Source organism: Peromyscus californicus, unplaced genomic scaffold, assembly GCF_007827085.1.
Source record: "Peromyscus californicus insignis strain IS unplaced genomic scaffold, ASM782708v3 Scaffold_11__1_contigs__length_118956290, whole genome shotgun sequence".
Taxonomy (NCBI): Eukaryota; Metazoa; Chordata; class Mammalia; order Rodentia; family Cricetidae; genus Peromyscus; species Peromyscus californicus.
The window spans coordinates 490,053-1,625,876 of NW_026294402.1; the positions used below are offsets into that span (position 1 = coordinate 490,053).

At 38.1% G+C, this 1,135,824-nt stretch overlaps 4 protein-coding genes, 1 long non-coding RNA gene and 1 other non-coding gene across 13 annotated transcripts; 4 read left to right on the top strand and 2 right to left on the bottom strand.

Moving 5' to 3' along the window:
- The first annotated feature begins 100,172 nt into the window (after positions 1-100,172).
- Positions 100,173-579,246, top strand: Gucy1a2 (guanylate cyclase 1 soluble subunit alpha 2). 4 transcript variants are annotated; one of them, XR_008221288.1, is made up of 12 exons: positions 100,173-101,160; positions 127,558-127,619; positions 138,627-138,748; positions 166,726-167,444; positions 285,194-285,679; positions 306,581-306,724; positions 385,803-385,957; positions 414,499-414,601; positions 536,044-536,122; positions 550,305-550,510; positions 576,246-576,459; positions 578,335-579,246. XR_008221288.1 is itself a non-coding variant. In XM_052751411.1 (9 exons), the coding sequence occupies exons 1-9, from the start codon at positions 100,855-100,857 to the stop codon at positions 427,388-427,390; spliced, it is 2,124 nt and encodes a 707-aa protein (XP_052607371.1). In that variant the 5' UTR covers positions 100,174-100,854; the 3' UTR covers positions 427,391-432,370. The 4 variants fall into 4 exon arrangements, 2 of the variants coding, with proteins under 2 accessions (XP_052607371.1, XP_052607351.1); XR_008221289.1 differs by lacking the exon at positions 550,305-550,510; XM_052751411.1 differs by lacking the exons at positions 536,044-536,122; positions 550,305-550,510; positions 576,246-576,459; positions 578,335-579,246 and adding an exon at positions 427,364-432,370 and having other exon boundaries at positions 100,174-101,160.
- A 205,833-nt stretch (positions 579,247-785,079) lies between these two features.
- Positions 785,080-790,560, top strand: LOC128102781 (uncharacterized). Its single transcript, XR_008215542.1, has 2 exons — positions 785,080-785,591; positions 788,129-790,560. It is a non-coding gene; the product is annotated as an uncharacterized LOC128102781 (long non-coding RNA).
- Positions 790,561-1,012,958: 222,398 nt separating this feature from the next.
- On the bottom strand, positions 1,012,959-1,025,081 carry Aasdhppt (aminoadipate-semialdehyde dehydrogenase-phosphopantetheinyl transferase). The gene is made up of 6 exons (XM_052751457.1): positions 1,024,839-1,025,081; positions 1,024,267-1,024,492; positions 1,019,466-1,019,587; positions 1,018,733-1,018,894; positions 1,017,426-1,017,497; positions 1,012,959-1,014,671 (listed from the first exon to the last, which is right to left on the bottom strand). The coding sequence occupies exons 1-6, from the start codon at positions 1,025,019-1,025,021 to the stop codon at positions 1,014,507-1,014,509; spliced, it is 930 nt and encodes a 309-aa protein (XP_052607417.1). The 5' UTR covers positions 1,025,022-1,025,081; the 3' UTR covers positions 1,012,959-1,014,506.
- A 119-nt stretch (positions 1,025,082-1,025,200) lies between these two features.
- Positions 1,025,201-1,056,694, top strand: Kbtbd3 (kelch repeat and BTB domain containing 3). Of its 4 annotated transcripts, none has more exons than XM_052751446.1 (3): positions 1,025,201-1,025,453; positions 1,043,317-1,043,554; positions 1,048,842-1,056,694. In XM_052751446.1, exons 2-3 carry the CDS (start codon positions 1,043,334-1,043,336, stop codon positions 1,050,442-1,050,444), a joined length of 1,824 nt encoding a protein of 607 aa, XP_052607406.1. In that variant the 5' UTR covers positions 1,025,201-1,025,453; positions 1,043,317-1,043,333; the 3' UTR covers positions 1,050,445-1,056,694. The 4 variants fall into 4 exon arrangements, with proteins under 4 accessions (XP_052607406.1, XP_052607383.1, XP_052607400.1 ...); XM_052751423.1 differs by having other exon boundaries at positions 1,043,322-1,043,554; XM_052751440.1 differs by lacking the exon at positions 1,025,201-1,025,453 and adding an exon at positions 1,025,508-1,025,621.
- A 33,989-nt stretch (positions 1,056,695-1,090,683) lies between these two features.
- Msantd4 (Myb/SANT DNA binding domain containing 4 with coiled-coils) lies at positions 1,090,684-1,103,145 on the top strand. 2 transcript variants are annotated; one of them, XM_052751472.1, is made up of 3 exons: positions 1,090,684-1,090,814; positions 1,099,860-1,100,478; positions 1,101,144-1,103,145. In XM_052751472.1, exons 2-3 carry the CDS (start codon positions 1,100,017-1,100,019, stop codon positions 1,101,717-1,101,719), a joined length of 1,038 nt encoding a protein of 345 aa, XP_052607432.1. In that variant the 5' UTR covers positions 1,090,684-1,090,814; positions 1,099,860-1,100,016; the 3' UTR covers positions 1,101,720-1,103,145. The 2 variants fall into 2 exon arrangements, with proteins under 2 accessions (XP_052607432.1, XP_052607441.1); XM_052751481.1 differs by lacking the exon at positions 1,090,684-1,090,814 and adding an exon at positions 1,097,852-1,098,764.
- A 21,611-nt stretch (positions 1,103,146-1,124,756) lies between these two features.
- Positions 1,124,757-1,124,829, bottom strand: Trnak-cuu (transfer RNA lysine (anticodon CUU)). Its single transcript has one exon. It is a non-coding gene; the product is annotated as a tRNA-Lys (tRNA).
- Between the last annotated feature and the right edge of the window lie 10,995 nt (positions 1,124,830-1,135,824).

The following is a 1,135,824-nucleotide window of genomic DNA, read 5'->3' on the forward strand; positions in this document are numbered from 1 at the left end:
ATGCAGGCATTGTGTTTGTTATTTCTTTCTCTGTTAGTTCATATGAGCATGAGCATGGCTCAGTTGATTTAGAGGGCTTTGTTTTTTTGTTGTCCTCCATTCCATATGGTATCAACACTCCTTGGTCTCCTCTTCCACAGATTTCCCTGAGCTCCAAGGGAAGGGATTTGATGGAAATAGCCTATTTAGGGCTGAGTGTTCCAAGGTTTTTCATTGTCTATGAAATGTCTGGCTGTGTTTCTCTATATTTGTTCCCATATCCTATAGGAGGAAGCTTCTCTTACGATAGTGGAACAAGGCACTGATGTATGATTATAGCAGAATTGCATTAGGAGTCATTTTATTGCTACCATTTTTCTTTCTTTCTATTTATTTATTTATTTATTTATTTATTTATTTATTTATTTATTTTAGATGAGGAATATTTGGTTTTGCTGCAGGTCTTTGAGCTACCTATTCTCATGTTCTTGGTCACTCAAGCAGTGTCAGGTATGGGTTCCATCTCCTAGAGTGTGCCTTAAGTAAAATCAGTTATTGGTTGCTTATTCCCACAAGATTTGTGTCACCATTGTCCTAGCATGTGGTGACACAAATTGTAGAACAAAGGGTTTGTGGCTGGCTTGGTGTTTACAGTTCTCTTTTGTGAGCATACAGACTATGTTTGTGTACCAAAGAAACTGGGCCATAGGGATGAATGCTCTATGTAGTTAGTGGCTCAACATCTTCATCTTCAATGAGTTGTGTAGATGTTATTGTCAGCAATAGGTTCTTTCTGCCAATTTGTAAAGACCAACCTATAGTTCTACCTACAGTCTGTGTTGTTTGGTGATTCTGATTGGGCCTCTTTGGTTAACAACTTAGTTAGGTGTGACTAAATCCTGTTATTGAAAGCTTTGTCAGGTGACAAGAGATGGCTAGTCAGTGCTCTGTCTCCCCCATTATTTGGCAATGACATTTAGATTGCCTTCACATATGTATATATTTTAGGAGGTTTCAATTTATTAGGTAAAACTCTCCCTCTCAAATGCCCCTTAATTTTAGAAGTATCTCCCTACATTCCCTCAAGTGTCTCCTCTTCCCTCCCCTCCACACTTGATCCTCAAACTTCAGACTTCCCCCACATACAAGCATTAATATCTATTCTATTTCCCTTTCCTAAATAATTATCTGTTTCCTCTAGCCCCTTACTCTAAGTCTACCCTCTGTGGTTCTATAAATTGTAGTTTGGTAATCATTGACTTCAATGGTAATATCCACAAGTAGGTTAATAAATATTATATTTATCTTTCTGGGTCTGGGAAATTTCACTCAGGATTATTTTTCTACTTCTATTAATTTACTTGAAAATTAATAATGTCATTTTTTTGTTTTATTTTATTTTTTTAATTTTATAATTTAATTTAATTTTACATATCAGCCACGGATTCCCTTGTTCTCCCTCCTCCCACCCTCCCACCCTCCCTTTCCCCCAGCCCAGCCCCCATTTCCATCTCCTCCAGGGCAAAGACTCCCCTGGGGATTCAGTTCAACCTGGTAGATTCAGTCCAGGCAGTTCCAGTTCCCTCCTCCCAGGCTGAGCCAAGTGTCCCTGTATAAGCCCCAGGTTCCAAACAGCCAGCTCATGCACTGAGGACAGGACCTGGTCCCACTGCCTGGGTGCCTCCCAAACAGATCAAGCTAATCAACTATCTCACTTATCCAGAGGGCCTGATCCAGTTGGGGGCTCCTCAGCTATTGGTTCATAGTTCATGTGTTTCCATTTGTTTAGCTATTTGTCCCTGTGCTTTTTCCAATCTTGGTCTCAACAATTCTCGCTCTTACAAACCCTCCTCTTTCTCGCCAATTGGACTCCTGGAGCTCTACCTGGGGACTGGCCGTGGATCATTGCATCCTCTTCCCTCAGTCATTGGATGAGATTTCTAGCATGACAGTTAGGGTGTTGGGCCATCTTATCACCAGAGTAGGTCAGTTCAGGCTTTCTCTCGACCATTGTCAGTAGTCTATTGTGGAGGTATCTTTGTGGATTTCTGTGGACCTCTCTAGCACTTAGCTTCTTCCTATTCTCATGTGGTCTTCATTTATCATGGTCTCTTATTCCTTGTTCTCCCTCTCTGTTCTTGATCCAGCTGGGATCTCCCACTCCCCTAAGCACTCTTGGGCATATACCCAAGGAATGCTCAATCATACCACAAGGGCACTTGCTCAGTTATGTTCATATCAGCATTGTTTGTAATAGCCAGAACATGGAAACAGCCTAGATGCCCTTCAACTGAAGAATGGATAAAGAAAATGTGGTACATGTACACAATGGAATACTACTCAGCAGAGAAAAACAATGACATCATGAGGTTTGCAGACAAATGGATGGATCTAGAAAAAAATCATCCTGAGTGAAGTAACCCAGACTCAGAAAGACAAACATGGTATGTACTCACTCACAGGAGGATACTAGATGTAAAACAAAGATGACTAGACTGCTACTCACAACTCCAGGGAGGCTACCTAGAAAACAGGACCCCAAGAAAGACACAGGGATTGCCCAATGACAGAGAAATGGATGAGATCTACATAAACAACCTGGATGTGAGTGGGGGTAATGAAGGGCAAGGGTTGAGGGAAAGAGAGCATAATGTCATTTTTTAAATGATTGAATAATATACTTTTGTAAATGTACTGAATTTTTTCTATTCATTCTTCTGGTGAGGGACATCTAAGTTGTTTTTAATTTGTGGCTATTATGAAGACAGCAATGAACATGGTTAAGCAAGTGTCTCTGTGGTAGAATGAAACATTCCTCACGTGTATTTCTGAGAGTGATATGTAGCAGGCTTTCTTGAACCACTAGCCCTCAATCCATGACACAGAGATTTATTAATTATGGATGCTTGACCTTAGCTTAGAATAGTTTCTAGCTAGCTTTTAAAATTTAAATTAACCCCATTTCTATTAATCTATGTGCTGCCTCAGTTCATGTTTACCTCATCTATCTACTATCCATCCTGCTTTCCTGTTTCTTGCTCCCCTGGCTGGCTAGTCCCTGGCTGGCTGTGTAGCTCCCCTTTCTTTCTGGCCACAAGCCCTGCCTATGCTTCCTCTCCCTAGCTATTGCCAATTTAACTTTTTATTAGACTAATCAGGGGCCTTAGGCAGGCAGAGTAAAGAAGCAACACATCTTCAAATACAGCATAAACAAAAGCAACACACCTTTATATAGTTAAACAATTATTCTGCAGCACAAACAAGTATAACATATCTTTACATAATTAAACAAATATTCTCTTCCACAACAGTAGTATATTTGGATTATGAAGTGGATCTATTCCCATCTTCCTGAGGAACTATTACACTGATTTCCATAGTGGCTATATGTCTGTACTCTCATCAACAATGTGTTCCTCTTACCCCACTTCCTGCCAGAATGAGTTGTCACTTATTTTATCACCATTCTGACAGTTACAAGATGAAATCTCAAAGTAGTTTTGATTTGCATTCCCTAGTGACTAATGATTGATTTGATCTCTGTCAGTTGTCTTATTACTCTACCTAAGACTTCAACAGGTGTGGAGAGACTCAATAGCCCTGACCTGTTTCTGAGTTTAGTGGAATTTCTGTTAATTTCTCTCCATTTAAGTTGATATTTGCCCTATACTTTCTGTAATATGCCTTAATTATGTTGAATTATGTCCCTTTTATCCCTGATCTCTCCTGGATTTCTATTATGAAGGGTGTTGAATTTTGTTAAAGGCTTTTTCTTCATCTAATGAGATAATTGTTGTGATATTATATTTGTGCATACCATTAAAGCTTATCTGGGGATTAGAGGAAAAAGCCAGCCACTATATTAAACACAGAGATCAGGCAGTGGTAGCACATGCCTTTAATCCTAGCGTTCAGGAGGCAGAGATCCATCTGGATCTCTGTGAGTGCAAGGCCCCACTGAGAACAGAGCCAGGCATGGAGGCACATGACTTTAATCCCAGTGCTAGTTAACTGGAGGTCTGGACAGAAAGACAGGAAGTGATAGGGTTTGGTGGAAAGAAGAAGTAAGATTGCAGGGCACAAAAGGTATATGGCATGAGTATACAGGAAGTAGCTCTCTCTGGAGGGTGAGGAGTTGGTAAGGTGAACCTATGTCAGCATTGCATTATATGGTTACAGAGAAACAGCCTAGGCTTTTCAAACAGCCAATCTTAATCTATCTGGTAACCTTGCAGGAACTTCCAAATGCTCAAGGCTGTGTACAAGCTGATTGGACTCTTGTGCAAATGGTAGATTTGAGGACATTCAAGGAAGCTACAGTCTCATATGGTATGCATTCTCTGTTTGTAATGTAGATGTTAAACTTGTCAGCTTGCAGTAGAATTATCCCTCAAGACTGGAAAGATTTGGTTATAACTGTTTTAGAGTCTGGAAACCAGTTACAATGGAAGACCTTGTGGAAAGAGGAAGCTAAGACTATAGAACAACAATGTAGGGCTAGAGGTATGGAAATTTCCCAAGATCAACTTCTTGGAGATGGTGATTATGCCTATATACAAAGACAATATTTATATGATGATCACACCCTAGTTCTATGCATCATGGCAGCCTTGAATACTTGGGACAGAGTTGAAGAAGTACGAAAGAAAATTAAGTCATTTACAAAAGTTATATAGAGCCCAAAAGAAACCTTCATGGATTTCTTATAAAGGCTGTCTTCAGCAGTAAATAAAATATATCAAATTCAGAAGCCGGACAGACAGTAATTGAATCTTTGGCTTTTGAAAATGCTAATGCAATACGCAAAAGGGTAATTAAGCCATTAGAGACAAGATCAGCACCCTTGGAGGAATGGATCAGAGATACAATTAATATTGAATCACATGACCATGATGATACTTGGATAGGAGAGGTGATTTCTAGAGATTTGAAGAAAAAATAGTAATGTCAAATGTTTCAAATGTGGTAAACAAGGTCACCATATAGTCTTATATGGTATGCATTTTCTGTAAATCAGATGTTAAACTTGTGGTCAACTTGTAATAGAATTATCCTTCAAGATTGGAAAATTTTGGTTACAGCTGTTTTAGAAGCTGGAACCCAGTTACAATGAAAGACCTGGTGGAAAGATCGTGACACCATGATGATACTTGGATAGGAGAGATGATTTCCAGAGATTTGAAGAAAAATAGTAATGTTAGATGTTTCAAAATTAAGGTAGGGGAATGGTTTTTGTTTTTGTCTTTCAGGAGAATGAAGGCATCCAGCTAAGGAATCTGAAGAACACTGGACAAATGAGACATCTGAAGAAAAAAGACAAACCATCCACAAAAAGTGTTACATGAAAAAGATTTTCTGCAGTGAACCATGACCATGCCTAACAGTGACTTTGAAGTCTCCAAAAAGATTATGGCACCCCACAATGATGATTCCATTAGGATGATGATAATACCACTAAGCTGACAAATGCCACCCATAGATTGACTTTGGACTACAAACTGCTCAGAACAATATTGAGATGGCTAGCTGAGATGATACAGCCTCACAGACTACTCTAGCCAGGACTTGAGACAAGCCTTATACTTTTGCATTATGCTGAGACTAGACAACAAATAATACAGCTACCTCTTGCAGGACTTGACAATTAATCCTAAATTTTTCTTCTCAGGATCCCCTAAAGATGCCTTCACCCCCAGACAGCAGGAAGTAATTTTAAGAACACAATGACGACACTCCCAAGAGGTTGAATGGGTGGTTTTTGGTTGTTCATTGGGTTATGGATAATTGTCATTGTTTAGGATGGTTGGCTACAAGTTATTATTGTTATTGATCAGGAAAAAGGCTAAACAAAGGAGATTAGATTTAGGGTTCTTATTTGAAAAAACAGAAAAAAATTAGAGGATATAGCTATATAAGATATAAAGTAGATTATTGAATCAACTCTGAAAAAATATACATATGATGGATAAAGAGTAGATTATTGAATCTACTCAGAAAAGAAAAAAGAGAGAATATAAATATGATAATATAAAAAGTTAGATTATTGAATCTACTTTTAGGAAGCAACTACTAGTTATAAATATTTTATATTTTACATTGGATCAGATTTTTATATATTGTATACAAATTATATATATTGATACAAAATTAACTTTGTTAGAAAATGTTGCACATACATTTCTAATCTTGTTCAAGGTATTGTACCTATACAGTTCATTTAACAATGTAATGCAAATTGCTAGTTCTTGAAAGGTATTATTAAGAACTAATCAGGATATATAAAAAAAAAGTTAGCAGTTAGTTATTACAATTGAACTTGCAGTCACATTAGGTACATTTTTCAAGATCAAACAGAGATATATTTTAGATAGACAGGTCATCTTGAAACACTTCAGTGATCTAAAGAATATGGCATTTAAGATATTTTAATTACATAGATTTTAAAAATAACAATGAGACATGTCTGCTCCTGATAGCACCAATGTACTTCAGAGAAGATGTTGGGTATCAAAGAAACTCCATATGGAGTTTATTTCCTTTGTGGCAAATTAGCCACTGAGCAAGAAATTTCCCTTGCCTCGACTACTGACAGTATCCTATCCAAAATAGACAAGCAGGGCCCAAAAGAAAGGACTGCCAAACCTTGCCAAGACAAGGTAGGAAGGCCTTTTAGAAAATGCTGCTTCACACATGAGTTTGTCAGATATGTTAGACTTGTAGGCCAAAGATGGATGCCCCAACATTGCAGAGAAATCTTTGGTGACTGTCCAGGCAGCCAATTGTTTCTGTCATTTCTCACATATTTTGAAGTTACTTGTTTGCACTTCCTGCTTACTTAGGTAATATTATTTCCTTCTGGGGTCTCTGAGGGAATTGAAGATTAGATAGTTATAGTTATAGTTTTCCTTATTAACAAATCCAGAAAAGAACCTCACAAACGATGTGTAAAGTGTATAAGTTTGAAAGACTTCAAAAGATAGTTTTTAGTTGATAATACCAATTAGGATAGAAAGTGAATTAGGTACAACATTTTAGCCTCACAAAAATAGGATAAATAATGGAGTATTTTCTCTTAATCTGCCAAATGTTAATGGGCTGAAAATTATTAATGTAATTCTTGACTGCATATATTATATATACTTATTGTACTTATAGTATATAGTTTTTCTTATATTAGTTATAACTTTCTTTATTATTTTAGACAAAAAAAGGAAAATGTGGTGATATATTTTATAACCTAATAAATTTGTCTGAGAATCAGAGCACAGAGCCAGCCACTAGTTTAGACATAGAGCTAGGCAGTAGTGGCATATACCTTCAATCCCAGCACTTGAGATCTTATGCCTTTGCTTGGTATGCACACACATTTAATGCCAGGAAGTAATATGGCAGGGTAGAGGAAGGTATATAAGACATGGGCAAAGAAGAATTCATTCTCTTTAGGAGGATTTTGTAGAGGTAAGAACTAGTGGCTGGCTGTTCTGCTTCTCTGATCTTTCAGCTTTCACTCTGATATCTGGGTCTGGGTTATTTTTTTAATCATAAGACCATCTAAGATTCAAACAACACTTCTCTCCTAACATGACCTCATATATAGATGTATCACTAATCTTTATTTAGATTTTAATCTCATCCATTAAAAGTAAGTATCTCTACTTATTTGTTTTCTCTCTCCCTCTCCCTCTCCTCCCCTTCCCTATCTATCTCTTCTCAGATAGTATGAAACTATGGTTTCCAGATCCCAAAATTTCATGAAATTGCATCAAGTGCTCACAGGGGATGGAGCTGATGCTAATTAATATGATACTTCTAATCTTTTAACTCAACATCTTATTTATTTTTCTCAGAAAATGAAATGCCAAAATATGGGAACCATTTCTCCTGAGTTTAGAGTCATGGCACCTACAGTATGGGAGTCAAAAAAGAACAAAATCCACTATGAAGAAAAATAGAGAAATACAAAACTCCCAGGTGAGTCCAATCTTCAGATACCAACTTTGAAGATATAATGGAGTCTTGTTTAGTAATAATGGATAATTATGTGGAATTTACATTGGCCTCCTCTCCTTGGAGGAGCTACTTTCTCACTTTGGCAAAAATAATGGCTCTCTCCTTTGAGTTACACTGGAAAGTGATTCATACATAAGACATTTTCTTTTTCTTGCTGTTTTTTTTTAATTTCTCTCCTAAATGGCTTTCTTTATTTATACTACTTAAAGCTTTCCTGCACTTTTGCTTTATTGCTTCACTGCTTCTAGGAAGATAGTTCTTGATGATTCCTGTAAATACATCAATGATTACAATGGATGATTATCTATAATAATATAATATGATATGATATGATATGATATGATATGATATGATATAATATAATATAATATAATATAATATAATATAATTCCTATACAAGCCATGGTGGGGCCTAAAGCTTCTGCTGATTTAACCTCTGTTGTGGGCCAACTGGTTTTCATATACCATTGCTGCTTGATCTTTTATGAAAGTAGGTGGGGAGATGTGCTCCCTACAGGACTAGTCAGAGACTAGGGAGCTTATGATCTGTATTTTACACTGCCTCAGTAGCAAGAGACCACAGTGAAAAGACAGTACAAGCAGTAGCAAGAGACCACAGTAAGAAGATGGTACAAGCTAAAGGGGCTTCAATCTTTTTTGGGTGCCTGGGGCTTAGTTCAGATGGATTTTCTATGTAGATTTATTTGATTGCATTGTAACTGTGAGATTTCCCCCTCTACTTGAAACAAAGATTGTACTCAACACAAACCACTCCATCCAACTCTAAGGAGAAATATCTTTTTATTTGCCCCTCACAAAATGAGAAACTCAAAGTGGGAGCACATGTACAACAACATGTACTTTAGTATTTTACCAACAGAGAACCCCCAAAATAGACTATTCTGGGACAGCATCAGAGAAAAATTTAGAGCTTATAAGACAGATACCATCTAGGGCCATGCTACCCTGAATGTTCCTGATCTTGTAAGCTAAATAGGGTTAGGTGTGGTTAGTAGGCTGGAAGAAATGTACTATCTATGTTGGTTCCTATATTATGTCCATAAAGACCTGAATGAAATATGACATTTTAAAACCATGGTACATCATGATTTCTTAATTTCACTGGAGAAAATAGATCTTTTTAGATAACCATGTCACTATGGTTTGTGTTAAAGGCAATAGCAGAGGCATGCACACAGGTTAGAGGAATATGAGGAGGAGCTTGTAGGATATTGTACTTACAGCAAGGATTTGGCGATGAGGTAGAGACAGATTTGCATGACAAAGCATGAAAAGAGATAGGCAAATATCAGGGCAGGAGGAAGACATTCTACACACACATACGCACACACACATACACACATATAAACACACAAATACTAACAGAAAAACAAACAAACAAAAAACAAAGCAGCATGAACAAAGATAGGGAAGTGCAGAATTTATGCTGTGTGTACAGGGTGAAATTATAATGCAATACAGGTACTGCAAGAAGAATACACAGTTGGTACAATAGGACTTGAATACCTTATGTAACTTATTAGTGACTTTGGCTTTAATCCTGAAGGTAATGTGGACCAATAAGGGTTTTATGATGGAAAGCTTCATAGCCTGTTTGAACATGAAGGTTATTTGGTGGATGTAGTTGTGAGAGAAAGGACTATGGTAAAGGGTAAGTCAGAAATTTGTTACAGTTTAAATCATAGCTAATAAAACAAAACTTCATTGAAGACTTACATAGTTGGCTTATATTGTCAAGAATTTGGAGAAATATTTAGGAGATGAAATTAGTAGAACCCGGAGATTATTTCATTTATATATTTGAAGTCACAAAGACAAGACGTTGTGTGATCAATGTCAATTGCTTCTTAGGGTTCTATGTCTTCACCACCTGTTATTTGATGGTCTGGGTTGCAGATACTACTCTTTTCTCCCAATATTATAACAAATTGGCTGAATGTATTTTATGACAAAAAATATGAAACAAATACTTTTCATATGAATTTTCCTTTATTTTTGAAGAGTTAAGAGACCATAAAAAGGAAGAAAATAATCCTTAGCCTTTTATGCAAAGAGTGGCATTTGAGAACATTTCTTTACAGTCAAATTACAAAAAATTTAATTTGTACAATGCAAAAGTATTAGGAGACTAATGGTCCAAGCCAGTTTTAACATTGTATATGAAGAACTAAATGTTCTAAATCCAGAGCAAAATATCTGTTACTGAAGGAGTAATTTGATTACCTAAACATTAAAGATTTGTGAGAATTCAATGAAAATGAATTATGGGACACAATTAAAGTGGTACTAAGAGCACTTAGTGCCTGCATAAAGAAATTTAAGAATTCTCATACCAGAGAGTTAATACACCTGAGAGATCAAGAACAGAAAGAAGCAGACACACCTAAGAGGAAAAGATGACAGGAAATAATCAAAATTGGAGCTGAAATCAGTAAAATAGAAACAAAGAGAGCAATAAAAGAATCAATGAAACAAAGTTGATTCTTTGAGATAATCAACAAGATAGATACACCTTTTTCCAAACTAAACAAAAGGCAGAGAGAGACTATCCAAATTAACAAAATCAAAAATGAAAAGGGGACAAAACAACAAATATGAGGAAATCCAAAGAATCATTAGGTCATACTTCAAAAACTTGTACTTTTCAAAACTAGAAAATCTAAAAGAAATGGAAATTTTTTTTCATAGATACCACTTACAAAAGTTAAGTTAAGATCAGATAAAGAATTTAAATAGACCTATACCCTCCAAGGGAATAGAAACAGTCATTAAAAGTGTCCTAACAAAAAAAAGAGAGAGAGAGAGCCAGGGCTAGATGGTTTCATTATAGAATTCTACCAGACCTTCACAGAAGAGCTAATACTAATACACTCAAATTATTCCACAAAATAGAAATAGAAGGAACTTTGACAAATTCATTTTATGAGGCCACAATCACCCTGATACCCAAACCATGCAATGATTCAACAAAGAAAGAGAACTATAGACAAACTTCCCTTAGGAACATAGATGCAAAAATACTCAACAAAATACTTGCAAACAGAATTATTTAAGAGCATATAAAAAATCTACCATGATCAAGTGTAGGGATGTAAGGATAGTTCAACATATAAAAATCTGACAATGTAAACAAACTAAAAGGAAAAAAAACATGATCATCTCTTTAGATGCCCAAAAAGCTTTTGAGAAAATCCAACACCCTTCATGATAAAAGACTTGAAGAGATTAGGAGTACAAAGGGCATATCTAAACAGAATGAAAGCAACATGCAGCATGGCAATAACCAACATAAAATTAAATAGAGAGAAACTCATAGCAATTTCACTAAAATCAGGAAGAAAGCAAAGCTGTCCATTCTCTCCATATCTATTAGTATAGTAATTGAAGTATTAGATATAAAAATAAGACAACTGAAGGAGATCAAAGGGATACAAATTAGAAAGGAAGAAGTTAAACTTTTGCTATGATGATATGATAGTATACATGACCCCAAAATTCTGCCAGAGAACACTTATAGCTAATAAACACCTTTAGTGATGTGGCTGGACACAAGATTAAATAAAATTAGTAGCCCTGTTATATACAAATAATAAAGGAAACAATACCTTTCACAATACCTAAAAGAAATATAACATTTTTGGTATAACTCTATCCAAGCAAGTGAAAGACCTGTGTGACAAAGACTTTAAGTCTTTGAAGAATGAAATTGAAGAAAATATAAAGATTTTTCATGCTCATGGACTAGTAGGATGAACAGTAAAAATGGTCATCTTACCGAAATCAATCTACATATTCAATGCAATCCCTATTAAAATTCCAATAAAATTGTTTACAAATTTGAAAAAAAATCTCAACTTCATATGGAAAAACAAAAAACCCAGGATAGCTAAAAACAATCCTGTACAAGAACTTCTGGAGGTAAGACCATTCCAGATTTCAAGTTCTACTACAGGGCTATAGGAATAAAAACTACATGGTATTGGCATAAAAAAAAAGGTGCATCAATGGAATCAAACTGAATACCCCAAAAATAAATCCACACATATGGACACCCAAATTTTGACAAAGAAGCCAAAATTATACAATGGAATAAAGAAAGCATTTCAACAAATAATGCTGGTATAACTGGATGCTGGCATGTAGAAGAATGCAAATAGATTCATATCTATCACCCTGCACAAAATTCAAGTCCAAGTGGGTCAAACACCTCAACACAAATCCAAATACATTGAACCTGATAGAAGAGAAGGTGGGGAATATCCTTGACTATGTTAGAATAGGAGGCAACTTAGAATAAATATTTAGACAAAAGAGAATACTAATGGCACAGACACTAAGATCAACAATTAATAAATGGGACCTCATGAAACTGAAAAGCTTCTGTAAGGCAAAGGAAACTATCAATGGGACAAAACAGCAGACTACAAAATAGGAAAAGATCTTCACCATCCCCTCGTCTGAGGGAAGACTAATTTCCAAGTTATATAGAGAACTCAAGAAACTAGATATCAAAAACCAAATAATCCAATTAAAAAATGGGGGCACAGATCTAAACAGAATTTTCAACAGAGGAATATCAAATGGATGAGAAACACTTGGGAAAATGTTGAACATCCTTAGCTACCAAGGAAATACAAATCAAAACAGCTCTGAGATTCTACCTTATACCTGTCAGAATGGCTACAATCAAAAATACAAGTGATGGCTCCTGCTGGAGTGGATGTAGAGCAAAGGGAACACTCTTCCATTTCTGGTGGACAGAACAATCTTTCTCTGTCTCTCCAGCCAGTTCTCAAATAACGGCACAGAGACTTTTCACTGATTATTAGAGCTCAGACTTAGCTTAGGCATGTTTCTAACTAGCTCTTATAACTTAAATTAACCCTTTTTTTTATTAATCTACATGCTGCCATGTGGCTCAGGGCTTTTACCTCTCCTGCAAGTCCTGCTTCCTCTGCATCTAGCTCATAACTCCTTCTTTCTTCTTCCCAGAGCTCTCTCTGTTCAGAAATCCCTCCTATACCTACTGCCTACCTATTGGCTGGTTAGCTTTTCATTAAGCCAATCACAGTAACGTATCTTTACAGAATGTAATCAAATATCTCACATTATTTTCCCCTACTGTCTAAATAAAATGGAAAGGGTTTTAACTCTAACACAGTAAAACTATATACATTAAGAACAATTATCAAGTAACAGTTACATTTACAATTTCCAGTCCATTTTTATTTGGTAAATTTGGAGAAACTACTGTATTATCTATCCTATTTTACTGAATACAGTTTTATACCTAAACCATTTTTGTCGTAACTTCTATTACTATCCTAAAATATCCTTTTAAATCTTAAAACATCCTAGATAAACAACTTAAGCTTTTAAGTTTTTCAACCTATAAACTTGACATTTTAATGTACTTTTTAAAAATCTGGTAACAAAGAAAACTGTATAACTAGCTAGTCTTCAGTCCCCATCAGAGATGCAAGAGGGATAAAATATTACTTGAGTAAACAGGAAGTGCTGAGCAAGCAACATCTAAAACTATAGAAACAACAGAGACATCTGACAGCCTAGACAATCATGCATGGTTTCTCTGTAATGCTGGGATATCCATTTTCAGCCTACAGGCCTAGAATATCTGACAGACTTTTCAGTGAAGCAAAAATTTGGAAGGACTGTCCTATCTTGCCTTGGCAAATTGGCAATCAAATTCTTTTGTGTCCTTCTTGACCAGTTTGGACAGCATAATGTCAGCAACCAAGGCAAGGACAGTTTCTTTTTCATGTCTATCTTTGCCACACTGAAAGCAAGCTCCATATGGAGGCTGTTGGATGCCCATCATCCTTTTTTGAAGTAAATTGGTGCTGCCAGTAGCAGACATGTTGAATTGCCAAGAAAAGTCTTATGTTATCAAAATTAAATGCCATATTCTATAGATCTTTGAAGTGTTAGAAGATGATATATCTATCTAAAATATATTTCTGTATGACTTTGAAAACATACATAACATGACTACAAGATTGATTATTATAGGTGACTAACTACTAACCTGTATTTCTTTATTATTCTAAATAGCTTTCAAGAACTAAAAATTTACATTACATTTTTAAATAAGCTGTATAGGTACAATACCTTAAATATGACAAAATAACTTTAACTTTGCACCCAATTCTGTCTTAGTTGCTGACCAGCAGGCAAATCTCCCGCCAGAAGGCCCCCCCATCACAAGCCCCCCTAGACCCTGCAATCTACATGCCCTGCCCCCATGCCCATCTGCCTGAGACCCCAGTAACTTCCTGAGGCACTGAAATCAAACCACCAGCTCTCATTGGACCAAGAGCTCTCATTGGACCAAGAGTTGCCAGCCAACAAGGAAAACTCCTGTGGGAAGCCCCGCTCCATCAAAACCCCCCATCAGACCTGTCAGGCTACACACCCTGCCCTAATACCCAACAGCCTGAGACCCAAGCAACTTCCTGAGTCAAGGAAACCAAACAGCCAGCTCTCATTTGAGAAAGAGCTCTCATTGGACCAAGAGTAACCTCCTAAGACAGGGAATCTGCCAGCCCTCATTAGACCAAGAGTGGCTTTCTGAGACGTAAAATCTGCCACCTCTCATTGGACCAAGAGAGGCTTCCTGAAACACAGAATCTGTCAGCTCTGACTGGACCAAGAGCCCTGATAAGACCAAGAGTGGCACTGTGAGTCACAGAATCAACTAGCTTGGATTGACCCATGAGCAGCTCCCGGAGACACAGAATCTGCCTGCTCTGATTAGACCAAGAGCTAAGATTGGACTCAGAGGGGCCCCCTGAGACACAGACACAACAAGCACAGAGTGGACCAATAGCAACTCGCTCAGACACAGGGACCTCTTATTCCTATTAGAGGAGGAGATGGGCAGATGTCAAGGCAAAAATACATACAACAACATAAAAAGCAATACAGCATCACCAGAACCTCCTCCAACAGCAAGACCTGAATATCACAATATAAAAGAAGCAGAAGAATGTAACCTTAAAAATAGCATCATGAAAATGCTAGAGGCCTTTCAATAAAACATGAAAAATGAAATTGAGGAAAATAAAGGAAAAGACAAATAAAAAATTGGAAGAAATCAATAAATCCATTAAAGAAAGCCAAGAAACCATGAAAAAGCAATTAAACATGTGAGGGAAACAGTTCAAGACCTGAAAAGGGAAATAGAAACAATGAAGAAGACACAAACAGAGGGAATGCTGGAAATAGAAAATCTGAGTAAACAAACAGGAAACACAGATGCAAGCATAACCAACAGAATATAAGAGATGAAAGAGAGAATCTCTGGTGTAGAGGATACAATAGAGGAAATAGATTTGTCAGTCAAAGAAAATACCAAAGCCAAAAACGTCATAACATAAAACATCCAGGAAAACTGGGACACCATGAAAAATCCAAATCTAAGAATAATAGGGATAGAAGAAGGAGAAGAATACCAACTCAAAGACACAAAATATATTCAACAAGATCATAGAAGAAAACTTTCCCAATTAAAGAAGGAAATACCTAGGAAGATGCAAGAAGTCTATAGAACACCAAACAGATTAGACCCCCCAAAATAGTCCTCTCATCACATAATAATTAAACAACTAAACCTACAGAATAAAGAAAGAATTTCTTTATTCTGCAGCAAAGGAAAAAGGTCAAGTGAGTTATAAATGCAAACCCATGAGAATAAAACCTGAATTCTCAATGGAGACTTTGAAAGCCAGAAGGATGTGGACAGATGTAATGCAGACACCAAGGGACCATGGATGCCAGCCTAGAATAATATAACCAGAAAAACTTTCAATTACCATAGATGGAGTGAATAAGACATTCCAAGACAAAACCAGATTTAAACACTACCTATCCACAAATCCAGCCCTATAGAAGGAAAATTCCAACCTAAGGAAGTGAGATACACCCATGAAAACACAGGCAAATGTAGCAGTAAATTCCAAAAAGAAAAATACACAACACTACCTCCAAAGATAATAGGAATTAAAAATTGTTGGTCATTAATATTAATATCAATAGACTTCATTCACCTATAAAAATAAAAACAGGAAGTGCATGCAAGCAGTTTCCAAAAGAAATATGAGTTGACAGAAACAGCCAGCTTTCTGGTCAGTCACCTGAGGTTTCTCTGCAGTGTTGGGGCATCATCTTCAGCCTAGAGGCTTAGCATATCTGACAGAGTCATTTGTGAAGTAGGATGTACACAAGGTCAACAGTTCGACCTCATGTTTGGTGAGAGCAGTCCATGTACCAGAAACAACTGAATTCCACTAGTGTCATGTCATGGTTCAGGATTTTAAATTCTGGAAATTGTTGATGTTTTTTGAATTCAGCTGTCCATTCTTCTTGGCTTTGTGTGTGTGTGTGTGTGTGTGTGTGTGTGTGTGTGTGTGTGTGTGTGTGTGTCTTCATCTCAGCATCCCATTCTTCTCCACATCCCTCTATTAAATGCCAGTCTACCATTGAGAGGTATGAGCTTAGTTACTCTTCAAGAATAACTGTTTCAGCTGCTGTTCCACTGCACATCAGAAGCCATTGGTTCACTGCATGTTCAGTTGCCTTTGGAGAAAAGGGCACTGTACCTTTTCTGAATTGTAAAGGTCACTTCAGCAATAGTGCCATATTGTCCTGGCCTCAGAAGATGCCTTTTGTTAAAGCCACAATCATACTTGTTTTGGCAAGAATCAGTAGTCCTTTGTTTTGTGTCCTGTCTGTCCATTTTGTCCTGTTTGTCAGCAGTTGATTCAAGGATACTTTGTTGTCCAGTGGCTAACTTTTGCCACAATGAAAGTTAACTCCATATGCAGTTTCTCCAATGCCCATATTTTCTCTGAAGTAGATTGGTACTGCCAGGAGCTGACATGTCTCATAGTCAAAACAAAAAGAAAAAATTTCTAAATTATTAAAACATTTTAAATGCCGTATTCTGTAGATCTCTGAAGGGTTTGAAGATGACCTGTCTATCTAAAATACATCTGCTTGATCTTGAAAACACACCTAATATAACTACAAGTTCGATTGTAATGTCTAACTACTAACTTTCATTTCTTTATATCCTAATAGTTGGTAATAATAACATTCAAGGATCAGCAAATTGCATTACATTGTTAAATGAACACTACAAGTACAATATCTTGAACAAGACTAGAAATATATGTATGACATTTTCTAGTAATATCAATCTCAATATATATAATTTGTATACAATATAAAACAATCCAATCCAATGTAAAGTATTTAAAACTAGTAATTGTCCTTTTCTTTTTCTTTTCTTTTCTTTAAACAATAACCTTAAATCTAATCTCCTTTGCTTAGCCCTTTTCAAAAACTTGTAACCAACACTCCTAAACAATGAAAATTATCTCAGTCCCAAAACCCATTAAAAGACCAAAAAACCACCCACCCCACACCACCTCTTTGGGAATGTGGGCATCGTATTCTTAAAATTCTAAAAATTAGGGGGTTGCCTCTTCTTGTATGGACAATATCCAGGAGATGCCTCCATCTCTGCTCTAGACAGTCTTCTTGATTATCTTTTCAATATCTCTGTTCCTGATGCGCCAGGTATTGCTGCCTGGAGGTCCAGCCTCCAGCAGCACAAAGCATGAAAGGAATCCACAGCATCAGCGAGTATTAGACTTTTTATCTGAGGGGGTAAAACTTAACTTTCTGGGGTAAGCTAAAAGGGATCTTAATCTCTCTCTCTCTCTCTCTCTCTCTCTCTCTCTCTCTGTCTCTTTTTTTGAATATGTTGTATTATATCTATAATGAATCTTTCTTATTTAGACTCATTATGGCCCATACCTTTTATAAAGTTCTGTTTTATATCTATAGTCTTTTTTCTTAAACTCTTTATGGCCCATGACTTACTTATAATTATTATCTTTTCACCCCATTCTAGTTCCTCATTTACTTCTTATCAAGGGGGCTCTTAAAACCCTTTGGGTGAAGTCCAATTCTTACCACAAGTAAATTACCTCTGCAAGTCTCTGTTTGGGTGCCAGTTGCTGGGAGCCATTCCCTGGCGGTGGATGGGTCCTGCAGAGGATGTAAGGAGTCTGTGGGAGAATGAAGTGAGACAGACCATGGTGGTCGGGAGAATCTTGCAGCCTGACTGACTAGCAGCCAGAGTGTTTCTTTATTTATACAGAATTTAGTTAGCAGGGATACATTCATGATGTTCCAAAACATAGATCATATCATTTTTGGTTTTGGACATGTGTTTCACTTCCTTTTGCTCATCTTTTAGTCATCATTAATAAACTATGACAGAACAGAGTTATCATTTCCAATCATTTCCCCTCAAGTTTTGACATCATTAATAAACAGAGTTGTCATTCTTACTCATTAACCCTATAATCCAATTTTTGAGAATCTACAGGCATATGACAGCCTGTGCTCATGCTGGTTGTTTTGGTTGCTTCAAGGACATTATACCAAAACAAAATCTTCTACCACCCTGGGCATTTTGCCATGTCCCAAGCAGTGTATTATTAACTCTTAGTGGTCAGAGTGCCCAGGAAAAATCTTCAGGCCCAAACTGCTGCAGTTATTATTCAAATTCTGGCATAATACAATCAATGTTCACATTTATATCTTTATAGAATTGGTCTATATATCTAACCCTGGCATTCTGTTGTTCCTTGGTCATATGATATTATAGTGGCTCTACATGAGCTAACTTCTAACAGAGGGAGGTCCTGACACCTCATACTTTTATCATCTTTCCACTCCATACTTTACTTATCAATATGTCTCTATGTAGGGCAGAGTTGTATGCCTCGTAATTGTCTGAGTGTACAGTGAGAAGAGGCTTGCAATCTGAACTGTGGACAATTCCTCTAGCCCACTGAATCTTGTTGATATTTTTGAATTTACTTTGTTTTGAATATCTTGTTCCAGTGTAAGTACAGGGACAGATATCTCAAGAATGTCTCATAGCCTCAAATGTCTCATAGCCTCATAAAGAGACCTGTGGCTACTTTATGTGTCACAACCTCCAAGGCATAAGGAAGACCTTCAAGTAGATAAGGATATCTCCCTCAAATTGGGGGTTGGGGAGATAGTATGTTCAGGACTTTCCTGGGTAAGCTTAGAAGCAGCATTCCTTGGAGAAGGCATAAATGATTCATAGGGAATTTTCCATCAATCCAACATCCCCAAATTGTACAAATATTAAAAGTGCCCCAAGTATGTAACAGGTGGAGATGAAAACCAAAGGTGGCATGGCAGCCATCATGTAGCTCAGCTTTGCTGGATCTTTGTCAAGCAGCTGTGCTGGCTTTATGACTTCTGCCATTTCATTCAGATATGGCTGTGCCAGATCCCCTAAAGATACTTTCACCTACAAACAGCAGAAAACAATTTTAAGAACCCAATGTCCACATTCCCAAGAGGTGAGGTGGGTGGGTGGTTTTTGGTCTTTCAATGGGTTTTTGGTTTGGGATTGTTGTCATTTATTAGGAGGGTTGGCTATAAGTTGTTGTTGATGGTTAGGAGAAGGGCTAAACAAAGGAGATTAGATTTAAGGTTCTTGTTTGGAAAAAAAGAGGATATAGATAAGAGGTAGATTAGTGAATCTACTCTGGGGAAAAAAGAGATATAAAATGATAGAATAAAGGGTAGATTATTGAATCTACTCTGAAAAGGAAAAAAGATAAAAAGGTAGATTATTGAATCTACTTTTAAAAGACAACTACTAGTTTTAAATACTTTACATTTGAATGGATTTTTATATATTGTATACTATATATATATATATTGAGATTAATATCATTAGAAAAAGCTGTATGAATATTTCTAATCTTGTTGAAGATATTGTACTTACACAGTTCATTTAACAATGTAATGCAATTTGCTAATCCTTGAAAGTTATTATTATCAACAATTAGGATATAAAGAAATGAAAGTTAGTAGTTAGACATTACAATTGAACTTGTAGTCATATTAGGTATGTTTTCAAGTTTAAGCAGAGATATATTTTAGATAGGCAGGTCATCTTCAAACCCATTAGAGATCTATAGAATATGGCATTTAAAATGTTTTAATAACTTAGAATTTTTTCTTTTTTTATGACTATGAGATACATTGGCTTCTGGCAGCACCAATCTACTTCAGAGAAGATATGGACATTGAAGAAAACTGCACATGGAGTTAACTTTCATTGTGGCAAAAGTTAACCACTGGGCAACAAAGTGCCCTTGCATGGACTGCTGACAGTATGCTGTCCAAAATGGACAAACAGGACACAAAACAATGGACTATCAATCCTTGCCAAAACAAGTGTGGTTGTAGCATTAGCAACAGGTATCCACTGAGGCCAGGACAATATGGAACCATCACTGAAGTGGCTTTGCAATCCAGAAAAGTTTCAATGCCCCTTTCTTCAAAGGAGGCTGAACAGGCAATGGACCGATGGCTTCTGGTGTGCAGTGGAACAGTAGCTGAAATAGTTATTCTTGCAGCATGTTGATACATGCCTTTAATCCCAGTGCCAACCATAGAGACCTGGAGGTCTGTACAGACAGGCAGTAACAAGGAAGTGAGGAGAATAGCAAGACAATAAAGGTATGGGTAGACAGGAAGTAGCTCACATTTGGATAGCTGCAGAGCTGGAGAGGTAAGGTTGTTGGCTCTCACTATTTCCCTGATCTCTAAGGCCTTCAATCCTATATTTGGCTCTGTGTTTCTTATTTAATAAGACTGTTTAGAAATTTGGCTACAGTTGAGACTTAAACCCAGTTCCTTTAACGCTACCCTAGTTGTTTTTATTTTATTTAAAATGGTTTCATCTCTTATAATGGTTTTAGGAGGGTTATAATATTTCTTTAAGCACTGAATTAGAGACTATAAGTACCTCACCTCATGTCATAAATGATAATGGTGGCACTAAGGTAGAAACAAGCCCTCTAACCTAAATTTAGGGTATTTTAAATGCAAAAGACTGCAACTTGCCTATGTTGATTATCAGTCTCCTTTTCCCACCAATCTAATAGCTCCAGTCACACTTCCTTGATTACATACTGCATTTTAAAGATTTGGCACATGCATTCCTCTGCTAATTACTTGTATTATTCAAGCTAGAACTGTTGAATTTTTCTATCTTATGTCTCTAAACCATGGAATATTGTGCCCAAAGCTTATAAATATTTTTAAACTTCTCAAACATTTTGTTTCATATCAAGACTGTTTTAGCCTTTGAAGGAAGCCAATAGAGAAAAGCTATGCTTATTTATGAGCCTTTTATTGACACACCTCTAGAACATTACCAAACAAATACAGATTAGAAAATTCTCACTAGAACCAAGGTGTGTTAATTACCTAGCTGGGAGACAATGAGGTAATGGCTCTTGAATTAATTAGTAGTCTTGTGTTGTGTGGGTTGCAGCTTGGAATTAAATTTTCTGATCTTGTTTCATTTATCACATTTTTGTGGTAGTTTGAATATAACTGGCCTCCATAAGCTCATAGGGAATGGCACTATTAGGACATGTGGTCTTATTGAAGTAGGTGTGACCTTGTTGGAGAAAATGTGTCACTGTGGGGATGGGCTTTGGGCTTTGAATATATATATATATATATATATATATATATATATATATATATATATATATAATTTATTTTTTATTTATATATTCAATTGAATATATATATTCAAACTGTGCCCAGTATTCTAGTCAACTTTCTGTTGACTGTGGGATCAAGATGTAGGAGTCTTAGCTCCCTCTCCAGCACAAGTCTTCCTGCATGGTGCCTTGCTTCCTGCCATGACAATAATGGACTAAATCTCTGAACTGTAAGCAAGCTACCCCAACTAAATATTTTCCTTTATAAGTGTGGCCATGGTCATTGTGTCTCTTCACAGCAATAGATACACTAACTAAGACACCTTCCCATGATAAAGGTTGATGTACTCTGCTTTGTAAAGAAGCAGGAGTTATATGTGATATTGAAAGGAGTAAAATGTGACTGTTAGGTAGGAAATTTTATTTTCTAGAACCTATTCAAAGATATTTTTTAAAGGGACCCACCTGAATTTAGAGATTAAAGTAAAAGATCTTAATATTTCATAAGAATCAGCTAATTTGAGGTCTTAGAACTGACCAGGTCTTCTATTGAAGTGTTGCTCTCATGACCTCACTATGTTTTGATGTTAAAGCTATGAAAATACAAATCGAAGCAATCTATCATCTAAAAGTTTTACTTGATATTGCTGGAGAAGGGTGCATGTTTCCACATGCCTGGGAAGCTTTTGAGACAACTTGAAAACTACAGGAATTCCCTCCCATCCCATTTATAAGGTTGATCATTAGAGAAATGTTCCATATTTGAATAATAAATTGGAAAGGAAAACACTCTGGAGATAACCTTTTTAAATGAACCAAGCCAGGCTTATAAGGACAAATGTCACATGTTCTTTCTCATAGGTGGATTCTAGACTTAAAAATACGGACTTAAAATCAGAAAGGAATTATTTGGTAAGAAGGGAATAAGGGGGAGACAGGAAAGGGTAATGAGATGTATCATATCAGAGTACATAATATACATGCTCAAGATGACTACAATGAGAACATTATTATGTACAAAGAATGCATAAAATAATAAAACACATATAAATAGAAAACCTTCATACCCCCATTGCAAGTTGAAACTGTTTTTCAAAGTGTTTGGATAATTTTTCAATTTTTTTAATGTATTTTTTTAATTTATTTTAATTTTACATATCAGCCACAGATTCCCCTGTCCTCCCCCTGCACTACCACCCCCCCTGCCTTCCGCCCAGCCCACCCCCCATTCCCATCTCCTCCAGGGCAAAGACTCCCCTGGGGATTCAGTTCAACCTGGTAGATTCAGTCCAGGCAGGTCCAGTCCCCTCCTCCCAGGCTGAGCTAAGTGTCCCAGAATAAGCCCCAGGTTCCAAACAGCCAGCTAATGCACTAAGGACAGGTCCAGGTCCCACTGCCTGGGTTCCTCCCAAACAGTTCAAGCTAATCAACTGTCTCACTTATCCAGAGGGCCTGATCCAGTTGGGGGCTCCTCAGCTATTGGTTCATAGTTCATGTATTTCCATTTGTTTGGCTATCTGTCTCTGTGCTTTTTCCAATCTTGGTCTCAACAATTCTCGCTCATACAAACCCTCCTCTTTCTTGCCAATTGAATTCCTGGAGCTCCACCTGGGGCCTGGCTGTGGATCATTGCATCCTTTTCCCTCAGTCATTGGATGAGATTTCTAGCATGACAGTTAGGGTGTTGGGCCGTCTTATCACCAGAGTTGGTCAGTTCGGGCTTTCTCTCGATCATTGTCAGTAGTCTATTGTGGAGGTATCTTTGTGGATTTCTGTGGACCTCTCTAGCACTTTGCTTCTTCCTATTCTCATGTGGTCTTCATTTATCATGGTCTTTTATTCCTTGTTCTCCTTCTCTGTTCTTGATCCAGCTGGGATCTCCCACTCCCCTAAGCTCTCTTTCCCCCGACGCTTGCCCTTCATTACTCCCACTCACATCCAGGTTGTTTATGTAGATCTCATCCATTTCTCTGTCATTGGGTGACCCCTGTGTCTTTCTTAGGGTCCTGTTTTCTAGGTAGCCTCCCTGGAGCTGTGAGTAGCAATCTAGTCATCTTTGTTTTACATCTAGTATCCTCCTATGAGTGAGTACATACCATGTTTGTATTCCTGAGTCTGGGTTACCTCACTCAGGATGATTTTTTTCTAGATCCATCCATTTGTCTGCAAACCTCATGATGTCATTGTTTTTCTCTGCTGAGTAGTACACAATTGTGTATATGTACAACATTTTCTTTATCCATTCTTCAGTTGAAGGACATCTAGGTTTTTTCCAGGTTCTGGCTATTTCAAACAATGCTGACATGAACATAGCTGAGCAAGTGCCCTTGTGGTATGATTGAGCATTCCTTGGATATATGCCCAAGAGTCGTATAGCTGGGTCTTGGGGGAGATTAATTCCCAATTTTCTAAGAAAGCACCATATTGATTTCCAAAGTGTACAAGCTTGCATTACCACCAGCAGTGGAGGAGAGTTCCCCTTGCTCCACATCCTCTCCAGCATAAGCTGTCTTCAGTGTTCTTGATCTTAGCCATTCTGACAGATGTAAGGTGGTATCTCAGAGTTGTTTTATTTGCATTTCCCTGATGATTAGGGGTGTTGAGCAATTCCTTAAATGTCTTTCAGCTATTTGAGCTTCCTCTGGAGAATTCTCTGTTTAGTTCTATAGCCCATTTCTTAATTGGACTGTTGGACATTTTGATGTCTAATTTCTTGAGTTCTTTATATATTCTGGATATCAGTCCTCTGTCAGATGTGGGGTTGGTGAAGAACTTTTCCCATTCTGTAGGCTGTTGCTTTGTCTTGTTGATCATGTCCTTTGCTCTACAAATGCTTCTCAGTTTCAAGAGGTCCCATTGATTGATTGTTTCTCTCAGTGTCTGTGCTACTGATGTTCTATTTAGGAAGTGATCTCCTATGCCAATGCATTCAAGACTACTTTCTACTTTCTCTTCTACCAGGCTCAGAGTAACTGAATTTATGTTGAGGTCTTTGATGCACTTGGACTTAAGTTTTGTGTATGGTGACAGATATGGATCCATTTGCAGCCTTCTACATGTTGACATCCAGTTATGCCAGCTCCATTTGTTGAAGATGCTTTCTTTTTTCCATTATACACTTTTGGCTTCTTTGTCAAAAGTCATATGTTTATAGGTGTGCAGATTAATGTCAGGGTCTTCAATTCTATTCCATTGGTCCACATGTTGGCTTTTATGCCAGTACCAAGCTGTTTTTATTACTGTAGCTCTATAGTAGAGTTTGAGGTCAGGGATCGTGATGCCTCTAGAGGTTGTTTTATTGTACAGGATTCTTTTGGCTATACTGGGTTTTTTGTTTTCCCATATGAAGTTGAGTATTATTCTTTCCAGGTCTGTGAATAATTGTTTTGGTATTTTGATGGTGATTGCATTGAATCTGTAGATTGCTTTTAGTAAGATAGCCATTTTTACTATGTTAATCTGCCTATCCATGAGCATGGGAAAACTTTCCATTTTCTGACATCTTCTTCAATTTCTTTTTTCAGGGACTTAAATTTCTTGTTATATAGGTCCTTCACTTGCTTAGTTAGAGTTACCCCATGGTATTTTATGTCATTTGTGGCTATTGTAAAGGGTGATGTATCTCTGATTTCCTTCTCAGACTGTCAATTGTATGTAGAAGGACTACTGATTTTTTTGAGTTGATCTTGTATCCTGTTATATTGCTGAAGGTATTTATAAGCTGTATCATTTCCTTGGTTGAATTTTTGGGGTCACTCATGTATACTATCATGTCATCTGCAAATAGGGAAAGCTTAACTTCTTCCTTTCCAATTTGTATACCCTTAAACTCTTTATGTTGTCTTATTGCTCTGGCTAGAACTTCAAATAGTATATTGAATAAGTATGGGGAGAGTGGACAGCCTTGCCTTTCTCCTGATTTTAGTGGAATCGTTTTGAGTTTCTCTCCATTTAATTTGATGTTGGCTGTTGGCTTGCTGTAAATTGCCTTTATTATGTTTAGGTATGTTCCCTGTATTCCTGATCTCTCCAAGACCTTTATCATGAAGGTTGGATTTTGTCAAATGCCTTTTCTGCATCTAGTAAGATGATCATGTGTTTTTTTACTTGAGTTTGTTTATATGGTGTATTACATTGACAGACTTTCATATGTTGAACCACCCTTGCATCCCTGGGATGAAGCCTACTTGATCATGTTGGATAATTGTTTTGATGTGTTCTTGGAGTCTGTTTGCCAAAATTTTATTGAGTATTTTTGCATCAATGTTCATGAGGAAGATCAGTCTGTAGTTCTCTTTCTTTGTTGCATCTTTGTTTGGTTTAAGAATCAGGGTAATTGTAGCCTTATAGAAGGAGTTTGGTAATGTTCCTTCTGCTTCTATTGTGTGGAACAATTTAAAGAGTATTGGTATTAACGCTTCTTTGAAGATCTGGTAGAATTCTGCACTGTACCCATCTGGTCCTTGCTGTGGGATGGTCTGTATGTCAAATGTGTTGCTGATTGGTCAATGAATAAATCACTGATTGGTCAGTGGCCAGCCAGGAAGTATAGGCAGGACTAATAGAGAGGAGAATTGAGAGAACAGAAAGCTGGGTGGGAGAGACACTGCCAGTCGCCACCATGACAAGCCGCATGTGAAGATGCCGGTAAGCCACGAGCCATGTGGCAAGGTATAGATTAATGGAAATGGATTAATTTAAGCTGTAAGAACAGTTAGCAAGAAGCCTGCCATGGCCATACAGTTTGTAACCAATATAAGTCTCTGTGTTTACTTGGTTGGGTCTGACGGCTGTGGGACTGGCAGGTGAGAGAGATTTGTCCTGACTGTGGGCCAGGCAGGAAAACTACATCTACAGGTCCTGGGCTTTTTTTTTTTGGTTGGGAGACTTTTAATGACTGTTTCTATTTCCTAAGGGCTTAATGGACTATTTAAATAGTTTGTCTGATCTTGATTTAACTTAGGTATGTGGTACTTATCCAGAAAATTGTCCATTTCTTTTAGATTTTCCAGTTTTGTGGAGTAGAAGTTTTTAAAGTATGACCTGATGATTCCCTGGATTTCCTCATTGTCTGTTTTTATATCCCCCTTTTCATCTCTGGTTTTGTTAATTTGGATTCTCGCTCTCTGTCATTTGGTTAGCTTGGATAAGGGATTGTCTATCTTGTTGATTTTCTCAAAGAACCAATTCTTTTTTTTCATTGATTCTTTGTATTGTTCTCTTTGATTCTATTTTATTGATTTCAGCTCTCAATTTGATAATTTCCTGGCATCTATTCTTCCTGGGAGACTTTGCTTCTTCTTGTTCTAGAGCTTTCCAGTGTGCTGTTAAGTCACTAGTGTGAGATTTCTCCAACTTCTTTATGTGGGCATTTAGTGCTATGAATTTCCCTCTTAGCACTGCTTTCATAGTGCCCCACAAGTTTGGGTATGTGGTATATTCATTTTCATTGATCTCTAGGAAGTCTTTAATTTCTTTCTTTATTTCTTCCTTCACCATTGGTGATTCAGTTGAGCATTATTCAATTTCCATGAGATTGTAGGTTTTCTGTAATTTTTGTCATTGAAATCCAACTTTAAACCATGGTGGTCTGATAGAATGCAGGAGGTTATTCCAATTGTTTTGTATCTGTTGAGATTTGCTTTGTGGCCAAGTATGTGGTTGATTTTAGAGAAGATTCCATGGGGTGCTTAGAAGATGGTATATTTTTTTTTAGGATGGAATGGTCTGTAGATATTAAGTCCAATTGAGTCATAACATCAGTTAAGTCCTTTATTTCTCTGTTAAGTTTTGATTTGGGAGATCTGTCCAGTGGTAAGATTGGGCTGTTGAAGTCTCCCACTATTAATGTGTGGAGTTTTATGTGTGATTTATGTGGGTGCCCTTGTGTTTGGGGCATAAATGTTTAGAATTGAAACTTCATCTTGGTGGATCTTTCCTGTGATGAGTATGTAATGCCCTTCTTGATCTCTTTTGATTTATTTTTGTTTGAAGTCTATTTTGCTAGATATTAGGATGGCTACATTTGCTTGCTTCTTAAGACCATTTGATTGGAAAGTCTTTTCCCAGCCTTTTATTCTTAGGTAGTGTCTATCTTTGAATTTGAGGTGTGTTTCTTGTATGCAGCAGAAAGATGGGTCCTGCTTTCATATCCATTCAGTTAGCCTGTGTCTTTTTATAGGTGAATTAAGTCCATTGATATTAAGGGATATTAATGACCAGTGATTGTTCATTCCTGTTATTTTTTTAGTGGTAGTATGTGTGTACTTCTCTTCTTTGGGGTTTACTGCTGTGGTGTTATCTATTGCCTGTGTTTTCAAGGGTGTATCTGACTTCCTGAGGTTGGAATTTTCCTTCTAGTTCTTTTTGTAGGGCTAGATTTGTGGATAAGTATTGTTTAAATCTGGCTTTGTCTTGGAATGTCTTGCTCACTCCATCTATGATGATTGACAGTTTTGCTGGTATATTATTCTAGGCTGGCATCCATGGTCTCTTAGTGTCTGCATTACTTCTGTCCAGGTCCTCTTGCTTTCAAAGTCTCTATTGAGAAATTGGGTGTTATTCTGATGGGTTTGCCCTTATAAGTCACTTGGCCTTTTTCCTTTGCTGCTCTTAATATTCTTTCTTTATTCAGTAGGTTTAGTTGTTTAATTATTATGTGGCAAAGGGACTTTTTTGGGGGGACTAGTCTGTTTGGCGTTCTACAGGTTTCTTGTATCTTCATAGGCATTTTCTTCTTTAAGTTGGGAAAGTTTTCTTCTATGATCTTGTTGAATATATTTTCTGTGCCTTTGAGTTGGTATTCTCCTTCCTCTATCCCTATTACTCATAGGTTTGGTCTTTTCAAGTGTCCCAAATTTCTTGGACATTTTGGGTCATGACTTTGTTGCCTTTAGTGTTTTATTTTACTGATGAATCTATTTCTTCTACTGTATCTTCAATGCCAGAGATCCTCTCTTCCATCTCTTGCCTTCTATTGGTTATACTTGTATCTGAAGTTCCTGTTTGTTTACTCAGATTTTCCATTTCCAGCATTCCTTCAGTTTGTGTCTTCTTCATTTTTTCTATTTCCCTTTTCAGGTCTTGGACTGTTTCTCTCATGTGTTCCATTGCTTTTTCGTGATTTTCTTTCAGGCATTTATTATTTTCTTCTACTTTATTTGTCCTTTCCTCTAGTTTTTTTTATAGCGTTCTTCCCATTTTTTGTTTGTCTGTTCCTCCATTTTGTTTTTGATATCTTCTTTATAAGCCTCTAGCATCTTCATGATGTTATTCATAAGGTTGCTTTCTTCTGCTTTTTCTTTTTTGTGATGTTCAGGTCTAGCTGTTGGAGAAGGGCTAGGTTCTGGTGATGCTGTATTGCTCTTTATTTTGTTGTATGTACTTCTGCCTTGACGTCTGCCCATCTCCTCATGGGTTCGTTCTTGGTCTTATCAGTGCTCTTGGTCAAGACAGAGCTGACAGATTCAGGAAGCCTCTCTCTGGTCCAGATGGAAGCTCTGGGCTGGATGGGAGCTTGGGTCTGGTCTCTGAGTCTCAGGCAGTGACTGGAGTCTCTGGTGGATGGGTGGGGGGCAGGGCATGGAGATTGCAGGGTCTGCTGAGGGGGTCTTGGAGAAGGGGAGCCTTCAGGGTGGGAGGCATCCTGTTGATGGCCAGAACCTGGGGCCACATTGAGCAGGTCTTCCCCGGAATGGCTGGTGCCCAGGGATGGGACCTAGGGGCAGGCCTCTCTGAGTATGACCCCAGGCACTCACTTCTTGTCCAGATGGGAGCTCAGGGCAGGATGGGAGCTGGGGGCTGGTCCAATTTTTCATTCTTTTCTAAAGTACATTTTTATTTTTATTAAGTGTGTGTGTGTGTGTGTGTGTGTGTGTGTGTGTGTGTGTGTGTGTGTGTGATAACTGACTCTGGGTTTTTATTATAAGACCAATTAGAATTCATGCTACATTTCGCAACCAACTTGTGTGACATGAATTCACAAAAAAGCCACTTGCCTGTGGTTTTGCAGCCACTGGCACAGGCCAGAGCTGCACATGGCTGATGTCACTACCCTGCTGGCTAGGTTCTCCTTTCTTTTCTCCAAGTCCTCTGAGTGAGTTTTGAATTTTTTTGTTGTAACCTCTCTGCAATGAACTCCACAAATGTTTGGGCTCTAATGTTGCCAGAGTTAGCCCCTTACCACTGATCAGCTCTGCTTCTAGGTAGCTCCTGCCACATGTTCTTCTTCTCCATGATCTCTTATGTGCATTTTTCAGACAGTAAGTTCCTTTCCAGGTAGGCTGTGGGCTTTCCTTGGACTCCCTTCTTGATCTGGTGCCAAACTAGGTAGCTACCTTGAATACTCACTAGGGCTTCTATTGTTCTACACAGCAACAGTTGGCCTCACATTCTCACCATCATCATCATCAGACTTGGTGAGATGTTTGGCATTTCTAAAAGGGAGGAATTAAGTAAAAGAGAGAGTTTTTTCCCCCTACATTAATAAATGGGAAATACTGTTACAATGGAGGGAGTTTCTTATGATAATATGCTGGACAGTTTGAAAACAGAATGATTAAATGAGAGTATAATTAATTTGGATGGGATTTATACAATGTTAATTATAAACTATCAGTTTCATCATTTTTGTTTTATCACTAAATATTGGTTAATGTGATTGCTAAGATACAAGTTTTAGAAAATCTTATTAAAACAGATCATAGACATATTCAAACCCAGACAGAGGAATTTAAAAGAGAATCGATTTCAGTGTTGCATTATAAGGTTAGAGAGGAACCGCCTAAGGTTTTCAAACAGCCAACTTTAATTTATCCAGTAACCTTACAGGAATTGCCAAATGAGAGATATCACCAAGGCTGTGTAAGAGCTGATTGGACTCCTGTGAGAGTGTTAGATTTAAGGAGAATCAAGAAAGTGATAATCTCATATGGCATGCATTTATCTTTTGTGGAGCTGATGTTAGACTCATGGTTAACTTATAATAGAATTATTTCTTAAGACTGAAGAGACTTGATTAAATCAGTCCTGGAGCCTGATCCTCAATTACAGTCAAAGACCTGGTGGAAAGATGAGGATAAGATCTCTGAAAAGCAAAGTAGGGCTAGAGGTATGGAAATCTCCCAAGACCAACTTCTTGGTGAAGGAAATTATGCTAATGTACAAAGGCAATCTCTATCTGGTGACCACACCCTGACTTTAGGCCATACAGCAGCCTTGAATGTTTGGGACAGAATTGAAAAAGTCAGAAAGAAAACTGAGTAATTTACTAAAGCTATACAGGGTCCAAAAGAAACCTTGAATGATTTCTTACAAAGATTGACTTCAATGTAAATAGAATGATATGAATCTCATAAGCTAGACAAATAATAATTTAAACTCTAGATTTTGAAAATGCTAGTGCACAATGTGCAAGAGTAATTAGGCTGTTAGAGGCAAGATCAGCACCCTTAGCAGAATATATCCAAGATACAGTCAATATTGAATCATACAATCTTGATGATGCTTGGATAGGAGATGTGATTGCCAGGGATTTGAAGAAAAAATTGAAGGGATATGGGTTTCATTTATGGTAAAAAGTCACCTAAAAAGGGATTGTAGGCAGGGCATTATAAGAAACAATGTTTTTTTCTAAGAATTATCCAAATAGAATGCAGAAGGTGTGGTAAAGGCCAACATTGGACCAATGAATATCAATCAGCAAGGGACAGAAAAGGTATCCTTTTGCCATTGGGAAATGACCTAAGGGTTTCTCACAAATCTCCATGCTAAATGTGGTTCAGTCATTCCCTGTCAATGTAGGGGAAACTCATTCCCAGCAATTGTAAAAACCATACTGCTCTGGATAATAGAACAGCTTTAGAAAACAGAACAAAATTTTCAGGAGAAATCATAACTCAAAACTGATAAAGATTAGATTTGAATAAGAGAAACCTCTTGATTAGGAGAGGTGATAGGTCATCAACCAGCATGACCATTCAATTTAAAATAACTATATGACTGACAAATGCTTTTCATTTGATCAGATATAACTTGCTATAAGGGAACCTCCCCAAAATTAGGCTTGTGGAAGGGCTTTGTTTTTATCTTTTTAGAAGAATGAAGGCATTCAAACAAGGAATTGAAGACCACTGGACAAATGAAACATGTGAAGAAAAAGGACAAGGACAAATCATCCAGAAAAAAATATTCCAAGAAAAAGAGTAAATATCACATCTCAAACAGGATAAAATTACATAAATCTTCCCAAATGTTTGTTTCTACTCTTCTCTACAGAACTATAATGAAATTGGTCTCTACAGAAATGTAATGCAAAACTGTAGTCCCAATTCAATGGAAAATTAAATCCGGCTCCTTCTCTAAACCCAAGCATGCTGGTTAAAGTAAAATCCAAAATCTCTGTCTCATGTCAGAAGAGCAACCTGATATGGGACAGAAGACAAACCAAATTTATTAACTAGTCTATTGACACTAATCTGTGGTTGATATATTGTGCACCCCAATAAACTTATCTGGGGATCAGAGAACAGAACAGCCACTATATTAAACATAGGTTTAGGCAGTGGTAAAACACGCCTTTAATCCTAGCATTCAGGAGGCAGAGATCTTTCTGGATCTCTACTAATTCAAAGCCACACTGGAAAAGCCAGGCATGGTGACACAGGCCTTTAATCCCAGGAAGTGATGGCAGGAAGCAGAAAGATATGTAAGGTATGAGGACCAGAAACTAGATCCTTTTTAAATTTTTAGGCTTTTAGCAGCAGTTCAGCTGAGATCCATTGGGGTGAGGACTCAGAGGCTTCCAGTTTGAGGAAACAAGATCAGCTGAGGAGTTGGCAAGGTGAGGTTGGAGTTGACTCATTCTGTTTCTCTGATCTTTCAGTGTTCACCTCAATACTTGGCTCTGGGTATGTTTTTATAAATAAGACCTTTTAAGATTCATGCTACACTAATCTCATAATCCTTTGGCTTTATTTTGACTCTTTAAAGCTTTTCTTAAGGTACAAATATTATCTCAATATTTATAAGATTCATATATATATCTATCTATATATATATATATAGATATGTATACATATACATATATGCTGATAAATGCCATCTAAAGATCAGCTCTCAACTACAAAGTGCTCAGGACAGTTTTGAGGTGGCTAGCTGAGATTATCCAGTCTCACAGACTTTAAGCCTGAACTTGAGACAAACCCTACACTTTCTCATTATGCAGACTGGACAACTAAAGATATAACTTCCTCTTCCAGGACTTGACAATTAACAAAAAAAATATATTTAGGGTCCTCTGAATATGCCATTGCCCCCAGACTACAGGAAGCAATTTTAGGAACATGATACCCTCATTCACAAGAGGTGGGGCAGGTGGTTTTGGTTCAATGAGTCATGGATATCTGTCATTGTTTAGGGTGGTTGGTTACAAGTTCTTATTGGTAGTGGTTTAAAAAAAAGCTGAACAGAGGAGATTAGATTCAGGGTTCTTGTTTTAAAAAAATAAGAGAAAAGAAAAAAAGGGGGATATAGAAATGATAGGATAAAAGGGTAGATAATTGAATCTACTCCAAAAAGAAAAAAGGAGGATATAAATATAATAGGATAAAAGGATAGTTTATTGAATCTACTTTTAAACCAAAAAAGCAACTACTGGTTTTAAATATTTTACATTGCTATGGATCTTTGTATATTGATACAAATTTGAGATTATTTTTGTTAGAATATACTGTACATACATTTCTACTCTTGGTTGAGGTATTGTACAAATACAACTTACTTAACAATGTAATGCAAATTTCTAGTGCTTGAGTATTATTATTACAAACCATTTAGGATAATAAGGAAATGCAGGATAGTAGTTAGTCATCCATTACAATAGAAACTGTAGTCGTGTTAGGTATTTTTTCAAGTGTAGGGCCCTGGCCCCCCAATTTGGGTAGCTGTTGCCTGCTTGCCGATCTTGACCAGATGTCCACCCTATGCTAATTCCCTGCCAGTTTCCACCCTCCTGAATGCTTAAGGGAAGTTCCTTGTTTGTATATCTTGCCCATTGTGCTGTAAGACTGTATTTAAGGTTTCCTCCCTCTTTCAATAAATGGCATTCAGCATTCTGCTGAGGCAAATGACCCGCTGTCTTTTTTCTCTGTCTCTCGATCCACAGCCCCTTGCTCGGACATGGTGAATGGGTGGTGGTAGTGCGGGCATTATCGCTACATTCAAGGTCAAAGAGATATATTTTAGGTAGACAGGTGGTCTTCAAACACTTTATAGAGATCTACAAAATATGACATTTAAGATGTTTTAGTAGCATATGTTCTTTTTTTAAGTTTATGACAATGAGACGTAGTAACATATGTTCTTTTTTTTATTTCATGACAATGAGACATGTCTGCTCCTGGCAGTACCAATCCACTTCAGAGAAGATGAAGAGTGTTGCTTTTGGCAAAAGTTAGCCACTGAGCAAGAAACTGTCCTTGTCTCAATTGCCGACAGTATGCTATCCAAATTGGACAAGCAGGACAAAAAAGAAAGCGACTGCCAAACTTTGGAAAGACAAGGTAAGACAGCCCTTCAGTATATCCTGCTTCACAGAAAAATCTGTCAGATATTCTAGGCGTGCAGGCCAAAGTGGATACTCCAACATTTCAGAGGAACATTGGGTGACTGTCTAGGCAGCCAGCTATTTCTGTCATTTCTCACAATTTTTTGGAAGTCTCTTGCTTACCCTTCCTGCTTACTCAGGTAATACAATTTTCTTCTCAGGTCTGATGGAGTTGAATACTTTATAGTTATAGTTTCCCTTGTTACCAGATTCAGAAAAGAAATTCACTAAAGAAGTGTATAGGGTTGAGAGACATTAAAAGATAGTTTTGGTAATGCAAGTAGAATAGAAAGTGAATTAGGCACAACCTTTTAGAGTCACCACGTTAGGGTAAATATCAAGTATTTTCTCTGGGTTTGTCAATTGTTATAGACTAGAAGTTGTTGATGTAACTATTGCCTGTATATATATTGTATATAGTTATTGTACTTACTGTACATAGTTTTTCTTATATTAGTTATAACCTTCTGTTTTTATTTTAGACAAAAAGTGAAAATGTGTTGATATTGTGTTTGTGTTCTAAAAAATAATGCTTGTTTGAAGATCAGAGGGTGGAGATAGCCATTAGCTAATCATACAGGTATGGCAGTCAGTATAGACAACAGACAGAAAGTGATATGACTGGGAAGAGAAGGGAAGTGAGAAGGCAAGAGCTCAGGCCCTTTCAGTCTAAGGATTTGGCAGAGGTAAGAAGTCTCTCTAGTGGTTGGCTCTGTTACTTCTATGATCTTTCTGAATTTACCCCAATATCTGACTCTGGGTTTTTATTATTAAAACCAATTAGAATTCACATTACATCAGTGACCTTATTGAAATAGTACTTTAGGCTTTAAACCTATATTGTAGTTCTTGGTAGAAATGCTATGTCGATATCATTATAATATAGATTTTAGTGCTGAACATGTGACAAGAAGCAGTATTTATATATCTTGCTCACTGAGTATTAATGGTGTGACACAGAATATGTCTAGGAAAATTAAGTCCCACATTAGACACACTTTCCTTCTAGACTACTTACTTCTAGACACTTAATGAAAGGAGTTAATATTTTTGTGACTTAATGCCTAAACAGCAATATAAAACTAACTGTACTATTTTCATGGTTACCCAGAGACTTCAAGTAAGTAGTGTTTGTTCACTACAATGAAAATACTTTAAAATTCATGACTTTTATGGGTATGTAGCTTATAACCCTTTCCATAGACACAGAATTATTTTTGATTTCTCTTTATCATAGATGAAAGAGTGTCTAAGATTTGTCTGTTTGATTTTTTGAAAGGAACATTTACAACTGTGCTATGAGACAGAGGAATACACTCTCATTATTTTCCTTATTAATTTATGTATTGCTCAACATGCATTTGCTTTTCTACTTGGCAAATTTATTTTGATTACTTCCTTATATCAGGCTCTGGTATTTACTGTTCAATATGAAACTCTTCTACAAAAATGAAAAAAATACTGTTCAATAAGAAATAAGCATTATCCTACATGTGGCCTTCCCTTCAAATTTTATAAATGCCTATAAATCCTTGAAAACAAATAAAGACTAGCCTAAGTCCCTTGATTATCCAGGGGCTAAATCATTCTAAATTCACTCTCCCACCAAATTCATTACTCTGAGTTTATGCTGCGCAATTGTAAGGTATTAGCTAACATGATGTTTTAGAGGTGGAATCTCTGGGACAAAAAGCATTCAGAGTTACGTTGTGATAGATCTGTAGATGGATTGAATCTAAAGTTGTAATTATTAACATTCTTACTGTAGGCATAAAACCAAGTTCTAATAAGCTTGTTAGCCTGGGTATTTACAATTTTTATTTATATTTGAAACTAAGTCCCATATATGAATTAACATAGACAGAGATACCTAGGTTGAAGCATGGATTCATTTTAGCAGGCTTGGAGCACTAAATGGTTTCTAGTAGGTATTGGGGAGAATTTGTTGGTAATCTGAAAGCTTCCTTAAATACTATTTGAAAATCAGTTTTCCATTTTTTTTCTTTATGGCCATAATTATTTATTTTTTTTGTCAATAACACTAATATATCTTTCCTAGCATTTGAGGCAAAAAATCTTAGATTTCAAATTAACAATGTTTCTTTTGCTGATTATCTTTCAAGTTATAATGTCATTTAAACACTATTTCTAGTTCTTCAGGCATTGTTTTCCAAGACTATGAAAGAAGATTGCAGCAGGATATCAATATAAAGTGATTTGTTATTTTCACTGTGTAGATGTTGCCCATATTACAAACAATCTCATGTGTGTCATTTAAATTCCTTCATGTCAAAGGGGAAATGTTTAACACACTGTAAGGGTAACATCTTCATATTTAACATAGCATTCCACTGATGCATGAATACTTTCCAAAGAATGGACTGATGTTTATGAATATATTCATACTGATATTAGAAGACTTTTAAGTAAATAGCAGAAAACTCAAGGAGTGCAAAGCATCCAAACTACACAGCATTAGCTTGTCCTCAGATAGAATTAAGTAAGTAAGCCAGTGAGAATGGATCATTTAGACTGGTTTTCACTTAACCTTTTCAAAAATTCTTATCATGAAATTACACTAAGGACATTCTTTTAATCATAGTCTGAAGCACTGTGGTATGTTCTCCTAAATGGTGGTGGATATTTAGTTCCTCTTAACTTGGTAAAGACATTGGGAAGAAAGCAGTAGAAACCTGTAGTTTATCATCAGGGAGCAACACCTGGCCTTGCTTTGAAACCTAAGTGGTTGTGTTCAAGCATAGGTGCTAAGCAGTCCCCAGTGATTTCTCACCACCTCATATGAGTACTGGTAAATAATTTCTCCTCCTTCAATATATATTGGATTAAATGACTTATTTCTAGTAGATAGAATATAGAAGAAAGAATAAGACATTGTTTTTGAGACTGGGCTGTGAAAAAATGATTCCTTCTTGCATAGTCTTTCAATTTGTTATATAATTTAATTTTATTTGATTTATTACTTTTGGAAGAATAGCAAATTTTGTCTAGGCTATGATAATGACTGCCCTAGAAAGACATGCCCACTTGTGCAATAATGACATGAACATTATGGGAATAACCAACCACTTTTTAAAACTGATTTAATCACTATTATTCTGTTAAATAACTCCTAATGACATCATTATACTCATAGATTAATACATTTCTTAACCCTTATCAGAAAAGCTTCTATTTATAGTAGATGGTGATTCTCACAGAGACCTACAGATAATGAGAGGCTATGGAATATTAAATTGGGCATCTGTCTTAGTTACAGTTTTTCTTGCTGTGAAGATACACCATGACCAAAGCAACTCTTATAAAGAAAATATTTAATTTAGGTGGCTCACTTACAGTTTCAGAGGTTCAGTCCATTATCATTATGATGGAGAGCATGTAGATATGCAGGCAGACATGGTGCTGGAGGGGAGAAAGCTACATCTTGCAGGCAACTGAAAGTCGAATGAGACACTAGGTGGTGGCCTGAAAAAGAAAACTCAAAGGCCCCCACCCTCCATAGTGACATACTTCCTCCAAAAAGGCCAAACCAACTCCAACAAAGCTACATCTCCTAATAGTGCCACTCCCTATGAGATAATGGGAAATAGTTACATTCAAACTACCGTATTCCACTTCCTGGTCTCCATGAACTTGTAACAGTATTATAATGCAAAATGCATTTAATCCAACTTGAAAAGTCCCCAGGTTCTATAACAGTCTCAACAGTATTTAAAAGTCCGAAGTTCAAAGTCTCTTTTGAGATTCATGCAATCTCTTAACTTCTATCACCTGTAAAATCAAAATTAAAAAAAAAAACCAGGTCAATACTTCCTACATATAATGGTACAGAATATATATTACAATTCCAAAACATAGGGAAGGGAGCATAGTGAGGAAATTCTGGACCATGCAAGACCAAAAACCAGCTGGGCAAATTCCAAACTATGCATCTTCATGTCTGATTTTCAAATGCTTTTCAGGTCTCAAACTCCATTCAGCTTTGTTGACTGCAACACACTTCTTTCTTTTGGGCTGGCTCTACTCCCTGTTAGCAGCTGTCTTTAGCAGGTATCCCATGACTTTGGCATCTATAACATCTTGGGTTCTCCAAGGCAATCCAGGCTTCAAATTCAACTTCATAGCTTCACATCATAGCCTTTCTACTGGCTCTCCATTCAGGGACAACACATGCCTGGCCTCAGCAGTTTTCCTTAGGCATGGAGGCAAATTCCATAACCCATTTCTTCTATCCTTAACTCTAAAGCCAGAACCACATGGCAAAAGCTGCCAAGTTCTGCTGCTTGCTAGGGCTGGAATATGGCCCCCTTGTTCAATTACATCTTCACCAGTTTCTGTTTTTCACTCCCTAAGCTTGCTTGCCCTGAAACTTGCTCTGTAGACCAGGCTGGCTGGTCTCAAACACAGAAATCCATCAGCCTCTGCCTTCCCAGTGCTGGTATTAAAGGTGTGCCTGAACATATCTGGCTCTAAGCTTTTCTAAGGTTCCTTTTCACAAGTTGGAAACTTAGTAGGGTGGGATCTTGCCATGAGGTTACCACTCCCTTTATTCCATTTCTTAATCTGTTTATCTCCTTGAACACAGGACTTACCTCCATTTCACTTCCTGTTGCTCTTTTTTTTAATCAGAACTTACATTTTATAATTTACCAGGCATAGCTTGCCCTTTTTCATTATAAATCTTTAATAAGCATGAATAGTAGTAACTACCTGACAGAGTCTATACTAGCTGTTTTGAGATTTCTTTTGCCAATGGAATTAATGCAAAACTCTTCCCTTCAGCCTCAGGCAGACTCTTTAGGCAAGGATAAAATGCAGCCATTTTCTTCATCAAAATATCTCAAGAATGATCTCTAGGCAAAGTACTTAAATTCTCCTCTGAAAACTTGAGTGAGCCCCCAACAGTTCAAATAGCTTTTAGTAGCTCTGTCTTCCATATTCCTACTGGGTATGGCCCATTAAGCAGTGCTTAAGCATTCTACTTCCTTCATAACCCAAAGTACCAAAATCCAAATTCCTCTAAACAAAAGCATGTTTAGGCCTATCACAGCAATACCACAGTCCCTGGTACTAACTTCTGCTTGGAGTTTTTATTGCTGTGAAGAGACACCATGACCAGGGAAACTCTTATAAAGAAAAGATTTAATTTAGGTGGCTCACTTACAGTTTCAAAGGTACAATTAATTTTCATCATGACTGGGAGCATGCAGGCATGCAGTCAGACATGGTGCTAGAGTTGAGAGTGCTACATCTTGCAGGAAACAGAAAGTCAACTGAGACCCTGGGTGTTACCCAAAGCATAGAAAACCTCAAAGCCTATCCCCATAGTGATATCCTTCCTCCAACAAGGCTATACTGACTCCAACAAAGCCACTCCTTCTAATATTGCCATTCCCTGTGATATTTGGGGGCCAGTTACACTGAAACTATCACAGCATATATATGAAACATCCTCCTTCCAAGGCACAGGTATTAAAGTACAAGGGGGTAGAAATAATGTGAGATCCAGAGGCAGTGATGAATGACTACAAAGAAACTGTCCTTCAAGACATAGCAGGACAAGTGTTCATATGAACTAACAGCAATCATAACAGAATACATAAGACATATGCACTCTCAAGCCAGATAAAATGCTAGCATGAAGAGTAGAGGTGGACATGAAGTCTCACTAACAGATCAGGAATCATTGGTAACTACTAGCTACTGGGATATGGAAAGTCAATTTTCTTTCTAAGAATAGAGATCCTGGTACATGATCATGGTTCAGTGGAAGGTCATATGTCCAATAGTGAAAAGGTATCACAGATTGTATTTGATAAGTGTCATCACCAGTGTCATCTCAACTGCCACAGCCACTACCACCAAGATAAAACATCAAGTTGGGCAGATAGGAAAGGAAGAGTGGGTTTGGGAGGAGTTAGGGAAAGGGAGAGTAAATGTGATCTAAGTACATTGCAAGATAGTCCAATAAGTAAACAAGTAGAAGAAAAGAAACAAACTCTTTCCTCCACAATTTGCTTCAGTCAGAATGTTTTATCACAGCACAAGGATGGGGGACAACAGGAGACTGCATTGTTTGCTCAAGTGGTCTGATAAAGCTCTTCCACTTTGAAGTTGAAATGAAGACCCAAACATACTTTGTTTGGCCTCTTATTATTCTTAACTCATTAGAAATATGTCTTGGAGGTAGATCATTATAGGAACCATTTACAATAAAGATGCATACAGGCTTTAGACAATTCTATTTTGTTAGTTCAAATATGTTATAGTTTATATAATTATTTTCTATTTTTCAAGGAGTTAGGATATTTATAATGCTGAATTTGAGTAATTGTGTCCTTTGGTGTTTTTATTTGTTTGTAGCATTACATTTTCAATGCTTCATTTGTCATCTTTGAAGGAAAGGGCAGACACTAAAATATTTTGAGGTGAAATTTTACATAGACAAAGAGGAGCATCAAAGACTCATTACAAGCTAGATTTTTAGTTTGCAACAAATGAAAAGAGGAGAGGGACAAAGATACTTGACAAGATTTATATTTTGGCAGGATCATCTTTGTGGACTTGTAAGAGTTTTGTCATTGGTGCTTTTGGTGATATGAACAGGTAAACTAAAATCTGAGTACCTGGCTTCTGAACTCTGGGAAAAATGAGGGACCATACCTACCAGTAAGAGGATATGCAAAGTTGCCTTATAGATGAAATTTTGATCACCAAGGCTGAGATCTTCTGATGTCACGTTACAAGGGAAAGGGAGGCTAATGCTGCCTCTCAAGAATGTTTGCAATTCCCGAGTTGCCTCTTGTCACCCAGGGCTGATGTTATGTCATTTTAGTGGTAGGTTTTTTTTTTTTTTAATTTATTTTAATTTATTTTGCAATACAATTCAGTTCTACATATCGGTCACGGATTCCCTTGTTCTCCCCCCTCCCGTCCCCCTCACCTTCCCCCCAACGCCCCCCCCATTCCCATCTCCTCCAGGGCAAAGCCTTCCCCACAGACTGAGGTCAACCTGGTAGACTCAGTCCAGGTAGGTCTAGTCCCCTCCTCCCAGGCCGAGCCAAACAATCCTGCATAGGCCCCAGGTTTCAAACAGCCAACTCATGCAATGAGCACAAGATCTGGTCCCACTGCCTGGATGCCTCCCAAACAGATCAAGCCAATCAACTATCTCACCCATTCGGAGGGCCTGATCCAGTGTGGACCCCTCAGCCATTGGTTCATAGTTCATGTGTTTCCATTCATTTGGCTATTTGTCCCTGTGCTTTATCCAACCTTGGTCTCAACAATTCTCGCTCATATAAACCCTCCTCATTCTCGTTAATTGGACTCCCAGAGATCCACCCAGGTTTTTAGTTTAGATCAGAGAGACAGTATAAAAAAAATCTGAAAACAGACAAGTATTTCTCTACTACTTGACCTAGAGCAATCAACAACAAGGTCATCACCTCTTATCTTCATGATAGTGGCTAAAGAAAAACCTTATTGATCTGTCTAGTTTTATATTATGGATATTTTATTATCATACAACAACCTTTATGTTTCAGTTTTGGTACTACCAAGCAACATGACAAACAATTGTGCTCTGTAGTCCATCCAGACCCAAAGGTTATCTTTGGGTCCTTAATGGGTTGATGATAATCCATTTTTATTTTATTCTATCTGAGATTTTCAAGTATGTCACTTATACTGATACAAGCTGAGTTAACATTTCTTTTGTGTATAGTGGTCTTCTTCCATGATGTGGCTATCTCACTCAAACTTTAGGCATATGTGTTTATCTGCACCAGACCTACACAAGATCAAATTACCCCAAATTCCTGAATAGATGGGAAAGGTCTCTTCAGGCCTCTACCCCTTGCTGAGAATAAATGCTGAAGAATGGAAAATAAATCTTATTGAGGATGTGGCCACTGGTAGATTTACCATTTTCCAGTACATGGCAGTACTAATTGATCTTAGTGGGTTATCAAAATAAAATACATGAGGGTGGGAGGAACATGTGTTTCAGAATATATAGGAGGAGCCAGAGGAGAAAATAGGGGTAGGTATGATCGAATTTCATTGTATAATATAAAGAATAAAGAAAAATTATTAAAAAATAAATTATAATGTACACACAGATACTAGACAATATATGGTGAAAATAATCATGAAAATTGTTATAATCTGTTCACTGCTTTTATAAGATCAACTTATTTTACTAAATCACATAGTTACCTACTATAATTTTCATTATTAACAACTATATTAAAATCGCTGCCTATAATAATTTACTAAAACAGAATCTCAAGGTATAATAACCCATATCTTTTTATTATTTAAAACAATTTTTAAATTTAGATTATTTTGATCACATTATTCCCCTCCCCCAAGTCCATCTTTCTCCATACCCAAATTTTCAAAATACAAGCCCAAAACCCAATACAACAAACCTCCAAAACCTAGAAAACAAAATACAACAAAACCCCAAAAGAAAACAAACCCCCTCTAAACTGTAACCAAATAAAATCACACCAAAACCATGGAGTCCAGTTTTTGTTGGTCAACTACTCCTGAGTATGACCTGCCCTGTTGTGGTTGATATACCCCATGTCACTCAACTGGAAAAACTAATTTTCCCTCTACTATCACTTATAAATGACATTTCAGTTGTTAACACTTGTCTATTGGCTAGGTTTTCATTTATTAACTCACTCATTTAAAAAAAATAACAAAATAAAACATAATGTAATATATTATGTAGACAAGACAAACCAACAGAAGAAAACGAGCCTGTCTTAGTCACCATGACTATGACAATTCTTATAAATGAAAGTATTTAGTTGGGTCTTGCTTATAGTTTCAGAGGTTTAGTCCATTATCAGCATGGCAGAAAGCAAGGCCAAACACAGGTAGACATAGTGCTGAATATATCCAGATTGACAAGCAGCAAGAAGAGAGAGCATCTGGGTCTCTCTTGGGCTTCTTAACCTCCAAAGCCCACCCTCAATGGCACACTTCCTCCAACAAGGCCACATCCACTCCCACAAAGCCTCATCTCCTACTCTTTCTCAAGTATCACTGCTTCTGAATGACTAAGGACTCAAATATCTGAGGCTAAGGGGGCCATTACTATTCAAACAACCACAAAGTCCAAAAGGCACAATAGTCAGAGAACTAATCATTTGCAAACTCAGCAATTCCATAAAAACACTAAACTGGAAACCATAATTTAAGGGCAGATGACCTGTGCAGACCCACATAGGCCCTGCATATTCTATTTCAATCTGTGAGTTCATATGAGCATTGCTCATATTGATTTAGAGGGCCTTCTTTTCTTGGTGTTCCCATCCCCTCTGGCTCTTACATTTTTTCAGCTTCTTCTCCTCCAGGTTTTCCTTATCTCTGAGAAGAGGCATTTCATTTACACATCCAATTTAGAGCTGAGTTTTCCAAGGTCTTTCACCCTTTGCATATTGTCTGGCTGTGGATCTCTATATTTGTTTCCACCTGCTGCAGGAGGAAGCTTCTTTAATGATGATTGAATAAGGCACTGATCTATGAGTATAGCAGAATGCCATTAGGAGTCATGTTATCATTACCTTTCTTTGTTTCTTTCTTTTTAAAGACCAGTATCATTTGGTGTTACCCTAGATCCTAGTGTTACTACTAGGTCCCTGGGCTATCTTGTCTCAGTGTCAACCAAAACAGTGTAGGTATGGGTTCCATTCCATGCAGTGGGCCTTAAGTCAGTTCAGTTATTGGCTGAATAACCTATGTCTTAAGGTAAGTGCAAAATGTTAGTATTTTCTCTATCCAGCTGAATGTAAGAGCATCACATATACAAATGCTGTCATTACTCAGATGAGTCAAAGTGGAGATAGCATCAGTAATGCTATGACAGCAAAAACATTTTCACAGAGATACCAAACATGCATTTGGCAAATGTGCCCTTTGTAAATGCATTCTGTAAGATCATGTTTATAATGTCTGTACATTTTTTGGTCCTTTTTTCTAACTCCCAGCTCTTTCCACACAATCCTCAGTCATGTTCCCTATTTCTTAGAGGAAGCGGTATACATGTCTTGCTTGGGGCCATATCTTAGGGCTATAATTGTTTTGATGAAACACCCTGACCACAAATAACTTGGCATAGGGTTTATTTCACTCACACTTCCATTATCACAGTTCATCATAGAAAGCAGATAGGCTAGTGTGGTGGCCCACAGAGGCTTCCTAGTGAGACCTTACTCAAGGTCAGAGATTCTGAGCTTGCTTTACCCAGCAGGGCTGCTTAATAGGATGATTTGGCCATGTGCATGTTTATCAGGTGTTTGGCTGTATGGTGTGCTTTGATCTTGCAAGGGGGAGGTATTTTGCCTCTCCCCATGACTGGGTATTGACCCAGGACCCTCCCAAAGCTATGCCATGTCTCTGTCTTTCTTATCATCTCTTTCTATCTTCCTACTTAATATTTTCTCACTCCTCTATCCTCCACCCAAGAACCCTTTGAAAAGTAGGAGTAGGTCAGAGCTGGTCTCCCACAGACTCCCACAGGCTAGGATCTCAGGTAGGCCAGAACTGGAGGCAGGAGCTGAAGCAGAGACCATGGAGGAGTGCTACTTACTGGCTTGCTTCTTTTGGCTTACTTAGTCTGCTTTCTTATAGAACCCAGGAACATCAGCCAGCATGAGGATCTACCCACAATGGACTGGGCCTTGTCATGAAAATCACTAATAAAAATATTGCACAACAGTCTTGCCTTCCTATCTTACAGCCTGATCTTATGGGGGAGTTTTCTGGACTCAGTTTCCCTCCTCTCAGATGACTATAGCACTGGCTGAGGCCTACATTGTCACTTATTTTCAGCATTTTGGGCAAGCACATTTCTAGACTTATTATCATTCATTGAAGGTGAAACTTCTTTGATTAAAGATGAGACTATCATTTGCTATGTATATAAACATAAATATTTAGAATTCAGTTTGAGACCATATCAATATAGCTAAACAACAGCAGTGAAGAATATTTCATTTTTATTTAAAGCTAAATAATATTTCATTTTATGTGTGTTTGATCTTAAGACAAATCACTTGAATTTGCATTTTTGTGGCTTTTGCTGCCATGACTCGAACGGCCTGGGACCAGAGGGATGTCGAGGTTAAGCAGCACTCAGGATTATCCATCAGCCTTATATACCCTGCTACTTCCTACTCTCCATGGGATCAGGGTACAGTCCTCAGGTTCCCATCTGAGTCCCAGCAGCTCAGCTAAACAGGAAAACCACAAGCAGAGAGCTGATTCTTGAAACAATGTTCCAGCAATATCTATATTGTAACCATCCTGTGACTTACTGACCACAGGAAAAGAGGAAGGACAAAAGGGCACCTTAGGGCAACTTAGGGCAAGCAAACAGGCTATGCACAAGGCCTGTTCAGTGTCTGCTGCCAACATGTCCTCTCCTTTTCTTTTTTAAAGCACACAGATAGCCCCTGTCTTAGGTCACCTGTAGCACCCTGTCTGACTTACCCGTCCTCGGGGAGGCCCTTCTATCCCCTGTCTTAGGTCGTCAGCATGGCACAGGAGTTGTCCATCTTTGGGTACTATTTTTTTAACATATGTAACCACACCTGAGCAGATTTAGGGGGGCTGCATAGCGAGTAAAGCTTGCTTGGTTGCCCATTGGCCTCGACTAAACTGGAGATACCATTGGTACACCATGAAGAATCTGAGCCCAAGACCCAATATACACAGGATAAGTGGTGAAACGGGCCCTGACCACCTAGTAACCCATCCAGCAATTTTTGACATAGCTTGCCACCAAACATTTTCATCAATAGGAGTGACTCTAGTTTCATTAATACGAACTAATGCAAAGTAAATTGCAAAGTAAAATTTGCAAAAGTTGCATTCCACAGCCCTCTTAAGTAATCATTCCATTGTTTAACCTTAGCAGATGCATTCACAAAAATATGAGGGGTTACACATATTTCAGAAAACCCATAGGCACATAACATATGTTGTCTAATTGTCCATTTAAAGTCTGTTGGATGTCCAAAGCACCAACCACTCTTTCCGACAGGGCATTAATATTAGTAGCCTGTTGCACTCCCTGGGAAATAGCCAATCCAGCTGCAGTGGCTGCAACAGCCGAAGTTGCAATGGCAGCAATTACAGCAGCAGTTATGCCAAGGTCCCGTCTGCTGCAATGAAGTTGCAAGGGAAATTCTGCTGCATTCTGTTCCAGTGGCATCATGACAAAGGCAGGAATTCTCACCACCACAGCATGTGTGACACTAGGACTCCAGCAAATACTTAGGCTGCAATTCAAAGCTGAACAATTTAACTCCTCCCCTCCCACACCCGAGCCATTCCAGAGAATAAAGAAAAAAATTGGTATTATTGAATCCTGCAGTAACGTTTCGAGCAAAGCATAGGGAATTACATAAATTTATGGTGACATTTATGCTTTGCACATCATGTTTAACATTACTAGTTGTAGTTCCGATAGTCCAATTAGAGGCAAAGGCAGCAGGGAACACAGAGCTTTCAATACTTACTGGCAACAAAACTGGAGGATTTTTAACCAGGCTCCATGAAGGCTCTGTGTAGACCCAAGGACTAAGGACCATCAGCACCATCGGAATCATGAGGTTCTTCATGTTGAGATTTTTGTGTCTGTTCCACAGGCCAAACACACCGTTCTGGTATCCAGATTGGTTTCTCAGCACCTGGAGGGTATACACACACTGCTCCCCTCACCCTAGCCAATAGCAGTGCCGGGGACTGTCATGTGCCTGTGGAAAGATCCTTCCACCTGACCAGAACCTCAGAGGGAGAGGGGCCCGAAAAATACTGTTGAGCAGCAGTACGCCCGTGAACATCCACAAGCAAAAAATTTAAAATAAATAAAGTAATGGAAAGGAGTAATTGTGGTCCCTGTCCATCCCTGTCCATCTTATTTTTTTTTATAAATAAGTCTTTAAATGTTTATGTGTTCATTTAATTATCATTTGTCTTTGAGGGTTATAGGGAATGTCAGTTTTATAAATTATATTTTATTGTGAACAAAATTTTTGAAAACTTTGGCTGGCATAAGTTGGTCCATTATTTGTTTTAATACATTGTGGAATTCCCATATAAGAGAAAGTAGTTAAAAGATGTTTAATTATATTTTGTGCACACTCCCCCTTGTGAAGAGTGGCTACTATATAATGAGAATACATGTCCATAGACACACATATATATGATAAAGTTTTAAAACTTGAAATATGTGTGACATCCATTTGTCAGATATCGTTGGGATGTAGACCATGAGGATTAACACCTAATGATGGTACATGAATAAAAGGAGCACAAGTGGCACAAGTAGATACAGTTTTTAAGGCCTCAGTGCGAGTACAGCCAGTACGATGCTGTAAAGTTTGTGCATTGAGATGGAATTTTTGATGTAATTGAAATGCCTGATCAAAGGTGGTAACTACATGAGTGAAATGAGTAGCTGCATCTGCAGCATCATTGCCTTCTGCAAGCACCGCTGGAAGACCAGAGTGCCCTCATATATGGCCCACAAACAGAGGATGTTTTCTAGCCCAAATTAACCTTTGAATGGTCTGTAATTGAGAATGTACTGTGGACTGTTTTTTAATGTATGGAGTGATTTTAATATTATGTATCATTTTGGCTATATAGTAATTATCAGTATAGACATTTATAGGTTCTAAAGAGTAAATTTGTAAAGCCAATTGTAAAGCTGTAATCTTAGCTTGTTGTGTAGACATGGAGGCCATTGTCATCCGCGTTACCTCATCTCCATTGATGACCACAGCAAAACCTCCTTTAGATGTATCAGTAAAAATTAAACAAGAACCCTTAATAGGTTTTTGTTTTACAATATGGGGAAAAATAAAACTATATACTTTAAAGCTTTTTATAAGTTTATGTTTTGGATAATGATTATCTATATAGCCTGTGAAAGTACACAAGAAAAGGCACCAAGTTTTGTGTTTTCTTTGTAAATAAGTTAACATTTTTTGTGTATAAGGGAGTACAATGTACTCAGGAGACTTTTTAAACAAGGATTTTCCTATATATTTAGTTTTTTTATAGGAGTTGAATTATTAATTTATAATGTGTATTTAAAGTTTTAGATGGGGATGTAGATAAATGTACCAAAAATATGGGCCCTGTTTGTCAAAATATTTTTGTAGGTGAAAATTTAGAGGGAAGAATTAGCAATAATAAGGGTTTGGTATAATCTATTTGTTGTACTTGGAGATTTTGTAGTGTTTGTTTTATTTTTTTTAAAGCAGCCTTGGCTTTTGCTGATAGGGTTCTTAAGGAAGTCGGAGAAGAATCTCCTTTTAAAACATCATAGAGAGGCTTAAGTTTTTTGGTGGGTATTTGGAATGAGGGGCGGAGCCATTGAATTTTTCCTAAAAACCTCTGTCAATGATGTAATGTCTTTAATTTTGTAATATGAAATTGTAATTTTTGTGGAAATACCCCTACAGAATTTATAGTATATCCTAAATATTGATAAGGAGCCATATTTTGTACCTTTTTTGGGGCAATCACTAATCCTGTAGCTGTAAGTGTTTGTTGTAAATCTGTATAAATTTGTAATACACAGTCTTGGGTGGATGCTGCCAGTAATATATCATCTATATAATATATATATGGAAACTTTGTTCTAATGGGTTGTATGACTTTTGTAACATACATTTGACATATAGTAGGGCTATTAGCCATTTCTTGAGGTAAAACAACCCAATGATATCGTTTATATGTTTTTTTATAATTAATAGAAGAAACAGAAAATGCAAAACGCTGGCAATCTTGTTGAGCCAAAGGAATAGTAAAAAAGCAATCTTTTAAATCTAGCATTATCATATGTCAATCTTTGGGAATAGCAACTGGGCTGGGAAGGTCTGGCTGAAGAGCCCCCATTAACTGTATAGTAGCATTTACTTTACGTAAATCTTATAAAAGTTTCCATTTTTTAGACCTTTTTTTGATAACAAAAATGGGAGTATTTCAGGGGGACATGGAAGGGACAATATGTCCTGTCAACAATTGTTTTTGTACTAACTCATGGATGGCCCTCAGTTTTTTTGGTGGTAAGGGCCACTGATCTACCCACACAGGCTCATCAGATAACCAAGTAATAGGTGTGGGAGAAGGCCGCATACCAGTGACCCATATTAAAAATGCCCTAAGTCTCTCCAATCTCCAGGTAGTCTGGTGACCTCATCGGTGGCAGTAAGAGTGGCAACATAACCCTGTTTTGTCTTTTTCAGCCCTTTTTTTGGTGTCCATCCCATATCCATCATTATGTTTTTAACAAATTGATTTTTTTTTTTAGAGCTTGAGTAGTGAGAACCGTTCTCATGGTTTTTAACATATCTCTTTCCCACAGGTTAGTAGGTAAACCTGATACTACATAAGGTTGAAAATGTCCTTTATGTTTCTCTTGATCATTCTACTTTAATATGTAGGCATTTTTTTTGTGGTCTGGTCTGTCCTATGTCCTGTAACACTGTTGTAGAATCCTCCAGAGGCCATCGTGCAGGCCAATATTTTTTGGATATAATGGATACATCTGCCCTAGTATCAAGAATCCCCATAAAAGATTTACCTTGAATTTTTAATTTTACTTTAGGCCTAGAGTCTAGGTGGGCTACCCAGAATGCTTGAGGAGTACCAGTGGACCCGAAACTTCCCTTTCCCCGGACTATACATAAACTTTTATTTTTTGTAGAAACAATAGGAAGCAGAAGTAGCTGAGCTATACGCTCCCCTTTCAGGATCACTAAGACCCCCCCCCCCCCCCCCCCCGTGTTGCCTTTGTTATGATTTTTATCTCTCCCTCATAGTCATTATCTATCACTCCAGGCAAAATCCTTATGCCCTTCATATAGGCACTACTTCTACTCAAAAGCAGTCCCACAGATCCTTTTGGTAAGGGGCCATAAACTCCAGTGGGTAGTGCTTGAGGTCCCATTTGAGGGGTTAAGATTGCTCTGGTGGAGGAACTGAGGTCCAGTCCTGTACTTTCTGGTGTTCCTTGAGTGAGTTGGTCAATTGAAAGGGGTTGTTTTGTGGAATGAAATGGAGGCGACTATTGTCTGGGATTACTGTTTGGGTCTGCATAGTTTTGTACATTTTGGCTTTTGGGGCCCAGAGCGGGCCCCGTCCCCCATTTCTCAAAGGTAGTGGGTTACCCTGTGTGTTAAATTTAGATCTATATTTATTACTCCAGTACCGACCCTTTTTACATTTGGGACATATTTTAGGTGACTGGTTTGGATTGTTTTGTGGGCAATCACATTTTAAATGGCCTTCCTGCCCACACTGGAAATATCCTTTAGGTTGAGCACCTTGGTCATTCATGCCTTGTAAGCCATGTCTTATGGCAGCAGCTAAAACTTGTCTAGTAATATGATTACCATCTATGTCTTTGTAGACATGAAGCATGTTATTTAAACTCTTGCCTTTGTTCCCTCTTAGTGTTTTTTTGTAATACTTATTTGTATTTTTATATGCCAATTGTTTAACTACCGGCATAGCCTGATCAGAATCTCCAAAGATCTTTTTTGTCAATTGTAAAAGCCTTGACACAAAATCTGCATAGGGTTCTGAAGGACCTTGTAAGACCTTTGAAATTTGTTCTCCCGCAGCAAGGTTTGGCAGAGACTTTTAGACTCGGACCGCTGCATTAGTTATTTGAGCGTAAGTGCCAGGGTCATACAATATTTGTTGTTGAATATCAGCATATTGCCCTGTGCCTGTCAGCATGTCGTAATTCCTCTGGGGTTGACTGGCCCGCGCACTAATGCGTGCCAGCTCTAAGCATCTTTTGTGATTTTCATTTTTTTATAAGATAATCTCCTCCAGACAGGGCAGCACGGCATAATTGCTGCCAATTGCTAGGTGTTAAATAAGTAGCTGAAAAGGGCTCAAAAAGTGTCACAGTGAATGAAGCCTGTGGACCATAACTGCTCATTGTTTTTTTTTAATTTTTTTTTTAAATGTCTAAGGTACATGATTCCTGACATCTGGCAGCATTAACAGTTTTGGAAACGGGATAAGCCTGCACAGTATCCTGCCAGATAACTCCCCTCCGTTTCCCTTCCTCCTTATCACCCTGATTGTCTCTATCCAACCAGTATGGATTACGAGGAGGCGGACGACAGCAGATCAGAGCTGAAGGCTCTTTATGTTTTACTTTCGTTTTCTGCAGCCGCCGTTGTAATTCTTTGATCTTTTTCTCTAACTGCTCCTCCTCATCCAACAACTCATATATAGACTCAAGGTCACTCTCATCATCCTGAACTGTAAGTTTTTTGTGGGGTTTTATAGCCTTTTCTTTTTTTTTTTCTTTTTAAAGATTTATTAGTTTCAGCTTCCTGGGCAGTGGCAAAAGCCTGTTCACATTTTGCTATTATTTTTTACTTTCACCTTGTCAGTTAATAGCACATCCTTTACCAGCCTCCAAAGAGAAAAGGCTGCAATAGGAAACTCCTCTGGTCCCGTATCCTGCAATGTCTTTTGTAGATCATGTTCTACCTGTTCCCAATCAGGGATATTCAACCCTCCTCCTGTCAGAAACCACAGGCTAGCTTCAGTTATAGTGTCCACAAATGTCAGTATGGTACTAGACTTAATACCTGTTCCTTGTTTTTGCAACAGCTCTCTCAACTCAGTGGCCAACTGAGCCTTAGCTGTGGAATTCCCCATGGTCCGTACCCTATATTACTCTGTTACATCCAATCCTCTCCCTTCCTTTGTGAAGGTGAGCCTCGTACGCTTACCCCTTCTTTCCAAGTCTCGGTGAGACCTCCACCTACCGCGACCCGCACGGCCTGGGACCCAGAACTGGTGAGGGACGTCGAGGTTAAGCAGCACTCAGGACACACCGTGGTTCATCATTCAGAGAGCCCCTTTTTTGACTATCCATCAGCCTTATATACCCTGCTACTTCCTACTCTCCATGGGATCAGGGTACAGTCCTCAGGTTCCCATCTGAGTCCCAGCAGCTCAGCTAAACAGGAAAACCACAAGCAGAGAGCTGATTCTTGAAACAATGTTCCAGCAATAGCTATATTGTAAACATCTTGTGACTTACTGACCACAGGAAAAGAGGAAGGACAAAAGGACATCTTAGGGTAACTTAGGGCAAGCAAACAGGCTATGCACAAGGCCTGTTCAGCGTCTGCTGCCATCATTTTGCTTTTGTTTTGTTTTGGTATGATGAAACATAGTACTACTGACATGTTTATATGAAAACTCTTGCACATCTTTCCAAATGTAACTATTGATTAACAGCATTATATAGTTTCTGAAGTTTTGAAAGTTAACACTGGCTTGTTTTTTCTGAATGACTTAAAAGTGCTCACTCTGGCTTTCTGAGATTGCCTGGTTTTCTATGTCTTGAATTTTGGATGTCAGTACATATTTTCATTCTTGTTTGTTTAGTAAATAGGAAATAGTATAGCATTGTCTTTTGAAGTAAATTTCTATGAACTGTGAATGGGTTGGAATTTCATTTTATGTTTGTATTTTTGTGATGGCATCTATGTTTTAATCATTTTTTCACTGGGTCATTGATTTATCTGAATTCCATGTGAACTGATCAATGTGTAATTACTGAAAGTATGCAGGGTGATGCTGTAATAAATTATCTTTCTCATCTTGGCATTTTTCTATACAGAGTTGTTCTTTGGGGCTCAAATGTATCTGATTGTTCTTTACATTACTTGGATTTCCTGCCATGTTTCAAAGACTATCCACTCTCACAGAATACATCATGAATAAATTCAATGATCTTTCATTTGAAACTACTGTTTTGAACATTTTTAAGTCAAATGAGTAATAAGGTTTGGTTTATATTTAAGGAGTGCACTTTTGGTGCAGTGTGATATATTGATTTAAGGAAAGTAAGGCTGAATATAGGGAGATCAAGTATGTGGAAAAGACATATCCTAGGAGAGGTTGCATATTCTTTCACTATCTTCTTACCGATAAGGCACTGATTTTTATTCTAGAAATAAGTTTGGCAACATTGTAAAAGTAAAAAAAATGTTCTCAAATTACTTCCCAAGGTTCTACTCTCCATTATTCCAGCAACGTTTGCATGTTTATTTGGTTTATTTGTGTAGGATACAGGATGTAGGCATACCAGAGGGCAGTATCTGTTGAGAACAAAATACATTTATCATCATCTCTTTTCCAAAATATTCATACTACACTATTCACTAATTGATATTTAAGAATTCATATTCTATCATTCAGTGTCTTGAATTTAAGAAGGTAGATTATTAGCCAAAGACCTGAAAGGCTTTCTCTGCAATGTTTGCAAATGTTGCTGTGTACACAAATGCACATGTATTTAGATATCTTTATTTAACAAAAGATATTGAAGCTTGTTTGTGTTTGAACTTAAAATATTTTAGAGGTATCAAATCTAGATAGAATCTTATTTTTAAAAGTCTTTGAAAATTCTGTAGCTCCAAGCACATGAGGTTTCCCTTGAAGAATCAGCGACCAGCCAGGGAATGTTGTCAGGCCCTAAATAAACAAGCAAGCAGACAAGAAGTCATTAAAAATCACCATGAGATTAGATGGGAGTGTCATGATGAGAGCTGGTTATTAGAAGTTCTAGAGCTTTAGATATTGAAAATTAAAAAAGAAGTTTAGCAATTGTCTGTTAAATATAAAAGGGTTTATAATAAAATGATCAGTTGGACATAATATGAACCCAGAGGTGACTGTGAACATTTTATGACCCAGTCTAGTACACCTGTGGTTATGTTTTTCAGAGCCATGATGGTATGTCTCTTTGGGATTTTAACAAAATAAGAGCTATCCAGTTGTGATAGTGCCTTTAATTCCAACACTCAGGGGGCAGAGACAAGCAGATCACTGAATTTGAGGCCACTCTAGTCTACATAGTGAATTTCAGGCCAGCTTGGTTTACATGGTGAAACCCTCTCTCAAATAAAATAACAGAAAAAGAAAGTTGTTTTTCTTCAGTTTAGCATTTCTCTTTATTCTCAAATCAGAAGTAACCATGGCTCATGCTAGTAGTTTTTCCTTAAGATATGTTTTTTTTTTTGTTTGTTAACATCTTTAAGCCTTTTATTCTTCTTGACATATAATTAAAAGATATCAGATAATTCAGATTTAGTAACTGGAAGGTGACCTTAATCCTAGTCAGTAGTTGGAAAGGGAGACAATCTTTTAAAACTATTTCTTTTTCTTTTTTTTCAGTATTAAAACACCCTCCCTTGTCTTTTCAAGGCACTTTAGTGCTTTCAGGTTTAAATATAGAAGAAATTTAACATTGATTTCCTTTTTGATACTAAAATTTTAAAAATGCCTTTTCTTTCTTTTAAACCTCTCTTCCTCTATCCTCCTTTGCTCATCTCCACAAATACATATCTTGGTCATATCTCTCCCCTAACATTTATGTGTAATTTACAAAAAAAATGCTTTGTATTGTAATGAGGTAGAGAGAAAAGATAATTCTTAAGGCTTCTGCCTGAAGTAAACAAGCATGAGGATTTTGCCCATTTGTTGCTTATATATCTACAAAACTGACACTCATTTTAGTCATGGGTTGCTAGGTGTGCATTTGTGGGTACACCCATGGAGGTCACAGGTCAAAACTGGGTATTTCCCTCTGTCACTCTTCACCTTTCTGTTTGAGATAGAGTCTCTCACTGAACCTAGAACTCACTGATTGGGCAAGACTGGCTAGCCAATAGCAACCGGGCTCCTTCTATCCCCAATTCCCTAGTGCTAGGATGACAGGCATGTACCGTTATACACAGCTTTTTACTTGGGTGCTAGAATTCAAACTCAAGTTGTTTATGTTTGGGTGTCATGCATCTACTAACTGAGCCATCTCCTCAACTCAAGCACTTATTAAATGAGTAGATGAATGAATGAATGCTTTAAATTAACATTGAACATTTATTTATAAAGAAGAGAAATGACAAAGGGACTTTTAAAGCTACATTCATACATTTGTATTTATTACACCATTAAAAGTAAGGACACGACAAATGCAATCTCTGTCTACTACAAGAGAGAAGAATCTTATGTCATAGTTCATCTTTTGTGAAGATTCTAACATGAAAATTGGGTATGAATACAGTGAAAGAGTCTCAGTGTGTAAAGAACAAACAAATAAACAAAAAACTTTCTATGTAAGCCATACTTTATCTGAGCTTGATCCCTGGAACCTAAGATGAAGGAAAAAAACAGATTTTTCAATGCTTATACCTTGAGTTTCACACATCACATGCACTATGGCATACATGAGCCTGTATACACACACACACACACACACACACACACACACACACACACACACAGAGAGAGAGAGAGAAAGAGAGAGAGAGAGGAGTGGGGTTGAAAAATCACTATATGTTATCCAAAAAATGTGAAATATGTTCCACTAGAACTTTAGTTATGTAAAATTATGCCTGCAAGGCTATGCCTGTTTCGTTTGTTGAGTTACAGTTCTATTTTACTATTATCAGTCCTAAAGAATTGATATATATTTAATGATGAAATGTTGAAAGTTGGCAAGTACAATCCTAACATCCATTTATTTCTGGGCCTGCTGAACTGGCAGGCATGCATATGTTACCGGAAAAAACGTATCTCCCTCATTAAATGTTTTCTGAAAGAACACAGCTTTCCTTTGTTCTTTTGTAGAAGCACAGATATTAATGAAATGAAAGAAATGGGGATGGACGTATTTAAATTATCTAGAAGGGAGAAAATTTGAAATTGTATTCAGTATAGTCTTATTGTTAAATAGACAGTGCTTAACTTTTAGATTAGATTAATACTTATTAGTAAAAAGTTCTCTGTTCCTTAGTACTCAAATATAGATCAATTTAAGGACCTCTAAATTATTCAGTATGTTCTAATATAGCATAATAATTAATAGTATTTTTAATGACCATTCAAATCTGTTCCATTTTTAAACTTTTTGATTCTCCCAAATGAGAGAATATTAGGTTACTGGGTTCTAACTTCAGGTCCACATTCCACAGAGATATCTGAGATATAACTTAGCTACATGTGATAGTCTGAATGTAATTGGCCACAATAAGCTCATAGGGAGTGGCACATTAGGAGATGTGGCTTTGTTGAAATAGGAATGGCATTGTTTAAGGAAGTGTGTCACTGTGGGGGCAGGCTTTGAGGTTTCCTATGCTCAAGATAATGACCAGTGTCTCAGTCCACTCTGTGTTGCCTTTTGATCAAGATGTAGCCAGCACCATGTCTGCCTGCATACCTCCATGCTCCCCGCTATGATGAAAATGGACTGAATCTCTGAACTGTAAGTCACTACCCCGATTAAATGTTTTCCTTGTAAGAGTTGCCTTGATCATGGTGTCTCTTCACAGCAATAGAAACCCTAACTAAGACAGTGCTTATGTTGGGAAACAACAGAGCTCAAGTAATGACTAAATAGGAAATGTGAGTCCAGACAGTGAATGTGCCCATATATATTAATTTCATATTCTTTAATATCCACTTTACATAGCAGCAAAAGCAAAAAAGAAAAAAAATGTATGCTTAAAACAAAGCTGTAAAGGCCCTGAAAAAAAATGGATGAGAATTTTGTTATCACTTCTAGGTAGTTTTATAATTATTAGAATCCATTAGTTATTATCATAAACTTTAGTCTAATTATTCATTTCTTTTTTAATCTTCTTTTCCCTCTCTCTATGCTTTAATCTTTATTTATTTATTTTTTTTTCATTTTACATACCAATCCCTGTTCAACCTCCCTCCCCTTCTCTTGCTCCCCTGTACCTCTTCTTATCCCACCCCCACCCCCTCCTCATAGTGGGTAGGGCCTCCCTTGGATAGTCAGCACAGGCTTGCATACCAAGTTTTGGAGCAGGACCAAGCCCCTCCCCCCTAGTTCATGTACCCAGGATAAGCCCTAGTCCCATTTCCAGGGGACACACAAAAATATCAAGCCACACAACTGTCACCCACATTTCAGAGGGCCTAGTGCAGTCCCATGCAGGCTCCCCAGTTTTCAGTCCAGAGTCAGTGAGCTCCCACTATCTTGGATCAGCTATTTCTGTGTGTGTGTGTGTGTGTGTGTGTGTGTGTGTGTGTGTGTGTGTGTTTCCTATCATAACTTGACCACCTCTCCTTGCTCCTATAATCCCTCCTCCCTCTCTTCAACTGAGATCCTGGAGCTTGGCTAAGTGTTTGGCTGTGAGTTTCTTCATCTACTTCCATCAGTGATTTCCATCTATGATTTCAATTAGAGTAGACACTAATCTGAGTACAGGGGAAGGCTAGTTTAGGCATCCTCTCTACCATTGCTATGAGTCTTAGCTGGGGACAACCTTGTGAGTTCCTGGGGATTTCCCCATATATTATGATTCAAATGGACTTAACAGATATCTATAGAACGTCTGACCCAAACACAAAAGAACATACATTGTTCTCAGCACCTCATAGAACTTCTCAAAAAATGGCCACATACTCAATAAGAAAATAAATCTCAACATGTACAAAAAAATTGGAATAACCCCCTCTATCTTATCAGACCAACATGGCTTAAAAGTTAAAATTCAACAACAACACAAATTGCAGAAAGAATAGAAACTCATGGAAACTGAACAATACTCAACTGAAGTATCACTGGTTCAAGGAAGAAATAAAGAAGTTAAGGACTTCCTAGAGTTCAATGCAAGTATACCCAAACTTATGGGGTACTATGAAAGCAGTGCTAAGAGGAAAGTTCATAACACTAAATGCCTACATAAAGAAAGTGGAGAAATCTCACACTAGTAACTTAGCAGCACACCTGTAAACCCTAGAACAAAAAGAAGCAAAGTCACCCAGGGGAGTTGATGACAAGAAATAATCAAATTGAGGGCTGAAATCAACAACATAGAAACAAAGAGAACAATATAAAGAATCAATGAAACAAAAGTTGGTCCTTTGAGAAAATCAACAAGATAGACAAACCGTTATCCAAACTAACCAAAAAGCAAAGAAAGAATATCCAAATTAACAAAATCAAAAATGGAAAGGGGGAGATAATAACAGACACTGAGGGAAACCATAGAATCATTAGGAGTACATTGAAAACCTGTACTCCACAAAATTAGAAAATGTACAAGAAATGACATTTTTGTAGATAAATAACACATACCAAAATTAAATCAAGATCAATTAAACAATTTAAATAGACATATAACTCCTAAGGAAATAGAAGCAGTCATCAAAAGTCTCCCAACCCAAAAAATCCCAGTGCCAGATGATTTCAACACAGAATTCTATGAGAATTTCAAAGAAGAGCTAACACTCCTGAAATTGTTCCAAAAAATAGAAACAGAAAGAACATTGCCAAACTCTTTCTATGAGGCTACAGTTACCCTGATACCCAAACCACACAAAGACAACTAGGAAAGAGAATTACAGACCAGTCTCTCTCATGAACATTGATACAAAAAATGCTCAATAAAATACTGGCAAAATACATAAAAAAAAAATCATCCACCATTATCAAGTAGACTTCATCCCAGATATGCAGGGGTGGTTCAACATATGAAAATCTAGGCCAGTGGTAGTGGTGCACGCCTTTAATCCCAGCGCTTGGGAGCCAGAGCCAGGTGGATCTCTGTGAGTTCAAGCCCAGCCTGGTCTACCGAGCAAGATCCAGGACAGGCACCAAAAATACACAGAGAAACGCTGTCTCAAAAACAAACAAACAAAACATATGAAAATCTGTCAATGTAATCCACCATATAAACAAACTAAAAAAAACAACAACACATGATCCACTCATTAGATGCTGAAAAAGCCTCCATCAAAATCCAACACACCTTCATGGTAAGATCTTGGAGAGATCAGGGATATACGGAATACACCAAAACATAATAAAGGCGGTATACAGCCAGTCAATAGCCAACATCAAACTAAATGGTGAGAAACTCAAAACAACTCCGATAAAATAAGGAACAAGACAATGATGTCTACTCTCTCCATACCTATTCGATATAGTACTTGAAGTTCTAACCAGGGCAATAATTACTCTTTTCTTTAGGCAAAATGTCCTTTTTGAGAATTTTATCTCTCAAATAGTCCACTGTTTCTTCTATCTGACTTGTAGAGGAAGAGGAAGTTATCTACCCATTCTTGTATATCCCAGACACCTTAGACACCATGGGAGATTTTTAACACAGTCATTCAATTGATGATTCATTCAGAGTTATACCGACTCATTATAAAGTACAAATGTAAATCTGGTAGAGAGACAAAATATTGATCAGGTATATTTGAATGGATTATCTAAATAATTTCATTTAGTATTTTTTAAATAAATAGTCACTACTAGTTGCATTTTGCAAAATGGAGGCTAAGACTCTGAGACATTTAGTGTCTATGGCAAGGTTAGAAAATTGGAAGACCCAAGATTTATTGTCATCTCCAATGTAGAATTAGAGGTCTTTCTGAGACTTGGTCTATACAAAACTTTTCAGTCACTTAAATGGGGAGAACAGAATACACACCAAACAGATAAGAACAGGTTTATCTGTCCATTCAACCAGAGTTTGGTAAACTTCATAATGTTCTGAATACATTTCTGAAATTATGGACAAGAGTTAGGAAGAGAACAAACTGCAAGTGAAAAGGAAACACATATGTGTGTGCATATCACATGACATGCAGCACATTTTCATGTGAGGATGAAAGCTATTAAAATTAATGAAGGTAAAATTATATTTAATGATGTAGGAAGGATATTGTTTATGTATATCAGAAACACAAAAGATCTCTTCAAAAAAGAATATATATTTGGATGGAAATCTGTATGAACATGCAATCAGGACACACAAAATTACACAAGGTGCAACAGATAATAGACATGAGAGTCTAGGCTTCTAACAAACTTTTCATTTTCTGGGATCATTTATGAGGCCAGCTTTGCAGACATTGACTGAAAGGCAACAGGAATAGTCTAGACAGTGCAAGATAGGGCTCATGAAGAAGGCTAGAGTGGTCATGGACAGATCATGAGTTTGGATTTTAAACAAAAAACAATGGAAAATGAATTGTAAGCCAAGGAAATATGATTACTTACTTGTATTTTGCCAAAGGCTTTTCTAGTAGTGGAACTCATCTTTAGGAATCCGTGACTATACTTATCAGATCTTTGTTAGGGAACAATGATCCTATTGAAAGTTTCTGTACACTATTTCTTAAAATACTTTAGAGGCATCAAGTGATAAAACCTGAGAATAAATTTTAAAGTAATTAGAGTTTTTTTTCTTACCCAAGAACTATATGATTATTTAAAATATTTAAAAGATTAATATATGGAAGACAGTGTTCAACTACTTTTCCCTTTCCATGTTGAAGAACAATGAAGTATATTATATGTGCCTTGATCATAAAGATAGTGTTTTGTACTTAGGATACAGGTCATGCTGTATGCAGGCACAACATTTGCTTTCTGCATTTTATTCATTCAAGAATTGCTATTTGTTCAGCTCCATACCATGTGCTGGTGACATCAATGACCATGTCTTCAAGAAACTCTGGAGTGATGAGACCTCAGAGAAATTTTGTGGTTTGGGAGAGTTCCCAAAGAAGGGGAATTTACTTCTTGTTTGGAAGACCAAGAAAGGCTTCCCAGAGAAGCGGACAGTTAAACTGAGTTTTGAGTAATAAACTGAAGTTGGACAATCTAAGGAGGCTAAGAAAGAGAAGTCCAGGTAGCAGAAACTATAGTGATCCACATGATGAGAAGCCTTTGTGTAACTCTAGTAGAGAAACTAAGAATTAGAATTGTGTGTTGCTGTGAGATGTCTTTCTGTGTGCTGTGAATATGTGTTGCTCTAATTGATTGATAAATAATGCTACATTGGCCTATGGCAAGGCAGCTTAGAGGCAGGTGGGAAATCCAAGCAGCTATACAGAGAGAAAAATGGTGGAGTCTAAGATATATTCCAGCAGCCACCCAAGGAGCAGCAACATGCCAGCGGACCAGTAATGCCACAGCCACATGGCAACATATAGATGAATAGAAATGAGTTAAGTTATAAGAGCTAGCTAGCAAGAAACTTGAGCCATAGGCCATCCAGTTAGTAATTAATATAAAGCCTCTGAATGATTATTTTACAAGTGGCTACAGGACCACAGAGCTGGGTGGAACACAGGAAAACTTATAGTGTGTGATAAAGTTAGCAAGGCAGTTAGGATCAATAGGTCATTTAGATCAAGAGGTCAACAGGGGTCTTGAGCATTGTGTTAAGAGGACTAAACTTATTTAATGAAACAATTATATAAAAAAGCTTATGGTAGGGTCTGGCACAAAGTGTACATTAAACAAATGGGAGTTAGTGTTATTTTGTAAAAGATAGGTCTGAAAACTATTATTCAATGGTCTATAGTGGCCTATACTTGTGATTTCTAGTGCTGCCTCATCTTCATCTTTTTGGTCCTTCTTTTCTCTAAGAGTTCAAATTAAACAAACACTAACCAACTGGTCTTGTTTCAGGATGATTCTCATAACTTCTCTGGCCTTTCTTATACCTCTTGTTTGACGATTTCTTATTAGTGGTTGTTTAAGGTTCCTAAGGATGGGACATAGTTTTCATTGTTTATGATTATCATTATCATGAGGAAAGCATACACTTTTTAAGTAACTTTAAGTTACTTAAAGTTAAGTGCAGAACAATTTAAGACAGTTAAAGGTAAGAAGACCCTATCCCAAATAGTCTTCTTATAGAACCTTATATTTTTCTTAATATATAGCTTTAGCTTTTAGGTCCTTCCTGGATCTCTACTATTTTATAAGCATTTCTAGTAAGAAAGACTATATTATTCTTTACACTGTAAGAAGTCATTGCTGGGCAGTGGTGGCACATGACTTTAATCCCAGTACTCAAGAGGCAGAGGCAGATGGATCTCTGTGAGTTCAAGACCAGCCTCATAAACAAAGTGAGTTCTAGGAGTACCAGAGTTGTTCCACAAAGAAACCCTGTCTTGAAAAAAAAACAAAAACAAAGAATTATAATGAGAGAAAGACATTGTTCCAATAAGACTGTAAGGGGACTTCACTTGGAAAAATATATGTAGAATCGGTGAAGCAGCATCTTGAGGGTGAGCCAATTGAGATGATGTCTTAGTTGGACTTATTTGGAGTGTCAGATGATACAGTGGAACATACTATGAAGAGATCAATTTTTAGTGAGTAAAATGACTTGGTAAAGCTCTGTTGAAAGGATATACATGATAGATATATCTGTCAGTTTGTGGAGAGTAGCCTCTAGCTGTTTGGGGATTCCTGTGGGGTTCCTTTGGTCAACAACTCAATTAGGTATAATCCAGTCCCAGTACTGAAAGCTTCATTTGATGACAAGAGATAACCAGTTGGTACTCTGTCATCTTCACTGCTTGGAAACTTCATTACAGATCACCTTCACTGGGCCCTGGGCTATTTTTTTTGGCTTGGAGACTTTTAATGACTGTGTTTCACTAGGAGTTATTATGACTGTTTCAATTGTTTCTCTGATCTTGATTAACTTTGGTAAGTGGTATGTATGGAGAAAGTTGTCCATTCCTTTAAGATTTTTCCAAATTTGATTGAACACAGGTTTTTAAAGTATGTCCTTATGATTCTCTGAATTTCCTTGGTATCTGTTGTTATGCCCCCTTTTTTATTTCTGATTTGTTAATTTAGATATTTTCTCTACCTTTTAGTTAATTTGGATAAGGTTTGTTGATCTTATTGATTTTCCCAAATATCCACATCTTTTTTTCATTGATTCTTTGTATTGTCCTCTTTGTAACTGAAGTTTTCTCTGGTTCTGCCTAGCCCCACGGACCCCACAACCACTTATAAAATAATCACTCAGAAACTTATATTAATTAAAACTGCTCGGCCATTAGCTCAAGCCTACCACTGTCTAGCTCTTACATTTAATCTCAACCCATTTCTGTTAATCTGTATGTTGCCACATGTTCTGTGGGTTTACCTGTGTGTTATTACATGTTGCTCCTTAGACGGCAGGCTGGTGTCTCCTGACTCAGCTTTCCTCTTCCCAGAATTCTCCTTATCTGCTTATCCCACCTATACTTCCTGCCTACCTACTGGCCCATCAGCATTTTATTTATCAACCAATCAAAGCAACATATATCCACAGCATACAGAACATCCCACAGAATCTCTTTGTTCCTATGTTATTAATTTCACCCCTCAGTTTCACTATTTCTTGCTTTCTACTCATTTTGGGTAAGATTTCTTCTTTTTGTCTAGAGCTTACACATGTGCTGTTAATTTGCTAGTATGAAATCTCTCCAGTTGTTTTTATGTAGGTACTTAGTGCTATGTAAATCTTAGAACCACTCATGTTGTGTCCCACAAGTTTGAGTATGCTATGTATTCATTTTCATTAATTTCTAGAACATCTTTAATTTACTTTTGCTTGACCTACCTTTCATTCAGTATAGAGTCATTTAATTTCCATGAGTTTGTGTGTTTTCTGTTGTTGTTAATATACAGCTTGAATTTGTATTCGTCTGATAAGATGCAAAGTATTATTTCAATTTTCTTATATATGTTGAAACTTGCTTTGTGTCTGAGTATGCTGCTAGTTTAGGAGAATGTTTTATGAAGTGTTGAGAAAAAAATATATATATATATATACATACATACATATATATACATATATATACACATAATACACACACACACACACACACACACACACACACACACACACACACATATATATATATGGTGTTTTTTGGTGAAATGTTTTGTAAAGATCTGTTAGGTCCATTTGTTTTATAATAATGTCTCTTAGCTCCAGTAATTCTCTGTTTAGGTTTTTGTTTGAATGACCTGTCTTCTGGTGAAAATGGGAAATTAAAGTGTGCCGCAATCAGTGTTTGAGGGTCAATTTGTGAATTCAGCTGAAATAGTGTTTCTTTTACAAACTTCTGTGCCCTTCTGTTTTAGGCTTAGATGTTAAAAATTGAAATGTCCTCATGACAAATTTTTGCTTTGTTGAGTATGTAGTTTTCTTATTTCTTCTAATTAGTTTTGGTTTGGCATCTATTTTGTTAGATCTTAAAATGTCTATACCCACTTGATGCTTAGATCCCTTTGCTTGGAATATCTTTTTTCAACACTTTATCCTGAGGTCTATCCTTGATATGAAGGTCTGTTTCTTGGATGCAGGAGAAGGATGGATACTGTTTTCACAGCCATTCTATCAGTCTGAGTATTTTTATTGGGGAATCACCACCATTGATATTGGGAGATATCAATGACTAATAATTGTTGATTCTCATTTTTTTGCTGTTTTTGGTGGAGGCAGCTTTGTGCGTGTGTGTGTGTGTGTGTGTGTGTGTGTGTGTGTGTGTGTGTGAGTGTGTGTGTGTGTGTGTGTGTGTATCTGTGTGTGTCTGTGTATCTGTGTGTATGTGTTTATTTCCCTTCTTTTTATTTTGCTGGTGTGAGATTATCTATTTCATGTGTTTTCATGGTTGTATTTAACTTTTTTAGGTTGTAGTTTTCCTTCTAGCACCTTCCATAGTGCTGCATTTGTAAATAATGTTTTCCTAAATTTGGCTGTATCATGGTATACATTAATTCCTTCATCTATGATGATTAAAAGATTTGCTGAGTTAAGGAGTCTGGGCTGAAATCTGGAATCTGCCATCTCTTAGAGTCTGCAGCACATCTGTCCAAGACCTTCTGGCTTTTAGAGTCTCCATTGAGAAGTTGGGTGTAATTCTAATAGGTCTGCCTTTATATGTTATTTGGCCATTTTTTCTTGCAGCTTTTAATATTCTTCTTTTGTTGTGTATGTTTAGTGTTTTTACTTTTATCTGCTGAGGAGATCTTCTTTTCTGTTCCAGTCTATTTGGTGCTCTATATGGTTTTTGTACCTTTAAATACATCTCCTTCTTTATCTTAGGAATTTTTTTCTATTATTTTGTTGAAAATATTTTCTTTGCAATTTATTTGGGTTTTCTCTCCTTCATATAGTTCTATTATCCCTTTATTTGTTTTTTTTTTTTCATAATGTCCCAGATTCTTTGAAGGTTTGCTGTTAGGAGTTTTTTAAATTTAACATTTTCTTTGGCTGATGTATCTATTTTTTCTATCGTATCTTCAATGCCTGAGATTCTTTTTTCCATCTCTTATATTCTGTTGGTAAAGCTTGCCTATGTAGAGTTCCTGTTTGAATTCCTAAATTTTTCATTTCCAGAATTCTCTCAATTTGGGTTTTATTTATTAATACTATTTCCATTTTATGGTTTTGAACAGTTTTACTCATTTCCTTTCCTGCTTTGTTTGTGTTTTCCTTGGCTTTATTTATTTATTTATTTATTTATTTATTTATTTATTTATTTATTTATTTTTTCTTGGCTTTTTTTAAAGGGGTTTATTCATTTCCTCCCATTGTTTTTGTTTGTGTTTTTCTTGATTTCTTAAAGGGATTTATTCAATTCTCTTATGAAGTTTGTGATATCTGGAAAAGACCAGTCTCAATCCAATTATAATAAAAATATTTATTGATTAGCTGCTAGCTGGATGAACAATCTCTGAGGCAAGTTTGAGATTACCATGAAGGAAGATTAGGAGGAAGTGTTTTCCAAGAATAAAACCACAAGAGGATCTTCAATATCTATATAAGCAAGCAAAAACTGGTCTGTTCTGCCAAGTTAAGTTGTTAAAGCAACTCCGAACAGTCTTTGGGTATCTGCATAAGAAAGTTACAGAAGCAAAAGCCAAACCAAACCAAAATAAAACGAAAATGCCCTAGTCATATCATAACAAGCAGAAAGTCATACCTGTACATTTTGCATGGGGTTCGCTCAGTGAATGTTACTGGGAACTTATCTTTAAGGGATTGGAGTCAGGGAAAAACAGCTAGTGGGTACCAAGATAGATGCCTAGCATAAAATTGAGTTTCATTAGCCATCACAATTTCCTCTTTAAGGGCCTCTATCATCTTCACACAGATTGTTTTGTGGTCTTTTTCATGTGCTTCAACTACATTGGAATATTCAGGGCCTGCAATGGTAGGATTGCTAATAGAGACATATTGTACTGACTACTATTGATTGTGTTTTTATGCTGGCATATAGGCATCTGGAATTGGGATGATTGTAGGACTAGGTGCTGATATCTATTTTTTGTGTGTGTGTGTGTGGTTTTGGGGTGGATGTTTTGTTCCTTGTTTTTTTTTTCCTCTTTGGGCTTTAGGAACAAATGATGGCTGTGTGCTGCTTAGTAGGAAATTTTCTGTGGACATGATAAGTGTGGCCACTGGGGTTTCCAGGTAAATTATGTTTCTGGGTGTTAGGGGTTTATTTATAGGAACAGTGATAGGGGTTCATAGGAGGAAGGAGAGCAGAATGTTCCACCAGAATCTACTTATTTAGTCTCCTTGAAATGTGATTAGACAATGAAGCAAGGTCACCCCAGATGATCTGCTACAGAGCTGGGGATGAGACTTGGGGATTGGATCTTGAAACAGAAGAAGAGGGAAAGAGTTATGGTCAGCGTACCTTTATTCCTCACGAGAGTAGCTTGTGAGTTAGCAGGACATACACCGTCCCCTGGAGTTGGAGGCTGGGATAAAGTGAGGTTAGTAGGGGAAGTCTGTGCGATCTGCAGGAGATGTGTGTGTGTGTGTGTGTGTGTGTGTGTGTGTGTAGGAGACTGTAGGTGGTGTTCTATTGCAAAGCTAGAGGTGAGACTGGGGGATTGGATTTGGAGGGGAGGAGAGTGTTGAAAGTCTCTAGTTGGCTTATCTGTTACCCTGCCCAGCTCAGATGGTATGTTCTCAGTGAATGTCTTCTAGTTTTTGGGACTGCGATAATGGGATGGGTCTGGGGAAGGGAGGTTGAGAGAAGATTCTTTTGATCCATGGGGTCAAAGAGAAAATGGAAATTGTATCTGGAGATGAGACTGGGGAATTGAATCTGGAGGAACAGAAGGAGAGGTGAAGATCTGCAGGCACCCTACCTGCTTCCCTGGCAGGAGTGGCCTTTGGATTAGCAGGGGGTGTCTGCTGTGGTGGGGGCTTGGATAAAGCAACAAGTCTGGGGAGGGAGATTTGGAGTATAAGATCCCAAGCCATTTACTTAATAACAGATCTTTTGCTGAAAGCAAGAAGGCAAAAAGTAATGTGCATTTGTCTGATGTCCATGCCAATTTTACGATACATGTGATTCTAGATGTTTTTCTAAAGAGAAAAGTAATTTTTCTTATTACTTAGGAAATTTTGTCTATATGACCATAATTATGGTGTAGTTTATGGAAACTGTCTACCTGCACATCATTTCAGCAGTTGGGTTCTATTCATGAACGGAGATTTTGTTGTGGTTCTTCAGTAGGTTTTAGATACTTGATTGGTAATTTATTTAGGGAGCATTGAATCCCAATCTCTTGTAAATACATTGAAATAATAATGCCTTCCAGGTGCAGTGACACACAGGTTTTATCCTGGTACTTGGGTAGCAGAAGCAGGTAGATTCTTATGTGTTTGAGGCCAGCATGGTCTACATAGAGAGTTCCAGGACAGCTAGGGCTACACAGTGATACACTGTAAAAAAGAAAGAGCATTTGAGACATTATGTGTCACACATGTACCACAGTTGCATTAATGATTATTTTCATCTAGTCCATTAGCATATAGATGTTGCAATCTGCTTCAGGAACAGTAGTAGTAAAGGAAGAGTCTAGAGAGAAAGTCAGAGACAAAGAACCATTATGGGACTTGGATGTACCACACTGCTCCAGTGTTCTTGTTCTAGCAACTTTCATTGCTGTAGATGAGTAACTAGATTAGTCTCTTGTCAGTGTTCTGTTGCTGATCTGTCATCCTTTCAAGTGTGTATGGCTGAATAATTGCATAATGTGGACACACATTGGAGCTGAGGGGGATTTTGAGTGTGTCAGAAGGGTGTTAACAGTCTCTCCCAACAGGAAAAACGCCTGGCTTTGATTTTTTTATTTTATTTTTATTTTTTTTAGATACAGGAGTACCTTCTCACTACTGTGTACAATTAATTGTATGCCATCAGCTTATTATTCACTAAAAATAGCCACAGATTTGTCTTCATTTACATTTAAGGAGGCTTACTCTTTGCCAAGCAAAACATCATCTTTCAGAAGACTCTATGTTGGAGAGAAGCAAGGTTGGGACCTCTCCATTGGAAGGGGTAGTAACTCCTCAGGGGACTCTGGATTTTTAACAAATAGCTCATTGTTACAAAGTATGTTGCCTTTCAGTCACCAGGGACTTTTCTTAAATTCCACATCTCAATAAAACATACCCAGTTTGGGAACCTCCAACCCTACCCACATGGAAGATGAGGTAGAAAGAATATGAAAACCAGAGGGAATGGAGGACACCAAGAAAACAAGGTCGTCTAAATCACCATGAGTAAAGTTCATATGAACTCACAGAGACTGAAGTAGCAAGTAAAGGGTCTGCAAGTGTCTGTATCAGGTCCTCTGTGCATATCTTATGGCTTCCAGTTTAGTGTTTGTGTGGAATTACCGAGTCTGAGAATGAGCTATCTGATTCTTGTTCCTTCTCTTGAGCCTTTTTTCTTCTTTTGGTTTGTCTTGTCCAGCACCAATGTGATAATGTTTTTTGTTTTATCTTATATTTTACTTTGGCATATTTTATTATTTTCTCTTAAGGGCCTGTTCTTTTCTAAGAAGAGACTGAAAGGGAGTAGGATGGGAAGGGAGGTAGGACAAACTGGGAGGGAAAACTAATCATGATATATTATGTGAGAAAGGAATTTATTTAAACAAAAGGAAAAAATATTTGGTTTTGAAGATTGTTGTCTATCAAACAGTCTATAGAGCATTAAGTAAAATTTCCTCTATGTTTAGTGAATAATAAAAGCTATAAGTCAGAAGTTATGAGCATCTGAGAAAATTATAGCTAAGAAAGAAAAAATGTTTTAGGCATTTGTTGGGTTTTTAGAAACATGAAATAAAATTTCTACTAGTTTTTATTTAATAACAATGAACAAAAGACTTAAAATTACTAGTTACTGGAGTCAAGATATCTTTGAATATACATATTATATTTCTATTAATTGTAATTGCAATGATAATTGTTTTGTATACTTTTTTGTATTACATCATTTAATTTATAAGAATAATTTCTTCAAATATATGTTTTTAATTTACATTTTGTATTTCTGTATTTCTTACAAGAGTGCTACAGTTACATAATTTCTACCCTATCGCCAACCATCTTATTAAATAAGAAACACAGAGCCAATTCAGAGAAGAAAGCCAAGAGGTCAGAACTAAGAGCCTTACCCTTCCTGCTTCAGCCAAGAGAGCTCTCCGAAAAGTGGCCTACTTCCTGTGTGTATGTCTTTATGTAGTCTAGCTGTTCTGCCTTCTCATTGGTTGTAAACCCAAACACATGACTGCCTCTGTAGAGACTTCCAGGTCTTCTATGGTTGGTATTGAGATTAAAGGTGTGTGTCTCCAATGCTGGCTGTATCCTTGAACACACAGAGATCTACCTAGCTCTGTCTACCAAGTGCTGGGATTAAAGTCGTGCACCACCACCGCCATGCTTTTGCTATGGCTCTAATAGCTCTGACCCCTGGGCAACTTTATTTATTAACATACAATTAAAATCACATTTCAGTAAAAGTAAAATACCACCACAGTTCTGAGCATCTGAGAAGATTATAGCTAAGAAAGAAAAAATGTTTTAGACTTTTGTTGGGTTTTTAGAAACATGAAATAAAATTTCTACTAGTTTTTATTTAATAACAATGAACAAAAGACTTAAAATTACTAGCTACTGGAGTCAAGATATCTTTGAATATACATATTATATTTCTATTAATTGTAATTGCAATGATAGTTGTTTTGTATACTTTTTTGTATTACATCATTTAATTTATAAGAATAATTTCTTCAAATATATGTTTTTAATTTACATTTTGTATTTCTGTATTTCTTACAAGCATGCTACAGTTACATAATTTCTACCCTATCGCTTCCCCCTTCAACCCTTCCAGTGTTTCCCCAATTCCGTTTGAAAAGAAACCAGCAAACAGAACAGTTATCCAACATCACATAGCTTTTCTGACACTTCAACCTCAAGATTAAGCCCACCGTTCTTGTCTTACATTTGGACCTTCTACAAAAGTTTTAAATGAATTTTTATCCCTTTTCTCATTTTAAAGTTAACATTTTGGGCCAGCATGAGGGCTCACTGAGTGAAGGGTTTTGTCATGTAGGCCTGATTATCTGAGTTTGATCATCAGAACCCATACAAAGTTAGAAGAAGAAAACTAATTTGTTAAAGTTGTCCTCTCACCTCTATATGTGTGCCAGTGGAGTATGCATACACAACACTATAATAATAATGAATAAAATTTTCATTAAATTTTTATCACAAAAATAGTTTTAGTTGTAAAGCTTTGAACACAACTGATACATCAGTCTTAGATGTACCTTGTTATACATAGACATCATCATTCAATTACAAAACGCATTAACATAAGAGGTAAAAATGACATCATTTGTTCCTCACCTTGGTTTGCATTTTTCTATTTTCTTCATAGAGCTTACTCTAAAGATTTTATGTGCAAATATATTTTATTAATCATAACATTGAATTTCTCTGTAACCAGAGTATACTTGTTTCTCATTATTCACTGTTTATTTTTTAAAATATGTCTAATGTCTATACTTTGTACCTTCCAAATCAGTATTATGGCAGCTTGGAGGCCACTGGCAGACACTTGCAGAGTATTGATTCACCTGTTTCATTAAGACTATGTTCTTCATTCTTGCGTTGGAACTCTTACTATGAAGAAATGTACTATTTGAGTTGTTTATTAGATTTTAATCTGTTTTCTTGTTGGTGATTTCCTTTTTTTAACTGGCCTCAGGTATAGTTTTACTGTGCTCTCTAGCAACAGATCATCATGATATGCCTTATAAAGTATGTGCTTGTCTTAGAGAAACTTTTCTCAGATGCTTTATAATACCTTTGGCTGTGAGTACAGGACTCATGACTCAAAATATGTATTGAGCGTGCTAATTTTAGGCATAAATATCATAAGTCAGGGTTATATATACATTGATTGTTCTATGAACTTGTGATCAGGTCGTGCAGGAGTCCATCCCTATGTTTTCTTAATTATTTATAGAATACAGGAATATTTGCAAATCTAGTGTTAATAATGATGTACAGAATATAATTACAAAAATAATAATTGACTCTTTAAGTACAATTTAAAGCTATTTAAGATATAGTGTAACTACCAACTCTGTGTGGAGTCATTTATTCCATATTAAGGCAACATTTAAATTGTTGTTGTCATGGGACCAATTATGAAAATGTACATGGTTTACTTACTGAATCAACTTTGTACTATTGGCAACCAGTAAGAGAAAACAGATGTTCCTAAAAAAAAGCAGAGAGATGGAATGAGAGAAATAAGAGAGGCACTTAACTTATGATTATTATGTTCTATTAAAATAAAATTATTAAAAACAGCAAAGAGAGATGAGGGAAAGGGAAGCAAGAAGATGAGAGTCACAAAGAGACAAGGAGATGGCACCTAGGAAATGGAAAAAGTATGTAGAAGAAGGAAATGGAAGTTTTTATGTTCAGGGAGGGAAAATGTAAGAATTATATTTATTTGCTAAATGGAGGTCCATGAAGATACATACTGACAGACACAGATGAAAGACCATGCAAATGCACATATTAAGGATGCCCAAAATGTATTTTAGTTGATTAAAAATCCTTTCCTAATGGATTCATTTAGTTATATGCAGATAGTTATGTAACAGTGTTAACAGGAAATAAATGCAGAGATGAGGAATTTATTTTCATCATCCCATGAAAACAGAGTATTGCCTTGTAAATTATGTTTACCTTGTGTTTATATGCTAATTTAATTAATTAGAAACCAGCAGGGGTTGTAGTGTAATTAGTAGACTGGCATGCACAAAGCTCTTGATTTGATTTCTAGCCCTGGATAAATTTGATGTGGTCTCAAACATTTTAATCCCAGTGGAGGTGGAGCTAAGAGGATCAGAAGTTCAAGGTCATAATAAGTTACATTAGAAATTTGAGGTCAGTCTGGCCTACATATGATATTTATACAAAATAATAATAATAATTAGTAATTGGAAATAAATAAAATATACATAATAATATATAACTGCATATCATTTAATTCAATATGAAAATATTATCGAACTTGCAAAGGAATTATGTATTATATTTCAAAGCCTATTTTATTGAATAAAATAGGAACACATCTTTTTCCCCCTAAATTCTTTAAAGAGAAGGATATTCCTCCTTTTAAAGGTGACTCATAGTGTATGATAGAGGTTCTTGGATATTAATTTTATTTTCCAGTGGTTATCAAACAAGTAGTACTTGAAGTGTGTTTATAACTCATATTTATATTTCCTTCCTCAGTTTGCAGTGACCATGAAGTTGGTCTAAACATAAGCATCTTTCGTAAATTGCTGATACATTTAACCTAATGAAACTCAGTTCCATGATTGTCTTAGTAATTTTCATTGTGGGGGTTCTTTATGATTAATTATGATGTTTGGAGTCGTGTAATATTTAAATAAATTATATAGAAATGAATCCCTACTGTGAGTTACATAGAGACACTTTCATTTGGCATTGAAAAGTCAAGATAAAGACATTTCTGAATGACATTTTCAAAAATGTTGTGCTCAGGCTAGAAAGATGGCGAAGAGTTTAAGTGAACAGGCTTCTCTTCCAGAGGACCTGGGTTCAATTCCCAGCACCTATTTGGTAGTTTACAACCCTTTGTAACTGAAGTTCCATAAGATGTCCTGACATTCCTGGGTATCAGGTATGCACATGGTGCACAGACATACATACAGGCAGCACACACACACACTCACATATATACACACACATGGGGCAGGTAGAGATAGAAAGAGATAGAGGGATAGAAAGAGAGACAGAAAGAGCGAGAGAATAAAAAAACTACAGTGCTTTCATAGCAAAAGGCAGTTAAAAAAGCCTTTCCTACATAATCCTGAAGGCTAAAATATGGAAATTAGTGTAACAAATTCCAGTTTTATAATTTAACTGTCAACAATCAGCATGGCTCCTTGCTATAACACCTTGATTCATAGTTTTCTGAACTGTTGTATGCTTCAACGTTCTCTTGGTGGTGGAAGTGGACAACACAACTATCCTTCTTAGCAGGTTTGGTTTTTCTGATCTAGGCCACAGATAGCTTCTAAACGCAAGAGCATTTGGTTTGCTGAGACAGAGGAGAAATGATGCAGGCAGACACCTTATATTTAGCACTAGTTTTCTGAGAAAATCACTTATTTTGAGAAAATTGGTTTGTCTGACTGAGGAAGCCAAGTACTTCACAAACTCCTCTCAATGTCTGTGTGATGCAGAGAAGGAGAAAGAAGCTATTTCCTCAGTGGCTACGTGTTTTCCAAAGCTTAGTATCTTTTGGGCTAAGGCTAACTAGACATAGTGTCATTTATACTGACAGTTTTGAACACATAATAAGACAGTGGGAGCCTGTAATCACAGTTCAGAGCTTACCACAAGATGGGGCTAAATTGTAAGTGGATGACTATTATGTGGTCTATTAGAGCAGGCAGTGAACTAATTTTAATTTTATTTTTATTGGTGATGTTATAACATGAAGAAACAAGTAAAACAGCAACATGAAGTATTTAAAAGCAACCCTGGAAAAGTATTTCTTTTTTCACAGATGCGCTATTTTAGTAGATGTACCTTTTCTTATAAATAATATTTGAGCTTTGCTTTTACTATTTAAGTATCTCAAATCATTGCATAGATATTGTATAACAATGCAGAATCTCTCTCTCTCTCTCTCTCTCTCTCTCTCTCTCTCTCTCTCTCTCTCTCTCTCTCTCTTTCGTGTGTGTGTGTGTGTGTGTGTGTGTGTGTGTGTGTGTGTGTGTGTGTGTGTTAGGATGGCATCTCTGAAGGGACTGTTGCAATATCTCACAAGTAGAAAATTTCCCCTACATCCTTGCCTTCTTTTCCCACACTCGTGTCATTTCTTTTTCCCCCTTTATTCCCCTTACCTCTTCATTTATGCCTCCTATTTCAATAAAATAGCAATTGGGCTGAAGGTGATCTTCAACATCTTACACCCCTCCTACCCTCATGATCAATGCAGAGAGGTTGAATAGACATGCCCATATAGAGTTGAAAGGTTTTTGTGTGTTAGAAGGAATATGTACCCAGAACATCTAGAATCTGGTGCCCACCTTTATGCACCAAATAGCAATTACAATCAGTATGTATTGTTGGTAGCACACATTTGCTAATTTATAGATGCTTCACTGGGCTCTGGGGGCTAGATAACAGTAAGACAGAAATGACTTTCTTCTTCATCAAGTTTGGCAAATAAGGCTTGATAAATTTTGAAAGATGTATTTATCTATGGATCTAATACATGAGTTAAGACATGAATTGCTCTTACACAACAAGTTCCCCCTATCTTCTAGTTAAATCTCCCTTTCCACCTTCATATCCCCAGATTAGATTGGCATCTTTTTGAACTTCTTATGAATGGAATGTGCCCTGTGATACATGGATTTCATTCAAAACAGCAACCAAGTGGTTGGAGTATTATATATATATATATATATATACATATATATATTTAATATGTATATATACATATTTATACAATATAACAATATATATAACAATATATATATATTTTGTTATATTGTATAAATATGTCATTATTTATGTATTTACTGTATTAATGATAAGCATTTAAGTTGCTTAATTTTTTTGGCTTTTTTTTTCAGACAAGGTTTCTCTGTGTAGTTTTGGTGCCTGTTCTGGATCTTGCTCTGTAGACCAGGCTGCAAACTCACAGAGATCTGCCTGGCTCTGCCTCCTGAGTACTGGGATTAAAGGCATGTGCCACCACCACCTGGCTAACTTTTCTGGCTTTTATGAATAAAGATGTTATGACTATTTTTACCTCATGATTATCATTTATTTGTAGTGACAACACTTAAAAATCTACTCTATTACATAACATTCATGCATATATAACTTTGAATTTATTCTCCTAGTCTACCTGAAATTTTGTATATTTGATTAACACCTTTCCAATCATAGGCTCTCCTAGCCCCTTTGAAACTGGAATTTGATTCTGTGCTTCTATGAAGTTTTTGATTCCATAGATAGGTGATATCATGCAATATTTGCGTTTAGGTGTCTGACCTATCCCATGTAACAGAAATAGTGTTCTTCAGTTTTACCCATGAAATCACAAATAACATGATTTTATTCTTTTGTAAAGGTTGTAAAGTATTCTATTGTATATGTATATTGCATTTTCTTTACACACAAATTCAGTGTTGATTCCATGTCTGGCTTCCTTTGATCCACAAATCTTTTTTTTTAGGTTTCTTGTTCTCCTGTTTTTTGTGATAAAAGTTTAGGCTCATCAAGTCTACACAGTCACGGGACCTACACAAGATGAGAATGTAAATCCCTGATGAGGTACATAAGCCTCCTGGGTCTGAAATATTTTTACATTTCTTATTACCACATTTTACTAAGTGGAAATAAGATACTAAACAGTAATGAGATACTAAAATATATCTCTTTATTTCATACTCTTAACAACTTTGAACGATTTGTATTTCAGTGTATCTCATTTTTATTATTTTCTGTTTGATCTGCAACCTAGACTTCATTTTCCTTTCTTTAACCCATCTGTCACCAAAGTTCTGCTCACTCCTTTAAAACTCAGCTCAGCTATCACCCAGGATCCATTTCAATTTCCTTTCTCTTACGTTTGTACCAGGTGCTTCTCTGTACCCTTGTACCTCTACTGTGACAGTACAATTCTAGGGAATATGTATGCATATCTGTCTGTTTTGTTTTTAAATTCCATTGTTGAGTCATTGACAACAAAAGCCATGGTTTATACTCCTTTGTCCTTGGTAACTAGTACAGTACCTGCCTTAAAATATTATTTCACAAATGAATTCCTTTGAATGAAGGAATAAATTAATGTGTGTATACTGGTTTTTAAAATTATTTTTATCAGGCCCAGGGAACAGTTTTTTTTTAATGTTTTGTGCAGAAAACTGCTTTCACTATATTCAGACAATAATCATAGCAGGCACAATTATCACTAGGAAAAGAAAATGAATTCTCCCTTGGTGTAGATTCTTATCTTAATAGAAAAATCCCTATCTACAAAACAGTCATGGAATTAATGTTTATTGATAAGAAGAATATTTTATTTACCACAGGAATATATCTTCTAATTTTACATTGTACACATATCCATTCAGGCATGAAACTACTAATAGTTCCTTCCAAATTGCCAATTTTCCCAACAGTAATGTATCTATTTTGTATCTTGCAAGCTGAGGATGAATAATTTAGAGAAAGATTGTTCTTCTTCATGAAAAAATGTACATTTTTAACATATTAGACCTTGCTTCAGTCAAATACCAGCTTTTCTCACTAGTAGTGCTGTACTCCAATGAACCTGAGTGATGATGTCAGCCTAGGAGTACTCTTGTATACTTTATTTTCAGATATATAAAGAATTTTGTCAGCTATTTTATAGGTTGAGAATGGCCTGTTACTGACTTACAGTGACTTCCACTTAATCTTATTGAGCTATATTCATATGGAAATTACATTGTGTTGCTTTACAGAATAAGGTATTGCTTTTTTATTAATGGCAAATTCCCAATAGAAAGCAAACATCACAAAGTAAAAGTGTCCATTTTTGAAGTAGGATGACAGACAGAACAGAGAATAATTAGGGAAGAGATGCTGCTAAATAAAGTTACTGAAGAATCCTGAAAAAATGTATGACTTCATTATCCTGGAAACAATTAATTTTATTATGATTCACTATATAAGTCTTTTAAAATTCTTGCCCCATGTAAATTAAGAGAAATTAAGGAGCAGGACAGGATAGTGTTGAGACAGAAGAAGTCAATTATTTCCATTTGGTGATTTTAATGCTTATGTGGGGTTTTAGATACATTAGCTATCTTGTTAAAATATTCAGAAGTAGCCGGGCGGTGGTGGCGCACGCCTTTAATCCCAGCACTCGGGAGGCAGAGCCAGGTGGATCTTTGTGAGTTCGAGGCCAGCCTGGTCTACAGAGCGAGATCCAGGAAAGGCGCAAAGCTACACAGAGAAACCCTGTCTCGAAAAACCAAAAAAAAAAAAAAAAAATATTCAGAAGTAATTAACATTGATATTTGGATGTGGTACTTATGTAGGTGGAAATTTTCCAACCCACACACTGCTCCCAAGTAACCACAAGTGAGTCTTATTAATTATAAATGCTCAGCCAATAGCTCAGGCTTGTTACTAGCTAACTCTTACATTTAAACTAACCCATATTTCTTATTTATACTCTGGCACGTGGCTTGTTACCATTTTTCAGTACAGCATGTTCATCTTTCTTCTCTCTGCATCTGTGTGCAGCTTCTTTGACTCTGCCCTTCTTCATCCCAGCATCCTTAGTTTGGTTGTTGTGCCTATACTTCCTGCCTGGCTACCAGTCACTCAGTTCCTTACTAACCAAAGAGAGTAATACATATTCAATGTAAAAAAGGATTATTCAACAGTACTTTCCTCTTTTTGTCTAATTAAAAAGGAATGTCTTAACCTTAACATAGTAAAACTATATATAACAAAACAGTTATTAAGCAAGAATTACAGTTACAATATTCAGTCCATTTGTCTTTGGCAAATTTAGAGAAAAATACTTTATTATCTATTTTATCTTTGTGACTCTAAAGATTTATTCCCAATTTACCTTTTAAGAAAACCTAAATCATGACTTTCTAGTCTTTAACTCCATCAAAGACCCCAGAAAGGTGAAATGTTACTTAATGACAGGGACATCTGGCTGCCAGGACAGTCACTGTAATTTCTTCTGTAATCTTTGGCCTATAGGTCTAGCATGTCTGACAGACATTTTTGAGAAGCAGGGAATTTTGAAGGACTGTCCTACTTTGTCTCGGGAAAGTTTGGCAGGCACCTTTCTTTTGCATACTGTTGATCCAGTTTGTACAATAACTGTCAGAAATTGAGGCAAAGGCAGTTTCTTTGCCCAAATGGCTAGCTTTTGTCATAAAGAAAGCAAACTCCATATGGAATTTCTTCAATGTCCATTATCTTCTCTGAAGTAGATTGTTGCTGCCAGTAATAAATGTGTCTCACTGTCATGAAAAATCTTAGGTTATTAAACATATTAAAAGCCATATTCTGTAGGTCTTTGAAGTGTTTCAAGACCATCTATCTATGTAAATATATCTGTGTATGAACTTATAAACATACCTATTATGATTATAAGTTTGACTATTATATATGACTATTAATCTATTTTTTAATTATATAGTACATTTTAAATGGACTGTAAACATAATACCTCTAAGAAGAGTAAAAATATGCATATAGCATAACAAAATTAACTTTAAATTTTTATCAATATATGAAAATCCATACCAATGTAAAATATTTAATACTAGTAGTTGCTTTTTTGGTTTAAAAGTAGATTTAATAATTGACCCTTTTATTCTATCATTTCTATATCCTCCCTTTTTCTTTTCAGAACAAGATCCCTAAATCTAATCTCCTTTGTTCAGATTTATTTTGACCATTACCAATAGCAACTTATAACCACCCTCCCCTAAATGACCCACCTTTTGGGAATGTGGGTGCCATTCTTTAGACTACTTCCTGTTGTTTGGGGCACTGGTAATCATTGTGAGAACCTTGAGAAAATCAGGATAATGGTTAGGTCTCAGCTGGAATATTCTGTGAGGCTGGATCATTTCAGCCAGCAGCCTTGAAACTGTTCTGGATGCTGGATCATCTGGGCTCTTGGTTTTCATTGGTGTCTGGTCCCCTTGTTCTGAAAATACATAAAGGTAACATACATATCTGCATTGTATAGACTGTGTATTGTATACAAGTCAGCCAAAGATGATTTTTGTTTTATGTTTGACCAAGTAAAAATATACATCATGGGTCTTGTAGTGCCGTGGGATGTTCTGTATGTCAAATATGCTGCTGATTGGTCAATAAATAAAACACTGATTGGCCATTGGCTAGGCAGGAAGTATAGGCAGGACAAGGAGGAGAATAAAGCTGGGAAGTGGAAGGCTGAATCAGAGAGACACTGCCAGTCGCCACGATGAGAAACAGCATGTGAAGATGCCGGTAAGCCACGAGCCACGTGGCAAGGTATAGATTAATGGAAATGGATTAATTTAAGCTGTCAGAACAGTTAGCAAGAAGCCTGCCATGGCCATACAGTTTGTAACCAATATAAGTCTCTGTGCTTACTTGGTCAGGTCTGAGCAGCTGTGGGACTGGCAGGGGAGAGAGATTTGCCCTGACCATGGGCCAGGCAGGAAAACTCCAGCTACAAATGGTGTCCAACGTGGTGGCAAGAGTTTCCACTTAAAAACTGAGAAAAAAGATTCTAAAACGGAGCTAAAAACAGTTCCTAATTGTCTCTCTCAAATGGGCGGCAGCTGCCGGTTTGAGCTACTGGTGGGTTCCTAGCGTGTGCGCTCAACCTGCAGTATGGCGGGAATGAGGCCTCTGCAAGTGGCACATTAAGCTGCGTGGTGGATTTAGACTTTGCAGGTACAAAACAAAAAAAAAGAGGTTTCTGGGCTACACGCTGCTTGGATAAAAGCATAGACCCACGATAGCCCTCAGAGCTGGCGGTAAAGTACCACAGCCATGTTGGGAAACTGATGTGGGTGGAGCCAGCAGCCACAGCTGCTGCAGTTTAGAGCAATAGATTCACAATAAGACAGATTCAGATGTAATAGTTTACAATGTGTGTAAAATATATGTAGTCTTGAAAGAGACAAAAAAGGTGACTTTAAAAAATAAAGTCTTTAAAGAGACAGTAAAATTAATATAAAAAATAAGCCACGTAAAGATGAATATTACACAGAGAATCTGGATTGTGTTGTCTTTGGGATTTTTAACTGCAGAAAAACATTTGATTGTAAAAGCTGTTGAGTTATGCCAAAATGTATATTTTAAAGGTACCTTGACTTCAAAATTTGGATATAAGAATATGTTACTTTGGAAAGGAGACTCTGCTTTTGTTCCCACAGAAAGCCAGAGGCTATGGATTTGTTCCAGATTAAGATACATCAGGTTTGACCAGCCACGACCCCCTGAAAGGTCTCAGAGACACCAAAGCCCAGATGATCCAACATCCAGAATGGTTTGAAGACAACTGGCTCAGACAATACAGCCTCATGGACTATTCCATAATCCTAAAATTTTCTTTGTGTTCCCATAAGATACAGCGGCACCCTCCAGCAGGAAGTAGTAAGAGAAGCTACGCCCAAATTCCCAAATTATATGTAATTTTACTTTGTTAAGGTTAAAACCTTCCTTTTTGAAAAAAAAAAGGGGGGGGGGAAGTGCTGTGGGATTTTCTTTATGTCAAATATGCTGCTGATTGGTCAATAAATAAAACACTGATTGGCCATTGGCTAGGCAGGAAGTATAGGCAGGACAAGGAGGAGAATAAAGCTGGGAAGTGGAAGGCTGAGTCAGAGAGACACTGCCAGTCGCCACGATGAGAAACAGCATGTGAAGATGCTGGTAAGCCACGAGCCATGTTGCAAGGTATAGATTAATGGAAATGGATTAATTTAAGCTGTCAGAACAGTTAGCAAGAAGCCTGCCATGGCCATACAGTTTGTAACCAATATAAGTCTCTGTTTTTACTTGGTCGTGTCTGAGCAGCTGTGGGACTGGCAGGTGAGAGAGATTTGCCCTGACCGTGGGCCAGGCAGGAAAACTCCAGTTACATCATTGTAGTTTTTTTTAGGTTTATTTATGTTTGTCACCTGGATTTTCAGGAGTCTTTTTCAATCAAACCTGATCATTTTTAACTTTGAATGAATCCACAGCCATTTTTTTCTGTGAAAATAAAAGCAGAACCTCTTTTCCAAAGTAACATATCTTTTGACTTTCAGTTTGAAGTCAAGACAATTTTAAAATATATAGGTTGGTTTAATCTAGCAGCATTTATAATAAAATATCTCTTAGCAGTTATTGCTCCTTCCTTAGAAATAAAAATATTTAAAGACAACACAATAACATACAGGATTTGGACTCTCTGACTTTTTTTCATCTGTACATGGCTTTTTTATATTATCTTATTCTTTTTTTAAGGAATTTATTTTATTATTTTAAAACTATATTTTTTAATCTATGACTATATATACTCTTTGTCTTCTCTCTCCCAAGCCTTTGTGTGTTTTTTTTTTTAACACACTGTAACCTGTTTAGAAGTTTCTGTCTGGATCTGTTTTAACAAGCATCTGTATTACTTTTTGATCACATGAGGCAAATCAATCTGCTATGTTAGCTACCAGCATTGTTCAGCTTAGCGCATGGCAGTAGCCCATGGCGGTTTTAGGTTGGCTCCTCCCACAGACAGGTGCCAGTAGATACTTTTCAGTATTGCAGCTGGTGTGAGAGACTTCAGGAATCTGTCACTTGGCTTAGTTCATGACTGATGTGAGAGACTATGGAAACCTGCCATGCGCCTTATCTCATGGCATGCTGGCAGCTCAAGCCCACAGGTAGTAGCCAGGAGATGCATCCCTGTACTGTGGCCTGCATGAGAAACATGAGACTAGGAAACTGCACTTGTCTCCATTTCTGTGTCTAGAACCCTTTCCCAAGCTCTCTCAGGTTGGATGCCGAAAGTTTGGGTACCATACTTGTGATTATGTTCCTGTGAAATAGTTTATAGCACCTTTACAGACTCTTTTAAACAATCTTGCAAATGGTAGTGTAGTGGTTTCATTGTCAGCTTGGATGGATTTGGAAACACCTAGGAGACACACTTTGCAGTGTGTCTGTGAGTGTGATTCCAGAGAAGTTTAGGTGAGAAGACCTATCTTGAATGTGGATGGCACTACATCATGGACTGGGGTCCAAGACTGAATAAAAAGGAAAAGAGAAGAAATCACTAGAGGTTCCAACTTTCACCACCCTCTGCTTCCTGACTGCAGACACCACCTGACCAACTGCCTCATGTTTCTATGGACGTGCATTCCCACCATAGTGATATGTTCCCTCAAACTATGAGCTTCAGGGAATCCTTCCCTCCTTAAGTTGCCTTTATTAGGTATTTTGTTGCAGCAATGAGAAAAGTAACAAAAACAGGTGGTTACTACTAACCAACATGCATAATGTCGATAAAAAATGTGGAAGATGACTCACTTTCCAATTAATTTTTTTACTTGTCTTTACAAACACTAGTTTGACCTCTCTCCATTATACAATTTCTGAATAAAGGTTCTGTCTGTTAAGTTTTTCATGAATTTATTAATAAACACTGTCTCCTCAGCTACTGTCCTTTGTAATATCCTCCTTGAGAACACTCATCTAATCATTGTTTCAGCACCATACCTGTCTGATGACTTAACACTCTATTTTCATTACTGCTTGTTTTGGGTTGTATTTATATCTGACCCTACCCTGTCTCGCTATACCCAAATATCCCAGTCACTTTGATGTTTCTCAATCTTTATAGATATGTGTCTGTTTTTAATCCTCCTTTTTGCCTTCCATACCTTGTGAATATCATTGCAAATGTTTGAACTATGTAGATTTTTCCTGGTCTACTTTCTGAGAAGACATTCCCAAGAGCCAATTTTCTGTTTATGTGGATGAACTTTTCCTCTCCACTTGTTGAAACAAGTGCAGAGCACTCAAGAATCTGCCTCTGATAAAGAAGAGAAAGTTGCCAAACTGAAAATACAGGCATGTGCTCAAGATTTGGACTGAGGAACTGTGGTAATTTTTTCTTTCTTTTCTTTTTTTAATTATTATTATTATTATTATTATTATTATTATTATTATTATTATTATTTGTTTTTTTGAGGGTTTCTCTGTCTAGTTTTGGTTCCTGTATTAGATCTTGCTCTGTAGACCAGACTGGCCTCTAACTCATAGAGATCTGCCTGGGTCTTCCTCCCGAGTACTGGGATTAAAGATATATGCCTCCACCACCCAGTTGTAATTTTTCTTAGCTCATATGGTTTATAGTCTTCTTCCTTGAATTCACCAAGTTTTTATTTAAGATATCCAACAAGTGATTTGGGGCTGTTTAAGTCAGACATCATGATCGCAGCACTTAATTTTTCTTGGAGCTTTCCATTAAAATGTTCTGTAAAAACTATCTCTTGCTATTATTTGCTTGTCAAAGACTGATATAGCTTGAACATTGGTTAGTTTAGACAAATGATAAGCCAAGATGGTAAGATAATATAATTGTTGACTGGATTTATATTCTTGGGTAATATAATCAGTGATAATTGTAGAAAGTGTGTCATAATTCAACTGATGGGGAATATTATTTGTGTAAGTGCTCTCTCTCTCTCTCTCTCTCTCTCTCTCTCTCTCTCTCTCTCACACACACACACACACACACACACACACACACAAACACACACAGAGAAAAGAGACATCTCAAAGACAACAAATACCTAGTTTAGTTTTAATGGCATAAAACAGGTTTTCTTGTTTCCCTATTAATTTATGTTTCTAGGAATAAAGTGCTGCGTAGAAGAGTGAGGGCCTTTTCTTGACCCATATAAAACTCTCTTCTTGTCACTTCCAAGGTCAAAAAGTTGAAGTGATTTTTTTTTCTATGTCTGCCAAAGAAAGTCCTTTGGAAGGTTTCCCTATCTTGTCATTATCTTCTAATCTTATATCTCAGTATGCATTCTTTGATCCATCTTGGATGTGGCACGTAGTATTTCCAAACACAATTTATCCTTTCCCTTTGATCCCCAGTACATTCATCTCCACTTAGTCAAATTTTCCAAATTCTTCAGAGATTAATTCAGGTTCCATTTCTATAAGAAAATATATAGAACTTAATTTTTTCAAAAACTATTGTAATGTTCATTTACATATGAAATCTAATTTGATTAGGTACTCTTTTTTTATGGCATTAACTCTCCTTTATGTAGTCTAAAATTCCCAGATGTGGAGACTTCTCATTATTATGCTCATTGTACTTTGTTTCATACTAAATATTTGGAAACATTTTGAGATGAGTAAATATGAGTGAAATTTCTTAGCTATGAGTATGTATAGCTAGGTCAAGATAAAAATGTTATTACTATAGTTTGTGTCCATGAATGATATGTTTGAAGGCCTCAGTAGATGTTCTAAAACTTTGTATGCTACTTACCTGTATATGTCCATCTTTACCCAAGATAAAACTTAAGTTTTAAGCACAGTAAGAAATAATTAACAATTGATAAAATGTTAAAAATATTAATAATAACATGCTATAATTTTTTTGGGGGGACCAATTACTAAGTAAAATAAGGATTACTTGAACATACCGTAATACCATGATAGTTCATGTGATAGTGAAGAAGACAACCTGTTGACTAACAGGTATCATGTAGAGCTCTGCAGTACAGATGCTTGGGACAAAGATGTCACTCAAGTTCAGGGATAAAAGGAGCAGATTGACGTGAGACTTCACCACCCTACTAAGAAACAATATACAGGTTTAATCATAGGAAATGTTTATTTTTAAGATTTTCATTCATTATTTCAAGCGATGAACTGGGGAAGAGAGACATTATTGTACCTGAGAAAATAAGTCACATGGCATTTTCTGCAAATAATAAGCCAGGGTTGTTATTTCTCCAGAAGGCACAGTGTATGTTAGAAAGAACCTACAGTGCATACACAGAGTGAGATTTTATTGTGTAAAGAGATAGATTATAATTAACTCTATGCTATTGGACCATGTCCCTCAGTCTTTCCATGCTTTTGTTTCTCTATCAACAAAATGCAATAATGTTTCCTCTCCTATTTGATAGTAGGAATTGTAGGAAAAAAGACAAAAATTAGTTAACATGATTAGAGCCAGTTTTAAAGAAAATATCAGTTAGAACCTGTTAACAAATATTTTGATATAATAATATTCTAATAAAACTATCATATGTATAGCTTCTGGTAAAAAATTGCATGTCTATGAAACATAGAAAACAAATATTTTATGTGCCTTTACAAGTTGTCTTGTTTGTGGCTATGTATACAAAATTTGGTTGATAAAAATTCATGATTTTTAAATGTTACATGTTTTAAAAATTAATTAAAATTATTTTATTTTTAAAATTTTAGATATCTGTGTATACATATACACACATGTACACACTGTGTGTGTGATCAGAAGACAACATGTAGGAGTCATGTCTCCTTCCACCATGTGGATCCTGGGAATCAAATTCAGGTAGTCAGACTTGGAGATATCTTTACCTCATGAATCATCTCATAAGCACAAAATGTTATACAGGTTTTAACTAAGGAATAAAGTGGAGTCCATAAATCACTAATGCATAGGCAATGTTATGTACCCAACCTTAGCAGAACAGAAAGTGGCATGCAAATGCATAATTTTAATTTTACATCTGCAAGATATTGACTATTTACTCAGTGTCTGTGATAAAGATAAAGGGGAACTTTTACTGAGAATTTTGCAGAAACTGAGAAAGTCAAACCATAGTACCCAAAGTGGGTGCCACAGTCTTGGAGTGCTGAGGTGAAGGCACATATATGCTGAGAGGCGTTTTTAAACTTTTGAAGGATTCACAAGTGCCATATTAACGTCTGTTGATACCAAGGAAACCATTGTTTACTGGCAGTCTGCAGTTTTAGCTGTCATGAGTTCCATTATTTCAATCACTTTATATGGTTATAAATGTGGTTTGAGGACGGTGCTGTGATAAGAAAGGAAGAACTAGAGGAGATCCAACATGGCACAAGAGGTGAGAGTGGTAGTATCCAATCTGGCCCCAATATTTGAGAGGTTGTTTAGTGTTCAATTTGTTTAAGTAGGTAAAAATATTAATTATATGATTAAGAATGAAGCAAAACTATCTTTCCTTCATTTTTATAAATATTTTGTTAACACATACTACAAAATTGTCAGGATATTAAACACTTGTATAGGTGGTTTGGGGTGACAACAGAAATTAGTATGGGAGGAGGTGGGGAGAGGAAATTTTTTTAATTAAAACTTTTTCAGCTAAAAATTAGTGTGAAAACCTGAAAATCTAGAAAATGTGCAATTTTTTTCTCTGAGAGTAAAACACAAAGACATCTTTGAAGATGGAATGAATGAGTCTAGTTTGTGTCAGCATACTATGCAGGTCAACACAGTCCTGAATTCTTGTTGCAGAGAACCTAATAAATAGGTTCTCAGTGCAAAGACTGTGAACCCTAACTAGTCACCCAGAGGCAAAGTCCTTTTCTGCTCATGCTCTTCAGACTATAAGGGGATCGGGGAAGTGGTGTGTTGGGTTTTGGTTCACTACGTACAAAAAAGGAAGTTAATATTCCCTACTTATAAAAAAATTTCTCAAAAATTACTAAAGACTTGACATTTAACTACTCTCAGAAGAAAAAGGATTCAGTTATTTAAATACCAATGTGGTTTTCTGTGCTTCATTGATAAAGTAACTAGTTTTAATATTCAGTTTAAAATTTGATCCATAATTATCTTACAACTTTTCATTGTCATTTGTTTGTTATCTTAACACTCTAAGAAAATTGCCATCTAATGATTACTCATAATATTTTGCTAAAGTTCTTTTACTTTTTTACTAGAAACAGCATACTTTAGTTTTAATGTTAATATTTCTAGGACTTCTAGCATCTTTATGAACTTATTTTTAATCTATTCATTATTTTAAAATAATATCTAAATAAAGATTTATGTTTGTTACAAATGGAACATTTTTAAGTAACATCATTAATAGTGTTAAAGGAGGGCACACTTTTTAATAATTCATACTTGTTATTGTTACTTGCTAAGGTTAATAAGTTACAGACAGAAATACATGATTCCTTTCTGTAATATAATAAAGCAGAGAGAAAATTAGGTTATGGAAAGACAGGCGGGTAGTAAGAGTCTAACCAAATACAATTGAGTTGAAAATTTCCTCTTTATCCACTTAATTTTACAGACTTTGCTCATGATGGCTTCATATATGGAGGAGATCTTCAGTAGTTGAAGAAAAGATGTGCTGAGAAATTGAATTCTCAGGAAAGCTGTGATAGGGAGGGAAAAAGATAAACCAACCTTTTATGATTTGTATGAAGAAAAATCTCTTAGGTAGGAGATGATGTATTATCTGGGAGGAAATGAATACCTCAACAAGTAGAAAGGTTTTAGAATATTTTGGATTGGTTATACCCCAGGGATTTTATCTAGCTCTTTTAATTTGAAGATGACACATCTGTGTTTCAGACAGGTTATGTAACTTGATTTTGGTGACACAGTAGTTACTAAGATGTGGAACTTTTGCATATTCTGGCATCTCCCATCACAGAATCTTCCAGAAAGTAATTCAAATATGTGGATGAACAATTTGTTTTGTGTCCAAAACAAACCCCCTTCAAATTGTTTTAATTCAGCAGGTTTTTTTCCTTTATATTTCCAGGGAATTTTAAAATAATTACAAGAAGCTAACAAGAGTTTTTTATAGTGGAAAAGCATGGACTGGGATTTCAATTATAACTTTATTAAGTCTATATCATGAAAAATATTTAAAATTTCTGTGTCAGGATGTCCATGCCTATATAACTGGGAAAACATGTCACGCTGGGCATTGTAAACAACTACAAATAATCATAGAAATAAATGAACAGACACTGTACCACTAGTTAATCTGCCTTCAACTGAAAAGATTTAAAGGATTAAAAAGTTGAAGCAATTGATACAAGGTAAACATAAGTATTTATGAAAACTAAATGTCATAGTAACATAATATAATTATAGTATGATAAAATACATAATTATATATAACATAATTAGATAATATATAATTTAATTTTAAAAATATTGTGGTTATTAGACATAAAAGGTCAATAGTTTAGGATACATGAACATGTGTAGAAAAGTACAATACTATCTTAGTGTAGCTTACACTTAGTGCCCCAAAGAACCTAAGATTAAATTAAGTGCATGCAGGGCTAAGAATTCTGAAGGTGCACTTTAAAGATAGAAAGGCTGAGGACTATAAAAGGCTACAGAGCTTACTTGAGATACTGTCTTGTAGGGCCCCATCTCAAAAGGGAAGATGGACGTCCACTGTTAATGGTTCAGCCCAAAGTCACTTAAGACATGGAGTAGTCTGTCAAAGGTGCCTAAATACACTGATTAGCCAACATCTTTCCTGCTGACTTTGCTTTTTACTCCTAGCAGCAAAACATCTATTCACTCTTTTTCATTCTGACACTATATAGTATTGACTCTGATACTCTACTTGACTTTCAGCCCATCCCTGTTTTGTGCCCAGCAGTGAGTACTCCTCCTCTCAAGGACAATTCTGTGTTGGAAAATAACCATAGAGTGATAGATTACATTATCTCCCATGTGACTATTTGCATATATGTGAATCAGATGGTTCTTCTCACTTTAACACTATCTTTAGTAGTTAGTTTTAATATTACTTAAAATTACTCAAGAATGAGAATTACAGCACCTCTTCTCATCATTCAGTCTTTCACTGGAAAGGTACACCTACTCCCTGTTAGGTGAGCAGGGATGCTATGAAACATTGTCGTCTGGACATGACATGGCTGATATACTCATGAATCCACAGTCATTGTGATTGCCTGCATAAGACTGGGCCCTTCAATATTTTGTCATAGAAAAAAATTCATGGTGCCCCTCCCTAACACACTCTAGACAGTTAATGGTGACTGGGGGAAGTAGTATCTCTTTCTTCACTGATAACTCATTTATGCCTATGTTCTGGTAAATAATCTCCTAACCATGTTAAAAATCAGAAGGTCCCAATGAAACTAGGGAAAAAAAGAACCATATCTCAACACAATAAAGGATCGCAAGGATAAAAGGACATGGCAAATGAAATGGTAGACAGATTTCATTCTCATGTGGGTAAGATGGCCTCAGAGTTAAAACTCTAGGTAAGGGGTGTGTGTGTGTGTGTGTGTGTGTGTGTGTGTGTGTGTGTGTGTGTGTGTGTGTGTGTGTTTTTCTAGGAAAGGAATCCAGAAAAACTTGGACTAGTTAAGAATTCTATGACTATCATATTTCAATAGAGAATCTGCTTTAATACAGCATATACAGTCTTATTGAGCTGCCAGATTTATGCACCAATTGAGAGAAAGATTTCCTGAGTCTTCTGATACTAGGAAAGAACACTGCTTCAGGGAACATTTATGCAAATGTTGCAGGTTTTCTTGCTGGAGACTTAGATAGATGAAAAATTTACGAGAGTTCCGAGCTCTGAATGCAAAAAAATTTGGAGAATCAGGACTGATTGTGCTTCTTATTACAGTATGACAAGTGTGATTTTCCTTTACTTCTATATGAAGTACGAAAATCATATTAAATGGGTTTTTAAATAGCAGTGTTTTATATGCTGGTAAGACATTTTGATGGAGGTTGGACATTTGCTTTCTAGAGTTATCTTTCTCAGAATTTATTAATCTGAACTGGTCCTTAGATATCCGAAACTTGAGAGAGAGGCAGAGAGAGAGAGACAGACAGAGAGAGACAGAGACAGAGACAGAGACAGAGACAGAAGAAAATTTGCCTGGATTTTTCTTTTACAGACTTCTTAAAAACTACATTAGATTTATTCACTGATTGATTGTGTATGTGCATGGGGGGTGCTTGTGTTCCATACTGTATATGTAGAGGCTAGAAGACAGCTTGTGGGATACAGTTCTTTCCACCAAATGGTTCTTAAGGATCAAAGTCAGGTCATCAGGCTTGACAGCAAATACTTTTACGTGCTGAGCTATCTTTCAGGCTTATATTAAAAAACCTTACCAAAGTATTACACAGCATTCAGGCTACATTTGTGTGCATGAATTTTTCCAGGGTTTTTCTTCCTAAAATCAGACCATAGATTATTCATTTTCAATAGATAAAATTTGTTTATCATACTTGCAGTGTGTTTACTTCCTCTAAAATGTATTTTCCAAATGGAAGGTAGGTTATAACCTTTAAAATATTAATTAGAATATAGAACAAAGCTCTCTTCATATTGTGAGCTTTTGAACTTTATGACTTAACAGGAATACAAAGAAACTGTTGAAAGTAAAGCTGATGATGCCCTGTCTGTCTTTAGGTCTCCATTTGTTTATGGTTTAAAAATCAAAATGGAAACTGTGAAATCACTTCTGTTAAGACTCTTTGATTCAAATGGCACACACACACACACACACACACACACACACACACACACACGCATACAGATACACATGTACACACACACACGTGTGATAGTTTCAGAGTCCTTTCTGGCAATAAACTTCCACTGTAAGCGGGAAGATGTGTGACCCTCTTTCAAGTGCTTCAAATACCCATTTCTCAGAGTTGAGATGATTAGGAAAAAGTTGCAATTCTAAGTTTAGATTTTCTTTGCAGCCAGGGTTACAAGAGCCAAAGAGGAGGATAGAGGAGAATAAAGAATAATGACATGAATATATAAAAATGCCATAGTAAATTTGATTACTTTATATGTTCATCTTAAAAAAAATTAACACAAACTTTAGAACTGTTTTTGGAAGGAGTGGGACAGTTAATTGAAGAAATGGGAAGGGCATATGCTACTTAGTATATTTAATAATAGCTCTAAACATCTGTAATTTAAAGAACTTGACAGATACAATATCCTTACTAAAGAAGACAACTATGAATTCAATTAAGCTGTGAGATACTGAACAGTGTGATTATTACACAGCTTTCCAAAACTTGGAAGAATGTAATTTTCAAAAAAAATATCAATTATAATTCAGAACAAAGGAACTATGAATTTTTTTAAGCAAAATTGATGGCTATCTTTTTAAAAAATGTGTGAGATGATGTCACTCTATAGCCCAGACTGGCTTCAACCTTGTGATCCACTTGCTTCAGATTCCTGTTCATGCATGCGTGTCTGTGTGTGTGTGTGTGTGTGTGTGTGTGTGTGTGTGTGTGTGTACTTGTGTGTGTGATATAGATGTCTCATTTGTTGCTGACCACTCAACTAACACTTATTCTCTGCTCTTTGACCAGCTGTGAATTTCTTTGCTACTCACTATTGCCTGTACAAAAAAATCTCTCGACTTCACCAGCTCTGATTGGACCAAAAGGTGAGGCTTTGTTATCCTAGCCAATCACCCCAGCCTCTAGGCTTTAGGCCCATGAGCACGACCTGCTGCTGACCCCATACCCAAAGTCATTCCAGCCCCAGCTGCAGTCCAGCAGGCAGGACTCCTGCAGGCAGGCCTGACTACCACCATTCCCCACCAGACCCTATAGCATACAAGCCCCACTTCACCCCCTAAACACACCCATCCTTTGAGACTGCAGCAGCTCCTTGAGATGCAGATTCCACCAGCTCTGATTGAATCAAGAGCTCCCATTAGAGTTTCTATTAGAGTAAGGACAACCATCTGACCAAGAGTGGCTCCCTGAGACACAGACACTACTTGAACCAGTTGGAGGAAGAGATGGGTAGACACCAGTACAGGAATACACTCAAGAACATAATGAGCAATATGGCTCCACCAGAACCTAGTGGTTCTTTCTACATTAGCAAGACCTGAATACCTCAATGCAAAAGAAGCAGAAGAAAACAACCTTAAAATGAATTTATCCCTTAAAGAAAGCCAAGAAAACCAAGGAAAAGCAATCAAATAGGTGAAGGAAATAGTTCAACACTTGAAAACTGAAATAGAGGAAATAAAGAAGACCCAAAATGAGGGAATAGTGGAAATGGAAAAATCTGACTAAACAAACAGAAACTACAGATGCAAGCATAACCAACAGAATACAAGAGATGGAAGAGAGAATCTCTGGTGTTGAAGATACAATAGAGGAAATAGATTCATCAGTCAAAGGAAACAGCAAAGGCAACAAAGACATAACACTGTTAAAACATCCAGAAAATCTGGGACACTATGAAAAGACCAAACCTAAGAATAATAGGGATAGAAGAAAGAGAAGATTACCAGCTCAAAGACAGAGTATATATTCAACAAAATCATAGAAGAAAACTTTCCCAAACTAAAGAAGGAACCTATATAAGAAAACATTCACAATCTAAGAAGATACAAGAAGCTTACAGAATACCAAATAGACTGGACCCCAAAAAGTCCCCTTACCACATAATAATCAAACCACTAAACATACAGAACAAAGAAAGAAATACTAAGAGGTGCAAAGGAAAAAGGCCAAGTAACATATAAAGGCAAACCCATCAGAATAACAAATGACTTCACAATGGAGACTCTGATAGCCAGAAGGTCCTGGACAGATGTTATGCAGGCACTAAAGAGACCATGGATGCCAGCCCAGACTTTTATACCCAGAAAAACTCTCAGTCACCATAGAAGGAGTAAACAAAATATTCCATGATAAAGCCAGACTTAAACAATACCTAACAACATATCTAGTACTACAGAAAGCACTAGACAGAAAAAAAAATCCAACCTAAAGAAGTCAGATGCACCCATGAAAACACAGGCAACAGATAATCCCACACCAACAAATCCCAAAGAAGGGAAACACACAACACTACCACCAAAAAATAACAGGTATTAGCAATCACTTTATATTAACATCCCTTATTATCAATGGGTACAATTCACCTATAAAAAGACACAGGCTAACAGGATGGATATAAAAACAAGATGCATCCTTCTGCTGCATACAAGAAACACACCTCAGCTTCAAATATGGACACCACCTCACAGTAAAAGACTGGGAAAAGACTTTCCAATCAAATGGACTTAAGAAGCAAGCTGGTGTAGCTATCCTAATATCTAATAAAATAGACATAAAACTGGAATCAACCAAAAGAGATCAGCAAAACAAAAATATATTCATCAAAACAAAAATTCACCAAGATAAAATCTCAATTCTGAACATGTATGGCCCAAATGCAAGGATATCTACATTTGTAAAAGAAATGTTACCGAAGCTTAAATTGCACATCAAACTGCACACACTAATAGTGGTAGATTTCAACTCCCCACTCTCACCAGTGGACAGATCTACCAGACAGAAAATTAACAGAGAAATAAGGGAACTAAAAGATGTTATGACTCATATGGACTTACTAGATATCTACAGAACATTCCACCCAAACACAAGAGAATATAACTTTTTCTCAGCACCCCATGGAACCTTCTCCAAAATTGACCACATACTCAATCACAAAGCAAATCTCAACACATAAAAAAAAGAATAACTTGATGTATTTTATCAGACAGCCATGGCTTAAAGTTAGAATTCAACAACAATACAAATTTCAGAAATCCTACAAATTCATGGAAACTGAATAATGCTCAACTGAATCACCACTGGGTCAAGAAAGAAATAAAGAAAGAAATGAAAGACTTCCAAGAGTTCAATGAAAATGATACTTAAGGGACACTATGAAACAGTACTGAGAGGAAAGTTCATAGCTCTAAATGCCTACATAAAGAAGTTGGAGAAATCTCACACTAGTGACTTAACAGCACACCTGAAAGCTCTAGAAAAAGAAGAAGCAAACTCACCCAAGAGGAGTAGACACCAGGAAATAGTGAAATTGAGGGCTGAAATAAATAAAATAGAAACAAACAGAACAGTACAAAGAATCAATGAAACAAAGAGTTGGTTCTTTGAGCAAATCAACAAAGACAGACAAACCCTTATCCAAACTAACTAAAAGGCAGAGAGAGAATATCCAAATTAACAAAATCAGAAACAGAAAGAGAGACATAACAACTGACTATGAGGAAATCCAGAGAATCATCAGGTCATACTTCAAAAACCTGTATTCCTTAAAATTGGAAAATCTAAAAGAAATGGACCATTTTCTGGATAGGTACCATATACTCAAATTAAATCAAGATCAGACGAACAATTTAAATAGACCTATAATTAATTTGGAAATAGAATCAGTCAGTAAAAGTCTCCCAATGAAAAAAGGCCCATGACCAGATGGTTTCAGTGCAGAATTCTACCAGAATTTCAAAGAAGAGCTAATACCAATACTTCTCAAATTGTTCTACACAATAGAAATAGAAGGAACATTGCCAGACTCTATGAGGCTGCACAAACCACACAAAGACAGAACTAGGAAGGAGAATTACAGACCAATCTCCCTCATGAATATTGATGCAAAAATACTCAAAAAATACTGGAAAACCAAGTCCAAGAACGCATCAAAAAATTATCTACCATGGTCCAGTAGGCTTCATCTCAGAGATGTAGGGATGGTTCAACATATGAAAATCTATCAATGTAATCCATCATATAAACAATCTGAAAGAAAAAACACATGGTCATCTCATTAGATACTGAAAAATCCTTTGACAAAATCCAATACCCTTTCATGATAAAGGTCTTGGAGAGATCAGGAATACAAGGAACATACATACACATAATAAAGGCAATTTATAGCAAGCCGAGAGCCAATATCAAATTAAATGGAAAGAAACTCAAATTTAATCCACTAAAATCAGGAGCACTAAAATCAGGCTGTCCACTCTCCCTGTATATATATTTAATATAGTACTTCAAGTTCTAGCTAGAGCAATAAGACAACAAAAGGAGATCACGGGAATTCAAACTGGAAAGAAAGAAGTCAAACTTTTGCTTTTTTCAGATGATGTGATAGTATACACAAATGACCCCAAAATCCTACCAGGGAACTCCTACAGCTGATAAACACCTTCAGTAATGTGGGCAAATACAAGATTAACTCAAAAAAATCAGTAACTCTCCTATATACAAATGATAAGTGACTGAGAATGAAATCAGAGAAACATCACCCTATACAATAGCCACAAATAATATAAAATACCTTGGGGGTAACTCTAACTAAGCAAGTGAAATACTTGTATGACAAGAATTTTAAGTCTTTGAAAAAAGAAATTGAGGAAGATATCAGAAAATCTCCCATGCTCATGATAGGTAGAATTAACACAGTAAAAATGACAATCTTACCAAAAGCAATCTACAGATTCAATGCAATCCCCATCAAAATCCCAACACAATTCTTCACAGACCTGAAAAAAAAAATATTCAACTTCACAAGGAAAAAAAAAAACCCAGAATAGCTAAAACATCCTGTACAATAAAGCAACTTCTGAAGGCATCACCATCCCTGACCTCAAGCTCTACTATAGCGCTATAGTAATATAAAACAGGCTGGTATTGGCATAAAAACTGACATATGGACCAATGGAATCAAATTGAAGATCCTGACATTAATCCACACACCTATGAACACCTGATTTTTTGAGAAAGAAGCCAGACTGTACAATGGAAAAAAGAAAGCATCTTCAACAAATGGTGCTGGCATAACTAGATGTCAACATGTAGAAGATTGCAAATAGGTCCATATCTATTGCCATGCACAAAATTCAAATCCAAGTGGATAAAAGACCTAAATATAAATCATGCTACACTGAACCTGAGAGAGGAGAAAACAGGAAGTAGCATAGAATGCATTGGCACAGGAGTCCACTTCCTAAATATAACACCAGTAGCACAGACACTGAAAGCAACAATTAATAAATGGGGCTCCCTGAAACTGAGAAGCTTCTGTAAGGCAAAGGATACAGTAATTAAGACAAAACAACAGCCTACAGAATGGGAAAAGATCTTCACCAACCCAACATCTGACAGAGGGCTGATCTTCAAAATATATAAAGAACTCAAGAAACTAGACAGCAAAATACCAAACAATCCAATTAAAAAAATGGGCTACAGAGTTAAACAGAGAATTCTCAACAGAAAAATCCCACACGGCCAAATGACATTTAAGGAATTGCTCCATATCCTTAGTCATCAGGGAAATGCAAATTAAAACAACTCTGAGATACCATCTTAAGCCTGTCAGAATGGCTAAGATAAAAAACACTGGTAATAGCTTATATTGGAGAGGATGCGGAACAAGGGAACACTCTTCCACTATGGTGGGAGTGAAAACTTGTACAGCCACTTTGGAAATCAGTATGGCAGTTTCTCAGAAAATTGGGAATCAATCTACCTCAAGACCCAATGATACCACTCTTGGGCATATACCCAAGGGGTGCTCAATCATACCACAAGGACACTTGTTCATAACAGCATTATTCATAATAGCCAGAACCTGAAAGCAATCAAACCTAGATGCTAATCAACTGAAGAATGGATAAAGAAAATGTGGTACATATACACAATGGAGTATTACTCAGCTGTAAAAAACAATGACATCATAAAATTTGTAGGCAAATGGATGGAACTTGAAAATATCCTGAGTGAGGTAACCCAGACTCAGAAGGACAAACATGTATGTACTCACTCATAAATGGATACTAGTTGTAAAGCAAAGGATAAGCAGACTACAACCCACAGCTCCAGAGAAGCTAGAAAACAAGGAGGACCCTAAGAGGGACATGAGTAAACTGGGGATGGAGGAGCAATAGAGGGAGGGGACAGCAGATGAGAATATGAGGGATGTATAGCTGGGTCTGTTTGATGGGCCACTGGCAGTATGATCAGGATCTATTCTCAATGCATGAGTCGGTTTTCTGGATCCCATTACCTATGATGGGACACTTTGCTCACCCTTGATGTAATGGGGGAGGGGCTTGGTCCTGCCTCAACTAAACCCTGCTCTCCTAGACCCATGCCATCAGGGCCAGCTCTCCCACACCTGTGGTGAGGGGTAGGGCCATCTCTCCTGATTGCAGGGGCTAGTTCTCCCATGGGGCTAAGACCAGCTCTCCTGTTGTCATGTCCAGTGAGGGGAAGGGCTAGCTATCCCACAGTTAGTGAGGGGCGCTCCAGCTCAGCACAGCCCTCAGATTTCAACATACATGGTTCCTATGATCCCCTTTGGTAACATGAGCCATGGACACCATCACAGTACCCAACTGCAGCAGGAACACAAACCCAGATATAGCCCTCAGCAGCAGCTCAGGCCAGGACTTTACCATGGCTCCTGTGGCAGTCTAGGCCACCCAGTTCAGTATGGCTCCAGCAGCAGTAAGGTCCTTGGATACCAACATGGTCTCAGATGCCTATCCAGACCCTAGGCATCTGTAAGGTCTTCAGTGGTAATAGGAGCCATGGGCTCAACTCAGACTCTGGCTGCTGCTGGGCCATTTACCCAGACATGGCCTTTGGCAGCATGGTCCCAGTGGCAGCACAGGCCTCAGATACCAGCATGGCCAAGGGCTGCAGCCTAGATCCTGGCATTGCCGTGGTCTTCGATGGTATCAGGTGTAGATGAAATTCTAAATGGTCTTATTAAATAAGAAACAGAGCCAAATAAAGAGTTAAAAGCTCAGAGATCAGAGCAGTAGCCAAGAGCTAAGACCGCCTTATCTTACCACTCGCTGCCATCCTTCTCCTCAGAGAGAGACCTTCTTCCTGTGTTCTGTCTGTTTATTGCCTTTCTGTTCTGCCTTCTCATTGGTTCTAAACCCAACCACATGACTTCCTCATCACTGCCTGTCTATACAGACCTCCAGGTCTCTATGGTTGGTACGGGGATTAAAGGCATGTGTCACCATGCTGGCTGTGTCCTTGACCACACAGAGACTTTGCCTGCCATGTGATCGGGATTAAAGGCATGTGCTACCACTACCAGACTTCTGCTTAATGGCTTGCTCTTAGCTCTGATCCCCAGGCAACTTTATTAATTAACATACAAATAAAATCACATTTCAGCACAAATAAAATATCACCATATTTCCCTCTTTTTTTTGTTGTTGTTGTTTTTTGAGACAGGGTTTCTCTGTGTAGCTTTGCACCTTTCCTGTAACTCACTCTGTAACCCAGGCTGGCCTCGAACACACAGAGATCCACCTGGCTCTGCCTCCCAGTGCTGGGATTAAAGGCGTGCACCACCACCGCCTGGCTGCCTGTCCTGGATCTCACTCTGTAGACCAGCTGCCTCTGCCTCCTTCAGCAAATCCTACCGGGGTAAGCCTTTAATCCCAGCACTGAGAAACCTTGTCTCAAAAAAAAAAAAACCAAACAAACAAACAAAAAGAATAATATGAGTAGAAGGAGGAAAATATTCCCAGCTCAAAGGGCCAGAAAATATTTTTAGCAAAATCATAAATGTAGAAGAGGCTTACAGACCCTCATGTCTGACCAGACCCTAGTCACTGCTGTGGCCTTGGTGGCATCATGAGTCATGATGTCAACACAGACCCCAGCTATGGTAGGACCACAGACCCAGACATGTTCCTAGGCATCCCAGGCCCAGAAGTTACCCTGGTCCCAGGTGGCAAACAGGCCACCAATATTAGCCATTCCTCATCACTCTCGATCCTTCAGATCTGCCTCTTATCACAGCACATGAACCATTCTGCCTCTCTTCCTCTCCCATTTCTCCACCATATACTTGCTCACCATAATGGAATGTACCCACCTGACAACCTAAGGCACTGGGTGGGCCTTTGGATGCCTTCAGGCAGCCCAGACCGTGAGCCAATGTCTAATTTTTAACATAAAGACATAGAGGATTAACTGAGGTAATGATGAACTTAACAATGAATACATAACACAATCCAAATAATATTAATAATGATCATATCAATAACAGTATGCATATAACATAGATGCAGTATAAATAGGTGTTTAAATGAGCTTATTGTAGTGCACACAATCGTTTCATGTCTTTGATGTCCACTTAAGATCTGATTTTTCAAAAGTATAAAAGGAAAACTCAGTATGTTTATATGGGTCCTCATAAACAATTAGGAAGATTTAGAGTTAAAAGCAAATTGAGGTGGAGAAACAGTAACAATTATGAGGATTTCTTTGTTTTAAATGGACTCTGCTCACTTAAACCTATCTGCTTTACCTGGATCAATCCTTTGGAAACAAAAGTAAAAATGCTTTGGTTTTTGTGTCTGAGTTAAAGCCAAAGCCCTTGAACTTTCCCTTCTGCTGTAAGGGGAAGACAAGGAAGGTGCTCAACTGCTTCTCTGTGCTGGGAAACTAAGCCTGGGACTCCTCTTCTGGGACACTGCAATTGCCCCCTCTTTACTATTGCTTACTCTAATTTCAAAATAAGCCCAAACCTTTTCTGGAATTGCACCAGGTCCCTGTGGCTACCCCTGTAGCTGGTTGCAATGAGTCAAGCTTTGAAATGAAGCTGCTGTGTTGAGATTTGCTTTTGCTGTGGAGGATATGGTTTTGGTGTACGATCGCCTTTCTTCCCACTACCCTTGGTTTTATAAACTGAATGCATATTTGACTCAAGGAGCCCAGTGATTGAGGGACGTAGGAACCTTCCCCGTGTTCTTTTGGGTCAGGCCAAAGAGTCTGCATAGGAATAGATCAGATCCTGTCATCACCTGACAGACTAGGTGCAGGTGGCAAGCGGAGCTGTCCAGTACTGGAACATAGACCGCTCGCTGTAGGAGGCATGTAGGTGGCTGGTACCACAGCGCTCAGGGCACACAAAGCAACAGGGCTGTAGCCTGACCAGACGCTATCCTCACTGCCCACGCGGCCTCGCTCGAGGCAGGAAACCATCTCCACGGGCTGCCCTAGCCTTCCCTTCCTTTGAAAGTGTCTCCACCGGAACAGTTGGGGTGACCGATTTGAACTTAAAAAACAAACTAGAACTGGACACGGTGTGTGTGTGTGTGTGTGTGTGTGTGTGTGTGTGTGTGTGTGTGTGTGTGTGTGTGTGTGTGTGTGTGTGTGTGCAGGGACCCTAGTGCCCCATGTCAGGCTTTCAGTTTTCTACAGAGGGAGATCTCTCCCCCAGATCTGTGCCCCGCATCCTAAGGTCAGCCCTTGGGCGTGTTCACTACCCATCTGCTTTCCCAGGGATCAAGGGACGCGGCATTTGGCTTGGGGACCTTTGGTCCTATGGGAACCACTATAGGAGCCCACTAGTAGCAAGACATGGTGGCAGGGGGGCGGGGAGAAACGGAGAGAACAGCAGCAAAGTGTCCTAGTTGCTCCTGAAACGTGGCGACCAGAGACTTCCAATGAGTATGCTGGCGACACGTGATGCCGGCGGAGGCAGAGCTGTAGGGCGGAGGGATAAAGGGAGCAGGAGGGAGGCGCGCCGTTAGTGCAGGGGGCGGAGGACGCGGGCCTTGGGCGGGCGGTGGAGACTCTAGGCGGAGGAGCCGCTGCACCCCAATCCCCGCAGCCCCGGAGCGGGAGCTACGCGTACAGGACGGTGCTGAGGCTGCGCCGGGAGAGCAGCAGCTGCGGAGGCGGTGGCGGTCGTCCCTGGGTCCCCAACGCATCCTCCGTGCTACCGCCGAACCTGGGCCCCCAAGGAGCTGCGGCGACTCAAGTTCCCGCCATGAACAGCTGGCTGGCAGGGCTCATCAGCCCCGGGGACTCCCGTCTGGGAGAGCGCGAGCGCAGCGCCCAGCGTCCCCGACGCGCCTGACGCTGCCATAGCAGGTCCCGCTACCTCCACCGCCACCGCTGCGTCCTCACCACCACCTCCACCACTGCCGCCTCGGCTGTAGCAGCATCTCCAGCAGCATGTCTCGCAGGAAGATCTCATCCGAGTCCTTTAGTTCCCTAGGCTCTGACTACCTGGAAACCAGCCCAGAGGAGGAAGGGGAGTGCCCCCTGTCCAAGCTTTGCTGGAATGGCAGTCGGAGCCCGCCAGGGCTACAGGGCTCCAGAGCGGCAGCCAAGACTACCACCCCGGCCCCCGCTGCCTCGGCCGCCGCCGTCGCCGCGGCCGCCAGCGCGGCCGCCGCCGGGTCCAAGAGGGTGCAGCGCCGCCGGAGGGTCAACCTGGACTCCCTAGGCGAGAGCATCAGCCTCCTGACAGCACCCTCGGTGAGCTGGGGACAGGCAAGTCCGAGCTTCAGCAGAGGACAGGGATGGGCAAAGTTGGAGCAGGGCTATGGGGAGCTCCGGGATCTCTCAGCCGCTTGGGGGCGACCCGGCCTTATCCTGGTTGGCCTAGGGTTCCTAGTGGCCCCCTGGGAGACAACCCTCTGGGCTTAGGCAGAAGGAGAACACTGGAAAGGAGTAAGACCTCATTCTTATGGAGGTCTGGCTGCCAAGCTCCAGCCTTGAATTCAACAACACTGCTGTCATTTCTGATGGCCTCAGGGCTCCTTCAGGCCACCTGTTTTGCTTTGCTTTGCTTTTTTTTTTTTTTTTCCTTTTTCTTCTAAACTTTCCCAGGCTGTGTTCTGGCAGATCCATTTCCCTTTTCCAGCATCCCAAAGGAGCCCCCGCCCCGCCCCTGGAAGCCCTTACTCTATTTCCCACACTCTCTTGGTCCTAGTAGTGACCTTCTGGGGCATCTCTGAATTCCACAGGCTCTTCACAGTCTCTGCTGCATGCCTTTCTCACATTTAAGAACCCTGTCAGATACTTTCCTGAGTTGTCTTTCCACATGCAAACCTGTAATCCTATTTACACACACACACACACACACACACACACACACACACACACACACACACACACAGAGGCTTCCTAATGTCTTATTTGTTGTGCATTTATTGGCTCAGTTTTCATTTCTGGGTAAACCTGGCTGGTTTTTTGTTGTTGTTTATTTGTTTTTTTTGTTTGTTTTTAAGTCTCTTGGTACTTCTTGTACCCTTATACCATCCTTCACTTTTCCATCCTTAGATTCTTCGTGCTTCCTGCCTTCCTCATATTAGAACCCTCACATATGTTTATTGAATGAATAAATGCCTTCATGTACTTCGGCAATTTGTGCTGATATTGGGGTATCTGCATTGGCGGTTCTCACTATACACCACTCCCCATGGTTCCAGGAATTCTTCCATACCACCCCTTTCTCATCCCTCCTCAGACATTCCAGCTACCCTATTTTGCAGAAATGCCAGACCTCTGGTTTTATCCTTTACTGACTAGGTGAGCTTGGCTTTGAAGGAGTCTGCTCAATTGCAGAATCCAAAGGAGATACATGTTAAATTTCCACCCACCTTTGAGCCTCACCTGGGTTTTGGAAGCAAGAACTTTACCTCTCTTTAAGCACCCCACCCCCTGTTTTTCCTTTTCCTGCCTCTATCCCCCAGATTTTAACTTTTTAAAGTTCCCTCGATGTAATCTTGTTTGGCTACTCCTAGGTTTTCCTTTTGAAAGCATTCTTGAACTAGTTTTAGGAAGGGCCTTTGAAAATGTGAGATGCTAAGAGTCTAGATGCTGGTACCAGGCAACACCACAAACATCACTGTGGTACCTATATTGGAGAATGGTTGTTTCTTTCAGCACTGAAACATGTTTTCTGTCTCCCACCTTTCTGGTGTGTTACCCTTTAGTGCATGGTTTCAGTGTCCTTCCTTTCTAGTATGTGTTGCTCTTTAACATGTTTCTGCAAACAATCTATAAGATACTTCAGAGGAGGTTGGCTGCTCTTTTTCACTCGTCCCTGTAAATTTTCCCAGAGAAGATAAATCTTGGGAAATATTTGACACTGCCAATTGTTGAGCACAATTGTTTATGAGGAGAATTCAGATCCTGTGTATCTGTAGGTTTGTGTTAGTGCCCAACACAACATTTTTGCAACATACTAATTCTTCAGTAAAACAGGTTTGGATTTAACACAAGGATGTAACTAAAGATACTGATCTGTTGTGATAGAATTATCCTTGTAACCCCAGATTTTTGTGTCTGGGAACCAAAATTTACTGATTTCTAAAAAGTATTAACAGTGTCTTTGATAATGACAGTTTAGCTTAGATTGTTCTCAGCCACTCACTTGAGGGTAAGAGAAAATAAAGTGATAACTGAAGTATCTACTATGAGAATGAGAAGCAGGAAATAATTTCTGATAGTTTACTTTGTAAGTTGGAGTTTAGTGGCAGATGTCAAAGTGTGCCCAGATAATGGTTATCAGAATAAGAAATTGAAAATAATTGTTATATCAAATGTTGCAGAAGTTCTATGTATTTTACAAGCTGCAACTAACTTATTTTGGAAAATGCCTGTCAGGTATGTGCTGAGAGCCTATAGGTGAGCAGGAGTAAACATGTGTACCCATAAAAGACTTCAGAGAAAAAAGAAGAATTCTCAGTGACTAGTAGTCTTATCACCCGTTGACTTGGTGTCATAGACAAAACAGAGAGGTTCCATTTCAAGTCAGTGAGTGCTGTGTGGTCCGTCTTTTCATTTGGCAAACAAGACATTGCCTTAAAAAGTTTCACTATATTCATCCTTCTATACTACCTGGATGTTAAACTCTGGAAGTAGTCGAGGAGATGTGAAGCATGCTATCTGTTTACTCACTACTAAAAATAACTACAGCTGCCTAGAATACCCACTGTTGAGGGGCATTTGAAGTTTTTTTTTAGTGTTGTGAACTTTCCTGAACCCCATTTATTTTAGGAAGAATTGCACTTGCTGTTCATGTTCCTGCTTTCATATGTTTCAATCAGTTGGGATTCAGTCTTCATTCAGAATGACTTGCAAGTTGAAAAATGGAAATGAATGTATACTAATGTGTTGGTGCATAATACACCAGTTTTTGACTCAGAATAGTCAAAGTTGAGTTTTTGACATTTTAGTAGTTATTTCTAGGTGTATTGATGTTGGCTATAAAAATCACAATGTTGCACATATAATACGATAATATTGCACATATAATACATAATATTACACAAATAATACAATATAAGTAAAGAGTTGATAAAATTGAAAGAAAACAAAACAGAATTTAAGAGTCTTGATTCTTCTTTGCTTTGAACAAGTAATTACTTGTGTAACTCTGGGCACATTTTCAGCTTTCTAGGACCCTGCTCATCTGTAAAGTGTTATGCTTAAGTTCCTCTTTAGTCAGAAATTCTACTGAAACACATCATCAGGCATACAGGGGAAACATTTTGCATTTGAAAACTTTTGAGAAAGGTATATTACTTTTCAAAGTATGTAATAATCAAATCATTATTCTATTTAACCAGTAATTGAGGTTCTATTGTGTGGCAAGTATTGTACTGGCAATACAGATGCTGAACAACCCCCAGTTTTCATGGACTTCTTTCTTTTAGTCTTTAATTTTAGGAATGTGTATTGAGGAGAACATAGGAACTGCGATTGCCCTGCTGACATCGAGGAAAATTTTGGGTGTGTTTTTTTTTTCCACTATGAGTCTCTGGAGTGTAGCCATAATAACAAACATCATTATACAAGCCTCATTGGAGGCATATCAACCACTTATTATTTATTTTTAAGTAATTGGATACTTGGAAAACATATTGAGAAGCTAGGAGGGGTCTTTGCACCAAGGGTCAACCTAGTAACTCATTTTATTAGATTTTACTTTATGACTCTGATATCAGTTTGGAGTTTGTTCTCATCACCCTGTCAGTGGAGAGATGCCAGCAGACCCACTCAAAATTGAGGCTTCTTTTGAGAGTTCTCTTCACTGTTGAATCACTGCAGGTGGCTTTGAACATCTCAGATAGTAGAATGCTGGAAGAAACATAACACAAATGGAAAGATAACAAAGCAGGAGAGGAAAGCTTATGGCAAAAGGAAATTCATCCCAAGAAAGTGTGAAATGAAAACTCAAGGACCCTGGCATGGCAAAAACAAACAATGTTTTCCTATTTGAAGAAAGGAAATTGTAGTAGTAAAAGTCTAAGGAAAAGCAAAGGGAGACAGACAGGTATGTTTAGCTTTTTCTGATAGTACACAAAATTAGTTCTCTGATACACACAAACTCTTAAAACCAGTGTCATAAACTCTGAGTGTAATTAATAATGTAAGTAATGAAATATACACAAAAGTTGTTGGTGAAATAAGTTTATGTAAATATAGGGCTCAATTTGACTAAAAAGCAAAAGCAAAACAAATTGACTAGTCATAAAATTATTAAAAAGTATTCATAATTAAATGTTTTATTAGACAAATTTGTTAGCATGGTTGTATACACACACACACACACACACACACACACACACACACACATTGCATATATGTACATTTTTATAAACTTTCCTCAACTCTGGAAGTTTCCAGAGTGTGATCCATAAATTTCAACAAAATTTGAATGCTTTGAAAAAAATGTAAAAGCGTTCTTGCCTATTTTATCAAGATCACTTCTAAACATATTCTAAGATTTATAGAATGATTTTAGTACAAATAAGATAACAAGATAAGAAACATCAGCAGGGCGTGATACCACATGCCTTTAATTCCAGTACTTGGAAAGCAGAAGCAGGCAGATCTCTGTACATTACAGGCCAGCCTGGTCTACAAATCAAGTTCCAGGACAGCTAGTGCTGCCACACAGAGAAACCCCGTGTCAGGAGAAAAAAAAAAGGAACTTTATTTTGTTTGTATAGCCAACAAATTCATCTGAAAAAATTAAAACTGAGTCTCCTTTGATTATCCTAGCTATGGATAGTAAGTGTACACAGGCCTTTATAATCATTGCAGTTCCAACATTTCTACTAAACTAGTTACTGCTGTGTGGCAATTCAGAAAATACCTTTAAGAATCATGTAATGATATGAAGACAATTTTGAGTGATACAATGTAAATAATTCACAACAAATGAATTATAATTATAAGTAAAAGTGAGAGAGAAACTACTTATTTCATTTTGTCTGAGAATTTTAAAAATTCCTCACCTATTGCCTTCAAACTAATCAGTTTATGTGTTCAAAGGGTGAGGCTTGGAGATAATGTAATAAATATCAGCTTAAAGCCTGTGTATCTTGGCTGCGTTTCTAGTGTTCTGTTCAGTAGCTAAAGCTCAGTTGCAAGGCTTTTACTTTTAAAATACATTTGAACAATGAGAATGACACCAGTGATTCTTAGTTGGTGAAGAGATGATGGGATTATACATTCACTTTTAGTGTATAATTTGTCCACCTTATAGAATTCTGAGATGTATCATAGGACACCTTAATGCATTTTTCCCTCTATATCATAATTGCATTTTGCATTCATCTTGCCTATTGTTCTGTGGCCTCTTATACAAATCTAAAAATAAAATAAAAACACACATTTCTTTGACCATGCTAGAAAATAAATGCAGTATCATGTTAACATCTACATTGTGCATTATGAGTTACCAAGAAGGTATAATTTTCCCTTTGGGGATTTTACATACATCAAGGGAGAAAGAAAATTTAAATATTGTAAGTAGGAAGAATGTTTGCCAAGGTGTGTCTGCTAGCTGACTCTTTGAGGTCCCTGTGTGGCATATGAGCCAGAAATTTAACTGAAAATTCAGAGCATCTATTTAAATTCTGACTCTTTAATACCTTCATGCTTATCTAATATTGAGCACAGAACTTAGTACCTGATATATATTTAACAAAATACACAGAGTAAAGAAATGGATGTTTTCAATAATTGTCTAATTATATTTGTTTGTGCTTAATTTTTTGGTGTATTTGCTTTTATCAAAAACATGTAGAATTTGCACTCAGGCTCAAGAGTGCAATTTTGCTTACCTCTGCTATTTAAGTGAAACATCGGAACGCAGTTATATTTACAAAAACATATGGAATGATATTCTCCTTTTAGGGAAATGTAATGACTCTCCTTCAGTCTGTGTTGCTTCCATTTTCGACACAATTCTCTGTCAAATAAGAGAAATGTTTTTCACCAAGTGGGCTACTGTTGCAGAAAATGTACTGCTAGGGGTGGAAATAATGTCATTTAGTCCTCAAATATCACATCAAAGTAGGGTCTGGAGATATGAAATTATGTTCTATGTGCTTGAAGAACCATGTAGAACTGAAAATTCCAGGCCTGCAGTGATTTAGAAAGCAAGGAGCTAGAAGTATCTCTGAAGTCTGGAGATTCAATGGGCTGTTGTGGGGTACTGAAAGACAGTGAATATTTTTATAAACACCTCAGGTAGAAAACATTTCATCAACAAGATTTATTTGAGATTTACTGTCAGGAAATTGCTCATTTAAGCTAGTGGTTATCAAAGTAGTGCATAAATGGGGAAACTTTTAACATTTGTAGTCTTACATCCTAAGAGCCTAATTTGAAAGTTTTCCAGAGAAAGGCCTGGGAAATGTGAATGAAACTCACTCAAGGTGATTGATAGACATATTAATTTATGGTGGACATATTAATTTATGGTGGTTGTATCCAGTACCCCAGAGACCATTGATTTAAGCTCAGTGGGCTTTGCAAAGATTCATCTGGGAAGTTGTTTCTTTGTGATGAACACATGCACGTATGTGCACATACATACACACACACACACACACACACACACACACACACACACACACACACGTATCCCAGATAAATCTTGGCATATGGAAACAAGGGTAGAGGCTATGAACAGGAACCACTGTCACCACATGCGATATGTTGGTTGTGGTATATAGGGGATTAGACATTCACGTATTGTAACTTAAATTATCTGTGAACCCTTCCAACTTTTCCTTCAATTGTTTTGTTGTTTCTTCTGATTGCGTTCAGGAGCCATTGCTGTAAGTGATCCTGTTAATCAAAATGAAAGAATACATATCCAAAATGGATGGGATTGTAGAGGAAAGAGAAAGAGTTATTATGAGGGTCAATATGACATGACCAGCAGCCTTTTTGGAGGGAGGTTAACACTCAAATTATCCATGTACTGATTTATTTTGGAGGATGATTTGTTTCAGAAAGAAAACAATGGGAAGTTCAGATATCAGTCATATAGGTACTACTCCTCAAACCCTGCCACAATTCCACAAAAATAGAATCTGTTGCTAATATCTAAAATTTTAGAAAACTCATCATTGAGTGAGTAAGTGAGTAGAGTTTAGTTCTTAATATAAATGGTGATCAAATATTGGATTTGCATCTGTAGGCAGCTCTAGAATTGATGTCTCATGAAAGAAGGCAGTGTGTGTGGAAGTATTAATGTCACCTTAGCCGCATGGCCTTGGAATCCAATGACTTCTTTTACATGCACTGCACTATGTTTCTGTTCTGTGTGGCAAGAATCAACATACTTTCACTCTTTATTACTTTGTACCTATGCATCTTTCATTCAGGAACCCCAGCAGCATCAGCAGACGTGATTTTTCTATTTGTTCATGCACATGTGTGCACACTTTCACTGCAATGTTTTGTCTTTGCAGAAATTGCCATTCACATCTCTGCTAAGGACTAATTATAATGTATTGTGATCTGTGCTTGCTCTGGCTCTCTCTAAATCATGTTTAATTTATGTATAACCAAATCTAGCAGTGGTGTAAAGACAGGCAACAAATGTTTGTTAGAGGAATAAATAAATGAGTGAATCAACTGGTTTCACTTCATAGGTAACAATGTTTTTGTGCTACCACCCTTTATTTTCAGTTTTATGTCTATTAATTTATTGCAGACACAATAAGAGTATAATTTTTTTCATTTTTCATGTGTATTAGTTTATTAGTGGGCTAGTTAAACTACCGAATTTATAAAATTAAAACTAAAACAAAATTTAATTCTAGAAAAAAGCAATTTTAATTGACATGTACATAATCTTAGAAAATAAAAGACTCCAGCACACCAAAGGCTTGTACAATTTTAAGTGTCAATTTAAAAAATACATGCTAAATTTATTAGAACTAATGAGATTAGCAAGTATTCTCTCCATATAATAAACATATGAAATACTAGCCTTTACACCAGTAATCATGTGCAAAATATGAAAAGAAATAATATTACAATAAAAAATAAGTAAATTCTACAAAACAATCTGGTAAATGTTAAAGTTTCTCATAACTTTCTCAAAAGATTAAAAACAAGCTCCGAGTTAGACTGTATTTTTCTCACTTGTGTTAGTTTCTTTTTTTGCCATTGTGGCAAGATATTTAGCAGCAACACCTTAGGAGAGGAAGGACTTGTTTGGACTCAAGGGTTTGACCATCATGGCAGTGAACACATGGTGATGGGCATGGTTTAGTCCTTGTTCATGGGTGAATATTGTAACAGGTCACAAAATAGTGACCAACCAGGAAGCAGAGAATGGGACTTGAAGTAGGGCCTGGCTTTATTGCGCAAACTCTGGTCCCTAGTAGCCTCTACCACCTATGCCTCTGACCCAAAGGTTATCACAGCCTCCCAAAGAGCATCACCCATCTGGACTATGTTCAAATACATAAGCAATGGGGCAAATCTTACAATGTAAGACTTACATGATCAATATATCAATATTTTTCTGATAAAATATGTGTATATGTTTTTAAATTGATACTATGACTGAAGCTACCAGATTTCCTAATTCTAATTGATGAGTGGTTTTAATTTTATTATTATTTTCTCAAAAGCTTTAAGAATTTCAAAATATTCTTTTATTTTGTTTTTTTTTTAACCTTTGGAGAATTCTGCATATTTTATGCAAGTTGCCTCTAAATTTGGTTTAAATACTTATAGACACAGTAAGTCTAAAGGGGAGCATATAGTTGTCATTTATAAAAGTTTATATTATCTCTTAAAGATACTCATCACACTGTAAGTTATAGTCATAAAATATCAACATATGGTTTTATTTATTCCTATTTCAGAGTGGGGAATCACATGAATTAAGTATTTATTGAACAAAACTCTATAAGTCAGCACATTCATAGATCTATCTTGTAATCATTAATGAATATCACAATAGCATTGGAGAGCTGGAGTCCTTGGAGAATATACTATACTTACAAATGTGCATTTAAAGAAACAGAAAGTAAAAAATCAAGCAGAAGATAAGATTATTCTTGTGTATTTTTTGAGGGGCTGCATGAAGCTATGGGTAATAAAGTTTTAGCCCAAATTGAGGGGAAAGGTATGGCTCAGAGAATTACAAAGTAGTGATGGTGTTCACTGTACATTAAATACCTGTATCTTAGATTGAGTTTGAGGCATTTGAGCAGTCTACTAGATGGGAGGGTTGTGCCTTAGGAAAGTGATGAGAGTGCCAAAGATGACAGACTGGAATAATTTAAAAGCATTTCTCGTCTTTCTTTTGCGATATAAATGTAATGCTAACATTATTTAGTAGATACTTAGATTTTTATTCCCTCATTATTCAGTCTTAGAGTTGCCGTCTGCTCCCTTCTACATGCCAAAATTGGATAACCTGGCAACTAACTTGAAACTAATTGATTACATTAGTATTTATTTTATAGTTAGAGAAAATTATTGAAAAATAAATAAAACTTGGGTACCTTGTTCAATGTGTCACTTAAAGTTTGTAGTTGTTACAACATAAGGTTTCTTTGCATCTTGACTAATGGATGGCTGTCAATAACTTTCAGGCTTCTAATAGGAATGTAGGATGGGAAGGAAGACAAGGGCAGGCTTGGATTTTGGTGTTTTGGATTTGGATAAAGTGAATAGCTGAAGTCTGTGAGATCTTCAAGGGCTTGGAATCATGGAGTCACTAGCCTTATCACACGGCTTGTTAATCAGTTCAATGAAGAGAAAATTGAAGATTCAGAATTGCAGGTTGGAATAAAGCTCATTGTTAATGACAATTATTTTGGAGATGACAGCTAGTATATTGAAAATTGACAAGTTCTGTGAGTGAAAGGGAAAAATAATAATAGAAAACTAAAGAACAATGAACCCAAGCAAACAAAACCACGAAACAAACTCTAACAGAATGTTGTGCTTTTTGTGTAGGAACAGGAGAGGTAGTGGGTGATATTTGCAAAGTAATTAAGGATGGTGTTTTCAGACCACTATGAATGAGCTGCCTCCTATCCTTAGAAAGTCAATGTTAATCCTGCACCTGAGAAACTACTAAATGAGATTTATAGATGGAATATGTAATGAATAAACAAAAGATGCTATGTTAAACATTTCTGATCTTGAGTCCTTACTATGAACCCGGATCAACAATATGCTAAGGGATATGCATATTTTTCATTAAAAACAACAGCAATGCACGCATGATGCCTTCACATGTTCTGCAGGACATTGAGATTCTTTGTCTTTGTCCATACCTGGTAATGATTTGTCTAATCTGCACACATGATTCTACCATATGTATAGGGAAAGGTTGTCATAAAATCCCATTCCTAGTGTTTGGTAGTATGAGAGAGAGAGAGAGAGAGAGAGAGAGAGAGAGAGAGAGAGAGAGAGAGAGAGAGAGAGAGAGAGAATTAGGAAGAATGAGATGGAGCCAAACCTGTGAGACCAAAGACTCATGTTTGAAGGTGACAGCAAAGCCCCTAAATGAATGAGAATTGAGAAAGGACAGGGTTGCTCTCACAGCATTTTCAACTCCTTTCCCAAGAATAAGTGTATTTCTTCTTGGTCCCAGGGAAATGTAAGATGGCCTAACATGAGTGTAATGCATTCTTTCTGCTCCCTCTTATGAGAAGAACCCTGAGATTTGGGAGGCTTAGTACAAAAAACAGTATTTTCTGGACAACACCATTGCACACATGAAATTACAGCATTTGTGACTGCATGCACAAAACCTGTAAAAGATCAAGCCTGCCAAAATACAAACATGGATGGGGAAGGAGTCAAAAAGTCCCTTCCCTAGCTGAGGAGTTACTGGTAACTGACAGCTGCTGAGAGAGGGACAGTCAGTTGTCTTTGGGCATGTTGCTCCTGAGAGGCTTGCCCATGCTCCAGTAGATGACCCTGTACCCAGCACAGCAACAGCTGTGTATATATATATGACTGGTGTAGCAGATTATATGAGCATTCAAGAAAACACTTAAAATTTGACCGATGATTACACCAGTCAACCTACATTACACACTAGTAGAAAAGAAAATTAGTTATTTCATATAATATATATATATATATATATATATATATATGCATACACACATATGTGGGTACAAATTCAATATTGTATCATTAAACAGGTATTTGTTATTGATTTTTCCTGGACCAGGAATTTGAAATGCCTCAATAATTGATGAGAAATACAGTTTTCCCTTTATATTTTCTTTTGATTTGTCTTACATATTCTTGGAATGGAATTCATAAGCATTGTACATTGCTTTCATTCTATTTCTTACAATGTTTTCCCAAAGGATAGCAGAAACTTTTGAAAGAGAAACTCACAAGAGTCCAACAATTTAAAGGAGCAGCTGTTGCTATGCTGGCAATAAGCCTGTCATCTTCATTCAGTAGGGATCTATAGACTGGAACAAAAAGTACCTGTTGATTAGATTGTCTGAGATGGCTTTCTTTTAATTTCATGGTTTTTTTCTTGTGAGATTGATTTGTTCATTTATGAGTGATTTTATTTTTTTATTTTTTGATTGATTTTTTTTAACCAAATATCTTGTGATTTTGCTTACAGAGGTTATTTCCAAGAGAGGAAAGGACAAAGATTCCTATATATTGTAACTTTGTTATTTATTTACACGTAAAACCCCTGCTTTACTTAGTAGTGTTTTTGGAAACCTGCCATTCCCTGTGTATCTATGAACTATTGATTGTATAGGGCAGAAAAAATGATTCTACTACTTGGTACTGAGTGGAATAATGCTGTTTAATTGAAATTTGGAATAAGCACATTTACTTTCTCTGTATCTTCTTAAAATTTGCCACAAGTAATGAAAAAGTCCCTTATTTCTTAATAAACGTTGTTGCCTCCCAAATAATTTATTTTATAGAGTGATGATGTTGAGATTGAGTTTTGACAGGCAGAGACTGAAAGAGTAAATCTTAACTACTGACAGCTATAATTCCATTTGAAGCTTCAGACAGATATGAGGTATTTGTTGTGTGGATTCTGGAGAAGAGTGATTTATTGTTTCTTCTTTATGCAAAGATCAATCAATGTTTTATAAGCCTGGCAATATTTGCAAACTATAAAGTATCTTTTCTTTTCTCTTGGGCTAACTTACTGTCATTATGAATGCATCTCAAAAAAATTATTTTTCTTTTTGTTTCAAGTTAAATTCTTTCTCCAAATGTGTGCATATGGAGGAGACTCATCTACAGCTTGTTATCAGTGGCTGGCAATGTGAACACTTAGTCTTTCTTCCACTTGCTTACATTCTTCTCTCCCTCTTTAGCTGCATACTTAAGGTTATATTTGTTCTGGTTCCATTTCTGTTGCTGCAACCAACCTTAAAGGAGAATGGGATTTCATCATACAGTTCCAGGTTACAGTTTGACATTGTGGGGAAATAACAGCAGGAATTTGAAGCAATCAGTCACATCCAGAGAGAGAATGAATGCGTATGTACCTGCCTGTGCTGAGCCCCTTATGTGAATTTATATAGTTCAGGATCACTTATGTAGGGAATGGTGCAACCCACAGTCGACCAGGTTTACAAAGATCAGTTTAATGTAAATTAGGTATCCTCCAGCCAATCCCCAGAGCCAAACCTAAACTGGAGATTCTCTCATTGCAATTTTCTTCTCAAGAGATTCTAGATTGTGTTGTTAACATTTAAAACTAGCCATTCCAAGGATAAAAGAAGATGAAGAGTATCAAATATTAAGTTAACTTGTAAAGATAAATTTCTACTGTCAGTCTAATTACCTTAACTATTAAGTAAAATCCAGGTAATGTAGATCCCAAACACCAAGCTGACACAGATACCCAGTTATTTCAATTATAGAGGTAAAATTTATTCCCTTCAGTGGCTACATCATTAGTGATGATTATAATGACAAAATTAACAGTTGCATTAGATAAGATGCAAAACTAATTTTACTGTTATTTCATCATAATAAACTTTTCAAAAATATGCATAGTAGAAAGATATTTTCATACATGAGTTAATGAAAATATCTTAGTCTTGTATAACTATAAAGTATGAATATACAGCATGAATATACAAATATGGATCAGAGCAACAACTTTTGACCACTTGGTAAGACTTTCACTATGTTATGTGATTCATAAATGAGATCAAGATATTCTTACCTGAAAACATCTTAAAAACTTAATATAACAGATTTTATTGTCTTACATCTCTATATAACAAATTTTATTGTTTTTTATCAGAGTTACTAATATATGGAGATGGGAAATGAATGGCATATCAAAGATTAAGGAAATTTCTAGCTTTTGTGTGTGTGTGTTTGGGTGAAATGTTCTGTAGCTTTGTTAGGTCTATTTGGTTCAGAACATCTGTTAACTCCATTATTTCTGTTTAGTTTATGTGTGGGTGACCTGTCCCTTGGTGAGAGTAAGGATATGTGCGAGGGTCGATGTGTGATTTAAGCTTTAATCATGTGTCTGTTACAAATGTAACCCTTGCGTTTGGGTCATAGATGTTCAGAATTTAAACATCATCTCAGTGGATACTGAGTGTCTGTTCCCATCTTTTTTTATTAATTTTGGCTTGAAGTCTGTTGTGTTAGATATTAGAATAGCTACATAAGCTTGCTTCTTGGGACCATTTGCTTAGAAAATCTTTTTCCAACCCTTTACTCTGAGGCAATGATTATCTTTGATGTTGAGGTGGTGTGTTTCTTGTAAGTAGCAGAAGGATGGATCCTATTTTCCAATCCATTCTGTTAGTTTGTATTTTTTGGGGGGGAATTCAGTCCATTGATACTGAGAAATAATAATGACCAATGACTTTTTTTGTTGTAGTTGGCGGTGGTAGTGTGTGTGTATGTGTGTGTGTGTGTGTGTGTGTGTGTGTGTGTGTGTGTGTGTGTGTGTGTGTGTGTGTGTGTGTTTTTCATTCTTTGAGTTATGCTGGTGTAAGATTTGTGTTTCTGTGGGTGTAGTTAACTTCCTGGGATTAAAGTTCTCCTTCTAGTACTCTCTGCAGGGTCAGATTTGTGAATAGATATTGTTTAAATTTGACTTTGTCATGGAATGTATTGTTTTTTCCATATAGGGTAACTGAAAGTTTTGCTGGGTATAGTAGTCTGGGCTGACATCCGTGGTCTCTTAAAGTCTACAGGGCATATGTCCAGTCCTTTCTGACTCTTGGAGTCTCCACTGCAAAGCTGGGTGTAAGTCTGCCTTCATATATTATTTAGCCTTTTTCTATTGCAACTTTTAATAGTCTTTCTTTGTTCTATATGTTCAGTGTTTTGATTGACAAAAGGGACCTTCTTTTCTTTTCTGGTCCAACCTATTTGGTATTCTTTAAGCCTCTTCTACATTTATGATTTTGTTAAAAAGATTTCCTGGCTCTTTGAGCTGGGAGTTTTTCCTTCTTCTACTCATATTATTCTTTTTCTGTTTGTTTGTTTGGTTTTTTTCGAGACAGGGTTTCTCTGTGTAGTTTTTGTGCCTGTTCTGGATTTCACTCTGTAGAACAGGCTAGCCTCGAAGTCACAGAAATCTGCCTGGCTCTGCCTCCTGAGTGCTAGGAATAAAGGCATATGCCACCACCACCAGGCTACTCCTATTATTTTTGTTTTGGTGTTTTCATAGTGTCCCAGATTTCTTGAATGTTTTTGTATTAGGCAATATTTAGATCTAGAATTTTTTTTGACCAATGAATCCATTTCTTCTATTGTGTCTTCAACACCTGAGATTACTCCATCTCTTGTATTCTGTTGGTGATACTTGCATCTATGTTCCTGTTTGTTTACCTAGATTTTGCATTTCCAGAATTCCCTTAGTTTATGTTTTCTTTATTTCTTCTATTTCCATTTTTCAGGTCTTAAAGAGTTTTATTCATTTCCTTCAACTGTTTGTTTGTTTTCGACTTTCTTGACATTCTTTAAGGGATTTATTGATTTCCACCAATTTTTTGGTTGTCTTTTCCTAGATTTCTTTAAGGGATTTATTCATATCCTCTTTAAAGACCTCTATCATCTTCATGTTGGTTTCAAGGTTATTTTCTTATGCTTCAGCTGTGTTAGCATATTCTGGGCTTACTGTATTGGAATGACTTGGCTCTGGTGGCAACATATTGTCCTGTCTATTGTTGATTGTGTTCTTAAACTGACATTTAAGCAACTGGGCTTGTGGTGATTATTTATCTAGGTACCTATTTCTGGGTTTGTCTTTGTTGGATGGGTGTTTTGTTCCTTGTTCTCTGTTTCCTCTCTGGTCTTCTGGCTAAAGTGGCCTGTGGTTAAGTAGAAGGTCTCCATCCAAGTTGGAGCTGAACTTCTGATGGCCTGGAAGGCCTCTGGTCCAGCAGGAGGTTGCTGTCCAAGTTGGGACCCACAGTTCTGGCAATGTGGTAGCCTCTGATCTGGCCAGGGGTCCTCTGGGTTTCAGGATGCTGGCCAGGCTTCTGAGGTAGGAAGCTTCTGCTTGGATTTTAGGGAGCTGGCCTAGTCTCTGGGGTTCAGGATGCTGATCTCACCTCTGGTGGAGTAGCAGACTTCTGACAGAGATGTGGGCTGGGGTTCATGATGGTGGCCTGGCCTCTGGTCAGGACAGAGTCTTCCACCAGAGGTGTGGGTCAGGATATGGATCACTTGGTTCTTTACAGTGGTTCCAATTTTAATATTGTATGGATTAAGGATAAAATAGGTTGTAGAGAAGTTAATTTTTGGTTATCTATACTCTCTTCCCCTTCTTCCTTTCATCCCGCCCTCTCCAATTTGTTGATTCCTGAACCAAATTCTCATGCCACAATGCATTCTATAAATTGTCCAAATAAATTGTTACTGAGTACATCTTAGACACCATTTTATATTAAATTAATTGGATATTACATCTCTTAATTCCTAACAACTATGGGTAAAAAGTATATTTAGAAGGAAAGAGTGGTGGTGTGTGTGGTGAGACAGCACTCTGGTGCTCCTAAATTCAAATCCAGATCTGTCCCCACCAGGTTCTGATGTATAACAATGATTACATAAGAATTGTGCTTCTAAGAGCTGTCCAGGCAGCATATGAAGTCTCTCATAGGTATTTAAATTGCTTAATGTCCTCATATCTGCAGGACTAGCATGTTGATAGATAGGAAAAATCACATATATATTTAGAATGTCTGAGAATGTGGAATTATACTTTTAGGTTTTAGATCTTAAACCATTTCCATTATCTTAAAGAATGATTACTGCTACTTTAGTATTCACTGGAGATGAATATAGGGGTAAGTGCTTAAAGGTTCCAAATGTCTCTTCACTTATGTGAATAATTTATAGGTTAAAGAGAAACTATGCAAACAAAAGAATTAGAATGCTTTTAAAATTGGAAAAGAGTGCACAGTAGCCAATCTAGTATCTTGTTTCTAGGTATTATTTTACCATATTCCCTGTTGTTTAGCATGAGTCTATGTTTATATTTATCCATATAACTGGTGTGATTATTATTGCACTGATATGTATGAAGCCAAATTATACAATGAAATACTTAAAACTGACATATTCTTATCAAAATAATTTGTAAAATTATAAAATTAAAATACTGTGCCAAAGTCTCTTCCCCTCTTCTACAGGTACCTGTTTCCTAGCATCCTTTTGCTCTTTCCTTTTACTAGATACTTATTGTTTCTTGACTAATAACACAAGAAAATGACTAGAAAGAGCTAAAATTTTGATTCTAATATAAGCATTTTTTCTCATAAAATTTTGTTTTTGAGAATTTTGTGCATATATAATAAAATATTATCATCTCCCCATTTCCTTCCTCCAACAATCTTATTTTTTGCTTATGTGTTCTAAATGTTCTTTATAACAGTTGATATCGTGATGACTGTTTTGTAATGAATGGCTTAGTGTTCAGTGTAAGCAGATTAGATGATCCAAGGAGTTTACCACCTATATTTTTTTTTTGGTAATACAAGATACTATCTATATCACTTAAATATTTTTCACACTTAGATATGTAGGGGTGTACTCTGCTGAGGTTCAGAAAGGAATAGTAATTTGCCCCAAATGAAGAAGTTGATAACTAGTCACATCCGAACTTTATCAGTGTATGTTAATGGTATTTCATGAATGTATATAAGTGCTTTGATTGTGTTTACTCCCTGTTACAAACTTATATTTCTGCTTTCTGGTCCTCTTCCCAGTAGTCACTCTTCTACTTCAATTTTTCCCAAGTATGAGGGAAAATATCTATTTGTCTCTCAAAGTCTAATTTATCTTGTAAGGCATGATGACCTCCAACTTAACTTCATGACTTTGTTAGATAAGGCTCCATGTGTATATCACATTTTCTTTATTCAGCATCATCACCTACATTTTAATATCTTTGCTCCTACTTCAGATTCAAATCTCATTCTCACATGTCTCCTTCTGACCACAAATAGCTTCACCCTCCATGTACAATAATGCTCCATGTACATTTTATGCAATTTCTCATATGTTTTCCACTCAGTGACTTGCTGAGAAGGGACTGGTTGAAATTTCCTGTGAGTTTTCTTGGACTTTATTATTACCAGAGTCAGTTCTAAGTTTGTGGCAGTCCTGTGTTAGAAATGCTAATGGGCTCTTTCTTCACTGGGGTTCTGCCTCTAGGCTGACCTAGTTTGCCTTTCCACTGTCATGTCCATGTGCTCTAGGTTCCCAAGTTGAGGCAGCTGTGAGCAGACTGACAAAAGCCATCATTGCTGTCAATGGCCTAGCTTATGCTGCAGAGTCTAAAACAATGACAAAACTTGACATTTGCTTTCTGAATGTGAAGGATGTTATGATTATCACAAATGTAGTTGTATATAAGAGTATTAGTTCTTTTAACACATTACATACAATTATGAACATCTGCATATCCATATGCCTTGGCATAACTAATTATAATATTAAGTTGCTATTCTTTATCAGAAGGAATAAGGAAATGATATTTGTAAAGAACCAAGTAATAGGTAGGTTACAATGTGCTTTAATCATCTGAAGTTAAACTACAGTAGTGAGACTTTCCATTTGATTCACTATAAATATTCTTAGGTTGGTATATGTTTTTTTTTTTTCAGAAAATGTGATTATTCTCTATAACTTAGGGTTCTAGTGCATTATAGACACTGGTGGTATGGCTGTCATCTTCCTAATACCCGCTTAATAATCATGTAGAATATCTGTTTGCATCATCAGATTACAGGCAGTACTACATCATGTCACATTCAGTGTCTTCCTGGTCCTTTTACTTCTAGTGTGGTAAAGGCAGTAGAGCACAGTGGGGCCTACTCTGAAATAATGTTCCGATGATTCTGGCATTTTTCAGCACCTGAAACTTTCCTTCAAACCTCAAGGACTCACTTTTATCAGGGTCTAAAATGATTACACTCTAAGCTATTGACTAAACTGGCTAAACAAAATGCCCATGGCACTGTAGTTGGCATCTGAATGACAATTTACTTAGTTACATTAATCTGTAGCTGTGAAATGAATCTCATTATTCAAGGTCTCCAATGTCAGCATAATTCATACTGCTCAGGCTGTTTGACAAACCAAACTATAATCAGAAGTTTGCTTTAATCTATGTAGAGCCAAAGAAAAATGACTTTATTCCAAATTCTTTGCTCCTATCTGAGATTATTCTAAATTTTTTGCTCCCAGTTGTAGGGGAGATGTTGTCACTGAGAGCTGATACTGCAAGTCTTTTCATAAGATCCCCTTATAATATGATGTTTGAAGGGTGTTCTTTATTAGAGGAGTATTCCTCAACATAACAGAGGATTCATACTATCCCAAACAATTTAGATCTGTTCCACACATGATTGTTTTTCTTTTTCTTCCTGGGGTTGCCTTCTTTACCTTAGCCCCTGTTCCTGTATGGGGCTTCACCCTGGAAAGTGACTAGACTAAATTCTAGTGAAAGTGAATAGACTAAATTTTTACCTTACACATGATCACTGAAGTCAGCACATTTAGAGTTGACAAATTATCTTAGCATTTCATGTATTAATTTTAGTATTTAATAGGTAGAAATTGTGCTTTCCTTATTTATAGATATCTGTTGGGAGACACTTCAATGTAGCCCCTCCCAATGTTGGAAGCAATAAAAAATTCACTGGGTATATTCAGATTCCTTAAAAGACTTAAAAATAAAAGAAGTTATTTTTTATGCAAGGCCCTTTGAAATCCAATAGGAACTCTAAAAGAAGGCTGTAATTATCCTTAAAATGTTTACTGGTTTGTGTCTTTGAGCTGTGAGGCAGGTCTGGCAGTAATCCTAGATATTAGAAATGGTCAGTGTCTTAGTTAGGGTTCCTATCGCTGTGAAGAGGAACCATGAGCATGGCAAGTCTTATAAGGAAAACATTTAATTGGAATGGTTTACAGTTTCAGAGGTTTAGTCCATTATCATCATGGTGGGGCATTGCAGCATGCAGGCAGACATGGTGCTGAAGAAGGAGCTGAGATTTCTTCATCTTGATTGCCAGGGAGCAGGAAGTGAACTGAGGTGTAATGAGTATAGGAGACCTCAAAGCCTGCCCCTATAGTGACACACTTCCTCCAACAAAGTCAGAACTACTTCAGCAAAGACACACTCCCTAATAGTGTACTCCCTATGAGCTTATGGGGGCCAATTACGTTAAAACTCTAAGAGTCAGGTTTGTTCAGTTGAATAACTTTTGACTACTTTATCAGCCACTACATAGCACATTTGTATGCTACTTTATTGTTTCATTCTATTTTGTTGTATTAACAATACTGAGAAATAGTTACTTAAAGATATCCATATTTTTACATTTAAAGAAAGGGTTTTAAGGCTCAGAAAAATAAAAATACATTTCAAATCATATAGCATAGTTAGGTGAATCCCTTTCAACTACAGTATTCTGTGTATTTGAGAAGATGAAGGAAAAATTACTTTGGAGACAGTAAGAATCTCCATATTTGGAAGCAGTTAGACCTCAATCACATTGACTCAGATACATGCTACCAAAGTGACTTTGGCTGGTTTTTCAAGTTCTCTGGATCTCAGATTATCACATTTATAAAATTACAGTGCTACTATCTATTTCCTCTCCAGAAGGCCTTCCATAAGGGTAAACTGACTGGAGGCACATAAGATGTTGGATCCCATGTTGGACACTCAGAACCTTACCCATTGTTAGCTCCTTTTACAGTACTTGGCTTGGATGTCTGAAGCATAAGTCTCTCTGTGAACTGAGTCAACTCTGTGTTAACTGTGAGATTCCATTTGGTTAGTAATTCAGCACTGTATCCAGGTCTCCCAGTGGCATTTGATATGGCACAATCGACTTTCCTGACAAAACATCTCAAAACAGTGCTATCTCATTTCATAATTTCATTTCATTCAACTGAGCCAGACTAGGCAAGATGATGAGCAGTCAAGCACGATCTCCTGAAATCTCTGTCTAGAAAATAATGGTCTTAACAAAAGTTAAGCAGTTTCTTAAGTCACTGCCGCAACAGTTACAAGTTTGAGAGGACAATTTGCTAACATCATTCCCATAGACTTCAAAGATAACAGTTAAAGGTAAACAAGGAGTTTCATTTAGATAGCATTTCCTAATGATTACCAAAGTGAAACCAATTACTGATGGAAACATCAATTTGTGAAGAAAACACATGGGGGACCAGTGTTTTGGTTTATGCTTTTTTTACAGCTCAGTAGCTGAAGTGAAAACAGAAGACACAAACTTAAAACATTGTAACCTCACTGATTCCCCATCTGTCAAATGTAGATAATTAAATTAGAGACTCAGGAAGATGCTGTGAACATCTAGTAGGATAAAGACAAAGAAAGTGATATATTAACTGTGAGTTGTAATACAAAGCAAAGGTGGTATTATTAGTTATGTTACCAAGCATCATAAAGTCTCGGGTGACTTAAATTTGATGTTGCATGAAGGTAGAGAGAAAGGCTAAATAAATAAGCCTTTGCTTCTAATTTTTTTCAAGAGTCCTCATTTTAAATTGGTATTGATTGTAATTGGGTCTTGTATCAAATTGGAATTTAATAGCTATTTTTAGAAACCATTGAAGTAAAGTAACAAAGGGACAAAAGACTTAGAAAAGGGACACACTTTGTATAGAAAGACTTAATTATATTGATTATATGTTAAGTATATCCACTTACAATCAATAGATAGAATGATAGACCCTCTGTGCTTTGCATGCTTTTAATTACAAAAATGTTATAACTTTGAATTTACCTATGTGTCAGTTAGCATTATATTATACTTAATTCTCTCTTCTTGTGGGATCATTCAAACCTTTACAGGGAGAATGACATAGATGTTGGTTGAAATCTTGCAGATGTTCTACTACTGTGACTAGAACTCCAGTTATAATATAATGCACCTTTACTTTTCAATTAGCTCTTTTTTGTATGGTTGGCAATTTTGCATTTGTTGATCAACTAGACTTCTAGTACTGCTGGTAGTTTGATGTGGCATTCTGTTTTTCTTGAAAAGTTTCCATCCTTCAGAGAAGATGCTTAATTGACAGTGTAGGATATTTTAAAATTTCATCTGTGAGTGTGTATGTGTTACAATCATATAAATTTGTGTGTGTGTGTGTGTGTGTGTGTGTGTGTGTGTGTGTGTGTGTGTGTGTGGTGCAGGTGTATATGTATGTTATAAGCATATACATTTGTGTTTGTGTTTTTGTGTGTAATATAGTCATGTGTGTATGTGTGTGTGGTGCAGGCATATTTGTGTATGTCTGTTGTACAGGCATATGTGTGTATGTGTGTAGTGCAAGCATGTGTATATGTATGCATGTGTACAAGCATATGTGTGTGTTGTACAGTGATGTGTGTGTGCATGTATGTGTGGTTTAGACGTGTGTATATATGTGTGTGGTATAGGCATATTGGTGTGTGTATATATCTGTGTGGTATAGGCATGTGTTTATGGGGTACAGCTATGTGTATATGTGTGTGTGTGTGTGTCTGTGTGTGTGTGTGTGTGTGATGCAGGCATATGCATGTGTGTGTTGTACAGGCACATATGGTGTGCAGGTGTGTGTGTATGTATGTATTTGTGTGTATATGTGTGGTACAACTTTGTGTGTGTGTGTGTGTGTGTGTGTGTGTGTGTGTGTGTGTGAGATGTAGGCTTATGCTGTATTGTTGTACAGGCATATGTGTGTGCTTTTGTGTAGTGCAGGTGTGTGTATAAGTATATATTTGTATGTTACAGGTGTGCATGTATGCACGTGGTATAAATGTGTGTGTGTGTGTGTGTGTGTGTGTGTGTGTGTGTGTGTTTTTTACAGGCTTATGTGTGGAGGCCAGAGGTCAAAGTCAGTTGTCTTTCTCAACACTGTATTTTAATTTCATTTTTAATTTTCATTTATTTTTAAATTAAAAACATTTTAAATATTTATTTGAGAAACTGTTACTGTATCTGTAACTTCCTGATTCAGGTAAACTAGCTGTCCAGTGAATTCCCACAATCTTTCTGTGTCCATGCCTCCTGAGTAACTGAGGTATGCTGACATGCCTTGCTTACTAAGCATTGTACCCACTGAACTGTCTCCTAGTCCCTCCACAGAAAAGGCTTGGTGAAGAAGTAGTCACTCTCCTCAGAGCAGAAGCCACCCTTAGAAGGGACCTATTTATAGACTTTCATTTCATACTCTTTATTCAGAAAAGAGACACCATGAGACTATGTAGATATGTTTGTCTCTCATTGATAACACTTTGGGTTGAGGCCATGAAGTGAAGTTGGAAAACAGAAGTGAATCCATTATTCTAAGACATACCGAGGGATCAGCATGGTGTTGAAGTTTTCCTTGCCTCAAGGGAAATACCTTGCAGCCCCTCTGTTCCTGGTTTAAGCCATTAGAATGTGCCCACTAACTTGTGGCAAAAAAGAGCAAGTGAAGAACTGTTTACCATCCTAAAGGCTTTTTGGCTGTACCTCGAGAATCATTCTATTTAATATGTTTGTGAATTGTAAGCCTGACTCCTACCAACTGTGGAGGTGATTGCTTCACACAAGAACAAAAGCCAGTTCTTTAACAAGCGGAGATCCTTTCACAAACATGTGCTTGTTAATGATGTAGACATTTCTAGTAGGGAAATAATGTCCTTTGGACAAATGTGATCATTCTAGTCATTGCTGGCCATGTGCACTCTAGTTCTTGCTTTCTGTTCCATGCTTTGGATATTGGAAGAGAATTCCTCTGTGATATTCACTGTCAAAGGTAAAACTATTTTAACTCAGAAACTGTCAATCATTAGATCCCAGGGGCCTTTAGCCAGTAATAGTTCAGCTGGCCATGGCTGGACTGAGAGTATTCTTTTCATGTGCACTGAAGCGGGGCTGTGTACTCTATTCTTTTTGGATTTCTCAAGTGCTTCATGATTTCTTGGTTCAGGGTGATTTTTTTTTCTTTCCTAGGTATATTCTATTTATTCTACTTTGATTCTCCCCCTAATTATTATAAATCTCTGTGCTAGTTTGCTATCTCCTTTATCTTTTCAACCTGGTATAAATGAAAGAATCTATGCAGAGGAAGAGGCAGAAAGATTGTAAGAGCCAGAGTTGATAGATGACTCCAAGGAAACTGTGTCTTCCAGATACAACAGGGCTGATACACAAACTAACTCACAGAGACAGTGAAAGTGAGCACAGGGCCTGCACAGATATAAGACAGGCAAAATCCAAACACAGAAGGTGAAGGGAGCACAATGTCTCACTTTAAATTTGTAGCGACTGATTTTTCCTCAAAATTAATTTATGACTTGGCTTTGTCTAGGTCAAGACAGTATCTAAGGCCTTAGATTTATACAGTGAAATGGTCTTCTTAGATAGACACACATACTTTTCTGTGTCTCAGTGAATACCCCTGTTTTATTGATTATTTTAAACTCAACTTTTGGCTTTGAAACAACCATTTCCCACAAAAAGAGTGTATTAAAGAACTGAGGCAGAAGAGCATCAAATTCATCCTTGATGTTTTGTACAAAGATGAATATGGTCTATGTCCAGGTGAAAATTAACATAGACCTCCTGTTAAATTATATGCTCTAAAGATTCACTTTAAAGGATTAGAAACTAGAAACTAATACTTATTAACTCTTTTTTAGACAACCAGCACTGCACTGGATTTTTCTAGAGATGACCTTTTTAGAGACACTAGTTTGGTAGAATTAATTAGTAGTAGTCCCTAAGATTACCAAACTGTGGTGATGCCTGAGTTTTGAAGAATGTGTGTTATAGATGTATTTCCTGAAACTTATCCTTGGTATAATGGGTCAATATTTTGCCAAGCATTTCATGGATTCATTTCTTTTTGACTATAGTTTTTATTGTTTGAGAATTTCATATATGTATATAATGTGCTTTGATCAAATTTGCCCTCCATGTAATCCCTTCCATATCCTTCTCCCCACTTTCCTTTCCAACATTATGTACTTAAAAAAACCACCGAGTCCACTTAGAACCTTTGAGTGTTTGTTGTTGTGGAATTGTCTACTAGAACATGGGTATTCTCTCAGGAGCCACTTCCCTGAAAAAAAACTGACTTTCTCTCCCTCAGCAGCCATCAGTTGCCAACATCACCTCAGCTAGGGGTGGGACTCCATGGTTTTGTGCAGGCAGTTGCAAATGCTTTTTGTTCCTGTGTGCAGCAGCCCTGTCATGTCTCACAAATAATTTTACTACCTCTGGCTCTTACAATCTTTCTGTTCCTTCTTCCACAATGATCCTTGAACCTTTGGAATGGGACTATGATACAGTTGTCCCATTTAGAGTCTCTCACCCCACAGTCTCTTATTTCCTGTGGGTTTCTGTGTTAGTAATCTACCAGATTAGGAAAGGACAGGTATCCTATGAGTATCAACAACAACAACAAAAAAGGCATATCAAGTTGCTTTAAGACTGAGCATTTCCCCATGTATTAAGTTGGGCAATGTGGCCCAGTAGGGGGAGTCAGGTCCCAAAAGTCAGTGAAAGAGTCAGAGACAGCCACTGTTTCAACTGTTAGGAGGCCCACAAGACCAAGCTACACAGCTGTAACATATATGCAGAGTACCTAGGTCAGTCAGATGCAGGCTCCCTCATTGTCAGTTCAGTCTCTGTGAGTCCCTATGGCCCAGATTACTTGATTCTGTGAGTTTTCTTGTGGTGTCCTTGACCCCTCTAGCTCCTACAATCCTTTCTCCCCTTCTGCAGATTTCCTGAGCTCGGCCTAATGTTTGGCTGTGGGTCTGCATCTGTTTCCATCAGTTGATGGATGAAGCCTCTTTGATAACCATTGGGCTAGGCACTAATCTGGTTACAGGGGATGGCCAGTTCATGCTACTTATCTGCTACTGCCTTGTAGATTCCTGGGAGATTTCTTTGTACCAGATTTTTACCTGACCCAGAAATGCTCACCCCCCTCACCCCCATGTGTACTGAATGCCCACTTTCCAGTAGTCTCCTTCAGAACTCTCCCCTTTTGGCCTCCCCTGCAACCTGATCACTCATGTTTCTGTCCCCACCCTTCCTCAGTCCACAAAATCTCTTCTATTTCTCCTTCTCTTCTATTAATACAGAAACCATTCCAATCATAGGAGATACGGCATCCTCCTAGGAACCCTCCTAGTTACCTAGTCTCTCTGGGTCTGTGTTTTAAAGATTCACTCTTTTGTCATTGAGAATTTACTTCTTATCATAGCATCCTAATAAAAACCAATGTTTTTGAGATGTTTGTATTCCATTCATTTGTTTGTATGATTTTCCAAGTTTGGCCTACCTACTGTTTAGATAAAGCTGAGAATAATGTTTTGATCTAGGACTAATAAACTGTTTTGACCTACCATTGGAAGTAATTATATAATTCATTCATGAACTATAGACTTCTTTTTGAAGACATGAGGTGGGCAATCCAAAGCAACTGTGGCCCTTCCATGAGACACAAGAACAATCCTCTGCTTGATATTTCTTGGGACACACAGGAAGTTAGGCTGACTTGAAGTACTGCTGATGTAGTCTTGGCTACTACTTCCTGTCTCACCCTGGCCATCCTATGAGTCCATTTAGACACAAAACTAATGGAAAAATAAAAGTTCATTAAGCTTAAAGTATATAATTATAGAGTTAACAATTTTAACTCAACTTACTGTTACTTTCAGACTACCATTGCAAGTCTTGTTACAACATGAAAGAACATATATAGGTGTGCACTTTCAGCTGGTCATTATCTTATAGGGATTATACACAGTACCTAGTAAGTGCTGCAAGCCATGTTTCTGCAGTGCCTTTTCCCATTGCTACCAAACCCTCCATTGCAGTCAATGAGTATTTTATTGAATACTTATTAATAGCTCATCAAAAGAATTGGGGGGAATGATGCAGAAAATACCATTGTATTCAACATTGGGAAACTGGGCAATTACTGACTGCCTCATTTAGTTCCTCTGGGGAAAACACATGGCTAGATGAAAAATGCATTAATATTGCAAAATAGTACCTTTTATGCGATAAAGCTGCCTGTTCTTGATTGGGAAGCACACTGATGAGCTGATGATGTGTTTTCATTCTTGTTACCATATTGTAGCCTCAGACTATACAGCTGACTCTCAAGAGGACATTGCAGTATTATGAACATCAAGTTATTGGGTGAGTAAAAATGCATTTTTTTTATGGAACAAACTCAAAGTGATTTCTCAAGTGCAGCTGCTGAGCTTACAAGTTAGTATGAAGTCAACTTTATAGTGTCTGTTTCCTAACATGTAGGCTGGGACTGACAAAAACACCTTAAGTGATGTCCTTTGGTTTATTTGTCTTTAATTCTTTTATTTTATTTTTTTTTGTGTGTTTAGATGGGTCTTTTTTTTTTTATTTTGCAATACAATTCAGTTCCACATATCAGCCACGGATTCCCTTATTCTCCCCCCTCCCATCCCCCTCACCTTCCTCCCAGCCCCCCACCCCCATTCCCATCTCCTCCAGGGCAAAGCCTTGCCCACAGACTGAATTCAACCTGGTAGACTCAGTCCAGGCAGGTCCAGTCCCCTCCTCCCAGGCCGAGCCAAGCAATCCTGCATAGGCCCCAGGTTTCAAACAGGCAACTCATGCAATGAGCACAGGACCCGGTCCCACTGCCTGGATGCCTCCCAAACAGATCAAGCCAATCAACTGTCTCACCCATTCAGAGGGCCTGATCCAGTGGGGACCCCTCAGCCATTGGTTCATAGTTCATGTGTTTCCATTCATTTGGCTATTTGTCCCTGTGCTTTATCCAACCTTGGTCTCAACAATTCTCGCTCATATAAACCCTCCTCATTCTCGCTAATTGGACTCGCAGAGATCCACCCAGGGCCTAGTCATGGATCTCTGCATCCAGATCCCTCAGTAGTTGGATGAGGTTTCTAGCACGGCAATTAGGGTGTTTGGCCATCCCATCACCAGAGTAGGTCAGTTCAGGCTGTCTCTGGACCATTGCCAGCAGTCTGTTGTGTGGGTATCTTTGTGGATTTCTGTGGGCCTCTCTAGCACTTTGCTTCTTCCTATTCTCATGTGGTCTTCATTTACCATGGTCTCCTATTCCTTGTTCTCCCTCTCTGTTGTTGTTCCAGCTGGGATCTCCTGCTCCCCCAAGCTCTCTTTCCCTCAACCCTCGCCTTTCACTACCCCCACTCATGTTCATGTAGATCTCATTCCATTTCTCTGTCATTGGGCGATCCCCGTGTCTTTTTGGGGTCCTGTTTTCCAGGTAGCCTCCCTGGTGATGTGAGTAGCAGACAAGTCATCCTTGTTTCATGTCTAGTATCCTGCTATGAGAGAGTACATACCATGTTTGTCTTTCTGAGTCTGGGTTACCTCACTCAGGATGATTTTTTCTAGATCCATCCATTTGTCTGCAAACCTCATGATGTCATTGTTTTTCTCTGCTGAGTAGTATTCCATTGTGTATATGTATCACATTTTGTTTATCCATTCTTCAGTTGAAGGGCATCTAGGTTGTTTCCATGTTCTGGCTATTACAAACAATGCTGATATGAACATAGCTGAACAAGTGCTCTTATGGTGTGGTTGAGCATTCCTTGGGTATATGCCCAAGAGTGGTACAGCTGGATCTTGGGGGAGATGGATTCCCAAGTTTCTAAGAAAGCGCCATATTGATTTCCAAAGTGGTTGTACAAGCTTGAAATCCCACCAGCAGTGGAGGAGAGTTCCCCTATCTCCACATCCTCTCCAGCATAAAGTGTCTTCAGTGTTTTTGATCTTAGCCATTCTGACAGGCGTAAGGTGGTATCTGAGAGTTGTTTTGATTTGCATTTCCCTGATGATTAGGGATGTTGAGCAATTCCTTAAATGTCTTTTGGCCATTTGAGCTTCCTCTGTTGAGAATTCTCTGTTTAGTTCTATAGCCCATTTCTTAATTGGACTGTTGGGCATTTTGATGTCTAATTTCTTGAGTTCCTTATATATTCTGGATGTCAGTCCTCTGTCAGATGTGGGGTTGGTGAAGATCTTTTCCCAATCTGTAGGCTGTCGCTTTGCCTTGTTGACCATATCCTTTGCTCTACAAAAGCTTCTCAGTTTCAAGAGGTCCCATTGATTGATTGTTTCTCTCAGTGTCTGTGCTACTGGTGTTCTATTTAGGAAGTGGTCTCCTATGCCAATGCGTTCAAGACTACTTCCTACTTTCTCTTCTAGCAGGTTCAGAGTAGCTGGATTTATGTTGAGGTCCTTGATCCACTTGGACTTAAGTTTTGTGCACGGTGATAGATATGGATCTATTTGCAACCTTCTACATGTTGATATCCAGTTTTGCCAGCACCATATGTTGAAGATGCTTTCTTTTTTCCATTGTGCACTTTTGGCTTCTTTGTCAAAAATTATATGTTCATAGGTGTGCGGATTAATGTCAGGGTCTTCAATTCGATTCTATTGGTCCACATGTCGGTTTTTATGCCAGTACCAAGCTGTTTTTATTACTGTAGCTCTATAGTAGAGCTTGAAGTCAGGGATCGTGATGCCTCCAGAGGTTGTGTTATTGTACAGGATTCCTTTGGCTATCCTGGGTTTTTTGTTTTTCCAGATGAAGTTGAGTATTATTCTTTCCAGGTCTGTGAAGAATTGTGTTGGTATTTTAATGGGGATTGCATTGAATCTGTAGATTGCTTTTGGTAAGATTGCCATTTTTACTATGTTAGTCCTGCCTATCCATGAGCATGGGAGATCTTTCCATTTTCTGACATCTTCTTCAATTTCTTTTTTTCAGGGACTTAAAGTTCTTGTCATATAGGTCCTTCACTTGCTTGGTTAGTGTTACCCCAAGGTATTTTATGTCATTTGTGCTATAGTAAAGGGTGATGTATCTCTGATTTCCTTCTCCGTTTCTTTGTCCAATGTATATAGGAGGGCTACTGATTTTTTGAGTTGATCTTGTATCCTGCTATGTTGCTGAAGGTGTTTATAAGCTGTGTCAGTTCCTTGGTGGAATCTTTGGGGTCACTCAAGTATACTATCATGTCATCTGCAAATAGGGAAAGCTTGACTTCTTCCTTTCCAATTTGTATCCCCTTAATCTCCTTATGCTGTCTTATTGCTCTGGCTAGAACTTCAAGTACTATATTGAATAAGTATGGGGAGAGTGGACAGCCTTGCCTCGTTCCTGATTTTAGTGGAATTGCTTTGAGTTTCTCTCCATTTAATTTGATGCTGGCTGTTGGCTTGCTGTAAATTGCCTTTATTATGTTTAGGTATGTTCTCTGTATTCCTGATCGCTCCAAGACCTTTATCATAAAGGGGTATTGGATTTTGTCAAATGCCTTTTCTGCATCCAGTGAGATGATCATGTGGTTTTTTTCTTTGAGTTTGTTTATATGGTGTATTATATTGACGGACTTTCGTATGTTGAACTACCCTTGCATCTGTGGGATGAAGCCTACTTGATCATGGTGGATAATTGCTTTGATGTGTTCTTGGAGTCTGTTTGCCAGTATTTTATTGAGTATTTTTGCATCAATGTTCATGAGGGAGATCGGTCTGTAGTTCTCTTTCTTTGTTGTATCCTTGTTTGGTTTAGGAATCAGGGTAATTGTAGCCTCGTAGAAGGAGTTTGGTAATGTTCCTTCTGTTTCTATTATGTGGAGCAATTTAGAGAGTATTGGTATTAACTCTTCTTTGAAGATCTGGTAAAATTCTGCGCTGAAACCATCTGGTCCTGGGCTTTTTTTGGTTGGGAGACTTTCAATGACTGTTTCTATTTCATTAGGGGTTATTGGACTATTTAAATAGTTTATCTGGTCTTGATTTAACTTAGGTATGTGGTACGTATCCAGAAAGTTATCCATTTCTTTTAGGTTTTCCAGTTTTGTCGAATAGAGGATTTTGAAGTATGACCTGATGATTCTCTGGATTTCCTCAATGTCTGTTGTTATGTCCCCCTTTTCGTTTCTGATTTTGTTGATTTGGATGCTCTCTCTCTGTCTTTTGGTTAGTTTGGATAAGGGCTTGTCTATCTTGTTGATTTTCTCAAAGAACCAACTCTTTGCTTCATTAATTTTTTGTATTGTTCTCTTTGTTTCTATTTTATTGATTTCAGCTCTCACTTTGATAATTTCCTGGCATCTATTTTTCCTGGGAGACATTGTTTCTTCTTGTTCTAGAGCTTTCAGGTGTGCTGTTAAGTCACTAGTGTGAGATTTCTCCAACTTATTTATGTGGGCATTCAGTGCTATGAATTTCCCTCTTAGTACTGCTTTCATAGTGTCCCATAAATTTGGATATGTGGTGTCTTCATTTTCAATGATCTCTAGGAAGTCTTTAATTTCTTTCTTTATTTCTTCCTTAACCCACTGGTGATTCAGTTGGGTATTATTCAGTTTCCATGAGTTTGTAGGTTTTCTGTAGTTTTTGTTGTTGTTGAAATCCAACTTTAGACCATGGTGGTCTGATAGAACACAGGAGGTTATTCCAATTGTTTTGTATCTGTTTAGATTTGTTTTGTGGCCAAGTATGTGGTTGATTTTAGAGAAGGTTCCATGGGGTGCTTAGAAGAAGGTATATTCTTTTTTGTTAGGATGGAATGTTCTGTAGATATTAAGTCCATATGAGTCATGACGTCAGTTAAGTCCTATATTTCTCTGTTAAGTTTCAATTTGGGAGATCTGTCCAGTGGTGAAAGTGGGGTGTTGAGGTCTCCCACTATTAATGTGTGGGGTTTTATATGTGATTTAAGCTTTAGTAGTGTTTCTTTTACATATGTGGGTGCCCTTGTGTTTGGGGCATAAATGTTCAGAATTGAGACTTCATCTTGGTGGATCTTTCCTGTGATGAGTATGTAATGCCCTTCTTGATCTCTTTTGATTGATTTTAGTTTGAAGTCTATTTTGTTGGATATCAGGATGTCTACACCCACTTGTTTCTTAAGACCGTTTGATTGGAAAGTCTTTTCCCAACCTTTTATTTTTAGGTAGTGTCTATCTTTGAATTTGAGATGTGTTTCTTGTATGCAGCAAAAAGATGGGTCCTGCTTTCGTATCCATTCTGTAAGCCTATGTCTTTTTATAGGTGAATTAAGTCCATTGATATTGAGGGAAATTAGTGACCAGTGATTGTTCATTCCTGTTATTTTTTGGTGGTGATGTGTGTGTACTTCTATACGTTGGGGTTTACTGCTGTGGCTTTATCTGTTGCCTGTGTTTTCGAGGGTGTATCTGACTTCCTTAGGTTGGAATTTTCCTTCTAGTGCTTTCTGTAAGACTGGGTTTGTGGATAAGTATTGTTTAAATCTGGCTTTGTCATGGAATGTCTTGTTCACTCCATCTATGGTGATTGAAAGTTTTGCTGGGTATATTAGTCTAGGCTGACATCCATGGTCTCTTAGTGTCTGCATTACATCTGTCCAGGTCCTTCTGGTTTTCAAAGTCTCCATTGAGAAATCGGGTGTTATTCTGATGGGTTTGCCTTTATATTCTGTATGTTTAGTTGTTTAATTATTATGTGGCGAGGGGACTTTTTTGGGCGGTCTAGTCTGTTTGGTGTTCTATAAGCATCTTGTATCTTCATAGGCATTTCCTTCTTTAAGTTGGGAAAGTTTTCTTCTATGATCTTGTTGAATATATTTTCTGTGCCCTTGAGTTGGTATTCTTCTCCTTCTTTGACCCCTATTATTCGTAGGTTTGGTCTTTTCATGGTGTCCCAAATTTCTTGGACATTTTGGTTCATGACTTTCTTGGCTTTAGTGTTTGCTTTGACTGATGAATCTATTTCTTCTACTGTATCTTCAACGCTAGAGATCCTCTCTTCCATCTCTTGCATTCTGTTGATTATACTTGCATCTGAAGTTCCCAATCGTTTACTCAGATTTTCTATTTCCAGCATTCCCTCTGTTTCTGTCTTCTTCATTTTTTCTATTTCCCTTTTCAGGTCTTAGACTGTTTCCTTCATTTGTTTCATTGATTTTTCTTGATTTTCTCTCAGTACTTTATTGTTTTCTTCCAGGACTTTATTAATTTCTTCTAATTTGTTTGCCCTTTCCTCTAGTTGTTTACAGCCTTCTTCACATTTTTTTGTCTTTTCCTCTACACAAGCCTCTAGCTTCTTCATGATGTCATTCATAAGGCTGTTTTCTTCTGCTTCTTCCAATTTCTGATGTTCAGGTCTAGGTGTTGGAGGAGCGCTAGGGCCTGGTGATGCTGTATTGCTATTAATTTTGTCGTATATGTTTCTGCTTTGACGTCTGCCCATCTCCTTGTGGTTCATTCTTGGCCTTATCCGCACACTTGAATCAGACAGAGCTGACAGATTCAGGAAGTCTCTCTCTCTTGTCCAGATGGAAGCTCTCTTGTCCAAATTGGAAGTCCGGGGCAGGATGGGAGCTCTTCTCTCTCTCTCTCTCTCTCTCTCTCTCTCTCTCTCTCTCTCTCTCTCTCTCTCTCTCTCTCTCTCTCTCTCTCCAGACTTCCCTGCTGGAGCAGGATGGGATGTGGGGGCCGGCCTCTAAGTCTCAGGAAGAGGCTTGGGGCTCGGGCGGATGGGCGTGGGGGCAGGGCGTGGAGACTGCAGGGTCTGCCAGGGGTCTTGGAGAAGGGGATCCTTCCCAGTGGGGCTAGAAGGGAACCTGCCCGGTGGCCAGAACCTGGGCCAAGTTGGGCAGGTCTTCCCCGGAGTGGCTGGTGCCCAGGGATGGGGTCCGGGGCAAGCTAGGGCCCCACTCACCTGTGCTCCAAAAGGGAAGTCCGGGGCCTCTTTAATTCTTTTAAATAAAAATTGAAATTCTTTTTGCCCCACCCCCACCCCTTTCTAATGTTCTTATCTTTCTTTTGCAAGACTGAATCTCATAATTTTATTTTACTACAAGGGAAGAATTCTTGATACCAAGAGGGAGTCTTTGAATGGGAATTTGAATTCTTATATAGAGTTTGACTGAAATCACACTTTAAGGCTAGGTCTTGGTTTGGTCAGGGTAACATGCTGCATGTTTGTCTCTGTTATACTTTATTTCTTCAAATGGTTTTGATAATTGTGTGTGTTAAGAATATGTTACACCAAAAAATAAGAAGTCAAGGCCTCATCAGTTCAGAGAAATTTTAGTAAAATATAATGGTTATATTAATAACAAAATCAAAGACATGTTATGATAAGGTGATATGATTTCAGTGAAAGTACTTTGTAGACACTTTTGATTGGCCCTAGTAGATAGCAGTTTGGCAAATACCAAAAAATCAAATTTAATTTAATTTTTTGAGTAATCCAGCTTTTCATGTTAAATCAATTAACATTAGAAACAATAAATATTGTCACTATACTTTGTTATTATTTTCTATATACCGCAAATGTTTTGTCTTTGTGAAGAGTCAAACTCTGGTAATTCTTGAAGTATTATCCTTTTACATTATGGGTATCAGAAATAAATTTTGAGCTATTAGGATATAATGTGATTAAAAATAAAACAGAAATATATAAGAATAAAAAGTGGCTTCAAAACCTAACATAACACCATGAGCTTTAATCACTTGATGATGATGTTGATTGTCTTTTCAGTGGGAATTGCATTGAAACTTTGACACATTAATTCTCAAGAGTTCAGTCCTAGGAAAAACATTTAAATTTATGATATGGGTTTTAATTTGATGCAATTAGTGATTTAAAATAGTTTATCCTAATGGAGCTAAAGAACACCAAGTTAATCTTTCCTTGAACGTTCTAAAATAAAACTTAATCACTGTTGTTGTGATGGCTACTTTCAAAGTATGCTGTGTGGATTACTTCTTACACTTAAAACAATTTTTAACTATTGTAAGTGTTGCATATCTATTATTATTACTATATTTTTATGATAATACCAGTCATCAAACTCAAAGAAATTGTTTTTGGAATTATGAATGCTGTCATTGTTTTGGAATTAAGAAATTGTTGAAATTCTCTCATCTGTGACTTGAACTGCCTCAGAAACAAATTAGGAGTTGGACTCTTACATTACCATTGAAATAGATCATTAACCTCATTGTAATAGTTAACAGAGCTGCCTTTGGCCATTGGTGGGATGGAGTTCCCTTTTATCTACCTACCTTAACTATCTTCTCTATTTATGATGACATGACCTAGGGTGTTTATTCTGTCCAACACAATATAAGGGCTATGGATAATTTGACTGTAACAAGGTGTCTTGATATGAAACCTAATTAAAACAGAACTATCAACATGTTTGCTTGCCTGACTTTTAGGACATGGACCACTAATTCCTTTATTTGCCTTGATGCTTATGGAGATTAAGAAGCTAATTGGAAACAGTCTTATTGTTCTTGCCTTTCTTGACTCTATCGTCCCTTCTTTCTACTTCACTCATCTTATAGCTTCCTTTTCAACTTCCTCATTTGACTCTAAGACTACTTCTCTTTACAAAACTGAAAAAGGAGAAAAGCTAATATTAACACTGGGACTAATGTGTTCACACCTATGTGTTATTCCTCTTCACAGAACACAGTTTAGGGCCTTTTATCTCTAACTGTGAAGCAATGTGTTTTTTACAGTCAAGAGAATTTCAGGCAATGGAGAATAAGTGCTAGCAAGCATTATTTTCTTTATTTTTGGAGAGATATGTCTAAGAAGATTATTTTCCTGCTTGTCTTGAAGGCTTGTCTTGAAGTAATATAGCTTTCAGATACTACATACAGAAATGTTAAAGCAGGAGAGATGACAGAGTGTATGGATGGACTCATTTTAATTTTTCAATATGGGTTCAATGACTGTTCTTTCTATTTCCCTCTTCTTTTCTTAAAACTCTGCCCCTTAATCTGCTTTACATATCAACATCTGGGATAGTATACATTATTTCTGGAATTCTTATACCTGTTGCCAATAGAAACTGCTAGAGACTTTTTCATTTCTCCCAGAACCTAGCACTGGATTCAAGGAGCATCTGTTCAAAGGATCACAAAGAAGATAGACCCTCTTGTTATGGAGTAAAATAACCTCTCAGCCACAAGTGTTTCATCTTTAAATATTTATTCTATGCTTTAATTTATACCTTCCCTCATTCATGTATTTATTCATAGAGACCATTTGTGTTGGGAAAATGAATAGTAAAATAATTTATTCATGCTATGTGATAAATCTTTTTCTCTCTACTGTCATCATCATCCCTTACTGAGATATTTTGATCTGGTTTCCAGGCTTCTATTTAATGTTTCTGAGTCCTGACTTTTTATCATAGAAAAATGATTTAAAAATTACTGGAAGCCAGTGGTTCTTAAATATTAGTATGCATTAGAATTACCTTGTAGGTATATATGGATACACACACACACACACACACACACACACACACACACACACACACACACACACAAACACACACACACTTATAAAAGACAATGCATTAGACAGGCTTATATGATCAGAAGCTGAATAGTCTGATAGTGGCTGGTTACACACTGTAGTTAAACCAGTTGCTGTCCAGTCTAAGAAGCTGGAAGCTACAGAAAATTGGGACCAGTGAAGTCTCCAGTGCGAGATTAGAGGTCTGGAAGCCCTCTTAGAGAGTCTACAGTGTAAGTTTGAGTTTAACAGTTGATGAATCTGTGGGACTCCTAACAATATAGGCAGTGGGGGATTTCCTACAACAAATACATCATACTAGATACCAAAGGTACAGGAAAAGCAAAAGAAGTAAGGCTTTTAAGCTCCCTCACGCTCCATGCTGAAATGTTGACTGATTTGATCTTGTATAAGTCTGTTAAGAAGCTGCTGTGAGTTCATGAGTGTAGTATTCCTGTCATGTCCAGAAGCCAACCTCTGTTTTTTACAATTTTTCTTCCCCCTCTTTTGCAATGATTCCCTACATCTTTGGGTGGGGGTGATGTAGATGTCCCATTTCTGGCATATAACTGACAATTATTCTCTGTACTTTGACCAGTTGTGAGTTTCCACTGAACAAAGAAACTTCACTAATGTGATTTGGGAGTTTCACTATTCCATGTGTATACAAATACAAATTTAGAGGTTAGTTTGATACTTCCTCCATTCTGCAGAATAATAGTAGTAGATTCATGTCTGTGGCCTATGGTTTCCCCAGCCCTGAGTTCTTAGCCAGATTTACAGTACCAGGCATGACTTTCCTCTCATGAGGCATGCTTTAAATTCAAGAAGAAAGCAGTTCTTTAATCTTTAACTTTCATGCCACTACTGCACATATGGTCATGTCTTGCTATGCTGACTGTCATTGTAGCCTACTGGGTTCATAAATGAGTAGCTCACAGGGTTCACAACTGGGTAAGACTCTTAATGACTTTTCCTCCCAGCAGCCTGCATTGCAACTTTTGGTACTATGAAAGCTAGCAAAAAGATAGGAAGCTTCCTGGTCAGTACCAACCTGATTTTACCATGTCTAATGAACAAAGTATATGATGTGTTCAGCAATAGATATTAATATCAGTTTATAGTGGTTTACCATGAACAATGGGAATAGCCTCTATTTTTTGGGTGATCTCCAGAACAACTTTTACATAAATCTGGAGGCTTATGTAAAAGCACTGGGTTTTTAATTGACAAAATATGGCTTCTGAGAGGAGCATTGTCTCCTGTGTAGGGAAACTCCAGATAATCTTTTTTATGAATATAATATGTGTGTATAAATATATATATATTAAAATCTCATAAAAATAGGTTTCCATATGATGTTTTCAAATATCCTTACTGTTAGTTATATCTCCCTCAACTCCCACCTCTGCCCCATCCTACAATCCCTCTATTCACCTAAACCTCTCTTACCCCTTCATATCACTGTTTTAATCTCTAGAAAGCCTACAAACTAGTAGATGTGCATTTGGTGTTCTCAACATCCTCAATTATTTTTCTCCCCACCCAATCCTCACATCCTTCCCACCACTTAAAGCTCTCTCCCCATTATTCCCCTCTTCTCCTTCATATCATATGGATTTTACTACAGCCCCAAGAATTTTCTAATGAACAGTTGCCTGCAGATCTAGTCCTATACTGTTAATGTTAAAGGGAATAGTGGGTTATACATATCAGAGTTATGTTTAAAGAATCAGTTATTTTATCGGTGGTTATCCTGAAAGCATAGACTGTATGTACTTGGTGTAGATATAAGTGCATCTACAAATGTTTTCAAAATTCCTCCATGTGCTAATTTTATTTTCTTCTTAGTTATAGGGATACAGAAAAGAATTTCCACAATATCTCTAACAGATGCTCCTATGCAGACCATTCCAACAAAGAGGAAATTGAAGATGTCTCAGGAATTCTTCAGTGTACTGCTAATGTACTCGGTATATTAATTATATATTTATATAATTGACATAATATAAGTGGAATGGGAAGGAAAGGTATCAGTGTATCATTTCTATTTGGAGATTGTGGGAATTGGAGACTGAGAACTTGTCTTTAAGTATTTAGTTTTACATCCATGAACATGTTTAAATGGGAATTACAAACAAGCCAATTACTTGTAAATTCAAGAACATTACAGCAAATTCTTACATTCTGGGGAAATGTTTTAAAATATTTCTATGATGTTGGTATTAGCCTGACATAATCCATGTTACTCTACATCTTACCTTCACCTGAAATGTAAGATCTTTTTTTTCTTCTCAAGCTCATACTTTCTTATTTCTGGGATTCCCTTGTTGTAACATATCACTAAAGCTTGTCATCTACAGGGTGCTGTGCTTGGGCTTAGGCCTAGAGTGTGCAGATTGAAGATACTAATATTTACCTTCATGACTGGATATTCCCAACATGGGTAAATGTACTGGTATAAGTGGAACTATGCACACCATTCTACAATTGAACTGACTTCTAGGAAAGTATGAAGATGTGGGTGTGCAAGAGCACTCTGTATAGCTGATGTCACAGCAGCAATCTGTTTAGCCCTAATTTCTTACAGAAGTTATTTAAAATTATCTCCTAATTTCATTTTGCTTACTGGTTTTGAAATGAACTTAATTCAGTTTTTGGGGGGATCCCTATATTTCTTTATGCCTTGGAAAAGAATGAATGGTACTTTGGAAGACCAGCAACGCCTTCATTTTGTGTTGATTCTATCACCTCTTGCACTGAAGGCCTGAAAAATAGTTACTTACCAAAGCCTGGTTCTTGGCCCTCTATGAATGTGAAAAAAATATTCACACATAACATTTTTTCATTTGTGCCCACTATTTGTCACAAGGTTTGCAAAGCAGAAATACTGACTACACCATGCTTCTTGGTTTCTGTTCACATCATGTTGGGGTCCTGATAATCACTGTGACAGCACAGCAGAATTCCTCTCAAGAGGTCCTTATAAGAAGAGATGATAGGTGTGAATGGTGCCTTCCCTACTTGTGACTTTAAGTGTTAAATGACTTCATTATTTGGATCATAATATCTGTTGCATTGTGATATGGTCTAATTTTAGTTGTCCAAAAAATATCTACCTTTTAAAACAATGGTATGGAAAACCTATTTCTAGTTTGCATTAATGCTAAAAACATGCATATAGTCTTACAAAACAGGACATTTTTTTTTTTTGTATTTTACTGTAAATTATACTGGTTTAGTGGTGTAGTGAAGCTTGTATCATAAGGGCCTGAACATTGTTTTGAACATGTTGTCCCTTGGTAGCATGGCTTGGATTTGGCTAGTGCTATAAGGAGGGAGACAAAATGAATGCAGAGAATTAAGGGAGAGAGATGACAAGCTGTCTTATCCTCTTTGCTATAATGAGTTAAATATCAGTGTAGTTAGGACATTTTGATTTTTTAAATAGTTTTGATTCTATTAATAAATAGAATGGGGTTTGTTGGTATTTCAATTGCAAAGATTTAGTTGTAGGAACTGAGAGATGCTTTCTGAGAAAGACATCCACAGTAGGTCAAGAAGCAGACAAATATGAGTGTTGTACATCAACTCATTTGCTGATGAATTATATAAAGTTTGCTACTTCAGCATCAGTTATTGGCTAAATATCACACAAAACAGTTTCATACCGCCCTTGTTAAGAATCATCTCTCACAGCAATCAGGAAGTGCAGGAGTTGTGGATAGGACATTCATCAACATTTTCTGTGTTTTAAAGGTCTCTGTCAGAGTGGTGTGCTGGTTCAAAAATTTTAAAGTCTGGCTGAGAGTCTTGTCCAGGGATTGTTTTACTTTGGAAGTGCTAGTGAGGAGGATGGAGGAAATGATCTCAGGGCCTATTCTTCACAGTATTTTCTTGTATCAGAAGTCCTGAAATACTGTATAATCAGAGCCTTTTAGAAATTGCTGCAGATTCCAGAATTTTTATGATATGATGTTTTTATGTTGTTGACTTTTAAAAAATAATCAGTTATTGTTTATTTCAACCTGTATGTGCAATTTGTTTCATTATGATTTAAAATGTCTTTTTGGAAATCATTAATTGATGAAAAAAGTGATAAATTATCCCTTTATTATAACTTTTTTCTTGGAATAACACTGCTATATAATTAATAAGTGACATTATTTACTGGACTAGTATTTCACATGTTTAGCATCTTATGGAACTAGTTGGTAAAATAACAACTTACTACTTTCATTGGTGAAGTAAGATTGACAGCCACAAATAAATTCTATCCATATAGTTCTTGTCACTCTAACTTAATAAATTCTTGGGTTTTTCTTTCTTAAAAGTATTTTGAGTATTAATGAGATGAATTTGAATTAAAGTGGTTGGAGGGGTGTGGTGGTTTGAATGACAGTGGCCCTATAGGATAATAGATTTGAATGCTTGGTCACCAGGGAGTGGCACTATTTGAAACAATTAGAGTGTAAGGCCTTGTTGGGGGAAGTATGCCTCTATGAGTGAACTTTGACATTTCAAAGACCCTGGCTAAGCCCAGATTCTTTCTTTCAGTGGATGTCCTGATCCACTGATCAGGATATCGCTCTCTGATACTTCTCCAGCATCCTGTGTGCTGCCATGCTTCTAGCGATGATGATAATAGATTAACCTTCTGAAACTGTAACCAAGTTCTGATTAAATGCTTTCTTTATAAGCATTGCCATGGTCATGGTGCTTCTTCACAGCAATAGAACAATTATCAAGACAGGAAGTGATTGACTCACAGTTCTATTGCAGTGCATTGCAATGTAAAGATTTTAAAGCAAGGACTAGCTAGGGCTAGGCTAGGCTAGGAAGAACTTAACAACTTACTATCTATCTGACTGGAATCACTTATTCCATGTAGTCATGCCTTAGATTTCTCATTTGTAAATTGGAGATAATGTAATTATGCACCTCCTTTTTTAGAATTGCTAGGAAGCTTAAAATAGGTTAATTTATATAAAGTACTTACTAATAACCTGACATGTAACAGCAATACCACATTGTTGTTTGTTGTTATTATTATTGAATATCCTTAAAATGATCTTTTCAGTCGACCTGAAGGTCATATTTGTTCACTTGGTTAATAGGTGAGGAAACTGATTTTTGTTAACTTGTTAATCTTTGGTCTAACTCTGAACAAACAAGCTTTCCAAGGGCACTGTTTAAATCTGGATCATTCTGATCCCAAATACCACATTCAATACATTGCTTTTCTCTCAGTTACTGGACTGAAAGCCTCATTCAGTCTCTCTAATGCTGATTATGCTAACTATGTATCACCTCTCTAATCTTGTGAATGATCAATGTTGTTATGATGTTACATTTTACTTAATTCATCATTTTGTTGTTGGTTTGCAACACTGGGGATTGAACCAAAAGCATCATGTAGACAAGAACTTCACCACTGACCTCTGTCCCCAGCCCTAATTTCATTTTTATTTTTATTCAGGAGTTTCACTAAGTTGCCAAAGTAGGTCTTGAAGTTATTGTGTAGCTAAACCATGTTGGAAAATATTATTTTAAGATGTGTTACTTTTGTTTATGTTGCATTTGTTTAAAACTCTGTGAAGCTGTGTTACTGTGCCTGTCTAAAACACCTGATGGTCTAATAAAGAGCTGAATGTCCAATAGCAAGGCAGGAGAAAGGATAGGCAGGGCTGGCAGGCAGAGAGAATATATAGCAGGAGAAATCTGGAAGGAAGAAGAAGAATGAGAGAGGAAGGAGGAGGACATCAGGGGCCAGCCACCCAGCCACCCAACCACCCAGCTACACAGCCAGACACAGAGTAAGAAGGAAAGAAAAGGTATACAGAAATAAGAAAGGTAAAATCCCAGAGACAAAATATAGATGGGATAATTTAAGTTAAGGAAATCTGGCTAGCAACAAGCCAAGCTAAAGCAGGGCATTTATAATTAAGAATAAGCCTTTGTGCGTGATTTATTTGGGAGCTGGGTGGTGGGCCCCCCAAAAGACCAAAGATCAATCAACAACAAAACTAGGCTTTGAAGATTGTGATCTTCCTACATTAAGCATCCCAAACAGATCTGTTTTGGGAGGCATCCAGGCAGTGGGACTGGGTCTTGTACTCAGTGCATGAGTTGCCTGTTTGAAACCTGGGGCTTATACAGGGACACTTAGCTCAGCCTGGGAGGAGGGGACTGGACCTGCCTGGACTGAATCTACCAAGTTGAACTCAATCCTCAAGGGAGTCTTTGCCCTGGAGGAGATTGGAATGGGGGGTGGGCTGGGGGGGAAGGTGGGGGGAGGGGGAAGAACAAGGGAATCCATGGCTGATATGTAAAATTAAATTAAATTATAAAATAAAATGAAATAAAATAAAAAAGCATCCCAAGTAGCTATGACAATAGGCTTGCACTCATGGCCCAGCTTTGCTGCTCTTTCAAATTGAACTTGGGAGAGTTGCTTGTATGTAGCAAGTAGTATCAAAACTAAGACTATTTGTCATCAGTATTGAAGATTTTGCAGCTTTAGTGTGATTTGGATCATTTCCAGTCTAGCAACACAATGAGTTTTCTTTATCTTTTAGGTGCTAGAGATGCAAATTTAGGGTGGCAGTGTTTGCCTTCATGACATAAATGTGACTTCACACTTATGATGTGATAAACACAGTGCTGAAACTTTTGGCCTGAAGTTTTCAAGTAGATCTTATTGTGTTAAACATGGATTCGTATGTTAAACGTTATTGGGCTGGTAAAAGGCTACATAAGACTGTGCTTCTTTTTTTCCACAAAAGGAATATTTTTATTAATTCTATGATGAGTTGACACATGTAAATGATGTATCTTGATCATATCCACTCTCAACTCCTCTTTCCCATTCATCCCAGGTACCACTAACACATCCTCCTCCTCACTTCATGTCCTTCCTTTTTTAAAATTTATTTTTGTGTCTTACTGAGTTCATTTAGTGCTGACTGTTGGACTCTTGAATGACATTGTTGGCTTGATCTCGGCCAGGTAAGCATAGCTAAAGTGACTTCATGAAGGCAATGGTCATTCCATGTCCAGAAGACAGCATTTCACAACATTTTTCTCCATATTCCAGCTTTTCTGTTCTTTCTGTACCTTTTCTGTGATGTTTCTTTAGCCTTAGGTGTTTGATATATATGTCCCATTTAGGAATGAACACTCAATAGTCACTTGATGATTCCGGTCAGTTATGATTGTCTAAATTGACTTCTGACCACTGCAGAGTTAAGCTCTCTGGTCAAGGTTGAGGCAACACTAATTTACGTGTTTAAATGTGAATATTTAGAAGTTAGTTTGACAACAGGTCCATTTATCAAGGTAACAGTAGTATGGTCTTCTCTAGGGCCTATGACCTCCTGAGACTTTTTACCAGATTTTCAGTACCAGGCATGAATTCCCTCCTGTGTAGAAGGCCTTAAATTCAATTTAAAAAGTGTTAGCGTTATTGCACCCATAAGCATATCTTGCTTGACAGAGTTCACCAGCAGGTAGTATTATTCTTGCTTACCAGCCTGTATAGTATCTTCCTGCATTATGAAAGCTAGCAAGCTGGAAGAAAGTTTTCAGTTGTATTCTAGCTTGATTTTTCTGTGTTCTATAGTCACTATGTGTGTGTGTGTGTGTGTGTGTGTGTGTGTGTGTGTGTGTGTGTGTGTGTGTGTGTGTGTGTATCTCTTCAGCAATAGGTTCTTACCATCTAGCTACAGTGGACAATCAAGAGCAATGGCAATAAGCTGTATTGTTTTGGGAGTCTCTGAGATCCCTATTCAATAACTACTGGTGATACTGAGATTTTCATTTAATATTCCTTGTCTTTTGGAGAATTATTGTCCACCCACACAGTTTACTTATGTTCAAACTCTCTTATTTTTTGTTTAAATTATATTTTAAAATTACATTACAAAGTAGTGTGTTTCTATAATGATTTTTCATGCATCCTTAGTTTTAGTTAACACATCTCTATCCCCGTTCTCATCTGATATTCACCCCCATTCCCACTTAGACCTTTAACCACCAGTATTATTCCTCCTATTTTCAAATCAGAACTGTTCTATTATCTCCTCACCAAAGTGGTTATATTTCTGAGTTCATTCTTTTGTTTAAATGGAAACCTTAAGGATATAGTCACAGGATAATATTTAATTAATTGCAACAGAAATCTTGAGTTTTGGTTTATGTGAATTGAAGAGAACTGAAATATACATATTATTTTCTAAATAATTATGAATAGTATGTATTATGCCTGTGAAGGAATGACATCAGCACATGTGAACACTGCCTCCAATGCATATGAAATGCTTTCATTAAAAACTGTTTTCAGGAAAACATATACATCATTTTAATTAGGTAAAAAACACACAGCTTGGAAACATGGGGTGGTTTTCTCCCCCTCTTAGATGTTCTTTCTCTTTTGTGAGCTTCACATTCTGAATCTTGTCACATTTATGCACTTTACATTTGCCTGGATATATTTCCAGTATACATATATTACTGGAAAACATGGCAGTCATGTTTCCTTTCTAAATCTTTGTTTTTCTGCATGCGTATTTCCTTATTATCAATAATTTTCCATTGTACACTGCTTCTTTAGGTGGAAGTGAGCATTTCTCAATTCTTGTCATTATCTGTTGCCCTATGTGTGTGTGTAATCTTTAAAATTAAATATGTAACATTAAAATTGATATACTTCAAGACTTACTTTGTGTTAATTTCCATGAATATTAATAATATACTATGTCATATTAACGTATGGAATACTTTTAATCTCTTGAAAAAAGAAAACATGTTTCACTTACCCAACTCTGTGTCCCTTCATCTTTATTGCTATAGATTTCCCCATTGTAAAATGCCTTGAAAAGGGAATGATACAAACTTTTTGCTTGCTTCCTTTGCTTGTGTAGCTTTATAGCTCATTATCCTCCATACCAATACTATTTTATTAATATATGCCCAATATTTTTCTTATGTAGTTTCCTATTGAAGAGCACCTTGGTTGACTATATTTGGAGCAGATAATAATGACTCTTCTATGAACAATTCACTTATAAGTTTTTGTGTAGCCTGGATGTGACTAGAGCCACTGGACTGTGTGTAACTTGTAATAAACATGGAAATGTGTAACAAAATCATGGTGCCATTTGCCTTGTCACAGCAATATTTAATCTGGTTGCTCTTCATATTCTGACTTGGATCTCAGCCAAAGGCTGAGAAGTTGTATTGTCCATAGTTCTTAGAAATTAGTACTGCTCATGTTATTTTAACCTTAGCCATTCTCATGTTTGTGTCTTTCTCCTTAAAAGTTTAATAAATAAAAACAACTTCTGCTATATCTTTATAATGTCAACAAATACATACTATAATTAAGAATTTTATTTTTCTATTTTGTAATTCTGATTGCCTTCCCAAGATTTTATGACTTTGTTTAGAAAGTGCTTAAAGCATTCATTAGTTATAGAAGGGTTGACCATGGTACTAATCTATTAAAACTTGTTTTTATTTCATAAAAATAAACCTGTCGGATTGAATTAGGCAACATTATGCAGAGAGAAATGAAAGATTTTATGAATTTGAGCATAGCTTTGAAGTAATATGACAGAAAATGACTCTGTTGTTGCTGTTGAAAATTTAAGATTCCTAAAGACAGTCTCTGGCTATTTATCACCTATCTGTCTATCTATCTATCTATCTATCTATCTATCTATCTATCTATCTATCATCTATTTATCTATCCATCTATCATCTTCATCTACCTATCTATACTCAGTAGCTAATAAGCTAAACTCTAATATGCAACATTAAATTCATGAATAAGATGTACAAATTTCTTCCATCCTGTTTGCTTTCCCACCATTATTACCAGTGCTATCTATCTGAAAAGTTTCTAACATGGAAAAAATAAAAATGAAACATTGGTCTCTGATATTGAACAAAATAAACGAAAACCCAGATATGTCAGGCTGCTTGCATGGGGTCATACCTTTAGCATGTGGTGAGCATAGAACATTTGCTTTATATTGGTTATTTCTACATCACTGTGATGCTAATGCTTGGCAAAATAAGAGATGAAGGATTTATTTTCATTCACAATGTCAGAGGGTTCTAGTCATCATGTCAGGAAGGCAGAGTGAAACTTCTTAGTTCATGGTACAGGGCTGTGCTAGAGGCTGGTCACATAATGGTGGACAAGAAAGCACAGGATATGACCAGAACCATTGGCTGGACCTATAACTAACCCTCGAAAGGCAATCCCAGTGAGGCCGGGAGAAAAGCTTGCTGCCTCCTCACTGATTTCAGCTTCTGTTATGAAACAACAGTGGTTTTGGCTTTTTTCTTTCTGAGTTAAAAGGAAGTTTGTTTTCCTAACTACATAAAGACATGATTTGGCTTATAGTTACATCACCTGTCAATTATATAATTCATTTTATTTTTTGTCATCTTATCTAAAAAAATTATGGTCACATTGTAATACACTTTCAAAGTACTCTTTTTTTTAACTTAAAAAATATATCAGCTTGAATGAATGTGCTACTGTCCTTCTTCTAAGCTTTTGCTCCTTTTATTTGATGGCTTTTGCTAATTAACTCCATAGTCTTTGACCCATGGTTCTATTGATTTTTGTACATTCCTTGTTTTTCTATTTGCATTGTTCTTTGCTATATAACTTCATTTTGAGTCACCTACAGATTTTAATTTTGAAAATTAATTAAAAAATTAAGTAAGAATGGAATTAATCCAAACAGTGTAGTTTTGTGCCTGGTATGTTGCCATTCTTGTGAGCCCAGAGATCTTCCTCGAGAAGAACAGCCAGTGCTCCAGTGATAACGTTTGTAAGCAAAGATGTTGGACTATTATCTGAATGATACATAATTGCCAGTATAGAGTGTTTTTGTGAGCTATACAAGAAGAGAGTGGAAAATCTAATTTAAAATATTAATTTTAAAAAAATATTTAATTTTTATAAATTTATTTCTTTGCCCTTCTTAAGGCAATAGGAACTGCATTATTTATTTGAATCTTAATCCAATTAATAATTATCTTTATTTTCAAACTGTATATCAGCATAATTCATGGACTGCAAGGGATTTTTTGGTGAGATCATCCAGAGACATTAACAAAAATGGCTTATGGACACAGTAATCAGATATTCTGAATACTTGTATCCAGAGCAGTGTTTTTAAAGCTAAGTTCCCTCCACGGTTCTGGTGAGCATCCAGGACCTGCCACCTTGGCTCAAAGGATAATCCTATCCTTGGCAAAAATGGTGAATCCTTTCTAGTTCCATTGTTGGGAAACAGGACACAAGACTTATTGTTGCTAACTGGTGGTGTTTTTGCTTTTTTGGAGGCGCGCCACCCAGCTCCCATATAAATCACACACGGAGGCTTAATGATAAATGCTCAGCCTTAGCTTGGTTTAGTTTCTAGCCACCTTTCCTTAATTTAAATTATCCCAACTACCTTTTACCTCTGGGTTTTTCCTTTTCTCTAACTTCTGTAAATCTTACTCTTACTCCGTGGTTTGCCGTGTAGCTAGGTGGTTGGACCCTGGAGTCGTCCTCTTCCTCTCACTGCTAGATCTCCAACCCTCTTCCCAGAGTTCTCCTTCTATTTATTCTCGATGCCTGCCAGCCCTGCCTAGCTTTTCTCCTGCCTTGCTATTGGCCATTTAGTTCTTTATTAGACTAACAGGTGTTTTACACAGGCACAGTAATACAGCTTCACAGAGTTAAACAAATGCAACACAACAAAAGTAACACACCTTAAAATAATATGCTACTACAGACTGAGACTGAAATCTGTGCTCCTCCTTTAGTCTAATATGTGGCCATGGCTTGTTGTCTTGAACTTCACTTTTTTCTCTTAATTTACTTCTATTTCTCTCCAGGACTTCAGTTCTGCTTCTGGACCCAAACAAGGACTGGGACTCCTCAATACTCTTCCCTCTTCTCCCTTTTCCTTCCCTCCACTCCACTCCCTGCCTCTCCTCCTTTCTTTCCTCCTCTCTCTCTCTCTCTCTCTCTCTCTCTCTCTCTCTCTCTCTCTCTCTCTCTCTCCTCTTGCTTGCTTGCTTGCTTGCTTTTGCTTTTTCTGTGTTTACCAAACCTTATTGATGATGCTCATGTCTAGCTAAACATTGTTTGTAGATGCATTTGGGTGGGTGTGTATGTGTGATTTTCTGTCTTTGCAGAAGTATCTAGCTTATATATCTCTCATGTCCCTCACCTTCTTCACCTTACATCATTATCTCACACAGCTCTGTGATGGTTGCTGTTCAAACCAACACCAGAAACAAATAGTCACATGACATTAGTAAAATTCTATTTTACTGCCAGTTTTCCATGTGAGAGACATAGGTAAATTTTTTTTTGTCAACTTGTACTTCTAGAATCATAAATACTATCAATCACTAAAGGAGACATATACTCGCAGGACAGTGGCGGTGCACGCCTTTAATCCCAGCACTCAGGAGGCAGAGGCAGGCGGGTCTTTGTGAGTTCGAGGCCAGCCTGGTCTACGGAGGGAGATTCAGGAAGGATGCAAAGCTACACAGAGAAACCCTGTCTCAAAAAACCAAAAAAAAAAAAAAAAAAAAGAGACAATTACTCTAGTAGAAAAATAAAGTGGGCAATAGAATTTGCTCCTGCCACAAGGAAGGGATGTCTCTACTTGCTTGAGCTCTCATAAAGGTCTCAGCTGGCTTAGGATCTTTCCAAGTGGAATTCAAGAATTTTGGCCAGGGAATGGCCCTGACAAATGGTCCTGAATTGATGTGAGTTACCTTAGTCTCTAGAAAATTTTGACTGACTATATCCAATTGTTGTCATTTTTCAACTGTTCATTCTTTTGCTTTCAATTCTCTGTATATTCCACAGCATTCTCACACTTCTTTCATTATTTTATTCAATTCTGTACCTCATACTATTTTTCATTTATCTTAAAGTAAATCTTGAGGCTGTATAAATGGTTAAAAGTGCATACTGTTCTTGTAGAGGACCTGAGTTTGGTTCCCAGAATCCATATTAGGATGCTTAAATCCATTTATAATTTAACTCCACGGGATTCACTGCCCTCTTCTGGAATCTCTGGACATTCACACTCACGTGCCCATACCCGTATACAACACAAATATACAGAACTAATAAACAAAAGTGAATAAATTAGTCGGGCAATGGTGGTGCACACCTTTAATCCCAGCACTCAGGAGACAGAGCCAAGCGGATCTCAGTGAGTTCAAGGCCAGCCTGGTCTACAGTGTGAGATCCAGGATAGACACCAAAACTACACAGAGAAAACCCGTCTCAAAAAAAAAAAAAGTAAATGATTTCTCATCTCACACTTTAGGAAATTTAGCCATATAAATTGACCAAACATTTAAAACTTTGCTTCTTAATTCATTATTAGGCATTTGCTTTAGTGCCATATTAAGCTTAATATTTTGCATAAAAAATTTAATAATCAATAGACTGGAGTCTATTATTTGCTACAAATCTTTAAAATTTCTTTAGTTTGAGGATTTAAATGGTCACTGAAATTTATGGTTAAAGTTCATTTTATTAAGCATGGGAAGGGTTATTAATTTACAGAAGTCTGTGTCATCTGTGAGGACATGCCTGCCCTATTTGAGGAACAATTTTAGGACTCTTTCCACCAGCGCAATGTTTTTTAAGTAGTTTCTGTTTTCAGGTTCTGTTGTAGGTGCTAGTTACGAACAGGGAGAAAAAAATAAACAGATATAAAGTGGGAAGGCAGACACTGAAAATAATATAAAATAACAAATAAAGTCACTTCAGAATGAGGGCTGTTGAGGACCCTGAGAAAAAAGGGTAGAAGGGATTGAAATGTCCATATGCTAATGAGAATCATTTTTGTTTCATTAAGCAAATCACACACACACAAAAAAAATTATGAGGTACTTTCCTATTTGCAAGGGACATTTTACAGCTATTAATTAATGCCTTATTGGGTTATGGAACTAATATTAATATTCTGATTTTACAGACAAAGCAATTAAGGCCTAGAATGCCACTTATTCCAAATTATTAGCTAACAAATACTGAAGAAAGGCTTTGAATATAGTTTTTCAACTTCAAAAAAGAATGCATTGCTTTTTTTACCATGTTACGTTTTTTGCTATTTCTGCATATAAATAGTAGTGTCATATTACAAGCACAATTTATGTTTTCTAAGCCAATCTCCCAAAACCTGTGCATATATATTACTACATTCTATTGTCAGTACAGTGTTTTACTTCAGTGTCTACTTTCAATTAGGCATCTTTTCCTTAAATACATTTTTATCTGTTTTTGGCAAAATTAAATATTGAAACCAGAGTCCTTGACATGATAGACAAACACATATCACTGAACTGCATTCCCAAGCCCTATAAACACGTTTTGCCAATGATAAATCTGGCTATGGAAGTACCTAATTTCAAACGGAAGATAGGATGCCAACAAGCAGGATTTGAAAGGTTGAGGAAATGATTGAACAGAGAGGAGATTAAAAGGACCAGAATTGGCACAAGACACCCCAAGACCAAGTTCTCAGCACAAAGGAGATTTATTTGCCACAGAGGGACAAAGGGTAGGGAATAAGACAGCAGATAGAGGACAAGGCATTAGGGAAAAGGAACAAAGGAGAGGGGAAGACATATTTGCCCTGGAGGGACAAAGGACTGCCTCTGGATAGAGAGGACAAATGGCAGTTTATAAGGGGACCCCATGTTAGGATGAGTTGGTTAATTTTGATTGAGCATGTTAATTAGGGTAATCATAAGGGGGCTTTTGGTTGCTGGACTATAATACTTTGATAGCTGGACCTTGGTAGTTAGCATCAGGAGAAGGCAGTGGCCATATAAGGGAATAGACCTTGGTAGCTAGCTTTAGGAATGTGAGAGAATGTTTTTAGCAAGATAGAGGGAATGGGGAAGGGCAAGGCCTGTCAGAGCTGTGTTTACCATGTTAGAGCCCTTTCAGAGACTACAGAGAAAAAAGGAACAGATAAAAAATATCATCATGCTTGAACTGATACTTGCATTAGAATATGATTAGCTATAAAGGAAATTATTGAGTTAATCAGCAAAAATTTAATATGGACTGAGGATTAGATGATCATCTACTATCAAAAAACAGCAAAATAGTTAGGGATGAAAGGTTGTGATGTTTGCTGCCCTCAAATGGGATGTATGTTTTATGTGTGTATGTGTGTGTGGGTATGTACATGTATGTGTGATGGGGAGGGAGGGACGGAAGGGAGGAGGGAAGTGAAATCATTTTGGTTTTTAATTTAATTTAAATATTTTTTTCCTATTTTCCAACTTCTAATTTATAAATTATATTAAGAAAAAAGTATAATATTTGTTAAATAAAGTTAAACTGTAATTGAATAATCATGTGTCCCTAAAAAATTGCTTTTGGTTTTACTAGGCTGGAGCCCCAGTTAAAACATCAACAAAATCCTAAACTAAATGAAACTAGTATGTCAAACATACCTTGTGGTGTCTCCTTATAATTGTTAAGTATTTTGGTTTTCTTAGTATTGTCAATAAAATAACACATTCCATAATCAGTGTCTAGATTAGAATTTATCCCATGGAGTTTTTTCTGTAGTTCTATATTCTCACATAGACTTTGGAGATTTTCCATGTGAACATTATCCTATTCTTGTCATCCAGTATCACACAGCAATTGGTGCCAGACTGGGCAATTAGTTTCTCTATGTTCTAGAAAGTGATTTTATCTACATAGAAAGTATGTGCACAAATGAAAACATAATAAAAATAAAATTGCTGACTACTTCTATTGCTTAGCTTACCTACTTCTTTGATAATGCAGCAAAAGATAGCCACAATGTGACATATAATTTTCTTTTAAAAATCCTCTTATGTTATGGTAATTTTAGATTTCTCCAAGACTTTTTGAATTCAGAAGGCTCATCAATCACTGATATAGTCCCCTTTGTACAGTTTGATTTTTTTAGTCGCTTCCCTGAGATTTTAAATACCAGGGCAGTTATTTTTCATAGTTCAGCATTAGTCATTACTCAATGCTGCCATCATTAGCAGCAGTCAGATGTTTTGTACCCCCATATGTACAGTGAGGTAAGTGGAATCTTCACAAAGAACAAGCCATCATGCTAAGTGAATGCTCCATGTATGAGCTCACAATCACAGAGCCAGCTCCAGCCCTTATCTGTTTAATTATTTAAAACATTAGTTACTATATAGAAATAGCAGAGCTTAAGTTAGTTCTCTTTATATTTAAAACTTGCTTTCCTAAGCAATTATAAATGTCATCTTATCTTCTAAAATGTCCACTCCTTTCTCCCCTATTCCTCTGATTTCTATAATGCCCCCACAACTTTCTTGTTATTTGGGCCTTGTGGTCTTGGTCTTTTGGGAACTACATTTTCAGTCAAATGGTGGAATGAAGTTTCCAGAGCTACAAAGCAATAGAAAAAAAACTAAATTATGTTCATGCCTTCTAGGTCACCCATATTAACTGTTGAACTGTTATTGGGTTGGAAAAAACAATCTATGTTACCCTTTGACATCTTCTTGGAAACAAGATAGGAAGTAACAGTAATATTCTGGCAAGGCTGATAGGGAGCTGAGATGAGAAAAGTCAGATTATTTTTTCATTACATTAAAAAAAAGTATCTCTGTGTAGCTCAAGCTGACCTAGAACTCACTGTGTGACCTTAAACTGTGGTACGCCTCCTGGCTTAGCTTCCCAAGTGGATGGGGTTACATGCGTGAGCCACCACGTGTGATAATTTTCACTCTTAATTGTGACTTTTTCTGTTTCATACTAAAGAAATATTTTGGAAACAGCATAGAGTGTGTCAGTTCAGTATACTCATATCTGTAATATCTTTTTCCTGAGAGTGCTAGGTTCAGCTGACCTTTTAGATAATGCTATTCTGTTTGCTTTCAAATCTTCCAAAGATCTCTCATCATACAACCCTTTGCTTTCTTTAGGAATTAAAGGATGCTGTGGGAATGATAAAAAAAAATATGGGAACAAGATCTTTAAATTAGTGTACCGTTTTGTTTTACATCTTTTCAGGTCAGCCAGCCGCAATCCTACCTATATGATTAAACTCTGTGGCGCTGTATGCTCCCTCCTTTTGCTTCTGTTTTTAGTATTTCCAGCTTACCCTTTCTCAAAAGAAGGAGCCTCCCTCTTTGTTTCCTTTTTTTTGTGCCTTCCAGTTTAGTCATACTAAAATAGAGGAATGTGAGTGAATGAGTAGGGTATGCAAGAGGCACCAGAGAGACTAGTTTTTAATTCGAGAAGTATTTTTTGTAGAGTCTCATGGGAAATGAGAACAGGCAAGGTTCTTACCCTTTCTCAAAAGAGAAGGTGTACATATCCAGCCTCATATCCCCATTCCTTTCTCACTTGTCACCAGATTTTAAGGTATTGTATTTTCATAGACATCTCCTCATGTCTATCATTCCTGCCAACGAATTTATGGCGCTGGCCTTGGTGAGACAATTAAAAAATTAGTTTATTTGTTACACTTTTTTTGTTCATGTGACAAAATAGTAGACAAAATCAGCTTAAATAAAAAAGGTTTATTTTGACTTACACTGGGAGGCACAGTCTATTATGAAGCTTAAGGCAGCTGGTCACATTGTAGCCACACTCAGAGAGCAAAAGTGGCAAACACCTGTGCTCAGCTCCCTTTCTCATTTTTATGCAGTCCAGCAATCCTGCTGACAGAATTGTTAAATCCTGCTGATAGAATGATTAGTGTGGGTCTGCCCACCTCAGTTAAACCAGCCTAGAAATTCCTTCACAGACATGTCTAGCTGTCTCCTAGAGGATTCCAAATCCTATCAAGTTGACAGTATTAACTATCACACTTGGACTATCGTTTTTCTGATTGATTTCAACTATTCTTACTGGCTATAATTTTACTTTGTTCCTCCTCAATTGTTGACTTTTTAATCCTTTCCTTTCTAAGCTATTAAATGGATCTTACATGTAACCATAATGTACCAGCACAGTTGCTACCACCTTAATCTTGCTGAGGAAGGCTTACGTAAGATTTTAGAGTTAAGAACTTATATCTATAACCAGTCCACATTTTTACATTATCTAGATTCTTTGCTTTGTAAGTATTAATTAAAAACCATTCATTTTTTTTCTCTGTAGACCTCTCAAACACCCTTTTCTGAATTTTAGTTCAAACATACAGTAATTCTTAAAATAATCTGTCGGAATTCTTAAGCATCCTGTTGGTATATCTTACTTTTGGATTTAAGATTTTGATACAATAAACTAGAAAACATTCATATAAATAGGATTTAAAAACTTTGCCTTAATAATGACCTATGCCTGCCATATTTTTAAAGAAATAATTCAATGAAGAAAGATGAAATTTCAAATTATGATCTGACAATGTTTGTTGAATGTTCTTTCTACTTACAAAGTATTGACAACAAAAAGGAACTCAGTGGTATTTAATGGTCAATTAACAGATGATACATCAGTTTTGGAGAATGTTAAACAGATGTTTAAATTAGAATCATGTGCACAGATGTAATTCAGCCCAGGGAATGTTTATGATGTTACAGCTCTAGTTCCCTGGGAAACAGATGCTGATATGGAAATTTACACACAGAAAATCAAACCTCAGGATCAGTGAGTCAATCAGGCAAACCTCATTAAGTTTCAAGGCCAAAGACTGGCCCTTCATGGCTCTCAGTTCCACTGTCTGAGTCATCTTTCTTTTTTCATAAGAACCAGCACATATATTTATCTGAGTTGGCCTTGCTAGAGCCTTTCCTTTTGAAGATTTGGGATGAGTGGATGGGGCAAAGTAGGAAGTTAAGTCCCAGATGTTCTTTCCAGAATTATTGACCTAGGCAAGGAAGTGAAGCCTTTGTAGTTCAACTCTTTCTCCCCAAACTAGCTGGGTTTGGATTCACATTGCCCTGGGGAGGGGCAGGAGCTGGGGCCAGCTTTCAAAACTTCAGCTGAAGTCAAACCTAGAGCAAAACTCAACTGAGAGCTGGCAGCTACAAACATTACTAGCCTCATTAAACATTACAGAAAATGAAAAAGCTGAAAACAAAGTATTTGTGTTGATTTGAACATTATGAATTTAACTATGAAAAAATGTGTGTGGGTCTACATCTGAAAAGAGATGTAGAAAATGAAAATGAACAAAACTATTTTGCAAAAGTAGAAGAATTCATAGCACTCTCAGCCCATAAATTTGGACTTCAAATAGCTTATTTCTTTTGTAGTAACAGAAGAATTCAGGTTCTTATTTCTTCTATTTACTCAATTTTAAAAAAGATAAGTTTTGTTATATTTTTGCAAGTCTCAAGCTTCTCTTTGGTTTATCTGTAACATCTGTCTGTGATACAAACTCAGCTCTGTGCTCCATTAGAACCACTTTGACATCATAATATTTATGAACAGGAACAGGTTCTCTCTCTCTCTCTCTCTCTCTCTCTCTCTCTCTCTCTCTCTCTCTCTCTGTGTGTGTGTGTGTGTGTGTGTGTGTGTGTGTGTGTGTATGTGTGTGTCTCACTTCAGCTGTTCTTAGAATGGCCTCCTTTAGGATAATAAAGTGGCAATGTGCATGAGCCTAATTTCCTACATGCGCCTACCGTGCTCATTTTCACTGTCCTAAACTATTCGTTTAGTTCAACATCATTTAAAGTGAGATTTGGTTTCATTGTTTTAAATTATGTGTGTGGTTTTTGTGTGTGTGTGTGTGTGCCCATGCGATGTGAGTATAGGTACTTATGGAGGCCAGAGGTACTGGATATCTATGAAGCTGGAGTTACAGGCCATTGTGAGCTGTCCAATGTGGACGCTGGAAACTGAACTCAGGTCCTTCAAAAGTCAACTTAGCATCTTATAAAGAAAATTGTGAATGAAAACTATACATTGTACAATGTAAGGAAATCAAATAGGATAAAGGTACAGTTTAAAGGTACACTCTAGTAAGAAGGAACACACAGAGAGGTCTTTTTCACAAACTAAGACACATATACGCAAAATACTGTAGCCCCAGAAAAGCCCCCTTATCTGAAACATATTTTCTTGTTTTTATCTCCATTATTCTTTGATTTCTTACAGAGTTATAACTTGGAGTATCCTTCCAATCACATAAACCCAGTTTTGTTTTGTTTCTATTCTTTTCATGTTTTATCAGTGGAGTGGCACCACCAAAGTCTACAAGTTACTGCCATGTGTTTATAATGTATCAGATGGCATCATAGAGATGGTGCAGTGTTGAGGCAGGTGCCCTGAAGTACACCTTTATAAATAGCATATGTCTGTCAGTTTTTTTTTACCTCATTCCATGCTGTGGCTGAATTCCTGGTTTTGTGTCTTCCACAGCAGCCTGCCACAGTGCTGGAGAAGGAGGGTTGGGGATGTGATGAGCATTTTGTCTTCTAACAGGTGGCCAGTAGAGCATCCTGATAAGGTTTTATACATGCTTCCCCGAGTCTGTCCATTACTCAGACTTGGTGGCTATTTGTTAAAAAAAGAAATAAGAATTTGTCAACTAAAAGTACTCATACCTGATAAGTCAGTAGTAGTATAATTTATCTGCCTTGAGTAAAAAGACATGCCAAAGAACATTGAAGGGTATGAAAAACAACAATTATACCCAATTATCTGAGTGTATATCTACTAAATACATTATATATATATATATATATATATATATATATATATATATATATATATATATATATATAACATATGTAATGTTTGTTGTGAGTGGACATATTGTCAGTTATATATAACTGTAATTATTTGCCTATTAAATGACTGCTTTATTTTTTATCTGTTCATTAAATTATTCCTACAGACAAAGACTGCAAGGGTGATTTTCATTTAGTTTCTCAGAAGCTTTCCTGTTACTTTCTCCTCCAGGTTCTATAAATAAACTTTGATTTGTTCTAGAATAATCTAGTTTCTTACCTATTTACTTCCTAGCAGCTTAGTGAACTGTTACTCACCTTTTAGCTTTGTTAATTTTATTTGTTTAATTATTGTTTTACCTATGACTATATCACTTATTTATTTTTGTGTGTATTTGTGCATGTTTGCACACATGTGCCAAGGTATGGGTGTAGAGATTAGAGGACGAGATCAAATAAAAGTTTTCAGGCTTAGTGGCATGCACCTTGACCCTCTGAGCCCTTTCACAACCCCACTTGTATCATCTCTTATTATTACAATACTCTTGGTTGTTGGGTAATGTATGGAATTACTAGATTGTCACATAGCTTAAAAAAACATTTCTGTATTTATCATCCCTGTGTGTCCAGTGTTCAGTACTGAGGGCAGATACAGAGAGGTTTTTTCCCCCCCCTAAAATGGAGGAATAAAACAGTGGTAAACATAAAAAAAACCCTCTTGTCTAAGTAGGCTAGATCTGGTGGATAGAGTGGACAAACTAGCAAACACTGTGTGGTACATGTTAAGATATCAATGCCCATCAGGTAATTTGGAAGCTTAATAAACACAGGCATCTGTCTCAGTCTGGAAAGGACCCCAAAAGCATTCTTCTATTTTTTGTTTGTATTTTAAGCTTTTCCTGACCTGAATATGATTTTGCTTGAGGTGTGAGATGAAATTTAATTTTAACATTTTTCAGAAGGTTTGGTAGCTAGTATATGGTAGTAAGTGGACCACTTTTCTTCCATTGAACTTAAATAGAGTTTTTAAATAATTTAAACTCTCATAATGCATACCTAGATTTATTTTTACAAAATTATTGTCATTCTTTTATTCTTTCCAATTTATATAATAATTGTATTTTCATATCTGACAGTTTTAGAATTTCCAAGACAACATTGGACAATGGCCATGAAATCAAGCCTCCTACTTAATTTGAGTTCAGTAGAAAAGTTTTTTAACTTTTGTCATTTAGAATAAGCATTGCATCTAGTTTTTGGAAAACAGCTTTTATTATATTTGAACAGTTTTTTTATTTTTATTTTGCTAAATGTTTATAAAATTTTTTTAATTTTAGACATTTTGGGATTTGCTGATACGATCTTTTATTTTCTTATTTAGTTTTATGAATTCTGTAAGTTTGGTTGATAGATTTTTCTGCTGTTGACTTACTTTTTTATATAACATATAAGCATTACTTGGTACTTTACCAATTACTATTTTACTTTTTACAATTACTTTTTTATTTTACAATTACTTTACCAATTACCAATTCTATTGCCTAATACTTTAGAAAATATTCATAAGAGAAATTGGTCTTAATATACCATATTGGGTTTTGTCAGGTTGTGTATGGGCTTAATGAAGCAGAAATGATTTACTTAAAGTCTTTTTTCTGCCCACCGTAAGAGGGCATGGGACTACAGTTACATATGATTATAGCTGCCATGTGGGTGCTGGGAATTGAACTCAAGACCTCTGGAAGAGCAGTCAGTGCTCTTAACTTTTGTGTACATATTATGGCTTCCAGTATTGTGTTTTTATGGGATTCTAGAGTGTGCAAATGGGAGCATCTCTGCATCTCTATCTGTTTCTTGTGCCCTCTCTTAGGCTCTTTTCCTCCTGTTTTTTTATTTTATTTTATTATATTATAGATTATTCTCCCCTAGAATCCTGTTTGTAAGCCAGGAGGTGGTGGTGCACGCCTTTAATCCCAGCACTCAGGAGGCAGAGGCAGGTGTACCTCTGTGAGGTCGAGGCCAGTCTGTTCTACAGAGCGAGATCCAGGGCAGGCACCAAAACTACACAGAGAAACCCTGTCTCAAAAAATGAAGAAGAAGAAGAAGAAGAAGTAGAAGAAGAAGAAGAAGAAGAAGAAGAAGAAGAAGAAGAAGAAGTAGAAGAAGAAGAAGAAGAAGAAGAAGAAGAAGAAGAAGAAGAAGAAGAAGAAGAAGAAGAAGAAGAAGAAGAAAAAGAAGAAGAAGAGGAGGAGGAGGAGGAGGAGGAGGAGGAGGAGAAGAAGAAGAAGAAGAAGAAGAAGAAGAAGAAGAAGAAGAAGAAGAAGAAGAAGAAAAGAAGAAGAGGAGAAGAAGAAGAAGAAGAAGAAGAAGAAGAAGAAGAAGAAGAAGAAGAAGAAGCAGCATCAGCCTGTTTGCTTTCTAATGAGACAGAAAAGGGTGGATCCAGATGGGAGGAGAAGTAGGGAGGAAGTGGGAGGGGAATGATAATCAGGATATATTAAGTGAAAAAAATCTATTTTTAATAAAAGAAAAATAATAAATCAAGCACCACTCCAATGGTCTGAAAATAATCGAGTAACTTTGGAATTGTTTATTTTTTTTATTAAAAGTGAGCTTCAATCATTTGCATTTTACCCTTGTTCACTCACACTGTTGTCCACACAGGTATTTGTGAAACATTGCATGGTTCTTTCCTTTACTTGTCACTGCATGGGTGTAACAAAATACCCAAGAACACAAGGGAGCAAAGAATTATTTTGGTTCCTATTAGAAATTTTATTTCATGGTAGCTTAGTCCCATTTGTGGGATTGGGTTGACAAATGACATCACCAGACAAAATGTGAAGTGAAGCCCTTTACCTCATGGCAGCCAGGAAGCAGGGAGGAGACAATGAGAAGGGCCAGTGACAAGTCCAAGGACCAAATTCTTTTAGCTAGAATCTATCTCTTCCATTCAGCTTTGAATTATTTCCTTTATGATGCTAGAGTCTTTGTGATGCAATCGCCTCTGAAATGGGCAGTACTAACTGGACTCAGGTAGTTCTTAATAGCAATAAAAAAAGATCAGAAGTTGGCAGGTAGATGGTTGGTAGATGGGTGGTAGTGGTTGATAGATATAATGAAAATACATTGTATAAAAGGATGAAACTTTCAATTAATAAAGAAAAATATTTTTTAAACAGTGAAAGTCAATCTTTATCAAATGAACTGTCCAGTTCCATTTTTCAGTATCAAAGGTCTCATTTTCTCCATTTCTTCTCAATATGTACCTATGTCATTTCTTTCAGTAGATTTTTGTTTCCTAATTTTAGGTTGTACCTATTTTCATGCTATAATTTGTTTTTTTTCCTTAAATTCAACATGATTTTCTTAGAGGAACAGAAAGTTTGCTATGAGATTGTGTCTCCTAGATATGACAGGGAAGTTGCACCCATGGAGTCTTAATCTGAATGATTTTTATGTATGTATTTATTTACTTTTATTTCTGAAGACACAAAATACATTTTTCTTTGATTTTGGTTTCCTTGAGTTCTAAATGCTTTAGCTTCAGTTTTTGTTTTCTCTTTAATCCAAGGGTGTATATTGACTAGTTTTCAGCCATATAACATTTTCTTGGCACAGTTTTCATTATAGAAAGATTGCTAATACCTGTACACCAAGGATGAATATTATGAAAGAAAGGAAGATATTCTCCATGGGCCAGGCATTTTGCTGGTGATGGACATGAATGAACCAATAAGTAGAACACTTTATCTTCAAGATATTCACAGCTACATTGAGATGGCGTAATAAAAATAGACAACATTCTTAATCCATGAAAGAATATAGTCTATTTCACTCATAGCTAAAGGATTCCAGCATTTAAGCAAATAACTTTTTTAAAAAGGTGAATTAATAGTGATTTTTAAAATTCTGACTTTCCACTTACCTATTAATGAAAACAATTTCAATATAATTCTGCTTCTTGAGAAAATGTATTCTTATAGCCCAAAATGTCAAGCAGTCACAGTGTTTTGTGATATGGGAAAGTAAGTATTATCTATATGTTTGAAGTGATTTACTGCAAGTAAGGGTTTGTATCAAGCATAGGTAGAATGCTGGGAACTGGAACTGCAGTCCTTGTTTGACCTAAACAGCTTTCTCTATGCCTTTTGAGATTTGAAACAACATAAAATATCATCTTCAATATTGATTTATAGCATATGTGCAAAAATGTTACTTTTAATTTTTCACTCAAAGAATTCTTCCTGATCTTGTTCAGTTTAACAATTATGGGGATAAAAATCTTTACAATTAATTAAATGCAGTGCTTTAAGAAAATTGTCATACATAGTACACTGTTCAAACCAACTGATTGTCTTTAGTGATATGAGAGTAACTTTAGTATCATGCTGTGTGCCCGAGTGAGATCATTGGAAAACTGATAGTCATTGTGCTTTCAGGTACAGATATACTTTTTAAAGCAGCAAAGATTTCTTGTTGATAGAGTCCTGTACACACAGCAATTTTCATTTGGCTGCCTCTGGTACATTTACTTACTGGTTATTGTTTGGATGAATATTTAAGATCTGACACTAATAAGATAACATCCATGAGCATACTGTATTGTCTTTACATGTATGTATTCCACTTAACTGTGAGTGCATTTTCATTCCTTTGAACATCAATACCAGTTACAAGCAATAATTTTTCTGTTCTGTGTTCAAAAACCTGAAGTTTTTGGACAATATTTTTCTTTAAAACCTAGAAGCACTCCATGCAATATAGTAGGTACATATGAAAAAAACCAGATTACAGCACTGTTTATTCTGGCTTTAGTTTAATACATACACATATATAAAATATGTATAATATATATAAAATATTCATATATATAAAAATCTGATCAACATAACATTTCATAGTAATGAATAATACTATCATCAAGGTAAGCATTATTGTGATTTGTATGCATTCAATTTTTTATTTATTCATATTGATGATGATGTAGGTGCTAGCCATTAACCAGCTTTTACTGTCTGGATAGAAATCATGAGTAGGCAAGAAGCTCTATAAATGCTGGTCTTTGGCAGCAGTGAGCTGAAGCAGTGGGCAGGGGAAGGCAACAGGTAACACCCTCTATAGTCACATTCCTTATGCAGGCAGTGGTGATTGTAAACCCTTAACCCTTCAAGTATTACAACTCTTGGGTCTGCCTAGAAAATCAAGATTTCTCAACCCTTAACATCAGTGCATGCCACAGTTCTAGGACTCTTGTTCCTAAAGAATTGTCAGCTCTCTGGAACTTATCTGGCAGCCAAGACCTTCACTTTTCTTCTCTGTATTCTTATGTCCTCTTATCCTTCTTTAGCTCCACCCTTGCTTTCAGTCTCCTGTCCTTCCTGTCCTCACCACTCTCCAATTGTTCATCTGATTCTTCTTCAGGTATCCATTACTCTCAGCGGGTGTCTTGCCAACTGCTCAGCTATTGCTCCCACCACTATTCTACTGTCTCTGCCAAATTGCCTGACTTCTGCTTCTTCTGCTTCCATTTTAATATTACTGAAAGTAGGCAAGAAAATATTAATTGAGAGAAGCTTTTTATTGGTCCAAATGTTGTAGCACCAGAGGGGACAGCACAGATGACCTAATGAGTAAGCCTGAGAAGCCTCCATATACATCCTGAGATCTTACTTGGACAGTCTTGGCTGAGGCTATATCTTTAGAAGTCAAAGAAATCAGTCACGGTTATTGTGTAGTTTTCTCAAAGCACCTGTAAGGTGTTCCACATGCTGGTGGACGGCCACATTGTGGCATAATGGCCACCCAGTTGGCTACATGACTGGTAGTACTTTTGCTTATGGTATCTACAGCAGCAATGGAATGTCCACCAACTTACACGAAGGACATCAAAGTGCTCTACCCTTTTACATTATTTGCTTTTTAGAGGAAAATGAACAATAGGATGATGTATGATAAGAATTTAAATAATTAACATCATAAGTAATTTTAAAACTATTTTAAACAATACTTTAGCAGCATCTAACTCCTGCCTAGAGCCCCAGGGAGAAATGGGTCTCTCTCAGCTGTCTCCTAAGACTTTGATTTTTTGAGTTTTCATGAAGAATATGGGAATAGATTTTCAAAACACATAATTATTATACCAGGAAATTACTTTTCAATAAGCTATGAAAGATAAGAGAGTTAGGAAGAAATCATGGACAGTATCAAATTAAAGTGAAGACAACTAAGAAAATTAAGCAAAATAAAGAAAAAAACAGTGTACACTGGCTTATATAATTTTGAAAGCATTTCTAGCAGATCACTTAGAGCAGGAGCCAAGTTTCTATGAATATCATCTGTCCCCGTTTTTTCTCTTCCACTCTAGAGAGCTGGGCAGATCAATACTATCAGTTCTGTCTAGTTCTATTGTTGTACAGCGCATGTAGAACAGTAATCTCATAGCAGGCCCATGTAAACTGGGTGATGGCTGTTATCTCAATAGGTTACATTGCTAGTTAACTTTGAACATCAAACCTGCAAAATCAAAGTTAATGTAAAATGTTTTAACAAAGGGGCTTTTATCATTAAATTTTTCACTTATTTTCATTTCACAATAGTTGTAAAGATACCTTTGTAAAACTGACTTCTTATTTTGGTTATCGCAATGTCAAGACTATGGAAAAGTCTTAAGCTATTTGATGTGTTTAAAATGAATAGTAAAAAAATAACGTTGTTGACTGTTCTGTTACTTCCCTTCTAGAGGGAGGGAACATCCTAAGGATAAAAAGAGGTGAGCACAACAAATTAAGCCACACACTGCATAAATTGCTGTGCACTCTAATAGGACATTAAGAAAGAGATGAGGATTTTGGAAGGTTAATCCCTCCGGATCTCTCTAAATTGAAAGGACAAGAAAATAATTAGCATCATAGTCTGCCAAACTTTGTATAAGAATATTCCTCAGACTACCTCAGAGTTTTAAGTGATTTATTCATTGGTATATGATGATATGTACAGATTTCCTCTCTGAGTGGTTGAGTAAACAGGGGGCATTAAAACCAACAACAAAGGAAGAATCTAAATGGAAGAATTGTGATAATAATATTGATTGTCAACTTGAGATAAATCTAGAATCACCTAAGAGACAAGCCTCTGGACACTCCTGTGAGGGTGGGGGAACAGGTTAACTAAGATGGGAAGATCTGCCTTGAATGTGGGTGGCCCCATGAGTTGGGCTGTAGATTGAATAAAAAGGAGAAAGAGGTCTGAACACAAGCATTCACATTCTCAGTTTTTGCTGCTGTTTGGGTTATAATGGAAAGAACCTTCAAGCTATTAGCCCAAATAAGCCTTTCTTTCCTTAAAACAACAAAAAAGAGAGTGTATCAGTCCTGTTTGATTTTCAGAATTCCTTATAAGATGGACAGGCTGTACAAGAAATGATATGTAAACTACAGGTATTAATTTCAGTCAAAGGAGATGCCATAGTGTGACTCCATTCCTGTTTGTATAATACCTCTCCTCCAGTTTTTCCTCAGACCATCTGAATCGAGATCCTAATTGGTCTTAACAATAAAAACATGGAGTCAGATATTGAAGGTGAAAGCTAAAAGATCAGAGAAGCAGAGCAGCAGCCACTAGAAACTTTTACCTCTTTGAATCCTCAGATGGAATTGGAAGAGATCCTGTCTCCACCTGATTTATATTCCTGTCTCCACCTCCCTAGTGCTGGGATTAAAGGAGTGCACCACCACCACCACCAGACTCTGTTTCTCTTTTAGACTGGTTCAGTCTGGTGTACTCCAGGGTGACCTTGAACTCCTTGGTCTTCCTGCTTCCTCCTCCCAAGAGCTGCAAGTGAAAGTGTGAGCCATCACTGCCTTTCCTCTATGGTTAACTAGTGGCTAGCCCTTGATCTCCAGGCAAGCTTTATTTGTCAGAACACAAACAAAATGTCACACAACAACCATCCTTAAAGAGGAAACTCTGTGCCTCTGATTACCCTATAAAGCATTGCTGTAAGGTAGAGTTTCTTTTTCTAGGACAACTGGGGAAGCATATTAGGAAAACAAACATCTTGATTCTCTCTACTCAGATTCCTACTCTACTCTTGGCTTCTTTCATTTTTGTGCTTGAAAGAATGCTAGTGATTTCAAGTTCTACAATTTTATATTTGTTTTTGTTTCTTTTTCAATGGAGTCTACTTAAATTGCATGATTTATCCTGTTATGTTAGTATAAACACTTTATTTCCACTGAATAGCTTGATGCTTTTACCCACACATGCACTACACACAGATTATCTCTTTGATAGCTACTTTCCACCTAATGAATGCATAAGTGTGTGTGTATTTATCTATGTTTGTGTGTGTCCCTGTCCTGTAAGGATTAGTGAAATCATTAAGAAAATGAATAAGTCATTTGTGTTATTTAAATTATGGGGTATTAAAGAGAAAATTAATTTCTAGATTATTAGTATTTAAAAAGTTCCCACTCTGTGAGTCACAGGGAAGAAAGAGATGAATGGAAAGAGAATACAGACATGATAGGGGAATTTATGTGTCTGTGGAGTACAGAGGGAATAGTAGAGAATATCTTTACTTTCTACTAATTTTTGTCCTGAATCTAATATTTGTCTATTTGTCTATAAAATAGAATCTTTTTTTAAAAATTTTTCAAGACAGGGTTTTTCTGTGTAGTTTTGGTGCCTGTCCTGGATCTTGCTCTGTAGACCAGGCTGGCCTTGAACTCACAGAGATTTGTTTGGCTCTGCCTCTTGAGTGCTGGGACTAAAGGCATGCACCACCACCGCCCAGCAGAATAGTCTTTTTAAACGTTAAAAAAAATCAAATTTTCCCTAATATCTTAGAAGCATTCAAATTAATTGAAAAATTATTCTCTAATTTAAAATTAACTTCTGTAGGTAATTTGGGGTCTCAGGAAAATATGTCACTTGTTTTGCTTAATGTGATACCCTTTAAAAATACTTATTTTGAATTATGTGTGTGTGTGTGCCTGTGTATAGGTATGTGAATGAGGCCACAAGGCCAGTCATTAAATTCTCCTGAATCTAGACTTGGAAGCAGTTCTGTGCTACTTGATGTAGATACTGGGAACTCAATTCAGGACTTCATTGGGAGTATTATATGCTCTTAACCACTAAACCATCTCTCCAGTTCTCAATTACTGCCTCTTTAGATGAGTGTCTTGAAAGCTATATATTCAATTCCTAGCCCATGTTACTAACATTTTTTATTCTTCTTTACCTTTAGGTCTGAAGTTCCAGGAAATTCAAGAAAGATTTGGTGAGGAATTCTTTAAGATATGCTTTGATGAGAATGAGAGAGTCCTTCGAGCTGTAGGTGGCACACTGCAGGACTTCTTCAATGGCTTTGATGCGTTGTTGGAACACATTAGGACTTCTTTCGGGAAACAGGCCACTCTGGAGTCACCATCTTTCCTGTGCAAAGAGCTTCCTGAAGGAACTCTTATGCTCCACTACTTCCACCCTCACCATACTGTGGGGTTTGCAATGCTGGGGATGATTAAGGCTGCAGGAAAGAGAATCTATCATTTGAATGTGGAAGTGGAGCAAATTGAAAATGTGAAGTTGTGCTCTGATGGTTCAAATCCACGCAATTGTAGCTGTCTTTCTTTCCTTATCAAAGAATGTGAGACTATTCACATCACAAAGAATATTCCACAGGGTACTTCCCAAGTTCCTGCAGATCTCAGAATCAGCATCAATACCTTCTGTAGAGCCTTCCCATTCCACCTGATGTTTGACCCCAACATGACAGTTCTTCAGCTCGGAGAGGGCCTAAGAAAGCAGCTTCGATGTGACATTCACAAAGTGCTGAAGTTTGAGGACTGTTTTGAGATAGTCTCTCCAAAGGTTAATGCCACTTTTGAAAGGGTCTTGCTGCGTCTGTCCACCCCATTTGTGATAAGGACCAAGCCTGAAGCTTCTGGTACTGAGAATAAAGATAAGGTAAGTAGCCATAGATTCCAGATGCATGATGGGAACTAGTAGGATGGATAATTACTTCAATAATTTCCATGCTGGCTATAGTTGTAATTATTTAGACAAGAGAGCTTTAAGTGCCATTTAGAAGATTACTGGTCCCTGGATGTATGTAGAAAGATTTGGCTGTATTCCCAGGCCTTTTACATAGTGTCTGCCTCATTTGCTAATTTATTTCAGCACATAAAAAGAAGACACTTATTAATAATAGCCACAGCAATTACAAAATGATAGGGCTCAATAAAAGTCTAACATTATACATTCATGAATGTTTCCATTAACAAGTCAAACTGTGAGAGAAATTTCAACATTGTGAGGGTTGTCTGACTTATCTTTATGTAAACAAAGAGAAAAACCTGCTGTTTAGTAATTATGATCTCTTTTAAATTTCACAGTCTTGGAACATTCCATTTATATCATGTTTATGTAGCAAAAGAAAGAAAAATATGTATACTCCCAATGTTGAATGTGGACTAATTAAATTTTAGTATTCAGATTGAGTTATCCTTTAAACAACGTCATTCCTTGAGAGAACACAATGCATAGTATTTTCACTGTAGATTTTTATTTTTTGAGTTTCCATTTGGAAATCTGAGCCATAAAACTATAAGTAATTAATGAAGAGATAACAGAAATAAACCTAAAGATAGTTGAATTCAAGCAAATATTTGTCTCTTATTTTTTGAAATAGCTAACAGTAAGGTCAATATGAAATGTAAAAAAAAAATCAGTTGTGACTACTTTTGGCTTTTTGGTGATATACTTTCTGTAATCCATAAGAAAAATCATGTTAATTGTCAGGGTAGATGTTTGGATGCATGCTTATTTAGTTTCCAATAATATATTTTTGAATCTCTTTCTATTCCTCTGCATTCTAAGTGGTTTGGGGAAGCTGTTGGTTTTTACAATGAACAATGAGGAAAATGACAGAAACAACAAAAAAATGAATAAATAAATAATCCAGCTGAATGAAAAAAAGAAATAAAAAGACATTTGAGAATGATAGAAAGATGTTCATTTATTTTAAATGGCTAAGTCAAGTGATTTAGAAAATTCACCAGTAAAATTTTTTTCATACAAGTCCAATGATTTGAAATTACTTGAGAATAGACTTAGGTTCCCACTGGGGACATTTTGATATTTCAGTTTAAAGCTCCTAGTATTATTGGTCGTATTTGATCACGTAAAGGTATTTTATTAATATTTTAACACGTATGCTATATATTTGATAATCACTGTGAGTTCTGAAACCTTTTCAGGATGGAAGAAATTTGTCAAGTATGTATTTTCTTTTACTACATTTGTAGTTGCTTTTTATTTGTTTGTTTTTTTGAGATAAAGTTTCTCTGTGTAGCTGTGGCTATCCTGAAGCTCGCTCTTTAGATCAGGTTGGCCTCAAACTCACAGAGATCTGCTTGCCTTTGTCTCCTGAGTGCTAGGATTAAATGAGTGCACTAGCACCACCCAGCTGTAGTTGCTTTTTAAAACTATAATTATTCTAGCTTTTACAGTTAGAGAATATTGAAACTATCAGTTTTGTTTTGTAAAACTTCAATATTTGTCTAGAAGTTTTGAAGCATTTTTGACTTTAAGATTAAAGCTAGCCTTTAAAAAATTGCCTGAATGAGAATATATTATTACAAATGTTAATCCATTATATACTCTATAAATTAAAAAAATACCCTGCAATTTAAAGTTGTTACTGCTCAGACTTCTCCCAAATTTCACTGTGCTTGGATTTCTATTTAATTTGTGTACCAGAATAAGAAATAGACATAATGAGATGGTGACTCAAATGTCAGGGCCCCCTGCCAATTCCAATAATAAGAAACTGTGCTCATTGAGAGGATGCAATTATCATTTAAACATGTTGGTGATGGTTTAAAAATAATGTGATAGCAAGAATTTTAGTTAGAATGAGATAGTAATCTGTTCAACCTTATATTTTCATTCTTGCTTACTCACTTATATTTGCCAGAATGAGGAATTTGTGATGCTACAGTTGTCTGCAGTTGAAAACTACTCAGTTAATTGCATAGCCTCTTGAACAATGAATAACATTTGAATTAGTATGCCAACATATACCCTGTATAGAGGGTTTTTTCAAATATGCAAAGAGAAAAGAAAATCAGGCTTGAACATTATGTGCTTTTTGTTGAGTTTGACCTTGATATGAACCATTTCCTCATTAAGCTATCCTTGATAGATGACTCCATGTGCCTGGAGCCTCTTCTTCTTTGATTAGAAAGTACTCTTTTAAGATAACTTTAGGATTCTATTACCAGGTCCAACATTGAAGTCTTTCATTATTAACTTTTTTTTTTCTGGCCTATGTACTAAATAATAATGAACCATCAACTGCTGTTAAAAAGATGAAGCCAACAGTTAATCTTAAACTACAGGATGGAGAAATATTTTCAGGTTTAACCAAAATGCTTTGGATAAACCATGCTCTTTGGCATTTTGCTTTCTTAGTCAGGTTAAGTGTATGGCTAAGTTGATCATGCTCATGATTTGACGAGACAGTTATGAAATAAAGCCAGCATCCTCAACTCCAAAGTATGGGCTTGATCCTGTTATATGGGCTATGGATGTGTAAGGGTAGCAACATTCCTGTTCTAATCTTTTTAAAGTTCAACTTCCTTTTATTATTTTCTTTGCTTAGGTCAATCACTAAGAATGAATAACCTGGTGCCTTAGTTAGTTGTCTATACTTATAAAGAGACACCATGACCATGGAAACTCTTATAAAGGAAAGCATTTAACTGGAGCTGGGTTACAATTTCAGAGGTTTGGTCCATTGTCATCATGGCAGGGAAGCATGGTGACATAAAGGCAGACATGGTATTGGAGAATTCTACATCTAGATCTGCAGGGAGCAAAAAGAATGAAAGCCACTGGGACTGGCCTGTGACTTTGAAATCTCAAAGCCCACTCCCAGTGACGTACTTCCTCTAAGACCACATTTGCTTCAACAAGGCCATACTTTCTACTCCCTCTTAAGTAGTGTCACTCCCTGATGACTAAGCATTCAAAGATATGAAACTATTGGAGACAATTCTTATTCATACCACCACATTTTACTCCCTGGTCCCCATAGGCTTATACCTATATATCATAATGCAAAAAAAGAAAATAATAATACATTTAGTCCAACTTCGAAAGTCCACATAGTCTATCACAGTCCATCATTTTAAAGGTCCAAAATTAAGAGTCTCTTCTGAGTCCAGGGACAAACTCCTACTGTAACCTCCTGTAAAATCAGAATCAAAAAGCAGATCACAGACTTCCAACACATAATGGCACAGGATATACATTACCACTCTAAAACGGAGGAAAGGGACCATAGTGAGAAAATGCTGGACAAAAAAAAAAAGACCTAAAATCAGCAGGGTAAACTCTAACCACTGCCTCTATGTCTGATGCCAAAGTGCTTGTCAGGTCTCCAACCACTTTCAGCTTTGTTAACTGCAGCATACTTCTCTTAGGCTGGTTCTATATCCGTCTGTAGCTCTTCTTGGTAGGTATCCCATGACTCTGGAATCTCCAACATCTTGGGGTCTCCCATTCAACCCAGGCTTCATCTTCACAGCTTCATTCAATGGCCTCCATGAAGGTACACCTCTGACACATGCCTGGTCTCAGTGGCATTCTTTAGTCATGGAAGGAGATTCCACACCCCCTTTCTTGTATCCTTGGCTCTAAAGCCAGAATCACATGGCTGAAGCTGCAAAGTTCTACTAATTACTGGTTTTGGAACATGCCCTCTTGTTCAGTTATATCTGTAACAGCTTTCTGTTATTCATCATTTTCTTCACTGCTTAAGCTTTCTTTAATTCCTTTTCAAAAATTCAAATCTTAGCTAGGTGGAGACTTGCCCTACTCTCTTTACTCAATTGAACATCAGTCTTTTCTTTAAAGTTTTTATATCCTTGAGCACTAGACTAAGCTCCATTAGACTTCTTGGTGCTCATTCTCTCCTCAAACTGCAGATTTGTATTTTTCCTTGCTCATCTTGCTCCTTTTAATAATATAATCTGCATAAGAGATTCCTAATAACCACACAACACAGTCTGTACTAGGTTGTCTTGATATCTCTTCTGCCAACACCATTCATCAAACTCTTTAATTTAGTCTCAGGCAGATTTTTTTTTGGACAAGGCAAAAGAAGCCACATTTTTCCATCAAAATATCACAAGAACAGTCTTTATGTGACTTACTAATATTCTTCTCCTCTGAAACCTTTTGAGCTGTACTATTATAATCTACATGGCTCTCAGCACCATATTCCATGTTCCTACAAGCATGGCCCTTTAAGCCCCACTTAAAATGTTCAACTGCTTTCTGAATTCAGAGTCCCAAAGTCTACCACATTATACTCACAAGCAGCATGATCAGGCCTGTCACAGCAATAACCCACTCCCTGGTACCAACTTCTGTCTTAGTGTTCTATTGCTATGAAGACACACTATGATGACGGAAAGTCTCTGGCTTACAGTTTCAGAGATTTAGTCCATTGTCATCATGGCAGGGACCATGGTGGCCTGCTGGCAGACATGGTGCTGAAGAAGTACCTGAAAGTTCTACTTGTTGATCTGCATGAAGCAGGAAGAGAGAAAGCCACTGGGGCTGGTTTGGTCTTGAAACCTCAAAACCCACTGACTGTGACACACTTCTTAGAACAAGTCCACATCTACTCCAAATCTTCTAATCACTCCCACATAGTGCTACTTCCTAACAACCAAACATTCAAACATATGAGCCTATGGGGGTCTTTCTTATGCAAACCACCAAACCTGGTTTATAATTTAAAATTAATATATATTTTAATAAATAAATAATTTTAATAAATATATATTTAAATTTTTAGCTGTGAATGTTTTACTGGCATGTATGTATGTGCATCATGTGCTCAACAGAGTCATAATAAGACATAGGAGTACCCAACAGAGATCATAAGAGGACATAGGAGCCTTGGACTGGAGTTAAAGATAGTTATGAATTGAGTGGAAATCCTCTGGAAGAATAGAAGTCTCTTAAAAGCTGAATCATCTCTTCAGCCCCTTATTGATTATTTTTTAAACTGATTCACCATCAATACAGATTCTGTTAGTTAGAAATACATTTTGAATTGTGCTTTGATCTCTTTCACATCATTAATATTTAACATTGTTATGAACATTTATGAAATATATTCTTTTTTGGTTACATGATCTTGTGAACTTGAAAAGTGGTTGGAGGTTAACATTCAGTCATATAAACCTGACGCACTGAAAGATACTTTAAAGTTCATTTCAGTGGAGCAGATATGGATATAGAGTGCTGTTAGAAATCAGGGTAATGGCACATAAAGTTTTTCTCTGTGTTGTGAAGTCACAATTCATGGAGAAAATGTCAGCTGATTGGAAAGAGGTGCCTGTGAGACACTGATCTTAGTATAAATCTTTATAATTTTTGTTATATTTTCCACCTGGAAATGAAGAAACCAAGATTAACAATATTTGTACTCCTTTTTAAATCATGCCATGCATAGGTCATTATTTACCTTTTTCATCATTGTAACAAAATACTTGACAAAAATAGTTTATTAGGAAAAGTTTATTAGGGCTAATGATTTCAATGGGTTGACATCATGGTAGTGGGGAAGGCATGGCAGAGCCCATTGCTATAGGAGGATGTAATAAAGATTTCTCACATCTTGGTGGATGGGAAACAGAACTTGGGGTAGAACAAGAAGTAGGTATAATATTCAGTAGCTTGTCTTTAATGATCTTGCGGCCCAAAAATGTCATAGCCTCCCCAATAGTAACATATAATGGGATTCAAGTGTAATGACACATGAGCTTATGAATGACATTTAATATTCAAACTATACCAGATAGATACATTTATATAAGGTTGCTTGATCACAAAGATTCTTTTCTTCTCTATGAAGTTAGTGATCTAGTGAGTTCAGATTAATCTTTAAAGACAGCAGAGGGAGTCTGACTGATCCACCGTGAAGAATTTATGTTATTATTGAGATTAAGTTAAAACACTTCTCTGACAGATTAAGTATCCCACCTGAGAAAATTACTTGTGAGGATTAAGTGGTATAATCCATGTAAAATCCTTAACATCTTCTGCTCAGGGGCTAAGTGCTGAATAAATATTCATGATTCTTATTTCTGCCAGTCACTGTTAGGGTTATTTCCCACTTATGGCATTCCTCCTACCATTTCTCTGCATCTTTCTTGCCTTATGGAAGAAAGTGTTTGGTTTCAACAGTAGAGTTAATAATTTAAAGAAATAATAATTTCACTAATATCTTAAAAAGCAGGGATTAGACTGATTTTCATCTTCATACAGACTACAACCTTTAATGTGTTTTTAATGCTTTGCTTTTTTCATATATGTATTTATTCATTAAAACCTATCATCTCTTTTACATACTAATAAAAATTTATAATCAAGTTTTTATTATACATGGTCACTGATATCTGTGTTTTTACTTGTAAAAAGCACTGCATCTCTCAGTGGTTTTTAAAATAAACAGGATTGTCATAGGCACAGAGAATGGCAGCAATGGATTTTCCCAAACAATAAATTACATGGGTTTTATTTATTTTTTTGTTCATAGCAACACTTCAAAGAACTTTAATTACATCCTGAAAGGAGGCCAACATTTGAAATATATCATCCCTGGGACAGAACAATAGCATTGTTATTTTTCTCCACTTTCATTATCGAAGTTGGCATTGAGAGAAAGCATAGCAAAATCACAATTCTTCATTATTAAAAAATTTCTTCGCATTAGACATATTTATCTAAGACTTGAATAAGTCTTGAGTAAGAGTAAGTTTCCAGAAACCAAGGAAGAAATAATCTCTCTTTTTCTTTGAGCAAATTGATTTCTAAAATGTTCCTTCACTTTCTCTACACAAGTACTATCTTTTTTATGATGTGATAATTGAAAAGTACCATATATATATATATATATATATTTACCATACCATGTATATATATATATATATATATATATATATATATATATATATTTACCATACCATAATGAAATTGCTCAAAGGTAAGTTCTAGTTGGCTGGCTAGGATCCATAATTGACTTCAACTTAAACTTAATTTAATTTAGCAAAGTGTAAGCATTTTCTTCTCTGTTAAGAGCATAATAATTGACTAGAGAATGTCAAATACTAAACTGTAGATTTGGTGAGGGATGACTGGACATTTGTTTTTCTCTATACATTACCAGAACACCGTATATAACTTCATTCAAATTGATGTGGAGTCCTCTTTGCTCTTCTAAATACATGTGGTACTTTTTAAATGTGATATATTAATTCTTTTAGGATTTCATATAATATATTTTGAACATAATCACCCCCCACAACTCCTCCCAGATCAATCTCCCTCTTCCCTAGCTCCCTCTACTTTGTGCTGTCCCCCACTAGGACACTACCTTGCAACAGATGTCTCTTCTGTGATATTCCCTGAGCTTTCTGCGTTGTAGATGTTAGGACCATCACCCTCAGTCAGTTTTTCTCTGCATTTAGATCAGATGTGACTTTCTGTAGTGGTCCTCATCTACTAGTAGAAACATCTTTGGAGAGGGGAAAGAGCTACACTTATCTGTGGATATAACAGTTACTATTTAGTATACAGCTAGAAATTCTATACCACAACTTATCATATGCCCAAAGGACTCTATATATAGTATCTTTAATTTCAATTTTTGTATTTCTTACATTTCTTGAGAACTGCCTTTCAAAATAGAAAGCACAAACTGAGATTTTTACGTATATGTTTCCCTTCTATGCCCATGTTTTATCAGTGTTCTATTGCTATGAATAGATACCATTACCATAGCAGCTCTTATAAAAGATAGTAGTTAATCAGGCTTCCTTACAGTTTCAGAGGTTTATTCCATTATTATAATGATCAGAAGCATGGTTGCATACAAGCAGGCATGTTGCTGGTGTAACTGAAAGCTATATATCTGGATCTGGATGCAGCAGTAAGAGAGAGCAACTGAGCCTGGCTTGGGCTTTTGAAACAGCAACGCCCATCCCTGTGGCACACTTCCACCAACAAGGCCACACCTAATCTAACGAATAGTGCCACTCCCTAATCATTCAAGTGTACAAGTCAATAGAGGCCATTAATTTCATTCCTGTATAGCTACTGTATTTTCTACAGAATCCTCTAACATCCAGATAATTGCATACTAGTTATAGACTCCTAGCAGCATATATTTGCCAATTTAAATTTTCTCAGCAAAATGATTTCAGCCTTGAGCTTACAAAGCAGATGGCTGCTATCAGACATCTGATTTTATTTAGTTATAGTATAATGGATTCTAAAGGCAGAAATTGGTCTCTTTAGTTAAAAAGAGTCATACAGTCTTCCTTTAAAATTGTTGCTTTGTATTGAAATAAGAATACATTTTTTTTAGTCAGTCACTTTAAGATTCAAAGAAGTAAAAGCTGGAGTTTTGTTTGGAACATTGCCTATCTTTTCTTTTTGAAAGGAGTTCTCTTTAATCAGGAATATCTTTGGTGAGCATAAGTACAAAGACATTTAGTAAGTGTACACCTGACTCATAAGGACATATCACTTTATCTATCCAAAGATTACTGGTCCCATTTGTGCCAATGTCTGCCTCTATTGGCAACCTCTCTCTGACTTCCATCTTTATACATTTGACTTTCACGGGCATTTCTTATCATATAATTTCTTATCATATAATATATGCAACCATATAATTTGCAGGGTTTTATTCATGATGTAAAATGTATCAGTGGTATATTAATTTCTATTACTGAACACTTCCATGGCACAGATATGTGCATATTGAGCAGTGCCTATTGTTCATCAATTCACTGGTGTGTGGATATCAGATGAGTTTAGGTTTGGGCTATTATGAATAATATCACAGTGGCCACTCGCATACAGGAGTTTCCGTGGGCATTTCCCATTTTTCTTGGGTGACTCATAGGAGAGAAACTGCTATGTCACATTGGAAATATGTGTTTAGGGTCTTAAAAATTACTAATTATTTTCCAAGAAAGCTGGATCATTTCCCATTTGACCAGCTATGTGTGAGGTCCAATAGTTTTATAACCTTACCAACAGTTTATATTGTCAGTCTTTTCAATAATAGTCTTCCTATGGAATGTAGTATCTCAAATTTTAATTCATATTTCCCTTATAATGACATAGCACATTTTCATGTTTATTGATAATAGGCATAGTTAATTTTGTTATGAAGCATCTAGTCAAATGTTTTATCCATATTTATTTGTGCATTTGTCTTCCTGTTGAGAAAAATATATACATTATGAGATAGGTAGTTTGTGTATGTCTGTAATCCCAGCACTTCAGGGAAGAAGCAGGAAAATGAACAAGTTTCAAGTCAGGCTGTACTGAGAACCTGATCTCCTAAATGTGTGCTAATACTCTGTTGCTTCAAAACTGACTGTTCTTTAAAGAATAGTTTTAATTTTAAATATACCAGCAGTGTCTTATGCCAATCATTCATTTGTTTTGATACCTAAAAATCTTTTGTGCAACAGAAGATCATTAAGTATATGTTTTTTTTCCTTCTGGGAGTTTAGACAATCTTAGCACTTACATTCAGATTGGTGATCCACTTTGAGATAATTCCTGTGTGTCCTGTGATACCCTAAGCTTTTTAATTTTATTTTGTTTGCTTGTTTACCATTGATATCTAATGATCTCAATAAGATGATTACATTTTAATCTTATCAAGAAGGCCTAGGTCATATATTTTCTAAACTATTTCCTAATAATTTATTACTTCACATTAATTGTATGTGTCTTACCTGGATCTGTGTGATGCTTAAGTGTATGTATTCATTATTTCTTTTTCATGCCAGAATTCATGCTGTTAACACTCCTTGGTTGGTATAACTTTATCAAAGTATAATTTTATACTGAAAGTGTTCTAATTATCATTTTAAATATTTTTTTGACAAGTCTAAATCTTTTACATTTATCTTAAAATTTTAAAATATTATTTGTTCACTTCTAAGGAAAAGCAGCTGGAGTTTTTTTGGTTTTTTGGGGGGGGTTTGTTTTTGTTTTCTGATGTTGAGGATGTTGAACATTGAGCCTTGTAAATTCTGGGCAAGCACTCTACTACAGGGTTCATTTTGAGCCCTGTTGCTAGAGATTTCATTAATCAATGTAGCAAGAATCTTAAAAGTTCTTATTAATAAAATCAAACCTGAGCCAGATATTGGGGTGAACACTGGAAGATCAGGGAGACAGAACGAGCCATAGCTAACCTCACCTGGCCAATTTCTTAGCTGATCTTGTTTCCTCAGATTGGAAGCCTCTGTGACCTCATATCCGAATGGCTCTCAGCTGAACTGTGCTGCTCAAAGCCTAAAAGCTTAACCAGCCAAATGCTTAACCAGCCAAATGCTTCTAGTTTCTGGTCTTCAGGCCTTATATATCTTTCCTTTCTACCATCACTCCCTAGGATTAAAGGCTCGCTTTCTGGGATTAAAGGCGTGAGTCACCATGCTTGGCTGTATCCTTGAACAGATGGATTTCTGCCTCTGGAATGCTAGGATTAAAGGCACGTGCTACCACTGCCTATCCTAAGTATCCAGTGGCTTTTCTGTTCTCTGACCCCAGATAAGTTTATTAGGGTACACAATATTTTGGGGAACACAATACCACCACAAGTCAATCTGAATCTATAGACCAATTTAGTAATAATAGCATCTGAAAAAAATTCCATGAGAATATTATGTATTTCACTTTTTAAGAAATATTTTTAACTTTTGTAATGAGAAGTTTACAGTGTCCAATGTACAGGTCTTGCAAGTGTTTGCTAAATTTATCTTTAGATATTTTGCTTATCTTTTTATGTTCTTTGAGCAGAATTCTCTTTTAAGTTTTGTTTTCATATTTTTGATTCATAAGAATACTAAACATGTTTGCATATTGATGGGGGCTTTTTACTAACCTCAGAATAGTTCAATACTCTAGAGTAGGAAACATTTGTTGTCTGGGACTGGATTCCTTAGACATTTTTTGTATAAGATTTTAATCTGATAGTTCAGATAGTTATTTTTCTTCCCAATCTTTCCTTCTCACTTTCACACATTTCCTTTTCTGATTGAAATAGCTATAACCTTTATCATAACAATAAGTGTGAATGGTAGAAAGTCTTGCCTAATTTTTAACTTCAAAGCTCCCAGTATATCACACTAGCTGTTGTTATTGACCACATTGAGAATCTTCTATCCCGAGTATGTCAAGATGTTACTTTCAAAATTCAAGAGCCAAGATTGGACTGTACAAAGTCTATTTCCATATCTATTGAGATGATTAGGTACTTTTCCCATTTATTTTTGCAATATGATATACTGTCTTAGCTGATTTTCATAAACTAAACTGAACTTGAAGTCTTGGCATAAATCCCACTAAGTCATGGTGAATGATTCTTTTGACTGTTGCCAAATTAACTTAATATGTTGTATATATCTATATTCATGAGAAATATTGATGTCTCAAAATAATAATGTGGAAAGCAATAGATCAGACACTGGCATCCTCCTTGACCTTTGTATTGGTGTACAGAGGTGTGTACACCCAGAAACACGTATACATACACCCCACACTCACATATGTGTACCCTCATATGTACAAAGTCTTTGTAAAGAATATTCTTTTCTGAAACCTCTATATAAATGCATGTCTAAATTGTTGTTGGTCAGTACTAATTCTATATTATACCATCACTTTCTCTTGTGCTAGATTTTATCCTTTCCCTGCATACTTTGGGTTGGAATAGAAGCAAAAAGCTTTCTCTGGCTATTGTGTTCTTCCTATGTTGCTACATGATACATAGAAATTGCAATTAAACTATGAAACTGTGGTGTATCTTTGGCCTTTTTGTCTTTTCTTTGAACAAAAATTGCACTCTGTGGGCCATTCAAAAGCATTTACTTATATTGCATTGTTGTAAAAATACCACAGGATACATGAGCAGAGAGAACACCAGTAGTTGTCTTAGCAACCTGTATGTGATGTTGGTCAAAGTAACATTTGATCTGACACTGCCCTGTTACTGATGTGGTAGAAATGGCTCATATGGCTATGGCAACTGCCTCTGTGTTCCTGAAGTATATTCAGGTTAAAGAAAGATTTCACAGGCATTGCAGCATAGCACATTAGATTTCTCTCTCTTTTTTTCTATATAGTGTTCTCTAAAGGACCGAGAACTCAGATCATCATTTAATTCCCAGTTGGTAAAACAACTTTTAAGTTGTGACTTCAGGTGCATATCTTTCTGTTTGACATGGTTATCATGACAGTATATAATGATTATAATTGAAACAATTAGCTTTACTTGAATCTTAGTTGGTTACCAGTTTTGAATAAGCACTTGAATATTGTGTGCCATCAATGAAGATTATTTCCTCTCAAGCTGGACTTCTCAAGTTTAAATCCTAACTCTACAATGTCTGTGAGACCTTGAGCAATTTTCATTTTTAGAGCTAATTTTCTTTGCCAGTTTCATAGTCCTTGATCTTCTCTTGCTCACTCCTATTTCCTTGTAAAAATAACACGACATAAGATTTGATTCAGTTTTTTCCACCAAACACTCCCTTAGTATTCTCTTGGTTGTTTCCTCATTATAAATCCTCTTTCCTTTCTACTTGAGCTATATTAAAAAATGCTTCAAAATGAACTGTGTCTTTAGCTCCAATTATTTTTTTGATTAAGCCTAACTCTTCTTTTTAAAATTAAACACCATTCCTTCACAGAGAAAATTATTTAAATATGACTTAATATTTAAAAGCATATTATTACCTGCTGAAGTCACTTTGTTGTTTTTATAGTTTCAAGGATGAACACTTTGTGTTGGACAAGAAATCCCTGGTAGAAACTACTTTTCCTTCGCCAAGTAGTCATTAGTTACCTATAGTTCTTTGTGTGTGAGTTTCCCCTTCCACACTATCATGTCCACTGATATTGCATTGTTCTAGTTTTGTTTATACAGCCATCTCTAGAAGAAACTTGTTTCACAACCAACCTCTTGGTGTCCTGACTCTTAACAATCTTTCAGCCCGTTCTTTGGTTTCCTGAACCATAGAAGCAGGACTTGTGACTTAGATATCTAATGGGACTGAAACACCCAGATCTGTTGATATTTTAAGTGTGTCTAGTTGTGCTTCTCTGTGATGTCTCCATTTGCTACATAGAAAGGTGTAGCTAGAGTTTTCCCACCTGGCCCACAGTCAAGACAAATCTCTGTCACCCACCAGTCCCACAGCCGCTCAGACCCAACCAAGTAAACACAGAGACTTGTATTGCTTATAAACTGTATGGCCGTGGCAGGCTTCTTGCTAACTGTTCTTATATCTTAAATTAATGCATTTCCATAAATCTATACCTTGCCATGTGGCTCGTGGCTTACCAACATCTTCACATGCTGCTTGTCATGGCGGAGGCTGGCAGTGTCTCCTCCCACCTTCCTGTTCTCTCAATTCTCCTCTCTGTTAGTCCCGCCTATACTTCCTGCCTGGCCACTGGCCAATCATGTTTTATTTATTGACCGATCAGAGCAACAGATTTGACATACAGACCATCCCACAGCAGAAAGGCTTCTTTGATGAGGGGTGGCCGGTACATTTATCTGTAGGTGTAAGGATAAAATTTAGAATGTAGTAATTGTGCTGGTCTACAAAGTGGCAGTAGCAATCTATCTATCAACTATCTATCTCTCTATCTATCTATCATCACACACACACACACACACACACACACACACACACGCATATATATATATGCATGTTTCAGATACATTTTTGCATACATGTATGAACATATTTAAAAGTCATAACTACTTTCAGGTATTTGATTAGTCTATCGTAACAAGATGGATACTATTTATTTTGGTTCAGAAGAAACATCAGGATTGTGAAGTCACTAGTAAGTAGATTTGTTTAAAGATTAAGAGGAGTACTTCAACAAATTATAAATATTAGAGGTAAATGGAATTGCTTTATGATGTCATCAGCTATATAGTGCATAAGAGCCCCCAAAGCAGAATGACAATCACTTAGTAACATTCTATTAAAAAATCATACAGAGAGCTCGAAATTCTTTAAAGTAAAGGTTTTCTGGTGCTCACTAATTTCAAGGAATAATGGTTGGCTGTTTAATATAGTTTTGCGTTGTGTCTGTCACCATACATGTGATGAAATAGTAAACTAATATTACGGGCAGATTTATAAAAGCTGTAATTCCACAATCATTCCTTCTGTTTCTAAAGCTTAGAACACAGTGCCTTTCTAAAATATGACTCAATGAAATTCTTTGGAATGCTACATATATTTAAATTTCAAGTTTAGTAGCCAACTCCCACTTCTCAAAATGCAATGAGACTTAATCTCAATGATCTGTTATGAGTAGTTAAACAGAGTAAAACTGTCTTTAAAATATTTTCAACTTGCAACAGTATTTTATAAGAAACCTGTTTAATTATGTTCTGCAGCATCCATGAAATTAGACAATTAGGGAATGCTAAAACTGCAAACAAGTCATTAGGATATGCATCTTTAACGAGTTTATATTCCGGCTTGTGTAGTTGCTAAAAAATTAAAGCCATTTCTCATTGCAGTTGTGTTGGTGGTTAAAGACTGATCTTGTTTTTAATAGGTCTGTTTCCATTATACTTGAAAAATGATACCCCAAAATTTTTATTTTCTTTTACAGTGTGACCTTGACCTATGATATGAGGAGTATAATTCATTACATTCTAGTTGTTGAAAAGAAGTAGCATTTATGTTCAAATCCCATGAGGGACTTGGTTTATTTTCCTTTCTCTCCTAACAAAAGGCCATGTATATTTACCATTGGTGTAATCAATCTGACCTTATTTGCAAGAAACAATCAAAGGAAGAAAGTCAGTTTTCTACTCCTGCTCCTTAAAGGAGTCAAGAACTCAGTTCTTGCCAGGATAGGCTCATTTGTGATGTTATTGATGGTTGCACTAAGAAGCTTATGATTACATGCTTTCAAGGGGTTGAGATTTCAAGTTCATGTCTCAAAATTATGAAAAAATTAATGATTCTCTTTTGAACCATCAACACAAGTTTAGGAACTCTTCCATTTTAGGAAGAATAGTGAGGATTTTTATGTATTTGTAAACATATCAGAAAGTTTACACTGTGGTTTATAGCACTCTGACTTCTGCATTTTTATTATGAATACAGTAAGTATACACCTAATTCTATAATTGCCACAAACAAGAGTTGGAAGAAAATTAACACAATTTTGCATTTAAAGGATTCTAAGAGGCTAAAGATTCAGTTTAGTTGGTTGGACTGCCTTTTTTTTTAATTAAGAAAATTTTTCATTCATTTTACACACACGAATCAAAGATCCCCCCTTCCCCCAGCCTCCCCCATCCCAGTTCACTGCCCACTCCCCCCACAAGAAGGCAAGGCTTCCCATGGGAAGGCACATCTAATAGAGGCAAGTCCAAGCCCTTCCCCCTGCCTCAAGGCTGTATGAGGTGTCCCATCATAGGTAGTGGGCTCTGAAAACCCCCCTCATGTACCAGGGATGGATTCTGATTCTACTGCCAGGCCAACCCCACCCCACCCTCCCCGCGATGCTGCCCCAAAGCAGATCAAGCTAACACAATTGTCTTGTCATACAGAGTGCCTAGCCCAGTCCCATACAGGCTTCACAGCTATTGATATAACTTTCATGAGTTCCCACTAGTTTGGTTTGGTCATCTCTGCAAGTTTCCCCATCATGATCCTGATGCCCTTGCTCATAGAATCCCTCTTCTGTCTTTGACTGGACTCCTGGAGCTCTGCCTGGAGATTGGCTGTGGATCTCTACATCTGCCTCCATCATTCATTGGAGAAAAGCTCTGTGATGAAAGTTAGAGTATTCACTGATCTGATCACTGGGGCAAGTTCAGTTCAGACACACTCTCCACTATTTCTAGTAGTCCAAGCTGGGGTCATCCTGGGGGGTTCCTGGCAAGTTCCCTTGCACTGGGTTTCTCTCTATCACCATGATATCTCCCTCCATCATGATATCTCTCTCATTGTTTTCCCACTTCATCCCCGTTCCAGATCAACCATCCCATTCCCTTGTGTTCTCATCCCATGTTTTCTACCATCCATTGCCCACCCCTCACCCCCAGTTCACTCATGGAGATCTCATCTATTTCCCCTCCCCAGGGTGATCCATGCATCCTTCTTTGGGTCTTCCTTGCTAGGTAGCTTCTCTGGAGTTGTGGGTTGTTGTCTGATTATCCTTTGCTTTACATTGAGTATCTACTTATGAGTGGGTACATATCATGTTTGTCCTTCTGAGTCTGGGTTACCTCACTCAGGATGATATTTCCTAGTTCCATCCATTTGCCTGCAAATTTCATGATGTCATTGTATTCTATATATGTACCACATTTTCTTACTCCATTCTTCAGTTGAGGGGCATCTAGATCATTTCTAGGTTCTGGCTATTACAAATAATGCTGCTATAAACATAGTTGAACATGTGTCCCTGTGTTATGATTGAGCATTCCTTGACTATAGCTGGGTCTTGAGGAAGATTGATTCCCAATTTTCTGAGAAACCACCACACTGACTTCCAAAGTGGCTGTACAAGTTTTCACTCCCACCAACAGTGGAGGACTGTTCCCCTTGCTCCAAATCCTCTCCAACATAAGCTATCTTCAGTGCTTTTGATCTGAGCCATTGTGACAGATGTAAGAAGGTATCTCAGAGTCGTTGTGATTTGCATTTCCCTAATGACTAAGGATGCTGAGCGATTCCTTAAATGTCTTTTGGCCATTTGAAATTCTTCCTTTGAGAATTCTCTGTTTACATCTATAGCCCATTTGTTAATTCGATTGTTCATTATTTTGATGTCTAGTTTCTCGAGTTCTTTATATATTTTGGAGATCAGTCCTCTGTCAGATGTGGGGTTGATGAAGATCTTTTTCCATTCTGTAGGCTGTCATTTTGTCTTATTTACTGTGTCCTTTGCCTTAGAGAACCTTCTCAGTTTCAGGAAGTCCCATTTATTAATTGTTGCTCTCAGTGTCTGCTACTGGTGTTATATTTAGGAGGTGGTCTCCTGTGCCAATGCATTCAAGACTACTTCCTGCTTTCTCCTCTCTCAAGTTCAGTGTAGCATGATTTATGTTGAGGTCTTTGATCCACTTTGACTTGAGCTTTGTGCATGGCAATAGATAGGAATATATTTGCAATCTTCTACATGTTGACATCCTGTTATGCCAGCACCATTTGTTGGAAATGCTTTCTTTTTTCCATTGTACAGTTTTGGCTTCTTTGTCAAAACTCAGGTGTTCATAGGTGTGTGGGTTAATTTCAGGGTCTTCAATTCGATTCCATTGGTCCACATGTAAGTTTTTATGCCAATATCAAGCTGTTTTTACTACTATAGCTCTATAGTAGAGCTTGATGTCAGGGATGGTGATGCCTCCAGAGGTGGCTTTATTGTACAGGATGTTTTAGCTATTCTGGGTTTTCTGTTTTTCCAAATGAAGTTGAATACTGTGCTTTCCAGGTCTGTGATGAATTGTGTTGGGATTTTGATGGGGATTTCATTCAATCTGTAGATTGCTTTAGGTAAGATTGCCATTTTTACTATGTTAATCCTACTTGTCCTTGAGCATGGGAGTTCTTCCCATTTTCTGATATCTTCAATTTCTTTCTTCAGGGACTTAAAGTTCTTGTCATACAGGTCTTTCATTTGCTTAGTTAGGGTTACCCCAAGGTATTTTATATTATTTGTGGCTATTGTAAAGGGTGATGCTTCTCTGATTTCTTTCTCAGCCGTTTATCATTTGTATATAGGAGGGCTACTGATTTTTTTTTTAATTAATCTTGTATCCTGCAACATTACTGAAGGTGTTTATCATTGGTAAGAGTTCCCAGGTAGAATTTTTGGGGTCACTTATGTATATAACCATATCATCTGCAAATAGTGAAAGTTTGACTTCTTCCTTTTCAATTTGTATCCCCTTGATCTCCTTTTGTTGTCTTATTGCTCCAGCTAGAACTACAAGTACTATATTAAATAAATATGGGGAGAGTGTACAGCCTTGTCTCATTCCTGATTTTAGTGGAACTGTTTTGACTTTCTTTCCATTTAATTTGATGTTGGCTGTTGGCTTGCTGTAAATTCTTTATTATGTTTAGGTATGTTCCTTTTATTCCTGACCTCTCCAAGACCTTTATCATGAAGGGGTGTTGGATTTTGTCAAAGGCTTTTTCAGTATCTAATGAAATGATCATGTGGGTTTTTTCCTTCAGTTGTTTATATGGTGTTTATATTGACAGATTTTCATATGTTGAACCATCTCTGCATCTATGGGATGAAGCCTACTTGATCATGGTGGATAATTTTTTGGATATGTTCTTGGAGTTTGTTTGCCAATATTTTATTGAATATTTTTGCATCAATGTTCATGAGGGAGATTGGTCTGTAAATCTCTTTTTTTTCTTGCATTTTTGTGTGGCTTGGGAATCAGTGTATTTGTAGCCTCATAAAAGAAGTTGGGTAACATTCCTTCTTTTCTATTGTGTGGAACAATTTGAAGAATATTGATACTAACTCTTCTTCGAAAATCTGTTAGAATTCTGCATTGAAACCATCTGGTCCTTAGCTTTTTTGATTGGGAGACTTCTAATGACTGTTTCTATTTCCTTAGGGGTTTTTGGTCTATTTAAATTGCTTATCTGGTCTTGATTTAACTTTGGTATGTGGTACCTATCCAGAAAATTGTCCACTTCTTTTAGATTTTCCAACTTTATGGAGTATAGGTTTTTGAAGTATGACTTGATGATTCTCTTAATATTCTTTCTTTATTCTTTAGATTTAGTTGTTTAATTATTATGTGGTGAGGGGACTCTTTTTGGGGTCTAGTCTATTTGGTGTTCTATAAGCTTCTTGTATCTTCATAGGTATTTCCTGATTTAAGTTAGGAAAGTTTTCTTCTATGATTTTGTTGAATACATTTTATGTACCCTTGAGTTGGTATTCTTCTCCTTCTATACCTATTATTCTTAGGTTTGGCCTTCTCATGGTGTCCCAGATTTCCTGGACATTTTGTGTTATGACTTTTTTGGCTTTGGTGTTTTCTTTGACTGATGAATGTATTTCCTCTATTGTATCCTCTACACCAGAGATCCTCTCTTCCATCTCTTGTATTCTGTTGGCTATGATTGAATCTGTGTTTCCTGTTCGTTTACTCAGATTTTCTATTTCCAGCATTCCCTCTGTTTGTGTCTTCTTCATTGTTTCTATTTCCCTTTTCAGGTCTTGAACTGTTTCCTTCACATGTTTAACTGCCTTTTCATGGTTTTCTTGGCTTTCTTTAAGGGATTTATTGATTTCTTCCAATTTTTTGTTTGTCTTTTCCTCAATTTCTTTAAGGGAATTTTTCATTTCCTCTTTAAAGGCCTGTAGCATCTTCATGAAGTTATTTTTAAGGTTGCTTTCTTCTGCTTTTCCTACGTTGTGATGTTCAGGTCTTGATGTCATTGAAGGGCTAGGTTCTGGTGATGCCATATTGCTCTTTATGTTGTTGTGTGTAGTTTTGCACTGGCATCTACCCATCTCTTCTTCCAATAGGTGCAAGAGGTGCATGTGTCTGAGTGAGCTGCTATTTGTCCAATCTGTGTTTGCTGTGTCTGTGTCTCAGGGGGCCCCTCTGGGTCAAATCTTACTTCTTGGTCTAATTGGAGCTGGCAGATTCTGTATCTCAGGGAGCCACTCTAGGTCTTATCAGTGCTCTTGGTCCAGTCAGAGCTGACAGATTCTGTGTCTCAGGAAGCCTTTCTTGGTCCACTGAGAGCTAATGGATTCCGTGTCTCAGGAAGTTACTGGGGTCGCAGGTGAATGGGTATTGGGATATGGAATGGGTCTTGTAGATTGCAGGGTCCGATGGGGGGTTTTGGTGGGGGAGGCTGCCTGCTGGAGTTTTCCCTGCTGGCCTGCAACTGAGGCAGAGATGGATGGGGGTTTCCAGGGACTGGCTGTGTCACAGGGCCTAGATTCCAGAGGCAGGACTCTTTGGTTGGGAAAAGAGTCACTCACCTCTTGGTCCAATGAGAGCTGGCAGATTCCATGTCTCAGGAAGTTACGGGAGTCACAGGTAGATGGGTATTGGGATAGGGCATGGGTCTTGAAGATTGCAGGGTCCAATGGGGGGTTTTAGTTGGAGGGCCTGCTGCAGGAGTTTTCTCTGCTGGCCAGCAACTGGGGCAGAGATGGATGGGGGTTCCCAGGGAATGGCTGTGTCGCAGGGCCTGGGTCCTAGAGGTGGACTGCCTTTTAAATGTAAGGACCTGAGTTTGATTTCCCAGACCACAGGTGAAATAAAAAGACAGGCATAAGTTGTACTCTTTTAATCTCCAGGCTTTTAGAGACTTTGCATGCTATGTAGTTATTATTCTGTGATATATTTCATTCTATATTATTTTATACAAAATACTTATATCCCATAACACCTCCAAAGTGAACAAAATCTTCTGAAGTTAGAACTCTTACTTATCCTCTTAATTTATACAAAGAAATAATATCAAATAAATTATGTATAGGTCCTATTTTCTGTTTCTTTATAATCTTCTTAGTTTTATGGAATTGCATACTTAATAGATTTGATATCTTCAAATTTTTCAGCTTTCCATTTGTAAGTAGATAATGACTTTTTGAACTTGAATCAACAGTACTAAATTGTATAAGATAATTTTATCACAATGGGAGACAAAAATCTCTCATTTTATTCAGACTAGGATCACTGGACAGTGTAAAAATATGTTTTGCTTTCCTAAGAGAACATTATCTTGTACATTTCATGTATGATTTACATCTTTTAGTTTTCCCCAGGAATTTGAAGAGAATTAGTTTTTCACAGTGTGACCTTCTGGCTACTACCAATGTTTAACGTACAAAGCTGTTTTTCCATCCCTATCATATACCAATTTAAATTAATTTAATTTTAAAATGTGTCCTGTGACTTCACAATGTCTAAATATAGAACATACACATATCAGTTCTGTTTCCCTTAGCCACTAATTCAGTAATTCCAAAAGGAAGAGATGATTACATGAATCTGGTTTGAATTGTTCTCTGTAATCTAAGCAAGACTCAGAACTTATTTCCTGAGGAGAAAAAGTATTATCAGAAACTGTTATATTCTTTTGCTAGTATATGCTCAAAAAAAAAGTAAATAAATAAAAACTAAAAATAACACTCACTGGGCAGTGGTGGTGCACACCTTTAATCCCAGCACTCGGGAAGCAGAGGCAGGCAGATCTCTGTGAGTTCGAGGCCAGCCTGGGCTACAAGAGTGAGTTCCAGGAAAGGTGAAAAGCTACACAGAGAAACCCTGTCTTGAAAAAAACCAAAAATAATAATTATAATAATAAAACAGTAATCTAATTTTATGTCACTTTTTTCATTGCTGGTATTTAACATTGTCAAGATAAGTTATTTTGGTATATTTTAAGACAGTTTTGTTAGTAGCATAGATTCTTATCAGACCATTAAGGTATCTATAAATTATTATTATTATTATTACAGTACTAGAAATACTTTAACTATAAGATTTTTAACTATCAGCTTATTAATCTTATCCAAAATTGAGTTGAAGATTATCTAATAATTCATTCTGTGTTTCTTCTAGAATTAATCAAAACATCTAAAGATTTACATTCATGTAACTTAAACTTGAGTTCCAGAATTATTAACATGGTTTATCCACTAAGACAGTTGATAATTTAAATCCTCCTTGTTGTACAGAATTGACTGGCAGTAGGAAAAAAAGATTTATCCTGAAGATTTGTCAGGGAGAAAGCAGCTGTAAGATGTAGCAAAACACCATAGTTATTAGGAAGGATTGTGTAGTTCATTGAGATTTAAAAAGTAAAAGGATTTTCTTTAAAAATGGGGTTGAAATCTATATTTTTCTATTTATTTTAAAAGATTATTTTAGTGACTAGACAACTGAAAAGCTTTCTTTGTTATTTAATTATTTTAGTGGATCATGGTAACAACAGAGTAGGCGTTATCCTTGCAAACCCTGTGGTAGCTCCCTCAGTACCTTTCAAAGGTGATGACTGCTAATACAACAGTGATAAGGATGGAATGCATGCTTGCTGAGTGCTTAGTACCAGACACTCTTTCTAGCATGTACATACCCCCCAACAATTCTGTGAGATGGTACTGTTACAGTGTGGATTTGACATGAACCATTTTCTATAATCTTAGCAAAGCTAAGATCTCATGTTTCCAGAAAGAGGAAAAATATTCTTATGCATTTCTCAAAGCTTCTAAATTTAGATGAGCAAATTGAAATACCAAAAGGCTAAGAAAGCTTTCCAACATGATGTAACTATGAAGTACCTTCATCCAAAGTGGCATTTGAACCCTAAAGTCTATGTTATAATATATGGCCTGAAATAAACTTTAGTAGATTATGCTGATGTAATAACAGCCAACATATGTTTTCAACATGTTTTGCAAGATGCAACTGCTGTAGGCTCTATAAAATTCTTATTCTTATAGAGTCTAAAATTAATTTGGAAAACAAGATATAAATATATGAAGATCATAATTAACACAGAATGTGTGAAGTTGTCCCTTGCTTTATTATCAGTGTGAGCTTATAATCCCTCTATTTTGATACAAGCTAATTCTTTTTAAATATCACATGTAAATGAGTATTTAATTGTTCTTTAATACAATTATTTATTGTCAAATTATATATTGATATATTTTAAAAATCTTTCCATCAAAGCTCTGTCTGCTCTCTCTGGAAAACTGGTATAATTTAAAGTGGTTTAAAACCTGTTATAGCTGGGCAGTGGTGGCACACGCCTTTAATCCCAGCACTCAGGAGGCAGAGGCAGGCGGATCTCTGTGAGTTCAAGGCCAGCCTGGTCTACAAAGCGAGTTCCAGGAAAGGTGCAAAACTACACAGAGAAACCCTGTCTCAAAAAAAAAGGAAAAAAAAAACTGTTATAAAACTATATAGGAAATCCTAATGCCATCTTAATTGCTTTCTATGATATCCCTCAAAGATTCAAAGGTATTATTTTTCTCAGTTTTCCTTAAATTGTATAACAAGAGAAAGCCTTATCTTCGTTGTATTGGTCTTGCTTTGCAAATGATCTTGGCAAAAACCTAGTCCATTATTATCCCCATGAAAACTTACCTCTGTTGTAATGTAGCTCTTTCAGATTTCAGGTTAGATTGGTTTATCTTATTTTATAGCCAGTTAGGTCCTCCTGGCTGGTATGCATTCCCACTATAATTTAGCTCTCTTTTTTTCTTCAATAGAATGTTATGCTGGTATCATTTTCCTTGCAGATTTTAATATTTGCTAAAATCAAAATTTAAAAGGAACATTGCTTTCCATGTTTCTTACCACCTCCTCCATATGTTTCTTCAAAATTTTCCTCAATATTGCATTTAACCTGTGAAAAATAGTGGACTGATCAGGCCTACTTATGGGTATGACTGCAGACCCTCAAATGAAGTTTTGGGATTTGATTTGACCAGTCACACGAGTGACCCATTTATTCCTGTCCTCTGTCTTTTCAGTTAAGTATGTCAAACATGGATCATTATTTTATCCCTGACATGGAAGAGCAACCACTCATCAAATGTGTCATAGTGATTATGTGATTTTGAAATCCATACTAATTTTTTTTTGGTCCAATGTATGAGAATCCACATGACAACATTTTTAAAATTTTTTAAAGTAAAATTTTGTACAAAAGTACAAAAGCATTATACACAGTGCAATTATTTTTTATTAATTAGTGGCTATATTTAAGCATCAATAGTTAACAAAATAATTTGATTACTTAAAAAATAATTCTCTAGTCATTGTTATGATCTGTCTGACATAAGTTGTGGTAATATTGTATTCCCCAAAATATTGTACACCCTAATAAACAGAGAACAGAATAGCCACTAGATATAGAGGCCAGAAAGTGGTGGCACACAATGTCTTTAATCCTAGCATTCCAGAGGCAGAGATCTGCCTCGATCTCCATGAGTTCAAGGCCACACTGGAAACAGTCAGGCATGGTAACAAGAGCCTTTAATCCCAGGAAGTGATGGAAGAAAGCAGAAAGGTATATAAGGCATGAAAACCAGGAACTAGAGCTGGTTAAACTTTTAGGCTTTTGAGTAGCACAGTTCAGCTGAGATTCATTCCAGATAAGGACTCAGAAGAATCCAGTCTGAGGAAACAGGATCAGCTAAGGAACTGGCAAGGTGAGGTAGCTGTGGCCTGTTCTGCTTCTCTGATCTTCCAGCATTCACCCCAACACCTTGCTCTGGTTTGATTTTATTAATGAGACCATTTAAGATTCGATTCGTGCTACAATAAGTTATAAAAATAGAGTTACAAATAAGATGCTAATAAAGTAATTTCCTAAAGGGCCCTCATTCATGATCCTAAGGCCATCTGTGAGCACTGCACATGACATAGGCAGTTTCACCTTCCTGTTTCTTCTTCTTCATTTTCTAGTGTGTTTCTATAATGACTGTTACACATTTTCACCTTGAGACCCCATCAGTCTCTCCTTACCTTCTTTATTGCCATTACTGCCTGCATATATTCAGTCAGGGTTTGGTTGGTGACTATTTATTGAATAGCATATTAGAAGCACATATGAATATATCACATTTCAGCTCCAGTTGAATATTATAACATTCACTATAGTACTGTGTGTGTGTGTGTGTGTATGGTGATGTGTGAGTATATTTCTTTGTCTTTTTAATTAAATTGTGGATTTCTTTTTTCTTTTCTTTTCTTTTTAAACTTTTCTTGATTCTTTGAGGATTCCACATCATGGATTCACATTCCACTTATTTCCCTGTACCCTTGAATATGCCCTCTGTCCTTGCAACCCCCTCTGCCCCCCAATTTTTTTTAAAAAAAAACCAAAACCAAGAAACCAAACCAAACCAAAACCAAGAAACAAAACAAAACAAACAAACAAACAAAAATGGAGAAGAATCTGTCATGGAAGCTGTAGTGTGTGGCTGATTGAATCACACAGTTTACCCTTTCATCCGTTCATCTCTACTTACAAGTGTTCACTGCCATGTGTCATTGCTTTGACTAGAGGCCTCTGGCTTCCGCTATGCCATGAATAATGGGCTCTCACTAGGGCTCCTCTTGGATATCCTGTTGTCCTGTGTTGTGGAGATCCTGCAGTTTTGGATCTGTAGGTTTGTCCCCTTCACATGCTCTAAACAGTTCACAGATGCAGTGGATGTTGGCATGGGCTAACTCATAGCCCTGGTTCTGAGCCTGGATGATGGCTGACCTGGGCTGGTCAGCCTGCCAGCTTCCCCTCATCCCCAGCTACCTCATCCAATGTAGCCTGAAGCAAGGAGTGGTTCCTTCTCCTGCTCTCAGGTCCTCAGATCTGGGTCACCTACACTCATACCACCAGGGACAACTCTACTGTTTTGCTCAGGCAAGGTGAAGGGCCCTCTCTCCTGATTGCTGTAGGGGGTATAAGAAGTGTGTGGAGTGGGGTCACCTCTGTTGTTCTCATGTCCTCAGGGCTGGCTGACCTGTGCCCCCAACAGCAGGGTCAGTTCTAGCTGGGGTGCAGAGCCTGCTCTCTAGTGTGCTGTAACCGGTGAAGGTCAGGACCAGGTCTCCAAATTGTTGGTTTCCTAATAACACAATATTAGTTCCTTATCTAGCACCATAACCAAAATATCTGATATAGGCAACATAAGAGATGAGATGTGCACTCTGACACATAGTCTCAAGGAGTTCACCCTATGGTTTGTTTGGCTTCATGTACTTGGGCAGATCATTAGGGCAGCAGAGGTCTGAGGCAGAGCAAAGTTGTTAATATCCTGGCCAACAAGGAAGCAAATAATATGATTGAAAGGGCCAGGGATTATATATACCCTCCCAAATCCACTCCTTGAGACCCACTTCCTCTAGAATCTAGACAGATATTTACTCTCAAAGTTTCCAGAACTTCTAAATGTACTATCACCAGCTGTGGACCAGACTTTTAAGAGATGAGTACCAAAACCATAAGAGACAATTTTTAAAGGTTGCTCATGGCAATCCTCCTGCTTTAGCTAGTTTTGACATTACAGGTGTGAGCCACTGTGTCTGATTATCATCTTAATACTTTAAAGTAAAAAGATAGATATCTCTGCTTTATAGTTGAGGAAAGTAGAAAATAATTTTTTTTTTCGAGACAGGGTTTCTCTGTGTAGCTTTGCGCCATTCCTGGATCTCGCTCTGTAGACCAGGCTGGCCTCGAACTCACAAAGATCCGCCTGCCTCTGCCTCCTGAGTGCTGGGATTAAAGGCGTGCGCCACCACTGCCCGGCTAAATTTTTAAATTGTTTTATATATTCTGTGCTAGTAGCATCATCATCTACTGATACTTGTCTTGGGAACAAGCTTCATGGGAGAAACATGCTATGCAAAAGCTAGAAATGTAAGTGTTAAGAGCTCTCAACCTTCCTTTGGCTTTCATAGAAGTACTATTTGGGAACTGAGTTGATGGTTGCATTATACTTGAGGACAACATTTTATCTATGTATTTTTAACTTTTATTTATGTGTATACGTCTTTTGCCTGCACATATGTCTGTACCACATGTGTGCATAGTGTCCTGCGAGACCCTAAAAGGGCACTGGATTGGATCCCTTGAAACCAGAGTTACAGATGGCTGTGACCTGACACTGTAGGTGCTAGAAGTTGAACACACTTAACCAAGGTCTTCTCCGGAGTTAGCAGCACTCTCAACTGCTGTGCCATTCTTCCAGCCCAGCAAATAACCATTTCTCCCGATAAACTCAATAACTCTATTAATTCTCAAGAAGAGTTCAGTCCTGGCAGCTGTTTTGTGCTGGATACTAAGGATATAATGATAAACAAGCCATCTGTTGTTAATAAGCTTCCATCAGACCTCAATGCATTGTAAAAGAAGAGACTTGTTTACTTATTTAGTTATTGATTGACAAATGCTTACAATGAACAAGGCCTCGAAATAATCTTTTTATATGTGATCATACTTGATCTTCCCTGAATGCCTATGAGGTCAAATCCTTCTATCCACCTCACAGTTTAAAATTTTGAACTATGTACATTGTGTATGTGATCAGAAAATTGAGAACAGTTTGTTGTTTAAGAAGAAAACTAGGAAGATAAGAATGGTGGGATCGGCCGGGCGGTGGTGGCGCACGCCTTTAATCCCAGCACTCGGGAGGCAGAGCCAGGCGGATCTCTGTGAGTTCGAGGCCAGCCTGGGCTACCAAGTGAGTCCCAGGAAAGGCGCAAAGCTACACAGAGAAACCCTGTCTCGAAAAACCAAAAAAAAAAAAAAAAAAAAAAAAAAAAAAAAGAATGGTGGGATCATACTGGGTCAAGAAAGTTGTCTAAAGTAATTATGTGAAGCAGATTCTAGAAAGTAGAGTGACAGCTCTTCAACAGTATTGCTGTATTTCTGTAATAATCTTTTATAATATCATATTTCTTTTTTTCTTTTTTTGAAGGAAAAATGGCAGTTTATTTACTTTAACATAGTTTATTTTGAGTAAATTTAAACCTAAAGTTTCTTGCCCAAGAAATGAGTATTTCAAGCCTAGTAACCATAAAGATTAAAAAATGCAAAGCAAGTTTAAAAGAGGATTTTTCTGTGATGATATTGAATCAAAATATTAAATAAGAGCATGTTTACTATAAAAATTTTATATATTTAGTGTATGTAAACAAAGCTCTGGACTGAATTAATCCCCGGTGTTCTGGGATGTACCACTTCTGTAATTTTTCTGTTCTTGCTTTCCATCCCTACAACAACTACCCTGGGAGTATGTAGAAAGGACATGCTAGAGTATTCCTGTGGCTAGAAGTGGGGGTTTTGTTGTTTTTGTCTGGTCAGGTTGAGTTGAAGCAAAAATCTACCTATAAGTTCTGGTCTTGGAACGTTTCACGATATTGAAAATTGAATCCAGTTAACATGGAAATAGTGGTGAGAAAGTCATAAACAAGCTTCAAAAATAGATGACTTTCACACCCTGCTCCTGGCTTTCCCCATGGTGTCCCACAATTATCATATTACACATAGCTTGAGTAAGTTGAGGTCTATAGTAGCTAGCCTTCTGACTTGATATTTTTACTGGCTTTAGTACACAATGCATGTATTGAATTGACTTAACTATGAAAAAAAAGTCTTTTCTTTTTTCTACATTTTTTTCTAAGCTCTTTACAGAATTCTGAACATAACAATATGTCAGAAGAAAAAAAAGAGAATTCACCACTAAAGATTCAAATGGGCCAGGTGTGGTGTCTCACAACTTTAATCTCAGCACACAAGAGGCAGAAGTGAGAGAATCTCTGGGAGTTCGAAACCAGCCTGATATATACAGTAAGTTGTAGAACAGCCAGAGCTACATAGTGAGACCTAGTCTCAAAAAAATAAACAACAACAAAAAAAATCAAAAATCAAACAAATCTAAAAACATAATTCAAATGGCAAATAATTAGAAATATCTAAACCATTCAAGTAATTCAATTACTTGTAGTAGAATAAAATTGTTCCAAAATAGCAACCCTGTTTACACTTTCAATGAGATTTAAAACATTTACACTTCATCTACACTGTTATATAAGTTTAATTAGTGAAGTGTAATTTAATTACTTTTATGTTTTTTTCCTAGCAAATGCGATAAATTATTTCTATGAGCTAATGTATTCAGCTGCAGCCTCATCCCAGGAAGACGGTCTATCTCTCTAGATTATGTCCTTTGTTCTCTGGTAGCTGTGGACAGTCTAACACATTCTCAGTTTATGTGTTGAGAGATCAGGGCAGCTCTAAGTCAATCCTTCCTGAGTGTAAATATCATTATTTGCTTTTCAATCTCCTGCTCATGTGTTTTGTTTTTCAGAGACCATATTACCCAGCTTGTCCCTCGGTGAATAAGCTCTCATTTGTCACCAGCACCTGAGCTAAAGTCCATCATCTAGACATGGCCTGACTGAAAAGAGCTAGAGAAGATAGATATGTGAACTAAAATCCCCAGTTCTAAAACACTTTTTCTTTCTTTCTTTTTCTCTTTTTAATCCAGGAAATATACCTCATGTTGAATTGGTAATGAGTGACTACATTGTTTATTTTTCATTGACTCTACACAAAGGGCGGTGGTGGCGCACGCCTTTAATCCCAGCACTCGGGAGGCAGAGCCAGGCGGATCTCTGTGAGTTCAAGGCCAGCCTGGACTACCAAGTGAGTTCCAGGAAAGGCGCAAAGCTACACAGCGAAACCCTGTCTCGAAAAACCAAAAAAAAAAAAAAAAAAAACCAAACAAATTTGAGTCATCTGGAAATGGGGAACCACAACTAAAAATTGCCTCCATCACCTTGGTCTGGAGACAAGCCTGTGGGACATTTTTTTTTTTTTAATTAATGATTGATATGGATGTGTTCAGCCAAATGTGATGGTGCCACACATGGTCATGTGGTCCTAGATTATATTTAAAAAGATAGCTGAGCAAGTCATAGAAAGCAAGCCAGTAAATAGCCTTCCCTTCACAGTCCTGCTTCAGTTCCTGCCTCTAGATTCTTGCCTTGCCTTTCCTCTATATAGACTGTAAAAATGAAATAAATTACTTCCTTCCCAAGTTGGATTTGGTCAATATGCAACATAGCAACAGAAAGTAAAATAGAACAGTAACTAGGCTTAGATCAGTTGGAAATCAACTGTCTCCATTCTAAGTTTTTCTGACTTGGAGGTATGTTTGTGTTTGTTGACTATTATGTTTCTCTTGATTATTTTAGCTTCAGCCTGGAGTTACTGAAATTCAATTGAACACTAATTATGTCAGGAGTCTAAAATCTATTCCTCCTAGAGGACAGCATTTTAGCATGCCTTTCAGAAAGAAAAGAAAAGTAAGAAACACAACCAGAAATATTGTAATATTACTAACAATAGCCATTGGTAGTATTATTGTAAAGCCATATAGATTTTCATCATCATAAAAACTCTATTGACATATGTGTTCAGAGGTAATTATTGAAAATAGCCTCCTAATTACTTTGTGCATCTATTCCAAATATAGAAAATATAATTTCTAAATACTTCTATATACAGAATCTCTTTTACTTAATTTTTTATAATTTTATGTTCAAGTGAATTTAATAAATGCATTTTTGTTGCCAATACCATGACTAACAGTTTAAAGCATTTTCCATATTAATTATATAGAATTTCTATAGAAAGCAGCCACAAAATAGTCAATACTAAACAATAACTCAACCTTTTTAAATATATGCCTTACTTACAAATGGTTTTAATTTTTCTTTTCTTTTTCCAATTCTAAGTTTTCAGTTTTTAAAGTCTTGATGTATTTTTGGGATTTCAGGAGATGATTTAATTAAAAAACAGCCTAGGACTTTGGTATCAAAATCATAATTTCAACATGTTCAATTTACAGGATCAAGTTGACTTTTGGTATTCATTAATCATACACCATTTCTTATTAAATAAAACTTACCGGGTTTTATAGAACAGATGTTTTTTTTTCAAGTCAGAACAAAGAAATTAGTAATAATTTAAAAACTGAATTGGCTAACTTCAGGTTCGTTTTTTGTAAGTGTTACAGTAGTCTTTCTTATTATTCAGGTCCATGTCACTTGGGCTCTTTTTCAATAGTTATTGTAAATTTTCTGTTTTATGGAAAAACTGGACTCTTCTAGTTTTGTTTGCTTATTTAGCATTTGATTTAGCAAGAGAACTCCAGTTTGGTTTGTCCTTAAATATATCCCAGTATCCTATGAGCCAAGCTTTACTAGCTGGAAAACCAAGGCCTAGTCAGTTCTGACTGCAGTACCATAAGCTTTAAGCTTTTTTCTTCACTTTATAAATGACAAAATGTAAAGGTTCCCTAGGCTCAAGGATGTAGTTGAAGTAAAGAGTCACACCCATGACCCCAACACTTCAACTCTCGTTTTCAGAATCATCTACGATTTCTGAGCTCTCTTGTTTGGTAGAGGTATTTTTTCCTAACTCTAGAAGAATGAGATACTAGTAACGGCATAAATTTTCCTTCTGAGAGTCATTGAAGGATCCATCTGTGGTCTCAGCCTGGAAGACTGAGTATACACTTACAGTAATTCAAGGGAGGCAAAGGGAAGTTGCAGATAAAGCCTGAGTATGTTATGATCTTAGGTCCTTGTGACAAAAAAGCCATCCTTGTCCAGTGAAAGAAGAAATGTAGAATCAGAACTTGTTCATGTGGAAGGGCTGTCTGTAATCCACAAACCATGGCCCATGTCAGAAAGTGATATTCTAGAATGAATAGAGATAGCATTCAAAAATTGCAAGATTAGAGACTTGTAGACTACTTGATTATCCAATTAATCAGCCTTCTAGTTGAAACTTAAAGTAGCAATAAAAAATGTTGCATAGACAAGTTGAGATGACCAGAAGTTGGAAGGCATAGAAGAAAAATGCCTTTCTATATGGTGAGTCCTAGTGGAGAACAGCAGGAAAAGGTTCAAAAACAGCCTGGGGAATTAACATAGGACAGTCTCAGATAGCATCACCAATACTTATTAGCATGGGATTCAGTAGAAACATAGATTTTGTTTTAGAAATCAAACCCTAAAGAAATAGATTAATAAAAATGTTATCTCTAGGCCGGGTGGCAGTGGCACATTCATTTAATCCCAGCACTCAGGAGTTAGAGCCAGACAGATCTCTGTGAGTTTGAGGCCAGCCTTGTCTACAGAGCAAGATCTAGGACAAGCACTGAAACTACACAGAGAAACCCTGTCTCGAAAAACAAAACAAAACAAAACAAAAAAACCAACCAACCAACCAACCAAACAAACAAACAAAAACAAAAAAAGCCATCTCTATATAAATCCATCAGTCAGAGTATGAAAACATTATAGATGTAGTTAAAGAGATATACATTGTTGTGTTGGTTTATAGTGTGAGTAACATCTAAGGCCCATGTTCAGCTAACAGAAATTGTTATACTGACAGGAAGAAATGGTATGTGCAGGCAGCTTAGTGCTCCTGGTGTCATTTGGCAATCTATTGGCAGTTCAGATGAATTCATGGTACACAGTAAATATTTTTCAGTTGTTTTGCTGAAAATTCCATCATTTATAATACCTGTAAGAAATTAGGAAAATTGATCAATCTCCTCAGCATCTTTGGTTCTAGTAAGGGTTGTCAATTGTAGAAATAAAAATGTTAGAAATTGAGATAAAAATGATCATATTATGGGAGAATACTGAATTGGGTACCAAAGCTTCCAAACATTAGAAAAGTAGAAACAAGGCATTTTAGAGAATGTTGTAGTATAATTTCATAGAGTGGGGTTCAAAAATTAATCATTAACTAGTATTTCTCAAGGCTTGGGTTCAGTGGCATAAAACTTGCCAAGCATAATTTCATGATCTGTGATGTCAATGAAGGTGTGTGTGTGTGTGTGTGTGTGTGTGTGTGTGTGTGTGTGTGTGTGTGTGAGAGAGAGAGAGAGAGAGAGAGAGAGAGAGAGAGAGAGAGAGAGAGAGAGAGAGAGCGAGCGCGAGCATGTGCCTGGGCATGTGTGAGTATGTGTATGTATGTGTGTGAGAGAGAGAGAATTTTATTTCTGCTTGTATATGACTGATGTCCATAACAAGAAAGCAAAAGAAAACACTTTTGAGTTCCTGTTGCTTTAAAAGTAAATATCGCAAATAATGACTCAAAAAGAATAGCTGGGAATAATATTTCACCTCAACAGCAATCTTAATGGGAAGGCAAATTCCTGGGTGTTCTGCTAAATGATCCAAAATTATGCTATCAATGTACTAAGGGGGGTGTTCTAAGGAAATGAACACAAATGCTTGGAGGCAAACCTTCCCTGGGATGTGCTTTATCTCACTTGTGGTGGTTAGTGTTGTCAACTAGAACAGAATCTAATATATATAAGCAAGTCTCAAGACACCCTGGTGAAGGACTATCTAGTTTAAGGCTAGCCTTTAAGAATATCTATGAAGGATTATCTGGACTGTGTTATTGATATGGGAAGAACCACCCTAACTGTGGGTAGGACCATGCCCTTGGTAGGGAATCCAGGACTGTAGAGATGGAGAAAAGCAAGTTGAGCACTTGCATGCAGACATTTACCTCTGTTTCTTGATAGTAGATGCCATATGACAGCTGCTTCCGGCCTCTCCTGCCTTCACTATCCTCCAGTTATGGACAGTAACTTGAACTGTGAGCTGAAAAAGCTACTTCTTCCTTAAATCGCCTTTGCTTGAGTATTTGATCCCAGCATTAGGAAAAGAAACTGAGACAACAGTTGTCCCTAAGAAGGTCTGTCCAAGGGATCTTATGCTGGCTTCTGAGGGAGGCATTATGTGCTTAGTTATTCTTCCCTGCTCTTTCCTAAGTAGCTTGCAGTTCTTTTCGAGTGTTTGACTAATTTTAAGATCATTCATGATCTTTAATGACAATAGTGTTTGAAGAGAAATCATGTGGTTAGTGTGCAGAGGCAGTTTAAGCCTGGCTAATCTTGAAGAGCTCTGCTTGCTCTTTGCTTCAGATCTTTTCTCTTCTTACTGCCTCAGTCACAGCTCTCCAGTCTTCTCACCATTCATTTTCTGATTTGCCAACTTCCTTCACAGAGCCTTGGAACATGTTGCTTATTTGGTCTGAAATGACCTTTTCTTACCTTTATTCATGGCTAGTGTTCTCTTAATGTTCAGATTTCAGCTTTAATATAAATCAATACAGAGATATTTTCTATTAATTTTTGTAGAGCAGAGATGGCTCAGCCTTGGGGCTCTATTTTTCCGCATAGTGCTATTTACTACCTGCCATGATTTTTTTCTTATGCAATTTTCCTTGTCAAGATGTACCATGACAGTCAAGACACACTGGTTTTGCTTCTTCTATTACCAGTTAGTTCCTAGGACAGTACTTTAAATACAGAGTAGACCTTACTTAAATAACTTTTAAAAATCAATTTAGAAATGTTTTTTCAGTTTCTGCTCTGAACATTACTAGTCTTCTCACAGCACCACTGTGCTTTATTTTTTTTTAACTTTTTATTGATTCCTTGTGGATTTCACATCATGTATCCCGATCCCACCCATCTCCTTGTCCTCTCACTTCAGCCCTCTGTCCTTGCAACCTCCCCCTCAAAAACAAAATTTAAAAGTAAAACCAAAAGTGAAAAAAAAACCACAAAAAAACAAAAAAACAAAACAAACAAATAACAACAACAAAACAGAACAAATCTCGTTATGGAAGCTATAGTGTGGCCCAGTATATCCTTTTGTCCATACATCTTTACTTGTAAGTATTCATTACAATGCGTCATTGGTCTGGTTCAAGGCCTCTTGCTTGTGCTATAGCCTTGAGACTGGATACTGGGCCCTCACTGGGACTCCTCTTGGATATCCTATTGTTGCCTAGTGTCATGGAGATCCTATAGCTTTGCATCTGTATGTTCATCCCCTTTACATGCTCCAGCAGTTCATAGATGAGGTGGATGTTGGAGTGGGCCAGCCCATAGTCCTAGTTCTAGGCCTGGGTGGTAGGTGGGTTGGTCAGCCTCCCATATTTCCTTTATCACCATCCAGGTGAGCTCTCTAGCACTGCCCAGACTAGCTCATCCCCTGTAGCAGACAATAAGGAGTGTGGCCAGTTCTCCTGCTCTCACACCCTTGGGTCCAGCTCACTGCACTCACACCACCAGGGCCAGCTCTACTGTTTTCCCAGACGAAGTGTAGGACCTGTTATCTGGATTGCTACACTTGATGAAAGGCAGGGCCAACTCTTCCATTCTCATGCCTGAAGATTGGCTCTCCTGCCTGTTGTAGATGGCAAGGGATAGGGGGAGGGCATATTTTCCTTAGCCTTGCCATGTCCTGACATTCCAGAGACGGAGTGGGAACAGCTTTCCTGATCTCACACCCTCAAGCCCTGCTCACCTGAAGATCTACCAACAAGGTCAGTTTTATTGTTCTGCCCAGGTGAGGTGCATGACCTGCTCCCCTTAGTGCTGCTTCCTGTTGGTGGTGGGGGGGCAGTACCATTTCTCCCACTTTTATGACCTCAGGGACAGCTCTTCCATCCTTCTCAGGTCAGAGGGGGTAGGGGAGGGGGAAGGTCATCTTTCCCCCTTTCACTCTACCATCTGGTAGATAAAGGGCAGGGCCAGATCTTCTATGCTGCGCATTCACAGTGCTAGATCACCTAGGCATCCATCCCCAGGGTCAGCTCTACTCTGCTGCCCTGACTAGGTGCAGGGCCCACTCTCCCAAGTACTGTAGCCTGTGAGATGCAGGATCAGCTCTCCTACTCTTCTGACCATGAGACCAGTTTTTCCTGCCTGCAATAATAGGTGGTGAGGGGTGAGAAGAAAGGGGTGGGATATCTCTCCCTTGCCCATGACACCATGTGACAGGCCAAGAGGCTAGCTCTCTCATTCTCACATATTCAGGGCCTGCTCAATAGCACTACCCCACCCCCACTCCTATCAGGGGAAACTCTACTGTGCTTCCCTACAGAGGTACAGGGCCCATTCTCCAGAGTAGTGCAGTTGGTGAGGGGCAGAGCCAGTTCTCCCTAGTGCTGAAGCCAGTGAGAGACAGTGACAACTCTGTGCAACCCTATCCTCACTGTTTTCAGTGGGCCACAGACATCAACACAGATTGTCACTGTGTCAGGGACATGGACCCAGACTTGGCCCTTGGCATCAGTCCAGACCTGGATGATGATGAGCCAGTTCTCCCTAGTGCTGCAGCCAGTGAGAGACAGTGACAACTCTGTGCAGCCCTATCCTCACTGTTTTCGGTGGGCCACAGACATCAACACAGATTGTCACTGTGTCAGGGACATGGACCCAGACATGGCCCTTGGCATCAGCCCAGACCTGGATGATACCATGGCCCTGGGCTAATCAGATCTGCATGGTCCTAGGTGAGGCTTAACCTCAGACAATAACCTGGCCCTAGTTGGTGGTCCATGGACATCAATACACACTCCAGCTGTGAGTGGACCATGGACCCTGACATGGTCCTTGGCAGCAGCCTAGGCTCAGATGTGACTATGGTCCCTCTTGGCATGCAGGTCACTTAGATCAGCATAGACCCAATGGCAGCATGGACCTCAAACCCCAACATGTCTCCAGGTATGGGCCCAAATCCCAGGCATCTGCTCTGCCTTTGATGGTGACAAAGGCCTCAGATATCAGCTCAGGTTCTGTCTGCCTCAGGGCCATGACACTGTGCTTTATTTTTGTAAATGATTTTGAATTTAATATTTTTTACCTTTTATATGGAAAAGTAGACTCAACCAACCAAGTCTGCTTCCTTGTAAAAGGTAGGCAAAAATAGGACATAACCTTCTTTACATTATGGAAATTTTTTTCTATGACCTTATTAAAAATATTTTCTTTAGTTTTGTCTTTTCACAGTGTCCCAAATTTCCTGGATTTTTTTTTTTTTTTTTGGTCAGGAATTTTTTAGATTCAACATGTTCTTTAACCAATGCATCTATTTCTTCTATAGTTGTCTTCAAGGCCTGAGATTCTCTCTTCCATCGTTTGTATTCTGTTGGTGATGCTTGCATCTGTAGTTCCTGTTCACTTACCTAAATTTTCTGTTTCCGGAATTCCCTCATTTTGTGTTTTCTTTATTGCTTCTATTTCCATTTCCAGGTCTTGAACAATTTTATTCATTTCCTTCAATGATTTGTTTGTCTTTCCATGGCTTTCTTTAAGGGATTTGTTCGTTTCTTCCTTTGGTGTCATCTTTGTAAGTTGGTTTTAAGGTCTCTTTCTTGTTCTTCGGTTGTTCTGGAATTTTCAGGGCTTGTTGTAGTAGGAGAGCTGGGTTCCCATGGTATCATATTGCCCTTGCTGTTGTTGATTGTGTTCTTAGGCTAATGTCTAGGTATCTGTGTTTGGGGTGATTATAGGTCTTGGTGCCAATTTCTGAGTGTGTCTTTATTGGATGGGTGTTTTGTTCCTTGATTTCTGTTTCCTCTCTAGTTTTCTGGTCTGTGTGGCCTGGAGTTCTGGAAGCTTGCTTGGCCTCTTGTCCAGCAGGGAGTTTCCACCTGAGTTGGGGGCTGGTACTTGGTGATGAAGAGGGGAGGGGGTATTGGGGACAGTGTCCAGGGTGAGATACCAAGAGAGTGAAGGAGGTCCCTGGGCTAGCAGCCTCTCTGGAATTCTGGTGGCCAATGTGGTCTCTGGTCCAACAGTGAGTCTCTGCTTGAGTTTGCCTACCTATTCTTTTGGATATAGGTGCCTACAGCTGAGCAAGGGATGTCCACCTAAGTTGGGGACATATTTTACCACTCTGTTACACACTTCAAGGCCCTAGAACATGCTTCCTACCTTAACTAAGACTGAAATTAAACAAATAAATGTATACATTGTTAGTCAGTCCCAAAACATGGGGCATACAGGAAGGGGTAGCAGTGGATTGGGTCTTTGAGAACTAAAACAAGGGGGTGGGAGAGTTCAGCAGGCAGGTGGGTGGCCTACCTGTTCTTCTGGGTCCATCAGAATTAATTTTAATCATGTCTTTTGTGTATCTTATTTTCTGGGTTCCCTCATTATGTGTTTTGATTTTACAGGGAAAATGTTGTGTCCATAGAAGCTCTTCTTTTATCAGGTTCCTGAGACTGTTAATCCATTGTTTCTAAGTTCAGAGTGGCAAGAAGGACTACTGCTTATAATGCCCAGCACATTTTCACCAGAAAGAATAAATGTGAGATTTCATGTAAATGGGCAGTATGAAACCAAGTATAGTACTTTCCACTCAATTGACTGGTTTATCTGTATGGAAATTGTATGAGAGCAAAAGTCCTCCTTTCTTTGCTTTGTGTATGTGTTCTTGTGTGTGCACATATGTGTGTATGCATACACTTTTGCACGTTTACATGTTTGCATGTGCATATGGAGGCCAGATGTCAAAGTCAGGTGTTTTTCTTTTCCTTCCTTCCTTCCTTCCTTCCTTCCTTCCTTCCTTCCTTCCTTCCTTCCTTCCTTTCTTTTTCTTTCTTTCTTTCTTTCTTTCTTTCTTTCTTTCGTTCGTTCTTTCTTTCTTTCTTTCTTTCTTTCTTTCTTTCTTTATTTTTTTAATCATTGCCCACCTCATTTTTTTTAGACAGCCCTTACTGAGACTGGAGCTTGCTTATTTGGCTAGACTAGCTAGCTGGCCAGGAAGTCCAAGAGATGCTTCTCTTTCAGCCTCCCCAGTATTAAGATTATAGAGTATGTTGCTGTACCCTGTTTTTCACATGCTTCTGTATATAGCTTTACTGACTGAACCAACTCCCCAACCCCAAGGATCCCCATTAATTGATTTCAGAAGTGACTTCAGTACTCCTGTGGCCATGCTCTGGAATATGCTTTATGGTTTATCTTGTGGTGCTAACCCAGGATCTTCTTCAAATTAAGCACATATTTTACCACTCTGTTACACTCTTCTAGTCCCTAGGATATGCTTCCTACCTTACCTAAGGCTGAAATTAAACAAATAAATATATAAGTTGTTATTCAGTCCAAAAACATGGTATTTTTCATATGTAAGTCAATCTTTGTGGTTACCTGGGCATTTGAATACATATTTACAGCCAATCTAAGTCTACTTTCCAGTGATACTTACACTGCTTTTTGGCTAGCTCAAAACAAAGTTTGTCCATTTCTGCATTCCTAATCCATGACTTTACTGTCACTTATCTATAGCCTATAAACTGTATGCTATAATTATACAATTCATTGTTGCTATTACTACTTTGCACATACACATATGCCGTTTTAAAATGTGGAATATCTAATTTTTCCTTTATTTGTTCATCTTCTCACTCTTGTTTCTCCATAAAATGTATATTTTTGAGCTATGTAAAAATATGAAGCAAAATACATTGTCTACTCTGCAGCAAGCTAGTAATGAGGACTTCCTGCTTTGTTTGAAAGTCCTTATTTCTGATTTTCAGGATTCCTGTATATAGAATTCTAGATTGGTACTTTTATAAAAATTAGCAGAAAATATCTGTTTCTTCTTGTTTGCATCCTTATATTCTAAAAGTTGTTAACTTTCACCTTGTTCATTATTTTCTTATTGGTAGATGGTATGACAACTTCTCATCTCTTTATGTGTTAGAGCTGAAGTCCTTCAACTATCCATTATATTAGATAATTCCAAATACTCATACAATATTCATGTTCTATTCAGAGTTTCAAATTTTAAAATGTTATTATCTTTTGTTTTGCTTATAATCATCTTGTTTCTACATTTAATATTATCACCATATTTGTAATTCATGGTTACGATGTGAACAACAGCAGTCAAAGCTTGGTATTATAGTCCTTTGGAATCAAACCCACGCTGTAACCAAAATAAAGGCTATTCACAATATGATAGAGCAGCTGATCATGAATCTACTTGCTAATTGTACTGTAGTAATTCTGTTACTAAATTTTGTTGATTTCTATAAAAACTTAAAATATAATGAGTTTTCTATTCGTCATGTGGAGCAGGTATGGAACTGTGGTTGGACACTGGTATCAGTAAACAAGTTGAAGGAAGGATATATAACTGGATGAAAATCTGAACAGGTACTGACATCAGATTACAGAGGCCTACATCTGTACTACTAAAACGTCGGGGAAACATGGTTACTACACATTGATGGCATGTTTTATCTGTTTCTCCTAAGATTTTTTTTGATTCCCCACTCCTTGCCCTCTGCCACCTCCCCCCACCCCCAGTCCACTCATGTAGATCTCATCCACTTCTCCTTCAGTGGGCCATCCATGTCTCCCTCCTAGGCTCTTTTCCTGTTAGCTAGCTTCTCTGGAGTTGTGGGTTGCAGTCTGGCCACCCCTTCCCTCCCATTTAGTATCCACTTATGAGTGAGTACATACTATGTTTGTCCTTCTGAGTCTGGGTTACCTCACTCAAGATGATATTTTCTAGATCCATCCATTTGCCTGCAGATTTCATGATATCATTGTTTTTTTTTTTACCACTGAGTAGTACTCCATTGTGTATATGTGCCACATTTTCTTTATCCATTCTTCAGTTGAGGGGTATCTAGGTTGTTTCCAGGTTCTTGCTATTATGAATAATGCTGATATGAACATAGTAGAGTATAGGGAATGGGAGGGTCAAGCTGGAACAGGGACAGAGTTGGAGGGCAGGGAGGAAGATACCATGATAGATGAGGACATCATGGGAATAGGAAGAGGCAGAGTGCTGGGGAGGCTCTCAGGAATCCACAGGGTCAACTCCACCTTGGCCTGCTGGCAATGGTTCAGAGGGTGCCTGGACTGGTCTACTCTGGTGACCAGCCTAGCAAATAACCTAGCTGTCATCATAGAGCTTTTGTCCAGTGACAGAAGGAGGCAGATATAGAGATCCACAGCCAGGTACCAGGCTGAGTCCCGGGAATCCAACTGATGAGAGAGAGGAGAGATACTGCAGGTGAGGGACGTCGAGATCATGATGGGAGGATGTGCAGAGATGACCAGCCATACTAGTGGAAACCCATGAACTGTGGACTGTTGGCTGTGGAGCCCCCATGGGACTGGACTAGGCCCTCTGGACACAGAAGACGGTTGTTTGGCTTGAACTATTTGGGGGGCACCCAGGCAGGGGGATCGGAATCTGTCCATGGTGCATGGACAGGCTTCTGGGAATCTGGTGCATGTGGTATGACACCTTGGACAGCCTTGGTGCAGTAGGAAGGGGCTTGGACCTGCCTAGGCTCAGTGTGCTGGGCTCTGCTGACTCCCTATGGGAGACCTCGATTTGGGGGATGTGGGGATGCAGGGTGGCTTGGGAGAGAGGGCTGGGAGGTGGGAGGAGGGAGGAGGGGGGGTCTGTGGATAGCATGAGGAGTGAGTAGAAAATTTCTTAATAAAGAAAAAAAAGATTTTTTTAATTGTATTTTTCCCTTTTTCCTTTACCATTAATCTGATAAAAATCAACATCCCAAACAAACAAATCACTCTTCCACTCTTTGCTCGAGCTGTAGAGGATAAGTAGGTAGGATGAAGTTTCTCGTTGTCTATTCCAGCTAAAGTATAATCTGACCCTTGAGTGTTTGCTGTTTTGTTTATAGGAAACCCATCTGGAATTTAGTCAACAATAACACGGTGAGACAACTAATATAATATTTAAATTATATTAATTTATTTATTTTACATCTAGACAGAAGTTTGCCCTTCCTTCACTTTTGCCATTCCATCCTCTCACCTCTCCTCTGCCCCCTTGCTCCTCTCCCCGGCAATCCACTCCTATGTTTCGGTTCAGAAAAGGGCAAGACTCCCACATGTCAACAAAACATGGCATATCAAGTTGCTGTAAGACTAAGCACCTCCCCTCTTACTAAGGCTTGACAAAGCAATCCTGTATGAGGAATAGGTTCCTAAAAGCCAGCCAAAGTATTAGGGGCATCTCCTGCTCCCATTGTTAGGTCCCACAAGTAGGCCAAGCTACACAATTGTCACATATATTTATGTAGCGGGCCTAAATTGGACCCATGCAGGCTCCATAGTTGCTGACTTAGACTCCATGAGCTCCCATGAGCTCAGGCCAGTCAATTTGTGGGCTTTCAGGTGATGTCCTTGACCTCTGGCTCCTACCAGTCTTCCTCCCTCTCTTCAGCAGGATTCCCTGAGCTCAGCCTAATGTTTGGCTGTGGGTCTCTGCACCTGTTTCCATCAGTTACTGAATGAAGGCTCTCTGATGAAAGTTGGGGTAGCCACCAATCTATGAGTATAGCAAAATAATTTTAGGCACCATTATTGACTTCTTTTCTCCAATTGTGTTTGGTTCTATCCTAGGCCTCTGGACCATCTAACCTCTGGGTCCTGGCACTCCAGGGGTTGTCAAGGGTCAGCTCACTCTCAAACTGGACCAATCATTGCTTGGCCACTCCCATAATTTCTGTACCACCCTTATCCTAGCACATCCCATAGGCATGACAGACTATAGCTCAAATGTTATGTGGCTGGGTTGGTGCCCCAGTACTTCCACTTCAAGTCTAGCCTGGTCAAGGAGATGGCCAGTTCGGGTGACATATCTTCTATTAATTGGAGACTTAGCTAGGGTCATCTTTGTAGATTCCTGGAAGTTTCCCTTGCACCAGGTTTCTACCTCACCCAGAAATGACCCTCCTTTCCAGTCATCTCTTTCAGTACTCTCCCCCTCCACCCATCCCCTCAACCTGATTCCTCATGTTCCCATCTCCACCAGCCCCCAGTCTACCCATGAGATCTCTTATATTTCTTCTTCTCAGGGAGATCCAAGTGTTCCCCCTTGAGGCCTCCTTGTTACCTAGTTTCTCTGGGTCTGTGGATTGTAGCATGGTTAGCCTTTACTTTATAGCTAATATCCACTTATGAGTGAGTACATAACCTGTTTGTCTCTCTTGGTCTGGGTTACCCCACTCAAGATGATTTTTTCTAGTTCCATCCATTTGCCTTAAAACTTAATGATGTCATTGTTTGTACCAATTGAGTAATACTCCATTGTGGAAATGTACCACATTTGCTTTGTCCATTCTTTGATTGAGGGACATCATAAGTTATTTCCAGGTTTGGCAGCCTACAGAATGAGAAAAGATTGTCACCATCCCACATCCAACACAGGGCTCATTTGCAAAATATATAAAGAACTCAAGAAGCTAGACATCAAAAAAACAAATAATCCCATTAAAAATGGGGTATAGTCGGGCGGTGGTGACGCATGCCTTTAATCCCAGCACTCGGGAGGCAGAGGCAAGTGGATCTCTGTAAGTTCGAGGCCAGCCTGGTCTCCAAAGTGAGTACCAGGAAAGGCGCAAAACTACACAGAGAAATCCTGTCTTGAAAAAACCAAAAAAAAAAAAAAAAAATGGGGTATAGATCTAAACATAGAATTCTCAACAGAAGAATCTCAAAAGGCCGAGAAGCACTTAAAAAATTGTTCAACATCTTAGCCATCAGAGAAATGCAAATTAAAATGATTCAGATTCCATCTTACACCTGTCAGAATGGCTAAAATAAAAAAAAGCAAGTGACAGCTTATGCTAGAGAGAATGTGAAGCAAGGTGAACATCCCTCCATTGTTGTTGGGAGTGCAAACTTGTATAACCACTTTGGAAATCAATATAGCGATTTCTCAGAAAATTGGAAGTTAATTTATATCAAGACCCAGATATACCACTCTTGGACATATACCTAAAGGATGCTCAGTCATACCACAAGGACACTTGCTCAACTATTTTCATAGCAGATTTATTCATAAGAGACAATTGATATTTTAGTTGAAATAATTTTGTGATGAAGCAAGTCACTCTGTGATATTTATGTGTTATATTTTGTCCAGGGTTTAATCTTATTTTTCTATAGAATCTATATTTTAAGAGAATGTTCTCTGTCTCTGTCTCTGTCTCTGTCTCTCTCTTTCTAAGTGTGTGTGTGTGTGTGTGTGTGTGTGTGTGTGTGTGTGTGTGTGTGTGTGTCTTAGATGTATTCATTTTGGAAGAAGGACCAAAACAAAACACATACTGGTAGCTGTATGTAGGTACTCTTAACGTTTCTACATATAACATGTCCACCTCACATTTGACAATTTTATCCAGAAAGTGTTTGCCAAAGGCAAATATGTGAAGCAAAAATATTGGGCTGCTTTGAGACCTTCAAGGACAGGTGTGAGTGCAGTTTATTTAAAAAAGAGGAGATCAATCCCATAAATGGCTGACAATATTTTTCACTTAGCCATAAATTGTTCTGATATTGTGTACAGATGACTTTAAAAAAACAGAAATAAAAGACACTTAATATTTATTTTCTTATTTTCTCTTTTGGAATCATTATTTTATCAGCATTAATATTGCTTCCATATGCTTGTAGGAACTGGAGAAGTCATGGAATCTCCTATAATGGACTGGCTGTTCTGAGCTTCTTAAGCTTATTTATAATTGAATGTGGAAAAGCAGAGAGCCAAGTCTCATTAGAACCATATGTCCAGATAGCAGTAATAGAGTAAATCTGCATTCCAGGGTATTTCCACCTGTAGACATTCATAAACTAAATTTTTTAGTTTTCATTTGAGAAGATTCCTGGGCTAAGACTTGGCTATCAAACAATATATCCCAACTACAGTTTTCTTTCCCTCCACTCTTTCCAGTCCTCACACCTCTCTTCTCATCCAGATCTACTCCCCTCCCTTTCCCTTTAGACACAGTAGGTTTCCAAACCACCCTCCAAATTTCCCCCGATTCCAGTTGACTCTTCCTAGGTAAACCTTCAAATACTGTGTTGAATAGATATGGAGAGAATGAACAGCCTTGTCTTCTTCCTAATTTTAGTGGTATTGCTTTGAGTTTCTCTCCATTTACTTTGATGTTGGCTATAGGCTTGCTATAAATTGTCTTTATTATCTTTAGATATGATCCTCATATCCCTATTCTCTCAAGGACTTTTATTATGAAGGGGAGTTAGATCTTGTTAAAGACTTTTTCAGCATCTAATGAGATGATCATGTGATTTTTTTTCTTTCAGTTTATTTATACTGTGGATTACATTTACTGATTTTCTTAAGTTGGACTAACTGTCCCTCCATCTCTGAGATGAAGCCTGCTTGATTCTGGTGGATAATCTTTTTGATGTGTTCTTGGATTCACTTGCAATTATTTTATTGAATATTTTTGCATCAATGTTCATGCTAGAAATTGGTCTGTAATTCTCTTTCTTGATTGAGTCCTTATGTGGTCTATGTATCAGAGTATCAGTGACCTCATAAAATGTGTGAAGCATTCTCTTTCTATTTTGTGGAATAAACTGTTGAGTTTTGGCATTAACTCTTGTTTGGAAATCTGTTAGAATTCTGGGTAAAATCATTTGGCCCTGGGCTATTTTTGGTTGGGAGACTTTTAATGTCTGCTTCACAAGTGATTATGGATCTATTTAAGTTGTTTATCTGATCTTGATTTAATTTTGGTCAGTGGTACCTATCTAGAAAATTGTCCATTTCATTTAGATTTTTCCAATTTTATGGAATAAAGATTTTTAAAGTACATCCTTATGATTCTCTGAAATTCCTTGGTGTCTGTTATGTCCCATTTTCATTTCTTGCTGTATTAATTTTGATATTATCTCCTGTCTTTTAGTCAGTTTGAGTAAGGGTTTTTCAATCTTGTTGATGTTCTCAAGGAACCAACATTTTTATTTCAATCAATCAATTTCATCTATTCTTTGTATTGTTCTCTTTGCTTCTATTTTATTAATTCTAGCCCTCAGATTGACAATGTCTTGCCATCTATTCCTCTTGGGTGTGCTTACTTCTTTTTATTCTAGAATAGTAAATACTTTTCTAATGCGGTGACACTTTAATACAGTTCCTTATACTGTGATGATCCCCAACCATAAAATCATTTTGTTGCTACTTCATAATTATAATTTTGCTATTATTAAGAATCATAATGTAAATATCTGATGTGAAGAATATCTGATATGCAGTCCATGAAGGGGCCATGACTTATAGGTTGAGAACCACTGTTCTAGAGCTTTCATGTGTGCTGTTAAGTTGCTAGTATGAGATCTCTCCAATTATTCCATATAGGCACTTAGTTCTATGAACTTTTCTCTTAGCACTGTTTTCATTGTGTCCCATAAGCTTGGATATGTTGTGTATTAATTTCCATTCTATTCTAGAAAGTCTTTCATTTCTTTCCTTATTTCTGTCTTTACCAATATTTCATTCAGTAGAGAGATGCTCAGTTGTTATGAGTTTGTAAGTTTTCTGCTGTTTTCGTTGTTGATATCCAGCTTAATCCATGATGATCTGATGGGATGCAGAGAGTTATTTCAATTTTCTTGTTTCTATTGAGACTTGCTTTGTGTCTGAGTACGTGAGGGAAAGGACCTGTAACACACATTATTTTTATTACTGGTGGCAAGTGTCTGGAGAAACAAAGTAAGTGCAGTAGGTATAACATGAGCTCCAGTTTTTGGGTACTTTGTGCTTGCCTATTTTACTGGATTATCAAAATTTTAATTTTGTTTTGGAACTCCACTCAAGCATAGATTGGTGAACAAATGAGATTTGGGGATTACCTACAGGAGTCTGTGTGACTCACAAGCAGCTACAACACTGAAAATCTGGCCTCAGCATAAGTAAGGACTCACTAGTGCTGCATCCCTGGAGCTCTGTGCACAGTCAACAGGACTCTCCTCTCCACAGAAGAGACTTACTGCTGTGCAACCTTGGGGAGAGAGGTTTTTGAACCTTGTTACTTCCCTTAACTTTTTGAGCCTTTTAATTCTGTGAGTCTTAAGAGACTCCACAAGGGAATGTCTTAATTTAAAAAAAATACATTTTTATATTAAGTATATAACGTCAGATTGATGATTTCTGGGTGATAAGGTCTTCTGTGTGTGTTTTTTATTTTTGTTGTCTGTTACCTGAGAGTTTGCACTCCTTCTCTAAGTGCTTCTTCACAGCCATTTCCACTTATCTTTCCTCTCACTTCTCCTCCTTGCTTTAACAAATACTTTTTGAACTTCAAGTTTGTGCTAGACATTCATGTTAACATCTTAAGAGTGGAGTCCCTATAGGAGACTCCAGTTTTCATAAACAACCAGGAATCGTCAGAAAACTGTCCCCACACTCAGACAATCAGCTAATTCTTTAGTATAAGTTGTCTTTCTTTGATTAGCTTGGATAGGTGATAATACTCTAAAACATATACAACGCAGGTGCCCACTAGGCCAAAGTTGAAGTCTTTCATAGAGAAAAATTCCTAGCAGTCTGTGGTGGTTTGAATATGAATGGCCCACATTGGTTCATATAGGTGTCTTCTTGTTGGAGAAAGAAAGAGTCTAATGTGAAATCATTGATAGATCCTGGCTGATGGATTTGTCTTTGCTCTTCCTTCTTATTTTATAAAATGAATGAAGTACCGTACAGGGAAGTTCATGAGTGATATTTCAGAATAGCATACATAATTACCCAGTGACATTTTTGGTCGGATATTTACATTAACTGAAAGCAAGCAAGTGAACTACAATTATGTGCCTAGACCATGATAGAAGATAGACAAATCTACATATGAGATAAACAGGCATATGACAACACAGACAGTTACACAGAGACACAGTGACACAGAAACACATGTACACACAGGCGAACAGTCACACAGAGCATAGCTGAAGCCATACTTGTTTCTCTGCTCAGATTTCCTTCTTTTTCTCTTTCACACTTGTTCCATGAGAATTAAGTTAATGGTATTCCTCACTGTCTCAATCTAGAACACTTGATCATAAATAACTCTGTGCAAAGCCTTTCTCTTTGTTCCTTATTCTCAAGTTTAGTGTTTACTTTATCACTGGTTTCTACTTGCTATGTTTTGACTGTGAAGCATCCCCATGAACTCATGTGTTTGAATTTCTAGTCTGTATTTGGTAGCACTGTTTGTGAATATTGTAGAAACTTTAGGAGATTGAGACATGATTAAGGGAATGAGTTACTGCCGGTGATCCTTAGGTTTTACAACCTAGCATAGGATGCTTTTTTGTCATGTGACCAGCTGCCCCAATTAACTTCCATTATGCTTAGTCTTTCTTAACTTATAAGCCAAAATAAACTTTCTCCTTTAAGTTGCTTCTTGACTGGTCACAGTAATGACAAAAGAAATTAATAGATCATGTCCCATACTCACTTTTCTGTGTAACATGTTGGTGTATCCCTTTAAAATATGTTACAATCTGTGTGTTTTCACATTTAAATAAATGTGTCACATATTTATCTACTTAAATTATCTAGAGATATGTGGTTTTTCTCTTATTAAAAATAAATCTGGTGTTGAAATTTTTTGAGTTCCACTGAAATTGCTAATTACTTATTTATACTTAGTAAAGAAAGAGTTAAGTGACAAGGAATGCACTTTCTAATTTCTGTTTCCTTCCTCTCTTCAAATATTAGTGAGGGAACCCCGCTGTCATTTCCCTAATTTTTTAATAATGCTTTTAGCATCCAGGTTTGAATTATTTCTACTACATTTGCTGTGCATAAACCAATAGATATGCAGTTATTTTTATATGTAATTTTAATTTTCAATCATACCAGTCTGCCTAAAAGATTTGAAGTTCTGCTTACATCTTCTTGAAAATTTTATGGATAGATTTATTTACGTAGCAGTAAAATTTCTATACCTTAGCTTCATCTTGTAAATTTGTAGGCAAGGGGATGTGATTCACTTAAAATTCTGTTTTGGCTGGCAGTATCTTTTGGACCCTAATTCTCTACAAGTTGTGTGTCCCCTCCCTCCAAATTCATCTTTAAGGTCTAACCTCCCACAGTTTTTGAGATAAGTAATTAAGGTTAAGTGTAGTCATTTTATGGGTACCTGATCCAACAGAAGCTCTGCCATAGAAAAAGAAGACTCATAGGACTCACATGAGGACTCAATGAAAAGGTGTCTGACTCCACCCAGAGAGCCCTTATAGGCCTGAGACCATGCTAGTGTACTGACACGGTAGTTCTACTCACATCTGTAAGAAAGTATTGTTTAAGAACCTCAGTCCATGGTGTTTTGTTATTCAAGCCGGAACTGACTAAGACAGTAAGTCTGGCATTAGACTCATTGCTATATTATTTAATCCCATGGCAGACATGGTTATGAGTCATCTTCCCATTAGAAATTGCTTTTTAACAGTCTATTTTTGTTCTAGAGTGTTTAGGTATTAAATAAAGTAAATGAAACATTGGTTTTATTTTCTTGTGTTTACCGACTCCTGCAGAACTATGTGAAAGGCATCTCCTTTGTCTAAAACCTCAGTGCCTTACATTTCAGGCTTGAATTTGTGCCTCATTTCCTGTCTTTTCTGACATCCAGGATTTAAAATAATTTTTCATTTTAATTCAATTAAGCCACATGAGTTACACTAGAGGCTTCTGAAATGCAAAATCACATGTTACTTATGCATCTTGATATTTTGATTTCTAGGTCAGGAACCACTTCAATAGACTGAGCTTCCTAAAATATTAGATAATAGCATTTAGTTATTTTTTTATGTCAGTTGGCATCATTAATTTTCCTCAAGAGGATATGTTTGATATTTTCTCACATCTACTTTGGGGACTTTATTCTCAGATTATTAAATTGTTGTAGAGTTCAGACATAAATAAAAATGAATATGGTGGTATGAGAAAAAGTGCATCTTTTATGTACCTTTAAAAACCTGTATCTCAGTAACTAAATATATGAAGAGAGTGGATGGTGCCACAATTGTTATAAATTGTGAAAAAAGTAATTTAAAAACTCTCTGTCAAAATTAATTCATATAAAAATGAAACATTTAAAATGACTTGACAGTTTATTTTATTTATTATCTTTTGGAGATACATTGACTTGGAATTTCACATGTTCCTGCCTCTGAACCCAAGTGCTATGATAATGACTGTGTATCAGGTACCTCTGAAATCAATTTTTAAACTGTTTGTTGGTAAATATCTCCAAAGAGTTTATAAGAATTTATTAATTACTGACATATATCCACATATATGTACATCTATACACACATAAACACACACATATGCACACACATTATGTATTCTAAATATTTAGTAAACAAAAGGTACTTTTGAAGAAATCAAAGCTTGGCAAAGCCCTGAATATATTTTACACCCTGCATTGTGGAACATAAAATTCTGCTTTGCTCTGAAGATAATGGAGGTCCAGAGAGGATAAGCTAACAGACCTCAACCTTGTTTTGTAAAGTATATTGTTAAAAATATTTTTACTTTGCAGCTGCCAACAAACAAATCTGGTTGCTTAGAAAGAATCTCAGATTAAACCATGGTAGCTATGAGAGGCTTAGTTTTATGTTGGAGAAGTTGGATCTAATTTTAGTTACTTTGGGTGCTTTATTTATGGACAGCTTAGATTGAACAAAGGTTGAGAAGCTGTATTGTGGGAAATGCTTTTTGAGCATCCTAGAAAATGTTTTATACAAATGATGACCCCCTCATATCAGCTGAGAATTAGCGGTATATCTGAATATTGTAAAAACATTACCTATTTGTGACCATAATATTGTAAAGTTAATGGTTAATTAGAAGAATAGTTACATATTTCAAAGAACTGTTTACTATCTTCTATCTTAGCTCCATGTCAATGGAAGAGATATACAGAGTTTTTTGTTTTTTGTTTTGTTTTGTTTTGTTTTACAAAAATTGCAAATCTACTTTTTATTAGTATTTCCAGATTTCAAACTAGTTAGCAAAGTCCCAAATACCTGGATGTCTTTCTTTTAGAGAGCTAGATGCAGATACCACCAAGACAAAATTGGTTTCAAATGAACAATGAGAAACAATTCATGGTTTTGTTTACAATGGGAGTTTGGTTTTGGTGAAGTCAAACTTATTTGGAGAAAAGTTATAGGAAACAATTCTTTTAGGGGGTTATTGCTTTATTATTTATTGGAGGTGAAACAGTCCATGTGTTATTAGCAGAGGACAACTTGTGGGAGTCAATTCTTGTAACCATGTTAGTTCTGGGGATCATATTCAGGTCATCAGGCTTGGTAGCAAGTACCTTTACCTGCCGAGCCCTGTCCCCAGCCATGTATTATAATTCTTTGGGTTTTTTAAATAAATGTATTTATTTATTTTTTTAACATCGCAAATGCAGTTTCTCTTCTCTCCTCTCATCCCAGTCCCTCCGCCACCACGCCCCAACTCCCAACCTCCTCTTCTTTCATTTCTGCTTAGGAACGGGCAAGTCTCCCATCAGTATTAACAAAACATGGCATATCAAGCGGCAGAAAGCACTTCCCTATGTATTAAGGTTGGGAAAGCTGACCTAGTATGAGGAGTAGTAGTCCAAAAGCAGGTAAAAGAATTGGGGATAGCCACTGTTCCCTATTGGTAGAAGTATTAAGACAACTCCACATAGTTAAAAGGGAGGTTTATTTGGGGGTTTTACTTACAACAAGTAAAGGGATAGGTTACAGAATCCAGGAGAGGTGAAGTGCACTCCAGCAGTGTTCTCTGGAGAACTTTGCTCAGTCTACCATCCAACATCCAGGATCACCAGGAACAAAGAGAGCAGCATTTATGGATCCTGGGTCTTAAGACCTCTCATCTCGATCCCTCCTTAGGGGCAGGCCATAGGTAGGTGTGACAGTACTGGAAGCCACAATGGGGGTAGTACTTCCAGGTCAAAGCTGGAAGAGCTACCCACTACAGTTCCCACTGTTAGGAGCCCCACAAGAGGACCAAGCTATACAACCGTAACATGTATGTAGGGTGCCTAGGTCAGTCTGATACAGGTTCTCTGGTTGTTGATTCAGTCTGTGTGAGCCCCTGTGAGCCCGGGTTACTTGATTCTCTGAGTTTTCTTGTGGTGTCTTTGACCCCTCTGACTCCTATAATCCTTTCTACTTGCCTTCTGCAGGATTCCCTGAACCCCCCGAATGGTTTGCTGTGGCTCTTCATCTGTTTTTATCAGTTGATGGGTGATTTCTCTCTGATGACAAATGGGCTGGGCACCAACCCGGTCATAGACTATATATCCCCTATTGCTAGCATAGGTAGTGTCTTCTTTGTAGATTCCTGGGAGATTTCCTTGTGCTAGGTTTTTATCTGACCCTGAAATGCTCCCCTTTCCAGTAGTCTCTTTAAATACTTTCCTCCTCTGTCTACCCCTCAACCTGATTGCTCACGTTCCCTTCCCACCTTCCCTCAATCCACTCAGAAAATATTTTGTATTTCCCCTTCCCAGGAGATCTGGGTGTCCCTCCACAAACCCTACTTGCTACCTAGTCTCTATGAGTCTGTGGATTGTAGCATATTATCCTTTATTTTGTAGCTAATATTCACTTATGAGTGAGTGCATATCATGTTTGTCTTTGTTGGTCTGGGTTACTTCACTCAGGATGATTTTTTTGTGTGTGTGTTCCAACAATTTTCCTTCAAATTTCCTGGTATCTTTGTTTTTAACAGCCAAGTAATACTCCATTGTGTAAATGTTCCATTCTTTGGTTGAGGGACATATTGGTTGTTTCTAGGTTCTGGCTATTACAAATAAAGCTGCTTGAACATAGTAGAGCAAGTGTCCTTGGGTATGAGTACCATATATACCATATCCTTTGAGTATATGCCCATGAGTTGATTCCCAGTTTTCTGAGAAACTGCCACACCATCTTCCAAAGTGGCTGTACAAGTTTACACTCCCACCAACAATGGAGGAGTGTTCTCCTTGTCCCATATCATTTCAGCAAGCTGTCACTTATGGTTTTGATCTTAGCCATTCAGACAGGTATATGATGCAATCTCAGGCATTTGGATTTGCATCTCCCCGATGGCTAAGGATGTTGAACATCTCCTTAAGTGTTTCTTGGCCATTTGTGATTCTTCTTGAGAATTCTCTGTTTAGAGCTGTACTTCAATTTTTAATTGTATTATTTGGTTTGTTGGTATCCAGTTTCTTGAATTCTTTATATATTTTGGAAATCAGCCCTCTGTCAGATGTGGGGTTGGTAAAGATCCTTTCCCATTCTGTAGGCTGCTGTTTTGTTTTATTGATGGTGTCCTTTGCCTTACAGAAACTTTTCAGTTTCATGAGGTCCCATTTACAAATTGTCAGTCTTAGTGCCTGTGGTATATGGTGTCTGTTCAGGAAGTTATTTCCTGTGCCAATTTGTTCCAGATTATTTCCTACTTTCTTTTATGCCATGTACAGTGTAACTGGATTTATGTTGAGGTCTTTGATCCACTTGGACTTGAGTTTTGTGCAAGATGATAGATACAGATCTATTTCCATTCTTCTACATGCTGACATCCAGTTAGACTAGCACCATTTATTGACAATCCTCTTTTTTCCATTGTATAATTTTGGCTTCTTTGTCAAAAATCAGATATCCATGTGTAGGTTTAGGTCTGGGTCTTCAATTCCATTGATTCACCTGTCTGTTTTTATGCCAATACTATGCAGCTTTTTATTACTGTAGTAGAGCTTGATATCAAGGATGGTGATGCCTCTGGAAATTCCTTTATTGTACAGGATTGTTTTACCTATCCTGGATTTTTTGTTTTTCCACATGCAGCTGCGTATTGATCTTTCAAGGTCTTTTTAAAGAATTGTGTTCTGCTTTTAGTGGGGATTATATTAAATCTGTATGTTGCTTTTGGCAAGATGGTCAGTTTACTATGGTAATCCTACAGATTCATGAGCGTGAGAGATCATTCCATTTTCTGATATCATCTTTAATTTATTTCTTCAAAGACTTGAAGTTTTTGTCATACAAGTCTTTCACTTGGTGGTTACAGTTACACCAAGAATTTTGCATTATTTGAGGATATTATAAAGGGTGTTGATTTCTTTCTTGGCTCATTTATCATTTGTATATTGGAGGGCTACTAATTTTTTTTTTTTTGAGCTAATCTTGTATCCAGCCACTTGACTAAAGGTGTTTATCAGCTGTAGGAGTTCCCAGGTAGAGTTTTGGGGGTTGCTTATAAATAATATATCATCTGTGAATAATGATACTTTGACTACTTCCTTTCCAATTTGTATCCCCTTGGTTTCCTTTCGTTGTCTTATTGCTCCAGCTAGAACTTCAAGTGATATAGGTATGGAGAGCAAGGACAACATTGTCTTCCCGATTTTATTGGAATTGCTTTGAGTTTCTCTCCATTTAATGTGATGTTGTCAATTGGCTTGTCTGTTGCTTTTATTATGTGCACTTATGTCCCTTGTATCCCTTATCTCTCTAAGACCTTTATCATGAGCGGTAGTGGATTTTGTTGAAGGTTTTTCAGCATCTAATGAGATGATCATGTGGGTTTTTTTCTTTCTGTTTGTTTATATGGAGATTACAATGACAGATTTTCATGTGTTGAACCATTCCTGCATCTCTAGGATGAAGCCTACTTGATCATGGTGGATCTTTTTGATATGTTCTTTGATTTAGTTTGCCAGTATTTTATTGAGTATTTTTGCATCAATATTCATGAGTGAATTAGTCTATATTTCTGTTACCTTGTTGAGTCTTTATGTGGTTTGGGTATCAGGGTACTGTGGCCTTATAGAAAGAATTTGGCAATGTTCTTTCTGTTTCTACTTTGTGGGATAATTTGAAGAGTATTTGTATTAGCTCTTCTTAGAAAGCCTGGTAGCATTCTGTGTTAAAACCATCTGGCCCTGGGATTATTTTGGTTGGGAGATTTTAATCTAGGGGCTATCAGTCTATATAAATTGTTTACGTGATCTTGATTTAACTTAGGTAAGTGATATCTATCAAGACATATGTTCATTTCTTTTAGATTTTCCAATTTTGTAAAATACAGGTGTTAGAAGTATGGACTAATGATTCTCTATTTCCTTGTAGTCTGTTGTTATGACCCCCTTTTCATTTCTGATTTTGTTGATTTGGATATTCTAGCTCTGCCTTTTAGTTAGTTTGGATAAGGGCTTATGTATTTTCTTAATTTTCTTGAAGAACTAGCTCTTTGTTTCACTGATTCTTTCCATTGTTTTCTTTGTTTCTATTTTATTGATTTCAGCCCTCTGATTATTTCCTACCATTTTTGTGTGTCTGCTTCTTTTTCTGCTAGAACTTTCAGATGTTCTGTTAAGTTTCTAGTATGAGATCTCTCCAAATTATTCATGAAGGCACTTAATGCTATGAACTTTCTTTGTGTCCCATAAGTTTGGGTATGCTGTGCATTCATTTTCATTGAATTCTAGGGAAGTTTTTAACGTCTTCACTGCTTCCTTGGCCCAGTAGTAACTCAGTAGAGAGTTGTCCAGTTTCTATCAGTTTGTAGACTTTGTTTCTGTTGTTGAAATCCAGCTTTAACCCATAGTTATCAGAATAAGATACAGGGAGTTATTTAGTTTTTCATATCTGTTGAGACTTGCTTTGTGACTGAGTATATGGTCAATTTTGGAGAAGGTTCCATTTGGTGCTGAGAAGAAGGTATATTCTTTTGTGTTTTGGTGAAATAGTCTGTAGATATCTGTTGGGTCCATTTAAATCATAACATCTGTTAGTTCTGTTGATGACCTGCCCATTGGTGAGATTGTGGTGTTAAAGTCTCCCACTATTATTGTGTAGTGTTCTGTGTCTGACTCAAGCTTTATTAATGTTTCTTTACAAGTGTGGGTGCCTTTACATTTGGGGCATAGATATTCATAACTGAGACATCATATTCATGCATTTTTCCTTTGATGAGTTTGAAATACCCTTCTCCACATCATTTGATTAATTTTTTGATTGAAAGTCTATTTTGATAGATATTAGGATAGCTATACCAGCTTGTTTCTTAATTCCATTTGATTGAAAAATCTTTTTCCAACCCTTTACTCTGAGGTAACGTCTATCTTTGCTGTTGAGGTATGTTTCATATGCAGCAGAAGGATGGATTCTGTTTTCATATCCAATCTGTTAGCCTGTGTCTTTTTATTGGTGAATTGAGTTCATTGATATTGAGGGATATTAATGACCAATGACTGCTAATTCCTGTCATTTTGATGTTGATGGTGGTTGTGTGTGTGTGTGTGTGTGTGTGTGTGTGTGTGTGTGTGTGTGTGTCTGTGCATGTCTATGTGTTTCCCTTCTTTTGGTTTTTCTGGTGTTAGATTATCTATTGCCTGTATTTCTATGGGTGTAGTTGACTTTCAAAGGTTGGAGTTTTCCTTCTAGTACCTCCTGTAGGGATGAGTTTGTGGAGAGATACTGTTTAAATTTGACATTTTCATGAAATGTCTTATTTTCTCAATTTATGGTGATTTTCAGTTTTGCTGAATATAGTACTCTGAGGTGGCATCCATGATCTCTTAGTCTTGCTGATCAGAGGAGATGGACAGTTCAGGTGACATATCCCTGTTTCTAGGAGTCTTAGCTGAGGTCATCTTTGTAGATTTCTGGGAGTTTTCCCTACACTAGGTTTCTATCTCATCCTGAAATGCACCTCCTTTCCAGTAATCACTTTCAGTGCTTTCCCCTTCCATTCCCCCTACCTGATCAATCATATTCCCATCTCTAGCTACCCTCAGTCCACCTACAAGATCCCTTCTATTTTTGCCTTCCCAGGGAGATTCAAGTGTTCCCCGTAGAGCCCTCCTGCTTACCTAACCTCTCTGGGTCTGTTTATTGCAGCATGGTTATCTTTTACTTTGCAGCTAATATCCACTTATAAGTAGATACATACCATGCTTTTCTTTTGGGGACTTATTTGTCTCACTCAGAATGATCTTTTCTAGTTCCATCCATTTGCTGACAAATTTTATGATGTCATTGTATTTGATAGCTGAGTAATACTCCATTTGTGTAAATCTTCCACATTTTCTAGCTTGTTTCCAGTTTCTGGCAATTAGGAATAAAGTTGCTATAAACATAGTTCTGCAAGTGTCCTTGTGGTTTATAATTGAGCATCCTTTGGGTATATGCCCAAGAGTGATATAGCTGGGTCTTGAGGTAGATCAATTCCTGTTTTTTTTTGAGAAACCTGCCATATATATTTTCAAAGTGGTTGTACAAATTAGCACTCACACCAGAAATGGAGAAGTACTTCCACTGCTCCATATCCTTACCAGCATTATCTGTCAATTGTGTTTTTGATCATAGCCATTCTGACAGTGTAAGATAGAATCTCAGAGTTGTTTTTGATTTGTACTTCCCTGATGGCTTAAGATATTGAACATTTCTTTAAGTATTTCTCAGCTATTTGAGATTCTCCTATTGAGAATTCTTTATTTATATCTATACCCTATGTTTTAAATTGGGTAGTTTGGTCTTTTGATATATAGTTTCTTGAGTACTTTACATATTTTGGAAATTAGCCCTCTGTCAGATGTGCGGTTGGTGAAGTTTTTTCCCATTCTGTAGACTTCCATTTTGTCCTATTTACAGTGTCCTTTCCCTTACAGAAGCATTACAGTTTAATGAGGTACCACTTATTAATTGTTGATTTTAGTGTGTGTGCTACTGGTATTTTGTTCAAGAAGTTTTCTCTTATGCCAATACTTTCATGACTGTTTCCCCACTATCTCTTCTATCAGGTTCAATGTATATGGATTTATGTTGAGGTCTCTGATTGACTTGGATTTGAGTTTTATGATAGATATGGATCTATGTGCATTCTTCTACATGCTGACATCCAGTTAGACCAGCACCATTTGTTGAAGATGCTTCCTTTTTTTCCATTTTATAATCTTGACTTCTTTTTCAAGAATCTGGTGTTCATCATAGGTGTGTGGATTTATGCCTGGGTCTTCAATTTAGTTTATTGATCTACTTTTCTGTTTTCACATAAAAGCCCTGGGGTTTTTATTACTATAGCTCTATAGTCAGAGCTTGAAATCAGAAATGGCAATACCTCTGAAAGTTCTTTTATTGGACATGATTGTTTTTAGCTATCCTTGGTTGTTTTTCTATATGATATTAAGTATTGTTCTTTCAAGTTCTGTAAAGAATTGTGTTCTGATTTTAATGAGGATTTCACTGAATTGGTAGATTGCTTTGGTTTTATGGCCATATTTACTATGGTAATGCTACTGATTCATGAAGCTGTGAGATCTTTCCATCCTTTGGTATCTTCTTCAATTTCTTTCTTCAAAGATTTGAAGTTTTTATAATACAAGTCTTCCACTTGCTTAGTTAAGATTACTCCAAGATGTTTTATATTGTTTGTTGGTCTTGTGAAAGGTGTTGTCTCCCTAATTTCTTTCTCAATCCACTTGTCATTTGGATATAGGAGAGCTACTGATTTTTTTTAATTGATTTGGTGTCTAGCCACTTTGCTGAATGTGTTTATCAGCTGTAGGAGTTCCTGATAGAATTTTTGGTGCATGCCTTTAATCCTAGCACTCGGGAGGTGGAGGCAGAGGCAGGCAGATCTCTTTGAGTTCGAGGCCAGCCTGGTCTACAAAGCAAGTTCCAGGAAAGGCGCAAATCTACACAGAGAAACCCTGTCTCGAAAAACATATATATATATATATATATATATCATATAATCTGCAAACAGTGATACTTCTACTTATTAGGAAACAATTCCTTAGAGTAGGAAACAGATTTGTTGGACAATTGAAATTCTGTGGAGTTGTGCATGGCCATTGCTTTTTTGTCACAATATAAGTCATAATGGAAGATATAATACTGAAATGTAATAAAAGAAATTTTGTATCATTGTTGTTCCAGAGATAGTAAGGTCAAGATTAGATTGAATAAAGATAGAGATGCTACACAATTAAACTAAGAAAACTGAACATGGCCAGAAAGAGTCAGAGCAGGAAAATGAAATTTACTGGCTGTGAATTTCTTTTTTAGAAAGAAGCAATACATTTTTTTTGTATCTTCCTAAAAGATGTAAAAGTGGTTTAATATGTATTTAGCACCTTCTTGTTCTTATTACTTTAGTCACATCTAGTTAATATTTTATGAGTTTATTTTTTCTCCTTTCAAAATTTAGAGCATCAAGAATAAAAGCAGAGCTCCAAGGCAGAATAAAACAATGTATACATGCTTGAAGTTGGGTTAATATTCTTATGTCTGATTATTCCTAGCAGACCACAGGTTCATCACCAAGAGACTTATAAATGCTCTTTGGATAATTCAGTGAGTCTGATGCTGTTAGATTTCTGGTGGCCTTTGAGAATGCCAACATATTTTTCTAAATGCGTTGATGTCATCAGTGATAGGATGAAAATACAGGTAGTATTTTGGTAATGGTTGTGATAAAGTTCAGGCTTTATGGAGTCCCTGAGAGAATCTGAGAAACTTATGCAGGCTTGACAACCATAAGAAAAGGTGATGTGTCTTTACTTAAGTCAGTCTTCTGTTTGATCTTGAAATACAACTCTCTTACTAGAAAAATCCCTGAATTCTATAACACTGGAAAGAATTATTTTCTTTAATTCTTAAATGTATACTTTTCTACTCCAAGTAGACAAGATAGACTAGCTTTCTGGAAAAAATATGACTTTTTAAAATTAACGTTATAGCATTTTTATGTAGTATTTTAAAAACTATTTTCTTACAGTTTCTGAAAAACGTAATCGTATTTACCTATTGAGGGCTATTATAGACACAGGAAAACTAGAGCTATAGAAAATATTCCCAAGAACTAATAAAAGATGAGACTTAGCATTAGAAATACCTAGAAATCTTTCTGCACTACAATATCATGTGTTTATTCAGGTATTCATATTCTATCATTAATTTCTCTATTATGTTGTACTATGCATCCATAGCTCATGGAATAATCATGTTTGATTTGCTTAAAATATTTACCATTTTCTGCCAGGCTGTGGTAGTGCACACCTTTAATCCCAGCACTCAGGAAACAGAGGCAGGCGGATCTCTGTGAGTTCGAGGCCAGACTGGACTACAGAGTGAGTTCCAGGAAAGGCTCAAAGCTACACAGAGAAACCCTGTCTCAAAAAAAACAAAGAAAAAATATTTACCATTTTTTGTATATCATGATTGATGATATATATCATATGCTCTAGATATATTTATGGGTCTTCAAGAACACCTTGCATCATTACTATGCAAAAATTCAATACATTGTTATTATTTTGGCTGTAAAGGGTATAAGACAACCAAGAGAATTTCTTATAAATAATCCTTGGTAGTTTATATTGAAGGAAATTGTTACAAGTACTCTAACTTTTGTTGAAGAAAATGTTATCACCATATTCTAGACCAATTAGCTGGTTGCTGGAAATTTTTTTTCTGTAATCATTGATGGGACATTACATACACAAAGCCTAAGTTATTTAGTTACTTAAGAATTAATTTACAATACATGAAGTTCACCCACACTTGTTCTATTTGTCTTACCATGGTAACTGCATGCATTAGGCTTCTTCTAAATATTCCACATGCCAGGCATTTCTATTTTTATATTTAACACTATTTTTCTAGATTACGCTAATTTTTCTTGAATCTTTATGGAAATGCAGGCATATTAATCTTATTTTATAATATGTAGTTTGTAGATAGCAGCTTTTCATTATATGGATTGATGTCCACATCATCCCTCAGTTAAATGTATTATATTTCTAAAGTAACACTACTTCCTCTCTTCTTGCAAAATATTCTCATTTCAGAAATCCTTTGACAAAGTATTTTTCATGTCCATATGTCCCCATATTTTAGTTTAGTTTTTATTGCTGTGTAATGTGCATAAATTGTTCAAATATTAAGTAAATAGTAATACATCTTAAACATGTTTCATTTTTCAAGATCTTTTAGGTACACAGCAAGTATTAGTGAAAGGTACAATAGTTTCCCATAAACCTTGTCTTCAGGTACTTGTCCTCTCCCCTTATTAACATCCTTTATATTTATCACAATCAAGGGCTCTACCTCTACAGATATTCACCCAAAGTTCATACGCCTACTGCAGCTTATTCTTTATAATATTTATTATGCGAATTTGAACTAGAACTAGGCCAGGGACCAGCCTCAGCAGTTTCTGGAGTCCAAAGGACGGGACCTGGAAGGCGTAGCACCGACTCAGAGACAGTGCTCATGCAAGCTGACAGGTCACTTCGGGCTTCTGCAGTTGCTAAGTAGCTTCTGCTTTTGCCTTGGTAACCTCAGCCTTATATTATCATAAGCAAGGGGAAACAGAAAGAAAGGGAGAAATCACCCAATACAGAGTATTCTCATGATTCCAAAGGTTATTCTTAGAAAATCACCAATATATTCTTCATCATCTTTAACTAAACACAGGAACTATCCCAAACTTAACGACAAAGCAAGCATAATCTATTTTTATTATTAATGATTATACCATCTTCTGAGCCCTTGAACCAGAGGCTAGCAACATGAAATTTTGCAAAAAAAAAAAAAATGGTAAAAATAAGAACAGTGGTTAATGTACCAGACAGTCATTTCCATCTCACAAAGCCTGCTCCAACCTCAAGACCTTTGCAGCCACCTAAGTTCCTCTTCAGCCCTCTGCAAACACCAAGCCCCATGACTGGTGGGCCACAATGACTTCAGACAAGAAATCTGCCCCTGCAAGTCAGTGACTTTTGTCCTTCTTATCCTAACAGTCAAAGGAAGAGCTGATCCAATTTTCAGAGCTCACCTTTCCTGGCAGCTCTTTTCAGTCTACGAACCCAATAAAACTTGCAGCAGTCACTTTGGCCATTGCCACATTGTCTCCACACTCCTTCAGGAGGAATCAAAATATCAGGATTAAAGTTGCCATCTCCCTTTCTTGGTAGAGGCCACCATTTTTCTCCTATTCTAGGTTCCCACACTACTCATTTGTCATCCCAGCCATATGTTACTCCATCCACAGTCTTCAGCCAATACCCCTTAAGGGTCTCAAGTTTTACACAATGCCCTTGGAATATCCTCAGAAACTGAGTTATATCACGGCCAATTTGAGTCCACTGTGCTGATACACATCATACCATATGCTATGACCACACATTTGGTACAGTTTATCTAAGCCTGAAAAGCTTCTCCAGGCTGCAGGTTCTTTCCCATGACCTACATAATTGCTTTAACTCCAGTCTGGGTGATCATCTCTGTATAATTTCCCATGAAATTTATTTCACTCCTTTCCTGTATCACAGAAATCACTGTTGATCTAGGAACACAGAACATGAAGACCAGTTGCAAAAAAAAAAAAAAAAAAAAAAAGACTAGCATTACAAGAAGTAATTATATGGAAGAGAACATGACATGTGCACACCATAAAGCATGACCTTGGGACACATAGACATTTCTGCCTTGGCCCTCTAGAGGCATGCTAAGCAGAAGATCTGGAGGGGAACGTATGGAGGGTTGATGGTTCACAATCTCAGGTCCCTCATCTCCAATCTCAGGCATTTTATATGCCATCCCCGGCAGAACTATAAGCCCCCCAAAACCCATTCAACCTTTTGTCAGTTTTATTATTATTATTATTATTATTATTATTATTATAGAAATGGAAAAGAAACTAAGACACCATATAATACAATTTTAAAGTTTCTCTTTATATTTTGTTGGCTTGGTGGTTTATTTGTTTTTAGTATTGGTAATATTCCACTGTGTAGGTTTATGACTGTTCACCACACACCCATGGAAGGACATTTTGTTTGTTTCTAAGATTTGGCAGTTTTCAATAAAGCTATTATAAACACCCATGTGGCAGCACAGCCCAAAAGTGGAATTGAGTGAGAATTCTTAGTGCTTGTGAGAAAACTCCAAGAAAACAAGACAATAGTCTTGTGACCTCAGTTTTTTTTCAAAAACATAATTGTTGAAACGTGCTTTTGTGACCCTCTAAGGTATATCAACCAGGAGTGAGAATGCTTCAGAATTTTCAGTTCAACTGGCTATTGTTATTTGTTGCTTTTTATGGGTAAACATGTTTTTTTCTTTTCTTTTTTTTTTTTTTTTTGGTGGTGGTAGTGGGTATTTTTTTTTGTCATGTGTGGCTTGCCCTTGTGATTGTATGCTTTACTCATTTGACTCTTCTTGACTCTCAGAGTATAAATAATCTGATGCTCTGAATAAAATTGGCTGTTGCATGAGACTTTAGTCCACCTCATTTATTGGCTCCATTTTCACAAGTACTACCACTACTAGAGTAGTAAATAGCCCTCTGTATGTTTTTAATCCATATATATTGTTTCTAACACATTTGCTTAAATTTCAAGAAACATAGTTTCTGAGGCATATGGCAAGAATTGCTTAGCTTTGTATGGAACCACCAAAGTGTCTTCCTAATGCCTGGTAGTTCTTGTTTTCAGAAGCAGTGAACAAGCATCCTCACTGCTCCAAATTCCTTTCAACACTTGATGTTGTTGGTGTTGTGAATTTTGGGTATTCTATTGTTGTTTTAACTTGCATTTCCATCATGGTTTATTATATGTAATCTTTATTTATATTTCATAGTCTCTGTACATCTTTTTTTTGGTAGAGTGGCTATTAATCTTTTGACCTACTTTAAAAGTAGTCTGAATGCCTTCCCATAGTTGAGTTTTAAGAGTTCTTTGTATAATTTCAGTTCTCTTTTGTAATTTACAAATATTTTCTTCCATCTGTGTCTCATCTTTTGATTCTCTTAATAGTTTTTATGGCATTAAGTTTTAAAAAGATTAATGAACTCTAATTTGTCTTTATTTCTTTTATTGGTCATAAGTGTAGCATTCCTTCTGCTTCTATATTCTGTGATTGATTGTAGAAAATTAATAAAGTTTCTTCCTTTAATGTTTGGTGAAATTTGCCAATGAGCCCATAGAAGCTTGCTCTTTCTGCTAAGAAAGAGTAATAATTTTTTATTCATTTTCATTAACATATCTATATGGCAAATTTATATTAACGTTTTTTGTTGTTATTGTCTCTGGTGTGAATTTTGGCATATCTTGAGTTGATCAACTTTTATCTAGTTTATCAAATTTATGGTATAGATTTTCTCATAAGATTACTCTATTGTCTTTTATGTCAATGGGATTAAAAATGATATTGTTTTAAAAATTAACATGCAAATTAATCTATGTTCTTTCTCTTGTCCTAGCTAGAAACTTATCAAGGTTATTCACCTTTTGTAAGAACAAATATCTAGTTTACTTATTTTTGTCACTATAAATTTCCTGTTTCAATTTGCACTAATTTGTACTGTGATTTTGATACTTTTTAAAAATTTTCTTTGTATTCCCTTTGCTCTTCTTTTTCAAGTTGCTTAGTATAGAAGCTTCAGTGATGGACCTTAGAATCTTATTTCATCATATATGTGTGTGTGTCCCTCTGTCCCTTTTAATACTGTTAATCACCCTTTTGGATAGCTTGTATTTTATTATTATTATTATTATTATTATTATTATTATTATTATATTTTAAATTAAAACATAATTGCATCACTTTCCCCCCAGCATCTCCCAGGTACCTGCCATCCAAATTCTCTTGAACTTGTATTTTAATTTAGTTTAAGATATTTATAAACTTTCTTTCAAGTTACTCCTAAGATACATGCTTCTTAAAATGTGTTATCCTTAAAATACCTAAGAATTTTTTGAGCTGTGATTCTTGTGTTGGTTTATAGATAATTTCATTGTAGTCTGAGAACAAACATTACAAATCTCTTTTAGATTTGTTAAGGTGTGTCATAAGGCTCAAAATGTGGTCCATCCTGGTGAATGTTGTGAGATTGAAGATTTATATTCTCCTTCTGTTGGAATCAATAGCCTATACATGTTCAGTAAACCCAGTTGACTGATGATACCATTGAGTTCAGTTCTGTGTGTGCCAAATTTATGCTGTGCATCCTTACTCCTTAGAGAAGAGTTTTGAAGTCTCTGTCAATTAATAGACTTATCTGTACTTAGTTACAGTTTTATCTATTTTTGCCTCACCCCTTTTGATGTTGTTAGATTTATACACTTTAAGGTTTTTTGTCTCCTTGAAGAATTAAGCCCTTTGCCATTATGAGAGTCCTGCATTGTTTCTGGTAAATTCCCTTGCTATATTATTTTCTCCTTGGGTATTTGATTCTCTGCAGGAAGGATTCAAACTATCAATCAGTAAAGCTCTGTGGGAACAAAGGTCGGCCTCTGCTTACTTCATTTCTCCTAATGGCAGACCTGGTCAGGAAGAACAGAATGTTGTGGTAAATTTTAGTCAGGTTCCTCTCTTCTCTCCACTGCTGGAATCACCAAGTGATTTTTTTTTCAGTATCAATTGCAAGAACATGCTAGAGACTGAAGCTTAGAGACAATTCTCTTTTGAGTTTAAGCAAGGTTGTTGGTATTTCATTTTGTTTAGATTTTCATGTAATTAGCAAGGAATGGTATCATTCAAACTCCTCACACCCTGGACCAGAAACAGAAAGTACATCTAGTATATTTATCATTTGTGTACTTGTGTGTACATGTGTGCATGTGTGTTTTCATGTAGTAAGCAGGTGCATGTGACCATACATGCATGTCGAGGTCCTTAATGGTATGTCTTCCTTGAGCCCTTGTCACCTTATATACTGAGGCAGAGACTCTCAGTGAATCAACAGCTCACACTTTTGCATACCTTGTGGCCAATTTACCAGGAGGATTCATTCTCTGCTTTCAGGAGTCTTGGATTACAGGTGGGCAAACATGCCCACTCAGTTTTTACATGAATTCTGGGCATTTGCATGAAATTATCTTTCCAGCCCCTCAACCATATATCTTTAAAATTTATGTCTCATATTGTGATCTATAATTTTGCTTTTGAAGAGAAGTATTAATTATATTTGGTCTGGGGATATTTTTGCTTTTTGTTTGTTTTTGTTGTTTTGGTTTTTCAAGACAGGGTTTCTCTGTGTAGCTTTGCGCCTTTCCTGGATCTCGATCTGTAGACCAGGATGGCCTCGAACTCACAGAGATCCACCTGCCTCTGCCTCCAGAGTGCTGGGTTTAAAGGCGTGCACCACCACTGCCCTGGTGGCCTAGGGATATTAAGCAGCATAAATAATAAGTAAATTGACTGGTTTATTTTTTTCCTTCAAATATGAAGCAGGTTTACCTATTTATCAAACACCAGAAATTTTTCATTCTGTGTGATTTTGTACATTTTGAATTTGGTCAAAGCTTGTAGCCAACAAACTTTTGATTCAGTGATTACAAATAAATACATGGTGTTTGTATTGTCAAGTTCTTCCCTTGTCTAGCCATAAATCTTTTTGCATGTGTCATATTAGTTCTCTGCAGCTATGGAGGTTTTCAGGGGAAGATCTTGTAAGATTATTTATCTGATTATGGTTTGTATACATAAAATGTCAAAAATTTGCAGATGCTTTAAAAACCCCTTATATTCCGCCCCTCATTTTCTGGAAAGAAGAATCCAATGAGTGTATCATTCTTTGTGGGAACATTTTCTTGTTGCTATTTTCTTACAAAGAAACGTATTTGCTTCTTACACTTCTAGTCTCTAAGCCCAAATAGTAACACAGTGAAATAAACACAGTTGTTTTAATGAATTGTTTTCAGGAGTTGTTCATTTTCAGTGTTGGAAAGGGTTCTTAAGAATCATCTCATTTATAAAATAATGATATCTGTCAATGTTTACTGAGTATTTTTTGTTAACATCTGTAGTGTTCTATCACATAATCTTATTCCAATTTTCTACTATATTAAATATATTTGCTATGAGTTTTTGACCATTCTTTCCAAGGTGTGACTATTATAGTCCTACCTCATCCCATTGAATGTTACTTGTTTGAGGAAAGAAAAAAAGGATAATTTGAACTATTGACTAAGAACAAGAAATTTAGTATGTAAAAATTTGTTTAACATCATTTATTAAAGGAGAAATGACCTCAAAGAAAGTTGTAAAGTCCTGCAGGTAGGATAATGGGACTAGATACCTTCTTGAAATTATCAGAATTGAATTGGAAAGGAACAGAGATTTTTAGGAATATGGCATTGAAAATCCTTAGTAGAGTAAAATTATAGCATTAAAACTAAAATTAGCAAAGTGCCAGAATTTCATTATACATGTAGCAACTCCCCAAATAAGAAATGATTATAAAACTTCCATTAAAATCCATCTAGGATGGTTACTATGAGTATATTTCAGGTCTAGAATAAGAAAGTAAGAACATAAATGAGAGAGAGAATAGGGGGTGTCTTTACATTTGTCAGTATTGTTAATGTCTTACTGTAGATGAGTGCCGGTGGATGGGTCCTGCAGAGGATGTAAGGAGTTGGCGGGAGAAGGAAGTGAGCCAGGCCATGGTGGTCGGGAGAATCTTGCAGCCTGACTGACTAGCAGCCAGAGTGTTTATTTATACAGAATTTAGTTAGCAGGGATACATTCATGAAGTTCCAAAACATAGATCATATCATTTTTGTTTTTGGACATGTGTTTCACTTCCTTTTGCTCATCTTTTAGTCATCATTAATACACTATGACAGAACAGAGTTATCATTTCCAATCATTTCCCTCAAGTTTTGACATCATTAATAAACAGAGTTATCATTCTTACTCATAAACCCATAACCCAATTTTTGAGAATCTAGAGGCATATGACAGCCTGTGCTCAGGCTGGTTGTTTTGGTTGCTTCAAGGACACTAGACCAAAACAAAAATCTTCAACCACCCTGGGCATTTTGTCATGTCTCAAGCAATGTATTATTAACTCTTAGTGATCAGAGTGCCCAGGAAAAATCCTAGGCTAAAGCTGCAGTTATTACTTAAATTCTGGCATAATACAATCAATGTTCACATTTATATCTTTATAGAATTGGTCTATATGTCTAACCCTGGCATTCTGTTGTTCCTTGGTCATATGACATTATGGTGGCTCTGCATGAGCTAACTTCTAAGAGAGGGAGGTCCTGACACCTCATACTTTTATCATCTTTCCACTCCATACTTTACTTATCAATATGTCTCTATTTAAGGCAGTTGTATGCCACGTAGTTGTCTGAGTGTACAGTGGGAAGAGGCTTGTAATCTGAACTGTGGATGATTCCTCTAGCCCACTGAATCTTGTTGACCTTTTTAATTTTACTTTGTTTTGAATATCTTGTTCCAGTGTAATTACAGGGACAGATGTTTCAATAATGTCTCATAGCCTCATGAAGAGACCTCTGGCTTCTTTATGTGTCACAACCTCCAAGGCGTAAGGAAGACCTTCAAGTAAATAAGGATATCTCCCTCAAAGTGGTGGGGGGATAGTATGTTCAGGACTTTCCTGGATGAGCTTAGAAGCAGCATTCCTGGGAGAAGGCATAAGTGATTCATAAGGAATTTTCCATTAATCCAATATCCTCAAATTGTACAAATATTAAAAGTGCCCCAAGTATGTAACAGGTGGAGATGAAAACCAAAGGTGGTATGGCAACCATCATGTGGCTCAGCTTTGCTGGATCTTTGTCAAGCAGCTGTGCTGGCTTTATGACTTCTGCCATTCCATTCAGATATGGCTGTGCCAGATGAGTCTACTGTGAATGAACCATTTGGGATATGAACTAAATTTAATGCATCATTCATAAGAACCAATTAATAAATACAAATACCTCGGAGAAAGTTACATAATTCTGGAAAAAATAGTAATATTTAAAATGTTCAATAATATATACCATATTCATAAATTTAAAGTACCTATTTATCTTGACATTTATATTAGGGTTCTCTAGAGGAACAAGACTAACCACTGTGTTGGTAGAATGTAGTCTGTACCTTTGTGAAATGTTGAAATGTACAATAATGCTTATCACATTCTGACTTCTGGAACTTACAGTTTCATCACTGAATGTTATCCTAAAGAAAATGAATAGAATGAATTCTATTATAGAATGAATCTATATATATGGATGCATGTATGTATGTATCATATATATACATATATGAAGGAAATTTATTAGAATGGCTTACAGACTATGATCAAACTAGTCCAACAATAATTATATACCAATGGAATGTCCAATAATCCAGTAGTTGTCCAAGTGGTATTAACTGCTACAGAAGGAAGCTTCTCTGAGCAAGCACTGATCTACAAGTATCTGATGATGTGGTGATTAGATTAGAGTGGTGATTGTGACTGTATGGATGACCCCTCTTCACTTCTTCTGTAGGCCTCTGAGTTCTCTGTGAAACTCAAATATAACCATTTCTTAAATTATTTTTCCTACATACTCTGGGAATTTTAGATTCTAATGTCACTCTATAGGGAATGGTTCATGAGTTTTTCTAAAACATTATTATTCTTATTTTACTTTTTAATTATGTGTATGTGTGTGAGTGCATGTGAAAGCTGATACCTGTGCAGGAGAGAAGAAAACATTGCATACCTTGGATCTAAAGTTATAGTAAGATGCCTGGTATGGGTGCTGGGAACTGAAATCAGGTCTTCTATAACCACAATATGCTGCTCTAAATTGATGATCCATCTCTCCAGCACCCTGGTTCATGTACTTAATAACCTTGCATATTCTCACCATATCTATTCCTCGAAGAAGCATAGCACCATTGGATATTATATTACCCCATTTTTACATAAATTTTTATGTGTTTTAGTCACCCTTATTTACACAATTTATTTAGGGACACAAGTAACTGAAATATTCATAGCTCCTTAGGTTGAAAATACATAACCTTCTTTTGAAGAATATTAGACTTTGGATCAAGATGAGTCTTTAATCTTAGAGAAAACAATGAATTTTTATTGCATTGCAATGTAACATGTAAAAGGGAATGTGATGTTGTAACCCACTAGAGAACATTGGATTAGATTCTAGGTCTGGATAATAAAGTTTTTGGAAAAATGTTTTGTTCAAATATTTTTATGAATTGTTCACTAATTTTCTTTAAGATAATGTTCAGTGATGAAACTGTAATTTCCAAGAGTCAGAATATGATAACCATTATTGTACATTTCAATATTTCGCAAAGGTACAGACTACATTCTACCAACACAGTGGTTAGTTCCATTCTCATCTGTTGGTATCATCAGTCTTTCTTATAGGAGCCTTTCCATTGTTGCATACCATTATGACTTTTAACTTATTTTTTTACTTCCTAAATGAAGGTGGTTCAAATGAAGTTTCCAAATAATGAAGGAGACAGAACCCCAACTGGCCATCTGTTATTACCAAATGAAGTTTCCAATACCAGGACTAGATTTCATGCGATTGAATTGTTGGCTGAAAGGGTTCTACAGAAATCCCTAAACAACCCAGGCTATTGCCAAGATAATAGATTGCTCTCCACAAACTGGCAGCGAAGCCCTATTGCTGAAGACAACACCACTATGGCTTATTGAATATGGAGAGGTTGAGCTAGTGACTACATAGAACCTTCACCCCTATGTTTTAGTTTTTTGTCATGGGAAAGTACTCTGTAGGCTACCAAAAAAAAAAAAAAAAAAGAAGAAAGAAATGTAAACACCAACCCAACCACAAAATCTTGTATCTACAATCTGTCCTGCATGAAGAATATGCTAGGACAAGGGAGGCATAAACCTTGTGAGAGTAACCAACTAATGTCCAATATGACTTCAGGCCCACTCCATGAGATGGAATCCATACTCAACACTCCTTGGGTGACCAAGAACCAGAGACTAGATAGCTCAGAGACACAGAGAAAAACCAAATACTACTGGTTTAAAAACTCCTAATGTTGCTCTACTGTACTCATAGATTGATACCTTATTCAGCCATCATCAAAGATGCTTCCTCCTAAAGCAGATGGGAACAAACACAAAGATTCACAGCCAGCCAGTACACAGAGAGTGAGTGACACTGGAACACTCAACAATAAATGTGATGTCTTCATCAAATCACTCCCCACTGAGTTCAGGGAACCCTGCAGAAGTGGAGGCAGAAAGAGTATAAGAGCATAATGGATGGAGGACACCAAGAAAACAAGACCCTCTAAAATTTACAGTCTAAATTAATATGATCAAAGCTCATATGAACTCACAGAGACTGAGGCAGCATGCACAGGGTGGGCAGGAATCAGCACCAGTTGGGGATGTACAGCTGAAAGAAGTGGGTATATGTCCCCATCCCTAACAGAATAGCAATGCTCAGTTGATAACCACCCACTAAAGAAAATTTAGTTTCCTCTAAGTGAATCTCACTAGGGAAACAAACTACTCTTAAGGGTAAGCTGTATGCTGAGCAGGAGATAACCAAAAGGGAATGGAGGGAGAGAGTTCTGGGAAAGACTGCTAGAACTGGGTGGTACCTTGGGGATGATGTGGAAACCAAGTGCAATGGAAACTCCCTGGGATCTATCAGGATAACCCTAGTGATGATTCCTAATGAGGGACACTGATGCTGAACTAGCTATCTTCTGTAAACAGGCAAGGCTTCTAGTGGTGTGACTGGTACACCAACCCATCCACAAAAACCTTTGACCTATAGTTTTTCCTGCCTGAAATATGTACTGGGATCATGGTGGCTCAGAAGTTGTGGGAATGGCCAACCAATGACTGATCCAGTTTGAGGCTCTCGCCACAAGAGCAAGCTCAAGGAAACTGACGCCTGACACTGCCTAGATGGCAAAAACAAAACTAAAAAACAGAGGCTGGATTGCTCAGACATCTAGGATAGAACCAGATACGACTGGGAAAAAAAAAAAGAGAAGGAAGGAAAGAAGGCAGAAAGGAAGGAGGGGGTGAGAAAGAGGAAGAAAGAAGGAGAAAAAAAGGAAGAAAAGAAAGTAAAAAATAGTCAATGAAATGATACCTAATGTTATTCTGCTATATTCATAGATTGGTGCCTAATTGTCATCAGAGAGACTTCATCCTACAATTGATGTGCACAGACAATTTTAACCAGAACTCAGGTAACCCTGCAGAAGAGGGGGAGAAAATGTTGTAGGAATCAGAAGAGTTGAAGACACCACAAGAGAATAGCCAACAGAATCAGCAAAGCAGGACTCATAGGGAATCACAGAGACTGAAGTGTCAATCAAGGAGCATGTATAAGTGTGAGTTACGCCCTTTGCGGATATGCTATAGTAGTGTAGCTTGATTTTCTTGTGGGACACCTGAAAGTGGTAGTAGGGTTTATTTCTGACTCTTTTTCCTGACCTTTTCATCCTACTGTGTTGTCTTGTCCATCCTTGATATGATAATATGTGCCTACTCATATTGTAACTTGCTATGCCTGGGAGGCCTGCTCATTTCTAAAGGGAAACAGATGAGGCATAGATCTGGGGGAGAGGGAGGTGGGAAGTGGAAGGGACTGGGAGGAAAGGAGGGAGAAGAAACTGTAGTGGGGGAAAGGGGAGGTTGTAGATGAATTTCTAAATGGTCTTGTTAAATAAAATCACGAAGCCAGGTGAAAGCCTGGGAGAGATCAGGGAAATAGGGAAAGCCACAGCTAACCTTACCTCATCAACTCAGCAGCTTCCAAACACTAGTTACTTCCTGTCTGCCTTCTGATTTGCTCCCTATATGCCTTGCTGTTCTGCCATCTGATTTGCTGTCTTCGTTTAGCTACAACACTTCCTCTTCCTACACAGCTCTGTCACTTCCTGACTGTTTGTACAGACCTCCAGACATTCATAGTTAACTAGTTCTGGAATTTAAGGTATGTGTCACCACACCTGGCTCTGTTTCCAGTGTGGCCTTGAACACACAGAGATCCTACCTGCCAAGTGATAGGGTTAAGGTTGTGTGCTACGATTGCCTGACTTCTTTGTTTACTTAAAATGGCTTGGTATTTACTCTGATCTCCAGGCAAGCTTTATTTTTTAAAACACAAAAAAATCACCACATTTCAGCACAAATAAAATATCACCATAGGAGGTAGTGAGTGGCAGGGAATGGGAGGAGGAGAGGGAGAGGAAACTGCAGCTGGGATGTAATATATGACAGAATAATAATAATAAAAAAGCTGGATGAGCATGCTGTTAGAACAAAAATAAAGTTCCCTTAGAGTAAAAATAAAAGAAGGAATCTATTTTTTAAAAAATGCAACCAAATCTCCACCATGTGTAACATGACTTTTTGTTTGTAGAAATAAAAACATAATTTTGTGAAGCATTAAATAAAAACTACAGTTACTTTCTAAAATAAAATTAAATTCATTATGTTTTCTGGCTTGCCAAAAACAAAAACAAAAACTCAGTAACATCTTTGGAGATTCCTTGTCTCATAATGTAATGTCAGGGCTCTTCTATCTTTTTTATTTAATTTTATTATATATATCTTTTTAACCTATAGCTCTTTTGCCTATGTGTTATAACTTCCAGTTTCCTCTTCTTACAGGATTCCTGAATGCATGTGCAAGTGGGTCTCTGATACTTGTGCCTTTTTAAGGCTCTTTTCCTTTTGCTTTTGCTTGTTTTGCCCAATTCTAATGTGTTAGTTTTTGTTTTATCTTATTATATTTTTTATATTATATTGTATTTTATTATTTTTTAACAAAAGAGTGTCAGCATAACAAGAGAAGGTGGAATTATTTGTGTGATGGCAGCATTGTAATATTGTAACTTGTAGTAGAACGAGAATTAAAATGATGAGGAGGTCATTAACTCAGAGAAGATGGCTTACTGTTTATGTAGTCACAAATGCATCTCAGACCAGGGTAACATTTGGTGGAGGCTTGAATTCAAGTGCAGTAAATGTTTTTGTTATAAATAACAATTTGGTAGATTGGGCCTCAAAGATATGGGGAAAAATACACAGTGGAAGGCTAATGGGCATTGAAAATAAAGTGCCTTGGGCAGATGAAGTTTATGATTTAGAGTTCCCCACACAATATAAACTGCATGGACAGGTCATGTATCACTTCAGCAAAGTGGGGACTTTTTCACTTATATAAAATATGCCTTTTGCTATAAAGTTTTTAAAAAATGTATTCTTGTAATGTAAAGTGGTCTTTTACACTATAAATAAAAGTTACTATTAAGCAGCCTTAAAATGTGATTAGCCGGATGCATGCCTTTAATTCCAACACTCAGGAGGCAGAGGCAGGTGGATCTCTGTGAGTTCGAGGCCAGCCTGGTCTACAGAGTGAGTTCCAGGAAAGGCACACAGCTACACAGAGAAACCCTGTCTCGAAAAAAAAAATATGATTAGCACATTGCCCAAGTGCCAAAAGTCAGTAAGCTCTGTCAGGCTTTGTTATGTGCTGTAGTTGCAGCACAGCTTCTGTTTCCAAGATGCTGTCCTAGTCAGGTTTCTATTGGTGTGATAAACACCATGACCAAAGGCAACTGGGTAGGAAAGAGTAACATTCATCCCTGAAGGACATCAGAGTGAGAACTCAAGTAGAGCAGGAATCTGGGGCAGGAACTGAAAGAGAAGCCATGGAGGCATGTGGCTTACTTCTTTGCTCTCAGGGCTTGCTTAGCTGGCTTCCCTAAAGAGCTCAGGACAACCTGGCCAGGGTTGGCACAGCTCACAGTGGGCTGGGCACTTCCACATCCATAAAAAACCCCTACTGACTTGCCTATAGGCCATTCTTATAGAGGCATTTTCCCAAGAGGTTCCTCTTAACAAATGAATCTAGTTTGTGTCAAACAGACAAAAACTAGATATGCGGAGATGCTTTACATCATGTATAAAAAACCACATGTAGAAGATGCCATTGGTCAATTATGGGAAGTGACTGAAATTTTAATAAAAAGGGGGGGGGGTGAAGCAGCCATTGTTTAAAGTAATTGTTGCTTACATCTCAAGATTTTAAAGTAATATTAATAAATTCAGCCATTTTAACATGAATAAAATAAAGTCATAAGATTCATTTTCTTTTGCTCTAAAATGCTTCATGTTTTAGAAGTCCTATAATAAATGACTTGGAGCTGGATTCTTCCCAGCTACAGTAGTAAGCTGTAAAGTACTGGAGACTTGGGTGGCTTTGGGAATATCTGAGATGAGAAAACATTTTTATTTTCAAATGTTTAAGAGAATCTGCTACTCATCTGCTGATTTCTTTTCTGTCATTTAGCATCTTCCTCCCTGATTCATCCTTCTTTACATTTTCCTCTCTGTGATTTTCTGGGGATCACTTTAAATATGAAAGAGCTTACCTTGGAGGAAAAAAAGCAAAATCAACATACTAAAAATTACATACAATAATCTAGGTAACATGTTATGAGATTAAATAACTACTAATAAACATAAAGGCCTAAAATGTAAACCTATGTAAAAAGATAGTATGAGAACCAGTTTGTATTCAATGTTTATTATGCAAAGAATTGGTACACCACACTGAAAATTATCTTTAATTAATGTACAGTTTTGGAATTTCTTAAATTGAGTATCGGACTGAACTATTGCCTTTATGCTATACTTTTTGGGCATGCTTTTCTTCCTAAAACAGGATTTCCTACTGTCTTTAGTTCTGATTGATCAGGGCCTAAATAATTTTTTGTTCTAAACCAGGCAATGGGCTAAAGTAGAAAAATATATTGAGATGTCTAATTGAAAAAGAAGGCACTTACTTTACCAATGGTCAAAGAGAATAATCGAGCACTAAAGAAAACAATGTTTTCAGCTAATTTTAGTGAACAAAGAAGCAGTTGCCATCTCTTGCTACCTGGTGTTCAGAAATGATGACTTAGTTGTTTATTAATTCATTACATTTATTGTGTTAGTAACACCTATTGGCTATAAAGGGAAAATATACAGTCATCTAATGAAACCAGAAGACAAGGGAAATGAAAGCATTTGTCCTGTTTTGATTATTTTTCCCCACACCTGTTTTATGAAGAAACTTTATCAAGTAAGCTCTGAAGTTACTTATTCATAATTCCTGTACATAATTTGTAAAGACTAAGAAAGAATCAGATAATATTTCAACACTACTAGCCAAAGATGAAAATACCTTCTTAAAATGTAGTCATAGACAATTGCTGTTATGATAACAGAAATATGAGATGAATTATTTCTGATTTCAGACCCAGTTCCATAGTGTTTACTCAGTTTAATTCCTAATTAAACTAACAAATGAAAAATCATCTAGTTATGATGCCTGTCACTTAACCAACTCATCTCCATCACTGACACAGCTTCCCTTTTCTTTGTTATCAGTACCCAGAGTTATGAACAAAAAATTATCCTTCTAGAAAGACTTTTGGGATTGGTGTGACACCAAATGAGAATAAAAGGAGTAAGATTTACTCATCACTAAGAGTGAATGAAATGATGGGCATGAGGTCCAGTTGATGGTACAGGAATTAAGATGAGTCAGGCAAGTATTTGGTAACTGGGAAGAAGCATGGAGCCGAGACTGGAGTCTTGCTTGTGAGTAGAGAAGAGACAGTGGGTGTTTTTTATGGATAAGAAAAATGCCATTTGGGTTTTGATGTATAAGATGCCTTTTCCTATGCATAATACTCATCTAAAATGAGGCCAGCTAAAGGAGAAACAAGAGTAAATGAAATTAAGAAACTCTAACAGAAGGGTGCATGGACACCCAGTTGAACAAGGAGAAGGTCAGGTTTCTAATAATCAGTCACTTGCTAAGCACTGTATAGGGCACAAAGAATTAAAGAAACTGAAAACCTACTGTTTATATCCTTTAGACTTAAGGGAACATATTTTAAAATCTGACAATATACTTGATGGTTATAGTAGAGGTAGGTCTGATGCTCACTAGGTTCTTAAATGTCAAATAATAAATTTGTTCATGAAATCCAAAGAGAAAGTGAAGAAATCAACACAACCAGAGCCATAGGAAGATGAGTGTCAAGTGTTACAGCTAGCCAGAGGAATACCATTTGAGATGGAATTTGAGTGTTAGTGAGTTATTAAGAGGAGGGCAAGAGCTGGAGTTGAGGACATCTCAGCACAAATGAATGAAGTCTCCATGGAGGCAGAGAGACATCGTAAACTGGAGTACAGGTTACACACCCCAAAGTAAAAGAGGCTCCCTTATGAAGGGCTTCTTCATATGAACTTAGTCCTAAAGAAAATGGAAACCACTGGAGACTTCGTGAACTGTTGTGTGATGTGTTTTGGAAGGCATTTTTGAAGAGTATGTTATTAATACTGTAGATTACATCAACAAGGGTAATACTCTAGTCCTCTTAGACCATTCCATGTTCAAAGTTCCTTCCTACTTTATAGTTGAATAATCTCAGTTTTGCAGTTGTAGGTCAAATTTGGTATATACAAAATAGGTTTTCACATATCTATACATACTTATTTATATTTATGTTTGTCATTCTGAAGTGATAGATACCAAACAGTATGCATATATATGTACATATGTGTAGAAGTGGAAGTTCACACATGCACACAGAGACATACACACACACACACACACACACACACACACACACACACACACACACATAAAGAGAAATGGAGAGAGAGATGAGAGGGACAGAGAGACAATGTTCAGATAATATGAGATCTTCCTTTGCTTAACTAAAGATTCAAAATAGGTTTATTTCTATTTCACGTGAAATGTGTATGTTGGCCATTTGGAGCTGGCATTTTCATTTCAGGAACACAGCTAACTTTTGTCCTTTTATACTTTCCCTAGAATGTAGGTTGTTCTTTTTGACCTAGAATGTCTGCTTCAGTTCCAACATCTCTCTCTGTTTTTGTCTCTCTGCTCCCCACCATGTAAACTGTTAGGAAAGAGAAAGGGATGGAAGAAACGCACATCCTTTATTTAAGGACCCTATTACTCTTCATTAAAATAACTTTTCAATTTATATTCCATTGGCCAGAATTTAGGCCACACTTGACTGCAAGAGAAGCTACAAAAAATCATCACTGAGGCTGGAAAGATGGCTCAGCATTTAAGAATACTGTTTGCTCTTCCAGTGCATTTGGGTTTGATTGCTAGCACCCACATATTGGCTCACAACAATTTTTCAGTATGGTTCCAGAGCACCATATGTACATGGTGCACAGAAATACATACAGACAAAACACCCATACACATGAAATTTAAAAAAAAATAAAAAATTTTCCCTTCTGGATGGCAGTTTACCTGGTTTATATGGTAGCTCTCTGTGGCCAAGAAGAAAAGAAAAACAGTGTGAAAAATACTCATGTCACAAATAATTGATAATGACTTCATATTTTCCAATAATTCTCTTTAGAAGATAAGAAGTATGCAAATACGGAGTTGGCATGTTCTTGGCTGTTCCATTAGGAATAATCAACATATCTGTTGTGTGGCTACATAAGCATTTTATCTTAGTGCATCATATTTGTAGTTAATGCGCTGCTGAATTTATATAGAGTTTTCAGAGTTTTTACAAAGTTAATTTACATTCGTAATCTCATATAACCCACACACATTTCTAAGATAAATAGGAAGAGGATCTTGTACCTATTCATAATTGGAAAGATGGAATTATGTGGCTTTATGTTGTAGATGGGATCTGCATTCATTAACTGATTGATATATATTCATAAAAAAGAATAGTGGTATGGTTTTACTAGAACAGGGAACAGGAAAATAATTAGAATGTTAATGTATCTCCTTTTTAAGTAAATTTAGCACTGAAGGAAAAGGTTTCCTTCTTGCTCACCTGAGTGTTGGCATCTTGGATAACATCAGAGGTCATCTGTTTTCTTATAGGTGGTACTATATCCTGCTGAATAAATATATCAGTTTTGTGGTTATGGTATTGCCTCATGAATCTAAATGTAATAGATAAATTTACTCCCAAATCCTTTTCCAGTAGCTGTGATATGCAGTGCCAATAACTTGATTACCTTTTTCATACAGCCACTGTAGAAGATAATCAGACAATTCAAGTATTTTGGTTTATTGCCAATGTACTTTATAAAAAACAACGTCCTGCTAAACATTATTGCCAGGCAGGGAAAATGAAACTAATACTTTCAGCAATGACAAGGACCATTATATTGTGAGTTGGTGTAATAATTACTCAAAGGTGTATAATTTATAATTTCTATTCTCTGGTATTCCAATTCATACAAAGTTCTTCCAGTCTCTGCATATAGGAGTAGCCTTGTCTTAAAGGTGTTGATGATGTAGTGAGGCAGCTCTCGAGTCAATGATTATGTCATATACTGAACCATTCATTCTATTGAAAGATACAAAAAGAACATTTATCTAACACCTCAAGGGACATTTTATTGTTTGTTAAGCTCTTGTTTGGACAAAATTTAAACTCTGATTATGAAACAAGAAGTAGAATAAGGTAGTCTGGCATGATCTCTCATTAATTTTAAAAAGTTATAAAACATTGATATTAGTAATGCATTTTCTTGCTGACATCAGTGGCCTCTAGGATGTCTGGTAGCTGTCATCACACATCTGTTCACAAATATTAAATGTGATAGGTAGTTCTCCCTCTATGTAACACTTGTTTTGTTTCTTAACTTTATTCTTGTTTTCTCTTTCCAAAAGCTGCTTGCTCCCTCTTGACTTACTTTGTGGGTTCACTTTTGACCACCTAGTAATCAGATATGAACTGCTACAGTATTTTATTCCTTTTCTACCTTCTCAAACACTCCATAGTCTCTCCCACCCCTGATTCTCCTTCATCTCCAAGCACTAGAATGTGTGTGCACGTGTATGTGTGTAGGGGGTTGGGGAGAATTTTTCTCTAAATCTTACCCTGACAGCTTGTTAGATTTTTATATTTAATTTAATTATTACTCATTTAGGGAAGCTTTCCTTGAAAGTTGATGACTCAAATTGCCTGGAGTAGTACGTCATCCACTTCTTACTGCAAAGAGCATGAGAATCTACATGGAAGAAAAAAAATCTTAAAAACAAAAAACAAACAAACAAACAAAACAAACAAACAAACAAGAAAGCCACATGGGAGTAGAAGCCATGTTGCTTTTTCACCACTTAACTCTCAGTGTCTAATGTGATATTTTTCACACATGAAATATATAATAAACATTTCTAAACAAATGGTGCATTTTATACATATAAATAACAAATGAAAATAACCTTCTATTTATTCTAAATACATGGGGATAATTATATTAAGACATCTCCTTAAGTTGTTTTCTGAGTTAAGATTTGAAGAGAGTTGAGAAAATGAAAGGTCCTGTGTTTCAGGGGTAAATTTGGCTGACAACAAATGCAGATTTTCGACTTGTGCAATTTTCTATGACATAGTAGTGAGAGAATTGCAGATGTTGTTTGATGTAAATGAACTCACATGCTGAGTCCTCTGGAAGACTGGGTTTATGCTGTCCAAGGAGGTACTTTGTGTTCTTCTATATGAGACATAGTAAATCTTATACCACACATTAAACTTGGTCAAGCCTTTGAAAAACAGCAATTTAATGCTGTTTCAAACAATGTTTTCTCTTCTCTCCCCTCACTCCTTGCCCCAGTTTTCAGTAGCTTGTTTTAAATCTTCACTTTATTAAATTCTTACTAAAGCATTAGAGCTATTAGGAAAAAGTAAGTACACTACTGGCAATCATCTTGCTAACAGTATATTCAAGCAAAATTCCATTTTGAAAATATGAGTTCTATCTCATGCTCACTATGAATTTCTGCAAGTTTGCTAAGAGCTTGAAGTAACAGCTCTGGACACTTAGGTAAGATTGACCCATCTATCAACTTTCCATCTTCAGAAGGCATCAACTTACAGAAAGTTAATTTTTTTAACAACAACAAAAAAAAAACATGTTCACAAATGAAGAAATAAGAAATAGAGAGACAAGAGGCTTTGTGATTAGTGATTAGCATTTCAGATATCATACCAGAGAAAATGTATATGTCAAATTGCTCTTGATAATTTTTTAGAATGGGTGTAGTTGTTTTTTACTTCAGAATTTTTATTATATTAATTTTTGGTTTTATTGATGGTGGTTTTATTTGTTTTATTACTGTAGATTACCTTTGTGAAGAATGTACTGGGTGCTTCAGCCACTTTGACAAAATCTTACATTTCCATGTAGATAGTAGCTATATTGTCATCACTGTCAAATGTAATATGTTAATAAGAGTACTGCACTATGCCAGGTGGTGGTGGCATACACCTTTAATCCCAGCACTTAGGAGGGAGAGGAAGGTGGATCTCTATGAGTTCAAGGACAGCCCGGTCTACAAACTGAGTTAGAGGACAGCCAAAGCTACAAAGAGAAACCCTGTATCGAAAAGAGAGAGAGAGGGGCGGGGGAGAGGGAGAGGGAGAGAGGGAGAGGGAGAGGGAGAACTGAACTAAAAGACACTCATCCCCCAGTTTTGTGAATGTGAGTAAGTTGTAAAATCATTTAGTGTCATGATAGATTTTCTGTAAATAAATCAAAACAATAGACATGATTATTCATAAAGTCAGAAGCTGACTGAAGCATGCCCATCTTTTGAGTACTACTTTGGTTTTTGACTAATAATTACATCATTTGTAATTTGCTTATCCTTTGAGAATTCATAGGTAGCTAATTTTATGTGCAATTTATTCTGTATACAATCTAATTTAATATACCAATGAAGTTAAAGTTATTATAGCATTTCCATTATTTAAAAAGGAGGTGGCTTTTCTAGAATCAAATATAATTAGAAATAAAAGCATTGTTTATTTATAACTCAACATAATCCCAACTGCTCGACTATTAGGTTAATTTAAGGAAAATAGAATCAGCGAATGTTGGAGCTGGAAGGAGATAAACTAATTTGTCTTCTTCAATTATAAATGGGTTAATATTATAGTCCGCAGAAGTTTCAGTCATATGGCACCTTAAAGGACTAGCTAACTCTAAAATTAAACCAAAGAGCTCCCCAACTCTTCCCTTACCATTCCATCACTATTTTACAAATTAACATTCCAGAATTGTTCTCATGTACATATGAAGAAAATAAATGAAAGTGAAAACAAAATTCCTATGAAACTAGAAGTTTTGGCAAAACAAATTTTTAGAATGTGTGTATATTCCATTCTCCTACGGATTCATAGTGAACTTTAGTCTTAAAAAGATGTTGTATGTTAAAGGATTTGACATACCTGTTGAAGGCTCAGGAGTGCTGGAAAGAATGTAACAATCAAAGGGTCAGGGAGTTTGCTCTGAGATTGTGTCTCAGAATGTCAGAAGTTACACCTGTAAAATGTGACCAACATGACAGATAAACATGAACAAGGACAAGAATAGAAATGCTGACATGTAAAGGAAAAGATTCACCCTTAGGGTTGAGAATTACAAAGAACTAGAGGCAACTAGTGAATGCTGATAGTGGGAGAAATAGTCTTTCCCAGGCAAGTAATATTACAACCATTATAATTTGTAAGTGTGTGTGTGTGTGTGTGTGTGTGTGTGTGTGTGTGTGTGTGTGTGTATGTGAAAAAAGAGTTATGTGTACATTGGAGCCAGAAGAGAAAGTTGGGTGTCAGTGCTTTCTTTCTGCCATGTTTGAGACATGGTTTTTACTGTTTTCCCACTGAGTATTCCAGGATATCTGGCCTTGTGATTTGGTAAATTACAGGCGTTGTTCATGGTCTTATTCAGTCGGCTTAGTGATAATTTTACAGTTAATATTTTTTTGCAATTTCAGATATGAATGCTTGTACTTACATAATTTCCTTTCCTCTACTCCTTCCTCCAACTCCTACTGTGCTCTACCCCAATTCATTCTCAAATTCATGGGCTCTTATTCTTTGTTGTTGTCTCATACATGTATATAAATATTTGCAAAGAGATTTTTAAGTTTAGTTCAGTTTCTTCTTTTCTTTCAGTAATTTGAACCAGTGAGAATAATTTTATATTTATTTTTAGTCAGTTTAGTTAAATTCAGTTTTGTTGAGCATAGTTTTTTCAATAAAAATATTGACATCTTCATTTGCTTTTTCTTTTTCTTTTCTTTTCTTTAATTTTTTACTGTGTTGTTTTGTGACAAAATCTTCCTACACAGACCAGGCCTACTACTAACTTATGACTCTCTTGGTTGAGCTTCACAAGGGCTGAGATTACAGATGTGCACCTTAATGTCTACCTTCATTTGATTTTTTCTATTACTAAATCCTTATTTTTATTTTTATTTTTGCAAATAATTTCTATGTAGTTAAAGTTTTCTAATGTCCAGCTTACTCTAAAGTACATATTTTGCAATAAATAAACATCTTTAAATGTGTGGATTGTGGGGTGATCAAATACTTGAATATTTAAAATTTACACTAAACCAGATGAAATACATTTTGAAGTACTGAAACCTCTTGATAAATGACTACTAATTCATTTTCAATAATATTTCATGAAAAATAGAAAGCTAACATATCACCATAAGAACTGAGAAAGACATATTTATCTAATTTCAAAATGGAGAGAGAGTGAATTGTGAACACTTTGAATGTTCACCATTTACAGACTGGACAGTTAGAAACTAACAAAAAGCTTTGAAAATGTCTTATAGTTCTGTAGGCTATAATTCAAAAAAACCTAAGCTCTTTCAGGGTAGCGATCTTCCAAAATTCTCCAGTGGAGAATCTGCTCCCTGCCTTCATCTTAGCTTCTGCTGCTGAGGGCAGAAAAATGTGTGTCTTGGAGATGAGTTGTATAAATAAGGTTGTTAGGACAATCAACACATCAATTCAGTGTAGAGTGAGAAGCTTAAAAAATGTGTGTACACTTAGTACTAGGGGAAGCAAGAGAAACTTACAATGGCAGTGAATTTAATTCTAGTATAATACGAAATGTGGCAGTTGGCCACTGTTCCATTTCAAGGGAAACTTATCAATTAATTAAAAATAAAACAAAACAGAAAGAACATTATATATCATGCAGATGTGAGAGAAGAGGGCATTTTCTAGGAAAGTGGACATATTGAAAGTAACAAGAAGAAGTTACAGGCAGGGAAGAAATGAAGCTGGGAAACTTTGACCAAAATCTTAAGTTTCTTCCTTAAGGTCATGCAGGTAGCCACGAAAATGTCTCTCAACCACTTCAAATAATTTACACAGCAATCATTAGCCAAGAAAAGAAAAAATACTCTTAAAGAAAAGCAATTTTTTTCAAGAAATTATTTCTATTAATATTGATCAACTGTAACTTAACATAAAATTTGAAATTTGTATGTACACAATTCATATACAATTGAACAAGAAAATGCATTTATAAATTAAGTAGCAAGATATCCTACAAAAAACAAACTAAACTCAACTTTATAACATTCAGCTACTTGAAAGTGTTTCCAACTAAACTGCACATACTGTTCCATAATATATAGAATATTTTAAATTAGATCCTTGTTTCATTTCAGTAATGTCACTTAGCCATGTTCAATTAAATTAATTAAAATAGTATAGTATTTTGAACCTTTCAATGGGAATATGTAATTTCTCTTTGAAAAATTTTCCAACCTATTAAAAGCTGTTAGCTACTTAATGAAATATTATGAACATCTATGATAAAAGACCGATCTTTGATACCAAGCATTTGTAAATAGACATGAAGAAATAAAGAGTATACATTAGATGCACAGTCTGACTACTTAACAGATTGGTTTAGAAAAGATTAAAAATTAAACGAAACTAATTATTTTCACAATTAATGTTCTCAAACATAGTCTAATAGTTTAGTCTTATTAGCTGTATTGCACATAAAGATATTTACAGATAATTCACTTGAGTACCTTTTTTTCTCTGAACAACTCTAAAATAATGCACTTTAAGAATTGTGTGCTAATATATTGTTACAACCAAACATTTTTATTCTTGTGTTTATTTTATGACCATGAAAAGTTAAAATTATGCTGAAAATTTTGTGAACTGAACCCAGTTTGTTAAAGCCAGAGAGTGACTCAGCTTTACTGGGCTGCTAAGAGGTCAGTGTTCTATGTTCTAATTTGAAGATTTTTCCATGTGAATAGCAAATATGTAGTAAAATAGCAGTAAAAGAGAACATATTTTTATCTTTTTTTCTTTATGTGTGTTCTGTGTGTGTGTGCAGGTGTAGATGCAATGTATGCTTATGTGTCTAGAGTTCAGGAAGTCAACATCATGTATCTTCATTTGTTGATGTCTACATTATTTCTTGATACACAGTCTCTCATTGAAGCTGGAGTTCACAAATTTTCAAGACTAACTGGTCTTTGGGCTCCACGGGATGTTCCTTTCTCAATTTCCCTGGTGCTGGGATTTCAGCTGCACACTGTGCAGCCTTAATTTCATGCTGTGGCTCCAAAGTGTATCATGCACTTTACTGACTGAGCTATTTCCCCAACCTTTTATTTTTTAACATTATTTATCTATTCGTTATACCATAGATATAGAAGCACTGTTACAGGTCAGAGTATCTAGAAGTGGATTAGGAATGCCACAATTCATCAACTTGTTCCTTGAGTTAAAGCCTTGGTACCATGTTGAATATAGGACCTTCTGTATCAAGATAAAAATAATGAATTCTCTGGAAAATTTGGTGAGAGCTCTGTCACTGAGCTAGGTCCCCTGCTCCTCTTTTAGTTTTACTTGTTTTAAATTTTGAGTCAGTGTCTTGCCATACTAAACATTTACAGGAACTGGAAAGTACTTTAAGAGCCACTTTTCAATATTGCTATATTTCTAAAGAATTTGAAGCTCTGTTTATAGTAATTTTATTTAACTTTCACCACAACTTTATTCTTAAGGGTTCACTATTTACTCTCAATAACAATGCTTATGGACCATTTGTGATAAAAATTTAATTATTTCTTGGTTTAGGTATATGAGGTAAACTTTTCCTTAACTGTATTATCATTCCATTGGCTGTTATTTGTTGCTACTGAATCTTGTCTTTTTCAAATAAGACTTTGTAGAAAATAAGCTTCAGGTTATGCTTTGCTACATGGGTTCTATAAAGTATTTTAATATGTATGTGTATGTATTATAAGATAATAAACCACACTTGTAGCTACCAAAGGGATAGAACTCTCAGGAAGTTTTTTTTTAACATACTTTACTTTGTCTGTAACTGAAATAGAGGAGGGTGTAAATATTTACTTTCTGGGTGAGTAGAGAGGTGAAAGTTAGGGAAAAGAAATAATACAAAAAATTGGAACTTGTGTTATTGTCTATGAAGATTAATTTGTGAATAGCCTATACGTATCAGCACTGAGCACAGTTAATAGATGCCTCTTATCCTCTATGTGTGTTAAATATCCCCAAACCAGGAAAGCTGGAACACAGACATGATAGTTAAGCCAGAACACTGGTATTTTTGTGTTTGATATAAAATCAGTTTTGTAGTAGGCAACATGAAAAATTCATTTGGCATAGTCATTTTGTTTTGAAGTTTTGAGTTTGTTCTAAATATGCTATTAAACTTAAGGTTTGCTCCCAAAAGTGTTTTGAATTCTGTTCTCACTCATGTTGTGACATGGTATTGAAACTGACTTATTTCGTCTTACCGTTTTTCTTCTTAGAAGAAGTTGACTTGTTATTTTGGGTTTTGAATGCTGAAATACTAAAAATTAATAACTTTTTACTTTTCAGCAATTTTGTGTACATTGAAAAATTAAAATGACCTTTAAATTAATTTTACCTGAAAAGGTTTTTACTCAGTATGTGCTCTGTTTGTTATTCCAGACCATTTATAGTTTAAATTTGAGTTTGATATATAAGTATTTCCTTGACCCAATGGTTTCTTCATACTATCAGAAAATCTCTCTGAGATTATGACAATAGGATAATAAATAAGTTTATGTTTCTTTTATCTCTCTGCAATGTACTTATCACATGATTTTCATGATTTCATTTGGATGATGTTTTATGAATAGATCACCCATTATTGTAGAACATTAATTCTACTGAATGTTGGATAATTTCCCCACTATGAGAACCACGTTATTTTAGCTTCTTAAAGGAAAGTGAGGCCAGTAATGTATTTTCTTTAATTCATTTTAATTAACCAATGAGAAAATATCAGGTGTTAAGGTGAATGGAGGTTAAACTTCAGACAAGGCCCTATTTAAGGCTGGTGAAAATTTCATGGGCAGATACAATCTGTGCTGCCTTTTCAAATAGATTTTATAGATTGAAAGAGACTTTGCTACTATCAGCTCCTAGCAATATAATTGACTACTAGCGGTTATTATTGCAAGATAAGATTCTTGTTATCTTTCCTGCAGAAAAGACTCTCCTATATTATTCCAAGAAACAACAGATAACATTTCTAAAACACTGAAATTTACAACTGCTGATAGTGTGCATTTTAATAAGCCAATTTTCTCTTCACCTTCAGAATTACAAAGATTATAGGCTGAGCACATGCTCAAGCTTAGCAAACAAAGGGGAATTATGTGATCCCTAGAGGCAACAGCAGGATTCAGATGTGATAACACAATACAGGCTAACTTAGAGGATGGCGCTGAGGATTGGTATCTTAATGGCTCATTCTTTCTTCAAATTCTATTCAAGTCACCAAGATCTATCTATAGTTGAACACTAACAGTTCAACTTGCACATCCTCAAAGCCTATGTTGAAGTCTCTAAATGACTAGTATGCTTCACTGTCATTTAGAAGTCAGGTAGAAGTACCTCTCTCTTTCCCTTCTATCTCTTCTTTTCTTTGTCTTCCCCTTTTGAGGGTTCATTTGGTGTGAGAGTGTGCATAGACCAGAAATTAATGCAGCTGTTTTCCCTGTTGGCTTCCCACCTTATTTTTTGAACAGTCTCTCACTGGTCTGGATCTCATACATTGGCTAGGCCGGCTAGCCAATGCGACCCTGGGATCCTCTCTCTACTCACTAGCACTGGGGTTATAGTAGTAAATCACTGGGCCAGGCTTTTTACCTTTGTGATGAGGATCTGAACTCAGGTCCTCATGCTTGTGCAACAAGCACTTGACCCACAAAGCCATCTTGTCAGCCACAATTTGAAGTTAGATTGGAGATAATACCATATAACATTTTAATGTGAAGAAACCAAGCTACAGCTATAGGTTTCAGGTCCACATGTACTGCTTTCTAAGGATGTATATATAAGAAAGTATAAATTAGCCCTGAAAGCCTTAGCACGCATGAGCAGGCATCATGTGTTTAAGGTATGATAGATACCATAGAGGAAGTCAGGGTAAATATGACTAGTTATTTCCTCAAGTGATTTACATTCTACTAAATAACATAAAAATCCTGTGAGTGACAATCACCAAGAGTTTAAAAATGAATTCAAAGGAGAAAGGGCTTCAGTCTCCTCTTTTCTTTAAAATCCCATAAATAAATAAATAAATAAATAAATAAATAAATAAATAAATAAATAAATAAATGAAATGTAATAACTCTCTGAAGAAGATCTGGGTAATTCTGGCTGGGCTAATAAAGATGGCTTTGTGATAATAATACTGATAGTAATAATAACATCAGCTGTCATTTAATTTCATTGCTTGTAGTAGAAGCTGATATAGTATCTTTATTTTCTTTATCTCATTTTGTTTTCCCAGCAATTATATGGAAGTGATAGTATTATTTCCATTTTTCAAGAAATGCTAAGAAGCTATGCAAGTTCAGAAAATAAATGAAACAGACACACTGTCTCACCGGCTAGCCAGCCTAGCCAATGTATGAGATCCAGACCAGTGAGAGACTATTCAAAAAAATAAGGTGGAAGGCCAAAAGAATAATACAATTATTCTCTGGCCTCAAAACCCAGAATCTTTTCACTCTCAGCAAGGCTTTTCTGGAAAAGGCAACATTTCAAACTTGGATGAGGTGGGTGGGGACAGTGATGCAACATCTTGATTTCATAGACTATGCAGGCTTATCAGTGAACTATTGTGAGCCCTTGCAGTGTAGCTCTCCCTCCTGTAGGAAGAGGATGGGATCAGCTACCTTATTTTATGATTTCAGTGCACTGTCCTCAAATAGATATTCTCCCACCTCAGGATTGGGGAACAAAAGCATACAAAATACCAAACATTTGCTGTTTGAAATTTTCCTTTAAAAAAAAATTCTTGGGTTTTTTCTTTCCCCACATATAATTTCATAAAAATAAATGCTTTGTGTAAAATGGTGATTTTTATTATATGCAAATTATTTTTATGCAAATAAGTAGAATAAAAGCTAATTTGAGATAATGATAAACATTGTTAAGGTAATAAAATAGGTAATTGACACAGAACAAAAAAATACATGTTTTTCTTTTATAAAATGGGTAATTTTCCCATAGTTGATTTTGAACATTTGTTTTTAACAGGTTATTGTTTAAGAAAAAAATATAAAATGTAATTATTGTATTTTTTTCTCTTTGAAGAGGTTTATGTTATTTTTTGATGTTTTACAATATAATTAATAACCAGTTATCTGAAATAACATATCAAACTTTAAATACCACATACATAAGAACCAGAACAGCAGTCTGACAGTAGCGCTTTTACTTCTGCAGTTAAATATCAAGGCAGCTTCGAGGACATTTCTAAAGTTGTGGCTTTCCACTTTAAAATGCTAAAAGATTGTCAGTCTTAGGGAAACTTTATAACTCACAGCTAGAGATGTGTATGGTGGTGGTGGGGAGCTGGAGATATACAGCTCAGGTGCTAGAGTGCTTGCCTACCATGCAGAAGCCCTGCAGGAGGAACAGATGTTTAAGGCCATCATCGTTGCATAGGGAGTTTGAGGCCAGTCTGGGATATTTGAGACCCTGTCCCTAGATAGATGATAGATAGATAGATAGATAGATAGATAGATAGATAGATAGATAGATAAAACGCAACCAGGAATACTAAGTTTTTCAGAATTCTGAATAAATCTACGTTTCTTTTAATAGCTATGGGCAGGAACTTGGAGTCCTTTCAAGAGGAAAAGTAAGAGGAGCTGCTTCTTTTCTGTATATATTAACAAAGAAATTTCTTCCTATAAAATTTTCTTCTTATTATAAGAAGACTGGAGCTTTCCTTTTCTGATGTGTGATGAGTCATTTTAGCTGGAATCAGACTGAAATAAAGGTGCAACATTCTTATTATTACACATTACACTAGCCAAGTTTGTGTGTGTGTGTGTGTGTGTGTGTGTGTGTGTGTGTGTGTGTATGTGTGTGTGTGTGTACACATGGCATTGAGCATATGGGAAGGTCAGAGGCTAACTTGCAGTAGTTATTTCTCTCCTTCCTCCAAGAGAGTCTGGGAGATCAAACTCAGGTTATCAGGTTTGATACCAGTGTCTTAACCTGTTAACCCATCTCTCTGGCCTAGTACTCTAAGATACATATGAAATGTGTATGGTTAGTTTTAACTGTTAATACAAAAAAGAATTGTCTGGAAAGAGAGTCTGTTTGGAAGATTGCCTTTTATTTTATTTATGCATATGTGTGTTTGTATGTTACATTTATGTGGCTCCTCTCAAAGGACAGAAGAGGGAGTCAGATCCTCTGTAGCTGGAATTATAAATAATACATGGGTGCTGGAAACAGAACTCTGGTCTTCTAAAAGAGCAGAAAGAACTCACACCCATTAAGGCATGAAGGCTTTTGGACATATCTCTGGGGGAATGTTTTGAGTGTTCATTGATACAGAAAGCCCCAGACTATTGTGGAGAAAACCATTCCCTGGGGGTGGGGGTAGTCCTAGATTATGTAAGATTAGAGAAATCTAGCTGGCTAACAAGTGAGCAAACAAGCAGAAAAGGGCAAGTCTCTCTGTGATCTAGACTCTTTGTGGTTTTGAGGTGTCTTAACTCCTTGACTTCTCTGAAATAATGGACTGTGACATGAAATTTATTACAAGGCAAGTAAACCCTTTCTCTCCCAAGTTGCTTTTTGTCAGGGTATCTATCAGGGTAACAGAAATGAAACTAGGGAAGACAGCCTTAAAATGTGGGCAGCAACTTAAATTTTGAATATTAATTCAACCACAGTAACATTAAGTGGAAGAATAGAATTTAGTACCTCTTTAGATGAAGCTGATTATTATACATGAACATGATAAGTTTCATGAACTCAGCTAATTGTATATGGAGAGGGCAAATTATCTCAGACATGAAAATACAAACTACAAAACCAAAGACACTCAGGCATTCTTACAGAGTCCATTGAATTCTCAGTCTCTTTCTTCAGAATAGCTTATTTGAGTAGTTTTCCAAGACACAAGGGATTTTATACAAGGCATGCTTTTTTAAAAGTACTATGGGTAAGGAGAGTTTCTGATAACAGATGACAGTGCAAAGATGGATGTCAATGGAGATGTAAGACAAATGTAATGTGGATGACGAGCACTCAGATGACATGGAGATTTAAATATATATTTTATGATATTTTTAATATGTAAAGTGCTGAGCAAACACTAGATACTTCATTCATATTATTTCTGTTTATGACTGAAAGCATTACTGAAAAAAATCAGTATTGTGAAAAAATATTCACAATATTTCTTTGAATTTTAAAGAATTATGTATTATGAGGATACTTACCATGTGAAATAATAGGGTAGTGTATAGATACAATGGCCTTTTAAAATAGCCTTGGTGTTGCCACCCAGAGGCTGAGAAAAGGGATTGGGAGTTAGAAGTTAGCTTGGGGGATTGTGAGTTGTAGGCTAATCTGGACCATGTAGAAAAACTTGTTCTCAAAAATCAAAGAAAAAAACATAAAATTGAAATATAACTAGGTATTTAAAGATGTAAGTTATTGATAAAAATTACATTTGTGCAGGTTATTTGACTCAGCAGTTAAGAGCACTTGCACTTTGTGTAGAGGACTTAGGTTCTGTTCCCAGTACTCACTGTAACATGAATCTTAAAAGGTCTTATTAATAAAAAAAAAACTTGGAGCCAGATATTGGGGTGAAAGCTGAAATATCAGAGAAACAAAACAAGCCATAGCCAATCTCACCTTGCAAACTCCTCAGCTGATCTTGTTTCTCAGACTGAAAGCTTCTGAGTTCTCACCTGAATGGATCTCATTTGAGCTGCTGCTTAGTTCCTGTCTCCTCAGGCCTTATATACCTACTGTTCTCCACCCAGCCATGTCACTTCCTGGGATTAAAGGCATGTGTGCTTTCCAAGCAAAGGCATGAGATCTCAAATGCTGGGATTAAAGGCATATGCTGCCACTGCCTGACCCTGTTCCCAATGTGGCCTTGAACTCACAGAGATCCACACAGATCTCTGCCTCCCAAGTGATAGGATTGAGGGTGTGTGCCACCACTGTCTGGCCTCTATGTCTAATTTAGTGGCTAGCTCTGTCCTCTGATCCCCAGATAAGTTTATTAGGGTGTAGCTAGAGTTTTCCTGCCTGGCCCACAGTCAGGACAAATCCCTGTCACCTGCCAGTCCCACAGCCGCTCAGACCCACCCAAGTAAACACACAGACTTATATTGCTTACAAACTGTATGGCCATGCCAGGCTTCTTGCTAACTGTTCTTATATCTTAAATTAATCCATTTCTATAAATCTATACCTTGCCATGTGGGTCATGGCTTACCGGCATCTTCACATGCTGCTTGTCATGTCTCCCTCTGCCTTCCTCTTCTCTCAATTCTCCTCTCTGTTAGTCCCGCCTATACTTCCTGCCTGGCCATTGGCCAATCAGTGCTTTATTTATTGACCAATCAGAGCAATCTGATCCCCAGATAAGTTTATTAGGGTACATAATATATTGGGGTACACAATACACCACCACAACCCACACGGCAGCTCATGATTTTAACTCCAGTTCCAGGGCATTCAAAGACCCCTTCTGGCTTCCAAAGGCAAACATATGGTATAGATCTACTTTCAGGCAAAACAGTCACACATGTTAAATAAAAATAGATTATATATGCTGATTAGTAATAGCTGCTACTTAAAAGCTATCTGAAAAAAGTTAAAGGAATTTACTCCCATTCTTTTATTTAATTGTGTTAAATAAGATGGAACTCTTCCCATTAGTGTCAGGTTAGTTAGTGTTATTATTTTCATCATTAATTTCCATAAAATCTTATTTAAATATTAAGATACATGTTCTTGAAGACAAGAGATAGTTTGAATAGTTGACTTTTATGGTGATGGTAGGTTGCATAATAAATACTTAGTAAACTTTTAGGGAAGTAATAAGTAATTAAATTCATTTTAAATTTGACTGGTGCTCTGTCCTTTGTTTTCCTTTGTTTCTTAGAAGGAAAAGGATATTCTCGACATGATAATCAGAACAAAGGTGGATAGCTCATTTAAGTTTGAGGGAGTATCTACTCTCATCTATTGGTTATATAATATCATTTCTGTAAGGAAGCTTAAATGTTCATGAAAAATTTATGCTTTAATAAAAAATGTATTTAAAATTTAAAGTTGTCAGTTCAGAACAACCATAACTCATACATAGTGTCTAGTCATTTTAGATATAGGAGTATTTATAGTTACTGCATTCTTATCTTTCACTTTAGTCTGGCTTTATTAATTTTATGTAATATCAGCAATATTTTCATAATAAGCCAAGTCAGTTTCTAAGATTCTACTATAAAAGAAGTGCAGAATTAATTTTAAATTACAGTTTGTAGATGTTATATTCTACTTATGCTCTCATATGTTCTAATGTAGGGTTACTGAACCAAATGGATTATTCCTAAATCAGGTCTGCCTTAGTTTCTACCTTGATTAAAGCAACTTAACCAGAAGAAGATTTTTATGGCTTACATGTCCAGAGGGATACAGTCCATGATGGAAGGAAGGACTTGTTGACAGGAGTAGGAGGGTGGCTGGTCACATTGTACTCACTCTCATAAAGCAGAACATGAGTACTATTGCTGTGATGAAACACCATGTAATGAAACATCAAAGCAACTTACAGAGGAAAGGGTTTATTTAGCTTATGCTTCCACATCACAGTTCATCATCAAAGGAAATCAATACAGAAACTCAATCAGAGCAGGAACCTTGAGGCAGGAACTGATGCAGAGACAATGGAGGAATGCTATTTATAGAATCCAGAATCACCAGCTGTGGGATGGCACTACCCACAATAAGCTGGGCTCTTACCCATCTGTCACTAATTAAGAAAATTCCCTGCCAGGTGGTGGTGGTGCACGCCTTTAATCCCAGCACTCGGGAGGCAGAGCCAGGCAGATCTCTGTGAGTTCGAGGCCAGCCTGGGCTACCAAGTGAGTTCCAGGAAAGGCGCAAAGCTACGCAGAGAAACCCTGTCTCGAAAAACCAAAAAAAAAAAAGATTAAAAAAAAAAGAAAATTCCCTACAGACTTGGCTACTATCTGATCTTGATGAGGCATTTTCTCAATTGAGGCTTCCTCTTCTCAGATATCATTAGCTTGTGTCAAGTTGACATAAAAAGTATCCAACACAATTGACCCCTTGTCAACTTAACACACACATTTCACTGTTAAGCCACAACCTTTCCTTTGTCATTTGTACCCAAGATATCACATTGAAAGCATAAAAATTTTAAAAGTCCCACAGCCTACAAATTAAAACACATTAAAAATTGAGTCTTTTAAATATCTAGTCTTTTTAAAAATAAAAAATTCCAACTGTGAATGCCTGTAAAAACCAAAAGTAGGTTAAATAATATCTTGCTTCAAGAGGGAAGAACTGGGACACAGTCACAATTAGATTAAAACAAAACCAAACTCCTAATTTAAATAATGTAATACCCAATGTCTGGGAACTACTCATGATCTTTTGGGTTCCTCCAAAGGGCTTGGGTCATTTCTCCAGCTCCGACCTTTGAAGAACACACGGCTTGTCTTCTAGACTCCAGTTGGCTCCACTCCACTGCTGTTGCTATTCTTGGTGGGCATGCCATGGTATTGACATCTCCAAAATGCTGGTGGCTTCTGCTGTAACAGGGCTTCACTTTCACCAGTAGCCTCTCCTGTGCTTTACCCAGGGAATACAACCCTGCCACATAGTGCCAAGCCTTAGTCTCTCTCCATTATCCATTCACACCTTTAAAACCAGCACCATGACTTTTCCACCATCAAGTTTGGCTACAACCTTAGCAATGTCTGGAACACAGCTTCTGTGTGCATATTCTCAGAAAACACTATCCAGAAGATTTCATATCAATGATGCCGGCCTTTTCTTAATCGCCACTTATTTCTTGGTTCTAGCTGACCAGCATTGAGTATCCTAGTGAAGCAAAGGTTTCAATTTAGTAGTTCTTGTATCTTGTTCATCATAACTGATTCTCCAGCCCTAGCTAACTAGAACCACAGTCTTAATTCAAACAACAAATGGTGCTGATAGAGTTGTTAAACTTCATTCTGAAGCTTCACAAGCCAGACCTCCATTGTCTACATTGTCCTCAACATTCTGATCTTCTAAGGTCCCACAGACTACTCCACTGAGATCTCAACATTCAATGGCTTTTCTAGTCTAAGATTCCAATGTTTGTTTACAATTCTCCCCAGAACACATCAGGTGTGTCATAGCTATTCTCCACTATCCTGCTACTAACTTGTCTTAGTTATGTTTATCATTGCTGTAATAAAATACCATAATCAAAGCAACTTAGGAAAGAAAGGATTTATTCTCCTTACACTTCCACATCACGGTTCATCATCACAGGAAATCATGATAGGAACTTAAGCAGGAGTTCTTCTGAAGGGCTTGGGTCATTTCTCTTGCTCTGACATCTGCAGAACACATAGCTTGTCTTCTAGGCTCCAGCTGGCTCCACTCCACTGCTGCTACTGTTCTTAGTGGTCATCCCATAATACTGACATCTCTAAAATGCTGCAACTGGGCTGCACTTTCACCACAGAGGCAGGAACCTGGAGACAGGAGTTGATGTAGAAGCCATGGAGGAGTGCTGGTTACTGACTTGCTCCCTCTGGCTTGCTCAGCCTGCATTCTTATAGAACCCAGGACCATGAATGACACTACACACAATGGCCTAGTTCATCCACACTGATTTCCAATTAAGAAAATTATCTATAGGCTTTCCTACAGCTGAATCTTATGGAGGTATTTTCTTAATTGGGTTCCCTTCTCTTTGATGTTTTTGGCTTATGTCAAGTTGACCTAAAACTATCCAGCATGCTAGGTCAATTCTAAACATTCAAATACACACGCCAATGTGCACAGTAGAGTATAGTCTGTGACAACTACTCACTTATATAGTGGTATAACTTCCTGAGCCCCCAGATCAGTTTGTAAAAACCTATTATATAAACATCATTGCCAAGGACTGTACACATCTAAAACCATGGATGCAAAAAGTTGGGATGTGGGCTGGCAGTGTAATAATTTTGTTCCCTTTTGGCTGGATCTGTAGCTGGAATGATGTTTGAGAGCAGTGAAGGTTTCTTCACTTTATCTTTCTAAGTTAAACTCTTTTTAGTCCTAGGCACTTTCATGTCCAGTTGTCACAGAGATCTGGAATTCTAGTTCTGAACTCAAGGGAAACTACTTCATAGCACCCAACTAATGGTGCACTCTTGACCAAATTTTCCTTCTTTAACATTTTTTTAATTGTTCTTGACACACTTTGTAAGAGGAAACCTCAACTGAGGAATTGCCTTCATTCAGTTGACCTGTGTGCATGTCTATGGCGGCATTTTCTTGACTTCTAATTTATATAGGAGGGCCCAGTCTACCATGGGCATTGACATCCCTGGGCATGTGGGCCTGGTCAATATGACACTCAGCTGAGCTAGCTAGAAAGATCAGCAAGCCATAAGCAGCATCCTCCATGGTCCCTGCCTCAGCTCTAGCCTCTAGGTTCCTGCCTTGGTGATGATGAACTATTTACTTTATTTTAAATCAAAATAAGCCCTTGACTCCTCCAAGTTGTATTTGGTCAGTGTTCTATCACAGTATTAGAAAGAAAAGTAAACTAGAACAGTGCATATTCATTTTTCAGAATAATGAGCTTAATTTGAATATTTCTTTTATGTATATGATATAATTTGCTCTTATGTTACTTAGAATAATGATCTCTAGTCTCCAGAAAAGAACATAATTTTTCCTCTTTATGATTTATTAAAACTCCATTTTGTATATATGCCAGATTTTCTTTATCCCTTCATTTGTTGATAAGCATTTAAGTTGGTTCCATTTCTTTGGTATTGTGAATGGTGCTACAATGGATGTGGAGTAGGCTGCCTTGCTTGTTTTAGGCATTGTGGTTGTTTGAATAAGAATTCCTCCCCACTCCACCCCCGCATTTAAAGCTCATATATTTGAATTCATAGTCATCCATTGTGGCACTACTTGAGAACAATTAGGAGGTGTGGCCTTGTTGGAGTAGGTGTGGTCTTTTTAAGGAAGTGTATCAATGGGGTGGAGTTTGAGGTTTCAAAAGTCAAAGTCAAGTGCAGTGACGTGCTTCCTGCTTCCTGCTGCTTGTGGTTTCAGATGTAGAACTCTCAGCTACTTCTCCAGCACTATGTCAGTCTGTATGCTGCCATGCACCCCATCATGACAATAAATGACTAAACCTTTGAAAACATAAGGAAGCCCCACCTGAGATTTGCTGTGGTCATATTTTGTCTTAACAGCAACAGAACACTGACTAAATATGGACATCCTCGGGAGTGGAATACTTGGACCATGATGTAGTTCTATCTCTAGTTTTATGAGGAACCTCCATTCTCATTGCCCATGGTAGCTGAACTAATTTGAATTTCTATGAAAAGTGAATAGGTGATATTCCCTACCTCTCTCCCATCTCATTGGCATTTGTTGGTTTTTGTTTCCTTGAGTGAGGTAAAATGAAATTCTAGTATAGTTTTCCTTTGCATTATGGATAAGAGTGTTGAACTTTTTTTTCATATTTTTTGTTATTTGTGCTTTAGCATCAATTTTCTGATCTATAGAATATAGATAAAGTGGTATCTATACCATAGGGTTTTCTTGAGGATTAAAATTCATTTGGACGGTTGGCTCCATAGCTCAGGGGTTAGAGCACTGGTCTTGTGAAATTCATTTGGAACTGCACCTAGAACATACTAAATAGGTAGTATGTGTAAATGTTATAGCTCCCTGATTTCTTGACTGCAGTATACTGTCAGATATTTTCAACTTTATAAATTGCTCCTCATTCAAAACTACCTTTGTCTACTTTTTGTTTCTTGACAAATAAAGTCATTTATTCACTCATTCATTCACTCAAGATAATATAGAATATAGGTAGAATATAGAAGGAAATCAATATTAATTATTACTAAAAAGTCATTGGTAACTGCAACTCCCATAGAATTACATTAATATTCATGGAATAAACCTTATTTTCTGCAGTTACTCTTTGTAACAATTGAAGATGTCAGTCATGATAATAAATGGGAGGAAAGGTCACATGCAATATATGAGGCACTGTCATTACACAGCTACTGCTCAGGTTAGTTGGAATTGTACAGATGCTCTCTTGCTTCTTTGGTTAAAACATGCATTTTCAAAAAAAGTATGAATCCCTTGGCCGAAGTAATATGGCATTGTACAAGGAAGGGTTGGAATAAGAATGATATTGTTGGGGTTGTGAGAGTAGATGAGATCCAGTGTAGGTTCATTTTATGTAGTTTATATGTAAGAAGAAAAATTCCACTGGACTGTATCGTTGAATCTTTGTGTCCATTTGTTGAAACTCTTCTCCTAATGAGATGGTGTTTGCAAGCAGAGCCTTTATGAAATGCAGGTCATAAGGTGTGAATTCCTTGTAAATGAGATTAATGTCCCCCTAAGGGAAGACCAGAGAACCAGCTATCCTGTGAGGATGCAATTAAAAAGCTGATAGCCCAAAGGCTGTAAAGACTATTTCCTATAAAACTGGGCCCTATTTGCACTCTAGGTTTTTTTTTGTGTGAATCTGTAGAAGTATGAGACATAAATTTTTGTAGTTTAAATTTGTAGTATTTTGTTATAGCAACATAGCTGATTCAGATGAAGACTAACGTTAGTCTTATGGTTTGTGGGAGGCCAGCTCCCACCTTTTCCAGGGTTCCTATGAGGAGGTGAGAGGAATAAAATAATTTTAGATAGAAAGATAGCAAAGAGAAGAAAGACATAAACACAGGATATCTTCAAGAGGACCTGGATCAAAACCCCACAGTCCCTTCTGTCTCTTCAGTAGGGCTTTTTGTAACAATGCTAAGAGGCGAGGAAAAAGACCTCCCCCTTTCTAGATACAGCCAAGTGTAAACCCTTCCAAACACCTGGTAAACACACCCATGGTCAAATCATCCCCTTATGCAGCACTGCTGGGTAAAGTAAACTCAGATTCTTGGACCCTGAGTAATTTGGGCCTCCACAATGATTCAAACATTAACAAGTTATTTTGTTTGGTTCTAGGCTTAAGTGTGGAGATAAAGATACAGTTGCTCATTTAGATAATTCTGTAAACAGTGAATGGTCCATTTTAGGAGAAACATGCCAGTTATTTCATATTTGACTTTGACTTCTTAGAGCAGAAAGTACAGCAGGGACCAATCTAAACTGCTCCTATTACATGAACAGCATTTACAATTTGATTTTCTCATAAAGACAACTGCCCCAGTAGGTGGGTAATTATAAGAGCACTGATGGGGAGAAGAAGGACTTGGGTATACAGTGCTATAAGTACTCACTTTAGTTTGATGCACACTGAGTGCTGTAGTACTTAAAGGAAGGATTAATTTGTTAGACTTGCTTTTTATACACATAACAGAAACTTGGAGTTCCACTGAGAGAATTTGTCATTAAACAATAAATGGACAGAGTCTAGAAGAATGACAGGTTTTGGTTAAAGGAGTTTACATCTACTATTTCTGTTTTCCAAATTAATCTTTTGCAACAGGTAGAACTGACACTTTTACTTATAAATTATAGAAATTCATAACAAAATCACTAAAAGTCTCATAATTTCTTAGTTGAAAAAATCAAGTAAACATTAATCTCTGTTTATTGTGATTCTTCCTGTCATCATGCTTCTTACATAAAATGAGAGCAAAACAAGGAAACAATCAACCTTTGTTGGTAGTTAAATATTTAAAGAATTAATATCAGCAATCATAAACTATCAAAATAAATAGAAGTGAAAACTTCTCAAGTGCACCAAGAAGCCAGAATTCCCCTCACACCAAGATCAAAGATGAGAATAAAGTTATAAATCTGTTTATTTTATGAATACTGATGTAGATGGAAATTCTCAATAAAAAGCTAAGCTAAAGTGCTGGAGAGGTGGCACAGCAGTTAAGAGTACATTCTGCCCTTACAGTACTCCAGAGTTTGGTTTCCAGCACCAATGTCAAGTCATTCACAATCACCTGTAATTCAAGTTCCAGGAGATCTGGTTCTCTCTTCTGGCCTTCACAAGCACCTACACTCACAAAGACATATATATACACAAAATTCACACATGTACAAATAATCAAAAATGAATAAATTATAAACTGAATGTAGCAACTTAAAAAACTATATATCAAATAAAATTTGCCCAGAAATGCCTATTTTTAACATCTAAAGTACCAGTATAGAACTGTGTTAATACAAGAAGGAACAAAACCCTTAATATTTTCCACAGATGGAGGGAAAAATAATCTTTCCACAATGGAACATTTGTTTCATAACAAAGCATTCACTAAAATAGTAACAGAAAGATGACTTATTCAAATTACTAAAGGGTGCCTTGGAAAAACTCACATCCAACATTGTTATTGATTTTAAACATGAAATGTTTCTTAATTTTAAGAGGTACATGAGGATATATGCACTTGCTTCTGTTCTCCATTACTTAAGGGAGTCTTGCTTGTACAATTAAGTAGGAAACACAAAAAAGTTCTTCAAATTGGAAATTTAAAACTATCTGCAGTCTCAGATGATATTTGACAAGCAAGATGATCTAATGTCACTTGCTAGTCAAAATTACATTTCTATACAGTGTCAGAAACAATTCAAAATGAAAATTAAAACATGAATTATATTTATAATAGCATCAGAATAAATAATTGAAATAAATATAGCCAAACAAGCCTAAGACTTATACACAAATATTAAAATAAATTAACATCCTAAATAATGGAAGGATATCTGATTAAGGCTTAATGTTGACTAAATGACAAAAGTACCATAAATGAGCTACAGGTTCAATGTATTTTCTATAAAATTGAAGCTTTATTTTCCTTAAGAAAAGTAATACATTGACTCTAAAATTTATTTGGAATTACTAAAATACTATTGAAGTTTGAAGAATTTTTACTTATCGATCATAAAATTTATTGCAAAGTTACAATAACCAAGGCCTGTGGTGCTAGCATAAGAATAGGCATAGAAACCTGTAAGATAAAAGTCAGAGTCCAGTATAAGTTCTACACTTAATTCAATTGTTGGAAAGATGTCATTACAATTCAGACAGAAAGGACAGTCTTTTTCCAACAAATTGTTAAGGAGGGACTACTAATTATCTTCATAAGAAAGGATAAATTTGGATGCCTACCTTATAACATTAACAAAAATTAAATCCAAATGGATCACAGGCTTAAATGTACATTCTAAAATTATAAAAGTCACAAACGAAAACATGAGAGTTTGATTCCATTTATAGGAAATGTTCAAAAAAACTGAATCTAGGGCAAGAAGAAATGTATCAGTGGCTTCCTATGCTGGGGTGACAGTGATGCCCAGGGTAGTGGAGATTACCCAGGAATGGATAATAGGTTCCTTTTTTGTGCAATGAAAATGTTATAGAACTCATTTTTAGTGATTCCTTTTCAACTGTTGAAATCAACTATAATATTCACGGTTTCATTCTTCAGTGAGTTGATTTTTCTTGTATTATTAGTTATTATTATTATTAAATTGTATTATTATTGAAAATTATTATTATTAAAAAATAAAGTCAGGGGATGTCATTCAGGGTGTAGAGTGTAACCTAGCATGCACAAAGACCTGCAATGCCCCTAAGTTCATAATCCTCTGCATAGCATGGACTAGGCATGATGGAGGTTAGAGGACCAATTGTGGGAATTGGTTTTCCCCTTTCACATGTGTGTTCTGGGGATCAAACTCAGGTCATCAAGCTTGACAACAATCACCTCTACCCACTGAGCCATCTCAGTATCCCGAGTCCATTTTTTCTTTTGAAATATTATAAAATAACTCTGTGAGAAACACTGGGATACCTTGGCCTTTTGAAAAAAATCAAAGCCTACTTCAGTGATACATTTCTCCAACAAGGCCACATCTCCTAAACTTTTCAAATAACACCACTTCCTAGTGTCCAAGAAGTCTTTCTCTATCACTGTCTCTCAGTTAAACTGAAGCTCACTTTCTTCCCATTAGACTGGCTGGCCAGAAAACAACAGTGATCATCCCCTGTACAGCACATTTCCTCATCTGTGTCTTGTGACATTATGCCCAATTATAAGATACTGGGGATGAAACCCAAGATTTTGTGATGCGAAGCAAGTACTCTATCAACTGAACTACATCACTGCCCACAGAATCTCACATTTATTTCCATCTTTTTTTTTTTTAAGTTTTTTAAGTTTGTGATATGGGAGGGTAAACCCATGGCCTCACATCAAGTCCTTTCATATATTAAGCTACATTTTGTAGTTGGTTTGTTCTGACTTTTTGAGACAGGGTCTCTTGCTCTTTGGCCCCTTACTGGCCTCAAGCTTGGGTATTCCTCCTTCAGCTTCCCTATGATGAAGGCATAATTTTGACTGAACTGTGAATATTGAGACCATAAAATATTTGGAAACCAGCAAAATGTGTTTCTAAAGTTTTAGGAATTATTAAACCTTTAGGATTTGAAATCAAAATCTACCTTTAGCTCTAAAATTTCAGTTTGTATTTTTAAGAGCAAGGTTTATCTGCATAGTAACAATCACATTACTAAGCCTCAATAACTAACTCTGAACATATATCCTAAGTATAAGATTGTCTCAAAATGGACAGGCTCCAAAGGTGTACAGCAAACCCTGTCTCAAAAAACTTGTCTTAAAATTTATCCGTTTATCTCAAGAATTATATTTATAGCTTATTTTTCTTAGAATCCAATTTAGTATTCAACAGCTAATTTCAGATTTCTTTAGCATCTTTTCTTCTAAATTGTCTCTTTCTTTGTAATGTTAACAAATTTGTCATCTACATTTTCATGATTAGAATAAGTGAATTTTATGGATTGAATGCTAAGATTGTGGTAGTTCCATAACAGCAAGAGGCATGTTACTATTTTGTACTCCAAGACAGGTCAGGCTGGACTTCTGAATTTCCTGCCTCAGCATTTAAAGCTGGGATTACAGATGTCCCAGCATGCTCTGCTTCCCATTTTTACTATTGGTTTTAGACTGCTTGGTAAAGGTATCAGCCCTTAAGCTCTTCATTTGGTTATTACTACATTATCTATGGTTTAATACTTTGAACAATGTAATGCATTTTGTTGAATGAGTTTAGAATCACTAGTGACTCTTTAATCATTACTTTTAGTGGTCACATATTAATGACTTTTCCTTTCTATTCCCTAATCATTTTAGACATAACTATGAACAGATTAAAAAGGATCTGTAACTGCCTAATTGTCCCCAGTCCTTCCTTTTTCCTATCTACTCAATTATAATGAAGTCTACCTTAAAGAGAAGGAACAAACATAAGCCAATTATCTCCTGAGCAATAGGAACTCATATAAAATGTACCCATGTCAGTCTTCTCTTCAAAGTCTTCAAATATAGGAGAGAATGCCTACAGGATCAGTCAGAAAAACGATGAAAATCCACACAGCATGCTTTCTGCACCAACAAGCCTTGGGTGTGTTTCAATTCCTTAAAATAAAAAGTTAAGAAAAATCCAATTGTGCATATAAAATGGTATATAACTATAGGAAGCATTATCCTAAGATATAAAATGATATATGAATATAGAGAGCTCTAGTCTAAGATATAAAATGCAATATAAATGTAGAGAGCAGTACCTGAAAGATTTGGAAACTAACTTTTGAGGGAGAATGAAGAATATCTTTTCAAAAATCTGCCTGGGGATCTTTGTGTTTTATTTTTAAACAGGAAGAGGGCATTGCATCTGTGAAATATAAGATAACTGCTTTCTCTTTTGCTTGCTTTGAGGTGGACTCTGGGTATTGGTATTTTAATGCTTTTCAAGGTAACTTTACTGGACAGCCAGAGACAATAACTTTTGGGAGAACTAGGTAACTCTACTTTAAAAGGGTATTGGACCTGAAATTGAGGGGGTTAACTCTCAGTGGAGAAAATAGCATGCTGGGTACATCTACTGATGGCATGGATTGGTCACTTGTATTCATGTATAGGGCTCTCTTTTTTCCCCTTGACTTGTTGATTTGAAAGTTAACTTGAGGAATGGGGCAGTAAAGTAGAATAATTTGTAAGAATTGTAGGCAGAAGTATTTCTGTGATTGTAGGAATAACATGCTGTTTTTTATGGTGTCCCACAGTTAATCATTGCAACACAATAAGCCCCATTCATTCCAACCCTATTACATCCATTTGTAAAGTAAATTATACCCTCTTCTGTGTGGCAAGATATTAAGAAAAACCGTTTATTCAAAATATGTCAGCTATAGCAATGAGATTGGAAAGGAGAAGAAAAATATAATCTAGGTTTTCATTGTGTTTGACTACAGACATCTGTAAACACTGGTTATGAGACACAAGAAGCCTGTTGTAAATATTCTGAAGGAATAGTAATTACGGGCAATGAGTCACAGAGAGCTGTCAGGTGAAAGGCATAAAATTAGCTTTTTCAGACCTTCAGATCACAGTAACATTTCAACTTTGATATCCTTAGAGAATAACCAAATTGAAGATGAACATGAGTAAATATTGATAATCCATCCATACTATTGAATTTGTTAGGTATAATATCTGTCTCCTAGGCCTTGTACATATCCCTAATCTGAAAGTACATACACTTTGAAAAGATGGAAAACAAACTTGTGGAGATGTTTGCTCTTCCTTTATTACATTTTAGAAAAATTGTATAAGTAACATCCCACATAGTATGGGCTTCATATTCATATCTACTTTAAAATGGACATCTACATTAGTACCTGAGGCTAAACATGTTTATATCCATGGATTCCCTAACATAGGGGCAAAGCAATGCTAGTCAAATTTAAAGACAAAATGTTGTTGTTATTTACTGTGTTTGCAGACATGGCTTAGGAGTTCCTTTTAAGGAGATGTTCCTTTCCATGGGGGAGGAACATAGTGGCTTAAATGACATGTGTTTTTCACTAAAAAATTCAAGATATTCTGCAGGAACAAGGTTCAATAGTCTATGTAAAAGTGAACAATTCCTAATACCTCTGGAATGACACTAGAAAAATGAGAAGACAAGAATTAAAAAATAAAATCAAGGACAAGAATAAGTAACTATAGAGACCTAGATTTAATTGTTCTGGGGAGATAGGGGTGCTACATATGGAGTTTACAATGTCATATATGCTTAGCAAGCAGTCTATCTTTGGACTATGTGTTCAGAATCTGAAGATCAAGATTCTAATTCTGTTTCTGTTATGAATTTGCTAGAAACTGTTGCTAAACCATCCTACCTACTGACTTCACTTCAATATCTTCATCGGGGTAGTATTTTAGTGGTTTATAATTTTTTTTAATACCTGACTAGAGTCTTACTTTGAGGTATAATATGTAAATGAGATGTATGTAAAGCTATAAGAGTCAAATTCCTTGAGGCCTGACCTCTCTGCCTTCCCTATGTTCCTGAAACTGACTTGGAGGCATTGCTTCAGATACCATCAGACCCTGAGGACCTTGCTACACCAATTGTGGTCTAGAAAACAGGAGCTTCATTTGGCTGAAGATTCAGCACCTCAGAGGCTTCTAAAGACCTCCAAGCCCCCAACAGGAATGACTAAATCCAAACCTGCATTCTAAGCGGTCCTCCAGAAATTGACTTCACATAAAACCTGGCTCTACATACGCATGCAACTACATTTGAAAACTAGTTACTGAACTATTTTTGTTAGCCCATAGTGATTATTGGTATTAATTTTGTCCTTTGATAGATGTTGGAGCCCACTGAGTTTATTGGTGACTGTAACCAGCAGGACTGCCGAGGAGGCTGATTGGATCACAGGCCCGAGTGCCAGGTGTTTATAAGGGTTTACACATGGCTATAACTAGCAAAGGGGAGGTCCTTTGCCCCTCCCCTTGGCATTGTTATAAATAGCCCTTTGGAATAATGCTCTGGGCAGAGGTGGATAAGGATCCAGGTCCACCCAAGGTGATCCTGTATTTTCTATCTGTTTCTCTCCCCTCTTTACTTCTAAGTCTCTTATCTCTCATTCCTCAAGAGTCTCTGGTGTAGCTGAAGTTTTCCTGTGTCCAACCTGGCCCATGGTCAGGACAAATCTCTCTTACCTGCCAGTCCTGCAGCCACTTGGACCCAAGTAAACACACAAAGGCTTATATTAATTACAAACTGTGTGGCCTGTTGGCTCAGGCTTCTCACTAGCTATACCTTACATCTTAAATTAACCCATTTCTATAAATTTATACTTTGCCACGTGGCTCTTGGCTTGTTGGTATCTTTCAATCTTGCTTCTCCTGGCGGCTTGCAGGGTTCTCACTCAGCCTTCCTGTTCCCAGAATTCTCTTCTCTGCTTGTCCTACCTATACTTCCTGCCTGGATACTGGCCAATCAACATTTTATTTATTAACCAATCAGAGCAACACATTCACAGCATACAGAGTGATATCCATAGCACCCTGGGGTAAATAAATGTTGGGACTGGTCCCCTACAGACAGACTATTGACTCTTAATTGAAATATCAGTGATCAGGAACAAAAAAAATGTGACTAGAATGTCATTTTTAGAGGTTTAGATATAGAATGTAGTACTTTATTGTTTTATCATATTGCCAGCCCAGAGAATGCCTATTTCATAATTTTACCTTAATGTTGATTGGTGTACTAGTCAAAAGCCCCATAAGAACTTAATGGCACATTCAAAAGGCATGACTGAAGATAGTTTTAAATAAAGTGGATAAGAATATAATTGTGGACAAGCTCCAAGAAACTAAGAAGGGATGGTGAATAATTCCCTATCAGCAGTGGGACCCATGGACATTTTTAATGCTGCTGAAGCAAAAGGCAGGAATACAAGCTTTTAACAATGTTAACTGTGAAGGGCCCACTATAAATGCTTTGGTCTTTGATGGAAAAATACAGCCAGTGTCCAAACCAGATTCTAGTACAAAGTAAACCAGGAGAAAGAATAAACCAGATTTTCTCTCTTCCTTTGGTCACTTGTCACTCACTACCATTTAATCCCAAGTGGAAGCCATAGTACATGAAAGCCAAGGTATACAGTCTATCCTGGTCCTCCTGGGGTTCAGGACTGGGCACAGAAGGCAGAAAGAAAATAATAGTTAAGCAAACAATGACTATCTGATAGTAATAAATTGGGTGTATATATAAGAAGCAATTAGGAAAGTAGGAAATAATGACATGATCTTACTTTCTTTACATGTATGTTTATACATCTATGCAGGCACTGATGTGTGCTAGGTATTAAGAATTTTCTAAGAAGCAGTGAAGTATAGAAAACTGTGTGTCAGGTATTTTTGTGCTTCTGTAAAAAGTTTTAGTCAAGGCAATGTTATTAATATATGACTACCTAACACATACTTTATGATTGGCATTATTAAAGAAAATAGACTGCAAAAATGTCTTTATTATCAGGAACCTTGATTTGGGATCAATAATATGAAATACATATTACATAAGTATAAACTAGGAATAGGGGAAAGTGATTCATTGATTCATTTACCTACCATCATTTATTGAACGCCTGCTGTTTTCTAGGTAGTATTCTTGTGTCAAAATTAAAAAATGACATGAGTCAAAAAATATGATCTTTGTCCACATAGAATTTATAATTTTGTTGAAAAGACAGACTTTAATGGTATCATTCAAGTTTGAGTGTTTTTAGAAAAGGTACATAGAATTTTTTTAGGAATTTAAACAGACAACTTAGATCAGATAGCCAAAAATAGACTCCACGACACATTTGAGATCTGAAGTATAAAAAGGAAGTTAGGCAAGCAATGAGAGGTAGAAAATGTGAAAGCAACTGATGGGAGAGTGGAGATAAGAGTGTTTGACTGTGAGGCACTAGAAAGAGGACAGTGTGAGTAACCTAGGTAGGGTACAGCATATAATCCAAGAAGCCCACACAGTGAATGAAAGATGATGGCATAGTTTATAACCTGAAAGTAGACTTTGTAGCTGGAGTAGCTATCTATGGAAATATGGTGTTAATTCTATATTCCTAAGCCATGAAAAGTTACTGATGCATTAATAAATAAACAAATTACTCAAATGATTGGAAATTATCAATATAAAATATTGAACTTTTATTATGTTCAACTAAAACCTTGTCTCTTTCTGATGTCTCCCTGAGAAAGAAGAAGGAAAAGTCATTTTTTCCTTAAAATTTATCTCAAATTTTGGTTTTTCTTCCACTGTAGAAAAAAGGCTTATCTGTTCTCAGTTCTTCTCATGCTTTGCTGTGCGTAAAGACAAAAACATCTTTTTTAAAGACATTCATAGCAATGTTCTTATTAACCATATTATAAAGACAGAAGCATTTTAAATTGATTATTGTCCAAAGTAATATGCCAAAAGTACAAGAGTCATGTCAACAATTAAGAATTTCATGCCTATGAGTGTGTGTATTTGCATATGTTATTCTTACTCTCAAAATATTCTCAATTCTTTGTTAATACTAGCACTTACATTTTGACCTTCATCTAATCTCTGAGCTTTACTACTAACTCTATGATAATACAATCATTTTGTCTTTCTTGGGAAACTAAATCATTATCAATGTATAGGACACAGTACCTTAAAGTGGGCACATTCAAGAGAAAAAAGTAAACATAATCAGGTTGTAGTTGGGAAAGGATCATGATGAATTCTTCCTACCCAGGTCCTGCTGTTGAGAAGACACAAGCCTATATCTCTTCTGAAGTGTGTGGTGAAGATGGTGGTCAGTGATCTTTACCAAGATCAGTTGTCTTAGACAAGGCAAACACTGCTATGTGCTACATGAATCTTAGTCCTTTAACACAGTGAAGTGTATTTCTTGCTCACACCCTAGTTCTGAGGCAGGTTAGGCATTTCCTGAGTATCCCACCTGCAAAAGAGACTTGAAGCATGCAAGTTCTCCTTCTATATGATTTATCACCTTAGACAAAATGGAGTCTGTGATTACTTAGGAAAGGAGAGAAAGAATATTATAGACCAGACTCACATTCTGATGGTTATAACTTACTCACACGTCCATAACTTAAGCAGCTTTCTTCTTTAGTCTCTATTATAATCAGATTGGTCACCCTTCACTCTAGACTTCATTCATTCTTTCATCTATGTCAGTGTACCTTTCCTTCCTATTTCAGTAACCCACATGATTCTCATTGTCACAGGCAGCTTTTAGGAGGTATTTCTACAGCTGAATTATCTTGTGAAGGAATTTTTCATACGTTGTTTATATTCACAAGAATGGCCTGGAAAACATATTCTGAAGACCTGTGTATAGGAAACATTTTACCAATGTAAACTCAGGTTTCATCATCATATTGTAATTTATGTAGCATTTTACATGGTTTTTGAAATTTTCTTTTAGTTGATAAAAGTGAGCTGAAACATTACTGATAGATCTTTATCTCTAGGTTTTCACCATGAATTTAATGCTGCAGTTTATTTTAATGCATACACATTCTATGCCTTTTCAATAGAACTTTGTAAAATAATACCATAACTCATTGGGCTGGGTATGTGCCTCAGGAGTAGAGTGTTTGCATAGTATGCAGAAGGTCCTGGCTTCAATTCCCAACATTGCAAATTAAACACACACACACACACACACACACACACACACACACACACACACACACACACACACCCCTCCTCTTCAACGTACTTTCATTATCATTTCCTGATTGTAGTCTCTCATGTGTTAGCTATATTTATTACTATTGTCATAATACTTAGCAACAGTGATAATTGCTGGTAGTTATAGAGTGCATATATAGATAGGTACTGAGATATGCTTTTAATGTGCCTTATCTCACTTAAGTTTTGTTCAAATGCTATCCTGGAGAAATATTTTTCTAATTTTCCTGATAAGTTTGCTGTTGTATATGTGGTCATCTCTTAACTGAAAATATACATGACTTCACCTTTTAGACATTTGTACAACTTCTTTTGAGAAATGCTTACTTAGGATTTTCCTCCTTTTTATTTGTTGTTTAGTTGATATCTTTATGTATTTTGTTTGATCTGAAGCAATTACTAAATTATGATTTGCAAATTGTTATCCCAGTCTTTAGGTTTTCCTTCCATTTTGTTGATTGCTTTATTTGTTGTAAAGACACTTTCTAGTTTGTTATAATGCATTTGTTCATTTTTGCTTTGGTTGCTTATACTTCCAGAGTTATAGTTAAAAACATCATTGCCCCCCCAAGATGATAAAGAACACCTACTCCACATGTTCTACCAGTAGTTTCATATCTTCCATCTATGATTAAGTCCAAAAAACTTTGAGTTGATTTTTATATAATATGGAATAAAGATCTACCTGAATTCCTTTTTTTGTTTTTGTTCTTTTTTTTAATTAAGAAATTTTTATTCATTCCACATACCAACCACAGATCCTCACCTCATCCCTCCTCCTGCTCCATCATGAAATTTGTAGGCAAATGGATGGAACTAGAAAATATCATCCAGAGTGAGATAACCCAGACTCAGAAAGACAAACATGGTGTATACTCACTCATAAGTGGATACTAGATGTAAAGCAAAGGATAATCAGACTACAACTCACAGCTACAGAGAAGCTATATAAGAAGGAGGACCCTAAGAGGGATGCATGGATCACCCTGAATTCTTATACACATGGAGTATCTAATTTTCCCAACAGAATCGCTAAACAGACCATCCTTTTCCCACTGTATCTTAGCTAAAAAGGTCAAAATGTAATGAAAGTCCACTTTTTGATGAAGACTAGTCTACATCATGTTTGTTAGCATGCTCTATAAAGATTCCACAGTCTATGCATATGCCAGTATCATGTGTTATAGCTTTGACACATACATACACACATATGTATCCAACTCTGTTTTTTATTTCCTCTTTATTCTTGATAGATGGCTTCCAGATAAATAATTCAGTTGATAGGATGTGTTTTACTTTCAATACTTGAAAAAAATTACATCCTGATTTCTTCTGCTTTTCATAAATTAAGGTGAAAAGAATAGTGATAATTTAATTTGTTGCCGATAAGAAATGTTTCAAACAGCCAACTCATGCACTAAGCACAGGACCCGGTCCCACTGCCTGGATGCCTCCCAATCAGATCAAGCCAATCAACTGTCTCACCTATTCAGAGGGCCTGATCCAGTTGGGGGCCCCTCAGCCACTGGTTCATAGTTCATGTGTTTCCATTCGTTTGGCTATTTGTCCCTGTGCTTTATCCAACCTTGGTCTCAACAATTCTCACTCATACAAACCCTCCTCTTTCTCACTAATTGGACTCCAGGAGCTCCCCCTGGGGCCTAGACGTGGATCTCTGCATCCAGTTCCTTCAGTCATTGGATGGATGGGGTTTCTAGTACAAAAATTAGGGTATTTGGCCATCCTATCACCAGAGTAGGTCCTGGGGCTTATGCAGGGACGCTTGGCTCAGCCTGGGAGGAGGGGACTGGACCTGCCTGGACTGAGTCTACCAGGTTGATCTCAATCCTCGGGGGAGGCTTTGCCCTGGAGGAGGTGGGAATGGGGGGGGTGGGCTGGGGGGAAGGCGAGGGTGGCAGGAGGGGGGAGAACAAGGGAATCCGTGGCTGATATGTAGAACTAAATTATATTGTAAAATAAAATTAAGTTAAAAATAAAAGAAATGTTTCATTTCCCTCTGGCTAATTTCAAGAGCTTTTTTATTCAATTTTCAAAAAAATCTCAATTTTGCTGAGTCCTATAGTTTATGTCTTTGATTTTTAATATATTTGAGATCCATTTAGCATGTTGAATCTCATTTTTAGGACTTTCATTACATTTTGACCTTTTTAGCTATTATTTCACCTAATACATTTTTCATTTTGACATATTTCACCTGTATATCTGATACTCTCATGATGTAAACTTGAAATATAAATGTAAAAGTTTGTTTTGTATTTTCCTGCAGGTTCCAGGAACCTTTTTTTAAATTCTATTTTTTCTCACTTCTTTAGATTGAGTAAAATTCTTCTGTCATCTCCACTCATTTTTGAGCACACCCAAAGAGTTTTCTATTTTTGTAACTCCATTTTTTTTCAGTTTGATAATTTCCATTTGTTTAAGTATGTATTTTATTGCTTTACTGATATTTCCTGGACATTTTAAAAATTCATTTGTGCCGGGCGGTGGTGGTACACGCCTTTAATCCCAGCACTCGGGAGGCAGAGGCAGCCGGATCCCTGTGAGTTGGAGGCCAGCCTGGTCTACAGAGTGAGTTCCAGGAAAGGTGCAAAACTACACAGAGAAACCCTGTCTCACAAAAAAAAAAAAATCATTTGTAAAGATATTGTAATTGCCTGCAGAAATATTTTACTGTTTTCTTAAAGTTCTTTTAAAAAATACTTTAATTTTATTACTGTTTTACATCCTTGTATGCATAGCATTACATCATGTGTGAATCTGATGTCTGTAGCCATCAGAAAAGGATATCAGATCCCAGGAGTGTTTACAGATGATTGTGAGCAACCATGTGGGTGCTAGGAATCAGCCATCCTCTGCAATAACAGCAATTGCTCTTAACAGCTGAGCCTTCTCTACAGCCTCAGTTTTAAAATTCTTTTTTTTCCACTTAAAATACATTCTTCTCTCATACAGTACATCCTGATCACAGTTTCCTCTCCCTCCACTCTTCCCAGTTTCCTGCCATCTCCCCTGTCCATCAGATCCATGCCCTCCATTTCCCTTCAGAAGAGAACAAGCATTCAAAAGACAACAACCAAACATGACAAACAAGATACATTATGGCAAGGTAAAAACCCTCATATGGCCGGGTGGTGTTAGCACACACCTTTAATCTCAGCATCCGGGAGGCAGAGGCAGGCAGATCACTGTGAGTTCAAGGCCAACCTGGGCTACAGAGTGAGTTCCAAGAAAGGCGCCAAAGCTACACAGAGAAACCCTGTCTCGAAAAACCGGGGTGGGGGGGGGAGCCCTCATATGGAAGTTGGACAAGACTCTCCACTGATAGGAAAAAAATTCCCAAGAGTAAGCAAGAGTCAGAAACACATTCGCTTCCACTGTCAGGAGACCCACAAAAACACCAAGTAAATAGCCATAACATATAAGCAGAGGACCTGATGTAGACCCATGCAGGCCCTATGCTTGCTACTTCAGTCTCTATGAGCCCTTGTGAGCCTTGCTTTCTTGATTCAGTGGGCCATGTTCTATTGGTGTTCTCTATTCCGTCTGACTCCTAGCTTTAAAATTATTAATAGGTAATTCCCACATCTGACTCAATTCAGTGTTGGCTGTAGATGTAACCAATAGTCTTATTAAATAAGAAACACAGAACCAATGCAAAGAAGAAAGTCAAGAGGTCAAAGCTAAGAGCTAAAACCTTACCCTTCCTCCTGCGGTGGTCCTACCTCTCGGAAAGAGAGCTACTTCCTGTGTTAAAGTCTTTATAAAGACTTTTGGTTCTGCCTTCTCATTGGTTGTAAACCCAACCACATGACCGCCTCATCACTGCCTGTCTGTACAGACCTCCAGGTCTTCTATGGAGAATATCTCTATTGGTATTGAGATTAAAGGCGTGTATCTCCAGTGCTGGCTGTATCCCTGAACACACAGAGATCTACCTAGCTCTGCCTAGCAAGTTCTGGGATTAAAGACGTGCACCACCACCACCTGGCTTTCCTATGGCTTGCTAATAGCTCTGACCCCTGGGCAACTTTATTTATTAACATACAAATAACATTTTAGTACAAAATAAAATATCACCATAGTTGGCATCAATTGATTGTCTTTTTTCCTTCAAGTTGTAATTTTTCTGATCCTTATATCAATGTTTATCTTTCTATTATGTTCAGGATAGTCTGCCTGTTGTGTTAGAAGACTCTATATCCTACTAAACCTTAAACATTTTTAGTGTGGAATTACTTTTATTAGGTTTATCTGAGTGGGTGATAACATTCATCTTTGTTCTAACTTGTCCTTGGTAATGATGTTAGATAATAGAGATACTGGATAATATAGAACACATTTTGACAGGCAGTGTCTTGGTATCTTTATATGGAGGAGGGACATTCAGCCTGTATAAAGGGTGCTTGCTGCTGGCCCTGTACCTCTGCTGTCAGTCTTATCCTTTCTTGTGGCCTTAGTCATGCAAAATAGTGGCAGTGTTAGGAGGTGAGAACAAGAACCTTAATACAGAGTAGAAGCTTCTCTGCCTGGAAACTTTGTGTCTTCTATTCTTTTTTCCAAAAGATCTAGTCTCTTGAAAGTTATTATTACTCTGTAAAATAAAAAACCAGGCCAGAAACCATTTTAATTCTTGAAAATCAGAGGGCATATAACTTTGTGTGTTTCCATAAATTATATCTCAGAAAAAAAAAATATCAAAGCCACATCCAGAAAGTTTCTTGATAAGATGAATAAACAGCTACTTTATCAGTATGTACCAATTTTTCTTCCTTTAACTGCTTGTTGAGGACATCTCTTTAAAGTTTCTTTGTCATCACAATAATTTACACTTAAAATTGTAATTGTTCTCTTTCTCTTTCCCTACAACTATCAAGCTTCCTCAATTCTGTGCATAACCAAAAAGCAAGTATTCAAAAAATGTATTAGTTAAATCCTCATCAGAATCATTATCATCATTTCTCTTTCAAGCATAATGAAAACTAGGGTTTGAGAGCATGAATTACTGGACTGAACTGAGCTAGAATTCTAATTCAATGACTTTCAATCCTGTTTTACAATTTATTATCAAATAATCTCTTTTTATGATTTCTAGTTTCTGAATTCTTATAGATGTTGGAAAATACTTATTTTTATTAGGCTATTATCTTTTAAAAATTCTAATATTATTGGGTATGTAATAAACCTTACATTTGGGACAGTTTTCTACAATTCTGGTTTCTCTGAAAAAAATGTGGTTTCTAGAGGAGTATTTTTTCATTGCTTAGTTAATACATGCAAATATTGGGTTTAGGAACTGATAGTGAACAAAACAATTCAGGAAGAAAAATTTGTGTTGTTTTTCAACTAGAAAAAAATATATGACAGTGATACAAATATTCCAGCTTTCTATTTAAATAAGAGAAGAATTCACCAATAAAAATTACTTAAAAGGGAAGCTATTTGTTTCAGTTTTTAAATTACTTTTTTCTAATATAAATGGTGAATATGTTTTTCTCTCAAAATCTGTAGAAGTTCAAGATTTTAAAAAATTAACAAATAGCCACTAATAAATAAATAAATAAAAATATTTATATATATATATATATTTATTAGTTCTTTGAGAATTTTGTACAATGTGTTTGGTCATTTCTTCCCAGATTCACCACAGTTACAAACTATTCAACTCAGCTTCTTTGTATGTTAAACAAAGTTATTTATATACTTTGTCTCACATATCAAATGACGAATATTATTTGTGGAAACACACATGGATTGATTCCAGTGTGTTCAGTTGATCTCTTTAAAGAGAAGTCATAAAATAAAGGATAATATCAAAACAAAAAAATGTCAAATATGACAGAAAATGTGGCCATTGATACCTAGGAAGTAAAAGGAAAGACAAAGAGGAGAAACATAGGGAGAACAGATGGGCAGTGGAGTAATGTGGTGAGGAGAGACAGACAGTAAGAACAAAAACCAAAGGAAAGAGAAGGATAAAATACAAATACATCCAAAATCAAAGGGGAGGAAAGAAAGAAGTAAGACAGGAAAGACAGTGAAGAAAACAGGAGGGTGGAAGGAAAGGAGTGAGGATGAGAGAGATAGAGGAGAGGAAGTTTAAATCCAGATGCACCAGAGCTTACCACTACGATTTAAGATTATAAGCTCTTTAAGGTTTAGAAAGCTTTTGGTCCTTTGTTAAATTTTAAGTAAGTAGTCAATGTACTAATTTTTTTCTTTTGTTAAAGATTCATATAATATTAATCTTAAAAGGGCTTATTAATTAAGAAACAAACAAACTGGGAGCCAGATATTAGGGTGAAAGCTGAAAGATCAGAAAAACAAAACAAGCCACAGCCAACCTCACTTTCCAACTTCTCAGTCGATCCTGTTTCCTCAGACTGAAAGCTTCTGAGTCCTCACCCCTGAGGGTCTCAGTTGAACTGCTGCTTAGTTCCTGTCTCCTCAGGCCTTATATACCTACTGTTCTCTACCCAGCCATGTCACTTCCTGGGATTAAAGGCATGTGTGCTTTCCAAGCAAAGGCATGAGATCTCAAATGCTGGGATTAAAGGCATGTGCTGCCACTGCCTGACTCTGTTCCTGGTGTGGCCTTGAATTCACAGAGGTCCACACAGATCTCTGCCTCCCAAGTGATAGAATTGAGGGTGTGTGCCACCACTGTCTGGCCTCTATGTCTAATCTAGTGGCTGGCTCTATCTTCTGATGCCCAGATAAGTTTATTAAGGTACACAATATATCACCACAAATCAATTCTTTTCTCATATAATATATCCCAATTACAGTTTTTCTACCTCTACTTCCTCCCCCTCCACTACAGATTTATTCCCTTTCTTTATTAGAAAAGAACTGGTTGCTGTGAGATAACAATTAAACATGAAAAAATAAAATATAATAAGATGAAGGAAAAACTACCATATTGAAGTTGGAAAATCCAACAGAAGAGTCTCAGTAGCAGGCACAATATACACTAATTTTTAAACTATGACAGGATAAACTATGCATTTCTTCCTTTTTTGCCCTTACTATCCTCCAATAGGAAAATACATGACATTACCAATACTTTTGCCACAAAATGCATATTAGGAATGTATGAAACAACCCAGAAATATTTTACAAGATAATAATTTCAAACATGGCCTCCAGTCCTCTGAAAACCCACTTGTGTGGAACTGAGAATGATTTCTCATCACATAATTTTCTGGCTTATATAATTTGGGTTCATCAATATACTGTGAAATATTTGAAAAAGAAAATGTTATTTGGTTTCTTTATCTTTATCACTCAGAACAATATTAGTAAATAAAAACATTCAATATCTCCTCTGGTGAGAGAACACGGAGTGAAAGGGTAAAATACTGGACTTTATAAAGTGAGCATTGAGAACTCATTTCTTTAAACTCATAACATCAAGCCAGAGTTCAGTTTATTCCCTTCCCCAAGGTTGTGGTAAATGGTGAATAGTTTTACCCTGTATTTATTCTTGGTATCTAGCTTCATAAGATAGCCTATGGCTTTTTATAAACAATAATGGAGAGTAAATGTGTGGAGCATATTCTCTGTGGAAATGGATGATGACATGGAATGACAGAGGCAATCTCAGGGTTGATCAGCTCTTGGTCGTTTTTTCATCTTAGGTGCTTACAGGCAGGTATCTTTCTATCCAGCTGTTCTGAAGTGTATTGATCTAACCTAAACAACTCATGGAAGTCATGTCCTGTGGCTATACTCTGCCAGTTTTTAGTAGCACCCCAAACTGAGATATCATAACCCTGGCTCTGGTTTGTTTTGTTTTTTATTTGTTTGTTTGTTTGTTTTCATTAAATGTCAATTCCCTGACTTTTGTGAAAAGTCAAAAAAGGAAAAGATGGCATTGTTTTACTTTTCCCTTTACTATACCTTCTTAACTGACTTTAGTGCTATTCTAATTTGATATCTATGGGGTATGTTTTGTTTTATGGATATGCTTCTCTCTGCTAATGATGGCTTAATGACAGATCACTGGTTTAAATTCTTTTTTTCTAAGCTTACAAAATTGCCCACTACTTTTAATTTAGTCATTGTGATGACTGCTACTTTTCCCAAGTACTGTAACTGGTTGAAAAATTATGCATGTAAAGCCAAATAATTGTTATGGTTCATCTTAAGCTCCCAGATTTAGTTTTTGAAGGGAGTGCTATTTTAATGACAGTTAAGTACAGATATTTTGACATGTGAATTTATCCTGATTCTATTATTATTAAGCTGAAGGTTTTGAGTTGGGAATATTTCCATCTTGAATAAAAATCTTTTCCTATTTCATTTTTTCATTGACCTCATTTTGTATTCTGTCACCATCTTTATAATAAGATACAAAACAATTATTTCTATTATGAACAATGACATTTATACTGACTTTAAATCAGTTGAAAATTTGCTAGTGTGAAAACAACAATCCATACAAAACAAAAGAAAACATTTCTGTTCCTCTTAGTCATTAGGTAATATATTAATTTTTTGACCTGCTTATGAGGAAAACTGATCAAAATTCCATGTCTATTTCATAGGTGATGGAAATCAAAGGACAAATGATTCATGTTCCAGAATCAAATGCCATTTTGTTTCTGGGCTCTCCATGTGTGGACAAGTTGGATGAACTTATGGGCCGAGGACTACATCTCTCAGACATCCCTATTCATGATGCTACCCGAGATGTCATTTTAGTTGGAGAGCAAGCAAAGGCCCAGGATGGCTTGAAGAAGAGGATGGATAAATTAAAGGCCACCTTAGAAAGAACTCACCAGGCCCTTGAAGAAGAGAAGAAGAAGACAGTGGATCTACTGTATTCCATTTTCCCTGGTGATGTAGCCCAACAGTTGTGGCAAGGACAGCAAGTGCAAGCCAGAAAGTTTGATGATGTCACCATGCTCTTCTCAGACATTGTGGGCTTCACAGCCATATGTGCCCAGTGTACTCCCATGCAGGTTATCAGCATGCTCAATGAACTCTACACCAGATTTGACCACCAATGTGGATTTTTGGATATTTACAAGGTAATAAAGATGAGCTACTTCTATATAAGTACTATTGAATAACAAACAACTCACAAGAACACATACTAACTTAAACTCGATAATGAATTATATATATTATACATGTTATACATATATATACACACAAAGAGAAATTTTGTATACAATACACATTTTCTAGACTTAGCAAAATTTCATTATTTCATGTTACAATATTGGCTTCAACAACTCTGATATTGCTCTTTAAGAAAAACAGTTCTGCACAGCTGCTCCTCTATATTCAGTATTATTAAATAATTAAACATGTGATATGAGGCAAATTTGAACCACATAATAATTTTTTGCTTAAAATGTGAGACTCCAGTATAGATTAAGAATTTTTTATTTTGATGGATTAAAGGAAATAGCAAGTGATGTTAAATATGGACTGTATTATTTAACTTTGGGTAATCAGCATTTTCACAGTGTCAATGAAGTGAGAGCCTTTAATTCTAAAAGAATATATGTAAGTATTCTCATTCTTCCCCACATGGTCAATAGCTCTCAATTAGAAGCTCCTTAATGTTTTCAACTTTGAAATGGAAAGACTTCGTGAATGAGTAACAACTACCATTTATGATTTAGTTTTGGCCAACTCTGTGTGAATTCTTATTAAAACTGTAGCCATACTTCCAGAGGTTCAACCTCTACTTACCTAATAAATAAACAGTTTGCATGGATTTCTTACACAGATTATGTAATGTCAGAGTGCAGGGATTTTTTTATGTGAAGGGCAGCAAGGACATTTAATTTAAGCAAATGGTGAATGGCAGGGTTTTAATATACTTGTCTAAGCAGCATATAAACAGATTTGGAAAGAATTTACGTGTTTCATTTTTGTCTTGGATTATGACTCAAGAGGTATTCTCATTAAGATGTGTCTCCTTGGAAAAATGAGACTACATAGAACATTAAATAGAACACACAGCAGATGCTCACTTACCCTGCGAGTGGTAAGCATTCTGTGTGGAGGAAGGATGTGAAATATGCCTTGTTATATAAAATAAGAGTTTTTACAAATTGCCTTTAACCTCTTTGTAATTTATATTGCATAATTTGTTACAAAAGTAGCTCCATGTCTGGTTCTAAGCTAGAGCAACACCCCAATCCTAACACTCTTTGGTCCTGATATTTCTCAAAAGAGAAGAAATCAGCCCAAATTTGCCTGTACTTTCTTCCTTCATACTTCATCCTTCATATTATTGCAACCATTAATCTTGTTTTTTTTTTAAATCACTGGCTTTCAGTATTTGTCTCCTCCAGCTTGCATTTTTTAACTCTAAGTTTATATAATTAAGTGAAAAAAATAGATAAATAGATTCATTTTAGAAAATACATGGAAATTCATAGTTTAAATAAAATATACAGGAGGCTTTGAAGAGAAATAGGAGAAATGTGGTGCTTTCTGAGGATAACAAAACAGTTTTGAAGCTTAAAAATATAATCAGCTTTCATAGACATCTGATATTCCTTCCCCTAAGATAAGCTACAACACCTCAAAGGAAAAATAAGTCTGTGAAAATATCATGCATGATCTTCAAATTTTCCCATATGTTATTAAACCAAGAAAACATTCCTATAGGCATAAATAACTACCTGTAAGCTTTAACTTGCAAATTGATCTTCTCATTTCAATACTTAACTGTACTTTCCACCTCTCATGTTTATGTGTATGTATGCAGGAAATACATGGATTACTGAGAAAAGGACTATTTGTTAATGGGTTATATAGGGGAACAGCTCACTGATACAGGGCAAGACAAATTCAGTTGCAGAGTCCCTAGAAGACTGAGAACTGGTCCCACACTGCTTTACACCACCTGACTCGGTCTTCACCATCCAAGAGCATGAGACAGAAGGGGCCCAGCATACATTCTCCCCAGATCTTAAACTAGCCAAGAGGCCATGCCCTCGGGGCTGATACCCCAAGGCCATAGGTGGAATGAATAACCAAAACATCTCCCCTTTTTGTCTAAATAAGAAAGTTCTAAACCTAATACAAAACTATATATAATAAGAACAATTATCAAGTATTGTCCAGGAGAAATAAAAGGTAATACATAAACACAAAAATGGAACTACAAAAAATAAGAACAGCATCAATCAAGAAACAAACTAAATGTCCAGATCATAGTTAAATGGCAAATTACAGAGATTACTCCAAAAGCTGTCCTAACCTGAAGAATCTAAATCTAGTACCTGATATGCTCTTAGCCAAGATATGAGAGGAATGTAACTGCGATCATCAAGTCTTTAACCCCATCAAAGACCTGAGAAGGGAAATAGTATACCTGAGTAAACAGGAAGTGCAAGCAAGCAACTTCGGAAAAATTACAAGAAATGACAGACAGCTGGCTGCCTGGACAGCCCAAGGCCATAAGTGGAATGAATACCCACTACATGTATATGTGTGCTTTTAATTAAACAGATATGTTTCAAACCACAAATTTTCTTAAAGTAAACTTGCTTTTCAAATTTAAGTAATGAAATATGAGTGCATACAATTCCAGGGCTATTTGTTTTTAACATATTCAATGCTAAGGTTATATGGATCTGCAATAGGTAGATGGGACAGCTTTGGGTGTTTATTTGGGTTAAAATGAGGTGTGTTTTGGCAATCGAGGTGCAATATGTGCTGAAGTCACAGTGATGATGAGGATGGAGAAAGGGAAAGATGGGACTGAGATGGCCAAGCAGAAAAGAGCATGTTTATCAAGCATGAGGATCTGACTTAAGGTCCACAGAACCCACACAATAGCCAGGCATGGTGGTATGCATCTGTAACCCTGGTGCTCAGAGAGCAGAGACAGGTGGGCCCTGATGGGTGTCTTCACTGGCTAGCTAGGCCAGCTGAAACAGGAAGTTCTTAGGATCACTGAGAGATTCTTTCTCAAAATAATAAGAGAGGGGATGAGGAAGAAAGATACTTGGAAGTTAACCTCTGGCACACACAAATACATGTGCATGTAAGTGAGTGCACACACACACACACACACGCACACACGCACACACACACACACACACACACACACACACACACACACACACTGTTTCTAAAGAGAGTGAAAAAAAGGATAAACAGAAGTATATTATGAGAAATAAATTAGAAAGAATGTAAATGGGCAATTCTTTAGCTGACCTGTACCTGTTTACTTTCTATCATGAAATCATTCAAGTTTATTCTTAAGCATATTTATATTATGCTGTTGTATACCCTAGACTAATTACTAATATGTGCTATGAATTGTTGGATACTTATTTTTTTTTCCTTTTTTTAATTAATTTTTTTATTTTTATTTTGAATACAATTCAGTTCTACATATCAGCCACAGATTCCCTTGTTCTCCCCCCTCCCGCTCCCCTCACCTTCTCCCCAGCCCACCCCCCATTCCCACCTCCTCCAGGGCAAAGCCTTCCCCACGGACTGAGATCAACCTGGTAGACTCAGTCCAGGTAGGTCCAGTCCCCTCCTCCCAGGCCGAGCCAAGCAATCCTGCATAGGCCCCAGGTTTCAAACAGCCAACTCATACAATGAGCACAGGACCCAGTCCCACTGCCTGGATGCCTCCCAAACAGATCAAGCCAATCAACTGTCTCACCTATTCAGAGGGCCTGATCCAGTTGGTGACCCCTCAGTCATTGGTTCATAGTTCATGTGTTTCCATTCGTTTGGCTATTTGTCCCTGTGCTTTATCCAACCTTGGTCTCAACAATTCTCACTCATATAAACCCTCCTCATTCTCGCTAACTGGACTCCCAGAGCTCCACCCTGGGCCTAGCCATGGATCTCTGCATCCAGATCCCTCAGTCTTTGGATGGGGTTTCTAGCACGACAATTAGGGTGTTTGGCCATCCCATCACCAGAGTAGGTCAGTTCGGGCTGTCTCTTGACCATTGCCAGCAGTCTGTTGTGGGGGTATCTTTGTGGATTTCTGTGGGCCTCTCTAGCACTTTGCTTCTTCCTATTCTCATGTGGCCTTCATTTACCATGGATACTTATAACATAAATCCCAAAAGTCATTTTTTAAGCAACCCCATTGATATACAAAATATAAAACTTTAGATTTAAAGTATTATAGGTTTTGAATAGAATGTCCCAGAGAAAAAATGTCCAAGCCACATTTATATTATAAAGCAGATAAAGTGGAATGAAAATAGAAAACAAACTTGAGGGAGTATCTCAAGAACACATTCAAAGTTGGCTGCAACACAGTGAGACCCAAGTCTTTAAACATGTGGCTGCCCATCTCATATTTTAGCATTTCACTGTTATTACAGAGATGTGGTGATGAATTATTATTGGAGTGGAAGAATTCAGCAAATCTAGGCCATGATAAGAAGGTTCTGCTAAAATAATTCAGTGTTCTCTAAAGTGGGAGGTGTGGAAAGAAGCTGTGGATTTTACTGAGCACATTTCAAGCCATGAAAAAATTAAATGCTTTGTAGGGCTTGGCTGCCAAGATGTTACAGGTGTGTGGATACTAAGGAAGACCCGGGTATTTTGGAGGAAATTCATGTTATAATTTTGATCCTTTTGTAATTAGAAGGATATATATATATATATATATATATATATATATATATATATCATCAATAATGTACTATGTCATACATTGTTAATTTGATAGCACATAGAAAGCAAGCAATGAAGAACCAGTAATTCTAACTTATGAAATTAATGTCTGTTGACAATAGAGGAAACCATAGGAATAATGGTAGAGGCTTTAGAGAGTAACAATGCAATGTAGCTTTTACTTCTCCACTTCAACTTTGGCAACAAATTTGGTGTGAGATAAGAAAGAAGCAGAGAGAAAGCTGGATTCTCCCACTCATCCAGATTTCTATCCTTAATAGGTTCCTTAACTCTGTTTTTCTCTAGTATCATACCCTGTAACAGTATCTGGTACAGAAAAATAAATATAATGTCAGCTGACATTTCTTTTTTTAGACAAGTACACCTAGGTATATGATGGGGGAGCTACATGTTATATTTGAAAATCTATGGGTATTCCTTTGTATACCCAGTGTTTATTAGAACTGAAAAAAAATGTAAATGATGTCACTTGGTCCCTTATAACAAGGAGTTGTCACACTGTCCCTATGGCATCAAAACAAAACCAAACTTGTGACAAGTTAGATAATTCAGGCATTTCAGGAAATAAATCAGAACTTGAATCATGTTGATTCTCTCTCTCTCTCTCTCTCTCTCTCTCTCTCTCTCTCTTTCTCTAAGGTTTTGAAATTTTATTTCAATGTAACCAGAACCAACAAAATTCCAACTGCTATGTATGCCTAAGTCAAAGCTAGAAAGATGCTGGGAGGAGGCAGTGGTGGCATTTAGGAACAAGCAGGCCTAGAAGCCTTGAGCATATATCTGAGTGTTTGTGACCAGGGTCATCCCTACATCTGTCTTCAGGAATCATGGACCGAGGATACAGACGTTTTGCCTTTCCCTACTGTAGAATAAAAGGTTGAGCACTGGCTCTGGGAAAGAGTGGAGTTTGCTTTATATGACAGTCCCTGAGTCAGAGAGCTTGTAGCTTCCTGTGGACCTCCAAAGAGTGGTTTGATTTTAATTTTGTTTTCATTTTTTTTGAGAATTTATTCCTTGTATCATTCACTTTAAAAACCTATAAACAAATTAAGAAGGAACAAAAGTCCAGGCACACCCTTAAGGTCCATAAAATCTGGAGGCTGGGTGTAAGAGGATGGGTTATAGGACTTGGAAGGCAAGCAGCATGTCATGGAATGAAGCATCAGCACACATTGGCCCCGATAGAGACACAAGATGTCTCCACAGAGGTAAAGAGAACACAAATTGTATTATTTCCTTGAAGGATGTAGCAATGTTTCCTGAGCTCTTACCTGCTAAATCAGATCCCAGATTAGGAATTGAACCAACAAAGAAAATAAAGTTAATTAGTGCTATCCATTGTTTAAGATATTTGTGGATACTCTTAGAATTAATATAATATGAAAATTGCCAGATATCTTGACTTCTTTGGGAAATTCTTAGGCCATTGAAAATTCTGTTTTGACTACATAAGCTCTCAATCTCCATGAATACAATATGAGTCACAGAATCTGTTATGTTCATGAACAATTTATTTATAATGCATGTTGTTCTACTTTAGTTTACAAACTGTAGATAAATATTTTTCTATTTTTCAAAGCATAAATTAGTGCTTGAATTTTCGGTAAAATGAACTCTTGAAATTGAACAACATTAACGATTTGTTTTTAATATACTGTTTAAGTGTATCTTTTGAGAATTTCACATATGTAAGCTGAGGTTGTGGAAATACTCTCTGTCTGGCTTTATATGAGTTCTGGACACCTGTCTTAGTTTCTATTGCTGTGAAGAGACTCCATGACCACAGCAACTCTTATAGAGGTAAATATTTAACTGGAACTGACTTACAGTTTCAGAGATCTAGTTCATTATCATCATGGTTGCACATGGTGGCATGAAGGCAGACATGGTACTGTAGAAGAAACTTCTTGATCTGCAGGCAACAGAAATTGAACTGTCCCCCACACTGGGTATAGCTTGATCATAGGAGGCCTCAAATATGAGACTCATCCACAGTGACATACTTGCTCCAATAAGGTCACACCTACTCGAAGAAGGCCACACCTCCTAATAGTGCCACCACTGTTGGGGCCATTGTCTTTCAAAACACCACAGCATCTAAACTTGGGTCCTTATACTTGCATGGCCAATGCTTTACTCAATGAGAAATCCTCCCAGGACAACTGCAGAGTCTTTTTTTTTTGTTTTTGTTTTTGTTTTTCGAGACAGGGTTTCTCTGTGTAGCTTTGCGCCTTTCCTGGAACTCACTTGGTAGCCCAGGCTGGCCTCAAACTCACAGAGATCCTCCTGGCTCTGCCTCCTAAGTGCTGGGATTAAAGGCATGTGCCACCACCGCCCGGCTAACTGCAGAGTCTTAATATTTTCTTAACTCTGTGAGATGATGTCTATATATCCCATCATTTTTTCTATTGCTACAACAGAATATCTTATCCTGTATTTTTTTGTGGTTGTTGTTGATTTTTAAGAAGATAAATACATTCTCTATAAGCTCTGTAGGCAAGGAAACCTAATATTATTAAGATACCAGCATTTGTTGTGAGCTTCATGCTGCATCTTCACACTACAAAGACAAAAAGGAAAGATAGCCAACCCACACCCACAAGTACGATTCAGGGTGCTAATAATCAGTTCATAGGAGTGGAGTCCTCTTGAGCCACATACTTTCTAGTAGGCTCTGCCTCCTCATATTGTTGAAGTGAGCATTAAGATTTTCTTTTTCCAAAGCATGAATTGTGAGAGACGCACTTACATTAATAAATAAACACAGAATTCAGAAGTAAATACAGATAAATGTCCATAATAGAATATTTTACACAGAAAGTGTAAACTTTCTATGTACACTTTAAAAATTACATTTGTGTATTTGTTTGCTTGCTTGCCTATTTGTTTATTATGCATGAGTTCCATGGTGCACATTGGAGATCAGAGTATAAATTGCAGAATTGTTTTTTTTTTTTCTGCTTACCATGTAGGTCCCAAGGCTGTCAGTCTTGGTAACAAACACTACCTACTGAACCATTTTGCCAACTCATACTTTTGAGTTTGTTTGTTCATATCCTAGAGAAGATGAGAGCTGGGAAAACATGTTGTTGACAATCACCCATGCTCCATTGTGAGAACCCAAATTTGTATGTTGGATAAGTATCTATATAAGAAACTTAAAGTCTTCTATTTTTTACCTCCATTGTAAGAAATTAAAGTAGGCCTTTCTCATGCAAAGTTCTAAGTCTTAAGAACTTTTGTCTCTGAGATTTTGTTTTGTCTGACACTTAGTGTCGAGCTGCTAAAGCTGCATGTTCACTGGGCCTCACCTGGCCTTTAGAGAATAAAGCAGAACTGTAAGGATGTATCACTTCATTTGAATCAGATTTTACATCAGGAATAAAATGCTTCTAAAAAATGGAGAGCTTCTCAAATACTAGTTATTTCTGGAATTTTATAAATATGTATGTATTGTTTCATTTTAATGAACGAATTTTTAATTTAATGAATGAATTTAAATGAAATGACAGTCATACTAAGCAAGAATAACTGGCTCACAATCTCCCAGGAGTCACATATTTTATGCTTTTGTTGTCAGTAGAAACTTTTGAAATTGAACACTATTAAAGACTTACACTCACTTTTCCAATAATCTCAGTCTGCACTGTTATCTACGTTTGCCACTGTTTGATTGATCAGGGAGCAGGAGCAATTTAGAAGACTTTTTGGAGTTACAGAAATATATTGAATTTGGTATATTTTTTAACTATTTCTGACTTCTTTTTTTCAGATTTCCAAGGGTTTATTGAATTCATTGTTTCTTTTTTAATTTTATTTTATAATTTAACTTAATTTTACATATCGGCCACGGATTCCCTTGTTCACCCCCCTCGTGCCCCCTCCCCCTGCCTTCCCTTCAGCCCATCCCCCTTTCCCATCTTCTCCAGGGCAAAGACTCCCCTGAGGATTGAGTTCAACCTGATAGATTCAGTCCAGGCAGGTCCAGCCCCCTCCTCCCAGGCTGAGCCAAGTGTCCCTGTATAAGCCCCAGGTTTCAAACAGGCAACTCATGCACTGAGTACAGGACCCGGTCCCACTGCCTGGATGCCCCCAAAACAGATCAAGCTAATCAACTGTCTCACTTATCCAGAGGGCCTAATCCAGTTAGGGGCTCCTCAGCTATTGGTTCATAGTTCATATGTTTCCATTCGTTTGGCTATTTGTCCCTGTGCTTTATACAACCTTGGTCTCAACAGTTCTCACTCATACAAACCCTCCTCTTTCTCACCAATTGGACTCCTGGAGCTAGACCTGGGGCCTGGCCATGGATCTCTGCATCCGGTTCCCTCAGTCATTGGATGGGGTTTCTAGCACGACAATTAGGGTATTTGGCCATCCTATCACCAGAGTAGGTCAGTTCGGGCTGTCTCTCGACCATTGCCAGTAGTCTATTGTGGGGGTATCTTTGTGGCTTTCTGTGAGCCTCTCTAGCACTTTGCTTCTTCCTATTCTCATGTGGTCTTCATTTATCATGGTCATTTATTCCTTGTTCTCTCTTTCTGTTCTTGATCCAGCTGGAATCTCCTGCTCCCCTAAGATCTCTTTCCCTCAAATCTTGCCCTTCATTACCCCCACTCACGTCCAGGTTGTTCAAGTAGATCTCATTCATTTCTCTGTCATTGGGCAATCCCTGTGTCTTTCTTGGGGTCCTGTTTTCTAGGTAGCCTCGCTGGAGTTGTGAGTAGCAGTCTAGTCATCCTTTGTTTTACATCTAGTATCCTCATATGAGTGAGTATATACCATGTTTGTCTTTCTGAGTCTGGGTTACCTCACTCACGATGATTTTTTCTAGATCCATCCATTTGCCTGCAAACTTCATGATGTCATTGTTTTTCTCTGCTGAGTAGTATTCCATTGTGTATATGTACCACATTTTGTTTATCCATTCTTCAGTTGAAGGGCATCTAGGTTGTTTCCAGGTTCTGGCTATTACAAATAATGCTGATATGAACATAGTTGAGCAAGTGTTCTTGTGGTATAATTGAGAATTCCTTGGGTATATGCCCAAGATTCATATAGCTGGGTCTTGGGGGAGATTGATTCCCAATTTTCTAAGAAAGCGCCATATTGATTTCCAACATGGTTGTAGAAGCTTGCATTCCCACCAGCAGTGGAAGAGAGTTCCCCTAACTCCACATCCTCTCCAGCATAAGGTGTCTTCAGTGTTTTTGATCTTAGCCATTCTGACAGGCGTAAGGTGGTATCTGAGAGTTGTTTTGATTTGCATTTCCCTGATGATTAGGGATGTTGAGCAATTTCTTAAATGTCTTTCAGCCATTTGAGTTTCCTCTGTTGAGAATTCTCTGTTTAGTTCCATAGCCCATTTCTTAATTGGACTGTTGGGCATTTTGATGTCTAATTTCTTGAGTTCTTTATGTATTCTGGATATCAGTCCTCTGTCAGATGTGGGGTTGGTTAAGATCTTTTCCCATTCTGTAGGCTGTCGCTTTGCCTTGTTGACTGTATCCTTTGCTCTACAAAAGCTTCTCAGTTTCAACAGGTCCCATTGATTGATTGTTTCTCTCAGTGTCTGTGCTACTGGTGTTCTATTTAGGAAGTGATCTCCTATGCCAATGCGTTCAAGACTACTTCCTATTTTCTCTTCTAGCAGGTTCAGAGTAGCTGAGTTTATGTTGAGGTCCTTGATCCACTTGGACTTAAGTTTTGTGCATGGTGACAGATATGGATCTATTTGCAGCTTTCTACATGTTGATATCCAGTTATGCCAGCACCAATTGTTGAAGATGCTTTCTTTTTTCCATTGTACAGTTTTGGCTTCTTTGTCAAAAAATTATATGTTCATAGGTGTGCGGATTAATGTCAGGGTCTTCAATTCGATTCCATTGGTCCACATGTCGGTTTTATGCCCTTACCAAGCTGTTTTTATTACTGTAGCTAGGTTGTTTCCATGTTCTGGCTATTACAAACAATGCTGATATGAACATAGCTGAACAAGTGCTCTTATGGTGTGGTTGAGCATTCCTTGGGTATATGCCCAAGAGTGGTATAGCTGGATCTTGGGGGAGATGGATTCTCAATTATCTAAGAAAGCGCATATTGATTTCCAAAGTGGTTGTACAAGCTTGCATTCCCACCAGCAGTGGAGGAGAGTTCCCCTAGCTCCACATCCTCTCCAGCATAAGGTGTCTTCAGTGTTTTTGATCTTAGCCATTCTGACACGCATAAGGTGGTATCTGAGAGTTGTTTTGATTTGCATTTCCCTGATGATTAGGGATGTTGAGCAATTCCTTAAATGTCTTTCGGCCATTTGAGTTTCCTCTGTTGAGAATTCTCTGTTTAGTTCTATAGCCCATTTCTTAATTGGACTGTTGGGCATTTTGATGTCTAATTTCTTGAGTTCCTTATATATTCTGGATATCAGTCCTCTGTCAGATGTGGGGTTGGTGAAGATATTTTCCCATTCTGTAGGCTGTCGCTTTGCCTTGTTGACTGTATCCTTTGCTCTACAAAAGCTTCTCAGTTTCAAGAGGTCCCATTGATTGATTGTTTCTCTCAGTGTCTGTGCTACTGGTGTTCTATTTAGGAAGTGATCTCCTATGCCAATGCGTTCAAGACTACTTCCTACTTTCTCTTCTAGCATGTTCAGAGTAGCTGGAGTTATGTTGAGGTCCTTGATCCACTTGGACTTAAGTTTTGTGCACAGTGATAGATATGGATCTATTTGCAACCTTCTACATGTTGATATCCAGTTTTGCCAGCACCATTTGTTGAAGATGCTTTCTTTTTTCCATTGTGCACTTTTGGCTTCTTTGTCAAAATTATATGTTCATAGGTGTGCGGATTAATGTCAGGGTCTTCAATTCGATTCCATTGGTCCACATGTCGGTTTTTATGCCAGTACTAAGCTGTTTTAATTACTGTAGCTCTATAGTAGAGCTTGAGGTCAGGGATCATGATACCTCCAGAGGTTGTTTTATTGTACAGGATTCTTTTGGCTATCCTGGGTTTTTTGTTTTTCCATATGAAGTTGAATATTATTCTTTCCAGGTCTGTGAAGAATTGTGTTGGTATTTTGATGGGGATTGCATTGAATCTGTAGATTGCTTTTGGTAAGATTGCCATTTTTACTATGTTAGTCCTGCCTATCCATGAGCATGGGAGATCTTTCCATTTTCTGACATCTTCTTCAATTTCTTTTTTCAGGGACTTAAAGTTCTTGTCATATAGGTCCTTCACTTGCTTGGTTAGTGTTACCCCAAGATATTTTATATCATTTGTGGCTATTGTAAATGGTGATGTATCTCTAATATCCTTCTCAGCCTGTTTGTTAATTGTATATAGGAGGGCTACTGATTTTTTGGAGTTGATCTTGTATCCTGCTATGTTGCTGAAGGTGTTTATAAGCTGTATTTTTTCCTTGGTTGAATCTTTGGGGTCACTCAAGTATACTATCATGTCATCTGCAAATAGGGAAAGCTTGACTTCTTCCTTTCCAATTTGTATCCCCTTAATCCCCTTATGTTGTCTTATTTCTCTGACTAGAACTTGAAGTACTATATTGAATAAGTATGGGGAGAGCGGACAGCCTTGCCTCGTTCCTGATTTTAGTGGAATCGCTTTGAGTTTCTTTCCATTTAATTTGATGTTGGCTGTTGGCTTGCTGTAAATTGCCTTTATTATGTTTAGGTATGTTCCCTCTATAGTCCTGATCTCTCTAAGACCTTTATCATGAAGGGGTGTTGGATTTTGTCAAATGCCTTTTCTGCAACTAGTGAGATGATCATGTGGTTTTTTTCTTTGAGTTTGTTTATATAGTATATTACATTGACGGACTTTCGTATGCTGAACCACCCTTGCATCTCTGCGATGAAGCCTACTTGATCATGGTGGATAATTGCTTTGATATGTTCTTGAAGTCTGTTTGCCAGTATTTTATTGAGTATTTTTGCATCAATGTTCATGAGGGAGATCGGTCTGTAGTTCTCTTTCTTTGTTGTATCCTTGTTTGGTTTAGGAATCAGGGTAATTGTAGCCTCATAGAAGGAGTTTGGTAATGTTCCTTCTGTTTCTGTTGTGTGGAACAATTTAAAGAGTATTGGTTTTAACTCTTCTTTGAAGATCTGGTTTCTGCACTGAAACCATCTGGTCTGGGCTTTTTTTGGTTGGGAGACTTTTAATGACTGTTTCTATTTCCTTAGAGGTTATTGGACTATTTAAATAGTTTATCTGGTCTTGATTTAACTTAAGTATGTGGTACCTATCCAGAAAATTATCCATTTGTTTTAGATTTTCCAATTTTGTAGAGTAGAGGTTTTTGAAGTATGACTTATGATTCTCTGGATTTCCTCAATGTCTGTTGTTATGTCCTCCTTTTCATTTCTGATTTTGTTAATTTGGATGCTCTCTCTCTGTCTTTTGGTCTAACTTCTTTTAATAAGAAAGCCAAATGCCTATAGATGTTAACAAATTTATGGAAACTAGCACACATTTGAGCATGGTTTCATGAGAAGGAAAGAGCTCATTTACATATGTTAGAGGTGAAGTGGAATTCACAAATAAACATTCTGTTTTGATATCTGTCTTGTTGGTGAATTGGTTTTTCAGTTTCCAAGTTCCACGGTGCAGTGCTCCAAAAATTAATATTATGCTTTTAGAAAGCACATGGACTGTTGATAAAGAAGACCATAAAGATTTAGTAGACATTAACAAGATAGAGGAATGGTGAAAAGAGGGGATTCTAAGCAGTCAACTCAGATTCTGAATTAGAAAAAAAAATATATCACAGGAGTAATGGAACCAAGTAGGGTGAGATGTAGATACAGAAGTAGGTATGTGCTACAGTGTATGGAAATCTTAGGCATTGTGGCTGGAGAATTTTCTCTCCAGGTCCCGCCAAACCCCAGCTGTCCGACAACCCACTTACAAAATAAACACAGAGATGCTTATATTATTTATACTGTTTGGCCTAATGGCTCAGGCTTCTAGCTATCTAATTCTTACATCTTAAATTAATCCATTTCCATAAATCTATACCTTGCCATGTGACTCGTGGCTTATCGGCATCTTCACATGCCGCTTGTCATGGCGGCGGCTGGGCTGGCAGTGTCTCCTCCCATCTTCCTGTTCTCTCAGTTCTCCTCTTTGTTAATCCCGTCTATACTTCCTGCCTGGCCACTGGCCAATCAGTGTTTTATTTATTGACCAATCAGAGCATTTGACATACAGACCATCCCACAGCACTTAAAGGTTTTCATTTCATCATTTGAACAAGGGCAAGGCAATGAAGAATTTTGAAAAGAATGACAAATAGATTTGCTTCATTAGATAGAACTTTAAATGTAGTGTAGGATATGGATCAGAGTGGTCAGTTGATAAGTAGGACATATCAGCCCTATTGATATAACTCAGATGAGAGTCAGTAATAGCACAAGATAGGTAGATGAGTTCTGTACAAGAAATCAATGTCAGAAGCCTGGAGAATGTGCCCAATGTTGTCTATTTAATAATAGAAATATTTCTATGACACCCCTTAGGCAGATAACCTAGTCACTTTGATATGATGTTATTTTGGCATCCTGAATGGCCAGTGCGAATTGACTAGATGAGATTTCTTTTATAGCCGGGCGGTGGTGGTGCATGCCTTTAATCCCAGCACTCGGAAGGCAGAGGCAGGCAGATCTCTGTGAGTTCAAGGCCAGCCTGGTCTACAAAGTGAGTTCCAGGAAAGGCGCAAAGCTACACAAAGAAACCCTGTCTCAAAAAACAAACAAACAAAAAAAAACAAAAAGAAAAAAGAAAAAGAAAAAAAAGATTTCTTTTAGAAGCATGTTCCTATGGCCATTATATGGGCAATCAAAAGCAAAGAAAAGAACAGGAAGTAGCCAGGTGGTGGTGGCGCACGCCTTTAATTCCAGCACTCAGGAGGCAGAGGCAGGTGGATCTCTGTGAGTTCGAGGCTAGCCTGGTCTACAAACCAAGTTCCAGGAAAGGCACAAAGCTACACAGAGCAACCATGTCTCAGAAAAAGAAAAAGAACAGGAAGTAAAGCCAGGCTATAAAACCTCAAGGTCCACCCACACTGATGTCTTTACTCCAGCAAGACACCACCACCCAAACATTTGACAACCTTCTACAAAAATGCCACCAGCTCAGGGCCAAATGTTCAAACCTGGGCCTACTGGGGACATTTCACATTCAAACACTTCATAACACTATCTATATTATCTTATTTCATGACTAAGATGGATATATAGTAGTATATCATAATTCTAACTACTATACTAGGATGTGGGACTCCAAACAGTGAGAGTTGGTATATGTCTGACTCCTTTGCCTGCTTGGGACTCTTTTCCTCCTGTTGGGTTGCCTTGTCCAGCCTCAGTAATAGGACTTTTGCTTGTTTTATTGTATCATAATTTGTCCTGTTTAGATGTCACGTTTTGGAGGTCTGCTCTTTTCTGAAGAGGAAATGCAAAGGGAGTGGATCTGGGGGAGAAAGGAGGTTGGGGAAAGCTGGGAGGAATGAAGAGAGGGGAAACAGTGGTGTGTATTGTATGAGAGAAGAATCTATTTCCAATAAAAAAAAATAACTAGGAAGAAAATAAAAACAAAATCCTCCCCCAAAAGCCCCAAAACAACAACAACAAAAAAGATAACTAAGTCATTGTCCTACCTATAAAAGTGATTTATCAATATAGACAGGATGATAGTAAAGTAACCTACTGCAATTACAAAAACAAAAACTTCCATTAGTATTCTAAAATAAGTAAAACTAATATCTTCATGAAGAACTAGGTATTGATGCAGAAAAGATATAGTGTAAGAGATAGATTTACAAGCACATGACAGATTGGACCCTTGTAAGGGTGGGGGGAAACTCATTGTCTGTGACTATGTTTAATCAGAAGTAATAACTCCATTATACCTATGAATATTAAACTTTGAAAATATTTTATTATCTTCTTAAAACACCTTAATTAATAATAATACTTCTATTTATATTTTTACTTGACAATTTTTCTCTTAAAAATAGCATACTCTTGTTTGTCTGTGTGATTGCAGGTACCACATGCTATGGTGTGTTTGTGGAAGTCAGAAAACAGTATGGGGTTGTAGAACCCAGGGATTGAACTCAGGTCATCAGGTTGCATGCAAGTGTTTTACCCACTGAGTGATCTTATTGGTCCAGTAATAGACATTTGAGATTTCTTTTGTACAAGATGAGTAAGATGACTCCAGACAGAACAATATCTTTAGTACAAACACAGTAGTAGAAGGTACAGAAAGTTAGCAAAGAAAATTGTGCTTAACATTTTGATAGGAATATATAGTATATTAGAATGATAGTGGCCAGTGAGTCTGGAAAATTGGAGTACAGTTGTTGAAAATCTTACAGATCTGTTATTGTACACCAGAAAAAAATGAATTTCCCATATCTAATTTGAGGATTTAAAACAAAATTTCTCTGGATATTTCAGTATATTTATCTTCTCTAACATGACTCAGTGTTTAGTGATCTTTATTATTAGAGATGTAGATCCTAGCATCAATATGTTCCACATGATTGTGATTCTTAGGCTAGATCTAGATGGTAGATATACTTACTGAATGTTTATCAGAAGAAGAGCTCTCTCTTCAATAGGCAGTCATTTGGAATCTGTGGGGAACACTTGGGAATAGTTCCCAGGCCAAATTGCTGTTCTATTTATATCCATGACCTCCTTCAGGATGCTGTATCCACTGAGTACTGTAAAGAAACCCTTGAAGGCAGTATTTGGGTCAGAAACATCAACCAAAATGGGTGTAATTAGATTCATTTTTTTTTTTAAGAAATGAAAGTATGTTTTGGAGGAAGCCCTATCAGTCAACACTTAGTTGAAATTGTTTCCTTTCAAATCCCTAAATCATTATGTGTAATTTATTGGATGTATTTAGTGGAACTCAGCTAATTTCAGATCATTGACTGTGTACTGTATCACAGCACTCTCAGCATTCAGAGTGTGGGTATGCACACACGTGTGTGTGTGTGTGTGTGTGTGTGTGTGTGTGTGTGTGTGTGTGTGTGTGTACACATATGCTTATGGATATGTTTGATCTGGTAGTTGTAATCTGTGATTCTGACAAGTCTAGAAAAGTTCATTTCCCCTTGATGAGACAGGAAGACTGAGAAGGAGAGCCCAGGAATGGCTCTGGATGAGAATATCTTTCTCCTTTAAACAAAGTGAACTGATGAGGAAGTATAAATGCAAGTGCACACAACTCACACACATGCACACACACACAATTTTATTTTGTGTTAGTGACAATAAGTTGTCCACTACAAGTGGATCCAAGAAAGTTACTCATCTCATCCTACCACTCAAAGTATTTCTTAAGCATTAACTTGGATAGGAGGATTTGATTATTAGTCAATGGGAGTCTGGTAGGAGATAAACTCTTCTAAATGATCTTAAACTAGAAGAAGTGGACTCAAAAACCTCAGAAATTTATTTTTTTTTCGCCTTTATCTCTCAAGTAATCTAATCTTTATTTTAAAATGTAACGGTGTATGGAAAAAAGTGAACTCTAAAGCTTGATAAAAAACAAACAGCTATGGTAATATGTTAGACAGCAGTCATATGCTCTATTGACCTTGCTTTAGCTTCTTCTCCCTCATTCAGGGAAGGATAGTTTTTTTCAGACATTTCTAAGTGTTATCCTCTCCCCACCTCCATGCTTCATTGGAAATCTTTATTTTTATGTGGTTGTAAACAGAGATGGAGCTTTTTGGCCTTTCCACCCAATTATACCCAGCAATCACCTCCCAAATTACCACACAGAGACTTATATTAATTATAAATATTTGGCTGATGGCTCAGGCTTATTACTAGTTAGCTCTTATGTATAAATTAACCCATTTTTACTATTCTATGCCTGGCCACATGGCCTGTTGCTTACTGGTTCTCTGGCATCTTGCTCCTTCGGCAGTTGGTTGGCTTCTGCCTTAACTCCACCCTTCTTCCTCTGAGTTCTCAGTTTGATTTAACTGCCTAACCATATCTGCCTTGCCATAGACCAAAACTGCTTTTTTATTAACCAGTGAGAGCAACACACATTTACAGTTTTCAGGAGGTCATTACACAGCATGTGATCCTACTCCGGAACAAGTTGGAGAGAGTGAAAATAATTGAGATGCACAATTCTTTATGGTGTCTGCTGTGCTTAATACTATGTAAAATTTACAAAAGCAATTAGAAAGCATTTCAAAAGACAGCCAACTTTTGAACAATTATTATGTCCTCTCTTTCAGTGCTTGCTTGCTTGCTTCATTTCAGTTTAGCTCACATCAATATCCCCAAGAGCATTTGGAGTTAACATATGGTGTATCCACTTATATATCTCATAAACCTGGGGCAACCAGTTATTTTGAAGAGGAGTCACAAAAGTATCTACACACACACACACACACACACACACACACACACACACATTTCTACTAAATGTTCAGAAAACTGCTTTCAATGAAGGAAGAAGAGAGAAATCAAGCTTTGAAGGAACATCCCACTACACAGGGGTTGGTATTAACCCATATTTTCGGATTAAAATGCTGAATGTGTCTTGAAAAGAAAATAAACCAGAATAAATAAAACACCACATAGATATGTTCTTTCCATGCTGCAAACATCTAGATATTTGAAACTCTTTATGTAATCAACTGTTCTTTTTCTCATGACTCCTACTCACCAAATATTGCTATTTCTCCTGTGCACAGGGTGGTTTGATTTTTCCCATGCCCTTCACACTAAATGTGTCCCTATTGACTTGCTCTAGTGAGTGATTCTTTAGAAGTTGTATCTGTCACATGTGGGGAGCTTTCTGGGCATCTGTAAGGACCCTGGGGAATGGTTGTAGGTGTGGAGGCTTTAGCCTTGCTTCTGGAGAGTAAGACGTGCCAAGGATTTCTGTCCTCCACCTAAGCCTCCAACCAGAATAAATCACTAAACATAGATGAGAAATAACTGTTACTTTATGGTGCTAGACTTTGAGGTCACATTAACTCATGATGATTTAACCAAACCTATGCAATGAACTATGTTTAGAGTTGTTTTGGTCTCTATGTGTGGGGCATTTATAAATAATTGCAGGAGTTTCATATCTTAATATGCACCACACTGACTTGCTATGCTTTTAAAGTTAATTTTTAACTTAAAACTTTATATATATATATATATATATATATATATATATATATATATATACACATACATACACATATATATATACAAGTTTTGCCTGTGTGTATGTTTGCTGTACCTTCAGAAGCAAAATAGGCTGCCAGGACAACCAGAACTGCAGTTACAGCTGGCTGTGAACCACCATGTAGATTTTGGAGATTGAACTCAGGTCCTCTGGATGAGCAGCCAGTGCTCTTAACCACTAAGAAATCTCTCTAATCTTGGTGTGGCGTATTTTTGCCCAGCTCTTAATTTTGTTATTTATGACAATTATCATAACTTTCTAGTAATTGGAAGCCAAGTGTTTTAAAATATTTATATAATATCATGTGTGTATCTTAATATGAACTTCATGAACTCATGTGTATTCTGTTTAAATTTCTTTCTCCATTTTTATTCTATAGTGTGTTCATACAGCCTATCAATTGGTGACATCAACTCACCTCATGCTCTTACATTCTCTCCTAAATAGAAAATGCCTTATATGATTATTCATCTTTATCAAACTCTGTGTGTGTGTGTGTGTGCGCGCGCGCGTGCACGCACGTGCGTTTGTGTGGTTATACGCAGGTGGGCAGGTGCATGTACATGTGTCAACTTTGATACTAATCCTCAGAATGAATCTTGTTAGTTTCACAAAGGGTTTTTCATTGGCCTTGAAATCAAAGATTTTAGATAAGCTAGCTGTCTATGAAGGCGCAAATATCTACGTGACTCCCCGCTCCAGCACGAAGTTTATAAATACACATCATCACACCTGGATTTTATGGGTATTCTTGGGAGTTCTTAGGTTCTCATGCGTTTTGTCAACTGAGCTATTGCCAAACCCTCTCTATGGGTTACAAAGTCTTGTGGTACAAATTAAAAAAATGCATATTTAGAAAAGCCCATTTTTTTCTGTAAAGTGGGTGAAAATAATGATTGTGATGATGACAGAAATTCTAAGAAGTTGTGAACCAGGAACCAGGAAAACGTATGTTCAAACTGGCTGCAGCCATATAATTCATACTAATGTTCAAACTGACTGCAGCCATGTAATTCATATTAATAAATTACTCTCTTTTAATTTTGATTCCTGAAAAAATTACAAGTTAATGTCAAGGTACATAGCAAACAACCTTCCAAAATGTAAAAATATGTAGAAATAAAAAGGATCATGGTTGTGAAGAAAGCTTATTGGATCACAGTACTTGCTGTACAAGGACCTGAGTTTGTATTTTTAGAACCCATTCAAAGCTGGACACAGGAATCTACATCTAACTCCAGTAGGAAGAACTATTGATGACCTCACAACAAAGCTTTGGAAATCTGGGGTATTTAATATTGGATTAATATTTTAAATAATGAAATAGCAATGGCCAATTAATATGTATCACCACAATGGAATTAGATTGGGGCCAGAAAGTACCATAACAGGGACTGGTAACTATTTCATTGTATAGTTGTGGCTTCCTATTTTTCTCAGGTCAAATATAATGAGATTTTACATCAGTTTCTTTCATTTAATGTCAGATAATATATATGTATATATATACATATACATATATATATATATAAAGTGCTTAGCATGATCAATGCTATGGAGAATGATTTTAATAAATTTTAGTATTATAATTATTAAGAATATGTAAAAGCAGACCTGACATCAAATTTCAGGTGAGTGCAATATAGAAGTCTGGGGCAACCAAGAAGGTAGGAAAGATGAAGATAAGAAACAAAATCTTTCCAAAGGACTATTGAAAGGTTGGAGAAGATACAAGGATGCCTCTTGAGAGAGCTATCATTTGGAAACCATTTAGATAAAATCACAACCATTCTATTTTTGGAGGGATAATCATATTCCAGTCATTCCTAATTTCAATGATCATTGACGGTGATAATGAACAATCTGAAGTGAGATGTCAGTATTTGATTGTAGCTGTTTACAAATAGCTATTGTGATTACAACAGTTGTATAATTGCTTAATTTATTGATGTTTACTTGACATGTTTTCAGCACCATTTGTGACTGCAGATAATCATTTCTTGTCTAATTCGTTATATGTTTGCATTTGATTTCTCTGATTACTGCAGGTGGAAACAATAGGGGATGCATACTGTGTTGCAGCAGGGCTGCATAGAAAAAGCTTATGCCATGCCAAGCCCATTGCTCTGATGGCTTTAAAGATGATGGAACTTTCAGAAGAGGTTCTGACCCCTGATGGAAGACCCATTCAGGTAACCTCAACAAGCTGATGTGAAAAACAAATGAACCTTTTGCGGGGGTGGGGAAGGATTCAGAAATTCTGTTATGGATTATACTTGCTGGAGTTCATAAATCTAAACAAGGTAGGGATGACCAGTGCTAACTCACAGGTTCAGAGGGGTCCAAATAGGAAAGGGATGTGGAAGACAAATTATCTTGAACTGAAGAAAAAAATGAAAGGATTTGACCAAGGAGAAGACCCTAATTCAGTAGGTAAGTTACTATATTCAAGTGAGGTTGGTAGGGAAAATCAGAATCTGAGCTCTAACCAAAAAGAGTCCAGCACTCCTCATGAGGCTGTGGGCCTCAGAGTTCTGTGACCTTTTTATGTTGTGGAGATTTATTTATTAGTAGTCATTCATAAATGGCTCTCTGAAATCTTCAATCTGTCTTTGAGAATGACTGAGCTACATTCCTGCCAATTACACTCAAAGAATAATCCCAGAATTGCTATTACCACAGATCCTTATAAAACAAATCCTTCATAATGAGAGAAGTGTCTTAAATTCAAGGGAGAACTTTTATAAAATTTCACTGACCACAGATTTTGAAAAAATGGAGAGAAAAGATGCCTCGCATCTATGTACCTTTCTAGTTCCTGTGTGTTGTTAAATTAACCACCCCAAATAAACATTCCATTTTAAACTATTAAAGTGCTGTTTTAAACACATTATAAATAAATTGCACCTATTTGTACACATCTTTGAAATTATGGGAAATGGAGAAGTGTGACAATTATATTATGTGTACATTGAAAAGGGTGGAATTGCTGAGTTTAATATAAATGGTTGGTCATTAACAATGACATTAGGAAGCTGAAAAAATACTACTTGTCCCTATGATTGGTTGGAAAACACCAGCTTTAACCATATTCTCAAAGAATCCCCATAGGTACATAGGTTCACTTTTCATTGAAAAGTGAATGGCTAAAACTAAATATATAGCAAGAGAAAATAAAACTGGGAGGGGGAGAGGGAGACAGTGGAGAGAAGGGGAAAGGCAGAGGGAGAAAGGAAGAAAAAGACACACAGAGATCTAGTAGAAGAACCCACAGAAACCATAAACATGGCAAGACCAGTAATGACATTATCACACATCAAAATTACCATATGGAATTAGATTGACAGTATTCAATATACTTAAAGAAATAAGAGAAGCTGTAAAATGTGAAGAAGGAAAAATACTTGAAAAGAAAGAAGAGATGTTCAACCATCAGCACACTAATTTAAAAATGAAGAGAGAACTGGATGAGTGGGCTTAGAAGCCTGCTATACACAAATGAAGCACAGTCAGGAGGCTAAAAGTTTGTACTGAAGAAAAGTCTTTACACTCTTCAGTGAACAGAAAAACTTTAATTTTATTGTAGCAAAATTTAAACATCTCCCTTTTTATGAAGTACTGAAGAAAATTCTTATTGATAAGACCAGATAATTTAATGATCTCATTTATTAATGGGGAAATAAGAACAATGGAATGTGAAATGCAAAATACGTAAATGATGCAGCAAAGATAATGGGGACATGCATCTACTATGTTCAGTGGTTTTTGAACTGAGATACACAAGGAATAAAGAAAGGAAATGTTTACTAGGACTGTTAAAAGATGCTAATCAACTAAGGGATTCAAGAAATGATATATGCAAAGGAATAAAAAAACTAAATTCCTCTAAATGAGACTGAAGTGCATCAGAGAAGAACATCTGGCAGTTTGTGAAAGAAAAACTGGTCAGTAGGATTGATCATGAGCTATTGAATAAAGGAGCTGTGGAATCATGTAGGGAAAATAAATCTGATCAAATAGTTAATCAATTAAATTGGTTCTGTATTTAATCAAATCCAGGCTGGTTCAATGTGTATGTAATTAGAGGCTTAAAGTAGGAAGAATACATTGTGAATTTAGATAAAAATTCTAACAACGATAAAAAGAGAGATGTTTAAATTTTGCTACAATAAAATTAAAGCTTTTCTGTTCATTGAAGAGAGTAAAGAACAGCTCCAAAGCCCACAGAATTTTTAAGCATATATAATTAATAAAAACAGCTTTAGTCAACCTCACCAATAATTAGAATCACATAAATAATAAAACTATGGCACAGAACTTTGTCTACCAGCTTGGCTAACCTTTTAGCCTCTGGCAGTGTCACTGTTGAAAGGATCCCAAGTAGCGGAATTCTGAATGACAGCTGTTGGTGGTTTGACTGGTACAATCCATTTGGCAATTAGGAAAGTTTAATTTGTGCATGTCATAAAACTCAGCAACTCTTATTCTAGAGGTTTGCCCTAGGGAGATACTTGTGACTGTATAGCTGAAATCACACACAGGATAATCCATAGAAGCATTTTTCCTAATTGGTTCAATTAGGAAATAACTAAATTGTCCATAAATCTTTGAGTGGATAAATCATGACATATTTATACCTTAGCATACCATTCATTTGGTAATTAATGAAATTTGTTGGAGACATCATTGTGAATGAATGTCAAAAACAGTGAGACACCATCAAAGAATTTCACGTTGCTCCACTCAGTTAAAGTTTAAAATCAACAAATTAAAAACACACCTCTTAAGAAATACCTGCATTGATAGAAAAGGTACAAATTATAAACAAGGAGCTACTGTTCTAAAACTGAAGAAGAGCAGGCTGTAAAAAGGAAAGGAAACCCAGGCAAAATTGTTCACTTTACTGTTTTTCATGGGCATCTTTATGTTTATGTGTAACTGTTTCAAAAACTGGAGTTTTCTGGCCAATCCTAAAGTCATGATAGCAGTCTGGTATTGAATCTTGAAAAGAAAACTTACAGTTTTCATCATCATGGCATTTTTACATTATGAATGGCACTTTCCATCACTACAGGGAAAATAAACTACAGAAATGTAGCCTTAGCTCTACTGCAAACTACCACACACTGACATTTTCAACCCCATTACCTGCCCACCTTACTTATTGTTGGGGATTTTTGTTGTACATTGAGATTTCTCTGATAGAGGATTTCATGCTTAAAATTGATTTTCAGTATCATCACAGCAAACTCTGATGACCAGAGCCAGGGCATTGTGTTTTACAGGGTGCCCATTAACGTTTCCAGTTGTGGGTTGTAATATTTACTCCATCTCATGAATCAGTTAGTCTTATTAAATCAGAAGAGGAAATGTTCATAAAGACTTAATAAGGATGGAGAAACAGATTTCAAAATAATAAAACCACCCTCACAAATCCAGACTTTTGCTAATTTATAGTGTTTGCGTAGATGAAGATTCTTTTTTGACTTATGACTTTGATTTTGAAATGTGTTCAAGCTCAGTACCAGGGGGACATCTTCAAGCATAAGGAAAAAATTTTCATTATAAAATGGTTATTGCAGCAGGGCTCATGAGTGACCTGTTGATTGTTTATCTTGAATTATGTAAGACTTGCATGCTCTGCTGCCATAATTGTAGAAAGGAGAGCTTTCCAAGCCATTTAACTTTTGAAAAAATAAAGTAATAGTTTTGCATAGGTCTATCTTGTAATGATGGCTGCCCCAGCTCTTCCCATATCTTCCCCCCTTCCTACCCACCCAACTTGATGTTCTCAATAAATAAATAAATACATAAATAAAAAAGAGAAGATAACAAAACAGAAAAATCCTTCTTTGCACTTGATTTGCATGGAATAGTTTTTTTTTTTTTTTACCATCTGAAAATACAGTATTACTGATGTAACTACTATTACATTTTCATTCTTCTTTAGAAGGAAGTTAATTTTATTCTACTTTAAGCAAAGAGAAAATTAAAAATTAAAACCATTTATGTTCTGAACTATATATAATATGCTGAACTATATTGTAATTTTGTATTTAAACTATATTGTAATTTTACTAGAAAACTCTGATTTTATTCTTTGCCTAACTTTCATGAACCCATTCTTTTTTCTTTTACATTTTGGTTTTTTGAGACAAGTTTCTCTGTGTAACAGAATCCTTTCTGTCCTAGAACTTGCTTTGTAGACTAGGCTGGCCTCAAATTCACAGAGATCCTCCTACATCTGCCTCTCGAGTACTGGGATTAAAGGCACGTGACACCATGCCCCTTTCAGATCTATTTTGTAGCTAGAGTTTTCCTGCCTGGCCCACAGTCAGGACAAATCTCTATCACCTGCCAGTCCCATAGTCGCTCAGACCCGACCAAGTAAACACAGAGACTTATATTGGTTACAAACTGTATGGCCATGGCAGGCTTCTTGCTAACTGTTCTTACAGCTTAAATTAATCCATTTCCATTAATCTATATCTTGCCACATGGCTTGTGGCTTACCGGCATCTTCACATGCTGTTTCTCATCGTGGTGGCTGGCAGTGTCTCTCTGACTCAGCCTTCCACTTCCCAGCTTTATTCTCCACCTTGTCCTGCCTATACTTCCTGCCTAGCCAATGGCCAATCAGTGTTTTATTTATTGACTAATTAGCAACACACTTGCCATACAGAACATCCCACAGCACTTCCCCCTTTTTTTTTTCAAAAAGGAAGGTTTTAACCTTAACAAAGTAAAATTACATATAATTTGGGAATTTGGGCGTAGCTTCTCTTACTACTTCCTGCTGGAGGGGGGCGCTGTATCTTATGGGGATACAAAAAAAATTTTAGGATTATGGAATAGTCCGTGAGGCTGTATCATCTGAGCTAGTTGCCTTGAAACCATTCTGGATGTTGAATCATCTGGGCCATGGTGTCATCGGAGACCTTTCAGGGGGTCTTGGCTCGTCAAACCTGATGTATGTTAATCTGGAACAAATCCATAGCCTTTGGCTTTCTGTGGGAACAAAAGCAGAGTCTCCTTTCCAAAGCAACATATCCTTATATCCAAATTTTGAAGTCATGGTATCTTTAAAATATACATATTGGTTTAACTCAACATCTTTTATGATCAAATGTTTTTCTGCAGTTAAAAATCCCAAAGACAACACAATCCAGATTCTCTGTGTAATATCCATTTTTACGTGGCTTATTTTTTATACTATCTTTACTGTCTCTTTAAAGACTTTATTTTTTAAAACTATGTATTTGTTTCTATAACTCTATATATCATCTTTTTTGTCTCTTTCAAGCCTATGTATCTTTTACACACATTGTAAACTATTACATCTGAATCTGTCTTATTGTGAATCTATTGCCTTAAACTGCAGCAGCTGTGGCTGCTGGCTCCACCCACCTCAGCTTCCCAACATGGCATTTTCCACCAGCTCTGGGAGCTATCGTGGGTCTCTATGCTTTCATCCAAGCAGCGTATAGCCCAGAAACCTCTTTTTTTTGTTTTGTACTAGCAAAGGCTAAATCCACCAAGCAGCTTAATGTGCCACTTGCAGAGGCCTCATTCCCACCATACGGCAGCAGGTCGAGCATGCACGATAGGAACCCACCAGTAGCTCAAATCGGCAGCTGCCGCTCATTTGAGAGAGACAATTAGGAAGCTGTTTTTAGCTCCGTTTTAGAATCTTTTTTCAGGTTTTTAGGTGGAAACTCTTGCCACCACGTTGGACGCCATTTGTAGCTTAAGTTTTCCTGCCTGGCCCACAGTCAGGACAAATCTCTATCACCTGCCAGTCCCATAGTCGCTCAGACCCGACCAAGTAAACACACAGACTTATATTGGTTACAAACTGTATGGCCATGGCAGGCTTCTTGCTAACTGTTCTTACAGCTTAAATTAATCCATTTCCATTCATCTATATCTTGCCACATGGCTCGTGGCTTACCGGCATCTTCACATGCTGTTTCTCATCGTGGTGGCTGGCAGTGTCTCTCTGACTCAGCCTTCCACTTCCCAGCTTTATTCTCCTCCTTGTCCCGCCTATACTTCCTGCCTAGCCAATGGCCAATCAGTGTTTTATTTATTGACTAATTAGCAACACACTTGCCATACAGAACATCCCACAGCACTATTTTTATGTAAACAGTTTAGATAAATTTTTATTGTTGAAAGGCAAACTTATCCTAATGTTTTTACTGCGCTGTTTAAAACAACGAAATATTTGTTAGTAGTTGGGTTTTACTCTTAAAATAAAAAGTGTTGTAAAGAATTAGAAAATGGGGCTATGAGTATACGAGAAAAACAGAATTTTTTTTAGAGGCTTTTATAGAAGGTTGAGTGTATCTAAATGTCTGTGTTTTAATTCTGGACCCATTAAAATGTTTTCATTAAGTTTCATCTCATAGTCATATAAACTCAAATTTTCTTCATTAGTTCAGAGAACAGTGCATTTTACATAATGATGCAATTATAGAGGGACTGTGAAATAGTTGGGAAAAATAACATATAATCACATTGCATATTAATGTGTTTAGCAATCTCACTTGCAAATTGGACATACTATGAATGCTTTCTAACTGCTTAATCCAATGGCAGAAACATTAACATGCAATTTGCATGTATTGCAATGTATTACATTGTAACTCTTCAAACTTCATCTGCTGATGAGTTTACATGATTTTCTGAAATTACAAAGTAATCTCCAATTAATTTTTAAATGTGTCAATATTTGAAAAGGAAATCTAATTTTATTTTAATATTCAAAGGGATTTTACTCTTTGCAAATACTGAAATATTTAGTTAATCAATGGGAGTATAGCTTTTGAGAGTATGTAACAAAAGAAAAACTAATTATTTGATAACTTAATTTTCTATAATTTTTATTTGTTGACAGAATATTCTAATTGGTGTTTAGTATTGAAGTATGTACATTTACTTGAAATTCTCAGCTCAATCTTCTATCTACTGAGAAGAGCTGGTGGTCAGACAGAACTTCCTAGGTGTTATGTGAACTCCTTGCTATTCCAATGAGTCTACCTGCTCCTGCCTGTTCTATGTATCCATCAGACACATTCCACTTTACTTTCATTTTGTTCTTTTCCATTTTTCATGTACATATGCACTGTGCTTGCCTATATATGTGTGTGTGTTGTGGGGAGCACAAATGTGTACAGGTACATGTGCACCTGTGTGCACATACATTTGGAGGCTGAAATTTATATGAAGAATTATCCTTCATTACTCTACTATATTATTCATTAAGGCAGGGTCTCTCAGTCAAACTCAGTGCTCGAAAATATAGCTAGTCTTCTTAGTTAGCTTGCTCTGGAGGATGCCTTCAGAAGCTGGAATATAGTTGGGCCACCATGCTTACCTGACATTTACATGGGTGTCTGAGGATCCAAGCTTGGGTACTCATGCTTGAATACCAAGCATTTTCCAAACTGAGCCATCTCCCCAGCCCTCAGTTTAATTTTACTTTCATAGATATGCTTGTAGTTGAAGTTTAAGTAAGTCACTCTCTAGTGGTTGCAAAAAACATATAAAATGGTACATAATATTACTAGTGAGGATTTTGGCTAACTATAGTTTCTAATAGTTTATGTCATGAATTTAAGCCCTCATGGTCTATTATATTATGTGCCTATGGTCTATTACAACATTTCATTTAATTTTTAAGTCATGCTTCTTGTTTCCTGTGTGTCAAATTACTGTTATTACTATTATAATTTTCAGTAGTGGGTATCATACATACAACATTATAGAAATAGCTTAAGATCCAGACTGATATTACAATCCATAGGGAAATTACTCGCTAAATCAAGCAGCTCTGAGAAAGAGAAATCAAATGAATTGAACTAGATTTTGGGTTCTATGAAAAATAACTAATTTTGGGTATGACCCTCTATTTTTAATATTAGCTTATACCTTTTATTTTCATTCATTCATTCATTCATTGTGTGTGTGTGTGTCTGTGTCTGTGTCTGTGTGTGTCTGTGTGTATGTGTGCACATGCATCATGTCACATATGTGGAGATCAGATCAGGAAAGAACTTGCAGTATTTTATTCTCTCCTTCAACCTTGTAGATCATGGGGATTGAATTCAAGTTAACAGCATGCTTGGTGGTAGGTATCTTTACCACCTGAGCCATCTCAATAGCCCTGCTTACAACTTTGCTTTTTACCTTTTGGATCTCACCTCATAATATAGAGGTTTTTATTAAGGCCTATGGTTTCCATTATTAGAGAGCTTCTATACCCCTAATACTACAGGGCTGTCTGAAGTAGTGGTCTTCTTAGGTACATCTTCTGGGGTGGGAAGATACAATCCCTTCAGGTTTCTTGATAACTCAGGTTGACCTCTATACATTGGATATGTAATTTTTCATTGCCTGAGAGTTATTATTTTTTAATGAATGTATCCATTTTATGTGTACAGGTATTTTTTCTGCATGTATGTCAGTGTACCAGGTTCCTAGTTCCCACAGAGGCTAGAAGAAAATGTTGGATCCCCTTACACTGTAGATGGCTATAATTCAGCCTGTGGGTGTTGGAAACCCAACACAGGTACTCTGGAAGAGCAGCAAGTTTTTTTAACTGCTGTACCACATCTTCAGCCCCATGATTTTAGTTTTTAAGAAATTTATTTATTTTATATGTTCCCTTTAAGACAATAAAAGAACATCACTTATTTTTAATAATATTACAACCAAAATGGTTCATTTTCTAGTTAGATTCAGTTATACACAAGGAAAAATATATTTTAACATTAGTTTGAAAATTATAATTTGAGAGAAAACAAGCAAAACAAAACCAATTAAAGTATAATGAGATAAAATAATGTGATTCCAATATTTATAGACACAAATGTTCCATCATATTTCCGTGGAAAAAGTAGCTTTCTAAGGCATTCATTCCTAACAATACTTATCTTATTGGAGATTTTTTCATAGTGTTTTTCAGACATTTTCTAGGCAGTCCTTTGCAAACATATGTAATATTGACAGGTTTGTGGAAAGAAAAACAGAGAAATGATGATGACAATGTTCCACTTATTAACATGGAACTCCGTATTCACGGGCATGCAAATTACAGAAATAGCTCCATTTTATTTTATTCAGTATTTTGTTGTTATTTCATATTTCCAAAAGAGAAATATGTGGTTTAAATAATTTATGAAGCTACTGTGTTAAATATTTTTATTAAAATTTTATTTTTTAGAGTATTTCATTCTAAAAAGGTTATCATCTGTCTTATTTTGTAAGCTTTTCTCCAGAAAGTGTCTCTCCCAGGACTATTGGTACAACACTCTAGGGAAAAGCTCAAAATTATATTAGTGATTAGAGATTCCTTTGTATTTGATTTGCATGCACTTCTCCTTTCTTTGTACTTTGGTGAAGCCTCCACACATTTGGCAGACCGTTCTTTGCTTTGTCTGAGGTTGTATAAAGAATGGGACTATCCATTTGCCCCTTCTTGTTCATGCTAAGATGTGATTACTTCAGCCCATTTTAAAAGGTTAGTCTATTGTTTTTAGATATGATCCTTTTCCTCAGAAACATTGAACTAGAATTTTTTTTTTCGATACAGGGTTTCTCTGTGTAGCTTTTCGCCTTTCCTGGAACTCACTTGTAGACCAGGCTGGCCTCAAACTCACAGAGATCTGCCTGCCTCTGCCTCCCGAGTGCTGGGATTAAAGGCATGCACCACCTCCACCCAGCTGAACTAGAATTTTTTACTACTAGTTTAAGATAGTATTTTTAAAAGTTGTTACACAACATTAGCAAACCGAATTTTACAATACAAAAGGAATAGCTTATATTGTTTTAGACAGTAGTACACAATGTGTACTCTAAAGATATTGTTGCTGTAAATTTTGTTTTATGTTTGATATTCTGTCTTGAAATTTCATATCCAGTCCCAAATTTGAAAAAGTATCTCAAATAGTTCCTATGTTATAAAAATACAAAATACATGATGATCCTTGAAGCACCAAATCATCTATAACTTACCAACCAATCATGATCATATTAAATCAAAGCTTTTGTTTTATGAGTATAAAAACACAAAGAAATATAAGGTAAGTCTGAAGAATACATTCCGTTAAAAACTGAAGTTGTTTCATCCAATTCAGTGATGTCATGAGACACTATGTACCAAAGACAGTCATGTGACCTAAATAGAAAAAAAGGTCTAGATTAGCCCTAGGGAGCATCTTCCATTGTTTTGACCTTATGTCAATTTTGTGTTTCCCTGTTCCTACAATTCAAATTATTACATCACTGAAAGATAACTCTCTAATTGCCTGAGTGGCAAATGTGCCAGTAGTAATTCAGTATCACAAATGCTTTCAAAAATCTATGCAGCTTTGTGTCACTGTTATGACACATACGGTAATTGTTATGACTACTACTCTAGTGCTTTTTATTTTGGAATGTTGTTACCTAGCAACTCTTGCTTTTTCTTAATGGCTGAATTGATTTTCTCCACTTTTGCAATGCTTCTTATTGCACCAAAAAACATCACCTTGTATGTAAGTGTAACATGATCAACTTCACATGTAGATTCAGTTTGAAGAAATCATCTTACCTAATCCTTTTCCTTAAATATGTTTGTTCAGAGGTTGAACGAATCATAAAAATTAATTTAATAAGACCACATTAATTCAGATCTGACTCTTGGTGTAGGGGAATATGGCAATTTTTACAACAATGTACATAATACATGCAAATAGTTCCTAGTGGGAGACATGTTGAAGTGGAAGAAAGAATACTCTTTGGTGGGCAAATGACTATGTAGTCACCAAGTTCAATAAGAACACAAATCTACCCAAAAATTCTACCACGGAACTCCTACAGCTGATAAATACCTTCAGTAATATGGCAGGATACAAGATTAACTCAAAAAAATTAGTATCCCTCCTACATACAAATGATAAATGGACTGAGAAAGAAATCAGAAACACATCAATCTTTACAATAGCACAAATAAAATGACAATCTTACCAAAAGCAATCTACAGATTCAATGCAATCCCCATCAAAATCCCAAAACAATTCTTCACAGATCTGGAAACAGTAATACTCAGCTTCATATGGAAAAATGAAAAACCCAGGATAGCTAAAGCAATCCTGTACAATAAAGCCACCTCTGGGGGCATCACCAACCCTGACCTCAAGTTCTAGTATAGAGCTATAGTAATAAAAAGAACTTGGTATTGGCCTAAAAACTAACACGTGGACCAATGGAATCAAATTGAAGACCCTGACATTAACCCACACATCTATAAATGCCTGATTTTTGACAAACAATCCAAAACTGTACAATGCAAAATATAAAACATCTTCAACAAATGGTGCAGGCATAACTGGATGTGAACATGTAGAAGATTGCAAATAGATCCCCATCTATCGATATGCAAAAACTTAAGTCCAAATGGATTAAAGACCTCAACAAAAATTCAGTTATACTGAACCTGATAGAAGAGAAAGTAGGAAGTAGTCTTGAATGCATTGGTACAGGAGACTACTTCCTAAATGTAACACCAGCAGCACAGACAATGAGAGCAACAATTAATAAATGGGACCTCCTGAAACTGAGAGGCTTCTGTAAGGCAAAAGATAGTAAATAAGACAAAATTACAGCCTACAGAGTGGGAAAGGATCTTTACCAAACCCACATCTGACAGAGGTCTGATCTCCAAAATATATAAAGAACTCAAGAAACTAGACATCAAAATAATGAACAATCCAATTTAAAAATGGGCTAGAGAGCTTAACAGAGAATTCTCAACAGAAGAATCTCAAATTGCTGAAAGACATTTAAGGAATTGCTCAACATCCTTAGTTATCAGGGAAATGCAAATCAAAACAACTCTGAGATACCATCTTACACCTGAAGACAGCTTGTGTTGGAAAGAATGTAGAGTGAGGGGAACACTCTTCCACTGTTAGGTGGAGCGCAAACTTATACAGCCACTTTAGAAATCAGTATGGCAGTTTCTCAGAAAATTGGGAATCCTCAAGACCCAGCTATACAACTCTTGGGCATATACCCAAAGAATGCTTGATCATACCATAAGAACACATTCTCACCTATGTTCACAGCACCATTATTCATAATAGTCAGAATCTGGAAACAAACTAGATACCCCTCAACCCAAGAATGGATTAAGAAAATGTGGTACATATACACAATGGAGTACTACTCAGAAATGAAAAACAATGACATCATGAAATTTGCAAGCAAATGGATGGAACTAGAAAATATCCTGAGTGAGGTAACTTGGACTCGGAAGAACAAACATGGTATGTACTCATAAGTGGATACTAGATGTAAAAGCAAAGGATAACCAGACTACAACCCACAGCTCCAGAGAATCTAAGAAGGAAGACCCAAAAAGGAATGCATGGATTACTCTGGGAAGGGGAAATAGATTCAATCTCTATGAGTAAACTGGGGGTGAGGGGGTGGGCAATAGAGGTTAGGGGATAGAGCATGAGAACATAAGTGAATGGGATGGTTGAGCTGGAACAGGGATGGAGTGGGAGAGCAATGAAAGAGATACCATGATAGAGGAAAACATCATGAGGATAGAGAAAAACCAGGTGCAGGGGAACTTCCCAGGAATCCTCAAGGATGACTCCAGCTTAGACTATTAACAATAGAGGAGAGGGTGCCTGAACTGGCTTACTCCAGTAATCAAATAGGTGAATATGTCATCTAACTGTCATCATAGAGCCTTTCTCCATTAACTGATGAAAGCAGATGCAGAGTTCCACAACCAAATACCAGGTTGAGCTCCAGGAATCCATTCAAAGAGAAAGAAGAGGGATTCTATAAGCAAGAGCATCAAGATCATGATGAGGAAACCTACAGAGACAACCAAACCAAACTAGGGGGAACTCATGAAATTTAGATCATTAGCTGTGGAGCCTGTATGAGACTGGACTAGGCCCTCTGCACAGCAAGATAGTTATGTAGCTTGTTCTGTTTAAGGGGCCCCCTGGCAGTAGGATCAGATTCCATTATTGGTACATGAGCAGGCTTTTTGGAGCCCACTATCTATTATAGGACATCTTGCACAGCCTCGAGGGGGGGGGGGAGTTTGTATCTGCCTCTACTAAATGTACCTCTCCATGGGAGACCTTACCTTCTTGTAGGAGGGAATGGGGGGGTGAGTTGAGAGGGGGAGGCTGGAGAGGCAGGAGGAGGCAAAAGGGGGATCTTTGATTGATATGTAATATGAATAAAAATTTTTTCTTAATAAGAAAAAGAACACATGTCTAGAGTGTTCACTGGGCATTTGGGGTGGAAGGCTTATTTTGGAGTGTAATTGCTTAATCTACTCAAATGAAACTTGTTTCTTCATGAACTGGCTGGAGATTTGCTGAGAATAATTTTAGTACTCTGATCAACAAATGCATTTGAATGCTTGATATTTCTAAACTGGTTGGTTATACATGAAGGAGACAGAGGTAAGTGAAGCTGACATATTTATAACCTGCCTAAGAATTACAATCCACAGAATCAGTAACTGCAAGTTATGTCATCTAAGTTGTGTCTGAATCAGAAATAGATATTATTTTTCTCAACTATCTTTTAATATTGGAATTTTTGTTTGGTTTTCAGAAATGTTGGCAAATACTTTTTAATTAACGTTTAGTTGTTAGTTATCTGACAATTTCAAATATGCATACAATGCAATTTGGTTGTCTTCTCACCCCACCATCTCTCCTCTACCTTCCAACCCCTATGAACTCCTCATTCTCTTTTTTCTTTCCCACATTCCTGACATTTTGGTTTGGTTTATAGTCTGTTTAGTTTAACTAAGTTCATCTGTGTAATTTTTGGATTGGGACTAAACATTGGAACCTGGTGGCATCATCAGTAGTTTCACAACCGAACACAATCCCCCACCTCTGCTACTGCCTTAGCCTCAGCAAATGTGTCAGTGTTAAATAATTCATCAGTGAGAGGTAGGTCTGATAAAGTCTTTCAAGGTTTGTATAGATCAAATATTCAAGATAGTACTATTTATATTCAGACCAACATTATGCTAGTGTCTTTGTAGATACTCATATTCATTTCTAAAGTCAAACTGAAAGATTCTGGAAAAGACTGCTCCATCTGGCATTTAATTTGTATAACAGCCTATATAAAGCAAATCTTATATGCTTTTATTATTTTTTTCTAGAAAATTAATTAAAAAGTATTACATAAAGATATAATAATTTCATCTTTTCTTTTTTAATTATTTCTCTTATTTTTGAGATTATAATATGGTTACATAATTCCTGCCTTCCCTTTCCTCCCTCCAAACCTTCCCATACACTCCTCCTTGTTCTCTTTCAAACTTACAGCTTCTTTACCATTAATTGTTATTTCATATGTGTGTGTGTGGGTGTGGGTGTGTTCCTAAATATATTACTTGTATGTATGTTTTCAAGGCTGACCATTTTATATTAGATAACCAATTTGTATGCACTTCCCTGGGGAAGACTATTTCTTCTCTCAGCATTCCTTAGTTTTCTGTGGTCTTTCATGCAGGATTGAGGTCTTGAGATCTTTGCCCTTTTCATTCTGGCATATTGTCATTTTTTAGCTTATGTATAGGCAGTTGTTGTGTTGGTGAGATTTTATGGGTTGCTTCTAACATTAGGCTCATTTTATGTTTTAATTGTGTTTATGTGTGTGGGTATCTGGACATGTGAGTACTGGTACCCACAGAATCCAAAAGAAGGTGTAGGATCATCTGGAGCTATAGCTACAGTCAGTTATGAGCCACTTCATGTGGATGTGGGAACCAAACTCAGGTAATCTACAAGATCAGTATATGCCCTCAATCACTGAGCCACCTCTCCAGCTCTTTTGATATACTTTAAATATTAAGGAAGATATGAGGAGGTTACATAATAAATGCAAGAGCAAGAATATGGAAACAACAATGCAGATGGTCCATCATCAATGTCAAATTTATGCTATTTTTTATACTTCCTATCCTCTAATCGCCCCTCAAAAGCTCTAAAAAGTTTCATTATAATTAATTTTACATTTTAAAATTTTGCATAACTAGGTAGGATCATGTTGCTGATCAGCAAAAGAACTGACTTTGAATCCAGATATATCTTTTTTTTAAGAAAAAGTTTGAGATCCCTGGGACACAACTAGTCCCTGGGAACCTCTGGCCAACTCTGTCCCAGTTGCTGGTCAGCAGGCAGGGCTCCTGCGGGGAAGCCCCACCACCACCAAGACTCCCCACGGGACCCTGCAATCTACCCACCCTGCCCCCATACCAATCTGCCTGAGACACCAGCCACTTCTCATTGGACCAAGGGTAACATTCTGAGGCATGGAAACCAAACTGCCAGCTCTCATTGCACAAATGGCTCTCACTGGACCAAGAGTAACCTCCTGAGACAGGGAATCTGACAGCCCTCATTAGACCAAGAGTGGCTTTCTGAGACATAGAATCTGCCACCTCTCATTGGATCAAGAGAGACTTCCTGAAAAGCAGAATCTGTCAGCTCTGACTGGACCAAGAGCCCTAACAAGACCAAGAGTGGCTCTGAGTCACAGAATCAACTAGCTTGGGTTGACCCAAGAGTAGTTCCTTGAGACACATAATCTTCCTGCTCCAATTAGACCAATAGCTAAGATCGAACCCAGAGGGGCCCCTTGAGGCAACAAGTTCAGAGTGGATGAAGAGCAAGTCACTCAGACACAGGCTACTCATACCTATTAGAGGAGGAGATGGGCAGATGTCAAGGCAAAAATATATACAACAGCATAAAGAGCAATACAGCATCACCAAAACCTAGCCCTCCTCCAACAGCAAGACCCGAACATCACATTGTAGAAGAAGCAGAAGAAAGCAACCTTAAGAATAGCATCATTAAGATGCTAGAGGCCTTTCAAGAAAAAATGAAAAATGAAATTGAGGAAAAGGCAAACACAAAATTGGTAGAAATCAATAAAGAAATTGAGAAAAAGACAAACAAAAATTGGAAGAAATCAATAAAGAAATAGAGGAAAAGACAAATTAAAAAATGGAAGAAATCAATAAATCCCTTAAAGAAAGTTATGAAAAATCAATTAAACTTGTGAGGAAAACAGTCCAAGACCTGAAAAGTGAAATAGAAACAATAAAGAAGACACAAACAGAGGAAATGCTGGAAATAGAAAATCTGAGTAAACAAACAGGAAACACAGATGCAAGCATAACCAACAGAACACAAGAGATGGAAGAGAGAATCTCTGGTGTAGATGATACAATAGAGGAAATAGATTCATCAGTCAAAGAAAGTACCAAAGCCAAAAAAGTCATAACACAAAACATCCAGGAAATCTGGGACACCACAAAAAGGCCAAATCTAAGAATAATAGAGATAGAAGGAGAAGAATACCAACTCAAAGGCACAAAAAATATATTCAACAAGATCATAGAAGAAAACTTCCCTGACCTAAAAATGGAAATACTATGAAGATACAAAAAGCCTATAGAACACCAAACAGACTAGACCCCCAAAAAATGTCCACTCCCCACATAATAATTAAACAACTAAACCTACAGAATAAAGAAAGAATATTAACAGCAGCAAAGGAAAAATGCCAAGTGACTTACAAAGGCAAACCCATCAGAATTACACCCGATTTCTCAATGGAGACTTTAAAAGGACCTGGACAGATGTAATGCAGACACTAAGAGACCATGGATGCCAGCCTAGACTAATAAAACCAGCAAACTTTCAATCACCATAGACAGAGTGAACAAGACATTCCAAGATGAAACCAGATTTAAACAATACCTATCCACAAATCCAGCCCTACAGAAAGCACTAGAAGGAAAATTCCAACCTAAGGAAGTCAGATACACCCACAAAAACACAGACAATAGATAACCCCATAGCAGTAAATCCCAAAGAAGAGAAATACACACACACTACCACCAAAAAATAACAGGAACTAACAATCACTAGTCATTAATATCCTTTAATATCAATGGACTTAATTCACCTATAAAAAGACACAGGCTAACAGAATGCATACAAAAACAGGACCTATTTTTCTGCTGCATACAAGAAACACACCTCAATTTCAAAGACAGATACTACCTCAGAATAAAAGGCTGGGAAAACTCTTACCAATCAAATGGTCTTAAGAAGAAGCTGGTGGGGGCTGGAGAGATGGCTCAGAGGTTAAGAGCACCGACTGCTCTTCCAGAGGTCCTGAGTTCAGTTCCCAGCACCCACATGGTGGCTCACAACCATCTGTAATGAGATCTGGCATCCTCTTCTGCATACATAATAAATAAATAAATGTTAAAAAAAAAACAACTAATAATGTTGGTTAACAAGTACTGTTACATTACCAACCACAGTGAACCTTTAAAAAAAAAAGAAGCAAGCTTGTGTAGCTATCCTAATAGCCAACAAAATAGACTTCAAACTAAAATCAATCAAAAGAGATAAAGAAGGACATTATATACTCATCATAGGAAAGATCCACCAAGATGAAGTTTCAATTCTGAACATTTATATCTCAAACACAAGGGCACACACATATGTAAAAGAAACATTACTAAATCTTAAATCACACATAAAACCCCACACATTAATAGTGGGAGACTTCAACACCCCACTCTCACCACTGGATAGATCTGCCAAATTGAAACTTAACAGAGAAATAAGGGGCTTAACTGATGTTATGACTGAAATGGACCTAATCGATATCTACAAAACATTCCACTCTAACAAAAAAGAATATACCTTCTTCTCAGCACCCCATGGAACCTTCTCTAAAATCAACCACATACTCAGTCACAAAGCAAATCTCAACAGATACAAAAAATTTGGAATAACCTCCTGTATTCTATCAAACCACCATGGTTTAAAGTTAGATTTCAACAACTACAAGAATTACAGAAAGCCTACAATCTCATAGACACTGAATCACTAATGAATGGGTCAAGAAAGAAATAAAGAAAGAAGTTAAAGACTTCTTACATATCAATGAAAATGAATATACTACATACCCAAACTTATGGGATAATATGAAAGTAGTGATAAGAGGAAAATTCATAGCACCAAATGCCCACATAAAGAAGTTAGAGAAATCTCACACTAGTGACTTAACAGCACACCTGAAAGCTCCAGAACAAGAAGAAGCAAAGTCACCCAGGAGGAATAGACACCAGGAAATAATCAAATTAAGAGCTGAAATCAATAAAATAGAAACAAAGAGAACAATACAAAAAATCAATGGAACAATGAGTTGGTTCTTTGAGAAAATCAACAAGATAGACAAACCCTTATCCAGACTAACCAAAAGGCAAGGAGACAGCATCCAAATTAACAAAATCAGAAATAAAAAGGGAGACATAACAACTGACAATGAGGAAATCCAGAGAATCATCAGGTCATACTTCAAAAACCTCTACTCCACAAAATTGGAAAATCTAAAAGAAATGGATAATGTATTGGATAGGTACCACATACCTAAGTTAAATCAAGACCAGATGAACTATTTAAATAGACCAATAACCCCTAAAGAAATAGAAACAGTCATTAAAATCTCCCAACGAAAAAAAGCCCAGGCCCAGATGGTTTTAATGCAGAATTCTACCAGATATTCAAAGAAGAGTTAAAACCAATACTCTTTAAATTGTTCCACACAATAGAAACAGAAGGAACATTACCAAATTCCTTCTATGAGGTTACAGTTACTCTGATTCCCAAGCCAAACAAAGATGCAACAAAGAAAGAGAATTACAGATCAATCTCCCTCATGAACAATGATGCAAAAATACTCAATAAAAATATTGGCGTGCGCCCAGCACTCGGGAGGCAGAGCCAGGCGGATCTCTGTGAGTTCGAGGCCAGCCTGGACTACCAAGTGAGTTCCAGGAAAGGCGCAAAGCTACACAGAGAAACCCTGTCTCGAAAAACCAAAAAAAAAAAAATATTGGCAAACAGACTTCAAGAACACATCAAAATGATTATCCATCATGACCAAGTAGGCTTCATCCCAGAGATGCAAGGTTGGTTCAATATACGAAAGTTTGTCAATGTAATACACCATATAAACAAACTGAAAGGGAAAAAAAAAAACACATGATCATCTTACTAGATGCTGAAAAGGCCTTTGACAAAATTCAACACCCCTTTATGATAAAGGTCTTAGAGAGATCAGGAATACAGGGGACATACCTAAACATACCATACCACAAGGACACATGTTCAACTATGTTCATAGCTGCATTATTTGTAATAACCAGAACCTGGAAACAACATAGATGCCCTTCAACCAAAGAATGGATAAAGAAAATGTGGTACATATACACAATGGAGTACTACTCAGCAGAGAAAAATAATGACATCATGAGGTTTGCGGGCAAATGGATAGAACTAGAAAATATTATCCTGAGTGAGGTAACCCAGACTCAGAAAGACAAACATGGTGTGTACTCACTCATAAGTGGATACTAGATGTAAAGCAAAGGATAACCAGACTGCAACTCACAGCTCTAGGGAGGCTGGCTGGTAAAGAGGACCCTATGAAAGACACAGGGGTCGCCCAGTGACAGAGAAATGGATGAGATCTACATGAGCAAACTGGGGATGAGGGAAGGTGGTGGAGGGCAAGGGTTGGGGGAAAGAGAGCTTAGGAGAGCGGGAGGTCCTAGCTGGATCAGGAACAGAGTGGAAGAACAGGGAGGGAGTTGCCATGATAATTGAAGACACCATGGGAATAGGAAGAAGCAGAGTGCTAGAGAAGTCTCCAGGAATCCACAAAGATGACTCCACTATAGACTACTGGCAGTGGTCGAGAGGGTACCTGAGCTGACCTACTCTGGTGATCAGAGGGCTGAACACCCTAACTGTCATGATAGAACTCTCATCCAGTGACTGATGGAAGCAGATGCAGAGAGCCACTGCCAAGCCCCAGGCAGAGGTCCAGGATTTCAATCGATGATAGAGAGGAGGGATTATATGAGCAAGAGATATTGAGACCATGATTGGGAATAGTACAGAGATTACTAGCCAAATTAGTGGAAACACATGAACTCTGAACCAATAGCTGAGGAACCCACGTGGAACTGGACTAGGCCCTCTGGATAAGTGAGACAGTTGTTTAACTTGAACTGTTTAGGAGGCCCCCAGGCCCCCTGGTCCTGAGACCAGGACCTTTTCTTAGTGCATGAGCCTGCTTTTTGCAACCTAGTGCCTATGCTGAGACACTTTGCTCATCCTTTGTACAGGGAGGAGGGGATTGGACCTGCCTAGGCTGAATGTGCTGAGCTCTGCTGACCCCCAAGGGGAGACCTTGCCTTGGAGGAGGTGGGAATGGGAAGAGTGGGTTGGGAGGGAGGGCTGTGGTGTGGGAGAAGGGAAGACAGGGGAATCCATGGTTGATATGTAAAATGAATAGAAAATCTCTTAATAAAAAGAAAAAATAACCTGAATGAATAAAAAGAAAGAAAGAAAGACTAGCTAAATAAATATAGCTCCAAATGAACTCCAGACATAGGCTCTACACATTGATCAGTTCATCTCTCCACCCTCATCAGCGAGGCTTCTTCTTGTACAAGATGGAAAATAATGCAGAGACTCACAAATGGACAATATGAAAGAAGTGAGAGAGAGAGAAAAACAGAGTCTTGAGCAGTCATGCACAAATGGGATATCATAGCTAACTCCCTCTCATCAAGACAGTGATTTTTAGTGAAGAAAGAAGAAAGATTATAAGGTCCTAATGTGGTAGGTGACTCCAAGCAGAAGACAGTTTACATGCACAACACTGGTGACTGGCTTCTGAATTCTGAGAGATTGTGACCAGCTGCACAAGGCCTTCACAAGTTCAAAGTAGACAAAACCTGAGCATGCAGAAGCAAAGTGGATACAAAGTTCCATCCACAAACAAGAAGCTACTTTTGACTGATACCTGCTAGAAAGTGAAAATCAGTTTTCTCCCATGGAGTGTCACTGTGTATATCAACTACATTCCAGAGGGAGCCTAATGCCAGGTGTAGTTGGTTAACAGAAAAAAAAAAGAAAGAAAAAAATGCCAAAGTATTGTTGACAATTTAAAATATACAGGCTGATAGTTATAAACTAAATATTACACTAATTTATTTTTTGAATCCTGTCTTCAATTATCATTACCTGCTATGCCTTGCATATACATACATATTTGTCTGTGTTTGTGTATGTTTGTAGAGTAGCAATTCTTCATATGCAACACACCAGACTAACATTTCTTTCCAAATGTGACACATGTAAAAGTTGAATTAACTGATTGGCTAACTGGCTACATGCCTAAATTTCTCAATGCATAATTTAATGGCAAGATGTACTTAATCTTATGAAGTGTACCCATTGTCATTAATCTATATATTTACATAAGTCATTATTTCTAAATATTTTTTGAAAAAATATTCATACCAAGACTGTAGGTCAGGCAATCTTTTACCCTCCAATTCCATCTTTCTCAGTTAAAAATATATGAGTAGTTGTTCACCAGATCTACTTTCACACATTTGGTGGACCATTCAGAAATAAGAAAGTTTTAATTTTCCTTAAGTTAATTATATGCTTTTTATCTGCACAAGGAGATAACTAAATGATGCAGGTACACATAAGCAACATTTTATTGGTTTTATGAGAAGGTATAATGATGTCAGTATTCCTGAAAAATGTGGAAGGTACATTTGGAGCTAAAGCAGTCCTCACACTCACAGGTTATAGGCCATGTGTTTGATGATTTATCATGTAAAACATATTGTATTTGTCATTGAGCATGTGTGGGATTTCTTATCTAATAACCACAATTGTAAAAATTATGGCAGATAATGAAATAAGAAACTCAGTCTTACAAGATAATAGATCAGATCAATCTATTAATTATTTTCTTTAAACAGTACGCTAAACCTTAAGACTGGTAAATGGTGGGTTACATTGCATCTGATGCCTTTTTTTAATATGTTCAGCTTTTGCTACTGTTATTTGGGGCTGGCTTACAATCCTAAAACCTATTTTGGGAGTCTAAAAGCCACCTTAATGTCCATACCCTCCTCTAGCCTCTTGGAGCATGTGTAAAGAAGCACACACACAGTAATTAATTAATTAATTAAAAATGAATGGGTGAATAAATGAATAATAAAATAATCTTTATTAAAAAAGAAAAAGTTTGATACTTTCATTATTTGAAACTTGCCAAACTTCTGTGCCCTATTAATGTGTTATTATTTAATAAAATGAATCTCTTACTTAGTACCTACTCTGCACCAGGCATGATGCTAAGCTAAAAATGTGCCCTTTCTTGCTCTCTTTCTCTTATTTTCCTGTATATTGCATATGTGTTCATTATATACATGAGTAAGATTATATGCCCATGTAGGCATATTATCCTCCTTTTCCAGTTGCTTGCATCCTTCTCCCATTTCTCAGGTAATATTATATCCTTCTGAGTAGCTGAAGACTAGATAGTTATAATTTTCCTTAGTTATGATAAATGATAAGTTAGATATAAACCTTAGACTCATAAATATAAAATATCTTCTTCAATATTGCCAAATAAAAATAGACTAGATATTATAAATAGATATTGTAACTGTAATTCTTGCTTGATAATTGTTCTGTTATATGTAATTTTACTATGTTAAAGTTAAAACCTCCCCTTTTCAAAAAAAGGAAAGGGGAAGTGCTGGGGATGCTATGAATGTGTTGCTCTGATTGACTGATAAATAAAATGCTGATTGGACAATAGCCAGGCAGGAAGTTTAAGCAAGAGAATTCTGGAAATAGGAAGGCTGAGAGAGGAGTTTCCAGCCAGACACAGAGGAAGCAAGATGTAAAAGTACCGGTAAGCCACAAGCCATGTGGCACCTTATACATTAATAGAAATGGGTTAATTTAAGATGTAAGAGCTAGTGAATAGCCTGAGCTAATGGCTGAGCAATTTTGATTAATATGAGCTTCTGAGTGATTATTTTATACGTGGGGTGAGGAACTGCCAGGGCCCAAGCGGGACTGGAGAAAACTCCAGCTACAGAGATCTATATGTACATGCTTAGTGTTTTAGTTACTTTTCTATTGCTATGACAAAACATCATGACCAAAGCAACTTATAAAAGAAAGCATTTAAATGAAATTGTGGTTTCAAGAGGTTAGAATCCATGATATTGGTGCAAAGACATGGGAGCTGGAACAGCTGAGAGCATAGGTCTTAATCCATAAATGAGAGGCTGAAAGATAGCTAACTGGGAATGACAGAAGTCTTTTGAAACCACAAAGCCCACCCTCAGTGCACACCTCATAATCCCAAATAGTTATACCAATTGAGGATCAAGTATTCAAACATATGAGCCTGTGGGGACAAATCTCATTAAAACCATCACAAATAGTAGCATAATCCTTATAACACTCATGGACTAAGATTGTTATAGATGTTATCTTTGTTTATAACTGAGAACATCAAGATTAAGAGAGATTGAGAGTAAATAAGTGAAGAAATTTGTTTATTCAGAACTGGAATTCATTACTGTTATATGAGCTGCTATAATTATGATGTATGATTTATAATCTTATGACAAAGCTAATAATGTTGGTCACCCTTTAAAATTTCTTTGTCTTGTTCCATTAAAAAAAAAGTTCACATATAGGAACAGCTCAGTATCTTAGACATATCTACTAATGATAGCTATACATGAAGATTTTTAAATAATGAACATAAGTATGTCTTAATAAGGAAGCAACAATTGGTTGTTGTATAGAATTCTGAAATCTCTAAAGGAAAAAAATGTTGGGCATCATTCTGAAGTTAAAATTTTCTACAATGTTAACCTGCTGAAGCAAGTAGAAGATATGATCTCCTTTGTGGCAATGTACAAACCCAGGTAAGCAGAGATTTGAAACATAACAATACATAGATGTTACTTGCAGCCTGTCTAGTTAAGATTTTTATTGCTGTGAAGAGACACCATGGCTAGAGAAACTCTTATAAAGAAAACCATTTAATTGAGGTGGGAGCTTACAGTTCAGAGGTTTAGTCCATTATCATCATGACAGGGAGCATGGTAGTGTGCAGGTAGACATGGTGCTGGCTACTTCTTGACCAGAAGACAACAGGAGGTGGAATGAGGCACTGGGTGTGGCTTGGGCATATATGAAACCTCGTAACCCACAGTTACATACTCCTCTAACAAGACCATACCTACTCCAACAAAGCCACGCCTCCTGATATTCTATGAGCTTATAGGGGCCAACTGCATTCAAACTACCACATTTCACACACTGGCCCCCATAAGCTTGTAACAATATTATAATACAAAATGCATTCTGTCCAACTTCAAAAATCCCCATAGTCTATCATAATCTCAACAATGTTCTAAAGTCCAAAGTTCAAAGTCTCTTCTGATTCATGACATCTCTTAACTGTCATCTCCTATAAAATCAAACTAAAAAAAGATCACATATATACACAGGATATACTTTACCATTCCAAAACATAGGGAAGGGAGCATATTGTGAAACTGGACCAAAGTAAGACAGAAAACAGTTGGGAAAGCTTTAAACTCTGCATCTCCATATTTAATGTCAAAACACTCTTCAGATCTCCAATTCCATTCAGTTTTGTTAACTGCAACACACTTCTTTCTCTTGAGCTGGTTTCACCCCCAGTTTGCAGCTTTCCTTGTCAGGTATCTCATCACTATATCATCTCCAACATCTTGGGTTTGCCAAGCAATCCATGCTTCAACTTCATAGCTTCACACAATGGCCTCTCTAGGCCTCCCATTCAGGGATACCCCTGACACATGCCTTGCCTCAGTTGCTTTCCTTAGTCTCAGGGGCAAATTCCATAGCCCCTTTCTTCTATCCTTAACTCCAGAACCACATGACCAAAGTTGCCAAGTTCTGCTTACTGGGGATGGCACGTGGTGCCTTTGTTCAATTACACTTCATCAGCTTTCTGTCCTTCATTGCCTAAACTTGGCTGTCTTGAAACTGATCTGTAGACTAGACAGTCCTCAAGCTCAGAGATCCAATAGATTTTGCCTTCCCTGTACTGGGAGTAAAGGTGTGCAGCATCATGTCGGGCTCTAAGGTTTTCTTTAGTTCCTCTTCATGAGTTGGAAACTTAGCTGAGTGGGATCTTGTCCTGAGGTCACCACTTCCTTTATTCCATTTCTTAACCTTTTTATCTCCTTGAACACAGGGTTTAGCTCTATTCCATGTCCTGGTGCCCCTTTTCTCAATCTGTATGGTTTTTTTTTTTTGTCTGTTTGTTTTTTCTTGCTCAGCTTGCTCCTTTTCATTATAAATCTTCATTAGAGTTACCACTAGTAACCACACAATAGAGTCTATACTAGGCTGATGTGAGATTTCCTCTGCAAAGAGAATCCAAAACTCTTTACTTTACTCTTCAGACTAGGGCACTTTCTTCACCAAAATATTATAAGAACATTCTCTAGACAACATACTAAAATTCTTCTTCTCTGAAACCTCTTAAGCCAGCTCCCCACAATTCAAACAACTCTTAGCACCACTGTCTTTCGTGGTTCTACTGATATGGCCCATTAAGCAATGCTTAAAGCATTCCACTGTTTTCCTAACCCAAAGTACCAAAGTTCAAATTCCTGCAAACAAAACATGATCATGCCTATCACAGCAATACTCCAGTCCCTGGTACCAACTTTTGTCTTAGGGTTTCAATTGCTGTGAAGAGACACCATGATCAGGGCAACTCTTATAAAGGAAAACATTTAATTGATGTGGCAGCTTACAATTCAGAGGTTCAGACCATTATCATCATGGTAGGGAGCAAAGTGACTGGCTACATCTTGATTAGAAGGAAACAGGAAGTGGATTGAGGCACTGGGTGTGGCTTAGGCATATATGAGATCTCAAAGCACACTGCCACATTGACATGTTTCCTCCAACAAGCCATACCTACTCCAACAAAGACATACCTCCTAATAGTGCTACTCCCTATTAGTTCATGGGAGCCAATTACGTTCAAACTATCACAGGGCCATACTCTATAGATGGTATCAGTTGGCCATCCTTTTGTATATTAAATTATTGATTCTTTTCAAATGTTTTATTAGCATATTGATCACGCATGGTAATGGGCTTCAGTATACTTTAACCCTCTTTACCAACTACTCCCTCTGCACCTTGTCCCCATGGTCTCTTCCTTTATCCAACTAGGTTTTCTCTTATTCTTTCATGTACTTTGTATGTTTTTGTGAGCCAATGGATGTAGCTGGAGTTTTCACCAGTCCTGCCTGGCAAATGGTCAGGACAAATCTCTCTCACCCTCCAGTCCCACAGCTGCTCAGACCCAACCAAGTAAACACACAGAGACTTATATTGCTTACAAACTGTATGGCCGAAGCAGGCTTCTTGTTATCTAGTTCTTATATCTTGAATTAACCCATTTCTATTAATCTATATGTTGCCACGTGGCTCGTGGCTTACCAGTACCTTACATCTTGCTTGTCATGGCAGCGGCTGGCAGTGTCTCTCTGCCTCAGCCTTCTACTTCCCAGAATTCTCTCTGCTTGTCCTGCCTATACTTCCTGCCTGGCTACTGGCCAATCAGCATTTTATTTACATAGAGCGATATCCACATCAAATGGATTTCATTATGTTTGCTTACAGGAACAAAGGTGAAAGGTTATTTATAGTGGCACAGAAACCATACCAGTGGTTAGACCACTGAGAATAATTTCTCTCACTCTCTCAGAATCCATTAACTTTTGATGAATTCTCAAAGAAATATGGGGCCTTCTAAGTCTCTTGACCCTTCATGGCATGATGTTGATATGCTTAATCTTATGTGGCTATTGTTTAGGTAATAACAGTTGCTGTTAATTCTAGAGTGAAATGACCATGTCATATCCAGAAGAAAGCGTTCAATACCACTCTGCCCCATCCTCCAAATCTTGCATTCTTTCTGTATACTTTCTCATTATGTTCTCTGAGCCTTGGGAGATGGGTGGTATAGATGTCCTATTTATAGCTAGGCACTTAACAATCACTTATTATCATCATTTTGACCAGTTATGAGCCTCTGCACTTAGTGATATCCCCTGCAAAGAGAAACTTCTTTAATCAAATCTGACAGCAACATCAATTGTTAAGGGTAAATATAATGATTTAGAAGGTAACTTGACGGGCAGGTCATGTCTATTTAGCACAAGAACAGTAAAAGCTTTCCCAATAGGGCCTATTATCTCCCCAGCCATATTATCAGATATGAGTAACTTCCTAGGTAGCTGACCACAATTCTGATCAGAAAGTTGTTGGCTGCCCCAATAACAAATTTACCTGTACTTCATTGATGGAAATATATGGCTTGGCTGGTGAGTAGTACAGGGTCCACAGATCAGTACAACCATTATGACAAATGTTTCTGAGCAGCCTGAATAGCTTCCAGCATTGTGAAGACTAGCCAGCATGAAGGAGCTTCCAGCTCAATTCTAGTTTGATTTCTCTCAATCAAATAATCAGAACATGTGGAATGTTAATCTCTCTAGTTCTGGTAGGCAACCAACTACAGTGTTTGTATTGTTTTCAGGGGTCTCAGAAGTCTCCATGCTCAAAAACTCAAAGCCCACTTCTGGCATTGGAATTTGCATTTAATAAGCTATAGTTCCTGGGGGGTGGGAGGCATCATCTACCCTTGAAGGGTACTTCTACTCAACTTTGGTATTTACAATAATCAAAAGCACTGCTTTGTGTAAAATGTAAACTATATTCAGACAGTTTGAGCATTCACCATCTACTGGATTTCTCTCATGCAAAACTGCATAACTGATTTGTAGACCAAACTGCTTGCTTGCCAAATACTAATCTGCCTTTTCTTTTATTTCCCATTTTTGACTCATAACAAAATTCTATCTACACAATACCAAAACATCTGATCACTTAAATTTACTCAGTTAAAAACCATTGAATCAGCCACACAGATGTTCAAGCTCCAGTTTTCTTTAACTACTTGTTTGATTCAAAAGGTGTGTCAGATAGGGAATAGCCCATGTTCATTTGTTTCAACAATGTAGACTTGGAAAAAGAAAACAAACAAACAAAAAAACACATTCTTTCTATTTCTTCTACTTTAACAAGTGTTTCCACAGCAACAGACCAATCTCTTTCCTTTGGTCTGTTTCTGCTTGTTACTCCCATTGCTAGCCACACACTGGGCTTTTTTAAGTATGTTTTGTTTTCTTTCATTGGTTTCATTAAAACAGTTGACATTTTTCTATCATTTGGCTAACTGTACTGTTATGAATAATGGACAGGAAACTTTCATTCTTGTTAGTTTAGAAGAATGACCATTTTCAATTTTTATCTGTGTAGTTTTATATTAGTTTATATTTTCTAAATATGTACATGGATTACTCTTAACTATCTTGTTCATGATCAGTAGGATTTACATTGATGTCCTTGTGAACCATGTTTTCTTTCCATCTTTGTATGTTCCTAAAATTAGAATGGCTCAGATATTTTTAAATGAAGCAGTATATTATTTCACTTACATGTTCAATTAATAATTAGTAAACAGTAGACAATATCTACAAACAGCACTCGCGTCTGTTCCCAGCAAGTACAGTGTATTCTACGGAAGAGAAGCTACTGTTCTTGTCAGTTTCCTAAGCAGAGTTGAACTAGATATGGCCCGTGTGTGTAGGAAGCACAGTTCTTTTGTTCTGAGCAAGCTCACTGTTCTGGCCCTATAGCAAACACAGGAGAGTAGAAGAGTGCTCCTTTCTCAAAAGCAGAGTGTTTTTCTTGTAAGACAAGCTAGTGTTGGTTTCCCCTTCATAAACGGAGTTGAATCACATGCAGTTTCTGGTCCTATGATCAAGAATTGTTTCCTATGATCAAAAAGTTTTCTGGCTATGACATAATGACATAGTGGGAGCATCAAATCTTTTGATAATATAATTATGTAAAATATTTTGGTCATGAAATTTAGAGTTGTTAGTGATAACCATGGCCAGAAGATAAAACTATAGTGATAGAAATTTATCCAAATAAGTTGACTGAATCATAAATCATGACTGTGACATTTAGATTGGAAGTAATTGGTGCCAATTAGCTTCCAGAGAAATGCAACATCTCAAAATCAGTTTATCAACCATGTATTGAAAATAAATCTGGTAATTAAGCTGATTTGAAGGCCTTAGTGTAAAAAATAATTTCTTTTAGATACTGCATGAACACTGGTAAAATTTGGCATTGAAACTTTTGTTCCTTTGGTAGAGTAAAAATATCTTAAACCATAACTTTTCATTAACAGAGAATATTTCATATTCTAGACATATATGCTCATTGAAATTGAATTTGCCATTGACTATAGGAAGTAGGGAGTTTTGCTTAGTTGTTTTTACATTGATGATCATTGTTCTTTTTTATACTCCTTTATTTTTTTAAATTAAACATTATAACTTTTGTGTTTGTATGTAGTATCTTTTCCCTCTGTTTTGCTTTGAACACCAATATAGTCACATTTTTGCCACATCATTTACTCAGTATTTAAGCAAATACTTTGACTTAAGTATCTTTATTAATTTGTTGTACACTAAATTATATTTCTTTTATTTTTTCTCATTCATATGCCTACGTTACACTCACATCGCAGGGACCCCCCAAGGACCACCAGGGAGACCAAATTCCATATGTAAAAGTAAAAAGCCTTTATTTCAAGCTTGGAACTTGGTCTCTCTATCTGTCTGATGCAGTGGTGAAAGCAGAGATCCCTGAGCCTGGGTAGGGTAGGGTTTTTAATCATAGCAGAGGTTGGGGTGAGGGGATTTCCAGGGTTCAGGACCCTGATTGGCTGACATTTGTCTCGGGGATATATTGATAAAAAGGGAAACTAGGTCTGTGCTAGGCTCAGAGACATCTTGTGATCTTATCTAATCTTAATGGTTGGAGTATTTGAGATGTCATGTACTTCCCATTTGATGCTGTCCCAACCCTGGGTAGTTTTAGCTTATGGCTTTTCCTGAATCCAGTTGTTGCCTGCCAGTAAGCCTGTCACAGAAGCTGTGTTTGGGCCCCTAAGCCTGTCATGGCAGCTGTGTGGTCAAGCTGTTTTTGCTTGTCCCCCACACACCCACCTGTTAGTTCCAGCCATGGCAGCAGCCTGCCACATTCTCCAAGGCAGTTACATCATCACCTGTTACAAGGTTCCTTTCTACCATCAACTATGTAACATGTGCACCCCTTGAATGTGTCCTCCGGGCGCAACATGCTCTCTTACTCCACTTGTTAGAATTCCTAGCTACTCCCCCAGTTACATGACTGTGAGTATGCTGTCCAGTAGCCAGGCAAGATGCTTAGTCATCCTAGGGCCTTATGTGCACTGCATGATCACATAATCTGCATGCAGTGTAGTCACACAATCTATGCACATGAGTGATGTAGCCTGTATCTCTCATGTCCCTACTCCAACACAACCATTCACTCTTTCACTCTCTCTCCCTCTCACCTCCCCCAATAAACCTCTTGTACTTAACTCTGTTGTACATAGCATGTTTGCTTAGTGGCATATTTAGTGGCATTTCTTAGCAGGGCCCATCAAAAGACACCCACGTTGCCTTTTTTTTTCTTTTGATCCTTTCAATGCCTCTTTTTCTGAAATAACATAATCTGAATTGTGTCCTTTTGAAAATATTAAATATGTCTATATTCATCTTTCATCTTTAGTACTTGAGAAAAAATAAACAACTTTGCTATCAAAAGTGTAATGAAGTAAAGCAGAACTGATGTTACATCAATATTATAAAATATACATATTGTGATGTCCATATTTCTTCAGTAAGGAATAATGTACTATAATCTCTTTGCTATAACCATATATCTGACAAGAAGAAACTTTAGAAGGGAAGAGTTTATTTTGGTTTAAAGTTCTAGTGGAAACAGTCCATGCTAATGGATAAGACATGGCATCAGGAATATGAGCCAGAAGATCAGGCTATGGCCATGGTCATGAAGTACAGAAAAATGATTGCTGATGTTCAGTTTACTTTCACCTTTTTATTTAGTTCAGGACAACAAACAGTGCAACAAATTGTACATTAGAATGTCTTTCTACAATGATTCTAAATCCATTCTAAATGACAAAGAAGATTAGCATCAATAATCTTGTAGAGCAAAGGTCATGTTAATTTTTTGAAGATAGATAATCTATGAGAGATATGATTATGGCATATCAATAAACAATCTGGATGAAGCTTTACTTTTAACATTGTTGTTTCAAGGACTGTTTATGACTTTGGACATCTGATAAAAATGACTAATGCTTGTTTTAAAATAGTCAACTATCAGTGTACTCTAGTAAATTTCTATATTGGTGTTCAGATTGCCAGTTCAAGCCAAATTCTTTATCCAAATATATTTACCTAAATTTGTCAAATATATTCTGTTTTGCTACTGTCTGTAAAAGCTGATTACACTTTGATGGTGGATTCACTTTCTAGCTATATGGAATGAAGGCAAATTCTTTTCTGAAAGATTAGTTTATCCAGAGTGTGAATGAAGTTGATTTACAAAAGAACAATTGTGTAGTAGTTTAGCAGATTCAGTTGTGAATAACTAACAATGAAAAATTGTATTAAAATTTGACTATTTATTGCATCCTTACTGGTACAATAAAACAGATTTTTTTCAGTATACATCAATATTCTTTTATTTTATATATATATATATATATATATATATATATATATATATATATATATATATATATAATTTAATTTTGCATATCAGCCACAGATTCCCCTGTTCTCCCCCTACCCGCTCCCCACCCCCCTCCTTCCCCCCAGTCCACACCCCATTCCCATCTCCTCCAGGGAATTCAGCTCAACCTGGTAGATTCCGTCCAGGCAGGTCCAGTCCCCTCCTCCCAGGCTGAGCAAAGTGTCCCTGCATAAGCCCCAGGTTCCAAACAGCCAGCTCATGCACTAAGGACAGGTCTAAGTCCCATTGCCTGGGTGTCTCCCAAACAGTTCAAGCTAATCTGCTGTCTCACTTATCCAGAGGGCCTGATTCAGTTGGGGGCTCCTCAGCTATTGCTTCATAGTTCATGTGTTTCCATTAGTTTGGCTATTTTTCCCTGTGCTTTTTCTAATCTTGGTCTCAACAATTCTCTCTCATACAATCCATCCTCATTCTCACCAATTGGACTCCTGGAGCTCCACCTGGGGCCTGGCTGTGGATCTCTGCATCTGCTTCCATCAGTCATTGGATGAGATTTCTAGCACAACAGTTAGGGTGTTTGGCCATCCTATCACCAGAGTAGGTTAGTTCGGGCTTTCTTTTGACCATTGCCAGTAGTCTATTGTGAAGGTATCTTTGTGGATTTCTGTGGGCCTCTCTAGCACTTTGCTTCTTCCTATTCCCATGTGGTCTTCATTTATCATGGTCTCTTATTCCTTATTCTCCCTCTCTGTTCTTGATCCAGCTGGGATCTCCCGCTCCCCTAAGCTCTCTTTCCCTCGACCCTTGCCCTTCATTACCCCCCCACATGTCCAGTTTGCTCATGTAGATATCATCCATTTCTCTGTCACTGGGCGATCCCTGTGTCTATTTTAGGGTCCTGTTTTCTAGGTAGCCTCCCTGGAGTTGTGAGTAGCAGTCTAGTCATCCTTTGTTTTACATCTAGTATCCTCATATGAGTGAGTATATACCATGTTTGTCTTTCTGAGTCTGGGTTACCTCACTCAGAATGATTTTTTCTAGATCCATCCATTTGCCTGCAAACTTCATGATGTCATTGTTTTTCTCTGCTGAGTAGTACTCCATTGTGTATATGTACCACATTTTGTTTATCCATTCTTCAGTTGAAGGGCATCTAGGTTGTTTCCAGGTTCTGGCTATTACAAATAATGCTGATATGAACATAGCTGAGCAAGTGCCCTTGTGGTATGATTGAGCATGCCTTGGGTATATGCCCAAGAGTGGTATAGCTGTACAAACTTGCACTCCCACCAACAGTGGAGGAGAGTTCCCCTAACTCCATATCCTCTCCAGCATAAGCTGTCTTCAGTGTTTTTGGTCTTAGCCATTCTGACAGGTGTAAGGTGGTATCTCAGAGTCATTTTGATTTGCATTTCCCTGATGGTTAGGGATGTTGAGCAAGTCCTTAAATGTCTTTCAGTCATTTGAGCTTCCTCTGTTGCGAATTCTCTGTTTAACTCTATAGCCCATTTCTTAATTGGACTGTTGGGCATTTTGATGTCTAATTTCTTGAGTTCTTTATATATTCTGTATATCAGACCTCTGTCAAATGTGGGGTTTGTGAAGATCTTTTTCCATTATGTAGGCTGTCACTTTGTCTTGTTGACAGTGTCCTTTGATCTCCCAGCTGGATCAAGAACAGAGAGGAAGAACAAGGAAAGAGATACCATGATAAATGAAGACCACATGGGAATAGGAAGAAGCAAAATGCTAGAGAGGTTCCCAGAAATCCACAAAGACATCTCCACAATAGACTACTGGCAATGGTTGAGAGAAAGCTTGAACTGACCTACTCTGGTGATTGGATGACCGAACACCCTAACTGTCATGATAGAACTCTCATCCAATGACTGATGGAAGCAGATGCAGAGATCCACAGCCAGGCCCCAGGTGGAGCTGCAGGAGTCCACTTGGTGAGAGAGAGGAGGGATTATATGAGCAAGAGATATTGAGACCATGATTGGAAAAAGTACAGGGACAAATAGCCAAATTAGTGGAAACACATTAACTATGAGCCAATAGCTGAGGAGCCCCCATGGAACTGGATCAGGCCCTCTGGATAAGTGAGACAGTTAATTAGTTTGAACTATTTAGGAGGCCCCCAGGCAGTAGGACCAGACCTGTCCTTAGTGCATGAGCTGGATTTTTGGCACCTAGGGCCTATGCTGGGACACTTTGCTCAGCCTAGGTGAAGGGAGGATTGGACTAGACCTGCCTCAACTGAATGTACCAGGCTGAGCTGAATCCCCAGGGGAGTCCTTGCCTTGGAGGAGGTGGGAATGGGGGATGGATTGGGGAGGGCGGGGGGAGGAGGAAGGACAGGGGAATCTGTGGCAAAAATTTTTAAAATTAATAAAATTAAGAAAAAAAGAAAGCATTTACTGTCTTGTTATATTGTGATGAAAACACTTAGTGTTAGATGTTTATGTGATATACTGGTGAGAATTATTTCAAGAATATATGGTAAGCAGTGCCTATAATTACTTTATTTGGAAGGTGATATAAGGGTCAAATGTGAAAGTGAATTCTAATGTAAACAGAAGTTTCTGTCTTGCCAGCAACTCTCAAAAAACCAGCAGCCGCTTCCCAAATAATTGACTTGGAGGCTTAATATTACTTGTAAATGCTAGGCCAGTAGCTCAGGCTCATTACTAACTAGCTCTTACACTTAAATTAGCCCATAATTCTGATCTATATTTAGTGGTATGGCTTGGTATCTTTTCTCAGTGTGGCATTCTTATCTTGCTACCTCTGTGTCTGGCTGGTGACTCCTGACTCTGCTCTTCCTCTTTTCAGAATTCTCCTAGTCTGACCACCCCAACTATACTTCCTGCCTGGCTACTGGCCAATCAGCATTTTATTAAACCAACTCAAGTGTCAAATCTTCACAGTGTATAAAAGCATTATCCCACAACAGTCTGATATAGAGAAACTGGGACAACACATGTTCAAGTTTAAGATGCAAACAGGTAGACATCATTATATTGGGAGTTTCTCCTAAAACAAACAAACAAAAAACTAGAGAGTGGCTTTTAATTTTCTTATCTAGAAAAAGAGAGGTCACTAACATCTCCTTTCAGCTCCCAGGTTTGGACAGCTTACCCTATCAGGCTTTGCATAATTAAGGAACACACAATGAAAGTAAAGAGTAATGGATGGTATCTTTGCTAAGTGTACTGTGGGACTGTGATCATGTGGTTGCTGTCATCTCTACAACACACTGATTTTAGTTGCAGTTGATGGATCATATGGCAGTTATATTTTCAACTGTTTGCAGAGCCTTTTATTTATCCAAAATGATTTCATAAACTTACAATATTATTCACAGTAAATTTACAGAATTGCCAATTGTAAATAGTCTTTCTCCATATTCTCATTGTGGTTCTAATTTGGATTATCTAATAATGACAGACAAGGATATAATATAACTGATAGTCTTTTATGTAAGTTCCTTTGAGGAATGTCTGTTTTCTACTATTTTAGTCAGTTTTCCATGAAGGAAGAGAAATAGTCTAATAGGGGAGTGATCTATTTTGGCTCTTGGTTTCAGAGGCCTCAGTGTGTGACCTAGTTCTATTGTTTCTGGGCCTGTGAGCAAGTGTAGCATCTTGACTGAAAGGCATAATGGATCAGACTTGTTTACCACATAGCATCTATGAGGCATAGAAAAAGACAAAGGGGGGATGGAAAAATATGTATCCTCAAATAATATTTCACAGTAAGTTTCCAATAACTCCATCAAATCATTAATTCTTCAGTGGACTTTTCCATTGATTGGGCCAGAGTATTCAAGATTCAATTGTTTTTCAATAATTAGATTGACCAACTGTGGACAGAGCAAACTTTGAACATGGGATCTGGGGGAAATTTCATGTCTAAGCTACAAGTATTTGAGCATTCTTCAGAGAACTGTTTTCTTTAACTGATTAGCTTCTGAGTTCTTTGGGTAATTTCAATATTCTCTCCTCATTCAGAGCATGATTTGGGAATATTTTGCCCCATTCTGAGGGTTGTATCTTTATTGAGATAATTATTTCTTTTTCTGTTCAAAACTGTTTAGTTTTGTGAAATCCTATTTGTTTATTTATAAATTTCTTTGTGGCTTTGGACTCAGACTTTTTAAAAAAATCACTACAAAGACCAATGTCTGGTGCCTTTTTGTGGTAGTTTTATAGTTTCAAGTTTAATGCTTAAGTTTTAAATCTTTTTTAGTAATTCCTATAAAAAGAGTAGAGAAGAGAGCCTTATTGGTGTGTAGGCAAGGAGGGTGTGTGTGCATCCCACACAGGTGTGGCTCTCTGGAGATAGAGAAGATGGGAGTGCTACCTCAGGATGCTTTTGCATTTTATATTGGTTTCCTATTTATTGTTTTGACACTTATTATTTTTTTAATCTTCTTTTCTCTTTTCATATAGAAGGTTCTCTCTGTCTCCTAAGAGCAGAGCCCATTATCACAATCTCCTTTTAGAAAAGAGAAAATTACCTGCAATTTTTTTTATTCTCTGAAGGTGTATCATAATAGTTCGACCACCTACCTCATCCTGAAAACCAAGTGATTTTTTTAAAAGAACCTACTATATTATTTTCTATCTCTTTGTTTTCTTTGGAGAAATGGGAAACCCCAGAAAGCCTTTGTCAGTATTGGTTGCTTGGATTCCTACTGTTAGACAGTGTGTGTAAGGATGTCACTCTGGGAAACTAACCAACATTTCTATGGTGGCATGTGGCTCAGTAAAGACACTGTTAAAGGGCACTTGAACAACAATAGGGAACCAACCCTCCCATAGACAGTAACTTTCCATAGGGTCCTTCATTTTGAGAATGTCTATGTATTTGCTGCTGTTACAATCACCACCACCTCGTAGCTTCCATGGTGAACTCTAGCCAGTCACTCTTGTACAGTCTCACAGCAAAGGCAACACATGTGCTCACAAACACACATAAAACTCTAGGCTACCTGTTGCCACCTGGTTCTCATGAGATCCCAACTGTGTTTGATTATCTCCCATTGCTAAAGATAAACACTAAAGGGATGGGTAGAGGGTGAAATCATATGTGGTTGGTGTCTGCTGCTGGACCTTCCACATCTGGGCTTTAAAATCTTGGTAATAAGCATCTTCAGGATGAATCTTTAGGCAGTTGCTATTTTCTTCACATTGGGAGGGATATACTCATAAAGCAATCCCAAAGCCAACCTCATGGGTCATTAATAGTCATCTCTGAGACAACTGTTACTGAAGTAACTATAAAGTATCCCTGCTCTGTGAAAAACCCTTGTTAGGATTTTAAAGGTTCTGAAAAGCCTAAAGTTTAAGAAATTTAACTTTTAAATCTATTATTTCCTTCCCATCTATCATTTTCTAAAACATTATTTTCTTTCAGTTTTGGGGGTAGAATGCTGGAACTTGTGCATGCTGGGCATCTGCTCTGCAACTGAGCTGCATCCACAGCCCTTGTCACACATTCTTTGATGCTTCAAAGGGTGTGATTTGCACAACTCAGTGTGAAAGAAAACTATTGTAGCCAAGGTTCCATTTGTTCCCTCCTTGGTGCCCTGACAGTCCTTCTTATGTGATACTCTATCCATCTAAGTCCCCTGGGGGATTTTTCCCTCCCTTGAAACAACAGGCTTTCCTCTCTCACATGATTTCTGTGATGTACCACCATGTTCAGCTTAATGATGTTGAACAGAAACTACACAGTCATGGCTAGAATTATTCACTATCAATTTTTGATTCTTGTCCATTGACTTAGTTGATATGTCCATGTGACATTTCATGATCCAAAAGATCATACTATATTCTATTCACATCTTCATTCACATATGCTGGATCTGAGTAATCTTGCTTCTGGAAGGCTCAGAAACTTCACTGGCAGAGTAGAAGAAACTGGAGAATGTAAATATTGGTTCCTGTGTTCTTCATTGTGTGTCACCTGCATTTGTTTATTTAACTGTCTCACCATCACTTCATTTGTCTCAGGGTTAATAGTTTGTTCAGAGTGAAAATTGTGCCCAGTGTTATATTAAGCATGTGTAAATTTTTTTATAATGTGTATCTTATTATCTTCAGTTTACAAATTAAACAGGCTCAGAAGAATGAGGTGGCTTGCCTCAATCACCTGTAATATAGAACAGAAGGAGAAGCCAAAGGTAGGGGTTGTAACACAAAGGCCTTTCTCCTCCACTATGACCTGACTTCCTACTTGTGATCATCACTGAGATTCTTTCTACACACTTAGGCCCCAATTCGAGTGACTTCTCATGGCTTTTACTAGAAAACCCCTGAATGTAAGCCAAAGAAAAAGCATGATTATTCCTGTGCATTTGTTTGTTGTGACAGTGACCCTGAAGATGGGAATTTAAAGCCCTTGTTTCTTTATCAGACACTAATAATGATTAGAGAAATAATTAAAAACCTCTATGCTTGAATGCAAGGCCTAACCAAAAGCACATAAAAAGAGGCTACAATAGAAAATAAACATAATTATGAGGCTCCTCAGAGTGGCTATATGTATATTAGGACAGGTACCTCTAGCTAGTTACTATCTGTTGCCTATCTACATAGGTTAATAATTAAGAAGACATTCCTCAGTTCCTATTTCTGTGGAGCAAATGCTTATCCATATTTATATCATCACATAGGAAATTGAAATATTAAATACTCAATCCACTGGACAATGGATACAATGGATATATGGCCACAAATGGCAGTTCAAATAACTATCATTGAGTTTTATTGTTTAAAGATGAGATGGAATTTAACAAACGCTATAATGCAAAGTAGAGTCATAAAATGGCTAGTAAATTACACTATTTTTCAGAATGTTAAATTACTTCTATGGTAATTACAGTTTGTTTTTAACATATCTAAATTTGATTAATTTTTATTCTTTGCCATGTTTACATAGCACTTAAAATATTATTTAAGAGAACTTAAGCACAGTCTTGTAGAAAGTCATTAAATATTACATTTCTTCAGAGCAAACCAACTGAATAAATATGAACATGTCTTTAAAACTAACTTTAATTATGTAACATGAAGTATGTATTGAAAATAAGACATATTAACTAAATCAAAAACTGTGCTATTGAAGGAGAAGCTGTTTCCTTTACCACTTGAGAAGAGTTCGCTTAGCTCTGCAATATACAAAGCATACTAGAAACACTTATTCAACTTACCTAGAAAGGTAACTGTGGGGAATTAAAAAGGTACACAGACTGAAGAATGAGGACACCTTCCCTAAACATAATTAAATGCAGAACAATACTTGAATAAGTTGATGTACAACTCTAAGGTTCAGTGGTGACTGAAGAAGAGATCACTAACTGAACTATTTATAGATAATGGAGGAAATAGACTTAAAAAATCCTTGTGCTCACTCTCAAAGGACATATAGAGGGAATTATTATAAATGATGGGATCATCAAGCTGTTTTCCATCCTCCCATCCTGGCATAATTAACTGTGACAACACTGGCAAGTGAGACACTTCTTCGTTTACAACCAGAGATGTTTTGTTTGTTTCTCTTTGAAGAAGTATATTCCCTGCTGATTTTCCAAAAAGTAAATTGTCTGGTATCATGGTAGAAAATGGCTTCTCATTAAATTTTCTTGAATTCCTAAAAAGTCATTCCTATGTGAATTAGTTAGTGTTTCTAGTGCTGTGAAGAGACACTGTGACTACAGCAACTCTTATAAAGGAAACATTTAATTGGGGCCGGCTTATAGTTCAGAGGTTTACTAGTCCATTATTACTATGGTAGGAAGTATGGCAACATGAAGGCAGACATGATACTGGAGAGGTACCTGACAGTTCAGCATCTGGATCTGCAGGCAGCAGGAAGAGAGTGTGACACTGGGCCTGTCTTGAGCATCTGAAACCTTAAAGCTCACCTCTAGTGACATACTTCCTCCAACAAGGCCCACACTTACTCAAAAAAAAAAAAAAACAAAAACAAACAAAAAACCACACCTCCTTGATAGTGCCACTCCCTCTGTGCCTATGTGGGCCATGTTTATTCAAACCACCACACCATGCCAATCAGTTTTTCATAGCTAAGACATAAGTTCCCTTGACAAAAGTAAAATCTTTTAAATATACTTCTCTGTTTCCTAATGGAATTGCTCATTTGCAGAGTCACACATTCAGCCCACAGATATTTAAATAAAATTGAGTCATTCAGTTGGCAACACGTTTTCACACAAACAGGTTGGGAATACAGAAAAGACTGGAAAAATCTTTTGAAATGGAGGATAGATTGGTTTGCTTTTTATGGACAGAAGGCCACAATTCCTTCTTCCAAATTCAATACCTCTTAGGCATGGGGGAGCCCTAGTCTGACCTAGGGTTTAAGAATAACCTGACTTTCTTTTAAACAAACACATTAGCTTGTAGATGTAACCAACTGTCTTATTAAATAAGAAACACAGAACCAATGCAAAGAAGAAAGCCAAGAGGTCAGAGCTAAGAGCTAAAACCTTACCCTTCCTCCTGCAGTGGTCCTACCTCTCTGAAAGAGAGCTACTTCCTGTGTTAAAGTCTTTATATAGACTTTCTGTTCTGCCTTCTCATTGGTTATAAACCCAACCACATGACCGCCCCGTCACTGCCTGTCCGTATAGACCTCCAGGTCTTCTATGGTTGGTATTGAGATTAAAAGCATGTGTATCCAATGCTGGCTGTATCCCTGAACACACAGAGACTTACCTAGCTCTGCCTACCAAGTGCTGGGATTAGAAGCATACACCACCACTGCCCGGCTTTCCTATGGTTTGCTAATAGCTCTGACCCCCAGGCAACTTTATTTATTAACATACAAATAACATTTTAGTACAAAATAAAATATCATCATATTAGCTTGTGGCAGAATAGTATTTTTCTTAGTCACTAATTGTATCTCTATCACTCTAAACACTCACCTGTTTTGTGTCACCAAACTTGGGACAACATGCAACATGTGTTATAGGGGTTCCACCAGATGTGACCAGTCAGACACAGCTTATAGCCTATTGAAAGACTTTCTATATGACTGGAACTACACTCAGGTAATTAGGTCCTAAGTGTTTCAACAAGTGTCTATAGTGTGGGATTTTTGAAGGCAGAAACTATGTCTTGGCAACTCACTCAGCAGCTGCAGGCAGCAAGGGGGAAGATTTCTCATAAGTAAGAAATTTAACAGAAGCTAAGATTAGTTATCTAGGGCATCTTGATCTTGAGTTTCTAGAATATAGAATTGGGTAATTTTCCATGAGATTCTGCATCAAGGACATCAACTTCCAGTTAAACCTGAAATGTCTTCAGCAAGAATACAAGGTGGAGGAACCTCTGTACTGTCTACACTGTCACATCAGAAGCTCCACAAATATTTAAAGAATGAATAAATTAGTCAGTATTAAATCATACAATCATACTTCTGTAATTCAGGGAAGAGAATGAGTATTGTGTGATTATTAAAACATTGTCATTGCAGGTCAGATATCTTTTTTATTCATTTGTTTAATATTTATAGAATGTTTATGGTACATAAACATAAGTAATTATACACAATCCCTTCTCTTGGTGAGTGTGTATTTGAACAGAATTTTTTAAAATACACAACTAAATAAATTCAATATATTGATTCTTGGTAACTATAAAAGTTATACTCTCTGTTTTAATTGTTTAAAAGGAGCTGAAAGTGGTTATACACATTAAATGTTTAACTCATCTGCATTACAAGGCTTGTGCTAGGAATTTGTCAGTGAGATTAGAATCCTGTTGACTATAGTTAGACTTCCTTTGTGCTCCCAGCTCCCAAAAAATGACACAGAGACTTCTTATTAATTATGAAACATTGGCCTTTGCTTATACTTGTTCCCAACTAGCTTTTAAAACTTAATGTCTATATTAATCTATGTCCTGCCATGTGGCTCATTACCTCTACTTAGTACCATGTGTCTCATTTCTTCTGTGTCTGACTGGTGAATCACCGCTCTTCTTCCTGGGGCTTATATCTCTTCCTGGAAGTCCCACCTATCCTCTCCTGCCTATCTACTTTCTATCCAGCTCCTTATTAAGCTAATCAGAAGATGCCTTAGCAGAGACAAATGTTCACAGTGTACAAAAAGATTATCCCACAACATTTCCTCTGTTTTGTCTACATAAAAGGGAAAGGTTTTATTTAACCTCAACACAGAAAAACTATATAGAATAAGAATAATTATCAGGTAAGAATTACATTCAAAATGTCTAGTCCATCTGTATTTTGCAACTTTGGAGAAAGTACTCTGTTATCTATCTTATAGATAGAAAGTATTCTATCATCCTATCTTGATGTGTCCAAAGTTTTATATCTAAATTGCTTTCTTTCATAACTTATATTACCAACTTAACAATACATTTTTAGACCATAAAACATTTTCTTTCAACAACTTAGGCTTTTATGTCTCTCAACCTTATAAACTTTATATCTCTTTTTTGAATTCCTTTTCTGAATCTGGTAACAAAGAAAAGAATATAACTATCTAGTCTTCAACTCATCTAGAAATGAGAAGGATAAAATATTACCTGAGTAAACAGGAAAAACAGAGTAAACAACTTCCAAAGCTATAGAAATGACAGAGACAGATGGCTGCCTGGACAGTCACCCAAAGTTCCACTGCAATATTGGGACATCTATCTTTAGCCTATAGGCCTAGAATATCTGACAGACTTTTATGTGAAGCAAAATTTTGAAGGACTGGCCTACCTTGTCTTGACAAAGTTTGGCAGTCACTTTCTTTTGTGTACTGCTTGTCCAATTTGGACAGCATACTGTCATCAGCATTTAAAGCAAAGGAAGTTTCTTGCTCAATGGCTAACTTTGCCACAGATGAAAAATAAATACTCCATATGGAGATTCTTTGATGCCAATCATCCTTTCTTAAAGTAAATTGGTGCTTCCAGTAACAGACATGTTCTCACTGTCATGAAAATCTTTATGTTATTAAAACATCTTAAATGCCATATTCTGTAGGGTTTTGGAGTGTTTGAAGACCATATGTCTATTTAAAATTCATGGGGCTAAATAAAGCTTATTTATCTACATCTAAACCCTTACTAAAAGTTTTATTGTTATCTTAATTATCCTAAACAATTTGTAATAGAAGGTGTCAATGACTAGAACTTTACATTAAAATTTTAAATGGGCTGCATAAGTACAATACCTGAAACAAGAGTAGAAATATATGTACAGTATGCTATAACAAAAATAACCCTAAGTCTGTATCGATACACAAAAATCCATTCTTATATTCCCCCTTTTTTAGATAAGAGAGAGAAAGGATAGAGGAAAGAAAAAGAAAGAAAAAAGGAAAGGAAAGGAAGGAAGGAAGGAAGGAAGGAAGGAAGGGAGGGAGGGAGGGAGGGAGGGAGGGAGGAAGGAAGGAAGGAAGGAAGGAAATAAGGAATAAAGAAATCCCTTAATCCAACCTCCTTTGTTTGTTTCCTCTCTGACCATGACCAATAACAACTTGCAACTAACTCCTGTAAACAATGACAAATATCACTAACCCACCAAACAACCAAATATCAACCACCAAACCTTTTGGAAATGTGGATGTCATGTTCTTAAAATTACTTGCTGTTGTCTGGGGATGTCTTGGCATCCTTGGGGGAATATAAGAAAATTGGGATAATGGTCAAGTCCTGGGTGAGCTAGCTGTATTATTTGTTGTCCAGTCTGTGTGTGATGGGAAAGTGCAGGGCTTATCTGCAGTTCTAACTGGAATAGTCTGTGAGGGTGGACCATCCCAGCTAGCAGCTTTGAAGTTTTTCTGGATGCAGATTTTTGAGGCAACAGAGGCATTCTGAGAGGCTGGATCTCCTGTGCTACTTGTCTTTATTGGTGTCTGGTCCTTTTTTATTCTGTAAACACACAATCTTTTAAAGGTAACATATATATCTGCATTAACACAAGTAAGGAATGTGCAGTATGCACAAATTAGCTAAAAATTATTCCTTGCTTGTTGCTAGAGTTTTCCTGCCTGGCCCACAGTCAGGACAAATCTCTGTCACCTGCCAGTCCTACAGCCACTCAGACCCAACCAAGCAAACACAGAGACTTATATTGCTTACAAACTGTATGGCCATGGCAGGCTTCTTGCTAACTGTTCTTACAGCTTAAATTAATCCATTTCCATTAATCTATACCTTGCCACATGGCTCGTGGCTTACCGGCACCTTCACATGCTGTTTCTCATCATGGCAGCTGGCAGTGTCTCTCACTCAGCCTTCCACTTCCCAGCCTTATTCTCCTCCTTGTCCCGCCTACACTTCCTGCCTAGCCAATGGCCAATCAGTATTTTATTTATTGACTAATCAGCAACACATTTGCCATACAGAACATCCCACAGCACTTGCTCTATGTTTGAGCAGATAAAAGGCATCTGTCAACTTTATAAATCAATTTGGACTGTATAAACATACTGTATATAAATCTCCATCCATTCCAAATGAAAGGATGGCATGTAATAATAAGTCATGAGGACTATGTAGCCAAAAAGGTTTATCATGTTTCCCCAGTCTCAGAGCTATTCCTATGTAGAAGTATTAACATATGTGTCACCTGTCTTACAGTTTTTGGTTTTGTTTTGTTTTCTTCCATCATGTCTGCAGCCAAGATTTTCAGGAGGTCTTCCATGGTCAAATATGATCTTCATTAATTTTGAAGAAATCAGTAGAGTTTCGTTTTCTGTGGAAACAAAGGCATAACCTCTTCCCCAGTGCATCACATTTCCTGATTTCATTCTGAAGTTAAAACATACTTAAACTATAACCTGGTTTAATTCAGCAGTTTCAATGATCTATTGTTTCTTAGTAGCTGTTATTTTTGCTCATTAGCATTTAAAATTTTTAAATTAATAAAGCATTGTATAGGATCTAGATGTCCTGTGTATTTCTCATCCTTACATGGATTTTTTCTTTTTATATTATTTTACTCTTTCTTTAATAATTTCACTTTATTATTTTTAAACTATTTATTTTTTCCATGACTGTCTATACCAATTTTCTTTTCTTTCTTCAGCATCTAAGCTCATTTTTAAGCACATTGCACCTGTTCAGAGGATTTTTTGGTGTGCTTTTCTGGCTTTCTGTATGTCTGCAGGTTCTCTGACTGAATGAGTCAAACATTAAACAGCCAGGCCACCTGCTCCATGGCTCCACTTAACACATGGTGCTAGTGGCTGACTCTGCTCTCCTCAAGTCCATGAGAGCCAAGCCTCATGCTCGCAAGCAATGACCAGGGCTGCATTTACCCATTTCACCTCAACTCTGTGGCAGGCATTTCTATCTAGTTTCCTGCCAGGTAACATGCAAGCTACTCTATGCTTCAATATATGTGCCCAACATTTGACACCAAGTTTATCATTACCTCAGCTCAGTGCCTTGAGTCCCACTCCCTCCATGTCTGGCTAGCAAATCTCACTTTTATTCTTCCCAGATTTCATATCTCTTCCTGGAAGTCCTGCCTATCCTCTCCTGTCTAGCTCTTGGCTGTTCAGCTCTTTATTAAACCAAGAAGAAGGTGCCTTAGTAGAGACATCTTCACAGTGTACAAAAAGCTTGTCTCACAACAGTTCACTGACTATATCAGTGTTTTTTAACCTTCCTAATGCTGCTACACTTGTTGTTCTTCCTTATGTTGTGGTGATGCCCAACCATAAAATTGTTTCATTGCTACTTCATAATGTTAATGTCATTTTTTGCTAGTGTTATGAATTGTAATATAAATATCTGTGTTTTCTGTCTTAGGTTACTCTGTGAAAGGGTCATTTGGCCTCTTAAAGGTGTCATGATCCACAGGTGAAGAACCACTGATCTACATGCTTACATGACTTGGGTTCTATTTTTCATCAGAATTTCAGAGTCCACCATTGCCTGTATGCCCTGCCTAAATACACCACACATACACACACACACACACACACACACACACACACACACACACACACACACACACATAGTGAAATAACAGAGAGTTTAATAATCTATGGCAAGTCAATGATGGGAGTAGAGAAACATTAAGTAAGAGAAGCTTTTACTAGAGGATATAGGAGTTACCTACTGAAGGTTAATAAATTTAGCAGGGAACTGTGAAGAGATTCTTAAGGTAGAGAGGAAAGTAGAAGCAAAAGACATAGCATATGAAAGAGCTTAGAAATGTGAAATCTCTTGGCAAATTACAAAACAAGGCACATGGCTCATTAAGAACAGCAGCCTATAAATCTTGGAGGAACAGTGGATGAGCCAGGACATCTGTGAGGTTTCAGACTATTTAAGAACTGAATTTTTTTGCAAAGGCATCTGGATGATTATTCCATAAAGTTAGGAGGTATCAGGAGATTCTGAGGAGAGACCTGTTCAGAAGACTGTTTTAGAAAGAGCCATCTGGAGCTGTGCATTGGAGGTCTGAAGGAGAAACAGGTTAGAGATACATGAGTTAGGAGATCAGTGTGTGAATACTGGGGCAGAGAGCACAAACCACCTCAGGCTATGGCAGCAGTGAGGATCGGCGGGGGTGGGGGAGTCAATTCATGGGAGACTTAGGAAGTGTGATTGGTAGGACACTTTGTACATCATTTCAACAAACAAAGCTGACTTTCTGAAACTTCATTTTTTTAAAAGAAATCTGATTTTCCCCCATAAATGAATATACATTTTTTTCCTTCTTGTTGATTTTTTTTGTAAGGTACTGAGGCAAATGAAGAATTCAAAACTGTGATCTGAAAACTCTTCAGAGGGTCAAGAAATTAAGAATGTCTGTGGTTTTCCTTCCAAGATCAAGTGACTAAGGTCCTCTGAGAAACTCATGCCATCATGGAATGTTCTTATCTTGCAGCTGTTGGAAAATGCCAAAGGCTAGATTCTAGTTGACAACCAAGATGTTGACATAGAGAAAGAGCAGGGAGATATCAAGACTGGCTGGCTTGCACAGAACAGCTCTTGAGCTTGTCTCCTGTCAGCATGTGCTCCTGACTGTTTACCCTATATGTGTGTTCTCTATGACAGCACCCTTCTTTCCTCTGACCTTCACCAGGCTCTGGCTTGAACACAACTCTGGTCTTGATATTGTCAAGGCCCCTACTTTTCTATTACCTCATGCTTTTCTTCTTATATATCACTTGATTATGTGCTTTCTCTACATTTTCCCCGACCTAAATCCCCAGCTTGTCTGATCTAAAATTTCAAACCTTTAATCCATTTTGGTGTCAACATTTATTTCTTTATTACTTTGATATGAATTTCTTAACTATTTCAGTTCTAAAATCACCCAGATCTTTATTTTCATACATACTAACTACCCTTTAATAGATCTAATATAGCAGCCATGGCTTTTATAACCCAATTCTATCTGACTCTCCCATTCAAAATTAATTCACCCTCTACTCTCAGCCTAGCTAAGTAGCACTTTTTCCTCATCTTGCTTTCTTATTTCAATTCATGACACTTAACACACTAAGTTTATGGTATTCTTCTTCATAATGGTTGGTTTTTCTTGTACTGATCTAGTTACTCTCAATCTATTTTCTACATCTTTCTTTAATCTGTCACCTTTTTGTTATGAGTATCAATAACAACTCTTTTAGGTTGTCTTTCTTGCTTAACCCCAAGTTTCAAATATTTCTCCACTCTATAGATGATTTAACATTCTTACAAAAATATGATTCTATATGTGATTTAATATTTCTACAACAAAAATATGATTTGTTAATGCACTGCTTAAGGCCTACCTGCATCCTCAATACATATAGATTTGTTGATCAGCTTTTAACATTCCAGGCATTGTGAAAGTCTGAAATGTTAGCACAGCAGATAAGGTAGACATATAAAAATACAAATCTTCAGTGGCTCTCAGAGTCATTTCAAAAACATCTATAATGCTTCAGTCTGTGGTCTGCTACTATGCATTTACTGAAAAGAAAGAAATAATGCTGCATAACATATTTTATATGCCCCCACCTCACTACTGAGTATATAGCTCCATGTATAGGTGTGCATAAAAGAAAAAGAAAAAATATTGAGTCCACTGCTGCCAGTACAGTGGCCACTAGGTATTGAGACATTTAATTAAAAATGAAGAAATCTGTGGACCAGCTTTTAATATTATAAAGTAGATGTCTGTTTGGTTACAAAGTCATGAAATATTACCAACTCCTCTTGAGGGAACACTTTTTATTAGTATTTTGACAAACACAATCACATATTCAAACATGTTTCTTGATGTCATAAAGTGATATTCTCCCATAGCTTGAGTTTTATTTTAATGATACTCCTAGCTAAATCAAAACAAACTTAAAAACATAGTTTAAAATAAAACTATTTAGAATAATTATAATTTTAAGACTTGTGTCCACCTGTACCTTCCAAACAAGTGTCATCATTATAATTTCATGACTAATGTCAGCGAGAAGGCAAGTAAATATTGGAAATGTGAATATTTCTTTATCAAAATAAAAGATTTTAAAAATAATTAAGTATGCAATGTCCAAAAGGTAGGGATTATAATTTTTAATAAAAATGTGATTAAATATACATTGGGAAAATAACTATTTATGATAAGTAGTAATAATAATGATTGGAGGCTTCTTTAAATAAACATAACTACTTTATACCATCTGTAAATCAGAGGCAAAATATCTAAATATGTAGCTAGATAATGACATTAAATTAGATAATAAGTGTCCAGGACTTAACCACAGTGTAGGACATAACATAAGGAGTATATAGAATGCTAGAGACAGGGATGGGACTTCTTAGCTATCCTTTTCATTTTATGATGAGGCATCTACAGAATCCCTATTTTGTATCTGGGGAAACAGAAGCTCAGAAAGTAGAAATGACTCAGACATAGTATAATATATAACACCAGGTATAACATATTAAGTATACATATATATAGCACATATATACTAGAACTGGAATATTACTTTTCTAAAAGGACTTCAGTTCAAAATTTGTGTACTACAATTTTAGCAAAGGACTCCTTGGAATGTGGAGAATATAGACTCCTGTGACCAAGATGTGGCAAAGCTCAAGAACATGAAAGACACTGCTTCCTCCAGAAAAATTTTAAAAAACTGGGGCAGGTTATTCCAGGGAGTGAGATGGGGCTGGGCAGGATAGTGACATTAATGTTTGGGAGACACCTGGACAGGGGGATTGGGATCCATCCCTGGTGCATGGGCAGGCTTTTGGAAGCCGGGTGCCTGCAGAGTGGCACCTTGAGCAGCCTTGGTGTGGGGTTGGGAGGGGCTTGGAATTGCATCGGCTTGGTGTGCCAGGCTCTGCCGACTCCCCATGGGAGACCTTGATTTGGAGGACATGGGGATCAGGGTGGCTTGGGAGGGAGGGCGGGGGGGGGGGGGGGAGGAGGGAGGAGGTGGGATCTGTGGGTGGTATGTAGGGTGAGTAGAAAATTTTTTAATTAAATATATATATATGAGTATGATGTAAATTGCAATAGATGGATCCATTTTATATGTGTGGCTATGTGACTATAAAGAAAAGAACCCAAACTAACAAAATCTTCTGACACAATTTTTATTCACTTTAACCTGATGAATAAAAGGGTTTGGTTCCTTGACTATCAGAAATGGATTCTGGTGAAGGCCAATTCTATTTGCCCCTGGCCGTATCAAGAATGTTTGTAGAACTAGGTCCCATTATCTGTACTGGCCTCATTCTGCTGTGATACTGAGTCCCAGTGTCCAGTTATGAGCTAAGTGAAAGCAATTTGTGCAGATAATTCTGTAGGGCAAGTGACATGTGTAGCTAGAGTTTTCCTGCCTGGCCCATGGTCAGGGCAAATCTCTCTCACCCGCCAGTCCCACAGCCACTCAGACCCAACCAAGTAAACACAGAGACTTATATTGCTTACAAACTGTATGGCCGTGGCAGGCTTCTTGCTAACTGTTCTTACAGCTTAAATTAATCCATTTCCATTGATCTATACCTTGCCACATGACTCGTGGCTTACCGGCATCTTCACATGCGGCTTGTCATGGTGGCGGCTGGCAGTGTCTCCCTCACCCAGCTTCCTGTTCTCTCAATTCTCCTCTCTGTTAGTCCCACCTATACTTCCCGCTTGGCCACTGGCCAATCAGTGATTTATTTATTGACCAATCAGCAACACTTTTGACATACAGACCATCCCACAGCAGACATGGGCTTATACACTTAATATACATGATTTAGCATGTTTCATCTGTTCATATCTTTTGCTGCTTCTGCTGCTGATTTTGACTTGGTAGAGTTAGTAGAATAACAAGAGTGAAAGAGTACTTCAGGCAAGTTTCTGGAAAACATTCTTTACTTAAATTCTTGGTTCATGAAATTCCCCTTTAAAGAGAAATAGTAGATGAATGTGAAATACTTTTAAAATTTATTATTCAAAAAGCAGTTTTGTTCAGAGACTTTTAAAAGGTACTTTAAAAGTGTATCTCCCTTGAGAATTGGGCAACTGTTGAAGTGGGGGGTCAATGAAGCGATCACCCACACCACTAAGTCACTTCAAACTTTAGAATTTTTTTCATAACCCCAGTTAAAAGAAAAGTCCTAGTAAACTCAAATGACCTATTTGAACCAGGGGTACAGTGATTCATAAGAATCTACTAATACTGTGTTATTTTATACTAAAGGCTCCATGAGAGCTGGGCTGATCTATCACTAAATACAGTTTTGAATTCTGAGTAATTATCTTGGGCTTTTGTCAAGTTGTTCTTTTTCCTCTTGCAGCTATTAACAGGTTGGTTTTAGCCAGATTTGAGAGAATTTAAATACATAATTTCTTGAGGTCTAGGATGAAGTGATTTGTTTTTGCTTGTGTTTTTCTCAATTGTGAGAATGTGGCAACTAAAATTTGGATTGGGTATAATGCATTTGTTCAAAATATCTTGTTAAAAGTGCTTCTCAGTTTTAATTTGTAAATGTTAATGAGTGACACAAAGATGGACAAATATGTGATGTCTAGAGTGGTAAAAATATAATGCTGTTAGTATTTAGTAAAAGGAGAGAATAACATTTCAGCCTAGGACAGAAATTTCTTTCATTCTTTCTTCATTAATTTATTTATTCGTTAAATAAACACTTTACCAATGTCTACAAAATGTAAAACTCATTTCTAAATATAAGCACATAAAATGATTTGGAACTTAAAATGTTAATTGGACTCTTTTAAAAGCTGACAGATGCTGTGGATGTAACAAGAGCACTGCCTTCAGTCCCTGGGAACATATTGAAGACCACCATTGGGCCTTCAGGACTTGTGGATTGCTTAGTGATTTATTTCCAGTTTTCTTGATTGTTTGAATTTTCTACACAACTCAATGAATTTTTTTACAGCTATCTTTTTTCCATAATTTATTCTCACCAAGCATTAGTGTATAAATATCTCAGACATGTCTCCTGTTGAGAGACTTATTGCCCATTTAAAAGAGCCATTCTGCTTGGTAAAATGATCATGAGCACCATCTAATGCCCAAGTGGAGGAAATGTTGTCAAAATCATTAATGGAACTGAGAATTAAAGTTTATGTGCCAGAGGCATGAGGATAGCTGTTGCTATTTGGTTGGTTGCTTGTTTTGGTTGACTGGTTGACTTAGCTTTAAAAATTCTGTATTTTAATTATGTTCAATAATTTTTCCACATCTCAGTCCTCTAAATTCACTATTATTGTCTCAATTTGATGCTGTAATGCATTTTTCATGATAACAGTGTGTAACTAGGCATAGGCAAGTGGTATACTCTTGCAATCCCAGCATTTGGGAGGTGGATGGAGGGGAATCACAAGGTAGAAGTCATTCTTGGCTACACAGCGAGTTCAGGCTACCCTGTGGTATGTTAGTCTCTCAAAAAAAGGATGATGTTGTTTAATATGTTCTCTACGTTAATGGAGGATGCATATTTACATATGTAACTTTTAATTTTAATACGCTGTTAGATATTTTAAAATGAAAAGATGGCATAAACAATTCCCAAATATCATACACCAAGTTTCACCTGAAATAGCAGTATCATAAAATTGTTACAATCAATGATCCAATATTTATATATCATTTCTGAAAACTATAGGTTATTCAAATGTTCTTAATTTTTATAGTCCATCCTTTTCATGTTTCACAATCTTCATTGGATATCTACAGGAGGCTTTCAGGCTCCGTCTTAATTCACAGTTTGATTGAATTTTGGTGTTGTTTGAATTTGACTTCTGTTATACCTTTCTGGTGTTATGGTAAGATTTTTAAATAAAACTGTTAAAAGAATTTAACCATTCAGAAACACTCTCCTTTGCCTTGTTACTTTCATTTTCCTATGTAGTTATTTAAGCAGCTTCATGGGAACATATTATAAAATTATCCTTATGCATTTTTTACTTTAATAATAAAAGAACTGAATTAAGGGAAGAGGACTTCAGGGATAGTTTAATGGAAATGTACATTGAATAGAAGCTATAAGGATTGTGTTTCTTTTTTTTTTGTTTGTTTCTCTGTCTCTAAACTTCACTGTCTGTGTTCCTTTAGCAAGCAGTTTAACTTTTGTATTTCAGTTTCAACATCTCAGGAATTTGATGCAAGAGCCAAAAACCTTCCTACCCTCACACTGGGAGTAAATACTATCTCAACATTATTTTAGGGTTAAGGGTTGGGTACTTGGCTTAGATAACTGATTGCCTTCTCTGTTTATAAGTTATTATTTTTGTTATTATGCTTAATCCTTTTTTCTACTTTATAGTCCTCCTGGATACCTCTTATTGCTGTTTTTACATGATAAGAAACTATGGGGTGTTTAGGTCGTTCTAAGGTTCCTAATGTGCACCTGAGGTTGAACAGCATGCATCTGCTAATATACATGATGGAACATGCCTGTAATCCCAGAAATTTGCAGTAGAAGTAGGTGGATCAAGAGTATAAAAGGTCATTCTTAGGAATCAATCTCATTTACAAAGGGATGCTTATTATGTACTTGAATGGAGTGTAGTACATATTATCATTTCCACAGAGGATTTTAGGGATGTAATCAGCTCAGAGTATGAACAAGTGAGTCATAGTCATAGGTAAAATTCCAAAGCCTGACATCTTCACAAGAGATTACACCTTTCTCATCATCTATAACCCTCAGATACCCAGCTGTCATATTGTTAGATCTCCTGTGATGACCAGCACTTCAAGATAAAGAATATTCCCTTTACTGTCCCATTGCTCCTTTTGGTTGGTAGAAACCAGGATTTTGTTAAGTTAATACAAAAGGTTGTATCTGTTGTTACACCTGAAGTTAGATCAAACACAGAGCTGTGTAAGGAATGGCTTCTTAGGCGGCTAAAGTTAGACTAAGACAATTGTAATTAGTCTCTAATCTACCTGCAACCTTCCAAGCTCTCCACATCATTGAAGTTTTAATCATTTAATCAGTCTTGTAAAATGTTCTGTGGAAGGTAGGGCTCTTCCCTGGGAACTTTTGTTCAGAGTTGAGAGATAGATAGACAGACAGATAGATATACATATACATATCAAATATAGATTATGTTTACCTGGAGGAATTACATGTATCATATGGTGGCCAGAAGAAAGCATCAGAAACCCTGGAACTGGAGTTACATTTGGTTGTGAAACATCATGTAGGTGCTGGAAATTGAATCTGGGTCCTCCACAAAAACAGTAATTGTTCTTAATATCTGATCCATTTATCCAGACTCATGAATTACATTTTAATGGGTTTTTCATACTCCATTTTGATCCAACCTCCATTTCTCCACTATCCCTCATTCTCCTCTAAGCTCAAGCCTTTCTACTCCAGGCATCCAAGCGTTTCATCTCTAATTCCATATTACTTAACTTTTAATATTCCAGCCCCTTTAAGACATCTCTTGCTCAATGGTCTCATTCTAGTTTCCTGGTTTCTATAGCAACTTCAAATTCAATTAAAGATTTGAAGCTAGAATCCATGCATAAGGAAGAACATGGGATGTTGTTTCTCTGTGTCTGGGTTTAATTTTCCAGTTCCATCTACTTACTTGCAATTCTACAATTTGACTTATTTTTACATCTGAATAAAATTTTGTCTATGTTTACCACATTTTCATTACCCATTTATTTGTTGGTGGATATCTAAGATGATTCTACTTCCTAACATTGTGAATAGGGCAACAATCAACATAGATGACATCATATGTATCTCTGTAGAAGGACACAGAGGATTGGGTATACTCCCTGGAGTGAGACATGGTCTATAGTTACTCTCAATCTCATATCATTAATTGTGTTTTTCTTTTTTTTTCCTTACATTGTTGGTTGTATCAATGGGCTCCTTTTAATTTTTTTCATTTTTCTTTATTAAGAAATATTCTACTCACTCTACATACCACCCACAGATCCCACCTTCTCCCTCCTCCCACCCCCCAGCCCTATCTCCCAATCCACCCCATATCTCCACATTTCCCAAATCAAGGTCTCCCATGGAGAGTCAGCAGAGCCTAGGCAGGTCCAAGCCCCTTCCCACTGCACGAAGGCTGCTCAAGGCATCACACCACAGGCACCAGATTCCCAAAAGCCTGCCCATGCACCAGGAACAGATCCCGATCCCCCTGACTAGGTGCCCCCCAAATAGTTGAAGCCAAACAACCGTTTTCCATAACCAGAGGGCCTAGTCCAGTCTCATGAGGACTCCACAGCCACCAATCCACAGTTCACATGCTTCCACTAGTGTGACCGGTCATCTCTGCACATCCTCCCATCATGGTCTCAACATCCCCCACCTGCAGAATCCCTCCCCTCTCTCATCAATTGGATTCCTAAAGCTCAGTCTGGTGCCTGGCCATGGATCTCTGCATCAGCCTCCATCAATCACTGGACAAAGGCTCTATGATGACAGCTAGGGTATTCGCTAGACCAGTCACCACAGTAGACCAGTCCAGGCAACCTCTGGACCACTACCAGCAGTCCAAGGTGGGGTCATCCTTGTGGATTCCTGAGAACCTCCCCAGCACCCTGCCTCTTCATGTTCCTATGATGTCCTCATCTCTCAAGGTATCTCTCTCCCTGCCCTCCCAATCTGTCCCTGTTCCAGCTTGACCCTCCCATTTCCCTATGTTCTCATCCCCCACTCCTCACCCTCATTATCCCGCAAAATCCAGTCTGCTCATGTAGATCACATCCACTTCTTCACTGGGCCATCTGTGTGTCCCTCCTAGGGTCTTTCCCTGGTAGCTAGCCTCTCTGGAGCTGTGGGTTGCAGTCTGGCCATCCCTTCCATCACATCTAGTATATACTTATGAGTGAGGACATACTATGATTGTCCTTCTGAGTCTGGGTTATCTCACTCAGAATGATATTTTCTAGCTCCATCCATTTTACTGCAAATTTCATGAAATCATTGTTTTTTTACTGCTGAGTAGTACTCCATTATGTATATGTGCCACATTTTCTTGATCAGTTCTTCAGTTGAGGGGCATCTAGGTTGTTTCCAGGTTCTTGCTGTTATGAATAATGCAGCTATGAACATAGTTGAGCATGTGTCCTTGTAGTAAGATTGAGCATTCCTTTGGGTATATGCCCAAGAGTGGTATAGCTGGGTCTTGAGGAAGATGTATTCTTAATTTTCTGAGAAACCACCATACTGATTTCCAGAGTGGCTGTACAGGTTTGCATTCCCACCAACAGTGTAGGAGAGTTCCCCTTGCTCCACATCCTCTCCAACATAAACTGTCTTCAGTGCTTTTGATCTTAGCCATTCTGACAGGTGTAAGATGGTAACTCAGAGTTGCTTTGATTGCATTTCCCTGATGATTAAGGATATTGAGCAGTTCCTTAAATGTCTTTCAGTCATTTGAGATTCTTCTGTTGAGAATTCTCTGTTAAGTTCTATAGCCCATTTTTTAATTGGAATGCTCAGTAGTTTGAAGTCTAGCTTTTTGAGTTCTTTATATATTTGAATATCAGCCCTCTGTCAGATGTGGGGTTGGTGAAGACCTTTTCCCATTCTGTAGGCTGTCATTTTGTCTTATTGACCATGTCCTTTGCTCTACAAAAGCTCCTCAGTTTCAAGAGGTCCCATTTATTAATTGTTGCTCTCAGTGTCTGTGCTACTGGTGTTATATTTAGGAAGTGGTCTCCTGTGCCAATGCGTTCAAGACTACTTCCTACTTTCTCTTCTATCAAGTTCAGTGTAACTGGATTTATGCTGAGGTCTTTGATCCACTTGGACTTGAGTTCTGTGCATGGCGACAGATGTGGATCTATTTGCAATCTTCTGCATGTTGACATCCAGTTATGCCAGCACCATTTGTTGAAGATGCTTTCTTTTGTTCATGGTACAGTTTTGGCTTTTTTGTTAAAAATCGTATGTTTATAGGTATGTGGATTAATGTCAGTTCTTCAATTTAATTCCATTGGTTCACATGTCAGTTTTTATGCTAGTACCAAGCTGTTTTTATTCCTATAGCTCTATAGTAGAGCTTGAGGTCAGGGATCGTGATGCCTCCAGAGGCTGCATTATTATACAGGATTCTTTTAGCTGTCCTAGATTTTTTGTTTTTCCATATAAAGTTAAGTATTGTTCTTTCCAAGTCTGTGAAGAATTGTGTTGGGATTTTGATGGGTATTGCATTGATTCTGCAGATTACTTTTGGTAAGATTGCCATTTTTACTATGTTAATCCTACCTATCCATGAGCATGGGAGATCTTTCCATTTTCTGATATCTTCTTCAATTTCTTTCTTCAGAGACTTAAAGTTTTTATCACACAGGTCTTTCACTTGCCTAGTTAGAGTTACCCCAAGGTATTTTATATTATTTGTGGCTATTGTAAAGGGTGATGTTTCTCTGATTTCTTTTTCGGCCCATTTATCATTTGTATATAAGAGGGCTATGTAGCTAGAGTTTTCCTGCCTGGCCCACAGTCAGGGCAAATCTCTCTCACCCGCCAGTCCCAAGCCGCTCAAACCCGATCAAGTAAACACAGAGACTTATATTGGTTACAAACTGTATGGCCGTGGCAGGCTTCTTGCTAACTGTTCTTATAGCTTAAATTAATCCATTTTTATTAATCTATACCTTGCCATGTGGCTTGTGGCTTACCGGTACTTTACATCTTCCTTATCCTGATGGCGGCTGGCAGTGTCTCCCTGACTCAGCCTTCCACTTCCCAGCTCTATTCTCCTCCTTGTCCCACCTATACTTCCTGCCTGGCCACGGGCCAATCAGTGATTTATTCATTGACCAATCAGCAACACATTTGACATACAGGCCATCCCACAGCACCTCCCCTTTTCTTTTTTTAAAAAGGAAGGTTTTAACCTTTACACATCTCCAAAGTCAGCTTGGTATATTTGGGAATTTGGGCGTAGCTTTTCTTACTACTTCCTGCTGGAGGGGGGGCGCTGTATCTTCTGGGGAAACAAAGAAAATTTTAGGATCATGGAGTAGTCTGTGAGGCTGTATCATCTGAGCCAGTTGCCTTGAAACGGTTTTGGATGTTGGATCATCTGGGCCACGGTGTCACCCGAGACCTTTCAGGGGGTCTTGGCTGGTCAAACCTGATGTGTCTTAATCTGGAACAAATCCATAGCCTGTGGCTTTCTGTGGAAACAAAAGAGACTCTTTTCCAAAGCAACATATCCTTATATCCAAATTTTGAAGTCAAGGTACCTTTAAAATATACATTTTGGCATAACTCAACAGCTTTTACAATCAAATGTTTTTTTGCAGTTAAAAATCCCAACAACAACACAATCTAGATTCTCTGTGTAATATTCATCTTTACGTGGCTTATTTTTTTATATTAATTTTATTGTCTCTTTAAAGACTTTATTTTTTAAAACTATGTATTTGTTTTTATATTGTATATATTACCTTTTTTTGTCTCTTTCAAGCCTACGTATATTTTACACATATTTTAAACTATTACATCTGAATCTGTCTTATTATGAATCTGTTGCTTTAAGCTGCAGCAGCTGTGGCTGCTGGCTCCGCCCACCTCAGCTTCCCAACATGGCGGCGGTATGCTTACCGCCAGCTCTGGGAGCCATTGTGGGTCTATGCTTTTATCCAAGCAGCGTGTAGCCCAGAAACCTCTTTTTTTGTTTTGTACTAGCAAAGGCTAAATCCACAATGTAGCTTAATGTGCCACTTGTAGAGGCCTCATTCCCGCCATATGGCGGCAGGTCGAGCGCACACGCTAGGAACCCGCCAGTAGCTCAAACCAGCAGCGGCCGCTCATTTGAGAGAGACAAGTAGGAAGCTGGTTTTAGCTCCGTTTTAGAATCTTTTTTCTCAGTTTTTAGGTGGAAACTCTTGCCCCACGTTGGGCGCCATTTGTAGCTAGAGTTTTCCTGCCTGGCCCACAGTCAGGGCAAATCTCTCTCACCCGCCAGTCCCAAGCCGCTCAAACCCGATCAAGTAAACACAGAGACTTATATTGGTTACAAACTGTATGGCCATGGCAGGCTTCTTTCTAACTGTTCTTACAGCTTAAATTAATCCATTTTTATTAATCTATACCTTGCCACGTGGCTTGTGGCTTACCGGTACTTTACATCTTCCTTATCCTGATGGCGGCTGGCAGTGTCTCCCTGACTCAGCCTTCCACTTCCCAGCTCTATTCTCCTCCTTGTCCCGCCTATACTTCCTGCCTGGCCACGGGCCAATCAGTGATTTATTCATTGACCAATCAGCAACACATTTGACATACAGACCATCCCACAGCAGGTCACTTTTTGTGGGTCACTTATGTGTACTATCATATCATCTGCAAATAGTGAAAGTTTGACTTCTTCCTTTTCAATTTGTATCCCCTTGATCTCCTTTTGTTGTCTTATTGCTCTAAGCTAGAATTTCAAGTACTATATTGAACAAGTATGGTGAGAGTGTACATCCTTATTTGTTCCTGATTTTAGTGGAATCTCTTTGAGTTTCTCATAATTTAATTTGATGCTGGCTGTTCACTTGCTGTAAATTGCCTTTATTATGTTTAGGTATGATCCTTGTATTCCTGTTTTCTCTAGAACCTTTATCATGAAGGGATGTTAGATTTTGTCAAAGGCTTTTTCAGCAACTAATGAGATGATCATGTGTTTTTTTTCTTTCAATTTGTTTATACAGTGTATTACATTGACAGATTTTCCTATGTTGAACCATCCTTGCATCCCTGGGATGAAGCCTACTTGATCATGCTGGATAATTTTTTTGATGTGTTCCTGGATTCAGTTAGCCAGGATTTTATTGAGTATTTTTGCATCAATGTTCATGAGGAATATTGATCTGTAATTCTCTTTCTTTGTTACATCTTTATGTGATTTGGGTATCAGGGTAACTGTGGCCTCATAAAAAGAGTTTGGTAATGTTCCTTTTGTTTCTATTGTGTGGAACAATTTGAAGAGTATTGGTATTAGCTCTTTGAAAATCTGTTAGAATTCTGTTTTGAAACCATCTGGTCCTGGCTTTTTTTGGTTGGGAGAGTTTTAATGACTGTTTCTCTTTCCTTATGGGTTATTGGTCTATTTAAATCATTTATCTGGTCTTTATTTAACTTTGGTATGGGGTACCTCTCCAGAAAATCATCCATTTCTTTCAGATTTCCCAATTTTGTGGAGTATAGATTTTTGAAGCATGACCTGATGATTCTCTGGATTTCCTCATTGTCTGTTGTTATGTCTGCCTTTTCACTTCTGATTTTGTTTTTTTGGATGCTCTCTCTCTCTCTACTTTTTGGTTAATTTGGATAAGGGCTGTCTATCTTATTGTTTTTCTCAAAGAACCAGCACTTTGTTTCATTGATTCTTTGTATTGTTCTCTTTGTTTCTATTTTATTGATTTAAGCCCTCAATTTAATTATTTCCTGGCATCTCTTTCTCTTGGGTGAGTTTGCTTCTTCTTGTTCTAGAGCTTTCAAGTGTGCTTTTAAGTCACTAGTGTGAGATTTCTCCAACTTCTTTATTTGGGCATTTAGAGCTATGAATTTTCCTCTTAGCATGCTTTCATAGTGTCCCATAAGTTTGTGTATGTTGTACATTCATTTTCATTGAATTCTAGGAAATCTTTAATTTCTTTCTTTATTTCTTCCTCGACATATTGGTGATTCAATTGGGCATTACTCAGTTTCCATGAGATTGTAGGCTTTCTGTTATTTTTGTTGTTGTTGAAATCTAACTTTAAGCCTAGGTGGTCTGATAAGATACAGGAGGTTATTTCAATTTTTTTGTATCTGTTGAGTTTTACTTTTGACCAAGCATGTGGTCAATTTTGGAGAAGGTTCCATGGGGTGCTGAGAAGAAGGTATATTCTTTCGTGTTAGGGTGGAATATTCTGTAGATATCTATTTGAGTCGTAATATCTGTTAGTTCCCTTATTTCTCTGCTAAGTTTCTGTCTGGCAGATCTATCCATTGATGACAGTGGGGTGTTGAAGTCTCCCACTACTAGTGCATGGGGTTTAATGTGCGATTTAAGCTTCAGTAGTGTTTCTTTTATGAATGTAGGTGCCCTTGTATTTGGGGCAGAAAATATTCAGAATTGAGTCTTCATCTTGTCAGGTTTTTCCTGTGATGAATATGTAATGTCCTTTCTAATCTCTTTTGATTGATTTTAGTTTGAAGCCCATTTTATTAGATATTAGGATAGCTACACAAGCTTGCTTCTTAAATCCATTTGATTGGAAAGTCTTTTCCCAGCCTTTTATTCTGAAGTAGTATCTGTCTTTGAATTTGAGGTGTGTTTCTTGTATGCAGCAAATGGATGGATCTTGTTTTCCTATCCATTCTGTTAGCCTGTGTCTTTTTATAGGTGAATTGAGACCATTGATATTAATAGATATTAATGACCAGTGATTGTTAATTTCTGTTTTTTTTTTTTTTTTTTTTTTTTTTTTTTTTTTTTTTTTTTTTTTGGTGGTAGTGTTGTATGTTTCCCTTCTTTGGTATTTGTTTGTGTGGGATTATCTATTGCCTGTGTTTTCATGGGTGTATCTAACTTCTTTAGGTTGGATTTTTTTCTTCCAGTGCTTTCTGTAGGGCTGGATTTGCGAAGAGATATTGTTTAAATCTGGTTTTATCATGGAATATTTTGTTAACTCTGTCTATGCTGATTGAGAGTTTTGCTGGGTATAACTGTCTGGGTTGGCATCCATGGTCTCTTAGTGTCTGCATAACGTTTGTCCAGGACCTTCTGGCTTTTAGAGTCTCCATTGAGAAGTCAGGTGTTATTCTTATGGGTTTGCCTTTATATGCTACTTGGTTTTTTTCCTTTGCAGCTCTTAATATTTTTTCTTTTTTCTATATGTTCAATGGTTTGATTATTATGTGGCAAGGGGACTTTTTTTTTGATCCAGTCTATTTGGTGTTCTGTAACCTTCTTGTATCTTTATAGGCGTTTCCTTCTTTAGGTTGGGAAAGTTTTCGTCTACGATTCTGTTGAATATATTTTCTGTGCCTTTGAGTTGGTATTCTCCTTGTTCTATCCCTATTATTCTTAGGTTTGGTCTTTTCATGGTGTCCCTAATTTCCTGGACATTTTGGGTCATGATTTATTGTCTTTAGTGTTTTCTTTGACTGATGAATCTATTTCCTCTATCATATCTTTAGTGCCAGAGATTTGCTCTTCCATCTCTTGCATTCTGTTGGTTATGCTTGCATCTGTAGTTCCTGTTTGTTTACTCAAATTTTCCACTTCCACTGGGCGGTGGTGGTGCACGCCTTTAATTCCAGCACGCGGGAGGCAGAGCCAGGTGGATCTCTGTGAGTTCAAGTCCAGCCTGGGCTACCAAGTGAGTTCTAGGAGAGGCGCAAAGCTACACAGAGAAACCCTGTCTCGAAAAACCAAAAAAAAAAAAAAGTCCACTTCCAGCATTACCTCAGTTTGTGTCTTCTTTATTGTCTCCATTTCAGTTTTCAAATCTTGAACTGTTTTCTACACTTGTTTAATGACTTTCTTTAAGGGATTTACTGACTTCTCCAAATTTTTGATTATACTTTTCCTCGAATTCTTTAAGGGAAATTTTCATTTGCTCTTTAAAGATCTCTATCATCTTCTTAAGGTCATTTTTAAGGTCGATTTCTTCTGTTTCTTCTGTGTTGGGATGTTTAGGTCTTGATGATGTAGGTTCTGATGGAGCCATATTTTTTTTGTTGTTGTTGACTGTATTTTTGCACTGGTGTCTACCCATCTCTTTCTCTATTTGGTGCAAGTGGTGCCTCTGAGGGAGGCTCTCTTGGTCTAATCAAAACTCTTGGTCCAGTGGGAGCTCTTGGTCTTGTTGATGCCGATGGACTCTTTGTGTTAGTGAGCAGCTCTTAGTCCAAATGGCTCTAGTGTGCTCTGTCTAAGAGAGTAGCTGCAGTCTTAGCACATGATAGGTGGTGGTAGTCTGACCTGTCTGGAGGAGGTCTGCCTCTGTCCACTGGCCTGAAACTGAGACTGCAATGGATGGTGGTGTAGGGGCGTAGGGTTGTGCCCCTGGGCCCAAAGCCTAGGGGCTGGGATGTTCGAGTATGAGGATAAAGACTCACCTCGTAGTCCAATCAGGTCCTGGAAGGCTCTGTATCAGGGAACAGTTGCAATCTCATAATTGTGTTTTTCTTAAAGTTCTATCATATGTATTGTTTTCTTGTGATATACAGAACTTTGGTGAAAGGAAATGAAATATAATTTCCCTGTAGCTACCCAATTACCCAGCAGTAATTATGTACATTAATAGAATATTCATCTTACTTTTGTTTTTAATAAGTAAGTTACTAAAAGAAAATAATACATTTAAAAATTTTAGTTTTGATAGGGTTATACAAGAACAGCTCTTTACTATTCTAATAGTTAGAGGACTGTGATGATCACATACTCATTTTGTTAAGAAATGTGATTTTCATCTTTCTTCAGCATGGAAAGACTTCATGTTTCTTAAAGGAAGCAGGGAAAGCCTTGTAATGGGATTGAAATATCCTCAAATGTCCTTCAAAAGACAGGGCAATAGAAGGGAATAGATGGCAATCGACAAACATGTCGCACAGTCAGTAGTTTATATATTCATCAAGAAAGGAAGGAAGGAAGATGGTTTATTTCTCTTTGCCTGACTCTTAACTCTTTCCATGAAGATACATACATTCATACATATATGCATACATATGCTAGATAATTTAGATGGATAAATTAAACACTACTTGATACTATTAATTTTCCATAAATCCCTTTATTCCTTTCAAAGAATTTCATTTCTACATGCTCACAATTTTTAAAATTACTTTTTGATCCATGTTGCTGTAAAAATTTCTCTTACTAAAGATTTTGTTTTTAATACTCTCCTGTTAATCTCTACATTTTGGTAGAAAAATGATTTCTCTCAGGTAACAGTGAGTGCATAAGTTGTTGCAATATTTTTCAGTGATTGCCTTAAAATAGAAACCTCTTATGAGATTTGGATTTTGAGCAGTTAACAGACTCTGCCTGTTAAAGATGACACCATTAGCAAGGAATACCTTTATGATATCAGTAAGAGATGAGTTTTAATCTGGGCAATTGTACAACAAAGATTCACTTAACAGACTAAATAAAAAAAATTACAGAAAGATTTGTTTAATGTTCTTTATGAAATTAGTAATGTTTCCTTAGTGCTATTGGATAAGTAGCCAAATACTGGATGTCAGAAGAAATTCTAAATATTAGAATGAAAATCAAATATTGATAGAAAAAATGACATTGAATTTTTGAAATTCCTTGAATGTCTTTGCTACCAATTAATTTGTGTTATACTAATCATTTAATATATGTTTAAATTTAATGTAATTTTGTTATAGGATATCTTAACTATCCCTATTTCTGGTGCAATTAAAACATGTTACTATGTTATTAAATGATACATTAATAACCCATATTACTTGCACAAAATGCTAATTTTGTCAATAGCTAAATTAAATGCTAGTTGTTTCGAAATATAAACATATTTACTTTTAGTAGTACAGTTGCTTTAAACCAATTTTTTACTTTTAAAGAATATTGAGTCTTCTACACAAAAATAAGGTTCAGAACTCTGCTTTTAGGACAAAATAATATCACTTGAAATTTGGATGGTATTTAAATAGTTTTCTACCTACCAAGTATAATTAAATAACAGTATATGTATCATAGAGTGCCCTGTAAGAAGCAGCCATGAAGTTCAACCATATTGTTCCACCCTATAGCAATCTCTGATATTTATCCAGTGTCATCAGCTATAACATTAACAAGCAGGCTTCCTAATCAGTGTTTTGAAGGATTCTGTTTTTCTCCATCAAAAACTTCAAACAAGATCAAGCGTTTGTTTAAAATTTCACCCCATATGACTTTATAAAAACGTAGAGGGGAAAATGTGCTTGTGTACACAGATAAGCACTGGAGAAGCCAGGAAAAGCGAAATTCACAGCTGATCTCTCCAAAGGGAGAAGATATTTGTCTGTTGTCCTGGAATGCTGGGGGGAAATGTAGTTTACAGTCTAGTAATCCTTTGCTTCATGCTGTGCCAGGCTCTTCCCATATCACTCAGAATATTATGTGTGTTTATCCCAGACCTTCACTGCCTAAAACTTTGAAAATTGCTTCTAAGACATAAAACTCATGCTTGTAAGAGATGTCTTCTGTGGTTTATAACAGCCTCAGTGACTTCTATGTTATCTTAGGGCCAGTCATTAATATTTACCTCAGTCATTCTCCCTAGACCCTTATCCTGAGCATTGTTTCTAAGTCAACAAGAAACCATCTTAAGGATGAAGCCATATGTACTTTGTAGAGATCTTCAATGTAAACATGTCTTAAGCTTTATTGTATTCATTTGACTGAGTCAATTGTTATCTGAAAACTTTTTTCATAAATTGTGCTGTGCTTAAATGTAGCAAAAAATATATGAGTTGATGTCAGACTCTAGAAGTCCTGGCCCATCACCATACTAAAATCAGACTGAACCTAAACTACCACATAGTCACAGAGGTTCTTTTCCTTCTTCTCACTTGCATGTGTGGGAAGCAAGCAGAAGTCATAGAGCCAACAGAACACATGTCAGTTTATATTCTGCTGACAGATCTGGAGACTTTGAAACTGGAACTTAAAATATTAGGTGACTATTTCTTATTGGGAAAATATTGTTAATTGGGGAATAAGATGAAAGTATGAAAAGGAACTTCATTCACCTCATTTTATTGGCAAGAGGAATATTTTATAATAAAATTAACATTGCCCAATAATGAGAACAGTGGCTTAAATTCCCTTTCAATTAAAACAGTCATTTTTAATATCTTAAAATATAATTTTGTTTGTTTCATTTTGTAGTGGTGCAAGGATTTAATCCAGGGCCTACTATATACTATTTAGTGTGCCAAGCTCTTTCTTTACATTCCTTTTACATTTCCTGAATGGTTTCCTCTCTCCCTCCTGAGTATGGCTGAGCCCTTTTCTCAGCCCACCAAGGTGAGTTCTAAGGAACTTTTCACAAAGGGGCTTCTGACTTCCCCAGACTGAGTTAACAAAAATTCTTCTTTCTTGTGTCTTTTTCTCTTTAACCCTTTATCTTTTAGCATTTTTCCTAATTTCTTTTTTTTATAATTCTTTTTTGTTGTTGTTGTTTCATTTTGCAATACAGTTCAGTTTTACATATCAGCCATGGATTCCCTTGTTCTCACCCCTCCCACCCCCCTCACCTTCCCCCCAGCACACCCCCTATTCCCACCTCTTCCAGGGCAAAGCCTCTCCCATGGACTGAGATCAACCTGGTAGACTCAGTCCAGGAAGGTCCAGTCCCCTCCTCCCAGGCTGAGCCAAGCGACCCTGCATAGGCCCCAGGTTTCAAACAGCTAACTCATGCAATGAGCACAGGACCCAGTTCACTGCCTGGATGCTTCCCAAACAGATCAAGCCAATCAACTGTTTCACCCATTCAGAGGGCCTGATCCAGTTGGGGACCCCTCAGCCATTGGTTCATAGTTCATGTGTTTCCATTCATTTGGCTATTTGTCCCTGTGCTTTATCCAACCTTGGTCTCAACAATTCTTGCTCATATAAACCGTCCTCTTTCTCATTAATTGAACTCCCAGAGATCCACCCGGGGCCTAGCCATGGATCTCTACATCCAGATCCCTCATTCATTGGATGGGGTTTCTAGCACGACAATTAGGGTGTTTGGCCATCCCATCACCAGAGTAGGTCAGTTCGGGCTGTCTCTCGACCATTGACAGCAGTCTATTGTGGGGGTATCTTTGTGGATTTCTGTGGGCCTCTCTAGCACTTTGCTTCTTCCTATTCTCATGTGGTCTTCATTTACCATGGTCTCCTATTCCTTGTTCTCCCTCTCTGTTCTTGATCCAGCTGGGATTTCCCGCTCCCCCAAGCTCTCTTTCCCTTGACCCTTACCCTTCATTACCCCCACTCATGTCCAGGCTGTTCATGTAGACCTCTTCCATTTCTCCATCATTGGGCGATCCTCGTGTCTTTCTTTGGGTCCTGTTTTCCAGGTAGCCTCCCTGGTGATGTGAGTAGCAGTCCAGTCATTCTTGTTCCTCATCTAGTATCCTTCTATGAGTGAGTGCATACCATGTTTGTCTTTCTGAGTCTGGGTTACCTCACTCAGGATGATTTTTTCTAGATCCATACATTTGCCTGCAAACCTCATGATGTCATTGTTTTTCTCTGCTGAGTAGTATTCCATTGTGTATATGTACCACATTTTGTTTATCCATTCTTCAGTTGAAGGGCATCTAGGTTGTTTCCAGGTTCTGGCTATTACAAACAATGCTGATATGAACATAGCTGAACAAGTGCTCTGTGGTATGTTTGAGCATGCCTTGGGTATATGCCCAAGAGTCGTATAGCTGGATCTTGGGGGAGATGGATTCCCAATTTTCTAAGAAAGCGCCATATTGATTTCCAAAGTGGTTGTACAAGCTTGCATTCCCACCAGCGGAGGAGAGTTCTCCTAGCTCCACATCCTCTCCAGCATAGGTGTCTTCAGTGTTTTTGATCTTAGACATTCTGACAGGCGTAAGGTGATATCTCAGAGTTGTTTTGATTTGCATTTCCCTGATGATTAGGGGTGTTGAGCAATTCCTTAAATGTCTATCAGCCATTTGAATTTCCTCTGTTGAGAATTCTCTGTTTAGTTCTATAGCCCATTTCTTAATTGTACTGTTGAGCATTTTGATGTCTAATTTCTTGAGTTCCTTATATATTCTGGATATCAGTCCTCTGTCAGATGTGGGGTTGGTGAAGACCTTTTCCCATTCTGTAGGCTGTCGCTTTGCCTTGTTGACTGTATCCTTTGCTCTACCAATTTCAAGAGGTCCCATTGATTGATTGTTTCTCTCAGTGTTTGTGCTACTGGTGTTCTATTTAGGAAGTGGTCTCCTATGCCAATGCATTCAAGACTACTTCCTACTTTCTCTTCTAGCATGTTCAGAGTAGCTGGAGTTATGTTGAGGTCCTTGATCCACTTGGACTTAAGTTTTGTGCATGGTGATAGATATGGATCTATTTGCAGCCTTCTACATGTTGATATCCAGTTATGCCAGCACCATTTGTTGAAGATGCTTTCTTTTTTCCATTGTACACTTTTGGCTTCTTTGTTCATAGGTGTGCAGATTAATGTCAGGGTCTTCGATTCTATTCCATTGGTCCATATGTCGATTTTTATGCCAGTACCAAGCTGTTTTTATTACTGTAGCTCTATAGAAGAGCTTGAAGTCAGGGATTGTGATGCCTCCAGAGGTTGTGTTATTGTACAGGATTCTTTTGGCTATCCTGGGTTTTTTGTTTTCCCATATGAAGTTGAGTATTATTCTTTCCAGGTCTGTGAAGAATGTGTTGGTATTTTGATGGGGATTGCATTGAATCTGTAGATTGCTTTTGGTAAGATTGCCATTTTTGCTATGTTAGTCCTGCCTATCCATGAGCATGGGAGATCTTTCCATTTTCTGACATCTTCTTCAATTTCTTTTTTCAGGGACTTAAAGTTCTTGTCATATAGGTCCTTCACTTGCTTGGTTAGTGTTACCCCAAGGTATTTTATGTCATTTGTAGCTATTGTAAAGGGTGATGTATCTCTGATTTCCTTCTCAGCTTCTTTGTCCATTTTATATAGGAGGGCTGTGGGGCGTTTACCCAACCACTCCCACAGTTCCCCAGAGTTTTCTTGAGTGCGAGCAGCAGGAAATATTAGATAGAAGGATTTGTTGCATAGAATATTGTGGAGATAAACAGATAGAAAATAAAGGATAGCCTGGAGAGGGCCTGGAACCTATTCCAACGGGCCCCAACTGTCTCTGCCCCAGGGATTTTATAGAGATGCCAAGGGGTGGAGCAAAAGACCTCCTCCCCCAGCACAGCCAAGTGCAGACCATCTCAGACACCAGCACTCAGGTCCGTGGTCCTTATCATCCTCTATGTGGACCTACTGGGTAAAGCCACGAGGAACCTGAGAATGGGCTCCCACAGAGGGCTACTGATTTTTTTTTGAGTTGATCTTGTATTCTGCTATGTTGCTGAAGGTATTTATAAGCTGTATCAGTTCCTTGGTGGAATCTTTGGGGTCGCTCAAGTATACTATCATGTATTCTGCAAATAGGAAAAGCTTGACTTCTTCCTTTCCAATTTGTATCCCCTTAATCTCCTTATGTTGTCTTATTGCTCTGGCTAGAACTTCAAGTACTATATTGAATAAGTAAGCCTCATAGAAAACTCTGGGGAACTGTGGGAGTGGTTGGGTAAACGCCCCACAGCCCTCCTATATAAAATGGACAAAGAAGCTGAGAAGGAAATCAGAGATACATCACCCTTTACAATAGCTACAAATGACATCCTTGCCTAGTTCCTGATTTTAGTGGGATTGCTTTGAGTTTCTCTCCATTTAATTTGATGTTGGCTGTTGGCTTGCTGTAAATTGCCTTTATTATATTTAGGTATGTTCCCTGTATAGTCCTGATCGCTCCAAGATCATTATCATGAAGGGGTGTTGGATTTTGTCAAACGCCTTTTCTGCATCTAGTGAGATGATCATGTGTTTTTTCCTTTGAGTTTGTTTATATGTTGTATTACATTGACAGATTTTCGTATGTTGAACCACCCATGCATCCCTGGAATGAAGCCTACTTGATCATGGTGGATAATTGTTTTGATGTGTTCTTGAAGTCTGTTTGCCAATATTTTATTGAGTATTTTTTCATCAATGTTCATGAGGGAGACTGGTCTGTAGTTCTCTTTCTTTGTTGTATCCTTGGTTGGTTTAGGAATCAGGGTAATTGTAGCCTCATAGAAGGGGTTTTGTAATGTTCCTTCTGTTTCTATTGTGTGGAACAATTTAGAAAGTATTGGTATTAACTCTTCTTTGAAGATCTGGTAGAATTCTGCGCTGAAACCATCTGATGCAGGGCTTTTTTGCTTGGGAGACTTTTAATGACTGATTCTATTTCCTTAGGGGTTATTGGACTATTTAAATAGTGTATGTAGTCTTGATTTAACTTAGGTATGTGGTATCTATCCAGAAAGCTATCCATTTCTTTTAGGTTTTCCAGTTTTGTGGAGTAGAGGTTTTTGAAGTATGACCTGATGATTCTCTGGATTTCCTCAATGTCTGTTGTTATGTCCCCCTTTTCATTTCGGATTTTGTTGATTTGGATGCTCTCTCTCTCTGTCTTTTGGTTTGTTTGAATAAGGGCTTGTCTATCTTATTTATTTTCTAAAAGAACCAACTCTTTGTTTCATTATTTTTTTTTGTATTGTTCTCTTTGTTTCTATTTTATTGATTTCAGTTCTCACTTTGATAATTTCCTGGCGTCTATTTTTCCTGGGAGACTTTGCTTCTTCTTGCTCTAGAGCATTCAGGTGTGCTGTTAAGTCACTAGTGTGAGATTTCTCCAACTTATTTATGTGGGCATTTATTGCTATGAATTTCCCTCTTAGCACTGCTTTTATAGTGTCCCATAGGTTTGGGTATGTGGTGTCTTCATTTTTGATGATCTCTAGGAAATCTTTAATTTCTTTCTTTATTTCTTCCTTAACCCATTGGTGATTCAGTTGAGTGTTATTCAGTTTCCATGAGATTTTAGGTTTTCTGTAGTTTTTATTGTCATTGAAGTCTAACTTTAGACCATGGTGGTCTGATAGAACACAGGAGGTTATTCTAATTGTTTTGTATCTGTTGAGATTTGTTTTGTGGCTAAGTATGTGGTCGATTTTAGAGAAGGTTCTATGGGGTGCTAAGAAGAAAGTATGTTCTTTTTTGTTAGGATGGAATGTTCTGTAGATATAGATTAAGTCCATTTGAGTCATGACATCAGTTAAGTCCTTTATTTCCTGTTAAGTTTTGATTTGGGAGATCTGTCCAGTGGTGAAAGTGGGGTTTTGAGGTCTCCCACTATTAATGTGTGGGGTTTTTTTTATATGTGGTTTAAGCTTTAGTAATGTTTCTTTTACATATGTGGGTGCCCTTGTGTTTGGGGCATAAATGTTCAGAATTGAAACTTCATCTTGGTGGATCTTTCCTGTGATGAGTATGCAATGCCCTTCTTGATCTCTTTTGATTGATTTTAGTTTGAAGTCTATTTTGCTGGATATCAGGATGGCTACACCCACTTGTTTCTTAAGACCATTTGATTGGAAAGTCTTTTCCCAGCCTTTTATTTTTCTGTAGTGTCTATCTTTGAATTTGAGATGTGTTTCTTGTATGCAGCAGAAAGATGGGTCCTGCTTTCATATCCATTCTGTAAGCCTATGTCTTTTTATAGGTGAATTAAGTCCATTGATATTGAGGGATATTAATGACCAGTGATTGCTCATTCCTGTTATTTTTTCTTGGTAATATGTGTGTACTTCTCTTCATTGGGGTTTACTGCTGTGGCTTTATCTATTGCCTGTGTTTTCGAGGGTGTATCTGACTTCTTTAGGTTGGAATTTTCCTTCTAGTGCTTTCTGTAGGGCTGGGTTTGTGGATAAGTATTGTTTAAATCTGGCTTTGTCATGGAATGTCTTGTTCACTCCATCTAAGATGATTGAAAGTTTTGCTGGGTATATTAGTCTAGGCTGGCATCCGTGGTCTCATAGTGTCTGCATTACATCTGTCCAGATCCTTCTGGCTTTCAAAGTCTCCATTGATAAATCAGGTGTTATTCTAATGGGTTTGCCTTTATAAGTCACTTGGCCTTTTCCTTTGCTGCTCTTAATATTCTTTCTTTATTCTGTACGTTTAGTTGTTTAATTATTATGTGGCGAGGGGACTTTTTTGGGGGTCTAGTCTGTTTGGTGTTCTATAGGCTTCTTGTATCATCATAGGCATTTCCTTCTTTAAGTTGGGAAACTTTTCTTCTATGATCTTGTTGAATATATTTTCTGTGCCCTTGAGTTGGTATTCTTCTCCTTCTTCTACCCCTATTATTCGTAAGTTTGGTCTTTTCATGGTGTCCCAAATTTCTTGGACATTTTGGTTCATGACTTTGTTGGCTTTAGTGTTTTCTTTGACTGATGAATCTATTTCTTCTACTGTATCTTCAATGCCAGAGATCCTCTCTTCCATCTCTTGCATTCTGTTGGTTATACTTGCATCTGAATTTCCAGATTGTTTACTTAGATTTTCTATTTCCAGCATTCCCTCTGTTTGTGTCTTCTTGATTTTTTCTATTTCCCTTTTCAGGTCTTGGACTGCTTCCTTCATTTGTTTCATTGCTTTTTCTTGATTTTCTTTTAGTACCTTATTGTTTTCTTCCAGGACTTTATTGTTTTCTTCTAATTTGTTTGCCCTTTCCTCTAGTTGTTTACAGCGTTCTTCCCATTTTTTGGTCTTTTCCGCTACACAAGCCCCTATCTTCTTCATGATGTCATTCATAAGGCTGTTTTCTTCTGCTTCTTCCAATTTTTGATGTTCAGGTCTAGATGTTGGAGTCGGGCTAGGTTCTGGTGATGCTGTATTGCTCTTCATTTTGTTGTATGTATTTCTGCTTTGACGTCTGCCCATCTCCTTGTGGTTCGTTCTTGGTCTTATCAGCCCCTTAGTTCAGACAGAGCTGACAGATTCAGGAAGTCTCTCTTGTCCAGATGGGAGCTCTCTTGTCCAAATGGGAACTCCAGGGCAGGATGGGAGCTCTTGTCCAGAAGGGAAGTCTGGGGCAGGATGGGAGCTCTTGTCCAGACAGGAAGTCTGGGGATGGGCGCTCTTGTCCAGAAGGGAAGTCCGGGGCAGGGTGGGCACTCTTGTCCAGAAGGGAAGTCTGGGGCAGGATGGGAGCTCTTCTCTCTCTCTCTCTCTCTCTCTCTCTCTCTCTCTCTCTCTCTCTCTCTCTCTCGTCCAGAAGGGAAGTCTGGGGCAAGATGGGAGCTGGGGGCTGGTCTCTAAGTCTCAGGAAGTGTCTGGGGTCTCGGAGGGATGGGCGCTGGGGCAGGGCATGGAGATTGCAGGGTCTGCAGAGGGTCTTGGAGAAGGACTAGAAGGGAACCTGCCTAGTGGCCAGAACCTGGGGCCAAGTTGGGCAGGTCTTCCCCGGAGTGGCTGGTGCCCAGGGATGGGGTCCGGGCTGAGCCAGGGCACTCACCTCTGTCCAGAAGGGAAGTCTGGGGCAGGATCATTTTTCCTAATTTCAATTAGCAATATTTGACCTTTTTGAGACAGGGTTTTAATATACAGCCCAGGCTAACTTCCAGCTTGGGATTTTCCCATCCTGAGTGCAGAGGGCACACCTGTGTTTGTTTATTATGATATCTTTCCCATTCATTTAAAACTCCAGAACAACAAATAAACTCTTCATTTTGTTCTTTTCATAACCTGAGTATTCAGCAGAGAGTTTGTGATTGAGGCTAGACTATCAGTATTTCTTATAAAACAGTTAACAGGCATAAAATTTCACAGTAGTATGATTGCTTTGGGCATCTTCTGTGGGGATGTGGTAAAGACATGGGTGAGGAAAAACATGAACAGTCAGAGAGAGGGGCAGTGGACAGCTCGTGATGTGGTATCTGACTGGTTTTGTTTCTGTTTTCTGAATTTTCACTGGAAAGTGTAGGGTTTGGCAAATGAGACTAAATCTGAGATTTTGTTGTTGTTTAATTTAATCTGAAGAGTGTTTTAGGTTTACTGAGATTTTCTGGAAAATCTCAACGAGGCCTCTCATTTCAATTTTCATACTCTTTAGAGTGTACCGAACCCAGAACCAGAGGACCTAGAGTCTAGAGCTGTCCCCAACACTAATTTGCCCTTTTCTTTATGCTGTTCTGGACTTTAATTAATTTCAAACAAAGTGACTAGACTAATAAACTTATGGTGACCTTTCAAACTTAACATTCTTTCCTCACTAAATTCAAGATAGGCCTGGCTAGTTAAGCCTTCTATTTGTAAAAAGTAGGAGGAAGAATGTTTTCCCAAAATGTAGTTGTTTATGAGCTCCAGTTGATAAATAATAATATTGTGTGAATAATTGAATCCATTGACAGCTTGACATAGAGTTCTAGGTAGTTGCGATTTTGACATCAGCTATAAATCCTGAAGTTAATATGTTTTTAAATAAACCTTGAGAACAGACATTGTTTTTATGAACTTCCTCATAAAATTGAAGTCTACCATGTTTCATCAAAGCTTCAGTCTGGTTAAACTATCCCCAGGTTTGTTTCTGCTGTTTTTGTGATTATTTGCAGGAGTGTTTAGAGTAAGTTTTCTCAACTTTGGTGTTCTAGATGACTCTTCAAAGGAGAAGGAGGTTTTCCTTTGAAGGTCTATTACTATTGCTGGTAGCAGCTCCTCATCTCAGGCATAAAAACTAAAAATGTCTTCAGATATTGCCAAATGTCCAGGGAGTGACACTAATGACCCCAGTTGAGAGTTATTGGCCTAATACAGAATAATCTTTTTTCACACACAAACACACAATCCTAGGATATGTTCACTGACTGAATGTGAATATTATTGCTTGCTTAGCCCATTCATGTATAATTAAAATCTGCCAGAATAGATCTAACTCTGCATCAATGTCAAATGCATCTCTTCACTTTGTTTTCCTGGTAGATGTTCTTGGCACATCTTGAATGGTAATCAGTGTCTTCCATAAATACAGGACACAATTCCAAGGAAACCTCTGCAAGTCCTTACAAGACAAGCAAAGGAAAGTAGACTATGATGACTCAGCTTCTAAGTTCCCAGTTCTGTCTTCTTAGAACTCCCCAATACTTCCCAGATTAGATAATTCAACTAATCCTTTTCTGTTATAGAGAAAAGACAGGTCTATGCAGTGGTGTGTGTGTCAGAGGGGGTACATTTTATTGCTAATTTAGTTTTCTAAGGAATTTATTTTTAAAATGCAGTTTTTTCCTCTTTCCAAACTCCAAGAATGCCCTTTGTTTTACCATCATCATTCTTGGATTATAATGATTCTTCTTCTGAAAACCTTTTTAAACAGCAGTGGTTCTTTTAAAAGGAAGCCAAGGTCTTCACTGAAGTTGTGTCAGGTGAAGTGTTTTTGTTCCACAGATGCTACCGAATAATGGAGCTATGAAATTTACTAATATTAGATTCACTCCTTCCTTTCTCCATTTAAAACAATCACACTGTAATCATTGGTCCAAACTTATGTCAGTTGTAAGGACTGGGTGTCACTTGAAGTGTGGAGTACACAATGTAAAAATAAAAACAGCCTTTTAGGAAGTAAGCAAAAGAGAGACAGAGAGAGAGAGAGAGAGAGAGAGAGAGAGAGAGAGAGAGAGAGAGAGAGAGAAAAGAAGAAGAAGAAGAAGAAGAAGAAGAAGAAGAAGAAGAAGAAGAAGAAGAAGAAGAAGAAGAAGAAGAAAAAGGATGAGCAAGAAGAGGAGGGGAGAAAGAAGTAGGAGGGAGAAAAGGAAGAGGAGGAGACAGAATATATTGCTAAGTTTAGAAAAAATGCTCTACAATTATGTTGTCTGTAGGGACATTTGCATATCACATTTCCCCCTTTAAAAACATTGAACACCTGTCATCAGAAGTAGGTGCCTATTTTTCAGATAGTTTGTTTTCTTAAAAATTAGCTCACATTTGAATCCAGCCAATGTGGAGCATAGAGGCAGAATTACCACTCTTTATATCTTACTATCTTATGAAATGAACACCCAAGACATGAACTAGACACGTGTTTTTGTAACACTGGATCCTTAGCACTGGAAAGTGGTGAGGCTTGAGAGCTAGAGAACAAATAAGATTGGTATTGTGCTTGTCTAGCTTCCTAACTAGAGGTCCAGGGAGGGATGAATGAGGAATACATTCCTAGTATTAAAAATATGTAACTGAGCATCTGGGGAGATCAGTCAGGCTAGAGGTGACATTCAGAATACTGGAATCAAGGATTGCACAGAAAACACCAGAGATCTATCTCCCCAGTGTCTTCCACAAATATTCTGCAAAGCACTAACTAGTCCATGTGAAGAACCAACTTTCACCATGAAGGGAGAGAAGAGAGAACAACCAAAAGAATGGAAAAAAAGTATCTGTTTTTTAGTTTAATATTTTAAGAATTTCATACATGAATACTATTTTTATATTATTTCTACCCTTTCTTCTTTTCCCCTCCAGTTCCCCCTATGTTTTCCTACTTCCTCTCAAATTTATTATTATTATTTTAGGATTATCTTAGTAGTATTATTTTAGTATTATCTTAGTAGTATTATTTTATCTTAGTAGTATTATTTTAGTATTATCTTAGTATTCTTATTTTACACACAAACACACATACACATGAGGTAGATGCTTTCTGCACACTCTGTCAACATTATTATGGGGACAATGGGAAGATCTGACATTTCCCTGAGCCTGACCTATGAAGGCATTGCCATTCCAAAGGGTCTGAAGCACTGAGGTCCTTGACATAGCTGTGTTCATGTCAGCAAAGCACATTCACTCAGGACTTCATCCACTGCCCGTGCCAGGCAGCCTTCAAAAGGCTGTAAATTCCCTGTATAGGTGATACCACTTAGAATGTTATTGCCTTATCTATGAAAGAATAACTAGGCCTTCATGAAACACTTATAAATCTTAAAGCAAGAACACAAAGAAACAGTGTCTAAGTCATTTAATTGCATTCCAGAACAAAGCTCAAAAATATTTGTGAGAATCCAGCACTCTACAAGGTCACTTCATGATGTCTGGCACCTAATAAAATGTATCTAAGCATGGAGAAAGCGGAATGATGACTCATCATGACAATAATCAATCCATAAAAAGTGATGGATATAGAACTGAAGCAAATGCTGACAGAATAGAGCATTCAAAATAGTTTAAAGCATAGTACATATGCTTAAAATTTAAGTTGGCATCTGGAAGATAAAAGAAAATATCCCAAACTTAACTTTTTTTTATTTATTTTTTATTGAAAAATTTCCATATTTGTAAAATGAAAGTAATATTTTTTTAAATTTATTTTGCAATACAATTCAGTTCTACATATCAGCCACGGATTCCCTTGTTCTCCCCCCTCCCGTCCCCCTCACCTTCCCCCCAGGCCCCCCCCATTCCCATCTCCTCCAGGGCAAAGACTTCCCCACAGACTGAGGTCAACCTGGTAGACTCAGTCCAGGTAGGTCTAGTCCCCTCCTCCCAGGCTCAGCCAAACAATCCTGCATAGGCCCCAGGTTTCAAACAGCCAGCTCATGCAATGAGCACAGGACCCGGTCCCACTGCCTGGATGCTTCCCAAACAGATCAAGCCAATCAACTGTCTCACCCATTCAGAGGGCCTGATCCAGTGGGGACCCCTCAGCCATTGGTTCATAGTTCATGTGTTTCCATTCGTTTGGCTATTTGTCCCTGTGCTTTATCCAACCTTGGTCTCAACAATTCTCACTCATATAAACCCTCCTCATTCTCGCTAATTGGACTCGCAGAGATCCACCCAAGGCCTAGTCATGGATCTCTGCATCCAGATCCCTCAGTAGTTGGATGAGGTTTCTAGCACAACAATTAGGGTGTTTGGCCATCCCATCACCAGAGTAGGTCAGTTCGGGCTGTCTCTCGACCATTGCCAGCAGTCTGTTGTGTGGTTCCAAACTTAACTTTTAAGGAGAAAAAAATACAGTATCTGGCAATGAGAGCACATTAGATTAAAAAAGATTTGCAAAAGGAAAGATAAGCCAATTTGAAGACAGCAGTAGAAATCCAAAAATAAACAAAGAGAATGTCCTCTTAAATGAACAGGTCATCAGGGATCTTTGTAAAAACTGCAAGCATCTAAACACACATGTAAGCAGAGCCTCAAAAAGGGAAAAATGGACAGAAAATCTTAATTATGAAAAGTTTCTAAATTTCATGAAAATTAAATACTGGTGGATTGAAGGGCACAGTAAGCCCAAAGCATTAAAAAATAAAGGAACACCAAAGGAAGTCACAACTAATTGTGACTTTTAATATATGATTTATAATTATTTAAAGTTATTAAAGGAAAAGTACATAAAAGTAGCCAGAAGAAAACATATATGTTATGTTCAGAGCAATTAACTTAAATGGTAACTGCATAGAGATTTTTCATAAAGCTGCAAAGTGCTTTCAACTTTTGTATTATCTCCCTACATCCTATGAGTTGAATATTGAGGATGCTCCTAATTGTGCCAAAACATGGAGGAGAAGCACAAAGTAATGGCCTGGTCCTTAGTTAAAGAAGAGCTACCTTCACAATCTACACCACTCACTTGGAAAATGATAGACAGACAAATAAAAGGTGATTTTTATTACATTTTCATTTATTGATTCGAGGAGGATGCCATGATGTGTTTGGAAGTTTGGAGTACTATTTTCAGAAGTTATGTCTCTCCTACCTTCAGACAAAATTAATACAAGTCATTCTACCAGAAAGACAGTCTTTTATTTTTTCAATAATTTCAAATGCTAGCCTATAGTATTCATGTTTCTGGTACATATACATGCATGGAACCTTTTTTGAAAGGTTTGTTCCATTTATCTATTTCATTCTTGAATGACACCCATCCACCAATTAGGTGTGCTTATACGCAACTTCATAGCTGGTGGGACAAATACTCTGATATTTTCATTTTTCAATAAAGTATCTTGACACTTCGTACCATATTGAATTTCCAAATAAAGTTAAATCAGTTTTTTTGTTTGTTTCTTTGGTGGTTTTATTTTTGTTTTTTATGTGGGTGGTATTATCGGGAACTACAACTAGGGCATTTGTTTCAGTCTGTCGGTCTTATCATGAGTTAATAAGTTCAGAAATCTTCAGTTCCATATGACACTCTCTCTCTCTCTCTCTCTCTCTCTCTCTCTCTCTCTCTCTCTGCCTCTCTCCTTACCTTCTATTTTGTCTCCTAGCTTCAGTTTTTTGGTTCTATACCATACTGATAGAACTTTATTGATTCCTTCATGTTTCACTGTGTAGCAATTCTATATTGAAGGTTTCTTCAAGTCTTGAACCACATTAATCTTTTTCAGGTACAGTGGCTAATTTATTCATTGTAATAAAATCTTTGGCTCAGTCAAGAGTTAGTCGAATTTTTTGTAATGCCATATTAATGTATTGGAGAGTCAGGCAATTTATTCCACATTCATGACTTACTTGTAGAGAGTTTCCATTGCTTTAGGTATTATTCTGTATATTACTGAGCATTCAGCACTAAGAAAATAGGTACATTCAATATTTAAAACAGATATAAACATTTCATTCACAAGTGCAATTAATTCCATGAGGTGGAATAATAGGTCTTCATGTGGAAATAATTTGATGGAGGATACAAAGAATAATATATTTTTAACTTATTAGATATTATATGAAAATGGAACAGGATTAAACATAAAACAAACATATTTATGCAGCAAGTTGACTATAAATCCTGACCTAGACAGATGACTCAGAAGTTAAGAGAATACTGCTCTTTCCAAGGACCAGAGTTCCCTGTACTCAAACTGCCTCTAAATCCAGCTCCAGGAATTCAGCATACTCTCTGGCCTTTGTTGGTACCTGCATTCATGTGAATGTACTCATCTACACACACACACACACACACACACACACACACACACACACACACACACACACACACGTACACATAGTTAAAAATAAATATTTTTTTAAAGGCTGCATATCTTGTTCTTATAATTAATCTATTCTTTTATTTGTTCTACAGTATTCCTGTTCATTGAACACTGTAACAAACCAGATATTAGGCTCAGAATGATGACCTAGTCTCAGTTTCAGTCTTTGAGATTATTCTGGTCTAATTGTTTAATATTTTACAACATGTCTATTTAAAACAGTTTCATGCCAGGACTGGAGAGATGACTCAGCACTTAAGACTGCTGTTCCTGCAGAGGACAGATTCTATACCTATCACCCATATGGTGATTCACAACTATCTTTAACTGCAGCTCCAGAGGATCTCACACTCTCTTCTGGCCTCCGAGAGCTTTAAGACATGCATGTGGTCCACATACATATATGTAGGCAAAACAACCATGAACATAAAATAAAATTAAAAAAAAACTTTAAAAAGACAATGGCATGTCAAATAGAAACAATTGTTTATTCTACATTTCTTTTTCTTTTTTGCAGATGCGGATAGGCATTCACTCGGGCTCTGTGCTAGCTGGTGTGGTTGGCGTGAGAATGCCACGATATTGTCTTTTTGGAAATAATGTCACTCTGGCAAGCAAATTTGAATCAGGAAGTCATCCTCGGCGTATCAACGTCAGCCCAACTACTTATCAGTAAGTGTTCTCTAATTTCTCCCTCTTATCATTTGCACTGACTTGATATGATACTCTGTCATCTGTCCCTTTCTCTTTTCTTGGTTCTGTCACTTTTCAAGTAATTATGAGTAGTTCCGCCCAGTTTGAAATATAGTAATTATAACAAACTTTTGTTTACACCCTGATAAAGTGGATAGGAAATATGAGTTGACTGAGAGATAAGTAGGTTTGTCATTTTCCACAGTCTTGGTCCTGCTATGATATAACTGCTTAAAACATAGAAGAGCAAATGTTAAGAGTCTTCAGTCTACATTGCACTGTAAATCCTAATGTTTTCAAAATGCTTCTTATTGTTTGCAAAAAAAGGGAAAAAACACATAGTTCATTTGTTTTAATCATTGAATTAGAAATATAAGAAACATGAAATTAAATACACATAATAAAACCTGAACTCTATTTATCTTTAGGTCTGTTTTGGACAGTGCTACACAATTTTTTTCTCCTTAACCCATCCTTATTTTATGCTTGCTAGATGTCACCTTCCATAGTACATATTAAATTCCATGTAGGCAGAGGCCATTTGGGTTTGGCTTATCATTATCTACCCAGAATTTTGATTAAAAATGTTTAGTACATACTAAACACTCCACCAACATTAATTGAATGGACTGATAATTGTTTGATAGGATAGACTGCTTCAGAATCAGTAATAAAGACCAGTTTGAAAATCTCCCACCTTGCCTGAGACTTTAGCTTTATGCTAAGCATTATCACACAAGATTCTTAACTATACTATATTTCTGATGACTTAGAAATCCTGTGAAAAACTCTTAAGTAGAAAAGAGTGACTACTGAAATTTTCAGTTGATGTGATTATAAAAAAAAAACCCTCAGAAAATAAAAAAAAGAAAATTTGTTGTAATAGTAAATAAGCTAGAAATAGAAATATTGAGTCTTTTCATACCATATCTTAATAGAGGATATTTAAAGTCTTTTAGACAAATTACACATACTTCTAGATTCCCAGAAATAAATGAGAGAGGGAATTGAAATTATAAATATAAGTCAAAAGAGAGTTGGAATTGGAGACATATGCTCAGTTAAGATGGAGAGTTTCGCTTTAAAGACACACCTCTTACTCATCAAAGGAGTTCAGATTTAGCATATCTGATTGACCTCTCCTGACCAGCCTCCTACCTGTCTTCATTTACTTAACAAGTATTTGCTGATTTGGGATATTTGTAAAATTAATTTTCATTTAAATTTCTCTAATTTTTTTCTATCATAATTCTGGGCATTTGACATTACTTGACATAGCAAATTTGATGATAGAAATGTATTTAGAAGAAATCATAATTTTACCATTAAAAAATCCAGATAAAGGAAATTTGCTGATATTCAATTATGTATTCATACTCATAATTTACCATGTATATCTATATTTTCTGGGAAACTTCATTTACAAATAATAGTGGCACAATAAAAGTGGATTGTCCAGTAGGAGCCTTTGCACCATAACCACAACTGGCTTGTGTCCAGGTGATAGAAGCTCTACAGACCGCAAAATCTGGGCGCTTTGGTGCTGATTCTAAGTTTCAATAATTCTTTTCCCATTCCTTTTGTCACAATCCTTAATGATGAGAAAGTATAAAGAACTGAGTGATTTCAGTGACTCTAACCATTGGAGGACTTTGTTCTATTGTTGTCCCCCAATCCCTGCCTCTCAAAATCAGCTCGGTTCAAAGATAGACACACTGAACTGCTTTGTTGGTTTTTCCTAAAAGATATGTTCTTTGTCTTTAAATCATGTAATTCCTAGAAATACCATATAAAATATTTTAATGTTTCATGTGTCTTTAGGATAAACATCCCTCTTTCTCTGTTTCCTACCTTTTTTTCCTCCTTATAACAAATATTTGCTGATGACCTACTATTATTCTAGCCATTGTAGTGGATCCTGAGTTTCTAATGATGAGGAGAACAAGAGATCATAGACTAGATGATAGATAATGCAGAATAAATAAATAATCAACTGCAACAGAGTAGTGTAGAAATCAAGGAGACCCTGAACTGGAGATTGAGTTCAACAGGAAGAATGGGTTAAAATGAGGATGGAAGAATAAACTGCTCATACCAGCAAGGGCTGTTAAAGGCTTTCTGGTTCATCGTAAGAGCAACAAAACAATTAGGAAGTTATAGGCAGAGGAGAGATGTAATCGACCTCATGCTCTTAGAATATCACCACTGAGGTTGTAAAGCAGGAGTGACATTTGGGATTGCATTGGTGGTAGGGAGATGAACGTGATGGAAACCCAGGTGTCCTCACCCCGTGTCATACACACCGCTCTGAACAGACACTTTGTACCTCGCTGCTTCTTGTTCGTGCCTTAGCACTTACTCCTGTTTTTTTCTACTCTGATGTCGGCAGTTCTGCAATCTGCAATGTATTTCAAAATCCAATTTTATGTATTAACCTTCTACAGATACATACTCTTCAAACAATAAAATTTTATTTTACATTGTTTAATATACATAAGTGGTATTTTACCGTAGTACTTTCTTTATAATTCAGCTTTTAACATTGCACAGATGACTTAAAAACCCACAGACACACACTGTGCCTCTCCTGAGTACCCCAAGGCAAAATGCCAGGACTGACCTTGCAATAACTTTCTCTACAAAGAGGAAAACTGCTCTTTCTTAAGGAAAACAGGAATCTATCAAGTAAAACTGAATATCAATCCCATGAGAAATGACATTTCTACTTTCCATCAAATAGAATGTCCTATATTTCCTGATTATCTTGAAATCTTAAGAAGTTTTATGTGATTAATTTTCAGTAAAATTTTATGACTCAAACTAAGAGCATGAGATTAACTTGATATGAGAATAAATTGTAATAATTTAATAGTTCACCCAAATATATTTTATTTGAAATACTCAAATAATTGATTGAAAATAAACACTTTTTACAATAATATAACAATTCTGAAGTACAAAAACTAAAAGAGATCCATATCCATGATTCCAGCAATGGTTTATTGTCATCTGTATTTCAATTATTTTTCAAATAAAAATGAATAAAATGTACTGATTTAATTTGAAAACATCCCTCCCTTTCATTGTGACAAGCATTCATATAAGTTTGGTGTGTTTCAAAATCCAATTTTTATAAATCAGTTTTCTACAGATACATATTCAAGCAATAAAATTTTATTTTAGAACTTGTGCTCCTAATGGTATTATTTCTCTAACCATTCAAAAAGTTAAACTTCAGTCAGGGGTTGGTGGCCTATACCTTTAATCCCAGCACTACAGAATTTGAAGCTAGCCTGGTCTACAGAGTGAGCTCCAGGACAGCCAGGGCTACACAAAGAAACCCTGTCTTGAAAAAAGAAAAATAAAATAAAAGAAACAAATAAAAAATTAAACTGCTTCATTTTTCATATGATATGCTATTTGCATTTGCTAAAGTTTCCTCTACTAAGAAGTATCAGATTTTTAATCTTGAAAGCATTGTAGAAAGGGATAAACTGTTTGAAGCCAGAAGTAGAATTTGGATTTGCATTCTCATTTTCTTTGACATTGGTAAGTCCTTGCGTTGCATGAATGCTCAGGATCATTTCCTCTGTACCTACAGCAATTCATTGCTAGTTTTATGTGATGACAAAAGAATTGTTGAGTCTTAAATTTGTCCTTGTTTGATGATCTCATTTTTATCAAATAGTGATATTTACACTCATCTTTGTTCCTCATCATTTAAAGACAGTGCACATATTACAAACATTTGTCTTGACATCTGGGAAACCCAGATAGTTGCTTAAATCAATGATGGCTTCATTAAGCCGTCAATTATCATAAATAATTAACTGATTATCTTGAGCAGAGTAGGTCTCTTTGGCTTAGGATCTCCAAGTGATGAGAATGTGACTAGCTTCTTTCTGCTTTTCTGATCTCTTGGTTTTCACCCCAATATCTGTCTCCATGTTTTTTTTATTAGTAAGACTGTTTAGCACTTCAAGAAACAAACAAAAAGATGGCTGTATACAACAGAGTTAATTGTTTCCTCTATGGAAACTAAAAATGTAGAAACTCTTTAATTACTTTAATATTAAATTTTCCTTAATTTTAAAACATTCTTGCATATATGCCTTTTTAAAAATTTTAAAACCCACGCCTATATGCCTTTCTGTTCTGCCATCTCATTTCCTGTCTCTGCCCAGCTACATCACTTCCTCTTCCTGTTCAGCTCTGTCATTTCCTGCCTATCTGTACAGACCTCCAGACCTTTATGGTTAGTGCTGGGATTAAAGGTATGTACCACCATGCCTGACTCTGTTCCCATTATGGCTTTGAACTCACAGAGATCCAGACGGATCTCTGCCTTCCAAGTGATAGGATTAAAGGTGTGTTCTACCTTTGCCTGACCTCTCTCTTTACTATAGTGGCTGACTTTTTCCTCTGATTCTCAGATAAACTTTATTGGGGTACACAGATAAAACATCAGCACATTTATTTCTTTCTTCTTTTCACATGCTGGGATCCAAACTTAGTTCCTCATACTTGTGTGACAAACACTGCCTACTGAGTCAATTTCTTGGCTCCCATATGCCTTAGCAATATAAGTGAGAACACATTAAGGAAACATGATTAGGGTTGAGGAATTACCGGGGAGTTTCCCAGTGAGTCTTATCTGATATAGTTTGGAACTTCCTGAAGCATTTTCTGTGTATATGCACAAGTTCATTTTCCTGGACCTTTTATAACCTACATAACCTCATCATCATTTTCAAAAAGCCTAAGGATTCAGAAAATATTAAAAACCAAGTACTGATAGATTAAATAAAATAATGACAAAATAAAAGAATATGAAGCTGACATTACTGTCTTAATCATTTATAAACTTGAATAACTCACAAAACCAAATGATTTTGTATAAAGTAAGGACATGACCACTGCAAGGTATGATTGAAAGGAAAGTTTTTATTGTAGATATGAGGGAGAATACAGCCAGGTGCATCTGGAAGAGTCCAGAGCAGGGAGAGAAAGTGGTAGACTAAACAAGACTAGCAGAGTGAACTGGGCCATGAGAGAAAAGAGTGTGTTGGAGTGGGACTAAGAGAGAAGGACCAAGAGAGAGAAAGGCAAGAGAGAGAGGTGAGAGGAGGTCAAGACAAGGGACCAGGAGAGAGTCAAGAAAGCACATGAATGAAATGGCAGGTTATATAGGAATGAAAAGTTGGAGAAGGGAAACCAAAGAGCTGTAGAAGTTTAGGGTAGGGTGCAGGGTGTGAAGAGCTGAGAAGAGCCACAAGTATGAAGAACCAAAGCACCCCCCCATTTCAAGCAAGCTCCTCACCCAAGCTTGAAACCAGCCTGAGTTTAAAAATTCTCAGAGCTGCTGACATTAGGTCCCAGGACAAAGTCAGGATATTTGAAGAGCCATCTGGTAGCAACTGATTAACCATAGAATGCCCCAATTCTAGAGATGGTCAAAGTACAAAGTCAGGATGTTTGAAGGACTATTTGGTAATAATTGATTAACTACAGAATGCCACAATGCTAGAGGTAATCTATAAAGTTTGACAAACAACTGGTTAAAACTACAAAGTAAGATAACACAGAAATTTTGAAAAGCCCCTAAAACTTGAACCAAGCAGAATTGTACCCGTACTAGCACCCCTAAATGATGTAACCTTATAGTTTTTGCCTTTAAAAACTGAGTGTGCAGAAGGGCGGGTACCTCCTCCAGCCTCTACTGTGTTGGATGGCTTGACGAGGGCCCTGCCACGGCTTGAACTACTTCATAAACCTTGCTTTTGCGTTTCGGTGAGTTCATGTTTCTGGTGATCTTCAGGGGTCTCACGCCCCCCCCCCCCCGGCACAACAAGTATTGAGTGAGCCTGGAGGCCAGCATCCTCTTTGGTATGCTAATAGACACCACAGCCATTTGTCCTGATTTCTTTTAGACTTGACAGATTTCATCTGTTTTCTGCATCATAATGATGTATAGGGTTTTTTTTTTTTTAAACAAAATACTGAGACAAAACAAACAAAAATAGCAATCAGTAAAAAGACAGTTGAATCTTATTAGTTTACTATTTGCTTAATAATATGCAATATTAATTTATTAGTTTGGATGACTGATCTATACTTGCAAGAGGAACAGTAAAAAGTATAGGAGAATATACAATCTTGCCAACTCCTCCATAAATCTAAAATTTTAAATTAAATTTATACTTGAGAGATTGAATATTTTTATATTAGATAACATTGTGTAGTACCAGAAACATGTAGAAGTTTTTTGAACTTGGAAATATAAAATCATCAAGTGATGTCGTACAGGCAGAAGGTAGAGATTACTTTAGGTGACAATATACTAGAGGAGGGGCTTCTCCTTGTTCCAGACCTGATGTCATGAGCTGACATCATGGCAGAGAGAATAAAACGAAAGTGATCGGGTTGACTGACAGGGCTGTGTTACATGTTCAACACTAGAATTGGGGCTGGAAAGCTGTGTTTATTGACTTTATCCATAGTAATATGTTAGAAATAATTTTCTGTTTTAAACTTCTTACTTTAAGTCTTAGCACGAAATCAAGCATCTGTGTCCTTTCATATTTCTAATTTTCTCTCATTTCTGCAAACTATCTCTTAAAATAAGTGACAAAATTTTATATAACACTATACTGAATTATTTGTATTATGTAATATTAAATATATCTTCCCAAAAGTAGTCTAGCTACAACTCATATTATATGAATGTATATTTCAATGTTCAATAAAATATATAGCATTTTTGGAGAACTCATCTTTAGCTTCTAAAAATTGAAGCCAGTTTAAATTTTACATTTTCTCTTGATGACTATGAGGGGTCATGGTTATGTACTATATAATGCTTTATGCACTGACAAGTCCATTTGCTTTAACTCATTGTTTCTGGTTAAACTTAGAGACTGGTGCATTGTCACCCATTGTAAGAGGAGTCACTCTGAAGTCAGTGTTCATGATGTTTGACAAAGTTATTTTTCTTAGAAACTTCAAGAACTCATCACATCTGCATGTGGAAACTCATTACAACTGCCAGCATGTTTGAGCCTATTGCTCTATGCTGCACCTTTTAGTTTAATTAGTAAGTTCTCAAGGTTCACTAATGTTAAAACTACAAATAAGCTATGAAATAAATTAACATGAAGTCTCTCTCTCTCTCTCTCTCTCTCTCTCTCTCTCTCTCTCTCTCACACACACACACACACACACACACACACACACACACACACACACAAAACCACACACTCTCTCTCCCTCTCTTTTAATTGAGAACAATGTAACTTAATGAGCACATTTAATTGATTTGCTACTTTCTCACCTGTGTGGAACTAGAAGACACTAGAAAGCATGAGATGAGATTTTCAGAGCTTGTGTTCACATCTTCTCATACCTGATTTTTGCCTTTTTTACTATGGACTCTTTCTCTCAATTTATTATATCTAAGAAACACGTTAGAAAAATTTGCAAGAGACATTTTTCAAAAGAGTAAATGAAATAAGTAGATTTAATTCTTTAAGTGTGCTATGCCTTCAAGGCTTTTTTTACTTTCTTTGTTTTCATGGTTCTGTGTAGATTTTTTTTTTTTGGATTTGGTTTTATTTTTTGTTTGCTTTTTGTTTTTTAATCTAGGCTCTTTTGGGGTTGATTAGGGAATGTGGAAGATTATTTATTTAAGTCAACTTTGACCCAGAATTGAAAAATAACAAAATGAGTAGGGGTTTGTTTTAAAAACTAAAAGTTTGTGTTTTCTTAATTTCATCCATTCCCTTGTCCTTTATACAGACAGCCTGGTATGATGATGATACTCTTGGTTAAAGATAAATTATCAGAGAAGTGAAAAAACATAAGACATTTACAAAGGCTAATTAGCTATCTTGTCGAAGTTTTCATTTTTGTTTGTGTATAAAACTTTTAAATAACTGTTTTGCATTTTAAATCTCTTTGCATTTGCTGCAGATGAAGATAATAAACGGTTAAATGTTAAAATCAGCAGTATCCAAAGAAGGCAATAATCCTTAGTTATTCCACATTCTGAAATCTAAGATGAGCGGTGTTAGTGTTTTCACTAATGCAGAAGTGTAGCCCATAGTGTGCTCTCCACACCAGGCATGCAGACTGGGCTGTGCATTCAACCCTTCTTTCCTCACAACTCATCTGTGTGGGAGTACAGAAGGAATGAGGTAGAGGTCACAGATACCTTTAGCTCCTTGCTTTTTAGTTTTCAGTGGATACCTAAGAAGACTCTTTTATTTTAACTTACCTATTAACCTGAGAGGTAAAACTCACTAATTGACAATTTTGTAACATTTCCTCCAGACAATTAAGCATGCCAGTAACTATTTTAAAAATCAATAAATTTTTATTCTTATGCTTTATTTCAAGGTGAGCTAGATTTTTACTTCCTTTGTGTGTACAGAAAAGTTGTTTCCAGAAAAGGAATCATTTCATTTCAGGGGATTTCAGGTTGTCTAGCTGATTCAATACTTAAAGTGTCTTTGGACATTTCTCTAAACTACATAGGGTCTTGAATTGTGAAGCACAAAAGAAAAATACAAAGCACAGTTTCTTCTCTTCTACTCAAGTAGAAAGACAAAAATTAGGAGAATTTTGAGGTCTTCAGAACATTTACAAAAACACAGGATACTCCTTCCCTTTTGAAACTTTCATTTCTAAACCTGTCGTTCTTCCACTACACTCTAAGTGGGACTAGTGATACAGCCTATGGGACTAGATTGAGTTTGTTTTCTTTGCTAGTTAAAAATTAAAAGGCAGAGACAATCTCCAAGGGAAACAGATGGCAGCAGAGAAACCTCAAGCCCCACAAGAGAGTCAGCAGGTGAAGAAAGGTGCTCATTGGGGATGAGGAAGCACACACATGTGCAGCAGATACACAGAGAAAAAACTCTCTGCTTTGCAGAGAGGGAGACTTGAAAAGCAGAAAAATCCAGGCTTTTCTTGAGGGTTGGGGATTTTAAAGTCTTCATAGAGTTTTCTTCCCCTAATTTTTGTTAATCAGTTTGAAGAAATCTAGGATGGTTGAACAGTCCAAAACTGTTGTGTTTCATTCATATCCTGAGCAGGCCTTTGAGCTTGTTGAGCCAGTCCATCAGCAGGAGGCCTGCTAATGGGAGAAAAAAATCTTAGAAAGCCTTTGTTTAAAGGTGCCAAGCTTCTGTCACAAGTCAGCAGGGTGAGGAAAAAGCCTGCCATCATGGAAATTCACCACCTTTATTACTGAGCCATGGCCTCTCTTGCTCTCTGTCTGCCTATGAAGGGAGTCTGTTTAACTCCTATTCTCTCAATCATGCTTAGTGTCATTGTAATGACTCCAAATGTATTCCTTATGGAAAAAATACCCAGGTAAATAATTAATGATAGCAGCAGCATGAACACTTAGGTTTATCCTTATTCTTTCCTGGAGTATAATCTTTTACTGAAAAAGCAATATAATAGTAATGAAAGTATACAGTGTTGCAGAGAACACAAGTCCTGTGAGGCACTAGAATGTTAGAATGTCTACATGGGATTTGTCTTGAGATTATGCTTGGTTTATTCACACAACCATTTCTTATGAAAAAAATGAACACTATTTTTCAATAACTTTGACTTGAAAGAAAGGAGCTAAAACAAACTAGCAAGAAACAATTACTACAAAAACTAATTAATAAAAAATTATGAAGACACAAGAAACACACACCCACACAGAAAAATAAAACCTATAAAAATACAAAATCAAAAACCATAATATACAAACAAAAGACCAATAACTCAAAAAATGCCCAAACAAGGCAATATGAGACAAAAAAACTACAAAACACCTTTGAGTTAATTTTGTGTTGGCTATCTACTTCTGGGCATTAGGCTTTCCTTTAAGTGCAGTTAATATTCCCAGGGAGACTCCATTGGAGAAAACTAATTTTCCCTTTGCAAATGGATGCTAATTGAAGATAGCTTCTTTGTTAGGGATAGGAGCTGACTTGAACCTGTGCAGGCTCTATAAGAAAGAAAACATGGAGTTGGGTGGGAGGAGAGGGGAGGAGAATCTGGGAGGAGTTGCGGAAGGGGGAAACTGTCATCAGAATATATTGTATGAAAAAATATTTTATGGGGGAAAAAAGGAAGATATGATAACACCTCAACAAATATTTTTAAAAAAAAAGTTGTGAAGGATTTCCAGGCAGGTGTGGTGGCATTAATCCTAGCATTCAGTTAACAGGTTGCCGAGACTGCAAAACCAGCCTGGTCTATATAGTAGTCCAGGCAAGGCTATCAGTACTCAATAGTCAGATACTGTTCAATTTTTTTTTTCATAAAAGAATGTTTAAAGTGATTAATATTCTAATAGGTTTAAGATAGTAAAAGCACAGCATAATTGAAAAAGAAATAATCATGTAAGAATAATCTCCTGAAAAATGAATATGATACATGAAATCTCACAGTATGTAGTCAAGAATGCAATCTTTCAGAAAACACAGTTTAAAAATGAGAAATTAATTATAAAGGAAGGAAAACAAATTGAAGAATCAATTTACCTAGTCTAACGTCCTACTAAGCAGAAACCTACAACAAGGAAGCAGAGGAAAAGGTCAAGAAATAATGAAAGAACAAACAAGAGTCTCCAAACCAGAGGTGTATCCTACTATGTCAAAAGCTTCAAAAGAACTCACTAGCGGCCACTATTCTGTAGAGGCACGGAGTTATTAATTTCCATAATATAGAAACAGACACTGAAGATGAGAGTGTTTAGAAGAAAGCTCACCTCTAGTGGGCTAATAAACAGAGTAATATCTGACTTTTGAACAATTAAATATTAAAGGGAAAATAATTCTTCTTCAAGAATTCAATGTCTAATCTAACTGATAAACTAGAAAGTAGAATAAAGCAGATGTTTCAATTAAATAATTTAAAAGATCACTATCCATATATTCTTTCTAGTCCTCAACTATGCCAGCTATACTCTGTACTGCCTCCTGCTTTGGCTTTAACACCTCCTTTATGGCCAGGCATGATGTTGCTGGCTGGCAATCCAATCACTTGAAAGGAAGAGTTAGAAAGATGTAAATTCAAGGCCTCCCTTGAATTTACATCACAAAGCACAGGGCTGGGGCAAAAACTCAATGACAGAGGTCACTAAGCATGTGTAGGGTCCTCAGTTTAATCCTTAGTATTCACCTCCCCCAATAATCTATAGTGAGCTGGTAGTTAATAGACAAGTTTGATTACTTTTTTTGAAGGCATTTGGGAAACGTCATTTTCTTCCAGCCTTGTATATTGCACAATTTTTTTCTAATTGTTGAAATAAACAAAAGATTATTCAAGTTTCATGTAACATTTCAAAAGTTTATACACTGAGGATCTCCACACACTCACTGGCTTCCATTCATGTTTAGAATTGGATTCATGTTTTTCTCCATGAGGTCAACCAGAGATAACTGTTTTAAAGAATGACATATTCAAAAAAATCAAAGTTTTTCCTAATGTCCTTTTAATGTGGTTCCTGTTTCATGATATAATCAGAGGTAAGCAGGTATTAGTTCATAGAAAGCAATTACAACTACCTGATATCTGACTTCCTGCTGACCTCACTGGTCAGAAAACTGTATGATTCTAAGTTTGCAGTCTTGAGAACAGCACAGTTGCTCACTTTTCTTCATTCTACAGTCTTGAAACATTATGAGATGTGTATTCAGCAAGTAGTCACAATGGGTTCTTTAATTAGCAAATAAATAAAAATAAAAGTTGGGGGGAAATGCATATGGAAATGAAAACCAAATTCTTCCCGCTGCTCTATGGACATTCTAGCTGTAAGTTAAGTATGCTACTTACAATTTGGGGGATGTTGTACACGCAATAATAAGATACCTAAGATTACATATTGTGACTCTATTTTTTTAGAGCACTATACCCTGCATCTTATATTAAAACTAAATTACTTTCAGACCATGTATATCAATATAAGCTTCAAACCCTTTCCAAAAGAAGATTATAAGTAAGATAGAGCACAAAACATGGGGCAATTAGGAGAAAGGGTATGAAAGCAAGATGTGAGGGAGGTAGAATCAGGCTCATTTCTACAGCACTGTATCATATCTTGATCCAATATAGCAACAAATTTCAAAAATCAACTTAAAACAGAACAAAAGTCTATTGATAGGAGTAATGGTGATATGCAGCTAAACAAGAATTTTTGGTTTCCAAATCCTTATTACGTGGGTTTTTGAAAGTCCCACTTTGTTTATCAATCAGCTGGGAATTAGTTTAGATTTATGTAGAATATTAGTTTCCCTATCAATCCCTGCTGAGGTGCTGAAGAAATGAATTGTTAGGAAGTGTTTTAGAGCCATTCCAGGCACCTAGACTTAGCATATCAGGGGGGATCAGAGGCTCTGTGGTGATCAGTTTACATTCCTAACTCTCATACATACATTTGATCATTGGCTCAAAACCATAAATAATTATGGCCAGGCACACTGTGTGAAACATTTCCACTGACTTCTTCACCAGATGCCCCAGTAAGTCATCTAGAATGTTCAACGACTGCTAAATCTTGGCTCGCATAGGAGCTGGAATCAGGAAGCCATCGCTTCCATTCTTGTAATTTAAAATTGTATTCACTTTTTGATACCAAATTGTTTACTTAGACAAGAATAAAATCCCTCAAAAGCTGCTATCTCTATGATTTGTAGCATAGTATATGAGACTTATTTAAAATGTCAAGAGAGCAATGTGTTGCCAAGAGTAACCTCCCAGACAAAATGTAATGAATTATTTAAAAGTTTTGTTATCTGAAGCAGTGGTTGCCCTCTTCATTCAGTATTTTTATAAATACCTTCAGAGAAAACCCACATTTGTTTTTCATTATCAGAATATACTAATTACAGCAAAACATAAACAACACACTGAAGCAAACTATAGATGAGATAAAGAAATAGACACAAGCCCCCCCAGCTCCCATCCTGCCCTGGACTTCCATTCTGGAGCACAGCTCCAATCCTGCCCCAGACTTCCCTTCCAGACAAGAGCTCCCATCCTGCCCCGGACTTCCAATTTGGACAAGAGAGCTCCCATCTGGACCAGAGAGAGAGACTTCCTGAATCTGTTAGCTCTGTCTGAACCAAGTGTGTGGATAAGGCCAAGAACAAACCACAAGGAGATGGGCAGACATCAAGGCAGAAACACATACAACAAAATGAAGAGCAATACAGCATCACCAGGCCCTAGCCCTCCTCCAACAGCTAGACCTGAACATCAGAAATTGGAAGAAGCAGAAGAAAACAGCCTTATGAATGACATCATGAAGAAGATAGAGGATTGTGTAGAGGAAAAGACAAAAAAAGGGAAAAACGCTGTAAACAACTAGAGGAAAGGGCAAATAAATTAGAAGAAATCAATAAAGTCCTGGAAGAAAACAATAAAGTACTGAGAGAAAGTCAAGAAAAATCAATGAAACAAATGAAGGAAACAATCTAAGACCTGAAAAGGGAAATAGAAAAAATCAAGAAGACACAAACAGAGGGAATGCTGGAAATAGAAAATCTGAGTAAACGATTGGGAACTTCAGATGCAAGTATAATCAACAGAATGCAAGAGATGGAAGAGAGGATCTCTAGCATTGAAGATACAGTAGAAGAAATACATTCATCAGTCAAAGAAAACACTAAAGCCAACAAAGTCATGAAAAAATTTCCAAGAAATTTGGGACACCATGAAAAGATCAAACCTATGAATAATAGGGGTAGAAGAAGGAGAAGAATACCAACTCAAGGGCACAGAAAATATATTCAACAAGATCATAGAAGAAAAGTTTCCCAACTTAAAGAAGGAAATGCCTATGATGATACAAGAAGCCTATAGAACACCAAACAGACTAGACCCCCCAAAAAAGTCCCCTCGCCACATAATAATTAAACAACTAAACATACAGAATAAAGAAAGAATATTAAGAGCAGCAAAGGAAAAGGCCAAGTGACATATAAAGGCAAACCCATCAGAATAACACCCGATTTCTCAATGGAGACTTTGAAAGCCAGAAGGACCTGGACAGATGTAATGCAGACACTAAGAGACCATGGATGTCAGCCTAGACTAATATACCCAGCAAAACTTTCAATCATCATAGATGGAGTGAACAAGATATTCCATGACAAAGTCAGATTTAAACAATACTTATCCACAAACCCAGCCCTACAGAAAGTACTAGAAGGAAAATTCCAACCTAAGGAAGTCAGATACACCCTCAAAAACACAGGCAATAGATAAAGCCACAGCAGTAAACCCCAAGAAGAGAAGTACACACACATCACCAAGAAAAAATAGCAGGAATGAACAATCACTGGTCATTAATATCCCTCAATATCAATGGACTTAATTCACCTATAAAAAGACATAGGCTTACAGAATGGATACGAAAGCAGGACCCATCTTTCTGCTGCATACAAGAAACACATCTCAAATTCAAAGATAGACACTACAGAAAAATAAAAGGCTGGGAAAAGACTTTCCAATCAAATGGTCTTAAGAAACAAGTGGGTGTAACCATCCTGATATCCAGCAATATAGACTTCAAACTAAAATCAACCAAAAGAGATCAAGAAGGGCATTACATACTCATCACAGGAAAGATCCACCAAGATGAAGTCTCAATTCTGAACATTTATGCCCCAAACACAAGGGCACCCACATACTAATGCTGGGCAGTGGTGGCGCACACTTTTAATCCCAGCACTAGGGAGGCAGAGCCAGGCGGATCTCTGTGAGTTCGAGGCCAGCCTGGGCTACCAAGTGAGTTCCAGGAGAGGCGCAAAGCTACACAGAGAAACCCTGTCTTGAAAAACCAAAAAAAAGAAACTAAAGCTTAAACCACATATAAAAAAAAAACCCATACATTAATAATGGGAGACCTCAACACCCCACTTTCACCACTGGACAGATCTCCCAAATTGAAACTTAACAGAGAAATAAAGGATTTAACTGATGTTATGACTCAAATGGACTTAATCTGTATCTACAGAACATTCCATCCTAACAAAAACGAATATATCTTCTTGCCAGCACCCCATGGAACCTTCTCTAAAATCGACCATATACTTGGCCACAAAACAAATCTAAACAGATACAAAACAATAGGTATAACCTCCTGTGTTCTATCAGACCACCATGGTCTAAAGTTGGATTTCAACAACAACAAAAACTGCAGAAAACCTACAATCTCATGGAAACTGAATAATACCCAACTGAATCACCAATGGGTTAAGGAAGAAATAAAGAAAGAAATTAAAGACTTCCTAGAGATCAACGAAAATGAAGACACCACATACCCAAACCTATGGGACACTATGAAATAAGTACTAAGAGGGAAATTCATAGCACTAAATGCCCATATAAATAAGCTGGAGAAATCTCACACTAGTGACTTAACAGCACACCTGAAAGCTCTATAACACGAAGAAGCAAAGTCTCCCAGGAAAAATAGACGCCAGGAAATTACCAAAGTGAGAACTGAAATCAATAAAATAGAAACAAAGAGAACAATACAAAAAAAATTAATGAAACAAAGAGTTGGTACTTTTAGAAAATCAACAAAATAGACAAGCCCTTATCCAAACTAACCAAAGGACAGAGAGAGAGCATCCAAATCAACAAAATCCGAAAAGAAAAGGGGGACATAACAACAGACATTGAGGAAATCCAGAGAATCATCAGGTCATACTTCAAAAACCTCTATTCCACAAAACTGGAAAACCTAAAAGAATTGGATAAAATTCTGGATAGATACCACATACCTAAGTTAAATCAAGACCAGATAAACTATTTAAATAGTCCAATAACCCCTCATGAAATAGAAACAGTCATTAAAAGTCTCCCAACCAAAAAAAGCCCAGGACCAGATGGTTTCAGCGCAGAATTCTACCAGATCTTCAAAGAAGAGTTAATACCAATACTCTCTAAACTGTTCAACAATAGAAACAGAAGGAACATTACCAAACTCCTTCTATGAGGCTACAGTTACCCTGATTCCTAAACCAAACAAGGATGCAACAAAGAAAGAGAACTACAGACCGATCTCCCTCATGAACATTGATGAAAAAATACTCAATAAAATACTGGCAAACAGACTCCAAGAACACATCAAAACAATTATCCACCATGTTCAAGTAGGCTTCATTCCAGGGATGCAAGGGTGGTTCAACATACAAAAGTCCGTCAATGTAATACACCATATAAAAAAACTAAAAGAAAAAAAACCACATGATCATCTCACTAGATGCAGAAAAGGCGTTTGACAAAATCCAAAACACTTCATGATAAAGGTCTTGGAGTGATCAGGACTATACAGGGAACATACCTAAACATAATAAAGGCAATTTACAGCAAGCCAACAGCCAACATCAAATTAAATGGAGAGAAACTCAAAGCAATTCCACTAAAATCAGGAACGAGGCAAGGATGTCCCTCTCCCCATACTTATTCAATATAGTACTTGAAGTTCTAGCCAGAGCAATAAGACAGCATAAGGAGATTAAGGGGATACAAATTGGAAAGGAAGAAGTCAAGCTTTCCCTATTTGCAGATGACATGATAGTATACTTGAGTGACCCCAAAGATTCCACCAATGAACTGACACAGCTTATAAACACCTTCAGCAACATAGCAGGATACAAGATCAACTCAAAAAATCAGTAGCCCTCCTATATACATTGGACAAAAAAACGGAGAAGGAAATCAGAGATACATCACCCTTTACTATAGCACAAATGACATAAAATACCTTGGGGTAACACTAACCAAGCAAGTGAAGGATCTATATGACAAGAACTTTAAGTCCCTGAAAAAAGAAATTGAAGAAGATGTCAGAAAATGGAAAGATCTCCCATGCTCATGGATAGGCAGGACTAACATAGTAAAAATGGCAATCTTATCAAAAGCAATCTACAGATTCAATGCAATCCCCATCAAAATACCAACACAATTCTTCACAGACCTGGAAAGAATAATACTCAACTTCATATGGAAAAACAAAAAACCCAGGATGGCCAAAAGAATCCTGTACAATAACGCAACCTCTGGAGGCATCACGATCCCTGACTTCAAGCTCTACTATAGAGCTACAGTAATAAAAACAGCTTAGTACTGGCATAAAAACCGACATGTGGACCAACGGAATTGACCTGAAGACCCTGACATTAATCTGCGTACCTATGAACATACAATTTTTGACAAAGAAGTCAAAAGTGCACAATGGAAAAAAAGAAAGCATCTTCAACAAATGGTGCTGGCAAAACTTGATATCAACATGTAGAAGGCTGCAAATAGATCCATATCTATCACCATGCACAAAACTTAAGTCCAAGTGGATCAAGGACCTCAACATAAATCCAGCTACTCTGAACATGCTAGAAGAGAAAGTAGGAAGTAGTCTTGAATGCATTGGCATAGGAGACCACTTCCTAAATAGAACACCAGTAGCACAGACACTGAGAGAAACAATCAATCAATGGGACCTCTTGAAACTGAGAAACTTTTGTAGAGCAAAGGATACAGTCAACAAGGCAAAGCGACAGCCTACAGAATGGGAAAAGGTCTTCACCAACCCCACATCTGACAGAGGACTGATATCCAGAATATATAAGGAACTCAAGAAATTAGACATCAAAATGCCCAACAGTCCAATTAAGAAATGGGCTATAGAACTAAACAGAGAATTCTCAACAGAGGAAACTCAAATGGCTGAAAGACATTTAAGGAATTGCTCAACATCCCTAATCATCAGGGAAATGCAAATCAAAACAACTCTCAGATACCACCTTATGCCTGTCAGAATGGCTAAGATCAAAAACACTGAAGACACCTTATGCTGGAGAGGATGTGGAGCTAGGGGAACTCTTCTCCACTGCTGGTGGGAATGCAAGCTTGTACAACCACTTTAGAAATCAATATGGTGCTTTCTTAGAAAATTGGGAATCCATCTTCCCCAAGATCCAGCTATACCACTCTTGGGCATATACCCAAGGAATGCTCAACCACACCACAGAGCACTTGTTCAGCTATGTTCATATCAGCATTGTTTGTAATAACCAGAACCTGGAAACAACCTAGATGCCCTTCAACTGAAGAATGGATAAACAAAATGTGGTACATATACACAATGGAATACTACTCAGCAGAGAAAAATAATGACATCATGAGGTTTGCAGGCAAATGTATGGATCTAGAAAAAATCATCCTGAGTGAGGTAACCCAGACTCAGAAAGACAAACATGGTATGTACTCACTCATAGAAGGATACTAGATGTGGAACAAGGATGACTGGACTGCTACTCACATCACCAGGGAGGCTACCTGGAATACAGGACCCCAAGAAAGACACGGGGATCTCCCAATGACAGAGATATGGAATGAAATCTACATGAACAGCCTGGACATGAGTGGGGGTAGTGAAGGGCGAGGGTCGAGGGAAAGAGAGCTTGGGGGATGGATCAAGAACAGAGAGGGAGAACAAGGAATAGGAGACCATGGTAAATGAAGACCACATGAGAATAGGAAGAAGCAAAGTGCTAGAGAGGCTCACAGAAATCCACAAAGATACCCCCACAACAGACTGCTGTCAATGGTCGAGAGACAGCCTGAACTGACCTAGTCTGGTGATGCGATGGCCAAGCACCCTAATTGTCGTACTAGAAACCTCATCCAATGAATGAGGGATCTGGATGCAGAGATCCATGGCTAGGCCCCGGGTGGATCTCTGAGAGTCCAATTAGCAAGAATGAGGAAGGTTTATATGAGCGAGAATTGTTGAGACCAAGGTTGGATAAAGCACAGGGACAAATAGCCAAACGAATGGAAACACATGAACTATGAACCAATGGCTGAGGGGTCACCAAGTGGATCAGGCCCTCTGAATGGGTGAGACAGTTGATTGGCTTGATCTGTTTGGGAGGCATCCAGGCAGTGGGACTGGGTCCTGTGCTCATTGCATGAGTTGGCTGTTTGAAACCTGGGGCCTATGCAGGATCACTTGGCTGGGCCTGGGAGGAGGGAACTGGACCTACCTGGACTGAGTCTACCAGGTTGATCTCTGTCTGCGGGGAAGGCTTTGCCCTGGAGGAGATGGGAATGAGGGTCGGGCTGCAGGGGAGTTGAGGGGGGCGGGAGGGGGGAGAACAAGGGAATCTGTGGCTGATATGTAGAACTGAATTGTATTGCAAAATAAAAAGAAACAAAAGTTAAAAAAAAAATGAAATAGACAGAAGCCCTAATTGTTGATTTGAGGCTTTAAGGACATTTTGAAAGGATGAAGGCTATGGTTGAATGCTACAGTTGGTAGTCATGTATCTTATTGTGCTTTTCTATTCTTATTCTAAAATTCACATACTTATCTCTTTTTTTAGTTTCTTTTTTCTGTTTTGTTTTTTTCATTTTATTAAGAGATTTTTCTATTCGTTTTACATATCAACCCCTGATTCCCCTGTCCTCCCTCCTCCCACCCCTCAGCCTTCCTGCCCAAACCACCCTCCATTCCCACCTCCTACAAGGCAAGGTCTCCCCTGGGGAGTCAGCAGAGCCTGGTACATTCAGTTTAGGCAGGTCCAATCCCCTCCTCCCTGCACCAAGGATATGCAAAGTGTCTCAGCATAGCCACTAGATTCCAAAATGCTGGCTCATGCACTAAGGACAAGTCCTGGTCTCACTGCCTGGGGGCCCCCTAAAGAGTTCAAGCTAAATAACTGTCTCACTTATCCATAGGGCCTAGTCCAATTCCATGGGGGTTCCCCAGCTATTGGTTCAGAGTTCATGTGTTTCCACTATCTTGGCTATTTGTCTCTGTAGTTTTTCCAATCATGGTCTCAATATCTCTTGCTCATATGATCCCGCCTCTCTATCATCGATTAGAATCCTGGAGCTCCACCTAGGGCTTGGACGTGGATCTCTGCATCTGCTTCCATCAGTCACGGGATGAGAGTACTATCCTGAGTTAGGGTGTTCGGTCATCCGATCACCAGAGTAGGTCAGCTCAGGCACCCTCTTGACCATTGCCAATAGTCTATAGTGGAGTCATCTTTGTGGATTCCTGGGAACTTCTCTAGCACTCTGCTTCTTCCTATTCCCATAGTGTCTTCTTTTATCATGGTATCTCTTTTCTTGTTCTCCCATTCTGTTCCTGATCCAGCTGGGACCTCCCGCTCCCCGAAGCTATCTTTTGCCCAAACCTTGGCCTCCATTACCCCCTTCACCTCCAGTTTGCTCATGTATATCTCATCCATTTCTCTGGCACTGGATGATCCCTGTGTCTTTCCTAGGGTCCTCTTTACTAGCTGTGAGTTGTAGTCTGGTTATTTTTGTTTTACATCTAGTATCCACTTATGAGTGAGTACATACCATGTTTGTCTTTCTGAGTCTGGATTACCTCACTCAGTATGATATTTTCTAATTCCATCCATTTGCCTGCAAACCTCATGGTGTCATTGTTTTTCTCTGCTGAGTAGTACTCTATTGTGTATATGTACCACATTTCCTTTATCCATTCTTCAGTTAAGGTGCATCTAGACTGTTTCCAGGTTCTTGCTCCTAGGAATAATGCTGATAACATAGTTGAGCATGTGTCTTTGTGATATGATTGTGCATTCCTTGGATATATGCCCAAAAGTGGTATAGCTGGGTCTTGAGGAAGACTGATTCCCAGTTTTCTGAGAAAACACCATACTGATTTCCTAAGTGGCTGTACCAAGTTTGCATTCCCACGAACAGAGGAGTGTTCCCCTTGGTCCACATCCTCTCCAACATAAGCTGTCTTCAGTGTTTTTGATCTTAGCCATTCTGACAGGTGTAAGATGGTATTTCTGAGTTATTTTGATTTGCATTTCCCCAATGACTAAATTTTGAGCAATTCCTTAAATGTCTTTTAGACATTTGAGCTTCTTCTGTTGAGAATTCTCTGCTTAACTCTTTAGCCCATTTTTTAATTGGACTGTTAGGTATTTGGGTGTGTAGATTTGTGAGTTCTTTATATATTCTGGAGATCAGCCCTCTGTCAGATGTGGGGTTGGTGAAGATCTTTTCCCATTCTGTAGGTTGTCATTTTGTCTTATTGACCATGTCCTTTGCCTTAATAAAGCTTCTCAGTTTCAGGAGGTCCCATTTGTTAATTGTTGTTCTCAGTGTCTGTGCTACTGGTGTTATATTTAGGAAGTGATTTCCAGTGCCAATGCATTTAAGACTACTCCCTACTTTCTCTTCTATCAGGTTCAGTGTAACTGGATTTATGTTGAGATCTTTGATCCACTTGGACTTAAGTTTTGTGCATGGTGACAGATATGGATCTATTTGCAGTCTTCTGCATGTTGACATCTAGTTGTGCCAGCACCTTTTGTTGAAGAAGCTTTCTATTTTCCATTGTACAGTTTTGGCTTCTTTGTCAAAACTTAGGTATTCATACATATGCGGATTAATGTCAGGGTTTTTAGTTCAGTTCCATTGGTCCACATGTCAGTTTTTATGCAAGTACCAAGCTGTTTTTATTATTGTAGCTCTATAGTACAGCTAGAAATCAGGGATTGTGATGCCTCCAGAGATTGCTTTATTGTACAGGATTCTTTTAGCTATCCTGGATTTTTTGTTTTTCCGTATGAAATTGAGTATTGTTCTTTCCAGTTATGTGAAGAATTGTGTTGGGATTTTGATGGGGATTGCATTGAATCTGTAGATTGCTTTTGGTAAGATTGCCATCTTTACTATGTTAATCCTTCCTATCCATGAGCATGGGAGATCTTTCCATTTTCTGATATCTTCTTCAATTTCTTTCTTCAGAGACTTAAAGTTCTTTTCATACAGGTCCTTAACTTACTTAGTTAGAGTAACCCCAAGGTATTTCATATTATTTGTGGCTATTGTAAAGGGTAATATTTCTCTGACTTTTTTCTCAGCCCATTTGTCATTTGTATATAGGAGGGCTACTGATTTTTTTGAGTTAATCTTGTATCCTACCACATTACTGAAGGTGTTTATCAGCTGTAAGAGTTCCTTGGTCAAGTTTTTGGGGTCACTTATCTATACTATCATATCATCTGCAAGTAGTGAAAGTTTGACTTCTTCCTTTCCAATTTGTATCCCCTTGATCTCCTTTTGTTGTCTTATTGCTCTACCTAGATCTTCAAGTACTATATTGAATAAACATGGGGAGAGTGGACAGCCTTGTCTTGTTCCTAATTTTCGAGAAATTGCTTTGAGTTTCTCTCCATTAATTTGATGTTAGCTGTTGGCTTGCTGTTAATTACCTTTATTATGTTTAGGTATGTTCCCTGTATTCCTGATCTCTCCAAGACCTTTATCATGTAGGGGAGTTGGATTTTGTCAAAGGCCTTTTCAGCATCTAATGAGATGATCATGGGGTTTTTTTCTTTCAGTTTGTTTATATGGTGTAATATATTGATAGACTTTCGTTTGTTGAACCAACCTTTCATCTCTGGGATGAAGCCTACTTGATCATGGTGGATAATTGTTTTGATGTGTTCTTGAAGTCTGTTTGTCAATATTTTATTGAGTATTTTTGCATTAATGTTCATGAGAGAGATTGGTCTGTAATTCTCTTTCTTTGTTGCATCTTTGTTTGGCTTGGGAATCAGAGTAACTGTAACCTCATAGAAGGAGTTTGATACTGTTCCCTCTGTTTCTATTGTGCAGAACAATTTAGAGAGTATTGGTATTAACTCTTCTTTGAATATCTGGTAGAATTCTGCGTTGAAACCATCTGGTCCTGGGCTTCTTTTGTTTCTATTTCCTTAGGGGTTATTGGTCTTTTTATAAGTTTATCTGGTCTTGATTTAACTTAGGTATGTGGTACCTATCTAGAAAATTGTCCATTTCTTTTAGATTTTCCCATTTTGTGGAGTAGAGGTTTTTGAAGTATGACCTGATGATTCTCTGGATTTCCTCATTGTCAGTTGTTATGTCTCCCTTTTTCCTTTCTGATTTTGTAATTTGGATGCTCTCTCCTTGCCTTTTGGTTAGTCTGGATAAGGGTTTGTCTATCTTGTTGATTTTCTCAAAGAACCAACTCTTTGTTTCATTGATTCTTTGTATTGTTCTCTTTGTTTCTATTTTATTGATCTCAGCTCCCAATTTGATATTTTCCTGGTGTCTATTCCTCCTGGGTGACTTTGCTTCTTCTTCTTCTGGAACTTTCAGGTGTGCTGTTAAGTCACTAGTGTGAGATTTCTCCAACTTCTTTATGTGGGCATTTAGTGCTATGAATTTTCCTCTTAGTACTGCTTTCATAGTATCCCATAAGTTTGGTTATATAGTATATTCGTTTTCATTGGTCTGTAGGAAGTCTTTAATTTCTTTCTTTATTTCTTTCTGGATTCAGTTGAGCATTACTCATTTTCCATGTGATTGTAGGCTTTCTGTAATTTTTTTTTGAAATTTAGCTTTAAGCTATGGCGGTCTTATAGATTACAGGAGGTTATTCCAAATTTTTTGTATCTGTTGAGATTTGCTTTGTCACCAAGTGTGTGGCTGATTTTAGAGAAGGTTCCATGGGGTACTGAGAAGAAGCTACAATCTTTTTTTGTTAGGGTGGAATGTTCTGTAGATATTGATTAGGTCCATTTGAGTCATAACATCTGTTAAGCGCCTTATTTCTCTATTAAGTTTCGATTTAGCAGACCTATCCAGTGGTGAGAGTGGGGTATTGAAGTAGGGTTTTATGTGTGATTTAAGCTTCAGTAATGTTCCTTTTACATATGTGTGTGGCCTTGTGTTTAGGACATAAATGTTCAGAATTGAAACTTCATCTTGGTGGATCTTTCCTGTGATGAGTATATAATGTCCTTCTTGATCTCTTTTGATGGATTTTAGTTTGAAGTCTATTTTGTTGGATATCAGGATGGCTACACAGCTTGCTTCTTAAGACCATTTGATTGGTAAGACTTTTCCCAGCCTTTTATTCGGAGGTAGTGTCTATCTTCAAATTGAGATGTGTTTCTTGTATGCAGCAGAAAGTTGGGTCCTGTTTTTGTATCCATTCTGTTAACCTGTATCTTTTTATAGGTGAATTAAGTCCATTGATATTAAGGGATATTAATGACCAGTGATTGTTAGTTCCTGTTATCTTTGGTGGTAGTGTGTGTGTATTTCTCTTCTTTGGGATTTACTGCTGTGGAGTTATCTATTGCCTGTGTTTTTGTGGGTGAATCTGACTTCCTTAGGTTGGAATTTTCCTTCTAGTGTGTTCTGTAGGGCTGGATTTGTGGATAGGTATTGGTTAAATCTGGTTCTATCTTGGAATGTCTTGCTCACTCTGTCTACGGAGATTTAAAGTTTTGCTGGGAATATTATTCTAGGCTGGTATCCATAGTCTCTTAGTGTCTGTATTACATCTCTTCAGGCCCTTCTGGCTTTGAAAGTCTCCTTTGAGAAATTGGGTGTTATTCTGATGGGTTTGACTTTATAAGTCACTTGTCCTTTTTCCTTTGCTGCTCTTAATATTCCTTCTTTATTCTGTAGGTTTAATTGTTTAATTATTATGTGGTGAGCGGACTTTTGGGGGGGGGTCTAGTCTGTTTGGTGTTCTATAGGCTTCTTGTATCTTCATAGTATTTCCTTCCATAAGTTGGGAAAGTTTTCTTCTATGATCTTGTTGAATATATTTTCTGTGCCTTTGAGATGGCATTCTTCTCCTTCTTCTATTCCTATTATTCTTAGATTTGGCTTTTTTATGGTTTCCCAGATTTCCTGGATATTTTTTGTTATGACTTTTTTGGCTTTGGTATTTTCTTTTACTGACGAATCTATTTCCTCTCTTGTATCCTCTACACCAGAGATTCTCTCTTATATCTCTTGTATTCTGTTGTTTATGCTTGCATCTGTGTTTCCTGTTTGTTTACTCAGATTTTCTATTTGCAGCATCCCCTCTGTTTGTGTCGTCTTTATTGTTTCTATTTCTTTTCAGGTCCTGAACTGTTTCCCTCACATGCTTAATTGCTTTTTTATGGTTTTCTTGGCTTTCTTTGAGGGATTTATTAATTTCTTCCAATTTTTTTTTTTTTTTTTTGGTTTTTTTGAGACAGGGTTTCTCTGTGTAGCTTTGCACCTTTCCTGGATCTCGCGCTATAGACCAGGCTGGCCTCGAACTTACAGAGATCCGCCTGCCTCTGCCTCCCGAGTGCTGGGATTAAAGGCGTGCGCCACCACCGCCCGGCTCCAATTTTTTATTTGTCTTTTCCTCTATTTTTTATTGATTTCTTCCAATTTTTTGTTTGTCTTTTCCTCAATTTCATTTTTCATTTTTTTTTCTTGAAAGGCCTCTAGCACCTTAATGATGCTATTCTTAAGGTCACTTTCTTCTGCTTCTTCTACATTGTGATGTTCAAGTCTTGCTGTTGGAGGAGCACTAGGTTTTGGTGATGCCATATTGCTCTTTTTGTTGTTGTATGTATTTTTGCCTTGACATCTGCCCATCTCCTCCTCTAATAGGTATAAGAGTTGCCTGTCTGAGCAAGTTGCTATTGTTCCACTCTGTGTTTGTTGTGTCTGTGTCTCAGGGGGCCCCTCTGGGTCCAATCTTAGCTCTTGGTCTAATTGGAACAGGCAGATTCTGTGTCTCAGGGAGTTGTTCTTGGTTCAACTGAAGCTAGTTGATTCTGTGACTCACAGAGCCAATCTTGGTCTTATCAGGTCTCTTGGTCCAGTCAGAAAGCCACTCTTGGTCTAATAAGGGGTGCAGATTCCCTGTCTCAGGAGAATATTCTTGTTCCAATGAGAGCTCTTTGTCCAATGAGGGCTGGTGGTTTGCTTTCCATGCCTCAGGAAGTGGCTGGTGTCTCAGGCAGAAGTGTATGGGGGCAGGGTGTGTAGATTGCAGGATCCAGTGGGGGGGGTTCTTGGTAGGGGGCGGGGCTTCTTGCAGGAGCCCTGCCTGCTGGCCTGCAACTGGGACAGAGTTGAGTGGGGATTCCTGGGAATTTGCTGTGTCCTAGGGATGGGTCCAAGGGTCCCTTTTCTCTTTCTTAATCCTACATATTTATATTTTATTTGATGTCAGAAACCTTGCATCATATATTTGCAGGTATTGCCTCTTTATTCCTATGACTATTTCTTTCTATTAATTCTACTAGCTTATTCATAGTATCCCCATTTTCCTATGTTCAAAGCTGTCTTTGCTGCAAGCATAACACCAGTATAAACTGATTGATGTCCCTGAGTGATATTCCACACAACAATGCCTGCTCCACTTTAGTTTAGGAAAATTATTTTGGGATTTACTGCTAAACTAGACAATTACTCCTAAACTAGTTAGGAGTTTTTAAAATATGTTATTTATGAAGTAATTGATTAGATATTTCTTGTAAATAAGTGAACATCTGTTCCAATGTAAAGGAAGTAAGCAGCATTCTGGTTGTCATTAATGGCACCACTGCACCTCAGTTTTACTTTTTTGTGGTGAAGAATTTTCTTACTTACAAGTTAGTCTTGCTAGCTTTAATCCAGCTCAGCTTTACTAATAGTGAGCAGACCACACTGCCCCTGCTGCTTTCTTGATCAAAACACTGCTTCTGAACTGTCTTGTATATTCCACAAACTTAGCAGAGAGGAATATGTTCAGTCTTGCTTTCATTATATCTGTGAACCAAATCAATATAGGCTATTCATAGAATTTTAAAAACTTAGAATGAGCCTCACATCCTGCTGTGGGATGGTCTGTATGTCAAATGTGTTGCTGATTGGTCAATGAATAAATCACTGATTGGCAGTGGCCAGGCAGGAAGTATAGGCGGGACTAACAAAGAGGAAAATTGAGAGAACAGGAAGCTGGAGGGGGAGACACTGCCAGCCGCCATCAGGACGAGGAAGATGTAAAGTACCGGTAAGCCACAAGCCACGTGGCAAGGTATAGATTAATAGAAATGGATTAATTTAAGCTGTAAGAACAGTTAACAAGAAGCCTGCCACGGCCATACAGTTTGAAACCAATATAAGTCTCTGTGTTTATTTGATTGGGTTTAAGCGGCTTGGGACTGGCGGGTGAGAGAGATTTGTCCTGACTGTGGGCCAGGCAGGAAAACTCTAGCTACAACATCCCAAATGAATTGCATCATATTTTTAAGGCATATTCAAAGTCTTCTTTTATCCTTTTACAGCAAAATGCTATAACTATGGATTATGGCAGTAACTATAGCCTGCTCACAATGTAATAATTATTATTATTGTTAACTGCCACTTTCAGATAATAATTTTACCTAATAGGGACATTTGAAAATGATTCCTTTCCCTCTTATCTCCTACATGATAATATAGTTACACTAACCTGATTTATGAAGAAATGTAACCTTTATAAAAAAAGATGATGACTTTACCTCCATTGTATCTTTTAGATAAAATCTAAACTGTTTGTGATTTCAAAAATATGTCCTGATCTATGATCATAACCACCATACTCTGTAATGCTGTCCATCTAATGGCCTGAAACACATTTGTCCAGCTTACAACCTTGTTTCTGACTCTCAGATCGATCATACATATTCTCTGCATTAGTTTTTTCACTTCTTAAAATAACCTCTCATCTACAAAATCCTTTATGGTTCTCTCACTTTTTATATTTTCCTCTTCTAGGGTTTCTTTCATTTCTTTTTGTATCAAGTTTTCTTACAACATCTATTCTGTTTTAATACACTGTATTTTTTACTGTTTGTGGAGGGCTTTCTTTTCGTTCTTATTTAATTTTCCATTTTTATTTCTATTTACAAAACTGTGAAGTGCTTAGACTGTGTTCACAAGAGTAGGATGGGGGAGATACTTGAACAATATCAAGTCATTCGTAAAGAATTGTTGAATTAAATTGAACTGCTGGATGATCTCTTCAGATATGGTTATCAAACAGAACTTTTCATGGAATTCAACAAGCTTAAAGAATAAATTTCCTGCAATGTTCCTATTCTGAAAATAAGTATCTGGGTATGACTAGAAAACATTAACCAAGATTTGATTGGAAAACATGTCTTGTTAGAAATCAGTTACCAAATATCACAGAAACTTGAAGTCATTAATTTGCCAATACTAAACACTAGATTCATGTGTCAGACACACAATACACATATGCCAATTTTATTGAGAGTCTGAAAAATATAAAAATAAAATCCCAGAATTTAGGCAGATTTTCAAAACAGAAAAACTAGGTCCTATAATTTGAAACAAAGCCCCATGTTTTGACTTTAATAGGCTTTTATTTAGAAAAAAATCAAATTTGAACAAATATTTCTCAGAGACTGCTCTTTAGAAAAAAATCAGACTTGAAGAAATATTTAAATGCCATAAGTAGGTTTTTATACTATTGTTATAACATGGAGTAATCTGTCCTATGTCATCAAACTTCCTAATATTTGAGTCCTGTGTCAGTCATATCAAAGGTGTTAGCTTTGGTATAGTTGGAGAATAGCTTCCTAAACTTAGAATTTCTTTTCATTTAGTCTAATTTCTCCTATTGTTTCATTCACATTATTTACATTTTTTTTTAGATTATTAAAACGAGAGGACAGTTTCACATTCATTCCTCGTTCCCGTGAAGAACTTCCAGACAATTTTCCAAAAGAAATCCCTGGGGTCTGCTATTTCCTGGAGGTAAGGACTGGTCCAAAGCCGCCAAAGCCTTCTCTGTCTTCATCAAGAATAAAAAAGATTTCCTACAATATTGGCACGATGTTCCTTCGGGAGACAAGCCTCTGAGACCTGCTGAGGATAAAAGACTCCTCCAAAAAGCACAAGCCCAGAACATGGGTCCCAACGACGGGAGGAAGGGATTGCTTCTCTTCCAATGCTCTGTAAGAACATACAGTACAGTTTCTGTGTCAGTGTCATGCAATAATCCTTGAAACGGTGAATAACTGCTGCCCCAAAAAAAGAAAGAAAGAAAACTGGATAGTGGGAGGGAAAATATGATGTATTCATCCATATGAGTGTTTCTGGTCATATGTATTTTATTTACAAGTACAGGCCCCTTTTCAAAAGTAACCAGTCAATAGCATCTGTGTTTTCTTGCTCATCACCCATGCAGGTATCTCTTCCTATATATTTGTACCACTTTTGAGAGCCAGTTTTGAATTCCTACATTTAGTCAACTGGTAGGTAAGGATTACTCTCTAATTATCTTTTCCTGAATAGACATTCCATACATAAATCATGATAGTGTGATTAAACTTCCAAGCAGGAAGAACTCAGCAAAATATTTTAGGGATATTACCTATTTTTATAAATATATACATATATATCTTCTTATAGATAATTACATTTCACATAACATGATTAGATATTCAGAATGTACTGTCGCATTGTTGGAATATTATGTGATGTCAACCTACTAATCTAATATAGTTTCACTTGTTTATAGAGATTAGTGCTTGGACTGAGAGTATATATAACCAAGGATATCAGCTGTTGAGAAAACACGTATCTGCTTAGTGAACGCACTTTTTAGATTTATTTAATGTAGCTTGGTGTCCAGAGGAAATGGAATTTTCTAGTAGCAGATATATCGGTAACTAAGATTCAGTAAAGATCTCTTGGTAATCTTCAAATGTGTATCAGTTAAAACAAACTGCTTTGCAATACTGAGCTCTTTTCCAGTTAGAATGTAGGATGTAGATGGAGTTTTCAACCTGAAATAGCATCTTATGACATGATATATTAGTAACTTCCCTTCCTGTCTTTACTGCTGCTAAGTACCAACTTCTAGTCTCAGACAAATCCCTGAAGCCAGTGTTACTGACAAAAGCCTGTCAGGACATTTGTTTTTTATTGCCTAGACACAAAAAAAGAAAAACCCTGGATTCCATGGCTTTGAGACTCTTAAAAAGTATATTCTTCTGCAGTTTGATAAGGCTTTTAAAGCAGTGAATCTGCTCAGGAACACTGGAACAGGCCTAACTCCTGATCTAGCAAGCACCATATATGTACAGATAGGTTTCCATTGCATGTTCTACTAAAATGATGGCCTGCTACCAATAGCCAACACTGCATGAAAAAAAAAATTATTATAGGCTCACACTGAAATTAGGAGTACACAGTGTGGCCAGAATTTTTGTATTTGGAATCAGCTATAAAATCTAAACTTCTGAAGAGTTCAATGACCTGGAAGCATTTGTTGTTGAAATATTAGAGTGGACTTTTTCTTACTCCAGTATATATACTCACTGATAACTATGTTTACTGGATGCAATATACTTTTTTTCTGTTCAGGAATTTGGGGCTGCATTAAAGATTTTATAACATAGTTTAGATAAGATATATATTAATTTTCAATGTCGTCTGTGAAGGTTAATCAATGTTTTTACATTCTTTATTGTGTGACTTGAGAACTTTCAAAATATGCAAAGTACTTGTTTTAGTCATGGTCTCTCTCTAATTTGAGCTATCTTCTTGCCCTGTTATATTGGAGACATGAGTTCAACAATCTTCACTTGGAGAAGGCAAGATATACTGCCTCCAGGTTCTAAGCTGTTTCCTGTTCCCCCTTTTCCCAGGCATAGGTCTCTATTTTTACATCATACTGATAGATGGCCAGAGCATGCCTAGGAGGCTTTGTAGCCTGAATCTGGTGTATCCTCATGAGAATAATAATAAATAAATTTCTTCAAGAGACTTGGATATTAGCCCACCTCCTTCAAAGTAGAGGGATTGAGAGGATTTTCAGGGAGCGTGGATGGAATAAGCTAGAAACACAAAGTAGTCATGCTCGTATTGAAAAAAGTCTGAAGAAAGCTAAGAGTCTCCTTACTGTTGAGGAAATGAAAAAATAGCCATGCTTACTGAGGCCATTTATGCCTATTATGTGCAGTAACTGTGTTTATTATGATATATTCAATCATTCAATATTCAATAAACATTCTGTAACCATATGACTGAAAAAAGATATCCAAGGAACCATCCAATCTATTTCTATACTTTCTGCAAAGATTTATCTGAACAACTATCTTAAACACACAGTTATTCTCTCTGTATTTAAGAAAATATGTGAGAAATACACACACACACACACACACACACACCCCACACACATGTGTGTGGGGTGTGTGTGTGTGCATTTTTAAAAACCTACTATTTGAAATCCGCTCCAGTATTCAGTGACTGGTTATAGGTCTCAAAAGGGGAATTTGTTCACTTATTCTCAGTTTTCTCAAATCATTGCAAACTCTGCATTTGTTTACATTTGTTTACATTAGTTTACATAGCGAAGAAATAGCCATTACACTTCAGAAATGTCACCTTAAAGAGTATTGCAGAAATCTATTATATATCACTGACAGGAACCTATACTCTTCAAACACTATAGTCTAAACATATTTCTGAAGACAGTCTGAGGAAACTGTCTAACCTTTTATGAGTTTTCCAAACTATTTCAAATGACCATAATAGTTACACTGTTGCTGTATGTGCTTGTGGGGCACTATGTTAAATGGTAAAAATAAATAAATAAATAAAAGTTTCTTTATTCTGTTCATTCTGACTGCAGTCATATAAGGTAGAAGCTATGAAAATTTATACTTTCATTTTTCCTGCACAATGGAGTTCATATGCCCTACATTAGAATTTTTGACTGCAAATATGAGACAGTATTTTGATTTTATTGACTAATATCTCTCCATTGCTTTCATATGCTTACAACTCTTAGGAATTGTGTACATTTTAGTGTGTCAGGTTGAAAGGAATTTAGAAAAGTCCCGATAGAAACCAAGTGATTGCATATTGGTGTAATATGTTTAGCTCACTGCAAAAAGAATGATTTCAAATGCAGCATGCACTTATAGCTTCCCTGATTGAATATTGGGTGGTGTAGCTAATTTAGCAAAGGGACTTTGCAACTAGACATTATTACCAATAGTTCCCTCAGGCAGAAGGATCATTTGATGAGAAGAACACCATCATCTACAAAAAAAATCATCAATTTAGCATAGTTATAATCTCCATATATTTATCCAAATCTTCCTATATAGAATCTTTCTTATGTAGTTTAATAAACAACAGTGGCCACAATGAAAGAGGAAGATGTCTCAGAAACATGGTTAGGCCTTTCAGCTGTATGTAATGAAGGTTATCTGTGACCCAACTTCTAAAATCTACCTCTGTATGCATTGTATTTTAGACCCCTTTGGGTTTCTCTTTCAATGCTATATTATATGTGGAGTCCAGTGAGCTGTGACCCATAGTTTCGACACAGATTGTGATATGTGAAAGTGGAGAATTGGTCTGTGGATTCAGCACACATTAGTTCTTAAAAGTCTCAAACTTTCCTGTCTTGTGTAATGACTGTGATTTCAGGATAGATATACAAGTTCAGAAAATGAAAGTTTGTGCCTCTTCAGGGAAAGCAAAACAGGATATTAAAGAGTTAAACAAAATATCATTCTCAATTGCAGCAATTTTTTTAAATTTGCAAATTCTTCCAAAGAGTTCTGGCAATAAAGCAAAAGTACACAGAAACAAAGACTTTACAGAACCATCAAGCTCCATATTCTGTACAGAAAGGGTGTTGCTGCTAACTGAAACAGTATGTCTGCAGTTGTGCAGTGTTAAGAGTTATTTGGAGTTTATGACCATCACCATTGACAGTTGCTTGGCTTTATGACTGGCTGATGGGTGTTGTACATGTTTAGGGCAGAAAGTAACAGTGGTGTAAGTTTTTGTATTATCATGTTCTTTAGTAAGACATGAGTTATCTCTCCCTCACCCTTTTGTCCTCTGTGTGCTCAGCAGATACAATCTCAATCCCTCAAGCCCAGTCTCCATCAAATATCATTTATTCCTTACTTCTGAAACAGACAGCCATAGAAAGAGTTGGTAATGCTTGATCAGGGGAGATGTTGGACCTTCCTTACAACTGTGTACAGTCTGTTGGGCATAAATTGTGTCTGCACTTATTCTCTTCCTTCAAAACACAGCCTGACTCTAAGTACTTCATGTAACTCCTTGAATATTCCCTTGGAAATAATTTTACATACATGAGCTTTCAGTCAATGCAATCTGATGATTCGAATCCTTGAACCATTATCATACCTTAGTTTGGTTCTTTTTGTTATTAGATTGTAGACCTATAGCTACAAAATACAGTTATTTTAGAGACTTCTATAAGCCTGTGTAGAAAGTGATAGCTCAAATTCCTGATGTAAGAGAAAATAAATTTGTTGGTTTTAGGGTCTATTCTTACATGAGTGTGCCTAACTCAAAGCCAACTTAACATACACAAAAGTTGTGTTAACAAGATGGAACAATTTTTTGTTAAGGAAGTAAAATGGTCTTAGGTGTTGGCTCATGTCAGAATTCCTGTGGTGGTGAATGAAGAACAGCTGCTGATATTCTAGATAGAATAACATAATTTTGTCAGAGTCTATTGAAATAGTGTGCAAAATTCCTTCCTCACACTTTATTCAAATAACTGGAACCTAATCGTTAGTGCCCTGATACATTTCTGTTTCTTCTTTCTTCTTTTCCTTCCATTGATAAAATAAGACATTTATAGGACAGGAACAATCACAACTGACTGCATCCCTTCAAATTGTTTTAAAAAGTACTGAATCTTGTGTGTGTGTGTGTGTGTGTGTGTGTGTGTGTGTGTGTGTGTGTGCAACGTGCACACATATGCTTGTGTGTGCATATGTGCATGTGGTTACTGAATCTAAATGGAATGTCATTTGGGGAGGACCCGGGAATGTGTGGAAATGGTTTGTCTTTGTCTTTGTTCTGGTATGTTGTGTGTCCTTGTCGTATGCTCAGTCAAATGCGTCATTACTCTTTCCTGCTACCCTAGTTTAATGACTCAGCTGGTCTGCTTAAAAGTGTCTGTCTGGCTCCATAAGAATTACCTAGGAAATTAAAAATGTGAATTCCTGGGTGTTTTCTTCAGAGACTTGAATTCATCAGGTCTCAGGACCCAAGAATCAGCATTTAGGAAATCTCTCTAGGTGACACTGATATTACACACAGATGTTACATACAGCCAGATGTAGGGATTATTGAAAAGCACACATACAGTCTCAATAGCTACAAGTTAACACAAGTTGACTGAGATAGCAATATATTATTTAATTTATAGTTATTTGAATATTTAAATGCTCTCTGGGTTACTTGCTATTATTTCTGTCATAAATTTTGAGTTTAGCTTTGGTTTCAAATACTTAGTCTGCTTTCAGAGCATGAATCTTCTTCAAACTTATTAGGGATAGAAGTCAGCACTGATAAGCTTGAGGGATGAATATTGCTCACTATAGGGCTATTAGGCATACTAGCTATTTTCTTAGTTACTGCCAAAGCTGTGCAGTACATTAATTACATTTGCTGTCTCTCACCACCAAGGTACAGAGAATGAGCTTAGGACACAGGCATGTATTGAAGCCTTACTTCAGAATGCTGTGATCTATGTTGTAAAAGGACACCAAGTTAATACTTAATACTTTGTCTCATCATGTACATTACACATAGGATTTTATACTTGTCTCAAAGTAACTTTGTAGCAATACTTTATAACAGTCTTTCAAGCAATAATTTAAGCCATGGTAATAATGCCATACATAATGATTTCTGTGCACTTCACCAAACTTTTGAAGAAATAGAGACATGGTTTCCATAAGCAATAATATTGGTGGTTTGGAACTTTTAAAGTTATTTGGTGTTTCCCTCAAAATGAGCAGCAAGGGTTGAATAAGATTTTAAAAACTGAACAAATAGTATTCTAATCCATCTCAAAAGTCACTCATTTACAGACATGTAGTGTATTTCCATCAGACTATGTCAGATACATAATTTACAACTATTTTATTGTGATTTCTCTTTCTCTCAAAGACATGTACTATTTGTAAATTGCCCAAATCTTTGAATCTCTGTAGTTTATACCAGTGAGCAACAAGAATGTATAAGTGGAAGTAGCGTGTAAGTTGGAAGAGCTGATTGAGAAAGCAAACTTTGCTGAAACATCCATAGATCTTGGTTTGAGAAGGTCTTAAAGACTGAAAATAAAAAGAGCAGAGAGATTTCTAAAGGTATCAAGACTAGGAGAAGAGGTTTTTATAGTGGACACTTCTGATTTAATGAATGCTAGGTGACACATTTGGTGTGTGTGTTACTCTTGTGGGTTTTGTTGTTGTTGGTGGTGGTGGTGGTGGTTGTGGTGGTGGTTTTGTGTTTGTTTTTTTAAGAAGGAAAAAAAACAAACTAGCCATTTTCAGTCATCAAATGAGACAGTGCCAGGGCTTCAGCAGCTGTGAGTCTCAGTGAAGCTGCATTTATAAGCTCACAGAGCTATAAAGAGCAACTCTCTGAAGGTGGCAGATAGGGTGAGTCTTGGTTACAGTGATGACAGTAAATAGAAGTGTCAGAACATCTGAATCTCCAAAACAGAGAAGGCCAAACACTGTTTCTGCCTTATGTCACAGAAAAGTCTACTGAATGTAGCACAGGACAGATAGCCAGTGGGCAAGGGGCGTTAAACAGAACATTTTCTTCTCTCTTTGAACATGTTTGGATGAGCTAACATTCATTAAGAAGACTGTTTTGTACATTGCACTCCCCCTCACCCCTGGCATTATAGAAATGATGTTTTCCTTATTGGGAACTTCAATCCCAAAGTCTGGAAAATGTTTCATGCCCTAAAGCCTGTGCCATCATCTTTGAAGCTATTCCATATTTCATACTTTCTCAGCCTGCACTATGTCTGCTAACAAAGCAAGAACTGGGCTTCTGAAAGGAGTAATTCCTAGGTGTGCCCAGACTCATCCTCCTCTGGGATGCTCCAGAGAACTAGAGGTAAGAAGAGAACTCAGAACAGTGTTCAGGGAAGAAATGAAGGTACTCTCTCTGCCTTCTAAATTTGAAAAAAAAAGCTGAATAGCCTGTTATTATCACTCAGAGATTTCTTAATTTCTTATAACTGGTTACTTCATGCAGAATTCATTTAGGATCAAATATTTAGGAGGAGTAGGCTCCTCTCCCCTCCCCCATTTTTAATGAGAATCATCAGTCATAGAAATAATTTAGGATACAGATTTGTTATACTGAGTCAGCTCACTTGTATATAAACTTCAGATTTGTTAGGGTTTAAAAAAAAATATTTCCTAAGATGCACCAAGAGCTTTAGTGATGAGAAACTAATTCTTTGACTTAGTCTCTCAGGTTTTATCCTATGATAATAATACTTAATTATGTATTAATTACATTTCAATGATTTTTATTCTTCCATGTTTTCTATGCTACAGGCAAAAGTTATAGAGTTGTTATAAATAAGATGAACTTACAAATTGTGGCATTGAACCATATTTCTCTAGTTGGACAGTCTTCTTGCACTTGAACTGCTAAACTATTTCTGAGGTTGATAGTAAAAGTCAAAAGTAGTGCGTTCAGTCTCGTTCATAGTAAGGAACCTCAGAATTGTCAGACAAAAACCTGAAATAAAAGCCAGCTACCAACTGCATCTGAATCATTGGAATAACAGAGTATTCCACATCAAGCCTGGCTAAAAAGAATCCATTCAAGCCGGGTAGTGATGGCACCTGCCTTTAATCCCAGCACTTGAGAGGCAGAAGCAGGCAGATCTCTGTGAGTTTGAGGCCAGAGTGAGTTCTAGGAAAAGCTCCAAAGCTACACAGAGAAACCCTGTTTCAAAAAAAAAAGAGTCCATGCATTTCCACATCCAAAGAAATGTCAGTTCTAAGAGCAATTCTGCTTTCTTGGCTTTTCAGGAAGCATTTGAATTTCTTCTGTGTCACTGATTTTCATTGCCAAAAGAGAAATAGCTCTTATTCTGAGATTTGACCAGTATATTTGAATGCAACCACTTAAAAGTTCCTCATTCCCCACCCCAAGTGCTGCTAGCTAAATATCTCCAGAGAATAAAGCAAAATAATGAAGAATTAGCAACAATGTGAACTAATGCAATTTTTTGGTGTAAATTTCCACATTGGAACCAAAAGCTAACCTTGATTTGGAGGTGGATACTCAGACAAATATTTTTTGTAGTCACTGGCAGAAAATAGTGACAAAAAAGATCAAACCATCTCTAATCACTGAAGTCTAGATATTGTACAGGATTATAAAACTGTCTAAAGGAATTCAGCAGGAATTTTAGAAAAGTTCCTGAATTTTTGCTGTTGTGTAAGGTAATTATGGGTGGATAGTAACCAAAATTATCATCCCTTTCATTTTAATTAGTTTGAAGTTTGTCACTTGGCACTTGCAAAATTCAGAACTATCATTTGTTATGTGACTCTGTGACCTAAAACAATGGTTACCTCTTGCTTTTTCTTTTGATCCTTAAAACACGTTTTTTTCTGTCTATGAAATATAAATTATTATCTGTCCATAAAAGTTGTCCTAATTTTTTAGCATATATAAAATATTTAGGTGGATGAAGCTGAAGGGAATGAAAGAGTAAGAAAGAGGCCCCCTGAGAGGCCACTACAGGGAGGACAAAGAGGAGACATTATTTGCTTACATTAAAATTATGTCTGTAGTCTGTCCTTGTTAACCTAAGAGAAAGCTGAGTTATTGATATGGGTATTTCATTACAATTTTCTTAAATAACACAATATTTATATTTAAAAAACTGTGATAAAATAATGTATAAAATTCAGCATGTCTAAAGTTTTAGAAAACAAACAAGGAACTTAATAAAACCACTAATTAGAACGACTATTTAAAGGAAAATAACAATAACAAAATTCTTCATCAAATATGTCCACCAGTGCCATAATTTAGTTCTATTTGGAAATTTTAGTGCTTTATCTTCAATTGGTATTTGTTACATGACAAATCAAGCTATAATATACCCCTTATGATATTATGAGAAGCCTTACAGGAATTTAAATAGCATCTGCATCAGCTGTAGTTGCAACTTAAATATGATATATCTGTATCATTTCTGAATAAATCTCTCAACAAAAGTCTGTTGAATGGATTGCATACATAGGTACTATGTAGGGCAACTAATCAAGTCTATAAATGTGTTGGTGTTTTTAATTCCTGTACTCCTCTCTCTCCATTTTAAATCTTATACTTCTCTTCCCTCCCTTCCTTCCTCCCCTTACTCTATCTTTTCTGTCTCTGTTTCTTCATAACTCTTATAAGGTACATAAAAGTAGTATTTCACTCTTTTGAGCTGAGGCTTCTTCTTTCCACATTCACATGACAGAACACTCTGTAGACTGGTGAGGTTATGAGGAAACAATTAGAACTTAGCAGAGATCGTTTGGGAAGAGAAGTGAATGTGACTTTGGACTTTGGCTGCTGAAGGCTTTGTCATACAAGAGAAACATTGGTCTATACAAACATCTTTGAGGTCTCATGTGAAGTATCAAAATCAGCATTTTAAAGCTCATGCCTTTTGCCCTGTGTGTCTTCATTTAGAAAAATCTTTTCATAGTTAAATCTTCACATTTTCATGAGACTTAAGAATCACACTGCTAAATTAAATACTGAAATAGAAAAGAAGCTTTTCTGAAAGTGGCTTTCAAAATGATAGGTACATCAAATGCATTTTAATTTCACTAGCTCTTTAGGTATAAGGGATACACTGACAAACTTCTTGGATACTGATCAATGAATCAGATTGGCATGTTATAGTGTTTCTAGTTCTTGGAGTATCTGAAAACATTCTACACAGAATTTATGTCTATTCTGTTGAAGAAACAATATGCGGTAGTCTCCATGATTCTTAGATCTATGCCCATAACTGTCTTAAGCACAATTTTGATGTAGTCACTACTATAAATGAATTTCCATAGTCTGAAATTTAAAAAACACCTAATTTTGATCATTTTATATTGTTATAACAAGGGGTCAATCATTAATAAATCTCAATCCAAAACCATTTAATTTTCAGGGAAAACTGGATAATGTGTAGCAATGTATTTGGTTTTTAAAGGAAAATAATTCAAGTATCCTAGGTATACTAAAGAAGCAGGCAAAAAAGGAATTTTAGGAAACACATCTCAACATTTGAATAAACTTTGAACTTTTAAAATCTTGAGTTTTCCCAAATTGAAAGTGTTATTATTATACTTATATATCCCTGTATGAATATTATATTCCAACTTCCATAGAATAACTTTGTATTCTCTAGTGGGATAAGCGTATCATTAAATTTTCCTCTTTAGGAAGATATCTTTTTAAAATCAAACATCCTATACATTGTATTTCCGTTCCTGGACTTAGAATCTGAAGTCTTGTGCATGCCAGGCAAGCAGTTCATCTGGGAACTACCCTCCCAGCTGCAACTTTTTGCATTTCAGTTCCCATTTCTAATTATATTCTTTGTTATGCACCAGAAATCTTAAATTCTGATCACATAAAAATGAAGGTACAAATTTCAAAAAAATTAACAACTCCCAACAGCAACAGCTTTGCTCATCATCTTTTATTTATCCCATTCTCCACTCTGAGCTTGAGAAATGGGAGAATAATCACCAAATTGAAACTTACGTGGCTATTCTTATGATTTTTCCTCATTAAGCCCTCTTTAGTCTCTAAAATACAGCCAATCTTAACACTCAAATATCTTTACCATTTTCATTTATTTAGGGAAACAGTTTAAAAGTGATTTTTCAAAGGAAGAAATATGGATAATGCAATTAAGAAATTAAGCTGTGAGCCAAAGCCCCATTTTTCACTCCCTGTGGTTTTTGCAATCGACTGAAAATCAACTTCTAAGATTCCAGTGTACAAAATCTACATGCTACTGACCACAAAATTTAAAGCAACATTTACTTTATTAGGAAATCTAGTCTTGCTGTCACAGTAGGCCATAACATGAGACAATTCAGGAGGTTTGGTAGGAAAATAGTCCATGAAGAGAATTGTATTTTTGTTGATGTTATCAGATGACCAATTTGTTTCATTTAGAACAGAAAGTAATCTTCCAAAGAGTTTGCTTTGGAAAAAATTATAAGTATTGTAATGGCTTCTGGCACCTACACTACATCTTTAGTATTCAACTGACTAACCTGTCTCTTTATGCTTCCAAAACATACCAATTAAATGCATTCAGAGATACATATCATTCCTCATTCCAAAATCAGCCTACCTGAATTCAGACTGTTTAACTGTGAGTTGCCATTTTTTAATACCAAAGGGTTCCTTTTCCCAAACAGTACTTTAAATATCAAGCTTATCCTGCTCATTTGAGTACATAAGACAATGCACCGAACATTCAGCACCACATAGTAAAGACTAGGTTTCTGTGCTAACATAAAGACATTGTTATTATGTGCTAGGCTTTCGTTGCTGTCCTCTGCATGAGGTAATTTTTTTACTTAAATAAATACCTGAGTTATTTTAACATTTTGGTCCATTTGTTTGTTGCAGTCTCATGGGTCTAAAATTTGGGCTTGGCTTGCTGTAAATATACATATGCTATTTTGCTAGCAGATTGCACTTTGTGAATCATTTCTTTTCAAAATAATCTAGTTATCGTAAACATAAATTATAATATCATCAAATAATACCTGGTAAATATATTATTATATATGTAGGGCATGGTTAAATTACATATATTTTGAAATGTCAAGCTATTTTTCATTTATTTTTAATGAATGCATCTCTTAAACCTGTATCATTAATTTTTTAAAGTTTCATTTCATGTTTCAAATTATATTTCAAAGTATTTTCTTTTCTCTAATAGCACAGTTTTCAAGAAAAAAATTGTGATTAAAATGATCAAATATGCTTCATTTCACTAGAATTTTAAGAATAGTACCTGTAAATATATGACAGTAATTATTACTTATAAACATCCACTATATCTTCTTTATTTTTCATGTAGCACGACTTTTTACCTGTTTGCTTATTTTATTTGTTATTGTCCCAAATTATACACAATGTATATATCCTTCTTCATGATGGAGTAGTTATTGTATTGCAGACTGCAGAACAAGGTGAGTTTGTATGTGTAAAAAATAATTGATGGGCATCTGAGATTCTTCAAAAACAAAGTGGAAATAACCAATGTGTGTTATATTTACATGATTCATTACAGAACTGTTCAAATCATGCGTCATTCACCTTAAAAGTTAAAACTGTCACTTACATAGTATTTAAATCAATAAATTATACAGATGAAAGGAGTCTACAGATTCTTTTTTAAACAGTTTTTATTATTCACACTGTGACTGACTGAGGATAAGACTGAATAACAGGTAAAAAAAATTGAGAGAACAAATGACTGAGTGAGTGGAGTGACCACAGTATGATATTTAGATGGCTAATGATGAAGCTTGAAGACACAATCTTAGGCCTGGTTAATTTTGCATTATTTTTTTAATATGAAATCTGCCCCTAAGTTAGTCATAAAAGCAAATAATTCCTGTTGCAATTACTACACTCTTATGTGTTCTGTTTACCACATAGGAGATGCATAATTCACCCATCTTGTGACCAGACAGTTACTTTCCTGAAAGCAGAAGCAGAAGCACCACTGCCAGCAATAAATGACAACTAAATGCCCACTGAGCACCTCTCAGGACTACATGAAGCACATTCCTTCCAAACACTTCAAAAACTTAATGATCTTGATCCTGCATTCTCATCGTGGTTTACATAGAGTCAAATTGCCTTCGTTATTTTGTTGTCCCCATCTTAGCCTATTTTCTGTCACCAAGAATACAGTTATCACCAACTGGCAAAGTTAAAGAATTTTATATTACTTCATACTTATGGAGGTCCAAGGCCAAAGAGCCATCTCTGGTGACAGCCTTCTTGCTAGGTGAGTTCCTAGCCATCAGGGTTTCCCATGGTGAAATAGCTTTCAATCCTGGAAGCTCTACGTAGGAATATTATCAAATGTAAATCCCAACCACCTCCCACTGGTAATAACTGTAAACTTCATGTAAGTTTCTATACGTATAACATCTTATACTGGAAATTGAGCCCCAACATGTTCAACTGTAGCCAACCTCTCATACACAACCTTTTGATTGCTTATGTTCCAGATAATCCTCAACAAAGCCAATATAGATATTTCTAAACTGATATGTCCAGACATTTGTCTTCCAGATAAGTCTAGACTGTCAAGTTGACAATCAATAATTACCATTATGTGATCCAATATAACTGTACTTTTGTCACCTAAGATATCCACTTAAAAAAAGCCTGTTTTTCTCTCCATCTTCCTTTATGTGGAACTAGTTTGAGTCTTTATTTAAGACAAGATTGAGATTTGGGGGGGTAATTAATTTCCTTGCTATAGCATGTGATTTATTTGATATTCTCACTTCAAAGAAGGCAATAGCTTATATATAAAAATATTAGATTTGTGTTTAGTAAACCGTTGTCTCTGAATGTAAATGCTTGTGCAGCTTGTGCAGCCATCATAAAACTATGAGTCCTGTTTCTAGAATACAAATGAATGGAAAGGAATCTGTTGATTTTGCATGAATTCTGTACAGTTTTTGATAGCATTGGTGACTCGGGTGGTCTCATTCTCAGAGATCCACATTTGGGCTATTTCAAAACAAAGAGCAATCTCTCAAAGACTAGACCAAGTGCATCTTTTTCCAAGGCTAAGTTCATAAAAAATATTGGCCATCTTTAAATTCTAAGCTCAAGCTTTCATTTATCTGGTGTCCTCACTGGAAAGAAGTTATTGAAGCTCTTACTTAATCTTACAGATACTGGAATATAATTCTTAATTAAATATATAAGTCATTTAAATTTTTTGTTTATTCTGCACATCATCTCACTATGATATTGATTCTATTATGTAAATAGAATTCTGCAGGACAGATGTTAAATGTCTTGATCTCTCATTACATCAGATGTGTCAGAATTTCTCAGCTAAGCTTAAAAAGAACCAGGATGAATGAGTCTGGTTGTCTTTTTGTAAAAGTTGACTTACATAGAGATGTTTATTTTCATGTTAAAGCAAAGGAGGAACCACAGATTGAATTTAAAGGGAAACATTAAAAAAGGAAGAGAATACAGTATGTGTTTCCTGGCCTAGAGTATTCTTAAAGTGGGAACTGAAGGAATGGCAAAATGTGAAAAGAAGGAAACATTTCAGGATGATGGCTAATTCCTGAATCTCCTACATCATATTATAAAGACAACTTCCTATTCTGTGTGTGGTTGATGGCAGCTCACTGACATGAAAACAGGTAAAGTGAATTTTAGTGGCAAAGCTTTATCATGCTTCTTTTAAATTATTAACTACAATGAGGTAAGATACTTCAGGATAGAATACACTGTGTGAAAGGTATTAAAATTATAAGCAGAGTTTTCAGAGAGTCTGTCTCTCCTCATCATCATCACTCATTTTCAGCATTTCTGTATGTTCTCAGTAAAGATGTTCCATTTCTGTATGTTCTCAGTAAAGATGTTCATAGTCATTGGAAACACTGGTCTGTGGTAACAGCTACTTCTATATGGATGGAAAATTAATTCTTGTTGGGATCATGGGTGGGGCACTTCATTATCAAGATTTCTCACTAGGATAATTGATCCCTGGACTTACTAGCACTAATGTAAGATGGTGAGAATGACTGTATTACCTCTTACAAATAAGCATTCTTACATGTAGAGAGAGGCTAAGCCTGCTATGAAATCACAAAATATTCTTTGCTGGTTGTGTCCAACTCACCACATCACAATTCACAAATAAGGGAAGAGGAGGCAACCCCCTCCCACTGCCTCAAGATAAGCTGAACAGAACCCAGCATACATCATCACAGTGGCCCACGTACTGGACTCTGTTAGATGCCAATGAACACCCGGAAGCTCAAAGACCTTTGCTTCCTTATGTATGTGAGAGGATATTCAAGGCTGTATCCAACTTTTTTTTTTTGGTTTTTCGAGACAGGGTTTCTCTGTGTAGCTTTGTGCCTTTCCTGGGACTCACTTGGTAGTCCAGGCTGGCCTCGAACTCACAGAGATCCGCCTGGCTCTGCCTCCCAAGTGCTAGGATTAAAGGTGTGCGCCACCACCGCCTGGCTACAACTTTTTTTTTTTATCTAAGTAAATTCTGTTTTAAACTTTCCCAAATGAAGAAAGTATATGGCCCCTAGTAAACTGGATCCAGCTTTATATTCTTTATCTTATTAACTTTTCATTATAACCTTCCTAGGTGGTATTTATTTGTTGTTAAAAAATACATTAAAGTTTCCTCATAATTACAGAGCTATCACATTTTCTCTTCCCTGTATTTTTCAACACCTACAAAGGGACAGTGATCTGTCCTTTCAGTATTTTTCTCTCCCTTAAAATCAACTCCAATTTTCTTCATCTTTCATTTCAGAACATGTTTTCTAATACTTGACAGACGTGTTCATTTTCTCACCACTGGCTAAATATTTACCAAACAGACTGCTTGGCAAGAACTGTTCTGGGTTCAGTTATGATGATGAGTAATATAGTTTTCACTTGAGGGAGCTGTGTGAACATGAGAGAAAGAAAGACAACTCAGAATTGTACAATCAAATTTTTAATTATAAAGTGTGAATAATATGATGTAGGAAATGTAACAAAGCATGTGATGCATACCACACTACACAGAAAGAAGTCATGCGGATATGTCTTTTGAGCCAAGATCAGAATGATAAGTAAAAGTTTAAGACATGTATACACGCCTGACAGAGTATCTAGGAATGAAGAATAAAGTATACAGCTTGGAAAACAAAAGGTCAAACTAGAAACAAAAATAAGGGGGAAAAGTTGATCTGATGTGTTTGAAGCCTCCTGGAGTAAGAAGACAATGTGTTTGCTTAATAAATGTAAAGTCATTAAACAAAAAACATTAATACTTAACAGACAAGATAGAATGGGTCATGGAGAAGTGAATCCTCAGGATGAAGAAAGCCTATCAGAGAATCAAAGAGATGGGAATATCAAAGCAAGACTAAAGAACAGGGAAGATAAAATTAGAAAGGAAGAGGCTACAGTGTTTAAACTGAGTGTTCCAAAGGGACAAGTTGGGGGTAGGGGAACAGATGGTTGTGGTGTTTTAATAGATAGGGAGTGGCTTAGATTTTTTGAACCTTTAGAAACAAACAATAACAAAGTAGTTCAAACAAGAAATACATTGATACACATAGAAAAGCTACAGGTCTTTATAAAAATTAGTGGTGACAAAAGAAAGTGAAAGACAGAATAGTAACAGCAGCAAGACAATGGGAGGGGGAGACAGAGACCTTTTCCATAGTTGGCTAATAGAAAAATAAATAAAAGTCCATTTACTGAACTCTATACTTGATTTATTCTTTTTTCAGGAGTGACAAAATTGTTATTTAGACAGAATGTTTCTGTATAGTCACATAATTTGGATTATAAAGGAATCCAGCTGATTCTAGAAGTTTTGGTTCCAGCCTTTTGAGTGTTGAAATTACAGCCATAAGCCACAATATTTGGTTTAAATTATAACCTTTTTATTACACAAAATGTTACAAAATATGGGCCAAGTAGACAAGCAAAAAGAGATTAAAATGATAATAAAATGTGATGTAGTCATACAATATGATTCTACTTCAAGAGAACTAGAATTATATCAGAATGGTTAATTTTCAAATTCCCAATAATGAGGGAAATAGGAAATAAACCTAGGTATATAAAACATATGGATTTTTCTGCATTTGTTTGATATTTTACTTTTGCCTTTAGTTATGTATATATGTATCAGTCCATGTGTGATTCTGTGCACATGTGAACGTGGGTGCTGGTTGAGGCCAGCAAAGGGCATCAGATCTTCTGAAGATGGAGTAAAAAGTGCTGGAAATAGAACTCAGGTTCTCTGTAAGAGCAGTACAAGCCCTTAACTGCTGATTAACTAAAAAATATATGTATTCCTTTCTCAGTGTTCTTTTCTTTATGTGAATCTACATATCTGTTCAACCTAATATGAAATTTTCATTAATAGTTCTTATATTATCCTTTAAAATCAAATGACATATTCAAATTCTGGCAAATGAATTATCTCATTTTGTTTGTGTAAAAGTGGCTATTTGTCTGCATGTTGGTTGAAGCCAGAGGGCAACTGGAATATTTCACTTCAAGAGCCATCCACTGTGTTTCTGAGAGACCCTGATCTTTCATTGGCCAGGAGGACATCAAGTAGGCTAGACTGGCTCACCAGCAAACCCTTGGCATAAACATTATTATTTGAACTACAGTGTATATTAAAGTACTGAAATTGAGACATGTTTTCACCAGCTTTTACTGCTTCCCATTTTATTAAATAACTGTCTATTACAAGTGTTAACTACTTCATCTCTGTACACACCTTTCAGATTCCTGAACTCTTTTGTGCTAACTGAACTACTTGATGAAGCAATTTGAATCATATGGCTGAACATCTCACAGAACATTATAGCATCCTTTTATCACGATGACCAGGTTATTTATACAAATGTCATTTCTAACACAAACATTTGTGTGTATATCTGTCTATGATCAGGTGAATGTAAACAGTTCATAAATATTTAAAATTGTAAGTAGTAAGGTATTATTCTACCAAGATGATTCCTGTGAAGTTATCTGAAGCATGCCCACAGAGTCATCTGGTCCAGTGGCGGTAAGTGGTTTGTTATCTGACACAGAGAAGCTGTCTGCTTGACCTTTACTGAGCTGCTCCTAAAGCAGTGCTCTTGTATTCTTAGTTTATATGTGCATTTTTCTAGCTTTCCAGACTTCCATGATGATACATGCTGCCACTTCTGTGCAAGAAAAATTGCCTTGGATTTCTATAGCTCCTTTTACTCTAGGGTCACACAGAAATTCTTGACTAACTTGATATTCTCTTCATGTCAATTCTGAAGTAACTACAAGACTTTGGTCTTTAGTTCAGGGACAGATTCTGTAGAAACTAGTAAGACATTGTGTTTCCAAACTATGAATCATCATATTAACATGATTTCTATTTGTTTTCATCATTATTAATAAAATGTTGCTGAGAGACAGAGAATGGATGGAAGCTGGGGGAAAATGCAGACTTGGTAAGCAGACATGTTTCACAGCCAATAGTTAACCCAAGAATTTTATATTCTGTAGAAGTAACCATCTTATTAAATAAGAAACACAGAGCCAATACAAAGATGAAAGCCCAAGATGTCAGAGCTAAGAGCCTTACCCTTCAGTGTTGCAGCTATCTTCTTCAGTCAAGAGACCTACTTCCTGTGTGTTTGTCTTTATGTAGACTTTCTGTTCTGCCTTCTCATTGGTTGTAAACTCAACAACATGACCTCCTCGTCACTGCCTGTCTGTACAGATCTCTAGGTCTTCTATGGTTGGTATTGAGATTAAAGACATGTGTCTGCATGCTGGCTGTATCCTTGAACACACAGAGCTCCACCTATCTCTGCCTCCCAAGAGCTGGGATTAAAGGCATGCACCACCAAAGCCCTGCTCTGCTATGGCTTGCTATTAGCTCTGACCCCCAGCCAACTTTATTTATTAACGTACAAATAAAATCACATTTCAGTACAAATAAAATATTACCATATATTCCAAACTTCTAACCCATTGACTCATTTAATTTGTCTTACTCATGTAATCTAATCATGGAAAACTAAAATATCAGTACATAAAATTAATGTGCTGTCTTATTTTTGCTTGTGCATGTGTGTGTTTGTGTATTCACATATATGTGTGTGCTCACAAGCATACAGCATATATCCATGCACATGGAGGTCAGAGAACAAAGGGTATCATTCCTTAGGAAACCCTCCAGCTTTTGTGTAAGACAGGGTCTCTCTTTGGCCTTGACCTTTGCCAAGTAGGCAAGCAACCTCCAGGATCTCTTGTCTCTACATTCCATCTTGTTTATGCTGGGGTGTCAAAAACACATCATCATACCTGACTTTTTGGCTTTTTGTGGAGTTCTAGGATTCAGATCCTCACATTTATGAAACAAGTACTTTTATAGACTAAGCCATCCATCTCCCCATTCCTGTTTCTTTCTTGGCAGAATCTCACAATGTAATCTAGATTTGCCACAGTGCTGAAATAAACCATATACCATATCCAGCACCAAAAGAGTGTTTAAATCAATAAATCTAATAAAGCAAATTTTCTCTTTTCTATAAATCGGTCTCATCCAATATGTGGAGTTCCTGAACAGAATAAATAACCGAGAAAAAGAGATCTCCTCTGGCCAGTGGGGTCCTCAATGGGGACCCAAAGGGAGGGCTGGTGAATGAGAGGGACAAGAGACACAAAGAATGAAAGCAAGACAGGATGTCTGATCAAGCTCTAAAATTTTATTTTTCTCTTAAAGCAAATATAGGTAGTCAAAGGGGATTGCAAGCAGGAAGGGACTTAATTATGGGCTGTTCAGCCAGCAGGAAATGTTGCTCTGGGGGTTATCTATCTACTCTTGTCTAACTGCCTAATTGCTTAACTGCAGCTCGTTCACCTGATATCTGAGAAGAGGTTCTGGTATCTGTGAGAAGAGGTTCTGGTGCTATGGAGACTTAAGCAAGGCCTAGATCTAAGAAAAGAGGAGAGAAGCCCAAACATGACAGCATGTGTGTCAAGGGTCACTTAGGCTTATGGCTCCCATGAGAGATCTGCTCTTTGCCTACCAGTCTTGAACTGCAACATGGATCTTAGTACACAGAATGGACTTCATCCTATCAGCCCATTTAGTTCTCAGCTCTTCAGAAAGCAGAGAATAAAGTTCTCAGCCTGTATAATACTTTTGATCAACTATTTGTATTATCTCTATATTTATATCGATAACACAGTTGTCTGTATAATTACTGTCTAATCAATATCTTTCTATTTGTCTACCTACCTATTAATCTGTCATCTACCTATCTAATCTATAATCTATCTATTTATAATTGGTATCTATACCTGTGTCTGTGGCAGGCTCTGACTGACATTCTAAAGCAGCCTCAGGTCTTTATATAACCAAATACAATTAACTAACCTGGGATTCCTGTGTGTGGTTGTGATTGGTTATGGAGATATGGGGGTAGAATCAACCAAGGAAACTTATATAATTAAGGGATATTAAGCATTGCATTTGTTTAATAACTGTGACATTCCTCAAGAATACAATAGGTTCTAAATAAAATTACTACTTTATGACCCAGTTGTAGAATGATATATCAGAAAATGAATCCAACTTGGTATTGAAGTGAAAGTATTCAAGTACAGACTCCAAAAGAAAGGGAGTTGGGGTGTGCTATGTACCTGACATGCTCACAAAGAGTCTTTGTTAACATGGCCTGTGCTTAAAGCCTGTTTTAATGACAGAATCATTAAGGATGCACTAAATTGTTCTTTTGTAAATTTATTCTATGGGGATAAAGTGGGATATAATAAACGCTCATTATAGCTATATTCTCCCACAGACATTTTCAGGTGTCTGAATGCTATTTGCAGAACTAGATACTGAAGCCAATTTCCATTCACAGTGTATACTGTTACTTATTCTCTCTACTTCCTGGTAAGACCGAGAAACAAGACAAGCCTATCTTACCTGTGATGAGTAGAGTTAAATGAATGCTCATTAATAATGGCTGTCAGGGATACATGGACATCATCTGGACATTTCTAGCCAGGAGCTGATTGCCTGAAGATGTTTGCTTCAGATCCTCTGGTGCAATTCCAAGTCTGGAACCTTAGGCAGGTATGACCATCTTCAATCTAGGAAGAAGAGAGATGAATATATAAAAATTATATGATTGCAAAAACAAGCACATGGTTTTTAGGCCTGCCACTGAATCTCACTTGGAAAGCAGACATACTTTAATGAATATTCTGGATTACTCTTGAGAGCTAGAGAGCACATAGAAAAGTTATAAAGCTACACTGGAAGTATTGCAGATTGCAAAGTCATGGTTTAATATCCATGTGGTTCAGGTCTGTCAAGGTCACTCTCCATGCTGCCATCATTGAAGTTGAGTATCTGTTGAAGAATTGAACTGTGTATGGTTGGATTATTAGTAGTATCTCTGGCTTCTATGTATTAAGTTCTAGTGACATTCTGTCCCCTAGCTGTGACAACAGCAAAATTCACTTATTGACAAATTTCCCCTAGTTTCAAAACACTCCTCTCAAAGGAAAGATTTTTTCATTTACATCAAATCAAAATATATGATTTTATTGAACTGATTTTCTAATGAAGGACTTTTAAAAACATATTAATGGCTTTAAAATCTGTTTTTGCACTGGTCTCAATGACAAAAGACTCAAAGTTGAGAAAGAAGGAAATAGAATCCTTCTGTGACAACCCCTACATCCACTTCACCCCATCCTACCCCCACCTCTCAAAAAAGTAACAGCCGGGCAGTGGTGGCACACATCTTTAATCCCAGCACTCAGGAGGCAGAGGCAGGCAGATCTCTATGAGTTTGAGGCCAGCCTGGTCTACAAAGCGAGTTCCAGGAAAGGCACAAAGCTACACAGAGAAACCCTGTCTTGAAAAACCAAAAAAAAAGTAACAGCCTAGACAGAAAGGCACCAGAGATAATTCTTAAAAATTGTGACCAGAATGCTGAAGTGTACCTCTCCACAATCCTTGGCTTCCAGCAGGGGTTCAGGTGGGGAAGGACTCAGCTTTCTTCAAGGAACTGGCTCCTGAAAGTTTGAACATGCTCCAGGGAGTATATGGACAGCACAAACTGGACATTTTTTTCTTCTTTTTTTATTGAGTGGAGGAGGTCACATGGGTGGGAGAGCGAACTTGGAAAGACCGGGAAGAGAGTGTGATCTAGGTGCATGATGTGAAATTCCAAAACAATCAATAATCAACAAAAATATTATGTTGGAAACTATTGTGTTGAATAGTGAAGTGTTGAAACATGTGAAACAAACCAAAATGCTTGCTACCCTTCCTCTTATATACCACCGTACAAGGAAATTCTAAGCTGTGAAGCAAAATAAGTAAATTCACATGTGAAGGAAATAAATGTTATTATTCAGAGGGCAAAAATCACTTTTTGGAAAAATGTTTTCATATTCTACTATCTTAAAAGTTTACTTGACAATGGATTAATAAGTATGAGAACATTTTTTTCCTTTGGGTTGTTGAGGGTATTAGAGGAGGTGATATACTGTCTGGTATAGCTATTTTGATCTGCTGTTTTACCATGCCACAACTCTCATATAGATAATATAGGAAGGAATGAGTCATGGTATCTCTAAAGACACCAATAGAATGGTCTGCTGTGGGATATTTTTACACTGTGTGAAGATGTATTTCCTGTGATAGTTGTAATAAAAATCTGGATGGTCAGTAGATAGGCAGGAGATATAGGCAGAATTTCTTGGGAAAGAAAGGAAGAGGAGGAGAATCTAGGCACACAGGAGACATGGAGAGGAAACAGGAGGTACATGATGGAAGGGAATACCACAGGTTAGAAGATAGATGAATATAATGGGTTGATTTAAGTTATATAAGGCTAGTTAGGAACAAGCCTAAGCTATGGGCCAAACTTTCATAATTAATAAGAATTCTCCATGTCATTATTTGGAAGCTGGTTGGTGGGATAGAGAAAGGCTATTTACAATGGTCTACTCTACTTCCAACCCCTGCTTCTTTCCAAATTAAAGTAAACTTTAGAAGGATCATCTGTGGTGATCATCTCTGCTGCTACATTCAAGATAAAGCATAAAGAGAAGGAATTTATAGTAAGCAAGGCAAATGCTTCCTAAATATAAACACAGTATATATAAAGAGAATGGATTGCTCATGGAGTCATTCTTCATACCACACATTTTATAGGATTTTCACATAAATCCCCATCTCTGTGGGCTGGATTACTGCCACCAAATCACATAAAGAAAATTTAGTTTATTGAATAATGTCACATTATTCTCAAAAGAGAGTCTTGACTCAAACTCAGGTGTTCTAACCTAATTCTATTATTCTTTTATGCATGTTTCATTCTGCTCTGAGAGAATCAAGAAAAAGGAAAAGTGTAATGAAATAACCTTTTCTTCAAACAACAAAACAAAGAAACAAACAAACAAAACCTAAAATTAGTCTTCCCAGCCTGGATTTGAGTTGTCCATTCATAGTGCCATGAGCAATAGCTTCTTCAAGATTCCAGCCATAGTAATTATACATTTTTAGTCATTTTCTTAAAATTATACTAAGACACTGAGAAAATGTATTGTAGGTTAAGAGTTAAAATATTTCTGTGAGACAATAGCCAGAACAAGATGGATGTTATAATTTTAAATATCATGTTAATTATAAGCTTCTTTCAGAAAGCTACATTGAACAAAGGCTTGTCTATCTGGTAAAGAAATAGAGGATGGAGATTGTGAAAGGCCTGAAGGTGGACAGTACCTATGGCTGCTTGCATAAGACTATCCCCCATAGGGGGCTATTTATTTGAATATATTTGAATATTTCAAATATTCATATATTGGAATACTTGATCCTCAGCTGGAAGAACTGCTTGGGAAAGATTAGGAGGTTTGGCCTTGTTGAAGGGAGTGTATCACTGGAGATGAGCTTTCAAATATCAAAAGCTCATGCCATTATTTCAAGTTAGCATTCTCTCTCTCTCTCTCTCTCTCCTCTCTCTCTCTCTGCCTCCTGCTTGTGGATCAAATGTAAACTCTCAGCTACATTTCGGTGCCACACCTGCCTGCCTGCTGCTATGTCCCTCACTATGATGATCATGGATTCTAACACTGAATCTATGATCCCCATAAAATGACCAGGCCTTGGTCATGATATTTTGTCATGGCAGTAGAAAGATAACAGACAGTGTCCATGGGGAGCAAAAAAAGCAACATTAACAATCAGAATGACCAGGAATTATACCAGAGTGGGTGAGAATTATTACGTGTCATGGGGATTTGAGCAGACTGAAGAAGTATGAATAAGACTTAAGAAGAATATGTAGATAACAGTTGTTGGGCTTTGATATAAGACCAAGAATGGAAACAGATACATTAGGATGTGTCCCTAGAGGTCAGAAGATCACCTGGAACTGGAATTACAGAAAGTTGTGAGCTGCTCAGTGTGGGTGCTGGGAACCTAACTTGGGTCCTCTGTAAGAGCAGTGTATGTTATTAACCTCTAAACCATCTCTTCAGTCCCCAGGGATTTTTAATGTGGAATCAAAATACACTGTAAGTGAGGCATGACTGAATGAGGTTTCTGGGTATGGAGTTAAGAGCCCAGGAGATCAATTTGGTGCACTTAAAACTGGATTATTCAGGTAAAAAGAAGCCATGAATTTGGAAGGAAGATGGGAAGGGAGAAGTTGAAGGAAGAAAAGGGGAGGGGGAAAGTGATATAAATATGTTTTGATTATAAAAACAAAAACTGGGATCTGTTAGAAATCCAAGCATAGATACTAGATAAGTAACAGGATCTACAAGCATGAAATCAGGAGAGATATAAAGAATATTTAATTTGGGCTCAACAGCATATAAATGCCACTTAATGGTACACAGTGAGTCGAAATTTCTGTTTGAATGAGTGGAACAAGTACAGACAGGATAGAAAGGAAAGACAATGCTGCTGTCTAATGAGGAGCTGAATTAAATGTCCACAGCTAAATACAATCTGGTCCACTCTTCATTTGACTAAGAAAGGGATTTCCTCAAGAATGTTCTGTTGGCAGATCTGGGTCTAGAACCCAGGCTCTTATGTTTCCTCTGCCAAAGCTCTCACAGATGGCATTCAAACAGAATCAGAATACTAGGGTAGATTTGGAATTTCTGGATCTAATTATGTCATTTTCTTGTTTGTTTCATGGTAGATAAGTGAACAAAATCTATTTCATACTGAAGGTATAAAATTTAATATGAAGTGCTTCATTTTGAATGCCAATTCTAAATGTAAATAAGTTTTTTTAAGTTGTATAGTTTTGGGGCCTGGCTAATATTTGTGCATGATGTTTTTATTAATTTGCAAGAGGTTTTAAATACTAAAGTTCATAAAAATTGTTAGCTCATTTAGTAACCATTTACATGTTTTTGTCATACAGCAGCACACCTTCAGGAAGTATAAAATAGCTTTTGTAGTTCATTAGTGACTTTAGTGTCAGATGCTGAACTAGCTCACCTATAGTGACAAGAGATTTATGCTGTTTCAAACAATGCCAGACATAGTTCAACTTTTCAACTTTTGCTCTTCATAAGACACTAATGCTTGGATAGCAATATGGTATAGTTTAATTGAAAGCCTGACATCAAACAAATTTGCACAGGACAGGTCCTTGCTAAAGCAGATGCAACAGTGAAATGTTTTGTTGGCTCCCTACATGGAGGCAAAGTTCATGAAACACTATTCTGTCTTGATCCCAATTCAAATGGCAACCACTTCACATTTACAACAAAAGCCTGAAACATCACCTTTCAATTTCCCAAAATCAAACACAATAATTTCACAGTAGAGTCATCAACAATACAAACTCAATCTAACAATGGATTATAGACTCATTTATAAGAGTTACTGTATGCCTTCAGGAATGTAAAGAAAAAATTCACATATGTAGTCTTATTAGAAGGAAGTAAGACACATGCTTAAAACAATAACCAAAACAATGAGTGCATGTTGTTTCAGTGCTTCCTGTTTTGGCTCACATATTACCCTTGTTGCTCTCAAACTCTAGCTTGCATCATAGTCACCTGCAGGATTTGTTAAAATTTGTTGTGTGTCAAAACCAGAATTTTTGATTTAGTATGTCTTGGATGAGACCTAAGGAATTATAGTCTATCAAATTCTCAGACAATTCATCCAGACCCCACACTTTTAAATACATTGCATTGGACAATGACTTCTTTGAAGTTGATTACTAGACTGCATTCATTTATGTTTTCCTGGAATCCAGAGCAATGTCGATATGAAAACCAGCTTATAATACATTTATGAGTCTACTAATAGCAATGGATACTGTAAAGAAGTTTTAAAAGTTTTGCTGAGGAGGAGTGGGAGGTGAGCTTGGAGGATGCATTGTGCATCCTTTGATGATGACTGAATACACATGATGTATGTACTGTACCTGGATAAACATTGTCTACAATCCCTTTTGATAGGCTTTTCTATGTTTCTTTCCTTTGTTCTTTTTTCTTTCTTTTTGATTGGTTATATTTCAGCTTGCAGAAGACAATCACTATTTTCTGAACAGTCTGACCTACAACTTTGAAGGTTTTGCAGGTTAGCATAGCAGAAATATTAAGTCCAAGAACTGGGACAAGATGAATAAAACTCATATATGTTGGAATTGCTGATTTAGTTCTACAGATTAAACTACTAGGTGACAGTTCTTCTGTACAGATCTTTTGTTATGATGCCAAAACGAGCTAAGCAGTCCATCAGGATGGATAGAGTTAGACACATTTTTACCCTCTTCTATATTAGTAATTACAGAACAAATGTTAGGGAGTCAGCCAAAGAGGTGAAGCGGGGATGGCCTGTATGTCAAATGTGTTGCTGATTGGTCAATAAATAAATCACTGATTGGCCCGTGGCCAGACAGGAAGTATAGGCGGGACAAGGAGGAGAATAGAGCTGGGAAGTGGAAGGCTGAATGAGAGAGACACTGCCAGGCGCCATGATGAGAAACAGCATGTAAAGATGCCGGTAAGCTGTGAGCCATGTGGCAAGGTATAGATTAATGAAAATAGATTAATTTAAGCTGTAAAAACAGTTAGCAAGAAGCCTGCCACAGCCATACAGTTTGTAACCAATATAAGTCTCTGTGTTTACTTGGTCGGGTTTGAGTGGCTGTGGGACTGGCGGGTGTCAGAGATTTGTCCTGACTGTGGGCCAGTCAGGAAAACTCAAGCTACAAATGGAGCCCAACGTGGGGCAAGAGTTTCCACCTAAAAACTAAAAAAAAAAAATTCTAAAACAGAGCTAAAAACAGCTTCCTAATTGTCCCTCTCAAATGAGCGGCAGCTGCCAGTTTGAGCTACTGGCGGGTTCCTAGCGTGCGTACATGCTCGACCTGCAGTATGGCGGGAATGAGGCCTCTGCAAGTGGCACATTAAGCTGTGTGGTGGATTTAGCCTTTGCTAGTACAAAACAAAACAAAACAAAACAAAAAAGAGGTTTCTGAGCTACACGCTGCTTTGATAGAAGCATAGACCCACTATTTCTGAGAGTTGATGGCTCCCAGAGCTGGCGGAAAACATATCAACGCCATGTTGGGAAGCTGAAATGGGTGGAGCCAGCAGCCACAACACCAGCGTCATTTCAGGCTTAAAAGGCTACAGTTTAAAACAATAGGCTCAAGCTAATATAAAAAAAATAAGCCACGTAAAGATGTCTACCACACAGAGAATCTGGATTATGTTCTCTTTGATATTTGTAACTGAAAAAAAATATTTGATTACAAAAGCTGTTGAGTTATGCCAAAATATATATTTTAAAGGTACCTTGACTTCAAAATTTGGATGTAAGGATATGTTGCTTTGGAAAGAAGGCTCTGCTTTTGTTTCCACAGAAAGCCAGAGGCTATGGATTTGTTCCAGATTAAGATACATCAGGTTTAACCAGCCAAGACCCCCTGAAAGGTCTGCAATGACACCATGGCCCAGATGATCCAACATCCAGAACTGTTTCAAGGCAACTGGCTCAGACGATACACCCTCATGGACTACCCCATAATCCTAAAATATTCTTTGTGTCCCCATAAGATACAGCGCCCCCCCTCCAACAGAAAGTAGTAAAAGAAGCTACGCCCAAATTCCCAAATATACCAAGCTGACTTTGGAAATATGTAAAGGTTAAAACCTTCCTTTTTTTTAAAAAAAAAGGGGGAAGTGCTGTGGGATGGCCTGTATGTCAAATGTGTTGCTGATTGGTCAATAAATGAATCACTGATTGGCCCGTGGCCAGGCAGGAAGTATAGGCGAGACAAGGAGGAGAATAGAGCTGGGAAGTGGAAGGCTGAATGAGAGAGACACTGCCAGCCGCCATGATGAGAAACAGCATGTAAAGATGCCGGTAAGCCGTGAGCCATGTGGCAAGGTATAGATTAATGAAAATAGATTAATTTAAGCTGTAAAAACAGTTAGCAAGAAGCCTGTCACAGCCATACAGTTTGTAACCAATATAAGTCTCTGTGTTTACTTGGTCGGGTTTGAGTGGCTGTGGAACTGGTGGGTGTCAGAGATTTGTCCTGACTGTGGGCCAGTCAGGAAAACTCAAGCTACAGTTGGAATTGTTGATTTAGTTCTACGGGTTAAACTACTAGGTGACAGTTCTTCTGTACAGATCTTTTGTTATGATGCCAAAATGAGCTAAGCAGTCCATCAGGATGGATAGAGTTAGACACATGTGAACATTTTTACCCTCTTCTATATTAGTAATTACAGAACAAATGTTAGGGAGTCAGCCAAAGAGGTGAAGCCACCATTGACATTATCCTTCTCTGATAGGTTGTGCGTGTAATTAGTGGCGTCTCAAAGATGACTGTATCCTAATCCTTAGAAATCCCAACTATGTTAACTTACATGGCAAAAGGTACAGTGTTAGCTCAACTGATGGTCTGATGATGGAGAAATTCCTAGATTATATGAGTAAACTTTATTTAATCATAATGATCTTTAGAGAGTGAAAATAAGATGCTCCGTATGGAAAGAACATTTCCTGAGTTGGTTTCATTGTAAGCCACCCAGTTTGTAACAGTCTGTTATAGTAGAAACAAGAAAAAAAATCTGATAGAACTAATTAGAGCACAGTTTTGGCATTTGTTTTTATTTTTTCTTAAGGAATATAGTAAACTTTATTAGTTTCTATAATAGCAAGCTTTAGAATTAACCTTAGACTTGACGGAAAATATAACACCTTAAAATCCTGGAATTGTAGTATTCATTAAGTAAACTGTAGTACACATTTGTGAAAAAAAGTTTCAATATTGGGTTATGTGATACTGGAATTAGATTCGGGTGAAAGAGGGCTCAGCTATTCCTCTGCCCCTATTATTCACTGTGAATTTGGTAAGTCGTCAAAGTTCTTAAACCCTATTAAGAATGTGGAAGTCAATTTAGAGGTAAATTATTTTAAATGGTACTTCTAGTTCATTTACTATAAAAAATAGGGTATCTGATATATGAAACAGTAAATGAAGTGTGTGAAGTAGTCCATAGCTCTATAGTTCAATGAGAAATATACAGCTCAGCTTTCAAAGTTCATGAATGGTAGTCAGAAAAGATACTTAAGCTAGTCTACATTATAGTAAATAAAAACAAGACTATAGAATCTTACAAAGATAAGTTAAATTATTCATAGCCACAAACAATTAAAGTTATTTTATTAAAAGAAGAAAAGGGCTTTGGATATAGCCTTGGGTTCGACTGCTAGTACTTCTTCATGTCCCACAAACTTTTATTTCCCAAACTATAAGAATTCTATTCAGAAAGCAATCCTAAAGTAATTCTTGTTTTCTTCTAGTGGACAAATATTAAAACATTTCATGATAGTCTCAGTGCCCTTTACTTTACTTTGTATACATAGCATCATTTATTTTAATACTGTTTAAATGATTCCATCTGTGCTATAGTTTACTTCAATATTTCACATGAGATCAAGTAGACTATTAATCTCATTTTAGTTTGCCAAGTTAAAAATAAAAGTGACTCTTGAAGTTAGTACAACAAGCCCTGATTCCCATGCATATAAAAATCTTTCTTTATTAGCCTTGGGCTTATTTTCAACAGTGTTCATAGATTTTTCTCAAGTAATTTCAAGTAGGACTCACTTCTAAAATGAACCAACTGCACCTGGTCACAGGAAAGACATCTCAGTTTTATTTTCTTAGCAGAACAAGTGTACCATATTCTGTAGGCATGATTCATTCACACATTACTAAGCCCATCTCTGAGCTTCTGACCTATCTGTTTATTAAAAACAATTATCTAGTGAACTGAAATACAAGAGAGAAGAGATATATGTGAAGACATAGGGAAGAAAAAAATACCTTTGAAAGGTATTGACACATAGCTGATGTAAGGATGCAATATCACTATTGTGGCTCAGTTTGTGTCTCTTGCTTGACCCTTGCTAATGGTAGGAATTGATAATGTGTATTAGTTGACATTATATGTCAGCTCCTTGCCTTCCATGAGCATTATCAAGACTGTCTTCAATTCCAGCTGACCAAGATGTTACTAATATCTTCTGTCTCTTCTAGATTAGAATAGAAATTGCCAGCGCAACTATGTAATATTCTACAATTATGCACAATGAACATCTCTAATCTGTGTCCTTCTGATCTTATTTCAGGTTATGCTAAATTCTTTTATTTCTAATCAGCAAATATTATTGTACAGGGAGGGATGTTTCATTATAGAATTTACATGATTGCATATAATATACTCTGGTAGCATTCACTCCCTCTATTACAATTTATTATCTCCTCCAATTTTCTCTACATCCTTAGTGGTTTCTTTCCTCTTCTTTTTATGTAATACTCTCTATGTCCTCAGCTGCCATTTGTTAAAGAAAACCTGTGATACTTTGTTTAGAGGTAGAGTTGTCTAAAAGGAAGGAAACTCAACTGAGAAATTACTTACCTAAAATACAGCTCTAAGACATTTTCTTGAATAGTGATTGATGAGGGAGGACCCAGCCCATTGTGGGTGTGGCCACCCTTGGGATGGTAGTCCTGACTTCTATAAGAAAGCATACTGAGCAAGTCAGTAAGAAGAACCCCTCCATGGCCTATGTATCATCTCCTGCCTCCGGGTTCCTGCACTGTTTAAGTTCCTGTCCCAGTTTCCTTCAACGATGAACAGAGATATGAAAGTGTAAGCCCCCAAACCCTTCCTCCCCAGTTTGTTTTTTGGGCATGGTGTTTCATTGCAGCAATAGAAACCTTAATTAAGACAAGATCTTTAACATTTTCAGTTAAATTTATGCCTAGTTTTTTTTTGTTGTTGTTGTTGTTGTTTGGTTTTTTGAGACGGGGTTTCTCTGTGTAGCTTTGCACCTTTCCTGGAACTCGCTTTGTAGACCAGGCTAGTCTTGAACTCACAGAGATCCGCTTGCCTCTGCCTCCTGAGTGCTGGGATTAAAGGTGTGTGTCACCACCTCCCGGTGCCTAGTTATTTTTTTATTTTAAAGTTTCACAAATGGGGTAATATTCTTGACTTTTGTTTTAGTTGATCATTATTGGTTTACTAAAAACTGTGTGTGGGGTGTGTGTGTGTGTGTGTGTGTGTGTGTGTGTGTGTGTGTGTGTGTAGGTTTTCTGTCCTTCTACATTGCTCAAAGTGTTCTTCCCAGGTACATGCCATCTGGTAACGTCTAGGTGTTCTTTTACGTGTAGGATTATTTCTTGCATAAAAAGAAAATCATCATTTAACTCCTTTTCCTGTTTGTTCAAATGTTCTTTTTCCTTTGTTTATTTATTTATTTATTTATTTGCTAATTTTTGAAGCATTATATATATAGAAGTAGCAGTGATGCTTCAGTTTTCCCTCTTCAGTTTAATATTGATTATAGGTCTGTCGTATATCTTCAGTTATGTTGGGAGATGAAATTTGTTTTTCTAATTTCTTCAGCTTTTTTATTTAAAGAAACATTGGAGTTTGTCAAAGGCTTTTTCTGCATCTATTGAGAGGGCAATGTGGTTCTTATCCTTAATATGCTATATTAGACTAATTATAAATTTATTCATATTTATTTTATTTTATGAGGATGGATGTACACTTTGATGTATATTTGTGGACCATATTTGTGCGGGTGCCTGCAGAGGCCAGAGTAAGGTGCCAGATCACCTGGAGCAGGAGTTACAGTGTTAGTCTTCTCAACAGAAGACTCCTTGATTTGTCCCATTTGCTCTTCTCCTCTTGCCAAGCCTTTAAGTGCTGATCAGCATGCTCTAATGAAATAAGAGAGAACTATAGACAGCCAAATTCTGTTAATTTACTTACTTCCATATAGAGTATATATATGTATATAATTTTAAACATCACAGTGTAATAATCTTTCTAGAATAAACAGTCCTACCAGACCCCTCTCATACCTTTTACATCGAGCTAGAAAAGCCCCAAGTTGGTTTTCCACTTGAACATTCATATTTCTTCATTGCACAGTGAACATGGATCAGTAATAATGTAAGATTCAAATGCTCTCCTGTGCAATAATGATTGACTGGGATGGATGTGAGTACTTCAACGTGAGGAAAGACCTGACCCTACAATTGAATGCTGTCAGTATTTGAAGATCAGCATTGGTATACTAGCAAAGCCTTGAGTTTAGCTCATTTCCCTCAAATTTCTTTAAGAGTGTATTTGCAATGTTGACCCTGATGAGATAATAACCCACAGTACCAGTGATTTTAATGCAGTAGTTCCATGCTGCTTGAAGCACAGCCCAAGTGGAGGGAAATGCCAAGTTGGCATCTCTACTACCAAAATAATAATTTTAAAAAGCAGTAATTTCCAAGTCAGGTGCCTTTTCTGCCTAGTTAAAGCTGTGTGTAGGGAGTCATTTTCATGTTGAATTCCCTTCTTCATTTAACCGCTCTATAATTTGAAGAAACTAGTAATATGATACCCTCTGAATTATGGGCACAAATTCACTTACAATCCCAAAGTATCCTGAAATATTATTTAGTTTTTCCATTTGTGTAGAAACAATAAATCCAAGTTTCACTCCAGACTTGAAAATATCATTTTAAGGTTACCTTCATCATTTTTTTTTTGAATAAGCTAAATGTTTTGTCAGTCAGTGGTAATTGAGGGTTTCTTTATAAAACTCTGTCTTATCAATTATTGAATCTACAAAGTACAAAGTGATAAAGTTATGGCACAAAGGCAGAAACATAAAAAGAATAATTGGGGGAAGGAAAAGAAGAGGTGTAAGAGAAGAAAGGGATGAAATAAGGAAGAAAACAGGGAAAGAGGGAAGAACAAAGAGAAACCTTCTGAAGGGCAGAAGACTTCCTCAGTATAAATAGAAGTTCAACCTTACTACAATGGTCAGTTCCATTGAGTTAGGGTATTAAGTGACCACCAAGGCTAGCACACACATGATCAATGGAGGTTTCCTAAACTCAAAGTCATACAGAGGTCAGGTTAAGTTTGTTTTACGCCTTGACAAGATTCAACTCTTTCTTCTGTTTGGTTCATGGAAAAATTTGTGAGAAACACAAACTTTGGTGGGGAGAACTAAAGAGTCAGGATTCTAAACAGAAGAGCTTGGCTTTGGACTCTGGAAATAATTCTAAACAGCATCCGGGAAGCAGACAAGATCCAATTAATGTCCTGAATATTTGTTTTCCTCTATAATTTAGCATTGATTGAACCTGAGGACTTAACAGAATTCAGGATATATCTCAGCAGCCATCATTGTTCTTGCAACATTTGTTTAAAAAGTGAAATCTTCAATATATCCACCAGCCATATCAACAGTTAACACTCAAAATATATGCAACAAATAGTGTCTTATTTGGTATCATTTCATGAGTTTAAAATATTATCAGTTTTTCCCCAAGAGTTCCTATACCCAGAATAGAACTGCCAGAGATGAAAAGTAAAACAAGAAGAAAGGTCATGTGGAGAGGATGGAAGAATTCAACAAAATATTACTACCATATTTTAATTTTTTTATTAAACAGAAAGACATCTCAGAAGGATGTGATTTCCTTCTCTATAGTAAACTATCTTTCTGAAATATCAGTCTGGATTTTCCACAGAAAGAGACTAAGGTAAAACTTAGCATTTGGAAAAATTCAAACTTGAGGTGATGTCTGTTATTTATAAATATGTGATAAATTTTTCCAGTTCTTAAAGAAATCCAATTGGTTCATTCACTTGGTGTTTTCATCAGTTTTGTTGTTTTCTTGGTGGGCTTCTTTTGTATTGAGTCTATTCACATTATGAATTGCTAGGTAAATGGAAATCTATGAATAGATTATGATTCCAAATTATCAATATTTTGTTTTACTTTTTAAATCCAATGATTTACATTAAAAATAACTTAAGAGCCACTAGTGTTTATAGAGCATGGTATGAAAATAGCATAAACTGTCAATAGTGTTTACAAAACTCAACAAAGTAAGTATCATTAGCTTTGTTGGATTAACAGACAACTGGGGGCTATGCAGCGCTCTAGTTGAATGAATGGCATGGGCATTGCTGGTTTATCTTTGATCTTTTGGGGGGCCTACCACCCAGCTCCCAAATAAATCACACACAAAGGCTTATTATTATTTATAAATGCCTAGCCTTAGCTTGACTTATTGCTATCCAGCTTTACTTAAATTATCCCATCTAGTTTTTGCCTTTAGGCTTTTACCTTTCTCTATTTCTGTATACCTTTCATTATTTCTTATTCTGTGGCTTGCTGTTTAGCTGGGTGGCTGGACCCTGGTGTCCTCCTCCTTCTCTGGCCACTTCTTCCTCTCCTCCCAGATATTTCCTTCTATTTATTCTCTCTCCCTGCCAGTCCTGCCTATCCTTTCTCCTGCCTTGCTCCTGGCTGTTCTTTATTAGACCATCAAGTGTTGTAGACAGGCACAGTAACACAGCTTCACAGAGTTAGACAAGTGCGACATAAACAAAAGTAACACACCTTAAACTAATATTCTACAACATGTGAGCTTTGGAATCCCACATGTGTGTTCAAATCTAAGTTATGATGTTAAGCAAATGTATATCTATTTGTCTCCCTTCTTTGCCTCACTTAATTCTGATAAAATGCCATTATTAATGCTTATTTCATGCTCATTATGAATTAGAGATGTACTAGTGTATGTATTAAGTACTCGGTATCATTTTGTTTCTCTCACTTTAAAGTATCTTGCATCAAACTATAGAATTACGAAAGGGAAATTCTGGGAATCATACCCAGATTTACTTAATCTAAAAATGAAAATCATACAGTTCAAATAATCACAATGCAAAATTTCAAATTCATTTAATATGTGTAATAAGTATTAGTGTTGCATAATTCCACTGTAGTTTAAATATAGTCACAGAAATGTTACAAGAGTATTTAAAAATAATGGTGCCTTGAAGGCAAACAGATTTCAGACAAGACACTGGAAAAATTATATTGAGTTTACTTGAAAATAAAACCTAGCATCTCACTTTGCTTATTTAGGTTCTTGCTTTTGGTGGCATTATGAAGCCTTTAAAATCACTCTCTTGATTGAGTCTCCAGGGAACACTCCTGAGGTTACACATGGATCCTCCCAAATATGTAACAGTGTCATGGAGATCGGAGAAATCTAGTAACCATGTCAAGTGGCAAAAACAAGATTTTAGCTCAAGCAGGCCTTGTGGCAAAACTTAGTTCTTAAAGCACAAATGAATTAGGACACCAAGGTCTCTTTATCAGAAATGATAGCATTGCATGGAGCCACACACAAATATATTTAAATGTCTATCCCTAAAAATCTCAGGGGAGAGAAATTTTAAATAAACTGCAAAGCTCCAATAGAATTATTTTGTTCAAGGGCTCTTTAACCAGGCATGCCCCAGCCGTGCAGTCACCTGGGCCTTACCTAAGTGTTCTACTCTTGTATGCTGCAGAAGTTTCTACTGAAGGCCAATCTTCTCCTTACAACTCACCATGAAGCACTCTCTTCAAAGACTGAGAATGGTTAACAAAATTCCAGCAACTTCTATTCCACATGTGGGACAAAGGTAAACTCCCATTTATATTTCAAGATACCTGAAACCTACATTTCCAAGGTTACCAATGACCTTGAAGCCTTGTCTTTGGCCAAAGTAGTGTCAGTTCTTAAACTCACTAAAGCTTAAAATAGATGGATCTGGAGATTCTGAAATTGTCATATAATATGCATGCACTTCAACTTTGTTAAGCACATATCTTGCTCACATTCTGTGCCTTCTATTTCATGGGTTGATTAGTATATAGGACATGATTAACATGTTAGAGGTGTGGGTGTCACTATCCAAACCAAAACACAGTTTTTCTGCTTCTCCACTGTCAAAAGAAGAGGCCTTAGGCTTGAGTAAATAAATACAGAGCAACATGCCACTATTTCCTCCTATTCTCTTCATACAGTTCCCAAGTTTTTCTGAGTTTTATTTTGTCATGAATTGCCACTGAGTCTACCCTAAGAATATTTGACTACTGGCTTTTTTTTCTCTTTTAAGTGAGGAATCATTTGAAGAAAAGCAGAATTCCTGATTAAAAAAAAAATCTCCAGGGTGTTTAGTGTCAATCCTTGGGAATACTGGTATTGTACCTCTCTAGAGTTAGCAATATTGGCCTGACCCATACATTTTATTTCTACTCTAATTATAGTTACTGTTAAAGAAATAGGATTTTGACTTTAAGATTTTCTTAGTTCTAGGTATCACTACAGAATTCCATAGACTATATGTTTTATACAACAGAAATTGATGTACACATAATTTTGAAGACTAAAATTCCAAGATCAGGATTGTATCAGAGTGGGTTTCTGGTGAAGCACATCTTCTTGACTTGTATACAGCTAACTGGTTTCATTATGTGGTCACATGACCTGTCACATATCAAGAGAAGCAAGCTTATTTCTCTTCTCTTAGGGAAAACAGTTATATTGAAAAGGGTCCCATTTTCTTACAAGGTTCTGCTCCATGACCTTACTTAACTTTATTATGTCCTTGAAATAATCTCATCTACAAACACACTGTGAATTAGAACTTCAACATATGAGCTTGCAGAAAATACAACATAGATTTTAATAGTGATTACACATTGAAGCCAAATGCGCATCCTGAATTTGCCAGAGCAGCTACCCATTTTGTCTGTTATTAAGTGTCCCATCCATTCAGTTCTGTGTTGTATTCTCAGTAAATTATGTGGTCTCCCTAAGCATGTTATCTCCAATAAGCCTTGATTTCTTTCTCTCTGGCTAGGTTTGTCATAAATTGAACCATAGTAAAAGTGTTAGTGTCAGTCCTGCTTGGCTGACACTTTGATACTAAGTGTATCTTTGTAATCTATAAAAATGGCTTCAAAGATCAACATTTAATGCTTCAGACTTAGCTGACAGTTGGCTGGCTCTGTTTCAAACTACCCATTAATTGTTACCTTTATGTCCTCTATCCTTGAGGCCTGCTGCAGTGCCTTTTCACTGTCCTTGTTAAACCTTCAGTGGGGAGAGTTTAAGTGTAACAATGCGCACCTGTAGGTCTTTGTGAGAGGCAGGATAAATCCAAGGATGAGGTATCCCTCCTCCTTTTTTCTTTTCTTCTTTTCTGCCTTCTTTCCCATTTCCTTCTCTCCCCACCCCACCCCCATCCTCCATGTATTTCCCCCTCCCTGTTCCCTCATATTCCTTTTCTTCATTCCCTCCTTCCTTTCCTCCTCCTTTCCTCTTAGATATAATATTTGTTTTCAAATTTGATCGGAGTCTCTTCCTCCCTGATACCTGCCAAATTTCCTTCTTTCTCAGACTTTTGTTTTCTGTCTGAACTCTGAAATGGCTTGCACAGCTTCCCTCCTTGCTATGTTACTATATTTTCCTCAGACTTTAGCTTTGTAAGAATTTTACAAAAAGTTTTCTCTTCGACTACTACTGAATCTCAGCCTGACTTTAAGGCAAACAATACAATCCCTGTACTCAATGAGAGGATTAGATACATGCTATGTAGAAACTATCTCTCTGTCACTGCTACAGCTCAGCAGGTTTTCTTATTGGGACTACAAACTGATTTTAGAGCAGAAAGCAATGTTCAAACCAGTTTTCCTCACACTGATATTGTTATGCCCAGATTGGGACCCCAAAGACAAACCACCACAGACCTTAGGTTCAGAATGCAATTAGCATGGTTTATTTCTGTTTACAAGCCGCGGACAGGGAAGCTCATCCAAAGCACTCACTGACAGTCGTGAGGCCAGGAGGAACTTGCTTTTTCTTTGTGTGGCTGGCTTTTTAAAGGTAAAATCCACAAGCCCTTCAGGGGGGTTGGGGGAGTTTTGCACGGGTGCAACTTGGATTGGTTTATCTTTATCTCTGTTCTCTTTTAATTGGGTGAGGGTATGTAACCTTTGAATTTACTGGTTGGTGGTTACAATTTATTACTTTGGGGGCAGTCCCAGGCTTTGTCCTTGAGCCACCATGGGGGCTGGCTGGTCAAGCACGTACTGCACATAACTCTAAGTTGGTGAGGGGCCCCAAAAAGTAAACATCTGGCTAAACTTTGAGCAGTCTTTTGTTCATGGCCCTCCCAGAAAGTGCTTGCTCAAGTCTCAGGAAACTGATTGAGGCCTGATCTCTGAGAGAAGACTGAGCAGCCTGTTATGGCATCTGCTTGGTCCTTTCATTCCCCCCTTGAGTTGTATATCATCTCCAATCATGGAGATGTTGCTTTTGGTAAAAGACTTTATCATCAGGGTGGTAGATCATATCAGAGACTAATTGGACCAGAACATAAGAGTTTTTCCATTATCAATGGCAAAGCGAGCTTTCCCTTATTCAGTTTTTGTCATCTTTAAGTGTGTCATGGGTTCAGAGGTGGATACTGGAATTCTAGCATCCTCAGTTTAGTGGTACCCAGACACGAATAAGACATCAGTGATATAAGAGCCAACAATAATTAGCAGAAGCACAAGGGCCAAAAGCCTTATGATGGCTGACAGAGTTCCTTATCCTCAAGGAACTTGGAACTTTATCTCAGGTTTCCTATAACAAGAAATTCCCTTTTGATCTAACATTCCAGGGGGAGGAAACAAGGGCGATGTTTTTTCTTCTGTAATTACTTCCTGCTGACATTGGGACGTTGTTGTCAGGGCCCTGGAAAGCCAGAATGTTAGTCAAAGACAAGAGGGAACGTTTTATTGACCAGCTGAAGAGATGGTATGCGTATCGGCTGAATTGGTCCATATCAGCTTTCAGCAAGTTCAGGGCTCACAGTCATTTGCAGTAGGTTGTCACCAGCAAATGATGCTTGGATGTATCTGTCAGCCAAGTGGAAACCTGTTGAGACAGATACAAACTAGGAACAGAAGTTAAAACTTATGAACTTATTTGGAACTTTTAGACCCATAGTCTTAGTAATTGTAGTATTATCAATTTGCCCTGAAATCTGTAGTGTCTTTTCTATCTAGAGAGCCAAGCATAGATTGGACTGAAATTTCTTTAGCCCAATGAAAAGCATATGTAAGTCTATATTTAGAACCTGTTTATCTTTTTTTTTAAAAAGAGACTTGTAGCTAGAGTTTTCCTTCCTGGCCCACAGTCAGGACAAATCTCTCTCACCTGTCAGTCCCACAGTCATTCAGACCCGACCAAGTAAACACAGAGACTTATATATTGCTTACAAACTGTATGGCCATGGCAGGCTTCTTGCTAACTGTTCTTACAGCTTAAATTAATCCATTTTTATAAATCTATACCTTGCCACGTGGCTCATGGCTTACCGGCATCTTCACATGCTGTTTATCATCGTGGCAGCTGGCAGTGTCTCTCAGCCTTTTATTTCTCAGCTTTATTTTCCTCCTTATTAGCTTTATTTTTTTTATTTTTTTAATTAATTAATGCATTGATCAATCAATTACTAAGCTGACAAAGGTATAGCTAGCCCAGTCATCAATGTTATCAAAGATCTGAGAAGGATAAACTCTACCTGAGTGCAGACTTTTAAATCTATTTAAAAAAACAACAACATAGACTATCCATTACCCAGACTGCCATCATCCCAGGCTCCTATAGTCTTCATAGTGTTGGCAGGACAGGTGTCAGGACAACATCAGTCTTGGCTGCTGGGCCCATAATGTGAAATTTTCCCTGTTGAGGAGCAACTTGGTAAAAACTGACCTTATCTTGTCAGTGTCTCATAGGCCAAATCCCTGGCAGCAGGTATTGAGTCAGAGCGTCTTGCCCAGTGGTCGATGTTGTCCACAATTCAGGTGGCATCTTCTTGTCGTTGTTCCATATCTTCTTTGGAGACCTTGGGAGTCATTGCTAGGAGCTGGGGAGCTCGGAGTCTCTGTTTGCTATAGTAAGCTTTTTATCAAATAATGTAAATGCCATATTCATCAGATCTTTGACAGGTTTGAGGACCATTATCTATTAAATGTATCTGAGCCAAACAAATCTAGGCCTAATCTTGAAAATATCTCTAAGTTTGGTAACAATAATCAGGCCAATTTGTTCTCCTATAGATATATTAGTCAAATATACCTCTCAGTTTTTTTATTAAAATAGAACAGTTTATGCTTTAAACTAGTATCTGAATAGCCAGATGACTAGTATTAACTTGTATTCCTTAACACAAAGGACATGCAAACTCAGACATTCAAAACCAAACATACATGTGGCCATATTTTTTATTCATACCTGTAGAGTAGACAGACATTTTTACAACTATGACCCTTTGGAGTCTCAATGTAACAGCAGAATAGCAAGACAAAGAAATCTGAAACATGTTTCATTTTTTTATATATCTCAAGTCATTTTTTAAAAATCATTATTTAAACCTTTTTATCCTCAGACCTTTATACCTTGCTTTTACGTATTCTAATAACTTGCATGTTACATATTTTTTAAAACATTTATTTTTATATCTAAAACCTTTATATCTTATATCCTATATAAATTTTATTTAAATCTTATAATTTAAATTTTAAAGTTAAACTTTAAAGTTCTATATTTTTATATCTCAAACTATTTATTTAGACCCAAAATATCATATATTTAAACCCTCATGACACACTTAAGCCTTTAAATTTTTATATCTTAAACTGCTTTTTTTGAACCAAAAAAAATCATTTATTTAAACTTTTATCTTCATGTCTCAAGCCTTCGTATTTTTATAAAAACATTATATTTTATCTTAACCAACAATAATTTGAAGCCAATTCTCTTAAATGATGGCAAGTATTTGTAACCCACTGAACTCAAATGACCAAAACCCATTGTTATACCCAGATCACCCCCAAAGAAGCTACCTGGATGGAGACTTAGGTACAGAATGCAAAAAGCAAGGTTTATTCAGATGAAGTCAAAGTTTACAAGCCCTGGTGGGCTCATTCCAAATCTCTCACGCACAGCAGGGAGATTGGAAGGAGTGCGCCCTTTCTTTGTGAGGCTAGTTCTTAAAGGCATAGACCATATAATTTATCTTTTACAGCCTGTCTTTTTTTTTTATGTTATCTTTATTTCCTGTTTGTTAAACAACCATGTCTAGGAGTTTTACGAGCTATCTCCGGGGTTCGAGAAGTTTGGGATGTTTTATGACCACTTAGCCTCTATCAGATGGTCATATACTCTAACTCTTTGTTCTTCTAAGTTTCTGTAGCTGATAAAGCCACCTGGGAAAAAGAGGTCTAACTTCTTATCTACACTTAGGAATCCTGGTTTAGGCTCCTCTTTGTCTGTAGGGGATAGAAGAAGGGGGGTTATTGAGGTTTTACATCATGTAAATTTTTATTTTTTCTGTGGAAACAAAAGCATAATTTTCCCAGTATCTTGATCTGGTAATTTAACATTTCTTTTCAAGCAATACCAGGACAGAGAAGGGTTAACAAGAGAAGTGGCTGGCCGGCAGAAGAGACCTTGAAGTTATCACAGTAAAGGGAGGGAGGGGGAGCAGTGGGCATAGAGCATGTCCTTGGCTTCCAGTGTTCCTGAAAAAAAAGTTTTTGTTAACTCCTCTAAAGTCAGATTCTCTGCTCAGTGTTCACACAGGTTTTGTCAATTGCAGGCAGTCCCCATTGCCCTGTCCAAAGCTCCCATCTTTGCCCGCCTGTACCGAGAGCACGCACCCCCATCCTCCTGAGAGCAGCCAGCTGGCTGCAGTCCTGATAGCAAGAGAGCTAGGGAGGGCGGAGGTGGCCTTTGCTATGCCTCTCTCTCCTCCTCTTTCTCTAGGAAAATAAGGGAGGTTAGCAGACAGAAACAAATAACATTTACACAGACAATCCAAGAACCGGAACATCAGCACTGAGACGACGGCCTCATTCACAGCCAGCAAGTCCCTCTTGCAGTATGCAAGCCCCACCTGGCAGGAGCTACCTGTTTATCTCAGTTCAATCGGGGAGTGGGGGTGGGGGACCCAGTTCCCTCTACTGTGGCTCGGCTCGCACATCCTTCCAGTGGGCTAGGCAAAGGTCTAGTGGAGAAGAAGGGAACTGTCCCATAGCGTCTGTCACAGTCAAGTCAACAATGAGAACAGTTAACATATTACACATAAGACCAAGGGCACACGGAAGAAAACTTTGCCCCAACGAGACAACCAACAAAGCTCCAAGAACAATGACAGCCTGATGTGCTCTGGCGGGGGGTAACCCTCCAGGCTCAATCACATCAAAAACAATCCAGACTCGAGGATCTCTGTCCTTAATCAAACAGACATCAGGGGCTTCCATATCCCTGTCAGACATGCACCTTTTTTTTCTTGGAAGAGAAGGAGAGAGTAAAGTAACAATGATCACAACAAAACACATACAAAAAACCCACAAAATGGCTCTGACAAATTCCCGGGACAAAATACAAAGTGGCACTTCCTCCCACCGTGGGGGAAGATACCCAAAGATGCTCCTAAACCAAATGGTCACCTCTGAGGTGGCCTCAAATGGCTCAAGACCAGGAGGTCTCTTGCCCAAATCAGGGAATGAGACGTCTCTCTTTCCCTCCCAGGATCACTGTCCGGACACGTCTGTTCCAGTGAGAGCCTGAAAAGTACAAATCGAGCCTGCAAAGTACAAATCGATCGACCGGTACAAAACAAAAGTAACATGACAGACACAGACAAGACAGAGAGCGCTCTTACCGGTAGATGTCAATAAACCTCTGGACACTTGAGGGTCCTGGTGGGGTCTCTGGGGTTCCCGGCCAACGCACCAAATGTTATGCCCAGATTGGGACCCCAAAGACAAACCACCACAGACCTTAGGTTCAGAATGCAATTAGCATGGTTTATTTCTGTTTACAAGCCGCGGACAGGGAAGCTCATCCAAAGCACTCACTGGCAGTCGTGAGGCCAGGAGGAACTTGCTTTTTCTTTGTGTGGCTGGCTTTTTAAAGGTAAAATCCACAAGCCCTTCAGGGGGGTTGGGGGAGTTTTGCACGGGTGCAACTCGGATTGGTTTATCTTTATCTCTGTTCTCTTTTAATTGGGTGAGGGTATGTAACCTTTGAATTTACTGGTTGATGGTTACAATTTATTACTTTGGGGGCAGTCCCAGGCTTTATCCTTGAGCCACCATGGGGGCTGGCTGGTCAAGCACGTACTGCACATAACTCTAAGTTGGTGAGGGGCCCCAAAAAGTAAACATCTGGCTAAACTTTGAGCAGTCTTTTGTTCATGGCCCTCCCAGAAAGTGCTTGCTCAAGTCTCAGGAAACTGAAATTGAGGCCTGATCTCTGAGAGAAGACTGAGCAGCCTGTTATGGCATCTGCTTGGTCCTTTCAATATAACTCCAAAAAAGTGAAAATTTCAGATAGATATTTGTGTCTTCCATCAATAGAGACATAGTCATCCCAAATTCAAGACGCAGATTAAATGGCATCTCTATCACATGGAATTAATAATTCCCTTGGCCAATATTTACTCAGGAATGTAGGTTCAAAATATATATTTTAGGTATATTGAAATAACTAAAACATGTTAGTGTAGTGATATTTTGTTTATGCTCTAACAAATAAAGCTTGCCTAGAAATCAGAGTGCAGAGCTAGCCACTAGTTAACTATAGAGGCCAGGCAGTGGTGGCATGTACCTTTAATCCCAGCAGTTAGGATTTCATGCCTTTGATCCCAGTACTTGGGAGGAGGAAACAGGAAGTGATATGGCTGGGCATAGAGAGGACTATAAGGTAAGTGGAGACTGGAGCTCAACCCTTTACAGGCTGAGGAGTTGGCAAGGTAAGATGTAGCTGTGGCTTGCTCTTTTTTCTCTCTGATCTTTTGGCACTTACCCTGATATCTGGTTCTGGGTTTTTATTAATAAGACCAATTAGGATTTGTGCTACATATTAATGAAATTCATTTCATTGTTATCTGAAACTTTTTACCCCAAATTGTGCTGTGCTTATGTATGGCCGAAGTAAAATTGCCAGGGTCAGACTCCAAGAAATCTTAGCCCAGTGAAAATCAGGCTGAACCTAGTTTCATCCTTGTCTTTTTGAGGATCCATTTTTCCCTGTCTGCTGTGAAGCCTATAAGGGAATTGCCATAGGCAATGACTGCTAAATTATATGATGATGGAAGAAGTGAAATGTTCTAAATTTGAGAGTAGTGAGGGGTTCCCAACTCATTTAACTATTCCTTTGAAATTGTAAGTCACATGAGTTATATCTCAACAAAACCAATAAAGAATGAAAACATTAATATAAAATAAGTTTATGTATTAGAAGTTCAAATTTAAAATTTGAAAATTTAGATTACATGTGAGGCATGTTTTTTGTTTCCATTGGACATAGATAAACTATATTTTATTTGGTGCCAGAATGAAGTCAAGACTCTGGCAGAGGGGGAATGTGGCAGCGTAATCTGGCCTTTGACTACGTCTCTGGTAGGCCATGATAGTTTCTCTGCTACTCATCATCAGGCTTCCACCTTATGCTTGCAGAGCATGACTCCTCTGGAGTACAGAAATACCACATGGGTCCAGAAACTGAAAGGACCAGGAGTCATTTGTGAAGATTCATTTTTACTATCTTTACCACTCAGAAAAACAAGAGGTAGGGTTTTATCTCTTTAAAAGGCCAGGATCCTCGGCATAGAGAACAAAGTGTCCCTGAAGACACAGATATTGATGTGTGAGTGTCCTTCACATCCACATCTTTTATTCCACAACAGATTGGATGTTGTGATCATAGAAAATGAGAGCAGGTGAGAGATTTCAAGAGAAAAACCAGTTCCACAATTTTGAGCCAAATTTGGAGCAAACTTTAACTAAATACCTGCCAGGTAAAAAAGTGACTCTGGTCAGGTCTACCTCTGGGTTCCCAGGAAATGGCCCTGAGTCACATTTTACAGGGGCTTAAAAAGTCAAAACCCATAATTCATTTCATTTCCCATTAGGTCCAATCAGGGACAAACACACATCCTCACACATTTCCTACCTACATACCTCCCACCTACATGCAACTAAGCACATCTGGTATAGTTGGTTCAAACAAACGTGTTTAAGGAAATAAAAACATGTGGCTTGTTATTTCTCAAGAACTACAACTTCCAGCATTCGAGGAAGTTACCTTGTCCTTGGCAGGTGTGGCTTACAGGTGAACTTTGGGTATTACAGTGGCCAGCATGAGAACACTGAAGAAAAGAAGATTCACATTGTAGGTGGGATGGACATGACACATGATTTCATCAAACTAGTCAGAACAGGATAAAGTTTTCTGTTCAAACACCAGAAACAGGACATGATTGTGTAAATCAAGTCATCACTATGGAAATCTAGATCATATAGATAAAGGAAATACATAAAAATAAAACCAAACCAATATAAAAAGATCTTGAAGCCAGTACTAAATAAAGGTTAAGAGATATAGTCTATCTGATCCAAGAGTATAGAAGTAACTCACAATCCAGCCAAAGTAACTGAATTAGAAGCCAACAAAGCTAGTTCATGTCAGGACTACAACAGGCTGTCTGAGGATTCTATTTGAAAGTAATGAAATGTGAGTAACCCTTTCCATAGATGTGAAGTTTGTACTTTAAATCAAAACTGAAAATGAATACTTCAAAGGAAATTGTTCCTTAAGAAGTGAGAGGCTGTTACATGACTTGTAGTATCTTATTCATAGTCATATTCATTACCTAAGGAGTAGCTGGAATCCATCCTAGACATGACCCTCCCCAGGGATTCATTAGCCCGCATTAGATTCAGTTTCCTCCTTAGGTAAGCATTCTTCTTACAGACCAATATCAAACTCAGAGTGTATAAAAGACACCACCTATTTACTTTTGATTCACTCTTTCGATCATTCAAACATGGAATCCACCTCGGTATTACATAGAAAATCTTCTGTGGATCACCAGTGACTTTTATGTCACCACATTCAATAGCAGTTTCTTAATTTTCTTCATATCTGTCTTCTCAATAGTACGTAACAAAAAGATGACTTCTCTTCTCTAAAATGTCTTATCTTGGCATCTCTACTACTGTAAGCCTCTGATAACAAGCTTCTCATTGAGAGACTACATTTTCTGAACTTACCCAGCTGGCTATTCTTCCCACACCCAATTTAGACAAAGGTACCCGAGAGTTCATACTTCCTTTTTATTTACACATCAGCTTCCCATGATCTCATTTATCTTCAGTGCTGTGGGATGGTCTGTATGTCAAATATATTAAATGTTAATGATGTCTATATTTTCTTAGACTTCCCTCTAAGGTCTATTAAAGCAGTCTCTTCTTATTTTTGGTTTCACTTTCTATCATTTTGCCCCCTACTTGGAAAATCATAATCAGAAAACATTAAGTGGAAAATTCCAGAAAAAATCATGAGCTTTAAATTTCATACTGTTCTTAGTGGTGTGATGAAATCTTGTGTTCTGCTCTATCCCACCTGCAATGTGAATCTTCCCTTTGTCCAGCATTTCCATTCTGTATATACTACCTGTTCACCCGGCACTCAACCACTGATTTTGTAATTGGAACAACTGTTATAAAATCACACCATGTATGCTAGTACAAATCAGTGTAACTGGCAAATTGGATACAACAAAAAAAGAAGATGGGTACAGAGTTTTAAGTGACGCAGCTTAATAAGGAAAGGAAACAATTCAAATCAGGCAGACAGCTCAGCAGTTAAAAGAGCTTGCAGTGAAGCCTGACAACCTGAGCTCCCCTGAACCCACACAGTAGGAGAGAACCTACTCCTTCAAGTCGGCTCTGACCTCTATATGTGCTACAACACATGTGGCCCTGAAACATAAATTTAAAAATATCAAAAAAAATTAAATTGTATGCTAAGTTTTCTAAAATCTGTCTTAAGATACTGTTGTTTCACAGTGCCTAACTTGTAAATTAATCTTTATCTTAAGTCTGTATGTATATATAGCATAAATAGGATCAATGTGCATCCACCAAAGGTCTTTAAGTACATAATTATGGATAAGGAAGAGTACTGTATGTCATTAATTCCTTTTCACCTCAAACTGCAGGCATTTCCCACATTTTCATATTAGTCTGGAAATATTTGAAAATGTACACAGGCTGAATGGTTTAAACCACAGAGGTATGTGCCTCACATTCAGGTAGCTGAAAATGTCCAACTGGATGATTGATGCCATTTCAGGTTCTTTTTCTGACTTGCAGATAACCACCTTCTTGCTGTGTGTAGTCTCACTGCATCTTTCATGAGACATGTTGGTGTCATCTTCTTTTACGACTCTCCCATGATAATTTAATTTAACCTTTGTCACATCATCAATGGCCTGTTTCCAAACAGCCATATTGGAAGTAGAGATTCAATCTAAGAATTGGGTGGGATGCAATTTCATCCAGAGTATCTTTTCTGTTTAATCTTTCTTGTTTCAGACAATAGCCCTCAAATCTGTTTATTCCCAAATCTTGAGGTATATTTCCCTTATTTTAAAGCCCTTAATCAATAGAATTGGTTGATATATTGAGTATTTCTCAAGATATCTTGAACCAGTCCACCTTTTTTCACTGACTCTGCTCTTATCCAAAGCCACTTTTCAATATGTCTGTCTGATTCAGACTTCTCACCAATTCTATTCCAGTATAGTATTACTTTGAAAATAAATCAGATCATGTTGCCCCTGACTTTGAATGCACAATTTTTTTTTCTGTTGCTTGAACCCAAAACTGTTATGTTGGGCCCATGTCTTTTGTTTATTTCTGTATCAAATAATCATAAGAGTGCTTGGTGATAGTAGATGTTCAATGAATACTTGCCATATGAATAATTGCTTAATTAATCTAATATATAAACTATCAGATGAAGTTATGCTCATCAACTTGATTCTCATATTTTGACATGTGTCTCTCTGTGTACTGTGTGTACACGTGTGTTCAGAAGTGAGTGGGCACATTGTATGTGGATGCACATAGAGGACTGAAGTTAGGATGACATCATAGCATTTCTTGATAGCTCTCCACTTTAATCATTGAGCCAGGGTATCTGTTAACTTAGTTAAACTTAATTTTGAGACATCCTCATATCTAGAACAGAGTCATCAGAAGTTGAGTGTGGGTGACAACTCTGGTTGGAGATAAAAAGCTGAGAATCTTGACTAATCTTGCTCTCCTTCTTACTTCTTAGATCATAAGCTTTGAGGATAGTTTAGGTTAAAATAAATGTCTAAACTAATCCGTTTCACTTTATTTAATTCATTTAAATTTTCATTTTTAATTCCATTTTAATGGGTATGGGTGTTTTGCCGGCACGTATTATCATGTGTCCACCCAGTAAAGGTGATGGATTCTCTGAAACTGGAGTTAAAGATGGTTGTGAGCCTCCATGTGGATGATGGCAATCAAAATAGGTCCTCTGGAAGAGAAAACAGTGCTCTTAACTACTGAACCATCTTTCCAGACTCCACTTATTGCCCTGTCTTAAATGATCACACTTAAATGTTGATAAGCCATAAAATGTTAAAGGTGAACTTCATACATTAGGAACCAATAATAACAAATATCTCTCCAAATTCTCAGATTCAATTATAGCCAAGAAAACACATCATGGTAAAAACTAGCTTGTTCTTTCTCTAAGTTCTTTTGTAAATTTCTTTGACAGTAAGCATAGATCAAAATATATGGTTTATGAAAAAAATCACTTGTGAGGATTAGAAACAAATACAATACCTATTTTGCTTATAAAAAATACACCAAATGGTGTAATTGGGGTTAAAAAAAAAAAACTTGGCCTAAAGACACATAGAAAGCCTTACAGAAACAAGACAACCAAATACTGATTTTCTTACTTCATTTACTCATTTTGTTTTGTTTTTATTTTTCTTTATTAAGAAATTTTCTACTCACTCTACATACCACCCAAAGATCCCATCTCCTCCCTCCTCCCATCCCTCAGACCTTCCTCCCAAGCCAACTCAAATCCCCACATCCCCCAAGTCAAGTTCTCCCATAGAGAGTCAACAGAGCCCAGCACACTGAGCCTAGGCAGGTCCAAGCCCCTCCACACTGCAACAAGGCTGTGCAAGGCATCATACCACCAGCACTGGGCTCCTAAAAGCCTGCCCATGTACCAGGGATGGATCCTGATCCCCTGTCTGGTTACCCCCCAAACAGTTTGAGCCAAACCACTGTCTTCCTTATCCAGAGGGCCTAGTCCAGTCCCATGGGGGCTGCACAGCCACTAGTCTACATACAGTTCATTGGCTTCCACCAGTGTGGCCGGTCATCTCTGCATGTCTTCCCATTGTGATCTCAATGTTCCCCAGCCTTCAGAATCCCTCCTCTCTCTCATCGATTGGATTCCTGGAGCTCAACCTGGTGCCTGGCCGTGGATCTCTGCATCAACCTCCATCAGTCACTGGACAAAGGCTCTATGATGGCAGTTAGGGTATTCACTAGACCAGTAACCACAGTAGACCAGTCCAGGCACCCTCTAGACCACTGCCAGCACTCCCAGGTAGGGTAAACCTTGTAGATTCCTGAGAGCCTCCCCAGGACCCTGCCACTTCCTATTCCCATGACGTCCTCATCTATCATGGTATCTCCCTCCTCCTTGCCCACCCACTCTGTCCCTGTTCCAGCTCAACCCTTCCATTTCCCTATGTTCTCATTCCCCTCTCCTCGCCCTCCACCTCCCCCACAGTCCCAGGTCACTCATGTAGATCTAATCCACTTCTCCTTCACTGGTCCATTCATGTGTCCCTCCTAGGATCTTTCCCTTTAGCTAGCCTCTCTGGAGCTGTGGGTTGCAGTCTGGCCATCCCTTCCCTCACATCTAGTATCCACTTAGGAGTGAGTACATACTTTGTTTGACCTTCTGAGTCTGGGTTACCTCACTCAGGATGATATTTTCTAGTTCCATCCATTTTACTGCAAATTTCATGATATCATTGTTTTTTACTGCTGAGTAGTACTCCATTGTGTATATTGCCACATTTTCTTGATCCTTTCTTCAGCTAAGGGGCATCTAGGTTGTTTCCAGGTTCATACTCTTACAAATAATGCTGACATAAACATAGTTGAGCATGTGTCCTTGTAGTAAGATTGAGCATTCCTTGGGTATATCCCTAAAAATGGTATAACTGGGTCTTAAGGAAGACATATTCTCAATTTTCTGAGAAACCACCATATTGATTTCCAGAGTGGCTGTACAAGTTTGCATTCCCACCAACAGTGGAGGAATGTTCCCCTTGCTCCACATCCTCTCCAACATAAACTGTCTTCAGTGCTTTTGATCTTAGCCATTCTGACAGGTGTAAGATGGTAACTCAGAGTTGCTTTGATTTGCATTTCCCTGATGACTAAGGATGTTGACCAATTCCTTAAATGTCTTTCAGCCATTTGAGATTCTTCTGTTGAGAATTCTCTGGTAAGCTCTATTTTTTAGCCCATTTTTTAATTGGAATGTTCAGTATTTTGAAGTCTAGCTTTTTGAGTTCTTTATATATTTGAATATCAGCTCTCTGTCAGATGTGGGGTTGATGAAGATCTTTTCCCATTCTGTAGGCTGTCATTTTATCTTATTGACCATGTCCTTTGCTCTACAAAAACTTCTCAGTTTCAGGAGGTCCCATTTATTAATTGTTGCTCTCAGTGTCTGCTACTGGTGTTATATTTAGGAAGTGGTCTCCTGTGCCAATGCGTTCCAGACTACTTCCTACTTTCTCTTCTATCAAGTTCAGTGTAATTGGATTTATGTTGAGGTCTTTGATCCATTTGGACTTCAATTTTGTGCATGGCAACAGATATGGATCTGTTTGCAATCTTCTCCATGTTGACATCCAGTTATGCCAGCACCATTTGTTGAAGATGCTTTCTTTTGTCCATGGTACAGTTTTGGCTTTTTTGTTAAAAATCATATGTTTATAAGTATGTGGATTAATGTCAGTTCTTCAATTTAATTCCATTGGTTCACATGTCAGTTTTTACGCATACCAAGCTGTTTTTATTACTATAGCTCTATAGTAGAGCTTGAGGTCGCAGATCATGATGCCTCCAGAGGCTGCATTATTATACAGGATTCTTTTAGCTATCCTAGGTTTTTTGTTTTTTCATATAAAGTTAAGTATTGTTTTCTCCAAGTCTGTGAAGAATTGTGTTGGGAATTTGATGGATATTGCGTTGATTCTGTATATTATTTTTGGTAAGATTGCCATTTTTACTATGTTAATCCTACCTATCCATGAGCATGGGAGATCTTTCCATTTTCTGATATCTTCTTCAATTTCTTTCTTCAGAGACTTAAAGTTCTAATCACACATGTCTTTCACTTGCTTAGTTAGGGTTACCCCAAGGTATTTTATATTACTTGTGGCTATTGTAAAGGGTGATGTTTCTCTGATTTCTTTCTCAGCCTGGTTTTCATTTGTATATAGGAGGGCTACTGATTTTTTTTGAGTTAATCTTGTATCCTACCACATTACTGAAGGAGTTTATCAGCTGTAAGAGTTCCCTGGTAGAATTTTTGGGGTTACTTATGTACACTATCATATCATCTGCAAGTAGTGAAAGTTTGACTTCTTCCTTTCCAATTTGTATCCCCTTGATCTCCTTTTGTTGTTTAGTTAGAACTTCAAGTACTATGTTGAATAAGTATGGGGAGAGTGGACAGCTATGTTTTATTCCTGATTTTAGTGTAATCTCTTTGAGTTTCTCTCCATTTAACTTGATGTTGGCTGTTGGCTTGCTGTAAATTGCCTTTATTATGTTTAGGTATGTTCCTTGTATTCCTGATCTCTCTAGAACCTTTATCATGAAGGGGTGTGGGATCTTTTTCAAAGATCAAAGGCTTTTTCAGCATCTAATGAGATGATCATGTGGTTTTTTTCTTTCAGTTTGTTTATACCGTGTATTACATTGACAGATTTTCCTATGTTGAATCATCCATCCATCCCTGGGATGAAGCCTACTTGGTCATGATGGATAATTTTTTTGATGTGTTCATGGATTCGGTTAGCCAGTATTTTGTTGAGGATTTTTGTATCAATGTTCATGAGGGATATTGATCTGTAATTCTTTCTCTTTGTTGCATCTTTGTGTGGTTTGGGTATCAGGGTAACTGTGGCCTCATAAAAAGAGTTTGGTAAGGTTCCTTCTGTTTCTATTGTGTGGAACAATTTGAAGAGTATTGGTATTAGCTCTTCTTTGAAAACCTGGTAGATTTCTGTGCTGAAACCATCTGGTCTTGGGCTTTTTTTGGTTGGGAGACTTTTAATGACTGTTTCTATTTCCTTAGGGGTTATTGGTCTATTTAGTTTATCTCGTATTGACTAAATTTTGGTATGTGGTACCTATCTAGAAAATTATCCATTTCTTTTAGATTTTCCAATTTTGTGGAGTACAGGCTTTTGAAGTATGACCTGATGATTCTCTGGATTTCCTTGTTGCTTGTTGTTATTTCCCCCCTTTCATTTCTGATTTTGTTAATTTGAATGTTCTCTCTGCTTTCGATTAACTTGGATAAGGGCTTGTCTATCTTGCTGATTTTCTCAAAGAACCAACTCTTTGTTTCATTGATTCTTTGTATTGTTCTCTTTGTTTCTATTTTACTGATTTCAGCTCTCAATTTGATTATTTCCTGGCATCTGTTTCTCTTGGGTGAGTTTGCTTCTTGTTGTTCTAGAGCTTTCAGGTGTGCTGTTAAGACACTAGTGTGAGATTTCTCCAACTTCTTTATGTAGGCATTTAGTGCTATGAATTTTCCTCTTAGCACTGCTTTCATAGTGTCCCATAAATTTGGGTATGTTGTAAATTCATTTTCATTGATTTCTAGGAAATCTTTAATTTCTTTATTTCTTCCTTGACTCATTGGTGATTAAATTGGGCATTATTCAGTTTCCATGAGATTGTAGGCTTTCTGTAATTTTTGTTGTTGTTGAAATCTAACTTTAAGCCTTGGTGGTCTGATAAGATACAGGAGGTCATTTCAATTTTTTTTATCTGTTGAGATTTGCTTTGTGATCAAACGTGTGGTCAGTTTTGGAGAAGGTTCCATCTGGTGCTGAGGAGAAAGTATAATCTTTTGTGTTAGGGTGGAATATTCTGTAGATATTTATTAAGTGTATTTGAGTCATAATGTCTCTTAGTTCCCTTTTTTCTCTGTTAAGTTTCTGTCTGGCAGACCTGTCCATTGGTGAAAGTGGGGGTGTTGAAGTCTCCCATTACTAGTGTGTGGTGTTTGATGTGTGATTTAAACTTTATTAATGTTTCTTTTACACATGTTAGGTGCCTTTGTTTTGGGGGCATAAATATTCAGAATTGAGACTTCATCTTGTAGGATTTTTCGTGTGATAAATATGTTATGTCCGTCCTGATCTCTTTCGATTGATTTCAGTTTGAAGTTCATTTTATTAGATATTAGGATAGCTACACCAGCTTGCTTCTTAAATCCATTTGATTGGAAAGTCTTTTCCCTGCCTTTTATTCTGAGATAGTGTCTGTCTTTGAAGTTGAGATGTGTTTCTTGTATGCAGCAGAAGGATGGATCTTGTTTTCATATCCATTCTGTTAGCCTGTGTCTTTTTATAGATGAATTGAGACCATTGATATTAATGGATATTAATGACCAGTGATTGTTAATTCCTATTATTTTTAGTGGTAGTTTTGTATGTTGCCCTTTTTTGGTATTTGTTGGTGTGGGACTATCTATTGCCTGTGTTTTCATGGGTGTATCTAACTTCTTTAGGTTGGAGTTTTCCTTCTAGTGCTTTCTGTAGGGCTAGATTCGTGGGAAGATATTGTTTAAATCTGGTTTTATCATGAAATATTTTGTTTACTTCATCTATGTTGATTAAAAGTTTTGCTGGGTATAATAGTCTGGGTTGGCATTCATGGTCTCTTAGTATCTGCATAATGTCTGTCCAGGACCTTCTGGCTTTTAGAGTCTCCATTGAGAAGTCAGGTGTTATTCTTATGGGTCTGCCTTTATATGATACTTGGTTTTTTTCCTTGCAGCTCTTAATATTTTTTCTTTATCTATATGTTTAGTGTGTGATTATTATGTGGCGAGGGGACTGTTTTTTTGGGGTCCGTTCTATTTGGTGTTCTGTAACGTGTTTGTATCTTTATAGGCATTTCCTTCTTTAGGTTGGGAAAGTTTTCTTCTATGATTTTGTGGAATATATTTTCCCTGCCTTTGATTTGGTATTCTTCTTCTTCTTCTTCTATCCCTATTATTCTTAGGTTTGGTCTTTTCATGGACATTTTAGGTCATGATTTATTGGCTTTAGTGTTTTCTTTGACTGATGAATCTATTTCCTCTATCGTATCTTCAACATCAGAAGTTCACTCTTCCATCTCTTGCATTCTGTTGATTATGCTTGCATCTGTAGTTCCTGTTTGCTTACTCAGATTTTCCGCTTCCAGCATTACCTCAGTTTGTGTCTTCTTTATTGTCTCGATTTCAGTTTTCAAATTTTGAACTGTTTCCCATATTTGTTTAATTGTTTTCTCTTGGCTTTCTTTAAGGGATTTACTGACTTCTTCCAAGTTTTTGTTTGACTTTTCCTCAAATTCTTTATGGGAATTTTTCATTTGCTCTTTAAAGATCTCTATCATCCTTTTAAGGTCATTTTTTTTTTTTTTGGTTTTTCGAGACAGGGTTTCTCTGTGTAGCTTTATGCCTTTCCTGGAACTTGATTTGGAGACCAGGCTGGCCTCGAACTCACAGAGATCCGCCTGCCTCTGCCTCCCGAGTGCTGGGATTAAAGACGTGCGCCACCACCGCCCAGCTAAGGTCATTTTTAAGGTCAACTTCTTCTGTGTCTTCTGTGTTGCAATGTTCAGGTCTTGCTAATTTTGGTTCTGATTGGAGCTATATTGGTTTTTATGTTGTTGACTGTATTTTTGCATTGACATCTACCCATCTCTTTCACCACTTGGTGCAAGTGGTGTCTATGTCTGAGGGAGCCTCTCTTGGTCTGATCGATACTCTTGGTCCAGTGGGAGCTCTTGGTCTTGTCGATGCTGATGGACTCTTTGTCTCAGGGAGTAGATCTTAGTCCAATTGGCGCTCATGGGCTCTGTCTCAGGGAATAGTTGCAACTTTGGTGTGAGTGGGTTGGGAGGAGTGGGGCTTGTGGGTTACAGGGTCTGGTAGGGGATGGTGGTAGTCTGACCTGTCTGCAGTAGGTCTGCCTGCCAACTGGCCTGAAACTGGGACTGCAATGGGTTGTGGTGTAGGGGTGCAGGGTTGTGCCCCTGGGCCCAAATCCTAGGGGCTGGGGTGTTTGGGTTTGAGGATAGAGATTCACCACTTAGTCCAATTGGGGTGCTGGTGAGCTCTGTCTCAGGGAACAGTTGCAGTCTTGGAGGGTGGCTCGGATTTGGGGGAGGTGGGACTTTTGGGTTACTGTGTCTGGTGAGGGATGGTGGTAGATTGACCTGTCTGCAGGAGGCCTGCCTATTGGCTTGAGACTGGAACTGCAATGGGTTGTGGTGTAGGGGTGCAGGGTTGTGCCCCTGGGCTCAAAGCCTAAGGGCTGGGGTGTTTGAGTATGAGGACAGAGACTCACATCTTAGTCCAGTTGGGTGCTGGTGGGCTCTCACTTCATTTACTCTTAAAATGTGTTCTAATTGGTTCAACTGAAACTTCCTATGTCACATCCAGGTGTTTACTGCCAAATCCAAATGCATGCTCACTAATAATAAAGCAAGATATAGAAAGGTATCAAACTCAAATATGATAGAAATACAAAAATTTTTATTCTCAAAATAAAACAACCTCTCACCAGAGACCCTTTCTTCTGTTGTGAAAAATTTTGTTTCACATTTCCCTCTGCCTTGAGCTATACTCTCACATTAATACATTTATTTTGATCTCAGCTTATTACAATAATAAAAAATAAAAAATGGCATGCCATTTATTGTTTGACCTGTCCTCAAGGGCCTTAATCTTCTAATACTATTGTTTTCTTGATCAGGGATTAGTTTAAAAATATAAATACTTTCTTCTTAAATACCCTAATGGAATTTCATAATAGAAACATTTTGCAAAGGCTATAATATTTAATTTTTCTTTCATGTCATCAGAGATCTTTTGAGGAAAAGTTTGTACTTTAGAAATACCACAATTAAAATATATGCATTTTTGAGGCTGGAGAGATGACTCAGTAGTTAAGAGCACTTGCTGCTCTTACAGAGCACCCAGGTTGAATTTCTAGTGCCCATGTGGCAGTTACTCTGTAACTCCAGTTCTAGGAGATTAGACAGCCTCTTCTGGCCTCTGCATACATGTGGTGAACATACCCATATGCAAGTAAACCAATCATACACATAAAAATTTATATCTAATATACATATGTATAAATGTATATACATGTGCATATACATGAATATATATACTCATTACAGAAAACTGAAAACTTACATTTTTTTTTTTCCAAGACGGGGTTACTATGTGTGATTCTGGCTGTCCTGGAACTCGCCCTGTAGACCAGGCTAGCCTTGACCTCATAGAGATCCATCTGCCTTTGCCTCCTGAGTGCTGGGAACAAAGGTGTGAGCCATTGCTGCCCAACTACATTGTTTTCTGTAATGACAGATATCATTGTCATTTGCAATATAGATTTTTCTTAAATTTCATGATTTAGAAGACAAAAAGGGATATAATTTTGAGCATTTGGACACAGATCCATCCAAGATGTAGTTGTTTTAAGCAATCCATACTCTTATAGTAGAATTTGTGCAAGGTAGCCTTTCACAGCCTTCTTTGCAGGGATCTTCTGATCATTACCTGACTTGACTAGGACAGATGGTAACCCAAGAAAACCCAATGAAGGAATTGACTTGAACTAGTTACAAGAATCCATCCTTCAAGACACAGGGACTCTTTGATGACAGTGGAAAACAGAACTGTAATCAGTTATGTAAGTGCAAGTAGCAGAATACAGAGTTACCTGTAACCAAACAGGACAAAATATAAAGTAGCAGAGACAAGGGGGAATATCACCCACTTTAGAAACACAGAGAGACCGGTCTTGTCACTGATTTTCTGCTCGAGTACGTATATCTCCACTGGCTTAACTCCATTTCGTTTTCTAACTTCAAACACCCGTGATGGTGTTTGTTTTAGCTTAAAGTTCCATTTATATAAGGTGGCTCAAATGGCTTTTATTCCCTGATCCTGGCTTGGTGTGCTACTTAATAATCTGCTCTGTGTCTGAAGTTAACTAGCTTTTCCCTCTCAAGTCAGGCTATTTGCCGAGCATGACCACATGTAAATGAGCTTTTAGCTCCTTAGTGAAAACTGCCAATTTTATTGGCCACAGATCCTGATCTTTAAACTGAAAAAGGCAAGCAGAGAACAGCTTCAAGGGTCAGGAAATTTCTTGATCTGGTACAGATACAAAATTCTAGCAGCTTTATTCACAAACAGCCAGGAGGGTACCATTCCATCTGAGGGTTCAGGCTTTCCATCCTAGTTTATTGCAGTGGTAGAAAAGGGATTAAAAGGCCCTCTTATGACAGCAGAGTTCTGAACAAGCCACTTGAAATATTTTCAGACAAATTCATAACTGTCTGCAAAGGAAATATCTTGCTGATGTCACTGGGAGTTTGTCCTGAAGGCCTAAGAATTAGAGGCTTTAGCTTTTTTCTTTCTGAGAGTAGGTTGGAGAAGAGGAGGATGTGAATGTGTGGGAACACTTTGATATTCCTAGGCTCATACTTAGAGGTTTTATTTAGAGAGTTTGTGTTAGAAGAAATTTAGTACAACTTTTACTTCTTTTTTTATGCCCAGACTCTTGTCTCTTTCTATAATATCTTTCTATTTTTTTTTTTTTTTTGCATGGCTGCAATTTTATCTGATTTATTTAAAGCTTTGACTGAATAGTATTTACAAGCCTATGTGGTAGTGCACATCTTTAATCCCAGTATATAGAAGGCAGAGGCAGGCAGATTTCTGTTTCTATGAGTTCCAGGCCAGCCTGGTCTACGAAGCTAGTTCAGGACAGCCAAGGCTACACAGCGAAACCCTGGGCTCGGGGTAGGGAGCGGGATTCAGATTTAAAAGTAGATGCTAATCAAAACATAGTGGCACCCTCTTGTGATCCCTGGAGCAGGCTGAGGTACCAGGAGTGCCACTTAGAGAGCAGAGCAGGATGGCAAAACAAAGGTAGACAGCATTGGTAACATTGATTATTTTAATCATTATACTTAGGGTCTTGGCATGACTTCATGGACATTGTTTCTGTAAAGAAAAAAGCTTGTTTGGGATTTTTGGAGGGTGTGTAGGTATAACTAGACAAATGATTCAACTGACTGGAACCTTTTATATGGGGAGAAAGGCTAAGACTTTGCTAGTAAAAGAATCCTAAAATTAGACACATACTCTTTGTTGTCTAAGTCAGCACCCTTTGAGAATAAGAGAATAAGATCATTAATTATACCAGATAACAAGTAGAAAATACTGTGGCTCATAAATAAAACCTTATTTGTGATCATTTCCTCCTTGAAAATGGTTTTCTTCCAACTTTACACATAAAACAGTAGAAATAGCCACTGTGTAGCTATCGGAATAGATTCCAAATATAAAATATATAAAATAAAACATACACACAATTCTATGTATGTGTTTGTATGTATTACATGCAGATAGATGTGCAGGGGTCAGAGAAGGATGTTGGGTATCTTCCTTTATTGTTCTTTACCTTGTTCCTTTCTCTTACTGAATTAGAAGATCACTATTGTAGACAAATTTCTAAAGGTTTTATTAATAAAAACAAACCCAGAGCCAGGTATTGGAGTGAATGTTGAATGATCAGAGAAACAGAAAAAGCCACAGCTAACCTCACCTTGCCAGTTCCTCAGCTGATCTTGTTTCCTCAGATGGAAAGCCTCTGAGTCCTCACCCAAATGGATCTCAGCTGAACTGCTGTAAAAGCTAAAAGCTTAACAAGGCTCTATCCTGGTCCTCATGCCTTATATACCTTTCTGCTTCCTGCCATCACTTCTGGGATTAAAGGCGTGTGTCACCATGCCTGGCTGTTTCCAGTGTGGCTTTGAACTCAGAGATCCGGATGGATCTCTACCTCAGGAATGCTAAGATTAAAGTCATGTGCTACCACTGCCTAAACCTATGTTTAATAAAGTGGTTGTTCTGTTCTCTGACCCTCAGATAAGTTTATTGGGGTGCACAATATATCAACCACGCATTATTGTGGGTAGACTAGCTGGCAAGCAAGTTCAGGATGGTTTTGTTTCTTTTCTACATAGGCAGTTTTAGTAAGCAGACAGGATTCACACCTTTGCTTTAGAGAGGAGATAGCAGCTAATATCATTGCAATAAATATGTCTCTCTGTTTCCCTTCTCTCCCACCATTCACTATCACTATGTTCCTACAGTTTAACTCCATCAGGAAAATAAAGAGAAAAATAGGATTGAACTGAATTATACCAGGTATGAACAATGACAAGCCTCAGAGGCCTAGAGTCACTTTTCTCACACTGAATTGTTATTTAAAATGAATCTCATAGTTCATGTGTTTCCATTCATTTGGCTATTTGTCCCTGTGCTTTATCCAACCTTGGTCTCAACAACTCTCGCTCATATAAACCCTCCTCATTCTCGTTAATTGGACTCCCAGAGATCCACCCAGGGCCTAGTCATGGATCTCCGCATCCAGATCCCTCAGTAGTTGGATGAGGTCTCCAGCACAACAATTAGGGTGTTTGGCCATCCCATCACCAGAGCAGGTCAGTTCGGGCTGTCCCTCGACCACTGCCGGCAGTCTGTTGTGTGGGTATCTTTGTGGATTTCTGTGGGCCTCTCCAGCACTTCGCTTCCTCCTGTTCTCATGTGGTCCTCATTTACCATGGTCTCCTATTCCTTGTTCTCCCTCTCTGTTGTTGATCCAGCTGGGATCTCCCGCTCCCCCAAGCTCTCTTTCCCTCGACCCTCGCCTTTCATTACCCCCACTCATGTCCAGGCTGTTCATGTAGATCTCATTCCATTTCTCTGTCATTGGGCGATCCCTGTGTCTTTCTTGGGGTCCTGTTTTCCGGGTAGCCTCCCTGTTGATGTGAGTAGCAGACAATTCATCCTTGTTTCATGTCTAGTATCCTGCTATGAGTGAGTACATACCATGTTTGTCTTTCTGAGTCTGGGTTACCTCACTCAGGATGATTTTTTCTAGATCCATCCATTTGTCTGCAAACCTCATGATGCCATTGTTTTTTTCTGCTGAGTAGTATCTCTAATTGGAAGAATTCAGGTAGAATTAAGAAACTGAAATAAAAGATAATTTAGAACAAAAGGAGTTATCCAGCACTCTTAAGTCACATAAAATATGTTCTATCATTTTTCCCACTAGAATATCCACTTCTAATTTGTATTGTGTTTAGTAAAGATCATTTTGCCTGCTAATCATTTATTTCTCACTAAAAGAAATCTTTGTTTCCTTCAGGAAGGCAATTTATGGAGTGTTTTGACTATCTTATAAAGTACTTTGGACAATTGAGTAGAAATAAATTGTATAAATAAAATATTTAGAGGAGTGTGGACACTGATTGTCTGATATTCATCTCTACTTCTAAGGAATTATTTAAGAATCTGAAATAAAATCAATCAGATCATATTTTCAAAAAGCAAAAAAAAAAAAAAGTTTGTAGAATTTGGCCTGCTAAAGTGTCTTTCTAAAACATAGACAAGCTTTTTGTCTGCTCATCCCATGGTCTGGAGTCATATGCTAGATATGAGGTTTCCTTTTCACCACATTTACTCTAACAAAATTCTGTGAGTTCTATGTCATTTCATTATCACAACTTGACAGTGTGACAGATAGTGAGAAAAATATGCAATCATTGTTTTAAAAGACCTTAATAACCCACAAATTAAAACATTATCTCTCAAATTCTACAGGACAACACACATATGATTCTCTATGTGTGTTTGTGTGTGTGTTACATGCATATGGATGTACAGGGGCCAGAAGAGGATGTTGGGTATCTTCCTTTGTTGTTCATTGCCTTGTTTCTTTTAAGATGAAGTCTCTTACTGAACTAGAAGCTCATTACTGTTGGTAGACTGGATGACCAGCAAGCTCCTGAGATAGAGCTGTTACAGCTCCCCAATGCTGGAGTTTCAGATAAACACAGCAAGACTTGACTTTTTATGTAGGTGTTGGAGATTTGAACCCAGGCCTTTATTCTTTTGCACCATAGGCACTGTTATCCACTTTTGACTTTTGAAAAACTTGATCCATGGATACACAATACCACCACAAAGAAATGTTAGATCAACACATCAAAATACTTGAGACAATCAAATCCTAAAAAAAAAAAAAAATGTTTATTTTGTCTCATAGTTTTGAGGACTCAGCTTATGACAACTGATTCCATAAATTTTGGGTCTACATAGTAGAGACAAATGTCCAGATTATCACTATAAAGCAAAAGAGAGCCAGAAGTGAGCCAGAACTCCACAGTTTCCTTCAAGCGCATGCTACCCACAACCCAAGGAAGTCCCTAAGTCCTAAAGGTTCCACCTCCTCACCACCCTGGCAAACAGAAGTTTTATGCATAGACTTTTGAAGTAACTTCAGGATTCAAACTATAGCAGAGAATGGACATGTAGATACATGTGGATAGGTAAGTGATACAATAAGTACTGTTAAACGACAGTGACAAAATCTAAATTATGAGTATTTAGGTGCTCATGAGATTCATTCAGTGCTTCTCTGTAGCCATATGGGGCTTAGAACCAGAACACATTCTGTTCTAACTTGTTAGGCATTGTTAGGCAACTTGGTGCTGTGTGAATTTCACAGAGTGTACTTAACACAAGCTAAGGAAGCAAAAATATCACTAGGCAATGTAATCTATTTTTTAATGATTCATCTTTATTTTTATATAAATGTACATGTGGTGGTTTGAATAAGAATGACCCCGTAAGCCCTTATATTTGAATATTTAGTCATCACCAAGTGACACTACTTGAGAGGGATTAGGAAATGTGGTCTTATTGGAGGAAGTGTGTCACTGGGGGTGGGCATTGAGATTTCAAAAGCTCAAGCCAGTCCCAGTGTCTCTCTCTTCCTGCTGCTTGTGGATCTGGATATAGAATTCTCAGTTACTTCTCCAGCACTATGTCTGCCTATGTGCAGTCATGCTCCCTGCCAGGATGACAGTGGACTAAACCTCTGAAACTGTAAGCAAACCCCAGTTAAATGCTTTCTTTTATAAGAGTTGCTTCGGTAATGGTGTCTCCTCACAGTAATAGAACACTGACCAAGACAATATGTTTGAGAGCATGTGCATGTGAGTGAGGTTGCCCACGGAGGTCAGAAGGTGTCAGATCCCCTACAATTTGAGTTACAGAAAGATGTTTGCTATCCAACCTTGAGTTCTGGGAACCAAACCCAGAACCTCTGGGAAAGCACAGAGAACTCTTAACCACTGAGTCAAGTCTCCAGTGCAGTCATGTGGGCGATGGTCAATCATTCACTATAATGTTATTGTATGTGAAATGTCCTGCATCTGAAAAAGAGTGTTTGTGTGGTGTGTGTGTGTGTGTGTGTGTGTGTGTGTATGATAGTTTTAATTATCAACTTGACAGAACTAGGATCTCCTGAACAATGGGCCTTTGGCAGTGCATATTGAGAATTACCTTGATTATGTTCACTGGTGTGAGATAAACCATCTTAATGGTGGGCAGGGCCATTCCCTAGTCAGAGGATCCTGGACTGTATAAAATGGAAAATGAAAGCTGAGCATTAGCATATATACATTCACTGCTCTATTCACCTGACATGTACATAATGTGTCCATATGCTTTGAGCAACTATAGCCTTTACTTCCCTGCCATGATAGACTGTACCTTGTACCTTGGACTGTGAACTTTCTCCCTAAGTAGCTTTTATAAGAGTATTATATCACAACAATATACAAATATACTAAGTTCTGTGTGTGTGTGTGTGTGTGTGTGTGTGTGTGTGTGTGTGTGTGACTTGTGTGAACATGTCTCCAGAGAACAGAAAACAACCTGCCTGTTATTCTTCAGCACTATGTACCTTTTTTGCTTATTTGTGACAAAGTCTCCCACTGACCTGGATATTGCCAAATAGAGTCACCTGGCTGGTAAGCAAGTCCCAGGGATCCATTTGTCTCTACATCCTCAGTATTTCCATGGAAAGCATGTTTGTTCACGTCTGGATTTTTCATATTGTCTTTGGGAATGAAACTCAGGTGTTTTTACTTACAAAACACATGCTTTACTGTTGCACTAACTCCATAGCCTTGAACATTTTGGGAAAAATTTAAATATAATACAGTATATTTTTCCATGTGCATCTGTCTCAGTTTTATTCTGTTACTCTGATTAAACACACTGACAAAAAGCAACTTAAGGGAGAAAGGGGTTTATTACAGCTGATAGTTCCAGGTTATAGTCCATCATTGTGGAAAGTCAAAGTAGGAACTTTAAACAGGTAATCACATCATTTCCATAGTGGAGAGCAGACAGAAGTAAAGACATGCATGCTCCCTTGCTTGTTCTCCACACAGTTAGGACACCCTGCCTGGGGAATGGTGGTACCCACATCCATTGACTTAATTATGACTCTCCACAGATATACACTCACATGCCAACATAGACTTCCCCTCACTGTCTCTTTTCAGGTGATTTTAGGTTGTATCAACTGAACAATTAAAGCTAACTGTCACAAGTTCTAAGTGAATTCATGCTTGCCTACAGGTAGAATATCTTTGAGAGGCTACATAGAAAAGCCATTTCCTGTGCTTGCCCCTTAGGATTCAGTGCAGGGTAGAATTTTTGTTTCCATTTGACACTGCAGTATACATGAGGGCCCACATGGACACCGTAGAGGACCTGAGTTTCCCCTGAAGGTAATGGGGATCTCACAGCCCAAAATTCAGATCACTGTGGCTGCTTATTATCACACAGTAACTGCTGGGGACCAGCCTCGGAAGTTTCAGGGATCTGAAGGATGGGATACCTGGAAGGCAGTGCTCATACAAGCTGACAGGTCACTTCGGGCTTCTGCAGTTGCTAAGTAGCTTCTCTGCTACAGTTTCTTTAGCTTCTGTTTTTGCCCTGGTAACCTCAGTCTTTTATTATCATAAGTAAGGGGAAACAGAAAAAAAAAAGGGGGGGGAATCATCCAATACAAAATGTTCTCATGTTTCCTAAGGTTATTCTTAGAAAATCACCAATATATTTTTCATCATCTTTTACTAAACACAGGAACTATCGCAAACTTAACACCAAAGCAAGCAAATCTACTTTTAATTATTAATGATTATACAATCTTCTGAGAACTTGACCTAGAGGCTAGCAACATGCAATTTTGCAAAAAAGGTAAAATAAGAACAGTGGTCAATGTACCAGACAGTCATTTCCTTCTCACACAGCCTGCTCCAACCTCAAGACCCCTGCAGCCGCCTAAATTCCTCCTCAGCCCTCTGCAAACACCAAGCCCCATGACTGGTGTACCACAATGACCTCAGACAAGAAATCTGTCCCTAAAATCAGCAACTTTTGTCCTTCTATATCCCAAAAATTCCAAGGAAGACTTGATCCAATTTTTAGAGCTTCCATGAAAGGAAGCTCACCTTTTCTGGCAGATCTTTTTAATCTAGGAATCCAATAAAACTTGTAGCAATCACTCCAACCCTTGCCACATTGTCTCAACACTCCTTCAGAAGGAATAAAAAATATCTGGATTAAAGTTGACATCTCCCTTTCTTGGTGGAGGCTACTATTTTCCTCCTACTCTAGGTTCCCACACTTTTAGTTTGTCATGCCATCTATATGTTACTCCATCCACAGTCTTCAGCCAATACCCCTTAGGGTCTCAAGTTTTACAAAATGGCTTTGGAATATCCTCAGAAACTGAATTATTCATCATGGCCAATTTGAGTCCAGTGTGTTGACACACATCATACCATGTGCTATATATAGTTGACCACACATTTAGTACAGTTTATCCAAGCCTAAAATGCTTCCCCATGCTGCAGGTTCTTTCCCATGAACTGCATAACTGCCTTTACCCAATCCTGGGTGATCATCTCTGTATAATTTCCTGTGAAATTTACTTCACTCTTTTCCTGTATCACAGAAATCATCATTGATCTAGGAACACAGAACATGAAGATCAGATAGAAGAAGAAAAGGAAGACTAGTATTACAAGAAGTATTTATATGGAGGAGGACATGACATGTGCATGCCATAAAGCATGACCTTGGGACACATACGCATTTCTGCCTTGGCCCCCTAGAGAAATACTAAGCAGAAGATCCAGAGGGGAATACACGGAGGGTTGATGGTCCACAATATCGGGTCCCCTTTTCTCCAGTCTCTGCTGGCAGCACATCAGCCATCTTATATGCCATCCCCAGGAAGTAACTCTCTCTGCAGCTGAGAAAACTGCATTTAAATTCTGAACTATGGAGAGTACTCCCTTAGGAGGTCTATCGTGGTCCTTATTTGAAAGAGGCAAGTAGTTTCTTCTCTTCTCAATATAGTACATTTCCTGAGGGCCACTTCACAGTTAAATAAAGCAAAACCCACAAGTTCCTTCTGCTCTTCATTTTCAGCCTCCCCAGTTGTACTGCCCTCAGCTTCTAGGGTTACCTCTGGCAGCTGCACAGCCCACGGTAGGAAGACTTTGCCCTCTCACTGGCTAAGCTTGAGGGCCAAGTTTTGATTTCTTTGACAACCCAGGTTTATTTTTAGAGATATTAGGATGACTCACCTCTCCTGACATTTGTTTCTATAAAAACTGACTTTAAAATGTCACACTTCCAACTCTGTTCAAAGAGGGAGAGAAAAGCTGCAAAAGCAACTGAACCCAAAGAGGACTCCAGTTGAGAATTTCTTTTGTATTGTATGTCTGTCTTTTCTCCTTTACTTCCTGAGGTTGATAGGCTTTTTCTAACCACCCGCTATGAAAGTCATGTCCTGTAGATGTTTGTGGGTGTGATCTGACCACAGGGCCTGGATGTTTGGAAGCAGGGAGGCAGTTATCAAATGAGCTGGCATTTATGTCCTTGTCTCCATACATGAATGAGTGACTACAATGTTAGTAGCTGTTAAATTACACGTATAGCCCGTATAATACCAATTAAATATTTAAAGTACTTATTTCAAGGATTCACCACAATGTGAGGATGTTTCTGGCATAATATTGAGCACATTCCACCCTCCTTTAATTGTCTTTAATTGTATCAGGGCAACTGAGGAGAGAGATGCAGGTGGATCTCTATGAGTTAAAAAACAGTCTGGTCTACACAAGTTCTGAGAGCCAGGAGAGCTACAACATAGTGACTCTCTCTCTCTCTCTCTCTCTCTCTCTCTCTCTCTCTCTCTCTCTCACACACACACACACACACACACACACACACACACACACACACACACACACACACACAATACCATAAGGCCAATGACAATCATTTCTGATTGATTTCCATATTTCAATATGAAATAAAAATAAAAGATAGGCTCTACTATAAACAGATAAAAGGAAGGAAAAGAGGCAATATAAAGATGCAAACAAATTGCAAAACTGTGATTATAAAGATTTTATTTTCTTTGTCAAATATCTCCAATTTCCATTTCTTTCTTTTAAATGAAAAGAACACTATAAAGCTATGTTGTTTTTTTTTTTTTTTTTTTTTTTTTTTTTGGTTTTCCGAGACAGGGTTTCTCTGTGTAGCTTTGCGCCTTTCCTGGGACTCACTTGGTAGTCCAGGCTGGCCTCGAACTCACAGAGATCCGCCTGGCTCTGCCTCCCGAGTGCTGGGACTAAAGGCGTGCGCCACCACCGCCCGGCTGCTATGTTGTTTTAACATCTTCTAAGAAGAGGCATGCACATTTAAAATATATTTACTTTGAAAGTGAGAGAATTCAACAACCCTTAGAATTAACTGATCCTCCTTCAGTCCCCTCCTTTGTCCTACCTTCTCAACCCTCCCTCCACTAAAACTTGTTTGTTCCTCTGATCAACTGTGTTCGACTATCCACATCCCTTAGGATCTTTCTGTCTCATCTTCATCAATGGTCCATTTCTAGTTTCCTGGATTCTGTAGGTGCTCTGAAGTAAACACACAAATCTAGAGATTTGATGCTAAGATCATATGTGTGGCTTTTTTTTTCAGTGTAGTGTTTTCCAGCTCCATCCACTTACTTGCAAATTAATTTCATGTCTCTTTATAGTTGAACAAATTTCCATTATATATAAATACAATATTTTAATTGTCTATCTAGTAACTCACAGACATTTAGGCTATTTCTATATGTTAGCTATGGTTAATAGATGGTTAAGCATGCATCTCTTCAGTAGGAAATAGAATCCTTTGGTTATTTGGCCAAAAATGCCAGGGCTGGTATGTTTGGATCCTATGATAAACATATTTCCAGTTTTCTGAGGAGCTGCCACATTAATTTCAACAGTAGGCATACCAACTTGCACCTTACCAACAGTGCATGAGAGTTCTCTGCTCTACACACCATTGATGATATTTGTGACCTTTCATTGTCTTAATCTTGGCCATGCTGTCTGAGATAAGATGAAGTCAAAGTAGTTTTAATTTGCATTTTCCTGATAGCAAAGGATGGTGAACATTTTAAAAAACATTTCTTAGCCCTTTGTATTTTTTTTCTGAGAACACTATTCAGTTCTAAGTTTTAATTAGATTGTTTTGTTTTCTTGGTGTTTAAAGTTTTATCATATTTATTTCCTTTAAATTCTAGACGCCAATGACCTACTGATCTGTAAGCTCCATACAGAGACAGATAGCCAAGAGCTTTGAAGTAAGTTGCATTCCATTGTATTTTAGTGTCTTCAGAATATTCACAGATTCTCAGTAAATATAAATGAAAGAATAAATTAATAAGGAAACTTGTAAGCCTTCAAGTGAATTGTGTGAGTGTTAAGATGGTCGTAGAGATGATTATCTTTAATTGTCAACTTGACACAGACTAGACTCAGCTGAGAAGAGGGAACCTTGATTTAGGAACTGCTTCCTCCCATCACACTGGATGTTGGGCATGATAATGAATTGCAAGTTAACGAAAGTAGTCATTATAGGGTAATAGTCTCCACAGAATCACATGTAGGTATTGAGAAATTTCTCTTACAACTGTGTTGAAATAACTTGATGGGGCCAAGATTGACCACTATGTGAACAATTAAGCCACATTAAATTAGAACTGAAGGTTAAAAATGGTAGTCAGGGCACATAGTAACAGTTGATATGGGGAAGTGTATGTTTTACATCTGCTGATGGAATATTTGTGTAAGATTGTTAACAATAGATTTGAATAAAGGATATTACCTTGTCCTATAATGTCTTAGTCAATGAAGGTTCAGGGCCCTGTTAGCTTTATATTGAGTTTGATACAAGAGAATCAAGAGAGTTTCAAGTTATTGCAAACCAGTCACTATCAATACAGCAAGTGTTTGTTTTTTTTTTTTTTTTTTTTTTAGTGTAAATTATTGCACTGATTCAAATAAATCAGAATGTTCCTCTTTGTAATTTGACCATACTTACACTAGAGGCTTATCTAAAGCTGTGAACATGCATTGCTCAGATTCAAGTCCATCTGCTTGGAGGGATACAAGATCATTCAGAAGCTAACATTCTTGATTTAGGTACAAACAGCAACCAAATACAGATACGACAACTATAAACCAAAGATGGTGGCTAAGGTATTTCTGGAAGAAACTCTAAGGGAAAGATCTTTATGATTCCTACTCTTTGTGTAGTTTATTTTAATGACTGAAAAACAGAAGTAATTATTTATAAGAAGCCTCTTAGAATGTCAAATTAATACTATCCTCTTGATCTATGCTTTGATGAAGTGCTTTGGTAGCGTGGATGATTTTCTCATCTGTCTTGCCAAAACTATTCTCTCTACACCATTGTTGACACATGCCATGTGTGTAAACACCATGCCAGTATGCTAGTCTTCACATTGTGCTCTGCACATGCATACCTAAGGATGTTCCTGCCTGTCTCACAAGTTTCTTGCCATGCCCTAATATTCCAGGAACTGAGACCAAATCCTGAATTTACCTCCTCCCAACAAGGGCTTACTATGTATCCCAAGTTGGTCTCATATTTATGATCATACTGGTTCAGAGTTCTCATTGCTTGGGAATACACTTATTATCACCATCACAGTTCCTGAACTCACATGTGTTCTAACTCCAACTTCTTTTTTAAAAAATAATATTTGGGTTCCACATTTTACAAAGTTGATCAAGATGTTTTTTGTTATTGTTTTGGGGTTTTTTGTTTGGTTGGTTTTGTTTGTGTTGGACATGAGATCTTATATAGCCCAGGCTAACATCAAACTCACTATGTAGCATAGGCTGGTCTTAAACTTCTAATCCTCCTGATTCCACCTTCTAAATGTCAGCATCACAGGTGTATGTCACCAACTATAGTAGAACAAGCTGTTTCTAAATGGGCATATTGAATTTAAAATGTACTTGTAACAGAAACTAACATGTGTGGTTCACATTTTAATTTTTTTATTATTTTGAAACATCATTTGTCATTCTTACCTCTGAAAGATGTTGAGCAGTGGAGCCACTTAGCATTGCATACTAGCCCACTGCTCACAGCATACAAAAGCACAGGCTCTTATCAGAGGCCCTGCTATGCAGCAGAGCACTTGAGCAGCTGGCAGGCTAGGTAGAAATGCCTGATGCTTGGACTCAGCAAATTCCCAGAGCTGGGGAAGTAAACATTGCTCCAGCCAGGTGCTGCTAACATGAGACAAGGCACCCAGAGAACTGAAGGGGGTGGAGCAATCTGCCAGAGCTCCACAGTGACCACTTAGCAGTTTAAGGGAAACCAGCTGTAATATTGGCTGTCTCGTCTGTGTGATGGGAAAGTGTAGAGCTTATCTGAAGTCTTAGCTGGATAGTCTGTGAGGTTGCACAATCTCAGCAGCTTTGATGTTGTTCTGGGTGCAGAATTTTGAAGAGACTGCAACAGAGGCATTCTGAGAGGCTGGATCACCTGGGCTACTTGACTTAGTTATGCTGGTCTGTTTTTTTCTGATAACACATAAACTTTTGAAGGTAACATATATGTCTGCATTAATACAAATATGGAATGTGTGATGTGCATATGCTAGGAATGGGTCTGATGACCTGGGACAGATGTGTGAATTTGGCATAATGAAGAAACTATGACCTCATATTTCAAACAAGAGGCCCCAGATAGCCTGAGCTGTTTTTATTTATACAGTTTCAAGAGTTTGCATTAACAGTTTTACAATCATATTTATTTCCTTAAGTTTCTAATAATGGTTATAATAATTGCCAGTTTGTTCCCTTACCTCATTGCCCTACTGTTCCCCAACTCTCCCACCAGTAATCATTACCTACTTGATTCATAGCTTTAATGTCAGGAGCATAAGTAGTGTTGCAAGTAACAAAGGAAGTTTTTCTAACTAAGCACACATACAAGTAGAACAGTGTGTCCAACTGGCACACTGGGCGGCATTTGTGGTTACAACATCATGCAAAGTGAAAGAGAATTTTACCTCTAGTGATTAATTTTTACCTCTAGTCGAATCTAAGTTCTCACTATTAACTCGTCAGCCAAGGCTGAATCAATTCATTCTTCATTCTGTGCTACTCTACTCCTATGGGGGATATACCAGGTTTTCTCCTATCATCCTGTAAACTGTATTACTTAAAAGCTTACTCTCAATAGTTGGCACTGCTTATTTATTGTTCTCATGTCTCCTTCCTCTCAACATCCTACAGTATTGACACAGCTATTAGAAAGGAGGGCATTGTGGATTCCTATGATTCTGCTTCATTCCCTGTTCCTAGACTATTCCAATTAACTCTTGATATCATCTATTTATTTGCATTTCTCCTAGACTCTTGTGGTTAAAATCATTCTCTCCAAAACAGTTATGCAGGTTTATAATGTCATGAACTACTGTGACTCTTTCAGGCTAGTCACAGGATGTTTTGGAAAGACAGCATCCTGTTCTTGAGAATCCTGAATTCATGGTCACACTTGAAACACCAAAGGCTTTAGAAGATTAATCAGGTCTACTGTATAGTTTTAACAACATCTCCTCTGGCTCACCCAGAGGAGAGTCATCAGGGGTAAGTTTTCCTAATGCAATAGCTATTTCAGCTCTAAGAAAGTGAAAATAGAGGCAACCAGTAATATGATTTGTATAAGAAAAACAAGGAGAGAATGTAGCACATATGCTCCTGGGGTCATGCCCAGAAATATGCAGTGAACTATCCATCAGGCCTCCCAGAATTGAATCAGATTCTCCATGGCCTAGCCAGAAGGAGAACTTGTTTGTGCTATATTCAGACCTTGTTCCCCAAAGAAGTCACGTGTCTCCTGGCATGTACAGGTCAGTTAAAGATTTGTTTTGTTTTGTTTTATGTTTGAGTGTGTGCCCTGGCCTTCCCATATTGAGTAAACTGTTGCCTGCTTGCCAACCTTGACCAGATGTCTTCCCTATGCTAATTCCCTGCTGGTTTCCACCCTCCTGAATGCTTAAGGGAAGTTCGTTGTTTGTGCATCCTACATATTGGGCATTAACAGCTTAGATGCAAGATTGTAAAACATCAGTAGTGAATTTCTGACCTCTGGGGTTCTCCCATTGTGCTGTAAGCCTGTATTTAAAGTTTCCCCCCTCTTTCAATAAATGGCATTCAGCATCGGCATTTTGCTGAGGCAAATGATCTGCTGTTTCTTGTCTCTGTTTTTAAATCCACAGCCCCTCGCTCGGACATGGTGAACGGGTGGTGGTAGCGCGGGTGTTATCGCTACATTTGAGCAGGTAAAAGGCATCTGTTAAATTTGTTTGTTTGGACTGTATAATCAAACCTCTATCCATGCCATGTGAAAAGATGGTATGTAATAATGAGTCATGAGGATTCTGTAGCCAACAAGATTTATCATGTTTCATCGAGACTCAGAACTGTTCTCACACAGAGGGATCAGCATATAAGTCACCTATCCTGTAGACTGTTTTGGTTTCTTTCTTCATGTCTGTAGTCAAGACTTTCTGGAGGTCTCCCCCAATCAAATTTGATCTTCATTAATTTTGAAGAGAACCATAACTTTTTGTTTGCTGTGGAAACAAAGGTATAACCTCTCCCCAGATACAACATATTTTCTGACTTCCATTTTGAAGTTAAGACATTTTTAAAATATATAGATAGTTTTAATTTAACAGTTTCCATAATCCAATGTCTCTCCGCAGCTGCTATTTGCTCATCAGCATTCAAATTTTCAAAGTCAACAAAACACCATACAGGATCCAGATGCCCTGTTTATTTCCCACCTTTATGTGGTTTTTTTCTTTTATATTACTTTACTCTCTTTAAAGACTTTTTGTTACTTTTAAGCTACTTTTTTCTATGACAGTCTATACTCATTTTTTACTATATTTGTTTAAAGGTTTTCACGGGAGACCACTTTACTATGTGCCTGCAGTCTCCTCTGACCATGAGACAAACCTTACTTGGGCATGCCAGCCCCTGTGTGGCTCTGGTAGCTATCTCTGTCCCCCTCAGTTCCCTGAAAGCCTAGCCTCATGCTGGTGCATTTACCACCCCAGCTCTGGGAAGCTGCTTTGTCCACAATGTAGCAGACATTTTTACCTAGCACTGCACTGCTGCACAGCAGAGCCTCTTAAGAGAGCTTGTGCTTCTGTACACTGAACCTACCCAAGAGACCACTTTCTCATGCCCTATGCCAACATTCAAGCCTCCACATTGGATATTTTTTTTTTTTTTTTTTTTTTTTTTTGGAATTTTAATATCTCTTTTTTTTTTTTTTTTTTAATTTATTTTAATTTATTTTGCAATACAATTCAGTTCTACATATCGGTCACGGATTCCCTTGTTCTCCCCCCTCCCGTCCCCCTCACCTTCCCCCCAACGCCCCCCCCCATTCCCATCTCCTCCAGGGCAAAGCCTTCCCCACAGACTGAGGTCAACCTGGTAGACTCAGTCCAGGTAGGTCTAGTCCCCTCCTCCCAGGCCGAGCCAAACAATCCTGCATAGGCCCCAGGTTTCAAACAGCCAACTCATCACATCACCAGGGAGGCTACCTGGAAAACAGGACCCCAAGAAAGACACAGGGATCGCCCAATGACAGAGAAATGGAATGAGATCTACATGAACAGCCTGGACATGAGTGGGGGTAATGAAAGGCGAGGGTCGAGGGAAAGAGAGCTTGGGGGAGCGGGAGATCCCAGCTGGATCAACAACAGAGAGGGAGAACAAGGAATAGGAGACCATGGTAAATAAAGACCACATGAGAACAGGAAGAAGCAAAGTGCTAGAGAGGCCCACAGAAATCCACAAAGATACCCACACAACAGACTGCCGGCAGTGGTCGAGGGACAGCCCGAACTGACCTACTCTGGTGATGGGATGGCCAAACACCCTAATTGTTGTGCTAGAAACCACATTGGATATTTTATGTAATGAGTCTTTCTTTGTCCCACCAGCCAGCTCCTAAATAGTGACATGGAGACATTAATTATGAAAGCTCAGTCTTTCATAGGATTGTTCCTAACTAGCTCTTATAACTTAAATTAATTCATTTACAAAAAATTATTTGCTATCACATGACATTACCTCTCTTGAATCTTGAACCTTCTGTTTCCTCTCTGTGTCTCCTTGTGTCTCCCATTCACCTAGATACTTCCTATTCTTCCTTTCTCTCCTCAGAAATCCCATCTATACCTTCTGCATAACTATTGGCTGTTCAGCTTTTTACTACACCAACCACAGCAATACACCTTCACACAGTGTACAAATATCCCACAACAACCAAGAGTTTCCTTTATGAAATAGTTATAGAATGCCACAAACTCTCAAGTAGAAAACTCAGTGTCAATGTGAAATGATTGGGAAGCACGGCACCTGTCTTTGAAAATTTGAGTTGATCAAAACCAGACTCTGGAGATTCTCTTCATGCCTCATACCTATAAGATTTTGTTCTCAATTTTGTTTCATTTTCATGGCAGAAGCCAAAGTAAATTGATTTTTTTTCAATTATTGAATGTTTACTCTCATTTGAGGACTCTAGGTTTTTTATAAGTATATTAAATCACATAAGTCTTTAGGAAGTGGATGGAAGTATGAGGAGAAAAATAACATGTCAAAAGAATCTAAGTCTATATCATATAAAATCCATTATCATATACAATGACTTGAGTCCATTTTTTGATAAACTTTCTCCTTTTTTGTTGAAAACAGATTCTTTTCTTAGACAATACATCACAAACACAGTTTCCCCTCCCTCCACTCCTTCCATCTCTTCCACAACTCTCCTCTCCCCCAGATCCATTTCACCTCCATTTCCCCTGCAGAAAAGATCAGGCCTCCAAGAGTCAGACAAACAGGATAAAGCAAGATGCAATAAGACAAAATGAAAGTCCTCATATCCAGACTGGACGAGGCAACCCAAGGAAGAAAATGGTCTCAAGAGTATGTAAAAGAGTCAGAGATACACATTTCCTATGGTGATATTTTATTTGTACTAAAATGTGATTTTATTTGTATGTTAATAAATAAAGTTGCCTGGGGGTCAGAGCTAATGGTAAGCCATAGCAGAGTTGGGCGGTCGCGGCGCATGCCTTTAATCCCAGCACTTGGTAGGCAGAGCTAGGTAGATCTCTGTGTGTTCAAGGATACAGCCAGCATTGGAGACACACGCTCCAATGTGTGTCTGGAGGTTTGTACAGACAGGCAGTGACAAGGTAGTCACGTGGTTGGGTTTACAACCAATGAGAAGGCAGAACAGAAAGTCTATATAAAGACAAACAGACAGAAAGTAGGTCTCTTTCAGAGAGGTCTCCTGGCTTAAGAGGCTAACTGCAGCAGGCAGGTAAGGCTCTTAGCTCTGATCTCTTGGCTTTTTTCTTTGCATTGGTTCTGTGTTTCTTATTTAATAAGACAGTTGGTTACATCTACAATTTCCCACAATTAGCAATCCCACACAAACACCAACCTAACAGCTATAGCATATATGCAGAGGAGAACCTGATGCAGACCCATGAGGGCCCCATGCTTGATGATTCAGTTGTTATGAACCTGTGTGATCCTTGCTTACTTGATTCATTGGGCCATGTTCTTCTAGTGTCCTCCATCCCCTCTGACTCCTACAGACTTTCCTCCCCTTATGCAAGGTTCTGTGATCTCTGAGGAGAGAGACCAGATGGAGACCTCCAATTTAGACTCTGTTCTCTGCATGTCTGGCTGTGGGTCTCTGCACCCACTCTCATCTGCTGCTGGAGGGAACCTCTCTGATGACAACTGGACAGTGCACTGTTCTATGAGTAGAGCAGAATATCATTAGGAATCATTTCATTAGTTGTTATTTTTGCCAAGCATGTTTTATTTTACCCAGATCTCTCAGCTATCCAGTCTCTGGTTCCTGGCCATCCAGGTAATGTAGGGCATGGGCTGCAAGTTAAACTAAGCATTGGTTGGTTACTCCTACATGTTCTGTGCTGCCAGTGCCTCCAGAACATCTTCTAGGCATGGCAGATTGTAAGTTGAGGGTTTTGTGCCTGGGTTCATGTATAGGTTTCTCCTTCCTCAGCCTTGTACTTGGCTCAGAGTACATTCTTGAGCCAAACTGACTAGAATGTAGGGGTGAAGGCTCCATGCAGACACCAGCTCAAGCTCTCTGTGTTCAATGAGCTGTGTGGAAGTTGGCCTCAACAAGGGGGACTCACTGTCACTTTTCAGAGACCAATCTTCTGTCCTAGTATCAGTCTGGATTGTTTAGGGATTTCCATGAAACCCCCTCAGCTGAAAACTCAACAAAATATAACCCAGTCTCACCACTTGAAGCCTCAGCTGGCTACAAAATACCAGTTCTGACTCTGTATCCTCCATCCTCACTAGGTCACCCTTATAGATTCCAGGAAGTTTGCACTGCACTAGGTTTCCACACTGTCCCCCAAATGCCTCCCAATTCCAATCATGTCTTTCCACACTCCCTCTCTCCCTCCTCTCCAGACCGGATCCCTTCTGCTCCATCCACATTGGGCCCCAGCCACCCACAGAATCTTTTCTGTTTCCCATGGAGAACAATATTCCTCTCCCTCATTATCAGGGACTAAGGGGGTCCAGCCCCTCAATAGTCCCCTCCCAGGGTCTGGGAAGAATCTACAACCAGCTGATAATTAATCTTTGATGAAAAGAAATGAATCTATGTACACGAAACTCCTTAGTTCATACACTTTATTATTCTGTGATAGTTCTCTCTCTACACAGCTTCTATTTTGCTCTCATGTCTAGCTCCTTTCTTGCCTGATTTCTCTCTATATTTATCTACTGTCCCCTCTAGGTTCTATCTTAATTCCTTCATCTAGTTCTGTCCCTTCTAGGTTCTCATCTATCTAGTTCTTTCCCCTATCAGTTCCTCTCCCATCTCCTTCTCTCTCATCTGGGTCTTCCTCATCTTGTTCTTCCCCATCTGGCTCTTCCTCATCTTCCATCTCATTCCTCTAGTCCTCTCTTCTAGCCCTTCAATCTAGTTCTTCTGCATCTCAGTTTGTTCCTCTCAAGTTCTTACCCATGTACTTCTTCCATTCTCTTTTCTCTTCTCTGTCCTGTGCCCTGGAAGTCCTGGTATATAAAAGGGAGGGCCTGAGCTAAATTGTGTAAAGCTGTTACTTAATGTCCACCTCTCCTAGGCGGTGTCTCCTTGTGGAATTTACCATAAGTCAGGAGACTTGCATGTGGGCTGCTTTCACTGTTAGTCCTTGAAAGTTAGGCCCCACCTGGGCGGCATCTCCTTGTGGAATTTAAGTCAGGAGACTTGCACGTGGGCTGTTATCATTGTTAGTCCTCGGAAGTTGGGCGCCCCCCCTGGGTGGTGTTTCCTATAGTCCTTGAAAGTGGCTAAGGGAGATATCTGATTCCAGAGAAAGCCTTTCCTGAGGCTGTTTTCCAAATACTTGGAATGTGTATGTCCAGAGAGTGATCAGTCCACACTGTTAGCCCTTCTTAGGAAAAAGTCAACTGGGAAAACTATGAAGGCACACATGATTTTCATAACAGAATGCAGCTGATATAACAAGCCAAGTAACACCAAAAACTCCTTGGGATTTGGCTTCCTCTGGAGGAATTCCCTGATCCCTCCAGGTAGTGACTTTGCCATAACCAGCTGAGTTTTTATGATATATTCCTGCAGCCTGCAGCACCCCATAACCCTCCTCTTTACCTAAACCCTCTGGATCTGTGCATTATAGCATGATTATCATTTACTTAACAGCTAATACCCACTTATAAGTAAATACATACCATATTTGTGTTTCTGGGTCTAGGTTACTGCACTCAGGATGATTTTTTTCTAGTTTCATCCATTTGCTTACTGTTGGAGAATGTAGAATATTATTTTAAGTTGTTTTGCTTTTGTTCATGAAGAAGGGAAGCCAGGGAAGGGAATCAAGGCAGGAACCTGGGGATGGAAACCAAAGCAGAGGCCATGGAGAGGTGCTACTCACTGGCTTGCTCCCCATGGTTTGATCAGCCTGCTTCCTTATACAGCCCAGGACCACATGCATGCCTAGGGCTGGCAACACACACAGAGGACTGGTTACTCCAATAAAATTAAATTAATTTAATAACTAATCAAGAAAGCCAAACCAGGCTTGACTATAGGTCATTATTATGGAGGCATTTTCTCAATTGAGAGTTCCCATATAACCCTAACTTGTGTCAAGTTAACATAAAACTAACCAACACAGCATGCATGCCAGCCTGTAATAGTGACTCTGAATCCAGTTCCTTCAAACATCTAGGTGTTTGGATTATTTTCTTAATTATAATGGAGACCCTGAAGTAAGCAAGAATAAAAAAGAAACTGATCATTTCTTTATACCACATTACATTAACAAAATCTCAGAAATAAGAACAGGGGACATAGCCAGTTCCTGGGAACCCCCACCCAACTCTGCCCCAGTTGCTGGCCAGCAGGGAAAACTCCTGAAAGAAGGCCTCCCCCACCAAAACCCCCCATCAGACCCTGTAATCTACACACCCAGGCCCAATATCCATCTGCCTGAGACCCCAGTAACTTCCTGAGGCAAGGAAACCAAACTGACAGCTCTTATTGGACCAAGAGTAACTTCCTGAGACAAGGAATCTGTCAGCCCTCATTAGACCAAGAGTGGCTTTCTGAGACATAGAATCTGCCACCTCTCGTTGGACCAAGAGAGGCTTCCTGAAACACAGACTCTGTCAGCTCTGACTGGACCAAGAGCCCTGATAAGACCAAGAGTAGCTCTGTGAGTCACAGAATCAACTAGCTTGGGTTGAGCCAAGAGCAGCTCCCTGACATACAGAATCTCCCAGCTCCAATTAGACCAATAGCTAAGTTTGGACCCAGATGGGGCCCTTTGACATAGACACAACAAGCACAGAGTGGACCAATAGCAACCCACTCAGACACAGGTACCTCTTGTACCTATTAGAAGAAGAGATAGACAGACATCAATGCAAAAATACATACAATAACATAAAAAGCAATACGATATCGGCAGAACCTAGCCCTCCTTCAACATCAAGACCTGAACATCACAATGTAGAAGAAGCAGAAGAAAGTGACTATAAAAATAGCTTCATGAAGATGCTAGAGGACTTTCAAGAAAAAAAATGAAATATTCCATTAAAGAAATGGAGGGAAAGGCAAACACAAAATTGGAAGAAATCAATAAATCCCCTAAAGAAAGTCAAGAAAACCATGAAAAAGCAATCAAACATGTGAGGGAAACAGTTTAAGACCTGAGAAGGGAAAGAGAAACAATGAAGAAGACACAAACAGAGGGAATGCTGGAAATAGAAAATCTGAGTAAATGAACAGGAAACACAGATGCAAGCATAAACAACAGAATACAAGAGATGGTAAAGAGAATCTCTGGTGTAGAGGATACAATAGAAGAAATAGATTCATCAGTCAAAAAAAATACCAAAGCCAAAAAAGTCATAATGCAAAATGTCCAGGAAATCTGGGACTCCATGAAAAGGCCAAACTTAAGAATAATAGGGATAGAAGAAGGAGAATACCAACTCAAAGGCACAGAAAATATATACAACATGATCTTTGAAGAAAACTTTCCCAACCTAAAGAAGGAAATACCTATGAAAATACAAGAAGCCTATAGAACACCAAACAGACTAGATCCCCAGAAAACTCCCCCACCACATAATAATTAAACAACTAAATGTACAGAATAAAGAAAGAGTATTAAGAGCAGCAAAAGAAAAAGGCCAAGTGACTTATAAAGGCAAACCCATCAGAATAACACCCAATTTCTCAATGGAGACTTTCAAAGCCAGAAGGACCTGGACAGATATAGTGCAGACACTAAGAGACCATGGATTCCAGCCTAGACTAATATAACCAGCAAAACTTTCAATCACCATACACATAGTGAACAAAACATTCCAAGACAAAACCAGATTTAAACACTACCTATCCACAAACCCAGCCCACAAGCACTAGAAGGAAAATTCCAACCTAAGGAAGTCAGATACACACACAAAAACAAAGGCAATATATAAACCCGCAGCAGTAAATCCCAAAAAATAGAAATACATGCACACTACCACCAAAAGAAAACAGGAATCAGCAATCACTGGTCATTAATATCCCTTGATATCAGTGGACTTAATTCACCTATAAAAAGACACAGACTAAGAGAATGGATATGAAAGCGGGAACCATCTTTCTGCTGCGTGCAAGAAACACACCTCAACTTCAAAGATAGAAACTATCTCAGAATAAAAAGCTGGGAAAATCTTTCCAATCAAATGGTCTTAAGAAGCAAGCTGGTGTAGCTATCCTAATATCCAACAAAACAGACTTCAAACTAAAATAAATCAAAAGAGATCAAGAAGGACATTATATACTCACCACAGGAAAGATGTACCAATATGAAGTTTCAATTCTGAACATTTATGCCCCAAACACAAGGGCACCCACACATGTAAAAGAAACATTACTAAAGCTTAAATCACACATAAAACCCTACACATTAATAGTGGGAGACTTCAACACCCCACTCTCACCACTGGATAGATCTGCAAAATTGAAACTTAACAGAGAAATAAGGGGCTTAACTGATGTTATGACTGAAATGGACCTAATCGATATCTACAGAACATTCCACTCTAACAAAAAAGAATATATCTTCTTCAGCACCCCAGGGAACCTTCTTTAAAATAGACTACATACTTGGTCAAAAAACAAATCTCAACAGATGCAAAAAAAAATGGAATAACCTCCTGCATTGTATCACACCACTATGGTTTAAAGTTAGATTTCGCAAAAACAAAAATTACAAAACACCTACAATCTCATGGAAACTGAATAATGCTCAACTGAATCACCAATAGGTCAAGGAAGAAAGAAAGAAAGAAATTAAGTACTTCCTGGAGATCAATGAAAACAGAAAATACTGCATACCCAAGCTTATGGGACACTATGAAAGAAGTGCTGAGAGGAAAATTCATAGCACTAAATGCCCACATAAAGAAGTTGGAGAAATCTCACACTAGTGACTTAACAGCACACCTGAAAGTTCCAGAAGAAGAAGAAGCAAAGTCACCCAGGAGGAATAGACACCAGGAAAATATCAAATTGGGAGCTGAGATCAATAAAATAGAAACAAAGAGAACAATACAAAGAATCAATGAAACAAAGAGTTGGTTCTTTGAGAAAATCAACAAGATAGACAAACCCTTATCCAGACTAACCAAAAGGCAAGGAGAGAGCATCCAAATTACAAAATCAGAAAGGAAAAAGGGAGACATAACAACTGACAATGAGGAAATCCAGAGAATCATCAGGTCATACTTCAAAAACATCTACTCCACAAAATTAGGAAATCTAAAAGAAATGGACAATTTTCTAGATAGGTACACATACCTAAGTTAAATCAAGACCAGATAAACTTATAAAAAGACCAATAACCCCTAAGGAAATAGAAACAAAAGAAGCCTAGGACCAGATGGTTTCAACGCAGAATTCTACCAGATATTCAAAGAAGAGTTAATACCAATACCCTCTAAATTGTTCTGCACAATAGAAACAGAGGGAACAGTATCAAACTCCTTCTATGAGGTTACAGTTACTCTGATTCCCAACCCAAACAAAGATGCAACAAAGAAAGAGAATTACAGACCAATCTCTCTCATGAACATTGATGCAAAAATACTCAATAAAATATTGGCAAACAGACTTCAAGAACACATCAAAACAATTATCCACCATGATCAAGTAGGCTTCATCCCAGAGATGAAAGGTTGGTTCAACATATGAAAATCTGTTAATGTAATACACCATATAAACAAACTGAAAGAAAAAAAACCCATGATCATCTCATTAGATGCTGAAAAGGCCTTTGACAAAATCCAACTCCCCTACATGATAAAGGTCTTGGAGAGATCAGGAATACAGGGAACATACCTAAACATAATAAAGGCAATTTACAGCTAGCCAACAGCTAACATCAAATTAAATGGAGAGAAACTCAAAGTGATTCCTCTAAAATTAGGAACAAGACAAGGCTGTCCACTCTCCCTATGTTTATTAAACATAGTACTTGAAGATCTAGGTAGAGCAATAAGACAACAAAAGGAGATCAAGGGGATACAAATTGGAAAGGAAGAAGTCAAACTTTCACTACTTGCAGATGATATGATAGTATAGATAAGTGACCCCAAAAACTTGACTAAGGAACTCTTACAGCTGATAAACACCTTCAGTAATGTGGTAGGATACAAAATTAACTCAAAAAAATCAGTAACCCTCCTATATACACATGATAAATGGGTTGAGAAAAAAATCAGAGAAACATTACCATTTACAATAGCCACAAATAATATGAAATGCCTTGGGGTTAATCTAACTAAGCAAGTTAAGGACCTGTATGACAAGAACTTTAAGTCTCTGAAGAAAGAAATTGAAGAAGATAACAGAAAATGGAAAGATCTCCCATGCTCATGGATAGGAAAGGATTAACATAGTAAAGATGGCAATCTTACCAAAAGCAATCTACAGATTCAATGCAATCCCCATCAAAATCCCAACACAATTCTTCACATAACTGGAAAGAACAATACTCAATTTCATATGGAAAAACAAAAAATCCAGGATAGCTAAAAGAATCCTGTACAATAAAACAACCTCGGAGGCATCACAATCCCTGACTTCTAGCTGTACTATAGAGCTACAGCAATAAAAACAGCTTGGTACTTGCATAAAAACTGACATGTGTACCAATGGAATTGAATTGAAAACCCTGACATCAATCCACACATGTATGAACACCTAATTTCTGACAAAAAAAAAAGCCAGAACTGTACAATGTAAAAAAGAAAGCATCTTCAACAAATGGTGCTGTCATAACTGGATATCAACATGTAGAAGACTGCAAATAGATCCATATCTGTTGCCATGCACAAAACTTAAGTCCAAGTGGATCAAAGAACTCAACATAAATCTAGTTACTCTAAACCTGATAAAAGAGAAAGTAAGAAATAGTCTTGAATGCATTGGCACTGGAGATCACTTCCTAAATATAACACCAGTAGCACAGACACTGAGAGCAACAATTAACAAATGGGACCTCCTGAAACTGAGAAGCTTTTTTAGGGCAAAGGACATGGTCAATAAGACAAAATGACAACCTACAGAATGGGAAAAGATCTTCACCAACCCACATCTGACAGAGGGCTGATCTCCAGAATATATAAAGAACTCACAAATCTACACACCCAAATACCTAACAGTCCAATAAAAAAATGTGCTAAAGAGCTAAACAGAGAATTCTCAACAGAAGAAGCTCAAATGTCTGAAAGACATTTAAGGAATTGCTCAACATCCTTAGTCATTGGGGAAATGCAAATCAAAATAACTCTGAGATACCATCTTACACCTGTCAGAATGGCTAAGATCAAAAACACTGGAAACAGCTTATTTTGGAGAGGATGTGGAGCAAGGGGAACACTCCTACACTGTTGGTAGGAATGCAAACTTGTACAGCCACTCTGGAAATCAGTATGGTGGTTTCTCAGAAATTTGGGAATAATTCTTCCTCAAGACCCCAGCTATACCACTCTTGGACATATTCCCAAGGAACATTCACTCATATCACAAGGACACATGCTCAACTATGTTCATAGCAGCATTATTTGTAAGAGCAAGAACCTGGAAACAACCTAGATGCCCCTTAACTGAAGAAAGGATCGAGAAAATGTGGTACATATACACAATAGAGTACTACTCAGCAGAGAAAAACAATGACATCACGAGGTGTGCAGGCAAATGGATGGAACTAGAAAATATCATCCTGAGTGAGGTAACCCAGACTCAGAAAGACAAACATGGTATGTAGTCACTCATAAGTGGATAATAGATGTAAGGCAAAAGATAACCAGACTGCAACTCACAGTTCCAGGGAGGCTAGCTAGTAAGGAGAACCCTAGGAAAGACACAGAGACCACCCAGTGACGCAGAAATGGATGAGATCTGCATGAGCAAACTAGGGGTAAGGGGGAATAATGGAGGGCAACAGTCAGGGGAAAGAGAGCTTAGTGAAGCGGGAGGTTCTTGCTGGATCAGGAACAGAATGGGAGAACAAGGAAAGAGATACTATGATAAATGAAGGCACCATGGGAATAGGATGAAGCAGAGTTCTAGGGAGGTTCCCAGGAATCCAGAAGGATGACTTCAACATAGACTACTGGCAATAGTCGAGAGGGTGCCTGTGCTGACCTACTCTGGTGATCAGATGGCTGAATACCCTGACTGTCATCATAGAACCCTCATCCAGTGACTAATGGAACCAGATGCAGAGATCCACAACTGGGTCCCAGGCGGAGCTCCAGAAATCCAATAGATGAGAGAGAGGATGGATCATATGAGCAAGTGATATCGAGACCATGATTGGAAAAACTACAGAGACAACTAGCCAAACTATTGGAAACACTTGAACTGTGGACTAATAGCTGAGGAGCCCCCATGGTACTGGACTAGGCCCTCTGAATAAGTGAGACAGTTGTTTAGCTTGAACTGTTTGGGGGGCCCCCAAGTAGTGGGACTGTGACCTGTTCCTAATGCATGAGCCAGCTTTTTGGAACCTAGTACCTATGGTGAGACACTTTGCACAACCTTGGCTTAGGGAGGTGGGGCTTAGACCTGCCTCAACTGTATGTGCCAGGCTGTGCTAACTCCCCTTGTGAGACCTTGCCTTGGAGGAGGTGGGAATGGGGGGTGTGTTCGGGGGTACTGGGGGGTGGGAGAATGGAAGACAGGGGAATCTGTAATTGATATGTAGGATGAATGGAAAATTTCTTAATTAAAAATAAATTAATTAAGTTAATTAAATAAAAAGAAATAAGAACACTTATGCTTTGTTGATTTCTAATTGAGATTAAAATATTTACTTGATAAAAATAGCTTACTGTTAAATATTTTCATATCAAATGTCTTCTTTATTCTTTCCTTTTTAAAAAAATTGTGACATGGTTTCATATATATCAGGCTGGTCTTAAACTTGTACCTGAGAATGGCCCTAAAGTTCTGATCCTCCCACTACACAGCCCACATGATGCAATTAAAGGCAGCACAAGCCAAGCACATAGCCACACCTTTAATCCCAGCATTCAGGAGGCAGAGCCACGCAGGTCTCTGTGAGTTTGAGGCCAGCCTGGGCTACAGAGCGAGATTCCAGGACAGGCACCAAAACTACAAAGAGAAACCCTGTCTTGAAAAAACAAAAAATAAAAATAAAAATAAACGCAGTATATTACCACACTTGGTTTCTGCATCGAATTTTCCAAGTGCATTTTTTCTTGCCCTGGAGGTTTATGACAAAGCAAGTTGTAATATAAGAAGAAACATACAATTGAACATTAAGAGGGGAAACATTGAGAGCAATTTTTTATTTGTTTGTTTGTTTTTTTCAGTAATATGAGGACAGAAGACACTAGTAAGAACATAAATATTTAAATGAAATATTTCAAAAACTTGACCTATTTGACTATATTCAACACTATGTTTAATGATTGAGAAGATGCTTTAAGTGTACATGGGAGACACCTACTGAAGTTGGCAGTAAGTTAGATTATAAAGCAAATGTCAACAGAATTAAGATTCACATCATGCCAAGTGTTTTCAGATCACAATAGAACCATGTCAGAAATGAGAAAAAACTAGAAAATCTGCTGGTTGGAAATTAAGAACTATAGTTTGAGGGCTGGAGAGATGCCCCAGCATTTAAGAGCACTTGAAATTCTACACAGAGGCTCACAACTCTCTGGAACTCCAGGGGTCTGATGCTGTCTTCTGATCTATGCAGCCAGTGTACATACTTACTGTAGTTACATATATGCAGGAAAAATACTAATATACATAAATTATAATTAAATTAATCTTTAACAAATAAATGCAACTTCTTAATAACTTATAGTTTATTAAAAAATTAGGAAAAAGATTAGAAAAATATTTTTAAATGATAACAATGAAAATATGCATGTTAAAAATTGGGGGGTTATAGCTAATTCATGAAAAAAAATCTCAAATGTATAGTAGTAATAAATACTCTAAAGATCTATAACAAAAGAAAGAAGAGAAAATGAGCTTAAAAGTGAAGGAATAAATTAATAAAGCACAAATGTTAGAACCAAAAGCAACTTCACAAGGGGGAAGTAAAAATATTTATAGCTACAGGTTTAGATGGAATGTACAAAATTCTATACAAATAGTAGTTACCAAATATGTACAAAGTGAGATACGAAACTAGTCACATCTGTAAGAGGGACTGTATCCATTATTTAGACTCTTACCCAGAATAAAACTCCAAGAACATTTAAAAAAACAAAGTTTTCAGTAATTTCTCAATGTTTTAATAATGATGACACCAATCCTACATAGCTTTTGTAGAGAATAAGTTATAATATAATAGTCACTGTGTGGCAGTTGGTGAGATGTGTGTAATTTAGTTATCAAGGCCTAAAAAACACATTAATAAAGACAATGACATATAGTTTTTCTCATGCAAATAGTTTTAAATAATTAAAAACAAAATATTGACAACTTAAATATAGTGGTACATATAAATTCCTTGAGCATCAATTTGTCTGCATTGAAATCAAAATGGTTTTATTGCTAGGATTCCATTAACCGAATTAAAAAGCAAAGATATTAATTAAAACATGTTCTAAGAGATTGGAGAGATGGTTTAGCAGTTAAGAGCTCTGATTACTCTTCCAGAGAACCCATGTTCAATTCCCATAACCACATAGCAGATTACAATTGTCTGTAACTCCAGTTCCAGGGAATCAAACACAGTCATACAGGCATACATACAGTAAAAACAACAATGCACATAAAATATAAATAAAATAATAACAAGTTCTAAATAATATCATCTGGACTTAAATAAAACAACAGAAACAATATATAGAAGAACTTTAAAAAAAAAAAGCCCAGCCCAGTGTCCAATGAGCATTGAAATGGTGCCCAACCTCCTTGTTCATTGGAGAAAACAAGAATATGCATGAATGCACGGCTTACTACAAAGACCAAAATTAGCAACAGTGATACATCAGATTTTAATGAGAATGTGAAGTAACTCAATCCTCATACACTGTTGATGGGAATATAAATTGTTACAGCCACTATGTACAATGATTAAACAGTGTTTCTTGAAACTGAATGCAAACATATTCTGTGACCTAGTTAGTTCTTTCTTAGATCTCTCCAATTCAAATGCACATAAATATGCATTGCTATAACCCCAAACAATATTCAATATATTCAAATGCCTGCTCTGGAGGAGGTAGGAATGGAGGGGTGGGCTGGAGGGAAGGGGAGGGAGGCAGGAGGGGGGAGAACAAGGGAATCTGTGGCTGATATGTAGAACTGAATTGTATTGTAAAATAAAAAAAGAAGACACAAAGAATAAATAAAAAGAAAGCTTTTAAAAAAATAATAGATGGAAAAATAAATCATAGTGTACCATAGGGTTTATTACAGCAGTAAAAATGAATAACTTTCAATGTCATATAACAAAATGAATAAATTACACAAACACTACATTTGACAAAAGATGTACTAAAGCAAGAAATCCTAGAGTCTATTTAATGAGCAAACCAATTCATTAGGGTGTAACTCACTACAGCATTGGTATTTATTGTAGAGTCTGGGAAAGCCAAGCTATGTCCCACGCTGATCTTCTTCCAAGATCTACTTGGTCAGTCCCAGGAACCAAACCATGAGGGAGCAAAGAAAAAGCCTAGTACATGCATCCCAGGTCTTAAGGGTCCTGGGCAGCCACACCCCAGGGGTGTGGACTTCAAGGTCATAGGCAGGTGTAACACTTACCTGCTTCCTCACTAGGGGCAGTGATTCAAGGTTGTAGCTAGAACAGCTACCCACTGCAATGTGAAGCATTAAAATATATATAATAAATTCATTTCTATAATGTTCATAAACTAAATTTTGAAAATTAAAAACTATAGAATTCACACTTTGAATTTTTTTCCTTATATCTCAGCTCATTGCAGCACTGGACACAGAGATTCACACTCAGGAGTATTCAATAAACCAAAATATTTCTCAGAAAAAAGTACATAAAACAAGTAGATGAGCAGATTCTAGAATTGCTTTTCTATTATTAAACAGGTACAATATATCCACAAGTTTGTATCTCTTGGCTGCACTTTTCTTTTCAAGCTCTCTCCCTTCTTATGTATATAGTATGTTTACATTTCATCGTATTGGACTGCTCACTACTCACTTCTTTTCAGAAGGATTACCAATATACAACTATTTATACAAATACTAATTTTAGAAAATCTTCTATGCTATTGAGATTATTTCAATTTGAATATCTTTGCCTGCAGGAATACAGAGAACCTTCCCTATTCTTTTCAAAGCCACTTTTTTAAAGTACAGACAAATGTCTTAGTATGTCAAGGTCAGAGAAGTCACTATACCTCAGCATTACAAAACCCACTTTTTTTTCAATTTCTATGAAAATCACCTGTGAAAATGTTAGCAGTTTCTGCATCTCACTTCAGAGATCTGCATTCAGTAAATCTGGCCTGGAGTCTGGCAAAGTATCCTTTAAAGATGACTGTGATGTGCACCCTGAGTTACAGTGGTTTCTAAGATCTTGTGTGTATGCACATTGTGAGAATCTTGCTAATGTGTAAATTCCAATTCAGGAGGACTTTGGTGAGGTCTGAAATTTTAAATTTCTAGCAATCATCTCAGTAGTTCAATTACAAGTTGTAGGAATCTCATTTGAGAGCAATGTCCACATAAAAATACATATCATCTTATACATGTCCAGGGCTGACCATTTAGGGTTAGATATCCTATGCAGGAACAATCCTTGAAAGCAGTTGGTTCTCCCCGAGTCAGCAACCATTGAACATCTTTATTTAGCTCTTCATCTAGAGGTGGGGCTATGTGGAGTTTACCCTGTCAGCACTGGTAAACCAACTGGTGTTATCATTATGTTGGTGTTGTTCAGGCAACCATATTGTTGAAATTTCATGAATGCATTTTTTGTCATGTCACTGTACATACAAACAATGTTAAATGACTCAATTTGTTATGTATGTATGTGGCTATGCATACATATATACATATATATTTATACATAACAATATTAATTAAAGAAGAGAGAGACCATGAATGTGGAAATGTTGTGGGGGAACATGTGGTGAGTTTAAGGGAGAGTGCTTATGTACAGAGGTCTCAAATTTTTTCTTAAAAAATCTAACATCTGCCATGTCCAAGGGTTGAACTGGAAATATGAACCTTAGTGCTGTGACTGCTGAGTTAGTTGCTTTACTGTATAGTTCACATATGAGAGTGCTTAGAACTCTGTGGACATGCAACAACATCTGAAGGCAAGGAAGTTGTTCATACAAGCATTTTTCTTCTTAAAAAAAAATTCTTTTCACAAAAAATCCCAACAGATGAATGAGTTGTTAGCTAAATATATCTATGGCAAACTAATATACCCTGTTATTCTGATGGAAATAGATCATAACTCAGTATTTTAAGGTCTTGTTTTCATTTTGTAATCACAAATGGTTTCACTAAAGTGGTTTGATTTGTCTTTTGCAAAATTTGTCTTGCTTATTCATTAAATTCAAGAATGAACAATGACTTGTAAGAAAGCCTTGGAGAGTAGTAGACTATTTGAGAGGGAGAGGGTGTAGAGAGAAAAATGTTATAAGCCATCAAAATTGATAAAGCTCCTCAAAATTTAAACTGCACCAATAAAAAATTGTATGAAAAAGAGTAAATTCTTTCTTAATTGCCTCAGTTGGAGATATAATTAAAGATGACTAGTGGATATAACACCATGGTAAATAATTTAAAAAGTATTCTGCTTATCTCCCAGTGGTTTGCAGACAATCCATGATAATCAGGGATCAGGGGAGAAAGGTTAGACAAACCTCTAAATCTCATTGGTTACAGAATCTTACATAGAAAAAGGAGATGAAATAATTCACACTGGAAAGCTCACTGCAGAAAAGTGGAAAGTTTCCAAGATCAGAAGAAATCGGGCACGTTCAGGGTGATATAATAGCCAAACTAGCGGAAACACATCAACTGTGAACCAATAGCTGAGGAACCTCCATGGAACTGGATCAGGCCCTCTGGATAAGTGAGACAATTGATGAGCTTGAACTGTTTAGGAGGCCCCCAGGGAGTGGGACCAGGACCTGTCCTTGGTGCATGAGCTGGCTTTTTGGAATCTAGGGCCTATGCTGAGACACTTTGCTCAGCCTTGGTGCAGGGAGGAGGGGACTGGACCTGCCTCAACTGAATGTACCAGGCTGGGCTGACTCTCCAGGGGAGACCTGACCTAGGAGGAGGTGGAAATGTGGAGTGGATTGTGGGGGAAGGCTGGGGGGTGGTAGGAGGGAGGACAGGGGAATCCGTGGCTGATATGTAAAATTAAATTAATTATAAAATTAAAATATTTATAAAAAAAGTGGAGAGTTAACTGAGTGTGCTGAACAGACATGTTACTTCAGCACCCAGGAAGCTGAGGCAGAAGTATTCTAAGCTTATGTCTAGCCTTGGCTGCAAAAGCAAGATCCATAACTCTTGGCTCAAAGGCAAAACAATAGATAATTTATGCTGAAACAATGGATTTAGGTTGCCCAAAATAACATGTTCCAACATGAAAGAGGTAGCATGAACATTTACAGCCACAGAACAAAAGAAAATCACAAAACAAGGCATCTTTCAAATAACTTGGTGGGAACATCAGGAAAATGAGTTACAAACAAGGTAGTATTCATAGAGGGAATTCTGCTGTAGATTTCAGATGCTATCTGAGGACAGTCTTAGCTTTTAGGTTGGTAGAAGGTAGGCTGTAAATCAATACAGAGCAAAGGTTTTACCTGAGGGTAGAAAAGATGCAAGGTCAGACCCAAAGGTGTGAAATGAATGGCTATTAAGGGAACTCATGATAACTTAAGATAATTTGACTCTGGACATGCAACACTCTCTGTAATCAGGAAATTCTTATTTGTCATTTAACCTTATAGAATCTTCAACATTGGTGTGACTTTTATCTAGCAACTTAAGTTTACATCTCAAACACACCTGCCACAAAAGTAATGGTTAGTAGGAGGCTAGGTCACGAGGAAGAAACTTTTCTTTTATCCTTGCAGTTTGGAACACTAACTGATGTATACTGGTTATTCAATAAGTTTCTAGATGAATGACTAATAATCAAATTTTATTGACCTAAGTTTTTCCATAATACATGTCAACCTATCACATCATGTGCTGGATTTACACAATGAATGACAGCACTCTCCTTGCTCAACAGCACACAGAACAAGAATTAAAAAAATCAAACTGCAAACCCAGTCTTCCCACTGTATATCATATTCTTTATTAATGCTTTACTTATTTCAATCTTATTATTATAAGAGAGTATATATAAAGATCAGCAGAGGACCACTGAGAAAAGGTAATTGAGTGATCAAAAAGGGTTCCACTATGAGGAAAGCTATAGACAGTGATATCAACACCCTCTAGGAAAGGCCTCAGACATCAAAATCCATAAATGGGAACATAAAATATGAAATATACTCAGGTCACTGAAGCTTATCCTCCTAAAAGCTTTAAGCCATTCTGAATTGCATGCAGTTCAGAAACAACAAAATAGGACTTAATAATTATCATTTAAGGAATCATGAGAAGAAAAAACCTGTACCTGTTAATTTTTTTGAGTGTTTTTGGTCTGTGCTTGGCATCTGTGTTTGGTTGAATCTGCAGCTAGGTAGGGTACACAGGTACAGAAGGCCTCCAGTGCTTTCTCTGTAAATGCTCAACATTGACTGTCCTTTTCCTCTAGATAATAAATGTCACTTTCTTGACACTTGATGTTACTTAAAAACCACATTCAGAGGGCCTAGTTTGGTCCCAAACAGGTTCCCCAGCCGTCAGTCCAGAGTCTGTGAGCACCCACTAGCTCAGGTCAGCTGTCTCTGAGGTTTTTCCTATCATGACCTTGCTCATATAATCCCTCCTCTCTTTCTTCCATTGATCTCCAGGAGGTGGGCCCAGTGCTTGGCTGTGGATCTCGGCATCTACTCCCATCAGTTACAAAATGTAGATTCTATGATGACAATTAGGATAGTAACCAATCTGATTACAGGGAAGGCAAGTTCAGGTACCCTCTCCACTATTGTTAGGAGTCCTAGCTGGGGTCATCCTTGTGGGTTCCTTGAAATTTGCCTAGCACCAGGTTTCTCCCTAACCCCAAATGGCTCACTATATCAAGAGATCCCTTTCTTTGATCTCACTCTCAATCCCTCCAACAACTCAGCCATCTTGATCCCTCATGTTCCTATCCCGCACCCCTTCCCTTTTACCTCCCCCTCACAGTTTGTCCAGGAGATCTTAACTATTTCCCCTTCCTGGGGCGATCCATGCATGTCCCTCTTAGGGTCCTCTTTTTTACCCAGCTTCTCTGGGGTTATGGATGGTAACCTGGTTATCCTTTGCTTTGCATCTAATATTCACTTATGAGTGAGTTCATACTGTGTTTATATTTTTGGGTCTGAGTTACCTCAGGATGATTTTCTCTAGTTCCATCCATTTGCCTACAAATTTCATGATGTCATTGTTTTTTACTGCCGACTCATTGTGTAAATGTACCACATTTCCTTTATCCATTCTTTGGTTGAGGGGCATCTAGGTTGTTTCCAGGTTCTGACTATTACAAATAATGCTGCTATGAAATTACTTGAGGAAGTTTCCTTGTGGTATGACTAAGCATCTTTTGGGTATATGCCTAAGAGTGGTATTGCTGGGTTTTGAGATAGGTTGATTCACACTTTTCTGAGAAGCCACCATACTGATTTCCAGAGTGACTGTACAAGTTTGCACTCCTACCAGCTGTGGAGGAGTGTTCTCCTTACTCCATATCCTCTCCAAAATAAGCTGTCATCAAAGTTTTTGATCTTAGCCATTCTGACAAGTGTAAGATGGTATCAGAGTTGTTTTCATTTGCATTTTCCTGATGGCTAAAGATGTCAAGCAATTCTTTGAGTGTCTTTTGGCTGTTTGAGATTCTTCTGTTGAGAATTCTCTTTCGATCTTTTCCCCAGATTTTCACATGTTGAACAATCCTTGCATCTCTGGGATGAAGCCTAATTGATCATGGTGGATGATTTTTTGATGTGTTCTTGAATTCTATTTGCCAGGATTTTATTGAAAAATTTTGCATTGATGGGGAGATTGGACTGTAATTCTCTTTCTTAGTTGTGTCTTTGTTTGGGTTGGTATCCGGCTAACTCTAGCCTTGGAAAAAGAGGTTGGCAATGTTCCTTTTGTTTCTACATTGTGAACAATTTGAGAAGTATTGGTATTAGCTCTTCTTTGAAATTCTGGTAGAATTCTGTGCTGAAATTATCTGGCCCTGGGTTTTTACTTGGGAGATTTTGATGACCGCTTCTATTTCCTTAGGGGTTATATGTAGCTAGAGTTTTCCTGCCTGGCCCACAGTCAGGATAAATCTCTGCCACCCGCCAGTCCCACAACCGCTCAGACCCGACCAAGTAAACACAGAGACTTATATTGGTTACAAACTGTATGGCCGTGGCAGGCTTCTTGCTAACTGTTCTTACAGCTTAAATTAATCCATTTCTATTAATCTATACCTTGCCACGTGGCTTGTGGCTTACCGGTACTTTACATCTTCCTTATCCTGATGGCGGCTCGTAGTGTCTCTCCCACCCAGCTTCCTGTTCTCTCAATTCTCCTCTCTGTTAGTCCCGCCTATACTTCCTGCCTGGCCACTGCCAATCAGTGATTTATTCATTGACCAATCAGCAACACATTTGACATACAGACCATCCCACAGCAGTTATAGGTCTATTTAAGTTGCTTACCTAGTCTTGATTTAATTTTGGTATGTGGTATCTATCCAGAAACTTGTCCATTTCTTTTAAGTTTTCCAATTTTGTGAAGTACAGGTTTTCAAAGTATGACCTAATAGTTCTCTGGATTCCCTCAGTGTCTGTTGTTATGTCCTCATTTCATTTCTGATTTTGTTAATTTGGATATTCTTTCTCTGCCTTTTAGTTAGTTTGGATAAGGGTTTGTCTATCTTGTTAATTTTCTCAAAGAACCAAATTTTTTGTTTCACTGATTCTTTATATTATTCTTTGTTTCTATTTTATTGATTTCAGCTCTCAGTTTGATTATTTCCTGTTGTCTACTACTCCTTAGTGAGTTTGCTTCTTTTTGTTCTAGAGCTTTCGGGTGTGCTGTCATTTAGCTAGTGTGAGATTTCTCCAAATTCTTTATGTGTGCATTTAGTGCTATGAACTTTCCTCTTAGCACTACTTTCATAGTGTCCCATAAGTTTGGATATATTGTGCATTCATTTACATTGAATTCTAGGAAGTCTTTAATTTCTTTATTTTTTCTTTGATCCAGTGGTGATTCAATTGAGCATTGCTCAGTTTCCATGAGTCTGTAGACTTTCTGCAGTTTGTATTGTTGAATTTTAACTTTAAGCCATGGTTGTCAGATGAGATAGAATGAGTTGTTCCAAGTTTTTGTATCTGTTGAGAAGGTTCCATGAGGTGCTGAGGAGAAAGTGCATTCTTTTGTGTTTGGGTGAAATGTTCTATGGATGTCTGTTAAGTCCATTTGAGTCATAACATCTGTTAGTTTCCTTATTTCTCTGTTAAATTTCTGTCTGGCAAACCTGTCCATTGGTGAGAGTGAGGTGTTGCAGTCTCCACAAATGTAGGTGCCCTTGTATTTGGGGCATAGATGTTCAGAACTGAGGCTTCATTCAGATGAATTTTTTCCTGTGGTGATTATGAAATATCCTTCTCCATCTCTTTTGATTAATTTCAGTTGGAAATGTATTTTGCTAGATATTAGGATAGCTATACCAGTTTGTTTCTTAGGTCCATTTGATTGGAAAACCCTTTCCCAAACATTTACTCTGAGGTAATGTCTCTCTTTCAACTTGAGGTGTGTTTCTTGTATACAGCAGAAGGATGGATCCTCTTGTAGTATCCTTTCTGATAGTCTGTGTCTTTCTACAGCTGAATTGAGTCCATTGATATTCAGAGATATTAATGACCAGTGATTGTTGATTCTTGTTATTTTTTGTTTTGTTGGTAGTGATGGTAGTGTGTGTGTGTGTGTGTGTGTGTGTGTGTGTGTGTGTGTGTGTGTGTGTGTATTTCCCTTCTTTGGGATTTGCTGGTGTGAGATTATCTGTTATCTGTGTTTTGTGGGTACAGCTAACTTCCTTGGGTTGAAGTTTTCCTTCTAGTACTTTCTGTAGGGCTGGATTTGTGGATAGGTAAATCTGGCTTTGTCATGAAATATCTTGTTTTCTCCATCTATAGTGATTAAATCTTTGCTGGGTATTGTAGTCTAGCTTTGGCTGCAAAGCAAGATCCATAACTCTTGGCTCAAAGGCCATGGGAGACCTCGATTTGGGGGATGTGGGGATGTGGGGTCGCTTGGGAAAGAGGGCTGGGAGGTGGGAGGAGGGAGGAGGGAGGTCTGTGGATAGTATGAGGAGTGAGTAGAAAATTTCTTAATAAAGAAAAAAAAGAGCTGTAAAGGAAAAAGACCAAGTAACATAAAAGGCAGATCTATCAGAATTACATTCAACTTCTCAATGGAGACTCTGAAAGCCTGAAGGTCCTAGACAGATTTACAGACACTAAGAGATCACAGATGCCAGCCCAGACTACAATAAGCAAAGTTTGACAGAAGTAAAATAAGAAGTAGATTAATTTAAAACCTAGGATACTTTAGCATATTTCTCTCTACTGCTGATTAAAAATAACAACTCTGTAGAAAACTTTAAAAAAAATTACCTCAACTCATATGATCTTTAAGAAAACAGACCATTTCTACTAGCATGATTACATGATTGTCATGTATAGCTGGGATACATCATGGCTGTGCTCTCAAATAATGCAATAGAAATGAATTGTGGATCACAGAGTACATTTTATGACCACATGCAAGCAACTCACAGTTTATTAGGAAGGAGCTAACTGAGCAATCTCAATTTTCTTGAAGCTTAGAAATGAGTTTTTAAATAGCTCCCTGTTTAAAATAGTATAATAATAAAGATCAAAGCAGAAATTCAAAACTATCATAAAGGAAAGATGGCACTGAATATATATTTAAAACAGTGCTTAGTGGAAAATTTATCTCTCTGATGCATATACTGAAAAGGGAAAGCACTGAATCAATAACTTAAGACTTTCAGCATAAGAATCGAATAAAACAGAATAAATTAAGCCTGAGAAGGAGAAAAGTAAAAAAAGTGGAAAAAATTAATGAAATATCATAATATAAAACATTGAAGAATTCTTAAAACCAGGTCTTTGAAAATAGTATTTATAAACCCCCAGACTGCAAATACCCAATACTTATAAAGCAAAGTATAATATATGTTGTATATAGTTCCTAAAGGTGGGACAGATGAAGGGTAATTTTCCTTCATGTTTAAGATGTTTCCTTAAAAGCATATCTTACCCAAATGCTGTTACACTTAATAAGGAGAATGAATCTCTTACTGAAAATCCAGTCCCATGTATCTTAATTGTTGCTTTGGTAAATGACATCAAAGATATGTGGTGATATTTTATTTGGGCTGGAATGTGATATTTTATTTGTATGTTAATAAATGAAGTTGCCTGGAGATTGGAGGTCAAATAGCTATAAAACAGAAGTCAGGCGGTGGTAGCACACACCCTTAATCCTATCATTTGGCAGGCAGAGTCTCTGTGTGGTCAAGGACACAGCCAAGCACAGTGACACGAGCCTTTAATCCCAGTACTAACCATAGAGACCTGGAGGTCTGTATAAACAGTCAGTGATGAGGAAGTCATGTGGCTGGGCTTAGAGCCAATGAGAAGGCAAAACAGAAAGGCAATAAAAACACAGGTTAGATGGGAAGAAGCTCTCTCTGTGGAAGCTACTGCTGGTGGTAAGCTAAAGCTAGTCATGGCTATTGCTCTGATCTCTTTGGCTATTACCTCTGTATTTGGCTCTGTGTTTCTTATTTAATAAGTCCATTTAGAAATTCATATACAGATATAAACATTGTTCATTAGAAGAGAGAGTACGTAACATATATATTACAAAAAACTTTTCTTTTTTTATTTCTGAATGAGTAAGTGTATTTTATTTTTAATTTTTTATTGAAAATAGATTCTTCTCCCATATAATACATCCCAACCACAGTTTCCCCTCCTTCCACACTTTTCCTCTCCTTCAGATCCTCTCCGCCTTTATTTCTTTTTCAGAAAAAAAAGACTCCAAGAAATACAGGATAAAACAAGATGCAATAAGACAAAGTGAAAGCGTTCATATCCATTATGGACAAGACAACCCAATAGGAGGAAAAGTGTCTCAAGAGTAGGCAAAAGAGTGAGAGATACACAGCTCTCACAGTTAGGAATCCCATAAAAACACCAACCTAACATCCATAATATATACACCGAGGAGGACCTGGTGCAGACCTATGCAGGACCACTTCAATCTTCTTGATACCAATTAAGTCCTGATTACTTGACTAAATGGGCCATGTTCTCTTGGTGTCCTCCATCCCCTCTAACTCCTAGAGTTTTCCTTCCCCCTCTTCCTCAGGGTTCCCTGATCTCTGAGAAGAGGGACCAGATGGAGACCTCCAATTTAGCCTCTCTCTGCATAATGACTGCCTCTGGGTCTCTGCACCTGCTCCTGTGTGATGCCAGAGGAAGTCTCTCTTATGACTATTGGACTAGACACAAATAATCTATGAATATAACAATGGCAGAACATCATTAGAAATCATTTCATTGACTTTTTTTTTGGCCAGTCATGTTTGGTTCAACCCTATGTGTCTGAGCTATCCAGTCTCTGGTTCTTGGCTGTCCAGGCAATGTAGGATATGGGCTTATTCATGTGATGGGACCTCAAGTTTAACCAAACATTGGTTGCCTACTCCCACATGTTCTTTGCTACCACTGCCACAGAACATCTTGCAGACAGGGCAGATTGTAGAATTTTTGTCCAGCTTTCTCTTTCCATAGATTGCAGAGTACCTTCTTGAGTCAGATTGACTAGAATATTAGGATGAAGGCTCCATGTAGGCACCAGCTCGACTTCCCTATGTTCAACGAGCTGTGTAGAAGTTGGCCTCATCAATGGGGTGCACTTTCAGTTTTCAGAGAGCAACCATCTGTCCTAGTATCAGCTTTGATTGTTAGGCGATCTCCATGGGACTCTCTTGGCCAAAAACTCAGGAGAATGTAACCCATTCCCACCACTTGAAGCCTTGCCTGACTACAAAAGATGGCCAGTTCAGACTCCCTATCCATCATTACTAGGAGTCATCACTGGGTCACCCTCATTGAGTTCAGGAAGTTTCCACAGTGCTAGGTTCCCACACCATCCCTAAGTGATGCCCCCCAATTCCAGCTATCTCTTCCCAATGTTTTCTCTCACTTCATTCACCACACCTAATCCTTCCTTTTCAAGTCTACACTACCCCAAGTCCACCCACAAATTTATTCTATTTCCCCTTCCCAGGGAGGTTCATGTATTCCCTCCTAGAGCCCTCTTTCAAGAATGAGAGACATACCTTGACCAAAGCTGTGTCCCATGACTTACATTCAGCCCAGATGACTTTACTAATAGCCTAGTTTGCTTTTGGATTTTGCTACTTGCATTGTTTTACTTATATCATTGCACCTCAATTTTGGTATGCGTGGGAGTCTTTGGTGTATCCTCAGGGATCCATTAACCCATTGACTCTGGTCTGGTAAGTTGAGTAGTGAACAGAGATTTTGCATTTATATCAAGCTCCTAGGTGATAGCTAAGTGGCCAGTGTGTGTGTGTGTGTGTGTGTGTGTGTGTGTGTGTGTGTGTGTGTACACGCTTTGAATAGCAATGGTTATATTGCTCCAATATGGCTAGAAGCAAAATGTTGTTCTCTACGTATTTCAACACTGCAGTGTGGGAAGCATCATGGGAAGCCTGTTCCTGATCAACTAATAAGCAAACATTTCTTGTTTGCTCCCAATATTGGTATAGATGCTAATTTTAGGCTGTGAGGTATGTATTGAGTGTACTATCTTCATGCTTACTGGACTTAAATCTTCCTTTGAGTCTGATAACTATGCCAAAGCACTGGATTCCCTCAAAGCACACTATTGTACTTTGGGATACTTTGTCTACCAGAGAATATCTGCCTACTAGCCATTTTTTTATGAAAGATTCACCAATTTATCATAACTTTGCATTAAGCTCAGCTTTGATTTGGATAATGCCTGTACTTTTTTTTCTTGGCTCTAACAAGGTAGAAATTTTTCTTTGAAGAATATTGACTATTAATCAAATCAATATCTTTTGTGCAAGTATCTTTGTTGGTTACAGAAACTTATGTCTCATGCCATATAATTTAATGCTAACTTTTGTGTTTATGCATTTTATATTCAAATCAGGGTTTCATATTTTTCTTTATAATTTGCATTTTTTATTCCATTTATCTCTCTCCTTGTATTATTGTACAAGCTCTAGTATTTTGAGTAGTGAGAATAATTATTGATAGTTTCTAAAGTAGTCATTTGAGAATGATTTTATCTCTGTTTTTAATTTTTGCTGATGTTTATAAGATCTCATGTCTGTTCTTGATTTGTTGTAGTATTCATAAATGTAGTTAACTTCCTCATAAATGGAGTTTAAAGGCTTTTTCTGGATATACCCTTTTTCTTTTGAATGTTTTTAATGGAAATAGAATTATGATTATATCATTTTCCTCCCCCTCTTTCCTACTTCCAGCCCCTTGATGTAACATGAATCTTAAAAAGTCTTTAAAAAAAGGTTTTTTAATTAAAAAAAAAACAGAGTCAGATATTGGGGTGAAAGTTGATGGCTCCCAGAGCTGGCAGAAAACGTACCACCACCATGTTGGGAAGCTGAAGTGGGCGGAGCCAGCAGCCACAGCGCCATTTCAGTCTTAGAATGGTACAGTTTAAAGCAATAGGCTCAAGGTAATATAAAAAAATAAGCCACGTAAAGATGGCTACCACAAAGAGAATCTGGATTATGTTTTCTTTGATATTTGTAACTGAAGAAAAACATTTGATTGCAAAAGCTGTTGAGTTATGCCAAAATATATATTTTAAAGGTACCTTGACTTCAAAATTTGGATGTAAGGATATGTTACTTTGGAAAGGAGGCTCTGCTTTTGCTTCCACAGAAAGCCAGAGGCTATGGATTTGTTCCAGATTAAGATACATCTGGTTTGACCAGCCAAGACCCCCTGAAAGGTCTCTGATGACACCATGGCCCAGATGATCCAATATCCAGAATGGTATGAAGGCAACTGACTCAGACAATACAGCCTCATGGACTACTCCATAATCCTAAAATTTTCTTTGTGTCCCCATAAGATACAGCGGCCCCCTCCAGCAGGAAGTAGTAAGAGAAGCTATGCCCAAATTCCCAAATTATATGTAATTTTACTATGTTAAGGTTAAAACCTTCCTTTTTGAAAAAAAAGAAAAAGGGAAGTGCTGTGGATATCGTTCTGTATAAATAAAACACTGATTGGCCAGTGGCCAGGCAGGAAGTGTAGGCGAGACAAGGAGAGAGGAGAATTCTGGGAAGTGGAAGGCTGAGTCAGGGAGACACTGCCAGCTGCCACCATGACAAGCAGCATGTGAAAATGCCGGTAAGCCATGAGCCACATGGCAAGGTATAGATTTATAGTAATGGATTAATTTAAGATATAAGAACAGTTAGCAAGAAGTCTGGCACGGCCATACAGTTTGTAAGCAATATAAGTCTCTGTGTTTACTTGGTTGGGTCTGAACGGCTGTGGGACTGGCAGGTGACAGAGATTTGTCCTAACTGTGGGCCAGGCAGGAAAACTCTAGCTACACATACACACACATACTTATTTCTATTAATGTGGAATATAAATTGACTTTAAATGTTTGCAAATATGAAATAAACTGTGATATTATTCATTTGTGCAACACCTGCATCCCTGGTATCTGAAGAGGCTATCAGATATCTTGGGACTGGAGTTACAGACAATTGTGAGCTGCCATGTTGATACTTGGAATTGGACCCAGATCATATGAAGAGAATTATCACTCCAGCTCCCAAAATGTGTATCCCAGGTTGACCTTGAAATCCAGATCCTCCTACTTCTGCTTCCTTCAGCAAATCCTAACAGACTGTGCCACCAGAACTAGCTAATATGTCTTTCTTAAATAGTTCCATTCTGATCTCTCATGCCTCACCCTTTGACAATACTCCTCTCTTCCTTCATATCTGCCCTCCACGTGCCATGCTATCTCATACTTTCATGTCATTGATGGTGTTGTCACCTCTCTTCACTGTTGACTTATTCTCCAAGTGACTTTTAATATTCTGCTCATCTCTAAAGTTCTTCCTATTAGTTTTTTCATCAGTAATAATTTGAACTGTCATAATTGTAATATACTATTGAATTTATGATCACTTTTTCTGTCATAAATATTTTCATTGATATAAGAAATACTTATGAAACATAAGCTTTGTGCAAATCTTTTGTCCAGGTGACTTAAGGATAAATAAACCAAATCTTGAATTCTAAAAAGATTCTTGATAATATTTTAAATCTCCTAAATTTCCCCAAAATAAAATCTTGGCCTTTATATAAAGATTTTTTTTTATGTTCTTCCTCTCCCTCCTCCCTTGTCAAGTTCATTAGTATGTCCTCATTGCCCATTCTACTCCAATGATTCTAAACTATTGGTCTCTTACAGTCTCCTAGTGCTGTATCTTTTCTGCAGCCATTTCAGTTCCAATCCCTTTTCATTAGAAGTAATGCAATCAAATTTCAGCTGCAGTTAGACGTTTGTATGTGTGGCAGTGGTGGGGAGATACTATCAGATATGAATCCAGCCAGGTTCAGTATGAAGCTTCCATTCTCTCCCAGGTTCTTTCTGTGCCCCTTTCTTCTTCCTCTGACTCAAGTTCTACTTACTCATGGCTTTTTGTCATGGGGCATAGTGACTCACTTTCTAGTCTACCTCAGCCCAGCATGGAGTGAATTTAGCAGAGCACAGGCACACTGTCCTTTGAGTACAGCTGTTTTGTTTATGTTTTTAATGGAGAGACTCACTGAGTCAGTCTTGCCTATTGATAGGTTCATGGCAGGTCAGGTCAGATGTAGATAGTAAGAAGAAGGAAATCAGGTGTTTGAGGAGTTTCAGAGGATTGGACAAATGAGAGAGGACAGAACACCATGCCTTATAAAATCTAAGTATGATGCATATTCAATATCCAAATATGGCTTTTCCTTGTGGCTGAATGGGAAGAACATGAGTATGGTTAACAACATATACCCTCAGATACAGGTCTACTACTTATTTTGTAGTACCTTTGACCACTTTCTCTTAATTTCTTTCTGTTCATGTATAGCATGTGAACAATAAATGTGTCATCCCATGTTACCATGAGGATTAAATGAGACTATGGTGTACCTGACACAGAGTCTGGCATGTGGTAGACTCCCCACAAATGATGATTTTATCCTTTGTTTGCTCAAGTTTCAACTCAGGAATAATTTTAAAATTTTACTTTAAAGACTTATTTATTTTATGTGCATGAGTGTTTAGCCTGCATGTATGTATGTGTACCATGTGTGTAGCTGGTGGCAGTGGAGATCAGAAGAAAGTATTGAATCTCTTGGAACTAAAGTTACAGATGAATGGCCCACAACTGGATGCTGAGAACCAAGCCAGGTTCTCTGCAAGAGCTAGTGCTCTTATTTCCTGAGCCATTTCCTGCCCTTAGGTGTCATTTGATCTCATAAATTTCCTGAAATTACTTGGCCACACTACACAGTTTTAGCTTTTGATCTCTGTGCATGGTCACAACAAATTGTATTATTTATGATAAGTAATTATCTTAACTTATTGAGTTAGTTTATACACAATAGTATATTCCTTTCTCATTGTATCTGAGTTTTCTCTTCTACCATAAATAAAACAAACTGAAGTCTGGGACTTTCTTTTCCTTGTATATCTTTGACTCCCCAGTGCTAATACATTGTTTAGCATATACTAGGAATTCAATAAACACCTTTTAAACATGGGGATAAATGGACGCTGATTGAATGGAAATGAGTGAATAAATAAGTGTCAAGGGATCAAACCAATTACACTACAGGGAAATACCTTTGGTTAGAGTCATCACTAAAAGTTGCCTTCTCCTCTCAAGGATGAAATAACTCAAACTGCTGCAAGCAGGAGAGCACATACTGGCAGCATCACTCTCAATTTTAAAACGTTTTCCCCTTCCAAACAGAAGCTCAGGAGAAAGGACTCTAAGTAAAAAGCTCCTTAGGCCATAAAAAAAAAATGGAAGCCAAAAGTCATGAACTCTGCTTCATTTTAGCTTACAGTTAAGCACTTAGTTAAACTTCTATTCTCATGAAGGACAGAATTTAAAAATCCTGGAGGCTCCAAGTGTGAAGTTCACTGTTTTATATTTCAAAGACACTTTAATTCTCAAGAGATTTTAGTTTAGTTTTTTTTTAAGTTTTACTGATTTCTCTTCTATATAAAATGTACTGGGGCTCTGAAGAAGTTTAAATCAGTGCATTTCCCCAACTAAATATCTGACAGCAAAGAGCATGTGCGAGGGTTACTCACCTAGCACTCCTAGCACTAGACACATTTGAAGTTGAAAAATTCTTTTTGTGGTATGCTATTCTGTGTGTTGCCCTCATTTGCTGGATGTTAATAGAAGCCCTTGTTTTTCGATTCCTGCTTTTTACCATCAAAAAATGTCTCCATATATTGCCAGATTTTCCTCTGTGAACATTTTCCCATATGTTCTTTGGTTGCTAAAATCTTTAATTGACTGTTGATTGTTGTCCTGGGTTAACATCTGTTACTGCAATGAAATACCTTCATAAAAACAGATTAGAGAAAAAAGAATATACTAACCACACAATTCAACATTAAAGCTTATCACTGTGGGGAAATCAAGACAGGAACTTGAAAACAGCTAGTTAGGTTGACAGTCAAGAGTAGGGAAGGAAATGCATGTATGCATGCTGACTTGAGCTTACTTTCTGAACTTTCATATAACCTGGGATGCAAAGCCTGGGAATAGTGTACCCTAATGTGGATAGATCTTCTTACCTCAATTAAGTCAGTCAAGACAATTCCCCACAGATATGTGAACAGGCCAATGTGATCTAGAAAATCCCTCACTATGACTCTTTTCAAGGTGATTATATATTTTGTCAGGCTGGCAATTAAAACTAATCATCATTGTCATTGTCAATTAAATAATACATGTTTTTAATTTTTCATTTTCCTCATTTACTAAATCATATTTCTTTTTCTCTGACTTGTGATATTTTGATAATTTAACACTTCTTTGTCTGCCTAACAAATTATACTCTTGTGTGACAAAATAAAAATCTGTGAAATGTTATTTAGTGTTTTCTTTGATTTTCTAAAGAGATAAAACTTCTAAAGCTTTAGACCAATGAAAATATGGCCATGTTGAGTATTTAAATTATTAAAGATTTTCATAGTTTTTCATAGTTTTCTCATTGTTTATAAAGATTGGAATTAGAAGGAACATGCAGCCAGAATTGTAGAGTTATGTGAAGTCAAGACAACTCAAGCAGGAGAGTTTGTGAATGGTGTTGTGTAATGAAGGGCATGTAAGCCACAGCAGGGATATTGTATGGAAAAGGGAAGAACAATTGTCTAATTCTTCATTGGACATTGAGTAATCCTGTCACCAATTCTTAGTGAGGAATAAGAAAGAAAACACATCAGCTAATCAGAAGGAACTAGTGGTAAGAAAATCCTCAGAGGATAGAAGGCTTTAATTTGCAGTAATATAGCAAAGAGGTAAGTGTGTGAGAAATTTTCTGACTGCTCCCGAGATTGAGAAAATACAGTAAAAAGAAAAAAGTGGGGAAGGATTCAGAAGATCAGTAAATATGAAACATAGTGTCAGGATGCTAGAAAAGAAATATACAAAGACATATAAAAATTACAGCCATCAGGAGAGGTGACTGTGAAATCCTGGGATTTTTATTGTGATGACACCCATATTAGGAATGGAGGGCAGAATATACCGTGTGCTTCTGTGACAGATAAATACAGGGGTATTGTCAGGGTGTATAGATTTTTATTGAAACTCTAGCTGATTTGATGGATACATGGAGTATGGGAGTCTCAGAATGTTTATGTTACTATCACAAAATACCAAATATCAGATATCTTATAGCAGGGTAAATTTCTTAGAGCTTTGGACCCTGGGGAACCCAAGTTAAAGGTATTAGTACTTTGTGTGTCACCATGCTTGGCTGTGTTCTTGACCATACAGAGACTCTGCCTGCCATGTGATCAGATTAAGGGTGTGGGCTACTACCATTTGATTTCTGTTTATAGCTATGACCCCTGATCTCCAGGCAAACTTTATTAACACACAAATAAAATACCACATTTCAGCACAAATTAAATATCACCACACAATTAATACTATTCCCTAGTGTTCATTTTGCTTGAGGTTAGCTTGGTTTAATAATTTTTACCAGCAATAGAAAGTGGCCTGCAAAGGGAAGCAATTATTGCTGGCAAGCTAAGAGAAAAAGTAAGTTTATGTTGCCAAGGTTTTACATTTGCTGTCAACAGTCAAACCTAGGAAATCTACTTTAAAATCTAATGTGTAAGTCATAATTGGCAGAAGATTTATTTCATAAATGGTTTATACTGTCACTTTCCTAACAGTACAGCAAATTTAAATGCAGAAAGAAATCATAAAGGAAGAGAGAAATTTGGAATGTCAGCTAATAATAAAGATGAATTTTTCAGATAAAGTTTTACATAAACCAGAAAAAAAATATGAAGCAGAAAGGAGACAAAGGTTATATTTTATCAGAACCTTATAAAACTAAAACAGCTTGTTTTTGCTTAAAACCTTAGAATCAGAAGAGCCCCAAGGCAGCTTAAACCAATTTTAGTCATTGCTTTAGTCATTTAAAGCAAAGACTTAAACTAAGCATGGTGAAACATGCTTTTAGTTCCAATAATCAGGAGACAGGTAGGAGGACCTCTAAATTCCAGGTCAAAGAAGATAACATAGTGAAACCATGTCTCAGTAATAAGTAAGTAAGTAAGTAAGTAAATAAATAAATAAATAAATAAATAAATAAATAAAACATAAATAAATAAATAATAGTAAATAGTAAATAATTTAAAGAAAGGTGGAAAATAAGTGATAGGTACATCTTACTGGGAGAATTTTTAGTTCAGCCTTCTTTATTCATATAAAACATAAAATATATACTTGTAATATTATATAAAAGAAAAGAAAGCAGTGTTTTATTACTTCTTTAGTCCCATTTTTTAATATTATGAAATATTCTACATGTGTTAAAAAGAGATAGTACAAGAGCTGAGGTGAATACTCCAGGCTTTAGGTACTCAAAATTTTAGTTATGATAAATGAGACCATTGAGTTAGTGACTGAAGAAACAGCAATAATCTCCAGTTTAAGGCTCCAACACTCAAAAATGGGGAGTGAAGATATACTGGGAGTACAGCCTGAAAAAGACCATCCATGCAACCTGAGAAGCATGGTATAAATTTCTTGACAAGCGTAATCTTATGTATTTTGTTTGTTTCTCCAATGAGATTAATAAACAACAATACTAAATATTAATTCATAAAGAAATTACTGAGTTAGTAAAAAACAGATGTTTCCTAAACTTGGTAATGAGTTTGATAAACTGTGAAGATTGAAAACCAGAATGGGAGCACTCAAGGGGACAGCTTGCAGAAATATTACAATAAGGAATTTGACTTCATAAGTTAGGAGAGAAATAAAATGCTAGTTTCAAAAGGTGTTATCCTTAACTAAGAAAGTGAAAGACTTCTATAATGAAACTATAAAACATGAACAAAAAAATCTAAAGAAAACAATGAAAGATCAGAAAGACCTCCAAAGTTCATGTTTATTCACAATTAATATTTTTTAAATAGCCATAAAACTGGCTGGGTGGTGGTGGCACATGCTTTTAATCCCAGCACTAGGGAGGCAGAGGTTGGTAGATCTTGTGAGTTCAAGGCCAGCCTGGTACACAGAGTGAGTACCAGAACAGCCAGAATTGCACACAAAAGAAAAAGAAAAGAAAAAGAAAAAGGCCATATAACTGAAAGCCATCTACAGAGTCAATGCCACATCCATAAAAATTTCAATGATATTTCTCACAGAACAAAAAATAATAGTCCTAAAATTTGTATGGAACCACAAAGCACTCTGAATAACTAAGGCCATCCTAGGCAGAATGAGTAATGCTGGAGATATCACAACACTTGATTTCAAATTATACTACATTGTCATAGTGACAAAAACAACATGATACTAGTACAACAAGTGTAAACAAAAAATAGACTGGATGTCTTTAAAAAGTGGCAGCATAAAAACTGATTATCTGCTTGTATAAAATTGAGAACCAATATCTAAAAATGAATTCAAAATGGAGTAAAACATCCTTGTGTAATAACTAGACTTAAAAATTACCAAAGAATCACAAATCAAAGTGTTCTGATACATAACCACATTTTCTTAGTTAGACTTACCATTGCTGTGATGAAACACCATGAATAACTTGTGGAGGAAATGGTTCATTTGGAAGTATGCTTCCACATGACTGTTCATCAATTGGAGAAAGTCAGAATAGCAACTCAAGCAGGCTGGGCCCTACCCTGTGAATGACTAATTAAGAAAATGACCCAAAGGCTTGTCTACAGCCCCATCTTATGGAGGAGACATTTTCTCAGTTGAGGTTTCCTCCTCTCTGATGAGTCTAGCTTATGTCAAGTTGGCATAAAACTTATCAGCACACATAGGGGATGACTACATCAAAAGAATGCCAGTAGTTCTAAAAGTAATAGTAAGAATAGACAATTGGGACTGTATCAAGTCAGAAAATCTTTGTATGGCAAAGAAAGCAATTAATGGAATGAAAATGTGACCTACAGAAGGGGAGATGATCTTGTCACCTATTTATCTGACAGAACAGTAATAATCAGAAGCTATTGAGCAAAACATTTAACATGTAAAGAAAAAGTAGTCCAGTCAAAAGGGAGCAAATTACCTCATCAGATAGTTTTCCAAAGAAAATTTTCTGACAATACATAAAAATCAGCTCAAAATCTTTAGCTATCAAAGAAATGCAATGCCAAATCTCTAAAATGACAGCACAGATGACATGTCAAGAGTCGAGGAATCTCACAAAACCCCACCCACAGACGAAGAGCTAAAGTCAATTCATATCTACTGAGAGGAAGAATTGCTGCAGGCCGCAGGAATATATCATAAGAACTCAGCTGGTTATGGCAAAGTCACTACCTGGAGGAATCAGGGAATTCCTCCAGAGGAAGCCAAATCCCAAGGAGTTTTTGGTGTTACTTGGCTTGTTATATATCAGCTGTCTTCTGTTATGAAAATCATGTGTGCCTTCATAGTTTTTCCAATTGGCTTTTCCCTAAGAAGGGCTAACAGTGTGGACTGATCACTCTCTGGACATACACATTCCAGGTATTTGGAGAACAGCCTCAGGAAAGGCTTTCTCTGGAATCAGATATCTCCCTTGGCCACTTTCAAGGACTAGCAGTAATAACAGTCCACATGCAAGTCTCCTGATTTAAGGTAAATTCCACAAGGAGACACCACCTAGGTCAGGTGGACGTTAAGTAATAGCTTTACACAATTCAGCTCGGACCCTCCTTTCTTACAGCCTTACTAACTTTATAGACTGCTAACTCCTTACCTAACCACTTCTAGGAATAAATAACCTTCTGCGCTGACAGCTATGCTCAGCCAGAACCCCAGTTCAAGCCTCCCTGTAATTATCAGCATTGCCAGCATCCGACCAGGTCCATCCCCAGATGGAGGAAAGTACCTTATCAGAGATACCACCATACTTTCTGAGAACAGACTTAAGCATCCAGGTTACCCATTTGAGAAGGAAGGCAGATGTGCCAATTAAGCTTTACTTCCTGCTTTCCCAAACCTTACCTCTAGTTCCAGATCTCCCTTTAACTATCACCAAAGGCATCTAGCTGTACACAGGTTGCCTAGTGACTGAGTACACTTTCCCCAACTCTGCAGAAAAATGGCAGATAGCTTGAACAGATAGGAGCCACAGGAAAAAAGAAGACAGTTTCTATTTTCTCCCATTGACCTAGCAACTTATAGATTCTTAACATTTTCTACTAATCACATTTAAGAGTTTAATAGTTGAGCACATAAGATCCCTCTTCTTAGATATTACCTGAATTTAGTCTTTAGTTAATTCATTTCCCCATTGGTCACTTCCCTTTGGGGTTGATAATTAATGGTTATTGCCTCTCAATGTGATTCTTATCACCCCTCCATTTGACCCTGGAAACCTGGCTTTATATATACCAGGACTTCCAGGGCATAGGACAGAGAAAAGAGAATGGAAGAACTAGATGGGTAAGAACTTGAGAGGAACAAACTGAGATGGGGAAGAACTAGGTTGAAGGTCTAAAAGAGAGTACTAGAGGAACGAGATGGGAGAGAGGAAGAACCAGATGGGGAAGAACAAGATGAGGAAGACCCAGATGAGAGAGAAGGAGATGGGAGAGGAGCTGATAGGGGAAAGAACTAGATAGATGAGAACCTAGAAGGGACAGAACTAGATGAAGGAATTAAGATAGAACCTAGAGGGGACAGTAGATAAATATAGAGAGAAATCAGGCAAGAAAGGAGCTAGACATGAGAGCAAAATAGAAGCTGTGTAGAGAGAGAACTATCACAGAATAATAAAGTGTATGTACTAAGGAGTTTCATGTACATAGATTCATTTATTTTCATCAAAGATTAATTATCAGCTGGTTGTAGATTCTTCCTGGACCCTGGGAGGGGACTATCGAGGGGCTGGACCCCCATAGTCCCCGATAAAGAATCAGTCTTCTCCAGGCATGAACTCTCCAATAAGTTACCCAGTTCCAAGCCTAGTTAATATCTTAATCTATCTGGGGTGGAGAACTGAGGTAGAACTAAGAAAACTGCTAGCATAACAAATTCTGAAACAGCCAACACAACTAATAAGAGAACTGAATTCTGGTTAGGAGCAAGTTCCACAGGAGGATCATTTCAGAAACAGACATGGGGTTTACATAACATACTTGTTTAAAAATAAAAACATAACTTCCAGGAAAAGTGTCTAAGGCCAAAGAAAGAACTGTCTGGCAGAATTAATAGGAAAGAGGGTTTAAACATTTTATGTTTGAGACACAAGAAGATGGCTAAGCATGTTACATATGTACAGGCTGCAAACTTCTTTTTAGAAATTGGAAATCGAACTTCTGGAGATAAAATTACAATATCTAGAACACAAGAGACTGGTTGAAATTTATGGCAGATTGGATATTGCAAAAGAAATGATTCGTAGACTTCAAGACAATACAATAGAATATATTCAAAAGGAAATACAAGGAGAAAGATAAAGGAAAATTCATGATTTATAAGACAGTTTCATGCAGCCTAACAAAGATTGGTGAAATGTTGGTCAAATAATCTAAAATTTCATTATCATAAGAAAAAGGATTACATCAGTTGGATGAATCAGATATCAAGGAGAGTCAGAATTATTTAAAATATATAAGTAAAGTGGAACAACTTTCACATTTGAATAAAATGTAAATATATAAATCAACAAAGAACAATAAAACAAAGTTCAAGATATATAAAGAAAAAGAGTCAAAGGAAAGGGAGATTGTTGTGTTTAACTGTGTCTGAGGATTCTGTTTGCTGTTGTGGCCTCATGATGAGTAAATTATGGTAGAGATGGCATGATGGAACATCACTGTTCACTTCATGGCAGAAAGCATATAGAAAACATAGAGCTGAGGACAAGCTATATTTTTTCAAGGTGTATTGCTAGTGATCTCTTTTGCCCAACAAAACCCATGCTCAAGAACATTGCTAGGAATCCATCAAAGAATTTATCAGTTGGTTAGGTCAGAATCCTCATAATCCAAAATTCACCAAGTGCAACAGCTGGTAATTCAAACCTAAATTGCAAGGCTATGGGGAACTTATTACTCAAAGCACAGTAATAAGAAAAACTTATAAAAAACTGTTGGTAAAACAAAAGTCTTAAAGGGCACAAGAAAAATAAAATGAAACATTTAACAAATTGAGGTAGGATGATATTTTTCATCAACAATTCATCTAAAATAAAGAATTTTACAGGCATATCTAAATAAATTTTCTCCCAAAGAACCTGAATTTTACAGTGTTAAAAGATACATCCTTAAGAAAAAGGATAACTAAACAAAACCTGTATCTATACAAAAGAATGACATGCTCAACAATAATGAGGGTAAACATATAAACTACTTTAAATTTGATGAGTTAATTGAGAATGACAAATTTCTGGAGAGAAACTAAAGCAACAAATATCATTCTGGAAAATAAATGGTTACCTCAGTATTAAAAGGATGGAATCTGCAATTAAGTATTCTTGCCAGAATCTACTTCAAAGAAAATGTCAGACTTTACTTGTCAGTTCTACCAAACTCTTCAGAAAGAAATGATGCTATTCATTCACAAACTTTTCCAGTAAACTAAGAAGGAAAACTACTTTCCAACAAGATTCTAAAACTGATAGAATTGAAAGAATGTAGATAAAATGTTTCTACTCAAATAACTTTTAAAAATAGTGATATGGAAGAAGCTACAATATCTCTGTTCAAGATCTGTTACAAAGCAATAATAATTATCCAAATAGGTATTGTCATCAACAAATACATCAATATAATAGAATAAGCAGCCAAAAATCAGAGCTACTTATATATGGTCAATCAGATATTTCTAAATATAATTTTAAAGCAACTAAGATTTTTTGATCTATACAGCCTAACTTTTAAAACTAACTCAAAAAGGATCATAGTCATGTGGTGCATGGTGATGCATACCTTTAATCCCAGCAATCTGGAGGCAGAAGCAGGTGGATTTCTAAGTTCAAGGCCAGCCAGTTCTAGGATGGCCAGGGCAAAAGATCATAGTCCCAAATATTAAAAGCTTAAAGATATTCCCAACCCATAAAAACAATAACAGGAAATTATTGGGGCTTGGTAATGAATAATAGGAGACTACGCTTCACCCGTGTCATCTCTAGAGCAGGAGAAAGAATTCTCTTTCACAGTCATGGATGCTGAGCAGTGAAATGAGCCAAAAGGATCCCAGACTTTGTTCAGTGTTCTTTCATTATCCTCTTGACACTAGATATTTTCACAATTCTCTATTTTCACTTTGCTTTAGGACCTATAAAAACATATAACCATTAGCTAGGATATGAGTTAGCATGAACAGGCATGAGGATGAGCCCCAAAAGCTAGCTTGTGATGTGGTCCAGACATGGTTTAGAGGATTTTTCTTCTAAAAGTAATAGTAGCCTCTAGAAAGAAAAAATAAAAAAGACTAAGCTGAGAGTAAACACTGTAAGTTGTACCTTTTAAAAATAATAACATTGATTGATAATGGGGAATATAGAGAAGGGTCTTGAGACTGGAGGAGGAACAATGTGGAAGATACATAATCACTCAGAAAACAATATTTTTAAAAAATAAATGTCAATTTAAATGAAGAGGTCAAAACACCTAGAGTCTTTCAGAAGATACAACAAAAAGACATTGTCATGATGAGTATGAGGGACAACCATCCACTAAAACACAAAATTCAGGAAGAGGAAGACAATCGTATCAGCTTTCCAAACAGTACAGGAGTGAGACAGTCCCAGCTAAGTAATGTAACGTGATGTGAGTGCCTCTAAAAGTTCCTTCTCCAAGTTCTACCACAGAATCAGGTGATAGTAAGAGATGTTATCAGTCACTGTTGTTTGGGGGAGGTGTAAGGGTGTTTAGAAAAGAAAAAAATTGCAAGCACACTGCCTGACAACTGCAATTATAACCTTGCAATTTCTTGACGAGACAAGGGTCTTGATGTGATGAGGAGCAACAGTTATGATTGACATGTTATGATCACATGACCTGAGTAGCTGGAGTTGGAGAGGATATCTGAAGGAAAACCACAAGACTAGTTTATATCCTTGCTCATGTAATCAATCATATATTCAATTGGTTCTATATAGAATGGGTTTGTGGAAAATATTGTGCCAAAGAGACACATTTTTTAATTATTTACTTAGTAAATAAATCATGGGAACTAATAAACAATACAACCACAAACTTCAACAGCTCTAGAATTACTGTAAAAGTTTATGTCTTAATTTTGTTTCTAATATAAAACCCAAAAAAATTGTCCATTTCCATAGGGTAATATGAAGGAGTACCAATTAACAAACTATTGCTGATTGTGAAATTGAATTATGATTACTGAATTAAATATTTAGAGAATTATAGAGGCATCTGCTTATAAAATGCTTGTAATTTAAGCATTTAGAATCTTAGACAAACACACATGTATGCCCCAAGTCATAGGCATCCATTCCAGGGCCTTTCCTTTGAAAGAGTGTTATAGAGAATTACATTAGAAAGTAAAACAGCAATGACAAAGATGAGAACAAATGTTTCAGGTAAAATAATAACAAGAAAATATCAGATTTATTTTATTTATTTATTATTCCACAGCTTCTAAAACTGAAAATTGGGCTTTTAGATAGGCACCACAAGGATACCCACGGGGATCAAATTACCAAAATAACAAGTGAAAAGAAGTCATTGAAACTCAAGTCCAGAAGCTTCCAGTTCAAAGTGCCTATCACTTTCCCATCAACTGAATGGCAAAGCTAACAAGGAGAGAACATACAACAGTAGACATCAAAGAACCTGAAAAGCAGAAAATTGAACAAAGAGAAAGTTCTAAAATATAAAACAGAGGAAAATGAAGATCAGAGAGACAAAGATGGGAGCCAGTAAGGTGAGAAAGAGGGAGATTGAGCATTCTGGAGCGTAGAACTGGAATGACCCTAGATGTATGGTAAAAAATAGTTTAAAAAAAAGTTAAGATAACGTGTTAACACTGTCAAATTTCTGGGGAAAATATTTTCAAAATTATGCTAGGAGAGAGGAAGACTATATTTAAGAAAATGTGATTTGGTTGTATTACTTAGGATGCTTTAAACATCCTGGGGACATTTATATGGATGGTACAGACTCTAGTGGGGAAGTGAGCATACAGAAGATAAAAAGACATGAAAATAAACCAGGAAAACAATTTTATTCAAAAAGTAAATGTGTATCACATGGTAGACCTATGAATAATATTTCTACTGTTTTAATATGTACACACTGAATAATCAACAAGCCAACATCAAAAAATCACTGTAAACTGTCTTGGATATTGGAGATGTGGTAGAAAGTGTGTGTAGGCAGAGAATGAAGCTATCTGAGTGAGAAACTGACAATTAATAATGAAACTGGGCTTGGTGGGTTACAAAGGCATAAATATTTTGTTTGACAATATGGATGTAACAACTAAGAATCAGTTAGCAACACAAAGAATTGTGACTATTGGGAGCTAAACTCATTGATAGAAAACATTTTTTTAATGAAGTGTTGATGGAACAATTATGGATATGCCTTCTATGCAGTGGCAAAAACTAAGCATGGTGGTAAGTGGTATGATTAGTTACTATCAAATAGTACAGTGTGACCAAAATAAAGATCTGGAGATGAAAAATACAAACAGAGGGTAAGACCAGATCACTGACATATTTGAAGCCTCTCTGAAAGGGTTTAGAATTTAGTTTGTAGCTGTTACCTCTCCCACCCCAGGGAGCCAGGTAAGTGACCCTATCATCACAGATGACTACTGAGGATGTAGAACTAACTATATTTTCCTCAACTGAGTCTCATAAATTCAAATTTTAAACTAAATATAGTAAGAATTATTAGCAATGAAAGAGACATTCCCAGATATGCTCTGACTCTCATATTCCCCAAGTCTTGTTAGTTGGTCATGATCTGGAGTTTGTGAATTGTATACATCACATTGATGTATTTCAGCTTGTTATTTGACTCTCAGAATATGTTTGATTTTTATTTTCTTTTGTTTTGCTTCTTTTTGTTTTAAAATGTTAGTGAATGCACAAGCAAGTGAGAAAAATCTTGAACTAGTTCCCTTCACAAGAAAACACAAATGTTTAACAAACGTAAGGGTGGTACTCCTTCAGGGACAGCCATTTCTTAGCAGGATTTTGGTAATTTGAACTAAGACTCTAATCTCTGTAGGCGTCAGAATTAAAAGAGGGAGATACTTGTAGAAAATTCTGAGAAGAACTTGTTCAAAAAGAAATTCCTTCCATAAATCCTTACACATCACTTGTCTGAATAAAGATGTTTAGACATTGGAATGCAGATGCTCACCAGCATCCCTAACAACATAAAGTGCAGTGACCATCTGCTTCAATTTCCCGCAAGGTTGACCTGTAAGTCAGAACCTCTTACTCCAGTGGTAGAAACAACTCTAACCTTTAGTTTGCATCCTTCTCCTGATGCCAAATCCCAATGAAAATATTGTGTACCCCAATAAAGCTTACCTGGAGATCAAAGGACAGAGCCAGCCACTATATTAGGCAGTGGTGGCACACAACTTTAATCCTATCATTCAGGAGGCAGATATTCATCTGGATCTCTGTGAGTTCAAATACACACTGGGCTACATGAGTAAAACAGAAACAGGCAGTGGTGACACATGCCTTTAATCCCAGGAAGTAATGTGGCAGGACACAGAAAGGTATATAAGGCATGAGAAAACAGGAAATCTCTATCTTGTAGCTGAGGGTTTCATATAGGTAAGCTAGTGGCTGTCTATTCTGCTTCTCTGATCTTTCAGCTTTCACCCCAATATCTGGCTCTGGGTTTTTTATTATAAGACCTTTTAAGGTTCATATTACATGTGACCCCAAACATTTGTGGGACAAATTCACAAATAAAGCCACTTGCCTTTGGCCTTGCAGGCCCCAGCTCAGTCCTGAGCTGCATACAGCTGGAGTCTCCATCCCATGTCGGCCAGAGTCCCTTGCCTGCTGGATGTAGATCTTTCACTTCTTTTCTCATGGTGGGTTGTGGGCTCTCCCTGGATCCCCATTTCAGGCAGCTACTACACGAGGTAGCTGCCTTGAAACACGCTTGGGCTTCTGCTGTTCTACACAGTCACTACACAGTCAGCAGAGTTGGTGAGTCAATAAAGATTTCTTAAAGGGAGAAATTAGTTAGAAGAGAATTTTTCCCACATTAAAAAATAGGAAACATTTTTACAACAGAGGGTGTTTAGTCTCTGCTTAATAGCACATTAGGTGGTCTGAAAATGGAACAACTAAATGAGAGGATAATTAATGTTGATGGGATAGATGTGATGGGATAGATGTAATGTCAATTAGAAATATTGTTTGTTTGATCATTTCTGTTTTATCATTAAAAAAGTTGGTTAATGTGAGTGCCAAGATAAAAATTTTAGAGAAACTTGTTAAAACAGACCATAGAGAAATTCAGATCCAGACAGAGGAATTTAAAGGTGAACCAATCTTAGCATGGCATTATACGATTACAGAAAAACAGCCTAAGTCTTTCAAACAGCCAACCTCAATCTATCCCGTAACCATACAGGAAATGCCAAATGCTCAAGGCTGTGTATAAGCTGATTGGACTCCTGTGCAAATGCTAGATTTGAGGAGTTTCAAAAAGCTATAGTGTCATATGTTATGTATTCTCTGTTTGTGAAGCAAATGTTAAACTCATGGCTAACTTACAATAGAATTATCCCTCAAGACTGGAGAGATTATGATACAGCAGTCTTAGAGGCTAGTCCCAAATTATATGGAGGACCTGGTGGGAAGATGAGGCTAAAACCATTGAACAACATAGAAGGTATTAAAATTTGCTAAGAGCAACTTCTTGGAGATGGCAACTATGCTGATATATAAAGACAGTCTTTATATGATGACCACACCCTTGCCTTGAATGCTTGGGACAAAATTGAAGAAGTAGGAAAGAAAATAGAGTCATTTATAAAAGTTATACAGGGCCCAAAAGAAACCTTCACTGATTCCTTACAAGGGCTGTCCTCAGCAGTAATTAGAATGATACCAAATTCAGAAGCTAGACAGATAAAAATTGAATCTCTGGCTTTTAAAAATGCTAATGCACAATGTAAAGGGATAATTAGGCTTTTAAAGGCAAGATAAGCACTGTTGGAGGAATAGATCCGAGATACAATTAATAATGAATCTCATGACCATGATGATGCTTGGATAGGTGAGGTGCTTTCCAGAGGCTTAAAGAAAAATAGTAATATCAGGTGTTTTAAATGTGGTAAACAAGGGCACCTAAAAAGGGACTATAAACAGGGCATTCTTACAAACAATGTTTTTTCAAGAAACAATGATAACAGAGTGCCCCTGCCTTCTGGATTATGTAGACGGTGTGGTAAAGGCAAACACTGGACTAATGAATGCAGATCTATAAGGGAAAAACAAGGTAATCCTTTGCCTTACCATTGGGAAACTCCATGAGGTGACTCTCACAGACCCCGATGACAAATTCTGTTCAGTCCTTTCCTGCCATCATAGAAGAAATCCCTTCTCAGAGTAATTAAAGAACCTAATGGCTATTGTACAAAACCATACTGCTCAGGGTGATAGAAGAGCTATAGAAGAGAGAAAAAATTCAGGAGAAACCATAAAGCAAATTTTTGGCAAGCTTCTATAAAAGAATGAAGACCAAAATTAATAAAACAAATAAATGATGTTGTCATTGAATGTCTTGTAGACACAGTAACAACAATTGCACCAGAATCTTGGCATGCAAATCAACCTCTTCAGGAGGTAAATGTTCAGATGTTAGGAATTGTAATATTATCTCAAATGAAACACTGTGATATGGATTGAATGTATAGGGCCGGAAAGGACAGAGAGAAAAATTAAAGCATTATGTGGCTAATATAGCTATAAATTTATGGGGCCCCATGATTTATTACAACAATGGAATATCCAGATTAACATTCCTCCAACCTCAGAAACAAACCATAAGCTAATATATGTTTCTGAGAAAAATATTAGAAGGTATTTTAAAAAACAGTCACCAGCCATCCAGATTGTACAAGAACAGGACACAACAGCTGCTAATTTTTCAAAGACATCAACAGCCCTAACTTTAAAATGGTTTACAGACAAGTCTGTATGGATTCAGCAAGGATCCTTAACAAAGAAGAAACTATAGGCCTTAGGACAGCTGTACAAGAGCAGTTAAATGCTCAGCATATTGAAGAATCAACCAGCATTAGAATTCTCCTGTATTTGTTATTAGAAAGAAATCTGGTAAATGGAGAATGGTAACAGACCTTAGAGCAAGTAACAAAGTAATTCAGCCAATGGGCTCTCTACAATCTGGAATTCCTTTGCCTACGCTGTTACCTAAAGGATGGCCACTTAAAGTTATTTATTTAAAAGACTGTTTCTTCTCAATACCCTTACAAGAAAAAGAGAAAAATTTGCTTTTGCAGTACCTACTTATAATAATTTCCACTAGGTCAAGAGATATCAATGGAATCTTTTCCTGCAGAGAATGGTAAATATCCCAACCCTGTGCCAATATTTTGTATGACAGCCATTGGAAGAAATATGTAAAAAATTTCCTAAATCTATAATTTATCATTACATGGATGACATTTTACTAGCTGATTGAAATGTGGATACTTTAGAAAGAATGTTAGAAGTAAAGAAAATTTTGCCTTGTTCGGGATTACAAATTGCTCCTGAAAAGATACAAAGGGGAGATTCTATTAATTATTTAGGATATAAAATAGGTTTACAAAAAATTAGACCCCCAAAGGTGCAAATTAGGAGAGATTGACTACAGACTCTAAATGACTTTCAAAGATTATTCAGAGACATTTCCAATCTACGGACTCCTATTGGGGTAAAAAAATGATGAACTAAGTAATTTATTCAAAATCTTAGAGGATGACAAGGACTTAAATAGTCCAAGAGAAATATCAGCTGAACCTGAGAAAGAATTAGCTTTGGTGGAAAAGAAAATACAGGATACACATGTAGATGGTGCAGATCCAAAGCTTGATTGCACTTTGGTTATTTTACCCTCTAGGCATTCTCCTATAGGAATTTTAACACAGAGAGAAGATATTATATTGGAATGGATATTTTTACCAAAGAAACAAAGTAAAAAATTAAAAGCCTTTGTGGAAAAGATCTCTGAGTTGATTTTAGAAGGAAAATTGAGACTATGTCAATTAGCAGGAATAGATCCAGCAGAAATTGTAGTACCATTAACTAAGGATGAAATTGCCCAATTATGGGCAGAAAGTGAACCTTGGCAAGGAGCTTGCAGTAATTTTTTGGTAGAGATTACCAACATATATCTCAAAAAACCAAAGAATTAAACATATAAAGAGAGCTAACTGGATCCTGCTTTGCATTGTATAGGAAACACCAATAGCCGGAGCCCCTACGTTTTATAAAGATGAAAACAAACAAAAAAAGGCAGATTACAAATCAGAAAATTTAGGTAAAGTATTTCAAAGTCTTTATCATTCTGTCCAAAAATTGGAATTGTATGCCATTCTGATGATATTAATGGATTTTTCAGAAACTCTCAACATAGTTACTAACTCTCAGTATGAACGAAGAGGGTACTAACATGTTGAAACCACTGAATTTTTCCCTGATGAGTCAGAATTAACTTTGTTATTTATTCTGTTATGAGAAATAATCAGGAATATATATATGTGTGTATATATATGTGTGTATATATGTATATGTATATATATACATCCACTACCATTAGGATGTAACCCAAAAAGTACTCAGAGGAATGAAATCTGACAGATGAATATCTGTCATTTTGTAGAATTTGGAAAATTGAAATAGGTACACCACACCATTGATACCTATTCAAGATTTCAATGGGCAACTGTTCTGAGTTCTGAGAAGGCTGTTTCTGTAATCACACATTTGCTAGAAGTTTTGGCCATCTTGGGTATACCTGTACAAAGTAAAACTAACAATGCTCCAAAGTATGTCTCTGGTAAAATGAAACAGTTTTTTGCTTATTACAATATAAAGCATATTATAAGTATACCACACAATCCTACAGGCCAAGCAATCATAGAAAGATCTAATCAAACTCTAAAGGATATGCTAAATAAACAGAAAGGGGTAACAAACCCCCCAGAAATAGAATATATATAATGCTCTATTAACTTTGAATTTTCTCAGTGCTAATGAGAAAGGAACAACAGCTGTGAAGAGACATTGGATAACAGAAAAAAAATACAGAATTAAATCAGCCTATATACTTTAAAGATGCACTGATGTTAGAGTGGAAACCACGATATGTATTATGTTGGGGATGAGGTTTTGCTTTTGTTTCTACAGAAGAACAGAAGCTATGGATATCATCAAAATTGATAAAGGTTCAATTTGAACAAGAGAGACCTCTTAATTAGAAGAGGTGATAGTTCACCAACCAGCATGACCACTAAATTTAAACTAACTTATACCACTAACAAATGCTTTTCATTTGATCAGATATAACTTGCCAAAAGGGAATTTCCCCAAAGTTAGGGTTGGGGGAGGGTTTTTGTTTTTATCTTTCAGAATGAAGGCTAAGGAATCTGAAGAACACTGGACAAATGACACACTTGAAGAAAAAGGACAAGTCATCCAGAAAAAATATCCCAAGAAAAAGAGAAAATTGGCCTATGAGTATATTACATATCTAACAGGATAAAATTTCAGAAGTCTTCCTAAATGTTTGTTTCTACTGTTCTCTACAGACACATAACACAAGTGGTCTTTGTTTAGTCCCATTTTAACTAAAAATTAAAGCTGGCTTTGAGCTGGAACATGGCTCTCTCTGTCTCTAAAACCAAGCATGCTTGTTAAAAGAAAATGCAAAATCTATGTATCATATCAGAAGAGCCACCTGATACGGTACAGAAGAAAAACCAAAATTAAGGCACTGTTCTATTGCCACTAATCTCATAATTCTTTGGTTTTATTTTGACTCTTTAAAATTTTAAGATATGAATTTTATATCAAAATTTATATGACATATATATTAAACTTTTGTTATGATGTTAATGGTCATATAGAGTACTAACTAATTCTAGAAAAAAAGGCTTCATCTAGCTTCCTGTACATGATTTTGAGTTTGAGTCTCTATCAGTTTTCTAGAGGGAACCACGACCATGCCTAATAGTGACTGTGAAGTCTCCAAAAAGATGATGGGGCCCCACAACAACAATTCCATCAAGATGATGATACTACCACTAAGATGACACATACCACCCAAAGATCAGCTTTGGACTAAAGTGCTCAGGACAAATTTGAGATGGCTAGCTGAGATGATACAGCCTCACAGAGTACTCAAACAAGGACATGAGACAAGCTCTACACTTTCCCATTATGCAGAGACTGGACAAATGGTACAGCTAACTCTCCCAGGACTTCACAATTAACCCAAAAATTTTCTTTTCAGGATTCCCTAAAGATCCTTTCACTCATAGACAGCAGGAAGTAATTTTAAGAACATGACACCCACATTCCCAAGGAGTGAGGTGAGTGATTTTTGGTCATTCAATGGGTTATGGATAATTGTCATTGTTTAGGATGATTGGTTACAAATTGTTACCATTAGTGGTCAGGAAAAATGCTAATCAAAGATTAGATTCAGGGTTCTTGTTTGAAAAAAAAGTAAAAGAAAAAATAGGATATAGATATAAGATAAAAGGTAGATTATTGATTCTACACTGAAAAGAAAAAAGAGAGAATATGGATATGATATGATAAAAAGGTAGATTATTGAATCTACTTTTAGAAAGAAACTAATAGTTTTAAATATTTTACATTGGATTGGATTTTTGTATATTGTATAAAAATTATGTATATTGATACAAATTTGAGATTAATTTTGTTAGAAAATACTGTACATATATTTCTAATCTTGTTCAAGGTATTGTACTTATATAGTTCATTTAACAATGCAATGCAAATTGCTAGTTCTTGAAAGTTATTATTACCAACTAATTAGCATATAAAGAAATGAAAGCATTTAGTCATTACAGTCCATCTTTTAGTCATATTAGGTATGTTTTCAAGATTAAACAGAAATATATTTTAGATAGACATGTCATCTTCAAACCCTTCAGAGATCTATAGAATATGGAATTTAAGATATTTTAATTACATAGTTTTTTTTCTTTTTTTATGACTATCAGACATGTCTGCTCCTGGCAGCACCAATCTACTTCAGAGAAGATGATGGGCACTAAAGAAACTCCATATGGAGTTTACTTTCTTTGTGGCAAAATTTAGTCACTGGGCAAGAAAGTGTCCTTTCATTGACTGTTGACAGTATACTGTCCAAAGTGGACAAGCAGGACACAAAAGAAAGGACTGCTGCACCTTGCCAAGATAATGTAGGGCAGCCCTTCAGAAAATCCTGCTTCACAGAAAAGTCTGTCAGGTTGAAGGTGGATGCCCCAATGTTGCAGAGGAACCTTGGGTGACTGTCCAGGAAGCCAGCTGTTTCTATCATTTCTCACATTTTTTGGAAGTGGCTCCTTTGCAGTTCCTGCTTACTCAGTTAATATTAGTTCTTTCTTGGGTCTCTGAGGGAGTCAAAGAATAGTTAGTTATAGTTTTATTTGTTAACAAATTGAGAAAAGAAACTTACTAAAGAGGTGTAAAGTGTGTAAGTTTGAAAGACATCAAAAGATTGTTTTGGGTTGATAATGCAAATTAAGATAACAGGTGAATTAGATACAGTCCTTTGGATTCACAAAGATAGGATAGATAATAGAGTATTTTTTCCGAATTTGTCAAATACAAATGGACTAGACATTGTTGATGTATTTATTATCTGTATATATTGCATATACTTATTGTACTCATTGTATATAGTTTTTCTTATCTTAGTTATAACCTTCTCTTACTATTTTAGACAAAAAAGGGGAAATATGGTGATATATTGTGTACCCCAATAAAGCTTTCGTGGGAATCAGAGGACAGAGCCAGCCACTAAAAAAGACATAGATGTCAGGCAGTGGTGGCACACACCTTTAATCCTGTCACTAGGGAGGCAGAGATCTGTCTGGATCTCTGTGAGTTCAAGGCCAAACTGAGCTAAATGAATGAAACAGAACCAGGCAGTAGTAACACATGCCTTTAATCCCAGGAAGTAATATGGCAGGACACAGAAAGGTATGCTGTAGGATGTCGCTCTGTATGCTACAAATATGTTTTGCTCTGATTAGTTGATAAATAAAATGCTGATTGGCCCATAGCCAGGCAGGAAGTATAGGTGGGCAAGCAGATGAGGAGAATTCTAGGAAAAGGGAGGCTGAGTCATGAGTTGCCAGCCAGACACAGAGGAGGCAAGATGACAAGGCAGCACTGAGAAAAGGTACCAAGTTATGTGGCTAAATATAGATAAGAATTATGGGTTAATTTAAGTGTAAGAGCTAGTCAATAATAAGTCTGAGCTAATGGCCAACAGTTATAATTAATATAAGCTCCTGAGTGATTGTTTTATAAGCGGACCATGGGACTGAAGGGCTTGGTGGGACCAGAGAAATTTACCAGCTACCAAGGTATATAAGGCATGAGGAAACAGGAACTCTCTCTCTTGAGGTTGAGGATTTCATAGAGGTAAGCTAGTGGCTGGCTGTTCTGCTTCTCTGATCTTTGAGGTTTCACCCCAAAATCTGGCTCTGGGTTTTTTATTATAAGACCTTTTAAGATTTGTGTTACATACTGGGGCTCTTCTCTTCTACTTCCTCTTTAAAACTGAGAATCTTTAGGTAGTACTGAGTACCCAGTGACTAAAATCTGTAGCAAAATATCCTTTCCTCTTAATCATAAACTAACAGGAAAAAATGCATATTTGGGCCAAGTACAAGAAAATTTAAAGTCAACCTTTATTATATGACTTAAAACCAGTAGCTGGATATGAGGAGAAACAAAGCCAGCCATTTTCTGTTCAAGAATCATCACCTTGAAAATATTTATTAAACAAGAAGACAAAAGTCACTTAGGATTCCAGGAGCAAGAATGCAGACTGGAAAGGCCCTAGCAGGCATAGCTGGAAATCTAAAGAATCAGAATTTTTGAAAATGCTGAATAATATAGAATGTGTCCAGAACAAAACAAGATGGGGACAGAAAGATTAATCAAATTACCTGCCCAAGGCCTACCTTGGTATCTATTCATGTCTAGTTTATAGACTGTTGATGTTTGTAGAATAAATTGCCCTTCCCTTAACCTAGTGAGAGATGTTTGTTCTTTGCAAATAAATACACTATCAATCTTTGCAAATAAATACACCACCAAATGCTAGGAAACATAAATCCTATTGCTTGAATGTAGCCTGTGTTCCTATCTGTGCAAGATCAGAAGTAAAGTGGGCAAAGATGATGGCAATTGCTCTGCATACTTGGAGATACCAGTGTACTTGATGGAAAACAACAGTTTTATGTGACAGTAGATTGATAATAATCAATTAGCTAAAGCAATCAGAACCCATATCTAAAATCAGTCCATCTTTGGGAAAGTATTCAAAGAAGTTAACACATTAACTCAGCAACCAACAAACTCAAGTAAACATGAAAACTTAATGCCACTGGACAGAGTAAAATTGATCAATCAGTCTCAACAAGGAGATTATACATGACTTAAAAATTATATTCAATAATAAAATAAATCACTATCTTATTTGAGAGTAGTAAAGTTAAATTAAAATTAAAAGTATGAAATCTGAAGTTATAAATTAAGTGTATGTATTCAAATCTGTAGTCTTCAATTCTTTCAGTTTAGACCATACTAAGAATTCATCTATTTTGAATCTCATGAAATTTATCTGCCTGAAATGAAATGCTAAGAGATGTACACTCAGGTCAGGTCTAGCTCAGACTTAGGCTAAAGAATGAAAGGATAAGCAGTTCATGAAAACGAATTCCCTCAAAGTTCAGCAAAAAAACTGTTTTATTATTTTGTTAATGATATAAAGAGCCTTACAGTGTAGGATGCCCAGGACAGGCCATGTGACGTCTTGGAAACATTCCACATGGAGCTCTGGAGGTTAACAACATACCTTCCAAGTGTCAATTCCCACTTATTATCTATTCCAGAGGGTTTAATTTGTGAATTGTCAAATATCATTATTCAATAACTAGAATAATTCTAGTTACTCTTTTTTATAGCCATAGGACTTTTGAGGTATTCCAAAATACAGTTTTATTCTAAATTCTAAATAGTCTAAAATTCTAAATTACAGTTTTCTATATATAATATCAAGTTAAAAATTATTTGCCTTCAGTGGTCTCTCTTTAAAATGTTTAATTGGTACCTAGGCAACAGTTAGTATTATCCACTATCCACTGAGTTTTGATTGGTTTCCCTCTTTCAAAAGATTATGATAAATGCATAGCTTCTGTATATTAAATTCTGTGCATTAATTCATCATAGTCTTTTCTTTCTCAAATGGTGATATATGTGGACACTGACAAACTATTTATACTGGCTCATATGACATTTTTGACACTGTCTCATTTCCTTTTCATGGCCTTATTTCTTGGCACACATGTTCAAGGTTTATTGTGTCTATTTATTCACTTAAATTTGAAACAGAGTGCAAGTATGCATCATTTCAAGGTGGAAATGTGTTCTGATAAATGTATCCTGCAGTGACTTTACCATGGTGCTACAATTACAGTTTTCTTGCACATACTTAAGAGAGCAACAATAGGGTAGATGAGCAGATGAGAATATAAAACATTGGCCATCTCATTGACTGAAATATCGTGCGTCATCTGCTGTATTTACTAGGAGCAAAGACAATCTTTCCCCCATTTTCCTAAAATTTTAGCAGAAATGTCTGTTGAGGAGAAAGGACAGCCTCCCTGTCTGGTTGTGTCTGCACTTGACAGTGTGAGTGTAGCTAAGAAGAAAACTGGATAGAAGCAACAGACCTACAAACAGACCAGCTATAGTTTGTATAGAAATGAAACTTGCAGTTTAAAAGGAGAATTCTACCATTAACTTCAGGAAAATGTGCTGTATTTTATCTCTCCTGCAAGGAAAAGTGAATTCATTTCTGCTTACTTCAAATCGTTAAAAATAACATATGCTATGTTTTGATTATCTACTAATTAACTTAATCATTTTCTTATAAACATATATGTTTGATATTTCCCTGAATGAATAATAGGAAACTCACAGGCTTCTTTTCAATTAGGAAAAACTGTGTATCTCCATTTCCCTTTTCTGTGACTTTTATAGTTCCTAAAAATATTTACAAAGATATTTTCAGTTCACAGAAAGGCCAGAGGTCCAATCTTCTTAGAAACATAAATAACTGAACTTCATTATCCCCACAAACATTGCTGGAAGACTTTCACTCAACACATTCCTCTAAAAATTCAGATGAAAATTTTCACAAATGGTTTTCAACTTTCAGGAAAAAAAAGAAAATATTTCCTTTTGCAGTATATTTTCCTTACCATTGATCCACAACTTTGTATATATTAATAAATTTATGTTACAATGGGAGAAATTTCAAAGAATCGAGGAATGGGTTCTGCTAGAGAATATTCATATGTTTGTCTTTGAGTGATTGCCTGAACCCTGAGCTCCCCAGCACAGAGATAAAACCCCTCTGAACCCAAGAAGCAAATGGACTGACTCTTGGAGGATTTGAAAACCTGACAGTGATGATTTTAGGGCTAGCCTTTCTTATTCAAGTTTTAGACTATGTTTTCTTTATTATTTGATTACTTTTCTTGCTGTTTTATCAACAACAGGGGTAAAATAACCAACATAAACCAATCAGAAAAATTAATAAAATTTAGAATTTAATAATGAAGAATGACATCGTAAGTCAGTATATTTTAAATAACAATCTAGCCTAAATCAGTGAGAGTTTTACTCAATTTTTTCTTTCATCTATTCATTCAAACATTCTACTTTATGAAAATGTATTGTTTCCAAATATCATTGTATAAATATATGACTTGTATCCTAAAGCTACTCATAAACATGGGTAAGATAGACATAAACATATGTATTCAAAATTCAAACGCCATCAACATTCTAAGTCTTGCGGTAGCACTCTGCTGAGGAATATTGAATAAAGTGCTGTGTATAAAGAATGAGAATCCAGCAGCCAAAAACTAAACACATATATGTTTAAGTAAAGGCTTAATGGTCTCCCAAATAATACGGACTTTAATATTTATAACTACATTCTGAGAACATATATTTAATTCAGTTTGAAAAGTCATGATATAATGATTTACTACAAAGGGGAGAGATTGATTTTTCCTTTCTTATGCTGTATAAAAGATAAAATACTTTTAAAATATATAAATTAGAATTTCTAAAATACTTTGTTATATAAAAAGTGAATTTATACAACTTGATGCTCCTTTCACTAAGCAGTTGTTTGGACCTGGTAGCCCCTCTTAGCTTCTGCATAGCCAGCAATGAAGGTGTTATCTATGCTGAGCTTAGCATGTTCTTTACTAACATTTTCTGGGAGATTTTCTCGATTCTACATTAAGTGCAGGTGACAAATGTGGAAAACAAAGGAACCATGAGTTTTCCCCCTTGTGAGGTTTTACACACCATTCCGCCCCCCAAGAGAGAACTGAAAGGTATCTCCACTGTTTTTGTTAGGTTTAAGATTTGCATGGTTTTTGTGCTATTCCAGGATTAAAATTACATTTATTAGCTCTGTGATCATAAAGCACATAAATTCTCTTAGTTCCTACAATTATAAAATATATATTTTCTTTTCTTTCAAAGCTGATAAGTTGTATTTTCAGTAATACTGGTTATGCCCCCCCCTTTTTGACTTTTTGTAGGACTTGAAATCTGTGTTTAATGGTTTCTGTAGCAACAAGCATTTTTGACCAGTTGTTATCAGATTAAATTTTATACCAAAAATTATTTCTTGAAAATATTATTATTTTTTTCCAGAATGACATTTAAAATCAAAATGTCAGTAGACCTTACAATATAATTTTAACATGTATGGTTGTATTTTAGGACACAAACCAACACTATGGGAACTTTAGTGGTAGTCATAAAAATAAGAGTTCTGAAATTACTTTGAATAATGGCATCATTATTGAAAGAAAAGTAATTTTCAGAGTACAGTTTTTTTTTTTTTTTTGGTTTTTCGAGACAGGGTTTCTCTGCGTAGCTTTGCGCCTTTCCTGGAACTCACTTGGTAGCCCAGGCTGGCCTCGAACTCACAGAGCTCCACCTGGCTCTGCCTCCCGAGTGCTGGGATTAAAGGCGTGCGCCACCACCGCCCGGCCCAGAGTACAGTTTTAAAAGGTTTTGCTTATTACTTATTTAGGGGTTGAAGTCTGAATGTTTTCTAATGCTTCATGTGAGGGAAGTCTAATTCTCAGTCTGAGTAGTTCTTAGAGGTTTTCGTAGTTATTCTGCAAATGTTAAAAAACCCAAGCAACTAGCTTGAACTGAATGAGAAGAAAAAATATAATTAATTACTTCACTATTCATGTTTTTTAAAAAATTAATTAAGAGAACTTTTTAATAGAAGAAAACTGCTTCATTGATTGAAGAAATGTAGGCTATGGAGTAGAGCAGGTCTGGAATTTGGTCCTATGCTCATCCTACACTTAGCAATTCTTTTTTATGAGGGGAAGAATACTGTTATTCATCAAAAGAACGTTTTCTGTCTTTCCCTCTTCCTTTCCATTCAGTTGAACACCTAAATTACTTCTGTCATTGGAGGATATTCTATTGTGACAATCAATCCAGATCTCTTTGCCCTTGAGAATCAGTCTTGATATTTGACCTACTCTTAACCAACTAACTAACTTCCCCTGTCTGGGTCTTGGAAACATGATTACAGAATTCAACATCAAATCCCCGGTATAGTTTGTAGATAATAACGTTACCTAGGGGCAGGATGTACCTACCAATTACCCTAGGGACATCTACTCCTTTGTGCTCATTATTTTCCAAAATTGACTTTTTGTTCTTCAGTCAGTTAGGAGTCTTAAAACCATCTGTCAATAACTTCACATTTTCTCATAGTCAAATAATGGCCTGATTCATATTCCTACAATAATTGACTGAATAATAACTACTAGAAGATATCAAGTGACCATCTATGAAATTTGGAAATACTACTTAATTTGGAAAAATAGACTTTGTAGATATAATCATCAATAATTTTGAATCATCCAACTTCTTTACCCAGCCAGATCTTCCAAATCTTTCTCCAGGGACTAGCTTGGTGAATCTCACTGACTCTCCCCATTTACACCTTCTCCCCAACCCACCAGATATAGCTCAGGTCCCATATCCAGTGTTCTGGTCTAGTCTGATCACCCTACCCATACTGCAAATAATCTCTAATCTGCCCTACCTACCATTAACTAAAAGTCTCCTCTGTAATCCATCTAACTCTCCATCCAGCTCTATCTCCTACATCCTTTTTAATGTCTAGCTAAGTAAGTCCACCTGAACTTTTCCATCCATGTACCCTCCTCAACTACCATATATAGTCTGAATCCCACATCCAGTGCCTTGGCCTAGTCTGGCCACCTCTGACTGTGCCACAACTGACCTCTAGGCTTCTGCCTCTGAGCCTATCCACCCACCCACAGGCCATGCCCATACAAAATCCAAGCTTACCACCCAGCCAGATCTACCCCCACACTCCAGGCTTGGACCAGGAAGTATATCCTGTATATCAGCCAGGGCTTTCTGTCCACCTGACTTCATTCCACTCAAGCCATTTACAAACTTTAGGCTCAACCTACCCACAGATTTTCCCAAACCTGCTCTTTCCACATGAAACTTATAACTAACAAAAGAAGTCCACATGCTAGATTGAAGACATTATCTATGTAAATGTAGATAGACTATTAGCTTGGATAATGAAGAAAATTGGAGCTATTTTACATCTATCCTTTCAATAGATTATGAGATACAAAACAAGATCCTCAAGAAGATATAAATACAATAGAGCTAGTTGGGTTGATAGCATTTAAGGAGAAAAGAAATATAAAATAGTCATTTGAACAGGGGAAATGAGTATACAGAATGAAAAGAAGGCTCATTCATAAAGAAAGAGCTCTGGACCATTGATCAAAAGTCTCCAGGACAATGTCCATACCTTGGTGCTTAATATCATTCTTTACCAAGGAGAGCAATGACTTCCTAGGAAGGTAGCTGTTTCTAGGATGAGGGCCAGGAATATGCAAGATATGCCACAAGCATATTTATAGCCAGATAGTAAAGAGATTTTTTTTAAAAAAAAAGAAAAATATCTACAAAGATGTGCACAAAATCCATACAGAAACCAACTGTGAGAACTTATAATGGCCCAAGGTAGAAGAATTTGAGCACTAAAAGAGATACATTAACTTTGGATTATAATCCAAGGTTCAAGGTAAATATCCAAATACCCACAATGTTATAAGCATATGACTAAGTATATAATAGATGGGGGGAGCAAATGTCTGGAGAATTCAAAAATGCTCATGTAACCATCCCATTCTTTTAAAGATTCTTCATTTTTGAAATGTGTGCCACACATAGTCTGAATGTGAAATATCTCCTGGTAAACTCCTATGTTTGAACAATTTGTCCCTGAGAGTGATGATGTTTGGGGAAGCTATGGATCTTTTAAGAAGTGGAGACTCATTGGAGGAAATGGGTTATTGGTGGTGGGCCTTGTGGGCTTGGAGGCTTCATAACAGAGCCCCATTTCTGTTCATTTTCCGCTTTCTGACAAGCTAACATCATGCCACTACACCTTCATCACTTGTTACCCTGTCTTCCCTCCATGATGGACTGTATCACTCTGGAACTATGAGCTAAAATAAGTCCTTACTTACTTTTGTCAGGATATTTTTTCACAGCAATGAGAATGTAAAATGCATTATAACTTCCTGTCAAAGAGTACAGAATAGAAAGGACTGTGAAAGTAACTTTATAGAGGAGAAACTTATCAAGCAAGACTTCAAACAAGTGGTCAATATTAAAATCAATAGTGGAGAGCCATGTTGGTACTTACGTAGCCTTGATACGTGTGGTTAGAATGGAACTACCACACTACAGTCTTCTTTCTCCAAACTCATGACTTCAGTACCATCACAACTAAAGCACACAGACCTATATTCCAAAAAGATTGACATTCTGGGGACATAGTTATAATAGCACTCTCACAGATAGCATGGCTGTCCACAATGAAAGATAAGACATAGTTGCTTCATTGCAAAATGATCTTAGGGAATTCCTTTGTCTGGGGAAAGCAGAGTTTATAAAGATGCATTTTTATGGCTGAATAAAATGTTAAGTCCTAATTATCTCATCCACAAGTGATAACAGAACCTCTTTTAAACAACATTAGCTTTCAGAGGAATGAACAGTATCTGGTTTCAGCAGAGAAATAGATAATCAAAAATAGCAGTGAAGTCAGATGTTTTTCTCCACATGGGGTGCTTAAACAGGAACATATGTTGGTGTTTGATATTCAGTCATCCTTCTACAATATGGCAACAAATTTAAACTCCAGTGATCCACAAAAAATAAGACTTTCTTTGGTAATTGTTTTTGGAAGTAGAGTCATGGCAGTCAGAGTTCCTTGAAGTACTTCTACTAATTCTCTGCTCTGGAGTTTGGAAAAGTAACAGAATTACAGAAATCCATAATAAATACAGGTCAATAAGTGAAACTACTATTTCATCTGTTGTCTAATATTTGCTGAATCACTTTTTAATGGTGCCTCAATTTTAAAGCATTTTATAGTTTTCATTAGCTCGACCTGAGATAGGAAGAATACATATTATTCCTGCAATTTTTCTAATGTGAAGTCAGTTGCCAACTAGACTAAAATTCCTCAATATTGATGTGGCTAACAGGAAGCAGATTCAGACTTCAAATTCATATTCTCTGTTAATAATTTAGTATGCACCCCACCCAATTATACTGTACATAGATCTATTTATTACTGCTGACAGAAATATATACCTTCATTTTAACAGAGGAATACTGATTTTTTTTATTTCCACAAAGTTTCTATTTCAGAATATAACATGGGTTTTACGTTTTTAATAATATTTTTGAGATAGGTAAATAGATGATAGATACATAGATATAGATATAGATGTATAGCCTCTTTCTCTCTTTTGCTTGCTTCCTTGCTTTCTTGCTCTATCTTTCTCCCACATCAGCTCACAGGGATTGTGACAGCATTCACACGACCAGTGTAAGCTCAAGCTAGACAAAGTTCCAGCAGAGAAGAGGGGAGGTAGGAACCAAGTCACACTCCTAGCTAAGGAACTAGTAACGTTCACTTGCTGCTGAGAGAGGGGAAACTAAGTTTTCTTTAATGGTGTAAGAGCCAGTATACTGACTATCTTCCAGGGAAGGCCTCATGCCCAGGAGCAGTCAGCCAACACAAACTGTACTCAATGGGTTTAAAACCAAACAACACAAAACAATAACACAACTCTGTACCTTTTTAACTATTCATTTTTAAACGTTTTAGTCCTTATTTTGGATATGAAGCATTTGGCTTTCCGTTTTAAGTCCATGGCACTAGGCTACATGCTTTGTAAAGCTAGGGCCAGATTTTTATTTTGCTGTTAATCTCTAGGTTCATCCCTGTAAATTACAAAAAAAAATGTTTCAGAGTATTTTAATCCTTTAATATATTTATTTAGAAAAAAAGTTGGGGTGGTATTTGAGGCAGTATTTGTTTTCATGGAGGAGCCATGAACTTAGAATACATGCTTAAATTTTTTGATCAACTATCTCAACTGGAAACTAAAATCTTTGTATAGATGTAGTTCAGCTGACAGAGTGCTTACTTCACATGCAGGAAGCCCTGGGATTCATTCCCAGCACTACATAAACTGAAGGTCAGTGCCCGAATTCCTAATCCTGAGAAAGTAGAGAGAGAAAATCTTGAGTTCAGTGCCACTCTCGGCTCCATACTAAGTTCAAGGCCAACCTGTTATAATAAAAGAAAATAAAAGCCAGGCTCATGCCTTTAATCCCAGCACTCGGGAGGCAGAGACAGGCAGATCTCTGTGAGTTTGAGGCCAGCCTGGGCTACAGAGTGAGATCCAGGAAAGGTGCCAAAGCTACACAGAGAAATAAATATATTAAAGGATTAAAATACTCTGAAACATTTTTTTTTGTAATTTACAGGGATGAACCTAGAGATTAACAGCAAAATAAAAATCTGGCCCTAGCTTTACAAAGCATGTAGCCTAGTTTTGTCTCGAAAAACCAAAAAGAAAAAGAAAAGAAAAGAAAAGAAAACCTTTAACATCATTGACATCAAATGTATATACTATATAATATTTTGTTATGATTGGATTGTTTCTGTGAATTAAACTTTTGGGTCAAATTCTGTATTCTTCTTTCATATTGATTCCCTTTGTTATTTAACTCAGCAACAACAGAAATTTGTTCCTTTTTAAACAGGGCCTTTGTTGTTGTGATCATCATGTAGAGTGGCTTGCTGTGGGCAGTGAAACGTATGCAAACATGATATAAGGCTGAAGCACTAATGGACATTGCCTGGAGCAACTGGCTTTGATATGGCTATCATTCTCATGAGAAGATGCCCAGCTGGTCCAAGGAAAACAATGAACTGCTAGGAATGTAATGAGTAGATGCATACTAATTCCTGTGGTCTAGGATTTTAAGACTGTTTGGGAAACAAAACTTGACTGACAGCCAGTTTTATCTTCTTTATCTGAGAAAATTCTTTGTTCGTTGCCAAGATAGAGGTGAAACAGGAGCAAGGAGCTCTTTACCTGTTGTAATCTTTAAAATTTTCTGCAGTGGTGGACCTTGGATTCAGGCAGACTTGCTAGCCTCAGTTTTCTCAACATGACTTTCTGAAACTGTCCATTCTTACATTTTATCTATAGATTCAAAATGCTTCAGATATTTTTTGACCCCTCACTTTTCTTCCTATTAATCTTTCATTCCTCTGATGATGTCTTCACCTAACAGCTCTTGTACTTCTTAATAAACAGAGATTTGTTACTCTGCCATTATTTGCATGCTGTTAAGATGAAATTTCATGAGAATTCTCTCCTTTCTTCTCTAGATGAATTGTTTGATTTTTAAATGTCCTCAGATATTTTAAGTATACTGTAATCATATCATGATTCCTAAAATTAGAATCTTCCAGCAAGGAAAAACAGAAACCACCATAAAAAGCTGTTTGAAAAGTGTAGCATTCAAATAAAGGCTATTAATAACCAAACCCCAGAAATAGGCTGCTACCTTTATGTTCCAGGCTCCCCACACTCTGCTACTACATCACACCCTGCCAGTTTGACATGTTTGCTATTTGTGTTAACAGTCCAGATGAATAGCGGGTGGACCTAAATGTAGCAATAGGAAAAAAAAGAACGGATACCCTCAAAAATATCAAGTTCTTGCTTCCTCTAGTAGGTGCTGAGATTCTAACATTTAGAAAATACCACATTGAAATATTCCAGAGAAATTAGTTATTGACAGTAAAAGAACTAAATACTGATGTTATAAAATTCTAGTCTATTTCTCTGAGTGTGGTCTTTGTAAAGTGCAACAATAACCCCCTTAAGGACATTGACTGTTTAGAAATATACCCTGCACTCATTGACTTTGTTCAGGCATTACTATTCCCATAAAGTATACATTCTCCAAATCATGCATGCAGTCTTTCCTCGTGCCTGATTCTCTACATTCAGTTCATTACCTAGCTCATTAAAATCCAGGAGAGTACACTTAATTCAGTCCCACCACTTACTCACTACTCTTGCAGAAGCAGCCTACAATGGCAAATTAAAAGCAATGGTTAAGATGTGGGTTAAACCTAGTTTCAGTCTTTATTCCCAAGTAAGGAGTAACAAATGCAATTTCCATGAACATTCATATGGAATGTGACAAGTCCAAGAGGAGGCTGGATTTTATTCACGGGGCAATCAGAAAGAGACATGATAGATGTGTTTGTACTTATGTACTTGAACAAATGTTCTACATGCAAATAAATATCAGGATTAATGTACAAGCATAGTGATGAGTGTGCTAGAAAGGGTTACTGTGATAGAGTTAAGATATTGATTAGGCATAGAAGATACAACAAATAAGACAAAAGATTAAGAATTGTAGCAAGACATTTGCTGTAAGAGTGATTATTGGATCAACAGAGGAAGCCTAGCAAAAGTTAATGCCTCAGGGGACACATTCCTATGACTGATTCTCAGTCTGCTCACATGATCTTGTGTTCAAGAGTTTTAAATATGCATTTACTTGGAAGCAAGCATAAATAAATGTAATTATAAAAATAAATGCAAATTCACTTGCAATAAAACTATAACATCTGGTGAGAGAATATCTGTGTATTACCCAGTCCCAAGTCCTGTAAGTTAGGTAACTGTTACAGAAGTTACAAAGCTAATGCCACTTCTCAGGTTCTCTTCATTTTTTTCAAGTTGCTGCTCAATGGAGCAGTGAAACCTTTCATAGCTAATTATTGAACCAATTTTGAAACATTTAACAATTTCCAGAAATGGAGTAAGAGTGAGAATGAAGAAAAATGAAGCTGTTATAAGTGAGCTATGTTAGTTGCATCTAATTGTTACTTCTAATTGTTTTTAGAAGTATTAAGCCAAGATAATTGAATCCAAAATTAATTCACTGAATGTAATTGACTCAAATTAAATGTTTTCTTCTTACTTTTTATGTCAGTAACCAAGAGGTTATATAGAAAAAGAGTGTCTACCACTCAGCAACTTGGTCAATGAAGCTACCCATGAAGACATGGGGAAGGCAAAACACACAACGTCACTGGTAGGAGCATGAAGTGACACAGACATTCCAGGAGACAGAAGTTAACTTCACCATATTTGTTCTCCACATAGCATGTGACCTCTGCACATGTTTGCAGATTCATGGTGAGTCCCAGCTTTCCTTCTCTTATTCTCAGGTGCAAGGAGTTGATCTCTATGAAATGCATTGACAGGGTAGTTTCTAACTCAAATGAGTTACTGGGATCCCTGAAAGATAACTAGAGGAAGAGAGTACAAATCCAATCTCTTACCTCACACCTAGTGGAATCCACATAGCCTGGCTTTATTTCACAAATGCTAAGGGCCTCTTTGCTCTTCTCAAAATAATTCCTGTAGTTATCTCTCTTTTCCTAAATGTACTGACAAAATCCTTGATGCTCCATGCCTTTAAAGGGTTAAGGCATAGAAATCTTATTGCTGTCTATACTAGGAATATTGGACTATTCATTCAATTCTTTCTATACCAGCTATACTCTGGAGATTAGTTTCTTTATATAAAAACTTGAACTGTCTCAATTTCTTTTTCCTGTTTGTACTCAAACTGAGACAACTTTAACCAATGTTCAGCTTTCTGGGAATATATACACATCAAATTCTCCATGAAACTGTTTTATTGTGGAAGCAGGAATTCAGAGGCAAAAACAGTGTACTCTAAGGAATAAATTAGTCAAATGCATGCATATATTAATTGATAAAGAGACATCCCTAGTTGTATAGTCAATATCATTATCAAGTTTTAAAGTAACTTCATTGATGTTAACTGAAATGCAACAATCAGCAAGTATCCAAAGTATAAAATTTGGTAATCATGATGAATTTATTCATTTATGAAACTGTCTCAGTCCACCTTTCCTAAAGGATTCCTCATGCTACTGATACCTCCTTTAAACTAACATAAGTGATCTATTCCCACTACTCTGTTTGATATCCTGAAATTATGTTGATTCTATGTAATTGTGCATGTCATTATATATGAATTTATGTTATATATTATTTTTGTGTATATAAACTTTTAATATGTGAGGTTGTATAGTGTGTTAAATTTATTTTTGACTAGTGTCTGTCACTCAACATTTTTATTTTGAGATGTCAACTTTAGTTTTATGCATCAAATACTTCACTCAGACTGGGCTAGCTGCTCACTAAAAAAGTACTTGCTTAACAAATATGAGGCCCCAGGTTCAGTTCCCACACATCAAAGAAAAACAAACCACAAAATAATGTGGTTTTCAAGTCCTGTTCAACTATTATATATGTTTATTCATTATCTTTTCTGCTTTTCCATCTTTTATTGAGAGCAATGTACTTTCTTCTTTTTTTCATTTTACTTTTATTATTTATTTGTTTCCTTGTGTTGTTTTGTTTGAGGCAGCTTGACTCTATGGTGTTAGGAGCATGTAATTCTAATAGTTTTCAAGTTACCTTGATAAATCTGCCCTAATGTCACTATAAAATTATTCTCTTTATTTCTGATAAACATTGGATTTTGCTCATAAATTTATTATGTTAATATTTAACTACAAGATATTACCATAATTTGTCCAGTTACTTAGACAATAAATTATTCTACAATTTTCCAAGTCAAAAGTCCAAAATATGTCCCACTGATCTAAAATCAAGAGTCAGAAGGGCTGTATCAATTTCTGGAGGCTCTGGAGAGAACCCAAGTCCTTGCCTTCACTACTTTCAAAAGGAAAAGTACATTTCTTGGTCTCAAGTCAGATCTCTGTTTATTCAAGAGTTAATTTTTCCTTTCAGGGTTAATTTTTCCTAAAGTTCCTTATTGATTTATAAAGCAAAGTCATCAATGTTGCATCTTTCTAACCACTCTTCCTAAGTCACACTTTTCTTCTTCCTTTGGTTTCATTATTTATTTATTTATTTACTTACTTACTTACTTACTTACTTATTTACTTATTCACTTATTACTTTTTGGAGACAGTCTTACTCTGTAGGCCAGGTTATCCTAAATTGCTATATAGCCAACTCTGACATTGAACTTATAATGACCCTTCTTTCTCTACTTCACAAGTGCTAGGAATTAAAGGCATGTATCACCACACCCACCTTATGTTTCACTGTTTATGACTATTATTAATACATGGGGCCAATGCAAATTCAATATCAGAGTAGCTGATAAGCAACATTAGTTGAACATGAAAATGTAATTCTTCACTACCATATAAAATAACTTATTCAGAGGTAACACTATGGACACTTGGAGAGCTGTTATTCTATCTAGTACATCAATTTTGTCTACCAGTAGTATAGCCAATCAGGCTTCCCTTTGACCTAAAAATGCTTTAATTTTCTTTTAATTTAATTTTGATTTACTGTAATGTAATTATTACATCTTATTTATTTATATTTTAACATTTAAGGTGACTTTTAAAACAGAAATCATGGCCAGGTGTGGTGGAACACACTTTTCATTCCAGCACTTGGGAGGCAGAGGCAGGCAGATCTCTTGTGAGTTTGAGACCAGCCTCATCTACATAACATATTTCTGGCTAGCCTAGCTACACAGTGAGACTTTGTCTCAAACAAACAGACAATAAGAATCTTGAAATTGGGTTTTATTTTTCTTTAAAAAATATAATCTTGTCTTCTGGAATTTTAGTAAAGAATCTGAACCACTTATACTTAATTTATGAACTACAAGTGCAGCTTAGTTGTATAACACTTGCCAAACTTGTGCAAGGCTATAGGTTCTCTTTTAAGTGATGTAATAAAAAGGTATAAAAAGACACAGAGGAAAAGTACAACAATTGATGATTAATACTTTCCTACTGTATGATTCCTTTTCATTTTGCTGACGACCCATTTTGTTCACCTTTTAGATAATTTAATGTCTGCTTTTGAAAACTGTTTATTCTGTTCCTTTGCACAATTTTTAAAACCATAATCACATCACTGTTTGGATCCTTATACTTTGGGTGCTAGGCCCATATCAGGTGGATGGTTTGGAAATGTTTTCTTATATTCCATAGTGGTTTTTGTGCCTTTCTCTGTTACATTGCTTCATATGTCTATTTTTTATCATGTAAAGTACTATTTTAATCATTACAGCTTTGTAGGATAATTTCAAAATCAATTTGAAAATCAATAGTATCAGGTACTTCTAATACTTTCTTTCAATATTCCATCTCTCTGTTTCACCTTCACTTGCATTTATTTGTTTGCATTCTTTTACACACTGTGATCTGCTACAAATAATATTCTACGTGCTTTTCATTTCAACACTTTTAAATTCCATTTCTAGACCATAGATTTGATAATATATTTTCTTTGCTTCTACTAATCAAGTTCATTATTCATTAGTCTACTTGAACATGTGGAATGTACTCATTAAGACTTGTAATATTTGAGCTTACTATTTTTTTTTTTTTTTTGGTTTTTCGAGACAGAGTTTCTCTGTGTAGCTTTGCGCCTTTCCTGGAACTCACTCTGTAGCCCAGGCTGGCCTCGAACGCATGGAGATCCGCCTGCCTCTTCGAGCTTACTATTTTAATCCTCTGAATCATCTCTATTTCAGCTGATTAATTTTTGTTACCCAGGTGTATTCTTCTGCTTTATTGCATGTCTGTATTTTTTGATTGAAGGTCAGGTATTTTGAATTTGATACTAATGGATTCCAGATAGCTTTATATTTTTATAAATATTCTTGAGATTTTTCATGGGAAATGTTTCTTCAACAACAGCCTCTATTTTGATGTTTGTTATATGTAGTCTTTTCCCTCAGCAATGAGGTAGAATTCTCACTTGACTTTTAACAGATCCTCTATGCATTTTGAGAGATTCTGATCCAAGCTCTCATAATGGGCATATCATCTTGTGTGAATTCCAGATCCTGACCCATGTAAAACTTTTCAAATGTTCCTGGAGATCTATTGTTCAATTTCTCTAATCTTGAGTTGTTTTCTCACATGTGTGTGAATAACCAAGGAGAATTCTCTGTGGATATCCAGAAGCCTTTCCTCTAAGGGACTTGTGTTGTGAATCTCAGCTGTCTGGGCTGAAACACACAGACACTGTCCCTGGAGATGCCCTGGTCTAAGTCTCTGCTTCCTGAGCCCTGGAAACTTTCATAAAGAGATAACTATAGGGCTAACATTTTGTTTCCATCTCTCAAGGTTCATTATTCTCTCTTTCCTAGTTCCCAGTTTCTTGAGGGTTTTTTGTTTCTTGGTTTTTGTCTGAGTTTTTAATAGTGAACTTATTATTCCCTTTTGTCCTGTCCTGTTGAAAAGTGGAAAATCTTATTAAAACATCAATTGTGTAAGCTAAATAGTAATACAGAGAATACATTATCATCAGTATGGAGGAGAAAATAAGTAAGTTATCAATAAGTAAAATAATAAGTTATCAGTAAGACCCACAAATCAACTAAAATTAGTAAAAGAAAAGTTTAAAGGTTATGAGTTATAAGCTTCATTTCAGAGGTGACTGAGCATTTCCTCTATTTGTTCTTATCCCTGGGTCATACTTGCTGAAAGAATAACTCAACTTCAAGTATCACTTATAAATTAAAATGAAGGCCAGGTGTATTTAAGTTTGTGTTAGATCATATCTGGAGTTTTATACGCTATACTAGGAAACCTAACTTACAAAAGAAAGTTAACAACAAACAACTTTGAAGAAAATAATTAGAAAGATGAGCATGTTGAAAAATGAAGTACTTCAGAAGTCCTTGAGTTGAAATCCAGCAATGAAATTCCATGCATCATGACCACTTCAGAGAGCCTTAAAAATATGTGAACTAAGTATGTAGAGTGGCTGATAGTTCCCTTTGATCTGGTGCATTGTGATGTATGTTCTTTGACACTTGTTCTCTGAGCACTTTCAGAGATCATGTTAACGACTAGAAGAACACATCAGGGGAAGGATTCAGTGTCCCCCAGTATTTCTCATGCTCACGTTGGCCAGAGACATCCAGTTTTCAATAGCTTCATGTGTTAGATTTTGATCACAAAGACTTGAATAAAATGTTTTAAAGACAGAGGCACATAGATTTAAAAACTTAAAACTCTAAAGGCAAAGTTTTGTGAATTTCCTTTCTGATTCTTCAGTTAGTAATTAACAGGTTTTCTGTATACTAATAATAGGTTTCTCCACCGACACAGCAAGCCAGATCAACTAAGCTGAAAAGGTAAAAGACCAGGTTTATTTGGGCAAATCAACTCCTGGGGGACCCTCTAACCCCCAGAGATCAAGGCAGGAGAAGGAAACAGAAGAAAGTCACATAACCGAACTAAGCAAGAGAACTTAAATACCCTGTAGGCCCAGGGTAATGATGTGTCTGCCACAAGCTGGGTTTGTGCTCAAGTATGGAATGCTTTTAGGTGTGGTCATAGACCACTGGCAAATTCAGGGAAGCCTCCCCCAGCCACCAAGAATGCAGAACTGGGTATTTTGGCAGCTACTGTCTGTTGGAGATTCTCTGAGAGGGTGGGGTTTGGAGAGACAGAGAAATGGGGCTTTTTGCAGAAGCAAGCTGGAGCTTCCAGCCAAACAACAATAATTCTCAAACTTTTATGCTGAAATAATAAAATGTTGCAAAACCAGGGAGCTCATTTATTTTGCTGTCACTTCTAGATGGCTGCTAAATAAAAATGTCAAATCACTTAAAAGCTGAAAAGGTGCAATTCATAGAGCATAAATGAATTCAATCCTGAGTGGCATTTTTAGGAATAAATGTTTATCCACAATACAGCATGAGACGTGAAGGATAATTTTTCCATTTCACCTCCATTATAGAATTTTATTGTTTTTAGCTACAAGAAATTGTCTGAGAGAGAGAGAGAGAGAGAGAGAGAGAGAGAGAGAGAGAGAGAGAGAGAGAGAGAGAGAATGGGAAAAGAGAGAGAATTGCATAGAAATTTTTTGTAAGAGAAACTGAACCCAGTGCTATGACACTGAAAAAATGATGTCTTCCTAAACCAGAGTCAGCAATGTCCCATTGTTCATTCAGCATCTTGCTTGTTTTTCTACTGGTTTCTCATGCTATCTTGATGGAGCATATTTTGGAAAAAAGACTGTTTAGTTCATTTCACCATGGCCAAATTTTCTTAAGAGTCAAAAGAATAAAAATATAGTATACATATGTAAGTTCTCTATTATGGATGGCATAGCCTTCATCTCAACATGATATATCAGAACGAGACTCTACTTGGAATGTGAGTTTCATCATTAAGTAGTTTCACACTTTTGAAGCATGTACTAATTTTGTGATGAAGTTCATTATTATCCACATTGTGACTTTAATGTTTACTCACTACTTTGAATTGTTCTCTGTAGATAACTATTGTATATATAATTTTTCTCTTATACGTTTCCATCTTCCCTTTTACTTTCTCTTACTCTTATACTATATACAGAATGGTCTTTTAGTCCCATGATGAGCTGTATGGTGCAAAAAGAGGCAATATAAACAGTGACTTGAGAACGGGCAACCCTGAAGCCTAGCCAGGGAAGTCTATGTCCTAGTCCCTGTAATAGCAGAGGGGTATTGAAAGTAAATGTATAATTTTAAGATTAGATGAGTAACAAAATGTGGTGGTATTGTGTTCCCCAAAATATTGTGTACCTTAATAAACTTATCTGGGGTCAGAGAACAGACAGCCACTAGATACAGAGGCTAGAAAATGGTGGCACTCACTCCTTTAATCCTAGCATTCCAGAGACAGAAATCCCTCTGGATCTCTGTGAGTTCAAGGCCGCATTGGAAACAGCCAGGCATGGTGACTCATCACGCCTTTAATCCCAGAAAGCAGGCTTTAATCCCAGGGAGTGGTAGTAGAAAGCAGAAAGGTTGATAAGGCGTGAGGACCAGAAACTAGAAGCATTTGGCTGGTTAAGCTTTCAGGCTTCTAGCAGCACAGTTCAGCTGAGAGCCATTCTGGATGAGGACTCAGAGGCCTCCAGTCGGAGGAAACAAAACCAGCTGAGGATCCGGCGAGGTGATATAGCTGTGGCTTGTTCTGTCTCTCTGATCTACCAGCATTGACCCCAATACCTGGCTCAGGTTTGTTTTATTAATAAGAACTTTTAAGATTCATGCTACAACAAAATGAAATTTTTTTCTATCTCAAAAACTAGCTTTAAAAGATGAGAAGTAATGAACAGAGAGAAGCCCAGGCCTCTCAGAAATGAGGCCCTTTGCCTAGTCATTGCTGGGGAATTCTTTTTCTGAATTTCACCCTATACTGACTTTCAAGTAGCCTTTGGGTAACCTCTAATGTTAGCTACTGGCTCCTTATCCTGCAAGTACCCAGGAATTGTTGAAACAGCGGAGGATAGGATTTCACCACTTTGAGGATTATTTCCTCTGCTTTCTTCTAAATGGAGCCAAAGGCATTCTTCTGTAAAATGTAAAAGAAAAGACGTATTATGGGATTGCTGGTTTACTGAAAGGCCTTACAGGTTCCAAATGCCAACTTCTTGAGCCAGAACTCTGGAGGGAGAGCTGAGCAGTTCTGAGAGAAAATTGTTCTTACTCCTTCTAAGGTCTTAGCAATGTCATGTAGAAAATGCACAGATACTCCCAGTTAGTTCTTCTTTGAAAAAGGGGGATGTAGAGTTTTCATGAAAGCTCATAAAAGATCATGGAAAGTCTAGAAGATGTTTGCTTTTGAGATGTCTTCTATCATTGTTATTTTTTGTGGGGAAATAGAACCAAAAGACTCCACAGCCAACCAAACCTGATCTGCAATTCCTTTTCAGACAGAAGTTCTATTAGCTGATAGTCTCCTTGGTTGCAAGGGATGCTGATCCAAGTAAGACTGGCTTCATCTAAACTTGCTGGCTTACACAGTGAGACATGGCATTCAAGAGGAGGATGAGCTTTGCATTTAGAGACCAGAAAGCCCACCACTTATTGTTAGTTCTCTTAATGAATTGGCTATATTTACTTTTTCTTCAATTTTCTCCATGGCCTGATAATGTTAAGTAGCTCTGGATACAAGAAACACAGTTCTTCTAGCGTATTCTTCTACTGTCATACTTTGATCATACTCACATATCACATACCACATTATATCTAAGAAAGAACTTTAAGTTGGCCGCCTACAAGTCACACATCCACCCACTCCTTGCATCAAGCATTATGTGTAAGGGTGTGGGACCTACAATTTGGCAAGCCCAGATCACATTCCATCTTCATGACCACCAGCGCAATATCAGCTCCCACAGGACCAGAAAGAACACTGTGAAGCATCAGTTGCAGGGCTACCACCATGTCTAGTCCAGTATCTAAGGCAGCTAACAGAAAAGTAGCCTCCTTTAAGGTAAAAGAAACATGTAATGGGTTTAACTTATTTTTCATAAAACAGAAGTCCTTTTTCAACTGTTAAAATATGGACAACTATTTGTCAGAGAAATGCTGGATTTCTATTATTTGCTTAGTAATAGAGAAAATGTTACTTAATCATTCTGAGCCTAAGTTTTGTGCTATGAAGTCTTTTGTAATTTCAGAGCATTAAGTAAATTAATAAGAGTGAGGCCACATGAAAGATGCTTGTCAAAACAGGTGACCAGTATTGCTCCTTTACTTTTCTGACAGGTCCCTGTTGACTGATCTGGAGACAAACTAAGCTGCATAGTATTTTACATGATGCTAAGATTAGCACATGAATATAATGATTTTTTTCTAATCAGTTGAGAGCCAAGTGCTTAACAAATTCACATTGCTGTCTCCAAATCTGTGAATATGATATTGCTCAGTTTTGACTCTGATTTTAATCTTATCATTTTACCATTTTTCTCATTAGAAAGGGCTTCCAGTGTCTTTGCTAGGAGCAGTGAGACAGAGAAAAGAAATAGGATGAAAAACAAATCTTTCTACAGATATCAAATGAGATATGTTTGAATGTAAAAGATATTATTAACTTCTGGCATCCTGAATACAGGCCCAGAGAAGAAATATTTAATAAGTGTTCATTGGAAGGGTATAAGATACAGTGGAAAATATGTCTCTTGAATTGCTTGCTAAAGATTTATTACCTGGCTCTAGGGTGAACAAGATGGTCTTAATAAGGTTAGATAGCCATAGCCACTTTAAATACTAACAGTTGGCATCTATTAAACTGGATATAAAGTAACTTTCTTAGAAGAAAGGGTATAAAGGTAATGAAATAGAAGGATCTCACAAATGTGCACACACCTTCATAGCATGTGTACTTACATGCACACACTCAAACTACATGCATATACACATTCAAAAAGTAATCCCAGAAAACATCACTGAATATAACCTAAACCAATGGAGATATATACCATAGTTATATGTTTGATTATTCGCTATTGTAAATCTTTTTGTTGTTGCTGTTTTTGTTTGAGACAGGGTTTCTCTGTGTAGCCCTGGTTTTCCTGGAATTCACTCTGTAGAACAGGCTGGCCTCAAATTCAAAGAAATCTTCCTGCTTCTGTCTCCCAAGTATAGGAATTACAGGAGTGTTCCACCACCACCCAGCTGCTATTGTTAATCTTAACCCCCCAAAATATAAAAAGGTTATATATAACATGAAATATAATAGGTTATTTTAATCGTCCCAATAATATTTATGTAAATGTCATGCTGTCTCCAAAATTTGTTTTAAAGAACAAAGAACTTTTAACAAAGTAATAGTGTCGGACAAGAAAAGAATATGTGTTGTAGTTTAGAAGCAGTGGGAAGGAAAGTCACACCATACAATAGATCTCACTTCGGAGGTGTATTGGGGGAGGGAAAGGAAGGGGCACAGAGACTGGCCTTTGAGGGGAGAAGAGGTGGAGAAACAGAATGCGAAATGGAAGGAGCTTGCCTTTTATAACGGGATTTAACACATACAGAGTGGCCATAGATGATGACGTATTCTGTCAGGACCCTGAGCAGGCCAATGTAGATACCTGAGTACTAACAACTGCATGCACACAGGGAGTGCTCTTAGTGGCTGCAGTTGAGGATCCTGAGGGCAGGCCAGAGTAATGCCTGAATGCTAACTTTACTCCCTTTTGTTTATTACAAAAAAGTCATGAAATAGGAAGGGGTGGCAGATGAGGTGTTTTCTCAAGGCTGCTTCCTGCTGGTCTGAAGACATCCACATCTTTGGGGGACCTGAGAAAGCTGGGATGCTGGCCACATCCTGGGATAGTTGGCTGTTTCACTTTGCTGCTCAGGCTCTGTGGGACCATCTGGCACTACTTGCACCTGGCAAGATACTTAAAGCAGAAGATAAAGTTAAGTATAGGGGGAGAATTTTTTTCTTAGGTCCTGGTAATTGAGGGAGGAAGGGGAGTCCCAAGACCAGGAAAAGGTGGGGAAACTTAAATGTTATAGTTTGACAGTACTTATCTGGAGTGCATCTGACCTGTTCAAGGCGGATCCAAGTGAACTTCTTGGAGCTTACAAGAATTTTTTGAGTTGCAAAAAGATAAATTTTAGACACATTAGCATTCTCACTGTTTATAATCTTTACTGAAATTTACATTGTAGAAACGGCAGTATAGAAACTTGCACCTTTGAGTCATTAGAAAGCAACCAAAGGGAATTTAAAATCCTGAGCTTGTGGCTATGATAGTAGTAGTATAGTGGTTAGTATGTTGCCAGAGCTAGGTTAATAGCTTATCAGAATTCTATAAATTAATGTTAAGGCTATGAGCTTTTGGAATCTTAATGTAACAGCATAGCGAGAAAGAGAAATCTGCAACATGTTTCATTCTTTTATACATCTGAAATGGCTTTCTCCTTATCACAACTTAAGCTTCTGCATCTTCACCTAAACATACTTAAAGCACCTGATCGTTTCTCATCACCACACCATTACCTTGACACCCTCTTTCTATCCTATTTACCAGGAGACACAAGTGGTTGATTACTGAGGGCAGTGATCGTAGAGAGTCCCTTTTAAATAAAGGAATAGTAAAAAGTTACATTGAAATCTGTTCTGTGAGTCTCTTTTTTTGAGTCTGGGGTTGTGTGGATATCTCTGGGGTGATGTTGTTCTCACCACCTGGGCATGTTTGGCAGTCTTTGCACTTCCAGCTCTGTGGCTAATGGTTGGCAGTCCTATAACAATAGTTAATTAGTTGTTGATTAGAGATTTTTGAATGTGTCATTGGTGATACGTAGTAAAGAAACTGATGAAGCAAGATGTGATTAGTAGAGACAGGAGAATGAGGAAAGGGGTCAGGAAGGAAAGCATCCACTTCTATATTGTGTTCTCGGTCCAGTAGAGTTGAGCATAGCTGTGGGGTGAAGCCTCATTCTTCTGGAATTGGAGACAAGGCAATTGATCTCAGTATACTCTGAAACTTAAGGGAGCAGGGTCCTTTTGGGATTGATGTGTATGAAGGAACATTGTCTTGAAGTGAGGAATTAAAGGGCTTGGGGTGGGATAAGTGAATCCAATGAGGGAAGCCCTCAAGCTTAGCAACTGCAGAGGTTACAAGAATTACCTAGAAAGGGCCCTGCCATTTAGGTGAAAGAGGTGAGGGACATTGGTCTAGAGGAGAGAGAAGGATCTGGTTCCTGATGTTGATTGGGTTGGCGCATGGTCAGGGTAGGGAGTGGTCAGTAAAGTTCCATAGGAGAGAACAGAGATGACAGAGTAAGGGAGTAAGTAGGTGATTAGGGAGCAGTGAGGGTTTGAACTGGTTTGAGAGGTAGAGAGTTAGACCTGACCTACCATATGTGAACCCAAATGCCAAGACAGAAACGGGGAGAGCCTGGAGCCTTTAAAGAGCCAGAGGCAGGAGCTTTACCCAATCAAGGTGAAGTTCCTGTGACATTTTAACAAGGATGTATTTTAATGAGCGGTAAGTTCATTCTATTTTTCCTGAGGACTGGAGATGGTACAGGATATGGAAATGCCATAGAATTCTGAGAGCTTTAGATAGGGTTTAGAAAATCTAGGAGGTGTATTCAAGACCATTATCTGACTGGAGGGAGGCAAGGATTCCAAATTCAGGAATGATCTACCAGAGAAGGAAGTCACAGACTGTCTGGGCCCTTTTGTTAGTGATTGGGAATGCCTCTACCAAGTCTAAGAATCTGTCCACTAAGACCATAAAGTACCTAACTCATCTGATTTTGGGCATGTGGGTAAAGTCAAGTTGCCAGTTAGTCCTCAGGTGGGAGCCTCTGGCCTGGTGGGTAGGAAAAGGAGGGCTCTGATATTTGGAATTGGGTGTGACACTTGCAGATTTTGCAAGAAGTAATAATAGTCCTTAAGAAATGTAGGTCCTCAAGCGTGGGCTGCAGATGGGCCTGACAAACTGAGAAAGAGCTTAGCTATTAGGATGAAAGAGCTGGTGTAAATAGAACCTAATCTGTCAAGTGTCAGGGGGGTGACAGTAGGGGTGTGTATTATAGTACAAGGATTTCCTGTAGTGGGTAAGGTGAGTCTGGGCCTTGGAAGGCTGTAGCTGTAGCTGCCTCATCAGCTTGTTTATTTCCCTTAGAGATGATGGAGTTATTGGTCTGGTGAGACCAACAGTGGATAATCCCTATAGCTGTAGAGAGATGGGAGGCTTTTAGCATGGCCATAATTTGAATTGAGTTGGTTACAGACCCTCTTTTTGCTGTAAGTAGTCTATGCTCTTTCCAGATGACAGTATGGGACAGAAAGATAAGTCATAAAGCATATTTGGAGTCTTTGTAAACGTTTAGGGATTGTCCTTGTGCCAATTGTAAGGCACAAGTGAAGTCTATCAATTCAGCCTGTTGAATAGTGGTCTGAGCAGGGAGGGCCTGTGCCTGAACCACCTCAGTATCTGACACTATGGCATAGCCTCCTTTTTGGGTCCCTTCATGTAAAAAGGAGCTGCCATCTGTGTACCATGAACAGATGACCTGAGGTAATGTGCCCTCTTGCATGTGTGAAGGATGGGGCATTTGATTGGTTGTGGTTTGCTGTAGCAGTCTTTGTTTCAAATGAGATTGTGTCTCCTATGAATATTAGAAGTTATACCTATAAAATCTTACCAGCTGCCTAAAACATGAGCTGAACAAGGGCAACAACAATAGACATGCTAAAGTGGATGGGAAAAGCCTATGAGGTCTCAGTCCTACACAATGAGATACAGGCAACTAAGGAATGCTGGGAGCAGGAGAATTAGTCCTCACCAGGGAAGAGCACACACCATTTTTTTAATCCAATTCCAAGTGGTCAGCCCTGAAAACAAAACATGCATACACATAACATTATACAGCAGGTTGTACTTATATACTAGGAGTGTGTGTGTGTGTGTGTGTGTGTGTGTGTGTGTGTGTGTATGTGTAACAACAATTAATGAAAAAAAGGGGTGTGAATTGAAAAAGAGTAAGGAGAGGTAAATGGAAGGATTTAGACAGAGAAAGGGGAGGAGATAAATGATGTAATTATGTTATAGTCTCAAAAAATGAAAGGAATAATTTAAAAAATGCATACAACTCACGGTTGTCATAGCACATGTCTATTTATTGATATCTTTATACAATTATCTCAATATTTTTCCCTTTCATTGTGATCAGTGACTGAAAATAATCAATCAGACTGTAGGATTTTCCAACTTTAGAAATTGGGACACCTTTGTAACATAAATTTATCAGTTTGGAGATTTGGAATTTCATGGTCTGTTTACACTAGCATTTCATTTTGTGATTCCATGGTGCTCAGACACATCACTCCATTCCAGGCACATCCACATGACCTAGTTAATGATTGTCCCTAGTGTTCTGGATAGATTCATGCTGATAATATACAGCATTCAGGCCAGAGCTCAGAAGAAACCCAAAAGGGGCCTCATTTTCTCTTCTGGCTACTGATTTAATATATAAATGTGGATGTTATGTTTAGTCTTTTAAAGCTTAAATCTGAAAAACAAGGCAATAATAGTGTGTTATGGCTGTGAGGTAATTAGACAACGTTGTCCAAAAAAACACTGTGAGTATACATATTATTATTATTATTATTATTATTATTATTATTATTATTATTAAGTGCTAGGAGATGTTTGACAATAACTGTCATGTTTTCTAAACAGACAAAAAAACCCTATTTCTATAGATATTTATCAGCAGATACTGAATCTCTTCATATAAATTAAAATGTCACAAAATAAATCCAAAACCAGCAGCCTAACCTTAATGATTATCATCACTGTACTGTAGTTCTATTGTTCCTTGGTCTTGCACATTTCACGTCATGAATATTTTATTGTATATCTTCCCAGGTGATTTTTCTCCAAACCATTAAAATTCAACATAAAGTGAAAAATATACCACCAAAATCTCAACTGCATTAAACCATCTTTGCAAGTGGAATGAAATATAAATTGCTGTAAATTTAGTTGCTAATATTAATTGATTAAGTTGATTGTGATCAAATTAATCTATTGGCAGTAATCAAAATAAAAAGTTAAATTGGACTTTTAATTTATATACAAAATAACTAAAATTATATTTAAAACTTAATGTAAGAGCAGTAATAAAATATTTTTAGAAAAGAATATGAAAATAAAGTGCCTTAATATTGGACCATATCACACCAAGAAGTATAAACAACAAAAGTGAAAGCTAGACAAGTGATTCTACACCAAATTGAAGTGCTTTAAAATCACAATGTACACAGCCAAAAAAGTGATAAGGTAGGAAAAAATGTTCACAAGTCATGTATCTAAAGAGTATGTAAACAGCTCACACGGCTCAATAGCAAACAAAACATACAATGCAGCTTAAAACTTAACAAACAACTTAAATAGATATTTTCCAAAGAATGTATGTAGCCAGCCACCTGTCCAGGTAAGAGCATTCCACCTCACTACTTATCAGGAAAGTGAACATCAAAACCACTATGGGACACCATTTTATACCCATTAGGGTAGCTATTATAAAAAGTCAAGAGAAAATAAATATCATTAAATGTAAATTGGTACAATCATGGCTGAAAATAGTGTGGAATGTCCTCAAAAACTAAACAGAACTATCAACATTCCCTTTACTGGGTATATATTCTAAAGAAATGAAATCAGGATCTTATAAGGGCATCTACGTTTTCACAGTCATTGCTCAAAATAGACATGGAAACAATCTAAAACAGATAAACAATCAAAGATAAAGAAATTGTACTATAAATGTTTATGTAACTATGATCTATATGTGTATATATATATATATATATATATATATATATATATATATATATATACATAAAACATTCACCAATTTACTTCAGAGACAAAGATGGGCATCAAAGACACGCCATGTGATGTTTATCTTCTTTTTGGCAAAAATAGCCATTTGGGCAAGAAACTGTTCTTTCCTGACTGCTTGACAAAATGTTGTATCAACTGGACATGCAGGACCCATAGGAAGATAACCGCTGAACTTTGCAAGGCAAAATGATCCTTTAGGTTCCTGCTTTGAAGAAGAAACTGCCAGACATTCTACAGGACACAGAGAGAAGTAACTGAGAGACTCTAGGCCTATGAGCTGAAAATGGATGCCCCAACATTGCAGAAGAACTTTGGATAACTGTCCAGGTAGACAGCTGTCTTTGACATTCTAGATTTTTGGAAGTTGCTTACAATGCTCTTCCTGTTTACTTAAATAATATTATATCCTTCTGAGGTCTTTGATGTAGTTGAAGACTAGATAGTTATAATTATGGTTTTCCTTGGTTATGATAAGAGATAAGGTAGATATGAAACCTTAGACTCACAAATATAGGATAAATAGAATATTTTCTTTGAATTTGTCAAATATAAATAGACTATATATTGTAACTATAATTCTTGCTTGATAACTGTTTTGTTGTATATAATTTTACTATGTTAAAGTTAATACTTTCCTTTTTAATTAAACAGGAAAGGGGAAATGCTGTGGAATAATGCTTTTGTATACTGGTTTAATAAAACACTGATTGGCCATAGTCAAGCAGAAAGTATAGGGGGAATAAGCAGACAGGAGAATCCTGGGAAGAGGAAGGCTGAGTCAGGAGATGCCAACCTGCTGTCCAGGGAGCAGCATGTAAAGCCACAGCACACATGGCGACATATAGATTAAGAGAAATGGGCTGAGTTTAAGAGTTAGAGCCAGTCAGTAGTAAGCTTGAGCTAATGGCCAAGCAGTTTTAATTAATATAAGCCTCTTTGTGTTTACTTGGGTCTGAGTGGCTGCGGACCAGGCAGGACACAGGAAAACTTACAACTACACATTCAAATTGTGTAATATTATTCAACATTTAAAAAGATACTTCAATTTGCAACAACATGATTGAATTGGAAGATGTTATTAGTAGGAAGATTATACTGCATGACCCAATGTATATGTGGCATCTAAAAAGAGCTGAATACACAGAAACAGCTTATAAAGGTTATTATCAGGTGCAAGGAGGGAAGGTAATGGGGGAAAGGTAGTTAAAAATATGAATTTGTGATTATGTGTTATTAGTAAGTTTATAGAACTAATGTAAAACATAGGACTATAATAATATTAAGTTACTGTATAAGATATACTATACATAACAGTAAATTGTATATTATATAATATTATTGCATTAAGAATATTTGCTTAGAAAGTATATTTTATATACTCTTTCCTTCTGCCCTTTCTCAAACTAACCATGGGAGATGATGGGTTGTTTACTTTAACTAATAAAATAACTATTTCACTATGTACATGAATATCAAAACAGTATAATTTTTATTTAAAGAAGATAAAACAAATGTGAGTGCATCACCAAGAAGTGAAAAAGGAAGATCCTTTAAAATATGAATGAATAGTCATACAACATGGAGAATGGAGAAAAAAAAAGCTCTAAATCTCATAATGTGATTTTTATAATCAAAGATAACACTGATTTTTAAAAAAGGCAGCAAGGAAAATAAAAAGTTTCAAGAAATCAATTAAGACATCTTGTTTACCTGCCTTCATCACTACAGAAAATTAAGGAAATTTTCCTTGGATTTAGTTACTTAGAAGTATAGATAGGAGTGACATTTATTGAACAGGAAACCTTAAAATGGATAGTATATTTCTGTTTGATCTCTGTAAGCTTTTGGTAGATAGTAATAGAAATGATAGTATATTTTAAGCTCAAATAGGAAATGTGTTGTAAAATTTGTCATAAAAATAGAATGATAAGAATGTGCCTGACTTGGTGCAATCTCTCTTAATGAGGGTGAGTGTTTTCCACAGGGGTAACAGTCAAAGCCAATTCATGACTACATGGAACATTGTAGGCCAGTGCAGACTTAACAAAGCAGGCAGATTCAAAGGGCAGCCTCCAGGGATAAGCCTTCAATCCCTTACTATGACTTCAATGCCTTACTATGACTTTCATGACAGCTTAATATTAATGACTAAGTAAATAGTGGCCTGTTATCTGGTGTGACTCTATGGTTCTAAGTCTTTTGGTGTAGGCATGAAATATATCAATCCAGCAGCTAGGTTTTTTCACAGCAGTGTTGATTACTGGAAAGCTCTAGTCCTCCCCTGATATTATCAGAGCTGGTTTAAGCTTTGTTCTTGACCAGAGGTAACTGATTTAATAACTAGGTCTCAAAAAGATTCCATGGAGTTGACAGGAAGCCAACTTCTTTCCTCAATACAGCCTAACAGCAAATCAGTATTGGACAATGTAACTGTTATCTTTCAAAGGAACAATGATTTCACTGATTAGAGAGGACAGTCAGGTACAGTAATACTCCAGCTCCTGGACATTCTTTCTCTCTTTCCTTATGGTTTTTCTGCTTTACTATGCATGTATCTTTTTTCTTTTTCTGAAGGCCAGCATCCACACACATAAGTTGATGACACTACTACCTGCTTTTATATTCATGTATTTTCAACTTCATCAAGTATAGCTCAATTCCAAGTCCAAAATTCTTAGAGAAATAATATGATCAATTCTTTATGAATCATATTAATCTCTTTTCCAACATTCAAAGTCAGAGAGGGGCATGGTAGGATTTACACTATCATGCTTTCCAGGAAAAGGAGAAAAAATATTGTTCAAAGAACATAACTGCAACTGAAGAAATAGAATTCAGTCTGAGCCCTGACCTACATGTGTGCCTCTTCTCAGTGAATTCTGATATTTCAACCCAAGCCAGAAACACAAGCTTCATTTCTTGCCCATTTATCATCATCCTTCCCCTCTGATTAATCATTAAATCAGAGTGGTTTTGTATACTTAATATTTTTCAGGTTTTTTTTAATATAAGAGGATAAAAATAAACAATGATTAAATAGTAATCAATTAAAGACACTTTTGGCTAAATGGAGCAAGTCTTCAGCTCTGACCTTTTCAGTCGAGTTACTATATTATACTATATGATATTTACTGTAGCTTCAAGCTATGATATTAGTGAGTCTACCATGCGACGGGAGACTTTGCTTTTATTTTCTTTTTAAAGTATTTTTTTTATGTGTGTGTATACATCTGAGTACATACCACATGTGCAGATGCCCATGTAGGCCAGAAGAAGAAGTCAGATTCCCTGCAGCTAGAATTACAGGTTATGTAAGCTCTTCCACGTGGGTGTCAGAAATCAAACTTGGGTTCTTTAGAAGAGCAGAAAGTTCTCTAAACTCTTGAGCCATTTCTCCAAGTCCTGATTTTTCTTTCTTACTAAAGCTGTTTTAGTTTTGTCACATAGCTCTCTGTTAGATTTCTGCATCACGTGAGGTGTAGCAGTATGGTAACAATCAACATTACAGGCACAAGGCAATCCTCACTTTAAGAGCCTCCTTTAAGACTTGAGATAGCCACTCTATTCTCTTGGACAGCTTACTTTTTTCAGCCAACTTCCCCACAGCTTCTCTTAAATAGTTCAATTTTGATCCATCATTTGGGGAAAGTTATGACTTTAATTAAAAGTGATAGAAATTTTACCAAATTATCTTATGGAATTTTTGGAATAATCAAACAACTAAAAAAATTCTGATGTTGCATATCATATAGCTTCTGCCACAGAGACAGACCAACTCATCAGAAGCCCTTGGGATACTCTCAAATCTGATGGTACACATGTCAGGAATTGAGCAGATAAGAAGTAGTTACACCAAGCTGGGTGGTGGTGGTGCATGCCTTTAAGCAGAATCAGATGGATCTCTGTGAGTTCAAGGCCAGCCTGGTCTACAGAGCGAGATCCAGGACAGGCACCAAAACTACACAGAGAAACCCTGTCTCAGGGTGAAAAAAAGAAAGTAGTTACAATGACCATGACATCATCCTAGAAGGGTGGGGTCACATCTTTATGTTACCCAATCTCAGGCAGTGCCAATGAGCTCCCTGTGTCCTTCAGAATGAGTTCATGTTATTGTTTTAGGTTTCATATAGTAAGGTCTGTAAGACAGGACCTACCTCTGTTCCTCTATTTAACTCATACTTCAGGTCTAAAGAAGGGGGGAAGTGAACTACAATTTCTTTCTTATGTACTTCATTTCTACATTTCAAAATAACATTGCTTTGTATTTGACATCTACAATATTATAAGATCTCACTCTCTCCTCCCCTTCCTTCTTTTTTCCTATCTCTCTTCCTCCTTACCCCTTTCTCTTTAATGAAAGTGATAATTTTAGAAGCAAAGTGTAGTTACATAGCCTAGACTCTGGTTACAAGTTGATGCATTCCATAGTTCATCATCTACCCTGCCCCCCGCCCTTAGCAACTTCTGGAGTTCTTAAATATTTATTAAATGCTTTTGATATTGATGGAGATTAAACTGAAGTTTTTCTCATTTTTCCTATGGAATAAAATGGAGAATAATTTTTATGATCAGTAGCAGTTGAATCATCAGGCAGCTACATATGATAGTGTGCAAGCCTAACAGCTGTAAGAACAACATTGATGCCCATGGGGAGGTCTGCAGAGATCCACAGTGCAGAATTTACACAGCAGGATCTCAGAGAACAGCTGTTGAATCCATGCAGAAATTTTTAGCAACAGTATTGTTGTCTATTTACAATCCTCTCTAATGGGAATAGTCTCAAGATTAGCAAAAGAATATCTGCCTCTATGACATTTACTCATGGTTCCTTGAGTTACAGAGATCTTAATACAATATCCTAATACAAAATTGATTTTAACAATATCAATTCTTTAGTACTACAATATTTTGACAAAAGAAGATAACCAAATGATGATAAACAGCACACAGGAGTTATAGTGGAGGTTGGACATAGTAGGAAGCATAAAAATTATTGAAAGATGTATTGCTCATTAAACAATGGATAAATATACTTCTAGATTAATAAATTACTAGTAACATACACAATTTTAAAAAAGAAGTCAATAAATATAAAGTCAATAAAAATAAGAGGGGAACTAGAAACTCACAGTTTATAATAGTTATGCCATTCTGCAGCGTTTCACTTCAGAGATGACTGACATTGGCCATATTTTGCCAATAGGTATCTGCACATGGTCTTTTACTTTGAAGATGCTGCTGTCATGAGGTAAAGAGTCTGCAGATTTACCTCCTACTCAAAAGTTTTATTCAACAGTACCCACATGGTACCTAAGGTGCTCAACAGTGAGCTCACAAATGCCAACCTTATTCTCTGTGATTTTATAACATTTTTTTCTTAATCAACAAGGTCTACTTTCCTTACAATTTTGAGATCCAAGTAACAAGATACTTTAATTGAAGTTTAATATTCTTTACTTTAAATATGCAATTATTTAACTTTTAAAATAACATATGCTTACATATGAAACAGCACCAAAGTCAAGACAGTATGCATTTCATTAATCAATAATCTCTCATGTCCTTGTAAAGAAACCATCTGTGAGTTTCCTTCCTATATGTATGCTTATAACATAATGTCAAAGAACAGAATAATACATTGTGCAAACTTCTATGTCATATTAATTGGAAAGCTTTTGAGATTTACACACATTATTGCAATTTTAGTCATTTATTCTCAATACAGCACAGGCTTGCTTTGATCTTGAGATCCTCCTGACAGCTTCTTCAGCAGGTATGCCAAAGCGCCCAGCAGAAACTCATTTTTTATTTTTCATTGCTGAGAAGTATTCCTTTATGTGAATGTCTCTGTTTCCTTACATACTTACAAGTTAATAAACATTTGGGGTGCTTTAGGCTTTTGATAATTATGAATGAAGTTACTATAAACATTTGCTTGTAAGTCTATGGGGACATATGCTTTGCTCTGGCTCATGTGGTATGTATATATTTGACTGTTACAGTGATTTGATGTTGTTCTCTGGTATTTATGGAGTTTGCATATGAGGTGTATGGGATTGGGATGGTAGTGTGTCCATGTACAAGCATATGGAGGCCTCTATCTCCTCCAACTTATTGCTTTTAGATAGGGCTTTTCACTCAAGCTGAAGCTTATCATTTTGGCTAAGCTGCCTAGCCAACCACTGAACTCCTAGGGTCTGCCTGTCTCTGTCCACAAGGCTGAGGTTAAAGGGATATGTGATGAAGTCCAGCTTTTACTACAGTGCTGGCAATTTGAAGTAAGGTCCTCTTGCCTGCATAGCAAGCACTCTTACCAGTTTAGCCATCTCCCTAGCCCCTGCCTCAATTATTTTAAAAAGTAATTTGGCATCTAGTACTTCTAAAGTAAAGTATTAGCATTCAAATTGTTCAATGCTGGGCCCGGGGAGGGAGGCAGTGCAAACCCAGAGCTTCACACATGCCACACAAACACTACCACTGAGTCATACCACTAACACAACTTTAATTCCCAATGGGGGACACAAATAATTTAGCTTTAAGTAAGTTGTCAGCATGCAATTTTCTTACATGTGCACACATCCCTGGTATGATCTTCTGTTAGAAACACATCAAATAACAAACATTGGTGTGTCAAGATGATTCTGCTGAGATTGTTTTGTTTTGGAGAGATTGCAAACTTTTTCCCCTGGTTTCTTAATATCATTGGCTACTTTTTTTTTTTAACAACTAGACAAATACTATTACAATGTATAAATAGTTTAGCAATTGCTTTGTGGGTTTTGTTTTGGTTTGGTTTTATTTTTCTTCTTGTCTCACAACCTCATCAACTCCTGGATATCTTTACCATGGCAGTATGAAGCAGAAGAGGTATCAGATCAGTTTGGGAACAGTAGTCAGTCACCTAGAAGCATTTAATATAGCAAGCATGTTCTGAATATCAGTCATCATAATGTATCCTGGGAAGATAAAAATTAATAAAACATGGAAACTGATTCTAAGGAGCTATATTGCATAAATAAGTTCTCTTGAACAATCTCACACTATAGTTTTGCAGTAACAAAGGCTTAAACAAATTACCAAGGGAAGATGAATCAACAGGTGAGGGTGTCTGCTGCTGGGCCTGACAACCTGGGTTTGATCCTTAGAACCCATGTGGTAAAGGCAGACAACCAACTCCTAAGAGTTGTTTTATGACCTCCACCTGCCCACCATGGCATAGTGCACAAACACACACACATACATACACACACACACACACACACACACACACACACACACACACACACACAGAATAAAATTAAATAAATAAATGCCAAGAAAAATGACAGTGAGAGATATAAACTCTAACTCTAGGTGCTGGAGAGATGGCTTAACATTAAGAGAAATTGCTGCTTCTCCAGAGGACCCAAATTCAGTTCTCAACATCCATATCTACTGGGTGGCTCACAACTACCTGTATGTAACTCCTTCTCCAGGATTCACACCCTTTTCTGGACTCTTTGGGTATCCATTGGCACATGGCATGCACATGTGTATGTAATTTTTTAAAAAATAAGTAAATAAAGAAACTAACGTCTAGCTGGAAGCCAGCCATGGTGGCACACACCTTCAATCAATCCCAGTACTCAAGAGGCAGAGGCAGGCAAATCTCTGAGTTCAAGGCCAGCCAGGTTTATAGAGTCAGTTCAAAGACACATAGAACACTGGTCTTGAGAAATAAAAATAAATAAATAAAACAAACAAAAATGTCTAGCTATAAAGATTGGAGTTCTCAGAAAGAAGTGAAGATAGAATTTTATATAAATACTTACAGATGAGGATTCTCTGGTAACATGAAGTGGCTAGGGGTGAACTACTGAGAGAAAGATCTCTGCTGACTGGAACCCATACATTTTGCTTATTGCAAACACACATTTATTATTTAATCTGTACAATAACTTCATGCTATAGAGACTTTTTATTATTTTAGTTATAATGTTTCCTAAATATTTGATTTCTTTCTTTTGTTCTTTTCCATAGCATATTTTAATTTATTATTTTTATGTTTTATTTATTTCTTGAAAATTTCATACAATGTATTTTGATCACAGTCTTTCTCCTCCAACTCCTCCCAGATCTCCCTACCTCTATACCCATACAACATCATGTTTTTTCTCCCTCTTAAAAAACAACAACAACAACAAAGGAAACAAGAAAACATGGAATCCTGTTTTCATTCCTGGGCATGAGGTTGATAAAGCCAGTGTCACTCCACTGAAGAAAACTAGTTTCTCTCTCCCAGACCTATCAATTGCGAAGTTTCTTGGATAGGGATAGGAGTTTGTGTTCACTTCTTCCCCTCTCCCATGCCAGGATTTTGTCTGGCTTGTGCAGATATTGTGTATGTTATCCCAGTCTCCCTGCTTCTGCATGTGCATTGACCATGTTGTGTCTGGAAAATGCTTTTTCTTTGAAGTCATCCACCACCTCTGGCTTTTGCAATCTTTCTGCCTCCTCTTTCACATAGATGCCTGAGTTTTGAAGAGTGTGGTGTGACAGAGGCATCCTGTTTAAGGCTTAGTACTCCAAAAACTCACTTTCTTTGCACATTGTCCAGTTTTAAAAAAATTGAGCGGTCCTTTTATCCAGTTTTAAAAAAATTGATCAGCTACTCCCATAATATCTGTGCCACTAATGTGCTAATGGATATTTATTTCAGGAAGGTTGCTATTGTATGACCCGTCCCGTGGGCCAGGTTATTGGGGAGACCCGAGGAGGCACCTCCTGAAAGATCAATGGGGGCGAGAGAGAAAGGAGACCAGGCGCATAAAAGGAAGACAGAGTCAGTCTGAGTCGCATCAAGGTCTCGTTTATTGACTGGGTATTGAGGCTTATAAGCAGGGCTTCAGGCAGGGAGGGGGAGTAGGGGAAGCAAAAGGAGAGAAGAATGGAAAATTCCTAAGGAAGGGTGAGGTTGCTTTGGTCCCAGGCCCCTGCAGCTGGCTGATTAGCAGGTACTCCAGGAAGTTGTACAGCCCGCGGTTAGGCCAGGAACCTGTTTTTGCAAGGTTTGATAAAGTAAGGAAGGTCACACAAAATTCAAGACACAGCTGTCCAGAGTCGGTCTCCAACAATTGTAATTCTCAGGGTTCATAGCTGGGTAAGATTAGTGATTACTTTTTTCCTCTGGTACCATGTAGCACTATGAATGCTAGTCAGTAGGGGTCAAGCTCCAAGTTGAACATCAGCTCAATTTCTCCATGTTTGATGACATAAGTAAATGTAGTATTATCAGCAATATGGTTTTACCATCAGGTTGCAGAGGATAACCAATAGTATTGGCAGTATCCTGTAATGTTTGAGAGGTATCTATAGGAGCCGTTTGACCAACAACACAAAAAATATGACCAGTTTCTGGTAGTGGTGCTTTTATTTGGTAGCATATGATATCTAGTTGAAGTATTGTCTTCTCCATTATATGGTAACTGCATTTAAACTCCTTTTATATATACATATATAAAGATAGATATCTTTTAGAAAGCTTCTATAGTAGTAGATTTCCATATGACTTTTCAAAATGCCTTTAGAATTAGTTGTCCCTCCCCATATTCTCTTCCATATGTTGCCCTCCCACCTGTCCCCATTTAATTCTCTTTTTCTAATTTTCCATTGTGTCCTTTGTAGCACTAATAGACTATTCTAAAGTTTAGAATATTCTAGTATTTAGAATATTAGCATTTTATTTTAACATATAAAATTGAAATTTGGAAACATCAAGCAAATTATCCAAAGTCATCTAGGTTGTGCATATTGGAGCAGAGATCTAGATAAAAGCTGATTCAAGGCAGACAGTTTAATCACTGTACAGAACACTTAGAGAAATTCTCATATAAATCTACATTAATTAAGTCCATAAATAAATGATAAACAACATAGAAGATAAAGGGACAGCATTAAAAAAAATGCAATAATTCTACTTGCTAAATCTTATCTCCTTAAACCCAGCCCCAGGAGCTATGTGTAACTTGAATCTTAAAAGGTTTTATTGCCGGGCGGTGGTGGCGCACGCCTTTAATCCCAGCACTCGGGAGGCAGAGCCAGGCGGATCTCTGTGAGTTCGAGGCCAGCCTGGACTACCAAGTGAGTTCCAGGAAAGGCGCAAAGCTACACAGAGAAACCCTGTCTCGAAAAACCAAAAAAAAGGTTTTATTAATAAAAAACACAGAGCCAGATATTGGGGTGAAAGCTGAAAGATCAGAGGAACAGAACAAGCCAGCCACATTCTTACCTCTACGAAATCCTCAGCCTCCAGAGAGTGAGTTCCTGTTTCCTCATGCCTTATATACCTTTCTCTGCCCACTTATATACCTCTCTCCCACTTCCTGGGAGTGTGCTTCCCAGTACTGAGATAAAAGGTGTGTGCCACCACTGCCTGGCTCTGTTTCCAGTGTGGCCTTGAACTCAGAGAGATCCAGACAAATCTCTGCCTCCTGAGTAATAGGATTAAGGGTTTGTGTCACCACTATCTGGCCTCTATGTCTAATCTAGTGGCTGGCTCTGTCCTCTGATCCCCAAGCAAGTTTATTAATGTTCACAATATATCACCACAGCTATGAGGGTGAGTTGCAACAGGGATTTAAGATTCTAAGTTCATTGACATTATAAAGTGGTTCTGTCTCTTTGTTTACAGAGTCTGCTGCCTCTACCACCATAAGACTCCCACTGAAATGAAATCCAGTCATAGATTTCAAGAATCTTCAAAATGTCAACAAAAGCATTTCCTAGCTGAAGCTAACCTAGGATGTCTAATTCTATTTCTACAAGTTAAACAATCAATCAGTATTGAGAGATGCTGGTGGCTTCGACATGACTGAAAATTTGCTCATGACCAAAATTTTAATCAGGTACGAATTTACCCCCTGGGCCTTATATATTTGAACAAAGGGTATCAAATCAATATGCATGCTTATTTATTTAAAACCACCAATTTTTAGAATGTTCATTCTATGCTCAGCAATCACACAAAGGTACAAGTTTTATAGAGATATTCTGAATCAGAAATCTATTGAGCTAAGCTACATCTAAGACAGATTTCTGCCAGGATCCCTTTTCTGGCAGTGTGTCTCCCTGTTAATGACATTCAGAATTCTTCAGGAAGCACAAAACCTTGAAATTTGCAACCTATAAGAAAACTGGGCTGTCTGCTCCATTTCAGTTTTTACATGTTATCTATCATTCTTCTCTTTCTTCCCCTCATTGTCAACAGTCAGGACCCTGAGAGGATTATTCCAGTTTATGTTCATGGGATTTTCACCAAGAGGGAAATGACCCGGTAACTTTGTGAGCCTCTAGTGGAGCTGGAAATGGCCTACCTTTCCATCATTTTCATTACAAGGACTATGCCTCTGTCTGGGAGGGATGATGACTCACCAAAAGCAGTCATTCCCAGTTGTAGGCTAACTATAAATAGGCTAGTAGCTGTGCTAAATTGGAAAGGTGTTTTGTTTTGTTTTGTTTAAAATATAATATTTGCCAAAAGAGAGTAAACGGAAGCAAGCACAGCTTAGTAAAAAGAAAATATAAAAGGCCCTTTCTTTCTGCTTCTGTGGACTGCTTTGTTCTGCTGCTAGGGTGGGCTTTCTGGCAGCCATGCTTTCCTGCATGTGTGAGCCACTGTATAATTTGAAACTTAGGCAGAAACCTGTGTCCAACACCTTCAGCTGTTTCATTAACTCAGTTACTTTTGATCTCTACTCTTCTTTTAGTTCACTGGGAACTTTGAAAAATTCCTGTTCCTTTATTTTTGGTTTTTCTGAGCTTTCATTCTGAAATTATAATAAGCAAAACAAGAAAGTTGAACCAATATAAAAACTTAATAGGCCAAAAGATTCATGTAAATAAAAAATTTTCAAGCCTCAAAAGATTTTTTTCTATCATTTTCCCCCAAATATACAGCCCCTATGGATTACTTAAACAGTGGAGAAATATGAATACATAGTAAATAAAAATGCTCCTTTTTAGCTTTATTTTAAATAAAATTCTAGAAAAAAACACTCAGTACCAATGGCAATTGAAACTAGTCTTCAGCAATATATGTGAGCAACTATACTTTAAAATGCTTATGATGGCTAATGTTAGCACCTTGACATAGAATCACTTGGGAGACTAAAGTCTGAGTATGCCTGTGCATAATTATCTTGATTGCATTAATTGACATGAAAAGACCTGACCACTGTAGGAGGACCATTCTCTGACCAGAACCCTGAACTGTGTAAATGAGATTGGGAACTGAACACAGTGTGTATTCACCTTCCTCCGTTTCTTGATTATGAGATCAGTATTGATGGGAGCCATAAGCCTAAGCCACCCTTGACACATATGCTGCCATATTTGGGTTTCTCTCCTCTTTTCTTAGATCTAGGCCTTGCTTAAGTCTCCATAGCACCAGAACCTCTTCTCACAGATACCAGAACCTCTTCTCAGATATCAGGTGAATGAGCTGCAGTTAAGCAATTAGGCAGTTAGACAAGAGTAGATAGATAACCCCCAGAGCAACATTCCCTGCTGGCCGAACAGCCCATAATTAAGACCCTTCCTGCTTGCTACCCCCCATTACTAAGTCCCTTCCTAATTACTAAGTCCCTTCTTGCTCTCAACCCCCTTTGCCTACCTATATATGCCTTGAGAGAAAAATAATATTTTGGAGCTTGATCAGACATCCTGTCTAGCTCTCATTCTTTATGTCTCTTGTCCCTCTCATTCGGTGGCCCTCCCTTTAGGTCCCCGCTGAAGACCCCGCTGGCCAAGGCACAGTATAACCAGCTGCTGCAAACTTGCACCCCTGTGACTTTCCAAACCAACAGGAGAAACTGTGAGGAAAAAAAAAAAAAAACAGTCTTCTTTCCTAAAGTTGCTTCTATCTGGGTACTGTCACAGTAGCAGAAATATAACGAAGACAATAATAATCACCATGTACTGAAACTAGACTCCTACTGACTTTTTTAAAGGAAAATGAGGTTAGATTTCAAAACTTTCTAAAGAAAGCTAGAAATCCATGAATATGAGTAAAATAATTTAATTTTTAAGTGCTAATAACTGGAAAGTAAAAGTAAAGCATCTTGCAGCCTATTAGGGAAGCAAAATGTGAATTTAGGCATCACGTAAGATTGTGGGATTTCAGTCTGAGACCACAGGAAAGCTATCTAATGTATAATTTAAATTGTTACCTTTGTTCAAATCAGCCCACTACTAACTGATCAGTGTCTGACAAGAACTGACATCTTAATGTATCTAACAGTTATTGTGTTTTATGCCTTAATAGTCTAATCTGATTCCTTAATTTTATTAATCAAAATTTTGTTAATATATATTAATATTAACATATAATAATATATAATATTATATTAGGCTACAGAGAAATGTCTAACTGGCAGTGTCTGATTAATTAGGTTCCATATTTTCCAAGCATGGCATTTTATGAAAAGAGATGGATATTAGCAAAACTATATTCAAACAAGCCTCTTGTAAGTCAGATATTAGTGTCAAAAAAGAAATCTTATTCCAAACCCTCAATCCCTTAAAACCTGCAATCCTGCATAAAAGGTCTTGTTAACAATAAAGATTTTTGCTTGTGTAAGTCCCAGCAAGTTTTACTTATTCAAATAAAAGAATAAACAATTTTAAGAATTTTAGCATTAAGTGTATTTTTGTGTTCTCTGTGATCTGAATGTTTACTACCAAAATCTTGTATAGAAAACTTACTTCCTAATGCAGCAGTGTTGGGATATGTGTTTAGTGGAGAGTGTTTAACTCCCAAGGGGTCATTTCTCAAGAATGTGTTAATACCATCATAGAAAAACAATGCTGGCAGATTGATGCAAGCTGCAGAAAAATGTAGTAGAATTCAGCTACTATGAAAAAAGATACTAATTGTAAGGTCAAGGACTTTTCCAAAGGTCAAGTCATGGCTTAAGGAGTCTTGGTAATATTTTAGCTTTTACACATGTATTAGCCAGTTCCTACAATGACTTTCTTTTATGCTATGCATGCCTCCAAGACCTTTTATTTCAGTATTTTACCTGAAATACTTCTCAAGCATCCTAGGCCATAATGGCAAACAGTCTCCTGAACTAAAGTAAACACCTTAAGGTAAATACTACCTAGGAGAGAGGCAAGGCTAGGTGCATAGCTTTGCTTCTTATGCAAATGAAGCTCAGACCCTCCTTGCTTTCACAGGCCAAGTGGCATTCCAGAGCACTTGACTCAGAACAAAAGGATTTTTTATGTACCAGGGGCAATGAAGGAATGAGGCAGGTTTCCTAGCTTGGAGCAGTGTGGCCCAGTCAGAGGAGAAAGCAGCAAGGCAGAGTTTTTGCAGATTATAGATGGACTGAGTTAGGTCAGGAGAGTAGAAAAGAAAGGGAGGAAGATGTATGGAGGAATGGTTGGAGACAAAGATGAGGTTGAGATGGAAAGAGCTTAGTTAGAACTAGGACAATGCAAGAAAAGGAAGAGACAGAGAGGAGCTCAGTGTGAGAACAGAACAAAAGCTGTGTAGAGAGAGAACTGACTCAGAAAAATAAAGCAAATGAACTAAGAGTTTTGCATACATAGATTCATTTAATATCATCAAAGATTAGATTATCAGCTAGTTGTAGACATAAGGATTATGTCCTTAATTACGTCACCAGCCTGTGACGGTGTCACAGCCTAAAAAGCGGGTGTGCCCTCTGTGCGGTCTCTTTTCTGCACTCTCTCCTTCCGTTCTCTTATCCTCCGTGCAGTCTCTCTGTTTCTCTGTTGCTCTCTCCCTCTCTCTCCCCCTTTCTCTCCCAATAAAGCTTTAAAAAGGTAACTATGGCTCGTGACTCTTCCGTCACCGATACATCCAGCATTCTGCTCTGTCAGCATGGCCACCTCTTAACCAACAGTAGATTCTTCCCAGACCCTTAGAGAGGGCTATTGAGGGGCTGGACCCAAAATAGTCCTCGTTAACAGAAATGGGTAGTGACTCTTGTACCATTAATGAAAGAGTTCATTCTCTTTTGTCCATCTGCCTCTTTTCAAGGGAAGAAATGGCCAAAGTCCTCTCTTTACACCAGATGCATCTTCACCTTGTTTTCCCCATCCTCTGGCTTTGAGAAAAATGCATCTGTGCTTTTCCTTGTTTGTTTGCTTGCTTGATAAGTCTCAGCAGAAAATCTTTTACTTAGCCTTAGGTGAAACAGTGTTGTGATAGTTTGAAAAGTTTTTGTAATTTCACTGATGTGAATTGATTTCTTGATTAAATATGCAAATATTTTCAACACAGACAGAGTAAAACCTTTCTAAAACCAGCTTCTCTGATGAAAATAACCAAAATTTTCTTATGCATGTGATTTTTTTCCTCCTAAGCGTCACTAAAATATGACACTTTTAAGAATGACTCTCACCCTGTTAGTTAATTGGTAGCGCTGTGCCCTTACCCTGCAAGGAAATGTCAAGAAGCACGACAGAATCCGCTAATAAGAGTTTTATTACAGATAAAGGGACAGAGAGTGCACAGGCCTGTGGAAGAGACACGTGTGTGGAGAAGAAGAACCGGGAACATGGCGCCAGTTTTTAAAGGCTGGCGTGCACAGGTCGATGTCACTACTCCATGCATGCACGTAGATCACATGGCTATGTTGCGTGCCTACGTTGCCATGCAACTTCACAAATCCTGGTCACGCGAGATGCCTTGACCCAGAAATGGCTACCTGACCTGGAACTGGCTAGGCGGAAGTGTCCGCTGGGCATATGCAAACACGCCCGACCATGGGGGCATGTTGTGAACCCTTCACACCCCATTCCTATTGCTCTTCTGCCCCCTGATTAACTTTGTAATGGCTTCAAGTCAATAGCTGGGATTCTATCAGTAGTATAAAGCCTGGTTCTTATTCTTCTCACTAAGCTAATCAAATAAATTTCTCTTCATCCACACTGCTAACAGACCTTCCCATCTTCTGCTTAGGCTCTGCAATCAGCCTCCCAATCAATAATCTTAGTCCCCTTCTTACCTGATTGCTTTCTATAATGCACTTTTAGCTATTCTTCTAAAATAAAATGACATTTCACCAGCATGCTTTGAAATTCACCAAGATCCTTGCACTGAGTGACTTAATAATAAAGTCTAACTGAGCTCTTTCAGTTCCTGGCTCCACTCTACCTTTATAACCTCATCCCTTTCATAGTCTTCTGTGTCTTTAATTGCCTACACCAATATATCCTGTTTTCCTCAAAATCTCTGAATTTTCCACCTGAAAATCATGAAAACTGAAATGCCACAGAGCATTTTAGTTTTTTTTATTCTCATTATTCTTATTTATATTTTTGATTTCAGGTTATATGTATTTTCTTCAAAACATGGTTCTATACCCTTCCTTAAGTACCTGTCACTTCCCCTGACACATTGCTATTCTAGTTCATCCTTCCCACAGGATCACAAGCTAGGTAGATCTAGATCTAGATCCACTTTATTCTTCCAAGGTCAGTCATAGAGCCTGAGACATAGAATTAATCAGTGCACGCTTGCTGAATAAATATGAAATAATGACATTCACAGTTACCAGGATCATAGGAGAATTGCAGTATCTTCACAGCCTCTTGTTTATATATTATGAAGCTAACTATATAAATATTTTCTAAAGTAAGTCCTTCTATGAACAAGACTTTTAGAGTCTTCCAAGTGCTTTCTGAATCATACATTTCTACAGAAACTCTAAAAGAAGTTGGTATTACAATAGTTAAGAAAATTGAGTTTCAAAGAAGCCATGTGACAATCAGTTGCACAGCAAGGCATGCAACTCAAACATTTCAGATTCTGAGACCAATAGCTGCTCCTAATTGCACCTCACTGATTTTTCTCTACTCATTATTTTTGTTGTTGTTTAAGGAATGCATATATTTGCATGCATGGCAGCTTATCTACCTCTCAATTATGCATAGTTTAAATGTAATTAAAATGTATGCTCAGATAGTACATATCAACTAATAACAGAACAAATAGTCCACACATGCTCTAAGAATCAATAAGTAGTGTTATGGAATCTAGAGTCAGCCAGAAATAGCAAGTTACTGCAGAAAAATAAGAAATTAACAGTATATCCCAAGAAGACTCTGTGACCAAAGCTACTTTTCCCTGGCAATTTTTTAAAGTGTACTTTCATATATACTTACAAGTGTCCTTAAGGATCAATGATTTACTTATTCAACAAAGATTCATATATTCTGTGTTTCAACTTGACATATAAATAAGTACATCACATAATTCTCTTGAAGGTGTAATATTCTAGTGGAGGTGACAGATAAGATAAGCAAATAAGTAATTATAGATGGCAGTATTTGTAATAGGGAAAATTAAAAAAAAGTGTGGCACGGAACTGATAGTGAGGATGTACTTTGGAAAAATGGTGATAAAGGTACTTCTGCAGAGATGTTATTTGGTCTTCAACCTCACAGTTAAAAAGGAATTTGAGTGAGGAATATAAGAGATAAAAGGTCAGAGATATGGAAGAACAAGTGAAAGATTTTAACATAAAAGACCATGTTTGTTTTTCTTTCTAGATCCAACTGCTGAATTCAGATACTTAGCAAAAGCAGGAGAGAAGGCTTGAGACCCTTCCAAGGTGGAAGTAAATGTTTCTGAGGCACTGGAGAGGAAAAGTGGGTCTAGTAGTTATTTCTCAATTTACTTCTTAGTTGATGTCACTATGTGTCACAACACTCTGTTCCTTGGTATCTTAGTTAGGGTTTTTATTGCTGTGAAGAGACATCATGACCACAACAATTCTTAAAAAAGAAAACATTTCATTGTGGTGGCTCACTTACAGTTCAGATAGTCCATTATTGATCATCATGGTGAGAAGCAAGGCAGCATGCAGGCAAAGGCAAGCATGGTGCTAGACAAGGAGATGAGAGTTCTTACATAGTCAACTCATAGTCAACAGGAAGTAGTCTGAGACACTGGGCAGTATCTTGAGCATATATGAGACCTCAAAGCCCTCACCTTCACAGTGACACACTTCCTCCAACAAGGCCGTACCAAGTCCAACAAGGCCACACTTCCTAATAGTGCCACTCCCTTTGGAGGTACTTTTTTTCAAACTATTACACTTGGGATGCTAATGTGCAAACATTGCTGTTTCATATACCCATATAGTACAATACTTACATTTATATATGTTCAAGTTATAAAATACACAAACATGTCTGAAAGAGTTTGGTGTATCATATGTTTCATAAATGGAATCTGATTTCAAATACCTCAAAGTACCATGCTATTTAGTGGAAATAAAAGAAAAGATACTTTAGATACTTTTAAATATTAAAACAAATCCATTATTATCATGAAATTTCATCTGTCAGTGGGTTGCAAGAAGGAGTCAAATAATAAGAGCCAGGGCAATATGTGATTACCAGAGCCCAGCCATCCTATTCCAGCAAGCCCTGAATATTCCAACACAGCTGAAGCACAAGAAAATAATCATAAAACCAACTTTATAATGGTGACTGGGGTCCTTAAAGAGGAAATGAATAAATCCCTTAAAGAAATTGAGGAAAAGACAACTAAAAAATGGAAGAAATCAATAAGTTTCTTAATGAATGTCAAGAAAAAATAAACAGTTGATAGAAATGAATAAAATTGTTCAAGACCTGAAAAGGGAAATAGAAGAAATTAAAAAAAAAAAAAAAAAAAACACAATCTGAGGGAATTCTGGAAATGGAAAATCTAGGTAAGTAAACAGGAACTACAGATGCAAGTATCACCAACAAACTACAAAAGATAGAAGAGAGAATCTCTGGTACTGAGGACACAATGGAAGAAATAGATACATTGGTTAAAGAAAATGTTAAAACAAAAAAATCCCGACATAAAATATTCTGGAAATCTGGGACACTATGAAAAGGCCAAACCTAAGAATAATAGAAATAGAAGGAAAAGTTTCCTAGCTCAGAGGCCTAGAAAATATATTCAACAAAATCATAGAAGAAAATTTTCCTAACATAAAGAAGGACATGACTATAAAGGTACAAGAAGATTACAGAACAGTAAATAGATTGGACCAGAAAAGAAAGACCCCCCCCCCCCATATAATAATCAAAACACTAAACACAGAGAACAAAGAAAGAATAGTAAAAGCTGCAAAAGAAAAAAGCCAAAGAACATATAAAGGCAAACCTATTAGAATGGAGAAATTGAGAGTCAAAAGGGTATGGACAGAGGTGCTGTAGATTCTAAGAGATCACAAATGCCAGCCCAGACTACTATACCCAAGAAAACTTTCAATCACTATAGATGAAAAAATTGAGATGCTCCATGACAAAATCAAATTTAAACAATGTTTATCGACAAATCCAGCCCTATAGAAGAAGGTACCAAAAGGGAAACACCAACCCAAGAATGTTAACTACACCCACAAAAATGTAAGCAATAAACTACCCCACACCAGCATAACCCAAAGAAGGAAAACACACACAAACACACAGTACCACCATCACAAGTACAACAAAATAACAGAAATTAACACTCATTAGTCACTGATATTTCTCAATAAAAAAACACAGACTAACATAACAGATACAAAAACAAGATCCATCCTTCTACTGCATAAAAGAAACTCACCTCAATGGCAAGCGTAGACATTATCTTAGAATAAAGGGTTGGAAAAAGATTTTCAAAGTAAATGGATCCAAGAAGCAACCTGGTGTAGCTATTCTAATGTCTACCAAAGTAGATTTCTAAACAAAATTAATCAAAAGAGATAGGGAAGGACGTTTCATACTCATCAAAGAAAAAATTCCACTAAGATGACATCTCAATTCTCAACATCTATACCCCAAACATAAGGGCACCCACATTTGCAAAAGAAATACTACTAAAGCTTAAATCACATGTTGATCCTTACATATTGTAGTGGGAGACTTCAATACCCAACTCTCACCAATGGACAGATCATCTAGATAAAAACTAAGCAGAAAATACTAGAGCTAATAAATGTTATAACCCAAATAGACCTGGCAGATATCTACAAAACATTTCACTCAAACACAAAAGAATATACTTACTTCTTAGCACCTCCTAAAACATTCCCCAAAATTGTTCACATACTCTGTAACAAAGCTAGTCTCAACAGATACAAAAAAAATAGAAATAACCCCATACATTCTATCAGAACACCATGGACTAATGTTGGATTTCAACAACAGAAATAATAGAAAGTCTAAAAAACTCATGGCAACTGAACAAGTCTCTACTGAATTACCACTGGGTCAAAAAAAAAAATAAAGAAAGTAATTAAAGACTTCCTAGAATTCAATGAAAATGAATGCACAACATACCCAAATTTATGGGACAAAATAAAAGCAGTGATAAGAGGAAAATTTATAGCATTAAGTGTATTCATAAAGAAATTAGAGAATTTTCATACCAGAGGCTTAACAGCACATCTGAAGCTCTAGAAAAAAAAAGAAGAAAAAAAAAAGAAAACACACCCAAGAGGAGTAGAAGGCAGAAAATAATCAAACTGAAGGCTGAATCAACAAAATTAAAACAAAGAGAACAATACAAAGAATCAATGAAACAGAGAATTGGTTCTTTGAGAAAAATCAAGATAGACAAGCCCTTATCCAAACTAACTAAAAGACACATGAAGAATATCCAATTTAGCAAAATCAGAAATGAAAGGGGGGACATAACAATAGACACCAAGGAAATCCAAAGAATCATTAGGTCATACTTCAAAATCTTATCCTCCACAAAATTAGAAAATCTAAGAGACACAGATAACTTCCTCAGTAGATACTACTTACCAAAATTAAGTCAAGATCAGGTAAACAATTTAAATAGACTTATAATCCCTAAGGAAATAGAGGCTGTCATTAAAAGTCTCCCAACAAAAAAAGAGCCCAGGGCCAGATGGTTTTATTGCAGAATTCTTCCTGACTTTCAAAGAAGACCTAATACCAATAAATCTCAAGTTAATCCACAAAGGAAACAGAAGAAAAATTACCAAATTCATTTTATGAGGCCACAGTCACCCTGATATACAAACCACACAAAGACTCAAAAAGAAAGAGAATTACAGGCCAATTTCCCTCATGAGTATTGATACAAAAATAATAAAATACTCACAAGCAGAATCCAAGAACACATCAAAAAGATCATCCACAATGATCAAGTAAGCTTCATCCTAGAGATGCAGGGATGGTTCAACATATGAAAAGTTGTCAATGTAATTATATAATGCAACTACATAAACAAACTGAAAGAAAAAAACTGCATACAATAATCTCATTTAATGCTGAAAAAAAAACCATTGAAAAACTCCAGCACCCCTTCATGATAAAAGTCTTAGAGAAATTAGGTATACAAGTAGCATACCTAAACATAATAAAGGCAATATACAGCAAACTGATAATCAACATTAAATTAAATGAAGAGAAACTTAAGGCAATTCCAATATAATCAGGGGTATGAAAAGGCTTTCCACTCTTTCTATTAAATATAATACTTGAAGTTTTAGCTAGAACAATAAAAAAAACTAAAGTAGATTAAGTGGGTACAAATTGGAAAGAACTAAGTCAAAGTATCACTATTTGCATCTGATATGATAGTATACAAAAGCAACCCCCAAACTTCTACCAGGAAACTCCTACAGCAGATGAACATCTTCAGCAAAGTGGCTGGTTTACAAAATAAATTAAAGTATATCATTATCTCTCTTATGTTTGAAGGACAAGTGGGCTGCGAACATAAAATATCTTGGGGTAACTATAACCAAGCAAGTAAAAGACCTGTATGACAAGAATTTCAAGTGTTTGAAGAAATAAACTGAAGAATACATTAGAAGATGGAAAGATCTCCCATGCTCATAAGTTGGTAGAATTACCATAGTAAACATGGCCATCTTAGCAAAAGCAATCTACAGATTCAATGTAATTCCCATGAAAATTCCAACACAATTCTTGACCAACCTTGAAAGAACAGTACTCAACTACTCAATGTCATATGGGAAAAAAAAAACAAAAAACAGGATAGCTAAAACAATCCTGTACAATAAAAGAACCTCTAGAAGTATCACCATCCTTGATTTCAAGCTACACTATCAAGCAATAGTAATAAAACCGTGATATTGGCATAAAAATGGACAGGCTAATTCATGGATCTAAATGTGAATCAACATATCTATGAACACATGATTTTCAATAAAAAAATCCAAAATTACACAATGGAAAAAAAAGCATCTTCTACAAATAGTGCTGGTTTAACTGGATGTCAGCATGTAGAAGAATGCAAATGGATCAAAGACCTCAATACAAATCCTAATACATTGAATCTGATAGAAAAGGAAGTTAAGGATAGTCTTAAATGCATTGTCACGGGAGACAACTTCCTGAACTGAACATCAATAGCACAGATACTAAGGTCCACAATTAGTAAATGGGACTTCATGAAACTAAAGCTTCTCTAAGGAAAGGAACACTTCTCTAAGGGAAGGACAAAACAACAGCCTACAGAATGGGAAAAGATATTCACCATTCCACATCTGACAGAGGACTGGTATCCAGAACATAAAAAGAACTGAAGAAACTAGACATCAAAGAAACAAATAATCCAATTAAAAAGTGGGGATACAGATCTAAACAGAGAATTCTCAACAGAGGAATCTCAAATAGCTGAATTACTTAAGGAAATGTTCAACATCGATAGCTATCAGAAAAATGCAAATCAAAATGACTCAAGGATTCCATCTGATAACTATGAGAATGGCTAAGATCAAAAACATAAGTGACAGCTCACATTGGAGAGGAAGTGGAGCAAGGGGAACACTCCTCCATTGCTGGTGGTGGTGCAAACTTGTACAGTCACTTTGGAAATCAGTATGGCAGTTTCTCACAAAATTGAGAATCAATCTACCTCAAGACCCAACTATACCACTCCTGGGTATATAACCAAAGGATGTTCTACCATACCCCAAGGACACTTACTCAACTATGTTCATAGCAGCTTTATTCATAATAGACAGAAACTGGAAACAATCCTTGTTGCTTAACTTCTTTGGGTCTTTGGAAAGCTCAAGGTGAGACACATGAATCTCACTGTGAAGAGGAAATAGAATAAACATCACAGGTGGACAGGGGAAGGTGTCTGGATGGGAAAGTGGGCATGGGAGAAGGAGGAATCAGGTCAGGGGAGGTTGGAGGGAGAGAGTACTAGGAAAGACGACTGGAATCAGGGGCATCTCTAGAATAAGCTATAAATCAAATGCAATGGAAACTCCCAGGAATCTGTGAGGATGACCCTAGCTAATACTCCTAGCCATGGGAGATAAGGAGCCTGAACCAACCATCTTCTATAACCAGATAAGACTTCCAATAGAGGTATTGGGACCACAACCCAGCCACATAATCTCTGATCTACAATTTGCCCACCCTGACACTGCCTAGTGGGACAGAACCCAGAGGCTGGACAGCTCAGAGACCTAGGATAGAACCAAACATTACTGGCACAAAAACAAAACAAAACAAAAACAAACAAACAAAAAGTCAACAAAATGATTCCTAATGATATTCTGCTATACTCATAGATCATTGTCTAGCCCAATTGTCATCAGAAAGGCTTCACCCAGCAACTGATAGATACAGATACCTGGGACTCACAACTAAACATTAGGTGGACCTCGGGGAATCCTGTGAAATAGGGGAAGAAGGATTTCAGGAGCCAGATGGGCCAGGGACACCACAAGAAAAACCACAGAATCAACTAACTTGGGCTCACAGGGGCTCACAGACTGAATTGCTAACCAGAGAGTTTGCATGGGACTGACCTCAGCCCTCTGCACATATGTTACAGTTGTGTAGCTTGGTCTTCTTGTGTGACTCCTAATAGTGGGAGCAGGTGCTGTCTCTGACTCTGTTATCTGCTTTTGGCACTCTTTTCTCCTACTGGGTTGCCTCATCCAGCCTTAATAGGAAAGGACTTGACTAGTCTTATTGTAACTTAATATGCCATGATTAGCTAATATACATGAGAAGCCTGACCTTTTCTAAAGTGAAAGGAGGTGGAATGGATGGGAGGAGGTTAGAGGGAGGGACTAGGAGGAAAGGAGGGAAGGAAAACTGTGATTGAGCTGGGAAAAAACTAATTAATTAATTAATTAAATGATGACATGAAATTTTCAGGCAAATGGAAAGAACTAGAAAAAAATCATCCTGAGTAAGGTAACCCAGACCCAGAAAGACAAACATGGCATGTATGCACTTATAGGTAGATATTAGCTGTAAAGTAAAGGATAACCATGCTACTATAATCCCCAGATGGAGAGAGGCTAGGTTACAGGGAGGGCTCAAGGAGGATGCTCAGACCTCCATGGGAAGGGGAAATAGAAGACATTTTGTGGGTTGACTGGGGGTAGGTGGGGATGGGAACAGAAGGTATCAGGTGAAGGACAGATAGAGGGGAATAGTACCGAAAGAGACAACTGAAAATGTAGGAGGTATTTTGGAGTGAGATAGAACCCTGGTACAAGGGAAACTTCTAGAAATATACAAGGATGAACTCCACTAAGACTCCAAATAATATTTGGATATATTGCTTGAACTGGTCATCTCCTGTGACCTAGAAAGACTTCCAGTGGATGGATTGTGATGCCAACCTAGCCACATAACCTTCATCCTACAGTCTGTCCTACCTATGGGATGTGCTGGGGTAAGGGTGGTTCAGAGAATGTGGCAGTGGCCAAGCAGTGACTGTTTCAGCCACAGATTCATGCCATGAGAGTGAGCCCATTGCTGACACTGCCTGAAGTGCCAGGACCCAGAAGCTGGATGGCTCAGAGACCTAGGATAGAACTGGAGAAAAAAGAAATGTCAATGTAATAATGCCTAATGGTAGTCTTATAGATTAATACCAAGCCCAACTGTCATCAGAGAGGCTTCACCCAGAAACTGATAGAAACAGATACAGAGACCCACAGCCAAACATTGGGGCCAAGCTTAAGGGAATCCTACTGAAGAGAGGGAGGAAGGATTGTAGAAGCCATAGGGGTCAAGGACATCACAAGAAAACCCACAGAATCAACTAACCAGTGCTCATAAGAGCTCACAGAGACTGAACTGACAATTAGGGAGCCTGCTTAGGACTGAACTAACCCTCTGCATACATGTAACAGTTGCATAGATTGGTCTTCCTGTGAGACTTCTAACAGTGGGATCAGGGACTATCTTTAACTCTTTTGCTGCCTTTTGAGATGTTATTCTTCGTACTGGATTGTCTTGTCCAGCCTTAATACTAGGAGAGGTGCTTTGTTTTGCTGCAACTTGATATGCCATGTTTTGTTGATATCCATGGGAGGTCTGGTCTTTTCTGAATAGAATAGAGGAGGAGAGGATTGGGGAGAATAGCAAAAGGGGGAGAAGGACTGAGATGAGAGGAGAGAGGAGAAACTATGGTTGGGATGTAAAGTAAATAAATAAATTTTTTAAATTGCATGTTCATCTCAATAATTGCAGAAAAACATTTGGCAGATTTTATCATCCTTTTATGATAAATACTCTCAATAAACTGAGTAAGAAGGCATTTATCTCAACATAATAAAGGCCATATATATTTTTTCTGGTATTTTATCAACCTGACACAGTCTAGAGTCACCTTGGAAGAAGGATCCTAGTTGAGAAATTGTCTCAAACAGATGGGCCTGTGGTTGTGTCTATGAGAGATCATCTTGGCTGATAATTCATCTGAGAGGTCAGTATTCCAGAGCAAGTAGCCCCGAGTTTTATGTGAAACCTAGTCCATTACGAGTCAGAGAGCAATGCCATTCAGTACAATTCCTCCATAGTTTCTGCTTCAGTTCTTGACCTGACTTTCTTTGATGATCAATTGTGACCTGGAAGCATAAGCCATACGTATAAACTATTTCCTCCCCTAAGTTGCATTTTCCCATTGTTTTATCAAAGCAATAGAAAGCAAACTAGAATGATTAATACACAACTTTCTTCAGAGTCAATGGTAAGAAATTGGAAAGCTTTTATTTTATTTTGTAAAAGACAAATATGTCAGTCTTGCCACATCTACTCAGCTTGATGTCTTAACCAGAGAATTAGAAAACAAAAATAAAGTCAATACATAAAAATCAGATAGTAAGAAGCAAAACTATTTCTGTTGAAAATAATGTAAACTTATGTACAGAAATCCATAAAGACCCATCCCAAACTCTTAGAACTAATCAACAGAATCATTGAAGTTGTAGAAATTCAAAATTAACATCCAAATATCCATTGCCTTCCTATAGACTAACAACTCTCTAAAATTAAGAAAATAATTTATTTATTATGAGTATCATAAAGAATAAAATATTTAGGAACAAAGTTAACCAAGCAGGTAAACTGCATGCAAATCAAAACCTAAAAAAACACTATGAAAGAAATTTAAAGATACAAATTCACGAAAAGCAGTCTGATATTTAATATTAGTATTACAAGTTAATGAAAAGCAATCTGATATTTAATATTAGTATGGTGGTCATACTACCTAAAATAACATGTGAAATGTCTTCTGAAAGTATTTGCAATCTATATATGTTACAAAAGATTAGCATGCAAAATATATAAAATATATAAGAATTCTTGTAACTCAGGAGCAACAAAAAATAATAAAAGTAACCTGATTAAAAATTCACAAGTAGTCTGTCCATGCCAGCCAGCAAGCAGGTGAGTGATACTCCTGCTAGTTGAGCTGCTGCCACCCACTGGATCCTGTTCTCCCATGACATACTCTACCACCCAATCCCACTCACCTTATCATGCTCCCTGTGACTAGCTCTTTCTAAACTCTAGCAGACTCCATATGCCCAGGTACAGCCACACCTGTCATAGCAGCAGACTCTATAGGCCCAGGTACATCCCATACCAGTCAGAAGAACATCACCTCTTTACTGGGATCCATATTCTGGTCTAAAATTTTGGAAGAAGTCTTCAGCTTTACAGGAGGCCAGATTGGCTCTAAGCACCCAAGACCCCACAAACTTCAGCAGAGATACCCTACTGGACCTTAAAGCTTGCCAGTCACCAGAACTATTGGCCACCTAGACCAGAAGACAAGAGAGGAAACAGAAAACAACAGAACAAAATACCCTTCCAACAAAGACACACACAAGAATCAACACCTAGACCTACAATAATCCCTAACCCAGATGCCTAAATGCCAGTGTAAGAACATATTCAATAATAGAAAGGACAATACGACAATGCCAGAACCTCGTGATTCTATGACAGCAAGACTTGAACATTTCAAGGCAGCTGAAGCACAAGATACTGGCCTTAAAATAACTTTATGAAGATGATAGAGGCCCTTAAAGAGGAAATGAAAAATTCCCTTAAAGAAATTGAGGAAAAGACAAACAAAAAATTGGTATAAGGCAATAAATCTCTTAAAGAATCCCAAAAAAAGCCAAGGAAAAACAATCAAACAGACGAAGGAAAATTTAAGACCTGAAAATGGAAATAGAAGCAATAAAGAAAACATAAACCAAGAAATTCTGGAAATGGAAAACCTGAATAAGCAAATAGGAACTACAGATGCAAGCATCACCAATAGAACACAAGAGATGAAAGAGAGAATCTCAGGCATTGAAGATACAATAAAGGAAATAGTTTCATCAATCAAAGAAAATGTTGAATGTAAAAGACTCCCAACCAAAAAAAAATCAAGGAAATCAGGGACACCATGAAAAGAACAAATCTAAGAATAATAGGAATAGAAGAAGTAGAAGAATCCCAGCTCAAAGACACAGAAAATGTATTCAACAAAATCATAAAAGAGAGTTTACCAACCTAAAGAAGGATATGCCTATAGAGGTGCAAAAAGCTTACATAACACCGAATAGACTGGACAAAAAAAAAAAGTCCCCCACCACATAATAATCAAAGCACTCAATATACAGAATAAAAAAAGAATATTAAGAGCTGCAAAAGAAAAAGACCAAGTAACATATAAAGGCAAATCTATCAGAATTAAACCCAACTTCTCAATGGGGACTCTAAAAGCCAGAAGGGCCTGGACAGACATGTTGCAGACACAAAGAGACCACGGATGCCAGCCCAGACTACTATAATTAGCAAAGCTTTCAATTACCATAGAAGGAGAAAACAAGATATTTCTTTATAAAAAAACATTTACAAATAACCTGAGTAGACAGTTCCCCAAAGAAGATGAACAGTTCACAAACATATAAATAAATTTCCTCTTTGCCACTAATCATTAGGGGAAAATAAAAGAAATTAACAGTAAGAGATCATTGCACATGTGCAAAGATGACTGTTATCAAAAGAAAAGAATTAGATGGTGGTGAGAATGTGGAGGAAATAGAAACTTTATATGCTGTGTAGGGATGCAAAACGGTGCTATTGCTATGAGAACCAGTGAGGAAATTCACCTCAACACAAGGGGTTAAGATGAGAATTATCATGTGACAAAAATCTCATTTAAGTATATATTCAGATGAATTTAAGTCAGGATCTTGCAGATCCATCTTCATTCCCACGTTGCACTACCTTAAGAGCTAATATGGGAACATAAAATAACTTCACTGTCTATCAAGTGATAAAAGATAATAAAAACATTGGAATGTTATTCAGCCTTAGAAATGAAGAAAACCCTACTGTATTCAAGAATAGCATGGATGAACCTGGAAACCAGTAATGTCAAGTGAATAAAGACAGATGAAGGAAATAGAGTTAAAAGGAGAGATACAGCATGATCCCCTTATGTAGCATAGCTGAGTAGTCTTACTCATGGAAGTAGAAGGTAGACTGGTTGCTAGCAAGGAGAAAGGAGGGCGTTGTTGGTTAAATAGTCCAATGTTTCAATTATACAAGATGAATGAATTCTATAAACTTTTTTTACTAGTAAAGAAACGAGCCTACTTTCAACATTCCATGGAATGTTGAAGGTGAAGTCTCACCTCTACCTGAGGAGCTGCCTATGGAGTGCTTTATTGTACCATTAAAATTTAGAAGATGGTACTCAAGGATGACTTCCTTCAGAGAATTAGGATGCAACATTCCAAGTGATAGTATGTTTTTAGCTTGATTAGGATGATGGTTTTATGGGTACATACATATGTTCAAACATTAAGTTGTATATGCTAAATATGTGTAAGATGGTATGCAGAATTTCAATACAACACAGCTGTTGAAATTGAAATTAAATTCAGACATGTGCAAAACAACATAACATTGTGTTTGTTTAGCTAACTGCTAATGTTTTTTATTTATTTAAAACAAATTTTACTTACTCTTTTATAATTTCATATGTGTATCATTATCTTGATCATATTGACCCATCAGTAACTCTCTTATCCCCATCCCACTCCCTGTGAACCCCTTCTTCATCCCAGCAAATTGACATTCTACTTGCATGTGTATGTGGGGGGTATATAGATGAACAGTCTTATTAAATAAGAAACACAAAGCATTTTATTTGTACTGAAATGTGATTTTATTTGTATGTTAATAAATAAAGTTGCCTGGGGGTCGGAGCTAAAAACAAGCCATAGCAAGAGCTGGGCGGTGGTGGTGCATAACTTTAATCCCGATCACATGACAGGCAGATCTCTGTGTGTTCAAGGATACAACCAGCATGGAGACATACACCTTTAATCTCAATACCAACCATAGAAGACCTGGAGGTCTATATAGACAGGCAGTGATGGGGAGGTCATGTGGTTGGGTTTACAACCAATGAGAAGGCAGAACAGAAAGTCAATAAAAAGACAGATACACAGGAAGTAGGTCTCTTGCTGAGGGGAAGGACAGCAGCAGCAGGAAGGGTAAGAAGGTGGTTTTAAGTCTCAGCTCTCAGCTACTGCTCTGACCTCTTGGGCTTTTAACTCTGCATTTGGCTCTGTGTTTCTTATTTAATAAGACTGTTCATCTACAGGGGTAGGTGTGTGTATGTGTGTGTGTGTGTGTGTGTCCCACTTAGTTTAATTAAAGTATCTTGGATAAGCCTGGGTGGGAAAGTTATTTATTGGACCTTTGGCAACTCATCATTGTTCTGCCATTATAGAAAATGACTCTTTTTTCCCTACCAACTATTAACAGCCTATAGTTCATTAGGTCTAGTAATCCACTTCCCTATCAAGGATGGAATGTTGACAGTAGCCTTGTTTCTTTAAGAGCAATAAAATTCTTTAGGCCAACTGACTCTTATCTTTATTGATGTGTAGTTCAGAAGACCCTAAGAGACAAGTTTCACTATAAATGAGTCAGGTTTCTAGAACATAGAGAATTAAATGAGCTTAGAATATCACAAATATTTTTATAGACAAATTTAGACAGAAAGGTCTTAGATTCCTGTACCTTATGCTAAGTAAATGATGCATAATAATATCCTAATATTAATTTTTGAAGGTGTAAATTGCATGGATGACAAAAAACTATTACCTGAATTATTTACTCAAATGGATTTAATTTCTAAACATGAGAAAATGGGAGACAGGAACTAAAATCCTCAATTCCCATGTTCGAATTGATTATAAAATGGTGTCATTTCAAAATCCTACTACCTGAGGTTACTTTTAATAAGTGATATTACGTATCTATCATGGGCATTTGTGACAAAATAGCTTTGCTATATTAGGAAGCCCCTTCACATAGCTGTCTTCCCAAACTTCCAGGAGAGCCGGCATCTACAACCTTCCTACTAAATGTTTACATTCATTACAGGAAACTGTTTACCCTGGGAAAGTTCAGTTTGTTTTGGTGCTATAATTTATCATAGGAAGTAATATATCTATTTACATACTGTGAGAAAATCCTCCAGAAAAGAAAAATTAAATACATATCAAATTGTTTCCAATGTAAGTTGATGTTTTTATCATTTAAATATATCAGTAATCTGCAGGGCAAAGCCAAAAAGAAAGGAAAGAAAATGTATACCAAAGCCCTGGGTATCAAATACAATGTTTAAATTCACTTATGATTTTATGAAAGAGAAAATACTTGAACCTGTGCACAGAGTCCTTATAATAACCTTGTAAAATGAGTATTGTTAGTACAATCTGAGATAGCAATAAATGAGCAATAGGAAATGCAAATATACTATCAAAACTGTACTGCTGCAAAGAAACCTATGTTTTCCTCTGTTATCCCACAAGCTAAGAATGAAATATACTAAAACAAATGGTAGCTATAAAAGCATGTAAAAATAAGGCAATGACAGATAACAGAGTAGTAACACCAGCAACAACAGACTCCACATCAACTACCCGTGTCATAGAGTGAGAAACTGATAGAGCTGTGGTTCTCTGGCAAATTCTCTTAGACCCACAGGGACATCCTTGGTAAATTGTATTCTTGGGGTTGGTAACATTATTATTTAGTTACAGAAGACACCTGAGTACTGGACACTGCCTCAGGGTGAGCACATGGTTCTTATAAGGCATCTACTTCACAATGCTATCTAATGTCCATCTCAATAGTTTAAAAATAACAATGTCATTATCTCTGCTGGTTCTTTGGGATGGCTTGAATCAGCTAGTGCTAAATGGATCTTCTCACAACAATTTTGAAGAAAGGTCTTAACTAAAGGGGGGTTCATTTAGCTAGAGCACTCAGGTGGTTTTATTACCATTGCTGGAAGCAGGTGCTGATTGTTAAGAGTCATTGCAGTTTGTCAACTAGAGTAATATAGTCTTTACATGAATACACAAAAGGGAAGGATTCCCGAGGTCATCTGCAAGTCATGCTCCTAGGTAGAAAAGTAATAGACATTTCTGTCTAAGAACGCTTCTAAAATCTTCCCATCAGGGGACACCTGGCTAATATCACAGGTATTGTGAAATGAAGGAAAACTGGCTCTTGTAATACAGAACCAGCAGTTTTAGAAGAATACTAAAGTATTGGAGAAAGTTTAGAGAACATTTGAGCCTAATCACACTGAGAAAGTACACACTCACTGAAAGACATCAGTGAGCTGATCCTCAGCATATGTTTATATCACACAAAGCAGCCTGCCCTCTGACCTCCCTGTGGTTTTTGATAGTACTATCTCCTAGTTGAGCATTTAAGAAGCAGAATATCTGTATGCCCTAATTTTACTATTAAAAACAAACTGTGGAAAATCAGGCAAACTGTATTTTAAGGCTTTGTTCTATGACTGATTCTTATGTATCCCAACAAATAGATCTGGATCAAAGCTTTAATAGTAACTAAATAACATATTTGTGACAGATGGTAGACCAGATGACTGACTATGCATTACAATGGGTGTGCCAAATAACATTTTAAATACACAGCCTGTCAAGTGATTAGAAATGACTCATGGATTAATAGAATGTATTATATTTACAATAAAATAAGAAATAATAATAGATGTGAAGAAATATGTATCTTCTGTGAGCAGAAACTCTGGATGACATTACACATACCTAATAGTAATTGTCTATAATTCTTTAAGAGCCTCAGCCTGACGATGTTGCAGTCAGGCTGTTTTAGCATCTTGAGAGAAGATGGAGCTGGAATACCAAGCAGGTGGGAGGCAAGTGTTGTCTCTGCAGCAGAGACATGGACAAAGGAAAGCAAGGAATAGCAAACAAGGAAATGAATGAAGTTTTCAATGGTGGGGACTGGTGAGCAAGCTTAATTTCAAATCTACTTTAAAGACCAGAACACATAGAAAATATAAGAATTTCCTTATCATAAAATCTTTAAAATATACACTTTCAGTAATTAATATTCTAAAAGAAAAGATACAGCATTTGGGGACATTTAGAATGATAGGAATACAAATCCCCTAAAGTCTCATCTAAAATAAAATTTGTCCTTCTTATCTCAGGGCATCAGTTTGTTGTTAACTGTATTTTTCTAATGTGGTGAAATTAGTTCGATTAAAGCAACTATATTTCCTCTTCCCAAGGAAATCCATGCATCCCTCTTTGGGCCTTCCTTGTTACCTACCTCAATTTGATATGCCATGCTTTGTTAACACCAATGGGAGGCCTTGCCCCTTTCTGAAGAGAAACAGAAGAGGAGTGGATGGGTGGAGCAGAGTGGATGGGGGAAGGAATGGAAGGAAAAGAGAGAGGGGAAACTGCTGTCTGTATATAAAATAAACAAAAAAAATTAATAAAAAGAAAAAAGCAACTAGAAGTTCAACAAAACAGAAACTTTTTTCATTGGGATTACTCATGTTTTGTTAAAGATCAAGTAGGGTTATAAAGTAAGCAATGGATTGTGGTGGGAAAAGCACCTGACCAAATTTCATGTTTCGATAAATGCAGTTGTTTGTCATATAAGACATTCTAAGCAGAGAGAGATGATCAGAAAATTTCCAAAGGGAATTCTTCCAGTGAGTAGGTCAAAAAGACTGTCTCCACCAGGTCCAGGTGCCTCCACCAGGTTCCCATACCAACAGGATATAAAGACCCTTTTTGCTTCTTTTCTTCTCTACATGGTACCTCTTCACCTAGGCTCCTTATGCAAGCTAAAAGTCATCTGTCCCTAAATGCTGACACAACCAGTGGTTTAGCTGAACGGATTCTGTGTGTAATTTGGTAGCTTTATGAAGCCACATTTAGTATTGCAGCTTTGCGAATCATATTGTGTCTCTTGTCCAACAGCAGCCAAATGATCTTCACTGCAGTAAGAGTTTCAAGGCGAATCAGCCCAGCACTGAGCCATGGCATTTCATACTCACTCAGCTAACAACTCTGTACAAACCTGCAGGATAGCAAGTGGATATGAGTCTGTCAAAGCTTCATTGGATTTCTCTTTATGGAACTTTAAGCCCCAAGGCAGACAAAGACAGAGATGAAAGCCTGTGAATTTATTAAGATATAGGTGAATGATGTCATACATATACTGAAGATAGGACCCCTATTCAATGCCATCTATAGAGTAGCTGGACTGTTTCTAAAATGACTATGAAAAGTCCTTTATTTCTACCTTTCCTAGTGGGAGGCTCATCAGAGTAAGCTACACTACATCTCCCCCATCCTATCCCAAGTACTGGGCATCTACAAGTAAGAAAAGCCAGCAGTTACTTTGTTCCCTGAAGCCTCCATAAATGATTCTTCATGACTGAACTCCCTGCTCCTCACTGAGGAAACAGGCAAGAGAGAAAAGAATTTAGCAAAAACAGTAGAAGATGGGAGAAAAGGGCAATAACGCCAAGTATAACAGAGTCAAGTGTTCACCATACAGAGTGAGAACTTTGTTCTGTTTTGAACTTGAGCCTGGGTTACCTAGAAACTCAAGAACTTACAGTAAGATCACCATCTCCCATTTACTGGTCCTCTAAAAAAAAAAAAAAAGAAAAAAAAAGCTGACTGACCAGGCAGTATTGATTCCAAGTAATGAAGTAGGACTCTTCGCAAGCAAGCTAAAGCTCCTGTCATTCTGTTACCACAGAAGAAGTGCCTACACACACACACAGACACACACAGACACACACACACACACACAGACACACACACACACACACACACACACACACACACAAAGCCAAGAATGGTCTCATTCTCAGGAATCACCTCCTGAACTGAGTTAGAGGGCAGTTACCATTTGGCAGTTGAGAAGAACGTTAAGAGGGAGAGATTCCAAGACCTATATAACCTGGTAGCTTGCAGAATCCAGGCTAGGCCTGACAGTTCTGAGCCTCTGATTATACTCCATATCCTCAGAGTTCTGAGAGATCCTAGAGCTGCTGTTAAATTATTTAACAGTTTGATATATTTGGTGATGTGAACCGAACCTAGGTCTTCTGCATGCTAGGCAAGCACTCTCCCACTGAGCTACATACTCAGCCTCATACTCAGCCTGTAAGTGTTACAGATCTGAAGTGAAAGCCTTCCCAATGGAAGTGTTATAGTTCTGAAGGGAGAGGTTTCACCTATGGAAGTGTTGCAGCTCTGAGGGGGAAAGGCCCCCTAAGTATGTGTTCCAGCTCTGAGGGGAAAGGTATCCCACTAGTCAGGAACCAAGGAATACCAAAAAGTCACACTGCACAATAAACCTCACACAATAGATGTATTGGGAGAGAGAGGAGAGTAGCTGCCTCTGCTCAGGTGAGAGGCATCAGGGAACTGAACAAGAGACAGACTTTATATAGGATTTCTTACAGAGGAGGGTTGGGGAGCTTTCCAGGGATTATGGGCTGAGAGACACATGGGGTTTTCCAGCTTAGGGATTGGTGGGTTTTGGTAGGTTTTCAATCCCAGAAGTGGAATCACATTTTGTACCCTACACAGATCTCTTTTTATTTTGAGACATCGCCTCACTAATTCCAAAGACTGTTTTTAAACTTTCCTTATAGCCAGGAAGATATTGAAATCACAAATTTGCCTAAATTAACTGGAATTATAGTTTTGCACTGCCAATCTTGGCTCAGATTGGTATATTGTATATTCTTTTGTTTGCTGTTTCTTTCTACTAAATATTAATGTGAAAGAAACACTGTTCCTATATCTCTTTTTCATTTCTTTCTTTCAAATGGGAGAAAAGGCCCTGGACCAAAGCCATCATTCAGTGGCTCTGTGTGTATGTTTATATTTGCCTTCCATTTTTCCTCAAATGCGTATCACATATATTTTCAAGACTATCTACATATTTGTTACATCTTTTGTGATAAATATTTCAAGCATTTTGTAGCTTTTTATAATAAATTTAATGACAACCTTTATAATGACAATTTTGAATGGCTACCTGGTACCCTTTTTACCCAAGTGTCTATTGTGTTATAGTTTCCTCCAGGACTGAAGAGATTGAAGCATTCCATCTTGCAGAGATGTTCCTTAAGCCAGATGGTAATCTATCCAGAAAAGCTTCAAGAAGTCCCTAAAACTAACCAGATTCATTAGGCTCCTCCCTGACAGAGTAAGCAATAAATATTGCTGAGAGTTCCTCTCAGAGGAGTTGAGCTGATATACAAAACCAAAAACAAAAAACAAAAAGAATCTCAGACAAGTCAGGCTTCAAAGAAGACTCTGAGACTCAACCAGCTGCCTGGAAGAAGCAGAAACCAGTTGAGCTAGCTAGAAGGGAGTTAGACAAACCGTCACTTAGAAAGGACACCCTCCAACCTGTTGTATGATCTGCAGGCTGTTAAGTGTTCTCCAGGTTCCCAGATTTTGTGAGATGTCACCCATGGCTGGGTGGGCTTTAGTGATGGAGCTCTTTGAGTCATTTCTGCTTCTGTAAATAACCCCAATAAAACTCATTAGTTTATCAAGTTGGATTTTGGTGGTACCCATACTTTAGTCTGTAGTGGGCTCCCTATCTTGGTTAAGTAGATGTATAGGTTGCATCTCCCCTGGAAAAGTCTTGTCACAAAATAGTATCATATGGATATTACTTTTTGAGATTATCTATACACAAGAATCTTGCCATAATTTTGTATAGTTTTGAACTATTTCTTTAGAACATGTGAGATGACTAAACCTATATATTTAAACTTTTTAATTTTATTACAATTCTCAATTCATAGCTACCAATTCTTTTGTAAAATGTTAAACCACTTAAAATGCCTAAAGATAGAATATCAAGTTCTTTTCCCTATGGCATTCACAATTTGGGTATGTTTTCCTTCATTTTTCATGTTCTCTCAATTATCTCCAACAATTAAATGCATGGTTGTAGTTCAAATATTACTTGGTCTTAATAATAAAAACCTGGAGCCAGGTATTGGGGTAAATGCTTAAAGATCAATAAAAGAGCTAGCCACTAGAGAGACTTTTACCTCTACTGACTCCTCAGCCTTGCAAAGCCAAGCTCCTGTCTCCACTCTGCCTTATCACTTCCTCTCTCCACCCAGACATATTACTTCCTATTTCCTCCTCCCAAGTGCTAGGATTAAAGGTGTGTGCCACCACTGCCTGGCCACCTCTAGTGGCTAGCTCCACACTCTGATCTCCAGGCAAGATTTGTTTGTTACGGCACAAACAAAATATCATCACACATAGTGGCATCTATTTTCATTCCTTTGAGTGTTTGGTGAGAATAGGAACTTTTCTTGGCCAACAAATTTCATATCCATGATATGGCCTCAACTTGACACAACCCAGAATAACCTAGGGAGAGAGTCTCAAAGAGGTAATTTCTATGTTGGGTAGAAATGATGAGTGGGCATATCTGTGGGTGGTTGTCTTAATTAAATTAATTGATGTGGGAAGACCCAACCCACTCTGGGAAACCCCATCCCCTAAGCAGGGGACCCTGAAATGTTTAAGAGCAGGGAGATCAAGCTAAACAAGCAAGCAAGCAAGCAAGCAAGCAAGGACCCATGCATGCATTTCTCTCTGCTCTTGACTGCAGATGTGACTGCTTCAAGACCCTGCTGCCTTGATTTCTCTTCAATGGATGTTACCTGGGATTGTAAATCAAATAAACCTTCTACCCCTATGTTGCTTTTTTTTTTTCTTTTTGTGGTCAGAGTATTTATCAGAGCAACAGAAATGAAATCAGGACACCTGTTTTCAGGCTTTCATACTGAGTTCAAGAAGACTGTGGGCTTTAGGTTCTAGAAACAGATAATATGATCCCAATTTTTGAAGATATAGCACAACTACCAGATGATAACAGGTGGTGATAGGCGGTAGCAAAGAGAGTTCTGTTAATAACTGTCCTAAATACATGTATAATTTGAAGAAAATTTGCAAGCCTTGCAGAAACTTGATAAGAATTCATCGATTTTTGACAAATGTTTTCTCTTTTCTTATTCTATTGTCTGTGATTTTTTTTCCATCCTTAGTAACATCCCAAGAGAATCTCAGCTAAGTGTTAACTAAACAAGTTGTTTGCTTTTTCCAAGGGCTTGGTACTTAAAATCACCTGACAAATTAGCATTACCTTTGCTCTGAGGGTCATGAAGGGCTTTTTCTATATTGGTTTGTTTGTACTTGTTGCAAGAGAGGCCTTAAAAACCTAATTATCCTCATTCTTCATTCATTAGTGTTAAAATGAACTTAGCTGAAGACGCATATTTAAACTATTTTATTCTTTAGTCGAAAATATCCCACTTTGTTTAATAATCTTATCTATAAAGTCGTAGGTTTTCAAAAGTTCCTATTTCCAGGCTTTGTTATTTTTCCTTAATTGTCCTTACTTGAGGCAAAAAAAAAAAAAAAAGTGATTGCAATAGTCATTTATAATGTTGGTGTCTTGATCAATGCTATACATGGATAAAACTATAAATTTTGCCACCATATTATTTATTTTATTGGATTCCATGTAATTGTCAACATACCAGAGCAATCTTTGTTGCATTCACAGTTGTGTGCTTAGTGCTTTCTCATTGTTTATGACTTACATGGTTTTACATGACTGATTTAATGTAGACTAGAGACAAGTCAATAAAAAATTACATCCCCTGTACCAGAAAGCTAAAATCTAAGCTTCCCAATGTTTCCTCTGTATTAGTTTTTTGTCACTATGGCCAGATACCTGGCAGAAACAACTTAAAAGTTGAATTTATTCTTTCCCACTGTAAATTACTTCTCGATTATCTAGGGGCTCACATCTAAGAGTCTGCCTGCAGTCTCAAGAGATACTTTGAACTTTAGCTTTTAAACTAAACTTTCATATCCTTAATCCTGTGACAGGCAGGGTCTCTCAGTTAAACATCTCCCCTGTTGCCCCAGTGTGAAGTACTTGGCTTCTATTTACTATCCCTGATTGCTTTAATAAGCACAGCTTCCTCACCCACAACTTTCAATTCACTCCTTTTCAGATCAGAAAGAATTTTTTACAAATTATTCTTTTCTAATTTTTTCTCCTGACTCTCACTATGGCTAAAGCAGTCAACATACAGTGCAACAGAATGAATGCTATTGTTTGAAATTTCCTCTTCCAAACTAATCAGCTTATTAATTTTAAATATATGTTCACTCAAAATCTTAAAAAAAATGACTAAATGTAGATATACTCTTTGTCAGAAAGAGCAAGAGAGTCCTCATTTTCATCTGAAATCTTATGAGCCTAGCCTTGCCATTCACACCCCTGTTAGCATTCTTATCCTCTGAATGCCCAACAGAATTGCCCAATAAGCACTGCTTACAGCATTCTGGACATTCTTTAATCTTCTACCTCCTCCAAATTCTTCTTGCAAACAAGTTCCAAGGGTTTAAAATAACATGATCAGAAGCTCACAGCAGAGACCTCACTTTTCTGGGTACTATTTTCTGTATTAGTTACTTTTGCATCAAAATGACCAAAACACCTGAGAAAAACTTCGGAGAGGCAGAATTGATTTGGGTTCATGCTTTCAAATGGTTTGGAATGTGGTTCCTTGTCCCCATAGCAGTGACAGCCATGTGAAGGAACTTCATTTAAATGGCAGCAAACAGAAGGGGGCTGAGGGCTGAGAACAATGAATGGACAGGATGAGGTATTTAGGTTTCCTATGCTTTTCCTGATTCCTCTTCAGTTGACAGTCAACTAACACATTTCAAAGACAGTGGTTGTGTCTCCAGAAAAAGCAGGAGAAAAAAAAATTGGATTATCTTCTTCTTGGGTTTAATGTGAATATAATGGTACTATGAATCATACTGATAGAGCTTTGTAAAACCATTGAGCTAGAATACTTCATTTATATCAGCCAACTACAAAATAAGTTCTATAGAATCATGGACTTGATGCCAAATATAGTAGAAGACAATATCTCTAGCACAAGATGTAGGTATTTTTACTTTGATTGTTATGCCTAATTGTCATCATTCTATAGCACTTCTCAAATGCACCTAGGAGGTCATTCTAGTTTGTGAATGAGTCTGGCCTGGCTATTTTGAACTTAAACCTAATTTGCTTCTCCTTTTGGGCATTCATCTGCCTTACAATCTCATGATGACTCATTGCCTCCCTAGACTCTGAAACTTTTGAGACCTCTATGTTGTCACACCTGTTTCCAGATCCCCAGTTTTGAACACAGATAGACCAGCAACAAACATTCTTGAATGGGTGAATAGAAAACTGAAACAAAAAATAGGGCTGGAGATGCATACAAGTCTATCTTTAAAGTAACTAGTTATGTGTTTGGCAAGTGTATTAACATCATCAAATAGTTTTTACAAAATGAAAAAAAAGTATTTGTTTTCAAAACTTTCTTGTTGCAATGTGTGTGTGTGTGTGTGTGTGTGTGTGTGTGTGTGTGTGTGTGTGTGTGTAAAGTGCATGTTAAATCTGCCTTTTAACACAATTTCCCAATTTCTTTTATTCAAGCACTTCAGCATGGCAGCACCTGGATAAGTATTTAGACAAGGGCTCTTGCTTCCCTCCTCTCCACTGCATCATTCATTGCTTAACAGTGTTCGTTGCTTAACAGTTTCCAGTCTATACTGATTCTTAATTCATATATTTTCTCATCTGATTTTTTTTAATGTTTCCACACACTGACTGCAATATCAATTAAACACCATCTGGGCCTGTGGGTCAGTGGTTAAGGGTCACTTCATCTTTATGTCAGGGCTTAATTCCAGTTGTAAAATCAGTTATATAAAATAAATACTAAGAATAAGTTGGAGTTTTAATTTTGTGGAGGTCTTCAGAGTTGAGGATGGAAAGTTTTGAATAGTAACTAAACCTGAAGGAGACCATCTCTAGAAAACCATCACTGAGGTTTTAACTTTTCTATGTAGCAAAGGCTCTCCCTGTGCTAAAGAGTTAAGCCTCACTGGAGATCATGGGGCATTTCAGAAACTTGGTGCAGTGGAAACTTCCTGGAATCTATGAGGGTGATCATAATGAGGATGTCTAGTAATGGGAGATACAAAGCCTGGACTATCTTCTGTAACCAGGCTAGGGTTCCAGTAGTGGGACTTGGACACCAACCTAGCCACAAAATACATGACCCACAACACATCCTGCCTGCGTGATGCCCTGGTGCAATGGTGGCTCAGAGTTTATGGGAGTAGCCAAGCAATGACTGGTCTCACTTGAGGCCCAAGCCACAAGAGAGAGCCCATGCCCAACACTGGCCAGGATCCAGAAACTGGATGGCTTAGAGACCTGTGGTAGAACCAAACATGATTGACTGGAGTGGGGGATGACCAATGAAATGATTCCTAATGATATTCTGCTATAAGCATAGTTCAGTGCCTAGCCTAATCATCATCAGAGAGGCTTCCTCCAGCAGCTGATGGGAGCAGATATAGAGACCCATAGCCAAATATTAGGCAGAGTTTGGGGAACCCTGCAGAAGAGGAGAAGGAAGGATTGTAGGACCCAGAGGGGTCAAGGACACCAGGGAAACATGGCCCACAGAATCAATTAAACAGGGCTCATAGGGGCTCTCAGAGACTGAAGTGGCAACCATGGAGCCTGCATGGGTCTGTGCTAGGTTCCCTGCATACATGCTGTGGTTGTTTAGCTTGCAGTATTTATGGAACTGCTAACTGTAGTTGGAAGTTTTCCTGTGTCCCAGCCGGTGGTCAGGATATATCCCTCCCACTCATGTTCCCCAAGTAAACACACAGAGGCTTATATTATTTTTAAACTATGGCCATGTCAGGCTTCTTGCTAGCTAGCTTTTATATCTTAAATTAACCCATTTCTGTAAATCTATACTTTGCCACATGCCTTGTGGCTTACCAGTATCTTTACATTTTGCTTCTCATGGTGGCGGCTGACAGCATCTGCTCTGCTCTTTCTCTCCTTCTTTCTCTCTAGTTAGAATGTCTTGTCTAGCCTTATTCTGCCTCACCACTGGCCAAACAGCTTTATTTATCAACCAATCAGAGCAACACATATTCACAGCATACAGAATGATATCACCCATCAACTAACAGAGGGAGTGGAGGTGTCTCTGAATCATTTGCCTGCTCTCAGGACCCTTTTCCTCCTACTGGGTTGCCTCATTCAGCCTTAATATAAGAGTTTGTAACTAGTCTTATTGTAATTTGTTATGCCATGTTTGGTTGATACCACTGGATGGCCTACTATTTTCTGAAGGGAAACAGAATAATGGATCTGAGAGAGAGGGGAGGCACCTGGGAGGAGGGGAGGGGAGGGAAGCTGTGGTGGGGATGTCATATATGAGAGAAAAATAAAGAAAAAGAGAGATTGAAAAAAGACTCACTGGATGTGTAATAACATCATTTGTCTGCCTGTTTCTCTGTAGTATGTGAGGAATGGACACAAGATCACCAAAGACACAGTGCCTGATTTGTAGTTGGAGTTTTCCCATCATGGGAGCCCCTTCCAATTGCCATGCACAGGCTTATGTTAACTGTAAATGCTTGGCCAATAGCTCAATCTTATTACAAGCTAGCTCCTACATTTTAAATTAACCCATATTCCTTATTTATGCTCTGCCACATGGTGGTACCTTTATAAACATGGTGCATTCATGTGGCTTCTCCAGTCTCCTCTCAACTCTCTGATTCCACCCTTCTTTCTCCCTCTATCATCAGTTTGATCACCTTGCCTATACTTTTTGCCTGGCTATTGGCCAATCAGCTCTTATTAGCCAATGAGAGTAATACGTATTCATAATGTACACAGAATTGTTCTACAGCACTGATTGGTGCTTTAGCCAATTCAGGTTTAATTACTATTCAAAATTCTGTGTTTGGGTTATGACAATGAAATGTCTTTAAGCCTTATTGACTAACTGGGTCACCTTGAACAAACTACCCTCTACAACTGACCTACCCCTCTATGACTATTCCCACCCACACAAAATGAATATCCTACCTCAGAGTGCTGTTGTAATAATTAAATTAAATAATATCGGTATAGGACTTGAAACAGACTGGCTTGAAATCACATCTCACAAGTAGCCACCATTATCATTTACAGTATATTTTCTCTAAGAGTTGTATATTCTGTTTATACAGGTTGTTTTCAAAGCCTTATGGATGGATTAAATAAATAATGTGTAGTCCACCTTGCCCTACAGCCTTGCTTCACCTCTGCAAATCTCCATGAATTATTAACAGAGCTGTGGGACTTGTGTTAATTTGTTGATTGGTTATAAAAATATGTCACAGATTGAATAAATAAAAACAATAAATATTTTCTCATAGCTACAGAGAACAGAATTCCAAGAAGAAGGTTTCAGTAAGTCTGACATCTTCTGAGCCTTCTCTTTGGTCTAAATCGTGGCTGCCATCTTCTGGACATTATCCCTGAATGGGCTGCATGCCCCTGACCAAATTTCCACTTCTTAGAAGAATCTCAATCACATTTGATCTTAATCCTAAATCCTGAACTTAAAATTTATATGCTGTTTAAGACATTACCTGAAAATCTGGTCATATTCTCCAGAAAGCTGTAGATCACAACGCATTTCAGGAGGAAGATACACTTAAGGGGATGCCTTGCAGTTGTGATGAGTTTAGTGATTGTTATGGGATATAGCATATCACTGATACCTCTTTCTAGTACAGCTAGTAGACACCAAGTTGTTTACCTGCTATTTTTCTCTTGGCAGAAGACAGTTGATGGAGAGTATTGGTAGAACGGAACTCCAATCTACAATGATTTGATTTTTCTTGCAAACATATTTCATTGTTTGTGGCCAGGCACGGAAAAATTAAAATACAGAAACATAATTATCTTTGTCCCACAGTAGGAGCTACATTTCTGCCCCAAGTACCCACTGCTTCTAGGTCAGCTCTCTCCATATAAGTTTCTAGAACTCAGTTTTCTAATTACTGGCTCCAGAAGCTTGGCTGGGACTGGACATTTCCTTAAGTCTTCTGGGAGCAAGGCCATCCTAGTGTCCAGAAAATGACAAAGTCAACTAATTACAATATGGATGTCACAGACTGTCCCTTAGCTCTGGACATTTGCCCCTGAGTCTAGATGGTTCTGTCCCCTCCTGGCTTGACCTCTTTTTCAGATGTGGTCTTGGCCTCTGCTGATTGGCTGCTGCTATGCTGGCTCTTCTGGGTTTGGCTTCTATCTATTGAGATACCAGGCTGTTGTTCCCACTCCCATGAAGAAAGTGCTGCAATTTTCATCAGGATTTCTCATGGCCTTTTGATGCTGAAAAAAATGATCCCTAAGTTTTATACCCAGGAAACTCACTCCAAAGGACTCAGTCTATCTTCCTGAACACCTGTTTACCTCATGAGTGGAATGCCTGAGCACTGTTCAAGAACTGAAACAGCTACTATCTCCATGCTGTGTGGCTATATGCATCATGCAGACACAATTCTTCTAAATTCCTTGCTGGAAAAGATTCAAATGCAATTATTAGGAAAGAACATGGACTTTTCATGGAAAATAAAGGAGTAAATTTGGATTCTATGATTTTTCCTTTAAATTCTTTTGGGTTTTTTGTTTGTTTGTTTGTTTGAGACAGGTTCTCATTCAAGGCTCCAGGCTAGCCTTGAAGTCTCTATGCAGCCTTAGGTGGACTCAATCCTTCTGTTACAACTTCTTGACCTGCTGGGATTACAAGGGTACACAATCATGCTCAGTTTTTTTTTTAATTCCTCTTTAAAATAAAAATTAAAAAAAAAATCTAGTATGTAGAGATGGAGAGGTGGTTCAGAGAACTTGGGTTCTGTTTGCAACCATCTGTAACTCTAGTCCTAGTCTTCTGACCTCTGTGGACATCAGGAATGCATATTATGCACATACATGCAGGCAAAATGGTCATGTACATAAAATAAATAAATCTGAAAAAGATCCACTGTGTGCTCTGGAGATGTGATCTGTGAGTTAAATATTCTTCCTCTGTATGTTTTCCAGGCTCTTCAGTTCTGTTTTTCTTTAAGCAACAATATTAGAATAGAACTTTTAATAGATGTCATATAAAGCATATGGTTTGCAAAACTGCATGGAATATATAGTACATAACTAATATTGATATCTTCAAGTTAAAAACATATAAAAATAGACACATTTATCTCTGTCTATGACACTTTAATTTCACTAGATTTTACCAAGTTTCATAAGGTCATTCAGTCAGTCAGTCATTTAGTCATTATAGGTTTTGGGCATTAAGCTGTCCTAGACAGAACCACGAATACAACAATAATATAAAAGACATAATCTCAGAGAGCAAGTCTTGTAATGACATGGGGTGGACATTGAACAAGTGACTGCTGATGTGATGTGGCCTATGCAAAAAGCATGAGGTGTTAGAGAGCTTATGTTCTGACCTGAGCATACACAGCTCTGGTTAAGCAGCACCTTGGGCTTCCTAATATCATTTGCTTAAGAAAATAACCAAAAGTCTCCAAATGTTATACTAATCCTGGCATGAGTGTAAGTGTGGCTGAACTATTGGTGTGTCTGCAGAGAACTCAGATTTCTGAATATTCCCATGACTTGTGTCATTCCCATGACACTGATAAGAAAGGCATGTCCTGCCATTCTTGGGAACAAGTTTGGTATTTCATGAGACTTGGCTTCTACAAAAGAAATGAGAAAGGCTTGACATGACCTTTTGTTATGAAAACATTCTTTCTGGGTCCATTCTTGCCAGTATAATTTTCATTTCTCCAAAAACGTCCCAGTGTATTACCACTGCACCACAGCTAGACTTGAGGTAGAAGATTGGAAATGTGAGCTGTTGTTTTGAGGATGAAAAACCAAAAAAAAAGAGGATGAACTAGACTTTTTCTAGTGCCTCCCAGGAGTCTTATATGTACAGTACAGAGTAAATCCCGCCCCCCACTCCCTCCTTCCTTCCCTTAGTCATCTTTTCCTTTCTCCTTCCGGTGTAAATTTTATCTCTATCTATCCTTTTGCTCTTGCTTTAGTACTATCATAAAACTCTGAAAGGTATAATTATTTGTAATCAAAAATGTGCTGTAAAGACAGAGGAGATGGATTTGTAATGCTTTGACTTCATACTTTTGGAATATCTCTGTCAAATTTGACTAGAATGGAGTAATGGGGACATACACTGAGGGCAGTATCCACTAATCATCAAATTAGAGACCAAGGTCATTACAAAGAGAAATTTAAAAACACCCAATCATCTGATAGCAGTTATGGAGAGTCTTCACAAAATAGCTCTCCATGTATTAAATGAGATATTAAGTCGGGATGTAAATTTCGTGAACTATAAGAACCAAAAGAGGAATGAGCAATGCAGACTGACTCCAGTTTTTAGAGATGGTTTATAAGGCTTAAGGTCTTCCCAGAGTTACGGGGGAAACAGTACCCCAGGGGTACAAAAGATAGTGACTTTTGTATGTGATGACCTCCACCTGATTACAGATTCAGTGGGATCTTTTTTATCTTAGGAATTTACATAATAGCAAAACCTGAACAGTAAGCATCTGTACTAAATGGTATACCTCCAACACATGAAACCTGGATCATAAAATAAAAAATTACTAGAATTTTGGATAAGAGTTTTATTTTTAAGACTAATATGCTTGAAAAATTTTGTGAATACATTTAAGAAAATTTGAAAATGCACTGGATATCAAGATATATAGATAATATAGATATGCAAAACCAGATCTAAAACTCTTTTGGTTTTATAGACATTGCCAAACATTTTTAAAATGACTGTATAATGTACTTTTGTATGGAGGTAACATAATTTACTTAACTAACCTATTGATAGACATGCAATTATCATTTGCATCTATTTATAATTAATGCTGTAACATTTGCTGCCTCAGTAACCTGCCTTCAGCTGCTTCATTACACAGTTATAATTATTTCTTATGGTATTCTTCTAAAAACTGAACTTCCAGGTCAAAACATGAACATTAGAAAAATACTTGGGAAATGGCATACACATTTCTTTTCAGAAGTATACATATTTCCACTCCTACCAGTATAGACTAATGAAAATCCACATTTTCTGGTGGTATATTCTAAATAAAAATACAACAATGCATATTTTCTTTCCTAATTTCTTCCTGTGGACAAACTGTTCAGGCTTGCTCATTTTTCCCCTACTGCTTCTTGTCTCCAACTCAGATGACTGCTTGAAATTCTTCCTTCAAACTTCACTAAATGTGGTCCACTGGATCTGGCCCTTCATTCTTCAGAAACTATTCTTTATCAGCTAGGAATGTAGTACTTCATCTGACCCTGATTGCACAGCTCTGAGCTGTAGCAATAATAAACTCCTCTTATTTTCCTTATCAGACCTATAGGTCAGAGATCAGGTGATAAATCTAAGTCCTATTTTTGAAAATAGAAGCCCAGAATTCCCTTTTCATCCAGAACATCAGAAACTTTCACTTGTTCTCTCTTTCTTCATTTCTGGGAACCTTTGATATACTGGTTGGAGTTTTGTGTCATGACTTGCTTTTTTTTTTATTTTACTTTCCTCTTGTAAAAGAAAAACAACTTCACCATGTGACATAGTATCCATTCCAAGAACTGTGAATCATGTACAACCCAGCATTAGCATTATTGGACTCCGTCACCATTTAGCAAAGAGGAATTTCACCCTCTTGACCTCCTGTCCTTCACCCCAACAGTGGGAACCCTGTTGGATAGCATTGGCAACTTAGCAGCTATGAGCTACATGTAGTTATTGAAGCCCCAACACAGTAATATTAAATTGTAGCGAGCACATACCCCAGTTACGGGGGAGGAATAATCACTCTTGATTCAGACTTGGTATAACACTCATTTATTCACACAGTAAGATTACAAGCAATATTCATCCTGTCTTCCAAATGGAAGCAGGAGTACCTCTCTGGGTATACAGGTCCGGACTCGCCATGTCTGTTCCTCTGGATCTTGGGTCAGCCTTCCTCAGGTCAGCCACGTCTGCACTGGGGACAGGATCTCACGTCTCTGGCAGAGGAGAGTCGTCTCGCACGAGGGCCTGACGAGCTCTGTTGGTCGGGTCTGAGGCTTCATCTTTTATATTCTTTCCTGGCTAGGTTTCTAGTCTTATCCCTACTTCCACACATAGCTTATAGCTTATCACTACTCCATTTGTGGTTTACTTACATCATTCTATTGCTTATCACTCCTGACCAGGGTTGTTCACCCTAGGCCTTACATGTGTTCCTTACATTCCATCCCCTGATGCCTGAAATGTCTTCAACATAAAAGGCATCACATGAGGTCGCAGCCTGGGGATTTACAATATATTATCCTAATTTGTTAATCCTAGCATTCTTATCCTTCTCATTCTGGGTGGTTTATTTTTATGTTTTTTCTCTATATATGCATTATATAACTTCAACCAAGTGCTATAAGCTGCAAATTCTTTTAACACATCTATAATAAAATCTCTACACAATATTCTAGTACATATGCTTTGTAAATACATTGGTTCTCCTGTTTCCCACTGTGGGTCATTCAGGAAATCTTTATCAATGCTTATTATTGCTTCATCAGGATTATGTTTTAGCCATGTTCTATATGTTTCATATATTCTGTGATTACCACGGCCCACATATGCTGCAGCTAAAGCTGCGCTTATATGTAGGGCTGCATCCATGTTATTTCTGTGTATTTTGTACATTCCATTCACTTTATATACACTAGATTGTATGGTTCCATAATATCTCATGTATCCATCTCCAATTAATCTCATATCATGTATACCTCCTTCTATTGTCAAGTGGAACGTTAAGTGCATCAAGAGCATTGGGAGGTTGTCTACCTCACCTGGTTCTGATAGGTAGAACATTGCATATTTATGGGTGCAGAATTTGCATCCCTGTATCGTTCCTGCCATAGATAATATACCTATTCTATAGAAAATATCAGACAATGGTTCCATATATTTTTGGTATGTGGTATATAGTAAATTACTTATTCCATTTTTACTAAGTAAATCGAAGCGTCTGCCTGACGGATTCCAAAGTGGGTTTCCTGTTACTTGATTCCTGTAAGACATCTTAAGCATGGAGTTATTATCAAGCATTTGATTTTTTCAGACAAACATAAAGCAATACTTATCCCTAAAATTACTAAAAACCAAAAGGTTGCTAACTTTATCCAGTGCCACCATGTGTAAATTGGTGTATATATTAGATCTAATCTGACTAGTCTGCCTAAATAATCCCAAAAGCTGCATTTCTGCATCTGTTTCGCCCAGTCCTTATGTATGTATGTATTTGTTCTTAACAGATTCACTAGATTGTGCGTTTGTGCTTGTGATGTATGTATGGCTGCATCTTGTTCTTTAATTTTCTTATGTATGGATTCTAGTTGTTTCTGATTGAAATCTGCAATGTGTTGTAACTCCATTGCTTGTTTTACAAATGTTTGGTGATGTTCTAATTCTGTTGGGTCATTAAATAAGTGTGAGCCATCAAAATAATGTTTTTCTTCTAGTGTTAATGTGGTCACTCTTTGTTTGGTTATGTTTTTACCATCATAATTAGTGAAATTCATTTGTAGGATGCTACAGTTGTGTACCATATAGCATCCTGATTCTGTAATATTGAATGTTGTGATATCATCATTCATTGTGGTTTCATTAAGATTTATGCAGCTAACTAAAGTAGGTAAATATTTAGCACATATCAAGAAAGTGTAATCTCCCGTATCTTCTAGTGACTGTGTGATAGTAGTTACTGCCAATTGACTAGTTTCAAGTGTGCTTTCTGGTAGATGTGGATAAACGTATGTATTTGCTCCTAATGATATGGAGTCTTCTAATGGTATGTACACTGGTGTGTCATTCATATTGGTCCATAAGTAATGGTCTATGGGTACTATGTATTGGTGGTTCCATTCTGATACTCCTGTTCTTTCAGTATATAGCTGTGGTATCGCCTTGGAATGATATGCTGAAAATGAATTTTGTAAGAAGATCTGTACTAAATGTATATTGCATAATCCATCTGTGCATGAGCTTTCATATTCAGGGTTTAGTATACTTTGATATTCTCTTGTTCTTCTCCCTAACCCTGTGCTAAATAAACTATTTAATTCATTATTCATATTACTGACTTGAGTTTGATACATTTGACACATCATCATGTTATAGTTAGTATTAATAAGTTTTGCTTGATAGGAGAATTGTTCCTTATAAAGGTCTTGTGACATTTTTATCTCGCCTTGCATAGTTTGTATTAGTGTATGCATGCCATCTATAGAATTTGATATAGCTGCTAAAGCTTCTGCTGTTTTCTTATTTACTTCTTGTATGTGGTATATTTCTGCCTTTATTGGTTCTATCATTGCTGCTGATACTCCTCCACCCATTATTCCACCTAAAATTGCTCCTGCCATAAAGGCTGCTACTGCCATTGCTTGTAGTGGTTTTCTTCCTACTCTTGTTGGTGATGAGTAGTCTAAATCAAATCTAAAATTCACATCACTACAATATTCTATAGGTGGTTTCAGTGCTGTCAAATCTATTGTAATTTCAATTTTTCTAATCCTAGGGTATAAAACTAATTTAGCTGGACTTTTTAGGTCTGGTATAATAGCTGGTGCCTTGACTACTGTTGGGGTTCCTTCTGGTGGTATTAGGTATCCTTTTGGAAAATGAGCTGTATATAATCCAATATTTTCTTTATTTGGTCTGGTCATATTTCCTCTAAATATAATTAATGGTGTGTTGGAATGTTTGCTGAGAAAATCCTTATTTCTTGATATCGGGAGATAATATATTTTATCCCAATATTGTGTATGTGATTTCATTGATCCTCTAGGTTTGTGTGCTACCCATTCAGCCTTATTCCATTCTTTATATTGTGGATTTGGCATTAACATGTAGAAATAATATGGGAGATTATGGTGCTGTAATTCAATTACTCTATCCATTTCATAATCCAAAGTTTGCCAAAAACTCCCTGATCTAGTTATCCCATTTTTATAATGTACCATTAGGTCATCTGGATCCATAACCTTATTGATTCTCATAGCCTTTGTCATTTGTACATATGGTGGGATATATTCTACCTCCCTTATACTTGTGAAATTGTATGCCTTTTGTTCAATTGCCCTATTAAATATGAAAATATTTTTTGCTGCTACTTCATCTGTAGTAACATTGGCACTGACTTCCCAGGGTATGGGCATGTCCAGTAAGTCTTTAGATTCGTGAAACCAGCAAATTGATATCTTACTGCCACCTAGCATGTTATGTATTTTATGTTTTGGTTCATGTATCATGCCTATGGTTAATATTGGTGTGCTATCAAATTTTACTAGTGACATATGTTTGTTTATTATGGTAATTTTACCATATATATTCAAATTTACTATTGTGGTTGCTTTATTTGTGGTACAGTTAGTCCGTACCGCTGTATTATTTGTTTCGGTAAAGCATGATAATTTGTTTCTCAAGCTTGTGGCACCTTGTGTTAGTGATTTTGCTAAGGTTAGGTTAAAAAGTCCCAAATTACTTGCTTGCGTAAAATATGTTGGATATGACTGTTGGTCGTCATTAAATCTCATTATTGCCTGGACCTGTTTAGTAGCTGTTATATTTGCAGTACTGTCCACAAAAATTCCTAGCCATGGTATTTCCTGGCCTATTATATCTGTGATTGCTATTAAATCTTGTACTGACCTTGATGTTCTTCCAGTAAATATAGGTCCTACATGTAGGTCCACTATAGTCTTTGTATTGTTGTTTTGTCTAATGTTTGTATTTGCTTCGGACATATTTATACATGCATATGCAAAAGAGTGTTTTTCCCTGTGTAATGTGGAATTTACTGTAAGTATGCAGATGTGTGTTATGGTGTCTGTGTTGCAATCATATTTAGGTTTCATTGTGTGTCTCATTGAAGCCCAAGGTTGTTGTATAATATCTGTAAGTATGATTGGGAATCTCCAATGTTCTACTCCTAATTGCAATATTTTTGTCCAGTCATCCCATTTCCATTCCTTTCCTTTTACTGATGGGTTATCTGTGCTATATAATACAGAGAAGTTACCATAGAATGGTAAATTGGGATAGTCTGCTATGCATAACCAGTTAGTATTATTTTGTCCTGGTACATCTAGCTTATGTTTTTTAATGTATCTCCATAAGTTATTGGGACATCTATTTCCCCAGGGTTTGGGTAATGGTATTATTCCAGATACTACTGGCCATGGTTTTACCATTTCACCATCATTGCATACTGTCCAATTCATAGGGTTGCATGGGTTTATAGGTGCTGTAGTTACTTTAGGTGTTGTACTAGCAGGGTAATCACCATCATAATAGTCATCCTTGTAATTATACACTTGTTCTTCCCACCTTTCTGATGTCTTATTATACAGCATACCTATCTCCTCCATTTGTTGTGCTATTACTGGTGCGAAATATTGTCTCACAAAGGAGCTATTCATGCCTAGTTTGCAGTCAAATTCTGGTTCTGTCTCTATTCCCATTGTATTGGTCCTATAGTGTGAGTTTACCCTTAATGTGTTTGTTCTGATATGTGAATTCTTTGTCCAATACATGTTGTATATGGCTGCGTGATTGGTAATGTTGGTCCACAATTCATTGTAATGGCATTTTAACGGGTTCTGCTCATGTATGTTGGTGTTAACATCATCCCCTGATTCTAACATATATTCTTTGTTTGGATGGTATATACTAAGTGCCATTCTATATTGATCACAACCCTTATACCAGGCATATGTTAAACATGCTGCATATTTTTGCCAAAAACTGTGTTTTTCCTATGTAATGTGTAAATCTTCTCTCTGCTGACCAATATAGCGGTAATTTGCCTTCTAGATCGTAAATTGTTGGTGTAGCAACGGTATTCTGTTTCCTAGTGCCCACTTGTATAACATGTGGTGTGGTGGTGGGTCTGTTTGTTGTGGGTGTACTGTCCAATAGGGCTGGCATTGGTATGCTGTTATTGCCATCACATCTGCTAACCTGAGACAGAAAAATAAGCACACAAAGGCTCCAATAGCGTATAGCTTGCTTGCCTTCAGTGTGCACATCACCTTTGCTATTCTTATCGCCTCCTGTGCAGATAGTGTATCCAGCATACTGTGAAGTTGGCTGTTCTGGATGCTGCAGAAGCGTATCCAGGATTGGTATTGTTGACTATGTTGTATGAGTAGCTTCTTTGGTAAATGATGTTACAGAAGGGAAAAACAAATTCTAAGATTGGCAGTACTATGTATACTGTAATAGCTATTAGCCAAATCGTCAGGAGGGTTGCCCTTATGAATATCACCTCCCTGATACACATTTATGCTATATCCTCCAGCCTGACTAATTTCAAGTCCTTTTTACCTTGAGTTATCCACACGTTGTTTCCTGTTCCTGGTGCTATTATTTCTGCTGGGGATAATTTGTTATTCTTCCGGTTCCTGTAAAGGCAATTAGGATTCCTTATTACTTCTCTATCTATAACTGTAGGATAATCTATTGTATGTTGTTTTTGTATAGCTTCTTCTATTGGTGACTTCCTATTTATTCTGGGTCTGGTATTCAATTCATAAGTTGCTATTTTTATTGCTAATGACAGTGGTATTCCCTTATGCATCTCTAGCTGTTTTTTAATCATTCAGTTCCATCTTTCTATTGCTCCAGCTGCTGTCGGTGTATAGGCTCTATGGAAGTCCCATTGAATGTTTAAGTTTCTAGCCATTCTTTGTGTTTTGGCTCCTGTGAAATGAGTTCCTTGGTCTGATTGTATTATATCAGGTATTCCATATGCTGCACACCATCCCCAGACTGTAAGTATCGTTGTGTTTTGGTCTGGGTGTGTGCTTTCTCGGGCCATCCCGAGACCTGTCGTTATGTCTGCTAGGGTGCAGCAATATTTTCCCTTGAAGCTGTTTAACGGTCCTATGAAGTCTATTTGTAGGATTCTATTAAAATCCATTCGGTGTCCTATTATCCCTTGGTAATTGTGTGTTAATCTTGTAATAGCCTTTGGGCAATTGTTGCAACTATTGATTGCTTTCCTTATTGTCTGCCATGTTATCTTAAGATTTCTTTTATCGAACCAACTTTTTAGTGCATGTGTACCTATATGTCCTAACTGCTCATGGATTTTCAGTATCTCTTCTGTACTTATAGGTATGTCCTTAGTTGATGGTCTTACCTGTATCCATTCTCTCTGTATTTTACCTTTTCCTGTTTCTGGATTAATGTTTGCCTTCCATGTACCTTTTAACTTTATACTTAACGCTGAAGCTAGTTTGTCTACTACTTCATTGTTTTTACTTGTCTCATCCTGTTTCTTGGTATGTGCATCTACATGGTATACTATGATTTTGATTAGTCTGCTTGCTGCATCCAATTCCTGCCATGCTGCCTTTGACCATGTCTTTACCATTAATTTTCCATCCGTTATTTCTCCATTTACCTGACCATACTGCTATGCCATTTGCCACACACCATGAATCGGTGTATAAATAAATTTGTTTATAATTGTCCTTTATAGTTTGTCTTATTGCCAATAGTGCGGCTATAACTTCTGCATGTTGGGCTGATTTATCAGTGCCCTGGTCTGTAATGACCATTCCATCCCCAGGTCTATAAGCGGCTGCTTTCCATCTCACTTTGTTGTTCACCGTGGTTGCTGATCCATCGGTGAACCAGGCATTAACCAGAGAGGGATCGTACTCTCTAGTCCCCCAATGGCCCATTGGTACCTGTTTCTGGGGAGGGGTTGAGGTTGGGAAAATGTATCCCTCTGGAGTCATGGGCCTGTCAGACTGAAGTATCGACTCCGATACCGCTGGTACCGACCCCTTTGCTGACAGAGGTGTTGATCGAAGGAACTCCTGAAGGTACCATTTCCATTGAAGTACCTTTCCTTCCATGGGTAGTCCAGCCCATGCCTCTCCTGGTGCCTTTACCCAGTCCAAAATGGGTATATGTGATCGGAGAGTCACATGGTTCTCTTTGAGCAGTGAGTGGATTGTCCTGAATGCCTCGTAGGCTGTCCATATGGTTCTTTCGAACAGCGAATATTTGTTCTCTGACCATGGGAATTTCTTGCAGTAGAAGCCTATTGGCGTTTCCCTGTCTTTATTTTTTGAAAATATATTCCAATTACCATAACCCTGCATATACAAGATGTCCACAAATACGTGGTCACCGGGCTGTATATAATATAGGTGGCTATACTGGTTTATATATTCCAGTACCAATTTAACAGCATTTTCGCAGTTTTGGTCCCATTCAAAATCCTGTGCCCTCTTTGTTATTTTATATAAAGGCTGTAATATGATCTGTAGGTATGGAATATGTTGCCTCCAATATGCAAATAGGCCAATTAGATGTACCTCAGTTTTATTCTGGGGTCGCTTAATTTGTTTTAATTTATCTATTATTGTTTCGGGTATTGTTGGTCCTTCTGTAGTCCAATGTACCCCTAAGAATTTTACTTCTGTTCCTGCTTTATTTACTTTTTCTAGGTTTATAGTCCATCCTTCATTTCTTAAATGTTGAATTAGTTTCTCTAATGTACTTTGTACTTTTTCAATGGCTTGTCCTACTATCATTATATCATCTACATAGGTATATATGTTACAGTCTGATTCTGGTTCGAAGTTCTTTAATGTAGTTGTTAAGGTGTTGTGTGCAATAATAGGACTGTTCAAATACCCTTGAGGGAGTCTCAAGAATTGATATTGCTGTCCTTGCCATGTAAATGTAGTAAGTTCCCTAGATGTTGGGTGTAATGGGATTCCAAAGAACATATCACTTAAGTCTATAGTTGCCATTGCCTTTGGAGCTGAATTTTTAATTCTAAGAAAGATGTCTTCCACATCAGGAAGTTGTCCTGGAAGTTTAGGTGTTTTTTCATTTATTCTCCTGAAGTCAACTGTAAATCTCCATTTGCCATTAGGTTTCAGCACCGGCCATACTGGGCTGTTATAATTGAATGATTGAGATTTCTCTATAATGCCTTCTTTTAGCAAAGTTTGTATAGTCTCTGTTATTTCCTTAATACCTCCTTTGATAGGGTATTGTGCCGTGAAGGTCGGGGGTGTGTGTGGTAATTTAATAGGTTGTATTTTTACTTCTGCTAGATTACATCTGACCTTAGCTATTCTCTTATTATTTAGAAAGTCTGGGAATAATTTTCTTATTTCTTTAATGCCTAGGATATTACAGGGTGCATTGAAGCTAGCTGCTTCAATCTCATATTCCTTATTATATAATTTGAGTCTTAATTTTATTACTGGTACTTCTGTTTCTGCTGCTACTCCCTGTATTATAATCCTTTTGTCAGTTTTAAAATGTTCTGTAAATTCCGTTATTATACTAATTTCAGAACCTGTATCTATTAGCCATTTTACTATTCTCGGCCCTTTGTTAGTTATTATAGGTATAGCTACGAATGGTCTACCAGCCGGGTTGATCAAGTCCGGCTTGGTATGTAGCATCTGGGGGGTCCTGCTCTTGGGGGCCTGTGGTTGTTCTGATTGAAAAATTTTGGTCTGAAATTTGGTTTGAAATTTAGATTGCCTAAAAAAGGTTTTGGTTGATATGTCTGTCTCCATGGGTTGCTCTGTGTCTCTCTCCATGGGATATTTTTCCTTCCTGTCAACCTTCTAATTGGGTTCCATGGTTTGTTTGCATTCTGTCTTATGGGCATTTGATTAGGTTTCCCAAATGGTCTTATGTTCGAAAACCGTGGTGTAACTTTCTTCTTTTCCTATTTCTTATTAACATTAAATGATACCACCTTGTCTATGTCCATTTCCCTGTAAGATTTAAAGAATTCCATGGCATCTGAGATGATTTGACATGCCTGCAGGGGTCCAGCTAGGCTCATTTTAAGGTGTGCTGGAGCTCCTTTAATAATGATCTTTTTAAATTGTGGTGTAAAAGGTGCGGCTTGAGGTGTGGGTACCTGGTTGTATATGAAATACAATATACCTAATTTTCTACATTGCTTTATGGCTTGTGCATATGTTGTCCACTGTGCTGCTGATTCAAATTGAGTGAGGTCTAGTGTTGGAAATGCAAATCTCCAAGCTGCAGTAATCCAATCTAATAGTGGATGTGTATCGCCTTTTGATGTCTCAATTACATGCTCTAGAGCTTCTGATACTGAGGGGTTCTCTACTATGTTTCTGATCTTTCTCATTTCTAGATCAGTTAACATGACTGTGTCAGCTCCCTTTTCCCACAGTCGGCACATATATTCTGCATCTTTCTGTCCATTTAGGGCATAATCTTTCCGTAATTCTGAGATCTCCTGAGGAGTATATGGCCTGATTTCCTCAAACTTCGTTCCCATTTCAAATTTGGGATGATTACTACCTCCTCCAGTGTTGAAGGGGTTCAGAGCTGATATAGTACTTCTAATAGGAGTTCTCTTACTTTGGGTAGAGACAGGAAATGATGGTACGGTGTTACATCCGTTCCATCCAGGAGTAGCGCTACGCTCCTGTTCCTTCCTCACTATGTTTAAGGCTAGCCTTTTGCCCATTAATCTGTCCTTATCAATATCCTGCACCGTTTTCATAAGCAGTGCGGTAGTTTGTGCCTTGCTACATCCCTCTAATTCTTGTTCTACCACATCCGGATTTGTTAATGTGTTAGTCACATTTACTGATTTCATGCCGGCCTTATTTTTAACCTTGGAGGCTACTTTTCCCCACTGTTCTTCAACCTCATCTTGGTATTCTCTACCTGTCACCGGGGAGATGTTAGTCTTCTTAAATTTCTTAATTAATCTATTCATTGTAAGTGGTATACCAAGCCGTACAAAATTTAATTAATTTTTTTCTACGGTACCACTCCCAGTTACTAATTCGTTTAGACTGATTCAAAGAATCAGTTATCAATTTTTCAAATTTCAAATCCGCAATCCTTTCTATCCTTTTGGCCAGCCAGTGCCTTATTTAGCTCTTTCCCAGCACCTTCCGCTCTTCCCCAGGGGTCTGGGTTGGCATCAAGGTGTCCGGTATTCTTTCGGTACTCCGCACCCTTAGGGAGGGTGGTGTTTCCCGTCTGCTTCTGATACTCTCTCTCCTACCAGTTCTTCCTCCTTGGACCTTCAGATTTTCTTTAGGTCCTCAGAGTTGACTTCGAGGAGTTGATTTCTCAGAGCGGCTTTGAGGTCACTTGCTAGTTTATTTGGTTTCCTGTAATTTGTTACTCCACCAGAGTAATAGCCAATTCTTTTGTATTACTTATTTTACATTCCTCAGTGCTCAGTGGTTAAGGAGGCTTTAAGCCCAAAATCCTGCCGACTACGCCAACTGTAGCGAGCACATACCCCAGTTACAGGGGAGGAATAATCACTCTTGATTCAGACTTGGTATAACACTCATTTATTCACACAGTAAGATTACAAGCAATATTCATCCTGTCTTCCAAATGGAAGCAGGAGTACCTCTCCGGGTATACAGGTCCGGACTCGCCATGTCTGTTCCTCTGGATCTTGGGTCAGCCTTCCTCAGGTCAGCCACGTCTGCACTGGGGACAGGATCTCACGTCTCTGGCAGAGGAGAGTCGTCTCGCATGAGGGCCTGACGAGCTCTGTTGGTTGGGTCTGAGGCTTCATCTTTTATATTCTTTCCTGGCTAGGTTTCTAGTCTTATCCCTACTTCCACACATAGCTTATAGCTTATCACTACTCCATTTGTGGTTTACTTACATCATTCTATTGCTTATCACTCCTGACCAGGGTTGTTCACCCTAGGCCTTACATGTGTTCCTTACATAAATGAATATTAATTTTAACCCTCAGTTAGATTGGCTACATTTCAAGTCATTAATAAATAACTAGAGTTTACTATCTTGAACAGAACAGACTGTAGAATATCTTCATTCTCAGAGAGAACGCATTTCTCTGAAGAATCATTTTTAGAAAGTTTCTAGAAAAAGGATGAATTGTACTAGGAACACAACTATGATTTATTTCTTCTGAGGCGTGGGCCATTGTTTACCTGTGCCCTCTCCTGTTTCCTTCTCTCCCAAATGTCTCTGCTTTTTCAAAGACCTTAATTATCCTCTTATTCCAGAATGTAAACCTGTTTGTGCTATGGGCTGAGAAAAAAAACACTCATAAATCACTTGCTGTGTAGAAATTTGATGTAATAAATTAAATAAATAAAATATAAGAGGAAAAAGTCCATTGTAAGCGTATCTATGCTGCACCAGTTTTGCAACTAGATCCTCTCTCCCACCCCCTTTTCTTTTTCTTCCTCTCTCTCCCTCTTTCTGTCTCACCCCTCCTCTTCTCTACTTGTCTCCCTCTTTCCCTCTCCCCCCCTTTCTCCATCTTCCTCTCTCCTCTTTTCCTTCCCCCCCTTACAGTGAGTCATCAACCCTAGGAAAGCCTTGAGTAAGGCCAGTCCCTGGCCTCATTTATGCACACATTCAATTCATATTTCATAAACACCTAACCCATGGCCTGTAGTGTCCCCAGGACATCGATATCACTGGTATTTCCAAAACGTAAAAGTGTTTTGCCTATGGAAAGTCATGCATTCTACTTCAGGGCAGGGGATTGGGCACATTTTCTCAACTATTGCAAGATTCATGACTGAGGTCCACCTTACAAAAGAGAGATTTCTAGAAAGAAAGAATACAAATTAATTTAATGTACTTTTTATGCTTAGAGGATAAAAGATATGATTTAATGGTAATAAACTGGTATGTGAGAAAGACTTAGAATGAATTGGTACATTCAAATTCTTCTGTGTCCCACTGTCTTCACAGATAGATTGAAACCCCCAACCCCACTTACTGAGGCTATCCAGCCTGTTCCCATTCCAGAGAGAAACAGAAGGAGAAGGATGACAGCCTTTCTGCTTCTGCAGTTTTCTCTTTAATCTCAAAATCATCAATATGCCAAGTTGTACTGGGGCGGCTTGTTCTGAACTCTGCTTCCAGTAACTTAGAACAGAAGGAAGGATGGAAGGAAGAAGGAAGGAAGGATTATTTGCCTCAGTTGTAGGCTGTTACATGTTTCTGAGCCTGACGTGAGACTGTGAATCATGCATGGTACATAAGTATGGTTGAAGAGAGCTGTTCAAATCCTGGCATCTTGGAAGCAGAGAGAATAATGGGCATAAGACATGCTCTTCTTAAAACTGCACTTTTGTATAATATTATAGGACTAGCCTTAATATTACACTTCCCAGGGGCCCAGAAGAGACACTACCAGCTGCACGGGAATGAATCTAGATACACAGAGCTCTTTCATCCAACTCATTTATTGGTCCACCACCATCATTCTGTTCAAAATTCTTCCCACTTCTATGGGGACTTATCTTTATCTTTCCCAAGACAGCAGCACCTTCATGTTTACAATACAACATAAGAATTGCAAGGTCCCCACCAGCTTCCTGGCAACTTCATTTGCAACCCAAAAAGGGGAAGAGAATAAAGTCAGAGTTAGATAGGAGCTGGAATAAATCAGAGAAGGAATTTATGTGCTAGGAACATATCCTTACTGTGGTTAGGTGAAAACATTATGAGTCTATCATAAATGTGCTCAAACTATAAACTTACAGGTGATAGGGTAAAGAAATCTATAAGTCACTAAAAATAAAACTGCCACTTTCCTGACTGGGCGGGGGAGGAGCACTGATAGCTTGTCAATCTGCATCTCAGCTGAAGCACCTGGTGGGAGGAAACCCCTTTGATCTAAGAAGTTGCTCTGGGGCAGTGGAAGGTCTGAACTTGATTTGCACAAGAAACAAAGCTATGCAACTAGGGGGCCAGGCACTTGGCCTGGGAGCCAGGTTGTCTCCAAAAGGACGTTTTACCTAGTCCAGGGGCTTCAGGCACCTAGCACGTGGTTTGGTAGCTGTTCTGTTCCTCTCTTATCTTTTAATGCTTTGTTTGAGACTGGCCCTATCTTTGATTGTGACTAAAAGGAAATATTTGCAAAAAGCAGATACCCAATTCAAATGCTAAAAATGGGAGTTGGGAGCTCAGGGCCAGAAAGTTCTGCCTATGTGACTTTATCCAAGTACTTTGAGTGTATATGCCCTAGAAGGAGATTTACACACATATACACATTCTGGGAGAATCATGAGCACAAGGAATTTATAGCAAGACACAGCTGAATATTAAAGCCGTGTAACACCAAATATTCTGTGATGAGTGTCTTTCCATTTGACAGACCCTTGGTCGGTAAAAGTATAGCTAATTATATATAGCTGGACTTTTTATTTCATATCCTGTGGCTTGTGACACTGTACCTCATGCACACTCAGCATGGAAGACTACATCTTTCATTCATAAAAATCCCTCTGTTCTCATTTACTACTTACCTTAGTGTATTGTCTTCAACAGACAGCAATCTTTAGGTTAAGAGGATCTAAAGTATTACATAAGGACACTTATTATAAGATCTACTCGTTAGGTGAAGTATGAATTTGTTTGGCTAAACTTTTTGCAACAATCCATCTTGGCTATAGATGTTATATGTGTATATCAAATGCTAGGATGAGATGCATCTGAAAAAAAAAATGAAATGTTTATGTGTTCTACCCAAATATATACAACATCTTGTGGGGCGGGTGGTTTTTTTGGTCTTTTTAATGGGTTTTGGGTCTGGGATAATTTTCATTGTTTAGGGGAGTTGGTTACAAGTTGTTGTCAAGGGTTAGGAAAAAGGCTAAGCAAAGGAGATTAGATTTAAGGTTCTTGTTTAAAAAAAAAAGAGAAAGAAAGAAGAAGAAAAAGACAATTACTAGGTTTAAATACTTTACATTGGATTGGATTGTTTTATATTGTATACAAATTATATATATTGAAATTGATATTGTTAGAAAATGCTATATGTATATCTCTAATTGTACTTATACCATTCATTTAACAATGCAATTTTCTGATCCTTGAATGTTATTATTACCAACTATTAGGATATAAAGAAATGAAAGTTAGTAGTTAGACATTACAATAGAACTTGTAGTCATATTAGATATGTTTTAAAAATTGAGCAGATATATTTTAGACAGGTCATCTTCAAACCCTTCAGAGATCTACAGAATATGGCATTTAAAATGTTTTAATAACTTAGAAAATTTTTCTTTTTTGTTATGATTATGAGACATGTTGGCTCCTGGCAGTACCAATCTACTTCAGGGAAAATATGGGCATTGAAGAAACTGTGTATGGAGTTAACTTTCATTGTGGCAAAAGTTAGCCACTGGACAACAAAATATCCTTGAATCAACTGCTGACAAAATGGACAGACAGGACATGAAACAAAGGACTACTGATTCTTGCCAAAACAAGTGTGGTTATGGCTTTATCAAAAGGCATCTTCTGAGGCCAGGACAATATGGCACCATCCCTGAAGTGGCCTTCGCAATTTGGAAAAGGTACAGTGCCCTTTTCTTCGAAGGCAGCTGAACAGGCAGTGGGCCGATGGCTTCTGATGTGCAATGGAACAGCAGCTGAAACAGTTATTCTTGAAGAATAACTAAGCTCACGCCTCGCAATAGTAAACTGTCATTTGACAGAGGGATGTGGAGAAGAACGGGATGCTAAGATGAAGCCATATATACACAGCCAAGAAGAATGGACAGCTGAATTAAAAAATCAACAACAATTTCCAGAATTTAAAATCCTGAATCATGACATGACACTAGTGGAATTCAGGTGTTTCTGGTACATGGACTGCTCTCACCCAATGTGAGGTTGAACTGTTGACCTTGTGTACATCCTACTTCACAAATGAGTCTGTCAGATATGCTAAGCCTATAGGCTGAAGATGATGCCCCAACACTGTGGAGAAACCTCAGGTGACTGTCCAGGCAGCTGGCTGTTTCTGTCAACTCACAAATTTTTTGGAAGTTGCTTGCATGCACTTTCTGTTTTTATTTTTGTTAGCTAATATTATTTCCTTCTTGGGTCTCTGAGGGAGTTGAAGATTAGGTAGCTATAGTTGAAGGTTAGTTAGTTATAGTTGAAGATTAATTAGGATAGAAAGTGAATTAGATACATTTTGGACTTAACAAAATAGGATAGATAATGAAATTATTTTCTCTGAATTTGTCAAATACAAATGGACTAGACATTGTTTAGACATTTATTACTTGTATATATTGTATATAGTCATTGTACTTTTGTATATAGTTTTTCTTTTGTTAGTTATAACCTTTTTCTTTTTTTTCCTTTTTATTAAAATAGAAAAGGGGAAATGTGGTGGTATTTTACTTGTACTGAAATGTGATTTTAATTGTATGTTAATAAATAAAATTGTCTGGGGGTCAGAGCTATTAGAGTCATAGCAAGTGCATGGCGTCGGTGGCGCACGCCTTTAAGGACCTGGAAGGCGGTACATTCAGGCAGTGACGAGGCAGTCACATGTTTGGGTTTACAACCAATGACAAGGCAGAACAGGAAGACTTTAAAGACAGACACACAGGAAGTAGGTCCTTTTCGGAGAGCTCTTTTGGCTGGAGAGGATCCCTGAATCAGGAAGGGTGAGGCTCTTAGCTCTGACCTCTTGGCTTTCTTCTCTGAATTGGCTCTGTGTTTCTTATTTTATAAGACCGTTGGTTACATCTACAAATGGCGTCCAACGTGGTGGCAAGAGTTTCCACCTAAAACCTGAGAAAAAAGATTCTAAAACGGAGCGAAAAACAGCTTCCTAATTGTCTCTCTCAAATGAGCGGCAGCTGCCGGTTTGAGCTACTGGCGGGTTGCTGGCGTGCGCGCTCGACCTGCAGTATGGCGGGAATGAGGCCTCTGCAAGTGGCACATTAAGCTATATTGTGGATTTAGCCTTTGCTAGTACAAAACAAAAAAAGAGGTTTCTGGGCTACACGCTGCTTGGATAAAAGCATAGACCCACGATGGCTCCCAGAGCTGGTGGTAAAGTACCAGGCCACGTTGAGAAGCTGAGGTGGGCGGAGCCAGCAGCCACAGCTGCTGCAGCTTAAAGCAATAGATTCACAATAAGACAGATTCAGATGTAATAGTTTAAAATGTGTGTAAAATATACGTAGGCTTAAAAGAGACAAAAAAAAGGTGATATATACAGTATAGAAACAAATACATGGTTTTAAAAAATAAAGTCTTTAAAGAGACAGTAAAATTAATATAAAAAATAAGCCACGTAGAGATGACTATTACACAGAGAGTCTGGATTGTGTTGTCTTTGGGATTCTTAACTACAGAGAGATGTTTGATTGTAAAGAAAGCTGAGTTAAACCAGTACGTATATTTTAAAGATACTTTGACTTCAAAATTTGAATGTAAGGATATGTTGCTTTGGAAAAGAGTCTCTTTTGTTTCCACAGAAAACAAGAGGCTATGGATTTGTTCCAGAGTAAGATACATCAGGTTTGACCAGCCAAGACCCCCTGAAAGGTCTCCGATGACACCATGGCCCAGATGATCCAACATCCAGAACCGTTTCAAGACAACTGGCTCAGATGATACAGCCTCACGGACTACTCCATGATCCTAAAATTTTCTTTGTTTCCTCAGAAGATACAGTGCCCCCCTCCAGCAGGAAGTAGTAAGAGAAGCTACGCCCAAATTCCCAAATATACCAAGCTAACTTTGGAGATGTGTAAAGGTTAAAACCTTCCTTTTTAAGAAAAGAAAAGGGGAGGTGCTGTGGGATGGTCTGTATGTCAAATGTGTTGCTGATTGGTCAATGAATAAATCACTGATTGGCAGTGGCCAGGCAGGAAGTATAGGCAGGACTAACAGAGAGGAAAATTGAGAGAACAGGAAGCTGGTGAGGGAGACACTGCCAGCTGCCATCAGGACAAGGAAGATGTAAAGTACCAGTAAGCCACAAGCCATGTGGCAAGGTATAGATTAATAGAAATGGATTAATTTAAGCTGTAAGATCAGTTAGCAAGAAGCCTGCCACGGCCATACAGTTTGTAACCAAAATAAGTCTCTGTGTTTACTTGATCGGGTTTGAGCGGCTTGGGACTGGCGGGTGAGAGAGATTTGCCCTGACTGTGGGCCAGGCAGAAAAACTCTAGCAACAACATCTCTTACTGACAAGACATTAATTAAAATAAAAACACTGGCCTGGTGGTGGTGGTGGTGGCACATGCCTTTAATCCAGAGAGGTAGAGCCAGGCAGATCTCTGTGAGTTTGAGGCCAGCCTGGTCTACAGAACAAGATCCAGGACAGGCACTAAAACTACACAGAGAAAACCTGTCTCGAAAAACCAAAAAAAAAAAAAAAAAGAAAAGAAAACACCACATCATGTGAAAGTGTATTCTATGTGGTATTGTTCTTCAAAGAAAAATGTTTAGCCCACAAAAATGTGTTCTTTGTTGACAGGCCAGTGTCAACTTATTTCAAACAGAATTGTGACTCTGGCTCTTGCTGGATTCTAGTCAAAAGGGAATGACTGGTGTTAGATCTTTTTTGTACCAAGGGACGTTCAGTTTTACGGGCTTCTACATATGAGTCCATAGTCAAGAAAAAAACATAATGCTGAGTCATCCTGGATATATACAAAAGGGCAAGTTCCTGGATGATGCTGAAATATTTAATAATAAAACATTCCAGATTTCATGAAGCATCCTGATGAACTGAAGCTGATGACTGATAACCTGGCAGTTTGCTGGCAGCAACAAAATGTGATTCTGTATTGGATACTGAAAGAAGAAAACAACAAGCTAAATATAATACCTGCTGTTAAAGTGTTCAAGGGTATCCATGTTTTCTATACACATATATTTGTGTTTTCTTATTAATTTAAAATTTTAACCATATGCCTCACTATTAATATTAGAAACATTTATTGTGTGTAGGGTACCAGTAAAATCCCATTCTCAGATTTACAGATGCTAAAGAAAATTCACAAGGATTTTTATTTCTTTTTGGGTTTAAGATGACTTTTGGCTGTTGTTACATATGGGCAATCATAAATCACTAATGAAGAAATGTCTGTGTTAATATTTACTGAAGTAATGACCCAGTAATTTCACTCATCTACTGCCTTTTAATTTGGTATTACTCTCTTATTTATCAAATACTTATTAAGCACCTGCTTTGAAACCAAGCTGTGTCAAGAAATAAGAGTGGTACTGATGTCATTCAAACTAATTTTTAAACTGTTTGCTTGCCTATACCTGATACTGTATTAGACATTAAGTTAGACAAATGTACAGTGGTCTCTGCCCTGTGCTCTTGGTGTTTATGGACAAATATAGGAAGAGCTTATCCTGTACATGAACAGAGACTGGCAAACTTTCAGTAGAGTGATGAATTTAGAAGGAGTCATATACAATACAGTTCATTGTTTTTATAGGTATTTTGCAATTGTGAACTTTCTTTAGGTTTTTGAATTTTAAGTTCTAATGTCATTAATAGAAACAAATATTAGTTTAAGAAAAAGGCTGAGACTTTGTTTATTGCATGTGCATAATTACTAAGAATGTAGTAAAACAACCTTATAATGTTGTGCCCAGATCATGATCCCCAGAGAGACCACCAAAGACAAGCATGCCGGAATGCAAAAGCAAGGTTTAATTCTGGATATACAAGCCTAGGCAAGGACTTCGTCCAATACATCCAATGCAGCGGAGGCTGGAAGAAGTGCCCGCCTGTCTGCAAGCACAGTTTTTAAAGGGAAAAGCCACAAGGTTGCATCATTTAGGGGTGCCAGTACAGGTACAATTCTGATTGGCTCGCTTCTAGGGGCTTTCTAGAAATCATAGCTTAATCTTACTTCTAAGGGAGCGGTTACCTGCTACCATTTCTTATTGGCTGCTCTCAGGTGGGGACATTTTTATGGTCAGTTACCCTGGAAACCAGGGTTTGAACATTCTATAGTCCGGCAGTCATTATCTCGTGACTACCTTGTGACTCTGTACTTTTACACTTCCTGGTTTCTGGAATCTGGACTGACTTGTTTCAGTAACTATTGGCCTATTCCTAGAAGGAGAAATCTTAGGCCTTAGTTTTTGGGTGAAAGCATTTTGTTCTTATTTCTAAGATGGCTCATTTTGGTCTCACAATAATATATTTAGTTGAAACTGATAACTGATTCATACTGAACTTGAAAAAAAGCTGATAACAGGCAAAATGGCTGAAAAGGTGCAGAAAGAAAACTAGAGCAGTTCTCTACTTACTTGATGGCATGAAAGCCTTCCTTTCATTTATACTTCAGTCACAAACTGTAGTGCTCATTAAGCATACTTTGTAGCAGGTAGGGACTGAGGGATGCTGGGAGAACCTGGAGGCCAGGTCTGCTTTGATATGTTAAATAGGCACCTTAGCCATTAGTCCTAGGGTTTGAGACTTAACATTCCAGCCTTTCAGCCTTTTTGTTGATTGATAATAAATGGTAAGGGGTTATATAATCTTCTCTGACTACTTCCTGTTAAAATTGGGGCATCATTGTTGGAAACCCAAGAAAACTGTAATGTTGTCCAAAGCTTGGAAGAACAGGCTATTTCACTCACTGTCTAGTCTCTGCAGGACCATCTGGGCCTATAGTACAGGCAGTGTTGGAAGAGTTTGTGAGGCTGGAACACTTGGGGCTGTTTTTGAAGCTGTCTAGGGATAAAGATTTGTTGGGGGCCGACCCCGGACAGCTGTGTCTTGAATTTTGTGTGACCTTCCTTACTTTATCAAACCTTGCAAAAAACAGGTTCCTGGCCTAACCGCGGGCTCTACAACTTCCTGGAGTACCTGCTAATCAGCCAGCTGCAGGGGCCTGGGACCAAAGCGACCTCACCCTTCCTCAGGAATTTTTCATTCTTCTCTCTCTGCTTCCTCTGCTCCCCCTCCCTGCCTGAAGTCCTGCTTATAAACCTCAATACTCAGTCAATAAACGAGACCTTGACGCAACTCAGACTGACTCTGTCTTCCTTTATGGTGCCTGGTCTCCTTTCTCTCTCGCCCCCATTGATCTTTCAGGAGGTGCCTCCTCGGGTCTCCCCAGTAACCTGGCCCGCGGGACGGGTCAAAGATTTTGAGGGAACACCTGGGTCTGGTGAGCTTCTGTAACAGTCTGCAGCTGATTTGAAATATACTGGGAAAGATAGACTAGGGAGAGAAGATAACAATTAAGGAGCCTATGGAAAAAATTTATCTGGGGTATACACTTGAAACTTTGAGGGCCATGGACTTAGTAGTTGGGAGAGGGAAGGCCCAAGATGGGGAGAGAGAGAGATCTCACCCTCAGGGATAAGTTGGTGGGGAAACAGGTTGTTGATTGACAGTACTTAGCTGGAGTCCATTTGACCTGTGAGACATGGACCCAAGTTAATTCCCTGAAGCTTATAAGATTTTTTTAAGTTTACAAAAAGAGATAAAAGTTTTAGAAAAGTTTAAAAAAGTTTAGTTTTAGTGGCTGTTTGCTTTACCACTTTTGCAATCTGTACTGAATCCACATTATAGATGTGGATTTCATTTCTTTGCATCACAGTAAAAACTTGGGACCTCAAAAATGATTTTGAGTTAAAAACATGAACACTCTTTTCTCTGTCCAGAAGCCTTTTTGTGTATGGATTGAACAGATTTTTTTTTAGCACAATAAGAAGCAATTTTTAAGTCTATACTTAAAAGTCTATACTTAGAAGACAACCAAAGAAAATTTTAAAATTTTGAGCTTCTGACTATAATAATATTAGTAGTACTTTTCCAGAGCTAGATTGATAGCTTAGCAGAACTCTGCTGAGTGCTAAAATTCTGAATTTTTAAAGTCATGATATAAGAATAGCATAGCAAGGAGAAGGAATCTAAAGCATATTTAAACAAATATTTTATGTACCTTAAATCATTTTCTTAGTCCCTTTATTGTGCCCAGATTACAACCCCCAGAGAGACCACCAAAGACAAGTAAGTCGGAATGCAAAAGCAAGGTTTATTGAAGCAGTTCAAGCCACGTGGTAGGGACCTCGTCAAGCCATCTAACTCAGTAAAGGCTGGAGGAGGTGCCCATCCCTTTGCAAGCTCAGGTTTTAAAGGCAAAAACCACAAGGTTACATCATTTAGGGGTGCTAGTACAGGTATATTTCTGATTGGCTCGCTTCTAGGGACTTTCTAGAAATCATGGCTTAATCTTACTTCTAAGGGGGTGGTTGCTCATCACCATTTCTCATTGGCTGCCCTCAGGTGGGGACATTTCTGTGATCAGTTACCCTGGAAACCAGGGTTGGAACATTCCTTGGTTAAACAGTCATCACTGAATGAATACCTTGTGACTCTGTACTTTGCACTTTCTAATTTCTGGAATCTGGGTTGACTGGTTCCAGTAACTCAAGGCCTATACCTAAAATGGAGAAAGCTTAGGCCTTATTTCTAAGATGGAGGCATTTTGTTCTCATTTGTACACCTTACAAGTTGTATTTACACACTTTAAACACTTCCTTAGACCTTCAGAATTTACAGAGGCCTAGTAACTCTAGGAACGTGAAGCTTGAGGCCTGGTTTTTACATATGACGAGAACTAAGAAAGTAGCTGAAGCATTGAGAGAGGAGCTGTTATGCTTGCTGCTGTTAAACTGACAAAGCTGTCATTGGCCTCATCATCAACACCATCAGGGGTCTGAGAAGGATAAATTTCACCAGGATGTATAGACCAAGTTGCTCCTAAATCTATTAAAATGATAGACTTCCTGGCTACATGAATAATCACCCTACATTCCCCTGAAGTAATCTTAATTTTGTTGGGGCAGAGGTCTCAGGGCAGTGTCATTCTTTAGCTTCCAGGCCCAGAATATCTGACAGACTTTCCTGTGGAGTAGGAACTTGGGGGACCAGCCTTCCTTGTCTAGGCAAAGTGGTGCAATCAACTTCCCAGTGTCCTGATTGTCCACATTTTGTACAGGATCTTGGCAGCAGGAGAGGTTAAGGGCAGTTTTCACTCTAGCTGGTCTTGGCACATTTAAAACAAGCTCCTGGTGGAGTTCATCTGTGCTCCATTGTGGTGATATTTTATTTGTGTACCCCAATAAAGCTTATCTGAAGATCAGAGGAAAAAGCCAGCCACTATATTAAACATAGAAGTCAGGCAGTAGTAACACACGCCTTTAATCCTAGCATTTGGGAGGCAGAGATCCATCCAGATCTCTGTGAGTTCAAGGCCACACTGGGAACAGAGCCAGGTATGGTGGCACATGCTTTTAATCCCAGCACTAACCATGGAGGTCTGTAGGTCTGTATAGACAGACAGGAAGTGATGTAGCTGGGTGGAGAGAGGAAATAAGAGGGCAGGGACAGAAAGGCATATAGGCATGGGTATACAGGAAATAGGTCTCTTTGGCTGTAAGAACATGGCTGGCTTTTTTCTGTTTTACCCCAATACCTGCCTCTGGGTTTTTTTTTTTTTTTATTAATAAGAGTATTTAGCAATTCATCTTACACCCTCATCATCTTCTTTGGAGGAGAATAGGGGTGCTGCAAGGAGCTAGCACTTCTCTCTATCATGAGTTTTCCCCTTTTCCTGATCCTCTCCTTTTTTAATGGAAATTAAGCACCTTAAATGCCATATTCAACAGATCTCTGAAAAAATTGGGGGACCATTATATATTAAATATATCTAAATTAAACAAACTTGGCTTGGTTTTAGTTACTTGTTTTAGTCTTAACTTTGAAAACATATACAGGAGGCTAAATAAAGTTTATTCCTGTAATTACTTACTTTAGTACTTAGCATAACTACAAGTATAGTTCTGAACACACATTAAAGAACTTGATCATCACCCTAGGAAGGTGGAGGAGGGATGCTGGGGGAGGGCAGGAGAGTGAAGGGATAGGGGTTGAGAACATGGTCAAGTTGGGGAGGGATGGAGAGAGAGAGAGCAATGAAAGAGATCTCTTGATAGAGGGAACCATTATGGGGTTAGGGAAAAACCTAGTGCTAGGAAAATTCCCAGGAACTCACAAGGATGACTCCAGCATTAGTGGAGAGGGTACCTGAACTGGCCTTCCCCTATAATCAGATTAGTGAATACTCTAATTGTCATCATAAAACCTTCATCCAGAAATTAATGGAAGCAGATGCAGAGATCCACAGCCAAGCACTGGGCTGAGCTCCTGGAGTCCAGTCAAAGAAAGAGAGGAGGGATTATCTGAGCAAGGGGGGTGAAGATCATGATGGAGAAACCCACAGAGACAGCTGACCCAAGGTAGTGGTAGCTCACGAACGCTGGACTGACAGACAGCTGGGGAGCTTACATGGGACCTAACTAGGCCCTCTGAATGTGGGTGACAATTGTATGGCTTGGTCTGCTTGTGGGGCCCCTGGCAGTGAGACTGGGATTTATCTGTAGTACATGAAGTGGCTTTTTGGAGCCTATTCTCTATGATGGATACCTTGCTCAGCCTTGATGCAGGGAGGAGGGGCTTGGTCCTGCCTCAATTGGATATGCCAGGCTTTGTTGAATCCCCATGGAAGGCCTTACCTTCTCTGAGGAGTGGATGTGGGTGGGGTAGGAGCAGGTGGGGAGTGGTGGAAGGAGGGGAGGGAGGGGGAGCTGTGGTTAGTATGTAAAATGAAACAAAATTAAAATAAAAAGACTAAAATTATTATGCCAATAAAAATTTACAAAAAGAAAAAAAAGAACAAGAGAGAATCAGGTCTTCAAGCTTTTACTCATCACTCTCCTCTACTACACAAGACTACTAGCCTCACCAAATTGATTCATAAAGACAAATGAGCAACTTTTCATCAGATTCTCCTCCTGCATTGTAAGAACTGAGGCAGAGATTCCAGAAGAACAGAATAGCTTTGTTAGTCTGGCAATTAAGACAAGAGTGACGTTCAAACACAGCCTGGACAGGATTTAGCAAATTACTATGTTCTTTGTGTGAAATGTTGTTCCTGGTTGGCTTTGTCTGCCCTCCTGGGACCTCATCATCTCTACTAAAAGACAAAATGGGATTTTGTGCCTTATATTCCCATACCTTTCCCTCTCCTAATATATATTTGCTTTCAAGGAGAAAGAAAAAAAGAATTGGATCATTCATAAGGTGACTGACTATTAACTTGCATGTCTTGATTATTTTTAACAATTTACAATAAGTTAATAACTTTTATAAGATTAGGACTTTATATTTTGATCTCTGTTAGCTTTATCCTTAAAAATATTTTTATCTCTATTAGATTTAACATAAAAAAGAAAAGTTTTTGAATTGAAGTTCTTTTAATATCAAAATAAAACTTAATCATGCAGTTCATAGGGAGACTGGTAACTTTAATGGTCTTTTCATAGTACACCATTATAGAACATCACAGGGTTTTTTGTGATTTAGTTTATTCAAGTAACTGAAGCTTAACAAAATGAGCAAAGACACAGGAGCTAGCTAACTTAGTGTGAGCCTGAGTAGAATTAGGAATTTATAAATCTTATTTATCAAATATACATTATTTATTAAACGTATGTTGTTACTTATCTAAATTTTCTAGAAGCCTGGTGTTAAATGGCTGGCAAAAATATAAGTAGTTAGGTGTCAATCTCTGTATCAGCTTTTGTTAATTTGAATAGACCTTAATAACCTTAAAAATTATCACCATACAAAAATCCATACCAGTTCAAAGTATTTCAGAGACCTGTTACTGTTTGCTTAGTCAAAAAAGAGATACAATGCTAAACTAAGTGTTCAGTAGGACTGAGAAGTTTTATAATTCTTGTTTTATGCCATGTGGTCATCTTAACATAGTGAAGTCACATTTAATCTTATTGTAGATGACTGTTAGTCATATGATTGCTTTCATCTTGATGAAGCCATCGGCCAAGATGGAGGCAAGTCACATGGTTATTGTTTAAAACATGTTTTCCTAGTAGTTCTATTTTATAAATAAGAGTTGGATCCAAGTTCCATACATAGCATATTCTAAACCAGAGTTGAATCACATATATAGAATGTTGTAGCAAATTAAAATTATCTAGGTATAGGTTTTAATTATAAGCCTTTTGCTATAAGTTTTAAACTAAATTTTGTTTCAGAGTTTACAGCCTCTTTAACTATACTCAATGAACTTACAAATCCTGAGGTAAAGCCTGTACACAATAATCTTAAAAGATTTCTTGATAGCAGAGCACAGAAAAATCATAGGGATAAAAGTTTTAAGAGTGGAAAGTTGTAAAACATTAGACACAAGAGACTTTGGGATCATTTGTTTGTGAGGTGGCAGAAGTTGTTACAATCTGTGAGAATGTGCAACTAGTGTGGGCCATCTTTGGCCATTGAGCTATACTGAGGCCAAGCTGTTTTCAATAAGACAGCAAGGCTATAAGAAAATCTTTGAGACCAAGAAAGGAATTGAGTCCAAGGAGAAAAGGAAGAAAGGTCGCTAACAGAACTCTTCCATAGGGATGGTCAAGCAGCTATGAGAAAAAAATAGTGTAGCCATAGGGGAAAAGAAGTAACAAGGAAGAACTCCACCCAAGAGAGGGTTCCTGTATCACAGATGCTACCAGGCATAGAGAAGCTGCAGGACTTCCAGGAGGAAGCTGAGAGACAGGAGAGACAAAGTTTCAGAGGCCCGGAAGGACTTAAGGAAGCTGTGGGACTTAGTAGGCAGATCCTAAGGGAAGACAAGGAAACTCAAAACATACAGGTCTAGAAGGGCACAAAGAGAGATAGAGCAGGTAGCTCCAAGAGGAGGGGCGAAGGAGAGAGTTGCACACCCAGGAGCATGTTGAGAAGCTGTGGAATGTAGTAGGCAATTCCTGGGGGGAGGTGAGGAAGTTCCACAAAGGAGCTGAGAGGAGCCATGAGGGAGAAGAGTGGGTAAGTGTCATGGTTGAAGGGACTCTGTCAGCTCGAGTGTGGTGGCCATGGCTCTGTTAGGCTTTGCCATAGCTGTTAGATTATATTCCTAAAGCTAGCCACCAAGGTCTATCCCTTATTTGGCCACTTCCTCTTCCTGAGGCTGACTACCAAGGTCCAGCTATCTAAGTATTGAAGTCCAGCAATCAAAATCTCCCTTTGACTCACCTAATTAACATGCCTAATTAAAATTAAACACCTCACCCTAACACAGGGTTTCCCATTGTGCATTTATAAACTGCTGTTTTCCTATGTGCCAAGTTTGTCTCCCCTCTATCCAGAGCCAGTACTTTGTACCACCCCAGGAAAAAATATCCCTCTCTCTTTCCCTTGTTTCTTTTTCCTTCTCCCTCTTCCTTTATCTCTTGTCTGTGTCCCTTATCCCTGCCCTCTGTCCCTCTGGGGTAAATACATCTCCTTTGTACTGAGAACTTGGTCTTTGGGGTCCTGAGCCCATATTGATCTCTCACAGTGGTAATAAGAATTTCAATTTAGGGCATCCCCAAGCAAACTGAGAAATGTTTCAGAGAGAAAATTCTCAAATCACAGAAGAGAGGCATTCCTTTCCACATGATAGGAGCCTGGTAGAGTGAGAAGAAGCTTCCTAGAACACTGGTGTGGCTTTAGTAGTAAAAACAGACAAAGCAGCAAGTTCCATAGTGACACCCAGTAGAAGGGTAGAGAAAGTGGTTAGAGAAAGTAGAGAAGAAAATAGCTGAAGATGTACATTGGGGGAGGCTTTTGGTAAGGAGAGGGTTCCAATAGAGGGAGAGGAGCAAGTGTCTTAGTAAGTAGAATTGCCACGTGGTGGGGCCATGAAGGGCATAGCAAGGAGATGCCCACATGGTGGGTGCCACAAAGGGTGTAGCAGGCTCTAAGAGCCAGAGAGGGGACACTTGCTGAGTAGGCAAGCAGAGTTAGATGGTTAGATAAGGTAGAGAGAAGAAGTGGCTGAAGAGGTGGATTCTAGAATTAAATTTGGTAGGTGGCAAAAGCTAGCAGAAACAAATGATCCATACATTCCTTAGGAAAGTCAGATCATCATGGTTCAGACACATTTATGCCACTTCCATAGTTTTTGCACCAGATGAATCTTAAGAAGAAATAAAAAAGAAAGAATAGGACCAGATTGAACTATGCCATGTTGCTTCCTTTTTTATTTATTGTTTTTCACTTAGTGCTGGTCATAAACACAGCTGTATGTGTTTGTCAAAGGCTATTCATAAACTATGGCTCATCCATAGACTAGCTGCAGGAAATGTTAGTGTGCATGATAATGATGAGCATTCAGATACCCACTCTAATCTTCCATTAAAAATGACAAATTCACCATCAGTGTCACAAAAAAGTAGCAAAATGAGGGACTTCTTCCAGGATCTCTGAAGACAACAAGAATATAGAGTATCCACTACCTTTGCCTTCACTGTGAGCCCTGATAAGCCTGGCTTTTTAAGAGACAATGTTAGGATAACTCATACATTTGCACAAATAACTGCTAATCAAGGAACTGTATTACACACCCTGTAAATTTGTTTCTTGGCCTTAAATACCCAAAGTAATGGGTTTAAAGCAATTAAAGCTATCATTTGTATAATATTATCAGTTATAAACTGACTTTGCAGGTGTGTTAAGTCTTCTCATTTTAAGAAATGATTCAATTGAGTTAATTACTCCATTTCCTTCAAAAGAGAAAACTAAGGTTCAGAAGTAATATATTTATTATTGAAGACTATGTATTCATTAAATGGTCAGACTAGGATACAAATATATGTTATTGAACTCCTCGGAACCTTCTAGCAGTTTTTATGAAGCACATTTGCTCATAGAACTGTATAGAAAGAATAGCATCACAGAATCACAAATAATTCCACAAGACAACTGAAGCACAATTCTGTTCCAAGATAGTAAGACACAGGTAGGTGTATGGCCTTTCTGTGGGTGCTAGGCTGCTGCTGTCTCAGTCACAGAACATGGGGAGTCTGAGCACAGTTGCCTTAGCAACAGAATGTGAGGAAGTCTGCCTGGGCAATTTCCAACCGGGCCCTGCAATCTATTGACAAGACAAAGAGGATGTGAGTGGGTGTACACATCTCAAAGCCAGTCTCCCCTGAGAGAGCTTATTGTTAAAGGAAGAAGGGGAAGCATGGAATAACAATGTTCCCAGTCCCCTTGAGTACCTATATCCCATAAGCACTGTCAGATGGAGTCATCATCATTGCATTTGGAAAAAGACTAAGTTAACCCAGCATCTATAAGTGGTCCCTTGATTCAATGAAACACTTAGATCTCATTCAAATATGTGATACCTTCATTCAAAAGCCACTGAAAATTACAGAAAAAATTAAATGTAATGTCCTGGAATACTGTATGAGGGTGCAGTAGACTGGAAACAACATGATTGAATGACTGACCTTCCCAGTATACTTGAAAAGTCAAAATAGCCACCATCAATCCCCATTCCACATGTGCATCCTATACAAAGGTCATAGGAAGAGAACTTGTAAAATGTTTCATACTAATATAGAAGAAATATTAATGCAGTTTTCTTCAGATTTGAGATGATTAGCAAATCTTCATGAAACGGTAAAAATTTTATTTGAAAATGAAATGATTTCCAAAATAAATTTTCACCAGGTGTGAAAGAGAAGCAGATTCTTTATCACAGAAAAGCAAAATCTTGATATGAAAGGGATATCTTATCAAAATGAATGAGTCTTTTCAGGGAGGCATGAAGGGGCAGAGAAGAAACATTCTCACTCTTTTCTCTAGAGGCTTTCTTTTTTCCATAGTACTAAACCTATAGACTCTTTTTTTTTTTTTAGTCTGGTTTTTATTTTCATCTTCTCCTGAGCTGGTCCTGTTTCCATTTTTCCAACTTTTAAATGTAAGCGAATGTAACAAATGGAACTCTCTTCAGGAGGGACAGCCTTTAGCAGTAGACCTCTCTGCTGCATGTGAGGCCCTGACCTTTCCCTGACTTGTAGGAATTGCTCTATAGCAAGAAGCTAAAACTGTTTAGCACTACTAAACACCTGCTCATTGTTATAGGGTATTAATTCAATGTTATTAAACACTCATCATAGGTTTATTGACTTTTTTTTTAACAAGAGCAGCTTGACTGCACTGATAAATCTTACCTGCCTGTAATGAAGATAACCTATTTTGTTCCATTTAAGAACATCAAAGCTGAAATGCTTGCCATGATAGAAAGTTCCCTAGTGCCTCTCACTTCTTCTCCCATACATTTGTTTCTCTATTAAAAAAAAAATCACCATCTCATCGAGTTTTTCTCACTTTGACAAAGAAAGGGAAAATTGTTGGTTTTAGATCCTGACTCTGATATCTAATAGCCTTGGCCTTGGGCAGATTACTTGCTATTTCATTTCTCTGTTTCCTTTTATTTAAAAATAAATGCAAATAATGGTGCCTCTCTCATAGGGTTGTGTTGAATACTGAATGAGTTAGTACATAAAGTCTTTGTAACAGGGCTTGAAATAAACACAAAAAATTAATTAGATCTACTACATAGTATGAATGTGTGTTTTCATCCCCTCTGAGTGTCTAACTATTGAGACAGGAGAGTAGGGAAGAGACTGGGATCTAGAGGGCCTTTTGTAAAGCCTTGAACAATTACCATGTGGAAAAGAACAAGTTGGCAAAGAGGAAGTCTGGACTAAAACACACACACACACACCACCAACTAGAACTGGTAGTGGACGAGCACAGGGCCATTCCAGACTGTCCCAGAATAACCAATGTCTCACTCTAATACTAAAATGCATCCCTTTAGGTAGCAATTACAGGGACTAATGAGTCACATGACAAATGTATGTAGATGTATATGCAAATGAATAAAAAAGCCACTGTTACTTTAATGAGTCAAAAGACCCAACTCCTTTACACAGTAGGACTGCTGAGCTGTTGTGTTTTTTCTCTGTTGTGATCTGCTTCCCTCTCCCACACTAACAAATATACTCTTTGTTAATTTTTTGTAGGTGATTCCAGTGTGTGTGTGTGTGTGTGTGTGTGTGTGTGTGTGTGTGTGTGTGTGTGTGTGTGTGTGTTTGCATCTATGGAAAAATGTGCCTGTGCCCATGTGTACCCATATGTATGGAGGCCTAAAGTTGACATCAGATGTCCTCCTTAATTGCTGTCCTCTTTACTGAGATGAAATCTCCCTGACTAGGAGCTCACAGGTTCTACCTCTCTTATTTCCAAAGTTCTGGGGTCACAGGTATCTTCCAGGCATACCTGCCTTTACCTGGGTTCCAAGAATCCAAGCTACAGTCCTCATGCTTGGACGGTAAGTACTTACTTTGTGCATGGAGCCATCTCCCTAGAGAGAAATGTACTTTCAATTTGTGTTCCTACTAGCACAAATTAGATTCAATAAGGTTTTATTTAAAAAGAAGAGACAAAGTTGGGTGGGGTGGGAGATTAAGGATTAGGGAGGCAGGGTAGATTTGCAAGGCAGTTAGAGGAGTAGGGGATGAATATATTTAAAATACATTATATGAAACTCTCAACAAATTAATAAAAATATTCATTTTTGAAAAGACTATGCCTGCTTCTGCAGCGCTCCGTGTCTTTGCTAAATTCCTGGCATTGGAACACAAAAACCTGGAACTCCTCTAAAGATTTCTTTCCCTGATGTCTGACAGAAAGGAGTTGACAATCTAGATGGAAGACATTCACAGAACTTCAAGCATTAGAATCACGTAAGATTTATTGCAGACTTATCAAGGCCCATGGCCTCTGCTCCAGCTCACATGTTTGTTTTTTGCTTGTCCATTACATTCCTGATGCAGTTGTTTTAGACCTCTATGTCTTTGTCTGATCCTTCAGTGTTGGACAAATAAAGACAAACTGAGCGCATGTGTAGTACTCCCACAGTGCCAACAAAGAGGAGATAAACCCTAAAAATCTGCACTATGATATAGCTTACTTTCATTATATTATAATAGTTTAACATACCAAGATAAATTATATTTTACTTTGAAGGGTTTTCCCAAAATTCAGCATGAGGTATGAAAGGAGTGCACTTTTTCAGCACTTACTTCCTTGAAAGTCTGTAATCCTTCTACCCTCAGCAGGTGACTGTCCATCTAAATGTAGAGAAAAACAGTGGGTAGTGATGGTCACAGACTCCATTTATCTCCGGGAACTCTCATCTCCAAAGGGAATCCGTGTTCACACACCTGCTTCCGTTCTCCTGCCAGGTTCAGAATACCAGCTGCCTTTTCTTCCCCCTGGTTTTTGTCTAATGCTATCTTTGAGATTATTTCCCCTCCCTCTTATTTGTCCTTCTCAACCACTTCCTGCCTTATAAAATCAGCTTTTTCCTGTCTCTAACAGCATGTCATATTTGCCCTGATGTATCCTTGTATTTCCAAGCTGTTTTGCTGGCTTATTTAGCTCACCTTCCTTTTCTCATCAGACACAAAAACCTGGCTGTTGACTTCAGCATTCTACAGTGCTATCATCTCTTCATGTCAGCAATAATCACTTGGGCCATTTCCCTAGAGCTATGTAGACTCTCACTGACCCACATATAGCAGGTAGTATCCTCCATACTTGCTTTATGCCTTGAAATTCTATTGCCCTTTCCTTTTTTTTTTTTTTTTTTTTTTTTTTGGAGACAGGTTTTCTCTGTGTAGCTTTGCGCCTTTCCTGGATCTCACTCTGTAGACCAGGCTGGCCTCAAACTCACAAAGATCCACCTGCCTCTGCCTCTGCCTCCTGAGTGCTGGGATTAAAGGCATGTGCCACCACAGCTCGGCTGCCCTTTCCTTTTTAAAGGAGCACCTATACATATTTTAAGGCCTTTTGTTGTTTTGCTTTTCTTGTAATTTTTTTTTAACCTTCTTTTACTCTCTAAATTTTCTGAGTCTTTTTTCTTTTCATTTTCCCCTTGGTAGTGTTATCTATTCTGCTTATGATCCCTGTTTTTATCTCCAGCCTGATTCTGTCTCTGAGTTGTAAACCCAAACTCCTCATGTCCAACAAAGCCTTCTAGGAAGCTCCAAAGAATCTACCCATCATAACTAGGAATTCACTGTCATTTTTATAGTCTCCTTTTCTGCTAATAATAACATTTGTTCCCTCTTTTATTTGAATTTATCCTCCTTCAGTTCTTTTCCTGTTAGTTAATCTACACTATTGATATTTTGTTCTGAGACCAAAAGTAAAACTAACATTAAGGATGCATTAAGGACAATTTCCTAGACAGATAAAGTCTACACTTTAAAAGTACAAATAACTGTCAAGAAATATTGTTTGTGCATTTGTGAAATTTACTAAAGCATAAATTCTCACTATGAATTCTGGCATGCACGTAAGTGTGTGTAGTCTTAGTTTAGGCAGCTTAAATAAAATGTATGATGTATGTCATTCATAGTTCTGGAGCCTGGAAACTCTATGACCAAGGTTCCATCCAGCAGGGTTAGGTTCAGGTAGGGACCACATCTTCCCCTTACATCTTAGCTGGCTTTCTTTCTTTTCTTGAGAAGTCCATCATTGTGGCTGTGCACTGACGACTTAATCACTTTCTAGAGACCCTAAATTCTAATGTTATATCTCTGCAAGTTAAAGTTTCAACATACAGATTTTAGGGAAATGTCATATAGTCTATAGTATACGCACATATGCATAAACACAGTTATTTCTACCCTATAAAGGCTTCAATATCTTTTACAGAGACAAATGTAATCTCTCAGTTCAGTGTGTGTGTGTGACAACCAATAGCAACAAGTTCCCTAAAACTTCTTACTGAGGCATGGGCTTAGTTCTATCAAGCCAAAAATATTTAAGGCTATGTCTTGGTAATTTTTGTTTTTACAGAAGGTTCCAAAATTATTAAAACAAGTTATAAGCTTTGAAACTACCATTTTTACTGATTATGTTGCTATTCCCTCTTCTCACTTACTCTGTTATCTCCAAAGTTCTGGGGTCACAGGTATCTTCCAGGCTTACCTGCCTTTACCTGGGTTCCAAGAATCCAAGCTGCAGTCCTCATGCTTGGATGGTAAATACTTACTTTGTCACAAAAACACAATCCTGTCCCAAAACCATTTAAAGTCCTTAATTACCATCCACACTTTAAGCAATTAAGTTCAAGCTTTTAAAGAGGATATAAAAGGCTTTTCATTATCTAGAACTTCTCTGATCTTAGCATTAATGCTCAAATTGAATACTAATGCTCATGTAATAAAGAAGAAATAAAAATATACAATTACTTTTGTAAATGGGTTAGAAATAGAACATAGAGGTATGTGTGGGAAGATGAGAAAAATATTTTATTTGGTGTTGATTTTTGAACCAAAAAATGTTTTACAAGTCAAGAAAAAATATAAAGAGCTGCTCCTTGAGACACAAACTGCCAGCTCTGATTGGACCAAGAGGTGGGTCTTTGTTTTCCTAGCTGATCACCCCAGCCTCTAGGCTTTAGCCCAGGGGCACAATCCATACCCTCCCCCCTTATTCCCAACCATTAGAGCCCCAGTTGCAGTACAGCAGGCAGGACTCTTGCAGGCAGGCCTGACTACCACACTCCCCGACCAGACCCTGTAACCTTGAAGCCCAACATCACCCCCCAAATGCATCCATCCTCCAAGATCACAACTGAACCCTGAGACACAAACTCCATCATCTCCAATCAGACCAAGAGCTCCCATTGGACCAAGAGCTCTCACTGGACCAAGAGCACCAATTGGACAAAGAGTGCGAATTAGACCAAAAGAGGTACCCTCAGACACAGACATCATTTGCACCCATTGGAGGAAGAGGTGGATAGACTTCAGTACAAAAATACATTAAACAACATAAAGATCAATATGACACCACCAGAACCTAGTGGTTCTACATCAGCAAGACCCGAACACCCCCAATGAAGAAGAAACAGAAGAAATAGACCTTAAAAATGACTTTAAGAAGATGATAGATGTCTTTAAAGAGGAAATGAATAATTCCCATAAAGAAATCGAGAAACACACACACACACACACACACACACACACACACACACACACACACACCAAAAAAAAAAATTGGAAGAAATCAATATATCCCTTAAAGAAAGTCAAGAAAACCAAGAAAAAGCAATCAAACAGGTGAAGGAAACAGTTCAAGATTTGAAAATTGAAATACTGGCAATAAGGAAGATACAAACTGAAGGAATGCTGGAAATAAAAAAAAAATCTGAGTAAATGAACAGGAACTACAGGTGCAAGCATAACCAACAGAATGTAAGAAATAGAAGAGAGAGTCTCTGGCATTGAAGAAATGATAGAGGAAATAGACTATTCAGTAAAAGAAAACATTAAAGGCAACAAGGTCATAACACAAAATGTCCAGGAAATCTGTGATACCATGAAAAGACCAAACTTAAGAATAACAGGAATAGAAGAATACCATCTCAAAGGCACAGAGAATATATTCAACAAAATCATAGAAGAAAAGTTTCCCAACCTAAACAAGGAAATGCCTATGAAGATATAAGAAGTTTACAGAACATCAAATAGACTGGACAGCCCCCCCCCAAAAAAAGTCCCCTCACCACATAATAATCAAACCACTAAACATACAGAATAAAGAAAAAAATATTAAGAGCTGCAAAGGAAAAAGACCAAGTAACACATAAAGGCAGACACCTCAGAATAACACCTGACTTCTCAATGGAGACTCTGAAAGCCAGAAGGTCCGAGACAAATGTTATTCAGACAATAAGAGACTATGGATGCCAACCCAGACTATTATACCCAGCAAAACTCTCAATCACCATAGGCAGAGTAAACAAAATATTCCATGATAAAACCAGATTTCAACAATACCTATCCACAAATCCAGCCCTACAGAAAGCACTAGAAGGAAAAATCCAACCTAAGGAAGTTAGATTCACCCATGAAAACACAGACAATAAATAATCCAACACCAACAAATCCCAAAGAAGGAAAACACACAACACTACCACCAAAAAAATAACAGGAATTCACAATCACTGGTCATTAATATCCCTTAATATCAAGGGACTCAATTCGCCTACAAAAAGACACAGGCTAATGGATCCATCCTTCTGCTGCATATAAGAAATACACCTCAACTTCAAAGACAGATAATACCTCAGAATAAAAGGCTGGGAAATGACTTTCCAATCAAATGGTCTCAAGAAGCAAGCTGTTGTAGCTATCCTAATATCTAACAAAATAGACTTCAAACTAAAATCAGTTGAAAGAGATTGGGAAGGATATTACATATTCATCATTGGAAAACTCCAAAAAGATGAAGTCTCAATTCTGCACATTTATGCATTAAATACAAGGCCACCCACATTTGTAAAAGAAACATTACTAAAGCTTAAATTGCAAAACAAACCCCACATACTAGTAGTGGGAGACTTCAACACCCCACTCTCACCAATGGATAGATTTGCCAGACAGAAATTTAACTGAGAAATGAGGGAACTAACAGATATTATGACTCAAATGGACTTAGTAGATATCTACAGAACGTTCCACCCTAACACAAAAAAACACAAAAAAGTAATTTCTTCTCAGCACACCATGGAACCTTCTCTAAAATTGACCACATACTCAGTCACAAAGCAAATTTCAACAGATACAAAACAAAACAAAACAAAACAAAACAAAAAAAACCCTGGAATAACCTCCAGTATTTTATCAGGCCACCATGACTTAAAGTCAGATTTCAACAACAACAAAAATTACAGAAAGCCTACAGTCTCATAGAAACTGAATAATGCTCAACTGAATCACCAATGAGTCAAGGAATAAAGAAAGAAAAAACTAAAGATTTCCTTGTGGTGGTATTGTGTTCCCCAAAATATTGTGCACTCTAATAAACTTAGCTGGGGTCAGAGAACAGAACAGCCACAATATTAAACATAGAGGTTAGGCAGTGGTAGCACACACCTTTAATCCTAGCATACCAGAGGCAGAGCTCTGCCTGGATCTCTGTGAGTTCAAGGCCACACTGGAAACAGCCAAGCACGGTGACTCACACCTTTAATCCCAGGAAGTAATGGCAGGAGGCAGAAAGGTATTTAAGTCATGAGAACGAGGAACTATAGCCTGGTTAAGCTTTTAGGCTTCTAGCACAAGTTCAGATGAGATTCATTCTGCATGAGGACTCAGAGGCTTCCAGTCTGAGGAAACAGGATCAGCTGAGAAATTGACAGGTGAGGTGGCTGTGGCTTGTTCTGCTTCTCTGATCTTCCAGCATTTACCCCAATACCTGGCTCCAGGTTTGTTTTCTTAATAAGACCTTTTAAGATTCATGCTACATTTCCTAGAATTTAATGAAAATGAGTGTACAACATACTCAAACTTATGGGACACTATGAAAGCAGTGCTAAGAGGAAAATTCACAGCACTAAATGCCCACATAAAGAAGTTGGAGAAATCTCACACTAGTCACCTAACACACCAAAAAGCTCTCAAACAAAAAGAAGCAAACTCAACCAGGAGAAATAGATGCCAGGAAATAATCAAATTGAGGGCTGAAATCTATAAAATAGAAACAAAGAGAACAATACAAAATATCAATGAAACAGAGTTGGTTCTTTGAGAAAATCAAGATAGATAAGCCCTTATCCAAACTAACGAAAAGGCAGAGAAAGAACATCCAAATTAACAAAATCAGAAATGAAAAGGGAGACATAACAACAGACAACAAAGAAATGCAGAGAATCATCAGGTCATACTTCAAATATCTGTACTCCACAAAATTGGAAAATCTAAAAGAATTGGATAATTTTCTCTATAGGTACTACATACCAAAGTTAAATCAAGACCAGATGAACAATTTAAATAGACCAATAACCCCTAAGGAAATAGAAACAGCCATTGAAAGTCTCATAACCAAAAAAGTCCAGGACCAGATGGTTTCAGCACAGAATTTCAAAGAAGAGCTAATACCAATACTCTTCAAATTGTTCTACACAATAGAAACAGAAGGAACATTACCAAACTCTTTTTATAAAGCTACAGTTACCCTGATACCCAAACCACACAAAGATGCAACAAAGAAAGAGAATTACAGACCAATATTCCTCATGAACACTGATGTAAAAATACTCAATAAAATATTTGCAAACCACTGAATCCAAGACCACATCAAAAAAATTATACACCATGGCCAAGTAGACTTCATCCCAGAGATGCAAGGATGGTTCAACATATGAAAATCTGTTAATGTAATACACCATATAAACAAACTGAAAGAAAAAATCCCCATGATCATCTCATTAGATGCTGAAAAGCTTTTGACAAAATACAACATCCCTTCATGATAAAGGTCTTAGAGAGATCAGGAATACAAGGAACATACCTAAACATAATAAAGGCAATTTACAGCAAGCCAACAGCCAACTTCAAACTAAATGGAGAGAAACTCAAAACAATTCCACTAAAATCAGGAACAAGACAATGCTGTCCACTCTCCCCATACTTATTCAATATAGTACTTGAAGTTGTAGCTAGAGCAATAAGGCCCAAAAGGAGATCATAGAGATACAAATTAGAAAGGAAGAAGTTAAACTTTTGCTATTTGCAGACTATATGACCATATACATAAGTGCCCCCAAAAATCCTACCATGGAACTCCTATAGCTGATTAACACTTTCAGTAATGTGGCAGGATACAAGATTAACTCAAAAAATCAGTAGCCCTCCTATATACAAATGATAAATGGGCTGAGAAAGAAATCAGAGAAACATCACCCTTTACAATAGCCACAAATAATATAAAATACATTGGAGTAACTCTAACTAAGCAAGTGAAGGACCTGTATGACAAGAACTTTAAGTCTCTGAAAAAAGAACTTGAAGAAGATGTCAGCAAATGCAAAGATCTCCCATGCTCATGGATAGGCAGGACTAACATAGTAAAAATGGCAATCTTACCAAAACCAATCTACAGACTCAATGCAATCCCCATAAAAATCCCAACACAATTCTTCACAGACCTGGAAAGAAAAATACTCAGCTCCATATGGAAAAGCAAAAAAAAAAAAAAAAAAAAAAAAAAAACAACAGGATAGCTAAAGCAATCCAGTACAACAAAGCAACCTCTGGAGGTATCACCATTCCTGACTTCAAGCTCTACTATAGAGTTCTAGTAATAAAAACAGCTTGGTACTGGCATAAAAACAGACACATGGATCAATGCAATCAAATTGAAGACCCTGACATTAATCCACACACATATGAACACCTGATTTTTTACAAAGAAGTCAAAACTATACAGTGGAAAAAAGAAAGCATCTTCAACAAATGGTGGTGGTATAACCAGATGACAACATGTAGAAGATTGCAAATAGATCCATATGTATTGACATGCACAAAACTCAAATCCAAGTAGATCAAAGACCTCAACATATATCCAGTTACACTGAACTAAATAGAAGAGAAATTAGGAAGTACTCTTGAACACATTGGCACAGAAGACCACTTCCTAAATACAACACCGGTAGCACATACACTGAGAGCAACATTTAATGAATGGGACCTCCTGAAACTGAGAAGCTTTCATAAGGCAAAGGACATGGTCAATAAGAGAAAACAACAGCCTACAGAATGGGAAAAGAGCTTCACCAACCCCACATCTGACAGAGGGCTGATATCCAGAGTATATAAAAACACTCATGAAATTAGACATCAAAATATCCAACAGTCCCATTAAAAAAATGAGCTATAGAGCTAAACAGAGAATTCTCAACAGAAGAATCTCAAATGGCTGAATCAGCATCCTTAGTCATCAGGGAAATGCAAATCAAAATTACGCTGACATAACATTTTACACCTGTCAGAATGGCTAAGATAAAAATCACTGATGATAGTTTCTGTTGGAAAGGATGTAGAGCAAGGGGAACACTCCTCCACTGTTGGTGGGAGTGCAAACTTGTACAGCCACTTTGGAAATCACTATGGTGGTTTCTCAGAAAATCAGGAATCAATGTACCTCAAGACCCAGCTATACCACTCTCGGGCATATACCCAAGGAATGCTCAATTATACCACAAGGACACATGCTCAACTATGTTCATAGCAGCATTATTCATAATAACCAGAACCTGGAAACAACCTAGATGCCCATCAACTGAAGAATGGATAAATAAAATATATCCACATATAAACAATGGAGTACTATTCATCAGTAAAAACCAATGACACCATGAAATTTGTAGGCAAATGCATGGAACTAGAAAATGTTCTGAGTGACATAAGTCAGAGAGACAAATGTGGTATGAACTCACTCATAATTAGATACTAGATGTAAAGCAAATGATAACCAGACTATAACCTACAGCTCCAGAGAAGCTAGTTAACCAGGAGAACCCTAAGAGGTGTATATGGATCACTTTGGGAAGGAAAAATAGATGAGATACCCATGAGTAAACTGGAGGTGAGGGAGGTTAGGGGATGGGGCATGAGAACATAAGGGAATAAGATGGTTAAGATGGAACAGGGATGGAGTGGGAGAGGAGGAGAAGAGATATTATGATAGAGGGATACGTCATGGGGATAGGGAGAAAAAGGGTGCTAGGGAAGTTCCCAGAAATCCACAATTATGACCCCACCTTAGACTACTAGCAATAGTGGAGAGGGTGCCTCAACTGGCCTACTCCAGTAATCAGATTGATGAATACCCTAACTGCCATCAAAGAGCCTCCATCCAGTAACTGATGTAAGCAGATGCAGAGAGTCACAGCCAAGCACCAGACTGAGCTCCACATGCTTGAGTAGCCCCCTGGCAATGAGATTAGGATCCTTTCCTAGTGCATGAACAGGCTTTTTGGAGCACAGTGCTTATGGTGGGAAACCTTATACAGCCTTGGTGCAGGGGAAAGGGCATGGACCTGCCTCATCTGAATATAGCAGGCTCTGCTGACTCCTCATGAGAGGTGGGAATGGGGGATGGGATGTGGGAGAAGGCTGAGACATGAGAGGAGGGAGGAGAGTGGGATCTGTCATTGGTATGTAAAAGGCATAGAAAATTTCTTAATAACTAAAATAGAAATACATGTATATAGTACTTGGTGGAAATTATTGGAGTTGATTAATAATACAATTTGAAAATATTTATCAGGCAGATATTCAAGAGAATAAATATCTAACCTTCATCATCCTCAACAGTAAGCCACTTCAACGTCATTAATAAGGAATCATTCTGGCATCTTGTGTCCTTTAGACTGTAGTAAGTACTGCACATTACATGACATAAATACTTTCCCTGGGGATAGTGAAATGGTTCTTAGTTAGAGGTGGGTCTCATGTGCTTCTTATGCCTTCTGTACTACAGTGTTGACTGCATTCATCTTGTTTGGGTGACCACAGTTGCTGTGAGTTCATGAGTGCAGAAGTTCTGTCATGTCCAGAAGATACTTTTTTTCTCCTGTCTTCCCTGATTTCTGGCTCTTTCTACCCCTCTTCCTCAATGGTCTCTGAGTATTGGGGGAGTGATTTTACTTTCACATTAGTGACTGAGAACACCACTGTTACTTACTCTCTGCACTTTGATCAGTTGTAAGTTTTTGTTTTAACCACTGTAAATGGATGTTTCTTGTCCCTACTACCCACTCCTAAATAACCAACACAGAGACTTATATTAATTATAAATGTTCTGCCCAGTAGTTCAGGCCTATTACTAGCTAACTCTTACAGTTAAACTAACATATATTTTCATTTATGGTTTGCACATAGCTCATGGCTTGTTACCACATGTTTTACACATCCTGCTTGCTTGGCAGCTGGCTGGATCTCTCCTGACTCCACCCTCCTTCCTCCCATCATTCTCAGTTTGGATCTCCCACCTACCTACCTGTCCAGCTACCAGCCTGTCAGCTTTTTATTAACCAATGAGAATAATACATATTTATAGTATAGAAAAGGATTGTCCCATAGTATTTGCCTATTTTTGTCCAATTAAAAAGGAATGTTTTAACAAAGTAAAACTATGAACAATAAACAGTTATGGAGTAAGAATTACAAAAACACTATCTAATCCATTTGCATTTGGTAAAATGAGAGAAAATGTTGTTTGAATTTCTAAAGATCTTATAATAAAAAACCCAGAGCCTGGCATTGGGCTGAAAGCTGAAAGATCAAAGAAGCAGAGCAAGCCACAGCCACTACCTCTTACCTCACCAACTCCCCAGCCTGAAAGAGCTCCAGCTGAAAGGGCTTCTAGCTGAAAGAGACACTTCTGCCAAAAAATCTTTAGTTCCTGTCTCCTCATGCCTTATATACCTTTCTCTGCCTTGCCATATTACTTCCTGGGATTAAAGAAATGTGTACTTCCCAAACAAAAGCATGAGATCTCAAGTGCTAAGATTAAAGTTGTATGCCACCACTGTCTGACCTCTGTTTAATCTAGTGGCTTGTTCTGTCCTCTAATCTTCAGGCAAAGTTTATTAGGGTACACAATGTATCACCACATTTCCCCTTTTTTTGTCTAAAATAATAAAAGAAGGTTATAACTAATATAAGAAAAACTATATACAATAAGTATACACAATATATACAGTCAAGAATTGCATTAACAATGTCCAGTCCATAAACATTTGACAAATTCAGAGAAAATACTCCATTATTTATCCTATTTTGGTGAATCCAGAATTGTACCTAATTCACTTTCTATCCTAACTTTTATTACCAACCAAATACTATCTTTTGATATCTTTCAAAATTATCCACTTTGTACCTTTTTAGTTAGTTTCTTTTCTAAATTTGTTAACAAGGAAAACTATAATTATCTAGTCTTCAACTTCCTAAGAGACCCAAGAAGAAAATAATATTAACTAAATAAGCAGGAAGTGCAAACAAGTGACTTCCAAAAAATGTGAGAATTGACAGAAACAGCTGGCTGCTTGGACAGTCACCTAAGGTTCCTCTACAACATCAGGGCATCCATCTTCAGCCTACAGGCCTAGCATATCTGACAGACTTTTCTGTGAAGCAGGATTTTCTGAAGGGCTGTCCTACTATGTCTTGGCAAAGTTTGGCAGTCCTTTCTTTTGTGTCCTACTTATCTATTTGGACAGCATACTGTCAGCAGTCAAAGCAAGGGCACTTTCTTGCACAGTGGCTAATTTGCCACAAAGAAAGTAAACTCCATATGTAGTTTCTTTGATGTCTATCATCTTATCTGAAGTAGATTGGTGTTGTCAGGAGCAGGCATGTCTCACTGTCAAAAAAAATAAGAATCTGTGTTATTATGTTATTAAAATATCTTAAATGCCATATGCTGTAGATCTCTGAAGTGTTTGAAGATGACTTGTCTATCTAAAATAGAAGTTTGACCTTGAAAACATACCTAACATGACTACAAGTTTGATTTTAATAACTACTAACTTTCATTTCTTTATATCTTAACTAGTTGATAATAATAACTTTTAAGGACTAGCAATTTGCATTACATTGTTAAATGAACTGTATAGGTACAATACCTTGAACAAGATTAGAAGTATATCTACAGTATGTTCTAACAAAATTAATCTCAACTTTGTATCAATATACAAAATTCCAATCCAATGTAAAATATTTAAAACTAGTAGGTGCTTTTTAAAAGTAAATTCAATAATCTACCTTTTTATCTTATTATGTCCATATTCTCCTTTTTTATTTTTAGAGTAGATTCAATAGTTTACACTTTTATCCTATTATTTCTATATCTCTATTTTTGAGTAGATTAAATAATCTACCTTTTATCTTATTGTATCTATATCCTCTTTTCCTTCTTTTCAAAGTACATTCAATAATCTACCCTTTTATGTTATCATTTCTATTTTTTGAAGTAGATTCAATAATCTACTTTTTTAATCTAATCATTTCTATATAATACATTTTTATATAATACATTTCTACACCACATCCCCCTTTCTTCTTTTGGGGAGAGATTGACTATGACCAATAACAATTTTTAACCAACCCCTAATCAAAGACAGATATCCATAATCCATTTTTGGGGAATGTGGGCATAGTTTTCAAGGCAACTTCCTACTGATTAGGGGTACTGATAGTCTTACGGGGACACAAAGAAAATTTAGGATTATAGTTAAGTCCTGATTGGAGTTGTCTGTGAGGCCATATCATCTCAGCTAGCCATCTTAATATTGTCCTGAGCAATTTGTAGTCCAAAGCAGATCTTTGGATAGTGTTTGTCACATTAATGGCATTATCATAGTCCATGTGGAGTAGTCATTGTGGGATTGCATCATCTTTTCAAAGACTTCAAAGGTTGCTATTAGGTATGGTCATGGTTCACTGCAGAAAATCTTTTTTTTTTTGTGGGACCTTTTTTTTGATGATTTGTCCTTTTTCTTCAGATATCTCATTTGTCCAGTGATCTTCAGATTCCTTTGCCTTCGATTTCCTGAAAGATAAAAACAAAACTCACCCCAACCCTAATTTTGGGGAGTTTCCATATCTAATCTTTATCAATTTTGATTCATAATTGCTCCCTAAATTTTTGTTTTATTTTCTAAAGCAGTTCTAACATCCAGAGCAGTATGGTTTCTTACAATAGGCATTAGGTTCTTTAATTGCTCTGAGAAGAAGTTTCTTCCACAATGACAGGAAAGGACTGAATGGAATTTGACCTGGGGGCCTGTGAGAGGCCCCTCATGGAGTTTCCCAATGGCAAAGGTAAAGACTTACTTTGTCTGTCCCTTGTTGATCTACATTTGTTAGTACAATGTCTGCCTTTGCCACATCTTCTGTATAATCCAGAAGGGAGGGGGCATTCTGTTGGGATTATTCCTTGAGAAAATATTATTTCTAGAAATGCCTTGTTTACAGTCCCTTTTTAGGTGACCTTGTTTACCACAATTGAAACATGTGACATTACTATTTTTCTTCAAACCTCTGTAAAGCACCTCTCCTATCCAAGAATCATCATGGTCATGAGATTCAATATTAATTGTATCTTAGATCCATTCCTCTGAGGGTTCTGATCTTGCCTTTAACAGCCTAGTTACCCTTTTGCATTGTGCATTAACATTTTCAAAAGCCAGAGATTCAATTAATTGTCTAGCTTCTGAATTTGGTATCATTCTATTTACAGCTGAAGTCAATCTTTGTAAGAAATCAGGGAAGGTTTCTTTTGGTCTCTGTATAACTTTTGTAAATGGTTCAGTTTTCTTTCCTACTTCTTTAATTCTGTCACAAGCATTCAAGGCTGCCATGGAGTGTAAAGCCAGAGTGTGGTCATCATATAAAAATTGTCTTTGTATATCAGCATAAGTGCCTTCTCCAAGAAGTTGACCTTGGCAAATTTCAATACCTCTAGCCCTCCTCCATTGTTCAATGGTCTTGTCCTCATCTTTCCACCAGGTCTTCCCTTGTGATTGGGGACTAACCTCTAAGACTGCTATAATGAAATCTCTCCAGTCTTGAGGGATAATTCTATTGCAAGTTGAGCACAAGTTTAATATCTGCTTCACAAAAGATGTGTGGATGCCATATGAGACTACTACTTCTTTGAATCTCCTCAAATCTACCATTTGCACAGGAGTCCAGTCAGCTCTTACACAGCCTTGAGGATATCTATCACTAGGTAGTTCATATAAGGTTACTAGATAGATTAAGGCTGGCTGTTTGAAAGCCCTAGACTGTTTCTCTGTAACCTTATAAATCAATGATATCACTTCTCCTTTAAATTCTTCTATCTGGGTCTGAAAATCTCTATGAACTGTTTAAAAAAGTTTTTCTAAAACTTTTGACTTGGCATTCAAATTAACCAACTTTTTAATTATAAAAGAGAAATGATCAAATGAATAATATTTATAATTGATATTACATAAATCCCACCAGCATTAGTTATCCTCTCATTTAATTTTTCCATTTTCAGACCGATTAATATAAAGTCAAGCAGAGACAAAATGCCTTCCATTGTAACAATGTTTTCCATTTTTTAATGTGGGAAAAAAACTTTCTTCTAACTAATTTCTCCCTTTAAGAAATATTAATTGACTCAAAAAATCTTCTGACAATGATGATTCAGATAATAATGTGGCAGCAGCCTGAGGAGCGGGGGGCCCATGAAAGTCAAAACCCACTGGGAGAGGAAAGAAGTGAAAGATCCAGCCATCTGCACAAGAGAAGTGTGTAAAAGTGGCTAACTCCTGTGGTTTTTAGAGTCCAAAAATATATGGAGCTTGCTGCACAAAGGCTGCAACAAAAACTTTGCCAGCATTGTTAGGAGTCCAGCCCAGACAGGGTGGAGATTCTGGCTATGTGTAGCTCCTTCCTGAACCTGTGGAAGCCACAGACAAGCAGCTTTTTCCTGCCACAAAAGTTGGGTGACAGAAGGAACAAGAAATATATGTATTTTTTTATAAAAAACCCTAGCCAGATATTGGGGTAAATGCTAAGAGATCAGAGGGACAAAAGAACAAGCCACTGCTGTGTCTCACTTCACCAACTTCACAAATCCTTTGACTGAAATCCTCTGAGTCCTCATCCAAAGTCACCAACTGAAAAAGCCTTTTGTTGAAAGGGACATTTCTGCTGAAAAGCCTTCTAGTTCCTGCCTCCTTACACCTTATATACATTTCTCCACCCAGTCATTAAAGGTGTTTGTGCTTCCCAAGTACCAGGATTAAAGGTGTATGCCACCAGTGACTGGTTCTGTTTTTTTCCTAGACTGAATCAATCTCATGTAGTCCAGGGTGGCTTTGAACTCACAGAGATACAGACAAATCTCTGTGTCCTGAATGCTAGGGTTAAAGGTGTGTGCCACCACTGCCTGGCTCTGTTTCTCTCCTAGACCGAGTCAATGTCATTCCAGGGTGGCTTTGCACTCACAGAGATCCAGATGGATCTCTGCCTCTTGAGTGCTTGGATTAAAGGTGTGTGCCACCACTGCCTGGCTTCTATGCTTAATCCAGTGGTTTGTTCTGTTTTCTGATCTTCAGGCAAATTTTATTAGGGTACACAATATGTCACCACAAGAAAATACTTAATTATAAATCTTATCTTGGTGAGTCTAAAGCTTTGTTTCTAATTACTTTTTATTATAACTAAAGAAAACTAAACTTATACTATTTAGTCTTCAATTCCATCAAAGACTCCAGATGGATGAAATATAACCTAATGACAAGGACATCAGGCTGCCTGGAAAGTGCCCCAATGTTCCTCTGTAACATGGAGGCATCCACTTCTGGCCTAGAGGCCAAACATGTCTAACAGACTTTCTTGTGAAGCAGGGAATTTGAAAGGACTGTTCTACCTTGTCTTGACAAAGTTCAGCAGTCATCTTTTTTGAGTCCTGCTGGTCCAGTTTGAATAGTAACTGTCAGCAATTAGGCAAGGGAAGTTTTTTGCCCACATGGCTAGTTTTTGCCATGAAGAAAACAAACTTCTTATGGAGTTTCTTCAATGCCCATCATCTTCTCTGAAGAAGATTGGTGCTGCCAGGAGTAGACATGTCTCACTGTCAAGGAAAGTCTAAGTTCTTAAAATATTTTAAATGCCATATTCTGTAGGTTTTTGAAGTATTTGAAGATTGTCTGTATATCTGAAATATATCTCTGTATGACTTTGAAAACATACCTAACATGACTATAAGTTTGCTATTATAGATGATTATTAATCTGTATTTCTTAATTATATATTACATTTCTAGATGAGTTGCATAAACATAATACCCTAAACAAGAGTAGAAATATACATACAGTATAACAAAGTTAATGTTAAATTTATAAACCAAAATATATACCAATGTAAAATATGTAAGATTAAGAGTTGTTTTTTGAATTAAAGTAGATTTAATAATCTACTCTTTTATCCTATCCTATCTGTATCCCCCTTTTTCTTTTCAAAACAAGATCCTTGAGTCTAATCTCCTTTGTTTAGCTTCTTTCCTGACATTATCCCTAACAACTTGTAACCAACCCCCTAAACAATGACATATTCATAGTGTAGAAAAGGATTGTTCCACAGCAAACCACCCAACACTACACGAAGAACTTGCTTGATGAAGTCTGAGAGCTCCACTAATACATGAGTAAAAATATATTGACTTACAGGGTAGTTTGATGCTATGTCCATTTAGAAGAATAATAATAGTAAGTAAGCTTACACCAGGGGCATGTGAGCTTCTCAGCCATGGATTCTTAGCCAGATTACAGTACTAGGCACACATTTCCTTTTGCAGAGAGGGCCTTGAATTCAAGCAGAAAGTAGTTGATTACCCCTATAACTTTTATGCCACTGTTGGACCCATGGGCATATCTTTAATGCAGGTCATTATTGTAGTTTACAGCTGGATAGGGTTGCTGATGACTTCCCTTTCTACTCCCTGCAGTAACCTACATAGATAGCACCTTCTGGTACCAAGAAGGTTAGTCAGGAGAAAGGAAGCTTCCCAAATAGCTCCATAACTTGGGACCAAGTATTGAAACATATGAGCCTATGGGAGTCATTCTTATTCAAACCACCACTGGGGGTAAGGCAAAGGAGGAAGTAGGGAGATGGATAACTAAAACATAGGATGCCAAAAAAGTACAGAAACCTACTATTTTATAAACTTTTTAAATAAGTATATCATCATAAGAGTCTAATTGGAGTTACCTACATAGAGGAAAATGATCCTCCCAGAAGTCATATTTTGCCAAATAAAAGCCCAGCACCAGGTGTGGACATCTATATTGAGTTGTTTACCAGAGGTATCCCAGAGAACACCCAAATCAATGTAATTTTAAACATACTTCATAATACATTTTTTCTTTATGGTATCCTACATGAGAGTTGAAGGGTTAGTGAAAGTAGGGAAGTTATAAAACACATTTTCCAAATGTCACAGAAAAAAAAGGAGACTTCCTGTAGTTCTTATGTCAATCTGTGGTATATGTGTTTATCCAATCCATTGTTGATGTTTAATATGGTTGTCTAGTTAAACTCAAGGTTACCAAGAAGACCATTACTATCTTTAGAAATGGAGAGGAATTTATAGCCCATCTTTTGACCTACTGCCTACTTTTCCCTGGGAAGCCCTGCTCTATGGCATGACTCCTTTCAGGTGTATCTAAGCAAAGCCTTGATATTTCAAGGATATTTATTGTTTTGAAATGTGTTCATACATCAGATCAACAGCATATCTTTCAATCTCTCCCTGTAACCTTCCAATTTTCCCTCAATGGCATTGCTGTTATATACAACCTGATCTTCAAAGAACCTTTTATGCATTTGGGGTATTGAAAATATCAGTGGGAATCAAAGTAGTAGACCTTGCCTGAAAAGGCTGTTGAATGTATACACACTGTTGATTTATACAGTTGTCACTAGTGTTAAGTAAACGTCTAAGAGTATAATAATGGCCTAGAAAAATATGCATGACTAATATAAAGAAAGATAAATTGTTCATTCTTAAATACACTCTGGAATTTAAATTTTATTTAACTTAAAAACGTGTATGAGAACTGTAGAATTGCCTCAGTCAGTAAAGTGCTTGATGCACTAGGAGCTGAGGTAGGATCCCAAACAACTACATAAAGCAAAGGAGTGGCATTGCTGGCAGAGACAGGCAGAAGCCTGGGATTTACTGGCAATCTAGACAAATGGAAAATTCCAGCTTATTGATTTGGGGTTTCTTTTTTTTAAAACTTTCTTTGTGGGTTGTCCTTTCTTCCTTTTTTATTGAAATTTTTAAAATTAAATTATTGTAATACTTTCCCCATTACTGGTTATCCATTCAACTCCTCCTGTTTCCCCTTCTCTAGAACTCCTCTCATATCCCCCCAATTCCCTTGCAAATTGTTGGCTTCTTCTTTATTGTTATTATTTTATATTTTCATAAACATATGATACAACTGGCCATATCCATTTAATGTGGGTTGTGTATATGTAATTTCAGGGCTGACCACTTTGGGTTTTCAGAGAACCTATCTCAAAAATAAAATGGACCGTGATAGAAGAAGATACTTGATGTTGGCCTCTGGTTCCTACATGCACAAGACAAGCATGTATACTCATACACACAAGAGCACACACAGTCTCACACACATTTAATTACACACACACACAACTGATTCAGTTTCCCAGTTCAAATCTAAAGTCTATTCTAAGTCAATAGAGTTCAAACTTGCTTGCTCCAGGGCTGTAAGAAAGTCCTCATTAGCCCACAGGAAGGAATACACTAGCTAGACACAGGCTGCTGATGCCAGCCAGAGGTACAATGAGATAGAAAATGAAACTGCCTGCTCCTTGATGCAAGGCAGGATACATAGTGGTTGAATACCCATGCTGTGTATTGTTCTAACTCTGTACTTCAAAACTATATATAAGCTGGCTGTGAAATAAACTTGGGGCTGTCTGGCATTGACCAGCAGACCTCTTGATGCTTTTCTGTCTTCTTCGTTTTCTCTTCAATCCACATTGCTCCTATCCAGCTACTCAGCTGACTGTTGGCAGGCTCCTACTTATATGCATGTATATAGTAACATCATCTTGCATATCCAATAATATTCCTTCCACCAGCACAGACTTGTAAGAATTTGATATCTTTGTTTTCCTACATAGGGACAAAGGAAAGTCCACTCATTCTCCCTGGAAAGAGGGCCACTACTGTGTTCTGAGAACTCAACTTAGTAAGATTTAAAATTGAAGGACACTCCTAGAACAATATTTTGTGTTGTCTGGAGTGCACACACTGATGTGCCTGGCTCACATTTCCATCTTCATTGTTTACAAAGCGACTCTTCAGAGGTGACTCCAAAACCACTTTCTCCAAAGATGCTTTCACCTTGCTCAAGCAATTTGGGAATACTTCACTCATAATCTTGAAATAAATCATTTTCATAATAACCCAAATTGAGGATTTGATTCCTAAACTTCACCACTAATTAATTTATTGGGCTATTTTCATGAGAAAAGGCATTCTGTTCTTCTAAAAGAACCACTTTCCTGATTTTAAGTAATTTTAGCCACATTTTTTTCAAAACCACAAGCTTTTATTTTCTCACCTAACTTATGGGGTAGATCTTCTTCAAAAAAGTTTACATTTATTGTCTTTAATTCTGTTTAGTTGCAGCCAAACACAATTGTACAGACTTTTTTACAATTCTCTGTCGGGAGCCATAAGCCTAAGTGACCCTTGACACAATGCTGCCATATTTGGGTTTCTCTCCTCTTTTCTTAGATATAGGCCTTGCTTAAGTCTCCATAGCACCAGAACCTCTTCTCACAAATACCAGAACCTCTTCTCAGATATCAGGTGAATGAGCTGCAGTTAAGCAATTAGGCAGTTAGACAAGAGTGGATAGATAACCCCCAGAGCAACATTCCCTGCTGGCTGAACAGCCCACAATTAAGTCCCTTCCTGCTTGCAACCCCCTTTGCCTACCTATATATGCTTTGAGAGAAAAGTAAAATTTTGGAGCTTGATCAGACGTCCTGTCTTGCTCTCATTCTTTGTGTTTCTTGTCCCTCTCATTTGCCGGCCCTCCCTTTAAGTCCCCGTTGAAGACCCCACTGTCCGGGGCAATTCTCATGTTTAATGACTCAACAGCCACTTAATATTTGCATATCTAATGAACACTCAACACTCAGAAAGCATTCAGTATGCATGTTCCACTCCAGACTGACATGGCCCAGCTCAGTATTCTGTATGGTAATATAATGTGTCCCCCAATGTACTGTGCACCCTAACAAAGTTGATTTGAGGATCAGAGGAAAAAGCCAGCCACTATGATAAACATAGACGTCAGGCAACGGTAGCACATGCCTTTTATCCTAGCATTTGGGAGGCAGAGACTCATCAGAATCTCTGTGAGTTCAAGACCACACTGGGAACAGAGCCAGGCATGGTAGCACATGCCTTGAATTCCAACACTAGTTAACCATAAATGTCTGGAGGTCTGTACAGACAGACAGGAAGTGACAGAGCTGGGCAGGAAGAGGAAGAGATGTAGCTGGGTGGAGAGAGGAAGTGAGATTGCAGGCACAGAAAGGCATATAGGCATGGGTATACATGAAGTAGGTCTCTTTGGAGACTGAGGTATCAGTGATGTAAGGTTGACTGTGTGATATGAGACAGAATAATGGGACAGAGAAAAACCAATATTTTTTATTTAAATATTTATTATTTATCTTAAAATCAATTTAAGATTGATTATGAATGCAATCTTCTTTTAAAGAAGAAAAGGGGATATAGACATAATAGGATGAAAAAGTAGATTATTAATCCTACTTTTAAAGAGCAACACATTCATAGCACACAGAAAGACATTCCTAGCAGCTATGGCTTGTCCTATTCCTCTGATCTCTCAGTTTTAACCCCAATATCTGGCTCTGGGTTTTTATCAATAAGACCATTTATTAATTCATCTTACATCTGGAAGCCCAATGTTTGTGGCAAGAATTCACTAAAAAGCCACTTGTGGTCTTACAGGCACCTGGCTCAGGCTGGAGTGCACATGGCTGGATCTCCTCCACATGTGGGCCAGAGTCTCTTTGGCTTTTTCTCTCCTGGTGGGTGGTGGGCTCTCTCTGGATTTCCAGCTCAGATTGCTACCATGCTAGGTAGATGCTTTGACACTCCCTCAGACTTTCACTGCTCTACTCAGTCAGCAGACTTGATGAGTCAATTAAGATATCTTAAATGGATGAATTAGTTAAAATAGAGTATTTTCCCACATTAAAAAATGGAGGGAATTTAGTCTCTTTTTGATAACACATTAGGCAGTCAGAAAATGGAACAATTAAATGAGAGGATAATTAATGTTTATGGGTTTTACACACATCAACTATGAATATTATTTGTTTGGTCATTCTTATTTTAGCATTAAAAGGTTGGTCAATTTGAGTTCCAAAATAAAAATATCTTTCAAAGATACCAGCATCTCTACCTTTAAAATGGTTAACATACAAGCCTGTATGAGTTTTGCAATGTCCTTTAACAACAGAGAAACTGGGGGCCTTGGAAGAGCTGGTACAAGAACAGTTAAATGCTCAGAACATTGAAGAATCAACCAGCCATTGGAATTCTTGTGTATTTGTTATTAGAAAGAAATCTGGTAAGTGGAGAATGGTAATAGACCTAAGAGTAATTAACAAGGTAGTTCAGCCAATGGGCTCTCTACAATCTAGAATTCCTTTGCCTACTCTGTTACCTAAAGGATGGCCTCTTATAGTTATCAATTTAAAAGACTGCTTCTTCTCAATACCCTTACAAGAAAAAAGCAGAGAAAGATTTGCCTTCACAGTGCCTACTTATAATAATTCTCAGCTGGTTAAGAGATATCAATGGAGGTTCTCCCACAAGGAATGTTAAATAGCCCAACCCTGTGCCAATATTTTGTATGACAACTGTTGCAAGTAATTCATAAACAATTTCCTGAATCTATAATTTATCACTACATGGATGATATTTTACTAGCTGATTGAAATATACATACCTTAGAAAGAATGTTAGAAGAAGTAAAGAAAATTTGGCCTTGCTGGGCATTACAAATTGCTCTTGAAAAGACACAAAGAGGAGATTCTATTAATTATTTAGGATATAAAATAACTCTACAAAAAAAATTACATCCCAAAAGGTGGAAATTAGGGGAGATCAATTACGGACTCTTAATGACTTTCAAAGATTATTCGGAGACATTTCCCATCAATGGACTATTGTTGGGGTAAAAAAATGATGAACTAAGCAATTTGTTCAAAAACTTAGAGGGTGACAAGGACTTAAATAGTCCTAGAGAATTGTCAGCTGAAACTGAGAGAGAATTGGCCTTTGTGGCAAAGAAAATACAGGATGCACATGTGGATCATGTGGATCCAAAGCTTGATTGCATTTTGGTTATTTTACGCTCTAAGCATTCTCCTACAGGAATTTTAATGTAGAGCAAAGATACTATATTTGAATCGATATTACTATCAAATAAACAGAGTAAAAAATTAAAAATTGTCAAGTTCTGGGAGAGGTAGCTGTATCACTTGTTGTCTAGTCTCTGCATAATTGGAAAGTGCAGGGCTTTTCTCAAGTCCTTGCTGGAGTAGTCTTTGAGGTTGGATTATCTCAGCTAGCCATCTCCAAATTGTCCAGAGCAGCTTGTAGTCCAATGACAGTCTTTGGGTGGTGAGTGTCAGCTTAGTGGTATTATCATTCTCCTGTTGAAATTGTCATTGTGGGGTCCCATCACTTTTCAGAGACTTCAAATTTGCTGGTAGGCATGGTCATGATTCCCTGCAGAAAACAGATAGAGACTCAAACACAAAAACATGTACAGGCAGCTAGATGATTTTTAGAATTAATTAGTACTCTATATGACCATTAATATCATTACAAAATTTTAAAATACATATATATTAATCTTATAAATTTTGATATAAAATTCATACCTTAACAAACTCAAAATAGAACCAAAGAATTATGAGATTAGTGTCAATAGAATAGTCCCTTAATTTTGGTTTATCTTCTGTCCCATATCAGGTAGCTCTTCTGACATGATACAGAGATTTTGCATTTTCTTTTAACAAGCATGCTTTGGTTTAGAGAAAGAGAGAGCCATGCTCCAATTCCAAAGCCAGCTTTAATTTTTAATTGAACTGGGACTACATAAAGACCATTTGTGCTAAGTGTCTGTAGAGAACAGCAGAAAAAAAAACACTTAGGAAGAATTATAAAATGTGGTATAACAATAGGCCATTTTACTCTTTTTCTTGGAACATTTTTTTCTAGATGATTTGTCCTTTTTCTTCAGATATCTCACTTGTCCATTGTTCTTCAGATTCCTTAGCCTTCATTCCCCTGAAAGACAAAAATAAAAACCCACCGCCAACCCTAACTTTGGAGATATTTCCTGTTGGCAAGTTATATCTGATTAAATAAAAAGCATTTGTTAGTGGTATAAGTTAATTTAAATTGAATTGGCTTGCTGGTTGACAAACTATCACCTCTTCTAATTAAGAGGTCTCTCTTGTTCAAATCAAATCTTTATCAATTTTGATGGTATCCATAGCGTATCTTCTCCTGTAGAAGCAAAAGCAAAATCTTATCCCCAACGTAATACATATCTTGGTTTCCACTCTGAGGTCAGTGCATCTTTAGGCTGATTTAAACTCTACTTTTTTCTGTTATCCAATGTCTCTCCATAGCTGTTGTTCCTTTTTTATTAGCATTGAGAAAATTTAAAGTTAATAGAGCAGTATGTAATCTATTTCTAGGGTTTTTGTTACCCTTTTCTGTTTATTTAGCATACCCTTTAGAGTTCAATTTGATCTTTCTATGACTGCTTAGACTGTAAGATTATGTGCTATACCTGTAATATGCTTTGTATTATAATAAGCAAAAAACTGTTTCATTTTACTGGAGACATATTCTGGAGCATTGTCCATTTTAATTTGTGCAGGTATACCCATGATGGCCATAACTTGTAGCAAATGTGTGATTACAGAAACAGCCTCTTCAGAATTCATAGCAGTTGCCCACTGAAATCTTGAATAGTTATCAATGGTATAGTATACATATTTCAATTATCCAAAATCTGCAAAGTGAAACACATCCATCTGCCAGATTTCATTCGTCTGAGCACCCTTTGGGTTACATCCTGCTGGTAGTAGAGTCTGATTATAAAAAGAACAAGTAGGACATTTCCTTATAATCCCTTGACTTGTTGCCAGGTTATGGAAAAATCATTTTTTAAACCTTTACTATTGACATGATGATTTTTTTAAATGAAATTCTGAGGCCTCCAACACATTTCCTATCAATACGTTATCAGTCTCATCATTACCTTGTGCTAGAGGGCCTGGAAGATCCCTCATGAGATCAGATGTGAGTTATATCTAAGGAATGCTTCTTATTCCTGATCATATCATAACTGAATACATAACAAAGTTAATTCTGACTCATAAGGGATAAATTCTACAGTCTCAATATGTAAGATCACTCTTTCAGCATACTGAGAGTCAGTAACTATGTTGAGAGGTTCCAAAAATTCCATTAATACCAACAGATTGACATATAATTCTGTGTTTTGAACCAAATTATAAGGACTTTGAACCACTTTACTTAAATTTTCTGACTTATAACCTGTCTTTTCTTGTTTGTTTGCATCTGTATAAAATGTAGGGGCTCCAGATATTGGTGTTTCCTATACAAGGCAAGTCAAGATCCAATCATCTCTATCTGTAAGTTTCTTTAAACAAGCAAAGATCTTGCAGTAATTTTTTGAGAAATATTAACAACAAATATCCCAAAAGCCATAGCATTCAACTTATAAAGAGAGCTAACTGGATCCTGCCATATTGGGTCAAACTCTAGGACCCTGCCCAGTCACCAAGTTACTCAAATTCCAACTTTCCTACTTTCTTTTAAGAGGAAAAAAGAACCAACACTTGGAAGAAGCTAGACAATTAGGCAACCTTCACTCACACCCTGAGCTCCAAGCATACTGCCCTATTCACCATAGGTTCTTCAACCACATACCATGATTTTGTTCTTTTTGTCCTTAACTTCTTTAGTCCCCTTTCTACTTCTCCTGAACTTTCTGTACCTCATGATGTGCTTTTCAAGTGCTATTATCTGTGGGTGGTATTCTCTACTTTCCAAAGATCCCTGTAAGAGCCTTGCCTGCTCTCCTGAAACCATATTTTCATGTGATGCTTTGGTTTTTACCCACACAGTCCATACACACAAAAGCCTTGAGAGCACAGACTCTTCTGGTATTTTTTAATTTCTTCCCAGTGCTTTAAATGTAGTACTTGGCAGTAACTGTATTTTATCCAGTAACTTGACTCTTGGGCTAATACGCAAGAAAATAAAAGTCTCCCTCTTCATATGCTTCATAACCTAGCTTGAAAATATCTATGGACTTACTTATTTAAATAAGCAGAAAAAATAGTGAATAAGTACTGATGAACTTGTCTGCCCCTCACCTTACTTGACTCATGACCATTTCCCAAGACTCAAAAAATTTCATGTATGTGGTTTCCCATCACCTCCAGGAGTCCCTGCTGTACCAGTGCAAGCTCTCTATGTAGGAAGCAGCGTTATTTCTAAGCACCAATAATTAGCCCGATAACACCTTTCTGATTTGGAAGAGAAAATAGAGTTTTATTTTATTAAAATTCTGCTTATGAAAGACTAACAGGGCCCAGTCAAAGTTGAAGAAATAGAGAAAATTTAAAACTTGGAAACCAGTCTCTCTTGCTCATTGTGAAATGATTTGATTTCTAATGAGCTACACAAGGCAACAGTTAGGCAGTGAAGGTGGGCCTTGAAATTTAGGGAAGAATTGTAATCTGGGCTTCTTTGTCTGAACTTTAAGAGTGTAAAAATAAAAAAAACGTGAAAGCCTGCTAGAACAGTGGGCTGGTTGTTCCTGATTAGAAGCAAAAGTCATGGGCTTACTGATTGAGATTCGAAGTAAACAATAATTTCTTGTCTGTGTTGTCACCTGGGATTATAATTGGCTGTTTTAGTTCATGATAACTTTAACTGCTAAATCCCTCTCTTTTTTTTCTTTTTCTTTTTGTTTTACTACTGTGAGCCATAGGAGCTTTCTAACTCACTGGTGTACGATTGAATTCTCCAATGAATTATTGCCAGGCATTCTGATACACTTCTTCAGAAAGAGGCTGCATTTAAGTATCATATTAGCTATCTCCTTACATAATTTGTGATTTTCTGACAAGTAACGTGTCTCCCTGGATTTGCTTTATGTGATTATGTTTCTCTGAGGCTCCTTATCTTCCCAGATGATTTTCCATCTCCATTTGTCCAGCTGTATCCTCCAATCTTGATGTTTTTATATAAATACCTCTGCTCTCTCCAGATTCTCACTTGATATTTTCTTGTCCTACCCATTTGACCTTCACCAAGTCACTTTTTCACTTTGTCTGAGCTCATGGCTGCTTGTTCCTCTCTTGAAGTGTTTGCAGCCACTGGATTCCCTGGAGCTGGAGTTATGGGTGGTATGAGTCACTTCTGCACTTAGTATTGTGCACACTCACTAGCTAAGTCTTCTCTCCATACCTACCTAGGATCATATTTGGTGTCAGAGTTTAGGAAGTAGCTAATATTAAATGAAGTCATACTGCAAAGTGTACAACCTGTTATGCAGAAACCACAGCAGACCCTTAGACTTCCAGTCTGCAGAGCATGAAAAATGAGTTTTCACTGCTTGAGCCATGTAAAGTGGAGTGCTATGTTATAGCACTGTGAATATAGAAAAAAGGAATGAAATTTTTTTTTAGAGTAATATCAGTGTTGGGATCAGAGAGAGCCTCTATAAAGCAATGATGCTTGACATGGGCTTAGAGACACAGTAGGTTCTCCAGGACAGAAAAAAAAATGTGTGTGGGGGGAGGAAGGTCTTCCTAGAAAGAGTTAACAAGAGATAATAACACATTAAACAATCACAAAGATACAAACAAACATAGTACTAAAACATGGTACATTCAAGGAGAAAGTAATTTGGTGAGGTTAGAAAGTGAGATGATGGAAATAAGATAACTAATGAGGCAAAAATGGCAATGAGGTACATTATGAAAGGGCCTCAGAGTGGTTCTGCCAGCAAAGATTAAGTAAGTGAGGAAAAGCTGAATCATAAATGAAAATAAACTATTGAACCAGCTCTGATGAGACATGAGAGGAGTCTTTTATCAGAAGGAAGGACAAGGGAAAAATTGGGATACTTGGAGGTGGAGAAAATCCTTCTTCACACTGTAGGGGATACTTCTGATACTCAAAAGGGAAGAGTTTAGCAAAATAAGTATTTACCAACTTGTCAGTGATTTTAAAAAGACACCATAGTGGATGGAGACAAGGAAAGAGAGAAATATCAAAGAAAAAAATTTTCCTTCAAGGAACATATTTTCTACAATAAGAGAAATGACATGTATAAATATCACATTCTATAATAAATGGATAAATAATTCATAAAAGAAATTCAAAAGGAGTGATGATATTTGACCAGTAAATGGAAAACAGTGACATGAATTTGAACAGTGTTGAAGTCTCAGCTGTCTCATTATCTGCCTAGATACATATTGTAGATTCTTCATAAATGTTGATTAATAATGAATAAATGATAAAGTCTGATAACCTTTCTGAATCTTGATTTTATTTCTGAAAAATGTAATACCTTTATGACAACTATCCAGGTTTTCCAGAAACCAAGGGACATTCTGCAAGCACCTAACAAGTCCACTTGACCTGTGTGCTGGGAATGTCATTTCCCCAGGGTACCAGAAATCTGTAGCTCAGAAAAGATGGTGTTCTTCTCTGGGTAATTTGATTATTTCTTATCTTACTAAGTTCTGGATGAAAACAAAAAAGACAGCAAATATAATAGCAGGTAATATGGAAGCTATAAATAATTCTATGATCAATGGCATGGATAACTTGACTTGAAATACTAACAAGCACTTTAAAAATGCTCAGAGTATACATTAAATTTATTGTGCAGATATTAAATGTATTATAATAAGAAAATTGGCAATCCATACAAAACACATTCTATTTTCTCCAGGACCAGTAATTCTGCTGCCATTATATGTAAATGGCAGGAATGAGCAATAAGCTTCTATGTGAAGACTTCCACTCAAATCTGAACTCTTACCACAAGTGATTCCCTCTAAATAAAATGATAAAATATTCACAGCAATTATGTGAATGTTTACTTACTTGGAGAAATGGACCAAACAGAAGTATAATCTGTCATTTTGTTGATAATCATCCTGAAAGCACAATGCCAACCACACCAGCATTACAGGTTCTGTTGGAACATAGTGGAAATTTGAAGCTATATCCTATTTTCTGTGGGAATAAATAGCACAACTTATTGATGATCCAAAAATTATATGCCAGTTTTCCATATATTTTATGGAAATGAGGTACAAATAACAGCCATGAACAGTGGTGTCTATAGCAGTTCCGCATGCCCCTTTACGTGAAACCAGCCTGGATTCTCAGCATCAATTGGCCATAAATATGCTAGTCACATTCAAGGCAACTTCCTCCTTCTCCAGCAGCTACCTCTGTTGTTTCCCAATTAAAAACAATCCTCAGGAACGAATCAGAAACTGATGCATACTTAAGTGTTAATAACTCACCAAACCTTCCATAATTTTTATATGTCACATTTTATACAGACCATTAAACTTAAAAGGATCTAATAGTACCAATAGAATCCTGAGTGTGTCAGTTAGAGTTTTGTTGCTGGGACATATACCTAACAGAAACAAATTAAGGGGGGGCGGGTAGCATGATTTAGCTCACTGTTTTAGAGGAGTCCGTCTGTGGTGAGATGGCTCCATTGATGTGGCCTCAGATGACGTTGTGGAACAGTGGAAATCATCTCATGTAGGCAGAGAGAGACAGGCACAGAGACCAACGGGAAGGGAAAGATAAATGGGCTGGGCCATGCTCCCGTGACTGAGTGTTGGCAACTAGAACCTGCTTTCTAATATTTCCATCAACTTCTTTAGATTATGATACATCCATAGGATTTGTCTAAGTACGAAGTCAGAGCTTTAATTATGTAATCATTCCCACAAAACCTAACACTTATCAGGAACCCAATCTTCAAAATATGACTTTTTTCATGAGATACTTTATATCTAAGTCAAAACTTGGCTGAATTTTAAAGAATTTATTTAAACCATCATTATACTATGGTGAACATTCCTTAGGCAATTATTCAATTATGTGTGGTTCATGTCTTCAGTGTATGTGAAAGACTAGGAAACAGAAAGAATATATATGAGAGGTTAACTGGAAATAGGCATTGGACTAATTATTTAAGATGTGATACCCTTCCTTCTTTTCTATGCACATACTCAGAGGAACGTGTATTTCTGTTGTAAAACATTTCTGTTTCATAACTAGAGAAGGAAATGCTGTAACGCTGGTGTAACTCTGGAGAGATCAGAACTTGCTCAGTGTTTTCTTCTAAATATTGTCTCAGAAGACCATCAAAGTATATCATCTTTGCCCTATGTTATAAACAAAGACATCAGGAATTGTTATGCAATTGCTTCAACAAAGTTCACATGGAATATATGATGTAGATGAGATTCAAAACTATTGTTTAGTCACATCTAATTGAACTCTCTTCCTTACTCTAAGTAAGATAGAAAGTTTGCAGTTATGTGTTGGATATTTTCAAGGTGTCATCCATGTCTGTCTGATGACACATATGAATACAGATTGTCTCAGACTATCTTATGCTTGATGTCTAAAGTAACTACAAAGATTCACTCTACTGAGACCATTTCTAAGTAAATACAAGGATCCATTGCTCATGATGTTTCCCAGTTTGGTTATGCAGCACTATCATAAGAATTGTAAGACAACTCCTGCTGCAGTGGTCTCTGTTCCCTGACAGGTAATTTACCAGATTGCACTTTTCACTTATTTAATGTTTCTGCTAATCTTTTAGGATGGATGCCATACATGCCTGCTTCCAATTTATGTCTAATCTTTTCTTTATGAGTTCCGGTCTTTCTATCTTTTTTCAGTTGCTGCTATGGTTACAATATCACTGCACATATATTTACAAGGTCATTTTGACAAGAAGGAACCATATTCATTATGTGAATGGCCAGATAAGCCACCACAAATTATTGCTCTTTTTGTGTCATGCAAAATAGGAGTCCTGGAAATCTTGCTTTGTTCTAATGAGATGTTGTTGAACTTACAATTTCTCTATGTATATGGCTTCTAGATGACTGAATTGGCAACAGCCTGAAAAAAATCCAAAGATCTGGATTGCAGTAAAAATCTCTATAAATAGTGCTTATATAGTGTTCTGAAAACAAAAACAGTGATATATTAATTCATTCATACAGTTACTCATTTTTAAAGCAAAAATATTCATCTTTATAGTACTGTGATTGTTCCTAAGTATATATCACAGACTATGAACCTGCTCCTATGTATAGAGAACATAGTGTTGAAAAGGATACAAGCAAATAATAAAATATAAAACTACAGTTTAGAAATACACTCTAGTAGGGCAAACACAAATACCATGAGAACCCTCAGGAGTCACACTTTCTACAATCCTGAGAAGTCAGAGAAAAAGAAAATTATGTCACCAGATCCCAGGATGTCATTAGAGGAAGTTTAGGTTGGAGGTGATAGCAGAAGGACTCACACAGCTTGACAGGGAACACTGAGGAAGTCTGACTTTGTCCAAGAGGAAAGGGACACTATAATAGGATTTAATCTGCATCTTGATGAAATCACTTCATTCCATTAAGAAAACTGATTTGAATAAAATGTTTTGTAATAGTAAAGTGAAGAGGTAAACAATCAGGGTAACTGAGGTAAAAATGGGGTATGATTCCTACGAATAGGCTAATCTGTGTTCAGGCAGGAGAAAGGCCTCCCATCCTTGTCTCCCATACTCTGGGACAAGGAGGAGGCCACTCATATTAGGCTTGAAAAGACCATTCCCTAGGAGGACTAGCATAGAATGAGGAGAAACAACGATCTTAACTGGGTATATATGAAATACTACCACACAATTGGTAGGAGAAATGCCTCATCATAATGCACTAGCAGGTCTCTACATCATTCTAAATACATTCCTAAGACAAAAACATTCTGTTAAGATAAGCATCTTTAACTTATTGATCAGCCCTCAGTGTAAGGTCAAGAGGGAACAATGAAGTACACAGTGCCACATTCCCAACTTTCTGTTAAATATATTTTCTCTAGATTCCCCACGAGGGCCATTAGCTCCATATGGTGACACGCTATTTCTGAAACCTACTCCTTGTCTCTGAATTCAGTGACTTGACCCAAAAAATTGAGATGCAATTTTTGCATATTTAACACAATTTCAATAAACTATCTAGGAAAAATTTGTAGGTGGCAACAAGCTGATTCTATTACCGACAAGGCTGATGATTTCTAGACCAAAATAATGCTGAAAAACAGATTGAAAGAAGTTGTAGTGCCAAAGCTCAAGACTCACTAAAAAGTTAGGTTAAACAAAACAGTGTGATAGTCATAGAAGATGATATATATCAATAAGTGAATCAAAATAAGGAGTGCAGAAATAAAGTCAAACAGTTAATAGATTTTGATAAAGCATTGAAGTTCATAGATTGAGTAGGATATTTGAAAAACAAAATGTAGAAAGACAAACGTAAGCAAACCAGTAAATAAAATTTGACACATACTTTATAATTTCTGCAAATATCAAGGTAAATGTGGGGACACATACCTATAACCTAGTACTTCAGTGATTAGGTAGGAAGATCAGCAGTTTAAGGTCATTTTCAGCTGCATGGTAATCTTAAAGCCCACCTGGGTTAAAAAAAAAGGAGGGGGTAGACAATTTATTCAAACTGAACCATAGGTCTAAATATAAAACTGAAACTATACAACTTATAGAAAAGTAAAAGAGAAAATCCTGTGTGGCTTTAGGGTCAGCTATGAATTTTCAACATAGCACCAAAAGTATGATCAACAAAAGTAAAATATTCATTAACTAGGATGATTAACAAATAAAAACATCCATCAACTGTCCTATAGAAATTCTTAATTTTTCTTCTGCAAAAGACAATGTTAAGAAAGTGAAAGGTCAAATCACAGACTGGGAAGAATGTATACAATTCATGTGTATGATAAAGTTATGTATCTAGACTACATAAAGAACATGCGTAACTTAAAAACCAACAAAAACTCAAACTGAAAAAGGGGGCAGAGGACAGAAACAGAGACTCTACCATATAAGATATGGTAATAGAAAGTAAAGATAGAGGAGAATGATCAGCACCAATTTTCCTTAGAAAAATGGAAATTAAAACCAAAATGACATACCTTTAGTAGATCTGTACCTACTAAATATTTTCTAAGTATGTTTTTAAACACTAACAATATCGAACTCTGGCAAGAGTATGAAACACCAAAAGACTCCTTCACACCAAGTAGAAAGGTTCAATGAGTAGAGGAAGGGTCCTAAGGGAAGTCCTAGTTTCATTTCTGTTGCTGTGATAAAACACCCTGAAAAAGGCAACTTAGGGTTTATTTCAGCTCATAGGTCCAGGTTACAGCCCATCACTGCAGAGGTGTCACACAATTCAGGAGTTTGAGACAGTTGATCCCACCATCTATACTGGCAAGCGCACATTAACGCAAACATGCACATTTGCTTCCCCATCCTTGCATGTACAAATTACACAAACTCCCATCTTCCTTATCATTTCCTGATGGGTTTCAAGGGGAAAAAAGTCACCTATATATTTGCTACTTTTGTAGAAACAGCAGATTCTGTGAAATTTTAAATTAATTTTAAAGTCAAACTTGAGAATGAAGAGACCTAGATAGATACCTAGTGTTCAGAAAAAAAAAAGCAGTAAATAAAAGGGAGTTGTGCAGAGTAAATGCTGGTATTTGGCTTTTTCAAAGAATTGGGGACAAGAGATGTGAAATTCAGACATTGGAGTAAAAATAGAAGAGAAAATTCACTGGGTGACTGAAATACCAACTAAAAGCTTTGAAACCAGTACAGTTGTGAACAGTTGGCAATACTCTATGTGAAATTATAAAACCACAGTCATTCTGAAGTCATTTTGACAGAGATGAAACATTAAAACAAAACTAAAAGGTCTAATAGGAATCAGAGTGAACTCTCTTATGTCAACTCCCTGTACTGAGAACTTATTCTATTCCATGTAAGTAGATGTCTCATCATCTACATAGCAAGAGTACACTGTGAACCTAAAGGGACAGGGTGACTGAATTTTGTGGGAGAAGCATAGGGATGAGCCTGGGCTGTGTAGAGCTGTCCTTGCTAAATAATTTGAAATCACATTTTTGTGAATGATTAACAGATTATTTTTAGTAATGTTTTCAATTGTAAAATATTTATGGCATACACTGCTGCAAAGTAGAACCACAGCTTGCACGTTTTAATTTATATCATATACTTTTTGTGGTTCTATCTTGTTTTTGTAAGAGTTGTTTGCTTTTATATTAGAAAAACTAAGGAGACCACAGGACCTTCCAGACAATGCTGATCTCATATGATAACCATGCCCAGTGCTGTTCAGGATCTCCTACTCTGTGAGACCCAAAGATATTGTGTTCAGGACCCAGCCATCCATTCTCATTATAATTGCCTTGAACTTAGGCTCAAGTCACAAGTCAATTTCTCAGGTAAGAGCTGGAAGAATAATGAAATATAACACATAGTGGGGACCAATTCCTATTTTAAAAGTCTCTAGGGCTCAGAGTAATTTTAAAGGCTACAGAAAGAAATGAAAGATTTTTGGACAACTGGGGAGGTTTTGATGATAAAGCTAAGCATTATACAGAGGCAGATTTCTAAAAGAACATATAAGCTCCAAAGTTGCTATGACTTGCTTCAATTAATGCTCCACATTAAAATAGATGAGACTCTTAACATTCTTGCTTCCAGCATTCTGGTGTTTGCTTTTGCTCACAGGGATGATGGGTTTGTGATTGGTCTTTAAAGCAGAGAGTTAGGCTGGTAAGGTGAACTCATCTACCCTGTTGTTGTTGCTGCTGCATTCCTTTGTTAACAGCAGAACTCAGCTTCAGTGTGCACTGAAGACTTCCAGTGTGCATCACTTTGGGACCCTTCAGGCTTTCAATACCAGGTTGCAACTGCTCGTTTATTCAGCCTAGAGGACTGAGTAACTCTCCAGTTCTCAGCATCTCCAATGTGAAGATAGCCATTGCTGAATTACTCAGACTCTACCATGTAAGCTAACCTAGTAAACCCTCTCTTAACATTAAAAGGAAGAAAATTAGAAAAATAACTAACTAGGTTATAACTACTTAGATTCTATCAAAGAAAAAAATCACAAAAACATGGAAAACGATGCTTAAGAGTCATTACAATCAGAAAGGAGACCAGGGGATGCTGTGGCTTCCAGATTATCAAATTTTCCAGGGGTGAATTACAAAGATAATCTGCTAATATTGAAACTCCTCCTGGTTTACATTTAAAATCATGATTGTTATCAGTATCCCTTGGTGGTGGGCATTGCCTTTCTTTTTGAACTACAAGAAAGAGATATTTTATTTTTCTTTGAAGTTGCAACAAAATCACCATTTTACCAAACATTATGAATTAATTTTCCACTCCAAAGTTTTCGTTTTCATGCATTCTCTATCCTGACCAAAGCTATACTTGTTTCTGGCTGTCCAACTTAAGTCATAAAGACAAGAGGAAGCTGCTGAAAGCATTGGTGTAGGGACTTTGTATACTTGTATGACTTGCTTTGTATACTAACTGATGCCAAGCAAAACACAATTGGTTACAGCAAAGAAGTTGCATATAAATGAAAAGGTGAGGCTGTAACTTTCTGTTCTAGTTTCCTTTCTGTTAGTGTGACAGACTATCCTGACCACAAGTGACTCAACTTAAGGAAATAACTCACTTGGCTTACACTTTGAGGTTCCAGTTCATCAGTGCAGGGAAGTCACAGTAGTGGGAGCTTGAGACGCTGATTATGCCACATCCACAATCAGGAACAAGGAGAAGTAGATGCACCTGTGTTGCCTGCTTGTTTGTACTTTGCTTTCTATCTTAAGGTTTTAATTTTTAATTGTGTGTATCCATGTGTGTTGATGTGTGGGTACGTTCACATGTGTAACACAGATCTTAAAGAGTCTTACTAACAAAAACAAACCTGGGAGCCAGGTATTGGGGTGAACACTGAAAGGTCAGAGAAGCAGAACAAACCACAGCCAACCTCACTTCTGAGTCCTCATCTGAATGACTCTCAGCTGAACTGCTGCTAAAAGCCTAAAAGCTTAACAAGGCTCTAGTTTTGGGTCCTCACACCTTATATACCTTTCTGTTTCCTGCCATCACTTCCTGGGATTAAAGGAGTGTGTTACCATGCCTGGCTGTTTCCAGTGTGGCCTTGAACTCACAGAGATTCGGAAGGATCTCTGCCTCCAGAGTGCTAGGTTTAAAGGTGTGTGCCACCATTTTCTGGCCTCTATGTCTATCTATTGCCTGTTCTGTTCTCTGACACCAGATAAGTTTATTAGGGTGCACAATATATTGGGGAACACAATATCACCCCACACATGTGTGCAGGTATCCACAAAGGCCAGAAGTGGGGATCAGATTCCTTGGAGAAGGAGCCTATAACTCTTGGAGAGGGAGTTATAGGCTCCCTCTCCCAGTGTGAACTGCCCAGGATGGGGGTTGGGAACCAAACTTGGGGTCTCTATAAGAGAAGATCATGCTCTTAGGTGCTAAGCTATCTCTCCAGCCCCTCAGTGAGCTTCCTTCACTCTTGTGTATTTCAGAGCCAAGCCTAGGGAATGGTGCTACTCACAGTAAGCAATTAAATCAACAACTCAAACAATCTCCCACAAATATGGCTGTAGGTCTTACCTATATAATTTCTCAATTGAGATGCTCTTCTCAGGCAATTCTAGGTTATGGCAAGTTGACATTGAAATCTATCACACTTTACTAGGATATTTAAGAAAACAGAAATTTGTTCTACATACAAGTTATGAGTATATAACTTGATCATAGAAAGATATTGATGAGTTAGTGCAGATTACCAATGGGCAAGGGCCCATTGTAGAAAAATAGAAAATGGAGCACAGTCAATTAGGACTTCTTTGGAGCCTGACTGTGCATAATCAGAAACATCAGAATTGTATACCATATGTTCTCTAGTCTAGTAGCTAATTTGATGCATCAGCCTGACTGGGTCAGTCCTAGGATTCCCAAATGTTTGGTTAAATTCTGGTTGTATCTGGGAGGAAAATCTTATGAGATTAATGTATCAATTGGTAGATTGCATAAAGACAGCTATGTACCCCATTGTGAGTGGGTCCCATCCAGCCATTTGAAGGCCTGCATAGAATAAAAGGTTGAGTAAGAAAGAATTATTTTTTGATCGTGGTAGTGCTGTTTTTGAGGACATAATCTTGCTATGCATCCTTGTTGACCCTGAATTCACTATTTAGCCCAGTCTGGCTTCAAACTCATAACAGTCCTCCTGCCCGGTCTCCTGGGTGCTAGAATTATAGCTCTGAACCAACCAGGGGCAGAATGAAAGCATTTTTTTTTCTGCCTGATATCTTCAAGTTAGAACATCTGTTTTCTTTTGTTGGAATCAGATAGACATTCAACTATAGAAATTATCCTTTTAAAAATGTACTTCAGACAGTCTTACTACTTTGCAACCCAAGCTGGCTTCAGATTCATGATCTTCTTGTATTCTCATCCTCACAAGTTCTGCATTTATGCTCATATGCCACCACACCTGGCTGTTTCTTTCCTTGTTCATCTTTCATCTCTCCAGGCTAAGCTTTGTCAGAACTCTGTAGGCAGTCCTTTCCTTCTTACCTGAGAAATAAGATGCCACGGGAATGATACAGAACATTTTTTGAGTGCCATGCACCTTAATACTCTGCATGTACTTTTTTCACTTCAGCCACTGGTAATCATCAGGAGGTGCCATTACCATCTCCATTTTACTGATAGGGAAACTCAGGCACAGATAGCATATGTAAATTGAAGAACTATTTTTTTTGAGTTCTAGAACTCTACTCAACTCTTTACAAGCCTATTATCCAGCTTCTTACATTGGCACTAGCACCATCCATTATCTCTGGTAGGATAGAGGCAAGAGAAGTGTTTGCTTCCAATGTTCAGGTGATACACTCTTAAGACAAAATATCTGTCAGCCACCCTCAGAATGCAGGAGCACCAGTCATTAGAGTCATGGTCTTTAAATTCTCATCAAAAGTTTTCTAACATAAAACATAAGCAATGAGATTAAATTAAATTAAAATTAAAACTAAAGTTCCTTTCACAGTTATGGCAAATGGCACAGATATTTACACAGATACAAATTGTGAAAGACTGTTTTCTATTATCTACCTTACCTTTGACTCTCTCTGTCACTGCCCACTGGATAGCAAATTCAAAATAACATAAGAGAAGATGGTAGAAGAGAAGGAGAGGAAAGGGGAGGGGAGAGTAAGGGAGGGGAGATGAGGGAATGGGAACAGAAAGGAAGGAAAACAGGGAAAGCAGAGGTGGGGGAAAGGAGGAGATGGGAAAGGACCACAAATAAAATGCCAGGTTTTACACATATGTGTGTTCTCTGCATGTGTGTATCTATGTGTGTTTCCATGTGTGAGGGAGTGCATGTACAGAGGTCCAGAGTTGACATCCTTGGTCACTCTTCATCTTATGTATTGAGGCAGGTCTCTAAATTGAAGCCATAGCTAGTCTAGCTAGGCAGCTCATGACAGGGATCTTCTACATCCATCATCCACAGGTTGGGATTACAACTGCTATGTTTACCTGGCATTTGCATGGGGCCTGAGTCCTCATACTTGCACAGCAGGCACTTCACTGCTGAACCTTAAAATGTCATTTAGAATAATGATACTTACTGTGTTCCTAGATTCATCTCTCCAGCACTTTTCTCAGAGGCCTGCTGACCTTGCCCAGTTGGTTCTAGATGTGTCCTAAGAACCTCATGTGCCCTGCTTAGGAGAGCAGGCAAGATATGTGCAGTATATGTTAGGACTGGCAGGCCTTATGAGTTTTACTTATGCAAATATGACTCTTTCTTGTTCACTATAGCATCTCACAGAGCCTGGAACCAAGCACCTGCCTCCGGGAGATACTAGGACTGGAAGAGGGACAGGTGGTAAACAGCTTTCACTAGAACCCAAAGAGCCAAAGCACCCCCATTTCAAGCAAGCCCCTCACCCCAGCTTGAAACGGGCCTGAGTTTAAAAATTCTCAGAGCTGCTGACATAGATTGAAGGACTATCTGGTAGCAATTGATTAACCACAGAATGCCCCAATGCCGGAGGTAGTCTATAAAGTTTAGCAAACAACTGGTTAAAACTACAAAGTAAGATAACACAGAAATTTTGAAAAGTCCCTAAAACTTGAGCCAATCAGAATTGTCACCATACTCGCACCCCTAAATGATGTAACCTTGAGGTTTTTGCCTTTAAAAACTGAGCTTGCAGAGGGGCGGGCACCTCCTCTAGTCTCTGCTGTGTCGGGGTGCTCGATTAGGTCCCTGCCGCAGCTTGAATTGAAATAAACCTTGCTTTTGAATTTCGGTGAGTTCATGTCTCTGGTGGTCTCTTCCGGGGTCTTGCGCCCAGGGCACAACAGAACCCACGCACAAAACCAGGCTCTGCAGCAAACCCAATGCTGGAGAAGCACAAATGGGTGGATCCCTGGGACTCACAGACCAGACAATCTAGCTAAGTCTCTGGGCTCTAGGTTTAGTGAAGAGACTGTCTCAAAAACAAGATTGAGACAAACATTGAGTCCACTTTTGAACTCTAAATGTGAACACACACACACACACACACACACACACACACACACACACACACACAAAGAGGACTAAAGCCCTATGTGAGTTAAAATAAAAGCCAAAGTAGTCTGTATTTCAGTCTTTGGATGCTGGACCTGCCTGCAGCTCCTCTGGGCCTGGGCTTCAGCTGCTTAATCATCTACTAGCTTGTTGTGTCCCCTGTTGGGAACCCTTCTCCTCTTGTCCTCGTAGCTACTTGATGGCAGACATGCATCTGTGTGGACCTTGGGCTGTACTTCCTGCTGTTATCTCCACATCTGCACATGCTGATTACATGTCTTTGTCTCTCAGTCCCAAGAGAATCCTGATATTTTGCAGAATCAGGACCTTCATTTGACTGCTTCTTGGAGGCATGAGAAGAGCATACAGCAGTAGTGACTCCAACTACAGGGAACACATGTCAAATGGCCCTGCTGGCACACACTTGTCTATTGAGAGCCACTGGTAGGTAGCAAAAGGCCATGAAAATATACAGCAATGACAACTAGAGTTCAGAAGGTCAACCTATCAGAACTAAGGGTTCTGTTAGAGGAAACCATCAGGTAAGGTGTTATGGAATTACTGCCTTTCGAATGAACTGACTGTCTCTTGCTGTAAACTTCTTTTCAATAACAGCTATGATTCTCCCCATTTACCACATAGCATCTCCATGTTATGTGTACATGTAATCTTATGATTGCATCTCAATCTTGGGCATGACTTTCCCTATACATTTGGGGTAATTGGATAACTGTCCCCAACTGTGTTTATTTTTTCATTAACATAAATCTGGCCAGGGCCATTCTCCAGACAAAAGTATTTCAGCAAAGATACCTTTTTCCAAGGACAAATGCAGAGGGAAAAAACAAAACAAAACAAAAAAACATTAGCTCTTCTCACCCACAGATAGAGAAAAGAACACTAACAATTAAATCCTCAACTCCTTACCTTCACCTCGGGTTGTTTACACAAGACCCTAATTCAAGAGATTTACTGCTCAAATTCCTGAGATGATGTTTTAGCCACTTGCTAGCTACTGAGTTAAGGTGATTAGTTCCCTATTATCCAAGGAGATTGCCTTCAAGGCCAGGCAGGTGATAAGTGTCAAGCTTCTTTCTTGTGCAAATTAGGTTTTAATTCCTCCTCAGACAGGTGCTATTCCTAGATTCCCTAATTGATCTTAGCCTTTAGTTGACCCTACCAGAGAACTCCCCTTTAGTCACTCCTCCTTTGGGGTTGTAATTGGAAACTGACAATTATTGCTTTATGCATGGATCCTTATCACCTCTCGCTGCAACCCTGCAAACTTCAAGCCTCGCATTGCTTTCCCAAAGTTACCTCAGCACATTTAGGAAATTGATTGAGAAGAACAAAGATGAGGATGGAGATGGAAAGAACTAGGTAAAGTGAAGAGAGAACAGCAGAAGGGACTGAGCTAAGTATGAGAACAGAAAAGAAGTTGTATAGATAGAATGGATTTAGAAGAATAAAGTGAATGGACTAAAGAATTCAGTATGCATAGATTCATTGAATATCCCTCAGATTAGAATCCTCAGCTGGTTGTTAGACTCTTTCTGGGAGAAAACAATAAAGGCTGTTTTCAGTACTTGTCATATCACCAGATCCTAGCAAAGTAGCAGTACCCTTTCCGTCCCCTCCCCTGTCTCTCCCACCTAATAAATCTTTTTCTTAAATTGCCTTTGATCTTCACTCTACACACATTTTAAATCTCCCTCTATGGATAAGGAGGGTTTCCAGAGTCAATTCAGAGATTTCTTTGAAGATCTACATTTGGTCCAGGCCTTTCAATGTGGAATTCTGCAGCTATTATATTAGAAGATGCCTGTGAAAATGTACACAGTGAGAAGTAAAGATTGCGTCCTCTCCTGTGGGAGAAAACAGCCAAATACTGGAGATGTAGATTCTCTGGATTCTACTCTAGGCACCAGGCACTGAGACTCACGAACAGGAATTCTGAAACTTCTAGACCCCCAGTGGCTGCCTGGGGTGGAAAAGGAGATCAGTGCTGCTCAGTGTGGGCAGGTGAGTTATCAAGAAACACCTGCCATTCTTACAACACAGCAACATCATCACAGCCTCTCTTCACACCAGTGGCTCACAGCAGCCATGTTCTTCACAATCAGTACAGCTAGCTACAACACTGCTCTGCTGCAGAGCCCTGGGGAAAAGATGCTGGCAGCACACTCTTCAGCCTTCTGTCCTCCAGGAGCTGATGTGTCTATTTTCTAGGAGAAATGTGAGCATGTGCTAGACAACTGTAAATGCAAGAAAATTCTAAAAACCTACATGAGACAAGAACATCTCAGAAGTTGAACACTAAAGACTGAGAAAACAAGAAAGGGACAATACTTCTCATTTACATTTTAAAACTGTATCTTTTGGAACATATTTGCTGTGTTGAACTCAATATCCTTTAAAGAAAAAAAAGTGATTTTGAAGATGAGAAAATAAATCTTATTATTCAAAATTAGCATGCACTCACATAAAAGAAGAAAACATCAACTGTTTGACAGAACCACCAAACTTTGTTGAGTAAATTCAAAAATATACTTGGAAGCAGAATGTTAGAAATTAAGGAATCCTATTGGAAAATTTCTTCTAAGACATGTTTTGATAGACATTTTTATTGTAAAAATTGTCTGAAAATAGCTGGGGTTGACATAGAAATGACAACCGCTGATAAACCTCATTAACTTTTAAAATTTGAAGCTTATTTTTTACCTTCTAAATTTTGTTCATTTAACCTTTCAGTCATTGTACATTTTCTTTTCTTTTTTTTCCTTTTTTCCTTGTTTATTTATTTATCAAGACAAAGCCTCACTATGGAGGCCTGGCTGACTGCAACTAACTATATCATCATACTGGACCCAAACACATAGAGATCCACCTGCCTCTGCCCCCACCACTCAAGCTTGGAATTAAAGGTGTGTGCCACCACAACTTTACAATTATTACATTTTTTTGGTCATTTTAAAAATTTTATATAAGAGATTTTCTAGTTGTTTTACATCTCAGCCATTGATTCTCCTGTCCTCCCTCCTTCCACCCCCTTCCTCCCGCCCTCCCTCAATCCACCCCCAATTCCCATCTCCTCCAAGGCAAGGTCTCCTCTGGGGAGTCAGCCCAGCCTGGTACATTCAGTAGAGTCAGGTCCAATTCCCTCCTCCCTGCACCAAGACTGAGCAAAGCGTCTCAGCATAGTCCCTAGGTTCTAAAAAGCCAGCTCATGCACCAAGGACAGGTCCCAGTCCCAATGCCTGGGGACCTCTGAACAGTTCAAGCTAAACAACTGTCTCACTTATCCAGAGGGCCTAGTCCAGGTCCATGGGGGCTCCTCAGCTATTGGTTCACAGTACATGTGTTTCTGCTAGTTTGGCTATTTGTCCCTGTGCTTTTTCCAATCATATCTCAATATCTCTCACTCATAGAATCCCTCCTTTCTCTCATCCATTGGACTCCTAGAGCTCCACCTGGGGCTTGGCTGTGGATCTCTGCATCTGCTTCCATCAGTCACTGGATGAGAGTTCTATCATGACAGTTAGGGTATTCGGACATCCAATCATCAGAGTAGGTCAGCTCAGGCACTCTCTCGACCATTGCCAGTAGTCTATAGTGGAGTCATCCTTGTGGATTTTAGGGAACTTCTCTAGCACTCGGCTTATTCCTGTTCCCATGAAATCTTCATTTATTTTGGAATCTCTTTCCTTGTTCTCCCACTCTGTTCCTGATCCAGCTGGGATCTCCCGCTCCCCTAAGCTCTCTTTCTCCCTACCCTTGCCATCCATTACCCACTTCTCACCCCAAGTTTGCTCATGTAGATCTCATCCATTTCTCTGTCATTGGGCAATCCCTGTGTCTTTCCTAGGGTCCTCTACTAGGTAGCCTCCCTGGAGTTGTCAGTTGCAGTCTGGTTATCCTTTGCTTTACATCTAGTATCCACTTATGAGTGAGTATATACCATGTTTGTCTTTCTGAGTCTGGGTTACTTCACTCAGGATGATATTTTCTAGTTCCATCCATTTGCCAGCACACCTCATGATGTCATTGTTTTTCTCTGCTGAGTAGTACTCCATTATGTATATGCACCACATTTTATTTATCCATTCTTCAGTTGAAGGGTATCTAGGTTGTCTCCAGGTTCTGGCTATTACAAATAATGCTGCTATGAACATAGTTGATCATGTGTCCTTGTGATATGATCGAGCATTCCTTGGGTATATGCCCAAAAGTGGTATAGCTAGATCTTGAGGGAGACTGATTTCCAGTTTTCTAAGAAGGCACCATATTGATTTTCAAAGTGGCTGTACAAGTTTGCATTCCCACCAACAGTGGAGGAGTATTCCCCTTGTTTCACAACTTCTCCAACATAAGCTGTCTTCAGTGTTTTTGATCTTAGCCATTCTGACAGGTGTAAGATGATATCTCAGAGTAATTTTGATTTGCATTTCCCTGATGACTAAGGATGTTGAGCAATTCCTTAAATGTCTTTCAGACATTTGAACTTTTTCTGTTGAGAAGTCTCTGTTTAGCTCTATAGCCCATTTTTTAATGGACTATTGGGTATTTTGATGTCTAATTTCTTGAGTTTTTTATATATTCTGGAGATCAGCTCTCTGTCAGATGTGGGGTTGGTGAAGATCTTTTCCCATTCTTTAGGTTGTCATTTTATCTTATTGACCATGTCCTTTGCCCTACAAAAGCTTCTCAGTTTCAAGAGATCCCATTTATTAATTGTTGCTCTCAGTGTCTGTGCTACTGGTGTTATATTTAGGAAGTGATCTCCTGTGCCAATGCGTTCAAGACTACTTCCTACTTTCTCTTCTATCAGGTTCAGAGAAACTGGATTTATGTTGGGGTCTTTGATCCACTTGGACTTAAGTTTTGTGCACAGTGACAGATATGAATCTATTTGCAATCTTCTACATGTTGGCATCCAGTTATGCCAGCACCATTTGTTGAAGATACTTTCTTTTTTCCATTGTACAGTTTTGGCTTCTTTGTCAAAAATTATATGTTCAGAGGTGTGCAGATTAATGTCAGGATCTTCAGTTTGGTTACATTGGTCCACATGTTGGTTTTTAGGCCAGTACCAAGCTGTTTTTATTATTGTAGCTCTATAGTAGAGCTTGAAGTCAGGGATCATGATGCCTCCAGATGTTGTTTTACTGTACAGGATTCTTTTGGCTATCCTGGGTTTTTTATTTTTCCATATGAAGTTGAGTCTTTTTCTTTCCAGGTCTGTGAAGAATTGTGTTGGTATTTTGATGGGGATTGCATTGAATCTGTAGATTGCTTTTGGTAAGATTGCCATTTTTACTATGTTAATCCTACCTATCCATGAGCATGGGAGATCTTTCCATTTTTTGAAATATTCTTCAGTTTCTTTCTTTAGAAACTTAAAGTTCTTGTCATACAGGTCCTTCACTTGCTTAGTTAGAGTTACCACAAGGTATTTTATATCATTAGTGGCTATTGTAAAGGGTGATGTTTGTCTGATTTCTTTCTCAGCCTGTTTGTCATTTGTATAAAGGAGGGCTATATGCTAATATTTTATTTGTTCTGAAATGCGATTTTATTTGTATGTTAATAAAGTTGTCTGGAGATCAGAAGTCACAGCGAGCCACAAGCGGGAGTCAGGCAGTGGTAGCACATGCCCTTAATCCGATCACATGACAAGCAGAGTCTTTCTGTGTTCAAGGACATATCCAAAGCAAGGTGACCTGAATGTTTAGTCCCAGTACCAACCATGGAGACCTGGAGGTATGTATAGACAGGCAATGATGAGGAAATTCATGTGGTTGGGTTTAGAGCCCATGAGAAGGCAGAACAGAAAGGCAATGAAAAGACAAGACACAGGAAGAAGGTTTCTCTCTCAGGGGAAGAATGGCAGCGTGTGGTAAGATAAGGTGATCTTACCTCTTGGCTACTGCTCTGATCTCTGGACTTTTCTCTTTATTTGGCTCTGTGTTTCTTATTTAATAAGACTGTTTAGAATTACATCTACAGGGCTACTGATTTTTTTCTTTTTTTAGTTAATCTTGTATCCTGCCACATTACTGAAGGTGTTTATAAGCTGTATTAGTTCCTTGGTCGAATTTTTGGGGTCACTTATGTATACTATCATGTCATCAGCAAATAGTGAAAGCTTGACTTCTTCCTTTCCAATTTGTATCCCCTTGATCTCTTTTTTTTTTTTTTTTTTTTTTTTTTTTTGGTTTTTCGAGACAGGGTTTCTCTGTGTAGCTTTGCGCCTTTCCTGGAACTCACTTGGTAGCCCAGGCTGGCCTCGAACTCACAGAGATCCGCCTGGCTCTGCCTCCCGAGTGCTGGGATTAAAGGCGTGCGCCACCACCGCCCGGCCCCTTGATCTCTTTTTGTTGTCTTATTGCTCTGGCTAGAACTTCAAGTACTATATTGAATAAGTATGGGGAGAGCAGACAGCCTTGTCTTGTTCCTGATTTTAGTGGAATCTCTTTGAGTTTCTCTCCATTTACTTTGATATTGGCTATTGGCTTGCTGTAAATTGCCTTTATTATGTTTAGGTATGTTCCCTGTATTCCTGATCTCTCCAAGACCTTTATCATGAAGGGGTGTTGGATTTTCTCAAAGGTCTTTTCAGCATCTAGTGAGTTGATCATGTAGTTTTTTTTCTTTCAGTTTGTTGGTGTATTACATTGACAGACTTTTGTATGTTGAACCAACCTTGCATCTCTGGGATGAAGTCTACTCGATCACGGTGGATAATTGTTTTGATGTGTTCTTAGAGTCTGTTTGCCAAAATTTTATTGAGTATTTTTGTATCAATGTTCATGAGGGAGATTGATCTGTAATTCTCTTTCTTGGTTGCATCTTTGTTTGACTTGGGAATCAGGGTAACTGTAACCTCATAGAAGGAGTTTGATACTGTTCCCTCTGTTTCTATTGTGCAGAACAATTTAAAGAGTACTGGTATTAACTCTTCTTTGAATATCTGGTAGAATTCTGCATTGAAACCATCTGGTCCTGGGCTTCTTTTGGTTGGGAGACTTTTAATGACTGTTTCTATTTCCTTAGGGGTTATTGGTCTATTTAAATAGTTTATCTCAGCTTGATTTAACATAGTTATGTGGTACCTATCCAGAAAATTATCCATTTCTCTTAGATTTTCCAGATTTGTGGAGTAAAGGTTTTTGAAGTATGACCTGATGATTCTCTGGATTTCCTTGTTGTCAGTTGTTATGTCTCCCTTTTCATTTCTGATTTTGCTAATTTGGATGCTCTCTCTCTGCCTTTTGTTAGTTTGAATAAGGGCTCATCTATCTTGTTGATTTTCTCAAAGAACCGACTCTTTTTTCATTGATTCTTTGTATTGTTCTCTTTGTTTCTATTTCATTGATTTCAGCTCCCAATTTGATTATTTCCTCGCTTCTATTCCTCCTGGGTGACTTTGCTTCTTCTTCTTCTAGAACTTTCAGGTGTGCTGTTAAGTCACTAGTGTGAGATTTCTCCAACTTCTTTATGTGGGCATTTAGTGCTATGAATTTCCCTCTTAGCACTGCTTTCATAGCCTCCCACAAATTTGGCTATGTGGTATATTCATTTTCATTGATCTGTAGGAAGTCTTTAATTTCTTTCTTTATTTCTTCCTTGACACATTGGTGATTCAGTTGAGCATTATTCAGTTTCCATGAGATTATAGGCTTTTTGTAATTTTTGTAGTTGTTGAAATCTAACTTTAAACCATGGTGGTCTGATATAAGACATTAAGTTATTCCTTTTTTTTGTATTTGTTGAGACTTGCTTTGTGACCGAGTACGTGGTCAATTTTAGAGAAGGTTCCATGGGGTGCTGAAAAGAAGGTATAGTCTTTTTTGTTAAGTTTATTTGAGTTATAACATCAGCTAAGTCCCTTATTTTTCTGTTAAGTTTCGATTTGGCAGATCTGTCCAGTGGTGAGAGTGGAGTGTTGAAGTCTTCCACTACTAATGTGTGGGGTTTTATGTGTGATTGAAGCTTTAATAATGTTTCTTTTACAAATGTGGGTGCCCTTGTGTTTAAGGCATAAATGTTCAGAATTGAAACTTCATCTTGGTAGATCTTTCCTGTAATGAGTATGTAATATCTTTCTTGATCTCTTTTGATTGATTTTAGTTTGAAGTTTATTTTGCTGGATATTAGGATGGGTACACCGCTTGCTTCTTAAGACCATTTGATTAGAAAGACTTTTCCCAGCCTTTTATTCTGAGGTAGTGTCTATCTTTGAAATTGAGTTGTGTTTCTTGTATGCAGCAGAAAGATGGGTCTTGCTTTCATATCCATTCTGTTAGCCTGTGTCTTTTTGTACGTGAATTATATCCATTGCTTTTAAGGGATATTAATGACGAGTGATTGTTAATTTTTTTATCTTTTGGTAGTAGAGTGTGTGTATTTCTCTTCTTTGGGGTTTACTGCTGTGGGATTATCTATTGCCTTTGTTTTTGTGGGTGAATCTGGCTTTCTTAGGTTGGAATTTTCCTTCTAGTGCTTTCTGTAGGGCTGGATATGTGGATAGGTAGTGTTTAAATCTCATTTTGTCTTTGAATGTCTTGTTCACTCCATCTATCATGATTGAAAATTTTGCTGGTTATAATAGTCTAGGCTGGCATCCATAGTCTCTTAGTGTCTGTATTATATCTGTCCAGGTCCTTCTGGCTTTCAAATTGAGAAATCAGGTGTTATTCTGATGGGTTTGCCTTAATAAGTCACTTGGCCTTTTTCCTTTGCTGCTCTTAATATTCTTTCTTTATTCTGTAGGTTTAGTTGTTTAATTATTATGTGGCAAGGAGATTTTTTGGGGGCGTCTAGTCTGTTTGGTGTTCTATAGGCTTCTTGTATCTTCATAGGCATTTCCTTCTTTAAGTTGGGAAAGTTTTCTTCTATGATCTTGTTGAATATATTTTCTGTACCTCTGAGTTGGTATTCTTCCCCTTCTTCTATCCCTATTATTCTTAGGTTTGGTCTCTTCATGGTGTCCCATATTTCTTGGACATTTTGTGTTATGACTTTTTTTGACTTTGGTATTTTCTTTGACTGACAAATATATTTCCTCTATTGTATTCTCTACTCCAGAGATTCTCTCTTCCATCTCTTGTATTCCGTTGGTTATGCTTGCATCTGTGTTTCCTGTTCATTTACTCAGATTTTCTATTTGCAGCATTCCCTCTGTTTGTGTCTTCTTCATTGTTTCTAATTCCCTTTTCAGGTCCTGAACTGTTTCCTTCACCTGTTTAATTGCTTTTTCATGATTTTATTTAAGGGATTTATTGATTTCTTCCAATTTTTTATTTGTCTTTTCCTCTATTTCTTTTTATATTTCTTCCAATTTTTTGTTTGTCTTTTTCGCAATTTCTTTATTGATTTCTTCCACTTTTTTGTTTGTCTTTTCCTCAATTTCATTTTTCATTTTTTTCTTGAAAGGCCTCTAGTATCTTCATGATGCTATTCTTAAGGTCTATTTCTTCTGCTTCTTCTACCTTGTGAAGTTCAGGTCTTGCTGTTGGAGGGGGGCTAGTTTCTGGTGATGCCATATTGCTCTTTATGTTTTGTATGTACTTCTGCCTTGATGTCTGCTCATCTCCTCCTCTAATAGGTATAAGAGGTGCCTGTGTCTGGGCTAGTTGCTATTGGTCCACTCCGTGCTTGTTGTGTCTGTGTCTCAGGGGGCCCCTCTGGGACCAATCTAACTCTTGGTCTAATTGGAGCAGGCAGATTCTGTGTCTCAGGGAGCTGTGATTGATTCCATGACTCATGGAGCTGCTCTTGGTCTTATCAGGGCTCTTGGTCCAGTCAGAGCTGATAGATTCTGTGTTTCAGGAAGCCTCTCTTGGTCCAATGAGAGGTGGCAGATTCTACTTCTCAGAAAGCCACTCTTGTTCTAATGAGTGCTGGCAGATTACCTGTCTTCTGAGGCTACTCTTGGTCCAATGACAGCTCTTTGTCCAATGAGAGCTGGAAGTTTAGTTTCTGAGCCTCAGGAAGTGGCTGGGGTCTCAGGAAGATGTGTATGGGGGCAGGGTGTGTAGATTGTAGGGTCCACTGGGGGGTCTTGGTGAGGGGAGTTCTTCCCGCAGGAGCCCTGCCTTCTGGCAGGCAACTGGGGCAGAGTTGGGCAGGTGTTCCTGAGGAATCACTATGTCCCAGGGATCCTTTGTACATTTTCTAAGTAAACAGTTTATACATGGAGAAACTGATTTTGAAATTAAGGTGAGGTTTACAAATATTTAAAATACAATTTTATGACAAAATTCAACCTGAATTATGTTCAGCATAAGAATACATGTGCTGAGATACTTTCCTCTCACTCTTGGGAGGGGCCATTACAGATGACTGGATGAAACCAGCAAGGATCCAATACACACCAGTCTCTTTCCAGTCAAATCCATAGTCCAGCAGCAGCAGCTACTTTATAATCAGTTCTTATTCTGGAATAAGTGAACCAGTATGACTATTTGTTGGATCACTGCAGGACTCTATTATAGTCAGGATGCCTTCTGATTCTGATGTTAGAACAATCTATTATAATTCTCCTCTTATCAGGATGATAAAAGCAGCTGTTTTATGTTTTCACTTCTAGCACTCTGCAGGGTACTGATACTTTAGAGCCATGTAAATGTGTCTCGTAAACTAATTTAGTATTTCCATTTTTACTGACTTTCTGGGGGGTGAAATTAACATATCAATGCAAAGAAAAACACACTGGAGAGTCCAGAAAAGAGAAAATGGCAATATTACCCTGTGGTTTTTCAAGATAGATATGACAGAGTTCCATTAATAAACACACAGAATAAAATCATCAATAATAAGTTACCACAATAACACCAGACAGGAAGATGATTGCTGTATAGAACCTTGTGTGTTCATGTAACCTGTTCTCAGAAGATACATTTGCCTAATATTTTTCCTTGTTTCCTATATCTTATATGAGTTAAGTGACAGTTTAAGAACATAGTTCCTATGCCTGTTACTATGTTACTATATTCACATCATCATCTTAGCTTTACTGACATCCCCCACCATTTCCTATCTGTTTTGCACCCAAACATAATAAGCATCCAGTACCACTAGACAGTAAGTGTTGGGTCTATTTGAATGAGCATTTATTAATGGCAGACACACATTTCTAAGGAGTCAAACACTCTAAGAGCTTGAAAAATGACTTCAGCGGTAACCATCTGACCCATGGAATACAAGCCATTAAATTCCCTTCATAAAGATTATTGTATTAGTTACTTTTCTGTTTCATAACAAAACACTAAAACAAAGGCAACTTATAGAAGAAAGAGTTTGTTTTGGCTTAGGATTTCAGAGGCTTAGAATCCATAATGGTGGAGGCAGTAAGCATGACAGCAGGAACAGGAAGCTGAGAGCTTACATCTTGAATTGCAAGCACAAAGCAAAGAGAACAAACAGGAAATGGCAAGAGTTTTCCAAGTCTCAAAGGCTGCCCACCTACAGTGGCATGCTTCCTCCAACAAAGTCTCATCTCTTAAACTTCCTCCAACCAGTGCCACAAACTCGGGATATTCTTCAATTGCCATTTATCATAGGGAACAATTCTCATTCAAAAGCACAACACTGACCATCTTAAGTGCCACTTCATGTTGCCCCAATTATATAGGTTATTTTGTCATTTCTCTATGCTACATGTATATTGTTCTGCCTACCTGGAAAGCACATTGTAGCATGAATCTTAGAGAGTTTTATTAATAAAATCAAACCTGAGGCCAGTTATTGGGGTGAACACTGGAAGATCAGAGAGACAGAACAAGCCACAGTTAACCTCACCTGGCCAACTTCTCAGCTGATCTTGTTTCCTCAGACTGGAAGCCTCTGTGTCCTCATATCCAAATGGCTCTCAGCTCAACTGTGCTGCTCAAAACCTAAAAGCTTAACCAGCCAAATGCTTCTAGTTTCTGGTCTTCACGCCTTATATATCTTTCCTTTCTACCGTCACTCCCTGGGATTAAAGGCTCACTTTCTGGAATTAAAGCCATGAGTCACCATGCTTGGCTATATCCTTGAACAGATGGATTTCTGCCCTTGGAATGCTAGGATTAAAGGCGTGTGCTACCATTGCCTATCCTAAGTATCTAGTGGCTTTTCTGTTCTCTGACCCCAGTTAAGTTTATTAGGGTACACAATATTTTGGGGAACACAATACCACCACAGCACATTCTACATCTAAACCTACCTGTTAAATTATTGTTATTTGTACATCAACTCTCAAGTAAAATGTAACATCTTTTGTAAATTCTTCCCTAATTTTCCTCAGGCATATTTTGGTACCATATTTTTTCTACCATTTTACCTAACACATGTTGCCATGATATCAACTCTTAAAATATATGATGCTAAATTAATTATAGGCAATGTTTGAAATAAATACAGAGTGCTTTACTCATAGACATAAACATAGAAGTTCTAATGATTTTTAAGGAAGTTGTCCAGGGTTAAGCTCAGTTCATTCTGTTATAGTTTTCAAAGTCAAAGCCTGGGCTCTCATAACCCTAGTAATTTTTCATGAGACAAAGTTATGCTAAGAAAGGATATATATTGTTTATCTGAAAGTTACATATTTGATGCAGTCTCCTTCTTATTTTGCTCTGGTCACTAACACAGGGTCTAGTCACATTGGTAGCAAAGAAATAGTATTTTTTTTCTCTACCTTTATAGAGTCCACAATAATTTAAAAACATTAACCATCTAGCCCTCTTCTTCTGTTGCATGATCCTTGTCCCATATTCTCTGCAGTTATGAGAAAAACATTTGGTTAAAAATTAAGACAAGATCCCAGCTGTGTCAAGAGCTGTGTTAAGATAACCAGAGGCTTGTGTAAGCAACCCCTTGTTGCACTTGTGGAAACACCTTGTTATCACAAATTGTACTACTAGTTGTAAAATGTTACCACAAATTCCCAGAATGTACTGTCACCCAAGACAACCTCAAATTGTAAAAATTCTTTTCTACATCACTCCTGACCACCCCCGCCCTTGTGCCTTTTGCTTTAAAAAGGGGCTACTCCCTCCTTTTGTGGTCATGGTGTCAGAACTTGACCTGCTGGTGACCCTAACTAGTTAGAAGTTCTGGTACCCTATGGTGATGGAATAAAGTTGCCTCTGCTCATTAACTTTGGTGGCCTCATCTTCAATATCTGTGTGACCCCCAGACCCAACACCTTTATCAGTTTTTAGATGGGACAACTTCCACTAACAAGAGATTAACAAGAGAAAGAGAAAAAAAAACATCATTAGCATATATACTTTATGCAGGTGACTGAGAGAAATAAGTAAATCTCAAGCCTTGGCTGCTGAAGTTGGAATATGTTCCTCCAAAAGCATATGCAGGAAACTTAACTCCCAGTGCAACAATGTCAAGAAGTGGTGCTGATGAGAGATGTTAAAACTTGAGTCTTTGGTCTGGCAGAGGTGGCGCATGCCTTTAATCCCAGCACTCAAGAGGCAGAGACAGGCAGATCACTGTGAATTTGAGGCCAGCCTGGTCTACAGAGTGAGATCCAGGACAGGCACCAAAATTACATGAAGAAACCCTGTCTTGAAAAACCACAAACCAAAAACAAACAAACAAAAAAAACTTGAGTTCTCAATCCCCACAGACATCCAAATGAGCCCCTACCACCCTCCCCGCCCCCCCCCACCCCCACCCCCGGCCCCGACACACACATACACACACACACTCTCAAGTGAATGGGTTAATGCTAATTATGTAAGTGCTTGAGGCTACAGATTTATTCTCTTGTTTTCATGCATTGTCTTGCCATATGATTTTTTTCCCACAATGTTAGTATGCAGCAAGCAAAGCCTCACAAGAGACAGAACCGCTGATAATAAATCCAGCCTCCAGCACTGTAAAAAACAAATTTCTCTTCCTTACAAATTACCCAGTCCCAGGTACTCTGTTATAACAATACCAAAAAAAAAAGATGGTGGCCTAAAATTCAAGTTTAAATACTCCCAACCCCTGAAACAAAGAAGCAGAAATGGCAGACTCAATGGTTCAGGGGCTTATAAATCAATTTTAAAGATTTCCAGCCAAACACAGGCCATCAAGTCAGGAGTTTGTAAAGGCAAGGGGAATGAGAGTTTAAGGGGAGTCATGGCTTCATAAAGAATTCCAAGTTAGTATGGGTTATCAAACCTTGCTTAAAAACAAAACAAAAAACCAAAAGTGAGAAAAGGAGGAGAGTACTTGACATTTACTTTTGAATCCTTAGAGAGATGTTGCAAGGCTTTATGTAATGTGGAGAAATAATTAGGTTTGCATTTACGAAAGATTATGCAGTATACCTTGTGGAGAATGGATTTGATTTATAAAGATTCTAGAAACAAAATGTGTTTGAAGTAAGTGCAGGTGAATTCTCCATGAGTGGCAGAAGAACACTGTGTTTATTTCAACTTCCTATGACAGTTCTGAAAATTAGTCAAAGAGCATAATTTCATCATTTGTGGTATCATAGTTGATATCATCCATTGTACCTCTTCAGCGACAATGGAGACCTGATGCTCTGTTACACATTCTAAAAAGAGACTAGGAAGTGACAAAGTGTAAGTAGGGTGAATGTAAACAACTATCTTAAGAAGGGAATAATCACTAAGGTCGTTTTAGCAAAAATAGTCATCCAGTTCCCAGATGCAAAGTCCTATTGATTTTTAGGAAGTAGAAAGGATTTTAAAAGAACTCCACAGAGGTACATTATCTAGGTTTAAAGGGAACCCTGAGATTTAGGAAAACATAATGATAAAATTAAACAAAATAATTAGGGGCTATGACCAAGTAGATAGCCATGATGATGGAGGAGGGAGGAAGGGATAGCACGAATGTTCATATTTTTCATTGTTGATGCAAAATTGGTAGGATTAGCTACCCTGAAGAACCTTAATAGATGTTAGATGCTAAGTTGTGTCACACAAACGTGGTGATAGAACACTTTAGGTCTCAGGTGCTAAGGTGCTTGGTGTAATCTGATCCTAAATTAGTTACAGTCAATATGGAAACAAAATACAGACTAGTATTTGTCATGTATATAAAAACAAGTCTTTTTATATTATTATTATTTTGCCAGGCGTGGTAGCACATGCTTTTTTTTAAAAAAAGATTTTTATTTATTTATTATGTAGACAGGAGAGGGTGCCAGATCTCATTACAGATGGTTGTGAGCCACCATGTGGGTGCTGGGAATTGAACTCAGAACCTCTGGAAGGGCAGTCAGTGCTCTTAACCTCTGAGCCATCTCTCCAGCCCCATAAATACAAGTCTTAATAATGTTTAAATATTGCACTATGGTTAACCTGAGATCATTCTGTTATAGTTTCTAGAGTCAAAGCCTGGGCTCTCACAATCCCAACAATATTGCGTGGAATAAAGGTATACTAAGAAAAGATGGTTGCTGTGTATCTGAAAATTCATTCAAATTGTTATCATCATTTTTGTTACCATTACTTTGTTTCTTTTTGCTAAACCTAACAGCCCTGTTTGAGGGAGAGACAGATTCCTTAGACTGACTTGAGCTCAAACTAGTGAGATAGATACCCTAAGACAGGCCTCTTTAAGTACAGGATACAAAGGTGTAGATGTATCCAACCTTCCCATCAAACAATAAACACAGAACCAATGCAAAGAAGAAAGCCAAGAGGTCAGAGCCAAGAGCCAAAACCTTACCCTTCCTCCTGCAGTGGTCCTACCTCTCCGAACCAAAGCTACCCCTGTGTTAAAGTCTTTATATAGAGTTCCTGTCCTGCCTTCTCATTGGTTGTAAACCCAACCACATGACCGCCTCCTCACAGCCTGTCTGTATAGGCCTCCAGGTTTTCCATGATTGGTATTAAGATTAAAGGCATGTGTATCCAATAATGGCTGTATCCCTGAACACACAGAGACTTACCCAGCTCTGCCTACTAAGTGCTGGAATTACAAGCGTACGCTACCACTGCCCTGCTTTCCTATGGCTTGCTAATAGCTCTGACCCCCGGGCAACTTTATTTATTAACATACAAATAACATTTTAATACAACTAAAATATCACCATATTTCCCCTTTTCTATTTTAATAAAAAGGAAAAAAAAGAAAAAGCTTATAACTAATATAAGAAAAACTATATACAAAAGGACAATAACTATATACAATATATACAAGTAATAAATACCTAAACAATGTCTAGTCCATTTGTATTTGACAAATTCAGAGAAAATAATTTCATTATCTATCCTATTTTGGTAAGTCCAAAATGTATCCTAATTAATCTTCAACTATAACTAACTAACCTTCAACTATAACTAACTAATCTTCAACTCCCTCAGAGACCCAAGAAGGAAATAATATTAGCTAACAAAAATAAAAACAGGAAGTGCACATAAGCAACCTCCAAAAAATTTGTGAGTTGACAGAAACAGACAGCTGTCTGGACAGTCACTTGAGGTTTCTCCGAAGTGCTGGGGCATCATCTTCAGCCTATAGGCCCAGCATATCCGACAGACTCATTTGTGAAGCAGGATGTACACAAGGTCAACAGTTCAACCTCACATTGAGTGAGAGTAGTCCATGTACCAGAAACACCTGAATTCCACCAGTGTCATGTCATGATTCAGGATTTCAAATTCTGGAAATTGCTGATGGTTTTCCAACTCAGCTGTCCATTCTTCCTGGCTGTGTATATATGGCTTCATCTCAGCATCCCATTCTTCTCCATATCCCTCCATCAAATGCCAGTCTACTATTGAGAGGCGTGAGCTTAGTTACTCTTCAAGAATAACTGTTTCAGCTGCTGTTCCATTGCACATCAGAGGCCATCGGCCCACTGCCTGTTCAGCTGCCTTCGAAGAAAAGGGCACTGTACCTTTTTCGAATTGCGAAGGCCACTTCAGGGATGGTGCCATATTGTCCTGGCCTCTGAAGATGCCTTTTGATAAAGCCATAACCACACTTGTTTTGGCAAGAATCAGTAATCCTTTGTTTTATGTCCTGTTTGTCCATTTTGTCCTGTTGATTCGAGGATACTTTGTTGTCCAGTGGCTAACTTTTGCCACAATGAAAGTTAACTCCATATGCAGTTTCTTCAATGCCCATATTTTCTCTGAAGTACATTGGTACTGCCAGGAGCCGACATGTCTCATAGTCATAACAAAAAAGAAAAATTTTCTAAGTTATTAAAACATTTTAAATGCCATATTCTGTAGATCTCTGAAGGGTTTGAAGATAACCTGTCTATCTAAAATATATCTACTCAATCTTGAAAACATACCTAATATAACTACAAGTTCTATTATAATATCTAACTACTAACTTTCATTTCTTTATATCCTAATAGTTGGTAATAACATTCAAGGATCAGAAAATTGCATTACATTGTTAGATGAACGGTACAATTAGAAAAATATATATAACATTTTCTAACAATATCAATTTCAATATATATAATTTGTATACAATATAAAACAATCCAATCCAATGTAAAGTATTTACATTTTTCTTTTCTTTCTTTCTTTTTTTTTTTTAATAAGAACCTTAAATCTAATCTCCTTTGCTTAGCCTTTTTCCTAACCCTTGACAACAACTTGTAACCAACCCCCCTAATCAATGAAAATTATCCCAGACCCAAAACCCATTAAAAGACCAAAAAAAACCAACCGCCCCACACCACCTCTTTGGGAATGTGGGCGTCGTATTCTTGAAATTGCTTCCTGCTGGGTATGGGCGAAGGTATCTTTATCCTGAAAGAAAAATTTTAGGTTAATTGTCAAATTCTAGGAAAGGTAAATATATCCTTCGTTATCCAGTCTGTGTATAATGCCAAAATTCAGGGTTTATCTCAAATCCTTATTCAAGTAGTCTTTGAGACTGGATCATCTCAGCTAGCTCTTCTGAAAATTGCTCTGAGCACTTTGTAGTTCAAAGCTGATCTGTAGATGATGTTTGTCAGCTTAGTGATGTTATTATTGTCCACGTGGAATTGTTGTTGTTGTGGGGCCCCATCTTCTTCCTGGAGACTTCAGTTGATGTTAGGCCTAACCGTGATTTCCTGCAAAAAACTGATAAGAGACTCGAACACAAAGACTATATATGCGACTTTTTAGAATTAGTTAGTACTCTATATGACCATTTATATCTTAACAAAGTTTAAAATGTATATATATCTATATATATTGATCTTGTAAATTTTGATATAAAATTCATACTTTAAGAAAAGTTTAAAGAATCAGAATAGAATCAAAGAGTTGAGATTCGTAATAGAATAGTCCCTTAATTAATTTGGCTTTTCTCCTGTCCCATAGCAGAAGATGGCTCTTTTCCTCTGGCATGATACAGGGAGTTTGCATTTTCCTTTTAACAACATGCTTGAGTTTAAAGAAGGAGAGAGCCATTCTCCAACTCCAAAGTCAGCTTTAAATTTTAATTGAACTGGGACTATTAGAAGTTAAATAGTGTTAAATCTTTAAAGAAAAGCAGAAACAAACATTTAGGAAGACATAAAATTTTTTTAGATAACATACCCATACGCCATTTCACTCTGTTTCTTAGGATAGATGATTTGTTCCTTTTCTTCAGTTGTCTCATTTGTCCAGTGTTCTTCAAATTCCTTAACCTTCATTCTCCTAAAAGACAAAAACAAAAACCTTTCCCCAAGGTTTTTTGGGGATGTTCCTTTTTGACAAGTTATCTGATTAAATGAAAAGGCATGTGTTACTGGTGTAAGTTAGTTTAAATTGGATGTTTACGATAGTTGATGAACTATCACCTCCTCTAATTAAGAGGTCTCTCTTGTTCAAATCGAACCTTTATCAATTTTGATGGTACCCACAGCTTATCTTCTCCTGTAGAAATAAAAGCAAAACCTCGTCCCCAACGTAACACATACCCTGGTTTCCATTCTGAGGTCAGCACATCCTTAAAGTATATAGGTTGATTTAATTCTGTAGTTTTTTCTATTATCCAATGTCTCTCTGCAGCTGTTGTTCCTTTCTCATTGGCATTGAGAAAATTCAAAGTTAATAGAGCATTATGTAGTCTATTTCTGGGGGTTTTTGTTACTCCTTTTTGTTTATTTAGCATATCCTTTAGAGTTCTGTTTGATCTTTCTATAACTGCTTGACCTGTAGGATTATGTGGTATACCTGTAACATGGTTTATATTATAATAAGCAAAAAACTGTTTCATTTTAACAGAGACATATGATGGAGCATTATCAGTTTTGATTTGTGCAGGTATACCCATAATGGCCATAACTTCTAGCAAATGAGTGATTACAGAATCAGCTTTTTCAGAACTCAAAGCAGTTGCCCATTGAAATCCTGAATAAGTATCGATAGTGTGGTGTACATATTTCAGTTTTCCAAATTCTGCAAAGTGAAACACGTCCATCTGCCAGATTTCATTCCTCTGAGTACCCTTTGGGTTACATCCTGCTGGTAATGGTGTTTGATTGTAGAAGGAACAAGTAGGACATTTCTTTACTATTTCTTTGGCTTGTTGCCAGGTTATGGAAAAATCCTTTTTTAAACCTTTACTATTTACATGATGTTTTTTATGAAATTCTGAGGCCTCCAGCACATTTCCTATCAATAATTTATCAATCTCATCATTGCCTTGTGCTAGAGGGCCTGGCAGACCAGTATGGGATCGGATGTGAGTTATATATAAAGGATGACTCCGTTTTCTGATTGTATCTTGTAATTGAATAAATAATGAAGTTAATTCTGAAGCATCGTGGATAAATTCTGCAGTCTCAATATGTAATACTACTCTTTCAGCATACTGAGAGTCAGTTACTATATTGAGAGGTTCTGAAAAATCCATTAATACCAACAGAATAGCATACAATTCTGATTTTTGAACTGAATTATAAGGACTTTGAACCACTTTACTTAAATTTTCTGATTTGTAACCTGCCTTTCCTTGTTTGTTGGCATCTGTATAAAATGTACGAACTCCAGATATGGGTTTTTTCCTCACAATTTGAGGCAAGATCCAATCAGCTCTCTTTGTAAGATCAATTCTATTGCTTTTGGGATATTTGCTGTTAATTTCTCCCAAAAAATTACTACAAGCTTTTTGCCAAGCTTCATTTTCTATCCATAATTTTTCAATGTCCTCCTTAGTTAAAGGTACGACAATTTCTGCTGGGTCTATTCCTGCTAATTGACGAAGTCTCAATTTTCCTTTCCAAATCAAGTCAGAGATTTTTTCCCCATAAGTTTTTAATTTTTTATTTGGTTTATTTGGTAAAAATATCCATTCCAATATAATATCTTCCCTTTGCATTAATATTCCTGTTGGGGAATGCCTAGAAGGTAAAATAACCAAAATGCAATCCAGCTTTGGATCAATACGATCTACGTGCCCTTCATGTACTTTCTTTTCTACCAAGGCCAATTCTTTCTCAGCTTCAGGTGATAATTCTCTTGGACTATTTAAGTCCTTATCACCTTCTAAGGTTTTAAACAAATTATTCAGTTCATCATTTTTTACCCCAACAATAGTTCTTAGATGAGAAATGTCTCCAAATAATCTTTGAAAGTCATTAAGAGTCTGTAGTCGATCTCTCCTAATTTGCACTTTTTGAGGTCTAATTTTTTGAAGTTCTATTTTATATCCTAAATAATTAATAGAATCTCCTCTTTGTACCTTTTCTAAAGCAATTTGTAATCCCCAGCAAGGCAAAATTTTCTTTACTTTTTCAAACATTCTTTCTAAAGTATCTGCATTTGAATCAGCTAATAAAATGTCATCCATATAATGATAAATTATAGATTTAGGAAATTTTTTACGTACCAGTTCTAATGGTTGTTTTACAAAATATTGGCACAAAGTTGGGCTATTCAACATTCCCTGTGGGAGAACCCTCCATTGAAATCTTTTAACCGGTTGAGAATTATTATAAGTAGGCACTGTGAAAGCAAATCTTTCTCTGTCTTTTTCTTGTAAGGGTATTGAAAAGAAACAGTCTTTTAAATCAATAACTATGAGAGGCCAGCCTTTTGGTAACAGAGTAGGTAAAGGAATTCCAGATTGTAAAGAGCCCATTGGCTGAATTACTTTGTTAATTGCTCTAAGGTCTGTTACCATTCTTCATTTACCAGATTTTTTTTTTATAACAAATACAGGAGAATTCCAAGGGCTGGTTGATTCTTCAATATGATGAGCATTTAACTGTTCTTCCACCAGCTCTTGTAAAGCCTGGAGTTTCTCTGTTGTTAAAGGCCATTGCTGAACCCATACAGGCTTGTCTGTTGACCATTTTAAAGGTAGAGCTGTTAATGTTTTTGGAAGATTATCAGTTGTTGTGCCCTGTTCTTGTATGACATGGATGGCTGGTGAGCACTCATTAGAATAATATCTTTTAATATTTCTCTCAGAAACATGTACTAATTTATGATTTGTTTCTGAGATTGGAGGGATATTAATCTGAGTATTCCACTGTTGTAACAAGTCTCGACCCCACAGGTTCATAGCTATGTTAGCCATATATGGTTTTAATTTTCCTTTCTGTCCTTCTGGACCTATACATTCAAGCCATCTTACACTTTGTTTCACTCTAGATAATGTCCCAATTCCTAAGAGTTGAATGTTTACCTCCTGAAGAGGCCAAGTTGGATGCCAAAATTCTGGTGCAATTATGGTAATGTCAGCACCTGTGTCTACCAGACCAGACAACAAAACACCATTTATTTTTATTGTTAGTTTTGGTCTTTGTTCATTAATAGAAGTTTGCCAAAAAATTTTCTTTATGTTTTTTCCTGTATTTCCTATTTTCTCTGTTTCATCATCTCGACTAACATGATTTATTCCAATAGACATTTGGTTATTTAGTTGCTTTGAGTAGGGGTTTCCTCTACAACTGCAGGAAAGGTTTGAACTGGATTTACTGTGGGGGCCTGCCTGAGGCCCCTCTGGGAGTTTCCCGAAGCTCGAGGCAGAGGGTTACCCTGTCTGTCCCTTGTTGATCTACATTCGTTGGTCCAGTGTTTTCCCTTACCACACCTTCTGCATACTCCAGAAGGAAGGGGCATTCTGTTGCCAGTGTTCCTTGAAGAAACATTATTTCTAGGAATGACCTGTTTACAATCCCTTTTCAAATGTCCTTGCTTTCCACATCCAAAACATCTAGCATTGCTCAAACCTTTTGAAATTGCTTTTCCTACCCACATATCATCATGGTCATAAGCCTCTACATTAACTGTATCTCTAATCCAATCTTCCAAAGGTGCAGATCTTGCCTTTAACGGCCTAATTATTCTTTTGCACGCTGCATTTGCATTCTCAAAGGCTAAAGATTCAATTATTATCTGACTAGCCTCTGAATTCGGGACCATTTTTTGTACTGCTGAAGTCAATCTTTGTAAGAAGTCTGTGAAAGATTCTTTGGGGCCCTGTATAACCTTTGTAAATGACTCAGTTTTTTTTCCTGGTTCTTCAACTCTGTCCCATGCATTCAAAGCTGCCGTTTTACATAGAAGTAGGGTTTGGACATCATATGAACATTGTGTTTGTACTGAAGCATATTGGCCTTCGCCAATAAGCTGATCCTGGCAGACTTGTATTCCGCTATCCCTCCATTGTCTTTCTATATTTTTAGCCTCATTACTGAACCACATTTTCCACTGGAGATTTTGTCCGGGTTCAAGAACAGCCTGTGCCAATTCCCGCCAGTCCTTTGGTATAATCCTATTACAAGTTGACCAGGTGTTTAACATTTGCTTTACATATGGGGAGTGCATGCCATAAGATGCTATTGCCTCCTTAAATCTTCGTAAGTCTAACATTTCAACTGGAACCCAAGTATTTTGTTCATTCTCTTCATCAGGTAGCTGCTGTACGGCTACTGGATAAATTAAGGGTGATTGTGTGAAAACTGGCTTTCTTTCTGTAACCTTACGATCCAATTTTGAAACAACTTCACTATTTATTTCTTCTGTCTGAATTTGAATTTCTCTATAATTCATTTTTACCGGTTTAACAAGTTTTTCTAAGACTGTTATCCTGGCACTTAAGTTGACGATCTTTTTAAATAGTAAAATGAGGATAAGAAAAGTAATAAACTGAATAATTCGATCAATATTAATCTTTTCATATAGTTGTTCCATTGTCAGAGTGCCTAAAATTTCAAACAAAGCCCAATTTTCTTCCAATGTACACATAAAGCCCATTTTTTTTTTTAATGTAGAAAAAAATTCTCTTTTAAATAGATATGTTAATTGACTTACCAAGTCTGGGTAGAACAGTAGAATCCCAGGGAATTTCACAGCCACCTGGTGTTCGAGGTGTGAATCCAGCGAGAGAGAGAGAGAGAGAGAGAGAGAGAGAGAGAGAGAGAGAGAAAGTGTAGCCGCTTGAGCCGAGTCAAGCCTTGGCTTTACAGGCAGGGGCCCTGTTCAGCAGGGCAGGTCTGAGTTGTTTGTAGCAGTTCCAGCTGCGGGTCAGTCAGGCCTGGGCCCAAGCTAGGCAGCCAGGCCGCCCAGGCTGGAAACCGGACCTGCCGCCAAGCCAAGCCAATCGGTTTTTAATGAATTCTTGTCACGTTGGGCGCCAAATGTAGATGTATCCAACCTTCCCATCAAACAATAAACACAGAACCAATGCAAAGAAGAAAGCCAAGAGGTCAGAGCCAAGAGCCAAAACCTTACCCTTCCTCCTGCAGTGGTCCTACCTCTCCGAACCAGAGCTACCCCTGTGTTAAAGTCTTTATATAGAGTTCCTGTCCTGCCTTCTCATTGGTTGTAAACCCAACCACATGACCGCCTCCTCACAGCCTGTCTGTATAGGCCTCCAGGTTTTCCATGATTGGTATTAAGATTAAAGGCATGTGTATCCAATAATGGCTGTATCCCTGAACACACAGAGACTTACCCAGCTCTGCCTACTAAGTGCTGGAATTACAAGCGTACGCTACCACTGCCCTGCTTTCCTATGGCTTGCTAATAGCTCTGACCCCCGGGCAACTTTATTTATTAACATACAAATAACATTTTAATACAACTAAAATATCACCATACAAAGGTGTTTTTTACACTGTACCCATGAAAGGGAAAAATCAGTAACCATCTTGAGAAATGCTCCCTCCTCCACCTCCTCTAAAGGTATTTGCTGACCAGCAGTTTTAAAAGTGACCAGAAGTTGAACTCATGGGAAGATAAGTCTGGAACAACAAGTTATATATATATATATATATATATCCTGGACTTGGCAAAACAAGATATGGGGAGTAATGGGGAGTAATGGACTCAACTGACCAGAACTTGAACTCATGGGAGAATAGGACTGCAATAATGAATCTGAATGTATATATCCTGGTTTCAGCAAAAGCAGGACATGGGGAGTAAAAAATTTATGTCTCTGTAGATACCCTACATCCTGTTAGCCATTAGTAACCTCAGGCTTATAGTTCAGCCAATAACTTCAAAGAACTACCTCACCACTAGCCCCCTCTTCCAATCCTGAGATATGTAACCCTCTGCACATAAACCTTTCCTATATAATTCCCTTGAAGTGAGTGCTTGTGACCTTCCCACTTTCACCTGCTGTAACGTGGTGTCAGGGGAGATCCCTGCCTAGGCTGGAATAAACAAAACCTATTGTTTTGCATGGGAAGTTGGCTCCTTGGTGGTCTTCTTGAGGGGCTCATGCATGGGCATTACACCTGCAGGAGTGAAAATGATGAAGTCCCACCAGTTATGTATCCAAGTGTCACAATCTCATCATTCTCATATCAGTGATACACATGTTTGCACTCAGAAGGGAGAATGGAATGTTGAAAATTGGGTTGATGATTCTAAAATTTCCCCAACTACTGCTAAACCTGACCTTCATTTAACAGACAAAAACAATGAGTGAAGAATGGCTAAAAGTTTGAACAAAAATGAGCAAGGTACATTTGACAGAGTCTAACATTCTATGTATGTATTTCTAGTGCAGTCCAAAAGGAGGAGGTGAGGGACAGGTAGAATAATGAGTAATTAAGATCATATATGTAACTGCTGTCATAAGGCTATATGTACTAAGATTCTAATATTGGTTCTAGCTCTTCCTTTTCTGGTCCTATGTTCCCTCTCTTACCTTCCTGAGGCTTTCAGTGCTCTCAGGTTGTCTGCAACTCTAGGCTCTGCACTCTGTAGCCCCACCTGCCTCACCAAGCTGTTATTGAGGTTATCTGCTTTGTACACCTGAATTGGTACTCCCTCATCTTTCAATCATCAGAGAAGTTGAAACTCAGTGTTACCTGACAGAAACTTTGCTACAGGGGATGAGATGTAATGATAATGAAGAAGCTATTATATTAAAAAGCATTACCCTCCCAGCTGCCACATAAAATAAATAACCCGAAGCCTAATAAATTCAGGTGGTTCCTATTGGTGCCATAGAACAAGGAATGGGAAATGTCCATTACACAAATTATCACTTTTATATACTCTAAAGTTTGGGGACAAATGACTAGCATATTATTTCACGGGTTCTGATTATAATAAAGATGCTGGCTGCTGATAACATTTAACAGGGTTTATCTTTCGAGATCCTCTGTAATCACTAACCTGAATGAATGAATTTACTTAATTCAAATGAATAAAACTTAAAAGGAGGTAAAGCAGACACAATGACAAGATAATTGGGAGAATTTCAGGAGAAGCATGCATGGCACCTCAGCACTAACCACACAGCCAGATGTCAAATCTATCTTCCATGAAATAGGGAGCATGGAGAAGGATAGACCCAAAGCCATGTACTTCCAGCTTTCATGAGGAGTTTGCATGATGTGATGCCTTCACATTAATCACAGAGCCAGATGCCAACTCTGCCAGGAATCTTGGAAAAGGATAGGCCTAAAGCATTGTTCCCTAACATTTTTGGTATCAGAACCACTTTGTACTTGTATCAGAAATTTATTGAGAACCTTCAAAGTTGTAGCTCACATACTAGGGTTCCTTGGCCACAATTCAGACCCACTAACTCACAGAAAAATGAGAAGTTGCCTGTGAGTATTGACTGAAGACAAAAAGCAGTGTGAAAGAAAAATTCCAAAGAAAATTGCCCCACTCAGTGTTTGACTGTGATCCAAAACTCTGCTCTTTGTACAACCTCCAAACACACTCCCCTTGCTTGCTTAGTCAATGTTGGTTTTATGAGACAGAACAATGCTATTCATTAAACAGCACCGTTTACTATGAGAGAAAAGCAATGAGGTATGACAAAACCCACTATAAGAATTTATTAGGTGAAGCAACAGAGGGGAATGTGCTTTAGGCCTATGGAAGGTTGTACATGGAGAGAGAAGAAGGAGGAGAAGGGGGAGGAGTCTGTGACCCACTTTGAATGGATTCCTCCCACACATGCACATATGGGCTCACATAGCTACACTATGCATGCACATAGATTGTGTGGTCATGCTGCACACAAATTACATCATCACACAGCACACGAATTATGTAGGACATAAGGCCCCTTCCTTCACTACTGAAAAGCACATGTGTGGTCATGTAGCAACCTTCCAGACTCTTTGCTTATTGAAAAAAATGGTGGATGACCAGGAATGGGGGTACTGTGTCTCCTGAAATTGCTTCCAGCTGACTCAGCGGGTGTCTGTTAACTCTTGTGGAGTAGGGAAGGGGGCTTTTGGGGTAGCCAGATGTCCTGGGGTAGTGGATTGTCATCTGCTGCTTTGGGAATCATCCAACAACTTCCACTGCTTAGGGCTCTGTGGCTGCTCAGGTCTGACGGTGCTGTCCAGTTGGAACCAAGCTGGCTCTGGAGCTTGCTGACCTGTTCAGGTGGATTCAAGCTGGCTGTGGAGCTCAGAAGAATTTTTTAACATATTAAGAAGCAGCCATGGGGAATTTAAAATCTTGAGCTGTTTGCCATATTATAATATTTAGTACTCTGCTATATTGGTTAGTATTAGAGACGGAGACAGAGACAGAGAGAGTGAGACAGACAGAGATTTGAAACACGCTTTTAATTTTTTACCTGAGATAAGCTTTATCTGAGACAGATTTTGAGGCATCTGTTTCCTTTTTTAGTTTACCATCCAGGAGACACAAGTGATCAATTGTTGAGGGCATTTAACAATAAAGATTGTTGTATTAAAGTCTGCTTTTTACAGAGTCCAAACCCTTTTGAGTCTGAGAGTGTAAATACTTTTCTGGACTGTTACTGTTCCTTATTGCCTGAGTATACTTGATGGTCCTTGGACTCTGGCTCTATGGTGGTCCTATAACCATTAGCTGAGTAACTAATTAAGAGAGGTAACCAGGAAGGAAAAGCTTGTGGGATGAAACTTCAGTCTTCTGGAACTGGTGACAAGGCAGTGGATCCTGGTATCCTCTGGAACTTGAGAGAGAGCTGGGCCCTTTCTATGTCACTGTGCATGAGGAGGAGAAGAGGCATTGCTGACTGGAGTGGGGCACATGGAGGGAGCAAACAAAACAAAAGCTCCTACCTTAGCTGGAAAATCTCTTCCCATTAGGGTCACAGGGCAGGTCAGCACCACTAAAAATGCGTGGGTGAGAGGGATAACCCTGAAAACACAAAAAGTGGTAGGGTCTGGTGAGGTGGGTAAGGCTGTCCTCCTACCCTGACAATAGGGATATGAGGAGAGGTGGGTCCCCAAAACTCCCTCAGGATTGAGTAAGTGGCTTGGTGTCAACAACTTCTGGTAAGTAAACTGATATATATGACTAGAGAAAATGAGGGAATTTTTAAATTTAGGACTGGAAGAAAGAGACTAAATTTTCACCCACTCTAGTAACTTAGAAGTGATTTCCCTTCCTAATTTTATTTCCATTTATCATCAGGTAAGACTCAACTGAACAAACAACGTACTGGTTGATACAAAAGCTGTCTCTTCCTGTTGTTTCTCACTTTTTCCAGTTCTAAGTGAAGGATAAATCTGCAAAAGTATTTTATTAGATGGCTATATTTTGGTATAGAAGATAAGTGATTGTCTAGGAGTGTATTTCCCAACAGTAAGTGCATGAACAAACAAAGGGAAGGAAGGGGAAGGTAAGAAGGAATACAAAGATAAAGGATGGATAAAGAGGCTTTATTGAAGGGGAATAAGTAGTCAGAATAGAAGAAAAACCAATATTATAAAAAAGCAAATCATGACTGATTGAGAGCAGCTAAGGCCCCATCTCTGGACTGGGAAGACCAGGTCCCTAGGTCCTAGGCCCCAGGGGTACACCCTGTGCCTCTTCCCCAAGCCATTGGAGCTCGAGAAACTGGCCAGCTGCCTCTTCTCCTGCTCCCTTGCCAAGACAACAGCCCCCAAGACACCAGTAAAAACCAGAGACATAAGCCCACCCTGCACCAATTGGGAAGAGGTAAGGCCCCATCTCCGGACTGGGCAGATAAGGTCTCTAGCCCCTAGTGCCCAGGGGCATACCCTGTGCCCCTCCCCCAAGCCACTGGAGCCCCAGGGACTGGCCAGCTGCCTCTTCCCCCAACCTCTCACCAAGAAAACAGCCCCCTGTGACATCAGTGAAAACTGGAGGCATAAGACTATCCTGCACCAACTGGGAACAGAAAACAGGTACTACCCTGTACTGATTGGGAGCAGATGCTCCCTGAGGCAGAGCCCACTGGTGCCCATTGGACTAAGATCTGCTCCCTGAGACACAGAACTCATCAGCACCAATTGCACCAAGAGCCCAGATTAGACCAAGAGCTCCCATTAGACAAAGAGTGTCAATTGGACCAAAAGAGGCTCCCTCAGACATAGACAGCACTTGCATGGAGTGGATGAAGAGATGGGTAGACGCCAGTGCAAAACTACAGTCAGCAACATAAGACCAATATGGCACCATCAGAACCTAGTGGTGTCACACCAGCAAGACCTGAACACCCCAAAGCAGAAGAAGCAGAAGAAATAGACCTTAAAAATGACTTTAAGAAGATGATAGAAGCCTTTAAAGAGGAAATGAAAACTACCCTTAAAGAATTTGAAGAAAGGGCAAACAAAAAATGGGAAGGAATCAATAAATCTCTTAAAGAAAGCCAAGAAAAAGCAATTAAACAGGTGAATGAAAAAGTCCAAGATTTGAAAACTGAAATAGTGACACTAAAGAAGACACAAACTGAGAGAAGGCTGGAAATGGAAAATCTGAATAAATGAACAGGAACTACAGATGCAAGCATAACCAACAGAAAGCAAGAGATGGAAGATGAATATCTGGTATTGAACATATGATAGAGGAAATAGATTCATCAGTTAATAAAAACACTAAAGCCAAAAAAGTCATAACACAAAATTCCAGGATATTTGGGACACCATGAAAAGACCAAACTTAAGAATAATAGGGATAGAAGAAGGAGAATACCAACTCAAAGGCACAGAAAATATATTCAAACAAAATCATAGAAGAAAACTTTCCCAACTTAAAGAAGGAAATGCCTATGAAGGTACAAGAAGCTTATAGAACACCAAATAGACTGGATCCAAAAAGAAAGACCCCTTGCCACATATCAAACCACTAAACATACAGAATAAAGAAAAAATATTAAGAGCTGCAAAGAAAAAAGGCCAAGTAACATATAACGGCAGGCCCATCAGAATAACACCTGACTTCTCAATGGAGACTCTGAAAGCCAAAAAATCATGGACAGAAGTTATGCAGACACTAAGAGACCATGGATGCCAACCAGGACTGTTATACTCAGGAAAACTCTCAGTCACCGTAGACAGAGTAAAGAAAATATTCCATGATAAAACCAGATTTAAACAATATCTTTCCACAAATCCAGCCCTACAGAAAGCACTAGAAGGGAAAATCCAACCTAAGGAAGTTAGATACCCCCATGAAAACACAGGCAATAGATAGTGCTACACCAATAAATACCAAAGAAGGGAAACATACAATACTACCTACAAAAATGACAGGAATTAACAGAGTGGGAGAACAAGGAAAGAGATACCATGATAAATGAAGGCACTATGGGAATAGGGAGAAGCAGAGTGCTAGGGAGGTTCCCAGGAATCCACAAAGATGACTCCACCATAGACTACTGGTAATGATCGAGAGGGTGCCTGAGCTGACCTACTCTGGTGATTGGATAGCTGAATACCCTAACTGTCATCATAGAACCCTCATCCAGTGACTGATGGAAGCAGATGCAGAGATCCATGGCCAGGTCCCAGGCGGAACTCCAGGAGTCCAATTGATGAGAGAGAGGAGGGATTCTATGAGCAAGAGATATCGAGATCATGACTGGAAAAAGTACAGAGACAACTAGCCAAACTAGTGGAAATGCATGAACTGTGAACCAATAGTTGAGGAGTCCCCATGGTACTAGACTAGGCTCTCTGGATAAGTGAGACAGTTGTTTAGCTTGAACTGTACAGGGAGCCCCCAGGCAGTGGGATCAGGACCTGTCCCTAGTGCATGAGCCGGCTTTTGGAACCTATGGTGAGACACTTTGTGCCACCTTGGTGCAGGAAGAAGGGGCTTGGACCTGCCTCAATTGAATGTACCAGGCTTTGCTGACTCCCCATGGGAGATCTTGCCTTGGGGAGATGGGACTGGGGGTGGGCTTGGGGAGTAGGATGTGGGATGGGAGGAGGGAGGACAGGAGAATCTGTGATTTGTATGTAAAATGAATAGAAAATCTCTTAATAAAAAATATTTTTTTAAAAAAACAAATCATAATTAAAGATAACAGAGCAGATGGATTAAGTTCTGAAATTATTGTTAAGGCTTTGGTGTTTTGAAAATGAGTTAATAAGAAAAAGAAGAAATTAGAACCTGGAAACAAGTACCTAATGGTGAAATGCATGAAAACAAAAACTGTAGAGAATTACTTGGTTATAGTCACTTTTTTTCTTTGTCACTAAGATGAAAAGACAGTTACATAATTTCTACCTAACATTTTATTTAAAACATACAAAATGCTCTAATTATAACTCATATATATTTATATTTATAAAGATAAATATTTACTTATAGTAACATATATATTAGTTACTTTGCTAGCTGCTATAACAAAATACCTGTCAAAAGCATCATAACAGAGGAAGGATTTATTTTGGCTCAAAGTTTGAGAATACATTCCATTATGGCTGGGAATGGCACAAGTGTAAGATGTCTGCTTACATCGTGTCCTCATTCAGGAAGCAGCAAGAGACAAAGGTTGGTGCTCAATCCACTTGCTCCTTTTTATTTTCATGCCTGTGGAATGGTCCTGCCCATATTTAAGGTGGCTCTTCCTACCTTAATTCATCTAGCTCTAAATACTCCCTCACAAGCACTGCAGGGTGATTCTCGATCTTGTTAGCTTAACAATAAGAATTACCCGTTACAAGTTCCTCCTTGCCAACTTGACATATCAAACATATCATTTCTAATATATAGCTTTCTACTCTCATCTCCATAGGGCACAGCCATCTCACAATGCAAATTGCATTCAGTTCAACTTAAAGAGCCCCAGAATCTTTGTAGTTCCACCATTGTTTAAAAGTTCAGTCTAATTCACTTTTAAGATACAAGTCAATCTTTTCACTGTGGGCTCCTATAAAATAAAAAAGCAGGATTTAGAGTCCATAATGTTGTAGCACAGACTAAAGATTCCTATTTCAACAGGAAAGAAATATCAGAACAAAGCAACATAAAATTCAGCAGGGAAAGCCTCACATTCTAATGTTCCATGTTGTAACTGAGGCTTGTAATGATGGAATCAACTGGGGTTTAAAGGTCTTAAATGGCCTCATTTCTCCAGTTCTACTTCCTACACTACACATACCTTCTCCTAGGCAGGTTTCATGTCATTCTTATAGTATTTTCTTCTTATTGTTCTGGTATCTCCAGCATCCTTGTACTGCCATTGCAGTACAAGTTCCACATTCAAAGCTTCACAGAATGACTTCTCAAGGCCTTGTTGGAGGAACTCTGACCCTGACACACATTGTCTAGATGAAGTAGCTCTCTAGAACCTTAATGAAAGCCTCAATAACACTCTCAATATTGGACTTTTTGTACCTATAAAACCATCATCCCATGGATGATTCCCATAATTTCTGCAGCTAATTTGAGGCATTGCCAGGCCTCCCTGGACCACAACAATGTCAGGCTTTGTGTTTATCCTGGGAACATGTTTTCTTGGGTGGTTTTTTTTTTTTTTTTTTTTTTTTGGTTTTTCGAGACAGGGTTTCTCTGTGTAGCTTTGCGCCTTTCCTGGAACTCACTTGGTAGCCCAGGCTGGCCTCGAACTCACAGCGATCCGCCTGGCTCTGCCTCCCGAGTGCTGGGATTAAAGGCGTGCGCCACCACCGCCCGGCTTCTTGGGTGGTTTTTAATCCAGGGAACATCTTCATTGTCATTCTCATTTTAAGCTCTTCCACTCTCTTTTAAGATTTTGTTTGGTATTTTTAATTATGTGCCTCTGTCTATTGGTATGTGTACATGAGTGCAGATATCTAATGAGGTCAGAAAAAGGTGTTGGATCCCCTGGAACTAGAGTTACTGGCAGTTGTGAGCCACCCAATGTGGGTGATGGGAATCAAGCTTAGGTCCTCTGGAAGAACAGAAAGGGCTCTCTCTAAGCTATCTCTCCAGCCTTTAAGCACTCTTTGCAAATGAATCTCTATATTTATAACATGGTACTCCTGTGGTGTCTTTGCTAATATCCCAGTGGAACCTCATAACACCCTCTTTGCTCTCTGCATTACTTTCAGTATTAGGATCTTTCAAATTCCCACCAGAATGGCTCCACTTACAGAATTCTAATTTTTCTCTAGTCCAAAGTTCCAAACTCTTTCAATTTTCTCTCACATTCCAAAGGTTTAGGAACCATATGCTCATCAATAAACTAAATATGCAAAAAAACCCAAATTTTTTAATTAAAAAAACAGAGTACAAATTTAAACAGAGAATTCCCAGCAGAGGGATCTCAAATGGCTGAGAAACACCTAAAGATACGTTCAACATCCTTAACTATCAGAGAAATGCAAATCACAACTACTTTGAGACTCCATCTTATACCTGTCAGAATGTCTAAGATCAATGACACAAGTGACAGCTTATGCTGGTGGAGATGTAGAACATGGGGAACACTTCTTCATTGCTGGTGGGAGTGCAAGTGTGTACAGTCACTACGGAAATCTATATGATGTTGTTTTGGAGCTATTTGAGCCACGCCCTGAAGCACTGCCCCTAGTGAGGTAGCAGGTAACTGTTATACCTGCCTATAACCTTGTGGCACATGTCCCTGAGGCATGGCCACTCTAGGACCCTTAAGACCTGGGATGCACATACTCAGCTCAGCTCTCTCTTCACTACCTCATGTTTTGGATGTTGGCATGAACCAGGGCAGAGCTCTTCAAAGAACAGCGTTGGATCGTGCATCACCCTTCCAGGATCCTGTGACAAATTCCTTTATTCTGTCTTGTGAGTTAACCCCTAAATAAATCCCCTTGATCATTAAGCAGACTCCTTGGATTGCTAGCAATATAATCCCAATAAGGTGGTTCCTCAGAAAATTAGAAACTGATTTACCTCGATAGCCAGCTATACCACTCTTGGGCATATACCCAAAGGATCCATCCTACCACAATGATACTTGCTCAACCATGTTCACTGCAGCTTTATTTATAATAACCAAAAGCTGGAAACAATCTTCAAATCCCACAACAAAAGGATGGATAATCAAAACATGCTACATTTACACAATGAAACATTACTCAGCTATTTATAAAAAAAATGGCATTGTGCAATTCACAGGCAATCGATGGAACTAGAAAAAATCATCCTGAGGGAACCCAGGCCCAGAAAGATAGCTATGATCTATATTCACTTGTAAGTAGATATTAGCCATTAAGTAAATGATAACCAAGCTATAATCCATAGACCCAGAGAGGTTAGGTAAAGAGGATGGGTCTAGAGGGGACATATGGATCTCCTTGGGACGTGGAAATAGAACAAATGTTATGGGTATAGTGGGGCCTGCTAGGACTTGAGCAGGAGGGAGTGGGTGGATGAGAGAGTGTGGGGAGAGACAACTGGAATTTGGAGATAATTTGGGGGATGATGTGGAAACCTAATGCAGTGGAAATTTCTTGAAATCTGAAGTTGATCCTAATGATGGCAGTTGATGAAGTTGATCCTGCTAATGGCAGATATGAAGTCTTAACAGGCAATTCATTGTAGCCAGAACAACTCGAGTGGAGGGACTGGATTGTATTCAGTTGAGTTTTTGGCCAAGATCTCCCATGGAAATCTCTAAACAATTCAGCCTGATGTTAAGACAAAGGGTTGCTCTCTGCAGACTGATAGCAAGGCCCCATTGCTGAGCACAATATCCACACAACTCACTGAACATGGAGAAGGTGAGCTGGGATCTACATGGAGCCTTCATGCCTATGTTCTAGATTCTTTGATGTGGGAAGATGGTGTGCAGGCTATCAAAAGAGAAATATGTACAACAATCCAGCCATAAAACCTTTCATCTAAAATCTGTCCTGTCTGACAAATGTGTTACAGCATTGGTGGCACAAAACTTGTGGGAGTAGCCAACCAATGTTGGCTTAAGGCACATTCCATGAGAAGGAACCCATACTCACGTGACTATGAGAACATGTGGGTCATTGACTCTATTGTCTGATCTTGGGACTCTTCTTCCTATGGTGATATTTTATTTGTGCTGAAATGTGATTTTATTTGTATGCTAATAAATAAAGTTATCTGGGAGTCAGAGCTAATAGCAAGCCATAGCAGAAGTCTGGCAGTGGTAGCACATGCCCTTAATCCTAATCCCATGACAGGCAGATCTCTGTGTGTTCAAGGACACCATCAGCATGGAGACACACACCTTTAATTTCAATACCAACCATAGAAGACATGAAGGTCTGTATAGACAGGTAGTGACGAGGAGGTCATGTGGTTGGGTTTGCAACCAATGAGACGGCAGAGCAGAAAGTCAATAAAAAGACAGATACACAGGAAGTAGGTCTCTTTCTCAGGGGAAGGATGGCAGTGGCAGTGAAGGGTAAGAGAGGGTTTTTAGTATCAGCTCTTAGCTACTGCTCTGACCTCTTGGGCTTTTAACTCTGAATTTGGCTCTGTATTTCTTATTTAATAAAACTGTTACATCTACATCCTCCTGCTGGGCTGCCATGTCCAACTTCATTATGAAACTTTTTGTTTCATCATATTATATTATATTATATTTTGTGATGTTTCATTGTTATCTCTTAAAAGCCTGTTCTTCTAATGAGAGAAAGAAAGGGAGTGGATCCAGAGAGGATGGGAGGTAGGATAAAACTGGGAGGAGTAGAGGGAGGGGAAACTATAATCAGGATATATTGTATGAGAAAAACTATTTTCAAAAATAAAAAATAAAAAGAACCTTATGTTCATATTTATCACAACCATGGCCCCATTCCTAAACACTAGTTTTTTGTATTATTTTTCTTGTTGTTTGACAAAATATCTCACAAATATTGGTACTCAGCTGTTTTCCTTTTCATTCACACTGAAAACCCAGTAACACAAATGATGCAGGTCACTGGGCAGTGGTGGTACACACCTTTAATCCCAGCACTCAGGATGTAGAGGCAGGCAGATCTCTGTGAGTTCAAGGCCAGTCTTGTCTATACAGTGAGGTCCAGGACATCCAGTGCTACACAGAGAATACTTGTCTCAAAAACGAAAGAAAACAAAAGCAGAAAAGAAAGGAAGGAAGGAAGGAAGGAAGGAAGGAAGGAAGGAAGGAAAGAAGGAAGGAAGGAAGGAAGGAAGGAAGGAAGGAAGGAAGGAAGGAAGGAAGGAAGGAAAGAAGGAAGGAAGGAAGGAAGGAAGGAAGGAAGGAAGGAAGGAAGGAAGGAAGGACAGAAATAGGAAGGAGGAATGGATGCAGGTCTCCCTACATTGATTAACCCAATCCAGAAATCACTCACAGATGTGTCTCCTGGGTACTTATTGCAGGTCCTGTCAAGTTGACAACTAGTGTTAGCCACTATATTACATAACCATAGAAGTGAATAGATAAGAAAAAATATAGGCCTTCTAAATGAGTGATGAGTGCTGGAGGCTAAAGCATCAGTCACAATGTATTTTCTAATGCACTGCTAAACACCCTGCTAAATGAGCAACAAGGGAGCAAGAGAAGCTACAAATAACAATGAGGTCTTAAGAAATTTTTGTAAGGGAGAGTATTTTAAAGACCATCAAAATTGCAATGTCATTCTCTTTTCTCTATCCTGATCTCCTTGTTTTCTTAGACATCTTAATGCCTATGCACTGTTTTATTTTAAACATTAGATTCTTCTGTAATCATGTACTATTTTCTATAAATGACTAAAAAAGCTTCTGTTGCAAGTGAAAGAGTAATTGGCCTTATTACTTTCTTCTTGTTCAGCCTAGAAATCACCAGTGTGATTTATTACAGTGTGATTAATTACAATAATTTCCAGCTTAGCATGCACCTTTCCCCATGTAACAGGATTAAAATCCAGCATTAGTGTGCTTCCTCGCTATGGTTTATCAATCTCTGCATCTCATTAAACACTATTTCCTTTGGAGTTCTCACTAGTTCTGCTTTCATTTGCTCTCTCACAGGGATTTTGCAACACATCCATTTTTCTTTGTGTGGGATGTACAGGGCTATTTCTGGATTGTAGAATACATATTTACATGTGTCATATATTTCTAATACATTTTAATTGGCTATTTCCCACCATTTTTAATGGTGAAAATAGAAAATACCTTTTTCAAAGAAAATAAATGAAAAGATTTATTTGGACACTTTAAGGGACTTGAAAAGTTTCTAAATTGATGGCGGGGGGAGCTTTCTTCTATGCTTCTCAGCAGTAATTGTTCTTAAAAATAATAGGACTGACAAGTAGGGTTTTATAGATTGACCCCTGAATGGAGGTTGGGGGAATTTGGTATAATTAAGTTATATTTACTCCCTTTAAAATAAAGGAGTTGGGGCTGGAGAGATGGCTCAGAGGTTAAGAGCACTGACTGCTCTTCCAGAGGTCCTGAGTTCAATTCCCAGCAACCACATGGTGGCTCACAACCACTTGTGATGAGATCTGGTGCCCTCTTCTGGCCTGCAGTCATACATGCTGTATACATAATAAATAAATAAATCTTTAAAAAAAAAAATAAATAAAGGAGTTGTGGTTGGAACTGGGTAGATGGCTTAAGTATTCACCACAAAAGCAAGAAAACTGGAGATCAGATCCCTAGAATTTATGTAAATTTGCATTGGGTAGAGCAGCCACTTTTAACTCCAGACTTTAGAAACCATTCAAATAAATCGCACTCTCTTGTGCAGATCAGGAAACCATTTTAACTGTCAGTGTTGCTTGTGCTAAGTATTAGGTACCCAAATTACTACTAATAATAATGGTTGAGGAGGGAAAGGTGGACTTCCCAGCACTAGGCCACATAACAGGTCTGAACTTATTCTCATTATCCCTATTCATACATCTCTTGATTCTTTTGTACTTCAATAAAATGTGTTTGAATTACATCATGGTAAACCTGAATTGCATCAAATTTATTTGATTCTTAATCTTCACTGTCAATAAGATTGGATTTAAAATCACCTAGGAAGTTATTGAGAGTGTATCTGTGATTTCCATAGATGATTTACTGACAAAGACTCATCCTGAATGTACTGACATCATTCTGTGGGTGAGAGTCACAGATATAGTAGAAATGAGAAAGGAAAAATCCAGTTGAGTGCCAGAATTCTAACTTACCTGCTTCCTGGCAAAATTACTCTGTTTCACTACGCATTACTGTCTATGTGGGATATTTGTACACTGTGCGAAAATGCACTGCTGTGATTGTTTTAATAAAGAGCTGAATGTCCAATAGCTAGGCAGGAGGTATAGCCAACAAGACATGGATGGAGTCCACTATACTGAATGAAAGAAAAGTAAAAAGCCATGTGGTAAATATAGATGAATAGAAATGGGTTAATTTAAGCTATAAGAGCTAGTTAGGAAGAAGCCTAAGTCATAAGCCAAGTTTTCATAATTAATAATAAGTCTCCATGTCACTTTTTGTGTGGTGGTGGCCCAAAGAAGAATCCATCTACAAACCATTATAGACTGAATATGTTGACACAGTGCAAACAAACAAATCTTTTCTCCCTAAAGTTGTTTATGTCAATATGTGGTCACAGTGACAAGAAAATAACCAGCATACAGTATCTGTAATGTTGATGATGCCCCATTACAAAGTTCCATTTTGAACCACCTCCCTTCAAGTGTCACTCTTCCCCTAACAGCTTAGATACTGCATTCTGAAGCACAAAGACATCCTGAACATCTGTCTGCTGTGCTCTACTGCATTCTGCTATGCTCATATGCTGAAAGCCCTTAAAATATGTAATTTGCCTGTAAAGATTTTTTTTTAAAGAAGTTGAGTTCCAGAACAGCCAGCCTGTCTCAAAAAAAAAAAAAACAAAATCTCAAAATACAACTTTAAACCTTCATTTAAACCTGTATAAATCATATGGAAACAATAAGTTTTTCAATAGTTCCTATTTCCATTGGCCATAAAAGTCACAAAAGAAAGAAATAAAGAAAGGAAGAAAAAAGAAAGAAAGAAAAAAAAGAAAGAAAGTCTCTAATGATTCAAGTGATACAGGAGGAATTGCTTTCCAGTTTTTTATGAGTCTTGAGAGCCTCCTTGTCTGACTTTGCTTGAAATGATGCACTCACAATACAAGTGGCTTAAGTGCTATTACAACCACTACAGCAGAGACCTTGACTCATGTTCCCTAAGAGATCTGATGAGACCTGTCACTCTGTCCTCTGTGGCAATCAGTTTTTCATTTTTTCACTGTCAAATATTTGTCTCACACTCACTATGTAGCAAACAGTGCTCTAAACATCCTCCCACTTTATCCTAGTAGAATAGGTAGAGTGACCATTTCTTCCCAATTTGTCTAGGACTTTTCTAGTTTAAAACTGAAAACTCCCGTGTCCTGAGCAAATGAGAGCAGTTATTCATCTCAGAGATAATTTGTTCAACCACAGGAGTTTGCTGTGAGATTGTGTCTCTTAGGAAACTCAGAAGTCTTACCAACATAACTGCCCAAACATGAGCTGAACAACAACAATAGACACACTAACATGAACAGGGGAAATTTTATGAAGCCTCAACCCACAGGGAAAGCACGCATTCAGCCCTGAAAACACACAAATAAGTAATGTTATACAGACTGAACAGGTTGCACTTTTATATTTATGAATATATATTCATGTTTACATAAAATATTAATTAAATGTTTTATGTACACACACATACATATGCTACAACTAATAAAGAGGCCCATGAATTTGAAAAAGAGCAAGGAGGGATATATGATACAATTATAATATCAATAAAAAAAATAATTTTTTAAAACCTGAAAGAGCTCCTCATTTTCGTGATGCCTCCAAGACAGTGAGTAGGCTGTGTCACCATGAAGTTAAATATCTTCTCAGCCACTGGCTACCAGAAATTCATTTTAGTGGACAATAAATGCAAGCTTCACACTTTTTTGAGAAGCTCATGACCACCGAAATAGCTGCTGATGCTTTGGGTGAAGAATGGAAGTTTTATGTGATAAAAATCAGTGGTGGAAATGACAAAGTTTTCCCATGAAGCAAGGTATATTTATTGACCCACAGTAGAGTACAACTGCTTTAGTATGGGTCATTCTTGTCATAGACCAAGCAGAACTGCAGAGAAGATGTGCAAGTCTGTAGATACCAATCTCAGTGTTCTTAACTTGGTTATTGGATACATAGGTAGATGATAGATAGATAGATAGATAGATAGATAGATAGATAGATAGATAGATAGATAGATAGATAGATAGATAGATAAAGTGTGAGAGAAGGATATTCCTAGAGTGAGAGATACTACTGTGCCTCAGCAGTTGGGGCCCAAAAGAGCTAGCAAAATCAGAAAACTTTTTAATCTCTCTAAAGTAGATGGTGTCCACAATATGTTATTAGGAAGCCCTTAAACCAAGAAAGTAAGAAATCCAGGACCAAAGCACCCAAGATTCAGTATCTTGTCATTGCATGTGTCCTACAACACACTGACTTACTGCTCTGAAGAAGCACAAAGAAAAATAACAAAGAGGCTTCAGAATATGGTGAGCTTTTGACCAAGAGAATGAAGGAAGCCATAGAAATGTGCCAGGAACATATTACCAAGTTGTGCATGCTGTCTTCACTGATACCTTCTACTTCTGAATCTGAGTACAGTCAAAACATAAAAGTATCAAATAAGTGATCAGACCTTGAAAAAAATCTGAAAGGAAAGAATATTATGTAACTAAATGTTTACAACTATAGTCATGTTTTTATAAAATATATTTTTGTATTATTTAAGAAACAAAAGAAACCTGTGAACATCTTCAGAAGATTGTAATATTGAAGAGTTACTTAAGATATGAAAACCACAAATCATTAAAAACAAGTTCAAAATGGACAATTTCAGCTATAAGAAATTTGAAAATTTGGGAAAAATAAAGAGCATATTAACAAGTCTATTATGCAAGCCACATGTTTGAAGAAATCAATTACAATGCCAATGACTAGGAAAGAATCCATGTGTAAGATTTAGGAGGAACTCTTACGAACACAGACAACCCAAAAGAAACATAAGAAACAAATACACAAACTAGGGAGAAAATATGAGCATATGAGGAAAAATTCAACTTTTATTCCCTACATACATTTTAAACTAGCCACTGACTAATCAAGGTCAAAGAATCATTTTAAATATGACTACAAGGTTCTCATGGAATAACTGCAAACTAATCACAGAAAATCATCTCATTAAAGGAGTGTCACAGAGTCCATAAACTGCCATACTGCACACATCTAAAGAGCACACTTAATTCATCTGTGTCTGGCTGATGGTCCTGGTGGTGTTCTCTAATTTCCATGCTCACACAGAAGTCACTCGACATTTCTTGAGCATCAGCTGCCTCTTATACCAAATCATATGATTGATTAGTAAAGCCATTTTAAGTTTGATCACTGCATTCTTGGAGGCAGGAGATCTTTTCTGATACAACCTATGATTTCTTTTTTTTTAATTAAAAAAATATTCGTTTTATATACCAACCACAGATCTCCTTCTCATCCCTCCTCCTGCTTCCCCTACCCCCACCTAACCTCTCCCGCACCCACTCCTCATCCCCTCCTCCAAAAGGATAAGTTCTCCCATGGGCGGACAGCAAAGCCTGGTACATTCAGTTGAGGCAGGACCAAGTCCCTCTCCCCTGCATCAAGGATGAGCAAGGTATCTGACCATAGGTAATGGAATCCAGAAAGTCAGATCATGCACCAGGGATAGATCCTGATCACACTGTCAGGGGTCCCTCAAACAGACCCAGCTACATAACTGTCTCCTGTATGCAGAGGGTCTAGTAAGGTCCCATGCAGGTTCCACAGCTCTTGGACTAAAGTTCGTGAGTTCCTATGAGCTTTGTTCAGTTGTTTCTGTAGATTTCCCCATCATGATCTTGACCCCCCTTTCTCATATAATTCCTCATCCCTCTCTTCAACTGGACTCCTGGAGCTTGGCCTGGCGCTTGGTTATGGATCTCTGCAAACTGATGATTTCTATTAGCTTCTACCATCCCCTATAATTTGTCTATATGAAAAACCTCCTTCAAAGCTTCAATGAATTATAATCCACCATGGAAACTGGGAAAAGCTATTGTTCAATAGATACTGAAAAAGAAGTTTCATTGAGTGGCAAAGAAAACAACATTAAAAGGTTGACCTGGGAAAACATTTTACAAATTTTAAATATGGGAAGCCAGTACTCAAAACAATTTTTCTTTCTCTCACAACTGAATAAGACATAGACAATAACCATGATGAAGTCAATTTTTTTTGAATTTCAATTCTATTTAGGCAGACTTGGAAAATACAAATAAGAAGCTGGGTTTCATTGGGTAGGCCTTTAATTCCAGCTGCTCTGGAGGCTGAGAAAGGAAGATCAAAAGTTCAAGGCTAGCCTGCATAATGTAATAAAACTCAATGTCAAAATAAAAATTAGTAAAAAGGTTGGAGTTATAAGTCAATGGTACAACATTTGTCTAGTGTGTAAAATGCCCTGAGTTGAACATCCCAGAGCCAAAGAAATATAGAAAGAAAGAAAAAGAAAGAGAAGGGGGAAGGAAGTGAGAGAGAAAGGAATGGTGGGAGGAAGGGATAGAGGAAGTGTGGTGAAAAGGGGTAAGGGGGAAAACCAGAAATATGTTGTCTTAGTTCTTAAGACATAACACCATAAGCAGGAAATATAAAGCACTTATTTGGTGATACAGTTTCAGAGAGTTAAGAGTCCATCATGGTGGGACAAACATCTCAGCAAGCAATGGAAATGTTGTCTGGAATAGCTGAGAACTCACATCTTGATCCAAAGCAGAAGTGGGCATACTGACAATGTCACAAGTCCTCTGAACCCTCAAAATTTGCCTCAGTCTTTTGAAACCTCCTAATCCTTCCCAAACAGTTTCACCAACTGGTGACCAAGTATTCAAACATAAGAGCCTATGGGGCCATTCTTGTTTAAACATGTATAAAATAGTTCAGTCTCAGGGTCAGACTTTTTTGGTACCAGACATTATTTGTATGGAAACATCACAACTTTCCCATCAACACAAAGTTTTCAATGGGTTTTAAAATGTGGCACTTCATTTTAATCTCAATTTCTATTTACTAAAAATCTATTAATTAGCTTAATACTCTCTATTTAAGGATCTTAACCTTATCATCTGGTAGAGGAGCATTGACCTCTTGATGTACTGGTTGTTTAACTGTTGGAAAAGTCTAAAAGTTGGAAGAAAGCCATATGGAAAGAAACATTGGTGATTTTTCTCTGTGTATTATATCTATTTTGTTTTTTATATACTTCAAAAACTAGTTTTTACTGTTCTTCAATTCTCAACCCTGAAAGAAGCCTTGCAGGGAGAGGAAGAACATCATTATGTCACATGAATGATAAGAGCCTGAAGAGGATCTGACTCCCCAGTCAAAACATTAGGATGGTCCTGAATTTGCTTTGCAGAAAGCAGTCTTCTGTGAGGAAAGACTAAATGAAATAAAAGGTTATAAAACTGCCCGTCAAAAAAAGCATCATGTCTGTTTTCCCAGCACATGTTTCCTTCTTCATCTGAGCAATCTGCTACAGTGAAGTTTAAGAAGGCATAGGCAGCATACACAGGGCCTGTAAAGGTCTAAACCAGATGGAGTCTCAGCACTGACATGAAAAGTGAACATAGTCCCCATTTCTAACACAAGAATTATCTCCAATTGATAACCACTTAAAAAGGAAAAATTATTTTCTTCAGTGGAGTCTCACTGGGTATATAGACCACACTAAAGGGCTGGTTCCAAGCTCAGCAATAGCTAGCCAACATAAAACAAACTCAATGGCATTTTTGGAGGTTATTTATCCTCTTTGTCTGCTTTGTCTGTTTTTTTTTTATCTTACAGGTTTTTTTTTTTGTTTAAATATTATGGTTTATGAAATTTCTGTGTATGCAAATGTGTGACTCTGTGTCAGTACGTGTCTCTTTGCTTTTTCTTTGTTTCTTTTTTTGTTTGCTTGTTTTGTCCTTTTTTGTTTGTTGTTTTATTTTATATTATTATTATCTATTATTATTAATTTAAATGTCTGTTAATTTTTTAATAAGAGAGCACAGGAAAGGGTGTGGATATCAATGGAATTAGGGAGGATCTGACAGGAGTTTGGAGAAGGGAAACTACAGTCAGAATATATTGTATAAAAAAAACTATTTTCCATAACAAAAATTTAAAATAAAATGATGGCCGGGTGGTGGTGGCACACGCCTTTAATCCCAGCACTCGGGAGGCAGAGCCAGGCGGATCTCTGTGAGTTCGAGGCCAGCCTGGGCTACCAAGTGAGTCCCAGGAGAGGCGCAAAGCTACACAGAGAAACCCTGTCTTGAAAAACCAAAAAAATAAATAAATAAATAAATAAATAAAAAATAAAATAAAATGAATTTTAAAAAAATGAGATCTTAGAGTTGAAGCACTAGATTCTCTTCCCCCATTAGATTCCCTTCCCCTGGGGACAAAATCTTTTTTAATGAAGTCTATATTTAAATGCAAAAAAATAAAAGTCACAGTTTTAAACTTTACAGAGAAGTATAATCCTCAACAATCATCAAAGAAAACTCTTTGCAACAGACACAAACCACTACAAAATAGCACAAACAATCAAAATGCAGAATTGTGGTGCACAGTCCCAAAGGATACATTTACAAAACACTCCTGCACCTAAGACTCAGGAAACATTTCAGAAGAAAGGTCAGAAAGAGTTAAAGAGCCAGAGGATTTGGGAATTTGCTGTGAGATTGTGTCTCATAATAATGTCAGAAGCTATGCCGGTAAATGCTCACAAACATGACTGTTCAAACATTATCTGAGTAAGAATAGCATCAGTGGACATCAATGCCAAAGTGGATAGGAAATACTTAAATGACCTCAATCCAGTACACACTACTATAGGCAACTAAGGAATTCTGTGAGTCAGAAAGATGGTCTTCCCCTGAGAAGAGCACACCAATTGGTTGTCCAGTGCAAAATGGTCAGTGCCAAAAACATACACAGAAGTAACATTATACAGCTTGAGCAAATTATATTTAGGAATCATAAAAAGGAAATTTTAGGAGGGCACAGGGTTTGTGAATACTTACTCTGAACCCCAAAGGACATTGATAGGCTTCTGTAAGTGTAAAATGAAGTCATGGATGCACATGTTCCAAACACTAATACTTTTATAAAAGGACTGTGGTCCATTTAAATCTCCTTCTTGGCAGATAAGAAACTGGATTTATTTTCAGTAGGGAACATCATTTTATAATTCTTAAATCAAGAGATCAAAAGAATGACAAGAAACAATTTTTTAAAAGAACAAATGATGCAGATTTCAATTAACTAAGAATAAGTACTTGACTTGTAAGTGCAGCTAATCAATAAGTAAAAAGAAATTTTCCAGAAAGCAATGGCTTTTCTTTTTTTACCTTGCAGCATGAATAACCCAAATTCTTGGTTTAAAAAATGCAAAGAGATGAGAAAATTGATAGAACATACCACTGTAAAAAGATGTGTCTTTCAGGTCAAAGCAACTTTGGCTTCCAAGAATACCAATGGTGTCTTAATGTTCCTATTCAAACAAAATTAAGAAATAGGAGTTGCAAGGTTTTCTCCTTCCTAAAATTTCCCTCTGTAGTCCCTTACACTAACAAAACATTTCTCTTAATTAATTATTAAGCTGAAGTCATATATTCATCTCTTCACAAATATAATTTATCCTTAGACCAAATATATTTTTTCTGGTAAATATCATCATAAAACATTCTGGATAATTGTCTTATACTTTAGACTAGCTCAATCTTTTGGTGCAGAAAAAGCGCTTACAATTTTCAAATTTGGTTATGTTTTTTCCTCTGGAAATCACTCATTCCAAGGAAAACTTACAAAATTTATTTCTCTTATTTGACAGAATAAACATCATAAAAAATACTGTTTCGTATTCATATAATGCAATTCAAGAAAGTAAACATTGAAATAATCAGAATATTGACTCTCAGGGGAAAAGTAACTAACAAAAAACCTCAAGAGAAATGTACATTTCATACTAAATTACTTGTATTTGCTACTGTTGACTTAAGGGATTCTAAAGGAAATATAACTTCCAATATTGTTTATCCCATTTCTTACTGAATTCACATGTAACTAATAAAATAACATCTTTTATCCTTATAAAACTTATGACCACATATATTTTATTGCATATGACTACAATTAAAATATTATTTTAGTGGATTTTAAAATACACATGGGTTGGTTTAAAGGAGTGAAATCCTTGTCATAGTAAAAAGATCTAAAAGAATAATCATACATTTTAGTATTGAGACTGTTGCTCTACAGTTGATCTCAAGTAATCATTGCAAAATTCCCAAGAGTTACATATTGTTATTCTTACAGATGAGGAAACTGCTAACATTAGCCAATGCCACACCATTGACAAATGGCAACTCAGACAACCAGATCTTCTTGGCCCTGTGAATCCTGTTTTCAATCCATTCCATCCTTCAAGAACCCTTTACAAGTCAGATTTATAAGCCAGGTGGTAGTAGCTCATGCCTTTAATCCCAGCACTCGGGAGGCAGAGGCAGGCAGATCTTTGGGAGTTCAAGGCCAGCCTGAGTTACAGAGTTCCAGGAAAGGAGCAAAGCTACACAGATAAACCCTGTCTTGGAAAAAAAGAAATCAGATTTCTATATTTTGCTGTAATTGTTCTTTCATCTTGGAAAAAAGCAAGTGAGTAGAGCTAAATAGTAAATAAGAAGCATATATAGCTGTCTGACAAAAAGATCATATTTCCTAGAAATTCCTGTGTACCTTTTCCCATAACCTGTTTGATATGGCTCTCCCATAGCCCCTTAAACAAAACACTAACACAAACTCTGCTATGAATTGTGTCCCTAAAGTATGTAGACATGCTGAAACCCTACCCCACAATGCCTACAAACACAGTGAACATAATCTTATTCAGAAATAAGAGCTCTGTGTGAAAGCATAGAGAAAATTTCATAAAATAAGAGCAAATAATATATAGAAAATATGTTATTCTATAGCAAGCTAAGGAACATGTGAGGCCTTTGACAATAGCACAAGTGACAATTAAGGATCTTTCCCTAAGGAATTTAAAGATTTGCCCCTTTGCTTTAGAAATTCTAGAAGCCAGAACTATGAAAGAATAATTTTATGTTTTACTGAACTACTAAGTACATGGTGACTTGTAACATCTGCAGAGAACTAATACAACCTCAGAAAAATTCTGTGGCTCTTCCTTTATCTGCTTCAGCTGAGAGGCCTTTTCTTTTTTTTTTAATTTAATTTAATTTTATTTTACAATACAATTCAGTTCTACATATCAGCCACAGATTCTTTTGTTCTCCCCCCTCCCGCCCCCCTCCACTTCCCCCCAGCCTACCTCCTATTCCCACCTCCTCCAAGGCAAAGCCTCCCCCAAGGACTGAGATCAACCTGGTAGACTCAGTCCAGGCAGGTCCAGTTCCCTGCTCCCAGGCCGAGCCAAGCAACCCTGTATAAGCCCCAGGTTTCAAACAGCCAACTCATGCAATGAGCACAGGACCCGATCCCACTGCCTGGATGCCTCCCAAACAGATCAAGCCAATCGACTATCTTACCCATTCAGAGGGCCTGATCCAGTTGGGGGCCCCTCAGCCATTGGTTCATAGTTCATGTGTTTCCATTCGTTTGGCTATTTGTCCCTGTGCTTTATCCAACCTTGATCTCAACAATTCTTGCTCATATTAACCCTCCTCTTTCTCGCTAATTGGACTCCCGGAGCTCCAACTGGGGCCTAGCCGTGGATCTCTGCATCCAGTTCCCTCAATCATTGGATGGGGTTTCTAGCACGACAGTTAGGGTGTTTGGCCATCCCATCACCAGACTAGGTCAGTTCGGGCTGTCTCTCGACCATTGACAGCAGTCTATTGTGGGGGTATTTTTGTGGTTTTCTGTGGTCCTCTCTAGCACTTTGCTTCTTCCTATTCCCATGTGGTCTTCATTTACCATGGTCTCCTATTCCTTGTTCTCCCTCTCTGTTCTTGATCCAGCTGGGATCTCCCACTCCCCCAAGCTCTCTTTCCCTCGACCCTCACCCTTCATTACCCCCACTCATGTCCAGATTGTTCATGTAGATCTCATCGATTTCTCCATCATTGAGTGATCCCCGTGTCTTTCTTGGGGTCCTGTTTTCCAGGTAGCTTCCCTGGTGATGTGAGTAGCAGTCCAGTCATCCTTGTTCCACATCTAGTATCCTCCTATGAGTGAGTACATACCATGTTTGTCTTTCTGAATCTGGGTTACCTCACTCAGGATGATTTTTTCTAGATCCATCCATTTGCCTGCAAACCACATGATGTCATTGTTTTTCTCTGCTGAGTAGTACTCCATTGTGTATATGTACCACATTTTCTTTATCCATTGTTCAGTTGAAGGGCATCTAGGTTTTTTCCAGGTTCTGGCTATTACAAACAATGCTGATATGAACATAGCTGAGCAAGTGCTCTTGTGGTATGATTGGGCATTCCTTGGGTATATGCCCAAGTGGTATAGCTGGATCTTGGGGGAGATTGATTCCCAATTTTCTAAGAAAGTGCCATATTGATTTCCAAAGTGGTTGTACAAGCTTGCATTCCCACCAGCAGTGGAGGAGAGTTCCCCTAGCTCCACATCCTCTCCAGCATAAGGTGTCTTCAGTGTTTTTGATCTTAGCCATTCTGACAGGCATAAGGTGGTATCTCAGAGTCATTTTGATTTGCATTTCCCTGATGATTAGGGATGTTGAGCAATTCCTTAAATGTCTTTCAGGCATTTGAGTTTCCTATGTTGCAAATTCTCTGTTTAGTTCTATAGCCCATTTCTTAATTGGACTGTTGGGCATTTTGATGTCTAATTTCTTGAGTTCCTTATATATTCTGGATATCAGTCCTCTGTCAGACATTGGGTTGGTGAAGATCTTTTCCCATTCTGTAGGCTGTCGCTTTGCCTTGTTGACCATATCCTTTGCTCTACAAAAGCTTCTCAGTTTCAAGAGGTCCCATTGATTGATTGTTTCTCTCAGTGTCTGTGCTACTGGTGTTCTATTTAGGAAGTGATCTCCTATGCCAATGCGTTCAAGACTACTTCCTACTTTCTCTTCTAACAGGTTCAGAGTAACTGGATTTATGTTGAGGTCCTTGATCCACTTGGACTTAAGTTTTGTGCACTGTGATAGATATGGATCTATTTGCAGCCTTCTACATGTTGATATCCAGTTATGCCAGCACCATTTGTTGAAGATGCTTTCTTTTTTCCATTGTACACTTTTGACTTCTTTGTCAAAAATTATATGTTCATAGGTGTGCGGATTAATGTCAGGGCCTTCTATTCGATTCCATTGGTCCACATGTCAGTTTTTATGCCAGTACCAAGCTGTTTTTATTACTGTAGCTCTATAGTAGAGCTTGAAGTCAGGGATCATGATGCCTCCAGAGGTTGTTTTATTGTACAGGATTCTTTTGGCTATCCTGGGTTTTTTGTTTTCCCATATGAAGTTGAGTATTATTCTTTCCAGGTCTGTGAAGAATTGTGTTGGTATTTTGATGGGGATTGCATTGAATCTGTAGATTGCTTTTGGTAAGATTGCCATTTTTACTATGTTAGTCCTGCCTATCCATGAGCATGGGAGATCTTTCCATTTTCTGACATCTTCTTCAATTTCTTTTTTCAGGGACTTAAAGTTCTTGTCATATAGGTCCTTCACTTGCTTGGTTAGTGTTACCCCAAGATATTTTATGTCATTTGTGGCTATTGTAAAGGGTGATGTATCTCTGATTTCCTTCTCAGCCTCTTTGTCCATTGTATATAGGATGGCTACTGATTTTTTGGAGTTGATCTTGTATCCTGCTATGTTGCTGAAGGTGTTTATAAGCTGTATCAGTTCCTTGGTGGAATCTTTGGGGTCACTCAAGTATACTATCACATCATCTGCAAATAGGGAAAGCTTGACTTCTTCCTTTCCAATTTGTATCCCCTTAATCTCCTTATGTTGTCTTATTGCTCTGGCTAGAACTTCAAGTACTATATTGAATAAGTATGGGGAGAGCAGACAGCCTTGCCTCGTTCCTAATTTTAGTGGAATTGCTTTGAGTTTCTCTCCATTCAATTTGATGTTGGCTGTTGACTTGCTATAAATTGCCTTTATTATGTTTAGGTATGTTCCCTGTATTCCTGATAGCTCCAAGATCTTTATCATGGGGTTTTGGATTTTGTCAAATGCCTTTTCTGCATCTAGTGAGATGATCATGTGGTTTTTTCTTTGAGTTTGTTTATATGGTGTATTACATTGACAGACTTTCGTATACTGAACCACCCTTGCATCCCTGCGATGAAGCCTACTTGATCATGGTGGATAATTGTTTTGATGTGTTCTTGGAGTCTGTTTGCCAGTATTTTATTGAGTATTTTTGCATCAATGTTCATGAGGGAGATTGGTCTGTAGTTCTCTTTCTTTGTTGTATCCTTGTTTGGTTTAGCAATCAGGGTATTTGTAGCCTCATAGAAGGAGTTTGGTAATGTTCCTTCTGTTTCTATTGTGTGGAACAATTTAGAGAGTATTGGTATTAACGAGAGGCCTTTTCTACTGGTCACTTCAAGCAGCATCTCATTTAGAATTTCATCTTCAGCTTTCACATACAAAGGAAAATCTTCTTTCTATTAAGGCACTTATCAATATTTTATAGAGCACCTTAGATCTGCATGTCATACACAGTAACAAATTAATCACACAGGAAGATTAGTAAAGACCGTGAATGTTTGCAGTATGGTAAGAGTATCATTTCTGACTCTTTTCTTCCTGATGTTTTCAAAAATCTCAGTCTTAGATCAGGAATGAATTATATGCTACTAAAAAATACTTGGTTATCCTACCACTAGATATCTAATCTCATCAAAATACAATCAATCCAAATGCAAAGGTCACCAGATATTCCCATCTGTTGAGATGGACCTCAGAAGCAAACCTAAACTTAGACTTAATCATTCAGATATTCACCACACAGACAAGGCCACTGGTGCAAATTCTCCAAGCTCTTAGAAGTGGTCAGAGAGGATGATCAAGTATAAAGTGTATGTTTAATAACTGAGGAAATTTATGTGGAATCATTTTTTATGATTACCTATACTTTCTACTTTTTATATTTATATATATTGCTTCACTTAGTTCCATTGGACAATATTATCATTTTAACTTTATAAGTGGGAAATCTGAGTCACAAAAAAGTGACGTACCCAGGATGGAAACATTGGTTAATTCCACATTTAAGAGCAACTTTTAAGAGTTCTGAGCCCCATTGCTACTTAGTTTTCTGCTATTGAGGCTTATGTACATATTTTTTTCTTTGTTTCATTTGTCAAGAAGTTTTTTTTTGGTTACATACATTCTAACATACTGTTTTAGTGATAAACAAGAAAAAATACATCATTTACTTTTCTGTCTTTGGGTATTTCAAATCTACTCTTTCTTTCATCATCCTGGTATCATAGCATGGTGAAAAATAAGCTAATTCTTCAACTTTGTGTTCCTTATTTACCAAGTAAATGGTCTGAGACTGAGACAGATCATGAGTCTCTTGAAGTCCAGGACTTTGAGAAGGATGATCATGCTGGTGTATAAGGTAACCTCAGCTCAAACTTTGGCATATCATGAGTGCTGAAAGAGAGATGGGGAGGCTGCTGTTTCCTTCCAGTTTTCAAGACTATTTCCATCCTCAGGCACACAGGTAAAGGGACTAAGATCCAGATAAGGTGACAGCATATGTTACTGAGATGGCATGAACCTGAAGGAAAACTTCTCAAGATGTTAAATTGAAGAGAGAAACTGACAACTGGACTGGCTGTGCTAGGGGAGAAAAATTTTAAAAGTATTTGAAAATTTCTCTAAAATAACCAACTATCAGATAAGTATGTTATATATTTTTAAAGTTTTTTGAACATCAGTGTAATAATGAAAGAATCCTAAATCATCTCTTCTCTACCTTGGTAACCGGAGCTTTTTCTACAAATGATGTTCACTTTAAATTAATTTTACTTTTATTTCTATGCATGATACATCTTCTTGGAAACTGGATCTTAATGCTATTCTATTCTGTTGAAGGTTTTCTTTAATAAATATTCATTAGCATTATAAGAAGTGCCTCTTTTCCAGGTAAGGAAGGTCAGATTCAAAATCAAAGTATACATAAAATAATCCACAACAGTAATATGCAAAGACCTGTGAGATTCTTGAATGCACAAAAAAGACAGCCTTTGAATTCCTGAGTTACATACACACATATTTATTAATTTTTAATGCTACTAATGCTAGGATTCCTGTTACATTTAAGAATCTGAATGTTCCAGAGATTCAAAGGGAAGGTCCAGGAATAAGGATACCTTCCTTAGGTCAACTCTTAGCATACACCTGGGGTGCTAATCTGACACATGTCTCCAGTAGAGAGTGCAGGAAGCCAGGCTCAGTTACAAAAGGGCTCTTCTAAACAAACATCAAATTGTCTTCTTTTCCAGTAGTTGTGAAGAGAACAGCCGGACCTCATTCTCAGGGAGATAACACATTTATGCACACTAGCAAACACACTCACGTATGCTGGGAACCAATTTCTTTAATGACCTGTATAAAATCCAACAAAAAATTCCCAAGAATATTTCACAGATATTATTCATGTGTAGTGTCTCATGAAGAGCAGTAGAATGCCTTAACAAGTAGAGTGCATACTTTCATGCTTTATAGAGATAACTGAACAGTAAGATGAAATAGTCTACATGAATTTGGAAACATTCTAAAACTACATACATCAGAAAATTAAAAAGTCTTGATGAATGGATAAAGGAAATGTGGCACATCAGTCTTATCCCCAGCACTCTAGCAGACCACCTTCAGGGGCCTGTTTTCCCTCTCTGACTCCACTCCCTGAGGAATCCTCATGACAGACCTGATTTGCACCTTTCTGTGGTCCCTCTCAACTGCCCACACCAACAAGCCCATCCTCATTCTTTTGTGTGAGTCCTAATACTTAGAAATACATTCTACTTGGAAACCCCACTGGCCACAAGCTGTCAGGGACACAGAAGCACTATCTACCAGGTAACCTACAGCTACCACACTATCCTAAAATCCAGAGAGGGAAACAGAAACCAAGGAATAAAACACTCACTCAACAAAGACAAGATCATAGAATTTTAATAATCCCAAACCCAGGTATCTAGACACCAGTATAAAAGTACAATAAATAACAGCCTCCTCCAGAACCTAGTGACCCTACTACAATAGACACTGAGAAATGCCACATAGCAAGGACTTCAAGGGCAAGACAAGTACTTCAAAATAGCTATTATGAGTATGTTCAAGGACCTTAAAGAGGATATGAAGTCCATTAATAAAACCTATGAAAACATAGTGAAGTGAGATGGAGAAAACAGTTAAGACATGAAAGTAGAAATAGAATTACTGAAGAAAATCCAAACTGAGGAAAATCTGGAAATTAACAATTAAAGAACTTGAACAAAAACCTGAAAGCTAAGTTTCACCAACAGAAAATGATAGATGGATGAGAGAATTGTAGGCATTGAAGAAAATATTGAAGGAATGGATACCTCAGTCAAATAAACTGTTAAATCTAGAAATATCCAGGCATAAAACATTCAATACTTATGGGACACTATGAAAAACCAAATCTGTAAATAATATCAGAATAGGAGAAGACACCTTAGTCAAAGGCACAGAAAGAATTTTCAGCAAAATCATAGAAAAAAATTTCCCTAACCTAAATAAGGAGATGCTACCAAAGTACGAGAAACATATAGAACACCAAATAGATTTGATCAGAAACAAATTCCCCATGACATATAATAATCAAAATATGAAATGTACAGAATAAAGGAAGAATATCAAAAGATGCAAGGAAAAAAGACCAGATAACATATGAAGGCAAACACATTAGAATAATACCAGACTACTTGACAGATACTCTAAAAGTCAAAAGGGCCTATACAGATGTTCTACAAATTCTAAGAGACCACAGATTTCAGCCAGACTATTATACCCAGAAAAACTTTCAATCACAACAGATGGAGAAAGAAAAACATTCCATGATAAAACCAAATATAAGCAATATCTATCTATAAATCAAACCCTATAAAAATCAATAGATGGAAAACTTCAATAAGATAAGCTTAACCACACCCAAGAAAACACAAGGAATATAAATTCCAGACAAGCAAATGACATGAAAGGGGGGCTGTACCACAGCAATAAATAACAAAATCAACAATCACTGCTCATTGATAACTTTCAGCATCAATAGTCTCAATACCCCAATAAAATGACACAGACTAACAGATTTGATTTATAAGCAAAATCCATTCTTGTACCATATCCAAGAAACACACCTTAACATCAAGGATAGACATATGTCCCCCAGGATAAAAGGATAGAAAAGGATATTCAAAGCAAATGTACCTACTGGTGTAGCCATTTTAATATCTGACAAAATAGACTTCAAACCAAAACTAATTAGAAGAGATAGGGAAGGACACTATAAAGGTATATCAAAGACAAAAGTCCACCAAGAAGATATTGCAATTCTCAACATTTATGCATCAAAGGCACCCAAGTTCATAAAAGAAATATAACTACAGCTAAAATCACATATTGACCCTCACACACTGATAGTGGGTGACTTCAGTACAGCACTCTGGCCAATAGATAGGTCATCTGGACAAAAACTAAATAAATAAATGTTAGCGCTAAAAACATCATAAATCACATGGACCTAGTAGGTATTTACAGAATGTTTCACCTAAACAAAAATAATATGTCTTCTCAGTGGCTCAAAAAACTTTCTCCAAAATTGACCACAGACACAAAGCAAACTTCAAGAGATATAAGAAAATTGAAATAACACCTGTATCCTATCTGATCACCACAGATCAACACAGAGGCAAAAGAAAGCATACAAACTCACAGAAAATGAACAACTCACTGAATAAAAAATGGGGTAAAACAGAAATTCAAAAAGACATGAAAGCATTTTAGAACTCAATGAAAATAAAAACACAACATACCCAAACTTACAGGACACAATGAAGGTAGTTCAAAGAGCAAGTTCATAGCATTAAGTCCACACCAGAAAAAAAAGTAGCAGAGCTCACATGTCAGTAACTTAACATCACACTAAAATCTACAGAACAAAATGAAGAAATAACACATAAAAGGAGTAGGAGTAGATGGCATGAAATAATCAAACCCAGGGCTGAAATAAATAAGATAAAACAAACAAACAAGAAACAATACAAATAATCAATGAATCAAAGAGAAAATCAATAGTAAGGATTTAATGAAACTTTAGCTAAATTAACTGAAAGTGGGAGAGAGATTATCCAAATTATAAAATTAGAAATAAAAAGGGGGGCATTACAAGAGACACAAAGGAAATCCAGATAATCATAAAAACAGATTTAAAAACCTGTACTTCACCAAGTTAGAAACCTGAAAAGATAAGAATAAGTTTCTTGATATGAATCACCTACCAAAGTTAAAGCTCAGATGAGCAATTTACATAGGCCTACATCAGCTACTGATATAGAGATAGTCATTAAAAGTTTTCCAATAATAATGATAGCAAAAGCCTATGGATGAATTGATTCAGCTCAAAATTTAACCAGGCTTTCAAAGAAGAATTGATGCAATACTCATCAAATTATTCCACAAAATAGAAACAGAAGTATTGCATAGTTCTTTTATGAAGCAATATAAATTGCCCTAATAGAGGAGGAAGAAAGGAGAGGAGAGAGAGACGCCAGCCTGCCACCAACATGCCAGCAGACCAGGATTCTAGGAAGGAAAGTAGCTTGCCAACTCCTCTCATTGTTTGATCAAGAAGACACAAACCATCCCACATCATATATCAACCTATTTTTCCTAACATAAGAAGCTCTTAATTCCTGAGTGAATACTTCTTATCAGTCTTCTCTGATGCCTTCAGAGTTTGGCCACTTCACAAGATCAGTTCAGCTATTCATCTCCAAATAGATACACCTTGTGCTTTTAGAAAAAACTGAGATTTCATGGCCCTCCCCACCAGCCAGTGCAGCCCCAGAGACTGCCGCACCAGTGACCACTGGAGCCATAAGCCCACCCAGCACCAATTGGGAACAGGTTAGACCCTGATGTCTGGAGTGGGCAGACCAGGTCTCTAGACCTTAGGCCCCAGAGACACATTCAATGACCCTCCCCCAGCCATTGGAGCCCCAAGGATGGGGCAGCTACCTCTTTCCCCTGCCCCTAAGCCAAGCCAACCAACCCCTGCAACACCAGTGACCACAGGAGCCATATGCCCACCCTGCATCAATTGGGAACAGTGACCACTAGAGATATAAACTCCCTCCTGGATCAATTGGGAAGAATAACTGCAGGAACCAGAGGCCCCACCTGGACCAATTGAAAGAAGAGTGACCTGGAGCCCCACCTGTTCAGACTAAACAAAGAAATGGTTAGACAGGAGTGTAAGAACACACTAAACAACATAAAGAACAATACAGTACCACCAGAACATAGTGATCCCACAACAAGAATTGAACATCCCAAAGCAGATGATCCAGAAGAAAATGACCTTAAAAATAACTTTATGAAGATGATAGAGGACCTAAAAGAGGAAATGAAAAATTCACTTAAAGAAATGGAGAAAAAGATAAACAAAAAAAATGGAGGACATCAAGAAATCTCTTAAAGAAAGTAAAAAAACAAAAAAAAAAACCCAAGAAAAAAATCAAACAATGAAGGAAGCAGGTCAAGATCTGAAAATTGAAATAAAAGCAATAAAGAAAACATAAACTGAGGGAATTCAGGAAAAGAAAAATCTGAGTAAACAAACAGAAACTACAGAGGCAAGCATAACCAGTAGAACACAAGAAATGGAAGAGAGAATCTCAGGCATTGAGGGTATGATAGAGGAAATAGATACATCTGTCAAAGAAAATAATAAATTCATTAAATTTTTTTTTTTTTTTTTTTTTTTTTGGTTTTTCGAGACAGGGTTTCTCTGTGTAGCTTTGCGCCTTTCCTGGAACTCGCTTTGGAGACCAGGCTGGCCTCAAACTCACAGAGATCCGCCTGGCTCTGCCTCCCGAGTGCTGGGATTAAAGGCGTGCGCCACCACCGCCCGGCCTCATTAAATTTTTTTAATCACAAAACATCAAGGAAATCTGGGACATCATAAAAAGACCAAACCTAAGAATGATAGGGATAGAAGAAGGAGAAGAATTCCAGCTCAAAGTCACAGAAAGTATATTCAACAAAATTATAGAAGAAAACTTTCCCAAACTAAAAAAAGACATGCCTATGAAGTTACAAGAAGTGTACAGAACAACAAATAGGCTGGACCACAGAAATGTCCTCTTGTCACATAATAGTCAAAACACTAAACATACAGAATAAAAAAGAATATTAAGAGCAGCAAAGGAAAAAGATCAAGTAACATATAAAGGCAGACCTATCAGAATTATACCTGACTTCTCAATGAAAACTCTGAAATCCAGAAGGTCCTGGACAGACATTCTGCAGATACTAAGAAACCATGGATGCCAGCCCAGACTACTATACCCAGCAAAGCTTTCAATCACTGTTGATGGAGAAAACAAGATATATCATGACAAAACCAGATTGAAACATTACATATCCAGAAATCCAGCCCAACAGAAAGTATTAGAAGAAAAACTCTAACCCAAGGTAGCTAGCTGCTACTACCAAAACACAGGCAACAGATAAACTCACATCAACAAATCCCAAAGAAGGGAAACACATACACACACACACACACACACACACACACACACACACACAACCACCAAAAAATAACAGAAATTAACAAACACTGGACCTAAGAAACAAGCTGATGTAGTTATCATAATATCTAACAAAATAGACTTCAAACTAAAATCAATCAAAAGAGATGAAGAAGGGCATTTCTTTTTTTTTAAGTTACTAATGTTTATTGTACTTACATGGTGGTAGTTTTTGCATACTTGAGTCTGTCAAAATGCAGGGAATTTTATACTAAAGTTGATAACTGATGTAGATTTTCAAATCATCTGCAATGGCACAAAATGGCTAGCGTATACAAGAAGCAGTTCTTTTTAGGCTTTTCAAAATGGAATACATTTCTTTTTTTTTTTTTTTTACACTTAAGTCATCTTTTATTCATTTTTTTATTTTTCTATATTAAGAAATTTTCTACTCACTCCACATACCATCCACAGATCCCCCTCCTCCCTCCTCCCAACCCCCAGCCCTCTTTCCCAAACCACTCTGCATCCCCATATCCCCCAAATCAAGGTCTCCCATGGAGAGTCAGCAGAGCCCAGTACACTGAGCCTAGGCAGGTCCAAGCCCCTTCCCACTGCACCAAGGCTGTGCAAGGCATCACACCACAGGCATGAGATTCCCAGAAGCCTGCCCATAGACCAGGGACAGATCCCGATCCCCCTGCCTGGGTGCCCCCCAAACAGTTCAAGTCAAACAACCATCTTCCATATCCAGAGGGCCTATTCCAGTCCCATGGGGGCTCCACAGCCACCAATCCACAGTTCATGGGCTTCCACTAGTGTGGCTGGTCATCTCTGCACATCCTCCCATCATGATCTCAATGTCCCTCACCTGCAGAACCTCTCCTCTCTCTCATCAGTTGGATTCCCAGAGCTCAGCCTGGTGCCTGGCTGTGGATCTCTGCATCTGCCTTCATCAATCACTGGACAAAAGCTCTATGATGACAGCTAGGGTATTTTCTAGGCTGGTCACCAGAGGAGACCAGTCCAGGCACCCCCTGGACCACTGCCAGCAGACCAAGGTGCTATGGTAATATTTTATTTGTACTGAAATGTGATTTTATCCATATGTTAATAAATAAAATTGCCTGGGGGTCAGAGCTAATAGCATGCCATAGCATAAGTCTGGCAGTGGTAGCACACACCCTTAATCCTGATCCCATGACAGGCAGATCTCTTTGTGTTCAAGGATACCACCAGCATGGAGACACACACCTTTAATCTCAATACCAACCATAGAAGACCTGGAGGTCTGTATAGATGGGCAGTGACGAGGAGGTCATGTGGTTGGGTTTACAACCAATGAGAAGGCAGAACAGAAAGTCTATATAAATACAGATACACAGGAAGTAGTGCACTTGTGGAGGGAAGGACAGGAGTGGCAGTGAAGGGTAAGGTTTCTAGCTCTTAGCTATTGCTCTGACCTCTTGGGCTTTTAACTCTGCAATCAACTCTGTGTTTCTTATTTAATAAGACTACAAGGTGCAGTTATCCTTGTGGATTCCTGAGAGCCTCCCCAGCACCCTGCCTCTTCCTATTCCCAAGATATTCTCATCTATCATGGTATCTTCCTCCCTGCCCTCCCACTCTGTCCCTGTTCCAGCTTGACCCTCCCATTTCTCTATGTTCTCATCCCCCACACCTTGCTCTCTGCCACCACCACCCCACACCCAGTCTGCTCATCCACTTCTTCACAGGGTCATCCCTCCAAGGGTCTTTCTCTGTTAGCTAGCCTCTCTGGAGTTGTGGGTTGCAGTCTGACCATCCTTTCCCTCACATCTAGTATCCACTTATGAGTGAGTACATACTATGTTTGTCCTAAAGAAGGGCATTTCATATGCATCAAAGGAAAAATCCACCAAGATGAAGTCTCAATTCTGAACATTTATGCCCAAATACGAGGGTACCGACATTTGTAAAAGAAACATTGCTAAAGCTCAAATCACACATCAAACCCCACACATTAATAGTGGGACACTTTAACACCCCACTCTCACCACTGGACAGATATGCCAGACACAAACTTAACAGAGAAATAAGGGACCTAAAAAATGTTATAATTCAAATGGACCTAACAGAAATCTAAAGAACATTTCACCCAAACACAAAAGAATATACATTCTTTTCAGCACCCCATGGAACCCTCTTCAAAATTGGCCACATACTCGGTAACAAAACAGATCTCAACAGATACAAAAAAATTGGAATAAGCCCTTATATCTTATCAGACCACCATGGCTTAAAGCTAGAATTCAACAATAACACAAAATGCAGAAAGCCTACAGTCTCATGGAAACTGAACAATGCTCAACTGAATCACCACTGGGTCAAGGAAGAAATAAAGAAAGAAATTAAAGACTTCCTAGAATTCAACAAAATGAATGCACAATGCCCCCAAACTCATGGGACACTATGAAAGCAGTTCTAAAAGGAAAGTTCATAGCACTAAGTGCCTACATAAGGAAGTTGGAGAAAGGCTGGGTGGTGGTGGTGCACACCTTTAAGCCCAGTAACCGAGAGGCAGAGCCAGATAGATCTCTGTGAGTTTGAGGCGAGCCTGGTCTACAGAGCGAGACCCAGGACAGGCACCAAAACTACACAGAGAAACCTTGTCTCAAAAAACTAAAAGCAGAAGAAGAAGAAGAAGAAGAAGAAGAAGAAGAAGAAGAAGAAGAAGAAGAAGAAGAAGAAGAAGATGACATTGGAGGAATCTCACACTAGCAACTTAACAGCACACCTGAAACCTCTAGAACAAAAAGAAGTAAACTCATGCAGGAAGAGTAGAAGACAGGAAATAATCAAATTGAGGTGCTGTGGGATATTCTGTATGGCAAATGTGTTGCTGATTGGTCAATAAATAAAACACTGATTGGCCATTGGCTAGGCAGGAAGTGTAGGCGGGACAAGGAGGAGAATAAAGCTGGGAAGTGGAAGGCTGAGTCAGAGAGACACTGCCAGCTGCCATGATGACAAACAGCATGTGAAGATGCCGGTAAGCCACGAGCCACGTGGCAAGGTATAGATTTATAGAAATGGATTAATTTAAGCTGTAAGAACAGTTAGCAAGAAGCCTGCCATGGCCATACACTTTGTAACCAATATAAGTCTCTGTGTTTACTTGGTTGGGTCTGAGCAGCTGTGGGACTGGCAGGTGAGAGAGATTTGTCCTGACTGTGGGCCAGGCAGGAAATCTCTAGCTACATTGAGGGCTGAAATTAATAAAATAGAAACAAAGAGAACAATATCAATGACAGTATCAATGAAACAAAGAGTTGGTTCTTTGAGAAAATCAACAAGATAGACAAACCCTTATCCAAACTCACTAAAAAGCAGAGAGAGAATATCCAAATTAACAAAATCAGAAATTAAAAGGGGGATATAATAATAGACACTGAGGAAATCCAGAGAATCATTATGTCATACGTTGAAAGCCTGTACTCCACAAAATTGGAAAATGCAAAAGAAATGGATAATTTTTTGGATAGGTACCATATACTAAAGTTAAATCAAGATCAGATAAACAATTTAAATAGACCTATAACCCCTAAGGAAATAGAAGCAGTCATCAAAAGTCTCCCAACCAAACAAAGGCCAGGGCCAGATGGTTTCAATGCAGAATTCTACTAGAATTTCAAAGAAGAGCTAATACCAATATTACTGAAATTGTTCCGAAAAACAGAAAGAGAAGAAGCATTGTCAAAGTCCTTTTATGAAGCTACAGTTACCCTGATACCCAAACCACATAATGACCCAACTAGGAAAGAGAACTACAGACCAATCTCCCTTATGAACATTGATACAAAACTTCTCAATAAAATACCAGCAAACTGAATTCAAGAACACATCAAAAAAAAAAAAAATCATCCACCATGATCAGGTAGGCTTCATCCCAGGAATCCAAGGATGGTTCAACACATGAAAATCTGTCAGTGTAATCCACCATATAAACAAACTGAAGGAAAAATAAAACACATATCATCTCATTAGATGCTGAAAAAGCCTTTGACAAAATACAACACTGCTTTATGATAAAAGGTCTTGGAGAGATCAGGAATACAAGGAACATACCTAAACATAATAAAGACAATATACAGCAAGACAGCAGCCAACATCAAGGTAAATGGCAAGAAACTCAAAACAATTCCTCTAAAATCAAGATAAGGCTGTTTGCTCTCTCTCCATATCTATTCAATATAGCACTTGAAGTCCTAGCTAGAGCAATAAGACAACAAAAGGAAGTCAAAGGGATACAAATTGGGAAGGACAAAGTCAAACTTTTGTTATTTGCAGATGATATGATATCCATATAAGTGACCCCAAAATTTCCACCAGGGAACTCCTACAGCTGATAAACACCTTCAGTAATGTGGCAGGATACAAGAATAACAAAAAAAAATCAAGAGTCCTCATATATACAGATGAGAAATGGGCTGAGAAAGAAATTAGAGAAATATCACCCTTTATAATAACTACAAATAACACAAAATATCTTGGGGGTAACTCTAACCAAACAAGTGAAATACCTGTATGACAAAAACTTTAAATCTTTGAAAAAAGAAATGGAAGAAGATATCAGAAAATAGAAAGATCTCCCATGCTCATGGATAGGCAGGACTAACATAGTAAAAATGGCAATCTTACCAAAAGCAATCTACAAATTCAATGCAATCCCCATCAAAATCCCAACACAATTATTCACACACCTGGAATGAACAATATCAACTTCATATGGAAAAACAAAAAATGCAGGATAGCCAAAATAATCTAGTAAAATAAAGGAACTTCCAGAGGCATTACCATCCCTGATTTCAAGCTCTACTATAGAGCTATAATAATAAAAAGAGCTTGGTATGGGCATAAAAACTGACACATTGATCAATGGAATCAAATTGAAGACCCTGACATTAATCCACACACCCACAAATACCTGATTTTTGACAAAGAAGCCAAAACTGTACAATGGAAAAAAGAATGCATCTTCAACAAATGGTTCTGGCATAACTGGCTATCTACATGTAGAAGAAAGCAAATAGATCCATATGTATTGCAATGCACAAAACTCAAGTCCAAATGGATCAAAGACCTCAACATAAATCCAGTTATACTGAATCTCATAGAAAAGAAAATGGGAAGTAGCCTTGAAAACATTGGCACAGGAGACCACTTCCTAAATATAACACCAGTAGCACAGACACTGAGAGCAACAATTAATAAATGGGACCTCTTGAAACTGAGAAGCTTCTGTAAGATGAAGGACACTGTCAATAAGACAAAAAGGCAGCCTACAGAATGGGAAAGATCTTTACCATCCCCACATCAGATAGAGGGCTGATCTCCAAAATATATAAAGAACTCAAGAAACTAGATAGCAAAATCTCAAATAATCCAATTAAAAAATGGGCTACAGAGCTAAACAGAGAATTCTCAACAGAAGAATTTCAAATGGCCAAAAGACATTTAAGGAAATGTTCAACATCTTTAGCCATCAGGGAAATGCAAATCAAAATGACTCTGAGATACCATCTTACACCTGTCAGAATGGCTAAGATAAAAAATACAGATGACAGTTTATGTTGGAGAGAATGTGGAGAAAGGTGAATAGTTGTCCACTGCTTTTGAGAATGCAATCTTGTACAGTCACTTTGGAAATCATTACAGTGGTATCTCAGAAAATTGGGAATCCACCTACCTCAAAACCCAGCAATACCACTCCTTGGTATATACCCCAAAGTTGCTCAACCACACCACAAGGTCATTTGCACAACCGTGTTCATAGCAGCATTATTTGTAATAGCCAGAACCTGGAAACAACCTAGATGCCCTTCAACTGAAGAATGGATAAAGAAAATGTGGTACATATACACAATGGAGTACTACTCAGCAGAGAAAAACAATGACATCATGAGGTGTGCAGGCAAATGGATGGAACTAGAAAATATCCTAAGTGAGGTAACCCAGGCCCAGAAAGACAAGCATGGTATGTACTCACTCATAACTGGATACTAGATGTAAAGCAAGGATAACCAGGCTACAATCTACAACCGAGAGAAGCTTGGTAAAGAGGAGGACACTAAGAGGGACACAGGGATCACCCCAGGAAGGGGAAAGGGTTAAGATCTCCTAGGCAAACTGAGAGGGAGGAATAGAGGGGAACGGAATAGAGGGGAAGGAAGGTGAGACTATGGGGAAGACACAGGGAGGGAGAGCAATGAAGGAGATAACTTGACACAGTGTACTATTAAGGGGATGTGGAGTAGTCTGCAGCTAGAGAAAACCCCAGGAACTTACAAGAGTGTCCCCAGCTAAGACTCATAGCAGTGGTGAAGAGGGTTCTAGAACTAGCCTTCCCTTTCACTCAGATTGATGCCTACCCTAACTATCATCACAGAACCTATATCCAGTGGCTGATGAAAGGAGATGCAGAAACCCACAGCCAAGCACCTGGCCAAGATTCTGGAGTTCAGTTGAAGAGAGAGAGGAAGAATTATAGGAGCGGGGGGGGGGGTCAGAATCATTATGGGAAAAACCACAGAAATAGCTGACCCAAGCTAGTGGGAGCTCATGGACTCTGGAATGACACTTGGGGAGCCTGCATGGGACTGAACTAGTCCCTCTGAATGAGGGTGAAAGTTGGGTGGCTTGATGTGTTTGTGGGTCCCCTGGCAATGGGATCAGGACTTACCCCAGGTACACAAACTGCCTTTTTAGACCCCATTCCCTATGGTGCAATCCCTTACTCAGCCTTGATGTTGGAGGGACAGGCTAGGTCTGGCCCACAAATGGCATAACACCCTGTGTTTACTACCCAAGGGAGGCCTTACTCCATGAGGAGGGGATGGGGATGAGATAGGGGTAGGTGAGGGAAGCAGGAGAAGAGAAGGGATGGGGAACAGGGCTTGGTATGTAAAAGAAAAGAAAATCATTTTTTAATAAAAATTATATATGAAAAATTGCCCTAATAGGAAAATCACAAAAAGACCCAATAAAAAAAGAGAATTACATACCAATTTCCCTTATGAACATAGATGCAAAAATTTTCAATAAAATATTTGCAAACTGAATCTAAGAACACACCAAAAAGATCATGCACCATGATTAAAAAGACTTCATTCCAGAGATGCAGGGTGGTTTAACAAATATAACTCAATATGTAACCCACCACATAAACAAAGTAAAAGAAAATATTCACATAATTATCCTATTAGCCTTCTCTCCAAATAAAAAGTCTTGCGCACCTCTAACCTAGCAAGTGAAAGACTCATATAATAAAAACTATAAGACATTAAATAAAGAAATCAAAGAAAAATAGCAAAAGATGAAAAGTCTCCCATGCTCATAGTTCAGAAGGATAACACAGTGAAAATGGCCAGCCTACCAAAAGCAATCTAATTGAAATTCCCATGAAAATTCCAACATAATTCTTTACAGAACTTGAAAAGAAAATTTTCAGCATCATGTGAGCCTTAGTCACCATTCTATTGCAGTGAGGAGACATGGCAATCTCTTAATTGTAATCTTCCGTAAAATTAAAATAAAAACACACACCACATACTTTCAATATACAATGGCACATGATATATATTATCATTCCAAAGGTAAGGGAAGAAAGAGAGCATAGTGAAGAAATACTAGACCAAAGTAAGTTCAAACCCCAGCAAGAAAAACTCTTATAAATTCTACATCTGTCTGATGTCAAAGTGCTCTTAAGATCTCCAAAACTTCTTTCAGCTTTGTTGATTGCAACACACTTTTCTCTCTTGGGCTGGTTCTACACCCAGTGTGTTGCTTTTCTGGGTAGGTGTCCCATGACTCTGGCATCTCCAATATTTTGTGGTCTCCAATATAACCAAAACTTCACTTTCACAGCTTCACACAACAGCTTCCCTCGGACTCCTTGCAGGGACACTCCTGATGCATGCCTGGCCTTAATGACTTTCCTAAGCCAAGGAGCGAGATTCCACAACCCCTTTCTTATATTCTTGACTCTAAAGCCAGAACCAAGTGGCTGAATCTGCCAAGTTCTGCTGCTAGCTGGGGCTGGAAATTGGCTCCCTCCTTGAATTACATTTGCATCAGCTTTCTGTTGTTATTGGTTAAGGTTTTCTTTATTTCTTTTTCACAAGTTAGCTTGGTGGGGTCTTACTCTGAGGTCATCACTCCTTTTATTTCATTTAACATCAGCATTTTCTTTAAACCTTTTATCTCCTTGAGCACTAAACTTCATTTCATTACACTTCCTAGTGTTCCTTTTCTCCTCAAACTGTACACTTTATATTTTTCCTCGCTCAGCTTGTTCTTTTTTATTATAAATCTGCATAAGAGTAATCATTAATGCTATACAACACAGTTAACATTAGGCTCTCTTGAAATCTCTTCTGTCAATGCCTTTAAATTAAAACTCTTCTATTTAACCTTAGACAGATTTTCAGGACAGGAACAAAGAGAATCCAGATTCTTTGCCAAGTGTCACAAGAATGGTTGCTAGTAATATCACTAATATTACTAATATTCTTCCCCTCTGAAACTTTTTGAGCCAGACCACAATTTATATTGATTTCAATACCACATCTTCCAAGCTTCTACTAGTAAGTTATATTAAGTCCTGTTCAAAGAACTTAACTGCTTTCCAAATCCAAAGTTCCAAAGTCCACATTCCACCAAAATTCAGCATGATCAGGCATGTCAGAAAAACATGCCAGTCCAGGGTAACAATTTCTGTCTTAGTCACTGTTCTATTGTTGTGAAGAGATCCCACGAGCAAGACAAATACTATAAGAGAAAGCCATTTACTTGAGGGCTTACAGTTCCAGAGGTTTAGTTCAATGTCATCATGGCAGGAGGCATGGTGACATGCAGGCAGATGCTGAAGCAGTAGCTGACTGAGAACTACATCCTGATCCATAGGTAGAGAGAGACAGACTCTGGTCTTGGCACAGACTTTTGAAAACCACCTCCAGTGACACACTTTCTCCAGCAATGCCACATCTCTTAGTCATTGTAATCCTTCCAAATAGTGTCACTAGTGAGTGACTAAACATTAAAATAGATGAGCTTTGGGGGGGAGGTATGGTATTCTTATTTAAACTACCACTATGTGGAAACACACATACAAAAAAACAAAACAAAACAAAAAAAAAACCCTCCCAGAAACCAAAACAAAACAAAAACACAATAGCTAAAACAATCAATCCTTAATAGTAAAAGAGGTATCTGGAGGTATCACCATCCTCAATATCAATCATACTATAGAGCTATAAGAATAGAAAAAATAGCCAGGCAATGGTGGTGCATGCCTTTAATCTCAGCACTTGGGAGGCAGAGGTAGGAGGATCTCTGTGAGTTTGAGGCCAGCCTGGGCTACAGAGTGAGTTCCAGGACAGGCTCCAAAGCTACACAGAGAAACCCTGTCTAAAAAAAAAGTATAGAAAAAATATTGTATTTTGGCATAAAAACAGACACATTGATCAATGGAATGAAATTGAAGACCCAGATATAAATCCACATAACTATAGACATAAGTCAGAAATGCACACAGGAAAAAAAAAGACAGCATCTTCAAGAAATTATGCTGGTCAAACTAGATGTCTGCATATATAAAATGCAAATAGAGCCATACTGATCACCCTGAACAAAACTTAACTCCAGATAGATCAAAGACCTCAATGTAAAGCCAGATACAGTGAATATGATAGAAGGGAGAGTGAGGAACAGTCTTGAATTCACTCCATAGGAAAAGACTTTCTGAACAGAACAACGATAGCACAGACACTAAGAACAACAATAAATGGAACCTGATGGAATTCAAAAGCTTCTGTAAAGCAAAGGACAGCATCATTCAAAATGGCAGCCTACAAAATGGGAAAGGATTTTTTACCAGCTATATATCAGAAGGCTAATATCTAAAATATATAAAGAACTTTAAAAAACCTAGGTATCAAGAAAACAGCCCAATTTAAAAATGTGATACAGATCTAAGCAGATAATTCTCAAAAGGAGAAACACAAATAGCTGAGAATAAGTTAAAGAACTGTTCAGTATCTTTAATGATCAGGGTAATGCAAATCAAAACTACTTTGAGATTTCATCTTACACCTGCTGGAATGGACAAGATTAATAAAACAAATGATAGTTCATGCTGGCAAAGATGCTATTGGTTGCAAACTTGTACATCCACTATGGAAATCAGTATGGCAGTTCCTTGGGAAGATGAGAATATATCTATGTTAAGATCCAGGTATATCACTCTTGGACATATATGCTAAGTACTCTACATCCTACTACAGAGACATTTGGTCAACCATGTTAATTGCTGATCTATTTATAATAGCCAGAAATTGGAAACAACCTAGATGTACATCAATGGATGAATGGACAAAGAAAATGTGTACATTTACATAGTAGACAATTACTCAGCTGTTAAAAATACAAAATCATGAAATTTACAGATACATTGATGGCACTGGAGAAAATCATCCTGAGTGGGGCAACCCAGTTCCAAAAAGACAAATACAGTTTGTATTTGCTTATATGTTGAAGTTAGTTGCTGTCTTAGTTGAGGTTTCTTTGGTTGTGAAGAGACACTATGGCCACAGCAATTCTTATAAAGGAAAAACATTTAATTATATTGGCTTACATTTTCAGAGGTTTTGTTCATTGTCATCATGGTTCAACATGGTGGCATGCAGGCAGACATGTACTGGAGAAAGAGCTGAAAAGGAGCTACATCTTGACCCACAGGTAGCTGGAAGTAGGCTGAGTGTCACACTGAGCAAAGCTTGAGCAAAGAAGACCTCAAAGCCTACCCCTACAGTGACACACTTCCTCCAACAAGGCCACACCTGTTCCAACAAAGTGACACCTCTTAATAATGCCACTCCCTATGCATTTATGGGGGGCAATTACTTTAAACTACAACATTCCACTTCTTGGCCTCATAAGCTTGTAATAATACCATGATGCAAAATGCATTTAGTCGAACTTCAAAAGTGCCCATAGTCTATCGCAGTCTCAACAATGTTTAAAAGTCCAAAGTTAAAAGAGATTCATGCAATCTCTTAACTGTAACCCCCTAAAAAATAAAAAAAAAAAACCAGATCACATACTTCCAACATATAATGGCACAAGATATATATTACCACTCCAAAATGTTGGGAAGGGAGCATAGTGAGGAAATACTAGAACAAGGCAGGACCAAACACTAGCTGGGCAAACTCCAAACCCTGTATCTCCATGTCTGATGTCAAAACACTCTCCAGGTTTCCAACTCATTTCATTTTTGTTGACTGTAACACACTTCTTTCTACTGGGCCAATTACACTCCTTGTTAGCAGCTTTCCTGGGCAGGTATCCCATGGTACTGACTTCTCCAACATCTTGGGTTCTCCAAGGCTTCAACTTCACAGCTTTATACTATAGTCTCTCTAGGCCTTCACTCAGGGACACCCAAATACATGCCTGGCCTTGGTGGCTTTCTTCATGCATGGAGGCAAATTTCATAACCCCTTTCTTCTATCCTTAAAGCCAGAACAACCACATGGCTGAAGCTGACAAGTTATGCTGCTTACTGTAGCTGGAACATCGCTCCCTCATTCAATTACACCTTCACCAGCTTTCTGTTTCTGATGGTGTCCTTCACTGGTTAAGCTTACTGTCCTGAAACTGGATCTGTAGACCAGACTGGCCTCAAACTGAGAGCTCTACCAGCCTTTGCCTTCCTAGTGCTGGGAATAAAGATGTGTACCACCATACCTGGCTTAAGCTTTTTTTTTTCTCTTTTAATTCCCTTTCACAAGTTGGAAACTTGTGATCTTGCCCTGAAGTCACTACTCCCTTTATTCCGTGTTGTAATCTATTTATCTCCTTGAACACAGACCTAGCTTCAGTCCACTTCCTGGTGCTCCTTTTCTCCTTAAATTGTACCTTTATTCCATACCTTAATCTGTTTAGCTCCTTTAACAGAGGATTTAGCTCCAATGCACTCCATAATGTTCATTTTCTCCTCAAATTGTGCACTTTGTATTTTTCTTTTCTCAGCTTGCTCCTTTTCTAATAACCACATGGTAGAGTCTATTCTAGGCCAATTACATTCAAACTACCATAGCTGCTAAGTCTTGGATAACAAGCTATAATCCATATAAATACAGTAGTTAGGTATAGAGTAAATGAATAAGGGGGATGGAAGGATATCCCTAGGAAGGTGAAATAAAATGCATTATTATGGATGGATATGGGGTCAGACCCAGAAAGAGAAGATCTGATAGGGAAGTAGAGGGAAGAGGAATGTAAGGGAGGAATACAGGGAGGGACAGCTGAAACTAAGGGCCATTTGAGGGGTCATATGAAAACCTAATGTGGTAGAAGCTTCTTAATACATGTACAAATATGAAAGAAATCTAAATTGGAATAACCAAATAATAGGCAAGATAAATTCCCAACTAGACATTTCTTACCACAAAATAAATCTCCAGTATCAGGAATGGAATGCAACTAAGTTGTTGGCCAAAGCATCCCCATGGAAACTCTCAAACAACCCAGCCTATTACTAAGGCTATTGGGTACTCTTCACTAACTGATAATAAGGTCCTACTACTGAAGACAACACCTACATAACTCACTGAACATGGAGAAGTCCATCTTGTTTCTACTTAGAGCCTTCACCCCTATTAACTAGTGTTTGTGGTACTAGAAAGTACTTTGAACACTACATATAGAACAATATATATATATATATATATATATATATATATATATATATATATACCCAGATACAAACCCTGCAATATGCAATGGTGACCTGCCTGATGATATGCTGGTAAAATAGTAGCACAGGAGTTAAGGGAGTAACCAACCACTGTCTGATTGGAATTAAGGCCCACTCCATAATATGGAATCCATGCCTGACACTGTCTAGATGGTCAAGAACCTGAGACTAGATAGACCAGGGACCTAGGGGGAACTCAAATACTACTGTTCTTCAATAAAATGATTCTAATAACATTCTGCCATACTCATAGATCAGTTTCTTGCTCAGAAATCATCAGAGAAGTTTCCTCATGCAGTAGGTAGGAACAATTACAGAAATTCATAATTGAACAATGTACAGAGACTGAGAGGCCTTGGAATACTCAGTCCTAAATGGTATATCTCTATCAAACCCCTTCCCTCTGGGCTCAGGGAACTCTGTGGAAGCAGAGGTAGAAAGACTGTGAAAGCCATAGAGCATAGAAGACATCGAGGAAACAGGCCTTTTAAACACAGATATATCAACATACATATGAACCCACTGAGACTGTGGCAGCATATGCAGAACTTGACAGGTCTGCACAAGATTGGATCCCACTGCTGAGATGTGAAATAGATAAAAGCCCCCATCCCAAACCCAGAAACTATCTCCAAATGATATTTACTCACAAAGGAAAAATTCTCTTTAATGGAGTCTCACTGGATATACAAGCTACACTTAAGGGCAGGTACCATGTCCAGCAGTAGATGGACAACACAAAATGAACTCTATGGTATTTTTGTGAGATTTTTTTTTTTTTTTTTTTTTTTTTTTTTTTTTTTTTTTTTTTGGTCTCACAATGCTTTGTCTGGGACTTTTTATTTTTTTTACTTTATAGATCTTTTGGTTATATATTATGTTTTCTGATTGTGTCTTTATGGGTTTTCTGTGTGTGCAAATGTGTGTTTCTTTATGTGTTTCTTGGGCTTTTGGGGGGTACTATTCTTCTGGGGATTTTTTTTCCTATTCTAGTTTATTTTTATTGTATCTTATTGTATTTTATTTTTCTTGCAAATTTGTATTCTAATAAGATAGAAGAAGAAAAGGCATGGATTTGCATGGGTGGGAAATTGGGGAAGATCTGGAAGGAGTTGGGGGAGGAGAAACTATAATCAGAATACATTGTGTGAAAAACATCTGCTTTCAATTAAAGAGAGAAATGTGGCACATATATACAGTGCAATTTTATTTGCCCCAAAAATATTTTAATTTGCAGGAAGTGAGCACAACTGGAAAACATATTAAGTGAGGTAACCTAGGCTTAGAACAAAATGTTCTTCCTCACATGCAGATCCTAGCCTCTAACTGCTATGTATGTGCTATGTATGTGTATACAGGCGGAATGAATATGGATAAAGGCCTGGATATGGAGGCCGATAAGATTGCATAAAAAGAGGCTTTAAGGGAAGGGGATGAGGAAGACAACAGAACAATGAGGTAGGAGTAATGGGTGTAGGGTACAGTGCAGAAGAGGAGCAAAGAGATGAAGGGAGAAATTTACCAAAATGAAATATATATGGAAATTTCATATGGAAACATTACTTTTTTAAACAAATTTGGAAAATAGTTTTGAGAGTCAATAAAGAAAGAAGAAAATCATCCAAATTGAATGATCATAGTTGTCATCCTTTTATCTGCTGATGATCTCATTTGGAGTACTAACTCATTCAAATACACGTAGTAATGACCAGTGTGATTTAACTGATACAGTACCCAACCCTGGGCTGTGGACACATTAGACTTTCAGTAAGTGTATTTGAATGAGTCTAATGTGTCCACAGCACAGGGTTAAGTACTGTATCAGTTAAATCACAATGGTCATTACTCAGTGAGTTTGCAGACTGGACTGTACACTATGTCTACAAATAACATAATTTGAAATAATGTTGACAAGATCAGAGGAGAGGCTCACCAAAAGTAAATGAGAGGTTGGATTTTAACATGGGATAATGAGGGACAATCATTCCAAGTACGGAGATATAGGAACAAAAACTAACCAATGCACAGGAACTTGGACAATATGGGAAAATAGTGTTGATTTAGCTAGGTGCCTGAAGGGCATTAGGAATAAATGGATTAAAAGGAAATGGGGACAGACCAAGAAAAACCTTAATGTCAATTAAATGTTATTTAGAAGACAGTGATGAAGATCTGCAGTTATTTAATCAAGGGAATAATGCAATCAAAGATGTGCACTGCATAATATTCCTAAGATGTTTATGGTGAATAACAAGTACAGGAAAGTAGCTAACAGAAACTTCTAAGGCTGCTGGTCTAATTGATGAAGGTTAAAAAACAAAACCAGTGTTTTTTTTTTCCTCTGGCAGCTGATATCAGGTGAGCCAAGATGGGTGCATACAAACACACCCAGGAGCTATGGAGGAAGAAGCAGTCCGAAGTGATGCACTTTCTTCTGAGGGTCCACTGATGGTATTACCTCCATCTCTCTGTGCTGCACAGGGCTCTCCATCTAACCCAGACTGCTAATGCATGAAGGTTGGGGTACAAGGCCAAGCAAGGTTATGTCATATCAGGATTCCTGTCCTCCATGGTGGCCACAAGTGCCCAGTTCCTAAGGGTGCAAGCCTGTCCATTATGGAAGCCTTCAATCTGTTGCTAAGTAGAGAGCTGGACGCCATTGCTGTGGAATGTCCTTCTGTATGCTGTGAATGTGTGTTGCTCTCATTGGTTGATAATAAAGCAGTTTTGGACAATGGCAAGGCAAGATAAGGTTAGGTGGTACAATCAAACTGAGAACAGAAATAAGGAAGGGTAGAGTCAGAGCAGACTCCAACCAATCACTGAGGAAGCAAAATGTGTAGAAAATGAGGTAACAAACCACAAACCACGTGGCAAAGCATAGATAAGAGATATGGGTTAATTTAAATGTAAGAGCTAGCTAGCAATAAGCTTGAGCCATCAGCCAAGCATTTATAATTAATATAAGCCTCTGAGTGATAATTTGGGAGGTGACTATGAAATGGGGCAGGACAGAGAAAAGCCTCTGTTTACATTCTGTTGTGGGGCTTTGAGAGTCCTGAATTCTTACTGGATTGGTGAAGATTCCACAGACAGATTCTTGGAAATTATCCTCATTGATTCATTCCATAAAGCCATCATGAGGAATCCTGGCACCTGGTGGATCACCACACAAGTTCACAAACACAGAGAGGTGGGTGGGTCACAAGAGCCATAGCTTTGGAAAGGGCACAAGTTCCACCACACTATTGGTGGCTCTGGAGAAAGCCCAATACTCTCCAACTCCACCATTACAGCTAACACACATAATGTGTGTAAAAATTCATGGCCAATAAACAATTTAGGCCTGTCAAAAAGTAATCAGAGGATGTGCTGAAGTGTGTTATGCTACATAGAGAACTGTAAAGCCATAGCATCTGTGAGATAGAAGTATTCACTGTAGGCAAAGACAGAAGGATTAGGGAATCACTACGTGCAATGGCATTAAAAACAAAAGGATAGCTTCCAAATACAAATTTAAAAATGTTTCAGAAGCTGGCAGGGTGGGTCAGAAGTTAAAGACGCATTCTAGAATGTTCATGGTAAAATAAGGACTGAGTCCTGCAAGTTTTCCTCTGATGTAACCACACATGAATAGCAGTAAATAAAAATAAATATAATATTTTAAAGTATATTTCAATAGTGTTTTTAAGATGTGGTCTTGCTATGTATCCCTGGCAGACCTAGGATGCATTATGTAGCCCAGGCTATCTTCAAACTTGAGGCAATCCTTTAACCTCAGTGTCCCAAGTTTGGGAAAACAAGTATACACCAACATATAGAGCTTCAAATAGTTTTATCTGAGAAAATTCAGAATGCAAATGAAACTAATGAAGCTCATGATTTCTAGAAGGTATTGGGAAAGAAAAGTATGGAGTTGGTTAAAACTCCATTGTAAACAGCACAGGAATCCTGCAAAACAGACAAAACAGAGCATACTCTGGAAATAAGAAAACTATAAATAAATAAACAGTTAATACAGCAATCACAACATCTAATATGAAATGTGATATAATTTATTCTGGTTATAATTAAACCTTTATGCTCCACTTTGTATTTGTATATTATCCAATTGCACTTTTTCATTGGCTTCCTTATTATTTTCTATGGACATCTACAATAAATTGATTTCTGCTACTGAATATTTTTTCTGATTCTATTCCTCTGATTAAAAGACTCTAGGATCAGCCAACATCTTTGATATTTCTTCTCCAAGAGTTGATTTTTCTATGGGCAAAGGGAACCCAGAGGGAATACTCTCAAAGACATTACTTCATCCGGACTTGTGCATCTGTGCATAGCCCATGACCATTATAGACACTTGTTTTTGTTGAAAAGCAAAAAAAAGAGAGAGAGAGGTAGAGAAATGAAAAAGAGGACTCAAAAAATGAAGAAAAAAATATGTAGCAATTTAGGAACAGGAGAGGAGTTAAGACTACCACCAAAGTGCCTGGAAAAACTCAAACAGGTAATTCCTGCCCTTAAAGTAAGACAGCCATGGGCAGGGGGAGAGAAGAAATAGGAAAACAATAACTCTATAATTATGGCATGAGGATTGTTTGATTTCTATCTGGTTATTTTAGTAAGGAGAAATCAGTTGAGCACATTGCAACAGTCCTTATCAAAGGCTATGCTCAGGACATGGAGAATTTCCCAGGCACTAACTGGAAAATCAGTACCTACATAGGTTGAGTCATTTCCACCTCTGCAACTTATCCTCCAAAGGGCTCCACTTCTTATCAGAGCAAAGCAATATTTATGATACGGCTTATTTGTTGATGTCTCCAAGTAACTAGAGTAAGGAAATACAAAAGAATGATGTAGCAAGAATCTTAAAAGTTCTTATTAATAAAATCAAACCTGAGCCAGGTATTGGGGTGAGCTGGAAGATCAGAGAACCAGAACAAGTCACAGCTACCTCACCTTGCCGGATCCTCAGCTGGTCTTGTTTCCTCAGACTGGAGGCCTCTGAGTCCTCATCCAGAATGGGTCTCAGCTGAACTGTGTTGCTAGAAGCCTGAATGCTTAACCAGCCAAATGCTGCTAGTTTCTGGTCCTCACGCCTTATATACCTTTCTGCTTTCTACCACCACTCCCTGGGATTAAAGGCTTGCTTTCTGGGATTAAAGGCGTGATGAGTCACCATGCCTGTCTGTATCCTTGAACACATGGATTTCTGCCTCTGGAATGCTAGGATTAAAGGCGTGTGCTACTACTGCCTATCCTTTATGTTTAATATTGGGGCTGTTCTGTCTCTGATCCCAGATAAGTTTATTAGCATGCACAATATTTGGGGCAATACAATACCACATTTCCTCTCTTTTTGTCTAAAATTTAGAAAAGCATATAACTAATACAAGAAAAATTATATCCAGTAAGTATATACAATATACACAGTCAAGATTACATTAATGATGTCTAGTCCATTAACATTTGACAGATTGAGATAAAAACTCCATTATATATATTAACAATGTCTAGTCCAGTAACATCTGATAAACTCAGACCAAAAAATTTTCATTACTTATCTTATTTAAAACAAGTAGTTCCTTTTTAAAAGTAGATTCCATATCTCCCTTTTTATTATCATATCCATATTCTCTTTTTTCTTTTCATAATACATTCAGTAGTCTACCTTTTGTCATTTTTATATCTTCCCCTTTTTCTTCAGTGTTGATTCAGTGATCTACCTATTTATCCTATTATTTCTTTATCTTACTTCTCAGAGTAGATTCAATGATCTATCTCATATCTTATTCTCTTTTTCTTTTTGCTTTCTAGGGGTGAAGATATCTTTAGGGAATCTTGAAAAGAAAATGTTTGGGTTAATTGTCAAGTCCTGTATCATTTGTCCAGTCTCTGCATAAAAGGAAAGTTCAGGGCTTGTCATAAGTCCTTGCTTGAGTAGTCTGTCAGGCTGGATCATCTCAGCTAGTCATCTCGAAATTGTCCTGACCAGTTTGTAGTCCAAAGTCAATTTTTCCATGGTATTAATCGGCTTAATGGCTTTATCATAGTCCATGTGGAACCATCTTTGTGGGGTCCTGTCATCCTTTAGAAGATTTCAAAGTTGCTGTTAGGTGTGGTCATGGTTCCCTGGAGACTTTTTGTGTGTGTATGTGTGTGTGTGTGCCTACTCTGTGGTTTGGAGCAATCACAGTCTGATAAATGTCTGTCTCTCGGAACCATGAAGATTCTTCCCTAGAACAGAAAATCTTCACAGCAATTTCTCCCCACCATTTGTCTTGCCAAACTTTTCCAAACTGACCTTTGTCGATGCTTTCTTGTAACACGATGGTGCTGGCAATTCTTCTCTGAACCAGCAGCAGTAAATCCTTCTTCCCAGGTAGCATCATCACTGCAGTCACCAACACGATGAGAAGGAGCCAGCAACTCGGAGCAGCAGCTTTTGCCTCCATGGTCCCACCACTGTTTGTGGTTCAGCCCCAGCCGAAGCTTCTCCTAGGTTGGCCTCAAACTTAGAATCCTCCTGCCTCTGCCTCCTTCAGCAAATCTTACTGGCATGTGCCACCACAACCAGCCGAGTGTAGCTCAGGCCTGAGCTGGGACCCACAAGGCCACAGTTTTTCATGAATTCGTACCACGAACGTTGGACGCCAGATGTATCTTGTAAGTTAAAATATAAACATCTGAGAATTAGGGGATCCACTGAATGTTAGCAAACAGCAGAAAGGGTCAGTGCCATATCCATAAAGTCGTACCAGAGGCTTTATTAATTAATTAGTTAATTAATTAATTTCACTTATTTATTGATTTATGTGTTTATTTATCTAATTATTGTGTATTTGCACACACACACTTTTTTAATGTAATAAAAATGGCTTAAATATACATGAGATCAGGTAAATGTCATTCTACTCAGAAGCACTTTATACTGGATGTTGGATACTTATGACCAGATGGCTGTGATGAATCAGACCGCACTCTGTTCTGAATACTTGATGCTAGATCACAAGCCTCAGCTTCTAAGAGTAGAGGAAAGCCTGCATGAATGAATTCCTAAGTAAAGTTATTGCTGTTGACACTAGTGATTGTATGGCTATGTCAGACCCCAGAGCTTCAGGCACATGGAGGAATGGCAAAGCTTCCCATGAACCCCATCCCATGGTGAAGCTCAGAAGGAAATGTCAAAGCCTTTCTCTGATCTATGTGTGGAGATTGACCATCTGTGCAGGAAGTATCTACTATAGCTTTCCCATCTGTCCCCAGGTATTTGTGGACTGAACATTACTCCCCTACACAGACTGTTCCTACAAAGATTATCTTAACCAGTCTCCTTGACCCAACTATATACCATAAAACCTGCCTTTTTGTTTATCTGCATGCAATACCCCTCCTCCTTGTTCACCTGTATGCAATAACAACACCTCTATGCTCAACTGTTTGTAATAAACACACCAAGCTTCCAGGATGCTTCAGTTTTTCCATCAGAGTCCAGCCCCACCCCCACCCCAATTCCCAGTTTTCTATCTGTCCATGCATCTATCTCTCAGTCGTTTCTTCAATTCCTCACCATCCCTCGTCAGGTCTGTCCCTAGAGCCTTCTTGGATACCACATCACCTCAGCAAACACTTGAGTTCTGAGAATGGCTGGTAGGTCCCTGCAGTAAGTGAGCCTTCATGAAGAATTACTTACCCTAAATGGTCAGTGTTATATCACCAGATTGTCTGTGGTTTTCATATCCACATTATTGTCTTAAGAATTTTTAGAATGTTCCACTCTTGTGTTTAGTGGGAAGCACTATTTATAACATAAAATACATTATCTCCCTGCCAATTGACAAAGAAACTATGGAATACAAATTCCTACAACTACAAAGAAACACATTAAATTAAAAGATACCAGATGACAAGTATAAGAAAATAAAACTTGCATTACATGGTGTTCTTTCCACTTGTAACTGAGCTGGGTCCTGGGTCTGGGTCCTGTAAAAAGTGGCCTTGTTCAAAACGACATAGATTGCAAATGCCATAGATGGGAACTCCAAGTGCACCTGATAAGAATTGAACATTTGTTCAATTTGTGTCCTGGAAAACTTTCATTTCTGAAATTTTATTTTTTCAGTTTATCATAATAACAAACCTAGAACTGAGCAAAGTCATCATTTTTATATGCTATAATTTATTACCAATCCATCCATTCATTATTTTTAATTGACAACCATTTGATGAGTTCCTAATACATGCCATTGGTTAAATGTTAGTCAATATAGAGACTGAGAGTCTCAGAAATCTTGGGAATGGGGTTCCTATTATTCTTTTTCTTATTGTTTACCTTTTTGATGAGGCCATGTGTTCGTTTCCTACATTCAATCCCAAGGGAAGTAGCTCACTTATGAGCATCTATACTGTCACAGACTATATCCATAGGCAATACAGCATTCTCTTATTTTGAAGTCTGAATAACATCAGACCTCATAATCAGGGGCAGTTTACTGAGTCTGCATAAAAATGATGTTACTCTAGTTTTACAATATATAATATGAGACTGTGTTGTGGGAATTCTGCCATTTGATCCAATGACCAATTGCATGGAGCAGTTTGGCCTAATAGGTGTGGTATTCTCTGAAGATCCCTTAAGAACTCATGGGGGAAGGGTCACATTCTCTCTTGGGCTGGTCAGAGCAGGCAGCAAGCTGCAGAGAAGCGTGGCTTGCAGTTTAGTTTCCATCTCCTTTGAGCAGAATGACAGGACAGCGACATCTAGATCAGCAGCAGCATCGACTTTATTCTGTCATGTACCTTATTGATTTCACCTGTTAAAAAACCTGACCTGATCCCAGACTTTCATATCTCACTATAGAACTTAGTACAGACTTTGCATACAATTGACACTTCTAGTCTTACTATATATAAAAAGGAATTGACTTTGGTTTGTGATTACATATGAATGGAAGATAGTTTGTCAACACCACCTGAAATAGATCACTTCTCCATATACAACTTCTCATTGGAGAGTCTGTTACCTGATACATTCTGAACATCTCTCCTTTTAGGAAGTTAATAAATACAGTAAATCTAAGAAGTATAAAAACAATCTGCTGGGTGCCGTGGAGTTTGCCTGTAACCTAAGGACTTGAAAAGGAAAGGTGGGGAGATCACAAGTCCAGCATCATCCAAGTCTACATAGCAAGACTGTCTCAAGAATAAAAAGCAAATGAACAAAAAGAACCAAAATCACTTCTTAAAACTTTATCTTTGTGCAAAGTGCTCAATTATATGTAAGCAAGCCAGTTCTGTGTAACATAAAGTCTTTCATGGATGACTAAGCTCAATGATTTGGGAAGTATGAAGGTAAGAAAAGAATAAGTGTAAGAAAAGTGGTTGGAAGATTGCCAACACTAACAAACCAAATTTGTGAAGTCTAAGCATTTATGAAGTCTAAGCAGAAAGATGGTGGGCTTAAACTGAGCCTGGGCTACAGAACAAAACCATATCTCAAAAGAGAGAGAGGAAGGGAGAGGGAGGGAGGGAGAAAAGGAAGGAAGGAAGGAAGGAAGGAAGGAAGGAAGGAAGGAAGGAAGGAAGGAAGGAAAGGAAGGGAGGGAGGGAGGAAGGGAGGGAGGAAGGAGATGGAAGAAAACACAGAAACAACAGAACCTACAAAGCACAAACTATTACAAAGATGGGGCTGGTGAGATGGCTCAGTGGCCAAGAGCACTTGCTTATCTTGCAGAGCATCTGAGTTCTGTCCCCAGAACCCACATGTGCTTAACACCCTCTGCAGGCCTCATGTTTCAGGAAAACACACATAAAATAATATTAAAATAAAACAACAATTGGAATGAAAATTGGAAGATGAATCGGTCATAAGGTACTTACTGAGCAAGAATGAGAGCCTGAATTTGATCCCCATAACCCACATAAAAATCTAGGAGTAGTAGCCTATGGCCTTGAGTCTCTGTCTCAAAAATTAACTGGACAGCTTCTAAGTAACAGAACCTGAGGTTTGGTCTCTAGCCCCAACTTGCACATGCACAGATATGCACACACCTACACTCTAAATAAAAAGTAAATGAGTAAATAATGCTTGTTGAGAGCTGCTGAAAAGAAGGACTATTGTAACTATAGGAAAATTCTGTCAAGTAAAGGAAGAAGTGGAGTAAATTCACAAGAGAAATGACTAATTTTTAATTTGAAGGAAAGGAGCATCAATAACACAACTAAGTATCTTGGAAAAATGCTCCCTCTCCTGGTCTAGAAACTGCCTGATTTGGGACGTGGATCACTACATTTCACCTCTGGAAGCACTTGAGAATCCGTATTTCCTGCTTTGTACATTATTGATCCTAATGTAACAGTTCTTGGTTCTTACAGTTATTTTCTGGTATGTCCTGACATTCATTTAATTTCGGTTTCTTCGTTAAATTATAAGTCAACTGTTTTTGTTTAAAATGTTCAAACTATACCAATGTATATTAAATCAGTATAACAAACAAATAGGTTTTTAAGTAATCTCAAATTATTGTGATTGTGATAGTTAATCATCCACTTGACACACTCTGGAATCACCTGGGAAGAAATGAGTAATTAATTGTCTATATCAGGTTGCCCTATACTCATGTCTTGATCATGTTAACTGATATGGGATGACCCAGTCCACTGTGGCAGCAACATTCCCTAGGCAGGGGATCCAATAATACATATGTATGAAGACAGGGCTGATCACAAGTAGACATACTTGCATTTATTTCCTCTCCTCTCTTGACTGTGATATGATTGCCTGATTGCAGGACTGACTGGCCCACAGTGATGGCTGTAACCTGAAACTGTAGCCAGATAAATGCTCCCTCAAAGTTGCTTTGTCATCTTTATCACAGCAAGTAGAAAAGAAAGTAAGATATGACCATTCCTGTCCTTATTTCTTAAGCATCATATTTGAGATGCTTTTTTAAGTGATACACTTTGGTGCACAGTCACGAAGTTTTGGTGCATTTATAAATCTAGATTTCAGAATGTAAGTTTTAATTCCACCACACAACACTGGGTGACCTTGGCCAATCCCTTAATTTTAATGTATATCTAACTAGCCATAAAATGGAAGTATAACAAGCTCAGGTGCAATTAGTGTGGGAGTAAAAAAGATCTTACTTCCTACCAGTGTTTCACCTTCCCAAAATCTAAGACTTATGGAAGTCTTTGGTGTGTTAGGTATCTTTTCATCCTCACAATATGTGAGATAAGCAACTCACAAAGAGGAAAGATTTATGTTGACTGTTTTAGAGATTGCAGTCCACAGTGAATTGACCCCGTGGCTTTTGGATTCAGTAAGTCAGTATATCATGGCAGTGTGTATAAGAACAAACTTCTCAATTTATGGAAGCTAGGCAGCAAAGAGAGATAGTAAGAGACCAGTGTTCTGCAATCTCCTTCAATTCCATGTCTCCAGTGATCTGGTATCTTCTACTAGTACCCACCTAGTAAGGTTTCTGCCATCTTCCAAGAGGTCCACACTGCATGCAAAATAATCCTTTAACATTGGGGACTTCAAGTTCAAACTCTAGAACTGTGTCTCAAATAAGATCAAGACTCAATCTGTTTGCTACAGTGTACTAAAAGGTACCCTGATCTGCCTACCACCTTTCCTTTGTGGCCATCTCCTTTGGAATTTATGATGAAACACTTAGGCCATTCCAAATATTGTTCCTTTCAGCATTTCAGAACTCTAGCTCTCAAGCTTCTGGCAAACCAGTCAGTGCAGTCACAGAGCTGAAACATCAGGACCTAAAGGCATTTTGAATGAGCTTCAGAGGATGAGTTCAGTTCATTCTGGCTTCTATAACAGAACTCCCTAAGCTGAATAGTTCATAAACACTAAGATTATCCTTCATAGTTTTAGAAGTTGGAAAGCTTAAGAGCAAATCACTGGCAGGCTCTGAAACTGGGGAGGATTTGTTTCTCCCTTCATATCTGCACCTCCTTCATATCTTCCTAATCCCTCATACGGTAGAAGAGCTAGTTCTCAAAAGCCTCTTTATAAAAGGCACCAATTCCTTTCATGAAGGCTCCACTCTTGCTATTTGCCCATCTCCCAATCCCACCTTGTAATATAGTTACAATGGCAGTAAGGCTTTGAGTTAAGAACTTGGGGTGGTACATATTCAGACCACAGGAGATTCCTTTCCTCTCAATAGTTCCCACTCTTGTCACTGTGATGTGATAATTCACAGGTTTCAAATAAATGACCCCTGCTTCTGCATGACTTTTTCACCACATGGCTCAAATGGAGCTGGTTCAAGCATTGCCACAAAACTTCTACCTTCATGCCTTTGACCTTGAACTGTACATAATGCCATGCTCCCCTCTTACTTTAAACACAGCACATTATCTTCACTATCTCTATTCAAATTTATCAAGAAGTATGAGGCAGACATTTTTCATCTCCCTCTCCTTCTCCAAAAGTCTTTGAAGACAGTGGTTTCAGGAGACACAAGATGTCTAGTGTTCAAGGATACTGGTGCTCAGTCCAGGTTATCATAACACAATTGATCTTATTGATGCTCCATGGGTCAATACAGTATAGTCTGTTTGCATTGCTTTTCATGTAAATCTCTTAGGGTTCCCTTGGAGGTTACCAGGCCATGGTTTGGGGTACTAGAAAAGACTGCCACTGTATAGCTTTTCCAGACTCAATGGGCTCTATAATGGCTCTCTCTGTTTCTTTCCCCACTGTATCCATCTCTTTTCCTTTTCAGATTATCTAGTTTCACCTACATAAATGGCCAAGACCAGGAATCATATAGAATCAGTTAAATTTGTACATGTCTATGTGAGCCACAAATTTGAACCTCTATCAATATTTTTAAAAAAGATTTTACAGATAAAATTCCTTATGATTTCAAAACAGTGATATATCTCCATGACAAAAAGTCATAGGTTCGGTGTCAGCTCTGCAAAACTAGATCAAAGATCTGAGGAGTTGAGCCCATTGTAAGTTGCATACATATCCTCAGTTTTACACAGGTCTCCTGACTCTCCATCACACCAAGATCTCTTTGTTTATTTATGTTACCTGCTTGACTACCATATTTATTAGTATTCACAGTCTCCAGCCTGTACTTCTCCATACTACCCAGAAAGAATCTCTCTGGTGCCACTGCAGAATCTAACTCTGAAACACAAAAACAATTTGAATTATTGCTGTTTCATAGACACTGTGTGGCTCCAAAACTCATACATTGAAACCAATCCCTAGTGAGATGGGATTAAGATGTAGAGCCCATGGATGAATGATGCCACCGTCTTTATAAAGGAGATCCCAGAGAACTCCCTTGCTTCTGTGATATGAGGATATAGCAAGAAGTTGAATGAAAAAGTTGATATGGATCTTTTGTGCCTTGATTTGAACTTCCTAACTCCAAGATTGTAAGGAATACTGTTAATCTATTTATAATACACAGTTTATGATTGTTCTATGGCAGCTCAAACAGAATATGACAATGTTTCTCTGTGACAGAACACTCAGAAATCTGAAATAAGGGCTCTGACTGCCCTACTGTTCCGAATGTAGAGATCAGATGACTTTTCCACTCATTGGCTGACGAGTCCAAAGTACCACATCTATGAAACAATGTCCTAAATCTGACTACTCTTTCTGAGCCCCTTGAGGCTCCCTTAATAAATCCTGCCATGTCCTTCTCTAGTATGAATATATTCCCTCCTCTAACAGGCATCATTATCTGCATGTAGGTTGTCACATGTGTAATATAACCTTGTCATTCTCCCAACTGCCAACTTGTACCTAAATCAGCCAGATCCCAGCAGCTGCTACCCAGATGCAGCAATAACACTGAGGTCTACATCTCATAGATGCTGAGGATGAAATAGAATCATATGTTAAAATCTGCTTTTGCCCTTGCTTAGTATTCCCATGTTAGTTGTGATAGCCCATCTGTCCAGATTTTCAGAGTATAATAAATTGTCTGAGAAGCTATATGGATGGTTAAGGCTGAAGAACATAATGGTGGCTATTAAATAACCTCTGGACATAACCCCAAATTCTGCCCTTAGAAAACTGGAAGATGAGGGTCTGTATTTGTCAGCTGTGAGTCATTGCTTTAGAAACCTGAAGAAGGGAAGTTTAACTTAAAGTCCTGAGTTTTGAGGGTGAAAGAGCACAACAGAATTCAAGGAGATTTATAACAGATTTTATTCTCTGCTGACTGATATCAACAGAGATAGAACCCACCCCTTCAGACTGTGTAACAATGAGAAAATGGAGTTGTCTGAGAAAGAGCACCTTTCTTGTAAGTATGAGGGAAATTAATCAACCTTGCTGCATCTGAGAAAAAGAGAAGTGAAGAAGGGAGAGTGCATTTAAGATCCCTGGAATCTCTTCCAAAAGCCAATGATTGAACACAAATTGGTGGAACACACTGTGCAGTAAGCACCCATTCCTCTGACTCAATACTCTGAATGTTCAAGATCTTCAGTTTTTAATTTAAAAAGATATTTTTAAAATAAATTCAGATACAAACTTATATATATTAAAAATAAAGTTAATAGAAATTTTAGAACCAGTTTGAGTTTGAATTCCCACTTAAGTTTATATGGTTTCTATAGTTCATATCTGAAATGCTTACATTTAAAGGTATCTTAGGTCTGAGGGGTTTCTTTTCGAATATTGGAACATTTGTCTCATACACAATAAAATAGTTTTGAGACTGTAACCAAGTCTCAACAAGAAGCACATTTATATTTCAGGTACACCTTCTACACAAAACCTGAAAATATTATACAATATTTTTAGTGTCTCAGATGTTTGATATTACCTACACATGAGTTCAACTATTGTATTTTCTTTTCAGTATCATGGGAATACTTAAAAGTTTTCATATTTCTGTACAGATCAGATTTTGAATCTCAGCTGTTTTTCTCTCAGTCTGTAATTTCTTCAGGCTCTTCAGAGCTTTTCTGTCCACTGATGCAACAGTGTCTCTTCATTAAGCACTTAACAATTCACGACATCCCTTTCTACTCTGAAATATATATTTGCCTTTAAAGGCTTATCTCTCAAGGCTAGTGATGAAGCTCAATTGGCAATGTGGTTGCCTAGCATTTATGGGGTCCTGGGTTTGATCCCTAACACCAAATAATTTAGGTGCAATGGCACATGTCTGTAATCCCAGCCACCCTAGTAGTTAAAGGTCATCCTGAATCTACATATAAGTACGGTATTCTGAAAGTCATGAAGAGTTTAGGTTTTCCTTTATGATAGCAAATTCAAGAATAGCCTGTGATATATGAGAGCCTATGTCCCCCATCCTTTAAAAATAAGCAACAACAAAAACAACCATTTTTCTCATTTTCTCTGAATATGAGTTTCAGTGGTACCAACCATTACAAGTACCACATGTGAGTCAGACAGAAGAATCTAACTATCTAGCCCAGTGCAGTTTGTTTAAGTCAGTACACATACAACATGGGGCTTTTGTTTCATAGTTTCAAGGAATGAGTATCTACTTGATGTTTTACATGTGAACAAGAAAGAATATTACTATGGTTATGTCAGCTGTCATCTTGTAACCATCAAGTGTTAGCAAGTATGAGGAGACAGGACCCAAGTGGAAGGAGAGCCAGCCAGCACCAGATCCTAACTAAATCTCTGAGCTTTATAATAATGTAAGGGAATACCTATACAGTGTGAGATGAATTTTTGATATCTATAATTAAATTATCTTAAGGTAGAAAACTATAATCAAGAATCAGATCACAAAGTATGCTTAAAACTTGTAAGTCAAGTGGGTTTAAATAGAAAGATAGCAGGAATGTCAGCTTTGATAAACTTTAACCTTCATCAGAAGTGGCATAATAGAAGGCATGCTTCCACAAAATATACTTTCAGTGAGTTTCTTAAGTGTCTGCTCATGCACTGATGACAAGACTTGCTAACAAATCTACTTCCTAAACAGCATTTATACATATAAGCACCAAGCTCATTTGTAAATCATTCCTCTTACTAGAGGTTAACACCACCAAATCAGACCAATTAGCAATTCCTACAAAGTTCTCAAAAAAAAAATCTCCTGATTATCTGCACCCATAATTTAGTCAAGAACTCTATGTGGATAAGAATGACTTTGATCTTATTACTCAGGTGATTTGATTGTGAAGATTCTAGTGAAATTGTCCTTGACACATTTTCTTGTTCCCCAATGCCTTGTTTGCTGCACTTCCAAAAGGTGTTTTGAATCTATGCCCTTAACTTTATCTCCCCTGTAATCTCCTTAGGAAGAACTGTCACCAGCAATCACACATACCGTTGAATATATGTCCTGTCTGTCACTTATGTTCTTACCCCCATCAGCAGCCAGAATGAGCATGGTGGAACAGTAAATCTCATCCAATTATCCCAGACTCACAAGTCTCCAATGGTTCTACAATGAGCTCAACAGCAATGACAGAAGCCTTAATCTAACCCAAAAGACACTACAGGGTTCGTCCCTTCTGGGCTTCTGCTACATAACAATCATCATCTCCATCCTTGTGTCCTGCTCCATCATGCACATAGTCCATAATGTCCATCTTCCACAGATACACCTTCCTTTTGTAAGGACTCTTTATAGCCATCTTCTCCCTGAACAAGTGTTTTTGTGCCTTCTCTGCCATTAGCAAATTTTTTTTTTCTAGATCCAAGACAGTATAACATTCTCAAGGAGACTATCTTGAAGCCCTTGGGATATAGTAAGCCCACATACCACCTGCTTTTGTATTATAGGTGCTTTACTGTCATGTCCCTTTTATGGTAGCTCATTATATCTTTATTTGAGTAACTGGGAATTAGTATTTGTATCTCCTATTAGTCTATGAACTTTGAGAAAGCGGGGCTACAATGGCTGTTTGACTCTGCATTTAATCTGAAAAACTATCATAAAACTTGAATCATTCTGAGCATTCCATTGAATGAATATGCAAATAATCCTGGCTAAATCTTCTAACTTTTTATTTTATTTTTTATTTTCAGGCATTTTGCCTGAATATATGTCTGTGCACCATGTGCATGCAGTTCCCATGGAGGCCAGAGACAGAATCAGATTCCCTTGGAACTGTAGTTACAGATGGTTTATTAGTCACCATGTGGGTGCTGGGAATTGAACTCCAGGTTCTTTGGAAAAGTAATCAGTACTCTTAGCCATCAAGCCATCTCCCAAGCCCCCGTGTAAGTCTTTATAACAAATATTTAGTCATGCTTTCTTGAGTGCTATTTCTGTGCTACCCACAAGATCATGTGCTAAGGAAAAATGTCCCTCTTAGCTCTTCCAGGCACTGGTAAACTATAAAGTGAGTCACTTCCCAACCTTACTTTATTCCTCTTTACCTGTTTTTTTTTTTTCCCCTCTTGTCTTAGGAGCTAGACTCTTCTGTTGCTCTTGCAAATTTTATTTTTAAATTCTATACATTTTTTTCTGCCATTGGAAGCATAGGAGAAATTGATCTTGCTTTTGTTAGTACCAAGTTAACAATTGAGCATCATAAAATCTATTTGACAGAAGCCTTTTGCTTCTTTTCTGTATTTTCTATTCTCCTTTTCATTTTTGAAAGTAAGAGATTATCTCAAAATGTGTGTGTGTGTGTGTGTGTGTGTATGTGTGTGTGTATATATATATATGCATAGATATATATTTGACCATCTCTGTAACTATGGCAATAAGCAGACATGAAAGCAATGTAAAAAATGCAACAGTGGCTTTTGTTTAGAGTAAGGAATGAGCTATAGGGAGAATTATGCTCAAAATTATGGCCTTTCTCAAAGTGGAATTAAAATTTGTAGTATAATGATTTTGTTTATTGTATACCTTTTTTATTTTCTTATTAAGAAGAGAATCCCAGAAAATCATTCACACTTATTTTTACATATCATGTAAACAGAATGCACTCTATAGGTTGGGACTTTCCACCCTTATTTTCTATATGATAGTTAACATTGATTGTTCTACTTGACAGGCAATATAATCACCTAGAAGACAAATTTCTAGATACATATTACTAGAGATCCATGTGAGTCTGTTTAATGGGGTAACAATGATTTATTAAAATAATAAGGAGAAGATACACTCACAAACACAGAAGCAGGTGAACAGCCACTGTCCATTCTGCCTGGGAGCAAATGGATCCAGTTGTCTGAATCTACCCTAAGAAGAAGAAGAAGAAGCAAGAGGAGGAGAAGAAGGAGGAGGAAGAGAGGAAGAAGAAGAAGAAGAAGAAGAAGAAGAAGAAGAAGAAGAAGAAGAAGAAGAACAACAACAACAACAACAACAACAACAACAACAACAACAACAACAGCAACAAGAACAAGAACAAGAACAAGCCACGACACCCCCCTCTCCTTTTATGAGATCACATATATGGATGAGAAACCATGCCCTCAAAGCTAATTGGTGGAATGAATTCCCACTATACTTCCCCTTTCTGTCTAAATAAGAAGATTGTAAACCTAATACAAAATTATATACAATTAGAACAATTATCAAGTAATGTCCAGGAGAAAGAAAGGGTAATAACATAAACAAAAATTGAACTACAACCAACAAGAACAACATCAAGCAAGAAACACATACTAGATGTCCAGAATATACAGAATATAGGTAAATGGCAAAATATAGAGATTACTCCAATAGCTGTCCCATCCTGAAGAATCTAACTCTAGTACTTGATATGTTCTTAGCAAGATACAAGAGGAATATAACTGCAACCATCTAGTTTTCAACCCCATGAAAGACCTGAGAAGTAAAATAATATTACCTGTGAACAGGAAGTGCAAGCAAGCAACTAAAAAAAATATATAAGAAATGACAGAGACAGCTGGCTGCCTGGACAGTCACCCAATATTTGTCTGTAATGTTGGGGCATCCATTTTTGGCTACAGGCCTAGATTATCCGACAGACCATTTTCAAAGCAGAAAGTTTTGAGAGACTGTCCTACCCTGTCATGGCAAGGTTCAACAGTCTTTTTTCCTTTTTTTCTGTTCGTCCAGATTGGACAGTTTGCTTACTGTCAGCAGTAGAGGCAAGGGCAGTTCTTTGTCCAACAGGCCAATTATGCCAAGAAGAATACAAATTCCATATTGAGTGTCTTTGATGACTGACATTCTCTCAGGAGTAGAATGGTGCTGCCAGGAGCAGTCACGTCTCATGTCAACAGAGTTCTAAGCTATTAAACATTTGAATGCCATATTCTCCAGGTCAATGAAGTGTTTGTAGATTAACTGTTTATCTGATATACATTTATGTATATCTTATTAACTTATTAACCTGTAACTATTATCAACCTAAAAAGCCTAAAGCTTCATATTACAAAAATAAACAATCTATAAACAGATACACAGTATAAAGACAATGACCTCAAATTTGTATCTCAATCAGATGTAGAAATGTGTAGTGCAATATGATAACAATATCCTTAATATGTATCACTATACAAATTATCCTAAACAGAAATAGAAAAATAATTTTACATTTCTATCAATATGCAGAATCCATACCAATGCAAATTATCTAAAGCTGATAGTTTGCTAAATTAGTTTATAAGTAGATACAATAATTTACCTTATTATCCTATCTAGATAAATCTTTTTTCTTTTCCAAAGAAATTCCTAAGTCTAAACTTTATTGATCCATCCCCAACTCTATTAACTTAAAACCAACCACTAACAAATGACAATTGTCCATAACCCTGAGAAAACAAAACCTGTTGGGAAAGGAGGCATCATTTTCTTAGAATGGCTTCCTGCTGTCTAGGGGGTGATGTCTGTGGGGTCCTGTAAAAAATTAAGACAATGCTTAAATCCCATTATGACTAGCTGTAACATTTGTAGCCAGTCTCAGAGTAATGGGCAAGGCTTATCTGAAGTTTTGGATAGGGGTATAAGATGGTAGGCCATCTCAGCCAGACACCTTGGAATTTCTTGAGTAGTTGTAGTCCAAGGCCAACCTTTGAGTGGTGTTTATCAGTGCAATGGCATCATTATGAACCAGGTAGAGTTGTTGTTGTGGGGCCTCATTTTCCTTCTGGAGATATCAGAGATCACTGTTAAGAAATTTTTATTGAGCTTGGCCTTTAATTCCAGCACTCAGGAGGCAGAGGCAGTTGAATCTCTGTGAGTATGAGGCCAGCCTGGGCTACAGAGTGAGTTCCAGGAAAGGCTCCAAAGCTGCACAGAGAAACCCTGTATCAAAAAACCAAAAAAAAAAAAAGAAAAAAAAAGAAAGAAAAAAGAAAATTGTATTGTTCACTGTAGAAAACTTAGACATTATTAATATCAAAATAGAAAGTTTAAACTTTATGATATCATTATATCTAAAGAAGGGTTCAAAAGAGTCAAGAATAAGTATGGGGAGAAATACAATTTCAACAACACTAGTCCCTAAATTTTTGGGGTTTTTTTGTCCCATACCAAGTGACTCTTCTGATATGAGACAGAAACTCATAACTTTTTTTAATAGTTGCTCCAGTAGGAGTGTGTGGGGTCTTTTCATGTGGGCATCACTTATTACAAGAAGTCCATGTAAGTCTGTTTAATGGGGTAACAAGGATTTATTAAAGTAATAAAGGGGAATACACTCACAATACACTCACGAACCAGAACCAGGTGAACAGCTGCTCTCCTTTCTGTCCGGGAGCAAATGGATCCACTCCTCTGAACCCACCTTAAGAAAAAGAAGAAAAGACCATGACCCTCCCTCTCTTTCCTTTTAAGGGATCACACACGCAGATCAAAAACCTTGCCCTAAGGCTTATACCTCAAAGCTAATTGGTGGAATGAATCCCCACTACAGGTATGGCTGTGAGGGAGTTTCTAGAGAGGGATAACTGAGATGGATATCATCTTAACCTTGGGTAGAACCATCCTGTTATCTCTGGTCCCATATTAAATAAGAAGAAAATTAGCTGCACAGGAGTATTCACCTTTTTCTGCTTCCTGGATGCAAATACAAGTGTGACCAGCTGCCTTATACTCCTACTTCTGTGGTTTGATGTAAGCCAAAAAAAACTCCCCCCCCAATTCAATTTTGTAAGCTATTTTGTTGTCAAAAATTGAGAAAAATAATATGCTACAATTATACACCATTAACAGCTGCTGAACTCATGTTAGGGGTCTTTAGTTACGTTCTAATATCAAATAAGAATAAGCATGTCTTATAGACAGAATGCAAATATTTGTTGTAAGGAACAAAATGCATTTAAGGTAATGCCCTCTGCCTTTTAATCCTGGAGTCTTTCACACAGTTCCCCAAGGCATTCACCATGCACCATTCCTTTGGATGAGTTCTGACAGTCCCTCTCACTCTAATTTAAACAAATGGAACCCTTATGAATACAATGAAAAATGCAAGGTTTTAATGAAGTAAAACAATATGTCAAACACTGTACTGAACTTACTTTACCTTAATGATTAAACCATGACTTCAAGGTGTGCATTTATTACCCAGAGAAAGAAGAGGGTAGAGCTCAGAGTGCTGGAGCATAGAAGGACAGGAAGGCAGCCATAGAGTACCATGAAAGTATAATGTTTTATTGGAATCTCAGAGGAAAACTAGAATGTTCTAATACTTTCTCATTGCTATGGTAAAAATTCCTTGACAAAAGCAGTTTAAGGGGGCAGGGGTCCATTCTGGCTCACAGTTCAAGGAAGTAAAGCAGCAGGAGCTTGAAGCATTGGTCGCATCACATCACAGTCAGAAAGCAGGAAGGAAGAAAGGAACGCATGTGCTGAGCTTGCTTTCTTCATTTTGTACAGTTCAGGACACCATGCCCAAGGAATGGTCTACCCATCTGAAAATGTTCCTCACATCAATCATTGTAGTTGAGATATTCCATCACAGATCTCCTCAAAGACTTACCTTAATCTAGATGATCCCTGGGTGATCCCGGATGATCCCTGGGCCAATCTCATGGGTGATTCTAGATTCTGTCAAGCTGACAACACTAGCAATTACATAATGTTTGTCTAGAAAAGATGGAATGGGTGCAAGAATAACATCCAAAGTATTCTTCAGCCAGCATAACCAGAGTGTTGATTAGCTAATACTCAGTTCTGTAGCAGTCCCTGGGAACTCCTACCTCCCCACTCTTCCATGTGCTTGACTTGTTATACTTTGGGAGCTAAAACAAAGAATCATGTGGGAAAAAATAGAATAAGATAACTTAAGTCCTTCTATGAGAGTATTTTAATGTATTAAAAACCAATGTGGCCATTTTTGTTAAATATCCAGCCTGCATTTGGGACAAGCTTGTGAACAAAGGAAACCATCTTGCTCCTAGATGAGGAAATGTCTCAGTTCCTTCAAGGTGACACCATGAAACACAAAACACAAAGGAAAAGATGCTAGTGAGGAAAACAGGACTATTGCTGAAGGACCTGTTATCTAGCAAGGAGGTTAACCCTTCAAAGGAGTGATTCTGATATAGAAGACATGTGGGAAAGACAGGATTCAAGTCTTAGAAAGATCATTTTTGTCTTAGAATTAGAATTGAATTAGTAAGAGCAGACAACTAAAAGCAAAGAGACACAATGAAGATGCTTTGGGAGCATTCTACCTTCAGGGCCCCGGCTAATGAGTCTCTAAAATCTCCTTTTGCTCCAATATGACTAGATATTAGATGAGTTACGGTATTAATATTTCAATGTGTTACCAGATTCACAAGATAATAATAGAAATTATCAAAAATAAAAACCAAATTGTGTGGTTAACAAACAGAATAGTCAGGAGTGGGGTATTTTGGAAGCAAAGGTTGAACAAAGCAAAGGAGTCCAGGAGGTTAAGTCTACATTTAGTCCCAGCTCACAGAATAAAATCTATAACCTTGATTAACTAGGCCAGTGTGTATTGAATTATACCACTGATGTGTCAAGTTACCCTTTAATCCACCAACTTTACACACACACACACACACACACACACACACACACACACACACACACACACACACACGGCTATCATTTTGGAATTGAATGTGTTCAGTGTGGTCTCCTCCTGTTGAGTTTAATTGTTCTTTATAATTATATAGCAGTATCCTCCCTTTCACAATATTCCATCTCATATGAATATAGCAAATCTTTTAATCTTTCTTTAGGTGTTTTTGGTCATGTTTTATTTTCTTCCTTTTCTTGCAGCTGTTCCAAGTCCTTACATTTATATGTTTCTCAACTAGAGCTAAGCTACTTGTTTTCCAAATCCATATGAGAATCTTTCTATTTTAATTAGTGAGCTTAGTCTTCTTATATTTACTGTAATTAGTGATGTATTTGACACATTTCTTCTCTCCTAGGTAGTACTTTCTATTCTCCATAATATTTATGTTGCCTTCTTTTCTTTTTTCTTGGAATAATAAAAATGTTCGATTTTTGAAAGAAAATAAGGTATTTCTTAGTAAGATATAAAGTATTGAGCTGTAGGTCACCCAAATGCAGGACATATCTCTGCTCTCTACCACTTGCCCAAAGCAGGATAAACTAAAGATGGGAAACAAATTCTACTTTTCATTGTTGTTAATATGCTCAGCCTGGCCCAGAGGAATCTTGGAACAGACTTACCTCCTTCCTATAGTTTGTTCATCTTTAGGACCCTGGAACAGCTTTTTTTTTCTCCTGTTTGCACTTGGTTGACATTATTATATAAGCCATGGCAGGAGCCACTGCCTGGATTGTCACTTTTGAGTAGAGGTTTCTTCTTACGCTGTGAATTGCCAGCATCAAAACCTTTGCTTGCTTTTCTCTAGTTTTGTTTCTGAGTCTTAATTATGAACTTAGGAGAGTTGGGAAAAAGAACATGTCTCTCCTTCCCTTCATATTTCACTTTTTTCTTATTGATTTAGATGTTCTGCAACCTATTTCTATCATTTAGTGGCCAGCTTTTAAATATACTAATACAAAACATGTTTAGTTTTTGTCCAATTTTCTAGCACAGGACTAACAAAGATTTTTCCAAATGCTAACATATCTTATGTTTATTCAGAGTGTGCTCTTTTCACCCATGAGTGAATTTACCCTTATGTGACTTCTTCTGGGACTCTGGCATAGCCTTAAGTTGGAACTGGTCAGCAAAAAGACCAGCTGGGCCGGGCGGTGGTGGCGCACGCCTTTAATCCCAGCACTCGGGAGGCAGAGCCAGGCGGATCTCTGTGAGTTCGAGGCCAGCCTGGACTACCAAGTGAGTTCCAGGAAAGGCGCAAAGCTACACAGAGAAACCCTGTCTCGAAAAACCAAAAAAAAAAAAAAAAAAAAAAAAAGACCAGCTGACCAAAGGTTTGGAATATTCTGTTGCACCTACCTGAGGAATGCTGAAATCAAGGTCTCCAAAAAACTCAGTGAGATTCTGTGTGCATTCTAGATGGTATGAGGTTCCACAAGTCACATCCTCTTTGCCCTATGGATAAGTTCCATTCAGCTGTTCTTGAGTTGTATCCCTTTAATTAAATAGTAAATGACTGTGAGACATTTCCCTGAGCCCTCAGGCCCATGTTAACTGATTATCAGATTTGAAAAGGCATCTCAGAAAGCCTTGATTAATAGTTGGTTGATCGAAAGTGTGTAATGCCAGTCTCTCAACTGACAGCCTCTGAAGTAGGCAAGCAAGGAGTAGCTGATAGGAACCAAGCAGTATCAGAACTGAATTAATTTGGAATTTATTTGAATTTCTAAACATTCAGTGTGTGTCCAGAAGTTACACAATTGTGTTAGTGCCCCAAACTGTTAAAACATTTCCCTACAAAATCAAGGGAAGACATTAGAACATAAAATTCTAACTACCCACTTGTGACATCACTTTTATTGTTCATGTAAGAATAATATTTAAGTTATGCTTAAATTTAATGTTGTTGCTCCCTATTGATTTTTGGACCTCCTTCTATTTCTCCTAATTTCAAAATATATTTGTTATTATAATTTTCTTCATTGGGTTGCCTAGCAATAAATATTCTTGTTTTTTTATGGTTACCTCACTTACGTGGCTTTGAAGGTAGAGTCAATCCTGTTATCAGCTGTTTGTCAGCAGTATAGGACCTACTCTGATCCAGTATTTCATGATGCAGTTTTTCTGTATTATTTAAGCAAGACATTGAAAGGACAGTTATTATTTGAACAAGAAGCATAAGTTCTGTGAGATATGCTGATTTCACACTGTACTAAGTACTGATATAGCAAATGTGAAGTTTAGAATTATTGCTTCACAAAGTGCTAGAGAGGCCCACAGAAATCCACAAAGATACCCCCACAACAGACTGCTAGCAATGGTCGAGATACAGCCTGAACTGACCTACTCTGGTGATGGGATGGCCAAACACCCTAATTGTCATGCTAGAAACCCCATCTAACTACTGAGGGATCTGGATGCAGAGATCCATGACTAGGCCCCCGGTGGAGCTCTGGGAGTCCAATTAGCGAGAATGAGGAGGGTTTATATGAGCAAGAATTGTTGAGACCAAGGTTGGATAAAGCACAGGGACAAATAGCCAAACGAATGGAAACACATGAACTATGAACCAATGGCTGAGGGGTTACCAACTGGATCAGGCCCTCCGAATGGGTGAGACAGTTGATTGGCTTGATCTGTTTGGGAGGCATCCAGGCAGTGGGACCGGGTCCTGTGCTCATTGCATGAGTTGGCTGTTTGAAACCTGGGGCCTATGCAGGGTTGCTAGGCTCGGCCTGGGAGGAGGGGACTGGACCTGCCTGGACTGAGTCTACCAGGTTGATCTCAGTCCTTGGGGGAGGCTTTGCCCTGGAGGAGGTGGGAATGGGGGGGTGGGCTGGGGGGAAGGTGAGGGGGACGGGAGGGGGGAGAATAAGGGAATCTGTGGCTGATATGTAGAACTGAATTGTATTGCAAAATAAAAATTAAAATTAAAAAAAAATGTGTATCACATAGGTACCAAACACAATGTTTAAAAAAAAAAAAAAAAAGACTGGGTGAAGATATTCAGCACATGTTTTGCTGATGCTTCCTTAAAAATAAAGATTTGTTTTTATTCAAAAAAAAAAAAAGAATTCTTGCTTCAAAACATGATAAGAGATACAGGGAGGTTTTATGAGTACCATAAAAAATGTTTTTCTTTCTAAGAGCCACAGGGATGGTGTAGTTTTAAAATTAGATGGAGTCTTGGATCTGGAGTTGCTTAACTAAATTACAAATGGAGTTCACAGCCTTGCTGGGTTTCTGTTAAAAGTGGGACATTTATTATGAAAATGTGGTAACCTGTGATTTTGGATAATCTTGATGAATCTGAATTCCTGGAACTTCTGCAAGCTGATAAACCTCCCTTTCCAGTAAAAAAAGAGTCCCTTCTTCCTTTTGTGAATAATGGGGCCTTGTCTTCAAGAAAATTCTGTAATGTTGCAAACTTTGTAAACCTGACCTAATGGCCATCATGCCCAAGGATGGTAGTTATTCTTATGCCTGAAACCTACTATACTTCATTTCTCCATTGCATCTAGAGTCAGACCCAAGTACTCCCCAGAAGGTTACGCACACAGGAAAGGAAAGAAGACACACTCTGGATAGTGGAGGCCCCACCCAACACACTGACTATCTGCCCCTGTCTGCTGCCCCACTATCCTCTGCCTACTGTCTGCCTGCCTAACCTTCACCTGCCCACTGTCTCTCTGCACACTGTCTCTCTGTCCACTATTCGCCCACCTACAGTCTCTCTGCCCACTATCTTTCCGCACTCCACTTCTTTCCTCTCATAAAACATCTTTACATCCTAAGACCCTTGAGATGCAAACTTGGGATAGACCATGTGCTTGGTCTTCCTCAGGGCCAGCTTCACATTAAACTGTTTCTGTACTTCACCTCCAGAGATATCAGTATAATGGTGAGTATTAAAGACCTCATGTTCCAGGAACAAAACTATTTTGACCCAGTTAGCAAATAATCTACAAGATCACCACAGTGTTGAAGAAAATCAAACTGCCATTAGCCTTTCTTCAAGACCATTTTAGTAAAAGAGAAAAATGAAACTGAACTCCACAGAAACAAAAGATCAGGAGATGTTTAAGAAATGGAGTAAATTACTGAAAACATGCTGGAGACTGGAGGGATTAGGGGAGACTGGTCAAGGTATGCAAGCTACCTGTAACTGTGAACTGTTGTTTTATGATCACATGTGGGCATTCACCCTTCCACAGAGGAATGAGACTCAGGGTTTTCAGTGACTGTATTTCCAAGGCATGGGTCTCAGATTCTTTCAAAATACCCCATTACTATATTGTAAGAATGGCAGGAGCCTGGAAGAAATTTATACTTCTGAGGAACAGAACAAGTTTCTGTAAATTCTCTTAGTTGAAGAGAATTCACTTCAAATCTTAGTCGAGCTGGGTTTGTGGACCCTCAGCCAGAGAAGCCCTCTTATTATGGTAAGAGAAACAACCTCACACTGGAACCCAGGACCTTCCAGACCTGACTGAGCTTGAAGCATCTGGAGGAAGTTGGAGGCTAAGGAGAGTAAGCAAGATTTCAGTATGGTTTTCTATGTTTTTGTATCAAAACTATTCCCTCACTGGAAAATAACTTTTCTTTAGAGAAACAAAAGCTAACTCAAAATATTTTGGTTTTAGTGGATGCAGAATATCTCACCGTAGTCTCAGAAGTGAGGGAGAATTATAAGTTCTTCCTCTTGAGTTCTACATGTGTTGACCACAAAGCCCTAAGGTCAGACTTGCACAGCAGCCTTGCCACCACGGGACCATGGCTGAATATGACCACTGGTTTTGTTTAAGCAGAAATTTGGGGCATATGTGAATTTAGTGGCACATAATTTATTAGTTCTTGGCTGTAATGAAATTCTAGCCACAGTAATGTTCTTGTGAATAAATTAAATCATTATGACCACTGAATTGTGAAGAACAAATCAATTATAATAATAAAGGGCTTAATAAATTAACCAAATTTTCAAAGTGTAATAACTTAAAAAAAACTATCTCAGAGGCTCTACATTAAAAATCTTTAGGGGGGATATTTTTTGATGTTCACAACCAGTTAAGGTCTACAGGACATCCTTAAGTTTCATGAATGGCTTTTCTTCAAAGATTTCCCCCATTTGCAGTCCCTGATAGTAAAAGAGGATTTGCTTTGTGAAGTCTGCATGCATTCAGGTAGTGATTTTTCTAAGGAAAACTGTGCAAATGCTTTCTTAATATATTATACTATGTTTCTTCTCATAACTATCTCTACATGGATACTTAAAACCTGTTGTGATATTCTCATAGTTCATATTTGATAATTCATGATTCATAATTCATGTTTGCCAATCAGCATTAAAAGCCTCAGATATCTATGTCATGTTTGTGCATTGAAGAGGTCAGCACAGCCAAGCTGTGGTCCTTGACAATGTAGAATCACAACTCAAAAGGAATATAGACAGGTAAACAAATCCATCTTCATTTGCTGCAACAACTGACTAAGAGGATTATATACAAATACATGCACCACATGGAGTTTTAATTCATATTTTGTTCCTATTTTAAAAATACGATGTCAGAGCAATGGATCTCAACCAACATTGTTGATGAACAAAACCTCCAGGAAATTGTCAATCACTTTTATCCAATATATCCACAAGTATGTTTTTGTGTGAATTTTCACAATACATATCAAGCATCTACATTGAGCCAATTGCAAGGAAGGAGAAACATGCTCCAGAATGTTCCAGATCTTGGGATAGCTCCCTAGTAATATGCCCCTATAATATAAACAGAATGAAGCTATGACATTTTCAAGAAGTGTATGGAACATGAAATCATATGTTTTAAGTTAATAAGCCAGACTCAGAAGGAGAAACATTGAATGTTTTCTCTTAAATATGGAATCTAGGAGAAAACAGAAGTATGTAAAGAAGAGACCTTGGGAAGAGAAAGGAGACCAGAAGAAAGAGGGTGGAACGATAGAAAATTTTAATGGCGTAGATGAAAATGAGCAAAGTATGAACATGTGGTAAGGGCTGGAGAGATGGCTCTGTGGTTAAGAACAGATGGCCTGGGTTCAGTTTCTACCACTCACATAGTGGCTCACAACTATTTGTAATTCCACTTTTAGGTAATTTGATCTCTTCTGACCTCTCTGGGTACCAGCAACACTTGTTGTGCACATACATACATGTAGGCAAAGCATTCATATCCAGAAAATAAAATAAACATAAAAAATTTAAAAAAACATGTCCTAAAGATACTCATTATCTAATACAATGAACATATACTATCGTAATAACCATAATAACAATAACAAACTCGGTTCTTTTGCTCTCTCATATATTTTTTCTTACACTTCTGCCTTCCAACATATAATGACATAGCAAGAAGACCCGCTTTAATTTACTTTTCAAATGTCACTCTCCAACTACCTGTTGTGAGACTTTTCCTGGGGAGACACAATACACATGTCTATTCACTCCAGACAGGGAATATACAGATCAACAATGATTTTACTAAAATACAACTTGGTGAACCAATAATTTTTCATGGAATTACTACCAGGAGTTTGGTGAGGGGTTACTTACAGGAACAGGGATGACGCAAATGCAGCCACATCACCTTTCAAAGGTCCAGTCCATTTTGGCTGATGGCTCACAAAAGCTGTAGTCATAGCTCTACATACATGACTTGCAGACAGTTCAACAACTCTAAGAATATCCTATTTGGTTAGTCTCATCTCCTTGGTCAGTCTCATCTCCTCCAGCACCGATTGTTCACTGCTTCCATAACCTTGGGAACTTATCTTGGTGAATCATGTAAGTTTCAGCTTCCAGATATGTGACACTTGCTGACTTCCTGACTCTCAAGGGCCAATCTCCTCCTTTTTGGAGAGAATATTTTAATTCATAGGAAATTGCTACTCCCCATTATCTGATTCCCTCATTAGAATTTCAGCCGTATGTAGGATGATATTTTATATGCTTTCTACATGGCTTCATCTTCAAACAATGTTGGCACAGGGTAGTCTGACAATTATAATTAGTTGAATGAATGAACACCTTCATAGAAGTGAAACTCATGGGCACATCTGGAAATAAGACTATAATTTCAGCAGTAATAGACTATACTGCCCCTCCAAAGCCCATTCCTCTCACCTGCCTCTTCTTATTCTAGAGACACAATTTTCATGTCCTCACTAACATGTACATGCCATGGAGTACCCCTACACCGTTCAATTCACTGAAATTGTTCAATCACGGTGATCCTGAAACAATATATTTGGTTTATTTGCATTATGTCATTCTGTCCCTGTAAAACCACATCATGGATTTTAGAAGTGCTTCTTCTCATTTCTGAGCCTGACTGTGTCCTGTGATTCTTCACAGTATGGAACTGTAACTGTTTCCTGTCTATTCCTCTATATGCTGTCCTTGTGTGTGTGCTTTTCACACTCACATGGAGCTATGGGTGTAACACACCCTGATGTTCATGCAGAGGTCAAATGACAAAGTCAGGCATCAGTTCTGAGCTTTCACCTTTTTTGGAGATAAGGTCTCCCTTTTGTTGGTTATCATTGCATGTGCCAGGCAGCAGGCACACAAGCTTCTGAGGATTCTCCTGTCTCTGCCTTCCTCCTTGCTGGAGGAGGCCTGAATTACCAAAGGAGTACTATCCCCACCCAGCCTTATGTAGGTGCTGGGTGTTTGGCTTGGTCCTTAAACTTTCACTGCAAGCATTTTACCCACTGAGCTATCTCCTCAGTCTACAATGAATCTTTTAATTGCAACCATTTTTTAAACTTCATTATATCTGAACAAAAACAAAATCCTGAGGTAGGCATGGTAGTAAACACATCTAATCTTAGGATGTGGGAGGCAGAGGCAGGTGGATCTCTGTAGACTTGAGTACAGCCTGGTATACGTAGCCAATTCCAGGCCATCCAGGTCTTTATGGTGAGAAATTATTGAAATGATAATGATGATATATATACACGAAAACCCTAGGTACATTTAAAATAGTACACTCATGCTTAAAAACTAAGCTATTAGACATATTGTAATTAGTTTGATGCATTATATTGCTTAAAAATGAAATCCTTTTGTTTTGATGTTGAATCGGCAATAGAGAAGTTACCACAAACTCATCCTACAGGAATTTCAACTGACACCACTTGAAGTTAGACAACGCTCCTTTGCACTTCTCCCACCCCAAAGCTGGGTCTTCTACAGGAATCTGCTCAGGAATGTACCAGAGTCTCTACCCAGTGGCTTTTCTGTCACCTCATTCTCTTCATTTAATCTTGATTTCTGTCACTAGCAGACCCATTTGCATTCAGCTCCACTCTCCATCTTACCTCTCACTGCTTTCCTTGTGACCATAGCCACCGTTAACTCAGCCCCAGGATGTCCCTACAGTTTCATGCATGGTTGTTCTTATGAGGCAGAAGAGGGTCTGATGCCTTTACTTACATAGGTAAAGCTATCTCTAAAATTCATAGTAAATCAGACCTGTGCATAAGGGACACAAAATGATTCCAGAAACAATTAAACCAACATACAATGTAACTTTGGTTCTGTGTCTGCCCAGCATTTTCTAAGGAATCCGTAAAACTGAGAGGACATCAAATATCCCAAGTTGTTTTTTGTGAATGCAAGTGATCACTAGTTGAGAAAGTTCAAGCTCATTTCATACATGAAGCCAGTGCAGCTGCAGTTGAACTGCTTTGTCTCCCCCACTCCTTGTAAATTCTTTTAGCAAAAATAAATAAATAAAGAGAAATGTCTTTACAGTGCAGGAGTTCAAAACTTAAGAATTAATTTGTTTTGCAGGATACACTAGGACACTCTCATTAATGATTTTCTCTGAAAAGGATAACAAGATGCCAAGATCCTTTTAACATGACAATGGCCTTTTATGTAGGGCTATGGATTCTGATTCTTCAGATGACATAGGTCATACATGGTGATATATATTCTAGTTGGGATATAGAGTATCCCCCAAAAGCCCATGTATGAAAGCTTGGTCTCCAGTGTGTGGTAGTGCTAGTGGAATCTTCAGGAGGTAAGGCTTAATGGAAGGCCTTTACATTGTTGGAATGTGTCCTTGCTCTCGGTTCCCTCTTGTCTTGCTTTGCTCTACCCATGTGGTCTCACCATAATGTTCTTCCTCACCACACATGGGCTTTGATCTGTTGAAAAGCTACTTGAAAGGATTCTAAGCATCTCCAAGGGAACATGGTAGCAGCCCAGCCTGGCAGGGAGGGTAACTTCTGAGTAGTATTATTATCTGAATAATTTGCTTCTACAGTCTTAGCAAAACAGTTCAAGCTACAGTATGAAAAAAGATTTCTCTAGCTGCTAGGAAATAGGTTTAACATTGAATCTAACTCCCATTTTGGTTAGGTGGTTTTGACTTAAAGTTTAACAGAACTGTTCAGTGCTTTGACTAAGCTACAAAAAAAAAAATTCCTGTGACTTATGTTACTTTGTTGGGGGCCGACCCCGGATAGCTGTGTCTTGAATTTTGTGTGACCTTCCTTACTTTATCAAACCTTGCAAAAAACAGGTTCCTGGCCTAACCGCGGGCTGTACAACTTCCTGGAGTACCTGCTAATCAGCCAGCTGCAGGGGCCTGGGACCAAAGCGACCTCACCTTTCCTTAGGAATTTTCCATTCTTCTCTCCTTTTGCTTCCCCCGCTCCCCCTCCCTGCCTGAAGCCCTGCTTATAAGCCTCAATACCCAGTCAATAAACGAGACCTTGACGTGACTCAGACTGACTCTGTCTTCCCTTATGCGCCTGGTCTCCTTTCTCTCTCGCCCCCATTGATCTTTCAGGAGGTGCCTCCTCGGGTCTCCCCAATAACCTGGCCCGCGGGACGGGTCAAGTGGCGCCCGAACGTGGGGCTCGAGGCACGGTGACCTGCCGGACGACAGACAACAGAAGGGGCCCCCGGAGAGGATCAGGGTAGAGACGCCCGGACCGCATCACTCGTGCAACGCGGGAGAGTCTTGAGGTAAGTATGTCGTCCCACCGATCATGGGCAAAAGTTTATCTAAAGAGGCTGTTTTTCTAAAGGAGATGAAAGGTAATCTTAGGGAGAGAGGAATAAGAGTTAAGAAAAAGGATTTGAGGCCAGGCGGTGGTGGCGCACGCCTTTAATCCCAGCACTCAGGAGGCAGAGCCAGGCGGATCTTTGTGAGTTCGAGGCCAGACTGGTCTACAGAGCAAGATCCAGGAAAGGCGCAAAGCTACACAGAGAAACCCTGTCTTGAAAAACCAAAAAAGAAAAAGGATTTGATAAAATTCTTCCAATATGTGGAGGAGAAATGTCCCTGGTTAGTGATTAATGGACCAGGAATTCACCCTCTGACTTGGAACAAGGTTGGAAAAGATATTAACAAATTAATCAGAGACGGGAAAATGTCCCCGACGCCTTTTTTAGTTTTTATGGTGTGATTAGAGATGTTTTAAAGGAAGCAGAGGGAGATGGGCGTGTTTCACATTTATTAGCCCTTGCAGAGAATTTTCTCTCAAACTCCCCCTGACTGACACCCAAGGGTCCATAGGTTTATTGATATCTACTGGTATGAGCGCTCTCTGTCTTGTCTGTGTCTCTCTGTCTTGTTACTTTTGTTTTGTACTTTGCAGGCTCGATTTGTACTTTGCAGGCTCTCACTGGGACAGACGTGTCCCGACAGTGAACCTGGCGGCAAAGGGAGACGTCCCAGAGCCCTAAGGCCACCTCCGAGGTGACCATTTGGTTTAGGAGCATCTTTGGGTATCTTCCCCCACAGTGGGAGGAAGTGCCACTTTGTATTTTGTCCCGGGAATTTGTCAGAGCCATTTTATGGGGTTTTTTGTGTGTTTTATTGTGATCATTGTTACTTTACTCTCTCATTCTCTTCCAAGAAAAAAAGGTGCATGTCTGACTGACAGGGATGTGGAAGCCCCTGATGTCTGTTTGATTAAGGACAGAGATCCTCGAGTCTGGATTGTTTTTGATGTGATTGAGCCTGGAGGGTTACCCCCGCCAGAGCACATCAGGCTGTCATTGTTCTTGGAGCTTGGTTGGTTGTCTCGTTGGGGCAAAGTTTTCTTCCGTGTGCCCTTGGTCTTATGTGTAATATGTTAACTGTTCTCATTGTTGACTTGACTGTGACGGACGCTATGGGACAGTTCCCTTCTTCTCCAATAGACCTTTGCCTAGCCCACTGGAAGAATGTGTGAGCCACAATAGAGGGAACTGGGTCCCCTACCCCCACTCCCCGATTGAACTGAGATAAACAGGTAGCTCCTGCCAGGTGTGGCTTGCATACTGTAAGAGGGACTTGCTGGCTGTTAATGAGGCCGTCGTCTCAGTGCTGATGTTCCGGTTCTTGGATTGTCTGTGTAAATGTTATTTGTTTCTGTCTACTAACCTCCCTTATTTTCCTAGAGGAAGAGGAGGAAAGAGAGGCATAACTAAGGCCACCTCCGTCCCTCCCTAGCTCTCTTGCTATCAGGACTGCAGTCAGCTGGCTGCTCTCACGAGGGTGGGGGTGCGTGCTTTGCATACAGGCGGGCAAAGACAGGAGCTCTGGACAGGGCAATGGGGACTGCCTGCAATTGACAAAAACTGTATGAACACTGAGCAGAGAATCTGACTTTAGTCAGAGGAGTTAACAAAAACTTTTTTTCAGGAACACTGACAGCCAAGGACATGCTCTATGCCCACTGCTCCCCTTCCCTTCCTTTACTGTGATAACTTCAAGGTCTCTTCTGCTGGCCAGCAGCTTCTCTTGTTAACCCTTCTCTGTCCTGATATTGCTTACAAACAAATGTTAAATTACCAGTTCAAGATACTGGGAAAATTATGCTTTTGTTTCCACAGGAAAAATAAAAATTTACTTGGGTTTTGGTCATTTGAGTTCAATGGGTTACAAATACTTGTCATCATTTAAGAGAATTGGTTTCAAATTATTGTTGGTTAAGATAAAAAAAAATGTTTTTTAAAAAAATATGTAAAATGCAAGTTATTAGAATACGTAAAAGCAAGGTATAAAGGTCTGAGGATAAAAAGGCTTAAATAATGATTTAAAAAAATGACTTGAGATATATAAAAAAATGAAACATGTTTCAGATTTCTTTGTCTTGCTATTCTGCTGTTACATTGAGACTCCAAAGGGTCATAGTTGTAAAAATGTCTGTCTACTCTACAGGTGTGAATGAAAAATGTGGCCACATGTATGTTTGGTTTTGAATGTCTGAGTTTGCATGTCCTTTATGTTAAGGAATACAAGTTAATACTAGTCATCTGGCTATTCAGATACTAGTTTAAAGCATAAACTGTTCTATTTTAATAACAAAAAACTGAGAGGTATATTTGACTAATATATCTATAGGAGAACAAATTGGCCTGGTTATTGTTACCAAACTTAGAGATATTTTCAAGATTGGGCCTAGATTTGTTTGGCTCAGATACATTTAATTGATAATGGTCCTCAAACCTGTTAAAGATCTGTTAAATATGGCATTTATATTATTTGATAAAAAGCTTACTATAGCAAACAGAGACTCCAAGCTCCCCAGCTCCTAGCAATGACTCCCAAGGTCTCCAAAAAAGATATGGAGCAATGACAAGAAGATGCCACCTGAATTGCGGACAACACTGACCACTGGGCAAGACACTCTGACTCAACACCTGCTGCCAGGGATCTGGCCTATGAGACACTGACAAGATAAGGTCAGTTTTACCAAGTTGCTCCTCAACAGGGAGAATTTCACATTATGGGCCCAGCAGCCAAGACTGATGCTGTCCTGACACCTGTCCTGCCAACACTATGAAGACTATAGGAGCCTGGGATGATGGCACTCTGGGTTATGGATAGTCTATGTTGTTGTTTTTTTAAATAGATTTAAAAGTGCACTCAGGTAAAGTTTATCCTTCTCAGATCTTTGATGACATTGATGACTGGACTAGCTATAGCTTTCTCAGCTTAGTAATTGATTGATCAATGGATTAATTAATTAAAGCTAATAAGTCTCTTAAAAAAAGATAAACAGGTTCTAAATATAGACTTACAGATGCTTTTCATTGGGCCAAGGAAATTTCAGTCCAGTCTATACTTGGCTCTCTGGATGGAAAGGACACTATGGATTTCAGGGCAAATTGATAATACTACAATTACTAAGACTATGGGTCTAAAAGTTCCAAATAAGTTCGTAAGTTTTAACTCCTGTTCCTAGTTTATATGTATCTCAACAGGTTTCCACTTGGCTGACAGATACATCCTAACATCATTTGCTGGTGACAACCTACTGCAAATGACTGTGAGCCCTGAACTTGCTGAAAGCTGATATGGACCAATTCAGCCGATATGCATACCATCTCTTCAGCTGGTCAATAGAACGTTCCCTCTTGTCTTTGACTAACATTCTGGCTTTCCAGGGCCTTGGCAACAACGTCCCAATGTCAGCAGGAAGTAATTATAGAAGAGAAAACATCGCCCTTGTTTCCCGCCCCCCCCAGAATGTTAGATCAAAAGGGAATTTCTTGTCATAGGGAACCTGAGATAAAGTTCCAAGTTCCTTGAGGATAAGGAACTCTGTCAGCCATCATAAGGTTTTTGGCCCTTGTGCTTCTGCTAATTATTGTTGGCTCTTATATCACTGATGTTTTAACTAAATGATGATTCATGTCTGGGTACCACTAAACTGAGGATGCTAGAATTCCAAGATCCACCTCTGAACCCATGACACACTTGCAGATGGCAAAAACTGAATAAGGGGAAGCTCGCTTTGCCATTGATAAGGGGAAAACTCTTATGTTCTGGTCTAATTAGTCTCCGATATGGAATTCTTTGAGCAGAGAGACAGATACACTCGAGAACCTGTGTCTATGACTATTGCCCTCTTGTTAGGTATTGGGGGCATCACTGCAGGAATTGGTACAGGAACTACTGCCCTCATGCAGAGCAACCACCTTATGCAATTACAAATGGCTATGACTACTGACCTAGAGGCCATAGAAAGATCCATTTCTGCTCTGGAGAAATCTTTAACCTTGCTCTCTGAGGTTGTGTTACAAAACAAAAGAGGTCTGGATTTACTATTTTTAAAGGAGGGGGGATTAAGTGCAGCCTTAAAGAAAAAAAATGCTGTTTTTATGCCGACCCTACTGGTATTGTCAGGGAATCGATGGAAAAATTAAGGGAAAGGCTAGCCCAAAGAAAAAGGGAGTTTGAAGATCAGCACTGGTGGTTTGAAAATTGGCTGCAAGGGTCCCCCTGGCTCTCTGCCTTGCTACCTACCATTCTAGCCCCCTTAATTGTTTTCTTCTTCTCATTACCTTTGGTCCCTGAGCCTTTCAGCGGTTGACTCAGTTTATCAATAATCAGATTGATTCGGCCTTACCACAACACGTCTCAATTCATTATCACAGAGTAGATTCCAAGGAGACCGACCAGGAGCCCCATCAAGGACCCAGATTCAGTGTCCTAAGGCCCTAGCGTCCCCATGGTCCTGCTAGAGGGTACCCAATGACGGGAATAGTACAGGGCCCACGCCGGAGACAACAGCGTACAGAGGTTGTCGAGACCGGCTCAACATGGCACGCTGCCGAGCGTGGGAAGCTCCCTGTGTAGCCTAAGACAGGGACTCTCTCGGACCCTAGCCAACCCGACCACAATGGACTTGGTCCATTTTTGAGAAAAGGGGGGGAACTGTTGGAGGTTGACTCCGGACAGCTGTGTCTTGAATTTTGTGTGACCTTCCTTACTTTATCAAACCTTGCAAAAAACAGGTTCCTGGCCTAACCGCGGGCTGTACAACTTCCTGGAGTACCTGCTAATCAGCCAGCTGCAGGGGCCTGGGACCAAAGCGACCTCACCCTTCCTTAGGAATTTTCCATTCTTCTCTCCTTTTGCTTCCCCCGCTCCCCCTCCCTGCCTGAAGCCCTGCTTATAAGCCTCAATACCCAGTCAATAAACGAGACCTTGACGCGACTCAGACTGACTCTTGTCTCCTTAATGCGCCTGGTCTCCTTTCTCTCTCGCCCCCATTGATCTTTCAGGAGGTGCCTCCTCGGGTCTCCCCAATAACCTGACCCGCGGGACGGGTCATTACTTGTGCGGACAATAATGATTTTTTAATTAAATATTTGTTAAGAAAAGTAAAAGAAATCCATGATGAGTTCTTTAAACAGCATAGAGCTTGCCAAGAGCTCAGTTAATATTAGTTTTTGACATGCAGGTTGTCTCCTATGAGTTTACAGTAAGTACTTTTTCAAAGCTATTTCTAAACATGGCTGAGATTTCTAGATTATTCAAACAGGTTAGCTTCTTTGTTGTCTTTGTATGCAAAGATGACAGTTTGGCAAGGGAGAAAAATAAATCTGAAATAAAAATGCAGCATCTATTTTCAAACTTTATTAACAGTAGAATTAGATTTTCCAGTCTTTGTACATTTTTATTAGACAATAATATACATGAAACATTTGCAAGGCTCCTAGGTTTTATGGCTATAATCTCCCTAGTAAAATGAAAACAAATAAAACTAAAAATACTACTAAATACTGTTGTTTTCAAGGCCTACAAAAAGTTCTGGTCTCTTTCCTTGGGGTTTGATATCTTTCCTCCCTCACAAATATGTTTTCATCAGAAGGCTAAAAAGGGCCACAGCCTTTGAGAATTAAACATACTTGAACTTGAATTCCACTTTTATTCTTTACTTATGTATCAGATGTGCATAAGAACTCCCTCACATGAGTTTCAGGGAGTTTATGAGCACATCTATTGTATGCTCATCTCCTGAGGTGTCTCTTGAACTTTGCAGATGACCAGGCTTGAAAGGCTCAACATGCCTTTGGCTGGGAATTTACTACAGCCAACTTTGGAAAAGGAAAGAAAATTAAAAAAAGAAATGGTTAGTTAAAAGCAGTTTTTATTTTGGAGATGAAAAATGCCCAGACTGCTGCAGGATTGCTAAGTTTCAGCCTTGCTCAGCCAGGGTCTCTGTGATAGATTGTTCTGTGGTGAGGTGCCATTCCGCATGCAGAAAATACAGACTCAGGGGTGACTGCAGACTAGGAAGAATGCTTCACTGATGACTCACAAGACTTCTGAAAGCCTAATCATAAAAACTTACTAATGCTAGTTAATAAACCAAGAATACCTAGTTGTGTTTTATTTAGAAGGTATACATTAATTGCCTTCTTTTTTATGCCAATTTTTGTTTTGGTTTTCTTTGTTTTAGAGATGGGGATATAGCTGTATCACTCAAGCTAGTCTGGGCTCAAGTACTCCCCTTGTAGCCTCATGAGGACCTGGGAGAGTACAAGTATGCACAATTGTACCTGGCTTTTTAGCTTTTCTTTAACATCTTTTCCTCATTTGTTAATAGATTCAGAAAAAATTCAAAGTTTCACTGTAGTTATTAAATTAGCTTTGCCATAAATTATACTTTTCCATCCTTCTCCATCACAAAACTTTTTCAGTGATATCCATAAATGAATCTTTTAAGGATCCATGAGAACCTTTATCATGCTGTTATTTTTGTGTAATATGTGTTTATATGCATTATTCTGAATAGAGGCCCATAGATTCCATAACAAAACTTGTGCAAAAAAGAATATTAAGAATAGAATGTTGAAAATATTTATCTCCCATTTATTATTTCATATCATTGTAAAATGTGTTTTAGTATTGAGGTAGAACATGGTTAATAATCACATAACTAATTAATAAAGCATGTCCATGCTATCTTCACTCTAGTTCTTTACACTTCCTCCTTCTAATACAAAAATCAAGTCAACGAGTAACACACCCAGGATGGCTCAGAAGGATTTGTTATGTGGCCATTCCTTCAGCTCACAATATTTATGCTTTTGCTGAAGCCACAATATTGCAAATATACATACAATTAATTCATTTTGATATCCTTTTCCCCTAAGTTTAATCCAGAAACATATTTATTTGAATGAAATTGTTATATTATTCTAATTATGATCCCAACTATAACTGTAATCCAAACACTTACAAGAATAAATGGTTTTTAGAGCAACAGTGACATTTGATCTGCTTTATAAGGCTGCAGATATTTTAGTTAAAATGTCTTTTGTTTTATCATTTTATTTTAAACTCCCACAAAGAACCAAAGTATTCATTAGTTTAAGAAGGAAGCATGAAAGCTAACAGTCTCTAGAATAGGTTGTATGTTTGACGGTCAGCTTGCAGCTCTTAATGCTGTTCTTACACAGTTCTGAGGAGTACTATCAGGGCTTGAGTCTCAAAGGCTAAGGGCACAATCTCTACAAATAGATCAAGTTTGTACTTCTTGCACAAGTAGTTTATTCACATTTATATCAAATTTATAGTTTTTGCAAAGTAGTTTATTCACATTTATATGTATATTTTTATGGAAAAAAAAGGCTTTCAAAGAATTCCAGGAGAAAACAATAAAGTAAAACAGAGCAACCAAAACTACACTCTTAAAATACAAGGGCCAATGAGATGGCTCAGTGGATAAAGGGGTTTGCCAGTAATCCTGACAACCTGAGTGTGATCCACAGGACCCACATGAAAGAAGAGGATAGACTCCTGCAAATTGTCTTCTGACCTTCATGTGTGTGCTGTGGCATTCATGTATTTACACACATACAGAATTATATAGAGATGTATATGTGTACATATATATATATATGTACGCCTGTCACATATATGTTATAATAAATTTTATAAATTAAAATAGTAATATAATGCGCCACCAGAACATAGGAGACCATGGTAAATGAAGACCACATGAGAATAGGAAGAAGCAAAGTGCTAGAGAGGCCCACAGAAATCCATAAAGATACCCACACAACAGACTGCTGGCAATGGTCGAGAGACAGCCCGATCTGACCTACTCTGGTGATGGGATGGCCAAACACCCTAATTGTTGTGCTAGAAACCTCATCCAACTACTGAGGGATCTGGATGCAGAGATCCATGACTAGGCCCCGGGTGGATCTCTGGGAGTCCAATCAACGAGAATGAGGAGGGTTTATATGAGCAAGAATTGTTGAGACCAAGGTTGGATAAAGCACAGGGACAAATAGCCAAACGAATGGAAACACATGAATTATGAACCAATGGCTGAGGGGTCCCCACTGGATCAGGCCCTCCGAATGGGTGAGACAGTTGATTGGCTTGATCTGTTTGGGAGGCATCCAGGCAGTGGGACCAGATTTTGTGCTCATTGCATGAGTTGGCTGTTTGAAACCTGGGGCCTATGCAGGATTGTTTGGCTTGGCCTGGGAGGAGGGGACTAGACCTACCTGGACTGAGTCTACCAGGTTGACCTCAGTCTGTGGGGAAGGCTTTGCCCTGGAGGAAATGGGAATGGGGGGGGGTGTTGGGGGGAAGGTGAGGGGGACGGGAGGGGGGGAGAACAAGGGAATCTGTGGCTGATATGTAGAACTGAAATGTATTGCAAAATAAATTAAAATAAATTTAAAAAAAAAGAAAAAAAATAGTAATATAAAGCAAAATTAGGTGCCCATAAGACCCCTCCCTTCTTGGTGAGCTAATTAATCACTGTTAATGGCTGCTGGAGGGGGAGGGTGTTGTTTTCTCTAAGGTAAACAACTGTAGGACTATGTGAGAAAAAGAAAGGTTTGTTCAGAGGAAAAGGATGAGGATGCCAGAGGTAATGAGGAGTCAGATAATTATAATACATTGTATATATGCATGAAACTGTCAAAAATAAGGAGAAAATGTCTTACAACACATTGTTTTTTTATTTAAAAGTTGAAAGGAGAGAAATCCACTTAGTGAGCATCCGAAAGTCCAGTGGTGGTGGTGCATGCTTTTAATCCCAGCTTTTGGGAGGCAGAGGCAGGTGGATCTCTGAGTTTGAGGCCAGCCTGGTCTACAGAGCAAGTTCCAGGACAACCAGGGCTACCCAGAGAAACCCTGTCTCTAAAGAACAGCAACAAAAAAAAGCAACACTAAACAAAGCAGTGGCTGACCCTGGCAGAAAGCTTCAAAAAAGAGAAGAAATGGTGTAGAAGCTGATCCAAACTCTGTAAACACAGTGCAATGGAGAGGCAGCATTTGAAATCATAGTAATTAGCCCATCAATAGGGCTGGCAGAGTCAGGGTGTTAGAGCAGAGATGAATTCTTCTATCTCACATATGCTACACCACATCACACACATGAGGGTAGGGCACAGATAGCCTAGGACAAGAGAATCACAAGTTTGAGTGATCATAGTCTATATAGTAAGTTACAAGCTACCCTTGATTCCTGACAAAGCCATGTGCTAAAAACAATTAAACAAAATGACAACAAGACTTTATCATTCTGATATAGAAAAGGCTCTGCTTTTCTATCCCTACATTCCCCAAGTTGGGGAATGTAGGGATGGGGTGGGTTGGGGGGAAGGCTGGGTGGCAGGAAGAGGGAAGAGGGGGGATCTGTGGTTGGTGTGTAAAATGAATAAAAAATTTCTTAATAAATAAAAGAAAAAGAAAAAAATAACTCTCACATGTAGCTAGAGTTTTCCTGCCTGGCCCACAGTCAGGGCAAATCTCTCTCACCTGCTAGTCCCACAGCTGCTCAGACCTGACCAAGTAAACACAGAGACTTATATTGGTTACAAAGTGTATGGCCATGGCAGGCTTCTTGCTAACTGTTCTTACAGCTTAAATTAATCCATTTCCATTAATCTATACCTTGCCACATGGCTCATGGCTTACCGGCATCTTCACATGCTGTTTCTCATCATGGCAGCTGGCAGTGTCTCTCTGACTCAGCCTTCCTCCACTTCCCAGCTTTATTCTCCTCCTTGTCCCGCCTACACTTCCTGCCTAGCCAATGGCCAATCAGTATTTTATTTATTGACTAATCAGCAACACATTTGCCATACAGAACATCCCACAGCACTTACAGATGAATAAATTAGTATTTTTTTCCATTAGGAAAAATGGGTATAGACATTGATTAACCCATTTGTTTAGTTAGCAATTGTTGGTTATAAGTTTTGTATCCAAACTTGATAGCATCAAAAATAAAAGCATATTGGGCAAGTAGTTTAGCAGACAAGGCCACTTGCTATTCTGGCTGACAACCTGAGTTTGACACCCTGTACCTCCAAGGTGGAAGGCCAAAAGTAAGTCCTGCAAATTGTCTGTGACCTCCACATGCACACACATACACACTCACAAACATACACACATAATAATAATAATGATGATAATAAATAAAATTTTAATTACAAGGTTATAATTATTTATAGTGAAGATATTATATGTGCAAGCATATATTAAAAGGTGAACACATAATATAAATCAGGTAAATAAATTATGAAATAAAACTTAAGACAGGAATTGTCATGAGATGAGAAGCAATTATGTTGCTCAAAACTTGCTCAGAAATTAAGAAGATGAAGTCAAATGATTAATTTCTAAACATTTCATAGGAATTGAAAGAAATGCAAAAATGAACATTGCAAAATAATCTCCTTTATTTCAAAGTAGTAAGAATTGGAAGGAATTGTGAATCCAGCATTAGTCAGAGGCAAGGAGATTAGCACATACAGAAAGGAAAAACATTGAGGAGAATTGAAACTTTCTGTAAGAAGAAACAGAGGTGAGTATGATACATCCTCATAGCGCACTTTGGAGTTTTTATATTGCATTTAGGCTCTTTTTAGTTGATTGTTATGATGCTTATAAATATTGTAGACTATGGAGTAGATTTTCAAAAGACTTACCTTATTATTTATTTATGTATGCATTGTGGAAGCCAGAAGAGCGGGTCAGATCTCCCGAGCTGAAGTTAGAGGCAATTGTGAGCCACTTATTGTGAGTGATAGGAATGGAACTTAGGTCCTCTGCAAGAGCAGCAAATGCTTTTAATCACTACTTCATATATTTACCTACCCATTTATGTTACACATTTTACTGTGTAGCATTGTACCTGATGCTATATTGACCCAATTAAATGTCAGTGAGTGAACACCCACTTCTCCTTTGTCAGATACCTACATCTTTGGTCAACTGCCAACAGCAGGACTGACAATTCTTTTCCAAATATGAGCTCTGCTGTCCACATTCCCACACAACCATCGGTGATCTAGTAAGAGCTAATGAATTCTGACTCTTTTCATGAATGATTCTTACAAAATGGATTTAGTTTTAATATTACAATAAGCCTCCATGTGTCCTGTGTGTACATTGCCCCTCAAAGTATTGAGTATTATTTAAAAGCATACCTAATATAAAGACAAGACATACTGCATAGCCATGCAGAATTCAATTTAGAGGAGAAAAAAATCACATGATTTTCAGATATACTTTACAGATTTGGGGGTTTTTCCCTTTAATAACAAAGACAAAATTTGCATAGGACTGGCAAACATATCATTTACTATCATGTCGTGATTTCTTAAATGACTAAACTAAACAGAAAATCATATGGTTCAACATTCTTTTTGTCATTAATTAGTATTTGAGAATTTATAGAAAACACTGCTAAAGATTGGAACAAATGACTATTCATACATTTACATAGTGTGAGAGGTTTGCTATAAGTTGGCTGAGAATTAAGAATCATATGTCAGTTTATGGTATTTGCCGTGTTCTGCTCCAATAATCCAACAGCTTTTCTTGAGCTATAAAAGGAAAGAAGTATTGGAGGAGAACTATTTTCAAAGTAAAAAACACACTATAGAAAAATTCTTACAACATAATTACTATTGATACAACTAATTCTAGTATCTTATTGTTTAGTTGTTTCAAATAAAATAGCAGCATATTTGAAACCAATTCACTCTATCAATAGTGAGTCCTTTTGGCATATAAGTAGAATCCAGACTTTTATAAAGAGTTTCAGAATATTATTGGTATTGTTAGTTTTATGGTTTTGAGAAGTAACATAGTTTGTCATGATTGTCACCTGGTTAATAAATACCCAGGAGTTGAGTGAGACACATTTATGGGTGTGATTATGATGCTATGTTTGGAGATAATTAGATCACAATAGGTTTCCTGACCCCCTTACTGTTTCTATAATATGATATTATATGGAGGTGACAGAAGTTAGGAAGAGGAGCCTAGATGAAGGAAGGTCAAAGGGACATGTTCTTTGATTATGTCTCCCTCTGGCTTCTTCTGATAGTACCAGTTTCTCACCTCTTTCATTGTAATGATGTCAATTGATCTGCTCTGCCACATACTTCACATCATGGTGAACTGAATCCAACATAAAGGTTTCCTTCCTTAAGCAGTTTTGGCCAGGTATCGTCATCATGCCAATAAAAAGCTAACATGTGAAATCTGTACCAGTAGAGTCATTACTGTGTCAGTAAACCGAGTGTGTCTTAGCCTTTGGAGAGCTGGTTGACAGGAAGATTTTGTGGGGGAAAAAGTAGAAAAATCCTAGAACACTGTACAGAGGTCTTAGTAAGTGATTCTTGTAAGACTCAGAAGGCCAGGATGCCAATAGAAATGTAGACAGTAAAGATCATGCTCCTGAGATTTCACAAAACAACAGGGACCAAACTAGGAACTGGACAATGTGACATTCATGTCACCTTCTAGTAAAGAATTTGTCTTCCTACACTATGTCCATGTCTATAATTTTGTGGAAAGCTGAGTTTAAAGATAATGGACTGAAGCCAGGTGGTGGTGGCGCACACCTTTAATCCCAGCACTTGGAAGGTAGAGGCAGGCAGATCTCTGTGAGTTCGAGGCCAGCCTGGACTACAGAGTGAGTTCCAGGAAAGGCGCAAAGCTACACAGAGAAACCCTGTCTCAAAAAACCAAAAAAAAAAAAAAATGGACTGAGTAATTTTGTATAGGACATTCCAAGACAGTATTGCATTTAAGTTGTGCTATAGTTATTGCTGGTTGCATTTAATGAGATTTATAGTGAGAATAGTGGGCAAAGAGCAGAGTGAACAGATTTGAGGGAAAAAACATGCTTCCTGTCTGTAAAATGAGTGAATCACAACATGTGTAAATATGAGTGGTAGTCAAAAAAAATCTCAGAAATTGTAAGCTCATTTGAAAGAATTCCTCTTGAGAATAAAAGGCCTCCAGTACACTCTGATAATAATACCAAGAGTTGTTTCCACTGATTCAACAATCCAGGCACACATGGGTGACCTAGGTACAGCTTGAGTTGTTGGCAGACCATGTTCTTGTCCAAGAGATGTTAAGTATGCAGATACTGAATATGTAGCAGCTTGTACCATGATTTCAAAAGATAGCCTGAAACTTAGGAAATATATAGTACGTTCAGATTCTCTGAACAGAGACCCTAAGATGGTAATGCATAAGAGGGAATCCTGAACCACATGGAGAATCCAAGATATATGGTATATCAGAAACAGGGAGTATTTACTGAGGATCAGCCCAAGAGAAAAGTTATGTTGGTACCAACAGCAAAGTCATTGGATATGCAGTTTCCCAAACTATTAGGAGTTCAAATACAACACCAATCCTTTCTTCATACTCTCCTCCATTTCATGTCTGCAACAGAAATGTCTATTTTTGTCACTGTATGTTGTAAGTATGCAATTTGTTAAATTTGATTATACAAGGACTCATAGCTACAGTTGGCTTGGATCTCAGAGGATACTTTGAATTTGGGCTTTTGAACAAGAATGAGATTGCTAGACTATAGAAATCTTAAAGACAGTCTAAATGAATTTTACAGTATGAGATGAATATGAGGGTTCTTTGAGGGGGTATTATGTTTTAGTAAGATGTGTTTGGGTGTCAAGTTGACAAAGGGTCAACTTGTGATAGCCAACTTTAATTGTAAAATTGTTTGAATTAAGAAACAGCTAGGATATTTGTGAAGCATGTCTCTAGTTGCATCTGTGATGGTGGTTCTGGAAACAATTAGATAATAAGGAAGTGACCAAAACAAAGGACTTATTCACTCATTGTGTCATAATGGAATAGCATTAAAGGGTAGTGAAAGGTAAAAAGTAGAATCTAATTCAATTAAGAAGGTTACTGGTGGCCACAGTACTTATTGCTAGCTGTATTTTACACTTGTCCTTTTTAATGTGTTTTTTCTCTCTATCCCCCACCAACTAAGAAAAGAAGAAGCTCTTCTACCATACTCTTCTCCTGCCTTGGTGTTTTCCCCAAGCATATCAAAACACATTGTATGAAATTCTCAAAGGACTAATTTAATTTATAAAAAAAGAAATTCATAATGACAGAAAGCAGATTATTTGAGAATGGGCTGGAGGAAGGAATAATTTTTTAAATGGATAAGGAAAAGCTTTTTTGCTACAGAAATGTTAATTATTGCTGTGTTCATCATTTTAAACTTTAGCAAAATGAACAATGCCCAAAATATTGCACCTGATTTAAAGTTATATTATGGAGCCACATTAACAACATGGTCCTGGGATAAAAACAGACATGTAGGTCAATGGACAAGAGAGAGATTTCAGAAATAATTCTGCCAATTGCCTATCAAGAAAGAGTCCATTTACTATTCTTCCCAGAGGCCACACATCCAAACACCATCATAGTGTAAATTTTGGGAGGACACATTTTGTTCATTAGAGGAAAGCACCATTATGAATTGTGGTGGTACTGTGTTCCCCAAAATATTGTGTACCCTAATAAACTTACCTGGGGTCAGGGAACAGAAAAGCCACTAGATACTTAGGATAGACAGTGGTAGCACACGCCTTTAATCCTAGCATTCCAGAGGCAGAATTCCATCTGTTCAAGGATATAGCCAAGCATGGTGACTCACGCCTTTAATCCCAGAAAGCGAGCCTTTAATCCCAGGGAGTGATGGCTGAAAGCAGAAAGGTATATAAGGTGTGAAGGCCAGAAACTAGCAGCATTTGGCTGGTTAAGCTTTTAGGTTTTGAGCAGCACAGTTCAGCTGAGAACCATTCGGATATGAGGACACAGAGGCTTCCAGTCTGAGGAAACAAGATCAGCTGAGAAGTTGGCCAGGTGAGGTAGCTGTGGCTTGTTCTGTCTCTCTGATCTTCCAGTGTTCACCCCAATAGCTGGCCACAGGTTTGATTTTATTAATAAGAACTTTTAAGATTCCTGCTACAATGAATTCTGTTTTAAGCATGCTGACTTTGGACCATGCTGACATTTCCAGTGGTGTGGGTTTCTAGGAAGAGAGAAGGGCATCTGAAAAGAAATGAAGATGTGGACTTCAAAGAGGTTTTTTCAGAGGACAGTCTATCTGGAGAGAAAAAAAAATAAAGGAAAGAAATATAAGGAAATCTAGCGCTAGAGGAAAAGCCAAGAGGTAGAATATGTGTGCCCCTGAGTCACAGCAGCAGGAATAATGAGAATGTTCCCATTCTAGTTTTGTTAAAGAAGTGAAAATATATTTCCTATGGAACCTAGAGTTTATGTTAAAAGGATTCCAGGAAACTGAAAAGGTTACTACTGCTACTCAAGAAGTCATCGCTTTGCCTCCTCTTTTTTTCAAACCAAACTCAGAACATTCTCAATAAGGCCAACTTCTTCACTCCAACTTATGATTCTTTGCTTTCTCAAAGATAGCTAGACTCCAAGGTAAATTTTCTAAGCATGAATGATCAGCTGCTAGAAAATGAAAAGTATTCTCTTCAAGCTCTGGGTTAAATTCCCATTGTCTTTTTCTCCCAATAGCTTCCTGGTTTTCAACTATTAAAGTAACACTGGTAACTGTGTACCTTCTCAATTGTCCTCTTTTTGCATTCATCACAGATCTCCTATGAAGTAGGAGGTGCAACTTTTATTGTTCATTTGATGGAAGACTATGACATTAGAGACAACACAATTAGTTTGTGGAAGCACAAACAATGGCATGCTTCACACAGATTCTAGAGACAGCCTTAAAATTCTTGTCAGCATTATCCTTCAGGTGTCTGCTGGCTGTGAATCTATGTTGGTATATGATGACATATATTTTCAACATGCACATTAGGTACTTGCATTTTCAATCAGGTTTCTGGAAAACAAAGGATGTGTGGGTGTGTCTTAGTTAGGGTTTTTAATTACTGTGAAGAGACACCTTGACCATAGCAACTCTTATTAAAAAAATATTTAATTTGGGTGGCTTGTCTGCAGTTTCAGAATTTCAGTCCTTTATCATCATGATGGAAAACATGGCGGTGTACAAGCAGACATGTGCTGGAGCTAAGAGTGCTACATATTGCAGGCAACAGAAAGTCAACTGAGACACTGGGTGGTATTCTGAATAAGGAAACCTCAAAGCCCACCCATACAGTAACACCAACAAGGCTCTAATAAAGCCATAACTCCTAACAGTGCCACTCCTTATGAGATTATGGGGGCCAATTACATTCAAAGTACTACATTCCACTCCCTGGCCCCCATAAGCTTGTAACAATATCACAATGCAAAATTAATTTAGTTCAACTTCAAAAGTACCCACAGTCTATAACAGTCTCAAACATACTTAAAAGTCTAAAGTTCAAAGTCTCTTCTCAGATTCATGGAATCTCTTAACTGTAATCCCCTATAAAAATCAAAATCAAAAAAGCAGATCACATACTTCCAACATATAATGGCACAGGATATACATTACCATTCTAAAATGTAGGTAAGTGAGCATAGTGAGGAAATACTGCGCCAAAACAAGACCCAAAACCAGCTGGGCAACCTCCAAACTCTACATCTCCATGTTTGATGTTAAAATCCTCCTCAGATTTCCAGCGGGGCGGTGGTGGCACATGCCTTTAATCCCAGCACTCAGGAGGCAGAGCCAGGCGGATCTCTGTGAGTTCGAGGCCAGCCTGGGCTACCAAGTGAGTTCCAGGAAAAGGCGCAAAGCTACACAGAGAAACCCTGTCTCGAAAAACCAAAAAAAGAAAAAAAAAATTCTCCTCAGATTTCCAACTCTGTTCAGCTTTCTTGGCTGAAACTGAAGAGACCTGACTTAATATTAGTGCAGCCATGACAGCTGCAGACTCACAATACTGGGACTAGGCCTCACTCATACAATAACCAGGAAGCTACAAACTGCACCCTGTGGGGAACCAATCAGAAGTGAAACAAACAAGTACCAAATGCTCTAGAACATAAAGGATAGCTTACATAATTTGTATATAGATTGCCAATTTCCTTACAGCAATGCCAGTACCAATCACTGTTTGACAAAACTTCTGTTACCTCACTCCTGGCCAACTAGGAGTTCAACCCCCATCTGAATCCAGAATTCCCTTACCCCTCATCCTTTACTCCTTCAAAATCCTGCCATACCTGAGCTCAGTGCTCTCCCTGATCCAACCCTGGTGTCAGAATGGATGGAAAGCCCAAGCTTAAATTTACAATAAAGGATCTTTGCTTTTGCATATGAACTTGGGCTCCTGGTGATCTCTGTGGGGCTCATGACAGGGGCATAACAACAACACACTTCCTTTCTTTTGGGCTGGTTCTACTGCCAGTTAGCTCTCCTGGGCAGGTATCCCATGACTCTGATCTCTAACATCTTGGGTTCTCCAAGTCAATCCAGGCTTCAACTTCACAGCTTCACAAAATGGCTTCTCTGGGCCTCTATTCAGGGACACCACAGACATATGCTTGGCCTCAGTGGCTTCTCTTAGGCAGAGAGGCAAATTCCATAGCCCATTTCTTCTATCCTTTACTCCAACGCCAGAATGACAAGGCTGAAGCTGCCATGTTCTGCTGCTTGCTGCGGCTGGAATACGGACTCCTTGTTTAATTACATCTTCACCAGCTTTCTGTCTTTCACTGCCTAAGCTTGGCTGTCCTTAAACTGACTGGCCTCAAACTCAGAGATCTGCCAGCCTCTGTCACAGTTCTGGGATTAAAGGTGTGCAACACCACACCTAGATCTAAGAATTTCTTTAGTTCTTTTCCAAAAGTTGGAAACTTACCTGTGTGGGATCTTGCTCTGAGGTCACCACTCCCTTTATTTCGTTTCTTAACCCCTTTACATCCTTGAATACAAGTGCAGTAGTGTAATTGGCTCCTATAATCCCATAATACCATAATCTCATAGGGAGTGGCACTATTAAGATGTGTGACTTTGATGGAGTGGGTATGGCCTTGTTGGAGGAAACATGTCACTGTGGGGGCAGGCTTTCAGGTTTCATATACTCAGGATACTGCCCAGTGTGTCAGTCAACTTCCTGTCACCTCTGAGTCAAGATGTAGGGCTCTCAGCTCCAGTACCACATCTGCCTGCATGCCACCAAGCTCCCCATCATGAAGACCTCTGAAACAGTAAGTGAGCCATCCTAATTAAGTATTTTCCTTTTAAGGGTTGCCATCATCATGGTGTCTCTTCAAAGCAATGGTAAACCCTAACTAAAACAAGATTTAGCTCTATTCCACTTTCTGGTACTCTTTTTCTCCTCGAATATTTTCTTATGCTTGGCTTGCTCTTTTTCATTATAAATCTTGATCAAAGTGATATTCACCAAAATATCACAAGAATGATCTCTAGGCAACATGCCAGAAGAACAAGCATTCTTCTCCTCTGAAAACTCTTGATCCCCACAGTTCATCAAATCACATTCAGCACCACTGTCTTCCATATTCCTACTAGTATGGTCTATTATGCAGCACTTAAAGCATTCCATTGCTTTCCTTACCCAAACTCCAAAAGTCCCCATTACTCCAAATAAAAACATAGTTGGGCCTCTCACAGCAATACTCCAGTCCCTGGTATCAACTTCTATCTTAGTTATGTTTTTTATTGTGATGAAGAGACACCATGACCATGGCAACTCATAAATAAAAACATTTAATTGGCCGGGCGGTGGTGGCACACGCCTTTAATCCCAGCACTTGGGAGGCAGAGCCAGGTGGATCTCTGTGAGTTCGAGGCCAGCCTGGGCTACCAAGTGAGTCCCAGGAAAGGCGCAAAGCTACACAGAGAAACCCTGTCTCGAAAAACGAAAAAAAAAAAAAACATTTAATTGGGGTGGCTCACTTAGAGTTTTAGAGGTTCAGTCCATTATCATCATGGCAGGGAGAATGGCAATGTACAGGCAGACATGGTGCTGGATAAGTAGCTGAGAGTCTTGCATCTTGCAGACAACAGGAAGTCAACTGAGACATTGGGTAGTATCCTGAGCTTAGAAAATTACAAAGCCTGCCCCCACACTGATGCACTTTCTGCAAAAAGCTATACCCACTCCAACAAAGCCACACCTCCTAACAGTGACACTTTCTATGAGATATGGGGACCAATTATATTTAAACTACCACTGGATGTATATGCACATGTGTGTTCAGGTACATGAAGATCAAAAGACAATTTCGCCTCCCTTGAATACCCAACAAAGGCTGGCATACCAAGTTGGGGCTGGATCAAGCCCCTCCTCCTTGCATCAAGGCTAAGTAAGGCATCGTACCATAGGGAATGGGCTCTAAAAAGCCAGTTCGTGTACCCAAGATAAATCCTGGTCCCATTGCCATCAAGTCACACAACTTTCACCCACATTCAAAGGACCTACTTTGGTCTCATGTAGGCTCCCCAGCTGTCATTCATGAGCTCCCAAGAGGAGGGGATGTGGGGGGAAGTGGGAGAAGGGGAGGGAGGTGGAACGGGGGTTGGTATGTAAAAGGAAAGAAAAAAAATTTAAAAATAAATAAATAAATGACAATTTTGGATGTTCGTTCTCAAATAGTCCATATTTTTTCTTGTTGTTTGTTTGCTTGTTGTTTAGATGAGTTCTCTCACTGTCCTGGAGCTTACAAAGTAGGCTAAGCTGGTTGGCCAGCAAACCCCAAGGATTGGGCTAGCAGTACCTCCCATGAACCACCAGATTGGAAATATTTTTACATGGTTTATTTTATTAAATTTTGGTTCTCATGCTTGCAGGACAAACACTTTACCAGAAGAGCTGTTGCCCCGGCCTCTGAAAACCTACAAATTATATGCATTAAAATGTGACTATGTACTATGTAGTTAGGAGATATTGGGTTTCCTAGCTTCTTCACTTACAAAATGAATGATATTCAAGACATACTTGAATTTGATAGTAATTTTAGACATAGGAAAGGATGGGGTGCTGTGCAGCACAAGTGGAACACAGCCTTGAAACATTGCACAGTGTCATTGCACAGATGTTCTTTATTTCCAGTTTAGCGCATCCCTATTAATCATTACCTGTGTTTGAAAACTAAAGCAGGTACTTAGAGTGCTGATTAAGTTTGGATTATGCAGATGACATAATATATACATATATATCTGTATATAAAAATATATATTAAGGGTGACAGTATAAAAAAATACTGTAACATGAGCTTCTGGGTCAGAAAGAGTTGATTTTATATCCTGATTCCATTCTTTACTTGGGGAGACAGAGCTAAGGTAATAGCCTCAAGCCTTTCTTGGTTACCTAGATATAAGAGACCTCATTTGCAAAATCTTTGGGTGAACCAAAAGTATTGTATGTAAACATATTCACAGATCTTGGCATGTGGAATATAATTGATGTTAATATTAGTATGTAGGAAGTTCTAAAACTAATTCAAGACATTATACGAATGCTCATTTGTTCACACATTTGAAGATTTTTAATGCTGCCTGTTCATTTCAGAAATATATATCCAGGGTGAGTTTTAAGTGTTGGACATGAGCATACTTGTACTATGCTCCAAAATACCCTTGTGTAGAAGGAAAGCTTCTTGGTGTGTAGAACCATTGATATAGTCTTTGATGCTTGTAGATGAAATTCTAAATGTTCTTATTAAATAAGAAACATACAGCCAAATGCAGAGTTAAAAGCCCCAAAGATCAGAGTACTAGCGAAGCCTTTAGCTTACCAGTCGCTGCCGTCCTTCCCCTAAGAGAGAGCCCTTCTCCTGTGTGACTCATCTTTTTATTGCCTTTCTGTTCTACCTTCTCATTGGCTTTAAACCCAACCACATGATTTCCTTGTCACTGCCTGTCTATATAGACCTCCAGTTCTCTATGGTTTGTACTGAGATTAAAGGTTTGGATCACCGCTTGGCTGTGTCCTTGAACACACAGAGACTCTGCCTGCCATGTGATCAGATTAAGGGTGTGTGCCACCACCACTGGACTTCTGCTAAATGGTTTGCTTTTAGCTCTGACCCCCAGGCAACTTTATTTATTAACATACAAATAAAATCACATTTCACATTTCAGCACAAATAAAATATCACCATAGATGCTAAGCCTTCCTTTTCTAGTTACAAACAAGTGAATATATATATATGTGTGTGTGTGTGTGTGTGTGTGTGTGTGTGTGTGTGTAAAGCCAACACAATACTTGTTCCAGCCCTTTGTTACAGACCCATCAGGTAAATGGTTTTGTTTGAATAATATGTCTTCATGCTGAAAGCATGCTTTGTTTGAGACTAAATAAAAAGAGTGAGAGTATTGGCTGGATACAGTATTTATCCACTAAAGTGTCACTGTATGTAGCTTGAGTTTTCCTGCCTGGCCCACAGTCAGGACAAATCTCTATCACCTGCCAGTCCCACAGCCTCTCAGACCCAACCAAGTAAACACAGAGACTTATATTGGTTACAAACTGTATGGCCATGGCAGGCTTCTTGCTAACTGTTCTTACAGCTTAAATTAATCCATTTCCATTAATCTATACCTTGCCACATGGCTCGTGGCTTACCGGCATCTTCACATGCTGTTTCTCATCATGGCAGCTGGCAGTGTCTCTCTGACTCAGCCTTCCACTTCCCAGCTTTATTCTCCTCCTTGTCCCGCCTACACTTCCTGCCTAGCCAATGGCCAATCAGTGTTTTATTTATTGACTAATCAGCAACACATTTGACATATAGAACATCCCACAGCAACTGTATACTTGAAAAGAAGAGTCATTAATGAGAACTAAGGCCCTTTAGATCCAACTGAAGTGTGTCAGGCCTCTGTAAACCAGATTAATTAAAAAAAAAAAAAAAAAAACTTAGTTATTGACCAAAACATAAAAAATAGCTAGCTGAGAAGCTTTGTAAGCTGAGGAGTAGGGAGGGGTTGCAAGGGACTGCAAGAGGCAAATAATTTTCCCACCTCTGCCTTATATAGCTTTTTATATCTGTAAAGTGGGGAAAACCATTGCAAGCTTCCATAAGCCATAAACATCAAGAGAGACAAAGAGTTGGGAAGCTCAGTGACTATCAAGTGATGAAACACAATAAAACAAAATGATATGCTTATGAAATCAAGGTGAGCCCTGATTTGGAGGTCACTGCTGATGGCCTTTCTGTTGTATTTTTCCATGAACAGTGACAGCCAACCTCTCTTACTACGTCATATTTCAAAAATTTTTTTTCAACTTATAACAATTGTGCCAGAGTTGGGCAGTGGTGGTGCATACCTTTAATCCCAGCACTCGGGAGACACAGCCAGGCAGATATCTGTGAGTTCGAGGCCAGCCTGGTCTACAGAGAGAGATCCAGGACAGGCACCAAAGCTACACAGAGAAAACCTGTCTTGAAAAAAAATGTGTCAGTAAGAACCTCAATATTTATAAGTCACATATCCCACAAGAGTAAGATACAATCCACTGTTTTAAAACAAAAGTTTATGTAAGAATAAGTAGTAAAAACAGGAAGATAAATCCATTTTGATAGAGAGCTAGTTAAGAGGAAAGGTGTGGAAACTGAGACAAACACAAGGAAAACTGAAAGAGAAAATTTGAGGCATGTGACAAGGAAAGTAGCAGTTCTAGACTGCTCTAGTGTTAAGATCAAGAAAATCTGAGAAATATCTTCAGCAGGAATAAAAGCAGGAGCACACATGACACTGAGTTCCTCTCCAATAACTAGAACTTTCTACATGAAGATAAGGAATCAGACTAAAAACCAGATCACGATTGTCCTCTTTACTTTAAATGGCAGACTGGCAGTGTATTCATTTGTAAGTTGAAGACCTTAGAATAGAAGATCTCCAGGGCTGGTTATAAGGCTGATATGACCTGTTCCTGTATGTTAGCAACTGCAAGAATCTAAACACTTCCTTCCTATAGGTACCTGGCAAACAGCAGTAATCAGTCATAATGCTTTCAAACTGAGCTCAGATATATAGAGCCTATAAAAGGAGATGGCTAGTAGTAATCTATCTGAGTTAGCCATGAGGTGAAATCCATTTGCCATCAGTCTTATGTGTATTCATGTTCCTAAATTATCTCAAAGACTCTCAAAAATGATGACAGTTACTTCCAGAAATGAAATAAATTCCTGCAGATACTTTTGAGTAGAGTCAAGCACTGTAAGTGGAGAAAAAGCAAACTGACTCAGGTGATACCTGCAGAGATTTGAAGTAGTAGTGAGCAGTGTTTTCCTCCTTTGTTCTTTACTTCCCTGCAACTATGACCTCATTCTATTGTTTAATGTTTCCTCTGAAATGGAAACTACCTAGAAAGGATTTAAAATGTAGTCATGAGTCCAAGGACTGCGGCCACACCTGGCAGTGAAGAAGTTCACTGAGAACTTCTAAACATTAGTCTCTATATCCTGTGAGAATAGGTTAAAATATTTCATAGAGTTGTTTAAAATATAAATATAATAGCATTGGTAAAAATGTTTTGAATGACAGATAAAATATTTACACAGAAATATGGGGTTAGAAAAAGACCTGCATTAAATATCCCTTTAGAAGATTTATTTTATAGCCAACTACAAAATAAAATGAACACAAAATAGATATCTTGTGTTGCAGAATATTTGTTTGCACTGTAAATATGTATCTTTGCCAAGGCACCTTCTGATTGATTTAAGAAAGAGCTAAATGGCCAATAGCTAGGCAGGAAGAGGTTAGGTGTGGTTTCCAGAGACAAAGAGGACTCTGGGAAAAAGAAAGGGGAGATGCCAGGAGACAGAGAGAGGAAATAAGAGGTGCAAGATAAAAGAAAGGTAAAAAGCCATATGGTAAAACAGGTTAATAAAAAATAAAAAGTAGGTTAATTTAAATTATAAGAGCTAGTGGGACAAGCCTAAGCTAAGGCTGAACTTTCATAATTAATAATTAGTCTCCATGTCATTATCTGTGAGATTGTGGCCACAAGAAAAATCTAACTACACTCTTGGTACTGAGGAAAGAAAAAGACCATAATGGGAGCACAGAAAAATATGAAACTGGTGTTCCACCATACTGTCATTTCCCTTCCATCCTCAGTGGGTTATCATTGCATCATCAACAATGTGATTTTGAAGTTCTTTTAGAAGAACCTCCAAGAGCTTAATGCATCTTTTAAAACTTAGAAGTTTAGTATTCTATAAATCCTGTTTCCTGCCTACCTTTTTCTCACAGTGCTGCCACAGTTGGCAGAAAACATGTGAATTCCTAAGGACTGGTCATTTCTGTAAAGGCAACTGAGAGTATTTCGGGTTCTAGGACATCAATAAATATTCTTATGGAATACTTGGGGTGGGGAGATTTAGAAGTTCAACCTTGGCCTGTGACAATGGGTAATCTCTGTGATTTCACTTTCCTATCAGATTTAGAAATTAAACCCTGTAGCACTGAATCAGTCTACACGAAAGCTGTGCTGCAAGGAAAGCCTAACCAGAATTCTTTCCCCACTTTATTAGCTGTGTGGGCAAGACAGAAGTGCCTTGGAAACTTGTAGGGGAAACAACTATTAATAAAGTGGGAAGGGAAATCAGATAAAGGAGATAAAACCACTCTGTTTGCACTACTACAAAAACATAGAGAAAAACTGAGACACAGTGACTTAAACAAGTGAATCATCACAAGTGCTTTATGGTTCTGAGACTATAACATAAAATTTTCAGAGGTAGAGGTCTTGCAGCAAAGATACTCATTATCTCTCCACTTTAATAATCACTGAATAGGAAAAAAATTATCACTTAGTCCTTAGCCTTGCATTAGTTAAGATAAATAACATTCCTCTTTTATAGTCAAAACTATTGAAGCCCAGGGAGGAAAGTAGCTAGCTCATGGTGGGCAGTATTTTCCTGCATTTTCCACCACTGTAACATGATATAAGAGAACAAAACTTCAACAAAGGCAGACAAAAGAAAGGTAGGAAATGAGAGAGATGGAGATGGAGCTGCCTGTTAGTGTCACCAATATGGATTTTGTTGTTCTTGTTAGAAGGACATACACTCCATGCCTTTCAGAGAACTGAAGGACACTTCAGAGCTCTAGTAACTTACTCATTCCTGCCATCTGTTTTCATTCTTGACAATGCAATTTGTATAGCAGAGATTTCAATGTAACTGTCTATTTTGGAAAATACCATGCCAACAACCCTAAAATATTCTGAAGGTGAAATTAAGATATTAAATATGAGATCATTTTATATCTGTGTAAAGTTATACCATGTCTTGAACATTATTTAGCTATTACTTCTCAGATTACCAGTAAGAAAAATATGAGCTCTTAGCCATTAGTTCACTTCCTAGTAGTAGCTCTCAGGGACTGACATTTGTGCTAGAAAGAGGATGGAGACATCACTTCCATATTAATTATCCTAATAAAAAAGTCAGCTTTCTAAAATATGCCTAAATTGTGCAAAATAGAAAGGTATCTTCTTGTCTTAGGGGTTTTCCCATTCATTTGTGTACATGCCATGTATCAGTAACCAGATTGATACATGAATCATAGTAGCATGCAAAGAAAATCCTGAGTTGGAGTTAATCAGGGATGTCACTTGCCAGATGCATGACTAGGAGTGGTTGACTGCTACCTACCAACATGGGAGGGAAAAACAAATATCTGTTTAACTTTATTTTGAATGAGATATTTGTGTGTACAATGGGTTTTAGTAATGGATAATTGGTTGGTTGAAGCTAAAATATAATATTTTGAACATACTGATGAGAGTTGAAGCATGAATCTCATTGTTACTATTTTTTTATTGTTGATGATGGCAGTGTATACTGTTCTTAAGTTTTGTGTGCTTAGTATTCCAGGATAGTATTTTAGAAATCATTCCTCTCTGAAAAGAGAGACAGAACCAGCAGACAAGAAGCAGACTCAAAACCAACTCCTTTATCACCTAGTCATTTTAATGTTCCTCTAATTTGAGGTTGTCTCATAACTACTTACATGCCTAAAGTAAATGCCTCAAAGAACAGACTGAAGACTAGCAAAAAATATGTAGTGGGTATTAGTTTGTTAATTAAGTTTTAGGAGTGAACAATTCCCCCAAAAAGACCCCCTCAAATTGGAGTAATTATTCTGTGTTACTCTATGTTGTATCATGTGGAAAAGATATGAAATGGAACCAATTTACACTCAAGTCACATACAATATATTTCTAAGGAAGAAAGTCCTTGGTGGAGCAACAGCTAGGGCCCAGCAAACCCAGAGTGACCTTGACCCAAAAAATTCCAGTTTCCTAAAATAAATCTAAAGGCTTTAATAATCATCCAAAAGCCTGCACTAAGAAATAGGACTCAGCTTTGTTCTTTTTCTAGATTTTAAAGCCCTAATATCTAAAGCTAATGAACACAGTTGAATTCGGAGTCTAGGATAAAAGTCAAGCATCAGACCTCAAAGAATTCTGTATTTAGTTCATTTGTATTAAAATTTTAGGTCTCTGAATGCCATGTGCTATTTCTTAGTATCCTTTGAGAATACATTTTAACATATTATTAGATATAAGATATTACATGACCTAAAATTGCAATCATTTTTGTGGATTAGGACTAATTGGGCTTTGCATTGAATTTTTCTGTGAAACTGATGGCCTCACTATCAGTAAGGAGCAGACTATTTTTAACCACAAACAGAGAGAAAATACATTGGAAAAGTGAAAAAAAGTCTTTACAGCAACATATATCAGAATGTTGAATTTATATAGAATTTTTTTTCTGCATGAGAATGTCAAGTGTTAACTTTAGAATGACTTGTGTTCAAGGACAAAGGCAATCTTTGCATGATTAAACCACTTCAATCCACACAACATGAGCTAGAACATGCAAGTTGGCTTTGAGCAAGTCCTTTTCCTTTTCTTCTAGCTTTTGTGATAATCTATGAGATTAAATTTATTTCTCCCACCTAATATACCTTAGCACTTGTCAATCAACCTCTTCCCATTTCTGCCTCCCTCCTCTTTCCAAATCCTGGTATCATTTTTTATTCTTAATATCCATTTTTATTAATATCAATAGTCTAAAGTTTCCACATGTGCATGAGATCATGTGGTATTTTATCTTTCTTGTGCATTACTTACTTACTTGACATAATGACTTCCAGTTATGACCATGTTACTTCATATGGCTTAAAAACCATTGTGATTTTGGGTATTCAGAAGAATGAATGTGAGCATAGATTTTCCTGCCAGTACAGAAAAAAATAAGCTATTCATCAGTTAAGACTTTTAGCTAATAGAGAAAAATGACTTTAAAAAATAATTTATCTGGCTGTGGAGATGTTTCAGTAAAAAAAGTATTGCCCAAGTAAGCATGAGGATCTAAGTTCAAGCACCAGCAGAAACGTAAAATTCTAGATTTGAGGAGGAAGATGCAGGAGGATCCCTGGGGCTTGCTGATCAGCTAGTCTTTTTATCTCAGTATGTATATAAACATGTGCAGTAACCACAGAGGCCAGAAGAGGGTGTCAGAGCCACTGGAGCTGGCTTTTCAGGCAGTGCTGAGCTGCAGTGTGGGTCTTGGAAACTAAACTCAGGTCCTCTGTAAGAGCATCCAGTGTTCTTAATCACTGATTCATCTCTCCAGCCCTAATCAGCCAATTTTGCTGAACTGTTGAGAGACCCTGTATGTAAAAATAAGGTAGAGTGTTATAGAGGAAGATACCTGGCATAGACCACTAGCCTACACACAGATACACACACACACATAGACACACACACACACACAAACCCACACATGGGGGAGGAGGCGGGGGGGGGGGGGGGGACATGCACAATTACTGACCTGGTCTATTACTATTTGACTGTGAAGGAGATAGTTATCAAAGATTTGAAGCTTCGTGTCTTAATTATACCAACTCTTAACTTCCTTCTGTAGGAATAATGGCCTTCCTTAACAGAAACTCAATGCGCAGTCCTGCCAAAGAGGACTTAATCACTCTGTTAACCCTCAGTGTTGATGGTAAGAGTATTACAGTTAGTTGTAAGATGAATCTTAAATGGTCTTATTAGTTGAAAACCCAGAGCCAGATATTAGGGTGAAAACTGAGGGATCAGAGGAACAGGACAAGCCACAGCCAACCTCACCTCACCAACTCCTCAGCCTCCAGAGAGAGCTACTTCCTGTATACCTATGCCTATACGCCTTTCTGTCCCTGTCCTCTTACTTCCTCTCTCCACCCAGCTACATCACTTCCTGTCTGTCTATACAGACCTACAGACCTCCATGGTTAGTGCTGGGGTTAAAGGCATGTGCCACCATACCTGGCTCTGTTCCCAATGTGGTCTTGATTTCACAGAGATCCAAATGAATCTCTGCCTCCTGAATGCTAGGATTAAGGGTGTGTGCTACCATTGCCTGACTTCTCTGTTTAATATAGTAGCCAACTTTTTCCTCTGATCCTCAGATAAGCTTTATTAGGGTTCACAAATAAAATATCACCACAGTTAGTTCTGCTTTAGAAGTAAAAGAACCAAGATTCTTTCTAAGTAAATTGTTCAGGAAACCTGAACTTGAGATCTGGCTGACTGGGGAGTCAGAACACTTCTCTCCATAGTCCACCTGCTACACCATGATTGCCACCTGAGCATGTCTTGCTGAAGGATAGACTGTAGCAGCAGGAGGGAAAGTGAATCAGAGATTCTCTTATTGTTCCCTGGAGGGAGATAACTAAAGATTTACTTGAAAGAAAGAGCAAGCCCCAAAATAAAATGACATGTTTATATGAACCTGGGACATGTTTTTACTCTGTAGTTTATTAGTCTATGAACACTGATAAATGCACATTTCAGGACACCTTCAGAATGCTGTTTGCCTAACAAATACTCACTATCATCTCAGAGGCTTAAGAATCCAGAATTTAATTAATGTGAGGACTATCACTGAGCTTCTGAATTACACATTTTCAAGGGAAAACTACCAAAGCCTAGGTTTGCAGCTGATGTTAGAAGCCTGACATTGGCTTGGGTATGTGGAAATCAGATTGGTAATTCACATTACCAGAAGAGTGGCATCTTATATACAATAAGATAGAGTTGGATCAATCAGTAAAGACTTATTTGCTAAGTCCCTTCAGTATGCCATATATTGATCTAGATGCACATTCTGACACACCCTGTGTAACTTTAGTCAAAAGACATCATCTCTCATATTTCAGCTTTTTCTGCAATGTGAAGATCATAGGACTTGACTCCAAAGTTTGCCAGTACTTTAGCTGCACACTTACACTCACCAGCATAGAGTAGGTGCTCCAAGCAGTTACACAGAGAGAGATGCCTTTCATACTGTTTGCCTAAACCTGTATGGGCTGAACATGAGAGAGTTGCCTCAAGTATGTTGATTTCCTTTCTCCAATAGTGCTTCCTCGTATATTAGAATTTTAACAATAGCCCCTGCAAAAGCCTGGTGAGAATTAGATTACATTAACCACGTGAAGTACCTAGTTTACTGAAATGTGCTTTGAATTTTTTTTCATGTTAAAGATGTTTAAAATATAATTATTTTTCATATTTTTCCAGTTTTGTAGAACTCCATATACTACTGAAATCAGGGAATCAGGTCATCTGAACTCATGGAAATTCCTAATTTTTTCCATCCATCTCAGTCACAAAAGATTGTTTATTAAGCATTTCTTATTCTCTTAAATGGACTAATAGAGAACCCAATCAAGTTTCATTGACTATTTTAATGACTAGCCCAATGGGATGGTTTGTTCTCATCATCAGTTGAGAGAATTTAGAATCACCTAGAAAATATATGTTTCTAAGGGTGTTTTTAGAGAGGGTTAACTCAAGAAGAAAAGCCCACTATGAATGTGTGTGGCATCGTTCCATCAACTGAACTACAGACTGAAATAAAAGAGAAAAAAGGAGGAAATCACCTGTGTAATGGTATTTGCTCTGCCCATGATCCTGGGCTATATGACCCAAAGGAGGCAGTGCTCCCTGCCTTTGTACATGATCTCTAATAAGGAGTTGGAGAAGGGTCACATGGCCCTTCTTCCTGCTCCTGCCTTCAAGGTGGATTCGCTCCCAGCCAGATGAGAGGACGACATCTGCTGTCTACTCCATTCTATAATTGTGAGTGTATTGCTTCAATTATATCTTAATAAATTCTGTTACCCATTTAATAGATTCATGTGGATCAGTCATAATAAGTGGTGCCCATGTGACAAAAAGACCCCACACTCCCTGTAGCTTCTGACCTCAGCCACTGTGGCAGCGGCAACAGGTTGGCTCAGAAGTTTGTGTGCTCGCTACAGGTCAACCATGCTAGCACCCGAGAGCTACTCAGTCTCAACCATGTGGATCTGAACCCCTTGTGTCCCTACTGGGGCTACTTGCATGACCAAACCCTAAAGTACATGGGTGGCTGCTGGTGAGATTATCTTCCCTAAAGAGCCCATGCAGCTCAACCCCCCAGGAAGGGCCTGACTCCTGCTCAGGTGACTAGCTGCATACAGCAGCCCAGTGCCTGTAGAACAGGCACCTCATGCAGCATGTGAGTCAATCGCTTTCTGGCCAGGTGACTCACAAAGCAGCAGATAGCACACAGAGAAAGGTACCTGCACTACTTCCATGCTTTTAGCAACAGGATTGAGTCACAGTTCCCTACCTGTTTAGGTTACTCGCAGACTGTTCCTTTACTTTTAAAATTGTTCAATGTAGCAGCTGCCAATTCCCAACACTCTGGGATGTCACACTCTGCCCTTGAGAGCAGGACTGCCTGCTCAACCATCCACCAGCTTCCACCAAGCCAGCTGAGTCTGGTCCAGTGCCACACCCCCACTTGCCATCACCAACCCTGTAGCAACAACCAGAGAGGTAGCTCCTGCCAGGTGCATGAGTGTGTCTGAACACTTCCATTTCATTGGTGTATTGCTTCATTGTTGTGTACAATCTGTTGTGGTCTCAGCAAACCTACCTAGTGCTCAGGGTTGCCTGGGTGAGTGCTTAAATTTATAGGAGCCATTCAGGGACCTCAGTCAGCTTGTACCAGACCTACTTTAGGGCTACAGTGGTGACACCTGCTAGCCAAATAATGCTACTACACCAAAAAAAACATCACAAGGACTTAAACACCAGCAATCAAGAATTTCATTCCAGGTAAGAGTACTTGATAATTTTACATTTAAAACTGGTTAATAAATAAAGAAATTAATAAAATATTCTTCACAAATTTTGAATATTTCTCAGAACATGGCAGGAAATACTACTACTTCATAGGGATTTAAGAAGTTTTTTACTTTATGATGAATGAGATTTTACAGGAAAGATATGACATTCTTGGGACATATTTGGTATGCGCCATTTTGGCATTTACCATAATAACTCACATAGTATTGAAAAACTAGTTTAATAATAATGACAAAGATGAGTCATTATTGGGACTGACACAGGATTTACAAGGTAGCAATGAAGACTTACAAAAAAAGACTCTTTCTTTGGAATCTGCTAACCAGGATTTACAAGGTTGTAACATAAAAAAACTCCTTAGTTTGGAATCTGCTAACTTACTACAAGAAATTCAGTCCATTAATAATAAATGTACAAACAGATTTGATTTTATTGATAGTAAATATGGATACTTAATGGATAGAACAATAGCTCTCCAGGGTGAGGTTGTTGCTGCTCAGACACTTTATAAGGAAGAAAGATTATCGTTAACTGATAAAATAAGGTCTATGGAATTATATGTTTCAGAAGAACATAAAAGGTTGCATGATTTCTCATGATTCTATGAGAAATCGGGAATCCCTTGCAACAGAGGAGGTTCACTCACTGGAACAGACCCTAGGTACTCTACTCGTTTGCAAGCCCTGGAAGAAACTCTCAGTAAAGATGACAAGGGACCTAATAAGCAGAAAGGCAAGACCATACAAGTTGTAACATCTCCAGATGGCTCTCATACAATGGCTTATCCTGTCATCATCTGTGAGAGGCCAGCAGATGATAGACACGCTGAGCCATATATGGAATATATATTACAACCTATCCCAATGAGAGATTTTTAAAAATATGAAGGAAGTGGTAGTCATGTATGGCATATACTCAACATTTGTAAAACAAATGTTAAATTCATAGTCTACCTCAAATAGAATCATACCATGTGACTGGAATCAGTTAATTTCAGCTGTTCTAGAATATAGCCAGCAGTTGCAATGGAAAAGCTGGTTGAGAGAGGAAGCAAGGAACCTGGAACAACAGGTTAGGATCAGAGTTTTGAGATTGCCCAAGATCAAATTCTTGGTGAGGGACATCTCACTGATAGGAATGTATAAGCCACTTATGATGAGAATACAATATCCTTATGCTGTACAGCAGCTCAAAATGCTTGGGAAAAAATTCCAGAAACAGGAAAACCAACTGAAGTATACACAAAAACATTCCAAGGACTGCAAGAACCTTTCACTGATTTATTACATAGGCTGATCACAGTTATAACAAAAGCTGTGTCAGATAAAGAGTTAAGACAAGTATTAACTCAGTCCTTGGTGTCTGACAATGCTAATACAGAATGCAAAAGAATATTTACACCATTAAAGGTCATATCAACTCCTTTGGAAGAATGGATTCAGGATACTAACAGTGTTGAGTATTGTAACCATAGTAATGAGGCTTGGATAAGAGAGTCTCTTTCCAGAAGTAGAAGGCCCTGGAATATCAAATGCTTTAACTGTGGTACACCAGGTCATATAAGTAAAAACTGGACATTGGGTGCTTCTAGAAGTAATAGTCCTTCTAGAAATAACCCAAATGAGAGGCCCCAACCTTCTGTATTATGTAGAAGATGTGGGCGGCAAATGCCAACATTGGACCAATGAGTGCAGGTCAATAATAAATATACAAGGCAATCCTTTACTGGCAGAAAAAGCCTCAGGGGGCCTCTTACAGGCCACCAAATAAAATGTGGTCCAAACATTTCCAACCACTGTGGAGGAAATTCCTCACTAGGACAATTAATTAACTTAGTGTCTAATGTAAAGAATGATATTGCACTGAATGATAGAACAGCTCCAATAGATGAATCAAAAGTTCCAAAGAACACAATAAAATGAATATTTTGGCAGGTTTCCATAAATGAATGAAGACCAAAGTTTAGAATTCAAATTAATGGCATTGTTCTGGAGGGCATGGTAGACACAGGTGTGAATGTTACTATTATTACACCAAAATCATGGCATCTGAATTGGCCTCTTCAAGAGGTAAATGTCCAATTTCTAGTGATTAGAACCCTATCTTGGATAAAACAGAGTTCAAGATGGATTGAATGCATAGGGCCAGAAAGAGAGAAAGGTTAAAGCCATATTTGGCAAACGTAGCAATGAATCTTTAGGGCCAAGATCTGTTACAGCAGTGGAATATCCACATTAAAAATCCCACAGTCTCAGAAAGGGTATACAGACCAATGCATATTTCTAGGAATAATATCATAACATGCTATAAAAAACAGTCATCAACCATTCAGGCTGTACATAAACAAAGCACAACTGCTGTTGAACTCTCAGAAGTACCAACAACCCTACCTTTAAAATGGCTAACTGATAAACCTGTCTGGGTTGGACAATGGCCTTTGACAAAAGAGAAACTACAAGCCTTAGAGCAGCTGGTTCAAGAGCAGGTAAATGCTCAACACATTGAAGAATCTACCAGCCCTTGGAATTCTCCTGTATTTGTTATTAGGAAAAAGTCCAGTAGTTGGAGAATGTTGACAGATCTGAGAGATATTAATAAAGTAAATCAGCCATGGTCTTCCTATAGACTGGGATGGCCTTGCCCTCTCTGCTACCAAAAGAATGACCTATAATAGTTACTGACTTAAAAGACTGTTTCTTTACCATACCTTTACAAATAAAATGATAGAGAAGAATTTGCTTTTCACAGTACCTAATTATAACAATTTTCAGCCAGTCTAGAGATATCAATGGGAGGTCCTCCCACAGGGAATGTTAAACAGATCTACCCTCTGCCAATATTTTGTGCAAAAACCATTGGAAATAATTTTTGTGAAATTCCTACAATCCATAATTTGTCATTATACAGATGATATCTTATTAGCTGATCCAAATTTAAGTACATTAGAAAGCATGCTTAGCCGGGCAGTGGTGGCACATGCCTTTAATCCCAGCATTCGGAAGGCAGAGCCAGGTGGATCTCTGTGAGTTTGAGGCCAGTCTGGGCTACCAAGTGAGTTCCAGGAAAGGTGCAAAGCTACACAGAGAAACGCTGTCTCAAAAAAACAAAAAAAAAAAAAAAAAAAAAAAAGAAAAAAGAAAAAGAAAAAGAAAAAGAAAGCATGTTTAAAGAAGTAAAAAAGGTTTTGCCTCACTGGGGACTACAAATTGCTCTGAAAAAATACAAAGAGGAAATTCTATTAATTACTTAGGATATAAGATAGAGCTACAAAAAAAATTAGACCCCAAAAGATACAACTAAGGAGAGATTGATTGCAGACTCTTAATAATTTTAAAAAATTTTAGGAAGCATTTCCATCTTACTGGGTATCATGGGAATACCTAATGATGGACTACAAAATTTGGCTAATACTCTAAAAGGGGACAAGGACTTAAATAGTCCAAAAGAATTATCAGCCGAAGCTGAGAAGGAATTGGCTCTAGTGGAAAAGACAATATGGGAAGCGCATGTGGAATGGGTGAATTCAGAACTTAAATGCATTCTGGTCAGACTGCCCTCCAGACATTCTCCCATGTGTATTTTGATGCAGATGAAAGATATTATATTGAAATGGATATTTCTACCATGCAAACCAAGTAAGAAGTTAAAAACTTACATGGAAAAGTTCTCTGATTTGATTCAAAAGGGAAAATTAAGACTTTGCCAGTTGACAGGAATGGACCCAGCAGAAACCAAAGTACCTTTAACTAATGGGGAAATTTCCTCACTATGGAAAGATAATGAATACTGGCAGAGAGCCTGCAGTGACTTTTTGGGAGATATTAACTACTGTTACCCCAAAAGCAAGAGAATAGAATTCATAAAGAGGACTGAATAGGTCCTTCTTCATATTGTATGACAAAAGCCAATTTCTGGAGCCCTCACATTCTATACTGATACAAATAAATCAGGGAAAGCAGGATACAAATCAGGAGACTTAAGCCAAGTGGTTCAAATTCCATACAACTCTGCATGAAAAGCAGAATTGTATGCCATTCTAATGATACTGATGCACTTCACAAAACTGCTCAATATAGTCACTGACTTTCAATATGCAGAGAGAGTTGTTTTACATATTGAAACTGCTGAATTTATTCCTGATAATACAGAATTAACTTCATTATTCATACAATTGCAGGAAATCATCAGAAATAGAACATATATCAGATCCCATATGGATCTTCCAGGACCTCTAGCACAAGGTAATGATGAGATTGATCAATTACTAATATGCAAAATGCCAGGAGCCTCAGAATATCATAAGAAACATTATGTAACTAGTAAAGGTTTGAGAAGGGTTTCTCTATCACTTGGCAATAATCCAAGGAAATTGTAAGAAAATGTTCTACTTGTTCCTTCCTTAACCAAACTCCATTACCCACAGGGAGCAATCCAAAAGGTATACAAAGAAATGAAATTTGGCAGATGGATATGTTTCATTTTGCAGAATTTGGAAGATTAAAGTATGTAAACCATACCATTGACACCCATTCAGGATTTCAGTGGGCAATTCCTATGAGTTCTGAAAATGTTGATTCTGTGATTACACACCTATTAGAAGTTATGGCCATCATGGGAATACCTGTACAAATTAAGACTGACAATGCTCCAACATATGTCTCCAGTAAAATGAAACAGTTTTTTGCTTATTACAATATAGAGCATGTTACAGGTATACCACACAATCCTACAGGCCAATCAAACTTTAAAGGATATGCTAAATAAATAGCAACAGGCAATCATGACTCTAGCAATAGATTACATAATGCTTCATTAGTCTTGTATTTTCTCCGTGCTGATGAGAAAGGAACAACAGCTGTGGAGAGACATTGGATGACAGACAAAACTTCTGAGCTAAACCAACCAGTTTATTTCAAAGATGTGTTGACCTCAGAATGAAAACCAGGATACATCCCACATTGGGGAAGAGGTTTTGCCTTTATTTCTGCAGGAGAAGAAAAGCTATGGATACCAACAAAATTAATAAAAATTCATTTTGAACAGGAGAAACCCCTTGATGAGTAGAAGTGAAAGCTCATCCACTGATGTGGCATCTCTACAAGTTGGAGGAAATATTTAACACACAATGGTTGGGGCAGGGTTCTATTTTTTTCTTTACAGGATAATAGAAGTGCCCATCTTCCAGAAATCATAAGGCCTTGGATATCCAGATGTCTACAGCAGAAAGAAAGAATCTATTGATACCAATCTACACAGGGTAATATCTTACTGCCTAATATCTATATCTCTTTAACTCTAGAAAAGTTGTCATTCTGATTCAATTATATATCAAACTGGCTTTGAAGTTGGAATTTGGCTCCCTCCTTCTCTAAACCCAAGCATATTCCTAAAAGAAAAAATTAAGAGATTCTATCTCATATCAGAAGACCCACTTAGTGTTGGACAGAAGAAAACCAATAAAAAGGGACAATTTTTGTCAAGATTCTATTTCTGTTCATGCTTATTCTTGATTTTTTTTTAGAATTCTTTCTTACATGTCATGTCATCTTTAAATCCAAACTTTCCATTTTTATATTAATAATGTTCAAGTTTTCCACAATGAAAATAAGTCTTGCCAATAGCAATCTCTGAAGTCTCCACAAGGAACATGAGGCCCCACAACAATGACTCTACTCAGTCCGGGAAGATGCCATGGTACCTAAGAATATTACTCAGTGATCAAGCATTGGACTGAAAACTCTTCAGGACAGTTCTATAATGATATGGCCCATCATACTATACTTCTATCCAGAATCTCAGACAATCTTATCCATTTCTGAGACTGACTGCAGACCCTATGGCTAGCCATATTGATACCTAACAATCTAAGCTTTCTTACAGGACCCCACAGAGATACCATTGCCCCCAAAATAGCAGGAAGTAATTATAAGAAAATTTCACTCCTTTCCCAAATGTTTCATTTGTCTCAGGGTTATAGATGGTTACTTGTAGGTTTGGAAGTAGAACAATAAAATTTCTACTCAGTATTCTTTTTTAGAAAAGAAAAAGGGGAATGGATAGGTATAGAATATTATGGTAGATTATTGTATTTATTGATAAACTAATTCAGTAAAATATCAGCCTTAGATAATTTACACTGATATGGATTCTTGTATATTGATACAAATGTAAACTATTCTTATACTCCTATTTAAGATAACTTGTATATTGATACAAATATAAAACTATATTTGTTGTATTGTACACTTATTCCTTGTTGGTGCCAAAATTCGGGACCTAACCCAGAGAGTTGCAACAAACTTACATTTTTGGTGCCGAAACCTAGTATAGACTCCCTTGGTGCCTGTGCTCTCCCCTTGTGGTCTGAGCCACACTAGGACTCTATCCCTTATCTCCAGTCCATCTGCAATGGACCAAACTTCTGGCTCACAGATTGCTCAGTATTCCATCCAATGGCAGCAACTAGGTGAGTTCTCCTTTTGGTCAGTGTAAATGTTTCCCTGGGACTGAGAAAGTGACTGTTGAATGTCCAGCACCCCTCTAGTACTTTTGGAAGAAGAAGTACTCCCAGCCACAGTCTTTAAGGCTATGGCTGGGAGGCCCTCTTCACCTGACCACATGCCCCCATCCTCAGACCTGCAATCAAGCAGCTTTAAGTATCCCTTCCTGTGCTCTCCCATCTTCCCACAACAGGAGCCACAAAAGTCTCCCTTTTTCAGCCCTTTCCTGTGGATGAGTCCCTCCCCCTAGAGCTTTGTTTTGTCTCACTCTCTTGCTTCTATAGGAGCCCTGGTACCAGGCTAAACTAGACCCCCATTGAGTTGGGTGATGACCCTCTGAATTGCTTGGTCCCTGTTCTTTCCTTCATGAGTCCAGGGGATGCCCACTACAGGCTGCAGTAACTATTTCGCTCACCTCTCATCCATGGGAACTCTACACTCCATACCCTCCTGTTACCCCTTGGGATGCCTCTGAGAAAATCTCAAGCCTTTTTACCTGGCACCTGATTTGAAAGGCCCTAAACTTGTTCGCCTGTGTAACAAAATTTGGCCTCAATATCCTTTTGATAATCAATCTAAATGTCCACATAACAGCACACTAGATCCCAATATTATTTGGGACCTTTACAACTATTGTGAGTGGGGAAATGAAAAGAGAACCTCTATGTTAAAGCCTTCTCTTACCTTCACTCAAAGCCTTCTCTCTGTGCCTCGTGTTTCCCCACCCAGCTCTTGCTAGCTATGAAGTCAGAAAAGGATGAACCAATTTCCTTTGATCCAGCTAATGAGCCTCCCACTTACAGACCAAAGCCAAAGCCCACAGTTCCCTCTCTTCCAGTCCCTTCAGTCTCTCTTTCACCCTCCTCAGTAACAGGTCACCCACTAAGTCAACTCTTCCTGGCACCTACTTTCAGTTCACCAACAGCCCCTAGTCCCCCTGCTACTCATTCCTACTCTACCTTGGGTCCTCCTGTACCTCCGGATCTAAACCAGCCCCAGTTCTCCCTTTGCAAGAGGTTGGTGGAATGGATGGTTTAGTCAGGGTAAATGTCCCCTTCTTGTTATCTGAACTCTCCAAAATAGAAAAAAGGTTAAGGTCCTATACTGACAGTTCTTCCACTTTTATTAAAGAATTCCAGTACATTACCAATCTTATGACCTTACATTTCATGATATTTATATGATCCTTACCAACAATCTCCTACCAGAAGAACATAGGCAAGTCTGGGATCAGGCTAGGGTCCATGCAGATGAACTCCATCAAATGGATAACACCTACCCAGTGAGGGCTAGGGCAATCCCAGACCAGAAGCCTGAATGGGATTACAATAACCCAGGAGACATCCTAGCTAGGAGTAGATTTATATCTTGCCTCCTAGATGGTCTCCAAAAGGCTGCCCTTAAGGCAGTAAATTATGAAAAAGTCCAAGAGATCATCCAGGAAAAAAAAAGAAAATCCATCTCAATTCCTTGACTGCCTTACAAAGGTCCCCTTACAATATAACAACTTGCATCCTGAGACTCTAGATAGAAAATACTTAATTGAGTCACTCACAGTCCCTTCCACAAAGGATGAAATCCTATCTTAGATAGGAACGGCAGGCTTCCTACACTCTTGGATTCCTTCCTTCTCTCTTCTTGCTAGTTCCCTATATAAGGCAGCCCTTGGTCCCTCACACAAACCTCTTCTAGCCACTGTTACCAAGTCATTTTGTAAGCTTCAACAAGCTCTTCTCCAGGCTCCAGCCCTACACCTTCCAGACTTAATTCACCTCTTCTTTCTTTACATTACAGAAAAGAAGAGATATGCCTTTGGGGTCCTGGGTCATCACCTGGGACCTTCCTTTGCACCTGTTGCATACCTGTCAGAAAAACTAGATCAGACTATTCAAGGTTGGGCACCTTCTCTGAGAGCTCTGGCTGCAGCTGAACTTATACACAAGTCAAAGAAGTTAACCTTTGGGCCACACTTTACTGTCCTTTCTCCTCACCACCTGTCACACCTTCAAACATTACCCACCTCCTGAGTTCTCTCTCTTCAGGTAGCATTTGTAGAGGACACAAAACTGCCTTTTCAACCATGTCCACCTCTTAACATTTTAAATCTTCTTCACCAAACAGTCCTTAAATACTCCCCATCACACTCATGTATTGAAACTCCAGAAGAGTTACTACCTTATCTGATACATATGCAGGAAGGAACACTTATGCATGGTATACAGATGGCAGTGCCTTCCTATATGAAGGAGTATGTGGAGTAAGATATGCAATCATCTTAAACACCATAGTGGTCAAAACACAAGCTCTTCCAGCCCATACCACAAATCAGCAGGCTGAATTGATAATTCTGACCCGTACTTGTCAATTAGCAAAGAGATAATCCCGAAAACTATATACAGACTAACAGCCTGCCTCTGGTCTCACAATAATGAAACCTCATCAACCTGTCAAGGCTCATGCCCCACCCTATCAGGTCATGCCCTACCTCTTCTCCTTCTACTTCTTCCCACTCATGAATAATGCTATCAAACTCTACATTTGGAGATTTAAGGTTCAGGAGACATATGCCCAGCCATTCAACCAGACCACTCATGTAGGATTAGGGTCTAGAGACTGCTGGAAACATAATGCATATGCAGGAAAATACTCTGCCTTTTATGAAGAATGGGGAATCTTTTATATTCTGATTAAGGACCCATAGAATGCTAAGTGGAAAATGGGAGTCATTGGGAAGCTTTACTATAGCATCTATCAAACCTGACCACCAGATATGCTCAAAATATAGAGAGCACACATTCCACTCTCTCAACCCCTAGGAATGAATAGAGTAGAAGTGGTTCTAGTTCCTCAAAGGCTCTTACATCCTTAATGTCACCCTTTTTTGATCCCACCTCCTTGTCACACCATCTCTTGTTTCAGACCCTAACTACTGCATATTAGCTATTGAATGATGCTCAGGCTGACCATTTTTGAGAATGCTGCTTATGTGTCCCCCCAGGGTCAAATGTTCACCTATCATTTGTGGCCTCACCCATTGTCCTATTAGATTCTCTCACCTTACCACTGGTTAATTGCTCCAAGTCAAATGTCACTACTACCCCCTTATCTCTCTCACATTCCCCTCTTCAGCATTACAGACTGCTTTAACTCCTCAGGAATACACTTTGTGGGTAGTCTGGATTCTTCAGACTGCAATAATACCATTACCCTTGGTACTATCATCCAGCCCCTATGTCTAAACATTTACAATGCCTCTATTCTCTGTGGTACTCAAGTTTATCACTCTTTACCTGCTCGGTGGTCTGGGACTTGTGCCCTGGTATTCCTGTTTCCTAAATTAGGCATGGTACCCAGTAAAGAACCCTTGCAGCAAGGCATGACAAAGGACCCTCCAAGTAATACCCTTTCTAGCAGCCCTGGGCATAATTGCAGGTACTGCCACTGCAACAGCAGGACTGACTACTTCCTTAGCTATTTACCATCGGCTTGCCCCACAATTCATCCAGGATTTTCAATGGGTAGCTCAGACTATTCTTACTCTTCAGAAACATAGACCCACTGGCCACTGTAGTACTACAAAATTGGAGAGCATAACAGCAGAAAGAGGTGGTCTTTGTCTCTTTCTTGGAGAACAATGTTGCTTTCATGGCAATCAATCAGAGATAGTGAAAGATAAGATCCAACAACTCCAAATGGATCTTCAAACTCAGAAACAGCTTGATACCTCTAGCCAGTGGATCACTAGTGGTCAGATATGGAAATGGGTGCTACTCTTCTTATCCCCTCTTTTCTTTCTTTTCTTAGTCCTACTAATTGCACCTTGCCTCGTAAATCCCTCAGCTAGATTTCTTTGGTAACAGATGCAAAATATTTCTAACCAAACTCTGAACCAGTATTAACTGGACTACCAGCCCCTAACAACAAAGCCAGAGATCTGCAGAACCTGATTACATCCTGAGGAGGAAGATCAAGATTGTCTCAAGAACCTCGATGCCCCAATTCAGCAGGAAGCAGTCTAGTGAAAACTTTGCCCATTTTCAACCCCAGCTGCTTATTACTAAGCAAAAAAGGGGGGTGTAGGGAAAAGGGGTTGGCTAAAGAAGTCCACCTTGACCCTGGAGCCCAGAACTACGAAAAGATGGTTAAGATCAGGGCAGGAAGAAACACAGTTTGGCTCAGATCAGAACCATCTTTGCCCCCGGCCAATTGACCTATGAAACCAACCAATTACAGAGCAGGAAAGTAGCACCCTGGCCCGGGAGCCCAGGACCAGGGAAAGAAACACAGCCTGAGTTTGGGACCTGAGCCAGAGAAATGAACACTTTATCCCCAAACCCAGAACCAAGGAATCATGCCCTGACTCTGAAACTAGAACCAAAGTAATACTCTTGGTCCCTAGATTCAGAGTCAGTGAAAGAAATGTGCCTGACAGACAAGACTGATGCTGTCCTGACACCTGTCCTGCTAAAGCTATGAAGACTATAGGAGCCTGGGATGATAGCAGTCTGGGTAATGGATAGTCTCTGTCATTTTTTAATAGATTTGGAAGTCTGCACTCAGATAAAATTTATCCTTCTCAGATCTTTGATGGCATTGATGACTGGGCTAGCTATAGCTTTGTCAGCTTAGTAACATCAGTCAAACAGAGTTGCAGCCACCTTATTAATTGATCAATTAATTAATTAAAACTACTAAGTCTCTTAAAAGAGAGAGAGAGACAGACAGGTTCTGAATATAGACTTACAGATGTTCTTCATTGGGCGAAGGATATTTCAGTCTAATCTATATCTGGCTATCTAGATAGAAAAGAATGTACATGATTTTTAACCGAAATCTATAGCCTTTTCTAGGACTCAAAAATATGAGTCTACTCCTGCTGTTTTAAAGATATCTGTTACAATGCAAATTGATAATACTACAATTACTGAGACTATGGGTCTGAAAGTTCCAAATAAGTTCATAAATTTCAACTCCTGTTCCTAGCTTATATCTGTCTCAACAGGTTTCCACTTAGCTGACAGACATGTCAAAGCATCATTTGCTGACAACCTCTGAACTTGCTGAAAGCTGATATGGGCCAATCCAGCCCTTGCCTCAACTGCTGACAGTACTAATACTGTCCTTTCTGAATGAGCAGGACACAAAGAAAAGTAACTACTGAACTCTGCAAAGACAGGGTTAGATAGTCTTTCAAAATACCTGCTTCTGAAAATGATCTGCCAGATATTCTAGGCCTGTAGTCAAAATGAATGCACCAATGATGCTGAGAAACTTTAGGTTACTGTCCAGGCTACCAGCTTTCTCTGTCTACTCTCGCAAAACTCCCTAAAGTTGCTTGCGTCCTTCTCCCATTTCTTAGGTATTATTATATTCCTTCTCGGGTCTTTGATGGAATTGAAGACTAATAGTTATAGTTACAATCTTCTTGTATCTTGCTAGAACATTTTAGATATTAGATTCAGGTTCTTCAGGATAGGACAACTTTTGGAATGATCTCTGTAATGTGCCATTTACTAATGCTCCAGACGTCTCTGGATTTTAATATGTGTCTCTTGTTTGATGTTTGTAGAGGAACGGTCTTGTTAAAAAAGAAACACAGAGCCAATACAGAGATGAAAGCCCAAGAGGTCAGGGCTAAAAACCTTACCCTTCACTGCTGCTGCTGTCCTCTTCAGCAAGAGAGCTACTTCTTCACTGTTTGTCTTTTTTATAGACTTTCTATTCTGCCTTCTCATTGGTTGTAAACCCAACCAAATGACCTCCTTGTCACTGCCTGTCTGTACAGACCTCCAGGTCTTCTATGGTTGGTATTGAGATTAAAGGCATGTGTCTCCATGCTGGCTGTATCCTTGAACACACAGAGATCCACTTAGCTCTGCCTCCCAAGAGCTGGGATTAAAGGCATGTCCGCCACCATCCAGTTTCTGCTATGGCTAGCTATTAGCTCTGACCCCCAGGTAACTTTATTTATTAACATACACACAAAATCACATTTCAGTACAATTAAAATATCACCATATTTCCCCTTTTCTATTTTAATAAAAAGTAAAAAGATATAACTAACATAAGAAAAAATATACACAAAAGTACAATAACTATATACCATATATATAAGTAATAAATACCTAAACAATGTCTAGTCCATTTGTATTTGACAAATTCAAGAAAATAATTCCACTATCTATCCTATTTTTATAAGTCCAAAATGTACCTAATTCACTTTCTATCCTAACTAATCTTCAACCATAACTAACTAATCTTCAACTATAACTAACTAATCTTCAACTCCCTCAGAGACCCAAGAAGGAAATAATATTACCTAATAGAAAATAAAAACAGGAAGTGCATGCAAGCAGCTTCCAAAAAAAAAAAATGTGAGTTGACAGAAAGAGCCAGCTGCCTGGACAGTCATCTGAGGTTTCTCCGCAGTGTTGGGGCATCATCTTCAGCATATAGGCTTAGCGTATCTGACAGACTTATTTGTTAAGTATGATGTACACAAGGTCAATAGTTCGACCTCACATTGGGTGAGAGCAGTCCATGTACCAGAAACACCTGACTTCCACTAGTATCATGTCATGATTCAGGATTTTAAATTCTGGAAATTGTTGATGTTTTTTGAATTCAGCTGTCCATTCTTGGCTATGTGTGTGTGGCTTCATCTCAGCATCCCATTCTTCTCCATATCCTTCTATTAAATGCCAGTCTACTATTGAGAGGTGTGAGTTTAGTTACCCTTCAAGAATAACTGTTTCAGCTGCCATTCCACTGCACATCAGAAGCCATCGGCCCACTGCCTGTTCAGCTCCTTCGAAGAAAAGGGCACTGTACCTTTTCTAGATTTCGAAGGCCACTTTAGGGATGGTGCCATATTGTCCTGGCCTCAGAAGAGGCCTTTTGCTAAAGCCATAACCACATTTGTTTTGGCAAGAATCAGTAGTCCTTTGTTTCGTGTCTTGTCTGTCCATTTTGTCCTGTTGTCAGCAGTTGATTCGAGGATACTTTGTTGTCCAGTGGCTAACTTTTGCGGCAATGAAAGTTAACTCCATATGCAGTTTCTTCAATGACCATATTTTCTGTGAAGAAGATTGGTACTGCCAGGAGCCGACGTGTCTCATAGTCATAACAAAAAGAAAAATTTTCTAAGTTATTAAAACATTTTAAATGCCATATTCTGTAGATCTCTGAAGGGTTTGAAGATGACCTGTCTATCTAAAATATATCTGGTCAATCTTGAAAACATGCCTAATATGACTACAAGTTCTATTGTAATGTCTAACTACTAACTTTCATTTCTTTATATCCTAATAGTTGGTAATAATAACATTCAAGAATCAGCAATTTGCATTACATTGTTAAATGAATGGTATAAGTACACTATCTTGAACAAAATTAGAAATATACATATAGCATTTTCTAAAAATATCTATTTCAAAATATATAATTTGTATACACTATAAAAAAATCCAATCCAATATAAGGTATTTAAAACTAGTAATTGTCTTTTTCTTTTTCTTTTTTTTTTAAACAATAACCTTAAATCTAATCTCCTTTGCTTAGCCTTTTTTCTAATCCTTAACAACAACTTGTAACCAACCCTCCTAAACAATGAAAATTATCCCAGACCCAAAACCCATTAAAAGACCAAAAAAAATCCACCCACCCCACACCACCTCTTTGGGAATGTGGGCGTCATATTCTTAAAATTGCTTCCTTCTGGGTATGGGCGAAGGTATCTTTATCCTGAAAAGAAAAGTTTTGGGTTAATCATCAAATTGTAGGGAAGTTAACTATATCCTTTGTTATCCAGTCTGTGCATAATGCCAAAGCTCATGTTTTATTGCAAGTCCTTATTCAAGTAGTCTTTGAAACTGGATCATCTCAGCTAGACCTCTCAAAATTGCTCTGAGCACTTTGTAGACCAAAGCTGATCTATAGATGATGTTTGTTAGCTTAGTGATATTATTATTGTTCACGTGGAATTGTTGCTGTTGTGGGGCCCCATCTTCTTCCTGGAGACCAGTTGATGTTAGGCCTGGCCATGATTTCCTGTAGAAAACTGATAAGAGACACAAACACAAAGAAATATATGTGCAGCTAATTGAAGCCTTTTTTCTAGAATTAGTTAGTACTCTATATGACCATTCATATCCTAACAAAGTTTAAAATATATATCTTGTAAATTTTGATATAAAATTCATATTTTAAGAAAAGTTTAAAGAATCAAAATAGAATCAAAGAGTTGAGATTAGTAATAGAATAGTCCCATAATTAAATTGATTTTTCTCCTGTCCCATAGCAAAAAATGGCTCTTTTCTTCTGGCATGATACAGGGAGTTTGCATTTTCCTTTTAACAACATGCTTGAGTTTAAAGAAGGAGAGAGCCATTCTCCAACTCCAAAGTCAGCTTTAAATTTTATTTGAACTGGGACTACAAGAAGAACAATAGTGTTAAATGTCTTTAGAGAAGAGCAGAAACAAACATTTAGGAAGACTTATAAAATTTTATAAATGATATACCAATAGGCCATTTTACTCTGTTTCCTGGGATAGATGACTTGTCCTATTTCTTCAGTTGTCTCATTTGTCCAGTGTTCTCCAGATTCCTTAGCCTTCATTCTCCTAAAGACAAAAACAAAAACCTTTCCCCAAGACTAATTTTGGGGATGTTCCTTTTTGGCAAGTTATTATTTGATTAAATGAAAAGGCATGTTTTACTGGTATAAGTTAGTTTAAATTGGATGTTCATGCTAGTTGATGAACTATCACCTCCTCTAATTAAGAGGTCTCTCTTGTTCAAATCGAACTTTTATCAATTTTGATGGTATCCACAGCTTAGCTTCTCCTGTAGAAACAAAAGCAAAACCTCATCCCCAACATAACACATATCCTGGTTTCCATTCTGAGGTCAGCACATCCTTAAAGTATATAGGCTGATTTAATTCTGTATTTTTTTCTATTATCCAATCTATTTCTGTAGCTGCTGTTTCTTTCTCATTGGCATTGAGAAAATTCAAAGTTAATAGAGCATTATGCGGTCTATTTCTGGGGGGTTTTGTCACTCCTTTCTGTTTATTTAGAGTTCTGTTTGATCTTTCTATAACTGCTTGACCTGTAAGATTATGTGGTATACCTGTAATATGCTTTATATTGTAATAAGCAAAAAACTGTTCCATTTTAACAGAAACATATGATGGAGCACTGTCAGTTTTAATTTGAGCAGGTATACCCATGATGGCCATAACTTCTACCAAATTAATGATTACAGAATCAGCTTTTTCAGAACTCAAAGCAGTTTCCCATTGAAATCCTGAATAAGTATCAATGGTATGGTGTACATATTTCAATTTTCCAAATTCTGCAAAGTGAAACACGTCCATCTGTCACATTTCATTCCTCTGAGTACCCTTTGGGTTACATCCTACTGGTAATGGCATTTGATTGTAGAAGGAACAAATAGGACATTTCTTTACTATTTCTTTGGCTTGTTGCCAGGTTATGGAAAAACTCCTTTTTTAAACCTTTACTATTGACATGATGTTTTTTATGAAATTCTGAGGCCTCCAGCACATTTCCTATCAATAATTTATCTATCTCATCATTGCCTTGTGCTAGAGGGCCTGGCAGACCAGCATGGGATCGGATGTGAGTTATATATAAAAGATGACTCATTTTCCTGATTGTATCTTGTAACTGAATAAATAGTGAAGTTAATTCTGAAGCATAAGGGATAAATTCTGCAGTCTCAATATGTAATACCATGCTTTCAGCATACTGAGAGTCAGTTACTATGTTGAGAGGTTCTGAAAAATCCATTAATACAACAGAATAGCATACAATTCTGATTTTTGAACTGAATTATAAGGACTTTGAACCACTTTACTTAAATTTTCTGACTTATAACCTGCCTTTTCTTGTTTGTTGGCATCTGTATAAAATGTATGAACTCCAGATATGGGTTTTTCCTGTACACTTCGAGGCATGATCCCATCAGCTCTCTTTATAAGATCAATTCTATCGCTTTTGGGATATTTGCTGTTAATTTCTCCCAAAAAATTTCTGCAAGCTCTTTGCCAAGGTTCACTTTCTATCCATAATTTTTCAATGTCCTCTTTAGTTAAAGGTACAACAATTTCTGCTGGGTCTGTTCCTGCTAATTGACAAAGTCTCAATTTTTCTTTCCAAATCAAGTCAGAGATTTTTTCCACATGTTTTTAATTTTTTATTCGGTTTATTTGGTAAAAAATATCCATTCCAATATAATATCTTCCCTCTGCATTAATATTCCTGTAGGAGAATGCCTAGAAGGTAAAATAACCAAAATGCAAACCAGCTTTGAATCAATATGATCCACATGTCCTTCATGTACTTTCTTTTCTACCAAGGCCAATTCTTTCTCAGCTTCAGGTGATAATTTTCTTGGACTATTTAAGTCCTTGTCACCTTCTAAGGTTTTGAACAAACTATTCAATTCATCATTTTTTACACCAACAATAGTTCGTAGATGAGAAATGTCTCCAAATAATCTTTGAAAGTCATTAAGAGTCTGTAGTAGATCTCTCCTAATTTGTACCTTTTGGGTCTAATTTTTTGTAGCTCTATTTTATATCCTAAATAATTAATATCTCCTCTTTGTATCTTTTCAGGAGCAATTTTTAATCCCCAGCAAGGCAAAATTCTCTTTACTTCTTCAAACATTCTTTCTAAAGTATCTGCATTTGAGTCAGCTAGTAAAACATCATTTATATAATGATAAATTATAGATTTAGGAAATTTTATCACTTCCAATGGTTGTTGTACAAAATATTGGCACAGAGTTGGGCTATTCCCTGTGGGAGGATTCTCCATTGGAATCTTCTAACCGGTTGAGAATTATTGTAAGTAGGCACCATGAAGGCAAATCTTTCTCTGTCTTTTTCTTGTAAGGGTATTGAAAAGAAACAATCTTTTAAATCAATAACTATGAGAGGCCATCCTTTTGGTAACAGAGTAGGCAAAGGAATTCCAGATTGTAGAGAGCCCATTGGATGAATTACTTTGTTAATTGCTCTAAGGTCTGTTACCATTCTTCATTTGCCAGATTTCTTTTTAATAACAAATACAGGAGAATTCCAAGGGCTGGTTGATTCTTCAATATGCTGAGCATTTAACTATTCTTCTACCAGATCTTCTAAAGCCTGGAGTTTCTCTGTTGTTAAAGGCCATTGCTGAACCCATACAGGCTTGTCTGTTAACCATTTTAAAGGTAGAGCTGTTGGTGTCTTTGGGAGATCATCAGTTGTTTTGCCCTGTTCTTTTATAATATGGATGGCTGGTGACCACTCATTAGAATAATACCTTCTAATATTTCTCTCAGAAATATGTGCTAGCTTATGATTTGTTTCTGAGATTGGAGGGATATTAATCTGAGTATTCCATTGTTGTAACAAGTCTCGACCCCACAGGTTCATAGCTATGTTAGCCACATATGGTTTTAATTTTCCTCTCTGTCCTTCTGGACCTATACATTTGAGCCATCTTGCACTCTGTTTCACTTGAGATAATGTTCTAATTCCTAACAATTGAACGTTTACCTCCTGAAGAGGTCAAGTTGGATGCCAAAATTCTGGTGCAATTATGGTAATGTCAGCACCTGTGTCTACCAGACCAGACAACAAAACACCATTTATTCTTATTGTTAATTTTGGTCTTTGTTCATTTATAGAAGTTTGCCAAAAATATTTCTTTGTTTTCTCCTGAATTTTCTATTCTCTCTGTTTCATCATCCTGACCAGCATGATTTATTCCAATAGGCATTTGGTTATTTAATTGCTCTGAGTAAGGGTTTCCTCTATGACTACATGAAAGGTCTGAACTGGATTTGCTGTGGGGGCCTGCCTGAGGCCCCTCTGGGAGTTTCCCAAAGACTGAGGCAAAGGATTACCTTGCCTGTCCCTTGTTGATCTACATTTGTTGGTCCAGTGTTTTCCCTTACCACACCTTCTTCATACTCCAGAAGGAAGGGGCATTCTGTTGCCATTGTTCCTTGAAGAAACGTTGTTTCTAGGAATGACCTGTTTACAGTCCCTTTTCAAATGTCCTTGCTTTCCACATCCAAAACATCTAACATTCCTCAAACCTTTTGAAATTGCTTCTCCTACCCACATATCATCTTGGTCATGAGCCTCAACATTAACCGTATCTCTAATCCAATCTTCCAAGGATGCAGATCTTGCCTTTAATGGCCTTATTATTCTCTTGCATGCTTCATTCCCATTTTCAAAAGCCAAAGATTCAATTATTATCTTACTAACTTCTGAATTCAGGACCATTCTCTTTACTGCTGAAGCCAGTCTTTGTAAGAAATCTGTGAAAGATTCTTTCGGGCCCTGTATAACCTTTGTAAATGACTCAGTTTTCTTTCCTGCTTCCTCAACTCTGTCTCATGCATTCAAGGCTGTCATTCAACATAGAATTAAGGTTTGGATATAATATAAACATTGTATTTGTACTGCAGCATATTGGCCTTCTCCAACAAGCTGATCCTGGAAGACTTGTATTCCTTTATCACTCCATTTTTTTTTTATGTTTTTAGCCTCCTCCTTGAACCACATTTGCCACTGGAGCTGTTGTCCGGGATCCAGAACAGCATGTGCTAGCTCCAGCCAGTCCTTTGGTATAATCCTATTGTAAGTTGACCAGGTGTTTAACATTTGCTCTACACATGGAGAATGCATGCCATAAGATACTATTGCCTCCTTAAACCTTCATAAATCTAACATTTCAGTTGGAGTCCAAATATTTTGTGCATTCACTTGATCAGGTAACTGCTGTATAGTTACTGGATAAATTAAGGGTGATTGTGTGAAAACAGGCTTTCTTTCTGTAACCTTATGATCCAATCTTGAAACAACTTCATTGTTAATTTCTTCTGTCTGAATTTAAATTTCTCTATAATTCGTTTTAACAGGTTCAACAGGTTTTTCTAAAACTTTTATCCTGGCACTTAAATTGACTATCTTTTTAAATAGCAAAATGAGGATAAGAAAAGTAATAAACTGCATAATTCAATCAACATTAATCTTCTCATATAGTTGTTCCATTGTCAGACTGCCTAAAACTTCAAACAAAGCCCAATTTTCTTCCAATGTACACATAAAACCCATTTTTTTTAATGTGGAAAAAAATTTCTCTTTTAAATAGTTTCCTTTAAAATATCTGATATCTTTATTGACTTACCAAGTCTGCATAGGATAGTAGAAATCTGAGGGAATTTCAAAACAGCTATCTAGTGTCTGAGGTGTGAATCCAGAGAGAGAGAGAGAGACAGAGAGAGAGAGAGAGAGAGAGAGAGAGAGAGAGAGAGAGAGAGAGAGAAAGCAAGAAAGCATAGCCACAAGTTCTGGCTAAAAGCTTAAATCCAGTCACATGTTCTCACTTGAGCTGAGTAGAGCCTGGGATCTAGCTTCCTTAAGCTCTGACCACTGCAATTAGTACTAGCTCTGGCAGGGCAGGCCTGAGTTTTTTTGTAGCACCGGCTTTTAGCAAGTAGCACCAGCTGTGGTAACTGCTTGTAGCTATGGTCAGTCGTGCCTGAGAATGTAGATGAACGGTCTTGTTAAATAAGAAACACAGAGCCAATGCAGAGATGAAAGCCCAAGAGGTCAGAGCTAAAAACCTTACCCTTCAGATGTTATTCTTGTTGGTTGCAGTTCCATTTTTGTTTGCTATTACCCTTTGTTTTTCCTGGACAATACGTGATAATTATTTTTATTATATATAGGTTGTATTAAGATTAGAACCTTATTTTGACAAAAAGGGGAAATGTAGTGGTATTTCCTCTGCCCATGACCCTGGGCTATATGCATCCTGCCATTGTATGTGACCTCTGATAAGGAGATAAAGAAGGGTCACATGCCCTTTCTGCTTGCTCCTTCCTGGGAGGTGGATTTGCTCCCGGTCAGATCAGAGGATGACTTCTGCTGCCTACTCTGTTTTGCATTCATGAATGTATTGCCTCAATTTATATCTTAATAAATCCTGTTACCCATTTAATAGATTCATGTGGATTGATCATAATAAACCTGAGCACCCACATTATTTCCATCTGCTTACTAACTACAGGCACAATGCAACCAGCCCCCTCATCCTGTCATTCCTTTCTCTCCACTGCATCCTGCTGTGGGATGGTCCTGTATGTCAAGTGTGTTGCTGATTGGTCAATAAATAAATCACTGATTGGCCAGTGGCCAGGAAGGAAGTATAGGCAGGACAAAGAGGAGAATAAAGCTGGGAAGTGGAAGGCTGAGTCAGAGAAACACTGCCAGCCGCCATGATGACAAACAGCATGTGAAGATGCCGGTAAGCCATGAGCCACATGGCAAGATATAGATTTATAGAAATGGGTTAATTTAAGGTGAAAGAACAGTTAACAAGAAGCCTGTCACGGCCATACAGTTTGTAACCAATATAAGTCTCTGTGTTTACTTGGTTGGGTCTGAGTGGCTATGGGACTGGCAGGTGAGAGAGATTTGTCCTGACTGTGGGCCAGGCAGAAACACTCTAGCTACAGCATCCTCATTAAGTAGGATGCTGAGATAAACCCTCCCTTTCTAAAATTGCTTTTGTCAGGTATTTTGTCATAGCATTAGAGCAAAGTTGTTCATCTAACTGGCAGCTCTTAAAAGACACAAAAGTCTTAGAAGAAAATATAAGGCAAAAATAGAATTTCAAACACTTCATTTGACTCTCTTTCCATATATAAAAGTGGCAGTTATGCTCTGAGCTTCACCAGTATTATGTCCATATCTTATGATAACTGACAGAGATATTTATCTATTTCATGTCTTTTAATTTATTTTTTGAGACATGGTTTCTCTATGTCACCCTGGCAAGACTGAAAATCACTGTATAGAACAGGCTGACCTCAAATTCAAGAGACCAGCCTGCCTCTGCCTTTTGAGTGGGATTAAAGGCGTGTGCCACTGTGCCTATGTCCTTTAATTTTTAAAAAGTGGGAAATGTTGTCCCCATTTTACCACATTATTAATTGAAAACTGAACAATTAGCCCCTGTGGTCACAATCACACAGTGGGCACATTGTAGAACATCAAACCTTTGACATCAAAGTGCATTGCTGCTTCCTTTCTTATGCTCCTCCTGGTAACTTACACCTGAAGACCTCTGATGTCTTTACAACTTCACCCACCTAATTCATGGTGTTTGCTGGGCAGCCTACTTTTAGAATAATTCACTCATTAAATGCATGTTTCATCTCTGTATTTGTTAATATACTAATACTGGAGTTATAATGATAACCATACATAATCATAATTGAAAACTGTAACTTAGAGTCATGGTTTGAGTTCTTGAAGTATAGGATACTGCTCATGTCTGATGAGTGGTGAGTATCTAAGCTGGGACGTGGGGTATAGGAAGAGAAGAGGATTCCAGATAAGTTGGCAAGTGAATTGAAATCTCAGAATTGGTGAAAGCTAACCAGATAACAGGAGAGCAGAAAAGGTGTGGAGAGGGTGTTCCTAAGTTAAGAGCTCTTGCTGACCTTCCAAAAGACTAAAGTTTGATTTCCAGCACCCATGTGAGGTGGCTTACAACAGCCTGTAAATATAGCTCCATGAGATCAGATTCCTTCTTCTGGCATCTTAAGGCAACCAAACATATATGCTATGCACATATACAGACACACAGATGCACACACACACACACACACACACATTTTCTTTAAAACTATTGCTGCTTTTTAAGCAATGGCTGTCCTAATCAACAACTACAACCTGCAACTTGGCTGCTATCAGCATGTTTGGGCTGCAAGACCCACAGCCTGAGGGGATTCTGTTCCCTCAGGCTCCGACTCTTTCAAAGCTGTGAATGGAACTTATCTAAATCTCTGTCCCTCTAAAGAACTCAAGATTCAAAGGTTGAGATGGAATTATGCTCCTCAAAGAGGCTGAATAGCAAATAGCTCACCTCCTCTCCTTGTTTGTGTCTCCCCAAAAGCTACTCCTCCTTCTCCCAGCTCCCACTTAAAGCCCTCCTCTACCTGGTTCCTCCATACCACTTCCTGTCAGGTAGTTGCTGACTCAACACCCTGATTGCAGGTTACGTTTGTTCAATCAAACAAATGTAATACATTTTTGCATCATTAAACAAATATTCCAGAGCATAAACAAAAGTAACACACCTTAAAACAATATTCTACCACACACATATAAATAAAAATTTAAAATAAAAATATTTTTCTGAAGATTATTCTGGGTATAGGAAATTGCATGTAGTAAAGACAGAGGAAGGGATGGATTATGGTAACTGAACTAAAGAAAGACAAAGGAAACTCGAGCAGAAATCAAGATATTAAGGAGAAGTAAAGTGTGGCATAAGATATCCAGTAATATGGATGTGCTTTTAAAGATTAATTTTAATTTTATTTTATTTGTATTTGTGCACATGTGTGCAAGTGCCTATGGAGGCCAAAATGTGGCACCAGTTATAGGCACTATGTGAGGGTACTGAGATCCAAACTCTAACCATCTTGTAGAACAGTAAGTGCTCATAACAACTGAGCTATCTTTCCACCTCCATGGTTGTTAAAGACTACTGTTTTACATCCACAAAATAGTTGAATATAAGGTAGAGATATCTACATGCTCTCTTTCTTTTTACCTGCACCTTTTCCTTCAGCATCAGTATCATCTATAAGAGCAGCATATTTGTAATATTTAGAGCAGCTGATGAGACTGTTCTGCCCAGATTAGGACCCCCAAAGAGACCACTGGAGACCAAAGATGTCCAGAATGCAATAGCAAGGTTTATTTGATTCAGTGCACGTGCATAGTTCAAGCTAGCAGGGAACTCTCATCCACCACACCTGACGCAGCCAGGCAGGGAGGAGAGTTCCTCTTTCTTGGGGAAGTTAGTTTTTATAGGCAAAAACCACAAAATTCCTTAGAGGGGAGGGGGTTAGTACGGGTCCATCCTTGATTGGTGCAGTTTTTCCCGGGCCTGGACTTTGTCTTATGTTTAGCTTATCTGTTTGCCCTGTCAGGAGTTTTACAACCCATCTCTGGGGTCTGGTCATGTTATCTCCAGAGAGGAGCATCTTGTGGTTAATCAGTCACCACCAGACATCCTGACTTTGTTCTTTTGAAAACACCTGACTTCACCCTCTCCATGAAGGGGGAACTGTAGCTAGAGTTTTCCTGCCTGGCCCACAGTCAGGACAAATCTCTCTCACCTGCCAGTCCCACAGCCACTCAGACCCAACCAAGTAAACACAGAGACTTATATTGGTTACAAACTGTATGGCCGTGACAGGCTTCTTGTTAACTGTTCTTTCACCTTAAATTAACCCATTTCTATAAATCTATATCTTGCCATGTGGCTCATGGCTTACCGGCATCTTCACATGCTGTTTGTCATCATGGCGGCTGGCAGTGTCTCTCTGACTCAGCCTTCCACTTCCCAGCTTTATTCTCCTCCTTGTCCTGCCTATACTTCCTTCCTGGCCACTGGCCAATCAGTGATTTACTTATTGACCAATCAGCAACACACTTGACATACAGACCATCCCACAGCAGGGAACTGACTCAATTCTGTTTATTTTAAGATATTTCTTTGCTCAGCTCTTTTGGGTTTCTAGGGGAACTGTGTCTGGGCCTTTGGTGGGGGGGTCTTTCATTCCCCCCTTCTATTGGCCCTAAAGGGGCTCAATCATGGGCCCCTAACTTGTTCTAATTTAAGAGATTCCTATGTTCTCACATAGGGGTCTGCATATGACTCATATTCGGTAGTCCTGACTTGAGTATAACTCCGTTGTACCATGAGTTCTATGGTGCCTAGTCTCTGTTTCATAAATTGTACTAGTCTGTTAAGGATACAGGGCCTGAAGATGAGTAAGATAATGAGGATCACAGTGGACCCTATTGGACTGGAAATTAGTTAATAATGGCCATTTTGCCTCTATGTCAGGGAGGGTTTTTTGGTTTTTGTTTTGTTTTTCCCCAGCATTTCAGTCTTATCTGAAGAGGGAACATGGGACAATATATTTTCTTCTGGAACTGCTTCGAGCTGGCATTAGGGCGCCATTGTCAGGGGCTCCCAGAAGACTGAAAAGCTGGTCAAAGACTGGGCAAGGGGCATTTGTCAGAAGCATGTAGCTGCCTGACCCCATAGGGACAGGGAAGAATCATGTTAGCTGGGCTGATCCACATCAGCTTTTAGCAAGTTCGGAGCTCACAGTCGTCTGGAGCAGTGTACTCAGCAACTGAAGCTTGGAGGTGACTGCCAGCCAAGTGAAAATCTGTTGAGACAAATTTAAACTGGGAACAGAAGTTAAAATTTATGAACTTATTTGGAACCCTTAGGTCCATACCCTTAGTAATGGGAAAAGCAGTAGTCCCAAGACCAGGAGAGAGGAAAAATACCGTCTTTAGGAATACTTATCTGGGGTCCTTTTGACCTCTGTGAAGTGGGTCTAGGTTTTATGACTCTTTTGATCTTTTGAGGCCTAGTTACAAAATGACATAAAAGTTTTAGTATTACCAGTATGTACTGAAATTTATGTTATAGACAAAGCAGGTAATTGATATCTGTAAAACAGCTGAAGTGGACTCTAACCGTTGAGTCCAGACAAGAAATACAGATTTGGGTTAAAAGCTTATATTTTTTTTTTCTGTCCAGAGAGCCAGGTATAAATTGGACAGAGATTTTTGGCCTGATGAGAAGCACTTTTAGGTTTACATTTAGATATATTTAGATGACATCTAAAATAAATCTAAAACATTGAGCTTGTGACTGAACAGTAAGTAGTCATTGCTCTACCAGCTCATCGGGACTCCTAAATGTTAAGCTCTGAACCATTATATCATAGAACAGGAGAGTAATCTGAAACATATCTCATCTTAGACTCATATCTGAACCTTTATGACTTACTTAAACTTTTATATCTTAGAACATTTTTTTAAAAGTGAGCTAACAACCTGGCTATAGCCTTGCAGAAGGATGTGGTTGTCTGATGCTGCCATGCTGACAAAGTTAGAGCTAGCCTGGCCATCAGTACTATCAGAGATCTGAGAAGGATAAACTATATCTGAGTGCAGACCAAGCAGCTTCCAATCCTATAAATTACAGGGACCAATCCCTACCCAAGTCTCCATAGCATTGGAGGCACCAGTCAGAACAGCATCAATCTTCTTCTGCCATCAGGCCCATAAGGCAGACTATTTTTCTGTGGAATAGGGACATGGAAGACTGACCTTGATTTGTCCAGACAAAAGGGTGCGATCAATTCCAGTGTCCTGCTGCTTGTCCACCATCTGGGCTGGGTCCTGGTGGCAGGCGTTGCATTGGGGCATCTTGCCCTGTGGTCAGAGTTGACATAATCCAGGCAGAGAATGTGTGGTGCCTCGTACATAATCCTCTTTGGAGACTTTGGGTCACTGCTAGGATCTGGAAGTCTGTCTGATATAATAAGCTTTTAGATCAACATTTAAATGTCATATTGTGCAGATCTCTGAAGTATGAGGGCTGTCCAGGTATATCTGAACAGACAAACTTTGTTTCTAATTACTTGTTTCAAGCTCAACCCTGAAAACATATGCAAGGGACTGAGCAAATGAGTAAACTTATCCCTGTAATATTACATCAGTACTTACTTACCCTGGCTGACAATTTATGTTCTCTAACAGTCTACAATAAGTAGCCTAAAAACAATGCTTTTAAGAACAAACTTAGCAAACACAAGGAAGCCAGACAACATTCATAAGCCTGAATGTGCCTTGGGAAAGGAGAAACATTTTTTAAGTCATTGGTTTTTAACTATAAAAACTGTTCTTAAAAGATTAAGATCTCTCAAATATCTTCTGTAATATCAATAATAAAGTATCTTCTTTTACTTCAAGGGGGAGAAAACATGGCATCACCACAATCTATATAAAGTAAAACCAAGCTCCAAACTGTAAACAATCCCAAAGTTCAATATCTGGGGTTTATTTATAATCCTATTGGTTCTTTTACTTAGAGGCTTGGATGATTCCTTTGACCCTACATTTGTCAGCACATACATAGCCTGCCTGTTTTATTTTATTATAGCTGGTGCTTCCAGTGATCATCACCTGGCACTGGCATTTTTTTTAACTTCTAAAGTTCACCATTGCAACTAGACTCTTTTTGGAACTCTAGCACTACCATACATTTGCAAACCTCAGCTGTTTCCTATGATTCCTTTATGTCTTTAAAACTATTATCATTTTACATGGGTAAATCTTAAATTACAAAGTTTAGCTGCCAGAGGCAAGGTATATTCCTGTGTATAAAAGCATTGAGGTGTAGCTTTAATATTTATCAAATACTTTATTTATTAAACATATGTTGCCATCTATTTAAATTCTCTAGAAACTTGCTGTTGAACACTTGGTAAAGACATAAGTACTTAGATGTTAACCCGAGTAGATCTTTATAACCTTAGTAAAAGATGGCTGCCAGCCACATGGCTGCCCACAAGGTCACCAGCCAAGATGGAGGAAGCCATGTGGTTGCTATTTAAAGCACATTTTTCTAAACAATAATTACTTGCACGCATACATGCAGTTAGATCCAAGTTACACATATACGTACATACAGTTAAAGCTTGCTTACATTTCCAAGTCACATACCTGTCTACATATACACATAAGCAGTTTGCAGAATCATTAGCCATTTTTAAGATGAAAATGAACCAGAATTAACTTTTAAATTCAGTATTTGCAGGTATAAGAAATCATAACAAACAGTTTACATCACATCCCCTCTGACTTTCTACAACCTTCCGTGTACCCTCAGTCCATTCCTTTGATTCCCTCAGACATTTACTTTAGACAAAATCTGTTTTTTTTCTTTTAAAACAGAAACTCTTACCAAAGTCTTTTTTGTGATTTCCCTCAGTAATCTAGAATATATTGTAAAGTTACAATATTTTAAACAAGAACAGAAATACATGCATATACCATAACAAGAATTACTCTAAATTTGCATCAGCACTGTACCATAGACAAGAAACATTTGGTTAGCCTTATAACATGGCCACAGTAGCTTAGCAACCATAGGCAGTGACATTCCATTCTTGGAGCCTGACCTTGATCAGGTTTTAGCCCCAGGGCAGGTCTTGGGAGCCCCACCCAACAGCATGGAAGAGGAAGAGGATGGGGAAAGCATGCACCATGGGGACAAAAGATTGCTGTTAACCTCAGATTTTCAAGTACACGAGAATGGCAGACTGAAAGTAACTCTATGTACTGGCTGGGCCCACAGACTTGTAGGCCACTCCTCAGCTGTGACCCTGGAGGGGCAGTTAGTTCTCCACCAGCCCCCACACTCTGAGCTCCTCGAGGTTCCTGCTGGCTCCCACCAGCTCTGCCCCGTGTCCACATGGGAGCCCAGCCAGAACATGCCGGCCATTTCTGGGCCCCACAGTGCTCACAGCCTGCCCTAGCACACAGCCATGCCTAGTTCCCATGCAGCCTCTGGGCCAACCTAACTGCCACCTGCATGGTACTGTAAAGTCTCTACTCCACAGCTCTCTGAGCAAGCTGGGGCCCCCGAACCCACTGCATCTAGGCCCTGTGATGCTCACAGGCCGCCTAGCCCAATCAGTGGCACCCTGGGTCCCCCAAAGTAGCAGCTGTGCAGCCGCTGTGCCAGTGAGCACGGGTTAAGTCTAGGGGTGAAAACGGGGTATTCCCCATAGTACAGTGAGAAAGTCAATGATGAAAACCAATGAAGAGAGAAAAAAACAAAGCCACAAACACAGTAAGATACAAAAAGACATCAACAATTTCCTGGGACAAAGTACAAGTTGGCACTCCCTCCTGGAGTGGGGGGAGATACTCAAAAACACTCCTAAAGGGTCACTTCATGCTCAGGAGAGGCTCCTGATCACTTCCTGGAGGAGGTTGCTGAAACCAAACGGTCACCTCTGCAGTGGCCTTAAATGGCTCAGGACCAGGGGGTTCCTTGCCCAATTCAGGGAAGGAGGTGTCCCTCTTTCCCTCCAGGATCACTGTCTGGACACATCTGTCCCAGTGAGAGTCTGCAAAAAGAACACATGTTTACATTGTTTACAGAGGACTCACTCTGTCATTATACCCATGAGGCTATTCATCACTAGACTATTAAAATTATCTAGTTTTCTTTTTCCAATTTTACATACATTACTTGCTATTAAAGACTCCTGCACTCAGGATTTTTGTATCTTTACCAGAAATAGGACAAATGAGTCATTAAAATTCAGTTGTGACACACACAACTGAAAGACACTGTGATGGTTAATTCTCATTGTCAACATGAGTGGATTTGGAATCACCTAGGAAATACACCACTTTTATGCTATAAGGGAACTTCCAAAAGTTTTAACTGAAGAGAGAAGACATTAATATTAACAAAGGTGGCATCATCCTATGGGCTGACCTTCCAAACTAAATGGAAAGGAACTGAGTCCAGTCTTTAATATTCTCTCCATCCTGCCTGAAGACCTGATATGGCCAGACACCTCACACTCGTAGCCCAAGGGACTTTATTCCTCTGAACTACTGTGAGTCAAACTAAGTCCTTCCTTCCTCAAATTGATTTTGTCAGGTAATCTGGTGATAGCAATAAGAGAAGTAACTAAAACAAATAGTGATTCCAAATAGAGAGGTCAAGAAAGCATTAGCTGGAATCTAAAGACATGCGTATGTTAACCAGTGTCTTACAAAACAAGACAACAGAGTAGAAGGTCCACAGAGAAAGGTAGTGTGACTAAAACTATAGAGTAGAAGAAACAGGGTCTTAGAGATGAAGCTATGGTCTTAAGTTGGGACTAGTATGCATCTCATAAATCATGCTAGGGAAGGTATGATCTAGCCAGCAATGGCATTGAAAATAGATTGATACCAAAGAAGGTAGGAACATACATGAGAAATCTGTTACCATACCCAAGACAAGAGTGATAGTGATCAAACTGGAGCATTCAAAGACGAGACAGAAAAAGGCTGAAAGTAGGATTAAAAGTCTCTACTCTTTGTCTAAACTCACTTTGCTTAATCACAAAGTCTCCCATGCCTGTAGCTCCTTCTAGTGGGAATGACTCTACCCATGTCTCCTAAAGAGACAACGTAATTTGTACCATATGATGCCACCACTTATAGAGCCAAGGGACTAGGAAAAAATCTTTTCAGTATCTGACTCAAACCTACTGCCTGTCTTGTACTGTGTCCAATATGTTACTATCTGATATTTTTATTAATAAATCCAGTGTCTTTAATGAAGATTAAAATCCAGAATTACAAAGAGAATAAGGTAAATACACAAGTATAATCTAAAATGATGAAGTAGGCAAGACACCTGGAAAGCAGCACTAGGAAGCCTAAATGAAAAGCCATATATATGCTGAGCTGCAGAGGTGATGTAACTCACTGTAGTCCCAGAGCCACCTCTTGCATCCTGCTCTTTATGTTATTCTGCACTGTCAGAAGCCTCACAACTGTATCTACAATAAATCCACACTTCTTTAGAAAATCTGAGTTTTTCTTAACTCCTTGAAGCGAAGTCATTCTAAGTAAAATATTCTATCATGCATCACTTAAGAAAGGTCATACATGAGCCATCCTCAAAAGTACTGCCACAATGGGATTTTTATTTCAAACACCATTCCTAGAGAGACCTCTGTTTAACTGAGCATTATCCTCAAGTACGTGCAGGAAGCTAAGTAAGGTTCAATGACAGTGCATGGTTGTTCTGGATTTCCATTGAGAAATGAACAATAAGAAAAGAGACTTCAAAGAGAATTATAAAAATTCAGATCAGACTTTCCTTGACAGTAATGGACTAAAAAAAATGACATAACAAATCTTTTCAGTGAACAGAGTAGAACATCATTGAAGAGAAAGCAGAGTTTTCCATTGAAGGCATGGCCTAACTTTCTGAGAATAGCCACTGTAAAAATTTTCAAACTAAAAGGAGTTACTATATAGGAAAATATCAAGTAAATTTCAGAGCACTATGTGATATTGTCATGAAAAAGCTTTCTTACAAAATAAAGAAAACTGGTGAAACTCAGGTGACAAAAGAGATTGCTAGTTAGAGCAGGTCACTAACCCCATGACATTGAACAACTGACTTAATCATTCCAATCCTCAATTTAATCAGCTATAAAATGTTAAATGACACCATGTAATTTTAAGCTGATGTAATTTTAAGTAAAAAAAATGTCTCATGGATATAAAGCATTGGGCCCTGCAAGTGTTCTCTTTGTCTGCTATGAATGTCTTTCAATAGTCCAGTAGAAGCAATAATATTTTAAGTGCTACTCACAAGCAGAGTGCCATACTGCATTTCCTATGCCTTTGCTCAAGAAGTAACTCAGAATTGACAATCTTGACTATGAATCTAATTTTTAAACATTTACTTATTTATTATGTATATAGTATTCTGCCTGCATGTGTACCTGTAGGCCATAAGAGGGCATCAGATCTCATTATACATGATTGTGAGATACCTTGTAGTTGCTGGGAATTGAACTCAGGACCTCTAGAAAAGCAGCCAGTGCACTTAACCTCTGAGCCATCTCTCTAGCCCTGAATCTAATTTTTATACATCATACATGTGGCAAAGCACTTCCTGATTACTAACTTCCCATACAATGAACAAATTAAAATTGAATATAGCCAGCTTTTTCAGCCACCTGTATATAATTTTCGTATTAGCAGAATGGAGAACTAGTGTGTCATAATAAGAAAACGTATTTCCTTAACCCCAGTGTTCAATCTGTTGTTTATAATCTCTTGATTTACTTGAGAAAACAAAATCTAGCTGAGGAAAATATTCTATGCTATATTAAATCAATACATTCATTCTTAGAGATTATAATTTCAAATCCCATGTTATCGAAATTTTCCCAGGGGCCTGCCCTGAGAAGATTTCTCCCAGAGTCCTGGAGAAGACAGTCCAGCCAGAGATGGGGTAATCTGAGGGAAAATAATCTATTTACATCAGTTTCTTACATCCATTTACTTTTTTTCTCTGTAACAAACTTCTATCTACACAGCTTCAGTTCCATTCTGACATTCAGTTCCTCCCTGTCCCTTCTTTTTCTCTCCTCTCGTAGCCCTAACTAAGCTCTTATGCTTTTGATCTCATCTTTACCTTCAGTTTCTCCATCCATGCTCATTTCTTCTCTTCCTACTCTCTTGACCTGACCCAGTCCTTATTCTCTACAAAAGATCTGCCTTGTTCCTTTCTCTCCTGCCATGTGACTCTGCCCTACCATCTATGGAAACTCTGCCTTGTTCTCTTCTCCCTGGCCATGCCATTCTGCTCAGACCAGGAATTCTTCCCCACCTTCCCTGTACCTGGCTATGCAGAAAACCCTTTGTTCTAAGTCAATTTCTATGGAATGCCATTTGGTCAGTCTGGGGAAGGAAGGTCTGAGCTTCATTTGCACAGGAACCAAAGCTATGCATCTATAGTCTGCCTGTCTCCTAGGCTCTGTAGGGGTGTTACCTAGTTCAGACCAGCAGTAGGTCTGAGAAGCTTATACTGCTTGCTCTTATGGCCTAGTAGTATTTGAGCATACAAGAAATTCATAGCAGAAGACAAATGATATATTAAAAGCAGACTAGCAACAAATATTCCCTGATATACGGCTTCCCTCTAGAAAGATTTTTTGACCTTTCTTGGTATAGCTTTATTGTATACAGCTGAATCTCTATAATATATTCTTGTGGCTTGCAGCACCATGTGGAATATTGCTTTCTTTTATCTAGTTATTCTAAAAATATTTATCGGTGCTGGATTAAACATGGATTAATAGGTAGTAAGCAAGATGCATACATCCCTCCCTTTAATATCCTCACTGAGTATACAGATGAAACAACTAATAATCACAATCCTAAATTTAAAAGCTATGATACGTTGGGCTGGGGAGACAGCTCAGCAGTTTAGAGCACTGGCTGCTCTTGCAGAGGATATGGATTCAATTCTCAGCATCCACATAGCAGCTCACAGACATTGGTAATTCCAGTTCCAGGGTCTCCAGTGCCTTCTGGCTTCTTCAGGCACCAGGCATGCATATGGGGCAGACAAGACACTCATACATGTAAAACGAAAACCAAAAATTTTAAAAGAAACATTTCTTTAAAAAAAAAAACTTATGATATGAAAATTTGCTTTCTGAGTTGTGAGACCATGTGTTTTAGACTCATGAAGAAACAATCCCATTACACAAAGATGCCATTCTTTTCTCATCTCCTCTATATGATCATGCTTGGATTTCCTTGGTAGAATCTGGCTTACTTGTCTCTGCATTCTCTGCATTACCACAGTTTATTTTCCATAGGTAATTGCTGATTGATTTATAATCACTCAACTTCTATCCCAACCTCTTTATGCTATCAAAAGACTGGAAGATGAAATACATTATTTCCCAGATTCTCTTGCCTGCTTATGGCTGTGACTTAAATTATGCCAGTCAGAATCATATATAATTTGTTTTGGAAATATAGTATATGAACATATTCATGGAAATTATGGTAAACACATGGATGGGACTAGAGCCACTATCTTTCAAAGTGATTTCTTGGCTTGCCATCAAGGTGGTAAGAACCTGAGGCCAGCTGTTTGAATGGTGGCTTCCTCATTCCCTGGCTTTTAAACTGTGGCAGGATGGCAATTGTCTTGGGTGACAAGTTTCTAAATGTTGCTCTTATTCTACTGTCATTCCCAGAGGCCAAGCCTAAGAATAGCTTCTGCATGGTTGAAGCAATGTCATTGCAGACTTCTCTGTATTGGCTCACAGCAGCTAGAACAACTTTTGCTGTTCTCAGCTGCACTTTATTGTATCATTTTAAGTAAAACTGAATTTGTTAGAAATACATACTGGGTTCCATATGTAGTATATAAAACATAAACAGTGATGAGAAAATAGTAACAATAAGTGACTACATTAAATAATCAGCTTGTTGGCAATTTGGAGTAATACAAAGGCAATCAATGTGTTTTGGCCTTTAGTGGTCCAGAAAGAAGTCAATGAGCATTAACGAATCAGAGTTATTCAACATTTTTTGAGGAGATTGAGACCTGATCAGAAGACAAGAGTGCCAGCATTCCTGAGATAGTGTGATTCTATGGCATGTATGAAGCATGGTCAGAAGAAAGGAAAGTTTGTGAAAGAGACAGAAGCCTGTCTCTTTTTCACAAGCTGAAAAAGGAAGAATTCCAGAACAATTAAGAACATTTGCTGTAAAAGCTTCTGACATAAAAATAATATTCTTTATGTTAAAATAGCATAACACAAGCTTAAAGCCAGAACTTAGGTAGAGCCTCATTGTTTTCCCCAGAAATTTTCTTAGAACCTCAGACAAGACTATTAACTTTGTTTACAATGAACATAACTGACAATTACTTTTCCTATTGCTGTGATACAAGTCCCTGACAAAGCAACTTAAAGTATTCATCTTGGCTAACAAGTCAGAGGTCATCATGATGCAGAAGTCACAGCATCAGGAATTTGAGGTATCTAATCACATTCTATCAGTAGTAAAGAAGCAGAGACCAAGGAGCTAGAGAGATGGCTCAGGGGTTAATACTAGTTCTTGAAGAGGACCAGAGTTCAGTTACCAGCATCCAAATTGGGTGGCACACAACTGCCTCTAACTCCAGCTTGAGGGGTCTAAAACCCTCCTCTGGCCTCCACCCACATGAACAATACCCCCACCACATACTGAACATATACCTATACATATACATATACAATTAAAATTAATAAAAGAAGCAGAAAGGAATGAATGCTTATGCTCAACTCATTTTCTTCTTTGTATGTTATCTAGCATCTTGGCTCAGAGAAGGGTGCCACACATAATAGTCTTCCTACTCAATTAACTTAGTCAAGAATATCCCCAGAAAGGTCCAGAGACCTATTTCCTATGTGACTCTAGATTTCATTCACTCCACAATTGAGATTAATTATCACACTTACCCACTTTTATCCCTGTGATGGAGACTTTACCTTATTAAGTATGATCCTGATAGATATGCCTCAGGAACCACCCCATAATCTCATTTAGGTTCTTTAGAAACTAGTTAAATATAATATCTTAAAAAATCACAAAAAAGAATACTATACATGACTAGTGAAAAATCACTAAAGTATGAGTCTCTTAGGGAAGCCCACACTGGTGCTTTCAGAAGAAGGATCTTACCCTCTTCTGAGTAACTCTCTTCCTCTTAAACCTCATGCTTATAACTATATTGAAGTATCTATATTAAACCACAACTCTGCTTCACACTAGCAAGTTCTTTTATGGAAAATTCAAGGCTGCTTCAGTCAATGTCTCTAAAAGCATAAATTCCCTTAATCAGGAATGGGCAAGGATGGAGTTGTGTCTCTTTTCATGCCTCCTGCCTCCCCTCTCCCAGATAGTATAGAATAATGAGACTTCTATTAACAGATGGTCTAATTCTCTTGGGTCTAGGACATATTTATCAAAGATTTGCTAAATTATTTAGCTAGCTGCCATTCACCTGGTATTTTATCTATATAAATGAACTTTCTTTTTTCACCCAAATCTATAAATCCATCTTATAAGTAAAAATTCTTAGGATCATGAAGAATAAGCAATACACCATAGATCATACAGCCAGTAGATAGCAGAGCCAGAATTCATTGGCTCTAAAGCTCTTGAATACTTTTTATGTTATGCAGCCTCACACAATGAGTTTCCTTCCAAAGAAAGAAAAAATTGGCCAACTGACACAATTTTCATGTCTTCTTGCCAATTACAGTTGTCCACAAAATGAACAATTGTGTCTGGTTATAAAACATTCCCTTCTGAGTTGGTAGAGTGTGATAGAACTCATCTGCTTCTCCAGATGTGATCCATAAATTATATCAGTTTTAAAGATGGATCATTAAGAAGTAGATCAAAATCATGTATGCCTCACCCACTAAAACTCAAACTCTACTGGTCTGTGGCCCCAGCCTGGAAACTTATCTCTTATGTACTTAATCTACAGTCTCAATGTCTCTTTCTTCTTCCACTATTCTCAAGAGGCTATTGATCTCTGTACATGAAGCTCCTGGGTATCCAGTATGACTGAACAACACAGATTTCTGGGCTTTTCTAGGGAGGGAGAGGCTTGTTCCCATGGTGTTCTCACATGAAAGATTTCCCTAAGGTTTGATATCCCTAGGAATCAGTCCCCCTTCCCTGGTCTTCTAAATTTATGATTTTGTGCCATAATTTGAGGGTAAACATGAAGACAACTTTGACCTCAATAAAATCTTGTCTCTTTCTGTTCAATGATGTCTAAAATCTAGAGCTTTATTCATTTAAATTGTGACACCATGCATATCCAACAACTCAAATGTCCCAAGAGAAGTAATATAGAAAGTTTATTCGTTGTTAATATCTGTATTCATTATCTTTGCTGTGATAAAATAGTATAACAAAATACAACATTAAAAAGAGTTTATTTTTGGAATCCATCATGGCAGGGAAGTCATGGCAACCATCAAGAGAAGCCTGGTGGCAGAAGCAGACTGCTGGCTAATAACATTTTTATTCACACACAGATAGCTCAAAAAGGTTGGAAGAAAAGGAGGAGCAGAAAGTGAGGTGAGACTATAAACCCTCAAAACCTGCCCCTTTTGTAACATGATTTCTCCATTAAGTCTGTACCTCCTGAAGGTTTCATAACCTTCCCCAAACAGATCCTTCAGCTAAGGACCAATTGTTCAAATGTGTGAGGCCAAACATGTCTCACTTAAACCACCGTAACATGCTACTGTCTAAGTTATTGGTTTTTCTAAATGTCTTTTTTTTTTTTTTTTTTTTGGTTTTTTGAGACAGGGTTTCTCTGTGTAGCTTTATGTCTTTCCTGGAACTCACTTGGTAGCCCAGGCTGGCCTCGAACTCACAGAGATCCGCCTGGTTCTGCCTCCCGAGTGCTGGGATTAAAGGTGTGTGCCACCACCACCCGGCCTCTAAATGTTTTTTAAGGAGATTTTCCAAGAAGGGAAGCATCAGAGCATAATTCTGTATTTAAGATACAGAACAGGGCTGGGCAGTGATGATACACGCCTTTAATCTCAGCACTCAGGACACAGAGGCAGGCAGATCTCTGTGAGTTCGAGACCAGACTGGTCTACAAAGTGAGTTCCAGGACAGGCTCCAAAGCTACACAGAGAAACCCCATCTCTAAAAACAAAACAAAACAAAAAAGATACAGAACAAAGCTGGGATATCATCTCTCTCAAATGTGAGAAAATGAGAAACCAATCTGCCTCCATTTTAGGCTTAAAAGGCATCTTACAGTGAAGACAAACTGGGTTCATTACTGTTATGATTAAGCCTCTGTTTATCAGGATTGGCCTATGCCTCACCTGGAACCTTAATTACAAATGGTCCTATACTGCCTTTTCGAGGAATGGGAATAGTGTCTTTGTTTCAAAAAGTTGCTTATAACTATATCTTGCAACCCTTCCTTTGTTTTGAGAAGGTTTTTATGGCTGCCTTTTGTTAGGACCTCCTTGCAACCAGGTCTTTGTTTCAGGAAGTTGTTAGGACTAACTTGTTATGCTTATGTTCTGCTCCTGTAATCCCACCTGTTTGTTTGCAAATCCATCATTTGGAAGCTTCCTACCCCTGAGCTATAAAAACCTGTCTTCCTCACATTCAATGCTGACCTCTCAAAGCCCATCTTAGGGGTAGGCAGCCCATGTACACTAATTTTAAAAAGCTTTCTTTAATTAATTGCTTGCTTTAATTAATTTGGCCATGATGATTGTGTCAGTGGCCTTTCTCCTCCCATCTTTGAGATTAACAAAAACTATATCTCTGTTTTATACATATTATAGTTTGAACACACTTGTCATTACAAGGGCTCACTCTATTTAGCAAAGTTTTATGTTACCTATAATCTAAGTCAACTACAGATTTAGGGCAACGTTTTATCTCTCTACCTCCACCTTTGAAATGAGAGGAAAGAGATTAGACAGATACTCTGAATAATTGTCATGCCAAACTGCAGAAATAATCAGCTGACCTAAAATAAAGGAGACACATTCTAAAGGAAAGCCAAGTATCATGCTTTCTATCCAGCTTTGTTTATCCTGTAGGTTGAGGTAAGGGAGGAGTCAATGCTTTTTTATTTATTTTTTTTATTTTTATTTTTTTTTTTTGGTTTTTCGAGACAGGGTTTCTCTGTGTAGCTTTGCGCCTTTTCCTGGAACTCACTTGGTAGCCCAGGCTGGCCTCAAACTCACGGAGATCCACCTGGCTCTGCCTCCCGAGTGCTGGGATTAAAGGCGTGCGCCACCACCGCCCGGCTTTTTTTTTTTTTTTTTTTTGAGTCAATGCTTTTTAACGAAAGTAGTTTTTAAGTGCATGAAAATGTATTACAGGTACCAAATTGTGACAATTCCATGGGCTATTCCTTAAGATCTGGCTTGCCTACTAGATCATTCTCTGTAGTGTGAATGAAGTCCTGCATCATGATGAATAGTTATGCTGTTCTTTTTCTTTTAGGGCATGGCTCTTATCAGACAATAGGTTCACATTCAGTGTCTATATGGTGCTACTGTCCATGAAACCCTCCTATGACTCAATCTATACTAAGTCTTACCAGAGTTTGCCTCATGGCAGACTCAACACAATACTTCCTCAGGTTTCTGGGCTTTCATTCTCCATGACATGATACAACTACCCTATATAGCAACAAGGCACATCAGTTTCTTTGCAGCACTCACACCCATCTTTAGGAGTGTCCTATCAGGTGCTTCTATCACTTGGAAATTATCTAGGTCTTAGAAACTCTCTGTCTGGAAACTGAGGAAAAAACCAAATGAGAAGAAAATTTCCCTACCACCCTCATCTATGAGGATATGCAAGAATATGCCAGAGACACCGATGGATGGCAGAGTGAGGTCTGAAAGGCCTGAGAAAATGCTACAAAATTGGTGGTTAGCAGAGATGACTGCAAATACCTGAGCAAGGCCAGCAAGTAATAGAGCATGAGAGAGAAAGCCTATCCTGTGCAGAAGACCCACAAAAGCTCCAGTCCTTCCTGCAACATCTGGCTTTTCTTCTTCCACTGGCTGGTCTTGGCCCTCGGAACTGTGGGGTTTTTGTTTTTGTGGTTATTGTTTCCAAATGTCTGTTTCACATGCCTCCATCTAGTTCCTTTCTACTTTCTGGATATGACTCTGGAAATCTGGCAGGTGCCCACCTGATATCTGTTGATTGTGTTCACCCCAAAGATGGGAGGAGTAAGACCACTGACCCAACTCATCATGGCCAAATTAATTAAAGCAAGTATTTTTTGTTCATTCATGTATATAGGCTGCCTCTCCTTAAGGCAGGGTTTGAGAGTTTAGTGTTGAATGTGAGGAAGATAATGATTTTATACTTTAGGGGTAGGTATTAGGAACTGTCCACATTCCAGAACCAGGTCCTCCTCAAGCCCACCTTCAGTGATTCAGCACTAGTAGCCACATCATCACCAGTTACCAAATGCAACACATGCACCACTTTAAAAGATCTCTGGCTTGCTCTCTGTCTGAGTTTCTCTAACTGCCTCTGTCTCTCTGTCTCTCTGTCTCTCTCTCTCTCTCTCTCTCTCTGTTTGTCTGTCTCTCACATCTCCACTACAAGGCCTTTTGTTCCACCCCCCAAATAAATATCTTGCATGAGATCTGTTGCATGGTATGATTTCTGAGGGACTCCTTGGCCCTGATCCACCAGGGTACGTGTCCTCAACAGAAACCCTAACCTTGGTGCTGAGGTAGGGTATCATGGTGCCTGCATGCTCACCCCTTGAGGGTCTAGTCTATACTAGAACCCTATCTCTTATCTCCATTCCACCTCTAACAGACTCTCCTTCTGGCTAAGGATCACTGGGCACCCCGTCCAACAGCAGCAATTGGTATGTTTTCTCTTTGGTCTGAGTAAATGCTTCTCTGGATCCAAGGGATTAACCACTGAGCATTCAACACCACTCTGGTACTCTTGGAGGTAGAGGTACTGCCAATCTCAGTTTTAAGGCTCTTTTTGCTGACCCCCACCTCTGACCCTTTCCCTTGGGTAAGGCTTCATTTTTTAGCTCAGTTTTTAACTTTTGACTTCATTCAATAGTTCTGGTACCAGGCACCCTGTCTTCTCAGGCTTTTAGCCTTTGATCCCTGTCCAGTATGGTGAAGATTTATGGAACAGTTGTGTTTTCCAGTTAGATCTTCCCTGAGACCTGAGGATGCCTTTCACTTTAGGCCTAGAATTGTCTCTTCTTCCTCTGCCATGGAAATGGTGTCATCCATACATCCTGTCTTCCCTTTGGGATGCATCTTAGAGAACCCCTAACCCCTCCACCTAGCACCCAACTGAAGGGTCTCTTAACTTATCCACCTTTGCTGTTGTATCTGGCATCAATATCCCTTAGATAATCAATCCAAATGTGGCCAACTAGTGGCATCCTAGACCCAAATATTCTGTACCTATACAAATACTGCAAGTGTGGGCTGGAGAGATGGCTCAGCCGTTAAAGGCTAGGCTCACAACCAAAAATATAAGACAAATACTGCAAGTGATCAGAATGAAAAGGGATTCCCATTTCCTACCCCCTCCCCCACTCCAAGCCCTGTCTGGTCTCCCTGCCTCCACCCATGACACTGTGTAAATGTTCTTCCTGTCTTTAAGTTACTGCTAATGGAACTGTAAGTTTGTTGTAAAGTGCAAGCTGAAACCAGACCTAGCAGTAAGGGTAAAAAGCAAAGGAGTATGCAAGCTGCAGTGTGCACATGCCCAGCACACACCTATTCTTCACTCCAGCCCCACCTCTAAACCAAGATACTCATCTAATTCTTTTAAGGTATGTATGGATCATTTGTTTGTGAATTTGATTCTAGAGACTGATTCTTCAGCTGCTTCTTCCTGGCCTGCTGTGCCCTCCAAATGGGAACCTATGTGTTTCTCTGGCTCCTGCCAGCCTGCTTCACCTCTGGCTTACTGCACTCATGTGGACATCTCCCTTCTCTCCTGCTCTCTCACACCTCCTACAGCAGCAGTCCCACCTGTAGCAGCCTGGAACTCTTTCCTTTTTTTCTTACCACTCAGAGCTACCTGCTCTCTCTCTCTTTGTGCTTTCTTGGACCTATCCTTTGCAAATTTCTTTGCCTTCCACTAGGAGCTGTCTGTTAATTCCTGCATCTTCTCTATATGGCTTCTACTACATTGGAACCCTCCCTCAGGTGAAATTCCTGATTGTTTCTCCTTGTCCCTTAAACATTCCTCTCCTTGTCCTATGCTGTAAGTGTCTCTCTGGCTCCTAGAACCAGCTTCTATGCCTTTAGAGCTCCCACCACGTAGGCAACATTCTCTCTTGGAGTTGGCTTCCTGGATCTTTCTACTAAACACACTTCTCCCTGTATGTTCTTGACTATTTCTTTTTTTTTAGTTGATTATTTTTATTTTTTAATGTTGTTTATTTTAATTAAATACTAAAAGTCAGTGGCTTTGTTCTTTTTTTATTTATTTATTTTGCAATACAATTCAGTTCTACATATCAGCCACGGATTCCCTTGTTTTCCCCCCCTCCCGCCTCCCTCACCTTCCCCCCGAGCCCCCCCCCCCCCCATTCCCATCTCCTCCAGGGCAAAGCCTTCTCCACAGACTGAGGTCAACCTGGTAGACTCAGTCCAGGTAGGTCTAGTCCCCTCCTCCCAGGCCGAGCCAAACAATCCTGCATAGGCCCCAGGTTTCAAACAGCCAACTCATGCAATGAGCACAGGACCCAGTCCTACTGCCTGGATGCCTCCCAAACAGATCAAGCCAATCAACTGTCTCACCCATTCGGAGGGCCTGATCCACTTGGTGACCCCTCAGCAACTGGTTCATAGTTCATGTGTTTCCATTCTTGACTATTTCTTGCTCCAGCCTACAGTCTTACAGCATCAGTTCTCAGCTCCCTCTTAGAGTTTATAGGAACACTGTAACTAGAGTTTCTCTGTCCTTCCCCATTCCACAGCTCCTTCAAATAATCACTCAAAGTCTTATATTAATTATAAATGCTTAGCCAATGGCTCAGGTTTATTACTAACTAGCTCTTACACTTAAATTAACCCATTATTCTTATCTATGTTTAGCCACGTGGCTTCTTACCTTTTCCCAGTTCAACATTCTCATCTTGCTTCCTCTGTGTCTGGCTGGCAACTCTCAACTCCATCCTTCTCCTGCCCAGCATTCTTAGTTTGGCTTTCTTGTCTAGCTTCCTATACAGTTACCAGCTATCAGCTTTTAATTAACCAATGAAAGTAATACATATTCAGAGTGTAGAAACGGATTGTTCCACATCATTTCCCCCTTTTGTCTAATTAAAAAGGAAGGTTTTAACCTTAATATAGTAAAACTATATATAACAAAAAAAACAGTTATTAAGACTTACTGTAACACTATCTAATCCATTTGTATTTGGCAGAATTAGAGAAAATACTTATCTATCTTACCTTGTTTAGTCTAAAGTTTTGTATCTAATTTATCTTTTATCATACCTAAAGAAAACTATATTTATAACTATCTAGTCTTCAACTCCATCAAAGATCCCAGAAGGGTGAAATATTACCTAATGACAGGGACAACAGGCTACCTGGGTAGTCACCCAAAATTTCTTTGCAACATTGGGGCATTCATCTTTGACCTACAAGCCTAACATGTTTGACAGAGTTTCCTGTGAAGCAGGGAACTTTGAAAGACTGTCGTACCTTTTCTTAACAAAGTTCGGCAGTCACCTTTCTTGCATCCTGCTGGTCTAGCTTGCACAGTAACTGTCAGCAATTGAGGCAAGGGCAGTTTCCTTGCCCACATGACTTTTGCCATAAAGAAAACAAACTCCATATGGAGTTTTTTTAATGCCCATCATCTTCTCTGAAGTAGATTGGTGCTGCCAGGAACAGACATATCTCACTGTCATGAAAAGCCTAAGTTCTTAAAACATTTTGAATGCCATGTTCTGTAGGTCTTTGAAGTGTTTGAAGATTGCCTACCTATCTGAAATATATCTCTTTATGACCTTGAAAACATATCTAACATGATTATAAGTTTGCTGTTATAGATGATTATTAATCTGTATTTCTTTTTTTTTTTTTTTGTTTTTTTTTTTTTTGTTTTTCGAGACAGGGTTTCTCTGTGTAGCTTTGCGCCTTTCCTGGAACTCACTTGGTAGTCCAGGCTGGCCTCGAACTCACAGAGATCCGCCTGGCTCTGCCTTAATCTGTATTTCTTAATTATACATGTTTAAATGAGTTGTATTAACATAATTCCCTAAAAAGGGTAGAAATATACATATAGTATAACAAAATTAACTTTAAATTTGTAACAATAAACCAAAATACTCACCAATGTAAAGTATGTAAGATTAATAGTTGTTTTTTGGATTAAAGTAGATCCAATAATCTATACCCTTTTCCCCATTATTTTTATATCATATCCTCCTTTCTTCTTTTTGAGACTGACCATTGACAATTTATGACCAACCCTCCTTAAATGAAAAGAAACCTTCATTAACAATATTTTAGAAATTTGGGCATAGTTATCTAGACTATGATTGGGAGTGCTGATAATCTTATGGGGACCCTGAGAAAATTTGGAATAGTGTGCAGCTATAACCTTTGTTGATAGATATCACCTTTCAAGGTTCAGAAGGTCTCTCTTGATCAAACCTGATCCATCTTAACCTGAAACAAATCTGCAGCATCTTGTTTCCTGTGGAAACAAAAGCGAAACCACTTCTCCAAAACAATGAATCTTTTAAGTTCCATTTTACAATTGTATTTTTTGACCTCTGTTTTAAAGTTAAGGCATTCTTAAAATGTCTAGGCTGGTGTATGTCATCTGTCTCTCAATCCCATGTCTCTCGGCAGCTGTTGTTTGCTTGTCAACATTAAAGAATTCAAAATCAACACAATACTATACAGGATCTGAAGTACTTGTGTATTTCCTATCTCTACGTGGCTTATTATATTTTTTATTACTCTGTTTCTTTTTTAAGGACTTCCTCTATGCTTTTTCTTTTCTCTCCATGCCTACATATGTTTTTAAGAATACTATGACCCATTTAAAGGCCTTTTTGTCTGAATTTGTTCTTACTGTGTATTTCTTACCTTTTTTCTGTCTACAACAGCAAAAGCTCTAAATCCACCACACAGCATGCAGCTGATTAGCATCTCTCTACTGAGGCCTGTATGAGACTGTGGAAATCCACCAGACTGCTTAGCTCATGGTAGCTCATGGCTGGCTCCATTTTGGAAGCACCTGTTGGGAGACAGTTCTATGTGCTGCTCCTAGCATGAGACTGTGAGACTAGAAAGGCCAGTAAAGCTCCATTTCTGTGCTTTTAGAATTATTTTTAAGCTTTCTTGGGTCTTATGTGGAAATTTCTGCCCCATGTTGGGCACCATATGTAAATGGAGGCTTTTCTCTGTCCTGCCCTGACCTGCTGCTGCTTCCAAATAATCACTCAGAGGCTTACATCAATTATAAATGTTTGGCCAATGGCTCAGGCTTATTACTAGCTAGCACTCACATTTAAATTAACCCATAATTCTTATCTATGATTAGCCACATGGCTTGGTAACTTTTCTCAGTTCACCATTCTTATCTTGCTTTCTCTGCATCTGGCTGGTAACTCCTGACTCTGGCCTTCTCCTTGCCAACATTCTCATTTTGGCTTTCTCACCTGACTTCCTGTCCAGTTACGAGCCTGTCACCTTTTTATTAACCAATGAGAATGATACATATTCATAGTGTAGAAAAGGATTGTTCCACAGCAGAACACCCCAACATGATGTTTCATTTTGTGACCTTCCACAGACTGATTTTATTAAGAAAGTCTGGCCTCAGTACAGATGAATGTCCAAAAATTGGTGAACCTGATTTCCAAATTCTCACAAATCATAATACTGATACTACACAGGCAAATGACCCCAAATATCTTATATCTAAACTTGTTCTGCTTTATACTTTTGCTACTTTGTACTCTTAAAAATCTTTTGTCTCAATGATTTCTCTGTGCTCTGCTCTCAAAAATAATCTCTTATGATTATGCTGTAAACTCTTATCTCAGATTTTATAATCTTCATAGGGTATAGCTTAAAAATCTGTACCAAAATCAGGCTTAAAATTAAAAATCTATGAATAGGTATATAGGTATATACGTGATTCAACTCTTGTTTATGATATGCATGTATGTGTATTCAACTATGTGTGTGTGTGTGTGTAACTTGAATTCAACTCTCAGCCAGATGGCTGGCAGCCATGTGACTTAACTATATGTATATGACATGTGACTTAACTACCATCTTCAGATGACTACATGGCAAAGAACAATAAGTGTAAAACTTCATTTTTTTTAAACTTTCTTATTCTTTGTGGATTTCACATTCTGCATTCTGATCCAATTCATTTCCCCATACCTTCATATCTGCCTTCTGCCCTTGCAACCTCCCTTCAAAAATAAAATAGATTTTAAAGAAAAATAAAAAGCTAAAATAAATAGACAAAACAACAACAAAAAGTCTCAGTGTGGAAGCTGTACTGTGACCCAATGTGTCACACCATGTACCCATTAGTCCATACATCTTTACTTGTAAGTGTTCACTGCAATAAATCATTGGTCTGGTTCAAGGTTTCTGTCTTCTGCTATGACCTCAGTACTGGGCCCTTACTGGAAATCCTCTTGTATATTCTCCTGCTGCCTTGTGTCATGAAGATCCTGCAGTTTTGGATCTTCAGTTGCAGCTTCTTCATATAATCTAGGAGTTCATAGATGAGGAGGATTTTGAGGAGGGCCAATTCATAGCCCTTGTTCTGGGCCTGGGTGATAGCTGCCAGTTTTCGCTCATTGTCACCACCAGGGTGAGCTTTCCAGCCCTGCCCTGGCTAGCTCATCCACTGCAGCAGACAGCAAGGAGCAGGACCAATTCTTCTGCTCTTATGCCCTTCTGGCCAGCACACACACACACACACACACACACACACACACACACAACACCAGGGCCATCTCTATTGTCTTCCTCAGGCATGGTACAGGGTCTTCTCTCCTAAGAGCTTCAGTTGTTCAGGTACAGGGACAGCTGTCTTACTCTCATGCTTCAAAAGCCAGCTCACCCACCTTCTGCAGGTGGTAAGGGGTAAAGGGAGAGGGTCATCTTTCCCTCACCCATGCCACAACATGGCAAATGGGGTGGTAGGGTCAGCTCTCCTGCTCTCATGCCTTCAGAGCCTGCTCACGTGTGCTCTGCCTCCCATATCAGCTCTACTATGTTGCCCAGGCAAGGTGCAGAGCCTGATCTCCCGAGTGCTGCAGCATGTGAGGGACAGGATCAGCTCTCCTAGGCTAATGACTCTAGGACCAACTTTCTCACATGCAGTAGGTGATAAGGGGCATAGAGGGCATCTCTCCCTTGCCCACACCACTACATAACAGAAAGAGTGGGGCTAGCTCTTCCATTCTCATGCCTTCCTGGCTGGCTCACTTGCACCTCCTCCAGTGGGGTCAGCTCTACTCTGCTGCCCAGGCAACAGTTAGTGAGTTTTCCCTAGTGCTGTAGCCAGTGAGAGGTGCAGCCAACTCTGCAGCCCTATCCTCACTGTCTTTGGTGGCAACAGGAGACATGGACATCAACATAGACTGAGGTTGCACCCAGGCCATGGAACAAGATGTATCCTTTGGCAGCAGCCCAGGCCAGGATGACACTGTGGCCCTGGGTGGCAGCACAGGCCTCTCAGGTCTGTGTGGCCCCAGCAGCAGCACAGCCCTCAGACACTAACTTGGCCCTAGGTGGTAGCCCAGACTCCACATGTGTGCATGACTCTTGAGGCCATGGATATCAACATGGACCCCAACTATTGTTGAGCCATTGACCCAGACACTGTCCTTGTCAACAGCCTGGGCCAAAATGTCACCATGGCCCCAGTTAATAGTGCAGGTCAATCAGAATGGTACAGGCACAGTGGCTGCATAGCCCTCAAACACCAACATGTCCCCAAGTGTTGGCCCAGACTCTGGGCATAGACTAAGCCCTTGATGGCAACAGGAGCCTCAGGCATTGATGCAGACCCCAGACATGGGATCCAGCTTCAGCTCAGCTCATAAGATACCATGGCCTCCATCGGCAACACATGTCTTTCAGGTCTGTATGATCCCAGTAGCAGCACAGCCCTCAGACACCAACCTGGCCACAGGTGGCTGCCCAGATCCTGGGCATTCTTGTAATATTTGGTGACAACATGGGCTATGGATATCAACATAGACCCAGGCTGCAGTAGGACCCCAGACCAAGACTGGTCCCTGGCAGAAGCCTTGCCACAGATGTCATCATGACTCTAGCTATTATCAAAGGTCACCCAGATCAGTATAGCCCCAGTGGCAGCATGGCACTTGAGCACCATTTCCCCAGGTGCAGACCAGAACCAGGGCATCTGCTTGGCCTTGTACAGTAACAACAACCACTACATCAACACAGACATGGCCCTTGACCTCAGTTCAGGCCCAGATATCACCATGGACCCAGGTTGCGGCACAGGCCTCTTAGATCAGCATGGCCCCTATAGGGGCACATCCCTCAGACACTGACATGGTTACATGTGATGGCCCAGCCTCCAGGTATCTGTAGGGCTCTCAATGGTAACAGGAACCACAGACATCAACACAGACCACCAAGACAAGGCCATGGACCCAAACATGGCCCTTGGCAGCAGCCCAGGCCTAGACATCACTATGGACCCAGGTGGCAGGCAGGCCTCCCAAATCAGCTAGTTTCTCACTATCCTTGACTCTCTCCTCAGAACATGGACCTTCTCACTCCCTCTTTCTCCCATTTCCCCACCATATACTTGCTTATCATAATGATGCCTGGCTACCCAGCACCATAGGCTTGTGTCCTGGGGCAGAGTTGTAGCTCTTCTCTTAACACCCAGGCTTTATGAATCTCTGTATATTATTGTATCTCCTTTTAGACTATGAAAGCAACAATAAGTCTCCTGAAGGGTTTGGATTGGTATGGATTTTTGTATGATAATAAAAATTTAAGGTTTTTTTTCTTAGTCTGGGTTTTTATTTATGTGAATAGGTACCATGACCATTGCAACTCATAAAGTAAAACACTTACTTGGTGTGACCCACTTAGAGTTTCAGAGCTTCAGTCCATTATCATATGGCAGGGAGAATGGTAGTATGCAGGCAGACATGATACTGGAGCTGAGAGTGCTACATGTTACAGACAGCAGTAAGTTGACTGACAGTCACACTGAGGAAATCTTGAGCAAAAGGGATCTCAAAGCCCACCCCTACAATGACACAGTTCCTTGTTGTGGGATGTTCTGTATGGCAAATGTGTTGCTCTGACTGGTCAATAAATAAAACACTGATTGGCCAGTGGCTAGGCAGGAAGTATAGGCAGGATTAACAGAGAGGAGAAAAGAAAAAAACAGAAAGGCAGAGAGAGACAGTGCCAGCCACCACCATGACAAACAGCATGTGAAGATGCCGGTAAGCCACAAGCTATGTAACAAGTTATAGATTTATAGAAATGGATTAATTTAAGATATAAGAACAGTTAGCAAGAAGCCTGCCATGGCCATATAGTTTGTAAGCAATATAAGTCTCCGTGTTTACTTGGTTGGGTCTGAGCGGCTGTGGGACTGGCAGGTGAGAGAGATTTGTCCTGACTGTGGGCCAGGCAGGAAACCTCTAGCTACATTTCCTCCAACAAGGCCATACCTCACACCCTTTGGGGGTCATTTTCTTTCAAACTACCAAAGTGGTATTTGCTACAACATACTATATATATGATTTAACTCTGGTTTAGAATATACTGTGTATGATGATAAAATTTTAAGGTTATAAAGGTTTACCAAGATTAACAGAAGCTGATTTAAGATGTTTGTCTAACTACTTTTTTTGTTAATTGATCAATATCAAGCTGCTAGAAAATTTCGATAAGAAAATATGTTTTATAAATAAGGTATATTTAATAAATAATATTTAAAAGTCCTAAGTTCTACTCAGGTTCACAGTACAATTAAAAGTTTTATTTTGACCCAGCCTCTAGGCTTTAGTCTCAGGGGCACAACCATTACAGGCCATCAGACAGGACTCTTGCAGGCAGGCCTGACTACCACTATCCCCCAGATGGTGTAACCTACCTGTAACTTACAAGCCCCAATCTACCCCACAAACCCCCACATCCTCCAGGACTGCAGCTGCTCCCTGAGACAGAAACTCCTCTAGTTTCAATTGGACCAAGAGCTCTGATTGGACAAAGAATGGTTCTCTGAGACACAGACACCATTTACAAGAGTACATTCAACAGGATAAAGAGCAATATGGCACCACCAGAACCTAGAGGTTCTATATCAGCAAGATCTGAAGATCCCAACATAAAAATGCAGAAGAAAATGACCTTAAAATGACTCTAAGAAGATGAGAGAGGCCTTTAAAGAGGAAATGAAAAATTTCCTTAAACAAATTGAGGAAAAGATAAACAAACAATTGGAAGAAATCAATAAATCCCTTTAAAAAGCCAAGAAAACCAAAAAAAAAAAGGCAATTTAACAAGTGAAGGGAACAGTTCAAGACCTGAAATATGAAATAGAAACAATGAACAAGACATAAACCTTGGAATGCTGGAAATAGAAAATCTGAGTAAATGAACAGGAAGTACAGATGCAAGCATAACTGAAAGAATACAAGAGATGGAAGAGCAGATCTCTGGCATGAAGGACACAATAGAGGAAATAGATTCATCAGTCAAAGAAATTAGTAAAGCCAATAAAGTCATAACACAAAACATCCAGGAAATCTAGAACACTATGAAAAAGACAAACCTAAGAATAATAGGGATAGAAGAAGGAGAAAAATACAAACTCAAAGACACAGAATATATATTCAACAAAATCATAGAAGAAAATTTTCCCAAACTAAAGAAGGAAATACCTATGAAGACAAAAGAAAGATACAGAACACTAAATAGAATGGACCCCCAAAAAGTCCCTCAACCACATAATAATCAAACCAATAAACATACAGAATAAAGAAAAAATATTAAGAGCTGCAAAGGAAAAAGGCCAAGTAACATATAAAGGCAGACCCATAAGAATAACACCTGACTTCTCAATGGAGACTCTAAAAGCCAGAAGGTCCTGGACAGATGTTACACAGACAATAAGAGAACATGGATGCCAGCCCAGACTATTATACCCAGCAAAACTCTCAATCAACATAGAAGGAGTAAACAAAATATTCCATGATAAAACCAGATTTAAAAAATACCTATCCACAAGTCCAGCCCTACAGAAAGCACTTGAAGGAAAAATCCAACCCAAGAAAGTTAGCTGCACCCATGAAAACACAGGCAATAGATGATCCCACACCAACAAATCCCAAAGAAGGAAAATACACACACACACACACACACACACACACACACACACACACACACACATTGCCACCAAAAATAAAAGGAATTAATAATCACTGGTCATTAATATCCCTTAATATGAATGGACTCAATTCATCCATAAAAAGACACAAGCTAACAGAATTGACAAAAAAAAAAACCAGAATCCATCCTTCTGCTCCATACAAGAAACACACCTGAACTTGAAAAACAGACACTGCCTCAGAGTAAAGGACTGGGAAAAGTTTTTGAAATCAAATGGACTTAAGAAGCAAGCTGGTGTAGCTATCCTAATATCTAACAAAATAGACTAAAAACTAAAATTAATCAAAACAGATCAAGAAGGACATTACATATTCATCACAGGAAAAATCCATCCAGATGAAGTCTTAATTCTGAACATTTATGCTCCAAATGCAAGAACACCCACATATGTAAAAGAAACATTACTAAAGCTTAAATCACACATCAAATACCACACACTAATAGTGGGAGACTTCAACTCCTCACTCTCACCAATGGACAGGTCTGCCAAACAGAAACTTAACAGAGAAAGAAGGGAACTAACAGACATTATGACTCAAAGGGACTTAATAGGCATTAAAACAAAACATTCCACCCAAACATGAGAGAATATACCTTCTTCTCAGCACCCCATGGAACCTTCTCTAAATTTGAGCATATACTCAGTCAAAAAGAAAAATCTCATCCAATTAAAAAAAATTGGAATAACCTCCTGTATTTTATGAGACCACCATTCCTCAAAGTTAGAATTCAACAACAATACAAATTACAGAAAGCCTACAAACTCACAGAAACTGAATAAAGTTCAATTGAATCAGAACTGGGTCAAGGAAGAAATAAAGAAAAAAACTAAAGTTTTCCTAGAATTCAATGAAAATGAATGTACAACATATCAAAACTCATGGGACACTATGAAAGAACTACTAAGAGGAAAGTTCATAGTGCTAAATGCCTACATAAAATTGGAGAAATCTCACACTAGCAATTTAACAGCACATCTGAAAGCTCTAGAAGAAGAAGCAAACTCACCCAGGAAGAGTAGACTCCAGGAAATAATCAAATTAAGGGCTAAAATCAATAAAGAAGAAAAAAGAGAACAGTACAAAGAATCAATGAAACAAAGAGTTGATTCTTTGAGAAAATCAGCAAGATAGACAAACCCTTATCCAAACTAACTGAAAGGCAGACAGAGAATATCCATTTTAACAAAATCTGGAACAAAAGGTAGACATAGCAACTGACCATGATCAAATCCAGAGAATCATGAGGTCATATTTCAAAAATATGTACTCCACAAAGTTGGAAAATCTAAAAGAAATGGACAATTTTCTGGAGAGGTACCATATACTCAAATTAAATCAAGACCAGAAAAATAATTTAAATATACCCATAACTTCTATGGAAATATAAGTAGTCATTAAAAGTCTCCCAACACCCCCCCCCCAAAAAAAATCCAAACTCTTTTTATTAGGCAACATTTACCCTGGTACCCAAACTACACAAAGATGCAATGAAAAAAGAGAATTACAGACCAATGTCCCTCATGAACATTGGTGCAAAAATACTCAATAAAATACTGGCAAGCTTAATCCAAGAACACATCAAAAAATTATTCATCATGATCAAGTAGGCTTCATCCAGAGATGCAGGGATGGTTCAACATATGAAAATCAGTCAATGTAATCCATCATATAAACAAACTGAAAGAAAAAAAAGAAACACATGATCATCTCATTAGATGCTGAAAAAGTCTTTGACAAAAATCTAACACCCCTTCATGATAAAGGTCCTGGAGAGATCAGGAATACAAGGAACACACCTAAACACAATAGAGGCAGTTTACAACAAGCTGACAGTCATCATTAAATTTAATAGAGAGCAACTCAAAGCAATTCCACTAAAATCAGGAACAAGACAAGGCTGTCCACTCTCTCCATATCTATTCAATATAGTACTCAAAGTTCTAGCTACAGCAATAAGACAACAAAGGGCAATCAAGGGGATACAAACTGGAAAGAAAGAAGTCAAACTTTTGCTATTTGCAGATGATATGATAGTATACATAAGTGACCACAAAAATTCTGCCAGGGAACTCCTACAGCTGTTAAACACCTTCAGTAATGTGGCAAGATACAAGATTAACTCAAAAAAATATATATCAGTAGCCCTCCTATATACAAATGGTAAATGGGCCAAGAAAGAAATCAGAGAAACATCATCCTTTACAATAGCTACAAATATTATAAAATACCTTGGGGCAACTAACCAAACAAGAAAGACCTGTATGACAAGAACTTTAAGCCTTGAAGAAAGAAACTGAAGAAGATATCAGAGAATGGAAAGATCTCCCATGCTTATGGATAGGTAAAACCAACATAATAAAAGTAGCAATCTTACCAAAAGCAGTCTATAGATTCAATGCATTTGCCATCAAAATTCCAACACAATTCTTCACAGACTTAGAAAGAACAATACTCAACTTCATGTGAAAAAACAGAAAACCTAGGATATCTAAAACAACCCTTTACAATAAATCACCTTCTGCAGGCATCATCATCTCTGACTTGAATCTCTGCTATAGAGCTATAACAATAAAAACAGTTTGGTATTAGCATAAAAACTGACATGTGGGCCAATGGAATTGAATTGAAGATTCTGATATTAAGCCACATACCTATGAACATCTGATTTTTGACAAAAAGCCAAAACTGTACAATGGAAAAAAGAAAGCATCTTTAACAAATGGTGCTGGTGTAAATGGGTGTCAACATGTAGAAGATTGCAAATAGATCCATATCTATCACTATGCACAAAACTCAAATCCAAGTGGATCAAAGACCTCAACATAAATCCAGCTACACTGAACTTGATAGAAGAGAAAGTAGGAAGTAGCCTATAAAACAATGGCACAGGAAACAAGTAGCACAGACACTGAGAACAATTAATAAATGAGACCTCCTGAAAGTGATGAGATTCTGTAAGGCAAAGAACACAGTAAATAAGACAACACAATAGCCTACAGAATGGGAAAAGATCTTCAACAACCCCATATTTGACAGATGGCTGATCTCCAAAATATATAAAGAACTCAAGAAACTAGACATCAAAATACCAAATAGTCCAATTAAAAAATGGGCTACAGATCTAAACAGAGAATTCTCAACAGAAGAATCTCAAATGGCTAAAAGACATTTAAGGAATTGCGCAACACCCTTAGTCATCAGGGAAATGCAAATTAAAATGACTCTGAGATACTATCTTACACCTGTCAGAATTAATAAGATCAAAATTATTGATGACAGCTTATGTTGGAGAGGATGTGGAACAAGAGGAACACTCTTCCACTGTTGGTGGGAGTGCAAACTTGTACAGCCACTTTGGAAATCAGTTTGGCAGGGTTCTCAGAAAATTGGGAGTCAATCTACCTTAAGAAACAAGGATACCACTCTTGGGCATATATTCAAGGGATGCTCAAACATACCACAAGGACATTTGGTCAACTATGTTCATAACAGCATTATTCATAATAGCCAGGAAATAACCTAGATGCCCATCAACTGAAGAATGGATAAAATGTGGTACATATAAACAATGGGGTATTACTCAGCTGTAAAAAACAATGATATCATGAAATTCTCAGGCAAATTGATGGAACTAGGAAATATCATCCTGAGTGAGGTAGTCCAGACTCAGAAAGATAAACATGGTATGTACTCACTCATAAGTGGATACTAGAGGTAAAGCAAAGGATAATCAGACTACAAAGCACAGCTCCAGAAAAGCTAGGAAACAAAGAGGACCCTAAGAGGGATGTACAGATCACCTTGGGAAGGGGAAACAGAGGAGATCCCCATGAGTAAACTGGGGAAGTTGGAGGGCAATAGAGGGGAGGCTATGGGGGATGAGAACATGAGGGAACAGGATGGTTGAGCTGGGGGAGGTTCAGAGTGGGAGAGCACTGAAAGAGATCTTGATAGAGGGAGACATTATGGGGTAAGGGAGAAACCTGGAGCTAGGGAAATTCCCGGGAATCCACAAGGATGACCCCAGACTAGATTACTAGCAATAGTGGTGAGGGTGCCTGAACTTGCCTACCCTGGTTATCACATTGGTGAATACCCTAACTATCATAATAGAACCTTCATCCAGTACCTGATAGAAGCAGATGCAGAAATCCATAATTGTGTACCAGGCTGAGCTCCAGGAGTCCAGTCAAAGAGAGGGAAGAGGGATTACATGGGCAAGGGAGAGGGGGTCAAGATCCTGATGGGGAAATCTACAGAGACAACTGAACCAAGCTCAAAGGAACACATGAACTTTAGACTGACAGCTGTGGAACCTGCATGGGACCAGACTAGACCCTCTGCATATAGGAGACAGTTATATAGCTGTCTCTGTTTGATGGACCCCTGACAGTGTGATCAGGAACTATCTCTGGTGCACAAGCCTACTTTCTGGACCCCATTACCTATGGTCAGACACCTTGCTAACCCCTAATAAATCAGGGACAGGCTTGGTCCTGCATCAACTGAATATACCAGGCTTAGCTGTCCCCCCATAGGAGAACTTGCCTGTTGGAGGAGGGAATTGGGGGGAAGGTGTGGGGGAGTGGGAGGAGGGATGAAAGGGGAATCTGTGGTTGGTATGTAAAGTGAATAAAAATTTTTTTTTAAAGAATCATATGGCTAGTCAAGCAAGAGAGGAGCTAAGAATGAGAACTGGAAAAAAAGCTACAGATTTAGAGAAGCAGAATAAATAGCATGCAATGAAGTATGATAGGAACAGATTTATTCTTCAACCCTCAGATCTAGTTTTCTTCACTGATTTTAGAGCCTCCTTTGGACTTTGAAAGTCTTTAAGGCTGAACTTTAAAGATATTCACTACAAAAAAATGAATTAAAAAATAAAAATAAAAAATAAATCAAATAAAATCTTAATCTTATAAAAGTTACTAGTTTGTAAGCTGTTAAAGATAATTAAGACATGAAGTTGCTGGTCAGACACCTTATAAATGATTAAATTCTTTAATGTACTCAAAACTATGTTTCTAGTCATGCTAACTAAATACAAATGTAATTCATTTACAGAGACAAACTTTAATCTCATGTATATATTGTCAAAGTTAGGTCTAAAGCAAGTAACTGAAAGCAAGTAAAGTTTGTTAAATGCTCCAGCCAGCAGGGCTTCAATGGGTTCTCGACCACCCTAAGGATGGAATGATAGGGACAGGAGACACAAAAAAAATACACCAAGTCAATATTCTGATCAAGGTGCAACTTTATTTTTCTCCAGGAGGGTTTATATAGTTCCTGCAGGGTAGTGGGAGCAAGAAGCTGTTATCTGCATAGGGTGGTTCAAGCTAACAGGATGTTTGTATAGGATGTTTACAGGGTGAAAGGGTCAAGGACTCTGACTCAATGTCCTGTTGCTAGGCAACCTGACTGTAAGATGATCTAGTTCCCTGTCTTATTGGGAGTCTGTATTTTTCCATTAACTAGAGATTCTATCCTTGTCCCTGACATCTCCCCCTTCTTAGTAATAAATCTAAGGGCCAACATAAACCAGGTTCGAATGGTCAAAAAGGAGGGCTCTGAAAGAGGCTTTGCATGGAGGATTACAGAGGCCCTATCCCTCTAAAGGTTGTGAAAAAAGGTCCAAGAGGGAATGTCTCTCCAGACTCAAGCACCACAGGCGTCCCCATAGTGCGGGAATCAATGGACTGTGCAGTTTTTTGAGGGAGCGGAAATGGGTAAGCGCAAGGCTGCTACTGCACAACTGCTATGCAACAGGGCATATAATTCAGGCTCTTGGGATTTGGGGGTACCATGGTCCCCAGCCTGTGCAGTCCCAGCTGCACTCCAATCATGCCTTGAGTGAGCCTTTTTCCCACACACAGGTGCAGCCTCCCCCCGAGTGAAGGAGTCTGTGTGGGGCATCTCTCATCAGGGGAAATTTCAACCCTGGAGTCCTGCATATCAAGACAGTGGTAATGGACCTGGATCTGCCTGGCCCGCAGGTCTGTTATTTGGCTTCAGATGAACCAAGTGAGCCAGGAAGTGCCCAAAGCCCAAAGGCAAGGACCAGGAGCAGGCCTACAACAGGTCCTAGGAGAAAGGGAAGAATGGTTGTTAGCCAAGGGGAGGCGGAAAACCAATTCTAGAACCACCCAAGCTCTTGTTCTCTTTTTCTTTTTCACTTTTTCCAGTCCTTTTCTAACCTACCATACTGTCCCTGACTACCCCAGTGTGGTCTGTAAAGAAGCAACATTCCTCTTTGAGCCCAGTACAAAGGCCACCCTGTTGCAGAAAGAGGAGATCCAGGCCTCTCCTGTTCTGTAAAACTACCTAAGTTAGGGAGGAAAGGGATGACTTGAGGGCAGAAATTCCCTGTTCAAATTGGGCAATATCCTTGTCTATGGACAGTTGAAGTTCAGAGTAATGTTGGTTGGACAGGACCAGAGAGGCAATCTCTGTGCCTGTTCCTGCTGCTCCAACTCCCAAAAGGACTGCTAAGGTGATGGCAGTAACAGGCTCCCATCAAGGCAGTCGTCTCAGTGCAGCTTCTCTTCCTAGAGATCTAGGAATTGATCTGAGGAATAATAGGTTAGTCTAGGTGGAAAAGACCTAAGTGCCCTGAGTGGCAACACAGCGACCTGACCCAGTGATCTGCAGGTGCACTACATATGATGGGATCGGTGGGCTTCCTCTGCCATCAGTGTTACAGGATTTTTTAAAAGAGTATCATTATAAGCAGAAGGTTAGAATCAACTGAGCAAGGAAGATTTGGGTCTATGGCACATGCATGTGCCTAGTACAAGGCATCTTCTACCATTGCACCAATGAGGATGATGAGGGATCCTGCACCGACCATCTCTGTTCCTACTCCCCCTCCAACTGCTGTACCCACCGGTCCTTCATGGGTGCTCTCTCTCTGGTGCTACCCTGTTTGCTGTGCTACCTGCCAGCCACAGGCTGTGTCAAGCTGGCCCAAGATGGCTATGACCACCTGTGACACCAAGGCCAACAAGCCCAACAAGCCTTTCTGACACTTTGGATGAAAATTCAGCACTGCCCTTGGAAACATGACCCCTGATGTCAGCCTGGATTTGTGACAAGCAGTGTCCCTGCTCAGCCCAGAACATGATTGACTATGGAACTTGTATACTGTGTGAAAGGTCTCAAACACAGTTTGCTGTAAAGTTCCCACTGTCCCCCCACAGGAACTCTGAAAAGCCAACATAGCATTATTAATCAGTAATAAAGATCATTTCCCCATCTTTTTTTTTCACGTGCCATTCTAACTGACACACTTGCTAAAGCTCAGCCAATGGAACTCCAAGGAAAGGGAACGGAAGTTGGTGACCCACATACTACAAAAGCTAAATAATCAGCCATTCTTTTCATAAAAAGGTGGAGCAGAGTGATAACAGAGCTAAAGGACTGGTGGGGATTGCTGTGGGCGAGGACAACAGCCTGGAGGGCTTGCCAGAGGGACAGCATTTGAAACAGAAGAAGTTTCCTCAGGAGAGGGGCTATCTCTCCTGGGCAGATCAGGTATATTTACAGCTCTAACCAGGCGTTCTGGTAACCATCTTGGAGCAGAGTGTATCTGGTAAAGAATGCAGGCCGACCCTCATCCCCATATAAGGACTGGGTCGGGGCCCTTCCAACGCCCCGTGAGGGGATCTCACCACATGGCTAGTGGCTGGGTGGCATCTGGAGAAGGGTGCCAGTGCCTGTCAGCAGCAGAGTGCCCTGCAGCATCTAAGGTGAGGAAGTTGAGAACAAACAGAGCATGGCTCAATTGATCTTTGGGGGAGGTAAAATGAAGGTTAGAAGACTTGAGGCTAGCCAACCAGGTCTTTAGGGTCTGGTGGGCTCGTTCTATTATGCCCTGTCCCTGGGGATTCTAAGGTATCCCTGTGGTGTGAATAATTTGTAGACTATCACAAATTTTTTTTGAAGCCTGTGCTTGTATAAGCAGGGCCACTGTCTGTCTTTATCTTAGCTGGTTTTCCCAAGGCAGAAAAGGCAAGAATCAGGTGAGAAAGAACATCCTTTGTGGCTTCCCCAGCATGGGGAGAGGCGAAGATAAAGCCACTAAAGGTATCTATAGAGACATGGATAAATTTTTGTCTGCCGAATTCGGAGCAATGAGTAACATCCATCTGCCAGATTTGGTTGGGAAGGAGGCCTCGAGGGTTGACTCCCAAGTGTGGGGCAGGGTGAGAAACCACACAAGAGGGACATTGTTTGACAATTTCTCTGGCCTGTTGTTTAGAGATCTTAAAAAGAAGACGGAGGGTCTGAGAATTTAAATGGTGTATCTCATGGGCAGTTTGGGCCTATAGGACTGAGCCAACCATGACAGGGAAAGTTAGCCTGGTGGCGGCATCAGCCTGTGCATTGCCATCAGTTAACAGTTCAGGAAGATCACTATGGGCTCTAATATGGCCTAAAGAAAATGGGTGTTGGCGAGTCAGGACAAGCTGCTGAATCTGGGAGAAAAGTGGGGTGGCATTGGAGGTAGGCTTTATGGCTGGAGAGGTTTCTAACAAGGGGACAGAAAAGGCAATATAGGCACTATCTGTATAGATATTAATAGGTTGATCAGAATAGGTCTGAAAGACCTTTAAAATTGCTGAAAGTTCAACCAACTGCACTGACCAGAAAGGCGTTAGTAAGGAGGTAGGGTGGCCTTAGGCCATGAAGGCCGCAACACCTTTAGCGGAACCATCGGTAAAGACTGTAAGTGCATGAGAAATGGGACTGGTTTTTGTAATTTTTGGAAAAATGAAGGAATGTATTTGGGCAAAATGGAGCAAGGAGTCATCTGGGAGGTGATTATCCAAGGTCCCCATAAACCCTACCAAGGTAACCCCCGACTTATCTAAGGTTTGGAACAAAAACTGGGTTTGATCCCTGGAATAGGGTCTGAGTATGGTATCAGGGTGCTTACCAAATATTGGTGAGAGGTCTGTCATCCCTTCATAATGAGTGAGGCCACCTGTTCGGGGTAGACAGAAATGACTCTCGAAAGGGAAGCGGGCATGTGGACCCAGAGGAGTATCTTGCCTTTAAGTTTTGGTTCTTGAGCATGTTGCCAAAAGACTCCTGTAGGGGTGTGTTGTGTGGGCAGAACTATAAAATATAGAGGTATGGCATAGGAAATCTGAAAGCAAGACTGTTGGTTAATGGCAATGGCTCTCTGAATCAAAGCCTCGTTGGCTGCAGGGGAAAGCACATGGGGTGATGTGGGGTCAGGGTCACCCCAGAGGATCTCATAGAGGGGAAGGAGAGAATCCGTAGGAAGTTTAAGATAAGGCCTAAGTCATTGGATAAGGCCGAGCAATTGTTGGAAATCATTTAGGGTATGGAGATAGTCAGTATGTAACTGTATGCGAGGAACAAGGACCCGGTTTGAATGGAGTTCCAACCCCAGGTAATTGAAAGGGTCCTGGGTTTGGACCTTATCTGGAGCAATCTGTAGTCCCAATCCATTAAGGGCTCTACTGAGTTCTGATAAACATCGCTCAAGGGAGATGGGGTCAGGTGCAGTGAGGAGAAGGTCATCCATGTAATGTAAGATATATATCTGGGGCCAATTAAGTCTGACAGGGTCCACAGCCTGAGCCACGAATTTCTGGCAGAGAGTAGGGCTGTTGGCCATGCCCTGGGGTAATACCTTCAATTGGTAGTGAAGCATGGGTCCCTGAAAATTGAGACGGGGAAGGCTGAATGCAAAATAGGCTCTGTCCTTGGGGTGTAAGGGAATAGTAAAGAAACAATCATTAAGGTCAATGACCATCTTGTAAAATTTAGCAGGAATGGCCACAGGCAAAGGCAATCCAGGCTGAAGTGCCCCCATAGGTCTCATTACCTTATTTACTGCCCTTAAGTCTTGAAGGAACCTCCATTTTCCTGACTTCTTTTTGATAACAAATATAGGTGTATTCCAAGGGGAGTTGGAGGGCTCAATGTGGCCAGCCATAAGCTGCTCCTGTACAAGCACAGTGGCGGCCTGTAGCTTTTCTTGAGTAAGGGGCCACTGATCCACCCAGACAGTGGTCTGGGTCATCCAGGTAATTTTGTCTGCATGGGATACAGGAAGGTAAGTGGCTGCTACTAAAAAGCCGAATATCCCAGCCCATGTCTATCCTCCTTGGGAATGGGCTGAATTGGTTGGACTCTCCCCTGAGCTGCCTTGCCCAAGCCTGTGCGAGGGATATAATTCATCCATAGCATTTGTTGTATGACTGTAGAGTTTGGGCTATATAAGATTACTTGCATTTGTGAAAGTATGTCCCTTCCCCAAAGATTAACAGGCAGGCCTGGAACCACAAAAGGAGTGAGAGTCCCCTGGTTTCCTTCCTCGTCCTTCCAGAAAAGTGTCCTTGAACTAATTAAAGGATTATTAGACTGACCAATTCCTTTTAAATCGGTGAGGGATGGAACCAGTGGCCAAGCGGACGGCCAGTGAGACTGGGAAATGACTGTGGTATCTGCCCCCATATCCAAGATACCCTGAAACTTCTGTCCCTCTATAGTAAGGGTAAGAGTAGGGCAATCCTGAGTAACAGGCTGGACCCAGTAGGCATCTGAGGAGCCCAATCCAGCTGACCCCTGAGGGGTGTTTGTAATTGAGGGATTATCACAGACAAACAAGGGTAGAGGAACTAGCTGTGCCGGGCGCGTACCTCGAGGAATCGTGACCATGCCGTTTCCAACAGTGGCCAGAATCTTAATTTCACCCGTGAAATCACTATCTATTATGCTAGGGTAGACCTGGACCCCTCAGAGGGCCGCAGAAGCACGGCCAAGGACAAGCGCGCAAACATTAGGAGGAAAGGGTCCTGTCACTCCTGTAGGGATGACCTGAGCCCCTTCAAGGGAGTTTAATACTGTTTCGGCGGCGGCACACAAGTCCAATCCGGCACTGCCTGGAGTTGCTCTTTGGAGGGAGGAGAATGGAACTGGGGCAGGAGAATTTGTTGAGGCTGAGGAGGCAGGGGGTGAACAGACCTCAAGGCCCCAGGGTGCGCTCTTGGAGGCATTGGGGCTAGTGGCTGGCCCCTTTGGAAGTTTCCTGGCACCCACAGAGGAAGGCGCTGACCAAGATAATTGGTTTTTGACCTGCATTCTGTAGCCCAATGATGGCCCTTGTTGCAGCAGGGGCAGAGAGTGGAAGGCAGGGGCCTCATAGAGGTGGCCTACTGGGTCGGCTGGGCTAAGGGCACGAGGCTGTTACCTTTCTGGGGGCATTCCCTAGTGAAATGTCTGGGTTGTTTGCAGAAATAACAGGTGTGGGCTCCAGGCTGTTGTGAAGCCCTCAGGGCAGCACCGATTGCTAATCCCATGGCATGGGCGGCACCAACACCCGAACAGAGTCTGACATATTCAGACAGGTCTGCTCTGTTTTTATGAGGGTGGAGGACTTCCTGGCAGGCAGGGTTTGCGTTTTCAAAGACCAAGTGTTTAACAAAAGTGCTTTTGTGTTCGCCCAGCCCAAACAGTCTCTCAGCAGCATCAATTAAGTGAGAGACAAAATCGCTAAAAGGTTCATCAGGGCCCTGAGGAATCTTTGCCAATGAGGTGGTAGCCGAACCCTTTTGGGGCAGGCGTTTCCAGGCCCGGACCCCAGCATTTTGAATCTGGGCCAGAAGGCCAGGAGGGAATTTTGCCTGTGCTGCATTTGTATCATAAGGGGGGTTGCTGAGGGGTTTCTTTAGCGTCCAAGTTTTTGAGGATGGCTGTTCAATATTTTTTAAGCAACTTCTTGACAATTTTCTGTAAATTCTGTTTTCCAGAGGACAAAGTCACCCCCAGAAAGAGCCGCACGGGCAAGGAAATACCAGTCATTAGGGGTCAACCAATGTTTGCTCTGGTTTTTCACCAAGGCTAATGTAAAAGGAGCCGTAGGACCATACTGAGCACAGGCGGATTTCAGCTTTTCAATATGGTGGAAATTTAATTTGTGATAAGTCTATCCTGGCGGGGGATCCTCTGATGATGGCTCCTCCTCCTCCTCCTCCTCCTCCTCCTCCTCCTCCTCCTCCTCCTCCTCCTCCTTCTCATTTTGGTCTTCCAAACCGTCTGAGGGGCCGCTCTGGGTGGCTGCCTCCAATGAGTCCCCAGAGGTCTGGCTCTGGGTAACGGGAAATTCCAGAACAGGCTGAGGCTTAATTTTTGATTTAATAGATTTTTGAGGTGGTTTTAGCGGGCTGGGAGCCACCACTTCAAGGGCAAGATCTTTAAGTTCTTTGTCAAGAGTTTTCAATTCCCTTAAAAGCTCAATATGTTCCCTGTGAGCCTGGAGGACCCGTCGCAGTGAGCCGAGATCTGGGAGAGGGGGAGCCAACTCATCAAGAATGGGCCCGCAAAAGTGGGAAGACAGAGAAACATAGGGAGGGGGCATTGCAGGAGGGGGAACCACCGGAGATTTTTGAGGTGGTATAAAAGGGACCAGGGACTCCTGTTTTAAGGGGAGATTTTTGCAGGGGGGCCAGTCAGGATTATGGTAACGGCCACCCCTTTCTTTAGGGAAGCCTCCTCGGTGGGGTCTAGAGGGGAGTTAGAGGTAAAATTATTAACAGGGATAAAGATGGGCAGGAACGGACTACTGGGGATTCCTAGGTTTAAAAGTCATGAGCATCCCCTCTTCCATAGAGCACAGGTTGTGATCCAAGGGACAGACCGAAGGCGGAGGAGAAATTGCTGAGGGGGGTCTTAGGGCAGGTAGAGGGGGAGCGAAAGGCTTCTTTGAAGATTTTTTTCTCCTATATTAATAAACTCTTGTATGTCAGGAGAATGTTTATAGACCCTAAGAATGTCATTAATAAGCTTCCAGTAAGAAAATGTGTTGACAGGAAACATCTCTAATCCAAAAGTCCTGTAGTAATCATCTAAACAGTCCTGGAGGCATGCCCAACTTATTTCATCTATGGTTCCTTCTTGGGGGAACCAAGGACATGTGTCTATAATATAATCAAAAAAGGCTTTAAGATCTTTTTTCTTTACCCTAATTCCTCATATCTTAAGGGCCTCTTTTAGGCCAGAAAGGAATAAATCTTGTGATGAAGTTGCCTGTCCCATGGCTCATCACTTTCTTACCTGTGTCGTCCCTGCTCTCCTCCGGGATCGCGTCCTGAACCAGGCAATTTCAGGGGGATCCAACAACTTCACCAAGGTCTTGATCTTTCCTCCAGGAGACGACATTCCAAATCCTCAAGAGGTGGTTTCATCCACATTGGGTGCCAGTTGCCCCGGCCAGCAGGGCTTCAATGGGTTCTCGACCACCCTAAGGATGGAATGATAGGGACAGGAGACACAAAGGAAATACACCAAGTCAATATTCTGATCAAGGTGCAACTTTATTTTTCTCCAGGAGGGTTTATATAGTTCCTGCAGGGTAGTGGGAGCAAGAAGCTGTTATCTGCATAGGGTGGTTCAAGCTAACAGGATGTTTGTATAGGATGTTTACAGGGTGAAAGGGTCAAGGACTCTGACTCAATGTCCTGTTGCTAGGCAACCTGACTGTAAGATGATCTAGTTCCCTGTCTTATTGGGGGTCTATATTGTCCCACTAATTAGAGATTCTGTCCTTGTCCCTGACAGTTAAATATAAAATAATGTTCAAAATCAGGTACTAGACGATGCCCCTTAAACTTCTCAGAGAGATCTGCTAAATAGGTGCACTTAAGGTATTTAATGGAAGTGAGAAGGAGTTAAAAGCTTCCTGTGACAGGCAGCAATACCAGCTTCTGGCAGCAGTCCTTAGCCACCACCAAAGAAGATGGGGCACCAATGGACTACACCAGGGATATATTTCATGTAGGATGAGTTGCTAAACAGTCTTATTAATAAAAAAAAACAAAAACCTGGAGCCAGATACAGAGGTTAAAACTGAGAGATCAGAGAAGCAGAAAGGAGCTAGTCACATTCTTACCACTAGCAAATCCTCAGCCAAAGAGAGCCACTTCCTGTACACCCATGCCTATATCCTTTCTGTGCCCTGCCATCTTATTTCCCCTCTCCACCCAGCTACATCACTTCCTCTTTCTGCTCAACTCTGTCACTTCTTGTCTGTCTGTGCAGACCTCCAGACCTCTATGTTTAACTAGTGCTGGGAAATAAAGGTGTGTGCTGCCACAACTGGCTCTGTTCCCAATATGGCCTTGAACTCACAGAGATCCAGGTGAATCTCTGCCTCCTGAATGCTAGGACAAAAGGTGTATGTTACCATTGCCTGATTTCTATGTTTAATATAATGGCTGGATTTTTCCTCTGATCATCTTATAAGTTTTATTGAGGTACACAAATAAAATATCACCACATTTCCCATTTTTTTTGTCTAAAATAAAAAAAAGTTAAGACTAATATAAGAAAAACTATATATAATAAGTACAATAACTGTATACAATATATGCAGGCAATAAATACATCAATAGTATCTAGTCCATTTCCATTTGACAAATTTAGAGAAAATATTCCATTGTCTACCCTATATTTGAGAATCCAAAGGATTGTATCTAATTTACCTTCTGTGCTAATTTGCATTACCAAAACTATCTTTTGATGTCTTTCAAACTTATGCACTTTATACCTCTTTAATGAGTTTCTTTTCTGAAATTGTTAACAAGAAAAACTATTACTATGACTATCTAGTCTTCAACTCCCTCAGAGACCCAAGAAGGAAATAATATTAACTGAGTAAGGAGAAAGAGCAAGCAATGTTTCTTCGTGGAACAATGGAAAGGACTGAACTAAATTTGCCATGGGGGCCTGCAAAAGGCCCCTCAGGGAGTTTCCCTATGACAAAGGCAAAGGATTACTTTGTCTTCCCATTTTGATCTACATTCATTAGTCCAATGTTTGCTTTATCACACCAGAAGGGATGGGCATTCTGTTGCCATTGTTCCATGAAAAAACATTGTTTCTTGGAATGCCCTGTTTGCAGTTTTTTTTAAGTGACCTTGTTAACCGCAATTAAAGCATTTGACATATGGAAATCACCTCTCCTATCCAAGTATTATCACGGTCATGAGATTCAATATTAATTGTATCTCTGATCCATTCCTCCAAGGGTGCTGCTCTTGCCTTAAATGGCCTAATTACCCTTTTGCATGCTGCATTGTCATTTTCAAAACCAGTGATTCGATTATTATCTGTCTAGCTTCTGAATTTGGTATCATTCTATTTACTGCTGAAGACAGCCATTGTAAGAAATCCATGAAGGTTTCTTTGGGGCTTTGTATAACTTTTGTAAATAATTCAATTTTCTTTCCTACTTCTTCAATTCTGTCCCAAACATTGAAAGCTGCCATTCAGCATAAAATTAGGGTGTCATCATCATACAAAGATTGTCTTTGTATATCAGTGTGATTGCCTTTTCCAAAAAGTTGATATTGGAAAATTTCCATACCTCTATCCCTACATTGTTGTTCTATAGTCTTACCCTCCTCTTTCCACCAGTTTCTCCACTGTAACTGAGGGCCAGCCTCTAGGACAGCTGTAACCAAATCTTTCCAGTCCTTAGGGATAATTCTATTACAAGTTGACCATGAGTTTAGCATCTGATTTACAAATAGAGAATGCATACCATATGAGACTATAGCTTTTTTAAATCTCCTCACATCTAACATTTCCACAGGAGTCCAGTTAGCTCATACACAGCCTTGAGCATTTGGCAGTTCCTATAAGGTTACTGGATAGATTAAGGTTGGCTGTTTGAAAGCCTTAGCCTGTTTCTCTGTAACCATATAATGCAATCCTGAGATAGGTTCACCTTTAAATTCTTTTGTCTGGGTCTAAATTTCTCTATAATTTGTTTTAACAAGTTTTTCTAAAGCTTTTATCTTGGCACTCAAATTAACCAAACTTTTTAATGCTTAAGTGAAAATGACCAAACAAATAATATTCATAACTGATGTTATGTAAATCCCATCAATACTAATTATCCTCTCATTTAATTGTTTCATTTTCAGACTGCCTAATGTGTTATAAAACAGAGACCAAATTCCCTCCATTGTAAAACTGTCCCCATTGTTTTAATGTGGTAAAAAATTTCTCTTTTAACTAATTTCTCCCTTTAAGATATCTTAATTGACTCACCAAGTCTGCTGACTGTGTAGAACAATAGAAGTCCAAGGAGTTCCAAAGCATCTTACCTAGTGTGGTAACAATCAGAGATGGGGATCCAGAGAGAGCCACCCACCAGGAGAGAAGAAGCCAAAGAGACTCTGGTCCATGTGCAGCTCTGGACTGAGCCAGGGTCTTACAAGGTCACAAGTGGCTTTTTAGTGAATTTGTGCCACAAACATTGGGATTCCAAATGTAGGACAAATTGCTAAATGGTTTTATTAATATAAAAAAAAAACCCAAAGCCAGATATTGGGGTTAAAGCTGAGAGATCAGAGAAGCAGAAAGGAGCCAGCCATATTCTTACCACTAGCAAATCCTCAGCCAAAGAGAGCCACTTCCTGTACACTCATGCCTATATCCTTTCTGTGCCCTGCCATCTCACTTCCTTTCTCCACCCAGCTACATCACTTCCTCTTTCTGCCCAACTCTGTCACTTCCTGTTTGTCTTTGCAGACCTCCAGACCTCTATGTTTAACTAGTGCTGGGAAATAAAGGTGTGTGCTGCCACAACTGGCTCTATTCCCAATGTGGCCTTGAACTCACAGAGATCCAGGTGAATCTCTGCCTCCTGAATGCTAGGATTAAAGGCATATGCTACCGTTGCCTGACTTCTACATTTAATAGAGTGGCTGGCTTTTTCCTCTGGTCCTCAGATAAAATTTATTGGGGTGAACAAATAAAATACCACCACAACTTAAAGTATGACACTAGCCACTTAACTTAGAAATGCTCCAAGCCTCACCCACCATTGGGGCACTGCCCAAACATTGGACAGGCAGGGCACTGGAGGGTCAATTGTATCACCCTACCTCACAAAGGTAGATCAGTCCCCTAAATTCCTCCTCTACAGGAAAATCACTCAGATCTTCTGGGCCTGGAAGCCAAAGACTGATGCTGCCCTGATGTTTATGCCCTTAAAGTCATCAAGATTAATATGAAGGAGCCCAGGCTGACTGTCCAAGTATTGGGTAAGTCTGTGACATTTTTAATTTATATAGAGACCACTTGGTCTATACTTCCTGCTCACTCTAGCAAAACATATGTTTCTCAGATACCTGTGATGGGTGTGAATGGGCAGCCCCTCTGACCTAGGTTTATAGGGCCTCTCCTCTGTTCTGTCTGGGGCTACCTGACCACTCACTACTTCCTCATTATGCCTAATTGCCCAAAACAGTTATTAGGCAAGGGTATCATGCCTAAATTTTGCTTTTTTCTTTCTTTCATCTAACTCCTTCCTGAATTTTCCTTCTTATCTTAGCCTCTGAGGACTAGTTGCCCTGTGGTTTAGCTTTCTTTTAAATACAAATTGAGAATAATTTTCTATTTCATATCAAATAAATAAATTGTTCCTATCATGGCAAAAAACAGAGATACTCTGATATATACAGTCTTTGGTACTTCATCTGGTCAAATTTTCAAAGTCTGCTTTCAGCTTAAAAATATTCTCACTAAATATATTCCCACTTTACAATAACTTTGGGTTATTGTAAAATGGATGTGTTGCTTGCTGATGATATAAATGAGAGCTTTTTTCATTTACTTCTTCACATTTTTATTGAATATAAACTTTTTTTTCATTTTATGGTCACATTTTATTAAACATTATTCACTGAATACAAATAACTGTTATGAGTCCAAGACTGCTTGTGTATTTTTCCCACTTCTTGATTCTTACCATTTCTTTTTTTTCTCATTTTTCTTTATTAAGAAATTTTCTACTCACTCTACATACCACCCACAGATCCCACCACCTCCCTGCTCCCACCCCCAAGCCCTCTCTCCCAAGCCACCCCACATCCCCATATCCCCCAAATCAAGGTCTCCCATGGAAATTCAGCAAAGCCTGGCACACTGAGCCTAGGCAGGTCCAAGCCCCTCCCCACTACACCAAGGCTGTGCAAGGCATCACACCACAGGCACCGAATTCCCAAAAGCCTGCCCATGCACCAGGGATAGATCCCGATGCCCCTGTCTGGGTGCCCCCCAAACAGTTTGAGCCAAAATACCTTCTTCCATATCCAGAGAGCCAAGTCCAGTCCCACGAGAGGCTCCACAGCCACTAGTCTACAGTTCATGGGCTTACACTAGTGTGGCCTGTCATCTCTGCATGTCTTCCCATCATGATCTCGATGTTCCCTGCCTGCAGAATCCCTCCTCTCTCTCATCAATTGGATTCCTGGAGCTCAGTCTGGTGTCTGGCCATGGATCTCTGCATCTGCCTCCATCAGTCACTGGACAAAGGCTCTATGATGACAGTTAGGGTATTCAGTAGACTGGTCACCAGAGTAGACCAGTCCAGGCACCCTCAGGACCACTACCAGCAGTCCAAGGTGGGGTCATCCTTGTGGATTCCTGGGAGTCTCCCCAGCACTCTGCCTCTTCCTATTCCCATAATGTCCTCATCTATCATGGTATCTCCCTCCCTGCCCTCCCACTCTGTCCCTGTTTCAGCTAGACCCTCCCATTTCCCGATGTTCTCATCCCCCACTCCTCGACTTCTGCCATCCCCTCAAACCTAGTCTGCTCATGTAGATCTCATCCACTTCTCCTTCACTAGGTCATCCATGTGTCCCTCCTCCCTGTTAGCTAGCCTTTCTGGAGCTGTGGGTTGCAGTCTGGCCATCCTTTCCCTCACATCTAGTATCCACTTATGAGTGAGTACATACTATGTTTATCCTTCTGAGTCTGGGTTACCTCACTCAGGATAATATTTTCCATCCATTTGCCTGCAAATTTCATGATATCATTGTTTTTTACTGCTGAGTAGTACTCCATTGTGTATACGTGTCACATTTTCTTTATCCATTCTTCAGTTGAGGGGTATCTAGGTTGTTTCCACATTCTTGCTATTACGAATAATGCTGCTATGAACATAGTTGAGCATGTGTCCTTGTGGTAAGATTGAGCATTCCTTGGGTATATGCCCAAGAGTGGTATAACTGGGTCTTTAGGAAGACTTATTCTCAATTTTCTGAGAAACCACCACACTGATTTGCAGAGTGGCTGTACAAGTTTACATTCCCATTAACAGTGGAGGAGTGTTCCCCTTGCTCCACATCCTCTCCAACATAAACTGTCTTCACTGTTATTGATCATAGCCATTCTGACAGGTGTAAGATGGTATCTCAGAGTTGTTTTGATTTGCATTTTTCTGAGGACTAAGGATGTTGAGCAATTCCTTAAATGTCTTTCTGCCATTTGAGATTCTTCTGTTGAGAATTCTCTGTTAAGCTCTATAGCCCATTTTGTAATTGGATTGTTCAGTATTTTGAAGTCTAGTTTTTGAGTTCTTTATATATTTTGAAGATCAGCCCTCTGTCAGATGTGGGGTTGTTGGAGATCTTTTCCCATTCTGTAGGCTGTTGTTTTGTCTTATTGACTGTGTCCTTTGCCCTACAAAAGCTTCTCAGTTTCAAGAGGTCCCATCTATTAATTGTTGCTCTCAGTATCTGTTCTACTGGTGTTATATTTAGGAAGTGGTCTCCTGTGCCAATGCGTTCCAGACTACTTCCTACTTTCTCTTCTATCAAGTTCAGTGTAATTGGATTTATGTTGAGGTCTTTGATCCATGTGGACTTCAATTTTGTGCATGGCAACAGATATGGATCTGTTTGCAATCTTCTGCATGTTGACATCCAGTTATGCCAGCACCATTTGTTGAAGATGCTTTCTTTTTTCCATGGTACAGTTTTGGCTTCTTTGTCGAAAATCACATGTTCATAGGTGTATGGATTAATGTCAGGGTCTTCAATTCAATTCCATTGGTCCACATGTCAGTTTTTATGCCAGTACCAAGCTGTTTTTATTGTTATAGCTCTATAGTAGACCTTGAGGTCAAGGATCATGATGCCTCCAGAGGTTGCTTTATTATACAGGATTCTTTTAGCTACCCTAGGTTTTTTGTTTTTCCATATAAAGTTAAGTATTGTTCTTTCCAAGTCTGTGAATAATTGTGTTGGGATTTTGATAGAGATTGCATTGAATCTGTAGATTGCTTTTGGTAAGATTGCCATTTTTACTTTGTTAATTCTACTACCCATGAGCATTAGGAGATCTTTCCAATTTCTTTTATCTTCTTCAATTTCTTTCTTCAGAGACTTAAGGTTTTTATCATACAGGTCTTTCACTTGCTTAGTTAGAGTTACCTCAAGGTATTTTATATTATTTGTGGCTATTGTAAAGGGTGATGTTTCTCTGTTTTCTTTCTCAGCCCATTTATCACTTGTATATAGGAGGGCTACTGATTTTTTTGAGTTAATCTTGTATCCTGCCACCTTACTGAAGGAGTTTATCAGCTGTAGGAGTTCCCTGGTAGAATTTTTGGGGTCATTTATGTATAATATCATATCATCTGCAAATAGTGAAAATTTGACTTCTTTCTTTTCAATTTGTATCCCCTTGATCTCCTTTTGTTGTCTTATTGCACTAGCTAGAACTTCAAGTACTATGTTGAATAAGTATGGGGAGAGTGGACAGCCTTGACTTGTTTCTGATTTTAGTGGAATCTCTTTGAGTTTCTCTCCATTTAATTTGATGTTGGCTGCTGGCTTGCTGTAAATTGTCTTTATTATGTTTAATTATGTTCCTTGTATTCCTGATCTCCCTAGAACCTTTATCATAAAAGGGTGTTGGATTTTGTCAAAGGCTTTTTCAACATCCAATGAGGTGATTATGTGTTTTTTTTCTTTCAGTTTGTTTATATGGTGTATTACATTGACAGATTTTTGTATGCTGAACCATCCTTGCATCCTTGGGATGAAGCCTACTTGGTCATGCTGGATAATTTTTTGATGTGTTTCTGGATTTGGTTAGCCAGTATTTTATTGAGTACTTTTGCATCAATGTTCATGAGGGAGATTGGTCTGTAATTCTCTTTGTTGCATCTTTGTGTGGTTTGGATATCAGGTTAACTGTAGCCTCATAAAAAGAATTTGGTTATATTCCTTCTGTTTCTATTGTGTGCAACAATTTGAAGACTATTGGTATTAGCTTTTCTTTGAAAATCTGCTAGAATTCTGCATTGAAACCATCTGGTCCTGGGCTTTTTTTGGTTGGGAGACTTTTAATAACTATTTCTATTTCCTTAGTGGTTATTGGTCTATTTAAATAGTGTATCTGGTCTTGATTCAACTTTGGTATGGGGTACCTATTTAGAAAATCATCCATTTCTTTCAGATTTTCCAATTTTGTGGAGTACAGGTTTTTGAAGTATGACCTGATGATTCTCTGGATTTCTTCATTGTCTGTTGTTATGTCTGCCTTTTCATTTCTGATTTTGTTATTTTGGATGCTCTCTCTCTGCTTTTTGGTTAATTTGGATAAGGACTTGTCTATCTTGTTGATTTTCTCAAAGAACTAACTCTTTGTTTCATTGATTCTTTGTATTATTCTCTTTGTTTCTATTTTATTGATTTCAACTCTCAATTTGATTATTTCCTGGTGTCTATTTCTCCTGTGTGAGTTTGCTTCTTCTTGTTCTAGAGCTTTCAGTTGTGCTGTTAAGTCACTAGTGTGAGATTTCTCCAACTTCTTTATGTGGGCATTTAGAGCTATGAATTTTCCTTTTAGCATGCTTTCATAGTGTTCCATAAGTTTGGGTATGTTGCACATTCATTTTCATTGAATTCTAGAAAATCTTTAATTTCTTTACTTCTTCCTTGACCCATTGGTGATTCAGTTGGGCATTATTCATTTTCCATGAGATTGTAGGCTTTCTGTAATTTTTGTTGCTGTTGAAATCTAAATTTAAGCCATGGTGGTCTGATAAGGTAAAGGAGGTTATTTCAATTTTTTTGTATCTGTTGAGATTTACTTTGTGACCAAGCATGTGGTCAGTTTTGGAGAAGGTTCCAAGGGGTGCTGAGAAGAAGGTATATTCTTTTGTGTTAGGGTGGAATATTCTGTAGATATCTATTAAGCCCATTTGAGTCATAATGTCTGCTAGTTCCCTTATTTCTCTGTTAAGTTTCTCTCTGACAGACCTGTCCATTGGTGAGAGTGGGGTGTTGAAGTCTCCCACTACTATGGGGTTTGGTGTGTGATTTAAGCTTTAGTAATGTTTCTTTTACAAATGTAGGTGCCCTTGTATTTGGGACACAAATATTCAGAATTGAGACTTCATCTTGTCCGATTTTCCCTGTGATAAATATGTAATGAATGTCCTTCCTAATCTCTTTCAACTGATTTTAGTTTGAGCTCTATTTTATTAGATATTAAGATAGCTATACCAGCTTGCTTCTTAAATCCATTTGATTGGAAAGTCTTTTCCCAGCCTTTTATTCTGAGGTAGTGTCTGTCTTTGAAGTTGAGGTGTGTTTCTTGTATGCAGCAAATGGATGGATCTTGTCTTCCTATCCATTCTGTTAGCCTGTGGTTTTTTTATAGGTAAATTGAGACCATTGATATTAATGGATATTAATGACCAGTGATTGTTAATTCCTGTTATTTTTTGGTGGTAGTGTTGTATATTTCCCTTCTTTGGTATTTGTTGGTGTGGGACTGTTTATTGTCTGAGTTTTCATGGGTGAATCTAAATTCCTTAGGTTGGATTTTTCCTTCAAGTGCTTTCTGTAGGCCTGGATTTGTGGAGAGATATTGTTTAAATCTGGTTTTATCATGGAATATTTTGTTTACTCCTTCTATGTTGATTGAGAGTTTTGCTGGGTATAATATTCTGGGCTGGCATCCATGTTCTCTTATTGTCTGCGTAACATCTGTCCAGGACCTTCTGGCTTTTAGAGTCTCCATTGAGAAGTCAGGTGTTATTCTTATGGGTCTGCCTTTATATGTTACTTGGCCTTTTTCCTTTGCAGCTCTTAATATTTTTTCTTTATTCTGTATGTTTACTGGTTTGATTATTATGTGGTTGAGGGACTTTTTGGGGGTCCATTCTATTTAGTGTTCTGTATCTTTCTTTTGTCTTCATAGGTATTTCCTTCTTTAGTTTGGGAAAGTTTTCTTCTATGATTTTGTTGAATATATTTTCTGTGCCTTTGAGTTGGTATTCTCCTTCTTCTATCCCTATTATTCTTAGGTTTGGCCTTTCCATGGTGTTCCAAATTTCCTGGAAATTTTGTGTTATGACTTTATTGGTTTTAGTGTTTTCTTTGACTGATGAATCTGTTCCTCTGTTGTATCTTCATTGCCAGAGATCTGCTCTTCCATCTCTTGCATTCTGTTGGTTATGCTTGCATCTGTAGTTCCTGTTCGTTTACTCAGATTTTCCACTTCCAGTATTACCTCAGTTTTTTGTTTTCTTTATTGTCTCGATTTCAGTTTTCAAATCTTGAACTGTTTCCCTCACTTGTTTAATTGCTTTCTCTTGGCTTTCTTTAAGGGATTTACTGATTTCTTCCAATTTTTTGTTAGACTTTTCCTCGAATTCTTTAAGGGAATTTTTTGTTTGTTCTTTAAAGATCTCTATCATCTTCTTAAGGTCATTTTTAAGGTCAATTTCTTCTGTGTCTTCTGTGTTGCGATGTTCAGGTCTTGCTGATGTAGGTGCTGATGGAGCCATATTGGTTTTTATGTTGTTGACTGTATTTTTGCACTCATGTCTATCCATCTTTTTCTCCACTTGGTGCAAGTGGTGTCTGTGTCTGAGGGAGCCTCTCTTGGTCTGATCGATACTCTTGGTCCAGTGGGAGCTCTTGGTCTAATCAGTGCTGATGGACTCTTTTTCTCAGGGAGCAGCTCTTAGTCCAGTTGGCTCTTGTGGGCTCTGTTTCAGGGAGTAGCTGCAATCTTGGTGTGGGTGGGTTGGGAGGGGTGGGGTTTGTAGGTTACAGGGTCTAGTGGGGGATTGTGGTAGTCTGACCTGTCTGCAGTATGTCTGTGGCACAGCCATATTTGAATGGAATGGTAGAAGTCATAAAGCCAGCACAGATGCTTGACAAAGATCCAGCAGAGCTGACCCACATGATAACTGCCATGCCACCTTTGGTTTTCATTTCCACCTGTTACATACTTGGGGCACTTTTAATATTTGTACAATTTGAGGATATTGGGTTGATGGAAAATTCCTTATGAATCATCTATGCCTTCTCCCAGGAATGCTGCTTCTAAGCTCATCCAGGAAAGTCCTGAACATACTATCCCCCCTCCCACTTTGAGGGAGATATCCTTATGTACTTGAAGGTCTTCCTTATGCCTTAGAGGTTGTGACACATAAAGTAGCCACAGGTCTCTTTATGAGGCTATGGGACATTTGAGGCTATGAGACATTCTTGAGACATCTGTCCCTGTACTTACACTGGAACAAGATATTCAAAACAAAGTAAATTCAAAAAGGTCAACAAGATTTATTGGGCTTGAGGAATTGTCCACAGCTCAGATTACAAGCCTCTTCCCACTGTACACTCAGACAATTACGTGGCATACAACTCTGACCTATATAGAGACATATTGGCGAGCAAAGTATGGAGTGGAAAGATGATAAAAGTATAAGAAGTCAGGACCTCCCTGTCTTAAAAGTTAGAGCCACTGTAATGTCAAGAAACAACAGAATGCCAAATTCTATAAAGATATAAATGTGAACATTGATTGTATTATGCCAGGATTTGAATAAAAACTGCAGCAGTTTTAGCCTGAGGATTTTCCCTGATCACTCTGACCACTAAGAGTTAGTAATACACTGCCTGAGACATCGCAAAATGCCCAGGGTGGTTGAAGATTTTTGTTTTGGTCTAGTGTCCTTGAAGCAACCAAAACAACCAGCCTGAACATAGGCTGTCATATGCCTCTAGTTTCTCAAAAACTGGGTTATGGGGATAATGAGTATAAATGATAACTCTGTTTATTAATGATGTCAAAACTTGAGGGAAAATGATTGGAAATGATAACTCTGTTCTGTCACAGTTTATTAATGATGACTAAAAGATGAGCAAAGGAAGTAAAACACATATCTAAAAACAAAAATGATGTGATCTATGTTTTGGAACATCATAAATGTATCCCTGCTAACTAAATTCTGTATAAATAAAGAAACACTCTGACTGCTAGTCAGGCTGCAAGATTCTCCCGACCACCATGGCTTGGCTCATATCCTTCTCCCACTGACTCCTTACACCCTCTGCAGGACCCATCCACTGCTGGGGGATGGCTCCCAGCATGTCTGCCTGCTGAGTGGCCTGAAACTGGGACTGCAATGGGTGGTAGTGTAGGTGTACAGAGCTGTGCCCCTGGGCCCAAAGCCTTAGGCCTGGGGTGTTCAAGTATGAGGATAAAGACTCACCTCTTAGTCCAATCGGGTCCTGGTGGGCTCTGTCTCTTGGAAACTGGGTGGGATTTGGGGGAGGTGGGTCTTGGGTTACAGGGTCTGGTGGGGGATGGTGGTAGTCTGACCTATCTGCAGGAGGTCTGCCTCTGCTGACTGGCCTGAAACTGGGACTGCAATGGGTTGTGGTGTAGGGGTGCAGGGTTATGCCCCTGGGCCCAAAGCTTAGGGGCTGGGGTGTTCGGATATGAGGATAAAGACTCACCTCTTAGTCCAGTCAGGTGCTCGCAGGCTTTCTAAGTCCAATTGGGTGCTGGCGGGCTGTCTCAGGGAACAGTTGCAATCTCAGAGGGTGGGTCTATAAATGAGAGCTTTAAAGACAAATTTAAATTAAACGAGTCTCTGAAGTAAAAAAGAACTTCATAACTGAGGTTCAATTACATGCCAGCCTAAAATGGTTATAAAAATACAAATTCTGATTAAACCTATAACTATTTCAAGGGTGAAAGTCAGGCCTTGCTTTTTTCTAGAGTTAACAGGCTTTCTATTGAAAAAGAGAAACTCACAAACAGATTTTAATGGCATCACAAGCTCAAAACTACCAGCCTGTTGTTACTGACTGAATATTTTCTTTTTACTATTCCTTTATGCTCCAGTGATGATTTAAAAATACTTGCCTTTTCAATGACTGCTCTCAATAATCAAGTACCTATGTCTCATGGTAAATGACTAAATGTTTATGCAAATTATAAAAGTCTAAAAAGGTGGTTTAAGGTATGTGAAAATGAGATTTTAAAATGATACGTATATTAAAACTTGAAAATCCAAAGTTTAACATATTAATTGAGTTCTTATAAGATATTAATCTAGGCCGGGCAGTGGTGGCGCACGCCTTTAATCCCAGCACTCGGGAGGCAGAGCCAGGCGGATCTCTGTGAGTTCGAGGCCAGCCTGGACTACCAAGTGAGTTCCAGGAAAGGCGCAAAGCTACACAGAGAAACCCTGTCTTGAAAAACCAAAAAAAAAAAAAAAAACCAAAAAAAAAAAAAAAGATATTAATCTAGTCTTGGTAAGAGTTACAAGCACTGGCTATTAAAAGATAATTAAAATTATCATAGTCATAGGCTCAAAATTTTTAAACTTCCTTTGGCTGCTTTCTTTTCTAAATATAGAGTTTTAAAGATTGGCTTGAGGGATAGATGGAGGGGGAGAGTAATGAAAATGATGACTCAATGGGGGAATATTTTGGGGTTGTGTAGAAACCTGATGCAAGGGAAGCTCCCACAGTCTACAAGGATGAGCCCAGAAAACACTCGTAACAATAGTGGATAGGTAGCCTGAACTGACCATCTCCTGTAATCAGATTGGTAACTACCCCAATTTTTATTGGAGAGCCATTGTCCAGTAACTGATGGAAACAGATGCAGAGATCCACAACCAAGCACTGGACTAAACCTGGAGAATCCTGTTGCAGAGAGGGAAGGATTGTATAAGACACGGGGGTCAGGGTCATCACAAGGGAACCCACAAAAACAACTGGCCTGCTCTTGGGAGCTCACAGACTATGAACCAATGGCTAGGAAGCCTGAATGGGACCAGCTTAGGCCATCTGCATATGTGTGACAGTTGTATGACTTGGTCTACAGGACTCCTAGCAGTTGGAGCAAGGCCAGTTCCAAATGCTTGGGCTGGCTTTTGGGAGCCTGTTCCTATGCTGGGTTGCCTTGCCAGCCTTAATACAAGGAGAGGAGCTTAATCCTACCTCAACTTGGTATACCATACTTTGTTGGCAACTATGAGAGACTTGCCCCTTTCTGAACAGAGGGATGGATTGGAGGAAGGTGGAGGGGAAGTGGGAAGAGAGAATGCTGTGGTCAAGATGTAAAATAAATGACAAATTTTAATTAATTTAAAAAAATACTTCCCCTTATGCTGAATATATCTCTGTCCAACCTATATCTACCCAGCCCTCTTCATGTAGTGATGTGAAAACAATAGGCCAGTGGAAAGAATGTCCATGTTTCTGTCCCAGAATCATCTTTCAGGCCCTCAAGCTTTCCCTTGCCTTTGCTTTCTTTCCTGTCAGGAAGTTTCTGTCTTTTTACAGATGAATGTTCATGTTTATGTTGATAACTTTTCAGGCTTTATTTTTGCTATGATTCAAAGGAATGAACCTGCTTGAGCTTTTTGCAAGACACTTACTAACTGCTTTCCCTTAAGGCATTATGAACACTCCTGACCACAACTCTCAGCACCTCATCTGTCTGACAGAATCCCCAAACTAGTCACCTGGTTCCCCCTGGTTAACCACCTGAGCAGCCTCTCCTTGCCATTAACCCATAGAAAACCAACAAGCTTTGGTAACTGCTGCTGTTCTCCACTGTCCAAGACAGTTGGACAGGATTTCTTTTATTAAACTTGTAGGGCCCTGGGCCCCCATTTTGGGTAGCTGTTGCCTTGCTTGCTGACCTTAACCAGATGTCCTCCCTATGCTGATTCCCTGCCAGTTTCCTTCTTCCTGAACACTCACCAGAGGTTCTTTGTTCGTGTATCCTGCATTTGGTGTAAACAGCTTAGATGCAAGAATGTAGAACATTGGGTAGCAAACTTCTGCCCTCCAGGGTTCCTCCATTGTGCTGTAAGCCTGTATTTAAAGTTTCCTCCCTCTTTCAATAAATGGCATTCAGCATTCTGCTGAGGTGAATGGCCTGCTGTCTTTTGTCTCTGTTTTTTGATCCATAGCCCCTCACTCGGACATGGTAAACAGGTGGTGGTAGCGCGGGTTACCGCAACAAAACTGTTCTTTCTCTCCACAGAAAATGGCTGTTTGCTAGTTTTTTCTGTGTGTCTTATAATTTGTTCTCTGGAATAATTTATTCTAAATGATAATTTTATACTCACAATAAAATCATTGTATGATGATGATACAAAAAAAGTTTATTTTGTACTAAATGAGCTTCAATTATGTTTAAGGCTAAACCTAACAGGAACTGAATGTAAAGCCCTAATCTTATAAAAATTACAATTTTTTTTAAACTGTAAGGACAGTTAAGACATGCAAGTTAATGATCAGTCACTTAATAGTTGATCAGATTCTTTAATGTGTTGAGAATTATACTTGTAATCATGCTAAGTACTAATGTAAATAATTATAAGAATAAGCTTTATTTAGCATCCTGTATATGTTTTCAAAGTTAAACCTAAAGCAAGTAACTAAACCAGATATGTTTAATAGATAGATGGTCTTCAACCTCTTCAGAGATCTGCTGAATATAGTATTTAAAATGTATCTTTTAAAAAAAAAAAAAAAAGCATTTTGTGATAGAGAAAAGTGCCAGCTCCTGGCAGCACACCTAAGATTTCCTCCAAAGATGATGGACTCCACCTGGAGCTTGCTTTAATGTGGCAAAGCCAGCCACTGGGTGAAAGACTGCCATTCACATCATCTGCCATCAGGTCCCTGTCTAAACTGTGGATAAGCAGGACACTGGAGAGGTGACTATGCCACTTTGCCCAAACAAGATAGGCCAGATCCCAAGCTCTTACTCCACAGGAAGTCTATCAGATCTTCTGGGCTTGGAGGCCAAAGACTGATGCAGCCCAGGTAGTTCTGCTACCAACCACCACAGAGGAACCTATAGTGATTGTTTAGGTGGCCAGTAAGTCCCTGTCATTTTTAATAGATTTGGGGGCTGATTGGTCTGTACTTTCTGCCTAACTCTGGTACAATTTCTCTTTCTCAGATGTCTGATGGCATTGATGACTAGGTTAATGATAATAGCATTGCCAGTTTAATAGCAGCAATCAAGGGTTCAGCTGCCTTCTTAGTTCTCTTCATAAGTAAAAATCAGGCCTCAGGCCTCACTTTCCTAGAGCTACTACTAGGTCTAGACACAGTTTACCTTGCTACCAGACTCTTTAAAAAGTAAAGTCACAAAACAGATTTCATTGTAACTTTTTACTATTCCTTTATTTAAAGAAACTGGCTTTGCAATGACTTCTCTTAGCATCAGCCACCTGTGTCTCATGGTAAATGATTGGATAGGAAAAAAGGTGTGACATTTATATAAGGTCTGAAGATAAGAAAGCTTACATTATAAAGGCCCAAGAAAGTGTTTTAAGGTATGTTAACACAAGTTGTAAAGGTCTGAGTATGTGGAAGCTTAAATTCTGAGAGTCTAAGAAAGTTTTTTTGAGGTGTTTAAATGCAATTTATAAAGGTATAAAAAGTGATTTAAGGTATATAAAAGTAAAATAAAGTTTCAGATTTCTTTCCCTCTCTATGATATTAAGACCTCAAAAGTTCAGTTTTAACATTAATCAGTGGAGTTCTAATAAGCTATCAGTCTAACTCTGGTGAGCACTGACTACTATTATCATAGTCACAAGCTCAAGATTTTAAATTTTCTTTGGTTGTCTTCTAAGCATAGATTTAAAAATGTTTCTCATTGTGCTAAAAACTTCTGTTTAATTTATATCCACCCAATTTTCTGGATAAGGGAAAGATTATTCATGCTTTTACTCCAGAATCATTTTGGGTTCCCAGGCTTCTACTATGACTCAAATATGAGTCTCCTGCATTTTCAACAATATGGGTTTCAGTACAGATTGCACACAATGTAATGCTAACATGTCTAAAACTTACCTCTTTTTGTAAACTTAAAATATTCTTGTATCAGGGAACTGACTTGAATCCACCTCTCATGTGTCAAATGGACTTCAGATAAGTACTATCAATCAACAGCCAGTTTCCCAGCTTTCTTAGGTTCCTTAAGATATCAAAACCCTCAGAAATCAAGAAGCAGTCTAAAGAGCACAACACCCCTATTCTTCCCTCACCAGCCACCTTTCCTATTTCCTCACCTTTTATAATAAACAAAATGAAGAAATGTTAGCAACTACACACATTCTAGAACCAGGTCTGCCCTAATTCCATCTTCATTGACTAGCCACCAAATGTGACAAATGTATCCCTCTAAAAGATCCCTGCCATCACAGCCTACTCTCTGTTCCTGTCTCTTTGTCTCCCTCTGTTTCTCTGTCTCTGTCTCCCTGTCTCTATCTCTCTGTCTCTGTGTCTCTGTCTCTCTCTGTCTCTGTCCCTCTCTCTCTCACTCTCTCTTTGTTATGTCCAGACCACAGGGACCCCCAAAAGATCACCACAGAGCCCAAATCCCATATGTAAATGCAAAGAGCCTTTATTTCAAGATTGAGCTTGTTCTCCATCTGTTCAATGAAGCAGTAAGAGCAGAAAGCAATGAACCCAGGCAGGGTAGATTTGCTGTTGCTGTTGTTTGTTTGTTTGTTTGTTTGTTTGTTTGTTTGTTTGTTTGTTTGTTTTATCATAGTAGAGGTTGGAGATGAGGGGATTTCTAGGGTTCAGGACCCTGATTGCCTGACATTTGTCTAAGGGTGTCTTGGCAAAGGGGGAATAGGTGTGTGCTGGACATCTGGTGATCTTACATAATCTTACCTAATGGTTGGAATGTTTAGAATGTCAGGTACTTCCCCTTCAATGCTGGTCCTCCCTGGGTAGGGTCAACTTATGGATTTTTCTGGATCTGGGTGCTGCCTGCCAGTAAACCAAAACTCAAGTCCACTTTTTAACTGGTTCTTATGGAGCTTGTCATAGCAGCAGTGTAATCAAGCTTCAGCTTGGGTCTCCTACTCCCATCCATCTCATCCCCACTTCAAGGCAGCCTTTTACATACCTCCAATAAATCTCTTGTGTGAGAACTGTTGCTTGGTGTTATTTTTGCAGCATTCCCTGGCCCAGATCTGCTAAGGTACTCTTCCTCCTCAGAAACCCTAACAGCAGGAGTTTCCAAATCGGGGATTTGGAGAGCAAAATAAGTGGAGTTACAGGAGCAGAACATAAACTGCAGGTTAATCCTAACAACCTCCTGAAAGAGAGACATGGGTGCAAGATAGGCACAGCAAAGTAGTCATAACAACAGGTAATCATAACAAGGTAGTCAGAGGTGGTAATATAACCTTTTAAAACAAAGGTACGGTTGCAAGATGGCTATGAACAACTTTTTGAAACAAAGACATTATTGTCATCCCTGGAATAGGCAGTACAGAACCATTTGTAGTTAATGTTACAGGTGGAGCACAGCCCAATCCTTAAGAAACAGAGGCTTAATCATAAACAGGAATGAACCTAGTTTTTTCTTTACTATAAGATGGATTTTAAGCCTAAAATTAAGGCAGGGTGGTTCTTTTATAGCCTTTTTCTCATGTAAGAATTATGGTTTGGGGAGGATTTCTGTTTTCAGGTTTTCCAAATTCAATGTTTTAATTTTTTGAAATTGTGATTTTTGACAATTTGGACTTTAGAGATTTTTAACTTTTAAAATTTGGGGTGTACAGGATTTTTATTTTTCAAGACTGTAAGTAAATGATCACAAGGAAAGTTATCTGCCCACCATGAACATGGATATTGCTCTTTCCATAAGCAAGAAATAAATCTAAGTTCAAGTAGTGAGATTTTCAAAGATGCTTTTCTTACCATAAATCATTATAATCTTTGCATTCCAGACCTTTTCTAACAAAGCTGACTAAGAATTACAGAGAAAACAAAAATACATTTATGAAAAAGGAGAGACCCCCCTTAGCTCATTATTGATATGCAAAGTAAACAAAGCCCTGTTAGACTCTGCCACTGACCCACCAGTCAACATCATTTCCTTCTCCTTCTGCTCTGCACCTCTGCAATCCTTCTCCTCTGCACCTCTAGCTTCCTGGGAGCAGCCTTTCTTTACCTATTGGTATGTTAATGGAGATTCCTATAGTCTCAGGACCTGGAAACACTCTAAAGAGCTGTCAGAGCAAGTCTGTGCCTTTAACTTCCTTGGGAGAAATAAGAAATTCTCCAAGAACAAGAAATTTCCACTCATTCTCTCAGGGAAAACCCCTGATACCCCTCCCCCTATGAAAATGAAGATGGCTTTTCTATAAGCATTTTTCCAAGACTGGACTTGAATAAAAGTATCTCCTCTGGGTGAGGCAAGCCTTGATGCAAGGAGAGGAGCTTGGTCCTGCCTCAACTTGTTATGTCATGCTTTGTTGACTCGCATGAGAGGACTGTTCCTTTCTGAATGGTGTCAGAGGAGGTGTAGATGGGAGGATAGATGGGAGGTGGGGGGAGGCTATGAGAAGAGAAGAGAGAGAGGAAACTGTGGTCTGTATGTAAAATAAATGAAAAATTTTCATAAAAAATAAATTTAAAAAAGTATCTCCTCTGCCAGTTATTATGTCTGTGTTCCTGTGGGCATGGTAACACTGTCACACAACTTTTGTAGGTGGATCTTCTTCTATTCTCAGGTTTGGCTTTTGCCTCAGTTTGTAGACATAGAAATTCTAAGACTTTATCATGATTTGCTGAATGACAGGCGTATCTGACACAGAGTTTCTAAATCCCTTAGAATTATCTGGGTGATTGGAGCATCTTTTGTTCTAATGAGATCACTCTGGGCTCCTGGAGAGCTCCTAGCTGGTTGCTAGGGAACCAAATATTTGATTAGAGGGTTGGAATTTTCAGCCTCAACTTCCAACCTCCTGGGAGGGGAGAGGGACCTCTGCTTGGTGATCACTAACAGCCAACAATGTACCCTCCACCCTTGCTTAGGGCTTAGGTATCTGAGGATAGATAATGCCCTCTGAAAAAGGAGCTGGGAGCTCCCCCTCCTCTCTGATTTCTATTACTTTGCCACTGAGTAACCTCAGCCTTTGTTATAACATTTATAATAAACCATTGAAGATAAGTGCTTTCCTCTGTCCTCAGAGGAACTCTTGCATTTTAATTAAATCCTAGGAGAAAGCCATTTACAACACAGATTTCAACCTGCCACTTGGAACTGGCAAAGAGGAGGAATTTTATGGAACCAAATCCTTATTCTGTGTGATATGACTGTAAATCAGGTAAACAGTGCCAGAATTGAATTGAATTATATTATAACATATATTGGTAGCTATATATGTATCTATGTATTTTAGTTTTTACATACACACACACACACACACACATATACACAGAGAGAGACAGAGACAGAGACAGAGAGAGACAGAGAGACAGAGAGAGTTCTCAGCATAGAGCTTCTATAACCATCTTAGAGAACTATGGAGCATGTGTCTAGCCCCATTTTGTGCTGTAGCAGAAATAGAAGAAAACACATTGGTGGCTTTCTCTTACAGACTATTTTTTTGCTGTCATTGTCAAACTGTTAGTTCATCAAGAATCTCACTCCCTTGATAGCTGAGCACTGTCTGCATCTGTTTTATATTCCTCATCCTCCACAATCCTCCAGGTCTCCCTCGCTGTCTTCATTAGCAATCCTGCTAAATCAGTTTAGCCAGAAACAGCCTTTCACTTGCTGGTTCTCATAATCATTTTCTATCCACTCACCCAACCCTAATCCTTAGCTGTGAGTCTTCATTTCCCAGGCTGCATTCTGAGGTCTGCTTGTTTTTTTTTCTCCCACACAGAATTCCACTACTATGGAATCAAGGCCTGTCCCAGTAGACCACAATCATCTTCCCTACTGTTTCTTAATAAATAGCATTACATAAGTTTTTCTTTGACATTACATGATGGTAAGATTATCTTCTGGAGCCAACAACATTTCACCTTGCAGTATTTGTGTGATTTCCACTCAGTCCCAGCCAATTTTAGTAGTTATAGACTTCTTTATGAAGCTGTTTTTTAAAGATTTAAACTAATAAAGATTCATTAGTTTATCTTAAGAATTGGGACTGCCAAACACAATGGCTACTTGAATTGGGCAAGGGACACTTTACATCGCTTCAGGAATACTTCAAGTAAACCAAAATTGAGTCACAAGGTTTATTTAGAACCAAAACAAGCAACAGTGATGATGGATGAAAACTCGGTGATATTGACCTCCTGACTTGTGCAATCCACTGCAACTAACAGGAAAAAGCTCCCTTCATTTATTCTTCTCTGCGGTAACAGGATTTGTTCTAATGGCTATCCCCTAGCGTTATGTGGCAATTTTCTCCAGATTGAAGCACTTTCTCCAGGAGTATAGTATGAGGCTCAGGAGGCAGGTAAGCTTCACACAACTGGAAAACTGGACCTTGAAAGATTCAGGTCACTATGGTTATAGAAGTAGTAAACAAGAGTTAACACTGCCTCTGTTGTTCACATCCAATAGAGTACCTGATAACATGGCTTGCTGATCCTCTGAGTGCCAGTCACTCCTCCAACAGGGATTTACAACCCAGAGGTAAATGCCACTGTCCCTAAAACAAAAATGGAGTAGAAGTCCTTTAAAGAAATGAGAGAAGGAATGAAATGTCCCTCAAGAAAATGGAAACAATATTGTCACTGTATTCATAGCCTTGTGTCCTTTTTGTAGACAAATCTTTGTCTTTATAATAGAGCCAGAAGCCCAGGTCATGCTCCACAGTGTTAGGAGCTGTGCAGAATCACCCTTTTCATGTGGGAAAATTATGGTGAGGAACATTTTTATTGTGGCGTTTACTTTTAGTACTTAATATAATAATAAACAATTTTCATATCTGTGAAGAATCAAGTTGTCTTGCATAAATATTATAAAAAACAATGTAATCTGCCTTGATTTTCTTAACAGCTTTCTTACCCAGGGAGATTGGAAGTAGGTTTTCATTTGTGTTCTGTATTTGAATGGTGGTTCTGTAATGTGGTCTAAAAATGATGTAAAGATTAGCAAATGAATATCTGCTTCATCAGGTAACACATCACCAAAGAGTGCTGAATTAAATAGATATGGATGGTTTATTTAAAAAATGAAAGACATAGGACTGGGAGGGAGTCTCTGGTTCTTAAGGAGCCAGATTGATTCTCTAAGGATTTGATGTGATTCAGGCAAATATTTTTGTGTAAAAAAACATTGTGCCTTCCTCCAGTTCATTGCTCAAATAGTCTACGCTCATCTGACCTACATCTTTCCCTATTTGTCCAAATTTTTGAGCAGCTGATACAATCGTTTTAGTGTACACAGCCTCTCTCCAGCTTGACACAGGACCATACTTTGCTTAGTGGCTTTGTCTCCAAAACTAGAGTATCTAATGGCACCTTCAAAGTAGCATGTTTTCTAGTTTGCTCAGGTCTCTGGGGCCATCCTTATCTCTATGACATTTTCAGCAGAAATAGTTTGATAAAAATCGGTGGCCAGAAAAAAATGCACTTTCTATCCCCCCAAAAATGTAGGTCACCATTGGATAACTCATACTTCCTTCTCTTGATCAACTTGTAGCCACACAATATATGCTGATCAACTGACTCTGCTTTCAACTACTTAAATCTAGAAATATTCATTTCTCTACTTCAAACTTGAATTCTTTCTATAATTTAATAACATCTAGAACTCAAAATTCATTTCTTCTCCTAATCACATCAGTGAGATTGATCAGTAACTCTCTCTTTTCTAGCTAGAGCAAGCACATTATTCCAACCCAAGAAATCCTCTTGGAGAGACCAGGCAAGGAATTCCTATGGATGTGACACATTATATTAAAATTTGGGGCATAGGAAGAAAATAGGGATTTAAATCACAGCAATGTTTTAATATATTTTTTGAGTTTATTTTACATATAAAAGATATCTGAACAAAAACTACAGAGTTCAAAAATATTTTTCCTGTTGTATTTATATTCAATTTTTATTTTTTAATGTTTGGCTTTATAATGTATTCAATTACACATAGTTTTAAAAAATAAATTTTGGAAGTAAATGCAAAATTAAAATGCGAAATTCCAGTAAGGCCTGGAGATCTGAACAAGTGAGTTTATTCATCACTGATTCAGGTAAAAGGTTGGGAACCATGTGCCCTAGTTTCAGATCAGCATATGAATGCTTGTCCAATGGGTCTCTGAGAGGAAAAGCCCATGGAGATGGTCTCCTCCTGGTGGAGGACCAGTAGACCTCAGGACAGCACAGAATACTGATGGAACTGTACAACCTGCATGCTCTCTTCTCTCCCATAATGTCAGTGATTCTTTCGGCAGTTATTAGTTTCACTTCATCAGTCATGCATGGGACAGATGTGGTCATTCCCAGAAACCCCATTTTTTAAAAAATATTTTCCCCTAAAATTCTTTGGGAACTGATGCTTTTCAGACTTCGTATCTGGAAATAGCAGCTGTCACCCCAGACCCTGGGAACTTTTCTGATTCAGTACTGACAGGTTCAAGGGCAATAAAAGTTAATGGCACATAGAAGAAAGCAGCACAGGGAATATTAACTATGTCTGCTCATTCTGGGGAGAGAAAAAAAATTAAGATGGAAAAAGAGTGCCTTATCAACATTCACCCTTTATAGACAGGCTTAGGCATGGAGGACCCTTTTGTAGGACAATGGAACAGTTAGAGAAATACAAGCTAACTAACTGTATGCATTCAGTTTATGGCAAATCACCTCTATTTCTGTATGTATGCTTTGTTAGATTTTGAATGATATTGTTGTTCTTGAGAACGTGTATCTGTGTTTATCATCTTTTAGCTTTGTAAGGACAGGATGTACCTGGCTCAATATTTAGTGAAGCTAACAAAGTGTGAGCATTATTTTTGGTTTGTATGTTGTTTGATGTAAAAGTTGGAAAAAAACGTATTTTTTTTTTCTGGAGGTTAATACTGAAGTGGGTGGAAACATGTTTGTTTTTGAAGTATAAATAAAGATGACTCAAGCTATTCAGGGCTGGCCACTGGTGTGAAACTCATCTGGTGCTTAGACACTTCTTCATGCTAATGCCCCTTTGCTGTCTTAAGACCTGAACCCAGCTGTGGTGGCTGTGGCGGGACTGTGGCAGTGAAACAGATAGAACCTGATACCCCTACCTAAGTGATGTTCCTATAAAAATATGGGACAGAAGATTTGACAACAAACAAGGACAAAGTTCAGAGTTATACTGTGCAAGTTTTGTTTCTTTTAGTCTCAATCTGAAGACAAAGATCATGAAGAACTTTCTTTTAATAATATGAAATAATATTTATTTATAATAATTCAAATTGCTCAGTGCTTATTAAAAAGTGAAGGCTGAATCAATTTTGTATTGTGGGATTTTTCTTGAGTAGAAAAACAGACTGATCATCTAGATTTGAAAAAGAAAAAAAGCCGGGCGGTGGTGGCGCACGCCTTTAATCCCAGCACTCGGGAGGCAGAGCTAAGCGGATATTTGTGCGTTCGAGGCCAGCCTGGTCTACAGAGCGAGATCCAGGAAAGGTGCAAAACTCACAGAGAAACCCTGTCTCGAAAAAAAGAAAAAAAAAAAAAAAACTAAGTGAACGAAGTAAACTGGGAATCTGAGCACCAACCTCATTAATTTACACATGTGCTTTTAATTAAAATTTTAATTTAGAACTCTTATAAGGTATTAAGAGTTCAAAGCACTCTGGAGATGTGAGTGGAAGTTACTAATATTCTTCTTTAGACTCTCAGTAAGAGCCTACTGGTGTGGCGGGAAGGAGAGAAACAGCAAAACATTATCAATTTCTTTAAAGTGCTTTCTGTATACAAAGATCAGGGCATTCTAGAGGCAAAAAACTTAGTCACCAATATGATACTTAGAAATATGTCTGTGTAAGGATTATTAAGATCAATCCATGTGAGTCTATTTAATGGGTAATAGGGATTTATTAAGATATAAATTGAGGAAATACATTCACGAATACAGAACGGAGTAGACAACTGAAGTTGTCCTCTGATCTGATCAGGAGTGAATCCATCTTGTAGGCAGGAGCAAGGAGAAAGGGCATGTGACCTTTTTCCCTCTCATTTTAAGAGGTCATGTACAATGGCAGGAAGCACCACCTCCTTTGGGCCCTATAGTCCAAGGTCATGGGTGGAGCAAATACCCAAATACCACTACAAAGGATCATGACAACCATGAGCCATTTCAACTTCTTGTACAATACTACTCTTCTCTCCCAACAGACAACCCAAGACACATGAACATTCTAGCAAACAGGGCAAAAGGGATTTTACAGATACAATTAAAGTTCAGGGTTGAAGAAAAGGAGGTGTGTGCTGGAGAGACAGATTAATTGGTAAAGTGCTTCTCTTTCAAGCAACAAAGCTAAATTTGATCCCCAGGACCCACATAACAAATGTTGGGCACAGTGTCTAATGCTTGTACCCCAGCACTGGAGAGACAGACAAAGAGACAGATCCTGGACTCACAGATCAGCCAGCAGAGCCTACTTGGTGAGTGCCAGGCAAGTGAGAGATTCTGTTGCTCAAAACAATGAAAATGGTATCACCTTAGGATCAACACTTGAAGTTAACTGATCTCCACACACAAACACACATGCACACATGCATGTACATATACGTGTGTGTAAACACACACACACACACACCACAGAGACAGTCTTAGGAGTACTGGGTGAGTTCAATAATTCTTAAGATGTGAAGCATTTTCTCTGACCAAAGGCAGACTAATAATTGATACCCAAGGAAAGCAGATAGGGCTAGAGAGGCAACTCAATGGTTAAAGGTATACATTGGTCCTGAAAAGGGCCAAGTTCAATTACTAGCACCCAAGTCAAGCAGCTTACTACAGTCTATAAATCCAGCTCCTGTAGATCTGAGGCCCCCTTCTGGCCTCTTTAGGCACATGTGCACACAAACACACACACACACACACACACACACACACACACACACAGGCACTCACAAATGCATTTTTAAAAGTAAAATACATCTTGTTTTAATTAGAGGAAAGGCACATAGTAGATAAGGAACCTGGATAAAGGAGACAGAAGAGGAAGCTATCAGGGAGATTCAAAATCTCCCTATAATTTGGAGAAGGCATGGCAGATAATATTACTGTGATTTATGACTAGAAACAAAGAAAAATGAATAGAGGCAATAAAGAAAAACAAAAAGAAATATAAGTGTGTGTGTGTGTGTGTGTGTGTGTGTGTGTGTGTGTGTGTGTGTGTGTGTGAGAGAGAGAGAGAGAGAGAGAGAGAGAGAGATGCTGGTCCTAACCTTAGAAAGAAATTCTATCACTTCCAACAACAGAATCAGAGAAAGTGATGGTAACCGGAAAAAGCTATACACACACAAATAAACACTGAATATTTTAATTTACATGTAATCTAACAAGTCAAATTCAAAAAGACAAAAAACACGATAAGCTTTACCAGAATCTGGGACAGGATGGGAGATGAATGAGGGGATAAAAGTCATAGGACCCAAAACCTCTGTTAGGAGGAGTATGTTTTCTCTCTTTTCTGCTGAGGGCTATTGCACAGCCTGATAAATATAGAAGGCAATAATTTAAGATGTATTTTTAAATGCTAAGGGAATACATTTCAAATATTCCTGTCACAAATCCCTGAGTTAGTGGCTGCTGAGGAAGGAGAGTCACTCTTTATAACTTTGTATAAGGAATTCTGTCTCTATGTCAGGAAATGTTTCTTTGCTGAGGCTGACTTTGTGCTTTTCTGTATTATATTCTGGCTTTACTCTGCTAGTCCTTACCTCCACAATCCTAAAGACTTGCATCTACATCAATGACACACTATATTCCACTGGTCCAAGTTTATCTTTTTCATCGGGTCCTATGAAGTACGTAAGGAAAGAAGAGAGTACTATGTAATTCTGAACTGTGAAATTTTGACATCAGAAATTATATCTTATTTTCTCAATGATACTTAATGTAGAAAACTCTGGCATACAGAGATTTCTTGGTCAAGACTTCATGAAGACATAGCTATCAACACCCAACATCCTCCCAAAGCTACCCTCATGGACACTGCTATGTTGATTTTCTATTGTTCTGCTACATCACAGGTCCATTGAAGAATCTATGGAATAAAGTCCAGATTTGTGTCTCTCCTTTATCAGCTGCAATTGAAAACATCAATAGATTCAGGAGCCAACAGATGTGAAGACAACAAGAGTATTTTGTTATAAACCACAGGAAACCTAAAAGGACATATTTACAAATTCTTTGGTCAGTAAATATTACTGTTTTTTAGTTCCTTCAATCTGAAAGCAATGGTCTTTGTGTTAAAAAATATAAAACAGACTGTGGTGTAGCCTGAATTTTGAGGTTAACAAGGGAAGTTCCTCCTGTGTTTGGTAGAGGCCTGATAGAAGGCAGGGAAATGTCTGAATATAGTGCAGGAACATTGCTGTTTTAAATATGTTATTGTGTAATTTTGAAATTGGCAATGGAAGTCTTTTTGCAAATACTGGCTACCTGTGATTAGATTCAAATCAAGACTCCTCAGAAGTGGAAGGAGAGCTTAAATAACAGGGGGATGCTGTGAATACCAAGGACCTCTTTAGTGAGAATCACTGCTGCCTTGTTGAGGCCGAGTGTAAGACTGGGAGATCAGATAGTGCCAAGCCCATAATCATAGACTGAGGTATAAAACCTAAACTTAACTCTATAGTGCAGACTTCAGAAACCTTGGATTTCATGAATCACATTGATTCCAAAGCTAACTTATATACTCTTCCTTGCTTTAAGTTTACTATCCATTTACATATCCCCAGTAACAAAATTTCTTAACAAAGAAAATGATTCTTTTATGAGTCTATCTAGTTTGTACATAGGGAGAAATCATCTTTGGACTTCTAAACTTCATATTACTTTTTGATCTGTACACTCTGTGGGATGCGTAAATATGTGTGAGTGCATTTCAAGTCACTGCATTGCTTTTGTTCTGTTTGCTTGGTTTTTGTACCAATCTTCACAATTCTTGAGAGAAATTGGAATCACAGTCACCCCTTAGCAGATGTTTCCTAAATCAATTCCCCTTGAATTAATATATACCTAGAGATTTTTGTTCTTATGAGTCAGTTTAACCCCTCTGCTACATAAGCATCCAAAGGGTACAATTCCCAGAGTTTTCTCCAGAAATTGAATTACCACAACAGCTATTGTCAGGAAGATTCAGAAGGCAAGCAGAAAAAGACTTTGCTTGTAAGAAGGAAAAGAATACCTACCACAGCTGTTCAGTTGCACAGAACATTATTTAAGCCCATGTGCTGTTTGCAGATGGCAGCAAAGAAAGATCTAGTTTGGGACATTATCTTCTTGTGGAGACATAAGTTAAATGGTTCAAATGGTCTCTTTCCTTTCTTTGCTCTGGTGTAAGTACTGCATTTATGTCCATGTAACAAGTGAATGAAAACACAGAAGACTCAACAAGAACAAGGCTGTACCTGGTGATACTTGTAGATCAATCATATCACTGACCAAAAACTGACTTTAGGGGATAGCTAAGTAAATTTCAGTGCCTAGGCAGGTTGGGTCTATGGTAGTCAGCAGTTAGTACTGATGGTATTCTGACCTGAGGTCATTGTTCTCCTGACAAACCAAACAGGAGGAGAATTTTTGACATTACACAGGCCTCCCTCAGAACTGGCCTATGTATTAGTGACAGTACATACCTGCCCTCTCTGGGGAACCTTCTGAGACAGGCAGCATCCACCACTTTGGAACATAAATTTAAAAATATTGCAAGATTTCTTATCCCACACACATAAAAGGTTAAAAAAAAAAACCACCCTCTGAGAAGTACATTGACTTTTCTCAGAGAAACTCTGCCACAGCTAAACCAAGTAAGCCATGTCCCATTGGAGATATAGATTCTGTAGTTTTGTCTTTCAGTAATTTCGACAATGCTATTTCAGAAACCAAAAATTAAAAACAAGCCGGCTTTCCCTCAACTAGTCCTGACTTGCTTTTAATATATTTGAGGAAATAACTACATGGGTGATGAATTTAATTCAATGATAATATTCATTTTATTCTACAAACAGCTGTTCTGTCCACCCAGGGTTATTTACAGAATCATCCTGTGTTCTAAATGGTGACTTTTCATGAGGGTCCAAGTTCTCACCGGAGTCCTCTAATTTTACCTAATTTCTTTGTAATAATTAGTATAACTGAGACAGAATTTGAATTTTTAGTACATTGATAAACTCGTGTAGATACACTGAATCAGAAGCAGTTCCTCATTTATTTTTAGAGCTTTTCATACAATCAAGCAGCAGAGCTACTTGACCCAACCTGTGACAGTTCCTCACTCAAGTTGTTTTAATACTCACTTTCTTTTCAAGCTATGCCTAATAGGCAGCCTGTCCTTGAAATGATGGATGGGCAGTCCTCCTCCCCCACCACATTGTATTCCTTCTTTTAAAATGTTTGTTTTTGTAAGAGCTGCTCTGGGTTCTATGCTACACTGTGTGCCAAAACTGTCAAGGCGAATCAGACAAAATAGTTAATGTAGGAAATCTCACAGTCTACAGGAAATATGCATGTGGAAATATGTTTCATTACACCAATTGAAACACGATGACTTTACACACAGTAGGGAATTCTTTGGGAGAGCTAGGATTCTTTGGGAGAGCTGTGCAGTTATGTCCTCCATCTTTCTCACTTGGAAATTACCCCCAAAAGAAGATGGTATTTGCTGCTAATTCTTGGGTACTGTTGATCAGATGTCCCCCAGGGATACCAAACTCCAGGAGCCTTCAAACTGCAAACCTGTACTCCTTGTACTTTCTCTTTGTGCTTTAGATTTATTGTGTTTTAGCACAGCTCCTGCATCTTCTGCCTATGACACTGCAGAAATTTCCGAATGGGCTTCAGTGTCAGTCTTACATCTATTGGCCACTATTTTATATGTGGAAATGAAAACATTTTTTAAAAGACAAAACTGATTATCTTTTCCTTGTATAAAATCTTCTCATCACAAGGATGAGGAACAAGCATTAAGTTATATCTGTGTGAAACATTTTAATTCCTTAAAAATAAGCAAACAACTAACAACAACAACAAAAAAAAAAAAAAACAAACAGAAAACAACCTTAGGGGCCAGCTTACTGTGAAAGCTAATAACCTGAGTTTGATCCCTGGAACCCCAGAGTTTCTCCTCTGATCTCTATAGTCATGTCATAGCATGCACATATAGGCATGTGAACATACACATGCGCGCACTCACACACACACACACACACACACACACACACACACACACACACACACACACCAAATAAAGTAATTAAATGTTTCAAATGAAAGTAAGTAAATAATCAAAAACCTAAAGCAAATATAGATTTTTTTTTTTAAATATAAGGCTGAGACTATGTAGTTCCAAAGACCTGAAACTCAGTATGTAGCTAGGCTGGCCTTGAGTTCACAAAGATCTTCTTGCCTCTGCCTTCCAAGTGCTAGAATTAAAAAGAATATGTCACCATATCTGACCTGGAATTTTTAACTATTGTAAAATCTGTGTGACAGGTGTAATGGAATCCATTGTATTATTTTCTTATTTATACATGTGACATAGATCAGAATAAGAAATTAAACTACTAAAAATATTCTCATAAACTTTCATTATATGTAGAAAACAATGATAAAATATAGCAGGCGTAGAGTAGTTATTCAATAAGTATTTGTAAAACAAATTAATCACTCCATAATGTCATTCTGGAAATAGTCTCCTGAGGTAGACAAATTAATCACTCCATAATGTCATTCTGGAAATAGTCTCCTGAGGTAGGCAGAATAATGACTCTCAGTGTTGCGTGGGCCCTATTCCTGAGAACCTATGGAATGTGCCTTATTAAATGGCAGAGAAATGAGAGCTGAAGATTGAGTGAAGGTTTTAAACACTGACCTTACAATAGAGGTTCTTCTTCCAGGTTATGTATTAAGGGCCACCATATCTTACAAGTTAAAGATGAAGATAACAGTTGGACTAACGGGACTTTAAAAGAGAAAGAGGAAGGCAAGATAGTAAATTTCAGAGTTTTTCAGTGTGAGAAAGATATAACTAGGCGTTGCTAGCTTTGAAGAGGTGAAAGCTCCCAGAATCAAGAGAAAGTGCTTTTCACAAGCAGCTATGAAAGACTAGAAAGTAGGTTCTCATTAGAGTTTGGAGCCATCAGCAAGGTTTCAGCCCAGTGATGCCCACTTTAGATGCCTGCTCTGTATCATAATTCCCTCATCCTATGCCAACCCAGTACATTGGCATGGGCTTGCTTACACATATATCATTGCATAGCATTTTTACTCAGTTTTGTTTCCACAGTTAACAAAGTGGTCTTGTTTTTCCTGTGTTCTGAAGACTGAGTCAAATATATGGAAAAGAATCTTACTAAATATTTTTTTAATTAAATGGTGGTGATAGTATTCACCAGTATTTCCAGAATTTCTTAAGTATTTGATAGCAACTAAATATCCATAAATATTCCACATTCTATTTGTCAAAAAAATATCAAAGTATCTATGTTATTAGTTCAATCACTTCACTGCCATGTTTATCTTTGTGATCTATGTATTTTATTTTTCTTAACTCACTTGCAGGTTTTCAAATTTCCCATATTATTGCAGATAAGAAAAATTACCAAGATGGAATTTTTCCCATGACTGGACTCTCTTTGTCTGAGGCCTATATGCCTTTTGTTTAACTCTACCTAGTCTGTCCTCACCCTCCCTAAGCTTAGTCTAGTGTTTCCAATCCATATCTGTTTGGACTCATGCAAAGAGCACATACTGCTCCTTCTTCTGGCCTGGGATAGTCTCTTGGGATAAACTGTCTCTCTCCTATCTGAGATCTGGGGTTTGATCATGGTAAGATCATGAAAGTGACACATTCTGTATGAAATGCTTGCTTCACTCTGACTCCACTATCCACAACCCCCTAAGGAGCCTTTCTTTTGTGCACACTGAAGTGTATTCTTTCCCCTGTTTCCATTTATAGCACCTTTATGGTTTTTTTTTTTTAAATATGGTCCTCGGCTTTATTCTTATACTCTACCACCTTCTGCATATCCTTTTGCTTTCAAGTTTTGTACTTTCAAAACATTTTTTAGGAGTCATTTCTCTTCTCTTGAAGTATTTCTTTTGAAGTCATTAAGTTGGGGGCTATAAAGAGGGCTCAGCATTCAATAGACTGCACTGCTCTTCCAGAGGACCAAGTTCAGTACCTAGTACCCACATCAGATGACTCACAACCCACCTGTAACTCGTTTTGTGGAATCTGAAGACCTATAAATCTTTTTAAAACATTGGAATTGTCTTTATATTTAAGCTGTTGCTTGTGTTACAGATGAAATAATATAAATGACAACATGGAAGACATTCCGAGCTCATTCTTTGGGGACTGGAAAGTGATCTACCACCAAGTTTTCATTGTTTTTCTGTGGTACAATGAAGCATACCAGCATCAGTTAAATGATGTATCTACAGGTGGTAGTCACGTGTCACTGCAGTGTAAGTAAATAGGCAAGAGAACTGATTGACAAACCTAGTTTATTTTTTTCACAATAAACACACTCCCAAACATGCCCATGTGTGTTTTTTCTATTTTCCAATTGCTTTTTACCTTTGGAAGCAAATTCCAATCACTCATTGTTCTTGTGGCACATTCTCTACTCATATATCTTCAGTATCATTCTTTGTTTTCTCCTTGCCCCTTTTCCCCTCCTGGTCTCATCTGGATTTGTCCTCTGTTTCATTGTGTTTCTACTCTAAGAAAAATCTTCATGTACTTTAGCTCTTGGAACTCCTGCCTCTTTCAGAATGACATCACTTGGAAGGATGTCAAAAGGACTCAGGGAACTACTAACATTTACTTTCATCTTTATTCTTTGCAACTTTTCAATATAAAACTTAATTTTCTCAGAGAGTCTTCAAGATCACATACTGAAAACTGATTATATATAACATTTTCTCACATTCTATTTTTTCTTTCTCTCATTTATACATGAATGTATAAGTCTTAACATACACTGAAGTTTGAGTACAGACCACATTTGCCATTTGTATTATAAAAGTATAGTATATCAATTTTTCTGTTTTGTACTGATTTAAATATAACTTCTTTTCCAGTAAAACTAGCCAGGACTGTAATGGCTGCACTGATCTCCTTGTATCATTGCAAGAATGAGAAACCATTGAAGGAAGAGATGCAGCAACATATTGGTAGGCATTCCTAGCAAGTTTTGTGTCACAAAGAAGCAGACACCAGGATATGGAAATTCAAGTCTGTCATGTAACCAATACAGGCATGAGGAAGGACTTCTACTGATGGTCTCTGCCACATTATATGTGAGGGTTGCTGATGGTGTTGTTATGATAATCCTTTCATGAGAGATTGTACAAAAAGTCCAATATTCAGAAATAAGATAATTGGAAAGATGACTTCAAACCCTGCGAAAATTGCTTTGTTTTGGTTATTAAATTATTGTTCCTAAGCTCCAAAATTCCTTTTGCATCAAAATGAGGCATTCTGTATAACACACTCATTTAATTTGTGTCAGCTCCCCACAGTTCCTTGAGGACTTAATGCAGAGGCCATAGAGGAGTGCTGCTTACTAGCTTATTCACCATGACTTGGTCAGCCTGATTTCTTGTAAAACCCAGGACCACAAGCCAAGAAATGGTACTACATACAATATTGTAGCTAGAGTTTTTCTGCCTGGACCAGAGTCAGGACAAATCTCTGTCACCTGCCAGTCCCACAGCTGCTCAGACCCAACCAAGTAAACACAGAAACTTATATTGCTTACAAACTGTATGGCTGTGGCAGGCTTCTTGCTAACTGTTCTTATATCCTAAATTAATCCATTTCTATAAATCTATACTTTGCCATGTGGCTCGTGGCTTACCGGCATCTTCACATGCTGCTTGTCATGGCGACAGCTGGCAGTGTCTCCCTCCACCTTCCTGTTCTCTCAATTCTCCTCTCTGTCCCTCCTATACTCCTCTTAGTCCCGCCTATGCTTCCTGCCTGGCTACTGGCCAATCAGTGTTTTATTTATTGACCAATCAGAGCAACACATTTGACATACAGACCATCCCACAGCACAATATTGGCCCATCAATCACTAAGAAATACCCTACAGGTCTAAGGAGACATTTTCTTAATTGAGGCTCCCTCCTCTCTGGTGAATCTAGCTTGTGTCAAGCTTACATAAGACTAGACAGCACAATCAATTTCAGCTCTGCAAATTCTGAAAATATAGTAAAAGGGTATTAACTTTGTGCTAATAAATATGAAAAAATGAGATTAAATAGACAGATTGCAAAAAAACCAAACGTGCATGCATGTCATGATTTCCAATTCAAATCAACAAACACAAAAACTTAAATTATAACATTTTGTTTGTTTGCTGGGAATAAGCCAGGCTTTCAACATACTAGGTTATCACCCTAGAATTGAGTTACAACCATAACCCCGATTTGTGACTGTTAAGAGAGTAAATCAATGGTTTGACAACTTTCCACAAGATAATTCTATACTCAATTGGTTTCAACATTAAATATTAACACAAAAGAAACAACTATTTTAATGCTACCACCTCTCAAATCATTGGAAATATATAAAAAATAGAAAAAGTAGGATCTTTTTACCACTAATTATTTGGTAAAGAGGGTCATTTTAAGGCTAATTCTATAGGAAGATACCTGGCTCAGGTGCATACAGCCATAATCTTTAGTTGAACAGAAATATAACCCAGAACAACAAAACCACTGTGTTCTGGATGTACATCTCAAAGTCTCTGCTCCAGAATTAGAAAGCTGAGCCAAGATAGGTGGTTTAGGGAACTGTCAGGCTAGCATCTGCCAAAGACAATAAGCAAGTTTTAGCACTCAAGAACACAGACTCAAAAACCTTCACCAAACTGTGATCAAAATAAATAATATATAAACTCTGCAGTACTTGATAGCCAAGCTAGAATCACCACAGTAATACATTGTTGTAGTTTAAGATTAAAAGTACGTTGCTGACATTATTCATATTTACTGATTAAAGAAGAAAACTGTTTGAATAAATAAAAAATTGGCAAAACTCCAGATTAATTAATGAATTTTTAGTACTCTTTTTCTCTCATATATTGCAACCTAACCAGTTTCCCCTTTCTTCCTCCTCCCAAGTCTCTCCTCATATCCACCCAGTCCTCTGTCTCCCTTCAGAAAAGAGCAGGCTTCTCAGGGACATCAATCAAACATGGCATAATATGCTACAATAAGACCAGACAAATACCATCGTATTGAGGCTGGATGAGGCAACCCAATGGGAGGAAAAGTGTCCCACAAGCAGGCAAAAAAGTCAGAGACACTCCCATTTCCAGTGTTAGGACTCCCACAAGAACACCAAGCTACGCAGTCATAACATATATAGAGAGGACCTAGGTCAGACACCTACAGGTTCCCTGATCTCTGTGAGGCCCCATGAGTCCTAGTCAGTGGATTCTGTGAGTCATGTTCTCATGGTGTTCTGGTACCCTCTGGTTCCTCAAATCATTCCTCTTCCTCCTCTGCAGGTCTTCTTGAGCTCAGCCTAATGTTTGGCAATGGGACTCTGCATCTGCTCCCATAGTTGCTAGATGAAGTGTTTCTGGTTTCTTTGATGATGAGTATGCTAGGCTCCAGTCCCAGAACAATCTTCAGGCAGGAAAAACTATAGGTTGAAGGTTTTGTGCCTGGATTTGTGTCCCAATCCCTCCACTTGAGGACTTGCCTGGTTACAGAAGATGGCTGGTTCAGGTTCCATGTCCCCCATTACTAGGAGTCTTTGCTAGGATTAATGTCCTAAATTCCATGGAGTTTCCACTGCGCTAGGTTTCTACCTAGCCCCTGAAATGACCCCCAATTCTAGTCGTTCCTCCTAGTATTTTCTCCTTCTCTCTTCCCTTCTTGATTCCTCCTGTTCCCAACCTCACCCACACCAATTCCACCCAGTAAATCTATTCTATGACACCTTCTGAGGGAGATCTGTGTGCCCCCCTTAAGCTCTCCTTGTTATTTAGCTTCTCTGGGTCTGTGAACCATAGCATGATTAACTTTTACTTTATAGCAAATATCCACTTATAAGTGAGTACATAGCATGCTTGTTTTTCTGGGTCTGGGGTTCCCTCACTCAGGATGATTTTTTCAAGTTCCATCCATTTCCTGCAAATTTCATAATATCATTGTTTATAACAGCTGAGTCATACTCCATTGTGTAAATGTATGTCATATTTTTTAATCCATTCTTTGATTGAGGGACATCTAGCCTATTTCCAGCTTCTGGCTATTATGAGTAAAGCTGCTGTGAACATAGCTGAGCAAGTGTTCTTGTGATAGAATGAGGCATACTTCAGGTATATGCCCTATTCCAAGTTTTCTGAGAAACTGGCATATATTGTAACATGAATGGCTAAACGGTCTTATTAATTAAAAAACAAAAAACCCAGAGCCAGATATTGGAATGAAAACTGAAAGATCAGAGGAATAGAACAAGGCAGCCACAAGTGCTTACCGCTAGGAAATCCTCAGTCCAAGAGAGCTACTTCTTGTATACTCACACCTTATACCTTTCTATGCCCTGCCATATTATTTCCTCTCTCTGCCCAGCTATATCACTTCCTATCCATCTGTACAGACCTCCAGACCTCTATGGTTAACTAGTACTGTGATTAGAGGCTAGTACCACCATGCCTGGCTCTGTTATCTTTGTGGCCTTGAACTCACAGAGATCTGGATGAATCTGTCTCCTGAATGCTAGAGTTAAAGACGTGTGCTACCATTGCCAGACCTTTGTTTAATATAGTAGTGGTTTTGTCCTCTGATCCTCAGGCAAGCTTTATTTGTTAGAGAACAAATAAAATATCACATTTCCCCTTTTTTTTGTCCAAAATTAAAAAAATCTATGATGACTATAAGAAAAACTATATACAATAAGTACAATAACTATATATAATATATACAGGCAATAAATATATTAATAATGTCTAGTCCATTTACATTTGACAAGTCAGTGAAAAATATTCCATTATCTATCTCATTTTGGTGAGTCCAAAATGTATCTAATTTATTTTCTATCCTAACTTGTATTACCAAATGAAAATTATCATTTGATGTCTTACAACCTTATACCCATTATATCTTTTTAGTGGGTTTCTTTTCTGAATTTGTTAACAAGGAAAACTAAAACTATATAATCTCCAAAGCTCTTAGAGACCCAAGAAGGAAATAATATTACCTAATTAAACAGGAAGTGCAAACAAGTAACTTCCAAAAAAATGTGAGGGATGACAGAAACAGCCACCTGCTTGGACAGTCAGCCAAGGTTTCTCTAAAATGCTGGAGTATCCAATTCTGCCTACAGGTCTAGCATATCTGGCAGACTCATCTGTGAAGCAGGATTTTCTAAGGAGCTTTCCTACCTTGTCTTGGCAAGGATCAGTAGTCCTTTTTTGGGTCTTGCTTGTCTATTTTGGACAGTATACAGTCAGCAGTCTATGTAAGGGCACTTTCTTGCCCCGTGGCTAACTATTTCCATAATGAAAGTAAACTTCATAAGGAGTTTCTTTGATGCCCATCATCTTTACTGAAGTAGATTGGTGCTGCCATGAGCAGACATGTCTCATTGTCATAAAAACAAGAAAAAAAATCTTTGTTATTAAAACATCTTAAATGTCATATTCTGTAGATCTCTGAAGTGTTTGAAGATGACCTGTCTATCTAAAATACATCTCTGTTTGATCTGAAAACATACCTAACATAACTGCAAGTTTGATTGTAATGACTAACTACTAACTTTCATTTCCTTATATCCTAATTAGTTGGTGATAATAACTTCCAAGGACTAGCAATTCGCATTACATTGTTAAATGAGCTGTATATGTACAATACCTTGAACAAGAGTAGAAACAAATGTACAGTACTTTCTAACAAAATCAAACTCAAATTTGTATCAATACACATAATTTGTATATAATATACAAAGACCCAATCCAATATAAAATATTTAAAACTAGTAGTTACTTTCTAAAAGTAGATTCAATAATATACCTTTTTATTTTATCATATCCATATTCTCTCTTTTTTTCTTTTCAGAGTAGATTCAATAATCTACTCTTTATCCATCATTTATATATCTTTTTTCCAGAGTAGATTCAACAATCTACCTTTTATTGTATGTATATATCATCTTTTTTTCTTTTCAGAGTAGATTCAATAATCTACCTATTTATCCTATCATATCTATATCTCTTCATTTTTCAAGCAAGAACCCTAAATCTAATCTCCTTATTTAGCTTTTTTCCCAACCATTAATAATTAACAACTTGTAGCCAACTGTGGGATGACTCATCCCTAACAGGCTTGAGGGCCAGCCAGCCCAAACAAGTAAAAAAGATGTTTTCTGAGAGCCAACCTGGGTCTGCCTAATGGCCTTAGCAACAGCAGCTGAAACATGATCTAGAGATGACCCGGACCAATGAGAGGCAGCCATGTCATACCAGCAGATGCATATTCATCAGACCTTCCCCCAGGATGGGATGGAGGGTATATAAGGCTTTGCTTTTTCTAAATAAACTGAGCTTGTTGTTTCAACATTCTCCCGGAGTCTGTGTGGTTTGACTCTGCTTACTTGGCCCTCTCCACCAAAGGGAACAACAGCACAGGACCCTGCCACAACCAACCATCCTAAACAATGACAATTATTCAAAACCCATTGAATGAAAACCACTCACCCCACCTCTTGGGAATGTGGGCATTGTGTTCTTAAAATTACTTCCTGCTGTCTGGGGGGTGAAGGCATCTTTAGGGGATCCTGAAAAGAAAATTTTGGGGTTAATTGTCAAGTTTTGGGAGAGGTAGTTGTATCATTTGTTATCCAGTCTCAACATAATGGGAAAATGAGGGCTTGTCTCAAGTCCTTGCTCGAGTAGTATGTGAGGCTGGATCATCATTTCAGCTAGCCATCTCAACATTGTCCTGAGCAGTTTGTAGTACAAAGCCAATCTTTGGGTGGTATTTGTCATCTTAGTGGTATTATCATCATCCTGATGGAATCATTGTTGTGGGGCACATCATCTTTTTGAAGACTTCAAAGTCACTGTTAGACATGGTCTTAGTTCCCTGCAGAAAAATGATAGAGACTTAAACCCAAAATCATATTCAAGAAGCTAAATGAAGCCTTTTTTTTTCTATGATAAGTTAGTACTCTATATGACCATTAAGATCATGACAAAAGTTTAAGACATATATATATATATAAAATAAAATTTGATATAAAATTTATACCTTAAGAAAAGTTTTAAAAAGTCAAAATAAAACCAAAGAATTATGAAATTAGTGGTAATAGAATAGTCTTTTAATTTTGGTTTTTTTTCTGTCCCATATTAGGTGGCTCTTCTGACATGATACAGAGATTTTGCATTTTCTTTTAACAAGCATGCTTGTGTTTAGAGAAGGAGAGAACTATGCTCTAATTCCAAAGCCAGCTTTAATTTTTAATTGAGCTGGGAATACATAAAGATGATTTGCATTATGTGTCTGTAGAGAACAACAGAAACAAACATTTAGGAAGACATGAACTTTTATCCTGTTAGATAGATATGTGATATACCAACAGACCAATTTGTAGCTGTGTGGTTGCTACATGAGTGTGTGGGTTCACGCGGGTCCCTGGAATGAAGACACAGAGGCATCTTAAGAATGAATTTAACCTATCATGGCTGCAGAGGGGTCCAACCGTGAAGGACTGAAGCACTAACCCTTCACTTAGGGCAGTTTTATTTACTCTTTTTTACAGTTTAGATAGTTAATTTCCATACCTTCAAAGCAGTCTAAAAGGAGCTCCCAGAGACCAAATGCCAGGTGCAAATTACTTGATTTCTCAGGTACCTCAGTTTTCCGGGTTTCCTGGATGAAGTTTTGCATAGGCCTTTGATCCTTGGGGGACTCTCTGATACTTGACTCTCAAACAAGATTCACATAGGGAGATAAAAGAAACATAAGGTAAGAGAAACAAAAGGTGTAGTTAAACAAAGGAAGGATTAGGTCTAGGTGCTGCTCTCTGGAGCCAAGCCAGGAGCTCAGCAGGAATGCCGCTGCACCAATTTACTCTTTCTCTTGGGACATTTTTTTCTGAATGATTTGTCCTTTTTCTTCATATGTCTCATTTGTTCAGTGCTCTTCAGATTCCTTAGCCTTCATTCTCCTAAAAGACAAAAACAAAAACCCTTCTCGAACACTAACTTTGAGGAGGTTCCTTTTTGACGAGTTATATCTGATCAAATAAAAAGCTTTTGTTAGTATTGAATGATCATTCTGGTTGATGAACTATCACCTCTTCTAATTAAGAGGTCTCTCTTGTTCAAATTGAAACTTTATCAATTTTGATGGTATTCATAGCTTTTCTTCTCCTATAGAAACAAAAGCAAAACCTTGTCCCCAACATGATTCATATCCTGGTTTCCATTCTGAGGTCAGTGCATCTTTAAAGTATACAGGTTGATTTAATTCTGTAGTTTTTCCTATTATCCAATCTATTTCTGTAGCTGTTGTTTCTTTCTCATAAGCACTGAGAAAATTCAAAGTAAATAGAGCATTGTGTAATCTATTTCTGGGGGTGGGTTTTACCTCTTTATGTTTATTTAGCATACCTTTAGAGTTTGATTTGAACTTTCTATGACTGCTTGGCCCATAGGATTGTGTGGTATACCTAGTATACCTACTATAGTATACCTAGTATAATATACTTTATGCTGTAATAAACAAAAAAATTATTTTACTTTACCACAGACATATTTTGGAGCATTGTCAGTTTTAATTTGTACAGGTATACCCATGATGGCCATAACTTCTAGCAAACGCATGACTACAGAATCAGCCTTTTTGGGAGTCAGAGCAGTTGCCCATTGAAATCCTGAATAGGTATCAATGTTGTGGTGTACATATTTCAATTTTTCATATTCTACAAAATGAAACACATCCATCTGCCAGATTACATTCCTATGAATACCCTTTGGGTTGCATCCTGTTGGTAATGGAGTTTGATTGTAAAAAGAACAAGTAGAACATTTCCTTATAATTTCCTTAGCTTGTTGCCAGGTTACAGAAAAATCCTTTTTTAAACCCTTACTAATAACATGAGGATTTTTATGGAATTCTGAGGCCACTAGCACATTTCCTATCAATACTTTATCAATCTCATCATTATCTTGTGCTAGAGGTCCTAGCAGACCTGTATGCAATTGGATGTAAGTTATATATAACAGATGATTCCTATTAGTTATTATTTATTGTAACTAAATAAATAACAAAGTTAATTCTGACTCATCACAGATAAATTCTGCAGTTTCAATATGTAAGACCACTCTTTCAGCATACTGAGAGTCAATAACTGTGTGGAGATGTTCCAAAAAATCCATTAATACCATTAAAATAGCATATAATTCTGATTTTTGAACTGAATAATAAGGACTTTGAGCTACTTTAATTAAATTTTATGATTTGTAACCTGCCTTTCCTTATTTGTGTGCATCTGTATAAAATGTGGGGGCTCTGGAATTGGTGTTTCCCATACAATGCAAGGGAGGATCCAGTTAGCTCTTTTTGTAAGTTTAATTATATCACTTTTGGGATATCTGTTGTTAACCTCTCCCAAAAAATCACTGCAAGCTCCTTGCCAAGGTTCACTTTCTGCCCATAATTTTTCAGTTTCATCATTCATTAAAGGTACTATAATTTCTGCTGGGTTTATTCCTGTTAATTGATGAAGTCTCAATTTTCCATTTAAAATCAAGTCAAAGATCTTTTCCACATAAGTTTTTAATTTTTCTCTTTGTTTATTTGATAGAAATATCCATTCCATTATAATATCTTCCCTCTGCTTTAAAATTCCTCCAGGAGAATGCTTAGAGGGTAAAATAACCAAAATGCAATCAAGCTTTGGATCTACATGCCTGTATTTTGCTTAGGCATGTCACTTTTATTCTTAATCTCTTCCAGATTTTGATAATGAGAAGTTGTTGGATTTTGTCAAAGACTTTTTTGGCATCTAATGAGATGATTATGTGATTTTTTTTCTTTCAGTTTGTTTATTTGATGGATTACACTGACAGTTTTTCATATGTTGAACAACTGGCATGAAGCCTACTTTGTCATGGTAGATGATCTTTTTGATGCATTTTTGGATTCAATTTGCTAGGATTTTATTTAGTATTTTTGCATCAATGTTCATGAGGGAAATTGGTCTATAATTCTCTTTCTTTGTTGAATCTTTATGTAGTTTGGGTATCAGGGTGACTGCAGCCTCATAAAGTGAATTTGGCAATATTCCTTCTGTTTCTATTTTGTGGAATAATTTGAGTAGTAGTGGTGTTCGCTCTTCTTCGAAAGTTTATAAGAATTCTACACTAAAACCATCTGTCCCTGGGCTTGTTTTGATTGAGAAACTTTTAATAACACTTCTACTTTCTTAAGTGGTTATATGTCTATTTAAATTGTTTATCTGATCTTGATTTAACTTTGGTAAGTGATATCTACTGAGAAACTTGTCTATTTCTTTTAGATTTTCCAAGTTTGTAGAGTACAGGTTTTGGAAGTATTTCTCAGGTGTCTATTGTTATGTCCCCCTTTTTGTTCTTGATTTTGTTAATTTGGATATTCTGTATGTGTCCTTTAGTTAGTTTTGGACAAGAATTTGTTTTTCTCAAAGAATCAACTCTTTGTTTCATTGATTCTTTATATTGTCTTCTTTGTTTCTATTTTATTGATTTGGGGGTTCAGTTTGATTATTTAATGCCTTCTACTCCTTTTGGGTGTGTTTCCTTCCTTTTGTTCTAGGGCTTTCATGTGTGCTGTTAAGTTGCTAGTACAAGATCTGTGCAGTTTCTTTCTGAATACACTTTTGCTATGAACTTTTCTCTTAGTACTGTTTTCTTTGTGTCTGATTAGTTCGTGTAGATTGTGCATTTATTTTCATTAAGTTCTAGGAACTCTTTTGTTTCTTTCTTATTTCTACTTTGACACAGTAGTCATTCAGTAGGGAGCTGTTTAGTTTCTGTGAGTTTGTAGGGTTTCTGTTGTTTCTTTTGTTGTTGATCAGCACCTTTAATCCTAGGTGGACTGAGAGAATACAGGGAGTTATTTCAATTTTCTTGTATCTATTGAGACTTGCTTTGTGACTGAGTATATAGTCAGTTTTGGAGAATGTTCTGTGAGGCACTGAGAAGAAGGTATATTCTTTTGTGTTTGAGTAAAATATTCTGTAGATATCTGTTAGTCTATTTGAGTCATAATGTCTATTAGCTCTATTATTCTCTATTCAGTTTTTGTCTAGATGACCTATCCATTGGTCAGAGTAAGGTAATGAAGTGTCCCACTATCAGTGTATGAGAGTGGATGTGTGATTTAAGGTTTAGTAGTGTTTCTTTTAGAAATGTCTGTGTCCTTGCACTTGGGGCATAAATGTTAAGAATTGAAATGTCATCTTGGTGGATTTTTCCTTTGATGAGTAGGAAATATCCTTCTCCTTATCTTTTGATTAATTTTGCTAGAAGTCTATTTTGGTAGATATTAGAATAGCTACACAATTGCATCTTAGGTCCATTTGTGTGGGAAATCTTTTTCCAACCCTTTACTCTGAGGTAATGGCTATCTTTGATGTTGAGGTGTGTTTCTTGTATGCAGCAGAAGGATGGATCCTATTTTCACATCCATTCTGTTAGCCTGTATCTTTTTATTGGGAAATTAAATCCATTGTTATCAGGAGATATCAATGACCAATAATTGTTAATGCCTTTTATTTTGTTGTTGGTGTTGGTGGTAGCGCGTTTGTGTGTGTGTGTGTGTGTGTGTGCGTGTGTGTGTGTGTGTGTGTGTGTGTGTGTGTGTGTGTGTGTGTTTCCCTTCTTTGGATTTTGCTGATGTGAGATTATTTATTGCATGAGTTTTGGTGGGTGTAGTTTACTGTTTTAGGTTAGAATGTTCCCTCTAGTACCTTCTGTATCACTGGATTTGTGGAGAGACAGTATTTAAATTTGATGTTTTGATAAAATATATTATTTTCTCCATCTATGGTGATTGAAAGGTTTGCTGGGTATAGTAGTCTAGGATGACATCTGTGGTCTCTTAGGGTCTTCAAGATATTTGTCCAGGCCTTTTTGGCTTTTAGAGTCTCCATTGAGAAGTCAAGTGTAATTCTTATAGGTCTGCCTTTATATGTTACTTGGTCTTTTTCCTTTGCAGCCTTTAATATTCTCTCTTTCTTCTGTATGTTTAATGTTTTGATTATTATGTGGTGTGGAACTTTCTTTTCTGGTCCTATTTGGTGTTCTGTAAGCTTCTTGTATCTTCATAGGCATGTCTTTCTTTAGGTAAGGAAAATTTTCTATGATTTTGTTGAATAAATTTTTTGGGCCTTTGAGCTGAGAATCTTCTTCTTCTATTGTTATTATTCTTAAGTTTGGTATTTTCATAATGTTCCAGAATGTTAGAAAAATTTTAAATTTAACATTTTCTTTTACTAATGAATCTATTTCTTTTATCATATCTTTGATGCCTGAGATTCTTTCTTCCATCTCTTGTATTCTATTGGTGATGCTTGCATCTGTAGTTCTTGTTTGCTCATCCAGATTTTCCATTTCCAGAATTCCCTCAATTTGTGTTTTCTTCACTGCTTCTATTTCCACTTTTCAGGTCTTGAACAGTTTCCTTTGTCTGATTGCCTGTTTTCTTTTGTCTTTCTTGGCATTCTTCAAGGTATTTATTGATTTCCTCTAATTTTTTGTTCATCTTTCCCTCAAAATTTTTAAGGGATTTTTTTTCATTTTCTATTTATTTCCATCATCTTAACAAAGTTGGTTTTTAGGTCATATTCTAAAGCTTCAGCTGCATTAGAGTATTCAAATCTTGCTGTCATAGGATAACTGGGCTCTGGTCATGCCATATTGCCCTTTCTGTTGTTTATTGTGTTCTTACACTAGCATTTAGGCATCTGGGTTTGTGATGATTATATGTCTAGCTGTTGATTTCTGAGTTTGTCTTTGTTGGATGGGTTTTTTTTCCCCTTGGTTTCTGTTTCCTCTGATCTTCTGGTCTTTGTGGCACGGATTTCTGGTGGCCAGCATGACATCTAATCTAGTAGGGAACCTCTGTCTAAGTTGGGAGCTGGACTTCTGGCTGCCATGTTGACCTTTGTTGTAGCAGGGAGTCTTTTTTCTTCTGACTGGTATTCTTCAGACTGGGGTGGCCTGCACCTGAGCAGCTCATTCATGGCTTTTAATGTTTTAGAAATGAAGAATTAGAGAAACTAATTTAATTAATAAAATCATTTACCAAAAAAAAAAGACTTTAGGAATTGCATATAATGATTAAACACTGTAAATACTGCTTTTGGGAAGAGGATTAAATCCAGAATGCTAGTCATTGTCTCTGCTGTTCAACATGTACTGGTGTTCATAACCCAGCAACAAACTGGCTAATTTATTGGGGTACACACAATTCTTTGTTGCAAGTGGTATGGCTCTGTCCCCAAGCTCTACATCCTATTCCAGGATTCTCCCATGGGAGCCTCTGTTGGTACCTTTAATACCATGCTACTCCAGAGGCCCCCAAACCCCTTGCAGCACTGTCCCTCTCCCAACCTGTGAGAGAACAAGTGACTGTGTAACTGGAATTGCCATGAACTGAATCTTGTCTGACTGAGAGACAAATAGTTGAGAAAAACCATAGTCCACCTTAATGCACCAAAGGCACATCTCTGATCAAACATCATCCCACTGGTGATTTCAGGCTCTCCTACTCACCCCATGTATATCATATCCTTTTTGTAGAGCTACTGGTATCTTAATTTCCCTGTTTTAAAAAACACAGTAAAATATTCTTGTTCTCTTAGCATGGGTTATGATAACAAGTCTCCCTTTTCTAATTTTGAACTGGACACTATAGAGATTACTAGTTTCATTTTCACCTAGCCTAGAATAACTGTTTCTCTCCTTTATAATAGAGCTGGTATTACCTGTCTTTTGGAGTTCACAGACCTTCTGAGTGGTATCACTTTGTCACTTGAGGTACAACTACATAGATACTGGCACAATTACAGGCTCTATTAATATGTAGTACATAACACTACTGATTCAACCACTGATGGAAAGTGAATTCTCCCCGTATTATCAGAAATCCAGCCTCTCACATGATAAATTTTGATATGTTTGTGCAATTCCATACAACTCCTGTACTTCAAATGAATACTTGTAAAAATTACTTTTCAATCTAGTAATTATTTCAAAAGCAAAATAATGGTACAATGAATGCCCATGAATCTTTGTCATATATCTAATAATTTTCACTTACCACATTTACTTTGTCATTTTGTCTCTGTGAATTTTTCCTTATGAGATATTCAAAAGTATGCCATATATTACCCTTATCATTGTAACCAGCACTAACCAAATGAGTATCTAAGTAAAAATGAAGTTATCCATGCATGACAAAACAAGAAACTCACATCTTCCTGAGCCACATGTGCTTTGGGCCAGAATGAACAGCTCCTAGTTATGTAAGCACTCCACCAAGGGCTTTATTTAAAGCTCAGGCCAGATTCTTGTAAAAGTGATTCCTGTTATGAGCATCCAATATAAGCCCATAGACAAAGGGATGAGTTGTTCTCCAGAGTGTTTATTTTCCTCCCATGAACAAGCATGTTATTGATTTAACCAAAGCATTAGAGTTCTGAGATGTGCTGAGCCTTCTCTCTATAAACAGAGCTCAACACTGCCTGCAGGCTCTTTCTTTGACTCCTGTTAACCAGCAAAGAACACACATTTCACCATTTTTAACTGGAAAAACAAACAGCAAACAAGACTGAACATGGAGCACTCATTTCATCCTCAGCTTATTTCAGATTTGCTGGGATCTTTCTGTGATTTATTTTGTTGTCACACACATTGTAAAACATTTCAGGCCACTAACTCATACAAATGAGTCTTTTCACACACACACACACACACACACACACACACACACACACACACACACACATTTCTGCATGAGACTTCTCCCTGTTCTGGAAATGGCAGAAAATAATCTCCAGTGATTCAAGATTTTCTTATATTTCTTTTATCTCTGGGAAAACAGTTTTTCTGTCAAGAAGCATGAAAGAAAAGATTACTCTTAGTCGTGTGATGTCTCTCTGAAATATTTTGTCTGTTAGGACTTTGTTGTTACCTTCCCAAAGGTCATCAGCCTTTGGAGGTCAGAAATTGTCATTTTGTCATCTGTTTTTATTTGATATTATTATTTTGTTTCCCAGAAAAGATAGGTTTACAATAACATAGATAATTGAATGGGGAATAGAGAAAGAAAAAAAATTAATGAAAGAAATGGCTTTTCAAGAAAATTTCGAGCTGATGCTTGACTTATGGAGTCTACAGTTCAGATGCAACCTTCTACCATCACCATCAGGTAGAGTCCTTGCCACAGACTCTGGGCATGCTTAAATATAATTATATAAGACACTAGATGATGTGGGGAGCTCATAGAGCTCCTAGGAACTCTAAGAGCAGACCTGGAATGTAAACATAAGTGTAATGGCACCCAAACTTGTAAAGAAAACTGATTAATCTCATGAAAATACCATCCTCTTTAGGCAGAAATATGCATATGTCCCAATACCACCTATGCTTAGACAATGAAGATTATGCACCTTCTCCTGCTGCATTTTTCTCCCCAGAAGAGATTTTATGCAGTGTTTTATTCTTGGCCCTATTAGATCCTGACTCAGCATTCTAAGTGGAGGCATCTAATAAGTATCATCTGATAATAATATCTGATAGCATATTCCTGCATGCAACCATGCTGTACCCTAGCAGCCAGAATGGCACTAATGGGTTTCCATGCTTAGTGATAGGAGACAGTGGTACTTATCACCCACCCCCCATTTTACAAGTGTGTACCACAAAGTACATAGTCTGATAAGCAATGGCTATGCGCTCCCACTTCTCTGCCAGAGCATTCCAATAGTGGCTGACATGCTTCCTATGATTGTAAAGCCAAACACAGTCACTGTTATCTTACCTCCTACCATTATTACCTCAATCTTTCCAATGTAGGGTTGTGCTTCAGCTTTGTCTCTAGAATGTCCATCCAGGGACATAGAGTTTCTGCGGTGCAGGTTCCACCCTAGCTTCTCCAGAAACTAACTAGAAGAGCCATGTCACATACACAAGAGCTTATGGCATCATTATGGGGCAAGCTGTGACAAAAAGCAATTCATATAGGAAGATTCTAGATGGTAAACTGCTTTCCATCCTTCCAAAGAAACTTGTCTCAGGTTGAGAGGACCCACAAGATTCCTCTGGAACCACTCTTCATGGCTAGGGGCCACTCACTGTGTGCTTCTGAGTTTCACAGCACACACCTCTATGTGTTTGCTCACCTTTTTACCCTCACTCCTACATCCTTGAAGTTTCAGCCAAATGTTGGCAGGCATCTTAGTTAGGGCTACCATAGCAAAGAGAGCTTATGAACAATAGAAATGTGTCAAGCAAATTCTGGTTCATAGACACTGACATTTTATTGTGTCTTCCTGTGGCAGAAAGGATAAATGAGCTCTCTTGGATCTATATTAAATAGAGTGTTAACCACATTTCCTCCCTCATAGGCCCTTCTAATATAAGGAGTTAGAATTTCAATGTGAATTTGAGGAAATATCAAAAATCATTCATAACAACAGGCAAGCTTTGTCTAAATGGATATCTAAAATGCTACTGTAGTTGGCATTCATCATAACTCCAAAAACTAGGTGCATTTTAATCACAAGAAAACTGAGGCTTAAAAGAGTTAAATCATTTCTTGAGCTGGATGTGGTGGTGCCAACCTGTAATCTCTACACTCAGAAGGCTGAGGCAGCTGGATTACAAGTTCAAGGCTGTCTGGACAGTGAGACTATCCTACAAAATAAGACAGGTGGTTGGGGTGTAGAGTCCTACCTTATTACCCTAACTCACTTGCCTCTCTAGATTGTCAGGGTAGGCATTTCAGAATGCAAGACATTACCATCCATTGTAAATTATGCTCTCTCTCCTAGAATGAGCTGGCATATCTCTTAGCATCTAAGGTATGCTAGTATTTTCAATACTTTTTCTACCCCAAATTAAACAAAATCCCAAACAGTAACTTTTTATTCAGGATTATAGTTCCTATTGACATATGTGATATCATATTGATTCATTATATTGATGACATATACATGAAGAATGTGATGAAGAAAGAGGAAGTGTAGTTCCCCTATAAAACCCAAGTGTGTATGAGTCCAGAGAACTGGGGAAATTCCCATTGAATTCCATAGTACTCAGCATCTAGATATGTCATGAGATCAATTTCAAAGCACTCAGTGACACTAAAAGAAGACACTAAAAGAAATACTGAATGACATGGTATTCTCTTAATAAAAGTCACTGCCCACTAACAAAAGGACATAATACCTTTGAATCTTTAAAAATTTTGAAGGAAACCTATACCCGATTGATTTACAGCTCAAAAATTAATAAGCAGCTGGGCAACTAGGCACACACATATGATTTCAGCAAGAGGAAGCAAGAAGATCACTGCAAGTTTAAGGCCAGCCTTGTCTACAAAGTGAGTTCCAAGCAAGCCAGAGTTACATAGTAAAATCCTGTCTCAAAAAGTAAATAAATGTATAAAACTCATTCCAGAATAATGTGATTTTCCCATTGATTCCAGAGCCACAGATAATGCACACTGAGGTAAAACAATCTTCACCATTTAGTTGTAATGAACATGAATTTTAAAGACATTAGTGTGTCTGCAGTTGGTCACTTTCAGCTCTGAACTGGGACTTATAGAACTGTAGTGGAGACCTAAAGTATTTTGAAGTCAACAAGGTTTGAGGTAATGTCAGATCAGAATTAAAATATCTGACCAAAGACATCTACAGAGAATGCTTTGGTCCATAGAGTAGATGAGACTAGATAGTCCAGGAACCTATGGGAAAATAAAATACTACTGTTCTGCTTAAGGTATGTAGCAACAAAGTGACTCCTATTGACTGATATTCTCCTGTACATATAGATCGGTACATTGCTTAGCCATCATCAGAGAAGCTTCCTCTTGCAGCAAATACAGAGACCCACATCCAGACAATGTGCAGTGAGAGACCTTGGAACACTCAGTCCTAAATGAAATAAATGTCTCCATCAAATCCCTCCTTTCAGGGTTCATAGAACTCTGCAGAAAATGAGGTGGGAAGATTGTAAGAGCCAATAGGGATGGAATACACCAAGGAAGTATAGTGGTATTTGCTCCACCTATAACCTTGGGCTATAAGGCCTGAAGGAGGTGGTGCTTCTTGATCTTGTAGGTGACCTCTTAAAAAGAAAGAGAGAGGGGTCATGAGCCATTTCTCCCTTCTTCCTGCTTCCTGGTGTGATTGAACTACAAGGAATTGCTCCCGGTCAGATCAGAGGACGACTTCAGCTATCTACTCAGTTCTGTATTCCTGAGTGCATTTCCTCAATTTATCCTAATAAATTCCCCTAATACTCCTTAGCAGACTCCCGTGGATTTCTCAAATTAAGAAAGCAGTGTCAGGCTGGGTGGTGGTGGTGCACGCCTTTAATCTCAGTACTCCCGAGGCAGAGGCAGGCAGATCTCTGTGAGTTTGAGGCCAGCCTGGGCTACAGAGTGAGTTCCAGGAAAGGCTCCAAAGTTACACAGAGAAACCCTGTTTCAAAAAACAACAAAAAAAAAAAAAAAAAGAGAAAGGAAGTGTTTTCCAAACTAGGCAGGACTGATGCATATTAGAATTCACAGAGACTTTAGCAACACGTACAGGTCTAAGGCAGATGGGCTCTCAACACTAAGAAAGGAAGTGAAAACAAGCTGTCATCCTTGACCCAGAAGCTATCTCCAATTGATAACCATTCACAAAGAAAAAAATTGCTTTCTTCAGTGAGTCTCACTGGAGACTACAAATCATTAGTTAAGGACAGACCCCATGTCCAGCAGTAGATTACCAACACAAACCTGGGCAATTTTTTTAACCTTATAGGATATATATTGTGTTTATGGTTTCCAGCTTTATATTTTTGTGGGATTTCTGGGTGTGTGAATGTGTATGTCTCTTTTTCTTTGGCTCTTTTTTTTTATTTGTTTGTCTGTATTTTTTGTTCTCTTGGTTTTATTTTATTTTATTTTATTTTAATATTATTTATTTTTAGATGCCTGTTTGTTTTCTACTGAGTGAAAGAAAGGGTGTGGATTTGGGTTGATGGGGAGGTGAGGATTTGGGGAAAATCTTATGGAGTTGAGGAGGGAGAGCTATAATCAGAATGTATACTTGGGGAGAAGGTCTATTTTCAATTTTTTAAAAGATTTGTGTATTTATTATGTATATAGTATTTTGTCTGTATGTATGCCTGCAGGCTAGAAGAGGGCACCAGCTCTCATTATAGATGGTATTGAGTCACCATGTAGTTGCTGGAAATTGAACTCAGGTCCTTTGGAAGAGCCAGCCAGTGCTCTTAACCTCTCAGCCATCTTTCCAACCCCTGTTTTCAATTTTTTAAAGCAGACTATTCTGAAGTATTTTTAGGTTATAGCAAAATGGAGAAGGCAAGTAGATTTTCCATGAACTGTTGATGCCTACACCGCTTCACCGTAACTGAGCATTCTGGTATTTGACTGTAGAGGGGCAGTCTCAGAGGAAATCACCATCTTATTGATCAGCTGCATAGTGTTTAAATAGTATTTTAGAAAGTATAAACTAGAGTTTTCTTCTGATATTTCTAATGATTTTAGGACAATTAAAATTCTGTATTAGATTCTATCCTGAATAAAATAGCCCAAGGTTCTTAACCCTGCATTAAATAAAAGAACAGGGGTTTAACCTTCATTAAAGCCTGACTGATAGCAGAGAAGCCAATTTATGTTAGGTATGGGGTCCATTTCATGGAGTGGGCCTTAAATCCAATCAGATAGTGGGTACAACTTTTGTGCCACCACTGTACCATCATATTCTGTGGACAGGTCACCAAGGTTTGTAGCTGGGTTGGTGTTTAGCTTTCTCCTCTGGTAGATACAAAGTACCTTCCAGTACCATGAAAAGTAGGTCAGTGAGGCACATGGATGGAGCAAATGAAATGAAAGCTTCTACCTTAGGTAGGAACATTGATTATGAAAACACATAAACTAAGCAGCATGATGCTCCAAAGGAAACTGTTGTACTCCAAGGCAGAATGTAAGCAGACCCTGAAGGTAAAGTTAAATTGTATGAACAGATAACTGAAACTATCAGTGACATGTTCTTGTAGGACTGCTAGGCTTCCACGGCTCATGAGGCTTTTCCTTGGTGCAGACCTCTTACCTGTGGAACCTGGAGCACACCCAAGAGAGTCAATGTGCCAGCATGCATGTCTTCACAGGAGAGCTGACTAGCTTTGAGATGTGTGTGAGTACTATACCGGGACAAATAAGACCCACCTTCTGCTTCGCTGATGGATGGATATGATTCTTTTATTCCACTAATGATTAGTATAGGATACTTTCCTTTTGGTATTAGAATGACTCTTATGGCCGGGCAGTGGTGGCGCACGCCTTTAATCCCAGCACTCGGGAAGCAGAGCCAGACGGATCTCTGTGAGTTCGAGGCCAGCCTGGGCTACCAAGTGAGTTCCAGGAGAGGCGCAAAGCTACACAGAGAAACCCTGTCTCGAAAAACCAAAAAAAAAAAAAAAAGAAGAATAACTCTTGATGGTCTCATTCTTAGACTGAGTCGAACATGTTTTATTATATATGCTGTTATGTTTTCCCAGAGAACATTAATGCACTTTCATATATTCTAAAAACTAAATTCTTATAATTTTAAGTTTTTCAGTTTTGATTAGTGTCCCTCTGTGTTAAAATCTTACTCCTGAAACTGATCTTACCAGGAAGTACTGGAACATTTAGGAGGTAGGACCTACAGTGAGGTCATTAGGAAATTGTTCAAAGAGGACTGTGGGACCCTGGTCTCTTTTTATTCCTCTTTTGCTTTCTTTATCAAATGATAATGAAATGAATTTCTTCTGCCACACACTTCCTGACATTATCATCTGCAGACATCACCAGAGATTCAAAATAATGGGCTTCTTGATCTTGGATTAAATCTTCCAGAACTATGAGTCAAAAAATCCTTTTGTTCTCTTAATAATTATTCTTGGTATTTTGTGACAGTAATATTAAGCTAGTAGTATGGTACCTTTGTGCTCTGTGCTTCTTAATATTCCAGTACAATTGCTCTCGTATTCACTTTCTACAAAGCAGGTATACAATGTGAAGACAATGAGAAGATTAAGGAGTAGCTGGAGGACAGGGTACCATTAACTCTACACCTAAGAAGAGCTAATAGAAACTTTTCTTTTTATTCCCCAGATTGAGAGGTAAGAATACCCACATATGTATATGCACATAAACATACATCCTCAAACTCATGTGTCTTCTATATAATTCAACTGAGGCTACACTTAGATTTCCTGTCTTTGTCAAGATTCATACAACTAGAAATTAAAAATTCACGCCTGATGTAATGTATGACTGTTCCAGCTTTGGCTTTGAAGCACTGTCCCTAGTGAGGCAGCAGGTAACTACCACACCTGCCTATGACCTGCCCCTGGGGTGTGGCCAAGACTGGACTGCTGAGACCTGAGATGCATGCTTGCTGGCTCTCTTGGCTATTCATGATCCTGGATTGCAAACCAAGTCAGAATTTTCCAGAGAATCATGCTGGTCTGTACCTCACCTCTCCTGGATGGTGTAACTGACCCCTTTACTGGCTTTAAGCTACCCTAAAATAACCTCTTTTAACTACCAGATAAACTACATGGAATTGCCTCTTTAATTCCCACTATACCTGGCACCCACATGGGGCAAATTCCTGTCCCTCCTGGGGACCCAGCGCTTCACAAATGTGCAGGTACTACCCACTTTACCCCTTTCCTCCCTCCCAACTCACTATCAGAATTAATTTCATTATTCATACAATTGCAGGAAATCATCAGAAATAGGGAACATCATATATATATAACACATATGAGATTCCATAAAGGTCTGCCAGGACCACTAGCACAAGGTAATGATAAGACTGATCAGTTACTAATAGGTAATATGCTAGAAGCTTCAGAATTTCATAAGAAACACCATGTAAATAACAAAGGTTTGAAGAAGGATTTCTCCATCACTTGGCAACAAGTCAAGGATATTTTTTTTAAATGTCCTACTTGTTCTTTCTATAACCAAACTCAATTACCTGCAGGGAGCAATCCAAAAGGTATACAAAGAAATAAAATTTGGCAGATGGATATGTTTTATTTTGCAGAATTTGGAAGATTAAAGTATGTACACCATACCATTGACACCTATTCAGGATTTCAGTGGGCAACTCCTATGCATTCTGAAAATGCAGATTCTGTGATTATACACCTATCAGAAGTTATGGCCATAATAGGAATACCTGTACAAATTAAGACTGACAATACCCCAGAATATGTCTCCAATAAAATGAGACAGTTTTTTGCTTATTAAAATATAAAGCATGTTATAAGTATATCACACAATCACACAGGCCAAGCAGTCATAGAAAGAGCCAATTGAACTTTAAAAGACATGCTAAATAAACAGCAAAAGATAACTATGACTCCTAGAAATAGATTGCATAATGCTTTATTAACCTTGAATTTTCTCAATGCTGATGAGAAAGGAACAACAGCTGTGGAGAGACATTGGATGACAGAGAAAACTTCTGAGCTAAACCAACCAGTTTACTTCAAAGATGTGTTGACCTCAGAATAAAAACCAGGATACATCGTATGTTGGGGAAGGGGTTTTGCCTTTGTTTCTGCAGAAGAAAAGCTATGGATACCAACAAAATTAATAAAAATTCATTTTGAACAGGAGAAACCCCTTGACGAGTAGAAGTGAAAGCTCATCCACTGATGTGACATCTCTACAAGTTGTAAGAAAAATTTAACAGACAAGAGCTGGAAAAGGGGTTTTATGTTTTTCTTTAGAGGATAATAGAAATACCCATCTTCCAGAAGTCATAAGGCCTTGGATATCCAGATGTCTACAGCAGAAAGAAAGAATCTATTGGTACCACTCTACACAAGGTAATATCTCACTGCCTAATATCTCTTTAACTCTAGAAAAGTTGTCATTCTGATTCAATTATATATCAAACTGGCTTTGGAGTTGGAATTTGGCTCCCTCCTTCTCTAAACCCAAGCATAGTCCTAAAAGAAAAAATTAAGAAATTCTATCTCGGGCTGGAGAGATGGCTCAGAGTTTAAGAGCACTGACTGCTCTTCCAAAGGTCCTGAGTTCAATTCCCAGCAACCACATGGTGGCTCACAACCATCTGTAATGAGAGCTGGTGCCCTCTTCTGGCCTGCAGTCATACATGCTGTATATGTAATCAATAAATAAATCTTTAAAAAAAAAAAAGAAATTCTATCTCATATCAGAAGAGCCACTTGGTGTTGGACAGAAAAGAAACAATAGAAAGGGACCATTGTCTTCAAGATTCTATTTCTCTCCATGCTTATTCTTGATTTCTCGGAATCCTTTCTTACATGTCATGTCATCTTTAAATCCAAACTTTCCATTTTGATATTAATAATTTTCAAGTTTTTTCTACAGTAAAAAAAAAATAAATCTTTTCCAATAGCAATCTCTGAAGTCTCCAGAAGGAAGATGGGCTCCACAACAACTCTCCCCAGTCCAGAATGATGCCATGGTATTCACAAATGTTACTCAGTGATCAACCTTGGACTGAAAACTCTCCAAGATAATATCATAGTAATGTGGTTCATCATACTACACTTCTAGCCAGAATCTCAAACAACCTTACCCATTATTCTGAGACTGGATGCAGAATTTACAGTTAGTCCAACTGAGACCTAACTATCTGAGATTTCTTACAGGACCCCATAAAGATACTGTCACCCCCTGAACAGCAGGAAGCAATTCTAGAAAACTGATGCCCCCTTTTCCCAAAAGGTTTCATGTTTCTCAGGGCTATGGATAATGGTTATAGGGTTGGAGGTGGAAGAAAACATTGCACTCAGTATTCCCCTTAAGAAAAAAAAGGGGGGAATGGATAGGTATAGGATATTAAGGTAGATTATTTTATATAGTAGTAAAGTAATTTAGTAAAATATCAGCCTTACATAAATTGCACTGTTATGGATTCTTGTATATTGATACAAATGTAAACTATTTCTGTATTCTTATATAAGATAATTTGTATATTGATACAAATACAGAACCATATTTGTTGTAATGTACACATATTTCTACTCTTATTTGAAATGTTTGTATATTGATACAAATGTAAAATTATATTTGTCATACTGTATTTATGTTCTACCTCTGTTCAGGATATTTGCTCTATTGATATATATTTAGGGTTATTATCATATTGCACTATACATTCTGACCTCTGCTTTAGCTATTTTGTGTATTTTCACAATTTTTGAGGTCATTATCCTCTTACTTTACATTTGCTTACAGACTGTTTTCCTTGTTTACATGAAGCCTTAGTCCTTAGGTTATCTAGGTAGATAAGACTTACAGATTTATAGTCACCTATGCTTGTCATCTCTATAGTTATGTTAGTTGGGTTCTCCAGACTTACAGAAACATATGTCAGACATAATCTTCAAATGCTTCATAGACCTAGAGAATATGAGAATAACTTAGAATTCTATTGATATGAGACATGAGTGCTCCTGGCAACACTGATCTGATCCCGAGAAAATGTTGGGCTTCTGAGACATTTCTGTTTGGAAGTTCGTCTTCTTCTTAGCACAAAATGGCCTACTGTGCAAAGAATTGCCCTTGCATTGACTGCTGACAGTATGAATACTGTCACTTCTGAATGAGTGGGACACAAGGAAAAGTGACTATTGAACTCTGCCAAGACAGGTTAAGATAGTCTTTCAAAATACCTGCTTCTGAAATTGGTCTGACAGATACTCTAGGCCTGTAGCCAATTTGAATGCACCAATAATGCTGAGAAACTTTAGGTGATTGTCCAAGCTTCCAGCTGTCTCTGTATACTCTTGCAAGACTCCTGAAAGGTGCTTGCATCCTTCCCCAATTTCTCAGGTATTATTATATTCCTTCTCAGGTCTTTGATGGAATTGAAGATTAACAGTTATAATTACAATCTTCTTGTATCTTAGCTAGAACATATTAAGTATTAGATTCAGGTTCTTCAGGATAGGACATCTTTTGGAATGATCTCTGTAACATACCACTTACCTATGCTCCAGAATTCTCTGTATTTTAGTATGTGTCTCTTGTTTGATGTTGTTCTTGTTGGCTGTAGTTCCATCTTGTCTAGGTCATTATCCATTATTCCTCTTGAACAATATTTGATAACCATTCTATTGTATATAGTTTTGTATTATGTTAGAACTTTCTTATTTAGACCAGGGGGATATGTAGTGGGTAGCTGTTCTAGATTTGATCTTGAAGCACTGACCCTAACGAAGCAGCAGGTAACTGCCACACCTTCCTATGACCTGCCCCTGGGGTGTGGCCAAGATGGGACCCCTTAAGACCCAAGATGCATATGTGCTGGCTCTCTTGGTTTCTCATGATCTTGGATGCTGGATTGCAAACCAAGTCAGAGTTCTCCAGAGAACCATGCTGGTCTGTACCTCACCTCTCCCAGATCCTATAACTGACCCCTTTACTGGCTGTAAATTATCCTGAAATAAACCTCTTTTAAGTACCAGGTAAACTACGTGGAATTGCCTCAGTTAATTCCCAGTATGACCTGACTCAAGAGACAAACTCTTCACTAGATCTTTCCATGATTTGTTTTTAATTCTACCTCAATCCTACTCAAACTGAATAGACATTTAAAAACACACTCCCACTCACACCATTTTCTATTTCCATACCCAACTTCTTGGTTTCTGTAGGCAACCTGAGGAGAGAACTATTGTTTTCCAATTAAAGTTAGTGATCAGCACTTTGTAGATAGGCATATAGTAAGTATTTAATAAGTGAATGCATAGAGTGAACCAATAGGTTGGCCTAAGTGAAAGAACATAGGAATGTGGAAAGAAAAGAATGAAATATGGCCATCCTCTTGCTTTCAGAGCTATTCAGCTAAGGTCAGCTCTGGCATTTCTTTTTATTTAATAAAAATCTTAAATATGCAGCAAGTGAATGATTACATCATATGTCTAAAGTACCATTGACATACCACTTAAAATTATTTTTTAAAGTTCTATAACTCAAACTGAATTAAGAATTGACAAACTTAAGTGAGAATTTGAGAAAGCATTAAGGAGTGAAAAAATCAAATAACTTTGACAACTAATCAAACAATTAGTCTTGGTCTGAATGTTTTCTGTTATGAAAGGAAATACAACATTGGTTCAAAATATTTCTATGAATCACTGAGAAATAAATAATAAGAGTTGAATATTCATATATTCAAATGAGTTCATTTGGTTTGGTTTTAGGAATATGTATGTTGTTTTGGTTTTATTTTTTTACTCAAGAGGACAGAGAAGACTAGAATTTAGATAATATGCATCTGTTATGAGCCAAGCACACTGCCAGTTGGCTTTTCCCAAAACAACTCTATTGATCTGCATTATTGCAATCATTTTTTAAATAAAGGGAAGAGAATTGGATATTAAATGATTTTCTCAAGGTTGGAAAATGACTTAAGCAATAGATTTTACATTTGAATCCAGGTCACTGTACTTCAAAGCCCTTATTCTTTTAAAGCTTTGTTCAGCAGTTCCTCTCAGGCACAGCTCAATACAAGGGCTGGGTATCATCTTAGTTTCTTTGAAAGAAGAAAAGTTTTAACTTAAGCTCACAGTTCAAGGTTACACTCCATCAATCATGGCGAGGACTTTAGAAAAGCAGCAAGAGCTTGAGGCAGCTGGTGACATTGCATTCACAGCCAAGAAACAAAGGGAGAGGAATGCTTGTGTTTAGCTAATTTTTTTCTTTTTATATATTCCATAAACCATACCCAGGGAAAGGAGTCACTAAGAAGGTAAGGGAGGGAATCTTCCACCCTCTATTAACTTAATAAAGAATATTCCCCACAGACATGCTCAAAGGTCCATCACCCAGGTGATTTTCTATCTCATCAATTTGACAGTTTGGTTTTACCATCACAGATATGAAAAAAATAGAATTAACATGATGAAAAATAAAAGTGAAGAGTGAGGGACTACAAGGCAATGAGAAGTATTCAGAAAAAGACCAATGATAATTAATGATCACCTTGAGTCTTCTTAAGGTACACAGATCTCTAGACATGGATTAAAGCTTATTCTTATTGCCTTTAATAGAGGGTGCTCTAGTTCTGAGCCAGTCAACATGGGATTGGAAATGCTTTAGCAAAAATCAGCAGTGGCAACCCTTTATTCACAAAGCAAAAGTTGTTTCATTATCAATGACTTACTATAGAGATAAAATCTTTTTGACTGAATGGATTTCCTACAATTTCTAACTCTAAAAACATTCCAATAACAGAATACAATTATCCTCAGACAAACTTATTCTTTCCCAAGGATGTCACCATTTAACCACAGGTCATAGATAGTCAAGCTGAAGTGACCATTGTTGGTACTCAGAAATCATTTGGCTCATAATCAGATTCCTCTATATTAACCTCTGGTTGCTGAGCTGAAAAGTTAATGTATCTAAATTAAATTGAGCACAGGTACATCAAAGGAAATGTTTATCTTCCCTCTACCTATAAAATATCTCCAGGATACTTAGTACTCGTTTATGCAGCAAATGGTATCCAGGGATTATATATATCACTTCTGGTATTCACTACAGTCAGCAGAGAGATCATTAGCTTTTAATTGGCACAATCAGGATCTAAATGACACTCAACTATCACAGGGCAGAGATTTTCCCCAGAAATTTACCTGCGATCAAAATATTGTATAAAAGAAATTCCAAATAAAACCAAGAAACTCAAATTAATAAAAACTAAGAAAATAAAAAAAATTTTAAATAATTACATTGAAGACTCAAGATAAAATGTGTAAACCTCCTATATTTTTAATTTTATGTGTTCTTTCTTCTAACAAATCTTGATTTAAATTTTGTGGAAAATGTCTGGATTATAATTATTATTGAACTGAATATAAACTTGGGCAGATTAATAGATTTATTTCTTTACTTTTTGTTTCCAATACATGCTGACCACAGTTTCCCCCTCCCTCTACTCTACCCAGTCCTCCTAACACACTTCCCCTCTCCCCAGGTTCCATTTCCCTTCAGAAAGAGCAGGCTTCCTAGGGATATCAACTGAACATGGCATAACAAGATACACTAAGACTAGGTACAAACCTTCATATTAAGGCTGGGCAAGGCAACCCAATAGGAGAAAAAGGGTCCCAAGAGCAGACAAAAGACTCAGAGAGATGATCACTCCCATTATTAGGAGTCCCACAAAAACACCAAGCCAACAACCAAAACATATATGCAGAGGACCTAGTACAGACCCATGCAGGATCCATGATTGTCACTTCAGTTTCTGTGAGCCCCTATGAGCCTTACTTAGTTGATTTCTGTAGGCTGGGTTCTCCTGGTATCCTTGACTTCTTTGGCTCCTACATTTATTTCCCCTTTTCTTTGGAGTTCCATGAACTCCAATGAGAGGGACCTGAGTGGGATATCCAATTTGGGCTCTCTCTGTCCTAATGTTTGATTGTAGATCTTTGCATCTACTCCCATCAGCTGCCAGCAGAAACCTCTCTGATGGAGATTGGGCTAGGCAACAATTTATGAGTACATAAGAATATCATTAGGAATCATTTTAATATTTTTTTCTGTCATAGACTTCTCTGCTATCCAGCCTCTGATTCCTGATCATCCAAGGCAGTAGTGGGCACAATCTCTTTCTTGTGGTGTGGGCCTCAAATTAGACCAGTAATTGGTTAGCTATTCCCACAAGTTGTGCTCCTCTATTGCCCCAGCACATTTTGCAGGCAGGACAGGATGTGGGTCATAGATTTTGTGAGTGAGTTGGTGTCCCAATACCACCATTGGAAGCCTTGCCTGGTTATAGAAAATGGACAGTTCAGGATCCAAATCCTCCATTACTAGGAGTCCTCACTAGGGTCACCCTCATATAATAATGGGAGTTTCTACTACACTAGGTGTCCACATTGATCCCTATGCCTTCCAAGTGGTCATCTCTTCCCATACTTTCTCCCACCATTCCTACCCCTTAACCTGATCACTCCTATTCCCATTGCCACCCATCACCAGTCCACTCACAAAACCTATTTTATTTCCCCTTCCCAAAGAGATCCAGGGTTCCCACTTAGAGTTCTCTTTGTTATTTAGCCTTTCTAGGTCTGTGGATTATAGATAGCTTGATTATCATTTACTTAACAGCTAATATCCACTTATGAGTGAATATATACCATGTTTGTCTTTCTGGGCCTGGGTTACCTCACTCAGGATGATGTTTTTCTAGTTGCATCCATTTTCATGATTTTTTAGCAGCTGAATATTATTCCATTGTATAAATGTACCACATCTTTATCAATTCTTTTGTTGAAGTACATCTAAATTATTTTCAGTTTCTAGCTATTATGAATAAAGCCACAATGAACAGAGTTGAGCCAGTGTCTTTATATTAGGATGGAGTGTCCTTTAGTTTTATACCAAAGGACAACTCGGTCTTGATATAGATTGCTTACTCCAAGTTTTCTGAAGAACCACCATATTGATTTCCATAGTGGTCTTACAAGTTTTCACTCCCACCAGCAATGGAGGAGTGTTTCCCTTGCTCCACATCCTGATCATCGTGAGCTGTCACTTGTGTTATTGAACTTAGCCATTCTCAGAGGTATAAGGTGTAATCTAAAAGTAGTATTGATTTGCATTTTCCTAATGACTAAAAATGTTGAACATTTCTTTAAGTGTTTCTCAGCCATTTGAGATTCCTCTATTGAGAATTTTCTGTTTAGAGCCATACCTCTTTTTCTAAATAGATTACTTGTTTTCTTGATATCTAGTTTCTTAAGTTCTTTACTATGTTAATACTTTGGGTATTAGCCCTCTATCAGATGTAGAGTTAATGAACATCTTTTCCCATTCTGTAGACTATCATTTTGTCCTATGGACTGTGTCCTTTGCCACACAGAAGCTTTTCAGTTTCATGACGTCCCACTTATTAATAGTTTATCTTAGTGCCTATCCTATCAGTGTTCAGGAAGTTGTCTCCTGTACCAATATGTTCAAGTTTCCTACTTTCTTTTCTATCAGGTTCAGTATATCTGGTTATATGTAGGAGTGTTTGACCCACTTGGACTTGAGTTTTGTGCAAGATGATAAGTATGGATTAACTTGCATTCTTCTATATGCAGATATCCAGTTAGATCAGCATCATTTGTCAAAGATGTTTTCTTTTTCCAGTATGCATTTCTGGATTCTTTACTAAAAATAAGGTGTCCACAGGTGTGTGGATTTATGTCTCTATCTTCTATTTCGTTCCATTGATCAACATATCCATTTTTATGCCAATACCATGTGGTTTTTACTATAGTTGTAGAGTACACCTGGAAATTGGGGATAGTGATACCTCTGGATATTCTTTTATTCTTCAGGATTGTTTTAGATATCCTGAGGATTTTTTTTTATTGCTGTTGTTTTTCTATATGAAGTTGAGTATTGTCCTTTCAAAATCTGCAAAGAATTGTGTTGGAATTTTGATAGGGATTGCAGTGAATCTGTAGAATGCTTTTGGTAGGATAGCCATTTTACTATGTTAATTCCACTGATCCATGAGAATGGTAAATCTTTCCATTTTCTGATATCTTCTTCAGTTTCTTTCTTCATAACTTTTTCAATTTCTGTCTTCAAATACTTAAACTTTTAATCATATAAGTCATTTACTTACTAGGTTAGAGTTATTCCAAGAGATTTTATATTATTGAAGGCTATTGTGATGAGTGTTATTTCACTGATTTTTTTCCAGAGTCCAACTGTCATTTGTATACAGGAGGGCTTTTGATTTTTTGAGCTAATCTTGTATTCAGCTACTTCACTGAAGGTGTGTATCAACTTTAGAAGTGCATTGCTAGAATTTTTGGAGTCACTTATGTATGCTATCACAACATCAAAAAGTTGAAAGCATCAAATGATACTTTAACTTCTTCCTTTCCAATTTGTATCCCCTTGATGTCCTACAGTTGCCTTATTGCTCTAGGTGGAATTTCAAACAATATATTGAATAAATATGGAGAGTGGACAGCCTTATCTTATTCCCAATTTTAGTGGAATTGCTTTGAGTTTCTTTCCAATTAATTTGATGTTGGCTATAAGTTTTCTGTAAATTGCCTTTATTATATACTTTGTATCCTTACTCTCTTCAAGACTTTTATCATGAATTCTTCTCATGAAGTTGGATTTTATGAAAGATTTTTTTTCAGCATCAAATAAGATGATCATGTGAGTTTTTTTCTTTCAGTTTGTTTATATAGTTGTGTAGTGAATTTTGCAGTAGCAACAGTTGATAGACTACGTTTTCCATGTCTGTAACTTAGGCTTTGTCCTTGTAACATGAGGAAAAATGCTGGGACTTGTCCAAATTATTCTGACTCTTATGAGCTGATATGCTGGCTACCTGAATTTCTCTGTGTACAATCTATGTCTTTGTATCTCAGAAATGGAGGCATAGTTACCTTCTTTATTAGTTCTTTTACTGTTACTGTGACAAAACATCATAACTAAGGCAACACATAAAAGACAGTATTCAATTGGGCTTAATGTTTCAGATGTTTAGAGTCCACAATGGCAGAACAAAGGCACAGCATCTGAAGCAGCTGAAATAACACATCTTGATCAGAAAGCAGGAGGCAAAGAACAGAGTCTTGTGAAACCTCAAGGCCCACTCCCGGTGACACACCTTCTCTGACAAGACCACACCTCCTAATCCTTCTCAAGCAGTTCCACCAACTGGATCCAAGTTGTTGCGATAACACCCACGCTACCACCACCTGTTCCCCATGTCCGAGCGAGGGGCTGTGGATCAAAAAACAGAGACAAGAAACAGCGGGTCATTCACCTCAGCAGAATGCCGAATGCCGTTTATTGAAGGAGGGAGGAAACCTTAAATACAGGCTTACAGCACAATGGAGGAACCCCAGGGCAGAAGTTCACTACCAATGTTCTACATTCTTGCATCTAAGCTGTTTACACCAAATGCAGAATACACAAACAAAGAACCTCTGGTGAGTGTTCAGTAAGAAGGAAACTGGCAGGGAATCAGCATAGGGAGGACATCTGGTCAAGGTCAGCAAGCAAGGCAACAGCTACCCAAAGTGGGGAGCCAGGGCCCTACACCAAGTATTCAAACATACGAGGCAATGGGGGCTCAAACCACCATACTTTCTAACCAAAACTAGAATGGAAGAAAAGATAGGCAGAGGCCAGGACCAGAAGCTGCCCTAAATGGCTGTGCAAATGTTGTGGTTAATAGTTAATCTTATCAGTCAGATTAGATAAAAGAAGTGCCTAAGATATTTTGTATTTGTATTTTGTCATATCTATGAGGGCTTTCCCAGGGATGATTAGATCTTGAAGGCCCTCACTTAATCAATAGTTTGATCTGTAGATGGACTGGAAACTTGAATATACTTTTGGATGTTGGTGAGACCTGGCTGGAGAAAGTAGGTTAGTGGAAATATCCTGAGGGAGCTATAATATTGCCCTGTCCCTTTCCTGCCACGGATCAGTTCTGCTTCCCTGCTCTACCACACCTTCCAGCTTCAGTGGAGTGGATCCAACAAAGAAACTAATCTCTTCTCCCTTCTCAGTTGCCTTTTCAAGTTTCAGCCACAGGGAGGAGTATGTGTATGAGGGAGGAGTCAGCTAATACAGGTATGCTAACCAAAAGAAAGAAGCTAAAGATGACAAGAAAAATGCGGGTTAAAATTAATCTAAATACAGAAATTAAGAAACTAACCACTAAAAAAAAAAGAAAGAAACTAACCACTACCCAAAGGGGACACAGGGCACACAGCACAGTAGCCTCTGTGTACATGAAGTAGATCTAAACCTTACTTCTTTAAAGCTTGATCTTGGCATCATAGAGCTTTCGTCCAGTGACTGATGGAGGCAGATGCAGAGATCCATGGCCAGGCACCAGGCTGAGCTCTGGAAATCCAATCGATGAGAGAGAGGAGGGATTCTGCAGGTGCGGGAACGTTGAGATCATGTTGGGAGAACATACAGAGATGACCGGCCACACTAGTGGAAGCCCATGAACTGTAGACTAGTGGCCATGGAGCCCCCATGGGACTGGACTAGGCCCTCTGGATATGTAAGTTTGGCTCAAACTGTTTGGGGGCACCCAGGCAGGGGGATCAGGATCCATCCCTGGTGCATAGGCAGGCTTTTGGGAGCCTGGTGACTGTAGTGAGATGCCTTGCACAGCCTTAGTGCAGTGGGAAGGAGCTTAGACCTGCCTAGGCTCAGTGTGCCAGACTCTGCTGACTCCTCATGGGAGACCTTGATTTGGGGGATATGGGGATGTGGGGTGGCTTGGGAGGGAAGGGCTGGAGGGTGGGAGGAGGGAAGAGGTGGGATCTGTGGGTGGTATGTAGAGTGAGTAGAAAATTTCTTAATAAAGAAAAATGAAAAAAAAAAAAAAGCTTGACCTTGGGTAAATTGCTAAACTTCTCTGATGCTCAGGTTCCTTGTCTCAAAATCTAGCCTGAAATTCTTTTTTCCTAAAGCCACTACAAGAATAAGCTGAAGTCAGGCAGTGGTGGCACATGCCTTTAACCTCACCACTCAGGAGTCAGAGGCAAGTGGATCTCTGTGAGTTCGAGGCCAGTCTGGTCTACAGAGTGAGTTCCAACAGAGCCAGGGATACACAATGAAACCTTGTCTCAAAAACAAAAAACAACAAAACAAACAAAACAAAACAAAAGAATAAGTTGAGACATTTAAATAAAGCATCCAGAAGAATGCCTGGCATTTGGTTCTTATTCTGTAAGTGTTCGTACTTGTTTTCATTAGTAACTGCTACCACAGGGAGCTGCAAAGAAGCATGAGACTGGAAATCAAATAATAAACACAAACCATTGATTGAAATCTGCTATATATGCCTCCAGCTGTCTTTTATTACTATTTTTTCATTTCTGTTCACTGGGCCTCAGAAATACTTAACAGCTTCTGAAAACTGTGGCCTGCTATTGAGAGAGAATATTTTGTGGCATTTTCAAAACATACCTATGGGGTCTTCTGTCTATGTCAAGATTGGCCATTTCTGAAGCTGGCTGCAACTGGTCCTTCACACAGAGGAACAACACTAGTTGTACTTCTTGGGTACATTTCAGAATCAGTAGGTTGGGTGATTTGAATAGATATGCTCCCCCATAGACTCAGGTGTTCAAATGCTTGGCCCATAGCGAGTGGCACTCTTAAGAGGTGTGGCCTTGTTGGAGGAACTGTGTCACTATGGGGACAGGCTTTGAGGTCCAATGTGTCACACAATTTACTTCCTGTTGCCTGGGGACCAAGATGGAGAACTCTCAGCTTCTTTGCCAGCACCATGCCTGCCTGACACTCCCATGCTTCCAACCATGACAACAATGGACTAAACCTCGGAAATTGTAAGCTAGCCCCAATTAAATGTTTTCCTGCTGTGGAATATTATTTTAAGATGTGTTACATTTGTTTATGCTCTGGAACATTTGTTTTAATGATGTAAACATGTGTTGCATTCTTTTATGTTGCATTTGTTCAACTCTGTGAAGCTGTGTTACTTTGCCTGTCTAAAACACCTCATTAATCTAATAAAAAACTGAATGGTTAATAGCAAGGCAGGAGAAAGGATAGGTAGGGCTGGCAGGCAGAGAGAATAAATCGGGAGGAGAAATCTGAGGAGAGATCAAGGAATAAAAGAGAGAAAGGAAAAGCAAGAAAAGAAGAAGAGGACAACAGAGGCCAGCCACTCAGCTACACAGCAAGCCATGGAATAAGAAGTAAAGAAACATATATAGAATAGAGAAAGATAAAAGTTCAGAGGTAAAAGGTAGATGGGATAATTTAAGAAAAGCCGGCTAGAAATAAGCCAAACTAAGGCCAGGCATTTATAAGTAAGAATAAGCCTCCATGCGATTTATTTGGGAGCTGGGTGCTGTGATCATGGAGTCTCTTCAGAGCAATAGAAACACAAACTAAGACAGTAGGTAACAATACAGAAAGCAATCCAGGTGCATTTTTGCCAAGAATTTCTTAGGAAGCATATACTTTCTGGAGCCATTTTAGTCGGTTGCTTGAGCTGGTTTTCATAATGTAATGAAGTACATAGCTAGGATTTGCAATTTACATAAAAGGAATGAAAGGGAACTCACCACTGAGTTGCACTCCTGTTGTCAATAGAAAAAAAAAAGATTAAGTTAAAGGTAGACTCCCATTTGTCATTAAATCACCTTGCTTCTCACCTTGTTATACTGTCAGGTTGTCTTTTATGCACAAAGCTTTACACCTGGTGTTCCAGAATCTTTGAGTCTAAAGTCTTCTCTATTTGACAGATACATTTATAAGTAACTAACATCATGAACCACTACACACAGTTAAAATGGCAAGGTGACCAAGCAAGCTAAATTCACTAAAACATCCTATGTGGAGAAATACAGAAACTCACCATACTGGAGTCAAACATATGCAAAATTTAGAGAGAGCAGAGTGACAGGAAGTTCTGCTCTATAAACACTGACTGCACATGTATGATGTTCCAGCCACTTTGCTAAAAGCACGGCGAAATATAATGAGATGCTTCCTGTTCTCAAGAGGTGTATTTGTGTTAAAGACAGACAGACCTATGAAAGTTAGGAGAGACTCACAGAGGAAGAAAAAAAAAAGCACACTCCACTAAGACTTTGAAATTTGTTTGTGATTAGTAGATTAAAAAAATAAAAAAACAAATCTGAGAAATTAGATGGGGGCATTAGGGGGTCTACTCTATTTGAGTCCTCAATAAAATGAAGGTAAGAAGACAGAAGCAATTACGTGGTAACAAAACATGAATTTCTCTGCAGGGGGCTATCTGGAAGAAAAAAAAGAGGAAAAGACAGAGATCACTGTCACAGGCAGCTATGGAGGCCATTGAAAATACAGAACATTGTCAATGGACATGGCAGTAATAGTCAAAAAAGATACAAAAGGCCAGGTATGATGAATCAACAGACAATGGCACAAAGCATCCTAGAGACCATACAGCTGAGAATGGGAAACACTGAGATGCTAGAGTTTGATTAGGTAGTGTATTAACAACCAAAGGTCATCAGAGAGGATCCCCAAATGTGAGCAGATAAGCTAAAAAGCACAGTCTTTCTCTCCACAAAGGAAGATGCATGCTTACATGCTAAAAGGAGCTGCTGGAGATTCTTCTGGCAAAGTTTCACAGATCATTTTACTAGTATTTCCCCAGACTAGAAGGACCATTTACCTGCCCCCCCCCCCCCGCCTCGGTGTTCATCAGATCAAATATCCCTTTGTGTGGTATATAGAATTGCGATAACTCAATTCTGATTACAAAAATAAAAGAGCTAATATTAGTAAAAATATAGATTTAGAAGCATTTATTCTTTGTTCTTAAAACAAGTGGATAGTGCTTTGTTGTTACTGTTTGCTTGCTTTATATGAATAGTTGGGAGAATAGAACAGAATATATGTGTGTGTGTGTGTGTGTGTGTGTGTGTGTGTCTAAAGTCTGAGATAGTTATGAGTAACTAAAAGAAAAAACTTCAAAAGTAAAGTCCTGTATCCCATTCTAAACAATTGAACTTTGAACTTTGTCTTGCTCTTTTACCCGCAATTTGGTTCACTGGTCTCTTATAGCTCAAAACCAGGTGGCTATCATAGTTACTTTCCACTTCTCTCCTCATATTTTTAAAAATCAATTCTGGATTTTGCCATAAAGTTAATGGTGAGGCTCACAGGCAGAAAGGGTAAGCTTAAGTAACTTAGATTGTTTCTGTAGTCATTGGTTTCCTCCCTAAGAGTCCTGGTTGACACGCAAAGAGCAAAGAAGGCTGGAGGCCACTTTGTTTGCAACCTATTTTAGATAGTAATTGAGGAGGAATTGCTGGCACTATAAAAATATTATATTTTTCTGAGGCAATCATATTTTTAAAATATCTTCAAATTTTTTAAGAAAAACTTAATTAAAAAGACTCTAGAAACCATACATACCTTACTATTTTAAAAAGTCAAATATCCCCAAACTACAGATACCAAAAGCTCTACAATGAAAAACACTAATCCCTACAAGCCCTTTATTATCCCGACTTCCTAAAGTATCTAGGGGAAGTAATTGAGTGTAGACAAAGCAAGCATCAAAGTCCCTGCAATACAGATTATTCCCATTTCAAACAGGACAGGGAAGTTGCCTCTGCCTTGAGTTTCTTCTTTAGAATGCAGAGCTGAGCCAAGGCAGCCTGAAAATTCATCTGAACCACTAACCTCTAATCACACACACACACACACACACACACACACACACACACACACACACACACACACACATACACACACACACACACACACCAAGGAGCAGCTGGACAACCAATTGGATGCATACATGTAGAAAACTAAAGGACACATAGATGATGAATTGGATACATACATGGCACAGACAAATCCTGAAACCAATGATTGAGGCCTGCTTGCCTGCCTGTCCACTTGTTAGACTCTTGTTAAAGTCACCACATCTATAAAATAACCTTGAGAACACAAGAGAAGGAAACCGGATTGATGCTGTGTTATATGAAACCCCATTTCTCTTTGACTTGGTTGAGTTTGGTTGTTTATCCAGTCACCCAGACTTCTGTTTGAACAAGAATGCATTGGTCTTGTGAGTAGAACATTTTTCCAGCCTCTGCCTCACCTTTTAATACTTCATATTAAAGTATGAATGTAAAGAATGAGTGTCATATACTCTCGCATTTTAATACTTCCCCTGTTTATCTTTTATGATCCCGAAAAAGGTTCCCAGAAGGAGCCAGTATTCTCACTAATGTGTAGTCTCTGGGATAGAGTTCTACATCTTCCTTAAAAGCTTTCTATTAATAGCTGAAGCTAAAGGTGTGTTTGCCATGGTGTTGGTGAAGGTAGTAAATTAGAAGTGTTGGTATTGCTACTGGGCCAAGAGCAGCTTATACATGGTAGCAACTTTGATTTCGTCAAAGTTGGTGCTGCCTACATTGACATCACATAAATGATAGCTGACATGCTGATTTGGATATGTACAATTTCTACCATAAAATAAGATATTTAAGCTTTCCTTTGGCTTTGTGTCATGTCTAAGAGGCTGTGTACCTCCAGTATAGAATTTGAAGCCATTCGGTGTAGCACATGTGACAGAAGAGATAGGAGGGAGAGACTGATTACAAACTAACTGCTGGGAAGGAGTCATAAGCTGCTCATGCTGAAATGCAGTTACCCGTGTTTGTCCAGAACCAGTCATGGTCTAATCCACTTAACTGGCTTTATTTGACCCTCTCGAAGGTTTGAGTTCAACCATATTTTGGCAACTGTTCAGTTTCAGTGGAATCTTGTATTTCTGGTTCATTATAACAAATTATTCTCTCAAAAAAATGCATTCTTTCTTTGTATGTTTAGTGTTTTGATTATTATGTGTCTAATTGACTTCCTTTTCTGGTGTCCTGTATGCATTCTGCACTTTTATAGACATCTCCTTAGTTAGGTCAGGAAATTTTTCTTCTTCGATTTTGTTGAAAATATTTTTTGGGCCTGTGATGTGGGATTCTTCTCCTTCTATTCCTGTAATTTTAGGTTTGGTCTTTTCATGGTGGCGCAGATTTCCTGGATATTTTGTGTCAGGACTTTTTTTGGATTTAACATTTCTTTGACCAATGTGTCCATTTCTTCTATCATATCTTCAATGCCTGAGATTCTCTCTTCAGTTTCTTTTAATCTGTTGGTAAAGCTTGTCTCTGTAGTTCTATTTTGAAGTCCCTAAATTTTTCATTTCCAGAATTCCCTCAGTTTGTGTGTTTCTATATTACTTCTACTTCCATTTTCAGGTCTTGAACAGTTTTATTTCCTTCAACTGTTTGTTGTTGTTGTTGTTGGTGGTGGTGGTGGTGGTGGTGGTGGTGGTGGTGGTGATGGTGGTTTGCTTGTTTGTTCGTCTTTGTTTGTTTTTGTTTTTCTTGGCTTTCTTTAAGGGATATATCATTTCCCCCAATTATTTGTTTGTGTTTTCCTGTATTTCTTCAAGGCATTTATTCATTTCCTTTTTATGACCCTCTATCATCTTCATAGAGTCGGTTTTAAGGTCTGTTTCTTGTACTTCAGCTATGTTGGAACATTCAGGACCTGCTGCAGTAGAATAGATGGGATCTTGTGGAGACATATTTCCCTGGCTGTTATGTATTGTGTTCTTATGCCATCATCTAGGCATCTTGGTTTGGTGATTATAGGTCTAGGTGCTTTTTCTTCTGTTTGTCTTTTTTCGATGGGTGTTTTGTTCCTCAGTTTTTGCTTCCTCTCTGGATTTTCAGAGGATATGTTGTCTGTGTGTTGCCTGTTTTATTGACCTGCTCAGCTGGTGTGTTCACAGAGAATGCTTGCTTCTGTTGGAAATTGGGGGAAGGAAAGGCCAGGGGGCGATTGTCTGTTGTAGTACTATAGGTGACCCTAAGAGTTAGGTCTGGAAGAAAAGAGAGAGTGGAAAAGGTCTGTGGGCTGCTTACCTGGTCATCTGGCAGGCATGGCCAGTGGTTGAGCGGGGAGTGTCTGCCCATTAGGGAAGGCAGTTGGGGACGGTCTGTGGGATCCACTTGAAGTATGGACAGACACAAGAGGAAGCTGCAGCTGGTGTTCTGTTGAAGCTCTAGGAGCAACCCAAATAATTGGGTATAGGGTAACAAAGAGAGTGAGGAAGGTCTGTGGGCAGCCTATCTGGTCTTCTGGCAGGTGTGGCCTCTGTTCAGGTCCTTTTATGCACCATATTTGCAAGAAGCAAGCTGCAGGTTTCCCACAGTTAAGGAAACGGGGTTGTTAAGAGCCCAACTACACAAGGAGGGACTAACAGGAAGTAAGATCAAGCAGGCCATTTGGAGCTGTCAGCCACACTCAGTAGCACAAAGATAATGATTTAATATTCTCTAATATGAAATCTTAACATTGATCTTCAAGCAATTGTTTGACTTCTCTATTTAAGCATGCATTTCCTGCTAACTTGCCCTCCACAGCTATATTATGAGTGCTCCCTGGGAAGGGGTGATTTGACTGTCTGTTGGTTGGATGCCTAAGTCTTTGCTGTGTAATCCATATGCATTTACAATTTTATACCCTTAGTGTTTGACACTTCCTAGTGGAACAATTTTCTTCATCATCCATCTCGTCTCTCCATTTGATAGCTGTAGTAAGTATCAAGGAAATGCCATGGAGAGGGGTGATCTATAGAAGGCAGATAAGTGAAAGAAAGTTTGTCCTGGATTTAAATTAATTAAGAAAGCTATATTTAGAAAGGCCAGTGGCACTGATCCTACCACATTGCTAATCTCAACAGCTTGTTAATCTTATCTAGAGATTTCCAGCAGCACAAAGGGAAAAGGCAATTGAATTTACTGCTTCAGTTTGCCAAGACAGAAACTTCCTTTAAGAGGTCTTTTAAAATTATTTTAGCTTTTAGACTTTCTAAAGATTCTAAACTGAATGCCATTAGGAACAGTTCAGGGAATATGAGTCTTCCGTTTAAGAAAATTATTTTCTAGTTTTGTCTTGAAACACCATATGTCAAGCATTTTCATACAGTGTTGTTTGTTTTTATAGCAAAACTCACAGTACATTTTTCCTTCAACTGTGTGCAAAACAATAGAAATACCATAAGTAAATTCCGTCTAAGGTAATATCTGTACAGATTGATTGGTTCCTTCTAGCAAAAGGCAGCACAGAGCAAAAGAAACTGCTAGCTTTGGTCTTGCAGCATGTTATTCTTACTTTAGGCACTGTCATAGTGAGGGTCTTTACATTTACATCAAGATTTCTCTTTAGTCATAAAATTAACTGCATATAAAAAAGAAAAACCTTAGAATAAAACCAAAAACTGTTCTTCAAGCACTTCAAATTATAAATAAAAAGAACTATCCAGGCACATAAAATGCAAGCAGAGGGATGAAGAAGTGATTGTTCAAATAGTTTATTTACTAATTGCTATTTCAGCAATTCATTTTCTTTCTCTCCTTCATTTCCTCAGCCCTTACAAACTACTAATCTATATTCGCTTTATCACTATTTCTAAATTCAGACCTAATTGCATGTAAAATTCTCTTTACCATGAGGCTGAACTGAAAATACTAACATAAAAATATCCACAATAGAGTAAGTGGGGAGCAGAATAGAAATCATAATATAGTTATGAATCATACTTTGTGGAAATACATATAAAAATAGGTGTATATAAATAAAATTATGTATATAAGTATATACATAAATGTATGAGTTTAGAAAGAGTAAATGCATATACTGAGAAAGTTTAAATAGATTACAATGCTGGAAAGATACATAGTTAAAACTGAATAGTAAAGAGCTGGGTGGTAGTGGCACAGGCCTTTAATCCTGGCACTCAGGAGACAGCAGGTAGATGGATCTCTGAGTTTGAGGCCAGCCTGGTCTACAGAGTGAGTTCCAGGACAGCCAGGGCTACACAGAGAAGCCCTGACTTAAAAACTCTAAAAAAGAAAGAAAAAAAAACTGAAAAACAAGATTAATTTCCAGTGCTGGGATTACAGGCATGCACCACCACACTTAGTTCAGAAATTCACCTTGATAAGCAGGAATTATCATCCTATGTTACCATAAAGAAAACTAACAGACTCACCATGGAATCACATAGCTAATTTCTCTGGAATCCACAAAGCCAAAGAGAAGAATGCTCAAGTAAACAGATGTGTAAAAATAACAGAGACTCGAGAATAGTCAGAAAGCATCATTCGTGTCCTGCATGAGAATTGATGAAGGTGATGTTCATAAGACAAACTGTGGGGAAAGGTGGATGTTAGTAAATAGGACATTTGCTTTACACACACACACACACACACACACACACACACACACACACACACACACACAAATGCTCATGGAGCGGTTCTTAACATTGTTAAAGTAAATATATGTTGGTTTTACAAAAACAAATTAAAACTTTCAAATTCATTTAACATGAATAATGTTCACATACCCTTACTGCTGTCTGATGTTTGTTCTACCTATTATTAATAATGTTGCATGACTTTGAGAAAGATTGATACCTTCCCTTTTTATCAAAATGATATTAAAAATGCTGCCTAAAATTCAGACCTAATTGCATGTAATTTCCACTAAATACTCATCAAATTGCCCGTCTCTTTCCCTGGCACCCCTTTCCTAATGCCTCCTCCCAGACACCCCGCTGGTCCCACAGAGGAAAGCTGTAAGTGCTGCCAAGCACAACCCCTGCCTGCCATTCTGGGTTTGTGAAGGGAGTAGTAGACACTTCCACAGCGATCCATCGGATGTCATTAGCAAACCAATTAAAAAGGAAATACACTGCACAAATGGAAACCCAGACAATAATTTCAAGGCCAGTAATTCCTCAAATCTTAAAAACTTACTTAGAGGGCATAAAGCACATCTTGTGCCTCTTCTTCATTTACACAGGTTTGCTTCCGTCCTGATTCTCACATTCCTTCATTTTCTGTGAATTGAGACACTAGTATAAAGATTACCTTACTTCTCCCACTTTGTGTTGTACTGATACAGTCACACAACTCTGCTAAAATCCTTACACTTCATTTTCACCCTAATTTGTTTAATCATCTTTCACCTAAAATGTCTAAAAAAATCCCAGTACTTCCCTACCTAGAGAACATAGCTGAAATCAGCATTTTTCTTCTCCTGGAAGAAGAGAACACATGGAATGCAGAGCCAGACAGACTCCTGGATTTAATCTCAGCTCTGCCACTTTCTAATTCTCACAGCCTGGCCAATTTTTTTTCCTTTGGAGACAGTGTTTCTCTGTGTAGCAAGGGCTATCCTCCTCGAACTCAGTCTGTAGACCAGGCTGGCCTCAAACTTAGAGATATGCCTGCCTCTGCCTCCTGAGTACTGGGATAAAAGGAGTGCACCAGCATCACCTGACTTCTAAGCTCCAGTTTCTCCCATTTGTAAAGCAAGGACCACAATTCCTACCTAACAGGGCTATTGGGAAGATCTGAAAACAACTGGGGTAAAGAAATCCCACTATTTGAAAGCTGGCAAACTCCTTCCCCACTTGCCCCATCTGCTGGAGATGAAAAGTAAATTCATGTTTATAATTAAGCAAACTATAGTGCTTTTGAAACCCAACAGTTCTGTTATGACATCTGTGGGAGCCTGTTTTCAGGTTCCTCGTGGCTTTACCTAGTAGGTCCACATAGAAAGGATGATTAGGACCATGGGCCTGAGTGCAGGTGTCTGAGATGGTCTGCATTTGGCTGTGCTGAGGGGGAGATCTTTTGCTCCACCCCTTGGCATCTCTATAAATACCCTGGGGCAGAGACAGTCAGGGTCCATTGGAAAAGTTTCCAGGCCCTCTCGAGGCTATCCTTTATTTTTTATCTGTTTATCTCCACAATATAAATCCTTCTATCTAATATTTCCTGCTGCTTGCATTCAAGAAAACTCTGGGGAGCTGTGGGGTTGGTGGGTAAATGCCCCACAGACATCACTAACAGAAGTTCCTTTTGTTTTGTTTTTTTATATCTCTTTGAGACAGAGTCTTGTGTAGCCCAGGCTGGACCCTGAATACCTGATCCTCTTGCCTCCATCTCCATAGTGTTGGGATTACAGACCTTCGACACCATACTTAGCCCCCAAATTTAATCTTGAGAAGCAGGAATTAATGCTGATTATCCTGTGTTATCAAAAAAAATTTGAAAAAAAAAAACCAAAAAACTAATGACCCTAACAGAGAATGACACAGCTACTTTCCCTGGAGTCCACACAATGGTTCAAGTAGACAACAGATTGTAGCTAGAGTTTTCCTGCCTGGCCCACAGTCAGGACAAATCTCTCTCACCTGCCAGTCCCATAGCTGCTCAGACCCAACCAATTAAATGCAGAGACTTATATTGCTTACAAACTGTATGGCCATGGCAGGCTTCTTGCTAACTGTTCTTATATCTTAAATTAATCCATTTCTATAAATCTATACCTTGCCACATGGCTTGTGGCTTACCGGCATCTTCACATGCTGCTTGTCCTGGTGGCGGCTGCCAGTGTCTCTCTCTCAGCCTTCCACTTCCCAGCTTTATTCTCCTCCTTGTCCCGCCTATACTTCCTGCCTAGCCACTGGCCAGTGATTTATTTATTGACCAATCAGCAACACACTTGACATACAGACCATCCCACAGCAACAGATGTGTTGGTAGAAATAAGAGACTAGTGAACAATCAAAAGGCAGGTTGGTACCCTGGATATAAACAAAAGTGAATGTGGAAAGACACATTCTACGATCCCACTAAAAGAATGCAGGCTCTTGAAGCCACTTGGTCTTTACAGACATAGAAAAAGTTGGTCTAATCCCTCAATAGATCAGAAATTCACTGCTTGGGAAACAGTGGACACTGAGATGATTTAACTGTAAAAGTTAAAGACGAGGCTAGGCAGTGGTGGCTCACGCCTTTAATCCCAGCACTTGGGAAGCAGAGGCAGGTGAATCTCTGTGAGTTCAAAGCCAGCCTGGTCTACAAAGCAAGTTCCAGGAAAGGTGCAAAGCTACACAGAGAAACCCTGTCTCAAAAAACAAAAACAAAAAAGTTAAAGACGAATATCTCAGAAGGTGATGTGGTTGGTAAATATGGTTTGTAGACACTGAACATTCAGCCCATTGTGATAATTACACTGGCTTTTTCAGTCTTGAGCTTGATATCTTAGCCCAGAGTGGGAAGAAGAGGTAAACTTAGAGCTCAGCATGAGAGAACCATGAGCATAAATGTGAAAACTGTAACAATGAGAAAAGATGTGCTCTTCAAAGCAAAAGGAAAGAAAGGAAAGACCAGAGAAGAAAGACAGAGCCTTAGGCAAGGTACACAGTGAGCAGTTATTGAAGACAGAGAAGAAACAAGGAGACATAAGGGGCCTACACGTTGTAGAGACTGGAAAAGAAACAAAACAATTTCTGTGATAAAAGGCAACACCACAGAGAAATTCAAGTGAGAGTGGTCAGCAACACTGGAGGTTCAAGGTAGGTCAAGGATCACTTCCTCAGGACTGCAAAAAAATCACAGCATTCTTGACACCCTGACTCAGGTGATCAGACAATAAAAAACTAGCAGCCTTGTGGAGTGTATCAGCACTGAAGACACACCAAGGGCTGCCAGATAGAAACACCCATTTAAACTCAGGTTACCAATGAATAAATGTTATTATACTATATATATATATATATATATATATATATATATATATATATATAGTGAACAATTAGTAGCTCTAAGTACATCCAATAACATGTGAATAATATGAAATTAAAATTCAACTTGACATCTTATATTTTTATTTGTTAACTATAGCCACACCAGGCAATATGCTAAGTACCTCACAAACACAGTTTGTTTATTCCTTATAACTGTCAGCCCAAGCAGAAGTCTTATTCTATTTGGTTTATTTCTTCTCTGAGGAATCCTTACAGAGCCTGCAAGGGTGACAAAGGACCTCTTTTTTTTTTTTTTCGAGACAGGGTTTCTCTGTGTAGCTTTGCTTCTCTCCTGGAACTCACTTGGTAGCCCAGGCTGGCCTCGAACTCACAGAGATCTGCCTGGCTCTGCCTCCTGAGTGCTGGGATTAAAGGTGTGTGCCACCACCACCCAGCAGAGCTCTGGTTTTAAGCTCTTCATTAGTTACTGCAGTTACTTAGAGATATTGGTGCTGGGAATAAAATGATAAATCCTCTCTTATGTCACTTGTGATTGACTGTAACTCTCTTAGTCCTTCAGCAAAGAATTTAATTCCCATAATAAGGCAAATACCCAAAAATGAATTTATAGCTGAAGTTTTTCTGTGCTCACCCTGCTCCTGCAGCCACTCAGACCTAAGTAAACACACAGAGACTTATATTACTTATAAACTGTATCGCCATGGCAGGCTTCTTACTATCTAGTTCTTATATCTTAAATTAACCCATTTCTATTCATCTATACCTTGCCATGTGGCTCATGGCTTACCGGTATCTTTACATCTTGATTCTCATGGTGACAGCTGGCAGTATCTCCTGACTCAGCCTTCCTGTTTCAAGAATTCTCTTCTCTCTTTGTCCCACCTATACTTCCTGCCTGGCTACTGGCCAATCAGCAGTTTATTTATTAACCAATCAGAGTAACACATTCACAGCATATAGAGCGATATCCACAACATAAATTAGCACCAATAACAGTTTGGGGAACCATTAAACCATGTTGGAGTCCCTAACTTGGAAACTTAAGGATGTGTACTGGCTAGCTTTATGTCAATTTGACACAAGCTAGAGTCATTGGAGAGGAGGGAGTCTCAATTGAGAAAATGTCTCAATAAGATAGGGCTATAAGTAGGCCTGTGGGGAATTTTCTTAATTGGTGATTAATGGGGGAGGGCCCAGGCCATTGTGGATGGTGCCATCCCTGGGCTGGTGGTCCAGGATTCTATAAGGAAGCAGGCTAAATGAGCTATGAAGAGCAAGACAGTAAGCACCACCTCTTCATGGCCTCTGGATCAGCTCCTGCATTTAGGTTCCTGACCTGTTTCAGTTCCTGTCTTGACTTCTGATGATGATGAACAGTGATATGGAAATGTAAGTCAAATAAACCCTTTTTTCCCCAATTTGGTGTTTAATCATGATAGAAACTCTAAGTAAGACAGGTTACGTTGATAAACAAATACCTCACAACTAGCAGGAAGTACTTAAGTAGTCGACTTTGATAAACCTTTAAATACAACCTTCATGAAGAAGCCACTTCTCATTATAAAAGTGTTGAGGGAGACTGTGAAAAGGGCTGGGATCAAATGCCAAAGAGGCCGAGGTATTTACCTAACAGCAACATCCACTAACATTTTATTTTGGTTGAGCAAGTCTTTCTCCTTCAGCTTAAATTTTCATTACTTTTCTCTTTTGTAATGACTTTTTTCATACAGTATATTCTTATCATGGTTTCTCCTCCCTCATCTCTTCCCAGATCCTTTCCCTCTCCCCACCCATTAAGCTCCATGCCTTCTTTCTCTCTCTCTTTAGAAAACAAGCAGGCAAAACAAAGGAAAAAAAAGAAAAATCATGAGAAACACACACACACACACACACATACAGAGAGAGAGAGAGAGAGAGAGAGAGAGAGAGAGAGAGAGAGAGAGAAAGAAAGACACACACAAAAAAAACCAAAAACAACAAAACAAAAAAAAGCATTTAAACACAAAATCAGAAACCATAATTTCAAGGAAAAGACTTAGTTTAAAAAAATTTTTCACCATCACTCCAAAATGACCTCCAAAAAACCCTTGAGTTCATTTGTGTTGGCATCTACTGCTGGGCACGGATCCTGCCCTTAAGTGTGGTGACTCCACTGAAGATCATAATTATTCCTTCACAAGTGTTTGTTAATTGGAGATACCTTCTTGGTTAGAAATTGGAGCTCATGTCCACTTCTCCCTCTGAACATTGGGACCCTGCCTGGCTTGAACCTCTGCAGACCCTGTATATGCTGCCAGGCTATGTGACTTCTTATATGGGTCAGTCCTGATGTGTTGGAAGACGTTGTTGTCTTGGTATCATCCATCCCCTCTGGCTCTTATAATCTTTATGTCTCCTCTTCCACATAGCTTCCTGAGTGCTGCAGGCCATAGTAATATATCATAAGAACTCAGCTGGTTATGGCAAAGTCACTACCTGGAGGAATCAGGGAATTCCTCCAGAGGAAGACAAATCCCAAGGAGTTTTGGGTGTTACTTGGCTTGTTATATATCAGCTGTCTTCTGTTATGAAAATCATTTGTGCCTTCATAGTTTTGCCAATTGACTTTTTCCTTAGAAGGGCTAACAGTGTGGATTGATCATTCTCTGGACATACACATTCCAGGAATTTGGAGAACAGCCTCAGGAAAGGCTTTCTCTGGAATCAGATTATCTCCCTTAGCCACTTTCAAGGACTAACAGGAGACACCACCCAGGTGGGCGCCCAACTTCTGAGGACTAACAGTGATAGCAGCCCACATGAAAGTCTCCTGATTTAAGGTAAATTCCACAAGGAGACACCACCTAGGTCAGGTGGACGTTAAGTAATAGCTTTACACAGTTCAGCTCCGACCCTCCTTTCTTTTTTTTTTTTTCAAAGATGAAAGCCCAAGAGGTCAGAGTGATAGCTAAGAGCTAAAAACCTTACCCTTCACTGCCGCTGCTATCTTCCTCAGCAAGAGACCTACTTCCTGTCTGTTTGTCTTTTTTTATAGACTTTCTATTCTGCCTTCTCATTGGTTGTAAACCCAACCACATGACCTCTTCATCACTGACTGTCTGTACAGACCTCCACGACCCTCCTTTCTTACAGCCTTACTAACTTTAAAGACTGCTAACTCCTTACCTAACCACTTCTAGGAATATTTAGGTAACCTTCTGCGCTGACAGCTATGCTCAGCCAGAACCCCAGTTCAAGCCTCCCTGTAATTATCATCATTGTCAGCATCGGGCCAGGTCCATCCCCAGATGGAGGAAAGTACCTTATCAGAGATACCTCTGTATTCTCTAAGAACAGACTTCAGCATCCAGCCTACCCATTTGAGAAGACCTGGTGGATGTGCCAATTAAGCTTTATTTCCTGCTTTCTCAAACCTTACCTTGAGTTCCAGATCTCCTTTTAACTATCAACAAAGGCATCTAGCTGTACACAGGTTGCCTAGCGACTGAGCACACTTTCCCCCACCCTGCAGAAAAAAGGCAGATAGCTTGGACAGATAGGAGCCACAGGAAAAAAGAAGGCAGTTTTATTTTCTCCCATTGACCTAGCAACTTATAGATTCTTAACATTTTCTACTAATCACGTTTAAGACTATAGTTGAGTACATAAGATTCCCTCTTCTTAGATATTACCCGAATTTAGCCTTTAGTTAATTCATTTCCCCATTGGTCACTTCCCTTTGGGGTTGCAAATGATAATTAACGGTTATTGCCTCCCTATGTGATTCTTATCACCCCTCTGTTTGACCCTGGAAGCCTGGCTTTGCACTGCTAAGGGAATACTGCTTGTAAGTGTATCTATACCAGGACTTCCAGGGCACTGGAGGACAGAGAAGAGAAAAGAGAATGGAAGAACTAGATGGGTAAGAACTTGAGAGGAACCAACTGAGATGGGAAAGAACTAGATGGAAGGGCTAGAAGAGAGTACTAGAGGAACAAGATGGAAGATGAGGAAGAGTTAGATGGGAAAGCCCTAGCAGGGTAAGAACAAGGTGAAAAGGACCTAGATGAGGCAGAATTAAGATGAGAGAGAGAATTAAGATAGAACTTATGAGGGAACAGTAGATAAACAGAGAGAAATCAGGCAAGAAAGGAGCTAGGCACGAGAACAGAACTGAAGCTATGTATATCTGGATGTTATCCCAGAGGAATTAAAGCAGTGGACTATAGAGCTCAGTGTGCTGAGATTCTATTTCCTGAAAATAGTCCTCGCTGTTAGTAGTTCTCTCTCCTGAGCCCCTGGAATGTATAATATTAGGGCTGGCCCCTCTAATATTATACAAGACCTGAGCCCAGAGGAAAAGGATTTGATGGAGACATCCCTGTTAAGATTAAGTGTTCTAAGGTCTCTCATTCTCTGCACATTTTGCAGTTGTGAATCTCTGTATTAGTTCCCATCTCCTGCAAGAGGAAGCTTCTCTGATAATTAGCAAGACACTGATCTATGGGTACAGCAGAATGACATTAGGAGTCATTTTATTGCCATGTTCCTTTGGCAGGACAATAGTATTTGGTTTTCCTCTAGGTTCATGACCTATCCAGTCTCAGGTTCTTAGCTACCCAAGCAGTGTCAGGCACAGGTTCCATCTCATGGAGTGGGCCTTAAATCCAATCAGATTAACTTTTCTTGGTTGCAGCAGTTCTTACTAGTTCAGTCACTGTGTAACCTAATCAACACAGAAGTTACCCACAACTTGTAGATTATGTACACTCTATTTTCCTTAATCATTTATAAAAATAGAAGTATCAATGTGTAGATGTAACCAACCTTCTTATTAAATAAGAAACACAGAACCAATGCAAAGAAGAAAGCCAAGAGGTCAGAGCTAAGAGCTAAAACCTTACCCTTCCTCCTGCGGTGGTCCTACCTCTCCGAACCAGAGCTACCTCTGTGTTAAAGTCTTTATATAGAGTTCCTGTTCTGCCTTCTCATTGGTTGTAAACCCAACCACATGACTGCCTCCTCACGGCCTGTCTGTATAGGCCTCCAGGTTTTCCATGATTGGTATTGATTAAAGGCATGTGTATCCAATAATGGCTATATCCCTGAACACACAGAGACTTACCCAGCTCTGCCTACCAAGTGCTGAGATTACAAGAGTACACCACCACTGCCCTGCTTTCCTATGGCTTGCTAATAGCTCTGACCCCCAGGCAACTTTATTTATTAACCTACAAATAACATTTTAATACAAATAAAATATCACCATATCAATGAATCAATAGAAGTATCAAGTGTTCTAAACATAATTAGCATTTTTTAAAATTCATCTGAAGTTGAATGTATTCTTAGCTCTGTTGTAGCTGGAGACCAAATGCTAGAAGTGGCCTCTAGATCCTCCTCTGATTTCTTGTTATCTTTTTCCCCCAGGAAGTAGTCAGACTCACTCAATGTCCATATCCTTATGCGATTTTAGAGGTTAAGCTCTTGAAAGGAGAATGCCCCAAGAATGAACATCCTTAGAGGCCATGAGTATGGACCTCAGTTCCTGTTTTCCTGATAAAACTAGAAAGGGATACTTCACAATTTCCCTTCTTGAGCTTGAAATACTCTATGAAAAGATGGGAGTAAATGGGGCTTTATTAAGGTCCATTAAGCAACAGTTTCATCCTCTAGAACAAAAGAGTGGAATCTGAATTCTACATCTGGTCCTGGGTGGAGACATGATTCTTTGATTTGCTCCAAAACAGTATTTGTCTCTTCACTTAAAAGTTAAGCCAGGCGCCGGTGGTGGTAGCAGCGGCAGCAGCACAAGCCTGTAATCCCAACACTCAGGAGGCAGAGGCAGGCGGATCTCTGTGAGTTCGAGGCCAGCCTGGTCTACAGAGCTAGTCCAGGACAGGCTCCTAAAGCTACAGAGAAACCCTGTCTCGAAAAACCAAACAAAACAAAACAAACAAAGAAACAAAAAAGTTAAGCCAGGCCTCTGGATTACCTAGCCAGAATTTTTCTTCCAGACATACTAAGGAAATAATGAGAATAAATATCCCCTCCACTGGATGATCTACATCCATTTCCCAGAAGCTCCTTCCTCATGCAGTCTCTAGGCACTTTCTCCACACAACACCAAGTCAGACTTCTTTTCTGAGTCCTAAATAAGAAAGTATAACTCTTCCTTTTCCTTCTTTCTTTTTGTATAATATTTAAGGGTCCAGCCTTAAATTTATACAAATCCAGGGGCCCAGGAGAGACACTACCATCGGTGTGGGAATGAATCCAGTTGCTCAGAGCTTTTTTGTTCAATTCATTTATTCGTAGGTCACCATCATTTAATCACCAGTTCAACTCTCTCAGATCTCTTCATTTCCTTAGTTCCCTTCATTCTAACCCCCTTCTCCCTGGACTGGTCTCTATCCTATCCCAAGCAGTAACACCTCATGTTTTGTACACAGCACAAGACTGTAGGGTCCCTCCTAGAAGCTTCCTGACAATTGTATTTGCAACCCAAAAGGGGAGAGATAAGAGCAGAGTGAGTTAGTAGTTGGGATAAATCAGAAAAGGAATTTATGTGCTAGAAATATATCCTTATTGTGGTTAGGTGAAGGCATTATGAGTCTATCATAAATGTGTTCAACTATAAACTTACAGGTGATAGGGCAGAGAAAGTCTGTAGATCACTAAAAGTTAAAACTGTCACTTTTTTCCTCAGCCGCCAGTTTTCTGACAGGGTGGGGGAAGAGTACTGATAGCTAGTCAGTCTGCATCACAGCTTGAAACACCTGCTGAGGGGAAACTCCCTTTGATCTAAGAGGTTCTCTGGGGCAGTAAGAGAGAGAGGAGAGGCCTTGATTTGCACAAGAAACAAACGTTGCTCAACTAGTTGGTAGACATTTGGCGTGTGAGACATGTAGTCTCAGAAAAGACATTTTATCTTAGTTCAGGGGGTTTCAGGCATCTAACAGATGGCCTCATAGCTATCTGTTCCTTGCTTGTCTTTTAAGGCTTTGTTTGGGGTTGGCTATCTTAGGAAGTAGCTCAAGGAGGGTATTTGCAGAAGGCAGATACCCAAAACAAATGCTAAAGAGGGGGCCTGGAGCTCAGAGGCAGAAGGTTCTATCTACAAGACTATCCAGGTGCTTTGATATTCTGTTGCTGTCCTGTGTCCTGGTGATCGTTCAGTTTTGGATCTGTAGCTTTATCCCCTTCATATGCTCCAACAGTTCAGAGATAAGGTGGATGCTGGACTGGGCTAACTCATAGCCTGATTCTGGCTGGGTGGTAGCTGGGCACATGAGCCCACCAGCTCTCCCTCATCGTCACCACCCAGGTAAGCTCTCCAGCACTGCCTTGGCCAACACACCCAACACATCCTGGAGCAAGGAACAGGGAAGCAGCACAGCCTTCGGATACCAACATGGTCACAGGTTGAAGTTTAGATGTTAGGCATCCTTGTGGCCTTTGGTGGCACCATGGTAATCAACACAGATCCTGGCTGTAGTAGGACCACAGACCCGAACGTGGTCCTTGACAACAGTCAGGTCCAGATGTTGCCATGGCCCCAGGTGGCAGTACAGGCCACTGTGGGGGCCCACAAATGTTTCTTAGTGAGATTTGAGCTTGCTTTACCCAACCAGGCTGCATTAAGGGATAGCTCAACCATGTGCATAGTTACCAGGTGATTGGAAGTGTCTGCATTTAGCTGTGCTAAGGGGAGGTCTTTTGCCCTGCCCCTTGGTATTCCTATAAAAAGTCCTTTTGAAGAGACAGAAGGGGGACAGGGTGAAAGGTTTACAACATGCCCCCACGGTCAGGCGTGTTCGCATATGCCCAACAGACACTTCCACCTAGTCAGTTCCAGGTCAGGATAGCCATTTCCGGGTCAGGGCATCTCGCGTGACCAAGATCCGTGATGTTCCATTGGCTATGTAGGCGCGCAACGTGGCCATGTGATCTATGCGCTTGCGTGTAGTAGTGACGTTGATCTGTCCACGCCCAGCCTTTAAAATCCAGCGCCATGTTCCCGGTTCCTTCTTCTTCTTCTTCCTTCTTCTCCACACACGTGTTTCCTGCAGACCTGCTCACTCTCTGTCCCTTTACCTTTAATAAAACTCTTATTAGCGGATTCTGTCGTGTTTCATGACATTTCCGTGCAGGGTAAGAACACAGCGCAGGCGAAAAACTAACACAGGGGATACTGGTCCAGGTCCTCCCGAAGCTATCCTGTGTTTCTGTCTGTCTCTTCTCCACACTCTCTTTTTATCTAAATAATTCTTATCTTTCTCTCCTCAAGAGTACCCTGGGAAAAAGTGGGAAAATGTGGGAGTTGGCCTCCCACAGGCCATTCAGATAGTCATTGCCACAGCATGGCCCTCAGATACCAACATGGCCCCAGGAGGTGGCCCAGACTACAGGCCTCTGCACAGCCCTCCATGGCAACAGGAGTCACAGACATCAACTCAAGCCTCCTAGGCTGCTTCAGGGCCTCAGACAAAGATTAGCTCTTGATAATAACCCAGATTCTGACATCATCTTGGACTTGGGTGACAAATAGATGATTCAATTTAGTCTGTTGCTTGCCACCCTCACCTCTTCAGATCTGCCTCTATCCCCAATCCATGAATCACTTTGCCTCTCTCTCTCTTCCACCTCCCTACCCTGTACTTGCTCACCATAATGTATAAGACAAAGGCACTAGGCAGCTCTTGGTTGAGTCTTGCCCCTGCCAACCATGATAAGGTGTGGAGCTTTCAAGTTTGTTTCTGCTTCTGAAGTCCATATTCCTTGATGGATCAGTGGTTATTGATAGCATATGTGTTGTTCCAGTTGCTATGGCAGTTTTCTTTAAATATCATAAGTGAGGATATAAAGTTTCTTAACAGCATCATTAAATAATAAAATCAGGTCAGTTGGTAAGAGATTAGTTGCTGTGGCTTTTAAATTAAAATGTAGGAAGTCATTCTAGATGTGATAGCACATGCCTATAATCTCAGCCAATCACCCAGCCTCTAGGCTTTAGGCCCAGGGGTACAACTTGTGCTCCCATACCCCTATCCATTGCTGTCCCAGTTGCAGTCCTGCAGGCAGGACTCCTGCAGGCAGGCCAGACTACCACCATCCCCACCTGACCCTGTAACCTACAAGACAAACCCCATTCCACAAACCTCCAATATCACAGCTGCTCCCTGAGACACAGAAACTGCCAGATCCAAGTGGACCAAGAGATGAGACTTTGTTCTCTTAGCCAGTCAACCTGGCCTCTAGGCATTTGGCCCAGGGGTGCAATCTGTTGCCAACCCCATACCCACACCCATTGCAGCCCCAGTTGCAGGCCAGCAGGCAGGAATCCTGTAGGCAGACTGGACTACCACCATCCCTTACCAGATCCTGAAAACTAAAAGCCTCACCCCACCCTCCAAACCCACCAATTGCTGCTCCCTGAGATACAAACTCTACCAGCTCCAATTGGACCAAGAGCTCAGATTAGAACAAGAGCTCCCATTGGAACAACAGTGCCTATTGGATCTAAAGAGACTCCTTCAGACACAGACACCATTTGCACCAATTGGAAGAAGAGACAGGTAGATGCCAGTGCAAAAATACATTCAGCAACATAAAGGGGAATATGGCACCACCAGAAACTAGTGCTTCTACATCAGCGAGACCTGAAAATCCCAATGCAGAAGAAGCAGAAGAAATTGACCTTAAAAATTACTTTAAGAAGATGATAGACACCTTTAAAGAGGGAATGAAAAATTCCCTTAAAGAAACCAAGGAAAAGACAAACAAAAATTGGAAGAAATCAATAAATCCCTTAAAGAAAGCCAAGAAAACAATAAAAGCAATCAAACAGGTGAAGGAAACAGTTCAAGACATAAAAATTGAAATAGAGGCAATAAAGAAGACACAAAACAAGGGAATGCTAGAAATGGAAAATCTGAGTAAATGAACAGGAACTACAAATGCAAGCATAACCAACAGAATACAAGAAATGGAAGAGAGAAACTCTGGTATGAAGAATATAATAGAGGAAATAGATTTGTCAGTCAAAGAAAACACTAAAGCCAAAGAAGTCATAACACAAAACATCCAGGAAATCTAGGACATCATGAAAAACCCCAAACTCAGAATACCAGGGAAAGAAGAAAGAGAAGAACGCAAACTCAAAGGCACAGAAAATATATTCAACAAAATCACAAAAGAAAACTTTCCCAACCTAAAGGGGGAAAAAAATGCCGGTGAAGATACAAAAATCTGACAGAACACCAAATGGACTAGATTCCCCAAAAAAGTCCCCTTGCCACATAATAATCTAGCAATTAAACAAATAGAATAAAGTAAGACTATAATAAGCAGCAAAGAAAAAAGGCCAAGTGACTTATAAAGGCAGACCCATCAGAATAACACATGAATTCTCAATCAAAATTATGAAAGTCAGAAGGTCCTGGACAGACATTATGCAGACACTAAGAGACCATGGATGCCAGCCTAGACTAATACACCTAGCAAAACTTTCAATCACCAAAGACAGAGTGAAGAAGACAAAACCAGATTTAAACAAAACCTATCCACAAATCCAGCCCTACACAAAGCACTAGAAGGAAAATTCCAACCTAAGGAAATCAGACACACTCATGAAAACACAGGCAATAGATAATCCCAGAGCAGCAAATTCCAAAGAAGGGAAAAACACACACACTACCCCCCCAAAAAATAAAATTAAAATTAAAAAAATAACAGGAATTAACAATCACTGGTCATTAATATCCCTTAATATCAATGGACTCAATTCACCTATAAAAAGACACAGGCTAAAATAATGGATACAAAAACAGGATCCATCCTTCTGCTGCATACAAGAAACATACCTCAACTTCAAAGACAGACACTACCACAAAGTGAAAGGCTGAGGAAAGACTTTCCAATCAAATGAACTTAAGAAGAAAGCTGGTGTAGCTATCCTAATACCTAATATATAGACTTCAAGCTAAAATAAATCAAAAAAGATCAGGAAGGACATTACATATTCATCACAGGAAAACTCAATCAAGATGAAGTCTCAATTCTGAGCATTTATGAGCCAAATAAAGTGGAAACTACCTATGCAAAAGAAACATTACTAAGCCATAAATTGCACATCAAACCCCACACACTAACAGTGGAAGACATCAACACTCCACTCTCACCAATGGAGAGGTCTGCCAGACAGAAACTTAACAGAGGAATAAGGAATCTAACAGATGTTATGACTCAAATGGACTTAATACATATCTGCAGAACATTCCACTCAAACAAAAAAGAATATAACTTTTCCTCAGCACCCCATGGAACCTTCTCTAAAACTGACCCCATACTCAGTCACAAAGCAAATCTCAACACATATAAAAAATTGGAATAGACACCTATATCCTATCAAACCATCATGGCTTAAAGTTAGAATTCAACAACAGCATAAATTACAGAAAGCCTACAAACTAATGGAAACTGAACAATGTTCAACCAAATCACCACTGAGTCAAGGGAGAAATAAAGAAGTTAAAAACTTCCTAGAATTCTGGAAAATGAATGCACAACATACCCAAACTTATGGGACACTATGAAAGCAGTGCTAAGAGGAAAATTCATAGCACTAAGTGTCCACGTAAAGACGTTGGAAAAATCTCACACGAGCTACTTAATAGCATACCAGAAAGTTCTAGAACAAAAAGAAGCCAACTCATCCAGGAGAAATAGACCTGAGGAAATAACCAAATTGAGGACTGAAATCAATAAAATAGAACCAAAGAGAACAATACAAAGAATCAATGAAACAAAGAGTTGGTTCTTTGAGAAAACCGCTTATCCAAAGTAACCAAAAGGCAGAGAGAGAACATCCCAATTAACAAAATCAGAAATGAAAAGGGAGGCATAACAACAATGAGGAAATTCAGAGAATCATCAGGTCATACTTCAAAAACCTGTACTCCCAACAAAATTGGAAAATCTAAAAAAAAATGGACAATTTTATGGATAGGTACAACATACCAGAGTTAAATCAAGACCAGATAAACAATTTAAATATACAAATAACTCCAAAGGATATAGAAACAGTCATTAAAAGTCTCCAAACCAAAAAAAGCCCAAGACCCAGATAGTTTCAAAGCAGAAATCTACCAGATTTTCAAAGAAGAGCTAATATCAATGCTTTTCAAATTATTCCACACAATAGAAACAGAAAGAACATTGCCAAACTCTTTTTATAATGCTACAGTTATCATGATACCCAAATCAAAGATGCAACAAAGAAAGGGAATTACAGACCCAATCTCCCTCATGAACACTGATGTAAAAATACTCAATAAGATAGTGGCAAACTGAATCCAAGAACATGACAAAGAAATTATCCACCATGATCAAGTAGGCTTCATCTCAGAGATGCATGGATGGTTCAACATACAAGAATCTGTCAATGTAATCCATCATATAAACAAACTGAAAGAAAAAAACCACATGATCATCTCATTTGATGAAAATGCAACACCCCTTCATGATAAAGATCTTGGAGAGATCAGGAATACAAGTGTAGCGAGCACATACCCCAGTTACGGGGGAGGAATAATCACTCTTGATTCAGACTTGGTATAACACTCATTTATTCACACAGTAAGATTACAAGCAATATTCATCCTGTCTTCCAAATGGAAGCAGGAGTACCTCTCTGGGTATACAGGTCCGGACTCGCCACGTCTGTTCCTCTGGATCTTGGGTCAGCCTTCCTCAGGTCAGCCACGTCTGCACTGGGGACAGGATCTCACGTCTCTGGCAGAGGAGAGTCGTCTCGCACGAGGGCCTGACGAGCTCTGTTGGTCGGGTCTGAGGCTTCATCTTTTATATTCTTTCCTGGCTAGGTTTCTAGTCTTATCCCTACTTCCACACATAGCTTATAGCTTATCACTACTCCATTTGTGGTTTACTTACATCATTCTATTGCTTATCACTCCTGACCAGGGTTGTTCACCCTAGGCCTTACATGTGTTCCTTACATTCCATCCCCTGATGCCTGAAATGTCTTCAACATAAAAGGCATCACATGAGGTCGCAGCCTGGGGATTTACAATATATTATCCTAATTTGTTAATCCTAGCATTCTTATCCTTCTCCTTCTGGGTGGTTTATTTTTATGTTTTTTCTCTATATATGCATTATATAACTTCAACCAAGTGCTATAAGCTGCAAATTCTTTTAACACATCTATAACAAAATCTCTACACAATATTCTAGTACATATGCTTTGTAAATACATTGGTTCTCCTGTTTCCCACTGTGGGTCATTCAGGAAATTTTTATCAATGCTTATTATTGCTTCATCAGGATTATGTTTTAGCCATGTTCTATATGTTTCATATATTCTGTGATTACCGCGGCCCACATATGCTGCAGCTAAAGCTGCGCTTATATGTAGGGCTGCATCCATGTTATTTCTGTGTATTTTGTACATTCCATTCACTTTATATACACTAGATTGTATGGTTCCATAATATCTCATGTATCCATCTCCAATTAATCTCATATCATGTATACCTCCTTCTATTGTCAAGTGGAACGTTAAGTGCATCAAGAGCATTGGGAGGTTGTCTACCTCACCTGGTTCTGATAGGTAGAACATTGCATATTTATGGGTGCAGTATTTGCATCCCTGTATCGTTCCTGCCATAGATAATATACCTATTCTATAGAAAATATCAGACAATGGTTCCATATATTTTTGGTATGTGGTATATAGTAAATTACTCATTCCATTTTTACTAAGTAAATCGAAGCGTCTGCCTGACGGATTCCAAAGTGGGTTTCCTGTTACTTGATTCCTGTAAGACATCTTAAGCATGGAGTTATTATCAAGCATTTGATTTTTTCAGACAAACATAAAGCAATACTTATCCCTAAAATTACTAAAAACCAAAAGGTTGCTAAATTTATCCAGTGCCACCATGTGTAAATTGGTGTACATATTAGATCTAATCTGACTAGTCTGCCTAAATAATCCCAAAAGCTGCATTTCTGCATCTGTTTCGCCCAGTCCTTATGTATGTATGTATTTGTTCTTAACAGATTCACTAGATTGTGCGTTTGTGCTTGTGATGTATGTATGGCTGCATCTTGTTCTTTAATTTTCTTATGTATGGATTCTAGTTGTTTCTGATTGAAATCTGCAATGTGTTGTAACTCCATTGCTTGTTTTACAAATGTTTGGTGATGTTCTAATTCTGTTGGGTCATTAAATAAGTGTGAGTCATCAAAATAATGTTTTTCTTCTAGTGTTAATGTGGTCACTCTTTGTTTGGTTATGTTTTTACTATCATAATTAGTGAAATTCATTTGTAGGATGCTACAGTTGTGTACCATATAGCATCCTGATTCTGTAATATTGAATGTTGTGATATCATCATTCATTGTGGTTTCATTAAGATTTATGCAGCTAACTAAAGTAGGTAAATATTTAGCACATATCAAGAAAGTGTAATCTCCCGTATCTTCTAGTGACTGTGTGATAGTAGCTACTGCCAATTGACTAGTTTCAAGTGTGCTTTCTGGTAGATGTGGATAAACGTATGTATTTGCTCCTAATGATATGGAGTCTTCTAATGGTATGTACACTGGTGTGTCATTCATATTGGTCCATAAGTAATGGTCTATGGGTACTAAGTATTGGTGGTTCCATTCTGATACTCCTGTTCTTTCAGTATATAGCTGTGGTATCGCCTTGGAATGATATGCTGAAAATGAATTTTGTAAGAAGATCTGTACTAAATGTATATTGCATAATCCATCTGTGCATGAGCTTTCATATTCAGGGTTTAGTATACTTTGATATTCTCTTGTTCTTCTCCCTAACCCTGTGCTAAATAAACTATTTAATTCATTATTCATATTACTGACTTGAGTTCGATACATTTGACACATCATCATGTTATGGTTAGTATTAATAAGTTTTGCTTGATAGGAGAATTGTTCCTTATAAAGGTCTTGTGACATTTTTATCTCGCCTTGCATAGTTTGTATTAGTGTATGCATGCCATCTATAGAATTTGATATAGCTGCTAAAGCTTCTGCTGTTTTCTTATTTACTTCTTGTATGTGGTATATTTCTGCCTTTATTGGTTCTATCATTGCTGCTGATACTCCTCCACCCATTATTCCACCTAAAATTGCTCCTGCCATAAAGGCTGCTACTGCCATTGCTTGTAGTGGTTTTCTTCCTACTTTTGTTGGTGATGAGTAGTCTAAATCAAATCTAAAATTCACATCACTACAATATTCTATAGGTGGTTTCAGTGCTGTCAAATCTATTGTAATTTCAATTTTTCTAATCCTAGGGTATAAAACTAATTTAGCTGGACTTTTTAGGTCTGGTATAATAGCTGGTGCCTTGACTACTGTTGGGGTTCCTTCTGGTGGTATTAGGTATCCTTTTGGAAAATGAGCTGTATATAATCCAATATTTTCTTTATTTGGTCTGGTCATATTTCCTCTAAATATAATTAATGGTGTGTTGGAATGTTCGCTGAGAAAATCCTTATTTCTTGATATCGGGAGATAATATATTTTATCCCAATATTGTGTATGTGATTTCATTGATCCTCTAGGTTTGTGTGCTACCCATTCAGCCTTATTCCATTCTTTATATTGTGGATTTGGCATTAACATGTAGAAATAATATGGGAGATTATGGTGCTGTAATTCAATTACTCCATCCATTTCATAATCCAAAGTTTGCCAAAAACTCCCTGATCTAGTTATTCCATTTTTATAATGTACCATTAGGTCATCTGGATCCATAACCTTATTGATTCTCATAGCCTTTGTCATTTGTACATATGGTGGGATATATTCTACCTCCCTTATACCTGTGAAATTGTATGCCTTTTGTTCAATTGCCCTATTAAATATGAAAATATTTTTTGCTGCTACTTCATCTGTAGTAACATTGGCACTGACTTCCCAGGGTATGGGCATGTCCAGTAAGTCTTTAGATTCGTGAAACCAGCAAATTGATATCTTACTGCCACCTAGCATGTTATGTATTTTATGTTTTGGTTCATGTATCATGCCTATGGTTAATATTGGTGTGCTGTCAAATTTTACTAGTGACATATGTTTGTTTATTATGGTAATTTTACCATATATATTCAAATTTACTATTGTGGTTGCTTTATTTGTGGTACAGTTAGTCCGTACCGCTGTATTATTTGTTTCGGTAAAGCATGATAATTTGTTTCTCAAGCTTGTGGCACCTTGTGTTAGTGATTTTGCTAAGGTTAGGTTAAAAAGTCCCAAATTACTTGCTTGCGTAAAATATGTTGGATATGACTGTTGGTCGTCATTAAATCTCATTATTGCCTGGACCTGTTTAGTAGCTGTTATATTTGCAGTACTGTCCACAAAAATTCCTAGCCATGGTATTTCCTGGCCTATTATATCTGTGATTGCTATTAAATCTTGTACTGACCTTGATGTTCTTCCAGTAAATAAAGGTCCTACATGTAGGTCCACTATAGTCTTTGTATTGTTGTTTTGTTTAATGTTTGTATTTGCTTCGGACATATTTATACATGCATATGCAAAAGAGTGTTTTTCCCTGTGTAATGTGGAATTTACTGTAAGTATGCAGATGTGTGTTATGGTGTCTGTGTTGCAATCATATTTAGGTTTCATTGTGTGTCTCATTGAAGCCCAAGGTTGTTGTATAATATCTGTAAGTATGATTGGGAATCTCCAATGTTCTACTCTTAATTGCAATATTTTTGTCCAGTCATCCCATTTCCATTCCTTTCCTTTTACTGATGGGTTATCTGTGCTATATAATACAGAGAAGTTACCATAGAATGGTAAATTGGGATAGTCTGCTACGCATAACCAGTTAGTATTATTTTGTCCTGGTACATCTAGCTTATGTTTTTTAATGTATCTCCATAAGTTATTGGGACATCTATTTCCCCAGGGCTTGGGTAATGGTATTATTCCAGATACTACTGGCCATGGTTTTACCATTTCACCATCATTGCATACTGTCCAATTCATAGGGTTGCATGGGTTTATAGGTGTTGTAGTTACTTTAGGTGTTGTACTAGCAGGGTAATCACCATCATAATAGTCATCATTGTAATTATACACTTGTTCTTCCCACCTTTCTGATGTCTTATTATACAGCATACCTATCTCCTCCATTTGTTGTGCTATTACTGGTGAGAAATATTGTCTCACAAAGGAGCTATTCATGCCTAGTTCGCAGTCAAATTCTGGTTCTGTCTCTATTCCCATTGTATTGGTCCTATAGTGTGAGTTTACCCTTAATGTGTTTGTTCTGATATGTGAATTCTTTGTCCAATACATGTTGTATATGGCTGCGTGATTGGTAATGTTGGTCCACAATTCATTGTAATGGCATTTTAACGGGTTCTGCTCATGTATGTTGGTGTTAACATCATCCCCTGATTCTAACATATATTCTTTGTTTGGATGGTATATGCTAAGTGCCATTCTATATTGATCGCAACCCTTATACCAGGCATATGTTAAACATGCTGCATATTTTTGCCAAAAACTATGTGTTTTTCCTATGTAATGTGTAAATCTTCTCTCTGCTGACCAATATAGCGGTAATTTGCCTTCTAGATCATAAATTGTTGGTGTAGCAACGGTATTCTGTTTCCTAGTGCCCACTTGTATAACATGTGGTGTGGTGGTGGGTCTGTTTGTTGTGGGTGTACTGTCCAATAGGGCTGGCATTGGTATGCTGTTATTGCCATCACATCTGCTAACCTGAGACAGAAAAATGAGCACACAAAGGCTCCAATAGCATATAGCTTGCTTGCCTTCAGTGTGCACATCACCTTTGCTATTTTATTGCCTCCTGTGCAGATAGTGTATCCAGCATACTGTGAAGTTGGCTGTTCTGAATGCTGCAGAAGCGTATCCAGGATTGGTATTGTTGACTATGTTGTATGAGTAGCTTCTTTGGTAAATGATGTTACAGAAGGGGAAAACAAATTCTAAGATTGGCAGTACTATGTATACTGCAATAGCTATTAGCCAAATCGTCAGGAGGGTTGCCCTTATGAATATCACCTCCCTGACACACATTTATGCTATATCCTCCAGCCTGACTAATTTCAAGTCCTTTTTACCTTGAGTTATCCACACGTTGTTTCCTGTTCCTGGTGCTATTATTTCTGCTGGGGATAATTTGTTATTCTTCCGGTTCCTGTAAAGGCAATTAGGATTCCTTATTACTTCTCTATCTATAACTGTAGGATAATCTATTGTATGTTGTTTTTGTATAGCTTCTTCTATTGGTGACTTCCTATTTATTCTGGGTCTGGTATTCAATTCATAAGTTGCTATTTTTATTGCTAATGACAGTGGTATTCCCTTATGCATCTCTAGCTGTTTTTTAATCATTCAGTTCCATCTTTCTATTGCTCCAGCTGCTGTCGGTGTATAGGCTCTATGGAAGTCCCATTGAATGTTTAAGTTTCTAGCCATTCTTTGTGTTTTGGCTCCTGTGAAATGAGTTCCTTGGTCTGATTGTATTATATCAGGTATTCCATATGCTGCACACCATCCCCAGACTGTAAGTATCGTTGTGTTTTGGTCTGGGTGTGTGCTTTCTCGGGCCATCCCGAGACCTGTCGTTATGTCTGCTAGGGTGCAGCAATATTTTCCCTTGAAGCTGTTTAACGGTCCTATGAAGTCTATTTGTAGGATTCTATTAAAATCCATTCGGTGTCCTATTATCCCTTGGTAATTGTGTGTTAATCTTGTAATAGCCTTTCGGCAATTGCTGCAACTATTGATTGCTTTCCTTATTGTCTGCCATGTTATCTTAAGATTTCTTTTATCGAACCAACTTTTTAGTGCATGTGTACCTATATGTCCTAACTGCTCATGGATTTTCAGTATCTCTTCTGTACTTATAGGTATGTCCTTAGTTGATGGTCCTACCTGTATCCATTCTCTCTGTATTTTACCTTTTCCTGTTTCTGGATTAATGTTTGCCTTCCATGTACCTTTTAACTTTATACTTAACGCTGAAGCTAGTTTGTCTACTACTTCATTGTTTTTACTTGTCTCATCCTGTTTCTTGGTATGTGCATCTACATGGTATACTATGATTTTGATTAGTCTGCTTGCTGCATCCAATTCCTGCCATGCTGCCTTTGACCATATGTCTTTACCATTAATTTTCCATCCGTTATTTCTCCATTTCCCTGACCATACTGCTATGCCATTTGCCACACACCATGAATCGGTGTATAAATAAATTTGTTTATAATTGTCCTTTATAGTTTGTCTTATCGCCAATAGTGCGGCTATAACTTCTGCATGTTGGGCTGATTTATCAGTGCCCTGGTCTGTAATGACCATTCCATCCCCAGGTCTATAAGCGGCTGCTTTCCATCTCACTTTGTTGTTCACCGTGGTTGCTGATCCATCGGTGAACCAGGCATTAACCAGAGAGGGATCGTACTCTCTAGTCCCCCAATGGCCCATTGGTACCTGTTTCTGGGGAGGGGTTGAGGTTGGGAAAATGTATCCCTCTGGAGTCATGGGCCTGTCAGACTGAAGTATCGACTCCGATACCGCTGGTACCGACCCCTTTGCTGACAGAGGTGTTGATCGAAGGAACTCCTGAAGGTACCATTTCCATTGAAATACCTTTCCTTCCATGGGTAGTCCAGCCCATGCCTCTCCTGGTGCCTTTACCCAGTCCAAAATGGGTATATGTGATCGGAGAGTCACATGGTTCTCTTTGAGCAGTGAGTGGATTGTCCTGAATGCCTCGTAGGCTGTCCATATGGTTCTTTCAAACAGCGAATATTTGTTCTCTGACCATGGGAATTTCTTGCAGTAGAAGCCTATTGGCGTTTCCCTGTCTTTATTTTTTGAAAATATATTCCAATTACCATAACCCTACATATACAAGATGTCCACAAATACGTGGTCACCGGGCTGTATATAATATAAGTGGCTATACTGGTTTATATATTCCAGTACCAATTTAACGGCATTTTCGCAGTTTTGGTCCCATTCAAAATCCTGTGCTTTCTTTGTTATTTTATATAAAGGCTGTAATATGATCTGTAGGTATAGAATATGTTGCCTCCAATATGCAAATAGGCCAATTAGATGTTGTACCTCAGTTTTATTCTGGGGTCGCTTAATTTGTTTTAATTTATCTATTATTGTTTCGGGTATTGTTGGTCCTTCTGTAGTCCAATGTACCCCTAAGAATTTTACTTCTGTTCCTGCTTTATTTACTTTTTCTAGGTTTATAGTCCATCCTTCATTTCTTAAATGTTGAATTAGTTTCTCTAATGTACTTTGTACTTTTTCAATGGCTTGTCCTACTATCATTATATCATCTACATAGGTATATATGTTACAGTCTGATTCTGGTTCAAAGTTCTTTAATGTAGTTGTTAAGGTGTTGTGTGCAATAATAGGACTGTTCAAATACCCTTGAGGGAGTCTCAAGAATTGATATTGCTGTCCTTGCCATGTAAATGTAGTAAGTTCCCTAGATGTTGGGTGTAATGGGATTCCAAAGAACATATCACTTAAGTCTATAGTTGCCATTGCCTTTGGAGCTGAATTTTTAATTCTAAGAAAGATGTCTTCCACATCAGGAAGTTGTCCTGGAAGTTTAGGTGTTTTTTCATTTATTCTCCTGAAGTCAACTATAAATCTCCATTTGCCATTAGGTTTCAGCACCGGCCATACTGGGCTGTTATAATTGAATGATTGAGATTTCTCTATAATGCCTTCTTTTAGCAAAGTTTGTATAGTCTCTGTTATTTCCTTAATACCTCCTTTGATAGGGTATTGTGCCGTGAAGGTCGGGGGTGTGTGTGGTAATTTAATAGGTTGTATTTTTACTTCCGCTAGATTACATCTGATCTTAGCTATTCTCTTATTATTTAGAAAGTCTGGGAATAATTTTCTTATTTCTTTAATGCCTAGGATATTACAGGGTGCATTGAAGCTAGCTGCTTCAATCTCATATTCCTTATTATATAATTTGAGTCTTAATTTTATTACTGGTACTTCTGTTTCTGCTGCTACTCCCTGTATTATAATCCTTTTGTCAGTTTTAAAATGTTCTGTAAATTCCGTTATTATACTAATTTCAGAACCTGTATCTATTAGCCATTTTACTATTCTCGGCCCTTTGTTAGTTATGGTATAGCTACGAATGGTCTACCAGCCGGGTTGATCAAGTCCGTCTTGGTATGTAGCGTCTGGGGGGTCCTGCTCTTGGGGGCCTGTGGTTGTTCTGATTGAAAAATTTTGGTCTGAAATTTGGTTTGAAATTTCGATTGCCTAAAAAAGGTTTTGGTTGGTATGTCTGTCTCCATGGGTTGCTCTGTGTCTCTCTCCATGGGATATTTTTCCTTCCTGTCAACCTTCTAATTGGGTTCCATGGTTTGTTTGCATTCTGTCTTATGGGCATTTGATTAGGTTTCCCAAATGGTCTTATGTTTGAAAACCGTGGTGTAACTTTCTTCTTGTCCTGTTTCTTATTAACATTGAATGATACTACCTTGTCTATGTCCATTTCCCTGTAAGATTTAAAGAATTCCATGGCATCTGAGATGGTTTGACATGCCTGCAGGGGTCCAGCTAGGCTCATTTTAAGGTGTGCTGGAGCTCCTTTAATAATGATCTTTCTAAATTGTGGTGTAAAAGGTGCGGCTTGAGGTGTGGGTACCTGGTTGTATATGAAATACAATATGCCTAATTTTCTACATTGTTTTATGGCTTGTGCGTATGTTGTCCACTGTGCTGCTGATTCAAATTGAGTGAGGTCTAGTGTTGGAAATGCAAATCTCCAAGCTGCAGTAATCCAATCTAATAGTGGATGTGTATTGCCTTTTGATGTCTCAATTACATGCTCTAGAGCTTCTGATACTGAGGGGGTTCTCTACTATGTTTCTGATCTTTCTCATTTCTAGATCAGTTAACATGACTGTGTCAGCTCCCTTTTCCCACAGTCGGCACATATATTCTGCATCTTTCTGTCCATTTTGGGCATAATCTTTCCGTAATTCTGAGATCTCCTGAGGAGTATATGGCCTGATTTCCTCAAACTTCATTCCCATTTCAAATTTGGGACGATTACTACCTCCTCCAGTGCTGAAGGGGTTCAGAGCTGATATAGTACTTCTAATAGGAGTTCTCTTACTTTGGGTAGAGACAGGAAATGATGGTACGGTGTTACATCCGTTCCATCCAGGAGTAGCGCTACGCTCCTGTTCCTTCCTCACTATGTTTAAGGCTAGCCTTTTGCCCATTAATCTGTCCTTATCAATATCCTGCACCATTTTCATAAGCAGTGCGGTAGTTTGTGCCTTGCTACATCCCTCTAATTCTTGTTCTACCACATCCGGATTTGTTAATGTGTTAGTTACATTTACTGATTTCATGCCGGCCTTATTTTTAACCTTGGAGGCTACTTTTCCCCACTGTTCTTCAACCTCATCTTGGTATTCTCTACCTGTCACTGGGGAGATGTTAGTCTTCTTAAATTTCTTAATTAAGCCGGGCGGTGGTGGCGCACGCCTTTAATCCCAGCACTCGGGAGGCAGAGCCAGGCGGATCTCTGTGAGTTCGAGGCCAGTCTGGGCTACCAAGTGAGTTCCAGGAAAGGCGCAAAGCTACACAGAGAAACCCTGTCTCGAAAAACCAAAAAAAAAAAAAAAAAAAAATTTCTTAATTAATCTATTCATTGTAAGTGGTATACCAAGCCGTACAAAAATTTAATTAATTTTTTCCTACAGTACCACTCCCAGTCACTAATTCGTTTAGACTGATTCAAAGAATCAGTTATCAATTTTTCAAATTTCATATCCGCAATCCTTTCTATCCTTTCGGCCAGCCAGCGCCTCATTTAGCTCTTTCCCAGCACCTTCCGCTCTTCCCCAGGGGTCTGGGTTGGCATCAAGGTGTCCGGTATTCTTTCGGTACTCCGCACCCTTAGGGAGGGTGGTGTTTCCCGTCTGCTTCTGATACTCTCTCTCCTACCAGTTCTTCCTCCTTGGACCTTCAGATTTTCTTTAGGTCCTCAGAGTTGACTTCGAGGAGTTGATTTCTCAGAGCGGCTTTGAGGTCGCTTGCTAGTTTATTTGGTTTCCTGTAATTTGTTACTCCACCAGAGTAATAGCCAATTCCTTTGTATTACTTATTTTACATTCCTCAGTGCTCAGTGGTCAAGGAGGCTTTAAGCCCAAAATCCTGCCGACCACGACAACTGTAGCGAGCACATACCCCACTTACGGGGGAGGAATAATCACTCTTGATTCAGACTTGGTATAACACTCATTTATTCACACATTAAGATTACAAGCAATATTCATCCTGTCTTCCAAATGGAAGCAGGAGTACCTCTCCGGGTATACAGGTCTGGACTCACCACATCTGTTCCTCTGGATCTTGGGTCAGCCTTCCTCAGGTCAGCCACGTCTGCACTGGGGACAGGATCTCACGTCTCTGGCAGAGGAGAGTCGTCTCGCACGAGGGCCTGACGAGCTCTGTTGGTCGGGTCTGAGGCTTCATCTTTTATATTCTTTCCTGGCTAGGTTTCTAGTCTTATCCCTACTTCCACACATAGCTTATAGCTTATCACTACTCCATTTGTGGTTTACTTACATCATTCTATTGCTTATCACTCCTGACCAGGGTTGTTCACCCTAGGCCTTACATGTGTTCCTTACAACAAGGAACATACCTAAACATAATAAAGGCAATTTACAGCAAGCCAACAGCCAACATCAAACTAAATGGAGAGAAACTCAAAACAATTCCACAAAAATCAGGAATAAGACAAGGCTGTCCATTCTCCCCATATTTATTGAACAGAGTACTCAAAGTTCTAGCTAGAGCAATAAGACAATAAAAGGAGATCAAGAGGATACAAATTGGAAAGGAAGAAGTCAAACTTTCACTATTTGCAGATGATATAATAATATACATAAGTGGCCCCAAACATTATACCATGGAACTCCTACAGCTGATAAACACCTTCTGTAATTTGGCAGGATACAAGATTAACACAAAAAATTAGTACCTCTCTTATATACAAATGATAAATGAGCCAAAAAGAAATCAGAGAAGCTTCACCCTTTACAGTAGCCACAAATGATATAAAATACCTTGGGATAACTCTAACTAAGCAAGTAAAAGACCTGTATGACAAGAACTTTAAGTGTTTGAAGAAAAAAATTGAAGAAGACATCAGAAAATGGAAAGATCTCCCATGCTCATGGATAGGTAGAATCAACATAATAAAAATGGCAATCTTATCAAAAGCAATCTACAGATTCAATGCAATCCCTATCAAAATCCCAACACAATATTTCACAGAACTGGAAAGAAAAATATTCAACTTTGTGGTGGTATTGTGTTCCCTGAAATATTGTGAACCCTAATAAACTTATCTGGGGTCAGAGACAGAACAGCGCAATATTAAACATAGAGGATAGGTAGTGGTAGCACACGCCTTTAATCCCAGCACTTGGGAGGCAGAGCTGGGCAGAAATCCATGTGTTCAAGGATACAGCCAAGCATGGTGACTCATGCCTTTAATCCCAGAAAGCGAGCCTTTAATCCCAGGGAATGATGGTAGAAGGCAGAAAGATATATAAGGCATGAGGACCAGGAACAAGAAGCATTTAACCTGGTTAAGCATTTGGCTGGTTAAGTATTCAGGCTTTTGGGCACAGTTCAGCTGAGAGCTGTTGGGGGCCGACCCCGGACAGCTGTGTCTTGAACTTTGTGTGACCTTCCTTGCTTTATCAAACCTTACAAAAGCAGGAAGTTCCTGGCCTAACCTCGGGCTGTACAACTTCTTGGAGTACGTGCTAATCAGTTAGCTGCAGGGGCCTGGGACCAAAGCAACCTCACCCTTCCTTAGGAATTTTTCATTCTTCTCTCTCTGCTTTCCCTGCTCCCCCTCCCTGCCTGAAGCCCTGCTTATAAACCTCAATACCTAGTCAATAAACGAGACCTTGACATGACTCAGACTGACTCTGTCTTTCTCTATGCGCCTGGTCTCCTTTCCCTCTCCCCCCTTTGGTTTACAGGTGGACCCTCCTCGAGACCCTCGAATAACCTGGCCCATGGGATGGGTCAGAGAGCCATTGGGATGAGGACTCAGAGGCTTCCAGTCTGAGGAAAAAAGATCAGCTGAGAAGTTGGCCAGGTGAGGTTAGCTGTGACTTGTTCTGGTTCTCTGATCTCCCAGTTCACCCCCAATGCCTGGCACAGGTTTGATTTTATTAATAAGATTCTTTAGATTCATGCTACACAACTTCATATGGAAAAACAAAAAACCCAGGATAGCTAAAACAATCCTGTACAATATAGCAACTTCTGGAGGCATCACCATCCCTGACCTCAAGCTCTACTATAGAGCTAGAGTAATTACAACAGCTTGACCACTTCCTAAATATAACATGTCACACAGACACTGAGAGCAACTGTTAATAAATGGGACCTCCTGAACCTGAGCAGCTTCTCTGTAAGGCAAAAAAACATGGTCAATAAGATAAAATGACAACCTACAGAATGGGAAAAGATTTTCACTAACCCCACATTTGACAGAGAGCTGATCTCCAAAATATATAAAGAACTCAAGAAACTAGACATCAAGATACCAAACAATCCAATTAAAAATGGGTTACAGAGCTGAACAGAGAATTCTCAACAGAAGAATCTCAAATGGCAGAAAGACATTTAATTAATTGCTAAATATCCTTAGTCAGCAGGGAAACGCAAATCAAAACAACTCTGAGATACCATCTTACATCTGTCAGAATGGCTAAGACCAAAACCATTGATGTCAGCTTATGTTGGAGAGGATATGGAGTAAAGGGAGCACTCCTCCACTGTTGGTGGGAGTGCAAACTTGTACAGCCACTTTGGAAATCAGTATGGTGTTTTCTCAGAAAATTGGGAATCAATCTACCTCAAGACCCAATGATACCACTCTTGGCATATACTCAAGGAATGGTCAATTATACCACAAGAACACTTGCTCAGCTAAGTTTATATCAGCATTATTTGTAATAGCCAGAACCTAGAAACAACCTAGATGCCCCTCCATTGAAGAATGGATTAAGAAAATGTGGTACATATACACAATGGAGTACTACTCAGCAGAGAAAAACAATGACATCATGACATTTGCAGGCAAATTGATGGAACTAGAAAATATCATCCTGAGTGATATAACCCAGACTCAGAAAGATAAACATGGTATGTTTATCTTTATAAGTCAATACTTATAAGTCAATACTAGATGCAAATCAAAGGATAACCAGACTACAACCCACAGCTCCAGATAAGTTAGCTAACAAGAAGGACCCTAAGAGGGATGGATGGATCACTCTTGGAAGGTGAAATAGATGAGACCTCCTGAGTGAACTGGGGTGAGGAGGGCAATAGAAGGTAGAGAACATAAGGGAATGGGATGGTCTCACTAGAACAGGGACAGAGTGGAAATGCAATGAAAGAGATATCTTGATAGAGGGAGATATCATGGGGATAGAGAGAAACCTAGTGCTAGGGAAGTTCCCAGGAATCTACAATGATCACCTCAGCCTTGACTATTAGCAATAATGGAGAGGGTGCCTGAACTGGCCCATCCCAGTAATCATATTGGTAAGTACTTTAACTGTCATCATAGAGTCTTCATCCAGTAGCTGAGGGAAGCAGATGCAGAGATCCAGAGCCATGTACCAGGCTAAGCTCCAAGAGTCCAGTCAAAGAGAAGGAAGAGAGATTCTATGAGCAAGGGGCATCAAGATCATGATTGGGAAATCTACAGAGACAACCAACCAAACTAGTGGGAACTCATGAACTGTGAACCAACAGCTATGGAGCCTGCATAGGACTAGACTAGGCCCTCTATGTAAGCAAGACAGTTATGTAGCTTGGTCTGTTTATGGGGCCCCTGGAAGTGACAGTGGGATCAGGATCTATCCCTGGTACATGAGCTGGCCTTTTGAAGCCCATTACCAATGGTGGGACACCTTGCACAGCCTTAATTGAGGGGGAGGGGCTTGGACCTGTCTCAACTGAATATACCAGGCTTTGCTGACTCCCCATGGGAGGACTTACCTTTTCAAAGGAGGGGATGTGGGTGAGTTGGGGGGCAAGGCTGGTAGGGGGTGGGAGGAGGGATGAGAGGGGGAATCTCTAGTTGGTATGTAAAATGAATAAAAAATTTCTTAATAAAGAAAAAATGAAGGAAGGAAGGAAGGAAAGAAAGAAAGGATGAACAAATGAAAACCTAGCCACAAGGGTAGAGGTTAACAACTGAGCTGTCAGTTAATTAGAAAATTAGTTTTCTTCAATGGAGTGACACTGAATATATCAACCACTCCAGTGAAGGCCTCATGCTCAGGAGTATTTGACTAACATAAAATAAGTTCCAAAATTTTTTGTGTGTGCTTTTATTTGGTTACAATTTAGTGTTTTGTTTCATTTTTCTTTGGGAGTGCTGTTTTATTTTGTTTTCTTGGTTTTGGTGGATTTTGGTGTTTTTTGAGAAAGAACTGACAGTTGGGTGTGTATGGAGGGGGAGAGAATCTAGAAGGAACTGGAGGAGGGGAAGAATATGATCAAAATATGTTTAAATTTAAAACTTATTTTAAATTAAAAAAATAAACCAAGAATTCCTGATATGCACAAATTGCCTAGACAAGAGCTCCAGTTTGAGATCTACTTAGTACTTATAATATTAGCTATTATATATAATAGTTATATATATTATTACATAATAATATATAATAGTTATCACTTATGGACATAGTTTCCTTATGGACAAAGACAACGGTATTACCCACACTTTATTCATTCCCTTTTCTAGACCACCTGTCAGTGTGTGGGTCCTCTGATCTCCCTTCACAAGTAGCTTCATATTGCTTCAAGGGCTCTTACATTTCTTCACTATATCCAGAGCAACTACCTATGGCATGTGGGCAGAGCTTGAATGTGCTGACCATGGTGTCCACCCATGTGAATGTTGTGATGACAGACAGAATCGAGCATATATGAAGAATAAGAAAGGTTTCAGGCTTTAACCAGAGGCCAGGGGATAGCTCCACCATGATGTTTTACTTCATCATGCTAAATACAAACATCAACTTTTATCTGTTGTGAATACAGGAACAAATTGAGATGATAGTATTTAATATTTTATTTGGTTACTATTTTTTGCATATTTATATTGTCTCTATATATTTATATCATGTTATACTAACATCTGTATCTTCCTAAGGTACCCTCTACACTTTTATATTCCTAAAGAATTAAGAATTAACTGATATATAATCAGCCTAAAAGGATTTAAGTCATGAACCAGAACAGGATTATCCAAGCTAGTAGTGTAAAAATAGTAAGATTATATATTAAAATATCCAGTTTATTAAAATACCTAGATGATTCAAGTGTTTTGCAGGTTAACATGTTGCCTAGTGGCATATAAATATTTACCATATTAACAAAAATGAGATGGGGCCTGGGAATATAATCTAGCCCTTAAAAGTATATACTGCTCTTACAGAAGACCCAAGTTCAGTTCCCAGCACCCACATCAGGCAGCTCACAACTGCCTGTAACTTCAGCTCCAGGGAGACTCCAATGCCTCTGACCTTCATACTCCTTTATACATACCCACCCCCACATAAACATAATCAAACATCTAAAAATAAATATTAAAACTGAAAGAATAGATGAGCTCAACCTTTCTCATATATTCAGACAACAAGGGATGTTTAATGCTAGCCTCCCACTTGACAGCAGCATTGCTAATAACATGTGCAGGTGCTCCAGTGAAGCAAAGAGGATGATGAACAATAGAAATAGCTTTGAAATTTGCATAAAATGCATTTAGAAAGCACCAGTTTCTGCTTTTTAACAACACATCAAGATATCCTGAAATGTAAACCAGGAAAACTATACTTGGAAGTAAGTGCCAGTTTTGTTCAGTGCCTTGATTGCATATTCAAATAAATGTACACAGTCTCATTTGAATATGTAATCCCATGTGAATAGGAAACATTTTAACAAACTCATTTGGTTCATTTATTCAGATCTTTGATGGCTCATTCCAGTGAAATGCATGTACTATTCCTCAATTTCTTTCTAAACCATTAACTGGAAGAAATGTAATTTAAAGCATTTTGTTAAAATAGAATTAAGAATGTTGAGTTCTTATTTTTTTCTTTCTTTCTGGTGCTCTTCCACTGAGCTTCCATACATAGAAATGCATGCATCTTCACATAAATGAACATGCATTATATATGGTCTCAATAACATTCTCAGACTAAAATGACTCCATGTACAGCAATTAATTTGTTCTTATGTATGAGGGGGGAAAGTGATTCCACTAGATCTTAAAAGGAGAAAAAAATACTTCCTTGTTTGTAGATGTAACAGTCTTATTAAATAAGAAACACAGAGCCAAATGCAGAGTTAAAAGCCCAAGATGTCAGAGCAATAGCTGAGACTTAAAACCGCCTGCCTACCCTTCCTGCTGCTACTGTCCTTCCCCTCAGTAAGTGACCTACTTCCTGTGTATCTGTCTTTATATAGACTTTCTGTTCTGCCTTCTCATTGACTGTAAACCCAACCACATGACCTCCTCGTCATTGCCTGTCTATACAGAACTCCAGGTCTTCTATGGTTGGTATTGAGATTAAAGGCGTGTATCTTCATTCTGGCTGTATCCTTGAACACACAGAGATCTGCCTGTCATGTGATCAGGATTAAAGGTATGTGCCACCACCGCCCAGCTCTTGATATGGCTTGCTATTAGCTCTGACCCCCAGGCAACTTTATTTATTAACATACAAATAAAATCACATTTCAGTACAAATAAAATATTACCATACTGGTTGCCCCTGATTTTTCTACCACCATGGGCTACAGGATCACCTCAGAGAAGATTAGGCCTTTATTGCTGTAGGAAGACTCAGTAGGCAAGGAGGAGAAATACTGGAAAGTAAAAAGTGATTTTTATAGAGTCTATGGTTGATAAATAGGCTTTTCTAACCTCTGCATTGCTTTAGAGCCTGCAATATGGAGTGTTGTGCTTGGAGTTGAATTTTGGAACATTTAGGATCAGAGCAGTGTGGGAAAGGCATTGAAGAAAAGAATGCTGCAAGGGAAGGAGTCAACCGTGTGATCATCTCCCTAAGAATAATGAGGTCCAGGAATGGGGTCTAGGAACTTCAAAGTGGGTTAGGGATGTGGTCATTCAGGACTGAGGAGGGAGAGAGAAATGCAAAATTGATAAAGGGTTATTGTCATGTGTCTATCTCCTGAACCATGGATCTTCATTCACCAATCAATGGATTTGACCCCATAGGCATCATCTAGAAACTCCACAGCTTTACAATCTATCCTAAGCTTACTATCTTTTCTATTTGGCCCTCCACACAGCTTACAAATATGTGAAAAGATCCTCCATCTTAACAGACATCCATTGTATGTCTTCTTGGGTAAAATCTTGGTCCACAACACCTCTACCTTCTGTTGGCACACTTTACATCTGGTTCCTCTGGAGCCCACAGAACTTTCCTTGTGAGATCTGAGTTTGCCTGATACAGCAGAACTGCACAAGGGAATGATCTGACCACAGGCAAGGTTGTCAGGTGGTTGGAAGGGTCTGCACTTGGCTGTGCTGGGGGGAGGTCTTTTGCTCCTCCCCTCGGCATTCCTTTAAAAGTCCTTTGGCAGATACAGCCAGGGCCAATGGATTAGGATGCAGGCCCTCCCGAGGCTATTTTATGTTTCTGTCTGTCTCTCTCTCCAGCTATATTTCTATCTAATACTTCCTGCTGCTCCCTCTCAAGAGTACCCTGGGGAAAAGTGGGGGTGGGATGGCCCCCCACAGGTTCCCTCTACCCTTTCTAGATGTTCCCATGTGATCCCATATCTCAAGCTCTTCTTCATTTTTTTAAAGACGTGTCTTCACTTTATATCTAGTAGTATTTGTGTCTGCTGCAGGCCGCAGGAATATATCATAAAAACTCAGCTGGTTATGGCAAAGTCACTACCTGGAGGAATCAGGGAATTCCTCCAGAGGAAGCCAAATCCCAAGGAGTTTTGGGTGTTACTTGGCTTGTTATATATCAGCTGTCTTCTGTTATGAAAATCATGTGTGCCTTCATAGTTTTCCCAATTGACTTTTCCCTAAGAAGGACTAACAGTGTGGACTGATCACCCTCTGGACATACACATTCCAGGTATTTGGAGAACAGCCTGAGGAAAGGCTTTCTCTGGAATCAGATTATCTCCCTTAGCCACTTTCAAGGACTACAGGAAACACCACCCAGGTGGGCGCCCCACTTCTGAGGACTAACAGTGATAACAGCCCACCTGCAAGTCTCCTGACTTAAATTCCACAAGGAGACACCGCCCAGGTGGGCCCCAACTTTCGAGGACTAACAATGATAACAGTACACATGTAAGTCTCCTGACTTACGGTAAATTCCACAAGGAGACACCGCCTAGAAGAGGTGGACGTTAAGTAATGGCTTTGCACAATTTAGCTCGGACCCTCCTTTTATATACCAGGACTTCCAGGGCAGAGGACAGAGAAAAAAGAATGGAAGAACTAGATGGTTAAGAACTTGAGAGGAACAAACTGAGATGGGGAAGAACTAGATTGAAGGGCTAAAATAGAGGACTAGAGGAATGAGATGGAAGATGAGAAATAGCCAGATGAGGAAGAACAAGATGAGGAAGAGCCAGATGAGAGAGAAGGAGATGGGAGAGGAACTGATAGGGGAAAGAACTAGATAGATGAGAACCTAGAAGGGACAGAACTAGATGAAGGAATTAAGATAGAACCTAGAGGGGACAGTAGATAAATATAGAGAAATCAGGCAAGAAAGGAACTAGACATGAGAGCAGAATAGAAGCTGTGTAGAGAGAGAACTATCACAAAATAATAGTGTATGAACTAAGGAGTTTCGTGTACATAGATTCATTTCTTTTTATCAAAGATTAATTATCATCTGGTTGTAGATTCTTCCCAGACCCTGGGAGGGGACTATTGAGGGGCTGCACCCCCTTAGTCCCCAATATGTGTTTGCATATGTATATGAACCACTTGCATGCCCAGTGTCTTCAAAACCCAGAATAAAGCATTGGGTTCCTTGGTACTGGAATTAAGGATGGCTGTGGTCTGCCATCTGGGTGCTAGTGTAGGTGTCCTAAAACAGCTTGACCACATAGTTGCCATGACAGGATTAGAAGCCCACACACAACTGCCATGACAGGCTTACTGGCAGACAACACCTGGATTCAGGAAAAGCCATAAGCTGATACCACTGAGGGATCCACCTAGGAATGGGCCAGCATGTGAGGGGAAGAACCTGATATCCAAAACATTCCCACCATCAGGTAAGATTAGACAAGACTGCCAGATGTCCCTGAACCTAGCACACAACTATTGCCCTTTTGCAGATACCCCCTAGACAAATGTCAGCCAAACAGGGTCCTGAACCCTGGAAATCCCCTCACCTCAACCTCTGCATGATAAAAACCCCACCCTACATGGGCTCAGAGCTTTCTGCTCTCACTGCTGCATCAGACAGACAGAGACCAAGCTCAAGCTTGAAATAAAGGCTCTTTGCTTTTACATATGGGATTTGGTCTCCCTGGTGGTCTTTTGGGGGTCCCTGTGATCTGGGCATAACACTAGGACCTGTGAGCCTGTGGGAGGCCTAGAGTCAACATTAGATATCTTTAAACTTATTTTTTGTGACAAGGTCTCTTCACTAATCCTAGATCTCACTACTTGGGGTAGGCTGGCTGGCCAATGAGCTCCAGGGAATTTCCTATTTCTGCCCTCCTGGCCTGGGGTTGTAGACATTGGAAGCTATGCCTAGTTTTTTACCTGGGTACTGGTGACCTTTGCTCAGGTTGTATGTTTGTGGGACAGGCACTTTAACAACCAAACTTCAAGACTCTAATCCAAGGAGTCTTATCTGGAGGTCTTCTCTGCTGTAGAACATAGTCCAGGATTAATCAATCATGCTGCTCAGGTTTATTTTTTATCTTTATGTCCTGAGGCTTCATATTACACATAAGGCATTCCTTTCTGAAATATGCAATTTAAGCTAAGTGGCTCCAGCTCTACTTGGGCATTGTAAGCAAAAAATCCAGTACAGGAGTCCTGAGTAGAGTTTGTACATTAAGAGTGATGATAAGTGCTAGGCCAGCATTATAGAAATGCTGTATTAAAGTGTTATGCCCAGATCACCCCCAGAGATACCACCAAAGACCAAGGATATCCAGAATGCAACAGCAACGTTTATTGGAGGCGCGCAGTACAAGCTGGTAGGGAACTTGTCCATAAGCACTCACAGCAGTGAGGCAGAGAGGAGTTCCTCTTTCTTTGTGAGGCTATCTTTTTAAAGGCAAAAACCACAGACCCTTCAGGGCCATTGGGGATTTGGCACGGGTGCAACTCGGATTGATTTATTTTTATTTTTGGAGGTCTCTGTTCTCTTTTTCATCCTTATTTGTCTTGCTTTGTTTTGCCTGAAGTTATACAGTCCACCCTATGAGTCAGGTCATGCTGTCCCTGAGTCAGGACATCTCATGATTTATCAATCACCACTAGATGGTCTGTGCTTTGGAATTTTCCCAGAAGTGGGGTGGGACCACCATCAGCTCTGGAACGTGAAACTGGCCTGAGTTTTACTGTCAAAGAGTCCCCTTAAGAACAAATATGGGGAGGAGTGGTGAGGGTCTCACAAAAGAAAACCAGTTAATTGCAAATAACACAAATCAGACACACACAATACACTTACTGCATAGAATTTTTCATGGCTCTAATAGTTTGCATTAGATTTTCAACACTTAGACCTGAACAAACAAATAGCTTGAAATGTAAGCATCATTGTACTTCCAACACCTTCCATGTGTTTTACTGATACAAATGGAAAGTGTATAAGGCTGAACAAGATGTGTGGTGTGCATGAATTAAGCTTTAGACCAGCAAGTGATTTTTGTTTTCATTTAGTGAATTTCCTCACCTCCAAAGTCAGCCTCCTTAAGATTTGTGAGCTTTGTAAATAATTGTAAAGGTTTTTGTGGAGCCACATACCTGTTCTTTGGAAAAAAAAATTCTAACCCAAGGCTTGGGGAAAGTGATAAACAGAAAATGTGGCCACCTCCAAGTGCCTCAGTGCTGGCAGGACTGATCTATCAATGAATCAGCTCATCTTCTTCAAGATTTTGTTTTATTTCTCCAAGGTAGTCCCATGGAATCTTCCTTCTCAACTCACAAAAACCAGGCAATGGATTAGAAAAGATTTTTAAGTAATAGTAAGTTTTGTTAATCATCAAAGTCATCCACAGCTTAGAATCCTCCCAATTGCTTCCTATTGTATATAGAATAAAATTTAAATCCCCTATCCTAGTAAATCATTGGTGACTACAATATCCAGCACTAATATCTCCTTGAGGCCCTCCTTCCAGAAACACTGAAACCCTGAGAACGTAGTTAATTTCTTATCTAATCCACTCTCAACACACAGTCAATGTTCCAAATTATTTCCTACCTCCATACCTCCACTGACATTTCAGTCTGCTTGGAATTTCTTCTCCCTCTTATTAGTCCTGCAAATAACACACACTTGGAAGAGTTTTCAGATTAAACATCAACCTTCTTGTGTAGCCTCCCTACCGTTTTCTCTACCCAGTGAGAGCTGACACTACAGTTTCCACCCATATTCTACATATGTCCTTATAATGACACAAATAATATTTTACTGCATTCACATATTTATATGCCTATCACCCAGTAAAATATAGACTCTTTGATGACAGGGACTGTTCTATCACTACAAGAGATTAGACACATTCTTGTTGCTTGAAACACAGTAACTAACTCAACTCTGGGTGTATGTGCATACCTTCTGAATTGTGTTCTTCCTGTTGTGGACTCTAATCCCCTTAGATTCAACCTCAAGAACAATAGACATTCAATCCCAAGACAATGCAAGCATACTCTGTGCTGAGAACAGAAATTCTAGCACATACTATGAGGTCAATACACCTGGTACTCTTAAAGTCTAAGGTGATAAACAGAAGGAGCATTTCTTTATTCTTTCCTGAAAAGAAATTATTAAGACAACTGGTTTCTTTTAATGGGGATAAAGTTCATTTTAAAGAAATTTTCCACTGAACAGTGTGCTTGTTTAAAATGCAGACTTCTTAGCCCCAGACTGGTCCCACTGATGTAATCTGAATCTTTGAGGGTGAAGGCTATCATGTATCTTCTTCAAGTTCTCCGATGCTTACTGTCCTAAGGTTTCAATTGCTGTGAAGAGACACCATGATCACAGCAACTTTTATAAATCTTTACCAGCTTTCTGTTTTTGATGGTTATCTTCACTGCCTAAGCATGGCTATCCTTGAACTTTCTCTATAGACCAGGATGGCCTAAAAGTCAGAGATCTGCCAGCCTCTGTCTTCTGAGTGCTGGTATTAAAGGCATGCACCACCACACCCACCTGGCTGCAAGCTTTCATTTATTCCTTTTCACAAGCTGGAAATTTAGCTGGATGGGATCTTGTCCTGAGTTTACCACTCCCTTTAGTCCATTTCTTAATCTGTTTATCTCTTTGAACATAGGACTTAGCTCCACTCCACTTCCTGGTGCTCCTTTTCTCCTTAGCTTGCTCCTTTTCATTATAAATCTTTATAAGCATGAACACTAGTAACCACATGACAGAGTCTATATTAGGCTGCTTTGAGATTTCCTCTGTGTTATGAATTTGCACAAGTGGGGAACCCCCAGCTGGCCAGGCCAGGGTATCCCATGCATGAGGGGAAACATGCTGGGCAGCTGCAGTGGGGGCGGCGGCATGTGGAAGGTCATTCACAGTCACTGCATTAACATGGAGAGTTTATTATAATAGAGAGATGAAGATAAAAATAGGAAAGAAGGAGACAAGGAGGAAAGAGAAGGGAGAGAAAGCAGATGTGTGTTTTTCTGAGACAGGGTCTCTCTGTATAATAGTTTTGGCTGTCCTGGAACTCACTTTGTAGACCAAGCTGGCCTTGAACTCACAGAGATCCGCCTGCCTCAGCCTCCTAAGTGCTGGGATTAAAGACATGTGCCACCACACCCCGCAAACCATGGCAACTCTTATAAAAAGACATTTAACTGGGTGGCTTACAGTTCAGAGGTTCAGTCCATTATCATCATGGTGGGACATGGCAGTGTGCAAGCAGACATGGTGCTGGAGCTGAAAGTCCTACATCTTGACTCATAGGAAACAGTAAGTGGTCTGAGACACTGGGCATGGCTTGAGCACACATGAGCTTTAACACCTGCCTCCTACAGTGACACACTTCCTCTAACAAGGCCATACCTACTCCAACAAAGCCACACCTCCTAGTAGCGCCATTCCCTGTGAGCCTATGGGTGCCAATTACATTCAAACTACCACACTCCCTAAGGTTTGACCACCACTTTTCAATGGCTGTAGGACAGAAACAAATGTCAGATTACAGAAGCAGCTGCAGGTACTGCTATTGACTGGGATTGTGTCTCCTCTTATCCTGACAGTTCTTATAATTAAGGCTTCATCTATAATGCAAAGCTAAGAGAACAGATATACACTATTTTATGATACGCAAATCTGGCATATTTCAGCCAAATTTACATAAATGTAAAAGGAGTTAGTAGCCTCATATATGTCCAGCTCACCAAAATATGTTCCTCTTTAAGCTTTGAAACCCTAAGAGCCTCAGATCAGGCAACAGTTACATTATGATCTTGTTGCTGGCATCATAGAAATCTTCAAATAATCTCTGAGGGTTTCTGAATGAGCTAGACTGATATTTATCTGAGCAACAGAAGGCATATGCACTTTTATTTATATTTACAATAACTCAATGTTGGAGCAATAGTTTTTCCAAGGCTAAAGCCACAATTGGAAATAAAAATTTTCCAGTATAGTCAAAGGGACAGTGCTCATTATGTTCTCTTAAGTGCAAAATATATGGTATTTTGAATGTGTTGGGTGTATTGTTTGCTTTTCTTAGACTCATTAGAGAATAGATACATACTTCCCTTCTGCTTATAAAACTGTAGAACCCAAAAACAGAAAGCTAAAAGTTAACCCCACTGTTCAAGTAAGGCAGATAGCAAAATACAGGATTGTAATCAACTCTGTTCTTCCCTACAGTGCTATTTCTACTGTTCCATATTTTGACTCAATCAATTGGTACAAATGTATCCAATGCCTGCTTTGTACAAGAGAAACAACATTTTAGGCATATAGAAATTTTTTAAAAAAACAAGATTATCCCAAAATATCTGTTATAAACCCTTTTTCAATTATGACACCATTCTTTGATGAAATTTTGTTAGAAACAAAATTTTAATCAGCAGTGACATATTAATCTGCAAACAAAGCTATTGCTCTTGTTCAATCTGTAAATTTATTCACTCATCTATTCAGTTATCAAACATTAAAATCCTCATCATGCCAGGAACAGTGAAATCTCAGTATACACAGATCAACAAGAAAGGATTCCTGCTATTAAATGATTTATAATATGGTAAGGAGACACAGGTAGTCAACCAAAAAATAAAAACATGTAAACTGTGATGATGGTAAAGGTATGCTGAAGCAGAAAGAGAACTTAGTTTGAAGAAAGTCAATAAAAAGAGCATTTGTGATTGACATAACTGGTTCTTTTTATTTTTATTTTTTCATAATTTCCACCCTTCCCTCTACCCCTCTAGCTCCTTCCAAGTCCACTCCGTCATTCCCTCTCAAATTCATGACTTCATCTATAATTATTCTACACACACACACACACACACCTGAGTCCAACTAGGGTTGACTATGTGTGTATGTTTGGGGCTAAGAACTTAGAATTAGGGTCACCTCTCTTTTAGATGTACAAGTAGTTAGCAAGTTATCTCAGAGCTGTGCTTGGAGTTACCATCTTCCAGTCACAATAGGAAAGTCAGGCTCACTTTACAGAGCATCCTCTCTGCATCTGTCCATCAGAGGAGAGACTGTAGTGTTGCTTTAACCCAGTTTGCCAGCTAATCTATGGTAACTGACCTTTTTTTTAATTCTTCATATTTTTACTTATTATTTATTCTTTGACAATTCATACATGTTTATAATGATCATATTCATTCATAATTACCTGCTCTTAGTCCTGCCCCACTTCCTTTACACTCCTTTGTTCTTCCCAGTAAATCTCCCTCCTACTTTCATGTATTTTTTTTTAATGAAACTCTGAGTCATAAGCATGGGTGTGCAACTATTCACTGGAACATGGGTAACTTGCATGGATGACACCAAGAAAGAATAGTGATTCTCCTTCTTTCAGTAGCCATTAATTGCCAAGAACTTATTGAGGAGGTGGGTGTACCTTTGTAATCTCTTTCCCTAAACATGTTGCAATGCTCACAGTCTTTATCTTGAATAGGAAAATACTGCTGTGAGTTCATGAAAGCATCAGACAGGTTATGTCCATATGATAACAACTGGATAACCTGGCTTCTATAGGTTGTGTTGGAAGTATGGTTACTGAGTATCAGCAGTTACCATTTTAGGAAGGCAGCTGAAAGTTTTGGAGAGTATAATAATGCAGTCCTCAGCATCAAAGGAGAGGCTGTTGCCCTGAGGATGCATGCTTTGGCATTTATTCACAAAACCTGAGCATATCTCCAGAGCATTGAAGAGGGTGCAGCTCCATACTTCCTGTCATCTCATAAGCTGATGACTGTGGAGTCAGCAGGCATGGCAGAAACTTCTAGAAATAATGGTAAAACTGAAGAGAAGACACCAAGGACTGTGTTTCAATGAAAGAAGATTTCCTCGAATGCTTTTAAGGGAGATAGAATACTTAGTTGAGAGAACTTCCCATCTAAAACGATTGAGGCTTTCTTGTGATCCCTATTCAGTCCATCTGCCAAGTTACTTCTTGGAAAGCAAGTTCTCTGGGTCAGGACAAGTTCTAGAGTTTCCTGATTACAGAAGCAGAACAATTCCTCTTTGTCCCTACAAATCAAAACTTGTGGTTTTGTCTCTCTCAATGGTAAGAATCATTATCTAGCCAAGAACTTTCATAGTGGCATAGTAATGGATCTCCTGGTCTACCAGAGTATCAAATCATAAAACAAACAAACAAGCAAAAAAAAAACAAAAAACAAAACAAAAACCATGTCTTATCATTCAGTGCTGTTCTACATATTCCCTATGTGAATTGATCCATTCCTTTTAAAAAATCCTGACTCTGACTCCAATATTAAGAACGTTTGACTTACATTAGTCAAATTAAAGCTTTCATACACTGTTCATGGGAGATAGGGTCCCTTAATACCTCACAATGAACTTGTATCTCTGTGGTAGTTTGAATGTCATTGGCCCCCATAATCTTATAGGGAGTGGCTTGTTGGAGTGGGTATGGCCTTGTTGGAGGAAGTGTGTCACTGCCAGGCAGACTTTGAGGTTTCCTATGCTTAGGACACTACCCAATGTGTCAATCATCTTCCTGTTGACTGCAAGATGTAGCACTCTCAGCTCCAGCACCACATCTGCCTGCACACTGCCATGCTCCCCATCATGACGATAATGGACTAAACCTCTGGACTGTAAGCTAGCCACTCCAATTAAATGTTTTCTTTATAAGAGTTGCTGTGGTCATGGCAACTTAACAGCAATAGACACCTTAACTAAGACAATATCTAAGAGGCATAATACTACTGTTCAAAATGCAGACTCTAGAACCAGATCCCTGGGTTCAAATTATTCTAAATCTACCATTTAGTCTATATGTAATTTCAAAGTTTCTGGGTCATGTAATCTGTTGAATGGACATTGTAATTGCATGGACTTTATAAGGTTGATATGCTATATATATTTTAAACAAATAAAGCATTTATATCAGAGTAAACTAGTAAAAATACTAGTATTTTTATTTTAATAAACATAATTTGAATCCTCACATGAAGGAAAATCTCTTTGGCAGAATGATATACTACAAAGGGAAGATTGATAAACAGTTACCCAATAAAGACATCTCAGAAGGATTATTATAAAGGTATGGAGGCATTCAAACTGTCAACAGCTAATTATTGAGATTGTGTTCAAAGTGAAGTAGAATAAAGTAAAAAAGACCAATTTCTAGATGTTGATTTGTCAATTTACTTAGTGACTTACTTAAAGCACTACTTTTACTGTCTATTTGCCAAGTATGACTTCACTTGCTACCTGGAACAAAAAGACCTGGAGAAATAGTTGAAACAATGAGTTGTTGCTCTTAACAACCTGTTGACTGCCATGTAAGCTTCTGTCCAATCTTGCTTGCTTGATCATCCCACATGTGGCTTCAGAATATAAAATGAGAATACAAACTTGACTCTAGAATGAAGCTTTTCAAGAGCTATCCTGGTTTAGGTCCACCAGTGACATCTCTCTTCCACTCTCATTGGTGTGGAATGATTATTCTAGAAAGATTCCCACAACAAAAGAAAGAGAGACACAGCTACCAACAAACAGACTAGTTTTCACCCTCATGAAGGTAATTTTTTAATGGGAGAAAGGGAATACACAAAATGTATAGGTAACATTACCTGGTGTATCTAATCATAGTAATAATAGGAAAATGAGAAAATGGGGACGAGGGTAAAGCTAAAGAAAGACACTGTGATTTTAGTTGGGTTGCTAAAGGATTTCCTGATGAAATCACATTCTCAGAAGAGTCAGGAAGTAAGAGGGCAATGTGTATATGTCAGGAAGAAGACTACCAAGTTCATATATATACTTAAGAGGTGGAAACTAGCTTATATTTTCAAAGAATAGAAAAATGGCAACTACAGTCAAAACAGAGAGAGAGCATAGTAAAAGAAAAAGATGAAGGTGGGGCAGGAGTGAGGGCAGGTAATATGTGTTCTTATAAGCCATGATAATGCCCTTTTTTTAAAAATCTGAAAGAGTTTGAAGACCCTGAAAAGCTTTGTGAATTATTCTATGACCTTTATTAAAAATAAAATAAAATTATGCATTAAACACATAGAATTTAAAAATATATGAGACTAGTGGTACCTTGGCTCAAAATAATGATAGGGGTAAAGAATAGCAGTCTGACTTAGGCACATTTTTTTAAAGGTAAAAACAATAGTAATTATTGACAGATTGGAAAAGGTGGGCAGTATAAGTTGAGGAGAGTCCAAGTTATTTTTTAACATAAACATCTAAAGAAATATAAGTTACACTTAATAGATTGGAAAGGCTTTAGCAAGATAAATGTTTTTATTTTGATATATTTGAGATGCCTGTTAGACATCCAAGTAAAGACATCAAATAAAGAGAAAATATGATCCTACAGTTTGGGAAAAAGATATGGTCTGTGAGGCATGGATTGGGAGTAAATGGTACATAATATATCTAGACAGAAAATATAGGGAGGAAGAAGTATGAGAGCTGGATCTGGGACCTGCTAATGTTTAGGTCTACAGAAACTAAAGGAGTAAACAAAGAAGATTTGATTGATGTGGTGTCCTAAAGAAGCTGTAACAGGGAGGAGGGAACAGGATAAATTAATTGTGATGAGTTAAATGCTACTGACTGTCTAATGTAAGGTGAGAATGTCCAAGGACACAGTAGTATGAATACCACTGGTGAGCCTCCGTGGTCAAATGGGGCAAGAAGCCTGAAGGTTGGTGGCTTCTAGGATAAAAAAGAACTGTGGTGATTGAAATCATCTAATTTTGTAGAAAATAACAGGCAGGGACATAAAAATGAGACAGTATCCATGAAAAAAGACAGTGTCAAGACAGATTCTTTTGTTCAGTTTTTAAGATAGTGAAAGAAATAAAATTCTCTGTAAAACCAAGGAACTATGTCATTGGTCTCCAGATGGCTCAATGGGTAAAGGCAGTTCCTGCCAAACCTAATGACCTAAGTTCTCTCCCAGAACCCACACAATAGAAGGAGAAAACTAACTACTGTAAGTTGTCTTCTGATTTCTACATTCACATGTCATGCTGGCTAGTTTTCTGTCAACATGTTAGTTATCTGAAAAGTAGGAACCTCAATTAAAAAAAATACCTCCATAAGATCTGGCCTTAAGGCATTTTTCTTAATTAATGATTGATGGGAGAGGGCCAAGTCCATTGTGGGTGGTGCCATTCCTGGGCTCATGGTCCTGGGTTCTATAAGAAAGAAGACTGAGCAAGCCAGTAAGCATCACCTCTCCATGGCCTCTGCATCAACTCCTGCTTCTAGGTTCCTGCCCTGTTTGAGTTCCTGTCTTGATTTTATTCAATGAATAGTGATATGGAAGTGTAAGCCAAATAAACCCTTTTCTCCTCAATTTGCTTTGATTATATTTCATCACAGCAACAGTAACACTAAGACACACAGACATAAGTAGAAAGTGCACATTCAACACATACACAAACACACACACATACACATACACACAGCACTGAATAAATATAATTTTTTAATCAAGAAAAAAGGGAACAGAGATAGTATTTTCCAAAGTAACATGAAGGTAAGGATGGGGAAATTGAACCTATTGTATAGGTAGAGAGTCTGACATAGTACATGGTCATAAATAAAGAAGGTGGAAGGATGTATAATACGGTACATGAGGAAAGTCTTTGACAGGTTCTCTTTTCATTGGGTAGGAATTGGGGTCATCAGCTGACAGCAAAATTCCAGAGGGTATTAGAGGTTGGAGAATATGGAAAACTTGGAAGGTATGTGGGTAAGTGGACCTGAAAATGTACATTCTTTGATATTTGTGGTCACGATTTTAAATGAGACCAATAAGCTCAGAAGGGTCAAATTTACAAAAAGCAGATAAGAAATGGGTTAAGGGTTAGGGGCAATGGGGAGTAAGGGCAGCTAAAGAGTGACAGTGGGATGAGGAGAAATGAGCTGGGAAGCTGGGGTATAAGCATATTAAGGATTCTATACTTGGGTCCACAAAGTAAAGTGAGGCTGATCTTGGTTTTCATGTGGCACAATTCAATTGACAATTTTGCAGGTAGGGTTAGGATAAACTAAACATTTATTCATAGTATGTGGATTTCATCACACTTTAAATTTCTTAGAACTAGAAAATACCTTGCTCTATAAAACTAAACTGGTAACTAAAGGGCTTCTAAAGTAACATTGTTGAAGGATCTGAACTCAGCAGGAGCCCTTAGGAACCTTCTTCACCTAGTTAGTGGACTTCTTGACTTTCTTTTGTTCCTCAGAAATGTAAATACTACACCTTGAAACAAATGCAGGGCTTTTTCCTTGTTTCGGGTCAACAGAAAGAAAGTCATATTGTACTATGATTTGGTATGCCAAATAGAAAAGGAAAGAGGAAAAAAATATCCATTTGATGTAAGACGAATTGCTAAATGGTCTTATTAATAAAAAAAAAAAAAAAACCTGGATCCAGATATTGGGGTGAAAACTGAAAGATCAGAGAAATAGGACAACCAGAGCCAACCTCACCTTACCAACTCCTCAGCCTCCAGAGAGAGCTACTTCCTGTATGCTCTGCCATCTTACTTCCTTTCTTTGCCCAGCTTCATCATTTCTTCTTTCCACCCTTCACTTCCTGTCTGTCTGTACAGACTGCCAGACCTCTATGGTTAACTAGCACTGGGATTAAAGGCATGTGCCACCACGCCTGGCTCTGTTCCCAGTGTGGCCTGGAGCTCACAGAGATCTGGATGAATCTCTGCCTCCCAAATTCTAGAATTAAAGGCATGTGCTACTACTGCCTGACCTCTATATTTAATATAGTGGCTGGTTTTTACCTCTGATGACCAGATAAGCTTTTTTGGGGTACACAAATAAAATATCACCACAATTTGAGATAAGCAAAAAATGTCACATGATAAGAAATCTGCATGATTGCTTTGGACATAAACATAGATAGTGATTGTTTCTGAGTGACCTATAGATTAGTTATGCTTTTAAATGATAAAATAATACACACTATCACAAATACACTAAAAATAGCATGAAATGAAAGTGATTAGAATATAACCTCAGGAACTAAAGCCATAAAATATTTAATTTCCAGTAAAATGGAAAATGGCCCTAAGAATGTTTTTCTATTTTGATAACTATACATATAAATTTATCTTGATTTATAATTTATCAACTATTTTGAGAAAAGCCACTGCAATGATGCTGAATGCAAATGCGATTAAAGTCTAGGGAGAGGTAAATCATTATTCTCTTGGTAAATTAATCATGCTTCAAGTTAAAAGAATACTAGTTTTACAAAATGTAATTTCAACAAATACTATGCTTGATGTTGAGGCCCAGTAGCATGACACTCTTGTTTAGAAATATAGGACTTTAGCTCAAATCAAAGTTATCTTCAAAGAATTATGTTTATTTTCATTTTGAAAAATCTTCTTTTGTTTGCTTGAGACGGGATCTTGTTATGAAGCTCTTGCTGGCCTGAAACACAGCACATAGCCCAGGTTGACTCTGAACTCACAGCAATCTTCCTGCCTTTCATGTGTTTTGGCATTTCAGGTATAAGCCACAATGGCTGTTCCCACTCCTTAAGTACAGTGCTAGGAGTTGAATTCAGGGATTCATACATGCTCTTTTTTTCTTAATAAAAATAAAATATTCAAACTGTTTTATTTGGGCTTCAGGATCTGGCTTTTCTAGCACTTCCTTCAATTCATTTACTCAAGTTTATTTGGCTGAAACCAAACTAACCAAATAGAAGAGATAGACCTCCTATTTATTCTTTGATCATTAAAGAAAAATAGGTCATCAACAATAAAATAAATTAAAATTTACTAGGCAGCATGTTATATTCTCAAGTTAGTAAAAGATTATTTTCAGTTAACTTAATGGTTGATTGCTTTTACTATGCAAGAAGACAAAGTTATGTTTAATAATTCAGGCTTTGCTTATTTATCATTAATTGAAGATACTTCATTGTCTACAGGTTTATTCTTAAAAATGCATTTTAAATTATTAAATTAATACCTATTTTCAAAATCTGTTATCTAAATCTTTAGCTCATTCACAGTTGGTATTTGCTTTGAACAAAATTAATTTTGATAAAGAGGCCTGTTCTTTTTAGGAGCTACTGATACATAGATAGAGAACATCAAAAAGCTTTCTTAAGAGTCAAGTAAGTGCCATCTATGCACTTTTTCCTCATTTCATTAATTTATAAACCACCATTAGATAGCCATCTGATTATCAGCTAAAAACTCAAGGCAGTGGCTTGGAAATGGTGAGTGAAAACCAGACTTCACCAATTCTAAGTAATCACCACTAGCACCTAAATGAATGATAAATGGCACTGGTGGCGGTGCTGGTTACCAGCAGAAAGGTCACGGTCACAACAGAATCCGGTTGCTTAGTAGTGGAAGAGGGGTGGGGGAGCATGTGCAGAGTGCAGAGGGAAAGAGAGTGAGGTGGGGGGAGAGAGCAGAGCAGAGACAGGGTGGGATCTGCGTCCAACTCTTTAAGGGCCCCCGCTATGGAGCTACACCACGCATGTGCTGATTGCGTGACCATCCCGCACACATAGTCACCAGCACACACTGATGACATAAGATGCAAGACCTTTTGCTTAACTCCTGAACTGCACCTGTGAGGTCATGTAGCTGGAGTGAGGGCAGAATTCTAACAGGACCTACTGTATTTTCATCCATGTATCAAAATGAGAATTCTCAGCTATTTTCATGGCAAAGTTAATGATTTCTCAACCAGTATAAGCTTTTCAATAAAATTGTGGTACACATGTATATATAACACATATATAACACATAAGTATAACATATACAGATATATGCATAACATACAAGTGAAGCTCTCAGCCTAAAATAGAAAAATCTATGAGTAAAGACACATTTTGTAGTTTAAATAATGAGCTACACAAAAAGAAAATGATATATATTTTATCAGAGTAGAAATAATAGTCTGCTGAAGTCAACTCTAACAAATAAAACTGTCATTACATTAAGAAGTTATGTTACAATTTTCTAACAAAAACAATGACCTCATCTCTATTTTGGAATAAAATGCTTTAGAATTATGAATTTATTGTATAATTCTGATACTTTAATGAGGAGACAATATTCTTAGCTGCTAAATTTTTCAAAAGGAAGAATAAATGTAGGTGACAAAGATAACTGAAATTCCAGCAGTAAAAAATTCAACCCTTCTAAACTAATTCCATTTCATGAAACACCAGACCTGCTTCAAGGGCAGCCTTAAGCCTAAATGTAGGTATGGTTTTATACCATTCATTTTAATGAAAGTATGGTATATTAACAAACAAACAGGCTTTTGACCCAATGTTCCCCTATGATCTCCCCATATATGCATACATCGACACATACCAACACACCGAGACACACACATACACACACACACACACACACACACTGCACATGCACACAACATAAGTGAAGTATTAATGAAATTCATAGAAATTAAGAGTCCAGAGGAGGAAAGAGAAGGTAGATATTATAAAAGTGATTATAAAGATATAGAATGACAAATTCAAATAAGGATAAAGAAAGATTAGTTACAAAATTATGTGATCAAATATTGGAGAGAGAATTGCTGGGGAACAAACCAGAGAAAGTGAGTAAACAAGAATTAGAAACATACCATAATATTATTTATATATCATTCAATTCCTATGTTCATATTATAACTCTGTATAAATGGGACTACATCAGAAGACTGGACAATTCAGTGTTAAATAAGGTCACTAGAACAGGCTCTCATCAAGTATGATTAGCATCCCTCTCATGGTTTCACTGTGAAATATACCCTCCCCCAACTCATGTAATGAATTCTTGGTTCCCAAATGGGTCACTATTTTGGGAGGTTCTGTAAACTTTAGGATGTAGAGATAGGCTGGAGGAAGCTGAACTGGTCTACAGACCCTCTCCTTCTTTGCTTCCTGTCCCCTAGATGAAGAGCTACTACTGCTCTTCCTACTTCCTTAATTTCTGCCTAAGTACATGGGGTCAAGCAGCCATGGACTGAACCCTTTGAAACCATGAGCCATAAATCTTTCTTCTTTTAAGTCAGGTTATTTTATCACTGTAATGAGAAAAGCTAACTAATACAGTCCCTATCAAAAGGGACTAGTGCATATAGAGATATGTAGCTGGAGTTATCTCCAGTCCTGCCTGGGCCCACAGCCACTCAGACCCAAATAAACACACAGACGCTTATATTATTTAAACTGTTTGGCCTAATGGCTCAGGCTTCTTGCTATCTAGCTCTTATATCTTAAATTAACCCATTTCTATTAATCTATAAGTTACATGGCTCGTGCCTTACCAGTACTTTTACATCTTGTTTCTCATGGCAGCGGCTGGCAGCATTTCCCAACTCAGCCCTCCTGTTCCCAGAATTCTCCTCTCTTTGTCCTGCCTTTACTTCCTGCCTGGCTACTGGCCAGTTAGCACTTTATTAACCAATCAGAGCAACACAGAGATACAAAGAAAAAAATGAAGTGGGGACACAGGGATAAGATTTGATCTATGAGCCAATGGGAGTGGGGAGGGTGTCTCAAAACAAACCAATCTTGTTGCAACCTTGATCTCAAAGCTCCATTCTTAGCAATGAGGGAATATATTTCTGCTATTGAAAGCATTCAACCTTTAGTGTTTTGCTTTTCTATGACAGCCCTAGAAAACCAACATGGAATCCCTATAATTGCTCATTTAACAATTACTGAACTTCTGTTTATAGGAAAGTAGGAGTAAATGAAAGTAGTCCAGAGCCTCAATGGAGTAGAGCCATTAATAGTGAAGAAAGTAAAATGTGTCACATTACACAATGCTAAGTAACAGAAATAAATAAAAGGAGGTGGGGGAAGATCAGAAGTGTTGGGGATTGTGGAAAGAGTACTATATAAATTTTGATAAAATATAACCCACTAAGCAGATGACATCTGAATGAAGATCTGATGGAAATAATTAGTGGACTAATTATAGACCATTCTAGACAGAGTGTAAGAGTGCAAATGGAAAATTCAAAGAACAGAGAACTAGTGAGTTGCTACAGGAGAGATCATGAGGGAAAAAGCAATAGGAAGTGGAGTCAAGTAAACCAGTCCACACAAAGTTCTTATGAATAGTAAGAAGATTCTGGCTTTTCCTGTGAGTAAAGTGGCTGCCAAGTAGAAAATTAGCTAACAGGAGGGGAAATGGAAGCAGAGTAAAAGAAGTCTGTGGAGACATCCAGCAAAGACAGTGGCTTAGATGAGAGTGATGGCAATGGATGTGGTTTGACAGATTTGTTTGAATATCATGTGCCATGTGTTGTTTTTGAGACAGGTTCTTGCCATGGAGTTCTTTCTGATGAGCACTCATTTTACTGGTCAGGGAGGTCTTCAACTTGTGTCAATCCTCTTGCCTTCATCTCTTGATTGCTGGGATTACAGATGTGAGCCACTACAGTGGGCTGAACCATGTGATTCATTCCTTATTAGTACATATTCATTGGAGAGTGATGTTTCATCATTTTATTAATCTATAATGTAGTTTGATTATATTCACCTCCCATTACTCTCAAGGTTCTGCTTTTCCTTCTGCTCTTCTACTCTACACACACACACACACACACACACACACACACACACACACACACACACACACACAAAATCTAGGCTCTATGTACAAGAGAAAATACATGTCTAAGTGTTGTGTGATTTCCTATGGAAGCATTAACTAATATCTATTTGTCTCAGGGCAGACCAAAGAAATGATTCCATCCAAACCTAGGTTGGTGGACCAGTAAGTTTATTAATTACTTACAGGAGTGTGGTGATTTGAAATGAGCCCCCATAGGCACACAGGGAGTGGCACTATTAGGAGGTGTGGCCTTGTTGGAGGAAGTATGTTAATGGGGGCGGGCTTTGAGATTCCAGATTTTCAAGCCAGGCCCAATGTCTCATTGTCTCTTCCTGCTGCCTTCAGCTCCAGATGTAGAACTCTCTGCTACCTCTCCAACTATGCTTTCGTGCCACCATGCTTCCCACAATGATGACAATGGAGTAAACTCTGAAGTGTAAGTCAGTCCCAATTAAATGTTTTCATTTATAAGAGTTGCTGTGGCCATGGAGTCTCTTCACAGCAATAGAAACCCTAAGACAAGTATTAATGTTTGAAAGGCAGCTGTATCACTGAAAACCCCAAGTCAACATGGGTGGCAACAGATTTGAAAGCTGCATCCTTGGAGCTCCTTGCACAACTTTTAGGCAGTTGGGCTGGTCAAAGTCTCTGGATCACAGCAATTTTTTTACTGTTGTGTAACAGTAACTGTGTACCCTACGGGACCTTTTACATTTTGTTTACTTCCTTGTAGGAGGTCAGCTCCCACCTTTTAAAAGGGTTCCTATGAGGAGGAGAGAGGGATAAGAAACTTTTAGATAGAAAGATAGTGAAGAGGAAAAAGACAGAAAACACAAGATAGCTTCAGGAGGACCTAGATTAAAATCCAATGGCCTTTCCTGCCTCTTCAAAAAGGCTTTTTATAACAATGCCAAGTGGCAAGGCAAAAGACCTCCCCCTTGCTAGATCAAAGCACACAGCACAGCCAAGTGTAGACCCTTCCAAACACCTAGTAACCACGCCTGCTGTGCAAAGAAAGCTCAGATTCTCAGACCCCGAGTAAGTTCTCACTATGAAACCTCTGTGGGTCTCTACGCCTCCTCAGTCTCATAAGCCTGCCTCCTCCCTTCAGGAGGGAGTTTCAATTCTAAGGAAATTGCTATATAACCCCATGAATATGAGCTCTAGGTTCATTCAATTTTCTTGCAGTGACAGTTTCATTGTCTACGGCCAAGTAAAACTTCATTACATACATATGCCACATTTTATATTCATCCATCAGTTGGTAGACATTCAGGTCAAATTCATAACTTGTCTACCATGAATAGGGTCATAAAAACATAAAAAATCCGTAGCATGCTTAGATTCCCAGAAGTGGTAGTTAATTCATATATTTTGGAATTTTGAGAAATGTCATTAATTATTTCTATATCATTTAGACTAATTCACATGCTGACGATGGTGTAATGTCCTGTGGCCCTTCCCCCACCATTCATTTGTTTTGTCTTAAACCATACTTTTAGAGATATATACAGCAAGAGCTATTTAATACAATTACCATGGAATAGAACATGTATATTCAAGTTTTTGACATGAATTTTTTTTTTGGTTTTTCGAGACAGGGTTTCTCTGTGTAGCTTTGCGCCTTTCCTGGAACTCGCTTTGGAGACCAGGCTGGCCTCGAACTCACAGAGATCCGCCTGGCTCTGCCTCCCGAGTGCTGGGATTAAAGGCGTGCGCCACCACCGCCCGGCTTTGACATGAATTTTATTGGCATCTAGATGACATAAGCCTGGTATCAATGAAATTGTTCCACATTCTCTGAAGCTATATCCATGGTAAATGCCAAGCAATGCTGGCTGAATTTAATTGATATACTATGCTGTTGACCTTTAAAGCTACCAATACCTCTAGAACTGTATCCTGCCTATTAAATTCTAAAAGTCCTCTAGTTTACCCTTGAAGAGATAGTACAGACACAATCAGAATGAGTCTTTATCACCCTTTCATTAAAAAAAATCAGTAACAAGTGGTGATGGCACATGCCTTTAATCTAGCACTTGGAAGACAGAGGCAGGCTGATCTCTGAGTTCAAGGCCAGATTGTTCTACAAAGTAGTCTAGGACAGCCAGAGATACACAGAGAAACCTTGTCTCAAAAAAAAAGATACACGGATGGATGGATGGATAAGAAAAAACCACCAGTAATAATACAGCAGTATAGTAAGTAATATATTTTTATTCCAACAGATTAGGAACATGTTAATTTTGTGTCAAATATTCTACTAATGTTATGTGCTTATAATGACATAATTTTACTTTTGATGGTTTCATACACATACAGAATATATTGTGATCATATTCACCCCTTCCCCCATCACCCTCTTATCCCTTAACTCTTGCTGACTTTGTTCTTCACAACTAAACCCCATTCTGTGTCCATGTCTTTGTGTGTAAATGTGTATGTCTTATGCAAGTAGCTACAGATGATCTGTGTTCATGACTGCAATGGCCATGCAATATCCAGAAGACTATATTTCATGGTACTTCTCTCTCCAACATTCAGCTCATGAAATCTTTCCACCCTATCTTCTATGTTTTCTAAGCCTTGAAGGGAGTGACACACATCTCAATTAGAGATGAGCACTTAACAGTTAGTCTCAGCTTCAACAGTTGCAAGTCTCTGCATTAACTATTGCCCTCTGCAAAACAAAATAGAACAAAAAGCTTCTCTGATCCAGAGTGAGTAGCACTAGCCTATGGATATAAAGATAAATATCTAGGAGGCAGTTTGGCTACATCTCCATTTAGCCAAACATCAGTAGTACATTCTCCCTAGGCCTGTACCAGGCATGAATTTATTCATAGGAAGTAGGCTTCTACTGCAATTGTAAAGTGGTTGATCACTCTCCAATCATGTTACTATTATACCAGAAGGCACACCTTGTGTAGCACAATGGAATTGTAGCACATAGAACCCACAGTTGGGAAAGTCATTCTTAGGGTTTCTATTGGTGTGAAGAGACACCATGACCACAGCAACTCTTACAAAAGAAAACATTTAATGGGGCTGGCTTACAGTTTCAGGTTTATTTAGTCTAATATCATGATGGCAAGAAGCATGGCAACAGCTTGCGCATGAGACCTCCAAGTTCACCTCCACAGTGACACACTTCCTCCAACAAGACCACACCTACATCAACAGGGTCATACCTCCCGATAGTGCCACTCCCTATAGGCCAAGCATTCAAACACATGAATCCATACAGGCCATGCCTACTCAAACCAATTATTAATTTTTCTCACCCAGCAACCCACACAGTGCTTTAAAAAAAAAAATTTATGTGCTGGTACAAAGGTGTCTGATCCCCTGGAACTGGAGTTACCAGTTGTAAGCTGCCATGTGGGTGCTGGGAATTGAACCTGGGTCCTGGAAGAGACATCTCTCTAGCCCCTATCTCATGGTGCTTTCTTGCACTTACAGCAGGGAGGAAGCTCACAGTTCAGTTCTAGTTGATTTCTCTAAGCCCTGTATACAAAGTATATGGTGTCTTGAGCAATAGGATCTTAAGACCATTTAGTTCTAGTAGGCAACCAAGAGCAATGACAATACTATTTGGAAAGCTTCTGGGGGCTCTCTGGCCAACAAATTACCAGGAGGTATCTCGTAAGTGGTAAATTGCCCATGCCCCAGGAAATAACCACTTCCCCAAATTTATAAGTGACACTTAAAAAAAACAAAATAGGAGGATGACTGGTTGGGAAGGGGTCATTTAGTGATAGAAGGTAGTATGGAAGTGAATAGGATTATAATACATTGCACATATGTATGAAACAGTCAAGAAAACTAAAAAAAAATGTGTATGTCATGAAACTAGAATGGATCATGAGGAACAGATCTTGGCTGCATCTTCTTTATTCCTCAAATAAATATAAAAACACAATCTGAAATAAATATGGCAGTATATGCTGGTAACATATGTAAGTCTTCCAGATTCCACCATGCTTTCCCCAGTATTGTTGGTTGTTCAATGTCAGGAGCCAAGTAGCCTAACTGATTCTCATGGGAAAAAGCTGTGTACCTAGCCTTCCGTTAACAGTTTCAATAGCAACCATTTTTCAACAAGACCACAGTATGTACCTTTTGATCAACTCCCTGAAACATAATGGTTTGCTGTATGGTCCGTTGATCAGGCCCTGGAACAAAGAGACCTTTTCCTTGAACCCTACCTTACCCTAACTTCCTCCTAGTAATTTTCCATACCCCTATCTACTTCTCCTAGCCCCTAGCATATATAAACCTGATTCCCCTTGCAATAAACGAGACCTTGACGTGACTCAGACTGACTTTGTCTTCTTTTATGCGCCTGGTCTCCTTTCTCTCTCGCCCCCATTGATCTTTCAGGAGGTGCCTCCTCGGGTCTCATCAAATAACCTGGCCCGCGGGACGGGGCAGTTCAATATTTACCAACACAACACTAAGCTTACACTAGTAGTTCAGTTTAGGCTTTGGCTATATGCTGTACAAATCTGAATAAATCTACCCACCACTCAATGGATGTATGGTTGTACTGGCTAGTTTTATGTCAACATGGCACAAGCATGTCATCAGAGGGAACCTCATCTGAGAAAATGTCTCAATAAGGTCAGGCTGTAGGCAAGCCTGTAGGGCACTTTCTTAATTAGTGATGGATGTGGGAGGGCCCAGTCCATTGTAGGTGGGGCCATCTCTGGGCTGACAGACATAAAATCTATAAAACGAAGCAAACTAGTTTGAGCAAGCCATGGAGAGCAAGCCAGTAAGTAGCACCCCTCCATAGCCTCTGCATTAAGTCTTGCTTCCAGGTTCCTGCACCGCTTGAGTTCTTCCCTCACTACTTTTGAAGATGAACTGTTATATGGAACTGTGATCTAAATAAACCCTTTCCTTCCCAAGTTACTTTTGTTCGTGGTGTTTCAGCAATAGTAACCCTGACTAAGAAAATGATCATTACTAAGTTTTTCTTTCAGTACTTTATTTCCCCATGGTTAAAACAGGTGTTAACAGAACCTAGTTCATAAAGCTACAATGACCAAATAACCTGATAAATGTAAAGTACCTAGGCTTGAAGACTGCTATCTACCATAAATGGTCCTGGATAAGACACACAGAGCCAGTTAACATTTAGCTGATAAATTGAAGATGCATCTAACCATCTTTACCAAACTCAAACTAACAGATGCTATGGTTGTATATCTATCCCCCATGTCCCCAATGAACTTCATTAGCTGTCTTCATGTCTTCTTATTTAAAAATGTAACTAGCTGAATTGCAGTAAGAAAAAAAAAAATTTTTTTAGCATAGCTCTATGTACATTCATCTATTTGGTTCTCAAAATTTTAGGTGGCAACATTTCAATTGAGTCTGTTGAATTATGTAAACCTAATTCTTTAACAGACTTTAAATACTGAGTAATAGATTTTTTTTTTTTTTTTTTTTTTTTTGGTTTTTCAAGACAGGGTTTCTCTGTGCAGCTTTGCACCTTTCCTGGAACGCACTTGGTAGCCCAGGCTGGCCTCAAACTCACAGAGATCCTCCTGCCTCTGCCTCCCGAGTGCTGGGATTAAAGGCGCGCGCCACCACTGCCCGGCGAGTAATAGAATTTTGATAATTTTTAACTGAAAATTTACTCAAATGTATAAAACTGCAAAGGACGGGTACACACACACACACACACACACACACACACACACACACACACACACACACATTCTTAAATCAACCCAAAGAAATTCCTGTGTAAGAAATTACTAATGAAGACTCATCATGCCATACAAATTGAGCAGTATGGTACTATGTAAACAATGGTTTTGGATCAAAGAGACAAGGATATGAACCAGCACTGATTTCCAGGCCAGAACCAAATTTACTACTTGGCAATACCAAATACTTGGGGAAAAAGTGGAAATTAACATTGTTAACAAACAAGGTAAGCTTGGAGTAGAGAGGGGTAAATGACTTAGAAAATATCTAAATTCACATCACTTTGTTCAATGGATTTTCCCCTTTCCTTGTAAATTCTCAAAACAAAACTCTGCTCAGTGCCCTTTGTTATTACGATGTTTGTAGCTTGAGTTTTCCTGACTGGCCCACAGTCAGGACAAATCTCTGACATCCGCCAGTCCCACAGCCATTCAGACCCAACCAAATAAACACAGAGACTTATATTGGTTACAAACTGTATGGCCGTGGCAGACTTCTTGCTAACTGTTCTTACAGCTTAAATTAATCCATTTCTATTAATCTATATCTTGTCACATGGCTTATGGCTTACCGGCATCATTACATGTTGTTTTTCATCATGGTGGCTGGCAGTGTCTCTCTGACTCAGTCTTCCACTTTTTAGCTCTATTCTCCTCCTTGTCCCGCCTTTACTTCCTGCCTGGCCTCGGGCCAATCAGTGATTTATTTATTGACCAATCAGTAATACATTTGACATACAGACCATCCCACAGCACTTCCCCTTTTCTTTTCTTAAAAAGGAAGGTTTTAACCTTTACACATCTCCAAAGTCAGCTTGGTTATTTGGGAATTTGGGCGTAGCTTCTCAAGTCTCTGTGTTTATTTGGTCGGGTCTGAATGGCTGTGGGACTGGCGGATGTCAGAGATTTGTCCTGACTGTGGGCCAGTCAGGAAAACTCAAGCTACAGATGTTAACTGAGGTTATATGTCACAGAAAGGAGTACATGCAGGCAAAGGAAGAGAACACAGGAGAGAGGCAAATAATCCTCAGGTTCACAGTGAAGGAGATACCACGATTCTGCTGCACACCAGCCACAGAAGGCAAAATGACCAGACAATAAAGCTGTTTGTTCAAGAACCATTATTTAAGATAGATTAAACTGATAGTATTATTGCTAACTGCACAGTTACACAGAGGTTAATCATGTATCTAGCTAGGCCAATTATTATCACTAATGGCACACTGTCAAGCCTGTACAAGTCCATAATTATTATCATTTTATTATAAGACAAATGATTTTTCATTTCAGTATTACACTCATGCAGGGGATAACAATACTTCATCTACTAGAAACACTACAATGTTTTCTATGCTTTGTAAAATTAAGCATGCTCAATAAAATAAAATAAAAACACTTTTACTGAGCAATTTTATACAACTTACACACAATTTTTAATGTTAGTAATAAGAACAACGACATTATTCTACTTAATATTTAACAGTAATAAGACTAACTCCTGAAGACATGCACTACTACAACCATATAGTAGATTCTCTCATCAATATGATGGTTTTGGCATCTTAATATATTATGTTCACACTGTAAGTCTATTTAGTAAATAAAAACAGATGAAGATGAACAAGAGGTTTATAAAAAGGAAATACAAATAACCAGTAACAATGGCATATCAAGCTCATCTGTAATGAAACAAATGCAAACTTAAAATATGGTACCACTTTTCAGTTATACAGACCAATAGAAGGAAAGAACAACAAAAAACCTATCCAATCTTCAGAGAATAAAATCAAGGCAATACGTATAGTTGACTAGAGGGTACACAGATGGTGGTGCTCACACATGACTAACTGAAGTATGAACTGTAGTTTTTCAAGAGCAATGATAATACATACCAAAGTTGTTTAACCCCTTTGACCAGTCACTCCATTTCTAAAACCTGTCTGCAAGACACAATTAAGCATGTCTCTCAAAATGCTTTTACTGTACTGTTGCTTACATTAATAATGACATAATTAAAACTACTAAAAGGCAAGTGAGTACACTATGGTACATCTTCCTCAAGCCCAGTAGTGTTACCTCAATGAAATTCTCCCAGCAGGGCTTAGCTTTTCCTTTCACTGGTCTGTTTTTGACAGTGGTAAAACATGTCAGACACATCTGAGTTCATGGAATCTTTAGGTGGGGGGAGGCAGCGGGCTACTCACTGATAAAACAAATATCACAACTGTATAAAGATATAAACCTGGAAGCTCCAGCAACAGTTTGTTACTGCAGCTAAGGCAATGTGAGTATTGTAATGCTAATGACAAATTAAACCTTACAATATGTGCCACACAGACATCATAAGAGGCAATATCTTAGAACCACTAAGTTTATGCATCAACAAGTTATGAAGAGCATAGGTATTTTCTTCAAAACATATGTTATCATTTAAAAAAAAGTTAATATGGATTCATTTGCAACAAAAGTTTCTGGAATGATAACTCAAGTTTTAGGATAATTCTGTGAAAATGCTTGCCTTCAGCATGTTTATACTGTACTTTTTTTCTTTCTATAAAGCATATGTATCACTGGAAGATTTTGTCATCATTTTTGTCAATTACAATTCTGGACAGGAAGAAGTAAACATATTCAAAGAAGCCACTGAACTGGAAGTCTGCTCTTAAAAAGCATTTGGGTCTTAAAAATAATTTGATAAATAAAATTTGAGCACATCCAGCATTTTAGTTTAGAGAACACAGAAGATTGCCCTTTTCATTTCTTTTCCTTACTCAGGGAATCTATCATGACTTGGTACCATTTCGTATTAGAATTTCTTCTGTGAAGCAAAAACAGTCCCAAAATGAAGGATCCTCGGGTGTCATAGGAATAGCAGATGCTATCAAATCATTAAAGTTAAGAATGGTAAACTGCCTCTGCGATGGTTTAGAGTCATCCTGATATGAAACCTAAGAGAAAAAAAAAACAAAACCAGATTGCTTTGTTTTTATTTATACCCCATATTAACCATATGATCAGTTTTATAATTATGAAATAATCCCAGTTCTTTAGTATTAAATTAAGGCTTAGTAAAATTTCTACAATAGTGTTTTTACTTCTTATACTATAGTTATCAATTTAAAAAGTGAAATATAAACATGTTTCTCAAGTTATGTATGGCCACCAACTGTAGCATTTGCTTAAAACAGACTTTTTTTTTTTTTTGGTTTTTCGAGACAGGGTTTCTCTGTGTAGCTTTGCGCCTTTTTCCTGGAACTCACTTGGTAGCCCAGGCTGGCCTCGAACTCACAGAGATCCGCCTGGCTCTGCCTCCCGAGTGCTGGGATTAAAGGCGTGCGCCACCACCGCCCGGCAAAACAGACTTAATGAGAACTCATATGCAGAAAGTCCGACTCAGTATACATACATATAAGGAATCTGAAGAGCTGTAATTTCAGCAAGCAGAAGTGGGCCACAGGCAAAATTTTTGAAACACTACTGAAGTGTGTGCCTGCTAGAATAGATCTGCTGTAACTATATAGGGATGACACTCATTCAAGAAATTATTACTGAGTACCAACAAGGCACCTGACTTCATGTGACAAGACAATTGATACACATAAAAACATTGTATAAAATTACCTTCAGGCTGTATGTAGGTGGTATATATGAAATCATAAATGAAGTCCATGTTTAAAATTGGGCCCCATCTCCAAAATGCCATTATGTATAAATAAATACGTAAAATATTCCAAAATCTGAATTCCAAAACACCTTCATCCCAAAGCATTTCAGATGAGGGCTAAGCAATTTATATTAAATAATACTTGAACTTTATACACTACTTTATTAAAGTTCAGTAGTTATTTATATGGTTTCTACACCATTATAATATTGTCATCTCAATTTTACAGATGAGAAATTGAGGCTCAGGAAGATCATTTGCATAAGCTGACCATACAAGTTAAAAAGTACACTTAGACTTAGAACCTAGTTTTCCCACTATGCACTGCTGCAGTAGGCTCTACTCAAAGAAGCAGAAGTATTGAAAGCACAAACATTTAACCAATGGTGCAAGAGTGGAACAACAGTTATGGTAGTAACCAACCACTTTCTTAGTGGATATGGGGCCTGCTCCATAGGAGGAATTTCACACCTGGTAATATAAAACTGGGTCAAAAGCTCATGACTGGGGATAGCACAGGCCCTAAGAGAGGAACTTACAATTGTTATGTTAAACTGTCACATAGTCAAATTGCCTTCTACTACTTTAATATCCATAGATCTGTGTTGCTTTCCCCTTTGGTCAAAGGAGCTTCTTTCTGTAATGCGTAACAGTTAACCAACAGACTCATAGCTCGTCATGTCCCAAACATAATAACAGTGAGTGCTCAGCTGTGGATGAAGCGTTTATAATAACCTCCCCTCATCTAAGACTCAGGGAACATAAAAAATTTACAAGCTGGCACATGAAGAAGAAAGCTGTGAAATGCTGACTTCTGGACATGGCACGGTATTTGCACACATCAATTCATAAGACCTGCACAAAATCAAGCACTTCAAAATTCTTACATGAGTAAGATAAGGGACACCCAACCCTTACTGGGAGAGTTAGCCAATCTACTTTGGGGATATGGCTGCCAGTAAAATAGTTCATGACTCAGTGGATGTCCCTATATCCATGTCCATATGAGCAGCACTGACTGGACTTGAGGTTATCAATAAAAACAAAAACCCTAGGTTAAAACACATGAAGTTGGGAAAGAGGCAGAGTAAAGGACTACCGGGAGAATTAGAGGTAATAAATCGATATGATCAAAATATATCCTATATATATTTAACATTTTCAAAGAATAAATATATTATTAAAATAAAGAACAATAAAAATGTACCCCCCCAAAAAAGAGATTCAGAGGGAGCATGAAGCTGAGACTTGAGAGTAAGAGGAATAACCCAAATCATACTATATTTCATTGAGTTTCAATTCTAACATGCTAATCTTCTTAAGAAAACAGACTAAAACAAACTTCCATACTTATTTATAAAAGAAATGGTCTGTGGCCTACGTTATTTTTCTAGAAGTAATAATGAAGGTATGTGTGTGCACATAATATACATATCTTCTCAAACGTGTTTCCTAAAAACAAAGGCATAAATTTTACCACACAGAACTACAGCTATACATAGATTATGACTCTTAGTGTTTTCCTACACTTACTAGATAACAACATTAGAAATATAAACAGATTAAGATTAAAAGAACAGAAGTGGGACCACAAAGTCTCACATAAACTCTGGGAACAGTTTAATACTAGGAATAAGTTTAATTTGTAAGGTGATTCCAATGTTCAACTTGGTGCCCTTTATATTCAATACAGCCCCAATTTGCCAAGAAATAAATTCCTGTTATGATTAAGATAGTGACGATACTGAATTTCTATTGGAAATTTGACAGTTCTATCAAAATTTTCCTTAGCAATGTTTAAGGGTATCTAAATATAAAGGTGTATGTGTATGTGTGTAATACCTAATAATTTTATAAGCGTTGATAATAAAAAACCTTGTAAACTATAAGCTCACAAAACAAACAAAAACCCATCAAGACCTCTGACCCCCTAACCTAATGCAAGGTAAACTATAATTTTCATCAATAAAAACAAAAACATCATTGATTCATTCTTACTTTTTAGAAAGATTTAAAAAAAGAAATCATAAAATCGTACATTTTGTCGTCTAGATCCATCAGGTCTCCTAACAGCCACTGCAACAAAATGGTGCTCATCTATTTTGCTTTCCTAAAAATATAAATGATAAATGCAGATTATAAAACATAAATTTCAGATTTTACATTTTTAAATCTCATTTACTTTTTACACCCTCTACATTCCCTCCCTTTTCCTTCTCTCTCTCTCTCTGTCTGTCTCTCTCTCTCTCTCTCTCACACACACACACACACACACACACACACAGCTCTTGGAATCATGTAACATGTAAGGAGGATTAGGTATTTTATTGACTAACAATGCATATGCCTTGTTAATCTCTATTACAAGTGTGCTGGCTAGTTTTGTCAACTTGACACAAGCTAGAGTCATCAGAGTGGAAGGAACTCCTCAATTGAGAAAAAGCCTCCATAAGATTGAGCTATAGGCAAGCCTGTAGGACACTTTCTTTTTTTTTTTTTTTTTTTTTTTTTTTTTTTTGGTTTTTCGAGACAGGGTTTCTCTGTGTAGCTTTGCGCCTTTCCTGGAACTCACTTGGTAGTCCAGGCTGGCCTCGAACTCACAGAGATCCGCCTGGCTCTGCCTCCCGAGTGCTGGGATTAAAGGCGTGCGCCACCACCACCCGGCCACTTTCTTAATTAATGATTGATATAAGAGGGCCCAGCACATTGTGGGTGGTGCCATCCCTGGGCTAGTGGCTCTGGGTTCTTTAAAAAATCAGACTGAGCAAGCCATGGGGAGCAAGCCAGTAAGCAGCATCCCCAACATGACCTCTGTATTAGCTCTTGCCTCCAGGTTCCAGCTCTGCTTGAATCCCTATCCTGACTTCTTTTAGTGATGGACTAAGACGTGGAAGTATAAGCCAAATAAATAAACCCTTCTCCCCCCAACTTTTGGTAATGCTGTTTCATCATAGCAATAGTAACCCTAACTAGGATAAACAGTAACATTTTAAAACACAATCCCCAACCCCTCTTATTAATACAATGATACTCTATTTTGGATTGAAGAATTTTTATATTTTTCTAAGACATGGTCTCACCATGTAACTGGGTGGCCTGTACACGAGGCTGGCCTCCCATTCACAGAGATCCTGAATGCTAAGATTAAAGGCACAACTAGGCCTTGCTAGGACTGAAGAGTTTTAATGAATAGATTTCATTTATGCACTTTGAACCTATTCAAGCTCATGACAGACATGTACTCATAACTGTTGACATTCTCCTTGTAAATTTCAAGAACATCCTAGATTACTCACATATGTAAAAATGCAGTCTTAGCTATAATAATTACAATAAATTTCTTACCTCAAAAGCCCATTCTTTTTCTTCTTCCCCATCTAAGAACAAACGTGTTTCCTTATAAACCTGGCCTATATCCAAGTTTAATGGAGATATATCAAATTCAAGCCGCTGCATTTCAAATCCCAATCCAACACCAATGGCTTTTATGAAGCTTTCTTTCAGTGCCTACAAGAAAAAGAGAGATTTTTCTCTTAAAGTATTCAATAGCTAAAACTTTTCATAACATTTACAGAAATAATACATTTCCATTTCTAATTATGTTTTTGTAATTTTTTTTCTTTGCTTTGTTCATTATAATCGCATTGGAAACAAATCATGCCAGTAGTATTCAGGTAAATCATTTTAAGATTCTCAAGTGTAAACTGTAATGACCAAACAGTGCCACCTGCAATAGGTTGTTAAGAGAATTAACTAAATTACAGAGACATTGAAGTGACACTGTCTGTTAAATAAGGATCATGTGTACAGAACACATTATCATAAATAATAAATAAAACTTTAGTTTTAAAAACAAGCCACCTTCTAATTAAATATTACAGTTAAAATTTCTCAAAATAAATACCATATTAATGTAATATAGATAATAAAAAAAAATTCCAAAGTTCTTAAGGAATTTGTCCATTTTTATCAAGCTTTGCATAGTATTATCAGGAAACCAAGTCTTTCACTCTTATTTCTAGTGAAGACAATAAAATAATTATACATTATTACTGTCAAAACTACAAAGAAATTATACCCAATGCCGGTAAAACATATCCAGCTGAGTCCATTCATCATTAAAACTTCTGATTGTTTCCCACTCCTTGTTGGTAAACTTTCTTTTCATAATATGAAAGAATTCTGGAATTGAACCACGACCTGTCAAATCAGAGAATATAGAATTAAAAAGTTACACTATTTAAAAGGAAAATAAAAACAGAATTTAAAAAGCTGTTGAAGACCACACAAACAAGAAAGTCAATTTATACAGAAAATAATCCTAAATGAGGGCTGGGATGTAGCTCCATGGTAGACTGTTTGCCTAGCATGTGTAAGGCCCTGAATGGAATGCCTATTACTATAAACAAACAAAAACAATAAAAGAAATATGCTTACATAAAATATGAGCATATCAAAATTAGCTAGGAATTAAAAAGAAAAACTCACTATGACAAGCATGAGTTAACCTAGAAGCAGCTGAATAGGAATTCATGCAATTTGGTTTTAAATTTTGACCCTACCACATTACTGGGGGGAAAAGAAAATAACTGTTTTTTAACAGTTTGTAACTAGAAGGCAGTTAAACAATGCATACTGTTTATCTGAAGTTACTACTGAGAAAACAAAAATCAATATATACATATAGAGACACTCAAGTGGTAGAAGTGGGAACATCTGGAACAAAATACACTATCTTCCTTTGTATGACTTAGAACTCGTGCAGTAAGCAAATACCTCTCCCATAGTGAGTCAGGGAAGAAAACACTACAGCTTCCACTTCCATAAGTCAAGTCTTCAAAATAGGTTCTTTTTGCTTATCCCAGAAATATGTGGTACTTGAGATTGCAACAACAATTCTCATTCATTTTCAAGTATATTATAATGTGATCTTAGGAGTCCTATAACAAGAGAATATTACCATTTGGGGACATGGATGAATTGTTTCAGTGATCTAAAGCTCATTTTCAATTTACTGAGAATTAGTGGAGCATTTCAATAAAAACTCTTTCATTTACTGTTTCTGGCATGTACTAGCTTGATAAATAACACCCCAGAGAAAGCCTTTTAAAAAGTTAAGGAGCTGAGGAGATGGCTCGATGGGTAGCTTGCTGAGCCAGCATAGGGACCTGAGCTTAGATCCTCAGCCACTGTAAAAGCAGGCAGGTATAGCAGCGGCCAGTGTCTGCAAGGGGACTTGTCAGGGTAGGGGTGGGAAGAGAAGCTGATCCCAGGAGTTCACTAACCAGTATCCGGGTTTATTGAGAGACTACGTCAAAAAACATTAAGGTAGGTGGAAAGTGACAGAAGAACAGACCTGATGGCAACCTCTGGCCTCCAAATTCACACACCCATACCACCAACACCCACAAAAGTCAAAAGATAAACTGTGGTTTTTGAATGGACTCTGGCATAAGTAGCATATATAAAATCAAGAGGAGGAACATTTTAACTTGGATTTGGAATATTTCATACTTTGTATGAAACTGTAGATTTAAAGGAGTAATAAAACTCAAATTTAAGATGAACCTGTTTTTACCTACTGTGTCATTTTGTCTGTTTTTTTTTGTTGCTGTTCTTTTCTACTTATAACCTACAAGAACTCAATTTTTACCTAAGTATAAGGTAATCAAAGAAAAAAATAGTATATTTATAAAAAAACAATTAACATAAAAGGCAGTCAAGCAATCATATAATTCATTACTTATGGCTGAAAAAATACTAATGAGTACTCTTTCCTATACATTAAAGCACAAAATAAATAGCAATGGGGAAATGCCATAAATATTCAACTGAATGACAACAGCACCACCCTGTGGTTTTATGGGGGAAGGCACTCTAGCCAAATACTCTATTTTATTCCACTTTACACAGGAAATTAGAAGAAAAGCTTTTAGAAAATCCTAGTAGAAAAACAAATTCATCCCTCAAAATATCAGCATAATTACTAGGCATGCACACAGGCAAATTCTTAAAACTACTTGTATATACTGATGTCTACTACAATCTATTTAATCATCCTACTAAATATTAAGAACATAGGTATACATATGTAGGAAAGGTGAAAGACTAGAAAATACATGAACTACTAGTTACGTTTAGAAAAACTTGATCCTTCTTAAGAGTTTAGTTATTAAAGAATGTCAGTTACTAATTTGTTCTAAAAAATCAAGATCACACAACTTGCAAAGTTTGTTTTAAACATAATAACCCCAAACAAAAATCATCCACAACCCTTAGCTACTATTCTAGGCATATGAAAAAAACACTCTAATACTAGAACCTCAAAGCCCAACTACATCATTCTAAAACAAACTCCAGTACTCATGTATTATAATAGCATCTCAGTTAAAACTCACCATTCAGCTGTGAAGAAAGCTGAATTGGTAAAGTGCATGCCATGAAAACATGTAAAACTGAGTTCAGTCATTAGAATCCACGTGAAAATGCTAAGTGTGGCTATATAGCCTGGAATACCAGCGTTGAGGAGGAGGAACCCTAAGGCTCACATTGGCTAACCAATCTAGTTTAATTGATGAGCTACAGGTTTAAAAGAGTCTGTTTCAAGGAGATAGTTGGCATTTCCAAGAATAACATCTGCTGTGGGTTGTCGTCTGGCTTCCATACATATTATTGGCACCGCGAGCACACATACAAAAACTAAAACAATAAAAGCATTCATTCCTCTCAAAGACTATAGAAGTTATTCAGGGAGGGTGGTGTTAATAAAGAGTTAAGCAAGGTCAAACTGAAGACAATAAAAGACCAGTGTGGACAGAAAACAATGATCAAGAGCTAAAACAAGAAAAGAGCTAAAAAGAAATGATAAACAGTAGATGCCTGAGAATAGAAAGCAGAAAAGAACAAGATAATAGGGTTATGGTCAGGAGTTTGAATTCTATTATATATGTGTAATGAGAAATTATTTCACAATTTTAAAACTGGTGTCCATATCTCAAAAAGATCACTCAGCATCTGGAGAACCTTTAGGAAGGTGTAACAATACCAAAGAAAAAAGGGTGTGGCAGGAGACAAGAAACAGGCTCTGTGACTCTTTAGTAATATCCAGGCGTAGTTTATACCAACTACACTTAATTTATACTTATAATGCAATAGCTCCTTTAGAGATCAATTCCATAACAAAGTCTATTTTGGGGTGTGTGTCAGTAAAGGTCTTGCAATTTAGTTCAGGATAGACTTGAACTCATGATTGGTCTGATTCTACCCACAGAGTGCTAGGAATACAGATGTGTGTCAGTAAAACTAGCAAGTCATTTTAAATTACTTGAATTAATTAAAATTAGAATTGCTTCTCAAAATACTTTTAAGTTATTTTTATTGTGCCAATTAACATCCAAAATATTTTAATAGAAATACATACATGAAAATGAAAACCATGCAAATAGAATGCTTACTTCTTCCCCAACTTAAATATTAATTTTTATACTGATCATGCTTATTTTCCAAATACTGTTAACTCATAAAACTATCTTCTTTACATCTGAAACTCAACATCTTTAATAGTAAATGAAAATTAGGAAATGAAGGACAAACTGTGATCAGGAAAACAACATTCTCCCCCAAGCATTAGGAATTTACAATATCAGCAACTTGTGCTAGGATCCCAAGCCACAATCTATTTAGGAAATGAGCTGTACTTAGCCAACACAGGTAATAAGGAAAATGATTCCCCACATTCCTACCTGATATTTCTTATGGACACAAGTTGTGGATAAGATAATTGTCTCTTCCAATATGATAATGGCACTCCTCGAAGGCGACCATGTCTGAAGAGTTAACAATGCTTGGTACAGAGTAGTTTCCCCCTTCTATCCAACACTACACCTTCCATCTTTCATCAAGACTGAAGAACATTCCTTGATCAACTGCTTCACTTATCTTGGTCTAATAAATTGCCAGTGAAGCAAACTGGTGTCTATTTCTAATCTTCACTAAGAGAAGATGATGCATCCAGTCACAACTGGAAAATTAGTGAGATGGTGATACTAGTCCCAACTAAATGTAACTCTTCCTTTGTGGGCATATAAGCTTTGAGTCAATGAAACTATAAAAGGGAAGGAAAAGGCTTTAATCAAAATTGCTGGGGGAGGGGGGTCAAAAGATTTAATAAAGCAATAACAAGAAACAGAATCTTCAATTTCCACTCAACCACCTTGCCACCATTAAAAACTTCAATCAGTAATGGCTTATTCAGTATTGACCACAGTCAACACTGCTGGTTATAAAATTTGTTTATTTCCAGGCAGACACTGTCTAGTCATGTTGTCTTTCTTCTAAGTGTCAACGGCCTCTCTACTTACTTCTAGTTACATGAAAAGCTCCTGTTAAGATTCCTCAGAGCTATAAACCCATGTGGCCTATTCCCTACTATCATCCTGACTCCTCTGCAGTAGCAGTTATTTTAGAGTAAGCCTTCTATAATACCAGGTCATATTCTTGGAGCTGTGTTTCAATAATGTTTGTTACCTTCAAAATTCATGTTGAAATTTAATTGCCAATACAAAAGTATTGCAAGGCCAGAACAATGAGCCTAATCAGCCTCGGGTATTCTGCAACAGCAAAAAAAGAAAAAATACCAAGAAAAATTTATGTGCCTATCTATAGAGAAACTGTAGCTAAGGAGATTAAAACAGTGCAGTAACTATCTGTAGATAAGGGTTAATGTTAAAGGAAATACATTCTTTTCAGTTAGATGCTTTGTCAGGTAAATTAAGTATGGCAAGTGTCTATATTTTTAAGTCTCCTGGTCTACAACTGTCTAATAGTTAAGATCTGAGACATAACACACTTAACTACTAATCATAAAAATGAACCATTACCTGGAAAACTAGTCTTCATTATATCAATGCCAACTTGTAGCTCAGGTTCTGCAGCAAGAACTGCATAGTCTCCTTGATGAGAGATGTTAAAGTTGAAATTGGGATAGGGATTCAATGAGTCTTTTGCAAGAACCGGCTTTCCTTTTGAAGTTCTTTGCAGACGAATATGATCCCAAGGGATATTCAATTTCTCTGCAACTAATTTCCTTATCATCAGACGACCAGCCTGTTAAGACACACAAAACATACAGTACATACTATTCGCATAAACACACTGCTTACAAAGTATATTTTGTAACGTCCAAACTTTTAACTTTTAAAGCATATTCGTTACTAAACAAACGATTTCTACACAGGCCCTGCCTCCAGTTTTAGGTGAAAGAGCCTCTATAGGCAACCTCACCGGGGAGGGGCTAGTTGTGAGAGCCCCAGGCCTTAGAGGATACAAAGGCGGAAGCAGGTAGGGCACGCCAGAACCCCAACCGGGCCGGCGACTCCGTGCCGCCACGCCGCAGGCGCGTGTGGTGCTCCGCCGCCCAGCCCGCCTCCCGAAAGCCGCAGGCCGTGAGTACCATGGCCGCCTTGGCGTCGCGGGCAAACACGAACTGGCCGATGCGCTCCTTCTCCTCAGGCTGGATCGACCGCACCGCCAGCAGCCATTCGGCTCGACTCGGCAGCCAGGTGCCGCAGGAGAAGGCCCAGCGAACGCCCTCCATGGACGGCACCATACACAGTCTCTTAGCCGGGAACACCATGCGCCTCAAACAGACCGCAGCTCTTCAGGCAGGCCCGACCGTAGCCACGCCCCCTTCCCCGAGAGTCTGCGCGAACTGGGCTCCACCCCCTTTCAAGCGTCGGCACAAAGAAGTCGGGCGTCTGCTTGTGACGTAGAACAGACTCCACCCCTACACGGTTGCGCGGGAGGCGTGGCATGGTGATGCCCCGCCCCCAACCCAGAGGAGGATAGGGCTGCTGGGGGAGAAAGTGGAGAGAGTCAGAGCTCTGCGGCACTGGGTGACGTCTTGTGACCATGGCTCTGGAGCCTCGGAAAGGGCGGGACTACGGTTTCTCAGAACCGTTAGGCCACTCACAGTGGAGGAAGCGCTAACGGGACAGTCGCACAAGCCAACCGCAGCCGGAGCTCTGCAGGTGGACCTGGGTGGAGACTTCGCGCACTGCAGTTGCAGGTGGGTGAGCTACGGGGTCTGAGGGAAGAAGGCAGTAGAGTCTTCTGCCGAGGGCAAGGCGCTTGTGACCCTTGGCTTCCGTGCAGCCCGTGGGCTCTTTGGAGAGGGAGGGTCCGCAGTGAGGAGCCTGCTGCCACCGGAGTTGTGCATCATCACGGCGGCACGGAGGTGACTCTTCCCTGCCATTTGCAGAACTACCCTCCCTGTACCTCCCTGCTTACCCCGAGCCGTCTCGGTAAAGGGCCTTCTATGTTCAGCCGAGCCCTGCAAGGGTTCAAGGCACGGCTTCCGCGCACCTTTAGGCCCCATGCTGTTCTCAGACTTCGGCAAAGTCACACCAGTGCATTTCTGTGTACTTGGTTGCTATTGTAGATGGATGTTGGCGGCTCTTCTGTGAACATCCACTTGAGCAAAGTCTTGGCCGAGTTAGAGTCCAGGGAAAAGTTGGTTTCTGCGGATGAATATAGATTCCGCACTTTTTAGCCTGTCCCCTTCTTAAGGCTGCCAGGAAGGATCTGGAAAGGCCGGCAGTAATCTAATATATACAACCACTGCCCGCCAGTTCTGTACTCCTTAAGATGGCTTTAGTCTGATCCTTATTTGTTCCCATTAACATTTTTGTGATATGACATGCCCCCTCGAGTCTTATGCGGGTACTTGGAATTTTTGAGTATGTGCTTACATACAGACAATACTATCTTGATATAACGTCTTGCCTGTTAAAAGCGTGAGTGAGGTGCTATTTAAGATTTGAAGATTGCAGAGAGTTCACAATGTGACAGGGTGTCTGCAGCACACATAAAAAGCTACAGTAAACAAAGTGAGGATGAATAAAGTAAGCAAGTATTAATGCCCATATCAGTAAATATAATAATTCAGGTTTCTGCTTTACATCTTATGTAATTAAGCATCCTGTTACAGTGTCTCCTTCCCCGTGTGTTTAATGATTAGTGTGATGACACGTGCCAGGGCAGCTTGAGTAAGGCAGAAGAAGAGCATGACTAGGTTCATGATGAACCAAAGAGTATTGTCAAACATGTTTTCCTTGATAAGGAGAAGAAAAATACAGAGGTGGTTATAGGAGAATAAGAAGTCAAGGGGTGGAGATATTTTGTTTGTTTTGGTGTGTATTTAAAGATGAAGAGTTCTAGAATTTGCATGCTATAGAAAGTGTCTAGCAGAGAAGGAAAAATTGTGTGTGTGCCAGAGAGCAAGAGGTCTGATCACCATTCTGGCAGTCACTCCAGAGTGGTGGATAGTATTGCTTTTAGCCATGTCCCTGAGCTAGAGATGCAGCTTAATATTAAAACTTCTAGCTATTTGTTGTCATGCATTTTTAGAATAGTGCCTTCTACAATAATAGCTTCTCTGTAAATATTCTAACAAATAACCTTCCTTCAACTTATCTGTCACATATGAGCTAGAAATATATTCTAAGAACGGAAATAACATCAAAACACTGCCATGTTTGAAGTTAGTGGTTCCTTTACCTGCTTTGTGCATCTCTGTCTCCTGGGAACTGTACTAGCCACCTGTAATTTTCTAAAACTGAAGGCTTTGTTTTTCACCTGAGGGCTTTATATATTTCCCCCCACCAATGATTTACCTTCTCATCATTTATGTCTTAACAAACACATCCTCAAAAAGGCTGTAGTATTGTAGTTAATGACAGCAAGAGCTCCAAAGTCAGACTATCTGGGTTTACTTTCCAGTTCCCCAATTACTCACTATATGTGACTTAAATTAGTACTTAAATTAGCAAAACTTCATTTTCCCCATCTATAAAATAAGAGATAATAATAGTATTTGCTTTTTATACGTAGCTAGAGAAGTTAAAGAGGATATAAGGCATGCAGGACAAGTAGCAGCACATCCTCACTGGATGATAAACACAAAAAGAAAGAAAATGCAGGAAGTATAGTTGTATGTATGCCGTATTCTCCAAAACAGCTCTAGTTCCTACTCAGTACTTGTGATGGCTATTCCTGGTTGTCAGCTTGACTATCTGGAATGAACTACAATCCAGAAATGGAGGGCACACCTGTGAGAGATTATCTGCTTGATTTGAAGTGGGTAAATCAACTTCTAGTCAGAATGTTTGAGACAGAAAGATACACACCTTTGATCTGGATATTGAGTCAGGAAGACTTATGCCTTTAATCTAAATCTTAAGGTGGGAAGACATATCTTTAATATGGTCCATACCTTCTTCTGGAAGTCATATAAGAACACAGAAGAAGAAAGCTTTTGCTCTTTCCCCACTTGCCCTCATCTTACTAGCGCATCCATTCTTTCACTGTCATTGAAGCTTAGTTCTTTGGGGTTCCAGCATATACAGAAGACTAGCTGAGACCTCCAGTTTGTGGGATTGAGGTTTCTTGGACTTTCCATTCACAGCTAGCCATTGTTGGATTAGCAGGACTGCAGCCTAGAAATCATTCCAATAAATCACATATATATATATGTATATATATATATATATATATAGAGAGAGAGAGAGAGAGATTATTCTCTAAGTTCTGTGACTCTAGAGAACCATGACCAATACCGTACTTTTGTATAACTAATGTCTATAATAAACTCCATATTTAGAGATCAGTGACTGGAGGCTATAGTGAAACAAAGCCCAGATGAGGTCGAACCCAGCCCAGCCTTATTTTAATTTACTTTTTTCAGGTAGCACGTGCTTTTATGTCATTGCTTTATAACAAGAATTTGTTGTTAAGCCTAACTCTTGAGATTTTAAGTTTTTAAACTAATTTTTATAATTTCAATATAGTCTGTGTTTGAAAGTTACTTCCATGAACACTTAGTATATGTGTTCTTCTGCATAGTAGTAATAAAGAAATAGCACAGATGGAGTGTATGAATTTAGAATCTGGCTTAAGAGGCAGCATAGAGCAGATTACTCCTATGATCCCTATACATAAGAGGTTGAGGTAAAGGATTGCCATAAAGATTAGCCTGCTATATATAGTAAATTCTTCCAGATGCCTCTGGCTGTTCTCTCTCTCATATCTACAATAAAAACCATAACCATGTTGTAGAGCAGTAAAGTTGGTAGTTTTTTTTTGGTTTTTTTTTTTTCTCTGTACCCCCTCACATGTATCTGGTGCAGAAACGTGGGATATATATGAGTGTTTCACCCCAGGTATAAGCAAGAGAGGAGCAGTAAAGAAACTGCTAACATAACTGCTCTGCAGTGTGGTGAAGGGAAAAGTGGTTTTTTGTTTGTTTGTTTCTTTTTATTCATAAGAGAAAATATTCAGAGGCATCTTCCAGAATCCAAAGCAGAGAGAAAAGAAGAGGAGGGGAGGGGAGGGGAGGGGAGGGGAGGGGGAGGGGGAGGGGGGAGGGGGAGGGGGAGGGGGGGAGGAGGGGGAGAGGAGAGAGGAGAGGAGAGGGGAGAGGAGAGGGAGAGGGAGGGGGAGAGAGGGAGGAGAGGAGAGGGGAGGGGAGGGGAGAGGAGGGGGAGAGGAGAGGAGAGGAGGGGGAGAGAGGGGGAAGAGGGGGAGGGGGGGAGAGGGGGAGGGAGGGGGAGAGAGGGAGGAGGAGAGGAGAGGAGAGGGGAGGGGAGAGGAGGAGAGGAGGGGAGAGGAGAGGAGAGGAGAGGAGAGGAGAGGAGAGGAGAGGAGAGGGAGGAGAGAGTAGACTGAACATGGTCAGCAGCATAGACATGGCCCGGGCTATGTATGAGAAGAAGTGATACTAACTAGCCAGAGATAGAGATTAGAAAGAGCCCAGAATAGTAAAACAGTCAGCTTATAATGATGAAGAATGTAAGCATTATGTCTCAGATGGAAAGGTATCCTGGCAATTGGGCACCAAAGAATACCACAAAATCATAGCATGTAACAAACCTTCCAGAGAGATGTATTGGGAGGGAAGAACCCAGGAGGGTGGCTGCCTCTGCTAGGGCAGGAAAAAAAAAAAAAGTAGAGAACTGACAGAAGTCAGGACTTATATAGAGTTCCTTTGGGGCGGGGGGTTGGTGTGGGGGGTGGACCTTTTCAGGGTGAACCTTTCCAAGGTGTATTGGTGAGATTTCATGTCCAGAGCTTGGGCTTTTTACTCTGTAGGGTGGGGGTTGGGTGCAGCCATTAGGACAATTAGAGTGTTCTGAGGTGGATGGAGCCTGGCAGTTGGAGGTCCTCAGGGAGGGGTCAGTGTCTCAAATGGCTTACAGTCCTGTAGTGGTATTTGCTCAGCCTATGACCTTGGGCTAAAGAGTGGGAAGGAGATGGTGCTTCTTGCCTTTGTTCATGACCTCTTTAAGGAGAAGAGAGAGGCATCACGTGTTTCTTTCTTCCTGTGAACAGAGGGCCAGGTGCTTTGGCACAAGAAAGAACAGAGGATGACTTCAGCTGTTTACTCTGTTCTGTATTCGTGAGTGTATTTTCTCAATTTATATCTTAATAAATCTCTATTATCCATTAAATTGACTCACACGGATTGATCTTAATATGTTCCCCCCTCTTTTTTGTTTGTTATTGATAAACAGTCAGGTTACTGGAAAGAGGAGTGATGTTATCATAGACTACTGTCATTGGATAGGGTCATCATAGACTACTGCCATTGGATAGGTCACTGAAGTCCTGTGGGTAGACTTAATCTTCACCATTGGGTGTAATTGGAGTTGCTGGACTCTCACTCTAGCTGGAACCAGTAATCCGAGGGTAGTGACTGATTACAAGTCTGATTATAAATGTTTTGAATCTATTGTTGAAAAAAATCTAGAAAGATGTTTATAAGGCAGGGTTCAACGAGTAGGATTAAGAAAAGGAGGAGAAAGGGGATTACGAAGGGTAGTATCCAATTCCGTATTAGACTTGTCAGTGAACCACTGGCCAGAGGCATTGAGCTGTTTCTTGGAGATTTCTCTGGAGTTTTCAGGTCTGACTAACACAGAAGCAACATTCTTCTCTGAGGAAGAGACAAAGACCACCTCTCTCTGCTGTTAATAAATTTAATCCTTGCTGATTTTGTAGCACTTATGGCCATGAGGACGTCTATTTGGCCCTGAAATGTAAGGATGGTCTGAGCCACCCATTGGCGATCCTAGATGAACTGACAGGAAAGCAGATGGTACATAGCTAGGTGATTGTACCCAGGACTTCAAAAAGCGTAGGACCTGAACTGCTTGTCATCCCATGCTGCTGTAAACCCTGTGACAGGAATTGGCAAGTTCTTTACCAGGTACCACCCCTAGTTTTAGAAAAAAAAACTAGGGCACAAGTCCTAGACTACCCAACAGGTAAGATAGGTAGTGATAAACCTAAGTGCCACAGAGAATCAAGGCATTGTGGATGTTTAGGCATAGGGGCTAGGAGGTAGTACCAAGGGTTAAGGAATTATTGCTGTCTGTGGAATTCAGTGTGCTCACAAAGCATGTTCCTAAGGAGTTAAAACAGTCTGTGATATTGAAGAGAGATGTGGGATGGAGGTGGGATCAATATCAAAAAGGGATGAATGTAAGGACCTTTGAGGAGCTTTGGACCACTTCTACCTGTCTATACCTAGGGGTTGAAAGAGTGGGATGTGTACCCTCTATATTTTGATTATGCCTGATGGATGGCTGTGATAAATGCTATAGTAAAGTTTACTAAGACCTCTGTATCCCATCTTCAGTACCATGAGTCATCAAATAGAATATAAAAGATTGGTCATTTTGCATAAAAGGTAGAACACTTTCCTGAATATGCTTCATATCTCCTACAGGGCCAATAAGGACATCCTTCATAAGTCTCTGTCCAATGTCAACAGTAATCTCTACTTTGATCATAGAGAAAACAGGCATAGGGGACAGGTGTTTCAGATGTCAATTTAGGTGTTACAGGGACAAGTATCTCTTTTTGGCAACCTGCTGGTGAGCAGTCTCCAGATGCCACCATGTGAGTGGTCTGGTAGAACCATTAAGTATATGTTTCCTAAACCTTTGAAATCTTAATATAACAATAGCATAGAGGAGGAAAGAAATCAGAAACATTTTTCATTACCTTAAATCACTTTTTTTATACCTTCAGAACTTTCATTTACATGCCTTGACCTTAAAACACTTTTTTATACCTTAGAACTTTCTTAAGCTTTCGTATCCTCAGACCTTTAAAAACTTTCTTAAACCCTCTAAACTTACTGAAGCTTTCACATTCTTAGACATTCATAACTTTCTTAGACCCTCATTGCAAATGGATTGCATTTTCACCAGTAGCCCCTCCTGGGCTCTCTTTAGGAACTTCAGTCCTACCACATAGTGCCAAGTCTCAGGTTCTCTCTATGACCCCTTCATGTCCTTTTAAAACTAATACCACCTAGGTGACTCTTTGTCTACCACTAAGAAGTACATTCTTGTATGAATACATGAAAGTGTAGCTTTGATGCCTCATTAAAGCATTGTTTCTTAAGTCCTTATCATAAACCTGTTTGTTGTGGGTTTTTTTTTTTTAATTTTTGTTTTAAGGGCAGGAATTATCACACAGAAATAGAAAAAACAGGCATGGGGGTAAGTGCTGGTGAAGGAGAAATAAATAAGGGAGTTAAAGGGAACTGAATCAGCCTTTTATAGCCTGATAAAGAGCAATTTCCTGACCCTATTAGGATAGGCTCTTGGTTAAAGGTTGGGGTCTCTTGAACAATAAATATCCATTTGTAAGAGCTTCCCCAGACAGAGTTTAGAAGAAGTACAGGAGATAGCAAGTTTAGCTATAAAAGATTTTCAGATCATTTGTTTGTGCAGTGGCAGAAGTTGCCACCATTGAAAATTGAGCATGTCAATTTAGGCCATCAAAATGTACTAAGGCCAAGCTGTTCCTAGTAACAGAGTGATGCTTTAATAAAATCTAAGACCATAGAGGAAGAGAGGAAGAGTCTCAAAACAACTCTGTTGGAGTTTCTATAAGCTCCTAGTGGGAGCTGAGAGGCAAGAGAGAAGCCCAGGAGGGCATAGAGAAGCTGTGAGAGTTCCAGGATGGAGCTGAGAGATTAGAGAGAACAAGTTAGAGGCTAGAGCCTGGCCAGGTAGATATGGAATATTCCAGAACCCCTGGGGTAGGACAATCCAGGAGAGTTGGGTGGAAAGATGAGTATCTGGCTCAGTCCATGTAAAGACAAAGGTATTTTGTGACTGGATTAAGATGTATGGAAAAGAAGGCACCCTTGAGATCTAGGACAGAGAAATGGGAAGGTCTCTATGGGGTGAAGGGGAACCACTGTTGAGTTGTTAAGTCAGAGATCCTAAACCAAGTGGTAGGTTCCATTGTTGTTGGTCCCCCCCCACCAGATTATGGGGGGTACTAAAGGGGGGAGAAATGGGGTACAGACGATTCTTTCTTAGAGGTCAGAGATAAGAGGCTTAAGTCCCCTGAAGCTGTGAAGAGAGAGTGGTATGGAGCCTGGGTGACATATTTGGTGAGGTTTGGTGAGGCTCTTCCCCTATTCTGATAATAAACAAGGAGAGGTGGGTCCCTAAAACTCCATCAGGAGTAAGAAGGTGGCCCCAGTGTCCAGAAGGAGAGAGATAGATCACCCTGGTATTTTGATGTCTGCCTGAGACTCCCAGTCAGAGACGGCAGTGGTCAGGCCAAGGGAGGATCATGGGAACCTGGGCCCCCTCAGTTGTCCGTGGCCATCTATAGGACGTCGTCTGAAGGGCCACCTGAGCTTGATGTCCCCATGCCTCGAGGGACCTGGGGCCAGTCAACACCCCAAAACCCTTCTTGATGGCACCTTGGACATGGTTTGGGTGGTTTACATGGGTTCAGGCAGGCCCAGGCTAAGTGACCCTCCTGACTGCCTTTGAAACAGAGACCCACTGGCTCTCAGGCTTTGGGAGGCCAGGGAACCTACATGGTTGCCATGGCCACTTGAAAGGCCTTAGCCAGAATCAGGTATTTTTGCTTTCAGGCTTTTTCATCTCTGGCATGGTATACCTTAAAGGCCACAGCTGTGTCTTCTGCCTGAGGAGTCAGGGGTCCTTTCTCTAGACATTTAAATTAGGCCCTAGTATAAAGGAAACTCTGGGAGAAGTGGGTCATGAGGAGTTGTTTTCCGTCTGGGGTCTCAGGATCTAGACTAGTGTATTGTAAGAGGACCTTTGTGAAGTGGTCTAGGAATTGAGATGGATTATGTTTGTACTGGATGACCTATTAGATTATTTAATGATTTCCCACTTTAAGGGTGGCCTTGTGAAGACCAGCTAGGAGGCAAGTTAGAAATTGATCCCAAGCAAGGATGCCCATTCAGGATACTGTAATTCCATTCACCATCATGGTTAGGGACTGCCTCAGTCCTGACTGGGTGGGCAGCCTGTCACTAAGGGGGGAGAAAGGGAAACCAGACATGCTGGAGAGGAAGATGAGGGACTGTGGGTTGAGGCCGGTAAAGGAGAGGCTTGTTAGTGGGATCGAAAACAGTGGAAGAATCATCTGGTTTGGGCCTCACAACTAGGAGAAGTTGTTTCCTTGGCTTATGTCATGTGGACACTTTTAAGATGGGAGTGAGGCAAAACCTATCCTTTCCAACCCAGCTGTCAGTCACATGGCTGCCTCCATCCCTATGTGGGGACAGGAACTAAGATGACAGCAAGCCACATGTTTCCTTTAAGATTACCTATGTGTAGATTTTTAGCTGTCAGCCCTGGTATTATGAGTTTTAAATTAACCCCTTTGTTACAAAATTTACAGGGTTATAAACATCTCCAATATGCTTGCAAATCTTTAGGTACAGAAAGTTTACACAGTAGTTTTACAAACCTTGAGATAAGATTTATACCCTAGGAAAAGTTGTAGAGAGTTAAACCAAAACCAAGAGAATGAGATACGTAGCAATAGTTTCCACTGGGAATAGTCTGTCTCTTTATTTTGTTTTGCTCTCCTTTCTCTGTCACATAGTCAGGTGACTCACCTGATAGGGAAGGTTTTAGAGGAAATCTTTTAAACAAACATGCTTGGATGGGGGAGGGGCAAGCCATGCCCCATACCCCAATTCCAGAGCCAGCTTTTAATTGAAGTGGGACAACATAAAACAACAGTCTAATGCCACTCATACCTAAAAGACACCTAAATCCCTGTAAAACTGAATCTGATAAGATAAGAACAAATAAAGCTTAGAGATAGGAAAATTTTGAGCTCTGGCTATAGACAGGGCATTGCAGGAGGGAGTTGAGAGATGCACCAGCTAGTGAAGAGTGTTTGCAGAATGTGTACACAGAGCAACTGACCTACTCCTTTGCTTTCTCCCGCTGCTGCAAGGTCTGGCTCCTGCTTCCACTTTGCAACAAACTTACAGATCTATCAACTAGTAACTTTAAAGACAGGTTTTTTAAACAGTGTGTGTGTGTGTGTGTGTGTGTGTGTGTGTAGAGGGGGGGTGGCGAAGGGGAATCTCTTTTTATTTCCCTGATCACTCCTAGTATTTGTAAAGTTCCCAAATAATATTAGGATCTAGGGGGCTTTTAGGTGGCCCTCTGGATTGATTATCTAGTATTGAGGCCAAATTTGATTGCAAAAGCGAATAAACTTAAAGCCCTTTAGATCAGATGCCAGGTGCTGAGTCTGGAGATTTTCTTAGAAGCATTCTAAGTGTTATGCCCAGATCACAACCCCAAAGAGACCACCGAAGACCATGGATGTCCAGAATGCAACAGCAAGGTTTATTTTATAGATACAAGTCTAGACAGGGAACTCATTCCTATACCCAATACAGTGAGGCAGGGAGGAGTTGCTCTTTCTTTGTGAGGCTAGCTTTTTAAAGGCAAAAACCACAAGCCCTTCAGGGCGGTTGGGGGGTTTTGGCACGAGTGCAACTCGGATTGGTTTATTTTTATTTTTGAAGGTCTCTGTTCTCTTTTAATTGGGTGAGGGTATGTAACCTTTGAATTTACTGGTTGGGGGTTACAATTATCATTTTGGGGGCAGTCTGGCAAAAGTCCCAGGCTTTGTCCTTGAGCTGCCATGGGGGCTGGCTGGCCTAGGACATACTGACTGTGGGGGCTGACTCAGTGGTCTAGGCTCTGTCCTTGACTCATGTACATAACTCTAAGTTGGTGAGGGGTCCTAGACAGTAATCATCTGGCTGAACTTTGAGCAGTCAGAGTACGTGCAGAAAGGGAGCTACTGCAAGGACTATGTCTTTTGTTCACGGCCCTCCCAGAGACTGCTTGCTCAGTGTCAGGAAACAAATTGAGGCCTGATCTCTGAGAGAAGACTGAGCAGCCTGTTATGGCATCTGCTTGGTCCTTTCACTAAGGGGGAATGAGAGGGTATGGACACATTCCCACAGATGAGAAAGAAGGAAATATCCCTGCAGCCTGTTGTCATGGGCATCCCCATGAGTCAGTGAGAACCAAACTGTTCAGTGGGTTGTCACCACACTTATTGGGGATCAGGGCCTTAGCCTGCCTAAGCCAGAGAGACTGGAAGCCTGGTAACAGGGCTTTTGTGAAGGCCAGAAGGCGAGGACAAAAACCAAGCTCTGAGATGGGGATTTAATCCACAGGAAAGGGTTGGAGAACAGAGTCACAAAAGCCACGAGGACCTAGAGGAACTGTGGGATTGTAGGCAGCTCTGAGGAGAGGGTGGGAGAAGAGGGCAGGGAGGCACACAATAGCCCAGTCAGGTCTAAGGAAACTGCAGGATTGCAGCTCCAAGGGTGGGGGTATAGGGTCAGGTGAAGAGAGCCAACTGGAGCCTTAAAGACTGTGGCTGGGGCATACTTCTACCTCCAGGAGTAACAGAGGAGTGCTGGACACTCAACGGTCACTCCTCAGACTCAGAAATGTTTACATCAACCAAAGAGGAAACTCGCCAAATTGCCATTGGTGGATGGGGTGCCAAGAGATTGGTGAGTCTGTTATGGGTGGACTGGAGATGAGGGATAGGATCCCAGTGCTGATAGGAATTCCAACCACGCCCCATGGTCTTAAATGCTGGGCAGGACACTTGGTCATCTCCGCCTAGACATTTCCGGGTCACACGTCCTGGATGACCCACACCCCATAGTTACATAGTCACATAACCTCATGATTTCTGAGATTGGGCCTGTGTGCGCAGATGCATCCTGGCCTTTATAAGGCGGCGCCATATTCCCTGGTGTGTATGTGTGTGTGTGAGAGAGTCTCTCTCTCTCTCTCTCTCTCTCTCTCTCTCTCTCTCTCTCTCTCCCTCTCCCTCTCCCTCTCCCCCTCCCCCAATCCGCAGCTCTCCGCCCCCCCCCCCCCCACCTCTCTTTCTGCCAGGCCTGGTTTCTCCTGTCCTATCCCCTCTTCTCTCTAAAAAAGCCCATTCTAACTCTGGTAACCTTAGCTCATGACTTCTGCCGAACAACTAGCGCCATTATCCTTTCAAGTGCAGCTTAGATCATGAGGAGAAATGCAGCCACTAAGAGAGGCTAGCCAAATATAAGCCCCAAATGTAAGCATTACATCTCGGATGGAAAGGTAACCTGGCATTCGGGCACCAAGGAATACCACAAAGTCAACAGCACACAACAAACTTCACATAAGAGAATTTATTGGGAGGGAAAAACCCAGAGGGTGACTGCGTCTGCTTGGGCAAGAAACAGCAGAGAACTGAGCAGAAGGCAGGGTTTATATAGAGTATCTTCAGGGCAGGATAGAGGGGTGGACCTCTTCAGGGTGAAGCTTCCCAGCATTGGGATTGGTGGGATTTCATGTCCAGAGCTTGGGCTTTTTATTCTGTAGGTTGGGTGCTGGATGTAGCTGTTAGGACAGTGTTCTGAGGATGGAACTTGACAGTTGGAGGTCCTCAGGAGGGGCCTGGACACTCTTGTTTCTCAGGTGCATTACAAGGAGTAGCTGGGGGAGGGAAGCCCATGAGTTGGAGGGAGTTTAGGGTGGAGGAGATGAAAAGGACTAGGATGACAGTGTGGACTTGGAGATGTATAAAAGGTACTTGAGATACTGAGGGCAGCTAAGGCCAGCATGTACTTTTGATATGTTGATAGGTAGCCATATGTTCCTTCTGCCAGAGGTAAGGGAAATGGCTCTTTGGCAGATGGGAACTGGTTTAACAAGTTCCTGAGGGATGCTGAGTTTTATCTAGCCACTAGAAATGCTCTTGTAGTTCAGGTTGAGCTCATTTCTGGACTATGGACTACCTTTTGGAGTTTGGGAAATTGGAGTTTTCTTTAAACCTGACAATTATTTTATAATAAAGTTATAGGCAGAAGCCTTCTTGAATTCAAAGCTAGCTAACTGTCTCAAAAGTGATCTGTTATGGTAACTTTTGAGCAGTGCCTTATGAAGATCTTGTAAATAAAACTGCTTTTTTTTTCTTTTTTTTTTTTTAATCCTTTTTTGTTTTGTTTTGGTTTGGTTTTTGAGACAGAGTTTCTCTGTGTAGCTTTGGCTGTTCTGTAACTTGCTCTGTAGACCAGTCTGGCCTCCAACTCAGATCCACTTGTCTCTTCCTCCCAAGTACTTGGATTAAAAGAGTGAGCTACCACCACTCAGCTTTAAAACTGCTCTCTAAGCTTTGGGTTGATGTTGAAATGGAGCATAAGAGTGCTCTAGAAAGCATGAACTTCAAGTGAACAAGCATGTTTCTATACTGAATGAAAATGGATACTATGAAAAATCCAAAGTAGCACTCTGTGAGGGGAAAAGGGGAAAAGTTTATTTCAAATTGCCAAGGCTATCTCCCAGGAAAGCAAGGTGAAGGGATGGGGAAAGATGCCCAGGGTTAAATGGGAACTGGAGAATGGGGACTTGTGATCAGTGATGGAGGGAGCCTAGAGGCTAGCACTGACCTTGGCAAGTTAATAGGCACCACAGTAATGGAAAAGCCACAATGACTGCCTTTTAGCAAACAGGATCTTTCTTCAAGTCCCTGAGGGAATGGGGGCTTTTGTCTAATTTGCCTGACCTTGGGAAAAGGACTTTCTTGAGGGACCAGACATAGCTTTTTTTGTTCTTAGGAATGTTGTTTGAGTCTCAGCTTGCTATTTTGAAGAAAGTATTGTTAATGACAGTCTTAAATAGTTATTACCAATATTGAATGAGGTAACCATGGATGTAGATGTGTGTGGGTTCATGGGGGTCTGTGGAATGAAGACACAGAGGCATCTTAAGAATGAATCTAGCCTTTCATGGCTGCAGGGGGGTCCAGACTCGAAGGACTGAAGCACTCTTCCCTTCGCCTAGGGCATATTTATTTACTCTTTTTTACAGTTTAGATAGTTAATTTCCATACCTTCAAAGCAACCCAAAAGGAGCTCCCAGAGACCAAATGCCAGGTGCAAATTACTTGATTTCTCAGATTCCTTGGTTTTCGGGGGTTTCCTGGACCAAGTTTTGCATAGGCCTTTTATCCTTGGAGGACTCTAATCTTTGACTCTCAGACAAGATTCACATAGGACAATAAGAGAAACAAAAGGTAAGAGAAACAAAAGGTGTGGCTAAACAGAGGAAGGATTAGGTCTGGGTGCTGCTCTCTGGAGCCAAACCAGGAGCTCAGCAGGAATGCCACTACACATGGAGATTATCCAAAGTCCTAATGATACAGACTAGGGGTTAAAGAATTAAAAGACAGGGAAAATCTCAAAGGCAACAGGTAGCAGACAGAATCATCAGCAGCTGAAGAAAGGCATTTACTGGGGGTAAGAACACATGTATGCAGCAGACACACAGTGTTAGTTTTTCGGCTGCGTTGTGTTCTTACCCTGCAAGGAAATGCCACGAAACACGACAGAATCCGCTAACAAGAGTTTTATTAAAGGTAAAGGGACAGAGAGTGAACAGGCCTGCGGGAAGCACGTGTGTGGAGAAGAAGGAGGAAGAAGAAGAAGAAGGAGCCGGGAACATGGCGCCGGATTTTAAAGGCTGGGCGTGGACAGATCAGCGTCACTATTACACGCAAGCGCGTAGATCACATGGCCACGTTGCGCGCCTACGTAGCCAATGGAACGTCATGGATCTTGGTCACGCAAGATGCCCTGACCCGGAAATGGCTATCCTGACCTGGAACTGGCTAGGTGGAAGTGTCTGTTGGGCATATGCGAACACGCCCGACCATGGGGGCGTGTTGTAAACCTTTCACACAGAGAAAAAGACTCTGCCAAGCTGGAACTCTAGTCTCCTCTCCAGAGCTGGGATGTTTACAGTCTCTGAAGAGTTTTTTTCTCCTAATTTGAGGGTGGTGAGTTTGAATAAAGATAGAATGGTTACCCACAACTGTTGTATAACCTGTCCTCAATCAGCCTTGAACTTGTTGAGACAGTACATCAGCAGGCTGAAACAAAACCCTACAGGGCCTTTGCTTTAAGCTGCCAGGCTTTTGTATCAAGTCAGAAGGGTGAAGAAGGAGCCAGCCATCTTGGAAATTTGCCACCTTTATTACCTAGCCATGACCAGAACCTGTCTGTCTTCCAGGAAGTCTGTCTAACTCTTAGTCTCTCACTGGTACTGTCAGGCTTGTATCACTAAGCAACTACAGAAATTCTAACCATTTGTTGTTTACTAATATTTACCGCTTAACAGAGTGGAATTACAGTGTAAGGGTCCCAAGTTTTTTGCTTTGAGGTATGGATATTTTTGTAAAACGGCAGGAGAGAGTGTTGGTTTTTTGCAATGCTCTTACCCTTCAAGGAAAAGCCACGAAACACAACAGAATCCACTAACAAGAGTTTTATTAAGATGAGGAAAGAGAGATAGATGTGCATAGGCCTGTGGAAAGACATGTGTGAAGGGGGCTAGGGAATCATGGTGCTGACTTATAAAGGCTGAGCTGTGCCTGTGCACACAGGCCCACGTGGCTATTCCATGCATGTGCATAGATAACATGGTTATGCTGCGTGCTTTATGCAACCACGTAAAGCCACAGGGTCCTGGGTCACACAAGACATTTGACCTGGAAATGACTGGGTGGAAATAACTAGGTGTCCTGCCAGGCATGAGCGACCATGCCCAACCATGGGGGCGTGTTGGGAATTTTATCAAAAAGGCCTTGGCAGGTGGAGCCAACATGCCCCATGGCTGGTGAGGGAGACATGCCATGCAGACATGGTGGGCAGCTGCCAAGGGGCATGATGGAAACTCACTCACACCATACAGACACGGCACCCACGTGGAAAGTTTTATTGGGGGAAGGGAGAAGGGAAGAGAGGGAAAGCAGGTGGGGACTGAGAGAAGAAGAGAAGGAGAAAAGGGAAAGAGGAGGTGCACACTACCTTATGGCAAGAGAGAGGAAGGGAGAGAGAGAGAAGAGGGAGGGGGTTTTTTCTTAAAGGGATTTTACATAGGATGATATTGTCAGGGCGCTGGGTGGGCCAGGGGCAGGTCTGAATGCTACCAGATATAGTTGCTGAGTTTAAATTATTATCATTGTCAAAAGTTCTCTTCACACCTACCCTCTTTTCTTTGTGTACTAACATATTCCATGTTTCTCTCATTTTTTTAAAGTACCTACTTTTTATTCTAGCCTGACCTTGTTGGATTTCTTAAAAGAATCATCGAGGGACCAGAGACCAAAGAGCTGGTTTAGTGGGTGAAGCACTTGTCATGCAGGCATGAGGAATTGAATGTGGATCTGGATCTCATGTGAAGTTGCTCTATCAGCCTAGTGCTCCTAAAAAGAGATAAGAGGCAGAGATAGGACAGTCCCCATTGTAGACCAGCTAGCCTGGTGGTATTCAGTGCTGAATAACAAGAAACTTGTCTCAGAAAAGGTAGAAGTCAAAAGACAGATACCTGAGTCTGTCCTACTATGGCACATGTATGCTCAAGCACGCGCGCGCACACACATACACACAACCACTACCACCATCAACATAAACAAAAAAGAAAAATTTATACAAACCATTCCCTTTTCTTTTAAGCCCATTGTAACACTGTACACTCCACTTCCAATTCCTCAGTGGTTCTTATTTATTCCTTTCCTTAAAGAGGCCATGTTGAAGATCTCAGACTTCAGACGATTCCAGCCATAGCTGTCTGCAATCTGACTATCTACAGTTATGTGAAAACCCCAAGCAAGAAGCTCCAGCTAAGTACCCTGAGAGGAATAAATTGTCCTAAGCCACTACAAGTCAGGGGATTTTAAGGAAATGAATAAGTACAACAGAGAGGTACTAGGGAATCAGTTTCCCTGTTTCTTTGATTTCCCTAGTTCTCAGCCTTCTTTCCTGTTTATTTCCTTATTTTTTGGTGTTAACACTTTTGTGTTTGGAGCTGAGTTTGTTATTTGGGAAGTTAATGATTATCTGTGTAAGCATTGGAAGCTGGAAACCAAGGAATACCACAAAGTCACACCGCACAACAAACCTCACATAAGAGATTAGGAGGGAAAAAAAACCAGGAGGGTAACTGCCTCTGCTAGAGCAAGAAACAGCAGCAAACTCAACAGGATAGAGAGCTTATACAGAGCTTCTTGGGAAGAGGGTGGAGCTTTTCAGGGTGGAGATTGGTGGGATTTTATGTCTAGAGATTGGGCTTTTTTGCTCTGCAGGGTGGGAGCAGGGTCCAGCAGTTAGAGTATTCTGTGGATGGAACCTGGCAGTTAGAGGTCCTCAGAGGAGGGGCTTACAATCTAGCCTCCCACTGTTTTGCATTCTTTACCTTGTGTTTAGAATACCCTTTAAGCCGGGCGGTGGTGGCGCACGCCTTTAATCCCAGCACTCGGGAGGCAGAGCCAGGCGGATCTCTGTGAGTTCGAGGCCAGCCTGGGCTACCAAGTGAGTTCCAGGAGAGGTGCAAAGCTACACAGAGAAACCCTGTCTCAAAAAACCAAAAAAAAAAAAAAAGAATACCCTTTAAAACATTAATAGTATTGGTATGCTGTTTTTCTTTCTGCTTTCAACTAGGACACCTGGGACCAATGTTTTCTTTCTAATGGCCATTTGTTAGTTAGGGTTTCTATTGCTGTTAATAGACACTATGATAACAACAACTCTTATAAAAGAAAACATTTAATTGGGGCTGGCTTACAGTTAAGAGGTTTAGTCCACTTTCATCATGGCAGGAAGCATGGAAGTGCACAGGCAGACATGGTTCTGGGAAAGGAGCCAAGAATCTACATCCAAATGGCTAGACAGCAGGAAGAGAGAGTGACCCTGGGACTGGCTTGAGCATTTGAAACCTCAAAGCCCTCCCTCCGTTAACACACTTCCTCCAGCAAAGGCCACACCTCCTAATGGTGCCACTCCTTCTGAACCTATGGGAGCCATTTTCAATCAAACCACCACAGCCATAAATTAACTAATACCACCAGTTCGGGTGGCTTTTTTTAAGTCAGTTCTCTTGTGAAGGTCAGGGTTAGGGTTAGAGTTAGAAGATATGAAGTCAGTATGTCAGCATCAACATTTTAATCCTGATTTTGCCACAAAAGATTGTGCATGTATAAAATGTATACTAAAAGAACTACTACTTCAGAAATAATATTTATTTAATAACAATAAGATGAGGCATGTAGTGAAGGCCTAAAGAAGGTAGGTATTTATACAACCTCTACAGTCAATCCTATGATAATAGATATCAAGCTTCAATTACATATTTCCCAATTCAAATAAAAATTCAAGAAGAATTTTTTATTAAATATCATAAAATCAAATGTTTAAAGTTTACTATCTTATTATTACTTCTATTGTAATTTCATATTATGAGTATATTTATTAAAATTCATTTTATTTATTATTGGGTATATGTAACAAGCATGTGGATGTCAGAAGATAATTGTATGAAGTCGGTTTTCTTCTTCCACCTTTATATGGGGTCTATGAATCTAACTTAGGTCACCAGACTTGCAAGGCAAGAGCTTTTACCTGATAAGCTATCTTGCCAGACTGAAGAGGGCAAATTAAGTCTGAAGATTTCATTAGCTTCCTACAACATTAATTTTTTTATTCCATTTCTAAGAACAGGTGGAATTGGCTATGGATAATTCATACAATTTCAATGAACAAGGCTCATGGAATGGAATCTCATCTGAAAAGAAAAAGAATTTCCTTGCATCAGAAGATCATGGACAGAAAATTTTAAGTGTTCTACAGAGTTTTAGAGAACAGAATGTCTTTTATGATTTCAAAATAATAATGAAAGAAGAAATAATCCCATGCCATCGTTGTGTGTTGGCGGCATGCAGTGACTTTTTCAGGTACTCTACCCCCATTTATGCTTTATATTTTATATATGGAAAAAATTACATTGTATTTTAAAACTCACTGCCTCCTGAACATGCTATAACAATTTTTAATTCTTAATAAGAAGACTTAATTAGAACTAGTTTTATAATAGCATTTGAATAGGGACTCTTAAGCTACAGCTGTAAAAATAAGAGTCTTTCAAGGACACCATCCCCAGAGTTCTTTAAAATTAGTTCCTTGAGCTAGTCTGTGTGGGAGTGGAGTTCATATGGGGTCAGCTTTGTTGAAATGGCAAGTCAAACAAAAATAGAAGCTGAGTTTAAAGAAAATGACCAAGAAGAAAATAATTTTAGTTATGTTCATGCCATATCCCAGGTGAGGAATTCGAGCCCAGAGGACTTAATATTTCTCCTTCCACATATGGTGGCTCATGCTTATAATCTCAGCGTTCAAGAGGCTGAGGAAGGAGGATTGTCATGATGGTAGTGAGTTTCTGATGCATAAGGGTAAAGGTCTGATGTATTATCATAGTACTGTGGCAATTGTCTGCTGGCCAGTAAAGAGAATGGTATCTTTTGCTGACACCCTGCAGTCAGCCCTCCTAGTTTATACTGCAGTAAACGCAAATTCTCACTTCAGTACTCTGCATTATGCATTAATAAAAATTAAGTAGGGTTTTACTCTTTCAACCAATTTGATAAAAACAGGGTAAGATTTAATATATGAAGCAAAATGAAAAGTATACTGCATTTGCAATTTTTTTAAAATTGGGAACTGAACCCAGGGCCTTGTGCTGTTCTGTTTTTAATCATTAATTCAAAACCTGCTTTTTATAAACATGTAATTCAAGACCTGCTATACTACCATTGTAGTAAATTTTATAAGCCAGACTTTATTTAGCAAGCAGTTTTTGCCATCTGCTACTGATTGAACACCTGCCTTTGGGGTTTTGCTTTGAATTTGGAACTCAGTACTGCACAGTGTTCTTGGCCAGGGAAGCTCTAGCAGTCTTGAATTAGCTATTTGCTTACTTAACTATAACTTTCCTTCTCTGCTTTTTGTTTCTTCACATACTCGTAGGCATTCTTTGAACTATGTTGGGGCCCCCAGTGTTAGTCTCTGTTACCCCCAAGACACCTTTGTCTTCCCTCCACCTTTTGAACACAGCTTTCCTTCCAGTAACTTTTTTGTGTCCCTTATCCTTACAAATGTGGCCTTTTGTTCACAGGCATCTGTCTAGTTAGTGGTTAAATACTTAGTTTCTAAGTATATATGCCCTAAGCTAAATCCCAGATCCATTGCTTACTAGTCATGTGACCTTAGGTAAATCACTTACCTTCTTCAGACCTAGGTCTCCTCACCATTGACAAGGAAATTAGAAAAATAAAAATAGGAATTAATACATAGGGTCATTCTGGAGTTTATAAAAGAAATAATGTATAAATGGTTAGCATACTGTATTTTACATTCAGTTAATGTTAGTCATTAAAGTTCTTGTTTTGTAACATAGCAAAACACAGAAAGATCCTGTTCTGAGCATACAGTGTGATTTCCCTGCATTGTTTTCAAGCTAATACAACAAGAAGTTTTTGTAAGCATTTGGATTTATAATCCTCTGCTCTTATCAAACTTATTTTTTAATTGAATAATTGAGTATGTTAATTATTTGAGAGCTTTTTACATGTGTATAATGTCTTCTGGTTACTCTCTACCGCCTCCTTATCTCTATCCATATCAATGTCGCTTCCTTCCCCAGCTGTCCCTTCTCAGTGATGACTTTTTTGACCCATTTAGTTTAACAAGGGCTGTTTGTGTGACTGCTGGTTTAGGCATTTAAATGCTTTAACACATACATACTATTTTGTTCAGCTTACTCCTAACTTTTCCTCAAGTGACTTAATGCTGAGCAGATGGGCAGTGATCAATTATAAAGTTAAGTAATTTTAGCAGTATTAGTAAATAGTACATGACACAGCAGAACCTCATATCCTTTCCTAGCTTTTTGAGTCTGCTTTTCATCTTTTAAAATCACTATTAGAATAGAATAATAGTTTTCTTTTTTAATTTTAGACTGTTTTAAATAGCAGGAATGACCAGTTCTTTATTGAATTTTGTTAAATGAATACATAGCTCACATGAAAATATGTACAAATGTGGCTAGAAACTTAATCATTTATACTCTTAAAATAAACCATTAATTCATAATACTTGTAGTTTGATAAAATTAACTACATTGCAAGAATAATGTAAAATAAAAATGTCAGAAAAGTATGCACTACTTAGCAAAAGTTATGATTAAGATGTAAAATCAAGGAACTGAAAAGGAATCACATGTCTTACAGAAAACTACTTAGGATAACATGACAAATCTGAGTCACATAGAATCCTGAGACTTGAGAAATTGCTCAGTGGTTAAGAGCACCCACTGCTCTTCCAGAGGACCTGGGTTCAATTCCCAGCATCCACATGGTAGCTCATAATCATCTGTAACTCCAGTTCCAGAGGATCTGATTCCCTCTTCTGTTCTTCACAGGCATTAGGCACATACTTGTACACATACATACAAACCACCCATGTACATAAAATAAATAAAACCTTAATAGGTAGGTAGGGTAGATAGACAGACAGACAGAGATGTGGGGAGAGGTGAGCAATCTATTAGGAAATGTTTGATTTCTTAAAATAGTAGCAGTTAATACTTTGCAATGATTAAGTCACTTATTCAACTAAACAACTCATTTTTTAAAATTATTGACTTTTTAAAAATTTTACATACTAACCACAATTTCCCTTCCCTCCTCTCCTCCTGTCTCCACCCCCCCCATCTCCTTTCTACCTACCACCACCACCACCCTCCATCCACTTCTCAGAAAGGGTAAGGCCTCCCATGGGAGTCAACAAACCATGGCATATCAAGTTGAGGCAGGACTAGGTCCATGCATCAAGGCTGACTGAGGCATCCCACCATAGGGAGTAGGTTATAAAAAGCCAGCTCATGTGCTAGGTGCCCCACAAACAGACAACGCTACACCACTGTCACCCACATGCAGAGGGCCAAGGTCAGTCCCATGCGGGCTCCCTAGCTGTCAGTCCAGAGTCTGTGAGCTCCCATTAGCTTGGGTCAGCTGTCTCTATGGGCTTCCCCATCTTGATCTTGATATTCCCCCTCCCCCTTGCTTATATAATCCTTCCTCCCTCTCTTCAACTGGACTCCCAGAGCTCCAGCCCAGTGTCTGGCTGTGGATCTCTGCATCTGCTTCCATCAGTTACTGCATGAAGGTTCTATGGTAACAATTAGGGTAGTCACCAATCTGATTATAGGAGATGGCCAGTTCAAGCACCCTTTCCACTATTGCTAGGAGTCTTTGCTGGGGTCATCCTTATGGATTCCTGGGATTTTCCTTGGCACCAGATTTCTCCCTAACCCCATAATGGCCCCCTCTATCAAGATATCTCTTTCATTGCTCTCCTTCTCCATCCCTCCCCGACTAATCAACTCATTTAATCCCTTTATTTTGCAAGTAATTTTGTTGATAGTGATATGATTTTTCTTGAGTATGTAACCTGAGATTATTTTGTAGCATATTAATAATCTTTTAGTTAAAATAATGTATCCGTTTAGAACTTCCCATTACAATGCAAATTAATATTTTAATTTATTTTTTCAGATTCATTAGCCATGCTTTTTTCTCTTTTTATATTATTTATGTGTGATACAAGAAAACAAACATTAGTAGAATATCTTTCATATTCATTATTAATGAAACCTCCTGCTGGTCATGTAGCCAATAAGTGAAGAAGCAGCATCATCACTGAGATAGCTGTCTCTTGGGGTCATGAACTTAATACTGCATTGAACCAATAATGTAGTACATAGATACATAGATAGTATATAATATAATCATTGCTATTTAGTATTTCTAAACTGACATACATTGTTGAAGGTCCTTGTATAACATATAGCATGTGTATAATTTTTGTCACTACATTTACTTGGCTTTGTATTAAGAAGTATCAAATAGCCTAATAAAAAGTCTCTTTATCATTCTTTTCCTTATTTATTTGAAAGACCCTGTCATATTCTTCAGGTAGATCCTGTGCTCACTAATAAATTTATTTGTTCTCTGGGACAGATTCAAAGTAAAAAGTCAACCCCAACACCACCAAGTACAAGCAAGTACTTAGCTATGTATAGCACAGGTATAGCACACAAAGTGTTTGTCTTAGTTGCTTTTCTATTGTTATGGTGAGACACCATGAAAAAAAAAAACAAACAACTTGTAAAGGAAAGTGTCTAATTTGGCTTAGAATGTAAGGTTAGGGTCCCATGATGGCAGAGCAAAGGTATGGTGGCAAGAACAGCTGAGAAGTCACATCTTAGTCCACAAGCAGGAGACAGAGAACACACTGGTAATGGCATCACTCTTTGAAACCTCACACCTCCACAGGGCCACCCCTTCTAATCCTTCCCAAATTGTTCCACCAACTGGGGACCATGTATTAAAACTTGAGCCTATGGGAGTCATTCTCATTCAAACCACCACAGTATTTTTTATAATATCAGCACAGATGCAGGCTGTACAGTAAAGTACATTTTATTCACTGGTACCTCCAAATAACCTGTAATTTTTGTCTCTCCTGAGTTCAAGTTAGTCCCAATCTCTTAATTTTAACTTTCAAGCTGGCCTGATTATTCAGATTCAGAGAGCAGTCTGTCACCCAGTGGTTGTTACCACAAAAACATAGGTTTGGCCTTTTTGGCTTTGTGTGACTTAGTTTTTGGATATTACATTCCCTTGTCCCTTATACAGTATGAATCTGATTTCATAGATTTTCCCACAGAGCCATACAAAATCATTGGTGGCAGTGGGCCTCTCATTGTGTTCTGTGTTTGATGTAAATTTTTGAAGCCTAAAACCTTGAACATTGTATGTTGAGAAATGTAGTTATTATCACAGCTGTAATTAATTTTCCATTGAAGAAAACAGAGTTATATAGAACTAACCAGTACATAAAATCTGAACCACTTTACAGCCTTTTTTTTCATTTTTTTACTATATCTCAGTTACATTGTATAAATTTTTAATATGAAGGTTACATAATATATCATCAGATGAGTATTATGGCATATAATTATTTTAAATGTTAAAATAGTTCATTAGGATGCCATTAATTGTGGTATCATAAACATTTTAAATGAACTAAAGGGTAAAGAAACATCTGTATGGTAATATTGATAATAATTGTAGAATAAAATACTCCTGTTTACTTGTTCTTCTTTCTTCTTTATTTTTTCAGGGCCATGTTTGAAGTAAACATGAAAGAAAGAGATGATGGAAGTGTTACCATTACTAACTTGTCCTCCAAAGCAGTAAAGGCATTTCTTGACTACGCCTATACCGGGAAAGCAAGAATAACAGATGAGAATGTGGAAATGTTCTTCCAGCTGTCGTCCTTTCTGCAGGTCCCCTTCCTATCCAAAGTTTGCAGTGACTTTTTAATAAAAAGCGTCAGTCTCGTCAATTGTTTGCATTTGTTATCTCTGTCAGACAGCTACGGCTCTACCCATTTGTTTAGTCACACTTTATGCTTCGTACAGCGTCACTTTCATTTGCTATTTAAATCCAGAGAGTTTTTAGAGATGAATTTTGGAGTGCTACAGAAGTGTCTGGAGTCAGATGAGTTAAATGTGCCTGAAGAAGAAATAGTCCTGAAGGTTGTCATCACATGGATTAAATACAACTTAGAGTCCAGGAGAAAGCACCTGCCTCACTTGATTACAAAAGTAAGGTTACATCAGTTACCCGAGGACACACTTCAAGACTATCTGCTCAATGAAGAGTGTTTACTCAAAAGCACAAACTGCTTTGATGTAATTGTGGATGCCATTAAGTGTGTGCAAGGTTCTAGTGGCCTCTTCCCTGATGCTCGACCATCCACAACTGAAAAATATATATTCATCCATAAAACTGAGGAAAATGGCGAAAATCAATATACATTTTGCTATAATATTAAAACTGACTCATGGAAAATACTGCCACAATCACATCTTATTGATTTGCCAGGATCTAGTCTGTCTAGCTATGGAGAGAAAATATTCTTAACAGGTGGTTGTAAAGGGAAGTGCTGTAGGAAGGTTCGACTTCATATTGCTGAGTCTTACCATGATGCCACTGACCAGACCTGGTGCTACTGTCCAGTCAAAAATGAGTTTTTCTTGGTTTCAACCATGAAAACCCCGAGAACCATGCATACATCAGTCATGGCTCTCAATCGATTATTTGTTATAGGTGGAAAGACTAGAGGATCCCAGGACATTAAAAGTCTCTTAGATGTTGAATCTTATGATCCACTATCCAAAGAGTGGACATCGGTTAGCCCTTTACCCAGAGGCATCTTTTACCCAGAAGCCAGTGCATGTCAGAATGTCATTTATGTTCTTGGATCTGAGGTAGAGATTGCAGATTCATTTAACCCATCCCTTGATTGTTTTTTTAAATACAATGCTACAACTGACCAGTGGTCTGAACTAGTAGCAGAGTTTGGGCAGTTCTTTCATGCTACTCTAATTAAAGCTGTTCCAGTAAACTGTACCCTGTATATATGTGATCTTTCCACCTATAAGGTGTATAGTTTTTGTCCTGATACTTGTGTTTGGAAAGGAGAAGGCTCTTTTGAATGTGCAGGCTTTAATGCGGGTGCAATTGGGATTGAGGATAAGATTTACATATTAGGTGGAGATTATGCACCAGATGAGATCACAGATGAGGTGCAGGTTTACCACAGCAGCAGGTCAGAGTGGGAAGAGGTGTCACCCATGCCAAAAGCCTTAACTGAATTTTACTGCCAAGTTATTCAGTTCAACAAATATAGGGACCCATGGTTTTCTAATCATTTCTAAAAATAATATTTGCATGAGTGGTCTAAAATGATGCCTAGTAGAATTAGTAAAAAAGTATCTTACTTAGCACAATAAAATATTCCTTCTATTGAAGAATGACTAGAGATGTATGCTGTCTATAAAGTAGACAGTTACCAGAAAGTTAAAATACAAAATACATTTTACCAAAGTTACATTGAATGTAATTTAATATTGAATAGTTCAGAATACTTAGTATTTTCTTATGTAAGTAAAAATTATAGGTTTTGACCCTTTGACTTTAAGGTAAAGGATGACAAAAAAAATCAGTGTTCATAAATGTGTACCATGTAGAAGGGAGAACTCTCTTGAGGAAGGGAAAATAGCCTATATACTGTCACATTGTGTGACATCAAGATAAATTAGAAATAGGTGAGACGCTCACATTGAACATTGTAGGTCTAAGAATTATTGAATCCCTATCCTTTTCTGCCTGCTACTTAAGTGATTTCATTTTACCTTTGTTGTGGTCAGTAACTTTCTAAAATACATTTCTTCACCCTTCTGGTCAATATACTAAGAAGAGTTTGGCTTTATTATGGTACATGATATTATGTACATGTAATATGTATTTGTTATTAAGAGCATATTTGAGCACTTTATAGTGCTAAGCCATTGCAATTAATATTTTTTTACTTGCTTGTTTATTTGTTTTTAGTATCATTGTGAGACTGAGCTTTTAATAACATGATAGCTTTCATTTTTTGGTTCAAATTTGGTAAATTTACATTTTTTATTTAATTATCATCCTAAATTGCACCAAGCTTGACTGTGTCTTAACATATAACCCACTGAGTGATGTCCTTGCAATCTGAAATGGTACTTTTAAAATGTTCTTTCTATATCATTAGTGCCTGTTCCCCCAACATAGAGGATATAGAAATTTTTATCTCTAGAGAAGCTGGTCATTATAAAGTAGTGGGTTTCTTTTTGGCCTTTGTATACATGTTTGTCTTTATACTTTAGTTCCTATTCATCTCTTCCATTGCCTCCACCCATCCCCCAGGTCATACTCTAGCTGGTTTCTTCCTGCCAGATAGTCCCCCTTTTGCTTCCAGGCCACATGCATTCCCTTACCCTCTCTTCTGCTCCCTTAAGATCTTTTCCTTCCTTCAAAGTCGTCTTTCTACTTCCATGTCTCACAAACACATACTGTATACATGCACAGATTCAGAAACAAATCTAGATTCTGCATGAGAGAAAACATACGATTTTTGTCTTTCTGGATTTGGCTTATTTCACTTAGCATATTGACCTCTAGTCCCATCCATTTTCGTGCAAGTGCCCTGATTGCATTCTTGAAAGCTGAATGTAATTCTATTGTGCATATATACCACGTTTTTTATATTCATCCATTGATGGTCATCTAGGCTGATTCTGATATCCTGATATTCTGATATCCTGACTGTTGTGAACAGAGTGCAGCAATAAACATAAATGTTCATTAAGAATCCTTTGTGTGTATAACCTGGAGCTGCAGTAAGATTCCAGGGTTTAATTAGTACTTTACCAGTTTCCTGCCATAGGTTCTAATTGTAAAGCACCATGTTGTTTTATGACTTCAGTAAATTATTCAAGGTGAATCAAAATGACAGGACTTCTGATATCAATAGTTTCAAAATCTGTCTTTGTCGGCTTCAACCAGAGCATGACCATTCTTCTTCGTGAGCAAGGTCATTCTGCTTCACAAGAGGTATGCTTGTTTAATTGCTCTAAAAGATACTGCCATTTTAGGTTTTAATACCTCTGATTTACATCTTAGGAACTATATAGATCGCACAACTTAGAATTAGTGTGGTTTCCTACACTACATTATAAATATTAATTTGTAGTAAGTGTAGTTAATGTTTACCTAAATGAAAGTTCTTTGATTTTATCACATAAATGCAAACACAAATTTCAGATGTATTTTCAAAGTATATTTGCATGCAGCTTCAAAATTGGACTATCAGCTGTCAGTCACAGGGTATTCGGTACAATCAATAGCTCTTTTTAAGCATATTGACTGGTGGCTGTGCCTTTTCTTTCATGTGTACTTAAGAAAAAGAAAACTCAGAGGATGCTTCTCTGGCATTCTTAGAGAAAGCTGGTAACAAAGAGTGGCCTATGTGGGACTGGTAAGTATTTCTTAGTAAAGTATGCTTAAATAATATCATCAGTGAATCTAGGAATCATTCATTTCTTTCCCCTCCAAAAAAGAGAAACTAAATTAAAACAGTCCCCTCCCAACAGTGTTACATTATCCAACCCTTTTTATTTCTGCTATTCTCTATGGTAATGTTCTTGACATCGAGACCCAACTGGTGTACTTGGATTTGTTGTCTTTTCTTATGGTTTGGGGCCTTAGTTATATTGCCGTGTTTGCTTTTAAACACGTTCATTTCTTGCCGTCTCTATACATCTACACCCTGTGCTTCTTTCCAGTTGTCATTATGAAGAAAATACTATGTCCAGTCATAGAGCCCAGCCTCTTCATTTCTTTATCACCACCACAACAGGCTTGGCTCCACTAATGTCTAATTTTGTATTTCCTTGACATACTTTCATCTAACTGCCCCAGTAGGGAAAAATGGCTTTGTGTTCAGAATCTCCAGGACTATATCTACATTGGATCCTTTGTTCCATGACTAAACTGGTACCTCCAGTGGTCTTGCCAGTCAATGTGGCCTCACTGCCTGAGAACAGAACTTATCACTCTGATGCTCTTCATTCTGGTTTTCTTATATGCAAATCTCGGTGGTCTCTGAGGTCTATTTTGAGAATATAGCATCCTTTTATGACATCTTCCTGTAGGTCTTTTTTTTTATTTCTCTTTAAAGTAGTTTTCCTTTCATGTTGGCCTTCAGCCAGGGCTACATGTAATGACCAAATAATTGGGCTCACTATCCAGACTGCTGTCATTCCTGTGGAAAAAAATTGTTAACATTTCTCCATCCTATTTGTGTGTGTGTGTGTGTGTGTGTGTGTGTGTCTGTGTGTGTGTCTGTGTCTGTGTCTGTGTATGTTTGAGACAGGGTTTCTCTGTGTAGCTATGGAACCTGTCCTGAAACTTGTTCTATAGACCGGGCTGTCCTCGAACTCACAGAGATCCACCTGTCTTTGCCTCCCAAGTTCTAAGATTAAAGGCGTGTGCCACCACGGCCTGGCTCATCCATTATTTTTTTTTTTGTCTTGCTTTACTTCATTAGGAGGATACATCTAGAAATACTTGAATATTATCTCCTAAATATTGAAGGTATGTATATAGCATTATTAAATATAGGAAAAGATTAACATATGAAATAAAATCAGAGTTGATGAACATTCTTGTTGTGATCTTCAAACTTGAGTTAAAATGCAGTACACCTTTGTTCATGTACAGTCTTGAGCAAGAGTATTCACATAATTAAAATTAAAATCCCATAACACTCAACTCTGTATTGGTAAGGAAAGAAATATTTATCACAGAAGCATTCATTGTATTCATTACCCATGAAAGCTGGATTATTTGAGGGCAACCACACATTGCAACAAAATTCTACTTTTCTTATGTACTAAGAAGAACAAATGAATGTGTGTTCATTGTGTTTGGCTCAATTATACATTTGACAACCAAAGTCTGAGACAGAGCTAATCTCTTTAATATTTTGATATTTGGAAGCAACAAAATACATACTGGAATAGAATGCTACTTTGGGATTGTTTTCAGGTTGATTGAATTCATTGTTCTGGAAGCTTTTCTCTTGTATTTGAAATTAAAGTATAAGTTTTAAAAATGTCTCCAAGAAAGCAGCTCCAGAGGGTAGCCCTTTAAAATAAGGGCTAGACTTTACAGGAAAATAGACCTCTGTTCACTGTAAGAAACAACAATTGCACTTTATAAAGTCCTAAGGGTGAGACTATTACTAAGACATTTTAACTATTCTGATTTCAATTGGTTTACATACTTGAGATTTTTTTTTAAAATAGAACTTGATTTTACTTAAGGGAAATTTTCTCTTTCCTTCCTTTCTCACTCCTCTGTCTTTCTTCCATTCTTCCTTCCTTCCTACTACCACTCAGGAAGAACATCTAATTGAGTAAAAATATGAAGACAAGAACCAAAACCTATATGAATTGTTATTATTTCCCTGACACAGTACTTACATAAACAGAGGTGGTGATTGCCTACCTTTATATCTTAAAATTTAAAGTATGTTTATAGATTATATTTGATGACCTAGTGCCTACTCAAATTTATACCAAAATAGAGAATTTAATCCAAGAATAATATTATTGTTCATTTACAAAATGTTAGCTCTTATAAGTTAGAGATGTACATTAAAAGTGAAAATAATCTTGGAATAAAAGACAGAGAAAGTTTTTCTAACTTAAACATTTCAGACACATGATTTTTGTCTTAGAGTTTATAGTTCAGTGTGGACAAAGAATTACTATACTATACTGATTCCAAAAAGTTACCTTAGAAATTGTTGCTAATACTGAAAGTAACTTTGCCAACTGTGATGAGAACTTCAGTTCTTGCTTTAAAGTTGTTTTAAATTCAGTCTTTAAAGCACTTGGAGAAGCACCATGTTTCTTGTTGCTACAAAGTATATCCTCATTTGCCTTCTTGTTTAAGAGCTCAACACATTGACTTCTCCATCAGTGGTCAGGTTGCATGATTTCTCTTTGTAAGGTTGCCACAGAGAATTCTTCATTGTAGTGCCATGTTGTTGGGTTGAGCCTGGCAAGCTTGGTAGAATCTTTGACAGAAGGATTTTACCTTACTGTCTAGTGCCAGTGAACTTGGTGGTTCAAACATTTCATTCTTGTCTAGCTCTCTAGGTCTTAGTAGTCCTACAGAGTCTAGATCAGTGGTTCTCAAACTGTAGGTTGCAACCACTTTGGGGATCAAACAGCCCTTTCACAGGTCACCAAAGACCATCAGAAAACACAGATTATTACATGACAATTCATAACAGTTACAAAATTACCTTTATGAAGTAGCAACAAAAATAATTTTATGGTTGGGGGTCACCACAACATGAGGAATTGTATTAAAGGGTCACACAATTAGGAAGGTTGAGAACCACTGGTCTAGAGCCTTGTTGTGCATCCTGAGTGCCCTCTTCCCATCAGCATAATCATAAACATATATTTTGCCTGGAGAATTTAGGGGCAAAATTTTAATAACAATTTTTGATACAGTTTTCAAAATTTTAAAAATACTTTTAGAAAGTCCTCTAGAAAGTCTACAAAACATAGAAATCATAGATACCAGTTACATTATTAAGAGGAGGACAGTTTACTCGCCGATCAATATAGACTAGCTTTATGATAATAACAGCATGATAGTTTCATAAAACAAGGCCATAATTCCATAGTTATCAACCATGAAACTTTATTCACCTCATTAACTCTGAGAACATTCCCAACCATACAGAACTAACTAGCTCAACAAATTGTGCTATTCTTCTTGAGAGTAATGAAGTTGCTGAAATAACTCAGAGTACAACCCTCTATTAATAAGTATCACACTAAATAGATATTACTTTATATTTCTCATCTACATGGAAGCTCACAGGGACTGAGACATAACTTCATCATTTCAGGACTCAGCAATTAGCACAGTGCCTATCATATAAATCTGTCCAATAAACTAATTCTATTGAGCAATGTGTATATGTAAAGCAAAATATATTTATCATGACTGAATGTGTCTGATTCTTTTGTACCTTTGGCAAATTGTTTCCTGAAGGTGATGTTATACCTTCTAAGTAAGTCTTAGAAATTTTTTTCTGAAAGTGATGTTATAGTTTCTTTCTTTATGGTGATGTTATAGCTTTTAAGTAGTTTTCTACCTATTTTTCAGGTAGTTGATTATTTGTTTTCATACATTTTAACCATAATAGTAACTATAACAGCTAATCCTTCATTTTCTTTAAGTGGCAATAATGAGTAAGACATTCAGTACAAATTCCATTAATACATTTGCAACCCCCATTTCTAAGTGTAATTGCTTCAGTGATATTTTTTCCAGTTGGGGGAGGTAATGCCCAATGCTATTACACAGGTAACTTATTTCATTTCTCTGTTAGTGAAATGTGAGTCTTCTGCCATATGCTATGAGAAATAAAGTCAGCATTTTTTCAGGTTTGTGTTAACCTTAATAATTATCTAGTAAAATGTCTCAGTTCTATAAAATGTTAATTTATTAAAATGTGTCACAATTCTCTGCATTGTTATCGGAAATAAAAGAGAGAAAAGTAGATGCCAAGACTCTTCTTTTCTTACCTCTTTCCAATGTTCTAGGCTGATAAGAAACCCTCATAGATCTCAGACCACTGAGACTGTGGCATTTGAGTGGGCGAGTGTTAGAACCTCAGCCTCTGCTTGAGAAAGAACAACAAATATCCCTGGGCCAGAGATAATGAAAACAGAACCTGGCCAAATATACAGGATCAGCAACTGATCAACTCTGCCTCAAGGAATGCTAGGCTTATGCTAATTGAATGTAACTGTCTTCCACAGACAGTTGGAAAGTTGGTCCCCAGGTAGTAATGCTATTTGGGGATTTGTGTATTACTCTCACACAAAATTCTTAACACATCACAAAGGACCAGTCATTGTAAAGGGCATAAGGTTCTTGTGCTCACAGATAAGTACTGAGGAAACTAGAAATGTTAAACATCAGACTTATCTCTTCAAAAGGCATGTGTCTACGTGTTTTCCACACAGAAAGCTAGGAGTGGACGTAGTTAATAACCTTGGTGACCTTTGCTAACTGCCAGGCCACACCCAAATCTCCCAATCTGTTATGTTTATCCCAAATTCTTCCTCACTGGGGCTTTATCTTTAGTATTGCTTCTCAGTCAATAGAACCCACCTTCGATAGAGGCCACATGTACTTTGCAAAAGAGTTTCAATGTAGTCATGCCTTAAGCTATATTGTATACATGGGATTGAGAAAACTGTGAGCATGAAACTTTTTTCCAAAATTGTACTTAAATATGTCTAAAACAAACTGCCCAATGTCAGACTCTAGATATTTGAACCAGTACTGGCTGACTAGGACTTGCTGAACCTGATTTCCTTCTTGCCTCTCAATGATCATTTCTCTACCGGCAGGCAGTAAGCATTTGCAAGGACCCACACAAGTCATCTTCTGATTGGGACCATCCTATCTCATACCAGAAGCTCACAGTATGGACTTAGAAAAGGAACTCAAAGCCTGAGAGTCTAAATGGGACTGCAAAGGGGATTTTTTTTTTAAAGCATTGGCTTTGAACAAGTGTTACCTTTATTCTTGCTTGAATAATTTGCTTTCTGACAGGACCCTTATCTCTTATGTTTTTGATTTTGCTAAGTGATTATTTATAGTTTACTAAGAGACCTTGACTCCTAAATCCTTATTCCAGACAAAAGCCTAGATTGAAACAGTTTCTTCTCAAAAACAAAATTCTTTAAAAATATTGATTCATTCTTTGAGGTTTTTTTTGTGTGTATGTGTGTGTGTGTAAGTATGTAATTTGCCTTGATCATATCCATTCCCAATTTCTCTATTCCATCTCCATCCATAATCTACCCAAGAGTGTCCTTCTTACTTCATGTTCTGTCTTTTTTAAAAATAGTCCACTGAGCCTAATTAACATTGCCTACATGCTCATGAGCAGACTATCACTGGCCACACTCCTGAAAGAAAAATGAACATCCACTGGGCTCTGGTGGCGCATGCCTTTAATCCCAGCAGTCACTCAGGAGGCAGAGGCAGGTGAATCTCTGTGAGTTTGAGGCCAGCCTGGTTTACAGAGCTAATTCCAGAACAGCTAGGGTTGTTGCACAAAGAAACCCTGTCTCGAAAAACGAAAAAAAAAAAGAAAGAAAAGAAAAGAAATGAAATGAATATCCTCTCCCAGTAGCCAGCAATTGCCTCCACTTGTGCTGGTAATCATAGCTGCAATGAATTCATGAATGCAACTACCATGCCCCCAGCTCTTACCTTCTTTGTGCTTTCTTGTCCACAATGTTCTTAGAGTTCTTTGAGACTTGATAGTGTCTCATTTAGGACAACACACTCAACAGTCACTTATTCTCAGTATTTAGCTGTTGTGAGTGTGCACTGACTGCTGTCTACTGCAAAAAGAAACTTCTCTGACCTATGTTGAGAGTAGCATTGATCTATTGATATAAACAAATATTTAGAAGGTAATTTGACAGCATGTATATCTAGCAAAACAGCAGTATTAGGTTTCTGTACTCAAGCCATGGACTTTTGATCGTTTATAGTATCAGGCGTAAATTACCTCCTGTGTAGCAGACCTCAGCATCAATAAAATGCAGTTGGTTAGCTTTAACAGTCATGCCTCTATTGCATCTGAAGGCACATCTTGCCTGGTAACTCAGCACTATAACATGTGGTACCCACTGCTGGGTAAGTTGACTAATGAGTTTTCCCCTGTAGCAAGAAACCCAGCCCTTGAAAGAGGAAGATTCTTAGTTTATTTTCTGGTTGCTATGATAAAATCCCCTGACAAAACAAAATTAAGAGAGAAAGCATTTGTTCCAGCTCGCAGTTCAGGGATATAGTCCATCAAGGATGAGAAGTCAAGGCAGCAGGACCTTGGAGCAGCTCAACATCACATCCACAGTCAAGAATAGAAAGCAATGAATTAATCCATGCATGCCAGCGATCATCTGGCTCTCTATAGTTTTAGACAGTCTTGGATCCCATGCCCAGGGAAATGGTACAACCCACCACATAAATTAACATAAATAAAATCTCTACATATGTTTTCCAAGACCCTTCTCCCAGGTGATTGTAAATTTCATAGATTTGACAACACTAACCATCTCATTCAGTCTGTCTCTGTCTGACATGTTTTGTTTGATAAGGCCAGTTGTGTTCTTTGAGTTTCTTAAGGTCTCTAGTACATTGAATGTATTTATCCAGACTCCTTTCAATACACCCAATTTTCTCCATGCCTTCAGCTTCCTGAAGTTCCCTTTGACTTCAAACACTGCTCCAGTCCCTTCCTTTTGATTCATCTAGATAGAAAACTTAGTTTATTAAAAAAAAAATTATGGTGGGGAGACTACGAAGAGGAAGTATGTGATCTAGAGGAGAGACAGAATCAGAATGGTACATGCACAGAGGAACTAGAGGAGCAGGTCATGCCCAGAGGGGTCAGCAAAATGTTTATTTTTTTTTTTTGTATTTTTTTTTCAGGGGGAGGTTGCAGGAGTGGAGGGAAGATGTGGAAGGACTGGGAAATGAGTGGTGTTGGGGTGCATGGTATGGAGTTACCAAAGAATTGATAAAAAAAATTTAAAAAACAAGAAGCCTAATGGGTCAGGGATTTGGCTCAGAAGGTAAAGATGCTTTCCACCAAACCTGATGACTTTAGTTCAATACCCAGGACCCACATAGTAGAAAGAGAGAACCATTTCCCAAAAGTTCTCCTCTGACCTCCATATTATAACACATGTACACTCCCTCACATACACACATAATAAATAAATTAAAATTAATAAATTTTTGATGAAAACCTGAACAAGAAGGATAAGTCAACTGTCAATCTGTAAAATAAGAGTATTCCATTTGTCTGCTAGAGTTTGAGACCTATAAACAAAGTTCTTACTGACCTGAAAGTATATGGGTAAGAGAAGGGTTAAAATGTAACAATAAAGGCCAGTGACAGAGGCAAAGAGTTGAATGTCCAGAATAAAGTATGCAACCAATAAAAAAACCAACTTTATAGAGAGGGCTGGAGAAATGAATCAGTTTTTAAAATGCTTGCCATATATCCGTGAATTTAAAACCCAGTATCCACATCAGTTAAACAAAAACAAACAAACAAAACAAACAAACAAACAAAAAAAACAAGACAAGCTGGGCATGAAGTCATGAGTTTATAATCCCAGTGGCAGGGAAGCAAAGTGAGGAGTATTCTGGGGATTACTGGCCAGTTAGTCTAGGCAAATCAGTGAACTCAAAGTTCAGTGAGAGACTCTGTAAAAACAAAGTGGAAAGCAATTGAAAGAAAACACCCCACATTGAATTCTTGCCTTCACACACACACACACACACACACACACACACACACACACACACACACACACATACACACACACCTTTTATATCTAATTAAATTAGCCTGCCACTAAGTTGTTGGGATGTTTAGTCTATAGCAGAGGTCTCTCTTCATCAATATTTTAATATTCCCATCCCCTGGCCAATGAATCTTTTCTTTAAAGTCATTAAGTGGACTCTGTAATTAACATAGTACTTCAGCATTAAGTTCTTCCCCTAAGCTCTGAGCCTTTTTGAATTAGCTTTTCCTCTCACTATCCAAACCCTCAACGACAAATTTCTATCTCTATTGTTACAGGAAATCAACTATGAAAAGTACCCAGTTTTCCCTTTTCACTCACTGGGAGCTAGCTGTAAAACAGGGCTTCAGGCTTTTATTCATTTACAATGTCAGTTACAAATTTCATTTTGTGAAAAACTATTCCTGGATACTTAGTAGTTACCTATGTTTTAATATCTTTCCAGAGAAAATAGCTCATAGAAGTAATTTTCTTTTCACTGTAGAGGTAAACATTTTCAAAACATTTAAAGTACCCTGAAGTTCTTGAAACTAATACAAAAAAACAAAACAAAACAAAACCAAAAAAAAAAAAAAAACCCTAAATTTTGAGGTAATGTGGCACTAGAACTTTCTACATAGTGAACACTATTATTTAAAACTAAAAATTTGCAGTCCATCTCCTTAACCAGTTGGCCCCTCTAGATAAGCAAGACAGTTGTTTAGCTTGAACTGTTTAGGGGGTCCCCAAGCAGTGGGACCGGGACCTGTCCTTAGTACATGAGCCAGCTTTTTGGAGCCTAGGGCCTATGCTGGGACACTTTGCACAGCCTTGGTGCAGGGAGGAGGGGCTTGGACCTGCCTCAACTGAATGTACCAGGCTCTGCTGACTCCCCATGGGAGACCTTGCCTTGGAGGAGGTGGGAATGGTGTGTGGGTTATGGGGGAAGGCTGGGAGGTGGGAGGAGGGAGGACAGGGGAATCTAGTTGGTATGTAAAATAGAAAAATCTCTTTTAAAAAAAAAACAAAAAAATGGTCAGGCGGTGGTGGCACACACCTTTAATCCCAGCACTCAGGAGGCAGAGCCAGGCAGATCTCTGTGAGTTCAAGGCCAGCCTGGTCTACAGAGTGAGATTCAGGACAGGCACCAAAACTACACAGAGAAACCCTGTCTCAAAAAAAAAAAAAAAAAAAAACAAAACACAGATAATTCCTAAGCCAAAAATTAATTAATTAAAAAGAAACTAAAAATTTTACTAAATATCTTTGTCTTTTCCTTTTATTGAAAATAGATTCTTTTCTCATACAATATATCCTGATTACGATTTCCCCTCCATGTTCTACTCTCAGTACTACTCCTCACCTCTCCTTGTAGCAGGAATCTTAAAAGGTCTTATTAATAAAAACAAACCCAGAGCCAGGTATTGGGGTGAATGCTGAAAGATCAGAGAAATGGAACAAGCCACAGCCACCTCACCTTGTCAACTTCTCAGCTGATCTTGTTTCCTCAAACTGGAAGCTTCTGAGTCCTCACCCGAATGGATCTTAGCTGAACTGCTGCTAAAAGCCTAAAAGCTTAAAAAAACTTAGTTCCTGGTCCTCACGCCTTATATACCTTTCTGCTTCCTGCCATCAGTTCCTGAGATTAAAGGTGTGTGTCACCATGCCTGGTGGTTTCCAGTGTGGCTTTGAATTCACAGAGATCTGGATGGATCTCTGCCTCCAGAATGCTAGGATTAAGCGTATGTGTGCCACCATTTTCTGGCTTCTATGCCTGTCTAGTGACTGTTCTGTTCTCTGACTCCAGATAAGTTTATTAGGGTGCACAATGTATTGGGGAACACAACATCACCACATCGCCTATTCTCCTACCTTCTGGAACCACAATCTTTCTGTCTCTCATTAGAAAAGAAAAGGCATCTAGGAGATATTAGCCAATCATGACAAAATAAAATGTAATAAGATGAAACAAAAACCATCATATTGAGGCTACCTAATGGAAGGCAACCTAATGGAAGGAAAAGAGTCCCAGGAGTAAACACAAGAATCAGAGGCCCACTCATTCTCATACTCAGGAGTCCCATAAAAATCTGAAAGCTATAATATATATGCAAAGGACCTGGTATATACCCATGTAGGACCTGTGCTTGCTGTTTCTGTCTCTGTGAGCTCATATGTGCCTTGCTTAGTTGGTTCAGACAGCCTTGTTCTCCTGGTGTCCTCTATCTCCTCTGGCTCTTTCCACCTCCTCTTCCACAGGGTTCCCTAAGTTTTGAGGGAAGAGATTTGATAGAGACACCCCAATTAGAGCTGTGTGTTGCAAGCACTCTCTCTGTGTGTAATGTCTCTACATCTTTTCCTGTCTGCTGCAGAAGGAAGTTTCTATGGTGGTGACTGAATACAGCACTGCTCAATAAGTATAGCAGAATATTATTAGTAGTCATTTTATTGATACTTTTTTTTCAGACTAGTAATGTTTGGTTTTAACCTAAGTCCCTGGGCTATGTAGTCTCTGATTCTTGGTTGCTCTAGCAGCGTCAGGTATGGGTTTCGTCTCGTGGAGTGGGCCTTAAGTCAAATCAGATTGGTTGGCTATTCCAACAAGTTCTGTACCACCATTACTGTAGTATGTAGCAGGCTTTTTTTGGACCACCGGCCCCAAAATCATGACACAGAGACTTATTATTAATTATGAAAGCTCAGCCTTAGCTTAGGCTTGCTTCTAACTAGCTCTTATAACTTAAATTAACCCATTTCTATTAATCTACATGCTGCCATGTGGCTCATGGCTTTTACCTTTCCACCTGCATGTCCTGCTTCCTCTGCATCTGGCTGGCAACTCTACCTTTCTTCTTCCCAGCTCTCTCTGTCGGGAAGTTCCACCTATACCTCCTGCCTAGCTATTGGCCATTCAGCTTTTTATTAAACCAATCACAGTGACACAGTTTTGATGGCAGGAAGCAGAAAGGTATTTAAGGTGTGAGGACAAGGAACTGGAGTTGGTTAAGCTTTTAGGCTTTTAAGCAGCACAGTTCAGCTGAGATCCATTTGGATAAGAACTCAGAGGCTTCCAGTCTGAGGAAACAGGATCAGCTGAGGAACTGGCAAGGTGAGGTGGCTGTGGCTTGTTCTGCTTCTCTGATCTTCCAGCCATTCACCCCAATACCTGGCTCCCGGGTTTGTTTTTATTAATAAGACCCTTTAAGATTTGTGCTACACAGTTTAAAAGAATATCCCACAAAGGTTAGTATGTCTTGCAGACAGGATTGATTGTAGGTTAAGGCTTTGGGACTGGGTGAGTATTTATGTTTCTAGTTTGGTAGCCTTCAGAGTACATTCCTGCACCAAAGACACTAGAACTTAGAGATGAAGGCTCCATCCAGGAACCAGTTCAACTCCATGTTAAATGAGTTGTGTGGGTGTTGTCCTTGGTAATGTGCCCCTCCACACACACACACTATCAGCTTGCTGAGAGCAACCCATTGTGGTAGCAATAACCTGGGTTGTATAGGTATTTCCATGGAACTCCCTTGTCCAACAACTGAATTGAATGCAACCCAGTCCAGCTACTGGAGGCCTTGTTTAGTGACAAGTCAAGACTCCATATCCCCCATTATTAGGAGACCTAATTAGGATCACCTTCATATATTTTAGGAAGTTTCCACTGCACTAGATTTCCATGTCATCCCTCCCTCAAATGCCCCTCAATTTCAGCCATCTCTCCCCAAATTCTCCCCCTCTATCTATCTCCTGTCCCCCTCCTCACCTGATCCTCCTATTCACAGTCCACCTGTAAAAATCTATTCTATTTCTTCCTCCCAGGGAGATCCATGTGTCCTCCCCCCACCCCAGACCCTTCTATACCTAACCTCTCTAAGTCTATGAACTGTAGCTTGGTTTTCACTTACTAATATCCACATGTAAGTGATACATACCATATTTATCTTTCTAGGTCTGAGTTACCTCAGTTAGGATGATTTTTTTTCTAGTTCCATCCATTTGCCTGCAAATTTCATGATGCCATTGTTTTTAACAGCTGAGTAATACTCTATTTTGTAAATGTACTACATTTTCTTTATCCATTCTTTTGTTTCAAAACATTTAGAATGACTTGAAGCTCTTGAAATTAATACAAAAAATAAATGAAACCTCAATTTTGAGGTAAAACGGCACTATAAACTACTATAGAACTATAAACTATACAGTGAACATTAATTTTTAAAACTGTAATTTTTATTAATTTTTAAGGACCATCTTTCCAGATGAAGTCACTTGTACTTATTAAATTTTGTGGTCTAAAAAGATTTTTTGCAAAACTTAATGAGCCTAAATTTAAGATAGCCAATGAATTACTACCTATGAAAATCTAAAGAAATGTATGGGGGCCATCTCAAAATAGAACTTCGACATAAATATTAAACACATCATCTTAGAATTTATAGTATTACATTCTACTACACATGATAAATTTTTTTTCATTTCTTCCATATTCATTTCTTCTCTAACCTGATTTTGCTCATCTGGTAATTAGTGAATCTTCATTACTAAATCTTCCAGGGGAAGTTAACTACCCTTCCCTAACCTCACCAAAATGTATGGTGAAAAATGAATTTAAAATTTTTAATCAAGAAAAGCCCTTCCTTGTGGGCTTTTCAGATTTGAAAATCCAATTATGTTTTAATGTTTTTCCTTTTAGAGATTAACTACCTTTTTATACTATGAAACATTAATTAGAATTCAAACTATTTATGGCTTTTTGAAAAATAAGCTTTAAACATATCAGCAAAATTTTATTTCTTTTACAAATATTATTCATCTCTTCCACTGTACTCTTTAGCTATTGTTCACACATCTTTTATGAGAGAAATTAATATTCATTCGTAACTCTAAGAATTTTTGCAAAGAAAAATGTCAATAGTTTAAAACATCAACACTTCTTACTTTTATGAGAGAAAACTTGCAACTCCAACCAGGAAGTTTTAGATTTTATTTTTAAGTGAGTGTGTGTGTGTGTGTGTGTGTGTGTGTCTGTCTGTCTGTCTGCCTATCTCTGTGTGTCTGCCTGTTTGTCTGTAATCTGTGTCTGTGTGTCTTCCTTTCTGTGTGTGTCTGCCTGTCTGTCTGTCTGCCTGTCTCTGTATGTCTGCCTGTCTGTCTGTATCTGTGTCTATGTGTCTTCCTTTCTGTGTGTGTATGTGTGTGTGTGTGTGTGACTGTGTGTGTGTTGTGTACATAAATATAGGTGTCCTCAGAGACTAGAGAGACATTGGATATCCTGGAGTTACAGATGTTTGTGAGCTATCTAGTCTGGGTGGTGAGCACCAAATCAAGAACAGTATGTATTCTTAACTGTTGAAACATCTCTCTAGCCCCTTCAACCAAGATTATTATAAAAGAATGTCCATTAAGAATGTGCAGTGTCGCTGGGTGGTGGTGGCGCACGCCTTAAATCCCACACTCAGGAGGTAGAGGCAGGTGGATCTCTGTGAATTCGAGGCCAGCCTGGTCTACCAAGTGAGTTCTAGGATAGCCAGGGTTACACAAAAAAACCTTGTTTCAAAAGAACAAAACAAACGAAAAAGAATGTGCATTGTCAGTAACTTTTCCTGAAATTAAAATTAAAATAATCGGGTGCTGGGAAGATAGCTCAATGTTGCAGGAGCATGTAGATCTAAGTTCATTGCCCAAACCCATGTAAAAGCTAGGCATGGCCACAGGCATCTATCTCTAACCACAGTGCTGGAGTATGCTAAGATAGATGGTTTGTACTAGTCAAGGGGCAGTGATCGAAGGAGGTCAAGGTTGAGTGAGAGACCAGGTCTCAAAACATAGGATGGAGAGTGTTGAAAAAAGACACTCCAAATCAACCTCCAGTCTCCAGGTGTGCATGCATGGTGAAAGCACACACAAAATAAATCAACCAATCAACAAACAAATGAGAACATATGATTATTTGAGAAGTTCCTATAAGCAAAATATCAAACTGAGGAGCTATTTCTTTATAAAGTTCTACATTTAGGACCTGGGAGCTTAAATATTTCACAAGCACTCAAATAATTTTACTGTTAGACAAGATGTGGAACATTCTTCAGTAGAGGTTGAGAACTCCGATCTGAAATAAGATAGACATGGTTCCCATCTCATTTGTATTGTAGAGCAATATGCTATATCTTTAGGAGCTTGAGCAAGGTCCTTCAATATTCCTTGCCCCAGTTTTTTTCCCCTATTAACTTCTTTATTTGATGATTAAAGATAGGTATTGTGTTGTGGGTAAATTAGGCTAGTTAATATATTCATCATTTTACATTTTTTAAATTTTTATTTATTTATTTTACATCTCGACTGCAGTTTCCCCTCCCTCCTCTCCTCCCACTTGCTCCCCCCCACCTCCCCTCTGCCACCACCCCCCAATTATTGTTTTTGTAGTTTATAGTGCTCTTTTAATTTGGTTTGATTCTTTGAGAGAAGATCTTAATAGATAGCCCATGCTATCCTTAAACTCTTAGAGACCAAGCTAGCCCCATGTTCTTTATCAAAAAAAGTTGTTGTGAGAAGGACTGTATGTGACATTCATGCACCGTACACAGAAAGTGGGAAGTGATCAATGAATGTCTCTTTCTATTTGTCATGTTGTTTTCTGAGACAGTCTTGCTGTGTCTGAGTCTAGCTTGAGTTTGTAGTGACACTTAGGCCATAGCTTCCTCAGTGCTGGGATTACAGCTTTATCTTTTCCTTGATATCAATAGAAGCCATCTTCCTTTGCCTCTTTGGTTCTACAACTAGGCATACAAATTTAAATTCAAAAAGTGTCAAAATCTCAACAATTCTCGATCATATAAACCCTCCTCATTCTCGCTAATTGGACTCCCAGAGATCCACCCAGGGCCTAGTCATGGATCTCTGCATCCAGATCCCTCAGTAGTTGGATGAGGTTTCTAGCACAACAATTAGGGTGTTTGGCCATCCCATCACCAGAATTGTTGAGACTAAAGTTGGATAAAGCACAGAGACAAATAGCCAAACGAATGGAAACACATGAACTATGAACCAATGGCTGAGGGGTCACCAACTGGATCAGGCCCTCTGAGTGGGTGAGACAGTTGATTGGCCTGATCTGTTTGGGAGGCATCTAGGCAGTGGGACCGGGTCCTGTGCTCATTGCATGAGTTGGCTGTTTGAAACCTGGGGCCTATGCAGGATCGCTTGGCTCGGCCTGGGAGGAGGGGACTGGACCTACCTGAACTGAGTCTACCAGGTTGATCTCAGTCTGTGGGGAAGGCTTTGCCCTGGAGGAGATGGGAATGGGGGGCGAGCTGGGGGGAAGGTGAGGGAGTCGGGAGGGGGGAGAACAAGGGAATCCGTGGCTGATATGTAGAACTGAATTGTATTGCAAAATAAAAATAAAAATTAAAAAAAAAAAAGAAAAAAAGTGTCAAAATCTCCCTTGACAGAGGGAATTAAGGTGACAAAATAAAGCTTGGTTGATATACACTCTTGTTTTTAAAGTGGTTTTAAACTTCTCCTCTCATAAACTCAACGTTAATTTCTTAGCTATTAATTTATTCACTCAATAGGCTTTTTTTAATGTTTGTTTGTTTGTTTTATTCTTTGACCTGTTCGTATAAGTGCTTACTAGATTTTGGTCATTTCTATCCCTCATTATCCTCTCTAATCCCATTCTTTGTCCTGCAAAAACCCTTCTTCTCAGTAAGTTCCCTTTCTACTTTGATTTTTGTGTGGGAACCACTGAGTTTAAATTGTTTGCACAAGGGTGAGTTAGCCTTACTTACTGAAAAATAGGCAACTTATCAATGTCTACATCACTGAGAGAATGACATTTTCTCTTTCAGCACACATTAGCTGCTCGTAGTCCCTCCACGAGGGTGGGAACAAATAAGCTCCTTAAATGATGAACCAGGAATGGGCCCAATCTTGTGATGTCACATGCCTTGTGAGTTTGTGCAGACTCTCTATCCTGCCAGAAGGTAACAACCTTTTTCTGAGCTCCTCCAGAGTATTGCATAATGCTTAGAAGTGCTCTGTTTATGTGATTATTTCATATCTCTCACAATCATAAAGGACTCCTATATCTACTGGTAAATGAAGAATGAAGCCCCACTGGCCTGCTCACTCATGAGCAAAAGAGTCAGACACCAGAGCTCCATAGTCATCAAAAATGGGTGAGATCTGAGCAGTCTTCAGGGAATTTGGAATTTTTTCAATCATTCATTTTGATAAACTGCAATGCAGAAGAATTTATAAAGTTTTGATTGAATACAGTTCAATTTCTTTCTTAATAATCCCATTTTAGTATCTATATTCAGCATTATATAAACTGTTTTACTGAAAACTCCTTTAATCAACAGAACACTAGATTAATGCTTTTTACTTGATAAATTGAGTGAATATTATTTCTCTATGTTTCTCCATTGTACATCCTCAGCCAGATGATGCAGAATTGAGAAATCATGCAGAGGTCAGCTTGTTGAAATTTGGAACTATAAACTGAGGAGAATATCTAGTCATGAAAAATTTCACTCATATACAATGATCTCTCTCCTGGGTAACTATAAAGCCTTCTTTGTTCCTGCAAATGAATTATTAGAGGAATAAAAGAAAACCAAGGAAATTTACATAAATTCCATGTTATAAGAAATATTGACCAGATTTATACAATACAAATATCAGAACTTTAGTGAAAAGAGGGGACAAAAGTCAGTTCTATAGAGGTAATAAATCAGCAGCTGTTATAATCTCTTCTTTCTTATCCTGTGACTACAGTTTCTATGTGCCCATGTTCCCAGCAGCCATCAACTGCCAGCTCCTCAGCTGGGGATGGGACTTCAGGAGCCCCACTCCATCCATGTGTGGACAGTGACTGGCTTGATCTTGTATAGGTCTTGTGCATGCAGTCTCTGCTGCTGTTAGTTCATGTGTGCAAAAATCAAAAACCAAAACAACAACAACAACAACAAAAAACAAAAAAACAAACAAAAAAACAAACAAATATTTACTAAGAAACTAAGATGCAGTAGGTACTAAGGGCCTAGGGCATATTGATTAAAAAAAAAGAGAGAGATCTATAGCTCACCCAAACTTAAAGTCTCTCCAAGGGAGACATGAATAAAAGATGTACTGTTATAGATTATATTAGAAGATGAGCAGAGCTCTGGATAGAAGATGGGTGTGAAGGGCTAGAGTCCTAGGGAGAAGAGGATAGTTACACATCTACACAGAATGACCAGGGATATGCACCATCAACTGAGCTGAGCTTTGAAGTATGGATAGACTTAGCTGTATTTAGGTAACTGGTAGAAAAGCATTCTTATGGCAACACCTTTAAGGGGAACTGCCTATGCTGAATATGGATGGGGGAAGAACATAAAGAAGGTCAAAAAGAAAAAAAAACAGAATGAGTCCACTTCACAGACCCTATAGAAATTGGAGTCACAGGGAGATTTTTGAGAAGTGTCAATGATATGCATATATCTCTGTGGCATTACTTTGTTGTGCTGGAAACAGACTGTAGGGTATAGGTGTAGAAGCAACAAGCCATGTTTAAAGGCTAGTACAGCAATCCATAATAAGAGATGACAGCAGCTGTTGCTGGGTCCTAATGGCTCCCTCAGGGGACAGGGTGAGAAGGTGCATCGTTAATGACAGAGACACACATAGACATCCGGAGTCAGATGAAAGGCAAAAGCAGACTTATTTATTCAGTAATGGGGAAAGCCTTATATACTCTCTCTCCAGCACCCAGGCTGTGTCTCAATCTGGTGACATTGCATGGTCATCCCTCATTGGCAGGGCATGATCAGGAGCTCTGACAGCAATCTGGTAACATTGTGTAGTCACCCCTCACTAGCTAGTGACAATCAGGATGTCTGACAGCACCTGTTACTAGGCCCTCAAGCAGCCAAGGTGGGGACAGAGGACATGGTGATTCTAATTATTTTGTAAAGGTGGGATTTATATGTGTTCCTAATGAATGGACATATGGCATGAACAAGAAAAGTTGATGATCCAGCTTTTGAACTAAGAAAAAAATGTTATGAGTTGAGTACCTGGATTGTAGAAAGTATAGCAGGAGCTAATCTGTGGAAATTTTAAATTTACATTTTGTATATCTATGAGACATCCAAATGTCTATTAGACGGTACAAAATAAAAAATAGTGCAGATTTGAGCTACACATTTAGAAACCATCAGCAAATAGGTAACGATGATCTTAAAACTTGAAGATTACCCACAGTATTACAGGAGAAGACCACAAGGGTTGGTTCCAGGGTTGTGCAAACATCAGGAGTCAAGGAAGAATGAAGGATCCCGAAGAAAAGATTCACATGTGGTGAGGACACCAGAAAGCCAGCAGAAGATTTCTTGAGGCTCCTTGAGAAACACGTGCATCAAGGAGGAATGACTGATGAGTCACATACAAGCTACTGATGGGTTAGGTAGCAGAAATACCAAGAGGCTGCTGGCAGTCTTGAGAATAGCATTTTTGGTACAACTATGGTCAAAAGCCCAGGAGAAAGGAGACAGTAGGGCAGAGAAAAGAGGAGTAGAGCAGTTTCTGTAGGATATGTGAAGCTAACTTGTTTATATGCTGATGAAAATGATCTGTAAAAATGTGAAAGGAAGGTACGTATGAAAAAGTGACATGGAAGTCAGTAATTTTCATGTTAATTTAAAAAAAAGAATAAAAACTATGAGATTGTAAAGTGCTCAGCTATAAATGGGGCATCTATATCACAGCCCCTACCACTAAGGCTCTTCTAAGATCATCACAGGAGAAGAAGAAGGAGGAGGAGGAGGAGGAGGAGAAGGAGAAGAAGAAGAAGAAGAAGAAGAAGAAGAAGAAGAAGAAGAAGAAGAAGAAAAAGAAGAAGAAGAAGAAGAAGAAGAAGAAGAAAAAGAAGAAGAAGAAGAAGAAGAAGAAGAAGAAGAAGAAGAAGAAGAAGAAGAAGAAGAAGAAGAAGAAGAAGAAGAAGAAGAAGAAGAAGGAGAATAACGAGGAGAAGAAGGAGGAGGAGGAGGAGAAGGAGAAGGACGTTGGGTTTGAGGCTGGCTTGAGTTCATAGTGAGACCATAATGAGTATAAGGCCAGCACTCAATAATTTAAAAAAATTTAATTGCTTGGAGCCACAGAAATGTGAAGTAGGAATTCAGCTGACTATGGCAAAAGCTAATACCTGGAAGAAGCCAAGGGCCTTCCAGAGTTAAAGCCAAGGCTCAAGGAGTCTTGGTGATATTGGCTCTTGAATATTAAGCTGTTTTCTGCTATGAATTTCTTGCATGCTGTTGTAGCTTCTCCATTTCTAGAGCAGTGTACTGATCATTCTTTGGGCATAGTTTTTCCATATACAATTAAGGTATTTGGATAACAGTCAAATCAGATATCTCCTTTAGCTAGTATTCAAAGCCAGCTCTGGACAAAAGCATTTTATCTGAGATACCTCTCAAACATCCAAGGACAAATGACAGAATAAGCATTCCACACCACCTGCTAGTCTACTGAATTAAAGTAAATATCCATACGGAGACACTGCCTAGGCTAAGCAGACATTAGATACATAATTTTGTTTCTTGTGCAAATTAAGCTCAGACCCTCCTTTCTTACACAGTCTTTGTAGTATCTTCAGACTTACTTTTGACATTTAACTTAGAACAAAAGGGTTTTTTCATACCAGGTACATCAAGCTGTGACATAGGCTGCCTAGCTACCCCTGCCCTGCTGAGTTTTACAGAGACAGTTACAGGCTCCTAAAGAAATATAGGCAGTTTTATTTTACTCATGATCTATACTAACATTGTAGACTCCTAATATTTTACCTAACTACTTCTAGGAATGTAGTTTGAGCACATAAATTCCCTTTTTCTGATATATTAACTGATTTTAGCTCTTAGTTGACCCCACCTCCTTTAACCACTCCTCTTTTGGTTTGTAAAAGAAAGCCTAATAGTCACTGCCTGAGGAAAACTCTTATCTGCCTTTATGACCCTGTATTCAAGCCTTGTGACCTTGCTTTGGCCAGAGAATTGCTGCTTTGTATGGGCATATAACTGAAAGCCTCAGAGACTTGGAAGAGGACTCGAAGAATGAGCTAAGATGAGGAGAGAGCTAAAATGAGGAATGAAGATGGAAGGAACTTAGATAGAACAATGAGAGGACAGGAGAGGAAGGAACAGAGAGGAGCTAAGTATGAGAATAGAATTGAAGCAGTGTAAATAGATTTTGACTCAGAAGAATAAAATGGATGAACTAAAGAGTTTTGTGTACATAGAGTCATTTCATATCATTAAGATTAGATTCCTCAGCTGGTTGTTAGATTCTTCCACGGACCTTGAGAAAAGACTATTAGGGGCTGGACCCCATTAGTCTTTGATAATTAATACTTGGGGGAGGGAGCTGATCCTCCCCCTTACTAGCTTTAGCACTCTGGAGAGTGGCCTCTGCACCTTGCCTTGGCAGCAAACACAGTAGAGCTGGCCCTACTGGTGCAGGTATGGGAGAGCCAACCCAAGGGCATGAAATCAAGAGAACTGGCCCCACCTCTTGCTCATCACTGCAAGAGGTGAACTAGCTCAGGCAATGCTGGAGAACTCAGCCTGGTGGTGAGGACAAGGGATAGCTGGTGGGCTGACCAAACCTGCAACTACCCAGGGTTATGAGTTGGCCCACCCCAATATCCACCCCATCTATGATCTGTGGGAGCACATAAAGGGGCTAATCCTTCAGACCCAAAGCTGTAGGATCTCTGTGACACAAGGCAACAACAGGATATCCAAGAGAAGCCCCAGTGAAGGCCCAGCATTGATACTGTAGCAGAAACCAGAGGCCTTGAACCACACCAATGACTCTTTGCAATGAATATTTGTAAGTAAAGATAAATGGACAAAAGGGTTTATTATGTTGGCTCACTTTGTCACACTACAGCGTCAATGATGAGATTTTTTTTTCCTATTTTCTTTTTTTCTTAAATTTTATTTTATTTGGGGGTGCTTGCAAGGGCAGAGGGCAGATATGAAGGGATAGGGGAAAGAATGGGATCAGGAAGCATGATGTGAAAGACACAAAAAATAAGTAAAAAGAAAGTTTAAAAGTTTTTATACTTAATTTTAAGTAAGTTAATATATTTCTACTATACTGGGGATCTCTCAATATTTCATTACATGATTTCTTTCTTTTAAAAAATATGTGTATGGATATATGCACATGAGTGCATATGCCTGTGTGTCTTAGTTAACTGTTCTATTCATATGAAGAGACACCATGATCAAGGCAATTCTTATAAAGAAAAGTATTTAACTGAGAACTTCCTTACAGTTTCAGTGACTTAGTCCATTATTATCATGACAGGGAGCATGGCATTGGGGGAACATCTAAGAGCTAAATCCTTAACTTCAGAGAGAGAGAGAGAGAGAGAGAGAGGAGAGAGAGAGACACTCTGGGCTTGGCATGGACTTTTGAAATCTCAAAGCCCACCCCCAGTGACACACTTCCTCCAACAAGGAAGGCTACACCTCTTAATCCTTTCAAATAGTGTCACTCCCTAGTGACTAAACATTTAAATTTATTAGCCTGTGGGGGCCATTTTTATTCAAACAACCACACTGTAAAACTAGAAAAAGGCATCAGATACCCTAGAACTGAGTCATAATCCCAGCCCCCTCATTATAAGATTGCAGAGAACAAAACTGATCCAATTAAAATTACAGTGACCACAAAGCACCTAATTAAGTACATTCTATCCTTTAGAAGCTCAATGAGTACTTAATGATAATATTTCAGCACTTGAAGAAGATAGTGTTTTATTGTGTATTTGGATAAAGTAATTTTTATAATTTATTTTTGGCAATAGAAGCTGAATCTACATATACATATACATTGTACAAAGTTAAATCTGCTAAAAATCAAGATGAATGTAACATTTGCCAAGTTAAATCTACTTAAAAGCAAGCAAGCTCATTTAGCCTTTCCCTGAGCACCTCAGCCTTTGACAATTAAATGCATTCATTAGAGGCAACATAGCCCTGTTGTCTCATAACTTAATGGATTTTTGTTTGATTACTGTATTGATTTATTTTTTAAAGCAAATATTAGTAGTCTACTTGCTGAAATGTGTTTTATTAAAGGGACCACAATTTAGATGTTCCCTCCTCTTGGTTTCTTCAACCACATTAGAAATGCAAAACAAAGAAGAAAATTTCTACTGAGTGAGGCTGAGCCAAACTAGCCATATGAAATGCTCAAGGCAAGCCTAGCCACAGATCTCCCCTCTGACTTAATTCAGTGAGTGACCTCACAAAAAGTAGCAGATGTGAGAAGAGAGACTGTGACATGGAGAATTATCCACAAACAAACTGAATCTTTAGATGTGATGTCCCAAAAGGCTTAAGGGGTAAGATGGCACCTACTGGAATGTCCAACATGAGGTCTTACAACCAGGAGATCACCAGGAGATATGCTGTCACGTACATTTGGAGATTTTTCACAAAAGACACACTTTTAGTAGAGTCTCAAACAGGTGTGTTGAGCTTCTGTTGGGTAGGTCAGAGGAAGCAGCAGTAGCTTGCCTGACCTCTGGGAACAAATGGTCTGGGATTGAGGCAAGACTCAAGAGTCACCTTAACAAGCTCAAATGGCTAGTTTATGCCACAAAAAAGCAAACTCCATAAGGAGTTTCTTCAATGCCCATCACCCTCTTTAGAAGTAGATTGGTGCTGCCAGGAGCAGACGTGTGTCATGTCAAGAAAAGTCTAAGTTATTAAAACATTTTAAATGCCATATTCTGTAGGTCTTTGAAGTGTTTTAAAATTACCTAGCTGAAATGTATCACTGTATACCTAGAAAACCTAACTAACATGACTATAAGTTTGATAGTTATGGGTGACTCTTAACCTGTATTTCTTTATAATCCTATATAGCTTTTAAGGACTAAAACTTCACATTGCATAAATAAACAAGCTATATAGCTACAAACTATAGGTAATACCTTAACCAAAAATATAAACAGATGTACAGTATAAGGACAATGACTTCAATTTTGTAACAATATACAAAAATATCTTAAACAGAAGTAGAAACATATATACAGTATAACAAAAATAACCTTAAATTTGTATCAATATACAAAAAATCCATACCAATGTAAATTATTTAAAACTAGTAGTTGTTTTTTGAGTTTGAAAGTAGATTCAATAATCTACCCTTTTATCCTATCATATATATCCTTCCCTCTTTTTTTTGATTATACCCAACAACATCTTGTAACGAACCCCCCAACAAGATGATAAATATCAATAACCCAGTGAAAGACCAAAAACCAACTCATGTCCTGGGAATGTGAGTGTCGTGTTTTTTAAGATTACTTATTGAGAAAGTAATTTTTTAAAGGCTGGTATAGAAAAGTGCAACAGAAAACAGAAAGAAGTGGAGGAAGTGGGGAAAAAGATGAGATCTTAGTTGAATCAAATAAGACAGATTGAACAGGGGGTTATTTGGAAAAGCATACTTTCCTATAGGTAAAGACTGTCAAAGAAGTGGGATGATTCAGTTTTTTAAAACATTGAAAGAAGACTGTCAAGGACTGACTACATTTGGATATGAGAGAAAAATAAAATGAACCATCAAAATGTTGGGTAGCTGGAAAAAACTCCTTACAGACTGCTTTATCTTGTATTAAGTGACTGTAGGTAGGCTTGTCCCCCAGCAAAAGCAGTCTCCCAGGTTTTTTAAAAGTTGCTTGTGGTGGTGCAATCTTTAATCTCATCGCTCAGGAGGCAGAGGCAGGAGAATCTCTGGGATCAAGGCTAACTTGGTCTACAGAGCAAGTTCTAGGACAGTCAGGGGTACGCACAGAGAAACCCTGTCTCAAAAAAACCAAAAACAAAAACAAAGAAAAAGACAGGAAAAAAAAGAAACAGAAAAAAAGGTGGCTTGAAATAAGTTATGACTCCAGTCAATGATGCAATAAAATTAATTTTGTTCTCCATAAAAAAAAAAAAAAAACAAGGAACACACATACTTTTTTTATGGCATAATTTAAAATAATATCCAAAGACCAGAGACAAGAATGCAAATAAGCATATAAGTGGCCAGCAGAAAAAGAAATCAAGCGATGTGCTTCTTTTAATAAACCCTTCAGTAGTGTGCTGCTGTCATTTTGGCAATCAATGACAGGACAATCTTCCTTTTCTACATTTGTGCCTATTATCGTCTCCTTTTTTTCATGATTAAAGTGGTGATTGTTATCTTTTAGTTTAGTTCTTGTTATTATCTCATTGTTTTCTAATCTTCGGTGTCTTTCCTTCCTTTCTCTGTCTCTCTTTCTTTCTTTCCTCTCTCTCTCCTTCCTTCTTTCCTTTCTTTTTTTATGGTTTCCAGTAAGGACAGAAAGTAATGTACAATTTTTTTTATTAAATGACAGACATAAAAATTGCACAAAAATATTTTCCTTTAAAGATGTTTATTGTAAAATAGTAGTGAATTTTATACTTGGTACACCATAAAATATTAAAAATGCCTTCAGGATGTAAGAACCATGTACAAAAGCGGAGGTGTATAGGGGATATGAAGCTGCCAGGAACCTGGCTCAAAAGTAGAATTCAGAATCTCAAAATAAACAGAATTTGTGCATTGCTCAATCCACGTTAGAAGTCATAGAGGCTTGCATAGATCCATGAGGGTAGAATTTTATTTGACCATATATGAGACCTTCAACAAATTTTTGTTGAATGAGCAAATGTGCCAGTCAAAATTGTTAAACAGACTGATCTATAATTCTAATAAAAGTATAAATACTGTACACATTACTATTAGTATAATACTGAGGATAAAGTGTAGAGGGCATGAGGACCTTGTTCTCACAAAAAAGCACCAGTAGAACTAGGAATGTTAATCACCCAGGGGTGTCTCCTCAATGGAAGACAAAAATCAAATACCTGTATTCCATCTAGAAAGCTGAGAGTGGAGGTTGGTAATGACCTGGTGAACTTTTTGCTATCTGGAGGGACAGACTTCACCCTAATTCCCCAGAATGATTATCCCAGACTCTTCCCTCCCCTAGACTATTACCCATCCTTAGTGGAGATGTTTGTTTGTTTGTTTGTTTTATGACTTGCTGACCTCTATGCTATTGCACAGGGACCACACTTGATTCTAGGCCTTTTAGCTTTAGAACCCACTCATATGGTCACATGTATTTTTTTAAAGGAGTTTCTATGCAGTCACACCTTAAGCTTTATTGTACACCTGGAATTGGACTGATTGGACTGTTGCCTGGAAACCTTTTCCCAAATTGTAGTGGTTTAAATATGCTGACAATGAACTGCCTGGCATAAAACTCCCCAAAGTCTGATTCAGGTTGACTTTATCAACCTGAACTGGGTTTTCATTCCCATCTCTTCAGGGATCACTGCCTGCACTGACACATGCAGGGTTCCCCTCAGTAAGGAAAATGAGAGTCTGCCTGTTCTGCAACGTTGCCAACATTTTTGTGAAGTCAGATTCTCAGTGAACTCACAGCAACTCTGGGAAGTACACCATTGCAATCCCCAAAGTTGTTAGAAGGTAATTATTATCAAATCATCTGTGTTGGTTCAAACTGACCATGTTTTTATTATCATTATTATTACGGTTACTTATTAATGCAGATGTAAACATTTTACTTTGACTGTATTATAATTTTCATTTTTATTGTTTGTCTTTGATATAATCTGAGTCCTTTCACTATCTAGAAAGTAATGACAGTGGTGACATGTGAACATCAGCCCATCATTAAGTGGACCAGATCAGCAACATTTCATATCCTTCATTGAAAACTGGCTTCCCTTATGCAGTAGTAGAAACTGCATGAGTTTCTCACTGCTGCTATGAGTGAGCAGGAAGTTTGGCAACTTAAAACACACAATTATTATCATCCTTTTCTATGTGTCAGAACTGCACCACAGGAGTCGATGGTTTAAAATTAATTTCCTAGATCAAGCATTTGGGATGAGGCTGTGTTTAATGGAATACCATCCTTCCTATGACAGATGTACAGTTAGTAATATATCACTGGCTACCTAAGAATGTTTCTTTTTGTGTGTGTGTGTGTGTGTATCATTTTCTTTTTTTTTTTTTATTAATTTATTTTGCAATACAATTCAGTTCTACATATCAGCCACGGATTCCCTTGTTCTCCCCCCTCCCGTCCCCCTCACCTTCCCCCCAACCCCCTCCCCCCATTCCCATCTCCTCCAGGGCAAAGCCTTCCCCACAGACTGAGGTCAACCTGGTAGACTCAGTCCAGGTAGGTCTAGTCCCCTCCTCCCAGGCCGAGCCAAACAATCCTGCATAGGCCCCAGGTTTCAAACAGCCAACTCATGCAATGAGCACAAGATCTGGTCCCACTGCCTGGGTGCCTCCCAAACAGATCAAGCCAATCAACTGTCTCATCCATTCAGAGGGCCTGATCCAGTGGGGACCCCTCAGCCATTGGTTCATAGTTCATGTGTTTCCATTCATTTGGCTATTTGTCCCTGTGCTTTATCCAACCTTGGTCTCAACAATTCTCGCTCATATAAACCCTCCTCATTCTCGCTAATTGGACTCCCAGAGATCCACCCGGGGCCTAGTCATGGATTTCTGCATCCAGATCCCTCAGTAGTTGGATGAGGTTTCTAGCACAACAATTAGGGTGTTTGGCCATCCCATCACCAGAGTAGGTCAGTTCGGGCTGTCTCTCGACCACTGCCAGCAGTCTGTTGTGTGGGTATCTTTGTGGATTTCTGTGGGCCCTAAGAATGTTTCTTATCGTCAGAATGATTATTACTTTCTTATAAGAATAAGTTAATATATATAAATTAATTTTGAACAATTGATATAATTTTATAAAAGGAATTAGAAATTACAAGTATGGTACTATTATTTTTACAGTCTAGGCAATTTGTATGTATATGTATATCTGCTAGTCAACCTTGAAAATCACCTACCATTTATTTTGTATATTGGTTCTGCAGAACGAATGCATTTTGACTATCCCATAACCCCTCCCAAGGGTGCCTAATCAATACAGTTATTTCTAAAGTAGACTGTAGTTTGAAAAGATTAGCATACAATGTTATTCTGACTATACATTACTTTAAAGTTAGCATTATAGTCTCCAAGGATCTGCAGCAAAGGCTACTGTTTGGTGGAAGCTTATTCAATCAGTTAATATTTGGTATGTCCTCCCATGTATGAGGTACTGAGCTACATATTCTGTGGTAAGATGAGAATGACCACTGGCATCTCTAGGTTTAGTCTACTGGAAATAATTATAGGACTAAAGGAGACAGATGTGAAATAATGTCACTAGTAAGTTGTGTCTCAAGGAAGGTTAGTTACTAAAATGTGTTGGATTCACAAGAGGAATAGACTGCTATAAAGTAAAGAAAGACAATTAGCAGCAATAGAATACAGTATTGTCCGATTAATTGCTTTTCTGCAGGGCTATCACAGTTGCCTGGCATGCATGTGCTCTCCACTACTAGCACTTTAAAAGAAAAAAGACTTTCCTCTTTCCTTCCTTCCTTTCTTCCTTCCTTCCCTCCTTCTTTCCATCCTTCCTTTGTTCCTTTCTTTTTTCATTCTTGAAAATAGATTCTTCTCTCATACAACACATCCTGACCACAGTTTCCCCTCCTTCCACTCCTCCCAGCTCCTCCCCACCTCCCCTTTCCCTGAGATCCACTTCCCCTCCTTCTTCCACCAGAAAAGAGCAGGCCTCCAAGAGACAACAACCAAACATGACAAAACAAAATACAATAAGACAAGGCAAAAGCCCTTACACAAAAGCTAGACAAGGCAACCCAACAGAAAGACAGTAGTCCCAAGAACAGGCAAAAGAGTCAGAGATATACCGGTCCCTGCAGTTAGGAATCCCACAAAAACACCAAGCTAACAGCCATAACATAAAAGCAGAGGATCTGGTGCAGACCCATGTGCTTACCCCTTCAGTCTATGTGAGTCTGTATGCACCCTGCTTAGTTAATTCAGTGGGCAGTGATCTTCTGGTGTCCTCCATCTCCTCTGACTCCTACAATCTTTCTGCCTGTCCTCCATGAGATTCTCTGAGATCCTAGGGGAGCAACCCAACAGAGACCTCTTACATAATGTCTGGCTGTGGGCCTCTGCTTCAGCTCCCATCTGCTGCCTGAGGAAGTCTCTCTGATGAAGACTGGGCAAGGCACTAATCTATGAGTATAGCAGAATATCACTAGAAATTTTTTTTTTTTTTTAAGATCAGTTACGTTTGGTTCTACCTTAGGTCTTCAGGCTATCCAGTCTCTGGTTCCTGGCCATCCAAGCAGTGTCAGTATGGGCTCCCTCTCAATGGAGCAGGCCTCAAATTAAATTAGTTGGTCACTCCCACAGGCTCTGTATGACCATTGACCCAGCATCAGTGGACAGGTAGGACAGATTGTTGGTCAAAGATTTTGTGGTTGGGTTAATATCCATGTTTGTTTTTCAGTAGCCTGCAGAGTACCTTCCTGCAGCAAAGACACTAGAACATAGGGATAAAGGTTCCATGCAGACACCAGCTCAACTCTCCAATGAAATGTGTGGATGTTGTCCTCAGCAATGGGTCCCCACTGTCAGTTTACAAAGAGCAAACTTCTGTTCAAGCATTAGCCTGAATTGTCTGGGGATCTCCATAGGACCCCCTTGACCAACAACTGAATTGAATGTAACCCAGTCTTGCCACTGGAAGCCTTGTCTGGCTATGAGATGGCCAGTTGAGACTCTAGATCCCCTATTATTAGGAGTCCTCACTAGGATCACTCTCACAGATTCCAGAAAGTTTCCACTGCACTAGGTTTCCACACTGCCCCCCCCAAATGCCCCTTATTTCCAACCATCTCTCCCCTCATTCTCTCCTTCTATCCTGTCTCTCTTGCCACCTGATCCCTCCCCATATATGTCATATATTACTTGACATTTTTTCCTTTGCAGCTTTTAATATTCCTTATTGTTTTGTATGCTTATTGTTTCATTATGTGGCCAGGGAACTCTTTTTTTTTTTTTCTGGTTCAATCTATTTGGTATTGTAGGAAAGAGGGACTAGCTAAAGAAACCCACCCTGTGAAAGAAACAGCCTAGATCTGGGACCTGAGCCAGAGAAAGAAACACTTTATCTCTGAACCCGGAACCAAAGAAACATGCCCTGACTCTGAAACCAGTGCCAAAGAAACACTCTTTGTCCCTAGAATCAGAGCCAGTGAAAGAAATATGCCCTGGCCCTAGAATTAGAGCCAAAAAGCTAGGAAAGGCCAGTGAAAGAAACAGTTTGGCTCTGAGATCAGAGCTATCTCTGCCCCCAACCAACAAAAACTAACCAATCCCTGAGCATAAAAAAAAGGTGCAAAGCTACACAGAGAAACCCTGCCTCGAAAAACCAAAAAAAAAAAAAAAACCTAACCAATCCCTGAACAGAAAATCTCCCTGGAGAAACCCCTCCCCTAAGAAACCCTATATAAACCACCCTGCCTGTTCAGTTGTTGGCTGTTCTCTCCACCCTGGTAGAGGCAGCCACTCTCCTGGACTCCTCCTTCCCAAATAAATCTCTTTCTCAAAAGAGTCTTGGGTGTGAAGATCTTCATTCCCAGTGTAGAGAAGAAGAGCTTTGCTAAGAGGTCCCTTAGTGGACTGAGCAGAAAAAATCTTGCAGTGATGTCCTTTAGGGGACTGAGCAAGGCGGAACTGAACAGAAGAACCTTGCTGAGATGTCCCTTAGGGAACTGAGCAAGATGTAGCAGAAATGTAACAACTTTTCTCCTGAGTTAGAGGAGATTGCTACATTTCTGCAGGGGTTTCTCCTTTAGCAGAGTGAAGCAAAAGAAGGAACATCTTTGGGCTAGAGAAGAAGCAGAGTTCTGCTGGGAAGCTCCCTTAATGGGGTGCTGAGCAAAGCTCTGCTATAACATCTCTCCAGGAGAGGAACAGGATTGCTGTATCCTGCAGAGAGACCATCCCCCACTGCACCTCAACTCCAGGTATAGCCTGACTCCTGAGCAGTCAGGATACCCTTCCCTCCAGAGCTGAGCTGTCTGTCCCATTGCAGCTCCAGTGCCCGAGCTGTCCTAGCAGCTCAAGGTGTCTCTTGAGTCTTAAACAGTCAGGATACCTTCCCCCCAGAGTTGCAACACTAGCTTACAAGTGTTCTCTATGCTTATTGTACCTTGATAGGCACATCCTTCTTTAGGTTAGGGAAATTTTCTTGTATAATTTTGTTGAAAATATTTTCTGGGCCTCTGAGGTTGGAATCTTCTCCTATTCCTAATATTCTTATGTTTAGTCTTTTCATGGTATCCAAGATTTCTTGGAAGTTTTACATTGGGAACTTTTTAGATTTCACATTTTCTTTGACTGATGGATACATTTCTTCTATTGTATCTTTAATGCCTGAGATTCTCTCTTCTATCTCTTGTATTCTGATGGTGAAACTCGCCTCTGTAGTTTCTGTTTGTATTCCTACATTTTTCATTTCCAGAACTCCCTCAGTTTGTGTTTCCTTTATTGCTTCTATTTCCATTTTCAGGTCTTGAACAGTTTTATTGTTTTCTTTCAACAGTTTGTTTTTTTCTTGGCTTTCTTTGAGGGATTTATTTATTTCTTTTTGAATGTCTATCATCTTCCTATAGTTTGCTTTAAGGACTTTTTCTTGTGCTTCAGTTATGTTGAAATATTCAGGACCTGCTGTAATAGGATAGCTGGGTTATAGTAGAGACATGTCCTGGCTGTTACTGATTGTGTTCTAATGCTCGCATCTAAGCATCTGGGTTTGGAGTGATTATAGACCCAGGTGTCGATTTCTGCCTTTGTCTTTGTTGGGTGGGTGTTTTGTTCCTTGGCTTCTGTTTCTTCTCTGGATTTTCAGAGTGTGATGGCTATATGTTGCCTTTTTTACTTGCCTGCTCTGCTGGTGTTGGAGGCTGGGATAAAATGATGAGTTGGGGGAGGGAGGCCAGAAGGGAATGATCCCTGGGATGCACTGGACTTGTGGACAGAGTGGAAAGGAGGCCACAGCTGGTGCTCTGTTGCAGTACTAGGGAGGAGCCTGAGGGATTGAGTCTAGGGGAACAAAGTATTTACTCTTTCATATGGCAGAACTACCTCTATTCAGGGGCTTAGGAAAAGTGGTTTGAAATGTCATGCAACAGCAGTGCAGACATGCTTTAAATGCCACACTTCAATGTTCCTGACTATAAATAAGAAGAATGGAAGAATACTGATTGGAGCAGAACTGAGACTTTCTGTTTCCCTTGTAAGGTTTTCTTTCTGAATCATGTGAGTTTCTTAATAAATAATGGACAGTGAAACAAATTGCTTTTGTCTCTTGAAGAGTTTTTTTTTAAAGTAATTTTGAACTTTCCCCCATATTGGATGAGCATATTAGAGAAACTGACCACAAAGGAATAGTAAATGTATTTGTTAAAGCAACTGATTGTTACTATGGCAACATTGAATTTGTTTGACATTTAGTGTTTCCATTGTTCTCTGTTGCTATAGTAATAAAACCTTGGGTTCTGACACCATTTCAAATTCTATTAAAATAAAACCCTTCCAATTTCCCAAGCAGAATGAAGGGCTGGAGTTATCAGTGTACACAATACATGGGAGTGTTGTCTACCACAAAAGTATACAATATGACACATACTTGCTATACTTTAATCAAGCTGAAAAACATGCTTAAAAAGTAAAAAGATTTTTAAAAATTCATAAATAGAATAAAAGCATTTCAACATAAAAATTAGCATTCTCTTTAAACAAATGTGAAATACCTTTAATTTTTTTAACTTAATTAAAATTTAACATTCATTATTAATATACACACAATAGAGAAACCTTTTTACTTTTGTTCTGGGAAAAACAATTAAATGTGGAAAAATCAGACCCATAAAAATTAGTAAAAAATATTGCTTGAGGTTCTGAGGGACTTTTTGTATTTAAGAAAATACTGCATGACCTACTTACCTACTTTCAAACTCCTGACTGGGAACCAGAGTATTTTTACATCTAGTAAATTATCATCTGTATGCACACTTTTACTGTACACATTCTAATAACATAGAAAAGTAGGAAGAGATGAGAAAGTAAAGTGAGGGAGAGGGCAGTAAGAATGCAATATCAAACAAAAATGGAGACATTAAAGGGGAAAATGCCTAGAGATGAATTTCCAAGGTAGGGATTACTGGGAATGAGAGATACTAAGAAAATGGAGCCGGGTGGTGGTGGCGCATGCCTTTAATCCCAGCACTCGGGAGAAAGAGTCTGGCAGATTTCTGTGAGTTGGAGGCTAGCCTGGTCTACAAAGCAAGTTCCAGGAAAGGCACAAAGCTACACAGAGAAACCCTGTCTCGAAAAAAAACAAGAAAAAGAAGAAGAAGAAGAAGAAGAAGAAGAAGAAGAAGAAGAAGAAGAAGAAGAAGAAAGGAAAATGGAAAAAGAGTCTAAAAGAGTCTATTTTGCTGTATGCTTTTTATCTTTTGGAAATCTTCAGATAAATCAAATGGTTCAATATGGAAGAGCACACTAATGAAGTGACAGAATGTGACTTCAGAAAGCAGAGTACAGTGCGGAGAATTGTCTGCACTGGAGACAAGATGGAGTCAGAGGTTCATGAGTAATGGACAAGCTGAAAGTCACCATTAATGATGACACCCTGAGAACAGGCATGAAAGGAGATATGTCAAAGTATGCTAATAAAGCAATCTTCTAAATTATCTTTTTATGAACTCAGAAAAATTTTCAAAACCAATTATTACCAGAATCCCTCACACTTGACTTTTGTGAGCTGTGATTTAAATTTCAGATTTTAGTATTTTGAATTTGTACGTATGTACAGTAGTTTAGTCCATTCAACTTACTAACACACACACACACACACACACACACACACACACACACACACACACAGAGAGAGATTGGGTGGCTTTATCAGACAATACCTATTTAACAAAATGACAAAGTCTGGAAAGTCCGAGTTTGATGTATTGGAAGATACTATACCTGGTGACTGTGTACATGGCTGTCTTCTAGCTATGTCCTCAAAGCACAGAGGGAAAAGGAACATTTCAGATCCTCTTGTATAGGGGCACTAATCCCACTTAAGAGGATTCTACTCTGATGACATAATCACCTCCAAAGGCCCCAGGCCCAAACACCTAGGGTGAAGGTTTCATCTTGTATAATATTAGAGGGACCAGCCTTAATATTATACATACCAGGGGCTCAGGAGAGAGAACTACTGACGGTGAGGACTGTTTTCAGGAAATAGAGTCTCAGCACACCGAGCTCTATAGTTCACTTGCTTTAATTCCTCTGGCATAACATCCTTTATACACAGCTTCAGTTCTGTTCTCATGTCTAGCTCCTTTCTTGCCTGATTTCTCTCTATACTTATCTATTGCTCCCTCTAAGTTCTATCTTAATTCTCTCATCTTAATTCTGCCTCATCTAGGTCCTTTTCAGCTTGTTCTTACTCAGCCAGTACTTTCCCATCTGGCTCTTCCTCATCTTCCATCTCATTCCTCTAGACCTCTCTTCTAGCCCTTCAATCTAGTTCTTTCCCTTCTCAGTTTGTTCCTCTCAAGTTCTTGCCCATCTAGTTCTTCCATTTTCTTCTCTCTTTTCCGTCTCCGTGCCCTGGAAGTCTTGGTATATATACACTTACAAAGAGTAATCCTTTGGCAGTGCAAAGCCAGGGTCAAATGGAGGGGTGATAAGAATACATAGGGAGGCAATAACCGTTAATTATCATTTGCAACCCCAAAGGGAAGTGACCAATGGGGAAATGAATTAACTAAAGGCTAAATTCAGGTAATATCTAAGAACAGGGCTCTTATGTGCTCAACTATAATCTTAAATGTGATTGGTAGAAAATGTTAAGAACCTGTAAGTTTCTAGGTCACTGTGAGAAAATAAAACTGTCTTCTTTTTTCCTGTGGCTCCTATCTGTCCAAGCTATCTGCCATTTTTCTGCAGGGTGGGGGAAAGTGTGCTCAGTCGCTAGGCAACCTGTGTACAGCTAGATGCCTCTGGTGATAGTTAAAGGGAGATCTGGAACTAGAGGTAAGATTTGGAAAAGCAGGAAGTAAAGCTTAATTGGCACATCCACCAGGCCTTCTCAAACAGGTAGCCTGGATGGTTAAGTCTGTTCTTAGAGAATACAGAGGTATCTCTGATCAGGTACTTTCCTCCATCTGGGGATGGACCTGGTCAGATGCTGCCAATGATGATAATTACAGGGAGGCTTGAACTGGGGTTCTGGCTGAGCATAGCTGTCAGTGCAGAAGGTTACCTAAATATTCCTAGAAGTGGTTAGGTAAGGAGTTAGAGGTCTATAAAGTTAGTAAGGCTGTAAGAAAGGAGGGTCCGAGCTAAATTGTGTAAAGCTATTACTTAACATCCACCTGACCTAGGTGGTGTCTCCTTGTGGAATTTATCTTAAATCAGGAGACTTGCATGTGGACTGTTATTGCTGCTAGTCCTTGAAAGTGGCCAAGGGAGATATCTGATTCCAGAGAAAGTCTTTCCTGAGGCTGTTCTCCAAATACCTGGAATGTGTATGTCCAGAGAGTGATCAGTCCACACTGTTAGCCCTTCTTAGGGAAAAATCAACTGGGAAAACTATGAAGGCACACATGATTTTCATAACAGAAGACAGCTGATATATAACAAGCCAAGTAACACCAAAAAACTCCTTGGAATTTGGCTTCCTCCGAAGGAAATCCTTAATCCCTCCAGGTAGTGACTTTGCCATAACCAGCTGAGTTCTTATGATATATTCCTGCCGCCCGCAGCAGTTTCACAATATAAATATGGGAGGGACCTGACTATAACACACACACACACACACACACACACACACACACACACACACACACATTTATACACACACACACACACACACACACACACACACACACACACATATGTATGTTGTGGAATATTATGTTAACTAGGTAAAAATGATGTGTTACATTTGTTTATGCTGCAGAGTATTATTTTAAGTATGTGAAGGTGTTGTTACATTTGTTTCTGCTGCCTTTTTTTTTTTTTTTTGGTTTCTGTATGCAGCCCTGGCTGTCCTGGAACTCATGCTGTTGAGTAGGGTGACCTTGAACTCACAGAGATCCACCTGCCTTTGCCTCCTGAGTACTAGGATTAAAGTTCTTTACCCACCACTGCCTGGCTCTGCTGCCTTTGTTTACGATGTAGATATGTGTTGCATTTGTTTATGCTACATCTGTTTAATCATGTAAAGATGTGTTACCATTTCACCTTGCCTGCCTAAAATACTTGATTGGTCTAATAAAAAGCTGAACAGCAAACAACTAGGCAGGAGAAGGATAGGTGAGACTGGTGGACAGAGAGAATAAATAGGAGAAATCTAGGCTTGAGAAGAATGAGAGGAAGAAGAGAGAATGAGGGAGAAAAAGAGGGAGACACCTAGGGCCAGCCAGGCAGCTGCCAGCCAGCAGACACAGAGTAGGACATACAGAAATCGAGCTAAAAAGCCCTGAGGCAAAACATAGATGAAGAGAAATAGGTTAATTTAAGTTAAAGAGAAAAAAGAAAAAGAAGTTAGCTAGAAACAGCATAAGTGGTTAAGTCTCCATGTCATGATTTAGGAGCTGGTTGGTGGCCCCAAAGAAAAAGCCTGCTACATATGTACACACACACACACACACACACACACACACACACACACACACACAATGTGTTAAGCAGTAGAAAGACATGTTCAGGTGCTTGAGGGGATAAATAAAAATTAATACCTTTTATTTATTACTGAATCATAGTGCTTTTCTCTCCACTTTTTTCTGTGTCTCTTTGCTATATTTCTACAGAAAAAAAAAATTCAGCACATTGCTTCTATAGTTAAACAAATAAAAAAAAACATGTGAGCAATCATGTCACTTACCCTTAAGAACTGCAAAAAGGCAAATAGTCAAAGGCAAGCTTTCTTGGGAAACTCTGGACCTTGCTGACATCTGTATTGTGTGTTGATCACAGCCTTTTCTACTGCCTACAAACAAAGAACTTGGGAAAAATATAAATAGTAACTTAGCTCACAGATGTCATATTTCCACAACTTCCACGGACATTGGTAAAGAGGTATAGTAAAGCAATGGATATCTGGGAAAATCTAGCATTTGCTGACTTGCTAAATAGTGATGGATCTCTAGCATTTGCTGACTTGCTAAATAGTGATAGATCACTCACTAGGGTAAATTTTGGGATGGGGACTTTTATTCCTACTCTACAGAAGTTTTTGACCAGGTGTTTATGGCGGTACTGAGGCAGGGGGATTGTAAAGTTCCATCCAGGACAGCTTGCTCTACATAAGGGGACTCTTGCAAAAATTTCAAAAATCAAAGTGTCAGTATTGCTCCCAAAATAGCAAAAGTCAATTTTGTTCTACTTAGGCAAAATAATAAATATGATTTTTTAAAAGACAGCCATAAGTAAAATCTTTAAACTGATCATTAACCTTCAAAGAGCATATTTCATAACTATTTCCTAGTTTATGGAAGTATTCTCTTAGAAATAACTATTAAGGATTCATTATGAGGGAGGAATAATCACTCTTGATTCAGACTTGGTATAACACTCATTTATTCACACAGTAAGATTACAAGCAATATTTATCTTGTCTTCCAAGTCGAAGTAGGAATACCTCTCTGGGCGTGCAGGTCCGGTCACGTCTGTTACTCTGGATCTCGGGTCAGCCTTCCTGTGGTCAACTTTGTCTATGCTAAGGACAGGATCTCACTCTCTGGCGGAGAAGAGTCATCTCACTCGAGGGTCTGACAAGCTCTGTTGGTCGGGTCTGAGGCTTCATTTTTTATATTCTTTTCTGGCTAGGTTTCTAGTCTTATCTCTACTTCCACACATAGTTTATCATTATTTCCATTTGTGGCTTATTTACGTCATTCTTTTGCTTATCACTCCTGACCAGGGTTGTTCACCCTAGATCTTACATGTTCCTTACACATACACAATATTTTATCATTTATTTACATCTTTTTAAATGCCTATTATATGCTAGATGTTTTGCTACACAAAGAAAAAGCTGTAGGGGCAAAAATACAAGTTGCCATTGGATCTGTTGAGCAGGGTTATCACAGTCAGCAAATAAAAACATGGAATGTCATACTGAAATTGTTTTTATCTGGCAAACCTTTATTGGAAGGGATAAATTGAAACAGCAGAGAAGAAAATGGAAAGGAAGGCTTATTTTAGAAAGTAATTTCCAAAATGAATTCTGAGCGTTGGAAAGCTCGGAAAAGCCTTCCTGGGTGGAAACACATCAAGGCAAAGGCAGTCCCCAAGGCACTGAGGAGTCCAGGAGCTAGAGCAGTCAAGAGTAAGTAAAAAGGAAATCATGTTAGTGAGCCTGAGAGAAAAGCAGGATTGAGATTTTTGAAAACCTTCTAAGGCTTTGCACTTCATCCTAAAATTAAGGAGATTTGCCCAGGAACTGTAAGCATCTCAATTTGACTCTTAACTTCAAGACTGGGCTATGGGAGGATGGGTATTGGTATTATTCGGGGAGAACTGAGAATGCCTGAACCCAAGCAGTGGGAAGCTAGGTTCAATAACAATGCCAATGGAGACAGCAGCCCCAGGCTCTAAAGGAATAAGTGGGCTGAGAATACAGAAAACATTGAAGAAACCTTCCACAAGCCAACTTTTGAGATCAAGAGTAAGCGAAGATTCTTAGATTTAAGAAGGCAAGGACACTGTCAGAGGTTGAGGTCAACAGAGGTAGCAGCTAGGTGAGTAAGAGAGGATGCTGGCCCAGGGGCCCGACTGAGATGACCCAGGCGTTGCCATTTTGCATTGCCCTTGTAAAGGTCGAGGGTCAAGGACACGAGTAGAGTTTGGAGCCGGAGCCACCAGTGCCCCAATCAGGCGAGCGGCGAGGCAAACCTTATCGCTAGGGACCAATCCTTTGCTAAAGCACGCTTGATTGACAAGGTCACGTGACAGAGAGTGAGCGCTGAGCAGGAGGCGAATCGCTGCGGGGCGGTGTCCAGGGCACTAACCCGGAACCGGTTTGGGACTCGATTCCCATTGTGAGACCTGGCCTGAGGCGGGCTCTCAGGCAGAGTGGCAACCCCTCCTGGACCAATGGATTAGCCGCAACCTATGAGCAGCAGCCATCTCAGCCAATAAAGGCAGACAGAAGTTGATGGGCGGGGACTCCATGAAGCCTCTCTTTTCCAGCACCCTCAGGGGGCGATTCTGTGATGGTGCCGCCGGGGTCGCAGGTGCGTGTTGGGTAGCAGGCAAGCAACGGGGACCGGGGAACTTGAGGGGCCAGGGGAGACCTCGCAGGGGTGGGTCCCTGTGTGGCGTCCCCTTTGTGGACTCTGGCCTTGGCTTTGCAAAGCACAGGATCATGAAGCAGGGAAGATAAGTCCCACGCGCGGCCGTCACCTGACTAGGGAGGAGGGGAAGGAGCTCTTGGCCTCTGCAGAAGTGTTGGGTACCTAGACGGGGCTGTCACTCACTATTCAGAGAGCAAGACTATCCTCCAAGTTGCATGGACGCAGTAGCGTCCTGAGTCAGATGCTAATCCTACCCCCAGCCGCACTCTTGGCTCCGAGATCCGCATCTTCCCAGGGGCCTCGGCCGCACCTTCCCACTGTAGTATTTTCTAGAGGGAGACCCTTAAGTAAACCAGTTGTGTTTACCACCTCAAGTTTTAGAAAAAGAAAAGTAGTTTTCCTGTAAGAATATTGGGGAAAGGGAAGTCACTCTTGAAACGAGATTGAGATGGGATAGGGGTGGAAGGTAGTTCGTAGCTCAGGAATGGTTTCCTTCTTAATTGCTTAGTGAATTTAATCTTTTTATTCCTTTCTTATATTACTCTTTTTTCTTTCACCTAGATTTTACTGTCTGTTTTTCTCAGATCTGTTAGTTCTGTGTTAGGCACAACCTAGAAAGATCATCTTAATTGCTAGTCCTTGGGGGTGGCAGATGTCCAGTTATAACTTACCGTAGTCATTGGTGGTTGTGTGAGTGCACTGCACATTTCTGTTTCTGAACAGGAAAGAATGATTGTGGGATGAAAGTCTGTGATTTGGACGTTGGGGTCTGAGATTTAGAGGTTATGACTGTCAAGTTCCTTGGTGTAAAGAACAGGATGAAAATATCAGAAATGACTTACTTACATGTTTTATGACCTGTGATATCCCTGACACCGTGAATACTTTTTGAGGAACTTACTTGGGAGTGGGTGACTGAAAGCCAAACCTCTCAGACACAGTACCATAATGCAAAGAATGGGAAAGACAGACAGACACATTAACAATAAAATAGCTTTTGTGTTTTTGTAAACACAGCCAACAAATTTTACATCAGGCTGTACTGATGTCTTGCACTTAGTAATGTCAAGGCTTCAGGTAAAAGTTTTCCCTGGATTAAGCCAAGACTAACCAGAAATCTAAGATGGATTCTGTATTAGTCAGGGTACTCTAGAGTAACAACTTATAGAACAAATCTCTATCTATCTATCTATCTATCTATAGATAGATAGAAAGGGGATTTATTAGAATGACTTACAGGCTGCAGTCTCACTAATCAAACAGTGGCTAGCTATGAATGGATTATTATAGTCCTATAATCTAGTAGTTGCTCAGTCTCAGTGAGTGGACTGGATGTCTCAGTGGATGTCTTCAGAATACACCAGAATCTGGAAGATGTAGGCTCTAATGCCAGTGAAGGAATGGACTTGCTCAGGAGGTGAGAATAAGGAGGCAAAGAGCAAAGCTTTCTACTTCTGTGTCCTTACATAGGATTCCAGCAGAAGGTGTGGTCTAGAATATTGGTGTGTTTTCCCACCTCAAAGAATGTGGATTAAAGGTGTGTCTTCTCAACTCAAGATCCTGATTGAAAGTGAATCTTCCTACTTCAAATTAAGCAAGAATCTCTTACAGGTGTGCCCTCCATTTTTGGGTTTTAGTTAATTCCAAATATAGTCAAGTTGACAACCAAGAATAGCATCACAGATTCTAATATCAAGTCCATTGAGATTAAAAATGCAGGGAAGTGTATTTTATCAATGAAATAGCTCATTAGCTCAGCATAGCTCAGTTGGAAACAAAGAGATGCCAACTGTAAACTCCAAGTATATACATAAGAACTGTTTGGTGGGGGACAGGGGAAAGGAGGCTATGCTGTATGCAGTTGGCAACAACACTGAGGAGTTTTAAAACACGGAGATTCTGGTAAGTTAAAAGGGCTGCTGTTTGTGCCATATAGCAGTGCCATTAGAACAGTCCAGGTAGCTGGGCGTGGTGGCTCACAATTTTAATCCCAGCCCTCCAGAGGCAGAGACAGGTGTGAGTTTGAGGCCAACCTGGTCTACAAAAGTGAGCTCCGGGACATCTAGGGTTGTTAACCTTGTCCCAAAAAAACAAAAACCTAGTCCAGTTAGTAAAAAAGTAAATTGATCTTGGATTTTTGAGAGCAGCAAAATCTGAGGGTGGATACTATATAAGATTCTGTTAATGATAATCATTATTTTATTGATGACTTTAATATTGTATATATTACTTCAGTAACAGTGCCTCCATAAAGAAGGAAAGTTCCTTGAATTGAAAAAAAAATTGACCTTTTACAGATACTTTTTTCTATTTCAATACAATTTTTCAGTCAAGTATAGGTTCTTAAATGAGCCAGCATTAAAGAGTGTCTGGTATTAGGCCTCAGACCAGTGTTCTCGCTTTAATTCCAGACATGTCTCCTTTGATTTCTGTCCCTCATTAAGTCTTTCATTGTATATGACTCAGATTGCTAATTCCCTCTTAAAATCTTTTGGATCTTATCAAAGATTTCTGAGTCGGGCTCTTGCTATAGTTTCTTAGTATTCTAATATTCTCCATGTATTAGGGTTAATCATCCAGTAAAGAAATAGTAATCATGTCCAGTTCTGAACTAAGAGATAACAATGGTAGCTGATACTTGTGGTGAGCTTGCTGTGTCTTTGTCATTGGATTATCTCTTTTAATCCTTAAATGCCATGAGTGTTATCCTAGTAAACATGTTTGAGAGGCTCATTTGCTTGAGACCAAAGGGCTAGTAAGTGATAGAATTGGCAAACAAATTATTTATTTATTTCTTGAGACAGAATTTCTCTGTAGCTTTGGAGTCTGTCCTGGAACTCGCCCTGTAGACCTGGCTGATCTTGAACTCACAGACATCCTCCTGTTTCTGCTTCCCAAGTGCTGGGATTAAAGGCATGTACCACCACCACCTAGCTTCATGTACCTTTCTTTATGCCTCTGTTTTACTATGTTATAAGCTACTTGATAGTGGGAGTAATATATTAATCTTTGATTTTTTTCATACCTGTAACAAAATAATTATAATACAGACTGGTAGTGTAAGTACATATCAAAGACATCAGGGCCCTAGGGAATTGGCTCACTCAGTAAAGTGCTTCCTGTACAAGCATGAGGACTTGAATTCTGTTCCTAATACTCACCTGTCTCAGAAAATAAGATGAAGAGTGATGGAAGAGGATATTCAACATTCAACTCTCCAAATGTGGGTGCACATGTGCACACACGCGCGTGTGCGCGCGCACGCGCGCGCGTGCGCACACACACACACACACACACACACTTAACAGACTTCTGTGTGAAGGCTTTCTGAACTGGAGACATGAACTGAGGAGGAGTTTGATTGGCGAGACAGAAGGGCAGACACCATGGTGTTGGGTGATACCTCAGAAGAGTGCCTGGGTGACGGTGCTAAGACAGGCTGTGACAACAGGAACTATGCTGCTCAGTACAACAGCATAGAGCCACGTGTTGCTATTGAGCACAAAAATATGATTAGTCCAATTGGAGGTCCAAAATATTAAATATATTTCTGGGTTTAGAGTAGGGTTATAATTCAGTGGTAGAGAACTTGTCTTTTACACATGTGGGACCCTAGCCTCAATTCCCAACACTGGGTATAGATAATACTAGTTTGAGATAATTTATTCATATAAAAATAATGTAATGTACCTCAGTAGTGTTAAAATAGTATTTGGGCCGGGCGGTGGTGGCGCACGCCTTTAATCCTAGCACTCGGGAGGCAGAGCCAGGCGGATCTCTGTGAGTTCGAGGCCAGCCTGGGCTACCAAGTGAGTTCCAGGAAAAGGCGCAAAGCTACACAGAGAAACCCTGTCTCGAAAAACCAAAAAAAAAACAAACCAGTATTTGGGGTATACTGAAGTAAACTATAATTCATTTTTTACTTGTTTTCTGAGATGGTTAAAAACTAAACACATTCAGTGTGCACTGCTGAGCTGTTGTAGAATTTAGAGCAATCTCATAATGCTGGAGGGGGCAATTGAGAAATACTGATTTACAAGGTTTACAAAATACTGATTTACTGTAACAGGAAGAAAGGAAGAACAGGGTAGGGTCAGCTATCTCTATAGTGCTGTAGAAGGCCTCCTTTGGCAGGGTTTTCAGCAGTTCATTTTTGATGAATGATATTCCAACCCTAACTTCTAATCTAGTCAGAATTCTAATAGAGGTAGGGATAGTTATCTAAATACATTCTCATAAAAGTGTGGTTCTCAAAAGAGAGCTGTCTATTCTTAAATCTGAATTAGCTTAGCTTGCATTTGATGAATTTCCAGCAAATAAGTCTCTGAGTTGGTTCTTAAAAAGTAGACATGGGGTCTGGAGAGATGGCTCAGAGGTTAAGAGCACTACTTGCTCTTCCAAAGGTCCTGAGCTCAATTCCCAGCAACCATATGGTGGCTCACAACCATCTGTAATGAGATCTGGTACCCTCTTCTGGCCTGCAGGGATATGTGCACTGTATACATAATAAATAAATAAATTAAAAAAAAAAGTATACATGAAGCTGGGTGGTGGTGGCACATGCCTTTAATCCCAACACTCAGGAGGCAGAGGCAGGCGGATCTCTGTGAGTTCGGGGCTAACCTGGTCTACAGAGCGAGTTCCAAGACAGGCTCCAAAGCTACACAGAGAAACCCTGTCTCAAAAAATGAAAAAAAAAAAAAAAAAAAAAAGAAAGAAGCAGACATGATCTCTTAATATTGTCTATATCATTCTGTTATGCATTGTTCTCCCCTAAAGTAAACTGACTTTTTCTGTTCAGGAAACCTTTTGTAACAAAAGAGGCCTGCCTGCCTTAATGATCTCTGAAAGGGAATTGCTTAGCATCTGCTGTACCTGCATGCCTCGATTTCTCTACATCCTTTTTTGTTTGTTTGTTGTGCTTGAGATGGGGCTTTATTCTGTTGCCTGGGCTAGCTTTGAACGCCTGGGCTTAAATGATCTTGCTTCTTCAGTCTCCTGAGTGGCTGGTATAATAAGCTTTTTATTGATGCCCCGTATATTAGGCTCCAGGCACTGTTCAGTTTGTGAAAAGCAGTAAGTGCAAAGTAAGATACCGTGTAACTTTAGAATGTACACTGGAAACTAGTCATGGTGGCTCATGCTTGTAATCCCAGTATTTAGTGTACAAGAAACAGACCTGAGAACTGCCTGTTCATGGCTAGCCTGGGCTAATACAAAGCAAGACCCTGGCCAAAATAATGATGTTAATGATGGTGGTGATGATGACAACTTTATTCTAAGTACTTAGTGAAGAAAATAATTTTATTGTAATTTTTATGTTGATGACATTTATAGTGACTATTGAATATATAAGTTTACATATAATTTGCTAAAAAAATTACACCTCAGTTTTTCACTTCAATACAACTACTGGGAAATTTTAAACTACATGTGGATCTCTTTATATTCATATTGGACAGTACTGTTTGAGCATTTCAGGATAGAAAGGTATGCTCCAAGAACTATAGACTTAGAAAATGTAGTTTTGTGTAATAAACAAATCCTTCATAACTTGATTTCTGATACCATTTTAATCACCTTATGGTGAAATAAAATAGGCTGTGGACTCAAGAACAGTTTCATGGCTAAAGCAGAAATGCTATCTCTATCAGTCTTAGGACTAGCAATGGAGTTTGGAGAAAGTAGCATATTTTGTGTTGATACATGCTCACAATTGAGCCTTGGAGTGTGCACACATGGACACATACATTTCTTTTTCCACTTTGTTCTTAAAATTTTATTTGTTAATGTATGCATGAGAGTACAGGCTTTGTTGCACATGGGATGGAGTGGGCCAGAAGTCAGCTCTCTCTGCTATTACTCAGGTTTCAGGGATCAGACTCCTGTCATATTTGTGCAGCAAGTGCTTTTACCCACTGGGTCATCTTGCTGGCCCTTTTGCAGTTTGTTTTTTTCTTTGCATTCACGTTAGTATCATAGTGCTTTAAGAAATATCTGCATGCAAATATGACAATTATTGCATGTGACTCAGTGTTCACTATTGGTGAATATTTTTGTGTGTTGCCCCCCCCCAAAAAAAAAGTGCTGCGAAGTGGTCTGGGAACACTTATCCTAACAACATTGTACATGTTTAGCATCATTTCAGTTCTCGTTTATTTTTTGTAAGGCTGTCTGATTTCTGGTTCTACCTTTTAAAGTGTCTCCGATGACTTTCTTACTGTCAGAATCTACCTAAGGGATAGTGGAGCCTGTTTGCTGCAGAGCCATTTTCCCCCTAGATGATGTGGCATGGTCTTCACTTAGCCAGGCCACACATTGTGACTATGTTGTCTCAAGTCATATTTTTATTATAGATAATGTGCTTTGTGTGCCCACAGAACCTTCATTTTCCTGACTTTTTCCTTAATTTATTTCTCCTTTCCCTTTCCCATCTCCTGATCACTTTTAATTTTGTACTTTTTTTTAAGCCTCCTATTTGTTAGATAGAGTATGATGTATTAGAGACACTGTCTTTGAAGCAGGTGAGCTAGTGGGATAAGTACCAGAAGAAAAAAGCAAAATATTGACATCACTCATTCCTTCAAGTATCCTGTAGGAAAGCATACCAAGAAGTAGTAGAGTGAGGTTGGTTTAATGATATATTAATCAGTTTGTTTCAGGATTTTTCATAGTAGATGAATGTCCTGTGTCTAAGAATGTAGATCACTTGATAGAGGACTTCGGAATCATATATGAGACCCTGGGTTTGATTTCATGCACTCCTAAAACATGTATGTAATCCCAAATCCTCAGAAGTGAAGGCAGAAGGATCCGAAGCTCAAAATCAACCTCAGCTGTATAGTTAGTTTGGTTGTGAGCCTAGCCTTTAACAGCTGAGTCATCTCTCCAGCCCATATAGTTAGTTTGAGGCTGACTGGGCTATGTGAGACACTATCTCTGTAAAAGAAAAGAAAATACTTTATAAGTTTTCTAAAATGTGCCCTAAGCATATTTATATTAGATGTTAAAGTATTCAATTAAAAATTCTTACTAGAAATTATTTGATACATACTGAAATAATGATAGCTTTTTTGTTCTAGTAGACTAGCTGCATGTACACTTTAGTCCTAATCAGTAGATTTCCAGTACTATAATTTTCAGTGCTGTGCAATAAATACTGTCATTTTGACTAGTTTCTAGCTCCCACCATGGTATCTCAGCAAGTGTAGTTGAAGGCATGTGTATTTAACACTTGAGTTAAACACACCTACATACCTGTTGCTCAAATCAGGAACAATACCAGCGTTACTATGATCTGCTGTCCTTTTGCCAAAATTGTTTCAAGTTTTCTTTGATACAGCAGCAAAGAATTCCCATTGTTTATTGTGTGCAGGTCTAGTCTGTATATTTTAAATTGTATATTCTTGGCTGTATCTCTGCTAAGCAACATTCTTAGCACTTTTCAAGTGAAAGCATATATAGAGAGGTTAAGTGATTTAAACCAGGCAGTCTCAGGTCTAGGATTCACTTTCATTCCCTCTCTCCTTCTGTCCTTATCTCCCTCTCTTCATTTTTCCCTCTAGTACTCAAGGTAGAGCCCAGGGCCTTGGGCTTTGCACATGCTGGGAAAGTGCTCTACCATCGAACTACATATTCAGCTTTTTTATTTTGAGAAAAAGCCTCACTGTGTGTCCAAGCCTGGAATTCGGACTCTTCCTGCTGACCTCTGAGTCTGAAGTCTGCTGTGGGATAATGCTTTTGTACACTGGTTTAATAAAATGCTGATTGGCCAGTAGCCAGTCAGGAAGTATAGGCGAGATAAACAGACAAGGAGAATTCTGGGAAGAGGAAGGATGAGTCAGGAGACGCCAGCCTGCCGTCCAGGGAGCAGCATGTAATGGCACACAGGTAAAGCCACGGAACATGTGGCAACATAAAGATTAACAGAAATGGGCTGAGTTTAAGAGTAGGAGCTAGTCAGTGGTAGGCCTGAGCTAATGGCCAAGCAGTTTTAATTAATATAAGCCTCTGTGTGTTACAGGACCAGGTGGGACACAGAATAACTTTCTACCACAGAAGTCAGTGTTGCAGCCCCATGCCTGTCTCAGATGTAGTGATCTGGCCCAGCGAGTCTGACTCCAGAATCTGTGCTCATGACTACAGCACACATTGTCTTTCAACAGTATTCTAATTTATAAATACTTTTTGCTTAAATTTCTTTCACAAAAGGTTTGCATTTGACTAGCTTGCTGGAATTGATTATACATTCTGAATCACTGGGCTTCAATTTATCATTAAATATCTTCAGTGTATTTTAGAAAAAGTTTGCTTACAGTCCTTTTTTGGTTTTGAAAACTTGCTTCTTTTTCTGTGTATTTGTGAAACTGATAGGGATTTTTGCAAGTTCATTTCTGCTCTTTAGAAAATTTGGTTCTCTCTGGCCTCTATTTCTTCAGAAAGTGGCTGTTTGGAAGATAAATATTCCACATGAATGGGTGCAAACTAAAAGATGTGGTGGGCATATTTTTGGTGATGTTATTAAATATACACAGTTGGTTGAATAGAGATCCTTGGAGCCAGAAAAAATACCAAATAAAAGTTTATAAATGGTAATAAAATGCTTTGTTGTTAAATTTTTAAAATGTGGAATTAGTGTTTACTTGTAACACTCTGAGAGCTCAAACAGTAGTAGACTTGCATATTTCCTGATTCAATTTAGCCTTGTATATTTACTGTATTTTTGCTTCAGTAGGGGATACTCTTTAAATTGTGAATTCCTGCAGAAATATTTTCACATAAATGAGCCCAAATTGTGATAATTAAGAGGTGTGTTCAGGTAAACTGAGGCAGAATCAAATTCAGAGTTTATTTGAGACATGGTAGTGAGCCAGTAGTTTCGAGCTGTATTTAGACAGTTGTTTTAATAATACAGCATACTGGTTGCAGTATGTTGTGGCAGTTATAGGTTGATGGCTTTTTTTTTCTTTTACTTTTCTCCTTTAGGTATCTAGACCACCTCCATGACTGGATGAATGGAAACTCAGTGATTTGAATTAAGAACCAACAAGGGATTGTCCTTGGACTTTGTTCTTTATAACACACTCTTCACATACTTTGCACAGCTCTTCTTGCCATTAAAACCTGCACTGAAGTTTTAAAAATGAAGCAATTGAAAAGGAAAAGGAAAAGCAATTTTAGTGTTCAGGAGACTCAGACCCTTTTGAAAGAAATTACCAAAAGGAAAGAAGTCATTTTTTCTAAGCAGCTCAACACAACGATAAATGTGATGAAGCGAATGGCCTGGGAGGAGATTGCACAGTGTGTAAACGCTGTAGGAGAAGGAGAACAGAGGACGGGGACTGAGGTGAAGAGACGGTACCTCGACTGGCGTGCACTCATGAAAAGGAAGAGAATGAAGGCCAACATGAAGCTGGTTGGTTCTGGGTTTCCTCTGCCCACATCTGATTTAGATGACTCTCTCACTGAAGAGATAGATGAAAAAATTGCATTCCGAAATGATGCAAATTTTGACTGGCAGAATGTGGCAGATTTCCGGGATGCAGGTGGATCCCTAACAGAGGTCAAAGTAGAAGAAGAAGAAAGGGACCCACAAAGCCCAGAAGTAAGTATTAACTGATGAGGCATGTTTTCTTTTTTAGATACCCACACATGCTGAGGAAGCGCCCAGATCTTCAAGCTCACAGACAGTAGATAACAATCATTCTGTTTTTTCCTAGTGCCCTTAATACCTGTGTTTTCACCTAAATGTAATTACCTCAGTGATACATACATATTAGTGACATCAGGTAATTCATTTAAATAATCTTAAGAGTTCAGATTAAGTAATTTTAATAAAAATTAAAGCATAGAAAGTTGTCAGATGAGGCAGGGCTGGGGAGATGGTTTACTGGGTAAATGGCCCAAGCCTGACATCCGTGGAACACCCACTAATGCTGAATGCTGTGGCATGTGTCTGTAACCCCAACACCCATATGGCAGAGACAGGAGAATAGACCTGAAGCTTCCAGTCTGCTAGCCTGGAGTTTGCCTCACAGTAAACAAGAAAAATCCTGCTTCAACATGGTGGAAGGCAAGCACCAAGTCTGGAAAAAACATTGTCCTCTGAACTCCATAAATGTGCTATGGCCTACATTCACCTGCACTCAGACATACTTACTCACAAATATGTAATAAATGAAATAATCACTAAAAGCTAATAACAGAGCAAACTGACAGTGACAGAAATGAAAACAAATACTAAATTAGCTTTTTTTTCTTTTCTCTCAGTTTGAGATAGAGGAGGAAGAAGAAATGTTGTCGTCTGTCATACCAGATTCCAGGAGGGAAAGTGAGCTCCCTGACTTCCCTCATATAGATGAGTTTTTCACCCTCAATTCCACACCGTCCAGACCCACATATGATGAGCCCCATCTGCTCATGAACATAGAAAAACAGAAACTGGAGCTGGAAAAGCGCCGACTGGATATCGAGGCAGAAAGGCTGCAGGTGGAAAAGGAGCGGCTGCAGATAGAGAAAGAACGGCTGCGCCACCTGGACCTGGAGCATGAGCGCCTGCAGCTGGAGAAGGAGAGGCTGCAGATCGAGAGGGAGAAGTGGAGGCTGCAGCTGGTCAGCACCGAGAAACCCGCCCTAGAGAATGAACTTGGCCAGGGGGATAAGTCCACGCTGCAGCCACAGGACATAGAAGCAGAGAAGTTGAAACTTGAGCGAGAGCGCCTGCAGTTGGAGAAAGATCGGCTGCAGTTTTTGAAGTTCGAATCTGAGAAGCTGCAGATCGAAAAGGAGCGCTTGCAGGTAGAGAAGGAGAGACTGCGGATTCAGAAAGAAGGGCATTTGCCTTGACTGTTCTCCATCCTCTTCTTAGCAAAGATTTATGAACTGTAGCTTTTCCCCATCAGTTGATGTAAAAGTGGTTGGTGGATTAGCTACCCCATCACCACCCCTGTCTAATGTCAGTGTTTTGGGTAGGAGAAAAGATAGTAACACATAGGTAGCCACATGGTTCAGTAGTATATTCTATAAACGCTCTGCCTACCATAAACAGATAGCAGAGGATCTGCTAGACTTTCACATTAGTGATACTGCATAGAGTCCTGTCTTATTTGTGCACCCCAAATTATTTAATACAATAATGTCTACAATAAAGTTCCCATCCAGTGATTCTCAAGTGGAGTTTGGGCACCCAGAAGACATTTTGGATTGTGTGGAGATGGTTTTTGGTGGTCAAAAAAGATATAGGTGTGAGCGGCTACTGCCCTCTTATCAGTAGAGGCTATAGGCTCTGCTAAACACCATGTAATGCCTGACTCTCCTCTTCACAGGAAAGAATTACCCAGCCCAAAATATCACTAGTGCCAAGTTTGAGATACCTAACCCTGGCCTAACTGTACACCTCTATAGCTATCTTTTACAGTTCTAGAATATTAAAACTTCAGATATTTATGTGGGCAGATATTTAAATGGCCAAAAGCATTTTAGCTGTGAGACATTACTGTGTAGTATATTGAAAATAGGGAATGGTGGAGATTGTAGGTACTTTATTCCCATGGTGTTGTTTATCAGTAGACTGAGACTTAGAAGCAATCCTGGAACTATCGGAGCTTGTATAAAATGAATCACTTTTAAAGGCAGTCGCCTTCAAGAATGGGAAGCTTTAGTTCCCCCTTCTTTAAATCTGTTGTCTTAGTTTGAATACAGAACTTACCATTTCAATCATGTACTAAAATGTTATGTAAGAAAATGTCAGAAGATAGTAAAAATGGTACCAGTGCCAAAATGGTGACAGTAGTCGATGATGTTGAACCCAATGAATTGTTGATTGATTTCTAAAGTGAAGAATAGTCATTTGAGACTGAGAGATTGAGGAAATGTCCTCTGCATCAGTAAAGTGGTGGTGAAATGATAGAAGTAGCTTTGTGTTATGGTTAGGGAAAGCACTTGCTTAACTTAATCTCTACAAGAGTCTATGAAAGGGTAACTTCTTGCTTCAGAATCTGAAATTCAGAGAAATCCTGCAGTAAGTAAGTGGCTGTTCTTTATACAGCGGTGTATTTTTGTCTTTTCCCCTTCAGGATGACTAAACTTTAGAATTCTGAAAGCAAAGGGCTAGCTTTGTCTGATGATTTGCCTACGGTGTCCTAATGGTCGTTTATCACAGTAAAGTGCTTTCTGATGCACAATGAAGTTGGAAATGGCTGCACGAGTTCACTTTGTGTTTTCTGTTTTCTAGGGATGATAGCTTTAATACAGTACTTCTGTTGACACACTACCTTGATTCTGTATTTGTTCCTTGTTAATTTAAGAATGGCTAGAAATCATGTTTGAATATGGGTATGCAGAGGGAAAATATACCCATGGTTACTTATCCTGATTTTGAAATAGTGTTATTTTTTTATAATTCTATTAAAAGCTTCTACCTTAAAAATAAATTTGCTTGTCTGAAAGTTTATCCTTTAAGGGTACAGATTCAGCATGGGCAGAAACTGTATTGGGAGTGTGTTAGGAACATAACCTAGACTTTGAGCTACATACCAAACATATTATTTATACCTATCCTCCCCCCCTTACTTTAATTGAAAAATTTTTCATGCATTGTCTTAGTATGAATTCCTATTGCTCTGAAGAGACACCATGACCACAGCAATTCTTATGTAATTGGTGCAGGCTTACAATTTCAGCGGTTTATTCCATTACCATCATGGTGAGAAAGCATGGTGTGGGAGAGGGAGCTGAGAGTTTTACATCTTGATCCACAGGCAGCAGGAGCCTGCCCAACACTGGGCATAATTTGAGCATACGAAACCTCAAAGCCTGCTCCCACAGTTACACACTTCCTCCAACAAGGCCAAACCTCCTAATAGTGTCACTCTCTTGGGGCCAAGCATTCAAACACATGAGTATGTGGGGGACCATTCCTATTCAAACCACATTCACTCCCTTGTCCCGATAAGGTTGTAGCCATAACATAATGCAAAGAATTCATTCAGTCAAACTTCAAAAGTCTCCATAGTCTATAACAGCCTCAATGTTTAAAAGTTCAGTCTCTCCTGAGACTCATGTACTCTTTTAACTGTAATCCCTTGTAAAATCTAAATAAAAAAGCAGATCACATACTTCCAATATATAATGGCACAAAATATACATTGCCATTCCAAAATGTAGGGAAGGGAGCATAGTAAGGAAATACTGGACCAAAGACCAAAAGACAGCTGGGCAAATTCTAAACTCTGCATCTCCATGTCTGATGTCAAAGTCGTCTTCAGATCTCCAATTCATCTCAGCTTTGTTCACTGCAAAACACATCTTTCTCTTGGGCTTTTTCCATTCTCCATTGGCAGCTGTCCTCAGCAGATATCCCATGGTTCTGGCATCTCCAACATCTTGGGGTCTTCAAGGCACTGCAGGCTTCACCTTTGCAGCTTCACACAATGACTTCTCTGGGCTTCCATTCAGGGACATCCCTGCCACATGCCTGACCTTAGCAGCTTTCCTTTGATGAGGAGGGAGATTCCATACTCCTTTTCTTGTATCCTTGGAGTATAAAGTCAGAACCATGTGACCAAAGCTGCCAAGTTCTGCTGCTTGCTGGGGATGGAAAAGGGCCCCCTCATTCAACTACATCTTCACCAGCTTTCTGTTTTCCATGGTTTTCCTTTACTGCCTAAACTTGGCTGTCCTTGAACTTGCTCTGGCCCAGGCTGGCTTTGAACTCAGATCTGCATGCCTGTGTCTCCTGAGTACTAGGATTAAAGGCCTGTACCACCACACGTGGACCCAAGCTGTTCTTTAATTCTTTTTTACAAGTTGGAAGCTTAGCTGAGTGGAGTCTTGCCCTGAGGTCACCATTCCCTTTATTCCATTTAACATCCCACTTTTCTTTTATCAGTTTATGTCCTTGAACACAGGATTTAGCTTCATTCTACTTCCTGTGCCCCTTGCTCCTCAAATCGTTGATTTTGTAACTTTCTTTGCTAGTTCCTTTCCATTATAGATCTTTATAAGAATGGCCACTAATAACCACATGACAGTCCACCCTAGGCTGTTTTGAAATTTCCTCTGCAAATGGAATTAATCCAAAACTCTTCAATTTAGCCTTAGGCAGATTTTTTGGACAAGAGCAAAAAGCAGGCACATTCTTCACCAAAGCAGCCTAATGACCTTCACAAGTGAAAGATTTACAACAAGCCCCCACGGTCAGGCGTGTCTGCATATGCCTGGCGGACACTTCCGCCTAGCTAGGTCCAGGTCCAGATAGCCATTTCCGGGTCAGGGCATCTCGCGTGACCAAGATCCATGACGTCCCACTAGCCACGTAAGCGTGCAACGTGGCCATGTGATCTACGCGCTTGCATGTAGTAGTGACGCTGATCTGTCCACGCCCAGCTTTTAAAATCAGGCGCCATGTTCCCGGTTCCTTCTTCTTCTCCACGCACGTGTTTCCCGCAGGCCTGTTCACTCTCTGTCCCTTTAATAAAACTCTTGTTAGCGGATTCTGTCGTGTTTCGTGGCATTTCCTTGCAGGGTAAGCACACAACGCAGCTGAAAAACTAACAACAAGAACAGTTGCTAGGTCACATACAAATTTTTTCTCCTGAAATCTCTTGAGCCAGGCCCCCATAGTTCAAATCACACTCAACACCACTGTCTTCCATGTTCTTACTAAGAGGCCCATTAATCCCCACTTAAAGCATTTTTTCAACTGCTTTTCTAATCCAAATTCCCAAAGCCCACATTCCTCCAAACAAAAACATGGTCAGGACTATCACAGCAATACCCCAATCCTGATACCAACTTCTGTCTTAGTTTGGGTTTCTCTTGCTGTAAAGAGACACCATGACCATGGCAATACTTATAAAGGAAAAACCACATACAGGTAGTCTGATCGTGGTTTCCCTTCACTCATCTCCTCTCAGGTACTCCCCACTAATCCAATTCCACACCTTCTTTTTCTCTCTCCCTAGAAAATAAACAGGCCAGTAAAAATACAAACAAATCATAATTTAAGAAAAACAAACAGAAGAAAAAACTCACCAGAAACATATACACATGTAGAGGTGCTGTGGGATGGTCTGTATGTCAAATGTGTTGCTGATTGGTCAATGAATAAATCACTGATTGGCAGTGGCCAGGCAGGAAGTATAGGCGGGACTAACAGAGAGGAGAAAGGAGAGAACAGGAAGCTGGTTGAGGGAGACACTGCCAGCCGCCATCAGGACAAGGAAGATGTAAAGTACCGGTAAGCCACAAGCCACGTGGCAAAGTATAGATTAATAGAAATGGATTAATTTAAGCTGTAAGAACAGTTAGCAAGAAACCTGCCATGGCCATACAGTTTGAAACCAATATAAGTGTCTGTGTTTACTTGATCGGGTTTGAGCGGCTTGGGACTGGCGGGTGAGAGAGATTTGTCCTGACTGTGGGCCAGGCAGGAAAACTCTAGCTACAATTGGCGCCCAACATGGGGCAAGAGTTTCCACCTAAAAACTGAGAAAAAAGATTCTAAAACGGAGCTAAAAACAGCTTCCTAATTGTCTCTCTCAAATGAGCGGCAGCCTGCGGTTTGAGCTACTGGTGGGTTCCTAGTGTGCGTGCTTGCTCGACCTGCCGCCGTATGGCGGGAATGAGGTCTCTGCAAGTGGCACATTAAGCTGCTTGGTGAATTTAGCCTTTGCTAGTACAAAACAAAAAAAGAGGTTTCTGGGCTACACGCTGCTTGGATAAAAGCATAGACCCACGATAGCTCCCAGAGCTGGCGGAAAACTACAGTACCGCCGCCATGTTGGGAAGCTGAAGTGGGCGGAGCCAGCAGCCACAGCTGCTGCAGCTTAAAGCAATAGATTCACAATAAGACAGATTCAGATGTAATAGTTTAAAATGTGTGTAAAATATACGTAGGCTTGAAAGAGACAAAAAAAGGTGATATATACAGTATAGAAACAAATACATGGTTTTAAAAAATAAAGTCTTTAAAGAGACAGTAAAATTAATATAAAAAATAAGCCACGTGAAGATGAATATTACACAGAGAATCTGGATTGTGTTGTCTTTGGGATTCTTAACTACAGAGAGATATTTGATTGTAAAGGAAGCTGAGTTAAACCAATATGCATATTTTAAAGGTACCTTGACTTCAAAATTTGGATATAAGGATATGTTGCTTTGGAAAGGAGATTCTGCTTTTGTTCCCACAGAAAGCCAGAGGCTATGGATTTATTCCAGATTAAGATACATCAGGTTTGACCAACCAAGACCCCCTGAAATGTCTCCGATGACACCATGGCCCAGATGATCCAACATCCAGAACCGTTTCAAGGCAACTGGCTCAGACGAATACACCCTCATGGACTACTCCATAATCCTAAAATGTTCTTTGTGTCCCCATAAGATACAGCGCCCCCCTCCAGCAGGAAGTAGTAAGAGAAACTACGCCCAAATTCCCAAATATACCAAGCTGACTTTGGAGATGTGTAAAGGTTAAAACCTTCCTTTTTAAGAAAAGAAAAGGGGAAGTGCTGTGGGATGGTCTGTATGTCAAATGTGTTGCTGATTGGTCAATGAATAAATCACTGATTGGCAGTGGCCAGGCAGGAAGTATAGGCGGGACTAACAGAGAGGAGAAAGGAGAGAACAGGAAGCTGGTTGAGGGAGACACTGCCAGCCGCCATCAGGACAAGGAAGATGTAAAGTACCGGTAAGCCACAAGCCACGTGGCAAAGTATAGATTAATAGAAATGGATTAATTTAAGCTGTAAGAACAGTTAGCAAGAAGCCTGCCATGGCCATACAGTTTGAAACCAATATAAGTGTCTGTGTTTACTTGATCGGGTTTGAGCGGCTTGGGACTGGCGGGTGAGAGAGATTTGTCCTGACTGTGGGTCAGGCAGGAAAACTCTAGCTACATAGAGGTATACATGCATACTCATAGAAAACCTTTAAAAAACACAAAATCAGAAATCATAATAGATAAACAAAAGACCAAAAAAAGGCCCAAATAAAGCATCATGAAACAAAACATCTCCAATCATATCTTAGAGTTCATTTTGTGTTGGCCATCTATTGCTGGACATGGAGCCTGTCCTTAGGTGTGATTTGTATATCCAATGAGATTCTCTTGGAGAAAACCAATTTTTCCTTTGCTATCAGTTATCAATTAGAGATAGCTTCTTGGTTAGGGATGGGGGCATGTGTCCATTTCCCATCTCAGCACTGGGACACCACCTGGTTTGGAAGCCCTGTGCATGCTCCAGGTTCTGTGCGTGCTCGTAGAGGAGGTATTTGATGAAGACATCCCATTTAGGACAGAGTGTTCCAAGGTCTCTCAGTTTCTGCACATTGTCCAGGTGTGGATCTCTGTATTTGTTTCCATCTGCTGCAGGGGGAAGTATCTTCAATGATGGCTGAGCAAGACACAGAAATATGAGTATAAAAGAATGTTATTAGGAGTCATTTTATTGTTACATTCCTTTATCACAACAGTTTTCAACCTACCTAATTCTGTGACCCTTTAATACAGTTCCTCAAGTTGTGACAACTCCAACCCTAAAATTATTTTTGTTGTTACTTCATAACTGTAACTTTATTCATGGTATGAATCATAATGTAAATATTTTTGGAGATAGAGGTTTGCCAAAGAGGTAGAGACCTACAGGTTGAGGACCACTGCTTTAGCAGAACAGATTTGGTTTTCCCCTAGGTCCATAGCTTGTCTAGTCTCAGGTTCTTGGCTACCTGAGCAGTGTCAAGCATGGGTTCTATCCCATGGACTAGACCCATAATCCAATCAAATAGTGGTTGGTCACTCCCACAACTTTTGTGCCACTATTGCAGCAGCATATTATGCAGACAGGTCACCATTGTAGATCACAGTTTTGGGAGCTGGGTTGGTGTTTCGCTTTCTCTTCTGCTAGTGTACAGAGTATCTTCCAGTACCATGACCACTAGTCAGTAGGGGTTGAAGGCTCTAGTTAGTAACCAGCTCTATTTCTCCATGTGTAGTGAGATATGTAGGTGTCATCAGCAATAAGGCCTTACTGTCAGGTTGTGGAGAGGTATCAATAGCATTGGCAGTAGCCTGAGTTGTTTGGAGAGTCCCATGGGGCCCCTTTGTCCAACAACCCGATTAGCTGTAACTAATTCCTGGCACTAGAGGTTTAATTTGGTGGCAAGAAAGGTCCAGATGGGGCTTGGTTTCTCCCATTACTTGGCAATTCCATTTTTATTTATTTTACAGTTGCATATATTTTAAGTAACTTCTACTGTAGTAGGTATCTGTATGACCCTTCAAACGGTCCTTAGTGTTAGCTGTCCATCACTGACTTCTCTCCCTCACCCTTCTTTTCCCTCTCCCTCTCCTTTTAATCCTCCCATTCCAGCCACCCATATCTCTCCACAACTATACATTCTATCCACTTCCTCAGGAAATCCTTTCCTCTTCTTAGCCCCTTACTTGATATATAACCTCTGTGGTTATGTGGATTGTAGCATGCCTATAGAAGACGTAAAAACTCACATTCACGTATTAGCAAATACATACCTCTTGCAGGCTGCAAGAATGTATCATAGAGATTCAGCTGTGTATTAAAGCTAAACTTTGACCTGCCAAGGGTCTGTCAAAAGGCAAAGCCATTTATTATGAATATTTGGTGTTATCCAGCCTTTAATATTCCAGTTGTCTTCTGCTATGAAAGAAATCCTTGCTTGGCTAGACCAGTTGGTAAACAGTTCAGCTCCCCAGACCTGCTGAACCTACTAAGTTACTAACTTCCCTGCTGAGCTTAGGAGACAAGCTGGCAGGAGACACATAGCTTTGTTTATTGTGCTAATGAAGCTCAGACCACCCCCCTTGCCTGGAGGAGGCCTAGTGGTTCTCCAGAGCATTTGACTGAGAACAAAAGAGGTTTTTACATATATAGGTGAGAGGTAGAATAACATTCCTGAGGAGGCAGAGAACCTGGTGCCCAGCGAAAATGCCCAGGACAGGCATTTTCTGTAGAAACAGACAGAACAGTGTAGCCAGAAAGAAGAGAGGATGACAGAGGTTTCATAGAGGGTAAGCAGATCTCAAGTAGAGTTTTCTGGGTGCCAGGAATAGAGAGTAGCAGAGATGGAGAAAGAGGATACAGAGGACAAAGATGAAGCTGGAAGCATAGGAGTTTAGTCACTAGCAGGACTATGAGCTAGGGAAATGGACAGAACTGTAGTTATGGAGACAGAATTTCATCCCAGAGAAATAAAGTAGATGGATATAGAGGTTGGCATGTCTAGAGTTATTCCTGCCTTGAATGCCTGGTGGAGCTATAGCTGAATTGATAGAATTTTGTCCTAGAGGAATAAAGTTAGCAGACATAAGTGTTGTGCCCAGATCGCGTCCCCAAAGAAGCTACCCCAGACTTTAGGTACAGAATGCAAAAGCAAGGTTAATTCTGTTTACAAGCCATGGGCAGGGAAGCTCGATCCAAAGCACTCACTCAGTAGTAGTAGTGAGGCTGGGAGGAGCTTGCCCTTTCTTTTTGAGGCTAGTTCTTAAAGGCACAGACCACATAATTCATTTCTTACAACCCACCTCCCTTTTTTTGGTTTGTATCAGTTTTTCTTTTCTAGTCTTTCATGTTATCTTTATTTCTCATTTGTTCAGCAACCGTGTTTAGTTTTACGAGCTGTCTCCAGGGTTCAGGAAGTTTGGGATGTTTTATGACCATTAACTGCTGCCAGATGGTCGATTATCTTGACTCTGTGTTAGCTGATACCACCACCTGGGAAAAAGGGGTCTAAGTTCTTATCTACACTTAGGAATCCTGGTTTAAGCTTCTCTTTGTCTGTAGGGGACAGAGTGGGGTTTTTTACTGAGGTTTCACAATAAGAACATAGTGTACATAGATTTTTTTCCCCTCAGATATCCCACGCTGGATGTAGTAGGTAAACCCCAAGAACCCTGGGTACTGCAATACATACCATAATTGTCTTTTTAGGTCTGTGTTATTTCACTCAAGATGATTTTTTCTAGTTCCATCCATTGGCCTGTGAATTTCATGAGTTAAAAAGTTCACTTTTTAACAGCTGAGTAACATTACATTGTGTAAATGAACCATGTTTTTTATTATCCAGTCATCTGTTGATGACATAGGCTATTTCCAATTTCTGATTATTATAAACAGAGCAGCAATAAACAGGGTTAAGCAAGTGTCTCTGTGGTAGGGTGAATCATCCTTTGAGTATGTGCCCAAGATTGGTATAGCTGGACTTGAGGAAGATCAAGGTCCCATCTTCCTGAGGAATCACCACATTGATTTCCATGGTGGTTGTATGAGTTTGTACTCCCACCTGCAAGAGAGGAGTGTTTCCCTTTTACTCTGAATCATTGCCAACATGAGCTGTCACTTGTGTTGTTGATTTTAGTCATTCTGATAGGTGTAAGATGAAATCTCAAGTTTTGATTTCTATTCCCCTGATGGCTGAGGATGGTGAACATTTCTTTAAGTTTTTCTCAGCCATTTGAGTTTCCTTTATTGATAATTCTCTGTTTAGATCTGTACTCCATTATTAATTGAGTTATTTGTTTTTCTTGCTATCTAGTTTTTTGAGTTCTTTATATATTTTTAATATTAGCCTCTGTCAGATGTGGAGTTGGTGAAAAACCTTTCCCACTCTGTAGCCTACTGTTTTGTCCCAATGACAGTGTCCCATGCCATGCAGAAGCTTCTTGGTTTTATGAAGTCCCATTGAATAATTGTTGATCTTAGTGCCTATTCTATTAATTGTTGATCTTAGTGTTATTCTAACTGTGTTCTGTTCAGAAAGTCTTTTTCTGTGCCAATGAGGTCAAGGCTATTCCCAACTTTCTCTTCTTTCAGGCTCAGTGTATCTGGCCATATATTGAAGTCTTTGATCCATTTGGAGTTGAGTTTTGTGCAGGGTGATAAGTATGGATCTATTTGGATTCTTCTATATGAAGACATACAACTTGGCCAGCACCATTTGTTGAAGATGCTGTCTTTTTCCCATTTTGTATTTATGGCTTCTTTATTAAAAATCAGATATCTGTAGGTGTGTAGATTTATGTCTGGTTCTTCAATTCAATTCCACTGATCAACATGCCTGTTTTTGTGCCAATACCATGATGTTTTTATTACTATAGTTTTATAGCACAACTTGAAATCTGGAATGGTCCTGGATTTCCAGCAGTTCTTTTATTACTCAGGAATGTTTTAGCTATCCTGGATTTTTTGTGTTTCCATGAAGCTGAAAATTGTTCTTTCAAGATCTATGAAGAATTGTGTTGAAATTTTGCTGGGGATTGTATTGAATCTGTAGATTGCTTTTGGTAGGATTGCTATTTTTACTATATTAATTCTCTGATCCATGAGCATGGGAGATCTGTCCATCTTCTGATATCTTCTTCAATGACTTGAAGTTTTTATCATACAAGTCTTTCGTTTGCTTGGTAATAGATACCTGTAGCTAGAGTTTTCCTGCCTGGCCCACAGTCAGGACAAATCTCTCTCACCTGCCAGTCCCACAGTGCTCAGACCCGACCAAGTAAACACAGAGACTTATATTGCTTACAAGCTGTATGGCCATGGCAGGCTTCTTGCTAACTGTTCTTACAGTTTAAATTAATCCATTTCTATAAATCTATACCTTGCCACGTGACTCGTGGCTTACCAGCATCTTCACATGCTGTTTGTCATCATGGCGACTGGCAGTGTCTCTCTGACTCAGCCTTCCACTTCCCAGCTTTATTCTCCTCCTTGTCCCGCCTATACTTCCTGCCTAGCCACTGGCCAATCAGTGATTTATTTATTGACCAATCAGCAACACATTTGACATACAGACCATCCCACAGCAAATACCTTAAGATATTTTATATTATTTGAGGCTATTGCTAAAGATATTGCTTCTCTGATTTCTTTCTCAGACCATTTGTCATTTGTATATTGGAAGACTACTAGTTTTTGTGAATTTATTTGTGTCCAGCTCCTTTTCTGAATGTGTTTATCAGGTATAGTAATTTCCTGGTGGAAATTTTTGGTTCACTTACTTTTAGTTCACTTGTATATACTATTATATCATCTGCAAATAATGATACTTTGACTTTTACTTTTTTAATTTATAACTCCTTGATTGTCTTCAGCAGTCTTATTTTTCTAGCTAAGACTTCTAGTACTATATTGAATAGGTATGGAGATAGTGGACAACCTTGTTTTCTTCCTGATTTTAGTGAAATTGGTTTGAGTTTCTCTCCATTTAAGTTGATGTTGGCCATGGACTTGCTGTAAACTGCCTTTATTATCTTGAAGTACGTCCCTTGTATCCCTAATTGCTCCAAGACTTTAATTGTTAAGAGGTGTTGAATTTTGTCAACAGCATTTTCTGCATGTAATGAGATGATCATGTGATTTTTTTCTTTCATTTGTACATAAGATGGATTACATTTATCGATTCATGTGGGAGGTGCCTCCCACCTTTTAAAGAGTTCCTATGAGGAAGAGAGAGGGATAAGAAAGTTTTAGATAGAAAGATAGTGGAGAGGAGAAAGACAAAAACATAGGATAGCTTTGGGAGGATCTGGATCAAAATCTAATGGCCCCTCCTGTCTCTTCAAAAGGGCTTTTTATAACAATGCCAAGGGGTGGGGCAAAAGACCTCCCCCTTGCTAGATCAAAGCATACTGCACAGCCAAGTGCAGACCTTTCCAAACACCTGGTAACCACACCTGTGGTCAAATCATCCCCTTATGCAGCCCTGCTGGGTAAAGCAAGCTCAGATTCTCAGACCCTGAGTAAGTTCTCACTAGGAAACCTCTATGTATCTCTACAGATTTACATATATTGAACCATCCCTGCATCTCTGGGAGGAAGCCTGCTTGATCATAGTAGATGATCTTTTTGATGTGTTCTTGGATTCTGTTGGCAAGTGTTTTATTGAAAAATTTTACATCTATGTTCATAAGGGAAACTGGAATGTAATTTGCTTTCTTGGTTGGGTCTTTGTGTATCAAGGTAACTATGCCTTGTAAAATGAGTTGGGCAATATTGCTTCTGTTTCTATTTTGTGGAATATGAGTAGTATTGGTGTTAACTCTTCTTTGAAAGTCTGGTATAATTCTGTGCTAAAACCATCTGGCCTTGGGCTTTAGGGGGGGATTTTAATGACTGTTTCTGTTTCACTAGGGGTTATAGGTCTGCTTGATTTAACTTTGGTAAGTGGAATGAATATATTAAGAAAGTTATCCATTTCTTGTAGATTTTCTAATTTGGTGGAGTACAGGTTTTTAAAGTATGTCCTTAACGATTCTCTGGATTTCCTTGGTGTCTGTTGTTATGATCCCCTTTTTGTTTCTGAATTTGTTGATTTGGATACTCTTTCTCTGCCTCATAGTTAATTTGCATGAGTTTGTCAATCTTACTGATTTTCTCAAAGAACCAATTATTTGTTTCATTGATTCTTTGTATTGTTTGTTTGTTTGTATTTTATTGATTTCAGTGCAGAGTTTGGTTGTTTCTTGCCACATACTCCTTTTGGATGTGATTTCTTCTTCTGTTTTAGAGCTTTCAGGTGTGCTGTTAAGTTGCTAGTATGCAATCTGTTCAATATTTTTTTATGTAGGCATCTAGTGTTATGAACTTGTCTCTTAAAATGGCCTTCATTGTGTCCTATAGGTTTGGGTATGCTGTGTGTTTTTATTCTCATTCAATTCTAGAATATCTTTGATTGCTTTCTTAATTTCTGTCCTGACTCATTTTTCAGTTTCCATAAGTTTGTAAGCTTTCTGTAGTTTTTGTTGTTGATATCCAGCTTCAATCTGTGGTGTGTTATTTCTATTTTCTTATATCTGTTGAAACTTGCTTTGCATTGAAGTATGTGGTCAATTTTGGAGAATGTTCCATTAGGTGTTGAGAATATTAATATATATTTATGTTTAGGTGGTGTGTTCTGTAAATATCTATTAGGCACATTTGATTTATAACTTCAGTTAGCTCGCATATAGTTTAGTTTTCTAGATGACCTGTCTATTGGCGAATGTAGAGTATTGAAGTTTCCCACTATCAGTGTGTGAAGGTCAAAATGTGATATAAGCTGGAGTAGTGTTGGGGTTTTCCTTCTAGCACCCACTATTCATCTTGAGTTGTAGTTAAATATTGCTTAAATTGGTTTCATCACGGAATGAATTATTTTCTCTCTTGAATATTGTTAAGGACCAGCCTTAATAATCTTCTTCCCAGGGGCCCAGAAGAGAAGCTACGAGTGGCAATAATTATTTTTGGGAAATGAATCTAAGTACATAGAGCTCTTAGTCCATCTAAGTTATTACTCTAGGATAAGAGTCTATCCACATCAAGCCTAGCTCCTTTCTTGCCTGATTTCTCTTTACATTTGTCTGCTGTCCCCTCTAAGTTCTATCTTAATTCTTTCATCTTAGTTCTGCCCCATCTTGGTCTTTCTCATCTTATTCTTACCCATCTCATTTTTTTCCATCTGGCTGTTCCTCATCTTCCATCTCATTCTTTTAGTTCTCTGTCTAGTTTCCCAGTCAAAATCCTCTCCAGCCAAAATCCTAAGTCTCTGAAGTTTACAATTATATACCCATGCAATAGCAGTGCTCATGCCAAAGCAAGGTCACCAGGCTTGAATTCTTACAGGGTCATAAAGGCAAGAGTTTTACTCAGGCAGTGACCATCAGGCTTTCTTTTACAAGCCAAAAAGGGGGTGGTAAAGGAGGAAGTCAACTGAAAGCTAAAATTGGTTAATATATCAAAAAAGGGAACTTATGCGTTCAAACTACATTCCTAGAGGTGGTTAGGTAAATGTTAGGAGCCTATAATGTTAGTAAGGATATATAAGAAAGGAGGGTCTCAGCTTAAATTGCACAAGAAATAAAGCTATCCACCTGACCTAGGAGACAGGTGTTGTTTCCATGAGGGTGTTACCTTAGTTCAGGAGATCATTTGGCCTTGGATGCTTGATAGGTATTTTATATAAATGCACTGTCAGGAGTCCTTGGAAGCATGCATAGCATTCAGGAAAATCATTGTAGGAACCAGCTAATATATTATATATATATAGCTAAAATATCACTAGGACTTCTTAAGCCATGGTTTGACCTTTGGAAAAGTCCTTGACCTTTCCAAGTAGTAGCTTTTGTGATAGTAGCTGAATTCCATTACATTTTCCTGCTGCTTGCAACATTTCTCTATCTATTGTGATTGAAAGTTTTGCTGGGTGTAGTAGTCTGGGCCAGCATCTGTGGTCTCTTAGAGTCCTTCTATGTAGTTAAGTGCCCTTGTGTTTGGTGAATAGTTATTAAGAATTGCAGTGTCCCACTGGTGGATTTTTTTCTTTGATAAGTATGTAGTGTACTTTCCAATCTCTTGTAATTAGTTTTTGTTTGAAGTCATTTTTTTTTAAGATGTTAAAATGGCTACAATAGCTTGCTTCTTAGGCCCATTTGTTAGGATTCTGCCATTTTTCCAGCTTCATGACAGCACATGTACAGTTCAGTAGCTAAGTAAGGGGTCTTATGTTTCAGGTCTTATGTTTTAGGTCGTGCTATCTATGCATGGGTGGCATAGCTCCATGAGCATGCACATGTGCAGGGAAATCCTTAAAAAGCCGGACACAGACTCCTCCCTTCTCTTCTGCTCTCTCTTCCTCCCCTCTCTGCATGTCTCTTCCCAGGCCTGGTCACTCTCTTCTGTCCCTTCCCAACTCCTAATAAAGCTCTGATACTGGGTTTTGTTGTGCCTTGTGACCTTTCTCGCATGGTAATAGCACTGCTTATTTAAAACCAACACCATTTGCTTGGAATATCTTTTTCTAGCCCTTTACCCAGAGGTGATATCCATCCTTGATGGTGAGGTGTGTTTCCTGTTTTTAAATCCAATCTGTTAGTCTTTGTGTTTTTATTGGGGAATTGGCCACAATTATTGAGAATTATCAATGAGCAATGTTTGTTGATTCCTGTTATTTATTTTGATGGTATTGGTTTCTCACCCCTCTTTTGATTTGTTGGTCTGGGATTATTTATTTCTTGTGTTTTCTTGTGTGTGATTAACCTCTTCCTGTTGAAGTTTTCCATCTTGTGCCTTCTGTAGGTCTGGATTTGTAGATAGACACTGCTTAAATTTATTTCTATTGTGGAACGTTTTTCTTTCTCTGTCTATTGTGATTGAAAGTTTTGCTTGGTGTAGTAGTCTGGCAACTGCTCTTAGAATTTGTAGACCATCTGTCCTGGCTCTTCTGGCTTTTAGAGTCTCCAATGAGAAGTCAGATGTTATTCTAATAGGTCTGCCCTTATATGTTACTTGGTCTTTCTCCCTTGTAGAGTTAATATTTTTCTTTGTTCTGTACATTTAGTATTTTGCTTATTATGCATTGTCTTAGTATTCCATTGTTGTGAAGCGACACCATGACTACAGCAACTCTTACAAAAGAAAGTATTTGACTGAGGCTTGCTTACTGTTTCAGAGGCTTAGTTTATTATTATTGTGGGGAGCATGGCAGCACACAGGCAGACATGGTGCTGGAGAAGTAGCTGAGAGCTCTACATCTGGATCCACAGGCAGCAGAAAGAGAGAGCCACTGGGTCTGTTTTGGGCTTTTGAAACCTCAGAGCCTAACTCCAGTGATATATTTCCTGCAACAATGCCACACTTCCTAATCCTTTCAAATAATGCCACTCCCTGATGGACAAGCTTTCAAATCTATAAGCCTATGGGTGCCATTTTCATTCAAACCACCACATGTATCATGGAGAATTTCTTTTCTATTCCCGTTTATTTGGTGTACAGCATACATCTTGTACTTTGATAGGCATCTTCTTCTTTTCAGAAAAATGTCTTCTTTGATTTTGTTAAAAAATATTTTCTGTGACATTGATTTTTGTTTGTTGTTGTTGCTTGTTTGTTTGTTCTTTTCTTCTTCCTCTATCCCTAGATCTATTCTTAGATTTGTTTTTTCATAGTGTTCCATATGTACTAAATGTTTTGTGCCTGGATTCTTTTTATATTTTATGTATTTTTTTGAGTAGGTTATATATTTCTTCTACCTTGTCTTCAACATCTATGATTCACTCTTCTGTGTCTTATACTCTGTTAGTGAGGCATATTTCTGAGGGTTGACTTGCTAAGTTTTTCCTTTCCAGTTTTATCTTGGTTGGGATTTCCTTTAGTGATTCTATTTCTTTGTTGAATTCTGCTTTCATATTTTGAATTGTTTTCATTATTTCATCCAATATTTTTTGTATGTATTTTACAGATTTCATTAAGTGTTTAATCATATCCTATTTGAGATCATTGAGCATATTCATAATTGCAATTTTGAGGTCCCTTTCTTGGGCTTCAGTTATATTGCATTTCTCAGGTCCTAATGCAGTAGCATCATGGGGTTCTGGTATATATTAGTCTATAGTATGCCTACAGAGGCATATTGTTTTGATTATTAATGATTATGTTTTTTTAAATTTATTTATTATGTATACAGTGTTCTGCCTGCACACCAGAAGAGGGCATCAGATTTCATCATAAATGGTTGTGAGCCACCATGTGGTTGCTGGGAATTGAACTCAGGACCTCTGGAAGAGCAGCCAGTGCTCTTAACCCCTGAGCCATTTCTCCAGCCCCAATGATTATGTTTTTGTACTGATGTGTAAGCATCCAGGTTTAGGATGATTGGGGTAATTTTAAGTGTTGATAGCTGGTCTTGCCTTTGTTGGGTGGGTGTTCCATTCCTTGATTTCTGCTGCCCTCTCTGAATCTTAGGAAAATGTGATGGCTATGGGTTGCCTAGTAGGGAGTGCTTCTGCAGGTTGGTGAATAGCAGAGAGGAATAGAGGTAGGCTAGCAGAAAAAGCTGAAAGGGGCTTCATAAATGAGCTAAGGGGATCCCCACATCACACCTAGAGGCAGCATTCCTATGGACTTAGGAATGTGATAGGAAGATGGGATCCTGTAAATAGGTTGTAGTAAGGCAAAGAATTCTCTGGAGATACAGGGATGAAAGGGTTAGTTTGTCTCTGGTTCTGAACCAAGAGTTGAATCAGTGAATGGAGTTGAGGTGGGAGGAGAGGTAACTTTAAGAAGGGTGGTACCCTGCTGAGCATAAGAATGGAGAAGAAGGAGCTTGTGAATCACCTACCTGAGTCCTGTCAGGTGTGACTACTGGGGATCCTGGGTAAAGAGTGTTTCTAGGTATCTGAGGCTGACAGGTAGGAATAGGAATGGCTAGAAGGGGGTCTGAGAAGATCCACAGGAAGTAGGAAAGCTGGGTCCCCTTCAAGGTTGGGTAAAGTCCCTAGGGAAGGAAGGTAGGGTAGGAAGGCCGGCCTCTCCCAGAGGTCTGCTATAGGACTAGGCATGAGACTGTAGGAATTGTAATCTATCCCTACTTTTGAAAGAAATAAAACAATGGCTTATAAATAAGAAATAGATGCCTAAAAAATTGTATGCCAATTGTATACCCAAGATTTTAGGATAAGAATATTAAAGAGAATTAGATGTTTAGATGAAAGTTTAGATATAGTTGTAGGTATTTTAACTTTGTCATTGACTTATTATGATGGTCATTTAACATACCCTTCCATTTGCTTTCAACACTTGTAACACAGGTGTAGTAAAATCTGCCCTACTGATGCTTTATGGGTATATGTTGTCTAAAGAACAAGATGAACATAAACTACATAGATCACAAAATTGTAAGATCACAATTGTAAGATGATGTTTGTTGTCGGTCTGACCAACAGGTAGGGCAGAGGCAAGACCAGTCCAGCTAGTCTCTCCCTGGGGCTGAGCGGGATGGTGAGTGTCGATGGCCCAGACCTCCCCATTCCACTGGAGAGAAGCACACTGAGCCAGGAGCCCTGTCAAAGCAGGAACTCATTTTATTGCATCAGGAGTGGACTTATATAGGTTGGGGTGATGGGGGGATGGGATGAGGATAGCTGGCCAATGAGATGATGCCATCTCAGCTGCTGTGGGATGGTCTGTATGTCAAATGTGTTGTTGATTGGTCAATGAATAAATCACTGATTGGCAGTGGCCAGGCAGGAAGTATAGGCGGGACTAACAGAGGAAAATTGAGAGAACAGGAAGCTGGAGAGGGAGACACTGGGAGCCGCCATCAGGAGAAGGAAGATATAAAGTACCGGTAAGCCACAAGCCACGTGGCAAAGTATAGATTAATAGAAATGGATTAATTTAAGCTGTAAGAACAGTTAGCAAGAAGCCTGCCACGGCCATACAGTTTGTAACCAATATAAGTCTCTGTGTTTACTTGATCGGGTTTGAGCGGCTTGGGACTGGCGGGTGAGAGAGATTTGCCCTGACTGTGGGCCAGGCAGAAAAACTCTAGCTACAAATGGCGCCCAACGTGGGGCACGAGTTTCCACCTAAAACCTGAGAAAAAAGATTCTAAAACGGAGCTAAAAACAGTTCCTAATTGTCTCTCTCAAATGAGCGGCAGCTGCCGGTTTGAGCTACTGGTGGGTTCCTAGTGTATGTGCTCGACCTGCAGTATGGCGAAAATGAGGCCTCTACAAGTGACACATTAAGCTGCGTGATGGATTTAGCCTTTGCTAGCACACAACAACAAAAGAGGTTTCTGGGCTACACGCTGCTTGGATAAAAGCATATAGACCCACGATGGTTCCCAGAGCTGGCGGTAAGCATACCACCGCCACCATGTTGAAAAGCTGAGGTGGGCGGAGCCAGCAGCCACAGCAGCTGCAGCTTAAAGCAACAGATTCACAATAAGACAGATTCAGATGTAATAGTTTAAAATGTGTGTAAAATATACGTAGACTTAAAAGAGACAAAAAAAGGTGATATATACAGTATAGAAACAAATACATGGTTTTAAAAAATAAAGTCTTTAAAGAGACAATAAAATTAATATAAAAAATAAGCCACGTAGAGATGACTATTACACAGAGAGTCTGGATTGTGTTGTCTTTGGGATTCTTAACTACAGAGAGATGTTTGATTATAAAAGAAGCTGAGTTAAACCAGTACGTATATTTTAAAGATACTTTGACTTCAAAATTTGGATGTAAGGATATGTTGCTTTGGAAAAGAGTCTCTTTTGTTTCCACAGAAAGCAAGAGGCTATGGATTTGTTCCAGAGTAAGATACATCAGGTTTGACCAGCCAAGACCCCCTGAAAGGTCTCCGATGACACCATGGCCCAGATGATCCAACATCCAGAACCGTTTCAAGACAACTGGCTCAGATGATACAGCCTCACGGACTACTCCATGATCCTAAAATTTTCTGTTTCCCCAGAAGTTACAGCGCCCCCCTCCAGCAGGAAGTAGTAAGAGAAGCTACGCCCAAATTCCCAAATATACCAAGCTGACTTTAGAGATGTGTAAAGGTTAAAACCTTCCTTTTTAAGAAAAGAAAAGGGGAGGTGCTGTGGGATGGTCTGTATGTCAAATGTGTTGCTGATTGGTCAATGAATAAATCACTGATTGGCAGTGGCCAGGCAGGAAGTATAGGCGGGACTAACAGAGGAAAATTGAGAGAACAGGAAGCTGGAGAGGGAGACACTGGGAGCCGCCATCAGGAGAAGGAAGATATAAAGTACCGGTAAGCCACAAGCCACGTGGCAAAGTATAGATTAATAGAAATGGATTAATTTAAGCTGTAAGAACAGTTAGCAAGAAGCCTGCCACGGCCATACAGTTTGTAACCAATATAAGTCTCTGTGTTTACTTGATCGGGTTTGAGCGGCTTGGGACTGGCGGGTGAGAGAGATTTGCCCTGACTGTGGGCCAGGCAGAAAAACTCTAGCTACACTCAGCAGTTACTAGGCAGAGGCAATTCTAGGTTGGGTAGAGTTGAGTCACTTGTATGAGGAAGTCATGTCTGAAGACAGGTCGCCAAACTCAAGCTAGGCTTGGGAAGTTACACTGGGCCTCACTCCTGGGCCTTATGGGGCCTGACAGTTTGTTGTTTTCTGTTTCTGTGGGTTTTGATTTCCTAGAAAAACTTCAAGATATTTTTGATGAACCACTTTTTAAGTAGCAACAGAAGACAAATGTCTTTCAGGGCATTAGTTGGCAAGCTCTGGGTTACTTAACCCTGCAAATGATAGAAGAATTGAACAACCCCAGTAAAAAATGATATTGCTACATTCTTAGAGTAATCTTCAGTCTCCAGTAAGTTGTATTTGTTAGGTATCACAGGCAACAAACCTTCAGATATTTGGTGCCTGAAAATAATAGCTATAACTACTTCCTTTGCTGACTAGAGGAAAGTAAGCTCAAAATGGCTCAGTGTTTTTAACCTTTGCTAGGTTCCTGAGGGGAGCTGCAGATTGGATAGATGACACTGCACATTGACTGTGTGGTTCATGTGGGGCTAAGCTCTGCTCACTGTGTTGGATCCATTAGCTGGACTAGGCTGGGCTTATTCTTATGTTGTTGGCAGCAGCCAAAGAGAACACAGTGATGCTGTTGGATTCTTAAGGCCTAGTCGTAGACCAGCTCTGTTTCAATCACAGGGCCAGACTAGAATCAAGAGGTGGAAAATAGTAGTCAACCTTTAATAAGTGGAGATATAAGGAGTTTTTTATATAGAGTATACATGAGAGATATGTCTGTGAGTGAGCAATTCTGACCATTTTGCAACCTGTCTTCCACACCTCTGTTCTGATTGACGTGAAGTATTACTGGCAGTATCAGTGGTCTTGCTGTCTTACCTGATTTAGCATTTGTGCTTTATAAGAATGGCCCAATCGGGATTTTGGATTCTTAACCTGGGAGTAAGGAAACTCTTCCCATCCTTTTTATGAAGATGCTCATTTGAAAGAAAGGGTCATACATCCACAGAAGAAGAAAGGAAGCAGTCTCTTTGACATCTTCTAATAGCTTTCTCTCTTTTTAAAACAAGATTTCATTTGTACTTAATGTGAGTGTGCATATGTGAAAGTGTGTGTATGTAGGGTGTGTTCACAACAGTCAATGTCCTCTTCCATCACTTGTAACACGAATTTCACCTTACCCGTCATGGAGATACCTGCCCAGTCCACACAGGCACTCTGTCTTAGGTTGGTGAGCGCCCCCCAGGTATTACATGTCTCTGAATGCTCATTATCATACAGGCTCAATCATGTGTGAGCTGCAGAGTTAACTGCTGCCAAAGATCTCAAATTGGCACTGGGCTTACAATCTGTGTGTTCGACACAGAAAAGACCAACAGAGGTCCTATACCACCCATAGCCGGTAGGCTAAAGGCAACTGAGCCATTCCCTTCCTTAATGAGCCTTACTGCAAATTGGAGTCCTTGTAAGATGGTATCCCAAAAGCAAATGGAACTTCAGTTTATAAATTTATAATTTTCAAAGCCAATCGAAATGTATATAACTATTGATTTAAATTTATCATGCCCAATAGAATGAAAGATTAACTAACTGTGGTAGCTACTTTGCTGCCAGGGTCTCCACTGCTGCTACTGTTTCTAGGATAATCTGTTTTACATGTAGCATAGAGGTGACAAAACAGAAGGAAGAAGAAAAGTAGAGTGACAACCATAAAATGGGCAAATCAGAAACACCAAGGAAGTGAACTACAGAAGCTGTAGTGTGAATTTAGGGCAGCTGGTGGGTCTGGGGTGACAATCCAGCAATTAAGAGCACTTTGTCCATAATCATGAGGCCTGGAGTTCAGCTCTTAGGACCCATATAACAAGTAGAGTATCCTGCCAGTATCTGTGTCTTCAGGGTGATTCTCCTTTCTATTAAAAGTGATCTGTGTCCTGACCTGATCTCTTTTTTTGTTTGTTTGTTTGTTTTTCGAGACAGGGTTTCTCTGTGTAGCTTTGCGCCTTTCCTGGAACTCACTTGGTAGCCCAGGCTGGCCTCGAACTCACAGAGATCCGCTGGCCTCTGCCTCCCGAGTGCTGGGATTAAAGGTGTGCACCACCACCGCCCGGCTCTGACCTGATCTCTTAACTTTATTTTTCAGATAAACAGGTGGGGTCCAAGATTTTTACCCATGCTTGCGTACTGTGCACTCTAGTGTTTTACTGTGAAACTAGTGATAAGTCCTTTTAACAATGTTGTGGTTACTAAAACAAGTTTAAGTCAATGAAGAGCTTAGAAATACTTTCTTTAAATTATGGGCAAATTTGTTAAGCAGTACTTTTTTGTCTCTTATCACAATTATATAACCAAGAACATAATGAAGTTTTGATTTTCACCAATTCCCACATGGATGCTTCTAAATCCCTTACTGATTTTTCTACTAGAATGTAGTCATTCTGACATGAATCAAGATGTGGAAATATCAAAGTACTATTGGCAATATCTATCCATAATATTTATTAAAATAGGGAAGCCATGGAGGACTGTTTGGAAAGATGAAAATCTGAGATCTGGAGAGACTGCTCAGTGGATAAAACAAGTATGAGGACACGAGTCTGAATTCACAGAAACATGCAAAGCCAGGTGCAGTAATACACATCTGTAGCTCCTGTGCTCCTTTAGCAAGATGGGAGGTAGCTCATGTTGCCGCCAAGAACCTGGGCTGCCACCTAGGCCCATGTTAGTGTCTGAGAGCCATGCCACTGCCAGGGTGTAGTAGGTAGCCATTCCAGCTTTGATCTGGAAGTTCCAACCCCCATTGAGACTTCGGCAACTGTCACGCCTACAAGGCAGAGCCAAGGGAGGCACCTGGGGACCCGAGATCTGGATCGGGGGGCACTCGCTCCGTTACGGGACCCTGGATAGTGGAGATGGACCAAGCAGAGCTCCAGAGAACACCGCTGGACTGTGATACACCTTCCCCAGGCCCCGCGACCTACCTATCCCTTAATTTGTAAGTTACGCCATTAAATAAATCTCCTTTTAACTACGTGGAGTGGCCTTAATAATTTCACCAATATCTGGCGCCCAACGTGGGGCTCGAACCCACGACCCTGAGATTAAGAGTCTCATGCTCTACCGACTGAGCTAGCCGGGCAGGAAAACTCTATTCTCTCCATGCTTACTCTTGATTTCTCAGAATCCTTTCTTACATGCTATGTCCTCTTTAAATCCAAATCTTCCATTTTGATAACAAATAAGTTTTTCTAATAGCAATCTCAGAAGTCTCCAGAAGGAAGATGGAGCCCCAACAACAACTCTATCCAATCCAGAATGATGCCATGGTAATCATCATCATACTACACTTCTTACCAGAATTTCAGACAATCTTACCCATTACTCTAAGACTTGCTGCAGAACCTACAGTTAGTCTAACTGAGATTTAACTATCTGAGTTTTCTCACAGTACCCAACAGAGATAACATCATCCCCTAAACAGTAGGAAGCAATTCTAAGAAAACGACGCCCCTTCTCCCTTAGGTTTCATAATTCTCAGGGTTATAGATGATGGTTATAGGGTTGGGGGTGGAAGGAAATATTAAACTCAGTATTCTAAAAAAAAAAAGGAAAAGAAGAAATGGAATGGATAGGTATAAGATATTATGGTAGATTATTGTGTGTACTAGTAAACAAATTTAGTAAAACAGCAGCCTTAAATAATTTGCACTGTAATTTGCACTGTTATGGATTCTTATATGTTGATACACCAGGGCTGTACAGATCTGAGCAGCATGTACTGCCACCCAGAGGCATGATGTTCTCTGGGCTTGGGCTGCTGCCAAGGGCCATGTCTGGGTCCTTGGCCCTACTACAACCTTGGTCTGTGTTGACTTCCATGACTTCTGGTGCCATGGAAGACGGTGAGGATAGGGCTGCACAGAGTTGGTCTCACCCCTCACTGGTTGCAGCACTAGGGAGAACTGCACCCTTTTACCAACTGTAGTACTTAGGTAAACAGGCTCTGCACCTCTCCTGGGCAGCACAGTGGAGCTGATCCCATTGGCAGAAGGTGTGGATGGTCCTGAAGACACGAGAGTGGAGAGCTGGTCTCACTATTTGTCTGTCACATATTGGCACAGGTGAAGGAGACTCACCCCCCTCACTCCTTGACATCTGCTGCAGGTGGGAAGCATGGTCCTAGGGTCATGAGTGGGAGAGCTGACCCTACCTCTCATTGCCTGCAGCACTCAGGAGAGTGGCCCTGCACCTCACCTGGGCAGCACAATAGAGCTGACCCTGTTGACAGGTAGACAGGTAATCTGGCCCTATCAGTGTGCATGAGAGAGATCTGGCCTCATCCCTCCATCTGCCATATGGTAGAGTGGGTGAGAGAGATGCCCTTTCATCCCCTGCTCCTCAACACCTGTAGTGGATGGGATTGAGCTATCCCTGAGGTCATGAGAGTCAGACCAGCTGTTTGTGCTCCTCACTAGCTATAGCACACAGGAGAATAGACCCTGCACCTTGCCTGAACAGGACACTAGAGCTGACCCTGTTGGTAGGGGTCCAAGTGAGCTGGCCCTGAGTGTGTGAGAGCAGGAGAGCTGACCCACCCCCCTTGTCTGCCATGTGGTGACACAGGTGAGAGAAAGATGACCCCAACCCCTTGCCCCCTTTGTCAGGCTGGAGAGCTGGCCTTGGGAGTGTGACAGTGGGAGAGCTGGCCCTTCACCTCACCAACTGCAGCACTTGGGAGAGCGAGCCCTGCATCTTGCTTGGCAAAACAGTGGAGCTGGCCCTGGTGGTGTAGGTGCAGTTAAGCCAGTCCCAAGGGTGTGAGAGCAGAAGAACTGGCCTCACTCCTTGCTAGCTGGGGCAGTGCTGGAGAGCTCTCCCTGTTGGTGATGATGAGGGAAAGCTGGAAGCTTGACCAACCCTGCTACTACCCAGGCCCAGAACCAGGGCTATGAGTTGTCTTACCCCAACATCTACCTTATCTGTGAACTCCTGGAGCATGTGAAGTGCCAGGCTGGACCTGAAGACCCAAAGCTGTGGGATCTCCATGACACAAGGCAACAATAGGATATCCAAGAGGAGTCCCAGTGAAGGTCTATTATTGAAGGTATAGCAGAAGCCAGAGGCCTGGAACCAGACCAATGACTCATTGCAATGAACACTTGAAAGTAAAGGTGTGTGTACTAAAGGGTATACTATGTGACTCTGTCACACTACAGCTTCCACATGCTGAGTTGTTTTTTTGTTTTTTGTTTTGTATGTTAGTTTGGTTGTTATTGTTTTTAGTTTTTTGAGGTTTCAAGGGCAGAGGGTGAATATGGAGAGATGGATGTGATAGGGATACATGATGTGAAACCATAAAGAATCAATAAAACACAGCAGTGATGCATTTGTTCACTGGGGGGTTGGACAAGTCTTTAGGGTAGATCATGGATATAGCTGAGGTGATTGACTTTGGCAGTGTTGCTTTCAGAGCTGACAACATGTCCATCTTTGTTCTCTGGGAAACTAGTATCCAATCTGTCTTAGTCACTGTTCTATTGCTGAGAAGAGAAGAGAAACCATGACCAAGGAACTCTTATAAAAGGAAGCATTTAATTGGGGGCTTGCTTAAGAGTTTGAAAGGGTTAGTCTATGCTCATCATGGCAGGAAGCAGGCAGACATGGTGCTGGGGCAGTAGCTGCTAGCTTTACATTTTTATCAATAGGCAGCAGGCAATGAGAGAGGGAAAGACTGGGCCTGGCTTGGGCTTTTGAAAACTCAAAGCCCAGTCCACCCCCCCAATGACACACCTCCTCCAATAAGGTCACACCTATCCCAGAAAGGTCACACCTCCTAATTCTTCACAAATAGTTTCCTAACTGGGAACCAAACATTTAAACAATGAACCTCTGGGGTCCATTTTCATTCAAACCACCACACTCTCTGTGAAGCAGCTCCTTTTCATTAATAAATATATTTTTGCTTCACTGAGCTCATATTGTTTCTGTCGGACATAATTAGGATCTTCTCTGAAACAAGAACAGCCCAACTAGAAAAAAGGATTGGCAAAAGTTTAAAATAAAAGGACACAAAAGATTCTGGAAACCAGACTTGTGAATTGTTTTGTATTTTTGTTGTGGAAAGTTGGTGAGAAAAGTGCTGGACATGTTGACAAGCCTTATAGAATAGACACTAAGTAATCTTAATTAGGGTCTGGTGGAATTATGTTTATGTTTGTTTGAGGAAAATCACTCTTGCCTATAGCAAGATATGAGTAAAGCAAGAAGCAAAAAGATCCATCAGGAGGTTATAGTAGTGCCAGCAAAAAACTGTAAGTCCCAGAATTAAATCAATGATCATGAGGAAGGGGAAAGAAATATTGAGGAGATACAAGGAACTGAAAGTTCTGATTAATTAGATATGAGTGTGATGAAGAAATTAGATACATGTTTATGTTAGAAACATATAAAGAAATGAAAAGATTAATATGCTTTGATTAAGAAGTCAAAACAGATAATCAGCAAGCAATTGAATATGTGGGACTAGAGTAGACAATAGAAATGTCTTTATTGGTGACTATAGACATTTTGATGGTAGGGAGATCTACCAGGTAGAACATGTACTGTGAGAGGAGAATTGAACAAAATATTCAAGCATGAGTTCAGGGAGGTTTGGTGTGCAAAACCAGGGAACATAAAGTTCACTGAGAAGGTGCAAACAAAAGATTAAAGGCAAATGGCAGTACCATTTGTGCTATACATGAAGTGATCAAAGAAAGGTGATAGGACATTAACATCCATGAAAATGCATAAGAGCTTAATTGGCTTAATTCCATATTTAATTTCTTTACTCAGTTTGGCTACATTGTGCTTAATAGTGACCTTGGCAAGAACATTTTGATGAAGTGACAGAGTCAATTTGTGGGGTTACGGACTCAAGGTCACTTTCTTCATCGACTAGTTCAAGATTGGAAGGCACGGTGAGAAGTTGGACATTATCCAGAGGAAGAAGAAGAGATGGGGACCACAGATCTGCTGTTTGCCCCTTGTCATAAGTGACTCAAAAAACATACAAGCAAAAATCAATGGGGAATCAGGAATTGTAGAGTTGGGATTAAGTGAAGCCTCTATACTGACCTTACTCAGAATGACAATTGACCTTAGGGTATACTAAATAGATAGGACAAACTCCAAAGTCCTTAGTGAATATATGGTAAAGATGGAGAAGTCAGTAACCAATGTGGACAAGCAAGCAGTTTATGAGTTCATTTTAATAGTGTGGTTAGATAGATATACAACTTGCTTCCTTTTTGTTTTTATTGCATTTTTTTGTTTTTGTATTTGAGAGAAAGTCTTGCCAAACAGCATAGACTGGACTGAAACTTGCTGTGCTGCCCAGGCTGGCCTTACATGACCAGTCCTCTAGTTACAATATTGAGATTTCAGATGCAAGCCATTGTTCTGCTGATGACATATTCAAAAATTAATTTAATATATGTATGCATGTGTGTATGACGCCTCTGTGTATATGGGCATGCATGTATCCAACTGCTTGTGGAGATCAGAGGACAACTTTTGGAAGTCAAATTTCTCCTTCATCTGTGAGTTCTAGGGATTGAGCTAGGATTTTCAGACTTGCTCAGTGTCTTAGATTTTTTTTTTTTTTCTGTGAAGAGACACCATGACCATAGCAACTCTTATAAAGAAAACATTTAATTGGAGTGGTTCTCGTAGTTTCAAAGGTTCAGTCCATTATCATCATGATGGAGAGCATGGCAGTGTACAGGCAGATGTGGTGCTGAAGTAGTAGCTGAGAGTCCTATATTTTGCAGGCAACAGGAAATCGACTGAGACACTTGGTGGTATCCTGAGCATAGGAAACCTCAAAGCCTCTCCTCACAGTGACACACTTCCTCTAACAAGGCCATACCCACTCCAACAAAGCTATACCTCCTAATAGTGCCCTGTGAGATTATGGGGGCCAATTACATTCAAACTACCACAGTCAGAAAGCACTTTTGCCTACTGAACCAACTTATTACTGGCATGATGGCACACACTTTTACAAAAAGGAATTTTTAAGATTTGTTTTTATTAATTTCAATTAAATGTATTTACGTGTGCTTGTTTATGGTTATGTGCATGTTTGTGCAAATGTCAATGGGGGCCAGAGGTGTTGAAACTCCTTAAAGCCTGACTTACATGTGCTTGTTAGATACCTGACACAGGTACTGGGAACCAAGCTCAGATCCTCTACAAGAGCAATATGTGCTCTTAACCACTGAGCTGTATCTTTAGCTCATAAATGTATTTGTGTGTGCGTGTGTGTGTGTGTGTGTGTGTGTGTGTGTGTGTGTGTGTGTGTGTATGTGTATACTCTGAGTCAATTTCAAGGGTTGCCATTCCTTTACCTTCTATATTTGTGTGGAACATTGAGTGATGGGGAGAGATTTTAGGATGTCAAGAGTTTCCTTATTTTGTATTGAAGGTGAGAATGGTGGCCAGAGTTGGGGGAGGTTAACAGTGGGAAGAACAACATGAAGGCAGAGATGCAGAGGAGAATGAGATGATTTTGATGTGAGATTGTACGCATGGCATGGATTTAGATCTACTGGGCTGAGCATCAGGTGACAGCTCAGTCCCAAGCATTGTAAAGCCACATACTCTGATAGTGGAGAGAGTAATAATGGAAAGAGTGTCCCTTAGAAATACCAGGTAGATAAGATTGATGGATCCCATGATGTAGAAGTTTGAAAAAGTACCAGTTTTATGTGTATAAAAGATAATAATTTCTAAATGGAGCCAAATACAGACTAAATTGTTTTAGATTCTGTTGTTTAAAAACTCTAAAGCTTTTACATTAATGTTGGAAAAGTAGCATTAAAGAACTGGCAGACATTTCTATACAGGAAATGATAAATGATTTCTTAGCATCATCTCAAACATGACAGAATATTCTACTTGATTCTGTCCTCCTCCAAGGCATCTACAGTGTCAGTCTGTCTCCGGTTAGAACTGTAAAGGTGCTATCCCATCAAAGAGGAATGCACTAAGTATTACATATCTAATTGTAGCAGGAATCTTAAAGTTCTTATTAATAAAAACAAACCTGAGGCCAGTTATTGGGGTGAATGCTGGAAGATCAGAGAAGCAGAACAAGCCACAGCTACCTCACCTCACCAGTTCCTCAGCTGGTTCTGTTTCCTCAGACTGGAAGCCTCTGAGTCCTCAGCTGAACTGTTGCTTGAAGCCTGAAAGCTTAACCAGCCAAAATGCTTAACCAGCCAAATGCTTCTAGTTTCTGGTCTTCACGCCTTATATATCTTTCAGTTTTTGCCATCGCTCCCTAGGATTAAAGGCTCACTTCTTGGGATTAAAGGCGTGTGTCACCATGCCTGGCTGTTTCCAATGTGGCCTTGAACTCACAGAGATCCAGAGGGATTTCTACCTCTGGAATGCTAGGATTAAAGGTGTGAGTGCCACCATTTTCTATCCTTTGTATCTAGTGGGTGTTCTGTCTCTGACCCCAGATAAGTTTATTAGGGTGCACAATATTTTGGGGAACACAATACCACCACACCTAATAGTGTAATTGTAAGGTTTTGGTCCTTATTTACGTCCTTAATTACGTCATCAGCTTTCCCCAGCTTCCCAGCCTAAAAAGTGGGTGGGCCCTCTGTGGGCTCTCTGTCCCCTCTCCTTTGCGCTCCTCCCCCCCTGTTGGTCCCCCTCTCTCCCTCTCCCCCCTTTTCTCTCTCTCTCTCTCTCTCTCTCTCTCTCTCTCTCTCTCTCTCTCTCTCTCTCTTTCTCTCTCTGTCTCCCCCCCCAATAAAGCTCTAAAAAGGTAATCATGGCTGTGATTCTTTTAATCAGCACGCTCCTCCGCCGGCATGGCCGCCGCGGGCGGCGACCAGTCACGAGGGGCAGCGCCGCGGCATAACCAACATTGGTGCCGTTCAGACTCGGATACACCACCGAACACCGAGGACCTGCTGATGGCTGCTGCTTGCCGCCTCTTCCCCCATCCAGCGAGACCGCGAGATGGCAAGCACACGTGTCCCTCACCGCTTCCACTGGACCCCCACACCGCTACCCGCCATGATTCTTCACCACATTAAGTCTGCTGTTCTCGTGGCTGTAGTCTGAACTATATTCTTTGCGATGGACACCCCGGGAGTTGTCCTGGAGCTGCACTAGCAACGGCACATTTTCGTTTCTGACGAGAAAGTAAATGCTGTCTTGGTCTACCGGGTGGATCAACTGCAGTGCAGCTGCAGCCCTTCACATCCCTTGACGAAGAGGATGGCGAACTTGAGCTGATTCATGGATCTCTCTCCACTCTTTGGGGACGCCCAAGATTGTAGTCTGATCCTGGTTTGTTATTTTAATTTTTTTTATTTTCTCTCTCGGCTACAGCCATGGGACAAAAGGACGGATATATTGGTGGATAGGGGCAGGCACCGGTAAACCTGGCCTCATAACAGCATAAATCTGGCCGCATAACAGAGTCACGGGAACTTCTGCCAGAGAACGGGCAAATAAGAGTTACTTTATCTCCAAGCTTTCTGCTAAAGTTCTGAAACCCTTCTCCTTCCCCACTTCTGCATCTCCACGTGCAACCTTTAAGTTTACAGTAGTCAGGATGGCTCTTAAGCCAAAAAAAATTCAGCTTATAGCCTCAGACAAGCCTTCCGGAAAGTATCAGTTTATAGTCTGCCTACTGGCAGATCTTCCAAAAGCTGTTCTTAAGCCATCAATCAGCAGGAAAAAACAAATTTTCAGGACATAGAGTAAAATCCGTCTCTTGTTCCCCAGACCTCCCCGACTAAAACTTAAGCATCTGGAGAGCAAGGCTCCTGACCCCACAGGCAAAAGAGTCATCTGTGACATTTAAGGTGTGCCAGGGAAGAGATAAAAGCCCGAAAACAAAATTGCCAAGTGCTGGCACTCGCTGACTCCCAAAAGCTGTTGGGTCCCTGTTTTAAGTGAGGAAAAGGCCACGGGCTAGCAAATGCCCTGCCAGGCCATCGACAGTCTTGTTAAAAGTGCCACCTAGAAAGACAAAGAGTCAGCTGACTGCCCCCAGGCACCAAGACACATGGGTACCTGAAGCTAAGACCTCCAGCAGACCTAGGCTTGGCTACAGACATGGCAGGGAACCCAGAACGCAGCAGGGAAGCGATCTGATTCTTTCCTTCTGGACACCAGAGCCACTGACTCAGTCCTGGGAGTTTTGGGATGCCACCTCTCCTTTATTGTCGGGCACAGAGGACAGCCTTACCACCTCACCTGATTTAATTGCACTTTCAGAGTTACTTAATGAAAAAAGATTTCCACCTAAAATAAGAGCTCATTGCTTCATTCCAGATCCACTGCCTGTGTTTCTCACGTGCATACAGACAGGGCCCTGATCTTTGCCTTGTCCCTAATTCCAAAAAAAAAAAATTCTCATATACCACAAGCTTTTCTCTTCCCAGTTTCCTGTTCTAACTCACTGTTCAGCTAATGGTACAGGACCACCACAGAACCGGAGTCCAGAGATCATCAAATAAAAAACTGTAACAGCTAAAAGGTATGTACACCCCCAGACCCAAAAGCATCTGGGCGCTACAAAAAGACTTTAATGTAAACATCTATTACTATGAGATGCTTTTAACAATTGATCACCTGTCTCCTAGATGCTGAACCAGTAAAGGAAATAGGTACTTTAAAATAATCTGTCTCTGATAAAGCTTAACATGTTTCAAAATCCATAGGGGAAGGCCAGATCTACCTCAGATAAATGCCAACTCCAAAAATAATAATGATTCTTTTATCTCTCTAAGTTTTTTTCTGTGTCACCAGCATCTTGTCAAACAAAAAGTTCCCAGCCACAGCCAAGAGGGATACATGTCTCCAGAGCAAATGGATGACAGACAGCATCTCACAACGCCTGTCTACCTCGGAAAACTCCCCTTCTCCATTCCCCCAAGAGCCAACCAACGTCCAAAAGTCAGCTGGAAGCAGTTTTTGAGAGAAACGACGCCCCTAGTCCCATCTACCTGCTTTTTTATAATAAGGGAAAGTCTGGGATGTAAGGTTTTGGTCCTTATTTACGTCCTTAATTATGTCATCAGCCTTCCCCGGCTTCCCAGACTAAAAAGCGGGTGGGCCCTCTGTGAGCTCTCTGTCCCCTCTCCTTGGCGCCCCCCCCCGTCAGTCTCCCTCTCTCCTTCTCCCCCCCTCTCTCTCTCTCTTTCTCTCTCTCTGTGTCTTTCTCTCTCTGTCTCCCCCCCCCTCCAAATAAAGCTCTAAAAAGGTAACCATGGCTGTGATTCTTTTAATCATCACACTCCTCCACCAGCATGGCCGCCGCGGGCGCGGCGACCAGCCACGAGGGGCAGCGCCGCGGCATAACCAACAGTAATAACTGGGGCCTGAGCATCCCTTCTCTCTTAAAAAACTCTTTTGCTTGGGGCTAGCAAAATGACGAGGTCTGGAGTTTAGTTCCCAGCACTTCCTGTGATTCTACATCTAGGGGATCTGTGATGCCCTCTTCTGGACATATTGGGTGCTGCACTCACATAGACATGTCTTGACATATGCATACTTAAATATAGAAATAAAATCTTTAAAGAAGAAAGATAGACTTTGGCCACTTGGGAAAATATTTTCCTTTACCCATCCCCCTTCATTTCAGTGTTCCTCTATCTCATCTTTCATTAATTTGTGAATTCTCTTCCACTTTCAAAGAAAATAAGGTCAAAGCAAAACAAATGTGTGAATAAGTTTTTTCTTATTTCACAGATAGCAATTTAGTGTTTTCCTTTTATCTGAGATAAAATTTCTCTTTTTTATCTCTTCTAATAACATCATAATCATTGCATAAAGTAGCTCTCTTGAAAAAGGCTCATTTGCTTAGGGAATATGCAAGTAAATCACCTATTCTATTTGCTTTTGATTTTACAAATAATAAGACTGCAGTTTTCACTGCTGTCTGAGACCAAAACTCTTTTGTGCATGAAAACATGCTCTTTGGAATCATAATATAAAACAACAAAAACAGGCAAACAAAAAAATCCCCACAAAGCTGATCAGTCCAGTTTGTCTCTCAGACTGTCCAAGGTATCACTTTTAGTTTGGGTTTTATTTCTGTTACTACTGCCTTGGCAATATAAGTTGGGGTATTCTGTTTTCTGAGAATAAAAATCTTGTGTGTTTTCATTGATTCTGACTTAATGTATAAGGTTGTGATTAAGCACTGACAAATAAATATTGAACCACTACTGTGCCTTAGGAAATAAACTGAATGGGTGTCATATAAGTGGGAAAGCCAAGTGACACACAGATAACACATGCAGCAATCAGAAATGAATACAATACTTTTGAGACTGGCATTTTCAATGAGTTATGGGGCTGACTGTAGCAAGGTTCTCTTTAGGTCTCCTCACAGTAGTCACTGCATATTGATTGCCTAGCTTATGGAGCACCTGAGAAGTTTTTGTCTGAAATATTGAGTTTCACTAAATGTCGATCTTTTGTGTTCAGTAACTGGGCTCTTACACTTTGTGGAATCAAATATTTTAAACTTAAAATTGTGTCTGAAGTATTATTGTGTGTATATGATGAGTGTGTGTGTGTGTATGTGTGTGTGTGTGTGTGTGTGTGTGTGTGTGTGAGAGAGAGAGAGAGAGAGAGAGAGAGAGAGAGAGAGAGAGAGAGAGAGAGAGAGAGAGAACATGCATGCCACAGTGCATGTATGAAGGCCAGAGGACAACTCTGAGGAGCCAGTTCTCTCTACCCTTATATGGATTGTCATCAGTCTTGCATGGCAAGCACCTTTACCCACTGAGCTTTCCGGCCTTAACTTTCACATGTTTTAAAATCACATTTCTACATTTAAAAACAATTCAGCTACTAAGACTCCAGAGCAGTTCCAAAATTATTCTTTTCCTTTCCCCAAAATTACTTTATACTGTAAAAAAAGTCTTTAAAATAGCACAAATCCACTCCAAGCTTAAATGAAAGCTATTAAGTATATCTGAATACTAAGCTTAATCCTTGTTCTGAAGTGCTTAATATTCTAGCTAAGTAAATTGTGCTACAGAGTTATAGTTAAACAGGGAACCTGCCCACCTGATAAGAGAATGTCAAATCTCCTTGGGGAATAAGTACT

Coding starts and splice junctions, on each gene's coding strand:
- Gucy1a2 (XM_052751391.1), top strand. CDS start 100,855: ATGTCTCGCAGGAAGATCTCATCCGAGTCCTTTAGTTCCCTAGGCTCT. Junction 127,620..138,626: donor TATGAACATCAAGTTATTGG/GTGAGTAAAAAT, acceptor TTTTCTTCTTAG/TTATAGGGATACAGAAAAGA. Junction 306,725..385,802: donor CTGATGGAAGACCCATTCAG/GTAACCTCAACA, acceptor TCTTTTTTGCAG/ATGCGGATAGGCATTCACTC.
- Aasdhppt (XM_052751457.1), bottom strand. CDS start 1,025,021: ATGGTGTTCCCGGCTAAGAGACTGTGTATGGTGCCGTCCATGGAGGGC. Junction 1,024,493..1,024,838: donor GCGACGCCAAGGCGGCCATG/GTACTCACGGCC, acceptor GTGTCTTAACAG/GCTGGTCGTCTGATGATAAG. Junction 1,018,895..1,019,465: donor ATATGTTTTACCGGCATTGG/GTATAATTTCTT, acceptor TTTTTCTTGTAG/GCACTGAAAGAAAGCTTCAT.
- Kbtbd3 (XM_052751446.1), top strand. CDS start 1,043,334: ATGGATAATTCATACAATTTCAATGAACAAGGCTCATGGAATGGAATC. Junction 1,043,555..1,048,841: donor GCATGCAGTGACTTTTTCAG/GTACTCTACCCC, acceptor TTATTTTTTCAG/GGCCATGTTTGAAGTAAACA.
- Msantd4 (XM_052751472.1), top strand. CDS start 1,100,017: ATGAAGCAATTGAAAAGGAAAAGGAAAAGCAATTTTAGTGTTCAGGAG. Junction 1,100,479..1,101,143: donor GGGACCCACAAAGCCCAGAA/GTAAGTATTAAC, acceptor CTTTTCTCTCAG/TTTGAGATAGAGGAGGAAGA.